Source organism: Harpia harpyja, chromosome 5 (genome assembly GCF_026419915.1).
Source record: "Harpia harpyja isolate bHarHar1 chromosome 5, bHarHar1 primary haplotype, whole genome shotgun sequence".
In the NCBI taxonomy this organism is placed as follows: domain Eukaryota; kingdom Metazoa; phylum Chordata; class Aves; order Accipitriformes; family Accipitridae; genus Harpia; species Harpia harpyja.
The window spans coordinates 20,776,999-21,930,431 of NC_068944.1; the positions used below are offsets into that span (position 1 = coordinate 20,776,999).

The 1,153,433-nt window shown below is 39.6% G+C and overlaps 6 protein-coding genes and 1 long non-coding RNA gene across 29 annotated transcripts; 2 read left to right on the forward strand and 5 right to left on the reverse strand.

Annotated features, from left to right (window-relative positions):
- Positions 1 to 11,459: 11,459 nt before the first annotated feature.
- MTCL1 (microtubule crosslinking factor 1) lies at positions 11,460 to 127,076 on the reverse strand. 9 transcript variants are annotated; one of them, XM_052786904.1, is made up of 17 exons: positions 126,550 to 127,076; positions 113,699 to 113,923; positions 111,989 to 112,147; positions 66,272 to 66,331; positions 64,115 to 64,189; positions 59,004 to 60,329; positions 57,899 to 58,054; positions 49,699 to 49,791; positions 46,629 to 46,859; positions 44,794 to 44,982; positions 36,690 to 36,857; positions 30,100 to 30,354; positions 25,652 to 25,957; positions 22,318 to 22,349; positions 19,343 to 20,897; positions 15,753 to 15,810; positions 12,572 to 12,687 (listed from the first exon to the last, which is right to left on the reverse strand). In XM_052786904.1, the coding sequence occupies exons 2-16, from the start codon at positions 113,894 to 113,896 to the stop codon at positions 15,772 to 15,774; spliced, it is 4,842 nt and encodes a 1,613-aa protein (XP_052642864.1). In that variant the 5' UTR covers positions 113,897 to 113,923; positions 126,550 to 127,076; the 3' UTR covers positions 12,572 to 12,687; positions 15,753 to 15,771. The 9 variants fall into 9 exon arrangements, with proteins under 9 accessions (XP_052642858.1, XP_052642859.1, XP_052642861.1 ...); XM_052786898.1 differs by lacking the exon at positions 15,753 to 15,810 and having other exon boundaries at positions 11,460 to 12,687; positions 126,550 to 127,075; XM_052786906.1 differs by lacking the exon at positions 64,115 to 64,189 and having other exon boundaries at positions 126,550 to 127,075.
- A 31,528-nt stretch (positions 127,077 to 158,604) lies between these two features.
- On the reverse strand, positions 158,605 to 184,167 carry RAB12 (RAB12, member RAS oncogene family). Its single transcript, XM_052787228.1, has 6 exons — positions 183,714 to 184,167; positions 170,081 to 170,141; positions 162,076 to 162,214; positions 161,434 to 161,523; positions 160,369 to 160,473; positions 158,605 to 159,841 (listed from the first exon to the last, which is right to left on the reverse strand). Exons 1-6 carry the CDS (start codon positions 183,955 to 183,957, stop codon positions 159,728 to 159,730), a joined length of 753 nt encoding a protein of 250 aa, XP_052643188.1. The 5' UTR covers positions 183,958 to 184,167; the 3' UTR covers positions 158,605 to 159,727.
- A 40,779-nt stretch (positions 184,168 to 224,946) lies between these two features.
- PTPRM (protein tyrosine phosphatase receptor type M) lies at positions 224,947 to 736,786 on the reverse strand. Of its 13 annotated transcripts, XM_052787176.1 has the most exons (35): positions 736,269 to 736,786; positions 620,004 to 620,126; positions 572,867 to 573,132; positions 561,687 to 561,765; positions 558,568 to 558,683; positions 536,353 to 536,527; positions 525,931 to 526,224; positions 458,635 to 458,943; positions 455,409 to 455,518; positions 450,598 to 450,799; positions 445,399 to 445,501; positions 417,856 to 418,129; positions 416,671 to 416,707; positions 411,444 to 411,518; positions 391,526 to 391,658; positions 383,527 to 383,556; positions 328,055 to 328,206; positions 325,480 to 325,554; positions 325,226 to 325,252; positions 321,060 to 321,071; positions 320,120 to 320,307; positions 289,131 to 289,218; positions 280,472 to 280,548; positions 277,655 to 277,691; positions 258,680 to 258,777; positions 246,561 to 246,677; positions 241,749 to 241,903; positions 241,313 to 241,448; positions 240,557 to 240,706; positions 239,916 to 240,089; positions 237,493 to 237,624; positions 234,267 to 234,392; positions 232,294 to 232,457; positions 230,076 to 230,211; positions 224,947 to 225,726 (listed from the first exon to the last, which is right to left on the reverse strand). In XM_052787176.1, exons 1-35 carry the CDS (start codon positions 736,339 to 736,341, stop codon positions 225,673 to 225,675), a joined length of 4,497 nt encoding a protein of 1,498 aa, XP_052643136.1. In that variant the 5' UTR covers positions 736,342 to 736,786; the 3' UTR covers positions 224,947 to 225,672. The 13 variants fall into 13 exon arrangements, with proteins under 13 accessions (XP_052643136.1, XP_052643137.1, XP_052643143.1 ...); XM_052787177.1 differs by lacking the exon at positions 321,060 to 321,071; XM_052787183.1 differs by lacking the exon at positions 411,444 to 411,518 and having other exon boundaries at positions 736,269 to 736,785.
- Positions 736,787 to 736,893: 107 nt separating this feature from the next.
- LOC128141871 (uncharacterized) lies at positions 736,894 to 783,613 on the forward strand. Its single transcript, XR_008235205.1, has 5 exons — positions 736,894 to 736,999; positions 737,316 to 737,702; positions 770,866 to 770,955; positions 772,168 to 772,319; positions 783,046 to 783,613. It is a non-coding gene; the product is annotated as an uncharacterized LOC128141871 (long non-coding RNA).
- Positions 783,614 to 835,650: 52,037 nt separating this feature from the next.
- Positions 835,651 to 839,813, reverse strand: LRRC30 (leucine rich repeat containing 30). Its single transcript, XM_052787643.1, has one exon. The coding sequence runs from the start codon at positions 838,421 to 838,423 to the stop codon at positions 837,527 to 837,529; it is 897 nt and encodes a 298-aa protein (XP_052643603.1). The 5' UTR covers positions 838,424 to 839,813; the 3' UTR covers positions 835,651 to 837,526.
- Positions 839,814 to 861,914: 22,101 nt separating this feature from the next.
- On the forward strand, positions 861,915 to 972,806 carry LAMA1 (laminin subunit alpha 1). 2 transcript variants are annotated; one of them, XM_052787090.1, is made up of 63 exons: positions 861,915 to 862,010; positions 885,155 to 885,325; positions 885,676 to 885,788; positions 894,612 to 894,854; positions 898,613 to 898,792; positions 901,717 to 901,806; positions 902,277 to 902,394; positions 903,505 to 903,683; positions 905,163 to 905,268; positions 905,767 to 905,927; positions 909,428 to 909,568; positions 910,552 to 910,725; positions 912,887 to 912,988; positions 913,704 to 913,915; positions 915,220 to 915,331; positions 916,244 to 916,354; positions 917,143 to 917,270; positions 917,876 to 917,962; positions 918,197 to 918,408; positions 918,918 to 919,024; positions 920,020 to 920,200; positions 921,508 to 921,644; positions 924,297 to 924,533; positions 927,067 to 927,210; positions 927,589 to 927,768; positions 928,388 to 928,573; positions 929,428 to 929,555; positions 930,597 to 930,717; positions 930,860 to 930,997; positions 932,713 to 932,834; positions 933,750 to 933,836; positions 934,103 to 934,296; positions 935,252 to 935,394; positions 938,287 to 938,385; positions 939,352 to 939,463; positions 939,629 to 939,791; positions 942,128 to 942,338; positions 942,581 to 942,697; positions 942,789 to 942,952; positions 944,058 to 944,196; positions 945,448 to 945,541; positions 946,827 to 946,943; positions 948,901 to 949,083; positions 949,399 to 949,553; positions 951,312 to 951,455; positions 952,280 to 952,413; positions 952,658 to 952,808; positions 953,347 to 953,471; positions 955,031 to 955,181; positions 956,886 to 957,030; positions 957,647 to 957,788; positions 958,916 to 959,030; positions 959,231 to 959,401; positions 960,104 to 960,255; positions 960,767 to 960,952; positions 961,424 to 961,586; positions 962,713 to 962,825; positions 963,900 to 964,089; positions 966,083 to 966,241; positions 967,249 to 967,402; positions 968,017 to 968,150; positions 970,390 to 970,612; positions 972,260 to 972,806. In XM_052787090.1, exons 1-63 carry the CDS (start codon positions 861,926 to 861,928, stop codon positions 972,418 to 972,420), a joined length of 9,297 nt encoding a protein of 3,098 aa, XP_052643050.1. In that variant the 5' UTR covers positions 861,915 to 861,925; the 3' UTR covers positions 972,421 to 972,806. The 2 variants fall into 2 exon arrangements, 1 of the variants encoding a protein (XP_052643050.1); XR_008235189.1 differs by lacking the exons at positions 961,424 to 961,586; positions 962,713 to 962,825; positions 963,900 to 964,089; ... (3 more) ...; positions 970,390 to 970,612; positions 972,260 to 972,806 and having other exon boundaries at positions 959,231 to 959,405; positions 960,767 to 960,947.
- Positions 972,807 to 973,912: 1,106 nt separating this feature from the next.
- ARHGAP28 (Rho GTPase activating protein 28) lies at positions 973,913 to 1,051,067 on the reverse strand. 2 transcript variants are annotated; one of them, XM_052787091.1, is made up of 15 exons: positions 1,050,779 to 1,051,067; positions 1,008,548 to 1,008,750; positions 1,003,694 to 1,003,911; positions 998,117 to 998,204; positions 996,011 to 996,168; positions 992,210 to 992,375; positions 992,004 to 992,095; positions 990,574 to 990,651; positions 987,283 to 987,445; positions 985,698 to 985,780; positions 983,662 to 983,859; positions 982,804 to 982,947; positions 980,510 to 980,664; positions 979,793 to 979,857; positions 973,913 to 977,938 (listed from the first exon to the last, which is right to left on the reverse strand). In XM_052787091.1, the coding sequence occupies exons 1-15, from the start codon at positions 1,050,907 to 1,050,909 to the stop codon at positions 977,847 to 977,849; spliced, it is 2,034 nt and encodes a 677-aa protein (XP_052643051.1). In that variant the 5' UTR covers positions 1,050,910 to 1,051,067; the 3' UTR covers positions 973,913 to 977,846. The 2 variants fall into 2 exon arrangements, with proteins under 2 accessions (XP_052643051.1, XP_052643054.1); XM_052787094.1 differs by lacking the exons at positions 979,793 to 979,857; positions 1,050,779 to 1,051,067 and adding an exon at positions 1,024,168 to 1,024,418.
- Positions 1,051,068 to 1,153,433: the final 102,366 nt, after the last annotated feature.

Here is a 1,153,433-nt window from a genome sequence, read left to right on the forward strand (position 1 = left end):
GTGCTCCAGGCGATGGAGCAGATATTCTGCTGCAGCCCATGATGAAGACCATGGTGAGGCAGGCTGTCCCCCTGCAGCCCATGGAGGTCCACAGCAGATATCCACCTGCAGCCCGTGGAGGACCCCATGCCGGAGCAGGTGGATGCCCAAAGGAGGCTGTGACCCCGTGGGAAGCCCGTGCTGGAGCAGGCTCCTGGCAGGACCTGTGGTCCCGTGGAGAGAGGAGCCCACATTGGAGCAGGTTTTCTGGCAGGACTTGTGACCCCATGGGGGACCCACGCTGGAGCAGTCTGTGCCTGAAGGACTGCACCCCATGGAAGGGACCCATGCTGGAGCAGTTCATGAAGAATGGCAGCCTGTGGGAAGGACCCATGTTGGAGAAGTTCATGGAGGACTGTCTCCCCTGGGAGGGACCCCACCCTGGAGCAGGGGAAGAGTGAGGATTCCTCCCCCTGAGGAGGAAGGAGCGGCAGAGACAAGGTGTGATGAACTGATTCCAACCCCTATTCCCCGTCCGCCTGTGCCACTGGGGGGAGGGGGTAGAGAGAACCGGGAGTGGAGTTGAGCCAGGAAAGAGGGATGGGTGGGGGGAAGGTGTTTCAAGATTGGGTTTTATTTCTCATTACCCTACTCTGGTTTGATTGGCAATAAATTAAGTTAATTTTCCCCAAGCTGAGCCTGTTTTGCCCGTGACAGTAATTGGTCGAGTGATCTCTCCCTGTCCTTATCTCAACCCATGAGCCTTTTGTTATATTTTCTCTCCCCTGTCCAGCTGAGAAGGGGAGTGATAGAGCGGCTTTGGTGGGCACCTGGCCTCCAGCCAGGGTCAACCCACCACAACAATAATGAACAGTGCTCTAAAACCGTGACCTTTCTGCCCTCCTCATCCTTCAAGGCAGAATGCAGGCTCCTGTTGTTGATGCTAAAGGAGAATATGGTTACAATGGCATAGCTGCTCAGTCATAACCATATCAGGATTATTTAGAAAGGTTTGTCTTTTAAAATTAAGGTTGTGCCCTGACTTTGAAACCTGACCTTATTGAGAATGTGTGAAGGAATCATCTGATGCTCTGGTATTGCTACGGCAAACTTTCCTCATTTCCTAGAATAGCACTAGATTTCCAGGAACAGTTTTGCCACCATTTCCTTCTGGAGGTATCCAGTGCCCAGACAGTTGACACTGGAGTGGTTTCACAGTCTTTAGCAGACAACAGGCACTACATGTATTCTCCTTTTCCATGCCAGGCCCCAGTGAGCTGAGTAAGGATGGGACTGAAGAGAAAGAGTGCCCTGCAGGTGCTGGTGGTCTCTTTCAGCACCACAGTAAAACCCTGTCCCAGCTGCTTTGCTCTACTGGTTCCCATGACAAAAGAATATATGCACAGACAAGTCGGGCACAGACAAGCAGGCACAGATCAAAACTTGGTGCCATCCATAGAGCTAAATGTTACATTAAACACAACCGACCTTTTTCTTTCCTTCCTCTTTTTTGTTTTAAACCCAGGCCTAGTCCCACCCTCGGTGGAGGAAGCATAAGGAAACAGATTGAGATGGTACTAGATTTCATTTTCCCAATCTGCAACACCATACTCACTGTACAAACAGCTTCACACAATGTCCCCGCTGCTTGCCAAGCTGGCCTTTAACTGTGCTGGGCAATGGCAGGAGGCCAGCACCACCTTTGAGACTGATGTTGCCGCCAGTCTGTGACATGCCTGCCAGCACCACATTTTCATAAGGATCCATGTTCTTCATTCACCACTGAGACCAGTTCTTATTTGCATTAAAATCCCTATATATGGCAGCATGCCACCTGCAACTCCCAGGAAATCCTCAAAGATGCTGGCTTGAACTGAAAGGTGTTTTCCACAGTAGCAGTTAAGGCACATGTACATTTGTGTGCTGACCACGTAGTGCAGTACCCTGGTGGGAAGCAGGTCCGCCTCTGGGCTCCGGGGAGCTATAAGCGAGGCAGCGGCGGAAAGCCCATGGCCAGGATCATTGCAGCTGGAGCTGCTCTCTTCATGGAGGGTGCCCAACAGCACCCAGAGCTGCAGTCTGGGCATTTTCATCTTCACCAGGAGGGTGCAGCCCAGAGGAATCCAGTTCAGGGCTACAGTCCCCTTACAGTGGCTGGAGGTGATGCCTGTGGCTGTAATGCCTTGTCTCCTCTTGCTGGCGAAGCTTTAGGCAGTGTAAAACATGGCTCAGTAACTTTTTTAAGGCACTTATCAACTAAAATGCTTGGCAATACTAAGAGATCTGCTCCTTAACACCAGAGGGATGGTCTCCTCCTACAGGCTCACCTTCTTTAGCCTGACGGCCCCTTGTTTCATGGAGAAATGCATAGGATCTGGAAGCTTTTATTAAACCTTGCCATTGATCTGCTGTTAGTGAAAAGACAGCCTAGTGAACTCAACACAGCCTAGGAAGGAGCAGGAATGGGGTGTGTTCCAAGCCCTGCTGCACCTCATTAAATAAATCATTTAACTTCTAAATGCCTCAGTTTCCCAGCTGGCAAAGCAGCAACCATCATAGGAGAGAAAGCAAACTGCCGTATGTTCCCAAGAAGCAAATGGCTGTGTAAGCGTTGTCTGTGCTCATATAGGATCTGAACAGGGAAAACAGTATCAAAATTCAGATGGGTAGTTAGAAAAGAGGCTGAAAGTCAGACACAGTCCTGCTGGGTGCTGGTGGCTTGCATCCTTTATCTTGGCTCCTGGAAACCGGATGAGCAGTTGTAGTTTCTTATGTTAGCTGTCACTTAGTCTTGCTGTGATGCTGCCTGACCCCTTGTGCTCAAACCTGCCGAAGTCTCTGGAAGACTAACTTTTCCACTGTTGGATTTCCCATCAAGTTAAAAAAATACAAATACATCTTCACAGAGAACATACACCTCTAGAAAAATGGGCAAGAGCACTCCTGTCCTCAGTCACAGGACAGAGCCAACTAAAGGGCATCCAGCATGCATTGTGAAAATAACTAGAAGTGGATCTTTTCTTACATAGCACTGCTACTGCATTGATGTATTTCCTAAATACCTATGGATTTTCCCTATTCAAAGAGGCCAAGTTCTAAGAAACTACTTGTAAATCTGTTTCTCTCACTGCCAGAAACAGACACACAAAGAAATTCCTTTCTCCTGCCTCTACTTGCTCAAATTTAATTAGCACCACAATTTCTTCCTGTACTAAGGAAATAGCTGCTTCTTCTGCATGTCTGTCCAGCACAACAGAATTGCACAGAGATTGCCACTAATATAAAAACAAGTTCCTGGTAAAATACAGTGCCGTAATATAGAGAAAACTAAAACTCTCTGAAGAAATCCTTGTATATCATTACTGGTCAAGGTTTTTTGCTCTACATTACCTGGCACTGTATGTAGCAGCTACAGCTAAAATTCACATGGGACTCCAACATTCCCATAACCACCACACCAGTCACCACACCACACCAGTCACCAGGAGTGTCTGGTCAATTATGCTGCTAGAGATGACGTGCTGCAGCAGTGTTATGGCGAGAGCAAACACCTTCCCAGCACAACCGTGCTTTATCCAGGAGAAGGGTGAGATGTGTTTGGGCAGCACCTTTTGGGGCCCTTCTAGCCCCACCCCCCCCATTCCCACAGCACAAACCTCAGCACTCCCTGCCCTAGGTATGAGGCCCCTTTGCTTTCATCTTGCCCTCTCTGACAAACTTATATGGACATGTGTGTGCTTGTGTAATTAGGTATTTTTTTTGTGTGTATACATAATAGAAACAGTCTCCACTGCACACGGGTCTTTCCTGAGGGAGAGGATGAGCAAATAAATTATGGGACAGATGTTAGTCATGCTGTTTGTTAAACCATGGGATGGTAGCATTCAACTACTGAAGTGGTAAGTGTGGCAGGACTGAATGGAAGAGAGAAAATTATTTTTAGGTGTCTGTTTCTTATAACCAGTTTTTCAGAGGGGGTGAGCACACAAAGCCTGTTTGATTTCATTTGGGACACAATGTTTCATTTCCATTTCTCATTCAGAAAATACTGGGTTAACTGAGTGCAGCCTTACCTCAAGTGATACCTCCCTGCGCAATGCCTTTGTTCCAATCAGGTTGCCCTTGGGCTCTCCAAAATAGCCCAGTGAACACTAGTGCCTTTTTAATATTATTTTTATCTTGCTGCTAAAACCAATTGCCAGCAAATTCTGTCAATAAACTAAACTCTGGTTAGCTTGGTTTAAACTGAGATCCATGCCCGTTTCCTCTGCTTTCTAATCCAGTGTAAAGCATCAGGAGGACTAATTGCTGTTCCTTACAGCTTTTGAATATACTGCTGAGGGTGTAAGTGTCTCAGAGAAGGTTTTGCAAAACATATGCTCTGTTAATGCAATGCATGGCTGTTTTTAACAGCCATTGTGCCATAGCTCTACAGTATTTGACAGATTTTTTACATTTTTACAATCCGGTGGCATGCTATAAACCACGCCTTCAGTAGGGAAGGATTTGCATGCTGTTTGATATATGTGCCAGCTCGTGACCTGCTGCTCCCTAAAGTGAAGTCTTATTTGCATAAAACATGCATCAAAAGGAGGTTTACATACATGGTAGAACACTCAGATGCCTGCTGGGAAAAGGAAATGTGCTGTGATGGAGGTGGAAAGCCAATGCACGCATCTTCTGATAGTGTCTGTATGCTTCTGATCTGATCACACTGATATGGAAAATAAATCGAAATTTATCTGTGTAAATGAGTTAGAAAGAAAAGTGACAAAAAAAAAACCGGCCACGGCTTACGTGCTATTCCCCAGACATTTCTTCAGTCACCATCTTGCCTAGTCCTTCATTAACACAGAAAAAAATGCTAGACTTTAATCTCAAAGACTTCCTAAGTAGATTAAAGGCCAATTTTCACTGTCCATTTAACTTATCTTTAAAGCTCTGTATTGTATTTATCTTCTTAATCTGAGATGAGCTTTTATACACAAATACTGTTTAAAACAGCAGAGCAAACACTATGTGGTAACTCAGCTCTTTTATTTCCAAAGACCAGCTTTGCAGCAGTCTGTGATTAAAAGTTCAGTGATGCTGATATGGCATAGAAAATGATGCTAAGAAGCGTGGAAAAGTCTGGCTGCTTGGCTTCTGTCCTGGTCTAGAAGGGCATCTCCTCTGCCCCGTTTTGGAAAAGGCCATTTTATAGACCATGCAAGGTATCTGTTATTAGGGGTCTGGTTTTACCCCTCTTTATATACATACACATAACTAGATGTAAAAAGATAAAATAGACTTTCTGTTTTAAAGATAGACAGACACACAGATAGATAGATGCATCTTTATCTGTCTGTCTTTAAGAGACTGTTTTCAACATATACATTTAATCATGTTATCTTCTGTGACTATATCAGCTGTTTATAAGTGGTTGCTCTTTAGCTGATATACTTTTAGTAAGATTTAATGCCCAATGTGCTGCCTGATGTATTTTATTTCTGCACAATAGCCATGGAGGTGCTACCTCTAGGCAGCTGGCAATGAACTTCCTGCATGTAATGTATTATTTTCTGTTTAAATGATCGTTTCTAGGCTGTAATTACTATGTCTGCACTGCAATATGCACCAAGCCTAATCAGTTCATCTGTCAGCATTGTCTGCTACCCTGACAAGAGACTAAAATCGTTGCAGGCCTGACCTAATAGATGTCAGGGTTAAAAATGTCTCACTGCTTCTTCAGATTGGCCGTTCGCTGCTGTAAGACTGATGGAGACTTCAGAAAAGTGTGTATGGATTTTTAAACTAGATTTTACTGAGTGACCTGACTCCCACAGAAATATCCAATGCTTTCTGATATGTAGGTCATGGTAAATTTAGTTAACTTGCTAAGTAGCTCAAATGACAATTTAATTTTAGTTTAGGGTGGTGGGGTTTTTTTTCCATTCAGGTCAGGAGTGGCCTCAGGTAACAGTGGACTAGTACCTTACTCCGTTCCCAATCCTGGCTTCATTGGGTTTTGGAGTTGCCTCTGCCCAACCTGAAGAACCAGCACTGGAGGATCTTCTGCGCTGGTGTTGGGGTGATTTCAGGGTAACTCACTCCAGTGGGAGAAACCAGAAACCCTGGTGGTGGGACTGGCTAAATAAACCAGTTCTGCATCTGGGAGCGGGTCATGGCTGAGCAGTGCTTGCGGGACAGGGTCGGCAGCAAATAGAGGTTCTCCTGGTTCTTCAGGAAGAATTGATGTGAATCGGGAGGGCTGCTGGTCACCTAACACAGACCTGCTGACCAGGAGCTCAGGCAGATTCTTCTAAGCAGGGAAATGTTTCTACTAGATTATTTAGCTCTATGCTAGGGAGATGCACTAATTATTTGCTGAGTAAAAGTAACCCACGTACATGAGGAGGTGTTATACCCTAGTGCTGCAGTTTCCGAATAAGTAATTTTGCTTCTGTTCTTGATGTGAAAAGGGTTGTATAATTCAAGGAATAGTGTCCCACCATTTCTCCTCCATTGGGTGTCACTGCATTCTTCAGGATGTCACTGCTTGGCAGGTCAGTCTATCCTGCTGAAAACTCAAGGGCTTGTTGGACAAATGCAGCACAGAACAGCTCCATCAGCTCGGGGCTTCCCTGTCAGTCAAACGTGGACTGATTTTGAGAGACACTATCAGTGTTATAGATGGGCAAGGTCTGTAACCTCATGTGGCCTCCCAAGCAGCAGCACAACTCAAGGTTTGCTACAGCCAAGCCACAGGTCCAGGGCTGCTCCCCAGGAAATCAGAATCAGGCCCAATATTTACCAAATACAGTTCAGGGTGCTGGTTCAGGGGCTAATTCTGTCTTTACTGACTTATTGCTGTTTTCTCCAAACTATTTCATGGTTCTACTACTTTATAAAAAAAAAATACATTTAATATGCTTTTTAAAATATGACTACACATCAATTCCTATTTGTAAAACACTTAAGATGCTTGTGCAATATATTTAACTTGCATTTTATGTGCACATAGGGAAGGTGTGGTGTTGTCAGAGGCATCACAGACAATTTGTGAAGCCAAGGCTTTGATTTTTGTCTAAGATGTGATTTCCATGACAAACCACAGTGACATTGTACTACGAAAATATCCTCTCAAAAGTCTTTGGTTTTATCATGGAAATAGCTGTGACAAAATCATGGCCTTTATTGTTCTTCCTCTCATTCATATATGCAAAGTGGATTTTTTTCTGTCCTGCCAATGCCAAGGAACAACACAATACACGTCTTGTCTCAGACAAGATCAGGAATCAAGGCCATATTTTAAAGACAATCATGCTGAAGCTGTAGTCAGAGACTTGTGATAAAAGTTCTCAGAGTGTCTAAGTTACTTAAGTCTCTTCCGTGGGCAGAAAATCAATGACACTTATGTTCTTAATTGCTAAGCATTTAACATTGCGATTCTTAGTAGCTAAAATATATGGATTGGTCCTCTCCTATATGAAGTGGGATTTTTTTTCAACACGCCAAAATTTTGCCCCATTGCCCCTTACTGCAGGGCTTAGTATTTTGGAGCCAAGTTGGTTCCAACCAACTCAGTGAGAAAGAGGTGCCTGCTGAGCAATGTCTGCGGCTGATCAGCCACATTGCTCATCAGCCTGTACACTTAAACTCAGCCTTCTCTTCTGCAGTCTAATCCAGAAGGATCATGGCAGGGGAGAGAAGCAAGAAGAGGATGAGAAGAGTACGTGGGTCCATGACATCTTTCTGTGTAAACCTATTCTAAATCTTACTGTAGAGATTAAAAAATCCAATTAAGGTATAAAAAAAATATATATTTAGGGACTGAAAAGGACAAAACAAAATTTGTTGTTGTTGGCATTTACTAGGATTCACATTGCATAGCCTAGCAGCACTCTTCCCTTTTAGTGCAGTATCCGCTTACATTGCTCAGCCAGGCTTGTTGCCATCAAGAGACACGTAATATCCAAACTACCTTCTTTCTTCTTCTCATTCAGATATCCATCTACTTGCAGCTGCCAAGTATACTGGCTTTTAAATTTTTTTCTATGACCTTCTCTCCTCAGATCTCATCACCCTGGGCAAGACTAACCCAGGTAAGTGGGTGCCCTCTCCCCAGCAGGGGAGCATTTCTGCCACCCACCTTTTGACCTCCTGCAGCTCTAACCTGCAACTGATGGCTGCCAAACCAGTGACTTCTGAGGAGCCTTTCTTCAGGCCAGCACCAGTACAAGAGGCTGCATTGGCTTTGCTAAGCAGCCGGTTGAGCAGTCCCTCACCTGCAAAATCCTGCCCAGACCACCAAGTGCTCTCAGGATTTCTCACATTTTTTTCATAAGATGCCGAGATTGGCCTCCAGAAGGTGTTTGTACACCAAAAAAAGAATGAATAATGAGAGAAGTCCTAAATCTGCTCTGCTAGGAAAAAAAATGGTCTTTTTCAGAAACAGGTGCTAGTTTTTTATTCTAGACACATCTATAGCAGGGCAATAATCTCTCTCACCCAAACCTGAAGGCAGAATGTCTCATACTCCGACAAGATGGATAAGAAGATGATAAACAGAGAAGGGAAGCAGATTTTGCTTAAAGCCATTGGGCCTCTCCAGAAAGCAGGCTGGGCTATATGGATACTGAAGACATTAGCTGTCATTTCATATGAAAATTATATGTACTCAGCAGGTTAATAGTACTCTAGCAGGTTGCAGTGATTTACATAAAAGTCAAAACAGGGGAACAAGGAGCAAGCAAGAGGTGTGGTACCTCCAAAAGGAGCACGGGGGAGCTTGATGCCTACAGGTACTCAGGGAAGAAAATGTGTGTGGGAGGGAAGATGCATGCCTTGGGGTACCCTAAATGCATGGCGACTTCCTCTGCGCAGAGAGGGACATGAGCGAAAGAGTGGGGTGGGAAAGGATGGTCCAAGCCCAGTCCTTGTCCAGGCACCAAGGCACAACACAGATGTGTTGCCATGTTGTCCTATTTTGGGTCTTTCCTTGGGGACTTGGGTACGTGAGTTAAGAGGCTGAACACCATTACCAGTGGTATGTATCCATGTCTGCCTGGCGTGTAAAGGGGAGGGCAGCGTGTCGGGGGGTGGCTGACTGCGGAGAGGCATGAAGTAAAGTGGGAGAAATGGGTGACTTTTCCCCTTCATGGTATCCACATGGACACTGCAGTGTTGTGGCAGGAGGGACATCCCAACACCCTGGGGTGCTGCAGCCACCCCCAAAGGCTGTCTGGACTGGGAGGGATGCCATGGGTCGCAGTCCTGCTCCTGATGCCTGCTGTGTTGCAGGACCAGGTGATATCCCAAGGCCATTGTCTCAGGTACCACAAACCTCTGGGTGAAATCCAGCTATCTATTTCAGCCTCATCAGGCAAAGCTGTGACAGACATATTCATATCCCTTTACACTAATTTGTGTGGCAATCTGTGAGGCTTCTCCTGCCCTGATTATTCATGAGGCAATAATTCAGATACTGCACAGACACTGAGCTGCAGACCTTCTAAAAAGGCTTTTCATTTTCTCTTAGAAGCTTTTAAAATAACCTTAGATGGACTACATTCCCATCATTCATTTTATGTTTTATTTAAGTAATTATGAAGCATACTGGAACAATGCAGGGGTGGGAGGGAATCCCCCAACGCCACCAGCAACAACATTGGAATATAAAAGCCCAGGTGTTTCCAAAGAGCCAGTAGAAACATGTGATATTTGTCAATGTAACTGTGTTTGCTAATTAGACTAGAAAGGAACTTATTTTTAATTAATGTGATTCTTTTTAAGATTGTCTGCAGAATTCCTATTTGCACTTAACCTTCTCCTTCTTACTATTGCTTGCTGTCTCGCTTTTGTTTCAGTGATTCATGCTGTTTCATAAGCACTTTACCTGTCAAGCCACAGGAAGCTGCTTATCCTCACAGACCTTCCTATTCCAGGATGGCAGCAGCTAATTCTGCAGGCTGGTGTATCCTTGTTTTGAATAGCAAATACCATTTCCTGGTGTCAAAGCTACAAATCAGCCACCTGAATTTTCTTCTGCATCATTAAAAAAAAACACAGCTGTCACAAGAAACAGAACAGCATTTTTACTTGCTGGTAGTCAACATTGCTCATCCATTTGCAACTTTAACTTACTTCATCTCGGAGAAAGAGCTTTTAAGGAAGCAGCACGCCCCCCCACCCTCCCTGCAAAGCTGCTCCTGGTAATTGAGATTTTGAAAACAAACAATCTTTCAGTTGTTGCGTAAGTCTTCTTCAATAACCATTGTGACTCCTCTTTGATCTTCTAAACACTTCTTCCACATGCTTATCCTTCCACTCCCAAACTGAAATTATTACAATAATTCAGCAAAGTGCTGCAGCAAGAAGATTTTCAAGCAAGTAGGGTGGCCACCATGGACAATTTTAAGCATTCAGCCTTGGGGTGGATCAACTTAACGCTCACAAAAAATGCTAGCAGTGAGGCTTTGAGACAGCTGGGAAGACAATTATCACTCATATGACTATTGCTGCTCAGGACCGGCACTGGACACCCCTTGTTTTGGCTGAGGCACCAGAGAGCCATTAGACAACAGTACTTTTTAGTCACTGCCTATCTTGGTAAGTGGCAATTTTCGTAATGATGACCCACAGGTGGATATTTTGACACCAGGTTAATAGCCATAGTCCTAAATGATACAGGAGAAATCAGACCTCAATGGGCTGTTATTCGGAGCTAGGGAGTTTGTTCTCATCCAACAGCTGAATTAAACTTCCTAGAAAGCTGGCCATGACACAGCAGGACAGGATGTGAGGGGCTTACTGCTTGACAGAGCTAACCAGGAAGGCTTCTAGGGATCCCAGATGGTGCACTTTAACAAACAAGCCTCAGAAAGCCTTGGCAAAGGACATCCAACAGGAATGAGCCAGTTGAGTGATGGGATAACTAGTCAGAGCAGCTCTGGGGCTCCCAGAGAATGCATATGGTCAAACAGATGGTCCCAGGCAAAGTAGTTCAAGGGGCTTCCACCTCTTAGAAGTGCACAAATTCTTGGCTGCATTTACTTCTCAGTGTTAGCTACTGGTTTTACAAAAGCCCTGGTTTTATTGGTCTCTGTGTGTAATGCAGAAGAGACATAAGCTTGGATTAACACAGGACATGTCGTATTTCTGGTATTATGTTTAGCCGGTTAGTTTCCACTTTCATGAAGGACTGAAAGCAATAAGCCATACGGCCTCAGAGAGATGAGAAGACGGGTCCCACCATCTGCATGAGCACCTGTTTTGCAAAGTTCAGTGAGGGAATTTAGAAACCTTCCCATGGCCTTATCTAGTGCTTACAAGAGTCTGTGGAGCACAGCACAATATTTGGCTTTGCCGTGATTTATTTCATATACAGAAGCATTCTTCTTACCTTATGAATAAAGGAGGACTTTGGGGGCTTTTCCCCCCCAGTTAAATGAACCTGGGAAGTACCATCATAAAAAACCATCATGAAGCACTCAAACAGCTTGTAAATACTGAGGGTTTTATTTCCACTTCACATGGTCTCCAACAGACTCTTAAACAAGACCAGTTACAATTTAGTATGCCCAGAGATCTCCATGATTTTCCCAAAACGAAGGAAGTTCTCAGTAAACGCTGTACATAGCCAGTTGAACTGCTAACAATAATTTAAAAACTCTTTTTGTATAGTCAATGCAAGAATACCAACAATAAAAGTACAGTACAGCTAAATTCACAATATTACAGTGAAACAGATTGACTCACATTACGTGATGGTACAGTAGCAGTATTTACATGCACTAAAGTGCGAGGACCCAGAGGCATGCAAGTCAAGTATTGTAGGTGTATTTTACAGCTAACTCCATAAATGGACTTTCTGAGGCATTCTTTTTTTACACTTTTTCTTGTGTTTACTTGTATTCCCCTCCATCTCAATACAAGTCTAGTGAACTAGCTTAATGGCTTTCTTCACTACTTGAAAGGTATCGCTTCAGACAGTTGAAGCATCTTTAAGAACCTTACTTTTAAAAACCAGTAACACTGACATTACAATAGAATAAAATTAACTTAAGACCCTAGTTTTATAGGAAATAAAAAAAACCCAACCCAAAAAACCCCAAACCAAAATTGAAAACATAACAGTGCAAATATAACCAAAAGGCAGTCAGTATTTGGAGAGAGCGCAAGCATGTATTCAAATTCCCTTAAAACTTAATTTACATTTTATTTTAAATTTTACTTTATATCATTTTTACCCTTTTTTTGGTTTTTTTTTGTTAATATACTGTATGTAGAAAAGATGGAGACAAAAATAGTTTTCTCGGCTATGAAAAAAAATTAAGATATTACAGGCACATTAACTGTTTCATTCTAGAAACACCTCTGTTTCCCAGGTTGGACATTCAGCAGCTGCGTCTGAGAACATTCTTTGACATCTCCAAGCAGACCTCTCTTCAAGCGGCACAGATGGCTGGCAGGCAACCTGGCAGAGACGAGTCGCAGCCTCTCTGTTCCCGTGCAGAGTCAGGTGGGCTCGCCTCCCTGGCTGGGGGTTTCTGCCAGCAGCTCCTTGCTTCTGCTCTCCTCTGAAGAAGTCAGGTCTCCGGTGGACTGCGACTGTGAGGCAGTAGGGGAATGTGAAGCCCATCGCGACGGTGGGCGACGGTTCGCTGGTCTCTCTGGCCGGGAGAAGCAGGGTTGGAGGGACGGGGCTAGTGCAGAACAAGGTAGTTCCTTGGCAGCCAAGAGAGCAAAATAGCAGTTAGTGACTTGCATTAGAGGCCATCTGGATGTGCAAAGAATTAAGAAACAAAAAATTCAAACTAAAGCTAAGCATCTGTCATGTCACGGGACAAAAGCAAGCAGTGAACATCTGGCTGTGTGTGGGCTCCAGGTATCTGCATGTACGTCCGTGATTTATGGAACAGGTAAGGAGAGAATGAAAGAAAGAGGGATGAGCTGGAGTAGCTGACAAACTTCCATTTGCTAATTCTCCTTATGCTAGAAAGAGAAGAGCTGAAAAGTACATTTGCATGGTAATTCTGGAAAAATCCACTATACATCACATATTGCTCTAAGTGCTGACCTGACATAAAAGGGCTAAGTTTGGCATTTGCAAGTGCAGTGAAAATCAACCACTGACTCCTTTTGTCTGCTTCAGAGTTGAGACTGACACACAGGAAAGACTTCTTAGCAGCAGAATAATGACTACAGGAGCAGTTATGATTTCCAGCAGGATTAAAGATGAGGCTTACCTACAGATTTCATCTTCTGCAACATCGCTTCTTACTGCCAGCTGCTGAAGCCTGAATTACAGGATTCAGTGGTACTGTACATTAAATATGACATTCACAGAAATGGAAGAAAACAGAAATTTTATTCCTCCACCAACTTTCCACTGTTCAGGCTTGGTTAGCCTGCCTTTGCGATTAGAAACAATCTGCAGTTGTGATTTTTCACCCTGACACTAAGTTGGTAATTGTCTCTAATATTTATGGACTTTGCTCATAGCACAGCTAGGCTTCCTGCCTCACTCTGAATGCTCCTTACATCAAGATGAGTGATTGTAGGAGCAAGTCTGTCTTGTCGTGCCAAAGCCAATCTTCTGAATTTCATTGCATACTTTGTAACTTATAAAAGCAAATCAGAGGAGTTTGTCAACCTATAGAAATGTGTACACTGAGGAGCAGTCACTGGAGAGGACAGGAGAGTTCAATAAAAACCAGTCTCAAAATCAGAATCCAAACTGGTGAAAAATGAAGAGAGAGATCAGAAACAATACAATGCAAAGGAAAAGCTCTGGCACAGTAAGGCACAGGGAAACCAAGGTATCAGTAAAATGATAAAGTAGGAAGGAAAGGATTCAGCACACTCTTTCACATGGAGAAGCAGAAACGTGACTAGGGATGGAGAATATTGGAGTAGGTAACATGATATGATTGGCAGTGAAAAACAAGGTGATCTGCCATTGAACCTCTCCGTTGCAGTGGGAGGACCAAACATGAATGTTACATGACAGAAAGATCACAGAACTGAGGTATGGGAAATGGAGCTTGTGCAGGCCTGTGTTTTGGAGAGAGTGCATCATCAGACTTGGGGAAACCTCTGCGAAGGGCGAACCTTGGTGCCTTTGGGCAATACACAGCCAACAGGGTGATGTACAGTTGCACATCACTGCTCAAGGCAGAGCTGTGTTCATCTGCCCTCAGCACTCACAGAGAGCGAGACCAGTGAGCCACCACAGAAGCTGGTCAGGGGGCTATGGAGCCTAGGCCTACACTGCTGCCTGTCTGCATCCTTGCCCCCCAGCCCATCTCTGTGCCCTAAACTTCACAACAACCCTTGCTAAAACAATGGTAAGGCTGAAATATAAGTTGGTGCTAACAAGAAGATTGACTCCGTGTTCTTACTTCAGCTTATCCCATTGTGCCTGGGGCAACATACGTTCTGTGAAAGCTGCCACTAGACTCAGATTTGTTAAGATAAATCCATGTGCACAGCAACACTCACAGGCAGTGCAACATGGTGAATCGAGGCTATGAGATCTGCAGGTTTTGTCTTAGCCTCTTTCTAAACAGTGGCTTAAAATGATCTCTTTATAGTGCTGCTTGCTTCTGGCTGCTTTATCCTAGTTTCATAGCAGTAAATGAGAGTCAGCATGGTGACAACAAAATTTATTTCCACTGTTGCCTCCCAGTTCAAAAGCTTCTCTCCAACACACCCGCAGATGTTGGTCAGCTTTTACTGAACAGCAGGGTTAAGCTCATCTTATCTGTGATGTACACATGCCCAGCACAACACAAGGCTGCACTAGGGATGGATGTTGCTCCAGGGCCAACAAGTGACTGACAGCATTATCTTATAACGTGCTGGCTGCTGAGTCAGTCATCCCCACCTGCAGCACGGCTTCCTTGTCATGCGCTAAGGAAATCCAGCCATGACAAGGAAAGTGTCCAGAATGGTTTGAGAAACCCCCTCCTCACTTACCACATGTAGCTGTCATAGCTAGAAATGTTTAAAAAAAATTAATATCCTGTGGGTAATTTAGTTTGGTGGTTGCTTCGGGGCATGGGTGGAGAGGCAGCACTTCTTAGCCCAGACATTGAAAAGGGGAAAGATGATTTCAGCTTTAGTTTCTAGCTATTTCCTAAGCCAGGCTGTCAGCCACCATGGCTATGCCTATATTAATAAATAAATAAAAGAGTTTTCTGGCTCTGAGGCAGAGTCGATGGTCACAGCTCACATCTGCACAGCTTCTTCCCTCCCTCAGCTGCAGCAACCCTGGCCACTGGCCAAAACCGGGCCAGGAACAGCTTAATGAGCAAAGGTGACTTTCAGCCACAGGCTGGTGCTGGAGCCCCCTCCCCAGCCTTCTCCACCTGCTGCTGTAGCCATGGCCAGAGGGAATGTACCCTGGGACAGCCAGAAGTCCTGCACAGTACTGTGTATTTGTAAAAAAAAAAAAAAAGTTTGTTATAAATCTGAATCCCTCCCCAACATTTTTGCATACCTTTATGTTGGTCTTAAATTTTGCCAATTTTTTAAAGTTTAACAAAAAACCCCAACAGCACAAATTTTCACTTAAGTGTGACCTCTTCATAGCCCATGCTGCCACAGGAGATGGCAGATGGGATCCTGTCCTGAGTGCTTACTGACCATTGTGTACGAAGGACTCCACAGGGGTGTTGGGTGCGCATTGATACCTCTGGAGCTGTGGTCATTTATTTCCCTTTGTTAACCCACATGTTAAAAAACGACTGCTTTTGGAAAGCTCTGGAAACAAAGTAGAAAGGACTTACAGCAGTGAGGCGGGCAGGGTTAGAGTCCCCAGGGGGCAGTTAATAAGACAGTTTGGTTCTGGACAGAACAGACAGAAAAGAAAAAGAAAGCAAGTAGGTTGGAAAGAACTGTTTTAATCAATTATTTTTTTAAAGTGAAGATTTCATGTCAGCAAGGAAGTAGTCTCCAGATGTTACTACCCATTCAGATCATGTTACCACTGCTATCACAGGGAAACTAATAATCAAAAATAAAAGATAAGCCACAAGCAGAAAAGATTTAGAAAGGAAGGGAGCAAACAAACCGACCTTTTACAATCCTAGCACAGTCTCAGCAGTGGACCTAGCATTAAACAAACATTTCTACTCAGCAGAGAAAGACATCTGTTATCCTTTGCCAACCTTGATTAGTGCTAGGGAAAAATCACATTACTATGAAAGAGGAATAAAGCTGTATTTTCTGCTTAGGAAGTCTTTAACAAGCGAAAAAGCAAATGATATTTTGTGTTGCTCATGTTTCTCATGCTTATGTTGCTCAGGTTTCATGAAAGCCCTTTGCCTCACCCTTCTCCCTTGTTTAACAGTGACACTGGATGGGAGACTCAAACTAAAGCAAAAGCCCTTTAATTATGACACCACCTTCCCTTCTTTTTAACATTCCCCCTCCCATGCTGAACGGTTCAGTGGCAAGTGTGTGGCAATTGCTCTGCCCCAGCAAGCAGAGGATGCAGCAGCTGCCCTCTCCTCCGTGGGTCTGTGTGGACAGTCCTTTCACAGTGCTGTCTCCAGAAATGAGTCTGACCCCCAGTTCAGGACTGTTGTGTAACCTCTATAATTTATACCCTTGCTAGTCATAGAAGAAAAATGTTAATACAGCTCTTACATTGTTAGGTAGGTAATGTTAATCTGCATTTTTAATAATAGTATTTATAGACCCCATGATATGCAAGTTAGTGGTTTAGTGAATTAGCAGGATAAGACACTAGTAGGCTGCACTGGGTAGATATGAATTTGCTTCTAAGAAGCTCTGGGCAAGTTAGAAGATACAAAGTTATTACTACTCTGTATGCATATACACTCACATGCACACATACATATGTATGTAAATATATAAATATATATATGAACTAGATTTCATCTTTGCAGCAGAAATATAAAAGGAAATTATGTAACTAAACCACTCAGAAGCTCAAATTAAAGAAAAGCCACAAACAGGTGCTCCATGCAAGTCTAAAAGTCATTAATATACCATGCCATGACTGCAGAAACAAGATGTTCAGTGGCAAGAAGGTCACTTGTCTTGGCCAGAAACCAACAGGTGAGGGGGAAGCAGAGCAGGGATCTATGGGAGGGTGGCTAGGGCAGTGCTGACATGACACTGCCCCAAGAACAGCCTGCCTCCTACTAGATCATAATTCGCTGAACTGCTGCATCTGGCTTTGTACAAAATGTGCTAAATGAAATTTGTACAAAGTATAATTTGTGTGGTCAGTGTAATCCATAAATAACCCAAGGCATCTGCAGAGTCTAAACTTATTTGCAGTTTTCTTTTCAGCAGCAAACCCATGCTCCATTATCTTGTACAGCATCACCTCACCTAAGAAAAGCAAAGCTCATCATGTGAATGCCCACCACCTTCCTTTTCAATGCACATTCCTGAGAAATGACAGGACCACCCAAAGATCATAACCTGCCCACCTAGACAACAGTCATAACAACCGAGTAAGAGTTGCAAGGAAAAACAAGTCTTAGCTCTGAGGCTCGGAACTCAAAAAATGAGGCAGAAGATACTGAGAATTCACAAGAGAGCAATTTTCTGCCAGGTTGATGGTCAATGAGTTTTTGCTAAACAGCATTGACCAAAATATCGCCGTGCATCAAACTCAGGTACTGAATGCTAGTTGTGTTTTGCCATCAGCAATTTATGATGATGTGGGATGACATCTGTTTACTTATACTTGAAAGGTGCTGAGACATTTAAAAGGTGCAGGAGGAAATCAAGTTTCCAGGGATGCCTTGAAGGCAAAGCTGAGTTGAACATGTAAGAGTACAACACACTTTCTAATAAGGACTGGTAGTGCATTCCCACTATTTCAAACTAAAGACAAAATACAGAGATAGCTAGAAATAGTCAAATAAATGAGGCTGCTTTCCACTTTTATTCTCTCTGAAGTTTGTGCACAAAGTCCACTTTAATTCACTGTTATTTACAATGTGCATGTGGTTTCTTTTTTATATGTACGAACTTCCCTATTTATATCTGTTTAGACTGTATATGGGGAATGCATCCTCAGCTTTGGTTCCTCTGTTAGGCAAACAAGATCACATCCTCTGAGCAGTACCTACAAAAGAGGAACCGACTGTCCATTGAGAACTACCCATTAGTGCAAAGCAAACTGCAGACCAAAAGTCTCAGCACTTAGGTCCCCACAAATCCTTCAAGCCAAATGTTGAGTTGGAAAATGGCGTTTGAACCTTCCCTGGAGGCTGAGGCAGGGGTGGTAGGAGTCAGCCCAGCGAGGCCAAAGTGGGATGTCTGGGGTGCGCAGGGATCAAGGAGGAGCTGCTGCCCTGCGTCTGAGGATGACCAAAACATCAGGATGCTAAAGGGGCAGCATGGGGCAGAGAGGATAATGGGCTCCTGCCCCTGCCCTGGGGAGTTTCATCAACCAGCAGGGTACATGCCATTCCAGTGCTGTACCAGAAAGGCAACACATGCTGGTAAGAGCTGGGCATAATTCAGCTTCTCCAGGCCTCCTCAGGGCAACACTTTCATGTGCACAAAGGTTCACCAGAAACAGGAGGCTTAGACACTGATAACTGAAAGCTTTTGTCCATCATTACACCCTCTTTTTTGTTGACTGCTCTAGCACATTACTGTACCTGAGACTCTGACCCCCAATACCTGGGTGTACTTGCTGAGACAGATGATGACTGTTACACTGTTGACAGCAAAATATCAATAAAGAGTTCTTAAATGCTAAGTAGGTATGTGCTTAGACAAGTTATCTTTTTTTTTTCTTTCTTTTTCTTATTTTTGTGAGGCAGCAACAGTTGGTACCAAATGTCATGCCATTTAATCACATTCATAGACCCGAGCCAAACTTAATCAGATGCATCCAGAAAAGGTATGCTGAATGCCCTAAAGTTTTGGTTCAGGGTATTGTAGAGACTATTTTTCACACAAACTTATTAACACCCATCCTTGTGTAGGAGAAAGAGTCTACCTTTCCATCCAGCATAAAAGAGAAATTTACTCAAACCTAGAGTCCCTAGAGCATCTGTAACGTGGTGTGTCTTGTGACAGAAAATCCTTACCCCAGTCATTCAGCGGAGAACCATTTTTATCCTGTAAAGGCATCTTTATCCTGTAAAGGATAAAGCTCTTCTGATGCTTTCAAGCCCGATAAGCTGTCAGGATAGAAACTTAATTCTTTAATGTTCTTCAGTGACTAATCCAATAGTTTCATGACTGGGACTCGCTGGTGGTACCATGACAGGACTAAGATATTCATTGTAAATACTCACTAGGACTGCAAGAGATCTCGTAACGTATTTGTTCAAAGAAGAGTGCATTTAGCTATAGGAGGAAAAACAAACAAACTCATTACCTCTATGGACCCTGGATCTACTTTGACAATTTCTCCTGTGCTGTTGTCATTGCTAAGATTTGGTGGGCTGTGTGAAGGTAGCCTTCTCTCTTCCTTTAAGGCATGCTCCAAAAGTTTCTTATTCAAGATCCTGGCAGCATTTTCTGTAAGTGTGTACCCTGGAGGAGCAGATAAGTCCTGCCTGATACTTGTCACCTCAGTCCCTTCTTCCTTTTGCGTCTCTGTCCCCAACCGGAGAGGACTGGGTGATCTGCCACGGGCATTTGTACATGGCTCCTGCACTGGGCCCAGTTCTGGTCTGGGTTCTGCTGACCTGGACCGGCTGCTAGACCTGGGGCATTTTTGGAAGGTCTCATGAAAGATGGGGCTATGGTCAATAATGTTGAACAAACTGGAAAGGCCATCGTTGATAGTGGTGTGGACAGGACTCTCCCTTGTAGTAGTTGATCTCGCCCAAGCGGACTCACTGAATCCTTTCTGAGGTGTGCCAGGCAAAGTCCGGTTATTTGGCTGGTCTGATTTGGGAAGGATTTTTCTTTGCAACTTTGGAGAGCCATATTTGGGGGAGCAGCATGTGCGCTCAAACTTAGCCTGGACCTTTTCAATGACAGGGGTCACTTGCCTACTTCTTAGGCTTCTGGACGGTGAAGAGACAGGTGTGGACCCCCCCTTTGGTGTCAGACATTTGTGTGGACTGCTGGTGATACTGCGCAGCGTTTCTGTCTGCAAGCCAACACTGATCGTCTGGGTGGTCTGCGTCCCTGTCGTTCTCATACCATTGGTTTGACACGCAGTGTCCTTAAACTGAGGCTCTGTTGAATTAGAGTTAGAGCGTATTGCATTTCGGACAGAGAAAGCGACCTCCTTCATATCATCACTCATGTTTTTGGACATCTCCAAGCTGTGCAAGGGTGAGGCAAAGCCCACAGTAGTGCAAATAGGTCGTTCAATGGGATGAAGACCACTCTCCAGAAAATCCTTATGATGTTTGGCCAGGTCACAAGACCATCTTCCAAACATATCCGAGGAAGCACCTTTTGTCTCAGTGACATTCCCCATAGCTTTGGTCACAGAAAACAGGAAGTCTGGCTCAGCCTGGTTTTTCCCTTCACTGCCAGCTATCACTGAGTTATCAAACCTACGGACAATCGGTGGGCTGTGAAAGACACGAACCCCCATTTTTTCAGTTACACCATGACTCCTCATTGGCTGCTTCTGGCAGTGCTCTGGGCTGGTCATGGTGTTAGTTGTCATAGTGACACTGGTGGTGAGGTACCATGCCTGGAAGGGATCTGAAGCAGGATCATTCCCGGCTTTCCCAATTTCTGTCCTTTCTGCCCAGCCTTCTGCAGGCTTCTCGGTGGCTGCAACATGGTTCCTAGCGTTATTGTAATCCCAATTCTTGTTGAACTCCTCGATGTATTTCAGATCATCAGGCGACAGGGGAGGGGTTATGTCGTCTTTGCTGCTGGATGAAGGCAAGTTTTTTTCTGGTAGAAACGGAGAAATATCCATCAGGCGCTGAAATTCTGACATGGAAGAAACAGACATCGCCCTGGAGAGGGGAACATGAGGGAGTCACTCATAGGCTTGGAAACTCTCACAGAGTGACTTATTTTCAGCAGCAAACTAACTCAGGAAACCCAACTTTTACTATCTGCTTATATATAAAAACACTTTAGCCCCCTCTTTCATTAACGTTCCCTTTTATTATCTTTAAAATAGCTGTGAAACACAAGCATTCCTGATGTGTCATTAAAAGTACCAAATGGTTTATTAATGGCTCTTAATTTACTGCTTTCTCATGGATTACTGCTTGGCAAATGTCTGAAATATGGAGCAGTAGGATGCATTTCAGAAATATACCATTCACAGAAAATGAGTGTTTGCGACAATACAAGGCACACTTTTCAAAGCAAGTGCAGAGTATTTCTGACTTGCTGGGAAATCAGCAAGTCCACCCCCACTCCTGAGGTTGCGCAGGCTGCACAGCTGGTGCATAGCGAGGTGGGACATCCAGCCTAGATGCTGTTACATTGAACTGGCTTGGCCAGTTGAGCTTGTGCTAAAATGCAACCAAAGGGAATCGCTATGTGATAATGCTGAATTCTTGGCTTTCCCGCATTTCGCTAGTTTGTACAAAACACAAGCATTCAGCTGAGTTGTCCTACTGCTTCGTTTTAAGAAAAAATCAAACAAAAAAAGAAGCCTTCTGAATGGGACTACTTAAAAATGCAAATGAGTGTAGTTATCAGAGTCGGCTCAATGAAGTAGCTCAAGCTGCGTGAGGATCCAGTAAGCAGTGGGTTTTATAGATCAGTGATCTGGAAGATACAGTAAAATCACACTTAATTTTAAGAGATTTTAATCAAGAGCACCAATTGCAGTTAGGGTGCATCTATGTTAGGGAGTTAGGTGAGATCAGGAGTGCAGTTTATGAAGTGAATGTCCTATTCAGATTCTCTGGTTTGCATCGGGGGCAATCTCGGAGGGCATGGGCTGGGTTCCTTTGGGATGAAAGTGAGCTGGAAGATGCTCTCCAGAAGCACAACTAATGCATTCTAGGGTTAGGTGGGTATTCAACCCATGGGATCAGACCAGAACTAGTCCAAAGCAAAATATTCCTGACATGCAGGGGCATGTCAGGTCCTCAGCACCAACTGTTTTCCTCTATATGTTGATGTCTACAGGTCTGCACTACTTGCTAAGGTAGGTGTAGCCTTCATTGTAAGCTGCAGCTTCATGCACGTTCATACAGTTTGATCTTTGTGCACCACAGCTGAAGGTAGCCCAAGTTAATCAGAGTAGAACACAAGCATATTGAGACAAATTAATCCCTGGGTAAATCCATTAATCTGGCTTGCAGGCTGCTTAGGAGGTGGTACAGCTATGCCCCAGGTCTGTGGTTTGGGTGCCAGAGCTATAGCTCTGGCAGCTGAATATTTGCTGGGTTTTTCCCTGTAAGTTTTACTCACCTTTGAAGATTTCCTTTGTGTGTTTCTTCCTCCTGAAGAAAAACAGAAACAAACAGGATAAGTTATTTCTGAACCTGTACGTGGCATTAGCTTGTGCATATTTGTCATTCACTTCCTGTTAGTCACAACAAGTATGTTTGTCTCTAAAAAGTGGCTGATTTTGCCCCTGCTAAGGAATCTTAAATTGCCAGTGGGAATATTCTTCCCTTTGTACATAGGCAGCAGAATGGGAAATCCCATCAGGACAACAGACAGTACAGGGAAAGCCTGTATGCCAAATCTACAACAGCCTTAAACTTTTATAGTCCCGTGCAATCACAAATGGAAGTAAGCTGCAAATGGCTTTTATCCACATGTATAATATATTGGTTTGGACCATATACTTGTGAGTGAATTTGTTCTGTGGAGGTGATCTGCTTTATGCCAGAGACCTAGCTGTGCTGAAATAAGAGATAAACTGGGGTCCTTTGACATAGGAATTCATTATATGTTCTCTAGGAACCAACAAATGGCACCAGTTGAAACTCATTAAGCTAGCTAAATTAAATGTATGGGAAAACTGTTACTTGTTTCATAGGGGGAACACCTACAGCTTGCTAACGGCATTAAGATGTTTTTATGGCAATTATTTCCCTGTGACAATTCCTATAATGAGTTGGGTTTTTTAATAGATACTTCTGAAGCAATTGCTCTACAGTTATTATTTTAACTCTTTGCTTATATTTCTAATAAACTATGGAGAATACAAAATATGATCAGGACAAAAAGAGTACTAGTACCTATTACTTTTATTCGACCTGTCCTGGTTTTGGCTGGGATAGAGTTAATTTTCTTCCTCGTAGCTGGTATAGTGTTATGTTTTGGGTTCAGTATGAGAAGAATGTTGATAACACACTAATGTTTTCAGTTGTTGCTAAGTAGCGTTTAGACTAAGTCAAGGAATTTTCAGCTTCTCATGCCCAGCCAGCAAAAAGGCTGGAGGGGCACAAGAAGTTGGGAGGGGACGCAGCCAGGACAGCTGACCCAAACTGGCCAAAGCGGTATTCCATACCATGTGATGTCATGCCCAATATATAAACTGGGGGGGAGTTGGCCTGGGTTCGGATTGCTACTTGGGAACTAACTGGGCATTGGTTGGCGAGTGGTGAGCAATTGCATTGTGCATCACTTGGTTTTGTATATCCCAATTCTTTTGTTTTTGTTATTATTATAATTATTATTTTCTTCCTTTCTGTCCTGTTAAACTGTTCTTATCTCAACCCACAAGTTTTACTTTTTTTCTTTCCCGGTTCTCTCCCCCATCCCACTGGGTCAGGGGGAAGTGAGTGAGCGGCTGCGTGGTGCTTAGTTGCTGGCTGGGGTTAAAGCACGATAGACCTCATGAAATCAAGAACATTACCAACACAGAATTGTATTTCAAATTGTGAGTATTCAAAAAGAGCACCGCTTAACTCAGCAAATAACTTTCTGTGATTTATTGAGTCAGGGGAAAAAATAGAGTAAACAGATCCTCCCTGTATTCACTCTGGAATAATGTTGGTGGCTTCAGTGGAGTTACTACAAAGTAAATCTGATCTAACTGAATGGAGAATCAGGCTGAAGGCTGGATTGACTTCTACTGCAGATAGTACCACAAAGAAAATACAGTGGAGAGGAACAGTCAGCAGGCTGCAGTTGCCTCTGTGCACCCTCAGTTAAGCTATTCATTAAACTCCATTCTCGCTTGAACAAACCCTCTGAGGCGAAATGACTTTGCCCAGGTTTCACTAAAGCATGCTTTGAAGGAAAGAAGCTATGCAAATATCACCAAGGACCAAATTTTGCTGCCAACACTTTTGTTAATGGTGGTAATGTCTGAAAAACAGCAAAGGGAAGAGAGATCTCCCTTCTTAAATATCAGACTGAATTTGAAGGAAAGAAAACAGCAATCAAAATTAAACACAAAACATAGATCCCTGACACTGGTACCAACATTCTTCACTGAGCACTTGGACATGTTTGAAAGAAAAGCTAAGAAATAATAAATATGGGATCCCACACTGACAGCGGTACATTTATGGCACTGAGGGAGGAAAATCTAACTGGAACACACAAGTACATACAGCTACTTAAGACATAAGAAGGGCTGTCATATTTCTTGGTTATACATCTCAAAGAAATCCTTGGGTCAAATTTTCACAGGCACGCAGTCAAGGCACACCAGTGAACCTGGTCCTGCAGGGAGCTTGAGATCTGACCTGTTGACAAACTCTTTTCCAGAGTGGTCAAATTTTCAAGCCAGAGTACACAGATACTTCCCTATTTGCTATAATGTATACACTCAACCAGTATTTACCTGCTCAGGGCACAAGCTGAATGTCTAACCCATGTGCACAAATCTGAATTTTCAGGCAAGAAGAAAGCACTCAAAACTTGCATCAAGCAACTTGCTGCCTGCTTGATAATTTTAACTTCTGGCAGTCTCCTTATGCTTCTTGTTCTGTAACAGCCATTAACATTCAAGGAACAATAGAAAATAAAGGAGATACTAGCATTTTGAAGTTGTACTGTGTTTTTAATTTCACAGGAACCAATAAGTGTATGATTGTGGTTATTGTGAACTTTCTCAGTGCCACTAATATCATATGCCAGTTTAAAGGCTACTTTGTACCAGTGTATGGGGATGGGGACCCTGGGTTTCATTCAGCAACAATATAAACAAAACCATGAAGACCTGGAACTGTGAAAGTAAGCCTGTAGTGGTGCAGATTTTAGCAGGACATAGACTACATTCACTATGGCCCAATGGCATCTCTTAGCACTGCATTTTACATCTTTATAGCTTTACAGTGTGATCTCAGAGTAGGTACTTTGCTGATGAAGAATAACTTTATTTTTTTAACATCTCATCCACTTACTCATGCTAATCTATTTAGAAGGCAACCACAACGGAACAACTAGAAATGCCTCGCTACAGCACTTACTGCTTTACTAACAAAATATAGCCCATGTTTCTTCATATATATGTATCTACTCACAACTGAGAGAGATTTAAGACCTTCTAAACCAATATGTTGTGTCAAATATAGTTATCATACATAACACAAATGGCCACAAGGCGAGGTTATCTTTGGGACCTTCAGGCTGGCTCCCAGTTTCTCAGATGATTGACAGCTCATATCAGCTCTAATCAGCTCATAACAAGAAACAAAATCTTGTCCATACCAAATTCACTACTGGGTAACTGTAAGCTGTGCCTGTGACACAATATCTCACTTCCTACAGCCAGGATGCTGTACCAGTTCTGACATAAGAGACAACACGCCAGCTTGATAAAAGGTAGAAGAGAGCATACTTCCGTTAATCCGGTCAAGAATTTCTCTCGCTCCAGATGCTGAGACCGGTGCTCATCAGATTCGTCAGGGGAATCAAGAGACAGCGACTCCAGAAAGAGGTTTTCCGTGGCGCTGCACCGATCGCTCTCCTTCAGCTTAGACAGTGATGAATTGTCAAACTGAATGGTGTCTGAATCGGAGTAGGATCTTGACCCCATTGGACGAGGCATGTGAAGGTTCCCCTGGGTCATAAATGGACGAAGGTTACTCTCCTTCTGGTCACACAGAAAACCACCTCCTCTTCGTGGGCTCACTTCTTTCTGAAGCTGGATACAAGGCAAATTAAAAGGAACAGCAATTACTTATGTAGTATATAGCATTCTGCAGAAGTCATCCTTCCCCAGGAGCAAGGCACCTGTGCCCTGAGGAGGCACCTCGAAATCACCACCCGGCTCCAGGGACGACAGCTTTGCTGTACTGGTCCTTCCGCAAAGGGAGCTGTCTCTAGGACTTTGATGCTATTACTCATGGGATTTTGAGTGATTAAATGTGTATATGTATAGTTATGCTTCTTTACATATATATGTATACATATATACACACCGTGTGCATATATACACAAAAATAATGCATCTGTCTGTAATCTGATTTTTAAGGAATCAAATCAACACTTACTGTTATTTAAAAGCAATCTTGATATGAGATCCTAAAGCAATACAAGTAGAAGCTCAAGGAAGGGTGAGTGACTTGGAGTGTCATCAAAACAAATACATTTTTCTTCTGGTCAGCAATACAAATTTGCACTTTTATCTACATCACTTGTTTCCAGAGGTGGAAAATTCCGCTTAACAAAAGACAAAAGCTTTGTTTTATAGATTGTCTAGCCCTAACGCACGTCTAGAAAGTTGACTATTTGTACAGAACAGCATTATCAAAGGGATGAATTAGGCATGCAAGGCATGCTTGAAGAAAATGCATATTTATGGAAGGTCCATCAAAGCTATTAACTCTACACTTTGCACAAGCTGGGTGAAGAGATGGTGAACCACTAGTGAAATTGCCAATCTTAAAATTAGATTATGTGATCAACTTCTCCTTTAACTGTAAATACAACACGATAGATGAAGTAAGTGAAATTTTCAAACATGATGAATGACAGCAGGAATCTGATAAGTAACTCTGATATTTTGCTAGAGCAGCATGCTAAGATTAGTGACAATCACCTGCAAATGCAAATCACTCCCTAGGACCCTAGAGACTGAGTACCAACAAAACACATCATTTTAATCTTGTTGCATGTGTTTGGAAAAATAAACAGACACTGTATTGCCTAATGTAGACCAAAACATTTTAGGTCCCAAATGATTAAATTTGCACTTGGGCTGAAATCAGTGAGATTTTTGCTTGATTCAGGTCTACAAAAAGGAATGCATCTTCAGTGTTTTGCTCATGATATACAAAATCTGAAACAGTTTTATTAAAAGGAGCTAATTTAAGGTATCATATAAAGGTAGGGGCTGGAAGGTATAACTCAAGAAATCCTGCAGTCCATTCCCCAGCACGTGGGCAAGACCCAAAGCAAGGAGACATGGTAATCACATGTTTTCTGTATGCATAGTTCCAGTTGCAAGCTCTTCCAGATTTTCAGAGATCCTATAAAGATAATGATCTGGGAACCTTTATGAGAAAATAGTATAGATACAGGCTCACTCTCTGAATCTCAGACAGCTGACAGGAAAATTAAAGTGAGAAATACTGGCCTAACTTTTCAAGAGTGACTAAAGATTTTGAGTCCCTGTGTGTTTATACCTTTAAACACGCAACTTTTCATACAGGTGATTTTGTGGGTTTAAGTATTTGCCAGTGTGCTCTGTGCACAATTAGCTTTAGGAGCACAGAGGAGGGAGATTCTCTAAGGGTAAACAAAGTGACAGTGTACTCAAAAAGAAAAAAACACAACTTTGAGCTCTCAAAAAAGTAGGTCATTGTGTTTTTTATATGCGAGCAGTATTCCCATAACCATCCAGTGTAAAGTATTTTATATATTTTATACACTGGTGTGAGCTTCCCCCTTATCATACATGTATTATTCAGGAGCTGTGTGAAAGCAGACAGGCATAAAGCATTAGTATGAAATTTGGCACACATGCTTCTGCCATCTCTTAGACTCTGTTTTTCAAACATACACACTGGTGTAGTCTCCTCATCCCCTACATATTGCCATACATGGAATACACATAGAAAACCCTGGGGAGAAAGACTTCAGAGATATACTAATTGTTTCCATATAAAGTAGGGCATGAGTGCGATCTGAGAGGATATTCATCTAAAAGCCTGCAAATATTTGGAAGCTTTCTGTCACACAGGCAAATATTTGACTGTAAGCAAAGATGGAGTTATGAAGTTTTTCAGGCAGGTAGCCAAGATTTCAAATGTTATTTCTGACCATCTAGTCGTCTGAAATTAGCTTGATATAATATTTTTTATTTCCCCTATCTATTGCTAATTCTGTCTACAACTCTGTTCTACAGTAAATATATAGTTGAAGCCTAGAGGTTTCAGAATACTAACAAAAGAAATCAGCTTCAGGACTAGTTAAGAGCTATTTTGTAGGCTCTCCCAAGATGACACTGAGAGGTTATGTCAGGTTTAAAGAAAATTAAAGGCTAGGTAACATTAACAGGGATTTCTCTGTTGCTTCCTTCAATGTGCCCCATTCCCAGGGAAGAGAAAAAGCAGTCTTTAACCAGGTTAAGTAAGTCCCTCAAGCTATTGAGGATACACTGAAGAGATAATATTAAAAAATAGTTGATAGGGACAGCAGCACACACATCCGAAGGGGTACCAGTGACTATCTGAAGAAAAGTTTGTGTCCACATCCTTAGTACACTGGGAAATTTTCTGAGGGTTATTTAATTCCTATTGTGCATGAAGAATGCACAGGAGGCAGTTTGGCCACTGAAACTCAACAGTTAGAAACCAGCCCAGTCAAGCCATGGAGAACTCGGCACCTTCTGCCACTGAACCTGGAAACCAGGTAATTTGGATGAAGAGCTCTGCTACAAGCCTTCCTAGCTCATAGGTGTTGGTTGTTTTATGTTAGGAGATGTACTATTGGGCTGCATTATAAGGGGTAGCTCAACAAGCTGCATGAAGTATACACAAAACCCCTCAGATAAATGGGAGATTAAAAAATCCAGAATATCATCTATTGACATTTTTAAATTTAGAAGCTAAAAAAATCACCTTTCTTTGTCTGTAAAACCTTCATATTGGTCACTGCCCACTCAGACCTACACTTTTAGCAGTGATTTTAGAAATTTCTGTAGAGTACAGATTTTCCTAATTGCCTCTCTGTGGGTTTAACAGCCATAGCTTAAACTGAGGTTTAGTCTTGCACTCATAATATTTACAGCCTGGTGTCTTTTCTTTAGCTTCTTTCAGCCCAGGCATGGGAATGTAAGACACAGATAACAAACCCTTTTCTAAAACTCATCATGAAGTTACACTGGACTTTCATCAACTTAACTTGTGAAGCTACTTTGTGCTTCATTCAAGCGTAGTGCTCCCTAGAGAGCATGCACAAATCTGGTGCTGTTTCATTTCTGATGTCCTAAGGACAGAAAGTATTCAGTTAATTGAGGACCCACAATTTCAGTTGTTTTTCTTACTTTTCCTGGAATGCATGACTCAGAGCTGAACAATGTTCAGTCAGAAACAGTGTATTAACTTTCCCTCGTTAAACTTTTTATTTTTTTGTGTGGCTTCCAACCAGATAATAGATTCATTAGGTATAATTTGTCCCTAATACCAAGCAGATGAAAGTATGGATAGGCATGAAAAACAAGGGAACAGGTATGCAGTTATCAGATTTGCAAATGATAGCAGAGGTGTGTACAAAATTCATGTGACCAAGGTCAGAAATATCTTCTGAATATTTAGTATTGATAGCTGTTTATTTGTTAACATTCAGGGCTCTTTGTGTTAACCCCTGGGTTCTTTTCGTAGAGAAAAAGAATTCAGTTGAGACTGAACAGTTGCAGCAGCTGCATCTTTGGTGGCTAATTCACAGATGAACAGACTTTTTTGGCAGGAAGCTGTATATCAAACCTTGAATAACCTTGCATGTGGGATTGAGTGTTTTAGCATGAAGAGATGCACAAAAGCTTTCAGAGTGAATCGATGTGACCATGCCTGTCCGGGGTAATTGAAATGAGGCAGGAAATGGCCTTTAACCTGGAGTTGATTTCTCATAAGTGGTCTTTTATAGGGATTATGAGCATTTTCCTTTTACTCCCTTGTGTGTGTAAATTGTTTTGTAGCATGAGAAACACTGATGTAGCTAAGGAACCAAAATTGTTCCTGTGCTGCTTCTTAATGCAGTCTCTTGACCTTGACCTGAGTGTAGTAATGGTGCAATGCCTCATGCTTGCAGCCAGCCATTGCTCACCCCAACATGACTCCTTACCTGCTCTATCCGCCTGAGCAGCTCCTTCTTTTGACGCTCCCATTCTTGCCGGTCTCTATCAAGCCTGTCCAGGAGCTCCACCTTTTCCCGGTTCCAGTTCTTCTCACTGTGCTGGATTTGCCAGCGGAGGTCCATCACCACACCATGACTCTCAGCCAGAAGCTTCTTGTGCTCCTCTCTTTCCCTTTTAAAAGCTCCCTTTGCATCAGAAGTGAGGCCTGTTTCACCTGAAGTGTTCTCACTCTTCCCTTCCAGCTGGCATTAAAGTGAAACATTACTAGGACATTCAATTTTCTGTGGTAAAAGCCTGTGTCTGACAATGAATTTGAGTTAAAGACCTAAGTCCACAAAGGTAATGGCAAAATTATGGCAATTCTTAGATATTAGGATCTCAATAAATGATCAAATATGCTCAACTTGAACAAAGTTTTAAAATCAAGACAGTGCAAACCATAGTGAACAATTTCTCAAGATCTATCATGTCCTGCTATTAAGGCAACAGTTATGATCTTTCTGATGGGAGTGTGGGTAGCAGCAATGAAGGAAACATGGAGATAAACTCCAACCTCATCATCATCTGTGGGACAATCACCAGGACAACGTCCTCAGCCACTGCTCTGCTTTTATGCTCTCACTCAGTGCATCCAAAACCTAGAGAGAGTGCATTCATCTTCTGAAGAGACTTTTCCCAGAACAACCCTCAGCAATGGTCTTATTGTAGAGCGCCTCACACCTTCCAACAAAGGAGGGTGTTAGCAGCAGAAGGAGATGTACCAAGATCATCCCCCCATCTCTGCAGGTTCTGGTGTCTGAACTGATTTCTAGGGCAGTTAGGTGATGCTGCCTTCCCTCCCTTCTTCTTCACTCATGCTCAGGCATCAGCTCAATCAGATCAGAAGAGCTGGCTGAAGGTAATAGATTCATAGGAAAATGCAGGCTCCATGGGGTGTCAGGAGGTCTCTAGTCCAACCCCCTGTTTCCAGCAGGGTTGGCTCTGAGATCAGATCGGTTGTGCAGGACTTTGTTCAGTTGGATCCCGACAAACCTCCAAGGGCAGGGATGGCCCAACCTGGGCCACTGCTGGAATGTTGTTAGAGTGAAAAAAATGCTCAATGGTTTTATGTAAGTTCAAGCGAGCAAAGAATTTATCCCTGAAGCCTGACCTTTTGTTGACAACTCAGTAGATGTGTGAGTGACTCAGAATGGGATACATCTCTGTCCCCTGGCTCTGCAGGGGAACTGAAGTGAAAAGCAGCGAAAACTCATTTCTACTTCTGTTAAGTTAAAGTTGTCCTCAAAAAGGAGAGACAGCAGGTCTGCTGGGAAACATGCTCCTTTAGCAAGAGAGGAGGACACCCTCACCTTGTCCTTTGTGGAAAACAAGCCCAAACTTTCTGAGCAAAGGGAAGTTCAGACTGGATTCAGGAGTAAAGCTTACTAGTCTCTGGAACAGCCTCTCCAAATAAATGGCCGAGAGGTCATTGCTTGAGTCATTTAAAATTGTACTGAGCTGCAAGGAACATCCTGTTACAGCCACTTGCATTGACAGGGAAATCTTAAAACACCTGCATCCTCTACCACTAATATCCAAAGTCCAGTTGTTTCAAATGACCAAACAAACAACCGACCAACCAACCAAAAAAATCAATTATAAAAAAGCAGCATCCTGTTTTAACAAAGTCCACATGACACTATCTTTCTCACACTTATCCTATTTGTGCAGTGCAAATTTGTGGGACCCGCAATGATGTCTGAGGGGCTGTTCTGCACACAACTGCATAGCTTGGTGGTGGACTGGAGGTGCCGTGGGGCAGAAATGCAGAACATCGCAGGACAGACACCTTTGTGCTGCAGATCCGTGATGGGAGACACCATTCTGGACAGCGTGGCTCCTCAAGAAGCCAGAAAGCTTTGCTGCCTTCCTGCCCACTACCCCACCATGTTGACTGCCCACATGTTAGTTCAGCAATATATAAAAATATCACTGCTAGTTTCCAAACTCACTGCTAACTTCAGGAGATGGCCTCTTGCCCTTTGCTACATCCTTCCTCTGTCCATCCACAAGTCCCCAGCTCCATTTCATGGTGTTGCAGGAGTCAAAGTTGGTGCTGCATCCAGGGTCAGCAATGTTTGCACCTATTCTTTTAGGTTTGTTTGCTTTAATTTTACTGTTCTGTGCCTCCCACCCTGGATCGCTCTTGCAAGTTCCTGCTGGGTTTACTAAGTAGCTGTGACACTAAATAATCATGAATTTCAGGAGTATCACTGCAGAGCTGAGATCAGTCAAAATCATAAGGGACTAACGAAGTAAACTCTGCACAGTTTCCTTACACCTAAGCCTGACAGAGGGCTATTTAGGACTTATTCTTTGTGATATATGTAAGTCATCTTTCAAGGACCTTTGATGCCACTGCAGACTTCTCATCTTGCAATAGGAGCTCTTAGGGGAGGTTGCTGGAGTGTCTGGGATAAATCCAGCTAGGCTGGAGTGCAGACTCTTACAACTCTGCTGCCTCCTGGGGAATAATGCCACATGCAGCAGTAGCTATGGCTAGCATGCTAAGTTGTGAAGACACACCAATGCCAGCTATAAATTCTTTAGCTGGTATGAAGCATGAAAATGCTAAAAGCAACCTATAAAGCAAACAAATGCTCAGTTGCAATATATACAGTTTATATGATTATCCTATAAAGCAAATTCCTTCTTCCATTTTTTTGAATCTCAAAAAAATAGCAAAATGTTGAACCTCAACAAGACTCACTCTCTCTCTCCCCTTACACCACTGAGTTCTTCACCACCACTGGGCAAATTCTCAGCCTTTCAGTTAGCAAACAAGACAGGCAGTGGTGCCTGCAAAGAGCAAGGAAGCTGAGAGAGGCAGTGGAGAGTAAGAACATGCTCCAGAGGAGTGATATCCCAAGAATGTATGGCTGCCGTTAGAGTGCCATGCCCAAGCTGCCAAAATACAGTAAGTCATCCCATGCCGGATCATGGGGTCACCCAGACCAGAGCCCTGGCTCTTACCTCATTTGAGAAGAATACAAGAAGTCTCTAAATACAAAGATGAGTTCAAAACCAAGGCAAGTATACAGTGATACACCTTCAGAATAATTACCTGGTGTTCAGTGATTTGGGATCTAAAACCTTCTCCAGTCAGAGGCAGTGTCTTCAGATTCAGAAGACAGTTCTTGGTGCCTATGGAAAGCAGAACAATGCTCCTGGCAAGGAGAGAGTCCTTCTGCCTCTGTTTTGACAAAACAGCTCCAATCATGGAGGAAAGGTCCATAGGTGGCTCCTTAGCATGAAAGTCTAGGTGTGACTTTCCCAAACCTGCTAACTGCTAAGGGTGGCGAGATGCCTCTCCATGTGCACCACAGCTTATATTCCCTCCAAGCATCCTGAGGCTGGACCATTTGTCAAAGTCCTAGTGAGGGTCTGTGTCCTTACATGCAAGTTCTCAAAGCATACACAGGGTTTGGCCCCTCATACTAACTCCCTCCTTCTTCCAAACTTTTCTCAGTTCCCAGTTCCTGGAATAGTGGGATTTTTCACTTGCCCAGCTGTAAGCTGAGAATTACTGGGACTCCTTATTGGCTCAACATTATCACAATTTTATCTTAAAAACAATGCCTAAGGATCTTTCTGCCAAATAAGATATACATGCATTTCTGACAGTTGTCCTGATTTTGGCTGGGATAGAGTTAATTTTCTTCCTAGTAGCTGGTATACTGTTATGTTTTGGGTTCAGTATGAGAAGAATGTTGATAACACACTAATGTTTTCAGTTGTTGCTAAGTAGTGTTTAGACTAAGTCAAGAATTTTTCAGCTTCTCATGCCCAGCCAGCAAAAAGGCTGGAGGGGCACAAGAAGTTGGGAGGGGACACAGCCAGGACAGCTGACCCAAACTGGTCAAAGGAATATTCCATACCATGTGACGTCATGCCCAGTATATAAACCGAGGGCAGTTGGCTGGGGCGGGGTGGATTGCTGCTTGGGAACTGACTGGGCATCGGTCAGCGAGTGGTGAGCATTTGCATTGTGCATCAGTTGTTTTGTGTATTCCAAGACTTTTATTATTATTATTATTGTCATTTTATTATTATTATTATTACAATTATTATTTTCTTCCTTTCTGTCCTGTTAAACTGTTCTTATCTCAACCCACAAGTTTTACTTTTTTGTTCCCCGATTCTCTCCCCCATCCCACTGGGCGGGGCGGAAGTGAGTGAGCGGCTGCGTGGTGCTTAGTTGCTGGCTGGGGTTGAACCATGACACAGCCAAGACTTTTATTTTTAATGATATATGCAGTACTAAAAATCCAAAGCAACAGGCAACAGTACATTGTCACCTCTGATATGCAGTGCTTTTGTATCAAAAGAGTTTTCTTTCCTTTTTTTCTTCCTTTCCTATACAGAGAGTTGAAGTATCAAAATGCAAAACCATTGTCAGTAACTATTAATTAGGAGTTGACTCTCTTGAGGAAAATGCTCTTGTTAATTGACCTACTGCTTCACAAAAAAAGTGGAAAACAGCAGCAGTGAAGACAACAGTGGAAACTAGAATGGCCTTGATTATCTGTGGGCTTGACAGGGGGTTGGCAGCTCTATATGAAACCTACAGTGGGAGCGCTGTTCAGCCCACTGCTTCATCACTACCAGTCAAAAAAACAAAATGACATCATGAGGTCCTCGTACCCATACTAACCTGACAGACTTGGCTATTTAGTTAAAGCTGCTGTTATGCCACATGTTGGTCACAGAATAGCAACGGATGTTAACAAGACTATATGTAATGCTGGCATTTTACACGTTGTTCACTAGCTCCTCCCATTTTGATCCTGAAATTGAACCTATAGTTAAAACACCCCATATTTTGAATCTTTAACATTAGTTTGAGTTAAATTTATGATTATATTATTTCTATTTCAGGTTTATTATATTATTATTTTTATATTAATTTTTTAATTTCCTCCTTGTAATTGTGAGCACACACACCAGACCTCAGTGGGACACTGAAATTGTTTGCCCTATCCTAATTGACATTCTAATGATTGATGTGCTATCTTTTTGCTACTGCATTAGGGACCTGTTTTTAGTGTGAAATAGAAATGTTGTGGGGAATTGGCTAAGGAAGACAGTTTTACATCTTAAATATTGACCAGTTTCATTCTTTTCATTTGCTTGAAAAAATGTTAAAAGTAACACTCATGGATCAGTAATTACTATATGTTATACATTATTACCAGTGGAGCAATGGAGGTAGGAAAGAACCTGATAAGATTTGCCCTAGAAGGAAGGGGGCAAATCTTTCTTCTCCCTGCACAGGAGTGGCAGCACCGTCCTGATGCCAAACAGCAGCCAAAGCGGCAGCCTGGGAGTTTATTGCCCACACGAAAGCAAAGCATGCAAGCTCTAAATTGGCAATTTGTTGTCAGACTAACTTTCTCTAAGTTTTGTTCTTTGTTGCCATCTCGAGTTTAAGGTAAATATGTCACTGAGGTTTTATTTTGGGAGGAGCAAAAATGGGAACTGATTTTGTTTCCTTTTTCAAGTGATCGGTTGTCTGGAAATGTGTGTGCACTAAGAAGCAGCTGAACTGAGAATCTGAATCTGTTGAGAGAAAACTGATAAATGAAAGCTTCTTCCTTCATTCTGGGAAAGCAGCCTACAGTATCTGGGCAGGAGAAGCAGCACTCGCATCTCAGCTCTGCACATCAGAGTGAGTCTCCGATCTTCAGTAAATCCTCCTAAATGTACCACCCTCCCGGCAGTGAGTATTTTTATTATATTTGTCTTCTACAAAGAAGCTCTACAATTACAAATCCTTTTCTTAAGACCTGAACGTACTAATTCTCCCACTCCTCCCCTCTTCAATGCGGAAAATTAGAGCTTTCATGCCATCAGCTTTGGAAATGAATCCTTGTGGGTTTTTCGCCGATTTGTTTTCATATTGCTTCAGAAACAGTACATCTTCTGTGAACAGCCGTACATGACACTGAAGCACCTGGCACCAGATTTTATATACATACTTCTAACAGTATCCCATGGCAGGTAGCTAGAGCTCTCTCTTCAGTGGGGTACCAGCCATCACTAACCAGTAGCTTTGAATAGCTGGTTTAATATTAACATATTGATCTATCACTTCAGTATTATTAAATCACTCTTTTCTCTCCTATGCATCAAATACCACAGTTGTTACGTGCCAAGGCACAGAGACGAGCTAATTGTGAGCATGCCAACATCAAGACATTTTTCTCTCCTATAAATGCCAATAAATACAGACTCCTGCATGTCTCATTACTGCAGCTGATACATTACCAGCCAACTCTTCTAAGAAAATACAGCAAGATGAGGTTCAGTTCCTTTGTCCTCGCCTACGTTACAGAGTACCTACTACACGAGCACTTGTACTGGGACAACTGGAATCCAAGAGGCAAATCAAAGGCAAAGCTTTGCTCAGGCTTCAGGGGGGCTTTCAGGCACAAGGGTAAAATTAATAAATATAGTCCCTTTCCTGGCTGTCACAGATTTCCCATTTCATTAAGCACCTCAGCCATTCTTTACCAGTGTTGGAAGCAGGGGATGTTACCTGTTCAAGGTGACACTTCAGTTCAGTCATTTCCACCTCCCAGGCTGCTTTGTCCAGGGCGTACTGCTGCTGCAGCCCCTGGCGCTCACGTTCCTCATCCCGCAGCTCCGTGCGGAAGTCATCCAGCAAACCCTTCAGAGCGTTCAGGAGCTTCCGATTTTCACTTGCCTGACACAACAAAGCAAATGACATGCTGTCATTGGATGGCTTTAGCCTCCAGTTTCATTTTTAGGAGAAAAAATGTCTGCATGTCCACTGCATGGAAAACAAAGTGCCTGCACTAACTTTTGCATGAGAAAACTAAGAATAGCAATGCCTTCTCTGTCTACAGGCTGCCCAGGGAAGTGGTTGAGTCACTATGCCTGGAGGTATTTAAAAGATGTGTAGACATGGCGCTTGAAGACATGGTTTAGTGGTGGACTTGGCAGTGTTAGGTTTACTGTTGGACTCAATGATCTTAAGGGTCTTTTCCAACCTGATTCTATGATTCTGTAATTCTATGATTCTACTTATTGTTAGCCCTACTCCTGAAGCACCCATGAAAGCCAAAGATACTTCAGTCACCCTGAAAAAGGCACTAAGCATCTTTCTGGATTGACGACATCTGTAATAACTTCTTTTTTAATATTGTAAACCAAAGCTAGAGTATCATTCCTGAGGTTTGTTGGGTAGCTGGCTGTCTCATACATACATTCACTGCTCAGCATCAAACCTCAAATATTTGTAAACTACATATAAAGAAAAGGGATTACTTTTCAATGCTTTTGTATTATCAGAAAAAATTACTTTGGAAAAAATAGTGAGGTTTTGAGCTGAGTATCTCTGCTAAGGTGTTTCACTAGTCCGTACTTCACATTTCTGCTCAGTCCCAGGCAGCTGCACACAGGTTAGCTTTGCAGCAGCATCCTGTTTGGTACCAATGGCATGAATGCCAGGTAGACCACTTTCCCTCTTGAAGATGGGATCAAAGAGCAAATCCCCATCCATGTCTTGTTGAGAATGTCGTGGTCATACTGAAAATGTTGTCTGTGCTCTTATGCTAGCCAGGAGCCAAGAATGGAGTTAAATTGAAAGTCTAGCCCAGAGCTGACATCTGGTCTTGGCAAGTACTGAAAGATAGCATGTATACTTATTCAAATATCTAATATTTTTTTTCTTCATTTTGGCATTAACTTTCTGCACTTTCCGCACATCTGGAGACTTGCAAAACCTGTCATTTTTATGTTAAATATTGTAAAACATTTTTTTAAAGATTTATTCTTTATCAGTAAAATGAAAGGTATCCCGCCGTTTTTTACAGTCATTGAATTAGAAAACAGAAATGTGTAACATGATTTATTTATCCAAAATTTAAATAAAATATTCCCAATGAGCCTCTCAAAGATCAGGAAGTAGCCAGAGATTGTATTTGACAAGTTATTCTGAATAGAAAAGACTTTAAAGAAAATTATACTTGATTAGCAGACACAGCATGAGCAGAAAAATGGGAAAGCTTACTCAACAAATTCAGCATTTAATCACCTGGTTCTCATAAATGCGTTGACTTCCTTGGGAAGGCCTAACCAAAATTAGCTGTCTTGATTCTTGCATGATAGTCTAATTGATTTTATTTTTTATTTATTTTCCCAAGTGGAAGCTTCCTGCAATTCCTCTTATGTGGTATTTCATGAAATACCTATACGGGGACTTCTTTGTAGACAAGTCAAGTAAACAGATGTATGAAAAAATCTAAATAATTTTCATGTGGTTTTTTTCAGTGGCAATACAGAGAAAATTTTATGCAGACAGTTAAGCTGATTTCAAACACTCATCAGATTTTTGGCATCACTGAACCCACCTCACCCACTTTTGTAATCACTAATCAGACATACCACGGTGCCTTTTTTCTTTAAAAAACAAACAAATGTGGTCTACTTTTTCCAAGTCATTTGATTCATCAGCAAAAATATGCTAGATGCAGGGAAATATCTGCAGGTGCTCGCTGACTGACCTATAATCTGTCTGGGCTAATGAAATGTGATGGTGTACAACACGGGGTTTTATAAGAAACGCACCCACAGAAGCAGAATTAATTCCATTAACATTCAATGCCAATTAGCAGTTTCCTACTATACAGCAGCAGTCTCCATCATGCATATGAGATCACCTACTTTTCAATATGTAATGAGATTTTATGTTTCCACCATGAATTTTTGTTCTGATATCCAATTAAGGCTAAATTCTCCAAACATCTCAAGCCCCTTGTGTACTAATCAGAATAAGAGCTCTTTTGAAGATTTGTCCTTAATGTCACAACAGGAGCTGCTGGGTATTGACTGCATCAAAATCTGGCCTCATCCTCTTTGAAAACCCTGACCCCAAATGTCTATGAAGTGCTTTCATCCAAGAGCCATGTTCTGTGTTTTCTGGTACGCTGCATAAACCTTTATCTGGCAAAGTACTCTAAAGGCTTCATGAGGGAAATGAGGCAGAAGAAAAAATAAACCCAAATAACACTAAAGCAAGCTACATCCCTCCTTCCTGTGCATACATTTGATAGCTTCAGTCCTGTAAAACTAGGTTTGCAAAGAAAGAAGTGATGGACTAGTACAGAGAGGAGTCAAAAGAGCCTCATCGCAGGTTTATAGCCTACTGGGATGAGGGTATGTCTTACATCAATGTTGCTGTTATGAGACAAGTACCCCAGGTGCCCCCTGGGTTTGATGGGATTTTAATTAACTTGCCAATATAAATCCAATTTTGTTTACATACTTTCAATTCCTGCAGTGAAGTCTCTTTTGCAAGACTTTGTATTTACAGTCTGAAGTTGGAGAGGTCTGTGTGATTATTTTTTCTGTTTTGCCAAACTGGAATGTTTTTGGAGAACTGACAAAGTACTTTTGAGACAATGTGCTCTGAAATACAGCATTTACATCTAGACATGTTTTAGATTTCTGTTGGTAAAACTACCAAACAACTTCTGCGTAAGAATAAGTCCCATAGATACATAACAAGGATTGTTATGGTCTTCTCCTTCCTCCCAGGGATGTTGTACAGGCAGAAGAAACGGGGCATGGCTGTTATTTCCTGGACAGTCTCCCATGCAAGGAGCTGGCTCTTTAGTACCTTACCAGTTACCGAAATTTAGAGCATGGAGGAATCTGACGGATTCACAACTGATCTAAGAGAATTACAAAAGCAGTTTAAAGTCTTGTTGCATCCAAAGCTCAGGATTTATAGGTAAAGGAAACAACAGCTGACAGTAAGTAAAAACTTAATGTAGTAAAACTCTACTTAATTCCATGTCTTTGGAGTCAACCCCAGAGATGGGAGCCTCCAGCTCTAGAAAAGTTTGGGACCAGAGCAGTTGTTTGAAGCTTGGTTCTGCTTTTAATCACAATTCTTTTTTCTCTGAGAATTTCACTTAAGAATTTAGTCACAGTCTGATATTACAAGCAGGTTAGTAGAGCAGTCAATTAAAACACAAGGTCAGGAGCCTAAACACTGAACGAGAACTATGCATTTTCTCTGTCTAATCACAGATCTAGGCAAAAGTGAAGCAGGATCTTGGTGCAAATCATTTTAGCATATTTAGGTCTTAATCACTATTCCTTTGGGCTTTTCACTTAGGTAAGATTTGAAAACAAAAATTGTATGAGCAAAAACCAACTAAGTGGGGATTTTCTTGACTCCCACCCAGCAACACCATTGACTGTATTGGTTTTTAATGTTTTTTCCATTGGACCACAGATGTGTAAACTCTTTTCGTACTCCCCTAATCTTACACCATCCAACAGGCATCTCACCCTTTCTACTCAACTGAACCAAAGCTCTTCCTTTTTCCACAGGCTGTTCACCCTGATCTCTTACTACACACACAGAAATGCTGACTTACAGCAAGCCCTCCTCTACTGTGCTGCCAGCCTGACTTGCCTGCTTATCTCCTGCCTATGACTAGACTTCACGCTTGGCTCTTGAGCCTTGTCAGTTCCTTGCCCGACCCCTTCTTGGCTACCAGCCAAGGGACAACGCCATGAAGAGAAAGATGAATTAGCCCTTCCCAGAGTCCCCATCTACTCTGCCTCTCATCAGCTAACGTTTTTTTCTCCCCTCTGCTGTGCCTTCATTCATCCACACACTGGCCACATAAAAATCCCAGACAAGTGAGATGTGTACTTTCCACCAAGTCGAGTACCTCAAATCATAGTAATATAAAATTAAAGGCTTCTTGTTAAAATTAAAGCCTCAGGGTTTATAATTTTTCTCAAAACAATTCCATTTTCCAGGCAGGGTGAGAAAGTCAGCAGCAAGAGTGCAGGCTGAAAATACAAGCCATTAAATATTAACATTAAATGTTAAAGATAAATACGGGTTACTCCAAGTTACCATAAGCCCTTTCTTTTTTCTGACCTAGTTATCTCAGCCACTCCTAGACTATTGCAAAATTTCCTTCTTAATGTGAAACAAGTGCTGATGCATTTCATCTTGGAGCTTGCCAGGCAGAACCAGCAACTTAGGGCTCTCCTGGGCAGGTGCAAACCTTGGAGAGTTCCAGCTTCACCACTCACCGCAAACTCCCCATACAAACAGTGCTTTTATCCAGCTGCAGGCTTGAGGAACCTGCAGAAGACCCTGAAAACCCTGGGTGTTTTCCAGTGCAGCCTGACTAGTCAGTGGTATACTGGGAGGTGAGCACTGCTGAGATCCACCCCTTCAGGAAGGACGTGCTCTGGGTCTGCTGATACTCTCAGAGCTTTTAAAGCTGGGACAACACAGGCAAAGTGTTTTCTTGCTCTGTTTTTGTTTAGTTAATGTGAATTAAATGGAGCTGATGTTTATGGGTGAAAGTCTGTAATGCGTGTAGAGCAAGGACCAGGGTCTGTGAGGTTGGTAAGCACAGTGAAGGTCCTGCACGCAGCAGGTTTGCAGACCCAAGCCATCCACCACAGTGAGATGGACAATTCAGGCCCAACTGATACTAAGGTGTGTGCAGGCAGATCAAGGCTCTGGCAGAGCCTCAAGGGTGCAGGAGGTGTGCAGGCAACTAATCTGTCATGGTCCTCCAGAAGACACTTCTGATGCCCTGAATCTATGACAGCATCAGAATTAACCTACACTAGGGCTTCCTATTTCTATGCCAGAGAATAATCACAATCCTTTCTTGCCATTGACAAATACAAGCCTCATAACACTGAAAACACTTTTTACATGGCTGTCAATAAACACAGTGGTTATGAGAAGATTCACTAGTGTGAGCAGGCAAAAAAGTAATAGTGCTTAAAATGAGAAATATTTAGCAAACTCACTCATTCTTGCAGTGTTGAAATAGCACTTTTTTCCTGCTTGGAAGGTGTTATGGATTTGTGCAGCGCGGGTTTTTTTTGGTAGTGGGGGAGGGGGCCACAGGGGTGGCTCCTGTGAGAAGCTGCTAGAAGCTTCCCCGGCTCCAAGTCGGACCCACCGCTGGCCCAGGCCGACCCCATCAGCGACGGTGGTAGCGCCTCTGGGAGAACAGATTTAGGAAGGGGAACCTGCAGTGAGTGGGGGGATTGGAATGTGAGAGGAACCCCTCTGCAGACACCGAGGTCAGTGAGGAGGAAGGAGGGGAGGAGGGGCGCCTGAGGCGGTGGATGCCCCTGCAGCCCGTGGTGAGACAAGACAGCAGGCTGTCCCCCCCCAGCCCATGGAGGGGAGCGGGGGAGCAGAGGCCCCCCAAGATGGCCGTGACTCCATGGGAAAGCCGGTGCTGGAGCAGTCTGTGACTGAAGGGCTGCAGCCCGCGGAAAGGACCCACGCCAGGGAAGTTCGGGAAGAACTGAAACCCACGGAAAGGACCCATGCCAGGGAAGTTCATGGAGGACTGTCTCCCGTGGGAGGGACCCCCCGGTGGAGCAGGGGCCGAGTGCGGAGTCCTCCTCCCCCTGAGGAGGAAGGAGCGGCAGAGACCAGGTGTGGCGAGCTGACCCCAACCCCCATCCCCTGTTCCCCTGCGCTGCCGGGGGGAGGAGGTGGAGAGAACCGGGAGTGGGCTTGAGGTGGGAAGGAGGGAGGGCTGGGGGGAAGGTGTTCTGAGGTTTGGTTTTACTTCTCAGTGTCCTTGTTTTGTTTTGATTGGTAGCCAATGAAATTGATTTTGTTTCTTCCCCAAGTTGAGCCTGTCTTTTGCCCGTGACCATCAGTGGTGAGTGATCCCTCCCTGTCCTTAATCTCGACCCACGAGCCTGCCTTTATATTTTCTCCTCATCCCACTGGGGCCTGATGTGGGCGGAGGGCGGGGGGAGTGAGCGAGCAAGCGTCTGCGTGGTGCTTTGTTACCGGCTGGGCTGAAACCACGACAGAAGGCAAGAAACCTATTATACCTTCACAAGTCCATTTGGATATCATGCACTATTCACTATCAAGAGAGGTACTGAGACATGGTCTGTTCCTATAGATCATTTCTTTAAGCAAGATTAGCTGGAACTGCTGCATTAGAATATCATGCAATGTATACAAAAATTAATTATAAGCAATCCTACTTCCCATTGCTGCCACCTAAATTGAGATTAATGCCTAAGCAATGATTATTTCAAAGAGGACATAATTTATTTGAATGTTCTTGGTCATTTTAAGAGCTCTATATGGAAAGTTAGTACATGACAGAGTTTGTACTGAGAAAGTATGTTGGTTTATATTTATTTTACTCATTCTAGATTAAATCAGTCTACAGATGGAATGCAGTTAAATCACATGCTCAGGAGCATCTCTTTCATGGTCTTCTTCAGTCTCTACCAGAGAATAGCTTGCTGAGAGGATAACAGTGATGGGTCTGGGTGACTGGCAAGGTAGAACCTTTCCAAATGCCAAACGAATCAAATGAATACTACTTTGCTAGCACACTTCACAGAAAATAATAGCTAAAGAATGGAGTTGTCAGCTAGCACTATGAAAAAGGGAAGCAAAAGAGTATATAAAGCAGAATATGAAGTAGCATAAAGACCACAGATCTCTTCTATTTTTATTCAAACAGAAATTCTAACTGAAGTTACACCTTGAACTAGAGAAGTAGGTTGCAAGACAGTCTGTGCATCTCTCAGCAGCAGCCTAACCTTATTATAGGACAGAGACTTACTGTTGCCTGCTGCATATCTATTAGACCATATAGATAATAAGCAAGCAGGTTGTACATAGTCATAATAGTCTGGGGAATTCAAGGTGAAGAACTGAAATGCAAACACACACAATCCCCAGATCCTCCAGCAAGTCCAGCAAAGTAATGCGGTCATGGAGAGTACATATTTGTCTGAGACTCTCGCAGTGGAGTGGGCTCCCAAGTTAAGGGCCCAGACAGAGATGGGGCATAAGGCATAAAGCTTCAAGACCTTTTCCACTGAGTTTGTGTTTTACACAGAATTCTTGCTCCATTCTACTTATGATTGCAAACAATTCCATGTAACAGGATGCTCTCATCTGAATGTTTTCCATTTTAAAAATATAAGAAGATGCTCCTGAAGAACTGTTGGAAGCCTTAAGTCTGTCCCCTTTGAATGTTTGCTATTATTATCATTAAGACTGCTGGTATTTCAAATGCACAAAGGAAAAAGCTAGGATATATGGCAGTGCTCTGACACACAGGCAGGGCACAGGAGATGTCAGGGAAAAGTTAGCACGATTTGCTTTTAGGCATTTAAAAACAAGCCCAGTGACAGGAAGGAACTTTTGCATTGTTTTCCCATCATCTCTAAGGGAAACATTAAATACATGTGCTAGTTTCTTAAATTATTTAAAGGGAATAAAATCACCTCTTCTTGCTAAAAGCTTGACAGTAGAGTACAATAGATGTGCTCAGACAAGAGGAGCATGTCAATTCTGCAAACCGTCACATCCTGATAGATGTTTCTGGGCAAACAGCCACAAGAGGAAATAGGGTTTTTCACTGATAGCATCTGCTAACAGGACAACAGTAATCATGTGTCTCCTGATTAAATATAAATATAATGGATGAAATCCACTGTAATTGCTGTGTAGCTAGAAGTATTTGTACAAGTATGATTCTAGGTGATTTAACACAGCAGCAGAAGAAAATGAACTCCCTTGGAAAATCCAGTTTCCATTCCCAGGGCACGATATAGAAATGGTATAGTACCTGCTTCTGCTGCTGCAGTAATTCTGCAGTCTGCAGCTGTGGTCCATGATCAGTGCTCTCTGTGGTGGGATGCTGGGAGAAATCTGGCAGTGCAAACACAACATCCTCTTCCTCCTCCTCTCGCTCTGCATCATCCGCCTTCTGCTCAGACTGAATGCCAAAGTTGGGCAGGGCCTCAGAGTGCTCAATCTAAAAGGCAAGAGGTGGGACACATCAACACTCTTTTGCCATTTACCTCAGGGGACAGAAATCTATTGAAGGGCTAAGGGAAGGGACTATCTTCCTCTGCATCCCTGTGGTGGGATATATTAACTTCTGTTCTGTAGGCTGCAGGAAATTATCTTTGGGTGGGCACATGTTGCATATGTGAACACAACACTATGCAGGCCTGCAAAATAGGAGATCTGTGCAGCTGAGAAGATGGGTATAATGTAGCATGCTGGATATAATCCATCACACATCCATGAAAAACTATACAAGACACTGTTGTATTGTCTGATGAAGATATGGAGATCAGGAAGTATTCAAATCTATCACTTTATTCTCTCTAAATAGAATGAATTTCTTTTAGCAAATTTACATGATCCCAATAATGACTGGAGGTGCATTGATTATAAATTAACCAGTCAAAAAATCCAAACAGTGAAAAAATGAAAGCTATTTTGACATTAGAAAACGAGCTAGTTTACATAAAAGCAAATTAGTACTGCTGAAGTAAAGTAGAAGCAAATTATTTCTAAATAGCTACTCATCTCTTGTTTCTGACTCATATTACTACAGCAGATGAAGGTAAAGATGTTCATCTACCCTTTATCTAAGAATACAAAACACTGCAGTATTCAACTTAAGCATACTCCTACCAGACCTGGAAGGTTACCTGTACTGCCAAATGCAGCAAACACTGAAAAACACTAGGCACATAAGTATCAGAAATACTGAGAAAAATTACTTAGTTGCCTTAGCAAATGGCTTCAGAATTGCATGAACCTGAAAAACAAATCTATTATTCTCAAGAATTTTGTATAAAATGTCAGAATGGGTAAACACTTTTTTAAACTTATTTTTTTCTTTAGGTAAGATTTCCAAAGCAAATGGTAATTCTGGATGTGCAACTCAACACAATTTAGCAGCACCTTTCTTCACAGTGCATGTTGGCTGGCAATCACACCCCTGCTGAGATTTGCCAGCTTGGGGATTCCACGTTGTTATGTACTTCTGAAATTCCTGATCTTAATTTAGTTGCTGCTTGGAAAATCACCATGATGACTACTGGCATACTGCTGCTGATGGTGTTAGACGTGTGTATGGAGAAGATGAACAAACAAGAATGATTCACTGTAAGTTTCCACAAGAAGCTGTATAATTCTCCTGCCAACATGAAAACAGAGCTTCCCTCCATCTGTATTGCTGAAGGCTTTGTTAAGGAACACACTGTGCACACGATGAGAAAAATGACAGCACTCAACCCATCTAAACAGATTTGACTCCATCAGCTCGCTAACCTTTTTTTTCTTTCCAAAAATTATTCAGGAATCCTATCTTTGAGACCTAATTAAATTTTCATTTACTATGAGAGAGTTTTTCAGGACCAGATGTTTGTACTAGTTAAGGGTTTAGATTTAAAGATGGGTGATCTGTAACATATCATGCAGAATATACTTTAGCACAAGCAAACTTATGAAAAGGCTTAATGTTTAATTTGAATCCCCTTTAAATCTATGTATAATTATAAAGTTGCTGATGCCACAACATATTTAAAGTCTACACTTAAAGAAGGGACATCCCAGTACCCCACTGCTTGCAACTTCATTGGGTTAATAAGGTGGGACAGTTACCTCTAATACGTCCTCCCCTTCCTCCTCCATTCGCTTGCCTTGCCTCCAATGTTTCAGCAGCCACTTCAGTTTGACATACAGGAGAAAGGTGTCCTGCTTGAAATGCCTGAGTTCTTGCTGCAGGAGGCTTTTCTCCTGGTTCCAGGTCTTCTCTTCCAGTTTGTTCTGCAAAGTCAGGCTCTGCACTTCCAAGTCTTTCCTCCGCAGGGTCTGCATGTGCTCCTCCTCCAGCTTTAATGGAACAACAGACACCATGTCAATGGGGTGGTGTCCTGGGGCAATCTTCAGGACTTGTACTTTGTTGGGTGAGACAAACTGAAATTTCTAATTTTCATCAGTAGTGACTAGCTATTGAGTTTGGCTCAACGAGTTCCTCAGCAGTTATGACTGTTGAGGAAATTAGAGGACAGTTGCTGATAAGCTTTTTTTAGATAACCATATCCAAATAACCTGCTGTGGAAGTGGACATTTACTTTTAAGATGCACGAGACCTCTGCTGCTGTTTCAATATTTTATACCACTCATATCTTCCTCCCCCTCTTGATTGTATTCCTGCAGTATGTTCCCAGCACAGCCACTACCCCACACTGCTGCACACATCACACCTGCTAAATGCATTTGCAGCCATTCCTACAAGGTGGGACCACAGCTGTCCTTCAGACAACCTGGAATATTATCCTTGCCTCTTCCTTCCCCAGCCACAGACTGATCCGTTCCTCTGTGGCTACATCTCCCTCTGCTTCTGGAAGGGCAACACTTCTGAAGGAACCACATCCAGTATCTCGGATACAACTACTGGTCCCTCATTTCTCACAGTTCATACTCGGAGGCATCTGAATGACTCAAAGTAAACAGCTTCTCATTCCAATACAACTAGATCAGGGACACATGCAGAACTGAAGAGACAGGAATAGGTTGCAACTTGGTATTCAACATGTCTCAGTTTCAGTACTAGAAGCACCAAGAAAAGCTCGTTCTTTGGAGCACATGCATAATTACATCTGTTTCAACACAAGGCCACCTGAAACATTATTCTTTAAACATGACTTCTCCCTCAGTATGTCAAAATCAAACCATGGCATGACCTGTGCCCAATAGCACTTGTACAAGTTAGTTGTACAACATCTCATATTCTGCATGCACGAGATAATGTTTCCACTTCAACCAAGGTGCAGTTCACATTGATCAAAAAAAGACAGATGGAAAATGAGTACAGAGCCACTGCTTACAGATGCCAGTTTCTACTATTTTCCATTTTGCCAAACAACAGCCTCTCCCTTTGTTGACCAGCTCCACAGATGGAATCTATGAAAGCCACAGTACACTAGTGACCACAATGATCTAAACCATAAGAACATACCCTGCAACAAACAACATTCACACAGGAATGAAGAATACTTCAGAGATTCTTCTTCAGTAGCATGGACCCCCTAGCAATTAATACTGATAAGAAATATATCCTTGATTTTCATGGCAACATTCAGATGCTTCTGACATGGGGTACTGGTCCATACTAGATGGTTTACTAAGGACTTTCCTGCCCTTTAAATGATGTCCTCTGTCATAATGCAAATTTTCAGCATCTACGCTATAATGCCCTAAAAAGCTCCTGATTAAATTAAAGTTATTTACAGTAGTTGCTAACTTAGTTGGGTTTAAAATGCAGCTTAAAAGTAGTCTGGGACAAAATTAGTTATAATGACCCAAAAACCATACATGCAACTCCTAATAACATTTCATGGAGATTGTACACTGCTAGCACACATCAATTTGATGTCATTAAACATTGCTAAAAATGAAATAATAAAGAAGGGGTTTTTTTAATTTTAATTTTTATAAGAAGAAACAACTATTGATTTTGTGTTGAAGCAGTTCTTCCACCAGATGAAGTTATGGCTAAATACAGCAAAGATCTGAGTCATTTCCACCAGAAATCCTGGAAGATGATAAAAAAGGAACAATATCAACAGGATGGGATTTAACTTGGAAAAAATGAAGAATCCAGAAGATGCTCTTATTATTCTATTTCTCCTGGCTGTCAACATGAATAGCTAGCTTTGATTTTGCTGTATTTCTCATTGTTTTTACAAGCTTTTATGATCTAAGGCCCCGTGGTCACAAATTCTTGCAGAAGACCCTGGTGGAAGTAGCTTCATAGAGTATTATGCTTTTTTAATGGAAAGCTATTGCAAAAGAAAAGAACTTTGAGGCAGGCATAGCTTCCAAAAAGCTTTCATGGCCAAGGCAACTAGGAAGGAAATCAATTTACTGGTTGCCTCTTCCATGAGAAAGCTCCTATGGAGATCAACTGGAAATTAAAGCTACTTATGTAAAAACAGAGAGATATCACTTGGGCATAATGAGATTAGCTGGCACAAGGAAAAATGCTTTACACTATGCAACAATCATGCTGAATTTAGTCTATGAAGTAAATTTAAAAAGAAAACTTCAGTTAAGAGCCAAACAGCCTGCAAAAATTAGCAACAGATTTTTTTTCGCTCTAGGAGCTAGAGATCACAAAACGATTGACTAATCTATTCCAGCTTTCAAAAGAGCAGTGGGAGCCCATGTAACAAAATATGATTTATTCAGCAGTTATGAATAAGAGGGTTGGAAGCACGGGGTACTGAGAAATACAAAAAAGTCCTGATTCGTGTCTCAGATATGAGTGTGTAACAACTCCGCTGACTTCAGAGAAGTGTTGGATTTTCTTTGGGCTAGGAGGGGTCAGAGTAAGGCATAGAGCCAAACTGTGCTCCCAGAGACACCCTTCCCCAGCTCACAGAGAGCTGAAGGGGCTGATACAATTCCCCATCAGTATTTCATGTCTCTACCTCAACTTCCCCCATGCAGGGGAGGACAAAACTTCTCTCCACCAAGCAGAGAAGCCAGATTCAAAGCAGCAAAATAGGCTTGAGTTTACATTTCCCCAACTTCCAGATTCTTCATTTACTCAGATGAGGTCAAACAGGCACAGCCATCAGGACACAAGTTCCCCTGGTCCTGATAAACAAGGCCCATGCCACATATCATGGTCATGCATCACCCAGCAGGCGGGTTTTGTATTTACCTGGATGATCCTTTCTGTAAACTTTTCTTGCTCCTCTCGGTGAATTCTCGTCTCCTGCTCAAGCTGAGCCTGAAGCTCCTGTATCGATACATTCTGTACAGGTAAAACATGGGAATCCCTGAGCTGATCAGCAGGACAAAGTGATAGGTTTAGCAGAAAACGTGTCTCCGTGGTGTAAAACAAAGGAAAAAAGGAAAGAACTGTGGGACAGACATCTGCACAACTCACGGTTATCAATAGTTAAAGCCAAAGCACAGTGTGCAAATATATAGGAATGCCCTAAATATGTGTGGGAATTTCCTGTGTGGTTTCTTCTGAAAACTAAAGCTGGTATGCTGATGTTACATGTTGGATATTCCCTTCAGGCCCCTGCTCTGGGTTTGCACTTGAGTAGCTGAGACAGCACACCATCAATGACATTTGTCAGATGAGCTCCTACTTACAGGATTACATATTTGGTGGTGTATTTCTTTATGATAATAAAAGCTATAAAATTTTAACATCTCTGCAGAAGATGCATCTAATGCACATATATTGAACCTAATTATTTATTCATTTGCAACACTTCTGATTAGGCAGTTAATGGGATAACATTTATTAAACCACCTAAGCATATAAGGTCCCTTTCTTCAGATACAGGACAGCTCTCTGCACAAGTCGACTTCATTCTGTGATTTCTACTCAAAATAATGACTCCACAAATGTCACGGTGATAAGCTGTGTGAGCCTGATATCTGACCAAAATGCTTAAGTATCTCCCCTTTCAGGTCCAACACTATTTTAATCTTAATAATTTCAATTTTATGTTCTCATTAAGTTTGGCATCGCATCCACTTTACTTCTGAAAGTTACTTAATTCAAAAGAAAAGACCCAAGAAGGCAGAGTCAGATCTCATTATTTATACTATGTTAATTAATCTTGTGGCACTTACATTCCTGATCAGAACTTTCTATGCCCTTCATTTTGTGTGTCTCACATTGGAGCTAAAACTGATTTGTCTGTACAACGATGATGCTCGGCCAGATGCCATCCTCTTCACATGTGTGACCATAGAAAACACTACAGCACCAAACTCCTACTTCCCAGAATAAAGACACATTTAAAGAAGGGATTGCTTCAGGCTTCAAAGCATAATGCCAAATTCTCTGCTGGCCAACGTCCAGTGCACTCCAACCTCGGCAGCTGCAAGGATGTAATGCAGGTCGTGGGACCGCTCTCAGAGGCTGCATTGCCACTTCTCCTCCTACAGCACCCCCGGCACCTGTCTCCTCTCCCCAGGCACTCCTCCCACCTCCTGAGAGCAAAACCAGCTGCGGCAGCCCTTGCTGGGACACTTTTGGTTATTCAAAAAGTATTCGTCACTGGGTCAGACACTCCTCTCCTCCTCCAGGGAAAAAGAAGATAAGGCAGATGGAAGTATCCCATAAACGACCCGCTGGACCATACTCTGCCAAAAAACAACAGTCACCCTACACATACTTTCTAGGTCCTATCAGTTTCTTCTTTACTTGATTCACTTATTGACTCGCACGTGTCTGTTTTGTACCTGAGGAAAAGACACTTCCAGCCCTCTGAAAGGTACACATAAAGTGACCAAGAGAACACTATCTGCGTTCTTGATTTCATCTTATGCCTTAACGTCTCTGCAGACATTTTGTATTGCATAAAGCAAAAATTTGGTCTCACAAATAATTTGGAAAGAACTGCTTGCAATGGGATTTGCCAGTTTTGCACAATCATTTGTAAATCATCAGTTTAATTTTCTCATCCAATAAATGAAAAATTACTTTAATCAGAAATTTCTGCATTCTTTTATTTATTTTATAAGGCTTCTTTAGGAATATGGCAAATAAGAACCAATGTACCTAGTTAATTCAGGTGTAATTTAAAAAAATGTGTGTTCCTTCTTTTTATGAATTCAAAATTGGCCAAAATCATGCAAAGTCAATCTGGTGAAAACAGATACAACATGGCAACGCTCTTCTGTTGGCAATAATCACTTAAGAAAGTCTTATGTGCCTCCAGAAATGGAAACTATGATTCATGTAAAAATACATAGTCAATTTAAAATACATAGGAAACATAACTGATCTTAATATGACTCTCCTTACAGTCATACAACTACCCATTTAAATAATTAGAAATAATATTGGTCTTGGGATTCCTGGAACTGGAAGCTGAATCAGAGCAGCAGGAAGGCAAGGTTTGAATTTTTCACTATTCACTTCACACTTGTGTTTTCCAGTGAACAATGCTTTGCTAAAAGATCATTTCTTCTACTTTAGACTAGTATTAACTGGAATCACATAGTTACGTATATACTGACAGCACCTTATGTATGCAAAATTAGGGCAACAAAATTATAAACTCATGCAATTTTTTTATAAACATGTAGCCCATGCAAAGCCAAGTTTCAGGAAACTTGGGCGCTGGGATTATGTGATAACTGTTGGAATTACTAGGAAGAGATTAAACACAGCATAAAGGCAGATAGACTACTACATGCACACTAGACAGTGCAAATATTTTTTACAATTGCTTTGCCTCTTTAATGATGGTAGATTTTTATAAGCAGCAAAGTAAACGTGTTGAAAAGCAGTTAATGCATGAATGCAGATCTGCACACCTTTTGCCTTCCAGTGCAATCTGAGGACTCTTCATAGTCCATAATTTCATATAATGTCATTTCTACCAGAAACATTGGGATTAGTACTGCTGAAATCAAGGGAGATAAGGCTGCTTAAGTGCCTAATGGGTTGCTGTTAAACATTTGGATCGTGAACAAACAAGGTGTAGAAATGTATCATGTGATATTTGTATATGCAGTTCAGGTACCTAGCATTGCATTGATGGACGTCTATATGTTTATATGTGGATATCAGGCCCCTATCATATAAACAGCAGGGTGTAGCCTGTGGCACAACTGTGGTTTTGTTTTGTTTTGGAAAACAACACTCTACAAAATGGACACAAAAGTTGATAACCTGTTAATTTCCATTCTTTGTCTCCTTTGTTCTCATTAACGAACATGCTACACAAAGAATGGAAAACACCCCAAATGTGACAGCCACCACACAACATATCGACACCACAGAAACAGACACAAACTCACTACAGCAAGACATACAAACACACTATAATGGGAACTACAGGCTAGTGCTACTCCATCACAGAGCTGCAGAAGCAGCTGTACTTCATCCGCAGCTTGACACCAATTGACAATTTCCCATGAATCCCAATTATTGCATTTCCAGATCCACTTCCACTCCCATCCTCTTGGACAGGCAGTGCCAAATCCTTCTACCGAGTCCTTTTCTCTCACCTGTTATCACTCCAGAACAAGCTAATCCACGCTGATGTCTTTACCTCAAGAGGATGTTCAGAGAAAAGTCATCCACACTTTGGGGGCTTCACCACCACTCCCTCATTGCACCAACCCCTTTCTGCCCCTCTCAGTGTGTTGAAGGCTTTTCAGGTTACGTTCTAGCTTATACAATCCCATATTTCTGCCATGACTTGTTTTAACAGTATTGTCATGCACCATGAGGTACGTCTGGGTTTTACTTGTCTGTCTTCTCCATTTTACCATAGCTAATTGCAATCTCAATTTGCCTGGAAACTTAATCAGTTTATATGCAACAACTGTGAACATCAAATTTCATGGAATCTTTCTTTTTAGCCTTTTTTTTCCCAGAAGGGATGGAGCAAAATAAGGCCTGAGGAGGCAGGGTAGAAAGATGCTTTGCAGCATTTGCGTGCAATTCCAGGAAGCCAAAAGATGAACATTTATTCTGCTCACCTAATGCTATGTTATAACACTTTGAAATTTGGACCTTACATTTGACCACGCAGTCTAAAAACTGCTACTTTTTCACACATGACGGCTGACCATTGCATGCATACAATCAACCAGACTGGATAGGAACTTCCAGTGCCTTTTGTATTACCTTTTACATTCAATACACATCTACTGAATTCTCAGAGGCTGCTTCTGAAGATGTACTCTTCTCCTCACCCCTTAAAAATAAATTACATATATTCCATTTGCTAGTGTACAATAGGCAGTTGTGTGATTATTTGTCTGTGCTTATATAGAGAGTCTCTGATTTTGGGAAAATTCAGAACACTTTGCTCCAAGTCTTTAAAAATCCATCTTGTATGGATATTACACAAAGTCTCACTGAGCTCAGTTAGGACTGGGATATCCAGATTTACATCATAAAGGGTCTTTTAAGCCATTATATAGCCAACATTTAAGGAATCTTGCATAGCAAGAAAGAATACAATTCATCAAAGTAAATTATTCTTGCTGGGAAGGAATATGTCAGCACCAGTCTGTCTCTTCTTTCCACAACTTTGCATTGGAGGAATAGTGGACACTACGAGACACAACCTTCTATGTGGTCCTCATTTGTTGGGGTTTTTGCTTGTTGGGGGTTTTTTGTTTTTTTTTTTTTTCAGAAGAAAGAAAAGTCACAATGTATAAAACATCCACTGTTTCCTTTCTGGGAAAACAAAATCTTAAATCGGGGCAAGAGAAAAGGATGTGTAAATTTTCAGCGCATGGCTGGGAGCTGCTGCAAAAGCCACCCACCTGAAAAGCTCTCACATGGAATTATGAAAATTGCAGAGAAGGAGCACAGACACTCCAAAACCAGCTAAAAATATAACATCCAAAATATAGACCAAATTTCTCCTCATATGTCCAAAATGGATCCATACAGAAGTTTTGATTCAAAGCAGGTGGTAAAGTGACTTACCTAACTTGCACATCACTGGATCTGGTTGGTCCACACTTAACCCAGGTATTAACTTAGAGTAATAGAGATGTTTTATGTTTCTTATGGGCATGATAAGTAAGGAAAATGGATAAACAGAAGAATGGCCTAGAAGAAATTATTCTTCAGTGTGAGCTTTTCCTATTTTATTACTAGACCTTGTGGAAGACTTGCTTTTTAAGACATGCTCTCACCTTCTCCAGCCTATCTGCTTTTATTTTAATTCTCTGGTGACAACTTTTTCCTTTTAAGTGAATTCACTTCAGTGGTTCTTTTTCCATAACCTGGGAGTGTCAGAGATTTTGTGGCATTTTTCTACATAGAAACAAATGTGTAAGTCTTTAAAAGCCATGTATAAAAATAATCCAAATCTGAAATGCAAAGATGAGTGCTTTTGCCTTTGGTGATACATACTTACTCAGGTAAGGGCAGAACTGATACCCCCTGAAGGAACAATCAGAGTTAGCAGATACAGCTCTATTTTAGAGCATCAGGTATCAAATACTGCAACAAACTATATTTGATCATTTGAAAGAGTGAAATTTTTCTTCTCCAGAATGTCTTCTTGTTTCTGAATAAACAGGACAAGACTGCTTAAGGAAGCTGCCTTTTGTTTATGGATATTCCATTGGTAAAAAGGGTAAAATTCACCAGATGAACTGGTTCCCATTTGTGGCCATAGTAATCCTTTGATTTGTGCCAGGCGTTTGCTCCGTGAAGCATTGTGTTACCTTTTTTATTTTCTCCATGTCTTTTAGTCAGGGCAATTCTCCCTTGTTCACTAGCTTTTTCTTTGGATGGTAAAGAATTATTTTCCCCCTCCCACCATAACCAGGCTCTGCTAAAATCATGAATAATGGATTGAACATCCACCCCAATGGGCTCCAACCTCCTGCAACAGCATCTGAATGGCTTGTTTCAGCAAGAAAATAAAGCCCTGCTCTTAAGGCAATTTCAAGATACAATTTCCCTCGGACTGTGACTCTAACCCACCTCTTTAACATGCAAATACATTCTAATAATACTGTTGCACTAACAACTGCAGTGCAAAACCCAAACAAAGGCAGATGTTTACAGTTAGGCTACGAGGTAGTTTCAAGCATAAGTCAGTCTGCATTTATTGTATTCAATCAAACAATTAGGCTCCCACAATGCTCATTTTTAAAAATAGAAGAAACAGCTAAATGGAAACTGCTCAGCATTGCTTGGGAAAATTTTCATTTAAAATCCAGCTTGGAAAAAATGAATTTAGAAAAATGGGTTTGCTTGCTTAAAAAGAAAACATTTGCCTCACTGAAATGAAATGTGTTGTTCTCATGCTGAAAGTCCATATGGAGTAAGAAGATCATCAGTCAGTGTTATCCACTGGCCAGTGCATATATTTTCACTTCATAAGCTAAAGCAGATAATGGCTTACGTGTAGCCATCTCTGCTATGGGCATTGAAAGGTTTGACTCTCCATCAGAAATTTCTGTGATAAAAAAAAAACCCCGTTGGTATTTGAATAATATTTTTTCCTGCTCATTCATCCAGTATAAAAAATTGGTAGTTTTTGCTAGTGCAGTGTATGAAATTAAAAAAGAAAAGATTAAAAATGATACCATACAAAATTATTTGGAGAAATCTTCTGCTTCACTTGGCTTTGACTATTACAGATTATAAGATTTCAATTGGCTGCCCACCCACTGAAAAGTTTCAGAGTAAAGCAGTGTAATATTCTTTGTTGCTTAAGTAAACCTGACTGAAACAAACACCTTGACCTTCAACATTTTCTCAAGTTAGGCCATTTGAGCCCCAGTCTTGCTCATCTTTTGAGCACACCTGGACCTCAGCTGGCTATTCCCTACCTTTGATTATAATGACTGACTTGTTCCTTGTCAGGCTATGGTGTGAAAACCACCCATCCTCTGTTTAAACACAGCTTGCTGTACACAGTTTACACATCATCCCATTCTGGGAGAGGGAAAAGAGATATTGTGCCAAAATTACCCAAATCCCTAATCTTAACAGAGGGCTCACATACAGGGCTTAATATAATAATGAGGCTGATCTAAGATAAGGCGGAATTAATAAAGATGATGGAATTGAAACAGAAATATTGTAAACATTTGCTGTGGTCATTTTCTGACCTAAGCTACCATAACTATTGACCAATACAATTGCAAAAGGATCCATGCTGAATGCCAAGGTTTCTCTACCTCATCAGCCCATTTCACAGCTGAGGAGGAAAGACTTTACCTTTCAGTGAGAGACTTACAGTGTCCTGGGTTTATCAGATATCCTTCCTGAGGTTTATTATCACTGGTAAAAGTGAAAAGTTGGAAGAGAAGCTGCTGAACAAATTAATTATTCTAATACTACCAAAACTCTGCACTGTCAGGATAATTTAAAACAAACAAAACAAAACTAGCAATGAATTACCTGTTTTAAGATGAAGGGCCACTCTCCCTTTGATATTCAATACAGCTTTGTGCTGCTTGACTACCAGCCGCCCTGAAGCTTTTTCTTCCTACCCCTGTTTTCTAGTGCTTGTTATCACTTAGTTACAAACCCATCTGTCCCAGCCAGCATTCTCCTTTTCCCAGACTCAATTAGGGGTTTCAGATATACTAAGGCCTCTGCATGTGTCTTTAGAATTAAAAACACATTAAAATTCAGCCATCACTAGAAGCTACTCTAACCATCACGGTTTCAAGGTGGATTTGGCTTCCCAGTGGCCAGCAGAAAAGTTTTTCAATGCTCCAAGCTCACCTTTATGAAGACAGATTAGAAATTGTTTTCTTCAGGACCAGCTGCAGTGTCTGGACATCCTAGGCTCATGAGAAAGCAGCTATGGAGATGTTTACTGAGGCAGATAGGGCCTCTGCATAGATGAAGATTTAAATAAAAACTGATTGATGTTTTTGACGAATGAAAAGTACTCAACAACCCAAACAATGGAGAATTCAGCTTTAAATAAGTTTTTTTGGAAGCTGCAGGGTGCTGTGTTCCCTGTTGAGAATCACCATGCACACCAGCATCAAACCCTCTCCTGTGCAGACTACTACCAGGCAAAATGCAAAGCAATCTCTATCTGTAGACTTTCCAGATTTAAAATATCCAGCAAGGTGAAACCTGGAAGCATGATCTCACGTCAGGGATTACAACCTCTTCCACAGATCTTTCATTTCTATACTCAATTGTAGTGGGTCCCTGAGCCATATTTTCCCACTTAGCAAAGCTACTGGGAGCAGGGTGATGAGTCCAAAGTCAGGACCAATTTGCTTCTCTGAAACCGCAAGGGTAAAAAGAGGGCAACCACAAATTTCATAACAGGGATGCTGTGTTTTGTCCAATTCACTCCCCCAACTCCTGGCTTCTGTTACTCATCTCCTGGCTAAGGCAGCAGGAGGCAGTGAGTAAGAGGGGCTGCTTTGCTGACCTCTAGACTGAAACAGCCCTTGTCTCCTGGCCTGTAGAGTTTAATGTCTCCATCAGCTCTGCGGTGTGGGTCGGTGGTGGCTCGCTGGTGGTGAATCTCTCGCTCCTCTCCACGATCTTGTTTGAGCTGCCACTCCATCTGATCCCTCAGTTTGGACTGTTAGGTGCATGGGCAGTTTATAACAAAAAAAAAGGACAGGAAGGAATAAAGAAAACAAAAATGGGTAAGGTAGACGACTGAAAAACTACAAGACAAAGAAAAGCGTGAACAGAAAAACCAACTTAAATACAGTGGCATAAGAAAGTGAAGAGAACAAAACCAAAATGAGGATGAGCAAAATGATGGGCTGAAACATCTGAAAAGCAAAAAAGAGAAAGAGAGGAAAAAAGAATGCAAACACTGGTTATGAGGCGCATGCAATGAGGATGCATGAGTCAAACCAACAGCAAGCATACAAGTCATGAAGGATACCAGGACACAAGGCTCTTCCTTCCTTACTTGTGCTGTGCAGAAAAGCCATATCCAGTGTGGCAGTTGTGGCAGTTTAGACATGCGCCCATGGGCAACTCTTTAGGCAAGGCAGTCCTTCGCTGGCTACAGAGCTTCTCACTCGCTGCTCGGTTAGGGGAGTGAGCTGTAAGCAGGCTTTTCAAAACACATCACTTAAAAAACTGCATTCGGTTGGGTTCTTTTGGCAAGGCTTTTGAGAACACACCTGACCCTTTTACGAGAGAGCATAATAAAGACCTCCTCACATTTCTTAGCAAGGCTGCTAATTTACATTCATCAGAGTGGGGTTTTTTTTTTAATTAATCTCCTCTTTCACAGGGGAACACTGCTGTTACAGACAAAAAGAAGACAGATCTCTATAGCACCAGTGAATTAGCCTTTTTGCCATGAGGAACCGCCTCTGAATCAAAGGAGTTGTGCAAACAAATAAAAGAAAAAAAACCTATAAAGTGTTTGTTTAACATTACACACTTTAATACATAGCGGATCTGAAATCATAACAAAGCAGCTGTGAGGAAAATTAGCTATAGGGTAGCGATGCCAGAAAGAAAGAGAAACGATAAACAGAAAGAAGGCAAACAAAGGACCAACCTACCTGGAAGTCCGTAATTAACTCCTTCCCCAGGTTACCTATTGGAGAGTCTCGGGACATGGACGTCATTGTGGATAGAAAACTGGAAGACTCTGTGAGATGGGGAATAGGGGAGAGGTCCTCCATCTGCTCCTTAAGGCCCTCTCCAATGTGATCAACCTTCTCCAGGAATGTCTGCAGCTCCTTCCGGAAAGCTTTCATCCTGGAGTTGACAGTGTCCAGAAGCTCCGGTTCATGCTTATCTTCTCCCCTTTCCTCACCACTTCTGAAATCCTGCTCGGTGGATGGGCTGCTGGTTACATGCACCTTCGCATCATAAATCAAGCTGTCTGTATCAGTGATAAGGCGATCCACGGTCCTTTCGAGCCGCTCAGCCTCACGTTTGATGTTAATTAAAGTCTCAGTGTCCTCTTCCACTCTCATGAGTTCAGCAGAGCACAGGTCGCTGACTTCCGAAGGCTTCCCACTCCCAAAACCCGACGTCTTCTCATAAACTTCTTCGGAGTCACTCTCGCCCCCAATGGGCCCCTCTCTCTTTGGCTGGGGCGGGCGACCCTCTTCGCTGTCACTCTCTTTCTTCCCAGCATCACTGTCAGCGTCGCTGTCCCTGGGGCTGGAAGTGCGCAGGCCCAGGTGAGAGGCAAGATCATAACGCTGGACATTGGACATCAGGACCCTGTTCTCATACTGGAGCTTCATCACTTTCCCGCTCAGCTCGTTGATTTGCAACCTGGCTGACTTCAGCTCCTCTTGCAAGGTCACACCGCAGTTGGATGCCATGTCATCCAACCAGCCCGGCTCCTGGCCCGGCTCAAACTTGAATTTGTTCAGCTCATTCGTTAGCTGCTTGTTGTGATCCTCGATTTCAGAGATCGACCGTCTCAGCAGCTCTGCTTCCTCTTCCACGAACTGCAGGTGCCGGCGCAGTTCCATGGCCGACTCCACGGAGTCACCATAGGGTGAGGTAGGAATGCTTGAAATGTGGTCCCTGCTGAGACACTCTTTTTCATACTGGCACCTCATATCCTCCATCTCAGCTTTAATCCCCCTGTTCTCCACCTCCAGTTCCACTATTTTTCTGCCCAGTATGTTGGCTTCCTCCTCTACCAGCTTCAGACGAAGCTTCAGCTCGGCCTCCCTGGTGCTGGGCGGGCCCCCTGCCTCCCCAGTAGGCAGGGGACTGTCCACATCTCCATAGATGGACTTGTACTTCTGGAGCTCCTGCTCCAGTTCATCCTTCTCCCTCCCCAATTTGGCCATCTTCTTACGCATCAGCGCTGCCTCCTCTTTGGCAAACTGGAGCTGGCACTTCAAATCAGCGCTGTCCTCCTGCCAAGAATAATCACACCCCCCCCCCAAGATTATATTATAATAGGAGCACAATCTGTAGCTTATTTTCCAAAACCTCCATGTCCCCGCCCTCTGAGCTGTATCTGTTAGGTATGCAAACAATACACAGACAAAGCTGCACAAACCACACAGTTGTTGACACATTTCATGGCTTGGTTCTGGTTAAATTGGCAAAGCAGCTTGACCAGGGTTAAAGAGGGGAAAAAAAATCAAGTGGGCCTGTGCAAGTGTTTGGTGATGCAAGAATGCCAGCATAATGGTTAGTTTTTCTCAAATACTGAGCTAATTTTGTGGAAAATAATGACTTAAATGAAAAGGCTCCATGATTTGTTGGCATTTTCTGTTCCATTTATGTTTAATGTTACATTTGCTCCTTTTTAGCATCACAAAAGAAAAACTACTCAGATGAATTTGCTCATTGTAATCCCAAATCTCAGGCTCCGTCAGCTACAAAGCACAAAAAAAGTGTGCTAAGCTGCATGGTTGCCTTGCAGAGTTTAATTACTCTGATCTCACAAGACTGTGAAATAGCCAGAGTGCCTAACTTGCTTTCCAAATAGGAAGAACACTGTTGTCTCTGCTGCTGTTATTATTAGGATGGACCAGATTGTGATCACTGTTTCTGGTATGGACAATTGTTCACAAGGGAGATTGGTGAAAACATGTGACAAAGGAAAGAAAAATTCATTAAACCATGGTTACATCCAAATCCACCCCATGTGAAAACTTGCATTTTTCAGGAAGCACCACGGTATTAAATGAGAGTTTTAATTTTTTGTGTGTGTTGAGCATTTTAAAGTACTGCATCTCAACTCAAACAAAAACTCCAGTGTCTATTGTGCTGGAATAAGAGACAAGGTTAAGTAAATTCTAAGCCGATGAACATTTTCTTTGCTTGAATCTCTTTCATGAATTGTCATGGAGATACAGGCACTTGGCCTTGTAAGAGACACATTTATCAGCATTAGCAGTATAATGGAAGGCAGGCTTTGAAAGATGATCTCTTGAGACAGCAGATTTCATCATTGTTGGTAGGCCATGTGGACATATGTGCAATTATCTATGGAAACTTCATTTCAGTCTCCGGAGCACTGTTATCTTTCACAAGCATCATTTTGTTATAATTTCTAATAATGGCAACCAAATCCAGAAGAAAACATGACTGACTTTAATTGTTCACCCAGATCAGGCTATTAGAAAAAACAAGAGATTTACACAACTAATTATGGCTCAGCAATCTGAGGAAATGAATTAATTTCTAAAGCACATATTCTTGCACATTGGTAACAGTGTCTTTTATGTTACCTAGATTAATTTCACCCCATTCTATTTAGATATATACTAATTATATCTTAATTTCAGCTATTAATAACTAAGCAGCCACAAAAGTAATTGGTTTTATACTTCTGAACTCAAGTCATCTTTCTTACTGATTCTGCTTGGCACAGGTTGGGACTTTAAAATACTAAATAGTAAAAAAGTTATCTTAAATGTTAATAGAGGTAAACAATAGTCAAAGTTTCTGTTAATATGTGGTTTTCAGTGATAACCAGAAGTTAAACACAACTGCATTCAGTTGATCAGTTGACTGACTAAAACTGGTCATCGTGTTTCTAGTACCAGAAACGTGAGTTTTCTATGAATACAATCGAGATGCATATAATTGATTAAAAGCAGAGCCTCTAGAAGATGGGCTTTCTTTCATCTCTATCATCTCACACACCCCCACCCCCACCTCTTTTTCACACATATTATTTGCAAATTGCTTTTCTCTTTATAACTCGAAACTGCAAATTAAGTATCAGATTAAAACCTGGCAAAACTCCACTGCAGTCACTCTGAATTTTGGTTGCTCTGGCTGGATAAGGCTGTATGATTAAAGCATCATCTTTGGTCAGGGCTGCACAATACATTACCTCTGTTTTTCCCATCATTGAGAATCAGTTTATCCCTGCAGCTGTAGGTTTTGCTTTTAGGGAAATACAAAGATCACAAGGAAAGTTACAGCCAGACCAGTGCTGCATGTCAGGTGGTGTGATTACTCCAGTTTATTTATTTATCTGTTAATATCTTGGAAACAATCACATCTGACATTTTCCTTATTCTGTCTTTGTAATCCAGCATTCTTCCCTGTGCTTCTTGTCTGCCTTTGGCAGCGAGCGCCCAGCCATGAGTGGCACTAGCCGGCTCCTTGCACCTCCCTGGCTGCAGGCAGCTGGACTGATGCCTGTGGGGAAGGGCCAGCCTGCCCATACCCGTCTGCCCCAGCTGGGAGCACGAGGGGCCATCTCGTCCTCCCTGGGACTCAGAGGGGGCTCCAGCCTAACACCCACTGCATTTCAAACAACATAAATAACAGTCACTGAGTCGCACTTGGGACAACACACTTAGCATTTTGAAACTTTTGAAGAAAAGGGAAGGGCTTTGATGGGTTTGGGGTCAGGGTCCCAATGTTTTTGCTTGGCATCACTGCACGACTCAATGCGTCTGCGGAGTTAGCACGTTATTATAGCAGGACAAACCCACTATTAACTTCTTATAATGGCATTACTTTATTGCTAGGTTTTGTCTATGAAAAAAAAAGAATCACATTTGTAAGTTTTGTTTTTCGCAAGAGCTAAAACAAATGAGATTTTTTCTCATTAAACAAACACAAGCCTCATACAAAACAACAGAGCTGATGGACGTTGATCTTGCCTTCTAAATATGGAACCCATCTGGAAAGGTGAGAAAGCTCTAGATCTTCCCTGCTTCTCTGCCAGGAAACATGACTACTGAAAATCCCATTCCCTGGACAGTTTTCTTCCAAGGGAAAAGAACGGTCAGGAGAGATTTATCAGCCAGATCTAAGCATGCCAGAAGGGTAAGACTCCAATCTTCATGCATCTGTCCCTCTGAAACTTTGTGTACAGAAATATCAGCAATTTCTTGATCAGTTGAAACCAAGCAGAAGCAGCAAGACAGCGAGACAGCCACACAGGCAAGTAGAGTTTTGACATATAAGGCAAACTAAGGAGAGGCCAAATCACCGAAATTAAGAATAGTTCATTATTAGTTAAATCACGAATTAAAAGAAAGGAGGAAAAAAAAAGGAGAACGAAGAGTCTTTCCATCTTTTTGGAGGAACAAGAGGCTCGAATCCCAGGGGCTGAATCTGGGATATGGCAGCCTGACTGTATTACACATCCAGTATGTGGATGCTTTCCTAAAAAGTGTACATAGGGCAGGGCGTATAGCAAGAAAAGAAAGAACGACAGTGCAAAAATGTTCCGTCAGTCATGGTGCTTGTCACGGACCTTAAGAGATGATTAAGGATCAATGGGAATTAATGATTACTGATAGTGAGTATTTGCAGGCAATAGTACCATGGCTCTGCATGGCACTTCAGAGGGATGTTAATGGAAAAAAAAGCCGAAAGAAAAAACTCAGATCCCTCTCTACAGAGTCTGCAGTCTAATTTAGACAAATGTAGAATGTGGAGATAAAGAAATGAAACTTAAAGGAAAGAAATGAACTTAAATCATTATGCAATATAAATGATGTGATGAGAATGAAGAGCTGATCAAAAATTCCCAAATATGATATTTCTTTTCTGGCAAGAAGACACAAAGATAGATAGAGACCAACGCCATCTCCTCTACCACCACCACCAGCTCAAGGGAACTGCCAGGCAGAAGATGGGTAAGCGGTTTTGAGGTTGCAAGTCTGACGACGGGGCAGTACAACCAGCACCCAAGCATCTGGCTGAGTGCCAGCACTCCTACCTTGCGCTGGAGAACCACTTTTCTTTGTGTTTTGCTTGGTGCCTGGCATTTTCCGAGAAGCTCCGTTTTGCAATTCTGGTGAATAAAAACTTTTTTTCTTCAATACTGCTAGAGGTGGGTAAGCGCTAGGATGAATTCTGCTTCTACACGACTTCACAACAATCAATTTCACAGGTATTACTTACTCAGTGTGCCCTGCGGTGGGTGTGTGTTCCAGCTAATTTTCATAATGAGCTCTCAGTAAGTAAAAACACCAGTCTTGCTATATGCTATACATGTCTGTAAGCATGCGGATGCACAAAATCTAAGTTTGTTGTTGCTTTTCATTCACAAAGCATGTAATGGGTATCTGAACTTATTTTAGGTATTTAGGGCAGCTGTCCCTGAAAAGCAGCATTTTGAACCTCCCGGGCTATGTCTGTACCTACCGCTTTGGTTCAAGCCCCAGGACCTGGTGGCTGTTTGACCAGGTTGGGCACTTGCTGTGGCGTGCTCTGGTCTCAACCAGCACACACCTCTGAATGGATAGCTGGGTTTGGAGACAGCTCTGGGTAACACCCTAGAGTTGGGAGATAGCTAAGACGTGCACCTATAGGTTGGGCCATGTCAATATATAAGATTGTTTCTCAGTATTTCCTACCCTAAAGAATTGCTGAAGAAAACTGAATGGCTGCCTTGCACAGTGCTGTTGCAATAGTTTTCATTTTTATGCCCAAATGCTTTGCTTGCACGAGTTACAATGTGTGTGTACAGGATAAAGGTCTTTTTTCCCTGGGTGGTTTCCGGGATCACTTCCCCACATTGTGAGTGGTGCAGAGCTGACCCATGGTTACATGGTTAATTTTGTGAAGTCCTTTTTAAGGCTTTCCAAGGCAAACTACACTGCTCTTAATGCCTGGATTTGGGCGGAGGAAGCAAGCACAAGGAATCCATTCCCTCTGCACTGCTCTGTATTTCCAGGAATGAGGAAATGAAGGACAGTACTGCCCACAAAGCCCAGTGGATGGAACCGTGCCTTCATGTAGCTTCATCTGTAATCTTCATGTGTGTAGGCATATCTATATATATTTCATCCATGTATTTTACAGACCTGCAGAAAAATAAACTCTGTGACCTGACTGACGACTTAAATAATTCTCTGTAGCAGGTGCTGCAGGAAGAAAGCCCAGTGCCTCATTTTAAGGTCTGATTAAGCTGTGCTTGTATCGTTTTGGCAGGGACGCTTGGTTTCCTGCGTCCCAGGAAAGCAGCCTGCAGCCCCCAGCCACCACCTCAGTCTGCTGACTCAGCTGCCCACCCTATCCACTAAAGTGCAACATACTGCAATGATTTATTATGGTTATTACTGCAAATCAATGGATTTTAAGACTCCATCGACTCAGAGACAACCCGTAGGTCTTGGCTGTATACACTGAGCCTGCCAAGGGAGCAGCAGGGGAGGTGCAACCTCTCTCCAACGAAGGCACGATGTCACTCTTGGCTCCTTTAGCAGTGAGGTGGAACACTATCCCCATCTCTCCGGCTATAAACAGTAACCATACAGGTGCTATGAAAAGCTTTAACTCCTACAGTCAGCACAAAAAGCAGAGGAAACCGGGCAGACCACTTTCCTGACAAGGATCAGCCTGCAGGATTTCAGTAAAACCGGTGTCCGAAGGGAGACAGAGTGGGTAGCTTAGGCTTTGTGTTGTATCTCAGCTTGGGGTAACACAAATTCACATGCTGCCCCCTTGACACCAGAGAGAGATCAAACCCTAGGCTGCAACACAAGAGTTCGCAAGGTGTTGTTGCAGTGTGCAAACTGCATTCCCTGCCAAGATGCTCATTAGCACAAAATCTTTGGCACTGCATATAAATTTAGTTAGTCCCTAAGCTGCGATCCAATTACTTTGTGAAGCAAGGTGATTTTCTCTTCTTGTAGAAAACCTGCAGCCCAAATCTATGGATACAAGCACAATCAGCCCGACAAGCTACATGGTTTAGAGATCACACTTGTGTCCTAAATTGCTTCTACATTATCTCTGGGAAGTCTCAATAGATTAAGGCCTAATTGCACTCTAGTAAATGTGCCTGATGGTCTTGTCAACACCCGTAAAAAGAAATTTTGAGTTTTATCATGTGATTTTGCTCAAAATTGCACGTTCATGACAACCATACCTGGGTAAATGCCTTTTTTTCTTTGTGCATTTCTCTGCTGCCTCTTCTCTTCAGGGAACTCTGCAAGAGAAGCAACACTGAGTTATTGATAAGCTAAACACAAAGCCTGCAAGTTTGGTAGGGCTCACCACTATAAAACTAATTCAGGAGAAAGCAAGAATATTCTCCTGGGCAGTTGGGGATTTAATTTTATGTAATAATCACTAAAAAACGAAGATGATCAGGGCCTTGTCAGTGAATTTTCAATGCACAAAATTTCCCAACAAAAAAAAAGAAAAAGGAGTAAAACCAGTTAAAGGTTCACAGAGGGAAAAAACCCACCCTCTTTTCCTCTCTGGACCACCACAATTTTTGGCAAAACTTTCTTTTTGCATGGGGCAGTGATTTATGTTTGATTAATCCAGGGCAGAAGTCCAAGAATGTTACTCACAGTGGATGTGAAACACATTGTGGAAACCTCAGAGGAAAGCAACCACTCCAAAACAGGGAAGGATATGCATGTTTAAGCTATGTGGCATAACATTATTGGTTAATCCATGCTAGCAAATGTACTGAGGAGCCCAGATAAAGATGAGGTAATTCTCCAGGTATTTCTGAATTTACTTTATAAATTAGATTTGATTGGCTTTGCAAATCTTTATATCCCTTTATAAGCAAGTTTTTTAAGACATGGAAATGATATCATCACCACTGCTTGGTTTTCAGAAACCTCTCAGCATCCAAATGGAAAAGCACTGTTTTCCTGAGAAGTGGGAGGTGGAGCACTGTCAGGATGTTACCAGTGTTTGCATTGACTTGTGTCTCAGGACCAAGTTCAAACCAGTGTGAGCTGGGTCTATTTAGAAAAGGCATAAATTTGACTTTTGCAGGTTGACATATCAGAGGGGAGTGATAGTTATTAGGCAAAAAAAGTGGGAAGCTAGAAAATGCAGAGTCATTTGAATTCAAAGCTGGCTGGATTCTTTGTGCCCAGAGCCTGAAGGCTGATACTCCCAGCAATCACCCTGACATTGTGGCCTCTTTTATTTACTACTTCTGTTCATATTTGCTCTGCAGGGTACAATTTCCAGCTGAAGTGAAGCCCAGGCTGTCATGGGCTTGCCCACAGCATGCCTCCCCTCTGCCCCATGCGATGGAGCAGCATGCCCGGACCAGTGCCGGCTCCTGCATCTGATGGGCTAAATCCCATTCTCTGTAACCAACATTAACGCAGCACTGCAAAACATGAGCCCAGCAAAGAGGAAGGGAAAGGAGGGAGAGGCATCCTGTTAGTTAGCTAAGTCCAGTCTCGTGCCCAGCCATCAGCTGGCAGAAAATGCAACACGAGCTTGGGACAGAAGCACACACCCTATACAAATTCAACCGAAAGCTTTCCGTGGCTTTGCGGTTTCTGACTGTTAAGCTATGCAGCTACTGCAAATTATAATTATTGTACACTAAGACATCTCTCCTTCTGCTCTTTGTTATACACAGTTAAGTAGTTAAAACCCATTCATACGTGGCACCATATGCCCAAGGCATACTATAGTCTATTTTTGCTAATCTGCTCTCTACTTTAATCCAGTGATTTCCTATAACTAATGAAGCTGAGTAAAAGAAATGTTTTTGTCTGGATAGTGAAACAGTTTAATGAAAAAAGACTTTAAACACTAAAAACATCATATGAAAACCTGTTACACAAGCTTAGCCAGGATAAACAGTTACTGTTTTCTCTTTTTTTTTTTAAATGTGGTGTTATTCTGGAAGCAGATATGTAACTGAAAGCAGTCACCAGTCAGCAGCATCATGCCCTGGCATGCAAGATGGGTCACTATGGTTGAAGAGATATGGGGCATAGCCCTGGCCCTCACACTGCTTTTCTGTGTGACTTCAAGCAAAAGTAGCTTGAGCAAGAGGAGGTTGTCTGGTTACTGCATTTAATTTGTAAGCCCTTAGAGTCAGGGATGAGTCTACCAATTTCTGTATAGGCCTCAATGCATGATTGTAGCAAAAAGCTACCGGTCATGCTAGAAATGCAAAACTTTGTGTCAAATCCTAAAAGCCTCTTGCTCTTACCTATAGGCAAAAGGTTATACTTAGACACATCCAAATTAAGAAGCTAGGGGATATAAACACATGGGCTACAGTGTGCAAGAGAAAGTAATAAAGTCTTTGCTCTGTGGTACAGGATAATACTTGGAAAATAAGGGGAAGGGAATTAAAATTTGGTAGGAGACATGGATCACAGGCTGAGAAACAGGCAGGTAGTGATCTGGCTTTGGAAGCTGTAAGCTCCACTCCTCACTGAAAAAATGGATTTTACAGATCCAAACTAACCAGTTTGCAAAATACTGCCCTAGATGGGGCCTCACTTTAAGCATTTTCACACTGTTCTGTTTGGATTTGCGTAAGAACAACCTTCTGATCAGTGCTCAGCTAGGAGATTGCTTTGTATTTCCATAAGGCAGAGACTCAACCTTAGGCTGAGTCTGTCCTCAGTGTAAGAAAAAGAATAGGATATTTACCTCTGGGGGTTACCACTAGATTACAGGGAGAAATGTCCCTCACGTTTGTCAGTGGAGGACTAGAAACACAGGCATGGCAACAAGGGACCAAAACCCCTAAGCCCTATATGACAGCAAGGAAAGATGTCCATTTCACCACTGTGGGACCAGGCTGCATGTGTGTATGAAACACCAACCAATATAGTTGATATTTGAGTTGGACTAAGGTCAGAGGGTGCCACTGCAAGAAGTAGGTGGAACATGCTACAAGCTTTGATTTAAAATGTAAAATGGTGCAATAAAGGAGCATTTCTCTTTGATGTACAGGAGATCAGCAACAGAAGTTGATATGAATTAATGCTGGAAGGAACATTTCTATACTACTTTTTATACTCAAGAGACCAACCAGGGTTGGCTGTCTACCAAAAAGTCTTTCAACGATGGTTAAACAAGATTTTATTAGTCCATTGGTTAACATAGTCTCTTAGGAAAGAGGTTACTCGCCGGACATTTTCTACCTTTACAGTTTCACTGCAGTTTGTTGCCGTACCTCTTGGCTACCAAGAAGAGCTAATATATGGGGGTAATAAATTGCCCGGTGTTTTAAAAGTTAAACTTCCCAAAAGATTATTGGATGTAGCAACTACAGTACTAACAGAAGAAAGAGACACAATTATTTTCATTTTCCCTAGGAGCCCAGCACGGACAGGAAGAGATAATTTGTGTCTTTCAGTGAATTCCATTTTTAACAGGTCCGAGAAGAGTCCTGCAAACCGAGCAGTATGAGCGAGACTACCCGCAGGGGAAACAGCAAGCAGGAGTCAATGCACTGGAATTAGAGGTTGAGCAAGACATGGAAATAAAGTTTGCGTTAAAAGCTATCATACATGTAAACACATGATATGCCCAAAGTTTTCATACGGAGGCAAGTGCTGAGTAGGATGAGAACAGAGCTGCAATCAGGCGGCAGTAGAGAAGGACTTGGAAAATAGGAAGAGAGAACCAAGAGTCCCTAAGAGCTGACAGCCTGTCACTTTATTCACCGCTATTAAGAGGAGCAAGTCATTTTGGGTGCAATCTAGCATCTGCAGGCAAGCGTGGGCTTGCTATCATATCTGCATGAAACTGAATCTGCAAAATCAAGGAGTCAGCCATTGAAGTGACAATGCCTGCAACTTAAAACAGAGATGCTGGCTTGGAAAGTCTGGCCCTGAAGGCAATTTCTACCACCATGATATGTGACGAATTATGCACGAGCATCACTGGGCCTTATGAGCTGTAGAAATAATGTTCTGTGTGCAACGATGGCTTGCTACAGATTGCTTTGAAATGGATAACCAGAATTTTCATTTGCATTCATTAGAAAATAATGCCTGTGAGAGATCTGACAGTACCTTTAAAAAAAATATGCGTGAGTGACCAAATCCACTTGCTCTAAATACAGCAGTAGGTGAAGCAGATTGCTTTCAGATTACCAGTATCTGCAAGGCTAACAGCTTCAGAGTTGCATATTGGCATTTCATAATAAGAGCTAACTTGCTAGCTGTTGAGCCTCCTCATGTTTGAGAATGAACAAAACATTCAGAGAGACATAATCTCTGCCACACAGTATGTTACTCATTGGGAGATCTTGCCAATGGACCAACTCTTTCATAGCAGTTACTCTCCAAGAAATGCCAGTGATTTCAATGAAGGTAATTCTGCTTGGCATGAATGTGAATCAGAAGAAAACCAGATCCACTTGTAACAGATGGTCAGAAGGTGGATTTATCCCCAAGTGATGTAAACCAGTGTTTGTTAACTGCATTGCTAATCACTGCTCAGGAACACTTCACTGCAAGGGTTTTCCGCGCACTGTGCAGGACCACATGGGAAGATTGTGGCAGAGGATGAAAAAAGCAGGGGATCTCCGTGCTCCTTCTCCGGCAACACCCCTCCACACAAATCCAGCTCTGCTGGCCACTACAGGCAGTTTTCCTCTCAACTTTTTGCAGCTTTGGACTTGCCAGACCCTGACATTGAGAGGGTGCATGATTCCCCTTCATCTCACTGCTTTAGAGCTACCCCCGCTTGCTTGGTAGATAAAGAAAATACCCTTTGTGCAGAGCTCTGTCACTCTCAGACCACTAATGAATAAACTCTTCTAACAAATGCAGCACTGAAAGAACATGACCAGGATCTGTTTCTTTAGGAGGGGCAGCTTTCAGCTATCACACTGCAGCTTTCTGAAATCACCTTCCCAGTATGGTTACCTGCCCATTTTGTGAAAAGGAAGCATTTCCTATTCCTGTAGCAACATCCCTTTTTTTAATGGTAGGACAAGGTGGCTTTCCGTTCTTTCTTAAGGCCTGAAGTGTCTCTAATTCCAAGTATCCAACTGAAGTTTTGCTTTGCTGCCATTCCATGCTTCTGTATTACAACAGCTGTGCAGTGAAAGTACAGTGGCAGCTTTTTCTATGTGGACTCTAATACCTATCTACAGGATGGTTAATGGAACTGGAAAATACAATGAAATTCTAATTGCTTTCTAATTGCTGTAGGCCCTTGAAAAAGATATCTCACAAAGCCCTGATTAAGCTGGGTTTGACGCAAGTGATCTGTATCTGCATTTGTTCCCATGTGTGTTTCATTTACTAGAAACCTCTAGATACTACGATATTCATCATTCACATGACCTAGCAAAGCAAGCCATGTCTGAAATATCATAAGCACTACAGTTCAGGATAAAAGCCATCCTTTGAGTAAAAAAAACAGCAAAGCACACTAGCTTTCAGCACCAGCTTAAATTTCCCTAACGCTGCATTACTCAGTTGTGCTGAACTTCTGAATAGGGGCTTTGGAGGAGCCTCTTTCTTTTGCGTCTTACTATTAACACATGGCACCAGCTGTCTCTCATGGCTTCCCGGTGCCCTTTGCATGTGGACTGATACTGTCCTGATATTAGCTGGCTTGGTGTTTACAAACAATTTGGTGTGACAGGTGTGGCAGCGTGCTGCGGGGAGGGAAGCAGCAGGGTTGCACCCACTGTCTGAAGCCCTGGAAGGTGAGACAGGAGGTCTTGAGTGGATGGGAGACAGCTGGGCTGGCTTTGCATTCAGCTCACAACATACCATTTCACTTAATATTTTGTCTGAAACCAATATAATAATTCTTATTAATATGATAATTGCTTAATAATTATAGTAATAATTGGTAAAAAATTATAGCCCGGTGATGTAATAATTATTAATATAATAAATGAAATCCTCAAACTGACAGCTGAGATCCTAAACTCTGACAGGTGTATCACTGTCTTATGCAGTGCTTCTGCCCAAACACTTTTCTTAATAACTTCTTAAATTCATTAAAATGTATTTTAAAAGTCCCTGTCTGTCCCATTTTGTTAAGACATAAAGTATCCAAATTACATCACATGTGTCACAATATATAAAGAAAATGATAACACACTGAGACCAGACTTTCCTTTTTTTTGCATCCTATTTCAGGTGAAGAAAACCAGAAAGAAGCCAGGTAGATCGCTGCAGACAGCGCTGCTTCTCCCCCTCCTGCTACACCAGTGCTGTAACACTAACATGCCAGGAGCAAACACGTCCCTCCAAGCCTTGTCACCCCTCCGTTTGCACAGCTATTAAATATGAGTTCCCCACACTGTGCCCGTCCCTTAAACCCCACATCACAGGCACACTTGCTAACCCTCTGCAGTGGCACCACCTTGCTTTCAGTCCCTGCACTAGAGGATGAAACCGCAGCCACACATCCCTCACAATCCTGCCAGGCAGGAGTGACTGCAGCACCGACCGGCAGCAGGGGCTTGCTGCCAGGCCTCTACTTTTCCACCTCCCACCATATTATGCCCAAAATGCTCAAGGTAACTTGTGCTAGTTGGGACCGCCTGCCCTCCCCTCCCCACCAGTGCAGGAAGCAGATGCAGCACCCCACATTCCCTTACATCAGCTGAGCCACAGTCACCGAGCACCAGCCCACTCCTGGTCCCTGCAAATGGGCCGTGAGCCACGTCAGCTTGCACCCCTTTCGGAAAGAGCTTGTCCAAGAGCCAGGCCTAATCCAAGTGGTATGTGCTGCGCTGACACTGCCTGAGCTCTGTAATTACCTCATTACTGTTATACCATAGCAGACAGCCCATGAAAAATGTGCTGGGCACTACATACACACAGAAACACACCTGTCCTGAAATGGCTTGCCAACAGGAATAGTACTCATCCTCGGCCACAAAACCCTACATAATGATACATACCTGGTGCCCGTAGCCCAGGCCAAGTGTCAGCACACTGAGAGAGAAATGGTGTCCCTCGCTAGGAGGGCAGGCGCCCAGCCCCGTGGCCACCGATGCCAGCTGGGGCTCTCTTCTTTGCCTCTCTGGACAAAACAGGGTTTGCAAAACTCCCAAAGTCAAAACAACTTGTATGACTTTTTTAAGCCTTTTTTTGCTCTCGTAACGACACTTACTGCAGCAGCCTGGGCAAACAAGACAACTGCTGGAGAAAGCAAATCCTTGGAAACACCCGACATACCTGCCAAGCCATCCACCATCCATGTTGCACTGCTTGGCATTGCCTGCATCGCCCAATGCTAAATGCAGGCTACCTGAAAACAGAGATGAACTGCCCTCCCCTCCTCTTCTCCCTGAAACAATGCTTTAAAACCCAAATCTTTTCTGAGGAACTGCAGCAAATGTACTGCTGTCACATCACAGGCCTTTCAGTTGGGAGCTGCTGGTGAGCAGCCAGCCGGGGCTGGCTTTACGAAATTGGACCGCAGGCCAGGTAGTGTTCAGAGAGGGGATTAGGAGTTTACATTGCCGAAAGAAGACTATATGAATGCATTTACTGCTGATCAATGCACACCCAGCCTGGCATTTCCTGTAGCATAGGCGATCTATTACAGGCATAATGTGTTTTGGTTTGGGTTGGGTTGGGTTTTTTTCGGAAGAAGACTAAGAAGGCAGTATATGCACAGGGATAGATACCTGCTCTCCAACTGCAGAGATAGAGCCTGCTCATTCTCTGCCACCAAGAGCATTTAGAAATCAATGCTACATAGATGGTGGTCCCAGTATCAGGACAGCCTTCAGCACACTGGAGAAACAAACTGGAGAGTGTGACAGCGATGGGACAAAGCAGAGTTAGACACGATTTGGACAGTGCTGGTAAAAGAGAGGAGGGGAGCTGAGCGAAGCCCTAAGCTCGTACTAGGTCAGGAGGTTACTGCAGCAATTTACGGCACTGGGAGAGGGAGAAAACACACAGCTCTGCAGTCTCTGTAGTGTTCAAGGTATAGGTGTAAAGAGCAAATCTCATAGGATCTAAAAAAAAAAAAGAATCTTTTTGGAATAGAAAGAATGATATTGAGAGCTGCACAACATTGCGCTTTCCACGCTAATAGATCAACAGCCACAGGATTGTTTTTTGCATTGGGGATGGAAATTTTCCTTGAGCAGACAGCTATTAAGTACAAGCATATTCAATCTCCCCTGGATTAGAGCAACTTGCTCTTTCTGTAAAGTATTAAATGAAATTCTGAAGAAGCAGAGAGATTAAAGGCCAACTGCAATGATCTCCAATGAATATGTCCCAGATAGTCTTTGTAATCCTCAGTTGCCTGCCTATTATTTCACAATTTTAAGGACACTGCACTCTGAAAAAGGGGTTTATAAAAATAGAGCAAAAAGACAGCAAGTTCACACTTCGGTAGCTGGTGACATTTTTGAGCCTCAAATAGCTGCCACCTGTGACACAATTTCCTATACATCATTCAACATAGACAACCATTCACTGACAGGTGATGTGTCACCCCCAAGACAGCCCTATTCAGCAAGCCGTAGGAGTCACAGTTCAAGCACAAATAAAGTTAGTTCTTACAACGAACAAGGTTATCAATATAATTGAGGAATGAAATTCAAGCCAGAGTGTAGCACTTGTAATTAAGAAATAGTGAAGCCTGGCCCAGGGCAGGCACAGGTGACAAGAAGGGGATGGAGCTCCTGCGAACATGCCAGCCCACAGGTGAGCTATAGCACATGATCCTCCAGAAGCAGCAGTGCGACGTCCACCCACTCTCCCAATATATTCTGCGGGGCAAGAGTTACCCTCATGGGAGAAAAGTGCTAGGCTACCTATGAGTCCAATTGCAGCTGGAAATGTCCAGGAGGGAAAGAAATTGTTAGGAGAGAGTATAATTGCAAAAGCCACATTTTCTTAGTAAAACCAGTCTATAAAGATGTGTCAGTAACTACCCTGCAAATACCAAATGAAGAACTCTAAATGATGGATATAGCTTCACAAACATGCACTTGGAAAGGAGTATGACAAGCCCAAGTGGGAACACAGTGCTTTAAACACTAAAATCAAAAATGCACAGAAAAATTATAAAGGCGCCACAGATGTTAACAGCAAAATATTCTGGTGTGAAGCGTATTTCTGAGGAGACCTCAATCTGGGTGGGTATTTGGGTTATTCTTAACCATCTTGCCTGCTTCTGGGGCTGGGCCGTGATTGCGTGGGAACCCATTCCCATTGCTTGTGGGGAGCTGGGATGACTCTGAAAGTGTGCAGGGGCTGTGCTCTCCCACGCTACTGCTGCTTTGAAGCCTAAACCAGCTGCCTCGGCTACTTGCCGGGATTCGTGGTCCCTGCCTCTGAATGCAGAGGGATGCTCCAACCCCGAGGACCAGAGCACAAAATGAAAGGCATATTGTGCATTACAGGGTCTTATACAGGGAAGGGTGACCTGGAGAGGGTCTTCATGCTCTCAGCCGCTGAGAGCAGCTCCTAGGGAGGTGGGTGAAAGTGTGGGGTGAGATAACGCTTCTTGGTGTGCTCTGTAGCTCCTGGGAAGGACAGATGGCTTTCCCATCCCTTGGCGCAGGAGCTGACCACCCTGAGCCTCCCCACTGCAGTGCCTCTGCACTTTGGGGTGCTGGTTCCTGGGGAGGTGACAGCGCCCAGCACCTGCCCAAAGGAGGAATTCACAGCTTCAACTTTGTTGGTAAACACCCTCTCTAAATGCATCCTATTTGGGGCCTAACTGTTGTACTTTGTTTGGATACAGATTTGCTATGAAACACGATGTTCTATCTGTTTTTCCAAAACAGAACAGAAGAAAGAGGATGACCTGTTTATATTCCCTTAAAACAGAAAAAGGATTAGTTTCCAGACCACTCAAGTAGCAATAATCCAAGGCAAAAATCTTTATTCAAGCAACATATTGATTTTAGGATACATGACTAAGGGACTTGGATCACCACTTCTTAGTTTAAGTTGTTATATGAATGAAACATTACAAAAAAGGATTAGGACACCTCTGCTTAGACATGTGCTTTTTTCCTCACTGTATATTATTCCCGCATTTTTATTTAGTCTAATTCATAACTTCCATATTTCATCACTCCTCTTGACAATTTAGTCTATGCTTTAAGTACTCCTGATAGGGGAGGATCTCTCATCTCTGAGAACTTATCCCACTGTCATCCTCTCTGCCTCTTTTGCTAATACCTAACCAGGCACAAGAAACCTAAAATGGCAATATGGATACACATTTTTTTTTAAATACAATCATTATGCCCAATAACACCCGGCATTACCATTCCCCTGTGTGGGGTGAATTGCAGGCACACAGGCAGGGCTAGTTTTCAGGAGCTTCTTCTGCATAATAAACCTTGTACCCTTCAGAAACTGGAGGACCTACCAGAGCAGTGCAGGAAGGTCACTGCAGCCACAACCAGCCCTGAGCCAAGGCAGCAAGCAGCAAGGGACCGTGTCTGCACTGCGTTAGGCTGCTTGAGTAACTTCTCTTCTACCATTTCCTAACCTTTCAAGTGACTGAATTTGTAACCCTAGTCACGTTGTACACAGTATTTTTATCATGATAATTATTATGATAATAAATGAAGACTGACAGCACTTGGGTTTGACGGCTTTCTCTCAAAGGCTATAAAATTATGCCCTTTTTTTGTACTTTTATATACCTGCTGTAAAATGTGTGGTTTGCTGTGAATATATACAATTAATCGATGAAGTGGCAAAATCTCCAGCTATCTGGATTGTGCTGCTGCACATCCAATCCCAGATACAGTATGAAATACGAAAAAGGTTAGCAGCACCGTCGCCTTTCCAAGTTCCTGAAAGCTGATGCCAGTTGGTGTGTCCCTTGGTTGTAACCATGCACCAAAACACATAAATTACAGGGAACAGCTTACTGATCCCATTTGCACAGCTTGTTGATGCTGCTGCCTAGTAAAAGAGGTGTCTGAAGATGATTCAAGAATTAGCTTCTGAAAAATCATTTTTAGACAGTAACTCCAAAGTCCTTCTAATCTCTGGGTACTTCTCATGCCAAAGTACATCAGAGCAGAACATCCTTATGTGCCTTGTATTTGATTTGCCTACTCCAAAGAACCTCTTCATATGTGGAAAGCTTTGCAAGCACTCAGTAAGAGCAAAGCAGCAATGGCATGCTCCTGCTGGGGACTGCAGGCTGGGAAAATATTTAGGGGATGTACCTTTTTATTATACTTCTTGACCAAAAAGAAAAGGAGGCACTTTTTTTACTATAAATCAGCATATGAAGTACAGGGATTTAACCATATACAAATGGCTAAATACCAGATACCACCGTGGAATATAATTCTGTGCCAAAATCACACCAATCTCCACTTTTTAGTGTTTTTTTCAAAAAAATCTCTCATTTTCATTAACTTCAGTGAGGCTTGGACTAAGGCCTCAGGCAATGTAAGGCTCTCATTGTCTTCTCTGAAATGCAAGTTTGTAGGAGACTGGACAGCATACAGGGGTTGCTATAGAGAGGTATCTAATGGTCACTAATCCACAACTACTGTTGTTCTGCTGTGATCATACAGATTTATTAGGGGACTTGATAAACCTTCACCTCTTTTCTCTGACTAGCAAAGCAAAACAAAAAGGGGAAAGAAAAAGGAAAAACCTCAAACCATCTAGCTAAATATTCTTTCTCTACCACTGGTCAAGGCAAGGGTTCCCGAAAAGCTGTTACTCTCCTGGCAATAACAAAATGGAAATGTCTGAACTACATCGGTGGATGAGCTTTTCACCTGAAACATGGCAACTAACAGCAGAATAGGCTTTATCCCAGCCTGGGTGCAGAAGGTTAATGACTATGAATAATATGTTTGTGTTAGAGTGAATAATGACAGCCCAGTGCCAAGACTACCAGTGAACTGCAATTTTTTTAGATCATTATTTCTCAGATGACAGAAACTATTACAATGAGGAAATTCATGCACTTTTCATTTTTCTAATTAAAACACAAAAACTGTTTCTCTCTACCATTTAATTCATTGCTCATTCTTTCTTTCTGTGTCCTCAGCCACCTGGAAAAAGCAGCTCCTCACAGGTAAGCTGTTTCTTAGCTGAGGGCCCACCCTATCTCAAAGGGTGCTGCAGTGTCAGTGCTTGAAGTAAGGGCATGAATAGCTGCCTTAACGATTCCCACAGAGAAGAACGGCATAATCTGAATTTCCAGTGGTCCTAAAGCAGGTGTGCTGTGGTTGCTACCTGAGCACACGCTCTGCCCACTGACTGATAAAGAAGGGGAATAAAACTGCTTATGGGACAGATCTTCCAATGTGGCTGCTGATCAGCAGCGAAAATTTCATTTGATCACAGCTTTTATGAAGGATGCCAATGAGATATGCATTTATATTCTGTTCTTAGAAATCTTGGTGTCATTTCTTTTTCGCTTGTTTGAGAAGCCTGAAGTCCCCAAACCCTTTTGGCAGCTATTTTCTAAGATCCTGGCAGTCTTGACACCTAAAACATTGTGAGGTAGAGTGTGAATAAAACCACAGGCAATTAGCAGCCAGTCTCAAACAAGACATCACTTCTAACCCTTGCTTTTCCTTTCCTTGCTGCCCTGCCTTGCCAGGCTCCCATGAGCACTGAAGTGAACTTTGAGGCAGGCTTTGGATAAATAGAAACAGAGAAGCACGCACTTTTTCTCCCAATAAATCTCTGAAGTGTGGCAAAGCCCAGGTCTCCCTCTCCAGACACTGATTCTCCCCCACCTTTTGCAGTGTTTGGCCCCTAAATGCAAAGCAGGAGATGCAGTGCCCTTGTCCTTACAACCGATGGAGCCTCACACATGTATATTGAGGCTTTTTTTTTTTTAGAGAGCCTCGTGGTGTGCATTTAGCACAAGTTACTACACACGGTGCATGACGGGGAGGTTGGACCCCACCTATAGGGATGGGTGAGCAAGGAACAAAAGCCCTCAGAGATGCACTGCATCTCTTTGAAAAAGACACCCCCAAAAAAAGAAAAAGAAAAAAGCAGGAAAAAAATCAGGCAAAAGTTTGCAGCATACACAAATAGCATGAAAAATATTAACTGTTCAACACTTGCATATCTGCAAATTCACTAAAGGGACATGAAGTTATAAAAATGAAAAAAAAAAAGGAGCTCAGTGAAACTTAGAAACTTTCACCCCATGTGCTTATGTGCTCTCTCATACAGATGTGCACATACACACAAGCACACACCTTTCCATAATATTTCTCCATCAGCCAGCATCATTGCGGCCAGGCACGCAGTGCTATCCCTCTCCTGTACACACACACGTCCCCGTGCTACTTGGGTCACCAGTGTCAATGTAAGAAAAGAAAAGCTCTTCCTGGCAACCCCAAATGCCCTGAACAACACCCAATTTCCTCATCTGGCTTTGTTATTTTCTCTTAATTTTGCATATAACTGAAGTATGAATTTCTAATGTGTTTTCATTTACATGGGAAAACTGGAGAAAGCTGTATGTGCCCCAGAAGGAGACAAAGAAACTTGAAGAAAAAGTAGATCTAGAGTTAAGCAAAATAAAACTCTAATTAAGATAATTATTTTTAATGACTTGGAACCGAAACTTATTTGGATGAATCCTCTTCAGACTTTGCCTATTCATTTCCCTAACTGTCAACATAAAAATGGCAGGTTTTAGCCAAATAGTCTACCCTTATAATAAAAACTAAAGTGAAACCTTGTTGCAACCTTAAATTCTAAGAGGCATGAACTATCAATTTTATTAGAAGGCATACACTTATCTGAAATCTCTTCCCACTTTTCAGGTAATAAAACTACTCACTCTACAGGAATAGCAAATGATTGATTCTGACTGGTGCCTAAAGAAACTTCTTTTTTTTAATCTCGCTTTCTGCCACTGGGCTCTCTACAGCATTATGTATGCTCTGTATCACTTGTTGCTATGATTCCAGCAGTAACTTGCAGATACTGCAAGATGAAATAAGTGGCTCTGCATTCCTTCCAAATCATTCAGCAGGAATTCTCTTTAGAAATAAAATTTTTTGAACACCATTCAGCACTACTGAGACATAAAATAAAAAATTCTCTACTCCCAAATGAGACAAAAATAATAATAAACAAATAAAAAAAACCCCAACCCACAACCAAAATTCAATAACCATTTTTATTTCTACAGAGCAAAGTGACTGAATAGTATTCGCAGTTATCCAGGCTCCAAAGTTGTGCTGCATGTACTGATGTGAGTGGTTCATTATTAGTCATGCAAGGCATCCCACTGACCTCACTTCAGTACGAACTGCAGAATCACAGCCCTATTATGGGCAGGCCCAGTATTTATGCACACTTGTCAGATTTCACACGGCTCCTCTGAATGACATGCTCTCCTCTGGCCCTGCTTTTCTTCTCTTTAGGCACTTCTTTCTTTCCTCTGCCCTCTAACTTCTATGTGGCTTTTCATAATAAGTGAGAATTTAACCAGCAAGCCTCTCTGCAAACTCACATGTAGGATTATACAGTTCTCACAAGGAACACTAGACATATTCATTAAGACCTCAGGCTGAAATATTGAGTCACAAAAACTTGCAATGGAAGGATGCTCACTGGCCAGTGCTAAAGAGCTGGGCCCAGGGTAAGAGCTGAGGGACTGAAGAGACTTTTAAAACTTTGCTATTACTGTCTGCAAATAGTCTGCTGAAAATACTCCAGGCTACCAGCTAATCATAGTTCCACTAAATATTTTAAAAAGCAGCTTTGATAAGCCTTCCTCTGAACCAACTGCCCTTCCTCCTAAGTTTTTCTGGAAATAGTATTCTCCATAGAAGCCAGGGGACTCTGATTTTCCTAAGAATAATAAGATTTTAATACAAAAACCATTGGAGATTGGAAGCAATGCCAGGTGTCCCTGCATGCTGCATGGAGGGAGCAATGTCCCCAGCGCTGCCGTTGCATCAACATTCCCAGTGCAGAACAGCACTTCTGGATACATTTCACGGCAAGAAACTACATGGGGTCTAATGTGGGAATAATCTGCAGACGCAGTATTTTCCTTTCGGCTGGATTTTAACAATGAATGCAAATGCATATAGGCTTTTATAGTCTGAATGTTTCTATTCAAATCCTTTGATTCAAAAGCCTTTTTTTCTCAACCACTGATCATGAAAACAGAACCTAAAAAGCAACCAGTCAATTTCTGAATCAATATTCTGCGTACAACGGTGCAATAATGTCACCTAACGGGTTACAGTTTTTAACATCATTGCTAGCTCTTACATTTTTACTTGGCTATTTCAGTCTTTTTAAAATTTAAACCGAATAACCTTAATGTAGAAAATCTTGCAGTTCTGAGGTGTTTCTTAGGATACTAACTTGGTAGTATACTGTCAGATGGCTGCTCCCAGATTAGAGATAGGCTGGTATGTTCAGCTCTTCTGGCAATTTTTTTAATTTTGCAGTTTTGTTTCCTTATGATCCTACTTTGCTTTCTTATCTGTCAGTGTGTCACCACAGAGAGATTAGCTGAAATTTCAGACTCCATTGAAGTCTCTTTGTCCTGTCCCACATGACACATTAGCTGCACATTGCAGTACCCCTAACAAAAAGGGATAACTGGCAACAAAATGGCCCAGTGCCCACACTGCTGATGCAAATTTCTCCAAACCATGAGTTTTAAATCTCATTACTCTTGGATATTTGTGCATACGTGCCTGGATCTTTGCACACAGTTGCAAAAAGTTGCTAAATGAAGAAATACTGATTTTTCTCTTCTTCCCTACAATTGGGTATTTATGATGCAAACAACCCCTAAAATATGTAGACTTTATTCTTCAAGAGCCTTGAAGAGGCTGCACAGTCAGCAGAGTCCAAAAGTTCAGCTGCAAAGGTCAAGCAGACACATAGAAAAAGGAAGAAAAATGTCCTGAGACTACCCCCACTTCGGAGCAGAACAAGCAGTTTATTCTGCAAGAGAGGTCACGATTTCAATTTCTCTACAGCCTGCTATTTCTACCCCACACAGATAGACAACAGAAGCAGCAGATGCAGGCAAGGATGTGGTAAAGAAGAATGCTGAGTTCTAGTTTAACACCGATTTTTGTATCACCTAATTTCTGGACTGCAGTTTGCTCATGTGTGTACCTCACAGGATTGTTGCAAGGATTAAATCTTTGCAAGGATTAATCTTTAAATCTGGGTTTTGAAAAGATCTGCATATTATATGTAGAATAACAGCCATAGTTAAGGTCACTTGATTACTCTCCAGGCAATAGAAATTTAAGGATCAGCTGATAGCTATTGTGTAATTATGTTACATTGCATTTAGAAAAACTCTATTATCCTGGGATAAAATCTGTGCATAATCCGTCATAATTTAAAAAGCAGACAGGTATTGCAAATAAATATACCTCAGATGATTTCACAGTTACACAAATAGCAGTCATAATTTATTCTTCGATTCCCTTTGATGTTCCCCCACACTGAAAACACATATGTCATTTCACATTACGGCAGCTATCCTGGAAATGAGCCAAATTCAGCATCAGTGTTAGTAGGTGCAATGTGGCATAAACCAGCCATGATACAGCTGCTGCCAACAGGGCTGAAGTTGGTTGAAAGCTCTGTCAAACCGGGAACGTGCCAGTTTTACACCTTTATGGTCAGTGTGCACAGTTCTGCCCCCCTATGTAATTCTATACTGCTGTTTTCTTAAATGTGAAGCATTAAATCAAAGAGAAGAGAAAAAGTAAAAAATGCAGTATAGATAAGAAGTTCCCCACAAAATGGCTAGGTTTATAGCTCTGAGGAGCTACTTCTCAGCTGTGGTCCTGCAGTCAAGGCCATTCAGCTCTCCCTGTTGTAAGCTCTGACAAAAGACAAGGGCCTTCAAAAGGAGAAGTGTGTTGAGTTCAGTAAAAGAGGCTGCTGCTGGTATGAAGACTTATGCAGAGAAACAGGCATGCCATGAGGGGGGACAGGAGCATGTTCCCCCCGGGAACCCTGTGCATCTCTGGTGACCTCCACTTCTGGACATGAGACCATAAAGGATGTTTCAGGCAGAGGAATTTTTTTTCAAGTCACTTCTATTAGTTGCTACCAGTGGCTTCACAAGAGCTTGCAGAGTCTGACTCCCAGTGGGACAGGCTGCAAGGGTAAGGACACCCCCCCAAAAGTGTCCTACTCTTCATCTGGAAATGGATATGTAGGGAAAGTCCAGCTCAGGAAACAAAAGGTCTATGGTCTGGAGACCTACATTAGGGAAGACCCCAATAAGACATTAGTTCTAAGGTCAAGCTAGTGACAAAAGCAACAGCAACCAGAGACTTGTGTAAGTGGCGAGAGCAGCATGACAGTGGTGAGAGCTATCTGGCAGTAAGAGACAATAAACACTTAAATCAGATTTATACTTGCAAGTAACACTGACCAACAATTAATGAGGCTACTCTAAAGTCCGCTCCAGCTGCTACTGATTTAATTCATAACTAAATTCGCTCTTCCATGTCCAACCAGTTCTTCCAAGCCACTTCTGGAAAAGCGAGAGAGAGAGCATGTTATTCAGTCACATAATTTGGTAGGGAAATGATCAGTCCCTGCTCTCTGCAAATGTCTGTAATCTCCACATCACAAGAATAGCAAAACACTCTTCCCTCTTATCTGTGGACCAAAGTCTGACATCAGTCCCACGCTGGCCTGGGCCCCTGAAGCTCTCACTGGATTCTCAGGGGTTTTCTGCCCAAGAGATGATTGATAAATCTCCACCCATCTAATAGAAGGACACCAGCTCACTCCATGCTACCCTGAATACTGTGCAATCATAGGATTCAATTTAAAGTTCCTAAAGACCAGCAATTGGCTCCTCAGACATTGATCTACCAAACAGCAGGGTGCTCAGCTACAGAATAAAGGAAAAGCAGGAGAGGGCATTTCAGGAGTCTATTGCTAATGAGTGAACCATCTGTCTTCTTTGTGAAAACTGGCTATTTATTCTGACATTTCCTTTCCCCCAAACAGTTTTTCTGCTGATGACCTTATTATTTTAAAGTAATGTAATCTAATTTTAATGCTAGTACTTATCAGATTTTTTTTAAAAAGCAATAGAGATAACTGTAGCTATCTTTGCAAATGGAAAAATAAAAACATACCATGTCCATGAGAGAGAAAAGGTGCAAGCTATCCAAGCTGTGAAGTCCCACCACAAAGAAGCCTAGTTGGTGATAATTGCATTCATTATTAAGAAAGAAAACCATGGCCACAGCTGTGAAATGAATGACCAATACTGAATTCTTCAAATGGGATCATTGTTTCATCACAAATGAAAGAAGACGCTGAATACAAATTAGAAAAAACAAAGGAAAGTCTCACTGTTGGCAAAAGCTTATCAAAAATACATAAACTGGGATGGACTCTCCCTGGTCTGCCTTACCCAATTCATGTCTCTCAAAGGAATGGGTCCATTTCAGGACAGCAAACTGTCCTTGAATGCCTGTAAATGCAACCACCATTTTAGCAGAAATGTAAGAAGATACAGAGGCTAATCAAGTTGTCCATCCATCTTCCGGTATCATGTCTCTGCTGCAGACACCACCAGCTGCTTCAGACAAATGGGTAAGAAGCCTGATGGTACGTTAATAGGGATAGTCTGCCCAGACAGCAAGTCTCCTTATTCTTACCAGCTATAGGCTAGTTTCAGACCTCAAATAGGAAGTTTTGTGGCCCTTTCAGGACTTTCCTTCATTTTTTTTGCCTGTTTTCAAGCAGTGCCATCACAATCCTAAATCTGAGCAGCTAGGTAATGCCTATGAACTTCTAGCAAACGAGAATATTCTAAAATGTAAAAAACCAGAGTACAGTGAATTGTAAAATGAGGTACACTTGAGTAGTTATTTTTGGATACACTCTCCCTTTGATCTGTTGCCTCAAATCAGCTAGCATGGGCCAACTCAGACCTCAGAAGTGAAATCAGGGAAGGCTGCTTCTTTGGGTGGGAAGGTAGAACTTGATAGTATTTCTCCAACCACCTTGTGATATTAATTTTAATCTCAGCTGAGCCTGTATTTCTTTGTGCACTATTTTATGCCAGGTAGTAAATGAAGAACGCTGCATTTGGACTCACATTTGGACTTTGGTGAGGCAAGCATTTACCCCAAACGAACACTTTGCTAAGGAGCTTTGTCAGCAGCGGCATTTTCTGATGCTTAAACTGAAGTTAAGTTTGCCAGACTTATGGAGTGAAAGGAGACATTTATGGAGAAAGGACTGATGCATCCCGCTGCCATGAAGGTCTCACAAGAATGTACAGCTCTTAACTACATGTGTCCCCTCTTTTTTCAGCCTGATGCCTTCCCTGTCAGCCTTTGAGATGTCTGTGACATGCAACAAAGAGGCATAACAAGCCTTGATCCAGTACTAACCTAACATCTTTGGGATGCATACCAGCTGTAAGGGATCAACAGCAGCTCTAAATAACATCAAAATGTACAAATCAAGGTGGTACAAGAGCTACATATCTTTTAATAACCAATGTTTAATGAGCACAGTCCCACATACGAGGAAGCTGGATCAGACCCCTGTATTAAGAGGAAGAAGTTGGTCACCCCTGGTTTGTATAGTGTGCTACCTAGTGTGCTAAACAGTGTGCTAAAGCACTGCATAAGGGCAACAGTAACCAAAATTTTTCTTTGATCAAGCAGCAGAAGACACCCAAACAGGAACTGCTAAGAGCAACCAAACTGGCACAAAATTCCCTTCTGATGGTGAGTAAAGCTTAAGTGACTCTTGCTTATCTGGTGATATAGCTAAAGTATGAGTATTGAGTATGTCCACTTGTCTCTAAAGGCACTGTGTACAACTGCTCCAAGCAAAGCTGCTTCACTAAAAGGGGACTTCAAAAAGATGTTAGCATTCATCTGTTCCTCATTACTCCAACTGAATACTAAGTCTGAACATGTCTGGAAAAATGTACTTCCTACACAGACATTTTTTCCTCATTATTGTCTCTCTAAGTACTGAAAATGCAGCTGAAGGCGTGAACAGCTGCAATACTGGAAGCTACAAATATGCTACTTATGCAGTAGCGATGCTGGAATAACCAGAGCATGGTGCTAGACTTTTTCCAAAAGGAGGAGTTACGAGAGCAAACTGATAGAGCATTCTCCTGCTCCTCTAAGAAAAGCGAGTACTCCAGGGGCATGTGTTCATCAAGTGACAGGACATATATTTCTGATTTTACACTCCAGTAGAAGAGGATAAAGGACTAAAATCTCCACAATAACCCAGAGTATGTCTCGGCAGCTCTATTCTAAGTTATTCCTTCTGGGAACATTAAACAACATGACAATTTAACTTTTTTTCATTAAATGGTAAGCCCAAGTGGTATTGATGGCAATGTGACCTGGAAGGAGAAAGACCCAAGACAGCCTAGTTACCCACTGGCATCCACTGCCAGATTGCTAATTTTATTTGGTCTGAGAGTGACTGACCCAGGAATACCAAAGCTATTGTTATAAAAAAGCTACAGCTCAAAATATGTAAAAAAATTAAAGAACAAAAAATGAGGGTGTAAGGTTATCTGACTAAAGGCTTTATCACAATAAGTATAAAGACCTGGAGAGGATCAGAGGAACCATGACAGGTGGAGGAACCCCAGTAACCTAATCAGTGAAATCAGAGCATGAAGACGAGTGCTCCATCAAAGGAGAAGATTAAGCTGTTGTCCCTGGAGTGAAACCCACGAAGAGCTGATGGGAAGAAACTTTTTTCCTGACTGCCATGCAAAATATGGGGGTTACTGCCTAAAGAGGCATAGGGCTTATTATGGGATGTAGGGGGAAGCAAATTTGGGTATGGTGTAAAACCTATCCAGTTGGCAGCTTGTCACTTTAAGAAGATGAAAAACCATATCTTGCAGATCCACCTGGTTAAAGTGGGCAGAAAAGTAAGTTTAAGGAGACAGATGGTGCCACTGGACAACCCTTACATTTATTTTCTTTTTCTACTTGGCATTGCATATCTATCTCCATGGATGTGCCCACAAAGTCATAAAGTGCACTATGGCTGTATGTTCTACATACCCTACATCTGCACATTTTATTTACAGGGCTGAATAAGACAACATAGATACTTTTACTTATCCACTACAGTCTTTACTAGCAGTGTTCAATTTCACTTAAGCATTTCATTTTGACATTAATGGGCTGTAGTCAGGCTCACCTGCTCTGTGCTCACACTGAGCAAAAGTTTCCAGGAATGAAAATTCACTCCAAGAAAAAGGATTGAGGCCACTATTGTATACGATGAATAGGAATCACATGCCTGTTTGCAAAACTGGAAATCCCATTCCGAAGTTTCTGATGTTCTGGACAGGAACCCAACACAGTCAGCTAAGATTACCTCAAATTATGAATGCCGGCTTACAGAGGGACTGTGAATGATGAATTGTTCCAGTGGGTTAAAAAGATACACAACTTCAAAGGACTAATTTAATCCCTCTTCACATAATTCACCAATATGGTCAGAACATGAGAAATCACAAGGCCTTTACCCATTCTGGCCTGAATTTAAGCTTTCAATACAGAGCACCCAGTGTGAATGGAGACGTAACCTAAGGAGCTTTCTCTACCTCTGTGTACAGTGACTAAGTAATGGTGACTTACCCCTGATTGCTCCTCAGAGGCATCCCTGCTATCAAAAGGTGCCCTAGGACTGGCCATTAGCAGCACATACACCCCTCAACAGCAACACGGCAGGAGGACACTTCACTGGCCATGTGCATTACTGCAGCTACAACTTCAGACCACCCGCAGTTACAACTTCAGACCCCCTCATTTTTAAGCACTGTATCCACATAAAAAATACAAAGCAACAAGGATCAAGAGATGCAGACTTAAAATAACAGAGTTGACATACCAAGATACGATCACACCTTGGTAAACCCCTGCCTCAAGTAGCTGAAAGACTTCTGGAGGCAAGTGAGAGTCCATGCCAGTCAGGAGCATAGAATCATAGAATCATAGAATCATTTCGGTTGGAAAAGACCTTCAAGATCATCAAGTCCAACCATTAACCAGCCCCCTAAACCATGCCCTGGAGTACCCTGTCCACTCGCTTTTTTAATACCTCCAGGGATGGTGAATCAACCACTTCCCTGGGCAGCCCATTCCAATGCTTGACAACCCTCTCAGTAAAAAAATTTTTCCTAATATCTAACCTAAATCTCCCTTGCCTCAACTTGAGGCCATTTCCTCTTGTCCTATCTCCAGACACCTGACAGAAGAGACCAACACCCACCTCACTACAACCCCCTTTCAGGTAGTTGTAGAGAGCGATAAGGTCTCCCCTCAGCCTCCTCTTTTCTAGACTGAACAACCCCAGATCCCTCAGCCGCTCCTCATAAGACTTGTGCTCAAGGCCCCTCACCAACTTGGTTGCCCTTCTCTGGACACGCTCTAGCAGCTCAATGTCACAGCATCTAGTGGGTCTTTCCATCCAAGCAAGTGTGATGTCTTGTGACACATAAGGAAGGGTGGCACTGCAACCCTCCATACTGTGTTTGTTACTCACCTGGCTGAAGTGAAATGCACCTTCTGCTTTCACAAACACTGTACATGCTTCTGACTTGGATTTGTTTGTTTCTGCTCTTTTGGGACAAGGGCCTCCTTGAGTTAGCCATGAATTTTGGAAACAGCACAACAAGTTATCTAAACCGCAGCTGAGATCTTAACGTATTTGATATACACACATCCTGGAAAACGGCTGGAACAACCCCCACCAGAACGTAAAAAGCAACTGAATCAAAGACAGAAACCAGGTTTTTTTTCAGATCTCATTGCCACTGTGCAGGAGGTCAGCATGAAACTTCTTGGTTTACAGAGTACTTTATCATCGCTAAATTAAGAAAGAGAGTCTGTTAGGGAGAACAATGCTGCAGCCACATTACAGGAGAAAATTGGAAGACAGACTGCAAACATTGCTCGCCTTTTCACAGTTGGCAATATATTCCCCTGACTCACACATACATAGGAGACCTGCCCACAGTCTGAGTCTATGCAGGAGCTTTGAGTAAGAATTTATTACAACCTCTTTCAGTGTGTACCCATAAACAGGTTTGTCTTCTTGGCATAAATCTTCTTTTACATTATATTTATGCTCCACCGCATGTCTCAGGAAAACATTAGAGGGTTTATCATTGCTAAAATTTCAGATATACTACAGCCAATGGTTTAGAAAATTGTTAGCTGTTAAAACAGCTAATGTAAGCCTCACTTTTAAACTGTAGAGTCTTTATGACAGAGGACCTGTCTTCTGCCTTTTCTGTGAAGTATTTGGAATATTTGGGGGCCACATAAAGCGATAATAAAACCCTCGCATTCAAGGTAGCAAAACCTAGCATTCTATAACGGTCTCTCTGATAGAAAAAGTGTTCAAGAAAAATTTGGGCATACCTATCTCTAACTGGAAATTTTATTTATAATCAAAAAATATTTCTACCTTGCCAGATCTTGATTTCATCCCTTTCTACTTTTAAACAGGTTTTCACTTTAAATCATACTTCCACAGGAACAAATGTCTTCGAATTGAAATCTCTTTATTCTTTGCTTTCACCCCTCCCTTATGAAAAAAATACCATGGAAATAATCCAAATACTCGCCTCCTTGCAATAAGTCAGCACCAGAAAATCTAAAAGCGTTAACTTTCTATATAATACTCCTTCTGTCTGCTACATACATTAACATTTACGATGGAAAATGTTGAAGACCTCCCACCTCCAGTTGTTCAAGAATTTCTTGTTTAGCATCCACTGCACACTATAACAGATTTGCTGGAATATATATCTCTGCATCCTCAGATGAATACTCTGTGTGTTTGCAAAGGTCTAAGGGATGGGCATGCCAGAAAGTGAAGTTTGTTAACAGCTCCAGACAGTTCTCACTGGAATTTCTGCGTGCATCTAATACACATCTCAGTATTCACCTAGAGAAGACCACGCGTAATTTCTCTGCACAGAGCTAGAACCTGTGCAGTGGGCCAAAAGAGCATTGGGGTTGATATCAGTAATTCCCTGCTATTCCATGTCCTTGAATATTGGCTGAAAGGAATAGCCTCCAAGGAAGTTCAAACCTTTTTCTGCCTTTTTCAACTTTCTTGTAAAGACCTCCCCATACCACCTTTTCCATCTACCACTTGAATTCCTGCTGAACACAAAGAACATAAGTCAGAAGTAGACATATGAAGCATACCAAGTGCCTGAAGAACAACAAAATCGCATCTCACCACTAACCTGATTAATGAGGTTCTTTGCAAGTCAGTGATTAATCCCACTTTGTCTGACTTGATTCAAAGGGAGGGTGTGATAGGAAGCACCTACTTCCTTCTCAGGTAGCCTTCAACTCCCAGATCCTCCATGCCATTGCCCACTCTATCACATCTGCAAGGACTTCTAAATAAATACTACCCACAAAGAGGGCTGTAAGACTCATTTCAAGACTGTCCTTGTTTCCAAGTTCCCAGTTAGTGCTGGTGGTTCCTGCCTGGGCTTGGGGCCATTTTGGGTGCAAACAGCAATGGTGCTCCATTTTCCTTTGATAGATGCGGGGTGAGGGAAGGAGCCCGGTGCTGCCATTGGGCAGTCCTCTCCTAAGGGAGCAATCCTTCAAGGAGGGCAGCATTAGAAGGACACGGTAGATGCTGCCTTTGCAGGGACGGGCACATGCCTGCTTCCCAGGGCTGCTGCACAGTTCGGGTTCAGCTCCAGCTCCAGCGGTAGCTTTGAGTCACAGGGTGACTCCCTCTTCCCCGGGATTTACCATGCTGCAGCCCTAGCCCCGCCAGCACCAACCCACCATGCGTGCAGTCTCACACAGGCACCATCCCAGTGAGCTTGGGCGAGCAACTCCAGCACCCAGCAAGAGCAGGAATGTGTGTCCGTGCACTGAGGGGTGGGCAAGTAGGTCACTCACATGTCCTGTGTGCTAGCAGGATGATACAAGTGTACATCCACAAATGAAATAACAACAAAGGGAGCCCACATTTCAAAGACAGCTTCTTTGACAATGCAGCACTCTTTAAAATTGTAGCAAAACACATACGAGTATTTAAATTAACCACACACATTAAAATGACAGGTGATCCAAGGGACCTACCAATGAAGTGACCTATTTCTGGGGAGAGGAGAGGAGTAAGTCAGGAAAGGTGAGTTTCCTGTGAATGTCTGCCTGGAGACCAGCTGTTTGTGGGAAGCAGTTAAGCACTGCTTTATTTATTGAACTCATACAAATATCTTTTAATCCTACCTACCCATCTGTTCTAGCCTACAGAAGATATGGAAAACCACCACTGGTCCCTTCCACAAGTGACTCAAGATGCTATGAAATTCAGCATAATAATTCATAAAGATGTAATAAAATACCAAAATCTTCTGGGTCGAGTTTTCCAAGCAGTGCTGAGGTGGCATGGGATTAGTTCTTGTCCTCTTCTCACTTCCTCAGGGGTGCCACCAACCTGTACACCCAGCACTTGGTCTGTCCAATTCCTTCCTTCCACTTCCCACCTGTGTGAGAACAACTCCTATGCCTTGGTCATACTTACTACTCCTGTTTTTCCTACATTAGATCTGATAAATGTAAAGAGGGGACCAATAGATTTTATATAAACCCTATCCAAAGGATTTAAAAAATTTGGAGGACACTTTTTAACAACTTTCAGTGATCAAGGGAAAGGACTACACATATCTCTGCTTGGAGCTTGACCCCTCACTAGATTTGCTTCTCCAATCCCAGCACAAAAAGCAGTGCCCACTGGGCTGTGTGGAGCTCTGCCACACTGTGTCCATCCCTTTGTGTCCTGGAGAAGGAGGCTGGCCTGAGCCTGACACTGAGCAGCAGCTCTTCCCCTGCATGAACCCAGAGCGCAAATCCCCCTGTGATGCTGCAGCCCACAAGGTTCCACAAGTGACTGTAGATCCGTTATGCAGCTGTTCCTCTCAGATACCTACCCACACAAATCCTGTTTACTCAACCCTGCTGGGAAGGTACAGAGCAGCACTAAATCCTCTTTTACTACAGTCAGGATTAGGCTTATACATCCATGATGATAGTCTAAACCTTGCTAAAAAACCCTATTAAAGCCATGTACCAGCTAAAAAATGGACTCTCAGACTTCCTAGAAATTCTATAACATTATCTTTCCTTCATTTGCCATTGGGAGAAAATATTAAAAATAAAGACCTTGGATCAATTGCATTACTGACTAGATGTTCATCTAGCAGTTTCCATTTAAAAAAAAAAATCTATCAGTAAGCAGCAAGATGATACAGCCTACTTAAATTTAATTTATTTTGCCAGAGAAAAATTACACAAGCAACTGCATTATTAGGGTGTACTATTTTTAATTAAAGTTCCTGAGGAGAAGATAAGCATCAACTAAGGAAAGCTAGCCATACCTGGAAGCTGTATTGAGAATAAAAAAAATGAGATGCCAAAACACATTACAGAAATAGACTTTTGACGTTTGAATGAGGATTTCTAATAGCTCAGATGAAGGAAGAATATGAAACTGGAGTTTCAATCTAACACCAATTCAGATATAATCCTTTTTGTTATGGATTTGGGGCTGTGAAGCTTCTCAGCTTCAATGAGTATGTTTTTAGCAAGGTTATGCATATCAGACTGGGAGACACCTGCACATTCCCTTTGGGAAGCAAGCTGGGGATGATCACTGGCAGTGCCCGAAAGAAGCAGCTTCTGCAGGAAATCCCTTTAAGCTAATGAGACCCCAGGTAAATCTCCAAATTTGATGTGCACTTAAATCCTATATCCTGTGTTGCCTTCATTCCTAAAACTTGAGGTAATATTTGCACTCGTATGACAGGTCTGGTTGCTCATTTCATACAGATGCAAGCCTAGTCTCCTTTGAGTCTCCCTAAATCCTTGCCCTTCGGTGATAATCATGTAGCAGTGAGTTTCACAGACTGATGACTTGTTTACACTGTCTACCCAACAAGTTATTCTGTAATAGCTTCTGCCTCTGCAACCCTCTGTGCCAACATAAAAGTCACTTTGTCTTGGACTGGGGGAGCAAGTTAAGCAGCAGCAGAAACACTTTTTCTGCAGTAAACTGAGGAGAAATGCTGGGGGTTTAAAGATTGCTGCTAAAAGCTGTGATTTGGAGTGCTGTCAATGAAAGGATACCCAAACGAGGCAGAAACTTTTAGTCACGCACATATATTACAATTCTAATCTGAAAAACAAAATAAAATACAAAGCTGCTTTCAAACATATCCCCAGACAAACTACTGTAGTTGCACTTAAAGAGTAAGAATTTATTGCACAGTCATTGGGCCTCAAAGCCCAATAGCTATCTCTACTCAAGAGATCAGGAACAACAACAACAAAAAAAGTAGTAGTAGTATATGTTTTAAATAATCCTGTGCCTCACTTTTCCCCATCAGTAAACCTCAGTTAAATCACACAGAGAACTCCATGATGTAATTTATTAACTTTTATGAATTACAGTGAGGGTCTCCAACTGAAAACATTTTGATAGCCCCAAATATATTACTAAATGTCAGTAAACACTCTGAAATACCTTCTTTTCATTTTTGTGAGTGTGAAAGAGCTACTCTTACTTTAAGTGGTTATACTGGCTAAAAATCTGTTTAAGATGACATAAAATTCTTGCATACACAATAGCCCTGCACATTCCTGATTTTTTTCTCAATGATTGTTTTCTTTGTGGTAGCTCTAATAGTAATCAATTGTAGTTTAAATGTAGTTCCAGCACACTCTTTCCTCTTTATTAATTTATCTTTTCCTGCTACTGTTTAAATCCCCCTGGAACTTAGTGGAGACAGACCTCAAGCTTGACGGCATTAGCAGAGGATCTGCCTTGTGCCTGAAACAAGTCTGAAGCTGGCATTAGATAGGGCTCCCTGGATGTGGCTGAGCTGCAGTTTGCATGAGGCTATTGCCTACCACACCCAAATATGCAAACAAGGCATCAAGCTCTGTTTATGCCATCACAAGGAATGCTGTAAACATCATGAGATCATCACAGGAAATTCACCTCGTAAAAAAGCAGGGAACGAATAATACAAACAGATTAATGCTTCCAGGCAAATAAACGTCATACCAAAAAAAGGGAGGAAGGTGTCTTCCAACCTCTGCTGCACCAAAGAAAAAATGCCAGTTACAAATTAAAACCAGAGTGCTTGTATTTCATTAGGGTTAGAATGAAATTCTGTCTGCTCTCTGATAGCTGGCTGTGCCAGCCAAAAGTGAATTTATGGCATAACTGAAATGACATTCCTTTTCTGCTACTCACTTGCTTCTGCTGAGCATCATTATGCTGACGCAATTTATCATGTTTTATATCTGAAAGAGCTGTTCTGTTGCCACAATCCCACCCTTTGTACCATCACTCTCTAAAAATCTGGGCATTACAATCTTCATCCCCCTCCTGGTTCCCTTTCATGAAAACTCTGCAAACGATTGCGAGACAAAACACAGAGGACACACACAATCCCAGATAATTATTAAATTTGAGAATTAAGGCATACTTTCACTGTCACAGGCGAATTTTCACTTTGAGCTTTTGGCTCCAGTGTCCCTGATCTAGCAAATGCTCCAGACCCACCAAAGAACAGAAGCAGGCAACAGAAGAGAGGCAGCAACCTGCAGCTGATCTATCTGTAAGTAGGTAAACACCGAGCAAATTGCCCCAGGCACTGGCCGCGCCGCAGATAAGGTGACTGTTCTGTGAGAGGAACATTTGTACATGTAGTTCCCCCTGATGCTCGGCAAAGAAAGGAAAGGAGATGTATCCTTTTCCAGGCAGACTCCTGGCAGATAAATGAAGTAGCATGCATTATGGAGGGCAGAAGCTGGTGGGTTGGCCGGTGCCCTCAGATGTGTTATCATAAGAAGAGGCTACCTCCACTGATCATAGCAGAGAACAGTCGATCCATGCCAAGGAATACTGTCTGTTCAGCAGAATGTTTTTTTACGGTTGTTTAGGAACAAACCTCATCCCATGCTGAGATTTCAGGACTGGTAATCAAAAAGTACACTAAACAGATTTACTTTGAAGGTCTGCTTGATCTGCAAGCCCCAGATGCTGCTTTACATACCATTTTCAAGAACAGAAATACCCATTTAAAGTAGCATGCTCAACCTCACCTAGTCCAGATTTTAGTTTGTTACCTGTTGCTGCAATGCTGAATTGAGTCTGGAGTTGACAGAACAGTACCGCAGATGGGGAAAAGGGACTGTGTGGTTGCTGGATCCCACATTGTGTGGGTAGGAGTAGGCACTCACCAGAAGATGCTAATCAGAGGTTTTTAAAGCCAACTATTGGGAGTATCCATAATTGCAAGATACTGAAACCTTGATATTTTATTTGGCTATAATCAAATTACCTTATCAAACCTCACACACTTGTTTGCTATTGAATGTCAAACCAAAATAATGGGTGCTTTGATGCATATGTATTAGTCTGAAGGATTCATTAGGTCTGTAAGAATAATCAACAGTTTGAGACAGAAAAAAATCTTTTTGTTGGGCAGTCTGCCTCTGCAGATTGTCACTGTTACATGGGAAGGCTTGACTTGTCCTCGCCGCATAGCCAGCTTCTCTTTAAAAACTGCAGACAGACAGCAATCAGACCTTTGACATCTCCAGGGATCCAATTCCCCTTCCTCCAATCCCTTATAAATATACAAGTACTGTCATCAGTTTGTCCCATATTTCGAAATTCCCATGAACTGAATGTTAAAGTCCTAAAAAGCTTAATATGGACTGATTTTTCCCTACTTGGGCAGTAACATGATATTTCACTTTGCATTTCTTCATCACATCACTCCCGAAGGCTGCCTTTGTAACACACAGTCAGTCATGAAAAAAACTAGGCCTGCAATTAAAGAAAGAAAACAAAGTAAAAAGCCAAAGAGCTATTACACTATGAGCTTAAAAAACAAAGAACTGCAGGTAGCTATGATCACTCTGACATCTGCTCACTTCTGGTCAAATTCTCTATCTCCTATCAAAGAGGAAAAGATAAGTTGTCACTGCTATGCATGCTATAGAGGCAGAGTGTGACTGCCTGACTACAATAGCTAGGAGTGCTGTCAAAAAAAAACCCCTAAATGCACAGTCACTAATGATTTCATTATGGTAAAACTTTCATTTGAAAATAATAGTCGGTACTTTAATGGAGAAAATAGAAACTCAATAAATCCTTAATGATGCCTACTCTCTTTTATGCTAGCAGTTTTACATAGTAAAAACAATTATTCTTGTGAATGTCAACCTGCCAATCTGGTTTAAGGTTTTAAACCTTTATGAAGAATTTCAGAGGGAGAGTAGAAATATTACTGTTAATGGCTTTGTTTGCAATGTCTTGATTATGGATAATCAGCTACGAGCAGCTGCAACACAAGAAGCCCCTAAAAAGAAAATTAAAGCTAAATCAGAAGTATTCCAAGGCTTTATGTTCCTCATCCCCCATCACAAATCTCCAAGTGGTTACTTTCACATCCTCCCCACCCAGCAGTTCCCACCTCTGAGGCAGGAGTAAAATGAGACATTGGAGGTGGGTGATTTATCCGAACTATTTCCTCTCCCAATTTTCCAAGCAGAAATCTCCTATTCTGCCCCTTCTCCTCTCTGAGCTGCTGAGTTAAACTCAACTCCAGGACCTCAGATCAAGAGCTAGAGTGACCAAGTGAGGAACCAAATCAATTGCAGACCAGGAAAGGGATTAAAAGCTTCAGTTTTAAAGACCAGATTGTAAGATGATAAGAATCACAACCTTTGCATTCTAATTAGTGCACCTGTCCCCTTCAATTATGTCAGCTGATGACCTGGAATAAAGGTGCCAGGATCCAATCAACACCCACATTTAAAACCAGTTAACAGACTGTGAGGTTCAGCTGTGAAAATGCCATCATTAGTAACCAGTCTCAGTAAGTCCTGGAAAGCACTGTCAGTCTTTATACACTGAGAATTACATGCTGGTTTGTTTAGGAAACTGAAGAAAATGTACAGAAAGCCCTTCTTTTTCCCCTCTCTCTTGGTTTGTGTTCACTATGAAAAATCATGTAGTAATGTTACAGAGATCTTTCTGTTAATACCAGACTCTCTGAAGAAGTATTGTACTTCCTGTGGAGCATTACATTGTGGATGCTTGTGGAGTGTCATTTGTGGATACTGGATCCATAGCCTTTCTATTGCTCTTTCTTCTAAGGAAAGCATCTGTGAAGACATGAAGCATGCGTGCAATGTCCATGCCAGCAATGCTCATCCCCACAAGGCCCCTCTTCCTTCCCTTTGACTAAGAAAATTACTGCCAAATTTTCTCCTGATCATCTTTTAGCAAACAACAATGCTGAAGTTCTCCACAGTGCTTACTCATACTGACTCAGAAGGACAGCAGTTCATCCAGTGTACCTGTTTCTTTCAACAACCTGATAGCACAAAACCATGTTCAATGAAAGGCAGCTGCAGGAGTGCCAATGCCTAATCTTCCTGTACAGAACTGCAGAAACTCCTTCTATTTTCTACATTTTCCCCCAAAGAATACACGAATTGTTACATATGGTTATTCTTACAACAGTTGTGGCCGAGAGAAGCAACAGATATCTCTGAATCTGTGCTACCTGAATTACTGCCTCCTCTATGGCTGTGTGGACTGATGGACTATCCACTCAAACAAAACTGAACAGATGCAAAACTTTACCCAAGGGTGAAATCAACACAAGATCAAAAACACCGTGACTTTAATATCCACTGACATATTGTTTTTCATTTTGTTTGGTCTTTGCACTTACTACAGCCAGGACCAGAATGGAAGTGACAAATTATCCCAACAAGGAAATGTTCTCGCAGTATTTCCAGGGAAATTGAGAGAGATGGAACCAGAAATAGCACAGAAAAAACTTCCTGTTTAAAGATTTTTGTGCTTGCCTGAACCCCTGACCTAGGGGAGCAAAAACTTCTGGCAGCAGCTGTAAAGTAACTTTTCAAACAGTGTAGCTCAGCTCCCAGCACTAGAGACTGCTGTCCCGTGTGACTTCAGGTGTGCCTGAAGTCCTGCCCATCACAGTTGCCCCTAACCTCAAGGGCTGGTTTGCATATACTGGAGAATTGTGGGTTCAACTTAGCATCCACATCTGTAATATGCAGAGGAAAAGCCTAAGGTGAAGAAGAGAGGGAAGGAACAAAAGATGTGAGAATACCACCAAGGAGGGACCAGTAGAAGGGGAGGGAGGAAAGCTGGTATGTTTGGCCATCTGGGGAGATGGAGGACACCAAAAGGGAGGACTGGTGTGCCACATTTTGAAGATGCATTCCAACTCTTTTTTTTACTTTTTTTTTTCTTTTTTTTAGGAAACTAACCTTAATTTCTTTTTCCTTTCCCTTGTGAAGGTAATCTAGAAAATAGTCACATACCCTGACAGCTGACCACAACAGTGGAGAACTTAAGAGCTACCCTTCTATAATTTTGATGCATAACGGTCCAAGTACAACAGTAACCTCCTTCCCAGAAGTGATTTACACCATTTCACATCCTAATAAGTAATGTAGGACCTACGTCTCAGTACCTCCCCAGACTAATATGAGACCCTTCCCCTATAACTGCCCACAGTTCGTGATACCTGTGGCAATATGCACTACATCTTCTGGTTTGGGAATAATCAACAATTAATAAAGTCATCATAAAAGACACATGAGTGTGGCAATGGAAAACCAGCAGGACTCCTTTAGAAAGGAGGACCCTGGGAACTACCGACCTGTCAGCCTCACCTCTGTGCCTGGGAAGATCATGGAACAGATCCTCCTAGAAGCTATGCTAAGGCACATGGAGGACAGGGAGGTGATTTGAGACAGCCAGCACGGCTTCACCAAGGGCAAGTCTTGCCTGACTGACTTAGTGGCCTTCTGTGATGGAGTGACTACATCGGTGGACAAGGGAAGAGCTATGGATGTCATCTATCCGGACTTCTGTAAAGCCTTTGACATGGTCCCCCACAACATCCTTCTCTCTAAGTTGGAGAGATAGGGATTTGATGGGTGGACTGTTTGGTGGATGAGGAATTGGTTGCATGGTCACATCCAGGGAGTAGTGGTCAACAGCTCAATGATGAGATGGAGATCAGAGATAAGTGGTGTCCCTCGGGGGTCTGTACTGGGACCAGTACTGTTTAATATCTTCATCAATGACATAGTGGGATGGAGTGCACTGTCAGCAAGTTTGCAGATGACACCAAGCTGAGTGGTGCAGTTGACATGCCCGAGGGATGGGATGCCATCCAGAGGGACCTGGACAAGCTTGAGAAGTGGGCCCATGTGAACGTCATGAAGTTCAACAAGGCCAAGTGCAAGGTCTTGCACCTAGGTTGGGGCAACTCCTGGTATCAATACAGGCTGGGCAATCAGGGGATTGACAGCAGCCCTGCGGAGAAGGACTTGGGGGTACTGGTGAATGAAAAGCTGGACATGAGCTGGCAATGTGTGCTCGTGGCCCAGAAAGCCAACTGTATCCTGGGCTGCATCAAAAGAAGCGTGGCCAGCAGGTCGAGGGAGGTGATTCTCCCCCTCTACTCCACTCTCCTGAGTACTGCATCCAGCTCTGGAGTCCTCAGCACAGGAAAGACATGGGCCTGTTGGAGCAGGTCCAGAGGAGAGCCACGAAGATGATCAGAGGGCTAGAGAACCTCTCCTATGAAGACAGGCTGAGAGAGTTGGGGTTGTTCAGCCTGGAGAAGAGAAGGCTCCAGGGAGACCTTATTGCAGCCTTTCAAAATTAAAGGGGGCTTGTAAGAAAGATGGGGACAGACTTTTTAGTAGGGCTTGTAGCGATAGGACAAGGGGTAATGGCTTACACTGAAGAGGGTAGATTCAGACTAGGTATAAGGAGGTATTTTTTTACAATGAGGGTGGTGAAACACTGGAACAGGTTGTCCAGAGAGGTGGTAGATGCCCCATCCCTGGAAACATTCAAGGTCAGGTTGGACAGAGCTCTGAGCAACCTCCTCTAGTTGAAGATGTCCCTGCTCATGGCAGGGGGGTTGGACAGATGACCTTTAAAGGTCCCTTCCAACCCAAACCATTCTATGATTCTATGAAGGAGCAGACTCTTGAAAACTGAAAGGGGAGTTGAACGAACAATCCTCAATTATTTTTGATAGAAAAATATATTATATATAATGAAAAACATTAAAGGAAAAAGCAACTTAAAGGCATTCAGATTTAAATCTGCCTTAGAACTGTACATCATGTCATTTAATTACTTTATTCCGATCTTCATCACTTCAAAATCTGCTGTTTTGACACCACTGAACTCAGGGACGGGAATTTGTCCTGAACTCTGCACACAGCAACAGTGAGGAGAGCTGCCTTCACCAATCTCCGCACAAGACCCAGTTTCCCTCAGCATAGCTGACTGCAGCAAGAGCACACTGACGAGATTGGACTGTAACTATTTTGGAGTGATCCCTGAGAAAGAGGCCTTAAATAGAACAATACGTACATCTGGCAATCTCAGATGGATCATTGTGCTCCTTCTGCCCATGTAGACATTATGCTGACATCCCTAAATACCAACACAATTTACCCTCCCCAGCTCCAGCTACTATCACTGGAGCAAGACCTAAAATTTTCATATTCGGATATGAATATCTTGCAATGCTTGTATTCATTTGGGCTTGAGCTTTCATCTTGCTACAAAATATACAGTGAAAAGAAAAGGAAATACATAAATCAGAGGTAATATACCCATTAGGGGCAGATAGCATCATTTTGCTAGATTGAATGAACCACCATTATGGGTACTAAAAGAAACTTCAGGCTTTCTCACATCAAGGCATAAACCCAAACCCAAATCAAGCAAAGGCTTCGCTGTGCCTCCTCCCATAGAACAGAAACTGTCTCCTTCCCAGGCATTTCTCAGAAGGCTGAGTGGAGGAATAGTGTGAAAAAACATGCCAGCCTTGCAGCGAGTTCCCTGGCGATATAACTGCCAGCAAAACCCATGGGGATCTGTGGGGTGTGGGGATCACTCCTATGGGGATGAGAAAAGGGCTGAAATACTGCACATGCCACTGATTTGGCATGAATTGGGTTTGTGAAAAGAGTGAGATGGGCGGAAGTATCCTCATCTGTGGCACAAAGGAAACAGGCTATTTACAGAAAGCAGCAAAATGTACTGATTAGAGGTTGCTTGAAGACTCCCAACTGCTCAATTCCACCTCTTTGCCACTTAAACCCTTTTCCTGACCTACTTGCACCGAGCAACTCCATTTTTCCATTCCAGGGGAATGGACAACTTCTTGACGGATCCAGGCAACATGTGACACACTGCCAAGCTGGGCTGCCTGACAGCCAGCAAGGCTTTGGGTGGCAGAGCCAGGCTTAGCAGCACAGTGCCAGGCACAGGGAAAGGGGAAAGCCCAGTGCTGTAGCATGTTGCAATGCAAAACTTGCCAAGATGGTCAGACCTTTCCCCATCATTCATCCTCTGACAGCTTGAGTTGTGCGATGTTAATAATTCATAAGTTATCTGTGCAATAAGTTACGTTCTCCTTTTAAAAATAGAACTAGAGAAGCAAGTGTAAATAATTAATTTGAGAGAGAAATAATCAATTAACCCTTTCAAAGAAGGACAAAAATCAATAGCTCTGACTTTTTTTCACCTGCCTAAGCATTTCCGGACAGTGCCATCCCCATGGCTGCCAATACTCTGATGTGACACGTATTTCTACATGCAGCATCACTGCAGCAAAAACCACAGGCAATCTGGGAAATTTGGTAAGAAACTATGCATCTCACAAAGATCCTCTTCTTACCCTGACAGGCTGGCTCTTCCTCTTTTCCATCCTGCTACCCAGAGCTCCAGATGCTGGGATGAAATTACTGGTGATGTGAGATGAAAACAGTTGGCACCTGCTCACCATGAGCCAGCCAAAGCACAGCAGGAAAGCTGTGCCTCGCAGGAGTGGCGGCACTGAGTTTGACGGTGATGCCAGCTTGCACCAAGCACCAAACGAAGGGTGTTTTTTTACAGGTTTATATACCCTTTCTCTTTCAGCTGGAGCTCCCTGATATGCTTGAGGACAGATTCACTTAGGATCTGTGCTGACTCGTCCGAGCCCTGGGAGGAAAGCAAGGAGGGCAGGGCATGAGACATCTCTGAAACCACAATGCCCTGGGTACCCATCTCCACCCCAAACACCGTATCACACTTCCCGCGTGAACAGTTGCCAGACAGTGGCTAATGTGAATTTCACCAGAGAGCAGAAAGATGAGGGATATTCCTAATTAACTTCAGTGTACGCTCAGCTGTGGATATTCCAGCTTTAAATCCCAGCTTCTGCTCACAGAACAGCAGCATGCTGCAAAAATTTGTTTGCCCTGGAACAGTCTTGTCCAGACCTTGGCAAGGAAAGCAAAGGGTACTGTCTTCATCGAGGACTTATGCCCTGATTGAAATGAGATTTAGAATATGGAGAGCATGCCCTAATTTCTTCCCCCAGAACAGCACTTGAAGGATTTGCTACCAATTTTTTACAAGGGCTTCCTGAAGAAAACCTTTAATTATGCTGTGGATAGATTAAGGGAAGGAATGAAAAATAAGCCCATATTTTTCCCATGGAAGTTTTATATAGATGTCAAAGAGGCTACAGTTTGTTTGCACTGTCACTGCTGAAGCCCATGTGACAGACAGCAGGATTATTTTTGGTAACTGGGTGGACGATGGGGAGACCAATAAACAATTTGAGCTTTGTAGAGGTTATCTCCATGCCAGTCTCTGTTATTGAAAGAGTAGCAGTCTTTTAGTTACTGAAAGACTTCTGCTATATAGTAAGAAAACTACATGACAAATGGGGCTTAGCGGAATTTCAGTTACTGTATGTTTTGGGGTTTGTGTGGCGGGGTTCTGGTAGTGGGGGAGGGGCCTTTCAGAAACTGCTAGAAGCTTCCCCAGCTCCAAGTCAGACCCACCTCTGGCCCAGGCTGACCCAATCAGTGACAGTGGTAGCGCCTCTGGGAGAACAGATTTAAGAAGGGGAACCTGCAGTGAGTGGGGGGATTGGAATGTGAGAGGAACGGACGTCAGTAAAGAAGGAGGGGAGGAGGGGCGCCTGAGGCGGTGGATGCCCCTGCAGCCCGTGGTGAGGCGGCAGGCTGTCCCCCCCCAGCCCATGGAGGGGAGCAGGGGAGCAGATGCCCACCTGCAGCCTGTGGAGGAGCCCACGCTGAAGCAGGTGGGTGCCCCCGAAGATGGCTGTGACTCCATGGACAAGCCCGCACTGGAGCAGTCTGTGACTGAAGGACTGCAGCCCGCGGAAAGGACCCATGCTGGAGCAGTTCGTGAAGAACTGCAGCCCGTGGGAAGGACTCACGCTGGAGAAGTTCATGGAGAACTGTCCCCTATGGGAGGGACCCCACGCTGGAGCAGGGGCCGAGTGTGGAGTCCTCCTCCCCCTGAGGAGGAAGGAGCGGCAGAGACCAGGTGTGTCGAGCTGACCCCAACCCCCATCCCCTGTTCCCCTGCGCCGCCGGGGGGAGGAGGTGGAGAGAACCGGGAGTGGGCTTGAGGCGGGAAGGAGGGAAGGGTGGGGGGAAAGTGTTCTAAGGTTTGGTTTTACATCCTAATATCCTTGTTTTGTTTTGATTGGTAGCCAATGAAATTGATTTTGTTTCTTCCCCAAGTTGAGCCTGTCTTTGGCCCATGACCATCAGTGGTGAGTGATCCCTCCCAGCCCTTATCTCGACCTATGAGCCTGCCTTTATATTTTCTCCTCATCCCACTGGGGCTGGGGGGGAGGAGTGAGTGAGCGGCTGCGTGGTGCTTTGTTACTGGCTGGGCTTAAACCACAACACTATACAAAGAGGTTTTCCTTATAACTAACCGGTACCTGGACAATTATGCAGCTATGGTAGGTCATTGTTCTTGCTGCAAATGCCATCATTTAAACGTAATTTCTCTATATGCAAAGGCCAGTTGAGGTCCGCCAAAGTATTCGGGAGCGAGGCCATGAAGGGGGTGAGTTAGAGGAAGCCCATGTCTGGGATGAGAGGCTCTGCTCAGGCTGAGTAACAGAAGAGCAGGGGGGTTTGCATTATATAAAACTCTGGATCTGATCAGCAGAGTCACCATTACTTTCTCTCAAAACCCCTCACTTCAAACATTAGAATAGGATTTGGAAGTAGTGTCAGATGATTGCTGGCAAGTGTGGACAAATAGCAATACCTAGAAACTAAAGACTAGCTGGAGCTTGGTGGCAATTTAATTGGTAAATCATAAATTCAGATGCAGATACTGTTCTCTCTGTGTGTAGGGGGAATTTACAAGCATAAAAGACTGGCACAAAACATTTTGACAATTTCAGGGGCGGTTTTTTGTTTAAATCTATTTTTAAAATTTCTAAAAAGAAATATGGACGGTGCATTAGAAGATGTATAATATAATTCCTTGGAAAAAAAAAATTATGGTACTGAGTTTGCTTCTTAACTGCTATACATTTTGAGTCAAGCCAGATCCATTACCACACCTTCCCTCCACTCTGTTTGTTGGTACCAACACTGAGCAGACCATTTCACTATCTGTACAGCTCCTGAAATGCCATAATGAGTATAAATCATTCAGTGTGGTTTAGGTACCAATTCATTATTTATCACAGTGAAAAAAAGATACTGGAGACAAAATGGTGCTGCAGTAAAACTTTCATGCAGTTAATGGTTTTAGTTATGATTATTGCACAAGACTTCATTACTTATAACTGTCACAAGCAGCAACTTCTAAGCAGGGTTACTGAGTCAACATGGTGATCTTGCTTAGCCCTTTTAATGTTATTTGAATCTATAGCTTACAAGTCTTCTTGCCCTGTTTCTCAGCAATTTCCCATCATTTAAGCTCATTGATAACTAAGAAAAATCATATATTACAAAAATCAAAGATTTTCCACAGTATAGCCTTACTTCACCCCAGTGAGTAAATTCCATTTGAGAAATGACTGAAGAACATTATGTGTTACCTTAATGAACACGTATGAAGTCCTAGCTAATGAAAACATGGGCAGTATTTTCTACAAACAAGTGTGTTTTCACTAAGAATAATTTCTTCGCCATCTGTGAATTACTTCACACTGTATCTATGTATATATATCAGAGAGAAAAGAGGGAAAAGTGACTTCAGATTGTAATAATCATGCTTCACACACATACTGCATGTATTATGCCCTACTTAAAAGGTTCAAGGCAATGAAAATCAGACTGTCATGCTTAGCTCTAAGAAGAAGCCTCCAGATTTCATTTTGCTATATTATGTTTATAGAGCTAAATTCTTCTAGCAGTAAAATGCTCTCTACCTCTAGTGATGTTAAACGAAGTAGTGCACATGCACTCTGGAGCAAAACTTGTCTCTAAATAATATGCCTGAAAGATATTTAATCTCATCTTGTACATTTCTATCATTTTTATAAGCATTTGAATGCAGCTTTTCACTCTGTTAAAAGGAACAGATATTTTAACAGAAAAACTACTTTGACTATTAAAAGCAGCAGTTCTTGAACTGTGCCTCAAAAATCAGGCATGACAGCATCCCCATTAGCAAGCAAGCCTTGGACGAAAGAGCCTTGAGAGAAGCCACTTCCCTAAAAAGCCCACAGGTAACCTGGGAAATCCCATTTACAGTATGTACTGGTTTTAATCTCAGTCTGTGTCCTAGAGAGATGTGTTGGAGACATTACTAATGGCCAGTGGGCTTGCACTTCTTTCCTCTCATGCGGAAAGGAATGGAAACTGTATTTCTTGCCTTCCAATTTTGCCTCTGCTTTTCTTCATAAAAACACCAGCGAACATGAGCTGGAGCCATGGCTCTCCAACAACTGAAGTGATTTCCCAAGTGAACATGCCCAGAGAATGGCACTCATGCCTCTAAGAGTCCCAATAACCTTGAGGGCTCGAAGCACAAATGATTTCAACAGAAGTTAGGAGCTGGCCAAGAAAACCTCTGTGTCACAGGGGAGGTTGCTGCTACGCCAGAGGTCCTTGCAAGAGAGAAAGCAACACCTCCGGTTGCTTCCTCTCCAGTCCTTCTGCTTTCAGCAGCAATCAAGGGAGACTGTCACGGTATGGCCATCCCACAAGCAATAAATGCCCTTTCTTCCCAGTTACACAATTCTCATTCATTTCTTGACAAACCGTTTCATAGCACTCATGTCAAATTTTTTGGCAGCTGCTACCCTCGTCCCTAATCCTCCCCTCTCTTTGTCCGATCCAACAGGGCTACCCTTCCCCAGCAGTGCCAGTGCTGCCACAGCCATGCCTCTTTCTCTTTGCTGGCTCACGATACCAAACCAAGACAAAGAATGCAAGAAAATACATATTTAGCAGCTGCGAATAAGTGACCGACTCATTCTCCCCACAGTGAACAGAAGTGGGTCCTGTACCATCTCAGCACATTTCTACAGTAAGTAGCAGAGGTGTTTTATTATTCCCCAGGTACAGAGTTTTTAGAGAAAAGAGGATTACTCTGAGAGGTATTACTTGCAGGGGAATTAATGATCACTGTACATAAAGGCATCTGACACTTGCCAAGCATGATTTCATAATTGTTTAAACTTACACTAAAGATAGATGATCTAGTTGTGACATACCTTTGATGAGAAAATATAAGGAAGACATTCCCTAAAGATGCCTCAGTGGCTCCATGGAAATGATGTTTGGGATGGGTTAGATGTTGAGTGGAGCATGTTCAGCTCTCAAAGAAAATCCACTCGCTGTTGTCAAGCCTTTGTGAAAAGATCTAGTTTGTAGATGTTCAGGAGAGAATTGGTAATGGTTTTGCACTGGTGCAAAGAAAGGAGACTTTGGAAAGAGTTTTCTAAATGCTTGCTGGTTGACCAAGTTAGATTCTTAATATACATCAGGATTTCTCATGAGCTGAATTAGGATATTAGGAAGGGGAAAATGATAGTTTCAGGGATGTTGCTGAGGTAGTCTGTTAGTGATGGAGTCATTTATTTCTCTCCTGGCAGCCTATTGACTTGAATGGTGATGTTAATAACCTAGACAGCAAGAGAGAAAAGCAAGCAAGCCTTGGCAGTGATATGTATACTTATTGACTCTGTGAGGGTACGCTCCTTTTGCTTCTAGTGTTATAAGGAAGACGCAACTTTGGTAAATCACAGAAAATCCTAGTAAATTCCTAGAAGGGACAGTTCTTAGAGACATCCCAGTTTTGCAAAGATGCTACAAAAAATTGTTCACAGCGGTAGGGAAAATCTGAAGCTCTGATGGAGAATGCCACGAAAAAGGCATCAGAGGGAGGCCCAAAACCAGCTGAAAAGTTCACAGTAAAAAAAAAAAAAAAAAAGGAAGAGTTGAAAAAGGGAAACAGAAAAAGTAGGTGAATATAATAATGGAAAAAAATTCAATGAACCACAGCGCTGCAGCAGGTAGAAAAGACTGAAGCAGAAGAACTTGGTACAGCCAGTAAAGTTAAAAAATATTCATAGAGAAAACATTATTACCTGGTGAAAGAAGTAGCTTCAAAAGAATCAGTGGAATTATTTCAGTCAAGAGTAGCAGAGTGATGAACGTATACAGCAATAAACAAACAAAATCTGAAAAAAAATTAGGAAGCATTATGGGAAAAGAAAGCTCCATATTATCTTTTGGCTAAGAGAACTGAAAAAAGGAAGTAGAGTGGCATGATTAAGCAAAGTGAATGCCAGCATGCTGATTAAGACATTCACAGAAGAATGGTGTCTAACTGGAAGACATCAGAAGTCAATAAAATCCACAAATATTGGTTAAAAATCCTTACCAACCCATATCTTAGCTCAAAACACATCTATAGGAAATGCTGCAAAAGGCTGGAGGGGTCGAGCATGCTCATGGAAAAAAAAAAAAGAAAAAGGGAAAGAGGTGGCATTATCCTAAAAAACCTGTTGAGTGACTCACTGTTGATCTAAGAGCTTCTTATTGAAACAATCAGTGAAAACCAGAGTATTTTGATGATGGGGAGTACCTAGCAGATACCAGAACAAAACAAGAGTCTAGATGTGGTTTTGATAGATTATGCAAAAGCTTCTGAAAGCACGTCATGAAATGGGAATCCAGAAGCATCTGGGACTTGGGAGGGAAGTGCATTACCTACAACACATCGGCAGAAGAGGAGATAAGAGCTCTGTGAAGGACATGGCAGGTGACTTCTTGTCACCCTTCCTCTTTGTTGTAACTTTGCTTCTATCATTTGCAAAGCTGAGACACACTGAGAAACGTTATTTAGTGACAAAAGAGGAAAGCCTATCTCATATCTACTTGTTATGGGTTCCTGTGGCGCGGGTTTTTTTTTTCAGTAGCAGGGGAGGGGGCTGCAGGGGTGGCTCCTGTGAGAAGCTACTCGAAGCTTCCCCGGCTCCAAGTCGGACCCACCTCTAGCCAAGGCCGAGTCCATCAGTGACAGTGGTAGCACCTCTGGGAGAACAGATTTAAGAAGGGGAACCTACAGTAAGTAGGGGGATTGGAATGTGAGAGGAACCCCTCTGCAGACACCGAGGTCAGTGAGGAGGAGGGAGGGGAGGAGGGGCGCCTGAGGCGGTGGATGCCCCTGCAGCCCGTGGTGAGGCGGCAGGCTGTCCCCCCCCAGCCCATGGAGGGGAGCGGGGGAGCAGATGCCCACCTGCAGCCTGTGGAGGAGCCCATGCTGAAGCAGGTGGGTGCCCCCGAAGATGGCTGTGACTCCATGGACAAGCCCGCACTGGAGCAGTCTGTGACTGAAGGACTGCAGCCCGCGGAAAGGACCCATGCTGGAGCAGTTCGTGAAGAACTGCAGCCCGTGGGAAGGACTCACGCTGGAGAAGTTCATGGAGAACTGTCCCCTATGGGAGGGACCCCACGCTGGAGCAGGGGCCGAGTGTGGAGTCCTCCTCCCCCTGAGGAGGAAGGAGCGGCAGAGACCAGGTGTGTCGAGCTGACCCCAACCCCCATCCCCTGTTCCCCTGCGCCGCCGGGGGGAGGAGGTGGAGAGAACCGGGAGTGGGCTTGAGGCGGGAAGGAGGGAAGGGTGGGGGGAAAGTGTTCTAAGGTTTGGTTTTACATCCTAATATCCTTGTTTTGTTTTGATTGGTAGCCAATGAAATTGATTTTGTTTCTTCCCCAAGTTGAGCCTGTCTTTGGCCCATGACCATCAGTGGTGAGTGATCCCTCCCAGCCCTTATCTCGACCTATGAGCCTGCCTTTATATTTTCTCCTCATCCCACTGGGGCAGGGAGCAGGGGGGAAGTGAGCGAGTGGCTGCGTGGTGCTTTGTTACCAGCTGGGCTGAAACCACGACACTACTTAATACAACAACTTGAAATTATGTGGCCAGTAGGAGGCAAAAATTCATTTCCCAGTTAAAACTGCAAGGCTTTTTTGAAGGAAATAAGAATTGTATTTAGGCAGAGCAAGCCTGTATATATTTCACACCAAAAAAATCCTGTTGAAAGTATCACAGAAGATTGAAACAGGTACTGGGGTGAAAGAATACGTAACAGCACTAAACATCATAAATGTTAGGAATTTGTCAAAAGATTATGATAAAAAATGAAGAAAGAGTGCTTTGAGATGTGTACAATTCCTAAAGATATTTCAGCATGCAAAATACATTAAAGGTAATCAACATATATGCCATCCACTGCAGTGAGAAACTGGACCCAAGGGAATTGTACAGCAGGACAAAGCAGAAGTTAGCACTGAACTAAGCAATAAACATGAACGCGGATGTGAGAAAACCTTTTTGTTGATCAGAGGATGATAAGAGGAAAAGGGCTGGGAATAGTCAAGGATACTACAGAAAATTAGCATATGGTGACAGTGAGCTACATCAGAGAGCAAATACTGTCTAACTGCGTCTCAGGCAATGCTCCAGGACTGGATAGGAAAAATGCTCCTTCTAAGTGTCAGTCTTTAGATAGACAAGATGCATAGTCAGGGTGGATTGGGAAGAAACTACATGGCCTTTGGGTCGCTTTTATCCCAATATATAAAGCACTAGTTTTCCCGCTGGCATGTCTATAATACATTCCTTTAGAGCTTTGTATGCATTAAATGTTCCTAAAGAGGTATTGCTTTTGGTAGTTATTTGAACACATCTTGAGGCAAAAATTTTCTTTTTTTTTTTTTTATTTTTCAGCAAAGTCAACAACGTTGCAAACACATACTTATCTGGCGCACATATCACACTGTTTCTCCAACTTTTGGCTCATCTGTCCTTGTGAGACCTGCTGAGGACCAAAACATCTGTCTTCTCACCTACTGTGACCTTGTGAAATTCTGACTCCCAGAGAAACCACCACTTATGGTATGAAAAACCAGACTATCTCTACTACTACTGCTACATCTTATGCCCTGCTGTGCCTCCAGCACGAACGCATCCCATCATTCTACCTGCCATCTCCCCCTTTCCCTAGCTCCCCTCCAGCCTTTGACTCATATGGGACAAAGTCTGCTTCCAAAGTAAGGGTACATTCACTTCAACTTGCAATGCAGCAGAGAGACAGTTGAGTTAGTTGGGCTTCCCTGCCCTGCTAGGCTGCAGCAATCCAAGAAGCAGGGAAAATTCAGCCTGATTAGAGCTGGCTTGAGACTCCAGCACTGCTGGACAAGTTTCTTTCCCATTGCTCACCCACAGTTTAGTTTCTCAAACTGCTTAATCCCAAAGACCATCAAGCAGTATCTAGTGGACCTGTGCATTAATCACCAACAAGCTATACACTCGGTACTGTGTGACACAGTATTTTTGTACGGAATATAGACTGCAGACCCTGTAACATGGTATCATGTCCATTACGTACAGCATTCAGAAATAACACTGAGAGAGAAGAACAGCTAAAACATCATGCGGAATTTATCTTTTGTGTCAGGCTCCTAAGCAATCTGAGCAACACTGATATTTACACCAGCTGATCTGTCCTGTTAGGTACACAATGCTCCAAAATTCTGGCACTGGACTCCTTATAACCCAAATGCACAGAGAAACTAAATACGGGTTGTCCTTATAAAACTGAGTCAGGCTTTGTGCCAGTTGACTCTCAAGCATTGTTTGAAAGATTAAAATAAAACATAATTGCACCAGCTTTCTAAATCTGACCAGGGCTCAGAGGATAAATGCCTTGCCTCATTATGTTTAAATACTCTACCTCAATCTGGTTTAAAACAGAGTGGAGGCTGTGAGCTGCCAATCTGCTGTACTGCTAAGAAAACCGAAATACCGCTACAGACCAGGATGTGGGCTCCAGCAAGGAGCCACGCTTAGTATTTGGCTTTCCTTTACTGTCCCCTGCTCCTCAGCTCATTTGCTTCCAAGGATCATCACTTCACCCAGTATGACTATGTGTCAGCTCCAATTGAAATGATCCCTTTTCTTAACAGACAGTGTTTCTGTGCCTGAAGTGCAATGTTATTTATACATTACAGACCACATTCCTGCTGCCTAGCTCATGCTGGTGGCTCCCACTGTCACCACTGAAGAGCACCAGCCAAAGCAGCGGCTTGCCTACTTGAAGTATACTCTCAGAGATGAGTCAGGCACACCTCATTTGACTCTTAAATAGGTGGAAGTCCCCGTATGCATAAAGGAGAGTCAGAGCTAGCTGGAGTCAAATCAAAGATAGTTTTGCTCCAGTAAGGAAGAGAGGCTTTGAGGAGCCAGTTTAAAATGGGACAGAAGCCCTGTGAGAAGCCCCAGATGAAAGCCCCAGCATCACTCCTCTATGTCTGTATTGTTTCTAAATTACCAACACATTTGGGACATACAAAAAAGGCAAGGATACCTTTTGGGCAATTGTACAAGCAATATCAGTAGGCACTTCATGTAATAAAGATGTCTAAGACACTTGCATGTCAAATTTCCCATCTAACCCAGCAACACTGCTCTTCATGGCTTTCCTGACTATTGCTTACCTCTTTTAACTTGTCCAGCTCATTTTGCAGTGTCTGCTTGGATACTTCCACCTCAATAATTTGCTGCCGAAGGATTTCATTTTCATCTTCTGCTTTAACACGTTTCTCCTCCACACTCTCCAGCTCATGGTGCAGTCTGACAGAAACATCTTTGGCTACCTGGTCAGAAGAGCACAAATGCGTGAAGAGGATCTATGAGGAGCAACAGCTACAGTATGTCTCCTACAGTAGAAAGCATAATACAACCCTAGACAGCTGAGACATTTTTAATTCAATTATGAGACTGTTGATGAAAGACTCCAAGCCTTCTGAGTATCAAAATGAATTTCTAATAAAGAAATCCAAGATGAACATATATTTGATTACCCGTCTCCAGCTCCCTCTCCACATTATGCTAAGGCAATGTCATGAACAGCAGGAGGAAACAAGCAGATAACAAACCCACACATCAAAGTCCCAGGATATCACATCAATAAAACAAAAGATAAGGAATTGTACTGTAAAGTTGACAGGTCATCGATCAAAGCCGCATCCATGAAGCAGTCTCATCCACCCAAACTTGCTACTCTGGCAGCAATCACAACTAGGCAAGAGTGATATGAAAGCACAGAAATATATGCTAGCTTAGGTTTTCTGAGTCCAGCCTAACAAGAATAAATACTTCCTCCAAAAACATTTGGAAAGGTGATTCATCAAGCAAAATGATGAATTAGTGAATTATAAGTCAGCAAAACCAAAGCAAACAAACTAAAAAACCTCAGTATCTCTTTCACTCGAATCTGTGTACAAGATTTTTACTGAGTAATGTATCATTTCTATTATGATAAGGCTATCATTTGTTTTCCATCACAAAAGAGAAAATTAGGTCTGACATTTTGAAAAGTTTGATGACTTGATATGTCACTCTCATTTTCACTGCTGGGAACCAATCATTCCAGTTTCAGAAGGTTCTAAGTTTTGCATTTTTAATTACAAAATGCTTAATAATTCTAGTGGCAAGCAGTCCCCCTCTACAGAAGACATCTTCAAAACAGCTACAAGATAGCAGTATTAAGAAAGCCAAGTAAAGCTAGATAAGCATTGTGCCTATACAAAGCTTAGCCATGATGGAAACATTTCTGAAAAATATAAAAACTGTTTCAGTATGAACATAATTTTTACAGGAATTTTTGGTTTATGGGAATAGCATTTTGATTCTCTATCTGCCTTGCTAAAAACTATAACAGTCTGTTCCTGTTATGAGTAACTCATTAGGCACTAAGAAATGCAACTTTGACTAGGTTTTTTTTCAGTTATTTGGCATAAGCAAGAAGAGAAAAGGAAGGAAACGGCATGAATTGGGAAAAACATATCAGGTTTTGTTTACACAGTTTTGCAAAGCTAAGGTTTTCAGTAAAACAAAACTGTTTAAATCTTTCAAATGCATAAATGTAACTTGACTGCATTTCTTTCATTTTGAATCTAAGCACATGTTTTTTTACTCACTAACACATCTTTTTATGATGATAAGCCGCATATTTGTTCTCCACCACAGAAGGAAATTGGTCCTGACATTTGGAGAACTACTTCCTGTTTCATGTGTCACCCTCCCTTCCATTGCAGGGAGCCAAATCCTGGTCTGCTCTCTTTCGCTGCAAATATGAATTTCTCACCCACCTTTAAATCTTGTTCTAGACTCTCTTTTGCTGTAAATATGAATCTCTCACCCACCTTTAAATCTTGTTCCAGGCTCCTAATGAGCTCTCCATCCACATGGCCTGTTTGTGCAACTTTCAAGCTTTTCTGTTCCGCTTTCCTGAGACGATATTGCAGAATGCGGCAATTCTTGTTTGCCCGGTCCAGCTCTCGCCGGAGCTCCTGCAGCTGGTAAACATCTTCCTCTAAGTAGCTGTCACGCATTTCTTCCATTTCAGCCCGAAGTTCGTCCAGCTCATCCTGTGAGAAGTCAAAACAGTGCTCCATCATACCTCTAAATCTCACCCGTGGGAGCAAAATAGGAAACATGCTCATAGGATACCATATTAATGAAGTGATACAGATTGCAACATGCAGCTCCAGAAGTCATAGGAACAGAAGTTTTATCCCAACATTGACTAATTATGCTGAACTAAATTAATGAATACTTGTTATATTTCTTACAATTGCTTCAATAATTAAAAACAGACCAGATGCTTATCTGTCTCCTGAAACTCATAACACCTTCATTTTGGCATCTCTAATTAAAATAAAAAGTGCATAATACTTTGCCACCATCTGAACTGATTCCTTGCTTTATTTGGACAACAGTAAACCTAATTAACCAAGTAACTCAGCACCTCTGTGTGACGTGCCTTTTAACAACAGCACTTCCTAAAAATGAAATTTTCCCTTGAAAACTTTAATGAATCTTTACACCAAATACCGAACTGCTCCATATGAAAATGCTGTCCCATTTGAGCCTAGCACCATGCACATGCTTAGTGACAGATGGGTTGGGTGTGGGAGAAAGTAGGCTTCTGTTGGGTGTACACACATTTCAGTGACAGAACCACAAGGACGAAATAAAACCTGTGCCCGTGGGAATAACCTGGTCATTCTTTTCTAGGCATCATGAACTGTCCCAATTCCACATTATACCATGAGTGGCAAATGCTCTCTAAGGTCAGATTTAAAGATTTACAGCTGAACAGGATAAGCTCTATCATTCCCATTTGTTTAATCTGTGCATGACTGAAGCTCCAGAGCTAAAACTCTTATAAACATGGCTTCATGTTCACTAAGGGCAAATCGTGCCTGACAAATTTGGTGGCCTTTAACGACGGGGTTACAGCATTGGTGAATAAGGGAAGAGCCACCAACATCATCTACCTGGACTTGTGCAAAGTATTTGACACTGTCCTGCACAACATCCTTGTCTCTAAATTGGAGAGACACGGATTTGACAGATGGACCACTCAGTCGATAAGGAATTGGCTGGATGGTCACACTCAAAGAGTTGCAGTCAATGGCTCAATGCCAAGGGCAGAGCAGTGACAAGTGGCGTTCCTCAGGGGTTGGTCGGTACGGGGACTGGCGCTGTTTAACATCTTTGTCAGCAACATGGACAGTGGGATTGAGTGCACCCTCAGCAAGTTTGCCAACGACACCAAGTTGTGTGGTGCGGTCGACATGCTGGAGGGAAGGGATGCCATCCAGAGGGACCTTGACAGGCTTGAGAAGTAGGCCTGTGCAAACTTCATGAAGTTCAACAAGGCCAAGTGCAAGGTCCTGCACATGGGTCGGGGCAATCCCAAGCACAAATACAGACTGGGCGATGAGTGAATTGAGAGCAGCCCTGCAGAGAAGGACTTGGGGGTGTTGGTTGACGAGAAGCTCAACACAAGCCAGCAATGTGCATTTGCAGCCCGGAAAGCTAACCGCATCCTGGGCTGCATTAAAAGAAGTGTGGCCAGCAGGTCAAGGGAGGTGATTCTCCCCCTCTACTCCACTCTCGTAAGGCCCCACCTGGAGTACTGCATTCAGCTCTGGGTACCCCAACATACGAAGGGCATGGACCTGTTGGAGTGAGTCCAGAGGAGGGTCACAAAGATGATCAGAGGGCTGGAGAACCTCTCCTATGATGACAGGCTGAGAGAGTTGAGGTTGTTCAGCCTGGAGAAGAGAAGGCCCCGGGCAGACATTATAGCAGCCTTCCAGTACCTAAAGGGGGCCTACAGGAAACATGGGGAGGGACTTTTTACAAGGGCAGATAGTGACAGGACAAGGCGCAATGACTTTAAACTGAAAGATGGTAGATTTAGATTAGGTGTAAGGAAGAAGTTCTTTACTGTGAGGGTGGTGAGGCACTTGAACAAGTTACCCAGAGAAGTTGTGGATGCCCCATCCCTGGAAGCTTTCAAGGCCAGGCTGGATGGAGCTTTGAGCAACCTGATCTAGTGGAAGGTGTCCCTGCCCATGGCAGGGGGGTTGGAACTAGGTGGTCTTTAAGATCCCTTCCAACCCAAACCATTCTATGATTCTATGATAGAGGTCTTCCAAGCACAGGGGTGCAAGCCATTAAACTACTGTGTGAGAGGAAAACTATGACTCTACTAACTTTGAACAAAGTTGGGGAAAAAAAACATAAAAAAGAGCCAGGAGGAGAATATTTGAAATGAACTATTAATTTTTAAATAATTTTCTTTGAAATTCCATTTGATATTATAAAGACCAAATTTTCTGTGGAAAACATAGCTTAAATAAGATTCAAGGAGAACTTGCACTGGGGCTTGCTGCACCATCACCTCACTTCAGATCTCTAAATGACACTTGAAATACCAAGGATGGCTGGAGAATATTTCACATTTGTATCGATTGGAGAAGACACTGCTACGGCGTTAGCTCCCTTGACAAAGCACCCCTCCAGGCTGGACCATCCCTGTCCAGTCCCTCCATGAACATGTCTGCCTACATCCCCCTGTAGTCCTCTCAACCATTCCCCCTTCCCATGGCCTAACTGGATGGACGGTTGTGTTTTTCCCTGTATTCACCTTGCTCCACTGGAGCTTTAGTAACAAATGAGGCACACATCTTGTCTCTGAGCACAGTTCTGACCAAAGGAAGACGTGTTGAACTTCTTTAGCCTCCTTAGCATAGTTATGTTAGAATTATAGTGTTACTCCTACCAAAATCTATACAGCTGTATTTATACAGCTATGTTTTATTTTAAGTTAGTTAAGCCAGCATAAGTCAAATTTTGGCCAAGCACAAGGCTTGTTATTTCCAAAATGACCACTCTGGGCTCAGCAGTGAGGCTTTGCTCCACCAGTACAGCCCTCCAAGGGCTCTACACAGTTCTCCCTAGATGCTCAGAAAGGACAGACAGGTTTTCTCACAAGCTCACTATATTGCTATACATTTTCAATATATTCAGATTTCTGCTGTAGGGGCATCCTGTCCCACAGTGTCCCTGGGACAGCTGCAGGAGTGAGATATTTGTGTGGATGGAAAAGCTCAAGGGTTACTCCCTAGTGAGCTGGATCATGCTTGCACCATACACTGTCAGAAAAGGAATAGTGTAAGCACAGTAACAGAAGTTACCCTTGCAGCAATGACATCCTCAGAAGTTGCAAATACATTAATTAACCACAAACAGCAGACCGCAAGGAAAGAAACGAGCTCTGCAGACCAAACCCAGCAGGACTCTTTCAAAACGATGATAGGCCCTGGCCCTATCTACTCCTCCTCAGGGTATAGCCAAATACTCTGGCCGGTTTACAGACAACACACTGGTGAAGTTTTGATAAATGATTGATATTTTTAAAAAGAAAAACATAGCAATCTATGCTTGAGTGAACTGGGGAAGAGACCCATTTTTTCTTTTTAATGTGCACACTTTTTCACTGTGCTTCACATTTATAGACACTTTCAAGTGATAAAGTAAAAGTTTACCCAGTAAAGATGGAGATGCAAAAGAAAAATGTCAAGGTTTTAGAAACTGGTTAGAGAGTAGCAGTGGCTTTTGAACCTAAGAAAAGGAGTACACTTCTGTGTTGTCAGTTTATTAACTATGTATTCTGGCTAAGGTACTCATACCAAAACCACAGTCTTTACTTGTCAGAGTCAATATAGCCCTCTGGGATGAACAGGACCGGAGTTATTGCTTAGGGCTGTCTGCAGACTCAGGAGTTGAATCTACCTCAACTAGATTCAAGTTCAATTAACTTTTTAATATCATCTTCAGAATGCTAATGTTAGATTAATAATTTGGTTGTAAATTGAGAATTTTGAAACACAAATCCACAATAAAGGAAAACATGTCATCACCAAATTAATGGGATCTGGTTTATAACCTGATGTTTGTATTTAAGAACTAAGCAATGGCTTTCATGTATAAAGTGGCCTGCAAAGAACAATTGTAATGTTATTGCTTATCTCTTAAACTTCCTTGTTATCTATAACAGGTTTTGGAATTAGTAAATCTGGTTAGTTTCTAAAGACAAATAATCCACAATATTTGACTTTAAAGCATTTATTACAACCAAATTTGGAAAGTGAAACTCACATAATTTTAAACAACACAATCCCTGAAACAGTCATCCCATTGAAAATTAATATTCACAAATCCTCTCGGTGGGCATGGGAGCTCTCCCAGCCTTAAGAGTCACTCAGTCTCCATTGGAGACTTGAATCCAATGTCTTTCCTCCCACCAAAGAAGTTCCCCAAAAAGCTGCAAGTGTTGGCATGAGCTGTATTTCAGGAGATAGGCCTGCCTTTTACCTCCAGGAAAACGGAAGTTTTCTCAATCTCCCTTAACAGCACAACTCTGACTTTGCAAGTCTGTGATTTGTTTTGCTATGCTTACCTCTGGTTTTGGTTATAAATACACAGTTTGCTTTTCTCAAGTGTAATTTTGCAGATAAACTAAAATTTAGGATACAATCAAGAAAGCTGTACTTTAAAACCTCACACAGTTCTCCTCTCAGATTTTTTTTGACTGAATTGAGCTTCCTTTCCACACTTTTTCTACTCCCGAAACCGTCATAGAGAAATCAGACTGTGTCCCAACCTCTTGTATTTAGGAACACAGCATCCTTTGGACGAGCTTTAAAACACAGCAACATACATGCAAACACAATGAGGGCACAAACAATTTTGACCATATAAGGAGCAGAAACCTTGCCGTACGGGCTGCATGCAGCACCAGCCCGCTTTCTGCTGTATTACTGCAGTGCCTGGGGCTTGGACCTACATAGTCTGTCCAGCCCAGGGAGGAAAAACCCAAATGGGACAGATTAAATCTTTTTGAGTAGCAAGATGAAGTCCTATTTTTATGTATTAAAAAAATATATATAGGAGCATGTCACCTCTGAAATGTCAAAATATAGGAGAACGATATTTGGCTCAGATTTTGTATGACAGCACACAATTATGGATGCTGGGATAATCTTTTACTAGTTACAGTAAAGACATAATCTCAATACGTGGCAAGGGTATAGATGCTTCCAGTTCATAAGAACTTATTCTCCTTGGTAGGTACTTGTGATTCTGCTGTAGACACTGAAACCTTGTGTTACCATCTCCTAAGTCAGAGCTGTTATGATTACACCTACAAAATGAGGGCAGTTTAAACTCCTCTTCTAAAGTGATGTGTGCACACAAAACAGAGGAAGCTAAGTTAAAGACCCAGGGAAGTGGAAATTACAACTGAAATGATGATGGTCCTACTTACTAAACCGGCAAACCTACCACTTTGAAGGAAAACATTTCAATCATTAGCGAAACCAAAGGTAAATGCACCAAAGCCAGAACCTTAAAAATCCCAAACTCAGTACTTCGCAAAAAAAGATGCTTTGGCTGCGAGGCAGTTGAAAATACTAGATAAAACTAATTTCTAACTTCATTAAAATGTATTGTTCTTATTACTATTATTATTGTGAGTAAGAATTAAAGCTCTTTCTCTCAGGAGGTATTGAGCTTCATCCCGTGGACTTTAATATTGTAAAACTGAAGAAAGAGATCAGAATAGGCACTTAAAAGTAATTAAAACAAACAAGTAAGAAAATGGCCATCCCTCTTTCTGCATCTAAAAAATTGAGAGCCTGGTCCCTTCCTTAAACAGGGAGGACCTGCCCCATCTCAAAGTGGGAATTGAAATTGGTAAGTTAAGTGCCAGCATAAGAAGCTTCACTTTGCTGTACGTTCCTGTACGAGATGAGGGCCTCCTCTTGATCCCTTTTAATTTAATAGTAATTACATTACTACTTTCAGTTAGAACAGCACCAGGCAGAGAGTCCTGGAAGAAAGAATATTGTTTAGGAAAAAGCTAAACTGCTTTTCTTTCCAGATGATTTTCTTTTCCACCCTGGTCATCAGAAAGAACAAATGGAAGCGTGGGAAAGAAAATAACTTTCTAACTGGCAGCTCTTTCCAAATTTACAGTGGAAGTCCAAATTGCTCCTGCTCCTGAGTCTAACCACTTCTGGTTTCAGGTACTTGGCCCAAATGACTTCCTAAAGGCCAGCTAGTTGGGGTCTAATAAGGATCAGTCATCTGGGATTCACAGGGTGGCTGTATGAACACAGGGCCACGCTTAAATAGCTGCTCCATTTGCAGGGTTCCCCTAGACTTCAGTGCAAAAGCAACAGAATTAGGACTCACTGTTTCCCTGTCGGTCTACCAAGCCAAGGTGAATTGGCTGAAAGGTGAAAGCCTGTGTGCAGTTTACATCACCACGTAGCCCAAATACGTACTGATGGTGTCATTACACATCTGTACTGTGCAAATAGAAGACTTGCCTGTCAGAAGAGAAGCCATTATCTCATTAATACCTCCACTGATGTCATGCTTGTTTATTATTGATTTAATTTCTAATGAAGTATAATTAAGGGTAAATTATAGGAATATGCCTTGTTTAGGATTCTTTGGAAAAAAAAAAAAGGAGAGAGAAGAAGAGTCAGGCCATGCAGCTATTACACTAAGTAACCCATACTCATATGAGTCATTCCCACTGAAGTGACCAGGAATACTTTTACAACTAATGGGCTGTGTCGACCCGGCCAGTCTGGTTGAGATCCATAATGAGGTTTGAAAGTAAATTTTCCAATCATCCCCAAAAGTGTGCACTCGTTCAGCCCACAGAGCACGCAAGAAACGGATTCCTTCTGAAATAAAATGAGCAGAGACCTACACTCCAAGGGTGCACCAAATGTGCTCCGTTACTCTTGAGTCCTCCGGACAACTGTAAAACACATGCATGATGGAGATGTTTTGTTCAAGGGGCCAGACTAAATACAGTCCAAAGTAAGACCCCTAAACTGCATATAAAGACAGAGGCAGCCTGCTGATCTACCCTCACTGAGCTGAATTACTGGCTAATATAGAAAAAGCTCTTAACTCAGAGTGTGAATGGAGACCAAAACTGGAACCCAACCACGAGTCAAAAAAAAAAAAAAAGGAATTTTGGAAATTACTGTTAGGGAGAAATAACATGCAGAAAATAGCATAAAAGATGTATGGATACTGAATTCATTACTATGCATTTACAGTTACGTATATTATCAAACTGGAAGTCTTTAGGCTCCAGTGCATTAGAACACATCAGTGTCTAGAAATTATACACTAACTTGGAAACAACTGCAAACTAGGAAGCCAAAAATGTACAAAACCAATAAACTGTACAGTATTTAAAAAAATGCAAATGAAGGATGAAATTCAATTGTCTATGTAAAAAATCTAAGTATTTATTAATTTAGCCAAAAGTCATATTTATAGATTATGCCAGTACTATTTTCTAAATAGAAGGTTATTTAATATACATTAAATCAAAAGAGGGGAGACTGAGGAAGGGAGCAGGTGCAGAAATTACAGTGGGTAGCTGCTATTGTGCTAGCAAATCCAGCACTTCTAGAAAGCCCTTGATAAATCTAAGATTCATGAACTGTGATTTTACGTAATCTCTGTTTTTGTATTTTAAATATCTCAAACTGTCTGTATGTAGGAGATGCTGCTGCTGCTAAGGAATAAACACATCCCCCATATCACTTTACAGCAGAACTGCAGTAGGGATAAATATGCTCTAAAAGGCTTTGGTTGGGAAGAAAGCAACAACCATTATTTTTGCCTCTTGCAAAATATGTTAATGAACCTAAAGTTCCTGGGCCCCTGATATTATTGTTTACCTCTCAAACCAAACTACAAGTCGTGCACCAATCCAGCGTTGTTTGAAGCTTGTGCACAAAACAAGATGAGAGCTGAAAAATCGTTGGACCCTGAGCACCTGTTGACTTCAGGGCTGGTTTAAGTTTGCAGGATCCAAGAGCAGCATCTGGCAGCTTTTCTGCTATATTCAAGCAGTAGGCCCAGTATTGTTTCAACACGCTTCCTTGATTGGAGCAGCTGAAGCCATTTGAGCAGTCATCTGGCTGGGGCAACATTGATATCATCTATTGAGAGCCACCAAGTGAAACTATTGCCTGGTGCATCACGCCGCTAATCCCCTCCAGGCAGTGCAGGGGTTGACAGGGACACAGCTGGAGTTAACAAGGCACATGGCCTCGCTATTCTTCCCCAGAGTGACATCTCCCTCTGACAGCTGACCGTCCCTCCAGCCAAGCCTGGCCACACAGGTTTTGTGCCCCAGGCAGGGTTATCGCCTCCATTCTCTTCTGGACTGCCAGTCACCAGGTGGGCAAAGCAGCATGTCAAGCAGAGATGGGGGACGAACTTTGTTTTGCTAACCCCAGTAACCCTCACTAAATGGAAGAAAAATTGGTCCCATCACTTCACATCATTTTTGCTCTGCAAAACCCTTTGACGTACACAACTCCCATCAGGTTAACAAAACAAACAGTGATATTACTCCTCCTGAGTTCATCTCAAGCCTATGGACTCAAAGATCTACAGTTTCAAGGGAGCCAAGAAATACAATGTAACCTCATATGACACACATTGTGATTTTAAACAAAAATGAAGGTTCTTTAGATGTATCAGAGTGGAATAAGGAGCCTGGAGTGGCCCCTTATTTGATTTATATCCAGCATATGTCACAGATAAAAAGGAATATAGAAAGAATAAAGACAAAACAAGATAAACTAGATGATTATCTAATAAATCCAACATAGTTTAGAACATATTTTTGTGCTAGCCTGCACTGTAGCAGCATTTCTGCTGTGTTGAACTTGTACCAACCCATGCACAAAGAGGAGGCCCAGTAAAGCAAAGCAGAGCAAGCACCAGTTTCACTTTAAGGGCTGTACGAAGTGTTATGCCTCAAGTAGGAGGCTGCTTTCACATTGTGGCCATGAAGGATGTAAAGAGAAAAGGGGCATGTGTCATGACTAAAATACCACTGCTGTTTCTGCTAGCACATTTATTTAATTAAAACGGTCTGAACTAAACTTTGGACAAGATAAAGCAAGAACATTTTTAATTGCTAAAATTTAGGCCCTCTTCCTCAGGATCCCTCATCCTTTCAAGGGCTCTACACCACAAGGAACTTCTTTCAAAGTTTCCCAAGGACTTGCATAGTGCATGACGCTTCTCCACGTGCTGGACACTTTAAAGTAATCCTGAAAAACAACCACTTGTGTGGGCAGTATTTTGCTATTACTAACAGGACTGGCTAGCAATGACTAAAACTTTACCTTCCACTAGCACTTACCGGTGACCTCCTGGCTCCACAGAGTCAGGCACCACGACATGATTTCACTCTTACACATCAACAAATAAGTGATACCTTTTAAATCCTGCTGTAATATTACGGTCTTGCCCCATAGGTAGCTGAAATAAGGTTATGCAAGAATTATATGAAACTGAAATCAATGATGACGAAATTTCACTGAGGTAGTAGAAAAGAGACTGCCCAATGTAAACACTTCTCCTCAACTACTTCACCTACAGGCTTAACTTTACAGGTAGCTGGCCACTGCTGGAGCCAAAGTCTCATCTAGGGTAAAATCACAGTCCCTGGAAATATATAAGGTGGCAACTTGATATCAGGTTGAGATCTGGCTCACAGTGTATGAAGTCTGAGATGTCTGCAGCACCAACAGTTTGCCCTGCAAAGACTTCCATGGAGCATTCTGGGAGACTTTCTAGCACTTCTTGAGTAGAAATAAAAACAAACGATTGTGTGTGTTTTGTTTTTTCTGGTAGCCCTTTAATATCCAGTAATCTTTAGCACTAAGTCTATGTATATATGTGTATATATATACACTGTGTTCTATAACCTATGTTCCAGACACATGAAAGATACGTGAAAGACCTTCCTGTGTGAAAGATAAATTTCGCTGAAAGAGGCTTTAAAATTATGTGCACTTACTGTTGCACTCCAGCTGCAGGGAAGGATAAGGAGGAGTGAAAACTACAAAATTCGGCATATGGCCAAGCTCAGGAAATTAACAGTTTCTTCTGGGATTTATCTAATCACTTGTCTATTTACAGCTGACAGCTTCCCCGTTATCCCTTAGTCCCCTCCAGTTAAAGGAGAAACACATCTCACTCCAATACCTACCAAGAGAACTGCATTGTAAAAAATGCGAGGAGCAAACCCACAAGTAAACAACTCAGGCAATGCTGTGGTTATAATTTGCAGAAGGTTTTTATAGGTTTCCCTAGGAAAGGAAAATGAAGTTTGGGAATTCTCCTGGTAACTTTTGCACTACTGGGCTGTTTCCAACCATTTTGAGAGAGGAGCAGAACTGCTAAGACTTCATGCACCCAGGTGGCCAAGGAGAGCAGACAAACCACGTACTCAGTGCCCTCAGGAGACGTGACAGAGTGAGCTCATGGCTTTCCAGGCACAATGACATGCCCACTGGAAGTCAGCTGAGACACAGAGCCCCAAGAAACCAGTCTGTATTATCCTACTAGTCTCAGAAATACTTGTAGCCTGAAAAAGTCATAGTCCAAATCAAAGAAGGGTTGGGACACAATTGCTGTAGATGACGAAGACATCAAGGTGAAAGACCTGAAGACACTGTTGCACAGGGTGAGAAGTTTGAAATGATGTAGAATAAAGTTCTTTACCTAGGACTTGCTAATGTCAATCCGGTCCCGGGATCAGAAAGTCCATAAAGTGGGACACCCTAACAGTGGTCAGTCCTAGACAATTCAGACAAACTCTTTTGCAGTTTCCCATAGTTAAAAATTACTTTCAATATGAAACATGAGGCTTAACACATTCTTCATAATGGGTTAAAGTTTAAGTACTATAACTGTGCAAATCTTGTAATGCAAAGAGATGCTCCCAGGCTTTTGGCCTCCATGACTTCTGATGGCAATGCCAGTTTACCTGCTCCTAAAGCAATTCCTATTACGAAGTCTGATTTCATTACATCTCCTCGTTTCTGGGCTGTCAAGTAGAACAGAAGCTTCTGATAAAGGTTCTCTATGCTGCTCATCATTTTATAGACTATTACATTTCCCTAACGCACTCTGGAGTTTTCCATCCAATGAGTGCTATAAAAGCTTTGCTATGCGCCAATAATTTTTATTGGTCTAGTTCTGTATTATCAATTTCTAGATGACCAGCAGTGCCCACAGTATTTCAGGTATACCCACTGATCTGTGTAACAGCTACAGATCTATAAAACATTATAATATTTTCTTTGTTATTCTCTGTTCAGTTCCCCCTGAAATCTAACATAATTTTTGCCTGCAGTTTCACATTGAGCAGAGATTTTCATTGCTCCTTCTCTCATGATGCTCCTGAGTTAACACAATGCATTTAAAATCCAGAAAAGTGCATACTCAGTCCTTCTTCTCTCCAAGTGCTTCAAATTTTCAATACTGAGATTTATTTCCCATCCTCTGCCTTCATTTTTCACTCATTCCTCAGGGGTTAAGTCTATGATTAAGTTCTGTCTGGTCTCTGCTGGGCTCCACTTAAGATAAAAAAAACTTAATGTCATCCGAAAATTTTGCTGTATCATTGCTCGTTCCTTTTTCCAGTTCATTAAGCAGCACCAGACCCAGCAAAGAACCTTGCAGCACCCCTGCTGTTAACCTTTTGCTATGCTGAATATTGCTTCTTGTCCCTTAGCCAAAACCCCTTAACAAGCCCCGTCTGTAACTTTACCACCCTTCTCTCCCAAGGTTATACCCAACTCCAGTCTTTCTCCTAGCAAAACTCCCATGGATTTCCATGGTCATTTTGCTTGACAACAGGGTGTTGCCAAAATCAGGGAACAAAGATGGTTCTCACCAGCAGCAGAGTCAAATGGTACAGTAGCTGCGGTTACATGATTATCTCAGTTTATCTTATTTATAGATCTTTATGGATGTAGCCTCTTTGCTGTGCCAAAAGATCAGATTGTAAGTGCAAGTCCAACTAAAGGTTCCCCCAGGTCAACCCAGCTCAGAGCATGCCTGAATTTAGCTCTTTTGTTTCTCTGAGGATGAATGCACATAGGTGTATTTTTCTACCTGTACAAGGATGCAATGACACTTTTTACTGCTGCTCTTGTTATTCTATTAGTACTTCACGATGAGTAGCTCCACTTTCCAGTGATAAAGTAACACAATAAACAGACAGTATAATGCTGTCATCCCTTCCACATCAAATGAAGGAACCGGTTTCTTTGGCTTTTTTAAAGGGTGATACTGAGGAAAACAGTTCCTGGAAAGCAAGGTCTTGCCAACCGGTAGAGTGTTTGCAGTGCTTTAGAAAGAGTTGGGGTTTGCTGAGCCACCACCACGCCAAACAGACGTTAACATTGCCACAGTACATGCTGCACCGGACTTGCGTTCATCCAGCCTCCACGACTCGGGCTTTTCCAGGGAGCCGTGATCACACGCTTAAGTCCCTTATCTGCCCTTAAACCGTGCCACGGCCCCGCTTTGCGGGGGAGCGCCGAGGCGCCCGGCTGGCCCTCCCTGCCCCTATTTCTCTCCCGGGGGTGAAATTGGGCATTTGGTCCGGCGGGGGCGGGGGGTCCCACGGGAGGTGACTTCAGACTGAGCGAATCCACTCGCCACCCCCAGCGCGGGCCCCGCAGCCCCGGGCAGGAGGGGCTGCGCCGCTACCAGTGCCTCCCCCTTCCTTCCCTTCCCTTCCCCGGGCGGGGACCCGCTAAGGCCGGGCTCCGCGGCCGATGCTCACCTTGAGGTACTCGTTCTCCGAGCGCAGCTCCTCCACCTCCCGCTGCAGCTCCTCCGGAGCCGCCGCCGCCGGCGGCTCCCCGCGGCTCGGGGCTCGCCCACCGCCCGGGGGCGCGGGCAGCGGATCCCCGCGGGGGCCGGGTGGCGGCAGAGCTCCGCGACCGGGCCCGGTGCCGGTGCGGGTCGGCTCGGCGGCGGCGGCGGGCTGGGCGGCGGGCGGGTCCCGCTCGCGGTCGCTGGAGCCGGTGCCGGACTCGGCGTCGCTGCTGGCGGCCGGGGCCAGGCGCTGCTCGTCGGAGAGCGGCTCGGAGGGGCAGTCGGAGAGGTCGGAGCTGCTGTCCGTGTGGCCGACGCGGGCCAGCGCGGCCGCCGCCGCCGCATGGCCGCTGCCTGCCGCGGCGCCCCGCTTCCCCTTCCTGCCCTTGCCGGGCGGCGGGGCCGCCTCGCCGCCGGGTTGCCGCCCCCCTCCCCGGCCGCCGGGGCCCGGCTCCGGACCGCGGGCCGCCCGCTTGGCGCAGGGGGCGGCCTTGGCGCCCGCCCTGCCGGCGGCGGCGGCGGCGGCGGCGGCGGCCTTGCCCCCCGGGGCGGCGGGGCGGCGAGAGAGGCGGCCCGGCGCCGCCAGGAGCCCCGCGGCCGGCGGGTGGGCGCCCGGGTGCGGCGACGGGGGCGCCCGGCTGGGGAGGCCGGGGGACTTGGGGGGGGCGGGCGGCGGCTTGGTGGCGGCGGCGCGGGCGTGGAGGTCCTTGAGGAAGGGTCTGGCGGGCGACGGGGCGCGGTGCAGCCTCTTCTTCTCGGCGTGCGGGTGGTGGTGGCCGGGCGAAGGCGAAGGCGGCGGCCGCAGCGCGTCGCCGGGCCCCGGGCCTGGGCCGGGGCCGTTCAGCGCCTCCATGGCGCGGGCCGGGGGCGGCGGGGCGGCAGCGGCGGCCGCGGGGGCGCCCGGCGGCGGCAGGAGCGGCGGTCCCCGCGGGGCGCAGCAGCAGGACGGGCAGCCTCCTCCAGCCTCCCCGCTCGCTCTCTCATCACTTCTGCTTCTCCCAGCCACAGCCCTCACACTTTTCTTTCTCGACCCCCCTCTTCCTGCCCCCTCACCCCCACCTCCTCCTCCTCCTTCTCCTCCTCCTCGCCGCTCTCTCCCGATCACTGATGTGTTTCAATAAAACGAGCCCAAATCCCTCGGTGGCAGCCGTCTCCTCCTCCTCCCTCTCCTTCCCCTCCCGCTCCCCTCTCTGCCTGGCTCAGCTTGATGCAGCTCAAGTTGCGATGCAGCCCCAAAACCCCCTCCTTTTCCCCTCAATCTAAGGCAAAGGCGTGTTTCCCGGCTGCCTTCGCCTCCGCTTGCAAGCCCCCGCTCAGCCCACCGGCGCCGCTAACCCCATGGCTCCCCGCTGCCCCCAGCCCCAGCTCCGGCCGCCGCCTCCGCCCGGCTCCCGAAATAGCCCCGCTGCTGCTGGGGCCGCTCCGGCGCGGCGCGGCGCTGCCCGCCTGTGCGCAGGATCCGCCCCCTCTGTCAGCGAGCCAGGCTGCTCTCCCTGCAAACTACTTCCCTCGCATGCTTTATTATAGGGGCGCCTCCGCCAGCCGCTTCCTATCGGAAAGCCTCATTTGGGCAGAAATTTTCATTTCCCAGCCCTGAGCTGTATAGCGTTGCCCCTGGTTTTTTTGGGTTGGTTGGTTGTTGGTTTTGGGGGGTTTTGTTTGTTTCGGGTTTTGGGGTTTTTTTCCGAGCTAAGGCTTCATGAAAACCCCCTCTCCGGAGATTGGCAGCAACAGAACAACAGCCACCGCATTATCTCTTTGCTCAAGGCGGACACAGGTTCACCCAGAGGAAGGGCTGAGTATCCGAGGGAATCGGCAAGTTCGTGGCTGTGGCTAAACTATCAAAGGCATGGACCCATCCTGTTGGAGCACGGGGATATGAAATTAGAGCCCTTACATTTGCAGAGCACCCGGACAGTAAATGAAAGGGAGGAGAAGCTCAAGCGTGGGAAAGAGGCACAGCCTAATGGGTAGAGCAGAGCAGCAGCAGCCAGAATGTTTCTGACTCCTCCGCTCGGTCACAGCGGGACCTTGGACAAGTCGCAGTGGCTCCCTTATCTGTCAAACGAAGGTGGTAAATGCGTGCTTAGCTCATGAAGTCCTTGGGAGGTTCAAGTCGTCCACATCTGAACGGCAGCACCTCCGGTGCGTCCCGGGGAAGGGCAATCCCGGGCGTTTTGAGGGGGCAGCACCCTGGGGCACTCCAGATTCCCCGCTCCACTCATCTGGGTGGAAGGTATTACCCCAAAAGGCAAAAGCCCCAGGGACTGCTGGAGCCTGAAGGCACCGGGCAGTGTCACTGCAGCAGCCAGCGTGGCCAAGGTAAGATCAGGCAGCTGGCTCTGACAGTCCCGACCCGGTCCAGTGCCAGACATCGTGGAGCACCTGAAACGGCCCGGGCCGGCCTGCCTAGGGAAGAACTGGGACCGCGCTGGCATCCCTGGACTCCTTGTCCCAGTAAACGAGGGGAAAACCGATTTATCCTGCTGAATAGTAACACCGACGCTGCTGCAGGAGTACGCAACAGGTAGTCCTTACATTGCAAAGGCTGCAGAGGTGAAAAAAGTACTATTCAAATCAGAGCTGTATTTACAGGTCTCCAGGAACTGGCAGCAGCTCCTCGGCACCGCCCCGGGCAGCCGGCGTGGGTAGCGCCAGCCGGGAGAGCGCGGTGATGGGCGGGCTGCCAGCGAGGCCGGGCGGGGGGGCGGCTCCAGCACCCTGGAGAAAGCCGGGGCTCGGGGCCGGCGGCGGGGGGCGGCGGCCGGGGTCCCTCCCGTCCCTCCCCGGCCGGTGGGACAGACCTCCCCGGCCGGGCAGTGCGGTCCTTCGACGAGTGGGCGGGAGATGAAAGCCCTGCTCCAGGGCACCCGCCGGCCGGTTTGTTGCTGTTGTTGGGTGGGGGTTTTTTTAATCTCTTGGCAAATTCAGCTTCTGTTACCGCTCACAGTTTCCCCCCGTTGGCATCGCTGCCGGGCGGCTCGGTTCCCGCATCCAGATGTGCCTTTCAGGTCACATGGCAAAGCACCTTTTGTGGCAAAGATTGCACTTGCTGCTGCTGGTCTGTACGTTTAGTGGAGCTAGCAGGAAGACTTCGTTGGGCCAAGTCCTTTAAAAATTATACAAAATACTCTGATGAAAGGAAAACACAGCAAACCCGCCCGCAGGTGTAAGCCCCCTCATTCTCGCTCCCTGTACAACATTAGTAATTTACTTGATTGGGTGAGATAACCAGTCCATAGAAGCACTATGAAGTGGCTCAGGTAGATTTTGATCTAGAAGAATGACTTATGAAATATAAACTATTGTTACATTTTAATGACATAGCATTTGTGTCAGGCCATCACACAGTATCAGTGTTTCCTACCAACTGTTCTGCTCTTAGTTGGGGTTTCTTTCAGCAATACGCTCCTGGTCAGTTCAAGCAATCCTCCTTTTCAAGAATGCTAAAGAGTGAAAGAGATGGCAGTTGCTGTATTTCATCCTGAGAAATAGTAATTAATATGGAAATACTAGCTATTATGGATGTTGCCCTAGATGAGAGATATCAGAAAAGTTGTTTTGATCTACTGTATTGCCACTCTCACTTGGTTTTGGCTGTAACTTCCAAGAATAGATGGGAATTCCAGCTTCACCTACTAGATTTGCAATGCGTTTTATGCCTGTGATGAAAGGGGAACTGCTCTGTGACAATTTATGAGTACCCTGTTTTGACTTTGGCCCATGAACAGAACTGTTCAATTCAAAAGGAAAATGAAAGGAAAAAGTATGACTCAAGATAAGCCACTTTTCTACAAACAATAGCTGAGAGACAGTGCCAGGCTTCTTTGCACTGGAGGGGAAAAGAATTAGGGAGGTGAAAAAAGGAGCACATTCACAAAAGGCTGGGAATTGTCTGGAGAATTAATGAGACACTTAAAGTGTCTGACAGAGTCCAGTTTCCTGTGGTTACCTTGTAAATTTTACATTGCAAATACATGAATAAATATTTTTTGCTGTTTTTTGCCACTAAATGCTTTTTTTCAACTGCTAAATGCTTTAAGATGTCTTATCATATCACTGCGCATCACTGACCACAATCTCCTAATGGCAAAGTGGACCAAAACTCAGCCTGACTTCTGAGGAGGTGCCCTCGTGTCTTGGTTTCAGCTGGAAAGTTAATTTTCTTGTTAGTAGCTGGTATATTGTTGTGCTTTGGGTTTAGTATGAGCATAATGTTGATAACGCACTGAAGTTTTAGTTGTTGCTAAGCTGAGTTTATATCAAGTCAAGGACTTTTCAGCTTTTCATGCTGCCCTGCCAGTGGAGGCTGGGAGTGCACAGGAAACTGGGAGGGGACAAGGACAACTGACCCAAATGAGCCAAAGGGGTATTCCATACCATATTACATCATGCCCAGTATATAAACTGGGGGGAGTTGGCCAGGGGGCACCACAGCTTGGGGACTGGCTGGCCATCAGTTAGCAGGTGGAGAGCAATTGTATTGTGCATCACTTGTTTTGTATATTCTGTTGTTGCTGTTGTTGTCATTGTTATTATTATTATTTTCCCTTCCTTTTCTTCCTAATAAACTGTCTTTATCACAACCCACGAGTTCTTTTTTTTTTTTCCCCGTGATTCTCTCCCCCATCCCACATGACACCTTGTCGTGGTTTCAGCCCAGCTGGTAACAAAGCACCACGCAGCCGCTTGCTCACTCCCCCCCCCCCCCCGCGCTCCCTGCCACAGTGGGATGAGGAGAAAATATAAAGGCAGGCTCCTGGGTCGAGATAAGGGCTGGGAGGGATCACTCACCACCGATGGTCACGGGCCAAAGACAGGCTCAACTTGGGGAAGAAACAAAATCAATTTCATTTACTACCAACCAAAACAAAACAAGGACACTGAGGAGTAAAACCAAACCTCAGAACACCTTCCCCCCAGCCCTCCCTCCTTCCCACCTCAAGCCCACTCCCGGTTCTCTCCACCTCCTCCCCCCGGCGGCGCAGGGGAACAGGGGATGGGGGTTGGGGTCAGCTCGCCACACCTGGTCTCTGCCGCTCCTTCCTCCTCAGGGGGAGGAGGACTCCGCACTCGGCCCCTGCTCCACCGGGGGGTCCCTCCCACGGGAGACAGTCCTCCACGAACTTCTCCAACGTGAGTCCTTTCTGCGGGCTGCAGCCCTTCAGTCACAGACTGCTCCAGCGCGGGCTTTCCCATGGAGTCACGGCCATCTTGGGGGGCCTCCGCTCCCCTGCTCCCCTCCATGGGCTGGGGGGGGACAGCCTGCCATCTTGTCTCACCACGGGCTGCAGGGGCATCCCCTCCTCCCCTCCTTCCTTCTCACTGACCTCAGTGTCTGCAGAGGGGTTCCTCTCACATTCCAATCCCCCCACTCACTGCAGGTTCCCCTTCTTAAATCTGTTCTCCCAGAAGCCCTACCACCATTGCTGACAGGCTCAGCCTGGGCCAGAGGTGGGTCCAGCTTGGCGCTGGGGAAGCTTCTAGCAGCTTCTCACAGGAGCCACCCCTGCGGCCCCCTCCTGCGCTACCAAAAAAAAGCGCGCCACACAAACCCATAACACACCTCAATAAATAAAGTCTCAGAATAATTAAAGGCCCATGACATGCCAGGGTGACCTCAGATCAGAAAGGGGACTGGAGGGCCAATACCTCTGTAAACATGTATCATGTGCATCTTCCTCTCACTGAAACATACAGTAAGGTTTGTTATCCCTTGTGTTCACATGCAGCACCAGTCCAACTAGGCATCTTAATAAAGTGATTTATTTACATTGATGCTCAAGCGAAATAGCTATGGAACTGAAAACATGCAGCAGCAAAACGCGTTAGACTGAGACGAATGCTCAGTCACACTAAGATCCCTTTACATTTCTGCTGGCAGTATAAAGCGTTTAATAACAAAGAAACGCAGTCTCCATAACCCTTGCTGGGCACGTGCCTGGCTGGGTGCAGATGGCAGATTTGTGTGGTATAAGGCCAGCTGTAGTATTTTGGCTGCGTTCCTCCATCCTCCACTGTTTGTGCGATGCCATTTGGAGACCCCTACAAGAGTGGTGTAAATAGGTATGGCATGAATAAGACCCTAATATGAAAGCTAAGTACATACCACAGAAATCTACACTGGGCTAGGCAAATGCCCAGTAAGGATTACTGATATCATATGTCTTATTTATTTATATCAAACCATTTTTTCCTTTACTTAAAACTCACTAATGGTTCTCATAGGAACATGCAGTCACAAACCATCATACCCACCCTAATTCTCCTTTCCCTTTCTTTTTATTTGCTTGTAATGTCCAATTGTTTTCTCCTGTCGTAAATTAGTCATACACTCCCTCGTGGTGGAACGGTTTCTTATATGCTTGTGTAGCTCTTAACATAATAGGACGTCTGGGTGTTGGTTGAATAATACAAATAATCAGACATAACACTTTTACAACCAATTTATTTTGGCAATGCTGATATCCTTTGTCTGATTAATGCAGACATTTGATAACTGAGTTGTATTTGTACAAATAATTATGAAAAGTAGATGCTAAGCCTGACTACTTAGATTAGCTGTTGCACATCTTACAAAGCATAAGGCACAGTTTTTGGCAGTGCAGGGCTGACTAAATTCTTTTCTAGGGCTGAGGCACGAGAGAGTTTACAATTACTTAGAGAAGATGTGAAGAGGCTCAATCTAAATGTAAATTTGTCCATGAGCCAGCCCAGCTTACAGTAACATAAGCCTAAGCTGTTATTTTCTCCTATTTCAAATCCTTATTTGAGATCCACTTCAATGACACCATAAGGAGCAGCCAACTCATAATGGCCAGGCTTGGAGTTATAAGGGAGCACTGATGTTTATGGAGCTAAAAGAAAATAGTAAATGAAGACACAAATGCATCCATACAGGCCATATGTATGGATAAACCAGCATATATCTGGTTGAGTCTATCATTATTCCCCCTTTATACGTTGTAGATCATGAGTTGTAATTTCTTTGTGGCCACATTGTGCTCTGTGATTACACCATCCCGGAGGAATTCTAATCAGGGCCAGCAGGTGTTACAATAACACATTAACAACAGCAACGAGGCATAGCTTCAACAGAAAAATATGTGACATTTTCAAGTTCACAAATCCCATTTTTTTTACAACATCTCCCTCAACTGCTATCTCTCCTTGGGGGATTGAAAGCCCCAAAGACCTTTTTTAGAGCTTTATTCCTGGTCCCAGGAGTTATATCTAGATTGTGATTGCTTGCTCCTTATTTGTACAAACCCCGACTATTAAAGGTCTCAGTTCTTTACCGGAGCTTCTGTCCTACAGTAACAATCTTACTGATTGCCATAATTCAATCAGGGAATGGAAATAATTGCATGACTAGCTCCTATAAAGGACTTTAGCAGCAGCAGAAGAGCTTAGGGAGACTTCAGGCACCTTCATCCAAACCTGTGATCACCCAAAGCCCATCACCCAACTCCACAGACTCCTAGCTCTGTTGGCCATCTTATAGTTGGCTATAAAGCTCCATGGGCAACCAGAGGTTTTTCCTTGTATGTGTCCATGCCTGCTCACTTGGAGCCAGCAATGGAGCCCCTGGGCATCATGCGGTCACCACTAATGCTTTCTGGTAGGGACTGGGGTCCACACAAAACACAGTGGCAATCAGTTCTGATGAGAAAACAGCAGCACCTCACCTCTTGCAGAGGGCCTGGCGGCCATGTGGCAGGGCAGCAAGTGGGAGGTCTGACTTTGAAGCCTTCCCCAGCCTGCAGGGATTAAACCCCCAAATACCAAGGGACTGATGGGGCTCACTGACTGCTGTCAGTCACTCCTGCTGGTGCTGAGCCTTTGTGTGTGTGTGTGAAACCTCCTGGGATCATGGTTGGGAAGCAAACATGGCTCTTGCACCCTTGCTGGGGAGAAAGCTTGGGTCTCCCTGTGCAAGCAGCAGGTGGTTCCCATGGGTGAAGCCCTCCTACCCTTCCCAAGTGTGGAGCTGCCCCCCTCGCTCAGTTCCTCCAGCTCTGGGTTAGTCACCACTGCCCGGGCTGAAATCTGCAACCCTGTTACAGGCAGGCATTCCCAAGTGTGCATGGTTCCTCTTTCAATGTCCAAGGAAATGCCAAAGAGCCAGAATATAAAGTCCTACATGTTCAGCGTTACAAGGCAGGGTTTCTTCCAGTCTGGTGTCTGCTTGAGAGTCACAAAAGTTCATGCTGAGGCCTGACTTTGTCTGTTACCCACTGTCCCATCTCTGCATAGTACAGCCAACTGTAACGTCTAATGGGGAAAAACCCTCCAAAATTAATATAACATGCTATCATACCAAGGGACATCTGTGAACCTCAAACACCAAGGAGCACATACCATGCTATTAGAGTTATTGCCTATTTCAGAACTAAACAAGGCAAACAAGCAGTTGCCAATATTAATGCATTTGTACTTTTCCTCCTCACAAACCACCTGCAACCTCAATAAACACCCACATGCACACTTTAAAATTTATCATATGCTCCCCATTGTAGGCACAAGTACCTAGGATCTGGTATTGTCTGTAGCATAGCACTGCATACCACTCATTTTCCAACTCCCTAACGTTCAAGGGATCATTTATTGCATTTCAACAAGTCTCTCTTTTAAAGTAGAATTGATATACCTTCTTCTGTTTCTGGTTAACCCTTACATGCTACAGGTGCAGCTCAAACAGTTGACCATTACTGTTTGTTTTAGAGTTTGTTTTTTTGGGGAGGAGGGAGTAACTGTACTAAATCAAGACTTTCAAAGCCATTAAACATTTGATTGTTTTGAACCTCTGGACGTTTGATGACTTCAAAAGGGAGAGACCAAGTAAGTCAAGAATCATTGAGAATCAAAGGCTGTCTCTAAACAGAGGCACGAAAAGACTAACAGTGCATTTTGGGTCTTCCTTCATAGACAGTAGGGAGCTGGCACAGAAAGGGAGCATTAATTTACGAGGCATTCAATGAGGAAAAAGAAAGACGGGTCGTATGCTTGTTACTTACTGAAGACAGATGCTTTTCACAGTTTCTGGTTGTTGAAACTGATATGCATTACTGGATATACTGTTTGTAAGATACGGTTTCATATTACCTCAACACCAGAAATATTTCACAGAATTATGAAACATATTTTAAAAGCCAAGGAGGCAGACTAATAAGATGACTGTTGGTCAATAGTGGTGTTAGTTTGGATATTCTGCAAGGGAAGTGTCACCTTACACTGAGCAAAACATCAGTCTTAGAATATTATAAATTATCCATTTCTAATGGTACAGTTGGCTGAAGAAAGCTGCAGAAAATATCATATTCTGCTCACAGACACATACCTCTGATAACTAACCGATATCCCAATATAGCAAACATTCAATAGGATTAACTTCCTAGATATATCTGTGCCAAATTTAGCAATTAAAGAGTCAGTATTTTTCCACAGTGCTCATTCCCACTGTATTATTTCCTCCTACCCCTAGCACTTCTTCAACTATTTCTTTTCTGACCATGATTAAAGAGGCTGTTCCCAGCAGAAACTAAATCCCAAATTTTTTTTCATTCCCACTTCAATTCCTCCTAAGATGCCGTGGGCAGACATGCTGTATTTTTTATTTTGTCTCTTTTCAGTAATTTCAATTAATCTACTGCCAATTGATCCTAAACCTTTAGGACCTCTGGCTTTAGTGCCAGTTCCCTTCAAAGCTGTAGCTGGTTTTGATTTAAGTCTGGTTTTTGAGACAGCTGCTCCCTAGTTTTTTTTCTGCCTCTGAAAATCCCGAACAATTGCTCCTTACAAATACTCTGCCTGTGACAGTTTAGGAGTTGCTTTGTCCTCAGTGCATCTGCTGTTCTGTTAGGGCTCAGGAAAGCTGACTACTGAAGTCTGCTTCCCTGCCTGTGCTTCCACATGGAATTTCCTCTCCAACTCTGCCATCCAAATCTGGGGCACATCATTGCATCCCCGTGTGACAGTCAAGCTCTCGATTTTGCAGCACCTTTGAAGCAAGCCCATAGTTACCTCCTGCAGTTTAGACTCAGCCGAGAAGACTGCACAATCAGTTGAGAAATCAATGATTTTTAAGGAACATGCAAACTCTCACCCATCAGTGTTTAAGTACCAAAAAATAAAGGCCTGGAAGAAGCAGAAGCCAATGAGCAGGAATGTGTTATCCTGACATAGAGAGAAGTATAAGCAAGTAAGATTGATTTCCATACATCAGAGGGATGTTTGGAAGATGGACCATTGATTGCAGGGGAAGATGGAGGCACAATTTAAGTACAATCTAAGCACAATATAAGTCACAAAAAATAGTATTACTGGTATGTTCAGGTTTTTACGCTCTTTCAGTAAATAAGTCATTGACTTTAATTTGTGAATTGAAATACTGTTAGCACCTCCTATTCAGAAGTCAAAGAATAAGCTTTGCTTGCTTTCTGAACTTGTCTCATAGTGCATTACAGTTTCTTTCTGATCAGTAGCAGAACTGGTAGTGTTGTTTCCCTCCACCTGTAACAAATGGTTCAACAATAAAGATTTTCACTCAAATGGGGAGTTAATGTTCACTAAAAAATATTTTCAGATCAGTAGATGCCTGTAGCATATCCAAGAAGTGTCCCTAGCACTGAATTACTATAATTCCAAAAAAGGCTCAAAAATTAGACACCTGTTATATCTTTACAACACTCTGGAGCTCTTCTTCTTTGAGGCTAGTTTGAAGCAGTTCTTTATGTCATTTAGTACTGGAAATGCCTACATTTTATAAAAAATAAGATGCAATCTGATAACTAATTGATTTACTGAATTTCAGTTGGTAGGGTCGAGCTCAGAACTATGTTGAAGTGCCCTGCCAGGGCAGGAAAAATGGGAAGAAGAGTTTTCTATTTATCTTGTAAGCAAGCTTGGAGTCTGTTCTCCAGCTTCTGAAGCAAGAAGTATCTTTTTGTTCAATTTCTTGCCTGGCAATGGAATTAAAGCTCTAATATTGTCTATTTAAAATTGTGAGGTAACAGCATGGTGCTAGCACTGACTGGTCTTGAGATGTTAAATGTATTTGAATGCCTTACCTGTGCATAATTAGTTATTCATATGAAGATCTTTTTACATTAAAGACAAGATAAACCAAACCCTCAGTTTCTTGGATATGTATCTTGGTCTGGGAATGATTACAAGTTCATGCTGCTGTCCTCCTTGCACTGATGCTGCAGCTTCCTAAATTAATTTATCCTAACCCTTGGTAAGAACAGGCACTTGTCAGAGGGATGCCATGGTAGTGGGTATTTCAGGAGTGTTCTTGCTGTGACAGGAGTGAGAACCAGCCCCCTTTGCAGGGGGGTTCAACACCGCTGCGGGGTGCAGGCAATGCTGCCTGCATCTGCAGACAGAGGCACTCGCTCCAACCCCGGCCCCTCAGTCCTGAGCTGGGAGAAGACAGGACCAGGATTCAATTTTCCACCCTTTATCCCATCCGCGCTGCCATGGTTTTGTGTTACCCATCCCCAAGGAGGGACTGGTGAGCCGGGTGGTTTGCTCATCTACACCTAGCTGGGCTGTATGAATGATTCAGGAGTGCGGGCTGGGGTGTGAGCTGGAGCCCTGCGTGCCCTGGCTCTGCTGCTCATGTCCGTGCAAAAAGTTAAATCCATTGACTATGGTGGCACAGCTTGTGACTGCTTGGGTAAGACTAGATTAAGCCCAGAGAAAAAAAAGAGGAGGAAGATCTCCCCTACCAAGTAGGAATGTCAGCACAGAGGTGAAATCACAAACCGGCTACTGCTCTGCAGTTTCATTTTAACAACACTGAGTTTATGTTTGTGCCACCTCTCCTTTTTAATTCATGGATACATTAATTTTGTATCATTTGTGTCATAAATAGAGCCTTTCTTGCAAAAGGAACACTAAGGATCCATTATTTTTATCTCCCCCCCCCCCCCTTCTGCTTTGCTGTTAGTCATCTTTTCTACATGAATCAGCGTTGCTTCTCCCCAAAAAACAGGCATGTGGGATTTACTCAGGCAAAGTGCCGATATCAAAATTGGGACATTTCCCTTTAGCAATAAACAGTGAACAATAATGTAAAGCATTACAGTATGACAGTCATCACTTGAATGAAAAAGAATACACACCTGACTCATCCTTTTGCTGTCTGTCAACAGTAATGGATTTGGATCTGGCAGTGCTTCTGATGCTACACAACAGGTTGCATCCTCATGTCTTTTGGACTTTTGTACTGAAAATCTGCATTGCCACACTCCAGAGATGTGCATCAATTTTTATAACACTTCTGTTCTCCGCTGAAGACCAAGAAAGTTCTTTAAGATCTATTAAATTGGCACTTGTCAATAATTATTTTTAAGCTTACCATAATTTGCAACTTTAAAGCTCTCTTTAGTTGCTTTAATTTTGGATTTTGTACACCATCCTTTTTCCATTCAAGAGAAGAGTTCACCACCTCAGGAGGCAAAGCCATATACTATTTTAACAAACTCCCAAAGAGATGAAAAATGTATGAATAGATCCCGCAGTCTAGGCGAACACCTATTGTGCCGATGTGACTGCATGAAAGAAATCAACACCCAGGATATAAAAAGGCAGGTTCACTTCTGGCATTAAGTTTCTCTTCCTTTACTACGCTTTCCCTGAAGCATGCCTGTGCCTTTGTTTATCTCCATCTCCTGCTTTCTCTTCCAACTCCTGCTCATTCAGAGTATCAAAATCACCTTTGCCCTTTGGGCCACATTACTCCTCTCTTCAAATCCTTCTTGCCTGTAGAGTAATTTTTAAGGTCTTATCCTCCCATCTTCATGGGGTTACCCACGCTTCTCACTTTCCAAGCATAAAATATGATCAGGGGTAAGAAGGATGCCGTATGCCCACAGAGTTTGAAACCATTATGTTTAAGTCTGGCAGTGGGTCAAGGCAGAGATGCAGCTGCAAAGCTGCATTTTGGTATATATTTTATGTCTGATCTGTAGTAGAGGTGAGTTGTGTAAACTACCTGTTGAAACCTTTTTGTGATGGAAAATCATAGTGCCATGAAATATACTATCAAAAAGAGAACAGGGAAGGAAGGGGAAAAGGATAACTGCTGCTCAGTGAACTTATTACCTCACTGTGGGATGAAACAAGGAGATCAGGAAAACCTGGCCATGGGTGCCTGGCAGTACTCTCCTATCTTACCTCCTCCAGACCAAGTAACATCCATCCACCACAGGGACAGTGGTCACAGCCCTCCAAATAAAGTTGCGTTTCATTGTGGATACAAAATATGGCTTCGCTCTCTTCTTCTGTCCCCAAAATGCCACATTTATGGTGCTTGTCCTTCAAGAATTTTCAAGAGTATGTACTGATTAGCTTGATGCAAAATTAGTTAAAGACTAGGAAGGATGGCATATGTATCCATTCTTGTATCATGCATGGGATACACTGGGAGAAATTAGGTTACAGTTCTGCTAAATTATTAAATGCTGTTCTGGCTAATAACTGCGATTATACAGACTACGGGCAGGTTCAGGACAAGAGTGCAGGTAATTCCAACAACCATGAAGGCTTGGACTAAAGCCCTGCTGCTCTCATTTCATAGAATATTGGTCTCACCATAACAGTCCTGCAACCTCAGAGATCAGCTCTAAAACTAGATGCCAGATTCACAGGCTCTGTCTCAATTGCTTGGTAAAGTTCTTCTGAATATGGGAAAAAAGTCATAGGAATATATAAGCTGTTGGGAAAAATTACTACGAAAATATAATCTGTAAACTCAGCATTAGTAGATGGTATGCTTTATTTTCTATTATTTGCTATTTTGGTGAATTTGCCCATAAATCTGTGTTGCTACTGCATGTTTTATCTAGTAAGTGATATTAAATAATGGTATTCTTTTTGCTGGGTTGTCTTTGTCTCAATTAGTGTACATACTTGAAGTGTTACATTGTATTAAATGAAGAATATTATCCAAGCAAAACTATAAAGTATAAGGTTAAGAATTGAAATCTATATTGTTAACTCAAGGCTACCACACACCACAGAGCAAAGCCTTTTAAAGAATACTATACAATACATTACAGATCTAAGCTTTTCAAAGCAGGATATGCAGGATTAAGGCTACATTTAAATCCAAACATGATAAAAGGGAAAAACCAAACAGGCAAAACATGACTACTTTATAGCACTGTTATGTAAGAACTTACATAGGGACATAATTCATCCACTGGTTCTATCTTGTAATGGTATCAGGAGGGAAAAAGATATTTTAAAACATTAATTTTTTTTTTCCTTATCTAATCTGATACCATAAATACTAAAATACTTTAGTCCAAACTGTATGCTATTGCCATCACAGTGTAGAGCTCATTTTGTTTGTGAGCCTCAGTCCTGTATTTTCTGTTTCAGCACATTTTGATTTCTCTTCAGTACCAGCTCAGCTCTGACATTTCGGGAGTTTGTGACCACTGAAACACTTAGCTTCATGACACTTTTCAAATAACTGCAGCATTATCTGTTACTACATTCTATTTTCAAGTTTGCGACATATTCCCAGTACTGACTCAGTCTTGGAGTTACTTGTGTTTTCAGGCAAAAATGCTAAGATTACACTATCCTGGGACTACGTATACTGCCTACATAATGTATATCTATTTTGTGAGCAGCACAGGATAGGGACCATGTATTACATAAAGTGGAGCATATAACCACTGCCCTTATTTAGTAATAACCCATGTTCTTATTCTTTCTGACTGTAGTGCCTGGTGGCAGACTGGGATTTATTCAGGAGAAGATGAGTGGTAGCACAATAACATCTACTAAAATACACTTGTTATTCCTGCCTTTCTCATTCAAAGTTGAAGACAGCAAGCAGCCAGCAGCGTAACCTCCCTGGTAATCAATATGTGTAAGAGGCTCCTAGATCCTCTCCCTGTTGTTCCATCTTCAACCTCCCCAGGAAGAAATGCTGTGACGGAGACGGCAGCATTATCTGCAGAAGGGTACCACTGCTCCTCTCCCTCCTTTCCTCCCTCCCTCCCCCAGGCTCCCAGGGAAATACGCTGCCTTTGAAACTCACATGCTAGGATATTATTCAAAGATTTATGGTTCCCGATTCTCGCTACAGTCCGCTGTTGCGGCTTTGTTTACTTGGCAGTGTGAGGGAGGGAGGAGGGAACTGGATCAGCCTCAAAATCCCACAACAAAAGGCAGAAAAGCTCTGCCTTGGGCATTTAATAATCTGCATTTCTAGAGAATTACTGAATATGCTGGAATTGTCTCCAGAAAATCTGGAGTATTTTAAAATAGTTATTCATAGCACTTAAGAAACATTTCACATCAAAATGGATTTGAAACCAATAGGAGTTTCGTTCTGATCTGGTAACCACTGTCACATACCATAAGAGAGCAGCAAAACAAAATGTTCTGTTCTCATCTACTTTACCTTTAGAAGCACAAATGTTACAGAGATAAAAATAATCAGAACCACTGGGACGGGAGTATTGGGAAAAAGAAGGGGAAGCAATTCAGGTTTTTGATCAAGTGAACAATTACCTTCCCATTTGTAAAGACCTTTATAGTTGGGAGAGAACTACAGTATTTCCCTGAACATAATGTGGGGAGAGGACTGGGGTATTGGTTTTGTTGATATTTTTTTTTAACAGAGGAAAAAAACCTACCCAGTCATTGCTCATGGTACTAGACACATATCACGCAATGGCTCACAACGCTAATTTACTTAATTGCATTAGTCCACTCCCCTCCTGTTATGGGAATTCAAGCTTCAATGGCAAATTCAACCTCCTAATGAGATTATGGTGATGTTCTCAATATGACACTGTAAGGTGGCAGTAAGATGGGCAAAGGAGCCATACGTTTCCTTGGTGACTGGCTGAGTAGTTAACCCTGGTAAGAAGGAGTGGAGGGAAGAATCAGTCTGAGTGACAGTACTTCATCCTTTGAACTTCAGTTCATGGCTGAGCAAAGCAGAAATAGGGCCAAGCAACGACCACGGGGAAATTACCCTTGTTTTTAATCTTTGTCTCTTCCAGCAGATGTCAGTAGAAGGGGACAAGACAAAGGAGCTCACGCTGTGGTAAAGATCATTAAAATTGAAGAATATAAAGCCATGGACATCACTGTGCCACCTATTAAATATGAATTTCAGTTGAATGCAGACATTCTTCTTTGTTATGCTGTTCGATACGATTATTATTATTATTATTATACCTTTAATCCATTTTGTATAGTTTTATTCCTTTTTTAAGCTCCTTTGTAAAGAAGGTGCCTTTTAGTCAGCTCCACCAGCTAATCATATTGCTTTCTCTTCATTACTCACATTGAGCTTTTAAAGCCTGAAGCCTAAGCTAACTGGAATATACGGTCACAATTTAAGTTCTGTGGAAGAGCTGAAACTATGCCAGAAACACAGTACATAGCTATGTTTTTATTGCCGTCATATCAAGAGCAGGTGAGATGCTGTTGAATTAGAGACTATTTAATCACAGACATGCCCAGTTACTGTACAGGTATAAAACACATGTATTATCATTCACAGATTTCAGTGGGAACAACTAATAGTCTTTTTTGGCCATTTATCCAATAAATTGTGTTAAGACAAATGTAGGGCAACATTAAAGAGATGATGTCTGTGAATGGAGAAAGACAAGAATTTTGGAGGGGTATATTATTTTTTCCCTGAGTCAGAGGACAACATTGCCCACATGCAATTAAGCGGTCTATAACCCACACACATGAATCCCCTGAGCCCAGTTTAGTTCACAGCAGTGCAAATCTAGAGGATTTCCATTGCAGCCAGTAAAGTTAAGCTGTTGTCAAAAACACTCGTAAAGGCAAAATTGTTCCCCCTTTCACAAGACTGTGTATGAGAGGAAAGACTGGAGGTGCAGGCCTGTGGGTAAACCTGAACAAAGGGCTCCAAAGGCTACGTGAATCCAAAAGTGACAGAAAACTTACTCTGACCATCGAGCACCACTGGCAGGTGATTTGCCCCTCTGGCATGTGGCTGCTGCCTGGAAGAGTGGCAGTGGGGAATAGCATCCTAGTGCAAGGGTAAGAAGAAAAGGAGAGACCATTACTGTGTGAAACCAAGTTCTAATTCCTCTACACTCTAACTGAGTACACCTCAGATTATCATCAATTGCTGAAATCTTTTCACTATTTTTAAACCTTAGGGAGCAAACAGAAATCACATTTTAAAGACAGAAAGTTAATTAGGGTTTTTGAGAGCTAATCCTTTGTCAAAGGAGAAGTGACAAGGCCAGTTCTATATTCCTTACCTCCTCTCTCCTCTGGGAAGCTTTCTGATGTCTGTTGTGGTTCCATGTGGTGTTTCCTTTATTGTGGATTTGGCTGCGATGGCTCCTGGCAGATCATTTTGGTGTAGCTGGTCATCAGGATTAAAATAGAAGAATCAATGGGTTTTTCAGTTTGTTTGTGGTTTTGTTTTCCTCAGCGCTTTTAGGAAAGCCTGTAATTCTTACAATCACATCCTGACCTTGGTTCTCAAGTTCTATTTTTCAAAGATACCTACACTGTAGTCAAAGTTGCCATTATGGCATGGCTAGGTATACCTGCAGCAGCTTTCATCTAGCTAGATTCAGATTAAAGGCTTCTGCAACCTTTGGGCTGCTGAAGCCAGTGGCAGGGCGGCTCTCATAGCAGTGGGGCCCCACAGGGAACACTGGGCATCTGCTTGCAAGGGCCGTGGGCTTGGTGGCCCTTCCCATGACAGCTCCTGCCTACCTGGCTCTGCTGGAGTCACACCTTTGCTTCTTAGAAATACCTCATTACTCCCATCACGATTGGATTGTCTGTAGTTAGGTCTCTAAAACATGACCTTCTTCAGTCCTTCAGCCCAAATATTTATTAAGTGCATGGCCAGTTTTGCTCATTAAGCTCTCACAGTTCACATGGGCTCAGAGTTTAGCTCCAAATGCAGCAGTGTTATGGATTTTTTTCTGAAAATTTTTCCTTCTTGGCTTTCTTGAAGCTTCTTTGTTGTTTCTTGTTGCCCAAGAGAAGACATTCTGGTGTACTTCTGAAAGTTCAGTAGGATTAGTAAATTAGCAGCTTAAGAAATTGAGAGGCTGGGAAAAAGGTGAGATATTCACAGCACCTTTTTAAGCTATTTGATACATAATCAAATACAATCCAGTATTTTGATAAATAAATCAGGAGCCTAATCTCTCTTGACTTTCCTAACAGTGAAAGAGATGACTCCTCCTGACTCCATTTGGTGGAGGAACCTAATTTAAGCATCCAGGTTTAGATGAATTAAGTATATGATGTGATGACTCCTTCCCACTCTGGTTCATTTTTCCACTGCTCACATGGGTAGGAAATTCAGATGTGTGTTACTGTTTTTTTTTAGCCACATGATGTGATCCCTTATTGCTAATGAGAAGATATTAACCTTTTGAAATATGAGGATGAAATTACTCTCTCTTCAGGACTAGAGCCATGAGCTATTATAATCACACAGAGCCTAGGAAAGAGCTATGGAGACGCCAGAACCTCAGGTCTGAAATCTGTGTCTATAATGAGAAAAACAGAACCCTTATTAAAGGTTTATTTAAACAGGTTCAGGATCACAATCCCAATCAATTCTGCTTTGGCCAGGAACAGAGATAGTTAGAGAGTAAGGATGTGAACCCAGATCTCCACCCACAGTTTCAGTGGGAGAAAAAAATCATCTTCCAATTGTGTTTTGCCATTGACTAATCCTGCAACATCAAAAATTTTTATTTTCATGGACAGGCCTAGGAACTAAAACGAGCTCTTAAAATGCAGCCCCAACACTGTTTGGAACTGAATTTTGGGTGTGCAACAAACACTCATGACAGTCTTTGGCTGTACTATGTTTTGAATGCAGCTGCAAGCACTCATGTAGTCATTCCCTTAGAAACATGATCTTGGTTATGGAAATATTAGTAGTATTATAAAATTACTACTAGTCATTAGGAGAGAGCACCCTCATCTGACCACATGCTAAGAGAAGAACCATGGAATATAGGCAATATTATATGGAAGTTTTTTTAAAAAGGGTGTAAAGACAAAGAAAGGCCAAGATATACCTTTGTTGTGTTGCATTACCATGAAATATAAATAAATGGGACAAAATGCACTCATTATTCCGATTCAGAATTTGAGGAATTCCTTAATTATGGTTTTGACAGAGGTGAATGGTCAAGGACACTGCCCTTCTGATTGCCAGCAACATTTTCAAATTATTTGACATATGCTTAGGTGCTTGTGTATCCACAGGGTAGGAATAAGAAGGTATAATGTAATGGCATTAAGTAGGTTTAACCAATCCAGAAAATACTTACCTACATTAATCCATCTCCCTTTTTGTTCTGCTGTCTTGTGCATCATATGAGATGCCAAGCCAAATATTGCAATGCTAGAAAAAGAGGTTTTGCTGCTGTTACCGGCAGAGTTTCAACAAAAGCAGAGGGCTAGTTTCCCATGCCATCACAAAAGTAGCCCTACATATATATTTTAGAAACAACCAAAGTACGTACAGGCAGATTCTAGTTGAAAGATGCTTCCACTCTTATGCTAACAATTTTGTTGGCAAGATCTAGACTATGCTTTTAATATTATCAACATTTGTTTCAGTTTCTCTCTTCCATTTCAGTCTGTCTGCTTCTTTCTTCCTTCTTCTCCATTCTTCTGCTCCCATTGCAGTTGTGCTCTGGAGGCTCCTGTCAGTCCTGTCCTGTAGGTATGAAATGTGCACGAAACTTTCATGCTACGGCTCCTTGGATCCTGGCCCGAGGATCTGAGCCCTGCTCGCTTGCTGGGGCTGCCTGGGGAGCACTGGTGTGGAGCTTGTATGGTGCTCAGCTACTCCCCTTCTGACTGGCAAGAGGCTGTTTTGATGGTTCATCTGGGCACACCAGGAGCTTAGCTTGGCTTAGCTAGTGCTGACAAGGTAGGCATCACCCCCATTAATTCTGACAGGCTGACAATACAGGTTTAATACTAATGAGCACAATTTCCTCTTCCACTACCTCATTAATATTTGCTTGATTAGTCTCATGTCTTCTTCCTTTGCTCCCCCACTTCCACTCTCTCATCTAAATTCAACTTTGATATACTCCTATCCATTCTCCATTTTCTTTGTTTTCTCCTCAAACACTCCTCTGATTCTTTTGCCTAAAGCAACAGTGGCCAAGCTCACTGAGCAGTTAAAGCCCAGATAAGGGGTTAATGATCTTTCAAGCCCTTGCTAACACAGCCTTGTACAGAGTTAAATGAGAAAGGAGGGGACATGATGGTTCATGTGCTCAGGAGAGAGGTCAAGGTGCTAGCCATGGCTGAGACATACTTTCTAAGGAAAAGCTTTTAAGGGAGATCAGAGATGAGGCTGACCAGATGTGCTAAGGTTGCAATGTGCCAGAGGAGGAAGGAAACACATCCAGCTCCCTGCGGTTAGCCTTTGCTGAAGCCCCTCACAGGAGACTGAGGGGATGTAAAGAAAGACGGAAAGCATAAGGCATCGAATGCCCCAAGCGACACAGGGCAGATCTGACTCTCAGCTGAATTACTACTTGGCGTGTGACATTTGAGATGTGAGGTTTGACTGTCCCACATCCCTACTCACATTTGCATTCTCCCTCCTATTCATTTTAGTTACTCTTTTCTTTTGCCATATAGGAAAATGTGAACCTCAATGCTTTATTAAAAGGCATACTGCTTTCAGAAAGCCATTACAGCAGCATAAGCTCCTCCTCTTTCTCTTCTCATGGCAGAGCTGAGACAAGTTAGACTTCTCTGGAACCACTGACTTGCTAAACTTTTTTGAAAAACTGAAACATAAGAAAAAGTCCCATATTAATTTGATGGGAATTCAATTTCTAGATGGTGGCTGATCAGAATTGCATAGCTGATTCAATTAATCAACCCTGATGCCTGTTGATCAAGCTGGTAACTGATGTACTCCAGGGACTGCTTTGTGACCTCTCCAGAGATGGGCAAGCACCTGGAAGCAAATGTCTGATTTTCACTTGGACCCTTACATCAGAAAAAACTCTCTTTTAAGCCTTTTGTCTCTCAAACATTGATATTTACTTATGCACTTACTTAGAGTTGTGCAATGCATAGCAAAAGTTGAGTTTATTGCAGAAAAACTGAAATTCTCTTTTTCTCACTGACTTAATTGCATGCTGTGTCCATATACTGGGAGAAGAGAAGTTGAACTGGTCAGGATAGCTCTCTTCCATCCTCCCTTGGGTTCCATTATCAATGATATTTCCAATTTCAGCAGACACCTAAACTTTCTTTATGAGCTGCTACCACAGCCTAGCACAACTGACACAATTTAAATATATCCTATCCAAATACATTTTACCCATCAGTATCTTATGACCCAGGAAGACAAAAGACCTCAATTTACTCATTAACCTTAGCTTTCTGAAACTGCAATTACTGCCCCGTGGACAGTCAATAATTAATTGAATAAGAGTAGCATGCAAATGCCAGCCGGTGCTAACTACTGCTAAAAAAATAATCCCACATGCTTACAAAAATTGCATGTGGCACACATACAGCAGGTAGCAAAGAAGAGTATTAGAAAGGAAAATGCAGAAAGTAGCATGTGCAGGGACTAAGGGGATGCAAAAGATCAGACTCACAGGAACCCACTCAGTGGGAATAAACACAGTATTATATTAGCTTAAGTTTATGGTTACAGTTAATAGCATGCAGTTATTACTTTTGCACTGAAAAGCATTTTCTGAGTAGATGGTTTCACTGCAGAATCAGATCTTGGTTTTCTCCCTACCTTTTGTAATTCAAGATGTTAGCTAGTATTTTACATAGCCTAGTATCCCTTGCCCCAGCTGTAGTGAAAGAGATCAAGACATTACAAATAAGGACGGGAGTTAGCAGAATGAGATTCAGTTTGAAGTGCACTTGTCTTTCAACATTGTTGTTATTTTCCTTTTTTTTTTCCTCCCATTGAACCATGAGTGTATGCTTTTCCAGGCTTGTGGACAGAGCTTTTGCATTTTTCAGCTTGATCTAAGTGTAGATGACCCTGGTCTTACAGTTACATTTCATATCTCATCATGGCCCTTGCAGAAATATCTCACTGGCTGGTTGAGTGCATTTATTATGCAACCTCATATTCCTCTCACATTTAACTTGTTTTGTTTAGTTTCCTGGTTCCAGTCCTAATTTCTTACTTTCTTCCTTCACTACTGCAAGATGCTCCAGTAAGTTAAAAATGCCATTTAAGAGCTTTAATCACCATGGTTCTGATCCCATACAAGGCATGCCTACATTAGTATTTTAATTCAGATCAGGATCATCCCTTCTTACTGCACTTTGGTTCATGTCACAGAATTTTGTTGGAGAAAATAAGGGGATTTCTTCTAGAGCAGTCTAAACCAGAAGATGTTCTTCAGGAGCACAGGTAACAAATTCCAACTACTATTGGCAGCCAGTGCCCGAGGCCAGACCAGAGCAAGTCCAAAGCAATCCCTTCCCTAGCAACGTCCATACAGATTCCCAGCACCAATTCAGTTTGGTGGATCTGCTCATTTTGGATCACATTACTTGTTAAGATTGACATAGCATCCACAGCATACGTAAGTATACACAACTTTCTCCTGTTTTAATTTGGTGATGCCTTGCAAGAACCTACAGAGCATCTACAGCTATCTATAGAAAACAATATTTTTTTTTCTAATATTTTTGTTGTAAGTGATGTCTCTTTAATCTGATGTTCGATTTACTAGAGTTGTTGTCTGGTTCTCCTCTTTGGCTGAACTTGTCTCAGCCTGACTGGAAACATTGGTTTAGCTTGCTTAGCTGTAACAACATGTTTTTTCTAATGATCGGACAGCTACTACCCATTCTCTGTACTTTTGCTTATTTTAATCATGTGATGTAATAATTTTTGTAGAGAGACTAGAGGCAGTTGGTTATTCTACATAGAAAGACTTATTAGGACTCAAACATACAGTGGCCAGTGTAATTACATAGAATAGAGGCAAGGTATGACAGCAAACACCTCCAAAGTGGGGACACTGGATGCAATCTAGACAAATACAGGCCTGGGCCGATAAGAGAGGGCTTGGGATAACACTAAGGATGCAAGTACTCACCCATGGTCAATTAAAGATACGCACAATTTGAAGCTGGGCAAAACCAGTGGTAGGAATAAAAGATTAAAAAAAGCAGTATCCAACACATGTAAAATGCACTGTATATCATAAATGCAGATGTAATGTACTTGCAGACCAGTGAAGAAAGAACAATGTGTATGAGAGTGTCAGCAAACATGAAAATAGCCCCAAGTGGAACCTAGAGTGACGAGGAAGTTGCCAACATCATATTCCTCCCCGCAAAGAAAGGAGGAAACCCAATCACCAAAATCACACTCTGTCCTGTGCGTGTGCATGTGCTCGTGTGTGTTTCTCTGCAACAATTTAAACTGATTTTTTTTAAACAGTAAGAAGTATTCATTTAATGAGATAACTGGGACTGTGAAATTTACTACTGGACTAATCATAGTAACTGTTTATTGCATTTTATTTAAGTCAACTAAAATTTCAGTTAGACCAACAATAAATTCTTGGCTTTGCATATAAGGTATGTCCCCATTTTTGCCTATAACAAGATTTTGAGAATAACAAACTGATTTCAATTAATATTTATTTTGTTGCCATTTTGAGTAATCCTTATCTGAATGCACACAGTTCACAAGAACCTGCAAAGGCGAGTTATTTTAGTACAGATTTGTATCCACAAAAACACCAAATGTAACCAAGTTTAAACTTTTAAATGTGTCAACATGGAGATTTTCACTGCTTTTAAACTGCTTTCAGTCTGCTCTTAAGCTGACAGAAATAGTGCCACCTGCCTGTGCTTTCCCTAGTGGTGACTATACTCATCTAGTGCAAAAACCACCCATCTTGTCTGTCCTCCCACGCACATTCCACTGAAGAGAGTTCTCTAAGGGACATCAGACTGACATGGATATGGGGTAGTTGGTAGATACTGTAATCAAAGAATAGAAGACACATATAAAAATTAAATTGGGGATCTAAGAATATCTGTGATATCCAGCCATCATAGACTGCATGAAAAGGGAGATCCACTTGATCTAATTTTCCTGGATTTATAAAAGCCATTCAACCACATCCCTCATCAAAGGCTCTTAGAGATACAAGATGCCATGGGATAAAAGAAAAAGTCCTCTTCTGGATAAATTACTGATTAAATGACAAAAAGCTATTGTGTAAACCTATGCTGAAACCACATTTTCGAATGCAATGCTGTCTGCCTTGAAAAAAGATGGTAATAGAAAAAAAGGTACAGAGGACTGTAAGGATGTTTAAAGGTACGAAATGGCTTCGATAACAGGAACAATTGAAGATATTAGGACTTCTCAAGCCTGCAAAGGATATGACTGATGGAAACATTCGATAAAGGATCTTAAAATTATGGGAAACATAGAAAAGGTAAAAAGGAAACAATTGTTCAACTGTTTCTTCTGGTAAGAGAATGCTGGGGGATGAAATGAATTAGCAGATGATAGATTCAAAACAAAGGGAAGCACTTTTTCCCATAGTGTATCATAATGCTGTAGAACTTACTACCACAGTATATTGAAGATATCAATAATCCACATGGGTCTAAAAAAATGCAAGCAATCAGACCAATTCTTGGAAGAAAAATCCATTGTACTATTACAATTCATCAGCTCAGGGACAGCAGAACCCAACCCAGCAGGGGAAAATCTTTGTTTTCTATTAATCCTTGTTTATTATAGGATGGCAGCGGGGAAAAAGCCTCTATTTTATGTTTAGCAATAATCATGGGGGATTAAGTTAAAGAGGCCTGAGCAGCCCCTTCCAATTTTCTGTTCTTAAACATCAAAACTGCATTGGAGCAAACAAAGCCATGCCCTTACGCAGAGGTCATCACTGGCTGCAGATGGATGTTTTGGTTTCCTCTTTCTCCCCGTGTTTATCATCAGAACTCTTTGGATTTTGTCCCCCTCCTGACATGCCACTAGAAACCCCATGAGGGGCAGCTGCAGCCTCCTGCAAGGAGAAGTGACTATAGTCAGAAACCTGTAGTATAAAGTAAGTAACTTCATAATTTGGAAGGTAACACATTTTGGTTGCCCTACTGCCTTCCCTCCTTTTCCTGCAAGCTTGGACAACTCCATAAAGCCTATGTTTACATAGCTACTGTGAATTTGCATCATTGTCCCTGAGAAAGAAAACTGACTGCTTTCTTCAGCACTAGCCAGCTTTTAGGGACCCATACTTTTATGCCAGCTAGGGAAGGTGTCTGTAGGATTGTGTGTACTAACATATTGAGATACACATGGTAGATTTTATAACCCTTTAATGCAACATGAAAGGGCTTTAGAGAATGTGATAAGGAACTCTGGGTTAGAGGAAAACTAACAATTTTAATCTAAAAAAGTATCTTATTATCTTATCTCTCATCACACCAAAAATCATAGCCAACACTAAACAGGATTCCTCCTTTCTAAGAGACCAAAATCATCTTCAGGAAATAAAAATTTAAAATTATAAATAAAATAAAAACTAAATGTTTCATAACTATCTGTCTGTTAGGATCTACAGAAAGCTGGATTCTTTTGCAAGGGCTGGCACTTACCCAGACTGACATAAAATTTTGTTTTAATAGCACTGACCCTGCAATCCTCTGTGACAGAACAGCATCCTTGAAGAATAATGTATAGAATTGGACCTCTGAAGTACTTAGAATTAAAATGAAAATTTGTCCTTAACAATTTTAAGGACAACACCCTTCACCAGAGATAGTTTATATATATTTTGGCCAGAGTTGGAAAGAAAAATACTTTCACTCAAGACCACCTAAATCAAGTAATAGTACAAAGAACAGATTTTAAGGGCAATTCTAAGAATAAAAAAAGATATTATGAGTCCTGATAGAAACACAAGTAATAAATCACACTGAGGTTTTTTTACATTTTCATTCATTTATTAGGAAATGAAGAAGGCCCATCTGGGTACTTAATGATTTTTGAATAAGTCATCAGAAGGGATCCTCAAGAAGTACAACTAAACAAATTGCATCTATCATACAGATGACTGGAAGCTCTCTAAAAATATCCCTTCTCTCAGTAAAGATACTTAAGCAAACACAACTTCCCACACAGAAAGAGGAGTGTCTATTTTTAATCCTTCAATACTTCCTTCCTTGTAACAACGCAACACACTCGAGCATTTCTTTGGCTATATTTTCAGTGCCCACAGCTATTCACCACTATTATACTTCAAGTTGCTGCTTTGGAAAAAGCAGGAGTTTTGACAAAAGAGGCATTTACTCAGCGGGAAGCAGCGAGAAGCAATTGCTAACCCAAGAGGACAGGGAACAGACTCCTTCTCTGGCAGAGCTTCAGTGACCCCCGATGGACAACTTCCACAAGTGCGCCTGACCTCGCGGGAAACGCAAGCCGCACCGTAAAAACTCGCAGTACTCACAACTTCTTGTTTCAGTCTAATACGAACTCTGGCACTTCGGCTTTTCATTATTTAGTGTGAACATACTTATAGCTCACACTCAAGATCACTGTACCTACTAGGATGCCACCTTCGTATTTGGACGATTTGAAATGTTCACAGCCAGAAGGAAGAGAAAGGTGAACAAACCCTACGTTTAATGCAGTCATTTTGACGGCTAGTTAGGACAAAGCAAATTCAACTTGTTAAAAACTAGAGCCAACTGGTTTTACATCTTTCAACGAGAAATAAAAAAATGTCAAGGACTAACATCTCAAACTGACCCATTTAAACTATTTGCAATCAGCACAATCAAGAGTCTGTGTAAATGACAGTAGTAATTAGAAAGACACCGTCCAAGTATTTGTCTTTTCTCCCCAAAGTGAGACTATACCTACCATTAGTACAATAATGAGCCGTTTTCATTACAGGCAAAGGATTCTTTGCTTCAGCAAAACTACTACCGTTTCCACTGAATGAAAAACTGCCAACACAAGAGGGGAGAATGAATTCATGCTGGTTGGTGCAGTTTCTTTTTGTCTTTCACAAACTGCAGAGATGAACTTGTGTGAATGAAATCCCAATACAGGAAAGTGACCAAGCTGGAAATGGGGTATGTTCCCCATTCCCCTTCTAGAAAGGTTTTTGTTCATGTTCTTTCTTTACTAGCTTAGTTGCTTTGTTCCCCTTTTCCTACGTACCTTGCTTTCCTTCCCACCTCAGAAACGTACCTGCTATAAAACTTCCTATCTCAGTGAGATTTTGACACACAGAAAAGTAAAGGTGTGGAACAAAAGGATCACAGAACTGATGCTAGCACTAACAGCTAGCAGAACAGCCCCATTTAGACAACCAATAGCATTAGTCTGTAAGACAACGATTGGCTTCCAAGGCTAACTGGATTCACTAGAAATCCTTGCCCAAGTCAGAAAGACTTACCAAATTCCCAATCCTGCTTAAATCTAGCACTCTAAGTAATGATCAGTTTATGATATCACTTTCACAAATAATGATAAAAAGGCAAACCAATTAAGGCAAACTGCCAGAATTTCCTGCCCCTTCAGTGCAGTGACATAAATAACAGATTAAATTAAATTAGAATAATCTCTGGTTGACAGAGTCCCTTGGGAGGCAGTCCTGAAGGGCAAAGGAGTCCAAGAAGGCTGGACATTCTTCAAGAAGGAAATCTTAAAGGCACAGGAGCAAGCCATTCCCATGTGCCAAAAGACAAGCTGGAGGGGAAGAAAACCAGCCTGGCTGAACAGAGAGCTTTGGCTGGAACTCAGGAAAAAAAAGAGAGTTTATGATCTTTGGAAGAAGGGGCAAGCAACTCAGGAGGACTACAAGGATGTTGTGAGGCTATGCAGGGAGAAAATTAGAAGGGCCAAAGCCCAGCTAGAACTTAATCTGGCTACTGCCATAAAAGACAATTAAAAAATGTTGCTATAAATACATTAACAACAAAAGAAGGGCCATCTTTTATTGGATGCGGGGGGGAAACATAGTAACAAAGGGTGAGGAAAAGGGTGAGGTACTTAATGCCGCCTTTGCCTCAGTCTTTAATAGTAAGACCAATTGTTCTCCAGGTACCCAGCCCCCTGAGCTGGAAGACAGGGAGACGGAGAAGAATGAAGCCCCCATAATCCAAGGGGAAATGGTTAGTGACCTGCTACTCCACTTAGACACACACAAGTCTATGGGGCTGGATGGCATCCACCCAAGGATACTGAGGGAGCTGGCAGAAGTGCTCACCAAGCCACTTTCAATCATTTATCAGCAATCCTGCCTAGCCCAGCAGGTCCCAGTTGACTGGAAGTTAGCAAATGCGATGCCCATCTACAAGAAGGGCCGGAAGGAGGATCCTGGGAATTACAGGCCTGTCAGTCTGACTTTGGTGCCAGGGAAGGTTATGGAGCAGATCATCTTGAGTGCCATCACACGGCATGTACAGGACAACCAGGTGATCAGGCCCAGTCAGCATGGGTTTACGAAAGGCAGGTCCTGCTTGACCAACCTGATCTCCTTCTATGACAAGATGACTCGCTTAGTGGATGAGGGAAAAGCTGTGCATGTTGTCTACCTAGAGTAGCAGCAAAGCCTTTGACACCATTTTCCACAGCATTCTCCTGGAGAAACTAGCTGCTCACGGCCTAGATGGCTGGCCTCTTCGCTGGGTTAAAAACTGGCTGGATGGGTGGTCCCAAAGAGCTGTGGTGAATGCTGTTAAATGCAGTTGGTGGCTGGTCACAAGTGGTGTTCCCCAGGGCTCAGTATTGGGGTCAGTTCTATTTAACATCTTTATCAATGATGTGGACGAGGCAATCGAGTGTACCCTCAGTACATTTGCAGACAACACCAAGATGGGAGGGAGGGTTGATCTGCTTGAGGGTAGGAAGGGTCTACAGAGGGATCTGGACAGGCTGGATCGACGGGCCGAGGCCAACTCTATGAGGTTCAACATGGCTAAGTGCCGGGTCCTGCACTTGGGTCACAAAAACCCCATGCAGCACTACAGGCTTGGGGAAGAGTGGCTGGAAAGCTGGCCAGTGGAAAAGGACCTGGTCAACAGTCAGCTGAATACGAGCCAGCAGTGTGCCCAGGTGGCCAAGAAGTCCAATGGCATCCTGACCTGCATCAGAAATAGTGTATCCAGCAGGAGCAGGGAAGTGATCGTCCCCTGTACTCAGCAGTGGTGAGGCCACACCTCGAGTACTGTGTTCTGTTTTGGACTCCTCACTACAAGAAAGACATTGAGGTGGTGGAGCGTGTTCAAAGAAGGGCAATGAAGCTGGTGAAGGGTCTAGAGAAAAAGTCCTATGAGGAGTGGCTGAGGGAACTGGAGATGTTTAGTCTGGAGAAAAGGAAGCTGAGAGGAGACCTTATCGCTCTCTACAACTACCTGAAAGGAGGTTGTAGCGAGGTGGGTGTCAGTCTCTTTTCTCAAGCAACAAGCGATAGGACAAGAGGAAATGGCCTCAAGTTGTGCCAGGGGAGTTTTAGATTGGCTATTAGGAAAAATTTCTTCACCAAAAGGGTTATCAAGCATTGGAACAGGCTGCCCAGAGAAGTGGTGGAGTCACCATCCCTGGAGGTATTTAAAAGATGTGTAGATGTGGTGCTTAGGGACATGGTTTAGAGGTGGACTTGGCAGTGTTGGGTTAACAGTTGGACTTGATGATCTTAAAAGGTCTTTTCCAACCTAAAGAATTCTGATTCTATGATTCTACAAATGAGGGAATGCTGAAATCTCCAGCAAGGGCACAAACACATAGCCCTAAATTTGCTTTAGCAAGTCACTGTATCCTGGCTTTTAACTTCCAGTCCTTTTTTCCCACCTTCTTCTCATCCTCCGTCAGAAGTACCAAACGTTGACATTAGTCGTGTTATCTCTGCTCTGAAGGAGCAGAACATCTGGTCAAAGGAAGATGTGACTGTCACTATTCCTCTAGCGCATGCAGCACAACAATGCATAATTCAAGATGTCCTGGTAAGCCAGTCACATTTTCAGCTTTTTCCATATCGTGACTCACTATTACACAAAAGAGAAATTTCCAGTCTTCCTACTTTCCTTCTGTTCACCTCTGAAGAAATGATCTGTTAACTCAACCCACTGGTTGAATGTCCATTATAGGCAGATCTAAACCTTTATGGACACAATCAAATATTGTATCAGTTTTTTGATAGGTATGAACTTTGGGGTTTGTACAAGATGCAGTGCTAACTGGACATACCACTGTAATTGTGCAATTTCAGGCATTTACTGGATTAAATCCTAACTACACTGAAATCAGTGGCAAACCACCATTCAATGGCCACAATCTATCTACCATTTTTTCATGAAGGTCAAGATACCACCGCTACCTGCAGATGTTACTACCCTATTTCTGACACTCCTGTGATTTCTGCTTGCCATGCTTGCTTATCAAGACACTCCTGTGTATGTTCTCCAGCATGAAGAAACTGCCAGGGACTAGAGGACCTCAGCAGCATCTGATGAGTTTAGTGGTAAAGCATGTTGGGCTTGGTATTAGAAGGAAACAATCCCCACACACACCCTAAAGAGTGGGAATGGGCTACCCTTAACCAGGGCTCCTAAAAAGGAGCTATCTGCTAACACAAGTTAGAACAGACTTCAAGCTGCAGCTAGTGCTCATCTTCCCTTTTTTTTTATCCTATGATTTCTCAATGGTTGTGCAGACCATTCAAACAGTCCATCATTAGATATCAACAAGGGTTGGGCTGACTGCTGAACTTCCACATGAGTCAATGGAGCAGCAAGAATAACTTTTTTTCCCCCCACCCATCTTTCTGCACCACACTGCAAATGCCTGCTAGGTAGAGCAAGGATATAAATGAACTTTTTTTTGACTCTCATAAAAGTTGCAGAGATAAAACTAGGAGGCAAAACCCCCTTCAGTCTCACAGTATAATGGATGCAAAGCAAACAGGTTTCCTGAACTTTTTATGATTTCCAATGAATAATCAAATACATTCAAGCACTCTTACATAAATATGTCTCTCAAATGCAATCAATTTTCAATTTTTGGTACAACAGCCTGGGATCCCAATCTACCTATATACAAAACAGCACAGAATTACAAAAAGAAAGTTTATCTAAGTCAAATTTCTTAATTTTTATTAAATTCAAAAACTGCAGGAAAAAAAATCACAAGTTTCTAAGTACAAATAAAAACAAACCAGCTAAAATAAAATGGTTGTCAAGTTAAAACTAATTTTCCATAATTTTCCCTTCCTTGCTATTGCCCACAGTACCATCGGAAATCCCACAAGTGCTTTAGAAATTGATTTTATCTAACAAATATGATAGTAAACCATAAGTTTACTGTGTAAAAAAGCAAACCGTTCAGGCACAAGGTGGCAGAAGACATAAGCACAAATATCAACCATGCTTCCTTAATTTGTCAGTTGAAATCCAGGTGTGCTAAAGACCTGCATGGTATTGTATTCAGAATATCAGAGCTTACTCAGTGAAATAAAGGTGGTTTGTTTTTTTTTTTAATTTTAAGTTTGTTGTGTCTTTTTTCCTTCCAGAAAACAAGGAGAAGCTGTTTAAGTCAGTGGTATACCTCACTGGTCAGTGCCAGAGTTCTGGCTAGAAGAGTGGCAAAAGTGACAAAATGGGTTCTAGCATCAGAGAGTGAGAAGCAGAGAAGCTGTAGTGTGAAAAAGACTGGTTCATACTTGTGTTGGCAGTGTAATTAATAGTTTGGTGACCACCAGCTAAAATAGCATGACAAGTAGTCACATGCTATTTGAAGATATCAGCTGGGCTAGGTCATCAGCTGCTCTCCCAACAGAGCAGTGGCCAAGGTGAACAACTAACATTTGCTGTTCTTCTAAGTACACCTAAAGAAACTGTCAAACTGAAAATTAAATTATAACAAAATTAAAACAAGTGTTGTTCCATATTCCAGAGTCTACCTTTTACCCATCATTTGATACTTGCCATTCTAAGAACAGGTGCAGTTCCACTGTCATTCATAAATACAAAATTTTATTTGCACTTCATTAGTTTAGAAAGACCACAATGTTTTTCAATACCACAACATTCAGGACACACCAAGTTATTCAAATATGTAACTACTGATTTACCATAGCTAAACTAAACAGTGTGTTTTAATAAAAGATATACCAAAGATATAATTCACAAATTCATTATCAGACAAAAACCTAACACAGTATTTGCTTGATGGGAATAATTTCCACCACTAGGAAAGAAAATAATTTTACCTTAGGTTCCCTTCCCCCAAACTCTACAGATGTCCAGACAAATACACATATATATCCCTTAACACAGGAAAATGTATCATCTTAATTTATTTATTTTTTTTAAAGAATTTGTCTAGGACAGCAGCATTGCTTTTTATACCTTCTTTTAGAGCTTGAATATATCTCCATTCTTTCATTGAAACTTAATGATTCTTGCAACCAAATTTATGCTTACACAGAAAATTATATATGCTATTTCAGAGTGCAATCTTAGATCTGCACCAGATGTGATGTCTTGGTACACAAAGAAAGGGTGCAGCATTAAACAAAATAAATAAAAGACTGCCAAAAATTAAACTTAGCTTTTCAATAAATCCAGTCAGCAGAGGATGCTACAGCCAAAAATGTTTTCACTACATTAAAAGGAAACAATGCTGATTATGGAAGCTTTGTACATGAAGTCCTCTGTTTTTAAAAAATTTCTCTTTAAAATAGTTAGCAAAGCACCATATACTTATCTTCATACCAGAAGAGTTTCTGCCTGCCTGTTTATAATAACAAAGAACTATTACAACATTTATGTCAAGAATAGGTATAGATTTAACTTCTCCTCCTCCTAGACTGGAAGTGTGGTAAACCCCCACCAACTGTACAGTATTTATAACACTGGGGCAATGAATGAAACATCATTGTGAGGGAGAGGGGTAATAATTAAATGTTATAGCTGAATCCTACATAGGATTGCATATTTGCATATTTACAAGTTAGTGTGTAGCTCTGACTCGAATAACAAAGTGCAACAAGAAACTGCCAAAGGATTGTAGTGCAGAGTAGTACAGATACTTTCTTTACCCTCACACTCCTATTTTTCACTCTGTATGGAGTAACAAGTCAACAGCAACGGACATGTGGCCTTGGAGGAGGCAGTTCTGGTGGGATTTCTGGCTCTGGTTGCAGGGACAGGATACTGTTGGACAACTCATTTCTTATAACATCCAGTGGCATCTTAAAGAAAAGAAAAATCACCTGTAAACAGTCATCTGCATAGAACTCAGCACAAAGAGCTTGTTTCACGAGTTCACTGTCAGCCAAAGCCTCAATTTAAGGATCTTTTGGTTCTTATTAGTGAACTACATTCAAGTAAGTTGTGTTAAGAATTTCTCTAAGAAAAACGTTACGAGACATTTTCAAAGTAAAGCCACTTCCTAAACCAATTACAACAAATCACAACAGAACTGCCCGCAAATGAAAGCAGGCAAACGTACAGTCAGCTGCTGACATATAGTGAAGTTATAGAAAAGAGGAAGTATAGCAAATAGGAGCAGATGTTTACTAAATTCAACAGCAGTATTTATTAACTGAAGTGTTCAGCAGAGCCTGTGAACTACATCACGCCCACTACATATTAACCAAAAATTTCACCTGATGGTGTGCACTCACCCTCTATGTCTTCCCAACAAGTACCCGCAGTCATTATTTAAACATTGACGATTTATGTGGTCAGAGGAACTACCCCCACCTGAATATTTTACCTTTTTCAGAATGTCATCAACAAGTTTTAGAAATATTTCATCCACATTAAAATTATCCTTGGCACTTGCTTCACAGAACCGCATCCCAGTTATTTGCTGTGCAAACTGATGGGAGAGAAAATAAAATAACTACACGAAGATACGCACAAACAGCAAATACACACTCCTCACAAAACCTTTAAAAAAAAACAAAAAACCCATAACTTTCCCCAAATCTGTGACTGAAGTCTAATTCGATTAATAATCCTGAATCTCCAAGGTACTGCAAATACTGCCACATATAGCTGATTTTCACTTAAAACTGGTTTACTGGAAAAGTGTGCTGCATTTTTCCAGACTTAAATCTTAGAAATGGATATATTCAGTTGACATGGATTGTTGCAGATTGCCAAAAAGTAAGAACTTTTCAGAACAGTTAATCTCAACCATATTATTAAAATACAGAAAAGGGAAGTACAGATGTAAGAATTAGCCTTGACTCTCTAACAGAAAATGATTCACTTCCAAATGCATGATGGGTAGCTGAAGGAAAATGTATGTGTATGTCCATACTGAAAGTGTCCTGATCAAGATGGTACTTTGAGTATCATGCTAAAATGTATTCTACTGTCAGGTTTCTTACCACTTTTGGAGTTGGAAGAGAACAAAAGAAACATGAAAACAAAGTAATCAAGCCAGGCTGTTGCCTGTCCTAAAATACTACTGAAAAGCAAGCACCCGGAAGAAGGCTCACAAAGATGTCCTGAGCAGAGATATCTCCATTTGTGATTCAAGTCTTCACTATATCCTCTTTCAGAACCCAAAAAGGAGTATCCCCTGTGTAGTGTAAGCCAACTTGTAGTTTACTCTTTCTTTAGATCAAAGACATACTGCTCCAGCAGGAATGCATATAACTGCACATTCTATAGAAGTAAATACTATATGGATTTTGACAGAACACCACCACTCTTGATAGGCTCCTTAGGTCTAACAGTCTGAACAAGAGTAGCTATGGACCATCAGAAGCAATACCATAGCAGTTTTGCTTCTAACATTAACTAAGAATTTGGTTAGACATGTTCTTACCTTTTCTCCCTGCTGTCGAGTTATCTCTCGATCAACTTCACAGTCCAGTTTATTTCCAACTAATAGAAGCTCTGCATCTTCTGAAGCATACTGTGATTAAAACATTTTTAATTAACTAAACCTAGAAATGTAAGATTTTGTAATGCAAACATGATATTAAAAAAGGGCAATTCTTCTACTAAATAAGGAACCACACCTACACAGTTTACATGTAAATGTTCTTCCCTAACATTTCAAAAATTTTCAACTTCAATTTTCAAATTCCATTTTTAAAACATGACTTGAGAAACAGCTGTTCTAGTTTATCTAAGAATGAACATAATGACCTTATTTTACAGACAGGAAATAAAACTTCCCCTTCTTCCCCGCCCCCCACAATGCACAGGTAAATGAGTAATGTTACAGATTTCCACTGACACTTCTAACTGGGACAATTCTAGTTCAAGGAAGCAAGAATGGACAACCATTTTGCAACAAAAACACATTAAAGTTAAATCCTGTCTAAAAGAATCCAGTGAAAATTAGTTGGCATTAGTTTAATAATCCTATATTAATGTTGTTAAAAGTCTTAGAGTACCTTTGAGGAAAAAGAATTGCTTCTTAAAAAAAAAACCACATAAAAAGAAAATACTTAAGGCTTACCTTATCAATCATTTTCATCCATTTTGGTAAATCATCAAATGTTTCCTTCTTGGTGATATCATACACCAAAATAATTCCCTTGGCACTTCTGTAATAAGCTGAGGTAATGCTGTTGAATCTCTCCTGACCTGCTGTGTCCCTAAGAAGCAGCAGCAAACATTAGCACAAACATTTCACCAGTTTGCAAAGTACGGAATAACTTTGTTTACATTTTAATAAAAACACCCTCCCACTCATTAGACACTCTATATTGAACATTTCCTCCTGTAAGTGTGAATCTCAGGCAAAAAAAAAAAAAGGAGCAGTATTTTCAATGCTAAAAAGTTTCCATACCAGGACTACTTATCCCATACTAACTTCACCAAGAAAGGTCACCAAACAGTTCTACATGCGTCTGAGAATGAAGCTGTCCAATGAAAATATACCAGCAGATGAAGCTGGTTTTGTGTTGTTGGGGTTTGTTGTTTCCTTTTTTTTTTTTTTTTTTAAATAGCCCTGAAAAAATGAAAAAAGAAACGGATACGCCCTTATCAAACACAGCTGGACACCCAACTATAAAATGAGCAATGCATTGATCATTATGATTCTAGCTTTCAGAGCCTTTTTGGATCAACCACAGCAATTCAGCCATGGTTCTAAAACTAATGCAGAAGCTACTGGCAGAAGTGAATGAAAAGAGTGAGCAACCACTATATGGTACAGCTTTTGAAAGTAGATACCTGGCTTTCACATCTACATCTACTAATCTGAGGTGTTCAAATAACATTTCCATTCTCACTTTCAGCATTGTAGGTATTTCAGACAGGGTGCATTTACACTGTAGACTATTTTCCAGCAATGGCACCATGTCGCCCGTACTAGCTATGGCTTATATTCCAAAGTAGATGAGACAGAAGGGTTATTTTTTACTGAACCATGAAAACCTGTGAACTGCTTTTAATCATATCAAGCCTGCATATGGAAGATTTTTGGCAGTTATACTAAAAAAATAGCTGGTGTACACCCTAAGTCTTAAAATGTGACTGGTATCACAACTGGAAACTAAGTTACATGGTGCTCCCAAGGGATCAAGCATTTGCTGCTTGAGTTCAGCCCCCAGAGTCAACAGATAATTTTGAAATTTCACTGTTACAGCGTATCAAAAGATGGACCAAAATGAAGAGTGGATGGGGGAAAATGCATGCATGTCTGTTGGGACTCAAAAATTCAAAAGGAACTCTCTTCAACAGTCACATTTTAGACAAAAGGAGGAGGAGGATGAATTTGGGAATGAGATTAACAATGGAGACCTAAAACACTTGTTACCAAAAAAAAAAAAGTCACATTCACAAAATGCCACACTGATTGTCCTGAAGAATTAATTCTTTTAAAGTCTATGCACAAGAAACAGTAGAACTACCACAAACCTATCTTGCTCTTCACAAAATCTTTAAAAATTTCAACTAAGCAGGTTTAAAAGTGAAGTAATTAACTTTTTCCTGAAATAGCCACAGCTGTACCTGATAGCAACAAATCTTTGCTAGTGGTTTCACAAAGTAAACCAGAGTCCACTAGAAAAAGATTTGAAACCTCTGCTTCATAGCCTGTGGAAAAATATTGACTTATACTTCACTGCAAGCCAATGGCATTGCAATATGGGGCAGAAGAGAACAAATTCCTATAGCATCCATTTTTATTTTTATTCAAATCTCATTCTCAGAACTTCAGTATTACATTTATACAAACCTTTGGGACCCTACAGTAGGTGAAAACGGGTAGCCTGTTTCAGTAAGGTCAAGCTCTAGTAGTATTTCTAGTAATATTTCAGATGGTTAACTGGTTGCTTTCTTATCACTAATGAGGCATTTTTATTAAAGCAATACACATTGTGGCAGCTGAAATTACATATATAAGTACTACTCAGAGCAAGTAACTCTACTTTCTCTTCCACTACTTCTTTGATATGGTCAGATTTATTTTTTGAAAGGTCCTTTGGATGTTCAGTCCATGAAAAATTTAGAAGTTCTAGTATGAACCGTTGATTTTCCACATATGGATAACATTGCTTTAGTGCTTATGAACAGACTTCTCAAAATTATGACCTTGTAGAGTAGCCCCTGCCATCTGTTGCTAATCCAGACTACTGATCAAGCATATTAAGGATGGGAACCCTTTAGTTCCATCATTCTGAGCAGACATAACTAGATGGCAGGTGGAAGGGCATACCTGATGTGGAAGAATGCATCAATTCTAGCTTTGGCCAGAATAATGGAAATGCCTTTTTTTTTTTTTTTTCGCTGGCTGGTCTTCCTGCTCTTCTCTGTGCCCCTACTGGAACACAGAAATAAAGGGGCCATTTCAGAGTCACCTGGCTGTACCTTCAGGTCAGTGCTAAGGACCTTTAGCAACTCCATCACAGAGGGGCTACCAGTTCACACAGTTCATACATTAGAAAAACAGAGGGGAAATAAACACACTAATGTTCAACTACCCTCCCTAAAGACAGTCATCAACACACTGGATAAGCTAAGGGGTAAGCGATGGAGCCAACTACACAACATTATACTCTGCTACTCCAGCTATCTCCAACTCTACATTTGCCGTAGCCTACTGAGTGCTCTATCTCCAAGTCTACTTGGTACTATCAGCCTCTCCTCACCCCACAAAACCCTTAGGCTCTTTAAAAATTTATAGTATTCCCAGGCTGCTGCTCCTCTCGGCTGCTGTATCCTCAGGTCCTACACTCCCCTTTGTGTAGACTGTTCACCCAAATATCACACAACTTGTAGTCTGTCTTGCCGGCTATTCAAGACACACCATGTGCTGTGGCCAGTTTAAAACATCCATGGAGAGCCTGGCTGCCCACTACATACGTTAAATGGCCAGATGGCCACTGACTGTCACCTGCCAGTTGTGCTAATTACAGTGGATTATGGCTGACTTTCTTTGCCTTGCTTTAAGTCATTGACTTCCCCACACTTCACAAAAGCAATGCTTCTACTGCTGCAGGAAGTTTACATGAAACCAGTCAACAGGTTTCTGACTGTAAATATGATAATCCTTGTTTCCTTTGAAAAGTGGAAGAAAATAAGCTGAATTTGTAGTCTGTAACATTATATTAATATTGTACTAGCCTTCAAATAGTAAGGTGAAAACTAGAAAACAATTTCTGCAATAATTAAGTTTAGAATGCAACCCCAAGCTACCTAAATAAGCTGCAGTTTGAGACTATCAAGTTCATCTTTCACATGGAAATCTCACCTTCTACCAGGCACTATCTTATTTTTCATGAAAATGTGCAGTAAATTCTTCCACTATTGAAGAAAAAGTGACAACTCCTAATGCAGAAGTATTAAAAGCATACCCAACTTAAAATGCCTTCCTTTCATGTGCAGTGCTGGAGCAATTAAGTTTGTTATACTATCTGCATTGATGTATTATACTCCTGCAGCTGGAGTATTTTAGTAAGGATAGCTATTAAGGCACTAGTGGAAAGCTGGGAAGAAGAGATGAGCATTATTTAACTGGGCTAACAGTACGCAACTTCATGAATTTCATTAAGTGGTATTAAGTGCTGCTAGTTCTTTATTTGCTCTGGTCAGACTCAATAGAATAAGTCAGTTCAATTTAATTCAAACTCCAGAAGTCCAAATAATAAATTACTACAGCTTGATCAATGATTTGGCATCACCAAAAAACCCCCAACAGATTACTCCTTTTTTAATGCTAAAAGCCATTTTCTTTTATTGAAGTTTTTTAAGAAATTGTTCTAATGGAAAAACACTGGTATTTCTAAATTGTAATCAGAAACATACAGCATATGACACCTTGATCATCTATAATCTGCAATAAAATCTCACTGCTTGACTCTATTTTTCTGCTTCCAAAACAGAAACTAGACATCACTCCAAAAATACAAGCATTACACCAAACAAAAGCAAATAAAAAAACCCCCACAAAGTCCATTTTCAAGTGTTGACTTGTCATATTCTCACTGTTTCAGACTGCATAAAATACAATACAAATACAGTTGATCTTACTTAAAATAGGTTTGGATAATTTTTGTTTTACATAAATGTTCTCTGTGTCTATCTAAAACAGTTGCTTGAAACAAACACATGGACAGTCTCCAAACTGTCTTTGGCTCTGAAGTTAAATTAATTTTTTATGAGCGGTGGTGTGAAGTAGCAACAGAAAGGAAAATATTTTTAAACGTAAAGAAAAATTTAACACTTTCACACACTCTGTGCTTTTATGGAACCTACAGGCAATATTTTTTTAAAATATTAAGTCATTTTAGAGGTTAATTCTACTTGTCAAGCTGAGTTTTTTCCTCCCATAAACCACAAATATATGTAAGATCTTTTATTACATGAAATAATTTGTTTCAGAGGTACTGAACAGAAGGAACTACATTCTGTTATATTCCAGGACAGGTGAACTTTTCCTCAGACTAGTCCTCATCCCAGAGATCTTCTAAAACAACAACTGTCCATTAGAAAATGCTGACCTGGCAGAATGTGAACTTTTTATGAGAATGTACCAATTTAAACAACCTTCAGAAGCAAATCAAGACTTCTTGCCAGATCACTGGCTTCCTTGGACATTAAACCTGTGGAGATACCAGAGAGTCCCTCTGGCTCACCAGCAGGAAACTGGGTGCAGTGGCAGGGCACCACGGTTTCCAGCAACCAGGTCCTTTCAGAGGGGAAGCCAGAAGTGACTGCTGCTTGTGTCAGTCGAGTGCCCAGATTACTCAAGTAAGAGGGCACAGTCAGACGCCCTACTGTCCTGCCAAGCAACTCCCGGCACACCTATGCTTCAAAGCATGGAAGTGGGGTTCCTATTATTTGGTCTAGTTTTCAAGCTTTGAAAAAGCACTAATCAGTGCTCAGATTCACTTGGACGCTTATGCTATCCAGTAGTTCTAGTTACTTTACTCCATGACCTGAGCTGCTTGCATGCATTACTTCTCACAGAACATATGAACTTATTTCAGCCAAGAACGGCAATGCAGAAGCAGATTTACTGTATCTACTACTTCTGGCAGCCCAAGGGGCACTACCACTGTTCCAGGTGGCACAGAAAACATAGACACTACTCCGTGTCCTCACTGCTGCTCTACCATTTCATAATCTAAGGAGCAGGAGGTTGTTTCCTGACTGAAAGTCAGGGAAAGAGAGGAAGAGGTACTGTGAGGTAGCAGGGACCAGATATGAACAGGTAAGCTAGAGGCAAGAGCAGTTGCCTCTGTGATCCTTAGCACACAGTATCCCATTGTGAAAGGAATAGGGAAGACAAGTCCAATTTGTATACTACTCTACTAACACTCTACTAACAGCAGCAGGTGTGAAAGCTGCTTTCAAAAGGACATTTTGCACATGTAATGGCTTAATATATTCAACACAGTACTGCTGTTTTTTGATAAATTCAAGTGGTATAGTTCTGTGGAGAACACTCTGCTGGTAGAGTGGTCAGTGGAGACACAGGTCAAGTGACCGTAAAAACACCAAAGTTAAATTTTTTTTAAAACTGTTCTTGTTTGATTTTTGAAGTAGAATCATCAAATGAGTAAGAAAAATATAATCAAACTTTGACGCTTCAAGACATAACCTTAGTCATTTTAAGAAAACAGATAAGCATAAACTTCAGAAATTACCTGTTCACTAAATAAAACAGGTTTTTGTAGTAAAGTTACTGTAATCATTGTATATAAGACTACCAGGAAGTATGAGGCAACCTTAATTCTGCCTCTGTGTAGGTATGAAAGAAGACTGACTTAGGATCAGCCATGCAACTTAAGTCTGTATTTCTAAACTTCCAAGTGTTTGACTTGGTAAATGCTCTCCTCTTTTAATCTAACAACTGAAGGTACAATAAGGAGCCAAGGGAACTGGGGTTGTTTAGTCTGGAGTCGAGGAGGCTGAGGGGAGACCTTATAGCTCTCTACAACTACCTGACAGGAGGTTGCAGCAAGGTGGGTGTCAGTCTCTTCTCCCAAAGAGCAAGTGACAGGACAAGAGGAAACAGCCTCAAGTTGTACCAGGGGAGGTTTTGATTGGGTATTAGGAAAAATTTCTTCAGGTTATCAAGCACTGGGACAGGCTGCCCAGGGATGTGGTTGAGTCACCATCCCTGTAAGTATTTAAAAGACATACAGACGTGGCACTTAGGGACATGGTTTAGTGGCAGACTTGGTAGTGTTGGGTTTACGGTTGGACTCGATCATCTTAAAGGTGTCTTTTGCAACCTAAATGATTCTATGATTCTGGGATTCTATGATAAGAGTTTATAAACAGGGCCAACAACATATGCAACATAATTCAGGATAAATTAGCAAAAGGAGTGCTTATCTAATTGCTTTTCCAAAAAATTAGAAGTATGCCAAGACAGTTGTAAGGATTTAGTATAAGAACTGCATTTTAACAGCCACTGTTGGAGAGTAAGTGACACTTAGGAGCAGGATGTTGTGTTCTTGGATTTTATATTTTAAAATATTGTCTCTTTGTGTTTTCTCCACCATTTTAGCAAGGCTTCACACAGGAGTAATGGTCATATTTTAGCAACCTATCAATTTTTAGTTTTAAAAGTTTCCTATATCCTACTAGCATATTCTCAATATGTGGAAAATAATGGTTTAAACATCTCTTTTCCAACAAAACATCTCTCCTTTAAAGTATTTATTCAACATGAAGAAATTGTTTGATAAGCTTAGCACATTTCACAGCAAGAATTCCTATCAGGCATACAGTAGCATCTCCATATCAGAATTTTTTTGTTACCTCTGTCAGCTCCAGCAGACCCTGGCTAATAATTGCTGGCTCAACTGCCAGCCTTGTGGTCATGGGTTTCCAAACAGGGACTGATGATGGATGAAGACATGCCACTAACATTCAAGTGTTAGGTGACTGATGATACCAAACATGAAGCTGCAGTTAACTCAGAGGAAAGCAAGACAGACACATGGTGTGACAAACAGAGTTGATGGTGACCTGCCAAGAGGAGTTAGTAAGCTGAATTCACTGCATCCATGTAGTTAAGAATGAAAACCCACCAGAATATCCCGAAAGAGTATATTTAGAGCTTTTTTCCCCCTCTGTGGATTGTTAGCTTTAACAGTTTAACTACAATGCCAATTATGCATCACACACTGTTAATAAACCAAAGCTAAGCTTCTACATAGTAGTATGTAAGATTAATGTATAGAACATAGCTGGTTTATTCTCTCATAACAATGTTTATGTATTGTACTACTCTGCAAAACAAAGGAGCTCTTAAGCTCAATAATTTGTAAACAATAAAAAGTGTATTAATCAATATCAGGAAACATGTAACCTACTCCAGAAGGGAAAAGCTTAGCTCACACTTGGAGCTTTCTGTAATAGGATATCGGTACCAGTTAAGGTATAGAGTCTTATTTGTATGGGATCATTTTACTTCTCAGTGCTGTTTAGAGTGGATATAATTTACTTAGTCTTGAATGCCCTTCACTTTAAAGTTATTTAATATAGCGTCAAAGAAACAGCACTGCCTATACGAAGTTTTAGAAAAACAGTTTAGAAAATATTTCACAGTTGTTTTATAATTGCTGTTACAATGAAGGTCAGCTTTCAACAGTCCAGAAAATAAATTAAAAAAACCCAACAAAAAACTAAACCAACCAAAGTGTACTTTCTGTAGTGTCTATTTAACACAGCCACCTTCTGTTGTTTGTAGAACTCCTATTTCTTGTGTAGGTGATATCCTCCTTCTAGGAAAAGGGGCCTGAGACCTCTGTGATGCATTAACATTTCAATAATTACTTTCATGTCCTATTTCTAACTTTATCTCTCCTTCTCCTCCTTTACCCTCACAAAAATCTAAGGGCTATTTTGTTTTGCCTAAGTCTTGTGGGAATGGAGGACAGGAGGAATAGGGTAAGAGCTAAACCAGCTTATAACAGTTAATAGTATTAGACAGGCATATTAATTCATGCTAGAACACAAAAATTAAAACATACTGCTGGTTGCACGTTTGTTTTACTTACCAGATTTGTAATCTAATTTTCTTTCCTCTTAGCTCTACTGTTTTGATTTTAAAATCAACACCTATAAATAAAATACAGTAAACAGAAAAGGAGGAATAAGAAGCAAAAGTAACGAGGGTGTAATTATTTCTATGTTTATTTTTTTTTATATATATATATATATATCAACTTGTAACAGTCTGAACAAGCAGAAGGGTTTGCACCACTATGGGTCACCTCAGGAACATCATCGGGATTTGACAACCACTATATAGCCTGTGAGCCATCCAATTTGGCAGCATCACAACATAAACCTTCCACTTTGTGCAACACTTCCAGCAGCAGGTAAACCCAACATAACAGTAAAACAACAGGCACAGTATGTTTGTTTCTCCCCTGTTCACCTTGACTATCAAGGACAAGCCTGCTCTACTTCCAACTGGCAGAGATGCCCTGGAGGCATGGAGCAAAACCAATCCCTCCACATCAGTTTTGCTGTCTGTGAAGTGGGAACAATACACATCTGATTTCCAGGTTAGATGCTTAGCACCTGTAAAGTGCTTTAGAAGTAGTGCTGGAATTGTGGTTGGTTTATGAAGAAGTTTATCAACACTGTCATTCTTAATTCCTGCAAATATTTATTAGCAAACTGCTTAGATTTAGAGAGGGTATTTGACTTTTAAAATTTCTTTTATACCTGTATGGTACTTTTATCCATCATCTCAAAACTCCAGCCACATTTTGAATGCATGCTAAATATCAAAGATAGAACCATGAAGACTTTGTTATACAGAAAGATTATACTTCTATAAAAAAAAAATAATGCTGGTAATCAACACATAAAACATACTATAGTGAAACAATACCTAGACACAAAAGATTACCACCTGAACTACAAGAATATTTCAGGGTATAAATGTCCTAGAATATCATAGCATTTGTAGATTGTGAACCTGTTCATTTTAGTATACATTTGTATGAAGATTTTTGCTTCAGTTCTTCCTTCTGAACACCATCCCTCCTAACAGTGCTAAATCAAAAAGGGGCAAATAAAAAGACAAAAGAACATGATTCAGACTGGTACACTTAAACTCACACAGAAGTGTAGGACCGTAGTGTGTTAGAAACACTTTTGCTACTTCACATACAATTGTATACCAAGGATAGGGATGGAAGTGAAGAGGAAAAAAATATTTTTATTCTCCCTAACAAAAGCTATGCATTTTCCTAATGTCTACCCTTGGTAAAAGCCAAGCATCCCTGCTGAGATTGTTACCAAGTCAAAACTGGATTGTAACTTTGACAGAAAGGACTGAACTTGGCCCTTATGCAAAGCTTTGCAAAACTCCTGAAAATTTAGGTAGGGGAAAAAAAAAAAGTGCATTTTACACCCTGAAAAATAGTTACACATTGTTGACTTGGCATTTATTTCAAAGCACTTTTAAAGATAGTTATGTCTGTAAAGTTGTTGGATGAGACAATAAAATGGACTCTGTTTTAAAAAAAACTAGACACACTTTACTAATTGAACTGTAAAGGATACACTCAATTCTGGTTTTAGTTTGCAAAGCAGGTTGCCACTGTTCAGCTAGATTAAATAAATGGAATGATCACTGATCTTCATTCTCCTAAACAAAAATCCCTTCAAACAGCTTGCAGTTGCACATTACATAGTGATAAAAGTATTGGTTATCACCACAATATTTGTGCTGCTTCTCCATGTCCTTAAAAGCATCTAGCACACTTATTCACCAATTCTTGGAGAGCTATTCCGGTCATACGATGCTTATACTTCACTTATCAAAATATATCCCATTCAAACCCCAGCAGGGTTCTTGGGCAATACAGGAGCTAAAGTGTTAAACTGATTTGTACCATACAGTCTACAATTTTAATGGCAATTTTCAAGTATGCATATGCAAATTGAGAAAAATTACTAGAATGACTAAAAATTTCAGAGCATTTATTAATCCTAACTTTAAGAAATATTTTTCTACACTTTCAAAACACCACCATCTGTGTTAGTGTAAAAGCAGAAGAAAGTGAAGTGATCCAGCTATGCTCTACTATCCAAAAATGTGGGAAATAAGAATTCTTGTAATTACTGCTTTTCTATTAACAAGATTTTTTTTTTTTTAAAGAAACATCCATTTCTACTGTTAAAAGCCTTTTCTCTATTTAAGTCCATTTAAACTATAAAATGCAGTTGTCTTAATGGTCACAGCTTTGTCTACAACAAGACAGCAACTTTACTTGCTAAGGAGATAATCAGTATTAACTGAAATTGCTTCAAACCTCTCTCTTCCTCAAGGAAGTCTGAATATAATTGCCCACACGTCTCAACCCCAATTCCCAATCCTGCCATTATCTCATTCACAACATACTGTATGATTTGTCATTCATCTGAGAACTCAGGTTAAAAAATTTTTGCTTTTCTCTCCCACAGAAACATAAATAGAAAAAATAATCTATGATGTTCATACAGGTGGGTGTACTAGTCTTAGGCTAGCAATTATACTTGTAGAACAGCTTGATCTGAGCACAGAGAGAATACAGCTCTGCTGTGTAAAGAAAGAGTCCTATTGTCACACACACAAAAAAGTCTAAACCATCTCCAATCCAAAATTGTGTATTAAAAACCATCACAGGAATTTCACAAAAGTTTCACCAACTCCAACAAAATATTTTTATTTTTACAGTTTACAGACATGGTTTATATACTGCTGTCTTACACAAACCAAGGAACAAAAAGGTTCTGTTGTATTTTTTAAAAGGAAAAATAAATAATGAACTATGGGGAAAAAATCCAACTCTTCTAATAAAGTAAATCTTCAACTGGGCACTTCCTGGGACTCGTAAGCACAACATATGAATGAAATGAAGTAGAAAAAAGCCTACATATTAAAGAGATGGTTTCAAAATAAATATTATGTCAACAGCATTCTTATTTCAAAGGCAGATCTTTTTACTAATAACCTTAAAGTCATACCATGAAACGTTTCCCTACTGTTAAATTTTGGAACGAATGATGCAAACCAGTAACAGTTTTGGAAAAGCAGATTCTTGTACAGAACTGTTTGAATCATTTAACACAAGTCAAATAGCTTGCCAGAACTAAGCAAAGGTTGCTCAACTGCTTTTTATAATTAGTAATGCTCTGCAAGCATCAACACAATACCAAAAGCTTCATGTCTGCCAATACTGAAGGAAAAAAAATCTGGCAACTTTCCTTTTGCACATGAAGAAACAAATTCCTAAGCCTGTCAGGTTTCATTACCATGTTTCTCCACAGACCTGCCAAAGGTAGTGCTTTGAGTTTACATGCGAATCAGTAATTTAATTAAAACACTGCCACAATAATTTGTTTTCCACTTCAATTTCAAATATCATCTAGAGTTAAGAAGTTCAATGAAACAAATTATTTAGCTTGATTAATGTCAATGACAATACCCGAATGAAAAGTTTTGCTATCCATACAATTACTCCAACTATTAAAAACAAGAGGAAAAACTGTTAATGTTCTCTAAAAGTCAATCAGGAAACTAACACTTTCCACTATTACAGATAACAAAACCTTATTAGTCACACATGACATTGAGAGTTAGACAACTGCACCTTTCCATTCACATATGCTAAGCCAGTCTCATATGTTCTTTATATTTGCAGTTGCAGAACAGAAGATTTGGACCAACTGCTGAAAACTCCCATTCTTCAGCAAAATAACTACTAACAGTTCTTTTAAGCCTCTCCATTCAGCACAGGATAGAGAAGGTATTAAGCCTGCTCTTAGAAAATGGTGGATTTTTTTTTGAAGAATCGCTCTGTAATACTATAGTGTTGATGCCAGCAATATTTGATAAATTCTTTAAAACCCTTGCTTCAACAAACACTTAATTTACAGTTGCTCTAAGCAAGACGTGTTTCTCAGTCTTGCTAAACCTAATTCTAAGACCTGTTAAGTACAGACTAATTGTCAGAATTTTTTCAAGTTTCACGCTGTTTGATGATACTGGTAGTCCTTGCACAGTTGCTACTTCCTTAAGCCAGATACCAAAACACAACTAATGCCCAAATTTAATAAACTCGTGCATTTGTTCTGTTCAATCCTGCCAGAGGCTGCTCCAGTCTTGAAGCTATATAGCTGCAGAGTGGTGTGCCTGAATGCATGCACTGACAGTCAGGACTTACTAGCCCTAGGATAACACTCTACTAGCACAGCTACACCAACACATTCCCCACCATGCGCCTCCAGTTATGGCGGGTATCCCCTAAAAGGATGTCAACAACAGCTAATACAAGCCACTTAAGCACCTTGTGTCCTTAATTATGCAAATAGAACTGAGGGCATGGGTTTATATATAGTTCAATATAATAGAGGAATCGATAATTACTGTTGACAACTGCGTTAAATCTGAACAACACATCTTGCAAAACAAAAGGATTTTAAAAGGCTCTCTTTAGCTGCTACAACACTGGGAAACTATTGCTGGTTTGCATGCTACCTAGTTCGTATTTTAAATGCCTGCTGGCTAATTTGTCGTCAATGAATAACCAAATGTACACATGCCATGGAGCCAACAAGTGCATGTGCTTATGATCATACTGAAGCATGCCCTTTGCCAGGTCATAGTGATGTGAGGGGAACGAAAAGGTTTATCACAGTCTCCCCTCCCATTAACAACTCTGCCTCCTCTCCATATATCAGGCTTGCGTGGACCACAAGCAATCAATGCGTTCAGTTTTTCTAAAATTATTACACTCACACCGTGAGTAAATCTAGACCACCACCTCTCTTTTTATGAATTAAAAGGTGTGCATTTTGATGTCAGATTTTGATGCCCATTTTTCTCTGGAAAGGCCTTTTTCAGGAATCCAAACACACATCCCATACACATATAAGAACTAACGAAAAAGGCACAAAAATACAGATCTCAGCTCTGGTTTGGGTTTCTGATTTTGTATCTGTTAAGCATTTCAAAGTATACTGATTCAGCTTGCCCTACCACTTAAAACTGCAAGTATGCTGCTGCCCTCTCCCCACAGGCTAGATATATGTCAAATAACATATTAAGTATAGCAGCACTTTGGGGTGTGTGTAAGGTAAGATTATTAGTTAAGGATTTTCAAAATTTTATACAAAGCACATTGTTTTTGTTAATAGCACATGAACTTTAGATTAAAAATATGCTTCACACAAATGAGAACATCTATTACAAAATGCACTAAACTGAAACTATGCTTTTTCCAGGAAAAATAAAGGGCTAGTAGAACAGAAAGGGTTTTTAAAAGTATATTAAACACACAGCTAAGCAAACTGTCTGCACTCCTTTCCAAAATAAACAGCCTTAAAAGAAAGAGAACAGACACTCAAAATAGAAGTGCACTAATGAAGTTTTAGATAAGGGCAAGTTGGTGAGGATGACGTATCTTGTCACTGAACCAAACTTGAGACTGTTCCAAACTTGAGACTGAAATCCAATAAAAATGAAGTTTAGCCCAGAACAGTTTTATAATATATTAATTTCTTGCCCCAAACAGAAACTAAAAGTTACCTACTAAAGCACAAACTGAAACACACACAACTGGGTCTAGCCTCCCTTTTTAATAGTAAAAGAATTTGTTTAGAAATAAAACAAATAGTGAAGAAACTTCTTACTATGCATTTTGCATTTACATTTTCAATTTTCTTTTTTTTTTTTTTTTTGGCCTAAGTGGCAGGATATGGAAGTGGAAACTGTTTTGCTTAATGCACACAGAGTGACCTTTCAGAGGCCAAGATTTCCTGATAACAAAGTTAAAGGAGGAACTAGGAAAACAGACGCAAGTAGAGCACAAAAACCCCCTCCAACTAAAATCAATTCCAATAGATTAAATTTTCAGAGGCCTATTAATGATTCGCATCAAAGCAATTCAATCAGTGAAAAATAATCAGACTATGTTTAAAGAAACACAATCAGTTTAAAAATTCAGAGGTTGCATATATACTAATTAACCATTAGAACAGACACACAGTTCAAAGACTATGACAGTTTATTTAATTTGGACATCTGACAGAATTATACAGAGAAATTTTCTTACATCCCCTACAATTGATGACTGAGGTCACATGCTTCTTGAGGTAAGAACCACCTTTGTTAGTCCTGATCTGTAACTAAATGCAATACAATACTTACACCCATCAAGAAACTTCTGAAGCCAATGAAAAGATGCTCAATAGCTTCGATACTGATTTCTACCATCTTGCTTGGGTGGGGGGGAAGCAAGCAACAATAAAAGGTACATGGGGGGCAGATGGGAAGGTTACAAAAACTGTTTCAAGAAAAAAAACAAAACCATTGTATCTTATTTTAATTGAAGCTGTAGGACATGCAGTTAATTTTAAAACACACTAAAGCAGAAATACTTCTTTCAAACTGCATATTATAAATTTAAAGATTTTAAAGATATTTGGAAGCATTAAGTGTTAGTCAGATATAAGCCAGTTTGGGGATTATTTTAGAGGCAGGTAAAGTACGTTGTCCATAAAGCTTCGGCGTGTAATTCTAGAACGATTAACATGCAGACATTTGAGACTACTTGCCTAAAATAAAAGTGTACCCGCATCTCAACTGGCAACTGTGCTACAGACCAGAATGAAACAGATACGCCAACAACAGGAAAAAGAAAAAAAAGAAAGAAAAAATATTTAGTAATATACATGCGGTGACTGAATTTTGAAGGCGTAATTATAATGAGTTTTTCAGAAACTGTCAGTAATTTTTGAATGTCCAATATACAGCTTCTAAACATCTCAGACGCTTGGTACTTCCAAACTTAATGAGAATGGAAGAAGTTATCATTTCTTTACATTCTTGTGGACAGTAAAATTATAAAGCTTTTCACAAGATGTAGGCTTTTGACACTACTTATGGTATTAAGTGCAAAGCATGCACCAAAATTTTGATAAACAGAATGAGGTAGAAGGAGAACTCACACGTAATAAGACTCTCTGTACCTTCTTGAACAAGACTTATTTTCAAAACTTCTGATTACAGAACAGGAAAACATAGTGAGCTACTGGTCTACAACTACCTGACCTGAAAGAAAAATTGAATATGAACTAAAATTAAGCTTATTTCACGAGCAACACTATCCAGATTTTTAAAAAGGCAGAATCTATTTCAAAATGAGACTGAAGTTAGCATTTTAGTTTGGGCATCAATTTTCCCACTCCTTGGGATATCAGAAGAAATAAATTGTAAATGTGTTGCTATATGCTCTTAAATAGTTGCAATCTTAACAACTGAGAATATTAATAATTTTTCTTGTTTAAGGACAGCCTAGTGAAGATAGTTTACAAAGACTTCAGGATTTTTGTGATGAAAGGCACTCTAAAAAACTGTCTCTTCCATTTTATGGTTTAGATAAATCCATAATTATTCTGCATAGTGCATGCACTATTTTCATTAAATGAATGTTTAAGCTTACAACTCCCAGAAAAAAATAAGGAAGTCCATAACCAAGAATCATATGGCCCTACTTTCTTTTTTTCCTTCTTTGCTACTGACATGCTCAGCTGTTCACAGCAGAGACTGAGTTTGACAGCTGCATTCCACTGTCCTTGCAAACTAAACTCTGCATTCGACACCATTCAAGTGGCCTCTTCATTTTGCCTGCTGTTTTACTTGTGTATTCTCATGTATGTACTGACTAGGGACTACAAGGTACTCTGACAGTTCTCTAGTGTTGATATAACCCAGTACCTGAATATTTCTATCAGCTGAAGTTAACATCTAGTTTACAAATGAAGAAAACAAAGTCAATTTCAAATTTACTCTTCTTCGCAACCTCTTGTTAATTAAAAATGCCATACCTCTCCAAAACTCTATTCCTGAACCCTGATAATTTATATCATCCACCTACTATATTTTCCTATTTTAGAATATAGTTTTGTTACCTTGTGAGGTTTCAAATGATTACGCATAGACAACAATTGCTGACTCCACCAAATGCTGTAAAATATGCTTAGTTGACACATCTGAGGCAAACTATTACTTGCCAGGTGCTTTCAGTTGCTGTAGTCTTTGGTGTCAATTACAAGTGACAAACCTACTCGTGAAGGTAAGAGGCAGCTTCCAGGGAACACAGGCTTCTGTTGCAAGTTGCATTTTCTGAAGTTATGGTTGCAGAACTGAAGACAAACAAGGCAGGTTCATACAAGCATCCTAATTATCTTAAGGTTTTATGTAAGACAAAACTGTTTTCTGTGCAAGTTTCCAGCCTCCTGCTCTCCTCTATTTGTAGTTTGTCAAGTAATTGCAGCACACCATTAATCAGATGTTTATTTACACTATTCTGCACTAGCCAAAAAGCCAGTATGTAAGAACAGATAGGTATTAACACCCTGGACGCGTGAAGCTAAGAAGGCTCAATTTTCAAAGAAATACTTATCATTAATCAGAACTTTCTTCCTTTTTTGTACAACAGCAGAAATTTCTCAGTATGAATACAGAGCTGATTTTGTGTATAAAGCAAGGACATCTTACTGCTACTTCTTCACATTGTAGTAAAGCAAGAGACATCTATTTCCACCCTTTCTTCCCTCTCCCCACCCCAACGAAGTTTTCAGTGCCATCTTTGGAAAGAAAAAACAAATATTTAAAGAAAAAATGAAAATTAATTATATTTGTCAGAAAGAGCCCACAGGCACATACAAGTGTAGCAAAAAGATAAATGTTCCTCTAGTTGATGAAGGATGTTTTCCTGAAAAATTTATGTAGGTTGTTCTTCATCTCAGATTACATCAAATTACTAAACTTGTTTTTAAAACGTGATTTTTATTATTATATACTGAAAAATTATTTTTCAAATGGTTAGTAAGCCACATACCATGTTTACAGTGCTTGTGAGAACAAATACTGACTAGGTAACTAAAAAACTGAGGAGCAACTTAAAGGGCAGTTCTGAAAAATGACCAACTGATACTTTTAAAATGACTAGACTGATACTTTTAAGTGAATATAATTATATGACAAGCTTATGGGAATGAAAATTAACGTTTATGTTGTTAATACACATTTTTTAAGGATAAAGAGAATTAAGAAAGGGTTTGAACTGTGACAGAAACGCCAAACATATATACATCTATATAATTACATAGATGTATATACATTTATATATCACATACATGTGTGTATATATATTAAAACCAGAAGCTGCCTTACTTAAGATTGCTCTGATAAAAGATAAACCTAAACTTTTCACTATTACTATTGTTTATTTGATGGATGTTAGGCATTTTTGCATGGACATGGGTATTTTAAAAAGAACTGATAGGGAAAAGACTGCTTGGAAGAAAAAGCTATGGAGCTCTGTAAATCTAACGAGTTCCCAACTTATGTATCATTTCGCACTAACATCAAAGTAAGGTGAAAGAAGGTCAAAGAGCATTTTTGTGGAGTCAAAGGAGTCTTATACCACAGTGCATTTGCATGCCACTGATCTGGATCCCACAGGCTACAATTAGTCCAAAACATATCGCAGGTCACAACATTCCCATCCTGATTCACAACAAACCTTCTTCCCATTACAAACTTAGCTGAGTAGCTCTACTTATGATTTTGCTTGTAAATCAGGACTGAAGGAAGCTTTAGTGTTTACTACAAGCAGTACTGTAGTTTCCTGTGAATAGCTGCTAAAAGGAGCCAGCAATGCATGAGGCACCCAAACTGCTCTGGTATTACCAAGGGCAAGGGCTCTTTCCTGGGATGCTGTCAGACCTGGTGGAAAAGAGCTGAAGACTAGGCCTCAGAAACTTTGCATACTAAGCCAGCATGTAAAAGAAAAGCCAAGGAGCTCAACTTGATTTGAGGGAGCAGGAGAGTCAGCTGCCCGAGACGTGAGTCAGCGCAGGGCCTCAGGTTTGGGTGAGCAGGAACCTCAGGTTCAGAGATTAAAACCCAGAGAGAAGCGTAATGCCTGCAGCAAAATTAGATGGACAGGAAATACTGCTGATTACAGGAATTCTGTAGATCTGTCATGGAAGAAAAACAGCAGAGAGATTGGGAATGAGCTAAGATTTGGTGGATGCAGGTAGGACAGACAACCGTGACACTGAGCAGTAGCTGGACAGACGCTGGGAAGAGAATAGAGGCCTTTGACTATTAAAATAAGGGGACTCTGATGATAAAAGAGGGTGAGATAGCACCATTTTTAAAAACTAATATATAAATTATAACATGACCACTATGGAGAGAGATCTGAATTAAGATGTATTTCCTCCGGGATAGGAACTACTTGGGGTGGGGTAAGAAGCAAAGGCAAGCACCATTCCTTCACCACACATCTTTGAATCTCCTCACAAATGTGGCAATGAGGATTTATCCACTACCTTTGGAAAGATGATCCTTTTTCATGCTGAATTTGGCATACTTGTTTTTAACCGTCAAGAGTCTGAAAAACCTCCAAGTGATAGTTTTGGATTGGACAGTTCTGCTCCTGTGTGAATAATGCAGGTGCACGGGGTCAGGTAACAAATCATAAATGGAGATCAAATTATTTTAAAAGAAAAAGTGTATATTTATGTTTGTTGACAAAGAAATATCATGCCAATGTTACCCTCGCACATGCATTACTCCATTATAGAAAAGAAGTTACCTTAGCTACTCTGGATTTAACACTGGCATGAAAAGAGTAATTTTACATCATTGCAGATACAGAAGAACATTTCTAAAAACAATTTCTATGCCCAAACAAGTAATAAGAATAAGTTATAACCTCATAGTAAGAACAAACATTCAGACCTAGCACATAAAATTGGGAACATCAACATTTATTTCTCATCTGACAACCACATGCAAAAATCAGTAAATATTTGAGCATATTGAGCATTCTCACTACTATGTAAATAGCAGATTAAGTAGACACAATATTCTATGCAACTAATTTAATGCCCAAAATGAATACATCAAAAGAATTTCAGATCAACAGCATATCGTGTGCCGTTACAAATAATGTGCTGAAATCTGCCAAGCTATTTTTGAACACTTTCAAAGAACTTCAGTATCTAAGACTGAAGACATGTTGATGTGTTTTTATTATAGAATTTACTTTACCAATCTGGCAATGTAGTCTTCTCAAATTAGCATCAAAATACTGTATCTTTCTTAATTGAATCCACACCTCCCCTCTTCAGCAGAAACACTCCACTTTTCAATGACACAGCGTTATTATCCTAAACAGCACTTAGGGACAGGAGACAGCCAAAGTTTTTGGACATTTGCAATTCTTCCACTGTTGGAGAAGACCTCTGAGTAGCCTGTACACTTTCATACAAAAGGTTAAGGTGTTAAATGTTGTCCTGTTCGGCCTATATTTCCACAGGTTTAATATAAAATCAAAGTAGTAAGGTTGAGACCATTAATATCAAGGTAAGGGAGTAAATATGTATTCTAGCATTCCATTTAAAATACAGCTTCACTAATATAAGGGAGATACAGCAGATTTTAGTCATTTGTTTGGTTACATAGCCTTTTCAAATTTAATCTCAAGGTATATTCAGTTTACATAACTTCCTCTGAAACTGGATCAGTCACAGGGTTTTCAAAAATGTTTCAAAACACATCCTCCACTTGTAATTCTTGAAAACCACTGCAGTAAGTGGTGACAAAGAAAGAGCTTTATGATTTCAACCATGTATCAAAGTCTGACCTCAGGTCATTTTGGAGTGTGGGTTATTTTCAATCTACATGAATGGTAAATAGCAGAGGTTATTTTTTCTTACTCTACAGTGCAAAAAAGCAGGGTGCAAGCTGACTGTGAAAAGCTCTTTCATTTAGCAGTCAAAGGATCTGGGGGAATCTCAACAGCTCTCGAGTTTAGTCTGAGAACCTTGAAAGAATGCCATTGCTCTCAAGTCTTTCTACATGTATTTTGGCACAAGTTGATTTCCCTATGCTGCTTATGTCGGCACACTTTGCACATCCAAGATTACATAATCTTTCATATAGCAGCATACCACCATTCATTTCCTGTTTCTTTTCTAAAATAAGTAAGCTTCTCTGCTTCAATCACTGTCTCAGTTATCTAACAAATCAGTTTTGCTTAGAAGGCACCAGACTGGAAGTCTGGACCAGGGTCTAGAGTACCTCCTCTCACTTCTCAAGATCTGCATCAGGAAATTAACCCTAGTTACAGAGAGCAGCCCAGCCTTGAAGGAACCGTTAATGTAGGTCAACCCAAAGAAGATGCATGTGAGTTCAAAACAATACATAGACCTGGAGAATTTATAAAGAATACATTCCACTACTAGTCCTACTTCCTCAGCTGTACCATACGTTTAATTAAATCTGTCTGTCTACAGAAGCCATCAGCATTTCTTCATTACAACATATCACTTGAGGATTACTGCCTCTGATATGCTACACTTTCTTTCTAACTTCTACAAGGTTAAGTTACCAGCTTCAAAACAAAAATATATCAACACTAACAGTGCTAATCTGCACTACCAGTTTTGGATTTTTAGAGGACCTAGGAAAGAATGAAACAACTGGAAAAATACACATTAAAACTAAAGCAAGAGTAACTGAATTATTTTGTCACAGGAAGATAGTTTTGGATAGTAATAATTCAGCTTTTAAAAGGCAATACAATCACTTTCCATCAGATGTGATAAGTCTCCTCACATTCCAAGCTACAATTAAGCTAAGCACACATATTTTCCAATGACACAGACTTAACAACTGCCTTGCTGCAATACTCAGGAGTTCAAGCACAAGACTCTAATAACAATGCAGACTAACTAGCTTGTTTTCCTCCCTTTACACATATTGTGTATTACAAGACAGCAGGCATTAAATTACCTCCAATACTCGTACAGATGACTAAACCATGAATAAGGCAGCATACTACAGAACTAGGATGTTGCTCTTCAGTTAGTCGTGCGAGGAGCAAAACACGCAGTGTGCTCAAGGGGTACCATAAAACAAAACATTGACTTCCTCAGATCTAACATCACCGTGGCCGGGGAGTGCTTGATGAAGGCGTAACACCAATCTGGAGTTAATCAGACTATGGTCTGGAAGAGCATTTGAAGTCCCACTGACTACACCGAATACACACTGTGCACCTTTCAACTCCCCAAAATGCTTCAGTTTCCCTACATGCAACATCTAAGACTTGACCACAACAGAACGTTTTACCAACCATCCCTAATGGTTTGTCATTAGTAAGGCTGAAACAGGATACCGAACACCTTCTCAAAACTTGCAGAGATAACTAGGACCTCCACGATCTTTCCGCCAAGAGCTGGGAAGTTTGTCACCAGGGGCTCCCTCGCCAGAAACCCCGTGAGCTTCCCCCTGTGACATGGCACATGGTTGAGGAACCCACCCGAGGCGACACAACCCCACTCCGCCATACGGGAGGCTGGGCGGGAAGGGGACCACCACGCACCCTTAAGGGGACGAGGGCTGGGGGACCCCTGAGGGGAAAGCTTCGGGCCGGCACGTGGGGAAGGGGCCCACACTTGGGGAAAGGGGCCAGGGAAGGCAGCCACCACACCAAGCCCCGCGTTTCCACGGCCAGGCCCTGCGGCAGGGTGGGCACGGCGAGCACCGGGGCGAGGACATCCCCCTCCCCCGGGACGGGGCGTGCGCGGCCCGGCGGGCTCCCTTACCCACGGTGGACTTGCAAGCCTCGCAGAAGGTGTCGTCGGTGAAGCGCTCCATGAGGCTGGTCTTGCCCACCCCCCGCGACCCGATGATGATCACCTGCAGCTTGAAGTCGGCCGGGCGCGGCGGCTGCTTCCTGCGACGGGACTGCCCCCCGGAGAGCGCCGGCGACCCTCCCGCCGAGCCCGCCCCGAGGTCCAGCCCGCCGCCCCCCACCCGGCGCTGCGGCAGCCCCGAGCCCGGCTCCATCAGCGACGCATGCGGCGGCGCCGCGCTGGCGCCGCGCTCCCTCCCCGCCCCCGCCGCCACCGGCGCAGACGACTACGAGGCAGGGGGAGGAGGGGGCAGCGAGGACGAGACGAGACGCGACCGCCGCCCGGCCCTGCGCCCGGCTCGGCCCGAGGGGAACGGGAACAGCAACAGGAACGGGAACTGCGCCGCCGCCGCCACCACCGCCGCCGCCGGGAGCGGCGCGCCCAACCCCGCGCCCGGCCGCGCAGCGCCCTCTACAGCGCCGGAGCCGCAGCCCCGCGCCGCAGTGCCGGGGGCGGGGAACGGCCGGGGGCGGGGAACGGCCGCCCGCGCAACGGCCGCCCGCGCCGCCTTTCCCCCGGGCTCGGGCCGGCCGAGGGTCCCTGCCGGCGCTGCCTACCCGGACCCCGCCTGGGCGCACCCCGGAAGCGGGGTGAGGAGAGCGGCTCCGCGCCTCAGGGCCCGGAGTCCACCCGGAGCGGGGCTACCCCCCGCGTTGCCTCAGCCCCTTTAATGGGCTGATCGTGGCGGACTTCGGCCTGGCGCGCCCGGAGCCTGCGCAGTTGGGTCTTGCTTCAAAGCCCGGTGCAGCCTGTCACTGCCGGGACGGCGGGGTCTCCCCTAAATTTACCTTCAAGTAGTCAAACAGGCCGCAACCCCAGATGGAACCCCTGCGTACAGCAGCACACGCCGTTCTGGTGTCGGCTGGGGGTGCATTTCACCATCAAAGCCAAGTCTAATACCTGTGTATCAGGGGGATGTGCTTGCTCCTGGGCATGGACCGTTTCATAACAATCGGCTATGCTAGCTCAGTTGTTAAAATTCCAAGCAAAGGAAAAAAAATGACATTAGAGGAAGTAGTGTAATAAATCATGTGAAGGAAAATGGTCAGCATGAGCGTTGCTCACTGTAATTTCTGAGGAAATTTCTATCTGTCCAAGCACTGAGGACCTAGAGTTCACAGAATCCAGATCTTTCAGCAACAGCCAGCGGCAAAGATGCGGGCCTGACTTCCAGAGGTAGGAAGGATTCACCATTTTAACTGAGATCTACAGGTAGATGCAGTGTTCCTCTGAATATCAGAGGTGAGGGCAGCCAACGCTAGTGGATATTTGAGAAAATTTGGTCCCACTTTCTAGGTTCTCACTACCATTTGTAAGCTAAGGAAATTCTACGAGGGAGTATCAAATTGGGCTTTACACTTAGGAAGCCATTGCTGGACAGGAATGATTTTGTCAAGAGTTAATTTTCTTGAAGAAACAAGAGACAGTTTGACAGTATGGCTATGTTGTCAAGAACAAAAAAGAAAAAAAAAAAGAACTAGAACAAGTTTAACATGTTTCTTAATTGTCCCTAATTTTCATTACCAAAAATACTGGCAGTTCTTCAAACAAGTAAAATGGTCTAAACCTTAAAAAAAAAGCTTAACACTCCTTGTGCGTTACTCTCCTCCCACCCACTTCTTATTGATTATCTGTAATGCTATAATTAGGTATTTGAAGGGGCAATCCATCACTGGGGGTGAAATAATCTAGCAAGTAGAGCATCACAAGAAGATAACCTTTTTAGTGTGAGGGGGTTTTTTTCCGCTTAGGTCCTTCCTCTAGAATTATGATGTTCTCCAAAGTCAGGCACTTGCTGTGACCCCTCTGTAACTCTGATTGATAGATCCTCAAGATTGCTCAGCTCTTCCTAAATCATGCAGACCACTAGGTATGGTGTAGTCTGTTTCCCCACATACTATTAGAGTAGCCCCAGTTCCACATACTATTTTATGTGCTACCAACTCACATAGATATTCAGCAACATCAATATTCATTTTCAGTCTCTCGTTGAATGAACTGAACTGTGAATACCAGGCTTCAATTGCATAGCCTTGAGTGGTTCGTATCTTCTGTGCAGCAGGAGAGCTTTTTCCTGATGAGTCAGCAGCTGCAGAGGACCCACATACATGAAGTGAATTCCTTTGTGCCTCCAGTCTGTCGTGTGTGTTCTAGCTTGTTTTTATTCCTCTGGCTATTCAGTGGGGCCATCTCAGCAAGCATGCGTAGATTTTTCACATTGGCTAGTTTGTGGCATCCAAACTTTTCCTTCAGCATCTGTTTTCAGCTTTCCCACACTAACATGCATAGCCAGGTACCAAGAATCATAGAATCACAGAATATCTCAAGTTGGAAGGGAACCATAAGGATCGTCAAGGGCAACCCCCTGCTTCTCGCATGACTACCTAAAACTAAAACATATGATTAGGAGTGTCATCCAGATGCTCCTTGAACTCTGACAGGCTTGGTGGTGTAAGAAGCATCTGGACAACCTGCAGTACTGCCAAAATGAGTTTGTTGTACCCTCAACAATTTCACTGCAAACAGAATAAGTATTTTTATTGCAGCTTTCTGCCCCCCCCCCCCCCCCCCAATAGCTGGGCTTGGATTTTCTTTAGAAAATGGGCAATACTGCCAGTAGCTGCTGATGGAAAGTTTTTCAAATAGACTTTCAAAATGGTCTTCTGAATTTTGCTGCTTTATATCAGACAGCATCATTCATTGCTTGGAAAATAATTCCTTTTCCAAGGAATTGGATATGCCACAGTATTAGTTTGTTGGTGTTACTTGCCATCTCTGGGTGACCTGATCAGCATTTTAATCTCTCTGGCTGTGAGAGTTGGGAGGGACTGCTGCCTTCATCTAGATTGCTTTCTCTCCTACCCATGCCACCAAGTGATCATTAGAGGAAGAGTCATTATCAAAAACATGAAAAATGGGTTATTTGGCTGAGCTGAAAGTGATGATATTTAGGAACTGGAGATGACATTTAGGAACTGTAAAGTATGATCTGTGGCATAAACAAATTATTCTGCATTAAGATTAAATACAATTTTAATTAGTTGCAATCATCTCAGATGAGTTTAACTTTTTTATAGGTTTTAAAAATGTATTTGATTTCAGGGATAGAAGGGGCTGGGATCTGAGCTGCACGGTTATAACATGGATCAGTTTGACGGAGGGCAGGATTTTTTTAAACCAAAATACTGTTACCGTTCATAATGTGATTACTCTTTTACTGTTATAAAGAGATTTGCATTGGTATGGTTCATACACTTTTCCCTAAATGAGAGCTTGTATGTATGATGTATTAAGTGTATGTGCATCAGTAGAATCATACCTACATGAGAAAGATGTACTGATATTACTGTATAAAAAAGTGTTGGTAAAGCTGTGCAACTGTTATGGATACCCTGGCTTACACTTCAACTCATTTATGTACACAAATAAAAGATCAACATGGAAAAAAATAACAATCAAAAACTAGCTCGAAAAACAGAGAAAGAGATGGGATTTTGATTTCGTTGTAATTGTTTGGTGAAAAATAATCAATATGCTAGTAGGTAGTATAGTCTGAGTTGCAATGTTTTCATTATAAATTAAATTGGTATTGGCCAGCAGAAAAAAGCTTGGGGCAAAGCTGACAGGATCGGTACAGCAGCATGGTTGAAATAGAAAAAGAGCTTCTGAACACTTAAAAAGCAAAGAAACAAAAGAAAAAAAAAAAAGCAGCCCCCAAACCTCTCATTTTATTAATAAGCAGATGTATGGAAAAAAGGGCTATTTTAATACTTTTTCATGCTGTGTTCTTAGGGCAAATTGTAGTTAATATTTCCATCCCTCCTCTACATCCCAGACACATTTAGGGCAGCTAGTGTATGTGTTTATGTTTAGAAATGTGAAAGGAGACTTGCTTCAATGTGATGAGCTGTTTGGAGATGTCACTTTGTGTCTGTACAATTAATTTGCACTGTACAGCCTTTAGTATATGTCCCCTATATGTCATCTCTTGTGCCCTAGGCCTAAACTCTTTTATTTTCATGCAGTTTCTTTTGCCTTCCGCTATGTCTTGTACTCTTCTAGGTTTGATCCAGGTTGAATTTATTTCAAGAGAAATATTTAAAAGAAAGTACATGAAGTATTCTTTTGGAGGGAGGGGGAAGAGCAGTGTTGATTGGCTAGATCAGCCTCCATGGCTGTCAAACGCAGTGTCTCTAAGCTTAAAGGATATTGTTAGAATATTGACAGTCTGGTCATCGTTCCAGTGGAAGGAACTCTTGCTACTCAACTGAGTCAGCAGTATTGTTAATTTAAATATCTCTTTAATCAGTCTTTCTTACAGTCTGTTATGTGATACTTATACCATAACATCTGAACTATGTTACCATTATAATTAATTTCTCTTTTCAGTACACTTGTAAAGGGATACCATTATGCCCCTTTTACAGATGGGAAACTGAGGCCCTTATGTTTTTGGCTGTGTACTATTTTAGACTGATTTGAAAAATTTTAGATGGTTATTTATTTAGATGGTTATTAATGTGTTAAATCTTGAGGATTTCCTTCATAAACTGATTGGAATTTGCTGTTTTGGAAAGGGTGGCAGAATAATTTTAAGGCAATGGCAGTCAAAATGAATACAAGATAGGGACTGCAAGCTTACGTGCTCACGCTGCCAGAGTAGTCTAAAAGCAGGATTTCAACGCTTGTACTATAGTACATTGGAAAAGTTATAGCACCTCAGAAGAGTAATCAAGAAAGTAGTCTTGACCTACTCTGCAAGAAATGCTAAGCACAGGGGTATAGCTACCATCTCTCTTCCCCACATAGTTCAAAGTTTTATACAGCTTCTTCAAGGTGCATAGCAGGATGCAGATTCTCCCTCCCAGATTAATATCCTAAGACAATCTCTTCTCAAATATAAATTAACTCAGTGGCTTCTGTTATTTTCATTTCTCCTTTCTCTACTCTATAAATTTATGAAAAGATATCAACACTCAGGATCTATATGCAACTTTTTTCTTTGGTGGAAATAAACAATCACCTTTTTCCCCGTTTTCAGAAACTTCATAACTCTGAATATTTTTCCTTCTTTTTTCAAGGTGATCAACTGTGATTCCCATGTGAATTTTAGATATACTTTCTGAACTGTTTTTATTCTGAGCAATAAACTGCCTTTTTAATATGTTTGTTCCTTTCCAGACTTTAATACTTTATTTACTGTGTGAGTGAACTGAAAGAACTTTTTTCCTAGGCCATCAGAACCCATTCTGAGATTTGAAAGGATAGCAATTATTAGTGATATCACACCCTGTTTTAGTTCCTTAATATCTTTTTTCCCCCTGAAAATTCATGCATCCATATTGTTCTCATGTTTGACAAATTCCATACACGTATGGGATATTTGTCATCCAGTATCAACACAACAGATTGAGTATGATTAAATCAAAAAAGAAAACAAACAAAAATTAGAAAAATTCCTACTGTAAACAGCTCTGCAGATTCTTTATTGTACTATCAATTTTAATCAGGTCTCCTCATTGATTTCAGTGTGGAGTTTGGTTAAAACCAATAGTATGTGATGGCCTCCTGATTGTATCTTAAAATTTGTACAAAGACAATAAAAGGATTTTATGTGAGGGAGGGATTTTTACTAGTACCATTAGTGTGAGAGTTAATGGGCTGTATTCTGATCACTGTCACTTCTGGATAAGTTGTCCTTTGACACATCATGCAGATCATGCACATAGACAACAGGCTGTATGCATGTAATTCATACCTTTCTTCATGCAGGAGTGAACAGCTTTCCACATCTTCCTGGGTTCAGGATTGACTTCTATGTATGCAGAGATACTTGGGAAAACTGGAAGGAAATAAGCAGGAGAAACAGGCATTCACTTAGCCTTAATTTTTTAACAAATTTGGAGATGCAGAACACCTAATACCCTTTAGCTATTGCTGTGGATTTGTGTGGTCTGCCACAGGAGCTCTGGTCTGTTCTATGAAGGCAAGCAGCTCCCCATCCCTGATGAAAAGGTCTCTTAAAATTATATTTTGCTGAATTCCTTCGTTCACAGAAAATTATTATCACAAAGGAGCAACATCTTTCTCATCATTGACTTAAGTGAAATGGCTTCAAAGCTACACAGTGGCTTCAGATTTGGCCTTAGTTCTGTAGTCATGCTTTACATTCAGCTTTCCAGTTCTGTATTTGTTTTAAATGTAACAGGAGATTCATTGTAAAAGAAGATGACAGTTTTGAAAGCTTCAGTACATGTATAAATATGAAACTCACTCCATCCATCCATCCATCCATCCATCCATCCATCCATCCATCCAGGTAAAGCTGGCTTACTCTAGATGAACTGTGGGATGTAGTAAGGGAGAACAGAGAAGTCTATCCATGGGAAGTAAGTGGCTTGGGTGGCTGCTGCAGCTTCTGGTTACCAGTGTTAAAAGTAATTCCCACTCTTCTCACAGGTCCACCTGTGTCATGGCCTTTCGTGACACCCAAAAATGGAAATAGAGACTGTGTTCATTGGCTTCTATGGAATCAAACTGGTGCATACTTTTTTTTTATCAAAGTTTCCAATAAAGTTCAGAAGAACACTAAAAAACGTACAGAGTGGTTTTGCTGATGTAAGCACGTTTACCTCAATCCTGTTTCTAGCAATGCTTCAAAGAGTCTTAGATATAATATATTTGCTCTTGGAGTGAGAAACTCAGCAGAGAGCAAAAAATAAATCCTGCGGATAAATGGATCTACAAACAAATTCTTAGAATAAAATTAAAGATAATGATCCAATAATCTCTGACTACTGTAATATGACAAAACATGAAACATACCTTCAAGGTGTGCAATCTTATGGAGCTCAGGTTGTTATAATAAGCTTAACTGACCAAGTTTACTCCTTACTTTTAATTCTATGCTTTTTCTAGCAATTCCAGGGAGCTATTTGTTGGATAGCTTTCAAATTTTTGATTAATTTAAACAGAAATAAACTCCAAGGTTTGATAATCAGTATTGCTAATTACTATGATTAACTTGGAGGCCTTGAATTTAAAATTGAAGGTTTACAATTAGATGAAGGCATTAAAGTACTTTACTCACTGTAAAGAATAGCAGAATTTTTGTAAAATGTGGAGTCTTTATATGGGTTGGCTCCATTGTAACCAATGGCTTTTAAAAACTCAAGGGTTTGTTTTCTTCCTTGTATTTGTCTGTGAAATACTAAAGGATAAATTCCCTCCAGATGAAGATCTAGATCTCAGAGCAAGTCAGAAATGGAATGTTTTCTCTCCTGTGCAAACACATGTACACATATGCTTGCACATGCACACACATACACATATGAAAATTAATACTTGCTTTTAGTTCATGAAATGTTTATTTCAAGAATTTGGAACTGCTAAGAAGTTGAACTGTTTATGCATTTCAAGACCACTGGGTGCTGCCTATTCACTGCAGCAAACCTTACAGTCTCTTAGAGTGAGTGAGAGGAAATATGTGAATTATTCATAGTATCAAAATGAATTTAAGGCCTTTTGCTTCCCCAAGTAATCTGAACAACTGAGAACAAAGCTAAAAATATGGTAGAGGGCTTATGTTGTGTAATTAGGAGAAGCATGTCTTCAGCCACTTAGTTTTGAGCCCTCAATTACTGACATGGTGAATAAAAGGTATCAAGAAAGTCCTGCAAAAAGCCTTTCCAATGTTTTAAGAAAGGAAAACACAAAAAGCCCTCTCATATTCTGGTCTGACTGGCATAGGAGGGATTTACTGTCAGGCGATTACTGAAAATTGAAAAATGTAATGAAGGTTCACTTAAAAGTTTCTAATCTTACTTTAGCTCTGATGCACATTATCATCTTAAATGTGACATCTATTGTTTTTTAAATAACATGTGAAGAGCTGGGTTCTTAGAGTTAACACTCAATCCTTCGTGATGTATTTCATTACCTGCTAATTCTGTACATGCAACTGTAGATTAAGGACACACAGGAATAGAAGAAGAAAGTTTTTCTGCATGGTTATAATAGAAAGAACTAATATAAATCTCTAGCTTTAAACAAACCTATCTGTGACAGTTGTAAATATGCTTAAGGGTGAAATCCCAACAGCAATCACAACATGTGGGTCACTATCCACAGACAGATGGAAGCTCATGGCAGCATGAAATGTCTTGGAAACCTTTGTGGTTTTGTTGTGCTTAACAAACCTGTATTCCTATCTCCTGGAAGATGGACTGGACAATGACTATGGACAAGAAATAGAAGTAAAGGGCATGGATAGTGTGTCTATATTAGGGTATTATGATAAATGAAACACTGAAATAAGATGTGCAGTATGCAAAAAGCAGGGTTATTGCTGCAACATCTGTTTAATACCACTGTTCTCTTTTCTAACAAAGAGGAGATGATATTTCATTCCTCCTTTGACTAAGGTAGACCATTTTTTTCAGTAGGAAGAATAACAGAGATGTGAAACTAATGTTGAAAGGCAGACCAAGCATTATCAAAAGTTTTCGCAAAGATTTAGATAAAAAATTGCAAGAAAAAATTGTTCTCTCCATGTCAGCAAAATGACCGTAAGAATGAAGCTGTACCCACATTGTTTTGAAGGTCTGGAAAAAGAAAATAATGCTTGAGTAAACAACAAAATATAGAAAATTAGTAGTCTAGGTGAAGAGATTAATCACTTCTGTAAAATATCTGTCTATTAGTAACTCATGTAAAGATTGTCTTAAGGGAATATGTAGTCAGGTGACAGAATGCCCAAGGGAGCAGACTAATGGTAAGAGCATGGGTCAGATTCTGAAGCAAAGTTTAGAAACCATAAACCTCTGCATGTTCAGCTTTTGCTTTCCCCTCTCTTTAATTGCAAGGTGCAAATTATATATCCCAGAATGATGTTATGATCCAGAAAATGTAACGTGAATCAAAACACACTCAATGTCAGCGGGAAATCCCAAATCCATTTAAGCTAATGGGAGGTTATTTTTTTCACCTCTAATTTCAGTGTGGTGAGGCCTCATCCATCAGTGCTTTGGCTGTTCTTTCATGTTAAGCGCTGGCTAGGAAGTACAGGCTGCTACCAGCTGTGTGGAACAGGCACGACATTGCCATCCATGTTTCCAAACCCCTTGTTTTTCACAGCCACTGCCAGGTTTGGGGCCATACAGTCACAGTGTTCTCTGCTGCAGATGTTCTCTCCTTTTGCAGAGCAAGAGACTTGGCATCAACTATTCATACTGGCAGCGTTGTATGACATTTATACAAATGTGGTCAAAAGAAAAATGGTATGTACTGGAGGTGGGAACAGTTAAGTTCATCTGGTCCATGTCACTACTTTATTGTAGTGCGCATTTTGTTTTCCAGCAGTAAAAATGAGCATGATTTGGGGAAGATTCTCATTGTTTGCATCATTCCCTTCTCCAGGAGATCTGCCAGAAAACAGCTTTAAATCATGTCTGGGGTACTGAAGAGTTACTGGTGGCAGAGCCTGCCACAGTGAACAGTGACCAGCTGTGTGGTGTCAAAGCTTTAAATTCCAATTCCTGAAAACCCGTCAGCTATTTAACGGTGTTATTTTCAGTTACACATGGCAAGCTTGAGCAAAGAACCTGCTTAGTGAATGTCACTGTTCAGAGATTAGTGTGTAAATGCCAGGCTTGTGTCTGATCACACATTTGCCCAACTTACAAGGTGTAGACCTTTATTTGTAGTGAAGCTGTCTTCTGTATGACAGTGATGACAAGATCACTGTAACAAACATCTCATTTTCTGGATAGAGCAGAACATTTATTCTACCTAAGGACAATAGAAAGGAGAATATCTGGTAGCATCTTCTGAAATTAAATATATTTATATGGATAATTCATGTGCTGTTCAAGGTCTTGAAATTATATTAAATAACACTAATTTTCAAGTTATCCTGGAAACCTGAAGACATCCCAGTGAGGATTTCCAGCATTGTTCTAGAGAAAGTGAAGGAAGCAGAGTGATCTACTTATTTGCTTAAATCTCCTGCAAAGTAACAAACCCGTTAATTTTGTTAAAAATAAAATTATAAACTTAAATTGTCAATCAACATCATTTCATGGAAGGTAGATCTTTCTTTCCAAACAAACTCATCATATTTATCTTATAGTGAACTGTGGATCTGATAGAACAAGGCAGCTGTATTGAAACAGTAGTGTTGGATTTCTCCAGTGGGTTTGTGTCCTGCTTTTGGCTGGGATAGAGTTAATTTTCTTTCTAGTAGCTGGTACAGTGTTATATTTTGGATTCAGTATGCAAGAATGTTGATAACACACTGATGTTTTCAGTTGTTGCTAAGTAGTGTTTAGACTAAGTCAAGGATTTTTCAGCTTCTCCTGTCCAGCCAGCAAGAAGGCTGGAGGGGCACAAGAAGTTGGGAGGGGACACAGCCAGGACAGCTGACCCAAACTGGCCAAAGGGGTATTCCATACCGTGTGATGTCATGCCCAGTATATAAACTGGGGGCAGTTGGCCGGGGCGGGGTGGATCGCTGGATCGCTGGGCATCAGTCAGCGAGTGGTGAGCAATTGCATTGTGCATCAGTTGTTTTGTATATTCCAATCCTTTTATTATTATTGTCATTTTATTATTGTTACTATTATCATAATTTCTTCCTTTCTGTCCTGTTAAACTGTTCTTATCTCAAGCCACGAGTTTTAGCTTTTTTTTTTTCTGATTCTCTCCCCCATCCCACTGAGTGGAGGGGAAGTGAGCGAGCGGCTGTGTGGTGCTTAGTTGCTGGCTGGGGTTAAACAATGACAGTTTGATATAATACTGCACATTCTGAATAAAAGATGTGATTCATGTGGGACAACCAGTGTGCACAGCATATAGGTTTAAAACTGGATTACTGAGAGGCCTTGAAATGCAACTGATACCAGGCTGACAGAGCTGGGTGTCTCCAGCAGATCTTTTTAAAATCAATTGTGTAGATGATGATACAGAATCTTCGCCTGGATGGTTTAAAGATGACATAAAGATCGACCAGGAAGTAGATAATGAAAACAAGTTGCTTTACAGAGAGGACTGAGTTACCTAATTAAATACAATTACCCAGTCCAAAGAACTGTGAGTCAGAAGAGCCTCATTTGTAACTAGGAGTCATTAGAGGGCACAGCAAAATCTGAGCCAGCGCTGAGTACTCTTCAGCAGGGCTACTTTGCTTGGCTGTGGTTTTGGCTATTTTGTCCTTCCTATTCAAATTAACTCTTTCAGGGCCACCTCAGGTATGTATATTGCATTGTGTTGCTTACTCTGTCTTGGTAGATGAGTGACTCAAAGAAGAGTTGAAAGTTCACTGTAGGTGATCATGTCAAAATCAAACATTAATGCTAGGTTTTAAGAAGAAGGAGCAAAGGGAAATGGCAAAGTGACTTTGCCAGTACACATATCAATAGTAACAGCATTACTAGAAAACTGTCTTCATTTTTCATAGCTACACTTCTAGAAGGACGTGGGGGTATAGTTGAAGGATACAGAGCAATGTCGTGATGAGGTCTGTGGCTATCTCTGCTTGTATTATTGGCTTCTAACTTTCAGGCAGTTTGAAAGAAAGCAGCATGCTGTTTCAGCAGTGGCCCATGTTCTTAACTTCACTTGAGTGGACTGTTCATTACTTGGTTAGAAAAAGTCTGAGCTAAAAGTATTCAGCATTGTTCTGAGAATCACATCTGTCTGCTCTCCAGTTCATGTCCTGAAGCAGAGTTTCTCTTCAGGGTTCACCCCACTGTTGCTCCTCTTCCTTGTGCTTTCCCTTCCCCATTTGATTCTTAAATGGTCCTTATCTTGTGACCTTCTTTTTATGAGAGCCTATTGCCCACCTAGAACAAATATTAGACGAGTAAATGAGATTAACTAAATAAGTGCTGCAGAGGCAATTGCATAATGCTGTGCTTTTAAAAATTTAAACCTGAATGTTTTAGAACAGTTGTTAATCATTGTATACTATTCTAAAGACACTCTATAATTACCTTTTAATTTTCATGGACTTCACTGATAGCAGAGCGTGGACCAGTAATGATCTTTGGCTACACAGTGCTTTTTTCCTTTCAATGAAAGGACAATAGATAATTATAGCTTACTAATGGATGAGAGAACAGTTATATACATACAGGAAGAATGTTAGGGTCTTATTCAAAGCTGCAGAGGGAAAACTTTCAATACATAGAGACATTTAGTTTTATGCAAAGACTTGGTTTTTTGGTTTTCCTTTAAACACTGGTTCTTCGGAGGCTCAGTAACATTTTGCGCACTGCATTATTTTGTTATTTAGCATTGTGTGAGGATTTGCATCTTATGGAAGGGGAAATCTACCAAAATTCAAAGCAGTTTTATTTTATATTGACTTTAGTTCAAGTGGGTCTATCTTTTTCAATTAACTACAAGTTTGAAAACAGGAATTTTCATTACAGTGTAAAACATCCCTGTCACTGGAAAACTCTTGCAATCTGCAAGCATCTGAAATGACATTTCAATATGTGCTTTTGCTATTTTTAAATATCTTTTTTTTATATAACTCCAGTAACAACAGGCATTATTTGAATTTAAATGGTTTTCAGAATATTTAATAAGTTTGTGGCTGCAAAACCCTATATATATCACATCATTAACAAAGCTAGACCACCTGCCTCCTGCCTTGATCAATGCATCAGTTGTTAGGGAAGGGATAACTCTGTGCTGTAAATCGTAGCTATTTGTTTGCACTCCAAACCCTTTCAATTCATTTTTTTAAAAAAGCAAAAAGAAATATATCCTCTTCCCCAGTCCCTAACAAATATTGCTATGATTCAGAAGTGCGATTTGAGATTAGGTTATTACCATTTCAAAAGGAGCTTTGAGAAGAGTGGATACATGGAAGATGCAAAACCACCAGAGTCTTTGTGGACCACAATTTCTGAACGGTAATAGACTTTTTTTTTATTATTTATTGTTAATAAGATGCACCACAAGATGGCTCTCTAACAACAAAAATAGTAAAAAAATGCAAAGCTTGTTCTAGAAATAGTTGTTCAGCTCTGACTGGGAGCAAGTTCACTGGCACAGACCTGTGCATGGTGCCGTTGGAGCTGAGGAGAAACAGTTTAACCACCCTGACAATACCAAATTAATCACGTGGGGGGGAGGGGGGGGATGTTCTGGTATTATTTGCTTACAGGAAGCAACTAGGATATAACAGCACTTGCTTGAAGGTTCAACAGTAAATAGCCATGCCTACCTGCGACAAGTTAACAGTGTATTTGTGATGCAGGTGCTAAGTGTGACAGCTCAAGAACCGAATGGCATTTTTAGCTGAAGAACAATTTCAAAATAATTTATATCCAAATTTGAGTGAAAAAAGTGAAGCATTTGTTCTTACTTTGTACTATTTTGTTTTCTGCTGGCCTTTTAAAAGGAAGATAAGCACGTTCCAAAATTCCATTTATTTGCAAAAAAATATGTACATAGCTATTATTTGACCAATGTACAGGTTTGCTTGTTGGAAACAAAGATTTGCATGTGTTCAGAAGTGTGGGGAGAGAATACGCGTGTCGAAAATACATACTCAATAGACGTATCAACCACAACTGTGTGCAGTAATAGTCTTAGGTACAGTCAGAAGTGACTTCTAGGAAAGGCCATCTCTCAAGAAGTATGCACTGACTTTGCTAGAGATGAAGCACCAAACTTTTGTATTTTTTGTCCTTCATCTCATAGATGACTGTAAAAAGTAGAACTTCCCTGCCTGTAGCAAAGGCTAAAAGAAACTTCCGTTCTTTTAAAGGCAGCGTCCATTTTGGGGGAGACATTCAGTAGGTCTACACAGTCCCAGCACAGGACAATTCATGCCCTGCACACTCAAAAGGCAGAGAGACTAGTCTAACTTGACTAGTCTAGTCCAGTTGAACTCCCCTAGGAGCTTAAGTGAAAATTTAACAGTGTGGTGTAAGAAACTGGGTCAGCATCTAAGACTGTCCCCCATTATTGCTGTGCAGACCGGGACACATGGAACCGAGAGGAGAAAGTCAGAAACTATCCTTAGCTGCTCCTCATCTGTTAGTCATGGCTGCTAGCTGCACTTCAGGAATTGCCTGCGTGAGCCCTTCTCTGTTCTGTGTGAGGACAAAAATTGAACAGATTCGTTTAAATTCACCTCTTTGAATTTTCCCCTAGATGGAGCAGAAGAGCCCTTGTAGTCAGTTACCAGCTCTCAGCTAAGAGTTACACACTATCCAATTCCTAGCAAGGCAAAATAACAGATTAGTTTCAGCTATCTTCAGCAGCTTGTTAAGATAACATGTCCTGAAATGAAGTGCTCCCATAGTCAGGCATAGCAGAGATGTGATGCTAGAATATTTTTCCTTCCCTCTCAGCTGCTAGCTGCTGCCTCAGACCCAGTACCTGACTGTGGAAAGGCTTAGGGAGTACTAATAAATCAAAGGCAGGCACAGATTTAATGTGTTAGTGGGTTTGCTGTGACTGAACTTGGGATAGAGAGCTTAGCCACAACCCATTGTTATTATGGTTCTGATAGAAACCACTTCAGAGGTTTGTGGTGCTAGTAATGAAATATAAGGGGATTACTGTTTTGAACAGAGATTTATATCTAGTCTTCCCAGCTCTAATAAGAAATGATCCTAAGCTGTATAAAATGGAATCTAGACTTTCCTAAAGTTTAGTGGTGTTCTGAATGGCGACTTCGGTTCAGGGAAAGTATTTATAAACTTACAGATCCTGAAGTGTCTACTCTGAGACTCCCTAGCTCTCTCTACAGCTCCCTGAGGAGCAGTACAGCAAAATTACTGTGATAAAAGTTGTGCCTTGCAGTTCCTCAGCCCTAACCCTGTCCAGGTTTCTCATAAAGGGCTCTTGTTGCCAAGCTGGCCTCTTTTGTTACTGCCCTTCAGGTAAATCATCTTTCACAGTGGTGAGCTAAGGTTACAGACAATGCTAGTGGAGTTCTCCTAACTTGTAATGTGACCATTGTTTGATTGCCCATGTGAAATCATGGGATAGACTGTGACTGTTGACTGACACCAAGTGAGATGATGTACTAGACACTGAAATGGCTGTTTTAAACTTGAGGTCACGGCTGAGTCCTTCCCTACTAGTCTTATAACACCCTGATTTCAGTCTTCATTGGAAAGGGTAACCTCCAGTTACAATCTGTTACAAAACTTAATCTGATGAAAACGGCCCATTTTAGGTGGTACTGGAACAAAAAAGGATCCCTAGATCTGTGGGATGGACCAGCCAGATTATATCCATTGTTACAGAACAACAGAACAGTTGAGGTTAGAAGGGACCATCTGTTCCAACCCCACTGCTCAAGCAGGGCCACCTAGAGCAGGTTGCCTAGTACCGTGTCCAGTCAGGCTTTGATTAGCTTCACAGGTGGAGACTCTGCAACCTCTCTGGGCAAGCTGCTCCAGTGTTTGACCACCCTCACAGTAAAAAAGTGTTTTCTTGTGTTCAGATGGAATTTCAGGTGTTTTAATTTGTGTCCTTTGCCTCTTGTCCTATCACTGGGCACCACTAACAGGAACTTGGCTCTGTCTTCTTCACTCCTTCCCATAAATTATTTACATAAATTGATAAGATCCCCCTGAGCTTTCTCTTCTCCAGGCTCAGCAGTCCCAGCTCTTTCAGCCTTTCCTTATATGAGAGGTGCTGCAGTCCCTTCATCATCTTAATGGCCCTTAGCTGGACTTGCTCCAGTAAGTCCATATTTGTCTTGTACTGGGGAGCCCAGAAGTGGACTCAGCACTCCAGGTGTGGTCTCACCAGTGCTGAATACATAGGAGGGATCACCTTACGGGCTGGCAATACTTGTCCTAATGCAGCCCAGGATACTGTTGGCCTTTTTTGCCACAGGGGTGCATTGCTGACTCATGGTCAGCTTGTTATCCACCAGGAACCCTAGGTCTTTCTTGGCAAACCTGCTTTCCAGCCAGTTGCCCCCAGTGTGTGCTGGTGCCTGGGATTATTCCTCCCCATATGTGGAACTCTGCATTTCCCCTTGTTGAACTTCATGAGATTCCTCTCTGCCCAGTTCTCCTGTCAAAGTCCTTCAACAGTGGCACAACCATCTGGTGTATCAGCCACTCCTCCCTGCTTTGTATTATCTGCGAACTTGCTGAGGGTGCACTCTGTCCCATTGTTGAGGTCATTAATGAAGATGTTGACCAGTATTGGCCCCAGTATTGAGCCCTGTGACTTGCGCCACTAGTGGCTTGCCTCCAACTGGACTTTGGGCCGCAGATCACAACCCTCTGGATCTCGTCATTCAGCTAGCTTTTAATCCACCTCACTATCCACTTTTCTAACCCGTATTTTGTCAGCTTGTCTATGATGATGTTACAGGAGTTGATGTCAAAGGCTTTACTAAAGTCAAGGTAAACAGTGTCCACTGCTCTCCCCTTGTCCACTAAGCTAGTCATATCATTGTAGAAGGCTATCAGGTTGGTCAAGGATGTTCTCCCCTTTGTAAATCCTTGCTGACTACTCCCCATCACCTTCTTGTCCTTCATGTATTTCGAAATGCTTTCCACGATTTTCTCTATCACCTTCCCAGAGACTGAGGTGAGGCTGACTGGCCTGTAGTTCCCTGGATTGTTGTTCTTGCCTTCTTGAAAATAGGAGTGATATTTGCTCTCTTCTAGTCTTCAGGAACCTCTCCCAGTTGCTATGACCATTCGAAGATAATCAAGAATGTCCTTGCAATATCAGTCAGCTCCCTCATCACTCATGAGTGCAGCCTGTCAGGCCCCATGCAGTTACGTACATCCAGTTTGTTTAAGAAGTGCTCCGTAACTGTTCCTCCTCCACCAAGGTAAGTCTTCCTTGTCCCAGACTTTCCCTCTGTTCTCAGGTGCCTGGGATTCCCGAAGGACCATTTTCCTGGTAAAGATTGAGGCAAAGAAGGCACTGAGTACCTCAGCCTTCTCCAAATCATTTGTCATTGGTTCCCTTGCTGCATTCAGTAGCAGGCCCACATTTTCCGTGGTCTTCCTTTTGCTGTTTATGAACTTGTAGAATCCTTTCTTGCTGTCCTTCACATTCCTTGCCAGACTCAACTCCAAGTCAGCCTTGGCTTTTCTAACCCTATCTCTGCACAATCAGACAGACTCTATACTCTTCCTGGGATGCTTGACCCTGCTTCCACCCTTGGCACACTTACCTGTCCTAGCCATGTACCTGCTGAAATACTTCAGCGAACATGGAGAAGAGCAATAAGATTCTTCATTCTCCACCAGCCCTTTGCAAGACTGTCTCTGCTGAGTTTGTCAGCTTCTTTCATTTGCACCTATGGACGTAGCATGGTTTTCGCACCTAGCCACTGTCAGCAGCTTCTGCCCCAGAGGATGGAGCATCACCAGTGCATCAGTGGGAAACACTGAGGAATCGGGCTCTATTCTTACTTACCTGGCTCAGAACTGAACTAGGTGGCACAGTGAAAACACTGCCGGTCCAGCAATGCCAGCCTTCTCAGCAGCACCAGGAAGAGCGCTGTCAGAGTGTGAATAAAAACAAGAAATTGGCGTCTCTGTGGGTATAAGGGAAAAGAAAACGTACACTTGCTTCTGCAGAAAACCCAACAGAGCAGTTTGGAACTAGCTGGGTCTTCTACCCAATTGTATTGGGTTTGCGTGGCAAGGTTTTGGTGGCAGGGGGACTACAGGGGTGGCTTCTGTGAGAAGCTGCTAGAAGCTTCCCCTATGTCCAACAGAGCCAATGGCAGCCAGCTCTAAGATGGACCAGCTGCTGGCCAAGGCCAAGCCAATCAGTGACAGTGGTAGTGCCTCTGGGATAACACATTTAAGAAGGGAAAAAAGTTGCTGCAGGACAGAAACTGCAGCCGGAGAGAGGAGTGAGACCATGTGAGAGAAACAACCCTGCAGACACCAAGGTCAGTGAAGAAGGAAGGGGAGGAGGTGCTCCAGGCGCCAGAGCAGAGATTCCCCTGCAGCCCGTGGGGAAGACCATGGTGAGGCAGGCTGTCCCCTGCAGCCCATGGAGGTCCGCAGTGGAGCAGATATCTATCTGCAGCCCATGGAGGACCCCACACCGGAGCAGGTGGATGTCTGAAGGAGGCTGTGACCCTGTGGGAAGACCACACTGGAGCAGGCTCCTGGCAGGACCTGTGGACCTGTGGAGAGAGGAGCCCATGTTGGAGCAGGTTTTCTGGCAGGACTTCTGACCCTGTGGGGGACCCACAATGGAGCAATCTGTTCCTGAAGGACTGAAGCCTGTGGAAGTGACCCATGCTGGAGCAGTTCATGAATAACTGCAGCCTGTGGGAAGGACCCATGTTGGAGAAGTTCATGGAGGACTGTCTCCCGTGGGAGGGACCCAACACTGGAGCAGGGGAAGAGTGTGAGGAGTCCTGCCCCTGAAGAGGATGGAGTGGCAGAGACAGCGTGTGATGAACTGACCGCAACGCCCATTCCCTGTTCCCCGGCACCACTGGCAGGGAGGAGATAGAGAAAATTGGGAGTAAAGTTAAGCCCAGGAAGAAGGGAGGGGTGGGGGGAAGGTGTTTTAAGATTTGGTTTTATTTCTCATTACCAACTCTGGTTTGATTGGCAATAAATTAAGTTAATTTTCCCTAAGTCGAGCCTGTTTTGCCCATGACAGTAATTGGTTGAGTGATCTCTCCCTGTCCTTATCTCGACCCACGAGCCTTTTGTTATATTTTCTCTCCCCTGTCCAGTTGAGGAGGAGGAGTGATAGAGTGGCTGCATGGTGCTTAGTTGCTGGCTGAGGTTAAACCATGACAGCAGTGTGCAGCACAGGTTGCACAAGGGCTTCTAGACTCTGGTGTTGCTGCAGCGGGAACAGCAGTAAGCACAGTCCTGCAGGAGCATCTTGTGATCTGGAGCAGACTTGTTGCACTGGGCAGTGCCTTTGAGAGATTACAGCCCTCTCCCATGTTTGTCTTTGGTAAATCATAACACGGACTTTTTTGTCTACTGCTATATATTTACAAGAACAATGGATTTTTTAATATATAAAGGGTAAGGATGAAGAACATGACAAGTATGTTACATATGTTGTTACACTTATTTCTGTTTAACAATTTATTATTAAAACTTAAAATGACAAAAATGGCTTGGCCAGCTGGAACATACAATCTGCTGTATTGCTCTTTGGCAAGTGATATTTTGGGATGCACAGGACAAATTATCATTACAGTTGGTGTATCATGGAGACAACTGGAAAAAATACAACACAGTAGAAATCTTATGATCTTGTTCTAGGTTAAAAATCACAAATCTTTGCAGAATTAAGTGGAAGAAAAATGTCTTTTAAAAACTGTTTTATGATTAAACTATAGAATATTAAAAATGAAAACAATAGCAATGCCTTGTAAATAGAAGTGTAACAGTATAGTCAGTGCATGTTCAAAAGTTAGCAATTTGAGTGAATTCAGTATATGTGAAAATAAAACACAATAAATTTCATCTGTGATGTTCAAATGTATCACTGCTATATTGTGAAATTTACAGTCTGTGACTCAAGTAATGATACTTGAAAGTCCTAAGTGATAAAGCACAAAACAGTGGCTCATACAGAACACAGAAACTGCATCAACATGGACTCAACAAGTAAAGCCACAATAGGGAACAACAGGAAGGAAAATTATGGAGATGTCCTCATTGCTTTCAGAGACAATGTGGGGATAGGAGGAGCAGATACTTGTTTGAGAAAAATGCTCGCCTCTTAAAAAAAAACTCAATTGACTTAGCAGTGAATAATATTCTCAGGATATTAAAGCATCAGCCAATGTATTTCATCTTGTGAGATCTGTATCATTAATCTATACATGCCCCCAGTGTGATACTAGGTTACGTAGGTGCATGTGGTTTATCAAAGTGTATAATATTTTTTTAGATCTCTCAGTCTCTGTGAAGATGTCGCACCGCTAATCAGCATTAGAAGAGGCAACATTTTTTCCCCCCTCCATGTGGGGAGTTTATGTTCCTAGACAGCTGACAGGGCACCAGAGACCTTTCTCTTCTCATTATTAATGCTGAGGAGTGCCACCAGCACATGCCCAATTTTAACTGAAAGGTGTAATGCGAAGCTAATGTTGATGAAGGTGTTTGCTCAAGGGATATACCGAATGGACAATTTGACTTCCCAGTGCTTGTGCAGCTGGACCTGTATTGGAACCGTATGTCCTCACACGATCAAGTCTAATCAGACATCAGGACCATTAATTTTCAGTTAGGAGTTGAAATACTGAAGGTTGGGCTGCCGACACACCTTCGAGCCATCAAATCACACATTCCAAGAAGATGCACATCAGCATCAGGCTGATCTTGAGTGAGTAGCACTGGAGTGGGAAGTGCCCTCCTGGTTTTCTCTTGCACTCGTCCAGCTAGGAGAAATAAAAGATTAACCCTGAGTGAGACTACTAATATCACTTTGAAGAATATATATCAAAAGCCAAGAGGCTGTAGCACCAAATCCCAAAGTGCATCTCCCGAGAAAGAACAAATGTTTTCCACTGTACACCATAAATTCCTTATTGGTGAAAGAGCTGCAGGTGTAAGAGCTGAGGTTCAGAATTCCCAGGCTTTATCCTGCTTTGCCACACAATATTTTTTGTGTTGAATACAATTGTTTTCCTATCAGTAGATATAAGGACAGGCATATGTAGTATTTTAGACCTACCTTGAATGTCTTAAAGCTGTTCCTGACACCTGGTACTGGGTATGTCAGGAAGAGCCTCTTGCCTGGTTCTCTGTTGTTGTGCCATGATTTTCAGATGTTCTTTTAAAATCAGTGTTCTATCACAATATATTCAGTACAATTAATGTCTTTAGGTGTTTTCTAGTGAGGATGTAGCTATTAGCAGAGGCAGCAATAAATAGGTTAAAAAGATCTCTTCATCTAGCAACAATATCTTTCAGGCTTGTACGCTACCACTTACACTCATAGCAGGTCTTCCAGGGTCAGTCCTCTAAGCATTGGGGTGCACGAGTTCCTTCATACAGATAAATAATCTGCAGCAGAACTAATCCCCTGGAAGAAGTTACTCACATGCCTTAGTTCGTACAGGACTTGGCAGTTCTGTATTTGCATCGTGCAGTTACAAATGCCAAGTTGAATGGTGTATAAGTGGTTAATTTTTTGCATGAAAGAGATACCATAGCACTATAGTAGATGGCTGTGCATTGGTCCAAGGCAGTGTTTTCTACAAAATTCTGTACTAAATTATAATAATAATCCTTTATTTGCTTAATGTCAAGCTGTCATCAGTCCCATGCAAATTGTTAGCTTTGCAACAAAACACCATGTAATTGTCACTACAATCTTAAGCCTCAGCAGTCTTGATTTTCAAAATACTAGTTCATCAATAAACCATTGTAAAGGCTTTCAGCTCCAACAGGAATGCAGCAAGGAAGCTCTTTTCATCTGTGATGTCAATAAGCTGAGATGAGACAAGAAACTAGATTCATCCAAGTGACAAGTGGATATATATATTTTAACCGTAATGAATAAATGACATCCCTATTAATGATTTATCTCCTTTCAACTTTAACAAACAGTTCTAGTGATAGTGACTGATTTTTTTTGCATTAGGAAAGTAAACTGACACATACCAAACATAGTCAAATAGAGCCTAGTTCGATATTCATAAATGCTAGCTTTGTATATGGAACCTGAGTTGGTAATTACAACCAGAACTATTAATTTCCTTTTTTAAATGTAGATACCTGGGAATGCCATTTAGTCGTTACTCAGAATTACTTGTTATCTTTGATGAACTTAGCCTGTGCTTTCATCTGGTACTAGACTGCATGCTAATGCCAATCAAGAGTGTAAATATGCAAAGAAAAAAATATTTGAGATGCGAATTCTAAATACCCTTGGTGTCATTTTCATTCTGTTCCCATTGAATCAGAGATTGCAGTGGCAGCACCCTCTTAAAAAATGCTACCACTAGGGCAAGAGGGGCTATCACTGTGCTTAGAGAAACCTATCTCTATTCTTGTGACAAGAAATACACTGCAAATGGGCATTTTTCCTATCCTTCAGTTCATTCCATTTGTTCCAATTCTTATACCAATTTCGAGCCACTCACCCATATCCTGCCTGTTAGAGCTGGTTAGTACGTGCTGTTCATTTATCATACAGGAAATAGGCTGCTTCACTGGTCAAATGATTTACAGGAAGGTATCTGTTTCAGCAAGGCTTTTTCTGAAGGCTTGAAAAGCAAGAGAGAAAAGCCCTGTGTCCCAGGGCAGCCCCGCCATTGCCAGGACTCACAGGCGCGGGTGTCAGATACTGAAAACCGGCACTTCGACACAGCTCTGTTTTGTGCAAACAATGGAAACAGGTTGTTTTTATCCTTGTATAGAGTAAAAAACACAGCAGCAACAATAAATGTCACAACCTGAAGAGCTGCCACAAAACAGAAATGTCATCCTCCGGTCAACTTTTGGAGACATTTAGTTTGGAAATCTAACTCAGCATCTAAGACAAAAAAAAAAAAAAAAAAAAAAAAGATGATGTAGCTGTTTTTCTGCAATTTGCTTCTATTTTTTTTCACATCCTTATAGTTAAAATATCTGTTTTAAGCTTTCCTGTAGTGTCTGTCATCATCCCCTTTAGGCACTGCAGAGGAAATTTTGAAACACAAATATTCAATAATAATAATAATAATACCAACAATAACAATAAATATGAATGCCAGGGAGGCAATTACTCCTATTTTTGCCTTTGAAAAGTTCTCCCACTGAATCATTAAACATCCCCAGTGTTCTCTAACCTCAGTACTTTTATCTGTAGGGAGATTAATGCTCTTTTGAAGTTATAGCTCATTTTTCAAAATGTTGGTTTCATACTGTCTTCTGTTCATTTTTCTCAAGATGCCTCTACTCCATGGCAATGCTGGTTAGTACATTAGCTCTTTCACCTCTGAAGAGCTGGATGAAAGATTTTAGCCTTTCACACCTGTCCCTTATATTTACTCAGTCATAAACCACAGCATAGCTACCAGAAAAGCAGGAGAAAACGTAGAGCAGGGATGGAGCAGGAGGCACAGTGCAAGCTTGAAGAGGGGTAATGTTAGTACAGCTGTGAGGGAAACAATTTTTAACACCAGCAGACCTAGTTAAACCTGAGTTAGGCTGTCAGCACTGAGGTCAATGCATTGTATCAGGTAGACCAAGGGGAAATCAGGATCGAACCCTCCTTTTTCTGCTGGTTGCAAGTTCAGTGTCTCACTCTAGCAAGACTGTAAGAGCTCTCTCCCCACCTTTGGAGACCAGACCGTAACCTTGAAGGATAGCTATTTGCATAAAATACATTGCAAATACTGGATTTATGAACACAGGCTTCTGTTAACATATTTCTTCTATTTCAATAAAAGCACATTAAAAGAAAGATGGTTATTTGGAATTGTCACGCATTACAGTGACTACAAATACACTCTTATAAATGAACAAAATGCTAAAGCTTCTTATGTTAGGATCTGTCACTCAGTCTCAGTGGAACTTTATCCTCTTCGTAAAGGCTTAAATTTTCTACTGAAATAAACATAAATCAGTACCTCATTCTAAGTCATCGAAATGGTGGTTTGCTTTGTTTTTCTTGATGAAAATCAGATGGGATCCAGTTGGCAAGCTTGCAATAAATTCCTTAGTGGTCAGACTAATCACCTTTAATCATTTCAAGCCCTGAGCCAATCCGACATAAACAGGGAAAATCTAGGCATTGCTGCTTGCACCTTCCTGAGAGAAAAATCTGTCTTTGGGCGCAAAGCCCAGTAGAGGCCAGGGCCTGGGAAAGAGGGGCCAGAGGGAATCGTAAAATAAGTTCAGCCCGTCCTGGAAATGTTCTTTGTACCTGTGGGGACCCTCACAATGTTTCTGTTGCCCTTCAGACATGCTTTAACCTAACTGGGGAAGTGCAGGGGAACTGGACGGATGAAGGATAGGTAGTGCCTCCTGTCATGGTGTGTGATGGGCTGTGCAATTAAGTAGAGCGGTGCTATTCAGGAGCTTCAGAAAGCAAGTTTTGAGAAGCTGGCTGACAGGAAGAAGTGAGTGTGGTGTTTGTGATGGCTCGCTCCCAGGAAGAGGGCTCTCAATCTCTTTCCCAATGGGGATCTTTTACAGAAAGTCGTAGCAAACATTAGGCCAGGCATCAGCCAGTTCTGTTGTCTCGCTGTCCTCAGATTTCAGAAATAGTGTGTATAGGCCATTTTGTTATTTACACTGAAAATCACAGCTTCCTAGCAGAGACTGGGGATGTTAAATGAGATTTGTTAACATCTCTGGAATTCCTGCTGGGCTGAGGTCCATGGTCTGCATGCAGGTGTTGATAGTGTCTCTGTATGGCAAAGAGACAGCATATAGAAATCAAAATGGTTGTTCAGCGTGAATGTGATTTGTGACCACAGACTGCAGTACATATGAACCATCTCTGATCTTGTCATAATAAGATGTAGAGGAAAATTTCCTTTGGAAAAAAAAATGTTAACAGAGCTTTTCAAGTGAAGTTTCTACCCTTTTGCCCAGTTTCTTTCAGTTATTGTAAGAGTTGAGAAATACATGTATTTGCTTCTCCCCCTCCCTTCCTCTTTCAGCTCTCCCTTCTCCCTGCTCCTCAAGCTCTGCCAGGCTCTAGCTGCTGTGCCTGAGGTGCTCTTGGAGCTGAGTGGTTCCCAACAACATCTAGGAAAAAATTTCTGGACTGGGACCAGAAAACAGCAAATGGAAAGGAGGGGATAAGGTATGTGTTACAGATCATTTGTTTTCAACCTTTTCTGTCCCCCACGGCATCATGCAATCAGTTCTTGATTATCCACATTAACAGAGACTTTAAGATGGCTCATCTAAAGCAAAAATGTAGCTAATGCAAACCATATGGCAATTAGGCTATCGGAACATTCAGTAAAAAATGTAATGGGGAGGGAAATAAGGCCAATAAAACTCCTGAGACTGGAGCATGGCGGTCCCCGAGCCAACACTGATTTAAGCTGGCAAGTCCATGCTGCCCTGTGGCACCTGCTTCCAGACATGTACAAGATCAGGAAGAGCTGTAGGAATCTCTCTCTAAGAGTGGGTTACTTATCTACACCTCAAACAGTCTGCTGAAAAATAATCCAAAGGTAGTGACTCCAAAGATGTAGGACCTCCTTTCTTTCTGCATTTCAAGAGGAACAGTGAACACAGTACCCTGAAGTCTGTCCTGTCCTAAGACTGAGTTCAGTAAAGAGCCCTTAATAGTCATGTCCTCCTTCTCTAGCGGTGGATTAACGTGGTACCAAGTTGTTCTAGTTGTCTTATTGACAAAACTAAAGAAAACTGCACAGAGTCCCTCAGTTTTCTCATCCCTTACCCAGAAGAGTTCAGAGCAAGATCCAAGCCCTAGGCTTATTTTTTTCCACACAAGCAAAGGCTGTGATCAACTCCTGTTCTTTGATGCCAATGTAAAACACAACCCTTACCCTTCAACAATTGCATTTCAAACCTGCCACTTGAGTAACTGTGCCTGAAAATTATTAATCCCAATGTGGCTTCTCTGTGGGCTCCCAGAAGAAAAGAAATCTTTGTCCATGGCCAGCAACCATCCACTGCAGGTTAAGTTGGCCAGTGGTCAGCACTGAGGGACAGTACCCGCAATCACAACAGGTGAACACCAGTTAAAGCTTGAATGTGAAACATCCCGGCTGCTTAATGCCCTGGCGGAGAAATGAAGGGCCCAGGATCAGAAAAGATACCCGTCTGATGAACTGAAAATGGCAGCCTGTGAGCAGTTCATTGTTTAGTTGCACCATCAGGCTTTATAGTGCTTTACTCACCTAGAAGATAAAGTTGAAGAAGCTGCTTGACCAAAATGTGTAAGAATATCTAATTTGTTTGCAAGTTTACTATGTTTATCCTGTCCTGTTACACTCCAGGTCTCAGTGGAAGGAAATGAGAAATAATTCCCCTTAAAAATGTTTCTTTTAAAAACTGCTGTCTGCTGATAGTTTGATTGAGATACAAAAAGGCTTTCCTGTTTGGGAACATTGAGTGTTACCCTATGGGATTAAAAGCAAAGGCTATGTAGTGCATTGTGAAATGGATTCTGGGATTTCAGGAGATGGTAAAAACATTCAGGGGACTTAGATATAAAACTGTTGGGAGGGAAAGCAGTAATCGGGATTCTTGCAATGATAGGACTGAAACCACCAGATTCCCCATGTGCTGTAGGACATCACCTGTCTTGAAATCTAGTTTACTGATTCCCACCATACTGCAGTAAAATGACTGGAAGGATCCTGAAACCTCTTCCTACCTGCCACAGCTGTCAGAGTGTGCCTTCTGGTGAGTGTAATATCAGTCTGTTGTTCAATAATGGAATACTAAGGGGAAAAGAGCACCATCCATGTCTGGGAGATAGAAAACCCCCAGAAAAAAAATCTGTGCAGATTTACAAAGAACAAATTGTACCACCCAAGCTAGATTATTTTTTGATAGAATTACTAAATTAATGGATGATGGGAATGAAATCGATTAAACAGTTCTGAGCTTTCAGTAAGGTATTTGATATAGTGTGTCACAAAATCTGGTGTGAAAAATGAGTAGCCATCTGAGCTGCAAAGAAACTGTCATGAGAGCTGCAGATTGAATCAAGGACTTAAGGGGAGGGAAAGTTCAAAAAATAAATGACAATGACAAAGCAAAAGGAGGTATTTTGTCTGGGCTCTCCAAAATCCAGTGTTCATTTCACTGGTATTTCATGCCCTATTAGGGAGCTGTTATCAGAGGTGGAGGTGACAGTAAATTAGGAGATTCAACGGAGTTAGAAATATGAGCAGGAATTAGTAGGAAGATGAATTTCCCCTTAGCCTCAGATTCACTCAGCAACAACACCACCCCCACCCTGGTCACCCTGTAAAAACCCAAACCAAACCTAATACACTGGGAAAAGGGGAAGAAAACAGAGCAGGACTGAAATGTGTGCCTGGAAGGAGTGACACGGTGAGGTCAGCACAAACCTTGGTGCAGAAAATGGGAGGAGACCTCTTGACCAGCTGACTGCTTGTTCAGCCCATCTTGTTGTCCAGCTGGGGGGACCTTCTGGGCTGTGGGTTTTGGTTCTCTCTCACAGCTTGCTTTGTCTGACAGCTGTGCTCTGCTTGGAAGGCTGAGAAGCCAGAAGAGACCTGTACAGATGGGAATCGAAGAGAAGAAAAATTAGCAATCCGACTCATATAGCACAGAAAAAGGATATTTTAAGTAGTAGGCAGGAATGTTTCATATCATGTCACAGGAAAGTCCTGTCTGCAGAGTGCTGATGAAACTAGGCTTCAAATACAGCTTTGCTGTACTGATTTTTACTCCCATTTCTATGTCCCTTCAATAATAAATAGCATCTTCTTCCCACCTCTCAGGTAATCTGCACCTTTTGAAAAGATTACTTCTTGAAAATAAGCAGACAGGTAACCCACATCCTCAGATAAGCCAGATGGGGTGGCAGTGCCCTGCCCTGCTCAGTGCCAGGGGAAGGGAGCAGGGAAGAGTTTCTATGCCACATTGCATAAAAGGTCACTTCGCTTGCCCTCTCCTGTATTCACTGCTGCTGAATTAAAGATATCTCATGGCTGTCCCCATGACATCTGTACTACCAGGTTCCAGGGTATTACTAAATAATAGGGTAGGTATGATCTTTTTTTTCTTTGTGTCCTACACCTGGAGAAATGAGAGGTGACGCAACCAAGCTAAAGGACCAGCGTGGGTCTGTGGTGTAGCCCGGCACAGATCCCTGAGCCCTTGATGCCTTACAAATGAGTGCCATTCTAACTTCTTATAGACACTTAATTCCCTCCCTCCCCCATAGTATTAACATTTACTCTCAAATGTGCTTGGCTGGAACCACTTGTAGACCTGGAAAGTGCCTTTTATTCCTTTATATGTGTTGTAGCAATTTCTATTCTGAAGGTCCTGGACCTTCTGTGACTCATTTTTTCAGGTGTTTTTAGATTTTTGAGCAAGTGTAGTAGCAGCCATGAGTGATAGTATAACCTTGCCACACAGAGAGACTAATTTTTTCTGTAACAGAGATTAATGTTACTCTTTTTGGATACAAAAGAAAACTCCTGACTGATGAACTTTGCTATGACACTGGGCAGGAATGGCTCTAGACTGTTATCCTCTCTCTCTAGAATCGCTTTGCTCAGCAGCTATTTGTAGGATACTGAAGAAGCCAAGGAGCCGTGCCAGTTCCTGCTGAGAATCAGTGATCAGCTCTTCTGTTGTTGAAAAAAGGCAGTAAGAGCTGAGCCCTTCTAAGGGAAAGCTCCCTTGTTAAAGACCTGTCAGCTGCTGCCCGAACCACCAAGATGAATAGCTCTCATGGGCAGCCATGAATCTATGGGGTTGGGAGGTCCCTGATGGTGGCACAGTCCACTGGGTCAAAACACCTGGGGTTTGAAGGAGCCAGTGGTTCTTTCTGATTAACAGTCTCCTACAAAACACATTTTCATCTAATTTACCTCTTTTGGCTTTCAAATAAGCAAGTAATGGCACACCTGCTAAGCAGCTAAAATTATGCAGCATCATAAATTAAACTTTTTAATTTGCCAAAATTCCTGGCTTATACTGTTTGTCATTCAGAGCCATCCTTCAGAGAGGCAGAAGTGTTTCCTGCACAGCTCCGTACGAGAGGGGAATCTTTTCCCCTTGCCCCGTCTCCTAGTTTCAGCTGGGATAGAGGTAACTGTCTTCCTAGTAGCTGGTACAGTGCTATGTTTTGAGTTCAGTATGAGAAGAATGTTGATAACACTGATGTTTTCAGTTGTTGCTAAGTAGTGTTTAGACTAAAGTCAAGGACTTTTCAGCTTCTCATGCCCAGCCAGCCAGAAAGCTGGAGGGGCACAAGAAGTTGGCACAGGACACAGCCAGGGCAGCTGACCCAAAGTGGCCAACGGGGTATTCCATACCATGTGACGTCCCATCTAGTATAGGAACGGGGAAGTGGGGGTGGGGAATCACCGCTTGGGGGACTAGCTGGGTGTCGGTCGGCGGGTGATGAGCAATTGCACTGCGCACCATTTGTACATTCCAATCCTATTATTATTGCTGTTGTCATTTTATTAGTGTTATCATTATTAGTTTCTTCTTTTCTGTTCTATTAAACCGTTCTTATCTCAACCCACGAGTTTTACTGCTTTTCCCGATTTTCTCCCCCATCCCAGTGGGTGGGGGGGAGTGAGTGAGCGGCTGCATGGTGCTTAGTTGCTGGCTGGGGTTAAACCGCGACACCCCGCAGTGCAGGATGAAGCACGGATGACAGTGGGCAGTGGGTGCCAGCACCAGAAGCTCTCCAGAAGGATGTATCATTAGTGACGTCATTAACCCCAGGACACTTGTGTGGCAGTGCTGTGTTTTGCACTGTGTACCCACCACAGCTGCTTTAGGCTGAGTGACTGGCGAGGTCCTGCTGTTTGGGTCCCCACGCCACGAATTGCAGCCCTATGCGGCGCAAGCACCTTTGGGCAGTGGGGTGGCACTGAAGAGCCAGCTGCTTTGCTGCTGTCAAATACTCTGAGAAGTTCTTACAAATGGGAGCATGATGCTCACATTGGTGATGCTGTTCCAGCTGAAGAGGCTGACATCAACTACAAACACTGCCGTATAGGGAGGGAAAGTGTCCTTATGAAGTTGGGTAGTTTTGACTTCCCTCTGCCTCTCCCTCAACTCAAGGCTCAGGGCTTAACCCATGAGACAGGGAATCAGAGAAGAGGCTATTTTGGTAAATTAATTTCACTGATGAAAGCTGGGCTTTGAAGATTGATGTCTCTTGAAAACTCTTTAATACAGTGAATATCTGTTGAAAAAATATCCATGAGACTGGGTTTTACATACAAGAGCAAGGTGGTGCTGCTGCTTAGCACAAGCTTCCTGGAAGTGAAATCAGAAATGTGAGCTTGTCCCACGTCTGGTAGTTGCAGACAAAATGGGGTGCCTGCAATGGCTTTTCCTCTGAAAATTTTCAATGGGTTTTCCCCCACTGCCTTTCCTTTCAGACTAAATGCTGAACCTTGTCATCATTGTTTGGAGAGTGGTAGTGATTTCTCCTTCCAAATGAGAAATAAAAACTTGCTTATGGACTAGAGTAGTTTGGGGTGGCGGGTGTGGAGTGGAAACACGATAGTGAAAAAATAATTTCCTTTTGAAGAAATATCATATCAATTTGGTTTTTGAACAAATCTATGAAGAGTTGTCTAGGCAGCAAGTTAATATAAATGAATGACTTAAACTACTCATAGGCAGTTGCCCTTTTCCATAAGTAAAAAATCCATATCAAACCAGATATAGATATATGTGTATATGCTTAGGGTAAAATAACTGCATTTAAAGAACTTAACCCAAAAATGGTAGCACCACACAGTCTAACATAAACAATAAGATGAGGGCGATTTGTGGTACCTTGCGGAGAGAGAGTTTAATTTAGATGCTACCCCTTCTTTCTGTAAAGCATCCGCATAGCTGCTGGGAAAATAAGTTGGGAAGGCACCAAGAAGAACAGCAGTGAATGGCATGAACCCTGCAAAGGGAAAACAAAGTCCGCCTACCACGTACAGCACAGCTCGGCTTTCCCTCTCTGCAGTCTGCTTTCCTTGGGCCAGAAGCACAGCCCAGGGTCAGTGGTCAGAAGGTGAGTTTCATGTGCTGGCCTGGCTGCTGGGAGCCTCCTCCCATTAATTACTAACATCCTTCAGAGGACCTGCAGCTTTTCTTGACCTTTTTTCTGCTCATTTTATAGCACCGCTGTTCTTGCAGGGGCCTATGGCAGGGCCGCAGCCCTGGTGCTCAGAGGAGATGCCCATGGAGCAGCATGCCATGTCCTGTGCATGCTGCATCTGAGCCTGTGGTGCAGTGCTGGCTGAATGCAAAGTCTGTCCTGTAATAAACTAACTCACAGCCAGATCTGTCTGGACAAATATCCTAAAAAGGCTACAGTTCCTAATAGTCTGGGCGTAAACTTCAGCAAGGCTGGTGTTTGCCAGTTGCTGTTTGCACTGGCTTGCCTCTGTGCGTTCTTCTGGACAGCCTTCTCCCAGTGGGATCCTGGGCTTGTCAGGGGGAGAGCAAAGGAGCCATGAAGGCTCAGAGATGCATGCACTTACTCGAGGCACCAAAACTGCTCTTCAATCTCAAGCAATCAGGACAATTCACAGAGGTTTTATCTTGTTATGGTCTCTTCTGAGGGAAGACACTCTCTTAATCAAGTTAAATATGCATATTGCCCATGTGATGTTGATAAAGGATCTTCTACACTATATCCCTGCTGTTAGGGATATAAAAATCCCTTGTTTAAATTAAGACTACATTATTGACGTTCACATCTAAATTAAAGTGTGGAGACCAAGTCTGGAGTAGTTACACCTCGTCCCAAAGGAATTAGCCATATTTATTCAGCATAGGGATGGACGCAGGACGGTCAAGGTCTGTAAGCATATTTGTGCCTTGGATGTGCTGGCACCACCAAGCCCCTCTCAGTCAGTAATGTGAATGCACCGCATGGGTAGCAGAGCATGGCTTGCTTCAGGTTACTGCTAGCCCTGGAGCAGCAATGCAACTAATTCCAAGTCCAGTGGTGGAGCAAACCCATCCCCATGGGTCAGTAGAGTTAAATGTCTTCTGGAAGCCAGATCAAGTAAGTTGGATGCACCTATCTCATCACTATGTGAAGTGTATTTAGAGCTTCACACCTGTGAGTTATAATAAAAAATATGCTAACATATACAGCAATAAGGTGTCATTTGTGATGTTAATGACTTTCCCATCTATACATTTACTGACAAAATATATTGCATAATTTATGAAATTGCTCTAGTGCTCAGCACAAATTGTGCCTCCTGATTGGCTTAGTTCATTGCCATATGTTGTATAGAAAATGTATTCGTACTAAACGAAGATATAAATTGTAGGGAAGTCTTGAGTACAATGATAAAGTTATAAACACATTTTCTGCCTATTGATCACAGAATTTATATTTGTAATCTTATCTTGGTTGTGTTGCAACAGTCATCTTGTCTTCTGTTTTCGCCCCTAAAGGCTTTCTTCAAATATTCCCTTACTAGAAGTGTTTTTTGAAGCTCTACAACCAGACAATTAAGTGAGTACAAAGAGCACAATAATTACTTCACACAGCCAGTATCATGTCATGTGTGGTAATGTATTTCTTCCTTTTAGTTTATTTGATCTAGTGATATGCTACACAGATAGACTGGCTTCCAAGTCCATATTCAACTCAGTTACCATCAGTTTTAAGAGAACACTGCTGTTCAAAAAATATGTAAATGTGCAGAAGCTTGAAAACTGGAAAGAGTTAAAGTGATCCGAGGATTTTTCATTCTCATTAACTGATAAGAGCATTTTAAATTTAAACCCTCCTGCTATAATTACATACATATATAACTCCATTTCCCTGATTGTTTAAGTTATATTATCATATAGCAAGTTACTTTAAATCTAACCAACCAGTAGGTTCATCCTTTCTGAGAAGATTTAGGTGTAAAATATGCAAGAGGAGAGGAGACGTGATGGTGGCCCTTGTTACCTATACACTATCTATATCAGCCTGTGGAGGCAGATGGACCCCTTTGAGAATGACTCACCCTGTGGCCGTCACTGTCTCCACAGGAAAACAGTCTTGGGGTAGGCAGACTCCTAGCAAGGTCCTTGGTCAAGTGGCCATGATTTAATGACTGAGTCAGAGCCTTGGCACGTGTGTTTCATTTGAAATACAGCTTTCTGACAATCCTGGTAGGCATTGGCCAAGTTGGCCAAGTCTTTTTTTCTCCCCCCCCCCCCCCCCCCCGCCCCTTTCCAGAGAGAAATGAAGATCCATTTAACTCCTGCCAACTTCATTAGCTGATTGATGGGCTTGCTGGCCTGGCCGAGCAGTGCTCTGAAGGTTAGGTTTCCTGAAAGCAGAAGGAAAATCCCCCCGTGACCACTCTGGCACTTGTAGAACAAGCAATTTGTCTGACTGGCTGCTGAATGTATTAATATTTGAAGTTAATTTGTCTGCTTGAATAATCTGGTGCCAAATCATGTAGCCATTTATCAGTTGTAATGGGAAGACACAGCTCTTGCCCTACCGCCTCTAGAAGGTAACCACCATAACCTCAGTACATTTGACACAGCTGATTGTGGAAAATTACATTGTAATATTGTTCTGACTGCTTGGTTACAAAAAGTATTTAGTAGGTTTATGTGCAAGGTTGGACTAAGTTATATCTCCATAGTCCAGATGAAGTGTACCAAATGAAATCGCAGTTGTATCAGCAGTACTGGTTAGGGGAGGGTGTCTAATTCTTCCTAAGGGTCTCAGCTAAATGGAAACCTCATGCAACGAGTCCATGTGTTGAAAAAGAGCATTCTCAGCAGAGGTTTTGGGAGGGGAGAGAATGCTCTATTTAAAAAATTGGGTAAACACCACCCAAACCAATAAAACTGCCCACCTTCAGCAGATGACACTCTGTCCTGGCTGCGCTGCTGACAGATGTGGTGGGATGGCAGACGGGAGAGCAATACTGTTAGCATGAATAAGAGTCTTCGCTGGAGAACACGTGTTTGGCAAAGCCACCTATCAAAACAGACACAGAATGACCACAGACTGATCCTTGAAATGTAGTCAGATATTCAGAATGTGGGTCAGAGTGATTTGGCAAGAGGAGATGTTGGCAGTGGGGAGGGAGGAAGGAAGGGACAAGTGCCAACAGGAGAGGAAAGCTCAACTTGACCAGCAGGCTTTGTCATCTGATAGAAAGACAGTACAGTTTAATATATCAAAAGCTTTTATTCAAATCAATTACAACAGCACTCACTTACTGACACTTTTGGCTGCCAGACTGAGGCATAGCTCCACACTAGGCAGCCTAAAGAAGGCAGACTGATAGCAGTTCATTCACTTATTGTCATTGAAAGACATACAGATTTATGCGTGTCCTATCTTCTCGCTAGATCTCAACAGAGATCGGTACAGCCAGCCTAGAAGTACCGGGATGTGAAGAGTATCTAGTTTGGGGGATGGCTTGTATTTTGCTCATATCCTACTATGAGAAAAATGTATTCACAAACTGAATATCATGAAGCAAAAGAGTTGCAAGTCATTGGCAGATGGTTTAGCTGTGCTGTGTCTGTGGATTTGCTAAAAAGCTGGTCGTTTTCAGATGGAGACTGTAATCGTTCCAAAATACAAGGCTGCAATCCACCAGCACGGCTGAATCTGTGCTGATCCCCTGTAATGGCAAAGCTACATTTTGTTTTATGTGGTGGGTAATATTGATTAAAGTCCTGTACATGGCCAGCAAAGGTCACTCTCCTTACACCCGGCTGTGCGAGAGTTTCACAGGCGTTCCCACCAAACTGCGCAGACTGGAGAACATGGAGACGAGCAGGTAATGAAGTCTTCAAGGACCAACATCAAATTTCATCCCATTTCTCATGTGGCAAGGCAGTAACTATACTTCACTCCCAAGACTTTTCATCCTCAAAAGGCTTTATATTATAGGCTGATAGTTACATACCGTATAAATCAGAATTTCAAGGGGACACAACAGCAGGCTACTTCTCTATGCATTCAGCTCAATTTCTAAAGGTTACAAATACAGAGAGTAACAAGACTGGATACATCCCAATGCCTCTTCAGAGGCTGTAATAACTAACCTGATGTGTAATATGAGTATTAAGTACGTGATCCAGCATGGTGCTCTGCATTCTGAGTTATCTGAAGTTAATAGTTTCTGTGGGAGCAACTCATCAGGGTCAAATGCCACCTCGTTGTACAGCATCTACAGTCATGCAGGTCTGGAAATTCTCAGGCAGGACTCTGCTGCACCTGTAATGTTCATTCATGGCATAGCAAAAACACTAGCAGAGGTTTTTTTGTGGTAGCAACTGCTGGTTATAGACAACAATTAAAATGGATGGAATACTGTACATATACAGAGAAGGCCAAGTATCTGGCCCAAATTTTCCGCCACACACAATTCAGTTCCATGTTTTTATCACTTAAGTGAGGGGATCAATTTACCCCTGTCTACTTAGGTTCATTTTAAAAACATGCTTTTAATAACATACATCATGGGCTTAATTTTAAGCACCTAACCAATCCTATTCATTTTATGACAAGTTAGCTCATATTTAAAACTTTTTATTGAAGCATATCATTGACTGACAGCTGTAGACCTTAGTCCTACAAACGCTTCTATGCCATCTGTGGTGGGCTGACCTCAACCAGCAGCTAAGTCTCCACACAGCCACTTGCACAATCCCTCCACCCCTGGTGGGATGGGGGAGAGAATAGGAAGAGCTGAGATAAAGATAGTTTAATAAGTGAAGGAAAGAGGAAGAAGAGAGGGGAAAAAAAAACCCCAAACAATTGATGCAAAGGCATTCACCCACCACCTCCCACAAGCAGACCAGTGCCCAGCCAGTCTCCTAGAAATTGCTGCCTCCCCCCCCCCCCCGCCTTTTGTTGCTGAGTATGATGTTGTACAGTATGGAATATCCCTTCTTCGGTCAGTTGGGGTCAGCTGTCCCAGCTGTGTCCCCTCCCAACTTCTTGACCACCCCCAGCCTACTCACTGGGACGGAAGCAGAGTGAGAAACAGAGAAGGCCTTGACGCTGTGCAAACACTGATCAGCAATAGCTAAAATGTTTGTGTGCTATCAACACTTTTAGTCACAAATCCAAAATACAGCACCATATGGGCTGCTATGAAGAAAATTAACTTCATCCCAGCCAGACCCAATACAGCATCATGATATGACATGTACAAGGACTTATGAGCTCAGATGCAAAAGGTGTGTGACTATCAGATTGATTTTTTTTTTGTGCAAGTGGGACTAGACAAGAGGATATTAATGTAAATGTTTGTAGGACTAGGAGTTCTGATTGCATTTACTCAGGCCTGGCAGCAGTATTAATGTATGTCTAGCATGAATGAGACTTATGCTTTAATTGTGGTCCCTGAGCACATCATCACAAACAACCCAATTACCAGAAATATCACGACTGTAGAGATACAATTAAAAGTCTGCTACTGAAAACACATCAATAGAAGAGTTTCAGAAGTAAAATACCATTGCTTGGAAAGACTGTCAGTGAACATGAGATAACAATCTCCCCTGACACATTTCCTTAGACAAGCTACAGCAAACATTGCTCTCATTCTTCATTGTAAAAGCCCACCTTTTCTGTGCTTTTGTGCATTGGGTACTATCAAAAATATTAAACAAAATCATGGCAGGGTGTTTACAGACCCCAACTTCCTCCAGCCTCACACCTCCTTTCCACCTATTTCAAGTCATATTACCTGGAAAGAGCATCATGTGCGGCAGTGACAGGACTGGGAGGGAAGCTGGATGGAGGCTCATGGGGCGGGTTATACATGATCCTGGTATGAGAGGCAGAACTGTGGCACCAGAGGCAATACATCTTCCAGGAGGGCCCTTGGAGGCTCTGATGGAAGATACAGACCTGAAAGCAGTGTAGCACTGCAGCTCTCATGCTCTGCCCAGCCAGGTTGGACCAGGGAAATGGGAGAGCCTTGCCCTTAGAGTGGGTGAGGAGCTGGAGAGATGGACTGAAGGAGGTGGGGGTGGCGGGGGTTGGCTTTCAGGCTTAGAGCAGATCAGGCAAGTCTGGGGAAATAACCATCACAGGAGCTGCCTTTTCAGTGTTCCACAGACAAGTCTGCTTGGAAATACCCATCAGGGGTGAAGGAAGGCATTCTGCTGTTACTATTTATTGCAGTTTGCAAAGGGTTGACAAGGTTTTGGAAAGGTTCCTTCATTAAAGTGGGCTAGGATGCTGAAGGTGAGTGCCTCATGCCAGTGGCATATGGAAAGCTCCCACAGGTAGAGCATGTGAATGGCTGAGGCAATGCAAATGCACCCAATCAGCTTACGATTTCACCATATAGACAAGGTCTAGGCTATGAAAAACAAACAAACAAATGAGCTCCAATAGAAACAGCCTTATTTTTCACATGGTCTGTTGCGTTTTACTGGTACTCTGCCCCAAAAATGACAGCAGTCATTGGCTTCCTTAACAAGCATCAAACAACAGAATTAAGCTGTATATTTTTCTTCTATTCCTAATTTAACTTTTCTTTTAATAAAGCCGAGTGTCTGGCATCAGATATGGGCTGCACGAGATTTTGTAGTTCAAGGATCCAAGTTGATAAAATAAGTGTAAAACCAACAATAAATGTAAAATGATAAGACGAATCATTCTGTTACAGTGATCTGCCTACATACCTCACTGTTTCTGAAGGCAAATGCACAACTACATGGAGAAGCTACTCTGGGAGGCAGAGCAACCAAACTACCTTTGAATCAGAAAACTAATGAGGCTGCAGAACCTCAAGTAAACTTTCAAATCACTTACTTTACTAAGCAGTTAGACTTGGGAGAGCACCCGCATACAGTGAAACAAGAAGCAAACATTTCAGAGATATTAAAGATAAGCCCTAACCAGCTGAAGAAGAAATCCAAAATGAAGGTGGTCTTGATGCTCCATAGCTTCAGATCAAGTCTTTGTGGCACAGGGACCCTTTTGAGCCACACTGTGTACAGCTGGGTAGGAAGTTTTTTCTATGCTTATTTTTTTAATCTTACTATATGTAGTCCTTAAGCTTTGGGTGAGTACTCTGTGAAGCTATCCTGCTGGTGACACTCATTTTGCTGATAAGAAGCCCAGGAAGCTGTCCAGAGCATTGCTGTTAAAAAGATACAGAATACCTGCATGCAATCACCTTGCTCACCATCCCATTGCTGCTCTTTCAGAATAGCTTAGCAAAAATCATCTACTTCAAGTCCCGGAGAGATGATGAGTTGGGTGATACATATGGCTAACTGTTGTGGTTTCAGCCCAGCCAGTAACAAAGCACCACGCAGCCGCTTGCTCACTTCCCCCCCGGCCACAGTGAGATGAGGAGAAAATAGAAAGGCTCCTGGGTCGAGATAAGGGCTGGGAGGGATCACTCACCACCGATGGTCACGGGCCAAAGACAGGCTCAACTTGGCGAAGAAACAAAATCAATTTCACTTACTACCAATCAAAACAAAACAAGGACACTGAGAAGTAAAACCAAACCTCAGAACACCTTCCCCCCAGCCCTCCCTCCTTCCCGCCTCAAGCCCACTCCCGGTTCTCTCCACCTCCTCCCCCCGGCGGCGCAGGGGAACAGGGGATGGGGGTTGGGGTCAGCTCGCCACACCTGGTCTCTGCCGCTCCTTCCTCCTCAGGGGGAGGAGGACTCCGCACTCGGCCCCTGCTCCACCGGGGGGTCCCTCCCACGGGAGACAGTCCTCCACGAACTTCCCTGGCGTGGGTCCTTTCCGCGGGCTGCAGCCCTTCAGTCACAGACTGCTCCAGCGCGGGCTTTCCCATGGAGTCACGGCCATCTTGGGGGGCCTCCGCTCCCCCGCTCCCCTCCATGGGCTGGGGGGGGACAGCCTGCCGCCTCACCACGGGCTGCAGGGGCATCCCCTCCTCCCCTCCTTCCTCCTCACTGACCTCGGTGTCTGCAGAGGGGTTCCTCTCACATTCCAATCCCCCCACTCACTGCAGGTTCCCCTTCCTAAATCTGTTCTCCCAGAAGCCCTACCACCATCGCTGATGGGCTCAGCCTGGGCCAGACTCAGGTACGACTTGGAGCCGGGGAAGCTTCTAGCAGCTTCTCACAGGAGCCACCCCTGCGGCCCCCTCCCGTGCTACCAAAAAAAAGCCCTGTGCCACACAAACCCATAACACTAACCATTCAAAGTACCTCTTTATTAATTTATGTACCTCATATACTGGGGATTGAAGAAGACATCCCTTCCTCTGTTCCTCCCAAACTAGGGCTGATGTCTCCATAAGCTCTGCAGCTGTACTGGGCTTGTAATTGTGTAACTTTCTTCTAAAAAGGGAAGTTGGTTTATGAAAACTTAAAGTAGCTGTCACTGCTGTTTTCTTTCTGTTGTCTCCTCTAAAACGCCACCCTCCAGGTAACTTTCATAAGCTCCATGCTGCTTCTTGAATACCTGCCCCCCACGTTCATCTCTTCTTTCTGCTCCTGATTCCTTATGTTTTCTCCATAACTCCTGAAGTCCTCATCTGTTTTTTCTTCTTGCCAAAATATTGTTTTACCTAAGCCTGGATTTCTCTATCATTTGTATTGATTGATAGCTGTAGTATGTGAGTGAGGACACAAAGCTGCTTGGTGTGCTTTCTTTAGCTGGCTCCAGTTTTAAGGCATTGTAGTTCACAGAATGCCTTTTGGGACAACATCACACAGACTCTGTAACATGGGTTTGACTATGCCTATGTCTGAAGAAGAACAAGAAAAAAAAGTAATATCAGTAAAACAGTAAGAAACACTGCAGAACTCTCTCCTCCTTGTCTCCTTTCCCCCTCTCATCCGCCAAGACCTACCTGTGCAAAGTACGTCTGCACGAGTACAGCAGCTGAAATAATGTCTGGCAGACACTGGCAGTGTCCGTCCTTGGGAGAGATTGCCATGATTCTTGCTGCATTTCAATAAATGTCATTCATATTTGGGACCATATTGCCTGCGTCACCTTTTGTCCTAGGGTTCCTTCAGCACATTTATCCATCTTACTTATACTTTTTAAAGCATCAGGAAATACTGGACACATACAGGCATATTTCAATAAATAGATCATGTAACCCAACTTTTTAGTGTCCTACAATTATTACAAAGAAGGATGCTTGGCTGGCATACCCGGCCTGTCAAGCTGGTTGTGAAGAATATGATGTTAGAGGTATGGATTTTGTTTCCTAACCTTAGGGTTTCCAAATGAATCAGAGCATATTCTGCAACAGGCTGAAGTTCTACAGGGTTTATCCAAGGACCATAATTCTTCTCAGAGCTGGGGTTGTTTTTCATAAGTTCTTCAGTACCTCTGTGCAATTCATAGCAATGGCCAGTACCTGCCAGCTACATTTTAAAGCAATTTTAGAAGAGATCCTTTCCAGCTCCAGAGGAAGCCTATCCTCGTGTCTTTAGATTGGAATTTTGTAGTGGTTTTGAACTGGCAGTTGACAAGCTGTGAGTCATTATGTCCAAGCTGGATGTCTAGATTTAGAAATTTTCAAAACATTTTGACTGATACATTTATATAGATACTGCCCTCATTCCAGAGGGCTAGCACATTAAAAGGATCTTTTTAAGAGTTGAAATACTGTGCAGTCTGCCGCTTCCTTGCATTGGGTTTCCCATATAGCTTTGGAAGGCCTCAGTACTGAGCAGTTGCTCTGTCTGCAATGTCTCCTTGACACTTCTGGGTGAGAGAAAGATCTGCAGTTCCAGTGGACAGTGCAGCAAGCCATTGCTGGCTCATTCCCCTTTCTTGCTGCTTTGTTGCTGTCCTTCCTGCATCCATGAAGACGAGGCAAGTCCCAGCCTGTTCAGACACTGCTGAGTGCTTGGGAGAAAGGGGAATCATCCAAAGGCCATGGGAAGTGCAGTAGACCCATTCGCAGGACAGGCAAGAGCTTTAGTGGTGTAAACCAGTCCACTGGCGGTACTGGTAACAGCCCCAGTAACACAGCAGTTTTACTCACTTTTTAATCCCCCCAGTCATTCTAGTATTGGTATCTGTAACACGAGGAGTTACTTCCCCCTCACAGCAGTCATTCTTCCTAAGAACAAATGCACCATCACCCCTTTCACAGCAGCAGACTCAAAGCAAATGTCAGGGCATGCTTAGGGCTGCAGAGGAATGCTGTGACAAGACTGAATACTGTAAGCCCAGCATAATCTCTTCTTCATACAGCAGGGCAACTTTCAGGTTCTGCATTTGTGCCCATGCATCTTTAAACATACAAGTCACCTCTTTATATATATTGGCACAGCACACCTTGGTATTGGCTGGATCAACACTGGATCACACAATAAACATGCTCTGGAGGTAGCTCAGTATTTACAAGAATTAATCTGAAAAGACGCTTAGCTGAAGGCACTCAGATGCCAAGAGATATTAAATTAAACGAGATTTTATCATGTATGTAATTATTTATTGAGCTGAGAATCCATACAAGGTAAACAAATGTTTACACTATCATACAGTAAGCATTTCCAGGGCTTAAGAAAAATGATTGTCACTCACTGTGCTTCACAAAAAAATTCATTTTAATGAATAAATAATTTGATGAAATCAAAAAATATTTACAATATAAACAAATGAAAAAGCTTTGGATATATTAATTTGAGCATCCTGTATTTTGCATTTTCTAACTGTATTTCTATCAAGATTCTCTCTCTGAAATGGTACAAAGTGGGTAGAAATTACAACTCAACAAAGTTAACATGATTTGGTACATGTCCTTCCATTAGTTCAGATAAGCTATGTATGATTCATTTATTATGCATGTGTTAGAATACAAATGTAACTAAAATCATATATTATCAAAATGCCAGACAGCATTCTCCACAGAACAGAAATGTACACTAGGCTGTGACAATAACTGAGAATCACAGGCAACAAAATATAACAGAAAAGTACAAATTCCTTCATAAGAATATAATTGTGCTTTCTTATTTACCAGAGGACTATGCTGCTTCACCACATCAATGGCTACGTATGAATACAGTGTTCAACAACTGCCATGTGGTTTGGTGTATGTTCATATGGGTGTCAAGCAGCGGCATTAAGAGTGGAAAACGGGCAGTGCAAGCAGTTTTATAAACATCTTTTCGGGCTCTTAAAAAGAGCCAATTATACAAAGCAGTATGAGCATAACACTGAGAAGTCTTCATCTCATTTACACAGATATTGTGAAGTGACTTGCTTTGTTTGTGGTGGTGAAAGGAGGAACTTTGTCTATGCTGTTTATGCAATCAGCCAGAATTCAAGTATTCCAAAGCCACTTCATAGCAGAATTTGTATTGATCCTGAAAAATCAAAAGAAAACCACAAAAAGTCAGTTATTGAAGGAACTTAATTAAGGGGATCAATATTTCTCTTCTGTTAAAATTATTTACTATCAGCTGTTGTCAATAGGAACCAGTTTGCAAATCCAATTTGTATTCAGATAAGAAAATCTTTATATTAACCAGACAATAGACACTATACACAGTAACTTATGGTACTGCTCATATTAGATGCACATTTAGCTACTTTAATACACTTGTATGAGAAAAATTGACTACACGTAAGTAAATTGACTTGTAACTCTTCTGTCATCTGTCAAAATGCTCATGTAGCACTTCACCAGAATTGGAGTTATTGAAATTCCTCCCTAGAAATGTTTATCTTAAAATAGACCCAGTGTCTAGTACTTCCCAGATCATAACTTCTATTTTAATGTCATTCATACATTTGCTACATTTCAGGGCAAGAGCTGCTTACTGTTCCTCCTCTACATGCAGCCCAAACCCACACCAAAATACTGTCCTCTCCCAGTGCAATAGGCCTGTCAGATCAGGCCTGACCTAAATTAATTGGATTAATTCCAGTTGATTTTTAGCAATTAATGGTGATGCATAAGTTAGGCTCTTGACAGCTCTTCTGTTACCCAGGCTAAATTTTCCAGTGCTAACCCTGTGCTTCAAACACAGACCTGCTGGTTTTATTTGCAACTGCTTGGAAACTGGGCCGGTCCCAGGGAAATCCCCTTCCCGTGGCATGCAAACCCAGTCTGCATCCTTCAGACACGAAGGGTTGTGACTTCGCCCCCTTCGCATCTTCAGCGGTACAGAGGCCAATACTTTTGACTGACCTTCGTCCACTCTGCAACTTTAGATGATGCAGTCACTGATGACTTCAGTTTTGTGTGTGCACACATACCCCTGTTCTGTTTTCATTCTTGCTATTCGCAATATTTAGCAATACTACAAACATTTAAATTAAACAAAAAAGCTGAAAGAAATAGTAGGTGCGTGTTCCCTGAATCCAAGGCCTCTGGCTTCTAAAAATCCAGTTTGGAAATATCTGACAGTTTTATGACTATTTCTGCCACTGAAATGCCTCTTTGTCTTATGCACTTTAATCCATTAATAAAAGATAACTAAGCATGTACTATCATATAGGAACAACAACAGACTTAACTAGCTGACAGCACTCAGCCTTCACCTTCCCAACTTCGCAAGTAGGAAGATTACAATTACACTTCAGATATATTCTCCTTTTCACCGAAGCAAACATTTTAAAGGATTAACTCTTTTGGCCTGTACTTGTGATTTTGGATCACATTTTAGCTGAGAAGAGAGTCCACCTTAACATGTAAGAGACCAAATAATATTACAACAATCAAAAAGCCATTAACAAGCATGGACAATTTCTAAGTTCTTTTGTTGAGAGCTGTCACTTCAAAAGAAAACAAATCTTTGGTGCACATATCACCTAAGTTATGAAGAGTTGTATGTGAGGTTTTAAGATCCTGCAGGGTTTCATAAACTGCTTGTGTCTTCTTCAGAATGAGAAAAGAATAAAAAACAAGAGGAAAGAAAGGAGTATTATGTAAATGGTTCCTTTTCTGCTTTTATTGCATATATGTTTCTAAATAAATGAAAATTATTCTATAACTACACAACAGATCAAAACAACAGATCAGCCATTCATCTATTTCCATTTTTCCATGCTCATTTTATGCTGATTTACTGATCCAGCAGAATAACTGTGAGTTTTAGTAAACCAAATACCTGTCTTAAAGACCAGACATATATTATTTCCCACTGTGTTCACTCATGTGTGTCCTTTCTACCTTTTTATTATTCACTTGATGGTGGATATTAAAAGTCTTTTTACGTTAGCTAGCTTCAGAGAGGTATATTTAATTTTTTTTTTTTCTAGGACACCTATTGGTAGGTCCAATAACATTTATCACAAAATGCTTTGGGCATTCTGTAATAGACATTTTGTAATACCATCTGTCACCTTTGTATGATGGCTGAAGAATTTCATAGATTTCCATATTGTATGGATGTGGCATTCAGATTTTTACACTTGCAGGAAAACCAAAGGTTTCAATGAAATTAAGAGGTGAATGTCTAAGTATGGACTGTAAAGATTGCCCTTCACCTAGTCAGAAAGTGCGTAACAGGTATTGATAAAGCATTCTTGAAACTATTTTTGTGAAATACTGTTATAATTCTGAGCACTTCATCTTTTACCACAAAATTTTACAAAGGTAGATGAATATTATTGTTCTCATTTTTCAGACATGGAAACTGAGGCAAAGACACATTAACATATAAGGTCATAAAGGATAAAGATGGTAACAGGATCAGGAAAAGAACTCAAGTGTCCCCGATTCCCTTTTACCATGAAACAATCTGCATGGAAATTGAAACCTTGCTAATTTAAATATTTGTTCCTACAAAGTAGCAGACCAAGACTGAAGAGATGTGGTTCTAACTCTGCTTTGCCAGCAAATTACATGATAATGGGAAAAATCCTGATTGTCCCCTGCTTTTGTTTGTCTGTTTGTAAAATAAGGAAAACAGTACTGATCTCCTTCACAAGTGCTTTGAAATCTCCTAATGAAAAGGCCTTACAAGGCCTCTCAATGCCATCCAGACATTCTCAATACCATCCTCAATTTACTAAAAGCTGTTTTTATATTCTAAAATAATACATTTAGCTTTTGATTAAAAAAATTCTCTGCTCAAAAATGGAGACAGCTGCCTGACAAATCTATACCTGGAGAACTCTCACAAATGGGAATTTATAGAGAACATTTTCTTCAGCTGTACATCTTCACACTGATAATTTTCTTTTTATTTCTATAAAATAAGTGAATAAGAGATCAGTGAGTTCTGTGGACTTAAGCTCTGGGAGAATGGAGAACAGCAGGCCTCTATCCAAACTACACTACCTGAATGAAGAAGTAGGACATTTTTCTTAATATCTAGGAAATAAAAATGTATGGTTCTCAGCATGATGATTCCCCTCCTGAGAATATAAACTACAGGAAGAGGAGCAAACCCACCCACCACTGCGAAAGCTTGATAGTTTCTCACCGATACAAGGTTCACAGTTCCACATTGCTGACTCATGGCCCTGTGGTGCTGCTTGTAAACTCCCTCCTTGCTTTGCACAGCTGGCAACATCTGGCTTTTTTCCATGAGCCTGGCCAGAGCAGGGCTTAGGGGAGGGTCTGGGACTTCACAGGTAGGCTAGATGAGAGCACTGCAATGGAGGACGTGGTGGGAGCCATTCTTCTATGGGACAGATGAGGCGCAGTGATCCATGTGGTGGGGAAGTGGATAACCCTACCCATCTACACATGAGCCTGAAAGCTTCACTCTTCCCAACAGAAATTCCTGCTTTCTGCCCATTCTCCACTGTGTTTCACACTCACATCTCAGTAGCTTATCTGAGAGAAAGGGATCTCTCCCAAAATTACAAGAGGCTGGACCAGCTCTGTGAGATGCCTCCTGCCTCACCCTGGGCACTCTGTAGAAAAGATGTTGAATATGACCCAAACTTTTTTAACCAGAGCTTGCAAAATTAGCTCAGATGATTGGTTTAGCATCCCTGAAGCTGCCCTGATGCTGCTTCCTCCTGCCTATGATGCTAAATCAAATACAGCTGCCTCTTAAGCAGTCACCTCTACAGCAGGACGTTGTAAAACAGTGTCTTTTATAACTCAGGCTTCAGAATAGGTTATCACTCTACACGCATCTCCAAGTACAGAACTACACACTGGAGTGTAGGAACCCCTTTGTTTAAGCTGTTCTGCAGCTCTTCTGGCATAGCAGCTGGCACTTCAGCAATTCTCCATTTTAAAAAAAAAGCTCATAAAACACTCTCTAGGAAAATAATTGCACATGGCCCCATGTTTCTGAACTTCTTTAATCTTTCTATGAGATAGACCAACCATAATTAAATGCAATATTCTGGATGTCAAACTGAAATTCATGGCTTTGATACATATTAGGCGATTAAGCTATTTATAAAATATATAATTTGGAAATCTGGCATTTCATTTTACGTAACTATTATTTCTACCATGCAAGGGCTGTTCTCCACTTGGCTCAGCCTGCTAGAAAAGAAAATTAATAAGGATGTTCGGCTGAAAGTGTAAAACTCTTAAAAAATTCAAATGAACAGAGACAAAGTCTCCTTGGGAAGAAAGTAGTGTAAAAATACTTTTACAAGTGAAGTGACTTCATTATCCCCTTTGAAAATGACTTGCTTGCTTTGTGAACAACTCCCACTGCAAATCCTGGAAATCTTACCGAGTCTTCTGAGAAAAAGGAACATTTTATATTTAGTGGTGCAGTTAAAAAGCTCATACCAGAAGGTCCACCATGTTAGGCTTGTTATTCCTCAGTGTCTTCACAGCATGGAATACATCAACAGCCCTCTGATGTCGAAGCATTTCACAAACAATACTGATTGCACAAAATGTCCCACTGCGGCCACCCCCATTCCTACAATAAAAGTGATAAAATGGCTCAGTTACAATTGACTCTATGTTACAAGTTCATACAGCACCAGGGGTGGCTACAGAAGACATGAGTTCCAGTAGGGAGAAACCACAGAACATTCCTGCCCCTGAAGGCTGCTGAACTTTAGACAGAACACAATTTTAAATTGGAATTAATAGGCTGAAAGATCTCAAAGCTATGATTCAGAATTCAGCAGGCTGAAAGCCTGGAGGGAGTTGAATGGCTGAGTTTTGCAGCACCCTTCAGTGAACACTTGAGACAGCACAAAGAGGATGCTAAAATAAGGACAAGGTACTTTTAGATTCAGTTCAACACCCCTTTGCACTGCAAACGCACGAGGTTGCAATGAGCATCAGGCCTGGAAGTGTTCTAGAGAAAGTGGATCTATGAGTTCTTTTACTCCGAATCCTGGTGCTTTCCTCCTGGATCCAAAGGCATTTCAGAGGAAGAGCAAAAGTGCCAAAAGTCTCATTTGTAGGAGCCCTTCTGGTGGCTCCACCTTTAGCATGGCACTAGGTCGTGCTGTGATATTCCCCTGGCTGATGAGTTCACCCCTGGCAGCAGGCAGAGGAGCCAGCTGCCTGGCAATGACTACTTTTAAAAGTGTAGGTATTCACTCTCCATCCACAGTATCAGAGGATGAGAACCCGAAGTGACTTGCTAACACAGAAGCTAGGCACAAATGTTCATATGCATGATCAAATACAGTATTTAATAATACTTCATCCCCGGTTATTTTTAATCTTCAAGAGAATCTCTTTCTTTCTGGAAACATTATTTCTACAGCTATTCTAATCAGAATCTTTAGGCTGCGCTTCAGCAAAAATAATAAACCTTAATAATTACCAGAGTGCAGACTGGTTAGGTAGCAGGTCTTTCAAACCAGTTTCATAAATGGCTGATTTTCAAAGGAAGATACAACGTCGCACATCTGTCACATCCAGGCAGTACGAAAAGAATGCTCTCTGCTGCCAAAACATTGCCTGATATTGTGGGACTCTTTGAGAATTTTAATTAAAATAAAGTCATTTAAAAGGATTATATTAGAGCTTTTTCTTTCTTCACTGCCTGGCAGTGACGCATGTGTGATGTTGTACAACTATTTAATATCATCAGCCACCTCAGAGATAACAGTAATTTGCACTTCAAAAGGGTCTTTTCAGCTAAAGATCTCAAAACATTAATTAATCACACCGCACAATGCTCCTTTGATGAAAGTATTATTATCCCCATTCTACAGATGGGGAAACTGAAGAGCAATGACTTGTTCAAGGTCAGTGATAGTGGGAATTATTAATACACTCTTAGATCTTCTCCATCATTCTAACATTGAGTCCCAACTTTTGAAAGTGCATTAGAGTGCTTTTTCTGTTAGCATGTCCCTTCTCCATCATGGCAACATCTTTAAACAGATGTTTAGAGGAAGAGGGATACAACTTCAAGCATCAAAGACTTGGTCTCAAAAGATTGGCTACTGCTGAGGGCAAACAGCATGTACAAATATTAAGCCATATCAAAAGAAAGATGGTCGCAGAGTGGATGAGAGCCTGCATCAGTGGAGCACAAAGGTCACAGGAGGACAAAAATATATACCATTATTAGAGAAAGGTAAGGCAATACAGGACCATCGTAACTGGTCTGTCACGCCACTTTTACTGCTGTGCTTTATGTCTGGAAGAGGAATCACCCCTCCTACACTACTTATTTCTACAGTCCTTATCTGTGGAAATAAAAGGTATGTTGTTTGGAAGGTACAATTTTGATTTACTCTGACTAAATATGCATCTTTTCCATTTGCAAAAGTCACTGGACACCTTTATATAAAATAGAGCTAACTTGTACCCATCATCTTTTCATAGGGGTCTACCAAGGGACAGAGAGGGAAACTCATGAATCTACATAAAAATCATAGAATTCCTCTTGTATTCAAAGCTTTTAAATGAGCAGTTGTATTATTTATCCACTTCCAGATTAGACAGATGCCTCTTCACAAATCTTTTAAAATCTGGCACAAATTCTGTAACAATATTCCCTTGCTTTCTCTCTTCTGTTTCCAGTACTTACAAGCAATGTACAACTGTGCGTCCCTCTCCCCCGTTATATTCTTCCTGCCACTTCTCCACTTGGCGGATGAGCTTCAAAAAGGAGCGTTTAGAAACTGGAGTGTCTCTGTACATGGGCCATCCCAGGAACTGGAACTGCTGCACCATCCGATAGCCGTCTTGGGGCTGTAGAGATTCAGACAACAAGGAGGAAAAATAACAGCTTTTTTTTTGGTAAATAACTTAGGTATTTGCATCAGTGAGGAAAGTTGTTCAAGCAGATCGCTAATGACAAACTGCTAATGTAATTTCAACTGCGCTTGAGGAGTTATGACTTTTATTTTCCAACAGAGTTATTAGAACAAGAGGTTTTAAACAGAGTGCTATACACATAGACTAGAATAGAGCAATGGTACAGCTGCAGGATCAAGCAAATAATTTATTAATCTCATAGCAGGAACTTGGTAGCAAAGAGGGAGCTGCAACACAACTTCAATTATATACCTTTTTTAAAATATGTTTCAGCATTTCAAAGACTGACTGCGTGCTTTTGTTGATTTTTCCAAGAAAGGTCAAAACCTCTCAAGATATTTTGAAGCAGAAAACATTTAAAAAACCAAACAAAACCCTCAGATGTTTCCGGCTTATAAAAAAATCTAACTACATTTTATTTTATTGTGTGCTACTGCAGCAGTCAGAACCTCTTTGGTGAAACGTTACTGAACAGTTGCTTTATGGTGATTTAAAATAAAAAAGGAGCATAGAACAAGTGTTAGTGGCAGAAAATTACAGTCCTTTGAAAAGGGCATAAAAACCACATACATGAAAACTGGTTTTGTAGTCTAGGATTTGCCACTTTCACTTCTGTGCAAAGTGAGGGCATTTTAGTGCCACTTTTAAAACGGGCAACACACAGAAATGTTGGCATTACAATTTTTTCTCTAGAGTAAGAGGTGATAGAGAGGATGTAAGATTAAAAAGATAAGGGAATAAACCAAAGCGGATGCAGCATTAGATATGTTCTTCAATGGGTTTTGTCTGCTTTATGTCAAGATTTGGTATCTACTGATTTCCTGGCCAGTTTCTTTCAGCTGACAGCCCCTCTTCCCAAAGCACATCAGCCAGACCCAGCGTCTGCTAAAGCTCACATTAACACTGCTAGAGATTGTGGTTTTATGTTGCCACATTGACTGCAAATGCAAGGCCATCATAGTATTAAAGAAATATCTTGAAGCTTACAATCTGCTTCCCTGTTCATATATTAGCATGTTTTTGGGTGTGTTTTGGGGGCCTTTCACTCTCCTGAGAGTTACCGGATCTCAGGGCAGTTCCTGACTTTTTTCAGCAGGGAGTGCTGCTTATTCCTAGCTATGGTTCTTTGGTGATCAATACCAGTCCATTGCAAAGGCTCCCTCCATCTGGATGGGAAGAGATGCTTGGTCTGTGGTGGAATCTTTTTTCCACTCAGCTTGAAAGACATGCCCATTTAGTCTTCTGTCAACTTTATGGGAGCATAAAAGCTGGATATGAGAACATACTTGTCCCTCTGAAGTGCTTACATATATTATGAAGTGTGATTAGTGGGACAGGATCTTCACTAAAAGCCTGGGAGTGGTATTGAAAAACATGCCTAGTGTTGGTGCACAGCTTTCTTTGCATGACACAGGATACAAATATGCAAGGTGGCTAATTTCAAACTGTTGAAAACAGCACTGATTTTGGCATCTCTTGGCTACCATACAATCTGAATACTGCATTTATTTCATTTGCATTTAACACACTCGAGATATGCATTAAAGTATTTTTTACTTTAATTACACATAGAAGGCTTTTTTCTTATTGATTATGGTGTGACTCAGTATTGCACCATCACTTTCAAATAAATAAGCTGAAAAATGAGAATGGTTTTATGTGAGTTTAACTTTCATTTTCTGTGATTTGAGTAGAGTCAACTCATCTACTGAGACAGAATTGTTTTGCAAATAACATCCTTACTCTGGCTGCATTATAAATTCTGAATATCCGGCTGATTATGTCTTCTTCTAAATCAGCTGATACAAACTCCACCTGAATAGGACCGTGTCGGTGTACTCCATTTTCTGGCCAGTACTGAGGACACAGCTATAGAAGACAACAAACAGAAAAGAACACAGTTAATCACTTTCAATTTCATGCTGCCTCAATATACTTTTCTAGATTTTTTCTTTGTGCTACATTTATTACAGAAATTCTCACACAATATCTTTATAAAATACACAGTGCACCATCTTCCACCAGTTTTGAGCATTCTGCTTTTACTTGTGTGGAGCAAGTTTAAACAAATACCTTTTCACTTAACTGAACATGCTATTGCTTGCTCCTGTACTCACCATTCTCTGGTATTTGGAGTAACACATTTCTGACACTCAGCATCAATTCTGCAATACATTATGACAAGACAGGGGGATGCTGTCAAATACTACCATATCTCGGAGACAGCATGAAGCCTAAAGACCAAAAGCCTGGTATCTCCAACGGTCCTGAAAAGTTGCTAATAATTCAAGCTACGTCAGAAGGTGTGCTTTATACTATGAAGGGTGCATCAATTCTCAAAACTCAAGACTTTTCACATATGTTTCACCCGTGACTGATGACATCGGCTAATATCAGCATTGCTTTACATTTTCAACAACTGCTCAATTTCATCTTATGAGTGCTACCTGAAAATAGTAATTATGCTTTCTTTAGTGCTCAGAAAAACATTACTTCTAGGTATCTAAAGATCACAAAGTAATATTACCATTATCTTGCACAGTTTTAGTGCCTAATAATATCAGGATGGCTTAATCCAGAAACCAGTTATCATCTGTGTTAATACTTTAAAGATTAAATCAACACTTTGCAAGGAGATTTTTGAAGGTAGATTCTGCTTGTCCATTTTTTTCCTTAAAAACCCTAATGATTTTTTCCAGGGATATTTAAAGCATTTCAAGCATGTAGCTTTTGCAAGCATTCACTAAAATTAAGTATGAACTCATGAAATCTTGTTTGCTTGCAGAAGCCTTGATGTCATATTTGGAATTTTATTTCATTCAGTAAAACAGCTGTGGTCTTCACTCTGCTGCATTGCTGTTGGTGATCCAGAGCTGAGCGGACAAATCACATTTACTCCAGATGTTGTTTTGCATTTCTTGTAACACTTAGTCCTCAACAAAGCCGTTTAGAGATGACTACATTTTAGGAAAACATAATCATTTACTACATCAATTAAAAAGAGAACAGGGTCTGATTTGCAGGAGTTCACTTTAACAAGTTAAAACCAGAAATTTTGAGTAGGAAAATATATTTTCATTTGTTTTAACCCCCTCACATGATTCAGTCTGCTGAGCAAATTCTTTCCAAATATTGTCTAAATCTTAAACAAATTTTTATTATGAAAAATGCTAGTGTACAGTATAGCAAAATACAATGCATACAACTATTGCAAATGCCAGTGCTCAGATCATTTAACATGCACAATGTAATACATGACTTTCAAATACATAGGAATACTGTTCCAACTGATCTTTGAAAAATGCTTAAATGATAATAAGCAGAGCTGTTTGCTGGAGCTGTTTTAGGAAGCCAAGATTTTCAAGTTCTAAGGAAACCAAAAGCATTTAGGTCTGCGCATTTTGCATGCACGTGATGGTAGCGACTGTCTTTAAGTCAGAGTCACTGTGAAGGGTTGAATTTAATTTCCCAATAGAGCATAACAATCCACATAAATTGTAGTATCTAAACAGAACAGTAAACACTCCATATATACATAAATAATAATGATAACAGTAATTATTAATAAATCTGAATGTAATGTGTGTTTTTAATAAGCTCTGCTCTCTCTCCACTTCTGTTTGCTCTGAGGGTTTTGAGATTTATTCCTAATGAAAAGATTGTTACTCACATTAGAGGGAAGAGGTTTAACGTACTGCAGAAGCAGGTGCATTAACTGCATATCCCAATAGCTTTTAAAAGCCTGTGAGGCTAATAAATGCTTGAAATAGCCATGCACTATTGTAAATTCAAAACACAGCCCACAAATTAAAAAAACTCTGTTCAGCAGTCCCTAACAGTCTGACTCCCTTGAGTCTTTCCTTATTCACTCAGAAAATAATCTTAGACTCATGAATAAAAGTTTTGTCTTTCATTTCTGTTTTTCTCCCTATAGACAGTTAAGGGCTTGGAATCAGAAATTCAGTCTTTAAAATACTGTGTGGAATTCCTACACATTCATTTGAAAGAAAAAATGGAAGATTAGTATGTTTAAAAAACAAATTCTCCATGTTAAAAAGAAATAAGAGGAAACATTTTTCTAACTGTTCAATACTCAACAAAACTGAAAAGATTATTGATCATATCAAGAATAAAAATGACATGCAGTCTGCTACAAAAAATAACAATTGCTCTTAACCAATAATTAACAAATATTTACATATCAAGAACCCAGATTACCACCACATTATTCCAGCAGACAGCTGGTGCAGTTTGTTGGAACCAAGGAAATCGTATCTGTGTAAGAACTTGGAATTGCGTAGTTGCAAGCCAGGCTCTAGGATGCTTAGTGATTAATGCTAGTGATTAAATTGCCAAACCAGTAGGTACGGGCTTCCAATTTTCTAAAGAACATGTACAGCATGCACAACTCTTTTGTAAGGTAATTACATTCCTCCATATCTTTCGTTGCCCTGTTTTCTCTTCCGAAGGATGCTTAGTCTCCAATCTTGTTTAGTTCCTATCTCCTTGCTAACAATGTCATTTTGTGCCAAGCATAACACAGATTTTCACACTGGGAACACCTACCCCGGTAAGCAAACCAAGGTCATTGACCTGTTTCAGGCAGGCTAATGAATTGCTGTTGGCTTCTGTTTATGACTTTTGGCTATTATTAGTGTGTTTCAGACTTGAGTCAGAATTCTACAACCATCATTTCTGGTTTTTAGCAGTTCTTCCCAAGGCATGTTCTCTTATCAGAATAAATTACGGGTGCATGCACTTACGTGTGTGTGCATTAACATTTTGGTGGAGATGCTGCTGATGGGCTGATTTATTCCTCTTTCCCTATGTGTATCCGCAAGCTACAAATCAATTTTTTAGTGTGTTAGTATTTAATGTTGTTTTATAAAACTAATTATGTCCTAGAGCTGTTCTGAAATGCTGAGGCACTAGCACTCCTCTTTTGAATGGAGCAGTTTTCTGGACTTACTTGTGCAGGATCCACATCATTCAGCATAACTATTGAAGTGCAGTGATAATCTAAGACCAGTCTCCAGAAATCTTTGACAGTATTTGGTAAGGGATGCTGTGTAACTATAAAAGCTGATGGTTGCTTGTAGCTCTGCAAAGAAATAATGAGACAGTGAGAAGAATGGTAAGAAATAAAAATCCATTTAGCAGAATGCTAGTCATAGCCCCCAGACTTTGGAACTGAAAGCATTATTTCTATTTTCTATATAATTAATACATTGTTTTCAGCTCTTTCCTGAGATCTTATATGCTTCAAGGTTAATAAACTCTATTTGGTCAGAATATAACTTCTTCAGATGTTGTATTTCTGAAATGTATTTTATGCCACAGGCATAGAGTAAAATCATCAGAGGTTTTTGCCTCCAATGCAACTCTTACAAAATTCTGAGCAACAGTTTTGTTTTGAGCTGTTAATGGACAGATTAATCTTGGCTGTCTGCACTTAGCTGTTAATTTGAATGATGCCCATGAAAGGAAATATCTAGTTATTTTTCAGAAATATTGTTGAAATTCTGGTCTATCTGACAGCAGCGAGGATACGCAGGGGATAAATTTCAGTGCTCTCTGTTTTTTTTAGTACCAGAGTATGTCATTGACTGAGCTGTTGGTGGAACTGTTCCATTGTGGATCTCATACTAGCATTTTCACTTATGTCCTCATGAGTGTTGAAGGCCACCATGGCCATACTGGGGCAATTGTTGGGAGGGGTTGCTGTTGCCTTCATTAAGGAGGGCAGGGAAGACTCTACATGCCTTGAACTGAAGTACTTGTACCATGACAGAGATACAATCTGATCAGCTATTTGCATCTTTCTTTCAGAGACCACAGAAAATTAATCCAATGTGTTCTGGGGTACAGATGAAGACATGCAAGACTTCATTTCTTTGTTTTGGTTTCAGCAAACTGCAACCAGCAGGTATCAATGCTGCTGCTACATCAGTCACGTGCCTTCTATACTACTAGTCCTGTCTTGATGGAAGTTGCATGCAGGTGAGAGATGCTCAAAGGGCTCTCCATTGCTCCCTCACTTAGAAGCCCCAGCAGTTTTTTAGGGAAAACCATTCTCAAAGTCATTCTGATATTGAATAACAAAAATGCTTGCTACCCCTTTTGCTTGAAGTGAGCTCTAAAGATATACATGAGGTGATCCGACTGCATCTCAACTGATGCAAGCGGAGAGGGTGAAACGCATCATCTTGCCTGCTGGAGACTGAGTGTGTAGAGAGAGGGGCAAATGTCTGCTCTTGTCTGTCAGTGCAGGGATATTGCAAGAGCCTGGCTAGGGCGCTTCAGGTGGAAGGCAACCCAAATCACCTCTTCCCTCGGACTCTTGCCCAGACACACTTTTGGATCCAGTGCATTGTTTCATCAGTGAAGAAGGGAAGCATTTTCAAAGCAAATATTGAGGCACTGCTCTTTCTGAGTGCAGTGCTTAATTTACAGAACAAAACAGTACTAACTCTCCAGGAAAGAAGACAACGTAATGGCAACGTTTTAAATTGCAGATCAGGGAAGCTCTGTTCTAATATGAAATGTCATTGACCTACTGTGAGGACCTAGAGAAGTCACTTAAACTTCTGTTCTCAGTTTCTCTACATGGATAAACATAAAGGTAATACACCTACCTTGTCACAGGAGTGTTTTGAACTTAGGCTTATTTTAGGAAAATGCTTTGAGAACTTGGAAGGAAAGAAATGCAAAAACTGCTATAAACTGTTATTACTCTAGATTCACTTTTCAAAAAGGCCATTTACAATGTGTTCATTCTTTACTAATCTCTGTTTTCTTGTTTATGTGTTTGACAACCATAATTACTATAGCTCTAGATTGTCAAAGATAGGCTATAAATATTTACAGACTGTAAAGGCAGTTTAAGTGTCTTTTTACTGATACTTTATTAGTAGGATTAGAATTACCATAGATGCATTCGAAAAAGAAATCCATACACATGAAAGACTGAAGTAATGGCTTGTGTACTATCTTGTCCTTACAGACAATTATATTTTTTTGTTAATTACTGTTTAAATTAGAAACAAAGGGAACTGAAATATTGCTGCAAACCTTATTATCCTATTTAACTGCCTTAGTGTCTTAATAGGTTAACTTTTCTTCCTAGGCCAGATGGTTAAAAGTTCAAGCACTAGGTAGAAATCCAGATGCATTTAATTTATCAAAATTCCCTGACTTGCTCTTTGAGCACGGCTTTGGAACCTTGGCTGTGACATATCTGGGATCCTAAATGTACTTGGGAGTTTAAAGATTTTGTTTTTGGAAAACAAGCTAGAAGGATTTCAGTCCTATGCTGACTCCACTTTCTGGCATTGCTGAGTTTGGAGGGCTGCTTATTCCTTTTTTATTATTAATGATGTAGTGGAGACTTACATCCATCAGTGCAGCATTAATGTAGTTACTGCTCTCCCCATCTATTGTTATGAGGAAAGGCAGGCATCTGTCTGGAGGCAGAACATCCATACAGCGATTCTTTTCATGATTTCGTGGTAAAAGTGCTATGCTGCAGTCTTCTACACGCAGTGTTGGAGTCACCATATTTAAAGTCTTTCAAAAAGAGTAAACAATACAACAGAAAATTAACACAGCAGTGGAAGCATCCCAAAATATTTAAGAATCGATCAGCTCAGCATTCAATTTCAGTGGGAATCAATATGCAGAGAAATGAAAACATACCACAGTCAGCAGGGTTTGGAAGCAAAAAATCCTGGAAGCATACAGATCTGAAAAGTAACCTCAAAGACAGCTGCAGAGTAATCTGCCTTCTGGAGAAAGGACAGCAGAAGGAATCGACAAACTTCCCTTGATTAAAAAGATTTTACTACTACCCCATTGCATTCTTTTATGATTTAGCATAATTTAACAGCAATTAGTGACATGTTAGTTTCCCTTTTTTGCAGTCTTTCCCTCCCAGGCCTGGTCCAAAATTCACATGGTTATAAGCAAGCACTTAAGCAGAAGTCTTTAGTATAGCTGAACTGTATAGCTTCTAGGTAATGCTAGCCACGACTTACCCTAAATTCCTCTTTGATCTGGCTGGAGTTAGTCTGAGGATCCAGTTTATTCATTTCATAGTAAACAGACCTAACTTGAGAAGCTGGAATAGATGTGTCCCCACAAAGACAGGCTTCCAGGATAGCATCATGGATGAATACATACTGTTCCTGGTAAAGCAATTAAAATAATTACTGACATAGAAAGCATAACTGCTGATATAAAGAGCATATGCTATTAGTATTTTGGTAAATAAAAAATAACAGCTAATATGGTTGCCACTAATTCTCTCTGACTTTACCAGCACTGAAGCAAGACCAGAAGGAACAACAGCAGTTCATAAAACTTTATCCCACTCATTTAAAAATTAATATAGAAGCATTGACTCAAACTAGTTACAAGTACAAGCAGAAGTGCAGTAACACTCCATAATAAAACTCAGAATGTTTCTGGTTTCCTCATTCCTCTGCACAGTTCTGTAGGTGCTATCACATAACTGAGCCTCAACAAGATGTACTCCAGAATGAATCCTTCCCAGAGAGGAAACACTCATGATTTTACTTTTTTTTAAAAACCACTGTGAACCTTAAGTGCAGCATAACTGTGCATTTGTTTGGGCAACAGTTCTTCAGGTTTGTGTGTGGATTATTTTCTGCATATGATTGAATAAACTATCCTCTGAATGGAGCCAACCACAAAGGGGCTCTAGTTTTATGGGCCAGAAGAATATTTTTTCTTGCAAAGCGTAAGGCAGTATTCCAGTAGATTAACAATACCTCGGTCTGCACCATGTTAACTCTCCGAGATCGAAGCTCTCTCACACAATTGTATATGTCTACAACACCTTCTCTTTCTGCCATATCTAGCATGATGTCAATAACAATGAAGCATCCAGTTCTGCCAGCACCAGCACTAAAGTAAAAGAAGAGCACAGTTAATGTTCAGCAGTGTATGGAAAATGTAAAGTGTAAGGGTTCATCTCACAGGCACTTGATCAGTGGGATGATTACTGAAATGGAGCCTTGCATTCAGGCATTTGCAGGATTTCAGGCTCAGTTTTTCCATTCTTGTTTGTGTTTTAGGTATTAAGTTATTGTGGGTAGAGCTCCAGTGGCTTTAGCAACCTGTGCATGGATTACACATTACAGGAGAAGCAAAAGTAGGTCCTGAGTTTAGTCGACAACACAATGGAGGGATTTCTCTTCTACCTACCTGCAATGAACAACCAGAGGGCCAGCATTTGGTGGGCTCTTGGATTTGACCTGCCGTACAAATCCCAGCAGGCCTGTCGCATGGTATGGTACACCGTGGTCTGGCCAGCCAGTGAAGTGAAACTGCCGAATTTCTCGAATCTCATGAACACCTCTCTGTTGAAAAGACAAGGGTTGAAAAAGAAAAACAAGCTGGAATGTGAAAAAAATTGAATGACAGACATCATAAGAATGTAACTTCAAAAGCCTAAGCCTTGCTGAAAAGCATCCACCTCCTACCCATACAATCTGTACAGACTGTTGGAGAGCTTTCTCATAGCAGGAGAGCAAGTTCAAAGGTTACATATCAACTGGTTTCAAAGTCTTACAACAAAACTGAGTAATTTAGCACTAGATTGGTTAGAAACTTTTAGCAACAAGATAGACTCTCATCTCTATATTTAAGCACTAGGTTGCTTTGAAAATTGTGGCCTTAAGATGCACGCCATGATCACAGAACAGGTCAGCAGCAAGGCCATGAACATATAGCACAGATGACATTTTTTTCCCCACTGCTCTCCACAGGTATTTTGCTGCTGACTTCAGGGAACCACAGCTTCAGCATAATTTCCCTTATCATTTGTCTCCTTCATTGGTCTGAAAGAAACAGCTGAATAGTAAGAAACCTTTTTGCACCTCCAATCATAGGGGCTGTGTTTGTAGCCCTCCATATGCTCACCCTTTAAGTGATTTCCCACAGTCTACAAGGACATGGATATGGTGAGACAGGTATGAATGAGAAGCTGATCGTGTAAGTAATTTCCCACGTGACTTCCTGGAGCAGTCTGGGTATTAGAGGTGTGTATGCTAAGCTTGATTTTCTTAGTGCTTGTATTTCCCCTTCCCCCTCTAAAAATGTAGCTGCCAGTATTTTATTCTCATTAGAAATCCACAGACCAGAGGCCATCATGCATATTTCATAAGCAAACAGCAAAATTATGACATATCATGTCTAGGCTGAACTAAATGTCAGTGATATTAATAACTGGTGGTTTACAGTTTTTCTTCTTAAAGATGTATTTCCTGTCTTGAGCTGGTTTGCATATAAAAGGTCTAATTCTCTTTGCATAATGAAATAATATAAACTTCCTAATTTATTACTAGTATGCAAACTAAAAGAGTCTAGGATATTCAGTGGTTGAGAAATTTTGGCTGTGACAGTGCTACATGACTGGAGTGTGCTTGGTGTATCTTGGAGGCCTGATACTCTGACAACTCAGGCTGGGGGTCTTTGGAGACTGGGCATCAGCTCAGAGGAATATCCACACTCATCTGCCTCGGCAGCTGCGACACAAAAAGGCAGGCAAGGGAGCAGATCAAGACCATATGCGGCACTGGTATAGACTGAGGAGGTCACAGCCTTGCAACAGAAATGACCTTCTAGCCTAAAAAACAATTTTAAAACATACTGAAACCCAGGAATAGACAAAGTAATTTGCATTTTAAGACAGTCTAGCAAACACATTAAAATACAATTTGGTCTCTGTACTCTGGGGATTAGGAGTGTGTTAGTTAACACATCTTTTTGCTACTGTAAGCAAGGTCTCCAACTCTGTAAATAGCTGAGCATAGGTGGGGCATCCATGTCGCAAACACTTTTTCATTGCTCATAACAACTGCCCACAATCCCCCAAGAAACAAAGATCCCATACAAAAAAACAATGCCGTGACTATACAAACTGAGGACTGAAATGAGTAACTCCCCACAAATTCTTCATGCTGTACGCAGCCCTGATTTTCAAGCAATTTACAAAAAAGTAAACAAAATAATGTGCCCAGCTCAGGGTATGTCCTGTGTATCTTGTGCATTAGTTTTGAAAATGCTGTCTGTCATGCTGACTGCATTTTTGTCTATCGTTGGTAACACTCAGCTACTAAGAAAAGGCTTTGCATATATGGTACTTTTATAATGAGTTGGCTTATTATACCTACAAAAGACTGATTTTCATGTCTGTAGCTTCCCTGCTGGTTTCTAAACCCAAAATAGCAACACAACTGCATGAATCATAAAGGCATATGCTCAGGTTGGAGACTGTATTTTTTACTTTTTGTTTCAGCTGAAAAAACCAGAAAATGGTGTACATTGCTAACAAATCTTAGGATGTTAAAAAATGCTACAAATACTTATGGTGCTGCTGTATGTTACTGTCTGAGTAATTCATCTGAGTTAACTGTTGTGCTGTAAAGGAATTGCTCCAGAGGAGCTGCTTATGCAATCTACGTAAAGTGTATCTAGGAAGTGGTCTTCAGAGTGTAACTTGGGGTTCAATTTTCTTAGCATTATCCCCCTACTCCTCAATAATTACCAAATAGCCATTTAAAAAAAAACAAATCAAAACAAAACAGAACAATAGATTTATCTCCAAACAAATCAACTTCTTGTATTTTAGGAGCAGGTATGAGATGTTCATCCACAAATAGAAAAGATGGTCAGAAGGGACTTCTGAAGGTCTCCAGTCCAACCTCCCATTCAGAGTGGGTCTGTGGCCAACACTAGATCTGTCTTGCTGAGCCCTGATGACCTCCAAGAATGGAGATTCCATAACTTTTCTGAGTAACCTGCTCCAGCACTGCACTATCCTCCACCTGAAGGAGTTTTTCCAGTGCAAGCCTTCCATGCTGCAACTTCTTGGCCATTGCCCCTTGTTTTGCATCCACTACCATTGAGAAGAATGAGGAGAATTTGGTGCCCCTGATTTTCTAAACATCTTTGAAGTAGTTGCAGGTTGCAATTAGATCTTCCTTACCCCTCCTCCTCATCTCTACCGCACTGAACAAGGCCAGTGCTCTTAACCTTCCCTTGAAGCTCATATGTCCTACATCCTTAATCATCCTGGATGTCAGATATTGTCCCAGGATGCCACAGCCTGTACTGACACATGGGGTTAGTCCACCTAGGGTGCAGAACTTTGCATTTTTCCTTGTTGAATTACTAAAGTTTCTGTTGGCCAAGTCTTGAAGTCCTTTGCAACTGAGGCTTCAATGTTCAGCATTTCAACACCATCCTTCACTTAGTATTATCTGCAGATTTGGTTAGGGCGCACCCTGTCTCATCATGCAGCTTGTCTTAGAGAGGCTGAAAAGTATCAGTCCCAGTAGATCAGAAATACAAACTTGAGAGAATAATGGTGGAAGAGATATACACACTTGACCTTCCAGTACCATTGGAAGAGTTAAAAAATAGGGAAAATAGGGTAAAAACAAATGTACTTTACTCAAACTACACTGACACTGCTTTTAGAGGCTTACTGAAAAACTACCAACTATTAAAAAGCAGTGCCTAAATGAAATCTTTTCAGATGGAGATTTTTTTTAAGAAATAAAATGTTTAGTGCCTTTTATCTCTATCTGTTCTAATGCACTTATTCAAGACAGTTTGGTTATGTTCAACTGTAAAATCCTCTAGGTCTTTTTTTCCAGTCCCAGTTAAGAAGAGAAAAGCTAACATCAAAGCATGGGCTTAAAATTTGCAGAATAGAAATCAACTAGTGCTTCATCTACTTCAAAGTGCAGCCACTGTTTCATCATCTGTTTATTAAAAATATCTAAATGCAAGGAAACAACAGGCTTGAGTGAATTTGATGTACAATATGTATAGTGGTAAACATGATACAATATTTCAGTTCATTCAAACCACATAATTCTATTATCATTACCCGCAGGTTGCTGTATTGATGCATATTTAAGTATTAGATTGAAGAATAAACCAGGAAAAAATCTAATCCCTTTGTTACTGTGGATGTATGTACAGAGACCCTGCTGGGTCGTCTTTTTGGCAGTTTCATCTACCTGTGTGCAGGATTCTTTGATGCTAAAGACTATGTTCTTCAAAATCATAACCGAATACTATTTCATCATTAGACAGAACTAGTATATCACAGGTACTGCAACTAAATCAAAAGGAGTTTTCTGAGCTAATTAGTTGAAAATCTACTCATGGTGATACTGAGAGAACATTACTTCAGTGTGCCATTAGGAGTATCAAGTCTTCCAAAGAGGCCCTTTCCTTGTTGTTCTGCAACTCAAATAAGACTTGATACTTACAATTAAAACACTTCTGTCCTTTAATGAATTCCGAATAAAACCCCTGAACTGACACAAAATGCATGACACTCTTCAGCATTGACTGACCCTGCTTGTTCTCACTTTCAGTAAGTAAGTACCTTATTTGTTAATTGTATGTTGTCCATATATTGTAAGCTGTTTGGGAGAGCTACAAGATCTAGTAAGCATCAAACTAATGGCATTATTCTAATAAACAGTAATACAACATGCTGATTGGAACTCTCCATATAAAGATGGATTCCACATGAAAAATGAAATTTCCTTGAGAAGAAAATTAGTTTGTTACAACTATGTCTCTGCAGACCAGGAACACACTGGCCCAACAGATAACAGTATTCACCATGGACTTCTGAATAATGGTGCACGCAGCCTCTGGTACGGACAGAAAATGATTGTGGGGAACATAAGATAGGAAAACAGCATGAATGTGTTTTCAATTGATTGCTGGGAGGGAGGCTTCGATTTCTCCTAGGAAGGAACATCACTTTTTCTAACTCAGGCAGGGGCCAACAGTGATGGAAAGCACAGTAAAGTTGCTGCATTTAAAGAAAAACACAGTTTACCGTAAGAGGGCAGTAGTCGTTTACCCAAAAAATAGCTACAAAACCGGGATGTCAGCCAGAAGATTTAACTTTCTCATGGTGAATCTGTATATAAGTTGCTTAGGCAGATACCATTGTATTTGAGAAAACTGAATTTGGAAACTTACCTTTTCTACTGCAAATGTTCGAATCACATATTCAGCCAAGAGCTCTGTTTCTATTAGGGTGACTTTAATGTCTTTATATATCTCTGTGTCATCTGGCCAGTATTTGCAGCATTTGACCTTTAAAAAATACAAAAGAAAGTAAGGTTCATTTATTTTAGAAGGTTCATACTGAATCCATTCTGTATTCTGTGTAATGATTTCTGTTTTAAAATGCAATCACATGCAAAACAATCACATTTTCTGCATGTGGAAATGACTGATGTTTAAAGGGACATTGCCTCTTCTTTTTTTAAGACAGCTTTCAGAGTTGCAGGTGAGATTTGTATTGTGGTTAGTGAAGTAAGGCAATTGTTCAGAGCACAAGGGGTAATTATACCCTGCACAACTCGGTTACAGTAACTGTTCATTTCCTGTGCTTTCCAATGCAGGGTGTGCCCAGAAGGACGACTACTACCAGAAGGTTTTTTTCCATAACCTCTAGCTGCTGATTGGTCTCAAAAATATCTTCCTACCTTCTAAAATGAAAATGTGTTTTTCAGACAGGAAGGATCTTCTCTACTGTTAGAAAAGTATCTGTTTACTCAGATCAACTTTCCGAAGGAACTGATGAAAGGTCAAATCACAAAACTCAACTGGGTGGTTGTGGGGACTGTATATGATGATGTAGATAGCTGACAGTCTTAAGAATTTTCTCCTTCCCATCTGTGTGGACAAGGCAGTGGGCGGGGAAGCTAACACATTACTTATACATCTCTTTTTTATTCTGCTCTATCACAATAATAGCTATGCTATCACCACTGCATCTAGCCATTGTCCAGTAGTGCAGTACGTGCTAAAAGTAGCATCTGTTATACGTCTGCTGCCTGGAATGGTTTCTCTCTTTCTCTCACTGAAGGGAAAAATTTAAATGGATCTTTTCATACATGTAAATTTACTAGTTTACTTAAATATACACTTAAATGGGTTGGGTAAAAAACCCAAACACTTCAAATATTCAATGGAAAACTGGTAGAAAAAAAAAAAATTAAACTTCACAACTGGTAGAGTATTTCTCAAACCCATTTTCATGCCAAAATATTTGGATTGCTATCATGTCTAGTCTTAGCAAAAGGTAAAACTGATGAATGTGTGTATAAGCATACAGCGAAAACTGTAATGCATGATTCAATTGATTTATTTATACAAACTCCAGGTTCAGTATATAAAGGATTATGCAGAGAGTCAAACCTTGTCCTGTCACGCAGAAGAAAATACTTTCCTCAGAATTTGTTTCAAGTGACGTAGCTGATAATCACATACCACCCCTCCTTACTGTCTGGACAGAACAGAGGTCTTGCCACACCAAAGTAGTAACATGGAGTGATGAAATAAAAAGTTTGACTGGGCAGGGTCAGTAGTTCTGACCCTTTTTCTGACTCTTTAGCAGGATAAAATTTAAATCTGAATCAAACTGAGTTGAAGGGCTGGAAAAACACAGCCCCACATCAGGATCCTCTTCAGAGAAAAAGAGTTAGAATCATAGAATCATTTAGGTTGGAAAAGACCTTCAAGATCGAGTCCAACCATCATCCATGCCCACTAAACCATGTTATGGAGTACCCCATCTACACGCTTTTTGAATACCTCCAGGGATGAGTTGCCTGGTTGTAAGCCCTGGCTCCCAGCCACAAAATTATATAAGCATCCTAACAGCTTATTCCTGCTTACACAGCTGATGGAAAGCTCCTAGAGCAGAGCTGAAGTTCAGGTAGCTATAAGCAGGTTTTTATTTATTTCTCTATGCTTGTCTTCAGACTTAGTAACCGCATTAGTATTGGCTAAGAAAAATTCTTTATATTCTTCACATTTCATCTGGTATTAAGCATGGTTTCAGGACAACCAGCAAACACCGGGTTATACAGTTCCCTTCCATAGCAAGAGGCTTGGAGCTGCGACACTGAACAGTCCTCCCAGTGCTCAGCACTCCTGTAGCAGGGGCAAGGGTAGCAAGACTGCTCCTCCCCACGCCCCCCCCCTGCTCACCAGCCAGCAAGCTGACAGGGTGTCAGTGTGGGTGAGAAGGTTTCCACCAGCCAAGGGCCAATCCCAGGGTGCCTAAATGGCAGGATCTCTGGCAAACGCGTATTCATCTCTAAAGCATACCTACCAGCTGTAAGCAGTGAACAACCATTTCAAAAGCATTAAGCATTGCTGCAAGCAGCTTAGTACTGGCTGCTGGTATCTATTGTTGCATCTACTTGATATTTATTCAGATCATATCTTGTTTGGATGTATTTCCCAAAATCCTCTGATAGAAGCTATGTGAAAAAACATTGAATGCTCATTGTTTTGTCTGTGTTGTTAAAATAATCCAGAAAATTCACATTGTTCAAATCCCTTACACCAGCAAACTGACCCTTTTATAGTCATTGCCAGGAACTCTCTGAAACAGGGTTTTCCTATCTATGACTAAGATGATTTTTTGACTCTCCATGCAGAATAAGGCAATTCACACTGCCTTCGGACTGGAGCAGCCCACTAATGACCCCATCTCTGAAGCCGATTGCCTTTTCCTGCCTGTTGACTTACCCTTTCCATAGATGGAACCTGAACCAGATGAAGACGGCCAATGCACGTAGGAAGGGAGCAGCTGCAGTGGTGAACCTAGTTACAGCACTACTGATCAGCACGTCTCTTTGTTGCTAACTTTAGCCTTGTTTCTTTCTGATGGGTGCCTGTCATCCTCAAAACAGCTCTAGTTTAGTAAAATAAACAATTGGGAAAAAACCCCAACCCTGGCTGAATTAAATTGCTCAACCTTGAAGGAAAACATGCCTGTTTCTAACTTCGTATGTCTAGACAGTCTGGATTATGACTAAGAACTAGGGACATTTAGAAAGACCAATTTAGAAGAACACAGTCTCCATCTTCTTACGCCTCAACTGTTGGATTTGCTTCCATTCTTTTTTAAACCTTATTTAAGATGATCCAGTGGAATAATTAGGGAAGCATTGAGGGATGTTGCACAGAAGTTATAGCCTTTCGTGCCTCATGCAGCTTGGGCCCGCCAGGCATTTCTTACTCTGCTGCACAGGGGATTTTGGGCACAGAGCAGACTGGACCTGACCAGAAGGATCCATGACAACACAATTTCCTGAAAACTCTCCCAAGTGGAATAGGGGCTGTAACAACCAGGGGAACGGTGCCAGAGCCACAGTCAGAGCCACAGATCAACACTAAATGATTCACTCACTGGGAGGGGGGGGGATCAACCCCCCCCCCCCCCCCCCCCCCCCAAATTCAGGCTTTTTTCCTACTTTTGGCTCTTGTTCTGCAATGCTGCTGCACGTGCTGAGCTCTAGACATGGGAACTCTCTGGACTCCTGATGAGCCAAAAGTTAAGTCAATGCTTAAAGACCAGTCTCCCATCTCCTTCAAGACCTCTCAAATAAATGCAAAGGTGTCTTAAAGACAGAAGTAGATTAAATAGTGTAAATCAAAATCACACTTATAAATATTTATTGGATCAGGGCCTTTATTTGTACAAGCAAATACAATTGCAACAAAATAGAATATGGTTTTACTCATCAAATATGAGAAATACTGTTTGTAACATATGTTTGTTCATTTTTTCTTTTTAGCACAGCTTTAGCTACTGTGATTTGATGAATCTCTTTCCCTTTTTATAAACATTTGGTACATGTTTTACAGACAAACCTAGTAACAGAAGGTTTAGCTAAATAATTGATACATGAATCCAGAACTGAATATTAAATGCATTAGATTTTTTTTCACACAGTTGCTACCATAACAGTAAATATCATCCACAAAGTAGAAAACATAATTTTGAAATCTCATCTGAGCAGAACTATAATTGAGGGTTTGTTCCAATACACCCCACATTTATATCCTAACAATGTGCCAAAAAATACAGATGTTCATCACAAGATGAGATAAAAGGGTGGTTGCCAGACACATAATGAAAATGCTCTGTTTTAATCTATTCATCCCAAGGTACACTGTCCAATTTTTCCAAAGATGTTTATTTTATTAATAATTTCAGAAATTTGGAGAAGACAATTATCTACTTCCACCCCCTAGCTCCATCCCCCAGCAAAATAGTCTAATGTGAGAAACTAAGAATTAAAAATGAAGGTGGAAAGTTGTTGTTGCTGATTCTAAATATAACAAACAATGTAGGCAGTGGATAGCTAATGAACACAAATTGTGACTTCCAAAGCTGTATATTTAGCCATTTGGCAATGCGACACATCTCGCTAAAGGCAGTATGAAAGCCAGGACAGTAATTCATTTACTCAGAGGTTTGGAATAGGAGGAGTATTACAGAATTAATGTGTGAGCTGGCTGTGAAATATACTTTGTAGTTTGTACAGAACAATTTAAATAACACTGATTATTCAAAGTTTCCAATTTCCTTTGATTCAGAAATATTCTTAGCAAAAAGGTGATATAACTGGCTGTGCACTGCATGGATTGTCATTAGTGAAGAGCAGTATTATATATTCTAATTTAAAATTAATCCTGAACTAAGTAATGATGATAAGTCAGACATAAATTTTGAAATGAAACCTCCAGGATATAAAATGAAATAGCCAACCAAGCTCACTGGCGAAAATTTTTAACAGATTTTACAGATGTAGCTAGGATAACATCATATACTTTTATTTGGCTGACTTGAAGAAAAAAGGACATCCAATAATTGAAAGTATTTTTATTTAAATACTTAAAAAAAAAAAAAGTATTGTGATTTAAGAACATTTTATAAAACAACCTTTGACAGAAGATAAAACCCAGTCTTTCTTTTTTTCATTTTCTTTGTTTGCTTTTGAGCAAGTCAGTTAATTGATTTATACCTCATTTTACAGTTTTCTAAAAGAGGTATGGAAAAGTATTGAGAAATACAACATTTAAGATACTGTTTGGCACCATCAGATGAATGGGTCTGTATAAAGGCAGCCAAAAGTCTTTATGTTGTTCACAGCTCCCAGAGCGGGAGAGACGTCTCCATGAATTTTACTAGCTCAGTCTAACTTCTTCCAGTGATGACTCAGAGATGATATAATTCTCCACCCTCTGCTGCCCTATGTTGCCCCAGCAGCACAATCCTAGGCTGTCTGGTGGATGCACTCTCATTCAACTTCTGCCCAGAATAGCTGGCCTTCTGGACATGTCCAGTAGTAGCCATACACTAATGCTTTCCACCTGAATAAGTGCGATCCCTTTGTTCTTAAGAATCAGGTATACCGTTAGCATGCCATCAACCTGGTACTTTGGGTTAGATGAAATTAAGCTGACAGGCCAAACCCATGGTGTAGCCTTCCATAAAAAAGAATTAGTCTAGAAGAACTGCTTTAGGGTACAGGTAACCCAAGGCAAAGCTGTTGTAGTGTTCCTGCCTCCTTTGCTAATACAAACAGAAGAATATGGATTCCTCTATTTCATTGCTTATGTTTAGCCATTTTTGTTTCTCACTGGTCATTTGAAAAGGCTGTAAATTAGTGCACCTTAGTACAGCACTTGAGGAAAAAAGGCTGAGCAGACATGAGAAGGGTGGTCCCATGCCAAGATGAATGATGGTTACAGGATTAGCTGGAACTCCTCAAAGCCTGTCTTAATCCCTTACACAACTGTGAAATCATGGGCATATTGCTCAGATCCTGTGCTCTGAGGACCTGATGTGCCTGCATCAGGCAGAACAGCCTCTGCTCTGAATCATGTTTCCATTCCAAGAGCAAAATCATGCCATTAGTTGAGCTTACAGAGCACCACACCAAGTTAGCGGATTGCCTTCTGACTCTAAAAACCTGATCATCTGATGTTAGGTTAGAAAGCTCTACATGTTACTCTACTGGCTAAGGTAAAACTGTGTTGGCACCTCCAGGATACTACTTCTTCACAGAGAGACTGAGAGATTAATTTCACAAGACTGCTGAGGTGAGGAGACTTGCGGTGATGAAGCCATTTTGCTAGCCCTGGCATTTCAAAGAACTTGAAGCCCTCTTTGCAGACTGCACTTATACTTGCATCCTACACCTTGGCAGCACTTCAGCAGCTAGCCCAACAAGGGGGTCAATGCATTTGTGTATCCTTAAACCTCTTTTATTTATTTCTCAAAGTGAGTTATCTCAATTGGATTAGTGAGCATTAAGATATTAATCTGTTGATTAACATTCTTTGAAACATAGCTTTTACTGGAAACAAGAATGCATCAAAACACTGAGAGCTGAAACGATGTCTGCTTTGAGTGACATGGGACAGTGCTGAATGCTTGTAGGTTGATGTCCTGTTTGATGATGCTAACATTGCTAATCTGGGAACATCTTTATTAAATGATGACAAAGAGTCCTTCCTTCTCTTTCATGAAGAACAACAGCCAATTTTTTTCCCTAAGGGCTCCTCCCCTGCTACGCATAATGGAGTAATGCCAACTTGTTATTTCTGGTTAGAAGTCTAGAAAGCTGAAATCTGTTTTGATGACTAGAAGGGTTTGCTGACTTGAAATATTAACAGTAGTTTTAAATTATGATTGTTTTCTTTTTTCCTCATTGATACTCCATAAAAGTATAAACTCTACTCTATCCAACAAGAGATACTGGAATTACAGTGAACCCAAAAGTATAATAATAGAATATATAATAACATATATGTACCATAAGCACAGGTCCCAGGTTTTCTGGGTAAACATAAGAAAAAAATTTTCTCTAGATGGGGAAGGACACTATTCATAGGATTTAGAAGCTGAGACTAGAATTACCTAGAGGTAGGGAAGGGTTTCATACAGCAACCTTTCTCCCTCTCATAAAATGCAGTTTCTTTCTTTCAGTAGAAAAGTTAAAATGAAATCTTAGTCACCAGTATGCGTACAAACTTTTTGGCACACCGCCTAAGGAGCGCTAGTGCCAGTATCCTGAACTAATTCCAATGTAGGTAATTTGGCTTACTACATTTAAGGGCAGTTTCAATTAGATAGAGTGTTCTTCCATTTATACTAAACACAAATGTGCTGTTTGCGAGACATGTTAGAAGAGTTACTGTGTTTCACCTCTGCAATATCTCTGTAATAGGTCATCTGAATCTTTAATACAATGTGAATTTACCTTTTGTTTATTAGAGGGTTCTTCTGCATGGAAGATTCTCAAAACTTGTAAAATGTATAAGTGCAAGCTTCGTAATAGCTTTGTGTCAAAAAACTCCATTTTTATTCTAAGAATAGGTGGCAAGTCCATTGGAAATTTCACACAGTTTTTATGTTGCTGGAATTTCCTATGAAGTTGTTGTTTGGTTCTTGCACTATGTTTTCAGTAAGAAGTCTTTGGACAGGGCTTTATTTGGCAGTTTTTCTTGGATGTCTAATATGTGTCTATAACAGAAACAGATCATCAGGTGGATTTGAAGAAGATCTGGTTCAACGTAAAGACTTCTGGGTTTTGTTTGTTAAGGAAACATATTTGTATCTGTTTTAGAAATGCCTCTTGAATGCTGACGAAGGCTGCACGTTGTAAGCACCCAAGGCCCAAGCACATGCACGTATGACTGCTTAGGGCTGGGTCCATACAGTCTTTCCTGAGAAGAACAACTCTTTTCTGACAGATTTTATCTTACAACAGGGAATGCTTTTTAACCAGCCAGTATCAAGGAGATATTCCCTCTCCGTCAGAAGACCATTGTATGGATGTCCTCACTGTCATGTGGACCCTAATACTCTTTTAAACATGAAAAGTCAGAGCCATCAACATTTTTGCAGCAAGGCAGATGAGAGTGCCATGTATGTAACATGTGAACCACAGGCCAGTAAAACAAGCAAAGGAAAAGCTGAGCCACCACTGTGTTCTTTCTTTTACCCTATGCAGATACAGCCCTGCTGGCTCCTGGGAGGGAAAAGTCACCCAAGAGTGTGAGATGGCTATCAGGAAAGCACAATACTCCTGAGTGGTAAGATGGCAGTCAGAGGCTGTTTTGGTAGCACTAGGGCATGCGTGCAGGCATAAGGGCTATTTACCAGTCTATGGCTGACCTTCATTCCCCTGTTTGTGTCACATCCACTCTGTTGTAGTCATCCTCGCCTCCTTTCAAAAAAAGGGTCTTTTGTGTGCTTATTAACACTATTAGCACTGGCTGTTTTCTAATTCTGATAATAATTGAGAAACTCTAATTACTGTAATTACTGTGCTCCTGGGGTGAGGTTTTATTTTTTATAATTATTTCTAGTGATTTTTTTTGTAAATACTTTGTTAAATTAAAAGCATGATAGACAATCATGAAACCTTGCAGCGCATTTATATATCAACCACCCCCACTGAATTTCATCAGTGCATTTCACCTTTTATTAATCAGATATTACTAAATTTCTTCTGCCTCAAGCAAAAACAAGGAGTGGGAGAGAAAGTGACTAGTGACAAATGACAAATGATGTGACATACCAAGTTTGATTCTGCCAACGAAGCATTAGTACCAGCCCAACAAGAGCAAAGATGGAGGTGACAGCTAGATGGCATATTTTAATATATTCTAAATCTTCCCAATGTAACTCTTTAAGGAGGAAAGAGATGTTTCAATGTGTTCAAACATTGGAACACTTCAAGAAGCAACCTGAGACTTTGGCCAGTACATAAAGACCTTGATCAAGCTCCCATTGCTTTCTACAGAAGGACCCAGCTCTGTCTTTTTGAGTCTGTACTCAAGAGCAGTCTCTTGGAGTAAGCAAGACGTTCTCTTGTGTCTATTTTCCAATCACCCCTACACTGGTGGCATAAAAAGTTTTGTTTCCTCTAGAATAATCTACCAGATTGTGCTAAGTCTCTCAGGAAAAGATGTCTGAAATTACACTGCTATCTTCAGTTGCTCTACCACTTACAAACATGAGCACGGGGGCCTCTTGCATTAATATAATCCAAAATACATTATTTTGAATAGCTTGTGGTCACACCGATATATTTTTATGAGTCTTGGTTTTGCTTGTTACATGTTAGTGTGTGGTACAGAAAATTCTGATTCTTGCACTAAAATGTAGGTAAATTATACCATTAGTTACCTGTCATTCCCTTTTTGTGAACTTCTTTGTGAGTGGAAAGTTGTTGACCTCAGCATGAAGAAGACAGAGACTTTTTTTCAAGGCTGCTTCAAGGGCTGCTTATTTGGGTTTTTTTGTAAAAGTTCTTATGTCAACCTAGGCCAATCTTAACTAAAACCCACTTCATCATCCGTTATCAAAGAACTGTTCAGGCAACTCCGCAATGATTTTTCTAAATAACTGTGAGACCTCATTTAGATTTTTAATAAACAGTCACATTCTAATGAGGTCTTCATAAAACTGACTAAATATGTTTAGAAATCATTAGCTTAAATTACCAGTACAAAAGTCTCCTTAGGGAGCCCTGCAGATTTTGTGATAAGACTTCTGGCAGATGGATTAGTATAACAGCACAAGTGAGTTCTGAATTTCCACACAAGCAGTGTAAATGTGAGTGACTGGGTAACAGGCTACTAGATAAAGAACTAAATGTCCCTCAGGTAGGTTCATTAAAGAGAGAACACAATCAAAACACATTTCTGTGCCATTTAAATACCAGGTGCACAGCAGTCTGCAGGTGCCAGAAACACTGACAAGGGTCCCTTGCTGGAACACAGAAGAGCTTAAAGGGATGTATGGTTTTGACAAGTGTGCCTCAGATAATGACAGATATTGGCAGATGTACCCTGCTGGAGGGTAATGTGGGGACTGAGTCATTTGCAGCAGGTGCTTGCATTAGGGACAGCCTCATGGTGATTCCTCCATCTGCAATTAACAGTCCTGCTACATAACGCTCCAGGGCAAGAAGCAAGTTCCTAGCACTGATTTAATGACTATCCAGCCAGTCCTGGTAAACAAATACACATACGCCCCCTCAATGATTAATTCATGAAGGACGTACACCGTGTGGCAAACATGTTAAATAGATATTCCTCTTTCCTGAAAATACAAAGGAATTTTCCTCCTCAGCTTACAGTGGGTCAAGAGGGTTAAAAAATAAAAATAATACACCCCTATAAATCTTAAACCAGCAATAGCAATTGAAATAGAAAAACTCAAGTTTGGGAAGGTTACAAGGTTTGCCCTGCAGGAATGCTACCAAAAGGTCCATTAAAATCATTACTAATCAAGGTGGCACAGAGCTTGTGTTAGGGGTTGTGGGACAGATGGTGTGTTTGTAATATGCCTCCTTGTTGCTGATGGTTCCAGCTCTGGGAGTGGGACAGAAGCACCAATTAAGGAGTGACTGCATTGTCCTGTGGCTCATACAATCTCATTTCCCTCAAAAGCTCATTTCAATTTCTGCTCTCTGATCTCACCTATGTTGGCCTCCAGAGAAAGTGAGAACAAAGTCATTTCTACCACTGCCAGAAACAACAAAGCCGCAGATCTGTACACCACTAGGACTCTTGCACCCTGAAGAAATCTCCATGGTGGCACAAACTGTTGCTTGCTGCCAAGGGAATGTGCTGCGTACCTAAACGTTGTGAGCGGAGGCTGCCAACACTGGCAACCAAGACTGGCGTCTCCCCGGCTGATACCTGAGAGTTCACTCTAACTGATGCTTTCAAATACTGACTTTAGGAAAACAGTAACTGCAGTATGTTATTTTTGTTCTAACGCTTTTTTATCCATACCCTGAACACATCCCTTTTTAAGTGGTGTCCTTGGGTACTTATGAATGTGTATAAAGCTCTAACGAAGAGGTTTGCTGAAGAGCTTCCTATTCTTACAAATCTATCCATTTTGAATTGATATGTGACAATCCAACTATTTCTACCTTCTTCCTCACTCAAGGGACTGAATTTTTAAAGCGGCCTCCATGATCCTTTTTTGTCTCTGCAATTAGTTGTACATGTGTTCCTGCAGTAGGTGTTAACTGCAGTCACAAATCCCATCTTTTTTATATCTAAAAATAATACTAGCACTTGATCTGTTGGCAGGCTTGGGCACACAGATATCTAAACGTTAGGATTTATATTAACAATTCACAAAGAACATAAGGAAGAATAGATTGAGATTGTAAAACTGGACTTGCTAAAAAGGACACAAGATCTGACACTTTGACTCACGTCACATAAACAGTGCTCTCTACTCTCATGCAAATGCCACAGGGCAGAGGGGTACCAACCACTCCACCAGCATGAAATTAAAAACACCTCTTAAAACCATGTGGCTCACACCAAGATATGTGCACTTGATGTCTTATTTCAACACTTCAATTTGCAATAATTGCAGTAGTTGCAATAAAAGCAGTGGGTTTTTTTCACTCTAAATAAAAGCTATATGCCCAGTTCCCAAGCAAATTTTCTTGAAAAAAACCATCCAAGATGAGAACTAAGACACCAGTGCATAGACAAAGCAGTAAATTAAAAGAGTTATTGAAGGTTGTGAGAAACAAAGAAAATGGTTCCATTCAATACTTGTTGAAAACAAAATTAGCCACAATGACTTGAGTAGGAGGCCTACTTTAGAAATTATCAAGCAAAGAAAGAAAATTACACAGTATCAACCAGGTAACTCAAGCTTTCCTTTACTACTCAGCTCCTGAAGACGATCTCCTGGTCAACAAATTTAGTGTACAAATGAGTAAAGCTAATTTTTTCTGTTTTAGTCCAGAAGGCTTACAGGAAGGAAAACCCAAACAAACCAGGTTGATCTAGACTAATATACTATGAAGAAGATGCAATTTCATACTTTAACTACTTTTCTCAGAAATCTGTTTCAGAATTACTCCCCCTAGGTCTCCCTTAAAAAAAAGATGACACCATACCTTGTTCTGTAACCAATTCTCTGGTTTCCCTTAATAGAAATGGTATGTCTGAAATATATATACCAAGATATAACACTTTCCCTCTTTGGCAGTCTTTGCAGGCTGTGCTGTACAAAATGCAGCTTTATCAGTTACTTTTTCATTGTGCTAATGTTATCAAAGCCAAGCATCCAAGGCATGTTTAAAAATAATTGATAATGAACCTCTTAGTGCAGGCAGTGATAAATATTTTATGTGCCATACTCAGTATATAAGCATCTTGTTAGTCTGCTATTTAACTTCCAAAAGCAAACACCTTGGAAGTTTTTCATCTTTTTTAGTACAAAAATTACTTACCCTTCCCACTTCTACGAGATTAGTAACCATGACTATGCTGGCTGTGTTTTCATGCCATACCATTCTCCAAAAGTCATATATTGTCTCCTGCATTGGTCCTGAAACAATAAATCAAAGGAAAGGTTACTATCTGAAAGTCTCATGACTGAAAGCTTTTCTCTGAGGAACTTTCAGAAACTGTGCCTATACACATATATTCATATCACTATCATATTTTTCATTTAAGGTCAATTTCTTTTCTGTCATCCCACCCATCTGCATTTAAGTATTTTTCCCCTGAAATAGTGCTCTGAAAGAAAGCTAGTTCTCCAACATTTAGGTATTTATCTCTGTAATACCCAGAAGTGGAATTATAAAAAATGGATAACATTACTCTTTCTCTTAACAATTGGATGATAACCTAGGGAAGGTGTATTTGGAATGAAATGAGCCTCAATGGACTATGTGGCCTTTCCTGGTTTCTAATATTTTTCTTAGTATACACTATCCATCAAACTACCCCAGCTCCTAAACTGTACTTCCTGAAGTGAGACAGCAGTTATAGTTTTTTGCTGCAGTATATCACTTTGCAAAACAGCGGGGAAAGCGGTAAAGAACGCTGGCATGCCATGGCAGCCATGTCCTCTGCAGTGCTTTCCCCAACAACCTGTGCGCTTTTGTAAATGAACACACAGCGCTTCCTCTAGTGTCATGCTAAAGCTGGGTACCAGCCCACAGGAAATGTTCCAGAACTGTAAAATGTTGGGAACAACAACATCACATTGTGTATGCCTGGTCCTGTTTGTTTCTAGCCTGCATGTCTTACCCATGATGTGTGCCACCCCGATTTTAAACCACTGTTTTAAAATCACTGAGCCAATAAGAATAAACAAATGTAAAATACTATCAGGTACTATAAACTTAACATCGATACTGAACCCATTACTGAACTGCCACACTGCAGTAAGCAATTAGTGCCTTATTTAGAAGAATGCCTTAAATCAGCTAATTGGAGAACAAATGGATAATGTATTGGCCTAAATGTTCCTCTAGCGAAGAGACCAACACTCTTAAAGCATTACAAAACCATACATTGACAGATTTGGGTAGTTTGGCACATGTATTTTGGTACTTTGAGCTCCCTTTGAAAATAAAATTTTCACTCTGAAAGTCAGGTACTTGGTGAAAAATTTAGTAATATATTATTACTATATTATCATAGCAGGGGGGTTGGACTAGATGATCTTTGAAGGTCCCTTCCAACCCAAATCATTCTGTGATTCTATGACTTTGTGATTTTACGATGTTATAGGCAAGTCAAAACAAACTCACTAGGCAAATAATATTACAGTTATGATGCAATAAGTTACATCAACTCAAGTTTAAGAAAAAAGATAGTAATAGTCTAAAACTTTTGAATTTTTAAAATTTATTTTTATTTTCACCAATTTCAAAGGATAATTTTATCATCCATTATTTGCATAGACCATTTAAAGAAGTTATGTATTCTCCCCCTTACTTTCGCTGCCTTTAAAAATGCTGCATATATAGTTAGTTTCACAGGTTTCCCTATAGTCATTCAACTTGTCTTTTACTTGCTTTGTTACTTCATATAACAGGAGAAAAAGCCATTTAAAACAAAAGGAAGCTATGACTGTTAGAACACAAGAAATGTGAGAAGGTCTCAGACTAAAAATAACAGCAGAATCTAAAACTACAGTTTCTGAAATTACCAAATTCAAGCTGATGTTGTGGCTGCAAAGCTGGACACCTTTTTTTTCTTTTAATTTACAGCACAGAACAGTTGATGCTTTTGTAAGATTTCATTCTGAAGTATGACAAGAGTTAAATCACTCTCCACCACATGGAAATTTGCAGTAAATATTCTACTTCTACATAAGAGTCCTGGATATGTAATACACACATGGTCCAAATGCAATTTTGAATGTCGCAGTAAGATAATTAATATACATTACAGTGAAAGTTTAGCTTGCTTGTGTTTTAATAATGTAGGATTAAATATAGCTCTCTGGGCACTTAAAGTCACAAGAGCATTAGAAAAGTTTTGGGCCAATCTCTTCTACTGGTAAAAGGAAGGAGACTATTTTACTCACTGTAGGAAAATACTATCTCTGTATAGTTCCTTCCTTCCTCTCAAATCTCAAACAAATATTCAGCAAAATTATTATTGCTATAATCTTTGAAGGAATGTAAATAAAAATAGGATTAGGGAAAGGCAGTTTTCCACATAATAGTGTCCTGGCAAGAGTCTGCAAGTTCATGACACATTATTAAGATTATTTAAGCTTGATCAAGGACAAAAAATAACAACACTATTGCTTCAAGAATCCTGATTCACAACCTGGTTTAATGGAGAAAATCTAAATGGCTCCACTGCATTCTGTTACCACAGGACTATGTGACGTTTCAAGATCGTTCATCTGAATATATTTTTGGTAAAGCTGCAGGAAAGGTGAGAAAAGATCCTCTGTCTACACAGCCCTCTTCTTTTCCCCTTGCAAGAAGCCAGAATCTTTGAGAAACTGAGGGGCAATGTAGCAAGTTTCTTTATGCATTATTTCAGTTTTCTTTCCTACAGATTCATGTGAGAGACAAGATGGTTGGGCCCTACTTTGTAACATTCATTTCTTTTTGACAGCTCTGGGATAATCTGCAACAATTTATTCCTGATTTTTTTTTTCTACAGACAGCATAATTTGTCTCATGATTTAAAGATTCCTACATTTCAGATCCTGAAATCACAAATTACAACTGGGGAGAGATCCTAAACACTAATTTCTTCCTAAAGATTTTTAATTTGTCATTCTTTATAAAGAAAAAAAAAAATAATAAATTATGAGAAAAATGAATCTTTACAAAAAGTAATAGCATTTTTCAGGGCAGAGAAAGAGCTGAGCTCTGACAAGACTTTCAACTTTAATTCCAAATGTTCTTCTAGAAGAAAAGGCCTGTTCTGCAGTGCTGAGTACACTCCTCTCAATCTTACTATCCAAATGATAAGATAATCGTAATTAAAAATGCTTGACAGGATTTCCTGCTCTCCTCAAGTATTCTCAAGTGTTTTCTTGCTTTTCCTCTCCAGTTCTTTACATGAAGCCTCCAAACTTTTTCATGTTCAAGACACTGAATGAAAAAAAAACACCCGAAAACCTACCTTAAAGTCTCAGAAAGTAATTCTTTCCTACCCCATTTTTCTTTTCTTCTTGACATTTTTCAAATTATTTTCTGACATATGAATAAATTATTACTTGTCTCCAGCCAGAATTGAAAAGCATTAGAGGCTAGGTAGAGTTGGAGGATTTATTGTCATGAAGAACTGAACAATTTGATTCCAGAGACTCATGGTAGGGAGAGAAAGAGCCTATAATTGTTCTAAGCATCAACTTAACAGATGTGTGCACAATAGGCAGGAAAGTTATTCTCAGCTGTTGCCCTCTTGCGGGAGGAGAAGGTCTGAAGAGAAGGTACTGTGCTGCCTAACAGTAAGTCTGCGGCGTACCCCATTAGCTACACAATATAGTAGTTGGTATCAAAGATTTCTGCTGTGAAAAAACAGAAATCAACAACATACTGCAACCAGAAGATGAAAAGCAAATGAAAATAAGAAAGAGAAATCAACCCTCCAACCCCCAAGCTAATTAAATGCTTTATTGGAAAAACTCAACAGAAATGATCAGTTGTATATACCACAACCATTAGTTGTATTACCAATAGTTGTTAGTTGCTGCTCTGGGAACACAAACATATTAGGAAATGGAAAATCACACAGCTTTTAAGAATGGTTTAAACTCTTAAGAAGCTGCTTCTGTACACAGAGCTTTCTAGAGCCTCTATTTCTGCTTGTTATTGTGAGGCCCAGTTCTAATAACTGCTATTGCTACTGGAGTATGTGATCAATTTGAACATGATAAACTAGCTCAGAATACAGGAAAAAGTGTTCAGATGTAGGAAAGAAAGCAAACACACAAAGAAACAGGTAAAACCTGAATCCTGAAATGTCCCCAGCACTTACTCAGACAGAACTTGTAAATCTGTGGGTCATTTTTCAATTTCTACAAAAGCAAGCAGCTTAAACAAGGAACAAATAGCTTCTAGTACCTTTTTCTAGCATAGATGTCAAATCCATAAGCTAATGTTTGGTCCACCTGAGACCAAATTCAATGATAGGTATTAAAGTTAGAAATGTGCAGAAAATGAACAGATACCTTCAAGCTCCAAAGGCTCCCCAGGGACAGTGCATGGGCAGTGGCAGCCATTAGCATGTGTTGATAGAGGCAGTGGACTGACAAGATGCAAGACTTTTATCTGCAGCAGTTAAATTCCATCTTGAAAAGAGTGCAATTAACCTACTTCCAGTGAGTAAACGTGTCCACCCCGCATAAGCAGGTGGTTATAAAATGGTCCCCTCACCTAATGGCTACTGCAGTTTCTAGTAGCAATGATAACTCTCTCCACTTTTTACTGAAGCAAAACTTGCTGCTTGCTATTGTGACTGCCTACAACTTGACCACTCAAGGACAACTAGCTAATATGCCTGCACAGAAGGAGCTGCATTTTAGCCCTCATTCTTTACTATGTGTGATCCCTTTTGTCATGGTTTAACCCCAGCTGGCAACTAAGCACCACACAGCCGCTCACTCAAGTCCCTCACAGTGGGATGGGGGAGAGAATCAGAAGGGTCAAAGTGAGAAAACTCGTGGGCTGAGATAAAGACAGTTTAATAGGTAAAGCAAAAGCCGTGCACACAAGCAAAGCAAACCAAGGAATTCATTCACCACTTCCCATGGGCAGGCAGGTGTTCAGCCCTCTCCAGGAAAGCAGGGCTCCATCATGCGTGATGATTACTTGGGAAGACAAACGCCATCACTCCAAATGTGTCATCGTGTCGTGTCCCCCCCCCCCCTTCCTTCTTCTTCCCCCAGCTTTATATGCTGAGCATGACATCATACGGTCTGGAATATCCCTTTGGTCAGTTGGGGTCAGCTGTCCTAGCTGTGTCCCCTCCCCACTTCTTGTGCCCCCCCAGCCTCCTCGCTGGTGGGGTGAGAAGCAGAGGAGGCTTTGACTCTGTGTAAGCACTGCTCAGCTGTAACGAAAACATATTGGCCTTATCAACACTGTTTTCAGCACAAATCCAAAACACAGCCCCATACTAGCTACTATGAAGAAAGTTAACTCTATCCCAGCCAAAACCAGCACACCTTCAAAATGAACTTGAGGTACAGTAAATGTTTTCTTATTAACAGATATGGCTGCATGGCAAAAAAAGCCAAAAAGCAAAGACTCCCTTTGCAACTACACTGTCAAAAAACCCCAAACCCATTACATCACCGAAATTGTTCAAAATACACATGAAAATGTAAAACCAGAGATTTAAAAAAAAAAAAAAATTAAAAATTACTGGGAGAACAGACTACAAGCTAATAGATCAAAAAGTTCAACAATTCTCCTTTTCCTAATAAACCTCTTAAATGGGACAGACTAGCTGTTAGTAGGATAACTTACAGAGAATTTCACAGGAGGAAGCAAAATTACAGGGTTACTAATGCTCTGCCAGTCCAGTGATCTGATAATCGATAAGTGCATGTTATTTGCTCTTTTAACCACGCTAGAATTCGGAGGTAAGAACAAAACACCCTTTCAGAAAAAGTTATGTAAAAAACTGCCATTAAATGTTACTTTAAAGTATAAATATCATTGACTGCAGCCAAGGGAACATCTCCCTTGGCTGAAATACATTTTTTCCCTACTCAGTAAGGCAATGTGCCCAAGATTGTATCACCAGGAATTTGCAGGCACATCATTATGTGATTAGGTTCTCATGAGTGTTCAGTTCTGTTAGCCTCCTAGTTATCTCACGGGAAGCTCATCAGCGGTCAGCAGCTCTGCAAACCTGGACACCTCTTTGCATGAACAGGTATAGACTAAATAGTGTAAGATTAGGTTCCACTTTTTCATAAAGTAAAATAAAATGTCTTGATCTTTCTGCCTAAAATAGTCAGCATACTATAAAGAAAAGTAACAGATCCCAGTTGTGCTGATTTAGTCAACTAGCAAGATAAACTGCTAGTTCAGTATTTTTTTGTAATTGCATTTTCACTGCCACACAGCAGTACAGCTGCATGCTGGCTCATCTCCGCTCTCCCCAAATGAGCCGGTTTCTAAATGGAAGATACTTTAAAGATCTGATCAGTTCCTGATAATCTGATTTGCCAAGAGCAGTCTTTACCATATGCTTGTTGAATAGGTATGGTAGCATGCATTTAACTTTCACTCACCTTTCCAGGAGTTCTGAAGGGTTTAGTGCCTCCATGGAGGCCAGCGAAGCCCAGAACAAAGCTCTGCTATAAAAACTCAGGCATGTGATCATGCAGTCTTTCTGCAATAACTTCTCTCAAAATAGGTTTAGACATTCGTTTTCTACCATAACATATGCACTTAAATTGACTTTAAAGGCTTACGCAAGAGTATGTTTTCATAGGCACAGTATGTATGCTCCTATAAATACTGTGAATAATTTTTAAGTCTGAGATAAAAATGTGATCAAGACATCACTAAACCATATGGCCCCACCACTCACCAATAGCTATCCAAATGCATACAGAGCAGTCTTTTGTAGTTTAAGGTGTCAAGACAATAATGATGAAAAAGAATCAGGTCATATAACTTGGATGCTTCTAATGCTTTAATTAAAAAGTCCTCCCAAGTCTGTTCCAGAAACTAAAACAGCATCGAGGGTAAAACATACCCCAGTGCCATGCACCTATCCACTTTTACTGAAGTCTCCTATAGGCCTATCAGTGTAAGAATTAGCACACTAAAAGGCAACAGACGTTTGTACTGGCAAAACGTGGCCATAAATGCTTCAGTGTCATTTATTAATTGCTGCTTTCTAGCTGCCATACTTCAGTGTTAATTATTATTGTTGCTTCTGCATGTCCCAGCCCCGGACATTTTGAGCACTAAAGAATCTCAGTGATATTAAACAAAACCCCTGTAATGAGCTGAAAAAACACATTCTCACTTTTATTACTTTATTTCATTTGACTTATAGTGTTGACTGTGATGGCATTTGAAATGCACTTTCTAATTTTAGCCTTACAAATATTAATTATTATGTAATCTTCAGCAGGGCTATATCGTAATTACACAGCTATGTTGACTTTCCTGATAAAACTTTCTTGGAAATCTCTCTTGCCTTGGAAAATACAAATAAACAAAGCTGTGATGAACTTCCAATGAAGTTGGTTCCATATAAATATGTTAAGCCAGCATGCAGCCTGAGCAAGGAATCCTGAGGCTATGGCTACTCTTACATGAGGTATGGAAAAAACCTCCCCCTCAGTTTTAAACCTTATTTTAACTGATTCCTCCATGGTAGTAGAATCAGAGATGGTGCAAAGAGGAGTCACTTGTTTGCAGAGGCAGTAATTAACTCATACTCAGGTAAGAAAGAACACCATTTTGTAAGCAAGAATTCCACCAGAACTTAATTCACAAACAAATAAAAAATGTTCAGTTTCTCCTAACATCCTAACATTAGTTTTAACCCGGGCTTCAGAATATACCATGCATATCAAATATATGCAGAATCTATATTTGAGTTGTAGCCAGTGCACCATTTCTTTTTTTTTGGCCTTTTGCAATGATACCACCTTGGCTTTGTGTGGCAAGGTTTTGGTAGCTGGGGGGGTTACAGGGGTGGCTTCTGTGAGAAGCTGCTGGAAGCTTCCCCTGTGTCCGACAGAGCCAATACCAGCTGGGTCTAAGACAGACCCGCCGCCGGCCAAGGCCGAGCCAATCAGCGATAGTGGTAGCGCCTCTGTGATAACATATTTAAGAAGGAAAAAAAGTTGTGGGACAGACAGAAATGGCAGCTGGAGAGAGGAGTGAGAACATGTAAGAGAACAACCCTGCAGACACCCAGGTCAGTGAAGAAGGAGGGGGAGGAGGTGCTCCAGGCGCCGGAGCAGAGATTCCCCTGCAGCCCGTGGTGAAGACCATGGTGAGGCAGGCTGTCCCCCTGCAGCCCGTGGAGGTCCACGGTGGAGCAGATATCCACCTGCAGCCTGTGGAGGACCCCACGCTGGAGCAGGTGGGTGCCCAAAGGAGGCTGTGACCTTGTGGGAAGCCCACGCTGGCGCAGGTTCCTGGCAGAACCTGCAGATCTGTGGAGAGAGGAGCCCACAGAGCAGGTTTTCTGGCAGGACTTTTGACCCTGTGGGGGATCCACGCTGAAGCAGTGTGCTCCTGAAGGACTGCATGCCATGGAAGGGACCCATACTGGAGCAGTTTGTGAAGAACTGCAGCCTGTGGGAAGGACCCACGTTGGAGAAGTTCATGGAGGACTGTCTCCCATGGGAGAGACCCCACGCTGGAGCAGGGGAAGAGTGTGATGAGTCCTGCCCCTGAAGAGGATGAAGCGGCAGAGACAATGTGTGATGAACTGACTGTAAACCCCATTCCCTGTGCCCCTGCGCTGCTGGCAGGGGTAGGTAGAGAATCCGGGAGTGAAGTTGTGCCCAGGAAGAAGGGACTGGTGGAGGGAAGGTGTTTTGAGATTTGGTTTTATTTCTCATTACCGTACTCTGGTTGATTGGTAATAAATTGAGTTAATTTTCCCCAAGCTGAGTCTGTTTTGCCCTTGACGGTAATTGGTGAGTGATCTCTCCCTGTCCTTATCTTGACCCACAAGCCCCTTGTTATGTTTTCTCTCCCCTGTCCAGCTGAGGGCAAGGGGGGGGCGTGATAGAATGGCTTTGGTGGGCACCTGGTGTTCAGCCAGGGTCAACCCACCACAAATGCAAAAAAAAAGAAAACAGTATGCAGCAACACTATTCCACAGTAAGCCACCTCAGCTATACTCAAGTGGGTTACTCAGGACTGAGCTATGAATTTGAAATGTGTTTTTCATTATTTCCTTACCTTAGATGGATTATCAATAAGAAACAGATCTGACTGAATCTTGTTAGCTCGACATTTCAGGAAAACGCTGCTTATAAAGCAAGCTGAAATGCTTTATCAGGACAAATCCTGCCCAGTGCAGCTACTGACAACATAGAGACTTTCTACTGTATCCTTTGCTCAGGAAAAACAAAGCCTTCTCTCATTATCAGCCAAGGGACAGCACAGTGAATAGTAATTGGCTGATTTTCAAGCACAAACTAAATCCTACCTGCTTTGAGCTAGCCAGTCAGCAAGGCCTGCTGCCTGTACATTACTGTATGTGAAAACTGGCTTTCACAAAATGAAATTTTCAAAGTGCTTTCAAGTCCCATTAGCTTTCAACGAGGCTTAGATTACTAAGTGACTGAGGTGCATGTAGAAATTTTATCTATAGCTCCCATGAGACTGACCAGTGCTTTGGCTGGCTTGGTATACCACCTCCTCCTGTATTTAGAGGAGTCAGCACTAGACCTTTCACAGGATGAAGGAAAGGAGGAGCTTGACCTGTAAATTCTTCATCTCTTTCCAAATGTAAAAAGAACATAGAAACATTTGGCCTGTAACATGCTGTTTACAATATACAGTAGTGATGAGCCACAGTCATACTGTTTTATGAAATACACGCAAGTGTCTCACAGCTAGCTAAATTAAGAAAACCCTCCATTCTAAATTCCAAGTTTAATATAGAGATGCTTAAAAAATATATCCTTTGAGTAATGACAAAACTGATTATTCCAGAGACTTTTTTCTTTAAAATTGCTCATTTCACAAAACTAGATAATCAGTTTGAAAATACGTATTTTATAAGTGTGTATATATACACATACACATCAACTATTTGCTAGAGCTGGATCATTTCTCTTGCTGGCATTTCCTGTGATCCTATTCTGCAGTGATTCTGTGGGTAGTCACAAAGTTTTATGAGGATGTGGTATTTATTCTCTGGAATATCATATGGCATTTTCTTTTCTTTATTGATACAGATCTAACTAGGCTGGAACAGCGCACATCTCTATGCCTTATTTTGTCTGCATCGTGGTACCATCTAGAAATCCCAGTCCAGGCCCGGAGCTCTGCTATAGCGGGAACTGCATTACATATTAAATGCCCATGAATACACAAAAGGTGTTCATGATCCTCACAGTCACAATCCAAACACACCTTGAGAGACAACAGGAAGCAAGATAGGGTTCGAATGAATTGACCAGGCTTGATATAATATATAGCAGCCACAATATGCCAGCTTCCCAGCCATTTCTGAATAATTTTACCTGTCCCTGCTCCACATTATTATTTCCACCATGTTCAGAAAAAAGTCACTGCTGCACTTAAACATGTTTTTAAGTCTGAGACCAGACTTTATTTGTGCACTCTTGGCAGGTGCTATTTAAGAAATTTTTATAACACTACAGCTAATGCTACCAGCTAACTTTCCATCTAATAAAGTGTTACACACTTATTGATTGACATTTCTCCACGGCTAAATTTTCAATACTAGCTCAGTTTGTTCTGTATCAACAAAATAAAATGAAAACGTCATATGATTTCCCAAAAAATAAATAGCACATTCCCATAACACCTTTTGACGACTCACAGAAGTACTGCAGACTGGGAACAGAGGAACTGGCAGCAACAGAAATGGTCCAGATTTATCCACTTAGCCTGAGATTAGGCAAAGCTGAATGCAATAACAGTTGTGTACATAGTACTACTGGCCACGTATGTACCATTATGACATTCAAGAAAGCTGCTTTTTCTTAACTGCAGGAAATTAAAAAACCCAGCAAAACAATGTAGTTGTAGTTTAATGTAGTTCATCCAGTATAACTGAAGAACTCTTCCTTTCATATAATTTGTTTGCCACACAGCAGGGATGTTAAATTTTCTGTTCCTCTCATGAACATTTTCTCAGACTGCATAAATCCAGTATCTTCCAAATTTTGCATTACATGTAGCACTCCCCGGGGTTAGGGATCCCCTAGTGAGGGTTATGTGGGATACCTGAATAAGGCCAGAGTCTTCAATCTTTACCTCGCACAGCTTTTAAGAGAGCACTGCAAGGCAATGACTTGCAGGGAGTATGTTTCATTTTTTTCTCCTATGAAACAGGAATAGTTTGAATAACTACAATTGTAACTAAAGGCCTTGATGCATTTTCCAGTGCAGTGTCCTGGCTATAGAGAAACAGAGTTGGTCTCGCTCACACATGGACTCTCTCTCTATGCCCTACAGACATTTAATTGTTTAATTACAGTCAAGCATGTCGGGAGAATGATAGGTGACTCACCTGGGAAACTGAAATACAGGTCCAAATTGATTCAGATCAAATAGCAACATGAGCTATTGGCTCTCCATCTGAGGTCACAGCTCTGACTGAAGCCTTATTCCAGGAGCCTTGAGCCCATGGTTTGAACCTGAACTGTCTTTGTGAAAGCAGTCCAACAAAGTTTCAGTTTAGCTGAATCAATGTTTTCCAGTAAGAAAGCTGTTTTAGTTTCTAGTTTGTGCATTATTCTAAATAAGGGTGATTTGCATCATGGAAATATGAATACCTATTAATCACTCATTCTAAATAGCCCATCTGAGCTTGGGAAGACTAACAAATATGGAATTTATTTTGTAAAAACCATGCTGCCTGTAACATTTCCAACTCAAAAGTCTTAGGTAATTGACTTGTTGGACTAGGTTCTTCATATCAACTTGTAATGCAGAATCAATTTTGATGATGGATGAGAAGTTTAAGATAATTTTATCCCCTTCAGTAGAAGGATCCTTAGGGAATGGACAAAAGAACCTAATTAGTCTTTCCCATTTCTACATTCTAGTTTCATGTTGAGTCAATAATAAGCATCAGGATGTAATAAAATCATCACTATTCTCTAGCTCAAAAATACGAGTTCATTTTGGCTAGTTGTTTCTTTTATTTTTCCCCAAGGACCTTATTGTGAAAGAATGTTGCTCCTGCTTGTGAGTAAGATATTCAGATGCTGTATTTTTTACACTCGTGCTGGGATTTTAAGTGCATTAACATGAACACTTTACCCAGATGAACAAACAAGGTAATTTAGTCTACATTAAAGCATAAGTAAAAGTGCTAGAAAAAACAAATTTGTCATCATTTATTATCCTGATAGGTATCTCATGAGTGAGATATATCACTCACAAGATGTTTTTCTATTTAAGGCTGGAGAACTTCGGTGCATTCATTTCTTCCTCAGTCATAGAAATAGTCAGAATCAAACAAATATCAGTCAGATCAAGATACATGTGAAGGTCATTAACAAATAAATGTGTATTGGATGTTTTTCCTTTTAACTTCTGGTAATTATTGTAAAAATTAAAATGCATGACAACAAATTTTCTCAGCACTATTATTTATAGTTATTTTGGGGAGCACATTGGTTATTTTCACCATTGCAAGCAGGAAAGGGCAACACTAACCTTTTAATTCTCTTTTTTATTATCTTTTATGGGAGACTGCAGTATCTGATGTACACTGTAAACAAGGAAAGCCATTTTAACATGCAGAGTGTATTTGTGCTTAGTACAGACACAGTAACATGAGCATGCTTGCAACAGAATGAGATTTAGCAGCAGCAGAGGGAATCTCCACAAAGTCTACATCTGAATATGCAACTGCACGGAATAATACAGATGGATAGGGAAAGAAATTAATCCAATAAGCCTGTATCTTTTTTTTTTCAAAGGCAGTGCTTCAAAATTACCCAGACTGTCATGTGCACTGGTGGCCATACCAATATAGAGATTTCAGTTGCCACCAAAGGATATAGAGAAGAGAAAAGATGATAGGTTTCAAAGATTCAGATATGGTGACAAGGCAAAAAAAAGCTGCCTTATTTGTTACTTGATACGTTCTTATTTGTTTCTGAAATACATTCTGTTTGTAAATTTGCTACAGTCTTTTTTTTTCAGCAAATGAGAAGACGAAAAGCCTTCTTACACCTGCTGCCAAGCTTCCTCCAGGCTGCTGAAAAGTGGCTGGAAAATAAACTTCACAGAAAAAAGAGATGCTTTGACGACGTGATTTTCCTGACAAACTGCATTTCTCTGCTCCTTCTTCTGCTTTAGCATTAGACTTCACTGATTGACAGGCATGTTAACAGTACTCCATTAAGAGTGCCAGATACTTTCCCCATCAAGTCCAATTTATGGATGATTCTTTACCAAAGATGGAAAACCTATCATCAAACATCAGCTTTTGATAATTCGCATCCCCCCAAAATACACACGTGTGAGGTACATCTGAACGGCTGATGTTGTGTACTTCTTCCTTGGACAAAAAACAGGTTCTAGTGCATAATCTAGGTAATTAGGAGTCTGAGCAGCAAATACACTAATACATGGCCACCTCCATAATGTTCTTTTCTGAACGCGTGTTTGGTTCATAAGGACAGTTTGCTCAGCTCTTGAATTTCAGGAAGATCATAACTTCCTTGTTTGCAGGACATATTTCATAGTCACATTTTTTTAAAAGAGGACAAAAATATTACTTTTCACACAATCTTCCATTGTCCACAATACAACCTTGAAACATTTCCTTTTGCCTGATTCACCTCTGTCTCTTTAATTACTGTAGTCTCTCATTTCTCTTCTTAATTCTGATATGCAAAAGTCTGTTGTAGCTATTCTAGACTGACTTCACAACAGAGAAATCAAACCAATATCTTGTCTTTGAGACAGAGATCTGTATGTGCTCTGAAGATCTTTATGTCTGATTTCCTGCTGCTCAGTCTTTGCCCGGGAGAGGCTAGAAGGATTGTTTTTTCTTCCTCTGTGGCTTTAACAATGGACTACAGAAAAATCATCAGTTTCTCAAACTGTTGTTTCATAAGCCACAGTAACAAGCAAGTGAAAGAACAGCCTGCATGGGATGTGGGAATTTATATTAGCAAATAAATATTACATAATTATTCACTATTCTTTCTAGAGCTTGTTTGTACTTTCGAAGAATTTCTAAAGGTTTATGAAAGGCAGGCATGTATTTTATGCAAAATATAGTCACACATATGTGAAGAAGAATGTAAGTGGCTCTACCTAGTAATGGATCTATCAGCAGTTTTCCAACAATGCTCGTGTTTCACTTGGTCTACACACAAAGATTCAGAGAAGTGACACACTGCAACAGAGCCTAGGCCAACTTTGTATCTATTAGAAAACTATGCTAGCCCTGCATTTACAGCCTTCTACACTGAATCGAAAGCAACAGGGGTGTCTCATTCCCTGTATAGACAAAACTACCACACGGCTAATTAAGACGGAGACAGAAAAATATAGGAATCATGAAAATGGTGAAAGATAACTGTTCTAACACAGTTATCACTAAAATCTCCTGTTATAAACAAAGAGGCAGGCAGAAACTCTGCTATTCTCATGTACCATAATGTGGCAACTGTTAAAAAGTGTATACCTTGATAGTTAACCAGTTTTTACTACACAATATCTCTTTTTGTCCTCAACACTAGTAGAAGTACCAACTTTTAAAGGATGCTCAAATGTTGTAATCGTTATCATCAGCCTTTGGTGGGAAATGGTAGTAAGAGGGCTCTGGTGAATTTGTCATATGGCTTCACAATATAACCTGGAGATATCACTTCCATATGCAGAGGATCTATTGCTTCTGTATGCATTTGGGTGTAGGAAAAAAGTAACTTTGCCATTTGTCACCACTGTTGCAAAACAGGTGAAGGACATGTTTCAGAAAGCCTTGCTTATTCAACATAGTGCTTAAGAATGGGTTTATCTACTCCACTAAAGACAGATGTCTTCAACCACTTTTTTAACATTTTGATGATTAAGAAGTAAAGAACAGCATCAAACACAGTTGAATCTTCAAGATTAATACAGGTGTATAGAATTCAATCACTTTATATATATATAAGGAAATCAGCCTAACTACCCTACATCCTGAAAAAATGATAGCATATACAGAACTGAAAAAATCTGTAAAACTATCTTGCTTTGTTGTTTTTCAATTCTCCCTGAAGTAATTTTGAATGTTAATTTTCACCTGGAGGCTAAAAACATGGCAGCAAAAGTTTCTTTGTAAAGAGAAATGTGGAGCTTCCACATTGCTGTAGTTCTGACAACTTTTTGCAATATAAAAACAAAAAAAATGTCAAGGAAGTTAAGAGTATTATTATTCAAAGCAATATTTCTGCTTCAGATGCCTGAAAGGGAACTTTCAGTTCGAAAGAAAATGTATTTTTGTTTCTGAAAACCCTTATTAAAATGTTCACACAACATATACAGTCATATGTGGAAGACAGACACATATTTTGCAGAAAAGAGAAGGAATATGAAAGGGGTTATTACACTGGCAAGTTTATGCTGCTGTAGTGACGACTGTAAACATTTCCCTTGTAAATATTTATTTTCAGAAGTTTATAACTCATACCTAAAAAACTGCTCCTGACTGAAACTTGACTTGATGTCTGTCTCCATAATCAGCAATACACAAAGTGAAACAGTTTAGCATCTGCTTTACAATTGGATACAGACAAAAAAGAGGTTGAAAGGCTACACTGGGCTATTATATCTAAAGCTGCTTTACTTTCAAGACTAACTTTTTACAGTCCTTAAGCTATGCTCTGAAGTACTTCCATGAAACATCTTAGATCCCGTTGCTCTGCATGTTGCAGCAAGCAGTTTTAAATTACACCAGCTTGCTGGTTCTGCATGACCCAATATGCCAGCTTGTGATGAGGGATTCTTTTTAATCATGGTGATTCAGGTGCAGACCCTATCTGTTGATGCCAGTTACAGCAGATCACCAAAAGTCTTTATTAGCTGTAAATTCAGTCTACCACTCACATTATACTTATCACATAAAGGAAAATTGATGTTAATTTTATAATTGAAATTGCACTCTAAATGTATTACTCTTAAAATGGAAATAAAACCTTTTTTGACTATTAGTTGAGAAAGCCTCAATTAGGTAAGTCTTTTAAAAAATGTTTCTCCCCCTAAATCGAACTAGCAGCAGGATGCTATGTATGCCAAGGTGGAAAGATGCCAGTCTGTATGTCAAACCCTGGTTAATATGGAGGACAGTACCACTTTAATAAACAGGTTATTATGCAGCTCCCAGCTCTGTTAAAAGCAGATTGGTAGTCTATTACAAACTGATTAAATTTGCCACTTCCTCACTTCAAAAAATTTTATTTGCTCATTAACACTCGATATGTTGAATGCAGCTTAAGAAGAACACAGGAGAATTAAATATCAATCATTCTAACTCCTCAGAGATCTAAAACTGACTCATGTAATGATATTTTCCTTCAAAGAACAATAGGCATGTGCACCTGTGAAAGTTGCGGTGGAGGAGAAAAGGGAGAATGGGAAAAGTTATTTCAAGACTGATGTAAAGTAGATGTCAAGGGAATTAAACATGCAGCTTAACTATCCTGCTGCACTGATGTGTTTATACATACCCATAAGAAAGTGTATTCTAAAACAGAGCATGAACATCATTGGCTATACTGCAGGCTGTGGCTCATGACAAGCTTACTAGTAAGGAAGACATACAGAGGTATAGTCTGTTTGACATGTGAAACAAAAGTCTTTCCTTTCATAGTTAATATAGAGCCTTAAAGGAGTTTTAGAGATTATTCCCAGTTATCTTATTACCTTTGCAAAAGACAGAGACTGCATCTTACTGGAACTGTTACTGTTGTGCAAAGGCCTTGTCAGAAAGCTGAGATACTGGAGATTAATACTAACTAGCCTTTACACAGCTGCATCTATCAGGACATTGCAGAAAACTGTAAAAAGCAGACGTGTATTTTTAACCCTATTCTGCAGATGGGAAAGCTGAGACAGAGGAAGGAAAAGAAACTTTGTTGTGATTCTTCATCAGGCCAGGGACAGAGCCAGGGGGAATACATAAACACACCTCTTGAGATCAGTGCTCTTCATTCCTCCAAAAAGGAGATACAAATCTGCTTCCCAACTGGCCTTAAAAAATGAGATGATAAGATGTAATCCACCAAAAACCTCACAGCCAGATTATTTTGAATTTGCTGTAAATCGTATGCCCATTTTAAAATGAATTTTACATTCTTCAGAGAGTCAGTTTCTCACTCACTGCACCATGGGAAGGGTTAGGCATCCCTGTGTGCACTTAGCTGCACCGACACAGAAGAAACTGACGGGACATGCCCCAAAGAATGACAGCTGAAGTAGTCATATATCCTTTACATCTTGGAAGAAGACTTGTTTCTACTCCTCTTATTCTCCTTCTTGACTAGGTACTTCTTGACACCATATCAGGAAAAAAGTGTGGCAAAGAAACTGTTGGGACTTCCTGGTGGATCTGGTACATAGACTTTCAGTATATTACTCATACATTATAACATACTTGGCTTTAAGAGCTGAAAGTACAAAAACCTCAAGCTTGGTATTTGCTATTCAAGTAATATGATGAGTGATAAAGCTGCATTGAAACTTGCTTCAGATAGGGATCTTATATGACTATCAGAAAGCTGTCAGGGAGATCTTCTGGTGAACCTCCTGATGAAAACGATTGTATTAAAACTGCAAGTAAAATGCCAACTGTGTATCTTTTTATTTTAGGATTCAATTAAAGGTGAAAAACAACAGCATCATTAGCTAAAGGTTAAATGGAACAATCCATTTCTTCTCAGAAGAGGAGGGTGTAAAATCCCAAAGGGAATTAAGCAAATGCTGCATTTTTGTCCTAGTTTTCCTGTCTGGCTCATCTGTAGAAAGACTGTGGACTAAAGAATGTGGTGGGTGGGTAGCAGAAGTGGAAGAAGCAGCACATTTAAATGGCTCATATTCTAAGATCACAAATTCTAATTCTGGTCTAAAAGAGTAATATTGACAGTAGTGAGGCAGTTCTAGAAATAAGATCTGCATCCTGCCCCACTGGCACCTGACACAAAGTAGCACTCCTTTGGGACTGTTGAGAGCTGAAATACAGAAAGGCAGAGATACAAAGTCTCCCACTGGTAGAAGTAGGGACTGGAGGCTGCATATTTTGGGTTACTTAGGGAACAACTGAACTCACAGTAAGAGCTCTTATTTGACATGGCCAACATTTTCTCTGACCTCTAAAGCCAACACATGGTAAGATTATTTTGAGTATATTATACTCAGTACTCCAGCTGGCTCTCTTAAAAGGTTGGGCATGTGTTGAAATAATGTACGTGGGTGCAGCTCAACTTCTTCAGATCCACAGGCAAAGGCAGGAAGCTCTGTCAAAGAATACTTATTACAGAGAAGGTTCCCTCTAAGCAGTGGAGGAGCAATCAAATTTTCACATGTATGCTATCCAAGCATAGGCAGGAGATTGGCATATTGTTCAATATTATGATTAAGCAGTCACAGAAGACTCATCTTTCCCACCTGTTCCAGCTTTGAACTTGACCAAAAAATAAATAAGAGCTGCATCAGAATGGGCAAATTATGTCTTTGAAGACAAGTACAAATTGAAAATTAATTCACGTGTTGACAAAGGAATAAGTTCTTCTTCACAAGCAAGCTTTTAAACAATGGCCTGTAAAATTGCCTCTCTAGATCTCTTTGAAGAATCCCCCTGCAAGTGTAATATGTCTTTGGGTCCTCTACTAAAACTTCCTAACTGAAGTGTTTTGTATTTTAAGGACCTGAAGCCTAGTTATCATTGAACAATTAAGACAACATACATTTTCATGACACTGTTGTCTCTCTGAAAAGTTTACTGAATATTTCTACCACGACTTATTTCTTTTTTCATTAGTAACAACATGGTGAGTAACGTCTGCCAAAAAGCATGTATTTTGCTTTTCTACTCAAAACCTATTTGAACATGAAGGTAGAGGACTGCTTACTTGACATACCTGAAAATTAGATAATAATTCAGTTTGTTCGCTTCTACCTAAGTGATTGAGCCTACTCCGTCCTGGATATTGACTATGGCAAGAATGCATATTAAAGAGCATAAACTGTAATCCACGTACCAAAACCTCTTAGCCTCACATAACCAAAAAGAAAGGGTGATAAACTTACCTTGTGTAGCAATGTAGTGATTTGGTCTATGATAACCCTAAAATAAATTGAAAAAAATATAAGCAATATGCACTGCGACTATGTTGTTATGAATGAAACTTCATTTAGAGTAGTATTCAGTAAAAATCACAACAATACAGATAATGTATTAGATGCAAAAGTTCTTTCCAGTGGGGAAAGGGCAAGGGAGAAGGGTAACAAGAAGCAAATGTGTTTTCTGCAAGATACTTAAGTGTTGTACAACAGGGGACAGAAGTAATATGTTCTTTCAGTCCCTTGTTGGCTCTGCTGAAAATGAACAGCATGAAATCCTCTCTAGCACTTGCAGCTAATGGCATGAGATGCTCATGGAGGCTGAGATATACCTCCAAGCTATTGCTATTGAGTGCAAAGCCTATCCCTTTTTTAACAGGTAAAGAATGCTGGATTTGCATTCAGCCTAGGGAAGGGTGGGGGGATGTTCATTCTGTCCACTGTGATTTGTTTATGTTTTATTTCTGGACAGTAAAAAGGAGGGTAAATTCTTTGACTAAATGGTTTGGTATGAATACACTTGTTCACATCTAAATAGGAAGAACATAAAACAATTCTATGTTTCTCTGATGACAAGAGCAACTTAATCACAAGCTGGCTGTGCAATAAAGCCTAATACTCTATGGATTCTTTGCAACATTGAATAGGTTGCCAATAGGGAACAATACCATTTTTATAGTATTTGAGTTTCTGATATGATGGGAGTGTCACCAAAGGTTTAAATCATGGACTAGTATGTTGATAAATTCAGTTGTACCCATGTTAATCTTTTAATAATGGTTATGATGCATTGTCAGGCATCAATAGGAAGAACTTAAAGCTGTTGCTTGCATGCCATTGCAATTTCTTTGTAAAAGAGCAAGGGGCATTGTAGTGATGCAAGGTAGGAAAGACTCAAAACAACTGAAGATACCTTGAATATTACAGAAAGAATAACATTAATTACAGAATTGATTCCTTTACATGCCATTGAAGCAAAATTTGGAACTCTGTGAAATAAGAAGTGTTCAGATAGCTACAGAGTTGATTTTTTTTTCTGCTGTGTGTTATCTAATATCCCTAGTGGGTGGGGTCAAAAAATTCTGTTTCCCAGTGAACAAACACATGGGAAAAAATGCCCAAGAAAATTTCATAGTGTCTGTGATGGTGCCATTCCCTTACGTTTATTCTAACAACACAACTGTACTAATACCCGCATGCAAGAGTAAAACTGCAGCTACTTCTGTAGTAGAAAAACAAGCATTTCTAATGGAAACCTGACTAGCAAGATTATAAACAAAAAATGCTGTGTTTTGTGGTAGACTTGTCTTTGGAAGATGTCTGCAGTCCTCCAAGCTTTGCAATGAAGATATCTGCTGAAGATGAGGGAGAAAATTTTTTCGTTCTCACACACTGTTTCTTTTTGGGCCACATTCTCTCCATCCTCTTGTACTTCCATAAGCAAAAAAGGTTGCTATGTAGCTATCTTATCAGCATTTTAAATGAGACTGTATGGTCCAAAGCCTTATTCCTCACATCTTTGAATATTTTAGAGTCAGATGAAAATCTGACACAAGAACATACTAGTAGCCTAAAATGAGAACAATCCTGAATGTTGGAGCAAATGTGCAAGTGAATTTAAATCTAGGTCCCCAATGTGAACACTCTCTTTCCTTTCATGACAGATTACTCCCTTCAGAGTTTAGTGAGACATGTAACTAAATATATTTCCATATGTGCCTTTACCTCTTGATGACTGTGCTATTCTTTCAAACAGCAAGGGACTGAGCAGAAATCTGAGCTTAACTTAATGGTTCTTGAACATGTTTATAAACATCGATAGGAGGAGATATCTTCAGAAAGTTACAACTTCAGATTGTTACAAATGAAGTACCTACTTTTTTTGTATAGCTCTAGTTCCTCCATACTCTGAGAAAAACATCTGTTACGTTCCTGTTTCATACTGGTGATTAAACTTGAACTGCAAATTGTGACACCATTTTTCAAAGATGTCACTGCTGAACAAGAAATCTTTAGCAGACACAGTTTCCTATGAAACAACACTTGTTTTACTTAGCCTAACAACTAGCACACCATGTAAACAATAAAATTATTCTTTGCTATCCATAGATTTCTGCCTTTAGATAGTATTGACTTTCTAATGATTTTCAATTCTACTTTCGAGTTCATTCTTTCAACCAAACCCACCTTGTCTCTTAAAGAATTTATTCTAATGTAAAACATTAAGTTAACATGATGCAGAATGAACAAAGAAGCCACATAATTAATTAAGCAGCCTACATATTTAATGAAATGTCTTGCTTGCATTAGAAGTACTGGTTAACAGCTGCAGAATATACTTTGAAGGAGACTTAAAAGTGCAGAGATGACAAGAGATTGCAAATCTCTGCATTAGGCATTACAGAGTTTTGTCACGTTAATATGCAAACAACATTCTTTTAAATGTGGAATGATGCCAAGCTGTTGACAGAAAGTGAAAATAACATTTTGTTAGCCCATATAAGCACCAGCAGGCAAAGTAGCCATACAGTGCTGCTGGCAAGGTTTCAGTCTAGTGGCAGTTAGACGAAATGACTCCTTTCATTTGCTTATTGACAAAACCTTTGAGGCTTTTTTTTTCCTTTAGTGTACACCTAGCTTCCAAAGATAGTATTTTCCAACAATGTTTAGCAGCTGCTATTAGCTGTGATATCTATTACAAATTATGAAAAATGTGAGAATAGTAAGAGCTCCCTCTTTGACTGAACACAATGTTAAGTTTGTTGACTACATCAGTATACGCACATCAATATAATTTCCATTGATGTAATCGGAACTTGTTTCTCCTTCAATGGGCTGCAATCTCACTCGAGAATGATCATCTGAAATGGGAACAATGGAGAGAGAAAAAAAGCAATTACAGATACATTCAGTAACAACTCCTTCATCAAAATACTACTTTTAAATCAAACTACACCTCAGCATTTGCAAGTTCGTGCTTGTTTTGCTGTCCATGAAAACATTGTATCTACATTTAACCCTCGTTTCATTCATAAGGCTTTCCAAATTCCCTCTGATTTTCAGTCTGCCTTAAATATTTCTAATATGAAATCCATTACAATTACATTTTTTGCCTTGACACCCTCCCCTCCTTCTGTCAATAAAATAAATAATATTAAGTTGTCAAAGGTTTAGACATTTGGAAATGCTTCTGCCAGTACTCAAAATAAGCTGAAGTCATTCTACAAGACATACTGCCACCTCACAGTTTCTGAAAGAAACTCACTATGTTTTCAGTAAGGGAGAAAGCAAAATAATGACAAAACCCAAGCAGTCAGATAATGGCTTTGTCACTGAATTTTACTCTACTGTGGCCATCTATATCTATCCAGGAATGTGCAAACACTCTCAACTCTATTTTCCAAATTCCAATCCAAAACACCATGGCATGAATTCGTTTGTCAGCTGCCTCATTTTCTTTATGACACCACAGCAGTGATTAAGAATTGCTAGAGGCTAGATACCCCCAAAAAAAGAATTTCTGTATGCTGGTAGGGCTCCTTCTTCTTTAAGATTTTACATGCTCCTCTTGATTCTCTTGGTTCAAAAGCAACAAATCACAACGGCTTTTCCAGAATGCTGCACAAGTTGTTGATAAAACAATTTGAGGGTATCATCTCAAGGATGGTGAGATGGTAAATAGCCACTTTATTGCTGCTTTGTTTACAAATTGCTCTTGCTAATTAGATACCTGTGTATTATTGTTTTTGAATGCTGATTGCTAGCTGAGCTAGTATTACTTGCAGCTGATGACAGACCTTCATGACTGTCATTATTTTGTTGTAAATGTAAATAAGCATTAGAGCACCTAAAACTTGCCACCCATGTTCTGAATAGCTATTTTTTCAGCTTCAAAAATCCTAAAAGATAACATATGAATGAAAGAACATGAAATGGCTTAAAAACCCAACTTCATCATAAGTAGCACAATATCGGCCCACATTATGGGGGAGGAAGGAGAGGTCAAGTGGTTCTTAAAATAAGAGATTTTCAAATGCCTGAGTAGGAAAGGAAGAGGCAAATTCTTTATTTCACCCTCTTTTATGCTCAGGGACTTATGCTTTTTAAGTCTCAGGGACTAGAGATCTCAGAGCCTCATTTGCTTCCCTGGGATTCCCTTGGGAGAGAGAAAGGGCACAGTTTTAAACCAAATATAGTAAATCAGAATTAATTAAAATTCCAGCTCTAGGTTCCATACAGCTCTTATTTTGCTATTTTCTTGTGATTATTTCACCCAACAGCCTTCAAGAACAAATTTTTCCAAACATGTTGGAACATTCAAATCAATTATGTTCATCAGGTCAGCCTTTTCAGCCTCTTTATTCACTTTTCCAAGACTAAACATTTATAGAGATGTGACTCTCCATTACATAACCCATGCTGGTCTGACCCTACCAAGCTACATTTATCCAAGTGCTGTGCTATTCTCTGCTTAATTAAGCTATTTATCGGTTTCTTCAGAACAGAGGTTTAGCTCACAGGGCCTTAATTCTAAAAATCCATCTTACTTAAGAAACATACTGCATTAGGAATTTTCTAAGGTGCAGACATAGCTGCTGCTTTTACAGTTTCGGGACCTGATCCAACTTCCACTGAAGTCAGCAGACTCCAGAAGTCAAGCTTGCTTGGACTCATGGTATGTCTTCATCTACATTTTCATGATTTCCTGCATCATTGCCTTAAAAGCATTATTACCAGGACAACTCAGGCTAGTAAAGACCTCCACTTTTATATTTCTTGAATTACTTAGGGCAGGATTCAGTTGTCTAAGCACAAGCATCTCATGCGACTTTATATACCCTGGGATATACTGCCTAGCCTTCAGCTGCCACTACGCAATAACACAAGTCTGTCATGTGTACTGTGTCACATTTATTGGTCCTGCACAGATGTCCTAGGTCACCTGAAATGGCACTACATGTCTGTGTTTAGGCAACTGAATCCCACCTTTGATGACTTGCACACCAATGAGTTCCATACTGGGCAAAACAAGCTTAAATTTCCCACTAAGGAACATCTTAAAAATATAATGTCCTGTAATTTCTTTTAGACTGATTTATACAATTGAACAATATGCAGTGGTATCTTTTCTTTACCTTTCCTGTTATTTTGTTATTTTCTTTATTTACTCCGTTCTTTCCTTGCAATGATTCTTGCTTTGGATTGGGCAAAACTAAATAAGTTACTTCATACCTATATCTTCATATCGTCTTTTTGCCCTTTTTTCTTCTCACATGCATTCTTTCTAGTACTGCATTCTCAGCTAAGTTTCTGGGAATTCTGGAGGTAATGGACTGCTCAGTACCCATTTATTTGCAGTGGAGCTGGAGTGACTCCCTTTTTTAATTGCTTTGAAGACTCTAGTTAACTCCTTACTGCATGGCAACACTTCTTAATCTGAAAAAATTCTTTAGTCAACAAAAGAAGTGTTACTGTGTCTATGCCTGTGCTTATGTCAAGTAGATTTAAACCTAAGAGGTACACAAGCCATATATTCTTCCAACATGTACGCTGATTCTTAAATAGCCTCTAGGTTAACTGTCTAGATTTTTAGGGTATTTTTTTCCTTTATATTTCAGCTGCTCTTGACAATTTTTGTAGCTTTTAAATGCTCTCTTCTCCACCTCATTGTTATTTTGATACACTTCTATCAGGAGATCAAACTTAACTTCACACTGATCACTTAAGCTTTCAAAATTAGTTATGTTAGAATCTATTTTCTTTGCAGAAAATGGTAATAGATAATGATTATTTTATTCTTGCTCCCCTCATGTCACCTACAACATGTATATGCCAGCCTGCAGACCGTGATCTCAAACAAGCCCCTTGAGTAGCTGGTTGATTAGCATGCCTAGCCAATGACCCTTTCTTGGGATGTGTCCTGCTGATTCTTTGCAAATCAAGCCTTTTATAAATGTCTCATCTAAAATCTTTAGCTGCTTTTAAAAGCTGTGATCAATACTCTCATTTAGTCAGTATTGAGTTAGGTAAAAATAAGTACAAATGCTCTCCCATTCCAAAAATACCTCAAGATATCTCCTGAGGAAAAACCAATAGATTTTACCAAAATCCATGCACAACCCTACACAATTACAGCAGAAACAGAGTTTTTCTTAGGTAAAAAAAGATTCATTTAGCAGATTCATGCCGGTTTTAGTTCCTAATGAGAAAACACAAAGCTTTTTGTGTTCAGTAAAGAAGGAGCATGTTTTCTGTGGGTGACTGGACGGTGGTCATGATTCAGCTTGTTGATACAGTGGCTCACAAGTTGTAGCCACTTTCATACAGTGGTGTTGTGGTTTAACCCCAGCCAGCAACTAAGCACCAATGCAGCCACTCACTCACTTCCCCTCCACCCAGTGGGACTGGGGAGAGAATCGGAAGGAAAAAGGTAAAACTCATGGATTAAGATAAGAACAGTTTAATAGAACAGAAGGGAAGAAACTAATAATGATAATAATAACAATAATAAAATGACAGTAATAATAAAAGGATTGGATTATACAAAACAAGTGATGCACAATGCAATTGGTCACCACCCACTGACTGATGCCCAATTAGTTCCCAATCAGCGAACCCCCCCAGGCCAACTCTCCCCAGTTTATATACTGGGCATGACATTACATGGTATGGAATACCCCTTTGGCCAGCTTGGGTCAGCTGCCCTGGCTGTGTCCCCTCCCAACTTCTTGTGTCCCTCCAGCCTTCTTGCTGGCTGGGCACGACAAGCTGAAAAATCCTTGACTTTTAGTCTAAACACTACTTAGCAACAACTGAAAACATCAGTATGTTATCAACATTCTTCTCATACTGAATCCAAAACATAACACTATACCAGCTACTAGGAAGAAAATTAACTCTATCTCAGCTGAAACCAGGACAAGTGGGTAGGGCACGCTTGTAGCCAATTAAACACACATCACTTGGGTAATGTAAAGCATATCGCCATTTTGACAAGCTCCTGCAATGCTGGCCGCTTGGTGCTATTTTTTTAGTTCCCTCAGAGAACAATAATGACTACAAGCAATAATGTAACAGTAGTATCTTGGGGAAAATTTAAACAAAGAGGATAAATGGATGGAAAAAAATTGCATTAAATGCTTTACAGAAAAAAAATGTACATTTCATTACAATCATGTACCTATAGTCAGTGGCATCTGAACCATCACATTTTAAGTCTTTAAACACAGCATAAAAGGGCAATTTAGTAAAATGCTTTTCAGCTAAAGCAAATACTTTATACAACTATCTGGGACAAATTTTCAGAAGTGGACCACTAAAATTGTACTCTCAGGCTCTGCGACAAGCGATCATTTATCCAGCAGAAAAACACACAAAATAATTAAACAGTTAACTACCCCATTTGCATACATATATTTAGCAGACGACAAACTGTGGGCAGTTTCAGCCTCTCTTTTAAGATACTGCCTTTAACTCTAATGGATTTTAATTTTAACTTGTTATCTGTGTTTTCACAGACACATAAATAGGAAGTGTTATTGATAACAACTCCATCCAACTCTTTCCCTTTGCTAAATACTGAGGACATTAAAAGTAAATTGACATCTAAATGATCTGAGTTATATTTGCCCTCTCAGAAAGCCTTCAGTATCACTTGTAATTGCCATTGATTTGTGTGTCTAATATCTTTTACTTGTTTTCCCTTGGCTACTCATCACTTCATTACCTCAGACATATAGCACTAGCAGTCTTCTGTTTTCTTCAACCAAAGGGTGTCAAAGTGTAAGGTGATGCCTAACATGACTTTAAAGAGGAGACTGACAACACTAAAACTCACTAAAAGAGAAGATCTATTGTCATACGTTGGGACTGGAAACAAAATTTCACAAAGGAAGGACAAAAATGTAGCTTTTTGGTATTCTTATTTATGCCTTCAGTATTTTTACTTAAATGATAATAGTAATTTTATGTATTGCTACATCCTCACAAAATAACAACTTTGTTACACCTTAAAGATTGCTTGGAGGGAAACAAGCAAAACCACATCTAGCTAACTTATCTTCTTTTGCATATGCTCCAGCCCATCATGATATTCACATTTCCCTAGAAGATTCAATTTCCTTTTTCAGTAAGTAGCACAGTATACATCCAAAATACCCAGCAATACTATCACGTCCATTCAGAATGATGTGGCAGATGATAGCATCTCTTGCTTACCTTGCCTCTGCCTCCGCAAGCATTTCCTGTGGGTTCTCCTTCTGCAGCAAGTTACAGAGCTGTTTTCTCTTTGTAGACTGTCTCAGCCCAGCTGGGCCACAGTCATATAAGGGCCTATTCATATCACCTACTGTAGGTTACTAAGTTAGGAGCTGGTCTCTCTAGACTTGTTATGCAAGCACTGCAGAGAGGACCTCCTGAGGTGGTGATTCAGAAGCATTCAAATGGGCTCTACTTCGGAATAGTTTCTCTAGAAGAGCTGTCCTTCTCTCTGTCAAGTCCATGTGATTCGCTGATGAGGAAACTTAGCTAGATCTGTGCCTGGACAAGCACCTAGATTAGGTGCTGAAGTTAGGCAGTGTAAATACGCACTACATACTCCTTCCATAGGTCCTCCAAATGTTCAGACAATCAGTACTGTTTATTCTTCTATGCTGTCCCATGTACCTAGGGTTATACATGATTTCTAAATTCCAGCAGTATCATTAAATGATCTCTCCTTAAAGGCCATCATTCATTTTCATGCTTACAAAACTTCTGACATGCTGTGACCGCTGCTTTTTTCTCTGCTTATACCTGTTTCATGGTTATCTGGCTAGCTGGTAGAAACACACACACTTCATATCTTAAACTTAGATTTTGAAGGAACAATCAGGGAAGGGATCATCTCCTACATACACAATGGGAACTTACCCTTTAAGTGCAACAACACCAGTGTGTAAACAATAATATAATTTTACCAAACTTGTTATATTTTCTGCCCCCAAGTTCATATGCAGCATCTCTTGCCACATTTTGCAATCTTACAATGCCAGATATAGGGGTCATTCACCAAAGCATGCTATCATCTCCTCAAGTTATTTGATTATTAGTACATCTAATCTTTATCAAGCTTGGCATTTTTAAGTAAAACATACAGATTCTGTTTTTTTCCTTAGAGTCCGTCTAGCATTAAGAGGGTAAGTCAGGATAGCTGTCACTGTTATTAAGGAATACTTAAGCAGCAGTATTGTCCACCCCTACAATACACAGAACCCAATATCAAGGTACTAATACAACCATGGGTACTCTCTCACTAAGCTGCCACAAGCAGTCTGGGAGCTGTTAGAGCTGAGTACTGGTTAAAGGTGTCATTAGCCAAACATTGATTACAGGATTGAAGGTATACAGAGGGCTAGTTGAGAAAATGCATTAAATCTGACAGTTTTCTCAAAAAAAAAAAAGAAGTAACATCTTCCCTCACTTTTATCTTCCTCATTAGAGAAGAGGAATATAAGCCTGATGTGAGCACAGGGCTGATGGTCATTCTTATCCAGTTCTGAAGGGAAGTTAACACAGTGGACAATTATGTTGTCTCTTCCTCCTGTTCCCATGCTGACCCTGGTTCACCTTCATCCTTCGCTAAGCGAACTGATTTTTTTGTATATTTCTTTTTCTGTACGGGGGCAACTGATACTGGTGCAGGTTGGTCCGCTGGTTCAGTTGCAGTATCGCTCGCCGGGTTTTGGATAACCGCAGCTTCTGTCGCCAAGGTTTGGGTAGCTGCTGTGCTCATTGCCACGGCTGGAGGGGCTGCAGTGCCTGTTGCTGAGGTTTGGGTAGCCACAGTTCTCGTCGCTGGGGCTGGAGGGGTCGTGGTGCCTGTCACCAATGTCTGGGTGGCTGCAATGCTCGTCGCCGGGGCTGGAGGGGCCGCAGCACCCATTGCTGGGGTTTGGGTGACCGCAGTGCTCATCATTTTGTTGTTAGGTCCAGAGACCTTCTCTTCCCCTTGAGGGTACTGAGTTGTGTCGAACAGGGCTCGATAGGCATGGGCCAGGCCCCAGCACGTTGCAGTAATTTGTATCTCTCTGGAGCTGCCGGGGTGACAGCATACCTTTTCCAAATATTTTACTAGTTCTTCTGGATTCTGCACTTGTTCAGGGGTGAATTTCCAAAACATTGGAGGTGCTCACTTTTCTAGGTACTTGCCCATACTACCCCACACACCCTGCCACTCATAATTATCCAGCCTCGGGGCAGACCTCTGGGTGATCTTCTTAAATAGTTGTTTAACCTTAAACAAGAGCTGAACCACATTCAGGAGCATGCTAATTCCTAGCAGTAGGGCTAGGACCGTGCTGGTCTCAACATCCCAAGAGTATTCAAATTTTCCAAAATTCTCAAACACCATTGTAACTGGACTGAAAGAGAAAGGAGAGGGGAAGAAAGGTACCCCACCCATAGACTGGTTTTCCAAGGAGGAAAGGTAAATGGTATAATTATTAACAGTTTCCCACAGATGGCTCCTGCCGTATAAAGGTGACAATGCTGAGTGCAAATACCGGATTAATACCACAACTGATGACTTTATCATACCATAAACCAGTGTTATACAATACATCAAAGCGAAAACCTTAATCCACCTCCCATGGATGATAAGCAGCAGAAGAGGGACTACATACAGCAAGCGAGGTGATACATAACAGAACTTTAAAAACCAGAGCAACAACTCTAAGAACACATAAATCAACATAATGACCAGTGACTATTAGACCAATATAATGAATGCTTGTAACAAATTTGTTTTAACGAGCTCTGGTCAGGTTTGTCGTTATCTCAACCCTTCGTGCCCCACGTTGGGCGCCAAAAAGGACTGTTGTGGTTTAGCCCCAGCCAGCAACTAAGCACCACGCAGCCGCTCACTCACTCCCCCCCACCCAGTGGGATGGGGGAGAAAATCGGGAAAAAGAAGCAAAACCTGCAGGTTGAGATAAGAACGGTTTAATAGAACAGAAAAGAAGAAACTAATAATGATAATGATAACACTAATAAAATGACAACAGCAATAATGAAAGGATTGGAATGTACAAATGATGCGCAGTGCAATTGCTCACCACCCGCCGACCGACACCCAGCTAGTTCCTGAGCGGCGATTCCCCGCCCCGACTTCCCAGTTCCTATACTAGATGTGGCGTCACATGGTATGGAATACCCCTTTGGCCAGTTTGGGTCAGCTGCCCTGGCTGTGTCCTGTGCCAACTTCTTGTGCCCCTCCAGCTTTCTCGCTGGCTGGGCATGAGAAGCTGAAAAATCCTTGACATTAGTCTAAACACTACTTAGCAACAACTGAAAACATCAGTGTTATCAACATTCTTCACATACTGAACTCAAAACATAGCACTATACCAGCTACTAGGAAGACAGTTAACTCTATCCCAGCTGAAACTAGGACATCAACACTTACATGCAATGATATTTCCATATCTATTTTTCATTCTGTTCTCATCTTTCTTAGCGGAATCCCATGGTGCAGACTGTCCTTCAAAGAAACTCTAAAAAAGGAAAGAAAGTGACATTAAGAAAAGCATGCAGCAACAGTTACTTTACAGATAAACCAAGGAGAAAGGCAAACAGTACTTGCAGGTATGGTTGTTAAAGTGTCATTTAACTGATTCTTTTATTGAGCAAAAATATGAGTCTCCTGTTTAAATGGTATTTATGCATAGCTCCAGATGTTATCTAAAATTTGACATGAGATTATCTGTGTAATAGCAAGAAGAATTACTTGCACGTGAAATGCTATTAAACCTTTCCAAAGTTGCATGCTTGCAACACTAAGAGTCCTTCATTTGTGCTATCCAGATTCTCCACGTAATTCTCATACACACACAGAGCTGAAGGAGCTTCAATGTTGGAGTTGCTCCAGTATTTGAGTGCAGAACTACACACTGTACTAACATGTTTTATTTTTGACATATCCACAAATTTCAGTTACTTCTTGGCAGATTACCTCATGGATCTGTACATATATAGACATTTTTAAAAAATTTAGATTCAACTAGCATGTATGTGTCTTATTTTTTAAACATAATTTATGATACCACCAACATGATTATTTTGTCAGAGAATAAAAATAATGTGATTTTGTGAAAGATATAATCTAATATTCACCCAGCCTCTGTGCTGTAGTTAATAAATCTAATGTAAATAAGAAAGTTGAAGGTGCTAAAAATATATTTTTACATTACTAAAACACACAAGCTGTCAAAAGGGCTGCAAGCAAGTTGTTATGTCCTACCTATCCTGTGCATCCTGTGGTCTAAAAGAGCATTTGCACAATTTCTTAATTTACACACTGTATCTCTAAGTCATCTAATGTAGATGCATTTTATCATTTTGCATTGAAATATTAATCTAGTATTAAAAATATTTAGTTGCCAAACAAAGCAGTTCTATCAGGACAATGGCTGGTCTTAACTCATGTTTTGATCTTTTTACTACAATGACCAGTCGATTAAATCTTCTGATTCAAGAGGGACATGAATGTACATGATTTATTTTTCTGGTAACAGAAGCCAAAAAATGGCTAAAAGTCCTAAATTCAATAGGGAAAACTTCAGGAAGTTTGTACCTCTTGGAAGACCTCAAAACATTCTGAGTGGTTTAAAATAGATAATGTCCATTAAATGGACTACAATTAATGTCCTTTGCCCTCACACTTGAAATGCATTATTGAATCCCAATTATTTCCATTAGTAAAGAGCATAAAAATCAAAATAAACCCTTGATCTCTTACTGAAGTCAATGGAACACAGGGGCATTCAGTCTCTAAAACGAGTTTTCTTTTAATAAGTTCACTACAGTACTGGTTTCCAATTTATGATATGGAAACTCCTGGGAATACATGGATTATTTCTAAAAAGTTCATAAATAATAACTTAAGAAAAACAGAAGCCTTGTCAAAAGGCTTCAATTTGTTTGTCCTTCATCTCTCCACATTTAGAAAAATTTTAGAGGTTTGTAGATTGTAAAATGACTAAAACCCACTAATATAAATAAGTTTCTCCTTAATCACAGCATACCATCATTGGGTATGGCTCTGAGAAATGCAGATTGCTGTCAGGATAGAGAAGTGGAACCCTGTAAATCCTAAAATGATTTACAGCTTTGTGGCTGTTTACCAAAAAGGTGCCAATCATTATCTGATTATATATCTGCCAACGGCAGCTAAAGCAAGCAAGCCCTCCCACTTCAGAGCACTCTCAGCTCAGGCTGGATGGAAAATACTTTTGTAATAAGCCAGACTGAATGGCATAAGGAATTGCTCTCCACGGGCAAAGACCTATGCCTCAATTTCTTGCAGAGTTCACACTTACTCTCAGACAACACTGGATGGTGAACAATTAAACATAGTTAAAGGCAAAATAGGGATGGAAATGTTCAGCAACAAAGCTCCAAAGGCAGAACAAACTAATCATTCATCTGACTTAAAACTTGACCTGGTATCTTCCTCAGGATTTTGCGTTTCAGGCAGCTAGATAGACTACAGAGAATTCTAGTTTTCTTACAGTCCTTCTGCTACAGACTAGTACAGAATTGATCCATAAGACATTACCCAGTAAGTGGTTTTGGGTTTAATTCATTAAACATTACATATGCTGTTACAGAGAAAGAGTCCTGCTGATACAGCATCCAAGCCTACACCTTGAAATATGGAGGACCCAAATATACTGCTAGGGACTTCTTGCTTCTCCCTGTCCCACTAATGAACTTTTACAAAATTGCTTTAAACCAATCGATTAAAGTAAATCTCTGGAGACAGCTGGAAAGATTTTCACTGCATTGAATTCAGGGAAGATATACAATAGGCAATGTACTGGTTTGGGCAGCTCGTCTGCTTCTTCCCTGCTAATGTACGGGTTCAATTTCTCCCACCTGTTTGGAACTTCTGAAAACAATGATAAGCTTAATGAGCCTTACAGATAAAATATTTCCTAATAATATGTCTGCAACATAGTTCATTTTATTCTTTATCATAAATATATATCAAACCACACACAATAACGAAAAACAGGAGACAGATGTACGTTTCCAGCTGCTGCATATTGACTTCACTTTCTGTATTAAAAATGTATTATAGAAAAAGAACTCCAGATATATGTTTTTCTTTGGGTTTTTATCAATAAATTAATGGATGAAATAAAACCTATCATCACATACGGAAAATAGACGTAATTTATGTGGATCCATTTTTCTTTTTAATTCATTTTGGGATACACACAGGTATTTCAGTAAGAAGTGTACAGAAAAGATAATTTGAAGGAAGAGGTATTATCGTGCAAAAGCATAAAAAGAAACAGTTATTGTAAGACACAGCTGGAGTGTCACTTCCTGAATTCCCCACGTGCTGCCATTACACAAACTGCAACAGAATGATAATCCACAATGAATTATAAGGAGAAATCCCATTTGTCCCACAAATAAAAAACAGAGCAGATACCTCATAACAGATGATCTGTCAAGATCTTCCCTTACTTGTGAGAAATATACATTTCATTACAGAAATTTTTTTAATGTTTTTCCTGACATATCACTCTCCAGGGAGACTGCTGCACAGCAGCCCACACATTATTTTAGTGGTTATTCATTCTAATTCATCCTTAAAAGTTTTTTAAAAATGTGGACTATTAGAAAGAAATGTGCCCCCAGACAGCTTCATTCCACCAAATGTCTGGCAAGGGCAATGGAGAACTGAAAATGAGTGTAGGACATTTCTCAAATAATTTAAAATAAGTATTTCTGTAACTCAAATCACACAAAACCTTGCCTACCCAGCCTCCAGGATCTACTTGAAAAATGAAACACTTTTCAAGCCAGCTGTTGTTACAATATGCAATGTCAACTGTCATTCTGTTATTACAAAATATTTCAATAATCAGGATAAAACAGTTCCTGAAAAAAACTAAATTATACGGAACTGCATATGCAACATGAGAACTGGTCAGTGATGCAGCAGCAGGATCATCTTAGGATGAATGTGAAGCTTTTGCTTGCTTTAACTTAGTGCTGCAGTGGTTTCCATTAAAAATTAAATATTTGCCAAGGGCTAATTCACTGTGACCCTCAGACTAGAAAATAACTGCAATATCTCAAATGAGAGGGGAAGATAATAATTGCAAATACAGATTCTTTAAATTATTCCCTTTCCTCATTTAAAATTTATAAGACCAGAAAATATTGGAAGGGACCTATATAAAAGTACAGTTTGAAAGGCTGGAATGTGGAGAATAGGGTGAGATCTTCAGGATACAATTTGTAGCTCTCTTGATTGTTGTTTTTGGCAACACATTTTCCATCCTAGATTTTCATGCTTCTAATTAAGGATAGTAAAAATAATGCATCTTTGTAAGCACTTTAAGATCTACAAATGTAAAGTGTTGAGTGGAATTACTATTTTTATCATGAATCCAAAGCCAAGAAGCAACTTTTTCAAAAAATACTTCGTAGTTGCTAGGTGACAACAGTGTAGACTCCTACAATGTCATTTACAAAATGCAATGTCTTACAAGCAAAGAAATGAGAAGTTAAGAACATCATAAATCTTGCTCTGCCTACTTAATAAGCAAGAATATTATGTACAGAAATGCGTATTTCACTGTGTAACAATCTTAAGTTTGATCTGTGAATTTGTTTTTAAATGTGTGACTCTATGATGTCTGATTTTCCTGATTGACCCTAAGTTTCTTCACTGATAACATCAATTTTTCCATTGCTATTTCTAGATAACCAGATTAAGATGTACTTTAGCAAAATGAGTAATTTGACCCATTCAGTTCTAAATGCCTCTGGATTTGTTTTTAAGCTACATGCAGAGAGTTACACACACTGTCTACTTTAGGCCAGACCAGATAACTAATGGTGGTCCTAATGGAGATCCTTGTCTAAATTTAATTAGCTATAGAGGAAACTTGTATTTCTACCATAGGTTCGAGTTGTAGCTAAATTAGATGCCTATAATGCCCTGATTTGGATAGTGAAGATACATCATTAGTTTTACCTAAATATATCACCCTTCACTAGTGCTGTGTCCTCTTTATATGTGGAGATTACAGATGGAAAAAAATGCATCCATTAAGCTCTGAGTTAAGATCCTAGCATTGCATTAGACTCTTCTTTGTATTTACAAACCCTAGTAAACACACATTTTATTTTAAGCAAGTCCATAAATGTTTGGAGGACAAGGACCTTCAGGCTCATTTAATGAACAGTGCAAGATTTATGAGTACAGTAGATCTGTCAGTTCATTGGTTTTTCAGTGTTCAGAATCTGCAAAATATCTGGCATGCGAGGATGTTCTTGTTACTTAACAACATTAACTGTTTTTTTTAAACAGAAAATTAAAATAATCACATTCAGTTTGTTGATAACTGAGTATTTAGATTGTTAAGGAATTAAGAAGGAAGAGTCATTGATAGTTACGTTAAAGAAATTGCAGAGAGGTCCAAGCTATGAAACAACATTTTTAATCTTCTAGTCACTTTGAGGAAAGATTTTATCATTGAAAATGCATCACCTGCAAGTAATAGATCACCCCAAGTGTTTGTGAGCAGTGGTAAATGATTTCACTGATGGAAACCCACTGTATGCAAGCAGCTCTTCATACTTCAATCATTGCTTTGGTCACTGAAAGCATTTGTGGATGACAGCGTGCCACTAGAGAATATATTCACCATCGGTTTTTTCTCCTCTGTCAGTTTCAGTCACTGAGAATTATGTCCAGTTTTCAAATAATGGAATTAAAAAAACCCATTTTACTATGCCTGCCCTTGAAAACTGTCTGTTGCAAGAGCCAATGTGAAAATCTGTCTAATCAATGTAAACTGCCTTCAGCAGATATAAAGCATTTACCAGTGTGTTACTGTAACCTAGGTCTGAACATGGAAGAAAAAAAAGCCAGTAAAGATTGTTGCAAATAGAATACATTGATGTTATCGCCAAACCTGCCTCATTGTTTGGAATTTTCTGAAAAAATTAGGCTGATAGTTTACATAAGGTTTTCTGAGTGTGAGATAAATGGTGCAAATCAGTCTTAAAGCAGATATACAGTTATAGTCTGACACACAGCAACTCTCTAATATTGTTCCTGATGCTCCTTTATGTGGTTGTACCTCCTTGAACTCATGTTAAAAAAAAAAAAGAAACATCCATTCATAAAGGCTTGCATAGCCAGAGGTGGGAAACAGAGTCTTTTCCTTCTTGGGTATCTATATTACCCACAAGAAGCATACAAAAGCAAAAGTCCTTCTGGTCTTTTGAGACACTGAACATCATAGTCACTGCCTACATTAAATGTTGAAATGGAAGGGGAACTGTTACCTCCTCCACTGACTAACTGCAGCATAACTTACCATTCAGATTTCAAAAAAAGGGACTAAAACCACATGGTAAGACAAAATCTGGTACTAATTCTGTCATTGTATTGGTGTGCTCATTTTTCAGCGGCAAGATGCTTTAAGTTACTATATTTTCTAATGCATTTGTATTTTTTCAAGTCACAGGCTTTGGTACTCCCTGGACAGCTGGCCAGTCTAGTCAAGCTACAGCTGCATAATGAAAACATATTAAAATGACTGAACTGCTTTGGTGTGGTATCTTTAATGACAGGGATACTTGTTGCAGTTAGCATGAGATAGCTCTAGTTGACAATAGCATTAGCAAATGCATATGAAATTTAGTTAACACTATAGGATAACAGATTAGCTCAGTTATAAGAACAGAGAAGTAACTTAAGTGAAAGTGACTTGTCAGTCACTGTGAGAGCTGTGAAGGTGTTGCACACCTTCAGGAATAGCAGATTGTGAGTGCCAGCCATGGTGAAAGCTAGTTTTTAGGCACCAAGTGCATTTGGACAAGATAATCAAGAATTAGGTATTCTTTTCTACCCAGTCCTGTATCTGACGGTGTCCTGGGTTGCTTGGGGAGAGGACCCAGAGGACAAGGGAGGAGGCCCCCTGTGAGGCACTGAAGGAGAACACATGGCATGGCTGGATTCACCATGCAGACCCACCCAAATTCTCTCCTGGACCATGTCTTCTCTCCTGCAGAACAGGGAAGTTGTGCAATTTGTAAAATTGCCTGTATCTGTGACTGAAATATTTTGGTAGCTGAGTACATTTAGTCTCCAATGACCAATTGTCATTTGGTCTTAAACCATGACAATACTGCAAAAGGGAGTGTCATGGAGTACTTCTATAATAACTAACAAAGAATTACTTTCCATTTATTTTTTAAACCAACCTATTTATGAGATTTGCTGATGCCATTTCTTATCTGGGTATCTAACACTGCCACACCTGAAGTTCACTTTTAAGATTCAACAGCAGGAATAGAAATCTTTATAGATTCTGCAGAAAGCTTTAAAAATTTGATAGATAACCTAGTTTCTATAGGCTTTCAGAGCCATTTCCATTTTACCTACTTAAGTTTTAAAAACTCCATTACTTTCATTCCTTTAAAATTCTTTAAGACTGCCATATAAGGAAAGATTTTAGAAATATGGTGAAATGTGAATTAGTAAGAGGACTGCAATAGAACATACAATTAAAATTCTAATTTAGAAACTTATTCCCTAGCATACTAGATAGCAATAACTTGACCTCATTAATCTTCCAGATTTATCTCCAGCAGAAAAATATAGTATGTTGATGGGATTTTATGATCCTTTTTTTATAGAAGGGACCCTCTGGGTACAATATGCACACTTGCACTGTAACTAATATGCAGGTTATATTATTTTTAACTTGTGTGTAAAAAAAATTAAAGTTGGTCTCAAGCAGTACTTATTTCCTCTCATGAAAACAGATTTCCTGCTTTTGGGGGGATTTATCAAATAGTTTTCATGTACAGCACATGGGATTTTCATATGTCCCCATTCCTCCCTGTTTTGGGTTTGTGTGGCAGGTTTTTGGTAGCGGGGGAGGGGGCCGCAGGGGTGGCTCCTGTGAGAAGCTGCTAGAAGCTTCCCTGGCTCCAAGTCGGACCTGCCTCTGGCCAAGGCCAAGCCCATCAGTGACGGCGGTAGCATCTCTGGGAGAACAGATTTAGGAAGGGGAACCTGCAGCAGGGGAGGAGATTGGAATGCGAGAGAAACCCCTCTGCAGATACCGAGGTCAGTGAAGAAGGTGGGGGAGGAGGGGCGCCTGAGACGGTGGATGCCCCTGCAGCCCGTGGTGAGACAGCAGGCTGTCCCCCCCGCAGCCCATGGAGGGGAGCGGGGGAGCAGATGCCCACCTGCAGCCCGGGGAGGACCCCACACTGGAGCAGGGGGATGCCCCCCAAGATAGCCGTGACTCCATGGGAAAGCCCGCGCTGGAGCAGTCTGTGCCTGAGGGACTGCAGCCTGCAGAAAGGACCCATGCTGGAGCAGCTCGTGAAGGACTGCAGCCTGTGGGAAGGACCCATGCCAGAGAAGTTTGTGAAGGACTGTCTCCCGTGGGAGGGACCCCCCGGTGGAGCAGGGGCCGAGTGCGGAGTCCTCCTCCCCCTGAGGAGGAAGGAGCGGCAGAGACCAGGTGTGGCGAGCTGACCCCAACCCCCATCCCCTGTTCCCCTGCGCCGCCGGGGGGAGGAGGTGGAGAGAACCGCGAGTGGGGTTGAGCCCAGGAAGAAGGGGGGGGTGAGGGGGAAGGTGTTTTAAGATTTGGTTTTACTTCTCAATATCCTGTTTTGATTTGATTGGTAACAAGTTAAATTGATTTTGTTTTTTTTTCCCTGAGTCAAGTCTGGGTTTTGCCTGTGACCATCAGTGGTGAGTGATCGCTCCCTGTCCTTGTGTCAACCCGTGAGCTTTTCTTTAAATTTTCTCCTCATCCCACTGGGGCTGCACTGGGAGGAGTGAGCAAGCGGCTTCATGGTGCTTTGTTACCAGCTGGGCTTAAACCATGACACTCCCCCACTTTTTTTTTAACACAATATGTAATTAAAAGTTTTGTTCACAACTATCACACCTCGTACATTTTTAAGAAGACAGTGAACTTGAGCAACACTCATGACTGTAATGTCTGTAAACATAAAGTGAATGAACACAGGCTACACTGAATACCAACTACTTTTGTGCTTTGATAGGAAACCTCTTCTGGGGAAATACAGAAAGACATTGATCACCACACAGGCACTACCCACCCTTTTGTGAACAAAATTATCCGCTTCATTATTCGGTAACACTGCTATCTCCTTGCTTCCTCCCTACGTTGTTCCAAAGGATGTAATTACACGTGTTAATTGCACACTACACCAGTAAAAGATGGTGCAGAGTTATTTATTTCTTACTGAGAATTCCTACTTATCAAGACACAGGTATTTACACAAAAGGGACAGGACTCAAGGTTACATAGTGCACTGAATGTGTAGATAAGGTTTTAAGATAAATTCTGAGTTAACTTTTTTATACCATCTTTGGAAGGGTAACATGTAAATACCTCAAATGACTTGGAGAGAAGGAAAATACTCAGCCTGATCACTATGACATGGTTTGAATGAGGCCAAAAAGGAGAGGTATCTTAAGATATTGAGTGAAGGCAAAGACATTAACTCTGAGCTAATGCAGGTATCCAAGATACCATTACAACAATCTAACTATGACTTAATTCAGGGAAGTTAACAACACTGTTATTGTTATTATTAATGGTGATGATGATGATGATAACGTGCTTCTTTTGCTCCCGCCTTGGAAAACTTACCTCACTTTCCTGTATTAGAGGACAAGGTATCCAAAGTAGCTATTGGCTGCCAAATTATCAGTGTAATCACTCCTTTTTCCAACGTCACTGTGGTAACTTCTGGTGCTCTTTTGTTGCAGTTGTTTTACAAGTAGCCACAATGACAGACCCCTAGAACTTCCAGACTAAGCAAGTTGCAATATTGCTGTTAATGGTGCCACAGGCTTTGATTTTTTGCTTCACAGATCTGCACTACTTGCTAAGACTCCTTGAGACTTCCTGTTGAGTAAGCTTTGCAGAAGAGAAGATATGACATCCTGTTTTACCTAGCAGCAGTTTCCTCCAACTCCTCTTTCCTCCTTGGCTGCAACTCTGCTTCTCACTTCCTTTCCCTCTGTTTGAAGTTACTTACATTTACATAAGGATGTCTGTATGCCTGTGCATTGCTACTCTATTAGAATTTGGAAAACAGTGGGTTTGTCTCTTGTTTTTTGTTTCCAATTTTTAATCAAGAAACTCTTTTTCAAGTGCCTTTCTGCCAAGCAAAACATTCCTTCCACAATACTACTTAGAACTCAGAAGTACATCACTCCTAGATTTTCTCTGTTGAACTCAGAACATTAGCAGGCAGATGGATTCCACAAAGTGTTTTTAGGTACCTTAGAGCTTTGAGAATATTATTTGGGATCTTTTTGTGCACTTTAAATTTTAATTCAAAAAACTAATAGAAGATTTAAATATTTCTTCTCAGTCTAGCCCATTTTTCCTCCTAAAGATTAGCACTATGATATTTGATTTACTTTACAAATAATAAAAGCATGCCTCAGGAAATGGTTTCAAAGAGCTAATGAAATGTTACTAAAGCAGAGCATAAAGATACAATGTGCTATGAAAAAAGTAGGCAAGAACCACAGATTTTTTTTCTTGCTATAGTAAAGAAGAGTTTGCAATTGGTTGTAAATATAACAAGAAAGAAAAAAAAAAAGAAAAAGAAATTAAAATGAAAAATACAGAGAGAGAGAGAAAGAGAGGGGAGAAGAAGAAAAGACAAGCATTTTTTTCAGTCATCAGAAGAAAAATAATAGCGTGCATTTAACTGTAGTAGTAAGCTTTGTGTTGTAGTCATAACTTTCTGTTCACTTATGTTTTATGTAGTGATTGATGAGAGCTACTCCACTCATTGCCTACATATGCTATGTAATGCACAAAACAAGGCTTAGGAATTCCAAGAAACTCCTTCTGAAGTAAGTGGGAAATACTTACTTTCCATGGCGAAATACTTACTTTCCATGACTTGATTGACACTGTAGGCCAGGACACTACTCTTTGAGCAACTATATTATTTGAAGAGGTACTATTTATTTAATACTGGTGCAATTCTGTCATCTGATTGCTGAAGATTATTTCTAATGAAAGGTGATCAACACTAAACTGGTGGACGCATATGCTGATAAGAAAAGTGACTTCTGACACATTTCTACCTAAGCCAGTAATATTTCTGCCTGATTTTATCTGAATAAATAATTGTAATTGTAATTGAGACAGTATGCTGAGGTCAGAATTCACGTGAACTGCCTGGCTTTTTAAATTATCAGCTGACCTAAGCATAGAAAACTGGATAACATCTTCAAATCCCCTGTAAAGACAAGCTGTTTCTGATTTAGAACCACACAATTTGGAAAAACCTTGAACATAATAAAGTTCCCTGAAGCAACAGAAAACAGCATGTGGAGAAACGAAACAAAAGCAAACAAATGTTGAATTTGAAAAGTGAACAAACCCCCTCCTATCTTCATCTAAGTTGTAATGTACACACAGCTGATCTAACCTTTCAGAAGTGATAAAGCACCCCTCAGATTTTGCTAACTAAGTGAGCCTCAAGGGTTTTCATGAGTGTATCTAGGCTGCTCTAGTTAATATAGTTTGGATAGAAGATAAGAAAGAAACAAAGCTCACATAATAAGATTTTAATTTTGCTACAGGGCGACACTGACATCATATTAAACTACAAGATAAAAGCCAGAGTACACTGGCATGAACAGATGGAACACGAATATTTTCCACACTGCTATTTTTTCCAGTGGATAAGATAGTACTTCTCAAGGGAAGTAAGAGTAGTAGGGTAGGCTAAAATAGATAACGGTCTACTTGCAGTGCCGTTTCATAAAAAGGATAGCACTTCATTGTGCTGGTTCATTACATTTTTTGATCTTCACAGGAAACTTTGGTGCTTCAATGTCTGCTTTGATTGTTTGCAAATACACTATTTGCTAGCATATATAAAGACAATTATTCATTCCTCTAGGCTTGACGTTTAGCCCAGTATTTTCCTTGTTCTAGAGAAAAAGATCTCCTTCTATCTAAAGCTACGTGTCTACTTCCCACTTTTCCTGGCTGGCATCCAGTCCCTGCGCCTATCGTTTGCTACGCTGTTCTGCTCAGGGGACAGCAGTAAAGGGTCACAGTAGAGCCACTGAGTGCTTCCAGTGATGGGAACTCCTGCTATTTCACTATTCAAAACTCCTGGCTCTGGCTTTTTAAAGTTATGTTTCCTTTTCCCAGACAACCCTCTCCAGGGTCTCACTCAATAATTCCTTCCTGCCAATCATCTTCCCTTTGGACAGCTACACACTTACTGGAAAGGAGTGGGTGGGTAAGAACTTTGAAAAAAAATGGTGTTGGTCCTAGATGATTCCACACCTCTCTGAGAAACTCTTGAAAGGATAATACAGAGTATGTAAGAGCATATAAAGATAATCAGCATAAACATGGTAGTGGTAGTAATGGGATTGATAATGATAAGTGTTGCTGTTGCCCAATCATTTTTAGCATGCTCACTGTATACTGACAGCAGCGCTTCAATACAGCCCCAAGACTACTTGTTAGAACAAAGCGTCTGGTTAGGTGCACTAATGAATAGCAGCAGCTCACCAACCTGAATTGTCCTATTTTGATGTCTGAAATGTATACACAGCACTTTCTAATTCCAAGAGAGGTATCCCTCCAGCAATTTATCAAGCAGGCTTAAAACCAGACAGTTTATTAAAATATAAAACACATGGGATCACAGGCTACTCAAATGACCCAGACTCAGCTAATGGATAAGGTGAAGTAGAAGTACTCTGGGTTACAATGAGGGAGGGGCAAAACGGGTTGCCGTCCCTAAACACTGTCACTTGAGGACCACTTCTGCATCATTAATCTAACATCATGTATGTGGTACTACTATTTTGTCAACAGAAAAGTACAAACACACCGTACACAACTGACAGTTTCACTACGGCATGTATCCACAGGAGCTTGTCAATGGACATTTGGATTGTCCAACTCTATTTCCATGTAATCAACTAGTTTATTCCTCATGCCTAAGAATGAAACTTTCAAAGAGCTTTGAGAAGTCTTCTAAGCTTGTATTGACCTTATGCCATACAATGGAGATCTCTGAATGTCCCAGCGCAAATGTCTCTTCTTCCTTCTTAATTATCATTCACACAGCATACATTCAGAGAATATGCTCTGCAAGTGAAATTACTGGACTAACTAACAGAAAAAAATCAATATCATCTCCAGCAATAATGACAGAGGTGGCAATTTGAGTGCCATCAGTTACTTACTGGGCAGCTGTGCAACAAGAATGTCTCTTCTGCTCTAGTTTGATAGTGTTTTACACTTGCTATGTACAAGTAACAGCACAATTTAGTAAAATAATGAACCAAACATGGTATTTGCAGAAAACAGACTCTGGCAAAAAAAGGGAAGAGAAGTGCCATTGTTTGACAGGACCGTCTTTTTACTAAAGGACAATATGGTGAGGACATGAAGGTGAGTTGTTCATGGAGTAAGGGCGCTAACTGAAAAGTTACAAAGTCCATGTAACACAAATGGAGTATGAAATAAGAAACTTAACAAACAAATAAAGGGTTAGTCACAGAGAAAAAAATAGTGCAAAATATTGTTCACATTCACAGCTTTAAGAACAGAAAAGGAGTAATCATAGTTCTGCACTTGGATCACACCCATGACATTATTCTGTGGATTTCTTCCTGATGTGCAGGACCCTTGTGAACATGTCACCTAGCTGCTCTTTTTTTCAGATACTGATCCTGCTGAGTATCAAAACAATTCTTCAGTAACGAAGATTGAGGTTTAACAACTTAATGTATAACTTTGTTTTTTTGCAATCTGCTGCTTCAGTTTCTTCTTTGCATAAACTGAGCAAAATACAGCAATTTATCAGCTGTCCATGGACATTTCACGATTTATATACATTGCAGCTCTATATTTTTATTCTATATTTCCTTTCACTAGAACACTACACTCAAGCTAGATTAATTGAGGCAAGCCAACATTATAAAAGCTCTGTTGAATAGCAGCAGATGCCTTTATTCTCTGCATTCCTCCATAAAACAAAACTTTAAAATTTGAGTCTCTATATAAATATTTCCCTTACAAGACAATACAAAGATTCCAGGCATCTGTCTCTCATTAAACCAATTACTAGTTGTTTAAAAAAATCCAATAAAGTCTATATTTATCAGATTTCTTAATGAAAGTATTATTAGACTCTATGTGACAAGTTCTGCCAAAGGAACCAGATAAAATGATGAAGAGTGAGCTAGATGGACAAGAGTGACTTGGCACTGAAGCGTTCCAGTCCTGACATTTGGTGGAAGTTCCAATTTTGAGACAAACACCCATTCAAACAACAGGGGAAGATTTATGGCTATGAGATTCAGAGATGTCAGCTCAGTAGGGACTAGACTTTCAGCTGGAGTATGAGAGAGGACATATACTAGGGAGTATACAGCTGGAGCGTTAGGGAGGTCAATACTGGGTTGAATCCTGTTTAACATCTTCATTAATGACCTGGATGATGGGGCAGAGTGCACCCTCACCAATCATAGAAATATTTAGGTTGGAAAAGACCCTTAAGATCAAGTCCAACCGTTAACCTGACACTGCCATCTCCACCACTAAACTATGTCCCTAAACCACATCTACACATCTTTTAAATACCTTCAGGGATGGTGACTCAATCACTTCCCTGGGCAGCCTGTTCCAATGCCTGACAAGTGAAGAAATTTTTCCTAGTATCCAATCTAAGCTTTCCCTGGTGCAACTTGAGGCCGTTTCCTCTCATCCTACCACTTGTTACTTGAGAAAAGAGACTGACACCCACCTCGCTACAACCTCCTTTCAGGTAGTTGTAGAGAGTGATAAGGTCTCCCCTCAGCCTCCTTTTCTCCAGACTGAACAACCCCAGTTCCCTCAGCTGAAGAGAAGGAAATGTCTCCATTTCTTTTAATGCTGGATACAGGAGTCATTTGAATGCAGACTGTGGTACGGAAATTTTACCTGACAGCTCAATGATTAGGACACCTTCCTGATACTAGCAATTTGCTGGACATGGGACAGTAGTCTTTAAAATGAGGTTTCAGCCCAAATTGCATCAAAACTAGAAATGTCCTGGAATTACCTAACATAAGTGACAAAAAAAGATTTGTCTTCCAAAACAAAACAGGCTCTTGGGACACTGGGATGGTAAAAATAATCAAGTTAGTTGTCCTGGTTTCAGCTGCGATAGAGTTAGTTGTCTTCCTAGTAGCTGGTACAGTGCTATGTTTTGAGTTCAGTATGAGAAGAATGTTGATAACACACTGATGTTTTCAGTTGTTGCTAAGTAATGTTTAGTCTAAAGTCAAGGATTTTTCAGCTTCTCATGCCCAGCCAGTGAGAAAGCTGGAGGGGCACAAGAAGTTGGCACAGGACACAGCCAGGACAGCTGACCCAAACTGGCCAACGGGGTATTCCATACCATGTGACATCATGCCCAGTATATAAACTTGGGGGAGTGGGGGTGGGAGGAATAGCCGCTCGGGGACTAACTGGGCGTCGATCGGCGGGTGGTGAGCAATTGCACTGTGCATCACTTATATATTCCAATCCTTTTATTATGATTATTGTCATTTTAATATTGTTATTATTATCATTATTAGTTTCTTTTTTTCTGTTCTGTTAAACTATTCTTATCTCAACCCACGAGTTTTAATTCTTTTCCCAATTTTCTCCCCCATCCCACTGGGTGGGGGGGGAGTGAGTGAGTGGCTGCGTGGTGCTTAGTTGCTCGCTGGGGTTAAACCACGACATTAGTAAAGGACAGTAAGATACTAAAAGACAGTAAAACTGATTCAGCCTCAGTGAACCTTAAACTCTAGATTCCTCCCACACTTACAGTATCCCACTGCTAACAACATTTAAGGTTGCAGGAGAAACCTTTTAGTAGCTCTAAGCTGCCTGGATTTAGTGCAAATCTGTCAGTGTAACATGGTGGTCCCATGTCCCACTCTGGCTCCCTACCTAGCCCTAAGTCAACCTCTGTAAGCTGAATCTTTGCTCCTTAAGAATATATTTAAAAGTATATCTGAGACTGTTGTGGTTTAACCCCAGCCAGCAACTAAGCACCACGCAGCCGCTCACTCACACCCCCCCCCCCCAGTGGGATGGGGGAGAGAATCAGGAAAAAAAAAGTAAAACTATGTGTAGTCATAATAGCTGGCATCTAAACTTGCTGTTATCAGTTAAAATACAAATACTTGATATGATACCAGATCAAACTTGAATTTTAGCATAAACCACAATAACTTTCCTCTTCTTCATTAGAAGATGCTGAAACTTTTCTAGGCATGGGCAGAACTGTATGGTGAATGGAGTACTTAATTACTTTACGCACATGCATTTTTTTAGCTTTTTAAAATGTGGTATGTATTAGTGGCATTAAAAATACTACTTTCTATGGTACATTTTTTTCCTTTTTCTCCATCGAAATAGAGAGGAAAGCAACTTTTTTTTTGCTTTTTTATATTATTGCACCACTAAGCTTGAGCACTCCAACACACTGCTCCTTCATGCTAAAACAGTCATATGGGTAGCACCATTCAAATCTTTCATGACACCAAAAAAATCATGTTACTATTAAACTTCTAGATTAGTCAGTCAGGTTTCCAGGGACTCTGGCACTTGTCACACAATCCCAGAGACACGGAATCACTACCCTAGTATAACTTCTTCCCACAGGTCTTTCCACACCATGGCCTCCCCAGTCAGCACATCTCCACTGTTTTTCTGTGGGAAAAAGAAGAGTGCTGCTAGCTGAAAGGAGTAAAGCAGGAATGTAGTCCACCTCCTGTTCCTCACTTGTCCTGGTGTTAGGGAGGAAGACCCGTACCCACTGTCCTGCCTGCTGCGCTTGGGAGAAAGGAGGTGGCAATGGCAGAACCTGGGTGAGAGATGCAGGGTAGGTCTGGGCTGGCCCAAGTAGGGAAACAAAAATTGTAGCATACCTCACATATTGTTCAGCATCACCTCCACTGAAGGCAGAATCACTGTTCCACACTATCTCTGTGCTTTCAAATACCCCCGCAATAGCTATGGGACTGTGAATGTTTTCACCTTAACCTCCTGTGGCAGTAAGCAGGTGAGTAGTGGTGTCCCCGCAACTAGGGGAGGATGTAGTGAAAGGTAAAGCTTTATCTGTGGGGAAGGTTCCTGGTATCAGAGGGAGCACTTCTGGGGAATGAGTGTAAATATGGAGTAAGCACAAACAGACCTCTGTGTCAGTGTGTAGCTAGACAAAATTTTAGTAGTTTCACTCGTTTCTTGGCCCTTGGAACACTGCTATTTTAAAAAGATCCAACCTGATCCTTTATAAGATACTTAAGGCAATTCCACTGGAGCATACTTAAACTAAAAGAAAACATAGTCCTAGTTATGTCAACAGGAAAGACATTTGCTTCCCAACTAGGCTGTCCTTCTACCTCAGCAATGTTTAAAAATGAGTTGATGGCAGGATCATAGTATTTTGAAAAAATGTCACCAAAAAATAACAAACACATAGTCTCAGTAACAAGAAATAAAAACCAATCCACAAAACAGTGAAACTTCATAGAACCCCTAAATGCCGCAGATAGCATGGCCTTTTTTAGCTTTCTTTGTGTGACAGATACATGTGCTTAGTAAATATCAGTAAAATAAACACAAATGCTGTGCAAAGAACTGACAAATGGAGGGAAAATATGTCATTCTCTAACCAGATCTACAATTAAACATATAAAAAGCATGAGCAATTTATGTGATTTTCCTTGGATTCAAGCATTTTTGTATGTTCTAGCTACTGTCGGTTCTGAAGACCTGATTCACAATGTAACCATCAAAACGTAAAATTCAAGCTGGTGATGTTGTAAAAGAAGAGACAAGTAAAAAGCCAGTGGTAAAACTGAAATGTGTATAAAACTACTAGGAAAGCAGCAGGACACCCAGTTTGCTTAGATTTGAAATGTCTTCCCCAGTGCAAAACCAAAGCAAATGCTTTGGTGTGGTTTGGAAGCTCAATCTGCTTAATTTCAAAATTCATGTAACTGTCCCCCTTTTGCTCTCCAAAAGGCAAGAAGTGGTTTACTGCCCACACTAGGAGTTTAATTCCACTACCTCTATGTACTGTAAGTAACAGGACTCTCTTGAAAGGGCCTAATTAATGTAAACAAGGTTATTTGCAGAATAAAGCACTGCTCAGAATAAAGGCTCAAGGATTAGGCTTTAGCACAGCAGCTACATGCATTTTAAATAAAAACATTTTACAACTGAATTTTTTTCTCTTTCCCTTTACAGCATCATCATCCTGCATTTCACAGTCCAACAGCAAGACAGTGGACCAGGAGAACAGCTACTAAAGTAAAAGAACTAGAAAACAAGGAGGATGCTAGCTAACTTAAAGAGCTCTTTGTGTTCTTTATGAACTGAAGTGATGTTAGTTCTATAAAATTGACTACCAGTATGTAAAAAAAAAAAAAAAAATTACCATTTCACATCATAATGTTTGCTTTGTATATACAGAAACATTGATTTATTTTCTTCTTCTTTATGTGTGTTAACAGCCATACTGGGTCAAACCAGAGGTCCATACAACCCATTATTTTTTCTATGAGAGTACTAGTAGCAGATGTTTACAAAAAAGTATGAAGAATATAGCAAATAGAGTGAATCTTTCCCCAGCATACCCTCTTAGCTTCTAGCAATCAATGGCTTTCCTGAGCAATCTCTTCCTCAGCCAGAGACTGCACACAGCCATTGTGTTTAATAATGAGTTTGTCCAGCCCATTTTTGAACCCATTTATAATTTTGGCTTCACAGCATCTTGAGGCAATGAGCTCCACAATGTAATTATGTGCTGTGTGAAAAAGCTTAATAACTTTGTTGGGTGCTCCTGATTCCCTGTATTATAAGGAATAATGAATAATTGTTGTTAGCATTGCAAAAGTAACACTGATCTCTGGCACAGCTCAGAATATCCTAAGGGGTATTACAGCAGCCAGGAATGAGTGATATTTCACTATCCTGGAAACAAGGTAGAGACTTGGTACTGGAGCTGATAAAGTGGGTCTGTGCCACTTTAAGGATTTCCTTACTCATAGAATCTTTACATAGGTTATTATGTCAACCTTACAAAAGCTGTATACAGCATTGTTACACAGAGCATAAAAGCTGGAACTGAAGTATGAATGGGTGAATGAGCAAAACTACAAACTGAAAATGTGGAGTTTTACTGTAGTTATTTGTCCAACTTGACTAGAGACACCAATGACAAATAGAAACAGGTGCAGATAAAAATCAAGGCTAAGTGAACAAAAGCTCAGCTGATATCACAGCCTAATGCAGAGGACAATGTTCTGAAATACTGTTCAAGCAAACAATACACTAAAACATTCTGGCAATGAATAACAGTTGACAGCACTTGGAAGAGCAATACTGGCATCACAAAAGACTGAAGAACTGTTGTATGCAGTCTTTCTCAAGATTAAAAAGCATATGTCTCAACTTGACAGTCATGCTTAGATTCAGAGGATCTTGGAAGGACATGACAATTTAAAAAGAGCTTTGCACTACAAGCCCTTCCCCATCGATTTAAGTTACCTCATTTCTTTCCTAACTATTCATATGGGGTTGGAGGTGGCTGCTTTTACTGTTCTTTCCTGAGTAGGGGACACAGGATCTGACTTAGCTTTTTAACATTTGTTATGTCATACTGGAATTTTGTTGCTTTGTCATCATTCTTGGTAAGGAAAAGCACGGAGATTGCTCACATGTAGGTATTTACTGTAAACAATCTGAATGGTAATATTTTCTCATGTAAAAACTCCAAGCTCTGTGATACAGCCAAGTATTTAAGTATCAAGGGCAAAGTGTTCCTGTTGCCTTCTCCCAGACTAAAACACACACTAAAACTTTATGCTTACTTGAGGAACCAACACTGCACTGCATAGAAGCTTCCACCATCCCAGAGCAAGCACTAGGAGGCACTCTATTCAGAAGGGAATCCTGTGGCTGTTTGGGTAGGACAGAGACAAAAATCTACAGTTTCACTGAAAAGAGCTTATACCCCCTTTACTGCAGGTTACCTTTGTTAGCAGAAGGCAGCCACAGCTATGTCTGTTTCTGAACAGCCCCAGCCTGTGCATCAAGGAAGGTCCTCACTTCTTTTGTCTCCCTTTGGTGTGTGGTGTAAGAGTGGAGATAGCCTGTCTCTTAGAGACTCAGACCTCTCTCTTGTAGATACAAAAGCTTCTTTCCTGTTATACGTTAACAGCAGTTATTATTGCACAAGCAAGCACCTTAAAGCTAGATGGGTAATAACTGAGCTGAGCTGGTAGATGCATTTTAACCTTACATAAATGCATGCTATCTATTTTTTCCACAGACCAAAGCAGAGCATTGTCAGTCATGAATCTTTTTAAGATCTTAAGTGGAAGAAACTGCACCATTTTGGTGGACAGATATGCAAGCTTCGTCACCATTACATGAACTTGTCTAAACTATTATGTGTCTGAGGACCCTGCTGTTGCTTCCATTTAAGTGAATGGTAAAATGTAAACCAGGAAAGAATGTATATTAAAAGCAACTTTAAAACAGTCTCTTACATCCCTTTAAAACCAACTGGACTTAAACACATGCTTAAGATCTTCCCTGTCTTGGACTCCAAATCATGCTGTAAACCTAAACCTTTCAGCTCTCGTGTGTGAGTTTGTGGTGAGTGACTCCGGTCTACTGTTTCTGTCTTGTGAAGAAGTGTCAATATTATGAATTTTTATCAGTCCTGGACTGAGCTGCAAACCCAGTAACTCCAATAATTTTACCTGGTTGACGCTGCCATCATGTCACTTCTGAAATACTGACTCTCACTGACAGTATCTTGCAAGTCCCTGAAGCCAGCCTGCTTTTCCTTCTGCCCACGTCCTGGGCTGCCTTGTTTCCATGCGTACTCCAGTCTTCCCATCAGCTTTGGCCTGGCGGCCAATTTTATCCCATGGTTGCCGTGCTCATCTTTGTCTCTGCCTGGCCAAGATGCCCACATCTTCTCGTGGCTGTTTGGCAGGCTATGTCCTCTTCACATCTCAGATGACTTGCTGAGGACCCAGGGTGACCTAACTGCTAGTTAATAAGACGGATACAGAGCCAAGCAGTTTGAGAACAGCAGTAGCCCCACAAGAGTGTAGGCAGTGGCATCGCTGAGATCCCACGTGATGGGTAACTGGGGGAGCAGCTATCACACTGAGACAGAGGCAACGGCAGGAAACCAGCAGGAGAGAAAGGAGGCTTGCCAACTCCCTTGTCTGCCCAACTACATCCTGCCAGATTTTCAGTGAACTTAACATTTCCCACAGTATCTTTTGGGCCCATTAAATCAGTATGTTGTAACAAAAAAATAATTCCTGCTAGAAAATGCTGATCATCCGTTCCATTGACAGGACAATTACTAAAGCACTATGGGAAACGTGTAAGAAGAAGTCTTGTATTCCAGTTAGAAAACTTCTTAAAAGATACATTGAGCCACAGGCTACATAAGAATACAGATTTTTATTTCCTGAAAAATTTATAATGGCTATTTTAACTTATTTAAAACAAATGCATTATAGAAAATAATGCATATTTTAGGTATGCTGTGAATAAACTGCTGCTAAATGAAGACTCCTAATAGCTAAATTATGCTAATTTGATTTGAAAAGTGTTCCTCTCACTCTACAAACAGCCAGTAATAATGCTCTGGTCGTGAAACCAGCAATGGTCAAAAATGCCTAATTATTCATAGTGAATAAATACAATCCATAGAAAACACATAGGGTATATATATATAATTAATAAAGAATAGATTATAATTGCATTTAACATCATTTGCATAATTTAAAATGGACTAACTACATGACTGATTTTTTATGTCTTTTTAAAGGGCACTAATAAAATATGAAGGAGGTAGGGAGGCCTATATGAGTAAGAAGTAATGAATAATATCTTGTACATTAAAGCACAATATATTATTCTGTGCACATAAATTGGATGAATTCATTTTTGCAGGTGCAATGGGAAAAGTATGGTACATCAGCAGTTTTCAAAAGTAAATAATATGTTAACTGAAGAAGGGATTACAGATGCTGATCAAATATTCAATGTCTTAATTGAGTACTTAGTAAGTCAGTCTGGTGCAAATATGCAGCATATAGCCTGCAATGTTTCAAAAACTTTTCCTTCTTTCAAATCATACCTGTCACTAGCATTTAGAAAGTTTAACCTATCACTTTATCGCTGTGAGCATTAAAGCCATTCTTGTGGATTTCCCTCTGGAAACTCAAGTTATGAGTGAAATTAAGTTCAGTGGTCTCATTTAGTTTCCTACTGTGGTGTTCAATAGCCCATAATGATGCACAGATTGGCTAAATCTGAAACTAAACCCTAATTTCAAAAGGTACAGAGAGACCATAGATTTGTACTAGCAAAAGCACAATATAGCAAGATCACTCAGCAAAAATGACTTGCCTAACAGACAACCAGAGTAAAATATATTCTGAGAAGTCTGCTTACTACAGTTTGACTGTTTCTCAACCTGTGGCTGCCAAACGGGAGGAAGACAAGACAGGCTGGAGAATAATGGTGCAACAGATTTCACATGCTAAAATAGTGGAGTGATGTGTGAGTGTTGCTTATTAAAAGAATAAGCATATAACTCTGTGTACATCCAAACACAAGGAAGCAGTAAGATGGAAAAGGTTCATTCTTGCCATTAAAATTATATAACCCCTGTGTTAATTACTTGGACTTATCAGATGTGGATACTGGATTTCCAAAGATCCGCTCGGTGCCAAGTTGACAACAATTAGTGAGACTTGGAAGCTACTTCTTTTATTGCTCCGATTTGACATTGCACATGCCCACAAATCTTTCCAGAATAAATTGAGAAAGATTTTGCAATGCCTTCAGAGAACAGAAGAACCTCATGATGGAATCATAGGTCAGGAAAAAAGGGAGCAAAATTAAAACAAGCTTTGAAAGACTGCTGTGGCAGCTGGACCCAAGGTGGGAAAAACTCCACAACTTTTTAAAGCAGACTGAAGCTTTATTGCTATGGGATAATGAAGGACAAGAGGCACAGCCACAAATCTGCATGCAACAGCTAAAATGATTCCATTTTAAATGCTTAAGCAGACTCACTCGTTAAGGATCAGGAATAACATCAGAGTTGCTTATTGTGCTTTACATTACTTTTTGATTTTCAGTCCAGCTACGCTGAAATATGAAATGAATGTCTGCTAAATATCTGAACATGGAAAAGACTCCCAGGGCATCTTCAGGACCATAAGAATTGACAGGTTACAGCACATTTTTTATTGCTGATAGATTTTGTATTCATTCATGTGTTTACCACCACATACACCAGGACCACCAGACTCGGTAGAAGCAGAAAATGATTAAAATAGCTGCCACAGCTCCTACATAAGAACAACCTGCATCAGTTTATCCATCCAACTGATCAGCTTAAGCATCTATATCTCACGACTTTTGAGTGGACCAACACTTTTCTGAGGGGACCAATACTACCAGTCTCTGTTTTAATTGCTTAGAGGGATATGAAGGACATGAAAGATGCACTTAAAAGCTATCAGGCTTTCCTTAGGACACAGTCTAAACTTAACTTTACATACAAGACGTGAGTCTGGTAGACTCACATGGAGAAAAATATTGGGCTGAATTAGGCATCCTTGTTCTTGTTATGCATCCATGATGCCTGAGGTCATATACAGTTCAGAGTGTTCAGGCTACTAAGAAGAAAACAGGAGGTTCACACCCAAGTAAATCACAGACTGATCAGTACCAAAAATAGCCATGTCACAGCATGAGCAAACAGCTGCCTACATCCCACTGAGAGTAATCCTAAGGATATCGGAAGTGTTCTAGTCTATACACCTCTGCAATTTTATTATTCAAACAGATAAAACCCCAAAGCCTTTCTAATGAAGCCACGACCTGCCTAAATCTATAATCTGTAGTAAGAATAAATTTTAATTAAACCTGCTTAAACAAAAACAAATTAGAAAGCTGTATCTGCCTATACATGCACTTCTATTTAAATTGGAGGAGAAGGCATTTAGGAAGAGTGGGAGAAGGAAACAGTGAGATTTAGAAAGTCCTGGGACTTTGATCACTGGGCAGTTAGCCGCAGTGCAGCATAGGGCAGTGTCATGTGAATGGTATTAAGCACTGTGACAGCACTTCTCATACACTTGAAATCTGTTAAGAACAGAAATTCACAGCTATTAAGGATAGGTTCAGAATTGCATCAAACTGGCTGACACACCAACAGACGTTCAGCAAACTAAGTGTCTCGCCTCTGAACTGAAAAAAACCCAAACAAATTCCTATTAACTGCCATCCAGCTAAGATTGTTGATAACTGATTCTTGCTGATCAACAACTGGAAGTCACCCATTCTGCTACAAGACTTACTAAAGAATTAAAGGGATATTGCATGCACTGGGAAGTTGTGTCACTAATAACATAGGCTATTTACTAGTGAATGTAGTTTCTGGTTTGGGATGACTTTATTTCAACAGTTTGGTATTGATCTGGAGTACCTTAGGATTTCCAAAACAAAACATGCTTTGTGGACATGGCAGCTGCTCATTTTTACTATTGCTTTTGACCTCCCTGGATACGATCTCCCCAGTGCCGAGGCTTCCAGTGTCCAAGAGTCTAGGATAAACCCAAGCAGGAACAAGTTACCTGGGATTCATGGAAGGCTGCTGCAGATTCCACGGCAATCTGAAGAAACTGTTTTTTTCTGAACACAGTCCTCTGATAAAGGAGAAATACCTGTCTCATACAAAGGACCTTTATATCACCATTAGTTGTGGTTATCCTTCATTGCGCATGGGAGAGAACACTTACATAATAATATATGCCTATAATCAGACCACTGCAACTTTCCAGTATTAACGATTAAAGATTCAGCTGGGCATTCAGGTGATAGGTGATGGGGTTCTGAGCCCCATCTAAACAGATGAAACTTCACAAAAAAATAATAGCAATGATCTCTACAGATTAATATTTCCAACAATTTTCCACACCATTTTTACAGGACAAATTCCCACTATTTTACTTCTGTTTCTGTTATGCTTTCAATCTCTAATGAGTTTTCTCATTATTACAGAAGTAGAAAGAAAGGCAAACAGTTACCTGCACTCAGTTTTGGAGGATGCAGATATTGTCCTTTGTGTATTTACACTGTGGACTAATACTCTCATTCCCACCCAATGTTCCAGAGTCTGTCTGCTTTCTTTGTAATTTGTGTCTTGTGGGATAGAAAATAACCTGCATTTATTGTGGTATTGACTGTCTCAGCTGGTGCTGCAGAATATCAAATAAAATCAGAGAAAAGGGCATGATAAAAATGTACAGGTTGGAGGTGAGACAGGCCAGTTGCAGTCACAAGGAATACATGCAGAAAAAGCAGCACCAGCTAGGTCCTGCCAGTAGCTATATCAACATAACATCAACAAAATACTTATTTTTCCTACTATTTTCAAGATTTCAGAACAGGGCCCCAGAAGCACAGGGCTTAGAAGTGTCATGTGGCAGCAAATTTGTCTTCCAGCTGGAACAAAAGAAAAAAAAGCTGCAACTGGAGGACTGGGTTGGAGTGACAGGATTCTAGTCTGTTATGCCTTTGCATGACAGCAGAAAATGGATATCAGATTTCTGCCCTAGGTTAGGCATTTATCTAACAGTGCACTGGAGAAAACAAAAACTTAAGTGGGCACCGTATGGGGTAAACTTCCTCCATGAAAAATTTCCTCCTTGCCTGCAATACTTTCTGCCCCCCAAAACAAGGAACTGTACTTCTGCTGGTTTTAGAGAGGTTTTTTCCTATTTTGTTTCTTAAAACCATTTTCTATTTACCCCAGATATTTCACTAGCCAGTAGTACACTGTGTGAAAAACTCTGTTTTTATAGACTATTAGCACACCTACTTGCATATCTTGGGAAGTTCCATTTCAATGAATATATTGCTATGAAGATAGGATTTCTTTCATACCCCCAATTATTCTCAACACTCGCCTCCAAATCCTCTTCAAATTATCGATATTTTTATGATCACCTTTGACCACAGTCCCCCAACATATAACTGAACAGTGACCATGACCAGATAAGCTATTTTAAAATACTTCTACCAATCTATAATAGGTGCGAAGAAGTGCTAAACTGAAATGAATTGTTTAACATACATTAGATAATATATTTCATGTTCCTGACCTTGATAGGCCCAATGAGCCTGTATCCTCACGGGTATCCATCTATTTAACTGTGGTGATTTAGAGATTAATACAGTTACATTGGTGTAGCCCCTCAGAGTGGAGACCATGCAGCATAAAAGAGATAATCAGTACAGTTTCTCTTGACAGTATATAATTTCCCTGTATTAGGAGTAGTAATGGTTTAACGATATTAGTATAAAATTATTTCCTGACTGAAACAGTTAACTGCCACAAAACCTTGAGCAAGGATGTGTGTAACAGGATGGGAGGAGAGGGAAGTTGGGAGAGACAGTGGGGGGAAAGGCCTTAAAGTTAAAGCTACATGGAGGAACCTTTTTTTAAACTCTGTTATTGACACAGTCCTGTTAGTGACAGTAAGTGAGGCTGATCTGAGCAGGATACTCTTTGCAAATCCTGGCTTTTCAAAGGAACCTCTAGTTTTGAGATAATGGAAGCTCAGAACTCCCTGTCACGGAACATAATGTGAAATTGATTTTGCAAGGCTTTATCTACACAAAGTTGCACTGGTTTAATTAAAGGTGTGTTTTTGAATCAATTCTGTTAAACCAGTCCAAGCTCCTGTGTGGACAGTCTGAAATCAATTTCAAACTGTCTTCTGTCAACTAACCTTAATTTGGCAAAGAACTAATTTATACTAAACAGGCACCAATTTTTGCTGATCCAAAAATAGGGTAAAAAAATCAATCTTATTTAAAATGAAAAGATGTTGATTAATTTCTCTGTTTCTGCCCTAGCTACACCAAGCTATACTGGCCTCCAGTAGCCTAGTCCATGTCTTTAGGAGGGAGATTAACTCATTTCTTTGCATCTATGTGCTTATGGCTTTTTGACAGATACACGTCCTTGCAAAAGGATACAGTGTCAAGCATGGTGAAACTAGGGAGTCTAAAACCAAAAGGTGGCAGGTGTAAGGAGAAAGAATTGATGAATTGTAGAGACCACTTTCAACCTACTTTTCTATTTATTTTCTTTCTGTAATGCAGAAAGGAGATAAGCAGTGAGCCTCCTTCATGATCAGTAAAAGTTCTCTCATGCTGTAGTAATGGGGAGCAGCTTAAATAACCCACAATTAGTGTAGGGGTGCATGTGAAATCAGGCCAATGTTATCCTGCCAGTCTAACATTGCTGGAACCAAGCCAAAATCTCTCCTTTCCTAAGGGTCTGGCAGGGGATAGAAAGGTGTTTAAAGATCTACTGCACACTAGCTATGTGGAAATTTCCCTGAGTTTAAGGATTTCTGTGCAATCCCTTCCAATCATTCACACTCCACTAAGCCACTAATTAAGGTCTGCATTTGAATTCACAGCTTACTGAAATGTATCCATGTTATTTCCACACCTGAGAAACACACAGGAAAATGGGCAGTGAACTTGTTACTGATGTGCCGCTAAGGACACACCTGTATTTGCTCTCATTCTACAGGCACAGCTAGACACAAAATCAGAACCTGCACTGCTACATCCAAGAACCAGGTCCTGCTCTAGGGAACAGAAGCCTTCACACATGCCATCACAGGAACAGGTCCAGGCTTTGGGATGTCTCCCTACTGATATTCAACCAAAGCCTTTTCAGTGATGAGAGCCAAAGTATCTCAGCTCCTCCCAGAAGGAGAACAAAAGGGCACAATCCTGCAAAGTACGGTGCTCCCCCAAGACCCCTATATTGGGAACTGAAGATACTCAGTATCTCAGGTGGGTATTCCTAATGCAGAGTTGAGCAGTGAGCAACTAAGTAGCAGCCTGCCATTGCTTAAAGATGATTTTTCATCCTTTATGTTTTGTGTCAGTTCTGTTACTCCAAAAACTTGTGCATGAAGCCAATAGGACTTAAAACTACATAGATGTGCTTAGATTGTGAACTATAGCCCTAATTATTGAGAATAGTGGCCCTAATTATCAAGTTTTATTGTAAAGCGCTTAAAAGTATGCACGACAGTAAGTGCTCTGTATCCTTGCACTCCTCTGAAGTGCTGCTAATGGGTAATGTGCTACTTTACTTTCTGTTCGGTTCAACAGATTTATTTTCAGAGTGAATCCTGTGTGAATTTCTCTTGAATCAAACTCTTTCCCTGGTGAGACTATATAATCCTGCTGTCTTGTTAGAGCAAAAATCATCTATGAGACTTCATTCAAAACAAATCCCCTGCCAAACTATTTCTTCCTTTTCATTTGGATAGTTAGTCTTCTGATAATTTATAAGGAAAAAATTCTTTCATTGTCTAGTTCAACCTTGTAAAGAGGACAGTATCAGTCTGACAGCAGCATAAACAAAGATTTGTAATCTCAGCAGTGCCAGAATATATTGGGCGGTTTTTCATTGCATATGGAAAAAAACCAGCAACACTGCATTAGTTCAATGGAAAAAAACCCTCAAAGATATGACTAGTTATGGTTCATTCTGATTATAAAGAATTTCTATATATAAAGAGGACTTTTTTTCAGACACAGCTGCAGTATTTTAAGTCCCCCTTCCCTGCCACTATTAATAAACTGCGCCCTAATGTATTGCACCTACTGGCATTAGTCGTGACTAAACCTACTGTCTGTAATGGGATGACATTCATCAGCTTGGTAAGCTCAAAATTAAGTGATTTTCCTGGAAACTTTCTCAGCAGCATCATTTGATCCACTGTAGTTAAAAAGCCATGTCATTGGTTGCATTATAAATTCCATTTTACAGTCTTTTTTTTTTAATAAATTAATTGTAGCTTTCCTCTAGGCTTAATGCTGGTTTAAAAGGTTTTGGCTGATGAGCAAATCTTTTCCAAAGACAAGAATTTTCAATTTTATCATTTTTAAATAACAGTGGCATAAAAAACCCCACAGGAACAAATTTGTTTAAGTCAGCTACACAAATGAAAGTTGACAAGTGATTAGCTCGTTCTGGGAATGAATTGTTTGCTATGTTTTAGGGGGAAAAAATGTCATCAGTGACTTTGGAAGTGGCCTGAAGCGTAGGCTTTGGAATTCTAATACTACAAATACCAGTTTAAGCAATTACATATTTAAGCAATTGTTATAACATGGAGTTGGCATGACAAAGCACAAACTTCAAAAAAACACCATCTCTTGTAAAATGCAAGCAGTATGCACACTTGTAAAAACTCAGCAATGTACTAGTAATTGTATTCATCATCCTGAAGGACCTTCAACAGTGTATATATTAGTTGCTACCTTTAAAACTTAAGCATAGTATATTGAGCCTCTAGGGCAGTGCACAATTGTGCATGCCCAAAAGAGAAATTGTTGCTTGCCCTACAGGGTGGAAATAATTTAAATGACTTTTGCTGGTTTTCCTCCTCCCTTCTCTTTCTATCAGATGAAAGAATGAGAATGGATCTTTTTTTGCTGGCTTCTACTTTGAGAAGACAGAGTTAAAATTGAATCTATCATTCTGCTTCTGACTGGCTATGTCAGAGTCACATCACAGTAAGATCCATTTACACCTGTTCCTCTGATTTCTCACATTCTAATTTCTAAGGAAAGGAAATTTAGGACTGTGCACTGGGTTGGAGATGCAGTGCAATCTGGACAGGTTCCTCAACTGGACAAATGGACACTACCATGTACAGAGGCAGATACAGGCTGTCAGGCGTAGACTGCTCCTGGAAATGGGGGAGGGGTAGGCTGCTGGTGATCATTATTTGCTTCCTACACCACATGGCAGGGAACAGGTTTTTTTTTTAGATCTAATCACTTCATCTTGGATCATAGTCCATATAATGTATTAAAAGTTAACAGAGTATTTCAGAGGTGACAGCTTCAAGTCTACCTATAGATCAGACCCCACAAGTTCCTTATGCAATGCATCTTCCTACATGATCAATCAAAATTATCTCATGAATTCTCATACACTCCTATGACAATTTTGAAAATTTATAGTCCAACCCTGCAGATCAATCTTATGTATTTTACCTCTGTGGAGTAATATATTTATGCTACTGTTTTTTTGGGTTCAAATCCACTGAATTATAATCTTGTGGGAAACTACTCACTGTAGACATCTTATCAACCTGTATTAGAGTGTTCCTGTATGCGAAAATCATTCACAAGAATGAACTCCTTAAAATCTGAGCTAAAAGGCAGAGAAAAGTGGACACCCTAACATTAAAATAGTGGACCTAAGCAGATTTTAAAGGGTCTTAAATCCTCCCTCACATTAGACAAGGAACCCAGGTTGATAAGTCTCCGTTGATTCAAATACATGATTTGGATGAGGAGTGATGCATTCTTGAGACTCATCAGCAAAACTAAGCTTTTGAAGTCAGGCATAATACTACAATTAATTTTGGGCACGAAAGCAAGTTCTGCTTGTTTTTCACTTTTTTCACTTAGCAAACTGACTCATCTCACAAGGAAGACAGGATCTGCAGTGCAATGTGCTGCGTTCGTATAGTATTTGCCAGGATGTAGTGGTCATGACATTTAAAACTAAGATGGTAACAGGGAGGAACAGGTCACTCTAGCATGAAATGAAGAAACAGAAGTTGAACAAAAAAAACAAGGAAAAAAGAGAGACTGTAAGTTCATATGAAAAATAATGAGGATTAGAGATAGCCTCCAGCTAGTGGGAAATGGTTCAGGCATCACAGAATAAATTTTATAGCCCTATGGGCCTCTCTGAAGATTTGCACATTTCCTTTCCATGATGAATACTATTGTTCCAGGAAATATTGCTTGTAGAACTTGATTTCTAAGCTAATATCATGTTACAGGGTAACTGTGATTAGACAATCTGTCACGTAGAACTTTCGAAAAAAGCTATTCTTCAATTGTAAAAGAAAAATATGGCAAGTTCTGGGAGAACACTAGTGGACCTGTTTTTTTGAATATACAGCTTTATGCAATTAGAATTAGGCAGAGATTTCTCAGAAAGGTTTTTATGTCTCACTCCTCATCCTGGATGGTTACAGAAAATTTGCTCACTATAGAGATTATCCTTTCCATTCAGTATCTTCACTCACACAGCAGCTGGATTACTTGGTTAAGTAATTATTTTTCCTGTTCTGTGGTACAGGTAGCAGACAGATAAAGCCAACAGTGCAGAAGACATAATAATCAGATCATTAGACCTGACACTTACTTCATACTCCTCTTTGAATCCATAGCCTTCTGCACACTTCATTTGGGTGATGTGCTGTAGCAAGTCAGCTACACGGATTGCTGGATGAAGCTGTCCGGTCTGGTAGGGCACATCCACTGGATCTCGCTTCTTGTAGGTATGGGATTGGACTAGGCTGCTTGTGTCACTGACCATCGTATGGGTTTCATCTAGAAAAAGAGTATGTCATAATGTACTAGCTCATCTTCACTTAATAGAAATAAAAATTACACAGATTTCTAGAGGAATGGCAGAAATCTGACACCACCAGCATTGCTTCTGTCTGTGAAGGCTACACCAGAAGAACAGTAAATCCATGGAGCAGTTTACACAGGGAAATTGCAAGACTGGAATGAGGCAAAGTCCATGGTTCTACAATGGAAGCATTGCAGAGCAGTCCAAACTCTCATATTGTTTTAAATATCACTAGCTGATTACAAACAGGTTTTAAATTAGGCATTTGGTTCTAAACTGTATAGAAGTTTCATTCTGAAACTTCAACAAGTCCCATGGAATGAAATTGGACTTGCATTCTTCTTACATTACTGAAGTGCTACATTTTACACTGCAAATTTAGAGCAAATGTTTGGAGTGAGCAAAATAAAAAGATGCACAAAATGGCTTATGGTTTCATCAAGCTAGGACTGCAATGGAAATGTAGATCTGATACAGCATTTGGAGACAAACTACGAGAGGACAAATGCAAAGGATCATCTGATAAGGAAAGATGTCTTGACTGGCTGCTGAACATGCTTTAGGACCACAGTATATCATGAGCCATCACATTAGGCATGGAATGTTATATGTCAACTGACATGCAAGCCAACAAACAGGAGAACCCAGTGGGCTGGTTAAAATTTTTATGAGACACATACTCTCCCAACCCTCCACATCTCTTCCATGGGGCAAATGGGCAACTTACCATTGATTGGCACTTTTAAGAAGATACATATCAGGAGAAAAAAAGAGGAGGAGAAAAAGGAAACAGGGCATAAGCAACAGCACTACATTAATAATTACAGGTAATTTTATGTTTCTAATTTAGTCTTTACAATGATTTCCTAAATGAGTCAGATTCTGATCTCAGTTTCACAGTGTAAATTAAACGTACCGAAACCAAGGTATCTTACTGTGAGTCAATTCACACAGATGCAACTGAGATCAAAACTTATCAGTAAATAGATAGATGTGAAAGTGCACTCTGCCTAAGGAAGCAATATGACTTTCTTCCTCTTCAGATGGAATTTTAAAAATTTGTTCAGACTTGACAAGAGAAAAAAAACAACCCAAATTCTAAGGTCCAAGTACCATCATAAATATTTTTTCTGTTCAGCCAAATAATAATTTTACATATCTCAAAGAGCTTTTGATTTTTAACTGAAATTGTAAATGTGATGCTTTGACTTCTTCAAACTACTCCTCACTGGCTGCACACTAAACATAGCAAGGGGTTTATAAAAATACTATATTTATTAAAAAAATACTACTTTGTAAAATATGTTGTATGAAAGGGAAGCATTAAAATAATATTTCCACATTCATAAGTTAGATATATTATAGCAGAAAATCCCACAAATACTCTGGATCAAAAGGTCCCAGATTCTCATGTACATACCAAAAATACTACCACACCTCATTAAAGGTGAGATTCTGGTCTTATACCACTGAAAATTGATGTTAAAGCCACAAAGCTCAACGAATCATATTTCAAGGATGATTGTAGGTTCTCTCAATTCACACTGATACTAAGACACAGGAAATCTGGTCCTCAATAAGCACACAGTCAATATGAACTGTGCATTTAAATCTAAACCAAAAATAACAGCGAAAAATTTATGGGTATGAGTATGGGCATTTCAATACTTTTCCTAACAGTTTGCTAACCTGATGTAATGCAGAGGAAAGGGATTCATCTTTTAGTCGTAAAATTTGATAACTTTTATCTAATGTGTGATAAAATTGTACTGCAAAGCACCTTGGGATGTATGGCATGAAACGTGGTATACAAGTGTAGGTACAGTATGTTGTTGTTGAAATGGCACCTGAAAACTACAAGGTGGCTAAGACAAAAAAGACAAAAAAAGTATAGGAAGTTGATCATGATTTTTTGGGTGGCTTATTTCAATTTTAGAAACAGGTTAGAAAACTTTTTTTTTTTTTCAAACTCAGAATTCCTTGTAACACAGACTGTTAGTAACTAAGATGAAGGTGAAGCTATCAGATCGCAGGCAGGGTCTTGTGCTATGAAAGCAGCAGTTTAATCCTTATAAATCTCTTTCCTGTGAGTTCCTTGTTTTAGAGTAATTTCCTCTCTCCATTTCTTTATCTCTTATAGCTGCATTAATACTATTTTTCTCTCTCTGGGAGTGATCTTTTAAGTTGTTTTAAATAAAGTGCTTTCAATCCTTGGTTTATATGGTACATTAGGAGTCACGTATATTAGTTTTTTGCTTTGCCTTTGAGCACTGTAGCATGAGCTTTTCAGACATTACAGTCCACTGTTTTTCAAAGGGTGAGCTCCTCCAGATGCAGTGTTCATATGCAATAGGAATTTTGTCCAGCTTAAATACTCCTACAGCTGCAGTTGTTCTACTCTCCACTTGCTCATTCCCACAGAGCTGTACAGCACTTATTAAATAATATATTTATTTACTAGTTATGTGAACTCACAGCATGGAAGGTATTTGGAAACCCAGCCCAATATCTTTTCTGGGTTGAGATTCTTCTTTCTCCAATTTCAGAAATATGCACATTGCTTGATACTAGAGAAACATGACCTACACTCATGCTCAGCAACTATAAATTTAGCCACTGTTATGTAAAATGTTGTTTTTTTAAATCTCAGGCTTTCACTCAGGTTATTAGGCTAAGCATGAAAGTCTCCCCTCAAATCTAAGAAAATGTCTTCATACCTGAAACCGAGAAGTCAGACTTGCCTTTTGCATCAGTTAAAGAGTTCACCAGTAATTATCAGTCTTGTTTTTTTTAATTGGCTAAGAAGTTCCTAATATGCATGAATAGTCTAAAGATCTTGCTGTACATAAACTTGGAAATGGTGTGTTGTGGCCTTTCTAGCAGATTTCGAAAACTAAACTCAATCATTCACCAGACCTGTATCCTTCCCAGGAGGTCACACTAAAAAGTTCATTTAGTTCTAACTACAGGCTTGAACCTGCAGTCTAACACAACTTCTTTGGACACTGGAAGACAGCAAGAGCAGGTATTAGTTGCAATTAAAACCCAGCATATTTTGTTAATAGCTATATTCCTCTACCACCTCAAGCACAGCTAATTTGATTTACCTCAAACAAAACACTAGTCCTATACAGACAGTCATAAACACATTTTGGGAGAGAGACCTGGTCTGAATGGTACACCACTCATAAAAGGGTACTAAATTTTTAACATGTAAGGTTACAAAAATATTCCTTTTCCACAGTGGAAGAACTGGAAGATTTTCAGAGATGAGTAAGCACAGGTTGCTGTAGTAGACTAACTAATCTAACTAATCTAACTAACTAATTCAAGATTTTACAGATTTAGTAAAAGCAAAGAGTTTTTTTTCCCAGTGTGTGTTTGTCTGATACCTGAATTACTTGCTTAGACATTATTTCTCGTGGAAAAAAAAGCTAACAAATAATTTTACCATCATTATTATATAGCAAAGGATCACACACACACACACAAAAAAATCAGAGAAACCATTAACTAAAACTTAATAATCCAGATAGGAAATCTCAAAGTTTTTCTCCTGATAATAGTACTTTTCTCCTTGCCCACCCACAAGGTCAGAAAGAACATCTACTGGATGAAGCATTGAATGAATGCTAAAGCACACAAAAAAAATCTAACATCTAAGGCAGTTAAAAGGCACTGTAAATTTCATTTGCATGCAGATTATTACATTGTTACAGTCACTACCATTACCTTCTTCCAGATTTACATAATGTATAAAAACACACAAGTTCTTCTCCAAGTTATCACACTGAAATGCACTGCACTAAATACTCTTTCACAATAACAAATTTTCAAGATCACCTTCCTAAACTTTTACTTCTTATATGCTTCACTCTACTTTTATTTAAGCCTGTTTAACTTACAGTTTAAGGGCAGGCATCAGTTAAGGGGTCTTGTATTTTTTACAGTGATTTGAAGAAAAAGGAGGAGAAAGAAAAATATTTGTTGTAAAAATATCAATCATTGTAAAAAGACTAAATAGGCTTAACATTGGAGTTTGAATTCTTGCTACAGTGCACTGTTAAATTTTGACTTATTTAAAAAAAATCTCCCTGTTTAGTTTAAAGTTAGTATGGGAAGGAGGTGTAAATGAATACAAGCCACAAAGCAGTTAGAGTTACTTAAGCATTGAAAATGCAATAGCGCCTCGTGTTTACTGTTTTATCACTGTGCAGAAACCTCTCTCTTTTTGGCATTGGACAATAGCAGGTTTTCCTAAATTCCCAGTGGAAATGCTTTACACTTCAATGGTATGTTTTTAACCTACAGTTCTACTGTTCTATTTCATTCCTGTGACACCTGATGCATAATAAACTATACACTCTAAGTGTCATGTTATCATTTTGCTGTTCAAAACACCATCTCTCCTCTGAAACTTCACTTTGACGAGCATGTCAGAAACTGTGTGGTATTGTGAGAAGAAATGATAGCTGGTGGATGGCCAAAACTGTACTTTGTCTGATTTTCTGTATCATGAATAGTCTAATTAGGAAAAAATATTATTTTTAAGAAGTGACATCTTCAGTTCTGAGATAAAACGGAAAAAAATGAGGAAAACTATTTCAGTTGCTGCAATAATCAAATTCTTTTGTGTCACTCCAAATACATGCATAAACATTTCCTCGCAAATCCACTTGTTAAAATTATTTCTCTCTTTTATCCCCTGACTTGCACTATGACAGTAGTAATCAAGCCTGATAACTGTCCTTAGCATTCTCAGTGTAGCCAAGCCTACCACCCCTCCCTTTAGCATAAAACTCCAGCTTTTTGTATACTATTGTCTGTACCCTGAGAACTGTGACTTTCTAAATTACTTCAGCAATAAACTTTGATAAAGGGAAATGTTCTCACCTAAAATTGCAGTTGGCACAAATGGATCTGTCATACATCATAAGCAGGTCAATGCAGAAAAGGTAAAAAGAGAGAGAACAGTAAATGATTGATAAATGTTCCCGAGTTTTCTTTCAGAAAGCTACAGTAAGCAACCATTATGTTGCTTATATATGTACTAAATTTCTATGGCAAGAAGTACAATAACATAATTATATATGCTTTTATTATGAAAAGGTCTATATAGGGTGGAAACCAAGAAAAAAATCAATTACCTGGGTAATAAGAATTAGGCACTGTTGTGCTCAATGTGTTAGTTTTCATTGTAAATGAAGATGGTGAAGATACAGCTGCAAAGAGAAACAAAGCTGGTTAGAGACAGCAAAGTGATATGTGGCTATTTAAGCTGAGTGTTAACAGCATATGTGATTGACTTGGTTTAGAGTCCATCCTGCCGTGTTTGTTGCACTGGAATCAGGACCTAGGGAAAACCAGGTATGTCTAGTGAATAAAACAGCTCATTGAATTTGATCAATTCTCTAAAAAGAAATGTCATCAGAGAAAGCATTTTGATTGGTGATGACAAATACACTTCTTAAATCACAAGATGAGACTGAATACTGATGCTTGAATAAAGACATCACAACAACAACAGGTGTTTTTGACAGGAGCTTTGATCATTAGTAAGTTTACTTAATAATACTGTAAATACTGCATGCAAATATTCTACTATAGTTCATTTTTTCCTCTCCTTTTTTTTGATATGTTCAGACAGGTGGATAATGTGTACACAGATACTGTTATGCCCTGAATATTATTCTTTGTTTAACAATGGTTTTCAGGGAGTGATACAAAGACCAATGCTCGCATTGGTATTTAATCATTTAACCATTTGTAAAACCTATGGGAAAGCCCAATGCAACAAATTAAGTTCAGTTAGTTCTCTGGTGTACAAAGATCACGTGAATTACTGTTGTAAGCACAGATACACTCAACAGGTGGGAGTTAACCGCAACATTTTACAGGATGTTCAGCCAAAGGGTCATTAAAGGCTTTTAAGCAAAGCTCATTGCAAATTCAGCTTTAGTTGCTTGTCTACACAGCTCAAATTCAGTCGGATCAGTGAATGTAAGCACATTCTAGATACCTATAATGGGAATTTGTGAAACAAAAGTAGACTTGAGGAAGACAGGATCTGCCGGATGAGTAGTAAGATTACTCCTGCTGGCTTTCATCCATCTTTTTTTTGGTTGGTCTTCTAGGTCATACAGTTGCCAGCCCTTGTTAAGGTGGTGCTATCTGAAAGCTGGCTTAAATAATGCTGGCAGTTATCATCCTATAAATGAATATATCTAAGACTACTTGCCTTTGATTATGTCTCCTGAATCACTGCATGGAAAGAACAGAGTGGTATTCCTTTTGGGTATGGGTGCAGACATTAGTGGAGGTCAGGGCTGCTGCAGATAATAAAACTGGCTAGATACAGAATGCAGCTAGGATAATAAAATTTCATAGGAAGTAGGAATGTTCTAAATCTCTTGAATACAAGGCCTTACACAAATATTATTCCTAAAGACTGCTGCTTCTGGTGATGACATTTCTTGTGGAAAGTCTAATCAGAGCTTCTAGCCCTCAAGTGGTATAAAGTACTTGCTATGCCAATAATTTCAAATTGGTTTAAGGTGGTTTACATAAAGAGGATTTAGTCCAAGGAACTTATTGCAGCTTCTTTGGTTGTTGTGACCATTAACACCACTGGAAAACTACATAATGATGACGGAAGATGAAGTCAAACCTCTTGATCTCTTCACAGAACTAAGCAATCTCATTAACTGCAATGGTATATTCTCCCCAGAAAGGCAAGTCAGATTTTGAAAGATCTATTTCAAAGCAATTTCAAAAGTAACTCAAACACAAATTAACATTGCAAATTCTGAGCCTAATGCTGCTGAGAGTAGTCTCACTGTATAAACCTCACAGAGTGTTCGTACAATTGAGCTCGTCAAAGTTAAGTTCTTAAGCATATTATTAAAGAGTGGCAGTTGGGTCTCGCATACTGTTAGCACTTGAAACAAAATTTCATCTTTGACAAATTCTGAAGATGTTCAAAAACACTGGTATACAAGAAAAACTGAGGTTCCTTAAGAACTACAAAAACCAAGAAAGTTTTTTGAACATAGTAATTCTTTTTTCATTAACAATTGTAAAAAACTGGTCTTTGCTTAGTGCTAATGCCCAGACAGGAGTGAGTCCTTGACTAAAATTCTATTACAGGAAATTTTATATCCCCAATTTTATTTATTTTCAGGGTAGATCCAAGAAGACCCAGGATATTAGAGAATCTCTTATGAAACTGCAGAACAGATAATGCTACTGAGTTCTTCCTTTGAAGCAACAGAAAGAGGATCATCTACAATTGGAAATAATAAGACAATCAAATCACCATTATTAAGTTATGAAATTAAAAAATAAATTTCACGTACAAAAAAAGAAGTGAGCAGGGGAAGCACTTGAAGGGCTTGGGATAGCATGAGGGATATAAAATTTTTAACATAACAGAGATTGGAGAAAGGTAAAACTACAGATGTTTCAGTAATGTCTTTGCTCTTCTGCAGAAGAAAAGGATGGACAGAAAAAACCTCAATTATCCTTATTATTTTTAAAGAAGTCTATTCTTGATGTCTGACTGTCTTGCTCATCCGAATACACACTGTAATGTGCTGCACAGTAGGAAACTCTGGGTCCCATGGATTTTCCATGACTGAGTAATGATGAATATTTTTAAAACCATTTGCTCCTTTCTTCCACCTTCCAAAAAAAAAAAAGAAAAAAAGAAAAGAGAAAACTTACATCTCCCATTTAGATTGTGTGTGTCCATGAAAGAGAAAGCTTCGTCACAGTTGGTGCCTTGCTCAGTGTAGCTTTTATCCATTGAATTCACCATCACTGTCATTTCCTGCCGTGTACTACTCAATGTCTCTTTTCGCTTTTTAGCCAATTTTCTTAAGAAATGAATATTGAGGAAAAAAAAGAAAAAAAACAACACTCAGTGAGCAGACATAGTCTTCATGTTGTTTAGATCAGTATTGTAGTTTGCAACCACATTATTAAGTAACATATTTACAACTATTCCTGCATTTCTGGAAACTTAAATTGATTTCGCACTGATGTCTTTCAACGGCATCTGACAATCAAGGCATAGCTGCCAATGCCCTGACTTATGGTGAACAGCACCTTAATCCTTGGGGACCACCACTGAATTAAAGGGGACTACTTGGATACAAAGGTGATGTGAGCTACTGTATCAGAGGCTACATCTGTTTAAATACATAAATAAAAATGATAGAAGATTTCACTGGAACTGACAAATCAGTAACAATTTTCATTTCACATGCGTAGAACTGTCTGGAGCTGTTTCACTGAGACACCGTATAATACAGCTAATTGGTTTACATCATACTGTATAGTATACGTTTGATCTCTTAACAAATTTTGCACAACCAAGTGACATTTTAAATTGACTTGGATTTCTAAAGACTATTTTCTGTCACTCTTGATTTCAGGAGAATTAGTCACAAAAGTTAGTTGCTTCTCAGCAGGAGTGGTCTGTCAGAGATACGATCTTGATTCTGATATTATGTTAGTGATTCATTAAGCTATAGAACTGCTTTGGAGGCATATACCTCTTTTTTTCCAGATCTGTCTGTTTCTGGCTAAACTAAAATTTCACTCTGTCTCCCCCAGAGTTATGCTTAGCTACCATCACAAAATAACACGTCCAAAACTCTTGATTTCTCCTTCAAGCTCTGTGAGACATCTGTGATCCTGATGATGGTGGATCCCATGCCCATGTGGCTTGTTTCCCTGGCCTGAGACTCTGTCTTAGACCAAGCCTTTCTCCAAGTCCTTGCCTACAGACTTCATTTAAATTTTCTGGATTCCTTCTGTATAGCATCTTCCAAGGTATGGGTTGGAGATAACAGAAATAACTGCTCCACAGACTTTGATCTTCTCATATCTGTTCTTTCAATGACTTTTCCTCTGTGGAAAACATAATGAGCCAGCTCATATCCATCCACCAGAAAGATCTTTTAGATATCTTCAACCAGAACTTACAGGAGTTTATTATCTCATCTATGTTTCCTTTCACTTCTAGAGGCCTACTGCATCAAGCGTAACCAACTTGTGCTAACTCTCAAAGCCTTTCTCTTTGTAAACTCTTATTAAGTATGAAAAAAATTATTCCCACCACAGACAAAAATTTTATACCAGCCTCCGCCAGATTTTCAAACAACAAGCACGTTTGTCTCCCCTCATGTTGCACAGGAGGAGCTTTCTGTAAACCTTCCTACCAATAGCTCACTATTCTGCTTCAAATCACTGCCTGCAGACACACTGCAAAGTACTGCTATTACTCCTTACTATGCTGACCGGTAGTGCCTAAGAATCTCCCCATGTTCCCCATCTACCTGTTGTCTCTTATCTTACACCTAGGTAACAAGCCATTTAGGCAGCAGCTATGGTTGTGTTCTGTACTATATCAATAGTACTAAGCTAAGCAGTATCTTAGTCCATGACTAAAGCTCGAAAGGCCTTTGAAACTAAAGTCCTTCTGTTAATAGAAGTAGTAATAGTGAGTGCAGGCATGGTATTGGGTCATTGCATACAAAAGTATTAGGTGTCACATTTAGCCCTCCATAAACTGCTGGATTGCCACTCCATTCATGAGGGCACGTCCTCATGACTGTAAGCGATTGATGTACTCTGCCTTAAACCCCTGCTACAGTACCTGCAGTAATGAGTAGTGTGTACCTCTTTGCTCATCCCAGCTCAGAAGTCACCTGCATTAGCTTGAGCCACCATGAACATACTCTAGATTGCGACTGATGCTGAGAAGGAAAGCGCTCATAGTCGGATGGCAGCCACTTGTGGGACTCTGTACTACACTAAGCATTTAGATGCGCAGAAGAAACTCATCCATAAATGCTCATTATTATGGATTTCAAAAATCACTGATGATAATATTACAGTCCAGCTAAGAAAGAGTTTAAGATAAACAGTAACAAGTCACATCCTTCCTGTAGATGAAGTTTAACTCCTGATTCTGTAATTTGGAATATCATTGGTGGACAGCAAAAATAACTCATCAACAAAGATCTTGCTTCTGAATTTTTATTTAATTTTAATTTAAGGACATTAAATGGAGGAACTTAACAAATCCCTTTCTGATCGACACTAATTTACTTTGTAGACTTGATAACAAAACTGGTTCTTTATTACTTCATAGTGCATAATCACAGAGGGGACCATTCGATAATCTAGTCTGAACTCTGTTACATCAGAGACAGTAAAATTTCACCCAAGTACCGTAAGTAAAACAAAACTCTTACATCTTTGCATCCTTCAATCTCCCCTGTCCTTCATATCTAATTATAATGAATGAGCAATATATTATTTAAAGTAGAATCTGAGATGTATCTCCTAATGCATGAACAACTTAACGGAAGTCCTTTATATGGACAGGCTTAGCAAAGGGATAACATGAAATGGATATAGTTTTTCCTCGTTCCACCCTTAGCTCAGACGACAACACACTTAAGTCATGCATGGGCTCCTCTTCTGATCCTCTTTATCCTTAAGCTGAAAGTACCTACAGCTACTCCTACCACCTGCCAAGCACTGGACAATTCCCATCTTAGCTGGGTTGTGAAACCAGAACCTGAACAGTGACAATGACAGCATCCACAGTGTGGTCACTGAAACTTCATCAATAAGACACATATTGTAGTTATTTTATTTCATGGCTGTGCAGACCATGGGAAAGTACTTCAGGACAATTCAGCACTATGGCAATGCTTCAGGAAGGCATGCAGAAGCAGCTTTTTCTTCATGAGACCTCCCTCTCCAGGCTGGAATCAGCAGCTTCTCCTTAACCAGCTGTCAATCCAATTAGCTATCTAGACACTGCATACTCACTAAAGCCAGGAAACTGCAGTATGTAGTGGCCTTCCCTTGCCCATCAGTGGACCTGTGAGTACTATCTCTATTCACAAAACCTTTAATCGATGTCAATCTCACAAGCTCAGCACTTTCTCCAAGAACTCTTGCATGTGAACAATGCACTGGTGAACAGGTCACAACTCTTCCTTAATAGTTTTTTAAAGAAAAGTTACTAGGAGAATTGCCCTGGGAAACATTATAGTGATACTGATCGATATCTGAAAATCCACAATGTGGTAAAAGATATGATACCAGCCACTCAGTGGGATTACAAAAACCCCCATGCTCTGTAGGGTACACATCTCCAGCATTTGCTGTTACAGGGAATGTCCTTTATTTTACAGTAAAAATTGTATCCTTCCCAAGGAAAGCCAGAGTTCTTGCTTATTACACCAACAACGTGAAGCTCAAATAATAACTCAGCTAATTTTCTTAAAGAAATTACACTAACATTTTCTCATTTCCTTTATTTTTGGTTTTGGTCCCATAATAAAGCTATAGCAGATTGTTTTTATGACAGCAACAACTGTACAGTACTTCTCAATCTGAATTTAATTCTGGAAATAGGTCTTGTGGGAAAAGTTCAAGTCTGAAACAACTGTTACAGGAAGACAGCGATACCAGCCAGACTTTTGTACTGTGAAGAAAAACACCCATTGGACTTCGTCAAGTAAACTTTAGCTGAAGATAACATTTTTTACATCTGCAGTTTGCAGATATTGCTGAACATGTTGCATTGCTGCAGTCTCTGCAATTCATCCATTCCTTGGATCTCTTGATCCCTGGAAGGCTCTAGCTATACAAGATTTAAGAAACTTGTAAAACCATGGTACTTCACATCACCATCACCACTCATGCTCTCAGATTTGAAGTAAATTTTTTGGGAAAAAAACCCCTTAAATATTTGATCATCTTCACTCATAGAAAAGACACTTATTAGCTATTCTCTGATGTTTCCTCCTTCTTAAAGGAAAAGAGATCTACAACCACAGGAAAAAATAAAACAGATGGAAGCTCCCATGATGATTACCTGGGATGAAATACTTTATGTAGGGAAAACAAAAATGATCAGTTTATCACACAAATAGTGTTACCATCACTATATGAGGAAAGAGAATATATTGTACCAGTCTCAGAAGAGAGGAGCCTGATATTCAGAACAATCTCAAGACTAGCTAGGAACTGTTGGTATTTTAAGGCACAAGAAATTGCGAGAAGTGAGCTGGTATAACAGTAAAAATAGGGTGAAATGCAGAGCAGACAAACATACAGACTTCCCCCCTCAAATTGTGTGGGATTTTCGGTATCGTTTACTCTGTTCTTTTACAAATATTAATTAAATCGTCCTAGGAAAATAATAAGCTAAAGGCTTCATCACAATTTGTCCCCATTTTATCTGCCACCATGAAAATCTTAAAAGTTGCATCTTCTCCTGTACAGCCCCTTCTAGTTGAAAGGATCACCTTGTAAAACTTCTGCAAGCCTCACTCAATAGCTTTCTCAAAATCCTCCTTCTCTGTGACTTCTCCCTCAAACCCTCCAACAAACCAATGCCAATAACTGTTAAGTTGCTGCTACATTATCAGCCTCTATTTGGTTCGTTTTCCATCTACTTATCTGTATCCATTTTCTCTGTCCTGTCTTGACTTAAATAACAAGCTCTTTGGGACCTAGCTTGCCTTTTCCCTTCATGTTTATAAAGCACTAGGCATAAAGCACAAGGCACAATGGGACACTACCATAGTTAGAGGACTGGAACAACAGTAAAAATTAAAAAAAAAAAAAAAAAAAGGTGACTGGGACTGATAACCAGAATCAATTCAGGCTCTGAAAGAAATGTGCCTTCCATTTTAATTTAGGAACTGTGAGAAAAGCATATTTATTTTAATCCAGCAAAAGCACTCACTTCCTTCTTCCCAGTTCCAAACTGAATGGTACTCCCCTTTTTGTATCAGTTTGCCTCCTTTCTTCCAAGCAAAGAAAGGAGAAACAAGATGCTACTTTCCACAGCTCCAGCAACACACTACCATCACGAAGATATAATAAACACAGTGAGATGAAATTTGTAATACTGTTGCTAAAGGAACTGGGCTGATTTTTTTCCTTTAATTAATTCAATGAACTATTGCACTTATTGTAACTTAAGATAAAACAGCTTCCTTTTATATACATATTGTTTCAAACTTTACTTCTCTATTTGTGGACAGGTCACATAAATGGTTCTGATAAAGAAAGGATTGGGGGCTTTAATGAAACCGACTGTTGTGGTGCACTTCTAGTTACAAAAGCCTTTAACAGCTGCTGACCAAACCCCTGCAAGAATCTAAACTACAATCAGAAAGATCCTTTAGTAAAATAACAGCTGGTTAAAAAGATACAATACAAAGGGTAGGACTAAATGGTAATTTTTCACAACAGAGATACATTACCAGTGGGTATCCTACAAAAGTGCAACGTTGGGGTTTGTACTATTCACCAGATACGCACTGATCTAGAAAAGGGATGAACAACATTGCTGTCCACAACATTTTTGGAGAACACACAATTTTTAAATGGTAGTAAAAATTAGAAATAGGGTTAAAAAGTTACAAATTTATCTCATGAGGTAGAGTGACTGGATATTCACTTAGGATAAAATTTAGTGTTGACAGATATAAAGTCACGCACATGGGAAAAAATAATCCTAACTATATACACACAATATTGGGTCTAAATGACTTTATAAACAACAGACGAAAGAAATCTGGTAGTCGCTGATTCTCTGAAGACAAAAGTTCAGTGCTATGTATAGTCAAAAAGGCAAAAAGAAGTCAGAAATTATTAGGTAAGGAATAGAGAACAAAATGGAAAATGTCATTAAGCAACTGTATAAATCCATGCAGCTCCCACATTTTGAACACTGCATGGAGTTCTGCCATGTGCCTATCCAAAAAAGATTTTCTCAAACTAGAGAACATATACAGAGATGTGATGGGAAGATCAAAGGAACAGATCCTACCAGAAGAGCAGTAGTCCTTATATAGATAAGGACTTAAAAAAGACGCAGTCGAACTGGGAATATGATAAAAACATATAAAAAAGAAAAGCATATAAAAAAGAAAAGCATGGAGAAAAGTAAGAAATTACGAAAGAATTACTATTTCTCAACAATGTAAGAACCAGAACCAGCAGGTATACAGAAAATTTTTTAAATATAAAAGTAAATACTTTCACACAAACCAGATAATTATGGAACACATCACCACAGGACTCTAGAGATACCAAAAGTAAATATCGGTAAAAGAAAAACTGATTAAGGGCTGAGCAGAGGACAGTGAATGCACTACCTTATCTTTACTCTGTTCCTGTATTCATCTAAAGGTTTGTCACTGGCCACTGTCACAGACACAATGTTTAATCCAAAATTTGATGCAATTCTTTATTATAGTAACAAGCCCTACACAGATTATGCAAGAAACAGGACTTTATTTGTTTTTCTAACACTTAGAATTACTCACCTTTTTGCATTGTTTAGGCTACTTATGATATACCAGGCAGGATTAATTAACTCAGAAATTAATTACTTTGCCACTATTCTGGCTGTCTATGATATGCTAAAGGAAGACTCGGAATTATTTGGGGGAAAAAAGCTTTAGTCTGAAATCATTTAATGAGCATCACTGATTCAGCGACACTCAGTCTGAAGATGTAATTTAATAAAAGCTCTCCACAAGAAGTGTGTAAGAAAGTCAGCAAATGTATCTGACTTAGTCCCTGTTTATTGTGTTTTTCTACATTTTTCATACTTATGCTGTAATTTTTTTTAAACAACAAAACCATCCTTGTCAATATCTGTGATTGTTTTCCTGTCTTCAGCAACGGGTCCTCTAAGGCAGACACAAAACCACACATCACACATCACTGTGAGAATTACATGTGTACGATGGAATCCAGGTTTAGTCTACCACCTCTGGTTTGCAATAGTACACATTTGGTAACATTGGGTATTATTCTAATCTGCATTATAAAATTCAAAATACTACTTTCTATTTTTTAGGATATCCTTTTAGGGCATACCTTGAATCTCCAATGCTTCATGTGTATTCTTTATGTTACTTTTCACTGTTAAAAAGTCCTCATAGAAGACAAGTTTTAGGAACCTGCATATCTAATCCAATTCAACCAAAATAGTAAATTTCTTCAGGTGTTATTAAATAACTATCATTATAAGTAATTCATACTTTTATTCTGCTTTATATTTCTTATCAAAACAGCAACACTCTGCACAGAACCCTTTCTATCTCTGCTGAATGGACTGAGACACAAATATGAAACAATTGAAAACAAGTGAGGAAGTGAAATAGAAATAGTGTGGCATTAGGGATAGTGAAGTCCTGCTCATAGCAAACTTCTTTCATTCAATTTCACATTTATGTGCTTTATATTGAAATGTAGTATGTTCAAGAATGCAATTTCACAGTGACATTAAACTGTGTACTGTCAACACTCTATCAGACAGGAAATAAAGTCAGAAGAAATACTTTTAAAGGCACTACCTTTTGCAGCAAGAACTAGCGAACACTTAATAAAATGCTTTACAAGTTGTCCCTACTTCAGGAACTCGCATTTCTAGAGAACAACCACAGGTAAAGTAATTGTCAAGAGAATTAAAAAAGAAAAAGGTAGGCAGGATCTCACTGAATTGTGTTGTTCCTTGCTTAGGATCTCTTAGTATGCAAACCTGTATTAGATTATAAAATTGTTCTTTGTCCTAAGAAGTCCAACATATGTTTTGTATTGACATCACAACAAAGTAAAGCTACAACAGTATGGAAGACTGATGTAGAGACTATAGCCAAGAGTGCATAGGCCCTTTTACCTGATTTTACAAAGGGATGGTTTATCATAATTTCATTTTAGGTGTCTTCTCTTTGTTTTAATTATCAACTTCCTGCTTCAGAGCAAGTGCTAACATTATTCATTTCATTTTTATCGTGCTCTTGCAATGTCTGATAAAGACGAAAGAATGAACTTTAAAAATATGTTGTGATGCTGCTTGAATTTTGAAAACAGTGTTCCTGATACCACAGGATTTCTTTTTCCTCCCTTTCATTCACTGTGGCTTCCATTTTTCCCACAGAGACTTTAGACTCAGCTTCTGCTTTATATGAACTCCTACATCAGGTTATCTGAGCTTCTGCAAGTGAGGGTTATAGCATCAAACCGAAGAACATCTCAGGTCAAAGGAGGCATTGCACTGACTGATTTTCTTTGCTGATGGAGTGGCTGAGGGGGAACATTGGTGTCTGACCAACAGTGCGAAAAAACTGGAGCTATGTGGTCCATCAGATTAATGTACCAACATTTGTTTGAAATGGGCTGACTCTTGTCTTAGCTCACAGAGAAAGTTGATTTTGTGGTTACAGTTTAGTTCTTGTTTGTCCACCTAAGAAGACCTTGGTGCATTTTAGTATGATTGACAGGCTCTACAGGAATGGCTCTAGGCTATGGTGGTAAAAATCAATTTGAGAAGCTCTGGCAGAACTATATGTCTGCAAAGCTCCTGGCTGCACTATTTCTGGCTCAAGTTAGTCACTGGTCTTGGTCTTCAGAAAAATGCACCCATACACTTTAAAAAAAAGAATCCAACACCCCCCTGTCCCTCCAACAGGAGAATGAAAAAGTAAGGAGATGTGAGCAGCAATATTTTTCAAAATTTACCATTATCTAATTTTGACCATGACCTTGGTTATTATAAGTAATAAATCAGGCAATAAAATGTCCTATTCTACTCAACTGAACTAAGGAAGGAAAAATGAAAAGCCACAGATTCTCTCAATTTGTTTCAAAATTTAACTATTTTGCAATATGAATTTAAATTTGTGTTTTGATTCTTACGATCCCCAGATTAATCAAGAAAATAGTGAATACAATGTTTAATTGACCCATAGGTCCTCCTGAATTGTAAGGGTGTATAAGAAAAATACACAGAATATTAACACCTTGGTTTTTTCCTACAAATGAATTAAAAGGAAAATGCTTATGAATCTGTTCAGTTCACTAAAGACTTAGCTGACCGATTTACTTATGTGATTAGAGCAGTCATGTGGAACTACTTGCAGGATGAGGATCAGGATGCCACTTAGAATGTGGGAGAGGCCCAAGTATGGCAAATCCTTTAAAAGCACAGGGAGGAACCCAGTAGCCCAGCTGGAACACATGAAGGCCAAAAATCACGGAGTGACAGCAAACTGCTACATGCTTGTCCTCTCTTCCCAGGAAGGAAAGAGGACAGCCAGGCAGCTGAGAGGTCTGTTATGGTGAGGAAAGCAGGGACCCAGAGCAGCTGGGTGCAGCTAAATCAGGGTAGGGAGATGAGGGGTGAAATGACTGCATTATACCAAAAAACACCACTATAGTATTTGACATAGGAGCAGACTAGCACCCAGGTGTCTCTTTCAGCTGATGGCCCTGCTCACTAAACCAGTAAATCATACTCTGATCCAGTCAATCTTGAATTACTGTCTTCAAAGCAGTGTATTTTTAAAGGTTTTGGAGAGTTCTTCCTATTAAAAAACATGTATAACCAACCAGGGGATTAGGAATCTCTGATAAGAAAGGAAATGGACTTTTAAATATCACCTGACTGAGCAGGGAAGTGAACCTGGATCTCTCTTGATAGACAAATCCTGACTGAGGAGAGACTGACAGAGCTGGACTTGTTCAGCCTGGAGAAGAGAAGGCTTACAAGGCATCTCACTACAGTTTTTAATCACCCAGTGGGAGAGTACAGAGGAGACAGAGCTAGACTCTACACACATGGTGAAAGGACAAGGTACACTAGAGACCAGCTGCAACTCAGGAAATTCCTATTAGATCTTAGCAAAATTTTGTCACCATCGGGGTAGTCAAACAGTGGAGCAGGTGCTCAGAGAGGTGGGATCCCTATCTTTGGAGATACTCAAAACCCTGATGGACAATGACCTGAGCAACTCAATTTAGTTTGTCTGCTTTGAGCAGGAGGTTAGAAAGGATGATCTCTAAAGGTCCCTTCTGATCCAAATTATTCTAGGATTCCCATTAAATGTTCTGGTAATAGGGCTTTTTTTCATAAAAGGAAGCCATAGTGATTTAAAGGATTACAGATTTGAACGCAATCCTCAACTATGCCCCCCCTTTGGAATAGTCCTACACGTGAGATGCACAGTCAGAACCAATACAGGATAATACCAGCAAAATTACACACAGTCAAATAATTAAATATGATGGTAGATATAGATTCTTTTTAGTTATTTATTTCATTTTTTAATCATTTTTTTTCTGCTGCATGAACTAAACCACCTTTCTAACTTAAGTAGCAAAGCCTGTGTAAATATTTTTATCAATAAAGCTTTTTCATTGGAGGGCTAGTTATATTCACATTGAACTGCATAATGAGAATGTGATAATTTTCCATGAAATAAGGCAAATTATATTTTGATTTTCTAATATGGTATTAATAATACACGTTCGCATTTTAATGAAGATGAAATGTTCCATTTCCCATTGTGTTTGATTTGTATTAATTTCTGCTACATTAATTGTACATAAATGTACACTACTTTACATGATTTCTACTACACTATTTCAACTTTATTGAAATGAAGCATTTGAAGTTTCTGAAGAGGTCCTTTTCTGAAATGTATGGTCACAGGAAAATTCCACACCTGACCTTTCCTTTTGCCTGAGGATACTTTTTCCCCCCCACAAAAAAATTTCATTTTCTTAGCTAACTCCATTAAGAACAGTAAATGAAATTTACACAGAACCTGGCCTTTTCCTTTGTTAGCATATATGCTATTTTACTTATCTATAGTTAACAAGAATACATTGGTTCTTTTGTAGGCAAAGGAATATACATACTTAATTTTGTTTTAAGAGATAAAACTTGAAAGAAATAATTTACATGAATGAAAGACGTGTATGTCATATCAGGCTCACAGAGAGATTATTTCCTTCACAGTATTGTGTAGATGGGTATTAAACACTGCACATGGTACAAGAATACTGTATTTATAACATATTGTTTAAAAGATATGTTTTGCATTTGACATTGCAAGTCTTCCCTTTTGTCTCAACACCTTTTCTTTTTCTTCTTTTCCCCCATCATATTATCATATGATCTGAATAAAAAACTAAACAGACAACACTGGGGCCTACTCAGGAGGAGGTACTTGTGTGATGTGTAGCGCCAGACACATGAACGTGAAAGCTTTTCATGAAATATATTCACAACAGATTTTCAAATTCTCTTCCTGAAACTAATTATCATTTTAGAAAAGGCTGGCTAATGATGAAAGAAAACACCTTCTTATCCCATAGCTGTCAGTTTTAAGTAAAGCCTCAAACTCCCAGGGGTGGTGTGCACTGCAGGTGCCCAGAATCCCTCTGCTTTCACGAACTGAGACAAGAGGCAGTGTTAAACTGATGCAAATTTGTTCTGGGATGATTTTCCCCACGCCAAATTTTCAACACATTTTCAGAAGTGATCTCAGCGTGAGGAATTACAGAGCTGTATGGCAGATATATCTGTTATGTGGTGGTTTCATCATCCTCTCTGCCCACTAGCCTCTCTCTTTGAGATTTGCTATGATATTCTAAACTCCTTAAGCATGGCCAGGCAAACGTCTTTCTTCAAAAGTAAATCTGCCCCATAAGCGGTTCCTTCCACAAATGGAAAATCCCTAGCCCCGCAGTGCATTACTAGTTGAGGCTGACCTGGGTATGGGACAGGAATTTTCTACATGAAATAATGTGTTACTTTCACCATGGGGTTAGAAAGTTTGTCTTGCAAGTCCCAGCAGAGGAAACAGATTCCCAGATTTCTACGGAGTCTTACAAGTTACCAGGCTTGCATAGACTCAAGTTAATAGAAAGCAATAGTAACTGTGACAGTTTTAAATACAGGAAATATTTTGCCCTCAAGGTATTTAGGTGTCTGCATAGATCTCTCTCTCGCTGGAGAGAAACTAAGGCATTTGGCTTTACCAGTATAAGGACATAAAATACAGTCAAAATAAATTGTTTAAAGTTCTCCAAAACATTCCTTAAAGGAATTATCTCTAGCATATTTGCTATTTAACTATATGTAAATATATTGTAACTATTGTATATATTATATACATGTATGTATATATGTAAATATATAACTAAATATATGTAGTGGTGTAGCGCAGAACCAAAAGCAAAAGTTTTGATAAGCTTCATCTATTACAACTCATTCATTGGCTTGCTGCTCCCCACTAACAGAATACAAAACAGCCAAAGGCTTTTTGCTGATCAGAAATTGTATTGTATTAGTACAGATGTTCTGGTAGACAGATAAACTTCCTGACCTAGCTCCTACGTAAGTCCTGCAGTGGTAGGTACCCTGCAGTGGTTACATTACCTTCTATGCAAGACAGCGTTCCTTGCTCACACTGACTTTTGACCCACAGTCCTGTACTTCCTCACTTGAATAGATAATTTTTGCCTCTTTGTATCCCAATACAGGCAGCAGCCTGTACAACATAATTGCTAGTGCTGGTACTGAGCATTCATAAACTCGCACATGATTTTTTCTGTACTACCTACGCTGTATCTCCATCACGTGCCTTTCACTTTTTCAAGCAATTCTCTCCTTTAAGACTTTTGTAATATTCAATATACCTCAGCAGTTTAAAATATCTAACTGCATAGGATTTTAATCAGCCTTTTAGAGGAGTCTATCTTTCTTCTCTTCCACAAGAAGAAATCTGTCTCAACAAAAGTCACTGACTGAAAACTCAGAATAAGCAATACTCAGTCATGTAAGAAAGAAACTCATTTTTTCCTAAGGGTCTGCTGAAATTGGCCATCCCCTTAAGGCAGGTAGAATAACTAGTGGGATGCATGAAGATATAGCCAGAGTATAGTGTTAATAGTGCACTAATTTAATAGCGCTCTGTGCTTATTGGGGGAAGGAATGCACTAAGCAGTGTTTTTTTGGCAGCATGTAGCTCATAAACCATTCAAGTGCTCTCCCAAGCCATGGGTATATCATCTAATTGGCAGTGGAAGTGTGGTGGCAGATGGACTGCTGGTCCAAAGCTGTGACAACAGGAGGAAGCGGTCCAGCTAAGAACTTGTGAGGCTGATACTATTTGGTCAGTCTAAGATGCAGCTGTACCCTTAATCCAATCTTACCCCATGCAAAGGAATGGGGCTTCTGGTAGAAACTGTCATCCGTCCCCTTTATAAACAGCTAATGAAGTTGTCCAGCCCCTCCTTCTCTCTTAGCAGGTATGTGTGTTGGGGTCTTATGTTCTATATTCAATGGCTCATGATGAAGATGTTAATATGAGGCTTGTATGGCAAGGAAGGTTGATTAATCCACTTTAGGGGCTCTTTATACCACTGTGGAAAGGGCAGCTGATACAGCCACATACCATGTTGGCTTTAGGTGAGAACATTTCAAATACAGATATTTAGATACCTTCATTTCTAATTCTGGCAAACTTGAACCTATTAACACCAAAGGCTTTCTTAATTAAAAGATCTAAGAAAGGTATCAAGAAAAGCTTTTCGAAATCTTTCTAATAGAGTTTTATCTGAAAAAAATCAGTGTTATAGCCACAATAACTTTAACATTTGAAGAGAATCTTAATTAATGATTGCATATAACATGGGATTTTCACTCAGAGCTTTGCCACCCACAAGCACTATGATAATCCAAAGACTGAGGAATCAAAATTTTTGCATGGAACCACTCTACCTTTAAGTCTACACCTCTGTCACAGAAACACAAAGAGAAAATGAATGCCTTGTCCCTTTTCTCAAATCTAATTCTGAATTCTGTGAAAACACACTTTTAAAGACAGAAAGACATCTTTTATCCTAGGAAAAGGAAAAATTTGAAACTCCTAAACAGAGCTTGCACAGTAAAATTCCTTTTGAGCAAACAGACTAAAAGCTATAAATAATGTCATAGTCCTTCCCCTGATGAAATCATCCATTACAAGAATACTATATGTATTAACGCAAGTTGCTAGGCACTGTGCTGTTCTTCAGAAGGCAACAACCCCAAACAACTAAAATACTACTACATGATAGCTGCTGTTCTTACAATTCACAGCCCAGTACTTCAAATATATTGGAATATTACAGTAGTGATGTAATACAGTAAGTATACTGAGTTTTATAGAGATACACAGACCTGTTGCAGGGAGGTGGCAATGAAGCCAGAAACAGAACTAACAGGCTTTTGTGTTGAAAATAACAAACTATACCTTTGCACTCTAATAATAACAACAAACAATGATGAAGTTTCTTAGATATAATGTGGTAGTGCTAAAATTGACTCTTCAACTCATTATTTACAGAGAAAGGATGTAAACTGTGACAGCTGCAAGGAAAACTGCTCGCTCTTTATTAAAAACCAACCGAATTTGATAACAAAGCAAGCAGTACCTCTGTAGCAAGGGTTCCATAAAAAAGAGTTCCATAAAAATGATTCTGCACCCCTGAAGAATTTAATGGTTAATAATATCTGTTCTATGAGTTTATTGAATAATATAGCTAGCACAGAATTCCCTGCTAAAGCTCTGCATGATTTGGGAGATGGTACTTGAGAGGGAATGTCTTAATACCTGTAACAAACTGCAGGTTAGGTCAGCAGACAGGTCTGGGTAGGAGTCCCATTAACAGAAATTAAAGGGAGATGTTAGCAGGATATTAACTTGCAAGATATCACTACCAGTCAGTAACATTTGGGAGTATATGGATATTTTATCCTCCCAGAGAAACTGCTGAAATATTTTTCTGCACTTAAAAAAAAAAAAAAAATGCAGTGAGTAGCATTTCAAAATGCTTCAAAAACAGTACAGTATTTACTGTAGAACAGGTTCTTTTAAAGTTTTGGCACAAGTGCTCGTATATTTTCTACTGAATTAGGGTAAGTAATCCATAATATATTCATTATGGCTATTTAACTATACAAAACCACCTGAAAATATCTATGGCGTTGTGATTGTTTTCTAAAGCTAAAGAAATATGAGTGCATAACTACAAATATATCACAAACTAGAACATGGCAATTTCTCTTTAATATACTGTTTGATTCAAATTATAACAATTTTAAAATCAGGTGTCAAATGTTTTGACTAGATTGACATTTCCTGGCCTAACTAGACAACTTGTTAAAAAGGTGTATCTTTCAAAGGAAATTACAAGACTCCTTACAGTTGACTTCAGTGGAGAGTTAAGTGAACGAGGACTTCAGAACGGTGCATTCCACTTCTGCCCTTGGAGAAAGGAGTGCTGCCTCTTTCAAGGAGCTAATGGGCTTCCCTTTTCTAACTTTTCTTGTGCAAGACCAAATGTAAAAACAGGATCTCTAGTATGTCCATTAAACTTAGTCACTTAGTAAACTTAGGAATAGAATCCTCTTAACGAAAAGATGACCTAAGTGCTACACCATGGTACTTACAAGAGCTTCATACTGAACCACAAGCCACTGCATGGAATGAAACTACCCTCCATCAGGGGGTAATTTTTAACAGTCACTAGTAACCTTTAAGCTTACAAACACTCGATAAAAAATAGTATTGTGACAGTTTCTTCAACAGCAAGGAAATAATTAACTTGAAAACAGATAAGTGGACATGCGTGCAATTCATTAGGGACACATGTTCACTATTTAAATAGTGTCTTCCTTCAAAACACTGTAACACTATAAATAACTAACTAAATAAGAGTGGGCAATGACATTGTAATAATATTTTGACATAGGTGAATTACAGGTGAGGAGACTCTAGTTGACTTTAGATGAGAAGTTACAGCAACAAGAAGCTAGATAAACTAGAGTTTTCCCAAAATCCAGACTCAGAAGTGCAGGCTGAAGGATATACTTGGACACCTGGACAAAAGTTTGGACAGAATTTTAAATGGCAGTAGAACAGTATTTACTCTACTATGACAGTTGATTTCAGAAACTCGGTAAATTTCTCAATTACTGCCATTGGCAGGTAAAACTGAAAAAAATGGCTTACTCTGCCAGAAGCAGACAGAAATGTTTGCATAATTTGGAATATCTTTTTTACATACCAAAACAGCATACGGATAGAAAAGTGTTAACATTGTGGCCTGCATCTGTTAAGGATATCTTCTCTCCCCTCTGCAGTCCCAGCCCAAGTTTGTCTCTGCCACTTCGTTCATTTTTTTTCACCACAGTGATCTACGAAGTTCATGTTCCTACACAATGTAAGACTCTCATGCTATTTTTCCACTTCATTAATATTGCTCCTTTCACCTGAGGAGTTTTACATGGAGTTTTACTAATTTAAACTTACATCATTCTGTGAAATATGTATGCTAAGGGGACAGGCAGAAACCACTTCACTCATCAGTAAAATGGATCTTGGAAGGAAGTTAGCAGTAGGCTGACAGCATTGTTACTCTTTACACAGAAGATGGAGAAGACTATTGCATTCGGCCGACAGATGAAAGGATTTCAGTAGGATGAATGTTATTACCTAAATGAAGGGTTGGTCCGGTAAATGGAAGCTTTGCATTTTCAAACAACTTTATTCATGAGCAGTACAACTAATGGATTTGAGCTTTCTATGGATTAATGTCCTGTGTTCCCTAAATAGTGTATTCCCAGCTCTCCTTTGGGTCCCCTGCACCTGCTCCCCAACATTTCCCACCTACCTCTCCTATTTGTGTAACTAAGTAAGTAGCACTAGTTGCTAAACAGCAACAAGGCTAAAAATAGGATTAAATTTTAAGTGTCTCCAAATATCTGTAACTTTCCCTTTGAAGATGATCCAACAGATGGGCAGAGTGGCCCTCAGCACTGCACCGGGACAATGATTCACAACAAACTTGTGGCTTTCAACTTAGATAAGAATTTAAAGAGAAGTTTAAATATAACTTAAGCTCAATTCAGGATTATATCTAAAAGTGCTGAACTTCAAGCAATCACATAGTGACAAGGCTTATGGCAGTTATGGACCACTCTCACTGACAGACTGGGAGCTAATCATGTCTTGCTGTATTTATTATTATATCCCCTCCGTCAAATGCCCCTCTCTTAATCTACCTTGACCACTTTTTATGTCTGGTGTTTTGGATTTCAGGTTCAGCACTGGCGAGACCTTCACTCATTAGGTGTTTGAACACCTAATGTGAAAGTGTGACGTGGAATAGCTTGAGCGAGGTCTTTAGATTTTTTTACTAGAAATTATAAATTAAATAACAACAGGCAAAAATATCACAATAGAACAGGAGGTAAGCTCAGTGCCCTCTGGAGGTCCTCATCCCTCTCCAACATCTTAAAATGGAAGCCAGGGATAGTAATATCTTGTATTATGTATATGTACTCAGGATTTAAATTAGGTGGAAATAATCTGACTGTAATGACTTTAGTAGAACATAATCTCGTACACAAAATCAAACATGTTTTAGGTTTTCCTAGTCAGGGGCACACTAATGCATCAGCTCTTAACTGCTAAAAGTAGTTTGGGACTAGAAGTGGTTTGGGGCACAGAGAAGATAGGCAGACATATTAATTATATTTTTATTTCGGCACTGGTCATAACACTTTTCCTTTAACTGCCAAATAAATCTCCATGACTGGTTTAGGTGCATATGCCATACTAGTGCTTCCCTGCTACTAAACCAGGTTGTAAGAAACAGGCATGGTAATTCCTGATAATAGCATTCAAAGAACTATTTTGCATGCATAACCACATCTGCAAGTGTGCAAGTTTTGATCTGCTTCTTGGAAATAATGCAATTTATTACTTGCAGGTACTGCCAACACCACACAAGTCAAGTCATTAAGAAGCAGGAGGTAAAAATAAAAAAAAACAACCCGCTCAGTTTCTTCTTCACTGTGTGCCATCATCACACTGTCTCTCTACTGGTTTCAGAAAGAAAAAGAACGGGTGTAATGGTTAATCTATTGTTTATTCAAAACCACCAACAGAAGTTAATAGACAGTTATAAACTAATTGAGTGCGTCTGTAGTGCTATCTCCTCATTCATCTCGTTTATTCAATTTAGCTCTGTTACTGTTCCATATGGTACAGTGCCCCTGCTGCTAGGAACAGTCATTCATTGCAAAAAAAACCCCTGTAACAACAGGAAGCTAATAGTTTAACTGTTCCTCTAAATTTGTTTGACAAAACTGACATTTAGTATGCCACGTCATGTTGTCAGTAATCTGCAGTTTACCCTTAGGCAGGCAGTGGATGCTCATTTTATTTACCTCTTGTAGTTAAAAGCGTAATTAATATTCTACTCTGAAGCAAAGATTAGAGATTTGACAAACATTGCAATTTAAATTCTCCATTATAGCAAACATTAAAATCAAACATCTTTCACACACCCCATTGCATAAAGGACACATGTAGCTGTAATTTAACTTTTTAGTTTTTACTACCACAAACTAATTTCTGCTGTCAGTTTAATGAGGTGGAAAACACAAATCTTGTTGCTCTCTTTGTGCACAGGCTGGGAGAGTTAGACTGCAGAGAGCCTGAATCAGTTTGCTTCACAATGTTTCAGTCAAAATCCCCAGATTATTGTGAGTCTAAAAAATAAAAAGCCTAAAAAAAGAAAAGTCTTGAAGACTTTGTTTAACAAAAGGCTTCAATAAACAAATACTTCGGAAACAAAAATACTGTAACACCACAGCAGTTTTCTGAATTGCTGTAGCATTGCTGAAAACCTCCAATAATCACGGCCCGGGCTGTAACTTTGCAGCAGTGCTACCCGTAGCACAAAGCCCAGCTAAACACTCCAAAGATTGCGTACGGAGGGCATGTTCCCCTTCTCAGTGTTTGACCTCCTTCACCCTGTTTTACACCCAGTCGAAATTAGGCAGTCATTCAAATAATTTAATCATGGGCTTAAAGCAGAAGCAGTTTGCAGCAATTCCTGACCTGGGTCAGCTGTCAGGCTGACGGCAGGGGCTTGGCTGGCATTGTCTCTGCCACTTTCCCAGACCCTTCGAGGCCAGGCTGGCATACTCATCCTCATGCTCCTTCAACCTATGCTCCATGCCCATAGATTTTACATGTATAGCAAATGCAAAAACAATTGCAGTGCTTTCTACTCACAGTAGTTATGCTCTCTGTAAAAGTCACATAGCAGGCTGCTCGGTGGCGTCTGCGTTACAACTGATTTATTGTGCCAGATTCTGTGACGACAGGGCATATTATCAAACTGGCAAAGTAGGGGGAGCTCTCAGAGAAATAAATGACTGCGGTTTTAACTCACGCTAATTTCAATTGGAATTCTAGCTCCATAAATTCTGTGTGACTGATTAAAATTATTAACATGTAGAACACCTTTAGGCAACCACGCTGGCTCATTAAACATGGAAGCCTAGAATTATCTCCACTGTAACAAATGTGTGTGTGTGAATGTGTGTGTTTCAGAGACATACATCAGGAATTTTTTAATTTTTTGAGGAGATATTCTTCACAGAAGCACTGAAAAAGCAAAAAAAAAAAAAAAAAAAGCATGAACTCAACAAAGAGGCTGCTGTTACTTTCTTCTCAATCCATCCTATGTAGTAACCCATTGACTCCTGACTCCTTCACAAGACTTCATTAGTCACTGCCAACTTCAATCTGCTTCAGTTATTTTGCATTCAGCTCCCAAAGGAAAAGCACTCTCCCCACTGATCACAGGCTAAGAGATAAACTGGCTCATTTTATAACATGCCACGCTAACATGTCTGAATCACACTAGCATCACAAACCAGGAAAGGAATCTCTGAACATATCTAACCCTGTCACAATACCAAATAAGGGACATGCACATTTCTAAAACTGGCTCTCCAAAGCAGGAATTCAAGTTTTAGATGCTGGGGGGTTAGTATAAGCACTTTATTTCTCTCCTAAATGTCAGAGGATATTTTCTCTTTCATAATGAATGTCCACATATAAAAAAATCTTAATAGTAGTATTATACTTTAAAAGAGTGCTGTCGATGTACATCCTGAGATTCTGTGAACAAATGATTTGAATGTCCCTGTTAAGAGCAAATATTTGAAAAGGTTATAGCAATTGAATTGAAGTTATTTAGGTTTTTATTTTATTCAAAATGAGATGCAGGTTATGAAAATGTATAAATCAGGAGATAAGCTGCAGAGCCACAAAGGTCAGAATCACAGCTGTTGAAAAAGGGAACCTCATTAATCATAACGTAAGAATTGCCATATTGGATTAGACCTGAGTCCAACTGGTCTTATATCCTGTTTCTGTGAAGTTCTGGATGTTTTATGGAAAGTATAAGAGACACCATAAAATGCAGATGTGGGAAAAACTGTTTCCAATCCCCTAATGGCAAGAGATGGCTCTAAATTTTGAAATACCAGGTTTTACATGCCTTCTAAAATGCTTTCTAGCAGTATTTACACCTGATTTTTAACAATTTTACCTCTGTGTATTCTTCAAATCCAGAGATGTCCAGTTCACCTTTGAATCTTACTATAATCTTAGTCCAAGCAGCACCTGGTGACAATCAGTTTCATAGTCTAATTATGCATTATACTAAAGTTTTCCCTTCTATTTTAAATGCAAGTCAATTTAAAAATCTGTTCCCTTTATGCTTGTATTAGCTGACTTATAGAGAATAAATATTCCTGGTACGATCTACAATTTATTACTTTGTTTACTTTTACTGTACCTTTTTTAATCTTTTTTCTTAAATGATCAATGCCCAATCTTTCAGTCCCTGCTCATGTACCTTTTTCTGTGCCTGAGCCTGAAATTTCTCTCCCCCTTCAATATTCTTTTTCGGATGAACACTGACCAAATTAAAAGCAGTTTAGAATTGTACAACTCTAATGCACATTTGCCTCTTCTAGGTTCTTTCACTACTTTATTCTAACTTCAATTCTTCTACTTTGTGATGCGATTGATTGCAGTGCAGACTCTTGAGAAGCTGGCTGAAAGTCTTTTGTGTTTCTGAACTACAACAGCCTGGTCTAACAACAAGGGCTGGATTTTGTAAGAGGAAATTAAGAGAGAAACTTGCATGACAGGAAAATGTATTTCTTTCCAAATTCTAAGTAGCAGTGCTTGATTCAATACTGTTAACTTTTCCTCTTCCAGGTAAATGGAAAGCCAAGATGGCCTTCAAGGAAAATCGAAGGGGCACAAGCACATGTTGGTAGCCCTCATATTGAATTAGTGTGCTACATTGGCTCAGCATTACCATAGCAAGAAGAGGGACTTCTTCCCTTGGGATGTCTAGAATGACATAAAATCCATTCCATCCTTGGGGCACCAGATTTTCCATATACAGGGGAAAATGGGACAGCCAGACCTTAATTTGAAAATAATAAACGGGTAACGCTCACAGTTTTCTTACTTGTGTCAAAAGTGAGGTCCCTAAGTGTCAGGGGCTTGTAAAAATCTGTTTTATATCTGTGGTGGCCATGGAGATCACAAGGTTTTCTGTAAACTAGTTAGAGCTGCTTTTCCCTGTTTGCCATCTGAATCTACCCACAGGGTCAGTTTAGAAGACTTCAAATATGAAGACTACTAACGTTCTCATTAGGCTCTTTTGGAATTCTGTTGCAAGGTTTGCTCTGTGTATCACAAAAATCACCTGCAATTATTTTGCCTGGCCTCGCATGGCCATCCGTCTCCATAAGCGTCCTCCCTCTGATCATGCTACAACAAGCTAGAGAAACCAGCACCGATTGTTTTATTCAGTCAGGACTTTTATGTAGCTTCATGAGAAGAAGAGGAGAAAAAACACACTGGATGCACTTACCAGTTGTTCTTTCCCCTCGCCCTACTTTTAAGAGAGAAATTAAATATACAACAATTGTTGTGGCAATGGAACAGCAATAATTAAATCCTTGGCATTTTCATGCTCTTCTAAGTGACACGCTCTAATCGAGAGACCTTTAACTTCTGTGAGAATGGTCTTCAGAAGAGACAAAGGCAACTGTGAATAAAACATCCAGTTTGAAGGTTCCACTTGAAATGCTCTTCTCTTTGAATGATGTCGAAGGTTTGTTTTGACATTTGCACTTTAAATGCTGAGATGAAGTTTATGAAGAAGAGTCTGGTGGATTCTAATTAACACAAATTTCTTTTTTTTTGCCTAATTTAGACAGCAACAACAAAAGCATGTCTTATTTCCTGAGACATTCAAGAAGTTCTTGACTCTACCTGTGCCATTCCTTTGAGGTACAATCAACAGAAATCACAGGATTTCAAGAAATTATAGAATTCTTACTAATAGTGTCTTTTTAGCCTAGTCTGTGGGAATCTACCATCAAAACATTCAGCTTGCTTTCTAACTGTGAGCCATTGCAAATGTTTTACTTAAACTGACAAAACTAACTTAGGTTTCTAATCTTCTGCCATAAAGCTTCTTCTCAAAGAAATGCAATTTTCTCAACAAGGAAAATGTCACATAATATAAACTCCACTTAGGAAACTGAAGTTCACTATACACTTCAGATGAGACTGTATCATATTATACAGAATATGCCAACATTATGTCCACAGATGACTAGGTAGGCAATTAAATATGAAAGCTAACTGAATAAACAGAGGAATTCATTTTTGGCAGTCTAGATCACAGTTAAAAATGTCTTTTTTCTGATGTGCCAAATTATTTTCATATGTATGTATAATGTATATCAGTGTACATGCATCTTTCTGCATTACCAGGCTAATGGTACAGGGCAATACAATATGACAAGACTTTCTGTATTTCTATTATATATCCTCTTGACCAACCTTTTCCAACTATAAACTCACATTATATGCAAATAGACAGTTAACTGACTTTACCATTATAATTTGATGATGTTTAGGGCTTCTTTTTAAAATCTTTCCCAGTGAACTAATTCATTCCATAAACTTAAATGTGCTCTAGAACATTACTGTATTGTAAATTGTTTTTTTCCTTCACAATAGTCTATTAAAAATTGTGAATCTGCTCTACCATTAACATTTGGGGAAAATGAGTGAAAAGTCTTGCACCGGTAACTAACTATGTGAGTGGGAGCTATGTGTGTAAATGCTTGACAAATCTTGGGAGTCTGTACCTCAAATCCTTTATAAGAAAATTTGCTTTTATAATAGCTATAGTTTATTGAACTTTTCTTACAATGATGCATTATTCATTCAGCCCACTTACCAATTCTTTTAGAATTTTTAGGAATTGAAGAAAACTCTGCACACTCTCTCATATTCCTTTTAGAACAGGTCACTTAAAAATCTACAATCTTGGTGTGAAAGGCACAGAAAGCTCTGAAGGGAGTGCTTATATTCCAGCAAGGCTAATTTAGACACTTATCATTGCAACAGATAAGTCACAAGTACTTATTTATTGTTCAGAAATGTTGGAAGACCTATGATTTAATAGGTTGTATCTCAAAAGAATGGCAGAATCAGAGCTATGGTATTATTTTAACACTTTCAGAGCTGATTTGTGTCAGTACAGATGTAAACAAAATATTCCTCTTGATTTGTTGTGAATGTGCACTTGTACTATACATCCGTTCATTGCTTTATCCCAAGAAGGGTGTGGACTGAAGCTGTGCTGATTGGATTGGACATAGATTTGCTGTAGAGAGTGACACAGATAAAGTTTTTCATCAGAGGCCTCTTCTACTGCAAACACATTTTTCTTTTATCTCCAGGTGTTTTAAAGTTCCTGGGATTTTGTAGTTTTCTAAGGTGCCTGGCAGCTAGTTGAAAGCTGGAAAATTTGCAAAACTCTTGCCAGTAAAGTCCTATTCATGTATGCTGTGTTTAGGTTGTGCATATGCTGTGTGAACATTTGTATGTCTGTGACGGATGAATCATCAGGTAGATAAAGTTAATTGAACAGTATAGAACTGTTGTGTTGAAAAATTTAATTTTGCCTGTTTCAGATAGTACCACAATGTACTTCCTTGACAAATGACTATGACTGTGATGGTTTGGTATACAAGGCTCTTACCACATTTTAGTCTTTAATGGATGCTGTATCTATCTTAGTTCTCCAAATGCCACAACACTCTCAGCATTTGAGAACGCTCATTGTATTTTGCTCTTTTGGTTAGAATGCTTATCTATTTGACAAGCAAATTTAATAAACTATAATCATTTAACTGGGCAATATTTGGGTCAATAACAGCAGAGAAACCACTCCATAGAAGCAGCAGTAAAGTTACAAGCAGTACAGGTACAAGCAACCTCAGAAATTAGATATCTTCTGAAGTTTTCATACCATCTTTTTGAATACCGTGGCTATCTCCATTACTAGACCTGAGCATTACAGATCACAAAGAACTGAGGGAATTCAAAGGAAGGATGAAACAATTTTGAAAAGAATAAATCAGCATACATGGAATATAGATATGGAACTTCCAATCCTATCACTGCCCTGAATCGGGTGCAAATACAGTTTTAGACAAGTTTTAGATGATCTACAGAAGACTGACCTTTCTTACCACAACACCTTCCATTTGACACACTTCACTGATGCAGATACTAGGCTGAGAGCCATCTCCTTTCATCTCTGAATCTTCCTCTTCCTCCTTTCTCCCCTCCTCCCCTCCAGCCCCCACCCCCAGAAAACTGTTACTAACATCAAGGTATGCTCATCCCTTTTGTCCACCATTTTGTAGTCTGTAAGCAGCCATTGTGCTTTCAAAACTAATCTTCTTTCTATTTATATATCGACAAAAAAATCCTAGACTGCAGCATTTCACTAAACAACTCCAGGGATTTGAAAAAGAAAACAAGCTTATTTCACTTCAAAATGTCAAGATTCAATTCACCCTACCATGCTATTCAGCACACACAAAGAAGGGATAAAATATATCCCAGTGTAGTGAGTGACTACCAATCAAAAAATGTCACATCTAGGTAGACAGCTATTGATAAACCTCTGGGAAGAACAGGAAGAAGTGAGTACTAACGACAACGATTATACCTATACACACCCCGAGAAGGGGAGAAAAAATGTGATAATTAAGACTGTAATCTGTGTATCTAGAATAAATTTTAACTGACACTAAAGCAGCAGAAACGAGTTCACTATTGTCTCTGTTAGGCATCCACAACCCAGTGATAGCATTTGTCTGTGTTCTGTTCCTATAAAAATAGCAATGGCAGTTTAAATAAGTAGAGAGACTGTTTGAAGATTTTTGAAGGTTCCCACCCTGCAACCCCCCCCCCCCCCCCCGCGCTTTTCTTCTGCCTTGGAAGAATGCCTCTATTCTAAAGGGATGATTGCAAAATAACTGAAGAGGATACTTTCAACTTCAATACCAGCCACTAGAATTCCTCTGTGCCTTTTTTCTGCAATTTTCATGACAGTATGTTTACTAAGAACAAATTCATAGACATAAGCCAAGAAAGAATAAATCACTCCTAGATATCTAATGAAGGTTGGGCTTGAAAGCACAATTTTTAACAGTCTGCAAGGAAATAAACATGGAAGGACTGCCTTTCAGCCATTAAAGGTATGTTCTATGTAATTTGGAATATTTAATTAGCTGCTTATTTATCACATCAACAATGCTAGCAGAAACCTCCACTGCTTTAATGCAAAGATACTTTGATCGCACAACATGTTTTCAGTACATATACTGTACCACTCAGGGATCTATTCTATTGCTTGCATTGTGTTGTAATGACTTCAGGCATTTCAAAGGAGTAATCTAAATACTGCAAAGCACACACAGAGATGCACGATTATTTTCTGCTGTCAAAATATCTACCTTTTACTTAGCTTTACATTAGCACAAGATCGTATGTCCAGCCAGGAGAAACAGAAGAGACTATCTGGAGGAAGACTGCATGTCAGCTAAATTAAGAAAGATGGAATCAGTGCAACTTGCTTCAATGAACCAGTTATGCCTTATTCTCCTCATCACTGTGAATCTTCTCGTCCGAGTAAAGACCCGGGGCTGCATGAACAGCAATTATAGCCCCCAAGAGCCCAGGGACCAAAGGACAACACTGCCAATCAGCATACCATGCCACCTCTTGGTCTCCTAGCTAGCAATTAATATGCATACTATGCGCTGCTAGAAGGCATTGATTTTAAGATTGTGTACTTTCTACTATTAAACTCCACCATCCCCTCTCCAGTGCTTTTGTCCTCAAGTTCCCCAGTTCACCCTCATTTCCCAGTCCTCTGATATATTTATAATGCTTCCTAACTCATCAGTAAACTTCATTAGCACACTTCTATTTTTTTGTGACATGATGAGTAATGGCAAATCAGAAAAGATCAGTCTTTAGACTGACACTTAGGAAGCTCCTATGTCAATAAGGAGGTTTTGCCACTAATACAACCAACCGTTGCCATCTCTCCTTCGATCATGTTCTTACATGTCCTTTGATTTCTGTAATAATTGCCATCTTGCCTAGTTTAACTAATGCAGATCCAAACAACACTGCACCTGTTGTCTTACTGAATTCCAGACAGACTGACCTACTACATTCCTGCTGTGTAGAAGAGCATTTATATTATTACACAAAAATTAATTTGGCATGACCTACCTTGGTAAATCTATTTTCACATGATCCTATTTACATTTAATCTCATTTCCAAATTATTTTCTTCAAAAAATGTTCTAAAGCCTTGAATAAAAGTAAGATTTTCTGAGACAATAGTTGCCCATGTAGTTTTTTTCTTGAAGATGGCCACTACATTCAATATTCTCCAGTCATACAGAACCACTCTGACCCAATAGCTCTATTAAAAATTTTTGCTAGTGGACCTGTCATTTCATCTGACAGTTCTTTTGGAATTTGAGAAGGTGCATAATTTGCTTCCTCCAGCTTGAGTACATTGTGAGTTTTGAGTTTTGTTTCCACCTTATAAGGGTAATTTCCATTTCTATACCTTTATTCATGTCAGTCATTCTTCCTGACAAGCATTTATCCCCATGTTAACCACGATCATAAGATATAAACACAGTTTTAGTTCAAGAAACCCCTTTCAGCACGGAGGCCAGGAACAAACAGCATAAGAAGGGTAAATCATGAACAGAGAACAGATATTATGTTGAAAGGCTCAAATGATTATACTCACACCTTTGATTAGCTTGGTGAGTTATGTAATAACTGAACCTTATGGTAATAACCTTAACTCAGAGCTAAAGGAAATTATTTTCAAAGAATACTGATTGTGTTGATTTTGTGGTTTCAATCATCCCTTTGTCTGAGTACTGCTATGAAGCAAAGAAAATATATTTCCACTGGTGCTCTGATGTAAAAGATCACATTCTCCTGTTCCAGAGAGGCACAGAAAACCTGACTTGTCCCAGGACATGCAGAAAGATTTTGGCAGAGCCAGAAATTTTAACACAGCCTTGGGACCCAATTTGAAAATAATCCTTCCTTCCTATTCTAAGTCCTATAATTTGGTACAAAGTTACACACTTACCCCTAATATCAAGAATTTCTGGTAAAAGCTGAGAGCACATTAAATGGAAATGACAGAGGAGGTGACAAAGGAGGTGAAAGACTTGGGTGTATTATTTATTGCAATATTATTATAAGCCATCAATATGATGCAGCCTTAAATGAGGAAATCCAATTCTAGGCTGTAACAGGACAGACATTTCCAGAGATAGAGAAGTATTAATGCCAGGGTACGAGGCACTGGCAAGACCTCATCTGGACTCTTCCAGATTGTCAAAAAAAATTAACTCAAATTGGATCAGATACAAAGAAGGGCTCCTGGGTTATCTAGAACGAAGACTTTCTTTAACAGAGGAGAATTTTCAAAAAGCACAAATGAGGCCATGAGTTCCACACAGGACACAGACAGATATGTGGATGGACACATAAAGACAACCTATATCTAGGAAGAACTATATGTCTGCCTTTGACAACTAATAGCTTGGAGATAAAAAGAACCACATAAATTATTGGCCAATGCTAGCACAAGAAAAATTGTCTATAAACTGTATGTGCTGGAAGTAGTCAAATATGGACCAAAGTAGTCAATGTATGGACCAACCTTCAAAACAGAAGAAGCTTTAGAGTATAAATTTATGAAAGCAATTTTATGACATTATTACTGAGAAAGTGATTAGATTTGAGGAGCCTTCTAGTCTGAGGAGCCTACATTCTTAGAAATTCATGTGCTGTGATAATCAAAATAGCAGGGGCAAAATTTTCATGCATGACATTGCACATATGGTTTTGCATTGATTTATGCAACTTGGCAAAGTAAGATATCCATATCAAGATGGAAGGTGCAATTTTCTGTACACTAAATTTTTGTGGCTGGATAAATTGTAAGTTTATCCATTTGAATTGGAATGGGGACCAGTATTTGGCTATTAAGCAACCATGCAAATCTGGTGTATTTTAACTAAGTTTCTACACTTCTACATGTTATTTTTTTGACAGATCAGTCAGAAGAAAACCACCAAAGATGGGCCAAACCTTGCTACCACATAACTAATAAAAAGACAGTCAATAAAAATACAAAAAAAAATACAAAGAAGGTAGAATACAGATAAAATGCTAAACCTTTAGCTTGTACCTTAGGTTTCACTCATTGTCAACAAATTTTACAGCTGAATTAAATTAAAACTAGAAACTAAGTGAAGAGTGTTTGGGTTAAATGGAGCTGCCCATCTTGATTAAGTAAGTGGAGCATCTTTATGAAGCAAGGGCAGATGCTACCTACAGTTCTACCCTGTTATTTGCCTTGTCTGATTTATTCCAGACAGAAGACTTGTACTAAGAACTTAGGGAGTACAACCCTCTGTGACAGATTTCATCAGAAACATGGCTGATTTGTACAGACATGCAGTGCTAAAGACAGTAGCAGCCATAAACAAGGTTTGAGCTGATCAATGCTGATCACATGTAAGGATAGAATTCAGTTCAGTTTGCTGCATAAGGAGGTACTTTAATGTGGTAAATCACAAGAAATGTTATGTATCCTGCATCTCATAAATGGCTTGCCTGAAAAGTCAGGACAAGAGTCTCTATTCTTAGAATAGATCATATTGTATCATATTAGAATATGATCTAATATATTATTAATGTAAAAAAAAAAAAATCTCTCCCCCTCATTAAGTGCATAAGGCTGAGAATGGCAGATTTACAATCATCTACTTTCCGTCAGAGTTGTACACCCTCAGCTCTCTTGCAATGCTGCTGCCTGAGATAATGAGTGAAGGGAGTTTGGTGATTTAGAAATACTGTAAAATGGAAACCCCAAACTCAATCCAGCTGTAGAGGAACAGAGTGAAGCTCAAAAATGTGCTAACTAAAGCTGAATCTTTGGTGTTTGGTTCTACTTTCAGAGTGTTGTGCCTGTATTGAAGTGGATTTGGGATGTATACAAAGATGTGCTTTAGCCCTTTCATGACTAAGCTTGCTATTTTTTCCAGGAATCAAGGAGAAAGTTCTCTTCTTACTCCTCCGGAGTGAACTAGGAGGATATTAGAAACAGAACAGACTTGTATTTCCATTGCTTCTGCAGTGGACAGAGAGAATCACAGCTAAGGCTGCTCGTAAAGGCTTTACCTCTAAGATATCTCACTTAGAACAGTTGGATCAATACATTCCGGCTGTATTTTTCTGCTTTAGCAGTGGAAAACAGACATAAAATTGACTTAACTGGGTAGTTAAGTCCAGTTAATGGCTGATTTGAACCTCCAAAGTATCCCAAAGCTGTTGGAGTGTACTAGTGAATCTGGCCTTTGCTATTTTGTCTTTAATAGCAACATTCTAATGAGGTTCTCCTATGTTTGAAGTATATCCATTTTTAATGTCAAGTCTGTCTTAAAGTATTTTTGGGGAAATTTATGATGTTGAATTGGATTTTGAGATTTTCAAAAATTAAAAACCCCCAAATAAAATGAAATTTCTCCTATGAACCCTTTTTTTCCCAGTAAAGTTACACAGTCCATATTTTAAATAGTATGTACAAAAGGTATCTTATTTTTTCAATTTATTATTTTCATTTTTGTCACCCCTTTACACCAACTGCAGTAGCAAGCACCTATTTTTTCCGGACTCTGCAATTTAATGTTGTAAAAAATATCAAGTGCTGGATTATAAGTCTGGGGGCTCAGATATATAATGGAAAAACGGTTCTTATGTAATTAAAAAGATGGTAAAAAATATCCTTAATAGATGATTTATTTAAAAAAAATTACTTGACTTATGTATTTTCTTTTAAATACTGCAATTTTTAAAGGTTGGTGCATGTTCGTCTGTAATAAGTTTATAGCAACTGCAGGCAAACTGCAGAGGCAGGTCAAGATGCAGGAGATTTGCAACACAGTCTGGATGATGGACCCTGAAAACATCTTGTGAGATGTCTGCTTACATAATGTATTGCCATGCAAGGGTGACTTGCAAATTAAAAGCATGAAAATGCTGATGCTACTCAAAACTCTATTAGCAGAATCACAAGACAGCATGTGGCCCAATTAATCTCATGAACTCGGCATTAACATATTACTAGCTTACAATGTAGATTACACATTTATGAGCATTCAACATCCAATGCAGAGTAAAATATGCCCTGGAGCACCTTTGAGTGTAATTTTCTTCTACAAATAACAACAAAGGTTTCAGAGCAATGGCCAGTAGCATGTTCAGGCTCAACAAGAAATAATGTGGTCATATTATTAGCAGTTGCCATAAATGGCTGCTTCAAAATTCTATCTCCAGTTTCAGATTAAGTCTATCATTACAAAGTTTAAAAAAGGGAATGTATATACAAGGATTTATTTTCTACACAATCCCCTCTCAAGACATATGGAATTCAACACTTATCATGTACATATGCATCGCGATTTTAACATGCAGCAAGTCAGGAGGCAAGAGTGGAACATCTTGAATTTATTTCTCTGTGCTGGTGGTATGTAGTTCAACACTGAAGGGAAGCATGCCAACATGTACTACTTAAATGGTTGTTATGCTCTAAAATAAACTAACAATAAAAACATCTTGCCTGCCATGGTTGAATCGTGTGATTTCTAATGTTGCCTATGGGATTGGTAATGCCTAATACTACTTTCCAACTTTACTGTGGGTGTAACTGAAATATTGAGAAGATGGGTAACAATATCAAATCAAAGGCTGATCAGGAACAAAATTTATGAGTCTGGGATCTTAGATCATGCTTGATATAATCTTGATACAATGTTCCCAATACATCTCAACACACAGATACAATAGATCTTTCTTGCTCCATTAATTCTGGTAAAATGATTTTCACTATTTTCTGATTCAAAGAGACAGCCTCTGTGCACAACGTATCTGCTTTGCGAGTGGGTCACTGAAAAGTCAGCACTCAGCCTGGCTTTGAGCATAGACCCACTTGACCAGTTTCCAGGCCCACAGCAACAAAAGGCCCCAAGATTTACCCAACAATATTCAGTAGGTCTGACAATGAACATGCCAAACACACAGTTTGTTTTGCATGCACATACTAACTGTGATGCAGTGGACTTACTGCGTTGGGAACAATCATGCTCAGCATTTCCAGAAACATTTAGGCAGCCCAACTAGCCATGAGATAAATTTGCCAGTGTCAGAGGGTCTGACACAATGTAGAACTGGAAAAAGTTTTGTCTCGTCCTTACTCTAGTTTAACACTAGATGCCCATACACTAGCTATCCGGCACTTCCATCCAGAGCTGATACCAACTACAGATAAAACAGGAGACTTGGAAACAGTTTTCAGGTCCTGACTCCTTGTGCATACCTTGAAACGATACTGAATTGCATCAGTCTAATTCCTTTCACCCTTCATGACTTGGTTTTCACGGAAAGGAAACATAGAATGATCTGAGTCCAGGGCCTCATAGTGCGTGCTCCTTTAAATCAGCTTACATATCGCCAGTGTGGTTTATTCCGACGGAAAGCACTGACTCAGGATACAGCCAGCCCACAAGTGTGGGGATGCAAAGATGTTCTTTCCAGCACACTTTCACAACAACTTCCTTGAACACATATAGAGGACCTGCTGAATAACTGCAACATAACTGATAAGATTTTTCACATTTCATTTAGTGAAGAAGCTTCATGTAACTCAGCTGTAAACCAATCTAATCTAATCTAATAAACTAAATAGAAAAAGTAAAGGTTGAAGGTACTGTTTATGAGGGATAAGCTTAAAAAAATTCAGATATCTGAAGAGCAATTCAAATATGTGGAAGGTCATTTAGAATGACAAAAAGTTGGTGAGGTTATTTCCTGCTTTCTTTATTTCTAAATATCTTAGGATGTTCTGCTTACAAAATAGGTATCACACCTGCTTCTACTTTTTGTCTTCATGGTTTATTCTGCCAGATTCTAAATGCCTGTGATTGTGTTTCCGAGTATACAGGACATTTTGCTAGAAAAGACCCAGTGACTTCAATATGATGGTATGATGGGGCGATGGGTGTCATCAGACCAGAAGACCTCACAAAGTCCCTTCCAACCTAAATTATTCTGTAAGTCTATGTCTGCTTACCTACTGACACTTCTGATGTCTGGGATAGCCCAAACTCATCAAAGAAATGGCTACAAGTAAATGAATTATAGAAAGGCTTATCAGGAGTTTCACTGCTCCTCTCTAGGGGTCTGGATATGTGGTAGGAATTTGTACACAGCTGGTACCTCAGTCCTGGGGGAGAAAAATACTCAGAAAAAAATTCCACTTGTGTTTCTATTAACTACAAATACCCTACCAAGAAAGTCTCTCTTGTTCTGACTGTGCTCAAGCCAAATATTTTTAATGTAGTCAAAACCAAGTAAGAATTCTACTAAGGAATTTTTTTTTCCTTTAAAAATGGGATCTTTGTCTACCAGGGTTGATAATACACTCAAATACATGCAATACAAAGACACAGATCAGGCAGAAAGAAATAAATTGACTCCTCCTTTTAGCACCCATGTCAAAATGAAACATGGACTTGAAAAGAAGTAACAGCATGACTAGCCTGGAATCCTTTGTTGCTCAAATATTATAAATGAGATAAAGCAATTTGATTATGGTTACATTCTGCACTGCACCACTGTAGGTATGTGCCATTAACACACGTAGGAAGAGCTGTATTTCCACAAAATAAACATTTTAAATAAGGTACCCAAAGGTTCTGCCATGGACTGGAGTTCCACATTGACTCTCACCAGATGGAAGAGGCAGGTAGGTAGCAGCAGCAGCAGTCCTTCTTCTTACCCATGCTATTTTCAGACTGAGTAGGCAAGAAATGACTCCTCTGCTACAATCACAGCAAATAAACACGGCCTAATAAGTAACGATTGCTACTTTAGACAAGTCAAGGAGTTCCTGTTCATAAAGCAGTTTGTGTATATTTTTTCCATCATATTATGCCCTTGTAGTTCATAACAGAACAGATGGAAAGCATCCTACTCTTTGCTTTGTTACTTGCTAATAGGACAGGCGTTGACTGTGGTATTACATAAGTTTATGAAACATTGTACATTGATTTATTTTGGACTTCTTTTTGTTATACATCTGCTGACGTTCAACCCTACAAAAAAATACTGTATTAAAAATTCAGTTTCCACTTGGCTGACATAAAAATACAAACATATTTGATGTGAAAATACCATTTACACAACTGGTCTTCAAACAATTAACTGTGTTCCAAGCAACAGAAAAAATAATCTCTGTGAAAACACACTGCAGTCTTACCATATCACCAAGTATCGTGAATGTCTGCAAAGTAAAGTGAGGTGTTTAGCAAACAAGAAGGATAAGGAATGAGGACTAAGCATAGCTGGAAGATGAGATACAGCCACCTGACTTTAGAAATAGCCTTTTAACTGCCAACTGTATAATGAGAGTAAGTATCAGGTGAACATGAATTCACTGACAGTTATTGAGAGAAAAATAGTTGGTGTCAAAACAAACCAGTACTACAAAATTGCCACAGTAGGCTGCTTTTCTTAATAACTTGTTCTAGCTGGATTCAGATTTTCTGCAATTTAACGTGTCTCTTCAGAAAGATGGTCTATTTCTTTGCTAGAAGTAACCTACTGAAGAGCTGGCGGAATGCGAAGTTCGTTTGCAGTTCTGATTTGTTTCCTTGGATCTGTTTGGCATAATTGCATATGTGAGAGTAATCATTTGATGCCTGAAATAGTGCTGCATCTATCTGAATGGAGCAAAAAGGAAGAAACTTCATAAATATTAGTGAGGTACAGTATTAATAGTCAAGAATTCTCTTGTCTCTAGAGTCAATGCTCTTGTATTTGGATGAAGATTGAGCATCGAACATAAGAACTGCAGCATGTGCAAGCCACACATACATTAAAAATGAACAGCTGAAGGCTGAGGGACACATTTGGCTCAAAAGTTTTTTATGACAGTAGCAGACTGAGATACAGAACACTGCTTCTAGCTTCGCCTCCGATGTTCTTTGTGAAACATCATTCTTTATAAAATCCTCAATGGAATTTGTTCCAGAAATGCAGCCTTTTATACAGCTACATCAACTTAACTTCTGGAAGCTGATTCATCTATCAATCACACTTGTTTTGGGTTTGTGTGGTGGGGTTTTGGTAGTGGGGGAGGGGCTATAGCGGTGGCTCCTGTGAGAAGCTGCTAGAAGCTTCCCCAGCTCCAAGTCGGACCCGCCTCTGGCCAAGGCTGAGCCCATCAGTGACGGTGGTAGTGCCTCTGGGAGAACAGATTTAAGAAGGGGAACCTACAGTGGGGGAGGAGATTGGAATGTGAGAGAAACCCATCTGCAGATACTGAGGTCAGTGAAGAAGGAGGGGGAGAAGGTGGACTGGAGGAGGGGATGCCCTTGGAGCCCGCGGTGAGATGGCAGGCTGTCCCCCTGCAGCCCATGGAGGGGAGCGGGGGAGCAGATGCCCACCTGCAGCCCGGGGAGAGAGGAGCCCATGCCAGAGCAGGGGGATGCCCCCAAAGATGGCCGTGACTCCATGGGAAAGCCCGCGCTGGAGCAGTCTATGACTGAAGGACTGCAGCCCACAGAAAGGACCCATGCCAGAGAAGTTCACAAAGGACTGTCTCCCGTGGGAGGGACCCCACGCTGGAGCAGGGGAAGAGTAAGGAGTCCTCCCCCTGAGGAGGAAAGAGCAGCAGAGACAAGGTGTGATGAACTGACCCCAACCCCCATTTCCCCATCTCCCTGTGCTGCTGGAGGGGAGGAGGTAGAGAAAATCAGGAGTGGAGTTGTGCCCAGGAAGGAGGGAGGGGTGGGGGGAAGAAGTTTTAAGATTTGGTTTTACTTCTCATTATCCTGTTTTGATTTGATTGGAAACAAGTTAAATTGATTTTGGTTTTTTTTCCCCAAGTCGAGTCTGGTTTGCCCATGAACATAACTGATGAGTGATTCCCTCCCTGCCCTTGTGTCAACCCACAAGCTTTTCTTTATATTTTCTCCTCCTCATCCCACTGGGGCCAGGGCATGGAGGAGTGAGCGAGCAGCTTTGTGGTGCTTTGTTACTGGCTGGGCTTAAACCATGACAACACTTTTAACCTTATTATCATGTGTAACTAAATAATGATACGAAAAATGCATTTTCTGAAAATGAACATCATCTTCAACTGCAGGATCACTGAAAAGACTAAAGTACAGTGCTCTTTGTTTTCCTTATGGCTGTGCTAGGAACTACTCAACCTTCTCGCTCCTCATTAAGTCATTTGCCACCTGAAAATGTCACAAGAATATGATTTTGTACCGGTATTGTTCCAAGTCAACATGAAAATGCCATTTCCTTTAGCATTCTACATGCTGCCCAGAAATAAAAAAAAGATTTAGAGGCCTGGTTCAGTATAGAGTATCAGTATTCACATGCACATTTCTGGCAGAATTTGCTGCAAAATTATGGGTTGGTTTAATGCTATGGAATACAAAAATGGCAGCTGCTGCTGCTACAATAAAGGGTAGCAAAAATTCCAGCTGTGGATATGCAATCCCTCTTTCAGTGTAATACAAAAAGTGGTATTTCCTATGACTAAATGCAATGTGCAATTTTGGCTTGTTTCTCTCTAACATCGTGTTTTCAGCTACTTAACTTTCTTCAGGATTGAAAAAAAATAGATGCTCAATGCACCACTCCCACAAACAAAAGTATCCATGGAATAATTAATGAAAGCTGTGTAATTTCTTTTTTCTATTTGTGAATCAACCCGTAATTTCAGTCTCTTCTGATTTCTGTATAAACATTTATTTTTAGCTTCAGAGATGAAAAGCTGACAGGCTTGGTAAAGAGACATTCAAAAGAAATAAGGCATAGGAAAATTTTAATAGCTATTAGATATAAGCGTAAAAATGCCATCTGTATATAAACTCCAAGACGCATATAGGAAGAAAAAAATGCAGCTGACATTTAAATGTCTGTATTCCACTGGTAAATTAGCTACTGTAGGAAATTTTCCAGTATTAGTAACAAAAGATATGACACTCTCTTGTAGTGGAGCTGACTAGATGGGGAAAGAAGCATAACAGTGTCCTCTTCCCTTAGATTTGCAAAGGCAGAATGTAATAACAGAATGTCTTGTTGCATTATGTTACAGACTAAAACACCAAGAGCTGCAACTTCAAATTTGGGCCATCCTGAAGCTTCTGTGGACCTCTGACACCTGTTTCTTCAAAGCTTTTTATGTCATATGGAAAAAGAGGAACTTACAGTATCACAGGAAGCCACAACAGGTGACAGGTCTCAAGTTCCTGCTGTACCCAACTCCAGCAATACTAGAAGGGCGACTGCCTGGCACAGTGTTGTGACAAGCTGTGTGGTTGTTGGGTCAAAGAGGAGAAGGATCCCAGCTACTCTTCCTCCCACAGCATACCTTTGCTGCTGTATCACCAAGGATTACAGTCCATGTGGTACCAGCTAATTATTTCTCTGGTCAACTGGATACTTGTGGGTGTTGTGCTATGAGGGAAATTTATCAGCACCTGAGGCACTGTCAGCTGAGGATTTTCAATGCTTTTCCTTCTACTGAAAATACCACCTCAGTCTCACAGATATTTTCTTTCTCTGGTTTGCCTCCCTGAACAATTATTTTCCTTAGCTGTTCCCTTTTGGGGCAAATTTATTCCTTGATAAAGCATACAGATGTCTCCCAGCTCATGGCTAAACTGAGGAACCCAAGAGGGCTCATTAGCCTCAGCAGCCAGGTGCATGCCCTGACTTCATCCTGACTCTCAGGTGAAACTGAGAATGATCATCCCAAAGCCCAGGGGGTTTGGTTTCCTGGCAGATCCAAGTTAACCAACATACTCAAGAAACTAGCACCATATGGTAGTGTCCACCTGTCTTGCAATGGAGTTCCTGCAGGGGGGGCTCAGTGGCTAAGGATGCACTGGACTTCCAGGAAGGTATCAGGATGTCAGGGGGATGACATGGCCCATTGGCTGTTACCAGTTCACAGCCATTTGTCTCATGTCTTACTATCTGGTGTCTATGTGCTGTTTCAGTTGTCTCCTGCAGTAAAGCTGGTAAGCTGTAAATGTGTTACATCTTGAGATTTGTAACAAGCAGAATTAAATCCCATGAAGCACCCCAGCTTCCAAATTTTCTTCTCAAAAAGCTGTGTTGAGTTACAAAGACATCAATGTGAAGAGCTGAACGGCTTGCTTTTTAAAGATCATCCATGCAGACATTGCCTGATCTAAAAGGAGTACAAACAAAAAGAAAGGAAACCTCGTTCGAAGATGAGGTCATAGCAGGCCATGTGCTCTTCTGCAGTAAAATTTTATGGCTTGTTGCATCATCTTAAACCCACAAAAAGCCCATTTCAGAATGGGAGAGTGAACATAACCCACACTGCGTTACTTCTACAATAACCTCCATTAATGATGTTATTAGAGAAAGTCACAGGACTAAACTAACCCCCTTAATTTTGAAAGCTGGTGTACATGGATTATCATCAAAATGTTGGTAACTAGATGTTAGTAAGACTTCACCCCCAAAAAGTCTCAAATTCTCTTCTTCAAAGCTTGATAAAAAGCCACAGCTCAAAATCAACAAATGGAAAACACTCAAAGGAGACACTTATTTACTAGTTCTTGGGACAAAAAAAAAAAGGTTTATTGTGCACTGCACATGCACACACACACCTACAGAGCTTCAGATTACAGCTTGCATAGAGGAACAGAGGTATGAAATAACTGACATGAGGTATGGCACTTCATTTCCTTCAGTTCAGATGCATCCTCAAATGATATAAAAATAGACTAGCATTACTTTCTCACGTGGCTAAGGATCTTTAGTTTTGATCTACATATAACTGCATTAATAATAGATTAAGGGTTGCTATCAAAGCACAATCACATGCTCCAGAAGGAAGAAACTACAAAGTACAGCTTTCAAATCATTCTCACTAGCTAAAGCAAGGGCAAACTAACCATATCTGAACTTCTAGGTCATTTGCTGGTCTATTCAACCTCTCTTTAACATTTCATTCCTGAGCAATGACTTGCATGCACATGACACAAACTAATATTCTCCTTCTTACTGACCTTGGACAGACAAGGAAAGAAAAGACTTTTTCTTTGAAGGTGACTATCATTGTAGGACATAATGCAATAAAACAACAGCCTGCAGAGAGTAGGAGGAACAAAATGTTACATTTTGTTAGTTAATCCTGAAGAACTAGCATGTGACATAGGTTTATTTAGTATCTCAATCCAATATCTCAAGGATTACTGAATATTGAGTGGATGATGCCACTTCAAAATGCATAAACTCTGAGTAACCATTTAACTATTTCTCGTTTCCTTGTAACTATACCACCCTCTTAAATACACAACCAAGTATGTCTGGCCTGTAAATGTTTTAAAAATAGCTGTTTTGGTTTACTGTCTGCTAAGCATCTGACAGCAAAACAAGCAACAAAAAAAGACACCCCGTCACTGCCTTTCCTCAGAAAGGCAAAGCCATTCTGCCACAGCCCACTGTTACATCTGCAAAGCGGACATTTCTCAACACCAAATAGAAACCAGACACACAGAAGTTATTAAAATGACAACAAATGTCTAATATGCATGGAGATCCCTTTTGTCACAAACAGACAAGATCTGCACGAATATTTATGGAGAAGATCCCAACAGGAAAATCCTAGATCACAGGTACTGCAGAGGCTAATGAGATATGGCGAAGATGAAGACAGGCCAATTTAGCTTTGAACTTTTGGTGACTAATCAGCAATCATAAACCAGGACAGTGATCTTCCCTGCTGTGTTTTCATTCCTGGTTAGTCACTCCAATATATATGCATTTCTTGGTTCTCAGATAATGAAAGACTGAGCAGTTTTTCATTCGCAGCAAATTCACAAGTACCAAAATAACATCAAGTGACTTTTTATAGGGTTTTACAACTTTTTGGACCACCACACTTCCTCACCCATAGTAAAAGACTTTGAGAAAGAGAACTGATTTGACTATAAAAGTTTAAATTCTCCATGATCAGTCAAATGCAAGAGATATATTATGAAAATCCTACACTATAAATTTAGCCTAGATTTTCATTAGACTCCAACTCTGGCAGGACACAGCAGGAAAAACGAGGCTCCCAAGAATGTCCACAGAAGGAAAATAAACCCAACATTAAAAAGAGAGAATCATGTGACCAAAATGTTAACCTGTTGTCAATATTTTTAACCCACCAGGCAATAAGGTAGTAATCAGAAACACCTACAAGACATTAAGTGATGTGGAAAACAGCACTGCTCAGATTAATCTCTTTACAACAATATATGAAAACAGTGACAAATTCGATAGGATATTAATGGGATGAGCACTAGAACGGCAGTAGTAATTTCTTGTGTTACTAACAAGCAGTGTGAGTTAAAAGGAAAGGGAAAATAAGTTTTAATATTTGGATCCTGTATTAAGGATGTGCATTGCTCTGTAAATAATGAGAATGGCAGTTATATGCAGAGTCCATAGCTGAAAGTGAAAGATGTGATTAACCAAGAGTAGCCTATCTCAGAGTGCTTGTAGCGGACAGTAACCTTTTATTTATTGTTGAGGTTAATTTCCCTTTCTGAGGCTCACTAACTTGATCTTATTTTCTTGACTTACTGTTGATCTTCTTTAATCATAGCAAAACACCTTTGCAAGTGTGCTCTACACTGCAGCTGGCGAGAATGGCCCTAACTGGAGTCTCTGGCAGAAAGCACCCAGGGGAGACCCAAGGCCGACCCCTAGAGTTTTGGATTTGGGGATATCGAGGATCCAAGGCTCACTATACTCCAACTGAAAAAGAGATATTGGCAGCATATGAAGGAGTTAGAGCTGCTTTGGATGTAGCTGCTACTGAAACACAGCTCCTCGTAGCACCCTGACTGCTGGTGCTGGGCTGGATGTTCAAAGGGAGGGTCTCCTCTACACATCATGCAACTGATGCCACGTGGAGTAAGTGGGTCACACTGATCACACAACAGACTTGAATAGGAAACCCCAATTGCCCAGGAATTTTAGAATTGATCACGGACTGGCCAGAAGGCAAAGATTTTGGCATATTGCCAGAGGAGGAGGTGATGCGTGCTGAAAAGGCCCCACTGTATAATAAACTGTCAGAAAATGAGAGGCAATATGCCTTGCTTACTGATGGCTCCTGTCGCATTGTAGGAAAGCATCAGAGGTGGAAGGCAGCTGTACGGAATCCCCTACAAGAAGTTGCAGAAACTACAGAAGAAGAAGGTGAATCGACTCAGTTTGCAGAGGTGAAAGCCATTCGGTTGGCTTTAGACATTACTGAATGAGAAAAATGGCTAATACTTTATCTCTATACTGACTCATGGATGGTAGCAAATGCTCTGCGGGGGTGGTTACAGCAATGGAAGCAGAGTAACTGGTAACGCAGAGGCAAACCCATCTGGGCTTCCTCATTGTGGCAAGATATTGCTGCCTGGCTAGAGAAGCCAGTGGTAAAAGCACGTCACGTAGATGCTCAGTACCCAAAAGTCAGGCCACTGAAGAACATCAAAACAACCAGCAGGTGGATCGGGCCACCAAGATTGAAGTGTCTCAGGTAGATCTGGACTGGCAACATAAGGGTGCATTATTTATGGCTCGGTGGGCCCATGACACCTCAGGCCATCAGGGAAGAGATGCAACATATAGATGGGCTTGTGATCAAGGGGTGGACCCGACCGTGGACACTATCACGCAGGTTATCCATGAACATGAAACATGCACTGCAATCAAGCAAGCCAAGCAGTTAAAGCCTCTGTGATATGGCGGACGATGGCTGAAGTATAAATATGGGGAGGCCTGGCAGATTGACTATATCACACACCCACAAACCCGCTAAGGCAAGCACCATGTGCTTCTAATGGTGGAAGCAACCACCGGATGGCTGGAAACATATCCCTTGTCCCATGCCACCAACCAGAATGCTATCCTGGGCCTTGAAAATTAGGTTTTATGGCAACACAGTACCCCAGAAATAATTGAGTCAGATAACATGACTCATTTCTGAAACAACCTCATAGACACCTGGGCCAAAGAGCATGGCATTGAGTGGGTATATCACATCCCCTATCATGCACCAGCCTCCGGGAAAATCGAACGATATAACGGACTGTTAAAGACCACACCGAGAGCCATGGGGGTGGGACCTTTAAACATTGGGGCACACATTTAGCAAAAGCCACCTGGCTAGTCAACACCAGAGGACTTGCCAATCAGGCTGGCCCTGCCCAGTCAGAACTTTTATGTACTGTAGAAGGGGATAAAGTTCCTGTAGTGCATATAAAAAATATGCTAGGGAAAACAGTCTGGGTTATTCCTGCCTCAGGCAAAGGCAAACCCATTCATGGGATTGCTTTTGCTCAAGGTCCTGGGTTTACTTGGTGGGTGATGCAGAAGGATTGGGGAGCCTGATGTGTGCCTCAAGGAGATTTGATTTTATGTGATAATAGCCAATAAATTAAATTGTATGATGCTAATTGCTATATAACCATGCCACTGTATGTCATCATTATTATAATTGTTATATGCTATATCAATGGTATTACAGTAAGAATCACTTAGATTAAGGAAGAATGAACTTTGATAAAACCGAGTGAAGCACAGTAGCAATGAAACCAGAACTGCCTTCAGCATGCAACAATCCAACACTACAAACCATCCTCCTGCTGCACCCAGTGTTACCCACCCACTGTACTGCACCAAAGCCCGATCCTGCCCTGCTGACTGAGCGGACTTTGCACCATCCCTCCTGCCCAGACAGACTGTTTTGACAGACGGAGCCCAAAGTCATGGACTGAATGAACTCAACAGACATTTTATAGGGACGGCCCATAGACTGTGGGAATGATATCTGTGTGTATACATTAAAAGACAGGAAAAGTGATGGTGATTAATTGGAAATGTATTGGAAAGTGTAGGATCCGGGCATGACATTAATGGTATAGAATAAGGGGTGGATATTGTCCTGGTTTCAGCTGGGATAGAGTTAATTTTTTACCTAGTAGCTGGTACAGTGTGTTTTGGATTTAGTGTGAGAATAATATTGATAACGCACTGATGTTTTAGTTGTTGCTAAGTAGCACTTATCCTAAGTTAGGGATTTTTCAGTTTCCCATGCTCTGCCAGTGAGCAGGTGTACAAGGAGCTGGGAGGGAGCGTGGCCAGGACAGCTGACCCAAACCGGCCAAAGGGTTATTCCATACCATAGAACGTCATGCTCAGTACATAAACTGGGGGGAGTTGGCTGGGAGGGGTGCATTGCTGCTCAGGCATCAGTGAGCAGGTGGTGAGCAACTGCATTGTGTGTCGCTTGTCTTTTCTTGAGTCTAATTTCTCTCTTTTATTATATTTGTATTGATACTATTGTTATTATTATATTTTATTTTATTTTAGTTATTCAACTGTTCTTATCTCCATCCACAAATTTTACTTTTTTTCCCAATTCTCCTCCCCATTCCACTGGCAGCGGGGAGGTGAGCAAGCGGCTGCATGGAGCTTAGCTGCTGGCTGGGATTAAACCACAACAGTAAGTAATGCCTGTCTGAATGCAGCTAATGTAATCATATGACCTTTTCCATCTTCTTTTCACCCTATGGCTATCTGACTTCTTCTAATCAGACAGCAAATGATTAGACTCTAAGTGGTATAGTATGCTCAGTTATCTTATTTGCATTTCTGAAAATCATTAGATGCTTAATTATTTTATTATTCTGGTTTACTGTTTTCATACCTTTATCCAAGGAACCTACTAGTGCAGTATCTGGGTTTTAAATAATGATTTTTTTTTTTTGTCAGAAGAGTAATCCACATGCACAAGAGTTCCAGCAGTGAAGCTCAGATGCTGATTACTCCTACTGTGGGAAAGGAGGCAGCTCTGCAGCCACTGAAGCATCAAAGCAGCTAGTGTCAGAGAAAACACTTTACACCTCCCCTGGTGCTTTTGCAAGGGCTATTCATAAGAGAACATGTGTTTCTGCAAGTATATGTGGCTAATCCTGCCTTAGCTGATGATGTCTCCATCACTGATTTTCAGGTACTACTATTCCAACAACATTATTTCCAGACAGTGCTGGCTTTCTATTTAGAAACACAAAGATCAAATTTTCTCAAATCCAAGCGATGATAAAGGAAACATGAAGTATTCTGCCTCTGTAATTATCAGACCTCCAACAGCCCTGATACCACTGCTTTGCAGCAGTTAATAGCAATCAAAATTTAATTAATGTGGAGAATATGGCACCCAAAGGCTTAAGAACTTTCAACAGCAAGTTGGTGGCAGAAACCAGACCTCTTGATTTCCAAGCTCTTTCCATAACCTGTTTGGAAGCTTATTTAAAAAGCAATTGCTATTATTAGATTTTTATGCCAGGAAGAAGCCTACAGGAAAGAAGTGAACACCAGGATTTCTGAAAGGATGACTTCAAAGAACTGCAAAGTTACAGTCCATTCTGGTGTGAAGGGTTTTGCAGAAGCATTAAAATTAAAAAACCTCTGGAAATTGTGGGGAAATTGTAGTCCTACAAAGAAAGACTTCCACTGAACGGCCAAGTTTTTTATCTGCCACCACAGCTCCAACACCCACCAGTTAATTTCTCTTATATTGCATGGCAGCAATCATGGCAATATTTAGAAGTAATCAAAACCTGCTCTAATCAGCTATTACTGTGATCTGAGAGAGGGCAATAATGTTCATGGTGACTTTATTGCCTTGCCAGAACTGTATCTCTGTTTTTAATAGCAAAATGTACAATTAGGCCACAGAAAATTTTCAGAAGTAAGTATGTAGGACAAAAACCCCATCCTTTATGAAATCAAATCTACAATCTACCCATGTATGCCTTGCAGCATTACATATTTATATGAAACACAGTAAAACAGCCAATTCATTACACAACCCAAGACAATGATTTATTAGTCCTTTGTTGTGCTGTGAGAAAGTCTAGAGTCTCTCAAATTTTAGTCACATGTAGTTAGGTTTTGCAGCATCCTAGCAATTCTGTCCAGTTGAATGTAGCATCTGACCCCATGCAGAACACATTCCTCTATTCATCAGGCAGAGAAAAGATGGATGCCTATTCTTTAACCTTTGATTAGTACTTAGCTACATTATGTATGCCGAGGGCAAGATTAGCCATAAATGCTTCCAGGGGCACTGTACACTCAGTAGTAACCTCTGCATGGAGAAAGTATGTATTTCACCCAGAACCAGCAAGTGGAAAAATATGTAGCAGCAGGGGATGGACAGCATATAATTAAACTTGCTTTGCATATTAGGTGAGGGACTAAAGTAGAAACCATTACTCTCTGTCTGCAAAGCAACTCCCAAGGTTGTTGCAGGCAGAACCCCAGAGTATATGTCTTGCAATACCAAGTATACGCTGCATATGACCAGTGAAAAATAGGCTTTTTGTTATGGCAGCTCTGAGACACCCAAATACAGGACCAGATTCTGCAAGGTGCTGAAGTCAATGGGAATTGAGGGCAGTCAGCACTTAAATGAATTCACACAGCAGGATACCAGAATGTCCTTGTTTTAGATATTTTAGGCAATCAAATTTAAGTGGTTATGCTGAGTTTGTTTTACTCATTTGATGTTGGTTTCATCATTCTAAGATTTTAAAGCAGTGAAGCTTTAGTCTAGTCAAATTACCAGATGTAAATATGACATTTTCTTTAAGGACACGATTTTAGGGAGCATGCTGACTTCATTACATTATATGGTGGGGGAAAAATATATTTATAATCTTAAAAAACTCATCTAATACAAAGCAATCATACACCAAACAACTAAAGCAATACATTCTACTGAAATCTTTCTGTGTTTTTTTCATGTGTATGTCAGCACTTTGTAAATCTGAATATATCATCATGGACTCACACTCACTAACTTAAGCTATGAACATTTTTTGTGAACAATACTTTCTACTTCTAGACTCCATGTCATTGAAAAGTCAACTAATAATGATGCTTAGAAATTAATTTATTTCAGGTGTGCTATAACAACCATAATTGGCTATAAATCCTTTTGTTCTATTTGCATTTACTGAATTTGCCTTAATTATACTGCTGCCTAATTATGAAGTTCAGTCTAGAGGGGAACTCGCAAGAAGCAATGATGCAGAAAGCAGAGGATAGTTTATTCCACTTCATGGATTTACAACTTTCTACTACTGCAAACCATTTGGAACAGACTCTATTTGTGAGGTCATTAACATGTAAACAGTGTCACACTGAAGATGCATGGCAATGATCTACCATGCTAATGAAAAGTGATACTGAGTTTACTAATTCAGATAAGGGTACACAGATTGCCTTTTCTCTAACACGCACAGGCCTGTCACAGAAATAAATGCATGGTCCTTGTTGCAATTAATTTGATTCTTGTTCTTTTAATGCTTTACTTGTAGATTTAATTAAAGCTTTCATGCAGCACACACTTTCAGGAAGTATCTATGCTTAATGGCTTTTTCTCCTAAATTAAAGAAATGAGTGAAGGTTATGATTCAAAGAACAACAGGCAATCATAAAATGAAAAGCTATTCTTAATACAGTAAGCATTACCTTGTTTTGACATAAGTAAAGACACAGTACTGTGGGTGTTGAAGTACACTTCTTATAATTAATGTTATATTGCAACTTCCATGGTGACATCATTTTCAAATGCTTAAAATAAATTTTTTCTTTTTTGAATGTAAAATATTGCATGCTAAGTTTCAAGCTGGAGGTGAATATTTTTAAAGCCTTAGCAAAATCAATTTTTAGATAAGAAAAAATGAGCAAATAAAAACAGCTCGCTGTTTTCCCATGAAAATAAAGAAAAAATCCCCAATGCAAAAAATTCTCATGTAGACATGTAACTCAGACTTTCCTTAATTTTACTGTGTTAAATGTTCCCACAGAGTAAGTCTATCTAAGCAATAGCCCTTTAGTAAATACCAAGAATAAAGAGAATTACAAAAAAAGGTTGCACAATAACAGAAGGATAGTCTGACATTCTCAGATTTGCCTCTCCTTCCCTTCTACAACTTTTGAGGAGAGAGATGGTAGGACGTGGAGCAAGAACAAATGACTATGCAGCCTGCATTAAGTCTCAGGAAACAAAGCAGAGCACAGAGAATGAAAATAAGGCAATTTTAAGAAACTATTTTTTAGGACAGGACAGACCATATAGTGTCTGGAGCAGGAAGGAAAAGGGCCTAAAGGAAAGGAGTAGTAAGTAAAAGGAGGAGCAGAGGAAGAAGAGAAACAGATGAAAAATGAAATGGTCAGTAGAATAAGAAGGCAGGCTTAAGAGCTGGGCACACACATTACTGTTGAAAGAGAAGCTGGAAGGAAGACAGCAGTAGGATCTAAGGAGTAAGTTAGATAAAACCCTTTGTGGACAGAGAACTGGACAAGACATTTCCATGAATGCACAGTACCCCTGCCTCAAAATAAGTTTACAGTGCTTTGGGTTCCAACAAAAAGCAGCTGAAACTGCAGTAACCCATTCAGCAAAAAAATAAACCTATTCTTGCTGGGAGCCTGTATTAGGACTCAACATGCAACCAATGTACCTTGTTCTCCTTTTCATTTATTTTTCTTACGCAGACATGACTCTTCCCTATTTGGTAAACAGAAAGTAAAGTTTCTACTGCCAGTAACACCTAGATGTTACAGCTAAGGATCAGGGCCTTATTCTATGTCATATCATAAGCATGACAATCTTACCTTAAAAATCTCAGTAAATATAAAGCATTCAATATTTTGTCTACTTTTGAACATACACTGTAAGCCATGAACCTAGTCTCTTTGAAGTGACCTTTCCATGAACAATTGCCAAATAGGACCATAAAATGCAAAATACATTTCATTATACCTAAAGCATAATCCAATACGCATTTTTAAGCAAACTAAAATCTATCTAGTCTACCTAAACCATTACTTCCTGCAGCCAATAGGCATGCATTATTATACCCAATATGAAAATCTTGGCCAAATCCATACTGGAAGACCTACTTTTGGCTACTGATGTCACCATGCAGGAGGAAAGCACACTATCACTTTGCAGTGGGAGATGTGGAGTAGCATAATTGCTCTAAACCACCTGATCCTCTCATTCCTGTACAACTGTGAAATACACAGGTTAGTGAATGCTTTGCTTTGCCTTTCCTTCAGACAAGCCAGAGACGCCTCTGGTAGCTTTAACTTGTGTCTTCATGATCAGAGGAATCAGGGAATGAGAAAGAAAGAGAGAAACTAACTCCCTCTGCAGTTGAACTGAGTATAATTTAGATACCCCTAGACACTTGGTTCCATGTCTCACCAAGGGATCTCAGATCAAATGCAGAAGTGGTCCAGAGCTTCAACTGCTAAAAAGAAAAATAAATGTGCTTCTTTACATTCACCAGCTCAGTACTCACAGGAGCAGGTAGTTCACTGCACATGCCCAACAAAACTCTGCTCTACTCCAACTACTACCTCTTTTTATTTGGATCACTGCTGCTGTCTGGTTGGCACAGGAACTAACAGAATTATGCAAGACTTTTCTGACAGTCCTACAGATTTCTCTCTGTAGCATACACTAGAAGATACAGTCTAATAATAATAATAGCAGTAATAATAAAACCTTTCTTGCACACTTGTAAATGAAATAAAGCCATGATTCTAATATCTATGATAAGTCTTGTAAAAGATTTTCTTCTGCAACAGGGTGTCTGGGACTGATGAAATGCCAGGCTTTGCTGGATTTGTAAGCACACAGCACGGTCTGTTCCTCTGTTTCCTTGCTTGATTAGTTTTTGTGAGGCTCAATTTCACAGCTGATGTAATCTTCCTAGCTACATTTTGCATGTGGGCTATTGCCCTGAAATTAGGAAGGACCCTGATCAGATAGAATCCTTGCACAGAGTCTCACAAATGGAAGCAGAAGGCCAGAGTGACCAGGAGTGGCAGAAGAAAGCAACTGAGGTATGGTTCCTTTACCTCTCATGCCAGAGTTAGGTAATTCATTGCAGGAAAACACTGACCAAGAAAAATGATGGAAAGAAAATTTGGAAATGAATTATGATTTTGGTCAGGTACGGAAAGCACATGGCCACTGTTCTTGCCCTGTGGGATCTGGCAGTCTAGACTTTAAGGGAGATCAAGGCATACTGTAGGTAAGAGAGGAAATGAAAAGAAGAAGGAAAAGGAGCCAAGATTAGAACACTTTCATTGTGAAATTAAGAGCGAACACTGACAGATGGATTGAGTTGGATTATCATTAACCTGGCCACCACCCCTGCAGATAGGCTCAACAAAGGTATTTCAGACAAAGCATCTCTCATAGGATTCAGGGGTCAGAGAAAAGATTACAGATAAGAAGCTCAAACAAAAATATAATCAGTCAATGGAAGTTACTGCAATACTAATGACTACAACACCTCAGTGCCCTGACATCACTCAGACACGAACATCTCGTTACAGTTGTTCTTATCTGTATCACAGAAGTGTTGAAGCCAGTGGTTTACTGGAGCAAAGAAATCTTAGGCTAGATTCACCACATGATTTCTTCTACCCATTTTTCTTTAAGCATTTTTCTGCTGCTTGTCCTCCTTGAATCCAGGAGACATACAATGCAACATTCACCTTATTCCTTGTAGTCCCACCTTTTGCAGACATCTGTCAATCAGTTCAATATTTCATTAAGCCATTTTGAAAACTAACACTTCAATCTTTTAGAAAAAATACAGGCCTTTAGCAACATAACCTATGAAGTGAGTTTTGGTCTTAATATACAGTATAGCTTCTTTACTGTTAACACATTTACAGTCACACAAAGTGTAATGGCAGGTTTGGGGTTTAGAGAAAATAAGTTTCCAATGCCATTACCCTTCTTGTACAATAAATACTAATACCAAAATAAGTAAAAACTCTCCTTTCTATTTGGATATTTAAAATGAAAGAATCTGAAGTCAGTTTTGAGCTATGTATGTATATAGAAATGCAATTTCAGAGTAAAAAATGCATTAAATCACACCTTTTTCATGAGGGAAAAGCCTTAAACAAAGTGAATGAAAATGATTCACCTTATACCCTCTTTGAAAGTCTAATTCAACAATGATGATAGATAATGGCAAAATCTCAGTGCCTAGAATGACTGCTGTTGACAGCAAGCATAACTGATTTGGGAACCAGTTTTTGTAGGAAGCTGAAAACAATGTCAACAGGCTAATTGAGGAATTAATTCAAACCACAATTTTATAGAGAAAACAGTCCACCCTGGTAAACTGGTAACATTAACTGAACAAGACTCAATATGGTACAGCAATACAAATACTCAAATACAAAGGTAACTTCTTTAATACACATACCTGCCCCTATCCTCTCTTCCCCTCGTGAATGTAGGTATTATGTCTCAGTGTTATAGATAATAAAGATAGGCTTTCAGGCTTATCCTACAAGAGTATATGGAATCCACAATTTCTACAAGCAATCTCAGTATTCAATTCAAATCCCTGTGCATTAGTTTAGAAAAGCAATGCAAAGCTTTTATTAACATGGAAAGAACCAAGACGTCTCTAGACTGCACAAGCATTTATTTTTCCTACAGCTCCATTGGTTCCCACACTAAATGTCTGGTACTTTCACAAAACAAGCAGTGTAAACTGAAACTGGCCCTTTAAGGACAGCAAAATCTCCAAACCCCAGCTCATCTGCAAATTTACTGCTTGACACTGAGGGAGCAAGGACAGTAACTGAGTGTGATTGTGTGACCAGCATAGCAATCAATCACTTCTGATACTTCACCTTGCTCTCTGTAGTACCCATTTATTTTGAAAAAAACAAACTTGCAGCACATTACAGATTATGGTTTCTCACTCAACACATCTAGGCTAATGTGGTTTTGAAAAGTCTGGATAACTTCAGAAATGACTATGGGTTTCCTATGTGTAGGTATTGGAAAAGTAATTTGGAGTGAGTATCTAAACATGCCCAGAAAAGACAAACTACAGCACATGAATGATCTGATCTCTGTTGCACCTCAAGAAAGCTATTTCATATAGTCAGATCACTGCCCTGTGGGGCTCACATACTTTAGAAAGAGGTAATAAAATAAAATAATAAAAAAAATTACTTGCTGGTAGTCTGAATGTTAAGGATTATTTACATTTTTTTTTTCTACAGAGAAATGGGAACGTAAGCCTTGGCTATAAAGCAATACAATGAAATCCAAAAGAATCAGAAGATACCAGGAATCAGTATAAGAAATAATGACTTCAGATAGATTTTTAAAAATTATGTGGTGTATTTTAATTAAAAATAAAATTCTAATTCTGAGATTGCTTAGTATCTCCACCTGAAAGCTAGGTATCGTACCTCTGTACTCAAAGCATACGGCACATAGCCCACAAATGTATTTTTCAGCAATGGTGATTTCGTAAAACACCCTCCTTGCTATTTTGGGCACTGCATATCATCCATAGATTTCAGTATGTTGGCATTCTAGACTTTGCCAGATGCAACAAAACTCATGGGACATCCCCAAATCATTTAAGTATAGCTTACAAGACAATTATGTTTATTTTGGGTTACATGATTCTATTATACAAGTCTATGTAACTATGCATATTTAAAGATTGAGAAGAGATCACAGGCATAGTCTAACAGATCAGATACATCAAACAGTTCGAACGCATACATGTTTTCCTGTTCAGTGCTCTCCTCCATCTACAATATGCAAAATGATGAACTTATTCTAGTTCCAGGGGCACCTGCAGTTGAGAATACAGGACTGTTTCTAACCTCTCTCGCTATTTTCAAATTACTACAGAAGTTTTAAACCTGATGACTGCATATTTCCTGGAATTCTCCAGAAATCACTGTTGAGAGTTTCGACACCATTGATTTTTTGGAAACTGCCATAAGTACTAGCTCAATTGCAATGGGACTGGGGAAATGAGCTACAAATTAAGTCTCTGTACAGAGCTCCAGAAGCCAGCACTGAAAATCTGCTAGCGAAGCAAAAGACACAGAGATAACTAAACTGAGAACAGACTCTTGGGCTCCTGAGCTCAAGTCGGATATACAAGAAAAGTGTACTTCAACTGGGCCCCAAACTATCAAATTCTTATGAAAAGGAGGGTATGTTTTTATTCAGATTTATTTGAAAAAGCTCAATGTTTGTATAATTAATTTTCTTGTAGGAGGAAATTTGTCCTCTTTGAGTCATATACAAAGTAGCAGGCAATAGGACCTCTAGTCCTATACAGTCCATTTTAGTAATGTTTCAACACTGTATTAAGCTTCTGGATTGAGATTTCCGTACAGAGGGCATACCTGTGATGCACTTCTGTCCTAAGTCACCTAACTGGATGATTAGTGCTGGGACAGACAATATCAGATTTCATACTATTACAATCTTAACATGATTGCTATTTTACAAGAATACTGGGCAATAATTGTCTCCTATTTCCCTACTTCATCTTTCACAAGTTGAAATGACTTGTGAAAAGGCACAAAAATAGAATAACATTATGCACCTAACTGCTGTGCAGCACTGTTATTGTGTAAGTACTTAATTTCAATAATTATCATAATATAAAATTTTGATATCAAGTTAAAACTGAGGGACAACATCAAAAGCTACCTTCACAACTTTGTATTTTAATTGGGCATACTTCCTACTCATAGCAATGTAATGAAGTTTCTTCTTGAAAGGAACTTATAACAGCTGCAATCTAACTATCTGCCCCAGAATTTGGCATAAATTGAATTCCCCAAACTTTCCATCAGGCGCCAGTGTCTCGAGTAAACTCAAATGGCCCAAGCACTCATTTGTTGGTCTGATGCTTGAATTTGCATGGATCTAGCTATGTTGGCTCCTGACTAATGATTAATGATCTCCAAGGGCAGAATCTTTATCAAAATGAAAATCTCAAATACAAAAGTTAATGGCCATTGGTCAGCACAGTGGCGCGCACTGTCACCTGAACAACAGGCTTGTCTAGTTCATTTAACCATAATTACACAATAAACTACTAAGGTACTTTTCCTTCTCTGGCCAATGTCATAGGGGTTTTGCCCATCAGAAAACATGTCAGGAGAAAGCAGTCATGCCAGCACTGGCTGCCATGCCGAGAACACCATTCATTACAAGTGTCACTAACAACACTGTCTCCATTCTTCTTTTTTCCCACCTGGAATCGACTGCAAAGCAAAAGACCTGCTGCAGAGTTAATGAGCACTATTAAATTTGTTCTAATCTTAAGAACAAAAGAACTCATACAGGACTAACCACGGCCAGGCAAAAAAAAAAAAAAATCTGCTGCCTGACTGAGGTGAGAGGTGAAAAATGCACCAGTTCTCAGGAAAACAAGAGTAGGAGGAAAGGCGATAGCAGAGGCATTTAAGCCCATTAAAAAGAAGTATAATTCTCAATAGCAGTACTCAACTTCTTTTCTGTAACATCTCTTGACTGGCTAACTAGTAAACACAAGATAAAATTGAAATAATTCTCTGCCAAATATGCACAGCTGTAGGTCCACCTCTGATGATTCATCAGCAGCTCTACGCAACTGCCAATTTTTTCTTTTTTAATTTTAATTTAGGATGGATCTAGAAGAGGCAGAGATTGCAGTCTACTAGGGAAAAGGAGCCCACAGCATATAAGGAAAGCAGCACACAAGACAATAGTAACTATTTCAGTGCATAGATGCTCACTTGGATGTTACAGCTTGCATTTACAATGAATAATCAGTAAATCTGAATATGATACTCAGTATAGAAGTGGTAAATTAGCAATGGCAGAGTACTTCAAATTATGTTTCTCAAAATATAGAACATTTTATAATCCATACCAACTTCCTCAGCTAAAAATAAAACTGTAATGAATTCCGCACTCATCTAAGATTTCCACCAATTTCAGTGAAATTGCATGGTTCATAAACAGGTGGAGAAATTTGTCCAAAATATTTCCTCCTATTGGGGCCCGATCTTGTCTGGTCTTTTCAGGGCTCTTACTTCCCTTCTCTGTCTCGCCAGACAGGGAGCAAAACAATACAAGGTCAAGATCACACAATTTCTTTTGGAAGAGTTAATGTACCCAAACTACAAAGTTACTGAATTTGTATCACACCAACAAAAAGACAGATCTTTTCTTGAAGACGCTGTGACAGTATTCCAAATAATCACGAGAAGTCCTATTCCATCCACTATTAACAGTCTCTATGACTGCAAAACTGGGGACAAAACCTGTCTGTAAAACTTACAGAAACATTTCAATTCACGTATTTTCCATTGTCAGTGGAAAAAGAGAAAAAAAGATATAATCCAATTTCTTTGAATAATAAAACAGTGTTCTGTTTGTTTCAATTTCTTTTTACTTAGTCTTGAGACATGAATCATATTAAAATATGAATTTAAATATATTTACTTATTACGGAGACAACATACTATATGACTTACTATATTATACTCTTCTGACATTTTAAAAACAACATTCAAATGGTCCCAAAATGAATTTTTTTTGGAAGGCCTACTTCATGGAAAATATGGTCTTTTCATCTCAGGAACAGAATCAAATTTTGAAATACTGTATTTCTGGAAGAGATAATTTTTTCTGACCCTCACATTAATACAGTGCTTTAAAGACCAGTTTAGAAAAATTGCACTATATGTAAAGTGTCAAACAATGTAATATGAAATCTGAATTACCAAGTAAATGAGCAGTTTCAATATATTCAGAAGTCTTAGGGAATTTCTACTAAGAGGTTTAAATTTTAGTTGCTTTAATTCATTTGAAGCATGGTTCTGCTTACCAAGATTTCAAGTTAGAAAATATTTACTAAGTTTTCCACAAATTCTATAAATGAATGTTTGATGCTTTTTCAAAATATTAATTGAAAAAATATTTTAAAAGTTTGAAGAGCAACTAAAAAGGAACATGAGAAACTTAATATTGTTTTTAAATAAAACCATTACTGAAATGTGTTCCTTTCAAGAGCATGTTACCACCATATGTACCTGAAAACTAGTACTACAGCCTGTCTCATGCAAGTAACACCCCGTCTTCTGTAACTATATAAAAATATCTCCTTGTATTCCCACGACTTTTAAACCTGAGCTTTGAAGAAGACAGATATCTACTGGACAGCTGATTTTCGCTGCTGGCCAACAAGATTAAACAAGCTTAAACACATCTCATTTCGTGACTAAGCAAGACCCTTAATATTTTGCTAATCCAAAACCTATCATGTACTCTTTGTACCTGGAAAGCAAGAAAAGGTGAATAGCCTCAGAAAGGGATTTGCTAAATTCACAGAAGAACCCTTCTCATTCATCACCTGCTGACAGCAGGGAATGAAATGAAGGCTTTGGGCAAATAAAGAATCATATAATGGTATTACTAAGGACTGTATCAAAATGAAAAGTTACTGCTTACTGAAAGTTAGGCTTCATCTTGCCCTCATTTTTTAGTGCTCTCCTTTGAAATTCACTCCAGTAATGGTAACTCATGACGTTTATGCAAGATCATTATTCATGAAAAAGTAGTAATATGTACACAGCAACAAATGGAAATGCTTGTACATGTCTAACCAATGCTATAATTTCGACAGAACAAATGAGAAGGAAACCACTAAATAAATTCTAAAAGTAGTTAGGCATGAAAATTTGTCATATACTTGGTAGTGATATTTATACGTACTACTTTTCAGCTAAGAAAATTTGTTACATAACGATATTCAAAGGACTCTAATGCACAGTATGAGGCATAAGAAACTGCTATAAAGCTAAATATTTCATTACATTATTGACCATGTTGTTTTTATCTTGGTAAAACTTTTGCAAAGTTTTTTTTTTTATAAAGGAACTTTCAATATTAGCATTCACTACTTATGCATGGAACAACATGGCAGAAAGTGTGTCTCTGATGACAAAGAAGTTACTTACAGGTAGTAAGTGTAGGAGTGATAGCTTCTTCTGCCATGATGGTGGAAGGATTAGGCAGTGGTGGAAAAGATGAAATGGAAGGAAAGAAAAGCCAAATATTAATGTATGAAAAATCAAGATGAAACTGAGACCAGAACTGGTGATACAAATGAAAGGTAGCAAGAATGCATATCTGGACATATCATGCAACCTGTCTGGAACAGCCAGATGACATATCCAATCTCCATAAAACTTTAAGCAATATAATATATAATGCATCTCCAACTGTTAAATCAAACCACCTTAAAGTACACCTACTATCTAAGCAATGTTAGATATTTAATGTATATTTATCTCTGCATAATACACACAAACACTCCCAATTAAAGTGATAAGACACTTCTGATTACACCTCAAATACATTAGGAATAAGGATATGGAACTTCTAACATGGTGTTATAAGTTTAACAATGCAGAATTTCAGTAAATGTATTAAGTAGCTTCTCTTCCTGTCATAGTACTGTAGAATCTTTGGATATCCCTTTATTTACTTAAAGAAATCAGTTCTGCCATTGACAGGACTAGAACTTTTTTTCAGAGGGGAAAAATCAATGGCCACAGATTTTTAATATCTCAGCTTTTTTAATAACCATTTAAATTCTGAAGAAAAAATGACTTCTTGCCATGCAAATAAAAAGGCTATCCTTGCTGACTAAAATTATTTTGGTGGTATTTCCCCATGTGGAAGAGGAAAAAATAAGAACTGATCCTGTATCCCTGTTATTTCTGCCCACGTGAATGTCATGAAGAACAAGTTGGAGACCTAGCACCACCATGTTGAGAAATATGGACCTAGTCAGTCTTTCCTGCATCATCACCTCTTGCACAGCGAGATCCTCCACTCAGACATGCTCTGCATGAGCAGAAAGTATAGAAACCCTCCAGCTATGCTCTTCTGCTTTACATTCTCTCCCTCCCTCAGTTATAAGCCCACTACAAGCAGGACTGCAACTCTCCAAAAGGGGCAAGTTCCAACCTAAATGAATTCCATGTATTGACTGCAATTAAAAAGAGGCTGGAGATCTTAAAACATCTCTGAGCATAACGTCAAGTAGCATTCACATGTTGGTAAGATAAAAGACTGAAAGGAACCATGTAGGCATTTGTAATTTTTACAGCACATGCATACAGACCTTTGACTACAGAGGAAACATGTAAACAGGCCTTGCAAAGGTCTATAACTAACGTTAACTTGCCTCTAGCTACATGCTTCAGGCATCTCTTTGAAAACTAGGCTTTCATCAAATTTTCTCTCTCATCTTCTTTGAGTGACGATGCCGTTAGAAATATTTCCCAATTTTTATTCCCGCTTTTCTGATGCACACAGTATTGTTCAAACACAAGAGGCTAGTTACTGAATATTTAATCACACGGCACATCTGCAAAAACACACACCTGTTAAAGCTGAGTTTTAAAACATATCTAAGAATAAAGTAAGGGGCAAGCTGCAAAACAGTTATACACTTCTTCCACCAGTACATACCCCATTGCCTTCAGTAAGGAGCACAGGATCAGGTCCTAGCAAAGCAGATCAACTTACCTGCTCTGTTAGAAAGTTTTTTTTCTGGGTCAGTCGTAATTATATCTCCTCCTGCCCTTCTTTTCAGAATTACTCATTCTCTTACTTTCATTTAGAATGTCACAACACTGCCAACCCTGTTTCTTGCTGTATGTTGCCATGACAGAGATTTAATGTAATTAGTACAAATGTTCTCATACTTCTAAAAGATGTATAATAATTTGAGAAACAACAATAAATACAATTTATCAGTGAAGCACTGCTGGTACTTATATGCAGAATTCTGCCAAATATGTTATAGAGATAAATTATTCCTTATGAAAATATTGCTGAAAATCCAGGAGCTTCAATTTGTGTAAATGTCCCAATAAAAATTTGTAGAAGATGAGAAAAATTAAAAGTCTCAAGCTCCAGTTATTTTTATATTGTTACAGTTGTGAGATTTTCCATATGAAGTCCTTGAAAAAGAGCACTGTATTTTTTGACTCTCAAGAATACCAGACACTGAAAAAAACAGATAAAAAAATAAAAAACCTACAGAAACAGAAAGTTTTAGACTTGCAAGTCCTCAGGCCACATGCAAAAGCACCATTCATAATTGACAAGATTTAGCTTTTTTTAAGAATATGGACAAGTTCCATTTTACTTCCTACATAATGTATACAAACTTTCTCTCTATGTATGAAAAGTCTTTTTCTGTTAAAGAGAGTGACCCAAAGATTTTGGCCAATCTTGGCCAAATTTTCTTTTGTGCACGGTTCTTCAGTCTCTTCCCGCTAGAGAGGTTGGTTTATGTCACTAAAATGTTTCTGTATATAGTGACAATATAAAGCACATTTATATCCTTCAGGACTGAAGACATAAATAAATTTCATAAGTATCACTTGTAGAGTAAGGCCCCACTATAAAATTTATAAAAACCAACACAGCTGGCTACAGGAGGATTGTCCCACTAGAAGGGAAAACTTCTGGAACTGTGTAATTACCACAGTGATTTCTTTCATCGTCTCTGTTTTGTAGCTGGCCTAGACGGAAAAACAAGATTCAGGGGTAGTAGCCCTGGGAGAAGACTGGAGTTTTCCTTCAGCCCTATTATCTCCAATGTCTATCCTAACTGCTTGAAATTGTTGGCAAAGGCATATGACTGAACAGCCTGATTTGCTATCAGGGGATGGGACCAATGCATTCCCAGCCCAGCTCTACCGAGTGCAAAAGCCTTCCTTATTCACTGCCAAGAACCAGGGTCTCTGAGTTGAACAGATGCCACAATTACATACATTAGAAACTACTGGAGGGCTCAGGCATAGACACAGCTGAAAACAGAAACTAAAGACAGGCAAAAGAAAATAACCTTTTTATAGAGAAATACAATGATCAGAAAAACTCCATTCTACAACTGAAGCAGAAGCCAATGTAATTAAATTTTAATAACCACTTCCTTACTGCACTCCCACTGCAGCAGCAAGATGGTAGCACTGAAAGAAACAGCTGCCCCAAAGACATATATACTTTTAAGCAAACCTTGGACCAATAAATCTGATTTCTCAACTTCTGCATATTTTTTTAAACTTAGCTGAAATACAATGTAAAAGAAAAAAAAAAGAAAACAGAAAAGAATAAATCAGTAATGTTCTGATTTTTCCAAGTCTTGATTTAATTGCTATTGCTTTTCCAAAGGTTGTGGGAACAGTTCTCTCATTTTCTCCGCTCTACTTTAGGTTGACCAAAAGGTGAACTTACTTGCTGCATTTTTTATTTTTTATAAAGTCCTATGAAGGTATATCAAAGACTGGCAGAGATGAAGGGCTTTGCCTGAGATTTAATATTCAGGATCAGATTCAAAATCCACTTTATTGTGGAGCAATATTGTGGAAACACAGGTATTGGTTTCCATTGACACTGTGCTAATTCTTATGTGAGAGATTCAGAGCACAGCTGAGGAGATGAAAGCCTACTGGCATTATTCTGACTTCACAGAGAAGAATGATCTCATTAATATGGCCATATTGGTATTAGGGATAGCTTCCAGGTTCCTAGTCTACATTACATGACATCTTTATGCAGGAATGTGGTTGAATGGATAAAGAAAAGATAGAACAGAACAGATAAAGAACTCTGAACAACCACGTGGGGAGAAAAACAGGAAAGCACTAAGAGTCTTCTCCTGACCCAGGTGACAAGCACAGAAATCTGGTTTACTTTACACAAAGACTGAGTGTCCACACAGAAAAAGTTTTAGTGTCCACGATGTTCCTACCTTCACTAGTGACTCCATACCATATACTGAATAGTTAGGCCACCTAATCTCTCTGTGACCAGTTTATAATATAACTACTTCAGAAGACCACTATATAGTGAAATTAATAATGATGCCTAATGACTATTGATATTTGCAGAACTTCTCTACTTACTGTTTTGATAGTGACCATATTCAAAGCATGTCTGTGCTGCACTGAAAACTCTGCTTTGAATGTTGGTCTTGTCTACTTGGCTACTGAATTAAAAGCCAAACAGGCTGATCTGTGAAAATCTGTGGTGCCTGGTGCCAACCAAGCAAAGAATGGTTGCTGGATGAAGTGAGGTGGCTATTACAGGAATACGTTGAACAAAGTTGTGGTTATCACATGCAGTAAAATCACTTCCCAAATCTCCTGGCAATGGAAAGAAATGGTTTGAAATTAAATTAATTAAGCACTGTGACGCCCCAGAGACAGAGTAAATTTAATCTACTGGTGAGATCTGGAGATCAAGTCTACAAGGACCCATGTCCGTGAAAGAATGAACAGACAGTATATGCCTTGGGATATGCCTTAGGATAGGGGAGTGTGAATGGGATATTGCTGTAGCCAACTCCAAGCAAGACAACTTTCAGAGCACGTAGACTCAGTGTGGTGAAACCTAGCATTGGAGCTGTCATGGTTTAAGCCCAGCCGGTAACAAAGCACCATGCAGCTGCTTGCTTACTCCCCCCCCAGCCACAGCGGGATGAGGAGAAAATATAAAGGCAGGCTCGTGGGTCGAGATAAGGACAGGGAGGGATCACTCACCACTGATGGTCACAGGCAACAGACAGGCGAAGAAACAAAATCAATTTTACTTACTACCAATCAAAACAAAACAAGGATAATGAGAAGTAAAACCAAACCTCAGAACACCTTCCCCCCAGCCCTCCCTCCTTCCCACCTCAAGCCCACTCCCGGTTCTCTCCACCTCCTCCCCCCGGCAGCGCAGGGGAACAGGGGATGGGGGTAGGGGTCAGCTCGCCACACCTGGTCTCTGCCGCTCCTTCCTCCTCAGGGGGAGGAGGACTCCGCACTCGGCCCCTGCTCCACCGGGGGGTCCCTCCCACGGGAGACAGTCCTCCACGAACTTCTCCAACGTGAGTCCTTTCTGCGGGCTGCAGCCCTTCAGTCACAGACTGCTCCAGCGCGGGCTTTCCCATGGAGTCACGGCCATCTTGGGGGGCCTCCGCTCCCCCGCTCCCCTCCATGGGCTGGGGGGGGACAGCCTGCCGCCTCACCACGGGCTGCAGGGGCATCCCCTCCTCCCCTCCTTCCTCCTCACTGACCTCGGTGTCTGCAGAGGGGTTCCTCTCACATCCCACTCCCCCCACTCACTGCAGGTTCCCCTTCTTAAATCTGTTCTCCCAGAAGCACTACCACCATCGCTGACGGGCTCAGCCTGGGCCAGAGGTGGATCCGGCTTGGAGCCGGGGAAGCTTCTAGCAGCTTCTCACAGGAGCCAGCCCTGCGGCCCCCTCCCCCACCACCAAAAAAACCCCCGCGCCACACAAACCCATAACAGGAGCCCAGAGAGTCTGCACATAATAGTGCAGAGAGGAAAGCGGTTCTCAGGGGAAAGGTGCCACTGAACTACAAGGTGCTATTTTACTTTTTCACTCAGATCTTTACTCTAGTAAACCTCCTGATAAAGTAAATGAAATAAAATGATCAAGTGCTGTAGTCAGACGACAAGCTAGCTTGATGAGAGTGTTTCACAAAGGAGCACCTAAAGTATCATAAAACTGTAAAAACACCACAGTTATACTAAGCTTGCAGAATGATTTATGCATTTTCTTCAAATGCATAATGTATACACAGTAACTGAACCAAGGTGAAATCATAGGGGCTCTCAGCAGCATAGTGAATTAATGCACCAATAACTATCTACTGAATAATCAGTTCATCTTTTGCTTAAGTCATGAGTGTAGTTGTATTCAAGACCTTCTATGGTACAGCATCTGCTTTAGAGGTCTGGGACACAATATACCTACCTCCTGAAACTCTCATTAACGCCTAGTTACATCCTGTTACACAGAGGAACCATTCTTACTTTTTAATATTCACTTCAACTCATTTCACAGTTTGTTTTGTTCAAGGCTCCAGCATAATTCTCGGATATGTTTAAGTTATTGGTATCATTCTTTCGGTACTACACAATGAAATTGTATGTATTTCGTAACAGAGTTCCTGGACTTGTACTTTGAATAGTTTCATCTCTGTTACAAGCAGATTATTCCAAACCCCAAAGAAGCTCACATAATGCATTTTCTTCTAACAACAGAATTACTATGAATAATAATTACTGTGCTGTGGTAGACAGAAGGAATCAAGTATCCTTCTGCACTAACATGCAAACGCTTAGGATTTGAGCCTTCCTGCCTCTAACAATTAGATTATCAAAGAGCTTTTCCCTAGAGAATAAAGCAAGAGCTGGTATAGCATCCATTTAGCCAGAGACTCTGACACCTTATTTACTTTGAAACTATTTGGATCATTTTGCAATGCTCTCCCTTCAAGATTAAGAAGAACTTGTCTACCTTGCATGAATATATTCTACCTTTGGTACAAACCCTTAAGAAGAGGCTCAGAACTGGAAGAGAGAGTGATGAATGCCGGTCAGGAATTGTGTGATTCCTCGGATTGGCCAGACAATCCGAGAAGCCTTCCTCCCCGAATGCCAATTGCTGTGCCTGGCCCCAGGGAGGAGTTTCGGAGTTCAACTGTTAAATTTGAAGGTATGAATGATGCAAGAAATCAGAAGTGGGAAGAAAAAAGCACTGCAAAGTCAGAACAGATTTGAACTCTGCTACACTGCACTTTATTGAGAAGATTTGGTTACTGGGTCAATTTCATTGCTCCAGCCAGGCCTACCCTGGGGCTTAAGTCTCAATCTCTTCTGTATGGCAGCTCTTGACTGCTTTACCTACCTCTTGTCATGGCCTGGGCCACAGCTCACCTTTCTCTGCATAGAGCCCTTCTAGCTCATAGCCCTGTTCATGTCTTCAAGGAGAGTGACAAGCAGCTACTTCTGCTGCCTGCCCTGAGGCACTGTCAGGCAGCTGCCTCCTTAGCTGTACACCTCCACTGTTCAAATTCTGGAAGAATTTCAGGCAGCTCAGGGATTTTGACTATCTCAGACCTGCCAAACTAGTTAACATACAACTCAATCACATAGTGTTGGGATGAGCAAAATCAGGCCAAGATTGCTCTCAAAGGAAGAAAATGGTGTAACACAGGATGAATGGCAAGGAGGTGAGGGGTTATGGGACAGTAGGAAGACTACAGCAGATGTGCAACGACAATGTGTGACTCAGCCCCCTTACACAGCTCTCACACATTCCCAACCCCACCTATACAGCTGCAAATCTCACATTGCTCAGGATACAACCTAAAACCTTAATTCTATTTGCTGACGAATTTCTCCCAATCTAGACTTAGCTTCTATCATCGCATGGATTTTTTTCTTACCCATGCCACCTCCTTAGCTATGAGATACTTTTCCCTGTATTACTTTTCCCTTCACAGTGTTGAGAAAGGCAACCAGGTTTAAAAGCCTTACACTTCTAATGTTGTAGCAGTTTTCAAATTATATTCAAAGCAAAACAATCTCAATGCATGTGTATGTTGAACCAGCATTTGGAAACATTCAGCACCATTGTAACATTTTCATTTGTTTTCAGGGAATGAAGTTTATGCAGAACAATATAGACTCCATTCTTAGCAGAAATTACCTCAGCTCTAGTTCCTGCTTGACTGAGGATTTCTTTTACATTCAAGAATGAAACTACATCTAACTTTCAGCTAATCTGTTGAATAAAGTGGAGACTCAAACTTTCAGGATAGAGATACTGTTCTATTATTGGAGTCCGTCATGCAGTACTAATGCATAAGTGCTAGAATCATTAGCCTCAAGTTGTTTTTTTCTGCTATAACAATGCCACAAACATTAATTCATAGAAAATGCTGTGGGATGAAACAGATACTGTGGTTTTATAAAAACCCAACAAAGCTTTTGGGGTGGGAAGGAGCAGTACTTCCTAAACTCTGTGGCAAGGTGCACAGAGGTGGCTGGATACTTTTGCCAATATCAAACTGACAACTGCTGTAGGAGATGCTGTGACATGAATATCTATCTAGAAAACATCTACTAATGGCTCACCTTTTCTTCATTACCAGCACAACCCCCAGAAATATAATGACGAACAGCAAGATGCCTGCAATGACTCCAGCGATTTTAACAGTATGGTCAGTCTGTTTCTCAGGCTCTGGATCCGGTTTTCGAGTGGCAGCCCCTATGGAATCAGTAAACGGAAAAGAGGAGAAAAAAAAAGAATAAGGATGTTATTCTTATGATGTTTATACATTTAACCTACCAATGTCATTAGGCTTATCCAGGGCCAACAGATATCAATGCTTCTTTTTTAAAAAAATCCTGCTTTCATACGCATTGACAGCAATATAATTCTTCATATTGTTCCATGACGTTTTGCAAGATCACAACACAGGTGGGATACCACTGCCAGCCCTGACCCTTTTATAAGAGCCTCTTCACAGATTCACAAATTTCTATATTTTTATTATCTGCGCTGGCTCCCTTTTCTTTCTGCCATTTAGAAACTTGCTAACAACACAATAACTACCCTAAGCCTTTATCCAAATTTGATTTGCTGGAACATTTTCCTCAATTATTTTTCATAAATGAAGCTGTAATTCCATAACATATTAGCTTAAACACCTGGAAAAGTGAGATAAGCTCATTTACCATGCATTTTACCCGCAATTGTTTTTTACATAATAGACTTTTTTTTTTTTGCCTTTGGAAATCTAAATCTAGGTCACATCTGGTAGGCAAAAAGACTCCTTCTAAGCAATTTATGCACAAAGTGGGAAGCAGCTGATGATCACACCACTGGCACCCACATTTAATTTCTGTTTAAATGAGATAACCAGTGCCTTACAGCAGCTACTGTCTTAGCTCTTCCAGCTTCTCCATTTAAAAAAAAAAAAATCGTTTGTACTGTTTACTGTATAATGTGATGGAACGTCAAATCCATGTCTGATGAAATATCCATTTCCTCTACTAAATGAGTTCAGGATGAAAAATGTTAAGGAAGCAACATTCAATTCACTAAACTGATTTTATTTTTTTTATGTACTTCAATTTTTTTTAATCAAAACGTGGCAGCATTCATCATTTGAGGCACCACGCCATAAACTGGACACGCGGATTTATGGATCACTTTCCTGCTATAGCTTTTTTGGGAATGGAGAAGTCAGAGTAAAGCCTAAGTGAAGTGTAATATTTTAAGACCACATTCTTATCTCACTGTCTGGATTTCACAAAGGATTTTGAAAGCATCAATTATATTTTACTTGTTTATTCACTTCCTTTTGTTTGAAAGAAAGCAAATTAGTGATCAATTTACATGCAGAGATATTTTCTGAGAAGTACCATGAAAACATTTCCAATGTCTCTTCTCAGTTGTAGCCAGGATATTCTAAGATGGTGAGTACTTCTGAGTGCCCACAGTTACACTTTTGGCCTGCATCTTCAAAACTCCTTACCAGGAGGAATGGCAGAAAAACCTGGCAATTCATACTGCTGCCAGAAAAGGTGATAACATTTAATCAAAATATATCTAGAGCTAACTGCAGGAACCAGGTTGTTTGGAAAATTCCGGCCATGGTACGCTGTGTAAGTGCTAAGTCAGAGAAGATGATCTGCTGCCTGCCTCTGTGCCCAGTCCCACCGGAATATTAATTCGATAGCAATACACAATACAATTCTGATTTAGTAAAACTCTTACTTCATATGACTAAAGGTAACAGAATCTGGCTCTGCATTTTCTTCACTGTAGATGTTTAAAGTTCTGCTATAAATAGTTCTATTTTTATTTTCCTTGTGTCATATGTAAATCATTTTGTTAAACTCTATATTGCTGTAATCTGCACAGCACTCAAAAGTGTAGCAGATGCTTAGAAGACATCTAGAGTATCTTCATGCAAAAGGTGACTGTTGAGTTGAACTTGGCAAACAGGAAGCAGTGAATCAAGTATGATGCAAATGGTAAGACATGGTAAGGACTTCACAGTCCTCTTTTAAATCTAAAACCCAAGCAAGGAAAAATGCAAAGTCAACAACAAGCAGTATCTTTTTAGATGTAATTTCTAAGACTGGTTCCTGCCAAAGTCTATTCTTCATTATCTCCTTTAGGCTACCTCACCCTACTGGAATACTCATCAGTAATGCCTTCTTAAAATCAAATTCTGCCTTATGGTTTCATTCCTTTTGTTAAGGCTTCCAGTGCTAGTTTTGGGATCATAAATGCTAAACTTTAGAAGTAAGTGAAAGAAGCCTTGCTACATTTCCACATAGAACTCCCAACTATGCAGTGTATTTTATCTCAGTTTCATGTCCCTCTTTGACAGCACAGGTCCTCACTTCAGTGGAACTAGATAGACTTACACTATGCAGATGAGATAATATCAAAATTGTATTCAGAGCACACACATTTTCTGCATATCATGGAGCACAACTTTCATGAAATGCCTTCAATGACACAAAGCATTACCCTCTTGGGAGTCATGGACAAGCTGGGGAATCCACCACTACTGCAAATTCTCCAAAGAAAGCCTACACAAGAAGAGATACAGAGCCTAACATCAGGTCACTGAAACTCCCATATTGCATCATCTATTGATTATCCAATTGAGGGATCATCTCAAATTGTCTAAGAAAAGTGCATGTAATGCCACCCCGAGTTAAAAATAGAATAAAGCTTCCCACCATGAGGGACTCAGCCTGACTCATCATAGAGATTGTCTTAAACTGGAAACATGATGCTTGACACGCCTTTTAAAAACTCCTATCGTTAATTATTATAAAAAAACAAATGCTGGCATTATCTCAATTCTCCTTTAGCTCCATTCACCATCTCATTCATTCCCTGACAGAATGTTGCTCCTTTCTTGGTATCAGTGGGTTCCAAAATACACTTGGGTACATGAACCAAATTTGCCACCTTTCACCTTTATTGAGCATCCCTTGAGTCTTTTAGTATTAGAAATTCTGGAGCAACTTTCTTCATTTTATTTAATACTATTTATTCCTTTAACATACCTCAGTTTTTCTACAACAGAATTTTTTAAAATTATGCTCTACCCCATTCTTCATCCCCCTTAGCATTCTGTTTGGTTTTATTTTGACATCAGATGGACACTGAACAGGTCACTGGTACATTTTTTTACAGTGAAACCTGCATCCCTTTCTTCAGTTCTGTGTTCAATTTGGAGCCCTTTACAAGTTAAAAGTCATTCTAATTTACTTCTGCTGAACACTACATAGCATTTTTCAAGACTGAAATTTGAGTTGGTACTACCTCTTTATTCAGTTTGCTTTTGTCCTGCTGAAATTCCTCACAGTCCTGTGTGAATTCTGCTAACCCACCTCACCTAGCATCATACTCAAGAGTTGCTGCCTCAACGTTGACTGTTCCATGTATTTAATAGACATACTGTACAGCATATAATACTAAACCCTTAAGTGCATTACCTACGATAAACTGTCAGTTTACTTATCTCTGGTTTCTGTCTGATAGGTAGACTTTGATCCAGAGCAATATTTGTCTCTCACCTCATAATTACTTCATAACTGACTTTTAACCTATAGCCACACTGGCACCATGGAGAGAAAGGTGAACTGTGTGTAAGGGGATTGAAGCAGCTAGGGGCAGTAGTTCTGAAATTCATTTTACCACTTGATAAACTGCAATGTCAATTTGTGCTCTTAGTTTTGTTTGTATGTTTTCAAGAGAGATTTTGAAAATTACTATTGTAAGTCTAAAAAAATGATGCCGTGGTTTCTCTTTTACTCTGCTGTGCTGACACATACTAAAAAAGTTGAGTGAAATGTAATCTTTCTTCACAGAAATAGTGTTAACTATACACTATTGTATCATGATATTATAGTCCTGGTGTTTTATTCTATTTATTATTGTTGTTTCAACCAATTTGTCTGACAGAAATTTTTAAATTCCTTGATCACCCTAGAGCCTTAAAACATATATAGCTACAAGACTAGTGGAGTTCTATACCTCCAGCAAAGTATCTGTTTTTAATGACAAACTGCATACTGTTGCCAACAGCTGAGCTAAGCCCACTGCATTTTCCTTATAACACTGGACCTAATGACTTTATCTGGGGCTTTTTTGTTCGTTTTACTTTTAAGCTTTAGGTTCTACCCTTGCACACAGAAACCTGACTTTAAAACTTCCACAATAACCTCACTTCTGTTTTCTTACTGAGGCTGTCTGAGCTAGTGGAGTTAGAATAATCAAGGCCAAACTAACACATACACTGTGGTCCACCTCTAGAAAGGCAATAGGTCAGTAAAGAGCAGTGAGTGCAGGACAGCTCAAGGGAGCTGCTTGGAAAATGAAAGGACAAGGAAATGTTTCCTGCCAGTTTAAAAAGGATAAAGGTGCTGACTTTGGAAAGTCCTTCCCTGATGAGAACAAACTAGAGCGCCTCCTGCCAGAAGTGAAAAACAGAGACATGCTGTCATGGGTTTGTGTGGCATGCTTTTTTTGGTAGCAGGGGAGGGGGCTGCAGGGGTGGCTCCTGTGAGAAGCTGCTAGAAGCTTCCCCGGTTCCAAGTCGGACCCACCGCTGGCCCAGGCCGACCCCATCAGCGACGGTGGTAGCGCCTCTGGGAGAACAGATTTAGGAAGGGGAACCTGCAGTGAGTGGGGGGAATGGAATGTGAGAGGAACCCCTCTGCAGACACCGAGGTCAGTGAGGAGGAAGGAGGGGAGGAGGGGCGCCTGAGGCGGTGGATGCCCCTGCAGCCCGTGGTGAGACAAGACGACAGGCTGTCCCCCCCAGCCCATGGAGGGGAGCAGGGGAGCAGATGCCCATCTGCAGCCCCGGGAGGAGCCCACATTGGAGCAGGTGGGTGCCCTCGAAGATGGCCGTGACTCCATGGGAAAGCCCATGCTGGAGCAGTCTGACTGAAGATCGGCCCGCGGAAAGGACCCACACCAGGGAAGTTTGTGAGGAACTGCAGCCCGCGGAAAGGACCCACGCTGGAGAAGTTCGTGGAGGACTGTCTCCCGTGGGAGGGACCCCCCGGTGGAGCAGGGGCCGAGTGCGGAGTCCTCCTCCCCCTGAGGAGGAAGGAGCGGCAGAGACCAGGTGTGGCGAGCTGACCCCTACCCCCATCCCCTGTTCCCCTGCGCCGCCGGGGGGAGGAGGTGGAGAGAACTGGGAGTGGGCTTGAGGCGGGAAGGAGGGAGGGCTGGGGGGAAGGTGTTCTGAGGTTTGGTTTTACTTCTCAGTGTCCTTGTTTTGATTGGTAGTCAATGAAACTGATTTTGTTTCTTCCCCAAGTTGAGCCTGTCTTTTGCCCGTGACCATCAGTGGTGAGTGATCCCTCCCAGCCCTTATCTCGACCCAGGAGCCTGCCTTTATATTTTCTCCTTATCCCACCGTGGCCGGGGGCTGCGTGGTGCTTTGTTACCAGCTGGGCTGAAACCTCAACACACGCTTATAGATAAACCCCAAGGTGCCACAAAACACAGCAAAGTATTTCCACAGGCTTCCTGCATTGAATAAAGTGGAAGACAGTAACATTGTTTAGTTCCATACCCTTAGTTATTTACTTTTCTAATTATCTCAGTGATTACGGTTTCCATTTTACTTATTTGTTGCCCATTCTTTGTGGCTTTTCCTACAGCAGCATTTAAAATGTGAAATATCTTTTTTTCTTCACTTAGAAAAAACAGCATTCAGCTGGCCTGATCTATGACTTTTCTTCATGGGTCCCATTTTGTTCAGTACTTTGCAATACACAGTGATAATATTTTTAAGTAGTATCCATGAAACACCTAAAGATTTTGTTTCACTTATTTTTGACTCTCAGACCTATTCCATTAACTTTTTCTTAATATTGGAATCTCCTTTTCTGAAGTTTAGTGATTAGTCAGCCACTTCTTGGCATCTTACCTCCTTTTCAGACTGAGAACTGAATTATAGTCTAGTCACCAATATTTAGTGTCTGCCATACTGTGAATTCTTATATTACTTCATGCAGTGAAATTTCTATTTCTGTACCATGGGTTAGAAGACTGTGTAAAAAAATTCCTCTCTCTTTGAAGAATTTCTAGTTCTCATCAGAGATATACAGGTCTGGTATTAGTATTATAGGAATAATTTGTGCTTTTCGGAAAACGGTTCTGCTACTTCCTTGGGTGGAAAATTTCCCTCTCCTTTCTCACTCAGAAGGTGCAAGTGCCATGTTATGCATCAACCTCAAAACTTCATAAACAATAATCTCCTGTAGGTAGTTTATGGATAGAAAAGTTTGAGCAGAACTATTCCTCATTAAAATGGATGTTAAGACTATTTGCTAAATGAACTAGCTAAGCAAAATATAATTCTTTTAACTTACATGCAGGCATTATCTTGTTTTTCAAAGCCAATGAAAAAGTTCTTCAGTAAAAGATGTGGACGTCTACCAAACTGAACAAAACCTTTCTCTCCCTCTCTCTTTGTAAATGAACAAGGTTTGGATTTGCTTTTCAATGTTTATTAGTCCCTTCCAAAAAAATGTAGTTAGAAATGACTGACCATTGTATAGAAAAGAATGACCAATAAAATTACCCTGGCTCAATACTCTAGGAGCTGCTAGTTATACTTTCAAAGAAAGGAGTAAGATTAAAGCTCTTAGTACTGAAAACTAGCTATAGGTTGTTTTGTCTAAAGCAATCTCTAAAAAATCCAGAAATTTCTTCTACTTGAGTCAACAAATAATCCTTTCCTTTAACTAACTAGACTGGTCTCATTTTATTTCTTCCACTGAAGGCTGACTGTAGTTTCTGCCTTTTTTACTTCCTTTCTGCAGCTTTAAGCTCTCAAAAGGTACTTGCTTGGTAAGTTACTTGCAAGCCTTTCCAACTGTATTTCATTCACAGGTGTTCCAGTGACTGATGTAATGGTTAACTTTACAAGGCTTTAAAGTAGTAATAGTTAGTCCAGATCATCCTAGTTTCTAGTCAAACTTGAGACTAACCTGTTGTGTTAGTAACTAGCCCATGATTTTTTTATGCAGGCAGTGTGATTCAACTATCACATCTCAGCACCTACTTTTAACTTATTTCACAGAGTCAGGAAAATTAAACATTATACCCCTGTGTGACAGTTGCATTGTGATTAGGTGGCAGAAATCACACAAAATGGTACAAGGCAGAAGGCAGGCAGAGAAGTGTAATGCTGCATTGGAACACCCATCACTAGGATGCTATCGTCCCTGCCACAAAGTAAGATGACTGAAAAGATCAGAGAACTTGGCTTTAAAGACTCTGCCCATGCTCTCCAAGGACCACACAAATTACAAAGGCTACTATCATTATTACTCTCTGTTATTTGTATGATAGTAGGGTGTAGAAGCTCTAAATCAGATTGGGAGCCCCACTGTGCTAAGAACAGTGCAAGCACACAGCTAAACAATCTTTGCCACTAAATGCATGCTATCTAGCTGAGCTAGGCTGTAACAGGCAAGTGTAGCAATCACAGGTGGGAGGGGGAGGCAAATACCCCTAAGAAAATGCATTTACAATACCCAAATAAATGAACACTTCTACCCTTCCTGCTCTTTTAGCTATCTGGTATCACTCAGCATTTCCAGTTAGCAACACAGTAGAAAACAGATCTTCAAGAGTGACCTGAGGGCAGAGTAATGTTTTTATGGATGACATTGGTTAGGGTGTTCCAAGCAAGAAAGTAACATAAAGGTTCATAAATATAAAGGTAGGAAAAGCAGAGGTGCCAAAAGTAAAGGGCTGGGATAAAATGCAGTATGACAAAATAAGAAAGTACACAAATATGTCTGTGCTACTGGTATGAAAAGAGGTGCTCCACAGAGGTAGGTCCTTCTTATAAATGTCAAATGATAAATAGGAATTCCAATCCTGTATCACAGACTGCAAAATACACCTGAATGGGACAGTAGTGCAAAATTTCCAGTTTACTCCAGAAGTTTCCTCAGCTTTTCTACCCTCATCTCCCCTATGACTGCAGAAAACTGTACCCTCATTTTTAAGTCTGTAGCAGCATTACTGGTCTTATGAAAAGACAAGCCAGTCCAACATGCTTTTTATTTGAGTTTCCAGTTCATTCCAGATGCCAGGATTTGTGACTGTCTTGGAGAAGACCTGAAACACATACAGATTTGTAGATGAAATGAATTACCACCCTGGCTAGTCTGTTTATACTGTAAGTGACTGGCATTCAGTCCTCATCTGCTAGCCAGCATGTATTCTGCTAACAATGTCTTTGTTTTATTACTCCTGGTAGAACTCCAGCTAAGTGAGAAAGTTCTCTCTTCCCTTCCTCCTTGTTAGCTTTCGAATCAATGTTCGTAGTTCTCCTTCGAAACTACACTGCTTTTTTGTTCATATGGCAGAAGTTACGAGATGGTGTTGAGCAGCGTATAATTTGTGACAGAAGGTGGTTTTAATAAGCATTTTTTTCAGTTTTTCTCTCTCTACTCCATGCCTTGAATATATTAATTTTGTAAATACCTCAGAATAAGGTCTGCTTTACTTCTCTTTTTACAGTATTCTTCCCTTTCTATTCCTGGCTTCTTTTGGAATTGCTCATGTATAAACTGCTTTTTCCACGGGGCAGGGATTATGTTTTCTTTTTCTTTTGCTACGCACAGGAGCCATTGAAGTGTTGAAATCAAAGTATCCTGATTTTCCCTCCTATGATGTGTTAGCACTCACTAAATCTATTTTTTGAATGTCTGGGAAAGAGGGCAAACAGCACTTATATTTTAGCAGGAAAGTATCTTCTCCGTAATTTATGATCTTCGGTACAATACATAGTGCTGTGTACAGATCTCCTTTCCTAAAAAAGATTTCTGTACTTCCATAAGACAACCATGTTGATTTGGTACATTGTTTATTTGGTGTTTTTTAAATGCAGGAAAAACCAGCCTTGTTAAAAGATCTATGCTGAGAAGGGACTATCAAAATAAGGCTCCACTGTGTAACAATAATTATGAATTATTAATTTTGTTTGTGATATTCTTTACAAAAATGTAAATATAAGCGACAAAGAACTGCATGAAAAGAAATGCAAAGAACTACTTCACTGATGAATATGACTCATTTAACTGATTATCAAATGACTGTATTTCTCACTGGTGGATGATTCATGTTGGTGCATGTGAGCAAAAAGACTTTTTTTGTTAAACATCTGTGTTTCTGGTTGTGAGGAATAATAACATTCTTTACAAAACATGCCTAAACCAAATAAAGTTCCCAGTTTTATACGTATCTTTTGGTCTCATCACAATCTATTTTTTAACAGGATTTTTATCCAGGCTCCTTAGACAAGATTTTTCTGGAGACTGTTTTTTAAAAAAGGAACTTACAAGAAAACAAGCAAGCAGGCCTTGATAAACACCACATTTGCTCATTTGCAACAAAACCACCAACCTTTCTGCTAGCTCTTTTTTTCCCTTTTATCTTAATCAAGGAAATTTAAATAATTAAAACTAATAAAAATTTTCCTCTCCAGTGGGCACCGAAGCAGTTGGAAGCCCTCACTCATATGCGAAGAAAGAAAGTGTAACTCCTCGCACTTCAAGAGCACTGAGATCATAAAGGGATGTTTAAAGCATACTCAACAGCTACACCACAACCAGAAATTAATAACAAGTCTAGAATATACAGACATGGTGTATCTCCTTCTTGGAAATAAATAATTTCCTAAGGAAAAAATATAAAGTCTTTGGAACGTTAAGCTTTCAAATGGACCTAAAGGGTACCACAACCACCACTCTCCCCCCACCCCACCCCCGGCCCTTTAGTCTATTTTATGAAGAAAAAAGTCTGGTTACATATTTATAAGTACTCACTCAGTGTGGCCAAAGAAGAAGCCACACTGGTGCACATCACAGACCTCTTTGTCAACAAAGGTAAAGGTCATGGCAGCATATTTTGAAAGACAGACCCTGCCACTGAAATAAAAGATAAAATCCTCCTGACTACTATGGAAAGAAAAAAATGGGCTTCTTTACCAAACTGCTTCCTGACTACCCAAACACAACAAAGGTCAATGAGACTTCATCAGATGGAAATTTCTGATCAAGAAGGTTGACTGAGGAGCAATGAGAGCATACATGCATTGAATTAGCCGTACACATGTAGGTCTCTCACTGAATAAGGATGAGGAAGTCTGAGAAAGAGACACCAACAAGGGCTAGAATTACAGGTGTCTCAGTATGTTGAAATGCATGGCTGGTTACCAGTTGATGCTGTGTGAAAGAGGTCCCGCTTGTAGCCACTGGAAGTGCAACAGCATTTTATAAATCTGACTTGTGTGAACAAGAAGTCCTAGACGTATCATGTACAACAAGGGGAGCTTCTAGCCCTGAAACATCTGATTTTATGGTTCTCTACATAACCTCAAGCCAACAGTACTCAGGGTAGAAGACTGACTCTCTCAAATTAGCTCCAATAAAATGAAAGCAGATAGTCCAGACTGATCCCTGCCCATACATGATGCATTTTCTAAGCAACTCAGCACCACATTCTAGCTACTCCCATAGAAGTAGCAGACAATTTATCATCACTCTCACCAAGGACATTTGAATTTCACTTATTGCTGAAGGAGGCCTCTGGTTGACTCTCATGCTTTCAACACGAGATCTACTCCTGGAGCTACATTGAAAAATGTCAAGAAATATGAGACATCCCTGAAAGTTTATTTCAACTATCTTCTACAAACAGGAAAGGTGTGCATTTGAAGCCTGAATAGGACTCTGCCCTCTTTAGGGGAGGTAAAACTGTGGTTTTGCTAGTACTCAGTCGGGCTCCACGAGGTAGGGAAGATGTCAAGTCAGATCAGAGTAATGTTTCTGGACCTGACCTACTCAGGGTGAAACTCAGCTACAGAACTAGATGTTCTTGGCATGGACAAACACAACCATTTTATTTTCCATCCATGAATCCAAGGGATCACATCCAGCATGGGAAGGAAGTAGTGGAAGTGAGGTACTATCTTCTGATCTTTCTGCCACTGAGGACTTAACTACAAGAATACTAATGAACAGTTACAAATGCAAAGTCAGCGAAGATCTGGTTACTTTGCCATTACGAGGAATGGGGGAGAGGCAGTGGCAGAAGGACAATGTAGTATAGGAATCCCCATGGTAAATCTGCACATGCATGCGTTTTTTGGCCTATGCTGCCACTGGCTCATCGATGAGGCTGACATTCCTGGTGATTTCCACCCTGGGACATTCCTCCCTCCACATTGTGTCCCTTCTGAAGGGTTCTTCAGAAATCCTTCAAAAACAATTACACTCTCAGAATATACTTATCATTACTCACTACCCACCTATTTTCTTGGAGGAAAGCATAACATGGCTTATTCTACTCAAAGATAAATGAAATTATACATGCCATGATGCATGCAGAAAGGTAAAAATACATTTGTGATAAATTTATAAAAAGCCGGAAAACAGACATAAAACTTTTTTTTTAAAGAATTTCCAGAGTCAACACTGTTTTGGGGCAGGAAGGTTGGCTAGAGGAACTGGAAAGGAGAATCAGCACAAGAAAAGAAAAATAATCCCACAGAATCCTAAACCTGTCTTTGTGCCAGTACAGTGTAGCAGTTCTTTTGTTCACATTTCAGAAGCATTTACAGTATTGCCAATAAAAAACCTGTCCAAACTGAAGCAATGTTAGATGAACCAAGATTCTAGTACAGGGGAAGAATAGACTAGGCCTCCTCTGAATGGTTATCACTGATTTACATCTCATGTTTCATATATTTCCTGAAGGTTTTAGGGGTTACAGAAAAATCTCCATCTGTCCTATTTGATTAAGAATGCCTTAAATAGACATTTTTCTCATCAATTCTTTTCATATCACTTTTAATTATTGACACATTTACTCATAACCAGAAGCTAATTCAATGACAGCATACTGAAAAGTACAAAATATAACCATTTTGCTTCAAAAAGGTTTCATGAATACTTTGTTTGCTCCTGACCAATGACAATTCACCATTTTTCCTGTTTCTCTTTGTTTCCGATGTGAACTCAAAAGATGAAACAGAACCTGAAACTACTGTATTTCCCCTCTTGTCAGCTTGAAACCATGTGAGCCAGCAACTTCTACTGACTTTTATGCAAAACTGCGACTCAGCTTTCATTTGCATGGGAGTTTTCTGTTTACACAAAAACTTCTTAGTGGTCAGCAATAGCAGAAAATCAGATGAAGAGAAGAAAATGAAAGTTCAAAGTTTTGGAAAAATAAATACTTGCAAATGCACACATATACTTAAATGCCTTTCTCAGAGCTCTAAAATCATTGGCTCTTGCAGTCAGACTCCCATTAATGCAGAAAAGGACATTTTCCATACAATGTCTGGAGAAGCAGGTGTTAAAAACCCATCAATAACTACAGTCATGGCTTGCATAGTGTTATTACTCCAAGCAGACAAATGCAGCTTAGATATTTATTAAGGCTTCAGTTATTTCAAGGAGTCTAAACTGAGTGAATTGCTGAAACAGTATTTTGCCCAAGGTAGTATGTTCTGTGTCTTTTGAAAAGTCAACATTACTACTCTCCTCTTTGCTGTACTACTCTATTTAACCGTAACACATTTTAATGTTCACCTATACATTAACACAGAGGTAATACATGCAATATTGCATTACACTTTTGTTGAACTTTCTAGTGATACAAACACGAGATTTGCAGTTCCCAAGAACTACAGGTTATCTTACCCACAACTGGTCCCACATTTTCTTTCCAATAATTCTAATTGCTTAACATTTTCTGAATACAGTCAATAGCTACAGAAGGGAAACATTGAAATTCACAGGGGTTTTTAGTTACTAACTTCACCTCTGAGTTTCTCTTCCCTTGTCTCTCCTTAATTTTTCATTGAAGTATATGCAAAACATGTTCTGCTTTGAATGTAAAAATCACACAGAAATGAAATAACACACTATATGACATACAACCATGTTCTAAAAATTACCTACTGGTATTTTTGCTTTGTTTTATATTTTCTGCTTCTCTGTAGTTTGCTGATGTTGAAATATTTTGGATTAGACATGATAATGACCAGTACTACACAGATGGCAGAGATTCCTTCAGTTTGTTAAGAATTTATCCTGGTCAGTTCATTCATATTGTTATTTTCATGACTGAGTTTTATGTTTCTCTGTAATGAGATGAAGGAAAGTGCCTTCCCTGCAAATCCAACCTCAAACTGTCTCACAGATATCCTCATATTAAGATTACACATTACTGAGCAAATAGATTATTTTTCAAGCTAGGATGAACCAAACAGACCCAGTGGCTTAAGTTAAATTTTGTTTCACTCTCTTCATGAAAGAGATATTTGACATTGACACTTGGAATCATATTCTTCTCTCAGCTATCAACTGGAACACTCAAATTTCCAAATCAGTTGTGTACTTGACAAATGTAACACAGATCCTGCAACGACTATTAACTCTGGCAACCAACTTTTTAACTCTTCTGAACAAAAGACTGTTGTGGTTTAAGCCCAGCCAGTAACAAAGCACCACGCAGCTGCTCGCTCACTCCCCCCCCAGCCACAGTGAGATAAGGAGAAAATATAAAGGCAGGCTCCTGGGTTGAGATAAGGACAGGGAGGGATCACTCACCACTGATGGTCACGGGCAACAGACAGGCTCAACTTGGCGAAGAAACAAAATCAATTTTACTTACTACCAATCAAAACAAAACAAGGATAATGAGAAGTAAAACCAAACCTCAGAACACCTTCCCCCCAGCCCTCCCTCCTTCCCGCCTCAAGCCCACTCCCGGTTCTCTCCACCTCCTCCCCCCCGGCAGCGCAGGGGAACAGGGGATGGGGGTTGGGGTCAGCTCGCCACACCTGGTCTCTGCCGCTCCTTCCTCCTCAGGGGGAGGAGGACTCCACACTCGGCCCCTGCTCCACCGTGCGGTCTCTCCCACGGGAGACAGTCCTCCACGAACTTCCCTGGTGTGGGTCCTTTCTGCGGGCTGCAGCCCTTCAGTCACAGACTGCTCCAGCGCGAGCTTTCCCATGGAGTCACGGCCATCTTGGGGGGCCTCTGCTCCCCCGCTCCCCTCCATGGGGTGGGGGGGGACAGCCTGCCGCCTCACCACGGGCTGCAGGGGCATCCGCTGCCTCAGGCGCCCCTCCTCCCCTCCTTCCTCCTCACTGACCTCGGTGTCTGCAGAGGGGTTCCTCTCACATTCCAATCCCCCTACTCACTGTAGGTTCCCCTTCCTAAATCTGTTCTCCCAGAGGCGCTACCACCGTCGCTGATGGGGTCAGCCAGGGCCAGAGGTGGATCCGGCTTGGAGCTGGGGAAGCTTCTAGCAGCTTCTCACAGGAGCCACCCCTGCAGCCCCCTCCCCTGCTATCAAAAAAACTTGTGCCACACAAACCCATAACAAAGACAAACAGTTTCTACAGTGCAAAACATACCTAATTAGGCTACTTGTCCTTCCTAAAGTGTAGGGAAAGATTGATACTTCCTTCTAGGTCATGGGATCTTCTCCATCTGTTCCTGTCCCACTCTAACACCACTGGCTCTGGCGATACAGTGCCAGGGTGGCTAATGAACCCATACATCCGTGGCCAACCATAAGCATCAATGGCCAGAGCAGAACTGCTGGTATAACCCTCTGCAGTTTATCCTCCCTAAGCTCCTATTTATGCAGGAAAGTTGCAAAGGTCCCACTGTTCCCAACCCAACCTGTTCAGAGTAAGGGGAGCTGAATGGAGGAGGTCCTGAACCCCTGACCAGAACCTCTGGCTTTTCTATGACTTGAACACATTCAAAACTAAGGCTGGTAATTCATTTTTAGAAAACCTTACAGGAATTCTTAACGCTGTGAAACATGAACTGGAATACTTAATATCACTAACAGAATCACATTGGTAACTCACTTCTAATCAGCTCAGGTTCTCTATTGTCTACAGCTGGAAAGGGCTTGTATTTATATTATGGGTTATTTCAGCATTTGTGAATTGTTATCAGCATTATTTTTAGGTCCTCTTTGTCTAATTGTTTAACTTCAACTCTTCTTTAGGTGCTTTGTGGAAAATGTACTTATGTTTAAAATCCTAGATGCCTTGCCTGCACTGTCCTGAAAACAGAAAAACTGGCATTTGACTGTAATGTACTAGGAAAAAAAAAAAGGAGAAAAGGAAACAGTAGCTCCCATGGCACTCCTGTATCCTCTTAACATTTTCTTGTAACTATACTGTTTTACAGATGAAACTGTCACTGCAAAAATGACAAATATAACACATAAAAGAACAAAAATGGGCAATAAATCACAAGTGACACTCCAGCCCATTGAAATGCATTCAGCCGGTGCTGCAGAAGGTAGGAAGATTTCCTCTTGCTTTGCATTCTGCCCAGCTGAGCAAGAGGACCAGAATCCTTGAACAATCGGTACAACAATTCCTGGGGCCATCATGTAAAAACAGGCTTAGAATTTCACTTTGGAGAGTCAGACCCATTCTCACTCTGCTTTCCTTGTCACTTGGCCTTGCAACAGCATCGTAATACAGCTTTGACATTAAACCATATAGGTGCTTGCTCTCCCCTGGATAACTATCCACAGCTCCCTCTGATGTAAATGATGTTCAGGAGTATCAAGAGAAGAATAAACTCCTAAAATGCTGTATTCAACCTGCAGACAGACATACCTGCACGTAGCTGTGTTATTACAGAGAGCACTGCAGTCTCAACTAGGAAATAATGGGTTCTCCATTACCCAAAACAGCAGTTGAAGTTTCAACATGTCAGAATACATCTAAATCAATGTTACATGGTTCAGGATGGAGAAAAATGAATGTGAATGTCTGTCCGGCCCGTGTTGCTATACCTCAAATGCACTGTAAAGGATAACAAACTAGGTAAATAGGAAAACACTCCTTCTCAATTCATGCTGTTGGTTTTTGTGTTAATAAACAAACTGTGTTTTCAGTAATGCAGTACAAATGTGAGGTTGCGATTTAATCAATCAATGATTTCAGTTGGGTTTTTTTCACTTTTATAGTAGAATGCATGAGAACAGAATCTGACCCAGACTATAGCAATAAATCTTGCTATGTATTGAATACATGTCTGAAGAAATCTGTATATTTTATTATGCTGCTAACTTCATAACAGAGAAGAAACAAATTGGGATTATTTTATGACTGCTTTTAACATGGTTATAAAACATGCTGCTCATCTAGACCTTAAGGTATGCAGAGTAAAAATCACTTAAGCTTTGATTGCCACTATATTTTAAAAAAAAATTCTTCCCAATTTTTAAGTATCAGTTATTCTACAAAACTTCTGACATATCTTGTATCTGATTTGTACCAAGAATTTAATCTATGAAGAGTGTACAATACAGAACTCTCCCTTCCAGCTGCATGTGTAATTAACAATGGGTAGTAAAAAGGGTGTTCTATGGAAATCAGTCTTAGTAATATCCAGTGAAGTAGTGGCTGCTCCACTAAATCACAAATGGAAATACTTTAATTTAAATATAAGTAGCTCAGACATATTTCAACAATTAAGAAAATGCCTGAAATAATGAACATCCTAATCATAATTCCAAGCATGCTATTTTATCAGAATGCAGACAGAACAAAATAGATGAGGGCCAAGTGAATACCAAATATGGCCAATTTAAACCTATTACATGAAGTGTCTCTTACAAAGTAGTGAAGCAAACTGCAAATGCTTTCAGGCTTTCTCAAAACCAGGGATTTGTTACTCAATTTTAAAGTCTAGATCATACACTTACATATGTAATAAGTTTTTTGTTAATCTTCTACATGATTTCAACTGTTTGTTAAACTGTATTTGTTTATGAAAACATGGAGACGGTATCATGAGGACTATTATGCTTCATGTATACATAGTCTTTTCTCCTGGCTGACAGATGTTATATAGCTAGATATTCTCCCTATCTGTTGGAGGATAGGGTCAACTGAGTCAATTTCAAGGGAGTTACTTTTTGTAAGGTTAACACTGAGAGCTAAACACTATCCCCCACATTTGAATTCCTTAGTTACTACGTTATGGAATCAGTGATAATAATGTATTCACTAATACTAACAACACTAATTTGCCTATTTTGGCTTGCGAGAATCAAAATCACACAGTTGCCTTTACGGCATATTATATTATACTATAACTTAAGGACAACTTTGTAGGTATTTAAGTGCAACTGCAAAGAAAAGTTCCCTTTGCTACAGGCTGCAAAGGAGTACTGAAAGCAAGGAGTGGCTGTCAAGATATTTAGGGCAAATAGCAGGTAATCCTACAAATGGAAGTCATCTTATCTTTATATGAAAAGGAAGGAGAAAGGAAGGACAAAGAGGAAGTAATAATGCATTGTTTATAAACTGCACCACTAAGGGCCAGGATGAGTTGCTGACGAGGGTGGAGGAAATGACTGCAAGAAGAGTTGGCTTGAAAGCTGAGCTGTATTACCGTGATCTTTCTGAAGAGGAAGACCTTTCAAAATGGGTAACAATAGTTAGGAATGCAACCAAGATTTTAAATTTTCATTATGCAAGAAGCATCAACTTCCCACCTGAAAAAAAGAAAATCCCAACCCTAACCTCCACACTGCTGGTTATGTATCTTGTCAAATGCTAAAAGTAATTTCTTGATCTCAAATGTAATTACTTTGGTGCTAAGCAAAGAAGTGAGGAAAAGGCACTGAATAGAAAATGCTAAGTAACATTATTTAACAGTTACAGCTGTAGGGCTTGTGGTAACTACAGTTAGCAATAGTCCTATGATTTCCCCATAAAGAAGTCCTCTTACATGTAGCTTCTTTCCACATTCTGGGAATTTGTAGGAGAAAAGTATGGGGAGAATGTGCATCATTCCCTGCTTCCTCATGTCCAGTCTAGCTCCTGTGAATCTCCTTCAAGGAAATCTTCGGGTTCCTCATGGATACTGCAGATACCATTATTGCTGTACTGCCCTGAAGTCAAAAAGCCTGCCTAAGGGACCCCTACACACTAGGGGGGGTTGTAGAGTTCCTTTGTAGGAAAACATGAATTCCTGTTGCTGTCATGGGACCAACCACATGGGCTGCATGAGGTTTTTTCACTCCCTATTGCAGTTGTGGCAACTGAAAAGGAGGAAGATGCTTCTTCCCTTTTGATCACACAGTCTTTCAAGCATGAGAAAGGGTTGCAAAAATGATGAGGGTATTTCAGAGGCTTTTTAATACATTTCACACGTAGCCAAAAATGCTGTTTGCAGGTATCATTTGATACTTTCTTTTTCACTATAAAAATTAGTTTCTGGCAGATCAGATTTAAAAAAAAAAGGATATAAAAGTCACAGATCTGGCAGACAACCACAGAGTGCCAATGCTATGAGCCACCAGTGACAAAGCAACCAAATAACTACTTTGCTGGCTGTCCTATGATAGCTATATCTCTGTTCTCTCATTGTTAACTACTATAGACATCTCCCTATTGTGGAACAGGCATATCTCCAGAGTTTCCTGTAGCTATGCAGTTTTGCATTAAAACAAATAAAAAACAAAATAGGAGAAGAAAAACATTTAATTCTCCATATGGAAAAATATATAAGCTTATTTGAATCCTGTGATGAAGAAATGAAAACTTGAAGTTCAAGGACAGGAAAAAGATGTCTGTCTCTTCGAAGCTTTATTTGTATTGCCAAGTAAAAAATAATTGAGCTATAAAAATGTATGTGGACAGAGCTTCTGACAAGCACCACTAACAAGAACAAGCTAGTACTTCCTGGCATCATCTAAATATATTATTCTGGTTAGTTCATATGTTATTACGTAACACAAATATATGTGCAACAATTTAGTCTTGATTGACATAGCAACTTGGGCATAATGGATCACTCAGCTTTGTTATTACAACACATACCCCAGAATTAAAAGCTACAGAAGACATGTCACTAATCCCCTTACCTTAAGCTGAATCATTTAACTGTCTCTTATTGACTATAGCAGTAACCAGATGCTAAGCATCTGAACTCCTCCTCGTCCCTTAGACACCCTGGTAGCAACATTTACATGCTTCCCAAGTAACTGTGCCAGTATTCTTGAAAAAGGCAATGATTTTATCATATGCTAAATGCTGATGGACTAGGTCTAACTTCCCATGTTACATATGCCATCAAACTCACCTTAGATTCTAGAGTTTTTAATGCTCTTTGCTTCTGTTTGAAAATAAAAAAGTTTCCCAATCCCTTAATGCTTTATGCATGTGTTTATTTTCTGACAAAATGAATCATTTCCCCAAGTTCATAAAGATTTTCTGATACACTCTGAACCAGCCTTCAAGCCACACACAGCCTAATAGTTGTCTCACTTGCATACTGAGTTTACTTTGACAATTAGATTTAAAAACCTTACGGTCTTGTTCATTCTGATATGCCATATGCTAGGTTACTTTGTTTTAAACCTAGAACTCAGGTATGACATAATTTAAAAGGAATCAATTTTATTTCTTTATTTTAATTTTTTGCATATTGAAATGTTGACAGAAAATATGATCTTCCCAACATTCTGCAGTAAAAAAAGTCATTAATAAAAGATCTTTGTCCTAACTCACACATGCAACTCTTAAGCCTAAATTATTTAGAAATTCTAGTGTCTTGACTTAATAACACAGAAAAAAATAAACAGGTATGCAGGTATATGTCTATATTCAAACTGTCATTCAATTTATGGATGGAGCAAGACTAGATCTCTTTACATCAGGCTTGAAGGAACATTCCATAGATCACACACACAATGGACACATGCAGTGGAGTTGTATGTACAGGGATGTGTGTCTAAGTTTTGGTGCCAAGCACACAATTTAATTTAATGGAGCTGAAGAAAAAATTATAAACAAAAAGAAACTTTCAACATAGAAAACTATTTATGAGCAGAGAATGAAGAAACCATCAGGGAAAAGGAGCCAAAGAAAATGAGAGAAAATGGGCATGATGACTTGTCTATACTTGAACATCTGACCTGTTAGTTGGTCGTCGCCTGCAGCAGGGGCGATGCGAATGTATGGTGTTGTAAGCTGAGTCACGATTATCGCAGCTAAGGCAAAGGAAGATTTCCAGGTCAGCATGCATGAGGGAAAAAAAAGCCAGACTGAAGCTAGGCCAGCAAGAAGAATCTTGGTCAATAGTTTATTGTCTGAACTTCTTACAAATAAAACAAAAAAACTCCCACAATTTCCTTTTCATCTTCAGTTGTTAGTTTGGTTATTCTGCAAATTAGTAAGCTTTCATATGTAACTTTCATTCAGGAAGAGGACTCAAAGCACATTATTTACATATAATGCATTTGAGGAAACTGGAGACTCTTTGGCTCTGCTAGTCACAGCACTGGGCTAAGTGAAAGTTAACTGCTTATTCAGATTACTCTAGTATTAACTTCTCCAGGTAATTTGAACTACTTTCACTTTCTTTTTTCCTATTTCATAATAGTACATTTTTCCTATAATTCTTTTTTAAGATAATTTTCATGTAAAATATTTTTGAGCTAGCTAAGATTCATTTTTCTTGTACCCACTTGGGTCTTTGTTCTGAAAACGCACACACTACACATATACTTAACTTTCAGCATACAGAGAATGACTACTGAGAGTTGGCACACTTTTAGTTAGGTATGTATGTAACTGTTTGAGGTCCGAGTTTCAAGTTCATGTTTTGCCACTAAGACAAGAAAAAGCTGAAAAACCGGAATTATTTGCATGTCTGAAGTATTCAGACTTTTCTGTCAAGGCTGTAACAATCACTGACTGGTATAGATAACTATTACCATGGCTCACATTAATAAAAGCTCGTATTTCTTTGTTTGCCAGCAGTTCTATGATTGCCTCTAAATGGTTAAGCACACTATGATACATATATATTAAGGAATATAAAAAAAATTAAAAGGTCAGATCCAACATGATGCAGCTGGAGAATGATGCAAAGAAAAAATATTGGAAAATTAAGGACAAAATTATATGAAAGATCACTCATTTACATAGAACAGCCTGGGTGCTATTAGAAATGTGGCAACGAGTGAGGAAAATAGACCATCTACCATCTGCAGACAATTAAACTCAAAACTGCTGCTGCATAATATTTTGAAATATCCCTCTGCAACATTGAAATGCAGTCTTGATAGTAGCTGCTAGAGTAGTGTTGGTATTGGATTTAAAATATTATAATATCCTTTCTTCTCTCATAATTAATGAAAGCCTTCCAATATTGCAAAATTAGAACAATGATGTCTCCCTCTTGAGAACTGGATTCCTAGGAGATAACCAAGATGTTTCTGTCCAGACAGTGTTGTAAGTCATATCAGGAAATATAGTCTTAATATAAATCACAAAACACCACAAAGTTGATAGCAATAAACTTGGAGGAGTTTTGGAATGTTTTCAACTTCATCTGTGGAGATTTTACAGTCATTTAGCTTGAAGAAAGAGTAGGTATATGAAAGCCATATTTCAAGCAAAATACGACAACCTTTATTACCACTGGTACAAAAATCTCTTCTTGATTTTTGTTTGTTTGTTTGTTTAATTATCTTGTCAAAAATAATGGGAGTGGAAACCCTGCAGTCTCCACATTTGTATATACACCAAATAGTCACAGAGGTCCTAGAAGCCTTCCTCTACAGAAAACTAAGATCAGAAGACTCCATATCACGAGAATACGCTGTCTGATCCTTCCCCTAGCAAAGTCAGTGGCAAAGTTTCCCTTTGACTGCAGCAGAAGCAGGAGGAGAACTTTCAGCTCTTCAAAACCCAATATTCTGATCCTAAATTTCACTTACAATCTTTGCAATCAGGATTTTTATATGATCTCTAAAAGAATACATTAAACAGAGGTTTCATTTGTAAAAATGTAATGGTCATAAAACAAGGGTATTTTTTTAAATGTTACAAATTGAGGTTGTTTAAAATATAATTGATGGAATGAGAAAGTATTATCCAGCTACTGACCCTACACATGCATTTGACCCAGTAGAGTTAGGCTGTACTTTTCTAACAAGAAGCCTGTCAATAAGGTAATAGGCTATCTGGTGCACTTTGGCTCTGATCCAGCAACACAGTGTGTGCCAGTTGAGGATACGCTTGACAGTAAGCACATGCATTATTCCTGTTGACATCAACTGGAGTGAAAAGTGAAGTACCTACTCAAGCGTTCTGCTGGATCTGGGGCAAGAACACTCTGTACCTTTACATTACACTTACTCATTTATTTTTATTTTAACAAAAAATACAAAAGCATTCAGTGGGCCATGGAATGAACACCACAAAACTCAGTGATAAAGCAGAATGTCAATGATCTTAAGACGGTCTCAAGGGCACCAACGACTTTTAGATTATCTGGAGTTGGGATAATTAAAGGAAATACAGTTAGCAAATGACATAGCTATGTTCATGTCAGGTTCTGAACTTCCATATTGGTCCTGAGGGCAGACTTCAAACAGGGTAACCACACACCATCAATACAGACAACGAGGTGGCTTGGCCAAGCTCAGCTGGCTCAGTGGAGCAGCGTGGAGGTTACCTTGGGTGACATGAATCCCAGGAAGGGCTGCCAATGTGCTTGGTACAATCCTCATTTCCATGGGAATGGAACTGCAGAAGCTTTCAAGAAACAAGTGGACAGTTGGCTGCACTGTCATGTTTGTTTTACAAGGTATGCTTTATGGCACAGGCCTTTATCCAGTAAAATACTTACATGTCTATTTTAAGACAGAATAGTTGCAATGTAGTCAGCGAGATTGTTCTTTTGTGCTCAAAATTAGGTATATAACTGACTTGATTAGGGCTTAAAAGCATATGGTTTCCCACATATGTATTAAATTCTAGAGTACATCTACTAACTCCAATGGCCTACACAAGGCTGTAGGTATTTTCAGGATCAGACCTTAATTTAAAAGAAGATTGTACCAGTTTCATACATGAATGGCCTAAAGTACTTCCTTTTAGCTTTAAAAACTTGAACTTTGAAAGATAACAGAAGCCCAGAATACAAACATTTCAGAAATGTTACCAGTATACGAAAACTAGATGTTATACTGGAAAGCATCCACAACCTTATTTGTAAGAAGCATTGTAATAAATAGATGCACAACGAGCACATGATAGAGCTTAAGTAGCTTACTGTCTAGTAGCTATACTGTAGTCACAAAACTGAGTGGAAAATGGTGCGTGTCTGTAAGAGATCAGGCACAGCAGTCAGAGCAGCTTTTGTTTCCTGGGGTACAGGCAATGTGAATGTTGCACCAAGCTGTTTGAAGGGGTGTGGACAGAAGGGGATGTGAACAGGAGAGGACAATTCTCTGTCTTGCCCCACTGCAGGTGTGGTGACTTCTGAGCTACAAACATTAAGCATTTTTGCTATTTTTTCTAGTCCATACATGGGAAGTCCAAAGGGGGCACAGAAGTGTGTTTTTCTCTCAAGTATCTCTGTTAGATCTCAAGGGAAAAAATCTGTACAGGCAGGTATGATTAATATATTAAAATATGTCATGGTCTCCATTTTATTTTTTTAAATAAATATAGTTTAAAAATATAATACAGACATTCAGTTTATAAGCATGGAAATCAGTGCTTTACAGAAGCCCCCCAAGAAAGTTTTGCACCAGGAACTATAAATGCCATTGCGGACATCTCTGGTTTCAAAGTCCTCACAACAACCCCTCACAGAATTTTACAGGCTTCACAAAGGTATTACAAAGAATTCTGAAACACGCTTTCAAAACAGAGATGTATGGAGATTTGTTTAAAATAAAAGCTGCATTTCTCACATCTCCACTGCCAAATGGGTTAGCTCAAAGCAGCTTGTTGCTATGGGAGCTATCCCAATCCACAAAGTTACCCTCACTTCTCAAATGAGAGAGAAAGATTTTTCAGTCAGTCAAGTAATTGAAATAGTTGAACATCCATTAGTGATTAGGAATACAAATCTTCAAACAATTTAAAATCCATTCCTCCAATCACCTATTATGGTTTCTGAGGTAATGTAGTCCACTCCTGGTATCACTGAAGCTACTGGAAAACACCACCACAGGATTCCACTTGAATCTGGAATTCATCTCTCATCTACGTTTTATTGGGTTTTAGTTTAGATATTTGAAAGTTTTCTATGGGTTAGTAAGCAGTCAGTTAGTAAATTAAAATTAAAACTACTACCTTTGGTTTGGGAAAAAAACCCCAGGAAACAGTTCAAAGAGCCATAAAAAAATGTATTTGTCACATTAGGGAGGATCCAGCCTTTCAACAGAGGCAACTGTATGCTAATATTTATGTTACTTTTAAGTAATGAGATTCTCACCCTATTTAGATTTAGTGGTGAAATTGTGAAGTCTACATGTAACTGAAATCATGGTGCAATCAGTTACGTTAGGGATAGTCACTATGAGACATGCACGATCTCCCCAAAGGAACAGTGGTACAGCAATGAAGTAGTTTTTGTTTCATACTCTTACCAGGTGCCCAAACCACAATGTGGTATTACTGGTTCCTGCTCACAGCAGTACTTTCTTTCCTCTTCCTCTATTACAATCCCACCACTTCTTTTTCAGGCTTTGAAGTTGCCACCAGCTAGAGGTTCTAAAAAGGTGTGACTACAAAAATAACCACAGACAGATCCCAGCCTCCAAAGTTAAATGTATCAGCAGCATGTTTATCCTTCCTTGTCTGGGGATCAAACCTATAGCTAGCACTGTCTCAATTATACAAACTTGTCTCACAAATGGTAGTATCATGTGATGACAGTCTGATAAATATAGCTGATTTATACCATGAAAATTAAGAACGTGTTTTCTCCACTTTTCTTCCATAAAGCAATTAAGATAAGATAATTGCTTATGAGTAATTTTTCACTATGGATGTATAAGCAGCTAGTATGCACTCTGCAACTGGCAATTTTACAACTCTACTGTATATAGAAAAATCCAAAATATTTATTGTGAGATCATATAAAAACCCACAGAATATATTTTAAAACCCCTGTGTTCAAGTAGACAACTAAAAATGAGTAATACGTATATTATTAAAAACAAACAAACAAACAAACTTCGTAAATCTCAGCTAGAGACACAAATGAATCATTTAAATTCTGTAATAGGTTTAATGATGCCTTTTAGCAACATAAACACTTCTGGAAGTTTGCAAAGACCATGTGAAGGAAAGGTCAGCAAGCTGAAATACAGAATACATGACATAATATGAACATACCTTTCGTAGCTACTCTGACGCAGTCGATTTTGGTTTCCTGTGTCAAATAAAGAGGAAAAAGGTCACATTTTGTGTTCCTAAGCAAAGAAAGTCATCCATGATTCTGTTCTTAAAAGTACTGATAAAATGTCAGAGAAGTGTTGATTTAATGTGCCTCATTACATATTTAACTGCTTATTAAGCAACTCCAATGTGCTTTCATAATATAGACAAACACTGCTTGGGTATGGTACATAAACATTTCACTTAAGATTCCTCTAGAAGTAGAAAATATGTGAAAGATATTCACAAGAGCAAAGGAAAGTGTTCAGCTTTTTTACTTTGGCAACATAATGACCTTGGGAGATTTTTCTTTTTCTTACAGATCATGTAGTTTGAAGCATCATGCTAGACAATTTTAGCAAGAAAAAATAATCAATGGTGTTTCACATTTCTGCACTGTCAGGGCACTGGGAAAGGGGAGCCATTATGGTTTCTGGCAGAAAACATTTCCAGGCTGTCAGCACAGACAGCCAAAGCTTATCAGGAATTGAAGGGCTCTGGGTAGGTCTGTCCATGAAATGAAAAACAATTCCAGGAAGAATTAGTCTGATGAAACATGATCTGTGAAGACCTTTTTACACACTTTTAATTTCAGTTCCATCTACTTATTTTTCTTTTACTGTTTGCAGAAAGGGGCGGGGGGGGGAAGCAGGATTGGTTTGCAATTCAGTCTGGGCAACCAAAAGAGAACATGGGAGTTCAGGACATTACGAACTAAGGTAATGGGACTGAACAGGCCAAGACAGATGTGCTAAAATCCACAATCAAGTTTGGCTTAAACTTAACAAAAGAAATCACAACACTCTCCTCTTCAAAGCAAGAAAACAAAAACAACAAAAAAAAAGAAAGAAAGCCAGTCAAACACACATTGGACAGCTTTTAGGTAATAAGACAGAATGGTAACACACTACTTTGCCTACACGCTATTGACAAAATGTGCTGTTTTCCCCACCTCTTTCCTGTAACCTTTAATCATTAAGCAATATTATGTTAGGAAAACTGTTATTTTTTAAACTCAGTGTGCTAAATTTCACTGTTACTTCATTTTCTCATTAGCAGCTAAATTGGGCATCATGCTAGTTGGTGCGAATCATCTATGTACACACAAATACTGTATAAAACCACACCTGTTATAAGACTTACCCCATTGGCTCTGCTAGCAGCTTGAAAATAGATGCTGTAGCTCTTATGAGGAAGAAGAGGAGTGTTCCAGAAACCACTGTAGGTTTTGTTATCACCAATAGTAAAAGGCTGAGCAGCTTGTAAACCATTGGCTGGAAACTCTGCAGCAAAGTAGTACTGTGAATTTAAAAGTGAGGCATTCTGGAAATGAATGGGCACTGGGTAGCACTTCAGGATTTCAGTTGTCTTTTTGGTCCTCCGTGGGCGTTCTTCTTCAACAACTATTTGATAGACACTAAGAGTGTAGAAAGGAAAGAACAAAAGAAACACATGCGTTATTTTAAGACTTGGGCAGTCAACTAATTCTGAAACTGTAATAGCATACTGGTATTTATGGAAAAAAAGAACTGTTAAAAGCAAAGGACACTGGTGAAAGTAATTTTGATATTCAGGTGTATGAGTTTGTGGAATAGACTCATGCTTCCAAACAAATTCATTTTGTTTTGGAAAAACAAAATTAGCCATACACACCACAGCTTTTCACATAGCAAATGCACGGAGCACTTTCTTGTTCGAACTCTTGTACAGAAAAAGCTTGCTTGATTAGTGCTAAAATGTAGAATTAAGTATTATTTTGTTCACAGAAGTAAGAATAAAGCTATAGATTTCATTCTCTAAGCTGTTTTATCTTGTCTAAATGAAATTAAACCAGTAGTAAGATAAAAATGAAGAAATAAATTACAAAGAGATGGGGAATAGTATTTGCTTAACTGTTGACATTATAACTATTCATAACAGCACACATAGAGTAAATTACAGTATTTTTAAAATTTTGGTGGCATATTGACTGTTACTGAGCAAGAATAAAACACATTTTGATGGAAGTTATTCTCACTCAGCAAAGCACTTTTACACATCTTACACATAACCATATTTTTAAGTGTTTCTGCATTCTGCAAAGCAATGCAGTTTGCACTTGCATTCTTTGCTGTACTGGGACCTACAGGGAACAGTCCATCCCTCTCCACTGTAAAGGTGCTATGGACATTCAAGCAGGAACAAAAGAAATTGTGATTTCTGCTGTATATGCAAACAGTATAATCATTATACCCTTGCAGTTGCTGTAAAAGCCTGAGTCAGTGGTTTCAAATTTGTGAAGTGGGAAGTCCATGTCTCTAAAGAGGCCTGGCTTGCAAGTTCATTGCATCACTGGGGACCAGTGATTCTTAGTCATTATTTGTCTCCTGGAATCTTGAATCCCAGTAAGAAAGTCAGTATAGGTAACTGATGTTAAAGTGGCAATGTGTCCACGTTTCTGCACATCATCTACATCTAATAACAATTTATGATCTTTCAAGTTGATAATTCATAAAGAACAGCAATCTCTGGGTAGGTTATGTTTCTTAAAGATGAAATATCCACACAGTCTACTGACATGTTGTTCCCACTCTGTCATCTGTAGATTGATGATTATGTTTACAGAAGACTGCCCAAGGTACAGGGACACTTGGGCTGGGCCTCTGCAGGACTTAGTCTGGACCCAACAGGGCTTATTGCCTTAGTCATATCACTGCACAGCTATGGCTATTCCCCTTCTGGAGCCAAATCTGGTTTAGAAATAAAAGAGATGACTTTGTGCAGTCATAGCCAGCTCATAGCCAGTGAGCTCCTGTACCTGCTGGGCTTCTGCTAGACTCAAGCTGCTCTGAGCACTGGCATAGAGCTTTCCAGCTCTTGCACTCTCTGGAGCCTTACTGACTCAGTGCACAACCAGACTAACTGTATTGGGTTTGTGTGGCTGGGTTTTTGGTAGCGGTGGAGGGGCTACAGCGGTGGCTCCTGTGAGAAGCTGCTAGAAGCTTCCCTGGCTCCAAGTCGGACCCGACTCTGGCCCAGGCCGACCCCATCAGTGACAGTGGTAGCGCCTCTGGGAGAACAGATTTAAGAAGGGGAACCTGCAGCAGGGGAGGAGATTGGAATGTGAGAGAAACCCCTCTGCAGATACCGAGGTCAGTGAAGAAGGAGGGGGAGGAGGAGCGGGGGAGGAGGGGATGCCCCTGCAGCCCGTGGTGAGACGGCAGGCTGTCCCCCCCCAGCCCATGGAGGGGAGCGGGGGAGCAGATGCCCACCTGCAGCCCGGGGAGGAGCCCACGCCAGAGCGGGGGGATGCCCCCCAAGATGGCCATGACTCCATGGGAAAGCCTGCGCTGGAGCAGTCCGTGACTGAAGGACTGCAGCCCGCGGAAAGGACCCATGCTGGAGCAGCTCGTGAAAAACTGCAGCCTGTGGGAATGGCTCATGTTGGAGAAGTTTGTGAAGGACTGTCTCCCGTGGCAGGGACCCCACGCTGGAGCAGGGGACGAGTGAAGAGTCCTGACCCTGAGGAGGAAGGAGCAGCAGAGACAAGGTGTGATGCACTGACCCAACCTCCACTCCCCATCCCCCTGCGCTGCTGGTGGGGAGGAAGTAGAGAAAACCAGGAGTGAAGTTAAGGCCGGGAAGGAGGGAGGGGTGGGGGGAAGGTGTTCTAAGGTTTGGTTTTACTTCTCATTATCCTGCTCTGATTTGATTGGTAGTAAATGAAATTGATTTTGTTTTTTTTCCCCAAGTCGAGTCTGTTTTTTGCCCATGACCATAACTGGTGAGTGATCCCTCCCTGTCCTTGTGTCGACCCACGAGCTTTTCATCTTATTTTCTCTTCCCCATCTGGGTAAGAGTGAGCAAGTGGCCTCGTGGTGCTTTGTTGCTGGCTGGGCTTAAACCATGACACTAACATACTGCTTCTACACTGGAGCTGCCTTTGCACATTTAGATAATGCTGTGTGCTTGAATGATGCCCCATCACGGGAACTGTTCAAGGTCAGGTTGGATGGGTCTTTGAGCAACCTGGTCTAGTTGAATATGTCCCTGCCCACGGCAGGGGGGGTGGACTAGATGATCTTTAAAGGTCCCTTCCAATTCAAACCATTCGATGACTTCATGATTCTATGACAGCATGATGCTACGTCTACAGAGCCTTCATAGGTGAATATCACCAAGAGGCAGAAAAATGCCAGTTCTCTTGGCCATCTTACTATTTTTTTACCAGACCTACTGATCACGTGCAACAGACCCCGTTCACTGTTTTTAAGATCTAGCATCTCCAGATGCTGCACTTCCTATGCTGACAAAGAATGCGCAGAAAGTTAACACTGAGAATGCTTAATACCTCTTCTTCTGCCTGATTTAGACTTTCACCACAGTGGAGATTTAGTTTTATGTTAAGACACTTGAATTTAAATGTCTTCATGAGGATGTTTATACATCTGTAAACTCCCATTGCAGTCACTGGAGAGGTACTCAGTACAGGCAACAGATCTTAAAGACTTGACCAGCAAGGAGGTGTCTACTTCTGGGTCAACTTAATTGCTTTCTGGGCTCCACTGACTATAATAACTAAATACTCAGCTCACATGTAGACACGTACAAGTGGACACCTAAATTTAGATGTTTTAATCTGATGCTGAACCCACACAGAAATCTAACCATGTGTAAGTTTGGTACAGCCAGGGAGACAAGTATCTTGAGGGTCTACTTGAAGGCTACTGTCTGTACATTTTGCAGCTCTGTGCAACAAAGTCTACACATCTAGCAGAAAGATTTTCATTAGTTGATTAATTCCATGCTGAGTAGTAAATGAAGGTCAATACATGGCAACCTTTCTTTGATCCTACAAGAACTGATCTGTAAAAACTAGCCATGAAATACCTACATTAGAATCTTGTTTTCTCTCTTCCAAATCAACGTTTGACAGGATTTTAGCAGTTAATTTTCTAGAAAAAAACACAGTTGCTTAGAACTGGGATTCCAAGCTACTTTGAAGAGAGCATGTTGCCTCCTCTAACTACTAATTTACAGTGAATCTACAATAAATACCATTTGCAAATTTAAATGGAGTATTGGAGAAAAAGTAGAAGGTGATGTAAGCATCTATTCTTGCAAGGTACTGAAGCTGGATACACTTGCCTAATACCGCAGCAAAGATAAGAATCCCTCAGTTTCACTAAAGCATGATGCATAGTAAACTAAGTTATTTGGCTGTTGCCTTCAGGAGAGTATTGTTACCTTTTTTATTGCAGCAGGACTGAAGAGTGACTTCAGACCAGACAAGGTAATATGACCTGTTTCAGTACTAGTTGAAATGAGGATTCTTTACAATTTTCACTCAGTGATTAAAGCTAAAGTTTGTAGATAGTTTAGAAACAAATCTGTCATTAAAATGCTCCTTTTCCTCTAGCAAATTCATGTTAGTTATACTACATGCACTACTCCCTGTATATTACATTTTAAATGCCTGCCATCTATTCATCTTCAGATACATTAAAGAAAGAACTAAGTAGACTGGAGCAATTTCAAACTCAAAATGTCTTTTCATCCTTACTCCACAAGACAAATTAGATTTGCAAGCATCTGGACCTCAAATCTATTTGCTCTTTAATAATTTAAGCACTGAAAGGTCAAGTAGCTCTTTTCTGTTCCCCTTTATCAAAGTCCAAGTGCTAATGAAAAACAACTAAATCCTATCTGCTGCCCAATTTCCATCCTCTGATGTAAATTAACACATTATAAGCACCTGGGTCAATGGAAACCTGACAGAACTTTATGAGTGATACGTTTTACATTTGTACAAATGAGATCGTCTTGCTAATGAATTTTACAAAATTAACCCAACTACAATTACAATCCAAAAGCTTCCTCTAATTCTTACTATTAAAATTGCTTTCTTTAATACATAACAGCTGAATTGCCTACTCTGAAAAGGGTTGAAGCTTAGTGAATTGAGCTAGCGCTGCACCAGGACTCTATTATTCATCTTAGGTATTAGTCAGATTTCCTGCTTGTTTGAAGTTGCATTATTCCTTTTCCACACCTCCACGTTTCAGAGAATAAAGTCTTCCTGCCCATAATCCAAAAAATAAAATCTATGCTACAGTGAAAGGTGCCGAAAACATATTGACTATTGGTAGAACTTATATTGATCTTTCTGAAGGAAAGTAATGTAATTTAAGTTTAATCCACATTACACAGTTCTACTATAAAATTCCAATGCCTTGGAAATTGAACACAAAATCTACTTTTATATAGACTGAAACTTACAGTTGCATCAAGAAATGAAGATATGGGAATTATTTTTTACTTAGGATTTAAATATTTCTAATTTGGGGATTAAAAAAGGTGTCTGGAAAAGAAAAAATTGATGTAATTTTTAAGCTACTTTTTATTTTAACAATTCCAAAACAATTCCAAATGTAAATGATTAAGCAGAGATACAGATGTTAACATAATAAGGACTGTAATTTTGGTTAGAAATTAGACATACCAGGCTTCTCAGATATTTACTGAAATTGGGCTGCTTAAATTAAAATGGTCTGTCAATGTCTGCTAAATATACCAATTTTTTCAGAGTTGAAAAAAAGACATGAAAAGGAGAAAAAAAAAGTTAACACAGTAATCAAAGATGCTAAGGATATTTAGAGAAATGAACCAAACAATTCAAACAATTCAAAAGAAGACTCAAGTGTATATCTATTCTTAAGTACATGAAATTATGGGGTTTAGTAACTTGCTGAATCACAATATTAGTCCACATTACTGGAATGCAGTAAATGAAATTTTAATTAATCAAAGTCTCATTTAAATTGACAAAATAATGTTCCAAGAAGGGCCTATTGGATAGAAGCATGGACTTCAGAATTCTTAATACAGAAGTCCTTAACATGTACAATCTAGGTATTTATCAATTGAAACTTATGAATTTATAATTACATCTCCACCAAAAGTAATTCCAAATTGAAAGCAAAGAGAAAACAAGCTTTATTACTTCATTATTAAAATGTCAGCTCTATTTTTTCTCTCTTAAACAGTCTTGATGTTTCACCTAACTGAAGCCATAAAGAATTTTTTAAAATTTATTTTACAGAAGAAAGATGGCCTAAGGACCTGAATCTAAACTAAGATTAGGCAGTCTTAATACAACTGTTGTGTGTGGTCCTAGGCAAGTCAATTAAATATTTTGTGCCTCAGTTCTCCAGCTGTAACATGAGAATGGTAAAGTTTCTTATTCCCTCTGGTCTGCTTCAACTGTTGAAACCTAAAACCTCTTCAAGACCTTCTTTTTTCTTAACGTTGAAAAAATAGTTTTTTTTTTTTCCTAGGAAATGTACAAAGCCTGCAAAGGTGTTAGCTGCACTAACAGTGCCCTGATCAGCTGTGTAAACTGTTGGGCTATCTTCTCAGACTGTTATGGTAACACTGTAGAGCCTAATTTTAAGTTTTCTGCTCATTGTTGTAAGTCTCCTCTTAGTCTCATGCTTTACTGTAAACATATAGAACCAGTACTTTTTATAGATCTATGTCTGTATCTCAATTTACATGCTTGCTTTGTTTTAATGCTAACAGATTCAAACAACAGAATAACCTTTAATCTACATATTGACCATTATTTCAGTTACTTATTCCCATAGTCCTGCTTCATCTATATGCTAGAATCACTTCACTGCATTCTTCTACTAAAATACTGAAGTTCCAATAGATGGGAAAATTAAGAAACCCCAACCCCACCTTGTTTTCTCAGTTTTATGTCAATGAAGAACTTGATTGTTCAAACCGTAACAGTCTATAGGGTCCCCACAATTCCACCAATATTTTTGCAGACACTGAAAGTTTTTCTGTCATACTGCCATTTAAGCCATATGCACTTTTTAAAAATATCATTTGTTTCATTCATGTTTTGCATCCAAAGCTTCATGTATCTTTGCTCATCATACGTTATGTAACAAGTTTATTATTTAACACTGCTTCTTTAAAAAAAGACAATCTTTGGACAATTTTTAGATATAACTTCCTCTTCATGTCTGTCATCAGTTGTCTCTGACATGTTCATAACAGATCTATATGGATTAACATTGGAGATTTTGATCTATTTCTTCCTGCCCTTATATTGCACTAGATTCTTGTAACTCATCCTATAACTTAAAATTTTGCAGTACTAGAAATTATATGTAACCCATATCTTGAAATGGAAGAGGGAAGTTGCTCTTTAAAGGACAGGAATTAATAATTTACAGTTAGCAGGCAAGTAGAAGAAGGCTACAAGAAACTGCCACTCACTCTCCTCCTACTCAATAAGAGTCTGTACATTTATTATAGGAGGCATTAAACAAAGGTGATAATGACAATCCCCGATTTATCAGCTGTCTCACCATCATAGCTACATGGGCTTTGCCAGTGGGTCAGGAGTTCTAGCAACACATAATATATACTGAACAAAATATACTCCATGTGCAGTCATTTTCAGTACAGATGTGAAGCCAGAGAACCAGCTGAACAGTAGTCCTGTCCCTCTGACCACTGTAGAATTCTTCACATTTTGTCAAAGGAGGAAGCAGACACTGCTCAACTGTGTTTTGTCTGCATATCAAACAGAGACCATTGCTATATTCAAGATCAACATTTATAGGCTTAAAGAACTGGGTGCGGTAATTGTTCCTACGGAGGGCATGGTCTCAGGACAAAGGCAGTCTTGTCAGTAAGGACACAAAATGGGTAGTTTATTTGGGAGGGGTGACTTTTCTTGCCCAAGCGTTAGAAATGAAGCAATCTGTATGAGTTTGGATTTTTTTTTTTTTTCTGAGAGTGAATTGGCATTGTTACAGGTGGGATAGGGATTAGATCAACAACTCCATAAATTTGGAGTTTATGGAGTAGGAGTAAGACCAGGGAGTTTTTGATTAGCAAAAGTCAAATGAGTATGCCTACTAATGACAGAGAAGCCTGTTCAAGGTAGCTCCCTCTATTTCCGGAATGTTTGATTTGGGACATCAGAGATTTTCTGGGCTTTAAGCAAAATACAGCCTTGCCTGCTACAGCTTCTGAAATGAGAAAAAAAGAAGCAGCAGCTTAAAAAAACTCCCTTGCATAAACATAAGGTTCAGATATGAAAATACAGAACTTACAGTAAAGAAAAGCAAACAGATCAAACAAAACCTCCAAATTAAGGCTCCTGTACCAATACCAACAATGATGCAAGTATTGTTGAAGTAACATACTAAGACCTAATTTATAAAGGGGAAAAAAGAAGGTGAACTAGGCAATGTTCCAAATAATACTGGCAACACAGAAGCAATCAAAATTCTTGCAACTGTTCACATTCAAGTGCTTGACATACCAGTGTTAAAGGTGTATTGCCTTTTCTTTTTGCGAGTGAAGGGAGTCTTAAATCCTTATAACTTTTGATTTGCATCTTTACTTGAAGTCAGGAGGTTTTATGCAAACAGAAGGTCCACAATCTTTGGCAGGTTTCTAAGTCTGTGGGACACTTGGTTCTTCCAAAGTGTAGGAAAGGGACTAAGAAAAGAAAATACTTTGTGCTAGCAGCTTGTTGAAGCTTGAATGGAATGATTCTACATCCACACCTGGCTTTATTTACTGGCTTTGCAAGTCAAGAGATAACTCTGGTTAGATTCTCCAAGGCAGGGTCTGTCTTCGTTCTTGGGAAACACTATTACTGGCACCTGAAATTTCCAGCTCATGGGAAAAGTCAAATTGGAGAAAGCCGCAAATCTTTCAGACTCAGACCTAGAGTGAACACAAGAGGGACTAATATTATACAGCACCTCCACTGTCATGCAAGGAGCCCTATTTCTCAGGTCAATCAAAGCAGAAATACCTAAACAGCTGTAAAGGAGGAGATAAGACAGCTTAGGTTCAGCCCCTAGAGATACTGCCAAATGTAAAGTCTCAGGTGTCGTAATAAGCTTTATCTTCACAGACCCAAGTCCATTGGGGAACGGTATCTGTTTTTTAATGTAAAACTCCTAAGCTGCTTTGTGATTGCCCAACTCTTTTGTATAGACAGTCTCAAAGACTTAAAAGTCAGTATTTACAAAGGGGATTTTCTGGGAAAAATACATCCAAGCAAACCTCTCCTTAGCATTCCTATGGATTTATACAGGAAATCCCGACAGTTCTCATGTGGGGAGCATTATGTCACTGGAAGTTAAAGATATTTTCCTTGTTCTTTCCTCCAAGGACAGTCACCAGGGGAGGATATGACAACACATTCAATTCCCTCGAGAAGGGAAACACTTGCTACATAATATCTTAATTGCAGAAGAGTCAGATAGGCTCTAAAGTGGTAAAGCGATGGCCAGTACATGTTCATCATGGATTTAAATGTTTTTTCCAAACATAATTCTACCCTTTTTTTTCCTGTAAAGATAAACATATACATCCCCTTGTAATTTTGAAGGTACAGTTTTTAATTATTATTTCTTCTGATGAAAAAAAAAAGTTCTAAAATATTGCAGGCCACAAAAAAACCTATAATCGGAAACACTTTTTCTAAACCACTTACAACATCTCTGTGGCTTGTGCTCTCCATACTTAATATGGATTAATGTATTTGGCTGCTTTTTCTTCAAACTCACAAATGTCAAGAAAATATATAGATTTTGTACATATTCTGTAGTCCTGCACAGAATAAAGTGAGTGCAAAATGAAAATAAAATTAAACCTACTTATAATGGTACTGTTTCACACTGACTTCAAAGTCATTTTCTACAGGTGTAAGTAATAGAAGGCAAGAGAGCATTTGGCTCTATATACATAAATTCTCTCAGCTATTAACTGTATTTGCTGGACAAGCAAAAGACATCTTTGATTACAGATCTCCCCTAATGTGCTCCATACTGTAGCAATGAGATCTAGCTACTAAATACAGACTGCAAGTGACAAGCTAAGAAGGGCACCAGAGATTTGGCAGTATATTTTTCTTTTTTTTTGTAGGAAAAGAAATGTTTAGAATGAAGACACTGTAAGAACACATTTAAATAGTATTGGTTTGCAGATAAGTAACTGCATGTGAAAAGAGAAAGAAAAACTGAGCAAACGAAACCAGAAAAAGATTGAAACATTTAAGAATACAAAGGACTACACAGGGTAGGAATGTGGAGGAGGAAAGAAGAAGAAAATAAAAGGAAAATAAAAGAACAGATAATATACTGAAAACAGGCTGAGATGTACCATCACCTTTGATAAACAAGAAGGGAAAGAAAAAGTAGTAGTAGGAAAGATAAAATAAAAATGAAGTCTATCTAATACTTTAAACAAAGCGTTTTGTAATAACTTAGAGTCAGTTACTTTTTATAAATTACATGCAATATGTTTGTAAATCTTCATAGTTCATAACTATATTACAAAATCAAACACCTTTTACAAATATAATGCATGTAATTTATAAAATTACTATATTTCATAATATAGTTATGAAATCATATCATATACTTTTATAAGATTGGGGGGGGGTGTGCTTTTTATCCAAGAATGACTGATACAAGATCTCTTTACACTCACAATGATCTACTGAGTATTTTTTGAACTGCTCTACCAACTGATACTTGGCCTCTTCTATAAATAACTCTAGTATACATAAGCTGATAGGCTTTCTAATAGGTATGTCACCATTGTATTTTTGGCAAACATAAAACTTCTCTGCTGATATCTCTTTCATGTATATGGGACAACAACATCCTATTTACGTTGATCCAGTACTGTGTTCTTTAAATGCCATTTGAAACAGACGATGCCTCAAAGCCTTATAAATAGACTAAGATGCTGCAAGTTTTACAGTGAGAAATTCAGAATGTATACCCAAGAACATGCCGTAATCCCATCTATATTCCTCATGTCATCTGTGATACCCAGCTCCCACCCTCAATATGCTCAGCTCCTTCTAGTATCTCCCAAATATCGGCTGGAAAAGAGGCAACGCATGCTGTAGCTGCTTCTGGGCTACATATGGGCTTGCTGGTATGTGAATTGTAGCTCTCTACTGATGGACCAAATGAAATGAACTAACTAGTTCATACCATAACACAGCCTATCCTTCAGCACAGATGCTAATCTGTGTCCTTCCTCTGTATCCAGAGATTCCAAAATGTGGGAGAAACTTACTACTTATGCAAAATTTAAACTATTTCATATGTGCTTGAACATTCCCAAGAGGTCCGATATTAATGAGGAAAGGAAGGAACATACAGGTGAACAGTATGATACATAAGCCTTGCTTTCTTAGGAAACCACGATAAAATCAGGTATAAAACTTTAACTTAGTTGTTTTCCAGAAAGTTTAATTCTTATTTTGGATATGTTATATAGCACACACAAGTCAAAGAGTACTTCCTTTATTCATTTTACCAGGGAACAATTTTTATTCCTACCGAATGTAAGGGCTCAGTCCCTCTAGATGCCAGTTACTATTGATCTCACTCCACAAGGCTTTATGCTCTTAATTTAAAGCCCATGCAGCAGTATCACTAACTTAAATGATGTTGGTCTAAACTGAACTAACCTAAGGCTTCAGATTCTCCAGGGCTATGAGACTAACTTCACTACAGAGCAGTATAAAATAGGGATGCCTCCTACTTCCTTTGTAGTCTGCTCACATCATGGCTTTAAAATGAATGAAAACCAGGGATGGACTGTGAGGATAATAATTCCACAAAATATTCCACAAAGCCACTATTCTGAGATCTTCTGGTGGGCATCATGGAAAAGGTGAGTAAAAAAAAAAAAATAAAATTGTCTCCAGACAGTTAGCAATACATACAGCTGCTTATTATGACACTCCTCACCATTGCCAAGCTGTTCGCAACCATACATAGATATCTTTTCCTCTTTTCCTTTAGAGAGGAAAATGCTATTTCCATTTATTTTAATTTTAGAGATGGGAATGGAGAGAGCATGATATATTGATTTGCAGAAAGCTACACAGATTGTCCCTACCTGCACCAGAAATAAAAGCATGCACTCATCTGCATTGAGCCCCAGTGCTGTATCTTCTAGGCCATCCTTCCTACCACAATAAGACTATGGTTTTCAGTAATCGGAAACACTGTAATTCCTCTCCTGGCCATCTGAAGAGTCTTTGCTCCTCTTCATCTCTACAACAGAGCTCTCCCTTGGGGAAGATAAGCCTACTCTTTATCTGGGTGACTTTGTTGTATACAAACAAATAAAACTAATTTAAAAAAAAATGTTGCAGAGATGTTTCAGGAGGCTATTTCTGCCGATATCAAAGAATTAACAAGCTATTTCAAGTACAGAGCTTCTTTTACAGTATCCTGCTGGTGACCTCTGTCTTAATTTGAGGGTTTTTTTCCAGCAATCACCTATTCAAAGCAGGGAGGGATGGAGGGAAGGAGGAAGAGGGTGAGAGGGAGGTGGAGAGAGAGAGGGACACTGAGGAAAAGAGGGAGAGACAGAGAGGGAGAGGGAGATTTGTGTAAAATCCTGCAGGGAATAGGAATGCCAGTTAGTCCCAAATTATGTGGGAGGCTTTTATAATGAAAACCACCAATCATCAAAGTTATCTAGGTTTAGGAAACTTCTCTTCAATTTTCTTTACAGTGATTTATATGATAAGACTGCCTCCATCTTTCAAAATTTTTATTAAAAGCACCTTCTTTCCATCAGAATAGTTTAGAGTAACAAAAAACCCTTCAGTATGCAGTGCAGTGAGAGGAAGGTGTTTTGGTTTATTCCACTTTAAAGAACAAATAGCATATCAACTTAAACACTCACATTTTTACATCTGTCATGCTGTGGAGGTGTTTGTGCTTAGCAAAGTTCAGAGAACAGTGTGTAACTCTTAGTACAAAATTGTATGACCTAAACCGTTCTTGCTCATAAAATATAATAATGAAAATAGATAATAGCTGGTCTTGCACAATTTTTGTTAGATGCCACACATTTGATGTAATAACACAGCATTGAATATTTCATTCTTGTAACTTTAATTCTCTTTGTCCTGGTTTGATCAAGATAAGATCAGTCCTAAATTGCTTTGGAATATTAGGTGGGTAGCATGAATGTATTTTGTATTCTCTCAACCATAACTCATTACATGGAACTTGCCTGACATCAATAAGTCACTATTGCTTTTGTGTGTGTACGCGTGTGTGGGAGCTTGTGTGTGGCTCCATACCCTGCTGCTAGGCTATTTAGTGATAAAATCTGATATAATAAAATATTAATTACAGCTGAAAGGTTGGGTGAGAAATATGAACTCAATTACAGTCCCATATTGTGAACAAAGGGCAGGGTGAAAAAATCCTTTAGTTATAGAGGTTTGGGATAATAAAAGAACAACTAGAATATCAGACTCAAGCTGAGTGCTCCCTAAAAGGCCACCTGTTATTAATCTTCGCATCACGCATAGAATTTTAAGTAAATTAGGTCAAGATGAAAGATTTTTGCTGCTGATTTTTTTGACTTAACTAATTTAAAGATTTCTTTATCTCAGCATTTTTTTCTTTGATGTCACTGCAATTTAGTAATTAGAAATTTGTAACAAGCACAAGGACACAGCAATTATAATTAAAGGTTAGATATCATACATGGTATGCAAAATGATCACCTTATATGGTATAAAAATAGATAAGAACTATCAGCTGATTCTAAAAGTCTTTGTTTCAGTCAGATTGGCAGTTTCTCAGTGCCAAACTGTAGCAGATGTGGTCCTACCATCTTAGAAAGCCAAGTTTTTTTTTCACAAAACACCAGCAGTGGAATATAAATTATTTTAAGACTTCTTAATAAATACATTTCTGTTCATCTGTTCGATTCACCTGAGTGTGGAGTCAGATGAATGACCAAAGACTTAATAGAATGTGACCAGATTGTAAACAAGCACAGCTGTGAGCCAAAGTTAGTCCAAATCAAATAATATGACCTTGAAATCCTATGCATAGTAGTGAATTATAAGAACTGAGCAATCTTATCTATTATTGCAGGCTAAAATGTGCTATTGTATCATAAAATAAGATTTTAATTGTCTGAAGAACTGTGTTTTCTAATAACAGTGCTTTCTATTTCAACAAATTTTGCTGAAACTACGGCAATATATTTTGGTACCAAGCCAGAAAACATACTTTCAATGAATTTACATTTATGATACTTAGAACAATCCAAAGACCATTTCAAAGCTTCTTAATCAGCTTTATGTTCTTTGCTTAATTTCTTTTTAAAAAGAACAGAGAAAAATGATAAATTCATAAATGCAAGATAAAAATATCTTGGTACAGCAAGCGAGGTTCTTTTACAAGCCAATATTACACCATTTAACTCACCAGTTTTCAAGTTGCTAAGGCCAATTTATAAAACAACTGGAAAGCATGGACAAAGGAGTAAAGTCTTCTCACAGATTAAAAGAAATTAAAGAAAGTAAAACTGTCTAAAATAATTTAGTCTAAAGAAAGAATGAAGTTAGAGGGGATCTGAAGGAAATATTCAAAACTGAAAGCCATGGCAGAGCTGACTGATCCTTTCTTTTCAATCTGTCACAGAGAAAGAAAATACTGATGCACAATAGTACTGAACTACAGATCAACAAGGAAGAAACAAAAGGAAATTCCAGGAGTCTGAACACATGCAAACCAATATGCAACAACCTGTGAGATCACACAGCCCATCTTATCAGAATCAACAGTAGCATTTCTGAAAGTGTATGCCTGACTCTCTGATATTCAAAGAAAGCCTGCTACTGCTTGCAAATTTTAGGTCTGCTTCTGACTAGAATGGAAAGATTCATTACAACACACTTTCAGCTCCAGTAAAGTCATTGACAGTACCTGAACCACCAGGTTCCACCTGGTTCCTTCCTGCTACGTAAGCCAGAGTGCAAAGAAGAAACAAACTAGTTATTTTTCCTATTACAAAATATGACACAATGCTATTACCCGGTCTTCACAGATTAGGTAGAGAATAGATCTAGCAAGGTCTAAATGACCAGTTCACTTGGATTCCCAAGAAAACAGGAAGGCAGACTCCGACCTAACAGGGATATTACTAGTTCTTTAAAGCTACATGGTATGAATGTGTTATGTCATTTCCACTAAGTAATTTTGAGATTCAAGTTATTTTTTTTAAGAAATACTATACTACATTGTTATCATTCTACAATGTTCAGAGTTGCTGGATATAATATGATAAAATACCATACTGGAATTAAAAGGAATGGAGTAACAGATAAAGAGGCAGTCTTTGTGCAAGAGCCTGCCCGAGTCATTTCTCTTTCAAAGAAATCCAGGGCCACATGCAAACCACAGGTTTCTTCCTCAATAGCCCTGAAGAAGATCAGTAGCTACACAAAGATAAAGTATAAGAATAATGTAAAAAATACTTTGAGAAATAATGTGATGTACTTAACAAATAGGAAGATTTCCTCAGATCTAAATCCATACATAAATGGTAAGATACACTATTGCTCATTCTTCTGTATATAACTCCCAGTTCATGTTTATTATATAAGATGCTGCATCCTAGAGCAGTGGTTTTCATTCTATTCTCTGCAAATTCCTCGGGATGCACAGTTTGCAAAAGGTAAGAAAAACTAACATACAGCTTATAGATTTAAAATCACAACATAAAGATCTGCACATACACTGCAATATCTTCAGGGGTTTACAAATAAAAAAAAATATGACTTCTTCTAAGAAAAAGTGATTACAAGTAAGCAAGATTCTATTTCAATATTTTCTAGTAAACCATAAACTCCTGCAATGCTGTGACTATGCCGTGGAGAGTGTCCATGAGGTGTGGACACTGCAAATATAACAGCATTCACGTGTGTAACTATGGCAAGTTGCACAGCTCCTATTCATGGATGAAAAACAATACGCACATGCAAATTGATCAAGGAGCCTGGATATTACACAGAAATGAAGAAGTAGTATTTGGAGCAGGAGATCAGCTAATGGATTAATGACACAATGTTAACATTAAAAGAATGAGATCTTTCTATGTTCTACAAAGCTGTGCACTGGAAACTCACTACTGAATTGGGCTAGGGAATTAAGCAAATAGATGCATTAAAATGAGTGATTTATAAGTAGAGGGAGAATGCTTATTTTCTCCCTTTTTCAAGGATGCTCTGCAACCTGCTGGTTTGTGTGCAGCACAGAAAGAAAAATATTTGCTGAAGCAGCTGAATGAATACACAAGCCAATTTCAACAAGTTTTCTGATTCAAAGCTCGAAAACTGTTTACTGCTCATTAAAGCACTCACAGAGGATATGAAGTTTATAATCTATTCAACCAGGGGATACAACCTAGAGCATGGAGAGACTAGCTCAAACAGATCCACTGAGGTGGTTTAAGATGTTGCCTCATTTGTCCATTTTCTCCTTCTGCCAGATGCTATGCTTTCATGGGAGACTTGGTGGAAAGTAGCACATGCCTGTGCTTCAGTTGCAACTGAAAAGCCTAGCATTATCACTTAAGCAACCCAAGGCACAGACACATTTTCTCCTGCCAACTCTGCTGTGGGAGAGCAGGACCACAGCAAAAATAACCACAACATAATTCTCGTCTCTCAATGCTATTGGCTCTTTCCACAACTTAAATGCAGTGCATCCTGGTCCAGCAATTTGGAAATGGAGATTACTGTCTGTGTTCATTTTCATCCTTTCTTCTCTACAAAAAGACTCTGCAGGGCACTCTAATCAGCAGTGCAGAATATGCAGGCAGATACAGAAAAAACAGTCAGGTTTTGTGGCATTGTCCCCAGTTTCTCAGGACTTCTGTGGATAAATACAAGGCTGACCTTCTATTCTGTCAGTGAAGGTATAACTCTTCCTCCTCCCTGCACTGGGAACAGTGCTGGTAGGATTAGGTGGTATAGAAACCTTGGCAGAATGACATTGTACAGCTCTTCCCACACGAAATCTGGCCGTAGATAAAAGATTCTGCACAGTTCAGGATTAGCACAACTGTTAAATACACATGAGATTTTGGCCTTGTGCTTCTACTACCCTCGGAGACTAATCTTAAAAACAGATTCAACTCTAGATGTGAGAACACAGTTAATTCATTCGCCCTTGCCTGATTTCCCCATGGTAATTTCTCCCCAAATTCAACATTTTTATAATGCCTTAGACATCTGCCCTATTGCCCTCTGAGACTGTTTTAGGCTAAGGCATTTATACTCCTCCTGACTAAAGAGTTGCTGCTTTCAGTTGTAGAGCCCAGTAAGTGACTCTAATGTTTCTTTATGTCATTTAATGTAATCCATTTGAGCAGATTAGCCTTTATTTAGCAATGCTTTAGAGTCATGATGCTTGTTGTAAATGCCAGTGATTTCCTTTCCTACTTAAATGAACAGTGTAACAAAAAGAAAGTTTTCATGTTAGTGTTCAGTAAAATGAATACTCTTTCAGCATCCAGTATGGGAAATGACAGTGTTTCACTCAGAGCACATCTATAGCTTTTATTCCTCTTTCTATGTAGCATTCCTCTTTATTCTTCCATCTCCTTTAATACTACTTAATATCAAATAAAAGCATTCACTTGTTTGCTTGCAAGGCATGATCAAAATGCTTTAGTGTACACAGAATGGGTCAATCAAATATTATTAATACTGAGAGTTAGGATTTCCCCCAAATTACTTTGTCCTGGAAACCACAGTCCTCCTGCCATACATTTACGTATTATTAACAGAATCTTTTTTAATGCAGCCATTTAGTGTTTGCTAGTGAATAAAGGGCTCGTATAAACTTGCTCAAAAAACACAATACCAGAAGAAAAAATCCTAAGGCCAACAGCAGTATGAAAATGCACCATTGTCAAAGAATCTATGGAAAAGGCAATTAAAATGGTACAGGTTATTTCTGTGTTGTAACCTAAATTATAGGAAAAACTCCACTGACTTTTGGCTCCCTGACGAAGATGACCCTAGTCTGTGTGAGCATCTTGACAAGAGCTTCCGCTTTTTGGGGGTTGTCATGTACAGAAGACTGAAAAGGGACTTTTGGCACCACAGTGCCATGTGACTAACTCTCACACAATACCACATCTCATAATTATTTCTATAAATCTATCTAGCACCACCTTCCTGACATTTATATCTGTACCTGTTTCAGAGCTTCAATTCACCCCTGGGTAGAGACTTTATATTTGAGCTGTTTATTTACATGCCCTCTGAACTGAAATTGTTCTTTTTCCTCTCTGAAGTTTATTTCTCTGATGTATTTTTAGAAAACAACCATGTCTTCTCTTGGCCTTAATTGGCTGGCTGAAACAAGTCTAGTTCTCTTGGTCCCTCCATGTGTAACACAGGTTTGCCCATTCCCTGATCATTTATGCCATAACACTCTGCTGCTGTGGAGCTAGTAAATTAGTATTTCTTGGTAGATCAGGACTAGGCACAGGAGTTCACATGAGGTCCTGCCAGTGTCTTGTACAATAGCATTTATAGCTTGTCACCTTTGCTGGAAACCCCTCCTGCTGTGTACAGTCTATTTGCCTATTTCACAGTCATGCCATGTTTTGATGATTCACAGTCATACCACAAGCCATTAATACACACTTTCTCCTCCTCTGTTATTTCCAAAAATGAGCCTCTATCTTACAACATGCATCCTTGTTACTAGCTCATAAAATGCGAACTTTGCGTCTCATCCTATTTGTAGGAGGTTAATCCTGAAGGCTATTCAATATTTTCTGTGCAGCACTCCAATCCAATGCTGCAAGCAGGATCTACTTTTACTGCCAAATGGATTATAATGTGTTATATGTTATATTTGATATGTATAAACAAAACATGCAGTGGGTCACCTCTCAGTTGATAATTCAGTACTTCACAATACAGCACAATGAACATGTACTTACATCATGGCCACTGGTTTAGAGCTCTTGTGAGCCACTTAAAAATACATAGTTAATTTAAACACTTATGAAAGAAAAGCAACTGAATCTCAAGAACCACAAAAAATATAAAGTATATGACATGGCTAAAGCATATAAAGATTGATGCGCAACATTGCTGAGGCTTCAATACTAACAGGGCCCAAGCAGCTACGGCTTCCAACATGAGCTGCCAAGACTGACTTGAGTGCTTATTTAGTCAAATGGGTGAACAATCACTAAAAATGACTCCATACTTTTCACTTTGGACATCTCACTTCAGCATCCAGCACTCGAGAGCAAAAATACCAATGAGATTCAAACCTCCATGAAAACAAAAGAACTGTAGTGAGATGATAAGCCACAGTGGAAAATCTAATTTCACATTGACATTATGGATATGGGAAGCGCACATGCATAATACACAGTAAGATCAACAGTGAAAGCTCCCAGAGAGAGCAATGGGTTATATGTGCCTGACAATTCCTAACCACAGTTTTACAGGAATTCAGAATGGGTCACTCAGCACTGTGGCTACAACTAACATACAGCTACTGCGATACACACTGTCAGAAAAGGACTTTAAAATGTCTCCAGAAAGTACATCCCCACATAATCCTGTACAACAACCACTTGGGAAATGTAGCTGACTCACATACTCCTCCTTCAATCCCTCCATAGCATGTGGTAAAACGAAAACAAATCCCTGGCATATTTCAGTAAATGCAGGGCAACAGCATCTCTTTCTTACATTTTCAAGGAGTGCTCTGGTTGTTTTGCATTTGCAGGTATGTATAAACTGAGTACACTTTTAAAAATCACGCAATGAGGTAACTTCCAGCAATGTTCATAACTCTTTCATTGTGGTCCCCAAATTAAACACCTCTCTCTCTCAAGCCAAGTGCCCAGAAATACACTTGAGCCCCCTATATGCTCAGTGGGAGAGAGAAATATGTCTCTTTACAACTCCAGAGGGCTACTCTGAGATGAAGGTGGGATTGTACCTCTCATACTGTATCTATGGGGTGATCAATGTGCCTGTAATTGAGGAACTACCTAAACTCAGCCAGAAGTAGATGCTTACATTTAAAGACCTGAAAGGCACTTTATTTGGGGCTTTACTGTATAGGTCTACATCTGCTTAGGATACAAATGTCTGAGCTGTCTCATGAGAAATGTGAGAGTCATGCCAGCTGTTTTCACAATAACCTAATGACTTGAGCATGTTCTCAGAAACTAGAGGCCAGGGTTCAATATTGTTTTCAACCTGAGAGGTTTTTACCATACACCCTTCAGCTCCCACCCTTCAGCCACCTGAACAGCGTTACTGTGGTCTCCTGCTGCGGTTGGTCTAGCACACAGACAGAAATACAAGAAGAATCAGAGAACCAGGACAGCATTCATGAAGGAACCTGTCTAATCAAATGGAGACTCTCCCTAGTCTGTCCATTATTTCTTATTCAATGACCATCTAAAATATAACACATTCAAAGTCCCATGAGAAAGGAAAAAGGACTTCAGGTCTCTTACTTGCCTAGGAGGAGCTTTAGGAACTTTGTGCTCCTAGTTAGAGGTTTCTACTGGTTTACTGAGAACACAGTGATACTTCAGAACAGGCTGGTGCTCAGAGTTGCTAATGCTGAGCTGCCTAAAATCCATCTAAGGTATATGTGTAACAGGAGATTGAACAGAGAAATGCAACACTGTCCTCCCTGTTAAATGGTTTGAAAGGTTCCCAGCAGGGCTTTGGCACCAGCCAGCTACCACTCTCCCCAAAATTTCTAGACATGAATCAGGGCCCATTCCCAAATGGTAATCTGTAGGTGGTCATGGTGCCTGGGAGCTCTGCAGTATGAACATGGACTGTTTTTAGCCAGATGGTCTCAGTGGTACAGAGAGAGAATGGTACAGGGCATAAAAAAATCACTAGTAAATATGCATGCCTAACATCTGAACTCAGGTAGGCTAAGCTGAGCATTGAGTAGCCATTCCTTGGAAAGGGATCATGGAAAAATGACACTGTTCTGTCCCTTGCATACTCAATGACTGAGCTGTTCATTTTAGTAAGTAGATATAAGAAAAACATGTTTTATCAATTCTGACTGAAGTTGGCGGTCCAGAGCCAGAAAAACAGGGTATGAGTTCCAAGAGTTTATGATTCACCAGCTGAATTGCTGCTGGAGTTCAGCCTTCACCAGGGAGGTTGGAAAAACCCAGTGGTCCAAAGGATGTTAGCAGAGAACTAGCCTAGCTGAACTGGACTACCATACTATCAGAAGGAGAGGTAAGCAATACAGAGAATACTATCATTAGGAATTATGCAAAGACATGGTCTCCACTGCATCCTACTTAAGGCCAGCATGTAGAAAGAAGGTTACAACCCCCCCCCCCAAAAAACCATCAGAACCTCATAACAGTGCAGCAAATTTTTCAGTTGTCAATTATAACCAGAACTCATAAGAAAGTATTAGTGAATTATGAAACTGAAAAATAATCTCTTCAGAGATATAGAACAATCTATTTTCTCTTTTATCCTGGAATTGCTCTAGCTTGCTTTATTTATCATATATTAATTTTTGTTAATCACACTGCTAAATGACAGATAGCATTACATGCTGGGTTCTCAGTGACACAAATTCCTACTTAAAGAAATCAAGAATCAATGCTTCTTTTACCCAGGGACTATGTGAGAAGTCACAGTAAAAGGACCACGGAAATTTCTGAACAAGACAGCAGGACATGTGAAGCTGCACCACACATGCTCAGGCAACATGTACCATAAAATCTACCTGAAGTCACAGTAAAAATCCAAGGACAAGTTCTACTGCATAACAAAAAAAGAATTACAGCATTTTTACAGCATAAGCAATTATTGGACTGTTCACTCAATGAAACTGAAATTGACCCTTCTGCTGTAAATAATTATACTTGTTGCTATAAAGAAGTGACAATTATGGGCATTAATAAAACCCCATCCCTTCTGTATCACAGACATCCTCAAACAAGTTTACTGGCTGCCTTACAGGTTGTAAAACTATGATTTGGAAATACAGTTTGCAGGCAAGAGCTGACCCTACAGCATACAATTCAAGTCTTCATGTTTACAGACCCTTAAACAATAAAGAGGATGCTTGTGGCAAGCAAATTAAAGAATGGACAGTAACTTCCCTTCATGCTTTTTAGACCTTGTGGTCTCACAGTATTTCAAAAGGCTGTATTGTGAACATGACGTTTCAGAATACTAGTGAGTTAGTAATGCCACTTTAACATGTATAGTAACATTATTTCAACATAACCATTTCTTTATCATAAATCCACCAAATATCTAGACTGTTTTATCAGTAAGCTCTTGAAAGGCCAAAGTTCACTTTTCATTTTATTGGGAAGCTTTCCAAATCTCCCCTGGTTAATGCACACTTTTGATATTTCTCTTCTCAGCTGTGTCTACATGAGATTTTCTTTTTTCTCATTACTACATTACCATGTCATGTCACTGGGAATAGAAAGAAATTACAATAACATGCTAGCATTACATAACGTGCTAGGTAGGAATTGTGAGAGGACAGAGCTAAAAATACAGATATTGCAATGCTTTTATTTGCATGTTCTGTTGCCATGTTTTTGCCCACACAGAATGCTAACGTGTCTCTTAGTGTGCAAATCAGCATTCTCCCATTTCAAAACTCATTTGTTCACTTATCCTGACTTTATAATCATACTCATGATGTCTGCCTCCATAATTCATGCATGGGAATTAATACTGCACTCTTACCGTGCAGCATAGAAACTCAGACTGAGATACCAGTATCTGTTCTTCTCTGAGAAGTGGATTGCAACTTTGAGGCCCCGCCTTGTGGCTGCCATGTACTCACAAAAGCAATGCAAGTGCCCCATGGTCTCTTCAAGGTTATGTAAAAAATCCTGAAACTTTTGTATTCAGAGTGCTTAAAGCCCTGCTGCTTTTTGAGTTCCAATGGTATCTGCCACAGGTTTCCAAACAGCCTGGCTAGCTTGCTAGCTTTTGTTTGGATTTCTTCATTGCCAGTGAAACAATTTAATCTGCTGATCTGCTGACCAGCTGAGTGTTTTTGTGAAGATGCTAAGTTTCAAGAATAAAGATAGGTAGTGGCTTCTCTGGAAGGCTGTCTGTCAGATTGGAGGGTCCTGTAAAAGCTCTCTCAGGCTTCTGATGATCCCATTTCTGAACAGTATTGTGTGCCCTAACTGACATGGCACAAGGAAGTGCAATCTCCTTCTGCCAGCCTATGAGAAAGTGAGTAGACACAGTGACATAGCAGAGGGGATGGCTAGACACGTAAAAGACTGATCTTCATTACACCAGTCATGCTGAATGAAAGAGACGAGGCCCTAAGACACATCCTCCTACCTTGCAATGTGTGTGGCAGGGATGGGAAGGCAATTGTGACCTCTGCTTTGTGTGCAGTGCATGGTGGTTCCAGTGGGGAACTGCTGCATTACATACAAGTCTTTGTGTTTCAAAGATGACAACCTCAATTTAATTTACTCCTTCCTACTGCTAGTCAGTGGGTAGGAATTAGGTGTCCTCTGTCATTCATTTAAGAATCATTATACTATGAGTGTTGTTGAAATGGCTAAGCCACATACCGAATGAAGCACTCCCTGGACTTGGGGTGACAAAGGTTTCTTTACACCATGCATCTTCCTGTGAATCATGCTGTTCCTATCCCAGGGACCATGTGCAGGTGGCCTTAATTCCACCTGTGACAACGGGCCCAGTATTTACAGGGTGCCTTTAAAGGTCTGGATTAGGCCAATAAGTAATGTAAATCTCTGTGGAATTTAGACAATTTGAACACATCATGAAGTGTTTATCTGATGAAGTAGTAGAAGTGAATGCTTACCACTTTAGATAACATGTAGTTTGAAATTTCTGTGGTAGTTTTCAGCTGCACTTCAAAATACTTAATAACTTAATATGGCCTTTTGGGCTGAAATATAATATACATTACTTCTTCAGGGAAGAGAGATTAGAAGTACGTTTCAAAATTAAGCACTTCAAGTAAAGAGATGTTTGCTTTATTTTCCCAGTAGAGCTGTTCTTATTTATGTATGCTGAAGAAGGTGGGCACACTGATGATAAAAGGGATGCATTGAGAGTACACAGACTGCCTTCACTCTAGCACACTCTAAGCTTTCAACTCACATAATTCAAAGTTTATTTGCTTCCTTCTGCGTGTTTTCTTTAAGGTACTTTAATTATACTACTTGGCAATTGCTGTAATTCTTTCTGTCCCTCTCATCCTGTCTAGGCTTTGCAGCCCCAGGTGCTGCCAGGAGCGATCCCACACACTCAGCACAGGACGTACTCTGGCATCCTAAATGCCAAGTATTGCATCCACAGGGCATTGCTAGCTGACACGCTTGGCCCTCTTGTTCTCTCACTTTAGGCTGGAAGAGGAAAGTACCAACTGTCTGTGGTGCCTATAAGAGCAGGAAGGGTGGCTGAATGGGCCATTAACTGATTAGAAGGCTTTAATGGGGCAAATCCAGCTGAGCCAAACTCTGTAATGTAATATATGAGAGCAGGAGGCAGAGTAGAGCCTGGATACTCTTGCCATCTTTCTTATCCTTCATGCTCCTTGCCCCAGTCTGCTGCTCCTAGATTGCTTGCTATTGCCAGGTGGTTCCAGTGTTATCTGGGCCTAAATCTTTGGAATGTTTACTGTTAAGGCTTTTTGAGGATGTGGCACAGAATAGCAGGAGGAGGGTGGTATGGTGACAGCATTTTGCTGATTATGTAAGTGAGATAAAAGCAGTGGCAACACTCAACCTTTATCATAGCAAAACTGAATGGAAATCTATGTGACAAAGAAAACTTGCTTCTCCCCACTGAAGCTAAAAGCTTGCAGGAAAACTTTTCCAGAGAAGGTCACAAGAACCTTTTATAATGGCATGCAGCAAACAATCTAAAGCTCTTTCTAACATAGAAGAATATATAAATAACGCTAAATACATGCAGTCACTGAGCATTACATTTTTCATTTCTGTGTATGAGCCAGATCTTTGCAATAAATTAGCATTCCTTAGCTGAAGTATATGGAACTAACCAATCTATGTACCTGCAGACAATTTGGCCCCAGGGTCTTCTAAACTTTAGGCTAACCTGCCCTGAAGAAGTAAATGGTACAAACAATACTGCCTTGGAAGATTAAGTTCCTCAACAGATGTTGAAGAGTCCTCATTGAAAAAATATTTGCATTTGTATGCTTTTTATGCAAATTCTTTAAAACTTTACTGACTCTTACATACACATTTCTTTGAAAAAAGAGAGTATCCACAATAAGACATATATTAGACAATTTCCACAGAGCCATCATCTTAAACTAAAAAAAAAGCCTTGCAAATTACAATCATTCTAAAAATCAAAATAGCTTAGCCAGCTGTTAAAGAAGTGCATACATTCATCATTACTGAATGCATTACTGCTTTAAACATACATAATTCCAAAATAATCTCCTTGAAATAAACACAGCAACAGCCATAAAACACGCTGGATCTGAAATTGAAGACAAAGCAAGCAGTATTTGTCATATTAAAACTCTGACAAAATACATTTTAATCATGTCCAGTCTTATGAATACTAAAACAACCTGGAATGCCATTTGGCCTTCATGATTAACCTGTACTTTATCATTGTAAACAGAGCTTCCTGAACATTTCTATAAAGTCTGCTTTTTGAATCAATATTTAAACAATCAGCATTGCCCCTTCTCTCCTTTTATGCTGTGGTGGTTGTATGTGGATTCTAAATAAGGTATAAGATATTGGGATTTTTCATATTTAAGTAGACAAAAAGAATTTAATCACAGAAAAAAGCTGGAATTCTGAATGACCTCAGGTATTAGCTTTGTTGACTTGAATGGTAGAATTTGTGCTCTCCTTATCCATCTCAGGAATTACAGAATTTTATGTGACATGGTTGATGTGTTGATCAATATAACAACAATCATTTACACTGCAAGTTTAATGCAGTTTCAAAAATCTGCATTAACCAAGCTGATAGTTGTAGCAGAATCAACAGACAATGCATCTTGCTTAGTAGTGTGCATAAATGAAGTATGTCTAAACTTTTAACATCCAATGAATACAGATTAAGATGATAAAATCCATATGCAGAATGTGTTCTGCAAGCTATGCAATGACAGTGTGCTTGTGAGTAATGCACAATAAAATGATAAAAGTATGAAGAAATTCTTACTTTCATTTTCACTCTGCTTCACTCAGTACTTACATTGTGAATTTGCAGTCAGCATTCATTTTAAGACCTGTTGCAAAGGACCTTGGTATATTTGTTGCTGTGTGTTCATCTGTCAGTTCTATAGCTTCATGTTACTTTAAATCTCTCCTCCTATTTTCCTAACCGCTCATCCCCTTATTTGGCATGCCTTAATCTCCTTTCTACTGTCAGTGAAGTTTCTGATGTGTCACTACTGCTACAGGAGTCAATCATGTTTAGTTCATGATGCAGATAAAAGGAATGAAACTGTTTTTTTACTAATGGTCTAATACATTTGTCTTTAAACAACAATGACTCCAAGTGGTATTATTTTGATCCAGATGCTTGAATTCAGAAGGACTACGCTATAGCTTTGTGAGAGAAAGTAAGAGAAACATCAAATCATTCTGTTTCTAATCTAATCTGCTAAATCAAACAGTTTCATTAAATCTGCTTTATTTAATTTGTTTTTTTCTCAGCTGGTTCAGACTTCCCCAAAGTGTTACATTTTCTTTTTAAAAAGTTGTCTAAATGACCAACAGGATGGCATTTCCTAAATGCAGACCTAGATACATATAATATATAATGCAACAATGAATATGTTGCACAGTAAAAAAAGCTAATTATATGAAACATTGAATATTCTGAAGAAACCCAAAGAACATTTATTTTCATTCACGCCTATACGAGCATACCAGATCCGTATTTCCCAGACAAACAGAATTACCAAAAACCTTAGCATCACAATGAAAATTATTGATAGTCATTCACTATAGGTGGAAACTCTTCCTACAGAAACAAAAGAATTAACCATTTTTGATGATACATGATTAGCCAAAAGGAAAAACATTCTAAACCTCTGAAAAATCTGTATTTCTCTCACCTGTATTTTATTTTCAATTATTCAGAGCATTGAGCTCATTACTGGTTCTCATTCAAAATAATCTAATCATTCCTCTGTTTTCTTCACTGATAAGCAGGCATCTTTTATTCTAATCAATGAAGGACTTAGTACCGTGTATCTGGCGGTGAAATAAACCTCTGCAAATTGGAAATTCATTAATGGGTACTATATAACACTAAAGAATCTGAGCTATTGGTTTTCCAGGTTGATTTTTTTTTCTATTTCTGCTGTCACAGTCAATTAAATGTAAATACTTTATGAATGTTACAGTACATATTGTTTAAATTGGCTAACTTACTTACTAAGGGTTGATTATCTTAAATCTGTGAAGTAAACAAGAAAAGTGAATATTAAAGACAGTAGCTCAGCATAAAAAATGATATGCCCTTGAACTTATAACACTGCAGTAAGCAATTACCTTAAAGAAGCCACCCACACAACAGAACTATGGCTTTGTTCCTTATCTTCAAAGAACAAGCCACTTGCATCTGGATCAAATCCTTTAAACAATACACAAACACTCAACATCAAAGCACTTTCATTTTCTTCAGTTATTTAATTTAATTAGAGCTAATACAGACATGAATTTAGACACTGATTGCTGTGTAGAAAATCCCCAGAAAACATGTTCAAGAAATTAATCAATTTGGTTTTAATTTCATAAAGATTTTTCCCCCAGTACCTGACAGGAGCGCCTCTGCTCTGTGCAGGTTTCAGCAATACTGTCACAGTGCTGTCAGTTTGATTCAAAGGTGTTTCAAGTTCATATGGTGGCATAGAGGGTGCTAGAATAAGAAAAGAAAAGAGGCAAAAATAATAATTATTCCTGTATTTCTTCTTTCAAGAGCTGTACCTTTATTTGAATAGGTAATTTTAAAGACTTCTTCAAATATAAAAAACATATTATAGGTCTAAGATGCTTTCTGTTACAACATAAGTGTGAGACAACGCTTAAAATAACTTCAGCAGTGTCCTGGTTTCAGCTGGGATAGAGTTAATTTTCTTCCTAGTAGCTGGTATAGTGTTATATTTTGGATTTAGTATGAGAATAATGTTGGTAACAGACTGATGGTTTTACTTGTTGCTAAGTAGTGTTTAGACTAAGTCAAGGATTCTTCAGTTTCTCATGCCCAGCCAGCAAGAAGGCTGGAGGGGCACAAGAAGTTGGGAGGGGACACAGCCAGGACAGCTGACCCAAACTGGCCAAAGAGGTATTCCATACCATGGGATGTCATGGGGGGAGTTTGCCAGGGAGGGCACGGATCGCTGCTCGGGGACTAACTGGACATTGGTCAGCGAGTGGTGAGCAATTGCATCGTGCATCACTTGTTTTGTATATTCCAATTTTATTTTATTATTATTGGTTGTTTTTTATCATCATCATCATCATCATCATCACCACCACCTTCCTTTCTGTCCTGTGGGTATTTATCTCAACCCACGAGTTTTCCTTTTTTTTTTCTGATTCTCTCCCCCATCGCACTGGGTGGGGGAGAGTGACTGAGCGGCTGCATTGTGCTTAGTTGCCAGCTGAGGTTAAACCACGACAAGCAAAAAAAAAAAAAAATCAAAATCAAAGAAATCCCAGCTCACTGCCAATTTCAAGACAGGAAACAGATGCTAGTAAGAGTAAGGTTGCAGAAAGTATTGAGAATCCATGACTTGGAAATGAAAAGTTATCTCAAGAAGAGTATCTGCAAATGCACATGCTGAAGTGCCTATAGTTTTTGAAACTGAGTCCAGCTTTCTTGGTATGTAAGTGGTATTAGAATGCACTCTCAGAATTTGTCATTACTGGAATTTTAACTAGTGCTGTAACTGTCCCGGGTCTATTGTCCACCACAGACATAATTTACAATAATGAAGCAGGATTATCACCATGAGAGCTTATCTTAGTTTGAAGCCACACTGAACAGCACTTTTGCAAACTTTGTCTTCCTTAAGGAATTACAGTTGTGATTAAAACAAACAATGCCTCAGTTATTGTCTTTTACTGTTGCTACTTTTTTCAGTGCTATCATCTAGTCACATTTTTATCATTATATTGGATGGAAGGCTGCTTGCTTAATTGGTTGTTTAGCAGTCTGTTGTATTCTTATTGCCCAGTTGTTAATGATGATACAAAATTAACAGATTTAAAGGCTATAGAATCAAAAAGTCGTCATTGCAATGATCTTTTCTGACCACAGGAATAATGCAGGGCAGTGAACTTCCCTAAACTAACTCCTGCTTGAAAAAGAAAATACATTTGGTGGGGGAAAAGATCTTTTCTTTAGCAGGTTCTTCCAATGGCTAATTATACTTCATTTTGAACGTGGAGACCTATTTGGCATCTCAATTTGTTTAGCTTCATCTTCCAGCCAGTGGATACTTTGTGTACCATACTGATGGAAGTTACTCAGAGTATATCATGCTCCACATACAGATAATATCAACCTCTACGCTCCTCTAGCAAATTAAATAGCTCCAACAACGCAAGTCTTTCCTTCAAGTGTATTTTCCAATCCTTTTGACGTTCCCAGTAGAAGCTGCATTTACTTGAAAGGTATATGAACTTCTCTCTCCTTTATCCATATTGCCCTGTATATCCAAGTAAGGATTGCATTAACACTTTTGCCCACAACTCTTCAGTCTTCTGTGAAAACAACAACATCGTCACTGCTTTTCATTGATATTCACCAGTTTTGAAATGCTTCATAAATAAAAAAAAAAATCTTCAAAAACCTCCTTGTAAGCTGAGAGGGTTTTATTCTGTTTACAGTCCTGGATATAAGGCACAAACATTTAGACTAATCATTTTAAGCAATTTGGGTACCCACTTTGAGAAGCCTAAAGGCATAGTATTACACAGTACTTCAAAGATTCAGACACAAGTTTCACATATTTCAGTTTTGCAGTTTTGAATATCCAGAACTTGTTCACATAATGCCCCATTCTCAAGTTGACCATCCTGAAAATAAGGGAAGCACAGAGTAACTGCATCTCCAAAAAGCTGTATGAACTCTGAATGTTTTCGGAACACAGTGAGTGTCATTTCTCACCCTCGGTCTCCTGTCCGCATTTTAACAAGTCTTGTACTCTTCCTAACTTATGACTCCTAGGTCCCTACTTGCAGTCTTTACTAATCTTAGTCTCCCTCCACCAAAATTGTTTTCCTGTCCAGGATATGAGGTGTGGTTCTCACAGTCCCGCCTTTTAGTCCTGGTTCCTTTTTCTCTTCTCCACAGACACTTGGACGTTATCTTTTCTTCCACTCTTCTCCTGTCTAGGTTAGGACTCTTCCTCCTCCATACTGCCCACACGTAAAGAAGGAGCTTATCAATAAACAGAGAAAACAGGAGATACTCTTCCTTCACAGTTTTTGCAACTGCACACCCTGGTCTTCAGCAGCAGAAAGCTCAGATGCACTAAAAGGTAAGGCCCTTAGAGACTCTCTATCTGTGTTGGACGACACTGAGTTGACAAACACATGGGCAAGGCTCTAAAAGCTTGGAGAACTTAAATCTGTTTAGTGAGTACGGCATCTATGGTGACATTCCCTGCTCAGTTCTGTCAAGTTTCCACCATTTGTGTGCAAACTGCAACATTTACAAATTGCCCAAATCTGGAGAGATTTTCAGAGTGATGGCTCAGAGTAATGTCTCTCTTCTTGCTAAATATTTAAATCCCTGTCTGAAAGCAATTCAGTAATGTATTGGTCACCAGAATTTTTCATGACGTCAGCCATGTTCCTGAAATGGATGAAATTCTTCTTAGTATGAAAGGCAGAATACAAAATTTCAGCCTGCATAGCTGACTTTTCACAAAGTTATATGCAACAGAAAACAGTCTTCTAATAGAGTGCCCATCTATTTTGATAGCATGCACTGCTACAAGCTCTGCTTTTGGTAATACGTATTTACATACAGATCACTTAATCCATCAGTGCCAATCACATAACTGTAGAATGAAACATGGCAACTATTTACAACACAGAACAGTACTACTCAAACACTTAAGACAGGAAATTAAAGAGTATTTTATTCAGATGAAAATGCAGTCTAGAGTTAGACAAAGTAAAATGTAATGACTCAATTCGGAAACTGGTCAGAAAGCACTGTTGCCACCTCATCTGTTCTAAAAAATAGTGAAACCTTTCATCTATAAACGTTCAGCAGTTTTGTTTCACATCTCTCCAAAATGGAGAGCACTGGCCTCATCAAGAGCCTCAGAGCCTTACAGTGAGACAATGAGATCACAGGCCAATAGCACTGCAAAGAGGGTACCATATTCAACAGCTAAAATTTCAGTTGTGATATTTCAGTGGTATTAAGAAATGCATGCATTTTGCTTCTATTTTAAATTCATCAAGAGACTGGCTTTAACTATGCATGAACAAGTCATAAACATTCCCTGTTAGTAGTAGTAACATGAAGTAATGAGAGAATGGGGTGCAGACAAGACAGCTTGCAGAACCTCACCACATGGTAGCTTGGAGGTTAGCTTCAATCTCAAGCATGCCCGCAATGTCTGTTCACAGTACTGAATTCTAGTTGGTGGCATATCAAATTTAGAAAACAACAATTTAAGATCCAGCACTATTCCCAAGTATCCAGATACTCATTCACTCTCAATAGTCTTCTTTCCTCACTCTAATAAGGGCTGATTCTGCCATCCTAACTCATATCAAGTTTTGCTGTGTCAGAAATTGATTTCTGACAGAGAAGGTTTCTGCTCAGTATAGGAAAGGGGATGGAAAATGAACCCCATCTTTACGGATCAGTGTTAATTATGTTTAACTGTCTATAAAGAGTAATTTTCCAACTTGAAAATTAACAACTTTTTTTTTTTCTCTACAAACATCTCTATTGGCAATAACTTCCACCTTGCATTAACCACCCTTTCCTATAATAAGAAAAAAGAAATTGCTCTATTTCTGATTAATACTTATTACTTCTTTTCATTCCAGTGAGGACAGAAAATGAGTGATGGGGAAAATTACACAGAATGAGAGTAAAAAAGAAAGAAGATTTTGTACCCAAATACTTCCTTTATCCTTTCTGAAAAGCACAGTTGACCACAAATAGATAAGGCAATTTTCTATAAATGTTATCAAGGGGCCATGGTTGAACTGTCAGTTTAATTCCCAGGAACAATGTAGAGAAGTAAAGAGTAAAGGGATTTCAACTGCAACTTTGCAAAACATTTTGTCATCAATTACATAAGCATTTTAGAGGATGTAATAATACTGCATCCCATCAGCTAGAGAAATGAAGTGTTCCTCTTCCTCTGGGAGGGCTTTAAAATATTGTTCATGGATCTGCAGAAGTGACAGAGTCATGCTGCTGTTATCTGAAAACCACTAGTCTTGATGTTCTTGTCTAATACGGTTTCATATCCACTTCAGTCCACATGCCTGCTAGGAACATATGCAGGCTGGCAGTTAGCTACGCTTCCTAAGTGAGCACTAGACATACAGTATTTCTGCTTTACTCTCAATTGTTCATGGCTCATTAAAGATATTTTCCAGCACCGTTATGGTACTAATTTAGAATCATGTCAAGGCTGACTAAGCTCTGAATGAAACCTTCCTCCTCATGTCCAAAAAACCCTACACTAAATGTTGCAACAGCAGCTGGCACTGACTGCAGGCACATAATTCATAGGGTTTCTTGGGTGATAAGTTACAGTTGTGAACAGGAATTTCAAAGTACTAGCTGATATTTAAGCACTTTGAAGTTTTTCAGATACATTAATATATGTCACTTTGTTATCTTCATGGATGAACATATATTTTACTGTTTCGATTTGTTGCTTGCTAAATCCTGAAGAACAAGTAAATAACAAAAGAATTACCCATGTCATTATCATAAGCAAACAATAATATTCTTCAATCAAGTACCTGATATTTTAGTGGTGAACTGATTTGTGATTGGAGGTCCAAAGCCTTTAGCTGTGCTGGCTCTGATGGTAAAAGAGTAGGTAGTGCCAGGATACAGTCCAAAAAAGAGATAGTGCGTTTCATTCCCTAGCTTTGAGACTCGTCCACTTTGATTGGATAAATCTATTTCTGGGTCAAAGGAACTGACTGCTTTGTAGGTGATCTGTAAAAGAATAAGAAAGTTATAAACTGCCTTCAGCAGAGGGACAGAGATTGCATCTTTGTCCAGTAAACCCTTCTGATGTATGCACTGTCAGACATTTTATGATAAGCTATCTTACTCTCTTATATTCTTCAAATCCCGAATCCCAAGAAGGGACACAGAAACTCAGCCATAACTGGTATGAGTTATTACTTTTATAGATACAGAGACTTAGAGGCAGCTAGATTACAACTCTAAAGGATGGGTTCAGGCTTACATTAATTCCTTCAAGATGCTGGCTTTAAGAGTGTCATTTTTTCAATTCATCTTACTGTTAGTTTTGATCAGCAACAATAAGAAAACCAAAACAACCAGGTAAAACAGATAAGTGAATAACAGAAGGTGTAGCCCCCAGTTCCAGCTGACTTCACTATAATTACACTTTGCTCTGAATAAGATTATCCGTAAAAGATGATAAGGGCAGCTTAAGGCAAATTTTTGAGAAAGTGGGTAAAGCTTATATTTTAGTCTGAAGCTTAGCTATTGTAATTGCTAATTTGGAATTTTTCAGGTTATTATATTGTACCTAGGTCAGATTCTCAGTTGGAGGAAAGGAGAGATAAAATGTTAGGTAATATATGCAGAGTGTATATTGTATCCTCAGTTCCTTCTTTGATTCGAAAAGTATTTTTAGTTTTCATTGGAAGTGTTAATATAAGTTCACAGTAAAACTTGATCCAGATTTCTTCTATTAATTACTAATTTCCATGCACTGTAATGAGAATTTAAAAATAAGAAATCCACTAAAAAATTAAAAAGAAAAAAGATTCATCCCTCCTTTTTACTTTTACAGTTTCATTTGTATGTGAATAATTCCAACATGCTTATCATATAAAGTCGTAATTGACATTCTTTTTGCTATATTTATTCCACATCATTATAATTAATGACACACAAAACAATACATAGAAACATCTAAGTGTTGGCATTACACACCTTAAATGCTTGCAATTTCCTAAAACATCTGACTTAATGAAAATTGATTTTTATATGGCCTATCTGATATAACATCAATAAAGTGCTGAAAATTAGTAATAAAAACTTTGATACCATCTAGATAAACCCAAACATTATTTTGGTAGATATAGGCAGATCCTCTACAACTCCTCATCCATAAATTAAACTGAAAGTGCCTTAAAAACCACTCAACTAACCCTTCTAATTATAACAGAAGACAGAAGAAGATTACACTACCAAATATCTGAACTTTTATCAGTAAAGAAATTAAGGTTACATATTGCACAAAAGAATCTCCCTTTCTGATGGTAAGTGTTGTTACGTCTGCTTGTGGGAGAGTGGGTCATAACTTTTTTTGGAGATTTTAAGAGACAGGTTAGACAACTACATCACAACTATGTTTTATATACAGCTGATCCTGTTTTGCCACAGATACATGAATATTGCAGTTCCCTTTCACTCTCTTTTCTATATTTCTATGATTCTTAACTGTATTTTCCAAAATCTCACTTAAGTTTTATTCAAAATAATACCAGGCCATTGGAGAATCTGCAGTTTATGTTAGATTCTTATAAATTTTTTGCAGTGTTTAGTTATTAGATAGCTAAGTGGCTGGTGTTCCCTAATGAAATAAGTTCTTCCATGGACCATGCAGAACACATGGAAATAAGAAAAGAAGTGTTTTGTCTGGTTAAAATGAACTTGCACTGTTTCTGTACTTCACTCCTACTTGAAAGACTGTTCCTACTTTTTTTTTTAAACTAATTTGTTATGTCTACCATTGCTAATGCCAGTTCAGCTTTGCACTGATGAAAAAAAAAAAGGGCATGAGGGTCATTTTCTCACTGGATATTGACTATTTTTATCAAATTTAGATGAAACCTTGCCCCAGAGGACTAATCCCTTCATTCCTACAACTGTGGACCTGTATTGGTGATAGAGGAGCAAAACAGTATAATTTGTCATTATGTCATTTTTTCATCTAAAGGCTTCTTTCTTTAAATATTGGTAAAATAATTGGATTTGCACTTAATTTCACAAGAGCAATGAATACTTTAATACTTGATACTTCAATGCACAGTTTTTCCCACCACATATATTAAAAGACTGTCACCTTCAGGCACTAAAAACAAATGCCTGGCCCCAGAAAACAGACTAAGTTATAAGATTTTTAACAACATACGAAGTTAGGTACTCAGAGTAAGAAATGCTAGACACAGAGGTGAGATTGAGCTTTCTCTCTGGGAGCAGCAATGCAGACTGAGGACTGCACATTAAGTTCATTTATCTGCTGGGATCAACACCTTGGGATGGATCTCCTGCTGAAAGAAGGTGTCTGCTGCTGTAGTCTTAAGGCTGCCCCTATAAAAACCAGCTACCAGCCAAAGAGCTTGCCCTGGAAAGAGCAGCCTTGCTCCTAGGTCTGACTCAGGCTTACCTACTTGCTGTTTTGCCTCACCCAAGCTACGTCTTCAACTCTAGACTAACATACCTGGCACCCTCGTACTTGCTTTCCTCCTGGCACTACAATTCTTTCACCCCTGGCTGTGTACAGCCCAGTGGCAGGTGACAGGTGAATGGAAGGAGCTTTCACCCCTTGCTGCGGCTCTGCGCCTGAGTCACTCCCCTGCAGGCAGATTATCATGAATTGAGGAATCCCTCAGGCTGAAATGTCCCCTACCCAGGCCTCCCCCTTACTAGATTAGTGCTCATCTGCTAGGCCATTCTCTGAAAGGTGAATGCCATGAGCACCATAGTTTTCATGAACATACCAAACATGGCATATGTTTGTATCAGAGCAGCTTTAGTGGCTATGCTTTTTAGATCAGAATTGTTGATGCACACACCACCAAGGCTTAGATACCTCTTTGTCTAAGCTTTGGCTTGCAACAAGGCGTAGGCAGGAGCTAGACACCTCACTTCTCAAGCTTGGGTGATTTGGAGCTGTGCTGGATGCATTACCTTGACAGCACAACAATCAGCCAGAGAGGTGCCTGCTGAGAGATGGATAGTCTAAATCAACCTATAAAACACAGGTACTTAAATTTCACCTAACTTGTCTGGATCTTATCCTGTGAGCTACTTCAGTTAGCTAAAATATACCTCAAGTATACTTTTATATTTCACTTGAAGTACACATTTAAAATAGGTAAAATGTCCCTGTGATTCACTGTGTATATCTGTTGGCCTCCACGTAGTTTACCAGTCATATTTATAAAAACTTTGTGATACATTTTAGGCTTATAAGCAAACACCAGGGCAGAAAAGTATTGACAAACAAGCTTCCAGCAATTAGGTGTCTGTTCATATTCAGCCACCTGCCTGGACTGAGTTGGCATCTTTAAAAAAAGTGACTGCTTGGCTGCATCAGTCTGTTGATATCTTTCACTTAAAAATTAATTAAATCAAGTTTCTGATTCAACTGATTGCCTTGCTCCCTCCGTCTCTGCTTTGAGGTGTGTTAGATAAACAGTATAAGGAGATATCAGTATTTTCTTTTCTTTTCAATATTCTCTTCACTGTTGGAATGCTAGGTTCTTTTGATGTTCAGAGAGCTGCACAGTCCTGACTACCTTAGAAAGTCTGGCCAAGCCATTCTTTTTCATCTCTGAATACACTGAATACTCTGAATGCACAACTCTCATTACAGCTGATGGAGTTATGTATGTATGTATACATTTAAGAATGAACTGCATGTATACAGTGCATATACTCCTCAGCAATGTAATTAGACATGCATGCATGTTCATAAGTAGAAAGATGATTCACCAGTGTGTGTTTCTAAACATTAACATATTAACTAAAATATTCTGATTCCCGAAGACAGGCAACTGTTGAACTAGCTGGAAAGTAGTTAGCTTTATAAAAAATTGATTCATACTTTTTCATAACATTTTATCCTCTTACAATAAAATAGTTTTCAAAACAGTATCAATAGGTTACCATTCAATTTAACTTTTCTTTTACACTGTATCTCATTTAGGTGTTTTTTTTCAACCAAAACATTTCAATACCAACTTTGTACTAAGGTCAGGCAAGAAGCTCAACAGTGATTACTGTCTGACAGCTTAATCTGTGCAGTCTTTTGTCAATTTTTCTAAAAGGTATTCAGGCAGAGGTTCCACATGAGGAAAACCAGCGATTTTTAGACATCTAACAACATACACTTTTGTTGAATTTGCATGTAAAACATGCTACCCTTTTTTTAATTATGCCTGCTTGTTTCTATCACAATAGGCTTCCTGTAATGAGACTTATCTAAATGTGATGTTGACTGTCATCACTGTGTTATGTTTCCTATTTTTTAAAAAATTCACTAAGATCTGTCTTTCAATCTTTTAAATATTTGATCCACATTACTAGATAGGATCTATACCACATGGTTCTAAAACTAGCAGTTTTCTTAAAGCTGATAACCCAAGGACATTTTGGGTCCTGCATAATTCACTCCTACATTATGTATTTGATTTTATTACTTTGTAAGTCCTACTATCTTCAAAAAGAAGATTCATTTTATATAAACTGGGGAAAAAAATTAGTTTTCTTATTAATTATGCACTTTTGAAAATCAAAACTATACATAAAAATTGAAACATGGCAAAATGCTAGGTACCTCATACAAAGTAATCACACCATATGTTTGCGCTGGCTCTCTCCATTGAAGAAAAATCTTCTCTTCAAAGGTACTCCCTTGAATGGATTCAAGTGGCACAGCACTCGGGACTAACAGATACAAAAAGGAAAAAATGCTGTTTTGAGAAAAATTTCAGGAGACGCTCTACTTAATATTTGCGCTGTTGAGGCATAAAAACCATCCTGCTATTATTTCCCCAAGACTGAAGAAGCAAAGGCCAGAGTAGCTCAGAAGGAGAATTATTTATTTAACAAGATAGTGCCATTAAGGAAACATATGTGTCACCTTCAGCGTAAGAATTAGTGAGCATCGTGCTTTTCCTGTAAAACATTACTGATGAAAGAAAAGGACAAATCAGCTTTTTATAAGGAATTAGGTGATATCTACTTGTGATACCTACTTATCAATAGTGTTACTGTCCCATAGTGAAAAACATATTAACCATTCATATATAAAAAGCATTGAAGTAACAAGGTATAGTTTCAACAGACTGAATTAGAATTATTAGTTTGGGAAGACAAGCCACATGTTACAGAGAACAGTGATGCTCACTGACATTAGGACTGAAGACCTACAACAGGGTGAACATAAGGAAATTATGAAGCAGCCGAACTGAAAATCTAACATTATTCATTTTCCTTAAAGTCTCTTAATTTATGAGAATGACCTCTGAAGAGTCAGGGATGTCCGAAGGTTCTGATAAAAGGTATGTCAACTGCTCTCAGGTATCTGCTTCTGTTTCCTGTTTGTTCTGCAACAATTACCTTATGCCCAAGCCAACCTCAGCGCAGTTTTCAGAGAAGATGTATAAACAGCACATGGACATGTATCTGCAATTTTATTTTTGCAACAATACTTGCAATGGAATGTGAAAAGAAAATCCTGAAAAATGCACACAGGACTCTTGTGAGGCAACAGGCATTGATGGGTTAGCACTTTCCTACAAACTGTATGTGAAAATCCATTAAGAAGATACACTTAACATTTTCCACATGTTAGAGAAAGAAGGTGGAAACTACTTGCTGCAGTGGTTGAGATAACTTCTCGGACCGCTTACTGAGATTTACCCAAATGATTAAAAAATAGGAAGATCTGCAAGCAAGACATCTGGTGACTCCTTCCCATTGCTAGGTCTGGTAGAGCACTATCCTCCCTTCTACTGCTCCATGCTGTTTGTCTGGGAGTTTACATGGTTTGAGACTTCATAATCACCTCTCAATAGCTCTCCACAGAGTCCCTTGCTCTACCATGGGGAAGCTCCAAGGACACAGGTGATGGTTTCTGAACTGGCTTACCAGTCCCATACGGACCAGTAAGATTATGCCTTTAGGGCAACCTTAAGTCTGGGCACTAAACCTTGCTTCCAAGTAGGACAGAACTTTCAAAACTAAATTGGAATCATGGGGTTAATGATTTATGTGTAAAGGGAGAGGAACTAAATATAGCGTAAATAAGTTGGAAGTATAACAAAACACTGTGGTAACCCTCTAAAATTATCTGAAGGCCATAAACCGAGCAGTTATGCCATGAGGTAGGTCAAACACTGGCAGAGGTTACCTAGAGAGGCTGTGCGATATCCATCTTTGGCGATACTCAAAACTCAACTGTACAAGACCTTGAGCAATCTGCTCTCACTCGATCTGCTCTGAGCAAAAGGTTGGACTAAATGAGCTCTGGACGTCCCTTGCAACCTACATGATTGTGTGATTTGAAAAATTATGATGATTATTTGGGTTAGTACACTCTGTTGTGTTACATCCAGATTTATGTACCTTACTGAAAGTGTATGGTATACTAAAAAGTTATAATTTTTGTCCAAGGTATTCCCTCAACCACTGATGCTGTTTTTAACAGGTCAGAGAGGGCCAGGAGTAAGAAAATAAGCAAAATTTTAGAGAAAATACATAAATGGCCCAGAGAACAACAAGGTCTTCAGCTTTGACATCCTACAATTGAACCAAACCAAAATTAGAGGATGACAGCAAAATTAATTCTATTTTTTTTGTTAGCTGTGCTTTATCAAATCTGTTTCATTAGCAACTATACATTCCTAAATTGTTTCATTTATCCCCTCATATATTTTGATTAGTAGTTAGTACTACACAAAACCAATACAGCATATATTAAACTATTTAATAGGTTTAAATGACAGACTTCAAAAATTTATTATAAGAGGAACTCATCATTGCTGAATTTTTTTCTAGAAGTCTTTCCAACATGTTTGCAGTAAATCTATCATTGATCTGGAAGAAAATACAAAGCCATTCCTGTTCAGATTGCAGACGATAAAAACGGGAGGAGGACGGATCTGTTATATAAAGAAATGCCAGTCATTTGATAAGGTTTCTTTGAACTGTATGCATTTTTAAATGGCTAAAAGCAAGGTCAAAAAAACTAAGGTACACTTGTAGAGGGCACTAAGGGGCCATACCTCAATACAGAGTGTTCTGGAAAGGTGAAACTGATTCCTGGTGCATGATCAATTCAACAAGGAAGTCCCATTTTGGTATTACAGCTAACAGAGCTCCAGTAAACTCTCTGCATGTATAATCACAATAATATCACAAAGGACTTAGGAAGATGGTATAAGCTTTTCATGCAATATTATTAGAGCATTACAGAGACACAGCAGCCAATTCTGCCATCCCTGCTTCAAAAAAGACACTCACAAATTACATTATTGCTCAAAATTAAAAAAAAAGAGATCTGAAAACCCCATGTTAGCTGAAAATTACTAAAAGAAAGGGAATATCTATATATTTCAATGTCTGTATATGGAATAGATTGTCTGAATAAGCAGCTAAGAGTGTCCAGTGGTTGTAAAGCCAAAGCTAGGGAAATTGAAACTGCAAATCAAGAACAATTATTTAATGTTGAGCATACCACTCTATAGAAAAGCTTACATGAGGGTACTGTGGACAATCACCTGAGATTTCTTCAAACTGATACTGGAACCTTTAAGAGGCAGAACATAGTTCAAGCACAAGTTATAAGTTTAATGAAGAAATGATTAAATCATTTGTGATGTTATAGGTTACATAAAAGATCATTATAACACTTTGAATGGACCCTTTACTGCCTTAAAATTGGTGAAGTTGGTGGAAAATCTGTTACAGATTCTAGTGAAAGTTCAACATGCACTGATGTAGAAAAGAGTATTGACTATCAGGCAGTATGCATGTACAATGTAAATACAAAAACTCACCATCTTCATCAGTTTGTACCACAAGTTCTTGGCTTTCTTTTCGTCCTTCAGGATTCATTAGTACTAATTTGATGCTGACATTTGTGTATGGTGATAGATTAGTAATTGTGTGCTGGGGATGTGAACTTTCTGTATCCCAGCTTACTTCTTCTCTCACTTGCTCTTGTCCTCCAGCCTGGTAACGGTAATGGACTGTGAGGTTGTATCGATGGCAACGTGTGACATTATATCCAAATGGTTCCCAGCAAATAGTGATTTGTCTAGATTTGATCTCCACAACCTCTAGTTTTCGTGGCCCACGCATTGGATCTGCAAAATTACCAACATAATTCTGGTATGATTATTTATTCATGTTATAATAGTAAGTAACATGAATAATAAGAAGTTACAGAGTTCTGTAAATATGACATATAAGCAGAAACAGGAGTTCATTGCTTTATCTCTCATAGTGCAAATGACAATAGAAGTATATGTCTCTGAAAAATCAGGAAAAAAAACCAGTGAGAAAAGGAGAGAGAAGTCTCTTCGTTGAAAAATGAAAAGCAAACAAAATACCAGAAAGTTTTTATGCTGAAACTCAAAGTGCACAATACAGTTGAAATGATGCTTACTTTTTTACCTGTTGCTTGCCAAAAAAAAAAAAGTCCAATTTTTTTTACTAATTAATTTGTGTTAACACTTTTAGAGCAAAAACCTTCACAAAACAAGTATCTAAAAAGAAAAAGTAATTTTAGGAGAAACTTGCAAATACATGGTGATTTTCTTGAAGGACTGTTTATACAAAGAAAAAGTGTTAGGTGGTTCTTCAGCTATTTCTTATTAATTTGTTTTTAAGTTAGACTGAATGCAATTACTCAGTCTCTATTTGGCCAGGACATTAAGTTAATATTCCAATTGCTTTAAAATAGTCCATAGGGTTCTTTTCCCATAAACATTAGTTGTTAATAGCACCTTTCTTTTTTTTTTTTTTTTTTAACCACATCTAAAATAAACAGTACAAATACTTCAGTTTGTAGTTGTGGTTTAGCAAAGAATCAAAAGAAAAAGGCAGGAGGCACATCAGCCAATATCCTACTGCATCTGTGCTTTCCTAGAGATCTCCCAGTTGATAACCAGCCATAAATCACATCTAACAAAATCATACCCAAGAACTTATGGCTATCTATATACAAGAACCAAAGACTGTGGTTGATGAAGTTAAATTTGCTTCAGTCCTACTGGTCCCAGCAATTGAGATAGAAAAGTGAACCCAAATTTCCACCATATTACAGCAAAACCACTGAGTTGACACCTCCTTCCATTTTCAAAACACTGTCAATTAATAGAGCTGTTATACCTATTTAGCAATAATTTGGTTTTTTTCATATTGGAGCCCTCAACAAGGTTAAAGACAATGTCTGGTTTTATCCACTGCTTCACTGGTTAAATGCTTAGAAGACTTTTAATGAGCTAGAAGCCTCTTGTACATAAACAAATTAATATGCATCTTCCCTCTTTTATGTTTATTAATCAACATGTGTTCACTAGGAATGTTCTAAACAATTTACACAGGATTTCATCTTTTTACTTTTTAATAAAATCCCTGCATGCTTGAAATATTTGTTCAAAGATGTTATTCATCTTAACTCCTTGAAGAAAAGGTGTTAAGAAATTACTTGTTCTAACATCTACAAAGCAGGGTATTTTTTCCCCTTTCAAATCTTCCAGCATTATTTTATTTATTTTTTTTTTTACCACTGCCCAACAGTGTTGATCACCAATCTAGAATATTTGCCAACTGGTGACAAAATGGCAAAGCAAAACAAATTCAGTAACAGAATCCTGGTCTCCTTTCTAGTGACTAGACTGACTGGTAAAAATGTCCTCACCAAGGATAAATCACCATAGAGCCATTACACTCAGACACCCCAGCTAAGAATCCTGGTGTTTGTGGTGGTTGGGATATTTTCCATTGGTACAAGAATTAAGATTAATGAGAAGAAAACTGCAAAGACTAGCAAGTCCTAAGGGTTTCATGTCTTCCTTAAGCATTTACTTCTGCATAATTCAGACATAAATTTCACAAAAAAGGAGTCTTCCTTTTTTTTGGTTTCATATCAGCTTCTAAACATCTCTTCATTTAGGTCAGACTATGAATAGCAAAGGACATTTGATGGGTATTGTGTAACTGTAATGCTATCTGAATGGGCCAAATAGGACTAGAAAAGCAACAAAATTGAGGTGACCCTGACATACAACATTAAGCAGTTGAACAAAGCTCCTAGCTGCAACAATATGCAACAGACTGCTTAGTTCCATAGTAGGCACATCAGAAATTCACAGGGGAGTTGAGAAATCATTTTATTAGAGACATAAAGCTAATTCGTAGCATTTTAAAACTGAAATCAAGTGGCTGTACAAAAAATATGGATCAAAACTTTTCCAAGACTTCTGCCCAGGAGGAAGATATTCTTATGTTATGTTACCTTAACAAGAAGTGCAAGTTAGCCCTCTAGTTAAATCTTTAAGTCATTGCTATGAGAATGACAGATACATTTTCACTTCTAACAAAACAGACAAGGGAAAAAAGAGATTTGATTGTAAAAGATGGAGACATTACAGCTTTTCTTGATATTCACAGGATAAAGCTCATCAGACAAGGCAAATACCCTGGTTGCTTTGGTTCCTGACTTGATTCCGTAATCTATAGTATCAGATAGCTGCACAGCTCATATCTGTTTTTCTTACCATTCACTCAGAGATTATGCAAGTGATAGGGCCCTAATGACCCCCTTGTGGGGTAAGCGTGGTGTGTCAACCAGTCAATGGGTCAACCAGTCAATGACAGCACTTAATGGAAAGAAAGGGAGAGGTAGGATATAAAAAACCCTGGGACACAGCACAGAAAGATATATAAGGAAAAATAAAGCAAGATCTTATATGATACAGTAATGCATTTCACTCACATGAGAGAAGCAACAATATATATTGATATAAGAGAATGAGTTAACAAAGTTCAATGGTAAATTCGACAGTGGTTTAACAAGATTTGGTGGCAAGGTACACTTGAGTATTTACTGCATAGAGGACAGGGTCAGACAAAACTGTCAGGGAGACCCTCCCATTGAGTCATGAGGTTCAGAAGGGACCCCCTTGCATTCTAAACTCCTTCTCAGATGGGAGTTCAGGTGTGATTGGACCCAGACTTAGTCCCAGACCTGGTCAATGGTTTATGTCTAAAGGATTACACATGCGCCATCAATCCTTTACATCAATGCACCAAGTGGCATAACCACTGGTTAATGGGGGATGTCCACTGAGAAAGTGAGGTTGAATATTCCAAAGAGGTCCATGAAAGAGCCTCTGAAGATAAAGGCCTGTACTCCAAAGAATTTACCCATTTTGTGTCCTCAACCTCACTTTTAAATTCTCCAAATGGACATGGTTACTGGATTAGATGATGCTTTATTATTTCTTTCATCCAATAAACCTAATCCCTGAAGTACCACTACTTTATTTGCTTTATTTATTTTTCTTTCCAATACTACACTTCTTTCATTTATCAGACGTGACTTCATTACAGACCTGAGGATCTCAGTTCTCATCTGCTCTATATAGTTGAGTTCTCAGTCATCACAAATCTGTATGCTTCAAGTACCTGACAATTTTTGGATAAGATCAATTAATTCATACAGTAAGCAGGAAAGAGATGAAGCAAAACATGTCTACTTTTAACCAGAAAAAAAGCTAAGGTAACAATGGAATTTTTGGATTAAAAAACCAGGTAGCTCAAAACAGTCATGAAAAATAGCAGTTATTGCAACAAAAGACAGAAAAAGAGTTTCCATTTGATCAAGTTAGCACTGAGCTTCTCTGGTGGTATCGTTGTATACCCCAGGGTAAATATTTAATGTGATATGGTTCTGAGAGCACAGTACATAATTTCCAATACACTGGAAAGTATATGCTCTTCATCATGAGGATGCAGGATACCTGGGGAAAGAAAACTGTTATGCAACACAAAAAGAATGACAGCTAATGACTATGGTTTAAAAGGGAAACCTGAATTAATTACCACTGCGTGATGACTTCATTTAGTTGATTTTATTTTCTACAAGGTCTTTTTATCACTTTCCCATGGTAAGTTCACAACTTTAAGTGGAAAAGTAAGCATTCTATAGGGATGCTGCTGTTGTGCTCATGAGACTTGCACTAACTATTCATGTAATACTTGAAGGTTGTCATCCTAGCAATGGTCTGCTGTTGTTACCTTGCATCAGGTAAGGTAAGTGATGGCTACATAGAGAAGTGTCATTTCACAATGCTAATCACAACTGGAACCACATTTTTTTAGAGTAGAATATGAATAAGGAGATTAATATGCCATACTGATTATATTATATGCAACATATACACCTCATACCACAACAGCTATTTGCTGAACCTTTGTTTTTCCTTACTTGGTAAAGGCCCACTTGCAGAGAGGTTATACAGCCAGACCTCTCCACTCACTCTGCAGTTCTCTAGATGAACTGAGTCTCTGTTGTTCCTCAGTATTCCAGCTATTTTCTTATGCCTCACTGGTACAAGTCATGAGGGGAATGGGGAAAATAAGGCTGACCAATTCATAAGAGAAGAGGTTTTCCTCCCAAAGGAGCATACTGCCTGTCACGCCTGAAGCTTAGCCACTTAGTTCTTATTAATTCCCCTGCTGGCACCTGCAGCATATTTCATACTGCTCTCCTTCTGTCAGCTTCAGGAAGGTATCAAGCAGTGAAGTCTGACAGTTGCAGCTCTGACCTGAGGGACCAGCAAGCCTGGTTCTAGCCCCTGGCACTTTAGCATCCCATTTAATCGGTGATCTTGGCTCCTTCTCTGCTCTGCTCTCTTTTCCTGAGAATATGGAGCAGAGACTGACAGACAGGATCAATTCCATTGCAGCTGCAATTCACAGCTCATTTCTCTAGAACTTCACACTTTACCTCTTACCACAAGTACAATGCTTTTTCAGAAACTCAATTTCAGAATCACAGAGACATTTAGCTGTATTTTTAGCATCCTGTCATTGATCATCAAAACTTGGGTTTAGAATGAAAACTCAGATGGGAAGTTTTGTCTTTTCACCACAGACCGCACAGACCTACTGAAATAAGAGATGAAGAAAGGAATGGCATGTTGATTTTCTGCCACTCCATGACACTCCAGTAGCTGCAGACATCTAGTATGTGTTAGATACTATTTGAAAGACATCTGAACAATAGGAATGAAGAATTTACTTCTTTCTGAGGCAAACTACTAGTGTGGTTTAGCTCTGCAACAACTCTTGTGATTTAAATTCCAGATGGACTCTGTTGTCCTTCCACAGGAAGTAAGGGATGAACAAAACAAGAAAATATAAAGATTTAAGATGAAAACTGAATCATTTGAGATTTAAGATATTATCCACTACAACTCTTTTAAACACAAAAGTTAATTAATGATAATTAAATGTACAAAATTTGTCACAGATTGCCTAAGCAGTCTTGTTCAAATCACTTAACATCTTTTCACATCAATTCACTCTGAGTAAAGTGGGAGTCATAGTATTCTAGCCTCAGTATCAGAGGGTATCACATATAATTTCATGAATGCCTGCAAGGAACTTGCATACTACAGCGGTGGAGACCATAAGCACATACACACTTCCGACTTCATTCCACATGCTAAATCAAATCAGGGCTACATCTGATTCAGCAGACAATTTAAGCCACATGCTTTGTTTCAAACAAGACTACTTGTGTTTTAAGTAAGTCAAACACATGCGCTAAGAGTTCACCAGCACTGGTAAAAGTGATCAGGCTGGCAGTGCACTTTACTGAATCAGAAGTACTTTCCAGGAAAGAACAAAACAGAACAGCTGAGAAGGTGACATGGAAAGTTCAGTTTTCCCTGCAAAAAACCTAAAATATTAAATGCTTAAAAAACTTCCAGCAATGGAGATCACAAATCTTACTTTATATATATCTATGCACACCATACTTCATCCATGTTTCTCTTTACTTGGTAAAACCCCACCCTGCAGAGGTTATAAAGCCACACTTCTCTACTCACTCGACAGTTCTCCAGATAAACAGACACTCTGCTGCTCCTCAGTAGTCTAGATATTATGTTATGCCTCAGGGGCACAGATCATGAGGTAATGAAATATCGTTTCATCTATAGGGGAACAAACTACATGCCTCCTGAGCCAGCCGCTATCAAAGTAACAATGTTTGGTTTGTTTTTAGAAAACTAATCCCAAGATTTGTATACATCTATAGTCAACACCAAACAAGAAAGTAGGTAAAATATTTTACTGGTTTGGCTTGTCCTTATTTGATTTGATTTGATATCCGATCTATACATGACTGCAAACAATTTGAGGTTGTTTGCAAACTTGGTCAGACAGTTTTGTAAAAGATCACATTCAACTGTGATGGAGTGATATCTATACTGTAATTATTCTTCATCTGAGTTCTCCAACAACAGATTCAAGTTCAAAGAGAGCCCTTCTTTGCTCAAAACACCACATGATTTATCAGATCTGGTAACAGATCAGGGTTTTTTCAATTCCAATTTACCAAAAGCTACAGAAAGAAATAATGGGCAAGATTTTGGGTGGTGTAATTTCACAGCTTTTTAACACATTTTTTATTTCAGTCACTAGAAATACTTTGATTTTACACAGCTGCATTTCAAACCCAAAGGAGCAGTCAAATTTGTTAATATAAAGAACTGCTTTTAGTTAGGACTAGAGGAAGAAAAGGGGCAATTTACCTTCATGATTTTTCATACTGTCCATTATTTGGGTTATAAAAGAAAGGAATCAAGCAAAGAGAAGGCAAACAAAGAAACAAAGGGACAAATGACTCAGGAGTAAAACCAAAATCCTAATATGATGTTGCTGATGTCATTGTCCTGCTGAGTCCAATAATTTTAAAGTGAAATCAAAGACTAAGCTACCAGTGTGCACAAAGCTGTCGAAGATGCAGAAACAACCCTTGGAGTAAAGAGAGGCACATTAGAGGTTGGTCATCTTACTTATCTAAGAACACATCGTGTTGTGACAGCAAGCAAAAATGTTAAAAGCAGCAAAGAACAGCTGTAAATTTCTAAAAGGCTTGAAACACTGGTTTCATCTGGGATATCTCTACTTCCTGTCATGAAGCAGCCACAGAAATTGATAGCAATAGTTACTAAGATTATTCAGGTAAAAGTAAATGACCGCAGAAGATATCCAGCATCTCCTGGAAAGACTTCAAGTTATGGTATTTAAAATTCTTTACCAATCTTTCACTGTTACTTGCTAATAGCATTTCCAACATGTGCCTCCTTCTGCAAAAATAGATGCCTCCCACAGAAAAGCAGCACTTCTCTCATTCTTCTAAACGTACTCCCTGACACTTTAAAAAATGTTGGGATGCAAGCCCTGCAGAGTTTCAGCGCTAATGAGAGAAAGAACTATGAGACAGCAAAACTGAAATGATAGTCACCTGCAATCCAAAAGAGGAAGAAATAATCAGTTTTATATATATATATAAAATATGCTGAAAACTAGACTATACCTGTTTTTCTTCAAGCACATTCTGGAAAAAATGGCTTCTTTAAAAAAAAAAATTCTTCTTTTTAATTATATTCTTTTAATTATATTAATTTGTCTTCCACAGTCAAAATGCCAGTGGAGGAAGATGAACACAAGGGTGTATGTACCCTAAAGTTATCAGGATGCTAACTTTGAGCAGTAGCCTGTGGGGATCCCTTCTGCACCCTTCCAAGTTATTGCAGACTTAAAAGCATTGAGCGGCAGGAATAAGCTTCCTGCATATGTTTCCTTCAGCAACTTAAGTTCTTAAAATGAGCCAGCTTGAATCCTCACTCACTTCTCCTCAAATTCAAATGTGAGATATACTAGAGGCCTACTTTTTCCAGGAAGGATCATAAGTACTAATATCAGCTTATCACTAGAAGAATTCTTTTTGTAATATTTCAAGCTGAAACACAGGCTAAAAATATAGGAATTCTTGGGAGGGAACCACGATATTTAGCCAATTATAGAAGATTCATTGAAAGCACATTCTAATAAGCATCCAAGGCATCAGCTCACCGCTTACAAAAAATAAGTGTAGCTGTTGCTTGAAACCAGATGAGGCATGGGATTTAAGCTTTTAGTAATGTATTATTTCAAGCACTGGATACAGAAACATGAATGAGTGATACAATCCTGCATGAGAGTTTCCTTAACTTTTTCATCCCTTATTCTCCAATTCATGGCTACGCTTATACCATGAGGCCTACATCTTCAGGCTGACATTCACAGTTGCAAAATACATTGGTCTAATAATCAGTAACACCCTTTTAATCATCAGTAACACCCTTTTAAAGTTAGTAGTATTTTTTAAGTGTTAGTTTCTACATAATGTTTTCTTTCATGAGAGAGCTGATATGAACTTTTCACTTTATAGTAAAATTTAAATCTGAACCAATGCAAATTGAATCTTATATATCTTTATGTTGTCATTTTATAGGTATACTCTGAATGGTGAGTCATTTAAATTCTAATACATTTAAATAAGGAATGAAAGAAAAACATCATTTGATATATTTTTGTTAAATTACCTACATTACATGATTACTCCTCCACAATCAAAATCAGATTTTAAGTATGAATGATACAAATAAGATCACATTCCGAATCTGCAGCAGAGATTTTAGTTGCTTGCTTGAAATGACATACCTAGCTATTCAGTAATCACTTTATAATAACCCCTTTCATTTCTAAATCTACTTAGCCATCAGCTACTAGTGAGGAAAATGCTGGCAGTGGTTTTTACAACTACACATTAGTTTTACATTTCATGACAAGCTAATTCTAGAGAGTTTGAAAGACAGACAAGCATGTGTTCTTAAGGTTTTCTTTCTTTTGCATGAAGGAAGCACACATCTAACTGAGAAATGAAAAATAAAGAGTGCAGACATACACTTCTTACTTCACACATATGGCAGTGACAATTTATCCTAACTTCACCCCAGGAACTTCCGTGAATATGTAAATCAACAAGAAATAAAAGGTTGTGACAAATACCTCTCAGAAGAATTATTATGGCAAGATGGCAAATAAAGTGCCTATTTCTGGTACATGCTACCTTTGGTAGATACTTGGATCAACATGATCTTTGAGGAAAATTAAAGTCAAGTGACCCTCTTGATTGAACTTGTCACAGGCGTTTAACCCTTTTTCTGAGTTGATCACGTGGCTGGTTTAAAGTGTCATTATCGTCCCTTTCTATCACATGTCCACCGTATGTTAACAAAGCAGATGTCATTATCTCCTGATCTGACACAGACGCATTTAACCAGACACGTACCTCCACACCTGTGGCACCCTTCAGAAGTTGGCACAGGTAACAGACTTCTAGACCAATTTATACAGCATGCAGCCCAGATGCTCCTCTTATTTGAGAAGCCGCAGCCAACACAAAGGAAGCTGAAGGTACGAGGAATTGCTCTTGTGGCCACCTGACATACCTCCTTTACACAGTTAAAGTGCAACAGTATTGTCTTCACTGAACATGAAACCATCTGGTAATACAGGGTCAATATAGAAACTTTCAGATATACTAAGAGATAGTGCAGGTGGCTGTCTCATATTTAAGTATATTCATGAGAAAAACAGACATAATTTGACCATGCACCATGAACAGGGGGAAATGGCATTAATGTAACACACACTATTCTACTCAGTGGTCAAAAACTGGGAACCCAGGAGAACAGTATAAACATTTAGAAGTTCTGGTGTGAGGGAAAAATCTTTTTTCTAGCCCATTTTCCTGGAAATGGCTGGAATACATCTATGACATTGTAGTATGGCAAAATGTTCTCTTTATACACTAATACAGTACATCTATTTTTTTATAGTAAGTGCCCCAATCACCTTCTAATTGTGACTAATACTAATGGCAAACCATGCACTGTTTGCTCTGCTGTGTGACACACTAGCATGTCTGAACTCATTAAGTTTTATGGTACAGCTGCTTGAGTTGCCCCTGAAGTCAACTGGAGAAAAGATAAACCATTGTGTAAATTAGTGAAGGTTTCAGCTGCTCAATACCTGCCATGAAAGTAGAAGCCCAGAGACTGTTTATTATGTTGTGCAAAAGAATAAATGGGCAATGCTGTTTCATAGATCAGTCAGAATAAGATGTAGCAGCGTGTTCTGGTTATCACTGTGGCCTATTGCTACCGACAAATCACATTAATTCAGAGCCTTTATGTATAGTGGTGTTAGCTAAATTAGGGATTGAAAACAGGCTTTTATTGAATCTAGATGACAGGACAACATGGTCATATAAATCTACGTAAAATAGAAAATGCCACCAATCAATGTTACTCATCTAAAAAGAATATTTACCATTCTTTCTAATCTGACACATGCAATCAACCTTAACTAAATGATGTAGAGTGAGATTGGTTTTGACAAATAACTCTCAAATGCATAAACCTGATAAATGAATCAGATTCTCTGCCACAACTGGTAAAAGAAACTTTGAACTTACATACATGTCAAAAGGGAACAGAATATTCTGTCTTCCTACTACACTATTACACTCTAACTACTATTAACATGTAAGTACAATAGTAAATGAGAGGTAAGTACTGTAAAGTTGAGCAGATCATCCGTTTAATTTGTGACAAGACCCTTTTCCAAAAAGAACCTCCTATGTAATTCCCAGTCAGTCTGGATACAGCCTTTAACTTTCCTTGGGTTGGGCCCATCATCAGCACGCTTCCAGGAGCTTCACACAAGCCTGAGGAGTTACAAGCTGCTGAGTAAATGAAGGTGCTTTTTCACCCACCAATCTAAACCACCATCTATGTATTTGTACCTTGTCAGTAACTAATAAATTGGGCCTCAATATCAGTTGCAACACTGAACTCTGATTTCTTTCTCAAGCTAGCACAAACAAGAACAGTACTTTACTCAGACTTTCTTAAAAGAAGCAAAATACAAACTTCTCCTATGCTATCTGCATAATTCACCAAGTTTTGGATGTTTTAATTTAGAATGATGTAAGAACTTTCATAAATTTTATAGGTAAAGTAATTTTTGTTTTTCTCTGTATTTGGCCACCTTGTATGAAAGGAATTTCTTGCTGATTATCTTTCCCATTCAATAACTATACACAATGTCTTTATACATTAAAGTACTTGAAAAGTACCTACATTAAGAATACACACTGTTGACTTTGTTGGTTGAATATATTCAGCCTTTTTTTTCCTGCTATATCACAATATCTAGAAAATTTCTTGAAGAACTCCCCCAGATTTCTCCCTCTCTGGCAGATTTCTTTGAATTTTCCTGTGACAGCTGAAGAAGTTATTTGCCACCAGCGTTCTCTGCTACACCATTCCCTGTAAAAAGCAAACATAAGGAAATATGCTTGCTGATGAAGGGAATTTATACTGTTATACTGTACTATGAAATACAGAAGAAACCAGCCTATCCTTGCTTCTGATACATTCATAACAAGGAAAGAAACTTCCAGTGGAGGAGGAAGGAGAAGAGCTGGTAAAAAGGGGTGTAGTGGATGGTAAACTGCTTCAAAGTTAATTCTCTTTTTCCTCATAAGACTTAAAAGTCCTAAGACTCCCACAGAAATGCATATACCTGGGACTTTGATGTCTGCCTCAGATACAGAAATACATGATACTACTGACAAAAATTGTGGGCAAAGGAATACAAGCACAGAATAAAGAAGAAAATATGAAAATAAACATGCTTTTGTGTAACATATCACAGGTTTAGTTAAGCCTGTCTTATTTCTTTTAAGTCATGCTTTATTTCCACACATAGTCTTGAGCCTGTGTTGTTTACTTCCTTTCTCTAGTCATAAAGATTAATCATTTATCAGGACTACATTTCCCTATGCTGCCTGCAGCATCCCCTGCTTTAATTGCTACAGGTCACTTTGCATTTGGTTATGTCCTTTTGCTTCCTTCCCCTCTTCTAAATTTGGTCCTGTCAAATGGATTAAAGAATGTGTGTACTTATGCCAGAACCATAACTGACATGGAAGAACACAAAGCAGCCATCCAATATTCAGGAAACTGGAGGTCATGGGAGGTTGCTAAAGTACCTGCGATGCTGAGTGAAGGAGAGGGGCCAGGACCAGATTACAGTTTCACTGGTCAAAGACAGGCAGTTACTTTACTGTTGACACATAAGCCAGCTCCACAGGTCACTCAGGAGCCCTGGATCACAGTTTTACTACACAGCTCAAGGAAAACACAGAAGAGGCGGCTGGTAAATGTCTACCAGAAATAAGCTGGTGTGACAAATTACAGAACTGCATATGACACAATTACATAAATCTGAAAACTGTCTAATTCTATCACCAGTGACCCAGGATTCAAAGTCCATTAAGCATTGTTTTTTCCAATTGAACTGAACTAATGGAAAATAATTGCTACTCTGAAAAAGGTCATACACAAAGTAATAAAAAAGCAAGTGCTATACAGTCACTATATGTTACTCTAATTTGAATTTAAAAATTGCTGACATCTGTTATAAATCATGCAGCTTTCCAAGCACAGAAGTTTCTCATCGCAGGCTTTCCTCTATCTCTATCACAATTACGAAAGTAAAAAATTCAGGATAATAAGTTACATAGAGTTTGTGGAGTGCTCAGGTTTTCATTTTTAAGGGTGCTTTTCCTAACAAAACTGCAAAGAGAGTAAAAAGGAAGCAAAAAAAACCCCAAACCCCAAAGTCATAAAAGGCAACAAGAGCCTCCAACAGCTCAAAATCAGCAGCTCCCAGAGCTTTTGGTCACAGAATAGCCACAGAGGTGTCCTTATTTAAAAATGAAAATAAATTTTTAAAATAGTTTAATTTTAGAAAATAGGAAATATTCAGAAAGAGATAAACCACACGTTAAGTATCGAAATTTGCATTTGCGTTACAGGAAATGTAAGCTATTATTTGTAACTTAGAATTGAACCAAACGAGAAGGTGACAGTAGAAGAGCTGCTGCTTTTGCATTTGCAGAATGGTTTAGGGGTCACCTGTTATAATCTTGAATTATGATGATGCTTTTTTTTTTGTCAGTAATCTACATGCACATAAAAATGGTTTGCTGGATTTAGTATACATGCACACAAAATCTACAAATATTCATATAATGTATAACTAAAGCTAGAAGTTTCTCGACAACTGAGCATCTGCCTTTGTGCTTATGTAAGCCTGCCAGTAGCACAACTGCACTTTAAATTACGTTATAGTTGTAGGAACATATTTCATTGACTTGTAAATAAGATTGTGATATTCAGAACTCCATTTCCAATAGTTAATCTGAAAAAACGGAACGTAGCCATTAATAAGATATTATAAACATTAATTGCTGTTGTTGGACTAGATGGTGCAAACACTCCTGTGAGGTCTTCCAGACTGGATCTCAAAGGTCAACCGTAGAGACAAATCGGAAAAAAAAATGACAGAAAGACAATATGACAGAAACTTGAAGTCAACAAAAGCTCATTTGATTGCTGGCCCCATCCAACGCATCAGCTAAAGCCTGTGTAGATCAGTATTATTGACACAGGTGATAGGACTTAGTGGTTAAGATCCCTGTACTGGGGAATTTGAAACCTGAGCTCAGTTTCTGGCTTAGGCACTTGTCACCAGAAGATCGTAAAAAATCCCACTCAACACCTCAGATTTGAATAACTAAATCCTCTGTTTGTAAAGCACTTTGATATTTATGGCTCAAAGGTGTTACGTTGGAAGAAGGTATTATTAGTTTTTCAGTATGCTCTGAAGGTTGAAAGAAAAGCAACATGAAAGTCAGGGTGTCTCTAGCTATTCCACTGCTGAGGACACTCACCAATTCATACAACCACATTGAGTCTAAATGTATGTAGTCTGCTTCACTAATACATGACTTCAGAAAAGTCAACAAACTGATGTCAGGGAAGGCAAGCCCTTAATTCACGACAAACAGGTGAGTTAGGATGGTTCATTGGGTGCAGCTGCCCAGGCACTGGCAGTGGGGCTACAGGAGCCGCCTCTGTGAGGAGAGGCCGGGGCTGTCTGTGCTGGACACAGCCGGTTCCAGCCGGTTCCAACCAACTCACCACAGGGCATGGCTGTGAGGAGGGGGAATTTTGTTGTTTCAATTTGTCTTTCGCACTACCCAAAGCTATTTCCACTGGCAATAAATTAAATTAATTTTCCCCAAGTTGAGTCTGTTTTGCCTGTGACCCTAACTGGTAAATGATCTCCCTCTCTTTACCTTGACCCACGAGCTTTTCCATCGTATTTTGTCCCTCTGTCCTGTTGAGGAGGGGGAGTGAGACTAAACTAGACAAGAAATTTTGCACTACACAGATTTTTTTAAGTTTTGATGAATTCACAGTGTATTAAGTATTGGAGCAGAAAGCAATTGTTTTAAACTGTATCAGCACTAGCAGCATGTAACCATGGAAATTAAAACAATATTATTTTTAAAAATTACAAAAGACTACTCAAGATATATAAAAAGGAAGTATCTAAGAAAGAACATCTTTCTTCTGATAACTACATTTCTGTAAGTCTGTGAAATTATTAAAGACACAGACATTTTTTACTCCTGCTAAATAGTTAGTTAAATATGCTACAGAATAATTATTTTAATTAAGAATTAAATTAAACAGGGACTTTGCAGGGACAGAACTTTCAAGAAGCCTTAAAGCACATTACTGTTAGACCTCTGAGAAAATATTTCGACCAGGATTTTCCTACTCCTTATTCATATGGAGATTTCACTACCTTAATGCATATTTACAAGTATTCTAATATAGCAGCAGTTCCCAACTGGAAAAAAAAAAACCAAACCCAACACCAAATCCATAAAAAACCTGGCCTTTTAAGAGTTAAAGCAGAAGGTGCTCACATGACAGCTCAGAAGTATTTAAGTCACTTCAGCCCTTTCACTGAACACTGCATCTAATACTACCATTAAAAATACAAGCGAATAGGGGTTGGAGGGACTGGTCCCTCATGATGCAGTCCTTGCTTATGACAGAAGAAAAAACTCAGTAGGCAACAGCATGGAAGCACTTACGTGGTAATTTATGTAATAATGTTTAGCATGGTACAAAAGCATTCTTGATTTAACTTCACTGATCTGAGGCTTCTTCTAACACTGGCTTGTGCCAATAATGAAAAAAGATACCATTCTTGGATGTGTTGCAGTTGTTCAATATGGCCACAAAACTATCCCTGGAGAAAATCTCATTTAAATTATGAGCTAAAATGAGAGAAGAAAAATCCTTCTACGAGCCCCAGAGTAGTTGTTTTCTCTCTGAACTCACGAGTGAATGCATAGCCATATGTGTGGCTGTCATAGCAAATCTTCTGTAGCCCAGTACACCGAGGAAAGATTTGCAAGTTCAGGAGACAGGCATCCTTTGACCTCTCCAGCATGCTGCAGCACAGCAATTCCCCACAGAGTCCTATGGTGCACAGGATCCCTGTACTGACTTTCTGCCTACAGCAATGGCACCTTAAAAGCTCCCAGCCATACCTGAGGCCCATTAGTGAAAGCAGGCTAGGAAAGGCAAGTTTTGCCTTAATAGAAAAGGAATGTGGATGAAATATTACTGTAGGTGAAAGAGGTAAGACAGAAAAGTCTCACGCACTCTCAGGTTTCCCATCAAATACGAAATTGTCACCAAAAGTCAAAATATGACACTGTTATTAACACCAGGAGATTGGGGCATATAAGGTTAACCTATCATATTCAGGGAACTTCTCATCCTTCCTGCTTAGGGCTGTGTTTGAACATGCAAATGCCCCAGGAGAGATGGTCACCATAGGACTATCCTGTACCCCTGGGCATGTGCCCAGTATCATGACTGACATGAAGTCCTATGTTTTGGAGGCATCCCAAGAATTTTCATCCTTGCTGTCTTGTCTCCTGAGTGACAGGTGTAGTAAAAGCTGCTGGCTCACACAAACAGGAAAACACACTTTTGGTTTTCTTCATTTCTCTCCATTGCTCTTGCCAAAATGCAGCAAGAAGTGGAGAGCGGAACCAAGGCTCCATTTATTCTCAGCTGCCTCCAGGAAGTGCAGGGGACTCACCACAGACAGACATGTAATCAGCTAATGAGGGAGCTCAAGGATGCTGGTAACCTTTGGTTATTCCTATGGCCATGCAGAGATGCTTAGTGAAAGCTTCAGGTTAACCAGACTGTCTGATAAGAAGCAGAAGTGCCAAATGTCTCATCACAAAGCCTCTTCTCAGTCCTAGTTGAGAGTTTAATTTAGTAGATTCAGGGCATAAGAAAAAACAGCTGAATAAAGACAAAGGCTGTTTATTTAAATTAGGCTTTGGCTCAGAATGTCACCTGTCACCAGAGGGAAGCACTATAAGTCAATGCTATAGGTGAAAGACCAGAACAGGTAGTGTTTATGTGTGCTGTGCAATGCCACATTACATATTTGTAAGAGGGCTTTAAAAAGACAAACAAAAAGCTTAAAAAGCTGAACCTATTATTATGGAGTTTCTGCCTTTTAGCAGAGGGAAGTCTAAACCATGGTTATGGCATCTATTTTTTTACAAGGTTATGCCAAATCGCCTATCCAAATTTTCTCTAGATAAGTTTGCAGTAACAAGTTTAAAAACACATAGAAGTTAGTTACAAATGGCAGAACAAACCCTAAGAGGCTTCTCGCAGCTTCATAGGCATTAATCGTGATCCATATATAAAAGTACTCCCCATGAATTCACATAAAATAAGGCAATAATTCCATCTATGGTTTCCAATGACATGAACAAATTACGCTAGATTCAATCCTGTTGTTTATGATGTTGCTAGAATCTCTTGATAAAAGTAAAGCCTAATGTTTATAACTATAAACACGTTCTTTACAGTATGCTCAGCAGACCATCGGATTACCTACATGACTGTATGTTGCTGAAACAATTTTACTCTCAGTACAACTGAAAAGCTATTTAAAACTACAATAAATAAACCCATTTGCTTCAGCAGAATTTGCAACTCATTTCAAATTTTAAAAATAGAAATAATTATCCTGATCTTAATGTAGACCTATCTCTTAAGTCAAGAGGGAAACATGGGCAACAAAATGAATACAGCAATACTATGGAGACAAAAGAAACAGGTGCATGAAGGCTGTCCTACATATACATGAAAATACTTTATTCTTGCCCAAGGCACTGTCTGGAATGTCCTGGAAGAAAATTCCTAATAGCTGGTTTAAGCTTTCTCCATTTCCTTTAATGAAGAATGAAGAAGAACATCTGAAACATTCTGAAGGCAATCTACCAAAAACACTAATACAGAGCTCCCTGTGCAATGCCCAGTAATAATTATAAAGATCACTGTACATACAAAAATGCCATTACAAAAACATAATCAACAGTCAGAAAAATGCCAGCCAGTATCGCAGACATCACTGAAAATCCTGAGTTCCTTTATTTAGTTCCAAAAATCAAAGAATTTTATTGTTTCTCAATAAAGCTACAGAAATGCACAAACAATGCTGGTATCAATCTGAGTGCTCTTGTGGTTATCTTGTATATGCCTTTAGTATTACATTTAGAGGTAGGTATACCTGTTTGTCTTACCAGGAGAGAAATTTACCAGTGATCTGCAGATATCTCACTCCTGTGTAAATATATTTTTATATGCATTTAAGTCTGGCAGTCCATATGGCAACACTAATGATTGCTGTTTCAATTTAAAATACATCTACATATCCAAAATTTAAGGAAGGCAATGTCAGTAGATTAATTCTTATCTTGAATAGTAGCAAAGACAAGACTGGAATTTTAGGAATGGAAGCTGCTGGCCAGAGTCCAGAGGAGAAAAAAAGAAATGTTTTCTTTACAGAAGGACCATTAAAAAGGAGAAGAAAAAGAAAAAAAAAATCTTTAATTACCAACTTTACTTAGTAATTATTCCAATCAGAGAAGTATATGGATAGCACAATCCATAAACTTGTTATGCTGTGAACAGTCATTGGTTTTCACTTTGAGTTTGTTTCTGTAAATAAAGTATTTTTTCAGTAATATTGTGGAAATAGAAAACTTAACTTTGATAATATAATATCTGAGGTTGAAGAAGAGCAGAAGTCTTCTGTATAAATCAAACATTTATGGCTTGAGGCATATGGCCAAATAAAGCTGGTAATTCTTAAGGTTTCCTTTCCTTCTGCAACTGACTCTACTTCCTAAAATGTGTTTGTTTCACTTGCATCCAAAATAAAAACAACTTCATCAGATGGCAAATGGCTCACCTTGTGACTACAGGCTAACATCTCAATCTTCTATTATAGTAAAACACACTCCGTCATTTTGGTTCAGGCAACCTGATACCTAATGTACACATCCAGGGGCAGAATTCGGCCATATGAGTGCAAAAAAAATAAATCCACCCTTTTGACAAAAGACAAATTACAATGTTACAAAGCTGAGCCAAGCATATTGCCTAGGGTATCTGCAAACTGCTTGCAAACTGTTCACCTACTAGTTGTAAAGTAAGAAGACAAAGGACTAGAGGCCCCTGTATCTACAGTAATACAGCAGACCCGAGGTCCCTGAATCATCAAAAAAACCCAGTACGTTTGAAATATTTTTCAATTAATTTCTCTTTTTTGTTAAGCACATAATTTCACTTAATGGCTTTCCCTTACTCTACATGATGGTCCTTTAACCTTTCATACCAGTTTCTAGCATGATAAAACACAGTCAGCATCCACTTTCATTAAATATTTGATGATTACTTGGCTCTCAAAAGCTTCTATGATTTTTATTGTAGATTTTGGATGTTTTGTAAAATCCTAAAAGTACACCAAGAAGTATTTATGCCTTAAAACTTAGCTAGGTATACATTGTGATACGTAACAGCTAGTCTGCATTATATCTGAGAAATGCTTTCATTCAAAATAATGCATGAGCATTTAATATGTGGCAACCAAAGACTTGAGCACACAGCTTTGTTTTTATCCATTCATTTCAATGTCTTCAGGAGTAATACAACTTGTCTATGCTATTACACATCAGTGGTTTATTTTATTAACAAAAGTTATGAAGGTGTTCCCTATGAAATGAAAGCATTTACTAGAGTGCCTATCTCTAGGAATACCGAGAAGGCTCCATGAGTCTACCTTCCCTTTATTTAAGAAACAATGTTGGCAGTTGATTTAGTCTGTAAACTCAATCTGGAGACATCTCTGCCTGGGAAAACACTCCAGTCCTCAAAAGCTTTGCTGTCTTTGCTTCTTTGGCAACATAGCCCTGCAAGTTTGTGACCCCTAGCAAATGGATTCATAGCAAGTTTGCTGCTAGCGATATTTCTGTCTCGTATATGCTCCCATATAATGTTTTGATAAGTTCTTCAGGAAACCACTGTAACCTTAGGGTTTGGAATGGGTGCAGCACACACCTCAAAAGTCCGTATGACGACTAGATTGTTGTGATTGTCAAGCAATGAGGCTGTCCTACCAGACTGATGACAAATTTAGTCTTGCAATCTGTCATGACATTTTGCTAGAGCAATTCAATTTCTGTGAACAAGCCAGTTTTGCTTAGTCATGTTCCTGCAAGGCAGAAGGCTGGCAACCTCCTTTACCAAAGAGGAGCACATTTGTTCAGCTCTTAATATCCACTCTGAGATGAAATATCAGATCCTCATTCATACACTGGGCAAAAGATTTAATCTATGTGAATCATATGGCTTCCACGTGATAGAAGACAAGACATTACATTTAGAGATCATCTTACTGGAAAATGAAACAGCAATGAACAAAGAATGTTGAAGCCTGGGATTTCATGAGGAATATCAAGGTTCTCCAGTGAGTCTGAGACCCTAACCAGAGTATCAAAAGGACATTATCACCACTTGAAGCTAATGTCATAAAGCCACAATAACTGAACACAGTATTCATTCCCTATGTGCAATCTTTGCTTTGCTTTGCAGGCATACAGATATATCAGGAAAATACCATTTCTGGAATACACTGACTGCTCTTTCTAGAAAGCATGGAAATACAAGTATATTCCCTTTTTTCAGTTCATTGTAAAGTTTCCCTCAGCAGTTCACTGACTAGTTAATGAAAGCTAGACATACAAGATGAGAATTGCCCAAAAGCCTCATGGCTTTGTCTTCAGATGCCTACGGTACTATTATGGAATAAGGTGAATTGGGTTCCTAACTGGAGGCCTGTACCAAAGCCACAGCATCTTTAGCAAAAGCTCCTCATTTATTAGCAGTTTTGATGAGGAAAGCAGGCAATAGTTTCAGGTTCATTTAAAAGACAGGCTCCTGGTACTATGTCAGTTCTTTTTCTCAAGTGAAGTGGAATCTCAGGGAGAGAGCAGCTCTGCACATATTTCATGTCTTGCTTTGCTTTTGCAAGAAGAATTGTGCTAAAATATCCAGACTTTGTGGTTTAGTCACTCTAAAGGTATAATTAGAATTAAAGGTCAAGTATGTCTGCTGCAATGCACTGCAAGTGTACAGACATGTTAACTGTAAGCTGGGAGCATGTGACTGACATCTTCTAACTGTTCATAAAGAAACAGCATGGTATCACACTGTTGATATTTCCCACAATTTGTAGATGAGAGCTGTAGCAGCTGCTGGTGCATTTGGTGATTCTGGGGGAGTGGGTAGTGATGGAGTGGCTAGGGTACCTCCTGTTATCACAAAGGGAGAGAGGAAGTGAGACTTGTCAAGTGATGGAAAGATAGCTCCAAAGATGAGCAACTCCAAGTGTAACATGAGCAGTTGATCTAAAATGATCACTGTTACCTGGTGCCAGATCTGAACCATGCCATCATTTCTATATTAGCATAACTGTAAACAGTATTTTTCATCAGCCGGTGTGCTTTCAGCACATTATCTGAAGTGTTTCCTAAGCTGAGAAAGTATAACTAATAGCAAAGATGTTCTATTCAGCCTCTTCCTTTCTGTTAAAATGCCTCCTGATAGATAGCTGAAATTGAACTAGTACGGAAGAACAGACTGCAGAATCAGAGCTTTCTGATACACTGGAGAAAAGCCTTCCTATTTCTTAATTTAATACAGCACTCATTTTTATCTTTGATTATAAATCACATTTTTAGATGAACTTTTATTTTTCTGTTAGTGCTTGTGGATCTGATGAAGAAATGTGTTTACATTTATCCTCTCTGTGTTCTCTTTCTTTGTCCCTCAGTGTTTTTTCAATCCTGTATCTGCTTAGAGTTTGCATGACCACATAGCTCTGGTTCTCTTCTGAGTAGGAACTGTTAAGGAACACTGAAGCACACTGCACTGCTTTCTCCGCGCAAGAAAATCAGCTCTCAGAACATAATACAGATGAGACTGACTGAGGTAGAGAGCGTACATTTTGTATTATGAATTGCAGCTTGAAAGAAAAGAGAGGGAGAAGGGATGTGAGATAAAAACAAGAATAGATGAACATATTATTGAAGGACTCAAGCTCACAAGCAAGAACCAGTGTTTCTAACTTTTTCATTAGTTCCTCACATACCGTATTTGACAGAATTACTGCTATGCTTGCTGACACAATCCACTGGCCTCCAAACATCATGACAGTAATGTCCCTGTCAAACCTGACATCTGTTTTTCATTTCCAGACATTGATTATTCACCTTATAGCCAATGTATTTCATAAGAAAAAACTGTTATCGTTACCAGCAAAATATTGATCAGACTGAAGTCCCTGACTGTAAATTTATAGCCTTAATTTCCAGTAGGTTTCATCAGTTATCTTCAAAGAGATGAAGATGTAAAGGAGTCATTAACGTGTGTCAAGCAAAATGTTAGCTAGTCTCTCATGTATTTATTAAAGTTTAACAAAAACAATGATTAAATCATTACTTCTATATAAATGGAGAGAAAAAAAATGAACTAGCACCTGTTTAGGGTCAGACAGCAGAAACTCAGAATTACAAGCCACAGACCTTATAGCTAAGTAATAACATGGGCAGGAGTCTACAAGGAATGAGCATAACTCTTGTTGCAGAGCAAGAAAGAGGTCAAAGCTCCCTGTGGTGGGCTGACCCTGGCTGGAGGCCAGGTGACCACCAAAGCCGCTCTACACTGCTCTCTTCAGCTGGACAGGGGAGAGAAAATACAATGAAAGGCTTGTGGCTTGAGATAAGGACAGGGAGAGATCACTTAGCAATTACCATCACGGGCAAAACAGACTAAACTTGGGGAAAGCAGTTTTATTTATTACCAATCAAATCAGAATAGGATAATGAGAAATAAAACCAAATCTTAAAATACCTTCTCCCCACCCCTCCCTTCTTCACAGCTCAAATCCACTACCAGTTTTCTCTACCTCCTCCCCCACAGCAGCACAGGGGGATGGGGAATGGGGGTTGTGGTCAGTTCATCACACCTTGTCTCTGCTGCTCCTTCCTCCTCAGGGGGAGGACTCCTCACTTGTCCCCTGCTCCAGCGTGGGGTCCCTCCCACTGGAGACAGTTCTCCATGAACTTCTCCAATGTGAGTCCTTCCCACGGGCTGCAGTTCTTCACGAACTGCTCCAGCGTGGGTCCCTCCCACGGGCTGCAGTCCTTCAGGTGCAGACTGCTCCAGCGTGGGTCCCCCGCAGGGTCACAAGTCATAGAATCATAGAATCATTTAGGTTGGAAAAGACCTTCAAGATCATCAAGTCCAACCATCAACCATGCCCACTAAACCATGTCCTGAAGTATCCCGTCCACTCGCTTTTTGAATACCTCCAGGGATGGTGACTCAACCACTTCCCTGGGCAGCCCATTCCAATGTTTGACAACCCTCTCAGTAAAAAAATTTTTCCTAATATCTAACCTAAATCTCCCTTGCCTCAACTTGAGGCCATTCCCTCTTGTCCTATCTCCAGACACCTGACAGAAGAGACCAACACCCACCTCACTACAACCCCCTTTCAGGTAGTTGTAGAGAGCTAGAAGGTCTCCCCTCAGCCTCCTCTTTTCTAGACTAAACAGCCCCAGTTTCCTCAGCCGCTCCTCATAAGACTTGTGCTCCAGGCCCCTCACCAACTTCATTGCCCTCCTCTGAACACACTCCAGCAACTCAATGTCTTTCTTGTAGTGTGGGGCCCAAAACTGAACACAGTACTTGAGGTGCAGCCTCACCAGTGCCAAGTACAGGGGAACAACCACCTCCCTGCTCCTGCTGGCCACACTATTTCTGATACAGGCCAGGATGCCGTTGGCCTTCTTGGCCACCTGGGCACACTGCTGGCTCATATTCAGCCAGTGGTCAACCAGCACCCCCAGGTCTTTCTCTGCCGAGCAGCTTTCCAGCCACTCTTCCCCAAGCCTGTAGCGCTGCATGGGGTTGTTGTGACCGAAGTGCAGGACCCGGCACTTGGCCTTGTTGAACTTCATACAATCGGCCTCAGCCCATCGATCCAGCCTGTCCAGATCCCTCTGTAGAGCCTTCCTACCCTCAAGCAGATCGACCCTGCCTCCCAACTTGGTGTCATCTGCAAACTTGCTGAGGGTGCACTCAATCCCCTCATCCAAATCATCAATAAAGATATTAAACAGAACAGGGCCCAACACCGAGCCCTGGGGAACACCACTCGTGACCCGCCAACTGGATTTCACCCCATTCACCACTACCCTCTGGGCTCGGCCATCCAGCCAGTTTTTCACCCAGTGAAGAGTACACTTATCCAGGCCACGAGACGCCAGTTTCTCAAGGAGTATGCCATGAGAGACAGTGTCAAAGGCCTTGCTGAAGTCAAGGAAGATAACATCCACAGCCTTTCCCTCATCCACTAGGCGGGTCACCTGGTCATAGAATGAGATCAGGTTGGTCAAGCAGGACCTGCCTTTCGTAAACCCATGCTGACTGGGCCTGATCCCATTCTTATCCTGGACTTGCCATGTGAGTGCTCTTAAGACAAACCGTTCCATAATCTTCCCCGGTACTGAGGTCAGGCTGATAGGCCTGTAGTTCCCCGGATCCTCCCTCCGACCCTTCTTATAAATGGGAGTCACATTGGCAAGCCTCCAGTACTCTGGGACCTCCCCTGTTGACCAGGAACGCTGATAGATGATAGAGAGTGGCTTGGCAAGGACCTCTGCCAATTCCCTCAGTACTCTTGGATGGATCCCATCTGGTCCCATAGATTTCTGAGTGTCCAGATGGCGTAGTAGGTCCCTAACTATTTCCTCCTGGATTAAGGGGGGTATGTTATGCTCTTCATCCTTACCTTCCAGCTCAAGGGGTGGAGTACCCTGGGGATAACTGGACTCACTATTAAAGACTGAGGCAAAGAAGGCATTAAGTACCTCGGCCTTTTCCGCATCACTGGTTGCTACGTTCCCTTCTGTATCCATTAAAGGAAAGATATTCTCCTTGGGATTCTTTTTACTGTTAACATACTTGTGAAAACATTTTTTTTGTCCCTTGCGATAGTAGCCAGATTTAGTTCTAGCTGAGCTTTTGCCTTTCTAATTTTCTCTCTGTATGATCTAACAAGATCCCTGTACTCCTCCCAAGTTGCCCGCCCTTTCTTCCAGAGATGATAAACTCTCCTTTTTTTCTTGAGTCCTAGCAAAAGCTCCCCGTTTAGCCAGGCCGGTCATTTTCCTCGGCGGTTCGACTTGCGGCACATGGGAATAGCCTGGTCCTGAGCCATTAAGATTTCCTTCTTGAAGAATATCCATCCCTCCTGGACCCCTTTGCCCTTCAGGACTGTCTCCCAAGGGACTCTCTCAACCAGTGCCTTGAAGAGGCCAAAGTTAGCCCTCCGGAAGTCCATAGTGGTGGTTTTGCTGGCCACCTTCCTTGCCTCACCAAGAATTGAAAATTCTATCATTTCATGGTCGCTAAGCCCAAGACGGCCTCCGACCATCACACCTCCCACCAGTCCTTCCCTGTTCATAAACAACAGATCTAGCAAGGCTCCTCCCCTGGTTGGCTCACCCACCAGCTGTGTCAGGAAGTTATCTTCCACACACACGAGGAACCTCCTAGAATGTTTACTCACTGCTGTGTTGTATTTCCAGCAGATGTCTGGAAAGTTAAAGTCCCCCACGAGGACAAGGGCACACGATTCTGAGACTACTGCCAGCCGCTTGTAGAACGATTCATCCGTCTCTTCAACCTGGTCGGGCGGTCTATAACAGACTCCCAGCACAATATCTGCCTTATTGGCTTTCCCTCTTATCCTCACCCATAAGCACTCCACCTTGTCATCAGAATCGTGTAGCTCTGAACAGTCAAAACATTCCCTAACATAGAGAGCCACCCCACCACCTCTTCTACCTTGTCTATCCCTTCTGAAGAGCTTGTAGCCATCCATTGCAGCACTCCAGTCATGGGAGTCGTCCCACCATGTTTCTGTGATGGCGACTAAGTCATATCTATCCTGCTGCACGATGGCTTCCAGCTCCTCCTGTTTATTGCCCATGCTGCGTGCATTGGCATAGATGCATTTGAGTTGGGTTATCGAATCCACCCCTAACATCGGCATGCTGCCCCCAGGCTCATCTCTGGTGCACCTAGTTTTATCCCTTACCCCCTTCGAACCTAGTTTAAAGCCCTTTCTATGAGCCCTGCCATCTCACAAGCGAGGATTCTCTTACCCCTTTGAGATAGCTGGACACCATCTGTCGCTAGCAAGCCCAGTGCTGTGTAAACGTCCCCATGATCAAAAAGCCCCAAATTCCACCGATGGCATCACTCTCTGAGCCACGTATTAACCAGGTGTGTTTTCCTGTTCCTTTCAGTATATTTCCCTGCCACTGAAGGGATTGAGGAAAACACTACCTGTGTTCCTGATCTTTCTACTAATCGTCCCAGCGCCCTGAAATCCCTTTTGATTGCCTTTGGATTTCTCTCTGCAATCTCATCACTGCCAACCTGCACAACCAGCAATGGGTAATAATCAGAGGTCCGAACCAGACCAGGGAGTTTCCTGGTAATGTCTTTTACCCGGGCCCCAGGGAGGCAGCAGACTTCCCTGTGGGATGGGTCAGGTCTGCATATTGGGCCCTCTGTCCCCCTCAAAAGGGAGTTGCCTACGACAATTACCCTCCTTTTTCTTTTTTCAGAGGATGTGAGAATGCGTGGGGCTGCCCGACTGGGCCTAGGCACCTCCCTAGGTAGGGCTTCATCTACACCCTGATCTTCACTGGCCTGGTCCTCAAGTTCCAGAGCCCCATACCTGTTGAGTAGGGGTAACTGGGAAGGTGAGAGAGATGGGGAGGGGATTCACCTGCCTCCCCGAGCAGGGACCTGTATCCATTCCCCTCCACCTCTTAGGTCCTCTTCTGCCTGGTGGCAGGAGGGCAGGGGGTCCTCCTCTTCTTGTGGAGCATCCATCTGCTGCCTCTGCCTCAGGGATGGTAGGGTGTGGGCCCACCAATCTATCTCCCTCTCACACTCCCTGATACTCCTCAGCCTTTCCACTTCCTCCTTCAGCTCTACCACCAGGCTGAGAAGATCATTCACCTGGTCACACCTCACACAAGTGGTGTCCCCACTGACCTCCATCATTTGTGATAGACTCAGGCACTCCCTGCAGCCAGAGACCTGGACAGCTGCATGTTTACACGGGACCTCTGTCTGCATTGCTGCATTTTTCCTAACAATGGCTTTCACCCGAGTGGCAACCATACCTGGGTCTCCCTCTGGGCCGACACCCACCACTTGAGTAGCCTCGAGCTGGGAAGAGGGGGGGGCTGCACCCTACCTGCATGCCTTGCCTGCGCGAACTGCCGCACCACGCCCTTTCTGATGCGCCACGCCCTGTTTGCTGCGCTCCTGGTCGCTGGCGCTCCTCAGGGACGTTCAAATCTCCCACGGTTGCCCCTGGCAACGCCCACGCCGCGTCAGCCTCTCTCGCGAGAGCTGCTGGCTCTGGCCGGGTCCCTCCACTCTTCCCTGGCACTCCTGGGCCTCGGGAACCTCCCAGTCCACCTCAATCTAGCGCTTAGCTGCCGACTTACTGTTGCCTCTGCTGGCCTCGCCGCTGACTGAAAACCTGCCTCATCCTGCCAGAAAACCTGCTCCAGTGTGGGCTCCTCTCTCCACAGGTCTGCAGGTCCTGCTAGGAGCCTGCTCCAGCGCGGGCTTTCCCATGGAGTCATGGCCATCTTTGGGGGCACCCACCTGCTCAGCATGGGGTCCTCCCTGGACTGCAGGTGGATATGTGCTCCACCGTGGACCACCATGAGCTGCAGGGGAACCTCTGCTCCGGCACCTGGAGCACCTCCTTCCCCCTGCTTCTTCACTGACCTTGGTGTCTGCAGGGCTGTTTCTCTTACACGTTCTCACTCCTCTCTCCGGATGCAATTGCGCAGTTTTTTTTCCCCCTTCTTAAATCTGTTCTCCCACAGGCGCTACCACTGTCGCTGATGGGCTTGCCCTTGGCCAGCAGCTGGTCCATCTTGGAGATGGCTGGCTTTGGCTCTATCGGACATGGCGGAAGCTTCTAGCAGCTTCTCACAGAAGCCACCCCTGTAGCCCCCCACTATCAAAACTTTGCCATGCAAACCCAATACACTGCTCCACATCAACCCCCTCTAAGTCACTGTACATTCATCAACCTATTGCCAAGGCCAGTTCTCTCTGTCCCTGTGGTATCATCAAAATCCAACTTGACTTCAGTCCCTGGGTTTCTGAAAGCCTCAATACCTGAGTTATCCTGGATAAATAAAGTCCTCTCTGGTCTCCGCTCTTCTCATATTCCACCTGAAATAGCAGAACCACCTTCTGCCATTTGTCACTTTACCCTGATATATGCTGTTTTCAGTTTGCCATGCATTTTTTAATTATATTTAAACTCCTAATCATGTGGAGATATTAATTTTCCCTATATATTTCCACAATGAAGATCCTCCTAATTCCCTCCTCATTCACTAAGCTTGTACTAATTATTTTCTTCATCTCGATTCCTCACCCTTGGCCCTTGACTGTTCTTTGTGTGGATCAGTGTTCTCTCTCCTCTGAGTCTTTTTTGCCACCATTTTCATATTCTGCCCCCAGCTCTTTTTCCTGTTATTCTTCAGGGCCATGATGCTGGTTAGATACTGTAGAAACACTTCACAACACCCTCTTGTAAAAGGTATTGCAACAATCATTGTGCTTTATCATTTCAGCGGGTGCCTTATTTTATATGTGCAAGTTGAAAACTTGGCCTGTAACCTTATGATCATTGAAGAGCAGGGTCAGAATTAGCTTCTTAAAATGCAGAGTGCTTTGCCAAAGCAGCCTATGAATAAAAGCTCTTACGAGTCTCAGACACACATGAGGACACTCTCCATGATACAATGCACCTCTGAGACGAACAAGACCTCTGGGAAATCAAGGGCACTCTTGTTTTCTCACTACCCTTAAAAAAATCATTTTTTGCTCCTTCAGTTACAGATCATCACCATCAGCCCATTGTACATCTGAAGAACAAATGGAGCATTTTCAGAGGGAGCGAAAAGTAAACTGTATTTCTAGAAATCACACTGTTCTGATTTAATTGACTCAAAATGCATTTAAGTGACTAAACTAAGGATCAGAAGTTTTACATCTTTTTCACACAAACCTCTGTTTTTGCTAATTATAGTTGAACAAAGAAATGCACGTGAATGTAAATATTAGTTGCGTGAACCTTGTCAGTTGTAAACATGGACAAGTGGAATTATAAGGGGAAATTTATAATGACTTGTGAGGTTATTTCTGTGAAACATATATTCCAGTAGAATCTGAAGTCTCAATGCCTCATATATGCCAACGTTACAAGGGTTCCATTTACTTACAAGAATACATTTCTGATAATGTAAACGCAGAAACCTCTTTCTCTCTCCTCCCTATAACATGTAATTCCTCTATTTCTTCTCAATTATTCCTTAAGTAAAGAAGTTATTTTACTTACTCAAAAGAAAAAAACACTTATCATTTTTACACTGAAAATATCAATCTAAAATAAATTTATGCAATTTATTTAACTTTAACAAACTTGTGTTGTTTTCAGCTGTGCTAATAATGCTACAGCTAGGAATGAAAATCCTATATATTCACACTGCACTTTTCATATTGTAAACAGAATAACCCACTTTTCATTCATAAACCACATATTATGACTCACAAATGTGAAAGATACAAAATCACTGTAAGAAAAAAAAAAGCTAAATCTTGGCTATTCATTTTTGTCTAGCTCTACAATATCCTGGAGCTCTTTTCTATGGACAGACTCAAAATACTCTGGAAATCAACAGATAATAGATAAAATTTACATGCTAAAACAGCAAACAGCATAAAATTCAGGACAGTACTATACAGGTTCCTAAGGAAACAAGTATATATACACATTTTTCAAATTATATACAAGTCATTTACACTGCTAATGTTGATATGCATTTCAGTGAGAGAAAAATGCACAGTGTTCATTGCGACTGAGAGAGTTGTGCCTGAAACCAGAGAGGCAGGTCATTACTCCTTCAATTTACAGTGCATAATACAAATTTTGCAACCTGTAAAAACATTATGCTCTGTTCTATTCTTTTGTGCTGATAAAGTAGCTTATGGTTGGTCAGACTGACATTTTTCTTTTGAATAATGCAGAGAATCAATACTCTAACACAGAAGGGGGGAGAAAAAAGGATGCAGCGGGGAACTTGCAGAAAAAACTGTACTTGGACTGTGCATATTAAAGAAGTCCCAAGAGTCCACAGAGTAATACAGATACCTAAGCAACGAGGTCCAAATTTGCTACAAGCTTAGAGACTGGAGATTTTTTTGCATTTTCTTTTATAACCTATGAAATTCTCATAGGCCTCTAAATCTTGAAAAGGCGATTTCATCTTCTTTGGAGCAAAAATGATGATGGTTAAGGAGTTATCCAAGTTGTTGCCCAAAACTTAATTTTGTCCATCAGAAAACATGAGAAACTCAAGTGGAAAATTCTCTGCGCTTTCAAACCTTGCATACAATAAGGAAGCCTATGACAAAGTTGGTCAAATCACTAAGTACAGATGCCTGGCCACAAACACAGAATCAGCAGGGTGCAGTAGAACTGTGCAATTAGCACAGAAACTATGGTAAAAAGAATACCAAAGAGAAAACTGGTTTGCTATTGAACAAAAAGGAAAAGTATTCAGTATGGACATCAAGGCAACTGAAGTATGTAATGCCCTTTTTGTATCAGTCTCCATTAAAGAAATCAACTATGACCTACTGGTTATCAAAAATACAAATTCAAGGGTAAAGATCTTAGCCTACAGTAGGGAGAGGCATGCTGAAGGTTACTCATAAGTGTCCTGGTTTCAGCTGGGATAGAGTTAACTGTCTTCCTAGTAGCTGGTACAGTGCTGTGTTTTGAGTTCAGTATGTGAAGAATGTTGATAACACTGATGTTTTCAGTTGTTGCTCAGCAGTGTTTAGACTAATGTCAAGGATTTTTCAGCTTCTCATGCCCAGCCAGTGAGAAAGCTGGAGGGGCACAAGAAGTTGGCACAGGACACAGCCAGGGCACCTGACCCAAACTGGCCAACGGGGTATTCCATACCATGTGACATCCCATCTAGTATAGGAACGGGGAAGTGGGGGCAGGAATTCGCCGCTCGGGGACTGGCGGGGTGTCGGTTGGCGGGTGGTGAGCAATTGCACTGCGCATCATTTGTACATTCCAATCCTTTCATTTTTTCTGTTGTCATTTTATTAGTGTTATCATTATCATTATTAGTTTCTTCTTTTTCTGTTCTATTAAACCGTTCTTATCTCAACCCATGGGTTTTGCTTCTTTTCCTGATTTTCTCCCCCATCCCACTGGGTGGGGGGGAGTGAGTGAGCGGCTGCGTGGTGTTTAGTTGCTGGCTGGGGTTAAACCACGACAATAAGTTAGATATTTTCAAACCTCTAGGCCTGTTGTTCTCTCTGTTTACTTGAAAATTGACTGGTGGTATCAATATATTCGTATTTATTCACAGAAAATTGTGTGTAAGATCTCAAAAGGCAAAAATAATGCTGTTCGTTTTTTTAAAAGGCTATTTCTAAAAACCCTAAAGGAAGATACATGAAGAATTACAGGCCTGTAGAACAACTAACCAGACTACATGGAAGACACAGACCTCCTCCCCACCCCTGCCAAATTAGTAGAAGACAACATAGACTTGCTAAGAACACATCACATAGAAAATTACAAATGTTTTCTTTCTCTGACAAGGCAACAGGCCCCGAGTTTGGAAATAAAGTAGTAGATACCTATATCTTGACTCTACTGAAGCTTTTGATACTATTTTAGATAACTTTCTGAAAGAAGCTAAGGAGGACTAGCCTAAATGAAGATACTACATTGTGGACTCAAAGAAATAACCCATTGGAAAACTGCACTGAAAATTTAGTGATCTGGTACCCTGCCAAAGTGAAACGTAGCTGGGATCTGTCTAAGATCTGGTGCAATTCAAAATTTTCACTAATGGTGTGTGCAACAGAAAGTTGAGAAGATCTTGGCCACCAAATCTGAAAAACCCCAGAAATAACCCTACCCCACCACAACCCACCAGGACACTATTCCTAAGTTAAAACTGCAAGATGCCACAATGAGGCAGCAACAATGAATTGCACAAACTTTAGACAGGGAACATGCTTTAGCTGCGTTTCTGTAGAAAACAGTCTTGGAGTTAATATGAAGTTTGCACTGTTAGTGTTGAAGTGTATTGTTCAACAGTTTAAAGTCTAACTGATGGCCGGTTACAAGTGGTACTCCTTGGGGGATGATACTGGAGTTGACATTGTTCAGTATATTCACTGAAGATTTGAAGAAAGGGATGGAATGTACCCCCAAGCTTAGCGATGACAACATTTGGGGAGCACTTGCTATGTGGGAAGGTATGACTACCAATCTGAGGGATGTCAACCAACTGAATCTGGAGGAATTGCCCAACCTCATTAAGTTCAACAGAGAGATGTGAAGTCTTGCACTGAGGATGGAACAACCCCATGTGTCAAGACCAGCTGGGGACCAATGGGCTAGGTAGCAGCTCTTCAAACCTACAGATCCTGCTGGATGGCAGGTCAAACACGAAACAGGAAATGTGCCCTTGCTAACTACATACCAGATGGCATTAGCAAGCCCTCAGCAAGTAGGTGAAGGAAAGTGATTATTCCTCTGTATCTAGAACTTCCAAAAATCTAGACAAAGGAAAATATAGCTTGCCCATTAGCAATACTTGACATTAGCATTAGAAAGAAAATGTTATGGACTCTTGAGACTGCAGTATGTGAAGAATAGTGAAAACGGAGAGCTCCAGGCTGACAGGTGAATGCAGCAGTCTCTTGTATATTTTCTGACTGTAGCTTCAGAGTTCTACCTGTAGTACTGTGCTCCAGAAAACAAGTTTTAATTTTATCTTTAAAAAAAACCCCCAAAACTCAAAAAAACCCAAACCATCTTGCATTTGAAGTTTTGAAAACAATCACAATGATGACAACAGCCTGTATACTACACCTTCTTTAATCTGCCAGTAATTTAAAACAATAGCTTCAGGATACTTAAAGTCCAACTCTGATGTCAATAAATCCTTAATTCTGAAACCTGTCTACACATCAACATCATTAACTCCTTGCTCTTGCTGACTGGTTATTCTCCCTTCTTCCCAAGGTGAGGTTGGTGGCCGCTCTGATGTCAAAATCTGGGATATAATCTTTCTGGGGGCTTGTGTGTGTGTGCAGAACACCCACAGAGGTCCATGAACTTGAGTGATCATTTACAAATTAGCACTTCTCTCTGCTAAAAGGAGGTAGTTCACCTAGATATTAAATGGCATCCTAGATTCCTCAAGTTGGTATTTTCTTCAACTTCTAAAGAAGCTTAAATATAATGATGTCATGCCAATAAAAGTTTCATTTCTTTTGATAAGTAGGCCAAAGTAGCAGATGTCTAGTTTAGCCTAGAGGAAAAGATGTTTAATGGTGTGTCACAAATAAGAAGATATAAAAAAACCAAGCAACACTTTTTCAATACTACCTACTTTAAAAATGTTCCTTTACTCTGTTATTTAAGTTGTACATCCCTACTTACATTGCATTAGAATGACAGTAATAATTTCTCATTCAAGATTGGGTATTAAAAATCACCACAGCGACCTTTAATGTACTTCACAGTTAGCTCTCGATTTTATTAAATTCTTGACCCACTACTTATCTCTTGAATGGCCATCTACCAAAAGTGAAGGAGGATAGTGGAGATAAATACAAGGAATCAATCGTATCATTCCTTTCAAGCCCTCCACGCAGGTACACTGCCAAATCCAGTCGACTCACTTGACTGGTTTAAAATGCAACACTGGTTTCCCAGAGAGGATAATGGACTAGTGTATAAACAGAAATAAAATTTTAAAAAGAGCAACAAGGCAACCCAAGTGATAGAAACCTTTCAGGGGAAAAAAAAAATCATCTTTGAAAGGGAACAGATGCTTTAGATACCATATGAACATAGTTTTCAACACCAGCCTACTAACAAAAACATGACACTTTAAATATATTAAAAATAGTAACATCATTAAATGATCAACAAAGCAGACAATATTCTCCCAGTAGTGCCTAATCTAACACCAATATTAATAATCACTTATATTACCAGTAGGTCTAGAATATATAATTATTCAATATTCCACTGACCTAGGAGCTAAATACATACAAAATTAAATGACAGCACCTGTCCCCTGTTTACAATCTCAGTAAAATGGAAGATAAAATCAGAGACAGCAGAACACATTCAGATACAGGGATGGCAGAGAACAAGTGAAAAATCAGGTAATACTAGTTACGTATACAACATGTACTCTGTGCTAGTGAGAAAAAATTCCTACAGTCTATATTTTAAAACTCTGAAGTCCTATCTCTACATATCTCTGACAAATCTCTTGGATAATGGTATCTTATCTGGAACTCATTTCTTTTTACATAGTGATAAAGGATAGTACGTATTTAGGTATGGAGAGACTCTGATCATCTTTTCCTTCTGGATAGTCCATTAAAAATACTTAGTATTATACAGAATACAGTTAAAAAATATTTCTCACATATTATTGGTTTTGGAATAAAAAGTCCCTAGTGTGGCAGACTGGATTTATGAATTCACTTCGATCCAAAAAATTCTCTACAGTACTTATGCAGAGCTCTTGCATATGCTGTGATCTCAGAACAACACAAGGGAATAGGACAATAGCACAGGCCTGGAAGGGACAACCCTCAGCACCACATCCTGCCCTCCACAGTCTGTGTGTAGTCCACATTCCTACCTTTCCCTTTTCATGGGGTATAACATTTAACAAACCTAACTGTGTTTCTCCCATTTTTCACCAGTCATGGACTCAGAAACAAAATTTGTCTTTCACTGCTCAACTGCATGTTTTTGCACTTCACAAAAATTCATACTCTAAACACCAGAAGTCCCTTTGGAGAGCAACATGGAAAAAGCGAGATCTTAATTTACAATGCTCCAGAAGAAGCTTTAAGAAATAAGTTTACTCTCTTTTTACTGTTAAGAATGAAATAAGGAAAATAGTAACAGGATTTGTGAATAACCCTACGTTATTTTGTCTAGTATGTGTTGTGAATGTTGTGTAAGACACTCTTTCAAAACAGTGATTGTGGTCAGTGTAGAAAGAACTGCACACATTGTACTTGTTATTACACACACATTTTATGCCCTTTCATATTGTGATTTAGTCTGCAGTGGATGCTCTAAATAACATGTAATTGTAGATTTATCGAAAGGAGACAATTTCAGCAGGTCAGTGAGCTTATCAGAATGAGTTCTGCAGATGAAACTGCACAACATCCTTTAGAAACAAAATGTGAAGGACAAAGATGAGCAAAGCCCTTTTCTTCAAGGCTCTGGCTGGCTACCAGGGCATGCAAGTAGATATTTGTAATTGACAATTTTTCTCTGGGTTCATAGCAATACATTACTGGGATACAACATAAATGCTGAAGAGTCACAGGGAATGGTGCATATTTTCCACAGTAGGTGTTTTTTTTGACAAGATCTACAGACTTGCCTAACTGTAGACACACACTCCTCATACATAAAAGGAGCTCCTCACTCAGAACCTACAAGTAAGGAATGGGGTCCCTTCTGTCAAGCTCTCACCTTCATTATTGCCTACTTTGATATCAATTTTTCACATTCAACTTAGCAGTAAACAACTGAGGCATACTGTACCCATAAGAAGCAATTATCCTCACAGTTCTTATTGCTGTGTAATACTTCTGCACTTTAGAGTAACAGAATACAAATGTTTGCCTTCTGCAGAAGCAATATGAGGATGAAAATGCTACTGCACTAATCTATCAGGATTTCACCCACACAAGGAAATAGCAAAATCTGAAAACATAAATGCATGAACAACAAATTCATCCACACAATTTATTGAGCATGACCCAATAAAGTGCTTTTGGGCACAGTTTAGTTGCCTAAACATAGACGCCTACTGCTACCTGAAATGTTCTAGCATATCTGACTGACCTGTACATGGATTTCAGATAAGACGGACTCTGTGGGAGACCCTCTGCCCTTCTGGACTGGCAGAGAGACCAGGAGGGATACTACAAGGAATCTCCAAAGATATTCACTAGTTGCTTGTGTTTAGGGACCTGAACTGAGCCTTACAACTTAAGGCAAACAAAGTAAACACTATTAGTTAGTACTTTTTAAATAAAGTTTTATCATACGCAGGACCCAGACTATCAGAATCATGCATGAAAATAAGTAAAAGCAACAAGAAAAATATTCAATTAATTATATGTTTGACTGCCCCAGACTGCTATTTCTATTACAAACCAATATATTCTCGTCTTCTTTAATATTACATGTATAATGGGAACAAAAACTAAAAAATAGGAAATTATTATACCAGCTGCATACACGAATCTAACGCTTTGTTATTTGAATAACATTAGTTTTACTTAAGCAAATATATCTGTGGTCTAGCTTGACTAACTGGACTGAAAGGAGTAGAAGAAATGAAGCAAGAGAATCAGGGAAGCAACTGGGACGAAGCAACAAGAGAAACCAGGTTTATTCCTTGGTTCGTGATTTCCTTCCATATCCGCTACTGCTTTATTTCTTTCTTCCATTCTTCATGAAGTCATGAAGGTAAACTCACAAAACTAACTATACAACAATGGAAAAGAATTCCTTTAAATGCTAGTTTTGTTTCAGCAAAGTACAATGTTATATGTCTGTGGCTAGAAATAAAAAAATCAAGGTGTGAAATGAATGCACACGAATGGAGGCACACACCACCAAAAGTTAGCTTTGTATTTCAAAAGTGGCAGCGAATTAAGACCAGTGAAAGACTTAGAAGTAAACAAATTATACAGCTCTTTCTCAGTTTTCCGTGCAATTTTACACTAATATCATCAATATTAAGCTTCATAAGCAAAGAAGAATTTTGGTTCCAATCACAATATGCAATTCCACACTGCTGGTGCAAATGCATTAGGGAACACACATTTGACCTTTGCAGGTTATTAATGTGCTTGCCTGCTTGAAAATTGGTGCTAGAATGAATTATCAAAGCACGCCTTGCTGCTCTAGCTGTTTTTTTCATCATCATCCCTTCAGCCATTTCCAATAGCATTTAAAAAGAACCAATCGCCTCTTAATTTTGTTTTTTGGATGCTGATGTTGATATGATATGAGGCCATAGGACAAATGTCTGCTCTCAACTTTCCATGGTGGAGCTCAGAAATGCTGCTCTAGTTGAATGTGCAGAACTCATAGATGCTCCTCCTTTGGCGCCACATGTCTGGGTAACACAAGCCGAGAGTCAAGCTCTAGAAACTGAATCTGAGAGCACCATCTGCTTTCAGAGCCACACACCTTCATGTAGGTAAAATTAATGTCAACATTCAAGTTTTTCAAGCTTTTGTGCAACATAAAGTCAGGGATACGTGTATTAGCAGTTTTGTACAGTGGAACAAGCAGAGAGGGTTTTCCTTGTTTGTCTTATGGGTAACACCCATTTCCAAAGAAAGGAGTGAAGCTATGAAAAAAACCAGAAGCTATTTCTGTTACTATTACTCCATGGAAAAGACAGCCATCCACTTTGGAAAAGAAAATCATGTGCAAAAGCATGATTACACTTCATAAAAGGATAGTTAAAAAAATATTTGTTTCTTAACACATTCACAGTGCCATATGAAGAGGCTTTTCTTTTTCTTTACAGATCTGTTCTAAAAACAACATAAACAGACAAAAAGAAGGGGTTTTTTTCCTAAAATTTTTATTTTAAGCTTAACACTGAAACATTTCCCCACTTTTCTTCCTCACCCATTAATCTTCCCATAGTGTGTCAGCAGCTGTTTATTGAATTTTTTTACATCTATTTTGCATCGTACAGGACTTCACTGTCAACCTCCTACTGTACACATCTGATAGTCTGCAATTTACATGATATGTAGGATGATCTGATATTGGTAGTTAACATGGCAGCAATATTAGTGCCTCCTGAAGTTGGCAAAGACTTCTTATGTAATGTTCCTCTGCTAACTCACCACCACGTAGTCAAATCATAACAGGCTGAAAACTATTCACCTACATTTCACAGTTATCTCCATACCAAAATACTTGATCCTCTGAGGGGGCCTGTCAGGGTATATGCCATCTAAAAATTTTGCAATCTGCATAACCAGGCATGGATAGTAGATAATTTTGCAAAAATATTCCAGAACAGTACTGAAATTGTCTCTTTTCTGAACATTACAAAGATGTCTGACAGCATTAAAAATTAAAATACTTTATTTTCTTACAATATTTGCATCATACTTGAGGTAGTATTATAGAGGTTCATCCAAGTAAGGATTTTAGTTTGTTTATATGCCCCAGAGTCACAGCATGCCCCTATTAGTTCAGAAGCTATAAAAATTAAAATGCTTTTGGGCATTATCTAGCTTTGCCCTTCAACATAACTACTGTAGTTTATGTATGCAGGACATAATGGTTACAGAAATCAGTTTTTATTTTCATTTCATACCCTTCTTGATTTCTTAACCAAGTACCACCAGACTGGAGATAAATTTGACTACATGATGGAAGAGGTACTGAACAGACACACAGTTAAATAGTACATGTCTGGTTTCTGTGCTGCATCACCAAGTCTGGCAATCCAAAAGCTTCTGCTCAGACCTCTAGAGCAGAAGCTGTAATTCCAATACATCATACTTCCTGCCATCATTTAGAGCCTACTGCTTAGGATGAGAAGATTTGCCAAAGGTCTTTTATAACCAAAGAAGCCATTTTTGAGAATGGAAAATGTGCAGATGTGGCTCTTCCTCAGGACAACAGCTTTTAAAGCTTTAAACATCCCTAGGGACTTGTTCCTTCTTTGCAGGACTAAATTTAAACTGATGAGTAGGGTTTCACAGCTAACATGAAACCATGTAAAACCCTAGATTTTGTTCCACTACTTTATAACAGGTTCAAAGGAAATATAATTCAGGTTAAATGGGCCATATTTAAGTGTCCACAGACATAACATTCCACCAAACCACCTCAGACTAAGGTTGTGGAAACTATCCTGGCTTAGATTTTCTTCTCACCATGGCTGGCTGAGAATGCAAGAAGCATGCCCACCAGCAACTGAAAAAGACCAGAGCAGTTATACTTGTGACTGCTGAGAACAAAAAATCCTCACAATAAATAGAGGACTCGCAAGACACAAGTCTTAAACAGTTCAGATAAAACACTCTAGCCCTTTCTTCAAATTTGCTTGAGAATGGCTTATTTAGCTTAAACCAGTTCCTAGTTACCTTATCTGAAAATTAAGAGTACACACAGATTTTACTCAGGCTCATATACGAAACTGGACCAAGAGCATCTTCTAAGACATCTTAAACATTATGCCAGGTCAACAAAGCTGTACAGTATCTAGACATTGCCTGATTAGCATTTGGCCAACTTGTAGCTCATGCCTCAAAAACCAGTCTGAGGCCAGAACTCCAATTAAATCAGTACAGCCTTACAGGCATATCATAAGCTACAGTGCCAGTCAAGTTTGCATGGCTGTGAGCAACTAAAATGAAGATAATATCAATTATCTATTGTTCAGAGTAGTGGTAAGATGAGATGACTGAGACAGAACAAAAACTCTAGGTGATTCTGCTGGTTTTGGCTGGAGTAGAGTTAATTTTCTTCATAGTAGCTAGTATGGGGCTATGTTTTGGATTTGTGCTGGAAACAGTGTTGGTAACACAGGGATGTTTTTGTTAATGCTGAGCAGTGCTTACACAGAGTCAAGGAATTTTCTGCTTCTCACCCCGCCCGACCAGCAAGGAGGCTGGGGGGGGCACAAGAAGTTGGGAGGGGACACAGCTGGGACAGCTGACCCCAACTAACCAAAGGGATATTCCAGACCATATGATGTCATGCTCAGCGTATAAAGCTGGGTGAAGAAGAAGGAAGGGGGGGACGTTCAGAGTGATGGCGTTTGTCTTCCCAAGTAACCGTCACGCATGATGGAGCCCTGCTTTCCTGGAGATGGCTGAACACCTGCCTGCCCATGGGAAGTGGTGAATGAATTCCTTGGTTTGCTTTGCTTGCGTGCGTGGCTTTTGCTTTACCTATTAAACTGTCTTTATCTCAGCCCACGAGTTTTCTCACTTTGACCCTTCTGATTCTCTCCCCCATCCCACTGGGGGGGAGTGAGCCAGTGGCTGTGTGGTGCTTCGCTGCCAGTTGGTGTTAAACCACAACAGCAATACATTTGTATAAATTAGGCCACTGCAAAGTTGAAACGGGAATGTGCAACATGGATGTAACGGAGAAAAGAGAGACTGTGTAGAAGGCTCAGGAGGCAATACCAATTCAGCCTAAGGGCTCCAATGCACAACCTCATGCAAACACAGCCATGCAGCTTCCAGACCCCAGCTAGCTCACTGGCAGCCAGCTCAGGTCTCTGCACTGGTGGCAATGACCTACTGTAAGTTGGATAACCTACCAATGGATAACCGTGGGCTGAGTGTGGCTCAGTTTCCTAGCAATGTACTTTGTGATGGCAGATCATTATAATTGGAATTGCTGTTGCTAGAAAAATACCAGCACAGAAATAAGCAACCCAAGCCAGTAAATACAAAATAAATGTTTAGTATTCTGGGCTTCACCTGGAATTTCTTCCTAGTCTATATGTCACATAGCATCACACATTTCCTTCAATATATATAATATAGTTACTAATTTTATGTGATACAGCTATAATATATAGCTAAAAGTATAATACTAGGTAATAATGTAGCAAAAATATAATATTATAGCAAATATTATATTTTATATACTATAGCTACTGCTTTTGTAACCCATATAATTACTGCTTAGGGATAACACTATCTTTAGAAACTTGTTTCTTTCCTTAGTCTTTGCAGCGAGTTATTGGTTAATGGGATATGTATGGGATTTGGTTTTGAAGGGTAGAGAGGAAAAAGAAACAAAGAAAGAAAGAAAAGGAAATCATCACATATCATTTTCTTTACCTGAATTTCTGAGGTTGTAGTATATCTGTAAAGAGGGTTCTGCTTGCATAAAAGAATCTGAACCCTTCCAGCACAGGCTTGATGTTTATTGAAAAACTAGAATAGAATAGAATACTGCATCCCTAATTAGAAAAGTTCTTTTAAACTATAAATTATTTGTCTAGAAAGAACAGATTAACGTGGTAAGACACTAGGGCACACAAGCATAAACAAAGCTCTACCTGTGTTCATTATTCAGGAACATACATGATTTTAGAAAGAGGTGGCTATACAAGTTTGTAGGACGACTCTATTCCCAGAACTTGAATCTTCAAAAGTTATTGTCTAATGTCTAACGGTACTGTGCAAGCACTGAGCGTTTTCAGGGTCCATTCCTTCTACTACAGAAACATAACTCAGCTGGTAAACTTTATGAAGCACAAACACAGCAGAAGTGCATTTTCCAAATTCTCACCTATTTTTCACAGGTAGTTTCTCTTTTTCCTTGACTAAATATTTTACGGTTTATTTTTTCCTTTCTTAAAAGCATTCACAGTCAAGTTATCTGATATTCTTTACTGATACCTAGAAACAAGATATACATTATATTTAATCTTTGAAAACATCTCTTTCTACTGGCATTAAAATAAAACTCGTTTAAAACTGTAAATAAATAAAGCACACCAACAATAATGACATTTCTTATTCTATGCACAATGTAACCCCTGTTTTGGTATGGACCAAACTGCATGAAGAATAACCAAAAAACTTCACAATGCGAGTATATCTGGATGCTTCTTGCTAACCATTTTTTGTGTGCTGAACAATGAATATCAATTATGACTAACAATTATGGCACACACAGTTGTTGTGGTTTAAGTCCAGCTGGCAACAAAGCACCACGAGGTTGCTCGCTCACTCCTCCTCCCGCCGCCCCCTGGTGGGATAGGGAGGAGAAAATGTAAAGAAAAGCTCATGGGTCAAGACAAGGACAGGGAGGGACCACTCACCACTTATGGTCATGGGCAAAAACGAGACTCGACTTGGGGAAAAAACAAAATCAATTTCACTTACTACCAATCAAAACAAAACAAGGATACTGAGGAGTAAAACCAAGCCTCAGAACACCTTCCCCCCAGCCCTCCCTCCTTCCCGCCTCAACCCCACTCCCGGTTCTCTCCACCTCCTCCCCCCGGCGGCGCAGGGGAACAGGGGATGGGGGTTGGGGTCAGCTCGCCACACCTGGTCTCTGCCGCTCCTTCCTCCTCAGGGGGAGGAGGACTCCGCACTCGGCCCCTGCTCCAGTGTGGGGTCCCTCCCATGGGCTGCAGTCCTTTGCAAACTTCTCTGGCATGGGTCCTTTCTGCGGGCTGATCTTCAGTCGCAGACTGCTCCAGTGTGGGCTCTTTTATGGAGTCACGGCCATCTTGGGGGCATCCCCCTGCTCCCTGCTCCGGCGTGCGGTATTCCACGGGCTGCAGGTGGGCATCTGCTCCCCCGCTCCCCTCCATGGGCTGGGGGGGGACAGCCTGCCATCTTGTCTCACCACAGGCTGCAGGGGCATCCCCTCCTCCCCTCTTTCCTCCTCACTGACCTCGGTGTCTGCAGAGGGGTTCCTCTCACATTCCAATCCCCCCACTCACTGCAGGTTCCCCTTCTTAAATCTGTTCTCCCAGAGGCGCTACCACCGTCACTGATAGGGTCGGCCTGGGCCAGAGGCAGGTCTGACTTGGAGCCGGGGAAGCTTCCAGCAGCTTCTCACAGGAGCCACCCCTGCAGCCCCTCCCCCAGTACCAAAACCCCACCACACAAACCCAGTACAACTGTTTATCTGAAGTTTAGAAAACCCTTACAACATTCAGATGAGGAAACTTTTTATGTTGTGCTATTTTAGGTAGAATAAATTTACTATTATAAACGGTTATTTAAATGCTTGTTTCGTGCTTCTGCAAGTACTGCTGGGTTTCCCATTACTGGGTGTGAGGCGTCAGCAGGCCCGTCTGAGGTTTGAGACCTTCTACGCTTCACCTGAGGTGCTACAATGAGAGTGCAATACAGCACTGCAATGTAGCTTTTCCAAAAAACACACTGTGTTTTCTAACCTCAGTAACAGAAACAAGGCAAAGAGGAGTTTTAGCCCGGCTCACAGCCTACAGGCATTCCTCTCTTAGGAACACTTATACAGACCTAATTTGGTTTAACAGAAATCCTATCTATTCCCTCTACTCCTAGAACAATATAATTCCATTTTCTCTGTCTCCCATTCTTCTTTAGTCACCACATGCCTTTAACCCACGCTGTTCTGAACCGAGCATTCAGAGATGGTCAAATGAAAAAGTCTAAGAAGTCTCGCATTGTACGAAGAAGCTACAAGCATGGAGATGTATCAGTATTGCTTCCTTTTTATGCAGAATTTAGGCCAGGTCTGAACCATCTGCTAGAAAACACACCCTAAGCAACTGAGTAACAATCATGTGGATTTACAAAATTTGTAATTCCCAAAGTGTCACTATCTGATTTAGTCTAGATGACACAGTTTACCATAAACCCTTCTATAAATCACCAGAATCAGTGCTTCTCAGCTGATATTTCTGGGGCTCCATCAATTATTTCTATGTGATCCTCAGCAGGTAACTGAGCAGACCTCTAGTCAATAGGTTTATATGCATTATATAGAGTGCTGTATGCAGTAATGGTGCAGCTGTATGGCTGTTAAAATTTTTATGGAGGTCTGCAAATCAGAGACATTGAAGGGGGGGGGGGGGGCGGGGGGGGGATCACCTCAACTGTTCTTTACCCAAACAGATGAGTGAATCATTAAATTTTTCACTTTTTTCACGTTACTCAATCATTCTAAAGCCACCTGATTTACCAACACAATGAAAGTACAAATTAAGAGCTCTAACCTCCACCTTGTCTCTAAGACTAATTTTAAAATTAAAGATTGCATGAGGTTACTAGCCATCGCTGAGGGGAAATACCAATTAAAAACAAAGCACTAGTGAAATTACCTCTCTGCCAGCAACTTTACACAAGAGATGGTTGTTACCGCTATCTGCACCCAAGACCAGGCAGTTCTGACACTCACTGAAGATCAGGGCCTGAGTTTTCTCACATTCACAGTGATGCTAATTACTCTGATAACAGCAAAGCTCCTGCAGAGAAGGTAAGACCCCAAGATCTGGACTTTTTGTCTGCAATCTAGTAGAGCCAGTTCAGCACTAACTCAGTATAGTCATGAAAAAGTCAGGAAAGGACCACACAATATGGATTTTTCAGATACCTAATGGTTAAAAGGAAATCACTAACTGGTAACAGTATCAAGCACAATGAAAGCATGAAAAATACATGAAGAGTGAGATCCACAACCATGTCACAGGTTGATTTTACACAAGTTATTACAGTGAAAGTCACGTGGTGTAATTAGTTTCTACATCATTAGTGCCATGTGTTTTGGAACCACACTTAACTACAGGTATCATTAAAGTTAAGGAATTGTTTCTTTTACGAGGAGAGAAACATTTGCAGCTCTACAAACCACAGACTAGCCATCAGGGAAAACATACTAACATCTGAATTTAATCATATGTTCCTTCCGTCTCAACAAATGGACTTCAGAAAAGTTTAGTACCAATGCAGTAGTATTAGTTCAAGATGTGGAAAATATTCTTGTGGTTCAAATAGACTTTGATGAAATATTTCAGATGTTTTTGTAGTTAGAACCACCATTTTCATATGCCAAGCTTCCCCCAGATTAAAGTAAGCTCATAAAGAAAATGAAAACACTTTCTCCATCTACTTTTCTCTGCCCATTTTTTTATTTGTTGTTTGTATGTATGTAAAGGAAAGTTGATTTTGCAATATGAAATATTATGACTTGCAGATTGTTAAAAGGATCATTACATATTTCCTCTTACTTTTTTCCTTTTGCTATTAACACTTTTCCAAGCAATAGCTATATTGTGTATAACTATCTTGACAGCAGATCTCTACACAAGTCACCATTTATGACATAATCTATGACATTTAAGATTTGCAAGTGCTGTTCCTACCTGATGGTGATCCTGTTACTTATTATAGCATAATCCAGTTCTATATAAAGTGGCTGAATAAATTTGCTAACTTTTTCCAAGTAAGGATAAGGTATCACTTCTGTATTTTCAAAAGATCTTTCAATCCATGATGTAAGAAAAATTTCACTATCTGTCTGCATGGTAATAGGATTTATATAGGCTGCAAATCTCTTTTCATCCCCTTTTAAAATACCAATTTCATGATTCTTTCTTAGAATACTAGGCACCAAAAATAGCTTTCTCTGAATATCTGAGTTCTCTCAAAAATTGACTTTCAAAAGCAAAGCAGTAAGACTGAATGAAACTGGTCTGTGAAAAATTAAAAGGCCTCCAAGCAAATATCTTGGCTTGTGTCTACCTAATGAAAAGATCTATGGCTAAATCTACTTGGATGTTCAGTTATCCGCATGATAGTTTTCAGCCCTACATTTCTAGAGAAACCATGGAACTGGCAAAAAAAATTATGGGAAAGCATATGTGCTGGGGCTGGAATCTAACCCTTTGGGAAGCCAATACTCCTCCTTATGTTTTTCTGCAAAAATGCTAGTTGAAACTAGTCCAGGAACTATTTCCTAAAAGACTTCTCATTACTAGGGACTTTCCTTGCCAATTTCACACTCTCATATTCCAAGATGCTGAGGCTGTGCCTTCTTCTGGCTAATGTCCAAATTCCTAAGCTTACTCCTTTTCTGAATGTGCTCTGAATTCCAGAACGGTGCTACCTGCCAGTGGACCTTCCTTGTACGCAGGGTCACACAGGGCTGTGGTCAACTAGAATATTATTAACTGGACCCCAGCTACTCCTCTGCATCCCGTAATAGTTCCATGCTGAAGTTAGCACTGTTTGAGCAGGTGCAATATCTCTGTGGGGTAAAATTTGTTAACTCTGAATAATCCAAAACATGATGCCATCTCTGGAAATCTGTACAGAAATACAGCTTTCATTTTTCTAAATCTAATTTCTGAAAGCACCTCTGTCTCTTTTGGTGTTTATCTGAATCCCCAGAGGAGTCAGTGCTCTACTGAAGATGACATTGCTCTTGTCTAGATTTATTGCAAATCGATGTGTGCTAACTTCACAATTCATCCTAGTTATATTCTAAATGATTTTGCTCTTGGATGATGGCTTGATGAAAGTGTCATCCAACTAAAGAAAAAAGTTCACCACCAGAAGTTTCAAAAATGCATTACAAATTCTTGGGATCATAGAGAAGCCAAATGGCACATATATATCAATGATAGATGTCCTTTCAATGCTGAAACTATAGGTTAAAAAAAAAATCCTCCCTGGTATGAAAAAACATCAAAGAAACTGTCAAGAGTTTCTTGGATCAAATTCAACTCTGAAGTAGGTCTTTATTTTGCAAGGAAGATTAACCAGATGATGCAGGACATTCACATTTCCTTGGTTCCTTTGACAGTATTCCCTTTGGGGTTCCTCTGATCTGTTTCACAGGGCAATTCTGCTTGAAGCACCTGAGGAGGGCCTATGCCAAATGTAATTTCTCCACAGGACAGAAAAGACCTTCTTCTCCCTTATTTGTTGGCATTCCCTTTGGAGACTTCGGCAGACCTTGGCTGGCCAAGGACAATGGATCACAACTGAGTCACTTAGCCAAAGCTTCAGAGAAGTTTCTAGCCTCAAAAGTGGAACTAAGGAGAAATGGAAGTGCTCGTAGCATGACCTATAAAATCCCAGCTCAACTGTCAGATGTCTAAGGCTGGGAACATTTTTGTGGTCATTGCTATGGCCAAACCTCTTCTACCCTGTGACAATTCACATCACTTTCTGAAAACGTTACAAAAAAAGTTTCATCATTTTACAAACAAAGCATTACAGTGTCTTACTTTAAGTAATGCCTCAATAGCCTGTATTTTTAAAGAATTCTTTTGAACATTCCTAGTACTTTGAAATTTTTAAAATTCCATATGTATTAGCCTAGATTTTTTTGTTAAACCATTACCTATACAAAACTGGGGAAAAAAAGAAACAAAGAGCCTGTCCCTTAGGTCATCATCCCTTAGTTGCTTTATTTCTAGCATTTCCATTTCTGGTGGACAGGATACTAAGACTAAAGCAACATACAGTCTGCATCTTAAAACAAGATGTATTTTAGTATTTTCATTCAGTCTTACCACACCAAACACAGTAAAAAGGAATAGCATAAAATTTACCACATTCTTTCAGGTGTGCATATTTACTTTAGTGGGACTTAAGTGTAATGTGATCCTAAATGCCATGCTATAGAGGGAGCGGTTGTCTAAATCAGAAGCAAAATATGCAGCAGAGGAAGTAGAGTAAAAAAGCAAAGATTCTAGACAAAATAAGCAGTCACAAGAAGAAATGAAGTGAAGAAGCACAGGACAGCATTCTAAGAATAATTGGACAAACATTCGCAACGTTTTAAAAAAATCAAGGATCTCAGACTTGAACCAACTGAACTTAGTATGTATTTTGGTAGGAAAGGAGGAGGTCTGGCATGCCCATGTTTCTTCTTCCATTGTGTCACCCTTTTTTCAGTCCTATACAGTCTTGTTCAAGTGCCTTCTCCTGTCTCTCCCATCGGGTTTGGAGGGCATGGCTAAAATCAGAGATTTGTTCTTCCAGCTGCCACTTATGTATAAAGGAAGCCTTGTTTTGAGCTACCAAAACCTCATGAGAACGTAAAAAGTCATCTCAGTACATGTACTGTAATTTCTAGTCTATTTTGGCCAGCAGTGGTATGTACCTGCAATGCATTTTCACCATTCAGCCATACTGTGTACAAAAACCCTATACTTAAAACATACACTGGTGTTTTAAAAACATAATTATGTGGACATATAGGTAAACTATTGGCATAGTGTAATCTGGGAACTGATTTAGCTAATGTATTACATATATTTTTAGGAATATAATTTAGTCTTTTTCACTAAGTTTGACCAAAAGACCATCCAAACAACCTCCCCTCTCCATTAAGAACTGTTAAAAATATAAAGCAAACATTCCAATCCTTCTGACAAAACGATCGTATTATTTTTCTTTTCTTCTAGAACATGAAACTCTGCTGATAACGCTACTATTGTCAGCTTATTCTTAAGCAGCACAATTCCCTGGCATCTCTTCACAATATTTCAAATCAGTTGCATAAAATCCATAGCAACTGACTTCAGAATTTGGTCTTTTTTTTTCTGGAATGGAAATTTTCGTGTTTATATTAGAAGTCTGGACAACTTCTAAGCCCACTGACATCATAAATACTATCATCCTTGAAACAGACATTGAGAGCAAGCTGAGTCAAAGTGTTATACTTAAACCTTGGCAATGGCCCATCTAAAAATGAATGGACACAGTCTGGAAAATTAAGGAGACATTTGTCTTCTCTATTCAGAGTAAGAACGCATTCTGCTTAGATTGAGAAAGTCAAAGCACCATCTCACATTATAACACAGAACTTAATCAACAATGGACTAAAAGTGTGGCTTTAAACAAGGTGTTCCTGACCTTATTTTAGGAAAATAACTGATTTTAGTCCTTTGTCAGTGGATATTAGGACTGACACTACCACTGTGCCAATAGCCTGGACAAGTCTTTACATATTTTACAGGAGCAGCAAATCTAACCTTCATTGTAGAATGTTTTATCTTTATCCCCAAAGAGACTTGTGGGTATTTACAAAGATGCAGGTTAGTCTCCCTAGGAGCATTTTATCATCACTGGAAAGATGGTAAAATTTAAAAGATGAATTTAAAATATGAATTAAAAAAAGATTCATTTAAAAGATGAGTAAGAACACTTTGTTTGGATCCTGCTCTGAATCAGCCTCTTGCAAAGCCTATCTTTCCATGTTGACTACAGAAGTTACTGAAGATATACACTGAGCACCACAAGCACAGATCCTAATGGCATATATAAAAGCTGGAGGTAATTCTCAATTAGCAACCCATACTTCTGCTGAATCTTAGAAAGTAAGTTTATGGGAGTAACATTTATTGTTTCCATAGGCACTAAGCTGTCTAATGAACCACAGTATTTCCTCCAATTACTCACAGCAATTCTGGGGCAAAGTCAGCAGAAAGTTTATTATGAAAATATTCACAAAACCCTTCCAAGTTTGATCACAGAAGGCAAAATTAGTCTAGTCTTAATGGCTTATATTTACTTTCCCCAAAATAAAATGACTTGAAGTAACAGCATGATGGAAATACAATTATACAGCATAATCAGATTACTTATTAGTACCTTGAAAACAAACATTTCTTTGTTTCTCTGATTACCGCTGATAAATAATACCATAGACTTGCCTCAGAATTTCTTTTTCAGTACTAGATCATTATTAGTTAAAAATTCTAATGTTATTTGAATTATTGCTTTATCAACTGTGCTTTTCAGGATTACACCTACATAACCTATTTTGTAATATGGCTTATACAAGAAATGCTACCCAAAACTGGTGTCAAACATGATGAATAAAATGGGAAAGTTAATGAGGAGGAGGAAAGAGCTTTTCTCCATGGATATAAGCAAAGGAAAATGCTGGAGATCAGCAAAAAATGCAGGCTCAGGTTGGACTGGATTAATGAGCTTCAGCCAAAGCAAAAGTTTAACTTTTGCCACAGTAAAGGACTCAAGGATCTCCTGATCCTCATCCAGAAAGCTTCTATCTGAAAAGAGTTTAATCCTCCCCGCCCTCAATAGGAGACTGATTCCACATTCACTTCTGCTCACCCACCCGCCCACCCAAAAAAAAGCTGTTCTGCTTTTCACCCTTTTTGTTTCTCTGCATGAAGAGTTAGGATATGGCTGTAAAGAGTGTCAGCTTCTGTGAGTCTTAAGCTCTGAGCAGATGAAGGCTTAGCGACCCATGACAGCTTCTGTATCTTCCTGCAGGCTGTTTCATTCTAGAGCAATCTTGAGTTGCAGCACATTTCAACTTCTGTTTTTCACTGGAAAAAGTTATTCCAGTCATAATCTCGACATCTAATACCACTGCAACACTGTTGAAGCCTTTCTCCCTCTCCCAAACAGCAAAAATTGTAATTTTTGCAATCCATGGAAACTTAAGACTGAAAATAGGCAAAAATTATTTTTCTTCTACATCATGTGCCCTGTGGTTCTACTACAGCATGACAAAATTCTGATTTGAACTCATGGTCAATTTTGTACTATCCAAGACAAGTTACAACGCTTTAAATTTCTTCAAAAAGAGTATCTGAGTAGCATATATTCTTTAACATTTCATACTGAATAAAATCAAAGATATTCACTACTATGTTAAATGATATTCAATGTATTTTATTTTAGCCAGGCACCAGCCACTGCACGTTAAAGTAAAGCAACTAAATACCTTCTGAATTCATTTGGTAACCTTAAACCGGTGTTTTGCATGAGAAATACCGCAAGCAAGTATACCCCTACAGATACTAGTGCACACAGTTGTCACATACATCTCGTTATCAGTCTCTTACCAACTGTTTGTGTAACTGTGCCGAATATTAACAATTTAGACTGAAACAACTACTTTTCTGTTGACGCGGAAGTCACGGACACTGCACACAATCAATATGATCAAGCAGATGCCACTTTATTGCCAAGATAGCTCAGTTTATATGTTCATTCTAGTTACTGTTCACGCATAAGCAAATTAGAGATTGGTTAGCATGAGCTGTCCACGCGCCTAGTTACACCTAATGATTGGTTATAACAACACTGCACACGCGTATAAACATAAGGCATAATTGGTTGTATTAACTAAAACATGCGAAACTTGTCTCAGCCTAATTGGTCAAGATAAGCTGTGGAATTGAGGTTCTTTGCCAAGTTCCCTTTATCGTGGAATGCGCACCTGTGTTCTTCTAATTGGTATCTTTCTTTTTTTGTCGTCTTGTTTATTCTGTTCAAGGCCTTCTAAAGGCGTCTGGAATGCTCTTACTACCGTTAGCTAAATATGTGTCCACAAGCAAAGTGCCCTTGAAGCCTGCTGCCTACAAAACATCCTTGGCTCACAAATTGATCAATTCCATCGAGTCTGGATTGTTCACTATGTGCCCATTACTTTCCAAGTATCCCACAAATCCCTCTTTTTGTTTTTGAACAATCCAGACTTTAGCCATTGCATTCTGTACCATCCTTCCTAAACAACTGAGTATACAAGGGATAATTAATAACAAGACTACCAATACTAACAAAACAATTCCCAACATTTTTAACAGATCTCTTATCCATCCCATAATTCCCCAGTGGGTAAACAGCCTGTCTAACTATCCCAAACAATCACTAACCTGCAGTTTTTGAACTTGGTCCTTCATTATTTGTATAGCTTTATGGACCGATTCAGAGTGATCAGATAAATTCATACAACACATTCCATCTAAATCTTCACAACCATGACCATGTGCTAGCAATAGAAAATCAATAGCAGCTCGATTCTGCAATGTTGCATGCCGTCTTGCACCGCAAACTCAGCCCAGCAATCGGTAGGTGCCAGCTTTGCATGGGCGTCCCCATGGAGGCAACGATGGCCTTGCCGTACACCAGCCTGATGCTCTTCGGAAAATCCCGGTATTTATACATTTGCAGAGGAACGGATTTCAGCACACGTGGCCAGCGGGTGCCAAAATCCGCCTCAGTTGCAACATGGGGAGCCTATCACGCATGCGCTTGCTGGCCAGGCACGCTGCACGAGTCATAGCTGTCCTGTCTACCGGTTCATGGGCTTTGTGATGCGGTTGCAATGCACCGAGAATCTTGACCTGTCATGTTGGTCAAGGTGACCTACAAGATCTATGAACACAATTAATTAAACACAGTAAAAGCAACATTATACCTAATAAAATACACAAGAATAAAAGAAACCCCGATTTTTAACAAAGATACAAACCAACTCCTAAGTCCCCATCCCGCAGTTAAATGCTCTAAGCCAAAATGACAGCTTTCTTAATTGCGTTAAAGCTCTTGCAGCTCCTTCTTGCCTCTGCAGTTCTGTTATCTTATTAATTGCTCCACTGTCCAAGTTCCTCATGTCCGTTGTTTTTCTGGTGGTTCAAAGTCCGTTTATACTGCAGCTGTCACGTACTCCGGCCCACTCATGCTAACTGCGGCCTGCTTATGCTAACTCTAAATAATCAGGCTCAAAGAAATGTCCCCCATTTTCCATGAAATCTCCCACACTTTTCCTCTTTCATCATGCTGAAAAATTTTAGCAAACATAGTTCAGCTTTTTCTGAGAATGAGTTTAAAATTAGTTTATCCAATGTTACATGTCTTTCCACCATCATTTAATAGCTCCACCATCCCCTTAGGGCCAGAAATAATCTTGTGCAAAAAAATTAAGAACAAAAAAAGAAATTGGTTACCTGTGCTCATAAAAATAAATCTAGATTTATAAGTTGTAAATCTGAGAAATAAATAAGTCACCATTTATGTACGATCTAAGAACTTCACAAAGATTTGCTCCAATCAGTTGCTCAGCTGTACTAGATGTGCCCATTTTTGATCAAGATACTAAGCTATCCCTTATGAAGTAATAATTAAATGTTTATGCTGATCTGTGATGTACTCGCATTCACAGAAGTCTCTGAGGGCTACCTTTTTCTTCTTCGTGCATCTTTAAGACACTGCAAAGGCAGATTACTGTGTTGCCCTGTCATTGCAGCATTTCAACTTGTCAAAGCAACCGATACTAGACTACAAGTGTTACAGAAGACATCTAGGCCCATGCCACTTAAAACTTCTCAATAACAGAAGACAGCTCAAACCTTTTCATTTTAAGGAAAAAACTCTAGACTGATCCACTAGAGAACTGTGCATCTATAAAGTTCCAAATGCAGAATAAAACCTTAAGATGTTGTCTGATTGCAAATTGTATAGTTTTAAAAATCAGTGCATAAATGCAGAGATTACAGCCCGTTGGCTGAACAAAAAGAAAGAGATATACAAACTGGCCTCAGCAACTTGCAGTAACATCCAGGAGGCAGCTACTGCAGAGCATGAAAATGAATCCAGAACAGAACTTTTCTGACAGATTTTAAGATCTTAACACTGACTGCTTTCATAAGCAATGGTCTGTAAGTCAAAAGACTAACAGTGAAGTGGTAGTACACACAGAAGTAAATGATCACTTTGAATTTTAGTAGACAGTCCCTGAAAATTATCATTATGAAAATAACCTATCTTCAAGTCAGTTGTTTTAGGAACTCAGTACAATATTGTACATTAATTGCTTAGCAGAGAATATGTCACTGTAACACAGAATAAAATATATTAGCTTTGGAAGATTCATGCCAAACTATTCTGTGATGCTAATGGAGCAGAAATAGATTCATTGTTTTAACAGATTCATAGGTTAAGACAAAAGGCATTTTTACTTAGTCAAGAGTCCAACTTTTCTGTGTATGTAAGAATCGTATTTTGAGATTAATGGCATATACACTTTGTTTAAATAATGAACAGATAGTATAGTAAGAGGAATCAGTGTACAATGAGTAGACTTGTGTCTAATTAACAGTGATAACAAAAGCACACAAAATACTTCTGTAAATACGGAGCTCAAACAAGTGTATGGAAGAAGCATCACCCATCTTTTAGTCAAATGAGAGTGACTCTGAGCTTTGCAGTTGCCTTTGAAAACCTGATGCCAACATTTTAAAAAAAAATAATCTTTGCTGGAGTTCCCTTTGAAAGATTATGTAGAAATGAACAGGATAGCCTCATAATGTTTTTATTCATTTTCTTTGAGACCCCAGTATTGGAAAGCAAAGGGTCTGAGACAAGGGGAGGCAAAAGAATCTCAGTAGATATAATAAAGGGGGATGAAAAGATGATGTTTAGCACTTACATTGTTGAAATTAGCTGAGGCAGAGACAGTTCCTGATAAGAAGCAGGAGCTGGCCCCAAGAACCAGCCAAGACTGGCCTTGCGGCTTGGGTGAATACCAAGAAACCACTGAGCCTGCGCAAGAAAAGAGGTTACTAGTGGTGATGAAGAGGAGTCGTCTATCTTCATCTCTGCAACCACCAGATGACCACCATAAGGAGGCACTGTGCAAGCGCAGTTGAGAGGAGACTATGGATATGACCTCTTGGAACGCATTTTAATATGAAGCAGGGATAGGTCATGCATATGTATAGGCGTATTGTGAAACTCTACGTATATGTAACACTTGACTGTATAAATTTGAAGCAAACTGCCGAGTCAGGCGCGCACGACTTTGGTGGGACTACCCCCCGTGCTGCCCAGCACTGAATGAACATACCTACTTCACAATCTTACTGATTGTGAAGTCTGTTTTCCGCACATCAGGTCCATCTCAATCAATAATTGGAAAGTTTGAAAATCAGAATATGTTATCACTTCTTGTACTAGAAACAGGTCTGTTCAAGATTAAACAGAACCTTGATAAGATGGCCTTAGAAAGATCCTACTTCATGAACAGTCTTAGATATGAGACAAAGTTAATGCTAATAAAGAGAAAAACAGACTGAGAAGCCCTATCTGAAAAATATTACTCTGAATTACTGCAAGACTTGATTCAACCACCAGAATTTTTCATCTTTTACAGTAAGTGAAAAAAATAACGAAAGAGTTTTTAGTTTCTTTTTAAAACAACAATGCAATGCTATTTGTCAGTGAAAGGTTTTTTGACAAAAGAAATGCTTTCATTGATTACCCTGAATTATAAATTATAGCTCTTTAATTCTTCCTCTTATAAATGAATACTCTTCACAATCTAGCCTTACTTGTCAGACAAAAAAGATGAAACTTTTATAATGGAAATTTAATTACAGTACAATTTTTGCCAGTTGTCATTCCAAAGTCATCTATAATTATGCTCAGGTCATTAAAAGTTATTTTTTTCATTTACTTGGCCAAACATGCCAGTTACACATTGGTTCATCCTCTCAAATTCAATGCTGTACAACAGTAATTAAGTAAATTATTGAACATTTTTTTTGGTGTTTTTTTTTTAAGCTAATTGCAAACAAAACATCTGCAGAAACAGTCAAAACAAAGAGCAACTGACAGACAGTTTGATTTTTGTTTCCAAAGAACATAAATTTTTAGAAATGAAAAGGCACTTCTGTGTGTCAAGAGTAAACACCTATTATTGTCTTTTTGCTTTACATGCATTTTCCTATATGTATAATACTAAAAGATAACAGTCCACTATAAACATAATTTTCTACTGCAAAATTTGTGGACCAAAACACCTTCAGAGAGCTTTTTGAAAGTTCTGAATCATGAACTAATGGATAAAACTGAACTCTCCCTTTCCCAAAAGAAAATCCTCTTTTTTCCTTACCAGGAACTGGATCAAAGCTTAACAGAATGAGTAAGTGAGAACTAAATGCACAGATAGTTTTTAATATATTTAAAATAATAAAATGGGTGCTCAAAGGATGGTATATATTGAAAGACAGGTAAATGCAGACATCAGAAGTATAGATTTGAAAAAACAATTGTTAGAAGTATTTTAGATGGTTGGTCATATTTCTCACTATAAAAAAGATCACCTTATGGATGAAAGAAAGAACACGAATACTGATATGCAAGAGCCCTAAATCATTAACTTCATTGGCAGTCTTATTTTAATCTCATCTTTTTTTCTTTTAATACAGGACTTCACGATAATGCTATGCACAGCATTTCCCCATTTCATTTCTTGTTTCCTTTTAGATATTTAATTAAGTATTTGCTTGCTCAATGTCTTCATAGTCAAATGTTTTATTTTCTTTGGGCCAGAATCCATCTAGCCACGTAGGTACAGGGTAGCAAAAAAGAATATAGAGCAGCTTTCCTCCCTCAAACATTTGTTGCCTATAAGAGTCTGGAAGAATCTCAGTTCCACAGGGATGCCCCTCCCTGCCTAACCAAAAACTCAGCAGTAATTAGATGGATTACCAAACAAAACTATTCTTTTAAGTCTACAGAAATGGAGGTCTAGCACTTGTTGAACTGTCTCAACTTTATTTTTCGTAGTTGTAAACAGAAACATGATGCACACCTGCTGACCAGAATAGATCCTTGGACTGTAGGACAGCATCACCTATTTACAGCACTGCAGTGACCTAGCACCCTGAAGAAAAAGACAGAATTTTTTTTCCTCCAAAGTCAGGATATTTCTTCATCAGGATCTGCCCTGATTTCAGGTCTCAAACTAGACACCTAGTCTATAGTCTAGGCTATAAATTTGTAATTGTACCTTATGGCAAAGGTAGTACCAGAAAAGCTAGAACTCACAGCACCAGCTCTTCTTCCTGGGAACCTTCAGGAGGTTGGACTGGATTCTGCATACAATTCTACATTTGTAAAACAAATAGCTTTGCAAAGCCAAAATGCCTCCCAAGCACTGAAAAAAAATGGAAGCACCTGAGTGGTGTCATTGTTCATTTTCCTTTGAAGTGCAGTAGAATTAACATACCATTCATTCTGCAAACCTTTGATTTTACTTTTTCATAAGCAATTTTTTTAAAACAAAAGAAAACTAAAAGGTTCAAAACCTAAGTATCTCAGTGTTTCTACATAATTCCTGGATGCTTCATGCTTCACAGATGCTTCAACAGAATTGTCCAGTTATGTGTTTTACAACTGGACAAAGCTGCTTGGCAAGATAGAACACAGTCTAACAGTGTCAAACAAAAGAGTGAGCCTTAAAATAATAAAACAGAGAAGCATGCCTGTCTGTTCATCCATTTCCATCTCCCAATACCCTTTAAAACCATGGGCAAAATTCATCGAAATAACTTGTTTCAAATTTAAACACAGTCAAATTTAGACACAGTCCTGCCAAAATTTAATTCCAGAAGATGAGAGAGCGCCGAACTAGTGCCCTCACTGAGGCAGCTGAGGTCACACAAGCAGAAGTCTAACATCAAATACTCTATTTGACAGCAGATTCCTGGCTAACTGGGTGCTGCAAGGCAAGAGCCTAGCAGGTCTGTCATAAGAGAAAATGGGGTTACCATCATAAGGTGGTGATATTTAGTAGACAAATCTTTCAGAAATTGGGCTTCTGTTGTCTATAGGACATCTTATTTTCCTGGCTCCTAAAACAGATGGCTCAGAAGTTCAGTCAACCATTTTTTTAATTACAAACCCTGTTCTTTAGAGCCTAAATCCCCTTTGGTCATAGGGGTGACACATTCATACAAATATACGAAGGAAAAAGAGAACAGGATTGATGGGGATATATGTGTGTGCATGTATGTATACATGCACATACACACCTTCAGGCATGCAGAATTAGTTATTCTTTTAGAAATAAACTGAAGAAGTAAATATACTTTGGCCACTTCAAATGTATAAGAGATTTTGCTTTGATTTTGGATAAGACCTTCTCCATTGACTAAGTCAGATGAAAAGCCATTCTTTCCTGTCTCATTTGCTAATGCTTTTGCCAAAGGATCAGCATTCTTAATAATGAAGTGAAGTTTGCCTGTAACTGGAAGGCAGTATTGCATAACGATGCAAAAACTGGAATAACTGATGTGAAAATTGCCCTCAGAAGAGGGGAGAAAGTGCTCAGCAGAAAGTTGTTAAGGATAAATTCAAGGCACTGTGCAACTTACAGGGAAGGCACCTATACCCAAAGCATTCCCTTTTCTGTATTTCTAATTACTTTTAATAATATAGCACCAATGTATTTATTTAAATCTGCAGTAATACTTCTGAAAAGAGAGAACCAAAGCATCCATGGAACAGTTTATGTTCAATTTGTTCAGAACAGAATACTACTAAGGAATGTGTCCTCGTTTCAGCTGGGATAGAGTTAACTGTCTTCCTAGTAGCTGGTACAGTGCTATGTTTTGAGTTCAGTATGAGAAGAATGTTGATAACACACTGATGTTTTAAGTTGTTGCTAAGTAGTGTTTAGTCTAAAGTCAAGGATTTTTCAGCTTCTCAAGCCCAGCCAGCCAGAAAGCTGGAGGGGCACAAGAAGTTGGCACAGGGCACAGCCAGGGCACCTGACCCAAACTGGCCAACGGGGTATTCCATACCATGCGATGTCATGGCCAGTATATAAACTGGGGGGAGTGGGGGTGGGGGATCGCGGCTCGGGGACTAACTGGGTGTCGATCGGCGGGTGGTGAGCAATTGCCCTGCGCACCATTTGTACATTCCAATCCTATTATTATTACTGTTGTCATTTTATTAGTGTTATCATTATCATTATTAGTTTCTTCTTTTCTGTTCTATTAAACCGTTCTTATCTCAACCCACGAGTTTTACTTCTTTTCCCGATTTTCTCCCCCATCCCACTGCGTGGGGGGGGAGTGAGTGAGCGGCTGCGTGGTGCTTAGTTGCTGGCTGGGGTTAAACCACGACAAATGCCTACCAATACCTTTCACGAGTATACCTAATTTACCACTTCTATTAAAGTGCCCACATACCAGTCTTTGGTTTATAACCAGTACATTCCCAACTTGCTGGGTTTTTCTCACTCCATACTGAGAAATTCTTCCTGAATCAAAGTTGGGTAAAATAATTTTTGTGTGTGTGCTTTTTGAGCTTATCCTTATAATTAATAAGAGACTGCAAAAAAACTGGAGATTGAGATATGTCATAAGATAAATCGTATAATCTACTTTTTCTCAAGGGTCATTATGTTTTCTTCACATTCCCTCTACCTGGCAGATGTGAAGTTAATAATTTTGCCCCTCAGGTTTGCTATAAGATGGTGAAGGTTCATTTGTCTCAAAGAGCAGGTTAATTTCTTCCTCTGCAAATGTTTTGAAATGGGAATCTAATGAAATGAAGAATTAAGTCTCCATTTATATGACTGCTTTTCACACAACCAAAGACAGTACTACCTGGCGGTTCTTTTTACAAACACTCAGCTTCCACCCCTATATTAATCCAGCTATAATTATCAGGAAAGAATCCTAAATGCTTCTCCTCATTGTAACGAGGAGCTCCTCAAAACAAGCCAATCTGACAGTCAGGTTTCATACTCCGTGTCCTTATCATCACCAGAATGTGTCTATGTTCCATATACGCTCCAGCATATGTGTCAGAGAGAGGGCCAACAGACCTAGATCTTTGCAGGAGTTTTCCTGTCCTCTTCCTGCCCTCCCCTTCAGGTGGTAGGGAGGGAAAATGTTCTGTTTTTCCAGGGAGACCTCTGGATGCTGTAACTGAACCAAAAATCTGTATTTAGGGACTGATGAAGACACACAAGAGTGCAGGAGTTAGTAATTTCTACATAACACTAGCTTGCTCAGTTGCTGATGTTAGGAAAAGTGTTTGTGGGCACTGGCTGAAGATTCACTAAATGGAGAACCAACCTGCAATTTCCCCTGCAAAAGAAAGATACACTTGGGATGACAGGGCAGATACCCGGATAATGTTTTATTTTCTAAAAGAAGATGTTTATTTTTCCCTATCATTGGCAACCACAAATCTGAAGAAGCATCCAGAATGATGTGGTGGAACTCGAACTTTTGTCTGTGGTAAGGAGTCTTTCCATCATGCTGTACCTCACTGTTCATAGAGCCTCGGTGAAGGACAGGAATACGGTGGAGAGATATGATACATCTCTGCTTGTAAAAGCGGAGTCCAGGTGAATTTAATAGACAACATGGTGACAGCTCCTCTTCCCAGCATTTGACAAAAACTCAGAATCACAGAATGGTTGAGCCAGGAAGGGACTGGCCCATCTGGTCTAACCCTCCCTACCCCACCCTTGCTCAACCAGGGCCAACAACAGCAGGCTGCTCAGTACCATGTCCAGACAGCTTTTGAGTATCTCCACTACTCTCCCCTCACCTGCCAAACCATTTCATCACAGAAGGCTATCAGATTCATCAAACATGACTTCCCCTTTGTGAATCCATGCTGACTTCTCCTGATCATGTTTTTGTCCTTTTCTGTGCCTGGAAATCGTTTCCAAGATGGGTTGTTCCATCACCTTCCCAGGATTATGGCAAGGCTGACCAGCCTGTAGTTCCCTGGGTCTTACTTCTTGCCCTTCTTGAAGATAGGAGTGGCATTTGTTGCAGCTGTATTCACTGCCGTTTACTGCATTTTTTTTTGCTTTCATGGACTTAAAGGACTCCCAGAGGGGAATTTTAGACTGTGAGATAAAGGAGAGGAGAACTGGATTGAAAAATTTTTTATGGGAGGAATTTGGATTATTTTGTTTTTCCTTGACCCAAGATCTCCAATAACACAAGGGAAGGCTGTTTTGTAAGACAACATCAAAGAAATCAGCTCAGTAAGGAACAACCTGGGTACTTGTTTCCAGGCAAGTAGCTGCCAAGGAAGAACTTTCATATAGTAGTAACAGCTGGACATCGTTTGTGTTTTCAATAAGGCCCTTTCCAAGAAGATGCATTTTTTTGTTTCCTAATCAGAGCTAAGTGACAACTGACAGAGACACATGGACATACATCCCATCAGGTAATATTTTCTTGGAATTCTATTAAAATCTATCAGCTTACCTTCTACACATCCAAAAGCTGTGATGCACCTGCTAGACTGCAGAAAATCCAATACTAGCTTCCATCCTTCCTTATGAGAAAGTGGACCTTATATGGGAACTATTTGTATATCAGAAAGACATTAGGAGAAAGGATGTTACAGTACGTATTCTTCATTTCAAATTTCTATTAAAACTGTAACTTACTTTCACAATAAAACCATACATGAAATGTATGGTTTACTGTGGACTTCCTGTTCAGATAAAAGAATGCAACTTGCTACTAAAGTTTTGCTTTGGGTTTGTGTGGCAGGGTTTTGGTACTGGGGGAGGGGGCTACAGGGGTGGCTCCTGTGAGAAGCTGCTAGAAGCTTCCCTGGCTCCAAGCTGAACCTGCCTCTGGCCAAGGCCGACCCCATCAGCGATGGTGGTAGCGCCTCTGGGAGAACAGATTTAAGAAGGGGAACCTGCAGCAGGGGAGGAGATTGGAATGTGAGGTACACTGGAGGACGTGGATGCCCCTGCAGCCCGTGGAGGTGAGCGGGGGAGCAGATGCCCACCTGCAGCCCGGGGAGGAGCCCACGCCGGAGCAGGGGGATGCCCTCAAAGATGGCTGTGACTCCACAGGAAAGCCTGTGCTGGAGCAGTCTGTGCCTGAAGGACTGCAGCCCGTGGAAAGGACCCACGCCGGAGAAGTTTGCAAAGGACTGCAGCCCATGGAAGGGACTCCACGCTGGAGCAGGGGAAAAGTGAGGAGTCCTCCCCCTGAGGAGGAAGGAGTGGCAGAGACAAGGTGTGATGAACTGACCACAACCCCCATTCCCCATCCCCCTGTGCCACTGGGGGGGAGGAGGGAGAGAAAATCGGGAGTGCAGTTGTGTCTGGGAAGGAGGGAGGGGTGGGGGGAAGGTGTTTTCAGATTTGGTTTTACTTCTCATTATCCTTGTTTTGATTTGATTGGTAGTAAATTAAATTGATTTGGTTTTTTCCCCAAGTCGAGTCTGGTTTTTGCCCATGACCATATGTGGTGAGTGATCCCTCCCTGTCCTTGTCTCGACCCACAAGTCTTTCTTTATATTTTCTCCTCCTCATCCCACTCGGGCTGGCGGCTGGGAGGAGTGAACGAGTGGCTTTGTGGTGCTTTGTTGCCGGCTGGGCTTAAACCACTGCAAGTTTATTACAGCTTCAGGTTTGGAATGGTGACTTTAGAAATATTGAATTTTTCCATGGAAAATGAAATGGTGCAATATCTCCAACCCTCCTCCTCAGGGTTCAGGTGTCTGTGATCTGAGGTCTAACTCTGATACAACACTGCTGTACAACCTTGATTCAAATTTCTGAGAAAATTGCTTAGTTCTGAGAAACAGCTGTACAAAAGAACCTGCAGTATGGCTTCAAGTTGACATTGTCTTATCATCACAAAACTAAGCAACATTAAGACTTCGTTCTATGCCTGAAAAAAACTGAACCTGTTTCCAGGTGGTCCCCTAAGGTATAGCAACAGGAAGGAAGAACTTAATTCCCAGTGACACAAAGATCCTTCCTCTTTTCTTGAGACGAAAATGACAAAAGATCCAAAGAAGCCTGCAACAACAGAGAAAGGCAGCCACTGTTTCAACCTAGAGAAGTTCTTAGGAAGGAACTCATCTTTCCTAATAGTGATATAGAATGGGGAAGGGCATGGAAATAAGCAGTAAGTACCACTGAGATGCAAGACAGGCCAGGGCACGAACACTAACGAAGGGAGAGACTAACTACAGAATTAATGACAAAAGAAGGGAGGGTGGAAAATAGGGAAGACCAACTGCAAAGATGATTGAGTATTCAGAATGTCATACACTAGGGGCTGCAGACTGTCCTTCTTGTAGGACCTGGCAGGTGCTCCATGTCATGGGGCAGGAGGACAGTGGTGGCATGGAGAACCTGCCACCTCAGGTACTGCCAGGTGGAGGAAAAGGACAACCGTGCTTATTGGACTGTGTGGATTTGATGGCCTGGCATGTACTGAGCGTACGTTGGCGTACCTGAGCATGTTGACTTTGCATGCAGGGTTCAAGACAGTTGCTGGCCCATACAACCTGCCTAAAGATACTTCTGCCTGTTGCAACCTGATGCAGTTAAGAGAGCGTATGACAGTAAAGTACTGTATAATTTGTAGGGACTATCTAAAATGGGTAGATGGGGAAGATTAAGGGGTTTGTACTTTGGCTTTGAATCAGGTTACGATTTTCAACAAAGTGAACCATGTTGCCTATGTGAATACTGTATTTCCATACAGTTTTTCAAGTGGCTATAGACCTTTTATGCTTGTAAGTTATGCACCCCTTTTAGCAATGAAAAGGAGAAAACAGGGAACTTGGTTAGCATTCCCAAGTGAAAATAGGGTTGTTGCTCTGGTCCATGTCTGATCATTTTCAGGATCTGGTAACAGGAGATGAGGTCTTAATGGATCAGAGGGAGGAGGATTGTTCATTCCATCACTGAGCATTTTGGCACATGTAGATTTTTTCACAATGCCAGTGGATGCCATTGGGCAGCACAGAACTAGCGAAGTAATTCTGACATCTTGGAAAATCACCCAGCTGAAGCCAAAGCAGTGAGCAAAATTAATAAAATGAAAAAGAATAATCTTTAGGACTGGGGATTTAAAGAGTTCCTCTGCTCTGTTCTTCCAGATTGTAACAAGCCTTCTAGGAGTAACGAGGCAGTTCACAACTAACCTACAGCAGTGATGTAAGAGCTCAGTTGTACTGGGAGTAACAGCTTTCCTCCTGACAAGCTCAGGTGATGGGGTAGAAGAAACAGCAAAACGAACTATGTTAATTAAAACATTCCTGTTACTTCCTTGTATGAGGAATGTGTGAATTCTCTGCCTGGAAAATTATTGGTTAAATTGACAGTGATTGTTTTTGCAAATACTGCAGGGCAATAAGTGTGTCTTAGCACAGAGAAGTAGAGTTCTGACTGCTAAAAGCCCCCCACAATTTGGGGACACTCTATCAGAAGTTTCTTTCATGGCAGTCTTTTTGTTATTTTTTTATTTTCTTAAATTCCAATAGAGTTTTCTGGCTCAGGAAAGGAAAAGATGCTAATTTTCTAGGATTATTCCAAATGTCACAGTGAAAAAAGAAACATGATGAGAAAAAGACAATGATTTTTCCTAGGCGGCCTTAAACATCCCCTCCCTTAGCAGGAGAGAGGATTTTATTTTAGTTCTTCTTCCTAAGGTAGCTGGCTTTAAGCTGTATCTGTTCACCAGCAGATTCAAGGAACAACACTGTACAGAAATAAAGTTTCTAATAGAGAGGCCATAGCAAAAAAAAATTTGCAGGAGCTCATTTAGCAGTTCTGGATTTTCTAGGAGGCTGTTTAACTGGGCCACTGTCTCACCATCAGAGTGCAGGGACACATACTGGGTCAAGATTTGCATCGTGCAGTGCATGTCAACAACAAAACATGTTGCAAAGCACTGAAATAAATAATTCTACCCATGGAAATATTGATATGGGTAAGAGAAAACTACAAAACATAGTCTACCTTATTAATCCTTCAATGTTCCTGCTTAGGTTTTACTATGGACAGTTCTACTGGTTTGGGGTCAGATTTAGAGAAGATTTGATTCTGGACTTTTTCAGACAACAGAGGATTCCCAATCTATTTCAGTAAAGGGTAACAGGGTTTTTTTATAACTATTGATTCTCAGGTCCTCAAACTTATTATATCCCACACGGCAGAGCCACTGTTGGTTCTGTGTTTACATACAAAGTGATTTCTTTGGCTTAAATATTTGTGCAGCTATTTAGCTGCTAGCAGTGGCTGTGTGGTTGAGGTCTCTATAGCAGTGGTTGGCACGGTGAGACTCACACCAAGCTAATAGTCTTATTCCTCAGATAATGGTGTCTGAAGTGTGAAGCATTCTGATATCCTGCCCCTAAATAACTCCAATTGTGGGTGACTACTCTGGAATTCTTATTTTACAACTATACCAGAGTGAAAATGTACATCAGAGTAATTTGAGATATACTGTATAATGGAAATGTTCTGTCATGTACTTCCTCATGAATTTTCGTCCCATCTCCCACTGCCCTCCTTTTATTTTAAATGGCAGCACTCTTCTAGGTTCATAACACCATATGAGACAGCTGTGGGAAGAGGGAGCTTTGAGTACAGCAGCTAGTGATTCCAGACAACCTGGGGCGGCCTCGATTTCAGACCTTGAAACAAGAAAAGCCCTTTTTTCTAAGTCTGACTCAAATGTGGTTCACAATAGCCAAAATCCATTAAACTCCTCTTTTTCAAACCTGAACTCCACGTTCTAGGTTAAATCTAATCCAGACCTGAATGTAATTCCTCGGCTTTCCTGAACATTACACTGGAAGAGCACTTACATTTATATTACATTTCATCAAAAGGAAGCAAAGCACTTTAGAAAGTATGTAACTGCTCACTGAGGGTGATGCTCACTGAGTCTCTGGAGAGACTTTTTTTCTTTGCATTCTAATTATAGATGCTTTTATTTACTAAAGTTACAGATAAGACTTGTCTATTACAAGCCTCTGAAATCTCATTTTGCTAAAATGAAAACATATTTCAAATGCTTTGGAGAATGTCTAGCATACTGCTTCAAGTCTCCAAGTGGTTCACTAGACCCCTAGGGAACAGACAAGCAGCATACAATTATCACAGTAATTAAAAAGGTGCAATGACTCTTCTCTTAAAGACTCCTGTTTTATTAATTCTACGGTATGCTTTGGAGACTGGCATTATTTTACTCCTACCCAGCTTAATTACACCGTCATTAGTTTATCAGCATCTCTTTTTAAGCCCTTGGGCCAGTTATTAGCATGTCACTTGCTAACAGTTAACCAATAACCACTACACCTTCAAAGCAGGATCTTCTGCTATAAAAAAGCCAATTTGTAGAGACAGATTTAATATCATCATTCAATTTAAATTTTTCAGTCAGCCATCACTTTCTGCTTTTAATTTAAGAGGGTTACTGTTCAGCTTACTGAAAACACAAATAATGCTGATGTATTAGAAGATGTTACAGGTAATAAAATACTTTCAGTACATAGTAGTTTATGAGACTGAATGCATGTTTTAATACTCAGCAGTATGTACCACTGAAAAGACCAGAAAGCATATGACGTTCTTAAATGTAACTAAAATTCTGGATTTCCCTCTCTACTGGGTCTGGCTGGGATGCAGTTAATTTCCTTCACAGCAGCCTGTATGGCGCTGTGACTATGTATGGATTTGTGACTAAAACAAGGTTTTGTCAAGTGTTTTGAATGTTGCTGAGCAGTGCTTGCACACCCTCAAGGCTTTCTTTTTCCCATTCCGCCCTCCGCAGCGAGTAGACAGGAGGTGGACAAGAGGCTGGGAGGGGACATAGCAGGGACAGCTGACTTCACCTGACCTAAGGGATATTCCATACCGTATGATGTCACAGTCAGCAGTCAAAGCTGAAGGAAAGGTAGAAGAAGGGGGGATGTTCATAGTTATGGCATTTGTCTTCTCAAGTAACCACTATGTTTGCCGAGGCCCTGCTTCCCAGGAAGCGGCCCAACATCTGACTGCTGATGGGAAATAGTCAATACATTTCTTTTTCCGCTTTGCTTGTGAGCGCAGCTTTTGCTTCACCTAATGAACTGTCTTCATCTCAATCCATGAGTCTTCTTGCCTTCCATTTTCTCCCTGTCCCTTGGTAGAGGTGACTGAGTAAGCGGCTGCGTGGGTACCTGGCTGCTGGCTGGTGTCAACCCAACACACTCTCTAACCATTTAGTACAGACAGGCTCACTTACACAGCACCCGATGTTACATTATCTAATGATATAAGCAGATGATCAAACTATGAGAAAAACTGTTTTAATTTTAAAATAACTGAAATACTTGTGTATTAAATACATACTTACCTTGTCTAGACAAATAATTTTACATTACTATGAAAGGCATAGTGACCCAGAAACCCTCCTGATGGAAACTCTAATTTTTATGCCTCACTTTTAACTGAGCTGAAGTTATCTTAGTCTAGTAAAGAAAATCTTATAAATACTAAATACTTAACTATTATTATAACTTAACTGCATTGCTTTTTGATATTTTTCATTAAAAACCTCTTTCCAGCAATGAGAGGAAGCAAAAAACCAAAAAGAATATCAAAGAGTTAGTACTTGTATAAGCGTGCATCTTCAAAACATAACACTGGGATTCTGACAGCAACTATATTTCATTCTGTTTGACATTGCACCAATCACTTCAACTGAAATGCCATTTAGCCATTGACAGGTGGTCAGCTAACTTTACAAAGTAACTTTACTTTCATATGCAATGGAAATACATCATTATTTCTGTTGAAGTATGTAATTTTTCCTGTTAAAAAGACAAGTAACACCAAGCCATGCTTTAAAAGATTAGGATCAATAAGCTAATACCATTTGCTTAGTCCCATTTCTTCTATGTACACTTCCGCTCATCTTCCACCAACTTTACAGCAGCAGAAAGAAGATTCAAAATATTGGGAGAAAATACTAATGACAAAAAAAAAATTCCAGGTCACAGTATACTCTATTATCTTCTGAGCAGCTGAATCCCAAATTAATATCACTGCCACTCTTCCTGAAAATTACCGTACAAATGCTTTGGTATAATAGGTCTACTTTGTATCCTTTTACAGTCAGAGGTCAGCACTATTAATTATAACATCCAAAACAGGAGCCAAGACTGCTACACAGCACCACTAATCACACTATCTCATTTAACGAAAGACATGCTACCAGTCACTCAAGAAAGCAGTCCTTTGCTAAACCTCACCTGCTAATTGAGGCTTAACAGTGCATATTTTTGCTGTTATACAGGATCTCTTTCCACTTTATCTACAAGTTTGATATACGTGACATTGAAAAAAGGAAAAAAGAAACTTACTCCAAAACAAACAAAATTTCTATCAAGCTTGGGATACTAGCCAAAAAAAAAAGAAAAAAAAAAGGATGAACTAACCTGAAACCCAGATATACACCAGCAAGAGAGGGGTGTAATGAAATGGAGAGAGCTCAGTGCATAGCTGATAGTAAAAATTGTTTATTTATACAGCACTCTACACTGACCACTTTAAGGCATGCATAGGCACGATTTCATCTACAATCTACAGTGGCACTGAAGGTTGGTTTCAAGGTCATTGTAGCTGGCAAATGCTAATAGCTTATATTTAAAAGCATTCAGTCTTAATTCCTGCAGCCTGCTGATTTAAGGTAGACAATAAAAACTGCTATTGAAATAACTTACATTTTCAACCTTAGAACGATGCTGACAACTTCCCAATCACTTTTGAGTACTCACCAGCACATTTTGTTCTTGTTTTCAGAGCTGGGCCAGGAGATCCGGTTCCTCCTTCACCTGGTCTTGTAAGTAATACACTGATTTCATATTCTGTGTCAGGATCCAGGTGCCCAATCTTATAGCTTGTGGAGTCCACAGGCTGTATGTCATACCAACTTCCACTTGAAGTTCGATACTCAACTTCCCTTTGAATAATGGGTCCATCCCCATTGATGGAATTGGCATTCAACTGTATCCACAGGTAAGTTGCACCAACTGAGGACAGCTGAGGTGGAGCAATGGGAACTGGTGGCTCTGAAGCACAATAAGTTACAAAAAGCAGCAATAATTATACTGGCATTTTTTCTTTTTCTAAAACATTCAAATAAGCAATGGGTTTTGTACTATATTAGAGCTGAAGATTGCATAAAAATATGGATATGAAGAAATCATCACTAGAGATTAACTTATTTCCAATAAACTGCAATATGCAAACTCTTTTGCTTATGCACTTGGGAGTTTTTAACATGAAGCTTTTGTTTTATAGCATGTAACTTCAAACCAGGTACAACTGGAATTCTATTAACTAGACATTACACGGCAACTTTTAACTTCCAATTTAAAAAGAAAGATGATCTCATGTTTTCTTATCAAAATACTGTTCTTACTGGATGTAAATATAAATCCTACTCAAAGCTAACATTTTTAAGCTAAAATTGATACTGTAGTCTGACCTTAGACATAGCCAGAACATTGATTTCTGCATGAAAACAAAACGAATTTTTTATTCATTATTTCTCATAGACTACTACTCAGCCTTCATATTTTCAGACTCTGTGCAAGCAGTATAAATATAGTATTTTTTCAAGTCCTATATCCTGGTTAAACAGAAAGAGCTTCTAAATGAGAGCTGGGGGAATTGTTGAGTCTTTACTATAAGTCTGACTCCATTTCATGTAATGGCTTATTTTCACTATCACACAGAAGCAGTACTGTCTCACAGAGCAAGCACGTGTGTGATCTCCTGATAGTTTGCATTCTAAAGATTTTAAAAGTGAGTAAAATATTAAAACGACTTTTATTTATCACGTGATGGACATCCCATTTTAAATCAGACTGCAGAAATAATTTGCTGACATCATCTCTTTTTAAAGGTAAATAAGAAATTCTTTTTTTTCCTATTGCTTAACCAGGAAATTACTCTGCTGTTTCACACATCACATCTGCATAAAATTCACCTTCCCATTGGTTAAATATATTCAAGTAGAATGAAAACAGGCTGCTGTAATAAGGCACTGTTTGATCCAATATTCTTAACATATCTATCAGCAAACATTTCCACCTTCTTAAGGCTACACAGAATACGTAATGAATGTAGAACATCTGTCTTCCCTAAGCTGTAGATTCAGATTTATCCTTTTCTGCTAACCATTTCCCGAAGTGTTGAGATATAGGTAGTCAAACAGAAAAGAAGTTGAATTTATATATTTCATCATTTTCTCAAGGACTTCTAAGTCAGAGTCAAAGCAAAAAACATAAAAGAATGAAGCACAAGGGAGAAAGGAACTCTGGAAGTAAGTATTAATATTTCCTGAGAAATAGCAGAATTGCTATTTTAACAAACATGTAGTTATCCTATGTTATGCTACCTTTTTTCGTTTACAGAAAGAGAACTCACAGAGCACTAAGTACATTGAAGATCAGCTATGCCTCAGAGAGATAGCGTTTCTAATTAGCACTGTACATTTGTATGTAAGCTTCAATCTGTGCAATCTGTTAGTAATTGCTGAAATATGACACCACAAAACAGCAAACATAGGCATCGGCATTGTATATTTTCATCTTAAGAATACTAACTGATTACTGTCATGAAGAACATGATATAGTGGACAACAATCAAGAATTTCTCCAAAGATGTCTACTAATTATTACTGACTGGAATAGACACAAAAATAGCTTTATATGTTGTGGTAGATTCCAGTTCATAAAGAAAAGAATATTGTTTACATTTTCATAACGCTAGGGAGAAAACCGTTATATGTCAGTAGCAATATATGGCAAACTGATGTCATCTTTTGGTTAGACACACAATGCAGTTTTATTGAAATTATTGTTCCTGAAGTATATCAACTACGACTTCCTACAGTGATAGCATGTCTGGAAACAGTTCTGACTTGACTCAAAATGATTTAGCATCAATTTAAATCATTAGGCTGTTTTGTGAACCAAGACATGAAATGGAACTTTTATAGAGCATCCTAAGGCATTTACTTAGCCATGCTGAAAGAACAGTTAATTACTTTCAAGTTTCAAATGCTACTAAAGGCTGCTAAAGTGCCATTCAAAATGTGAACTCAGGAGTTAGGTCACTAAGGTTAGTGGTTACACCAATTCATTCCAAGTATTACAAGTACTTGAAATAGAGAGTATTTTATTGTCTTTTTATCCCTCAGGGCATATTTTTCATTCCTTTGTGACCACAGTGCAAAAGGTTAATGCAAGCTGCATTATTTCAGCAAAGCCTGCATATACTGCAGTTTAATACTAGTAACATATTTTAATACTAAAATTAGTCTTGTTACCAGAGATTGAGGTTACATAAAATGAACCTTTCATTACAAACACGATGCTCGTTATTAAGTGACTGGTTAAAAACATAAGACCCAGAGTTAAGCAGGCAATTTAATACAAACAGCGTACTACCAAATATAATGAGCTGATTTCATGACTAAAGTATTAAAGTTGTTCTTCTGACTTACTAATTTCTTCCTTCTTTAGGCAGAATTATTTCATTTTTTTAGGATACTGAGGAGTTTGCATCACTTAATCAGGTAAGTACCAGATTGCAGCACCACCACCTTTCACTAAAAGCAGTTTTACTGGTGGCCACTGGGGTAGTCTCAAATAAATACCATGCAAATTATTTTCCAATTAATACCTTTATGAAAATAGTACAATAGACCTGTGAATTTAGACCTGTGTACATCCAAGGAAGGAATTTCAACTGATTGCAGAAACAAGTTTGTAGCAGTGGCTGTTTAGTATGATGGTTTAGCTTAAAGAGGAGATCTTCCTTGTAGATCTTTCTTGAAACAAGTAAACAAAGCTATTCAGTACTGTGAAACCCTTAAAGATAGGTTTTTAAAACAGAATATTAACTCAAAAAAAGAAGGTAAGTTTATCCATAATTTCAAATGTAATGCTTTTTAGACTTTGGACAGACAGGTGACTTCTTGAATTCTGTGACAAATGGCGACAGGCATAATCCCTTATGGAAAGAAAATAGTGGCCACCTTACAAAGCCAGAGGTCTGCAGATGACAACAAGCTTTAGGCAGATGCTCTAATGTCACCCTACATAAATGTGGGGTTTTTTTACAGTAAATATAAGAAAAAGACAAAGCCTTTATGATAAGGAGCAGCCGTTCTCTTATGCAGAGGATAAAAAGAAATTTAGCTGTACATGCATATAAACTATTTATTCTTATGCGCTTCTATATAAATTGGAAACATACTTGAAATGGCAACTCTTATTTACACTGCTTTGTACTTTAAATTATACAAAATTTTCAAATATTTTCTACAAGATCCTAACATCTTTATGTTTTGCAGTTCTTTTAAAATTGTTATAGGGAGGGGAAAGGCCTCACACAGAGATGCCAGTCGAGATAATGTAAATCTCTGAGATTTAACTGAGTTATAGAACACAAAAAATAGACATTTCTTCTCTGTGGCTCAGAACAGCTAACTTGAAAAATGAAAAAAAATCTACCTCAATAGTAATCACAACATTTTTTTTTTTCTTTTGAGGTGAGAGAGTGGGAGAATGGAACCATGCTACATTTGCGGGGGAACAGGGAAGAAACATTTATCCTGCAAGCTGATTTTTTTATACTCACATAGTAACTGTTAGAAAGACAGTGCCACGATATTCCCATGTGATACTGTTCAGAACAACATGAGTAGGTGAAGTGATAAAAATAAGGTATCAATCATCTCTGATGCTATGTCCACATTAATAACGTCTTAATTATTATAAAACTAATCAAATCATTATAATTTTATAGTCTTGAAATCAACTAAACAGCTTTATTTTAAGAATATTTTCTTCCATTTTCCTCTCTATTTTGTTTTTTCATAGATATATGTATTATTGTGCTCCTCTTTTGAGCATGCAAATGATTCCATCCCTTTGGAAACAATGGAGAGCAGTGCCATTTTGCAGCATTTAATTGTGGATGAAGGGCAACAAATACCCCTACTGATAACAAAAGACACAGCAATGATTTTGAAACATCACAGTTCTTCATGCAGTATTTTTTCAAAAAAGTCTTCAAATAATTCCTGCCAAATCATTTAATTGTTTAATTAAACAATACCTCTAAATGGTATGATGCATAACACATGAGCTAATTTTACACTATTCCTTTACTGAGACTGTTCAGGATGAAAGGTTGACCTGACCCAGTATCCTAATGTTCTTAAAATTACTTGTAAATTCATCATTTTAAGAAAATGTCATTGTTATATTTTATACATATTTTGAAACTTTACAGAAAAACAAGTGTCCTTGTACTATACAGATAAGCCTATGCAGGTACAGTCTAATTAGTTGGACATTTGTAGATACTCAGCTAAACCCGGTAGTAAGTAGCAGTACTATTACCTCCCATCCCTAACTAGGCACAAACTGTTCCCTTCCCCAAACATGATTCCTCCCAAACCCAATCGCTCTGACCTTCCCACTCCTGACTCGCCAACTCTCTTTTAAGACAGTGGCACATCAGCCTGCACTGCTCTCACTCCATCCATCCACATCTGCTTACCTAAGTGGTCTAAATCCATATACTCTTCCTATTCTCAGCTTTGCTCAGTTTTTGTTTTCTCCCCAAACTATGGTCACCACCCCCACATTCCAAACACCACTAAATTCCCACTCCAGGTTTGGGTTTTTTTACCCCAGGCTGTATCTACAAGCTCTCTGCCTGCTCCTCTCCCTGCCTTCCTGTCTGCTGCTGTTCTTCTAATCATGCTTCTCCCTAGCATCTGCTTTTCCTCTCCCCTCCTGCACTAGACAGTTCCCCTTTCCAGACAGTTCCCTTTTTCACAGGCCTCGGCCCGCATCCTCATCCCCTACATACATATATATGTATATACACACATACATATTTTTGCATATGCATGTACGTTTATCTTCACACTTTGTCGTCTTTATCCCTAGTTTTTAGTGCTTATGCAGTCCCAGTTTTCACCTATCTCACTTCTCATTTCTAAACACCTCCCAGTTTGCCATACCTTTCAGTCCCAGTACTAACAACCTCATCCAAGTATGCAGCTTCTTGCTCTTGCACCCCTTGCTATCCACATCATGCATCTCACCATCTTACCCTCACAGTACAAGGGCTCAGCGAGGTATAGGGCTGTATACTAAAACCACAGGAATGGTAAGCTCACAGCTTTTGATTCCTGTGCCTGGATCCAGCCTGTCCCAGAGGAGCTCAGATCATTGCTTGCATTTAAATTCCACTCACCGTATCTAGAATTTGGGGGGAATTTGAGAGTTTAACTCAGAGAAGTCTCAGGGTCTCAGTGGGTTTTATTTAGTAGCTTGTAAATTGACTATACTTGAAAACAGATTTTCACAGAAACAGAAGAAACGTATTCTTGACATAAATATTACCCTCCTGAAAAAAAATTCCTGCTTCAAAGCCCCAGGTCTTCAGCACTTTCCTATGGCAAGTTTGCTAAGATGGCTGAACTATCTCTCTCAACTGTTTTGGCTGGAGGTTTCTCAAAACCTTCAGGCTGTGGCACACACCTACACTGGAGAATATCAGCCTGAAGTCAGTTTGCCAAAATATGAGCCTCTGAAAGCAGGACTTCATGATAGGAATTGTCAGGCAACCATAAAAATAATTCCTAATACCAGCACTGTTTGTAAAAAAGGAGTACAGACAGACTGATGGATCTAGCATGAAGGGTTAGTTGACGGAGAGAGAAAACAGACATTAAGTACCTGTGTATATTTAATGTATGAGAACAACTGATACCACAGATAAGAAACTGTTAATATTTTCTTACTGTGTCTTGCACTCAAAATGATTTTGCCCTCTAGAATAAATTCTTTGCTCTAGAGGTCCAGAAGAGGTTTGGTTCTATTACCGGTGTTAAATCTTCCACTTGGAAAGATGCAGACGTTTAAGCTGCCAGCATTACAGATGGCTACCTTTCTATGCCCTCGCTTAAAAACCTAACAAAACTCCTTCTAACCAATTTGACACCTAGGTTTACCCTGTTTGAACTCAATAAGCAGTCTGAACTCTGTAATAATCTGATGTCTGCTCAGACAGGCTCATTCAGTTCTCCTAAATCTCATCTGTGTTGGATCTGCCCACTATTAGAAAAATTCAACCTAGGAACTGTATGTAGAAGTCCAATTTACTTCACCAAATAGATTTAATCAATTCCACCCTACTATTTTCCTTTTGCTCAATATGATTACTTTTATGCCACCTATTAGATAGAAACTGCTGGTTTTTTACAATAAGTGGGTGATCTGACAAGGCCAATTTCATGTCTCCCATTAGACACAGTGACATTTCAATCCAATTCTCTGACAAACTTAGATGAGGATACTGTGTAGTTTGAGCACACACAATGACAAGGCACTTGTCTTTTCAGCCTTTCCTATCAGAACAAACACTTGGGCAAATTGAAAACCTCCCCTTCAGGATTTATTTAAATAGAGCAATCAATACTTTATCTCACCATCCTCTAAAAGGCATATAAGATAACACAAACAAGTTTTCAAAAAAAAACCCTTTTCCCCCTTCTTGTTTAAGGCCAGACTAATTGTTCACTGACAGGCTTGTTGCTCATTAACTTGACAATATTCATGTTTACAGTTCTTTAATAAGATAACATGGGATTAACTGACAGCTCTTTAATCGCCCCCCTTTTTTTTTTCCCTCCGTTCAGATTAAACCTTGCTATAACCATATCTGCTCAGATTAAAAAAAAAAAAGAAGAAAAAAGAAAGAAAAAAAAAGAACATTTGGCAGTTTCTTACATATCTCTCATCTTCAAGATTTCATTCCTATTCCTTTGCGATTTCAGGTTTGGTTTGCAGCACCTCATACTAGTGGCCCTTCCGCTGATTTCAAAAGTTCTGGTACCTGGTCTCCAGTGCCACACCACATCACGCCACAGCAGCACTACAAACCTTAAAGAGGTTTACATAAGAAAGTAACTGGAATCTACTTAGAATAAATTCCTATTTAGTGAAACTATGTCTACAGTGAAGTAGAATGAACGTTGTACAGAGCTGTAACCTACTCTACTGTGCAAATGTCCCTACTTAAAAGCAAAGATATTTTGAAAAAATCCCAACTCCATTGCAGGATTTACTTATTTGCAACTTGAGTTACAAATTCAGTAACCAGAATGAAACAGAGCACAACAGATCTGAAGAACTGATTCTCTTTAACTTACAAATGCTAGGATTGACTCTCCTATCATCCTAGCAATGTAAATTCCAGTGAAATTCCGCTTAAGTCAGCTTAGTTACACCAGCGTAAACGAGAAGAGAATTAGGTTCATTGTTTGCAACAAAGAGTGGGGAGTAATTACACTACTGTTTCTACAAATACTATTATTAAGCCATCAGTAACTCCCAAGTACACTAAGCATTACATGCAATATGGGTAAATGTACATTTTTCATGATGTATTGATGGTAATGGATTAAAAAAAAAGATACAGCTGCACTGAAATCAATCCATTATCTTTGAATTCTGCTAACTAACATTGCAGAAAAGCTGCTGAAAAAATTAGGAAATACAACTTCTTAATTATATGCCATCAATAAGAAAGCATATTTACTAATTAGCCCCTAATGCTGCTATTTCAGTATAGTCATCTAAGGCTTTACAGCACAATGTTTGAAATGGGTCTTTTTAAGTCAGAAGGAATGACCTGCAGGTGGTCTCAGAAAAGCTCCAATACAGGCAATGGGGATTACCATAATTACTTTGCCACTCTACAAGTAGTTAATGGGATTAGACCCTAAGGCTATCCACTTGTTCACAGTGCCCAGTGCAAATTTTCTGAAAGAATCTGGGTAAGCACAAATGCTTTAATGATACACTTCACAATTTCATCTACTGCACCACAAAAGGAGCAGTAATAAACTAAGACACTTTAAATCAAAGAAATTGAAAAAAAATCTAACTTCTTCAGCTTCCTGTACCTCCTGTTACTGATGCAGTAAATCTTCTATCTGCCTCCTGCAGGCAGCCTCCATTCTTCCTTGTTTTCACTGGCATTAGGTCTGAAAGATGTTTCATCATTCCTATTGGGGCTCATAGTCCACACTTTCTTTCTTTGCTGACTTCCACACATTTTCATTTTTGGCCACCCCTTTCATTTCCTTTTCATGCTTGGACTGAAATAACCTCATTTTTCCCACCATGCTTTATAATTATATTCTCATCTCACCCACTCTATTTGTTTCCTCATCTATCCATTCAAATACTACAATTTGTTTTGCCTTGTTATCTTCATACACTGCTTATTTGCAACCTCCTTCTCCTTGTCTTGTCCTGTTTCTCTCCATTTTCTCTGAAACACACCCACTAAACCCATATTCTTGCTTTTGGAAAATAGTTTCTTCTTCATTATGGCTCTCTTGCATCTTCTACTGGTGACCTAGTATTCCCCAGTCTAACCCGTAGCCCAAGTTTCTTCGTCTCCAATCAAACCTTCCTCATCTCAAAAACATTGTTCTAACCATATCACTTCTCCATTATTCCACTCCTCATTTTCTTCTTAAATATCCCCCTCAATTTTTATGTAATTCAAAAAGACTCAATTCTTATCTACAGCCTAACTGCTAATGTTCCTGTATCTCTTCTCAATGTAAACTCTATTGTTCTTCTCACTTTGTCTGATTTTTTTTCTGCAAAACTTCCGCTTTGTGTTTTTAACGTCTTGGCCTGATTGATTATTTATGCCACTGTGCCTCCTGTCTTTCAAATCCTTCCTTTACTGCTAGCTTCTGGCACACATGCTTTCTATACTGACTTCAGAAACAAGATACATGGTACATTTTCAGATGTAACAGTTATCCTACACCTTGCTTATTGTCCTACATAGAAGTTGCCTTTAGGAAAAGGATCACACCTTTAAAGATTCCTGACAAATCCCATATAGGTTTATAAATACACAAAATAATTAAAGAGTTAAGAGAAAGAAAAGAGGAAACCCCAGATCAACTAATAACAAACCCCCTTATCCAGTCTGCTGTCTGCAACAAAAACTGTGCAAGCTCTTATACTGCAATAGGTACCGATTCTTTAATTAGGTGACTAAGTCATAAGAAAGGTTAATTTGTACCTTAACACAAAAGATAAAACCTAGAGCAGAATTTGGAAAGCAGAGTGACAAGAAGGTACTACATAAAAATTAAATTTCTTGCTCTGTTACTCCTTAGCCTGTAAGTTTCTTTAATTCCATTAGAACAGCTACAATGATATCATCCATGATAATCCAAATGCTATCCCCAAAAGAAAAAAAGTCCTGTCCAACAAAGGATACTGTTTCTAAAATCAGAGGATGCAAGTGTGTCCTTCCTAATTCCCAGAGGAAAATCCCACATCTGTGGTGGATTTAATTTTAGGGCACTCATTCACTCCTTGCCAACTTGGATCAAATTGTTTTCAGAAAGAAGAGAAAAAGAGCATTTAGCCCTTCACCTCACTTCTTGTTTGTTAGGCACAGAATGGACCAGAAAGGGAAGACACATAACACAGTAATGTGGCTCCATAGGTTAGATGCTGCAGAATCTGTTTTTGTCTCTGATAGAACAAAAATAAAATTGTGTTCCTCCAAAATACTAGTATAAAAGAAGAAATCAAAATGCAATTTAAATATAACTAATGTTAAAAAATTGGTTTAGTGCAGTTTTCTATAATAAGGATGGACAGACCTGTATGCATTCTGTTTACATATAAGTGTTTCCTGCTGTTTTTAAAACCATCCCTCCATATGTTGGAATATGCGTATTTTATGTGTTCATTTTAATGTAAATCTTTCATATTTTGCAGTAAATATATTTTTAGAATGCAATCTCCACAAAGGAGGTAAAAGCCAGTATTATGTTCTTACTTTAAAAAAACAATCTTGTAAAGACATATGGTTCTACACAGTGCATTTTGGGGAAATATTTAAAACAACAATCAACAAGTAACTAGTTAATTAGCCTTCACTTCTTCTGTCATTCCCTTGTTACAGCTGGATAGACTCTTAAGATTTACATAAATAGAGTCTATTTATTGAACCTCTTATCAACTGTAACAGGCTATAGGTGACATTCTTACTGAATTAGCAATTGCAGGTCCTTATTCCATACACTGAGCATGCAAATACTGATTTTTATTGTGAAATACCTTTGACTATCAGTTCTGCATAGTTTGATACACCAACTCCTCCTTCTGTCCGAATCATGCAGCGATAGTTGCCAGCATCCCGCTTCGTGGCATTTACCACACTAAAAAGAGCTACAAATCGGCGAAAGTTGAACACTTTTATGTCCTTCAAAGGTGCATCCCTTACATAAATACCCTAGGCGAAGAAACAAAAATAAAGAATATTGTTAGTCATATTAAAAAAAAAAAATACTGGCAACCAATTTTATTTTTCTCAAGTTCCCCAAGAGGGGAGGCAAGATAAAAGCAGAAGTCTGTATATGTTACTTTTACAGATGTTTACGCTGTGTGAGACTTTACTGCTTTCCCATGTGAGTTAAACCATTCATCATCAGTGGGCAACCACTCATCTGGAACAGCTGCTTTCAACTCTTTATAGATTAACTAATAGAAAGATTTAAAAGCAATGTAACATTTACTTGCTTGGCTTGCTTTACACAAATATTTAAAGTTATTTCCTTTAAAGAAACATGAAACCCAGCACACTCAGTCTCCGCTTTCTCTTTCCCTCCTCACCCGCTACTTGGCATATGCATCTTGCACAGCTTACACAGAAACGTCAGTGGATGGTTCTCATACACCAGCACCTATACATGGGGTTATCAGCGACTCAGGTAGAAGACACTAGACACAGATTTACCAGGCAAATGACCAACAAGGCTGAAGCTGTCTCCATGTCTCCTTCCTCAGCATGATACTGGGAACTAGGCAGTTTCTACTTCAGTGCAGTGTCTTGTCCTCAATTTAACATATTGCATGCAGGGCACAAGAAAATGAGCTGTTTAACAGCCAAGGAGCACAAGGTCCAGCATAAGTCCCATGCTACCGGCCTACTCCCTCATGTGATCCAGTGCATGGCTGGAGGAGTGAAAAAGGGAGGGCAGCAGACAGAAGAGGGCAGAGATGACATCTTGCCATGACCTCTGACACAAAGATGAGGGCAGAGAGACTTGGCTGTCAAATTGTCATCAGAACTTGCACTCAACCTGCCCATGAAATAGGATATGTGCACTATGAACACTCAAAAATCATCAGAAAATGTTTAATCATCAAATTACTAGAACTGGCTGAAAAAAACATATACAAAATCTAGTGACAACATTTACTCCCAAAAGACGCTCTCTCCAGGAAGGCATATGCACAATCTGATGCTATGTAATGATACTGGTTATTTTTAGTAGGTTTTTCTGACTTCAGGAGCTTCAAGCAGAGCAAGGGTCCTGCACTGCCGAGCTTCTCTAAACCATCAACACAGCTGGTGATGTCTGTTTCTCTGCCCTGGAATTTGTAGTTTGTCCAGCAGAATTTAAGACCTACATAAGAAATACTGACCTCGTTTTGTTATGGCCTTTACTTGCCACTATATTGAAAGTACAAAATTAAACTCATCCATGAATCATAAAACCAAGTGAAAGTTAATCATGCCAGTAATGCCAAAGAAGCAGTATAATTAAGAGTAAATACTAATTCTCCTGCACAGTAAGGCAGAGTTATTTCCTCTTCAAATATAAACGTGGGTGATGCACAGCTTTTTTAAAAGAAAAAAAATGCTTGTAAGATGCCCAAAGAATGTACTATCATGCCTTAAAAATTACTCAGTCTTAAATTATTACTTGAGAATTACTTCAGATAATTGCGAGCTCCTTAAAATTCCTAGAATTCTGAGCTGCTGATAAACCAGCTTCTCTGAAGTGGCATGGCAGTTACTGAAAACAAAACTTGGAAAGAAACATTTCAGACTACTATTTCAAAACTACTATTTTTACTGCTTTTGCCACTGTATTATCCTTCTAGCAAGAATGGCTGCAGATAGCAGTAAGCAAGCAGAGCAGGTTAATTATGATTTTGGAGAATGAATATTTCTTAAAAGCAACATTATTTTTTACCTAAGACAGTAACTGATTAATCCTAATTATCAGAGCTGCTGAACAGTCACAAACCACATGGTTTTAAAGTATGTTTCTGCAGCTTTCAGACTCTTTAAGGACTCTGTGCATAGCCAAGTTAAGTGCTTACGTTACATCTACCCACACTAGTTTTTCCTTCCTTCTAGTCGCAACATCAGGAAACTTTACACAGACTACTTTATCCTGCCAAGAAATAGGGTAAGTTATTCTCTACGGAAGAACATACCACCTCACAATGACTAATTCTAGTACCTAAACTAGCTCAGTTCATTTAGAGTGTGAACAAGCCCCTCTGCGCTCCAGCCTGCTCGGTACACCCACCCTTCCAAGTGGGGCACCTGCATCCAGAATTTACCAGGACTCTCGTGTGTTATAACACAACTGAAGAACCGTGTAAATATTTTAAGAATTACTTCTTGCTGTTCCCACCCAGCAAAGGCTACAGGATGCTCTTAAAGGGAGAAAGAGGTGAAGGGAAAGGACTAGGCAATGCCATGAGGCAGTATAATATCTACCTTAATCTGCAGCCTGCGAAGAGAGCAGACCATGGAAAGGTATGATGAATGCACGCTCCCCACTGGTCCCACACAGAGGACTGCCTCCTACCGCGCCAGCCCCGTCAGACCTCCCAGTGGCCGGCAGAAATCCTGACCACCACAGCCTGGGTTGTCATATAAACTGCCAGCAGTCCATGATGGGAACTGCTCAAATACCCGGCCCCATAGGACATATTTCCCATGTTTTTTGTGCATATGTTCAATGAAAATTGGAATGGATCAATGCATTGCAGCATTTATAATAAGTTATTATTACACTGGGGTCCCATAATCTTTTTCGCCTTCTGCTGATTCTCAAACACACTAATCTCGCCTGATTTCAAATGTTTTAACTGCTGTTCTACAACAGGAAATCTTAATTTGATCAAATAATTGACTTATATGGCCATGCAACACATGCTATCCATTCATGTCAGTAATTTTCACTGAAAAAGAGAGAAGCCAAAGCATATTTCAGAGGCACATATCATTGCGCTCAAATGAACAGAGCCTTAAATGTAACTCAGCTTGACTCTACAGAGGATTTGAGTATTTCTGCCCCCCAGCAAAATCCAGATGTGAAACAGGTTATTAATGGTGGCTTCAAAATTCATGAAGGAGCTCCAGAATAAAAAGCCTTTATTATTATTATTACTATTGTAACACACTTGTGAAACATATGTGAGATTATTATTAATAAATATTATCTTGACTGACTTCTCTTAAACATTACAAACTCACAGAGCCCAAGTGTAGAATGCCTAATTAAATGTTAGAACTCAAACAGTCCCACAGAAATCACTGGCATGACACTTCCTACTAAAACTCAAAGGAGAAAAAAAAAAAAGATTTTTATCTTTAGTCTCTTTGAGAAAAGTATTTTCAAGGAAAACATAGTGTCTAGAACAGATGAAGGCTAAAAAACATAATTGCTTTGCTTTCCACAAGAAAAAATACAGTTCAAGAGCAAGTCTTCCCTCTCTTCTGGTACAGCAGCAAAGGAGTAGGAGAGCCGCCTAATTGATTTAAGCCTGAGCATAAAAGAATGGTAATTAAGGTAACGAATTCAAGTATAAGAAAAGTTCAGTCCACAGGCATTGGAGAAGATAGCTGAAAAGGCTGCACAGCAAAAAAAAAAAAAAAATCCCACATCTACAACCTCTCCCAAACTCTTATTTCAGCAATGGACAAATGTCAAAAGACTATTTTTAGTCTGAAAAAAAGCTATTTACAATTTGATATACAAATACAGAATGGCTTCTGTTTTAACTGTACCCACACAGCCAGCTTTGCTCCCTTTATTTGTGATTCACATTTTGTTCTCTCTGACTTACCACACAGTGTCTTCAGGAAGCTGCACAAGTTTGACAGTGATCACTTTTATGCGTTAGTTAACTATCCAAAATTTGGAGGAGAATGACAATAATATTTTCTTTTCCATATTTAACAGGCGCCTTTAAGCACACTGTATGATAAATGACAAGCTCTCAGTCCTGATTGTCAATAGATATTTCATTTAGAATGGCTAGAAATAACTTACTTATATCAAATGAACATTCGTTTATTGAACATATTAGTACATTCTGCTACGATTTTTTTACAAATAATTATTTTCAGTAGCATTCACATAAATAAGTTAACACTCACTAATGCAACATTCTGAAGTCCCACAAATAAAAGAGATCACTTACTGCTTTACTAATTATGGTCATTGAAACCTTAATATCAGTTTTTTTAAGATAGGTTCTGAAATTTACCAGTAGGTCTCGCAAACTCCCACTTTTTATGTGGAAGCCTGAGTCTTCACAAATACATCATCTTACTGAAAATTAAACAAAAAATGACAAGTCTGTAATTTACTAATCCCATTCCAGAAAAGAGTATAAAATTCATGATTTACAATGCAACACTATGGTACTCTATATTAGAGCCCTTTAAAACAGGTTGTTGGAGCAAATTTGTAATATCCTTCTGTTTTCTGGGTGGGGTTTATTTGTTTGTTTGTTTTAAATACAATTCAAAGAAAAATATGGTTCTTTTTTACTGTTTTGCCATATGAAAGACTGAGGCTTTACTATAGATTAAGTCTGCTAGCTTTTCCTGCCTCTGGGACTCGGAGAACTGTGCGAACAGGACACTTCATTCTTTGGAAAGAGGAAACTGCCATAATCATTTAATGCTAGACCCGCTTGGACTAAAAAGGCCACGTCCCCAGGGCAGAGCTGTCTAACCTTCTTAGAGCAGAATTTTGACCCCAAACAAAGATTGCAAGATGCTGAGATCCAAAAACCAAAAATAACAGATTCCATTGGCTGCTGAGCAACTCTTATGTTTTCAAATGCTCAGAGAAAGCTTTTAAAAAAAGTAAATATACATATTTAAAAATGCTATTCAAGCCAACTAATGAAAATATATAACTGGTAAGTCACTTGTAAGAAATTTTCTATTAAACAACATGTTGTTTAATATATAGGGATAATAATAAAAAAAAAAATCTTAATTTAACCTCAGGATATACATAGCTTGAAAATCCATACTCCTGGTACCAGCATATTAAATGCATACAGAGACAGCTTAAAGCATTTTAAAATGCACATTATTTTTCCATTTTAAGCAAACTAGAATGTAAAGAAATAGGTTGATGGTTATTTAAATTATACTTACAGTCACTTTTAGGCAATGAACTAACTCTTAAGTCTTCTAAATGAACAGCAATTTAGCAGCAACAAGATATATATTAAACCTTTCAGAAATACTTTTAACAAAAATGCAGCAGTAATTCAAAGGGATTGAAGTTCTGGGATGTTATATCCAGCACTACTACTGCATCTATCAATCTCAAGGCATGTTTCAACAATTTTGCCAGAAGAGACTTAAAAGGAAACATTGGTCAGTTACCCTCTGTCCATACAGGTAGATTAAGCAGCTTTTCATACATTTAATAAAAGAAAGGGTTTGCATTATCCCACGTTCAAATATGCACATTTATAAAATTGTGATTAGAGTCATACCAGTGGAATCTCAAATAATATCAGCAGTGCCAGAAGTAATTTTGTTTAAAATATGTATAAAATCTAAATCAAATAGTAATTAATACCAACAAAATTGCTTCGCAGAGTTCATATCAGTCCAATAATTAAGACAGTTGGCTCTACCTCTGAATTTCTAGAATTGCTTTCATAACCAAGATAACTGTTTGTCAGTCTAGATTAGAACCACCACAGATCCTGTGATTATCTTGTATTTATTCCATCTGTGTAAGTCCACAAGTGTATTTCATTCAAGTAATGAGGCCATGCTGGAAAAAGATTGTTATTGTCCTGTTTAGAATTATTCTGCTATGAGCCAGAATTGCACTCTGCATGTGTAACTAATGGGCATTCAAGCAAAATGTTATTATTTTACCTTTCAAGAAAGATTTCAGCTTTCAATATTTTAATGTTTGATAACGGAGCCTTTTCTTCAAATCACATAGTTCACCATAAATCTCTGTTTATTATGACTAAACCTAAATGCTGGCTGGAGCTGCCAGGTAATACTGTAAAATATTACTAAAGTTACACATCGAGTAGTCACATTATCAAATATTAAGCAATGACATCTATTTGAAGATAAAATTAAGCATACATAAGGTAAACAAAGACATTACTAGATTTTCTGGAGCCATTAAACTCAGTGTAATTTACCCAAAGCAGTTACTCTGTACTTACATACTGAAATTGTTTTGTATCATTCTGACGCGAGTAAATCTGTTATTAGTACATAGAGATTTTAAAAGGAAAAAAACCCAAAACGCTGCTCAATCTATTTTTTATTTTTACATTAAATTCCACAGCGATTTAGAAGAGTTAATATTCTCGAACAATTTGTCAGTGTTCACACAATATATAAAAATTCCAAATCTTCTTTCCATTCATCTTTAATAGCACACAATAGAATACAAAATGACTTGTAGGGAATACATCCTCAGAAACACCTGCAGAAAACAGAGCACTAGGAAAACTCTCGCTAATGGAGAGGTTTATACTTTGGACAGAAATTATGGCAATGATCCATGTATCTGCTAAGCATTTTGCTGAACTTATAGCCCTACTTATAAAGTAATTTAACCTAATACTGTATCTTAATTCTTTGAAATATGTAACACTAAGTACTTCTCATCATCCTTTCATTTGTATTAAAAATTCCAAGAGTTAGGATGAACACCTTGCTAAAAAATGAAGAGAACATACATAGGATTTTAAATACTCTGGCTTGGCATTCTGCAGATGCCAGGCTTACGGAGGGGCTGGGAAGGAGTAGAGTGGAGAAAATGAGAAAGTAAAGATCATTAGCACAATTTTCATCCATACGGTCCTGGTTTCAGGTGGGACAGAGTTAAATGTCTTCCTAGTAGCTGGTATGGTGCTATGTTTTGAGTTCAGTATGAGAAGAATGTTGATAACACACTGATGTTTTCAGTTGTTGCTCAGTAGTGTTTAGTCTAAAGTCAAGGATTTTTCAGCTTCTCATGCCCAGCCAGTGAGAAAGCTGGAGGGGCACAAGAAGTTGGCACAGGACACAGCCAGGGCAGCTGACCCAAACTGGCCAACGGGGTATTCCATACCATGTGATGTCCCATCTAGTATAGGAACTGGGGGGAGTGGGGGCGGGGGATCACTGCTCGGGGACTAACTGGGCATCAATCGGTGGGTGGTGAGCAATTGCACTGTGCATCATTTGTACATTCCAATCCTTTTATCATTACTGCTGTCATTTTATTAGTGTTATCATTATCATTATTAGTTTCTTCTTTTTATATTCTATTAAACTGTTCTTATCTCGACCCACAAGTTTTACTTCTTTTCCCGATTTTCTCCCCCATCCCACTGGGGGGGGGGGCATGAATGAGCGGCTGCGTGGTGCTTAGTTTCTGGCTAGGGTTAAACCACGACACATACATGCAATGCAAAGTATACTAATTGTATCGGTTTTGTGTGGCAAGGTTTTGGTAGCGGGGGGGGTTACAGGGGTGGCTTCTGTAAGAAGCTGCTGGAAGCTTCCCCTGTGTTCGAGAGAGCCCATACCAGCCGGCTCTAAGACAGACTCGCCGCCAGCCAAGGCCGAGCCAATCAGTGATAGTGGTAACGCCTCTGTGATAACGCTTTTAAGAAGGAAAAAAAAGTTGGGACGGAGGTATTCGGCAGCCGGAGAGAGGAGTGAGAACATGTAAGAGAAACAACCCTGCGGACACCAAGGTCGGTGAAGAAGGAGGGGGAGGAGGTGCTCCAGGCGCTGGAGCAGAGATTCCCCTGCAGCCCGTGGTGAAGACCATGGTGAGGCAGGCTGTCCCCCTGCAGCCCATGGAGGTCCACAGTGGAGCAGATATCCACCTGCAGCCCGTGGAGGACCCCACGCCGGAGCAGGTGGGTTCCCGAAGGAGGCTGTGACCCCGTGGGAACCCCGCGCTGGAGCAGGCTCCTGGCAGGACCTGCAGATCTGTGGAGAGAGGAGCCCACGGAGCAGGTTTTCTGGCAGGACTTGTGACACTGTGGGGGGCCCACGCTGGAGCAGTCTGTGCCTGAAGGACTGCCCACCATGGAAAGGACCCATGCTGGAGCAGTTCGTGAAGAACTGCAGCCTGTGGGAAGGACCCACGTTGGAGAAGTTCGTGGAGGACTGTCTCCCGTGGGTGGGACCCCACGCTGGAGCAGGGGAAGAGTGTGATGAGTCCTCCCCCTGAGGAGGATGAAGCGGCAGAAAATAACGTGTGATGAACTGACCGTAAACCCCATCCCTGTCCCCCTGTGCCGCTGGGGGGTTGGTAGAGAATCCGGGAGTGAAGTTGTGCCCGGGAAGAAGGGAGGGGTGGAGGGAAGGTGTTCTGAGATTTGGTTTTATTTCTCATTACCCTACTCCGGTTGATTTGTAATAAATCGAGTTAATTTTCCCCAAACTGAGTCTGTTTTGCCCGTGACGGTAATTGGTGAGTGATCTCTCCTGTCCTTATCTCGACCCACAAGCTCTTTGTTATATTTTCTCTCCCCTGTCCAGCTGAGAAGGAGGGGGAGTGATAGAACGGCTCTGGTGGGCACCTGGCGTCCAGCCAGGGTTAACCCATCACACTAATGCAGGCATTTGCCTTTTCTATCCAAGTACATAACAGGAGAGTTAAAAAACAGTGCGCTTATGTCCCACATTCTCTTCACTGGAAAACTGTTATCTTGTTGGGAAGAAAAGCAGCGTGGGATGAAGAAAATCCAACATGCAAGTTCTGGGGACAACCTGAAGTCTATTCCAAAGTTTTAAACAACCAGAATAGCAGGCAAAACCAAAGGAATACTAAGTCCTACAAAGCAGGTAAGGAAGAAGTAGCCAAGAAAGAAGTGCACGCATATCTGATGATGAGAAACCATGCCCTGTTAAGGGTGAGGCAGCAGCTTCCTGAAAAGATTCTTCCAAATGGGAGGAATGAATGGCGAGAAGAGACACATGACTATGGTTAAAGAAAGCTATAGTAAACTCCTCAACACTAACAGTGCAATTTGTGAATAAAGACAACCATAACAATAATAATCAGTAATAAGTAAGGTACACATTAGTTCATGTAACAGGGAAGCTAATGTAGAAGGGGTTTGGCTGGAGGTATTTCAGTCTTAATTACTGAGTCAGTCACATAGTTTAACAGCTCCCACCCCCAACACACACCTCCCCCACTGCTCTGTTTCCTTCCTATCATCTTCCCTTTGGGTTTAATTTAATTTAATCTTTACTTTGGTTCTCCTTGCCTCAAAACAGCTTCAACAGACCTTGGTCTTAAGAAAGAAGCCTCCATTCCATTCCAATTTGAACACAATACCTCCCAGCGGTAAGCTTGTACATTTTAACTACAGTATTCATTGTAAAGGTCACTGTTTCCTTCTCCCAAAGGTCCAAGAGCATAGCACAGAAAGATTACTGAATTTACTTCATCAATTGCCTAACTCATATGTGTCCCTAAGTGATTCTACTGCTGCTGAACTGTGCTTTATATCAAGGCAGTCTTCAGGGTCCAGAAACAGGCATACCTAATATGCTCTTGAAAAGCAAGTTGAATTTAACCAGCCTCCCGTGGCATAGGTCAACTGTTCCATTATCTCAGGTTTGCTAATCACGATATGCTATATTATTTAACAATCCAGAATAACTGGAAGATTAACACATCACCCTGAGTTTCTTGAAAAGAGAATGCTACTTTGGTTGCTTCATTTTCAAATTCAGACAGGAATATCAAAAAGGTTAGACTGGTAAAGGTAATCCCAGAACAACTTTTCTTACGGGTCACTTCATCAAATGAGAATATATATGGGGATGGATAGGGATGGAGAGGTGAAGACTTATGTGCATCCCCTCTAAGTTGCATATGTCCATAAATGTCTGCAGGTAAGCAAATTTTCTGCAAATCAATGTATGTATCTGGTAGTTTCTGAATATCTGAGACACAGTTCTAAAACAGGGAAAAAAGGAAGAAGAAAGAACAACTACCTGTTACCAGAAACTTTTTGTCTAGAGTCCAGGTTTCGTATCATCCTTGTTAAATAAAAATAATAATGGCTCTTTAAGTGGCACTTCTGACACTCTTTATAGATATAAGGTGCAACAGGGCATCTTCAGCAAATGAGGAGGATCCAAATCTACTAATTTTTCAGGTTACTTGCAAACAAACTTTCCCAAGCTGTCTCCAGCTGTCTTAAGGTTTTGTACTGTTGTCCATAACCAAGGTCCTAGTGGATTTCCTAGAGTTTCAGTGCACCTCTAAAAGCAAAACTTCTACAGTTCACATATTTTTCAGATTTACTTTTTCCCCCAAATCTCTTTTGGTCACAGGAGATTACCAAAGAGAGGATTAAGAGTTACATTTTTGCGATAAAAAGGTTTTTTTCAAGGCAAAAATTTTAATACCTATATTAAAAGTTTTCAGACTCCATATTCCCTTCACAAGCAGGAACAGTTGAAAACAAAATGCATATTTCAGTGTCACAAACACACTCTTGGCAGAGCAGCATCCCCCTCTGCTAGACAGGTGCTGAAGTAAGGCCTCTGGAGAACACCACCCATTATCATTCCTTGCAACTTGATGGATGACTGGCACCACCACAGAGATAAGGACCTCTCTCCCCTCTATCTACAGTACTTCTTTTTTTCTACTGTATCAAGGGTTGCTTAGTTTTCTTGAATTAAAATCATCGAATTTGCTCACATCCACTAAAGTTTTTAGCTGCTTTTTTGGTACTACCAATGTGGTCTGCAGTGCTCATTGATCTGGACAGTTTCTGATTTAAAGGTTTTGACTAATGTCATAATGTAAAACTTAATAGCTGCTTCTGTCAGGTATTTTCATCAGAAATCAACTACTTTGGATAAAATTTTAAGCTTCCGTATCACTTAGGAATGGTGGAGCTGGTTCATGAAGATAGGAGTGAAGTTTATTCTTCCATTTACCCTTATCTGCATTTTTTTAATATTAATAACAAAGCACACTGACATTTCTTCATGGTTTCTGATATTTGATTCTTGTGCCAGGCAGGGCGGTCTGGGTGGATTGGGAGGCTTACCCTGCAAAGCAGCTTCGCTAGTCAGGCTTCTGCAATGTTTCTAAGTGGAAGAATATAAGGCTCATTTTTGTCTCCATTGTTACAGTGGCACCATCTCATACAAGTAGTGTAAGGCTAGAATACAGATTCAGAGTAGCTATCACACCATCAAGCATTTTAGTTTTTTCAGCTGTGCATTTCATTGGTCATAGTATCTCTGTGAACCCCAGTTGTGCTTCCCTTGCAAGAACCAGCCTGTGCAGCACACTGCTGTGGAGGAAAGATTTCATTAGACTTGGATGGAAAAACAGGACAGCAGACTGGCAACCCATTTCCAACACTTCTGAGAGTATGTCAGTTCCCTGGTTTTGAGAATTTAGTCCTAAAGCAATCTCAGCACTCAGAGAGTCATGCCAGTAATAAGTGTACACAGCACCTTGCTGACACTAACCTATACAGGAAAAGATGGTGTCCAAGGAGGAAAGGCACCTTTACCGTACATTCCTACCACACTCCAAAAACATTTTGCAAATTCAGCTGTACATAGTTTACTAATAAAAACACTAGGCTGGATGGTTTCTGCTGGTCAGCTCTGAAACATCACTGAAGTCACACCACCTCACAGATAACATTGATTTCAAGATGTCTTTCTGTTTCTTGCATATGTTCACTGGGATTTAATGTTAACAGTCCACAATTAATTAACTTCTCCTAGTCTCTGGTATCACTAATAATTGAAGATTCTGTAAGAGAAATCTTAGCATCAGAGAAAGATTAATTAAATCTATATACACATAAGAATAAAACCAGTAAGCCCAGGTAAAAAAGCCTGGCTGGTGTTATCCCTGATGAGAGATTGCATCCCAACACACAGAAGAGAGAAAAGGGATTGCTCTAAGTGTGATGAAGCCTTCAGCCCTATTGCCCAGAGGGAAGAGATGTAGCTGTTCACAACAAAGCCCATCACATAAGCAATGCATTCATCTTCCTCAAAGGATGAGCACCTAATCTAACAACTCTTTTGTAAGAGGAACTGATTTGGAAGTGTAGGTACACCTATTCAAAAATGTATCTGACTTTTCATACAATCTAAGTATATACCTTTTATACCTTATGTCATAAGGTATAAATCTTGTAGTATATGCATTTGCTCACAGCTAGAGTGGAACAATTAAAATAAACTTAGATACCTTATTCCAAAAATTGGTGTGGGATCTCTAATACATGTGAACATACTTTAAAATTTTATAAGTTTGAATTAATGTTTAGAAAGGTGAGATTTGTCACATTTCTTTCTTATGCCTCTCTTTAGGGAAAGAGAAAATGTAAATTAAACTAAATCCTTCTATCACATTTTATCAAAGTTCTTAAAATTCAGAAAATCAGAAAAATTGAAGTTTGCCTCCTAAAAAATTATTGTGACAGAGTTTGTGCAAATTAAAACTCAGAGTTAAAATAAACATAAACCCAACTAGCTAACACAATATCGTATGCAGATGTTTATAAAATTGTGCTGTAAAAATTATGTAAGTGATAAGGAACAGGGATATACAGGTAACAACGCATTGTTCCACAGATGCTTCAAAGTACCTATTTGCATTTTCTTTACTTCACACTTGTAAATCATATGAAAAGGAGCTTCTTCTTGCCACTTCCTCTACTACTGGCATTTTATACACAGTACTAGACTACAGCCTCTGCCTTAACAGATGATTTTGTATTTCCAACACTCTCCTAGCAATATACTACTCCTCCCACATAAATTGCTGGAATTTGAGTGTGATCAGAGGTTTAATAGGTCAGTGTTCATTGATAGCCAAAACCCCATCCCAACTGCTTTGCTGGATTTCCTCTGTGTGCTCTTATTGCTGAGAATTTCCTTTCTCTTCCTTTATGATCGACAGAAGTAAAGAAATAAGAGGTGTAAACTGACAGAAATAGAAATTCAAAGACAAACCAAGAGGTTAAAATGGGAAAAAAGATTAATCTAATCAATTATTGAAAAAGCATGTGTACGTAGGCACATATCTCACCTCACCCAAGAAACTCTATTTCAGTATTTCCTTATCAGTAAAGTTGCTAAATGCTACAGACAAGAATAGTGATTTTTAAATCATTACATAACTGCGGCTGGAAGAGATTTCTGGTGATCATGTAGTCCTAGCCCCCTGCTCAAAGCAGGGTCAACTACAGCAAGTTGCTCATGATTGCATCCATCTGCATTTTCAGTATCTCCCAGGATAGAGGCTCCCTAGCCTCTCCAAACAACATGTTCCACTGTTTGAACACAATAATATTTTTTTTTCTCATGTTTAAGTAGAATTGCCTCTATTTCATCCTGTGCCCACTGCCTCTTATCCTGGCACTAGTTACCACTGAGAAGAGTCCGGCTCTGCCATCTCTACTCCCTTCAAGATCTCCCCTGATCCTTCCCCTTCTCCAGAATAAACAGTCCCAGCTCTGCCCTTGTATGTCAGATCCTCCAGTCCCTTAACTCTCCTCCAGCATGTCCATATCTTTCTTGTACTGGGGAGCCCAGAACTGGGCACAGCACTCCGGACGCGTCTCCCCAGTGCTGAGCAGAAGGGAAGTATCACCTCCCTCAACCTGCTGGCAACACTCCTAATGCAGCCCAGGAGGCTGTTAGTTTTCATTGCTGCAAGGGCACATGGCTAGCTCATGGTCAACTTGTCCACCACAATCACCAGGTTCTTCACAAAGCTACTTTCAGGCCTCAGTGTGTAGTGGTGCATGGGATTCTTCCTTCCCTGGGGCAGGACTTTGCACTTCCCTTTAATGAATTTCATGAGGTTCCTCTCTGCCCATTTCTCCAGCCTGTCAAGGTCCCTCTGTATGACAGCCCAACCCTCCGGTGCATCAGCCACTCCTCCCAACTTTGTACTGTCTGTGAACTTGCAGAAGGTGCACTCTATCAGCATCCAGGTCAGTAACAAAGAGGCTGAACAGTACTTCTGACTCGTCTCTATAATGCATTATTATCCATTATGAAGTGTAATCAGTATACATAATGAACGCTACATATAATTGTTAACATGTGCACAAGTTTTTCTATTAGTCAAATATAAATGGTTTTGGTTTTGTTTTGTTTTGTTCTTTCTTTCTTTTTTAGCCTAAGGTAAGGAAATTGGTAAGAATGTCAGACCATCCATATGTGTGTTACTTTTTCATTTCTCCTCAAAGAATTTAAAGCCTCCCAACAAAATCCAGGCAAATTTGAAGGAGTATTTCAGTTCTTACCATGTCTGTAAAAATAAACAGCACAGTTCTGCAGTTCTGCAAAGTTACCCCAAACATAAGCTAAAGCGTATTATAGGCATCAGATAATTCATATTTAAGGCAGATAATGAAGGAAAAGATTTCATCAAAGATCACAGCTCCTTAGACATTGGGTAACACAAACAGGACACACATCACAAGCCTCCTATATTCTGCTGTTCATAGAACTTTTTCTGTCATATAGTAAGATTACTATGCAATTAATGAAAAGCAACTAAAACTGATTAATGACAATTAATGGAAAATATACAATACTGACTGCAAGAAAGGCATACTGGAGTGGAGAGGGGACAACAAGGAAATTAACATGCCAAAACCCGTAAATAATATTAAATACCTGGATTTTTAAAAAGTTTAAATTTCATTTATTCAGTAACAGCTACTGCTCCTTCCCACAGGGCACTAATTATCCTTCTAACAGTAAAATCATCTCAGGTTATCTACAAAAAAAACCACATCAGGATGAACAGGCATCGGGATGTGTGTAGTCTTGGCAAAATGTTTAGTTGATTGATGTCATTAAAGCTCTTCTCAAGTCAATGGACTCAGGACAATTGGCTATGCACAAGGTGGTTTGATCAGTCTCAGAAGACTGAGCTATTTATGAGCAGGAGGAAGAATGATCTCCTGCACTCCCGTAGTACACAAAAGCACCTACTGATCAAACCCAAACTATTTTTTTTTAATATTCAAAAGAACATCTTTAGGCCTATCTCATTGTACAGTTTACATTAATAGTTCTACCTGTTTGTGTTACTAAGTTGTTACATATGTATATGATTTAATTTTAACAGGTAAAATAGTGCTTCATTATCTTAGTACTCAAAAATGGCTGAAACATTTTTTCCTCAAGTGCTTCCAGACTTAGCAATGAAAACAGTAATTATGTGAAAGCCTCAGAGTTTACAGCATAACAAAAAATTCTTATGAAACTCCAGGACTTGAGTTCACCTTCTGGGATACCTTATGTGATTTACATAAACAAGCATATGCACACACACACAAACTATTTTGTATATCCTATAAATACATTTTATTTTCATAATTTGCTAGGAGTCATTGCACTGTTCTACATTATCACAAGGATATTTTTGATACCTCTCATTTGTGTGTGTGCGTGTATTCCTAAGGAAAACAATTTGCTTTCCAGAACTCCCTCTGACACAGGATTGTATCTCTTCGTGTGAATAAATAATAAATAATGCGTATAGGTTTTGCAGTTTTGTATGTAGAGGAATAAAATATTTCATACTCTTCATACCTTCAGCAAAAGATTACTGAAGATACAAAAAAAGATACACTGAATTAGGTGAAAGACAGCTTTCAGGAAAAACAAGAAGAAAAGCCAAATCCCTTATTAACAGGTAACAAACTGTTTACATAGGGTAGAGAAGACAGGCCATTACAGTGATACTGTTCTTAGTTTCTTGGCTGCAAATGAAGTAGCATGCATTCTGTATGCATAAACCATAGTGTCCTGGTTTTGGCTGGGATAGAGTTAATTTTCTTCCTAGTAGCTGGTATAGTGTTATGTTTTGGATTCAGTATGAGAAGAATGTTGATAACACACTGATGTTTTCAGTTGTTGCTAAGTAGTGTTTAGACTAAGTCAAGGATTTTTCAGCTTCTCAAGCCCAGCCAGCAAGAAGGCTGGAGGGGCACAAGAAGCTGGGAGGGGACACAGCCAGGACAGCTGACCCCAACTGACCAACGGGGTATTCCATACCATGTGACACCATGGCCAGTGTAGAAACTGGGGGGAGTTGGCCTAGGAGGGGTGGATCGCTGCTCAGGAACTAACTGGGCATCGGTCGGTGAGTGGTGAGCAATTACATTGTGCCTCACTTGTTTTGTATATTCCAATTCTTCTATTATTATTATTGTCATTTTATTATTGTCATCATTATTAGTTTCTTCCTTTCTGTTCTATTAAACTGTTCTTATCTCAACTCACGAGTTTCATCTTTTTTGTTCCAGTTCTCTCCCCCATCCCACTGGGTGGGGGAAGTGACTGAGCGGCTGCATGGTGCTTAGTTGCTGCTGGGGTTAAACGACAACACATAGGTGTGAAAGATTTCACCCTCTCCCCTTCTATCAGAGAATACCCATTAGTCTCCTGCTGTTGTTAAGTCTGATGATGATGCTTACCTACAGCTGTCAGACATATCCTGAGATCCTATTGTTATGTGCTTGCCTTCAACAAATTTTTACTCTTAGGTCTGTATTTCTGCAATAAAAGTTATGTGTCTGAGAATTAATTTTTTAATTAATTATTTGAATTTCAACCACGTTTTAGAATGAGGCTAGGAAAAATATATTACTTCAGTGAAGTGATGACTTCTCTCATCAACTGTAGCTTTCCACTGTTTGAGGAACCTCTCAAGAGAGGCTACCCACAATGAGTCAAGGTACAAGTTTCTGAAAAATACAACTGCCACATGTTTAGTGATCCTACAACAAATCTTTAGAAATTAGTATTAAAAGATTGGGTTTGATATTAAAATGGAATTTCATGATACCTGGGTATCTTCTGAACAGCAGTTTTGCTGAAGTCACACTTTAGATCGTTCTAAGAACAAGTAGCACATAGAGGGAACTGAATGAACCAGCTGCAACTTAGAAGCAGCAGCAGATGGGGGTGGGAAAATTAAGAGATGGAGCCAGGCCTGAGAAGCTAGGGAACAAACAAGCCAATTGCAGAATCTGTGTGATTCCATAATTTAACAGATGTGCCTCTGTCGCAGAGACCTTATGTCACTTCACTTAAACTTTTCCCAGGACTCTTCTAACTGTATGCTGATATTCTGGAAGCCTAATTTTGGTCTTTGCAGTCAATTCCCCGAAGTACTGGCCGCTTGCTATTGCAACTAACATCAGCAGACACCGAGCATGGAAAGTGCTCAGTGCCTTACATGCAGAGAATCAGGTCCAGATGTCTCAGACACTATTTCCAAAAGTAAGGGATACATTTTGCTTTTGTTTCTTAGTGTTTCTGTTGAAGATTATATCAATCCATCCCACAAAAACAACTTAATATTTTGAAGCATTAAGATTAGTAGAAAAGATTCCATTAGAAAATGAATAAACCTGTTTTCAGAATTGATTTGTATAGTATTTAGTAAGCAAAGTGAAGCCCTAAATATACTTGTGTGAAGGAACCCACTTATTAAGGAGCTAATCATCAAATGAGTATGTCCACTATACTGAAAGAGATGGGGATTCTACAGAAAAAAACCAAGATGTTAGTATGTAGCTTTAAAAAGGTAGGCTCAAGAGGTTCAAACTTTTAAGGCTGCAGAGGCACAACTTTTCCCAAACATTGCCTTGAAAATATTTTAATATTTAAGCAGTTTTCACTTCATAATAATTTTAATTTTAGTTACTATTAAATGTAGTATTTTCTCTATGTAAATATTCAATACATGACAGTTCAAACTTCATAACGCAGAGAAGAAAATCTATGTATGTGTATACCTTGGGCTCGCAGTGGAACAAATTTACCTGTTTTTAAGAAAATCTTTATTTTTCTAAACTTCCTTCTAATTTGCAAGCTACAATTTAGACTCCTGGCTCAAACGTGTTGGTAGAAAGCAAAATGTTTGCTTTTTCAATGCTCTAGGCTGCATCAAAAGAAGGTTACTTCCATAAAAGAATTTTACCCTCTTTCTCCTATAATACAGATTTGTGTTTCTTGTGCCAATTTACTAAATGCTAATACTAGCACAAGTTTTTCAGAAGACATTGTCTCAGCTGCTTTCACTTGACCATTAACTGTTCTGTGTTCCACATGTTAATTTCTTTCCAAATTCTAACTTTGGCTCCCACCTACAAATGTTTGGGATTTTTTCTGAAGTCTATTTCCATTCCTTGGGATTCCCAGCTCCTTTAGTGCCTAGTGCTTTATCTTACCAACTCCTGGAGCTTGTAGTTTCAAAGGGAATTTGTTTAATTAAAAAAAAATTACAGCAATTGCTACAGTCCTTACAGTGGGAACACAGGACAGAGCACAGGAATGGCATTTTTGTTCGATCATTCAATGGAACAGAAAGAGTCATCCCATACTGACAATAACCTGTGCTGTCCACAGATGTGATAAAGAAAATATAAGGAGATGGGACACATCTGTTAATTATAAACATTCCTTCATTAGTGTCATCAGATTTATTTTTAAGGTATGTTTATGTTTAGAACATAAGCTAATGGGGACATGAGTTCATAAACATACAATCTACCCAGTGACCTTATTAATTGGACACTAATTACAACAACAAAAACAAGCTTGTATGAGGCTGTGTTGTATTCTTGAGTCCTTTCGTTTGACTTTAACTTGCAATGATATCACTGAAAAAAACCACAAGTTGTTGTCAAATTATCTCACAAGCTTGCAATCATAGCTCATGCACTAGAGTGCGTGGCTGCCTAGCAGGATCAGGAAAAATGTTTTTCTTGCAAAGCACTGCACTATGGAATAGGTAAACAGCTTTCTGTCTTCCCTTTTCTGAAAGACCAAATACTGATCACAGCATCATGAAACAAATTTCATGGCTCAGTGGTCTAATTTGGGCAGCTAACCTATGAATTGCGGTTCCCCCATCACCCTTTTAATTGCAAAAACTTTCATAATACTCAGTAAATTAACAGACTTCATATTCCATAGGGAATAAGAGTGGGATAGGCTTGAAAAGCAAAAAAAACCCCCCAAAACAAGGAGGGAAATAAAATATGATTTCACTTAGGACTGCTTCAAGGCCTGGGTATTATTAAACTAAGAACATCTATGCTGTTTCCAACAACTACTCAGCAAAGACAAGGATACCAAAATAACCAACCAAGTTACAATTATTTATTTAAGGAACGTATATCCCTCACAGTCTAACAGACTGTAAAAAGTAAACTATTTGTTCACCAAAAAAATGTGTACTACTAAACTTGAAGTCTTCTGCTGCATACAAGCTGAAAGGTACTATATAAAAGAGATTGAAGTACAGGAGTGAAATCCTGTCACTAAATCCTGACACTACTGGAAACAGACAGAAATGTCAACTGATTTCACCCTGGCAATTTACCTGTACTCCAGACTAACAACATGAATCTGAAAAAAAAATGACAGGTACTGGAAATCATTTGGGAGCAAATTATCTCACGATATTCTGGAATTGCCAAATCCAAACAGATTAGGCCTCCTGATATGACTTACATGGCAGAAATGCTGAGAAGCCCCTGATAAAATCACATACCTGTATTTATTTATTTATTTACTATGGTTTGCCCTTAAGGTTTTATTAATTTAAGGAAACAAACCGCCAAAAGGATGGCAGAAAGGGCTTAATATTATCGGTGGACAAGCTAGGCATATCACAGAGATTGCATGACCCATTTGTAGTACCACTAAAACCTGAATCCCTATTACCTGAGTGCTAGCACAAATATCTCCAGAGAATGGTGATCATTTTATTGTGGCTCTAGTGTACATACGAATGTCTTTTATTAAGATATTTTGTAGTTGAATATTGGTTCTACTGTTACCAGGAATGAAAGCATCTTTAACATCATAGAATCATAGAATCATAGAATCATTTAGGTTGGAAAAGACCTTCAAGAACATCCATTTAACCAGTCCTATGACGTAGAAGATACCATGTTTTCTGTCAGCTATTACAGATAGCTGCATTGTACTCATGGTCCTGTGGCAGTGTCATGAGATATACAAAATTCCTCAATATCACACCATGAAACCAGACGGTCTCAGTTGATTGATGGCAAACTGCAAGGTCTGGGGATCTGTTACCCCATAGTGATCTAGTACACTAAAATATAGCTAATCCTGTTGGGAAACTGTATCTCACAGCCTTGATTTGCAACATCCCACACATGGAGCTGTCTGATAGGTCCTACTGGAAGTTGCAGCAGACATCTGTGGAAACTGGCAAAAGAGTACAAAAATAAATCCAAGCTATCCAGGAGTCCTGTCAACTTTTAAAATGTTCTTACACAAAGGCACACCTGGAATTTGCACAACCTTGGACTGATTACCAGAGGGACCTGTAGTTGCATGGGCAGGATAAATAAACAGTGGCCCTGTGGGAAGACAAAATTCCTCAAAAAGTCAATCTGTCACTACTTTCTTATCCTTCACATAGAGGAAAAAAAAAATCTCATAATCATGTATAAACAACAAATCACTTAACCAAGCTCAGCAAATATTCTGGAATCACTACTGCTGTTAAGAAGAATGATTTTATATTTCATAAAATCTAGATGGATATTTATTTTCTAAAATAAATTACATTCCAGCCTTGCAAAGAATTTATGTGTGTCCTAAATTCTGTGAAAAAAAGTTAAAGCTGAAATTATACTGTCCTGAAATCTATGGAAATGGAATCAGGATTTCCCTATATTGAATTCTGCCTTCAATTTTATACAACAGCATTATGCAAGAGTTCAAAGGTTCTAGAAAGGTCATCACTGATGAAACAGCAACCTATTATTTTCCAGTATGTGTTAAACTCTTTCCATGAACGGAAAAACCATTCTCTCTAAAAATTTCAGTGGCTTAGGAAAGACAGGAGTCTAATTCTACCAATTCAACACTGTAATACTGGCCTTAAAGGGCTGGAGCGTTAGAGAAATATCAGCCTTATATTGGCACAGAGGTTGAAAATACCCATGCAAACCCAAATAAAAACAAAGGAGATTTCCATTCCCTTCTGCTGTATTTGATCCGGCTCCTTCTGGATAGACGTAACAGTTCATCATTCATATAGAGATAAATACAAGTCTTTGCTTTTCAAGTGATTTTACTTACTTGTTTGTGCACCAGTTTTCTTATAACTACTCAGCTGTTTAACCTGTCACACTTAAATGAATCATTTCTAAAGCGCTTGATGAAATTTTGCACCAAGTGCAATGTGAAAGGAAAACTATAGTAAAAGTTTGAAATCGTTTAAACAACAAAAATAGAGAATTTAATCTCTAAGTCCCACCTGTTACTGTTGCTTCAATTTCTCCTATCCCTCCTTCTCCACATACTGCAGTTTCATCTGACTGATCTCCTTAGGCACTGTTTTAGGCACCCTTATTTCCTTCTCACAGACCCAGTTCTAGCAGGTTGTTTTTCACGTATGGAAAGCATAGGGATCTGGAGGTTGGTATATCCCTAATGCTAAGTCCAAATATAGACTATTGTTTGCTGTAGAGAACAGACAAATCTGGAATGATGGCAGCAAGACAGTTAAACTTGCACCCCCATTACTAAAGAGATCAAGTAAGATGCATGTTTTTGATACAAGGTTACATATATGGATAAGGGGATACTGTCTTTACTGAAAGAAAACAAGTTGGAGACAGTCTTTAAATCAAGATCTGACACCTATCTAGAAGCTGTATTACTGAATAAGTAAAAAATTATGGATCCAATGAATATAGGTAAGATTCGTTGGCTCTATAATACAGAAGGTCAGATTTGACGGTCATACTGGTCTTCTCCAGACTTAAAAAGTAAGAATGCAATTTCAGCTGAAAATACTAAACAGAAACAGAGGTAAGCCAAGAAAATTATTATGCGTAATGTTGCAGTTAGTCAGCATAGACATTATAAGAAAGTCACGTGCTCTTCCTTGGGGATTTAGCCTTTACTCATGACAGCCACATGTAACAAAAACCAGTACCTTTATTTTTAAGAAGGCATCCCATTGAAACAAGGGAGGAAAATCTTCCGGTATCATTTTCTACAACAGAACGCCTACTATGTAGCAGTTCAAAGGTGCTCTAAAATCTAATATTGATGAATTGGACAGTCCTATGATTGTTCATGTTTTACATTCTTTTCAGAGTATGAACTCCCCTCCCCCCAGATCTCAGAGCATTACGAAATAAAGAAATTACCTGTAACCAGAGTCTGTCACCTGAGTCTGTTCCACCATTGGCAGTGCACTGAAAAGTAGCAAATTGTCCTGCATTGACTTCCACACTCTGAAGACGCAAGAAATGGGGAGTTTTTGCTGTTGGAAGAAGAAAAATTATTGAAGTTACGCAACACGGAAGTACTAACTATGAATAATACACCAAGCAAATGAAATAGCCCTGCTTTAAAAGGTTCAAATCACTGACTACACATTAGATTTTAGGTTGGTTTACTTCCGTACCAAGGAAAGAGCAGAAGAGAAGGGTGCTATTTAATTGTTCCTGCTGTGTAAATTATCTTAGCTCAGTATACTTCTTGCAATAACACTCTATTAATAAAGATCATATTGGAAACTAATTATGTTTTGAACAAAAACCGATTAGATACTTACACTACCAACTAGACAAAACAGTAAGAAGTTGAGTGATGTTGTCGGGGAAGATCTTTTTTCTTTTTTTTTTTTAACCAGGTACACTGTCTATAGAGGAGATGCCTTAGAAATGTAGCGCACCAAACGGCTAAAATACTAACATAACACTTCTCACCAACTACAGCTGTATTCTTTAAATACAATTCTCTTCAACAACACTGCAGAAAAAAAACAAACCACAACGCATTCTCCATACCAACATTTATTTTTCATTTAGAAAGAGAAAACACCCCCAGTAAAAATTGAAGTAATATGGCTACAAATAATCTAACAAATGAAGTAGGTATTCAAACAAGAACTTTGTCCACTGAAGGAAGAAAGATAGCATGTGCATTTTTGTTTTACTGGAAAGAGTCAACCACATGACACAGAAAAACATACAAATTTGATAGGGAAGCTTATCCTTGAAAAGGCAGTATTCCCCAACCATTCAAATCCTGCTGCAGACAAGGGGACTTTTTGCACTGTCTATACTAGCAGATAAGCCAGGATCTAAACATTGCTTTCAGACATGGAAATGTTAGTACTAGCAATAAACTGGCAAACTAAACGTACATTTTCTAGCAGCATCGCAACCATTTAAACTGTTGATAGCATTTTCTTAAAAGACCTTATCACTGGGAGAAATTGCAGTTTTAAGGAATTTATAAATAGCCAGCTACCAGAATTCAAGAAAAGGTTACTTAGTATCCAGTGCAAGGCAGTATAAGAAGGAGGAGATGCAATGAAATAGCCCAAATTAATATCTAACTATGGAAGGAAATCTTTTAATGATAGCTGTCCTTACAGCAAATTTATTAGCCATACTGCTTTTTTTCTTAAATACTTCGCAATTAGGACAGACAGACTTTAGGCCAAAGTCATCCTCTTGTCTATCAAACTATTCATGTCTGACTATCAAGTTAAATTCTTCAGTAAGTTCCCCATTTCTCAGTGACTTTTTTTTTTACATTGCTTTTATTTGGGTTTTTTTTTCTCAGTCTTCTTTAACTCTGGAAAGCTAGCCTGTCTGAATTGTCAGGTATGGCCTAAGTGGAGAGGGGCATCAGGTTTTAAAAGCAAACACACACACACACAAACTTGAAAAATCCCACCCACTCACCCCCCGCCCCCAAAATCCATCCCTTTCAGTTCTATGTGCTTACAACTTGCCTTCTGCTTGGTCTTTGTCCATAGTACCCAGACAACTGCCTAGCAAATATTTTTCCCATTTAAATTTTTGTTTAAAGAGTTAATCATTCCAAAAGTATTTTTTCTGGCAATATACAGAAAGAATAGCATTATGAGTCTTGCAAAATTTTAGACACACAGTAGTTCTATTCCAACTTTCACACTTTTTCCATTTTTTGTAGACAATGTAACTCGTTTGATGTCTCAATTTCTAGCATTTTAATTACTTCATCAAAGAACTTTTCATTAAAGCTTTTGCATTTCAACACTGTCACGTTAGAACTCTATGCACTATAGGGGTGTAACTCAGTCTCCACATTAAGAAGAGCTACTTGCAGGTTTTGAGAATTGATTGGTATAAGTGCACAGATCAAACCTCTCTAAATCTGTGTAAGAAAAATTAGTAAGCTGATAAAATGCTGCTTTAGACTTGTCCTACCTGAACCAAAGATATAAATTCAAAATGCAGAAGCACAAATACCGTGTAACAACATGAGAGCCTGCTGTGTTTATGAGAACTAAGTGATTCAGAAGTAACAGCTGCTGATTCTGCATAACTGTCTCTGTATTTGAAGAAATGTCTGTGTCTTCTTGCCACTAACACTAAAACCATTTTTACGAGGTTCTCTGGTACTAACTGATAAACCACTTTTTATCTTAAATTGCAGCTCTTACAAGCCACAAAGAATGCACACAAGCACAATGTGGTATAAGAGGAAGGTGAACAATTACACAGAAGGTGGTGTCTTTTTCCCCACTCAGTCATTTGGTCAATAAGATCACAACCTACAATTCCACGTATGATCTTAATACACCCTATTTAACAAATAGCAAATAGGTGAAATAATCGTTTATGTAAGTAGCCTGTTCAATTACAACTGGATTACTATATTAAAGCTTTAATTTACAAGGTTTTGTTTTGACATCAGTTTTGAAAGAACTTAGGACAGTAAAGTTTTACATATCCTTAATAATGGGATAAGGAAACATACCTGAAACATAAGGAAGGAAAACAGTGCAGAAATTGAGCCATGAACCTTGGGAAGTACCCTAAGTAACCTTGCTTAGCAAAGCCTCAGCCCTCAGCCAACTGAGTTTTCTTCCTTCTAAGCCTTGGAAAAAATAATCATACATATTCAGCTCTTGTGGTGTTCATCTGCTCTCACTAACGTCTCAGCTTGTGGCTGCACTGAATTTTTGATGCAGACAGAAAACTGGTCAACAAATCTTGATGACTTGTTCTGAGGGAGTCGTTAGATGGCCCAGTTAGGGTCTGCGGCTCATGCCAAGCGCTGTACACAAGGTGCATATAAGAGATGTCTCTAAAGCCAATAAGGTACAGTGCCCAAATGCTAGCAACACTTTGTACATACTCAGCCTGTATTTATAGCAGTGACATTGTTTTCTGACATTTTCCTTATCTTTTGCTCCACATTTATTGAAGCATAGTGGCACATTCATTTTAGGGGGCTGGCTTTAAAATGGCAGATAGGTACTTACTACATGGATGTCCTAAAACTTTCACTTCATCAATAGCCACATATCCTGGGTGACCTGAAGTGACCACTTCAAAAACAACCTGAGAAGCAAAAATAGAATTTCAGTTAGCAGCTTTGTAACACAGGGAATATAAAAATATTTTGTTATGGAAAAATACATCAACTCTTTTAACATGTTGAGAGCACCTTGAAAACAAAATACAATCAAAAAACCCTTAAAATGTGTTATTCTTTTCATTAAAATTAACCAGAACATAAATCACATTTTTTCATGTTTATACTATTTTTGGAGATTTACAAGTGTGATCATATATAGCTCACAATGAGAAATAACCAAATCCCCCCAATATTCAGTCTGCCAAAGCAGTTACCTAATAATCATCTTAAGTATTAAGATTTGTATTTTATTTTCAATTCTTTGTCTTGCAGAGTGAACTCCTACTTTTATTTAAGAAATTACAGTTCTGCAGTATACAAAGATTTGCACAGTATCAGACACAAACATACCTATTTTCATGAATGTATTTTCCATGCTCTTAATCTTCCACCAAATGTAGTGAATTAAGTAAAGCAGATCCATTTGCTACGGTTTGTTTAATGGCTATAAACAGGTCACAAAATGGACCGTTCTTGTCATTTGAATTAAGTACACTCAAAAGTAAACCTCTCCAAACTTTGGCAGCCTTAGCTTTGAACATCCCGAGAATGTTTATGTGGAACAGTAGAAAATATGCCAGTAACATTAGCAGGTAATTTCCAAACCAATGCTCAAGAAGTTCATGCTCAAATCCAGGTTGTGATTTTATTTTTTTTAATACTACCCTTTCGCTTGGAAAGTTAACTCTAATTGTCTCTTGTAACTAGCCTCAGGATGTACACTGAGGAAGACAAACTTTAGAAACTATTTTTCACACATATGCTGTACCTGACCTTGGAACAGGTGCAGAAGGACACCACATACCATATCCTTTACTGCAATTATTTCAGCAGAAAGAGAAAGATACAGAATGCAAACATGTCACAAGGATAACATACAGTCCTGTAATATTATATCACAGCTACCTGGTCCTGAATAAACATTGGCAGAGCACCAATTCTGATTTTAAAACAAACCTTGAGGTGAGCAAATTCTTCACCACCTCTTGCCTCTGCCTTCTCCCATCTTTCTCATTGCTCTATCTGTGGACACCAATCCTATTCTTCTCTCCCAGATATCATCTTCCTAAACTCTGTCCATTTCTCCCTCCATTTCTCTCACTGGAGTGAAATTGCCATAAATACAGCTTTAACTCCACATGGCTCGCAAGGAAAAAAATACTTGTCATTCTAGTTCTGCCTCCTGTCTACACAAAAATTTCATCCTACAGTGCCAACGTTGCCCCTAGATGAACCAGGCAGCAACAAGGAAACACAAGATGGCAATAAGGAAAGCCCAAAAGCCATAAAACAAATTTTGCAGAAACAAGTTCTGCAAGAAAAGGATTGCTTAGTCACAAGACCCAGCCTGTGGCCTTCTAAATGCCCGATGGCACTCTGATGGCACTTAAAGTTGATATTGCTGATCCACAGCAACAGAGTGAACCAGGTATGGATTGGCCTACAAAGAAGAAAATCTCCTGGTGGAACTGGTCTTGGGAACTATCTTGGGAAGCAGAAATTCTTAAAGAAGAAGCTCTTAAAGAATAACTTGCACTTGAAGACCTGAAAGAGCTTTTCCAACCATGATCATTCTTACCCTCATCTTAACAGCCTTGAAATGGAAATACAGAGAGAGAGGTGATGGGCACATAGTAACCCTAAGTTTCGATGGCAGTGCAAGACCCAGAATGCAGCTCCTGTTTTCACTCACTGAACTTTGAAAAAAGAACAAGCATTTCTCTCAATTAACATATGTGACAAACAGTTGTATGTTCTCAGTTTGTGTTATGTTCTCTGAAAAAAATGGTTATGCTGGTGCCCTTGGAAGAAGGAGGACAATGCTCCATTTCCTGAAGAGCTACCAAGCCTATTCAAAACAGAGAAGATCTGAAAGACTGTAGGTCATGAGAACCATGGCACAGACCCAGGAACCTGCAGTTAATGTAGGGATGTTACAACACAGCGGTGAAGAACAGGGAGCAGACAGCCAGGTCTCAGAAACAGTGGAAAAGTTTCCAGGGGAAATATGCTGCCACTAAGAAATTCATTGAGTTAACTGAACCTAAGTGTGGAGGCAAAGACCCGCCTGTAAAAACACAGAGGGCTGGGCACAGTTACTGATTTCTCTCCTGTATTCCCGAGTGGCTTTGAGTTTTCTCTGTTAAGAAGAAAGAAAACAGTTAACTCTATCGTTTTTACTGAAATATAACTTATTTAAAAAAAAAAAATCACAAACTACCTCCCTTTTGGAGTACTCAGTATAAGGAGAAGATCTGCACAAGATCTGAAAGGTCTACCTGATCCACGATCCCATCACTGCAGAGCAGAGGAGGTTTTTTCAGGTTCTTTACTTTTAAATATGCTAAATTCCAGAAAACCCCCAGAGGAATCAGCACATGCACACCTCTGAAGCAGCCAGCCAAACCAGTCAGAAGTTTTCTGCTAAAAATATTACTGCCAGATAATGGGGATTTAACTATTTTTTAAAAATGTTGCATAAAAGTGCCTTTTCCAAAGAATTACCTGACTTCCAGCAAAACCAAATACCTGAGCTCTAGAAAATAAAACATATGCAATACCTGAGTAGAAGATCTCAAAATAATTTCTATAACTCATAACAGGGGAGCTTAGCTACAAGCTCTCTGAGAGGTTTTAAGTACTTCATTATTGCAATATACTCGCAGACAAAAAAAACCTTATAGAGTCTAAACACAAAGCCATTCCTTCAGTTCACAGGCAGGAACTACAGCCTTGAAATAACTGTATCACACCTGCTTATGACAACACAGAAAGACTCAATGAGTGATCTAAAATATCCTGCTGTATCTCTAGACGACATACCAAAAATGTCATTACCACAAATAAGCTAGGCAATGTATCAAGAAATTACCAGCTGGACATACTATTAAATTACAATTATTGTCATTAAAGAGGGCATATTCCAAAGAAAAGTAATAAAAATTGAAATATTGTCAGTTTAATCATGCTTCCATCAAAAGCAATAGCTAAGCTGATATCAACTTTAAAGATGGTAACTTTTGGTCTCTTCTGACACAAAATATGCCATTTTTAGTAAATGGAAAGAGACACTACAGCCAGTAGTGACATACCATCATCAAAGAGACATCACTGATATGCCTTTTACTTCATATATAAAAGAACATGACACCTATTCCAAGTACAGTAATATAATTTCCATTCTGTTCACAGGCTGTGAAATACTATCAACTGCCGTATTCAAATCCAGTATTTTGTTTTATTTAAATTAATAAATGAAGATTATGGACTAAAATATCTGCTGAACTAAGCATTTTCCCTTTTTACACTAAAAAAAAAAATTGATCCTACGCATGACACGTTTCTAAAAGTCCTTGTAATTGTGCTGCACACTGTAAGAGGGTGCTCAGGAATGGACTAGAAACGCTTCTAGTAGCTCATTTATTCATTGAAAAGCTTATATTAGGGATGTCTAGACTATTCACAAATCTGGATCAGTTTTGCTAGTAATTTCACTAGAAATGAAACCTAAAAACTTATTTCACATCTAGTTTTTCCATCATTTCACATTTGAAAAATTGCTTGTCTTGTAAAAGTTAACATTTTTACTCCCACCTCCAAACTCTGCCTTTCCTAGTGGCTTATGCAACACCTGCAGGCACTATAAAAGACCCCAGTCAAAACAGAGACAACACTCCAGCAACGTCAGACTGGGCAGCCCTTGGATTTTTTGCCTATTATTCCGCCACCTTATCAGTCCGGAAACAACCGGTTAAAACACTGAACTCATTTGTTCAGGAAAAACTCTGCCAAACGTTGGCCTGAGAGCTGTTTTACACCATTTTCCCCCTTGCAGGCCTGCCAAACAGGAACCAGAGGAGCAGCTTAGCACTGCACTGTCCCCGATACTCCCTGCTTCAGTGAAGAGCAAAATTAGCTTTTCATTCCTGCCACTTCCCCTTGCTACGTATGAACAAAGAAAGGGGGTCTGTTCACCAACATAAATGCTTACTGCTGAAAATCTGTGACGCAAGATAACTTGTCTCTTCCAAAGAACAATAGAAATAAACAGATTTTGTTGCCACACAACCTCACTCCGTAAATTCCTGCCTTTGTTGTGGCAAAATTACAACACTTCTAGTCAAAAGGTGGATTTACCTAATATAAACACTCTCTACTTGACTTAAAAATAGCACTTTGCAAAAACAAGAAAAAGGAGTATTAAGAAAGCTACTTAACATCAGGCTGCAATCCTGCTCCCCTGCCCCCTCCCAGTAAGTAGGCATTGATGTGTCACTTGCTGCCCACAGCACACACTGCGCTCTCCTCTCCACCTGCTGTACTTAACCACACAGAGTGCCTTTCTTTGACTATATTTTACAAGGCATTGGGAACACTTTCACACCGTAAAACTGCAACTGTCTTGTACCCCTGTGGGTTGAGTTCTTCTCCCCCTTTTGGCTCATTCTAGGACTATCTGCTTTATCACCGGGGCATGATCACAGCGACTGCTGCCTCATCAAAGACACATGAAGGGAGGTTCCTGACCTGGTCCTTTCCAGGTCCTGCAGAAACCCATCATGGCTTATTGTCTTGAGCTGCCTAAAACATGGTCAGGCCTCCCTGCCTGGGAATTCGCTTTATGCCGTTTCCCTCCCCACCTCTTACTCCTACACAACTACCATTCAGCACTCGCATGTGCACTGAAGCATATTTAACAACATTTTGGTGGTTGCTGCCAACCTGAGACTCCAAAGAAACCTCTTAAGGGTGAGCAACACTAAACTCCTGACATTAAGGTTTATTAAATCTTATTCTTCTCTTTTCACTTCTGAACCAGTTGTCTTACATTTCTCTACTGAAGGCCCAGAAGCTTTCTTGGTTCAGGAACAAGGGATGAGAGAAAATAACAAAGCCTTGTGTATATGACAAAAAGCGCACGCCTGCTTACTCTTGACCATTTTTAGACTGCTGGGGTTTTTAAATTTAGGTACGCGGTTTGCCCTGGCGCATCTTTCTCAAAATAACTATTCCCAAATCACCCAACGCAATGAAGAAGAGCTGTTTAAGATGCCTGACACAGGGTTGTGATTCAAAATGCAATATGTATTTCAAGGTTTCTTTTGAGTTCAAAGCGCAGTTCAGGAACCATATGTCTGCAGTTGAATGCAACACACACAATACATGAGAATGTGAGCCTGACCTTTACTGCACAAGAAGCTTAATTCTCTGTCCTAGCTGATGACTTAAGTACATTGCATGAGCCAAACTCTAAGCAAAGCATGTACAAAGGAGGTTATGAAACAAATGAAAGTTTAAGTAAGTCCAGATTTGAAAAGGTAGGTTGGATCTACTGCTTCTTATTCCCTGAACTCCTAATTTACAGGGGAAAGTGTCAGAATGGTAAAGGATTAATCTCATCTCAGTGTGAAGTGATACCATGTAACTCCTTTGTGTCCTTACTAAAAAAGATCAGGAATTACTGCCAGGCTCTTACCCCATTTTCTCACTCCAGCTTCACAGGAATTTATGTTTAAAGAAGGTGCAGTGACATAGAGAGTAGCACTACTCCACTGCAAGCTATTTTTAATCCTTTCAATTCCATTCTGGATTTTAAAACTGCAGTGTTTGTTGTTTTTTTTAATCAAGATTTGTTTCAGCTCACTGCTGCCATGCCTGACTCCCAGCAAAGTACAAAGCAAATAATTCAAAAATATAAAAACTGATGTGGGGACGGTGCGTAACTTGCAACGGTACTGTGCCAAATTGCTTGCGTGCAGGGTTAGGAGCAGGGAACAGAAGCCACTCACCAGACTCAACCCAGTAGTGGCATTTTGCATATTGCAAAGTTCTAAAACTGCAATGCTTCAAAAACATAAAATACACTTAAAATACTACTAATTGGTCTGAGAATCATTAACTAACTTAGGAAATAAGAAAAAAAAAATTACTCCCCCCACCCCAAACACACAAAACAAGAAAACAACCCTGAAATAACAGATTTTCCTCCTGTTAAAAGATCCAAATGAGGAAAAAAATCGAAACATTAAAAATAAACACCCCCCCCCCCAAAAAAAAGGAAAAAAACCCCACCCTCTCCTCACTAGAGGAGCAGCCATTTCAGGACTTACCTGTATCTCAAAGCATCAATTTTAGAGCCTCTCAACCTACTGAGACTGCTCCCCAAGAATCTAAAAAAGCTCACCACTACCCATAGAAATCTACATAGCATTTAATCCTCTTTTTCTGTGTACATCCTAATTCTATTCAAGTAAGGAGGAGGGTGAAGGTCTCAGTAATTACACGAAGCCTTGTTTTGTTTGCAGGCTGTCTCTAACGGCATGATACTCTTTCTTAAGATGCACCAAGTAGACAATAGCTCAGTAGAGCAAACAATTTCTCCTGTGACCAGTGGAGATGGATAAAAACAGGAAGCCGATGCTCCCTCAGAGGAGCACTCCTAAAGGTATTTTACAGTACAGAAGACCAGCTCCTGTAGAAATATCCCAGCTACTTTGAAACAAATAGCTCAGAGACCAGGAGGCACAGCAGAAAAGAACAAGCTGTACTGGTTATCTTTGACCCTCAGAAGGTGTTTGGCAGCTTGAACTTATGGTACTGCAACTATACTGTAATCAGCAACTGGACCGCAATGTAGACATACTCTAAAGTCAAAGGCAGATAGATGTTAAGCAGTAGCACTTAGAAGACCATTAATTATGGAATTAAATATACCCTTAGTCACCAGAATACTTGACAATTTAAGTTTAAATAAACAGTAATTAAATTATAATTAGAGTTGTTACATGCAGGTTATCATTGTGATTTATATACGTAGTACAGCTTTCATATGGGGTGAAACCTACACAAATAATTACCTAGTAAAAAGAAAAGTGTACACTAAAAGAAATTAATTACTTTGTTCAGAGACTCTACTTCTAAAGAGTCAATTCTAAATGGAAACCCAACATGAAAGGTATTAACAAGCTTGGATAACTGGTGTTACAGTAATAAAATACTGTTAATTATTAAATCTTTTGAAAGCTTTGTATATATGTGTTAATAATACATGGTTTAAACAAATACATCTTTAGAAGTTGGATTAAAATGCACTTCACACTACACAATCTAATTTCTAGTCACCTACCATCAGTGGGAGTTATTTTGCCTACGTTTTTCATGAATCAACAGCAAAACAGACCAACACCACTGTGTTTTTAAGCATCCTGCATTACGTAAATATTGTAACTCTGAAATGTTATCATATATAATTTGTCTTCAGAGTTCTATAGTACATTTTGGTTTCATTTGCAGCTAGACACCTTGTACGTGTCCACTAATGGAACAGAATTATAAGGCATTCACAAACATGCAGATGCCTACATCGATATGCGATTTAAAACACAACAAAGAAAATCACACAATTATATTACTTTGTCCCTTCATCTACTAATGCAGAGCCTTTTCCTGAAGATTACTCATCAGGAAACTACCAACCTTCATATATGAAAAGTTAAAAAGGGCCCTATCGTCCTTAAAAATCTTCTTAGAGGACTTTTCTTATTTTTATTCAATAAGGTCAGGCAGCCTCAGAAAATCCCTGGGAGGAAGTCTTGTACATTTTGGAGGTTATGTGAGAAACACATGGATTTGTGCCAAAAGAGGTTGGAGTTTTGGAATCAAATTAATAGCAGCTTAGGAAACAGATCTGGTGCTAGACACTTGTCAGATAGGTCCTCTGCCTTCTCCCACCATACATGCAATCATCTGAGCTCTCATCTAACTTGGATGCACATTGTCACACGATCCATGTATACCCTCTCTCCTCCTTCCTGCCCTTCTCCCAGCTGCTTGCAGCTAACTTCCTGCCTCCCCCCAAAACAGACTGTGAAGAACAAAAAGCATGAAAACACATGAAAAGAGTTCAGAAACAATGAGAAACTGCAAGTGTCACCAGGCAAGTGAGGAAATTCCATTACAGATTTCCGAGAGGATGGAGGCAACCAAAATGGAGATGATTGACCATAAGCTATCAAAATGGAGACAGCTTCCTCAAGAATAAATTAGCTTATCTACAGTGAAACCAATGAAGTCACACTATTTTACACTGATTCCATGGACTGCCATGGATATTACTATATCATAAGACATTTTGGCACATCAGCTAAATTGCAATACCTAACCAGGTATTATTTCAGACTATATGCAGCAAATGCAAAGAAAATTACTTACTATACTCCTCAGTGAAAGAAAGATTATGTAAAAACTTCTATATTTCTAGAGGCAAAGAGAGCACATGGAATCCATTACAGACTCAGGTGTTTATTATATACCAGTTGATGCACGGCAATTTGCTCAACTGCAGTACACCATCCAAGCATATAAGGGTCCACCTATGAATAAGGGTGAACAGTCCAGATGGCAGGTCTCAAAGAGTAAGTGGACTAGAAAGGTTATCTTTCTATTTCTATGGCCAAATATCCATATTACTCAGACATCAGCTGGATTTATCATACTGTTAGAAATCTGACACAGATTATTACTAGTATCAATAACATTTAAAACTGTCAGAGCTTGCCTCTATTTTTACTAACATGTTAATTTCGCTTAAATTTACTAGTTAGAGTCAAGGCTTCTTCTATTAAAATTCCCCTGTCCACATTAGCATTTTGGTTCAGAGCTACAGTGAGGCTTTAAAGCACAATCCTCATCTTTACTGACTGCTAGTTCACAGAGCAGTTCTGTTGCATAAAAACCAGACTCCTTTCAGAAGACAGGAAATTAGAAGCTCCTCTACTAATTCACTCCAAACCCAGATGAGGACTAAGGTCCAGACTTAGGCACGAGCAAGACAGTCATACATCCACCCAGTGTCTGCAAAATGTGCACACACCACATAGAACTCCTGAACCACCCAGCATGCTCACAAATCCCTCCACTAGATCCCATGTTACAAACCACCAAGAGTTATATCTGATGTCAGCCATGAAATCATCTGTGGGATGTTCTACTCTTCTCCCACCATCCACCGAGGCTAACAACACAGACTGGTCCTCATTATTTCAGTCAAGATAGAAAGGCTCTTTGGCATCACTGGAGGCCATTCTGAACACTGGCATCAAATCAGTAACGTGGGGTCCACAGTCTTGCAGTAAGGTCATAGAACCATGGAATATCTTGAGTTGGAAGGGACCCATAAGGATTATCAAGTCCAACTCCCTGCTCCTTACAGGACTACCTAAAACTAAATCATATGACTAGGAGTATCGTCCAAACGCTCCTTGAAATCTGACAGGCAACAAAATCCATTCACCCTGAGAAATGTAAAGGTATGGCTAAACCAAGCTTGGACTCTGATCGAGATACAGCCTCATGCTCCAGAGAGGCAGGTATTACACAGCTTCTCCCACAATGCTGAGGTGAACCTCAACTCTGCTAATATGCCTGCCCTTCTGGAAAAGGTGCCAGTATTCCCACGTTGGGCCTACGACCAATTATAGGAGATGCACATCATGAGTCCCCCAAGTGAGATTTGCTGAGATGTCCATAAACTTACCCTGAATCTTCTCCAGGAAGCCCTGATGACGCAGCTGGAGCAATTCCTAGCTGCCTTGGGCAGAGCACTGGATGCAAATGCAGACCTGTCAATATTCCCTACACAACCTAGGAACACACTATCAGAGGCAAGAGAAAAAAGAGTGTGCTCTTTTGGGACTGCAAGTATTGCACCCACTGCCAGGTATCCATGTTCCAAGGACAAGATGGTCCTAGCACTCCAAACTCATCTTTTGGACCAAGACTTTCTGTCAATTGTGGGGGAAACAATCACAGAGGAAAAGACTCCAGGAAGTTGTTCAGCTTGTTTTTCTCCTTAGAGGAAAAAGGGTTCAAAAGGAATGGCTTCAGTTCACTTGAGACATCCTCACAGATCAGCTGCTGCAGCCACAGAAAGAAGTCCACTATAACACCCCAGGGTACCGTGCAGTGGACATTGCCAAACTCATAATAAGAATATGATGGGGCACCAAAAGCCTGGTCACACTAAACAGCACATGCAGGAACAGAAACAAGGCTCTGCCACATGACGCTGGTAGTCAGGGCATAAATGTAGTAATTAAGATGTTGTCACACCCTGGAATGACACTATGGAATGACAACACTGTATTTCCTAGGGAGGTCTGCAGTCAAAGAACCCCCATCTTTGGGACGGCTTTTCTACAGGAAGCTTCAAACCATAAGTACGGTGACAATGTTCAGCACAGGGGACCAAACAAAATCCAAACCAAACTTGCCGAACTGCAAATGAAGATGAGAAGAGCCTCATTAAGAGCCTTGGTCTGCTTTTATTACACCAAATTACTTGCTTGTGGAGACATAGACTATATTTTCATGGGAAGAAGGAGAAAAACTGTTGAACTACTATACAACAGTAAACAACTGTTTAATCTGTAAACTTTCTTACAGAAAAGCAGCACCCTAAGGAACTGTCAAATGAATGTAATCAGAAGCCCATTCCTACAACAGTTACTGTTATATTCATGTTTACTACTGGACAGAACAAATGGATATTGCATTCAAACTGATGACTCAAACTGAGGATTCAAAGGATTGAATCTTGCTGCTTCTAAAGCAACAAGTATTGCTGATCTAAATCAAACTTGAAGACTCTACTGCAATAAAATCTACTGGCATTCAATTCCAGCATCCCTAATGAACTGAAAGAATGAGTGAATTTATTATAGAGAAACAGAGGTCATTGACTGAAATCAATGGCAAAATTTCTAAACTGCTTCAATATAATTATTTCGTCCACATTTAAAGCATATATGTGCGTGCATACATTCCATACAGTTCTATAAACATATGTAAACATATAAACACAGCCATATATATGTAAAACCAAACATTCAGCATCATCTTCAAAAATATAATTAAGATAAAGATCAACCAAACATACCGAAAGATATTTTGATTTAAAGTCAAAATTATGATTAAGAACCAGGTGACCATTATGAGAAAAGAAAATTCATAAAAAGTAAAACATACCTGATAAAAATTGGGCCAGAAAGTGCTAATTGCCAGTTCTGCTCTGTTCCAAGTAGCAGTGAAAGATGTGTTCCAGATGGGGTTACCAATAGGACCATCATTAACTTTCACATATATATTCAAAGTGCCAGGGCTAGATCCACTCTTACTTGAAACATAATAGTGGAAATCAATACAATGCGTATCATTTTCTTTCAGATGGGGCAGAAGGAGGTGAGCTTTCTGTCCTGCAAATCTCCCAGATGTATTCACCAACATGAAAGAACCTGCAAAACAAAGTCACTAGTTCAGTTTCTTTATTTTATTTTCCTCTCCCTAATACAGTGATCGGCAATTAAAGTATCATTAAAAAAATAATCATTTTGCTTTGCTTCTACTAACATAACAGTAATTTGTATTTGGTAGGTATTTAATCTCAAATTGCTTTTGAGAATTTCAAGATTCTTTTCCAAAGCTAGTAAATATTAGAATCCTTATTTTACAGTTGGAGAAAGAAAGAGACAAACAAAAAAACCACTGAAGTGATCTGCACTGCACTGAATCTACAGATGTTAGAAGAGAATCAACTGTATGTCCCAACGATCTGAGCATTTCTATATGCAGAGTTGGTACTGAGTTTGTGTGGCAAGGTTTTCAGTAGCAGAGGGGCTACAGCCAATGCCAGCCGGCTCCAAGACAGACCCGCTGCTGGCCAAGGCCGAGTCCACCAGCGACAGTAGTAGTGCCTCTGGGATAACGTTATTTAAGAAAGGGGAAAAAGTTGCTGCGCAACACCAGAGTGAGAATATGAGAGAAACAACCCTGCAGACACCAAGGTCGGTGAAGAAGGAGGGGGAGGAGGTGCTCCAGGCGCCGGAGCAGAGATTCCCCTGCAGCCCGTGGGGAGGCAGGCTGTCCCCCTGCAGCCCAGGGAGGTCCACGGTGGAGCAGATATACACCTGCAGCCCGGGGAGGACCCCACGCTGGAGCAGGGGGGATGTCCGAAGGAGGCTGTGACCCTGTGGGAAGCCCATGCTGGAGCAGGCTCCTGGCAGGACCTGTGGACCCGTGGAGAGAGGAGCCCATATTGGAGCAGGTTTGCTGGCAGGACTTGTGACCCTGCGGAAAGGACCGATGCTGGAGCAGTTCATGAAGAACTGTAGCCCATGGGAAGGACTCATGTTGGAGAAGTTCATGGAGGACTGTCTCCCATGAGAGGGACCCCCCAGTGGAGCAGGGGCCGAGTGCGGAGTCCTCCTCCCCCTGAGGAGGAAGGAGCGGCAGAGACCAGGTGTGGCAAGCTGACCCCAACCCCCATCCCCTGTTCCCCTGCGCTGCCAGGGGGAGGAGGTGGAGAGAACCGGGAGTGGGGTTGAGGCGGGAAGGAGGGAGGGCTGGGGGGAAGGTGTTCTGAGGTTTGGTTTTTATTTCTCATTACCTTACTCTGATTTGATTGGCAATGAATTAAATTCCCTAGGTCGCATCTGTTTTGCCTGCGACAACAATTGCTGAGTGATCTCTCCCCGTCCGTATCTCAACCCGCGAGCCTTTCATCGTATTTTCACTCCCCTGTCCAGCTGAGGAGGGGAGTCATAGAGTGGCTTTTGTGTGCACCTGGCATCCAACCAGGGTCAACCCACCACAAGAGTTGCAATGAAATCAAGGAGAATTGTGTGTGCTCAGATGGTGGGATGCAGTAGATGATGCAGATGGAGTCTAAAATGTTCTTGATTCCTTAGCCCTACTCTAGCTAATCACCAGCTATATCCTTAACTGATTAAACGTGACAATTGCCTCCTGGCCTCAAGACCTAAGAAAAGACAGAACAAATGAAAATACCCAGCAAACGGGTAAGCTTTATGGGGGGTGGGTGGGTGGATGCATGTGTGAATTTTACACTATGGTCCCAACTTAAACAACAAACAAGAAGAAATGTAAAGGTATAGTTCAAATAAAGTTACGTTCAAACAACCCTCACATAAGCAGATAGTCAGTTTAGGCTCTGTTTTTCAGTACCTATTAATGTGTTTCATTGAAGTGTACCTTCAAAATAATCATGTTACAGAACAGATGTGCAACTAAAGAATCTGAATGCCTGTATAGACATTATATTAGAAGAAACAACATGATTTTCAAGACATTCATGTTTCTGGGTTGAACAAACCCAAAGGGAAGAATTCTATTAATACATACACTATGATACCATAGAAGGAAATAAAATTCAACACAATGCGTACTTTGGAAAGAAAACATATCAATAAAATACATGAGATAATTTAAACCTTGCGGTTTCCATAAAAGTCAAGAAATTGATATGTTATAGGTGCACCCTATAAATGCATGCTATAAATGCATACCTAAGTGCTCTTATAAAAATACAAGCACACATTTCTCAAACAGTTATTAGAAAACAACTTCTAATTTTTTTCTTTTTTTGTACTTTGAAGGGTAATGATACCTTGGAATTTCAATGGGATGCAAACTCTTAAGTCATTTCTTGAAATGGAATGTAAGTGTTTAGAGAACCTTGGTCCAGACTGCACCTTTATCTTAAATAGGTTTAACTATTCAATAATACGGTTTTGCAGTTAAATTATTTATCAAGCATAACTTCTCATTAATTTTCATTCTAGACAAAATAACTGCTTATAAAGTTGACAAAAATGGAAATTAATTGTGATACAAAGGAATATGAATATTTCACTTCCTAAACGGCATTACTCTCTAGTAATTTACAGACTGCTAGTTACTATAATGTATTGCGACAAATTCTTATTAGTAACGTAAGTAGAAGTCACTGAACGTGTTTTCCATATTCTACTAGAGAAAACTTTTAATTTTTAATTTAGCAGAAGGAAAGGCAAGAAGGAACGATTCACCTGCTTTTCCATGCAAGGACTGGTTTCCACAAGTTTCTGATTACACCATATTCAAATCTACAGTACACACAACTGCAACATTTTATTTCTTGCTGTATGTCAGTAATCTAAAATGTAAGAAGGCCATAATCAGGAGAAAAAAAGGACACACACACCCCCATTCTAAATGGAGCAACCAAGAGGTGGTAAACTTGCTCCTAACCTATTGGCATAAGCACAGGAAGGAATACTTTTTATTATTACTTTTCACATGTGCTCAACCCTGTTTCAGCCTGTCCCAACAGTACATCATCTTCATACAGAATGTGCTATGTGTTTTTTGACTTGTAATACAAACATCTTCAAATACTCCAATGCAGAAAGAATCAAATTTACTCCCACAAAGACACAGTAAGGAGAAGACTCCTGTCTTTATCTTATACAGAGGAGACTACCCAAGTTAGTCTTCGGTCTTTCCAATACTTTCTTTAGTATGATGGCTCCTAAGTTGTTGCTGGTCTTGGGTTGACCAAAGTATGAAATTCCCCTGCATTGGAATTTTTGATCCTGTTGCTCAGTGATTAATTAGGATGCTGAAGGGTGAAAAATGAACACACAGCTGGAACAAGAGGCAGTCCTGCTATATTACTTATAACACATTTCCCCATCTTTATAACACAATAAACGGTTAAAAATAAAACTCACAAAAATATATTTGGGTACAAAAAGGAAGCAAATAAGTTTTTAATTTAGCCACATGGATCTTTGCTTAAAACAGGCAGGAAAGAAACCAATATTCCTTCCATCACTTAGTACATGCCCTGCCGTTCAATTCATTTATTTAAATTTAAAATGTAAACCCCTTAAAATAGTTATAATTTGCTAAGTTATCAAAACAACACACAAAGTATTCATGAGTTCACTAAAAATTAACTGGCAAGTTTTTTTAAATCTTACCACCAAGAATGCCATACAGAAATGTCCACCTTTTCTTAGCCACTTTAAAATTTCAAACCAGTACCTTCCTGACAACCCAACCGATTTTATATTCAGTGCTGCTAAGAATCCTGCAGCCCTTGACAGAATTATATTTTTAAGAACTATTTAACTTATAGCATCCTGATTAATGTAATATGTATTGCACAACTGAACCATGTGAAAAATTATCAGTGGCTTAAGAAATGGAATATAGCCAGCCTGTTTTGAAAATCCGTTTCTAACTCCTTTGTTGAAAGTGAAAAGGTACAGAAGAATGTCACTGTAAACAGAATAAATCCTACTTTACTTTTTGTAAGAAAAGGGAATGTTTAAAGAGAACTAAATTAAGCAGCAGTATGTCATTCAGATGTGCTGGTTTAGTTTTTCTGCTAGAAAGTATCTGGTAAGCTCTTAGTTCATGAGGCAAGGAGTAGGACGTAAATGCATCCTTTTAATTGGTTGACTAAACTGCCATCTGAATCTCAGGAAATAAAACACCTAGCAGTGCCATGACAGGTAAACTACATCATGTAGGTCTTTTGGGACAATTTGATTTCCCACTTGTGAAGGTCTCACCAACTAATGCTTTCGGAAGCTGAAGTTTCTTCTGTCCCAGTGCACCTGGAGCAGTACATTCACTCACACAACCTTAAACAGAGTTGAAAACCAGAAGGACATTCAGCCATCTAGCGTGACCTTCTAAATCCAGAGTTGACTAACTAACATGTCATAGCTTGTTGTATCAAACATAGTAAACTTATATTCTAGCCTCAACATATCCTCTAAACAGCTTTTAACGAAAACTTTCCTGAAGCAAGTAGTCATCTAGACGATGGATCCAGGAACATGCAACTGTAAAAGCCTAGCTTCAGAAGAGAACAGTTCTTGCACCAGGCATAGGCCACAACTTGTGTGTGTAAGAATGAAATCCCAAAGTGCCTGTACATTAAGCTATCTAAAATCAGCCCGTTCAATGCAGAGCCATTTCAGGATAGCCAATGAAGAAAAACTGAATATAGATACATCTGCAACAGTACTCATCTTTGAAATTGCATGCTTTGCTGTAGGTACAAGAACGTGCTATGTCTGCCTAGAATAGCTAGCACTGCTTTTTTGAAGATAAATGCTTAGGTCTCTTCTTTCAGTGGGCCAGATGAACATGAAAGATGCACACAAGAAGTCTCAGGTACACACAACCCCCAGCACAGGGGCAAATCTAAAGTTCATATGTAAGCCCTCAACATTCTGGGGGTTCAACTAAGGTTAAACAAAAAGAAAACATGGATAATAAATTTCATGGAAGCTCCCAGTCAGTGCCTTAACCCTTTATTAGCCCTTGTCTTTGAAAGGCTGCCATCTCATGAAGGTATTCAATATTTTGTTTGACAGTATCTGTTTTTCCAGGTATGTGAATTCTGAAAAAGATCAACTCAGCTTCCACACCTAGTTTTAACTATGGATCTCCCCACAAGAAAAAAACCACCTAATATGTATTAAAATGAAAAGGTGCAATCATTAGACAGAAATCATTATATATTTTACTTAAAGCCATAGAGTGTGCATAATGAAAAGGAAAAAATGAACTGAACGCATTAAAATCTTTCTTACAATTCTTTTTTTTAATCTAGTCAGCTTATCTTCAGTGTCAAGACATGCAGAAATTTTCTCTTTCAACTTTCACTATCGTCATCTGTGAAACTGATTACTGAATAACACTATGCAAGATGGTTATATAAATCTAAGCATGTGGATAAACTCAATACACAAATAAACAATTTTCACAAAAAAAAAAGGGGGCGGAGGTCTCAGCCATGAAAACAAACAAACAAACGAACAAAATCCCAAAACAAAACAAAACCCAAACCATGTCATACTTCTCCAGAATTGTTTATCACGTATTTGGGCACATGCAAAATAGAAAAAAAAAAAATAACTGCAACTATTCACTGGTATATCTACTAGAAAACAGTTATCTTCCAGGAAACAAGGATTCAACAAGAAAACATGTAAAATTATAACCAACTCAGTACTCATTCATATGAAGAGATAGCAAGTGCACATATTACTATAAACATATTCCTTTTAAAGTGACTAATATACCTAGATGTACTTTCATGTTTAAACACATGGATGATGATAGTTTCTTCAGTCAAAAAGTTTAAATGGGATTTACTTGGGTTCAGTGCTTAGGTCTATGTTTAGGCACTACATGCAATTTAACAGTTCAAAAGTACACACTGAAATCAAACTGAGAATAAAATCTAAAGTAGCTGATGGTGCTCAGCATCCATTAAATTCAGGCTTCTTTAATCCACAAACTTGGTAAGTCACCCCGTATTTCACCATTTTACCCAGAGGGTTTAAATCAACAAACTGGTGAATTTGCTACAGTTGCTGTTGTTGTTTACAATTCCTCACTCTGAAATGTTTCAGCAGTAATTTAGCAAATATTTGGTTCATTAAAATATTAATCCTAAGAAAATGTAATACTTGAAAAAGAAAATAGACTAGAGTTGCTCCAGAGTAAATGGGCAGTCGAACATCATGATAATTCTCAGTAGCATCAATGGAAATTTTCTGTGAAGTAAACATAGAGGAAAATGAAATTTTGTACACAAAAAGATGCCCAAAAGATAGAGTGACACAAGAACTGCAAAAAAAGAAGAAAAGTATTTGTTTAAAAAACACCCAAACAAAACAAAACCTAACAACTGGAAAAGCAATGTACTGTTCTACAAAAACAATGGAAATGGCACAAGAGATAATCTCCAGTCACTTCTGCAAGTTTTCACCATGTCACATCACCTTGTTAAGGGTCACTTTTTATACTTGGAATGTCAAATGCAATGAAATTGAAGCAGTATCATTTTCCATGCATGAAGAAAATGTGACTAGTGAGCAAAGAAAGTTAATTTGTTGATGTTTCATCAGGCTATATACATGGTTGAACACAATTAGTCTTCCTTCCGGACTGTGACAACAGACATGACATACACAGGTTATAATCACAATCCTGTTGTGATTTCATTGATACAATAACAAATATAAGTAAAAAAAAGTACTGGTGCTTAACTTAGGCATCAGCATTGGTTGATTTTGACTCTCAATATTTGAAAAATGTGCTTCTTGTGGTTTAAGCCCAGTCGGCAACAAAGCACCATGAAGCCACTCGCTCACTTCTCCCCCACCCCGGTGGGATGGGGAAGAGAAAATATGAAAAAAAGTTTGTGGGTCAAGACAAGGACAGAGAGGAATCACTCACCATTTATGGTCATGGGCAAAAGACAGGCTCAACTTAGGGAAGAAACAAAATCAATTTAATTGGCTACCAATCAAAACAAAACAAGGACACTGAGAAGTAAAACCAAACCTCAGAACACCTTCCCCCCAGCCCTCCCTCCTTCCTGGGCACAACTCCACTGCTGATTTTCTCTACCTCCTCCCCACCAGCAGCACAGGGGGATGGGGAATGGGGGTTAGGGTCAGTTCACAACACTTTGTCTCTGCCACTCCTTCCTCCTCAGGGGGAGGACTCCTCACTCATCCCCTGCTCCAGCATGGGGTCCCTCCCACAGGAGACAGTCCTCCACGAACCTCTCCAACATGAGTCCTTCCCACAGGCTGCAGTCCTTCAGGAGCTGCTCCAGCATGGGTCCTTTCTGCGGGCTGCAGTCCTTCAGTCACAGACTGTTCCAGTGTGGGCTTTCCCACAGAGTCACGGCCATCTTCGGGGGCACCCACCTGCTCCAGTGTGGGCTCCTCCCCGGGCTGCAGGTGGGCATCTGCTCCCCCGCTCCCCTCCATGGGCTGGGGGGGGACAGCCTGTTGTCTTGTCTCACCACGGGCTGCAGGGCATCCCCTCCTCCCTCCTCACTGACCTCGGTGTCTCAGAGGGGTTCCTCTCACATTCCAATCCCCCCACTCACTGCAGGTTCCCCTTCCTAAATCTGTTCTCCCAGAGGCGCTACCACCGACACTGATGGGGTCGGCCTGGGCCAGAGTCGGGTCTGACTTGGAGCCGGGGAAGCTTCGAGCAGCTTCTCACAGGAGCCACCCCTGTGGCCCCTCCCTTGTTACCAAAGACCCCACCACACAAACCCAATACAGTGCTAAATGAAGGAAAGCAGAAAGTCTGCTTTTAAGAACAGATATTCTATGTATTACCTTATTAACAAACACCCTTCAGGTGCAGAAACATCTCTAAGGCTGGAAGGTATCAAAAATGCTGTGATGAGGTAGATATAATGGGTTACTTTTTATTAACAAAACAGCACTCCCTAAATGTCAGCCAACCCTGCTAGCAATAAAATACCCCTGACTGTGACTACTGTGAGTACCCAAGACTAAGCATGTGACTGTCCAAGATACTGGAACTGCTGTGCATATGCAGATGAATTGCAAGGCTCAAGCATAATGGGCCCCACTTTCAGACAAGGCAAAGTCAACATATATGTTCTTTTATTTATTATATTTTATAAATGTGTACCAACCATTTTGGAAGTACTGCAGAAAGCAGAAGACCTCAATTTTGTAACAGCCAGCCTTGGACCTTAATTCCCAAAGCTAGTAAACAGAAGAGTTTTTGTCTTCTGTATTTCTTCCTACTATTTACTAATTTTACAAAAAAAAGGAAAATATATTTTCAGGTAACATTTGAAAATTATGGAGCTGCTGTAACTTGAGAAACCTCTCAAAGCATGACTAGCACTACCTAAAGAACTCAGAACTTCTGCTCAGTGGCACCGCTTCCAGATACCATGCAGTAGGTAACTGCACATAAGAATCAGTGCCGCTTGCACCCCTGAATTGGCATAATGAGGTGTGCCAAAATACACCAGTTGAGTCTTGCCTTCAGTGCCTCAACTAACATCCATCAGTTCTGTTCATTACCTTACAAAACATTATTGTCTCAGGTGAATTTTAAGCCTTCTTTTGAGCAATATTTACTCATATTAAATTTCATGTGATAATTTTAATCATTACTCAGCCTAAAAAAATCATGAATCATCTCAACTTTCAAGTTCTTTATCTTCCAAATTTCAACTACTAAAATCCATTAAACTATTCCATCATAAATCCCGTATATTGTTGGAAAAGATCAACCCACTTCTACCCATAATGCCATCTTCATTTAGCAGAACAACTAATAAGCCTTATAATTCTTTCACCAAATTCAATTCTTCAAATTCTTCCTCATCTCATATACATAGGCACATCTTCCATTCTTTTGTTAGAACTTGTTGATTAAACACAAACATGTGTAAGAGACTGAATTGTTATCTTGAACCATTTGCCTCAAAGATTGTTAGATGTGAGGGACTGGGCTGTCATCTCAGGGAACTGTGAACTGCTTATCTTGAGCCCTTTGTCTCTAAGATGGCCTGTTTAAGCAGGACACTCCTCTGTCCATAAGGACAATTACCAGGCCATTGAGGCATCCAGGGGAGGAAACTGGGCTGGAGCTGATCTGGTGTCAATCACGCGAAGGTTGTGTGATAGACAAACCTGCAGCGCATGACATCATTGAAATATGCCCTGTAAAAACCTGTAGAGACAAGCTGTGGCGGCCTTTTTCACCACCAAAGAATTGAAGATTGAGGACCAACGGGACGTCGCTGGATCCGTGGTGGTGACCATCCTTGCAACTCCCACCACCGCTTGCCTGAGGATCAACGGGATGCCGCTGGATCCGTGGTGGTGACTATCCTAGCAATCCTATCCCGACTGCTTGCTTAATTTCTACCTTTTCTTCCATTCTATCCTATCGCCACCATTTTCCACTTTTGATACTTTTGATAATAAAAGCTCTTTTGACTATACAGCATTTGACCTCGTTTGTGTCTTAATCTTGCTCTTGGGATCATACTGAAACCTTCCCCAACATTGGATCGGGACAACATGAAATCACATATTTCTGAATCATGTATTTTTGCAGTCCCTTTTTCCAATAGCCAGTAACATCTAAAAGAACTGCTTTCTGATGTATGCTGTTTGTTTTTTCAATCCTTTCCAATATTTAAAGAATTTCAGTATTTGATGAATTTGACTATTCATCCTATAAACTTTATTCTGTTTCCTTCATGACTATTCTACGTTTTCAAACACTATATTGACATTTTGAAGGCCGTTTCTTATATAACTGGTATTACCTCTTTGCAAAAAGCAAGCAATGTATAGAAAGTCCATATACACAAAGTTCGCAAGCTATTATGGAAAACAACTGCATGTGGACAAATTCTGAGACATTTGTCTGAAGTTTCGGATTCAACTTCTGAACAAACCATTGCATTTTAGAAAAAGTAGAAAGCAAAATAAGAAAAGGCAAATTATCCATGTGTTGGAGTACACAGTATGTTATTTAACAAAAATAAAAACATCCTCTGGTGCAGAGGTAACTTCAAAATAAAAATATGAAGGTTATAGGTAAAGAAAAGGAAACGAAGTGAGGGAGGATGGGATGGAAAGTGCTGAGGAAAATGTATCAAGTGAAGATTCATGACTCCAGGACACAAAGCTATCCAGTAGCATCTCCCCAGGAGTGGAAAAGGCAAATTCAGGTTGAGTATTCTAGAGCAGGGAGCAGGTAGATATTTGAAACAATTAATTTCAATTAATTAAAATTAGAGGACAATGTGGATCTTTCCAAAGTCTCCTTCACATAAAGTAATATGAAAAGGCATTTGACTAATTTCTACCCTCAATTGTGAGACAGCCTTCAACAAAAAGGATTCAGTGTTTCCAAGAAATGTAGCTTCTACAGCCAGTGAGAACTGTGCTACAAACTGCTAAAACAGTAAACTGATTTATAAAACGCACTCACAATAGACAGCTTCCCACAAACGGTATACAAAGTTTTCTTCAAATTCTCTCAAGAGTCCTCATGATGCAGTCAGCTGGATTTCTTTAAAGCTAGCCTAACACCTTTTACCAGCTATAACATTATTTAACTTTTATGCTATGACTTGATCTCAAACATGCCAGAGCTTTGAGACAGACCTGTCTGCACCTTTTCTTTAAAGTGAACACACCAAAAAATACCAGAAGGGCTTTGAAGAAGTGATGTTTTTTCAGAACATAAACTTGAACAAACTCTCTTCTGTCTGAAAACCCTGATTCTTTCAGGTGAGAGAGATAAAATACAGCCATTTGAAAACAAATACCTTTTCTGTCCAACTATGTCTTTGCAACAAGGGTCCTTTTCCTCCAGACCTGCTTTTCACACTAGCAACTTTCAATAGCCTCCTTTAGGTCAATAGAAAAATCTCCCCTCTTTTCATCACCTCTGGCCTGGTTTTGCACCTCTTCCTCATTATTCTAAGAAAACTCCGCAAGTGCAAACTCCCCAGTCAGCACGTGTATTACTGCCTGCCCTGTTCTTCCCGAAAAGCTTCTCCCATGGCCAGGTGATCTCAAAGAAGAAATCCTCTCTTCTCTGCCAAAGAGCTGTCCCTGACCAAAAAGCATGCAGTTACTAACCATGGACTTATCACAGCATATAAAGTGCATACAAAAAATAATTTTAGAAGACACCTTGAACCACTATCTCAGTTGTCACAGACAGAATGACAATATGGGCGTGATGAATTTTTTGCATGTTCCTTCAGTTTTCAAGAAAATATGATTAAGTTTCCAACCTCACGAACAGAATAAAACTTATTTAGCACAAAGGCTCTTCCCCTGCCTCTGAGGGCTACACACAGATGCTTCCTTGCCTTGTCTGTTCCTAATAGGGCACAGCTCCACCAGTTGATTCTTTACCCTGTGTACCTGCAGTGAGATTGGAAAAGGTCTGCTAGACACATCTGCTAGATCTATCCTAAACAAAATAAGGAAAGTCAAAATACATGATTCAGTAAATAAAGGATTAAAGGACAGAAATAGAGTAACAATCAACATGGTAACTGACAAACAGGTCTTGCTAAAGAAAAACCTGGTTTAACAGTTAGAGGGGATTGCAAGTATTGCTGAAAAAGATAGCAGCTACAGATATAAAAGACTTCTGTGAAGTGCTTAATGTAGTGTCGTGGTTTCAGCCCAGCCGGTAACAAAGCACCACGCAGCCGCTCGCTCACTCCCCCCACCCCCCGGCCACGGCGGGATGCGGAGAAAATATAAAGGCAGGCTCATCGTCGAGATAAGGACAGGGAGGGATCACTCACCACTGATGCTCACGGGCAAAAGACAGGCTCAACTTGGGGAAGAAACAAAATCAATTTCATTGACTACCAACCAAAACAAAACAAGGATACTGAGAAGTAAAACCAAACCTCAGAACACCTTCCCCCCAGCCCTCCCTCCTTCCCGCCTCAACCCCACTCCCGGTTCTCTCCACCTCCTCCCCCCGGCGGCGCAGGGGAACAGGGGATGGGGGTTGGGGTCAGCTCGCCACACCTGGTCTCTGCCGCTCCTTCCTCCTCAGGGGGAGGAGGACTCCACACTCGGCCCCTGCTCCACTGGGGGGTCTCTCCCACGGGAGACAGTCCTCCACGAACTTCTCCAGTGTGGGTCCTTTCCATGGGCTGCAGTCCTCCAGTCACAGACTGCCCCAGTGCGGGCTTTCCCATGGAGTCACAGCCATCTTGGGGGGCACCCACCTGCTCCAGTGTGGGCTCCTCCCCGGGCTGCAGGTGGGCATCTGCTCCCCCCGCTCCCCTCCATGGGCTGGGGGGGGACAGCCTGTCGTCTTGTCTCACCACGGGCTGCAGGGCATCCCCTCCTCCCTCCTCACTGACCTCGGTGTCTCAGAGGGGTTCCTCTCACATTCCAATCCCCCCACTCACTGCAGGTTCCCCTTCCTAAATCTGTTCTCCCAGAGGCGCTACCACCGACACTGATGGGGTCGGCCTGGGCCACAGTCGGGTCCGACTTGGAGCCAGGGAAGCTTCGAGCAGCTTCTCACAGGAGCCACCCCTGCAGCCCCCTCCCCCAACCACCAAAAAAACCCACACCACACAAACTCATAACACATAGTAAACAAACTGATTAGAGCAGCGTAACAGAACACATCAAATGTATTAAAAGCTGAATAACTGAAGCAACTGTTAACGAAGAAATCCCAGTAAACAAGGGATGAGGTTCTGCTAGTGGGATTCTCTTTGGATCACCATTAAACTAGATGCTATTTAACTTCTTTAACAAGAACATAACAACAGATGTAAAATTGTTTCTGGGAAAAACTGTAATGATACAAACACTAGCAAAACAACACAAAGTGTCTGAGTAGCCAAATTTAGGCTACTCTGAGGACCAAGGGTGAGTCATCCCCCTCTCCCAGCCTGACAGACACAAGGCTGCTGCAGTTCCATGTCCCCAGATCCAGCTAGTGGTGAGGCTTCCCAACACAGACAGACAGACATACACACAGAGAGAGATGGTCTCACAGATCAAATAGAGACAGAAAAACAGTGCCTTTACCCGCACCCCTATAAACAAACAGAGCACTCACACAAACAGCAGGGACAGCCCCACCCTGTTCCTCCTCTCTGTCTAATGGGAATTTCAGTCTGCTAGAGGAACCCACACCCTGCTGCTCCCTAGGTGCTGGCTCCCAGACCCATGAGCCCCTGACTTTCATGGTCTCACACCAGCTGCTGGCACTCAAATCTCTTCTACTACTCTCTGGTTAGCCTGGTTTGAAGTTCATCAGTATTGACACACACACTGAAGATGAGAGTGCACCCACACACAAGATAGTTAGAAATAGGATTTAATAAGAACACAGGATGATAGACTGTGGTGATCAAACATCAGGCAGGGTCACATCAGCCTAGTGAGTGGGTCGGTTATTTACACTTGGTAAGCCTCTTTTATTCCTTTAGCTTTCTATTTTTCCCATGCTTGCTCCTTCCCAATCCAACTCTACTCCTGCCTTTGGTCCCCACATTAACAGTCACACATGCAGTGAGGGCAACAAGCAAAACTGCAAGCCATGATTTCCAATGAGTCGCTTACCTATCAACTTGTATTTTATTATAACTTGGCATTCAAAGCATAAGACAGTTGTTTTGTCACTGAAGCTAAGCATCTGTAAAACTAACCAGCACATGCCAACAATGCTGTAGCCCAGAAAGTCTCCCTTCTTTTCTAAGCGCATTCTCTTTGCTGCACCACCAATAACACTAGTTATTATTTTTGTAAACCATTCAACCATGCAATTCAGCATTTAAGAAACAGTACTCAGGAGATAAGCAGAAATCAGCTTTAAGATGTTTCAGGGGAGCTCCTGGGGTAAACCAGTTACTCTTCAGGTAAAAGCTTTGGGGAAGTAAATATAATAAGGGGCCGGGGGGGAAACATGGATTTATCCTGCATGTTATCCTTATTGAAAAGGGCCATCTCCAAGAACAGAGTTAAGTGCTACTGGTGCTCTTCTACCTTCCCAATGACAGGCTGAAAGGTTTGTTAAACATAGAGGTTAATATAAAAAGCTTCTCAAGGCCCAAAGACAGTGAACTTTACAACCTTTATAGAAATTCAATTTTGTTTCAGCTTTAGGTTGCTAGGTTAATGTTTGACTAACAATCATACCTATGTATACTCTTCCAAATTTTAGATCAACCCAGCAATAAGTTACTTTTCATTTAAAAGCAGACTGTCATTGTACTTTCTGCATACCCTATTCTCTGGAAAGTGTACTGCCACCTGGCTGATTACCAATTTCCTAACTACTGATAAAGGCAAATTGTCATCAAAATACTATCGGGTGTGTAAACTACTACTAAGGTGTTGCACAGATTAGTATCTGCAGTAACACAGCACATGCAAATGACACCCATCTTTTGAATTCCACTCAAATGTCTGATAGTTTCTCACAGACCTGTAAGACAGAAAACAAAACATTGCTATATTGCCTATGGTGCTAAATCCCACAACAATACAGAGCCTTCTGAAATCCTGTTTGACACATCAGTAATTTTAGAAGCATATTAGCCTCAAGGGCCATTCTGTTACTGGAGTAATTTACTCCTGGTTTCAGGAGTGGGAATAAAGGTAACTCGCAAGAAATTTACCGTATCTATCAGAGAGTAGGGTAGAATAAAAACAAAACAACTCCACAGATCTACAGTAGACTACAATGTAGTGTTTAACCTACTCTTTTGAATCAAAGCAACCATCTTTTTCTCATCTGCTTAACACGTTCATCTAAAAGTTCCCTTAGCGTGGACCTTATATAGCCTCAATTCTTTTACTTCCACGTAAAAAATCCTGCTCAGAAATTAATTAGAAGCTCGCTATTGCAAATACTCTGATAAAGAAATTAAAATTTGATTATATAAAAGAGCTAGGTTTGATTAAGAAGTAGAAAATTGTGAAGCATAATGTATAGGAGTGTTAAGGTTGAAATGTAGTCATAGAAACTTTAGTAACTGTGTTATGTGTGACCACAGGAACCTTAGTATTGTTAAGTTTTAAATAAGCTAACCATAGAAACTTCACCAGGAACTTACTGGTTTTCTTATGTTTTGTTTCAAGAAACTAAGGAAACCATCATGGGCACCAGTTTGCTGCTTGGAAACCCCCTTACCCTTCCCATCTCGATTTGAGTATCGAGGATTCCAATCAGTAGAGCTAAGTGAAACTGACGAATGATTGTTTTTAAATAGGAATATTGATAAGGTGATATAATTAAAAGATCGATCACTATAAAGGTTAAATTTAAGAGCGAGCATAGTATGCATTTTTACGTAAAGACCTTATGTAACAATGACTTGACAGAAAAAGTTTATAAAAACTGATTAATATAATGTTAAGCTGGACACGCCTTTGGAGGAGCAATCCCCCGTGTCCCCAGCGCTGCAATAAACGAAGTGCCTGCTTCTTAACATCACATCGGTGTTAAGGAGTTTTATTCCGGATTTTGGTAACATCACCAGTGTAAGTACAAACAGAGACACTTCCCTAAAAGACACTGTTACATTTTGTTTGTTTTTCTGAACTGAATCACTCATTGAAACTACAAAACACAAGTAGTGGGCTTTTTCCTCAGTTAAACTACAAATTATTTTAGATTAGCATTTACACCATTTTTCTTCCATAGAAACACTTCAGAGACCTTAGGTAAGACTTGCTGAGTAAACCTTTAAGCACATCAGGGCCTGTGTTTAGCTGATGAGCTACAGGATGGCTCAGGACCTTTATTCTTTAACTCACGTCCCCACAGGAAAGCACTATGTTATACCAGCATAAAGGCACTCACGTGCCCCATGGCAACTACATGACAGTTTAAATCTTAATGGATAAGCTACTGCACTTTCCACAGGGTAAGTTACAGATATGTACCTTTTATTGTCTCATAGCAATCAGTCTGCAAAGTCAACCCATATCATAACAACATGAAAGCTTTAAAACTGATGTAATAGCATATGCAATTGGGGCTGTTACTTCAATCTTGAAAAAACAACAAAATGAACAAAAAACACCACCACCATGAAATCAAAATCTGATTTTAAAATGGAATTTAACTCTGGTCTACACCGAGATTTATATATATGCTTGTGCGTATATATCAGCTTGAAATACTGCATTACTTGGACTTACTCTGTACAGCAATTAGAAACCCATTACATCTCCATTCCTGGATTTCTTTCTTTTTTTAATGCACTTATGCCTTTCCCACATGTATTGGGTTTGTGTGGCTGGGTTTTGGTAGTGGGGGAGGGGGCTGCAGGGGTGGCTCCTGTGAGAAGCTGCTCAAAGCTTCCCCGGCTCCAAGTCGGACCCGACTCTGGCCCAGGCCGACCCCATCCGTGGCAGTGGTAGCGCCTCTGGGAGAACAGATTTAGGAAGGGGAACCTACAGTGAGTAGGGGGATTGGAATGTGAGAGGAACCCCTCTGCAGACACCGAGGTCAGTGAGGAGGGAGGAGGGGAGGAGGGGATGCCCCTGCAGCCCGTGGTGAGACAAGATGGCAGGCTGTCCCCCCCCAGCCCATGGAGGGGAGCGGGGGGAGCAGATGCCCACCTGCAGCCCGGGGAGGAGCCCACACTGGAGCAGGTGGGTGCCCCCCAAGATGGCCGTGACTCCACGGGAAAGCCCGCACTGGGGCAGTCTGTGACTGGAGGACTGCAGCCCATGGAAAGGACCCACACCAGGGAAGTTCGTGGAGGACTGTCTCCCGTGGGAGAGACCCCCCAGTGGAGCAGGGGCCGAGTGTGGAGTCCTCCTCCCCCTGAGGAGGAAGGAGCGGCAGAGACCAGGTGTGGCGAGCTGACCCCAACCCCCATCCCCTGTTCCCCTGAGCCGGAGAGAACCGGGAGTGGGCTTGAGGCGGGAAGGAGGGAGGGCTGGGGGGAAGGTGTTCTGAGGTTTGGTTTTACTCCTCAGTGTCCTTGTTTTGTTTTGATTGGTAGTCAATGAAATTGATTTTGATTTTTTTCCCCAAGTCGAGTCTCGTTTTTGCCCGTGACCATAAGTGGTGAGTGATCCCTCCCTGTCCTTGTCTCGACCCACAATCTTATTTTCATATTTTCTCTTCCCCATCCCACTGGGTTGGGGGAGGAGTTGAGCGAGATCCTTTGTGGTGCTTTGTTGCTGGCTGGGCTGAAACCACAACACCACAGAAGCAGCTGACAGCATTCTTCTACAAATTGGTATATAAAGCCATCTTTCACTTAGGGATCCTGTTACGCTTCGCAATGATAAATCAGCGACATATCTTAATAGCTCAGATTTCTTTTTTCCTAACCCAATTTCCAAATTCTAAAGCAAGTAAAAAGTACAGAGGTGTTAGTTATTCAAGGTCTAAGTTATATGACAGGGTTACATGAAAGGGTTTCAGCACATAACAAATGAAAAAAATAATTTAAGGCATAAGGGTTGTATTTGCTTAAAGAACATATTTAACTATTAATTCCAGAAATTTGAAATCTCACTTCTAAAATAAAACTTTTTCAAAAAACACCTTCTTGGCATTCCAGGAAGAAAAAAGACTTACTCTCAGCTATTTTATTCTAGATCTGTTAACCACTACAATATAATCTATCTTTAAAGGCTCTTATCTAGAAGAGATTATGTCATAGACTACATCACAAATAGTGAATACTGTGCAGGTTGCCAATTTATCTGTGTTTATTCACACAATAATTTCCTTCACTGTGGCAACAGGCAGACTTTACAAAGCCATCTGTACGCTGATAAAGTGGGTATTTCGCTTCTTATTCTTTTAAAGAGACTTTTTCCAAGCCCCAGATGGAATTGGTTTAAAGTCTTGTACTATTAATGGCTATTTGCTATGTCCTAGTTAATCTCAACTTGTATCCACCTTAAATATAGCAGAAAACATCCCTAAATCATCTAACTGGTGTACATAATGAAGTTAACATACTTACCCCATGGAACTACATACCCTTTTTTTCCTGTGTAGTCCCATGGAGGATACTGTTTGATATACCTATTTTCAAGTTCTAGTCTGCTAGAGATGCATTAAAGATATTAATTTGGGCCTGATTAATCACTGAAATAAGCCCTCCAGTTTCCATGACTCACAATCCCAGGAACTAGATTGTCACTCAAGAGAACAACAGGGTTGGGGTTTTTTTCCAAGAAGGAAAGCATTAAGACTCTAATTAACACAAGGGCTTAATGATGTGCTTACGTACCAGGAAAGCACTTAGATACTTACTTAATTTGGCTTCAGAAGGATTAAAAATTGAGAAGGTACATGCATAATGTTTCTGCATGATGCTTTCTGGAGTTCTGAGTTCCTGCTATCGCAGGAACCTGACATTTCACAGCTTATTTAAAAATTGTTAATTGAAATACCATTGTATTCATGCATACAATTTTCAAAAATACCTAAGTGATACAGAAATCCTAGAATTGATTTTGCGCGAGCTAATTTGTCAACAAAGCAGAGTAGCTAAAGACAGCAATTTAGGAGCTGCAAGCTGTAAAATTATATTGGCACGTATATATACAGTGCATATTAGTACAGCATCTGAACTAACCCTTGCCCCAATAAGGAAGTGCTAATTAATTCAGCAAAACTCAGGCTCCTAAGTCCTGAAACTACTTTTTCCAACAATATTTAGGCATTTCTCAGCAGACTTGTGTCCTGGGTTTGGCTAGGATAGAGTTAATTTTCAAAAGAAGCTGTGAGGGGACACAGCCAGAATAGCTGACCTGAACTAGCCAAAGGGATATTCGATCGCACATGACCTTGTGCTCAGCATATAAACTGGGTGAGCTGGCTGGGGGAGGGGGAGGGATCATGGCTCAGGAACAGGATGAGCATCAGGTTCCAGGTGGTGAGCAATTGCATTATGCATCACTCGCTTTATATGTTCTTTTATTAGTATTACTGTTATTATTATTTTTTCTTTCCTTGTGTTGTCCTATTATCTCAGCCCACAAGTTTTTACCTCTTTCTTCTGATTCTCCTCCCCATCCCACAGAGGGGGTGAGGAGTGAGCAGCCGTGTGGTGCTGAGTTGCCGGCTGGGCCTAAACCACGACAACTTGTAATTCCCAAATTACCTAGAGCAAATGAACCATGCAGAACCATATTCATTGCCATTCAGTATGGTATTTTCAGTTAAATTTTATATTAAGGTGGCTAGTGGTCCATAAGAAAGTTAAGGCTTGGTAGCAGTGCACAAGCCAAAAAGTTTGGACAACACCGAGTTAAACTCTTGAAAATTTTTTTCAAGCCCAGAATTTAATCCAGATGTTAAATATTAAGGCATGCGAGTGATTCTGACGGGGGAACAAGGATAAATAAGTGGTTTTACTGCTGTGACAGGGGAATGTGTATTTACATGTATTTAAAATACACTGGAGGATAAAGCAAAATCAAACAGAAAGCAAACTAGAAGATAACAAATGCTCTGCACTTTTCTTCATTGACTTTGTCTTACCTTTAAAACTTCTAGGCTGAAACTTGGACAAGATAGCAGAATCTGCTGGATTAAATTATGTATTAGTCAAACAAAAACTAGGGAACTAAAATGACATTTTTTTGGATCATCTCACGCTTTTCTGCAAGAATTGTAGCCTGGTATCCTCATGACCCATTCTGCTTCTCCATGCTACCCACTGAAGCTTTCGGGGATGTCTCCTGAGCAAGCCCCAGGCCACCATTTGCAGCCACTGCTCTGTCCTTTCCCTGCTGTGGCTGCCCCCTGCCAAGGTGGGTCTGGCTGTTGGGGGGACAGAGGAGGTTCCTGCTGGGGCCGTATCCCCCAACAGAAAGGGTGAGCAGCCAGGAGTCCATGGCAGGTATAAACAAATCCTGCCAAAGGGAGGGAGGGAGCGCGCGCAGGGTCTTCCTGCAGGAGGACAGATCCTGACCCTCAGGCCTGCAGGGAAGGAAGCAGAATGCCAGCCAAGCCATTCCGTTGCGGCCACAGGGCCCTCAGCCTACAGCTCAGACTGGGAAAGACGGCAACATTACACATTGCACATTCACTGCCAGCCTTCCCCGCTCCTAGAATGTTACACATGTTCTGCTAAATCTTTTAAAAAAATAAAAATAAAAAAATCCCCATTTCAACTGTCTCTTTTAAGTATTGGTTGTTGCGATGCTGCTGAGCAGCATGAAGCGTCCCTTACTAACCCACCACCAGAGCAGCCCATCCCCATTGCAATGCTCTCTGCAGCAGGGAGGTAAAGATTGACCATGGCAATGATAGCTACATCCAGGTTTTACTACAAATACACCTTAATGTTTCTGCCTGTCACTCATCATTAATGTGTTTTACATCAACAGCTTCTTATTTCTGCCCCCCTCATATTAAGAGCAAATTGCTACGTACAAGCAGGCAGCCTTAAGCTGGACCTTGCATCTAGGTAACCACGAAAACAAGCATTGTAGGCAATAGTTTAGGTGAAGGTATGTCAAACCACTCACGAAGTAATGGTTCTGTAGTTTTAACATTTAATGAAAAAATCAGTTTCCAGACTGACTTATATTTATTGTGTCTGACTGTAGTTTAGTTTAAGTTCAACTAAGATATGATATAAAGGCTCTATTCCATTAAACTTCCTTTCCTTGCCTGCAAACATGAACCATTTTAATGTATCTTCTGAAGTACTACAGACCTCTTCTGTTATTTTCAAAGCCTGCTTCACATAACCAAATAAGCTATACTTCAACAGCATTTTATGAGACAAAAATCTTCTGAAATATTATAAAACAATATCATAATGAACCAAATTACATTAAAATATTAAAGGAAAATGAAAATCCTACAGTGAATAATTGCTAGACTCAATTATCCTTTACAATATAAATATTCTGTGCTTCATTCAGACTACAACTTGGTGTCCAAAGAAGGAATGCAAAACATAGCGACATAAATTCATATTTAGGCAAGCAACTTGGCTTTACTTGAGGCACTGTAGCATTTGTTTTCTTTACTCTCATCTCACTTGCTGCCTTCTTATTTTGTCTAATACAATTATTTTACCTAATATCATTTTGGTTTGACTTATCAAAAACAAATTTACAACAGTGCAGTTCTTTCTCCTGAAATTTTTGCTGTGATCCTTTGAAGCATGGCTACCTTACTTTTCTGAGTATTTTCAAGTGTTTTAGTGGTGAAGTTTCAAATAAATGAAACGTGTACCATATTTTAAAGACTTATCTGCAGTCAGCCCAGGAATAATTTTCCAAGGAAATCATATCAATGGCATAACATACTCAAACTAAAAACTTCACTTATAGCCCAGATATTTTTTTTAATCAGCTACTATTACAAGCAATACCTACAACTCTAGGACCTAGCCAAGATAAAGATAATATAGCCCCCATTTTCCAGTGTACTTTCTGTGTGTTAGACAGTACTTTGTATACAGGATCATCCAAACTCCAAGCTACATATTCAAACCAAAATGGAGATGGATTGAAAAAAAAAAAAAAAGAAAGAAAAAAATTGGTGGTAGATATGGTACCGTAAATACACTTTTTAAAGTTACTTTGGCAATTGACTTGTTTTGAAATAGATGCCCGCTCTTCCAGCTTCCTTAAGAGTCCTATGTCCCTTCTTCAGAAAAGCTAGAAAATAAACTATGAACAAAACCACCCCTTAGAAAACACCCACTCTCTGAAGCACAGTGAAAAGCCCAGATCCTCAGGCAAACCAGATTGTTTGCTACATCTGTTGGATTGATCTGAAGACTGAGCGCTGCTCACTCACTCACTCTCCGTTACACTTATCCTATTTTTCCAGTGTGTTCTATTCTCTTATCACCTGCTGAACACAAGAGGAAAGTTGAGAATAGTCTACTGAAAAGCAAATGCACACTTAGTTAGCAGATGTCAGCAATATCTTTTTCACATGTTGCACAATTACGGACTTACAAATTCAGAGATTAAGATTTAAGAACACACTGAAAACATTTGGAAAAAAAATTCTTGTAAATATATTTCTTGAAGTGTGGAGATATTTTAAACAAATATTCTGAAATGCCTGCTGAGACACAGAAGGGCACAGAAGTTTCTATGTGAAGCACAACAAACAGCTATGTACTGAATGCCATTTATGCACAGAATGAATTGTTTGTCCTGCCAAAGAAGCTGTGCACTGCTGTTTGCATTTTCTTTAAACTTTGAACCAACTTCCATAACTAAAAAAGTCTGTTGAAAATTAATCCTCTTTTTACTCTCTCATGTAAGTCTCTAGAGATAGAGAGGGGGGTTTTTAATCATTTGAAAAGTACTTATTTTAAAAAGAAAGAAAACTTTTCAGTTAGGCAGCAACATCATCCATTTCATAACACTCAAACTTGATTTTTTGTGCAGACTGTACTCGACAGACTTCACTGCATGATGAACAATTAATAGATAAATCCATCTAGGCTATTACTACTCTTTGGCTCATCATTTTGATAAGGGTTGTCATGATATAGGAGGTAAAACTCACTAAGCTTTAACAGAATGTAAGTTAATTTCCTGAAAGAATAATGTAAGGGAGATTTTTATTAAATCCTAATTACTTCTACTTCATTATCACTTCAGTAGGTGGATTGGCTGATATCATTATTGTAATGGAGGTCAATGAGAATGAATCAGTCCAGTCTTACAAATACACTGCTTCCTCTCGTCTTTTTGTAATAGTCTGTCACCTTTTCTTGTATTTCAGTAATAAAATTCACAGAGGTCATACCAGGAAAGTGAAAAAGCAATGACTAAAAAGTGTCAATGGTAGACAAGCTCTTACTGCCTTTTTTAAAAAAAAAACTTCATCCAGAACTTCCTTTAGTTGTAGGGGCTGGCAATATTGCTAATATGAAATAATTCAACTTTCAGCTTGGTTTGGCAGATGAGAAGAACGTTTGTGAATCTCCTTGTTTTGTCAAAAGTCAGGGACAAAAATTCTGGAATATATTCTGACAATGGCTACTTCAGGAGTGACCTACGGCTTTGCAAGTCTAGCTGAAGCAAGTAGGCACAAATAATCTTGAACCTCTGTTTTCTCTAGAATCCTCTTTTTGACTCAGCCAAATATTTTAGAACAAAACAAGATCAGCACTAAAACTAACTTAAATTATTACAATTTATAAGCCTGTTTCACTGCTTTAAAAATCTTTACACTTGATTAGAAAAATTGCTGTCTTGGTACCCCCTGAGTAAACTTTTCATCAACAGTAGTCCGTAACTACTGTTTTCCAATCCTTCAGAATAAAAAGCAAAGGAGGAAACAAAGGCCTAGGAAAAGAATATAATCCTATGAAACCTAATGCCTTTAAGAACTAGAGTCTGTAAAAACTATTTATTTTTATGAAAAGCTAGGATTCCCAAGAAAGGAATTTTTTTCTGTGTGTAGGTAGTTCACTATGTTATTATTATTAACAAGTACTGACGTTTATTCATGCCTACAGAAACTAGTTTACAATTCTCACAGTTTATATGCCTAATTCTTTCTTTAAATTTCTGGTTTCTTGTCCTGCCACACTCTACCTAACTTCTTTGCTCCATCAGGGATGCTAACCTCATCAAACTCTTTGGTTTCCTCCTGACCATCTCCCTGTATACCTTCGCTCTGACTCAATATTCAAAAACCCACCCCCTTTGTTTTCTTCAACTAAATCAGTTTGAAAGGGCGCTCAATATATTACAGGCTAAAGAAGTTAATTGTTGCATTTTGCTGTTTCCTCTGCCTTGAATCCTGATTCCTTAATTTCTGTTAATGGGGGCCACAGCTATCATGATTTCCAAAACCATAGGTGGATTGTATACATAAGCATTTATACTGTCTGGTTTGTCCTGACCTCATGGGTAGCAGGAAGATTGCTATAAGGTAGATGGAGCCTTTGAACTTAATTAGAAGTAAGTGAAACTATGCAAATAGCAACATATACCTGATCTAAACACACAATCAGGGTCTTAAAGCTGTAGAAAGCATTCACATCCTTACACCCATCAGTTATCTATCTACCAATTACAGATGCTAAACTACACATGAAAAGCATTCTTTAGATGAACTAATTTTAATCCTGGATTAAACAACAAAAATAGTATTTCATACCCTTAAAATCTCAAATGATTTTCTAACAGATGGAAAAACAGTGGTTGAGCCAAAATACCAGCACTTCAATTATTCTCTGTAGCATTCTTTTTATTTCATGGCAGCTAAAAAGATCTCTTTTTTTCTTTCCTTTTTAAAGAGTAATATACTAGTTCAGTCTATTAAAAAAAAAAAAGGAAAGAAAAAGAAAAAAATCTGAAAACACCTAAGATTTTCTGAGACGCTAGTAAAAACGTTGCTTCAGGGTTCTCAAATGCCCAAGAAAATCACTACCAGGAAATTACTTTTTAATCAAGCATGAGGAGGAAAGCAGAAAGCATTTTATTCCCTACAACAATAAAGCACATGCTTAAACAGTTAGAAAACATTGTTTGCACTTCAAGAGAGACCATATACCCAGAAATAACTAAAATTCTCTAATATTTAGCTTATATCCACAGGGAAACTGAAACTCATATTTTCCCATAACTTACCTTTCCTTACAAATTTCTAGCATAAAACATGTAGTCACTCTGCTTTATTTATGATTTTTCATCTGTCTCAGCAATTAGACAGCAATTAGAGACTAGCTATTTTTCCTTTTACACTACTCAACTTCAGTTAGTAAGGTTACTAAGACCTAAAGAGAAACCTGCAATCCTCAATCCTCCCCCATCTTTCTTTTTATTTTTTTTTATTATCTGAGGATAAGGAGGAATTGATACTTAGCACTGTAATTACTTAACAATGGCTCTGATACTTAAGTAGCACAGATAAGTGCTACATCCACATTAGGGTTGGATGTGTCACGAAAGCTCAGCTAATACGATAACAGAGTAATATAAACATTCACTATTTTTAAAAAATAGTTGGCATTTTAATAGAAAATCCAGTAGAAATAATTCCGCTGAACAGTCTACTAAAACCTGTATAATTTATACATTTTTGCTTATCCTTCTGCTTTGTTCTTCCACAGATCTTCACACAAACATTTTGCAGCTTTTAGCCTCAGAATGGTCAAATTGATCCTAGGTATAAGAGATTCACAAGTCTTGCAGATGATCACCAAAGATGCTGAAAAGCATGACTACTGCCCATGTACACCTGCACAGTGGCTCCATCTCTAAAATAAAAAATTTGGAAATGGAGACTTAGAAATTTCAATTGACAAAGAAAATCTCTAGCCCTTCAAAAGCAATCTGCATCACCTGACAATACTTAGAAATTTAATATACTTAGTACTTTTGGCAAGTAATATCAGAATACTAACATTTCTAAATTGACTGCAAAGTAAAATGAATCTGGAGAAAAACCCTCAAATCTGGAGCACTTGACACAATGCTCTGTCTCTGGGTAAAGGCTGAAGAGGTGTAGCTTAGGCTTTCTGAAACAAAATTCCCTACAGTATAAGAAGGACTTTTGCCAGCCTTGCACTAATATAAAGAGAAACTTCACCTGAGTCAACTGTGAGCTGCTCACTGGAGTGAGAAAGATACACAATATTCAGAGGCACATCAACATCTGTCATCTTATGCAGGAATACCTGCATTGCTTCTAGTGTACTTCTTCAGAGTAATTACCCAGTGCTGAGTGCAAACATCTGTTATAAAAAGTTTGTATTTGACCAATGCCTCTTTCGTTAAGGTTGGTTTTTTTATTTCAATGAAAGTTTAAGTTAAAGGTGGATTGCAGACTTTGAGTCAGCATTGTTGTTTTAGAGTGGAAAGCAATATAGGCATCCTGTTAGGAATCATGAACTAGTTTAAGTACCTCTCAGCTTTATTTCACACTCTGCCACTGACTCATTATCTCAAGTGAGTCATTTAACCTGCACAGGTCAATTAGATTGTAAATTATGCAGTATACCACATGGCCTCATGGTTATTAGGAGGTGTTACTCATTTCTGGAAAAATATCTGACATTCTTGGATAAATAAGACTGTAAATTTTATTACTGCCAGCTAACGAGAAATTAGCTTATGAGAGGGCCACGCTATGTGCCATTTGCAGTTATTTTCCATGATAAATGATTCTCCCAGATAGTCATCAGTGGTGAATGTCACTTTTCTCAATCCCTGCCCTATTTTTCGTATTTACAAGCTTTTGCACTAGGTATACAAGAAGACAGGCATGAAACAAGGACAGTAATTGTCAGTTCACACGAAACTGAAACAAAAATGGGCACATGGCATCCACAAAAATGAGCTACAAAGTTCATTTTGTTCTGGAAAGTAAAACAAATAGTAACTTTTTAGTCATGATTACTATGTCCCTGATTAATTTTCTGGTTTCCTGAAAAGTAGAACCGTACTCCCTATGTAATATTAAGTCCAAATACTTAGTTTACAGCATACAATTACTTACTTGACAGGTATGTTAAAACCAAGCCCGTTGAAGCTGTTTATATGTGGTTTACTACTTTATTATTATTACCCAAAGCCAGAAGCAGAAAGACTGTTTACTGCACAGTAATAAGCAATATTTGGCATTAGCAGGCATAAGAGATATGGAGGTCATCAACTTGTGGTGAGGGAATACACTTTTATTGGTTGACTCACAGGAAACATCTTGTTACTAACACCTTCTTCTGGGCTTCCCGCCCCCGCCCCCCCTTCTTTTAATTAAACAGGAATAAACTGTTTTCCAGTTTTGCTAAACAAACAGAAAAAAGATCATTCTGACAGAAGGAAGAAAAGGTCTTTTCCCAGGAGACATTTCTTAAATGCATAATCTTCAATAACCTTTAGTTTCTCTAGGTATAACATGAAATTTTGTTACAGTCAAATGTAATTGGTTTTTGAAGTGGGCAAAGCATTGTTTCAACTATTATTGATACACCATCTGTTAAGCAACTTATCAGGTAGAAACACAGAAGCTAGGCTGGGAAGCATTTCAAGGTGTACCTCTGTAGCCAAAATTGCTCTTTAAGCCACTACAGACCAGTAGTGCTACTGAAGGTGGTCCACACATTTTTACTGTGCCTTCCTATTTCTGTCCTATGAGGCTGCACAGTACACCAAATCAAGGACCCAACTGATGTTTTGTTCGCTCTGGGTTTTTTTGTTTGATTTTTTTTTTTACTTCTGGGGATATGGGAGAAGGTGGTGCCAGGTCCCCAAGAGCATTACCAGGCCATACTGTCCCACCCCCCACCCTGCCCCTGGAGCCCCATTTCAGCTCAGCCCTGGGCCTGCCCTGGTGATGCTGGAGGAGTGCCCGTCTCCAGCCGTCTCTCTGGCCCCTACTCCTTTAACTCCTGCCCAGGTCCCCTAGTTGGACCTTGGACCTGGGGCTTTTCTTGGATCCCACTAGCAAGACACTCCTGTTACTGGCTCTGCTGGCTGCGTTTAGTTGGTGTGGGACAGCACCCCATTTCTGAGGGCACAGCTGGTGCCAGGGTCACCCTTGGTTCCCAAACCCCCTTTTCCTAAGAAGCAGCCAGCCCTTGCTGCTCCCTAATGGGGGAAGGAAGGTGTTGGTCAAGTTAATATAAGCATGTGTGAAACTACTGCCTAACAACTAGGCTTCATCTCAGCTCATCCACAGGAAGTAATAACATATGTACTTCCTCTCCAGTTGGACAAACCTCAGTAAGAAATGAAATCCTAAGCAGCACTGACATTTAAAATATCACATTTGTTATGTGAGATAGCACTTACCAAAACAAAGAGCTATTGTTACAGGTCTTTTGCAAAAGCAGTTACAGCAAAGTTAAACACTTCCATCACATTTTAAATGTTTGGCAGTATAACAGCTAGAGAGCCACTTCTTCATGAATTTAAGTGAGAAAACTCATGCAAGAAATCTATCCCTACCCTGACAACCGCTGATCCCTTATCTATCTTAAGCAAAACCATTACGGCCCTCCTAGATCTCATGCTAATGATAGACCAAGAAGACTGACTGGGATGAACAGATACGGTCTACCTCCAAAGCAGAAAATAGCAGCCATGTGGCCCATTACATTTCTTTCTAAGGATGATCTCATAGTACAGGAAAATAGGAGCTGAAAGCATAGCATGATCTTGAAAGGCTTCTAAAAGCAGGAGCTATTCCACTCAATTTCAGAGTGGAAGCTGAAGAAAGGTGTTTCAGGATTAGAAAGGTGGATTCATCTGACAGAACCCAGGAAGGCCTCATTTCAACTTTAAATTGCTTTAGTAAAAAAGAAACTGCTGGAAGATACCAAAAAGATCTGCTCTGGGAATTTCAATATGAATTAGACTTGAATGAATGTTAACATACAGTCTTCCAACATCTTATTGGATGTTTTATTTTTGAAATGTCTCTTGCCCTCCAAATTCTGTTCCAGCAGCTCTCAATTCTATTTACCACAGAGCATGATTTATTGACTTGCCCCGCTCAGACCACCATGTGATCTTCGTTTGCTTCGCTAGCACAGATTCTTCTAACTCCCATGACGAGATAAAAAGGGACAACATTTAATAATTGGATGGTGTCTTGAACTAGACTTCAAGGCTGATTGTTTATGGACAGAGTGCTTAGTGAAACAGAAAATTAAGGATTTTGCCTGACATCAACAAAACCAATGCAGTACCCACCACAAGACCATAAAATGAGTACTTTTTCTAGTACTTTTTTTTCCTAGCATCCCTTTCCAGATGTATCTCTAGTATTCGTTCTCTCCCCCAGCCAATCTAACTCTGTATGTGTGCTGAAAGTGTCTTGCTTCTGATGTAACTTCTTGCACTTAAAGAAAAGTTTAAGAAAAAGCTGGTTTGGTCATTTAAGTTTCCTGCATCCTTAAACAACCAAGTGTTGGTTTACAATATGATGTAGCTAATTAAGAAGGCTTAAACTCCAAGAGGGAACCTACCTTTGAGCACTAAGTCTGAGCAACATTTCGGCTCCTCTCCCTATTGAGAAGTACAGCAAAATACAGAGGGGAACTGCAGGAACCTCAACTGTGCAATACAAGGTTGGATCTGATGTCACCCTACTCCAGCAGCCAGCATCTTGCCTGTGGTAAAAGGAAGTCCTTTGGAGACAGGGGCTACAAACCCTAAATTAGGCTGGCCTGAGACAATCCAGACTCCATGTTAGTCTTTTCCCAAACTCTAGTACTAAAAAAAAAAAAAAAAAAAAAAAAAAAAAAAAAAGACTCATTTTAGTGAGGCAAAGAAGCTAACGCTCCCAGCTTAGTGACAAAGTCTACTACAATGCTACGCAACCATATGGTACACACAGCTTTATGGCCTTGAATTTTTTCTTTTAGTAATTTGCATGGTAACATTTAATATCTGTTATGTATTTAGCACATCAATATTTACATATTATGCTATTCATTATAAAATTGTTTGTATGAAAGTAGTTGATTTATTGTTTTAAAGACTGGATTTATTTTGGTTTACTGGTGTTTGGGTATTTTTGTTGTTGTTTTTTAAAGAAACCTAATATTCCACTCTCGTTGACCAGAAGTAATACATATATTTGGAAAGTGCTGTTGTCTGGGTGCATAGAATATTAAGACATGTAGTGTGTTCCTTGTAAAGAAACAAAAACCAAAAAATCCTTCTCTTCTCCCAAAGGAACTTGAATAAAATTAAGAAACATATTCCCATCTGAGTCTCAAAATAAAAATATTTCAGGGATCCTTACAAGCCATTTGGAACTGCAAAGTAAAACTACACTTAGTTTCCTCAATGTAGCAGAGTTATAATCCCCCAAATTAAGCTAAAATAACTATACAGAATAGGCTACTCTTTCTTTATTGTTACTGAAAAAGGTTGCAAAGGCAGAGGGAGGAGCAGTAACAGAGCAGGAGAGGAAAGAATGACACACACATTATTTTACTGTGTTCACTTCATATAAGTTTATCATTACTTTGAATTACAAGCAACTTAAACTCATAAAATACAGCCCATCACAACTTTAGTTGTGAGCATTTGCATATATCTAGCCTAGCATAAGAAAATAAGGTCCAGGTGAAGTCAATGGCAGTGATGGACAGGGTAACTGTAATTCAGCTTCAGCCCCTAGTCGGATATAACGCGTTACTAAAAATCAACATGTTGTTCAAGTTCTAAGTATGCTGTCCTCACAACTTCCATAAGGAAGTTTTGTCTTATTGTAATAAAACATTTCTCTTCCAAAAAGACACTTTTAAAAGAAACTTCATTTCTAACAATAAGATTTGGCTCTTTTAAAAGACCATAAGAATATTTGAGGCAAAATGCTTTTTGATACCTTAACAAAGAATGTACCAAAGAAAAACAGTAATTATAATCACTGTGCTATAATTAACACATCTTGTATAACAAACTTTAGAATTGTAGACAAGGAATATCAGATGAGGGCAAAACTTGGTGTCATCTGCTGCTATTCGCACTTAATTAGCAACCTCAAAACTGCAGAAAAATGGTATCAGTTCCAAAAAACATGCTTTTTCACAATTTAATCTTGACATGGGATGAAGCATGTATTATAAAGCTTTGTATTAAGTATTAAAGAACGCCTTGGAAAAAAACAGACTGTAACATCATTTATCTTGAATGTAAGTAATGCATCTGTATGTGTGGAAGCCAACTGAAACTGAATCTCTTCATATGTTTGTTTCAAAGTAAAGGCAACTACCTTGCTCAGAGTATCCCATGGCTCAGCAAATGTATTGAAAATCATCAGCATGGTTATATCCAATTGCTAGTCAGGCCCTCTGGAGTCAGAATACACGCAGCCATAAATATTAACGTTTATGCTTTTTTAGACCTATCTTCAAATGTTCCATCAAATTTTCTTTAAATGAGGAGAATCATAAAGGAACACATTTTAATAGGCAAAGCAAAGCTCAGGCAACTATTAAGTAAAAAAAGATATCTCAGAACCCTTTAGGGAATTTGACAGTCACTGCTTCTCTAGACTGCATCACTGATATGCTAAAATGCAGTACACCAACAAAGCTTTACTTAGGGAATGAAACCATGAAAAATAATAATGCTTAGAAAAACCATCTCAAGTTAGAGGTGGCAAAGAGAGAAATTTGGCACACAATAACAAACATGACAGCTGATGCAAAATGTAAAGTCTGTGGCTAGCAGATTCAGCAGAATTTAGAGCGGTGCTATGGAGACTTCCTGACCACAGAAATCTCACGCACATACTGAGTTTAAAGCAGAAGGAAGAGAGAATTAAATTCTTATAAATAAATATATTCTCCCAAGAAGTATTATGGCACATGAACTGTACAGAATAGGAACGAGAACAGAATCTTGAAGTAACAAAACCCCAGAACCTCAAAGTAACAAAACTGAATAAATCTTTTGGCAATTAAGTTTTGCTTTCATTACAAAGATCTCTCATTTAACAAATACAGTACAAAAAATAGGACTTCTGTTAGGCTTTAGCCTTACAATAGTATTGGAAGGCTCTTAAATGGCAAAATAAAGGAAATGCACAGCTTCATCATAAAAGCAGCCCACACAAAATAGTGGCCTCAGGTTACATAATTTCAAATGCTTTTCTTCTCAATATGAATAAAATTCACCAGTGAAAAGAACTAGACAACCTGAGATTATACCAAAGGATTTTCTATATACCTTTACGCAGGATAGGCTCTATTTGCCAAACACAAAAGATAAATAGCAGCACTCTTGTCATTGAAGCATCATTGCAGTATCAAATTTTATTCCTGTATTACAGATGGAAAACTAGCTTTTCCAAAAGAGTATTTTCACTTGAATGACAGTGATACGGGTATATAAAAGATCTCAGAGGAGCTCTTTCCTGGAACTTCAAAGGAAAATTCATTGATGGGAAACAAACCCACAAAACTTTTTATTTATGTCTAGGTAATTACACATGTGCATTGCTACATACCTTTCAGTTGATCATAACAATTATAGATTTCAGATTCCAGAAATAATCCACTTTGGAGAAGATTTTTTATGACCCATTTGCTGTTGAGTCAGAACATCACTGCTGTTTAGCAAAAATGATCTCTACCAGCTATAAAGGGGAATAACTTGACAGAAAAGGATGCATCTAACCTGAACCTTAATACTACAGAGAATGTCAAATAAGAGTTGGAGGCATTTCCAATACATACAGCTTGAAGAGGAGGAGAAGAAGAGAATGATGAAATTGAAGGAGAAGCTGGACAAAGTTAATTGACATAGATGTGTTAACACATAAGAAATACTGTCATCCTGCTGGTGCTGTGCAGCTGTGAAAACTACACCTAATATAAATCCATTTTATACTTGTAGAAATTCTAATTATTGACTTCACTGGTGAATACACGCCATATCCAAGCTGTGTATTCCAAGGGTGGCTTCTTTTTTTTTTTCCTTTCTTTTTTTTTTGAAAGAACTTTGCTTCTTTATAGACTTGCACAGGAGGTAAAATGACCTGTTTTAATACTTTATGTTAACTTAAAACTACAACTGGATGTAGGCACACTACAACAATTAGCATGGGTAATTTAAATTCAACAGGCACTATAACATGCCCTTGCAAAATACAGCTTTTCCTTGCTGTAACTAAAATAATAATAAACTTCTTACTAATTATATAATTGTTATTACTGCTACACTAAAAAGCAGGAAAAAAAAAATCTGTCATGCACTCAGTAAAGCTGCTTACGTTTTGCAAGCCATGTAACTAAAATGCTTGAATTGACATTTCTACAAAGAACATTCTGTTTTCACAAACTTTCCTCACGCTAAAATTAAACATGGCAAGAAAAACACCACAGCACACATAACACCTAAGTATCATTGCTGAAAGATACGACATCTCTTTATACATGATACATCAGTTTATTCCACTGCAAAATTTCAGGGTCACAGGCTGCCTTAAATTTCACATAGCGCATTGTGCACTCATGAAGAGAACTTGGTGCTGCCCCTGACCAAGTCTGCTCTAGAACATTGTGATTTGTTGTTTCAGGCACATAATCATTGCTAGTGCTGCTACACAATGAGCTTCCAGAACTCAGGTAGCATCTTCACATTGTCCGGCACGGTGCTTTGTCAATTAATCAGTTCCCATAGGCACTAGCTCAAGAGCAGGTGCACAACAGCCCACTGATCTCCTCAGGACAGGACCCTCATCAATCCAGCCGGGACCTTTCAAAGGCATTCTATTTGATGTGTGGCTGCTTAATAAGGAAACTTCGTAAGGAAATGCCAAAGAAAGCAGCAAGTTTTACATCCCTTTCTTCAGGTACCCTGCTAGCTTCTAGAAAAGCACCCTTCCCCATTTGGGATACAGAAGAGTCCAGAATCAACCTCTGAAAGCCTGTCCTCTCTTTCAGTTCCTTCTTGGGATACCATTTGTAAGAGATCACGACATCACCCTTTTAAGTAGCAGTACAGTGGTAGGATCCCTTTCCTAAGATGTGTAAACCTTAAGGTCAGTGCTGTCTGCCACTCAAACAGTAATTAGCGTTGATTCCTATGAACTGAAAACCGCTAAAATACTGTAGAGGTAAAAGACTGGAACCAGGGACTTGCTTCTCTCCACCTGCTGTTTTCCTTCCAGAGCCTTCTCGGGTACCTGACAAATCCTGATTTCTCTTCTACAGATTGATTTCTCTCGTTGATTTCTCTTCTACAATAGCCCACGTGCAAAAGGAGGGCTAATGACCAACTTAGGTTCTCATCTTGGGCATAGGGCCGTTTCCTTGCAACTGCAAGGTGTGAATTTAAAAAAGCTTCAGAAAGGAGCATCTCTAACTCCTCTGAGCAGTGGTCTGATCACACAGGTCTTGCGTAAAAGAAACAGCCTCTTCAGCAAATTCCCAATTCCCCTCCTTCCTTTCTTTTGTAGCTCTCAACATTTGAGAAGTAAGAGAATACATTAAGGATCATCCCATTGTCACTGTGTTTGATATATTTCTTGTGCAATTGTAGGAGACAGACATTCTGGGAAGAACAACATCTGACTCCTGAGTTCAGGCTGGTGCCACAATGCTCAGCTGCATACATACCAGGCACTTGGAGAGCTCCCCTTCATTACAGCATGACTTATAGAGTGCTTAGGTGCTTCCAGGAATAGGTGACAATGTTCCACTGTATAATTCTATCGAGGAGTTTCCACCATCATTGTTTTGAACTTGTGCACCTTAATTTCACTGTTATCCCACTGCAGGTTTCTACATGCCTTTTTGAGCCTAGGTCTCACTCTCACCTTTTTCTGATCTGAAAGTCTTTGGGGTGTTGGGAACAGCTGAATGGCACAACAGCAACTAATGAACTGTGAAGTATATCCTGCCCAGTCATGCTCCAGCAGAAACCAGAACAACACAAGAGTTCACTGTGACACCTAGAACAGGTAAAGACTGTAAGAGTATTGGGAACAGGAACTCAGATTTGGCAGAAGGACATTCCTCCCCTCTAAGGTAAGGGGAAACATAAAATACTAAAATTTTAAGTAACAATACAATCATATTTCAGCTTAATGCAAAATCATAGTATATGAAGTTACTGGTGAGAAAAGTGCATCTCTAGCTTCCGTGTTTTAATATGAATATGTATGTATTGAAAAGTGCTTTTCAAATCTGTATCATGTGAGAAGCACAGAACTGTGATCAATTGCTTGCATGCAATTATCACAAATATTTGATGTTATTAGCTGCTGCAACATTGTGACTTGGATAATTACCTGCACCTGTTTTCTCATAATTAAATGGCTGTGTACATCATTAAATTTTCAATGAGGTCCAGACAGTATTTTTTTTTCCTTTGTGCTATTGAAATGAAGATGATTAGAAATGTTGTGACTTCTAGATGAAGAATGCATTATTTCAGCTGGTGAGGGAAATAACTATATTGCTTTAACACTGAGAACAAAAGTACTGAGCTCTTTAATTCAGCTCATGGAATTAATGAAAGCCTTTTAATTGCTTCTTTCCTGACTCTGAGTTCTGCAAACACATACAAGGGAATTAAGACTGTGTCTGGCATATTGGGAAGTCTGATTGCTTCAAATACAAGAGGACTTAAATACAATACAAAATCGAATCCGTACAATTTGTTTGTGTACTAACCTAGCTCTGCAGCCACATTTGCCACCTGACATACTGCCACATGACTGTCCTCAACTTGGGAGCAGAAGTCCAAAAAGTGCAGACATCTGCAGACACTTGAAGCCACACTGCAAGCAGAAGTTCTAGGTGGCTATACATAGTCTCCCCTAAATGTCTGCTTTTGGTTGAACCAATTACTTTCATTGAAAAAATGTTAATGCCCACATGCTAAGTGAAGAAACTTCACGCTCTGCAAAATTCTAAACATTTTCCAGTACACTTCTACTGTGTATCAGATTTTAAAATATTACATAGAGTACTTCCTACAAGGCTTGGTTAAGGTTAATGAAGTAATTTAAACCACACAAATCTCTGCTAAAAGGAGGACAACAAAGGGAGATGCTAAAAATACATTGTTCTTAAACTTGACAAAAATACTGTTTTGGTTGGAATATGGGGCTGGTTTTGACACTGATAAGGAAGAAACTTTCCTTATCACTATCTTGTTCAGAGTAATTTAAAATTCAACCCAAAGAACAAGTATTCTGTGAATGACAGGTCTGCCAAACGGCTTTCTGATGCAGCATTTAATGACCTCTGCCTGAAATCTCTCAAATCAATGACTTTTTGGCCGCTCTTACTATAGTCACAGCTCGAGCTGCTAATAACATACTATCAGTCATCAATGCCTGCCAACAAATTAAGTGCTGTAAGAATGGATGAAAAAATCTCCCATAAATCTAATTGAGACAAGAATTCCCTCTTTAATTTCAGCAAAAAGCCTTAAAACAATATGCCAAGAAAATGATTCCCTGAGGAATCATGGCGTTTGTGCTCCTAAAGAGGAGTGATGGAGTCCGTCTCCAGATCACTGGCATTTTAACTGTGACTATGACTATGATCTCGTCATATAGAAGAACTGTCTTAAAAGATAAACTTCTAACTCGGGAAATAACTGACTTAGCCCCTGAAACGGAGACAGTCACGTTACACACTTTAAAGCCTGTAGATGCAAGGAAACATTTTGATCCACTCTTTATTAGTTTCTAAAGGGCAGGATGGATGAGAAGAAGTCTAATGGGATAAGCATGAGACTGAAAAGCCCTGAAGACTGCAACAAATTAAGAGACTTTTTTTTCCAGTAGATTAATTACTAAACAAGAAAAAGCTTATTTAGGAATACTCTGATTATTCCCCTTCCTCCTGATCTTGCAATGCAGTGAGTGCAGCTCCTAGAGGAGCATCTGTTTATTAACAGCCCTCACAGGATTTTTACTGGTCACAGCTTTTCTCGAACTGGCTAAGTATTTTCATTCTGCAATAGAAGAAAATAGCCAGGCAGACAAGCACAAAAATTGTACTGCTACTTAGTACAAGCCTGCTGAAACTGGAGCAGAAACTGCAGTGGTTTCAGTAAGATACCCATGGCAGGGAAGGTACGGTAACATAGCCTTCAGCACTGAGTGAGTACCTAGGGAACTCTACGCTAAAGCACGTGCTACTTTATATTACTCTGGGGTCCCAAACTACCTAGAATAAAGCTTTCTGAGGTACATTTACATGTCTGAGGCATATCCCCAGGAAAGAAAATTTACATTCTGTGTGGTCTTTTCTGAACCAAGAGCCTCCACCAGAAGTAACTGAATTTTTCTTTTCCAGACCAATATTGCAGTTGAAAAATGCCAGTTCACCAGAAGGTAATGCAAAGGTAGTTGTCCTGAGTCCCTGACAAAATACTTTAATCATTATTTACTGGCTTTACAACATGAAGCACTCTCCCCCTCTTCTGTTGGGATACTCCTGTCTCATCCAAAGAACTCCTCATGAACACTCCAGGGCGGGTAAACAAACAGTTATTCAGTGTACTTCTACTTTTAATTTAGCAGGGAAATCTGAAACAAGATTCTGATGCACTTAACCAGGAGGATAGTGTCTGGCACTATGGGTGGAAGATGGGAGAGAGACTGGGTTCCCAATGTGTAACAGCAAAACTTTGTAATCCTAAACATTTTTGTTGTCAAGAAATTAATTTCAAACCCAGCTCCAGTGTCTAGCTTATCATGTTAGCTGCTTCTCAGCATATATTATAGCAGGTGTTATATATAACCTCAGCAGGAACATGTAATCACAGCAAGGTAAATGAGTTAGGCTAGAGGGCTTGCTTAGCATTGTGTGGCACTACATGGTGTTACACAGAAATACCCTCAGCAGTCAACTTTATTTTCAAGGTTGCTGTGAGAATACTCTGGTTTAATGAGAAGTGAATTCCCAGACCTTTCATATAGCCTCTACCTGACTTCTACGGAAGAGGAGAGTTCCTCAAACGTTAAAAAAGTCATAATTTATCATACCATCATTTTCCAGTCAAACATCTTTAACAAATCTTTATCAAGTACTGGTGGATTCTAACGTAGCATCTCCCCCTCACTTCCACGAGTTGCAGCACGTTCTGTGATTTTGCACTCAAACATCAGACGGCTGCTGGAATGCATAAGAAAACAGGACAACTGTTATCCTCCTCCTGGTAAGTTACAGTTACAAATACTAAAGAAAGCCCATTGCTTCAAATGAAAATTTGAAAGTCAGTCATCTACGTTGGGCATTACTTCATGAACGACACTGTTTATATTCAAAAAACTTTGTTCTACAAAAGAAGAAAAAAGTGTAAAATAAAAGTGGTATGTAGAGAACACCTACAACAAAAGATTAAATAAACCATTTTGTCTAAAAGCTATTGGGCATCTAGGCAAAATACACTCAAATAACTTGTCTAGTTGGCCTATTAAGCAAGCTAGGAACATTGCCCATCAGTGATTCAGAATCAGAGATTCTGATACCCATTAATCTTTTACTTCCCTTTGCAAGAATACTGGATGCTCAATATTTGTAATAAATAAAAAGTATTTGTGCCAGGTGCTGAAACCTGTAAGTCAGGTCAGAAGTTACAAAAATGACCATAAGATTCCTTTAAGTTATTACAATAAGCAATACCTCAGACGTAGCTGGTGGCATTTTGGCTGTTGAACAAAGCTGTTAAGCACACTACTCACTAAGTCTTTAGGTATGTCTTTAAAGTAGCTAACCCCTTTAGTGCTTGCACTGTAGCCATGTCAGCACAAAGCTAGCTGGGTCCATACTCAGGCAGTTTGCTCTGGCTGACCTCCATGTTGCTCCGTATTAGCAGCAACTGATACTAGGTTACGCAGTTAATTGGACGCTGGCTTGAATGTGTCAACACGAACTGGAGCTGCTTGCAAAAGAGGCATGTCCTTAATGCCTGGAGCTATTATTACCTGGATGTGCAATAAAATGCTAAACATGCTAGTGTTCCAGGTCTAGAAAATTCTATGAAAAAATGTAACCTGAACACAGTGAACAAGGTACAACTCCCACACCTTGATAGTACTTTTATGTTATCTCTGGATAGCATTCAAATGAGTTAAAAAATGCAGCTATTTTAAGTAATCTGGGAGAAACAGCATTGAGTAAGAAACTTATTTAATTCTCTTCTATATGAATGTAAACAGAAGAAAAGCATCCCTGCTAACACCGAACACAAACACAATGCAGTGCTAAAATATACTTAATGATAAAATACTCATCACAATGGAAAGTCAAAGTACTATAACTTTACATGGTAAGGCATTGAAATTGGCTTTAACAAAGACTTGCCAACTGATCGCTTCATCTGTCTTTTAAAATGGATCACTTCTACAGACAATTAAACAACAATGTACGTTTTTCACGCAACCACTTCACATTCTATAGTATTAATACTCCTTTAAATCAGTATCTTGGTTTATGGAATATCTGCTAGCTATGCATATCTGGTAACTAGGTATCAAAAGGCCATTTTAAACAATAATTAATACAAGCATTATATGCATTTTCTGCAGACACTGCACAGACATTGCTAAAGATTAAGCAATGATAGATATTCAGGATACAAATAACCATAGTACACCATTCAAAAAATTACATATAGCCATGAAAATCATATATTATCACCACAAATAGCACAAACAGAATCCTCATCCTGGCTTTGACCAGCACTACGTTAAACACAGAAGACTTCACTGCTGAAAACATGCTTCGAATGCACTGAATGGCAGCCTGTGAAGATTTGATTTATAATTGATTTTGAACTATTCTAAAATAAATGAAAGGCTGATACCAGTGACTCATTGCAAATGCACTGACACCCCTTCAGTGATTGAACCACTGCACTGAGGAAAAATTATGTCCTTTAGAAATCAACTGGAACTGTGAAGCACTGTAGAAAGATTTTACATAACTGAATACAGTGGTTTGTAACAAAATACATGGACATGAACAGAAACAATATCCAGCAAATGACAAACAGAGCAGGCTCTTGAAAATATTTGCATTTCTTGCAGTAATCTGTAAAATTCTAATTGCATCACTGTCAGTTTATATACTGCTACAGTGAGTCTTGTCACTGACACAATGCACTCAAATATCTCAAAAATTCTGTTTTGATTTGAAGTTTGCATACTTCTCTGTTTCATTTGTTTGTTTGTTTTTTCTCATCTGAGTTTTCTCAAATCTTACCCTGCTCATTCCTCGGACTACTCCTGATCTTGCCTAACTCACCGTTTCAGAGCTCTGACCCTGCATTCTCTTCTCTTCACTGCTGTCTGTATGCCAGTTGTTCTCAATCGGTAAACCAGCATCCATACATACACCTGTATGTGTCCATATATATATTTACATACACATTAATTCTTCAGCTTGTAACACACCCCCCCCCCGCCCTTAATCCAACCAACACCTCTGTTGCTCTAGGTTCTTCTGTACTTCCCTTCTAGGTACACTGGCATGTGTCAGAAAGATGGCTTCACTACTGATGTCTCACACACCCAGCCTGCATTCCTTCCTATAAACATCTTGGAATAAGCAATAGTTTTGAGTTTTAATGTAAAGTACCAGAGCATGCTGTGGGAACACCACAACGCCAAAATGCTGACAGGCCATAATGAGTTGGATGGGACATAAGCATAAATGGGACTATGGAGTGAGAGTAGAGCAGGCATAGGCCAGAGAAAGAAATCAAGATCTGGGAGATCAACCAAAAATCACATTAGAAATGGAGGAAGAGAAGCTCCAGAAGATTGTTTATGTTTATTTGCTTTATAACAGGACCGGGGAGCACTAAACAAGAACTGCTAGGTAAACACAAAAATAAAAAATGGAATAAACGAATGAGGTAAGGAAACAGCACTGATCAGAACAGCGTGAATGGGTTTAGGCATAACTTTTTTTTTTTTAAACAGACACAATGACAAAAGAAAATTTTAAAAACAATGAGGTCCCATACGTGTTTAGAGGGAGCACCTTCCACCAGTGAGGCAACATGAAGGAAAGCATAAAGATCTCTCCCTGAACATTTACCAACTAGATGAAGACTTCTATCATGATGTAGCAGAAAGCAAAACTGGTATAATGACACTTATGCTAATATGAGATAACTAAAGAGGTAACAGACAAAGAATCGAGATAAGTAGCTCATATTTGATGCAGTACGGAAGGGGAAACCCTTCTGTACCAAAATGAAAAAAAGCCAAAGCAGCTGGTTTGGAAAAGGATCTTTGCAACTGCATTCCAAATGCAGAGAAATGGCTTGTAGATACCTGTGGGCCATAAATCTGCAAGAATTTGGCATAAATTATTATGTTCTAAATTTGCTATTTTCTAAAAGAAAGCCAAAACTGAAGATGCTGTCTATGTGACATAAGCAATATTAGAAGAATGGTGCTACTGTCCACACTGATCAAAAATGTCATTAAAAAAAAAAATCTCATCCAAGTGATAAATTGGATCGGGCATGTCTTTGCTGGTGAGTTGACCTTGGCTGGCTGTCAGACATCCATCCAGCCACTCTCTCACTCCCCCTTCTCAACAGGCAAGGGGGAGAAAATGAGATGAAAAATCTCATGGATTGAGATAAAGACAGGGACATCACTCACCAATTGCTGTCAGGGGCAAACCAAACTCAACTTGGAGAAAATTAATTTATTGCTGGTTAGAGTAGGATAGTGAGAAACAATGACAAAACTAAAAACACCTTCCCCCACCCCATTCCTTCTTCCCAGCTTCACTTTACTCCTTCATTCCCAACTTTTCTACCTCCTCCCCCCCAAGCGGCACAGGGGCATGGCGAATAGGGGTTGTGGTCAGTTTGTAACACTTCATCTCTGCTGCTCCTTCCTCCTCCTACTTTTCCTCTGCTCCAGCGTGGGGTCCCTTCCACAGGAGACAGTCCTTCATGAACTGCTCCAATGTGGGTCCTTCCCATGGGCTGCAGTTCTTTAAGAACTGCTGCAGGATAAGTCCTTTCCACAGGGTACAGTGCTTCAGGAGTGTACTGCTCCAGTGTGGGTACCCCACAGGCCACAGGTCCCACCAGAAAACCTGCTCCTGCATGGCCTCCTCTCCACAGGCTGCAGCTCCTGCCAGGAGCCTGCTCCAGTGTGGGCTCTCCACTGGTTGCAGCTTCCTTCAGGGCATGTCTACCTGGGGATGGATAGTATGGGATCCTCCACAGGCTGCAGCATGGATACCTGCTCTGGCATGGTCCTTCATGGACTGCAGGGGACAACCTGCTTCACCATGGTCTTCTCCATGGACTGCAGGGGAATCTCTGCTCCAATGCCTCTCTCACATTTTTCTCATTCCTCTCTCTCACAGCTGCTGCTCAGCGTTTTTTACCCTTTCTTAAATATGCTATCCCAGAGGTGCCACCAGCATCACTGTGGGAGCACTTGACTCAGTGACCACCTGTGGAAAACCATGAGAACAGTGAAGTTCCCAGCTGTTCCCTTTTGCTGTGATTGTGCTTTATAAAACCCTTGCCCAGGTGATGCTGGGTGGTGTGATGCTAGTGGGACACTTCCTCTTGGGGGTTAGTAGGACAAGCTCTTCTCCTGGGAGGCTTGAAGCCTGGAGCAACAAATGGTGCCTGAACAGGGACAGGATCCTAGGGCTTAAGACGCAGTGGGTTTGACTGCATCGGTGGCAAGCCCAGCTGAACTTCTCAAGCTGCTGAAAGGAAGCAGAAGACTGCGCAGCTGAATCGCCTCTCACTGAACGACAGGTGAGCAGCTGGGAAAGCCCAGTTGAACTTCTCAAACTGCTGAAAGGAAGCAGAAGACTGTGCAGTCGAATCACCTCTCGCTGGACGACAGGTGAGCAACTGGGAACAATGGGGAGTGAAATGTCCTGGGAAGAGAAAGCCACATATAGTGAGATGCAGCAGCTCCCGCAAAAATATCAAGCCCATATAACTGAGCATAATTTGAAAATGCTGCTAAAATGGACAAAGGCGAAGTGTCCTGATCTTGATTTCGTAACTATCTTTGATCCTGAACAGTGGGTCACGATAGGAGTTAAACTCTGGGAAGCAGCAACTCGAGATGACAAAATTGCTCAATCCCTATTAGGCGCCTGGAGAATTGTTTTTGAATGCTTAAAGAAACATGTTGGGACTGGTCTGGAACAGAGATCTGCTGCTGCAGAAGCTCCAGGTCCTGCAGTCCCCAGAGTTTCCGCTCCGATATTGGAACCTTCGGCTCCACCGTTGGTAGGAGCAGTTGAGGGGGCAGAAAAAGGTAATCATGAGGATGATGATCCTTTCGACTCTGGACCTATTGATTCTGAAGCTGCACCAGATTTATATCCTCCTGATCCCTGTGATATTTGGGGAAAAATTAAACAACAGGCTGCTAAGGAAGGGGACACTGACTTTCTACAAAACCTCCGAGCTTTTTCTAGTCACCTATGAAGCCAATCGCCAGCCCCGATGGGAGGGTCTGCAAAGAAAATGTGTTAAAATCTCCATTTACTATGAAGAAGGGACATGTACGCTGTGAATGTCCAAATAAAAATGAAAAACAAGGGCACACCAAAAGTCCGGGAGTGTCCCCCAAGTGCAGAAAGGGTTGACATTTTGCTAATCAATGTAAATCTCATTATAATAAGGAAGGCAGGCAGAATGGGTTGAGCTGTTATAGAAATAGATCATAATTTTAATTTGTGTGCCTTGTATGTTGCAATGTGTTTAAAAATTGATAGATTAAGTAAGGCTGTGTTAATTATAAATAAAGAAGGGGGAGATGTGGGAGCACTTGACTCAGTGACCACCTGTGGAAAACCATGAGAACAGTGAAGTTCCCAGCTGTTCCCTTTTGCTGTGATTGTGCTTTATAAAACCCTTGCCCAGGTGATGCTGGGTGGTGTGATGCTAGTGGGACACTTCCTCTTGGGGGTTAGTAGGACAAGCTCTTCTGGGAGGCTCGAAGCCTGGAGCAACACATCACTAAGGGGCTCAGCTATGCCCTGTGGTGGGTCCACTGGAGCCAGCTGGAAGTGGATGCGTCCAACATGGGCCAGCCCCTGGTCTCTTCTCACAGAGGCTGCTCCTGCAGCCCCCCCTGCCCTGCCAACACCTTTCCAATAGAGTAATCTACTGTTTGGGCATGTTTTTCTGAAGACATCTTTACTGGACTACAGCTAGAGGGTTTACAGTTAGCTATAGTTGTAAATGTGTATTATAAAAACACATTAATATCAAACTGCTGTAACCATTCTATAGGACAATGCAAGGTGGCATTAATAATGACTAAGTGATTCTATAACTGTAGTTTTAAACACTATTATAAACATATATTCTTGGAACAGAAAGACAAGGAGAAAGACAGGCTGAGAAAAGGGAAGAGCCACCCTTCCTACACCATTTACTCCATCTGACTCACAGGACACTTGAAACAGAAGACCAGTGGCTTAAACACTCTCATTTAATCCATACAAATATATACAGAAATATATACATGTCATTGCTTTTGGAGTGTGTTTAATGCAGTTTCAGATTAGTACTGACTCATGTTTATATTTATCAAGAAAATTAGAGCACTAGCACCCTGCTTACTTTAGTAGCAATAGCTTCATATTTCTCTACTACAGTAACAGTCCAACAAGGATTAAAGTCCACTGTAAGAAAAACTTTTAGAAACTTTTTATTATTAACTTTGATACAACTTAGCAATTTTAATCTAAAACTAGATCTCACAGAGAACTATTAATGTTCACTAACATGTAAATATATACTGTGTACGTTAATGTGTGCACACACATGCATGAATGTTATATGACATTTCTTTTGTCCCACTGAAATAACATACCGAGCCAAATCTCCAAGTACAGCTATGCTCTCAACAGTCTCATGTGGATTAAAATGAATCAAATGCCATAACTACTGTGCTTCCCCCTGACTGCCACCAAATTATACAAAACATTATATATTGACATCAACTCATTCACTGGAGCATATTGCCTGAAATTAGGAATGTTATATGCATTAATTTTTTGTACTGACAAGGGACTACTGAACTGAGAGTTCTTGTTTCAGTCTAGTATTACAACATTGTTGCATAAAGCATTTTGCTTTCAAGCCAAAAATTCCCCACAAACCATTAATCAAAGATGTTCTATTCATTATCATCTGAAGTTACTTTTTCTAAAATATGTTGCTCAGAAACTGCTGACAAACTAATTGAAATCAATTTTTTAAGTGTATCACATAACTCTCTGGCTAAGGCTAACTGAAAACTAATTAAAATCATTAAGAAGATGATTTGAACAAGAACAGGAAAAAACTGTCTAGATGAAATTATGAGGAAAAATTAGATCCCACTTGACTGAATCGTGCCCTTAGACACACTACTTCTCATTTGCAAAAAATGAGCATTTCCTTTCCTCTCAAAGGGGTTTTTGACCTTTTAAGGCACCAATATCCACAACCCTCCTTAGACCAACTCGTTTTCTTCTGACCCAAGACTCCCAAAGCATGTTTCACTTCCTTTATGGGCAGAACTAAAACTCCCTAAACTCTAAATATAATTTATTACCAAATTTAATATCTTTTTTACTTGATCATCAGAACATTATTTTAGTCTTCTGATAAAAAGGCAGGAAGCAAGTAAGAAACAAGTTGTACGACATCTGATAAATAAATTTACATATATATCATTTTCTCTCCATAAAAATACCAGTCCCTAGTCTGGACTACTCCCCCGGGAAAACAAAACAAACCAAAAAATCTTCAAGCCGATGGTCATCACAGAAAAGAACATACATTTGAACCTCTTCTATCTGCCAAGAAGACTGAACAACATATCCTGACAATTGCTTTCACAAAATCCAAGTAGGGAGAGTAATGAATGAAATTTGGAACAGAAAGAGAATTTCCAATGGTGTGATTGAGAAAAAGAATGTATAGCTTGTACTGCAAGCCAAGATGACTGATAAAATATGTGTGTTAGCTCCAACTTGAGAAACAGTATTAAGCACTAATGAAATATTCCAGAAAATTTTTAGGAGTGTGTGCCAACACCACTGGACAAGAGCCAGTTTAAAAAGGAATTTGGAAGAACCTCCTTTATTTCAAATGATGAACTCAATACAGCATGACGATCCAAGTGCCAGGACTCAGGCGAACTGAACATTCATCTTGAATTTGGGAGTCCTACCTTTATCAGAGGAAACGAAGTGCTGAAGGAAAAGGCACTTCAGTTCAACTGTCAACCTCAGGTATGATGTTGTCCACAACACATGGCAACATTGATAAATCTATAGTGAAAACCACTGAGAACATTTTTACAAGTGAATGATATCTATGGCTGATTAGTGCATATCATACATTAGTGCATTTATTAGTCTACCAGTGATGAATGCATACATTCAGGTTTTGTTTATATAGCCACTTCTGAACATTCACACTGTTTATTTCCTAATTCCCTTCTCCAAAAATAAGGGAGAAACATTTGCTTGAGAAGGACAACTATTACAGAGACTTTACACAAATGCCAAAGTACATTACAGGTGCTTTAAAGAACTAATAGAAATGGATGTGAAACATCAGGACATTCATTTGCAATGCTTTTAAGTGTTCTGGACATATTTATACTAAATTATATGTCTAATGCAGAAGTCCCATGATACTACAACCAGTGATTTTATGAAGTGGTCTTTTTGTTTTGGCTACTTTTAGGTGACAATAGTCACAGGAGGCTCAGTCTTTAAAAAGCCAAAGAAGATGCTGAGCTGGGCTGCAGACAATCATCACCCAGGAGATGGAGATCAGTACATGGGGGAACTCTTAACAAGCCTAGATAAAAATGTGAAAAAAGAATGATAAATTTTAGGCTAGTGAATAGTTTAAAACCAATGATCAGATTTTACATATTTGTGTGGCTGAAGTGGTAAAGGAATGACTGTATTACCAGAGTAAGTTTATAGTTCAGCAGAATGCAAGGGTTGTTGCTGTGGATTTAGGTCCAACTGCATGCAGTGCACAAAGTACATTACATTAAATAATTGTATCACAACTGCCTTTTAATAATAACATTGAGGCCCTTTGTTTCAAGATACCTCTCTTCTCCTTTTTCTCTCACCTCTTTTTTACCTTCCATTTCTTTTCAGGACAGATTTTGTTTAATATGTCCTTCAGTGAAAATGCCTAAGGACATCTTTGTTTTATCTCTTACTATTCCCTCTCTCTCTGAGTCTTCCTGAGTAGTCCTGTCTGCCTGTTTCTAGTACTACTTCATATTCATTTTCATGCCATCACTCTGTTTTCTTTCTGCCTTCCCTGATGACACGGAGTTTCTATTTCTACTTTCTAACCCGTATGTTCCCCACACAATGAAAGGAAACCTTTGCTTTGCAAAATATCCCTCACAAAAATCACTGGGAAGATCTGAGTATTGCAATAAACAAACAGATTTAGACAAAGTAGCATTCTAACAATAGTACTGTCAAAAAATGCTGAACAAACATAAGCTAATGTCAAAGAGAAACAAAGCAAAATAAAAGACCAACCAGATGGCATCCCTTGACCTGAGGAGGGCTTTACTGGTGTGTTCATCTGATCCCAGTTAAGATCATCATCATCTGACTGACTATAGCCACAGGAACTGAGAGGCTCATCAAAAGTACAGCATCCTGTAAAATAAACACAAAGATAAAAATTACACAAGGCAGGTAGGTAACAGATTATGAATCTCTAATCCTAACATGATTCAATGCAGGCTGTATAATTTTTAAATATCTTTTAACACAAATTATTATATATTTATTAATCATCACTTTCTGAGAGGGCATAAAACCTTCTCGTCATAAGAACAAAATCCCAAGGGTAAAAGAGGAGATTTAGAACCGTAGACAAATTTTCTCCTATGACACTATCATCAGGTACCAAAAACAAACCAGCAAAATAAAAAGCAGTAAAACTCAGATCATCAAAAGATTGAATGATTAGCATTCTTCAGGAAAAACAAACTATTCCATGCCTGAGAATCTACATTTTAGAAAAAAAACCTGCAAGTGTGGGAACATCAGCTCCCATTCCTGTATCTTGGTTTCCAAGTAAGGGAAGACCTAGATGCTCTCAGGTGTGCTGTGCTGCAAACAGATACAAGCCAGGGTGTTTGTGGGATCAGCGCCTCTGGTACAATACAGCACATCTATCTCAAAAAGCCAATCTACGTGCAGCCTCAAACTCTCTGAAAGAAAACAGTATTATTTCCTCTCTTTTTCCCATTCTCTTCTAAGCAATTTAGAAAAGAATAACATGTTATAAAAGCTTACACTATCCCAAGCTGGTGCAGGGAAAAGTCTAATGTCATGAATTTAGAAGAATGGAATCTAACATCCACAAGAAAACAGAAAAGGTTTGCTTTTTCCCTTTGGTACAGAGGAAACTTTTCTAGCTTTTTTACGTCATTCTCTTCTAACAGGAGACTAACACAGGGTTACAATATTCTGTTTTCTTTGATGTCTCACTCCAGTGAAGAATGACATCTTTCCTACTCAGGAAAACAAATATAACCCCAGTCACAGATATTTCAGTCCATATTAAAGTAAACTCTGCAGCTGTTCAAACAAAACTAAACTTTAGGGCTACTCATCATCTTTACTATCTGTCTACAGCCACACCAGGCTTAGCCTTGCCCAGCTGTATTAAAATAGGAAACAGACAAAAATCTAGCTTTAAAAAAGACTTTAAAAATCTAAATTTTCCTAGAACATTATAAATAGCATTACAGAATACCTTATCAAAAAGTAGAAGACAAAATTTCATTATACCTGACAAGCTTCACCTAACTGAAGTCCAGCCTTCCTAATAGCTAAGTCCCAGCATATATTTGAGATTCATGGCAAGCACTTTGCAAGCATATAATCTTCATGAGAAATTACTTTTAGATGCAATCACCAAATAATTTCATTTTTTGTTCTCTTACAGTGCCATTGGTCTTTATAGAAATATCGTACTTGCCCTGCCCTTGGATACAGGTCATCCTATACTGGTCTCTGTTCTAAAATATCTTTCTATAGGAAGTTTTCATGAGCTTTAGGTTTATCAGGGAAATTGGCACCTCTGGACACTGCATCTTTCTGTACAATTTTAAGTGCACAAGATTCAATTAGATAGTCCAGTAGGAACAGAAAAGCCATTAAAGAACTCACAACTCCAACTCTAATATATCTAACAACAGATATAAATCATCTCTCCTAATGTTAAACAAATTCAGAAACGCAAGAGATTTGTACAAAGTGTATCAAATAACACCTGCAACATTTCCAGTGGGAAGGCTTAGAAAATTAGGCAGCCATTTACACATTTGTTCTACTATTTGCATAAATATTACTTCAAACTTCATAAATTACGCCACAAGCTAAGTTTCAGACACAAAAGCAAAACATCAACTTTTACAGACCTATTTGTGCTTTTTTATAAAAAATAAAAAAAGAAAAACCCAAACCACAGGTGAAGCAAAAGGTAGTTTCCTTGCAAAGGTACTACAAATGATACTAGGACATAAATTTAAATATCAAGTTACACAGTATGCAATGTAGTCAAGCTTGGCAAAAAATATACACCGAAATAAAACCTGGCATAAATCAGGGTTTACAATTCAAACACAGGACTAATGAATGTACAGAATAGCTCCCTTACCTCATTACATTGTACATATCTCTAGCAATAAGAAGATACAGAAAAGTTTAAGGTGTTTTCTTGCTCAAACCCAGAAGTGCAGCCACGCACTGCAAAATGTCCAATACTGGAAAAAAGGGAAGAGTTTGTGATTCCAGATGGTTAGTAAAGGCTTCTCCCCTTCTCACTAGTTAAGAAGATGTTAAAAACATAGATAAATAGAACAACAGTTCTACTTGTCTAGACCATTTGTCTGTCAACACAGGACTGTTTCTCACTGCTTGCTTTTTTTTCATTTGTCTTGTGAATCTATGGCTAAATCGCTCTGTCAGGATTTCTTTTTTTTATCTTTGCCATTTACATCCTCCAAATCTTTGTGAATTTACTATCTTATAACTTCCTCAAAATGGGTATCTAATCTTCACATCTGCTATAGGAAGAGTTTAAAAGGAACTTTTGAACTCCTCCTTCTATTCCTAAGTCAATTCCACCCACAACTAATAAACAAACTGTAGCAAGTATTGCTACGAGTAATCAAATTGTACAGCCACCTACCCAGAGAATTGACTAGCTTACAGAAGATCTCTAACAGCAGATACCAAGCCATGTTTCTTTCTACAGCCAGCCACTAAGAATAAGATGAATACTAATGAAGGCTTTGCACAACCATGACTTTTTGGAAAGTCTTTTGTAAATTAAAATAGCATACATGGCATATATAGCTGTTGGAAGTATAGGCAAGTTTATAGACTGAACCAAGAATAGCACAGAACATCTTACTGGAAAAAAAAGAAAAGCTTAGCCAAATTAGCCAAGTAACAATTACTGTAAATCAAGAGTCATTGAGTGTCCTAATGGCTTATGCCTGCTCCCCAAAGTTCTGACCCTCACATCTGACCATATTACAAATAACATTAAGTTCTTTAGAAACGGGTCATGACATTTGACAAAACCCTACCTTTGCATCTAACTCAAGCCCTCCTGCCTTTTGCAGTGCTTCGCCTATTTTCTAGTCACGATGCTCTTACTGTACAAGGTTTCCACTTCATAAAAAGTTATCCACATATGATATCAACAAGAACTGTGAAATCTGAAAAATTTTCAGTCATCTTTAATGTCTCCCATTGTTGCCCTGTTTTGAAAGACAAGCTACTGCCAAGATAGGCAGTTGTTTATAATCAGGTGGCACACTTGAGAAATTCTGCCCATTTTTGCTATTATAATTTGTGATAACAATCAAAATACCTATTGTCTGCTATATAGTTTAATCAAGCAAAACAATTTCCCTGCCTGTTACACTGGTATTACAGTTTGGATAGCCAAACTGTATTTTAAAGGATGAATTCTGTGCTGACTGAAATATTTCTAAGTAAAACAGGAGATACATATCCCATTAAGATTCTTTGGCTTATGCTGCATTTTATAGATATTTTTGGATTCCTAATAGACAAATGCACAAGATGCAACACAGTCTATTAAAGCCTACAGTTCTTTCAACTGCAATTATCCATTTAACCATCATGAATCCGCTTCAATATAACTAAGTCATTGACCAAATGTAGTCCTTTTTGCAGGTTTCTATTTTTACTTGGTAAATTACTTTAGAACTTGAAAAATTTATGAGGTTAAAGGAGGAATATAATTTAAGATGAAAGCAACCAATTAAAGTAAATGGGATAAAGAACACACTATATTTTTCCTAATGTGAATAAAGTTTTATTCAAAGTATTCTGTGTTACAGACTGTAACTACGACATCTGTTACAAAGTATTCTTAAAGAATACCTTATCAAAAAGTAGGATAATAGAAGACAAAAATCAGTTCAGTGACAAAAACTAACATAGAAAAAAGTTCAAGTTATGCTGCACACTGCTTTATTTTTGTTGGTCTTATATATTGCAAAGATCTCAGATCAATATGTACTTTCTATCAAAAATTTGCTGCCAAATGTGTAAGTGCTGAAACTTGTAATGCTTATGAGTATCAACACTAGCATTGACAGGGAACATATGTGCATACTAGAACTGATATAAGGGCCCTGCTTTGGGATAAAATACATTTTTTCTTTATAGCTCTATGGTTTCTGGTCTGCCATAGTACCATGAATTCTGTTGCAGAATAGGTGAACCCAGAAGATGAGTTTACTGAATCCCACATTTTATTAGTATTCTTATTTATCTCATTTTAAAAGTATTCTAAATTCTATTGTCTCTGTATTTTCAATTTCATACTGGAAATGTGTTTATGCTTATTAACTCTAAGTACAATGTAGCTATTCTTTGAAACAGAAATAAAGGGTTTGATATCTGATCCGAAAGCTGGGTGTCTAGACCACATGTCATATCAGGGGGCTTTGATAATGCAGTGAAAGATTAATCTCCTATTAGGCAATGGATCTTTTCTTTCTGTCTATAAAATGGAGCCTCTGCCCAAACCAAGAATATAGCATTCCTCAGCCAGCCGCATTCCCTCCTGTCCTCGTGAACATCCCTGCATCCAACAGCAATGGACCAAGCACATCACCTGGACAACAAACCAAGGCAAATGACAAGTGAAATAACTGAAAACTGTGACAAACTGCAATTGTTAAGCTTGACTAGACTGTGAACGAGTCAGCTTTCATCCCTAAGGGTTAATGCTCAGGACCATGAGGCAGCATTACCGTGCTGCTTTGTGCTCCCTTTTACATTTTTGAAGTTTCAGATTTCAGGGCAATCGTCCTACCTAGACACTCTCACAACAATTAGAAAATGATCTGAGAAAGACAGCATTAGGAAAACAGTATCCTGAGCCCCTAAGCTGACAAACCATCAAATCGGAGAATGAACAACTACTCCTTTGGGGGCAGGTAAGAAGTCATAAAGTGGAAAATAAAAAGCCATTCTCAATTATAAACTGGCTAACAGAGAAAGCAAAAGTAGGACTCAATGGACAATTTTTAACATAAAAAGGTTAAAATGCTGTCTCTAAACCTGTACGACAGGTCTACTCTGCTGTATAACTTTTAATAAAGATAGGGTGATGACAAAAATTGTCTAATACAAAATTGTTCACCTCTGAAATCAATAAATGGTCAAGCCAATAAAGCTTCAAGTAAACTAACTACAGCTACATAAATGGAAGATTTAAAGAACGTATTAGAAACTGGACATAATGGTCTGCCTGTATTCTGCTTTGTGTGTAGATTCTCAGCAAAAAAAAGGCCCTTTCAAAGGTGTTACAGCATTACACATTAAAAGGACTTTCCAGACATGCTACCTTTGAGATAGCTCGCAAAAGAAACTCTTCTCTGTGTGCCTCCAAAGTGCACGCAGAGCTGCCACATATCTGCAGTGACATATGCACACCAAAAATTCTTATCCAGGCTTTACAGGTGAGCTTTCAGCAGTGGGTAGTCTGTTTTAAAATGGAACATTTATTTTCTCTCAAAATATACCAAGTTTTTGATTTATATTAGAAGCAAGTGTTCAGAGCTGTAAAATAATACTGTAATCTAGATTACTGGTCAGGGAGTCTGAAAAACCATGTGCTGCATAAAGTTGATCTAATTTAAAACAGTATCTACATTTTGACAAGTCTGCATACGCGTCAGGGTGAGGGAGAAGAGCAAGAGGAAACAGGTTTTACAATTAAATAACTTCTCTGATTGCAACTGTGCTCAGAAAGGGTTTTGAAAAAGGCAGAGGATGGAAGAATTATCTGGAAACATCTCATGAGCCAGAGCAAAGATGATGAGGTAAAAGGATGCATTTTGCAACTAAGAAAGGCCAGATATTAATTCTGGCTGTAAGGGAGAATAACAGATGGAAAATGATAAAAAATTGTGCTCAGATATGTGGAAGAGGTGGTATGAGAGTACTAAAGAGTTCCAAATTCACAGACTCAATTCCAGCAGTATCGCAAGTGATGACAGTATACAGAAAAAAAACGTATCGGATAAACATTTAAAGATGTTATTTATGAGACTTCAAAAGCTCACTGCATGTTCATAAAACATTTACAATTTTTCTCTCTGTTCTCCCTCCACTTACCTGACAGAAACTGAATCAACACAAATGTCTCCAAAAACACGTCAGTTTTGGTGACACGGGATACTGTAGCAAAGTTGCATTTTATGGAAGACATATCTGTCAGTTCTAACCTCCCCTGGAAACCTGCCCATATTTAGGCAAATAAAATGTTTTCTATAAAATTACACTTGTTTAATAGATACCAAGAATAATTCAAAATTTGGATTCCTGGACTCTAGTGAAAAGCCCTGAAAAAAAGGAACAGTTTCCTCTCAAAATGTGCATTTAAACTCCTTTTAGATACCAAGACATAGGAACGGACACCACTCACGAAGGCCAAAAGACAAGACATTGAATAAGAGCTCCTAAAATAAGTATCACTCATCTCGTGTAAGCAAATAATATCCATAGATTTGTGTCATTTTTTTATCAGTGGATATTTATGAGGCCCATGGGAAAACAGGTGCACATTAACATTCTGTGAGCAAACCAATTTCTGGCATTTTTTTAATGCCCAGGTGTTTGATTTTACAGTATTAGTGATAGCTTTTCTTAATGTATGGCATAGATTACATGGCCAAGTGCACATGTATGCTTACATACCAAATTATATCCTTGCTGCAGTTGTCATTAATTAGAACACATCTACCAAAAGAAACATTCGAGTGCTCAATCCATTAAAGTAAGTACAGGATTATGCAGAAATGTATTTAGGAAAACCTATTTTGAAAGGTATTATTAAAAGAAGCATATTTGCAAAAGTCTTTTGGATTTTATGCTTTAGTAATAGAGAAGGATATCATGCTGGGTGTTAAAACTACTAGCTGGTCTTCCAGTCCAATACAAGTTAATATTAAAAGAGACATTCCTGTACAAATAGCTGCTATGGACAAATTTTAGTAGTTGGGAGTTTTCTGATGGTTTGTGTGAGGTTTTGGTTTGGGTTTTTTTTTTTAGTTTTCATTTCTGTTTGTATACATACTGTTGTACCTTTTTAATTATTAATTTAATGCTTAAATCAAGTTCCAGATCAGGGAATTCACTTTATAAATGTAATAAATATTGTTATGGTAACTTTTTTGAAAGAAAGCCTTATAAGAAAAAAAAATCTCCAGAAGATAAGTACTTCGGAATGACTTTTTAAGAACAACTAGAAGTCCAATTTGTAAAATATATTTAACCTTCAGATGTATATAGCTTATTAAAAAGATCACATTGGGCATACTAGATGCAAAAGGGAGACAGGTGATGTACATGTGTTTTGGAGCTGACTCAACCTGCTGAAATTCTGGACTGTAGTCAAACCACTACAAAAATGAATAAATAAAAGGCAGATTTCCCATATGTTTTGTATCTTGTTTATTACAAATACATGACAAAACCATGCTTCAAAATGCAGAATTCTCACATATAAACTGCCTGAAATGTTTTGAAATAAAGCTTTGACCTACAAATAGCTATCAAAAGGAACCTTCTTTTCACATACTTGAAATAGAATTAAAAATTCAAAAGATACTCTGGCAGTAGAATAAGCCTCCTGAGGAAAAAAAATGCAACTGAACACCTCCTTCATATAGTTTATATGGTAGGATTCACTTAATTTATTTTTATACCTACCACCCAGGAGTGCACAAACCCCCTTTATTAAAAGTGTAAAAGAATTCAATCATCTTGCTTGGCAAAGAAAGCAGATGCTACAGAAGGCAGATGTGGGGGAAGTATTTTTTTTCCCCATTTACTTGAAATGGAGACATACTGGGAGGGTGGGAAACAGATGTACATACTGCAGTAATATATACAGAAGGTAACAATTAGGTATACTTTCTTTTGACAAGTTAACATGCAGTACCCTCTTAAAGGACTTGAAATGACACCTCTGTTTTGAAAAACTACAGTAAAACACATGACAATGTTCTCTGTACTCTTTCCTAGGGAAGAAAAGAAAGAGGGCAATTTTCGGTCTAACTCACAGACCATACATTAGCCCACTGCGACTTTGAAGCAGTAGTCTGCAGCACTTCACCCTTCTGTCAGCCAAGGGAGAAAATACATACCATAGTTATCTCTTTTCCACTCAGCATCTATTTGTGATTTCTTATGTTGGTAACAGAAGCTGCCCCTATTAATTATTACATAGAATTCCTCTATCCTTTCCTCACTTGGATTTTACTGCAATTTTGCCTTCACTTCTCCTTTCAGTTCACTGAGGAGAGCTATCACCAAAACATAGCCAAGCATGTGCAGCTGGAATTAAAAAGAAAACATGTAAACATAGTAAGAAATGACTAATTTGATTTTTTTTTTCCTGGCTTCATTTGCTCCTATAGAGCTACCAAGGCCTAGAGGCAAATTCCTAAATTGTTTCCTTAGGTAAAGAGCTGCCTGGACAAAGGGTAAGCTCAAGAATCACTCACCATTAATCTCTCGATATGGTATTTACAAGGGATGTAAGCAGTTGCACTGATCTGTTGAAGACAGGCAAATTTCAACAAAAGGAAAGAAGACAGCTGTCTGCTTTCAGTAGCTTCATATTAATTCCACTTTTTACATTTATTATCCTAAAAACTGTTTACTCCTTTTCATTTCACCTCACTCAAGTACCTCAGCATCTTCATATATTACTGAAATACAGCACAGTAGAGCTGCCCCAGAAAATTTGTCTGGGGAAGGGTAGAGGAGAGCAGGGGAAGGCATTTGGAAAACAATACAAAACTGCACAGATGATATTCAAGAAAGAAATGTATATACTGAAAATCTGAGATGAAATAAAATGCAATTCAGAAGGAAGGAAAAAACATGGTGGGGATATTAAATCCATTTCGCCCCCCCCCCCCCCAGCTGGGAGGAAGGGATTGAAATGCACACCTCGCGGCCAAAATCCATCATAATAAAGGGTCTTCTCACACTGACACTTTATTTAAAACACAGTGTAACCTAAGAAACATACAATCATCAAGACTGTGATTATGAGACCACACCAGATCATTTCTCTAACATCTGTTCCGGAAACACTGCATTAGATTTTCAGTTTGTCATGAGGACAAACCTTTTCATGCTACATCCATCCTAGGGCTCTAGGGAAATACAGCCTAATAAAAGACAGTCAAACCACCTTTCCCACAACCAGCGCTACCAGTTATTCAACTCACAAAGCTACTAAGTTCTTGATCGCAGTATAATCCAATTTTCACTAAGGTTCTTTTTAGTAACTTTGAAAAATAGCACTTAAAATTACTAAAATCCAACACCTTCATTGTTAGTTAGAAATTGTGCCATTCAATTATCCCCCCAAAAGTTTTTCCCCATGTTGTAATGGCTGTGCATGAATGAATAGATGTGAATGAAGGCAACAATAAGCAACACAGTAAACAGTCACTGTTCTTTTGTCTATGGTTGTGCCAAGAGTCATACAAGTTTTCACAAAACAAATCAGCTTTCAGCTGCATTTCATGCTATGAGACTATGAGAAAAAGACTATGTTGCTTCAACACATTTATCACATAAATTTAAATTCAGATTGAGCTAAAAAACACTTGCTCTGACTGCACAAACAAAAGCGTTACTTCATAGGTCAAACTTGCTTTGTTCATTCCTTGCCTTACAGTGTTAGGTAAATGGACAGATATTGACAAACAACCCTCATGCTGTCATAGAAAAATCAAAATCTGTGATATTTTAAATTACTTTAGCTACTGTATAACTACTATAACTGTATCTGTTAACAGCACAGATTATATCAGAATAAGCAGCAAATAAGCTAAATTCTGATTTTAAAGCTCAGTATCATTATGGTTTTCTAAGGTCAAAAAATACAACAGTGCAAAATAGTTCAAAGTGTTGGAATGGGTAAAAGTCAGCTCTAAGACAATGGGCCCACAGCAAACTAAGGTACCATGGCTGGATTGCTAGTACAGTGTAGAATATCATCAAAATGAGCCCCAAGACTCATTTCTTCCCTGACTTCCACAACTTTTACAGATAGTTAATACTGCCTCTGAAGTTATCAGATAGCAGGACTGAAGACAATTGGTTTTATCAAATCCAATTTTGATAGCTGAGAGATTAACTATCATTTCATCCAACTATCAGGACATTCTGAGCTGAGTAAGTTTTTTGGGTTTGTGGTTTTAGGGGTTTTTTTTGCTTTTGTCAAAAAACTACTGTAATATCCTGTTTATCTATATAGAAAGGGATTTAATTGAGAATCCTGACAGCATTCTTCTTACCTGCCAGTTGAGCTTTTAAAATGTATCTTCACCTTTAAACACTTCAAGCTAAAAAACACATGTGTACTTGGAAGCTCAACCATTCTCCCTGGTTCTGCTCATTTTTAATGAGCTTCTCGTCTTTACATCTCCCAGAAGACAGACTCCACAAAGCAATCTCAGGTGATGTGAAACCAATGCTTGCTGCTTCTCCAAACCCCTGTCTTTTTGAGCCTGAAATCTTCCTGCTAAACCCATATGGGACTGATGGGCCATTTCAGTCAAACCCAATTTCACTTATTTATCACAAGCCCCTACTTAGAAACTCTACTGTGGATTGCTTCTACGCACAATCTGTTTCCAGCTTTGAACTCTAAAAAGGATTTAAGCAGTCAATCTCAATATCATTATAAATCCAACGTGCATTACTTGCCTATTGATTGTGAGAAAATAAAAGTTTGACGCTTGATTTCAGGGCTAACCTTTCCATTTGTTTGATGAGTTCTGCAGTTATTACAGAACACTTAGTGCATTCTGTTAGATAACAGCATATTAAGCTTGGATAAGAAATCCTGACTATTTACAACACACTACTAGCTTTAAGTATCAGACAAAGGCAGCGTTAGCTTTGCTAGTCTCAGAGGCTTTTCAGCTATACCACAATTAAAAAAGCAAAACAAAACCAAACAAAAGAAAAAACCAAACCCAAGACACTAAACATTTCTGTAAAAAGGATTCCATGACTTTAAAATATTTTCATAAAACTAATAATGTTAGGACAGATTTTATATTTCTTCTGCCCGATACATCAAAAGTCTAGTTTTGGACAGAATATGTTGAAGCTTATGTTCTACTTCATCAATGGGTAGAGCAAATTAAAAAAAATAGACAGGACACATTGGTATTCATTCCATTTGTTATCAGACTATCTTACAAAATGGTATTTTTCCCTATAAATTTTAAGTGAAATAGTTTACCATCTAATTAAATGAGCTGTTTCTGTTCTGAATTTTAATATGTGTACTGAGACATTTGAGAACAAATGCCATAAAAGAATTTTATACATAGAAAGAATTCAAACAGATATTGAAGCCCATGTACCCCCTTTCATGCCTGCTAATCGAAAAATTCCCTCACTTTTTTTTTTTTTCTTTTTTCCTTTTTTAAATCTACAGGTTTTCTGCTGTACTTTTCCTCATTTGATTTGGGAGCTTTCCTTCAGATGAGAAAGGCTGTTACCCATTTTGTTTTGCTTTTTAAAGTTACTGTGTATGCGTTTTCCCATGCAGTGACTATGAACTGCTACAAATGCATCCCAAACCATTTAGTTCTATGATACAACTCTAGCTACTCGATCAATAATTCAGGAAAATATTCATCTCGATTTAGTTACTGCTGTCAGTACAACCCTTTGTGCCTGGATGAAAAGAGAGCAGGACCTCCATCTGGAGGTTTTACCTGTGCTGCTCACTGAATTAACCTGTAGGACATGCCACAGTGGTGAAGCAGTCAAAAACCTCCAGCAGGCAACTTCATCACATGGGTAATTAGTTCACTACATCAATAACGCCTCCAGTCGTTAGCAGCGCCAAGGCTGAATCCCAGGTCTGCTTGTTAAATTCAGTCAGCACAACAGGCTTTCACTGTGCTACAGGTATAAATAACTTTATATTTTTAAGTGTAGCTAGCTACTGCTTTTTTTTTCTTCATTATCTCTTGCAATAAATTATACTTTATTTCATTCATCACATCTATAACCTCCTCCCAGAAGGAGAAGAAACAATTAATTTTAGAAACCTCTGATATTTTCACAAGGTCTGTCAGCTATAACAGGGACCCACATTTGAGAGCATTAAAAACACTATTGCTGCAGCATTTACAAGCCCAAGCTCGTATGACCTGAAGAGTGAACTCTTGAATCTTCCACGTAGCAGAACAGCGCACTACTGCTACACTACCCTGATAAAATAACTACTTCCAATTCTTGCTTATAAGAGGATTAAGTCAGCACTAAACTCACTTAAATGTTGTACCACAACAAAAAGACACATGGAGGCCACAGAGCTTCACGCTTTCTAACCTTGTAGAAACCACTTCAGGTCTGCATGCGAGTGACTGTAGCACCTAAGTACTAGCAAATCCAATGACTGTCAAGTTGATTCAAATTATTTTTGCTTTCTACTAATTCCTGCTCCATGCCTGATGAAAGGGATGTTTTATCCAGGCCATAACACTGGGATAAGGATCTCTAATCCTTTGTGAAAAAGGTCTGATATTCCTGGGACCCCAGTATGTTACTACATTGGGAAGGTCTTGCCCTCTCTGTTGCTAAAGTTCACTTCATGATAGGATAATCAAATAAAAGCTAAATGTATGCTCATGTCTCCAAACAGTATAGATTAGGGCAGTATCCCTGATTTATGACAGATTAGACTAGCTCAGAGTTTTTCGCTTAATTACTCGAAAATACCCACTTTTTATTATAGTATTTTAGTAATATCCTATAATCTGTTATATATACAGTGTATACATACATATTTTTACATGTATTTCAAAGTATCTTAGTTTACCCTTAATTACTTACAGAGAAAACAATAAACAATTGAGCTTTTGGGGCAATTTTCTCTTATGTAAATGCATCATACTTAAATGTTTAAAAATCTTAATAGAAGTTATGTTTAGCCTCTATTTTTGAGGTAGCCAATAGTTCTAAAGACTTCAATGGGTGCTAAGAATTGTGTGTCAAGTGTCAATGCAGTCCAAACACAGGGATATTTCAAGTGGATGCAAGACTTTCATACATTCATCTGTCATCACCCAGTCTAACCCAACATACAGCACAGACCTCAGGACTTATTAATTCCTGCCTGAACCAGAGCGTATCTTTTAGCTCTGCAACACATGCAATCAAAGATTTTAAACATTCCAAATCATAGAGATGTCAAAGTTACTGAGCTAACTGCACTCTCTTCTTTAATAATCTATTTGAGCACCATTTCAGGTCTTGGCTCTCAACTCTGTTCATGGGTAGCATTCGATATTTCTCCTATTGTCATGTCAAATCATGGACTGCAGTCCCCCATCCTACTCTCAGCCAGCCTGACCTATTCACGTCTTGCAGTTCCTTTGCTCCCTTTGGAGCCAAGGGCAATAGCCCACAGCTGAATGGCTTGGAAAAGCAAAATATTATTTGTTCAAGTTAAAAACATACTAGAAGAAGAGTTTAACACAGTGAGACAGTGTGTTTTGCATGGCTTTTTTTTTCCATAATGTTTTAACATTTTTAGGACTTGGAGGTATAGCCATTTTTTGTTTGTTTTTTTTTTTTTTTAAAATTCCTTCACAAAATGCCTCTCTCTCTCTGTCCCCCTCCTCCCTATTGCTGTACAGATCCTGATGATTAGTTCAGTCTTTCTCACTTCAGCAAACATTTCTAGCTGTTTATAGCCCTTCAAAGTACTGCCCTCATGAACCAGCAAGACAGTCAGTCCTCTTTTCAGCTTCAGGTGTAGAAGCATGACAGTCCCCTACAATTGTTTCCTGGTATTAATTTGAAGATTATGCCTAAATAGCTATTGTGTCCTCTTCTTGTTTGTCTTCCTCTCTGAAGAAGGCATTTGGACAGAATAATCCAGTTATCACCATAACATCATCTCAAGCATGTCACTTAAATGTATTTGTAAAATCACTTCTCAGCATTTTTAGATTCTTGAATCACAGAGTCACAGAAGGGTTGAGTTTGGAAGGGACTTCTGGAGTCCCAAATACGGACAAGCTAGATCAGTGGTCTCCAAAGTGGGGTGCGTGCAAGACAATCCATTGGGGTGTAGGAAGAAAATATTAGCATGTCTACCTTTTTTTTTTTTAACATAAAAATAAGAAAGAAATTAAGTTCTACTAATATTTAATATACAGCTGGACACTGGCACCCTCAGTTGGTCCATATGTCAGATGGTCACGTCTTCCTTCCATGGAGGGGATGACAATGACGCTCTCACTTGATCATTTGCTTTAAACAAATTGCAATGTATTGCAGTTCAAGTGTCCCTGGTTAAGTGGATTTATGGATATTTTCTAGTTTTAACTGAAGTAAAATAACCCTCACAAAATGGACAAGTGGCTTAAAAAAATTCCTGCAAAGAAAGTAAAGATTATAATAATAATGGAAGCACAAGCCAACAACAAGAAAATGGCAGAGCTGACATTTCTCCTTAATAAGAGCTCTTTGTCAGCCACATTACAAGGTAACAACAGTGATGACCTAATCAGATCTCACAAGAACTCGGCCAAAAAAATTTGAAATTATCAATATTGAAATAAACTGAACTTAGAGGCAGACCTTCAAATTGCTGCATCATAAAGTATTAAACCAAGATTTTAAAAAATAATGGAGGACATTCAATCACATAGCTGTCCCTAAAAAATGTATTATTAATAGCAATATTTTAACTAGGAGAATAAAAATGGGTTTTTTGCCATTACTAAAATAAAATTGAAACACATTGTTTATTTCATCTTTATATCATCCTTTTTAAACTTTTTTCGTGCATGTTTTAACTGTACTAATTGTATTTGTATAGTAGCATGTGTATATAAATTATAAATAAATATGCACATATTGGGAGTGCACGCTCAAAAATTTTTACTGATAGGGGTGGCTGACCAAAAGAGTTTGGAGACCACTGACCTAGAGCAGGCTGCTCAGGAGCATCCCCAGACGGCTTTTTACTATCCCCAAGGATGAAGGTTATCTGGTCTGACACCCTGGCTCAAGGAGGGCCACCCTGAGCCAGTTGCCCAGGACAACGCTCAAATAGTTCCCGAGTACCTCTAAGGTTGGAGACTCCACAACCTCTCTGGGCAATCTGTGCCAGTGCTCAGTCACCCTCACAGTGAAAAAGCATTTCCTGATGTTCAGAGGGAACCTCCTGGTTTTCAGGTTGCGCCTATTGCCTCTGGTCCTGTCACTGGGCACCACTGAAAAGAGCCTGGCTCCCTCCTCTTTGCACCCTCCCTTCAGGTATTTCTAGACATTGATAAAATCCCCCCAAGCCTTCTCTTCTCCAGGTTGAACAGTCCAAATTCTCTCAGCCTTCCCTCATATGAGAGATGGTCCAGTCCCTCCACCATTTTTGTGGCCCATCACTGGACTCTCTCCAGTATGTCTCTCCCTCTCTTGCACTGAGGAGCCCAGAACTGGACACAGCACTCCAGGTCTGGTCTCACCAGGCCTGAGCAGAGGGGAAGGATCACTTCCCTCGACCTGCTGGCAACACTCAGTCTAATGCAACCCAGGATACCATTGGCCTTTTTTGCAGCAAGGGCACATTGCTGGCTCATGGTCAACCTGGTATCTACCAGGACCCCCAGGTCCTTTTCTGCAAAGCTGCTCTCCAGCTGGGCAGCCCCCACCCAGCCTGTACTGGTGCATGGACTTTGCACTTCCCCTTGCTGAACGACCCTCTAGTGTATCAGCCAAGTCATCTGCAAACTTGCTGAGGGTGCACTCTGCCTCATCATCCAGATCATTAATGAAGATGTTGAATAGGACTGGACCCAGTATACACCCCTCAGGTATACCACCAGTCAGTCGCCTCCAACTGGACTTTGTGCCACTGATCACCACTCTCTGGGCCTGGCTGTTCAGACAGTTTTCTGCCAGTCCCACCACCTGCTCATCCAGCCCATACTTCATCAGCTTCTCTGTGAGGATCTTACGAGACACAGCGTCAAAAGCCTTACTGTAGTCAAGGTAGACAATACCCAGTGCTCTCCCCTCATCTACCAAGCCCGTCATTTCATCATAGCAGGTAATCAAGTTGGTCACTTCCCCTTGGTGAATTCATGTTGACTGCTCCTAATGGCCTTCTTGTCCTTTATATGCCTAGAAATAGTTTCCAGAATTAGTTGCTCCATCACCTTCCCAGGGATTGAGGTGAGGCTGAACTGCCTGTAGTTTCCTGGATCCTCTCACTTGCCCTTTTTGAAGATAAGAGTGACATTTGCTTTCCTCCAGTTCTCAAGCACCTCTCCCAGTCGCCGTGATCTTTCAAAGGTTATGAAGAATGGCCTTGCAATGACATCAGCCAGCTCCCTCTCAGCACTCGATGGGTGCATTCCATCAAGTGCACAGGTACCAAAAGAACATCCACTTCGACCCTTAAGTTTTTCCAAAAATGAATTCATCTAATTCTCAGTCTAAATTTGTTTAGTCACTCAGGCTTGTTTTACTAGTGGCCTGCTACTCTGTGGGTCACCTCAATTATTAAACAGCAGTTCTCTACAGCATGCTTGCAAACCCAGATCAAATATTGTAAATTCGATTTATTGAATAGATTCTAGTGGCAGATTTAAGGAATCTCAAAGGTGTGCTTACAAACACTCAATGGTTCAACATAGTTCTTCTTCTGAGCTCCCTTGAGTTTGTTGTCCTTCATGAGCTGTGATGCTGCGTGAGTTAGATCAAGTATTCCACTGACATTATAATAATGCCAAATATTCCTCCTGTTTCAGATACTTCTGATCAGATATCAGAAAGCATGGCTTCCAAGTCTTTTTCAATCACTGCTTCCTTGCTAGTATTTCTTTAGGCTGGAGGCATGTCTTTGTTTCTATGTCAAAACATACAGTGCTTTCTTGCACTCTAGCTTTCAAGATCACTTAGCTCTCCTCTGATCACTACTTACCATGGCACTACTGCTGTTGTCATCTGCGTGCTTTTATCAGTAATGACTCAATATTTCTTCCTCATCACTAATAAAAAGGTTAAACACTGTCAGATCTAAACTTAATCCTCAGAGGGCCTCCATATACTCCACATTGATTACTGACTACAATTACGTTATTGAGACCTATTAGCTATTTTTTTAAAACACAGTTTACGTATGCTGATGACTCTATATCATACCAATTCTAAATCAGCATGTCACATGGCACCTAATCAAAGATTTTACAAATATTAAATGTCACATATCTTTGAAAAGTCAAACGTGCTCTCTCCAAACATCACACTCTCTTGTGGAAAAAAAAAAAAAAAAAATCTATTTCCCATAACCTTGTGTTGATTGAAATTAATTAATGAAGAATTACAGATAGGTAACACGGTTGACTCCCAGGTATCCACTCTATTACTTTGCACCAGATTAATGTCTGCTTGACAGACTTATGATTATCTGGTCATCCCGTTCACCCTTTTAATGGTTTGTCTTACCAATTTTAAACAATTCCTAACTTTTCTTAATGCACATCCATTTCTCCTTCCCCTCTTTCCCCCACTTCCTCTCCATTTTTATAACTTATTTTACTTTTCCTCCCTTCTTAACAAGGACAAACAAAACAATTCTATTATTGCAGTTAGTAACATTCTGCATATAAATTTGACTATCTCCTCCTCTGCTACTTCCAAATCTACATTACGTCTGGAAGCAGAAGTAAGCATCCATGAATTGTTAGAAAGAAATGTCTTATTGTCATGATAAACAAGCACAACAACATAGTTATGTGGTTTTATGATGCTAGTAAGTAAATTGCCAACAGTAGTAGTAAGGACAGTACCAGGCAATTCCTAACCTAAGAAGGAGTTCTGAATTGTGAAGCAGGGAAATTCTTTACAAGGTCTATCCTACCTGAGGAAAAAAAAAAAAAGGAAAGATTTAAACATAAAAAACGTAACACAGATATTTTTATATAGAACCTACCAATCCAAAATGTTTCATGAAAATAACATACTTAGCCATACACTCAGAGTAGTGATGTAAAACAATCACCTGTAACAGAAAACATCCTACTATCAGTTAAGTCACTGCCCTTTCAAATAACTCCACTAAGCTGGATTGAGACTTTTAGGAACACCCTCCCACCCCACCCCCCTTTTCACACACATGTTTCATTTGCAAAGGAAAAAACAATTGCGATATAACTCACCTGTGGCATGAAATGATTAGCAGTGTTCTGGGAAATACAGTATTTTATTTAGAAAGGCATTGATTTGCAAACAATGGGGCTACAGAAACAGAGCTCAACAAAAGTAAATAAAGGACTGAACAAACATTAATGGAAACAGGAAATTCTGTGCATGAGAAATTTCTGGAGGAAAAATTTGTAAGCTTTTGTTCTTTAAAATTGAGACTAGTAGTTGCTAGATGAATGGCCAGTTTCACTGAGTTTAATAGTTTCTATTCCTTAGGTTATTTTATTGATGTAAAATTTAAACCATAGTTAAAAAATGCACCTCTGTTTCTCCACAGTTGTGAGAGTACTACAAAATCATGGATCTCCTTTCTACAGAAAACTGCCTCATTTACAAGACAAGTGTCCCACATTTTATACACACATTACATTCAGCCATATTTTCCCATGTTCTTAGACAGTTTTTCTCTTTTTTCTCGCCCCAACCTCAGGTAAGCCTAAGAGCAACCAAGAGTTAAACTAAAGCAACCACAATGACATAAAATTTGTACTTATTTTTCTTACTGTTGTTTAGCATATGTACCTTCCAATTTTTTTAAAAAGTCTTTTAGTTTAGCTTCAAATTCATGGATACCGAAGACTTATTTAAGGTAAGTGCAATACTAATACTAAAGTAATTTTCCTCCTTCACTAATTTTCAGCAGTAGATCTGTTCTTCAGTCCCAAAGGACTAGTGGCATTTATCCATACCCCACCCCAACCCTTGCACCTTTTTTCAGTTGTTTTTTGTTCTGATTTGTTTTCCCAAGATAAGCATATTAAAACAGAAGAAATGGCCTACTTACAGTCCATCCTTTTACCTAACCATACTTCAGAGCCAGGTAGATACAGGACATGAGGGTAATGGGGATGTTGCACACACACTCAGCTGCCCTCTGATCACATTCTTCCTTGCTGGAGAAAGGCACTAGAGCCTCCTTATGTGCTTGCTTGCTGTTGACGTTATGGCTTATATGGCAATGCCCCAGCTCTGGCATGTTCTTTGCAGGGAACTAATCCCTGCATTACAATATCCTCAGCACTATGTGGAGCCATTTGACATTCACCAAACCTGTCAAGAAAGAAACCTTGAGGTCTTTTTGGTACAGCAAACAATAATCCCTGTGAAGGTCCACCCTAAACAGACAAACAAAAAATGAAGAAACAAAGATGGCTTCACTATTTTAAAAAGGACACACCACTATCACACTGAGTTACTTGTGAAGAGACTCTCAAGATAACATCTCAAATTAACACTGCTGCAGCAGTTCTCACAGATGGTAAATCAACAACAGCTTCTGTACTGTAAATCCTTTATTAAAAGCTGTAAATCCTTGCCTTTAAGGCCCATCTCTCTGTAATCACCTTTGTTCATCTTCCACTACATTGCCAATAGCCCCTAATTAGTATCATCTTAGGCTGCCTTTCACTGCTCCTCATCCTAATCAGTTGACTAATTACTTGCACATAATCTCAATGCCAGGTTAGAAGATGTTTTTTGAATGAAGACAGCATGTGGAAGAAGTCCCTTGACTAGTGGGCATGGAAGATAGCCTGTAGACAGCTACAAGAAGACCTCAAGTAGCAGGTAGGTAAAGCTAACTATCCTTCAGGGAAGGAACAGAGGAAGAAAGATGTAGTCACAGCCAACAGCAAACTTGCTGATAATCCACAAAAGCCAACAGCAGAAAGCTTTTAGTGAAGAAAGCAAGCCAAGGGAAAAGCTGCAGTATGAACACTCATTCTAGCATGACAGCAGGGAATGCGACTTCAGATTTCAAATGGGCTATACAAAGGAACACCAGCAGGTGCTGCAGTAACTGATGGAGGAAGAGAAGGCAGCATACACAACAGTTTTCTGCGATGGCAGGAAAAGAACACATCTGATTTTAGGAATATATGAAAGTATTTGGAGATGGTATGCATGTATAAGAGAAAAGAAAGCACCAGAGATGCACCCCCAAAAAAAAAAGGTAACAAGATTAAATAATCAAGGAGCATGGGCAAGAGTAGAAGGAAGATCAGTGTCGAGAACAGCACTTAAAAGGAGTTAACTGCCCCCCAACTCAGACAGCACTGATGCAACTTCCTCAGCATAATGATGGTGCATTAAAGAGTAAAGGAGATAATCCAGGAAAGACGAAAAGGACTGGATTAGGAATGGAATCCTTTTCAGACTCTTCTGCAAAGAACAGACCTCATGACAGATAATAAGAGAAGGAACAATTAGAAGCAAAAAAGTTAAAGAACTATTTTAAACACCAGTGCTTTAAAACTATTAAGTTTGTGTCATATTATTACACTTAAGGAGAGACAAAATACAACACAAGCTTTTAAAAAATGTTCTGGTGACTTAATAAAAATTGCACCAGGTGGAAATACCTTAAAGATTTCTCTGGATATTTTGAAATCAGTACAGAACTTGTGAAGAATGCAGAAGAGCATTTCACAGACATGTATTTATGGTGTTGCTAATTTAGTAGTTACTTACCAACGGAATAAGTACTGCAAAGTCCCTAAACTGACACCAGGGCAAATCTGTGCGGATGACTTTTTACTATTAAGATGAAACAAAACTATGTTAATTTGAGTTTATGGAGTTTATGTTAGTATATCAAGAACACCGGAAGTTCAATACCCACAAGTTGTGGTTCTGTCCCCCCATTTTTATTCTTCTTTTTTTTCCTTAACTAAAATGCCTTGCAGAGATACTTATATTTTGTGCCTAAGTGCAAGAGGAACTGCAGTACTACATTCAAAATTATAATCTCCTTTAAAAATACAACTGCAACATTTCAAAAACAATATCTGTGCTCAGCACAGCTTCCCAGCAGAATTCCCAGTGGGGGGGTGGTGTTTTGCCCAACAGTTTGCTCCATGTAGCATTTCTAGGGGCAGGTCCTAAGCTTCTTCAAGCCAAACCATACAGTGCAGAGTAATGCTGCTGAATCACACCCATGCAGTTATACTGACCTGCAGCCAAGGATGTAGATTTACAGTACAGCCAGAATCTCCAAACTGATGCCCTGGGTCCAATGGCAGCCACATTCCAACAGTTTAAAGAAGAAAGCCTGACAGCTCTGCAGTTGGCAACAGTGCTGTAACATGTCAATCCATAAGCTGCAGAACTGGGCTGTGTCCAACAGCTGTGTAGCCCACCCTGTGGAGTCACCACCAGCATTGCTGTTACTCTATCTTGTCAATAATTTCTACTGATCTTTGCTAGTCTCCTTCACAGTCAGTGACATGGTCCAGAAGCAAACACTCGCTCTAAATCATTACGTGCCAAGGCCTGGAATTCAGTGTTAGCACGCCATAATTTCTTTTCCGTGAAAGTCTCTTGTGGAGTATAAGAACTCAGAAAAAGTGTGTTAGCTTTTCTCACCTGACACAACACATGTGAATCTGATTAAACGGCTAATTGTCACTTATGTAGAAAAGTACAAACAAACTACTTGGTTAACTGGATTTTCTTCTTTATTTAGCTTGTTTCCTATTAATGGGGAGAAAGTTTAGTTTGGCTAAACTATCATACAAGCAACAGACAATAGTTTATTCATGTCAACAAGGCAAGAAAGAAACTGAGGCACCTGCCAAACCTAAGGGTTAAAGAGTCTCAAAACTTCAATAGAATTTACCTCGCCTTGACTTTGGGCACAACTGCCTAAATTAGAAAATCAGTTCCCTTAAGGCCCTGGCCCCCCACCATCCAATCCAGGGAACAAGCAGGTACCTCTAAAGGACAATTCAGATTTACAGTAGTATTGCTTCCAATTTAGGTTTGGTTGCTGCTATTTAGGTGCTAGACACATATAATGCAAGTTTGTTTTTAAAACAGCTTTGAAAAATCTCTAGTTCAAATTAAATGTTTTGCAACAAATGTCAAAACTGTAAATCACTGAACAGTAGCACTAAGCTGACAGAAACGATACAACTTGCTCAATATAATTCTCCAAATCTGTTAAGCCAAAAGTTGTTTAATACAATTTAACTCACCCTGGAGTGCAGTTAAATAATTGTGATGGATGGAAGCTTGTCTTAGTCTTTTCCATTTGTTAAATTATGATAGATGAATTATGCACATTACTGAATTTCAATGAATTCTTTCTGTTCACCACCTCTGTTTCATGAAAAACATCCAGTCAGTAAATACTCTAAATCCATCTCCATTGGAACCGCATGATGTTCTACAATTATGATAAAGAAGCTGAAGGCCAAAAACGTTTCAGATTAAGTCCCTTGACATTAAGAGCAACAACAAATGCATGCGTGTAATGTAACTAACACTTGCTACTATCTCTATTTTAAATAAAGTAACTGAACCCGTATCTGGTAAGAATGTTTGTTATTAGCACTTTATGAGAACTTTGGGAGAGGAAAGACTATAATGGATCAAACCCCCAAAAGATATAGGCTTTTTTTTCTTCTTTTTTTTCAGCAATTAGGTAACATGGTATCAAAGTCACATATTGAAAATTATGTAAAAACATTTCTTTCATAAAAGAAGAAAAACAAGATATATATTGCTAAATATAATATTTTCTAAGAAAACTTCACTTGAGCAACCATTTGGTAATTATCTGCTCTTTGACAACACCTGCATGGAGACTCCTAGGAGGTAGTTTGTCATTTTAACGTATTCCACAAAACCCCCGAGCACTAAGCTTCAAAAGAGAAAATCCATACTATCTAATTTTTCAAAGGGGTTTTAGCTTGCAATAATTGTTGCATGTGACTGCATCTGACTTCTAGCCATTTCAGTATCCATGCTCAACCAGTGTGGCATCTCAGGAGAACGTCTGTTTACTTTGAATTATGTCCTTCAACTGGATTGTTCTTCATTCAACCACAGATGTACAGTGTCTTAAGTTCCTCAATTTGGAGGAAACTATAAAGTGAAAATGGCTGATATGGAGGTTTTCTTTAAAAAAAAAGACAGTGTATGTCTTCACATGTAACACTGTACGTATTCACAAACTACGACAACTCAAAATGTCTGACAGATGTACTGGAAGATTAACAGAAACCACTTCTGATTTCAGATGTGCTGATGTGTGCCACGATAAAGTCTGTGAACGCTATGGAGGTACATCAAGGAAATCCAAGTCTACAAGACAATCTAGTCAGGCTTTAAATGTGTCCCTCAAGACTTACGAAAAAGGAAACAAAACCAAGAAAACAAAAGGATTTGATTTGACAAAGTGCCACACATTTCAAAGATTACAGGGTATTTAACTGTTGGTGAGGTATAATTTAACACAGCTGAAGAACAGCATTATGTATATGATTCACACCACCAGACTGAGGTATCTTCCACAGTAGGTTTTCATTAAACATAGATGAAAGGACTCAACTGAGAATGGCTAGTTTAAAGAATAAGGTGTGTGTGTGTGGGGGAGCTAGACTATTAACTTCACTAGCAAGCTTCTCCACCTTTGATGAAAAGGCTTATGAAAAGTTTATGGAAGTTCAGACATGCAGCAGTCACTCTGTCAAATCTCAGCAGTCTGGTCTGACTGACAGGTATACAGCTTCACAAACGCATCCTGACAGTTACACACACTGCAGCACAAGGAATCTTATTTTAAGTAAGGTTTGCAAAAACTAAAATGTGACATTTACAAGATTTCTGAGCAAAAAAACTCAGGGACAAATTCAATCTGTATTACCTTCATTTCATCCTAGCTTTCCTTAAATATATTGTCCCAGGTTGTTCTTCTGATGTCTCCTATCCCAATATGGACCTAATGCCTAGGAACTACCTTGTCACTTTGAGTCTACCAGGAATTTTCAAAAAGCATTTTTATCTTAAATATGAAGTGTTTTCCTGCTGGTGAAATGGCATTATGTCTTGCAGAATTCTTCATTCATCCCCAGTGATACCACCTACTCTGGAAGGTTAGATCTGAATCATCTTCCTTAAAGGAAGCTTGACAGTTCATTTCAGAGGTTCCTTTCTGCCTCCAATTTTTAAGCAGAAAGTAGCGTACATTCAGAAATTTCAAGCAGCTGCACACCACTCCAAGTGCCACAGAACTAAAATAACATTTCTCAGAATTAGTCTGTCATAGTTTAAAGCATCAAAATTGTTAAGCAATTCTCAAGTGACATTGTAATTACAGAGTGCAGCTGCAGTGATGCCATACTTAAGGTTGAAAGAGCTATTCCTATCTAAAACACCATTTTCAGTTTCTTGCAACTTTCTCAGCACCCTCCCTTTAAGGCATACCTGACATCAGGCATATAGAAGCACACTTCTGACATGGGCCTCCTTCACAATTCCAATTTTATTGACTAAAAAAGCTACTGTTCCTTAGAGAGGTTCATATTAGGACAGCATACAGAAGAAACTGCTATACATAAACATTACTGAAAAACAATTAAGTAAAATCATACATTCTTGTCCCACTGGGACAACAAAAGATATGCACGTAGTTGAAAGCAGGTTACGATAGCAGTGCAGATGCTATAAAATGGTAAAAAAACTCAGTTAGGTGTAGTACAATTTGGAGAAGATTTTAACATGAAAATCAGTTGTTATTTGTTGTCCCTATTTAGCTGTCCCCCCATCCCAGACTGCCTAAACAGAGTGAGTGACAGAATTTCAACTGCACTCCCTAGAGTTAAGGCTATGATGAGCCCAAATAGGCTGTATGAAATGCTTGCATTTGACTCCTTGCAGCAGTCTGATTATCTTTGAAAGCTCAGCTGAACAATCAGGTATGAGCTGAGCCCTGCCAATCTTTCTCCACAAGTCTAACTTGGGCCAGATGCTGTCAGCCCTACTGAGATCCAAAAGTGAGATATTTTTTAACTGCAGACTCCTGAGATGCTATTTGTAACAGAGACCATGCCTAGCATACACCCCAGGGAAGGGACACCACACAACATAGCAGTGGACACCTTTCAAAAAGCAGCAGAAGAGACTTGCCCTGTCCTTGTTTTTAAATCAATAGATTAGATCTCAGTTTACTGGCCAACATAAACCCTAAATTCTCTTGAGGGAAGACACTCTCCAATGCTCGTTAAAATGTACTGCTATGCAGAAAAGGATGCAAGACTCACCAGTCCAAAGACGAGGAGACAGAAGGATGGCTGATGACGCTACAATCTCACGATAAAAGAACTTATCCTGAAGATGAAAAACTTTAAGCTATTATATAGTAGGAGACAAGAGAAAAAACATAACCAGAAAAAGAGGAAGCAGGCAATTGCATTAAAGAGCAAGTTCTGGACTGTCAGGAAGATGCATATGCCAGAAGACCCACTGAAAGCTTTTGGGGACTCAGTTGTCTTCAGTGTTTCCCTGCTGGTTAGATCTAAGCAGGCTTGGTAAGGTGAACTAGTGAAGCTGCCTGCCTACTCTGCCAACCATCCTGGAATGCCTGGCTTTCTCTTTGTCCCACAGAGAATGCCTCAAATGTATTAGGAAGACACTGCATGCCCAAACGAGAGTCCAGCATTTCACTGCAATACCCAAAAACCTCCGTGGTATGACACCTAAGCTCTTTTAAGTATTTTTACTGGATTTGCACCTAACACTTCTCACTTCGGGCCCTGAAAATCAGAAAGATCATGGCCCATTGATAAATTGCATTCGTTGCTTGTTCTGTCTGGTTTCAGTAGATTTGTGATAACAGCCAAGACAAAAACTGAAAGTGTTTATCTGCTCCTTTTTGCACTAGCCTACAGTAGAGGAATACAGAGAGCAACAGTTTTTTCCTTTTCTTTCTTCTGACCTTGTCATCACTTATTATTATTCAACAACAACTCACAGTTCTCTAGCTTCTTCTGGGCTTTCTCAGATATCTATTAATTTACAAAGTTTCCCAGTGCAGGAAGTTGTCAGTTTTTATTTGAAGGATAGCTTCCTTTTCCCCACTAGCAGTCATCTTCAGTAATTACCAGTCAATAAGCAAATGATATCTATTTAGGCATATTAAAATTCTTCCCAGAATATACAATAACTGTTTCCTTACCAAGACTGCCTTTTTAGTTCTCAATGTTGATTGAAGAACAGAAGGACAGAAAAATCATCTGCCATTCTTTCCATCCTACCACATCGTTATTGTATTTAATCCAACAGACACGGCAATTTCTCATACAACACATGTGCAAGAACATGAACATGTAGATTCTGTTATCCAGCTTCCACATTTCACCAGACTTAGTTACTGAGACTAGTCCTTGGAGTGCATGTTACAAGTGAATGTGCTGAATTTTCATTGAGATAAAAATAGTAAATTCTCTTGGAATTATTTATTTACATATTTGGGGAGTGGACTTTATTTCTTCCTTGTCCCTAACCAACACAGACAGCAACTATCCTTAATTCCCGTAGCTGAGGTCCCTAAATGTCAACGAATTAGCCTATTTGTTGTGAAGAACAGGAGACGGTGAAAAAGAAAGATGTCTTATAAAAACAAATAAATATTTAATTAAAAGTGAAATCCTTTAATAACTCTGGCATACTGGAAGTGAGAGCCAGTGATCTTAATAAGCTAAATAACAGAACGCTTGCTAGAGCTCAGACATGAATGCTTAAAAAGCCATACTGGCTTTAAAAATAAAAATAAAGGTAGGTCCTCAGATCCTTTCTTTCTTAGAAGGATAATTAAGAATGCAAAGGGAGATCAAAAGAGCCAAGCATGAAAACCGATTATTCGGCAATTCTTAAAACAATAGTTAAAACATTTTCTCAGAAATTGAGAGAGAAATATAGGAATTTGTGAAACCTAACACACAGACTGAAGACAGATAAAATCATAATTACTATTAATAATGAATAAATTTTTTTTATTAATGAATAAAAAATAAAATTAATAAAAAAATTTTTATTAATTTTGTTCCTTTCCAACTTCCAATAGTATAGCTTTAGATAAGCTTATTTTAAATAGCTTTGAAATAGAGCTCTTTAAGGAAGAGGATACGGGTGGAATAAAACCAGCAAGTACCTCTTCCATCTGCAGTGACCAATCACTGAAAGGCACCAACATCAACTAACCACTCCATTATTTTAAACTTGAACTAAAACTAGAATTCACATACTGTCAACAATAAAGTGTATTATGTTAATTTTATTAAGACTTAATTAAACTTTTTCCTCCTTTGTATGTACAGTCAACTTGACATTTTTCCTTCCTCCCAAAAGCAGGAGACGTAGGAATTAACTTCACCCCATTGTGAATAATCTCGGCCCATTTCAATACTTATTACATTTTACTGCAATCAATTTATAGGTTGAACACTTGCAGTGACAAACACTAGGCCAGAATTTTTCAGTAAAATGACGGAAAGACTACCGTAAGGAAATAACATAAAATGTTTTCACTAAATAAATTCCTCTCAAAAATGTTAATCCCCAGTAAATTCTTAAAAAGAAGCCTGATTATAATTGGCAGTCCATCAGAACAGGTTAATTTAATATAAAGAACCTGGAGGCCAATTTGTTTCACAAATACTGCTAGTTATGTTTCACATAAATTGTGGTCATAAAATACGTATCAAATTTAGCCTAGAAAGCTAACCTTCTCTTAGTTCAGCTACTTTTTTCCCCACAAAATCATGTGGAAATACCCACAATGTAGAGAGGTGTAGAACTTTTATACATGTTCCTGAAAGAGGCAGTTAAAAAGTCAGAATCAATCTTTCCAAAGATGAATATCTGCAAGGGGAGAAGCAGAGACGCTCCTCCATGCTTTCTGCCTGCTGTCAATGGATGACAGCAAGAACAATCCAGGAAGAAGCATTTACAGTCCTTCTGCACACAGACCTTTCCCCAGTAACTTTAGTCACTGGAGAGAACTACAAAATGTATAGGTTTCCATACAAGAATAATCTATGATCTGATGTTTAAAAAAATGCTGGACTTCACCCACACCAAGACTCTTCTGAGACAACTTATACAAAGTCTACACTCTTTCTGTTTTTAAATCATAAATACAGGAATTTGCAGCTTATTCAGTGACAACAATTGGACATTACTGCTAACTTCAATCTAATTAATAAAAATATAATCTACACATACTTAAAATAACTAAACTGCTTGAATAGCTTAAAAATTTGTCTTGAAAAGGATGAGAATACTGACATAAATGTTAATTTTTAAAAATGGAAACATTTTTATAACAATCAAGTTTTTGGGGAAATTAGTCAAACATTAGAAAATTAATTTTGTATCAACCACTAATAAAGTTTGGAAATAACATGACCAGACCTTCAGACTTCAAAACTAAAAACGTAACATTCACTTTATATGTCTTTTTCATTGTAACAATGTCATTTATTCCTCCTGTCTTGGCAATTTGCAAAAGGTCAGCTTGTTATACACTAAGGGAAGAATTCTTAGACCATAAATTAATAAAGTGAGTTACATGACATTCCTTATCAACCTTAAAGTTATTTCCCACTAAGAAGTTTTGCGGAAAAACATTAAATTGCAAGTTTTTTATAACTACACCTCCAATCTGTAACTGCTTCGCCTTTCAAACATATTATGAGAAGCAGGGGGGAAATAACTTGTTACATCCAAAAGGCAAAGCAGTTACAGAAAGGAATTGTTTTAAAAAAATTCCTAATGCTCCCTGTGCACTACAGAACATCAGAAATCCATTCTTTGATGATGCTGTAATGAAAGAAAGTTACTCTGGTAATACATACAAAGCCCCAGATAAAAGCTTACAGGATTAAAGGATTACATGAAGGTTATTAAAGGGGTTGGGGAGGGAGGGAGGAGGATGCACGCTCTTTTAAATAATGATCATCATTCTGTTTGGAAACTTAAGTGCTAAGTTTGTTTACAGGTTGCGTTTTAGCTTTTGTAATAAATGCTCTACTTACTTCCTTTTGAGCAAAACCAAACCAGTAATATGTAAGGAAATAAGTGTTTAACTTGATCCTTAAATGCACAAGAAAGATTTGTTTGCAACATAAATCTGTTGCACTGGCATAGCTTCATTAAATAGAGGTTTCAGTTCTGAACTGGCACATTATATATTGCATTTTTAGCCACAAGACTGCCAAGTACCATATTTTCAGTATTTCTTTCTATGGAAAAACAGATCTAAATGAAAAATTGACATACCAGTGTAATTCATTACACTGTTTATTACTTCTAAAATAAATAAGTGACTATTCTTAATTTACGCATGTCATCCATATACATCATGCATGAATTTCACAAAGCTTATAGTTGACCAAGACTAAATCCACTGTGGCCTTTTATTTTCACGTACTGTTGAAAGTAAATGCAACTCATCATTTGAGCAAGCATCTTTTAAAAAACTGGAGTTTTCTCATACATTTCAAATCATCAGGTGTCAGCTCATCCCCAAAAGGAAATTCCAAAATTAAGAATATATAACTGACTCCCAAGGGGAAAATCCTCAATATGATTTGGAGTTACTACGATTATTTACAAACACTGGGTGCACCATACCCACTATGGTTTTATTGACTTTCAGTGTAGTTAAACTGACTTTATTAAATACAAAATACTGACGTCAGACATGTAAGGTATTAGACTAATGGGCCATTATTTTCTTCTAATGCAGCTGTACATTTTACAGTAAAGCTTCCTTGAGAATCATCTGATTTCTTAAAACTGTCAAAAATGAGAAAAAAAATTTGATTCTAAACAAAATACTGATGTTCCCAGCGTACTGGGTATAGTTGGTATACAAAGAAATGAGTAAATTAGAACAGCACTCTAGCTCTTTTCAGATATAATGAAATACATGACACCTCCTTGGGGACTCATTTGTTCTTAATAATTAAGCATGAATTGAAACTCTTGCTGAGGGCAGATCTGTAGACAAGTATTTAACAGAACTATCTAAGAAAACAGGACAGTCTATTCTGCAACCAGCAACTACTAGCAACTTTTAAGCAACACATGGATTTAAGTTCAAATATTTGGTCTCTACTCAGTAAATGTATTTCATTTTACACATACCAAATTATCCTATTAATATGTTATGCAGTTCATGGAAAAAAAAAAAAAAAAGAGAGAGAGATAATTTTATCACTTTCCAAAGCAGGTTATTTTGCAAGTTCACATGAGCAAACATTTTACACTGAAGTATTTCTTCTACACCTCATAGTATATATTGTAGTACCTACCAAAACTAGTATGGTAACTAGCTGAACGCTTTGTGGCTGGCATTTTTTGCAAACTTTTAAAATAATCCATGTAAAATATATTCATAAATTATGTAATAACTGAAAAGATCCAGAAATCAAGACGACAGGTATGTGTTTGATATCCTAGTTAAAAGGCACTTGACATCAACATTTTAAACCTTTTTGCCAATCACTGAGTCATCTCACAGATAATAAGGTGAAAAAAAGGCCAGAAAGTGAATATGCATGACAATAATGAGATGTATAAGAAAACCAGATAAAATAAAAGCTTTACAATTAATACTGAGAGAACATGGGAACATTATTTAGAATATCAATTTTATCCCCCCAATACTCTTAACTTTTAACCTATTATCCTAATATACCTGTTAGAAAGAGATATTGCTAAGTAGCCATAGACTGGTACAGAGGATTTACAGCGATAATCATATTAACATTACTGGGTGCTACTAGTGTAAATCATCACCAGAAAAAAACCAAAATAAAACTCTCAACAGATGCAATACATACACACTTTTGCTTGTATTTGTAACACATGAATCCACTATTAAAGCCTTGTGTTGCACACAGGTTGCACAAAATCCCATCCATTACCGGAACCCTCATGTAGAAAATGTTAAAAAGGTGGTAGGAAATTTCCAAGTGATTGAGAACATGATTTCTCAGTTTTTGCCTCAGTATTTCCAATATACCTTACATTCACCAAAATAAGTGATAGGCTTTATGCCCATTAAAATTATCAAATACTCATAGGTCATTGGCCCTCATTCTGCTGGTAGGGGGAGACTACGAAGAGACACAGGATGGAACGTATAGACAAGTCAAGTTTTTTCCAAACCATTCTGTCAAGCTCCTGGCAGGAGAAGAAACAGTAGCAAGACCCTCAGCACTCCAAAACTGTCTTCTACAGTAAACATTAATGCAGCTTAAGAATGGCCTCATAGAAGGGCACAAAATCCAACCACTCCTTCTGCAACCACATGCTGCCTTGGACCTTTTCTCTGCTGAAGAGTCCCACATCTCATGTAACCCTATTCTTCACTGTAAGCGCAAATAATCTGTATCCCGACGGTTTTGCCATATTCTGCTATAGATGGGCAGTACTCATTACCTTGGAAAGCTCTGACATGCAGCTTCTTTGAGTAGTTTACTCAAACACATCACCGCAGTAGGTGCATTCATAAATTATCTTTGTTGTGTTTTATACCTTTCACTTGCAGTACTCACCCAACTTGCTCCAGTTATAAAGCTTCATACATATGGCTAATGCTTCTTTGTACGTGCTAACAATCCTGGAAGGTTTCACTTCAATAAACCACTCCAGATGTTAGTCTCAGTAATTATGTCTGACATCTCTCAGCTTTGATAATGAAATACTGCTGATACAATTCCTTCTTTGTATTTCTATGGATCATCTTCAGACATAACTACAGAGTTAAAACAGCCAAATCGATGGGCATAGAATGAAAATCTGCTAAAATGAATATACAGCAATCACATGATTAGCATAAACAGGATAAATATAGAAATACAGGATTCTATGAGAAAACTATCAGTTATACAATATATTTCACTCTTCTGATTAATAAATATGCCCTTTCAAATACTATATATACATATGTATGACTACATGAAACACAAAATTAGCAGTGTTATCAATATCATGTAACACTATATAAGATATAACCTCTTTCTTGCTTCGGAGAATCAAAACTCAACACAACAGGCCTGTTGCCAACAAGGTATGAGAAGAAAGATGCACAATGGAATTTCTAACCTGATAAGTAAAGATTCAGTATTTATTTTACCTGTGATATTATCATATCAACTAAACTGAATATTAAAAGTGCTTAGGCAAAAAACGTGGTTTAATTTGCATCCAAAAAGCTTGAATTTTGCAGATGTGATCTTAGCGAACACAGATTCTGGAAGGTATATTATAAGACATGTACAGTTTCTACACTGATAAATAAGTCTGCTCAAGAAGTTATCGACTCATACTACTCTCTTGGGGTTTTTAAATTATCACGTTAAATGTCGACACTAACAATAAAGTGATTAAATCAGTACACAACTACTGCTGATGCCTGAAATTTCAAATATTAGTAGTGCTGTCAATGTTGTATGGGGCACACAGAAAGGAATTTAAGCAGGAGCTGATCTTAAAAATAAACATTTCTTATGGTCTTAAGCTGTAATAGGTGTCATGCCAATATTTCTGCCAACACTATTTTATTTCAGATAAATTATCAAATAGGGTTGACAAGTTCTTAGCAATAATACCTTTCAATATTATTACAATATTATTGTAATAATATTAGCGATAATATACATTACACAAAAATATTAGATATATTACACAAACATACTAATTATTAATTAGTATGACTACCTAGCAACATTAAACCCCATCACTAAGAAGCAACTTTTAGGACCTACCCATCAGCACAAACCAGTTTTCATTTTTAAAAAAAGTAAGAATAATGTAAAAGTCACTTTAACTACTGACTTCTGAAGGACCAAAATTAAGCCAAAGTCACTTAGATCAGTAGGAACTTAAGTGACTGCTTACATGAAGTCTTTTTAATTGAAAGTCAGGAAGGTACTCATATTTACTGTAATATGCAACACCACTGTATTCATCACATAAAACAAAAGATTCAGCACATGCAGCAATGAAAGAACTTCCCCACAGGCTACATGAAGTACGTGAAATGGGCTGTTTCCCAAATAGTAGTATGATTGTTCATATTGTTATTCTGCAACTTAATACCATAACTGAAAATCATTTATAAAAACACACAATTGCAATAATGATGTCCCATCACTGAACATTTTATTTTATATAAGCATGAGCAAATGTTTTGAACAGATATATGTGGACACACATACAGCTGCCCATCTCCATGGCAAAAACCCCAGAGACTCTTAAAAAAAGCACATGCAGCACACTGGATGTGCTTGTGTAAACTCAAGGTCATCCAAAATGGTTAATGGTTTTGAACTTCTCTAAGTATTTTTAGGCATTTAAGTCAACAAAATGTTTGTCTAATTACAACATTCAGTTAATGATCAAACAAGAAAACCACTACTAACTGGCCACCCATGGCAAAATCTCATTACTATAGTTTACTAATGAAGCGATAATTATGTTTTATAAGAAATAAGGAAGTATACTTTTGTCATGGTTTAACCCCAGCCAGCAACTAAGCACCACACAGCTGCTCACTCACCTCCCTCACAGTGGGATGGGGGAGAGAATCAGAAGGGTCAAAGTGAGAAAACTCGTGGGCTGAGATAAAGACAGTTTAATAGGTAAAGCAAAAGCCACGCACGCAAGCAAAGCAAACCAAGGAATTCACTCACTGCTTCCCATCAGCAGGCAGGTGTTCAGCCAACTCCAGGAAAGCAGGGCTCCATCACGCGTGACGGTAACTCGGGAAGACAAACACTGTAACTCCGAACGTCCCCCCCCTTCCTTCTTCTTCCCCCAGCTTTATATGATGAGCATGACATCATATGGTCTGGAATATCCCTTTGGTCAGTTGGGGTCAGCTGTCCCGGCTGTGTCCCCTCCCAACTTCTTGTGCACCCCCAGCATCCTTGCTGGTGGGGTGGGGTGAGAAGCAGAAAAGGCTTTGACTCTGTGTAAGCACTGCTCAGCAATAACAAAAACATCCCTGAATTACCAACACTGTTTCCAGCACAAATCCAAAACACAGCCCCATACTAGCTGCTATGAAGAAAATTGACTCTATCCCAGCAAAAACCAGCACAATGTTTCAAAGGGATTCACATATTACAAAAATCACTTTAATATCTCAGAAGAATGCACTAGGGCTTGCCCCATCAAATGAGAGAAGAAAGGTGAAAAGTCAGAGGATCATTATCTACAATTCTGAACATCTCAGTTTGCTCATCACATGAACTCTGTTAACAAGAACCACAGCATTTAAGTGAAAGAAGTGAATCAGTGCCAATGCTGTCATTCATAACAAGGCATATGAAGTGTCCTGATGATAAGGTGGTTTTATTCAACCTAGACCGTGCTAATAACTTGGCAGGTTATTTTCTTCCTGGTAAGATGAAAGCATACAAAAGAAAAGGACTAAGAAAAGGTCAAGAGACTTGGAAGGGAACAGTTTCAGCAAAATATGAACAGTGTATTTTGGAAAGGGAGACATTAGGAGAAATATATCAAATGCTTCTGATGATTCAGAAAGTTCCAGTAGGTAGGTGTTATAAACACTGTAGATTTTAAGACACCACAGCTGTATCTGACTCTAAACAGAGAATCGTCAAGCTCAGAAGTAAAAAAATAATGCTGCACATTTAAGCCAAAATTTTAATTGTGCAGATTCATTAAACTCCCTGTGTTTTCTTCTAGAAAAGTCTGGCTGAAGCCTAGAACCAGTCAGTAGAAAGAGCTGACACTGGGGATTACAGTCTGTATGAGTACATCTGAACTTACAAAGGGAGTCAGCTCCTTACAGACAGAACAGCAAGCCCAGCACAGCACTAGTAAGGACTTTTCTAAGTCTCAGGTGAATGATTCCATGACCTAGGTCAAAGCTGACACATTGGTAAATGAAATTCAAAGGCAAACTTTTTCCCTTTGTCCACACTAATCCTCACAACTCATCTTCAGGGTGTACCATGGAGAGGGATAAATTGAATCTCTCAGAAGCAGCAGTACAAAGTGACGCTTCAGAGGCACAGACAGAGCTTTGTCTTCCCATAGCCTAGGCCACTGAACTGTATTTTGGAATATTCACACCATACAAAATAAAAATGTTGACTATATGAAAAGGAGAGAAGAGCCAGGGGAATAGAAAACAGTAGCGACTACTCTTTGTTGAAAACCATAAACTATGTGTTAGAAATATTTGATTATGCAGAGTGGATAAAACCATTTTAAATAGGTCTACAGTACTATTTTCTGTATCTTCTCTGAGAGGAGAACCACCTCCAGCTGAAGAACTACCTCACAATCTCTCTGTTCTTCAAGTAAAGCCTTCCAAGTTACTGTCCTAGTTTCAGCTGGGATAGAGTTAACTGTCTTCCTAGTAGCTGGTATGGTGCTATGTTTTGAGTTCAGTATGAGAAGAATGTTGATAACACTGATGTTTTCAGGTGTTGCTAAGTAGTGTTTAGTCTAAAGTCAAGGTTTTTTCAACTTCTCATGCCCAGCCAGCAAGAAAGCTGGAGGGGCACAAGAAGTTGGCACAGGACACAGCCAGGGCAGCTGACCCAACATGGCCAACGGGGTATTCCATACCATGTGATGTCATGCCCAGTATATAAACTGGGGGAAGTGGGGGCGGGGGGATGGCCACTCAGGGACTAACTGGGTGTCGATCAGCAGGTGGTGAGCAATTGCACTGCACATCATTTGTATATTCCAATCCTTTTATCATTACTGCTGTCATTTTATTAGTGTTATCATTATCATTATTAGTTTCTTCTTTTTATATTCTATTAAACTGTTCTTATCTCAACCCACGAGTTTTCTTTTCCTGATTTTCTCCCCCATCCCACTGGGTGGGAGGGAGTGAGTGAGCAGCTGTGTGGTACTTAGTTGCTGGCTGGGGTTAAACCATGACAGTTACTAACACAATATATAAACATGTGCTTACTTAGGATCTAAAAAGCGTCATATTTTGACAGGAGTGCTTACATAATAATATTCTTGTGCTAGACTACTTTGCTTAATTGAGATCTAAAGGCTGAAGTAATGAGAGACAAAAAATGAACCCCCCCGCATTCTCTGAAGGTAAATTGACCGAGTGCTATGCAAGACACCAACTTCTACAGCCAAAATTTTCCGTTAAAAAAATTTTGATCAGCAATTCCTTTCAAAACTGCTTAACAGTAGAGCTTAAACATCACAGTTTAAGAGGACTCTACAGAGAGAAGCCAATACTCACTACCCTGAAATCCATCAGAAAGAAATAGGTAGCTTATGCCATGCCTGGAAATATTTCCCAAACAAGGTTTTTCACAGGATCAAGGCATTATGAATTCAGAGACAGACTAGTTTTGTTTGTTCTCATACAATATTTAACAAACCCACACTTTTACTGGTTCCAAAAAAAAAATTTCTGAATTTTCTAAAACACAGACCACACCAATCTTCCATTACTGGGTATAATCATCATAACTATTTCAGTATGAGCCTTGAGTAAGCTGGTGTTAAAAGTTTATAAAAGAAATATTAATGAATTCTTCAAAAGCATCATTACTGCCTTTTACCTTTTGAAATGTGTAGGAAGGTGTGCACAAAACAAAGCTGCAGCTTTCTCCCTCCTGGCCTATGTGGCACTGAACTAGTCAGCCATTCTTTAAAAAGGCAGATTCCTATTTGTGTTACTTAATGCAGCTAAGCTAGCTGCATCCAGACAATAGTAAGTATTTTTATTACTTGGTTTCTGAGATAAGAGGATTCTGTCATTAAAGTGTTCTCTTGCAGAGTGCTTATTCCTGCTCTACTATACTGGCTGAGACTGGGAAAGCTTGGAATTGATCGCTTCCATTTGTTTTAATAAACTGCCCTACTTAACTCCCCAAACTGTATTGGCTTCATTCTCCAAGAGGTTTCAATGATGCTGATTAAATTATGTTATTTGTAGATAATTTTTAACTCTTATTTTAAAAGGCAGCATTAATTTATGATGCATCTTCTAGCAAACTGTGGTACACAGATACCCTATGTAAACTATGAAGATGTAAAAGCCCTGCTTCTATTCTCAATAGAATAAATAGTACTTTGGGCAAAGTTCCTGTACTCTCAATGCAATGTGATGTAAAGAATTATTAGGAGACTTAATGAAAGTGCTTTTCTTTCTGCATGTGAAAATATCTTGACAGCTGCATTGCTTGAATATTGTTATGTGTTCACATCATCATGTGGTTCCAGTAGGTTTTGTGTACATTTTCCAAGTAAAATTTTTATTTTATTTTTACCCTGGCGCTGCTGTACCCCTGCAAGCTGAACACTACTACTACGTACTTCTACTATGTTTTAAGGAACAACTATGGTTTACTGCAGGGAGCCTCACATTATTTCCCCCCCACAATGAGTGTGCAGAACACATTCAAACCCAAGCTCAGAGGCACACAGAGGAACGGGTACACAGCAGCACCACGCCACTAAGACTGCATCTTCAAGTAAGGACAAAGGTGCATGTCTTCTGTAACGAAGCAGTCTCCTGCAGCACTGATTACAGTAAGTGAAAGTTGAATACAAAGATCCAGACATGAACAACTGAAAAAACTCCTGAATCTTCCCAAATCTCAGCCTGGAAGCCTGTGACAGAAGTAAAGAGTTGAGCTGGGGCAGAGGAAAGGTCTCATAGCATCAGATCCTCCCCCATAGTTTTCCGTGTTACTGCATCACCAACAGGTTGGAAATCACCATTTTCCCCCCTGTGTCTCCAACTATTCACACCAGACTGTGCCCAGTTCTGGGCTCTGCAGTACAAGGGAGACATGGACATACTGGAGAGAGTCCAGCAAAGGGCCACAAAGATGATGAAGGGTGTCCTGGTTTCAGCTGGGATAGTTAACTGTCTTCCTAGTAGCTGGTACAGTGCTATGTTTTGAGTTCAGTATGAGAAGAATGTTGATAACACTGATGTTTTCAGGTGTTGCTAAGTAGTGTTTAGTCTAAAGTCAAGGATTTTTCAGCTTCTCAAGCCCAGCCAGCAAGAAAGCTGGAGGGGCACAAGAAGTTGGCACAGGACACAGCCAGGGCAGCTGACCCAACATGGCCAACGGGGTATTCCATACCATGTGATGTCATGCCCAGTATATAAACTGGGGGAAGTGGGGGCGGGGGGATGGCTGCTCGGGGACTAACTGGGTGTCGATCGGCAGGTGGTGAGCAATTGCACTGTGCATCATTTGTACATTCCAATCCCATTATTATTACAGTTGTCATTTTATTAGTGTTATTATTATCATTATTAGTTTCTTCTTTTCTGTTCTATTAAACTGTTCTTATCTCAACCCACGAGTTTTACTTCTTTTCCCGATTTTCTCCCCCATCCCACTGGGTGGGAGGGAGTGAGTGAGCAGCTGCATGGTGCTTAGTTGCTGGCTGGGGTTAAACCATGACAAGGGACTGGAGCATCTCTCCTATGAGAAAACTCTAAGAGTTGGGACTGTTCAGCTTGGAAAAGAGAAGGCTCAGGGGGATCCAATCAGTGTCCGTAAGTACCTGAAGGGAGGGTGCAAGGAGGACAGAGCCAGGCTCTTTTCAGTGGTGCCCAGTGACAGGAGCAGAGGCACAGAAGACTCCATCTAACCATCAGGAAACATTTTTTCACTGTGAGGGTGACTGAGCACTGGCACACCTTGCCAAGGGAGATTGTGGAGTCTCCCTCCTTGGAGATACTCAAAAGCCATCTGGACATGGTCCTGCGCAACTGGCTCTGAGTCACCCTGCTTGAGCAGGGGGGTTGGACCAGATAACCTCCAGAGGTCCCTTCCAGCCTCAGCCATTCTGGGATTTTGTGAATTATGTAGAGGCTGAATATAGGCCAACAATAGTGTCTGATCCAGGATTTGCCTGTAACACCCAAATGACGAGAACACTTATTTTAAAATGTCCATTATAGACCCAACAAATTCTTTCACATCTTGACTGCTAAGAGATGCATACAGTATTTTATATTACCCCAACAAGATGAAATTGAACGATCATAGGAAAAAATTCATCTTTTCAAGACAGCTGTGAATCCCTGTGTGACTTATCATCTTTAACTTCTAGCATATTTTGAGGCATCACATCAATTTTTAGAAACTCACTGAGGTTCACATGTAACTAAAGCACCTGATGAAACAGGACTGAAAACAATTCAAAGTACCTCTACCTTACAGAATATTTACTATATGTTTCTGTGGAAACATGGTTAAAGTCATGAAAATCATAACATTTTTTGGACTTTTAATAATATGGTATCTCTTATTCTGAGTTTCAACAGCAAATAAGATTTATTTATTTTCCCATTAAACAGATTTCCTCTCTATTTGAATATCTCATAATATGCAATAGAAACTTTGAGTCTGACCATTGTAATTAATTTTATATTACACAACATTACCATTTATATTCTACAGTTAAATAGCTTGCCAGTATCATTCCAAACATAACTCGTCTAACTTATTTTGTGCATGTTGAACAGGAATATTAGTGTAAGAATCTATTTACCAGAAAATGTGGTTTTCTGTACACACAGAAAATACACTTTCTTTTGCACTGGTTATTCGTCACAAAGCAAATACTGCAACCTGGTTTGCAAGCTGTTACTCTCCTACTTGAATTGTATTATATCTTTTCAGCTTTCTGTAGCTGTCATTAACTTTGGCCTCTTCTTTATCTTCAATCTGAGGTTAATTCTCTGGCCAGCATGTTGCTTGCTGCTTTGAGGGATTAAATATAAGGGTTTATGAAGAAAAGGAGCTTTTCATACAATGTTATTACACCATGATAGCTTTCACAGAAATTGTTGACTCTTGAAAAATGCATGTTAAACATACATGTTGTTCATTTAAAAAGAAATATTATCAAATTGCAAAATAATAAAAAAGGATTATTTTAAAGCATTTACTAAACATATATGCAATCCTATTACAAGAAGCAGACAGTAACATACCCATATTCCCAGCACAGCACACAGACATTGGAAATGCTGTTTGTTGTTTATATAGATTGTACAATTATTCTTCTAAGACATATTCAAAATAATACCTAAATTTGTACTTCTAAAGGAAATTCTCTTAAGAAAATGGTAAATCTAGAGAAGCATTCTAGTGTTGCAGAGTTACAAATCTGTGTACCTGTTGTACCAGCCTTTCATTTTATCTCACTTTAGCTGCTGATGAAGTAAGGCATTCATCTACAGACCAATTTGGAAATTTAAAACAGTAATTAAATGGTTTATGCTAATCATAATTTAGTGCGTCTGTGCTAATGTCTAAGATCTCTCTAACCAATGGATACAATAACAGAGGAGAAATGTTGCGTATTTGTGGACCACATTTCCTTTATACATGCTTCAAAACAGAAACTCACAGGTAATTCTTTAATGATAAAAACACATACATATTTTGATTTAAAAAATGAAAACTTCAACTGACCGTGCTGATCTATCTGAGCACCAGTAAAGTATCTCAGGCTCTTCAATTACAAACAACTTAGAAATTTAAAGTACACATGAGATGCTAGCCAGACTTAACCTGGACCATGTCATCAGTTGGAACTAATGGCAATATCACTCTCATTTCCCTTTTCAACATGTTTTCTATCCCATAAAGTGGAGGATGGTATAGAAAGCTGCAAGATACAACTTTGCTAACAATTTAGCTACTGAAGTCTCCACAGTTGAGGGAATTTTCCATAGTATTAAGCAAGAGCCTAAACAACATCTATCACTTCCTAATACTATGCATTTAAAGTCCCAAATTCTGCATCACAAAAAATAAAGCAAGCCACCAAAGCAACACTTCAGTCAATGTGCCAGCAAGCCTGTCTTTGTGGAAAGAGCATGTTGCAACGTGATTTTGTTTCACTGAAAATCACGTTGCATGCAAAAGATAATATACCTATCTCGGTATCTTCTACAAGCAATAATCACTCAGATGTGTTCTCTTGCCTGAAGTGCTCTGAAATGCTAAAATAAAGACTATTTCTAACTTCAGTTAATTTGCACTGGATTATAGCTGAGTGTCTTAAGTAAAAAAAATATATGATTAATATTACATCTGTTATAGGTGGAATAAGCATGGATAAGCATAATCTTTTCATTGTTTTATGGAACCACAATCCACCAGCAAGCGTACAAATCCGCATGATATCCTTGAGTGCTGGATTTAAATTTGGGTCTCAGAGAGAGGTGAAAGATGTGCAAGAACTTAAGTATACAAAGAATCCTTAGCTGATGAAACATGTAAGCTAGCTTCTGCAACTCATTTGCAGGGATAAAGTACATCTTTATTTCAGCATAATCAACATAGTTTCTTACTCGTTCCTGATTTTCCAAACAGTACAGAGAATAAACACACAAATGGGTGTGACTGGGGACTCAGGAACCTGCAGCTCAGTGTGGCACACTGCAATATGCTTCCTGCATGCCCTCCAGGAAAACCAGAGATCAAAGTTTTGCTGGGGTAGCTCTGCAGGGAAAAGCCCTGATATACACTCATTCAGCAAGGGAAATTAACTGTTAGCAAAAGGATTTTTGTTCCAGTGTAACTGCACATACACGGGACTTCAGCACTTAAGCACTGCAAAATAAGCAGCCTACATAATGTATACAGTTATTCATACCTTGAAATACGCAAATACCCTTATCTCACTTTCCTAGATGACACTGTTACCCTTGAAAACATTTTGAGTTTAGCCCTTTAGACCTTGGCTTCAGATTTAAAAAACTAATAGTACAAGCACTTCTCCTGAAAGAGCTCTAGAGGACTGATACATTAAAGATTATGAAAGATGGCAGATAATAAGACAGAATAAATAGTAGATGCCCTTACAGCCAGACATCTGAAGTATCAGTACTTTCCTGTCAAGTACAAAATCTTTCTCTCCTTCCCCTTACTGTCCACCACTGACAAAGACAGTAACTTTCAAAATGGCTCTTGAGGTCATCTTTGATTTTTAAATATGCTGAACATGCATGCACAAAATTGCTGTTATGCCCACCCACAAGAGACTTTATTTGGCAGAGTACTTTTCACCTACTTAGCATGCACAGCCCAAAGCGGAAGATGGTAAGCAGTCCATCATTTTTACATTCCTTGTTTTCCCTAAATACTTCAGGCTATTAATTCTGAACGTTTCTTTTAAACTTAAGTTACATAAAATGCACCTTTCTCCCTGCTGACTGGTTATATGTTAGATCAGTCTTTATATCATGTATTCAAGAGATGATGGACAGCATACAATCAATGCGGCTCACATTGAATCTAGATGCCACTCTGGAAAGTTTATGAAGACTGGAACTAATGACCAAGGCACAGAACTGAATAAGCAACATATTGCCACATAACCTACAAAGGTTAGTAAAGTAACATATCCCAGCAATACTCACTGATTATTAGCCACTGGAAGTTGGGGAAAGGCCTTCCCTTCCACCTCTAAAGGCGATAACTGGCACGACCCCTGAACACGTGGACAACCCCATCCACCATCCAAGAAAGAAGACTTTAATAGTTCAGCATCTGCTCTTCAACAGGCAGCCTGCTGAAAGCCAAGGGGAGGCCTTCAACTACTGGAACTCTATGGAAGGGAAAATAAATGGCTCGTCTATTTTAAATGAAATTTAGTCAAGTCCTCACATATATTGTTATTCATTGTGGGTGGGTGGCAGGTGTTAACTGGAAAGAAAAGGGCAAATTAGATATGAGGTTCAAAGGGAAATCTAACAACATGTACTTGATCACTTCCATTAATCATGCAGCATTCAGACAGCACTGATCTCTTTGAATAATACACTGTCTGAACACTGGCTCAGCCTGTATGTGAAATACAAAACTGATTTACTTAATCATGATTTTAAACTAGGCAGGAAGTAATTGAAACTTACAGTACAGGTATAAAAATGGACAGTAAACAAACTCTTCACAGAAAGCACCAGCACAGGAGGCTACAGGATACTCTATAGAGTGTTACACAAATAGCAGATGAATTATTACCTAATTAAGCTTGCCTTGCAAGCATATCCAAATAAGCTCTGAGCATCTGCTTCTCATATCAAAGAGCTGAAAAACCAGTAAAATTTAAGTTGACTGTATACCAAATTTTGTCTTCGTAATGCTGGCTACCTTCTGACAAATACACCACTCTTCAAAAATTTCTGTCATCATTCCTCCTGGCTGACTGCTAACTTCACCTGCACAACTAAATAAGCCACAATCATTAATAGTACTACAGAGACCTGGAAAAGCCCCTCAATGGCCTGAAATAATAATTTAAAAATATTTATAGTTCCAGATCCTAAAGAAACTAAATATATTCTGAAGAACTTCAAACTTGAAGCACCTTGCCTGGTAAGTTTTTGGACACCATCAAATCCATATTGTGTTCTTCAAACCATAAGAAATGCTTGTCCTTAGGAATCACGTATTTGGACAGGAATATTTTCTTTCTTCCCCCTCCCCCTCCCAACTGGGTCACAAACCATTTGTGGTTGAAGCTAAGCCTGACTTTTAGCTCTCAAAGGTGGTTTAGACAGAATTAAAAAACAACAGCCAAAAAAAACAGCCAACATCAAGGAACATAATGTAGCAAGTTGGAGTTTTTTAAAGATGGAGAAAAGACGTGAATCCAGTTCAAAACTTCCAGCCCAATAGTATGAATACAGAACCCCACAGGAAGTATCCTGCTCTCTGCAGAGGCTATCCAGTGGTTGGAAGCCTTTCCCTAAATAGCAGTCTGAACTCAGCTGAGAGAATAAAATGAATCAACTTTAAAGCACAGCTTCACATTCCCAAAATTAAAAGTCTACTAAAATATTAAATAGATTAAAATAACCTTGTGAGCATAGAAGTTTCAATTAAAATCTTAGTGGAAAAATTGGACAGCAGTAAAATGTAAACATGACACAGTGGGTCAGCTAAGCCTGCTCTTAACGCTGGTAAGAAATATGCAAGAGAAGTGCACTTCATACAACAGAAAACCTAAGGTACCTGTAACTCAAGGACAATTAACCAGTTTACACAGCACAGAAGCAATGAAGACTGGCAACTGACTAAATCACATGCCTTCTCAGAGTCAACACAACAGGTTTGATTCAATACCTACCTAAACTAGTAACTGTGGGCTGAAGGAAACAGCTGAAAATATGGTGGCAATTATCTTCATGCTCACCACTGAGAACATATGAACACTAAAGAGCCCACTGTCACACTTGCAGGGGGTACATTAGTAGTTCCTAGGCTTGTGCTGGGTACCCATGCCAAAATGACTGATCCAGCCCACAGCATGCTCAGTACTCTGAGACAACAGCGAAACTGAAGCTTGCATAGGATGCTGCAGTTGCTTAACAAGCAGAGCTTCACACCATAAAATTCAGACTGTCAAGTAGTTATTACATTTTCAGCTGAAATTCAGATTATTAGTATTTTATAAAACCCCCTCAAATGCTCCAGTTACCTTACAGATCATCTGCCTTCCTCATCCCAGGTTCCTCTGAGATAACAGATGCATTCTAGTAAGCATTCCCCTTCTCCTCACAGGAGAGAATTCATATGACAAAGTTGACTTTGTACAAGGCTGTTAATATTGGTACTTTTTCTTCCATTTCCATTCCTCATTAGAGCTTTCTTCTCACAGCTTTACGGATTGTATGTAAGATCTGATTCCTTCTTCTCCACCTTGCCTCAGCTTTACTCTGTGGGCTGAAATCCTTGAATTTACCATATTTTCTGAAGACATTCATTCAGTAAAACTAAGGAAAAAAAATTCTTTATTATGTATTTTTTGTGTGTTCATTCTTTTATTCACAGGATAAAAGTCTAGAGCATTGAGTAAATACCTTGAGAAAAATATACAAGGAAGTATTTGCAATCAAAATCATTTGGCTCCAGAACAAAGTCACCTAGTTTCTCCCCAAAACTGAATTTTCAGTTAGTTCTGTTTGAACAGAAGAAAACCAGGAATTTGTTAGATAAAGGAAAAGTGGGTCAATCTAAATCTCAATTGTTTATGAAGCGGAGGATGTCTCAGTGCTGTGTGTCAGGATCATAACTGGTTTCAAGTTTGTCAACTGTAGTTTCTCTGACAAGGGCTGGTAACAAGTCAACTTTTATTCTTTTACCCCAAGGCTGAGAAAAGAAGAAAGTTCTTCAAAGAACATTTAACTGACCTCATAGTGCTAACGCAGTCCACTTTAAAGTGATAAATGACCAGCTCCACAGGGCTCCACTTAGAAGAACTTTAAATAGCACAGCTGACCACTAACACTAAAAGGTTCTGCAGTTTTGACCTACACTCTTCCTGTATAAATGCAGGGAAAGGCAGGGGAAAGGATTTTGTCCTGAGGGCAGGGAAGAGATGCTGACTGAAATTTTAAATTATACTTCCACTTAAGACATTAGAGAATATACTTTTTTATGTTACTAAGAGCAATAAATATACTTACTGCATGTTTAACCTTGACTACTGAAGTTTTTCTCAAACCACATGAGACACAAATATGGTTAAGATATAGGCTATAATTTTTTTCCTGGTGTATAACTGCTTAAAGGTTTCCAATTTAATTGTTAATTTAATGTCAGTTCCAAGTGACTCCACCCTATAAGTCTGCAGCATTGATTTTTTTTTTTTAAGAAGTTTGGTGGCATTTGGGGTTTTGGGGGGGGGGGTGTTTTTTGTTGTTTTGTGGGGAGGGGGTTAAACAATTCATTCACAGTATTATCATCAACAGTAGATGTGTAACTAAGTCATCGTGCTTATACCCTTGTAAGGACGTGCTCCTCTTATTTGAGTAAAATGATTGTTTCCTGCCAATATCAGAGTCCACTGAGATTACATATATTTTCAGAAGGTTAGAAAGTATCTTTAAGAACATTCATTTTACAAATCACAGTTACATAGCAGTATGGCATGCCAGCTATAATTTTATACAAACTCTGAACTTCCTGTTGGAAGTCTTGAAAATAAAGGACAAGTTATACCTAAGAAAATAATTTCATAAGATTGATATATTTATTAAAGATCTTCCAAAGCAATCTCTTATTGTTCCTATTCCCACAACAACTGTATATAGTTATCCACCTGTGCATACAGAAATCTGGGCTATGACTATGTAATATACAATCAGATGTAAATAAGATACGTATTAAGGAGAGTTATTGATATTCGACGCATTTATTTCACAGATTCACACTATGTGATCCTTCTTGAAGACACTGGAGCTTTTCTTCCCCAAAGGAATAAAATGTAACATGCACCCATCCACTTAAAAAAAAAAAAAAAAAAAAAACCACAAACACATATGTGTGTATATATATATATTCCTACATACAAGAGAAAAGTAATCAGGAAGTTATGGTGATAAGTTACTCCACCAATGTTCTGCCGGACTCAAACTGTCGAAGTGAATAGTTGATCAACTGTGACACCGCAATAGCTGGAACTATATAGCAAAAGAGAGAGATCCCTAAGGACCAAAGTGCACATCTTTGTAATGGGAGCAGCTGTAATAAATCTAAGTTGACAAGTATTCAGAGACTGAAGCAATGTTCCATCAAATATTTTTAAAGTCAGTTCCACACAAGCCAACCCAGCTTTGCCTGGAGATTTATCAGACATTTAGCTGGTGCACATGTGATCCCTTGTTAAACTGAAGAGGAACGCAAAAGAAGTGGACAAACGAGAAATATCGGACCAAGGCACAGTAAGATTTTAATGCGAAGGATGAACTTTCACAGTTAATTAAAGTTTAGAAACATCTAAAAAAACCTGTTCTCATACCTTGCATTTTTTAAGTATCTTTTGTTTTCCCTTAAAGGTTTTTATTTAGGAAAAAGAATTAAGAAACTTATATTCTTTCCTTTCCTAAACTTAGGAATGTGTTTCAAAGTTCCTGAATGAATTTTTTTAAGATGCACATTTAAGTTGTTGTTTATGTCCTAACACAGTTGGACATTTTTAACTTTTGAAATTTTACAAAGAGGTTTGTAAAATTCTGCTGGGAAACCCAACCAACTCAGACAAAAGTAAGACATTTGATTAAAATGGACTTTAGAAAACAGTACTGGAAAAATAAGATATCATTTATTCAAGAAAAATCAGTTTACTAATATCCTTCACAGTATCAGCTTAAGCAAAAGAATAAGAACAGTCATGGAGTCCCTGTTCAAGAACCACCACCCCTCAATAGCAGACCAAGCTTGTTTAATACTGTGAATTCTTCAAAATACTTATCAAAAGGGACAACTTAACAAATCCTGATGTCAGCAAAACCCCCAACATTTGGCAACAAAAATAGATATATCAAGTATCTGATTATATGCCAGGCTGATTCTGTAACCTGCTTCCACCTACACCCATGTGAGAAATGTGAACTGAACAGCTCTCAAATGCTGTAACTCAAACACAATTCAAACACAGACACCATTAACAAAACTCTGCTAAGATCAAGACTTCCCCAAAATTTAGAAATATAGAAAATTATAAAGAAGAGAGTGGAAGGAGGATATTGGGCAGGGAACGGAGCAATAAGGAGAGGAAGGAAAGAAAAAATCAGCTAAAGGTCATGAAATAAGATGAGAAGGCAGAATACTATACCATTTCACAAAGACTGTTCAGGGACAGTGGAGGTGAGCAGAGTGTTAGACATTCTCTGATGTGAGCCCTGGATCCACGCTCCTTCTATGTGTATCTCTGGTAATACCACACAGTCCAAGCATGACCTCGCTCCTGGTGTTAACGGTAATTTTTGGGTTTGGTTTCACACAAGTGAAAAGTAAAGATGCTGTGCAAAGTCCTCAGGGGTATTCCAGACTGCTCCCCAGAGCTTCACATTTGCAGAATTTAGTGAATCTGAGTCAACTGATTTAGGGATCCAGGAGTTTGAAGATATTTCTACAGAAAGTCTCTTAATCTCACTGCCAGCAAGAAATTCTGTGACTCTTCTATTTATTTACATTCACATTTTCATGGCTAAGTTTGATGACAGCCATCTACTGACAATTAGGTTTACAGAATGAGCAGAGATGGATAAACTGTCACAGAAACTGACAACCAGAATTCTACTCATCTGATGATGGAAGCTGGTACCAGCTTGTCCCTATGAATGAGAGAAGACAGCACAGGGTAGAGAAGTATCATAAGGGGCTGCTGAGGTCCCTGAACACAAACACAAGCAGTTTATAATTTATGATGTAAAGATGTAAGAGCCAGATGGATTTCTATCATGCAGTCTTTTTTGATCCTCATTTATGTTCTCTTCTGTCAAAGTATGCGGGAGTTGCAGGTTTCAGTGATGCAGTGCTACCCTACCTAATACTCACCATGCCAGAAATGCACCATTACATCTGGCAGCCCTCCTACTGCAATTGTCATGGAGAGCTAAGCACAGCCACTCCCCAGGAAAGGAGATGCAATTCTACCTCTGCTAAACTGAGACTGTCTCAGTCAACAAAGAAACGAGGACTACAGCAAGGTGACCCATTCCATTTTTGAAATATCAATCTGCTTTTTTCCTTTTGACACTTTTGATTAACTTAAAAATTACTGAAGCAAACAGTTTCAGAATTTTGAAATTTACAGGGAAGCATTTTTATAGACAAACACCTATCAACTACAAACTGATCAACGAAACCTACTTTTTGATAAGACTTAAGCACAAAACGACATTTTCCAAAGACCATTATATATCCTTATTAATTTGGTATTTTTGTTACTGAGACTCTCCAGAGTTCTTGAATTATTTACTAGTCTGTGTAGATACTAACATGTAAAGCATGATTTTTTTTTCTTAAAAAGTTACTAATACAGAATTACATGATAACCGCATGTTATGGTTTAAGTCCAGCCAGTAACAAAGCACCACAAAGGATCTCGCTCAACTCCTCCCCCAACCCAGTGGGATGGGGAAGAGAAAATATGAAAATAAGATTGTGGGTCGAGACAAGGACAGGGAGGGATCACTCACCACTTATGGTCATGGGCAAAAACCAGACTCGACTTGGGGAAAAAACCAAAATCAATTTCATTGACTACCAATCAAATCAAAACAAGGATAATGAGAAGTAAAACCAAACCTCAGAACACCTTCCCCCCAGCCCTCCCTCCTTCCCGCCTCAACCCCACTCCCGGTTCTCTCCACCTCCTCCCCCCGGCGGCGCAGGGGAACAGGGGATGGGGGTTGGGGTCACCTCGCCACACCTGGTCTCTGCAGCTCCTTCCTCCTCAGGGGGAGGAGGACTCCGCACTTGGCCCCTGCTCCACCGGGAGTTCCCTCCCATGGGAGACAGTCCTTCATGAACTTCTCTGGTGTGGGTCCTTCCCACGGGCTGCAGTTCTTCATGACCTGCTCCAGTGTGGGTCCCTTCTGCAGGCTGCAGTCCTTCAGGCACAGACTGCTCCAGCACCGGCTTTCCCATGGAGTCATGGCCATCTTCGAGGGCACCCACCTGCTCCAGCGTGGGGTCCTCCATGGGCTGCAGGTGGGCATCTGCTCCACCGCTCCCCTCCATGGGCTGGGGGGGACAGCCTGCCGTCTCACCACGGGCTGCAGGGGCATCAACCTCCTCAGGCGCACCTCCTCTTCCTCCTTCCTCCTCACTGACCTCGGTATCTGCATAGGTGTTCCTCTCACATTCCAATCCCCCTACTCACCACTGGTTCCCCTTCTTAAATCTCTTCTCCCAGAGGCGCTACCACCATCATTGATGAGCTCGTCCTTGGCCAGAGGCAGGTCTGACTTGGAGCCAGGGAAGCTTCGAGCAGCTTCTCACAGGAGCCACCCCTGCAGCTCCTCCCCCACTACCAAAACCGTGCCACACAAACCCAAAACACTACATTTTAATTCAAGCTATGGAGGGCTCAGGGACTGATCAAGAAAAAGCGGAGAGCACCCATTTACTTCTGCTTTACTGGAGCCCAACAATGACAGTGATGACAGCATTGATGGTGACACCATGCACCTGCAGCACCATATCTGAAGAGGATTCCTAATGGCTTGAGCTGCAAAAATACCAATGCAACCACTCACTGTTTTTCAGCTCTCCAAAAGTCATTATTTATTTTAAGTTAGCCATTAACACTCTCTATAATAAAGAGAACCACTCTATAAGGTAATTAATCCCATACTAAGAAAGGTAGCAAAGAAAAGCAAGATCTAAGTAAGACACTGCAAGAGATCTCTTGCCACTAACAACTGCAGAAGCCTAAACAACTAGGTTACACAAGATGTCTGACTTTAACATACTTAGTCAAAAGAAATAAATTGGTCCCCTGTTTGCTAGACTGAGCTGGGGGGCTTGATTTTATGTTAATTGAAGAACTTACTTTTCACGATCTGCTCTATCTACAAATAGAAGACAATGCTCCAAAAGAAGCAGAAAGCAGACAATGAAATTGATTTAAAAATTAGTTCTAGCTCTTTGTCATACTTGAAAAAAATATAATGACAACTCAAGGCTCTTGTCATTCACAGAAATGCTAAAAAAATCATAGCATAGAGTGACCAAAATTAATTAAAACCCCCATATATATCAAGTTCCTGTTCCTGTGTAGTGCTTTTTACAACAGCTGAGAGGCAACATGGACATTGCCTACACCGGCTATTGCAAAGCACAGAAAGAGCTCTAATAAATTTTGCACTTGTTTTGGAGAGGTTGGAGGACTGAGTCCTTATCCCATACACCAAACATGATTAATTTTATTCAATGGAACTACTCATATTAGCAAAAACATTTGTATACACGGCTGTTTGTAGAATTTTGTTCTTCTTGACATTCCGTTTCATGCAGAGGCCTTTTATTTTCCGTATACGACACTCATATTTTATACATGGCATCTTAGAGAGCCCCACTTCCATCAACCTCAGCACCTTTTTGAAATCCTCTGATACATTACAGCTGGTGTCAGAATACAAGTCTGTATTCTGCACTTGAGATAAATGAGGAAGTTGTTTGAAAACACAACATAGAAGAGTGAAATAAAATATGTAATTTGGTGAAGAAATATTAACACATATGATTCATGCATTTTTCATGGTTTTTAGGTCACAAAGAAAATGCATGTGAAGTATACATACATTGTGTGCGCTGGACTCACATAATTTAGGATTAAAAACTGAATAAATATAAGTAAAATAATTATCAGAATAAGCAAACATTAATAGGAAATAATTTTCTTCATTTTCACTTCTCTGAATAATTATACCTGTGGGCTATTATGAATAATTTATGAGATGGCATGCAGTTTACATGTAGCCCTGAAAGTCTATGCATTTATAATACGATCATTCCAAATAGTTATAGGGCAAACCATGCCTGGTAAGTGACTTCTACACAAACAGTCTTTCAGCCTTAGGATACTTTAAGCTTCTGTTAACAGAGCAAGGCACTCTGCTTAAAAAGAAAAAAAAAAAAAAAAAGTATTTTTAGTTTATTTAAATCTCTCTCCTGCAAATAGCATTCAATAATTCATTAAAATCTTGTAACTCCAAACTTCCTTTAAGCTTTGTGAAATATTGACTAACTACTTTATATATTGATCTTTACAGTGATTAAATTTTTAAGGCACTTGAGACTAAATTCTGGTAACGACAATATCCTCTTTTTCCCAGCCGCATACAAATTATGTTGTGCAGCCCAAACCCAAACCATTCTGAGTACCCTGCACTAGTTTTAAAAGTACAACATTGTTTCAAAACCAAAAACCTGACTCATAATTCCAATGTTCTGTTTTCTGACAGAGTAGAATATAAGGAGACCATTTAAAACAATTACACACCATTTTTCTATTGGAAGTCCTGTTTGCCAAGAAATAGTTTATTGTACACATACTAAAAATAAATAAATAAATGAAAAAAGAATATGCAAAAAAACCCCTTTCTTTTTTTTTTTTGGTCTACAGTGAATTTTAGTCTTGACCGAAGACGAAAAAGCTGCTTACAGGAATACAATAGGACTACACATTCTATTCTCTCAAGATCATTGTGCAGATTTGTAAACATGCAGTACTTTGTCTTCCATCATAAGTAAACTATACTTAATGACTAAAGGAGTACTGTATAAAAAGATAAACTAGAACAAAAGAGGTTCTGCAAATTACAATTCAGTCTTTATGCATAAACTATCTATTCACAATACTGGCACCTTTTAATAAATTTTGGCCTTTAAAGTAAAAATTTTTTTAGCTTAGTTTGTTTCTAACACATTTACTGTCTTTACAGCACATTTTCCTCTTCCTTCTTCAAGATGCAATGGAAATAATAACCACCAACAGAAACTCTATTTTCAAAGCTTGTAAGTTTATTTATTAATTCTTTTCTGCTTAAACTGTGTATCTCGAAAATATGCCTATTGTGTTCCTGCGCACTTTAAGTTCACAGACTGGAGTTTTGTCCTTTCATCCATATTTCACTTGTACATCTGAACCTATCTTCACAGTACACTACAATGTCCCTTACAAATTTTAAAAAAAGAGAAAAAAAGCAGGAAACATGTTCTTGCTGACAACCATCTAAAGCACTGACATAGCCCCATCTTTCACCTACTACATTTTGCTAATTATATCTCAACAGTTCAGCTCTCTTAAGACAGAGAATGAAGAAGATGACACTGTCAGTATGCCAAGGGAAAGAGTAAGATAAGTAAGCAGGGGAACGCCATGAGGGAGGAGAATCGAGACTGCTAAATTTTGTAACAACTACCGAAACCCAACTCAATTCTATGTAAAGATTACACATGCTTCAAACCTGCACTGAAGCCATGTATGCCAAGAACTACCACGCGTACTCCTTCTGTGCAGAAAAAGGGTGGTTTGGACACAAAATTTGATGTCAGAGTAAAAGATGCAAGAAGAAAAGAAAAAATTGCCTGGTCAAAATAACAAAATTGACTCAAAGTTCTCCCCTTAAGATAACTTCCCTTGTCCTAACATACTCCATCTCCTGCTACCATATACTTTTACTTCTCTCCAACAAAAACATGGCATTTTGAGGTTGGACTACTGTATCTCTGATACCTTCTCCCTTTCAAGATCATTCAGTAACACTAAGCATCTTGCCTACCTTCATCCAGAGCCATTCTCATCCTACTAGTGCTTTACATTTCTGACCATGTACTAAAAATACTGATTTTTATAAACAAAGTTGGTACTGGACCGATGACAAAACTTAGTAACCGTTACCCCTGCCAGGAAAGGGCGGTGAGCAATACCTACCCTACTTGGAAGCTGTTGATGTATTTGAAAAGTACATCAACTTCCTTTACAAAAAAGTAAAGGTCACTGGCCAGACCACACGATTCCAGATGTCCTTTCTTGACTTTACTGTTTGCCATTTTGCTGCAAGAGTGATTACACATATAAAATTCTCCTTCTATAAACATATGCTACATCATATCCAAGCATATGCTTAAGTTGCTGATAACATTAAAGTACACTAGCTAGTTTCATAATCAAAGCCCTAGTATCCTCTTCATTATAAATGAAACAAACGTTTAAGATTCTTAATTTAGAGACCTGTTTGGGGAAGGGACACAGCTACATAGCACTTGTGATATAAATGAGGAAAAATGAGTTAATTCTGAATGGGGGAGAAGCAGAAAAACCAAACATTCTACTTTAATTCTGAATCAGCATTGCAAGCATCCACATTTCACATTAACCTGCCCTTCCCTGGTATCTATTGCCAATGGCATACCACAAGAAAACTTCATCAAGATTAGTAATACACATATACTAACTAAAAAAAATTTCTATGGGCAAGATAGCCCTGTATATTACTTTTAATGCATGAGAAGAAGAGAGAAAGAGATGTTGTTCCATGTAATGATTCCCTTGACAGTATACCTTAGCCAGTTTCACACCCTTCTAGCAGAAAAGGCATGTCAAGAGGAGAGATGACAAGACCAAAACCCCACCATGTTCAGCCATATCCTAGCAAATGCCAGTATAGAAAGAGCATTAAATGCAAAGACGCTTCAGAGGAATTTGGCTTATCTTTATGTAAATGCCAATTCTGTTATATAGTAAAAAAAAAAAAAAAAAAAAAAGCACTCTGTTCCTCTGGTATCACCATGCGATTGCAATTGAAATGAGAAATATAAACACATGACGCCAAACATTTTCTGTTTTATAAGATACAGATGGCACCAAATAGTGTGTAATTTCTTACAGAAATATCGACTTTTCATCTTTACTGAATAAGTGGCCATTCTAGAAATTAGTTAATTTTAAAACATCTTATATTGTTTGAAAAACAGTTAGCGAGCATACTCTAACAGAGCAGCCTTTTAACCTGACACAAGTTGGAAAACTGAAAATGCCTCAGCAGAAGAGCAGCAGACCTAGGAGGTGGCCTGGATATCACATACCATATGCTGACCATGCATCATTTCTATGCAATTTCTATAAAACCAAAGCACTGCAGCATTCTGGTCTGTCCCAGAACCAGCTAAGCTCCTTCCCAAGAAGCAAATGGGTAATTTTCATCTGCTGCTTAGGCAGGACTGATCTCTGTTACCTACGCCAGACCACACTTCCTCACTCTTAGCTGCAAGGAAACACTAGGGGAAGAGAGAAGCCAAGTTATTACTCCTTGCTCGTGAGTTATTTTTGAAAGAGGGAACTGAGACACTGGATTCCACCCATCCAATGCAAAAAGTGTCTGACACCTCACCCATGTTTAAATGTAGCAACCAAAGACACCATTTTAATTAGGAGCAGAGTCTGAATTTCATTCATTTCGCTATTCCACATGAAAAACTACACCAAACTGGATCTTCATTTAATATTAATCTTGTTCCCTGAGAAAGCATTGGCCAGTCTGCAACTACCTATGCTAGAAATCATATGGGAACAGATAGTTTTCAGAAAGCACAGAGGTCCAGTGAATACTGAAGATCCAAGTTAAGTGCCAGTCACCAGTCAAGCATACTCAGGAAAGACAAGTCAGTTCCTGAAATGAGACACAAAGGGGCAAGCAAACTCCAACATGTTTTTGGATCGGAAGTGCTCAAAGCATGGTAATACCAAATGAAAAGCAGATGGAAGCTGCTTTAATAATTTCATGTAACCCTTGTCCTCCAAATAGGGAACTATTTATGAAGGCAGTTATGGAGTAAATCAATTTAGCAAACTCTTGATAACTAATGACTTCACAGAAGTTTTATTTGCATGGGGTACTGAGATTCATATGCCTACAGAAAAAGACAATACTTGAAACTTTCTCAGAGTATAAAGTACCACCAATTTTTGCTACCTCAAGAATTCAGAATTCTCTTCTTTACATAGACTGGTTTTGCTTTCTTGTCCAGATATTATTGAACTAATAAAGAGGGTAATTTTTGTAAATCTCTGTATTCTGGAAGTTAAACGTATGTGCATTGTATATAGAGAAGCATGCATGTCTGACTGGAGCATCTACAATTAAGCAAATATAATACCTTGCCCTCATTTTCACATACATTTAAGAATAAACCTGCTACAAAGCAGAGGAAAAACACCTAGTAGACAAAAAAAACCAAAATTTTTTTAATTGATGTCTGTAAAGAAGTAAAGAAGAAATGCTTAAGGGGGGATATATTTTACATGAAAAGATAGTCAACACAAAGAAGGTCTGATACATTTACAGCATAAATACTATGAGCTAAAGCAAATAATTTACCAGAAGGAATGCAGATTTTCCATATGGGAACCTAGTGCTATATCATCACATATGAAGTCTAAATCCTGTCATGTACTCCCCCTCAGAGTATAAACGTCTGGAATAATACAACCTGAAATAAGTAATTATTTTAATGCAATCAAAATATCATCTGCAAAACTCTTGCTAGGCACCCTGTACTTGAAATGGTTTATTAAAAAGGAAAGCTGACTTATCTCTAGAGATCAGTCTTTCAAATTAATATCTTTTATGTTCTAAATAATGTATTGTAGCTAAGTAGCAGAGAAATTGGAAAATTTATGAGTAACATTATAGATGGTTATAAAAAATTAACCTTTCCTTTTTTTTTCTTGAAGGAATCTGGCATACTATTCTTTTTAAACTCACAGTAAAGCATCTGCAAATACTCATGATAGTCCTTTTAATATTTTCAACTAACGGCTTTTCTGCATTAATACTAAACATGCAATAGCAGTATCCTTTGGGGAACACATACTATTTTACATGCAGTTTCTATCCATAAAATAAAGTTGGAGAACCAAATCAGTCACAGTGGTTAGCAGAGCTTCATAACCCAGTGTAATGAATTTCTCAATGCAATAATAGACATTATGAGAATTTTCATATTTTCAAGAACAGTGGATTAAAGATAAATGCAATATCTATATAATGCCCAAACTTTTCTGTCTTCCTAATCTGTCCCATAGCAGCTCAATGTGCAAGAAGATTAAAACAGCATAAATATACAGACACCTGAAAATGAAGACCTAGCCAGCGATGTATTTTGTCACATAACAACTTCCCCCCCAAAAAAGTTTTTACCTTAATTGTGTTGTATACAAAGGAAGAACCATTTCTTGCAGCAAAAAAAGGAGCTTAATTTATCATTGCATTATTGCTTAAGACATGCCCATGTTATAGTCAGAAGGCTGCAATGATAGAAGGCAAGACACATATTTTTGTCCTGCTACTAAAGAGCAAAGCCATTATAGCTCTTCATGATCCTTGAGTAAATGAACATATATTGCTAAGTTCTTCAGCAATCAAAATCTACAGCTGATGAGCTTTCACTTCCCATTATTTTCAACCATATAAAACAACACAAAAACCCCATATACTCACTTTACAACTAATCACGCTACAGTTTGTCTGGTGCTCAGCCTGCAGTTGGGTATCCTCAGCTTAAATAAGCCTGTAGAATTTGACTTAAATTTCTCTGAACTGCATAAAGAAAGTGCATTACCACAGCTCTACAGACTGTTCTACACCACACACTGGAAGGGAGAAGCAGCAGAACATTGGAAGCCTCATTCTCTTTTAATTCACCCTTATCAGTGCCATTTGTACCTTCTTTTCAGTGGGTTTGAGTAGATAAAGATTATTTCCTATTCCAAAAGACTACCTTCCTTCCCTTTCCAGATTAAGACTTCAATGATAAACGCATGCTCACAGCATGGGATAGAACACTTGACCATAGGTTTCTGATGAATTCAGTATTTCCTTCTCACTGGAAATCATCCTCAGAAATACTAATGAAAATGTAAACCTCAGTCCAAGTGTAAGCTGAATATGTATAAATGGACAATGATTTGAATTACCCTAGATCTCAAGTATCTCCCTCCCAGCTGAGAGTCTCCCCAAGTAACAACAGATTTCAAGCTGAATTCTCGGCACAGTATCAGTGCTGTTAATCAAAAAACTACACTAATGTATACCAGTATCATCAACTACAATTACACCTATTTTAATCCAGCCTTATTTCAGAGCACAAGAAGTATCAGCAATAAGTTACTGAAGATACTTGGCAAGAGAAGAGCCACCTCCACCATCTTCGTAGAAAAGGTCTGGAAGAAATGGAGGGGGAGGCTGGATGTCAACAGTACAGTGATGGAAAGGCATGTTTTGCTTACTGGTATCAATGAAAGCCAGGATTTTTGGTGAATACATCGATCAGGAACTCATCTCCTGCAGTGATTCACATAGTTGCTGTGGTTCTGCTGAGAACTTCCTCACACTGCTATGAAAAGCATCAAGCCATGCATCGCCTTGGCTCCTATCAGAGACCAGAATGGAGATTATCACCAAGGCACTTCTCCACTGACTAACCAAGTTGGCCACCATTCTAACTCCTCATCATCTCTCAGTCATAGAATATGCAAAAAATACATAGAAATTCTCCCCTAAATACTCTTTCCTCTGCAACATGAGCTTGTATCTTCTCAGACCTCTCAGGAAGTATGCAGAGAACTGATTCAGAAAATACGTGCACACTCACATATTTGGTCTATAAAGGAATATGTTTTGCACACTTTCCAACTTCTGTATTAAGATCCCACCTGAACAAAACACAGTAATAAGACATAATAAACATGAGAGTCTGGAAGTTTGTTTTATATGCAAAGCATATTTTGATAGTGGTACTGTGACTGTAGTAAACTCAGAAAATAATTACAAAGCAATAAATTGAATAACTGCACATTCTTGGATATTGATGCTTCATTAAACAAACAAACAAACAAAAACCAACAAAAAAATCACTTTATCCTGAATGATAGTCACATAAGGTCAATGTCAATTAAATCTTAAGTGTTCCTTTCATGGTTCAGCTGGCAAGGCTTCCTATATAATTTTGCTAGAATATACAGCATATAAAATGAGTAATGGAGCTTGTATTTGTATTCTGTCATTCTCTATTAGAGTTGTGTACAGAAAACAAGACCCAAACAGTTAGTGATGAGTGAGGTGAAGAAGGGAAATGAAAATGTCAAATGCAGAAAGAAACTGTTAAATGGCACCAAGTGCCTTGGCGAGGTGTTTGTCTACCCATGTGCTGCTTGTCTTTCTCAATCTATCATCAAAAAGGACAAGGAACCTCAGGAGGGATGAATGTCCTAAGTCAGAAGGATGGAGTGGTCTACATCCTTGACTGCCTCAGGCAATAGCATGCTCGGCCTAAACTGTCAGTTTATGGTCTTCACTGCAATCTGCCTCCTGTCAATGTAAAATTCAGAAATTGAAAATCCGATGTGACTTGTAGCCTTTGAAAATAAAGACTATTTTTTTTTTCTTCAAATGACTGAACAATGATTACAGGCATTTTCAGGAGGTATCACAGCATGGGAGGGGACACACATTCCAGTATACCAGCTTGCCCCATTTTTCATTCAGACTGATGCTGAGGGATAAGAGACTGACTGAAAGCAGTTGGCCCAAATGACCATCTGACCATGAAAGAGAAATATGGTTTAGAATTTGAAAGGAAGTCCTAATGGAAATGTAAAAGAGAGAGGAGCAGCAGTGCCATTACTGTCAGTAAGAAAAGACTGGAATAACAGAAGAAAGTTGACCAAAATAGTTTAAAATGAGAAGAGAGAGACACAGAAACATGCTTAAGTTTCTATATGTCAGTTCATCTCTCCTGTTTCATAATAGGGGACAAGATGATAAACAGGAGGCAAGCTAACAGGTTGTATAGTCACTACTGCTCTCAGAGATGAGCAACACAACAATTCTGATTGAAAGACCACAGGTCACCTACTTCTACAATGATGCCATCATGAACATGTTAGGTACATCCCAGTTTATCCTAGTTCTGCTTTGCCTTTATCTTTTTTTCAAGTATTTTTATTTTTACATGTGATGCTGTGTGTTTGAATATTTGACAAACAGAAGAGGTCTATATAAGTGTTCAATTCAGAATGGCCGTTTAACAGCATGAAAGCTCACTGAGAGGATTATATCCTATTTCATCAAAAAACAGTGATTTAGATTTTATTTTGTTAAATCTTTCTTATACCTGTGGATTTTAAAGAGTTATTATTACATTTCCTAAGAATATTTTATAAATGAAGGCACATTATTAATATTAAATATTCTGGAATGCTTACAATAGTACCACATACCATGGATGTCATCCCTCAGTCAGCCACAGACACAAAGTCAAAGCATAGATCTGACAGTATTTTACAAAGAGACCCTAAAATTCACAACCCTTTAATGACGTCTAGACCACACTGGTGTCTTGCACTAGAATTTTTCATTATAGAGAGTTCTCATTAATTTACTGTGTAGCCAATTAAACCAACTATTTTGTTTAAGACCTCCAATAAAGACTTTCACTTACAGTCAGTTTAGAACTTAAAATATCATTTTATATAACATCCCTAGTCATAAAAATCAACAACACAAAATTTCTTGAATTTTATATTTAGAAGCATCCTAGATCTACTTTTGTTTTTAACTGAACTCCACAGCCAAGCTACCAGAGTTGAACAGCAGCAGTTAGATCATAGTTTAAAGCATCTGAGAGCCAAACTCTACATCCACACAACAAGTATGACTGTTGGAATCTTTTGGGTTTTACATGCAACATATTTTGGGACTGGAGATTGTGCTACAACAGAGCCTACTGCTACTCTCAAGGAAAACTAGAGGCGTCCTCTTCTCATAACAAGTCACCAAAGCCCAAGCAAACATATGCTGGTAATCTAAGCAGAGACAGAATAGGTAAGAAGGATGCTGAAAACACAGGCATGAACACATTAGCTCTGGCGACTCATACCCGATTTGCCAGATGCTTTAGGCAGGAATCCAGACAACCTGCACCCAGTGTAGTTACTGTCTTTAGGGCAACAGCATCAGAATCGACAAGATTTTTTTCAATAACCTCCAGAATCTTAAGTGGTTGCTGCCATAGGTTACACCTGGGCAAAGGCACATGCTTTAAATCCGATAGGATGAGAAGCTGACTGTGTATTTCTGATGAGGTTCTGTGCTAAGTCAGGCCATGTTTTCACCTTCTCCTCCCCTATATGGTGAGCACTGCTTCCAACCTAATATCCATATATAAACAGGAGATAAAACGGTTGGTAGAAGACTGTCACACAGCATGAATATCTGTTCTGGATTCCTCTAATGCTGTTGTTTGGTAAAAGAATGAAAAAAACAGTAAAGCTTAGTTTGTCAACATAGGTATTATTGCAAGAATTTTCAACCTATTCATAGGTATTAAGAAATGTAAGATTAAATGGAGAGTAATTCAAAGAAAGGGCTATGTACACACTGGTCTTGGTTTTGCAGTGTTAGTCCAATTATTTGATCCCATCAGGAGAAAGCAGCTGAAGATGCAGACTCTGCAAATTCTATCATTTTTTGTTGGTTTTGTTTTTAAACGCAAAATTGTCTTAATATCTCAAATTGTAGCCTTTTGCACTTACAGACACACAAACATACGCATATATACAGTGTGTATATATGTATGTGTGTGTGTATCTGTATCTATCTTCATCCTCACCAATCAGTAATTTGGTGTAGTATCAAACAACAGCATCATGACACCTTCTCCCCCTTCCATTCCCCACAAAAAAAAGAAAGTTAAAAATGGACTTATCCACCTTACACTCCCACTCCTTGGAAAACAAGCCCTAGCAGAAGGCCAGCCAGTTTGCTGAAGACCCTCCACCCTCCTTCTCTCCCTGCTGACTCCCAGCTTGCTCTCCTTTACCCTTCCAAGCTCCCCAAGCTCTGACCCTTCACAGGCTGGTTTTTTTGCCTCTCAGCAGCACCTCTGCCCCTCAATGCTTCTTTCTAGCTCCTCCCAGGACTCTGCTTTTGCACAAGCGCATACGGTAAAATATGCTCTGCAAGGCCCACTGATAAATAACATTTGGGGCGGAGGGCAGGGGAGGAGTCTTCTGAAGACAAAATTATTTTTAAGGAATTCCCTGACAGTGTCTCAACATTCACATTCACAAAACAGGGGTAAATGTAGTAACACAGCTAGGATTGCCATTCTCCCTCCACCAACACAATATTCTCTATGGGAAAGAAGGGAGAGAAACAGGGCAGAGGGGCATGGAGGGTGAAAAAGAAATAAGCAGCCTTGATGAATTATGACAAAATTTCTCTCCTAGCAGGACTAATCTCCATTTACTCTACTAAGATGGAGCTTCTTTATGGAACTCTTCATATACAGCAGGAGATTATTGATTCACCATCCATCAGAGACAAATTTTTTTAATTTTCTTTTTAAGCCTGATAGCTTTATAGATAGAGTTCTGCTGGATATGTGTAATAAGACTGTTTCTTATTCAGTGGATTATTCCCAGGTGCAGAAAAAGCATCCCAAATTTCAAAGTAATTAATCTTCACCCTCATCCCACCATAACTATATATCTGTCTTAATAGTATGATCGTCATTGACCACATCCAAGTTGCCTCAGGTCAGATGAATTTGCAATGATCTTATGATACTAAAATAATTTAATTTGAAGGGAAGAGAACGCCCCAGAAGACACAAGTAAACGGCAAATTGCTCAGTTGTTCCTTCTAAATGTAACAATCATGGAAAGAGCAGCTCACACTCAAGACAGCCAGAGTTTTCTAAATGAAAACTGATTCTCACCCCTGCCCCCCAAACACCAATCAGTGAAGCCAAGAAAGGCTCCCAAATAGCCCAAAGAGGACATGCAGCTTTTTTATTCAGCCCAGTGGAAAACAATCCTGATGGCTTTTCCAGTATATGCAGATTCTGATCATAGAAATATTCTGCTGGGGGTTTTACTGATTTTTTTTTTTTTTTAAATAAATCATTATTAGTCAACTATTCTCTAAGACTGGATAGTCTCTCCAAAGCCTTAGCTAAGGGTTCCTATTAGGAACATTATAGCCAGCCAGTGCATAAAAGGATGCATTAACAGTCACAAAACTGAAAATGCAACTGTACCAATTTTAAATTTGAATACACTATGGTGTTGCTTTTACTCGAGCAGCTCTGATAAGTTGCTTAAGGTTCTAGTTAATAAAAGGTCACTCTGTAGCAATTTTTTTTCTTTATTTTTTAATGTCAGAAAAATCCCCAGGGCTGTTGCAAAGAGTTCTGCAAATGTCATAACATGGAATGGAAGAGAACAGCTTTTGGGCTGGGGGTAGGCATCTATGAGAACCCAAACCTTCTTGATCCCCAAGGTGACAGTGAAAATGAGTCCACTGTACAGACTCATGCAGATAAACAAGAGCTACTGGGGGCTACGACGGTCTGCTCTCAGTGCCCTCATTGAATATCTGCAGAACAAACATCATCTTTCCACAAACTCCTATCTCCTTGTAGCATACACTAACCATCTGGTGTTTCACCAAGTCAGAAGTCGAGATGAGAGACTTGGAGAGGTCAACGACCAAAAGCACACACAATTCAACCAGAATCATTCAAGAAGAGTCATCTGGAAGACAAGCGCTTCGGCACAATAAACTAACCATTTCCAGACAGAAAAGTCTCACCGTATAAAACAACTAGAGTGCTATATGATAACATTGCACATCAGTTAGGCTTCTTAGCATACCTAGGTCTTGTTGACTCTACATAACCTTAAGGATTGTTATTTATTTCCTGAAAGTACAGCTCTTATCTACAATATAACCTATGTATAAAATACTTAAGCACAGTATTTGCTTAGACAAGTTTGCTTCTCTTCTTCTTCTTTAAGAATTAATGAACCCAGAGAAATAATCATCTTTTTGTTTAAAGATAGTTTAGGATTGATTTTCTTTACTTATATTTTATGGCTATGCAAGTGAGAAGTTGAGGAAAACTGGCAACAAAAAAAGAGAGTTCTAATTTCTAGTATTTAAAAAATGGACTAAACATGAACCAGAAGAAAATGGCATGTAATTTAGGGAACAAAATGTTTTAAAGGAAAAAAAGCAGAACAAGAGTTTTTCTTAAACATCTTACACAGTTTATTTGGAGATTTTTAGTTTTCTTTGAGCTGGCAGAAGGAATGAGTTATAAAATCCTGAGCTTTGAAGTTTTGTTCATTTGATATTTTACATTTCAGCAAGTATTTTTTCATTATTCACTGATCTCCTTATATTATAAGGCACAGCTATAAACTCAGACTTAACTAGCTCATGCAGCACCTCAGTATCAGGACGCCATTTGGCTACTTAAGAAATGCAGAGATATTCTCCATCAGCCAACAAAAAGCAAGTCAAAGCACCGGGGTTAGAACGAGATTGTAGCAATTTAAAATAAGGGTGCCATCACTATCAACTTCAGCTATAATAAGCATTTTTATTATACTTTATTTTATTCTAGTTTTAAAATCAATTCTCTTGAAAGAAAAGTAGTAATTAGATATTGAGTAGATAAGTGGCAAAATAAGAAATTCGGAAAAAAGTTTAAAAAAAAGAAGTTTCCATCTATTTTTCATGCTATTTTTACTGCTGCAAACTGCCTGAGTATACAGAACAGTAAATTAGCTTTCCTTGCCCAGAAAGTCTGACTTTCTTATTCTTTCTTAATCTGACTCTTCTCTCATCTATCTGTGGACAGGAAGATGCTGCTAAACACTATAATTACACTCTGTAGAAATTACAGAAGGAAATTACAACAGGCAAAAAAGAATTAGAAGGTAAAATCGGCTAGTTTAAAGATTAAAACTACTATACTTCCATCTTCATACATAATATTGGTAACAGTAGGTGATCATTCAAAAATATGGAAGCCATGAAACCTGGCATCATAGCTAGCATATTTCTAATGCAGTCCAGCTTACACTGACTGTTTTCTTCCTACGTCCTTCCATGAGGGGAAGAAAAAAAAATCCACAAACAACATAAAGAAGATGTGAAGACACGAAACATTTCAAACCAAAGTCAGAAAGGCAATGTAGGAACCACATCCAAGTCAGCTTTGTGCTTCACATGGTCATGGCCAAAATACAGTACTCATTTTTCCTTAAAATGTGAACACTGAAAAAACCATCCATGCCTGTCTCTCTCCTCCATATTAGACAGGTGATGCTGAAATGCAGCCCACAATAAGAAATCCCTTTAAACTCTGTGCAGAACTCCATAGTCCATACACCAGAAAATGTAGCTACCTTGGCTACCAATGGCACTAACATAATCCCAAAGTAGACTGGCCCTTATTTATCTGAAAGCTCTCCTTTCTTCAAGGGAGACTTAAGTCACACCAGTGCAGCTGCAATAAATGTGATGCTACAGCTAGAGCTTCAGGTACATAGTGGATGAACAATTAAGGTGGTATTTTCTGATTTTCTAAGCATACTGCAAGGTCGCTATATGGCCAGAAGCACAGAAGACCTGAAACATTTTCATGGTAAAATTACATTTGGGCATTTGTTATCATTGGTAAGAAGTTCACATAAATGGTCAATTTTTACACCATGAACATAAAATTAATAAATACATGTTTGCTGAACTGCATGGAGAGCTCTCTCATCTCGATTGCCAACTGCTTTCACTCATTTACGTTAAGGTGTTTATGTTTTTTTTATGTTGTTAAAGTTTTTACTGACCATGTTTATCCCAATAGGATTCTGATTTGAAGTGTCTTTAGGTCTACCTATAAAAAGTAACACCTGTCTGTCATTAACCATCTTTGCAGAAGTAGTGCCATTATATCCAGTCCAACTATTCAGAAGTGCAGATGACCACCACATCGATATCAATGAACTCAACAGATAACAGAATCTAAAAGTAAAAGGTTTGTTAAAGCAGTTGTTGCTAATTTCCAATTAAGAATACAGGGTACATGAGAAGCCAATGCACTGAAATAAACACAAACAAAATTCCACCTGGCTTTGCAGGGTAGTAATGCCTTCACATCAGCCAATACATTTCAAGATAAGAAAGAAAAGCGAAGAGGTTTGCTTCTCTCCCAGCCACCTCCATACTGCATCCAAGCAGAGATCTGTTTGGCTCTAGCAAGGACCAGGATAGGACTGTCCTCAACTAAGTCCCCTCAACCCTTCCAGTAACAGGAGATCAGGCAAGAGTACATTTTGGCAAATAGATTTATATATAGGTCATGGCAGACGTGGAGGCTGTCTTATTTTGGCAGCAGAATTGGGAGGAAGCCCCCAGCTGCTCACTTTCTGTGGAGTGGAGCCATCAGCACGACCCGTGCAATGGGCTATGCAGACACTCTGCAGCAGGAGGGCTCAGGAAAAAATTTTCCGTGTCAGGGCAGACCCCACGTCAGCTGCGGCTCCCTCAGAGTCCTCTTCCTGACACAACAGGCAAAGGAAGATGGGCTGCAAGTGGTAATTTTCATTTGATGCAACTTAGGCAGGTCTATCGAGTATCTTACAAGTGAGTTCAGAGGGAGTTTGAAAGCCAATCAACTGACCTAAAAAGCAAAAGATATGAAAGAGGCTAGTGGACCTGGAGGCAAAGCCAGCGGCTAACCTCCACCAAGAAGCAGCCTGATAGACTTTCAGCTTTAGGAAAAGTAGGCAGAAACTATCTGGCCACAGTGGACAACCTCTACACAGGACTTTGATATTTCTTGATAACGGACTTAATACTGTCAATACAAGTGAACTAGAGCTCGTTTATGCTTGGTTGTGATTATATTGCAGACAACTTGCTATCTGCCATTCAGTCCTATGTGATCTCTCTCTACCTTTCCTATCTCTGCATATTAGCCACATAGGATTGCAAGGTTGATCGCTTCAGCCATTACTGCACTTAGTGCTCTTGTGAAAGTACTATTCAATCAAAAGAAGAAAGCACCTATAAATCTTCTTTTATGTCTATAATATGAGGGCACAGTAATTTGCAAGTTCAATACACTGCTGAAGTTACAAATTAAATCAACTGCTAGCATTTTGAAGAGTTCATGAAACAGCTCCTTCTAAAAGCTTACAAGGAATATAAAAAATCCTCCGGTTTAGTACAACTACTGTGTTTTATAAGGACCAGACATTTCAAATGTATTTTGCATTAATAATAATAATAATAATAAACCAGATTCATTTAACTATGAAAACCAAAACCGAGCTCCTTTCAGTATAAATTTGATATCAGATGTGTTACGGCTACATTTAAAATAACTGCCTATGATGTTTCTTGCTTATGTATGCATATAAAGCTGTACAGAATTAAGTCCTATAGGGATTTTCCAACATGAATGCTGGCAAGTATTCTGAAAGTTCAGAGTCTGTTGATATATATGGATAGCTTATAAAGTTACTTTGTGGAGTTGGGTTTATTTCAACTTGGTAGAACAAATATTTAGGGAATACAGTGCATTAAGTGATTCATACAACAGGGAAATACAAACACTATCAAAACCACACAGCTATTACTCAAACTTATGTAAGCTGCAATGCCTATTTACCAGCTTAAAGGCACAAGACAGCAAAGCTGTCATTTGATTTTAGAATATCAACCACAGGCCATGTATCTGCTTTAGTTTACAGTTCTACTACCATTGCTGTTAATGACACACTGCAGCCTGATGTATCAGAGGCTAATCCTGAGGTTTAAACAAATGATTCCCTATTATCTCTTGGTCTTAGAATGTGCCGCATCAGAAATCTGATGGATTAACGAAACACTGCTACTGCTAATTGCTGACACAGGAGTATTTAGGGCACTGAGGCAATCACAGGAATAAAAATAATAATTAAAAAAAAAACAAAGAAAGAAGAAGAGAGAAAGAGGCTTCCTAGTTTTCCTCTGCAGTACATTAATGTCATGCAACGTCCTGTTGTGAAAGATCACTAAACACATGCTTTATCACTTGGTCCCAAACAAAGCAAGTCTTTTCCATATTAAGTGTTCTTTCGTTTAGCAGCTGTATGACTAACAACCAAAGATACTAAAGACTAACATAAAGCAAAAGACAAAGAAATGCTTTTACATTGACTTCCTGTAAAACTGTGCATAATGCAGGAAGAGGCTAATGAAAATGAGAAGAATCTTAAACTGTATAAAACTTGGGGCCTGATCCCTAGGAAAAGTGCTGGAGACAATTTCACTCAGCAGAAATCACAACTTATTCTGCTGAATGGTGTTGGTTCATTGTCAGGACCCGTAAAGGAGCTGGAGGTGTTCTGTTCTGAGTGAAGGACCAGAAAAAGTCCCTAAATACACAGACACCTCAATTGCTGATGATCAGCGTACTGAGCTCTTCCACGCTCTCACCGATTTATCCAGTAACAACATAAAAGTGTAGTAAATACTGTAAATTTGGATCAAGCTTGCTATAAAGTCCCTTTAAAAAGCTCTCCCACCCCACCCCCCCAAAAAAAAGAGAGAGAGAAAAGAAACAAAACTGATGATGGAAATATGCAGATTACAGTGAACTATACAATAGATTTTCTTTATATTTAATAAAAAAATACCAGTCATTTTCTGCAATCCACCAAACAACTATATGCATATTCATTTGTGATATCACAACTGATAAAAACAAAAGCACAAAACCAAAACCAAACAAAAAAAATCCCACACAAGTGAACAGAAAAGATGGCCTGCCACTCTTGGACAAAGGCAAAGCACTAAACTAAATGGCTATTCAATGACAACGAGAAAACATGCTTTAAAAACTTCCCTTCTGCACAATGAGAAGACAGGACCTTGTCATGGGAGGACAAGGCAACACACAGGTGAAATTTAGAGAGCTGACAACATGTATTTTGACCAGAAAAAAATTTTAACATTTATGTGTCTTGCTTCTTCTAAGTTAAAGACAAATATTCACCAATTAATGAAGTATACATATCGACTAATTCCTCATGATTTTGTGCAATGACCTGAACATACGAACATCCATTCCTAAATTTCAAATAAAAAGCTAACATAACAGTGGCTTTCCAGTACCATATGCAGTTTAGCATTTCCAAAATTCAGAAACCTCTCAAACTACTAATATCTGCAAGTTAATTGATGAAGCAGCAGCAAGAGGCAGCGTTTCCAAAGAAAGCAAGAGCACGTGCAACCTGTTACTGTGGGCTGCGCCACACCAACCCAGCCTCCAACGGCCAGGGCGCAGAACTGACCTGGATTTTCAACTTCACTGCAAAACCTGTTTCACATATGCAAAGCCAAGTAACCACAGATACCACAGCATTTAACGCTTGAGTATCCCACAACCATTATCAGTGCCTTTACTGTGGTTTGCTATAGAAACTCTAGTGACTTTTCATGACCGAAAGTGGTTGAAATTAATCCCCTTCAACAGTAGATTACTGCTCATAAAACTCATTCCCATGAACGAGAGAGCTTGAATTTAGCAACAGATGTCCTGAGAGAGCACTTCTATTTTATCTCAAAGAGTGCCTAACGGAATTAAACAAAAATCCGAGTGTCAAAACTTTAGAAAAAGTGGTATTAAAGAGATCTGCCACCTCTTACTGATAATATCTTACTGATATTATGCAGTAAATGGTGGATGTTGCTGCTTCTTGTCAGTGTTTTCAAGAACTTTTCTAAGTGGAACAGGCAGAAAAAGTATTTGCTAACTTAACTGGTCCACAGATTGAAAACAAGAAAGTGAGTAACGCAAAAACAGAAGTATGTTGAAATTCTGATTTATTTCTATTACCATACACATCTCTACTAAAATATCATTCACATGCTCTTACACGTTATTTTGCCATATTTTTTGTTGTTCAGCAAAGATGAAACTCCATCTGTCTTAGAAATCAATATGAAATATCATTAAAATTATCTATTGCAAGATCAGATGTTATCTGAAGATTAAAAAAAAAGGATTAAGATGCTTTGCTCTAGGAAAAGAAAAAGCCAAAGTACACAGACTTGCTGTACTGCAACATTTTTGAATATGCACGGCAACCCGCTGAAAAATAATTTCTGGAAGCCTGAAGTCATACTACTGTGCTTGTAATAATAGTTAAGTTTCATATAATTAAATATATTGTATTGCTTTTTTTAAAACTAGATATCTATGAAAATTTTAACACTTAGAAATGATTAATGCAGCAGAGGCAACCTTCAAATATCAAGATCCCCAGCAATATTACAGTGTGTAGTCTTTTGCCTGAGATGAATAACATCTGAGTCACACAGCTTCTGGCTGTCACTTCCAAACACAAGCAAATTAGGAAGTGAAGGACTGTTGGAAAACAGAAAATTATTGAAGGTAAAATTGGACAATAATGAACTAGTACATTGAATTTACACCTAAAAATGGTTTTGAATTTAAACATGATCATAGTATTTTTTTTATTTAATCACCTGAAATTACTCCCCTGGTGTTCTGGTACTAACAGAATATTGAAAAAAACAGCCAGCAGACTTCAGCATATGCTGCAGCTCTGACTGACGTGATGTCATAGGAATTGCTGCATTTAGCAGCTTGTCTATCCCAGTAGCAGAAATCAGGATCATGATCACATGTATTTTATTAAGTGCATTGCTTCAGAGCATAAGCTAATTCAGTTCTCCTTCTAAATATGTATTGCTCTTTTTGGTTTCCAGTTACCCTTTGGCTGTGGCTGTGTCAACCATGGTACAGATATCTCACATGAAGCCTTTGCTTTAATGATTACTCTGCAGTCTTCCTGTGGCAGAGGTACGAGAGCCAGCAGGTGCTGGAGCATCCAAACGAGGTTGTTACTATACACACATACAGTGCAGAACTGCAGAAGGATAAGCAACTTAGACAAGTCACTAAGCAACTCAGAAACATCAACCACTGCACTCAGTATGTGATTCCAGCAGATCACCTACGAGCCAGCAACCAGAACTGTTCCCAGGTTTAAAATACACTATGTGCTTGGGCAGTCTCTAGAATGGAAAAATGAAAGGTTGGAAATTGTAGCTGTACAAGCTATGGAAGTGGTTTCATCGTATTATGATGTTCTTTACCAGATCTATGACATTTAGAATTCTGAAGTAATGGGATTTTCATCTTTGTACCATAATGAGCTTTGACAGATGCATAATTTCGATAACTGAAGAGCCAGGAACAGAAAGCTACTGAAGATATTTTAGATATATCAATTTTTTATAAGATAGCAGTAGATAACCTCATGACACATAGCATTAAAAAAATTGCAGAAACTTTAGCAATTTTCTAATTAATTTTCTATCCTATGTCCAAATGTTACCAATTACCTAAATAAATGCTTACAATGAACTGGGACATTTTTCCCCCAACTACATTTCAGCTGATTTTAGTAGCAATTATTTTCTATGCCTGTTGCTGTGGGAATAGTGGCATAAACAATTACAACACTGAATGACTGAGTAGGTAGAAGTTGATAGATGGGAGTAAAACTTATGGCCATATAAAAATCTTCAGGACAAAAAAAAAAAAAAGGGAAAACCTAGAAAAGTGACAATGTGCAATGTCATTTAAACTATAAAAAAGGCCTTATATCAGAAATCTTGTAATTTGCAATACTTAAATAAGGCAAATTATTTTACTGCTTCAAAAACTCATCCTGTCTCTTTTTTTTATTCAACAGACAAATTAGTAGAACACTCATAGTGTGTCATTGCATTTTGGCTAATCTTTCCATCTAATAAAGCAGTAACAGTATTTTTAACTGAAATTATCATCCAAAAATGGCAAATTTGTCACTTTGCAAAGATCAGATTTTCAAGGTTTTTTTCAAGACTAATAATATCCATTATTTGCTATAGTTCTCTTTCAGGCTTTTTCAGATCACACCATGATGGAAGTACCTTTTCTACTGGGAAACATTTATTAGTCAAAATCCAACTGTGAAATACCAAAAAGATATTATTCCTTCTTATTTTACTACAGTTCTGACAGAGCAACCACATCACCTACTAATATTTAAAGTAATTACTTGTGGTATCATATCTACTCCCAACTAGAATGGTTACATTTTGATTTTAAAAGTTTGTGGGTGGAATATAACCAACCTGCTACTATTCAACAAAACTGAACCACAAGATACGTAGATGAAACTTTCTTTTTTCCCCTAGGCCAGTAAAAGCTATTTAATTATTTAAAAATTCAATTTAATTTTTGAGGACATATACACAGAATGAATCTTCAGAGACAACAGTAATGTCTCCTCTGCTTAATTTAGTTCTTTGAATTAGTATTGCAGTCCTAATGTTTTCATTATTTGGACTTTAATCTGCTGATTACTTTGTTGATGTAGGTTTATTAATGGATGGGCTTAGTATCCCCAATTAGTGCCTTTAATTATTGGTTCCTTGCTGGATTTTTCCTTCCTTTTGTAGTTGGTAGGCAGCCTTCAATTGTTTTTTTAGTTTCTTCTTCTGCTTTTCTTAAAGATAGTGCATTTGCTTCCATAATAAGCACAAAAGTATACTCATAACAGCAGTGAGCATTAAACAACACTTTCATAACTGGCACTCTTACCAAGGTCATTACTTTTAATATTGTTCTTTGTTCCCTTGTTCTTTGTCACCTTTGTGGCCGATGCTCTCACAGCCAGAACCTCGTTCACGTGTTTTATTTTCACTTGCCTCCTCTCCATGTTATAATGCAGCTCTTGTAAAAGTCATGATGTTATACTGGCCACAAAGTGGCAGATCTGTTTACTCATATCATCTCTGATTTTTGCTAGACAGCAGCTGATTTCCAAGGGTTCAGGGAGTTATTTGTTAGGGGGAGAGGGGTGGAGGCATGGGGATTGGCAGCACCAAAATTAATTTTGAGTCAGCTACTTAGGAAAACACTTTTCTTTTTGTATTATCTATACGTATTATATATATTATAGTCTGGCAGGGCTTTTCAGCAGGGGATGCCTAACTCTGAAATTGGTCGATTTTGCAAAACTACACAACACTGACCTTCATGAAAAGATGCAAAATGTTCCAGTTCTCTCAGGGTATTTCAAGGAGAGGTTAGCTATTAAGGAACACGAAGATCAGGAAGGCCTGTGGCTTTCCTGAAGACAGCTGTTGTTAATATAGTATTTTTGTTTCTTGCACAGTTAATAGTACATTTCAATTGCTGGTCAGGTAAATATTTTTGGGTACTATTTTATTTCAATTATCTTAAGTTGCCTTTCTTTGTAAGAATCTGACTTCAGAGCCCTTTTATTTTTGAGCATTTCTTCAGTTCAGGGATGAACTAAAACAGAAGCAAGCTAGAAATTCCTACAACTTAATTCATCTTCCACACAGAACCCCCATTAGGTGCCATTCAGTCCACAAGCAAAAATGATGAGCCAGCATCTTGGTGGCAAGCTGCATCAGGGCAAAGGTCTTGGATGGTACTGTCCCTGTCAACATGCAATTCAACTCTTCCACTTTATGTCACTTACAACAGAAAGTGAACAACCTAATAGCCAGATCATTTATCTAACATGTAAATTTAACCATGTTGAAAATAGTACCACTACTTTTTCATGAAACCTTGGTTTTACATTCTTAATTTTTAAGCAGCATCTGAGTTGCTGAGGTTTTCTTTTACAGAATGTTTTACTGTGTTTCAGTCTCATTGGTATGAAGACTTGTATGAAAACTTCATTTTAGATACCACCCAAATTATCTAGCTTCAGAGCAACAACTGACTGCTGAAAATAAGTCTAGCTGACCTTTACCTCTCCTGTCTAATACATAATTAGTTCCGTTCATACAAAAAAAAGTACAAACCTCAGTGTTTCTAGTTTACTCATTATTCAGGGTGGGGAAGGAAGCAACCTCACTAAAAGTAGTGCTCTTAAAAAGAAATGCAACTTGACAGGAATGCAAGCAGACTCCGTATTTCTTCTTCTATACTTTTTTTTTTTTTAAACTACCAAGGAAATATATAATCCATGCTTTGTCATGCAGCTGTCCTATTTGTGTTTAGGCCAAGACTAAAAAGCAGTGGCAGACCAACCAGCTCATCACATTCTTCAACTTACAACCTTAGGCAAATCACCTTAAACACTGCAAAACATAATCTTCATCAAGTCCAAATAAAAGTAATGATTAATTCAATAATGTTAACAGACAGAAGCTTAAGAACTGTCCTCAGGACACAGCAGAATGTTAAATACACTAAAAACAGCTCTGAAAGAAAATAGAGCAATGAAGAGCCAAAATATCTTTCTCAGAAGCCCTCTCCACTGCATGCCACTTAAAAGCAAATTTTAGCTTGCATATCTGAGTTTTATCAAAGTTCAAGGAAGAAAATCAGTACTTCGGCTTCTTCTACAATGGAACAAATGAGTTCTAAGAAACAGCCCAAGATTTCCTGCCACAAATTATCACAGCTTATCACAACTTCCACAAAGCAGTATCTTCATATTTCCCTCAATACCCCTGATGCTCCCTCCTGCCTCCCATTAGCTGCAACAGAGAATCCCACAGTGACGGTTCCAGGTGTGCACACGGCTGGCTAGGCTACGGCTGAGCTTCTGCAGCAGCCATTTCCCCTGCCACACACTCACTTGAATCTCTCTCCTTTACTCAGTCACAAATTTTCACAGAACTAACATGAACTAATTTCCTCTGAGGTTTTTTCAGCTGTTAAATGCGGAGAAGCAAGTTCCAACGTTGCAATGAGGGACTGAGAGTAACAAGCAGAGCAGTCATGTAAACCTCACCACTTAGCTGCAGATACGATGCATCTAGCAAAGCTGAGCTTTTGTTTCTGACTCAAGGTTTACATAAAAAGAGTGTACAGCCATGATAATCCATCCTTAATTATGCCCGAGATTTCCTGACCTTTGTGTTCAAATATCACACTTGGTGACAGAAGGGTGCAAGACTATAAACCAGTTTTCATTACAGTTATATCAGTATTAATCACACAGGTATAATCCCATGCACCTTCATTTGCTTCCAATGCATTTCCCTGGTCAAATTCCAGAGGAAGCTGGTTAAAATTACCCAGCTATATTACTAAGCACCAAGCAAAGCCCGATGAACCTGATGAAGTTACTGACTCTTCTTGATCATTTACTAGGGCTGAGGAACTCAAAACCAGAAAATGATGTCAAGTTACACAGTTCATTAAATGAAGATGTAACTAAGGTTCAGTTTTACAGACTTGCTTTAGCCTCTATATATGAGGAGCACTAGGAAAAGCATTCAAGGCTGCAGCTATGTTACCTGTGTCGCAAGATGGAGGGATTCTTCTCATACAATGCAAAAATATGGTGGGGGTTTTTTTCAGTAAAGGAAGATGTTAATCAATGACTAACATCCCACAGGCAGCTCTACTAAGATAATATAGTTTAGACTTTCCAAGAGAGATGACTTCAGCAATTTCCGAATAATGCATAGTTATTTCAGGAAATAACAATGTAAGAATTAAGTCCTGGAATACCAGCAAATCTCAGAAAAAGCTGTAGTCAGAAGATAAAGCTGCAATGATGCTTTAAAAAAAAAAAAAAAAAAAAAAAAAAAGAGACAAGAACAAGAAACCTCTCAGTCTCTCCCTGGATCCTGGAACAGTCCTCAGTGAGAGAACAGCTGCTACAAAGCTCAATTATATCAAACTACCATAAATCAGCACCAGTTTATGGAGAACACCTTGAAAAACTGATGTGTATGCTTAAAGGCAAATTTATCAAAATGTAACAGTTGTGATGCATTCTTCTCATGAGGACTTTACAATACTGTATAAAGAAAATCAGAATACTAAAAAAAAAAAAATGTTCTTGACATTTGTTAAATTAACTAAAACCTAACCACAGACACATCTCAAATAGTAACTACTTAGGAAAACAAACAAACAAACACACAAAAACACAACCAAAACACTATCTAGGTGTGCAGTGGGAACTCCTAACAAAAATGTTGAATAGGACAGTGTTAACAACCTTTAACCTTTAAGAAAGTTGCATCGTCCCCGAATTAAGTTTGAAGATGACAGAAAGATTGAGAAAGAAACATTAAGTAATAAGGAGTGTTACATGGCAATGTCAGTAACATTCAGTAAGTCAGAGACTAGTAAATAATCATTTTGACAAGCACATACAAAAACTTGAATTTAGAAGCAAAGGATAAGTGTGGAGAACAAAGGCCTCCATGCCAGGAAGGAAGGACTGAAAGAAAAAAAACAAAAAATAAAAGCATTTAAAAGCAAACAAACCAACCCACCCCAAAAAAACCAATCAACCAAATATAGGTTATTCATAGAACGGTGGGGCCAAAGAAACACACATGAACAGCAGTTAACTACCTGGGCATTGATTGCTGGGGTTCAAGGAGAACTTAATCATGGAAACTGCTACAGCCTAGAGTAGAGAGGCAAACCAACCAATCCACACCCACCCACCCCCAGTCCCTTCTGGTAATATAATCTACAAATCATGTAAGCATCTCCATAACCCAAAAGCCAGATTAGCTTCCTTTGGAAGGAAAGACAAACAAAAGAAGGAAACTGGCCTTTAACAGGCAGTGAATCTCTTAGCCTTTCACTTTTTTTGTTCAATAATACTTTTCAGTTTCAATTTACTGATAAACCCAAAACAGAGGGAAAGTCCTTGCCTAGTAAAATCAACTTTTCACAACAGCAAATTATGCTGATTTTCTAAATAAAAAAGATCTCCACAAGATCTGCACAGCAAAGTATAGGGACTACTAAAGCATAATTTTCTGCACAAAATTTCAGTAAAGCTCTGATACAAAACACAGACGTTAAATGTGTGAATACTCTTAAAGCAACAAAATACAGAAAAACTAAAAGCTATAAGGGGCAACCCTGGAGGTTATACATATTCGACTGGCAGAAATAGAATTGGTATCCTCTGGATTTTTTCATGAGCTCTAGCAGCTTTCAACATTGCATACGCCACTGTGTTGTATGGAAACTAAACACTAAGTATGTGTTATCATACATACACAAATTTCTGCTTCACCAAAACAGTTATATACGTATTTATCTAATCACCAGAACTTTCAAAGGCAAAGAGGCATGGAAATTCACTATTTTTGTAGTGAAGGAGTAATGGCTGTGAGGGCATGGGTATGACAAAGCAACACTCACTTCCAAGTTTCTGAGCATTGTTAATATTTGTAACATGACTTCAGCAGTACCAACACTGACCTTTTAAAAATATTGGGGGGGGGGGAATCCTGATTTTAAGCTATGAGCTTACTTGAGTAATACTAAAATGCTGGGCAACAAATGAGCCAGGTAACACTGATGTGTAGAAACCACAGATAAAAGACATTCCTGAAACATTCTTCTTTTACACTCTTTAAACAAAATAACTGATAAATGTATGCAAAATATTAACACAAGGAAGGCTGGGTTCTCTCAAAGGTGAACATTTATTCCTCAAATCCAGTACTAACAAGACTATAAATTGACAACAGCAATAAAAAGAGAGCTATGAGCTCGTCTAGCTGGGTTGCCTCTTCGCATGGGTGACCCTGAGCTCAAAATTTCCTGTTACATACTCGTAATGCAGGAGGCCCAGAAGACTTCTTTGTGAGAGAGCCATTAAGAGTAGGTTTATTGTAAAAAAAGCTCCACGACACTGACTCAGTCTGCCCTAGACTGTTTGAAGACTGCTAAACAAAGATTTCAGCCTAATTGGTGATTACCGGCAGACACAGGAATTCTATTATTGTATTTCAGAGAAACGGAGTCATCGAGCTCAGTATTTGCAAAAGCCTGCATACTAACCTGCATATACTAGCAATTTACATTTCCAGAGTAAAGGACTATTCATTTGTTTTAATTCATTTAATACTCGTTCTTTTGTAAATTAGGTAAGACTGTAGAGTATCCATCTATCTGATTTCTCTGAATAAATATTATGTTTGAATTAACCAAGTTCCTTTCAGCACTGTTAGTTGCCATGATTTGTTTGTGGAAGAGTTCGATCCCCACTGCAATGACCTCCATACATACAGCTGGAATTTCACCACAGGGTTTCAGATATCTCCCTCCCTCCTCCTCCCCTTACAAGTACACCATGGAGAGGTAGATACTAAACATCAGGGGTTTGTAATGATCAGATCACTAAACCGCCCAATCTAATACGACGACACAGAACGTTGTTCCTGTAAGATTAAGATTTCAGAAGTCTGCGTTTAAGAAAATAAATTCTGCACCGTGCATGTACTCTCACAGTGGCTAAAACATTATTGTTTTGCCAACGTCTTCTTACCATTAATCCAGTTATTTCATCAGTGCCAATAATCTGATTGTTTACCCCTCTGCAAGTCCATGAAACTGAATTGCTGAAATTGTATCTTGCCTATGAGCTTACAGCTGAAGATCAGCCACCTGAGAAACTACTCTACTTCCTGGTTGACTCCAAGATTAACCAAACCTCTACTCCACAAGGAATTCATCCCAAACACTTTGCAGTGATACTAGCAAATAGTTACAAAACACCTTACTGCATTCATTCCCAAAAGATTCAAGCAGAACAAATCTGACCATTTAAGAATCTTGATTTCAGAAGTCTTGTGCCTCACTTCACAGCTGAGGAGAAAGAGTGCTTGACCTGGAAAACAGCCCTGCCTTTCTTTTAAATGGGAAGAGAAGCTTGTAAAAGTTGGCTATGCCTGAAAACATGAGCAGAATTGTAAGTACACTATTTCTTGGATAACAGGAGGTGACCAGTCTTTAGGTTCCCAAGAACATTTCAACAAAAGTGCCCTTACTTCCACAGTAAGAGGCCACTAAATGGATTGTTAATTGAAGGAAGGCCTGACAAAAAAAAAAAAAAAAAAAAAAAGAAAGAAAAAAAAGCAGGAAAGTGACTAAAAGCTACCAATGGGTCCTAAGTTTTCAAAGACTGTGGGAGATGGACGTCATTTTCCTATTCTCCCATGGAAACTGTGAATTCATCTACCATTTTTACAGAACCCTTACAGCACAGAGCACATGTCCAGCTGGACATTTGAGACATTGTCTGAAAGCCTTTTGAGGAAGACTTTTGGCTTTTCCTTGGGGTGCCCCTCATTAATATGGCTCTTTCTTAGAAATAAGCAAAATGTTTTCAACTGCTATACATTATGCTTTGGCTTCAGCCTCCTTGAAGGCAAGTTCTGCTCAAGACAGCAATATTCTCTTATCCTGACAGTAGACTTCAAGATACTTTCCATTTTCCACAGATGATTTTTTTGCAGAAGACAGCAAGACAGGACCAGATCAGAGTGCATGTTCTTTCTACCTGCAAGGGAACCTAATCAGAGTGATTCTGGCTCCACTACAGACTAAAAGCAATGTATTAGGTGAGAGAGCATTTATTAACTATCTGAAGTGACCAATGGGTACTGATTTTCATGTCATCGCTAGTATTCATATTAGTTGAGCTTCTTCATCAGATAGGAACTTTAGCTTCTGAAGTCTCAGGATGCTAACCTTTAATTGGGGGGGCACAGATTCTTACCCGAGGGAAATAACAGCCTAAAGGATTGAAAAACATGAAGCCAAGGTCAAAATCTTTCTACTGCTGATATTACAAGCAAAATATTCACCAATAAAATACAGTATCATTTCTTTTGGTTATATAAATTAGCAGATTTCAGTGTACAACTGACACTTTTGGCAGAAGAAAACAAAGAATCACTAGAAGAATTGCAAGCATTAATGAAGGTTTAGAAAATCTGCCATTTGATAAAGAGACGTATGAAGTCCCAATAATTATTTATTTCAGAAAGGTTTAAAAGGTGATTTGCTCATAGTCTAAAGAATTTAAAGAAAAATTAGATTTCTGATAACAGGCAACTTCTTCATCCAGCAAAAATATGCATAATGAGATACAACAGAGAAGAACCTCGAAGCTTAGACGAATTCAAATTAGAAACAGGCATTCATTTAAACTCTCTAAGTGACAGTAATTTACCACTGAAACCACTTAGCTCAGGATTTGGTTTGTTATCCTTCAGATAGACTCTCTGTATCAATACCTTTCCAGATACAGGTCCAAAAAAGTGCAAAATGTAATGGGAAAGCCTATATAGGCAACAGAGGAGATTAAAATCTACAAATCTATAAATTAATCTATTTGTTCTTGGACCTTCGTACAGATGAATCAAAGCAGAGACTTGATAGCCTTCAGAGAAAAAATTAGAGAAGCTGAAATTTAAGAGTTCAATACCAACACAGCAATTAGAACGGGCAGAAATTAGATGAACTGAGTAGGCAAGAACCTCTTCAAAGCACTGAAAATTATCCCAAGTTTGTGGGTATTCAATCAGAATACTTTCTCACATTACATTTTGATCCCTGTAGTAAAGCTGCTAAATACTAGATATCTCATTAGCAGGTTTAATAAGAAATTTAAAGAGGGGGGAAGTATTGGGAGGGAAGGTTTTGTACTTTTCAAAATTGGAATCATAAATAATGTTGTCCCACTTGGCAGAAAACAAAGGAAATCCTAGGATATGTGTCGTGGTTTAACCAGGACAATATGTAAACCTAATACTCTTACAGTGCTAGTAGCCTTTCTACTGCTTCCTCCTTTCAAAGAAAGGGTCCACTCCGTATACTAAGTAAATCTTAAACAAAACCAAAAACTCAAACAAAAAAACCCCAAGGTCAAAACAAAACTGAAAATCTGATTTATAGACAGGATTGGGGATGAATCCACAATCATAGATTGTCTATACACATTTCATAAATGTTTTAGTAAAGATCTTATTAAATACTATTTGTTTATCAAAAAATCATACAGTAAAGGAATTTAACAGCAAACATCGCAAATGCTAAGAAATCTCAACTTTTTCGTATTAAAAACTATGAAATATTTCAATAATTGTAAGCCATCCCCACAAAGATAAAGTATTCCTTTGTACCAAGAACATTTTTGAATCTTAAATACTTCTGTACAAACCTCAGTAAATCCCAACAGATTTTTCTTTTTTTTTTTTTAAATCATCAGTAAATGTTCCCTGGGGCAAAGCTCACACAAAAACTACAGAATGTCTCCTGGTACTAAACCTTCTGTGAATCAAGCTTTTAGATACTTGCAACGCTCCAGACGTTCATACAACTCTGAATTATTTATTCACCAATCTTTGTACAACTTCCCAAACACCAATGGAGACCAAGACGATTTCAGCTATTTGATGTTACATCTTCTCAAGTGGCTAAAGAGGCTATAAAGCACCCCATTGCTTAAGCCTGCCATCTCAGTTCCATTAGCAGTAAAGACCTCTCTATTCAAACTGCTAAGTAAATCCTCCGAGAGCCCGGGGACTGTTTCATGCTTGAAAGCAACTGTTAAGAATTTGACAACAACCAAACTGTTCCTATTTAATCCTTCTCCCAAGGTAAAAAGAATTATAGGTAAACATATGCCTTCATTATTTGCTTTGCTGCATTTCAATACTCAATCCCACACGAAATTGCCAGCCAAGGATTTAATGCAATCTCTTCTGTATTTCAGAGCTATTGCCTTTACAGAATGGAAAAAGCTTAATAAGGGCTATAGAGTTGGTTAGCAAACAACTCTATTTTCTATAACACACACTAGAGATTTTGCAAAGGTAACTTTAATAATACAAGGAGGTTTGGAATTTTTTTTCCAGTTAGAATTTTCAGGTAAGCCAAAATAGTTCTTAATCTACTCAATCTGCCAATAAGTATTTTTCGTTTTGATTATAAGAAACAAAATTGATCTATTACAGAGTACAACAACTTTAGTTTTACTACGTACACAGATTGACATAAGCTTTCTTTGCATTAGTAATATGTACATTAATCAAACACCAGAATATAGAGGAAAGCTTCTTAGATACACTCTGGAATGCATTAAAATGAAAATTTCAAGCCTTTGGTCAGGTTAATTCAGAAATGAAAGAACTTCAAAGTTTTTCACAGAGCCTGACACTTTGTTACTCTCTTAGTGATGTGCAGAGCTCTTGCCCACGCAGTCAGAGCATTCACTGTCTAATCCATCTTCTTTACAAAAAATGTGAACCAATATAAATACATAATAATGATTGAATGAAAATAAGCACACAGTTATGTTCTGTTGCAACAGTCACTAACTGACAAAAGGAGCACGGACATCACAAAGCTACAAAGCATGGACATCAAAAGGAGCATGGATGTCACAAATACCTACAAAGAGCTGCCATAGTCCTGGTTGCAGCATCACCCTAGCCATGAGGGTTTCAAAACCTGCAGAGGGCCCTGCAGAGTAGAACAGCTGAGCTGAGCCATCATCCACACTGGTCTTGACTTTAGAGTCACTGCAATGCAGTCTCAAGAACTGGACACCTATTAGCATCAGTGGGTGATGCAACTCCTGCATTGCATCTCCTGCAAGTTTCATCCAAAAAGAATCCAAATTTGCAAGTTCCGAGACGGTTTGGCAATGTGAACTGAGGTGCACAAACCCAGCCAATTCCAAAGTTCATTTCAGAGGTGCATTCCTGATTCAAACTAAAACATGAATGTAAATGCTCCCTAAGTATGCAAGCGAGTGTCACGACCCAGACTGGACAGACCAGGGAGTCATGTTTAATTCAAAATTCCCTCAGGCTAAATTAAGGTGAAATGACACGAAACAATCAGTTAAAGATTTTATTCATGACAGAAGCAAACTGAACTGGGGAGGCATGGTAGTAGGTGGCAGGGTTTCTCACAACAGGAACTGGCATAAGACTACTTCTGTAAACCGTGTAACCCAGGGTAACCATATACATCGATTCAGGGAATAAGGAGATCCCTCCCATCGAGTCACGAGGTTCAGAGCAGACCCCCTTGCTTTCTAGACTCCTCCTCGGAGAAGGGCCTAGGGGCGGCTGGATCCACTCTTAGTCTCAGACTCGGTCAACGTTTTATGTCTAAAGGGATGAAGTGTGGGGATTACAGAAAAAAAATTGAGAGAGGGAGAGAAAAGAGAAAGATTTCACTGGTCCTGGGTCCAGCATTGGTTCAGTCAGCCAAGGGGTCCAGTTCCAGTGGGCTTGTGCACCTGGGGCTTCAGTTTGTGTCCTTTTATCATCCTGGCCCCTCCTTCAGGCAGGCACTGGAACTGGTCCGGCTAACGAGCAGTTTGTGAGCCTTTGGGCTTGGGGGTCATTTGGGGAGTAACTTCTCCTTCCCTGCAGACATGGCCATTGTCTGATCTTTGTATCAGAACAGCTTATCAGAACAGGGACCTTCGCACACTCCAACACGCCCTCCCCCTCCTGTTGCTGGTGTCTGAGCTGATGGGCTTTTCACCTTGGTTCCTTGCTGTGCAGGGTTTGTCTTTAAGCAGAACTTGCCCCACCACAATATTTGAGATATTAACTCTCTCTCAGTCTCTCACAGCAAGACAAGGATATAAAGGTGAGAGAATAATTGTATTAGCCCAATTAGTATTTTTTTTAATTGAAAAAAAACAACCAAAAACTAAACAAAAAAACAAACAAGCAAACAAAAAAAAACCCCAAACAAAAAGCAGACAACCTTTCAAGCACACAAGCCTTTATTCAGACTGCAATTTTATGCAGTGCTGGAGACAAAACCAGGGCCAATAGTAAATTTAGGATTTTATTTAATCAGACAAAAGAAATTCCCAATTTAAAATGAAGGCTGTGAGCAACTCATTAGGCATTAGAAACCAAAGGCTAAATCCAGATCTCTCATTAAATTTCATGTATTTGGACTGAATATACAGTACAGCAAAAGTACCATTTACATATAGCACAATGAATATGTCCAAAACAATCTATACAGTTAGTAACATTCATACCATGTTAGAGGACTTGTTTGACAATTATCCCTGTTTTACCAAGAAGCAAAAAGAGGAAGAAACATACTGTGGTTTATCTAATTGACATGGGACAACTAATCACTGGGAAAGTTAAACCCCAAAATCAGTACTTTGAACCCTTTGATGGAATTTAAAAACAATATTCCCAAACCATTTATCATACTGTGCATCATTTATCATACCCCACTTTTTAGTGGGTTTCCCACACACACCTTAGCAAGCAAAAACTTGTAGGAAGTATTATTAAAATGAATGACAAGTAAACAAGCAGGTCATGAAAACAAACACGAGACCTGAAGACACTCAGTTGTGGTAGGGCTAATTATGCTATTTAATGGAAAAGAAAGCCTTCTTCCTAGCTTCATTTAAGAAGCAAGAAAAGACTACCCCTAGCTTTTAAAGCTGCAGCTTTCCCCACCATTCAATCAGGCTTTCTTCTTTTTTCTGCACATTCACACATTAAAACTACTTCTTTTCATAAACATTTAAATAATAAATTCCCTTTTCTGTTCTGTACTGCTTAAGGAAATGGGCACAGTACAGCCTGTGTATTACTTCTAAGCTTTTTCACCATGTCAAGTCTCTACAGATGTCTTGGTTGTGCTTAACTCAGTACTAAAGCACTGCTGAACATATTATGACTGGAGCAGCGGATTAAAAGGTAGTACCTTAACAGTCATTACTTTTAACTTCTAAAACCTATTTGGCATTTTTCCTTTCTAACTCATGACATCCGTTTTAACCTATGCTTCCTCTACAGTGACACTGAGTACAGTAGTGCACTACATTGCTACCTTTTGAAGGGAACAAAATATAACTAATAATATGTCATCCCATCCATGTGCATAAAGAAGCTCAAATGAGGACTTATGTGAACTGATACTTAAGTAAATATTTTGAGACTTCTTCAATATATTTAGTGTATTTCAAGTTTCTTGTTATTCTTTCTGAGAAATGGTGCTCTGCTGAGAAGCTTGCTTGTTAGCAAAGCTCTATTCTCATGGAAAAGAGTGGTAAACTAAGTGCAACAATAAATAGAATAAATGTGTACAGCCAAATCCTTCATTCAAATGAAGATGGAAAAGGAAGGTGATGATGGAGAGCAAATGATCTTCCTTACATGTATTTGCAAGATTTTGTACATTTGTACATACTCAAAGTTCCATACTGTGTCATCTGTATTTAGCAACAATCATTAAAAACATTGCACAGTATAATAAAATATTTAACACACAGAGTAGTCAAGTACAGAGCAAGAAAACAAACAGAAAGTATCTTTGTAAACAAATGTAAACAACCAGTGACTTAATAGTGTCATTCTTGACACACTTGAAATTTTATGAAGGTTACTGCTAGACAGAGATTTCTGCTACATTATAAACACGAGCTAAAGCTAACCAGAATCTTGTATGGATGGGGTTTTTTTTCAGAAGTTGTTCTAATAAAGCTGCTGTGATCAATGTTTTGTTATCTGCATTTTCAACCTTATCTTCAGCTTTTAGGCTTCTCCTGGGCCAAAAGCATCTACTCTCTGTTTACACAGCACCAGCCATGATACCTATTTGGTTCTGAAGTACTGTCCTGCTACTCACAATGAAAGGTAACAGCTTTCTTGCTTTATATCTGCTTCTGTGCTCCTTTCTATGTTGTAGTACAGTATTCCTAAACAATAATCAACTGTTCCCTTACACTATGGACAACATCGGGTGACAAGAAACTTGAGAGCTAGACACACACACACACATCACGTATATCCCTCCTAAAAAAATTCAAGACTGTATGAGGCACAACTCATTTATATTCAAGCCCTTACATTTGTATATTTCTTTCTATAATTATGATATTGTATAGTCCACAAACAGCCTAAGCACTAAATGATACATTGTAGCTGTTGCTAAGGCAGCAGCAGATTTACATGGGTGAAATATAGCCAGTGTACCACTCTTGTAAATTATCAATAATTAAGCTGCTTCTCCATTAAGGCTGCTACAACTAAAGAAAAAAAAATAAAAATCTTTATTTGTTATGAAAACTTCACATAAAATAAAATAAAGGTCCATACAGTACAGACAGCAATTATTTTTCAGGTTTTAGAACATTTATGACAATCTTTTTTTGAAAGCGCAGCAGCGACTCGCGGGCTATGTGCCCAGTCACACAAACTACTTCAGGAAAGAAAAACACAAACCCAAAACCAGTTACGCCAAAACTGTTTCATAACCAGTTTCATTGCAAACCATCATGCTTTATGTACATAGTTTCAATAAACGCCTATCTCTGTCCCTTTTTAAGTCAATACAAGTACTCACAACAGCAAGAATTTAAAAGACTTTTCTGCAGAAATGTGCAGAGGAGGTAGCAGTTTGTTCACTGTTTTTTCCTAAACACTTTCAGACAAGGAGTAAAAATAACAGAGATTTTATTCTGAAGCAGATCAAGGATAAAACCTTTCTAAAACACATTATTATTCCAGCATAGAGATCTCTACATATAATTCAATTATAATTAAAACCAACTGCAAGTAGTTTAACTATACTTTTCCAGAACTTACTTCCAAAGAAGCAGCTGGTTTTGCCTGCACAGAGTTTTTGGAAAATGGAAAACATACTCTCAGCAAGTTGTGTACCAGAACATCAGCACAACAAACTTTATATAGTCTTAACACAGAGTACAAAAGCCATAGCAAATTATTAATATCAGCCCAACTAATTTTATTAGAACTTCCTGTCATTATACTAATAAAGAATTAGTGGCAAATTAGAAAGTCACAGTAGTTGCATTATGAGGCAGTGATATTGAACGTGATAGTTTAAACGAGACTGGTAAAAATACACTTAAACAGAAGATCATTTGCACAAGGAGCTTCATAACTGATATAAGTCTTGTTTAACTAAAACAAAAATTAAGCTAATTTTTTCTATCTCCCCAGATCACTCCAATCTACACATAGCAGATAAGCATTCTAATCTACACTGTGTAGTATTTGCTGAGAGGATTTTTAAAAATTCTACAAATTTCAAATAAAAGTTGCTTTGAGAAAGTTTACATTGCATAACCTTCCCCTAAACAGAACATGCTTGATGAATGGGGAAAAATGTAAAAGATACAACTATTATAAATGCCTGTCTTTAATTTTGGAGATAGATATAAGTATATGTGTGTGTCTATACACGTATGTGCGTGTACACACACACACACACACGCTCACTCACTCTTATTTGACTTGTTTCCTGGCCACTTTTAAGAGTTATCCAGAACTGTCTGGACACATATATTCTATAAAGTTCAACAGAACATAATAGGGATATCAACTAGAAAAGATTATACTGAGCATACTGGAACAGTATACTATGTTCTTCCACAGTATCTTCCAAATTAAATACATAACTCTTATAGTAAATCATCCAACAGCATCAGATGGCAGTGTAGAGTTTCCTTTCAAATTCTACAGGCCCTTGCCACATGGAAGACTAGAAATCCAGCCTTCTTCTTCTACAATATGGTAGCCACCTGCCATCTGCAGCCTCTTTTGCTGTGGAATACATGAAGTTGAAATATTGGAATATACAAAGTAATAAAGAAGCTTAAAGTAGTACATACTGCTGCTGAAGTGGAGATGAAGGCTGCTTGAGAAAGGAACACTTAAAATTGCCCTGCTGTTCACCTCTTGGCTGTCTCATCACATCCTCAAACTGCCCTTGAAGTCCCACCTGTGCCTACAGGGTATATCATAATCTGCTTCCATCCTCACCAACCACTTCCCAACTCTGGTTAAAGCAAAGCTTCATATGTATACAAACATTAATAGTCTATGCTATGTGTTGGCAGTCAGTCCCTTACTCACTACCAGTTATGATCCAAACTAAAGATGGTTCTGGATCACCACAGCCTGTCACTCACACTGTAAATGCCATACTGCAAGTGTTATTTCAAGGCCATTAGCCATAACTACATCAGATCATGTGGCCTCTTAAGAAGACTCTCAGGAGCATACAGTAACCTCAAGCTAAGCCCGCAAGCACAGCTAAAGGCAGAGATGGGAGCCTTTCCTCCAAAAGCCCACCACTAGGTATACTCAAGAGGGTCTCCTCATGCAGTTCATGAGATGACTACATCACAAGAAGATGGAAGGATTTTGCTGGATTGATGACTGCTGCTAACCTTCAAGATAAAGCATTGCCGACCCCTGTAACTGAGCTAACATGATCCTCCATCTTCCAAGGAACAGCTAGGTCTCAAGAAGGCCTAAATAATCCTGCAATCAATGCCTTATGCATTTTTAATATAAAAAGTGTAACGGTAGCCTACCTCTCTTTATCAAATAAAACACCTAAGGAAACATGAAAATAGAACAGGCAAAATGTAATTAAAACTGTTTTGAAAGAGAGTCTTGGGACATTAGGTATATCCACCAAATAACTGAAACACAACAGACCTAGAATTTTCAATGTTATAACCAGTGTAACAGGTCAACACTGTGACTTTCATAATACTGTGGGATACACATCTTTCTATAGTTCCTCTGCTACAGTACTGTCAAGCTATGCCAGCTACCAAAACGGAAGTTGAAATAAACCTTTTATGTTGCCTTAAATTCATGTATGTAAAATGCTACATTAGAAACCAAGTGTTACATCCATTGAGATTTATTGGGCTCAAATACCTGAACTTTTGGAAATGTAATATTCACAAAAACGGAAATCTTTCCTTTTGTCCATTTAATCTCTGCATAGGATAAGGAGAAGGCAAAGTTCTATAGAAGGGCCATATCTGATCACATAAACAGGCCTTGTACCAGAATGCTTGCAGATGTCAAGAAAATTTTGTTTCACCATTACTAACAGCCTTCAAGAGCTTTTGAGCTACTCATAGTTGTTATGACATATTCAGACCTCCATAAAATGAGGAAACATATCTTCCTTTGTAATGTGCTCTGAGATCTGCTGATGAAAGATAGCTATAGATGATTAGCGTGGAGGGAATAAGCAAGTGAAACTACTTCACTGTTGTTATCCGCGATCTTTTCAGCTTGGCACACCTGCTTAATATTTTTAACCTTAAAATCATGTGACATTTTAATTTCTTACTTCAGATATATTTTTATATATGTACCATTTCAACAATATTTAAGGAAATAAAAATATATCTGGCTTTAAGTAAGACCATTCTTTCTTTTAATATATTTATTAAACAGTTAAAATATTTAAAAGTTAATCCTGATAACCTTATTATTAGAGTGACTTAAGAGCTCACAATGAACACACTGAAAACAAATAGCAACATACAGTGTTTTGCTTATTCCAAGGTTGTACTACTATTAAGTTATAAACATTTTGCACATGCATATAGAATTCTGTCTTAACTAGAACAATGACTAAAACATCTGAAAACTGGAAAAACTCCCAAGACATCACCATTCTCTTCGTAGATTATTGTAAACATTTAAGAAGTATTCAGACAGCAGCAGTTCAGTTGCAAATATTAGCAAAGCCAAGATAATTAAAAGCTGTTTCTCTAAATATTAGAAACCAGTGCTTGCAGTGACTCCTAAAGGTATTCTGCTTCACCCACATCACGCTGATAGAGAGCCTGGTTTTCCCACTGCATCCAGCATAACTTTAAAAGGAACAGAATAAAGAAATATTTCAATTATACAAAAAAGTATGCTTACTTTATCAGCCATGAAGCATACAACAAGCACTATGCCCATGAAGCAGCAACTACATGAGAGTAAATGATGGGAGATCTCATTAACATAAATTTTGAAAGTGTCTTTGAACGCAAAAAAAAAAAGTTATAGAGCCTATTAAAAATATACACTATCAAAACCATATGGATTGGTATTAGGCTAGTATTAGGGGACAAAAAGTCTGGGCTCTATTTACAATTTAGGTACAAACTTCAAAGGGAGGTAGATGATGTGGTATAGTTCTTGCTTTGAGATCTTCTGAAAAAGTAAATGAAGTGACATTGCCTAGCCTCTGTTTTACTCATTAATTCAATCTTCAGAAATGTATTGGTGCAAAGTAAGAATAAATCCGTCTAAGAGTGCCTATTACAGCCCTAAGCAGCAGCACCTGAATTCAAGAGATGAGAACCAGACTGTATAATACCACAAAGAGGGGGAAAGAATCACTGAGGGTTAAACCTTAAAAAAAAAAAAAAAAAAAGAAACAGTCACAATAAGTGTCATATTTATGCATGCTCCTCTAACTTTGAACAGCTGTGGCAACGTAATTTGCACCAACAGCAACAAATTCTTGTTTCTGTGTGTACATCTTTTACACTGTCTCTTGGTTTTTTATTGTTATTTCTTCAAGTCAGTAAGATGCCAGCATCAGAACAGCTACTGCAAGCCACCCAGTAACAGATGCAGGGGGGGGGGGGGGGGGGAAATCTATATTATAATAATCATCGTCTTTTGACCAACTCAAAAGATTCCCTTCAATCTACTGCAGAAGACACTGAGAGTGAAATGGAGTGCAATAAACACATAGTATAATGAAATCGGAACTTGAAATCCATTTAAAATATTACATAAGATACACCAAAAAATCCCAAGAAAAGGAATTTACAGTATAAGGCACCATAAAGTTTACGTAGACACTTTTCACAGTGCAGTCTGAATACCTTCAAGCTGGGCTGTTTGCTCTGCTTTGCAAGCACAGGTGGTTCATGCCGCTATTTCACACACAGAGCATTTCAAAAACTTCCTCTTGGCAGCTAGTACAGAATTGCCAGTACAATGTAAATTTACACCCTAACCTGGTATACAGTAAATTTATTCGTAGACAAATCCTAAAAGCAAGATAGTTTACTGTGTTTTTCAAATAGTTATCTACATTGTCAGTCTGTACTCTGAAAATAATTAGTGCCATCTGAATTCACACACTGTAACTCCTGACCACTCCTCTCCTGATGTGCATAGGTACAGCATTACTTGTTCTTCATTCAGCAGCCATTCTTGATCTATGCCCCAGAGATCAGAGGAGATCATGACCTAATGGTTCCTCCTAGCCTTAAACTACATTATGTTATGCATTTGCAGCAAAACCAGTGAGCTACTGGAATTCCACTATGTACTTAATAAATATGTAAAGTCAAAAGATAACTTAGTCCATTTTCTGCAAAAGGCAGAAATCTATTTTAAATAATTAATGCCATATAAACGTACCTATAAAAGGCTATATGCAACACTGACTCATATTAAAAGCACCAGTTCAATCACACGTTCCCCTACAGAGCTGCAAAGAAATGAAAGACCAACAAGTTATATTGTGCAATCACCTGGATAAGATCCAAAATCGTATTTCAATCACTAAACTAACATACACCATAGAAATATTTTTCACTGATGAAGTGACAGTATACAAGACCAAAGCATTTTTCCCACATTTGCCTGAAGAACTCAAACACCTGAAGTAAATATATAGATCTTTCATAGCTGTAGCAATTCAGTTTATTTTAATAATGTAAATACATGTTATTTTTCATTAAAATAGGTATGAGAATATATTAGCTTAAGTTCAATAGTATATCTTACATATCTATACACCATGTCTTCTATAATGACAGTGACAACACACATAATCGTATATACAGATCTACCAGACGATTTCGAAACATCAATTATTTATTTGCTTTGTACATTCAGCCTGCTTGAGAATTAGATTGAGCATCAATTATTATATCTTTTAAGATCACTGTGTGGGGTTTGTTTGTTCATTTGTTTTTTTGTTTGCTTTGTTTTTTAAGTTATAATCACTATTGCTTCCAGAGGACATCAGAAAAAAAAAAAAAAAGAGCAACACAGTACCCTCAAACTTTGCCCCAACGTGGTTTTGCCAGTATTGACAAGCCAGATAACACCAACCAAGTGAGTAAACAAATCTGTTTTAATTTCATGCTCAATTAAAAACCACAGTGGGTTGCTCAGACTGAAAAGCGTGCAGAAAATTTAAAAAAAAAAAAGTTTCCTAATATTAAAGAATTTTTAAGGGCAAACTACCTGTGTAAACTATTACATAACCCCATTGCAAAGAAAGAAACAACACAATACATACTTACGGCTGATATGCATACAAGAACTTGAAAAATTAACTTGACATCCGTTACAGAAGCAAATCTACCTGCTAGAGTGAAAAATGCAGGCATCATCAGGTGCCCAAAAAATAAAAAAAGCGCTTCAGACTTCATGTAATTTGTTTAGTTGCAACATACTGTAACTACTTTTTATTAAATAAACTGAAAACATTGAGCTTGTTGCTGGCTCTCTTTCATTTTTCCATTTCTTACAGATAATAAATGAGACAAATACTTCTGTATGTTCCACATCCCCCACACATTTGTTTTTCCTTTCTCTTCTCTTTGGCTCTGTTCTCAACAATTTCTTGCTCTTCTGTTTTGCAGGGTTTTCCACCCTGTATTTTCTATTCCCTTTCTTTTCCCAATTCTGTTCATATCCTCTCTCCCTCCACAATTCCCTAGGTCTCAATTAGCCCTACAATCTCTCCCTTACACAATTAGGAAGGGAGAGATTCTCTTACAAAACTTCTCTTTTCACAACTAGGACAGTTTTGCTACATTCTTAAGAACTAACACTAATATGAAAAACTAAGAATATAGGTCCTAGATAATGATGCGCTGGAAAGCAACTTCATAGGTTCTAACTACGAAGGGAAAGGAAAGGAAAAGTCACTGGAATTCTAAGAAAAAGAATAGAGAAACATGAAAACAGACCTTATTTTCATCACCCTGTTCCTACAACCCTCTGGCACTTGAGGGAGATGTGTGTGGCAAGCGTGGAGACTTGCACGCTTGCAGCCTGCCTGCCACAGCCTACCAGTATTTTTTTATTCTTCTCCACAGTAAATTACTGCAGTGCCTGGTTCTGCATTTGTACTTAAGAGAGCAAAACTGACCAGATAATTGACAGCTGTACTGGTGCCCACAATGTTACACTAAAATCAGTATCCATATAAGAAAGAGTCGGTAAGCTGAGCATCACGCTTTCCTTTCCAGCTACGCCATCTAGAAACACTCCTTTACTCTTGTTAGCTTAAATTGTGAAGATGCTGACATAGCATAAGGCTAGGATTGCATTCTGCTCATCAGAATCAGGTGCATTTCCAGCCATGCAATGGAATATCAAAGTTGAATTTCTCAATTGTGTAATTTCTGCTTGCTGGTTTCATCAATGTCCCTCCTGTATCACCTTCTCACAATCCCACTGCTACGATTCCTCTCTAAAAATGCGGCACATCTTCCTCGTGAAATCTTGATTAGACATCCTGGCAGCAGTGAGATTACAGATTACAATCCTGTTTCTCCCTTACAGTTTTAAACTTTCAGCAGTTTCTCCATGTTTCAAATATGGTGCCTCTGATGTAGCACAGCATTTTATCAGACAAATTAATTTAAATATGCTAATATAAGGTAATTATAGCCCAAAACATGTAGAAATGTTGTTTGCAATGCTTGGAAATTCATGCATCTGTGCCGGTAACAGCCTTCATCAACAGCCGAGTTCTCCCCACCCCAAAGCTCCCTTCCCTCCCAAGCACCAAAACCCTGAGGCTGTTACCACATGCAGAACCCACTGCACCAACACTTCTGTGAAGACATTGGGGTCATCAACTACTGACATGAAACCAAAGGAATAGTAAAATGGAAATGCAGACCACCATACATTGCCTACTCTATTTCTCAGATGCAGGGAAAAATTCCACTCTTACAACAAGTAACAGTCTGTGGCATAAAAAAGCCGCTGTAAAATTAGCCAGAATTTGAAACTTCAAGCTGTAGCCGCATTAGCTGCTGTTCAAAATGCCCTCCTCACAACAGAAAGCAATATTCCACCAAACAGCCACAATTACTACTAGAGCGAGGAGGATGGTAAAAAGTAAGTTCATGCTGAAAAAATAAAGGCTAGAAGTAGCGTGTTGCATTCTGGTAGTGTCAAATAATGAGACTGCGAATGAAAAAAAGAGGATCTACATTTAGGAGGTTTCTCTTTATTTCCCTGCTGGCCTGAGTCAAATATGCTAGCTCTGGGGAAATGTTCACAGATACCTTTTATGTACACCAGCTTCGATATTTAGAATTCTATTGATCTGCAAGCGTAAAGTGGGTTTTTTAAAACTACTTTTTTTTTGTCTTGCTTTGAACTGACAGTTCTTAAAATTGGCACTTATGTGCCCATATGCAGGTATACAAAGATTCAACTGATAATAACGGCTACATGACTAACTGCAGAAGCATGCTACTTAACTCTTCTGCAGTTTATCTCCTGGTAAGACAAAATCAGCACACTGTTAGCTAAACCAGCAGTAACTAAATAAAAAGAACAAAGAACCCCTTTCCATGTTTTAAAGAACTTAAAAAAAAAAAAAAAAAAGAAAAGAAAAAAAAAGAAAAACAGTATGCATTTTAAACAGCATAAGAATTGCATCTGGAATCTAGATTCTCAGGTGTTGTTTCTACAGAGCCTGTTGAGATTCCCGAAACACATAAAGAAAGAAGATACAAATTTATTTTAGTCATTCAGCTATAATACACCAACTCCTAATTAGAAGTCTGACATGGTAATTAATTTAAACACGAAATAACCCATAACCTTTTCACTGTTCAGTGATTACTAGCAAAATGTTTTTACTGTGACTATAAACTCCAGAATTCTCTGAAAACATGAACTTTAATCCCCTGGAAATGACCAGCATGTGTCATCTCATTACTTCACACATTTCTGGCAAGAAAAAAATTTATTGCTAAAAGGATTAATAAGGAAAGAGGACAGCAATGGAGACTTATGTTACATAAGTCTCAAATGAACCAATACCCCTGTGAATACCAGCATGGTTGGGATCCAAAGCATGTCTAGTCAGGCCCATTTCTCCGAGACTTTCTTAATTTGGTCTCCAAACAAAAAGAAAGGTTTAGGTTTCTACAGCACTTGGAATGAATAGAACCCAATTGAAATGAAAGTCAACAATAGTTAAATGAATTAGGAAAAAAAAGCATAGGGAAAAAAAATCTGTGGATACAGCATAATAACCTCTAATTCCCCTGCAACAGGAAAACATGTTTGTGCTTGTTGTTCCTTTCCACAAACTTCTCTAGAGGCATCGCTTCTTCCTTCCACCATTTTAAAACTCCCCACAGAGTCTCAAGAGTAACAAAACTTTCCCTGCCAGTGTTATCTGGGACAAATTCAGTTAAAAATCTGTAGTTCTTATCCTTCAACTACTAATTTCCCTCCGCAGGGATTTTTTTTTAATACATTTTTCTCATTTTAGTCGTTCTGCAATTGGTTTTCTGTTTAGTATCGGTGTGTATTCTCTCTTTGCTGAATTCTTAAATGAAAAAAGCATCTTCATTAGGGAAAGCTCCAGTATCCTCTGTTACTAGACAAGAATGCTGGTACCATACAATGAAAATTTCTGCTATGAAAGTAGTTAAGTGTATGCCTTTAAGCTATGTGAATTTGAAAACCAAATTAAAATGTTTTCTGGTGCAACTGTCTCTTACTTGATATAGGTCATCATTTCATTATTTGAAAAATAACAATCAGAAGCAGTCACTGGTACAATTGTATTCATTCTGAACAAAACTAGACAGAAAGCAACAGGAGTTTACATTACTGACACCCTTAAAAGTATTTGTCAACACTACAAAAAGGTATTTAGAAAGACATTCCTGACAGACAGGTTTCAAACACAGTGCATTCAGAAGCCTAAAAAATCCTTTAGCTTTTACGTTTCATGTTTTAACATACTGTGGAATATCATCTCTCAATAAACTTTTTCTCTTTGTATAAAAATATTGCGCTAACATACTTAACTTTTAAAGCTCGTATTTTACAAGTTCATATAACGCAGAGAGCTTGTGGAACCTCCCTCCATCCTTAAAGATGCTCAAAACTTAACTGGACAAGGCCCTGTGCAACTTGATCTAGCTTTGAAGTTGGCTCTCTGTGCGCTGAGCAGGGGGTTGGGCTGGACAATCTACAGAAGCTTCTTCCTACTTTAATTGTTCTGCGACACTAATCCCTTCCAAAAGCAACTGAAAAGAAACTGCAGCACGTAAAAGCAAAGCATTACAACTGATCTCTTAATAAAAACTGCTGCTTTTACCTACGTGGGGTATCAAGCAGAAAGGCATTTCTCCAACTCTACATCCACATTTCAGTATCTCAAAAGCTGTTAGAACAGCAATATTCATTCTTTGAGGTGGAGAAAATTAAGTGTGGACCAAAGCTGTGTTACTGCTCCTCCTCTTGCTTTCTAGTCCTGCTTCTTGAAGGCAAAGTCTGTCAAGAAATATCCAGGGAAAAGCTGACAGCAAGAACCTCATAGTGGAGACTGATTTAGCAGGTAGTGGCATTTCCTGGCTCCATCTTCTACCTCCATCTGGTGAAGCTGCCTTTCAAGATTACAGGAAGACAGTCAAACCAAGCACCAATAAAACAAAGAGTGAAAGCTACAGTCTCCAAAAGTCAACCATGAATAGATCTCTCTCTTTTTAGGTCTAAATGCTAATTCCTCTGGCACCAGATTCTACCTGTCACTGTTCAAAAGCAGGTGATGAGCGAAGTAGCCATCTACTCAATGCAGTGCTCATCATGAGAACATTGCTCATTTACAATTTTTGCCTATTAACTTCTGGTAACATTCTCTTCATCTACAACCAATTTGGCATAAACATCAAAGTTGTGTATGTATGCATTTTTGTTTCATCTAGTACACTATTTTTTTTTAAGGATTCTTCAGCACCTTTAATGAGTGGTTTATAGAATGGGCTGCTATACAGCTATGGCTAGGAGCTGCTGTACACCATGTCTTCCAAACAGCATCCAGCCCTTTATGCACGATGCAGAGAAAAACAATTTCACTCACACTTTCTATGTAGTAGACTGCCACTAGAAACAAAAGTCTAAGTTTAGAACTTAACTTTTAAAAAATACAAATAAAAAAAAATAAAAACAGACGTCCTTCACCAGTGATGATTTTACTTTTTGCATTTAGTCAGCAAAACAAAACCAATTCTTGCTATTACTTTTTTACTTCATAAGTAAATATTTATTTCCCAACGCCATGGGATTTTGCATGCAAACACTACAGGAAAATATTTTAATACATAAACTATGTTCGTGAAGACATTTTTCAGTTTGCTAACTTTCTTTTAATTATGAAACTGCTTAAGGTTATCACTGTTTAAGAACAAGCAGAGTTTACTACTTAGACCTAAGTTCTTAACTGTGTCCTTTCAAATGTTTGTACTACCCACATACGTAAAAATACAATAGAGTTACATAGGTTTTAGCATACAAGGTCAAACCACCACATTTTCAAGTTCTGCACGCTGCCTCTGGCAGAAACCATTAACTAGTATTTCAGAAAATAAAATACCCATAATGCACCTAACTAGTTTTGTAGAGTTTTTCTGGGCACTTTAGAAGAACAATCCTGCCATCAACAAGACTAAACTACTGCAGGTATTACAGTTCGGCATTATTAAAAGTTCTTAGTCTTTAACAAGAGCACTCTTAATCAATAAAAATGTCAAAGCTAAATCAGTTTTACTTCTGTCTTCTACTTGATCATACCAACTTGGAAATTCCCTATGCTATAAATTACCACTTCTAATCCTCCTCCTATACAGCAGAGTGAGTCCCTCTTCCTTTACAGGGAGGGTCAAGGTGAAATGCTTGTGATGTAGAGCTGAAGCCTTGTGGTTCCCTATTTACCAAGCCCTCCAGTCAAGAAAACTGGTGCATATGAATCACATACAAGCAACACTAACGTATTAATGACTGACATGTGGCAGACACAGACACACAGATGCAGCTTGACATTAATGGAGAGATTTGCCTGTGGTCATGCACATGCAGGGGGTGGGGGGAATAGACCCACCTGCCTCTTGTTTTAACCCGAGTATGAAATCAAATGTCAGACAAGATTAATTAGATGCCTAGAGTTTTATTCTTTTCTGTTGATAGAAAAAGCACATTTCCATAATGTGAGGAAGCATTTATGTGGATAGCAAATCAGGTTGACATTGAGCGAAGGTTTACTTTATTGTGAATGCTAGCTGTGTGGTGCTTGTCAGTGCAATTACTTTCTACTCAAGTGGTTTGCTTTTTAACATTTTATTATCTTAACAATAAAAAACCCTGGAAGCAATAATTATTTATTATGCTAATTCTTTAGCTTTTTTATTATTAATTTCTGCCAGACCATTAAAACTTGCTGTTTTCCAGAAATAAACCAGGTTTATTAATATTCAGCCAATTAAGGAAAAAAAAAAGAGAAGGCAAAAACAATCTCTGTACTGGTAATTAGTTACTAACCAGTCAATTTGTACACTTATCGGCTTCCCCATAAGTTCTATTTTCATTTATTCAATACCCAACATATCTAAAATCATTCTGATTGAAAACAACCTCAAAACACTAAGTCCACTGCAGCATTTTTTATAAATAATTATTTAAGCAGTCTGAGAGGCAGCAGGGGTTTAGACCACTCTGAAAATGCACTATACTCAAGGACTGCATTTTAATTATGGAAACCTTTTAGAACATCCCTGTTTTATTAACAGTAAGTGAAAGACTATAAACAAGGCTTCAGTATGCACCACTTCTTCTCAATCCTGCCTAAAGCCCTCAAGGGGAAACAGCTTCAATGTGCTTTCATTTCTCCCCCCAAGCATTCTCATCTCTGAATGCCTCTTCTCACCAGCTTTAAAATTCATTTAACATAACAACCACACAGTTATGCTTTTTTCTCTCCCCCCCCCCCCCCCTTTTTTAAGTATACAAGTGTTCCCTCCTTTAGGAATAAACATCCAAGGCCACAGCTCTCAAACTCCCACAGCATAAATGCAATATAAGAGACCATAAGCAAGTCTAAGCAGAAAAGCACTGCAACTAAATGTACCTTGAAAAGCTCTTAGTTTGCAATGCTTTTATAAAGCTTCATGTCCACGCACAAACTGTCCCTACATTTCACGCAGTGACAGTGGTAGTAATCCCTGGAAAACTTCTAGAACAAATTCCCTAGCTCAAAGCTCAGTTCTCTCCAAGCCAGTACAGCACTAGCTGCTTCTATCGCAAAGATGCAATGCTTCAAGGTTTTTCAGAGCAGCCCTCCCAGCTTCAACAACAATACCAACTCCCATGCTGCCACACACAAGAGCAGAGCCAGGTTTCTCCATCACTCTCTGCTTCTGAAACAGGCTTCTCCTGTACCTCCCACTGGGAGATTCTGCCTGTGGCAACAGAAAGTTCCCTATTAATATGTAATATATACCATAATTAGCACTGTAAAGCAGGTAGTTATCTCACAACTGTCCTCCTATCCCCTCCCTCGTAATCACAAAACTTTATTTACAGAAAAAAAAAAAAGAAAGAAAAAAAACAACACCACACAACTTATTCAAAGCCCTAACTATTCATTCCCGGCTTGAATCACTGGTATGCCATTGCCCACTTGATGGGCACAACCTAACAGGGGGACAGATAATTTGCTCTGTAAGCACCCCTAAGTCTCCCTCTTCCCAGATACCTATAATCCAAACCAGACAACTGTGCTGCTCCCACCACTAGAAAGAACAGATGTAGAAATGAGGCAGGTATCAAAAGAGAGAAGGAAGGAACATAAAGTAAACTCTTGCTATAGAGCAGTAGTAGGAAGGAGTAAGCTTTGCTGGAGTAGATGCTCTGTAAAAATACGGAATAGGTTGTGGATGAAGCAACTTTTGCCCAAAAAAGATCTCAAAACTTAAGTCCAGGCTCCACAGTACAAAGGTGGGACCATCCTGATCAAGATTAATGACATGGACCAGTTGTAGACTAGGGTGTAATCCAGATGGGCACATAGTTACTGAGTTCACAACAAATTTTATTAAAACTGTGACTCCTTGTTATGGAAGTGCCCCACCTCCCATGTACTCTCCCAACATCATCAGCCGCTTGTGTTGAGGATTCAATGGGCATATTTACTAAAACTCATATCCTGAAATTTTATTTCTACCCCAGTTCATTAAGTAGATAAAGTCATCACATGGAGCACAGATGTAGAAATACACAGAGACCCTCATGACCACCAAACTCCGCAGCTACTCCATATCTGTAGCTCTCGTGGCCCCCTGCTGTTTACTGGAACCGACTTCCCTCCCAGCCTCAAGAAGTTGAAAAACAGCAGCAAAAACTTCAGTGGAGGTAGTTATCAGATTAATATCAGATCAGGCACCATGTCTGAAATGCTTTGAAGAGCACCAAAGAGAATATAAAAATTCAAAACGCTAGCATTCGAAGACACAAGATCCATATTCCATTCTCCATATCCAGGAATAGTATAACACCACATGCAAGTTCTCCAAAATCAATTAACAGGTCACTTAATTATTTGTTTAAATCAGTAGTTGCAGTTGAAAAGGAAGCTGTTATACACAGTGCTACCACCCCTGAAAGATACAAAACATGACTCGATGCTCTGTTTTCTGTTGTACTACCTCTAGTAAAAGACACTTGTACTTAATAGTGATGTGAAATAATGCTGACCCTTCTAATTTGCTCTTCCCATCTTCTATGGGAACCTGGCCTCTTGTACAAAAAGAACACAACAAAAACAACCATAGGAATGCTACCTATGTTCAGTCACCACTTCTCATCCTAAGGGAGAAAACAAAACCAAGCAAACCCCACAAATAAATAAAACCAATCAAGGCCAGACCAAGAAAATTACCAAGACTATTTAAGAAAAATCAGAGTAGACATACTTCATAAAGTACTTTTTAAGCACAGAGTCTAGAGATGGAGGAAAAGACAGCAGGTGGGCAGGGATGTGGATATATTGGGTCGTGGCGGCCTACTCTGTCCCTTCCTGCTAATATGCACCTAAGTCAATCAGAAACAGCATCTGGCTCGTCAACCTACAAACCAGTGTCAACACAAGGGAACAGCAAGATAACCAGTTTCCTGGATAACATCCACCAGTGCTTTACCTACCAGAAAGCAAGGCCGGGGGTGTGGGGGTGTGTGCATGTGAAATCCTTTCTTACAAGGGACTACAGCTCTCAGGATGGGCACACAGTAATTCACTTGCCTTTTTGAATACATACACAGCATATTGCTTCAGTCTCTCCCAGGACATCAGGTTAGGCCTGCAAGGTTTATGACATTAGTTCAGCCTTTCTAACAAAATATGTGCCTCAATGACCTGCATCATTCTCTTCTACAGAAGTAGCAGCCTGATTTTGTACAATCATTACATTCCTAGCCACGCCTCTGACAAAGTATGCAAAAAGCTCTGAAGTTCTGTCATTCCTGGATCCCAAAATTATTCCATCTGCAAATCTAAGCCAGTACAAGTTGCATTAGTTACCAAAAGGTAGATAAGGTAAATTGTGAGTTTCAGCAAGATTGCCCCCCTTCAGGAGAAATTTAGAATGTAGTGCTCTTAATCTTTGGTCTCAAGATATACTGCATTTGAATAAGTAAATGCTAGATTTTATTTTTTTTTTTAATGTATAAAAATTCTCTCAAAAACTATTCACCTACCAAAATACTTTAATAAGCATGATAATCAATTTGGGAGCTACACAGAAACCCCTAACAAATACAGGCTTCTGCAGACACATCTGAAGACAGTTAGCTCTTGGCAATGACTTTTGGCTGCTCTACTTGCAGTAACATAAGAAATACACAGTGTGTAGGCTGAGAGAACCAATGCATGTGGAAGAGAACAACGCAGAAGCCTCTGAATTTTCTCTCAGGACAGACAACAAATTCTTTATTAATATGCTCTACAAAGTATATTACTAAATGTGATGCAGAAATAGAAAAAGCTCTTTAAAAATATAAGATGATGTGACACAACCTATATATATCCTATTATTTTCATTTATTGGCCATGCATTTCAAATAGCATTAATTTACAACAGCAAAAAGCAGAGCCATTAAGTACATACAGGGCCCTGATAGCTTCAGGTGTAAAATAAGAATAGTTTCTCACAACAGCTTAGAGTGCTGTTGTGTACAGAGTAAAACTCAATACTATTGCAATTCTATCTCATGTATACACAGGAAAATATATGGAGTAGCTGTGAATATTTTCTCTTAAAGAAAATGAATTACCATGGGTGTAATATTCCTGTATCAAAGGTGCAATAGTGCACAGCCATCTTCCACATCAACATAAAAATTTATTGCAAGTAATGTCAAAATCCATTAAGTCCCACTTTGTTTATTACTGATCCACCGATGGAGGCAATCAGCTCCATCTCCAACCGGGCCCCATTAGCAGGCTAACTCCAGTGCGAAGTCAGAGCAGGGAGCACAAACCAACTCTGAAAATAGTCTCAGCTGACCCAGCTAGATTTGCACAGAAATGGATAAGAACTGCTCATGAAATCTAGCAGCACAGCTGAGTGATAAAGTAAGTATCCTCCATCTCTAGGTGGGTAGTGAACATCTTTGGAAATAAAAAACTAACTCAAGTGATTTGTTGACGTTAAGAGTTCATCTACCTGAACTCTTACAGGAATACACCTCTACCAAACTCATTATCTGTGTTCTGGGTTTGTGTGGCACGGTTTTGGTAGCGGGGGAGGGGCCGCAGGGCCAGCTCCTGTGAGAAGCTGCTAGAAGCTTCCCCGGCTCCCAGTCGGACCTGCCTCTGGCCAAGGCCGAGCCCATCAGCGATGGTGGTAGCGCCTCTGGGAGAACAGATTTAAGAAGGGGAACCTGCAGTGGGGGAGGAGACTGGAATGTGAGAGGAACCCCTCTGCAGATACCGAGGTCAGTGAGGAAGGAGGGGGAGGAGGTGCACCGGAGGACGTTGACGCCCCTGCAGCCCATGGAGGAGCCCACGCTGGAGCAGGGGGATGTCCCCAAAGATGGCTGTGACTCCATGGGAAAGCCCGCGCTGGAGCAGTCTGTGACTGAAGGGCTGCAGCCCGTGCAAAGGACCCACGCCAGGGAAGTTCGGGAAAAACAGGAGCCCGCGGAAAGGACCCACGCCAGAGAAGTTCGTGGAGGACTGTCTCCCGTGGGAGGGACCCCCCGGTGGAGCAGGGGCCGAGTGCGGAGTCCTCCTCCCCCTGAGGAGGAAGGAGCCGCAGAGACCAGGTGTGGTGAGCTGACCCCAACCCCCATCCCCTGTTCCCCTGCGCCACCGGGGGGAGGAGGTGGAGAGAACCGGGAGTGGGCTTGAGGCGGGAAGGAGGGAGGGCTGGGGGGAAGGTGTTCTGAGGTTTGGTTTTACTTCTCATTATCCTTGTTTTGATTTGATTGGTAGTAAATTAAATTGATTTGGTTTTTTCCTCCAAGTTGAGTCTGGTTTTTGCCCATGACCGTAACTGGTGAGTGATCCCTCTCTGTCCTTGTCTCAACCCACGAGTGTTTCTTTATATTTTCTCCTCCTCATCCCACTGTGGCAGAGGGGGGTGGAGGGGAAGGAGCGAGCAAGTGGCTTCATGGTGCTTTGTTACCAGCTGTGTTTAAACCATGACACCTGTTATATAACTGCAGCCATTTTAAAGCTTTTGCACGATTTCAACAATTCACACAGCTGAACCTCCACACAGTGTGTGTACACAAGATCAGAGCAAACCTTTTATATTCCCAATCATGGCCTCACCTCAGCTGAACACAGAATCTTACTGCTTTCAAATAACTAAGACCCTGCTTGGAAATCTTCAACCACTCTCAAAGTCACCCTGATTTTCAAACTTAAGATTCTGTGGATACTGTAGAAGGCAGCAATCAGTTGCAGTCTCAGGGCTATGCAGCTCTGAAGAAAAGATACAAGTAAAGCTTGCTCTTGTCATTAAAGAGAGGAGACAGAACCCAACCAGTATTCAGCTTCCCAAAGCTCTGTGATCTAATTCTACACAAAAGGCTTAATAAGGTTTAGACTCAATACAATTAGTAGTTTAGCTCACAAATTAGACTATTAACACTCCAGCAGAGACATCAGCCATATGAGGATTAAGACGAATCTTCTGCTCTCAATATGGAGTGAGAACTTGAATGCTTTAATAGACCAGCTTCTGCACAGAACATATATTGCATTGTACAGAATGATGTGAGCATGACCAGCATCCTGCTCATAAATTGAACTTTCATCAATAGGAACCACATTAATGATTTGCACAGTAAATACAGAGTGGGAACTTTCAAGCTCATCTTAAAGCACAATTTTAAATGGTAAAAATATGTACTGATAGCACAGAATACCCTGCATATGTATTTATATGCATTAGAGGTGCACATAAGAACAAGGGCCAAAATTAATGTCAGCATGAACAAAACACAGGTTAACCCAAGGTATGGATATCATACAACATTTAACTGCAGGATTTTAATAAAGAAGGAACCGTTTCCTAAATCTTTGCATACAACATTTATTCTACATCTGTTAAGAAAGGAAGCAAATGTATGTAATGCAAGGTTCTGCATCATCTTCTCCCCATAAACAGTGCTCAAAAGATTTAGAAAAGAGCCAATACCTCTAGCATGCTACTTAATGGCACTTTGTCCACACATGGACAAATACCTGGAAAATATTCCAGAGGAATTTTCACAGGCAGGCTGAGTAGGCAAAAAACACTCTACTTATTACCAAGGAACTAAAATTTCAATTGCTGTATCTGAAAAGTGTTGTTCCGATTTCCAGAAAACTATACGTGTACCTACATTTCTACAAAATGCTGATATTGGTGTGTTCATGCTGACTTGTGTTAATACCTGATTTACTTGCAATTATTGTGTCAACAGGAGCTTTTTGTAATTACTTTTACCGTATGCCCAACTGACTGTATTCATCTTTAGGTTTTGAGCTTGTGTTTGTATAAATGGTGCCAGTATTCCTAATTCTTTTTAGCTTGAAAAACAAACAAATAATCTTCATCAGTTTACTTCACACTCTAGTAAAAACCATTCACACCCAAATAATATTATGAATAATGTCCATCTGGTCTGAAACCTAGATCTGGCCACACTATCTCATTCCCCACTAGCACTACCTGCTGTTGCTATCAAGTGTTAGTGTGACTGCACTCAGTGCGAATTAAGACTTAAACTTTGCTCACTTACAGTACATACTCATAAGCACATGTTTTGCTGGCATGTGTGTTAGCACATGCATGGGACCATTTTGATCTTATTTGTCTCAATTAAAAAAAAAAAGGCAAAAAACCTAACTTGTTATGAATAATACTCAGGCAGTCAGGAATTGTATCCCCAAGCTTCTGTCATAGGCCCCCAAGAGGCTCTGGGACTTTCTCAAAATGCGCACATATATCTCCAAACTGTAAGGGCAACAGAGGTGGCCCATGGCACCAGAGGATATCCTAAGCAGAGCTACCATCCTCCAGTCTCAGCTCTCTTCTCAGCCCAGTCACAGCTGCCCAAAGGATGGAGGTGGCAGAGGAAGGCACAAATGATTTGTGATTTTTGGAACGTGGTGATGAGGATCAGACATGAACAGAGAAAAGGAGATGGAAGGAGCACAGGACGTGGCAGGTCAGCAATATGTTCTTAAAGGTGGCCTGGTGGTTAACAGCTTTGTTAAATACGTATGTTATTTGCTGTGGAATAGATGGTACTAAAGTGCAATTTTAGACAGAACTGAGAGCTGGCAAAAACCCTCCCTCTTCCTCTGCACAAAATTCCAGAGTACACAGCTCTGGCAGATTACTATAGTTGGCCAACTCTTTCTTTTCTTGCTAGACCACTGTGTAGAGTCAAAGCACTGAAATCATGTGAACAGGGCTGCTGGTGAACAGCATGTATTTGCTCAATGCCAGTTTCAAACATACAGATGTGATTTTTTTTGCAGTTCTGCTCCCAAATGTCCAGAAATACACATCTAATTCTGGCATGCAAGCCAGAATTAATTTTTCACTGCTGCAAATCTAACACGGCACTCTGCAGTTTGTGAAGACTTTAACAGAGCAAGTTCTGGCAAAGTGTGATTTCTCACTCACAGTGAGTGAGTGGTTCCCAAACTGTGGTTTGCAAAACTCCTGTGATCCACTCACTACGAGCATTGATTTGAAGCAAACAAGCCTGTCAGATACTACTTCACCAAGGCAAATTTATTGTGGACCAGTTCAGGAAGCCATGAGTTTATATTCATTTTGAAATTGAGATCTTCAAAAATACAGACAGTTTTCATAACAAAGTCTTTGAGTTTGGGCTACACATCAGAAACTGACTCCATTTTTACCATGAATGCAACAGAACTGACAGGCAAGCAATAACTTTCAAAATACAAGCTTCCATGTTGCAGCCTAAACTGCAACCCATCACAGGTAACCACAATCTCCAAAGTAGTTCCTGACTGATGCCAGAGTGAGTTCACAGCTGCTTTCTATTTCCATTCATCACACAGTCATAACAGGTATCTTCCAAAATAAGAATTTAGACTTCCAAAGACTGTATCCGTTTCTCTGTAGAATCAAAGAATTTCAAAAGCAGCAGACAATGCATGCACAATTTATGTTCCCTAATTCCCCTTGAAGCAACCTTGGCAATACAGCGGGACCAAGCCCAGACAGTCTTTATCTGAATATATGCAATACCTCAGGCTTCACCCCTACTCCCAACTCAAAATTACTATCTGCACTTCAAGACTCCAAGTCCGCTATATGACAAAGGAAGGTACAGGTGAATAAGGCTGAAGTGCACACTCAGCAATGGATCTGCCAGTGAATCAACCCAGAAGCACAGCAGTATGCTTGTCTATGGTTGAAAATACAACAGAAGTAGCTGAGGAATATTATTCTTAAGGGCTTATTTCCATGTCATTTCCCTGCATGGATAATCTTATGCTGGATACTGGGCTACAACATGAACAACATTTTAAGGCCATTTATGTTCACACCTTTTCGTGGTCCTGTAAAGTTCTCAATGTGGTTAACATTTAACTCCTCAATATTCAGGATGCAAAGAAGTAACAGATTCTAGTGGACAAACTGCCTATCTGTTAAGCAATTGTACATGTAAAGATCCAGCTCTGAAGCTTCTGCAAGACTCATTTAAAAACCCCATTCCATGTCTGCTGTTGCTGCATGGCTGCTGCAGAAGCCAGTTTCCATTTGTCAAGAGTGTACTTCAACTTGTCTTGGGCTCCTGGGCCCTCTGCAGTTTCAATGTACATTTGCTCTAAAGGGCGTGTGCTTGTCTCAAACACTCTTAAATGAATGAAACAGTCAAACACCAGTGTTTTCCAAATCCCAAAATGAAAATGCTGGGCTAATTCACATAAATCCCTTACTAGCCTACATTTATGTAGGCAATTCTTAAAGTAAAAATAAATACAACGCACCTCATGAACTTTATATGTGGTCTTCAATCCATGTGCTTTGCTGTCGCTATGAACAGAAGGTAGTGATGTTGGGCAATATACAGGCTTCCATTGCACATTTTCAACCTCTAAGTTTTTAAATAAGTATTAACTTTAATTGTGTTTTGGTTTTGCTGGTTTCCCATGACACTCACAGACCTAACCCCAAAAGGTTGCTTTTACATTTAAAAAGTTGCTTGCAAAGGTTTTCTCCTTGAGCTAGGACTGAATCAAGATGACATCTCTCAGACACAGTAAAGAGGGCATCAACTGCAGAGTGCCTTAAAATTATTACTGGGACAACAATTTACCTTACATAACTGAGAAATTACTTCCGTAGTAGCTGTCTCTGCAGAAGTTAAAAACAGCTTAAGTGATGTGTTGCATCAAGTGCTTATATTAAAGTGTTGAATGCAGTGCTTTGTAAAATAATCTTCATCTATTCTGCAGAATTCAGAAAAGGTTAAGATTAAAGGAAAAAAGCCTATAGCAATTCTCAGTCATTAACATAAGAACAACCCCACCAAGTACTATGGTTCCTGGAAATATCCACAACTGTCTATCTCCTAAACATCAAAAGTATTTAAGCACATTGTTGAGTTTCTAGGGAAAACTGAAATTACAGGTGGTGACAAGTGACTGCTGTAGATTTTCTCTAAATACAGTGGGGGGTTCTGAACTGTCACTTTTTTTTTTTTTCTTTTTTTTCCCCTTTATCTTTTTTTTTTTAAATGGAAATTTAGCAGATTTCTCAACCATGGAAAAAAAAAAACAAACAAAAAACCACAACCTACTGGTCAAAACTAAACAAAAACCCACAAAAAGAACAGGAAAGCCTCGCTGTGAAGTTCCTCATCCATGTCACAGTCAAATGCCAGAGCACAGACTTAAATCCAGGTCTCCCACACCTATGTAGGAGTTCTGATCACTAAGCAACTGACTATTACAACAAGAGTTAAAATATATATCTTTTTTATGCTGTGCTCCAGTGGTATGATTCATGTTACGCTATGTCATCCCAACATGGAACCAGAAAAATCTCCAGGCTCAGAAAGTTCCACTGAGAGAAAATAATTTCCTGGTTAAGACTGTATGACACATCTTAGAACAGTTAAGTAAAAGAGATCTTATACTATCAAAATAGTAATAACTTCCTTTGGAAGTAATCATTCCTTTGGAATTGTAATCATCAGAACACTGTTGATCCTGAATTATACTGGTTCATAGAAACATCACAGTAATTATATATAGTCCTATACAGATACACAGTGTCAAACCTTGAAGCAAATACATTTCCTCCCAAGTTTCTACCAAGCCTGTGAGCACACTCTGAGCAGACTGTAGAGTTGTTAGGAATATTGGACTTCTCGCAGTGATTCTATTTACTAGAAGGATGGAAGAGGGAATAGGTAATAATGAAATTTTCTTTTCAAATGAAACAAATATACAAATCACATATGAAGAGACAGCAACTATACCGAACAACTACAGAGAGAACTGTTATGTCTGATCTGGGGCCTAACACAGTTCAATGAGATGGCAATTGACTTACATGTTTGTTTTCAACTGTTAGCTGAACTGTTTGTTAAAACAGGAAAAAGACATGAACATGAAAATAGCAGAAGTAAGAGGAACAGGAGTTTCTATGCAGGTAGAGGACAATGTGAATCCCTTCAGGAAATCTCAGCCTCTGCTTGAGATATAACCTGGTAATATTCTTTTTTCAAAATTGGAGATCTGTTTTCTCTACATATCCTCAGAAACTATGTAGACTTGGTAACCGAAACTTTAAGATGTGCATGTAGATGACCATTTTTTGGTCATAAATTACTGTATCAGCGATAGTAGAATTACTAAGCATCAGCTCCCAAAATAAGGAATTTTTTGACCTTAGAGGGAGAAGAAAAAGGGAAAGGAAAAAAAAAAAACCAAACCTGCAACCACCTCTGCTGCGAGTACACCATGAAAAATGCAGAAGTTTGCTAAAGGGTAATAATTCATCAACATTTTAGGACAAAGACATACAAACTAGTGCATATACAAGCATATACACAAGTATAGAAGTTCACGTCATGTATGGAAATTATTTACTTAGTCTAGTCTATATTCACCAGAAAAAAGAAATGTGAAAAGCCTCTCTCTTCATTTACCTATAAGAACAACTCCATTATGAAAACCTCAAGACATTACTGGTCCACTATCCATCTACCTGAAAGTGCACAGGAACTCCTGTAATATCCTCCTCAATCTTATGTTAGACTCTCATCAGCACAACTAAACAGTTCTTTCATCTACTCAGCCTACCTTTATGCACTACAGAATTAAAACAAAGGACTGCAGACAAAAACATTCTATCCAGTATATTACTTTCAAAAATAAAGAGTGTAAACAATATTTGATTTTAGAGTTAAGGATAAAAGAGGCGATAGGATTCAAGGCAATAAAGCAAGGCAATCTTTCTGAAAACTGCCCCAAAGTAACTGTGCCGTAAACCTCAAAAAACAAACGAACAAAAACCACACAAACAAAACACCACCACCACTCCCCCCAAAAACCCAAACAAAAACCCCCTGCTCTAATACAGGCATGTAATGCTCTATTTCATTCTCCTTGATGATGAAGAGCTGAAGTGATGAAAGAGGTAATTAGCTGTTAGTTATTCCAGAGCAAAACCTTGTGATTAAAACAGTGCTGTAAAACATATTTATAATAGCTTAATATTGAAGAAGATTTAAAAAAAAAAAAAAAAGTGGGGGGAAGCCAATCCACCCCTCAAAAATCCCTACTGTAACCAAAACTTACTGCTCTCTAAATCAGGGCAGATTACACATGGCACGGGCGGGGCGGAAACAAACACCCTCATAAGCAAAATGTTGTTTTACACAGTTCCACAGAAAAAAATTAAAGATTCATTAACATCATTACACTTAGTCATATGTGTAAAGATAATCAACTATTGCTATGTAAAGCTGTCAGAAAACATATTCGAGCCTTGAATATATTATTAAAGACAAAAATGTTCAAAACTAAGATTACAAAAATAAGAATATATTAATAACTATAAATCCATTTATGTTTTCCGATGTAATTTAGCTGCCTTTAGGACTTCACCTTTTTTCCTAGAACATCTTCTCTTCCAGTAAGGTTCATCTTTTACACTTCCAGAAAGTGTTATGCCTTCCTTCCCACCACTCCCCCAACCACCCTAATTCTAACCTGTTTTCAGAACTCCTTCCTGCTAATACTGCCATGGTTTTGTCTGAACAAATGTGATCATTACTTTGTTTCCTACCATTGCTCCTTATGAGGCAGCGTCACTGTGGAGTCAGACACTTCTGGCTGAGACACTTCTTTCCTATTCCCTGCAGCTATTGAGCATGAGTATGTGGTAGAGGCATAAACACACCTTTATTTTTACTGTTATTACTCTCAGAAATCTGGGCATAAAAATATCTTTCCTTCATTTTTAAAGCATATGTTGGGACTTACCCTCAGTACCTCCTCGTAACATTAACGGAAGTCACATGGCTTAAAAACCAACACAACACATTATTCCAAAATCAGTACAGAATTCCACTGACAGCAACATAATTTCTGAAAATAATTATTTTAAATGTAACAGGAACCTTCTTATTAGGTTGTCAGAAGACATATACTCACACAACACCTAAGCTTTTAAGACAAGGATCAATCACAACTGTTAAGATCTAACCTTATCAGATCTCTATAGCAATAACCCTTGCATTTAAACCAGGATTTAAAGTATAATTTCATGCATTTTATTATGTATTTTTATTATATTAGAGTATTCATTCATCCTTCTGTTGAATATTAACACTGATCAGCCTTTTTACAATTAATCAGAAGTTCATTTGTATTATAATCAAACTGGTGCAAACAAGCCACCAATGGATTAAAATTCTCTAGGTCACAAAAATCCACTGTATATTTTCACATCTCCCCAGCTCCAAAGACACCCACATTCTCATAAAACCCAGTTTACAGCCTTTCCTCTTTCTATGCTTAGAAAAGTGGGTTTAGAGATGCAGCTACACCTAGTGATCAGCAGCAGATCACAACAGGCAAAACTCATGAAGACACTACAAAAATAAGAAAGTAGTATGTGAACATAGTGGGGTGAATAAAGTGACACAGCACAGCTTTTTTTTTTTTTTTTTGGTTCCCTAGATGTATGACCATATGCTCCAAAGTGGTTTTTGTTTCCTGAAATCTTTTTTGAAATAACATTACACTTAAATCAGAAATACAGATCTGTAAGTTATCAGCAAAATGAAATGAAATAAAAAGGACTGTCTCAATTTTTTCCTAGAGAAATTGAGCAGATAATTCAGCTGCATTCACACATCAACAATTTATTCCTGGGAAAATTTTCAGAACTACTTCTTTACACAAGAGTCATAAATGTGAGCCGAAAGGTTCATAAATGCATGTCATTTTCTGGGGAAACATCTTTAAAACTTAGTGATGTAGCTACCTCAAATAAGTGTTTGACAGTGATACTAACGAGCTTTAAACACAAGAGATCTCCCTCTCAAATGGCATTTCCTTTAGCATAAAGTTGCAACGTGAAATACAGGATCAGCTGACAGATCCTGACCGCACACCATCACTGGACTTTGTTCCATCAAGCCTACACCTATTATCTTCCCCTAGCTGAATCTAACAATGTGAACTGAACTGATCATCTCAACAGTAAGGTATAAAACTGACCTGGCCACTGGCAACTAGACTGTTTGACACATTTGCTGACCATCTCAGTGTATGAGTGAGCACACATGAAAAATAAACGATCTCCACATTTCTTCAGGTCAGACTCAAATTACATTAGTAAGATGGAGTTCAGAAGCTTACTTTCTCTATCCTAACATGTTTTGTGATTTGCCTGAGGATTTGGTCTCCCTAGCTGTCAATCTAGCAACTTCTGTGAGCACTAAATATGTTATTTTCTCATAAATTATATGCTGCTATATTGTTTCAGGACACTGTGATTTGTTTTCCTTATGGATTCTGACAACTGCTAAATCGTGAGACCAAATAAATATCACAGGATTTTTCCCCCCAGTGTTATTACAGCCTTATAATATTTTGTAGGATTTATTTTTAATTTCTGATGAGGTTGCATTACTAACTTTTGACACCAGAACAAGACCAGAATAGCTAAATAAAATAAATTGAAAAAGCAACACACATACCCACCACATAGTTTCTTTTTTGACAAACTGTGCCACTTCCAAAGCCCAGACACTCATTTTTACCTGAAGCATTCTAAAGTACATCCCAGTTTACAGGGGACACAAACTTTATTTAATCAGTTTCTAACTGTCACAAGTTACAAAAAAAAAAAAAAAAAAAGATATATTTAGAATGTCTCTCTCACAAATTACAAAAAAAAAAAAAAAAGAGACACTGATTCTTCAACATGCTTCCATTAATTTGCTGAACTATTTTAAATATGAATACTCTTAGGTGTAAAACACAAATCAAGTCATTCACCTATTCAGCTAACAGCTGTAATAGCAGCAGCAGAAATCTCTGACAGCGGGAATTTTGGTTTGAGAATCTTCCTCCACAGCTCTCACTGTTTAGTGAGGTCAAGTCCATGCTATGAACTTTAACTGGAATAGTTTTGTTGATGAGCTGACAACTGTGTCAACCACTAACAAAGCTGCATTTTCACTAGCATATGTTACTTCCCTTAGGAAGTGCAGGAATATGGACTTGATGGATGGGTGGAGAGGAACGAAAGCAGGTGGAATAAGCAATGCAAGCAAAAGCAGAATTTGTTAAAATGAGATACAACCACACTTGGAGCTCTTTGCTGGCAAAGTGATCAGAATAGCTATTAAGGACTTCCAAACAGAGATCCTGAATACTCCGAGAAGTCTCTTCAAACACAGATAATTATACCAGAAACTTTATTTTCTATACATTGCTCTGACTGCCAGGAGCTTCATTTCAGCTGGGATAGGACCTATGAAGACTTAACCTATATTCTTTCTTTTCATCTTCCCTCTCTGCAGTCACCAAACATCAACATCATCACAGTATGTTTCAACTTCAGCATGTCAAACTTCTTCCTTACATCTGTTTTTGGAAAATGTGATTCTTGTTTTTTAGAATGCCTATACCCAAAAATGAAATAGATTAATATAAGGCACAACATCCATTCAGAATGCAAGTTTTTGCATTTTTAATCCATGAAATAGCTTGAGGACTACTATTCTCTATGTAAAACCTTTACTAGTCACTAGGAAAAGTAATTTTCAATTTTTGTACAGCACTTTTCCTCCTATTCTTCTCCTCATAATTACCACTAGTCCTGGAGCAAAGATCATTATGAATGGCCTCCTACAAGCACTTTTAGTCAGTCCATCCATATCTCTCTCTCACTGCAATAGGACTTGTGCCTGCTCAGGGAAAAACTAAAACTTTTAGAACCAGTACCATAAAAAGAGTGTATTAATATACAACCTTGTCACTTTCCATAGCAAAACAGAATAAAACAGCCTAATAATAGCCCTCCCTTGGTCAGAATCAGGCTATAAGCAAGAAGCATCAATTTCAGAATTCAGGCTGTGTTCAAATTAACATCTATTTGAACGTGATGCCTTCACAAAAACACAATTTCTGAGTTCTATTACACATCTCCTTGCCTTCAGTTTCAGTTCCGTATTTTGGTATTTGACAGAACTCATCTCATCCAGACCCTTCATTTTATATAAGACCTAATATTTAGGCTTACAATGTCCCTTCTAACTTTCCACAACTCTATGTTTGACCTAAACCCCTTACAGGAGTGGACTGCTTTCCCTAGCCCGAATAATCTACCAAGGAGATGGAAGAAGGAACACGGTGGAGTCGTGGCATTTCATAGGACAGGAACACCTCATTTCAGGAACTTCGGTAATGTTAGTATTTAGTGTTTGCATGCACCCACTTAATAACATTTATGTTAAAATTATAAACAAAAACATGCTAAATTAGGCATGCTACAGTTTCTCAGAAAGAAATTAAAAAAAAAAAAAAAACCAAACCTAAACCAAAAACTACTCTTGCAGAAAGATCCCAGCTACTTCAAAAAAAAAAAAAAGCAGCGTTGTCTATTTAAGACAATGTTTTTAGTAACATCTCTTAAATTCAAATTCTTGAAACCATGTGCTGCTTGAACTGATGAATCCAGAATTTTAAATTCTTTAGTTAAGGACTCAGAGAAAAATCTCATTGTTATTAACTGTTAAGCTGCTTTCAAAAGATTACTTGAAAGCTTCCAGGCCTTAAAAAGCCAAGATCTGATCTTTCAGTAAGATTATTTTCTAAAGAGGAAACTCAAATAAAATAATAGCTGACGGTAATGTTAGATCCAGTCTCTGTAAAACAAACCATTTTAGAAAAGGGTAAAAATAAAAATGGAATTATACATGTCAAAGATTACTTAACTCACCCACTTCTTTGCTTAGAACATGTGTGGAGTTGATTTTGTTTCTTTTTTCTTTGTTTGTTTTTAAACTTTTTATAGGTTAGTCATATAACTCCTGTCTGCAGCAAAGGACAGCTATTACAAAAGATAACTACCCAACTCAAGGACAGATTTTTCTGTAATATAATTTCTGTGACACTGATGCATCAAGCTTTTAACAAAAGCAACAGCAATTTTTTCCCCCCAAGCAAAAACGACTCCCAGGCATGCACTTCAAATGGTAAAGTACAAAAATGGAAATTTCATCAATTCTGTTCTGAGTGCCAAGAATCAGTATTTTTTTTTTTAAAAATCTGTATGTGCATCTTCACAAATAAAGTTTACATTCAATATTTAACATATACATACATATGCACACGCAGGGAGAGAACAGGCCAGATTCTGCATCCCGTGACATCTTTTGCAATCTCACTGGAGTGTGTAAATTGTAGCCTCTGTTATTCTGTACTTGGGAAGCGTTGGAATCGCACCTTTTGAATAACAGTATGCACAGGGCATCTCTGAATTGTTTGTGTTTTACATCATGGTTCCTTCCACAGTGTGCGGCAATGGAAATGAATACAACAGATACAAATCTAACACTAACGTGGGATTGTTCTTCAGCAAGATGAACAGCACTTAAATGCTGACCCTAATACAGTATCAGCATATTGCACACACGAGTCATTTAAATATCCAGGAGAAGAGTTGCCCCAGTTTAAACAATAAGCAAGACAGTTCACGCAGGTCAGCAATGAGTTATGGATTTATCTTAATAAAGCAAGAGCTCTCACTTTAGTGTGGACACTAGACTTCCACTATTAATGAGTTATAGGGCTAACATACATGAGTTCAGTTTTGTAATTCACTAAAGAGCACAGCTTCCTCCTAACATGAGTGTTTGGAAAAGATTTCGTCATTGTTATAGATCACCTCAGTACAAAACATTTTTCTGCTCATGGATCTTCTGTCCCATCTGCAGTAAAAACGCTGGAGAGAAATTAGGGGAAATGCAGCTGCATATACAAAAGGTACCTCGAATCTAACATAAACACAGAATTTTTTAATTTTTAAAGAAGTTTACAAAAAGACCACCAATTCCTAGCCACGAAACTTGGTTTAGCTACACTGCTGCACAGGAGCAACATGTAATATACAAAATATAAACTATTCTGCAGCCTCAGCAACAAGGAAAGTCAATAGTATTGCTTCCCACCAGATCAAAGCACACTTCGCATGAACTGAAGACCAGATGTCTTCAATTTAACGTGCTTTCCAGTTATACTAACATCATGTTAGGAACAAACCAAACAAAAATATCTGAAGTTACTCTTTGCAGTGAAGCACACAGAACTATTTCACATCCAAATTTCTGTCTAAAATTGAGGGTTTCTTCAACATATAAATAGGACAGGGGTGCAGGCAGAGGACTCGAGACCATGATAACCATCTGCAGGTTTAGGACTTCAGGCAACAGAAAAACGCTGTTGATGGAGCACTTTGCCGGGCTCTTCGCTGGGTGTGAATCCTGACACCCCGCAGACGCAAGCAGCCTCTACGCTGCCCTCCGAGGTGACGATTCGTGGGGCTGCAGAAAACCAGGGACCGGGGCTCTACCGCCGGCTCTACCGGCGTTTCACAGCCGTACCTACGGGCAGCGCGAATGGCGGGGAAATCCGGGGGCGACCGAGGAGAAATCGGCGGGGCGGAGCAGGCAGGCAGGGCGGCGGGGCACCCGCCGGCCGCTTCGCGGAGCACCGCAAGTTTTCCTTCCCCCGTCACCAGCTCCGTCGCCGGGCGGAGCGGCGGAGGCCCGGCGGCGGCTCACCTCACCCCTCCGCCTCCCGGGCCGAGGCAGCGGGAAACTTTCGGGAAGTCGGCGGCAGAGAAAAGCCGGAGTGAGCCCGAGTCCCGCCCGTCCCGCCAGCCCTGCCCTCGGGTTGCCCGAGCCCCGCCAGTCCCCCGCCCTTCCCCTCAGCGCCCTTACCGGCAGAGCACAGGGACCCAAACCTAACGGCATCTCGGCGCCTCCCTCTCCGCCTGCCTCGGACACTTTCACCCCTCTCCACCCCCCACCATGTACGCAGCGGCTCCGAAGTGTCAGCCCCGCCAGGGGGACGGGGAGGAAGAAAAAAAAAACCACACCAAAAAAAGAACCCCAAACCAAAACCTAACCGACTCCGAAACCGCAGCGCTTTCCCCCTTGTCCCTCCGCCGCCCCCGCCCGCGGGAGGGCTGCCCGGCCCCGGGGCAGGCGAGGCGGCTCCTTACCTGTGAACGTCTGCGCTCCCGCCGCCAGCAGAAGTCCGGCCAAAGTAACCAGGCAACTTCCAACTTTCCCCATATTTCCAGCCCTTCCTGCTCCGGATCCAGCAAAGTGCCAAAGTGTTTGCCAAAGTAGGAGGCGCCCCTCTCGCCCCCCTCCAGTCAGTGGGGCAGGCGGGGAAGGGGGGAGCTGGACTCCCCTACTTGGCGCCCCGCGGGCTGTCTTCCTCTCCTCGCTCTCTCTTCGCTTTAAAGGGCAGGGAAAGAGGGGTGCGAAGTGGCCGGGGCTGCCTGTCTGCCTTCCTCCGGCCGCGCCGCTGCCCTCGCCCCAGGGGCCGCGCGGACGCCCCACGCCTTCCGCGCCGCTCGCCTCCCCCGGTGCCCGGGGGGGGCACCCTTAATCCCGGAGTCTCCTCGCCCGGCGCCGCCGTTAGTCCCGGTTTAGCTCGGCTCCCTGACTGACTCGCGGTCCCCCCCGGCAGGCAGGCAGGCTAAAGGGAGCGCGGAAAGTCACGCCCAGCCGCCGGCGCCGCCGCTCTCCCCCGCTAGAGGGCGAGGCGGCGCGGGCTGGCAGCGGCGGGGCGCTGCTGACAGGATTTCGGTTACGGCCGTCGCCTGCGGAGTCTCCTTCCCGCCGCCTCCCCCCTCGCTGCCCCGCGAGTGGCTTTGTTTGCAGAGGAGGTGGCTCCGTGCCTGGTAGGACGATGTCGAAAGTTCCCGGGCAGCGGGGGAGAGAAGTAGGAACCGGAAAAAAAAAAAAATTAAGAAAAATCTCAACCAAGCGTCTCGGTAACTTTGCCGCGGGTCGGCCCCGGCGGGAGCCGCAGGCGCTGAAGTTGGGGCCGCCGTGGCTACCTGTCCGGCCAGGATGGGGCCCTGAGGGAAAGGCTGCCGCCGCCCCGAGCAGCCCGGCCCTGGGGCAGCGCCCTCGCTCTTCCCGCGCCCCCGCCCCACCGCACTAGCGCTGGTCCTGCTTCCCGGGACAGGGAAAGATAAATGTAAGGGAGGGGGAAAGCGCTGGCTCTTCATAATCGTTTTGTTTTGCTTTTACAGGCAATCTGGGGTCTGTCGAAAGAACTAGTTCGAGGCCACTAACTCAGTCTTCCGCGAAAACCGCAAGCGTGAGAGCCCAGCCCTAACAGCGAAAGGCTGATACTAAAAGGAAATTAAGATGTAAATGGACTTCTCCGGGAAGGCGACGAGCGGCACTGTGTTGTAAATAAATTGCTTCTCATTCGTGTGCTGCTAATAAAACTTAAGCGCCTTGCCCACCCTTCGCCCACCCTTCGCCCCTCCGGACCGTATCGGGGCTGCTGGAAAGGGCGGGAGGTGGGAAAGGACCTCTGGAGATCGCTCAGTCCGGCCCCCCGGCTTAAAGCAGGGTCGCAGCTTTTACTCCTGTGAGTGAAGAATGACGTCGTGAATTGGCAGGGTTAGATAGTGAATGATGGAAGTAAAATCACACTAAAATGGCAGTTACCTATCATTATTTGCAGTCTGCAACTTCTGGCATTTATTTCTATGTCACATATGAAATACAGCTGCTTGACAATCTTTTTTGCTTTGGGGCTTTGGCTCCTGGTGTCCAAGGCACCGCAAGGATGTGTTTGTTGGTTTTAAACCAGTTCTTTCTAAATTGGACTTCCAGAGGTGGAAATATTTTTGTTGGCTATCACTTTCAATGAAGGCTTTCTTTTTATTTCAAGTGCAAGTGTGCCTATTTATTCCTTGTGGGTTACAAATAAAATGGTAAAAACAAGAATCTAGATAATGCGGCAATTAAGGGTTTGAGCTAGCAAACACAAATATAAGAGCTCAGGTTCTAGGTTCTCATTTTTCTCTAGCACAGGTCCTCTGTTTTCTATACTACTCATATATAGTTAGCCAGCTTCACTCTCGTTTCAATTGAAGTCTTAACTCTACCCATCCCCCACAGGGTAGTGCAAGTTACAACATATTAATGATTTGTGCATATTTTGTATTATTTTTACGTATAGTACATCATCTTCAAACTTAGGCACACAGCTGTATCATTTCCAGTGATTGCCCAACCATGCTGTTGTCAGGACACTGCTCTACTACGTTTTTGCTACTGCATTTGTTATGTGATGCAATCTTCACGAAGGGACATGAGCTTCTAGCTGTGTGGGGGTAAGGCAGCTACCTCAAAAGCTAACGCAAGGGGGCAGAATAGCATTAATTGTTATGTTTCCTGACGTCAGACTTTTCTTTTTGCATTGTGAGCATTCTCTTCGTTTATTATTTTCCTGAAAGTTCCCAGTCTTCTCCCCGAAAAAAGTTACCTTAATTCCCCAAAGCCTTGGTAACCTAGGGGTATGTTGCAATAAAAATTATATTTTTTTTATTTTACAATTTTTTCCTGGTTGCATAATTTATGCAAATTTTACATTCTTTAAAAGCTGCTGTTACAGCTTCTAAAAATTAGAAACTATAGCTAGTCTTGAAAGTGCTACCTTTGTAACTACAAAACTGTTTAAAAAAACTCAAGAAGTCTCATAAGTAATTTAACTTAGAGTAAATTCAACTTTAAAATGTATCTTCTAGTAGATCTGTCACTAAAAATCCAGAAATGAACAGTTACACCGTTGCTTATGCTAATGATAACTTCCCTCTAGGTTCATAATGTCCAGACACACATAAAACTGTATCTCTGATCAGCCAATGTCAATCCTAACACAGTGTGGTAAAGTATCATCTTCAGACATATAACCGTAACTCTCAATCCCATCTTTGTTACAGGGAATCAAAAACTCCATGCCTATATCCACAGCTAACTAGTGTTAGCTTAGCGAAGATGAGATGATAGAAAGTCACCGAGTTCTGTAGATTACAGAAGAACATGTAAAAGTGTTTGGCCACAGTTATAGTAGGAGTAAGGCTAAAGTGCTTGACCTTCAAAGACATAGCCATTCTGCTTTAATTACAGTAAATCGAAGAAATGGTTAAGCTCTGGGGAATAGCTAAACCAACAAGAACAATAGAAAACATACGTCATGCATGGGTGATCAGGAATTGTTAGCTGTGTTTCACTGTGGTTTAGTACTGGAGCATATATGAAAACAGTCCAGAAACACTACAAAAAAGAACTAGAGCATCAGGAAAACACTAGACAAAAACCACAGGTTCACTAGTGGTTTGACTCCAAGAATGCCTTCAGCAGAGTTCATTAAGGGCTAAGCTGTGGCTGAAAAGGGGATTGGAAGCATCTGCAAAAATAATAAAGTACTTTGCTGATTGTTTCTTACTGACAGATACTTTGCATCTGTTCTTGAACTGGATCACCCCAAAGAAATACCTGATTACAGTTCCCTACATACACACACTTCAGCTTAGGAACACAGAAGATCACAAATACCACAAATATAATTACTTCTGCTTCTACTTTCCACTGGGGGGAAATTAAACAACCCGATGATAAATTATGAATAAGTATACTGTTTATTACACAAACCTGACTGGCTTAGCTGCCCTCTCCCTGCTAATCATTCTCTTGCAGATCCATTTCCAATATTCCAGATCTCTGAGCTACTTCTGAAAAATGATTTTTGAAAATTCCAAACTGATAGAGAACTGTATTACTGGTTAGAGAGGTCTGAGGTCCAAATACTTATCATAATGTGGAAACAGAAGTACTTGACCAATGTCAAGGGAAAGTTCTTAGGATAGGCATACATATATGCTTAACAATTACATATATATTGTGTTTATTTAGCTGTTACCTTTCCTTTAAGGCACTAATGATATTCACAATGCTATTCATTCTATATTACTGGCACAAGAACAAGTAAACATATCTCGAATTCCATTAGACATCAAGGTCATCCTGCATAATCTGTAGCATGAAGTCACCCTTCCTATAATGAAACGAAGCAGGAACACTATCTTGCTCATGTTACAGCACAAATAGAAAAGTAAAGACTTGTATTCAAATACTGTAGGAAGGCCCAAACATCCAGCCTTTTTTTGACCTTTGACAATGCTGATTAAGTAGCCAAAAATGTGGCCTACACGACTGTCACCTGATCTTTTGGATGTTACAGATAACATCACTCTCACAGCTCAAAGCTATTTTTTGCACTATAAAGTGGTTGGACAAGAATGATTTTCACTAGCCCACTCCATCTTGTTCTAAAGCTCAGGCAGACAAGCTTCATGTGACACTACTGTTTAAATATGATGAAAAAGTAATATTCTTCACAGGACAGGGGCACACTTTCTTAGTTAAATACAACTAATAAGCAAAAGTAAGATGTGCTTTCTTAGAAGACGGAGAGACAATGATTCCGATTCTCTGTTTTTGTCAAAGCTACTTCTCTGCTACAGTGAAATTCCAGAGCCAGTCCTTGGTCAGGAGGACCACTTAAGAAAAATCACATCTTCTCTGTAGGTCAAGGGAGAATATGCCAAACCTACATGGTTTTTTTCCATTTGTTACTCTTTCTTCTTAAATACAGAGCAACATCTTCTGCTTTGCCAATGTTCACTTATCTTTAGGTAGCTTTATCTTCTCCCCCAGATTTTTACTGATACTCTTCACCTTTTCACTGCTGATTTTTTGTCAAAAGCTTCAGAAAGAAAAACAGTGTGCTTATCTATGTGCCAGGATTTATTGATTGCATTATACTCAATTATATTCTATTTCATAATGTTTAATATATCTGTATCCATAGATGCTGTAAAGGTTTCATTTGTTACTGAAGAGCTATTTCAGTGATAAATGTAGTGTTCTGAATAAATCTTTTAGTGTTTATTCAAGAAGTCAGGTGTGCCCCCCGCCCCGTTTTTGGGGGTTGGGTTTTTCTTTGAGTGGTAGGGTAAGGACATAGTAGCGTCCTTAAAAGATCACGTCCACCCCATACCCCATCTTTCCCTACCTCCAAGGAACAACAGAGAAGTCCTTGGAATCTAAGGTCAATCTAAACCAGCTGCAAAAGTTGCTGCATGCAAAATGTTCCATCTTCAGTAGAGGCTCATCATCTTCCCTGCTTATTGCTGCTGGGGCTTGCTGGACTGGAATTGATCCCTGATCATTCATTTGACACTGAGACGCACTAATCACAACTGTAGCTGCTCCCTATCAGCTATTGTCATGTGTAATATGACTGCCTGCTCTTTTTTTTTTTGGGGGGGGGTGTACTAGTGATTTGTGCAAGCAATGATAATGATCCATTTTGTACCAAGGACATCTTGCCTTATTCACTTGATCACTGTGAAGTTTGGTGGTAATAAAAACCAAAGTCCTCTTTGTTTCCAACTGTTAAAAACCCAACATTTTTTATGATAGCTGAGGAAATTCCACATGTCCACTCCTGGCCTTGGTATTAAGCATAGTTGGGACTTGAGAGAGAAAACACTCCCAGATCTTTGGAAAAACGTATTTAAAAGACTAGAGAGAAACAATCTTTAATCAGAAATTGTTGAAATAGAAGTGAGAAAAAGGTCTGAAGTATCAAAGGAAAACTGGGGGGGCACCTTTAGGATCTGAATGTCAGGAGGGGAGAAAAGAGCAACAGATGGCACTGTACAGAGATGGTTACTGCTAGTTCAAGCCCAAGAACAAATAGCTGCATTGGGGAAGAATATCTATTTCATAATCTCACACTTTGCTATAATAAGATGGATAAGACAGAGTATAGCCTAGGCAGGTAGAAACTTGTAAAATCGTAAGAAATTAATTAGCTCTATATGCAATGCTGTCTCTTCTGCTGGAAGCAAAGTTTTTGATTCCATGATCAACATAGTCTCCTTCTACCCACACGTGTGATTTGTACAGACAAGGAAGAACATGTACCTCATACCAAGTCGTGTTTGATGCATTTTGATGTCTGCCAGCCAAATCCTGTCTTGTCTTCTGATCATCAGCATTTTATTAGAAATCTACTGTGTTTAACAATCTACAAGGACTTAAAACCATTGTGGCTTTTAACTCTTAGAAATATTTTACCGCTCTATAGTATATGTGAGAAGCAAGCTTCTTCAAACTTGAACTTTCTGTAAGGGAACAGAAGGGCTCAGCTGCTCCCTAAGGGATGGGGATCCAGCAGCTGAGCACAGTAACACCTCCCAGCAGGAGAGGGGCCAGGGGTCTGATCCACCAGTCCCAGCAAGGTAAGTAGGGCAGGCTGGGAGAGCATGGCCAGATTCAACGAAGGCTCCAGATCATCAGGCAAGTTTATGGTGATGAGACAGGTCTAAGATGAAGCCAGGAAGACAATCTACAGGTCAGGATTAGGATCGTGTTTGGTGATCACCAGGCAGGTCCACAGTGATAAGGCAGGTCCAAGATCAAGCCCAGCAGTCAACCCACAGGTTGGGGCCTGGGTCAACAGGGTCTGTGACCAGACATATAGAGACCAGTGTTTCTACAGCATAGCTCCAGCAGAGACTGAAGGCCCCAGGGTGAGCTGAAATGGGGCTCCTGGGACAACTGGGCAGAGGGTGTGGGTGGAGGCCAGGTGAGGCTTATCAGGGCCTTAAGGCTTATTACGGCACTCAGAGCCATCTCGCTTTCCACCTTTGCATCTTCAAATACATTACATGGCTTTTAATATTTTTTCTAGCTTCCCATACCTTGTAAAGAAAAGTATCTTCACTTCTTTTACTACTTGTTCTTAGCTTCTCCCAAAATGCGTATGTCCTTAGCTGTGTCTCTGTCAACATTATCAGGAGGTACGTACAGGAGACAAGAGCAAAATAGTTCAAATACCTAATACTGTTAAACAAACACCTACTTATGCCAACTGAGAGTGTATAACCTTCAGATTTGTGTATGGCTGCATAGGATTGGTCAGGAGCAGAAAGAAACAGAAACACAGGATTGATCAAATGCAAATACTTGAAAATATTCATATATTCAGTCTTCAAAGTCTGTACAAATACAGACTGTAATATCATCTTTGTCACTCGTTGCTTTGATCTTGTCATTCATCTGGGTTAAAATCCTTTTCTATTACAAATTTAAGCTTAATTTCGTTGTCTTCAAAGTTCTGTACTGTTCTACCTCTCCCTACTCATTTGAACTTCAAGTTGCTATTCTTTCTCTTCAGTGCTTCTATAATCAAGCATGTCAAGGAGTGAGACCAGAAGAATCAAAATTTAGGAGATAAGCACTGTGAAGTAAGCTAACTTCTCAGTCTTCCAAGACAGAGTAATTGTTCCAAAATAAATTAACATTTATTACATAATAGAAGGAACACACTCTGAGTTATAACAGCAGAGCTATAGCATTATATTTTTTCTGCTAAAAATATTCTAGTCCATCCCTCTCCACAGAGAAACCCTTTTCCAGAGTGGGTTTCTCTGCAGGCTCCCATCAGATGTAACATTCCTTTTAGTACTAATCCCTAGAAATACTTGACAAAAGTGTTTTTTTTCAGATGTCTTCATATAAGGCAGAGGACTGAAGCAGACAGCTGGAATAGTAAAGTCTGATGCCATCAGTGCTAGCATTGACTGATCACATCTGCAAGAGCCCTTCAGATGGTGTCTCCAGTTAGGAGAACGTATTTCTGTCATCTTGGGTTCATTCCACCAAAAACGCACAGATGCAAAAGCCAACGGAAAAGCCATATTCAATATAAGGTTAGTTTTTCTGCCTGTAGACTTCTCTTGAGTTTGCTCACTCATATATATTTTTCTTATTTTTCTTCAATAGCTCTGAATTAGCATGAGATAATAGTAGCTGTGCCTTGGCATAAGATTAAGTTTTTCCAAAAGTTCATTTACAGCTAATTAGGAGTTTGTGAAACAGAAGAAGTGAAATATGCAGCCTCTTTGTTTCTCTTCTTGGGTCTTAAGAACATTCATTGATGAATGGAATTAGAGTTCCTTCCACCTCTTCATTACTAACTCTTATTTAGCAGTGTAGCATTCATGTTGTCAACAGTACCTCTAGACAACTTCCTACTATTACTTTGATGCAATTGTCATATAAGAAGTATGAGATGTTATTAAATTGGATCCTATTGGAACATGAAGTTAAGATTTTTTTTCCTTTCCATTGTAGTTGAATGGAAGGAAGTGCACTTTATATCTTGTACTTGTTTTTCAGCAAAAAAAAAAAAATTTTTTCCCCATGAAGTCTACTCTAACAACAATTTATACTGTTGCAAAACACTGCAATACCATCTCATCAGAGGCAATTCTGAGCAGGCAGACACAGTAGTCAGTGATGCAGAATCCATCAAAGAGACAGCATATGAGCATAGATGTAAGTACAACCTCTCACACCACCACCTGTGCTGACTGCAGGTTTTTACCTTAATATGTTAAAAAGTTGTTGATAAGTAAATTATATGTTGTAATGATGACAACTCTAAATTATGCAGTTTGTGTTAGTCATTTGTAGAATTTATTTCATATTTGTGTATTTGGAAGTATTTGAATATTTTTTGGAAAAATGGTAATAGTGGGTCAGGGGAGGTACTGCAAAGTTGAAAGTTCACATGTAAAATCTACTTCTCGTATTTAGTATTTTTTCTGATTCTTTGTTTTCTTTTTTAAGTATTTCTGCTTTTTTAGAAAGGGGAGGAATATATTTTGATATGATTGAGTTCTTGTTGGTGTTCACTTGTGCAGTATGATGAAGAGGCGTGAAAGTTAAACGTGCTTCATACCATCATTTTTTCCTCTTGATTGCTTTCATACCAACAGCAGATGTCCAGTGAAGGGACACAAATATTTCCTTTTAGCAAGTCATTCCACTGAAAATAATGGGAGCTTATTTAAATAGTATGCCCCTGAAGAGACAAAGGGGGGTGCGAGCACAGGAGAGAATAAAAGCAGAAATGTACTCAATCAAAGAATGAGTTTATTTGCATGCAGTGAAATTTTTTAGCAAGTTACATGTAATAAAATTAGTAGGAATTCAACTATCCATTGATTTGTCAAAGGCATCGGGAATGATAACTTGAAATTTGTTGTGGCCATGAATACTATTGATTGTCCTGCTCCATGCACTATTGTGCCAAAAAATCAATTATTTAATAATTCATTTTATACTGTTAAATTATTTTATTAAGTCTACATTAAGAATTATGATGGATACAAATGTATGTGCTAAAACATAATGCTGAAATGGATTCCTCTCACAAGTTTAAATAACCATTCTGATGAGACAAAATTGATTACCAAAATAAAAGCATGATAAAAAAAAGCCAGGAAGGCTTTGCAGATGTGGTGAATCATTACATACTACTTTGCTTTCCAAAATGAGTGCTGATCCTGCTGTTGCTTATTGTGCAGAACTTTGATTAAAGTTAATGGGAATCCTATGCACAGGAAAGCTGCAGTGTGGTAGATTTGGGTTTTTTACCCTCACATGAGTATTAATGGGAATTACAGGTGTGTTTGGGGGCAAAACCACTACACATATAAAAAAAAAAGTCTAGCCACATTTGAAGGGCTACATAGTAGTATTGATTACAGCTCTCAAAAAGATGACTCTCTGTGGCAAATGAGACAATGTTGTTTTCTTCCTTCTCCTATGCAATGATCAGATGCAAATATTGCTGAGGAAAATTTTCTCATGTTGAGGAACTGACCAGTCATTGTCTGAAGCTATAAACTAAGGGCATGTTGTTTCCAAAGAGACAGATGCTAAATCAGAGTCAGTAAGTTTTTATCACAGATCCTTATTTTTATTACGGTATAAACAAAGAAAATATATTAAAAGAATATTACAAAAAATCAAGCACCAGCAAGTTATAAAACACCTAGATTAAAACAATTCTACAACTTCAGGGCTATACCTCTGCCAAATTCAAAGATTCAGGTGCAAAGAATGAATTGACAGAGCTTTTCAGAATGAGTTACGTACAATAACCTCTGTGGTCACAAGCATTGCAGATATGAGTTAAACGTTTCCTAGATTAGAATTTCTCCCTTCTGAGCACCAAACACTTTGGAGTAATCCATATCATAACTGAAGTAACTGTTTCTGTCTACCTCTTGTCTATAAAATCTCTGAAATGCCTCAAAACCAGGGATACACAGCTTCTGGAACAGAGTAACTGGGGAAAAACTCAAAAAGAGAAATTAAAATATTTTGGCTTTTTCCTGATCACACTGGTAGAAGAACAAGCCTGCGCCTGATTTGTCTGCCTTAACACTTTCACCAATAGTACTGTTGCTATTTGATCAAGTCCTGTTCCCAGTGAAATCAGTCGTAACAGCACAGCTCCCTCAGCACTTACACTGCATTTCAGGATACTAAGCACCATCCTAACCTTGTGACAGCTCCCTGTTGTCCATACTGATTTTGCTATGCAGCTGTGCGGAGATGAGGCAAAGGCGGAGGTGAAAGGCCAGGCTGAGGCCTATTTGGTCTCTTCATACAGAGGAGAACACATAGGGCTCCTGGACCCCGTGAGTTCACCATCATGACTTGTGGGAGCTACCACATTTTGGTGACTAAGAAGATACTTGAAACAGATGACCAGCATGCTCTGGGTGAACAATGTCAAGAAGAGAATAAGGAGCAATAGGCTGCCCAGTTATGCACACAAAAAGGCATGACTCTGTCCTAAGCCCATTCCCCAAACTGGGGACATCCATCAATGGGTGATGGTGGCAATATTCATTCAAAGTATCTTTGTGTCATAGTTCACTGTCAGAAGGCCATGGGTTTTGTTGATGCCTTCCTTAGAGCACCTTTATTTTAGTCTCTCTGTCATATCTTTCTGCATTCCCTCTTTAGATTGTCTCTCTGACCCTGTAAAAGCAGTAGACCAACCTGTCTGTTGCCACATTCCAGGAAATACGCCTGTTAATGATGTAGGTCCCTGACTGCTCCCCTGAAAAATTGTTCTCCTATCTCCCATTTTGATAAACATTCATTAGTCCTGGATTTTTATTCCCATCAAGTTTGAACAGAGGAAGAAACCCTTCCTACTGACTAGTATCTGTTGTCTCCTATATAGAGAAAAAGTGTTTTCTAACACATCACTTGGAGAAAGTCACAGTGTGTGGCTTTTTATGTGTGCCTTTTACCTACAGTAGGGCTTCTTTTAGGAGACATGTTTCTCCTTTGATCCCTCTTGAGTGTCTCCCAGGATAAATGTCCCTGGGACAGTATCTCCTAGCATGAATGACGCCAGTCCTCACCCTCTGGGCACTTCACAACTCCATCTCATCCAATTGGTTCCCAGTGGTGCTCACTCTGAACTTGCTGCAGATGTGAAGGAAATCCCTGCAAAAATACAAAGCAAACACTGGGCGCAAATCTGGAAATGCCTGTGTCATGGCAGATGCTGCAGCATGCCTGGTAGACCTGTATGAGGTGACCCTGTATGGTAAGAGGGTGCTTCAGAAAAAGAAGCCATAAATGTTGCATCCTGACTGACAGAAATGCATTATATCCAAAAAGGAAACCACTAGGCTTTCTTATATAGACATAGCTTTGTATTTGTGCACACTAGCTTAAAAATACAAGGAAATAACACTGAGGCTTTGCACTGGCGTCCCCCTTTGTAGAAGGAGGATTGAGGAGAAGGGACAGACAATAGAACAGCAGTGGAGACTGCCTTGGACCAGTGGTCCACAGATAAGGCAGGCTGGAATCATCCTGGGCTTAAACACAAGACATCACAAGGCAGACTCACAAGGTAAATGTCTGGTGACCTCAAACTCTATTATTCTATTGCTACTTTGAACAGAAAACATATTTGTAAAAATTGATTTCCAGCAATGGCCAAGGTCAAAGTGAAGGAGTGTGGATGCTAGCTAGTGTGATGGTTCAGGTCAGAACTGTTGGGATCCCCTGTCAGCAGCTCCTGTACCTTCTTATCTCTTCTTTCTTTTGTCTTGCTTCACCCTCAGACTTGTGCAGCTGAACCTCTAAAGATACCATGCTATGGTCTATTGTGGCTGTTTTGGAATTAGGAGTCCTAGAAAGAAATTGATCGGGTCTTGTTTTCCATCCTTCAGCAACATCCATGAGGGTTTGGAGAAGAGGTTCTTCTCTTATTCATTCATATCTGATGGAAAGCAAAGTATGACTAAAGGCATGCCCCTAACTAGTCTGACAAAGAGTAGGTCCTTTGCCTGGCAGGACTGACACTGCTGGTGGCTCTGCATAATGCTACAAGGATAGGCTGTGTAAACCTTGACCTAAGGAGGATGTCTTGGGAGACTCGGATCAATGCAGAGTGGGAAGTATTCCTGCAGCTGCAGCAGAGTGGATTTGTGGTACCATGGATTATGCTGTTAGCTGGGATGATCTGGAAGCTTTCTGCATTTTTCTCTCACCAGTTTGGGGAATAACAGTCTGAAAATGGTTGTGAAGTTATTCAAGCATGAGTGGTCTGTACAGTGCATTTGGCCTTAAGGCTGTCTCTGAAGATGCTCATACAAGATAACACAGTGGTAGCTGTTAAAGATACAAAAAGGAAACAACACTGGTAAAATAATAAATTTTATTTAAAATGAAATCTGTCAGGAATTAGGAGGGATTGAAATCATAAAGATGAATGACTTCTTAAATTAATCTAATTTCCATAGGCATGTCTATTTTTGTTAATATTAAAAGTAGTGGTTGCACAAGAAGGTAATGTAAACTATGTTACAGTTTTGTAATGCTCATAATGCCTGGCTCATGATTAAGTTAGAAAGCTGTCACTCTGCACATTGCAAAAAAGAAAGAACCAAGAATTACATGTAATTCCTCCTGTCATAACTTAACAGTATTTTTGCCCACTTAAGGTTACTTTCTCCAAAACCAATGCTTAAATCTTTAGTAACCCAAAATACCATTTTGACATAAATGTGCTACAGCTTCTTTGATCTGTTGCAGCTCACTTGGCCACAAGACTTTCTTCACTAATAGCAGAACACGAGCTGTATTAGCTATATCTGTCTTAGATAAATGTAAGTGAAAATGTCCCTCACATTCACTGAACATTTTAGGTTTTACTCAGAAGCAAACATTTCTGGGCTGCTCCTGATGCCCTTGAGAACAATTTTTCTCATTTTTCTTAATTCTTCTCTGTAATTCAGTTTCTGTGAAGAGACTCTAGGAAAAATAGAAAAGGCAGGGGAAGGAAAGGAGGGGAAGGATAGCAAAGAAACAAAGGAAAGGTGCAGTTAAGAAACAAAACGGCATGTAACAGAAGCACTAATGAAGTGGGAAGGCATGTAGGGGGAGAGGAATCAGAGACTCAGAATAAAGGGACCCAGAAAATGATGAAACAATTGTGACCGACACAGAAAAGTAGAACTTACCAGTAGCTAACATGAAAAGGATATTTGGAATAAGAATGGTCCACTTATATTTCATGGTCCTTTCTGTCCAGTCCATTTGAAAAAAATTACTGGAGGAGAGCACTCTGCCAGACACAAATGAAAGATACAGAAAGTCCTGATTATGTGTATATATATGTTATGTGATTGCTGATCTCAGTTGATGACATTTATCTTTATGAATTCACTGAGTTCTTTAGGTGGGAGAAGTCAGAAAACATCAGTGGCATTCTCTTGGCTTTGCTCAGAGTGAAACCAAATGTCAGTGTCATCGTAAAGATGAGCTTTCATGTGTAATATATGTGTAGTATTGGTTTTATGATGAATTGCAGTCTATAAAATGCAAACTATTTTAAAGACTTTAAGAAATTAATGTTATGGATATTACTCATACACCAATAAAAGCGTTTGCAGAAGACTGATCCAATATTAAAAGAGTTTTCATGCATAGAAAGTTAGACTATTTTAGAATGCTGTAAATTGTGGGAAAAGGGTGGTTTTTTCAGACGTTGCAATGAAGTGAATTGTAACTTTATCAAATTAAGAGGTCTGCTTTGTAGTATACACTGAGGGGATTCTCTGAGTTTACATTATGTCATCCTCAGTAGCTGGCTTGCTTGAAAAAGACATTTAATACTTCTCTGGGAAAAAAAAATAAGTACCAAGAATCACCAGTTCTGACTAATAACTTTAGTTGACACAGGGCTCCTGGTTCACCCTCAAGGACCAGTTCTGGACAGATTTAAGTGGGAGAACAATGGATTAGTGTGAGTGGTTATGTTTTCATGATCATTGAGCAGAGGGAGGTCAGAGTGGGTTCAGCTGTGCAGAAGAGAGGAGGACATTGTTGCACAAGGAGAGCTCAGGGAGGAAAGAAAAGACTAATCAGCCTCAGTTGCTGACAAAAAAAAAAAAAAAAGCAGATTTAGAGAAGAGATCAGTTTAGATTAGGAGAAAGTGTGCCAAAGCACCTGTAGATGTCGAGAGTCTTGCAAGTTAAACTCAAAGACGTTTCTTTCCTGAACTTGAATTTCAGTTTTTTCTGGCACATGGAGTCTGAAGGGTATAAATTTGATCTGCAAACCACTTGTCACAGTGCATGACCAGAGGGTTTGGGAATGTGCAGATGCTGCAGTAAGGAAGACTGGGGGACTATCACTTTTTTATTTTAAAAGATGCTAGACTGCTAGACAAGAAATTTTAAGTTCAAGAGTTTTAGTTTCAAACTAGAAACTTGAGAAACTTTTAGAGGACTCAAAGCAGAGGCACTTTGCCTGAAAGCACATGAAAGTGAGCAAATTACTCTATTTGCACCAGTTTAATGGATAATGAGGCTAATTCGTAACTGGATAACTTACCCCATATTCCTGTGTACCTTGCTGCTGTGTACATGCTTATGCACAGCTACAGAAAACAAGCATATTTACATGGGAATAATTAAAACAGATACATGTATACATGACCTGCACAGACATTCTTGGCAAGATCATTTGCTCTGAAGATTACATTCGTATTGGTAGAATGCAGATCTGATTTCATTTAGACAAACCTCTCACTGCTTTTTAATAACAAATGAGAGACAACACTATACATTAAGTATATGGCTAAGATGTCACACATGCTGAGAGAAAATAGTTGTCAAAGCAAATGAGCATTTGGATGATACAATGATAAGAATAATGTAATTAAATTAATTTTCATACCACTGATTTTATCACCCCATTTTCCACACTGTTCCTTCTACCCATATGCTTTGTTTCCATCCAAATCTGCTCATTAAGGAACAGTGACTAACATTTGTTACAGACAATGCTGAAGATCAGGTCCTGGGATTGTTGGAATAAGGTTTAATTCATCTGAAGAAGTAGGAACATAATCAGAAAGAAGAGAGGGAGAAACTGATATAAAATGGAAAAGCCCATGAATACAGCTGTGTAAAGAACTGGGGGGCTGAGGAGGCAGATGATCAAAAGGATTTGGAAAAAAATTAAAGTACAGGAAAATGAAAAAGAGACAAACAAGGATGAAAGGGAAAGAAGGCAAAAGGATAAGAAGTGGCAGAATGAAAAGGAGCCTGTTAATGGTAGCTGGAGATAAAAGGGGAGAGGGAAGATAAGGCATAAAATGAGAGAGAATGTAATTATTCATACTTTTCTTTAAATGGCCATCTAGCCTCCAGCCCTGTGGGCCAAGTGTCTGTTTCAGTTCGATTGGTGGAACAAGCATGTTGTATATTACAGCTAAAATATTTAGCGGCGGTGGTATACTGAAAAGAGTGCACAGTTTTCAGAGAGGGGCTAGGCAGGATGCGATGTTGGGGATCAGGCTGCTAAAAGGAGCAGGAACTCCAGTAGCACGACTCATGTCCGGGACTGGACTTGTGGCATTTCACATGCACTCCTCTGCCAGTGTGAAAGTGGCACTTGTGAAACCGAGGGCTCCTTTACACTTTCCAGAGAGTGGAGGCATGTGCTTGACTATTTTGCTTATCAGGGCCCACGGGGCCAAGACAGTTGGACCATCTGAATATTTGCTAAAGCGAGGGGTACCAGTTTGATTATAGCACTCTGCCAAACTGTCTTGACTGCTGCAGTCCTTCCTCCCATGTGTCTGCCTCCAACTGCAGTCTTCACTCTCTGCTGCGCTTTTGGCAGCATGGTTCCTTCCCCTCCCTCCAAATTAGGTGCTAAAAGGGGAACCAAGGAGTCATTCTCCAGTCAGAACCAGGCTGGTTTTCCTAAGACTTAGTTGTTACTGTGCAGCTTATTTACAAAATCAAAGGAGCAGGGCAAGAGTTAAGATTAAGCCTTCTGCTGTTTGGTGTTCTTAGGATTGCAGTCCTGGTGTTGTATTTAACCTATCAACACACAAAGGGTTTTCTAATGGCTATGTTTATAAAAACTTACATTACAAATTTGGGAAGTCCTAAAGATCACAGATGAAACCTTCAGCTCCATCCTTAGATGAAGAGATCTGTCTTTATCCACTTGGTGTGGTATACTGGTACTTGAAAGGACCTTCATACATTCCTGCAGGAATAGCTGGTCAGGCAGGGAACCACTGCCATGCTAAGAGAGGACTGACCTCTCCAACTGAGGCCTTTTCTGGGAACAAACCTCAAAAGAGGCTCTGTGAGATGCACCTTCTTTTTGTCCCGAATATTCTCTGGTCAGAGACTAAAAATAGTTTATTTTCTCCTGTTCTGCTCTCTCAGAGACAAAACACCATTGTCAGAAATGTTAAAAGGATTGCTCTGCAGTCATGATGACTCACAGCATTGAACCAGTCTTCGTGATAGGAATAATAAGATTTTACATTTTGAGGCCTGTTTTCCATTTCAATCAACATCAACAGTCTTTGGATCTATTTTTCTTTTAATATTTCTGGTACTGTTACAGTACATTATTTTTGTCTGATAGTATGGGGGGCAGATCTTGCTGTCTAGTGCTACCATGTAAATAAAATGCATAGGAATGTGCAATACGTTCCATCTCTCCAGGGGTGTATAATTTATAATAGGACTAAGCCTGCCAAACAGTGAGGTCATGGCATGCCCTGGCCTTTTGGTCCCTCAGCAGCAAACCAGGCTGTGATGTAACACCATTTCTGCCTATACAAGCTTTCCTTTTTTTGAAACAAAAAGTGCACAGAAACTAGTGGATGATTATGGCTGGGACTCACACAGCAGTACAGGATGATGCACATGCTCATGAGACCAGCAGATTAGACATAACCAGAAAGACCAATTTCCATCTTTTTCTCCAAAAGGCCACTTTGTGTAAGGCTGTATTAACTTTCTTCAAGGCTATAAGGCTATAGCTTTAAGGCTATATTAACTTTGCTTATTCATTAGCTTTTTTTCCCCCTTGCCCTGTTACCTCATTTTTCTCTCTCCATTCTTCGCTTCTTGTAGCTGTGATCCTGTCTTCTCTAAGAAAAGGTTTCTAATAACATCCAACTATTTCCTAAATGAGCTCAACTCCGTTTGGCTTAGAACCCAAGTGCCAGCAGGCCACTGCTGACATTTTTAGCACTATTTCAGATTCATCTCCTCTGAACCTCTTCTGAACACACTTGTAAGGTGGGAGTTTAAAAGGTCACCTAAGGCCTGATGCTAGTGGGATATTCACATTCTGTTAGTACACAGTGTGTACTTTAGTACCCATTACGCAGCGAGTTGGTCATTGTTTGGAACTAAGAGAAAACCACAGCAAAAAGACAGAAGCCACCTATTGTCCTGAACATCAAGAGATCTATAATACTGTTTTTTTTCTACACTTTTGTGGAGGTATCGTCATTTACCCAAGTCTATATACCTAGTATTCTCTTACATAGGTATATAATTATAGCATCTGACTTGGCATGCACCTCTTTTGATGTATATTTTGGAAAAATAAGTATATCACTGCAGGTGGGGGAAAATCCAGTTTAACCACCGAAGACCCACGTTGAGTTCTTTCAGCTATTGGAAAAATAATTAGCAGCTGAATCTGTTCTTCTTCTTTTCCTGCTACTGAGAGGAAAATTAATAAAAGAATGATCATGGGATATATAATATGCCAGTTAGATGTCTGCATTTAAGAAAGTCTGCATCTAAAGCACTTTTATGGGCATTTTGGCTATTATGCCAATTGGTTCTCTGTTTTACTTTCTTTTAATATAACATGAAGAAAAGACAAAGAGGACAGAGAATGTTAACTTGCTCTCAGAGCCAAGTCTAATCTTTGGATTTAAACACAACCTCTCAAGGGACTTCAAAGCAATCTTTACACAGTCATCTAGAGAAACAACTAAATTGAGCCACAAAAAGGGAATCCTCACATCTGGAATTCCTATATTTATCAGTATTTCATCTTTAGACATTTTGTGGAGCAAGGGTTGGAACCCAAATACACTTTAGGCTAAAAGGATAGCCTAACAACTAGCTTATCAAATAATCCTTTTCTTTTTTCTTTCTGTTGTTTTGGTATGGTTTGTTTTTTTGTGTTGGTTTTTTTTCTGCCTAATGAATATTTCAGTATTCCAGGCAAAATGAAAGAATTTTACCAGAGGGATTTAGGGAGTTTGCTTTTATTCTAGAAAATGTTGAAAGTAGACATTTCAACAATTTATTAATTTTCCCCCCAAAACAGTGTCTGTTCCATAAACAGTCTATTTTAAGTGAAAACTGTTTGGGTGTTTGATTCTTTCCAACAGCTTCCTTACAAGTAAGATCAGCATGGCTACATTGTTGAATTTTTAAGGTCATAAACACACATTGTTCTTCTTCAAGAAGCAGAGTAGAAAATTATTCTTTCTCATTCAGTCATTAAAATAATGTTCAAAATGACTCAGACATTTCAAACTCAGATTTCTGGGGGTTTATATTTGTTTTGTAGGAAGTGGAAAACAAACCTTGATAGACCTACTGAATACGACAAGAGTTCAGACCTGCCACTGAATCGTATTTTATGGTGAGAGAAAATGGTAAAATTGTTATATGGTAAAGAAATAAATCCCCATTGTGGAAAGAAGATGTAGGGTGTCCTGTCCCCCAAAATCTACAGCTGGCACTTACTCCAATTCCAAAGACAAATACAGAGGCAAGCACTTTCAGTGATTCTGTGGTAAACAAACATGAAGGAGAAAATCATGGGCTATTCAGAGCCTGTGAGAGCTTGCCTGGAAGTTGATCTCACTAATGTGTTTCAGAGGAGAATTAAGGCAACATCTGCATTCCCAGATATGGTAAAATAATTTAAAAGCTGTTTGTGTTTTATTCTGCTGCTTTTAAAACCATGCCGTGTCTTGAATGGAATAAAACATTGGAGAAATATTTTTTTATCTAAGCTATTTTTAGTATAGAAGATGGAGTTACATCTGTCTTTGTTCTCCTCCTAACATCTTAGGGTTACTGTAGCTCCTTCAGGCAGCTGCCAGCTTAGCTGGCTTCTGCCCCAGCCATCATGGAAGGAGTGCAAGCAAGGCTGCTATCAGTCAAGAAGACATGTGCAAAGGTTAGTCTGGGCCTCTGTGTATTAAGTAATAACAAGGAAATATTTTCTCTTCAAATTATTAAAACTGATTCTGCACTCACTGTGACCCAGTTTTCTCAAAAATGATGGGATTGGTGCAGGGGAGGAGAAAAAATGTAGATCTACATCTATTCAGAAGTTACTCTGAACATTAGAAGATGTTTTGCATTCCCGAGTTCTGCAAATTCTCTTTGCAATTAAAAAGGCAACATTTGATATACTTTTTCAACAGAATACTATTTGTAGTTAGATAAAAATAAATGCTTCTGGTGAGTTATGAATGCCAGCTATCTGCTCAATAGGTGGACCATTTTGGCAGCTGGATGTGAATTAACTGGACTACTTCGTGTGTCTTTGCTGACTCAGTTCTGAAGCATGCCAAATTTCAGTAACAGGTAGCCAAATAATTAATCTGATTTCTCCATGCTTTTCATAATTAGGAAAAAATCCTCCTCTCTATGTAGTGGCAATCTGCTTCAAAAAATGGAAACAAAGTTAGATAGAAGTTGTTTAGTCATAACTGAAAAGTAACAATAAACAAAATAATTGCACAGAGCAATTGCTTTGCAAAATTGATGTAACTGTACACATTTAAAATTGTACGCAACTTTTATATAGTAAATCATTTAGCAAGTTGTTTCATTTACTGCATCCAGCTTCCTACCCAAGTGTCTCCTTGTTCTCAGATAAGCTTTCAAGAATAATAAATACCCCCTTAAGGGGATGTGCTTTAAAGCAAATAACCACTGCCAAATAATTTATCACATGTAACCACTGGTCTCCATCCTTAATTACTAACATTTCATTCTACTGCTCGTTTAACAGAAGTTAAGCCTAATGCTATTCTCTGTATATTCTTTTTTTCAAGAGCTTCTTTTCATCATGTATTCAGAGTTTGAACCAGACTGTCCCTTTTTTTGTGAAGAAAAGCATTTCTGTGGGACTTTGCTTACGGGACCCTGTAGCAGAGAGAATCCTATTTAATTCTTGGCATGAGACATATAAAAGAAGTCCTTGTTTGATTCAGGTTCAATAAACAATAGCTGGTTCTTATTTGCATAGAGTAAGCTCTATGCTTAACTTCTGGATAGTTCAGGTTTTCCCTGCTTTTCAATATTTATTGCACTATCTTATTTAGTTCTTTAATTTATTTAATGCAGCAATATTTGGATGCTTTTTTTCTGGGAACTGAAACAGAATGAATAGTCTGACTCCTTGTGGTTTCATTGAACTTTTTTCAAGGTCGTAACAATTTACTAGGGCATGACTGTCTGTAAGAACCAAGTTACCAAGAATTTATTCCACTTTTTAAACGGTTTGGCTCTAAAAAAGGGGGAGGAAAAACCCCATGCATTTTCACTATGTTAATGGGAATCTAGTTTATTTCACTAAGAATACTGAATAACCAAAAGATGATATTCTGCTCTCATCAAACAGATATAATTCCTCTGACATAGTGGACTTGTATAAGCAAATGACTTCCAGCTTTTGGTGAGTATTAGGAAGGAAGTTTTAAATAGAACTGATAATTTTAAACAGTATTATAAATCAGCTTTGATTACACAGAACTATGAGAGCTGCTCCTTTACTTGCAGTTCATTCTTTTAAAGCCAAATCCTCTCTGGAGTCATGGAATAGAAAATGAACAGGCACGATCCTGACTATTTTCATTGCACTGATGGGTTTAGCTAGTCTTAACAACTCTTTAACCAACATATGATGCCGAGAGCTGGACTCCACAGTGATCTAAGAGCTACGCATGGCTTAAGTTGGATACAGTTCCCAGGACAGATCTAGATAGGATCTATAGCATCTAGGCAAGACTCTGACTGTCAGCTCACCCAGGTGAGAGGAGGAAAGAACAACATCTCTTCTGCTTCTGCCTAAGCTACTTGGGTCTTGTCTTGATGTAACTGAGATACCACCAGTATTGAGGGAGATGATAGTGATTGACCTCAGCTACTGCCCACCAGCACATGGCTACAGAACAAGAACCACCGCAGCATCAAGAGGTACCTGTAACACTCAAAGCCTCTTGGGGCTACTTCTGTTCTGCTATCACTGATCCCTTGTTCAGTGATCTAAATGTGCAATCTAACTTGCTGAATTAAACATGTTCTGTTTGGGGTTGCAGAAGGGCTACTGACTACCTGTGAGTCATTACATGCAGACCTGGGCTCCCCAGCTGCCTGGGGAGTATACCTGTGCAGGTGTTTTGCACCTATTTAGCAGTCTATATGTGAGTACAAATTTTCACAGGTGCAAGGACTAAACTGTCAAGATCCCAATATTTTCATCTTCTTAAAGGACTAGACAGAAAACTTCTCTTTAATATAGAGGTGGTAATGTAGCCCTCATTCTGACTCGCTTGCACAGGGGATAGTAAGACTATTGTTGCCCAGCCTCTGCAGTGGCGCTGTAGAGAAGTGCACCTCTCAATTTCTCCCCCAAAGCAGCAAGATCTATAATCAGATACTTAAATGTTTCTGTAAATCAAACCTAATGTATTTCATTCAAAATATAAGATAAAGTTGTCTGCTTTGAACATAAAGCATGCTCATTATGGTGTAACCAGTTAAAATATAAGATAAAGCTGTTTGAAAACTGGTTACACCATAATGAGCATGCTTTATGTTCAAAGCAGACAGAACAGGGCTGCATTTCAATCAGCACTGAAGTTAGCTTAATGGATTATTTCTCTGAATGTTGTATATTAGAATTGAAGCAGTAACATGTTTTAGTATCTACGGATATATTAATTAATTTTCTTTTCATTTGTTTGTTTCTCTTACTATACCTTTCCTTAAGTAGCCTGAGGATATATCTGAAGCGGTTATTCCATATTTCCTCATCTGTTCTCACCAACAAATTCTATAGCAAATATAGGTTTCTGCAGCTATAATGATTAAATAAATTCACTGGTTGTGCTCACAAAGAATTGAAATAAGTCCAGTATCTGTCTTTTTTTAAATCACAATTTACATACTGCAGATATTAATTTCAGAAGAGAAATCATTCAAATATGTTCCCAAGTAAAAGATTAAAAATGTGTAAGAAATTGGATTAAAGTGGCTAAAATATTTCACAGAATTGCAAGAAAAATATGAATTGTGTTTTGTTTTGTTTTCTTAGACTGTAGGGACAACATTATCCACAAAATCATAAGAAATAGAGCCAATATAACCTAGATTTATTCCTAACAGAAGACTATGTTAGGAAATTACAAGATAATCAAATCTGCACTATAAACAAATAGGAACATTCTAGGCACATTTTTCTAAAGAACCAAGGGGCAATATTGACAGCATAAGGTTTTACTGGGAAAATGAAAGCAAACCTCCAGAGGACTAGAAGAATTCAATGCTAACTGCTGTGAACAGTGAAAGTTTTCCTTAGAGAGAAAACACCAGTGAAAAATTATGATTAGTTGTTTCCAAATGTAAGTTTGAAAAAAATACATGCAGAAAGCAAAAGGAAGTAGTGTGGTAGTAGAAGGTTTCTTGAATGACTTATTGTACAATTTTAAAACTCTGACAGAAATTAGTAGAGAATTCATATTCAGTACTGCCTACCTCTATTGTTTATTGCTTATTTTTATAGCTACTTCCTCTACTTCCTTAAGTAGAGGAATTGATACCCTTCTAGCATTTCTAGATTTAGGTTTTCCCATTTCCATTACTCATTCTTTAGAGAGTCTGAAAATCCAGCAGGCATTGTGGGCAGTCTCAGCATTGTATCAGGCACAACTGCATGAAGTGTTATTTGAGGTAGGACCTGGACCTTGGAGTGTGGACAGAGCTTGTTTGTGTCCTGTCTGCAAAATAAATATATTTATACCATACAGGTGGCTAACATAGGCATCTCAACTGTTGTCCATTGATTGCAGAGGGAGTCAGTGTCTGGCGACCTGGACCATTTATTAGGCAGCTTGAAGTACATATTGCTCTGTTGAACTTTGGTGCCCACAGTAAAGCTGTAGGAAAAATATGGCCTCTCCCAGTGTGCCAGGACTCCAGTTCAGATACCTCCTTCTGATGGCGGAGTCCATACTCAGAATCTGCAGCAAAGGAGAGTATTTATAGTCAATGACCCCGCTATTAATTGATGCAAGCGCAGGTTTGCTGACCTTGAGGCATACACAGATCTTGTCCACTTACTCTGACTTTTACCCTGTAGTGACTATAGGATTCCTGGAGGCAAGATTTTGAGGAAAATTCCTTTGAGTTGATGTTTATTGTCATTTGCTGTGAAATATCACACAAACAGAGTTTGATAGATACATTTTTATAGATCTCGAATTAAAAAAAAAAACCACCCACACTTTAACATGCAGTATTATGCTCGTTATCCTATCCTAGTTAAGCAGAGTTATATATATTACATATGCACATTCAGGTTTTGGGTTGTGGGCCCAATGTGCTATCCAGAATCCTGCCATATTAACTGGTATTCAACCATACATGCAGACAGTTTGCTATCTGAGAGCTAACTAACTGAGTTGATCTCTATTCACTTACTATAAAAGCAAAACTTATAGTGAGCCATATCATGCTCTGTCTGAAGTCTATGGGAGCTGTGTGGAACTATGCAGAACAGTATTTAATCTAAAAAAAAAAATCCATAAAACATTTGCTTATGTAATACCAATGGTACTAAGTTAATCTAAATGTTTGCATTACATGAGATGTAAAATGCAACATTTACTTTCAGTACATCTTTAAATTGTTTTTCTTGCAGCTGAATTTTTTGTGCCAATGTTAGATAAACATAAGCAAAATATTTTCTTCATGACTTTTTATTTACTTTAGAGAAGTACAATGCTAACCATCAATTGCATGTTTATACAAATAAGTAGTTTAATAAGATGATTATATTTTTCAGTGCTTTTGTTCCTTCCTTCCTTCCTTCCTTCCTTCCTTCCTTCCTTCCTTCCTTCCTTCCTTCCTTTCTGTGGGAAGCAACACCTTTTGCCATTATGAGCTATTCTATAAAGGTATTATCTTTCAACATCCTCTGCAAGGTATCCAGTAATGTTACACATTTAGCAGATTTTAAAAAATTTTTTTTTAGCCTTCACCAGCAAAATTTCATATTATCACCATTTTTATGGCGCAAAGTTATATGTAAATGTCTAAAAACTGAGGAAGAGGAAAGAAAAAAAAGGTTAATACTATACAAGGTGATACTTTATAAGGCATATATGTATGATACACCCTCACTTATTAAAAGATGAGACTTTTCAAGAGAAGCCAAATTTCTACCAACCAAAAGAAAGGTTAAGTGATGACTATCCCAACGAGCAAAACTGCAAGTACTTGATTTTTAAATGCTGATACTTTCATTACTTCCCTACTCAAATCAATCAGAGCAAAATAAGTCAATGACTAAATTTGCAAGATGATAGATTGATCAGTACGTTTTTAATATATTACATTTAATAATCATGTAATGCCTTTTAAAACATGCTAAAAATTCCTGATTTCAGTACGTCAGCACTAGTAAAACACGTTAACTCATAGAAACTTTTTCCACATTTGTTTCTTCCGAATTTATAGAAACTGTGTCCATTTCAAACTATCATCCATCCAAAAATCTCTAAAATTATGAAGTTTAATTTTGTTTGTTGGATATATGCTATACTTTTTATATCACTTTAAGAATCTCAATTTTCCTACTAATCAGCATTGAATGGTCTAAAGAGGCATTCACACCATCTACTTCATGCAGTACGGAGCATGTTGAGTAGAGCAGTCAAGCCTCAATGTATTAGAGATGTCACCAGACAGGGATTCAGGTCACCTGCAGCTAAAAATATACATTGTGAATCTCTTGCTGGAGGTGTTAAAAATACTCAGATTGAAGTAGTAAATTAGTTTTCTTCCAAAGGGCCTTTTCCATCACCAGCATTTTGCTCACAGTTCAGAAAGGGATTGTCTCTACTCCCTCAAGCACAGGTAACAGCACTGAAAAGTGACAGAACACATCTGGATGGCTAAAGCCAATCCTCTTGGCTGTTGCAGCTGCTGTTGTATACATGTATGCCTGGAAATACTTGCTGTGCTATCAAGCATGAAGCCTTTGTCTCAATCATATTAGCAAATCAAATGTCATTTGAACGACGTGAGTATTACTTCAAATGCCTAATTTCTATTCAAATGCGTGATTTTACACATTAAGATGCATTTTATCTCTTTCTGTTGTGTTTCTGGTTTGGCCATGCTTGCAAGATCATCCTAAAACAGATAAGATGTAATTTCATATACTCTATAAATTGATTATGAGATCAGATCGCAACTTAAAGCTATTAGCAAAAATCTAATGAACCTCCATGAGAAGACATCAGTTTTAAATATTATGTAAGCTAGCATTAAAAGGCATTGATCTCAGTTGAGATCCCTCTTGACCTTGCAGTTCTGAAAATGCTAAGGCCTTTGTAATCTCAACCATTTGCTTTCCACCTCCCTGATGTTCCTTACCTATTTTATTTTATTTTACTTTATTACCTGTCCTGTATTTGAAAAGATCATGACGCAATAATCCATCATGTCTAAAGTTGACCACAGGTTTGTGAAAATCCAAATATGTTAAATCTGCTGGCTCTGTCTAAACCAACAGTTATTTCATTAAGTACTATGATTTGTCTGAGACGATTTACCTTTCACAAATCCACGATGACTCATGCTTATTAAATTGTTCTCTTCCAAACTGAACGAATATTTAAGACAGCTAAAAATAGCATCTCAAAAGTTCTGCTACTATAGGCTCAGGCTTTGACACACTTAAACAGACTACAAAGTATCTTCTTTCACTGATTTCCGGTTGGGATTTCTTTTTCAGAGTAAGTTATTATTAAGCCTGCATAAAGGTGGCAGAATCTTTCTCATGGATGTTGTTCTTAAGATTTAATGTGGTGTTAATCACTACAACTTCTAAAAATGATCCATTCCTCATCTAGGTTACTTTTTTTCTTTTTAGATGGTAAGACATTTGTAAGTGCTTATTCATGGTATTTTAAAGGTCTAGCTATCTAAGATGTATTATTTTTCATTCACAAAGACAAGACATTAGAGATACTTTTCTGCTTATCTATGGAGGGGAGAGAGAAGCTTTAAAGCACTGGGAAGAATAGCTGTAATAAACTCTTTGAAACACTTTGAAGAGTATTTATTTCACCATCTCCCTTGATGACTATAAAAAGTACCTGTTTTTAAAACGGCATTTATTTTACATGACTATCCCAAGCAGTCTTCTTTTTTTAAAGCTGCGGTTTCTTTTTTTTTTTTTAGTTTATTTTACTTGTCACACACTTTTTATATGCCTTCATATGCTGTCCAAATTAGGGAAAGGTTAGTAAGGCTTGTGAAATCAGTGCAAGACTTCTATCACAGTTGCTGTTTAGACCTTTTTATACAGTGTTTGCTTCTTTCCCTGCTGTACTCAGTAAGTTAAAGACTCTTATTTAGTGCAGCCAGTTTTATGTAAGCCATACAAGAATAAGAAGGCAGAGCTGGAGCGGAAAGTGAGCCAGCATATACTAGTCTGCAAGACAATGAAAACTGATGGCTTATAAAGGAAAGAAGTAATGTCAGAAGAATGAATCAGAGGATCAAGCGAACAAAAACAGAGAGCAGGAAGGTGAGGTGACCACAGTACAAATGAAATCTTAATAATGCAGATTAATTTTTGTTTGTCCTAACAAGCTGCACTGTTCTAATGATGAATTTGCCAAAAATCTGGAATTGCCTCCCAGACCCCAGGAAGCATCTCTAATTTGTGCACTGAAACATAAAAGAGCCAGTCACTGGCACGTGTGGAGACTTCCACTTGCAGTGGCTTTCTCATATTTATGAATATATCTTCTAAAAACTCAAAATTCACTCTATTAATTTCCTTGTCAACATCACACAATAGTTCATTGAATTTGGCAAGGAAACTCAACAGCAACTTCTGTTTCCTCCTCCCCCAACATTCTCAGGCCATTTTTTCTTGTACAACTCATTACTACAGAAACAATCTTTCCTAAGGTATTTCAGTTTCAGAGAGCAATGCTATATTAAAGCCATTCTGCTTATAGAACATTTTGTTTCTTACTGAAAATGTCTCAGGTGAAGTACTCCATGACAATAAATGTTTTCAAGAAACAATTTCCCCAAACGCAAATGAAATGAGCATTTACTGCTATGGTGGTATTATCTCGGTTTCCACAATAACACCAATGAAGGTCATGTAAACTTTCGTATTACCCATTCTGTATTTCATCTCATTCTATATGTATGTGCGGGTAAATGTGATATATTGTAGAAATAGAGGCCTGGGAAGATTCATGTCATATAATTGCTTTCATGGAGTGATCAAGTACCACCTTAAACAAAGGTGGAGGCTTTACCTCAGAGTTCCCACAGAGCCTAGCTGTTAGAAAACCTTTTCTTAGAATTAGAAATCCAGTTTCCACTCTGATTTTATCCATGGTTAAGTTTCTTCTTCTTAGGCAAATTCATTCCTTTAGTTTAAGAAATTCCTTTCTCTTCCTAGTATGTGTCCTTATAATGAAATTATAGACAGCAACAAGATCCACATAGTCTTCATTTAGCTAAGCTGTGCATGCCACACCTTCTATACTTTCTCCATAAAAAGAGATCTCCTTTCACAGTGCATTTTCAAATTTTCTGTGTTCCTTGTTCCTCTTAATCCTCTTCCCTCTTTTATTTCACATTGATACCTCTGTATTCCTGCCTGTTTTCCCCCTTCAACTCGTCTCTACATCCCCCACATTTTCACTCTTCTGTCTCACCACCGCTTTCAAAAGCTATCTGCACATTCACTTTCTTCCTTACCTGCCGTTGCAATATTAGGCTTCAAGCTGCAGCTGGCAGCCTGTTCCTCAGCTTAATTAAAGGCCACCCTTGACCTTCATGGGAAATATCTGTATTTGGTACCTTGGGACTCTAGCTGTGCTTGGAACAGTGAGAGATATTTTTTATACGATTCAGTGCGTTAATACTGCTGATGCTAAGACTTCCAATGTGTCTGCTGGCATCCATACAAAACAACCCCCCAGAAAAACAGAAAGAATTTTTTTTTTCATTAAATATAACAAGTTCAAGGTAAAATGTGTGGAACAGAAAAAAAACCCTAATCCAATACATATGTTTCGCTACGTGAAACTAAGTCTTAAAGAATAACCAGTAGTTGCTGTGATTCTGTTTTCATGAGCTAAACTTAGTTTTGCAGCAGTGGCTCACAAACGTCTATGCCAAGTAAGATGTTCTGAGAATTAAGGAGGAAGGAAAGAAGTCTGTGGTTTGGGAGGAGAAGGAAATCCATTCTCTCTCAAAGCCATCGGAGAAATAAAAGATTCACCATCTTCTGTTTAAAATCACTCTCCGGCTGGATCAGTTTTAAGTGTCACACATTCCAAATGTGTGTCATATATTTGGACAGAAGTGCTTTAATGTCATGAGTCCTTCTGAATCATCTCTTCCAGTAGTACATCCAGGACTGTGTTCCCCAGCAGGCGGAGAGCAGCCCAGCCTGGGTTTGGGTTGCCCCAGTAGACACGCACTCACGCTGCACTGATGAGAACTGTACAGCAAGGAGAAATTCTGCTGGGAACATAAATGGCAGAGGAAAATCCTGTCCAGCACTTAGCATCACAAACAGCAAATTAAGATATGCTTACGGATATAGTGTCTATGAGCCAAAGAGAGGAAATTGTAGTAATCACCCATTGTGTTTGAGTAGTACTTTGTACTCTGAAAAAGCTTAGCATGAATGTGGTATATAACTACATTGCAGCAGGCCTGTCATTTGGAAAGTGGGAGTGAAAGAGTTCATCCTCTCATCCACCCCATCCCTCATTTGAGTTTCTCCTTGTAAAGTCATGTCAATAGCAAACAAAATCTCACAGTGCAATAAGCATGAAAATAATCAGCTTTCAATGCCCCCACTCCCACTGGATTTTAAATAGCAGATTCCCCTGAGCATAACACAGTTTTATTGGAATGCTTTGTTAAAATGGGGGCTCTGCTGTTGATGTTCAAAAGCAAACACTGCTTTATAAGTATATACATCATCTATAAGATTCAGACGTTCCACTGGGCATGTCAGTCCTTGCAGAGCGGGGGTCTTCCACAGGTATGGGAAAACTCAGGACAGCCCTGTATACCCTTGCAGGGACTGATTACATACTTGCAAGTGGAAGCTGTGTGGAGTGGTGTCCACTGAAGTAAAAGCAGCTGCTGCTATCCCGCACTCCCAGCACAGAACTAGACATGATAACACAGGAAGTCTGCCTCCACAGATGCAAAGTTTAATTTGCTTTCATCTTTCATGTAGATTTTATAAAATAAGAGGTATTAAAAGAAAAAGGCAACAATTACAAGCTCCAGAAATAGTTTATCTAAAAGAAAAGCTATTTCCTATTATGTGAGCAAAGCTTGTGCTAGATTTCAATTGCCAAAGGGTATATGAGCTGCCTGTGAAAGGTCCAACATTCTCATCTGGAAAAACTTTTAGATTTTATTCCTTTATTTGGCTTGAAACAGAGCTTTTTTGCTTTTGTTAAATCTTTAACTGAGGTCTGGGCCACAGCAAAAGCAAAAAGCGACATGCTGGCTAGAGGCCATAATTTTACATTTTAGAAGGATTTGGAGTGAAAACAGATGAAAGCTATGGGGCCCTGGTCAGATGGCAGTCAAAAGATCTGCAGGAGCCAGAAGGAACAGAGTCCAACATATTTGAATCCTGGCTCAGAAGAAATCAATGATCAGCTGAAACTGGGGATGATGCAAGGAAAAATAAAAAACCCCCAACATTCCTTGAGGTATTGCTTCAGCACTTTGTGTAGTGAGTAATGGAAAAATATGATCAAGAGGAGATTTTCATAATTCTGGCATCAAGAAATTCTGTGAAGTGTTCACATTAACCACTGTCACTCCAATGATATTTCTAAAAAGAACAGAAGCTGCAGAGGCACAGAAAGCAACAAGAACAAGGCCCAGAACAAACAAGAAGACCTGGAAAACTAGAAGAGAGCAGACTAAAGAGTAATACAGAGATCTAGTCTGTGCTCAGCACCAAATGGGAATTAGAGAAGTACTCAGGGAGGAAGCAGACTGACGTACACTCGATGAGGTAACCCATCAGGGCAGAGGAAGAATTTAGTTTGAGGGCCATGTTAGAGAAGAGGTTAGTAGAGGTCATTGTTTTGTGAAAGGTAATGAGTCGATTAACATACAGCAGCTCCAAATTTGCTGCCTCTGAAGCTTCCTGTGCTCTTGTTTAGAAAAGTCGTGGAGGTCACAAATTGCAAAGGAACCTTTTAGCTTCACTGCACAATCTTAAAGAGGTGCAGTCAATGCAGGCAACACTTGCAAGGAACAGGAAAATGCTGGAGGTGTACCCAGAAAAAAGCAAAACCCCAACTAACAGCTTTTCTGTTCTCAAATTTTGAAGAAAAACAGTCCTGAGCATTTTTATTAGAATGGTTTAAGTGAAAAAAATAACTCATAAGAAACATTTTACTTCTTTTCTTTTAAAACTAAAAACTAAAGCGATCATGCAACAGACTGAACAGTGCACTCAGGTGGTTCTCCAGTGGATCAGCTGATGTTCCTCTTTGGAAAATCCTTCACTCACAATGGTACCAAAACATTGCTTTATATGTTAACTATACTGCTTTTATAGGTATTTATATTGCTGTTGTCACTAGCTGTGCCATTTCAGTCAAATCCTGTTTCCTTTGTCATCCACGTATGGTCAGTGGAAGTAGGATATCCTCTTCGTGCTTTGGGGCACAGTTTTGCTTTCCTCGCTCAGTATTGTTTTCAGTGGCAGTTTGTATAACCATGAAAAGTAGAACTGAGCTCCTACATCACTTCTGTGCTCCTCAAAAACATCATGCAATGGATATGACCTAAGAAAATTATCACTAACTTCAGCTTTTACTGCAGTGCTGCAGACTCACTTAAAGCTACTGGGGAAAAAAAAAAAACCAGCCAACAACAAAGAATATAGGTGGACTTTCTGTCACCTAAGTATAACCACATACAAAATTAATTTTGGAGTGTTGTAAACAAGCCAGCTGAGCTTATATAGTCACTGAGGCGGTGGTGAGAGAAATAAAAAGGTGTCCATCCTTCCCATGTCTCAGGACAGGCTGAGTTACCCTCAGAAATACCTCCCTCTGCTGGCTATACGTGAAGACTCAGTTCTTCAGGTGTTTCAGTTCTCCTTGTTCTGCAGAACTTGGGTACCAAGAACAGGTACAAACTTGAGATATATCTTCATCAACTAGTTTGTATCATTAAACAAAATTATTTAAAATTAAACAAAATGTCTAACCTCCCCCCCAATCCTTTATGCTGCTATTGACATTCAGTGCATCATACACCTAATTTATTTTATAAATGCTGAATTTTCCAGCTATGATGTAAAGATCTTATATAAAATTACAGGGGGGACAAGGAGCAGGAGGGGAGAAGGCTGAAGGAAGTTAGATCTGAACATTCATTGTTTCAGAAATTCATCATTGACTATTTAAAAAAAAAAATTTAAACAGTTTTCCACATGTGCTATTGTTAAAGCCTCTGCATGTCGCACAGGAAGACGTCTTGCGCTGCTGCACCAGGCCCTTGAAAGGAAATGGAGTGGTTCAGCCAGTCATTTTTCTTTTTTCAGTTTCCATCATTGTGTCAAGGTTAAAGTTTGTTTTCCTTAAGGATACTAACTGTAAACAAGCACCCACTAACACTGATAGTCTCAAAAAATTGTGGTTTGTCTTTTAACAGAAGTTAAAACATCTGTTAGTCTTTAAGATTGGAGTTATAATACACACTTCAGTCTAGCAGCACTTAGCATTGAATTTGAAGGACATTTCCTTCATTAGAAAGCTTCCCTACAAGCAGAAAAAACATAAATGAATTCTCTCTAGAGATATTTTGCTTTTAATTGGTACTCACAACTGCCTTGCACCTCCCTCTACTCAAACCCCCACACCAAATGCTCACCCACCTTATTATGTGGCTCCATTTATCTGCACTTTTTCTTGAAAGAGGAACTAAATAATCTTTATTTGTAGAAAGAGGGTTTGCTAGCAGAAATAAATCACAAAATGCATATTCACAAATATGTAACCATTGACTACAATTTTTGGAAGTATAAAAATAAATATTGACTACAGCTTGTTTAGCGATCAATTTTTTTAGTCAATGCTGACCTGTAACATCCAAGGAGCTTAACATAATTATAACACTCGTACATTTTAAAATTAGAAACAAAATAATCTGTATTATTGTAGTACATCTGTATTTAGTAGTTACAAAATGGTGAATAAATGTTACTCTTTTTTTCTTTCATTACCATTTTCCTTGGAAAATAGAAACTGCTTTACAAACCTAAAACTAATACAGAGAATTTCTCTCTCCCTCTTTCTCCGCCATCATGAGTAGAATCCTCTCTGGGAAAACCCTTTCAGGAATATTACATTCTAAAGATCATTGATTGTTAAACTGTATTACATTCTTTTCCTATCATCTTCCTGCACTGAACACTGCAAAGACACAAATTGTTATTGTTAGCATTATTGCACTGTCTCTTGTTGTTTCCAGTGGCTCATAAATTCTGTATATCATCATATCCTTTTCCCATGACTTTACATTAGCACTGTAAAAGCCCAGAATATGGATTACTATTTTGGAGTTCATTTTGTCCTTTTTGGATTATTTTCACTGAATAATCATTTCCAGTACATGAAATTTATGTCAGATGAACAACTTCTTATTAAATGGCATGTAATCTTTACAGATACAGCTGAACCTATCTTGGGTTGCCCTGGTACAAAGAGCTGCAGCACCTTTTTGCCACATTTGTGTTCAAGAATCTTTTCCTAAGCCATCTCTGATAGTCTCAGCTGTCACAAGGAAAAAATCTTGGGACAGTAAACAAGAATTTGACATTGGTCTGGATCCACAGAGAGCACTCAAAAAAAGATCAGGAGCCAAAGACAGTATTTTGAATTATTCTTGCTGTTAACCATTTCAGAGCTAATGAAAAAACCAGCAGGCGTGAACATAATGTGAACATCCACCGAACGGCTGAGAGCTTTACCTCACAGCTCAGATGGACAGGGAGCTCAGATGGACAGGGCTTGGAGTGCCACCTTCTTTTCCCTCCTGACCCAGGTTAAATATTGACTGGACTGAGCTTAAGGCCATTTGTTATTCGCGAGCCAAGGTCATTATTAATGCAACAGCTCATAGGGTCCAAAATGTGCTAAGCACTTTACAGAGATGTAGGGCAAGCCAGGCCTCAATCCCACAAAGCTGGTATGTCAATGTCAATTTTAGACACAGCGACCAAACCTGCCACTCCTCCCTCTCCCTCCTTCCCTCCTGTACCTGTTTCCCTGGGCCAAGTTGCCTCTCTGGTCACTTGGAAAATCAGAACACACATTTAGCTTTAGGAAACTAAAATTTGCCTCAGCATCTGAGTTTTGAAAACACCGAGACCCAGGTATTTTTGCAAAAGGGATGGGGATTAATAGCTCACTCTGGGATTGGTCACCTCTGGTTGCACGGTGAGTAGAAAATCCCTTCAGCCACATCAAGGACTAAACAGATATATGGAATCAGCTCTCCCTAGATCTAGCAATGGCGTCTTCAGGTAAAGGCTACTGCACATTGTAGCAAAGGGGGTGGGGAAATGGTGACCTCCATCACTTATAAATCTGTCATTAAATTGTCTTTATTTGAAAGAAGAAATATTGCAATAATATAAATATTGTTTTTAAAAGCAGCTTGATACAGACTAGTTCCAACTTGTCTGTGAGACACTGGAAAAATCAGCATTTTCAGAAAACAGGCTTTTGCTTCTCACATGTTCTGTCTCTTTTAGTTAATTCAGTGGAAATGACAGTTCAGGGTGAACCGGCAAAAAGTTTAGTCTAGATCAAAGGTTAAATTTTCAGCTCCCCTCTCTAATCATAAATGAAGTTTTGAAAACATGTTTTGGAAATGGTATTTTGTGAAATGTATTTCAAGGTGGCCTTTTAGGGTAGTCAGTATTACAAGAGCCAACGTGACACATATTGTGTAGAAGAGGGAAAGAAAGAGCTCATGTAAAAGGGATTTAAGTAAGCTTATCAAAACTGCTCTTGTTGAGTTGCATTTTTCTCCAGCTGAATTCCTGCTCAGTAGCAGTTTACCAACTGGGTCCTCCTCAAATTAAATCTACAGTTTTCTCTGCAAGGAAAGGGAAAAAATAATAAATCAAAACCGATGAGGTATTCTTTATACTATTGATGTCTTCATTTTTTCTTCCTGTGTCACTGTTAGATTTGAAAGGAGAAAACAACGAGTGATATTGAATGTGAAAAATGAAAACTGCCCACCCAGTGAAAAGAAGGGAAAGAAGAAATCAGGAGGGTGAGTTAGCAATTCCCTAAGCATATGCAATATCTGTAATTTTCAAACTTGACAATTGTGCTGAGACAGAGAGGGGAAGTGGACTGACTAGGAGAGCATTTGCTCTTTCGCAAACAGACTTGCAAGAGAAGTACATCAGTCATTTTGTCCAGGTTGTGTGTAACACGTGCACATCTCAACACAGGCGCAGAACGGCAGTGACAGGAGGGACGAGTGTTCTCACCTGCTTTTCCTCTCCTGCTCGCTCTGCCTTCCCTGCACAGAGAAAATTGACACAGGCCTTCCTTTCTCCAAGAGGAGATGTTAGCTCGAAATCCAGTCAATTAAAACACTTTCCTTATCCTTCTCTAGATGCATCCACTAACACCTGTGCTAATTTTTTTTCAAATTTTAAAGTTGTATTATCTTGTTTCTTTTTTAATTCCTTCTTTTGTTGCTATGTGATGCTTTTCTCTCTCTCCTTCCCCAACCCCTCCCTTATGTCCTTCCCCCCAGGATAACAGAGTGACTAGACTGAGCAAACATTGAAACAGACAATGTACAGATTGCTTTCAAATGCACAAGAAAACAAACCAGGAGAGAAGAGATAAAAATTGATAGGTTTCTCTTCTCCCTCTTTAATCATAGGTGTTATTATAACAATAGAGGTAAAATATTTTCAGATAGAGGTGTGATTTTTAAATTGATAATGTCTGTAAGTTCAGAGAGTGGTTGAGAAGTTGGAACTCATCAGCTTCTGTGTGCTGGAGCACTGGCACATTAGGCAGAATGAAGAGTGCAAGGGTGCTGCACTGAGCTCTGCTCACCCATATCATCACATATGATTAAGATCACACGTAGCCTTCTTGCAGTTCTGTAGGAAGATATATCTAGAGTTTGACTGTCACTAGACTGTACAGAATTTAGTGGGCCTTTTTGTTGCACTCATCTTACCTCTTTATTTTTCTTGTCTGGCTGCTTCTGATTGATTGTTATCCAGAGAGCCATTCCAATGTCTAAGAAATTAATTGATGCTATAGTCTTGCTAGGGTTTGTTTTCAGCTGCTACACTTAACTGATTATTTGTCTGAAGGTGGTTCTTCAGATACAGGAATTTGAATAAAATTAACAGTGAAACCAGAATATTTTCTTGCAAGTAAATATTTGTAGTGAACAGACATTGAATACGATGTGTAGCATTCCACACAGTTACCAAATTTGTCTTTATTGCAGGCATGTATATCTAAGAGTCTTGTCCTTACTTCAGAGATGCTGCATACTTACAGCTCTGCCTTCAGTGGGGGGGTGCAGGACACCAATTCTCCACAAACCACCAACTTGCTGAAAGATAACTTACACTGAATCCATCTCCTCTACAAGACCGGGTATGTAAATGTATTTCCTTGCAACCAGAAAGCTTGCATTATCTCCTGTTTTAGGATATTTGAATGCTGCCCCTGTGCGCCTATCTCAACAGTTAGTTCACACTCTGTTAACAGTCATCATTTGTTTTGCCTGAGATATATCTCTGTGTGGGCACTAGAGGACATTGGTATACATAAGACATAAGAACTGAAACATCAACCTGTATTTTTGATGAGGACGTGCAGAAGGTGTGGATTTGGGTCTAAGTCCAAGAACAAATAGAATTTATGAGTAGTTTGGGTGAAAGAAAACTCTTTTCCTTGCACTTTCAGATATTTTCTTTCAGGACTCAAAGGATCACTGGCTGGAGCCATCAAAAATTCTTCCCTTATATGACAGACTAGAACTAGAAGCAGAACCTCTGTTGCCAGACTGACTCATCTGGCTTCCCCAAACAAGAACAATACGTATCTTTATAGCCCTTCTCACTTTATATTGGGTGGATCCTGTAACCAAGTTGTTAAGACCATGTGTCTTGCCTCGATATCTTGCAGACTTTCCAGGAGACTCAGACAATCAGTGCAAAAATACACTCTGATCTAGGACCTCCCCTGGCTTTCACCTTCAGGAAAATAATTGACTGAGGTTTAAAAAGCAAGCATTCCTTTGTATTAATTCATTATAAGTTGTGGGCAGCAGCATGTATTCTTCTGGTAGCCATTATGGATCTCAACACCTTTTACAAGTATAAGATATTATACATTACAGCATAGAGAGAAAGGACAGTGTAGAAGCTGGTGACAAGAGATGGCCCTTCCCTCAGTGAAAAACTGATTATCAGTCAATTTTTTATTTGTCTGGGTAACACTCAAGACACCAATTAACTACTTGTCTTTCCCTTATTAGTAATATCTACACTGTGCTATACAGGAAAAGTGTCTTAATCAAAATTAACAAGGCACAAAGCACTAGTTGGATAGCAATTAGCAGACAGTGTCATTGCCATATCTTGCTAATAAGATGAAACAATAGAGAAGAAAATGTATTCTTTGTGTCTAATGGATGCTGTAGATCAAATAACATCTCAGAGATTTCTGAAGTAGTGTAAACAGAATGACTCCCTGTTGTGATAAGTCATCTTGGATCAATGGTGGAACTAGAATAATCGCTGGCATGTAACTGATGTGGAAAAGGGAAAAATACAACATACTGAATTTTATGTTATCAGATGAACAGCTTCATTTGAGTCTGCAAGAGTGTTTGACCAACTCTGTACTAGGTAGGAGACAGACACTAATGGGGCTGGTTTGTTTTTGCAGACAGATGTCTACAGTTCCACCCTTTCTCCCTCTTGTTGCCCAACGTCAGCCCAAGATCAACATGATTCAAAAGCAGGTTTCACTTATCTGACATCCACATGTGCTCCTTTAGGGGACAGAGGCTTAGATAAATGGTCTGGGTTTTGAGGTCATCTCTATAACAGGATTAAAAATATTAACTGGCTCATAAATTTGTTTTACCAGAGTAGCATTGCCTGACTGAGCCTGTATCTTTTTTATTGCTAGCTACAGTTATGTTTATTGACAGACAAGGATTATAAAATGATGACACAAAGCAGTAGTTATTCTGGGTTCCAGCAGGAACAATAAATTCTCTGCCTCCACTTCTGGAAATGTTTCAAGGCTTTTTCTTCATGAATAGTTACTCTATAATGCCACAGTGTTTTCTTGACTAACATTACTCATTTAGTTCACCTGTGTTGCTCCAATCAGTAGAACAGAGATGCAGAAGAAAGTGGTATAATACTATCAAATTTACAAAGCCCTAAATAGACAGAAATTAATTTTTTCTGTAAATCTTAGTTGCCAACATCAAAAGCAGAGTTTCATCTGTTTAGGGATGTTTCTAAACACAAAAAAACCAAACCACCAAAAAGGCAAACAAGAAAACTCGATAAACTTGAAGAGCTTCAATTAGAGAGAAAGAAATAAAGAACATCTACACTTCTCAATACACAACAAAATGACACAAAATCTAGAGCCTCTTGGCCTTTACAAATGAAAATTAATGTATCTAAGAATAAGAAGAATCTTTTTTAACATAGTGTCACACTGTTGCCACTGTCTGTGTCCCCCTAACTTCTAACTCCTTTTCTGCCTTATACTACTACTGTTTTTTCCCCATTTCATGTATGCAAAGCACTTCTATAGCAATTGCATGTGCCTTTATGAAATTTCCACTAGCTGATTTTAGAACAACTTTCCACTTTCTGGAAATACTTCCAAATTTAAAAGCATCCTCATCATTTCATCATCCAGATCATTGATCAGCAAAGGATTGAATAGAACTGGGCTCAGAAACACCCCATTTTACATGTCCTCCCAGATGGGACAACAAATCATTGATAGTTTCTCTTTGATTTTGTTTTCTCAACCAGCTGTGAGCTTTCTCTGTGGTGATTTAATCATATGCCTTAATTTGCTTAAGATAATGCTATGTAGGAGACTCAAGAGCCTTACTGAAGTCAAGATATATCACATCTACTGCTTCCCCCTTATTCACTTATCCTGTCAAAGAAAGAAATTAGATTGGTGTGATACAATTTCTCCTTGACAAATTCACATTCACTAGACTATTATACCCTTGAGGTGCTTATAAATTGATTGATTGATCCTCCACCACACAGCTTCAGTTCAAGGAAAATCACTTCACCAGCATCTACTCTGATGTGCAGCTAATTGGGCTCAGTTCTGTGATTTCAAATCTACTTCTGCTGGTTTGGTATTGTCTTCCCAAAGAGGCCTCCTAACTACCTTGATCATGTGTTCTTTTAGTCCCAAAGCTAACCAGGTTATATGAGCTTTACCTGCCGTACTCAAGAACACAAGACCTATGAACACTATCCATGCTCACAAAAAGACCATGCGCCCTCTGACCTCTTTCTACTGTACTATCAAACATAAAATCACTACCTGTTGATGAGAGTGACTGACCATTTCTGGGGTGCATGCTGCTGGGGTGCATGCTGCTGGGGTGCATGAGCAATAATTTTTTGCCATTTATGCAGAAAGATTCCAGCTGAAGAGCAGAACTCAGTAGATAGAATTATTGGTAAGCAATGTTTGTAATTTATGTAAACGAAGCTGCCCAGAACTGTCTTGTCTTCTTTTTTCCTACAAAGGGAGCAGAGAGTTTCAGTTTTCTAAGCCATTTGACCCTGAGGCTTACATTTGGAAATCCATGCTAATAGACACTACATAATTATTATTTTAATTAGAAAAGCTGCAAAAATATTCTACTGAGTCTCTTAATTCAAATAGTGTAACTGCTACATAGGGCTTAGTCCTACAACGGTTTCAGCACAGTTATACTGAGCACAGTCGGCTTTTTGCTCAAAACAAGCTCAATATTTTGGCATGGCATCCTCACAATGCAGAATTAGGTTACTGAAAGGGTGTTTGAACCCAAGCCGACCACAAGTAAATACTCCACTATTAAATACTGCAAATTTGACTCTTACACTGACGACTTATGAGTAAAGGATTTCGTTAAAAATGTTAACATGCATAGAGACCTAATTTTATAGTTCTTACTTGGGCAAAACTCCTGCTGCAACTAAGGAAGGATAGTCCAACCTCAGTGTGAGGTGATCTAGCTTCAGACACAGTCCTGTCCTCATTCTTGTTTGATCTTGGTCCTCTGTTAGGCTCTGCCATTGCAAAACTTATGCACAGAAATTCACTGGGACCACTCCCACCAGTACCTAAGATTTTTAGGATCCCAGTACCTCACTTTCCTATTTATGAAACAGAAATAAATATTACTTTCCTACATCAATGTTTGAAGAGCTGAGAGACATTTTTAGGGGCCAGAGAAGTACCAAAATAATAGACAATCTGTTTCAAAGATAATGCAAAACACTGAATAGGTCATTATAGAATAATTTGATTCAAAGAAACATTAACACAGAGCAAAATGACTGAATTAATAGTATAATTTTGCTATTTCTTTTCTTTCTTTGTTTGCAAACATATAACAGATAACATTTGCAGAATGATAACATTTTTTTGTATTCCATCATTTACCAGTGCAAGTATATCCATTCACTTTATTTTATAAGCAGTCAAATTACTCTGACTCCTTATATACTTCTGTGAAAAAAGATGTCTGCCTTAAGATTTACATGCCCCCTCTTCCACTCATCACTAAGGGTGTGTTTGTGTTTTGCAAAGGGATACAGCATGATGCCCGAGGTAGGTTTCATCCCAGCTTGTATGTCCACACATTGCTATACAGAGCCCTGCTACTAACCTTAAGTGGAAGCAATGGAAGTTCTAAAACATGGCACTGTACCTGCACCAGTAAAGCCTTGCCTCTCAGCAACTCGACTGGGACCTGGGCTGGGATGGGGCCGGGCTGCTTCCTGCTCTTCTTTTCCATGCAGATCTACTCCAAGAAAAGTCCCATCACTGCTTTTATGTTCCTGCCACAGGTCTTTCAGCAAGATATGGAAGCTAAGATTATACAACAGGAAAACAAGCAGATCCTCAAATGTTCTGTAAAAATTTAAGAGCTTTATAAAAACAGGGAAATAAGGTCAAAGATGCATTTCAACTTAATTACTTTGAATACTTAAAATACTTTAAAAAATTAATTTGAATATGAGACTTGGACTGTATCTTAGTTCTCTGCCATAGTTTTATCTACCTAAGAAACAGCAACAACATGAGCTTTCTTCGTGACTCTGTAAGTGTAGCTGGCTGAGAACAGCTGGGGGGCTGGGATGTGTGTGCCCCTCCTGACACTGCCAAGGTTACTTGTGAATAAGAATCACGTTTGCTTCTGTTACATCAGAAAACAATTAGTCTTCATTGTTTACCAACCAGGAGTAATCAAAAGCAGTAAGAAAATAAACTGTATTTTCAAGTACCTATGAAGATATTATAAAAACAAAATGCAAACTAAAGCTGAGGATAGCTCCTTGACTGCCTCTTACATGAAAATGAAGATTTAGGTATTTTACAAACAGATTATTTTTTTCACATTTCAGTGAAGACATATTTGATGGTGTAAGCTCCAGATGTATGGCAAAGTGATCCAGAATACCTTATCTGCTCTGGAAACAGTTAAGGTCGGAGTAGATACACAAGAGCTGCTTCATTTGTTTAGGTTTGATTTGCAAGGGTGATTTTAGCAATACCAATGGGGAAATGTGGCTCCTTTTTACTGGAGTGGAGGAGAAAAGTATTGCTATGAGTAGCCAGGAGTGCACTTGTAAGGTACTGACACACTGCTCGCCACTGTGATTACAGGGATAGATAATTATCTAGCTTTGAACAGAGTGCAGAAACTAAAAGAGTTGAACTGCTGACTCTATATTAAACTGAGGGCTAGGAGCAATAAAGGATGCGTAAGTCCAAATTAGGCACTGCTCTGCACAAAACAGAAAACACCCAGTTCACTGAGCAGAAATTAAAATCCAGCTGGTCCAGAAAACCCTGAGCAGGTACCTGCTTTCATCTAGTTAGCAAGAAAGACTAAACTTCAGGCTCTGTGCCAAACCATCCCAGGGAATGAAGGCTCTTCCATGTGGTGGGGACCCAGAGCCTGCTACCTGAGGTGAGTTTTCCTCCTGAGAAGACACAATGAGGTGTTCCCCCCATGCACCTTTTCTGCAATAGCATGTGCTTAAGAATTGGGCTCAGAGGCCTTCCAAACCTGGGGGAAGATGAGAGAGAGGAGAGGGAGAGGAGAGTAGATGGAAAGCAGCATTTCAAAAGAAAGCAAGAGCACTTCTGATTTCTGTGGGGCCCAGTCCAGCCCCAGAGATGTAGCGACCACTAAGAGGAATTAGACTGTCCCCTGATTAGATTTTGGATGTCAGTGGAAAATGAGTAAGAGCCAAAAAAGCCCAGCAAGTTTAGATACTGCTGGCTAGATTTTGAGTGGGTTTAAAAAAAAAAACCAAAACAACCCAAAATCATCATTTCAGATTTATATACCTAAATGCTGCAAATGCAACTGTAGTTTCTGGAGAACTTTCTCAGGTTCAGCATCACATGATTCACACTGTACTTCCAGACTACAAGCCCCTCACTACAGCAGTCCACTACAGTCCACTGCGCTGTAACCCACGTGAGGTTTCTTCTCCTGCGTGTGGCACATGTTTGCCACAGGGACTCTATACCAGTTTAACTCAGTCATAACTTTCTTCAGCAGAGAACATTCAGCTACAGTCTGGCTTTCCAAAAAAAAAAAAAATCACAGACTCGGAAAGGTAAATCTCCTATCAATTTTTAGCTGTAAGCTCACCATAGCAGAATATCATTTAGAAAAAAATCCCAAACTTGCTGACAGTCAAATAAAAAATGATGCAGTTTGTAGTAAATATCAGCAGAACAACAGACTGCCTTTCTTAGATTCAAATCCCAGGCTAGTGTTATGCACATTGTTAAAACTTCTTTCTATGTGTAAGTTTTTCTATAGAATTTATCCTGGAGTATCTAAGCCTTGTACAGCTGCTCCCCCACTATTCTGTGATTATCTGAAAAGCCAGCTGAAAGCTCGGTTTTAGGCTTCTCCTTCTTCATGCGATATTACTTTACTGTAGTTATTTGATGAAATGCTGTGTGTGACAGAGAGACATGTTTCAGAACATGAAGAGAAATACCCTTGTAAAAGTATTCAAAGCCTCAGGCCCGTTATTAACTGCTCACCAATGGTTGTGATCTCTGTCACTGTTGCTCCCAGGGGTGCCAGAATGGTGCAGAGCTCCCTGGGCACAATGCAGGATTTGAAATGGAGAGAACACACTGGTAGTTAGAGTGGTTTTTTCAGATGAGTTAGAGAGGGGATAGGTGAAAAGAAGGGCAGCAGACAGCTGTGCAGCAGCAGTCCTTTTCAAAAACGTAGACTGTGCAGGGATGCAGTGGTCCTCTACTGAGGCACCCTACGCTGAGACACTGGGATAGTACGTTACTATATGCTAATAGATAACCCATATGCTAATCATAACATAGTAGATCTGTCCAGCAGACTCAAGCAGGAGCCAGTACCTCTCTGTGTCTAAGGGAGCTAATATGGTGAAAAACTAAGAAAAGGGGGAAAACTATGAGAAGCTTTAGAAATAATCAGGTCTGTAGATGAAACCAGCACCAGGTCCTGTTCTGCTGCCAAAGCATAACCGTACCAGGAAGTTTTTGTGTTTGTACCTTACATACTGCATAACAAATTCTCTTCTAGGTGACCACTTAAGGAGCTGAAAAAAAATATTTTTTAGGAAAGGTGGTCTTCAAATAAAGTGAAGCATAACTACTCAACAGGCTGGGAATGCTTTGGGAAAGTCTGTTTGGACAGATGGCTGCTTAACAAGAATGGTCTCTTGACCAGGTTTCTCAGTCTGCATTCCAGGTGCCTGCATGTAAGGAAGCAGATCACATGCACTGTTTCAAATGTGTATTGATTTGCCAGTGGGGAGAGAGAAAATTCTGTCTTTGATAAAGAATTTGATTTGATGATCATTTACAGACCACAACACATGAAGTCTTGACACTGTTTCTTCACCCTAATTACTTTGTGAGCCATCTGGTGCACCTGCTGTTACAGTGAGGCAGGAATAACAGTTTTACACCCTCCCTCCCTTTTCTTTTCCTTTTTCTCACACTGAGATGGATCTTTTAAGCTAACATCCACCTGACATGGCCAGACAGTGCAGATGTAGACGCAGGTGCAAACTCGGTCAACCGTGCCGCCAGATGGCTCTTACTTCTTAAGACAGCCAAAGTAATAACCCCAGATAAAGGGCCTACCAGAAAGACTATCCTGCAGGAAAACACTAGGTCAGAGATGGAGTTTATGAGGATCCCAAAGAGGTAATCAGTTTTGAATCTGTGGTGAAAACAGGACTGGTCAAGCCCCCTCGAAATTTGGATGAAATGACATATTGATAATTGAGCAATAGGAAAATTGGTTAAAATGCAACAGTCTCTCCTAAAGGCTGATTACATAAGCATAAATGCCAGTAGCTAGGTGCCAAGATGAAAGCCATAGCTTCCTTTTCTCCTGCTGAGTAATATGCTCTGCAACTGAGAAAGCCAAGAGACAAAAGCAATAGGATATTTTATAGTCTGGTTTCTTTTAAACATCAGAGGAATCACACTTCCAATGGCTGAACTCCAAACAAACAAACAAGCAAGCAAAATGAAACAATTGTGCCCTCCCTCAACCTCTCCCTTTAGTATCTTTAATTAATGGCCCACAAAGTGTGAAAGTTCAAAGGAATGAGTTTCAGGCTTGGGAAGCTGCCTCAGTAAACAAGTTCATCTGGGCAGAAGAAGCTCAAAGTATTCCAGAGGCCACCTCTGCTTCCACAGTTGAATGAACTTCTCCTTGTTAACCTGAATGCGCTATAGGGGAAAGGCATCAGAAAGAAAAACATCTTTTTTAGCCAGCTATTCCAACATACCTTCTTCAGGACTATCACAGATCACTTGGGGCTTTTCTGGCCTCAAGGGACAGCATTAAAAAGTGCCCTCCTCTCTGGTGATCATCCCAGCAGTCATGTTGCCTAAATGAGTGCTTCGCTGAGCAGAATTAATTGCTGCTTTCCACCTGTATTTTCTTGAGAGAGAATTTCTGACAGAGTGACTGGCAGATGCTGTGCTACTTGGGACAGTGGGTCCAAAAAATCAGCATGCAAAAGTGATGGGAGGTGTGAATCCACAGGCAAGACTCCCTCGGCCCTGCCATTCTGATAGTGACACACAAATGCCTTTGGGGTTGGCCAAGGAGCAGAGTCAGCCCTGCTCCAGGCCCTCTGAAAAGTGAGAAAGAAATGGAGCGTGGGGGAACTTCACAGAAGCAAATCTTAGTGAGAGGTGGGGTTGCAATACACACAAGTCATGCCAAGCTCCCCAGTTTTAGTCCTCAATGACTATGAAAATGGCCCAGGCATATGTCTCCTCTGACAGGTATTCTCTGAATTCTCCTGCCTGGAGGGGTCCTTAAAGCCTGATGTCTCAGTGCCAGCAGCCCAAAGACTTCCATCACCATGAAGGCGATGAGATCCCAAAGGTGGCTCATAATTCCTGACATACCCTAGAGAATCAAATCAATTCCAGATTTCTCATGTGTCTGACCAACATCCTTCGTCCAGCTTGCATTCTTTCTCAGTGGTTTACTCCCATTCTTCTGGAGCACAAAAAGATAGTTTTGACTTTCTGAAGGCCATTTCCTGCCTCTCCTCTCCTCTCCTCTCCTCTCCTCTCCTCTCCTCTCCTCTCCTCTCCTCTCCTCTCCTCTCCTCTCCTCTCCTCTCCTCTCCTCTCCTCTCCTCTCCTCTCCTCTCCTCTCCGCCAGTGGGGTCAGGCCCATGCACAAAGCAATCACAAGCAAAGAGAAATGCAAGATCAGACTGGGAGAGTTGTGCCTTGACCCTTTGTATGAAGGTGTCTGTCACTGCCATAAATACCACTTTGCTGACACAGTTGAGAAACCTTGAAAATTATTATTACTTCTAGAACTTAGAACTAAGAGTTTTATCCTTGGACCAGTACCACCTGCACAAACCCACAACACTGAGACATCTCCCTACCACAAGAGCTTTAAATGCTGTGTATTAGGCAGCAGATGGAGATGCGGAGTGTAAGGAGGCAGTAAGACCTTCCTCACCAGCCTGATAGATGCTGTTCTTAGCACAGCAAAACCTAACTGTTGCCAAGTTTTTGTAGGTATGTTGAAAAAGGAGAGTTTTACTGAGGTTTTGAAAGATAATATGAAAGAGGATAATGTAAACAAGAAAAGAACCATATTCTGGATTGTCATGCTTTTTCAAAAATTCTTTTGAACACAGCACACAGGGACAGCAAAGCTACCTAAGTCCTGTACTCTGTGTTGTGTTGTGAGAACAAACCTTTTCCCAGAAGTCCTGGTTTATTTATTGCCCATTCAGTTTGACGGCCATATGTAGAGCTAAACCTTTGCTAGTCTTCCTGGAAACTAAGCCAGCCAAACCACTGAAGAGATATATTTAGGATGGAGGAGTTGTAGGGGACAGCTGGAGCATATCTCTTATACTTCTTTACTGTGGCACTATTTAGCCTTGTCACTGGGCCCAGAGTGAAATAGCTTGTACTCATATTTTAATGAATGACAGGCAAACAAATTCAAGTGATGAAGTTGTGATCAACTCTTCCACAGTAAAACAAAAATTTGGCTAAGCCTGTATTTGATTTGGCCTACAAATACATTGTCCTATTAACAACCTCACCAAAAGGCAGCCTTAAAACTGGAACAAATTGTTTTTCTGAGATCAGGGCTTTCAGTGAGTGCTTTGATTTGGATGTAAAATCCAAGGACAGTGCCTATGAGGTTTTGATACTAGAGATTCACTGGGCAATTTCTGAATTCACTGAGAGGTAATTATCACCAATACTGGGATTTGCATGACAAGACTGTGCTATGTAGGATGGCTTTGTTTTACAATGTTGTCTCTTTTCTGGGCTCACCATGATCTACAGTACGTGTATATTGGTTCTCATCCTGCATTCTGAGCAGCCTGCATTGGCAGCAACACAAATTTTATATCACTCATTAGTAATATAAATAAAGCATTCCAACATTCATTAATGGTTAATCTGAGGCTCGTAACCAAGAAAAGGGAAAATCAGGATCCTCCTTTCAGGACAATGGGATGATTCTTGCAGCAACTTGTCTCTAACTCCAACTTTTTTCTTCCCTTTTTTGCAGCTGAATTTCCATTTGGAAAAGCAAAGTGACAGGGCTAAGTGAGAGCCTTTGCAATATACTGCAGTATGCAAGAAGCAGAAGGAAGACCTTACAGCCTGGCTAAAACAGCCCCACTCCATAAGAGGGCAGTGGAAGAAATGAGAACTGAAAAATATTCAGAAATTATTTTCAGTAGCATTGAAGTTACAGTTTCCATAGAGGCAAGGTTCCCAGTGGTTTCAGGTAGCTGGGGGGACAAGCTCTCTGCTGAGCAAAGTTTCAGGGATTGCACTGAAGTCCGAAGGATTACTGCATACAGGAATTTGTCCTTTGGCTCTCCACTCGCACTCAATTTTCTGTCTAAACCCACGATTTAATTTGGGTGAATCCTGATTTATACCACTATGAATAAAAGGGAGCTGAGGCCATCAGTAGTATAAATAAAGCCTTAGCTCAGTGGCAATCTTGCTTGAGAACTGCAGGATCAGGCTGTATAGTACTGGTAGCTCTTTGGCATTTGATGAGCAAGTTACCTTTATTTATAACATGGTACAGCAGGACGCGTCACTGTGATTGACTTATAACAACTGCAAGGTCAGAAGTTTGATACACTGAGGGAAAAGTGTCCTGGCAATGTATATCTGGAGACTGTGTTGAATCAGGGATATGTAAAAGGTTAAATAGGGTAAATCTCAAAGCTTTGGCTTTTTTATATCTCAGACTAGCTTTTTAGAAACATCCTTGGAGGATACTAAAGAGTGCCTTCTATAGCAGAATGCTGAATTCACCCTTTTTGCCACCTTCTGTGACCTTTTCACCACCTCCTTACTTGTGCTTTGTAAAACAAGAACCACTAAAACAACCCCATCATCAAATCCACAGCATCCATTCCTTCATTGATTCTTGAGGTGATAACAAGCTCAGCTAGGAACACATTTTAATAATTTTACAGCTATAATTATCATTTTGGCTTTGCTAGGATTTTTGAAAGATAAACTGTGCAATCTGTTTATAAGCTTGATAAGCAGGAGGACCTAGTGCCCTTTTCTTCTAGTAAATTCATGGGGAGTCTCATATGCAGAGTGAAATAATCTAAAAGAGCATCAAACAAAACAACAAGGCTTCCAATTAAGCATAATCTTGCAGTAGGTGGGTGCAATAAATACCTCACCAGTGAAGGGAAAGAAAGCATTGTATTTTACACAGAAATACAGACATTTCAGTAAATACTTAGAAAGTGGCGATCTTCCATCAGCAATCCCATCCACACTAACACTTATCCCAGGGCAAAAGGTGAGGGTGAAAAGCTATTCCAGGTATACCTTTGGTGTATACCAAGAGGATACATTTTGAAGGAGAGCTCCATTTTACACAGCTGGTTAGTTACATGATATGTATCTGCTCATTTGCAAAATTGTATTTTGTAAGCAAAAACAAATGGAGAAAAATAGCAGGAAAGACAATGAAGAATGGAAACACAATTTCAAGGATGTCAGAAGCAGGGGCTTTGGGTAAAGTATGAAAGCGGTCCCAAAGACAAGGCTTATGGGGGCCTGATAACTGTTTCCTAGCAACAGGAATACTATTAAGGATGATGCTGAAGTCCAGTTTAATACGTTTATCCAGTGCTCTGAAGGACAAGACAGTAACATCAAATTCTTCAATTTATACAGGGCTACTCAGTCAGGTTCTGTAACAATCTTTACGAGAAGAGTTTCTACAGGTCCTGCATATGTACCTATATATACCTGCATATATGTGTTGGTTCTTTTCCAGCAGAACAGGGAAACAGTGTTATTTATTGGAATACCTGCTTTGGGTTATTTAATTAGATACAAGACTGCAAATGAGTTAAACACAATTATGTAAGAGTAAACTACAATACCTCCTGCTTTTATTTCTGCAATATTTAGACTGCTAAGCTCACAAAAAATCTGTTATGGTATTTACAACTGACTGTCAAAGTTAGTTCATGGCACAACTTTAATATAGTTGAATAATTATTTTTAGCTTAGTTGTGAAACTGCTTTCACAGTTATCCCAATTTATCGTATTTCTCCTAGCAATGCTAACCTAGACTAAAACTGTAGTTCTCTGTTAGAAGGTTTTTCATGTTAAAGAGAGATCACTATATAGCTACAAAAACTATAGATTGAACACTGTAGTCCATATTTTATTAGAAATTTGTTTAAAGGTCTGAGCAAACTTTCCACAGAATATCAATCAAAAGAAGAGGTTAACACCACGTAAACTTTTGGGAAGGAATTTGATAACTTGATTAAAAACATCGCATAATTCAGTAAAACTCCTTAGAGTCACAGCTCAACAGCAATATTTATGTATACATTGAAGTGACTAAGACCAAAGCCAAAATTGAATCAAAATGTTGGAAAGCATGGAGAAAATGATTCCAAAGCCAAGCACTGAAAAAGGTTAGTTGCTGCACATCATCATGCTTATGTCAGTGCAGTGTTACTCTAGTAAGCTTCAAATGTAGATCATTAATGATCATCATAGCCTGGGTAGCCTCCCAAGCCAACCCTCAGAGGACTGCCATCTGATTTCCACAGCAGATGAACTTTGAAATTGATTCTTCACATGGGACAGGATGGGACACAACAAAATAAAATAGGATTTGGTAACTTTTTTTACGCTATTCTTTTGCTGCTCAGGCTAAGGTTCTAGTTAGTACCTGATATTTGTGGGTTTTCCAGCACTGTTTCAGGGGGCTGATTCTCTTCTTCCGCATTTGGCAGATCCCTAGACCCAAACAACAGATTCTAAGATCCTTTCTTTCCACAGCCCAAAATAAACACAATCCAAATAGGCTCTAAGACCCACAGCCATCCTCTGGGAAATTTTCAGAGTAACCCTAGGTAGAGAACTGGTTTGCTATCTCTCATTTCTCCTTTGGAGCATGATGTTATGTTAGCCAACAGAGGCAGAAGACTCGACAGCAGCACTGTTAGGGTAGAACTGGCAAATGTTCAGGGTTCTCTCATTAAAGCAAGACAACCAGCATTTTTGCTGCTTTCCCTCCATTTCCCTCAATGTGAATTATTGGCTGAGTCCAACCCCTTTTTAAGACAGGGGTCTCCAGAGGGGCTGGAAGACTGATGCATCCCTATCCCATCCTGTTTGATCGGGCACCTCAGGAGCAGCCTGCAGAAATGCCTGTGGGCAGGCTCTTTAGGTGGGCCTGCTGGGGGAATAAGCTGCCTAATGGCATACTAAGCAGCTGAGCAGCTGGGAGTGCTTGAGCCATCTATTCAGGTGACTCATATGAAAAGTACCTGCATTTTCACAAGCCATGGAGGTCAGTCATGTCACTTTGGGGGTTTTCTGTGAGGAATGGAATGAGACAAAGCTGGCAGCCATAATGGAAACATAATTTCCACCTAATTTGGCAGGCTGAAAATCCTGCAACTGTCTTTGCTTCCGAAAATGTCTCCATGGTCTCTCTGTATGCCTCTCTGTGGAAGTCTGACTACAAGCCAGTTTACATCACTTAAAGGATGGGACAGGCACCTTTACATAAAGCAAGGCAGCAGACAGTTGCTTCCAGACTACATCATTTCTCGAAGTGAAAGTGTAGTTTTAAGAAATAAATTGTTTTATCTTTTACCCTTCTTGAAGAAGTTCCAGTTTTTGCCTGAAATAAACAGATGACTTCTTTTAAAGGAAAGTCGAGGTACAGTTAAGATACACAGGAAGAAATATTCAAGCAGTGAAATCACTTTGCTACTTTGAACCCATCTGCAAAATACCTTTGTGTGCTACCTCTATAACCTTCCCACAATAAACAAAACCCCTATCCAAACACACTCCTATGTAAAGCTTTAGGCGCTTCAAGCTTCCAGTGAAATTCTCGGGACACTTACATGTAGGCTTTACCATCACCCACAATTAAAGGAGAGCCAATATCTTTCTGTAGTGAAATAGATTTGATACCTGTTACAGAGTCTGCAGCTCCTATTGCTGTTTCTCACCACTTTCACTGTTAAAAAAAAGGGCCTGTGCTACCCTTTTATCTCTGCACCTGAGCACTTGCTCACAAAATTGTAGTGTTAATGTAAAATAAAACAAAGGAAGGAAACAACTGCTGGAGCCCTGAAAAAATATAAACCGCATGAAGCACGCACAGGGCTTCATGCTTTTGCTGTTCTAGTTAGGAACCAAGGGAGGTTGTTATGATCTGTTCCTTCTTGTGGCCTGATGTTTGAAAAATGACAATGCTTTCTACCACCGTTAGCTGGCTGCGCTCCTTTTTTATGGTAGTAGAGGGAACGGATACTTGGGGGGTCTAAAGGTGTCAGGCTTAAGTCTCTGCTGAGTTGGATTCCTCACAAGACCACAGCAAAGAAATGCCAAGTGAAGAGTTTCCTGTTTGACATTTTTACAGATTGTTATGGAATAGTTTATAAAACATCAAATGATAAATAACCTTTCATTTCCTCTGTTAGCTGCCTAATCCTTGTCTACCTCCTTAAAATGGGAACTACAAAATCTTGGCAGATGTAGCTTGCCTTTTACACATTCTTGCAGAAGATTACTGATGGGGATCCTTATACATTTGGTATGAACATACAATTTAGCTGTCTAAATTTGATCACATTAAGTCTTGTCTGCCTGGATCTGAGACTGAATGCCAGAATTTGTTAATTGTGGTACCATTAGTGCTTAAAGATTTTAAGAGACTAAACAGTTGCACATACATTTTAGCATTGTGTCTTACTGTTCCTGCTGGTTTAGAAGCAAACACTGAAGAAGGCTTCAGGTGGATTAGAGACCATGAAGCCTGTTCTTTAGTGTGTGGTTGTTATTAAAAGGTTATTTAGGGGCTCTCTTATGGGGGTATCTCTGGATTAAGGATTTATGGAGATAGACCAAGGATGTCTTAGTGGGTACTTAGTAGTTACATATGTACCATATGTTGCTGTTTTTGAAGTTTCCCTGTGTTTAGTAGTATTACTTTTTTGGCTTTTCCTTAACATTATTTACAGTTAGGTCAGAGGTCCATAATCCTAAACCCTGATCTGAAGGCACTGCAAATACAATAGTGTCTGAATTCAACCCTTTTCAGTAAGACTGTATGAAGTAGTAATCAATTACTGGATGCACTTAACCCATAAACAGACGAGGATTGCAGATCTGATAACTTGTCAGAAAGCCCCTGAAAAGATATTAGGGACTTCATGAAACTCGTGGTGAAATTCCATTTACTCAAATCAGCATGGGATCATGTGAAAGAAATCAGAACAGAAAAACCTCACCACTCCTCAGGCTGGAATGAAAAAAATATTCAACTTAACAATAAATGTTTCTACCACAACACCTATCAAAAATCAGTTGGTTAATGATGGTCAGATAGGCACACTTGATATATGCCTATCCACCTACAATGAAACAGATAAACACGTGTACATACCCACAAATACAGACTCGTATTTCATGCGCATTTGACTACATCCCTCTTTGATTGCTAGTTTTCATTTATCAGTCATATCCTGAGCTTATAAATACTTTACAATTATAACCCTTAGGTGTTTGACACAGTTCTAAGAGTAAGGGCTTGATATTCCCAATGTTAAGTTACATATGTGTTACTTAATGTGGTCACAGAGTTTTGCCTGCAGGAGTGTTTCTGAACAATAAAAAATGCTCGTTCTGTCAAAAAATGCCTTGATTAGAATAGGCAGAAGCTTGATTTTCACCTGCTTGCCTCTTCAGTCTGGGTAGAGCAGGTGTGAAACACTCTGTAATTGAGCAAGTGGTTACATCTGCTATCAGAGTCCCAAATTAAATTATTAAAAAGAATTAAAGAGTGAATTAACCAATGAGGACTGGAAATAGGGCAGAGTATTTTGTTTCTATGGAGGCTTGATTTTTTTGATGCTGCTGCTTAGGTCAGTTAATGCTCTTCTGTTATTGGTCATGAACCCTGTCCATGAGCCTTTTTCAGACACAAACATTTCATTATTTTACTTTGGACGCTCTACTGATTTTTGATAAGCAAGTATCATTACAGATGCTGTTATTGGCAAATCATGACAGATCTTCCTATTGAGTTCTTTCAGAGAGTATCACTCTATTGCTGACATTAGAATGAGTCAGCTTTGCTGCTGCTGTAACATATTTTAAATTAAATCTTAAAAAACACAGGAAGGTAATGATTTCCAATAAATACTGTGAAATTCACTTCCTATGGTAGTAAAAGACACACAAGTTACAACACACTAAAATTTATACATTTGCTGCAATTCACCTTTAAGGAACGCAAGAGGAAAGTTAGTGATTTTGAATAGACGATGTGTTTTATTTTATTGTTTGGAAGCATGCCCAATATTCAGGATCACAGAATGCATGAAGTGACAATGCAAAGGGAGGCTTTTTACTATTGCATCTCCTGTGTTGCCTCTATAAATACCTTTTTTTTATTATTATTCTACAGTTTTTATATCTGTTTTATGGTAGTGGTTATTAATATTCTAGGTCCGACTGTTAAGAGAATTCATAGCTCTGTTAGAAGTCTGACATGTCTGGGAGATTTTCTTGTGTATGTAGTTTTCTTGCAGTAAACCAATCTGCTGGACAGGGAGGGGAATATTCTGCCTTTGATAGCAGGTGTATTTCTGATTACAGTTAGTGGCAATATGTGGCTTCAAACAAAACCAGCAGCCCCAGAAGTTTAAATTACTGTGAGTGCAGAGTGTAAGCTTTTTGTATATGGTTGCATAGCCTAGACAAACAGCAAAGAAATAGCTACTGCTATTTATTCCTACTGGAGAGTAAGGATTGGGCATGAAAATCTCATGTTCCCAATTAAGTTCTCTGGGAATTTAGAGGATTGTCCAGCCACAGGACAGAGTCTTCAGCTCACCCGAAACTGCAACTTAGAGAGGTCAATGTTACTAACAGCATCAATCTTTTCTTGTTTTTAAAACCGCTGTAGGTTCTCTCTCTCTCCTGAAAATGCTATCATGACTATATTGAGGTTCCTCTCCCCGTGCCCTCGGAATATTTCTGAGCCAGGAAGATACTAAAATCTTAGAAGATGTTATTTTGTATTTTACTTGCATCTTTGGGGTGTAGTGAAATGACAAAACACAATGATGAAAAAGAGTCAGAAAAACTGTGGCAATGAAGACTTTAATTTCTCCAGCAAGACATACTAACTTGGAGTCCACAGTCTACTGCAAATCATCTCTAACACACCAAATGATTCACAGACATTTAGTAATTGGATAGTTGCTGGTGCAGCAGCTCAACAGTGAGGTCAGTCAGGAGCTGGTTTGTCCATGAAAGCTACAGTAAAAAAAAAAAGCATGCCTTTTTTTTTTTTTTTTTTTTTTTTAAGGAGTAATCACCCAGGAGGTTAGATAGCTCCTCCCCTCCAGGCATGACTTTCAGAACAGACTGAGTTTCTGAGGTTTTTTTAAGGTTATTTCCTCTCCAAGAAATACTCACTTGAGAAAAGGCAGAGGGAGAAAAGGTATGCATTGCTTCTTACAACGTGTTTTGTCATTCTAGGAGTGATGAGGATACCTGGGGGAGATTTGCACCTGGCAGCCACATTTATAACACACCTTTCAAAGAGAAAGAAAGACCATCTTTAAAAGCCCAGCATCATATTTAAGATCGTCTCCACACTGGGCTTGTTTTGCTTGCCTTCCAGCCCTTTCTCCTCCACGAGGAAGGAATATCTCTTTCGACAGAAAGGCCCCCAGACAAGCAGGCATGAGAAGGCTGGTTCTTGTAGAAAAAGCTGACAGTATGGTTTGGACTCTGGCTCTCATGGGAGCTTTGCTATTGACTTTAGCTGGGCCAGGATCTCACCCATTGCTTTTGTCAAGTTTGGCAAGGATTACTGACATGAAACTGATCCTGAGGGAAGAAATCAGACTGATTTTCTACACAAATGCCCAAACATCCAATGTGAATGAAGAAAACTGGAAGGATCATAAGACAGACTAATCTTTTAGACATGCTTAGCAGGCCTGATGATGCTCCCACTGAGGCTATCAGAGCTGACTTGAGGAGCAAGCACGGTACCCCAACACAAGCACTTCACCTCCATTGCTTGTCAGGTTTCCTTTACAGCCATTGCAGGGCAGCTATTTCTTCACTGTACAGTTCCAAATGAAAGAAGTTAGAGTGGCCCAGGAGAGATTTAAGCTGGTCACTGCAAATTGATTCATGCAAGTGTCTCTGGTGTGAGGATGTGCTACTTCTCAAGCAGCAAGAGAAGGGGAAATGAAATGAAGAGGTTGTATGGCTGCTCTCAGGAGAACAGCAAGCTAACAAGAGCAGATTGGTGTTAATTTAGCTGAGAAAAGAAGCCTCTCCTCTTTTAGTGCTTGAGGATTTGAGATTCCAGCAACAGGTTGGTGAGGTAGGCAGGGGGAAGGAGTGGGAGGGACATCCCTCTTTCTTAAGTGATTGCAGAAGTGTGGAAGTAGGTTATGGCAGGTTAAGGAACAGGAAGAAAAATACATAAGCGAAAGGGAAACACAAAAAAGGGGAGAGCACAAATCTGGGAGAACAACCGGCTCTTTGCTGCTTTAAAAGCACCTCTGTTGGGAGAACAGGGCAGGAAATTGCTGCTCTGCTCCACAAAATTTACACCACACCCCCCCCTATAGCAGGACAGATCCCATATACTGTCTTTCAACAGGGTAACCTTGACATGGAAGCACAGTATGGCTTTGGAGCAGTGTTTATTCTCATCAGATAAGACTAGAGCATGGCAGGAGCAAGCGACAATTTTGTCTTTATGTCAGCCCAAGAAAACATGTCTTGTAGCCATAATCCCATGTACAATTTGAGCAGTTAGCACTGCCAATGAAAAAAGCAGTTCCCTGTTGTGTGCTCCCTGTTCCCCTATCTAGTTCAGTGCAAAACACCTAAATAGCCCTGCCAACGTAAGCTTGAAAGTGTAGCAAGTGTAAATGAGTGACTGGGGGAAGGGACATAAGGTTAAACCGCTCTTTCAAAGTCTTAGAGTGTGTGTGAAACTATGGCTCAAGACAGATCGTTTGTAAAGATAAGAGAATATCCACCTAAGAGGTACTTCTTTCTGGACAGCTAGAAATTTCTGATTAAAATCTGCATTTAAGGGTGCTAAACGTAACCTTGAAGAGGAGTACTGCTTCATATCTGGTAACATGACATAGCATGTGGATTTTTTAATACAATTTATCATGTATATGACAATAATAATAAAAGCATAGGTGATTTTGAGTCCTCCTGCATCCTAGGGCTACTGTTATTCTGGTTTGTACTGTCAAGATAAAGCAGAAACAAATGGTTAGCCAAGTGCTGACTATCCTTGAGAAGGCTAAAGAAAAATTTTCTGAAGATGGAGAGAAGGATAGATTGGCATGAGGTAAGAGACACCTGCTTCAGTTCTTTTTGGTTGATCCAAAGCTTCTGTTGATTCAAGGGATAAAAGAAGTCCCCTGACAGGATGTGTCAAGAGACACTTTTAATCTCTTTTTGCTGGTGAGCAAAAGATTCTACTGCCAACACTTGCAGTATAAACTTCATCCAGTGTTTATTGTGTGAAGAGACAAGATGAAGGGGTAGCCTTCCCTGCACCCCTCAGACTTAAATAGAGACTAGAACCGAAGATGCACACCCTTTAATCTTTTACAGAAAGGATAGAGAAGAGATACGGGTCCAAATCCATAGGTTCAAATTAATGCTTACATCTTCGGATCTCAGAAGACCCTTATTTTTATTTTTAATGTGTCCGATCTCCTGAAGAAAACTGGTTTACTGCAAATTTAACTCAGTGTGGTGAAAAAGCAACTTTCAAAATGTCAGCTGATGAAACACCCAGTGAAGCAGAGGCCTGGGGCAGCTTCATCCTAAATTCAGGGCAGACTGGGGTCCAAACACACCATCTGGAAATTTTCATATCACCTGCCTGGTTACATAAGGGAGATTAATGGCTTCTTATGGCTCTCTTCTGTGGAGGACAGTAGTTGCATTTCCTTCAGTTTCCAAAGAGGTTAACTTGAATGCTGATCTGAAAAGTTAACTGAAGTCTGGTAGGAAGTGAAATTCATGCCAAAAGTAGGTATCTGTTATGCATTCTAATTTACTTTTCCTGATTACAGCAGGAATCAAACAAAAACAAACAACTGCAGAAAAAAGACACAGAGCAGTGAGCGAAGAATCTCTTTGAACTAGCACCCAACACAAAAGCTCTCCAGGGTTTTTCTCTGAAGCCTTTCTACCCATCCTTCTATACCTGATAGTTTCTTTGTTACTCTGTTCTTTGCTTCCTCCCTTTTTTCAGCATCTCTGTCCTTGCAGCAGTTTCTCCTGCAGATACAGAAAATTTCCAGCAGAACAAGAGGTGTAAGGCAGCTCTGCTCCTGGGTGCCCATGCTCCATCTTTGGGGTGTGGAGGTGAAGCTGCTATGGTATCAACTCCCCCATATGTAAGAGAAATCAGAGCCACTTGTTTTCTTGCAACTATATTGAAGTGGGGAACTGTGATTAGACATTCCCTCAGCTGCTGGTTTCAAAGAGGTTTAACCAAGTGTATAATTACACAGCTATTTCACCTTTACTACTCGGGGCTTAAAATCCCGACAATTCCAGAGTGCAACCACTGGCAAAGCCTTATTGCATATGACACTGTCAAACCTCTTAAGTTTTCTGTGGGATGCACTTAACCCCTTTGCATCTGGGAGACTGCCACAAACACTTTATCCTAGGCAGAAGAAAACAAAGCAGAACAAAACAAAAAGCAGCAACAAGAAAAAACCCAAATACTTCAAGACATTAAAGTCAATACATTTTTTTAGTAGCTTTGCCATTAGAGGTGTGCTCCTGGTTGGTCAACTTAGTCACCTGTTGTGAAAGCAGCCTACTGAGAGATTTGGACATACTGTTTCCTCCCCCATTTTTTTTTTTTCCTGTAAAGCATTTGGCCCATCTGTTGTTGTATCAGACTCCAATGTAGACTTCTCCATGTTGTCACCTTAGAAGCGGGCCCTGAAATTTGATGAAAAATTAAGCTTAGTAAAATTTCTGTTATCTCAGTATGCTCCATATACTCCTGTATGCAAGGTACTGTTGGACCAGGGCTCTTGCAGTAATTTAGGTTTAAACGTCCTGTTTTTTGAGCTTGTTTTCTACATCGTGCCTACATTACACCCAGTAGAATTTTCTCTCATCTTTAATAAAGGCTTTGCAGCCCCAAAATATCCAGGAGTCTTACAATCATCTTAAAACTTACAACTTAATCTCCCCTGTTTCTCATTTAACTGCTCTCTTGAAGTATCATGTCTCAGCTTATATCCTTCCAGCTTTGGATGAATGAACAACACAGAACATCAGAGAGAGGCAAACACTGTAATGCTTTTATGAATATTCATCTGTATTTTGAAAGGAACTCTGCATTTCCTTGGTTTTAATTTTCACACCATAGATTTTCTGACAAGTATATCTATACAGAAATATTTGCCGAAACAGCATATACTATTATAATAGCATCAAGTAGTACTAGAATGTTAAAATTCAAATGAATAATTGATATTCACATCAAAAAATTGAATCAAAGAATTATCCAATTGAGGAGAGAAGACATGCCATGTGATCTCTGTGTTAAATTGGATCAGACTGAATTTCTTTTTTGAAAACCTGCAATAAGCTGCCTGTGAATGGGCCTAAACTTGAGTTTCACTCACTGTAATTCATTCTGAATGACAAACAGACTTGCAAAAACATGTTTATAGACAATTTTCAAATGGAAAAAGAGGCAAATGCATTAAAAAAAGTATATACCCTGAAATTTTCTCCCAGCTGAGCTCTTAGATAAGTTGCTGTCAGGCAATCCAGAATGGTACTTTCCCTTTGCATTCTCTCTCTCTTAAATGATGCCAATTCAAGGAGCAAAAGATTGTGCTTTGACCCTGGCATGCCAATCTTCTGCTTATTCTTGCAGAAGACTACCTCTAAGTCAATGGGCTCTCCTTATTTAAAGTACTCTTTCACTTCCTGGCCAAAGTGTGCCCATATAGGGAGTTAAATTATGCACGAATATTCTTGCTTCACCTGCTGACCTATATTGCTATGACCATTACCCAAGGTGATGCCTTATTGGTATTTCTGCTCCAGTAAATGAGCCTTTCCAGGGCTAAAATACCCTTTATCAAAACATTACAAGGAAGCAGAAGCATGTACTAGAGTGGTCACCAGTAAGAAAAAACAGTCTTTTTCTATAGAAGGTGACTTTACAAAATGTTCCCAGTCAGTGGGATAAAAGGACAATACCCAGATGAGCCAGCACTGCTTCATTCCTCTCCTGGGAGAGAAAGGAAAGGCCAGTATAAAAGGGGGGCAAAGGAAAGGTCCCATATGACAAACTCCTGGGGATTGTCTGGCTGGTTTCTTCAGTCAGAGGGACAGAAGAGAAAGCAGAGGAAGCCTTGGAGGTCTTTGAGCAGCTTGGACATGCAGGTTGGCCATTAATACACACTTACAAACACTGCTTAATGAGGTAGGCTCGAGAGATGATGCAATAATTGAAAGTGGGGTGCACTGCTGGAGGTCCTGGGGAGCGCCCATCAATGGATGTGCCAGCTGCAATGCGAGGGCTGAAGCGGAGCCAGCTTATGCTTGGTCACCTCGGGGCATGCACAATCTGGAAAAGTCCTCCTGGAGAAAAGGAAGCAATGGGAGCAGCACTGCAGATCTGTTAGCAAGACCAGGGAAGAGATGACAGGCTGCTTCCCCTGGTTGGCAGTGCTGCCAAAGCGGGTGTAGTGGATGGGAAGCATACTGAGGGCAGCAGGAAAGCTGCATCTGAAAGAGGTCAAAATGGCAGCAGGCATGGGAAGAGGTGAGATGACTCGCAGGGGAAGATACTACATGTGCAAGGAACCATTCAGAGTTAAGGGGAAATGCATCCATCTGACAGCAAGGGGTTTAAAGACCTATTTGGAGCATGTTTTTTTTTAAAAAAAAGCCAGCCAAGCAAAAATCCCATGGTGTAGGACAGGAATAATACTTTAGGGGATTGTGGTACACCACCTGGCATGGCTGGATGCAGTGCAAGCCAAGAGCCATCCTGCAGTAAGATGGCTGATAGGCCTTGAACTCTGAGAAAGGAAGGTGAAACCTGGGACTGTTGGATCATCTTTCCTATATTTTTTTCCCAATACGAGCCTGAAGTGGATTAAGGAATCTTGGTATCCTTTGGCTCACCTGATATCCTCTTAAGAGCTGTGTGCCCTGCACAAATGTAGGAATCCCCTTATATTCATTGGCTTTTGTTATGTTATCCACACTTTATGTGTAATAGTAGCCTTCTGTTGAAATTCAGATCCAGTTCTCATGTCTCCCTTGCCTTTGTGTCTACCCATGAGCTGTATGATGTCAGAATTGTTCATGAATCAGTGTCATAACACTTACAAAAAATCTGTCTTTGATGTCACTTCTCTTGCTTTTTCTGTCTCCTAATATTTGAGCTAAAAGGGGAGGGGACAAATAGTAGTACAAACCAAGCCAGCAAAAAAATCCTACACTGAAAACATGTAGTACCCTATTATTTGGAGAGAGACCTTTCAAACAATAGTCTTTGATTGCTGCATCTTTACATGTGTAGAATTGTGAACACCCCCGTTATTCCCAAATGAGGTAATCCAAGAGACTGGTGGCAGTTCACTGCAGCTTTTTAACACAATCTGCTTGCAAGTATTCAATGCAGAAAGAAGTTATTGGGCAGCGTATGCTGGGAATTATTTCATCTTCCTACACAAGGGCAAAGCTATTTATCAGCTCAGATCCACTCATTATCCTTTTCTATAAGACAATACCTTTCCACCTAGATATTGCCTTCCAAAACCCTGGCCATATTGTATGAAACAATAAACACCAGAGCTATCACTGAAAAGCATCTTTCCTGGCTTTGCCAGCAAAGCTTTTCTTCTGGGGAAATGTGTGCAGACAGGATGCTCCTCCTTTTCCTTCCTAGTGACCTCCAAGCCACAGCCATCTGAGGACAAAGGGCCTCCCTGAGTATTGTGATTGCTGTTCAGCTGGGCTTTATAGGTAGGCCATGATTAGTCCATCTAAGGGCAAGCAGGATATTTCATAGGCTTTTGTCATCTGTGCAAATTCTGGATTATTTCCTCCTGTGCACAAGTATTATTGCAGTTAAAAAAAAAAAACAAAACACACAGAAAAACAAAACTCCTTCTTGCTAATTTGTTTACTCATTGACTTTCATGTAATACAGGAACTGGCAATGCAGTCCCTGAACTAGCTCTTCCAGTATCAGCACATCAGTATTCAGAAGTCCAACTGCTGCTGTTTGCAAATCTGTGTAGATGAATGCAGTCCAAAATGTACAAGTTGGACCTAAACATTAAGCTCTATTTACTGTAGAATTAAAGGTAAGTCTTCAACAAACAAAAAATGAAAAACATGGATCTGCAAATATGAGCAAATATAAACTTCTGATTTTAATATGCTGAGAAAAAGGATTTTCATACAGTTTCTATCTCTAACATACATCCCTGTTTTACATACATTTCCTCTCCACAGATGTGTCTGGATGCTAAAAAGTAGATTTTGGAGGCTAGGTCTTAAGCTGCAGCATGAACAGTTGCTCACTTGAGTCATTATCTATAAAAGTTGTGGCCAAATTTCAATAGTGTTGATGCAGAAGTTTAAACAACTAAAGTGAAGATTCTTCCCCCTGCCTGGCAAGGCACCTTAGGACCTGCTAGACTTCATGCATATGGGTAAACACACCAGCACCCAAAAGGGTACTTATGATCCTGTGTGAAGAATGGTCTGCAATGGCTTGTGACATGAAGGCCTTCAATAAAGCATTGATTTTTCGGACTTGCTGAGTTTACCTCCATCAGATTTGGACTACCTTTTTTTACACATGGTAAGCTTCGGGTACACACTTCAGGTGTATTTGGCTATATAGGTTGATTTTCAACGCTCTTCTAACTGAACCCAATGTAATACACTGGTGCACAGATGACAGAGGAAGGCCATCAGTGGTATTTGTTTGTGCTACTAAAGCACTCCCTTGATCTGGATAGAGGAATTTTGAAAAGGCATGTTGTGTACTAGCATTAAAAATATCTCAACACCTGGAAGATTTGAAGGCCAGCCTGAGGTAGGAGTGGGACCTCTAGGCACTTGAACTTCACACTGATGGAACTTGAGGAGCATCTTGATGGTAAGGGAAATGAACCCTAAACCGAAAGCTGAAGTGGAGAGGAGCAGTTAAATTAATGCAATGGCTATCTGAAGTACAGAGCATCGCCGGAGCTGATTGTGTCACAACTCAGATTGCTTGTGAAGGGAATGCCAGCCTCTGAAGTGAAAACCACCAGCAGTGCCACTTTCATTCTGGAAGATAGATGCTTGGGGAAGAATCATGCATCCGTGGAAATATTCTTTGTGTTCGAAAGCTGACCTGTCTCCCCAAAATGCACTTCATAGGGCACGGTGCTATCTGAAGCATGCAGAAGTTTCTGTCAAGGAACCAACAAAAGCATAGATAAACTTATAAACGGACTCCCAGGAGGAGCTGTATGCCGACATAGTTTCATATTAAACAGGGGAAAAGACAGAGTAAATATTGATTGTCAATGCAGGATTTTGATGATAGTAAGAGTCTTTCTGTGGATAGCCACTGCATTGCTTGAGCACAGGAAATGAAATCAGTCTGATCCCTGACTGATAGGAAGCCTGGATCTGACCTGACCAGCCTGTTAGATGGCTGTAACACTCTCTAGACATCAACCTACCAAGCTGATTCTGCCCTAGATACCACACTGCAGCTGCCAGCCTGCTCCTCTGGATGCGGAGTGCACCTGAATCATTGTCTTTTGGTGCTCTGCTAATGAATTCCTTCTTGCCCTGGATAGAAATAAACAGTTTAGTTGCCCAAGAGCAATTCACAAGCGTAACAACATTTGTTAGTGTGCGTCAGTCATTAAGTGGGGTTTGCACGTTTTGCCTAGTGGCCACAGTCAAAGCACACGTGCACACGTGAACACACTTAAATCATTGTGAGTACCTTTGAGCTTTCTTCTTCCAATGACTAAAGAGAGCAAAGGAAGTAATTTCTTCGCAGATCATCCCTGGCTGTATGCAACCTTCTGAGGATGCCAGATCTATCAGACAGCAGGTGGGGGTCCCTATTTCTACTGCTTCTCAGAGGAGTGACTCTGGTCTAAATGTTTCTTTGCAAAGATGATGCATCTCATCCGTCTTTTTCCTTTGTGGCATGAACATAGAGAAAGGGTAGGGGAGATTTGATAGCATATGTCTATACATTTCATGTGGTTTGCTCAAATTTTTATGGTTTTAATATTTTGTACCTTCTATGACAACTGGTTTGCTGCTAGATAACTGTATAAGTGAGATTTGTTAAATGATCATATATTAACATTATGGTTGAAACTATAGACAAAGGGTAGCTGGGGAGATAATTACAAAAGTGTAGTCAAGTGATTAACTAGTAATTATTCATAAGTTTTGCAGTTCTTTGCTCTTATGACTAGATGTTCCTGTACGCTAGATGAGAACAATGTTGAAACTGACCACATGTGATTGAAACTGCGTTAAGCTTCAAGATCAAAGAACAAGGACAAGAATTAAAGACTTCAAGGACAGCCAACAACAACTTCAAATGGGTTGGTGGTCATAAAAGCAGCCCTTCGACTCAGATGGATCCTTCATTGCGCATGATTGGATGTAGGCAGTACTATGATAATCAGTTATAATCATTTTTATGTATATGTATACTAATCTGATTAATATGTAATTAGTTATTCTATATAACCTGTTTGTGCTAAAGCTGTGGTATGCATGCTAGGTGGAACTATCCCCCATGCATCCAGCGCTGCAATAAAGAATGCCTGCTTTCTAAAACTCCAAAATGAGTCTTAGAGAGTTTCTTCGACCGGCTTTTCAGTATCAGATTGACCAGGCATGTGTCTGACTTATTTGTGAATGTGATAAAATTGGGAAGCAGTCAGAGTATCCAGTAAACTACTAATTAAGTATGACTGCAAATAACCCTGTATGACCTACAGGCTCAGCCTAGGTTGTTATGAAATTTTAGCATCCAGTCAAGAAGAGTGGATGGATGCCTGCCTTTCTATAGATAGTAACTGCTACTCTGGGTGCCTTTGGCTATAGTCTGGTCTGATGTTATGAAATCTAACTTTACAGATTCAGATGTATTTTGCATTTGCTTGGGTCAAGTCTGAATTTAATCTGCAATGAAAAAAAAAAAAAGAAGCAGAAGCAGGACAATTATTTAGGAAACTGAAAATGCCGAGGGAGCTCTTGGATGCTATGGTTCTCTTCCCCATCTTACTGCATGCAAATAACAGCTTCCCTTACAATTTCCAACAGAAAGTATTTGGAGCACTCATTTTGACTTCCTGATTTGAGTGTGTGCTTGACTCTGTGCAAGTGGCTACAGTTACCAAAAGCGCTGAAACATAATGCTGTGCCTCAACATGAATATTCAAGTTCTTTCAGGAGGACACTGCTAAGATCATTACAATTGCTAATTATAAAAGTGGTAGCCAAAAGTCCCGCTTCCTTCTATTATTCTTACATCCTGCAGATGTCCTGATTTAGCCAGTTAATCATCAGATTCTCTTGGGAATCATCTGGTCGTTCAGTTTTGTGGTTTGAGTTTTTTTTAAAAGAAGTTGCTTTGAATTTTTAGTGTGTTTCTCATTTTCTCAAATGTTATGTTTCATTTCTTAAATATTGTATGTGATGTTGCATTTCTTAAATACTGTGCTTGGCATGTGTGCATGCACTTAAAAGGTCCCCAAACCACATTTTAGTTCCTGGGAAAACAGCCCATATCCCTTCAGTCAAAGCAGACATTTCATTTTGCCTTTAATCATTATACCACCTGCTCACTCTCAGCCACAGCAGGTCTTTCAATAGCTCTGTCACGTGGCTTCTGCAAGTTTTGATTACATCTGAAAATATTGCTCCTGTGCAGCAGCACTTCAGAGAACCGTACCAAAGACTGGGGTGTGCCTGTGGGCTGGTGTGACGCCCTTCTCTGCAACAGCACCTTGTGAAATGATGTTTGGGAGAATGATAAGCAGAGTAAATGGTTGGCCAGAGTCCACTGGCTGTTCCAGCACTTTTGTGCTGTCAGCTGTAGATACCTGAATACCTCCTCACCTTTTCATATACTCTGATTTTCCCACAGCTAATGAGGTAGCATGGGACTACCACACCATAATCTGCGAGGAAAAGGATGTGAAGGGAGGAAAGGTCACCCATTAGGAAACCATAAGCCCAAGGCCTAGAAACACATAACCGTTGTGTTCCACCTGCTGTCACAAGAGGCTATATTTGTAAAGCATTTATGCTGTATTGCATTTGTAATGCACTGATGGTGTGGTATTCACTGCATGGCATAATCTGACACTGTGAAAACTCATATCCTTTGAAAAGGCCACTAATGGAGAATGGGAATAGAGATAATTACATGAGTTGGCAGAGCTAAACCATCAGATCACAATAGCAAATTTGGCCACCAAATTGATTAGCAGCATGAGAGACTTTTCTGTACCAGAACAAGTTCTATTTTTTCCTCCTCCTCTCTTTCCAATAAGCCAACAGGGCTCAGCTCCATGGTTGCAACAGAGTCCACAGGTTATTCTCTGTGTCTAACTCAACTCTTTTGTGGGTTTTTTTCAGTAAATAGTGTGGAAGTTGTGCGTTTATTCCTTCTGTGTGGGTTAATGTACCTGAAGATAAATTCTCTCTTTCCCCCTGCACATGCACAACCTCTGTGCTGCATTACCACCAAGGATTCAAGTCCCAAACTGCGTATGCAAAGCACAAATCTTATCATGTTCGTGTTATTTGCTGATTTTTCAGTCAAGCCTAAAACTACTGGCAGGTCACCTTCTTGAAGCACTGGAGCTCCCTGCTCGGAAGCCAGCCCCAGGGACACACTCCAGGCTCTTCAGAAGTGATAGCCAAAGCCATGGGAAGAGAGGATGCATGAAAATGGAAGAGGAATGTGCAAAGCGAGATAGGTAAATTGGGTGATAAAAGGGGTAGTAGTGGGGGAGGGAAATAGGAGAGAGAAGTAGCTCTAATGAGCCTTGAAAAAAAATCTCACACAAAGAGAGTTTCAGGAAATGAAAAGATGTCAGACTTTTTATTTATTCTCTTTTCTGTGGATGAGCCCAGAGGAAAAAATGTACCTATATTGAATGGATGACATTACTCTGGAATTCACATTATCCCTCTGTTAGGACATTGTTTCCTCATTGCACCCCTATGTCTGTGTGATTTATGACGCCATTTTAGAAAGCAGATACTGAAGCCCCAAAGGAGTTGGGGTTTCCCCTTGCTGCTGTCTTGCACTGCACCTCATCACCTGCAACGGTGTGAAACACTGCCTGTGGGATTCAGCAGCAGGCAACATCTGCTTTGTGCTGGAGTAGATACCTGCACAAGGAAGCAGAAGGGAAGGCAGTGCCCTCAGTATCCCTCCCAAGGCCATCCAGCATGCCTATGGTGCAGCCTTCACCCAATCTCCCAAGCCCCACTTATGTGGCTGAACCTCAGGAGCAACCCTCCTCTCCCAGAGCCATGTGGTGCACCAAGTTGCCATGTCCCCATGCGAGCAGATGGTCTGCAGGACCAGAGTGAGCTGCTGTGCAAAAAGTCCCCCATGGGGAGTCAAAGTAAGTCTTTCCATCCACAGTTGCTTTTATTCATAAGTGCTGAGGGTTGAAAACATATGATTGGGCAAGCAGTGGGCATTTATGATGCTACATGAGCTCCAGCCCACTGGTCAGTATATCAACAGGTATTTGAGCTGACCATAGTTTTCCTGCTACGTACAAGAGGCTTGGCAGCCATCCAGCATCCATCCTCTCCTGCTGGACTACATCCTCCCACACTGACCATTCTACGCATCTCTTTTAACCTTGCCTTTGTGCAGCACTTCACATCTGTGTTGTGTAAAATCAAATCCTTAGATAGTTTTCTTAATCATGGTTGAATTCATTATCCCAGATTCTTCTCTTGGTTACTTGAGGCAAATCCAAATGTTCTCCCAGGTATAGCTGAGGGGAAAACTTTGTTGATGATGGTTTTGAACCTCTTCCTTTGATATAAACACTGGCCTTGGAATAATTCTTCCCCGCTTTGTGAACTTATTTTTCCCCATTTGGAAATACTGAATAAACTGAACAAATTGGCGGCGCATTAAAGCTTGTTTGAAACCACACACGTAAGATTTTGTGCAGCTCAAATGCCAGAGAAATGTGTTCATGTGTGATTGAACATAATAGTCCAAGGTTAGAAAATCTAGCAAGAAGCAGGGGGGATTAAGAACATGCTTTCGTGAAAACCTTCGTAACTTCAAATGAAAGTCGACGCAATGACGTACCCAGATGAGACTAGTTTGCTGAATCATATCACTCTACCACAAAATGAGCAGTGTGAAAAGGAAGATTTTACTCATTTCACTTCCACTGTTATCCTGCATCTAGGCATGAATATAAATTTTTAAAGCCTTGCAGTATTAAAGCTATATATTTGTGTCAGCAAATTGTATATAATCTGTTTTGTAAATACTAGGAGCTCTAAACCCTTGGGCCAAATTCTGTGGTGAGATGCACAGATACAACTCTGATAGTCTTCAGCTGAAGTTATGCATGAAACAACAGAAAGCATAATTTGACTGAGACAAATCCATTCCTTTTAGTAGCACAAAACATTGGAAAAATAAGTTGGGCTAAATTCTGATCCCAGACGCATTATTATAATTCAGATAATAACAAAGTCAGATAAGTTACTGTCATTTAAAAATATGCTAGCAAAAAAGAGCAGGATTATAGCTGTTGTAGAGTCTTATAGAAAGATTCTCCTTGATGAGATGCTGGGTCTTCAAAGAAAACATTAAAACCTATGTTAAAAAAATGAAATTCCTACCTATGTCAAGAGTTTTGTGCATTTTGACAGAATAGAACTGGAAAGCAGTAAGTCATCAAACAGATCTTATAAACTATTTTTTCCCGTTCACTCCACCAGAAGGGCGAATCTGTGAGATCAGCTACATTGGTGTGTGACTCAGTGTTGTTATGCCTCACTAGTGAGATTAATAAATGAGATTAGAATTTTTACCCACTGTATCCTGAATAAACTAAAATGGTATATTCCTCATCTGAAAACTTCTTAGGTTTCAGTGCTGGCCTCCATCACTCTATAATGGAGCTTGCTGTTCTAGTGACACATCTCTACTCTCATGAAATTAAAAAACCCATGTTTCTCTATGATTTTAGAACCATCCCGTACTTCCGTAATTCTCTAAGTCTCTGGAAAGTTACCAGTTCCAGAAAAAGAATTAAAGAGCTCAAGACAAAATTTACCAAACAAGCCATCTTACATACTTTTGCTCTGCTCTACACTGCAACAGAGCCTTCTAGTTTCTATTTCTTGAGCAATAAAATGAACTATGTAGTTCTATCTTAGGATGGCCCTGAACTGAACAATTTGGTCTTTGGCACAGATTTTAAGGTGGAATTATTTAGATTTTTTAAATTTTCATTTCAAGGAGAAAGATTTCCTTCTTTATATTGTCTCATTTTGTTGTTTGAAAAACTACCATGTGGATGTAGAACTGGATTTTAAAAACTGTGGTCAGGACTTGTCTGATCTAGGGCTGGGGAATGGGTTCATCTCTTATCTCTGTGATTCGTGGTGTTTTGTTGCAAGGACAATAAAGTGTTATTACAATCCAATGTGTGTTACTTCTCTCTGAGGAAAGGGCAGCCTATTAGGAAAAAGACACAAAACCCAATGTAATTTGAAAACAATACAGCATAACTGATAATTCTTTAGAACAGGCTTATATGGAAAGGAACCAGAGGTTAATTGTGCAAAATCATATTACTGCACATCCAAATGCCATTTCTAAATGTTATAGTACATTAAAGTATACCACAGTGAATTAAGAGTCCTAACAGTGATGATAAGCATGAGTGGACTTGAGGATGTATCCTGCAGCTGCTTTCTGTCAAATATAAGTAATATTAAGGAAACAAGTGTATGATTGCTTTTGATCAGAGTTAATGAGACATTAATAGTGAATAAAGCTACTTTAAACCAAAACTTTCTTATTATATTTTAGCAAAATATTGCTAAACACTTTTTCTCTAGTAACAGAAATGGAATCACCTTGTAGAGGAATTTGGTAAGCCTATATAACGTATGGGTTGCTTCCCCATTAAAGGTGTCACTAGTAAGGCTACCTCATGCCATGCAAATTTCCATCCAGCCTCGCTTGGTGCAACCTAATGATCTTTCCACACTTTGACATCACTATCAACGGTGGATATTGGTGTAGTGTTCTCAGGACATCTGGACCAGTATGCAGCAAAAGTCAAGTCAGTGCAACCAAGGCTGAACAAATAATCTTGCCAATGCCACATCAAACTAGTGCTTTCAACTGCTGAGGTGCTATGAGAAACAGCATAGGAAATGGTGACTGTCTGTCCTGAGAGCCCTGTAACTTTCAGTGTCACCTGGCTTGTAGTGATAGAAGTCATCTTTAAAGGAAGTTACTCAGTGCTGTGGAAGGGTAAGTGGATTTATATGAGAATTTTTCTAAGGTAACCAGAGGGCTCAGATGCCTTTTATCTATTTCTTTTCAAAAAGTGTGGGGCACATGCTCTGCTTTTGAAAAGTGTCCCCTGGAAATGCTCCAGAAATGTATTGGAAATTCTATTTCTCCCTGGCCTGTCTATGGCCCCAACGCTCATTGCTGCTGGGCAGATCTGAGGGAAGGACAGAGGCAAAGGGCTCTTAACAGATTGTGTAGTGTTTCAGGATATGTGAGGTTGTATTTATAAACCAGATTTGCAGAAACCCAGATTAGAGGAGTGCCAGTGAAGGCAGCAGTGTTCCAGGTAGCTGCACTGCCCAGTCTCTGTAAGAGAGAGATGCAATTCGCTCTGCTGCTCAGTGTGGTTCGGAGCTATGTGCTCCTAAATGTGGGTGAAGATTCCAGAGGTACTGAATAGAAGCAGCACAGAAGTATCTACTGCAGGAATAACATGTTCTGCCAAGAGAAAAACTTCTCTGAAGATTGGCATGCAAGTTATCATTGAATGATTGAAGGGAGAAACTTAAATATCTCTGAGTTTCACTTGCATCTATCTTAAGGAAAGTTCTCTCAAGTAATGAGGCATAACAATTTCCTTTGACTTTCATATATGTACTGATCTATTACTGCCTTAAGCAAAAAGGTACAGCATAAATAACTGCATTACAATGCAATGCACATGCTAGAGCATTGTAATCGTAGACATAATTGTAACAGCAGGTTTGTGTTGTCCAGCTAAATAGAGATCTGTAATTCAGGCCATGCAGAATGGAATGTGGTTTGTACCTCTCGGTATCATAAAACTAAGGTAGGAATTTTACACTTACTGTTACATTGCAACTTTCTTCACTGTGTGATATTGCCATCAATTGCAAGGATGAGCTCCTACTTCAATTCAGTGCTTATAGGACTCCCTGGGTATCATCACCCAAGTGTCTCTGGCCAATTAAAGTTTTTAATTTAGTCAATCCAGCATAAATATTCTTTAATACCAATTAACACAATCCATTCATCATTATGATAGTTTTACAATTGTGCCAGCTTTTGCAGACCTTGGAATACATACAGTATGGAAAAAACCTCACAGTCTAAATGAAACATCATCTTGTTATTGAAATAGTGTCCTGATATTTTTACATGTAATGTGATATCAGAGAATGAATAAATGCTCCAGCAGAGATGTTCAATTAAATCTCTTGGTTTTATTCCCAAAAGATGACTGCCATACATTTTAGTTTGTTCTGCTATACTATATTATTAGGAGCAAAATGTATTATTAAGGTTACTTAAAGAAGGTATCTCTTCCTCTTAAGCAAGTGGTACCAGGATGGTTTGGGGGTATTTTTTCAGCCCCAGTTATATTACTTCCTCCAAACAAGATTGTAATTACAGTGTAAAGGAGAAAAAACAGATTTATGGTTTGACAACAGTGAAGGCAATAATCCTAACAAATAGAGGACAGAAACTAATAAAAAACAGTTATGATTTTTGCCTTGTCCCTGACTATGTAATTTCCTTGTTCTATCTGTGGGAGGACACACATTGCCTGAGCTACTCCTGAGGCTCTCCAAGTCATCTTTCACTCTTACATTTCGGCAGCAAGCACTTACAGCAAACTTTCATTCCATCTAACAGCTGCATATTACCTAAGAAACCTCAGCTGCAGGATTGTACAGTGTGATTCTTGGAACATAAAAATTATTGTTTTTCATTGAAATGTTCTGGTCCAATTTGACCCACTGAGACCAGCAAATAGCAAGTGCCTGAAATAAAGCATTTTCAGATGACAGGAGAAAAGGACTGGGAATTAGGAGATTGAGGGTATTAATTCTTGCTCTGCAACTGGCTGCCTACATGACCTTGGTGAAGCTGCTTTCTCTCTCACGTTTCCCTTCCCCTGTTCTCTCTACTTCAATTGCAAGCTTTCCATATTTGTTTGCACAGACGGTAGCACAGTGCAATTCCATCTAAGAAAGGGCACATTTACAAAACCAGGCAGGCTTTCTCTCTCTCATTAACTTTGGCAGTCTCATGTTGTCATGGGGTTTGTTGGGTTTTTTTTAAGGATGAGGATTCGGAACGTCAGCTGCTGAAACCATATATTTTTTGTTTCAGGAGAAAGTAATTTTCTGGGTTTTGAGCCCACTCCCTCCTTCCTGCTGAGCCACAGGCACAGCAAGATACATGTGGACAGGGATGCTCGTAGCCCCTATGCAGGTAGCTGGGAAGGGCTGCTGGCAGCACCTGGTGCCTAGTCCTCACTGAGCTGCCTCCCTGTCCTGGACCCACTTCACCGGGACTGAGAGGGGAGTTCCTTCACCTGGCTTCAGGAAAACACTGCTTACTTGGCTCAGGCATAATTCAAACATGAATTTGGTGGAAGAATTGCAAGGAAGGTAGAAAACAGCAAGGATGAGAAGGCCCCCGCATGCCTAAATTACACTGGGATTTGTATCCAGATAGGTTTTTAGCCTGCTGCAGTCATTACCACATTTTGAGGACTCGGGTAATTTTCCTCCATCACTGGATTGATTGAGACGAGGTGAACTTTTTCGCCTTTCCCAGGAACCTGGCTGGGTCACTAGAAACGGTAAGTTCAGACTGGCCCATTTCGGCAGGCGACAGAAAGCCACTTCAGACACTTATCTGATGAGGAATCTGATACCTTGCTTGATAAAGCCAAATCAGATGAGAGCACAGTGGAAAGCAGAGCTCCTACTATGTCACCGGAAGGAAACAGCCTCCTTTTCCTAGGTCTTTAGTCCCTGAATGATCGGAAAGCCCCAACATTAGGCTGGCAAGTAGCCATGGAAAGGAGCAAGGGAGGAGATCTTCATAGGGCAGGGAGATGGTAGGGAGTGGGGTGGCAGGGAAGGAGGAAACGGCCTTCCAGCAGGTGAAAACAATTAGGGAAGAAACTGTGACCTATCCTATACAAGTTATTAACAGTTGTCCCCAGATGATTTTTATTAATAAAATTGTGGCCTAATTATGCCACCTCACTTGAATTTTGTTTTACTTTCTATGCTTCTGGGACGAGAAGTGAAATACATTCAGGAGAAATGAGAAGATGGTCCTGGAGACAAAAATTCCTGACATTTTTAAAGATATATTAACCAATATACTAGCAACTTTGCTTATGGGAATGCAGACAAAATAGCAAAACCAAGGAGACAGAGACTAGAAAAAGAGAAGAAATGGGGTGAATGGAAGAGTAGAGCAATTTGGAAGAAATGAAGGACACAGTGCAGCTTCTTAACTTGTAAGGGAAAAACATTATTGTCAGATACCATGCATAACATGTACGAACAATGAATACTTGCTAAATCCTGTACAGAAGCGTGAAGGGTATAGAAATGTCTGCCAATATATCCTTTCCTAAAAAGATTCATCCATCCAGGGCAAAATTATGCAGGCAGCCTCACAAAAGCATGCTTTGTGGAGGCCGCTTGTCTCCCCTCCTGTCCTCTGGTGTTACTAGAAGAAGAAGACCTGGAAAAAAAGCGTTTTTTTTGTTCTCAGCAATGCAGTACACAGGCCTTAATTTATAAAGACTCATTCCGAATAGTCCTACTGTAACCTCAATGGACTCACCGAACTTGAGAAAGTTCAAAAACATTGCAGGATGAAGATGTCCTCTTGTTTTTTCATTTTTAGTTTGCAGCTTGCTTTTAAAAGGCCTTGTGTTACTATGGTTATTACTGTGATGGTAAAAGTACATGGGCAAGCTAAAATTTGCAGGTCTTTACTGGAAAAACTAATACAGTGGGAAAAAGCAGGTAATCTTCCTGGTGTACAAGCCCTTCCTGTCTACTTTTTCCAACTCTGCTGGTTGGTCTAATAAAAAATGCTACTCCCACCCACAAACCTTATCTCACCTACAAAAAGATTCTTATTAATTTACCTCTCTAAAGGCCCCATAATGCTATTTTTTTCATGCTGGAACAATCCTGAACAATGTGCCTGTGTATTTGATAGTCTAGATTTGAAGCACTAAAGGCAATTTGTGACATAACTCACTCAGGTTTTTGGTTTTGGGGTTTTTTTTTTTTTTGGTCCCAAATGCATAACTTAACTCACATAATCAGAAAGTGCGTTTACAGAAGCCATTGCAGCCTTAATAGTTGAAGAAGCATTAGCAATTTAGGAAAAGGTAGTAGATAAAAAGGCTGGAAATTTTAGAAAATGCTAATCCTTTTCCTTACTGAAACACACTTGCTTTGCCTGAGGCATCAGTCCTAGGGAAAAAAAAAAAAAAGAAAAAAACAAGCTGCATTAAGATTTAACTGCAGGGTTCAATTTAATTTTTTTCATCACATTTGTACGCAGGAAATGTGTATGAATAACTAGTCCTTCGTGCAAAAGGTATCATCAGAACCTTGTCTGACATGTTTCTAATTGCTTATGCAAAGACTGGGGAATGTGATGGGGAATGCAATGTCCCAGCAGTGGTAAACTGTGTTAAAATCCACTATAAAATATAGTATTGCTAGTTATAGTATTTGAGCAGACCAGCTTAAAGCACATTCATTGCTGCTTGTGCAAGAACAGCTCCTCTGTGAACACAAAAGAGGCATTTTGCTCAGCTGCAGTACGTAGTTACAAATTATTTACATTTTGGGTGGAATCACTGTTTTGTTTTTATGAGAGTATTAAGTATGTTTTTGATACTGGATAAATAGTGAAAACCAACAATATTAAGGACATAATACATCCTAGGTACCTATCACTGCAGTAGACAAGCAGCTTGGCAGATACGGATAACGGAGACAGAGAGTTTACAGATTCAGCTGTCATTTTGTTGTACCAGCTTACCTTCTAAACCTGTCTGGAAGAGAAAGGGAATAAACTGCTGTTTGACATGCATGCAAGAAAATTTGTTCTGTTGCTTATGTGCATGTAAGGTTGAAGGATTTCTTTTGAATTTATTATTAGCATAATCAGAAATATTGCACTCCATCATTTTGTGATAGTAATCCTTGTTGTTGTTATAGGGACAAAATAGACAGCAGAATAAATCCTTCGTTCACTTACATTGGGACAAAGCCAAAATAATCATGTTCATAACAGATTTACTCTGGAGTTTACATTGGGGTAAATGAAATCAGAAAGCATTGCAAACTTCTATGTATTATGGCCAGTAATGGGTACCAAGTGTAGAAAATGCAGTGTTACCACTTGAACTTGGTTTTACCTCTCACAGCATTATTAGGATGCTTTTTTGCTCATGTGCTGCTCAGAAGGCTAACATCTAGTATAAAAAAAACCCAAAGTGAATGTTATATAACCAATATCTTTAAGTCCTTGGATTTCCAGATTTCATGCTTCATCCAATGTGATTTCTTATGAGATCCAAAATCCACCACCTTTTAAATTGACAATATTATAGCTGAAGCAAAAGTTAAATAGAACTCCTAGGACTGGATTATCATTTTTTCTGGCAAAGAGGTAAAATTATATTAGCAAATTTTGCCAAGGAATCTGCTATGTGTACTTAGGAAGCAGGCAGTCTGAGAAGCCGTCAGTACCTCCAGAGAAGTTGTTCGACGTCAGCTGGGTGGTTCTAAATGTACCAGCTTGTTTAAAAAGCGAAAGATTTTAAATATGAAAGGAGACTTCTTCCAAGAATTGTTATATTGAGCATCACAAAATTGCTGGGGTGGTTTTTTTTTTTTCCCACAGAGCTAACCTCCATCTGTTTCTGAAAGAGCTTAGCATTCATAAAGTAACAAATTGTATTTCAGAGCATAGCTCTTTATCACTCACCAGTTAATGGGGCTAAGAAAAGATTTCAGAAGATTCTTCCGACTGCAGTGCAGGCTCAATGGAAACAAAAGGAGCCGCCTGGAGATGTTGTGAAGGCATAATTATTTGGTTAGAACTTAAACTCTTGCAATCAGAAAGCAACAAAAGGACACATGGTATTTAGGTCACTACAGAAAACGCTGGTCATATTTCAACGGAGTTCTTAAGTCTGAAATGATATTAGGCAAGCAACAGACTGGAAGGAATATAAAGAGAGAAAGCACTGAAAAATGCAAAAGACCAATAGCAAAGGACAACATATTTTAGAGAATATACAATATTCAATTCCCTCCTCTTGAAGCTGGAGAGTACAAGGAAGCACCAATCCTTTGGTACATCATCGACCAAGATATTTCAGCACTCGGGATTCTTCTCTGTGTGTGTCTGAAAGCATGGAGAATCTAAGTTTGTATTAACCACCCAACTCCAGTTTCTGCCTCTCGTTGGTTGTTCTTGCAATGTTGATGCTTGGTTACTGTATATTTGTGGCATAGCTTAGCAAAACTCTTCTCTGTCTTGCTAGGGGTTGTTAGCAAATGCATTCTCAGTACTTTTCAATTCTAGATGATGGTTAGTAATGGAACAATTTAGCCTCAGCCCTGAGATGCCTTTTTGATGACAGTTTTGACAAAACCAATGCATTTCCACAAGAAGTCTCTACAAGGCGGTCTGAGTCAACAAACATTTTGTTGGAAATCTGCTGACCAAAGCTACCTAAAAAATAGAAATATCTCTACGTAGTTGCCTTTCCAGTCTTACCTTTCCCCGTCCTTCCACATATGCATTGCAACACACTCTCTAAGTATGTCAGATGCTATTTTCCTTTGGTTCCTTGTCTCAGTGAAAGCATTTGAAGGAAGGTCACCCAGTGGATAAATATTCAGTGCATCCTTCTTATCCAACCCTTCAGTGGATAGTCCTGTATGTTGGTTGGTCTGAGCCTTGAATACTCCATAGAATTATTACTTTCTGAACAGGTTAAGTTGTTTTAAAAATTATTTTAATTAGGGCAAAGAAATATATTTTTCCTTTAATCTCTTTGTCAATGGCTGAGCTTAGTAACAGAAATATTTGCTCCTTCCCACCCCCAAAATCAAGCTTCAGGCATAAAAAAACATGAAAAGATCAAAAAGTTAAAAGCAACTGAAAACCTGGATCTGATAATAGACAATTTTCAGTGTAGCTGTCACTGCTGGTAATATGTTAATCCTTTTGTAAACACTCCCACATCTCTCCATAATGTACATAAATGAATACCACATATAGTAGATAATCACGAATGTTGTAACCATGACAGTTTTATTAGTGCTAATGATACTATTTTATACACTCACAAAACATATGGCAAGCAAATTAATACTTTTAAATTGGCTGATTCTCTCTCATTTGACAGTGCTATATTTTGCCCTGAATATCCAGAAGGATTTATTGCAGTTTTGGTCTCCCACCTTCAGGCAACCACTTAGAAGTGCCCTGGAGGGGCTCAGTATTCAGCAACAGATCAGCATTTCTAAAGGCAGCTCCTCCAAGGTAACTCACTTCGCAGAAGTCAATGCAGAACACATATATAGCACTGCCAACAGCATATGAACAGCTGTGGTACTATTCAGCTGCAAACGGGGAGAAAGGATGCATTTAAGGAGACACAATACATTTCTCCAGTTGACTTGGCATAACCTGATGCGATTTTCCTCTCAATTTGCTGCAGTCCCACATGTAAGTCAAACGGAGCAGTAACACATGTATCTGCAGCAGCTGTAACAGTAAACTTGCTTGAACATTGCTGGTTTGTTGGGGGATTTTGTTTGGTTGTTTGCAGTATTTTATTTTTTTAATGTGCAACTTTGCTATGACTTCAGAATAGTGACATCATTTATTTAATTTTTCATAGGGTATATTTTGACCTGATGATGTGGTGCCCTTATGGTTTGACTGATGTGTGTTTATCAGAACAGCAGAAATGTTTTCCCATTCTTAGTAAGCTGAGGGCAAATCAGAGAAGAAGGTAGGATTTTGGAGGTTATAAAAACTTCTTGCTGCATGCCATCTTTTTACTGCTAGCATTCCTGATGCCCCTAAACCCTCTGGCTGCACTACACACACTCAGTCTGAAGGTACAGTGGAAAGTCTCATCTTTCAGTCTAAAATAGCATGAGTCTTTTCCATTGCGAAAGCAATCTGGAAGACTAAAACCATTACAAAAATCAGTTCACTAAGGTTAAGTGAGTGTCACTCAGCTTTTAAATACCACATTGTGAAATTCCCATAAATGAGGGGAGGGTAGGAGGGGAAAGTTTGTTCTTTCAGTGTTGCAAAAGCCACGTTCCTGCTCTAGGAATGAGCTGTCCACTGGGAAGAGGCAGCTGCTGAGGAGCTCCGAGATGGTCATAGTCAGCAACCAGCACTCAAGAGCCATTGCTGGAAATTGTTGCCTAGAAATCATGCTGGGTTTACCAATTTGGCAAGGATCTCAAACCTGCTCCTGGAAACAACCAAAACCTTAAATCATTCATGCGCACAGACTGAAAAAAAAAGTGTGGGGGGAATAAATCCTTGCATACTGTCCTGGCATGCTCAGTACAATTAGAGCACAAAGCACGCAGCCTGCACTGAGCAATTCTGTTGGTCTTTTGGGCAGCTGCAGAAATGGCTGAGAGCATCCTTCTCCTCCTCAATGATCTCCCTCTTAAGTGTTCGGCAAACAAGAGTTTGCGTTGTTGCTAATGGTATATGATTTCTCATACCTTTTAACTCTCCTATGGTGAGAATGGGGACAACCTCTAGAGACAGCAGTAAGAGTTTCTGAAATGTGGGTGATAAAGATGCTGAAGTCTGCAGATGTAAATGGTTTTGAATGAGGGAAACTGAAAACAAGAACAGTATGAGCTGAAGATACTTTTGGAGTTTTGCAATTCTTATCCTTGGTGAGGGAGAAGAAAGCAGAAATTTTATTTTATGCAAAATCACAAGAAAGCTTTAGGCTTTTGATTTTTAAAAACTAAACCTTATTATCATTATATAGTTAAAAGCTGAAAATAATAGCTTGCAAGAAGCTTTTTTTCCCCTCCAAACCAACAAACACCTGAAAAAACCAACTAAACTTAAAATCCCTCTGTATCCAAAACCGAAAGGTTTGAATAGAGTAGTAAGACTAAATGGAAAGTAGTTTTGCACTAAACAGAAAATGAATCATTTTACAACTCAGCTTATATAAGAGCAATTGCAAGAAACAAAAAGTACAGGGGGGGACAGAGAAAGAACAAGAGAGAAGTGTGAAAACACATGCACATGTATGGGTGCATGCATATGTGTGTGCTTGCAGAATGAATTAGGAATACATAAAAAAATTCAATGTACAATTGACCCTACTGCTGTGAGCTTGGTAGATAAGGCATTTGGAGAGGAGTTGTCAGATATTATGGGAAAATGTTTCCTCTGGAAACATTTTAGCTGCCTCTACTGAATGCCTTTCCCCCCACAAATGCCTCATATTCCATTTTAGTAAGGAGAGAACTTTTTTGCTTATTTTTTTCGAAAGCACTGAAATGTACTTAGGCATATGCTGTTTTAAGGCTTAGAGCTTAAAGAAAATAGTAACTGCCTCATTCAGCAGCATTAGCACTGCTACTGTTACTACTATGTTTCTGCTAAATTCATGTTTTGGTCAAATGCAATGCAGAAGTAAGTTTGCTTCTCATAAATCATAAAGATGGTGGAAACGCTTCCATGAATTTCCTGCTAGAACTGTAGAGATAAAACAACAACAACAGCGACCACCAAACCAAAGACAAAATAGCCCAGAGAAATTCAGATTTTGCTGCATTGTGCTGGCATGTGAGAAAAATCTAACAACTGAACTAAACTGGCAGTACTGGGGTTGACACCATTTAAGATGCCCTGAGTGGTGTCCATCACCATCCTGACTGATGAACACCACCAGCAACCTCATGCCTAGAGCTAAACTAGGGTAAGGCATCAGGGCACTGAAGGCAAGGCTGACACTCACACAAGGCCCCACAATCAGGAGAAATGGGCTGACAGGAGCCTCCTGAAGTTCAAAGGTAAATGCAAAGTACTTCCCCCAAGACAGGGTAATTGCATGCTGTAGCACAGGCTAGGGACTGGCGGAAAGGCAACTCTGCAGGAAAGGACTTGAGGCCTTGGTGAACAACAAATTGCACAGGAGTCAGCAATGCACCCTTGCAGCAATGGAGGTGGACGTCTTGTTGGGTGGCTTTAGCACAGGCCTAGCCAGTGAACTGGGAAACACGATTATTCACCTCTACATGGTACTGGAGAGGCTGCACATGAAATACCGTACTCAGTCCAGGGACACTGAGTCCAAGAGAGACATGGACAAGCTGGACCAAGTTCAGTGGAGGGCCATCAACGTGGTTGGCAGCTGGAGGACACTACACATGAAGAAAGGGAGCTGGGGTTGCTTTGTTTGCAGAAGAGAAATTCAAGGGGAGAGCTAACTACCTTCCACTGCCTAAGGAGAAGTTATAGAGAAGGGAAACCAAATCCTTCTCAGATGCACAAAGTGAAATAAATACAATAACAAGTTGCATCCAGGGAAATTGGGACTGGATATAAAAAAAGGGTTTTTTTAGAGCAAAACTGCTTAAGTCCTGGAGCCAAGAAAGTTTGTAGAAACTCCACCACTGGGGAGTTTAAAACTTGACAGGTAAAGGCCCTGAGCAACCCTGATCTGACTTTGAAATCACTTCTGCTTTGTAGCAGGAGGTTGGACTAGTTGACCTCGAAAAGTCCCTTCTGATATAACCTTTCTATGATACTACGCTTCTTTGAAATGATTTATTCACATGGGAAATCTAACTGTCCAGGATGAAAGAAAAGCAAAAGTTTACAAAATCCTATAAAACTGAGCAGAACTAATTAGAATTAGAAAACTGTTTCTATATCACTGCCCTAAACTCCTGATTCATATCCATATAGCTAATTTAGCCAATGCAAGCACTCCAAAGACTAGTAGATAATGATCCAGATCCAGAAAGGAAGTTTAATGCAACAGTCTGGAGTGGGTCAGTCCAAGGCACCAGGAGGCAGGGGACATCCATGTTTTCTGCCCTGTCAGTCTCTGGAGATTGATTAAATGCTGTGTCTAAGTGCAGGTTTGCATCATGACAGTTTGGCATGGAGCGTGGAAAATTTGAGCCCTGATTCTATCTTAGGCTTTGATATACAGTGAGTTGCTGCCTGTAAGCTGTCAGTGGAACAAGCATGTGGATCTGGGATCTGAGAAGAGAGCTGCCTATGCCAGGAGACAGAGCAGAGTTTTGTGAGCAGAGCTGTGCCTTAGGCCTGCAGTTCTTGAGACAGGAGAAGTTGATAGAGAGCACTCATATTCTTCTCTTCTCACATGGTTTACAGCCTGCCACCATCTGAAAGTGGGTATGGACAGTGTTTCTTTCAGAAAGAGTGAGGCAAGGCAGAGGACACTTTTTGTCTCTTTTTACATTAGCATAGAGATTAGCAAGCTCTTTGTGGAAGCAGAAGATGTTTTCTCAAAAGCGATATCCTCCCCCCTCCCACCCCCAAGCTTGAGGAGAGTCCCATGTCTTAGGACATGCCCTAATTGTCAGTCTACAGCTTTCTGAGGGAGGGAGGAAGGGGAAGGGAAGCATTCCCAACTCTGCTGTGAGAGGTCTTCAACTGCTGAGAAAACAATTTAACTTTTTTTTTTTTTTGAAAGGTGGGGGAGGGAGAAAATTTGGTTTGGTCACATTTCAGAGGTTTACGTTTTGCAATTAGACATACAGACTTCTAATAAAGGCTGGCTCTGTGGTCCTTACCAGTTTTTGACTGGGTAATTACTTACTCGAAGACATATGCAAGCCAGAGAGCATTAGAGGTGTGTTTTAAGAAGCATGTTCACAGAAACCAGCAACCCCACGCTCAAGTATACAGGGAGCAGTGTGCAGATCCAGCAACCCCATCCTTGTGTGATCCCATGGCACCTTCACCTTCTACATTTACATGAGGGGCAAGAGGAAGAGGCCATTCCTTTCATGGGTACAGCCGAATTTTTTCTTCAGGGGTGCTTCTTCAGGTGTATTCCTCAGTGCAGGGCACAAGGGAAACTGCTGCACTGATTGAACGTGTGAGTAGTGACTCTGCTACAGAAGAGGGGTGGGAGTAATAGCTGCTAATATTTTCTAGTAAATATGTGCTTGAGTGTTTTTGCTGGTAAACTGCTGCCTATGCTAATGAGTATTTCAGTGTTGTGTGGTTGTCCTCTATTTTGGCAGTGGCAGCATAAACCAGAGCTACTTCCTTCTCATGAAATGGGAGGTTTAGCTGTAGAAGTTTCTAGATAACTAGCTCCAGTGTGTTTTAGGGGTTTTTTTATGTTGACTAAATTATACTCTGATTCCACTTTATCTACTAGACAGCATATTTACTTATGTAGCAAACCGAACAGAGAAATATTGTCTCTGTTACCAGACACTTGATCTACTAATGCCCTGTGACCTCAGTAATAAATTATTTCAGGTTTGTGATGCCAAATATATGCTTGCTCTGACTACACAAATAATACTGTGTAAACCGATTTGCCCCTTTGCAATGGCTTTGTGTAACATTACCAAATATTTTGCATGCTTGTTAGAAATTCAGAAGCATTTATTGATTGAAGAAAACTCAGAACCCAAACTGATAACAATGAACTTACCTGCAATGGGTGTTTTTTCCGAAAGAAGATGGTTCAGGATGGTTGCTTAAGAGATGGGAGTGAAATCCATGCAGTCTTACATTTGCATTTTCATGAAAGTATGCCCTTACCTCCAGACTTCTATCAAATCTGCTTATGTTCTTCAAAACACGATGTACCACATCTTTTCCTCTGCAGAGGTGAAGCCCTGAGCCTATCAAATGAGGCAGAATATGAGTTAAGATAAGCAGGCATATATTTTTAAAACCCACTCACCAATGGTCTTCAAGTTCTAACTTGCCCCAGTTACTCTGACAGCTTCAATCAACCTGGAAGCTCATTATTTCTTCTCAATTTATAAAAGATGCATTCACATTATAAAGCAGAAGATAATCCTTGTGAGTTAAGATAAATCCATAGACAGTGCTCACTTTAGTTCTAATTCTAATTAGAATCTGCACATTTATTATGGAAAGTGTAAGTTGTATGATTTAACCTTTCGTATTGCCAACACTGACTGTATTATTTCTGTATTATAAGTTTGCCTTTCACATATATAGTGATATAAAAAGGATTATTAACTTAAATCCTGTATTACAAACACTGATCCATACAGTGAAGCAATTACATTACAGCGCTTAAATATATAGGGGTATGGAGCTCTTCCCACCACAGTCAATAGCAATTTAACCATTAACTTAAATGAAAACAAGATTAGGTCTGTATTGTAAAAGAGGTAAAATGCATTTTTATAGCTACAGTTAATGACAATGTCAAAGTAAAAATGACAAGTCAAATCATTCATTGTGTACAACTGCCACTGCTATCTAAAAAATCCCACCCAAACCAAAAATCCTTCTTGCTAACGGCATTTATATCATCAACCAGAATATTTACAACATCTGGAGAAGGTAATAATTGCTTCAGCTTGGATCTAAACTTCAGCTTGGGTTTAAGTCCAAATAGCAATTAGCAGGGGCTCACCTTCATCAGATCTGAGAGACATCAAAACTCAGCAAGCTGCTGGGACTTGTGCCTACCAGCTCCCCACGTGTGAGGAACTTGATGTGGTGGGTGGGCTCTGAAAGTACCAGTTGTCATTAGCCAGAGCTGCCTGTCTACACAACCTAGAGTACTCACTAGTTCTCCTTAAAAAGAGATTATGCTGCTCCCTTTCCATTCGTATACCTAAGGCTGAAAGCTCTCACCTTGAAAATTAGAAACCAAGGTTCAATTCTCTCCTCTGCTGTGACCCTGACAAAGGATTGATTGGCCTAGCTCATAAACTCGCTCATAAACTAATCTGGGGTAGAAGGTCCCTTTCCCCTTGCTGTTTGAAGCGATACTATCACACACAATACGAAATGAGAAGTTGAAAAATGAGCACAAAAGAGCCCACCTGTACATGTAGAAGGACCTACATGGTCACCTAGAAGTGAGGTGAAGGAACCTACCTAAGAGGTTTCTTGCTAATGGCTTTCACAGGTGCATGAAACTCTTGTTCAAGGTGAAATGTCTTCACCAACAAGTGCTAAGGCTTTCCAGCTTTGTTTCTCCTTAGCTGTTCCATGCAATCAGCTTAAATTGAGCATGTAGCAGGATTCTCTGAGGTGAAAAATTAGAGTTTGATTTTCACAGGCTACAGCAGAGAACTGAACTTGTGTTTCTCATAGCCAGTACTCTGACTTCTGCATGGTGTTATACTTTCTGATCACATCAGGGCTTTCAACAGTTTGAATACGGATTTCTGGCTCCATCTCTACGTGAAGTAAACCTGTGCAACTTCTCTCTTAAATTATTTGTAAAACCAGGGACTAAAACCTGATAGCTTCCTAGAATGGCAGCTGTAGGTCTAAAACAAAGGCTGGGAAGTACTAGGAAACATAAACAAGAGTTAGCAGAATTGGGAGTTAAACGCTGGCTCCCAGCCCTGTGCAGATTCCCAGAGGCTGTTAGGCATTTTGTATTTTTGCAGAACATTGTCTGTCTTTGCAGTGCAGGAGATGAGGCAGTCTATTCAACCAATATGAAGAACCTGTGGCAAAATCCAGTATAGCTAAGAGGAATGAAAATATCAATGTTTTCTGCCCAAAGGAAAAGCTTGAGATTAAATAAGAACCAAACTGACCTTTTCCTGTCTTTGAAACCAAACATTAGCAAGAATTTTTTTGATACTTGAAAATACCTCTTTTATTCCTTTCTTATGGATGTTGCTGAAGAAATGAGTGGGTGGTGATGTATTCAAAGCATGTCTTGTCATGTCTAATTGACTATATAAAGAAATCAAATAGCCTCCTTCTTCAAAAATATATAGCACATTAATAAGAAATTATTATTTTATTGATAGAGCTGCCTATTGGCTAGGAGGAAAAAAAAATTGTTCTTGAAGCTAGTCAAGACCCAGATTTTCCAAAATGTTACAGAGAACAGTTGTCAGTCAGCTGTCTAAAGCATCTCTCAATCAACTGATTTAATAGAAACAGTATCATTATAATAAAATATTGTCAGAGAATATGTCTCATAGTGTGAAAAAACATGCCTGTGACTTTATTTTATAACTGTCCATGATTTTTCTTGGGCTTTTTTAACCTCACAAATGGAGACCATTCTGTTATGATAAAGTCCTAGCCAATTGACATTGTCTCTTAATTATTTTTGCAACATATTCATTGCAGAATTTGTTCAAGTAAGAAGTTATTGTTTAATTTCCATGATGGATGTGCTCATTTCGTGAGTATTAGATTAGTGGAGAGTGTACAATTTGTATTAACATGCATATGTCATTAAAGACTACATTGTTTTCCAGCTGTCTTCAAACAAAAGCAAGCCTATGAGATACTGATTTGCTTTTGCAACATCTACTCATGTGGATAGTTCCAGTTAATATTCATGAGTAAGGATTACATAATTCAGTCTACAGTTTTTGCCTTTGTTTTGCCTGATTTTTCTTTTGTGTTTATTCTCCTAGAAAAAACACACACACAATTTTTTCTTCAGATCGCTTTCATAGTAAGATTAATTTTGATGCTAAATGCAGCCAGAAACAAACCAAAAGGGCAGCACTTCTTGCCTAAAGAGGATGAACATTTCTGTGCAAGGGACAATCCTGCACTTGTAGGAAAACTGATGGGAGGACCTAAGGATAGGTCTTTCATTCTCTAAATCCCTTAATGTCAATTAACTCCTATAACAAACAAAAAGACAGGGTGACAAAAGGGCACCACAGACTTTTAGGATTTCACACCAAATTAGTAGTTCCCATACTTTCCATTGTCCTAGCAGCCAGGAAGTCCCTGCACCCACAGTCATGGGTGTTCCTGATTTAGCCAGTCCATTGCTCCCATGTGCATCTCCAAGTATTATGTTTTATCATTCTTGCCCTAAGGTTCAATTAGATTAACAATTCTGGAAGACATGTGGGCTTCAGAGGGACACAAAAATCGATCTTAAATTGCTGGGGCTCAAATATGCTTCTAGCTCAAAGCTACAAGGCAAAAGTGATGAGTGAGGAATTAAGTAGTACTTGCAGTAATCCTTGTGTCCCCAGATCTAGACTGGGATGTGCTGAATTTCACTGCATCACCCTGCAAGAAACTCAGGGCACAAAGGGACTCTGCAAAAGGATGATGGACAGCAAGGTTTGTCTCAAAATGGCAGCAGTACATGGTTATGGTTTTCCTCAACAACAGAAGGTGGGAAGAACTCCTGACTTCCACAGTGTAGACATAACTTTGGTTACCAAAACAGGATTTAGTGCCTAATTTCAAAACTGTGACTGTGAACTCAGCACTCAACAGTCACTTAATCCTGGTGGCACCTTTACCAAGTACCTCCTTTTTGACCCAAAGTGCTGGGAAGCTGGGTCCAAAGAAGAGCAATGCCCCTCCTGAGATGACTCTAACGTCCAGGATCTCAAGTCAGGCTTGCTTTGATATTGTATCTTCCATGAAAGTCACTTTTCTTTCCCTACTCTTCCACCACTTCCACAGGAGGAAGTAAAATTGGGTATGAACAATCTCAGCCTGGAGGGAAGGTTTCCTACTTCTCGGACAAATACGAAGTACGTGCCAGCACCCACACCTCAGGTTCCTCCCATGTTCCAGAGAAAAACAGTGATCCACATCCAGCTCAAGCAAAGAAGAAATGTGGGTCGCTACCCTCAGACAAGAGTCCTACCTATCGGACCCAGGGGCACAGCAGATATTGCCTGCACCTTTGGTTCAGGCAATAGGACCTGAGCTTGGGGGTGTGATCCAGACACCTCTCTGTGCCCAGGGTTTCCTATTATCTGCACTAGGCAGCTCCCATTCCCGCTGTGGGACACTCACCTCCCTGATCTGAAATATCAAACTCTTCTTTTGCAGAAAGGGTACCAAATGGTGGGGTTCAGTTTCCACAGAGGTGGCCAGGCACCTGAGGGTTACACATTTTGGCCTCAAGTCTATGCTTTTTAACAGGGCAGAGTCCTGTTTGGGTAAGCATTTGCCAGGATAGACATAAAGCGGTTGCAATTCCTCAGTTATTTTTTTTAATGACTAAATCTCCGATAAGTTTCCAGTTGCCTTGATGTTGGTTGATTTTAGTGGAAGCTTTCAGGATAGAACTGCATTAAAAAGCCAGCTCATGCATATGCAGCTAGTGGTAAATAAACAAGTAGCTCTCTAATTAAAACACATCTAGGAAAGTCTAAACTATTTTAATGTCTAAATGACTGATGATAAAGGGGTAAGGGAAACCCAGAAATATTAGCCTTTTAAAAAATTGTTTGGCATAAGAATTGTAAAATGAATGGAGATAAGCATCAAGGCATCTAGCATGAAAAACCAAATGAAAAAAACTGCTGAGACAAAGTTACGGAACGAGATAAAAGTCCGTGTGCGCCGCAAGTGAAAAGACATGGCAGAAACGTGCTCAGCTTCCCCAACATGCTATTAACATCTGAGAAAAACACTACTGAAATGTTACAAACTAATTAAATTGGGCATACAAGGGAACCAATGGGAATAAATTAGTATGCAGATGCAAGGCTTTCCCTACGTAAAGCAACTGCGAGGAGGAGTTGGTGTGGAGGTAAGCACGGAGTGGGGTGGGTGCAGGGCTGCCCAGGAGGCGATGCTCGCAGCGAGGGGCCCTGGCGCTGCAGCGTCGCGCTCGGGTGTGGAGGGACCTGAGCACAGAAAATGGGGTAAAACCCCACAAAAGGAGGGAGGGTAGGAAGGAAAAATGTACCTGGGACTTCCTACGAAGGGAAGAAGAGACTGAGGCAGGACTGCTAAAGCAACAGTGCCATCTGCCGCATACTCCCCTATGGAAGCAAGCTGATTTCGGCTGTCTCCTGCTCTGCTGCAGCGATGGCAAGCAAATCTGAGAGCACCCACGTAGCACTGAGCTGAGGAGGGCAGGATGAAACCCAGCCTTGCCTCCGGCCCAGCCTTTGTATCCAAATGTGTACACAGGCCTCCTGAAAAAAACATTTCTGGACTGTCCTTGTTAGAGACATTGCCCATTAAACAAAAAAAAAGAAAAGGTTTTCTCTCTCTTGGCATAGCAGCACCCTGTGCTCAGACACTTGTGAAGGATCAGTCCACTATAAAGCAGTCCATCAGTGAGACATACATTGTAAATGTGTAAGGAACCAAACAGCTGCTGTCCAGTCTCTTTTCTCTGGTGTATTTCTGTCACCTTGTAAAAGGGCTTTCTGTTACTCCTGCAAATCTGGTGTCGGTTTCAATCCACATTTTTATGCACAGTCCTTTTCACAGTGTTCATTACATCTCTGAATGCCTTTGTACGTTATATTATCCGAAGCAATTATAACAGAAAAGTCTAATCAATATTATGAATTTTTACAATGCCTTTCATCATAGCTCTCAAAACTCATTTCTAACTATTGAACTTGACCGAACTCATAAAATACAGATGTAGCCACTCTATGCACAGTTCTGGTGGAGTTAAGCCTGTAATCCACACATCCATTTTTATGCATCTAATACTTTTAGCGTTTACTCAAACACCCTTATTTTCTTAAAGAGTTCCCCCAAAATATATCCAGGACAGAGTAGGCATGGAGTTTTGATAAAGTGATTCCCTGTCCTATGACCTCCTTCTGGGAACATTTTGCAGGATGGATAGTCTAACATTGTTAGCTCAGACGGTGTTGTATTTAATAGGTCCCGATAAAAAAATTGCCCATACTAGGACACCCCTCTCCAAAAATGTTTGTAGGCAAAAGGCGATTCTTGACATACACCAGCATCTACTCATTTTCCTCATGAGGCCATTGCTCAGGCACCTATTCTTTTTGCACATGTGCTACAGAATCCCTGAGATTTGTCTGCTGTGTGTGTTAAACTTTGGTTTTCTGTTAATTTGCAGACTTCCAAGCTGTCCTCTATGTCCTCTCTTACTGTTTCTAGACTCACTAATGACGCGTGGAGGTGAGGCTTTTGGAACTAGTGTGGGATTCTGGGGCAACAGATGCTCTGTGGTAACTCAGAGATGCTTCATATGGTAGACCTAATCTTTGCAATCAAGGGTCTAAATTTGAATTTCAGAAAAGGATAAAACTTATGATGAAGTGTTTGCTACGAAGAGAGATGATTTCCAAGAACTGAAGTCAGCTCCTGCATGGGTTCAAAATACGAATCCCAGTCTCTATTGATAATGAATGAACACACACTGTATCACTAAAGTACCTGAATCACACATAGGCTGTATCAAGGATGCATTTCTTGTGACTTTCTTCTGTCTCGTTTTTTACTTCTTGGAACTTTATATGATTACTTTAGATTGGAAAAGCTATAAGATCTGGAGGCTTCACATTAATTATTAACCTCAGTATCTGACTCCTATATTTTAAGATCTACAGCTCTGAAAGAGGAGACACTGCTGGCAGTAGCTACCTTGGGAGACTTGAGATTTATTATAAATCAAACTAATCTATACTGTCTCCTGCTCAGGAAATTGAATTCTGGGAGTTTGCGAAAGTCAACTCAGAGTTCACTGAGACTCCTAATTCACATAGATGAGGGACATTTGCATTGAGATAAGAAAAATCTGTTGATCTGATTCTCATTACAAATCAAATTTAGTCATTCTGGAATTCAATCTACCATATTTAAGTTAATTAGTGGGACCTTCAAAATGGAGAGAAGAAACTTTGTTCTTTAAAAATAGATGCAACAAGATTATCTGTTAAAAATAAGAGATACTAATTTTGTGCATATTTAGCCAACAGATACTTACAATCAAAGAGTGATAACAAGTTCCCAGTATTTGGTTATGGCCCTCTGCTGGCTGAGGTCCCACAGTGGCAATTTTTGAGAGAGTTCTTTGTACTCATGAGCTTAATCAAAAACAACACCCAGCTCTAAATTTTCCTCCACAAAGTCAATGGACTAGACTCATCAAAGTCATAGGGTCAAATTTAGCTCAATGTGTTTTTGTTAAAATGTTTATAATGCAAATGGTGGCTATTCACAAAAGAAGTAACAGTCTGTAGATGGATTTGTTTGTCACCTCACTGAGCAGCTGGAAGGTATCTCCAGAAAGACATATAATAAGTGCCTTCTTGTGAGTCTGAAAAAACCCCCACTCTCCTATTGTGCAAATTCTCAGCTGCCCATTTCCAAGAAGATGATGGGCATCTTTGTGCCATGCGTATTAGCTGCAGTTAAGAACATTATCAAAAGCTCATAGATGCAAGTTATTCTAGCTAGCACAATAAAAACTAACTAAATAAAGTGATGGACGTTCCTTCTGAAGTCAGAAGATTCAGCATTTTCTATGTCTTGAACCTGCTGAGGGACAGTAGCTGAACTTCAGCGAGGCTTCTGCTGGAAACACCATGGGAAGTGCGGCATCGCTGTAACCCCTGCCAGTGGGGACCAGGCCCGGTCTCAGTCACTTTTGTCACAGCAAATGCCTGCAGGGATCCAGTTTGCTTAGAAACAGCTTTCTGCTGGCAACAGCCCCCTACTTGGGATGAAGGCATCTGACACCGATGTTAAGCGAGTGAAGCCTTTCGAAGCAACCGGATCCCGGTGCCACAGACATGCTCTATGTTAGAAGCAGACAGTTGGGGAAGTCTGATGAGGGTTGAGGGGGATGTATTAAGCTCTTAGCAGTATCTCCATGCTCTGGCTAAACCTGTGTGAGGGCTGCTTCAGGTACTCCAGCTGCTGATGTGTTTTGTCAGCAATGAGTTAAATTCTTAGCGCAGGTAAGGCTGAAGAGGTGGACATTTCCTCATTTCCAGCTTTGCAAACACCTTTGACCAGCATCTCAAAGTATGACAGCCTGAGTGCATATTAATGAGCAGCTACTTCCCAACAGGAACTGTTATATCAGCATTTCTTCTCCCTGTGTTGTTTCCTGCCACTATCATGAGTGGTGACACAGAGGTGTATGAGCAGCTCAAAGATGACTGCAGCAGCATAGGCATCTAAAACAGCCAGGAAGGCTTGGGATACAGAAGCATATATCCTAACCTTGGAATGACAGCTTGCTTTCATCTGGAGATGGGGTTATGAATATAGCATTTACTTTTATACCATCAAATAGAAATGAAAACATAATGGACCAGCAATTCTGCTGTTATTCTGCAGCTACGAAAGCACATAAACTGAAAGACCAGGGGAATGATTCTTTTACAGTTGGCCTTAATTCCTCTGCAGACACAGAAGTAAAATGGGAAGCCAGAAATGGACCTCTACAATGCCCTATTTAACCTATGGGAATCTTTCACTAGAAGAAGGGGTGAGCACACTGTGTTAGAAATTATATACAGTGCTAATGATATATTAGACAGGAAATAATAAGCCTTTCAGGGATTCCTAAATGTATTACTTCTTAATTTAGGAGGTACCCTGGGTGCAACTTATGAGGTGGTACTAATTTAGAAGGTATCATGAGTAACTCTGCTTGCTAGAGGGCTGAAATGTAAATCCCATTGTTCAACAGGGAAAACGAAATGCTCCTTCCATTAAGTCCGTGATCTGTCCTTCACTTGCCACGGGGAATAGCATAATTTAGAAAGCTGCCTTCTAGGATGTTGAACAATCATGCCTCATCAGTGAGATCTCTAGATTAAAAATGTGAACATTTTTACATTACTAGAGGGATTATTATATCTTGCTTAATATTTCATGTATTTGACATCAAACTACCAAGTAACGAGTATAATGTATTAAAATGCCCTTCTAGTCATATTATTTGCCTGCTTTTATGTAATAAGACTCTAACTGCATTTGTTCAGTGATACTGTACAGTGGTTTGATTTATGTTTTGTAGCGTCAGGCTGAGAAGGGACTTTAAAACTGACCATCATAGTCAGTTCAGATCTATCTGTGAGTTTCTATGGAGCCTGAAACAGGAGGCTCTCTTTGGAGGCTGAAGAGTTTTGTATCCTTCCCTTTTAAATGCAAAACTGATGCAGCACCACCTTCCATGGAGCTGGATGCACCTTCAGGCACCCAGCAGTAAACAACAACATTATTTTCAGCCCTGATAGAGTCCTTCCAGAACTAGTGGATAAATTATACTATTATGCTGTTACCATATCTTATACCATAACGCCCTGTGTACACTGGGTCCAGCCCTCTTAACTTCCATGTGCCTACAGTTCCCACTGTAGTCATGGGAATTGAGGCTTGTAGGAGCGGTTCCCTTGGTCCTGCTTTGCTGGGTGAGCACCCCATGCAAGGAGAGCCCCCTCCAAAAAAATCGCCTGACAGTCATGGCAGGGCAGTGCTGAGCTTCACACCACACATGTACATCAGCTAGGTCAGTACAAACCAGGCAAGCAAATTTGTGCTTCTTTAGGGGATTCTGTTGTCTTCTGTTTCTTTATCCTACCTTTTTCCTCCTGTCCTGAAGTTAAAGTGAGGACCTCTCTGTGAACAGCCTAATTGTTACCACTTTGTAATTGTGGCTACGCATCACTGCTCCAGGCTCAGACTGCAGCTTCCCTTTTAAAGGACTGAGACCAAAGAGTGTATTACATACAGGTGAAAGGGAGCGAGGCGGGCATATTTTTACAGCAGAAGCAGAGAACTAGACATAAATCTCACTGTCTACAGCACATGGCAAAATCTGGGGCTAGACAAGAGAATCTGTTCCTGCTTCTAAATCATTCTGTGGCAGTATGACAACCAGGGGGACCGAAATTCCTCAGTTCCAAAATACAGGTAACAGAGGCAGTGAATTTATGTAGAGCTTCACTGGGAACAAGACAATAAGTCAGGTGAGGACAGGACTTCTTGTTTGTTCACAGTTGTGCTTAGACTCTTTCCTATGTCTTTAACATTTGCAATAGCCTTTCACTAGCTGGTTAACATAAATGTCCATCTAGAATTATATTGGAGACTGAGGATTTATGAGCTACAGGGGCACAGAAAAATGCCACTAAGTGCAAAGTATACTCTGTTGTTCAGGCTAGTTACCGCTTCCTGAGGCTTGTTCACCATTTTTCGCTTATTCTATTTGTTGTTTTTCTTCTTCCTCTTCTTCTTCTTCTTTTTTATTTATTTTTTGTTGTTGTTGTTGTTATTGCCCTCTGTAGTTGATGAAGCTAATCTGCTAATGATTAACTTGTTTTGGAGGGCAAATTCAGAAAAGAAGGGTCGAACTGGCATCAGTCAAGCAGTCAACTTTAATTAAAAATGTCAAAACTCGTTAATAAGAAACAAAGAGGCAAAACAAAAAAAAAGGAAGAAGAGTGGGTAGCAATAGAAAAGAGAGAACATAGTAAAAAAAAAGGAGGAAGGACAAATGAAAAGAAAAAGGCAACAGAATTTATGGGAAAATGCAGATAGCTAGCATAGAAGAAACTGTATCAGCTGTCCTGGCTTCTCACTAGAGTGATTATATGTCTAACAGTAGCCTCTAAAATTGCAATTCTTTCCCCCTTGCCCCTCTTACATTTATTATTTATCTGATATTTTAAAATATACTGTTGTAAGTATGAACTGCAGCAAGGCAAACGTGGGGCATTTCTGCTGTGTATTTGTTGTTGAATATGCACACAAGCCTAGGTCCTGCTCACAATAGCCAGCTGCTGGTTTGAGAAGTACAGGAGAGAGGGGGTCTGTTGCAGAAATGCCAGTTTGGTGACTCAGTACCCTGGCAACACCGGTAAGAGAAAAGTGATGCTTATCATTATACAAATCTAGACTATGTTAAATTGATGTAAATGTGAAAATGACTTACTGAGAAGAGCTATTATCTTCACGGATGAGTCTTGAAATGTCACTGCTTTGCAACATATTAGCCTAGCTAAAGAACATTAAATAGTCTCTCTAATGGACACCTGATACACCAAAGAGAATTCTGAGTCCCTGGTGAATTTCCACATGCTCCCCTAAGGGTAGTCCTTATGAGGATTTGGACACGCTGGCTGAATTTTCTCACCCATGCACTCTAATATCTGCATGCCAGTCCAAGGAAGATGAAACATCTTAACTGTTGTAAATTCATAACTTTGTGCCAAATGAGAAATAAATCAAATCTATCCCTGATATGGGCTTTGCGAAACTGAAAACTTACCAAGTCTAACTAAGAGCATTCATTTGCTTTCTGTTCTCCAAGCCCTGGGGGATCATTTAGACCAGAGCAACCTCTGGTCCTCCAAGCAGGACTAGAAAATGTAGTACCTGAAGCATGTGAGACACTGGCTTTATGTTTTCACACAGTGTAAGATGAGGCTATTAAGATTCATAGTAAAGACTGTTATATTAACTTACCTCAATAAAATATGGAGATTGAAGGGGATGGTTAAAACATATACATCAGCTTTTGATAAACAACCAGCTACTAAAGTTCTTCTGAAGGTAAATTAAATTTTGAACCAACTATGTTCCACCCCCTGTCTCTAGGACTAGCCTAGACAATTGGGTGTGAAAATTCTCTACACTTTTCCATTGAGCTTTCTACAAACATCTGGGCCAAACTGAACTCCAAAACTATTCAGTTTGGTGTCAGAGCTATAAATTTTCTTAGACAGATCAGGCTGTGTATAATTTAATTTCTTTTCTTCATTGATGGTCTAAAGAATGCATTTTAAATAGTTCACTGCAAGAGGTAGTAAACTTTTAGTGACTAACAGAAAATGAGTGTATCTGCTTGTATGATTACTGATCAATAAAAAACTGATCAATTCTGAATTATTCCATATTTTAAATCTCCACATTGCTCAATAAAAGTCCCAATGAACTTTGTGATATCCAACACTAAAAACCACCCAGAAAATCTAATGTACAAGAAATTAAAAAGCAACGTAAACTACCACCACGTGTTTTAAGTCCTGCTTTGATGCTAAATTACCAGCATTTTATTTGCAGTGGAATATGCTACTTTTCAGTCAGTTCACACATATTCTTCAGATACTACATTGCAAAGCATTGTAAAAAGCTCCCAAATACCTCCAAACATATGCACACACACACACACATGCTCAGAGGGATTTTTTTTTTAATGAATAGAATTCAAGGTTAGTATCTTTGTAACTTCATTTGTATGTGGGCAGAACACACAAATACCACATTACAATCTATTCTTTACAGTGTTATTTTCTAACTGGAAATAGAAGATAAGTGTGCTGAAAGATATACAGGACCCTTCTGCACAGAAATGGCTATGGAGTCACACTCGATTGAATGAACTTCCCAAAGTGAAGGTTTTATTCTTCTGGATTCTTCAGCTCTCCCATCGGTGCCATTGACATGACACTTTATTACTCTGTGTCAGAGAGAGACTTGTCTGCTTACACAGGCAAACAGTTTAGGAACCACTAATAGCCTCTGTTGTCCCCCATAAGGAAAATACATATACATGCATGGACTAATACAAAACCCCATATATACATACAGAGACTTCCATTACATTTTTAAAAACAGAAAGGACAAAGAACAAGCAAGGAAAGTATAACGAAAATAACTTTGTTTTCTAGATGGAAGCAATTTTTTACTGTAACAGATTGCTGTTGCTCACTTCATAATTTCTTTTAGCTGATTTTGGAATGCCTTTTCTAACAACTACAGAGGCTTCTTTTAAATGTGTCTTGCTTACCCTTATTTTGAGGTGGAGCATTTTAATAGCTAGGGAGAGCGGATTTTCTGCCATTGAAAGCATTTGGCACAGGGCCTTGTAGGTGTGTTGGTGTTTCTCTGATGTATCTTCCAACCCTTCTCAGCAAGTCTGAATGTTATACTGTATTGGGAGATAGTGCTTTGTGTCCTATGCACACATGCTGCAGCCGCAAGGCCAGGTGAAGGAAGGTATCTGTACCCTACAGCTTCTCTGACCTTGCTTCAGATGCCTAACTTAGTCTGCAGATGTCCTGGGGCTCTCTCTGGCCAGTGAGGAGAGACCCCTGGACAACATGGGGCACTTCTGCAACACTCCTTTCCTGGTGCCTCCCGGGAGTAATGTGTCCATCTCTCTATCTATCAACCATGGAAACAGTGTCCGGCGACTAACCACTGTCTGAAACCTCTAAGGCAGGTGCATAAAGTTGGTGTCGTGGGCAAAACACCTGTTTTGGGTAGGTTACCCATCTCATGACCAGTGGTTATGGAGCCTGCCAGCCTCCCCCATTCTGCCCCCCTTGCATGGTGGGTGAGATATCGGACCCTCAATACATTTTCACACCCACCCACACCTGGCAACACTGGCTTTGCAGGAGGGGAAAAGCAATTTGTTGCTTCTATGAATACACCCATGACGCAAAGGCTGGAGATCAGGAAGAAAACGGAGCAATTTATAGTTCCTTCAAAGAGTTGTATCAAAAAAGAAAAGAGAATTATTTTTTTTTAATGTCTGGGAAGTGGAAATTAAAAACAGGCTATCCATCAATGAATTTATGGTATCTGAAACTCCTCTGAGCACTAGGAAAACATAAAGCATTGCCCTTTGGTCTTCTTTTCAGTCTGCCTGGGTAAGCTCACTTTATGAGGCAGCATAATTTGCAGTGACCTTTTCTGAAGCTGTTGCCACACTTCCTGCTTCACTGGAAACCACCTTTTTAGCCATGCATGACATGATTCCACATACATTGGAGTATGAATTTCAGGCTTTGTTGCTAAACCCTGCAAAGTAATCTGGTGGAGTAGGTGGCCGTACTGGTGCAGGACACTGTTGGTACCGCTGGGCTGCAAAAGAGAGTGCTGAGGGATGGTTTTTGAAGGCTGGCTGGCCCTTATTGCACCACAGATAATTGCATGGAATCAATGGGGGCGGGGGATGAAAGAAGAATTTAAAACTAATAATGTCGGCAGTCTGCTTTTCTCTGGAATGCTGGGAGGGAGAAAAAATATTTCTTATGTATTTCCCACTTTTAAAAAATCTTTATATGAATTTTATTTCCTCTTGGGATATTCAGGGGGTTCAGATAACCTAATACACTTCTAAGGAGAGCTGTTTCAGTGACTGTTTTTTTCATCTTTTATAATTATTATTCTGCCTCTTGTGCAGACGAAGGATTATGCAATTTCATAAAAGGATTTTCAGACTTACTCCACGTGTGAGTATTAAAGTGTACCTCTGTCCCAATATATCTAGAGACTCATACCCATTTAAACTTCTATTGTGTTTTTAAATCTTGTTTTTGCCATATATAAAATGCTAAATGTATATATTCTCATATAAATGCAGGCCCTTCTACAGCGAGCCGAAGTTTTCCTTTGGCTGTAACTGTTTCAGGATTTCAGCTCCCACATGTGTGGACTGCAGAAGCACATGTGACGTAATAATATGGATATTTTCTTAATAATTTAGAAGTTATTATATGTTGTTATTTTTATATAATTATTTTCAGACATATTAATTATACCTAATACAACAGTGCAAGGCAGTCTGAAACACCCCTTGAATCACTCAAGAACTGCCGTCTGAAGACTGTGCAGCAAATTTACCCTTGGAATTTGGTGAAACCATACTGACCAGATGATAAGTTCATTTTCTTTGCTTTCTTTCTTTATCTCTCTTTATTTACCTTTATTTATCTCTCATGTGGTGATGACCTTTGAGGCTTTTTTTCTTTGGTTAAGGAAATAAGCTGAAGTATCAATGATTTTTCTACCTGTGGAAATTATATGCTATGATATATTTTTTCAAGTAATGCGCTGGCCTAGCAAAGTAAAGAATGTGGTCAAATCTCTCCAGGATTAATGTGATACTTTTTAGATGCATCCTCCCTCACTTAAATGATGACTGTGAAGTTCTTAAATCTATTAACTGAAAGATACTGTTTCCTGAACCTACAGTGTAGTAACAGGAGATGAATTCATTTATATCCTAAACAGCTTGAACTGCAGACTGCATATTCTTATAGTAAAAATGCCTAGAGTTCTTGAGTTTGACAAAAAAAGAGGAACTTTGATGAAAATGGAGAAAAAAATTGGCAAGTTGGACAACAAAAATGTTGACATATTTTTCAACCAAAATAATAATCATAAAATCTTTAATCTGAATTTCAAGAACTTTCAGCTGGAATCTTTGCATTGAAATGCCACCCCAGTGCCACACCAGTGCATCTTGGAAATTGGTCTTTGTAGGTTCTTGCTGCTTCGCTCATGTAACAGGCTGGTGTTCCTGGCCAGATGACAAGCCCATGGGTGCCCCATGGGGCTGCTGGGACATTGCAATGGATTTTGGGAAGTCACCAGTCACAAGCAGTGTGAGGAAGTTTGCCCATATGGCAGGTTTGGCTAGTAGCCTGAGAGCAGTAGGTACAACGCGTTTCAGCTTTAACTTCCAGCAAGGTGTTACAGCTACACTTCAGATGATTAAGATGTTTTCCTTTCAGTCAAAGGTTGAAGTCACTAACTTTGGTTAGGCCAAGAGCCTGAAGCCTTCAAGTTTTCAAAGGCTTTGCTGACCAGACTTTAAACTTTTCACAGAATGCAGCTTTCTTTTCTATTTAAAATGAGAATAGACGGAATCTGTTCACCTCACCAAATGTATCACCAGTGTATTTGATGATACCTGAGGAACAAATTGTATAGCCCTGTTGTATTATTACATTTATCCCAACCATTTGACTCCTGACTATGTTCTTTCTACTTTGTTCTTGTGCTTTGCCATTTGTTTAGTCCACATCAAGAATTTTTCTAAGCTCTTTGAGAGCTTCTCTGAGCGATAGCCATAGAAAAGTCACCCTGCCAGAAAGTATCCTTTTCCACAAGCGGATCCCACTTTTTCCATTGCTTTGAAGAACACCACCACCAATAACAACGGAAATAATAGATGCATCAAAAGTTATGCTGCTGTGAGACTTAGGATGAGAAAACTTCAGTGAGTACTAGAAACAAGTGTAACATTCCGCATATAATTCTCTGAAAGATTCTGTCATGGTATCACTTAATATACACATAGAAGTAGTACTGCCGTCATATATTATGAGATACGGCTACACTCCCTGCAGTGTTTCAGCTCCTTTTTTCCCTGTAGTCTGTACAGCTAATATCAGATGACAACACTGAGATCCACCAATTCTTTGCTAATGCCCTGCTCAAAACTAGGGCCAGCATGTGACATCATGCTTTCTATCTCCCTCTTGTGCCTCTTGCTTACATTCTCTGTCTTGCTCCCTCTCAGATGCAAATACATATATCTTTATTTGCCTCTCATGCATATTTCTATACATTAACAGTTATATACAGTCTTTTCTTTTTACAGGAATAATTCAGAACACTACCTTTAGTCATGTGAGATCATTTTTTGTACCTCTGAGAAAGCTATTTATAAGGGTCTTGATTTACGAATGAAAGAAAGACTAAAGCAGTTCAGTAGAAATTATCTTCTTAATGGTAAAAACTGAATTATACATTAAAGTACCATTTATTCAATGAATTTTATTATTCTGTTTAAAAAGGCAGAGACTTTTATATGTTTTGTATGCTTACAAAGGTTTATTAGCTTGATTAAAAGGTTATTATTATTCAGTTGAATAATTGAATTTTAAATTATTGGTATTGCACTTCATATTATAACTGCTTTTCCAGATGCGTTTGATTATGTCAAATTTGCCTTTTAATCCCCTGTCTAGAGACCGTTTTCTTGAACCATGCACTGTTTCTCACCCTCCGTAGTGGTATCCTAATGAACACACACAGTCCAGTCTCACATTTTCCATGTAAATTACTGTGCATACCTCTTCTACTCGGATCACATTGGAGGCTATCTGGTGTCATATAATCCTGGATACTGACATGTGGAAAATCTTTTCAGGTGATTAATGTCATAGGCATCTAATTTTCCTGCAAAGCACTATTGCAGGACTGCAGTGTTTACGTGAATGCCAGACTTAGGGATATGAAATGGACATTTAAAAAAGTTAATAATCTGTGCCTAATCCCCTCCAAGAATTATCTGTTGGTATTTCTATAAATAATTGCAGCTTTATTTCTTGTTGCTAATTGAATCACATAATAATTTATTAGATATATTGTTCATTAAAAAAGTTGGAACTTCCTTATAAATCTCATTGCATGGGTGAAATAAATACATGTAAAGCTACACATAAAATATCTTTGTATTTGAAACATATATTAAGTAAAAGAAGTCACAAAATAACTGTGCTTTGGTATTTGTTTACTTGCTTTGTTTGTTTGTTTGCTTAATGCTTGAGCAAATGTGCCCTTCAAAAAGGTTTCTTGTTTGCTAGAAACATAAGATTTGTCCTTGACTGCACCCTGGAAACTGCAGTTCCTGGGTGTAATACTGAAATTCTCAATTAAGATAACAAACAATACACTAAACAGCTCAACATAATAAAATATCAGGGTAGGCAGCCCTGGAGTGGAATATTCTGTGAGCACCAGTTCTTCATTGCTACTGCACTGATAACATTAGCATGGCCAAATGTGCAGCCTTTGCTTGCATGCACCTATGAATTACATAATTGTCTGCTGTTATCAGGCTGCTTCTACCTCTGCTGAAGAGTTTTTCCCTCAGCCAGGGGTTGTCCATTAACTTCACTATAAGCAGGATCAGCCTTCCACAGCCTTCCATAATTTCAAGCAAATTACGTTTTAGAAAGTAATCATTGATTCTTGAGATTTGACATAGGATAGGAAGCACTTTAAAAGTGGCTTTGAATAGTCTTAATTAGCTCAAGAATTACAGGTTCATTCCTTTTATGCTGCCATTACAAGCATTTACCTCAACTGATTTTAACAGAGTTGCTTCTGTTTTGCACTGCTGTGAGGGAACAAAAAAACCAGGTTTCATAAATTGTTAACAGCTCTTTCATACTGCCTCTTTATTACCAGATAAAACTTTGATGAAGGACATTCACAGAAGATCAATATGAGAAACCACATAAGACGTGACTTTTATGCTACTGGCTGATTCTGAAAATCACAGAAATAAGTATTTGTTTTTGAAGCTCTTACTTAAGCCAATGATTGGTTTGACGCTGCTTTTCCTGAAAGAAATATTTCACCTTTAGGAGATGTACTGCCTCCTGAGTAAAGTTACTCCACGGTTCTGATTGCAGGGATGAGGGAAAGGGAATGGAATGCAGTTGTTCATGTAGTAATGAGCAACTTCATTTGACAGCCTTCGTTTGAAGGAATAAGGACCCATGTTTGTTTCTCTGCTTCGTGTGGATGCTGCTGCCGACTGACGTGACGGACCACTGGCGGCATCCTAGGAGGCTCTGCAGGAAAGGCCGTGTGTCTCAGGAGGGGATCTAGGGGCTTAGGGGAAGTTTGGGGTCTTCTTCCGAAGAACTGGGAAATGGCCTAATTGATGGTGATCTTCACCTGTAATTTATAGAGGCCAGTGTACAGCTGTGGGGAAAGAAACAAATGGTATTGAACTGCCCAGTAATATACTGTCTGTGAGCTAATATAGCTCAGGATATATTCAGAGCCGAAAGTAAATTAAACATTTTCCTTGAGATTCACTTTGATAGCAGTGTTTGTTTATGTAGTGGTTTATCTGTGTATGAAGAAGTGAGCAGGATTTAAAGTGCAACTGCAATCACATATAGTAAATCCAATTTATATTAATATTCCTCCAACCTAATAGCTGGCAAATACACATTTCTGCACTTCTAGCAGTCTGCCTTAATTTGTTTCTGTCAAACGATGAGCAAACATTTTATCACAAGTTTGTTGTTTGTTTTTTTTTCCTAAGAAACCCCAAGCACACCAACACTGAAGGTTACAGAGGTGGCTATTTTTAGAAAGTTTACTCTTCACACACTTAATCAAGACCATCATACTTTACTTTCTTTCCTCCAACTGTTACTAAAGCCATCCATGTCTTCAAAATCCGAGCATTATGAAGTGGAAATGCCTGTGCAGGAAAGTGCTCTGATATGACTGAGTCTTGATGACAGGCTTAATCCCAAGTGCAGTGGAAACTCAGTTGTGCTCCTTTTTCTCCCTGAGGTAGTTGAAGAGGACATCCAGTCCCCCCTCGACAACCTCAGGCAGGGGCCGAGACAAGGGGTTGTGGGCGATGTGGAGGCCTTTGTCCATTGGGTTCCATGCGATGCGTGGCAGCCGGCGCAGCAGGTAGAGGTCATCCGGAAGAGTCTGTATAGCATTGTAATCAACATTTAATAGCTCCAGAGTGGTGATGAAGCAGAGAGATCGTGGCAGGGTGCGTATGTTGTTATTCTCTACGATAAAGATTTGGAGATTGACCAGATACTGGACACTCTCTGCGATGTTTTCAAGCCTGTTGGACCCCAGGTGCAAGAAGTCTAAGCTCCTCAGTGCAAAAATGCAGAGGGGAATTTGCACAAAGCGGTTGTTACTGAGGTTCAGTTTCCTCAAACTTGTCAGGTCGGTGAAACTCAAAGGCAGTTGCGAGATGCAGTTGTGAGAGAGGCTCAAAACCTCCAGCTTCCTGCACAAGCTGAGCTCTGCTGGCACTTCTGTCAGGCAATTCATATTGATGAACAAGACCTTCAGGTTTCTCAGCAGCCCAATCTCTTTAGGCAGACACTTGAGGCAGTTGCCACCCAAGTTCAGAACCACCAGCCTGTCCAGTTTCCCCAGGGAAGGAGGAATCATCACCAGCTGGTTGCGTGAAAGGTTCAGTTTCTGCACCTCAGGCAGTCCCCACAAGAAGTCAGGTGCGCTGGTCATCCCTTTCATTATGAGGCTCAAGCTGACATAACGCAACCCCCGCTTCAGCAGTGACTTGGGCTCTTTCCCTGAGAGAAGAGCATCTTCCCACGCAGGCAACTTTGGACCTTTCCTCAGAAAAACCATGCTCCTTCGCCCCTCGTTCTTTGAGTGCTCAGTTCCCATAACACCCTGGATCCCTCCTAAGAGATGAAGTGAGGTTTTCTTCCCTTGCAAGTGCTACACCAACATGCAAATGCCAACAGAGGATAACAGCTTGCAGGAGGCGGGAAAGTCAAAGCAAGGAGACAAGGAGGAGCCTGTGAAGTGCATCTCAGTCCACTGAGGCAGTTTCCATAGCTGCTGAGGGAAAGTTTCACTTTTGGGGGCTTATGTTGGTCTTGGTGCACAGTCTGTAATGAAATACTTGCTCCTGACTTGTGAGCAAACCTCTTCAATTCAAACTGAATGCTACAAGGCAGCTGTCACTGTCATTTGGCCTGGGCTTTATTGGACAGATATGTATCTTCACTGCAAAAAGGTCACAAGGGTGCTGTATATAACTTCACCATGTCAGCTTTCTTGGCTATCTGGTACATACCATGGCTGCAGGACAATTAACAAGAGTGACTTTAAAAAACAAACACGCGAGCTATAGAAGAAAACAAGCAAACAAAGAAGCTATCATTTCAATTCAGATTTAAAGGACATTTTCACAATCATTTTTATTTTGATGTTCCTCATTTCACTGAAATAGTTACCAGTCCACCAGAAAACTTTGCATGCTGCAAAAATGCTGGTAAAGACTTTTCATGTGAGTCCTTGTTTTCTGTTTGGTTAAAAAAAAAAAAAAGAAAAAGTTAATGCTCGTAAAAAGTGTTAGCTTTTATATCCCCTTTGTGGTGAGGATAGGCCTCTTTCCTTTCAGAAAGGGTACCACGTTCACTGCAGCAGTGACATTTTCCAGTGGTATCTGTGTCCACTTGGATGATTGCTTGCTACCCACGTTGCCAAGTGTGAGCAGTCATACCCTGCAGTTCTGTCCAAATTACTCTGTCCTAAATGTCCTGTGCTACTTTCACATCTATCAGAGAGATTTTTGGGGACTGGATCTTTTGTGCTGCAGAAAATGTAGCCACTTGATGTCCCTTTCCCCATAAACTTTCCTGTCTTTCTGGGCTATTCTGGGGTACAGGGGGACTAGCAGTCAAATAGCTCGAACTATAAATGACATTTAACTCCGGGGTAGAGGGACTGATGGGAGAGGAAGGAAGCAGTGAGGTATAATAATACCCGACAACAGCTGAAGCTAGCTCTGCTGATGAAAGGAAATTGTATTGCTACAGGAATATGCAGTGAGTTTAAACTCAAAGGGACCCTAAAAAGGGTACACAAAAACTTCAGGCAGGATTTAAACTAGGTGAAAATTGCAGCAAATAGTACAAGATTTTCAGGGCTTTTCCTCTCCAGTGGATCCATGGTGATGGAGACGCTTTACTGCTGTCTGAGAGATTTGGTGATGGGTGTACCATCCCCAGCACCTCATTTCAGAGAGCCTCACCTTAAAACCCTGCATTAGCTCAGATGCTAAAGGACTATGCGTGAAGCTGCAGCTGGGAGTTGGGACACTCCAGCAACCTCTTTGGAGTCAATCCCTGCAGTCCCTTCTTACTGCCAAGCACCACTCAGTCTCTTTTCAGTTTTGGGTCCCTCATAGAGCTGCACCTGCTTGGGGAGAGAGGGGGCATCCCTGCAGTTGTGTCTGGTGAGCAGGGTCCTACAACAGGAGAAGAGCCAGGACCACAGTGAGAAGCACAAGATGGTGGCGAGATAAGCAAGTCACGCAGTTAAAACATGTGCCTTAACAGGGCTGCATGGCATAAAAACAACTGGCCCTGAGGCTGAAATATTGCATTCCCTGGAGTGCCTGGACAAGCCTGAAAAGGGCTGAGGCCAGTTGTAGCTGTTTGGTTAGAGCGGGTTGGTAGCCTGATGGAGAGTCACAGATCCCTCCCTTGCAAGCACTTTCCACCAATATTTGTCAGTTTATGAACAAACATTACATTAAATCCCATTGCAGCCATAAGCTCTGACTCAGTGTTCTTGCTAACCATCATCCAAATGCGCTGCCCAGAGTGGCAGAGATAACCCTGCTGCTGTAGGCATAGGAGCCACTCAGTGTGGGAGAGGAAACCCAACGGCAGGCCAAGCTCGGGCCATATTTGGCTTTGTGTGACAGGAGGACCTAAGGCTAAAATGTGGCCCTTCAGCCCAGGCAGGTGGAGAAGCGAAAACGAGAACCTCTCACAAGTCCTTACTCTGGGTTGTCTGCCCAGCTGCTGTTAAGAATGCACCTATTATCAGATAGCCTAAATGGATTTGAATAAGGCATTCCCTTCTGCAAGGGGAGAAAAAACCCTTTTAGAGACCATTTACAAAGTTAGGCATTTTCCTTCTTTTAATCACACTGCTGGAATGAGGAATCCGCTGCAGCTCTGCCCAGCGGCCCTCCCCGTGGCTGGCCTCGCATGCATGCCCACGTCCCCGTGGTCGCTTCAGAGCTCTTCCTTCTGGAGGTCACTTCTAGTAACAAACAAAAACAAAACACAAAGGAAGCACAGTCTCCCTGTAGCCACAGTCTCCCCCCTGGCTGGCCAGATATTTTTGGATGAGAACATCGTCCCCCTCTCCAAAACGTGTTAGAGTTCACTGCCTGGGCTGGCCTCTCACCACAGAAATCCCCATTTCCTAACAGCGTGAGTCAGCCAAAGCGCTCTGTACCCTTCCCTGCTTTTGCATCATGCCACCGATTTGAAACTAAGCCTGTGATACAGCGCAGTACAGTCTGGAAAGCTTTACTGTCAGAAAGCTTCACCCAGGGCTCTTTATCAAACAAAAATGCTTGCTCTGCTTCAGTCTCGCAGCATCTCCTGCTATTGCACTGCTGTATCTCCACTGCCTGTCAGGCAGCAGCAGCAAAGGGGATTTAAAAAAGAAATTCCACATCTGCAGCTTCCATTGTCCGGTTCCCTTCCTGCCCCAGCGAGTACCGTAACTGCTGCAGGAAGAAAAAAAAATAACCATTTCCTTTTCTTTGTTCTCCAACAGAAAAACAGGCTATTGAGCACGCTTGCAGTTATGGAGACGGAAACTCTGAGGTAACCAAATCAAATACCTTTCTTGAAATTGAGATAATAAAAGCACAGTGGCCTCATCTGGACATCTCAGGAATTAAATTTCTGAGCAAAAATAGTCCTTTATCTGTTGGTGTCCTGGACTGGTTTTGTTCAAACACTTTTCGGTTCCCTTTTCTCTGAGTTGCCTGCTGCCCTGTCCTGCCCTGTGCTGTGCTGAGAGGACGGACCAATTCCTTTGGGCCGCTCTTAGGTAGATGGTCCAGTGAAACACTGACCTTTGTTGACAGGGCCTGGCAGAAAGCAGAAATGAATTTCATGTATGCAAGTTTGGCAGGGAAAAAAAACCCCAAACAAATCGATGGGATTTACATGATGCAGCGTAGCTGATAATTGCTTCGTGGATTAAACAAAAATGTTAGTGTGCGGGGGAAAAAAACGACCCAAAACTTGCTGAAGAACTTTTTATACTAACTAATATAATAAGAGAAACTGCACTATTAGCAATGATAAAAAACTGGTACACTGACAAAAATGACAAGCTATATTTTTTGATGTTTTTTGACAATGCAAATGATAGATTTCTTTTTTTTTGAAGGAAGCAGGATTGTCAGCCCTCAAAAAAACTGTAAAATGTGTTCACAAAGACCTGAAATTTTAAAGTCTATTATCTATGGGCTTTTATTTGCCTGCAGGTTTGGAGTCTCTAGAAGGCACTTGGGAAACATTTTCAAGCTTTTCTCTGCAGCTGGGCAGGGGGGATGGAAAATTACATTGTTTTTAAATAAAAGTCGAGATCGCCACATAATGACTCTTCCATAGGATTTTAGATTTTAATGAAATACCCAATAGCATCAAGCTTTTAATGAAGCCATAGCCATCTTAACCCACTGAATTTAAATTTTTTCTTGCAAAACCAAATTCTGTCATTGTCTTTTAAATCCGTGAGCATACAATAGATACCTACAGTTTCATCAGCATATATCTATAGATTTGTAATTGATTTTGAAGCAAATTTCATGTTCTCTGTGGAGTCAAAATCTTACATAGTTCCTCTGGGTCAGCTTTATTAAAAAATGTAATAATATAACAAGGAACCGTTTAAATCTTTAAGCATAGCCTTTTCTAAAATGCTGGGAAGTTCAACCCATACTCTTTTGGAAGAAATTTTCATTTTCATTCATTATCTAGGTGCTATAATAACCACCTGGCTAAATGAGGATGCAGAAAATACCTAACCCTTCCTGTGACAGGAAGGATGCTTTGGCTAAAAAGGGTTAACTTGTTTCAAGTTCAGCAGAAAGCAACAGTCATGCTGGAGAAATGTTCACTACAAATACAACTGCAGCTACTGAACCATCTTCTCTTGTGCTGTTCTTTTCCTCTGAAGTAAATCAAAGTTTTTAAAGTAGTCGGTGCCATGCAGACTGTCAAAGATATCCTCTGGTCTTAGTGCTAAGAAAGCAAATTCTGTAGGTTTTTAACTACTTTCTAGCGGTTTGTTGATCTTGCAGTGATTCTGAAATACTAAGTCAAATTTCAAAGGTAATTTGAGATTTATGAGATGTGACAAGAGACAGGAACAATTCTTAAGGCAATTTCAGATTTCCTGTTAATTTGTTTTTAATTATGGTGCTGTTAACAGCTTTTAATGCCTGTGTGTCTCTGGAGCTTTTCTGGAATGTTTTATTAAGGTCCCATGTGGAGCTGCTGGATTGCCTGACCCATGAAGAATTGGACCTGGAGGTGAATGACTGCCTGTGCAGGGGCTCATTTGACAAGAGTTTTGGCAAAGTTTTTCTGCAGACCTCTTGACAGAAGACAAGCTCAAACTATCCATAGGATGGAAGAAAAAGAAAGAGGTTTAGCTTCAGGTATGTATGTAGACTAGAAATGACAGGCTCGATTCCTCCTGGTCAGTGGCCAGCAGCACCTCTCATGTTACATGGAATTACAGGAAGTTTCATTTCTTTTCTGCAAACTTGCAGTAGTATTTTGAAATTCCAGAAAATGCATAAATGACTGGTTGGTCAGCTCCTACTTCTGGACAATTTCCCTGTGTATACACAAGCCAAATAGCTGGTCTGTCTGGCTATATCAAATAGAGGCAACCCATGATCCTGCACCGCGGTATCACCCGTGTCCTCTGGGGCACTGGTTCATCCTGCGCCCGTGATAGTTCTCCCGGGCACCACTAGAAATGGCTTGCCTTAGGTGCTCGCCCACTCCTCTGCAGAGAGAGGAGAGTTTAGCACATGGACATGCCGTAGGGCACACCACGGTCCTGCAGGAGTACACCAAGGGCCCTGTCCCGCTTATTTAGTCAAATGCACACAGTCTCTGTGTCTCAGCCTTCTCTTCCTCTTATGGCCAGTGTGGTGACAGATTTCACACCATTTATAAACATATTTGAAGTCATTACTTGGAGGATACCATTGCAGTATAGAAAGCATTCACTGTTCTATTATTCATCACTACATTAATGAACAGTCACATCTACATTCATAAACACCCATAAAATAGCCTGTACCTGCCTGTTAGCAATATGGATGTTTGCTAAATGCTACTCGTGGTCTGTGGCTTTCCAAATCAAATTGAAAAAAAAGTTGGAACATTCTCCAAACTGGATGAAGTAGCTCTTAGTATAACTGCTGCCACATCACCTCTGCCACAGGTACTCTTTTTCACAGAGCTTTTGAAGGTAATTTTGTTACATTTTGAATGCATCATAAGAAAGAAAACAGCAGTTCTTGGAAAGTAGAAGACAGAGCCTGAATTCTCCTTGCCTAAGTCTAATCTGGTCTAAAAAGAGGTGTTTCTTGGCCTGTCTCACAGAAGAAGTCAGATCATCTAAGTGTCCATCACATGTCTACTTGGTTGGCCTTCATGCAGAATGCATCAATACTTCCTTTTTTTCTGTTTTTCTTTTGGACTGCAACTCCTCCCAGACTTATTTCAGTGCCCGGAGCAGATTCAGTTCAGCTGCCTGTGGTGTACAACCCCCAGCTCTCTGAAGCATCCTGTGACCAGGGATATTCCCTCTGGGATGAGGGAATATCCCCACCTCTCCTAAAGCTGTTGCTCAAATTAGCAGGGTTTTCTTAAACATTTGTGGGTGAGAGAGTCCAAAAATAAGCATGACTCTATGGTCTGCTGGCAGAACTCCCAGTCCCTCCTCCAAAGACTGTTTAAGTATTTTACATTTAATGGGTCACTGTAGTTACTTTTCTGGAATCTGAAAATCCATGCTCTGTTCTGGAAATAAAAGGCAGAGATGACCCTGAGAGTCCTGAGCAGAGAGAAGCATGTCCATGGGGTCCTAAGTGTAGTACCTGTAGTTTAGAGACAGATGGGATTTAAGCTAGACCATTAATTCAGCATTATCTAGTAAGAGTCTTACAGACTCTCCCTGGTCAATCTGCCAATATGCTGATTTTGATAGAGTGTTTTTAAAATAAGTCATTCTCTCCAGGCATTGTTAATGTCATTGTGTCTGTGTCCTGGCTCCATGGGGTTCTGCATGCCACAGCATAAAGACCAGGCGACTGAACGTTATGTATTACAAAGTTCATTGCTGCTGTGCAAATACCCGTTTCTTTATTCTAATTGTTTAAGTGCATTTGAAAATGCTGTTGCATCATAAAGTCTTAAGGGACAAAGCCAGAGGGAAGTTATAAACTTATTTTAGAAATAAAATCAAACACCAAATGATCCAGTTTTTCATGCCTGATTCTGTGTTTAAAATAAATGCATACTTCTCCAATTGAAAGCACAAGCCCTTTTTATCTTAGCCCTCATGAAATTTGGCAAATCAGTACTGCAAATCAATGCGACCCAGTGTGAAGGGGTTTAGGTATTTCTATCCAGAGACCATTACAATAATGACTGCAAAAAAAAAAAATTAGGAAGTAATTCAATCAAAGCTGCTGTGGAGCCTTAATCCCAGATCCATGACTCTTACACAAATTTTACTGATACAAGAAGAAACTCTGCATTTACCTTCATATGCCTGATAAATGATAAAACAGAATCTAATTAAAACTCTCTAAAACACATACCGGTGTCTCAGTTTGGGATTTATCAGAGACATTATCAGAAGAAAGGGCAGACATCCCTCTAGACATTTGAAGACTCAATGCTGACAATTAATAGCTTGACTTTTACATTTCCAAGCTCTAACTTAAGGAAACATATCAAATGCTTAGCTTCAAAAGGCTTGAATGAACAAATAAAACTTCTCAAGTGATGCATCTAGTATTATTAGTATGACAACGATTTTTGAAATCCTATGAAATAATATGGGTCACTGTATGGTCAAACAAAGGCTTGTGAGATCTGAGTCAAGTTGTGGTTAAGGGGAGCTAAGGGTAATTGCACAGATCACAGCCCGGAGGCAGAAGATACAGCCCAGTAGGTGAAAAAAGCACATGAAAAACAACTTGCATTAAAAAATTACCTTAAAAATAATAAAATAGAGCAAATCAAATGGAAAATAAGATCTTTGAGCTCAAGTGCAGGCGAAAGAAAAAAGAAAGAAGAAGACCCACCCATAATCGTCATCTCTCTTATTTTACAACTTTCTAATGAGCAACTTCCCAATAGAGAGAATCAAACATGAATCTGTTCTGTACCTGAACATCATAGCACTTATTGGACTGTGGGAAGACAGGATATTGTAGTTAATGATTCCACCTGAGGTAGAACAACAGCACATTCAGCAGTTGTGGAAGTAAGGGGAAGGTGAGCACTGATGTCCTGGTGTGTGGCCAGGTCAGCTAACAACAAGACAAGCTTTTTTGAAAAAGCGAAAAATGATGTGTGGCTCGAAAGGAACGCAAATGGCAATACAGAAATTTAAGAATGACATTAAAAGAGGAGGTTGGATTGGGGTGACCAGGGCAAGGGTTTGGAGTATTTTTTTTAATCTTATCTTTCTGGACCAGGGAAGATGACAAGCGATATTTGCAGAGGATTTGAAACAACAGTGCCAGCCTGTGCATTTGTCATGAAAATTTATTACACACAGAGCTCAATAAACTGATGAAAGGCATCCTATGATATGGTTGCCTGTGAGATCTGGAGACTAGACCTGGTGACCCATATTGTCTCCTCCCATGCTGTGGTCTTAAATCTGACCTCCTGTCCTGCTGTCTTAACTCCCCTAAATGTGCGAAATTCAGGAGCCTCGGTTCACAGGCCACTGCATTCACGTTATCTTTGGTGCTGATCCACACATTTTCTGCCTCACTGCATTTCACTTTTAGTTTATTGGATTTGAACAAATGTAGGCAATCAGAGGAAAACGCAATTATAACAGAGTTGCAGCCAGTTTTTTTCCAAGTGATAAGAAATCTTATCTGTAGCCAGGGCTGGGTGAAGACATAAACTGGGCTGGTGGGCTCAGAGCAACGTGCTGGCAGATGCTAGCAGAGGGTTATAGTCTGTTTCCCTCCCTTATCCATGGAAATGGATTCAAGTTTTCCAAGGCTAATGAACTTCGTTAAGCCATTTCATGAGTCCAGGCTATTTGTGTTACAAATGTCTCAATTGAGTCAGTCTGGTAATCGAAAAATGAATAAACATGCACAATCTTCATGAGGTATATTTAACTAGCAGCCTGGAAAACACCAGTGCTTGATGGGTTTAGACAAATAACATTTAAGGAATATAAATTTTGGCAGCTTCACTTTAAAACCCACTGGTGGAATGGAGCAGCAGGAAAAATATTTCTTAGTATGCTGTTTTTACCTTCCCCCCAGATGATGGTGTCACGATACTGGAGTAATACTGGGTAATATATGGTGACAAAGGAATAGTGATATTCCCCCACTGATAAGGCAGAGCGAACATTTGTCTGCAGCCACCTGTTCTTGAACTTCTCTAACTGCACTTTTTCATTGTCTCACTCTGGAGCAAACTATGTGCAATACAAGTGGAAAAGAGCTAAGTGCTCTTCCTTGGGTGGAAACCAATATGGAAATACCAAACATTGTCTGCTACCTGACATAAATAGTCATCTAAAAATATACCATCTTCCCCCCAAACCCTCACTTTACATCATAAATGAAGCATAAGCAGACCCTAGAAAGATTGAAACAGAATGTCTACTGAATTTATGATTAATAAGCATGTCAAGTTTTATAACAGCATCCTTATGTGGACACAGCTAATGGCCTTAACATTGCTTCCAGAATCAAAATTGAATGGTTGAGCAGATTTAGCCTCAGGAAGGCCCATGGTGATAAGGGAACCATCAGAGAAAATAGGTGTACGCATTTTTCAACCTGTCAAGTGAAAAAAATCGCAGATGATGATAAGTCAAGGATATGCCCTCTCATATGTGAGTTGTACGAATGTTTGTGCTGAACAAGGCTGCCTCCTAAACAAGAGGTGAATGTTAGCAACAGAAAGCTGCATGATTATCCTGTAAATTACACTCACCCAAGAGCAATAATTACTCTGAATCAGCATTTTAACAGGGAGGGAGCTGTTTTGTGCTGCTCAGAGCTGTTGTAAATTGCTAATCCTGTAAGAAGAGCAGGAAGAAAGAAGCACATGGGTAGGCACAGCAAAAAGGGCCCACAAATTTGGATAGAGCAACACATAGATTTAAGAATTATGTAGATTTTTGGGGGAGGGTTTCACCTGCCAGTGTTATCAAAGGCTCTAGAAAGGCTCTCAGGCCCCAGGGACTGAGCCAGGCTGTAGGTGCTGAGTATTAGGAAACTGTAAACTGGAAGACAGCCTAAGGACCTGCCAATCTGATGTAAATTTGCCTTCCTCCGAGGCTCCTACTGCTATCCTGCTGCTGAAGACAGGACTGAAGGGAGTGTGCACCAGCCAGGTCTCATACAGAAAGACCCAGATGCCAAACTTTTTTTTTGTCTTTCTAATTAGCAAAACAATGTGTACAAATATGGACATGGGTAAAACAGAAAGCACTGGACATGGCATGTTGTCTTTTATAATTGATAACTGCTGATGTTCTCCTGGATCTGTCTTCTGCTAAGGACAATAATCAACTAGTTAGATATATTATTTGTGTCAGCCCGAACTCTCCCCAGTAAACCTCATAAACAAATCTTAGCTATTACTATAATGCTTACATGCTTTATTAGTTTTCAGATAAATGCTTTGAATAAAAAAAAAATGCTGTAAAGGTAGAAGTAATAAATTAAGGGGAATTCTCCATTAGCAGCGGTATACAACCATAACATGTCCTTGCAGAAGTGGTATCCAGATAACTTATTGAACTATCCGGGCAATCATTGCCTTGATAGCATTGGAAGAGGGACTGTCATTTGAGTTGTCTGTGTGCAGCATATAACATCTGCTGCAAAAATGATAACTAATTTTGTAAGAGATTCGGTTGCTATGTAGTAAGCACAGCTCTGCACCACTGATTTGTGAGAATATCAGCTGTGATAGACTAACAGTCTCTCATTTCACAGCCCAGCAAACTTTTTTCCCACTTTGCTCTTATTAGGAAAGCCTTGCCGGTTCCCTCTGTGTTTTTACCACAGGACCGACCAGAGACGTCCAACAGCGCTACAGAGGCAGTTCTTTCCTAACTAGCTTCTCAAGGGTGGTTGTACTCTTTCATGCAAGCAGGTCTATATTTCTTCCACTATGGTATGTACAGCTTGTAGGAAGTATTAATTTTTACTATTACAGCTTCAAAAAAAAAAAAAAGGAAATGGGATTAGGCAAGACACTGCGGCAATAATCCCCAGGCTCCTCCTGATGTGCTCCACAGTGAGTCCTTCTCAAGCCACCCATGACCATAATTTCCACTGCACAGCTCAGCTGAGGCATAAGCTTTGGCAGCACTGCATTTGCAATGGCAGACCTCCTGTTCCTGCTCTGTGTTGACTTGAAGGCAAGGGTGGCCCCTGATGAAGACTTACTTCCTGAGGCATTTAGGCAATTTGGGGGGGCTTCCGATACAAGTACGGACAGATGAGCTTTGTTTCAGACATGAAGGATACAGTGATATAGTGAAAAAAATTTTTTTAAAAAATAAATGTAGTGCTAGAGTATTACTATGACCTCTGGTTATATCTCTTTGTAGGTGGCCACTATTTTCATAAGGTATAGAGCTACACTGTATATTTCCAGCATGATTATTAAAATTCTTATGTTCTAGAATTAAATAACATTTTTATGCCATCCATTGCATTTAGATAATTTGAGAACACCTGTGACTGTGTGAAGGTATTTTGTATTCAGGGGCATTAACCAGACAAAAATATTTTCTAAACAACTGGCCAAATTCAGAATCAATGTCAGTCAATGTTCTTTATTTTGGAAGTCACACCTGTTAATTCTCAGCTAGAATGTGACCCTCTGGCTTTGCATCTTAAACATTCACACCTATCTCAATGCCAAAAATGGGGGAACTTTCTTACAGACTCTTACAATCACATCATTGCATCCCTTCCATACTTCTGACGCTAGAAAGACCTCTGTCTACTGATTAATAGAAAACTATGCCTGAACAGCTAATTCTTTTTATTTTAACTCTCTGTTGACATTTTAGCAGGAAATAACTGTACAACATCCATTGAATTTGTTCAGTTGTTGTGGCAGTTAAGACAGAAATGTGTGAGTCTACATCTTCATTGAACAGAGATTTGCACACACTGCTGAAGTTATTAAATGTACATGATGTAATTTATTAACTGAAAGCCCATTAGTTCCTGACAAAAGCTAGGAAAAGGAGTCACAGTATAAAAATTTAAAGTATTAATTCAAAGACTTTTAAGGAACATGGAGATGACACGGGAGTATAGGAACCAGGCTTTGTGTAAGGCTTGCCATTGCAAGGTTTATTAGTGAGATTTCTCCTCTCTAAACCACTGAGCATCCTAGTAGAGCATTGTCGTGGTTTAACCCCAGCCAGCCAGCAACTAAGCGCCACACAGCCGCTCGCTCACTTCCCCCCTCAGCAGGATGGGGCAGAGACTTGGAAAAAAAAAGTAAAACTCATGGGTTGAGATAAAAACAGTTTAATAGGACAGAAAAGGGAGAAAATAATAATGGTAATAATAATAATAGTAATAATAATAAATAAAAGAATTAGAATATACAAAACAAGTGATACACAATGCAATTGCTCACCACTCGCTGACTGATGCCCAGCTGGTTCCTGAGCAGCAGCCCCCGTCCAGCTTTCCCCCCAGTTTATATACTGAGCATGATGTCATATGGTATGGAACATTCCTTTGGCCAGTTTGGGTCAGCTGTCCTGGCTGTGTCCCCTCCCAACTTCTCGTGCCCTTCCAGGCTTCTTGCTGGCTGGGTATGACAAGCTGAAAAGTCCTTGACTTAGTCTAAATACTACTTAGCAACAACTAAAAACATCAGTGTGTTATCAACATTCTTCTCATACTAAATCCAAAACATAACACTATACCAGCTACTAGAAAGAAAATTAACTCCATCCCAGCCAAAACCAGGACAAGCATAAAGGAACCATTGAAATGCATCATCAATTGTATAAGAATAGGTAGTTAAATACACCAAAACATATGTACCGTTCAGTAGTTGTGATTTTTTTGATTGCCTCAAATGATGATGTGATTAAAATATGCCAGTGATATTTCAGAAAATATTCAAATTCTGCTTGCATTCAGATTAGAAAAAATGAGACTTGAAGCCAGTTATAATACTGTGGCATGTTGTCACAATCTCTTTTTTTTCAGAGAGATGTTGAAACTGGGATCTTTAACATCACTAAAAGTGGCTTACAGCATTGCCCACCATTGGCTTTTAGTGTGTTCCTTGCTCTTCCAGCTGGACTGGGACTGCCTAAGAAGCATGGCCACATGCCCATTTTTGAAAAGCTACAAAGCCACAACCTGTGCTTACTTTCCTGTTTGCAAAACAGGTGATGCCATTCAGAAACATACGCAGAAATAAAACGTTCATCTCTCTGCAAATGAAAGGTGTTGAGCAGGTGTGCTCTGGCCAGAGAGGGGCATTCAGCTCCACAAGCAGCATCTCGCCTGCCTTTAAATCATGTCTTGATTACAGCCACCTCTTCCTCCTCTGCCTCTGGAGGTGAAGAAGGCAAAGCCTGGGCAGAGAGAGAGCAGGCTGCACAGACATGCTCTGCCCAGTGGCACAGATGTGGTTGGGAACCTGGTAGCTGGGAGCAGAGCCATTGGGTATTTGTGACCTAGAGCCTTTATTTTGGAGGCGTTACTCCTGGTTTAGCTGTGCAACTCTCGGTTTATATGCCCTGTATCCATGTCACACTGGTGGATCCCATTTTGGTTTTAAACCAGGTGCATTTCTGCATCTCTAGCATTTCTGCATGAGGAGTTTACTTGGTGTATGGCTACCACTACCCTGTATGCTAATCTGCTTATTAAGTCACTGGCCGTTTTCTACCTCCGCCCTGGGAAATTTTGTCCATACAGCAGAAATTTGGGACATTCGCTCTTCAGAGAACAGGGGGAATCATGACAGCAGAAATATAAGTGTTCCAAACCCATTGCCTCACAGTGCCTCAGTCCTGATTCAGAAAGATCACTTTTAGAGATAAAAGGATAATTCAATCATCATTTAGTTTCTCTTCCTCTCAGACTCCCAGCTAGGAATGATTTATTGAAAATTGTCATGATAGCTGTTATGTTTCAGACACTCTTGGAAAGGCTCTTTCATAACATGTAGCCAATTCGCATGGGCACAAAAATGAACTTTATTTTAAAGACAGGTGTTTTAAAATATGTATTAGAGAAAAAAAAGACATCTGAATTTAAACTGAATAGCTATTAGATTCCCTAGTTAGTCTTTTTTAGTAACAATTGCTTATTAATTATTTACTGCTAGCAAAAGATTTGATCTCAAGCAAATTCTTTGGATTTTGTTGGCTTCACTGCTGCAAAGCCTGGCACATGGTAATTCCAAATTCCAGGCTCAGTTATTCACTTTTTTTTTCCTGTGGTAAAGTTCAAACTGACTTCAGTGAGAGATTTGCTTCAGGAAGGGATGTTGAATTTATTATTTTGTCACTATTACACAATATTACACAAAATATATAAAAGTAAAACCTGTTACCTTGGCAATGCAATTAAACCCATGAACTTTCAAGGCATCCTACTCGTCAAATGCAAATAAGCTAGTTCAATATGGTGCCAGGATGAACTCAATATCAGAAATTTTGAGGGAATAAAAGGCTCCACGAAAGTTGTTTTTTTTCATTTTTCAAACAGATGAGGCTAATGTGGCATTTCGATGAAGCAAAGATAGATACTCTTTCCTTAAATGCAGTGAAATTCTGTAGCCGAGAAGTACCCATTGTACTCGCATTCATTTTCAACCTTGCCTATGAGCTCCTGCACCCACCCGCAGTTCTGCAACCTTCTCTGGACTCTGCTTCTTACAGAAATGCCATCAGGGGAACAGTGTGTGGAATAAGCCTGATGATACTGTCAATCTTCAGGCACTATATGCATGATGAGGACATTCATGTAGCCAATAAACATAAGGCAGGTGAAAAATAAGGCATAATACTCATGCTTTATGAAATAAGCTAATTAATGCTAAACTGTTCAGGAGCAGGAAAACTCCCCTATAGACAGCCTGTCTCATCATTTTTTCCATCAGAGTGACTGTTTTGTCTGCCTGAAGCATCCAGAGCTGGCCAGCCTCCCGCCGGGTACCATCAGCCCCAAGCCCCAGTCTGCAGCGACCAGGAGCAGGGTCGATGTAAAACTGAACCTGGGTTTTCTAATTTGTTTTGTGAAAGGTGTGAAAAATGCAAAAAGTTACCAGCAAAGAGGAAGCTGGTGGGCTCTGCTTTGAGAATACAGGTTGCATTGATTTCATTAGCACGTTAAAGTGAGTGTTGGTAGGAAAGGAGTTAAACGTTTTGACTTGCAGTTTTACAGTGCCATCAAGTGGCTGTTCTAAATGACTGCAGAATAAAATCAGGAAAACTTGGAGCTTACTGAAGATTTCTAGCAAGATTTTCAGATTTGAATGGAACCGAACATAGGTCTTAAAAGTGAAATTACATTAAATTGATTAACTGTAGTTTATATTTGTTGTTTTTAATAATTAACTTTTTATTACAAGTATTTACTTTTCAATATGTTTTAAGTACTTCTCTACTTTTAAAACAAATGTATTATTTGTATTAGTATTAAAAAATTGATTAAAACCACAATTAAATATCCTGTAAGAACACAATCCACCAAGGCACAGCCTCGTCACAAGTAACTTAGCAGTGTCTGGAAATTGAACTGGTGCTAAAGAAAAATCTCATTAGGAAAGTCTTAACCTACATGTTAGTGATCTGGTTTGGGATTTAAGGTTTATTTTTTCCTGTAGGGTCTTGTGTTTGTGGCTTCACTGTCATGCCAATTAATTGAATTATATCTGTTGTTTGTGTCATCAGCTTACAGACTTTATAGAGTACTTTGGAAATGTTATAATATAAGGTATTCACCAAAAAAATCACTGCAAACTCTGTGTGCTGACTTGTTTATAATTGGCTTGTTTTCAGTCACTCTTTGACAAAGCAACTTTCAATCTTCTGTAGTTCCTGATACTTTATCAAAAATCCTACAGCAATCATAGCTATTTTTCCTGTTCCTTGACAGCATTTATAAAAGAGTCCTTAGGAAAAAAAAAAAAGAAAAAAATTGCTTGCTTGTATTGCACATGTAATCCCAGTCAGGGGTTTTTTTTTCCCTACTTTTACAAATGAGAAAAACTGAAAAAAAGAGAGAAACCAATGGCTTAGTGGGCAGCTCAATATGAGATACAAACATTATCTTCAGGCTGATGGTGCTTCTTACCAGAGATGTGCCTGTTCCTGGGAGTTTTTGCAGATGGGAAAGAATTTTAATTGCCGCTCGCAGGATGGCACCCCTGCCTGCTCCCTGCAGATGACCAGAAACGTGCAGGGAGGCATCCAGGAATGGTAAATACAGCGCTGCAGTGTCGCTGCAGATAACCATTGACTAAAGCTTGATAATTTCATTTGTTTAAACACAGGCATTTCTTGATTGAAGTCAAAGACGAGCTAGAAAGCTCACCTCCTAAGCTCTCCCCTCATCAAACTGATTGGCTTTCTGTTTCCTTCTCCAAAACAAACCTCTAATTAGCAATGGAGTTCACACAGAAACACTACCTTAGTAAATACAGCCTGACAGTCCATCCATCACGTGTATATTTACGTAGACACAGTTGTCTCTTCTTGCTATGCAATTCAGATTCTAAACATTTCCAGTATCTCATGAATTTTTAATTATAATTCTTTTTAAAGTGGAGCTGATACCTCGCTGGATATTAAAAAATATTAGACTGCTTCTTCACCTTCAAGATGAGCATTTGTTTACATAGCACAAAAGAGACAGCAAATGCTACTGTCAGGCTCAGTAGCGTTTAACACTGAAAATGCACTGTGGATAGCTACGTCAGTAGAAACGGAATCAGAAAATAAGTTCTAGTCAGTGCAATTTAACTTGACAGTAATTAAAATAAGATTGCCCCATAAACTTTGTTCTTTTGCCCATATTTATTTATTTATGAATTAATAGGGCATCTGATTTCCCCTATTTTTGAAGTCAGGCTATACTTCCAACACAACTTAAAGACTGATTCCATAACTACCGTAGTTAGTTCAATGTAAGTGTATTTAATTCAAAAATCATACACTTCAAACAATGCAGAGCTAATTTTAAAGATAAAATGTAAGCGCAAACTCGGTTTCCATTCTATATATTAATGGTAATGTTTGAGTAGCAGAGGATCTCTCTAAATAGCATGAGAAAGGTGAAGCACACAGATTTCCAGACTACATTGCCATTTTTTTATCCACTTGTGAAAATTCAGTTGAAATATTTGTAAGGGTACCCATCAGGTAGTAGGAAGGCACATTCACCTGCTTTTATAGACAGGAAGAGTTAGTGCTGGTTTTGAAATGATGCTCCCTGAACCTCACATTAGGAGCCTCCTACTGTTCCTCAAATTAGGAATCTGACACAGTTTTTTAGATTATTATTTTTTAAATGGCTTCTGGTTTCAGTCTTAGGCAGGGCTAATTTCTTGAAAACTGGAAGTGATAAATTATTCAGTTTGCTGATGATGGCTTTCCAGATAGGTGTAAGGCACTTTCTTGCAATAGCAGGAATGGCAGTTAAGATTAAAAAATAGCTCGCATTATGCACATATTTCCTCCCACATTAATAAAGTTAAATTGCCTCTTGAATTAGATTCTATGGCAAATTTCTGTAACAGAAGCTTAAAGCTGACATCAGATTCATGTTTAAATGTATAAATAAATTACTTCATTTTAAAAGCTACAGAAGACAACTGGGACTAAGGTCACATATTTAAGCTCTTGGCTTTCATCTTCTGCTTTCTTGAAGTCTTGTTTCTTGCATTATCTCTAGATAGTTACAAAAAAAAGGGTGATGAAACCTTGCTAATCTCACATCAAGATGCCTTCTTTTAACACAGATTTTTGCATACACAGGTATATGTCTCTGGGCAGCAAAATCTCAGCACTTGCTGTTAAAAGCTCAACCACAAGAACAACACTGACATCCTGTGGATCTTTTCCCAACTACATACCAGACTACCTTTGAGAAGAAATGCAAATTCACTGGAGAAAAGATCAGAGGGTATGATTAACTGATTAACTCCTATTTAACATTTTTTTTCAAAATAATAAGGAAGCAAAAATTAGTCACAAACTTTAATCTACTCTCACAAATCAATTGTGGTTTAAAAGTATGAGCTAAATTATTTTATAAATTCTCTATCCATTCAGAACTATCTGAGATGTTAGGAGCACAAATTAAATGCCATTCAGTTTGCACATCTTTGTGAGGGCCAAGTTATATTCTCTCCTCTTCCTAATACAAATTTGGAAGCGATGGTTTTGGATCCTTCAAGCAAGTCTCACAAATCCTTCCCACAGGTCCAAGATCAGTTTGGACATAATCAGTAAGATCTTTCCTGCTGTTAACACTTGTTCTTCATGTTATAGATGTCTGTCATGAACTTAATTGTGGCTGTTCTTTTGCCTGCATGGGTTGCTGGAACCTTCAAGCTCTTGCAAACAGTTTAATCAAAATGTAAGGAAGAGTCCCATGCCCAGACTGGGAACAGCATTATGGAAGGGTTGTTGCTGATTACCAGTGATGGTATTGTATTCCCCATTGCTTATGGGTTCCATTTTTTCAACAAAAGAAAACTAATGTGAGTTCATTGCAATTTTTGGGGAGGAATATATTCACCATAATACCATATACCATCCAATCATTCCTGTTGGACAATAATTGCAATTTCCAGCCTGTGAGCTGTTCACAGAAAACACACTGAGTCTTGCCTTCAACACCATTGATGCCAATGAGTCAATTCTCGTAGGAAAACAGCAGAAACCACTCAACAGAAAAACATCACCACTGATTTTGCAATGTGGAACCAGTGCAGCTCTATTAACCTATTTCCAAACCATGCCACCCTTTGCAGGCATGTCTTCCTGCTGCCCAGTGTGTCTTTCTACCTGCATCTCCTGCTTTGGTAGTTATGAAAAGGCAAGAGTTACAAGAAGTGTCTTCATAGTCAGGTGCCTAGGCACGGTCCAGGCATGTGATATATTTACCACAATATAATGAGATAGTTCCATATTTAATTTCAAAACAGGGGGTCTGGGGCCACTATGCTGCTTGCATGGAGGTCTATCCAATGCTGCATTTTCAAAGCAGGGTTCCCAGGATGAAGAGATCTAAGAATTACTCGCTATCTATATTCCTCTTCTTATTAGTATCTTATTATAAAAGCACTTTTATTACACTATTTGGTGTTGTGCCTTTCTTATTGAGATCGGGGAAGGACCCTGCACGTTCCCCATGCAAGAACAGCCAGTGATGATGCTTCTGTGCTCTCCTAACTCCTGTGCACATCTCCTCCTTGGCAGGGTTTTCGGCCTCTTTGCTGCAGCTGCCCAGTGCCTTGTTCCCAGCAGCCTGGCAGGAGGCAGCTGGACCCGCTGACTTTAGCACTGGGGCTAGATTATGGCTGGTAATAGGAGGTGGTGACTGGGTGTTCACAGTCCCTTGAAAGCCTGGAGGGAAGGGTACAACTAAACCTAGGTGCTGACAGTGTGAGGGACGTGGAGGTGCATGAAGGTAGGGGCATGTACCAGGCACGGGTGATAGCCTGAGCATTAAAACCCCTCTGCATTATGGGACTTACTGTTCTGGGAGCAGAGTAGGAATGTACACAGTTTCCAGTTTTCTTTTTTCTGCTCCCTCTTTTTTGCATTCCGACTGTCCTAGAGCACCTGCTTCTCTCCAAAGCCAGCCCTTGTCTCTGGTGAGCACTTAAATCCGGGCAACTCCTGAGGTCAGTGAAGCTCATACCATGAAGCAGGCAAGCCCTTGAGGGACCTTGATCGCATGGTGCCTTTTCTGGCCGGCCAGGAGGCATTCAATCCACCCATGCCTTTTCCACTGGCCTCTGACAGCTCTGTGTGGCCTCCTGGAGCAGCTGTTTCCCAGGTTTCTCCGAAACAGCAGATTTTCTTTCTTTAATCCTCATGGAAGCCTTTGTCATCTCAGAGCCAAATTATTGTAACATATATTTCGAGTTACAAGAAAGGGCAAAGACTTGTGCTGCCAAAGCTGAGTGTCAGGCTACTAGCCAAGGAACAGCAGGAGGAACCTGGGAGATGCCCTGGCCTGAACCTCTGTCCTTGGGTTGCACTGTCAGACCATCAAGCTGCAGAGGTGGTGTCTCTGTTGAGAGGAAGCTGTGGGCAGGGTGTGCTGTGAAGGGCCTTTCGCTTTGAATTTACTCCTCTCTTTGGTCTGTCACAGCTCAGATTTATTAACGTCTGGATGTACTTCTCCGAGGGAGGGAGAAAAACACTTGAAGGGTTCTGGGGAACAACTGAAGAGTTATCTAAACCAGCTTTTAGTAGTGGCTGAATGCATATTAGAGGCAGACAGGCAGTTTACTGTATTGTTTTTTTCCTCTGATTACGAGTGATTATTATTTCCAGAATGCTTTTTCAGAACACTTGCATGGTGCTTATGAGATAACAAGGCAGAGAGGCAGAATGGATAACAAGTGTGTGCAAAAAAGCTCAACAATAACCAGCCCCAAATTAGAGACCCTTTGTTGTGCAGTACAGCTATTGATAAAAACCTTATTTAGCCATTAAATGTAGTTCTGGGTGGGATTATCAACTGGTTATATCAGTGTACCTCCTTCTGGAAACTATTCCAAATTCCCTACCCCAATTCCAGCAGATACTGCTTCAATGGTGTTCACGGTATAGAAATGCCTTGATAGGTGGTGAGGAGAAAGGATCATTGAGAGTGGGACGGGTGGTGAGGTAGGATGGTGAGACACGCAAGTTATTAAATGCTATGGATGAGGAAAAACACAGCACTGCTGACAGCTATGAGTGCCCCCGCTGCCCTCCAGGGTCAGGAGGTGACCATGCTCCTGAGGGGCCTGAAGGGAACCTGCCATTAACACAATAGCTCTGCCTTAAGCACAGCAACACAGACAAAAGCCGAAAAAACATATTTGGTGTTCACTTGGAGTTTACTTAGGTGCAGGATTGCAGAGCGGTTCCATTCAGACTCTGTGTATTTGGGCTTTCTCCAGTTTGAATTCTCCCAAACCTCTGTTTTTGCCAAAGGCAATGTTTTCATCCATAGGTTGTTATCCACAGATGGATAGATTAACATATTCACTTTGTGCTACATCATCCTAAATATTAGGATTTTCCATTCCTTTGCAGCTGAAACAGTAGCTCTTAAGGCAATTTTAATTCATGAAAATTGGTGAGAGAGAAAAGAAGTTTTTAAGAAGTTTCCTATAACTACATCTCTGAGTATTTTCTGGGTATTTACAGATAACTTTTTTCTTGTCTTACTTAGCAAACTCTTTTTTTGTTTTATTTTGTAGTAAATTTTAATTAGCAAAACAAGTAAGTGTGAGGCATTCAGAAATTACCCTTCCTAAAGTTTGTGCCATCTCTGTCTTTCTTTCAAGTGAAGCTGGAGCAGTAGCAAATTAATTGTTTTACAATATAAAAGTGTCCTGTGCTATTTTAATTTGCAGTGCTACTATGTTAAACATATGATATAGTAGCACTCAGAGTTTCAGTTTATGCAGATGGTTTTCAGGGACTGTATAAACATGCACGGAAGTGCAGTGCGCTAAAATGCTTTCATTCTCGCACATGTTTCTTGACTCATTCAAGATCTTACCTGTACCACAGCATTCCATTTTCTCATCAGATTAGTTTGTCAAAGACTAAGAAATTTCTAATCTTCAACTTGTAATACTTGATGCACTTGCTTGGTGTAAATGTGCAGCAGAGTTACACTTGCTTAAGAAGCTGAGATTCTCATCTAACGTCATAATCATTCAGAGCTCATTAGAAACCAAGGTTAGGAAAGAATTATATTCATAGTGCCATGTCTTGAACTGGGGATCATTCTGATTTCCTGGTCCTTTGTAATACCAGCAATGACCTGTGGAAAAAGGAATGATAGAAAACACAGTAATCCTCTTCTCCAAGAAGGTACTTACTCAAATGAAATTTGAGAAGAGTCAGTTTTCCTAGGGAATGATTATAATGGACACTGAACAACGGTGATGTAGTCCTGCAGACTAATTCAATGTATATATTTCAGTTACAAGTCCTATAGAGATGTTTAGTTAAACTATAATAATTGAGTCAGATGATAAATTCCAGAGCTGGATCTCAATATACATTCTTTAGTTCTTGTGGAATATTCTGATGAGGATAAATGCATGTAATAAGAAACTGGCACATATCATTGCCTGGATGTAAGAGAGTACTCTTCAGCTTGCTGTAATTTGAAGAAATGGTTAAACTGATTATAAAGCTGTAAATTGGCAGGATTTTATGTTGCACAGATGCTCCCTCTTTCCCTTTCCTTTGTACTTGGCTCCCAACTGGTACTTGCGATACCGCACAGAGGATTCCTTAACCTGACCTCTATGATTTTAGAACAAATGACACTTTGGCTCTTGAAATTTGTTGACTTTTCTCTCCACAGATGTTTTGCTTTCCTCCTCCTTGCCTGGCCTGAAATTTAAGAAGTTCCTGGCGTGAGCAAAGGACGGACCTCTTGGAAGGGACAGATGTGGAGTGTTATTTATTTGCAGGCTTTAAGGCCTTTGATAAGGTTTTATGGCAGAAATTTTCATTTTTTATCTCCTTGACCCACAGATTTTTCCTGTTTATGTTTTGAATATAAACATTGCTATGCCTTCTCAAGTACAACTCATAACTCTGAGTTATATGATAAGAAATAGCTTTATTTTATATAAAATACGTAAATTACTATTCTTTTCCTGAATTTTTTTACCCTGATGAATAAAAACAACCAGCCAACCATGCTGAAGTCTGAACTCCATGAGCAGCTGCCCCTAATTTGAAAAATGCACTTGCAGTCTAACTCCGCTTATGCAACTCATACACATTATTGTACTTTGAAATATGGTTTTAAATGCAATACCATACAGAGCAGCACAATGTTCTCCTAAAAAATAAGCAGCGTGTGTTGTCAGTGGAGATTCGCATTTGAGAGACAGCATCTTTTGACTAAAATTCCCACACCTCAACCAACTTATTTTGGGCATACAGTTCTTTTCCCAGGTAAATGTCTTTCCTTGCTGCAAATGACTTGAAATATTGATTAAGGAGTACTGTAGCTCTGCGACCTGACAAACATTAAAATAGGAAAGCCTAATGTGAATGAACTTTCCTGAAGTACTAACAAAAAGTCTCTATCTTGAGGAATTTCTACAACGAGTTTGTTGCGTTTTATGCTAGTTTCAAGACATAGCTGATCATAAAAAAGTTGCAAAGACTTCCTACAGGACAAAAGTAGTCAACCTCTTAGTTTGCCAACTGAGGAGGGAACTCGTTTCATTTACAAAAATGGCTGATTTGCTGTGTTTACGTGGAGCAGAGGCCCGAAAAATACCAGCAAGGGCATGAAGTTTCAAAGTTGGGGATGACAGATTTACAAGAAAAGCTTCGGCAGCTGAATTATTTTTTTAAACACATGAAAATACCTGCCGGATAGGAAACCTGCATGTTGAATTAGCTTAGCAACGCTTTCTCCCCCCACGCACTTCTACCTTGTTATTTCGCATACTCACCTTTCCCTTCTCCCCCTCCTTGCAAAAAGTCCCAGTTGAGTTATTGCAGCTTTCCAGAACTTTTTAGGCACCGGGGTCGGGGTCGGGCTCGTCGCACCCCGCGCATCACCCGCACCGCGCGGCCGGGGCTGCAAGTGCTTCGGCGGCGGTTTTGCGGGGACGGACACGTGTGGTGCGGGGCGCGGGGTCCCTGAGCGTGTCAGGGTGAGCGCGTGCGTGTGAAGCTGCGTGTGTCACGGGGTGGGTGTGCGTGTGTGCGAGCGAGCCCCCGGCGGTGCGGGCGCGGGGCGGGGCGGGCCGGGGACGGCGGGGGAGCATATAAGGCGGGCGCACACGGCGGGGCGGGTTAGCGTCCCTCCCGGCGGCGGCAGCAGCAATGGGCAGCGGCGGGCAGCGGCGGCTGCTGGTGCTGCTGGCGGCGGCTTCGCTGCTCTGGGTACCGGGGCAGAGCCAGCCCCGAGGTGAGCGCAGCGGGGGGCGGCCGCGGGGGGTGCGCGGCTCTCGGGGCGCGGGGGTGCGCGCTGCGTGCAGTGCAGTACAGTGCAGGGCAGGGCAACGCCTGTAGAGTTTGTTTGCAGGAGCCGGCGGCGTCCCGGGGCAGGTTTTCACTCCCGCGGGGCTCGGGGAGCCTTGGCGGCGTGCCCCCAGGTCCCGCCGGGCAGAGCCGGTGCGGGGGGCCGTGCTGGGCTGCAAGGAGAACCCGCGGAAGGGGGGGGCGGGCGCGCCGCGGTCCGGCAGTGCTGTCCGCCTCGCTGCCACGCTCTTCCCCGCGCCCCCCCTCCTTTATCTGTCCTCTCCCCCATCTTCGCGCTTTGCAGCCGCCCTCCCCCCCCCCCCCCCCCCTTTCCTGGAGCCCTTTCTTCTCCCTCGGCGGCGGGGGCCACTCCGCCCGGCCGCCTCCGGGGCCGCCCACTCCCTTTGTGGGAGCCGAGAGACGCTGCGGAGCGGCAGAAACCCGGGGGAGGGGGCGGCCCCGGCGGCACGGCCGCTGCCCCGCTCCCTGGGGCGGGGGGGAGGGCTGGCGGGCGGCCCGGGCCGTCGCGGCGGAGCCCCCAGTGCAGCCCCTGCCCCGGCGGGAGACGGGGCCGGAGTCGGGCAGGGGCCGCAGCCCTGGGGGTCCCGCTCCGTGGGAGGGAGGGGAGCAGGCAGACCCGAAGGATGCCTCATGCTGTCGCTAATGTAAACCGGATGAAGCTCTGTTAGACGGGGCGAGAGGGAATGAACACCACTTCCCAGGAGCGAGGCAGAGGTAGCGTGAGGGTGCCATAGAGATAATGTACGAAAGTTTTCTTCTCTCTTTTTGCACGTGGGGCTGGCCGGTGCATTGCAGCAGGGATACCGGAACGCTCCACAGCCAGTTCTTGCTTTGCGAGTAACTTCATCACACACATCCTCTTTGTTCAAAGTGCAGTAACTTGTGCTTTCCTAGTGAGCCTGAAGTTTGTGAGCGGCAGCAGTTCACTCTCTGTTACTGGGTCGACAGTAGTTGACTCTGTGGCATGTAGGGTTATGAGGGAAAGCACTGGTAGACACCAGATGCGCTCACCTTTGGCTTGATTCAGCTCCTGGTGGCATCAACAGCAGCATTTCTACTGATCCCTACTCCTTGCACATTAGTCCCCAGCCACATTAGGTCTCTATTAAAAAACAAAAACTGAGTATGGAAAATGGTGGGAAGGCATATGTTGTGCAGATGCACGACTTAGTTTTCTTTACGGTGAAGTGTGGTGTTCAAGATGGATATAGCGTGGGAGATGAGCATCTGGATGTTTTACATGCTGCAGTAAAAGCAAGTGAGTTTATTAACATCATTATGTGTACAAAACTTCATCCTCTAGGTCAGGACAAAATCAAGCCCAAGTAAACTTCTGAGTCTGTACATTTGTAAATAAATATGCTTCACCTTGGTTATGAAGATTCAGTCTTAGAAACAAATGAAAAGCCAGACAAAATGATGCAAAATTTACTTTTCACAATCTTTTTTGTAAGGTACCATCTTATGCACACCGAATAACCTTAATTCACTAATAACTCCTATTTGAATGTGTATGTTAGCACAGAGTTTAAAAAGGTAGGAATTTTCATAAAACTGGTCAAGTACAGGTTGCAAGAGTCCATACTCTTTTTTAATAGAAAATTGCAGTGGTCACACTGCAGTAATCTGCTGCAGCTTTTGCAAATAGTTTAGTGCTGATATTCCAGCTTTTATATAGCAGCTCATGTTGTTAGAGGCATCTTGGTAAAACGCATATTTTTGTATCAGTGATTGAAGATACCAGTGTATTTGATTGCTCCTAAGCCACCCCATTCTGGGGCTATTTAAATTCATAATTATATTTTTCTAGTTGAAAGATCAGGTCAGGAGACCATTCTTCCTATTAGATTAAGTTGATAGAATTTTTTTCTCAGCACGAGAGCACATATCATCCAAGGAAGCAGTGAGTATCAAATGCCCCTGGTGGATAACTTACAAAAACCAGAATTCAAGATAACTGATCCTAAAACAATGTGAAGAATGCAATGGAGATTAGAATAGCCATGTTGCTTTTGCAGAAAGTAAACAAGCTCAAACTTGTAAGCATCATGATCATGTAAAAATACAGTTTGTGGCAAGGCTAGAAAGATTTCTTGGAGCTGTTGCAAGAGCATTGGAGAAGTTTGGGGGAAACGTATCTTGGCATGCCCATGGAGAGTACCTTAGTAGAATTCTCGGCATTTCTTGGTTTTCTGCTTTTGTCCTGTCAGCAGATGAGGAAACTAGCGTACGATGGTTGCAAGGGTCTGTCAGAAAGTGCTGAAGTCCAATATAAGAAAAAGCAACACGGAGTAGTAAAGTCATTGCTCTGAACAACTTTGAAGGTTAATGATTGGTTCTTTCAGCCTAAAGATTAATATCTACACACCTATAAATTTAATTGGTATTTTAATTGCAGGTGTTTTGTTAAAGCGTCCCCATCATGTTATAAAGTGGGGTTTGTATTTTCAGCTGAGTCTTTTGTGTCCAATAATGGAGTAACTCTTCATGAAGCACATATCACTAGTGTCTGGATCCAGATGAGAGTTGTTTTACAACCTGAGAAGCAAATAGCCATTTTGGAGGCTTATGTAGCAGCTTTGCTCTGCTGGAATGCATTCTTAAATAATACTGGAGGTAACAGATACAGGTCTACAAAGTAGAAAGGGAAATCAGTTAATGGTTTTGCACAGTATTGCCTATATTTCATAAATTTGATTCTGCCAATGTCAGGTGATTTTTCTATAATTAAAAAATAATCCTGCTACTGTAAATGTGCAGTAATGGTAACTTCCAAGGCTGTAGTTGTAAACTAAATGTGTTTTTAAGTGCTGATGCTCAGGGGATTGAATGGCCCCAGGAAGGTGCCTGGGGTGCTTCATCTGGGCAGAGCTGAACACAGGTATTTCTCATGCTTATCAATTGGGTTTCAAACCTACCTTGCCTCAAGAATCTGGTTTAGTAAGTATGCTTAGGCTGTGACTAATACACAACTTATTATGGTCAGCAACCACATTTTTTGCTGAAATGTAAATGATATGGTTTGCTTCTAAATCAGATTGTTAGAGCGCTTGCCCAGGAAGTGAGAGATTTATGTTAATCTCCTTAGTTTGAGATGGTTTGAACCCGCATCTCCAATTTCTGAATAGAGTGCCGTATTGCCAAGTTGCTGTGACAGGTAATGCAGGGGAGGGGGAGGCGTGTATGAAATCTCTCCAAACCTCTGTTTGAAACTGAGCTACTGTGCAGCCAAGAATTCAGTTTAATGGGTGCAGAAGGAGAATGGGCAACAAAAAAAGCTGATGCTGTAGTTGGATCATTAGGGCATTTGAAGATGGAAGAAGAATCAAATTGCAAGCCCTTCTCTTTTTTATTTGCTTGTTGCAAGCAGCAATCAGGCATCCAAATTCAGGAGAAAAACTTTTTTTATTGTACTTGTGTCTGCTGTTTGTTTTTTTTAACTGGGTCAGTCAAGCCTGGCACCACTCAGTGGGATGACTGCAGCCCACTTAATGGATAAGAACCTTTTGGTGTCTAATTCAGGATGGTGAGTTCCACCTCAGAGGTGAGTGCTTTAATTGTAGGTGTGACAGCATTTGGCAGGAAAATACTTCAGTCTCTTTGGGTTTTTTTAGATCTGGCCTTTAGTCTACAAGCCTAGATGGGTAGATGTTAACTCTTAGTTGCTTTGCTACAGCCTCATGCATTCAAAGGTGTTTTGTGCATTGGTATAGTTTTATGTGACACTTTTGAAACTGAGAGCCAGACTTCCAGAATGTACTTGAATGACCATAAAACTTTGAAGAAAGTCTTCTTATACTTTCAAGATGAGCCGGATATTGCATTCCCAAATGCTTTCTGTTGGAGATGAAAAAAATGTCATAGGTAATTTGCCATATTACATCATAGGTTGGTTGATGCTAATGGCTTGAACAGAACTCATTTCCATCAGTCTTAAATACCAGATTTTTCATGAAATCTGCAACAAAGAGTTAAGTGATATGGGAAATGGGAAGGTTTCTATCCCCTGCAAAGTTTGTCTTTATTTTTAAGTATTTTCCTTTAACATTTCTGCTGTGCTTCCACTGGTATGAGTATTGTTTCCTGATAAGAGAACACTAAAAGAAACCTAAAGTCCCTTGAGACTTGTGGAAAACTTAAGAGGTGGTGCTGTTTGCAACTTGCAGTGTGAGGCAAGAGACTGATGAGCTAAAAAAACGATAGGAGTCTGAGGCAGAATCACTTAACGATGTGGTAAGCTGAAAACTTTAATTTTTGGCAAAATTGGGCAGAATGGTATACTTGGCTTAAGTTCTCCCTTTTTCCCTGGGTTGGAAACCTCAGTTACAGTGTACCTATACACCCCTTGTATATTCATGCAGGTTAAGTAGCAGGGCCACAAGATACTTATTAACTGTCCACGCCCTATTTAACTTGTTAGATTATGTGATAAGTCTCATGTCCACACACACAAAGGAGCACAGAGGAACAAGGTGGGGCAACCCCAATAACGAGCCCAGAGAAAGGAGCCCCTGCCAGGGCTGTCCCATGACAGCCATCACTGAGTTATGGGAGCAGATCTCCAGAGCTTATGGGGGGGGGGGGGGGGGGCTGTGTGTGGTGTGGGTGTGTGTGGGGTTGGTGGTGGCTGTCTACAGGGGTATGGGACTCGTTATGGGATGCAGGAGAAGAACATTCTGGGATTGCACAAGACTTATTTTGCGATGAGCAGAGGAAGGGCCAAAGATGGGGGCGGGGGGATCAAGGTGGTTCAGGAATGAACAAGTATGGGGCGGCAGGGGTGAGAGGGGTAAGATGTTAAAGTTGGCTCTAAACAGGTTGCAGGCCAGTATGCTTGTCCTGTAATGATGTACCTCGTGTCCTGACTTTCTGTTAAGCTCTGTTTCTAACTGTTCTCCTGGGTGAGGGAGTCTCTGTGCTGTGTGCATGGAGATAAAAGTGCCAGTCAATGGAGAAGGGACCGTGAGTCACAGGGGCCTGCATGTCTCAGGTGCCCATGGCTGGAGAGACCAGAGCGTGTGCGTGTTGTGTGTGTCAGTGTGTGATCGCCAGCAAATGTCAAGCCAGACCAGCCAGCCAGCAGGATGGGAGGCTTGGGAGCCAGGTATCAAATCAGCCATAATTTTGGGATGGATACTGGAGACACCAGAGGGTCTGCAAGTTGGCTAATGAAGGGAGCAGGAGATCCAAGGCAACTACTGGGTAGACTGTGGGGTCTAGGGGCCAGCCAAGAGACCTGTCTGCATGCATGTGTGTCTGTGTCAGGCAGCTGGTGACGAGAAGATCGAAGGCCAGCTAGGAGGTAGGCTGAGCATCTTGGCCAGTAACTGGAGGGATCCATAGTGTTGGGTGTGATGGGGGGGTGGTGTGTGTGCAAGGCAGTCTGTGGACCAGTGGCTGGAGTGGGACTTTGGGCCTCAGGAGCTCACATGCCCAGGTGCCAGCAACAGGGGAGACCTGGGGCCCTGGGGGGGGGGCAGTTACTGGATACACGAAGTGTCAAAGACCAGCTACTGCAGGAATCCACATTGCATATGTATCTGTATATGAATATTTAGTTTCTACTTAAGGTCTTTCTCCCTGATCAGCTGGAGCAGGGAACAGGATGAGACTGTTGGTGGTTGTTGCATTTGTGTGTTTCTGTCTTTGTTGATCTATGTGGCTGGCCATATATACATGCATATATGTGTTGCACTGTGTGTGTGGCTATGTATGTGCCTGTTGGGAATGCATGCTCAGCTTTACTACTGACTGGACCTGGGAACATGGAGCTGCAGCAGCTGCCTCTTTGTTGGGCTGCAGGACTTGGCACACCCCAGCAAAACTGTAGAAGAGCAGATGTAATTCTGGAGTTCTGGGCTTTTTTTTTCTCTGACACAGTTTGGCTGTTGTGGCTTTAGTGTAATGGATTTTGTTCTATATAGTACTCTAAAAAAGTCAATTTTAGATGACCTGTCTATGAAGTCATCTCAAACATAGGCCACATTGCATATCCCCAGGAATGCTGACTTTGTGGGTACTGTTGTGTTAAAATGATAAGGCTCCCTAAATTCATAATAAGCAGCACAAATATATTTTGAAACCTTTATTAAATAGAAATGGGGCTTGGTCATATTAAAAGGAATTTGTAGTGTAAAAGAGTAATGTAAAAGGTAATGGATTTCAACTAGGTGCAAATTTTGCTGATTGAGGTCTGACTTGAGGATGGGAGAGAGGAAGAAAGAACCATGAGAAATTTCAGTTTTTCTTGTGGTCTGCAAAGAACATCTTGGACATTCTGTGGGGAAAATGTTGCGCTTGACCTTGATTAGAAAGTCCTAAATTTAAAATCTGCTTTGTGTTTCTCCCTCACTCATTTTAAAAGAAAGCCAGCACCAACAAGCCACAGGCTATTATTTTCTCAGAGTACAAAGGTGACGGAGAAAAATCCCATGAAAGCATTCGAAGTAGACTGAAGATTAAGATTAAAAAATATTTGTCTGTCATAAATATTTTCTCCATTCCCTGAGGGCTTAGAAAATGCATCTCTGGAAATCCAGGACTATCAGTGTATGTTGATCAGTTGTTGGTATTTACAGCAGTCTCACACAGGATCTTCAGGTGGGGTTTGCCGCCTTCTCCCGTGACTATTTTTTTTGTCCTCCAGGCAACCCTTCCTGACCAAACAGAGGAATAGTGTGTTGGAGAAGTTTTGCAAGATGAAATTGGTTAGCTCAGCTTGCAGGAATTGTGATTTGTTAGTTGGCATAAACTGTAGATGCAGATCAATCAAACTTCCCATTTATATATGTTTTTAGGTACTTAAGTGATATCTCAGAGGCTGTGTACAGTGCCTCTGGGCACTAGGATATGGGTACAGCTCTCTGGCTTTGAGGTTTGAGGTGAGTGCTTCATTTGCTTGTGGGTCAGAGAAAACAAGGTTAGGTATATCTGTGTTCATTCTTTTTTAGTTACTTCTGCTATTTAAGGACTTTATTTTAATGATTTCTCAATCATTCTGTGTTTTTTAGAGGGGGGAAAAAACTGCTTTTGCCCTGAGATGTGATTATTTTATACCCATTTTTGGGTATTAAAAGCTGTATACATCACAATTTTACAGGAAAACTAGAAGATTTATTTTGTATTTACAGTGGATATAAATAACACTCTAAAAATCAGAAAGCATAGAAGTAAAAGACTATAAAAACACTATCAAAGTATAAGCCTTCAATATCGTTATTACAAAGATATATAGATGTGCATAATTTAGGCTTCCCCTCCTGATGTGAAACAGCAGTTACGATTCCCCAGAAGTTTTTCCTTGTGTTCCTGGCAGAGCAAAACAAACTTATAGGATGCTTTGGTTTTACCCAAAAATCCTGATTTTTTTTTTTTAAAGTCTCCGTGGAAAATGACTACTGCTCTGATGGCCATGTGAGCTCAGAGGGCTATTGGCAGGGAGGGGCGATGCATGGCAGGCAGTCTCACCCACTGCCCTTTCCACAAGTGGTCCAACCTTGCAGGCTGTGTAAAGCAGCAGCTAATGTGGGTTGATGGACTGAGTTGGTTTGTCTTGTCTTTTCTGGGCTCTTCCTGTCAGGCAAGGCCGTGAAGATCCCACTGCTGCTTTGTGTAGGCAGAGTAGATTTCAGCCTTTAGCAATTCCTTCTGTTTTATCATCTTTAACTTGTTAGCTTTTGATTTTTTTTTAACTGTCACTTAATACAGTAACAACTCTGTCAGAGATATTCCCTAACCAATTCTTTTCAAGTTTCAGATTTGAAAGTTGTTGTGCAAGTATAATATAATTCCTTTCTGTGAGCTCATTGTGCTGTGAGATCCAGCCTTCCTCTTGATTCCCGCATGAGAATAAAGGTTAAAAAGCTGTTTAAGAAATGGTTGTCTTGAAGTGGAAACTTTATTTTCCCCTTGGCTCTACCTGCATTTTTACTGCTGTTTTGCTCCAGAATGACCTTGAGGATAGGCCCATGTCCACTGCCTCCTTTATTGTATTTGTATAAGCTTTTATTTGCTGAAAGGCTGAGAGGACAGTGCAGAACCTGTATAGGTAATTTGAAACAACTTCTATAGTCTTGATTTGATTATTGGATTAGTATTTTTTCTTGTGGACCTGATGAAGCAAGAAGTTTTTAACAGCAAAATCCTAGCTCTTTACAAATCAGGGCATAAGTCATGCTGACTATAATAAACCTTGGAATTCAACCATTGAGCATAAATGCAAACTGGAGCTAGCACTGATGCTCGCTTAGATTAGTATTGATAGTTTTTATTCAATTTTCTGGAAGCACAACTGGCATTTTGCCTTCTGTCACAAAACTCATCTGATCAAAGTAGTGCATGAAGAAATGTTTGTGTGGGAAGGAGAGGAAAAAACCCAGTAGCGACTGGTACTTCCAGTGCAGTTTGATTGTGGCTGAATGCTACCCTTCCAGGGAGGACTGGAGCAGGGGTCCAAGTTGTCCCTCATTTTGTTTACATGGATGCCAGCAGAATGAGCTTTGCAGCCACAGCACAAGGTAGTAGGCAAGCTAGGTGCCCGGGATGATGGCAGGCTGGGGACCATGGCTGCGCCTGGTGTTCCTCCACCACTCCCTACCCAGGGCAGAGCTGCTGCCAGGCTGGATGGAGCCTGGCCAGTCTCCACTGACTTCTCAGGGTTATTCCAGATGCATCTAGGAGCATAGAATCATAGAATCATTTCGGTTGGAAAAGACCTTCAAGATCGAGTCCAACCATTCACCATGCCCCGGAGTACCCTGTCCACTTGCTTTTTGAATATCTCCAGGGATGGTGATTCAACCACTTCCCTGGGCAGCCCGTTCCAATGTTTGACAACCCTCTCAGTAAAAAAATTCTTCCTAATATCTAATCTAAATCTCCCTTGCCTCAACTTGAGGCCATTTCCTCTTGTCCTATCTCCAGCCACCTGACAGAAGAGACCAACACCCACCTCACTACAACCCCCTTTCAGGTAGTTGTAGAGAGTGATAAGGTCTCCCCTCAGCCTCCTCTTTTCTAGACTGAACAGCCCCAGATCCCTCAGCCGCTCCTCATAAGACTTGTGCTCTAGACCCTTCACCAACTTGGTTGCTCTCCTCTGGACATGGTCTAGCAGCTCAATGTCTTTCCTGTAGTGAGGGGCCCAAAACTGAGCACAGTACTCGAGGTGCGGCCTCACCAGTGCTGAGTACAGGGGAACAACCACCTCCCTGCTCCTGCTGGCCACACTGTTCCTGATACAGGCTAGGATGCCGTTGGCCTTCTTGGCCACCTGGGCACACTGCTCTAGACAGTGAGTGAACTGATGAGAGTCTAGCACCAGCAGTAGGCCTGTTCTTGAAAAAACAATCATAGAATGGTTTGGGTTGGAAGGGACCTTAAAGATCATCTAGTTCCAACCCCCCTCCTATGGGCAGGGACACCTTCCACTAGATCAGGTTGCTCAAAGCCCCATCTAACCTGGCCTTGAATGCTTCCAGGGAGGGGGCATCCACAACTTCTCTGGGCAACCTGTTCCAGTGTCTCGCCACCCTCAAATTATGCCTTCCCTGTTTCTGGCTATGGCTTTACAGAAGTGAGAAAACCCAGCTCCTGAAGGTGCTTCACTGTGGAAGAGAGTCCACTGGTTTTTCTTTTCTAGTTTTCCCTTACAAACATTTCTCATTCAAATGCATGAATAGCTAATGTGTGTTTTGTTATTCTCCATGCCACACCATTCATATATTTTACTTGCCTTTACAGTGCTGCCTTTTGTGCTTATCTTGCACTGTTATAAGAGGGGAGTGCAAAAAAGGCTTGTAGCTGTGTGCCAATGCCTCTGATTAGGTTGTTTCTACTTTATTGGCTGAGAAGGGCTAGATAACAAGTTTGAAGTGAAGGTTTTCTGAATTGTCAGGATCTGTGGAAACCCTGGTTTAAATTAAGGTTGTGAAATATATGCTGTTGAAATTTCTAGGATTCCTTTTATTTGCTTTAGCATGTAGAGTCTCTAAAATGTGTACTCAATGACTTCTACTAGAAAACACCCTTTAAAATATGTTGAAGAGATAAAAATTTTGATGGGAAAACAAAGGATCAAATGAACTCCACTGTCTTGTGGAGAATTGCTGTGAATTTACAGACAATTGTTCATTTATTCCTTCAATAGTTGCTAACTAACGTGTTAGTTTGGTAAGGCTCTTTTTTAATTGTTCAAGTAGTCCAATTTGCTTTTATGGGGTAATATATCTCATTTACAGGATTAAGAAAAACATTTTTACAAATAGAAAGCGAATCTGCCATGTATCTAGAACTCCATGATTTGTTAATAAAACTGGGTATTTTTAAGGGTTATTTTTTGATATTAACAATAAATCTCAATAAAAGTTGTTCAGAATTTTAGAAACCATCAATTTTTTTTGCTAATGCAAAAATCTGAGCTTGTTACTGAAATGGACTTTAGAAGTAAACATGAATTTTAAGCTAAAACTTACAGGAATAAGTCCTTTCAAGCCCTATCCCAATTTATCTTCCTTGAAGTAGGTTTACAGTGTGTCTGCCAATGTCCTCTAGAGCAAGTTTATCATTGCTAAAGGCACGCAGCAAATGCAAATGCTAGAGTGAAATGGATGACCACTCTTTACTTGAGAGTGGTTACACAAGGGGCAGCTTAGTTTCTTGCATATTTGATACTATTGTAATGGAGACATTTCTAATTGAAGAAATGATTCTGCAAAGTACAGTGCAGGTTTTCTGTGAGGTGGAGGAGGCTGCTCTTTGCAAGTAATGAGAGATGTAAGTGGCTGGGCAGGGAACTTCAGGATGAATTGCCTGATGACTAAAGGTGAATAGATCTTTCCATAGTGGTGAGTGATAGTATATGATCTGAAGGCAGCAATGAAGCAGTAGGTACAAATCATGACTGCCGGTGGACAGCTGTATTCAATGTGTATCTTGGCATTTGTTAGAGGTTGCCACACTGATGTTTAGCTCCAGTGATATGTTGGTTGCTGAGAAACTTTTTGCTGTAGGTACTTAGTGTAAGGATGTGCTATTGCTGTGCTGCCATGGCTAATAGTGGTAATGGACAAATCCAAGTTTAGCTATCTCTGGTAGGCTGAAAATCCTGCTGTAGTGATAGGAAAGGAGGGTAAAAAGGGGCTTCTCAGTGGTGCAGTGGCAGGGATGAGGTCAGGATATTTGCCCCAAAGAAGAAAAACCCTTCTGTATACTACATCGTACTGACTGATGATACAGTCTGTCTCTCAAACTTGAGCAGCCCTCCTCATCTTTTCTGCTCTTAAGGACAATGAGAAATAAGTTGCCCACTCTGCAGCTCTACCTATAATTGCTGCATTTCCCACAGTAATCAGCAAAAACGTTTGGGGTATTTCAGGGTAGGATCCAAAATGTGCCTTGCATTTTTTGTTTTAGTGTCACTGTAGCATTGCTGAATTTTAAATTGAATTACTTGAACTCTCAGTCCTGGTCTTCAGGCTGTTAGAATTTTCTTTAAAAATTGCCCTTTGGGCTGCAATACATCATTCTTGTTTTCAGGCCAAAGGCAAAATACTTTCAGGACACTTGATTAAAATTCCATGCAGCTGGCTGAGTTATTGAGCATTGATGGCAATACAGAAGAGAACGTTCTTAAAAGTTTGCAATGTTGGTTGTTTTTTTTCCCCTCTTTATTTTTGTGTCCTTAAAATTACACTTTTTCAGGAATTTATCCTGTGTGACACAAATGCCTTTGATTTTTCATGAAGGCATTTACTGTAAAATAATAATGTGAGTGTTTGAAAGTGGTGAGGGTTTGAAACATAGAAAATGTGCAACAGGTGACTTGCTATCAATATTTTTAAAATAGTTGCAATGTGCCCTGTACATTTGTTAACCTGTGTGCTGGGAGACCAGCACATGTAAGTAAACAAGCATGGTGATTTGCAGTTTTACTTTGCCTAGATTAAAATGCCTAGAAAGACAAGTAGCAGGATGTATTTTACTTTTTGCAAAGAGCAGAAAGCCATCTCTATAGCACGTTGAACAATTGGTTACAACTGAAAAAAACCTACAGGGGTTATTTCTGAATTAACCGTTTAAATCACAACTTGCAAAAATCTTGTCAGTAAGGGAATGATCAAGTTTTGCATGTCTTCAGTGTTACACAGTTGCAAATCCTTTCGGCTCCATTCAAGCTGGAGGAAATGCGCTCCCTTCTCTACCCAGGAAGATCTGGCAGTGATACAGGGCGGTCTGTGCCCTGATAATGGCTTTGTGCCTGCTGGAATGAAACCATTTTTCTTCTATGTCTGAAAAAACCACATCGTTGTAAAACAGGAAAGTTGGTTGTTCTGCGGTGCCAAAACCTCTTCAACTTGAAATAGCTTTTGTTCATTAATGGAAAAATTCCACTTATTTTAAATAGAAATTTAACTTCATCCAAGGCAGCTGCAATTTGTAAAATTAAGATAGTACATTCATATTAGGAAAGTGAAAAATTATTTTTTGAAATTAGGAAAGTGAAATAAATTTGGTTTTATATATGGCTAGTGAATAACAAGCTTAAATGAGCTAAGTGAAAAATACATTTCAGAGTTCCTTTGTAGTGCAGCTATGTGCTGTAAGACTTGTTTACATGGGAAAAGAAGTAGTAAAATTTTGTTTGGTTATGATACCGAGTCACAGTACAGAAGTGACTGGGAACACTAAACCTTTAAAATTCTTCTCAAGCTCAGGTCTTTTAGACTTTGCAAGTGATAAATATAAATTTAGAACCAGGAGAGAGCGAATAGATACTTGGGTCATAACTTCCTATTTATTATAATAAATGATTCAGTGCGAAGCCTAGAGCTGCACATTTATGCATGCAAATTTAATTAGGATTAAACCCAGACCGGATTTTCATTTACAAAGACGACTGTTGCCTCAGGTTGAAAATTGGTGATAGGAAAGAAGTGCAGGGTGAACCATTATCTATGGAGGCAGTCATAGTAACAGGTGTGTGTGTGGGGAAGGCTAATTTAGATCCAACATCAGTAAGAACAAAAATGTTCTGCCTTGTTGATATTAGGACACATCACAAGTGATGAATGACTGAGGTCCTAGTCTTTGACATGCCAATCACACTGCCAGTACTACCGTCATACTGATCTAAGCTAATATTGTGTCTTAGGCTGCATATAAGCGAAACTGACAAGAAACTGAATTATAGCTGTGGCTTGTATTTACTTCAGGTTTGAGTGAAAATTGTTCCCAAGATTAAGGTGATTTCAGGAAAAAAAGCTAGTGTAATGATAAAAGAAAGAACAACCCCCCAAACCAACAAACACAATGATGTAGGTTCTTCAACATGTGGAAAAAGCTTTGGGTGAACAAGAAAGAACTAATTTCATGGTCTGGCAGGTTTGTTGTTCCTTGGCAGCCTGCCCATCTGTCAACTTTTGGCTGTTTTGCTTTGGTGTAAATTCTGTGACAACAATTTCTAGGCAGGTTTTTGAACAGACCAATACCATACAAAAAAATCAATACTTGCAAGACATGACTTGATGGAAGAAATATTGATTATACTTTGAAAATAAATGATATAGAGAGAGAGTACTCACAAATTACCTACCTTTTATATCAAGTTGTACTGTCTGATGCTGAACACTAGCATGAAAGCTGGTTTTCTTCTTTTCTTCCTACTGCCCCTTAGTTTGTTCTGATTGAAGGAAAGCAGCAAGTTACTGCCAATATTGAAGGTATTAGAAATTGCTGTGATAAAGCTTTTTGATGCTCTTTTTTTTATCCCCAAGAACTCGAACTGAAATGTTTTTTGCCTCAGATCCCTGAAATTTTTGGAGGACCAAGCCATAATACTAGAAGCCACATTTAGGGCTGTGATACAAGCTATTAAATCTATTGTAGGTACCAGTGTTTTCTATTATCTCAAAACATTCAACTGAAGGCTATCAAGGGTGATGTGCACTCCTTTGAGAAACAAGGTTGCTTATTTGTAGAAATCTCTGGATGGGACTGAAAATCAGTTGCGCAAACTCCTTCAGTGTTAAGAATTTGCACATTGACCCATGTGTTTGCATCCTTACCCTCTCTACTTGCAGTCTGAGTACATGTGTTGTGACGTAGTCTCTATATGGTCTACATCTATGTTTGCAAGCTGTGAGCATGAGAGGGACTCAGAAGGTGGAACTCTGTAAAGTTTGCATTACCTAACTTGTTAACGCTTGGCTTCATAATCTAAAGGATATTGGTTTAGTGTTAGTATTCAGTCTAAACTAGTGTCTAACCCATCCGTGTTGTTAAAAACCTCTACCTTGTGTAAGAAAATGTTAGTTGCTGTGTAACTAACAGAGGTGACAAGCTTCAGTTTCTTGTGCAGATGTATTAGTATTGCTTGGCCTTCTTTTTTCTAAATGTTTAATCTGGAAGTCTGGGCTTTCTTTGTTATAGATGTTTTTCAGTGAGTTTGGTAATTCCCTAATTTTAACTCTCTATCCTTCCAGTATGGCATATTGGGAAATTTAGCATCTTGCAATTAAGACTTAATTGGGATGCAATGCTTTCCTCCCTCTTTCTTTACCTTACTTTTCCATTGCCTTTTATATTTAGCATGCTTCTTACACTTTGAAATCTGAAATTTTATTAGGGTTCAGGTTTTCTGCCCTTTTTTTGGAAAAAAACATTTTGCCTTTTCCAAATTCTCTGCTACATTCTGGCCATCAACCTGGCTGTATGCTGGTATTTGAGAATTTTAAGGAAGATGTGGAAGTTATGCCAGACTCTTGCTCTTTAATCTTCACAAACTATATGGAGGAAACCAGTGGGGGGAGAATAGTACAGCTGATGTTCATTCTTGAGTGAGCAAACTTTTGCCTTCTGTGTTTGCAGTCTGAATTTGACAGAATGCATCTTTATTAATTTTCAGTGTTATACTTCTTTCCAATATATTTCTGAGCACTGAATGCTAATTAGCACATCATCTAGCCCAAGGCAGACCACAGTAGGTAAATGCCTGTTGCTGCAGTATCCTGTCTCCATTAAGGCTCTCATCAATGCTGAATGCCTGTAAGCAACTGCAGAGAAGAATGGCAGAGAAGCCCTTTGCCATTTGGCCAGAGGAAGGGGCAAGGTTTGGTCTTCTGTAGCTTGTTTGTGCTCTAACAGCTTGCAGGGTTCAAGCTGAATGTTTTTGGTCACAGTAACTGCTGTGATGGATTTTTTTCTTGTTCTTTCTTCTGGTGCTCCAGTTGGATTGTTTTAAGTGTGATTTGCAAAAGCTTGACAGAATCGGAGCTGTAAAATAATCAGCAGATTGTTCTGAAAGCAAGTGTTTGTGAGTGTTCAGCAAATGGCTGCGAAGTAATTTGTTTTACAGATAACCTGATCTCATCCCAGGGCCTGATGTGGAGTATGCATACTTCTCTTTCATGACTGACTGGGCTGCAGTACAACATAAAAGGATCTTTTATTTACCTTAGACTGCAATGCAAACCAAACTGTAGTGCCTTGAAAAGAAAGCAAAACTTATTCTTGCATGTATTAATAAAACATGTCAAGAATTTAAGAAATTATTCTACTCCAGTTGGTGATGAGGTCTGAGGAGCCCCACTGTTGGAGAGGTGCAAACTACCAAGAATTCAGGAGGATAACAGGTTTAGAAAATGGACTGTGGGAAGATTGAAAGGATTTTTTACTTAGTCTGGAAAAGAGAAAAGGGGGTGTGGTAACAGCCTTTCAGGTAAGCAAAAGCTGTAATCAAGATCATGAAAGATAACAAATGCAGCAAAGAGGACTAAAGATTTGTAACTTTTAAAGTGATAAAGCACTAGAGTAGACTTGTCAGAGATGTTGAGGAGTATCCCTCACTGGAAGCTCTTCAACAGACAAACTTAGTATGTTCTTATATTGAAAACTGATTGAATTAAATAAATGTAATCTTCCCCAGCTAGTATTTCTGATTGACACATCAGTCAGCGTTGCTCTACAGTATGAGAAGAAATAGAGAACGGGTTTTAGGAGAAGATAGTGGTCTATTATGGTGGTGAGGTTTTGTTTTAATCTGAAATAGTTTAATCTAAACATTGCAAATTAAATTTTGCAGAGGTTCTGCTAATAAAGCCATACCCCTTCGTTAGCTCCTGTAAAGTTTGTGTTGTGCTAGGAGAAATTCTTCTCTCTGTAGGGCTACAGAAAAATGATCAGTTTTCAAAATAATTTCTTACTAGTGGCTTGCTACCTAAGCCTATTGTGTAAGTTGTAGTGAAGCTTTCAGCTTTTCAAATGGGTTGAGGTTGCAGCTAATGCATATTTTTAGGCAACATCTCCACAAAATGGATTATAAGGCAGGTTGAGTGTTATACCCCAGATTTCTTGCTGACTTTAAGAACAGGGAATTAGTGCCTTAATTCCTGCTGTTAGAAGATAGTGATTTCAGCCTATTTATTTTGGGGAAATCAGCCTGGATTTTCATTGTGATTACAGGATAGGATTCTGATGAAAGTGTATAGAAAAGGTTAAGCTAGGGACATTTGCTGGTAAAATATAATGAGGATAAATCTATTGAGTGGGCAAGGAATCTGAACCCAAGCCCGATAGTTCCAGGGCTTTTATTTAGCAAACTCATTTAATCCAAAACTTGAATAAGACAGAACAACTAAAACAAATCTGTGCTATTGAAAACTGTCTGAGAATGTTATGAAGAATGTGACCTCAACTTCTGCAGTGTAATACTATTACATATTTTATACATTCTAATACTGTGGCATTTTATTACATTTTGTCCTTAGCCCTTTGTGTTTTCCTGAAGTGCATCAAACTATTCTGAACAACTGTCACTGTGTCCTCTGTAAATGTTTTCAGTAAATGGAGAATCTATTGCTTGTGAGCAAACTTCAGCATTGCCTGCTTTTATGAACCACTGACTGCCTTAACATTTTTAAAAATGCAACTTCTAAATGAGATTAGACCCCTTCAGGTATTTGTGTTCTGAGAAATGACACAGTAAAAAGCTCATTGTTACTGCACACATCAGCTCTTTGTTTAAGTTGCATCTACTTTGTTCACTTGCGAATTACTGCTTTATTACGCTCAGCACAAAAAAGCCAAAGTACTGGGGAAAAATCAGGCTGTTGCTTCACTGAATGCCTCAGTAGAGGTGCTTACTGAAGTCTAGTTGGGAGTCTTCATTGTATACACTGATGAACAACCCAGAAAACATTGTTACCTTCCGGACTCAGTTCTTACCCCCCCCCCCCCCCCCCAAAAAAAACCCAACAAAAAAAAAACAAACGAAAACACCCCCCCAAACCCAACCCAACAAACACATCCTTAATTTATCCAGCTTTCAGGAGGTATCAGACAGATTAATGAATCTGGATTCAGAGGGAAGCTGTCTTAAATGTGGCCTTCCTGTAAGAAGTTTTGCCATCCTCACTGTGTTGATCAGGATACCAAAAAATGTTACCATACTTATTGTGCTTATTGAACATATTTACTGACATAGTGAAGCCTATGTAAAGCAGAACTCTGTATCCTTCTGTTTGTGCAACTGTGTTTGTAAAAGAAATTAATTCAATCATCAATGCCCCCGCTAGGAAGATTGGTATTCTGGGCAGTGTCTCCTGTTTTCCACATGCCATCTGTAAAAGGTGAAGAAGTACAGTTTCACACTGTCTGTCAGTCATGTTGTGAGAATCCATACAGTCAAACATGGTCAAAACCACAGACAATGCATGGATTTTGCCAAAATACACAAATCTACTTTCCTTCTACCTGAAACAGAACAGTGATGAAATACTATTAATTTCCTGAGTGAAAAAGTCATTAATCGGGAATGGAATTGGGGTTTCATTCAGGTCTAGCTGTACAGAATGCAGCCAACTGTCCTAAACTGAGAATACTTTTTAAAGATAAGGAAGGGAATAAATATGTCTAAAAAGCCTTTGCTAAGTGGCGCACAACTGCGTGTGGTTTCCATATTTCCATTAGTGATGTGTATGTGCTGTGTGGTCTGAGCATGTAGAGTAAGTGTAATGTCTTTGGAGTGCACTGATGCTTCTGTACACAGACAAGCTATCTAAGCTAGACAAAATGTTCAACAAGTCCAGGATATATCAGATCCACTGTGCAAATGCTATGGAATTGATCATGTGTGCAATAAATCAGGTGTATTCAGAATGTATCAACAGATGTGCATTGGTCAAAGTTGGAGTTGCCCCAGAACCCTGGAAATGTCCCAAATCCTTGGAATTCTTGGTGAAAACTTCAGGGGTGTTTATTAGTCAAAAATCAAAACTTATAAAACGACAAAGAATTAAATTGAGCCTCTAGGGAAGATGATGGTACTTGTATCTGCAACAAGGAGCTATTGAGGACTTCTCTAGACCCTGGTTTCAGGTAGAATAATTCCCAAAGAAGTGTAGGCCATACGATCAGCCATAAACTTTACAATAGAGGGATGGCTCTCCTGGTTGCAGACATCTTTTGCTTATGCAATGATGTATCTCAATCCGTGATGACTTTGTGTGAATTCTTAGCACTTTGAATCTGCCCCAATAAGCTGCATGCTCCAACTGTCTGCATTCATTCTGAAGGATTAGAGTTGATAGGCACATTGAAGCACATAAAATAGAAGTTGACTCCCTCATCTACCTAAAAGCTCTTTGCCTGTCTTTCTTTTGCCTGGCATACTGCATGCTGACCACCTGTTCATCATTCAAATACATTACAACCGGCTTCATTATGAACAAGCCTTTTCCCTGACTTTTGGTGAAACATTAATGCTATGTCCTTCACCACAAGGTCTGCCTGCTGAGCTGTACATACAACAAATCCATCTAACCTTTGAATTCCTCCTTCTTGTAATTTCTTTAAGAATTGAACGTTGTAGAGCGTGAATGTGACAAATTCTGCCATATCCACATTGCAGATCACCTCATTAGGGATTTGATTCCCTCTGCTTTTTGGGAGCTTGGAGCATTTTGCCCCTTAGGAAAGGTCTGAATGACATAATTCTGACAGTACCCACTCAGGTTTTCATTTTTCCTGGAGTGAGTTTTAGTCATGCATCTGGCTAAAACCAAGTCCTTACAAATGAGAGCAACTTGCTTGAACATCTAATGAAAACATTGTGCTCCACTTTTGTGCTGAGCTGTAGTGAACCGGTTGTTATTCTTTTTTAAGGTCAAATTTGCATCTATACACTTAGTTTACTGGTATTGGGTGGTGTGTGAATCTCTGGTTTGGGGCAAATGGGCAACTGAGTAGCTGGAAAAAATCAAGTTAGAGTTTACCTTACCATGAAAAGAGCTGGCCAGCAGTTAGAAAAATGAGTTAAACTTAAAAATTCTGCCAGCTTTTCTCAGGACCGCCACAGCCTCTTGCAAAATGCTGAACAGTAGTTCCCAAACAGAGATGGGTTCAATGGTGGAAAGATGAAGTAGCAAGTACTTATGTGCAAAGTTGGCTGCAAGGTATTTTAACAAATAGAATATAGTCAACCAAACTAGATTAGCGAGCTGAGAAGTCTACTACTGAACTCTGTACAGACTCATATTGAGATCTCTCAAGCCTCGTTCAAAGCTATGATTGTCTAGTGTGATAATGGAACCTGACAGCTCAGCAGTGAAACAGTGAGGATTTTGTATGTAGCACTTGCCTTCCTTTTTAGTGGGAATAAGTATGATAAATCCAATTTAATTGATCATTTGTTCTGGACTTTAGATAGCAAACTGTAAAAGTTATATCAATGTCTTCAAGAATGCAAGTATCATTTGCCAAAACTTCAGTTTAATGATATGTGGTATCTTCTGCCAGAGTTTTATGTCTGTTATGGCCGCTTGGATTTTATAGCAGGATATGATGACAGTCACCTATTTATCTGTAAATGGCTCATTTAAGTGATGATTCTGTGGTTGCTCATCTTTGTCATACCTACCTCTTCCTAAGAGAGATAAAAATATATCTTACCAGATGGATTTTATTCTTACCTTTGTGGGGTTTTTTGTGTATGTATGGGGGTTTTTTTGTTGTTGTTTTTGGTGGGGTTTTTTTTATCAGAGGAGCATCTAAGGGCTCTTGAACTCACAATTCTGAGTACCTAGATTTTCTTAGGAAAAGTTTTTTTTCTTAAGAACATGCTGAATGACTGAAGAGGAACAATGTTCTGTAAAGACACAGCTCATTAAATTTACCTCTTTTCTTCCATTTTGTTTATTGCAGATACTTGTTGTTTCTTAATAAATCAGCTCCTACACTAATCTCAGTCTCCACTGAAATCAGTGGCCACATCTCTGCAGGTTGCCTTAAAATTTGATTGTGTTAAAGAAGTGGAGGCAAATGTAGTCACCTAGGATTTGAAGAGATGCAGTACCTTGCAGGATGAAGCTAACAACTTCTTGCTTTTTATTTGGATCCTGGGGCAAAACTCCAGTGCAACTCAGTTGGATTGGAATGTTCTTTCTTCTTATCTCTGTGGGACCCAGAAAACTCATCATGAGACCTTTATGTTACCGTATCATTATTCATTTCATTATCAATCAGCAAACTTATTAGAAATCAGTGAGATGCTTGATGATGAGCAGATGAAAGGGCTGAGTCCAGGGTGAATGCTACTTGAGCTTGACTTGAGCTTGACTTGAGCTTGACTTGAGCTTGACTTGAGCTTGACTTGAGCTTGACTTGAGCTTGACTTGAGCTTGACTTGAGCTTGACTTGAGCTTGACTTGAGCTTGACTTGAGCTTGACTTGAGCTTGGGGTTTTGGAACAAAGCTTGGCCAGCACAGCACTTGCCATCAGCACTTTTCAGAGCTTTGCTATTCCTTTGGCACAAGTCTGTTGACTGCATTGTAGGCAAATTATGTCACTAACAACCCTGGAAAGAAATGGCATGACTACTGTGTAACTTGCGTGAAGGTAATGAATGACCTGGGAAGTAATGGATAGCTTTTGAAGACCGGCTGGCAGATGCCTACATGAACAGTGATGAATACTGAATACAGAAGACTTTATATCATTGGAGAGTAATGGAAAAGAGGATACCCTCTTCCACCACTGAGCTTTCTTGTCCAGTAGGAAAATGGAGGGCAGCATTTCTGCTTTGCCTTCAACTTTAAGTCTGGAGTAATACTGCACCCATACTGCATGAGGTGAGAGAAGACTGCGGAAAGCATGTTACTCACAGAAGAGCCTCACCAAAGTGGTCAATAGGATGTCTTCAGCATCCTTGTTGGCATTAAATTTAGTTATAATGAGAACAAGGTGTCTGACCTAGTCTGGATTTAACTTAAATGAAGTCAGGATTGAAAAAAATAAAAAGCTCTGTCTCCTTCCTGTTAAGTTTTGAGTACAGCACAATTGAAAACACAGTTTATTATTCATACTGTGGTGCAGAGGGTTAGAATTTAGCCACATTTTCAATAGCTGAACTCAAGGTTTAAATAGCACTAGAACTTTTCTTGAGGCTTTCCAGGGTAATGCAATTACTGGGCAGACAAAGACACTTTAAATTAAAGAATATTTAATGTTGCCTTGTTGAGATGGAGAGTTAAGAAAATATTAATATTGCAATATTAATATTACAATCCTTTTGATGTATGTTGTAGATCAATGAAGTAAAAGAATTCATATAATTTTACTAGTGAAAAAGGCATGTATTTTCACAAATATGACTGGATTTTTTTGTTGTTTTCAGAATTCCTTATAACAGAAGAAAAATGTGATTTTAATACCTCACTATTGCAGCAGTAGCAATTCTTGAGGCACTGTTAATATGCTGTACTAAGGCTCTAGCTTAGATTTCAGCCCATTGTGTTTAATCTCTAAAGACAGGACTCTTTCTTCCAAAACTGTTTTTCTTTTTCAGAGTTGCTTCTGAGTGGAAATGGAGTATATCTGTTATACTACAACCATGCAAGAAATAAAAGCTTTATAGCTCAGGAGGGAAGGCTGGAAACTGGTAACAAGGCTGCTGAGGAGCTGTGCCTAACTTCATTCTGTCCCATGGAGTATTTAAATTTTATCAGTAGACTTCAAGCCGAAGTAAAACTTTACTCCTTTTAAAAAATACTAAGGATTCCTGGTTCAGTAGCAGTAATCTTGAAATGCTTAGTCTGTTGTTTCATTATTCTAGTGCACAAGAACACCACCATTTAAAAGTATGGTAAAGTGTTTGTGTAAAGATTAATAAGTGGCAAGCAAAATATCCCTTACACAGACTGCAGAAAAGCTTGGAGCAAAGGTCTGAATTCCTTAAAAGCAGTCCTTAAAACTTGTGAGCTTGGAGCATGTTGTCAGGGTGGTGGCATTGCTGCTGCGGAGAGCTCCTGTTAAACGCCATTTTCCACACCAGCTGAGTGTGTGCAGTACAGTTCCTCCTCTCTTTTGGCAGTGGGCCAGTTGTCCTCCTGGTTTTGATCAATTCACAATGTGAAGAGAAGGTTTAGAATCTGGAAGAGTTAGTTTACTAACTCTTGTGTTCCTCAGCAATAAAGCATCCAAAGGTGGAGTGAAATAACTGGGTTATCGTGGTCAGGGTGCCACAAGGGCCAGGGGCTCCTTGAGGGCCATGGGGGCTCCCTGTGGGGTCTGTCAGGGCAGGTCCTGGCAGCCAGGCCCTGTCCCACTGCCCCATCCAGGAGCAGGGCAGCCAGGGCCACTGGGGCAGCCCCAGCCCTGGGTATTGGGCACCTCCCTGGGGACAGGCTGAGGTTGGGCCAGGCCATGGACCTGTGGGTGGGCCCAGCTTGATGGGCCTCATGGCTGGGTAGGGCAGGGCTGTGGCGAGCTGGAGACTGGCCCTGCTGCAGTGTTGCTTGGGCAGGGGGTGATGGCCCTGTGGGAGCTGAAATGGGGCTGTGGGCAGGGTTGGGGGAGCCCTAGGCAGTGGGCAGGGACAGGCAGGGCTGCAGTGCCCCAGGGCTATGTGCTGGTGTCGGTGTGGTATGATAATCTTTTCACAAAATAAATTGTTTTCATTGTATTTTCCTGTATCTTTGACCCTAAGCTAGAAGCTTGTAATGAAACCTTGTATGTTTAGAGACTTGTCTTATACCCACATCTGTGTTTTTCTTGCCTTATGATGTGTTTCTTTCAAGGCCTGTTCCCTGCCATTTTGAACCTGGCTAGTAATGCTCACATCTCCACCAATGCCACCTGCGGGGAGGAGGGACCAGAGATGTTCTGCAAACTGGTGGAGCATGTCCCAGGACGGCCCCTGCGCAATGCCCAGTGCCGTGTCTGCGACCACCACAGTGCTAATCCCAAAGGCATGTTTCATGTGGTTTTTTTGTTTGTTTGTTTCATGGGTTTGCGTCATTCTTTTTGACCCTCCCCTGTGAATACAGGGTGTATTGGGGTCAAATACTTTTTACTTTTAGTTTCTCGACTACATAAGCGAAACTATCTTTAAGCAAAGGGCTGACAAAGTGTGAGCACCTTAAATCACCATTAAGCACCACAAAGTCCAATGACAGCCTTTTTGACTGGGGGCAGATTTCAGCTTTTACTTCTTTATGACAGGAAGAAATTGTGCTCAGTGTGAAATAAATGTGCTGGGTCAGAGAAAATGCAATGCAATATCTTTTCAAGAGATGTTTAATTTTTTGCTTTCAAACAGAGCAGCACCCAATTTCCAGTGCAATTGATGGTACCAATAACTGGTGGCAAAGTCCCAGCATTCAGAATGGAAGGCAATACCACTGGGTCACCATCACCTTGGATTTAAGGCAGGTGGGTAACATTTAGGTGAGTCATTTTTTGTATGTAGGATATACGCCAATGCAACTGATTTTAGTTCTTCTGTGTTTAGATGGTAGGATATTTAGCAGTTAACCATTTAGTAGTGCATAGTTAAACATGGATAGTTAAAGCTAATATGAACTGATTTTAAACAGATGTGTTTTTCAATTATTTTTCTAGAGCATCTTGGAGACTTCATTTCTATCAGACTGGAGTGGAAGTGACTGTGTTTGTAAGCATATAGGTCACAGGTTGTTGTAATTCATGGCACAGAAACAAATGTATATGTGTGGATGAGAGTGTTTACACAGGCAGTCCTTCTGTCTTGGTAACCTTCCTCTGCCTGACCCTGCTGTCTTTTCCCCAGCAGTCCTTTGATATTGTTTTCTTCCACCTTTGGTTTCATGCATGTTACTTGAAGTCTGGGTTATCAAAGACTTATTTTCAAGCAGCAAACAGTGTTTTCAGGGTATTGTCAACAGTGCAGATTTTATATGTGAGGATGCATCTGTTTCTTTTTATTAACTATAGCTATCAGCCCGTCACCTGATCATTGTACAGTTTCTTAGTAAAAGAGTAAATGATTTGGAGTAGGACATGGTAGAAACATTTGACATTTACTGTAAGAAAACAGAGCACAATATACTTCCAAATATGATCTCTTTTGATCCATAGGTATTGTAATTCTGATACTGAGTTTCAGAGGAGGAGAGAAAGGTAAGTGACTGGAGGGTTACTGTATTCACATCAATTATCTCACAGTAGATCTCAAGTTAAACTCTTCTGTTTAAATTTCTCAGTATTTTTGCATACTTACATTAAATATGTAAACCTGTTAATGCAACATAATGGTCAGATTGAAGTGTAAAATGTCAGAAAGTTCACTTGCAGGATCTCCAGAACCCTGGAAAAACAGACTTTCCTCAGTTGAGGGATATCCTTCAGGACTAGAAAGCAAAACATGCATAAAATTGGGCAAAGTTAGTGTTGCTGAAAGAAACGTTGATTTGCCACTTTCCGTGCTTATCTTCTGACTGATTCTGATCACCATCTTGTTGGAAGGAGCACTGGGAAGAAATGTTCTGTATTATATCTTGTATGAACTTTTGCTGTTAGCTGTTCTGAAGAGTTAGGGATTGTATCTCTAAAACAGTGATTTCTGACCCTGGGGAGGCTGGAACTGTCTGGGCAGAAGTTGGTTCCTCTGTTTTGGCACTTTACAGCAAAGCTTGGAGGGATTCATCATTCTTAGACAGGAGCCTGCTGAACTGTACAGAGCATTTGCTAATTTATTCATTTGTCTGTTAGACATGGAAGACTCAGAAATCTCCTACCCTGCTCCAAAAAAAGACAAAATCATTTCTGAAGAAAATGTATTTTTCTTGGCTTTTTCTTGTTGTTTTGCTTTGAACAGATCTATGCGTTGGCCTGTTTAATTGTTTGAAAATCATAGCTCAACAATCCATTACTAATATGGGGATACTTCCAAACTCTGGAAGAAGCTTTGTTGCTAACTAAGAAATGCATACTTGAGGTGTACAGTTGGTAACAAGCTTTTGCAAGATCTCTAGACCCTGCTTGAAAGTTATTTTAAAGATTAAAACAGAAGCTTTAACTTCGGTATTTTAAAATGAAGCATAGGTTAAACAAGTGCCTAGTTTGCTCTTTAATTAGAAAGCAGAACTGTTAGGAAAATAATCACAGGGTATCTTTTGTCAGTGACAGAAGGTTTGGATAGGACTTTCTTGTTGTTTGAAGAGTTGACTTTGTGTTTGGTTTGTAAATGGACAAACAGGAAAGAAAAATGGAGGAGAGAATGCTGTAGTTTCTATCATCCTAGAACACTTTCACTTTGGAAACAGACCAGTTGAGTTGCACTCTAAATCTTTTATTCTCCAGCCTTAGTGCTGTTGATGCTTCACCAAATACGTATCTTTCCTCTCCTGACCCACGCTCAGTTTCACTAATTTGATTTGAAAAGTTTCCCCCAAGGGGCCTTTCTTCTGTGTTTTCCTTAGAGTTTGAGAGAGAGAAGGCATCTAGGGCTATGCAAACTGAATGTAAATTACTGCTCTGTGAGAAAGGATTTGGTTAATAGAGATTGCTTGAAGTCAATGACTTATTAGAGCTGACTTGGTGCGCTTACTTTAAGCAAGTCAGCAGAAGTAAAGAAAACACAAAAGAAAACCATATGAAGGACCTTAGTGATTTTAGTAACTGTTTACTTCATAAGTTTCCTTGAGAATGGGTTAAAATACTCTTCTAGGACCTTTAAAAGTATTCCTGAAAGTCAATATTTGTAACTATATGTGTTGCAGTATATCTTTAGCATTGGTACTTTTTTTCTACATTTCAAGCTTTGTGCATTAAATCTGTCAAGTAGTGTATTAAAGTATGTCCTTAAACTTTTCTTGCCAGAATATGGAATATATTCACACCCTTTTGTGATGTGAAAAATAACCACCTGGTCATTACTATGTTTTTTGAGTAATTACCAGAAGTTCTAGCAGTAAGAGGAATGGGTTGTTTCTTGGGATTGTTAGCAATGTACAGTTTACAGATACAATCCAGCAGTCAGGTTGGCGAGTGCTGGGACATAGCCTTGGTTGGCAAATATGGGGAAGATTCCTTTAGCTGATGAAAATTGCCTCTACTCCAATTTACCCTAGGTGAATTTCTGGCTGCAGTCTTTGTCCTGTGTCCTGTATTTGGCTGTATTAATTTCTTGGCTCAAAGGTAAAGGGAGCAGAAGATATTCTTTCAGCTAATATTCTACCTTGCACTTAGATTTACTTAGTCTAAAGACAGCTGGACCAAAGAGCAGTTTGATGGAATCTCATTAAGAAAAGAGGGCAGGCTAGTAAAATTAGTATTGAAATTGCTGGTTTGATCTTTCTCCTTTGCGGAGTCTGTGCTATTTTTAACTAATGCTAAGCATTTTGTAAGGGTAACCAGTGGGTACATCACGTTTTGGTTTTTTTTTTTTTTAGCTCACACGGATCATAACAACTAGGTACATGTATTCTGGTGTGCCTTTCAGCCTTTCTGGGACCCAGATGTATGATAGTCTTCCACCCCTGCCCCTAAATGTATGGCAAAGATTCAGAACTGGGGAAAGAGTAGTTTAGCAATGAGATGTAGTATTGATGTACAAGATACCAAGATTTGATTTATGACCTTGTACTTCCTACACTGGCAATTCTACAGAAACAAAATGTGCAGCAGCAGTTTTAGATAAAACCAACATTTTTGCCTGAGTTTGACTCCTCTGGACAGCTACTTTGTGAAATTATAATGAATTAAAATAAATGCTGACTATTATAAATGTCAGCAGTGTGCTCAGGCCAGCTGTAAAATATTTCTCTGTCACACCATTAAATGAAGAATACTTTTCTCAGTTTTATTACTATGCTTCAATGTGTCAGGCTTTTAAAGGTATTTGAGGGTACTTTGTACTAGGTATAGCAGAAAGGCACGAGTTTGTATATCACAAAGTTCTTGAATTGTAAAGCAAGACCAGTTGTTCTTTGAAGACCCATAGCATCAAGTTGAGAAAACATCTCCACCTCTGATTAAGTTGTAGCTCATGAATATTTCTTGAGTACTGGATTAGCACTCAGAGGCTGATGTAAGAGTAATTTGTAATTTCTGCTATTAGAAAGTAACAAAGAATGTAAATATTATAATATGATTTGTACAGAGCTTTTATTTTGAAATCGTTTGGCAAGAAGAGATTTCTGTGGGGACAAATCCTTTGCTGATATAAAACGATGTTATTCTGTTGATTTCACTGGACCAATGCTAATTTATTGTATGTGGCAAGCTTCCTTAACAGCCTTTTGTAGCTTTTTAAAAGTGATGATGCAAGATTCAGGGTGCTCATCTGTACATTCTTGCAATACACTTCTTGAGTAAAATGAATTTTTCTTCTATTCCACAACAATGGTTGCACATAATGAATCAAAATCTTAAAGAAAAGATAATTCAGGAGACTAGAAATTCTACTGGATTTAGTTTATTTTGCACTTCTAACAACACAGACTCCTCAAAGCAAAATGTCAGGAGAAATTGCTAGGCCTCACAGTCTCTAAGAGCCTGAAGCCATCTTTATTCCTTAAAAAGACATTTCTGTGAACAATACAGGCTGATACTCAGAATATCTGTTCATGTAGTCTTCTACTCTTTGAAAGTTTGCACAGATTAATTTTAGACTTTTTGGACAGTAAAACAAAATCTGAGAGGCTTTTCTGGTAACCAGGTTTATATGTGTTGACAGCATTGAACAGAGAATGGATTCTGCAGTTTCATTTAAAATGTGGAGTAATGTTAGTTGTAATAAACATTTTCACCACAGAACTTGTCATGCTATTTTGAAAAACATACTTAGCTGTTTTTTAGATTCCCCCTCTGCACTCATCCTGAGGGAAAGATATAGCTGAATTTATAAAACTAGGAGGAACCAGTCTACCAAGAGCCTTGCATTCCTCCAGGCTTGTTCATTTTGCAGTCTCCTGCTTATATGGTTTACATTATGCTAGTGTGATTTCAGTAAGGTATGCAATAGGACACTGAAAGTGATCCTGAGGTCCTAAAATCATATCTTTCTTTCAGGTATTTTCAAGGTCAGGTAGAGTTTGCATTTGAATTGGGGTGTAGATTTTGAAGTAGGAGTTGGTACCTCTATTCTTAATAGGTTAAACATTTCTGAAATTTAGGGGAAAAAAAATGTGTTGGGCCTCATCTTTCCCTTTAACTTTTCACTTTTGGAGCCTGGGGCTCAAATATTCATAAATATGAAAAGACAGAATCTTCCCTTATTGTTGTCTCCATTTGTGTAAATTGAAAAGTATAACTGGGAGTCTTTATCCAAAAAGACTACCAGGAAAACTGTCCTTGCCAGGGCATGTATCTGTGTGGGCTGTAGAGCACTGACTATGCCCTTGGAAATGGGGACTTTTGGCTAGCATCTGCTGCGTGGCCACTGCTGGCTGAGTTTATAGTCTTGAGCAAAAAAAAAAAATACAAATTTTCCTGATGAATGGGGAGAAGGGTTCATTTTTATAAATCTGTTTCAGGAATAATGCACTTGGTGTTGCTGGATCTGCATTCAGGGAAAGAAGGTTGTTAGGCTAAATAAAGCAGAAGGGACTTGTTATGTTGGTATTGCTGCTACAAAGATGTTCTTCAGTACAAGTTTATTTGGCTGGTCTTTACAATCGGGATTAAAATGCCTGTAAAATGACACTTTTAATCTATGTCTGCTTGGGAATTGCTAACTTGCTTTAGCTTGCCCTTTTTACCCTTGTAGCTCAATATGGAAATGAGTTCTGGGAAAGCTATACAGTCAAATTAAAGTGTACAAATCATTAGCTCTTGCCACACAGCTCAAGTTTATCACATGGCTGGTTGGGGGACACTGAATGGATGTGGAAAGTGGTAAGAAACTGCCTTCGGTGATGTTCAAACCTGAAGAACTTACAAAAGTAAAAAATCTGTAAAGAAGTGTTCTAAGGATGTTGGAAAATCAGCTTGCGTTACATGGAGTTCCTGGTTCAGACCCATTTTGGGTTGCAGAGACTGTGGGATATGAGGTATGCGAAACCCCTACCTGCTGATATTCCTTAAAACATCTTCATCTGCAAATGCTGGGAACACCTTCATCCCTTCCTCCAGCCTGATTCCCTTGCTTGGGAACATAATTCTTGAGAATGTAACTCCTACTGATAGCTTGTCTTGTGGCTTCTTAACTGCAGGTGCATTTATACAAAATCCTTTCATTTCTATATTTAACCTATATTATTTCAGGGACTGACAAATTTTCCTGGTGTTGCTGATATTCATTATCGTGTGAATTTATCTATGAAGTATTTTTGGGTACCTACGGGCTATATGTGTAAATGGAAGAGAGTTGAGAGGATCCAGGGGAAAAGGCAATGGTTTTTTACACTGTGCATACTTAAATGTTTACAGAACCGTTCACTGATTTTTTTGAATGCCACTTTTGGGTTCATAGTGTCAAGTATCTTCATTGCAGCTGTTGGTGAACTGTAGGCATGCAGGAAAAATCAATCCCTAGATGTCTTGAGTACCAAACTTGGCTGCTGTTTTTCTGGAAAAACGTTGACTTGAAAAGATTTAATTTATTGAATTGTGCATTGGATATGTGCACAGTTGCTGTGAAAATTTTCTTTTCTTTAACTGGCTTTTCCCTTCACTCCTCCCTCACCAAGAAACTTAATATTTAAGATAAATTTAACTTGCATACTCTTGTGAATATCTTTTATTTCTGCAGCAGTGGCTGCAGTTAGTTTGTGATGAAGGATAGCTCATTGTTATTAGTTGGAACCGGATTTAAAACTAGCTACATCAGCTGCAGACTATAATGGTTCTTAAAGAATCTTAGTGTAATCAAAAGTAGATCATTTGTTGTTCAGCCAACTGTGTAATAAGTGGGGAAGTAGTTTAGTTGATGGCAGCAAGCAGAGAGGAAAAATAAATAAAAGGCATAAGAGTTTTTAAGGAAAATTTTCTACCATGGCATTGCAAATAAAATTAGGGTTCCAGTCTTGCATCTTCTATGCATTTGAGAGAGATGATTGACTTCAAAGGAACTTGGAGGTGCGTAGCAGTTCCTAAGGTCAGTCAATAAAGCTTCTCTAGTTGTAATAGTTTTCTGCAGTTCTCTTCTGTGGTGGAAAAAATACCCATACAAATGACTCTTGTCACATACAAGTGTCTTCAGGTTAGGGGTACCAAAAAGATGATACCCCAGATTCTGCTTGTGCATAACCCAGCATGAAACAGGTATATAACTCAACTACTGCTAACTGAATCAATGAAATCCAGGCTGTATGGAGGGAATACAGTTGCTTGACTTGGAGTCTGCCCAAATTCTGTTCTTTTCCCTTTAAAAGCATGTATTTTAGCATATTTTTTTTTTTCAGTTGGAGCTTGTTGGCATGATGTAAATTTTATTTAAAAGGGGCTTTTCTCTTCATGGAAGCTAGATTTATAATTCTTGGTATTCACTTAACTTTGATCAAATCTTAAGGTTGTGCTGAACAACAGAGGATTCACAGACCCCAGAGAAATTTTGTTTCTAAGACGGTAAGCCTGTGACTAAACAGTGAGATGGCTTCTCTTTTTGTTTACTTCTGCTTGCTGAAATTCCTATAAGTCAGTAGGCAGAATACTCAGTTTGTATAAATTTTCATATTTATTGAAACAACTGGAAATATTCTGTTTCTATGTGCTTAATGTTTCAAAGGATAAAACTGGCGTGCCTGAAAAGAAAATCAGACCAAGTGAATATCATGGTTTTATGTTATGTCTGATTTTAGTCAAAACTGAGATTGTTTGACTTTAAGGTATTAAATTCAGTAAGTCATTTGAAGATAAGTATCACCAATTTTTTTTCCTTCTCATGTCTGCAAGATCTCCTAAGCAAAGCTCTGCTCACTTGAATGTTTTGTTTCAAAAGTAGTTTCCTGAATTGCACATGCAATGCCGTTACTATTTATCTCTGTGTTTATTTCCCCATTTGACAAAATAAAAATCTGCTTTTGTGGCAAGTGCTATTCTTGCTCTGGCTTTAATCTGTATTGCAAAAAAACCACCCCCCAAAAAATTAAATATAAAATATCTGAAAGAACTGATTGTGACCTAAGTGGAGCTCAACACAGTATTAATACCGCACATTCAGACTGGAGTTATGATGATTATACCAGCTGACCAGGCAGTCTGCTCAAGTAAGAATACATACCTCTGAGATGGCTTAATAATATGGCATTTTTCTTTCATATGAATGTGGCTTGATACTATAGTGCATGTAAAACATTAAACTGCTGTATAGAAGTCTTATCAATTTGCAAAGACAGCCTTTTTAAGTGAAGTGATGTAATGGGTATTAGGTAAGGAAGAAGATAGTAGCTTTGCAGTAAGTGCACTTCAGTGTTAGCATCTAATGCTGTAGTTGGGGGCCAGTGCAGGTTATCTAGCTGCCATGACAAGGTCATTTAAAAGGTGATATAAACTTAGTTACTGCCCTGCCTAGTCAGAGAAGTGCTGTACAGTGCTGTTGTGTGGATGGGGATTTCACTTCTGACCCAGGATTGTTAAAAATAGTTGATACCTGCATAGTTTAGAGAGTACACATCTTAATAAGGTTATCATGCTTATATTTGTCACATTCATCTTATTTGTCTCTGTGTGTTTTCAGCAGTGTCTGTAAACAGTCTTCTGCTTAAATAAGTTTAACACAGAATGAAAATGGAATGCAGAGATTTTTAATATAGGGTATAAAAAGCTTATCAGAAATGCTATTACTGAGAGGATTAAACTCCCAGCTAAAATGTGAAACAAAGAGTTGTTTGGGCTGCACCTGTTTTGAAAAAAAACCAGCCCACTTCTTTGAAACCCTCAGTGGTTCAGAAAAGCTAAATAGCACATTTCCCATGGAAAGAATGTTATACCCGAGTAATCCTGAAATGTACAGTTTAGATAGAGATTTCAGCTATTACATTAACACAGAATGATGCACTGAATATATTTAGTCTTTTTTTAGTCACATAAGCAAATGTTTTGTTGTAATTTTGAGAGTTTTGACAGAAAAATGATACATATATCTTAGTAAAAGATTAGACTGGCCTTTTGTCAAAAGTTTGTGCAAAAATTGTATCCAGAGTCACTGTACCAAATTTTATCCCCTCCCCAGGCAAACCATATACTGCTTTTAAAATTTGAATTGCCCAATTGGCTTCTAGTGGTCTTCTACAGCATAATGAAGTGTTAAAATTTTCTTCTTGCATTTTTTAGGTCTTTCAAGTTGCATATGTCATCATCAAAGCTGCTAATGCTCCACGACCTGGAAACTGGATTTTGGAACGCTCCATAGATGGCACAGAGTTCAGACCATGGCAGTACTATGCAATTAGTGATACCGAATGTTTAACTCGTTATAATATTACGCCAAGAATTGGGCCGCCAACTTACAAGAGAGATGATGAAGTGATCTGCACCTCCTATTATTCTAGACTAGTTCCCCTGGAACATGGAGAGGTATGTTTGGTTTTGCACTTGCGGTTTGTGACTAAGAATATGGACCGATAGCAATTTGAAAACATTTGGATTACAGTTAGAGTTGGTCTTGCTCAGCACTACCAGATGATCTGTTATTCTTCTTTAGTGATACTATCTTTACATCATGTACCAGTATAGCAAACTTTTAAATTTTGGGATGAAACATGTCTTTGGCTCCATGTATTCCTATTACTAAACTCTTTGTTCTCTCTCTCACCACATAATTCGCTGGTAGCTATTAGCTGTGAATTATTAGTTGCTTTATCCTGAAAGACTGTAAAGAGTCTCTGTGTTTGGCCAGGTTTTTCATTTAATAAAGAAAACCCCTGTGTTAGGAACACCTGGTTGTGTGAGATAAAGCTGCAAACACTGTTGAAGTGCTCAGCACAGCTGGAACTCCTAAACAAGCCTTGGCATTGTTTCAGGGATGTAGCATAATTAAAAGAGCTATGAGTTGTACAGACTCACTGTTGATTGTTCTTTCTTTTAACAAACTCTATTCATGGTACTTGTGTAATTTATTACATAGAGGCAGCCACATAATGAAATGATACATTAAAACCAGCGGTTATTCTATTGTGAATGCTATAATGTAAGAGCATGATAATAAATGCAGCATTATTCCATGGAGAATGCTAGTAACTCTTAGCTTAATAGAAGCCAATATGTTTTTATTTCTTGGTTAAAAAAAGACTGAAATGTATGCAGCTAAAGGCTGAAGTGTGTCAAACTTTCACATAAACTTAAAACTATGTTTCAGCAAGAAAAAAACCAATGAAATTCAGTAACATCAAGTCCCGTTCACTTTAATCAAATGTTTATTGCAGTGATGTAAGCATATGCCCCACAGATCAGATGGAACAGACAAAGAAAATTAACATGTCTCTCCACACTATTAACCAGAAGACCCTTAGGTTGACTCTGTACAAACAGTGCCCCTTGTGATGTATGTCTGATATCTGATGGGCCATACTACTCCAAACTCAGGAATGCCAGAAATTCAGTTTAGTGACATTTTTTTTCTCATTTATTTTTCCTGATGTACATGGAATTAATTGGGTGACACTATCCAGAACATTGCTTTTTTTCTGAGTGTAGTAACATAAAACCATAAAAAATGACGGAATTAAATTGCTGTGTACTACATGGAATTACAGAATCATTTAGGTTGGAAAAGACCTTTAAGATCATTGAGTCCAACTGTAAACCTAACACTGCCACATCCACCACTAAACCATGTCCCTAAGCACCACATCTACGTGGTTTTTTTAATACCTCCAGGGATGGTGACTCCACCACTTCCCTGGGTAGCCTGTTCCAATGCTTGACAACCCTTTTGGTGAAGAATTTTTTCCTAATATCCAATCTAAACCTTCCCCAGCTGCAACTTGAGGCCATTTCTTCTTGTCCTATCTCCAGCCACCTGGCAGAAGAGACCAGCACCCACCTCACTACAAACCCCCTCCAGGTAGTTGTAGAGAGCAATAAGGTCTCCCCTCAGCCTCCTTTTCTCCAGACTAAACAACCCCAGTCCCCTCAGCTGCTTCTCATAAGACTTGTGCTCCAGGCCCCTCACCAGCTTTGTTGCCCTTCTCTGGACATGCTCCAGCTCCTCAATGTCTTTCCTGTAGTGGGGGCCCAAAACTGAACACAGTACTTGAGGTGCGGCCTCACCAGTGCTGAGTACAGGGGGACAACCACCTCCCTGCTCCTGCTGGCCACACTGTTTCTGATACAGGCTAGGATGCGATTGGCCTTCTTGGCCACCTGGGCACACTGCTGGCTCATATTCAGCTGGCTGTCAACCAGCACCCCCAGGTCTTTCTCTGCCAGGCAGCTTTCCAGCCACTCTTCCCCAAGCCTGTAGCGCTGCATGGGGTTGTTGTGACTGAAGTGCAGGACCCAGCACTTGGCCTTGTTGAACCTCATACAATTGGCCTCAGCCCATCGATCCAGCCTTTCCAGATCCCTCTGTAGACCCTTCCTACCCTCAAGCAGATCAACACTCCCGCATAAAAGCTGTCATTAGCAAAAGACAGGCTGCTCCTTCATAACTGGAATGGCAGACAGACAGGAATATTCCTTGCACAGAATATTTCACGGCCTGTACTAGTGAATCTTGGCACCCTTTTGAAAATACTTGTATTTAGTGCTTTGTAATTGGTTCTGGCCAACATATTGAACTTAAGTATGGGGCTATAGGAAGTCCTGGAGACCAGCTGATCTCTACAAGCACCTGCCTTGTATCCAGTGTTTATTAGCATCCCAAAGTTCTGCAGTCAGCTTGTAGTGCCCTGGTGTGAAAGAACTGGTAAGGTAAAAAGACCACGTGTCTAAATGAGGATGTCACTTAATAATAACATTTTTTGCCCAATCACACATTTTGCCAGTTTGGCTGCTAGATTTTTCACAAGTTTGAAGAGGTATAGCTGCTCTACTGTAAGCTGTGTTTTTTACCTGTTATGCGCTGTTTGAAGATTTGCTTCCAGAAATTTACGTAATGAAGTCAGGGCTCACGATGAATTCCAAGGCTGAAACTACAGTTGTTTGGAAATGGTCTTGAATTATGGAGGACAAGCAAGCCAAAAATATATAATACATATGGCTTACATACACTGATAAATTTGTAAGCAATACATTGGCCAAATATAGCAGTGTATATGGAGAATCATTCTTTGATTTTTTTTTTTAATTTTTTTTTAATCTTTGAAATAACACAGTTACTGTCTAGGAAACCCCTAGCTCTACTACAGAATTAATTTTTTAAAAAATAATAATAATAAAAAAATCTTTAATATTTAGAAATATTTTCAGAGGAACAATTTGACAGTACTGGACAAAGTTGAAACTATAAATTCAAGAGTAGTATATGAGACAAAATCACTCTTCATAAATGAGGATATGTCATACACGCTAAAATGTAGCTGACAAGCCGAAAGCATGACCTCTTATTTGTTGTGGATACCAGGTGAACTGTTTAACACTTGCTTGTGGCCTGCAGGCTCTCGTTTTTCAGTTTCTTCCATAAAACAGAGCAGGAACTGCATGGTCATATAAGACTAAATCCTTGCATGTTCCTAAATTGCTTTGGAAAGAAGGAAGAGGCTGTTGCCAGAGTAAGTCGTGCAGCTCGTTACCAAAAGCCATCTCAGCGGGGCCAACTGGGATTGTGTGAGAAAGATGGAGGCCAGATAGGTTGGTTTGTGGTGGCAGCCCCTTGCTTTCAATTGTCATCTGTTGTGGCTTCCCACTGCGCTCTCATATCACTGAGTACTCCTGCTGATTGTGCAGCCCTGTCCCAGCAAGGTATAGGATTAATGACCCCATACTGAGCATGTGCACCATATTATGTTTTGCAATAAGATATTTACAAATTGTGGAGGAGAAATCTGTAAGGACAAAACTTCTTATGGTCAGAGTTACATGTTCCATGGGAACTAAGGACTAGCTTGGGGTACTGTTTTTCTCTTTATGCTATCTCCACAAAAGTCCAGGAGACTTGAGACTATGATGATCTGAGAGTGCTGGTTTCAGAACTGCATGAGTCAGGAAGCAGGAACTCTACCTGCAGGTAGAGGATGGGGAAGAAAAAAGAAATCCAGGTAGTTTAGTATTGCACCATCCTGAGTTGTTGGAAAACAAGCCTAAGTTCTATGTTTTTAATTCTCACACTAAGATGTTTGTTGTTACAAATGAATCACAGTTATGTTTATGATTAAGCCAGTCCCTCTTTCTAGATTCACACATCACTGATCAACGGTAGGCCTAGTGCTGATGATCCTTCACAAAAGCTTTTGGAATTTACTTCTGCACGATACATTCGCCTACGACTGCAGCGTATTAGAACTCTTAATGCTGACCTTATGACTCTCAGCCATAATGATCCTAAAGAACTAGACCCCATTGTTACCAGAAGGGTAAGCTGATTATTCATAAACGGTATTCAGTATGACTTGATGGGAGAGCCTTTTCTGATCTATTTGAGGAGGAGGCAGTACTTGATCCTTGCTATTCACAGAGTTGTTTTGATAGGTTGTTAAATAATTCTTGCCTTCCTTTTAACATTATTAACAACAATATCTTCTCAAACAACTTCAAAAAAACGTTTCTTACAGATTGTTTTTATTTGTTTGTTTTTTTTTTTTAATTTGTTTGTGTAAATGATTTATGCTAGGAACAGTGTTTATAACGCTTTATCATCAAAATAAAAAATATGGTTTGGCTGATAGAAATGTCACCTGAGGCTGCTCTTGATGCAACCACAGTACTTTTCCTGGTGTATCAAGGATTTCAGGACTGAGTGCTCTTGTTCATAATTATTTGGAAACCTTGCCATTGTGAATTTTGTTATCTGATGAGAGTTTTTTCATTTTTTAAAGCTGTTGTAATCAATTGAATTAATAATAGCTCATGAACTAATAATAATGTAAAACACTTGGATAGAATTCTGAGAGTATTAACTGATCTTTACACATTTGATATTGAAACGGGGGGAACTGCGGCACCAAGCACTTAGGCTGACTTCAGGCTCTCACAGAAATTCAGTATTGGAGCCCCTAATAACAGTATCTACCATGGCTACTGTTCTGCAGTATTTCTGCTCTGTATTTTGTCATTTTGAGCCTCTTCTTAATTTACCTGAGACCCATACTTTAGGACATCAGTGGCTTCATTTTTCTATGAAGGTAGGCTTTCCGATGAGGACAGAAAAATATGAAAAGTGTTTCCTCTTCCCCTTCCTTTGTAGCTCTTTGCCTTGAAGAACATCCACAGGCAACTCCTCCTTGCACAGCAACAGGACTCTTGCAATTTGTGGCTTCTCTGATACAGGCAATCCTTGTGCATTGACACTGCTTCTATGAGGTCTGGCTAGATAGCTGGGTACAGAAGGGAGAAAGGAACTTGGATTTGGTCAGGGTTTGGTGGGTACTTTCAAGGCAGCCCAACTCTTACCTCGGTCATAGAGGTAAGCTGCAGCATTTTTAAAGCGTAAAATCTGGATGTTCTGCTTGTTCTGTCTGCCCCATATGGGAATTACTAGCATGGAGACTGCAAGCGCAGAATATTGGACAGCTGTTCCAGCTGTGGCTTGCTGGCCATAGGGAAATGGTTAATACACAGCCTGAGCAAGTGAGATGTTTCTGTGGAGCAGGCTGATGGACCTTTAGGTCTGTTGATAGTATTGTAATATCAAGAAATACACCCCAAAAAGAAAGGCTTGATAGAGAAGCATACAAACATACAGCTGGGAAACAAGGGTGTTGAGGACAAGCATTCCCATTGCTTTTGTAACACACAGAGTTCTGCAATCCAGGGCTTAGTACTACCCCACCTAGCACTACTTAGTGCAGTTTTGCATGGGAAGCTACACATCTTCATCTTCACAAGATGTGGGTTTTATTGGGCAGGGTTCCCAAATCCTGATGTCTCACCTTTTGTCTCACTGTGCAACCAGCTACAACCAAGGTAATCAGTTCCAGCCTTCTGGATTGTGTTTTTATTGTTTTTGAAGACTTTACATCCAGTTGTTGATACCAATTGTGTTTAGTTTCTTGTACATAGTGTTGTAAAATGACCAATGCAGAACTTTTCTAAGTGTTCAACAGCACCTTTCTGTATCTATTTATTAATTCGTTTCTGTCTGTAGCATTTGATTAGCATTGGTTTCTAGTTCAACTTCAGGCTGCACATAGCTGCTATAAGCCATACACTATGAGTTTTAAGAAAACAAGACAAAGGAAATGAAGCAGGGAATGCAGTGAGAAATACAGCTCTGCTTTTGTCCTCCTACTTTTCTCGGTCTGGACCTCCTTCTCTGTAGTTAAGGACTTACTGTTCATTATAAGTCCCTGAGTGTTGTCTAACTCAAGCCCATAACATTAAAAAAATACTAAAATACTAAACATAATAAAAAATTTTAAAACATAAAAAATTAAGTATGAAATCAAAGAGGCTAGTTTGCTCCAGCTCCAAGATCCTTCAAAGAAATAACAGTCCAGAAGTCAGCATGTCTGACCACCCAGGGCCACCTCCTCTTCCTGAACCAGATGGCTGTAGAGTTGTTAGGTCTGAGAGTCTTGAACTCTTCCCTTAGAAGTATCCTCAAAAAGTGTTTCTTTTTCATTTCCCTGTAGCAAATACTTCCCAGGATACAAACAGACCAACTGTGTTGATACTGCAGCTGTAACTGAACCCAGATGGTCATTTCCTGCCTCTTCCTTGCCTTGAAAATTAAATCCTTTCCTTATGTATGTTGCTTTTGCTCACCACCTGGCAGTATTAATGGATTTTACTCTGCTGTATCACCAATTTTTAAGCTAAGAATTTGGATAGAATAATGTACTGCCTACATACTAGTAGCAAAGAGCTGGTCTGGAAGCGAGTGCACAAACTGGTTTTAAGGGACGACAGAGTTCCTGTTTTAAGAAAACATACTCTTACTCCCCAGACTAAAACTAAAATAGAGCAATTTGTTAAGTTTCATGGTTTCTTATAGAATGAAAAAAGGATTTTTTTTTTTTTTACAAATAAATTTTGGCTGAGGTCACATTTTGTGGTCTTTCCTGAAGCTGAGGAATTGTGCATACTTATTTAAAGTTAAAAGTCAGTTATTGTTTTGTACTAGTGAGGAAAAATTTGCAAAACAACAACAAAAAAATCACAAAATAGAAGGTTTCCCCAAGTGGCAAAAATTCAAAGCTGCTTTTATTTTCAAGTATTTCTTTTATTTTTCAAGTCATAGAATAGTTGAATGCTGGTATTTTATTTTCCAGAGTAGAAGGGAGGATGTAAATACATGTAAATGTCTTATTCATCCCTTTTCCAACTTTGTGTTTTGTAGTACTACTACTCAATAAAGGATATCTCTGTTGGTGGCATGTGTATTTGTTATGGCCATGCTCGCAGCTGCCCTCTGGATGAAATCACAAAGGTATTCTTTAATCTCATTAATTTATTTTCACAAAACAACTTTTCTGATTTAAAAAAAAAAGAGTTTGCCTAAGGAGAATGAGAGAGAGGAGGCTGAAAGAGATCTTACAATATGGTGCACGCAAATTATTTTCTATAATTTTCTTCCTTGTCTGTGCAAACATATCTGGGTCTCTGGTAACATAACTTTCTTGAAGTAAACTCTTTTTCTTTGGCATTAAATTTAAACAATTCAAGGGGCACAACAAGAAATAGTCTCTCTTGCAACACAGAAGATTTGTCCCTCCTGTTCTAGAAAGGCTATTCCCTGATAGTTGATATAGCATGGTTGAGCAGTCTAATGCTAATTGTGGGGTATTTTTGGGTCTTGACATTTTTTGGAGTAAGTCTGATATTAGGTAGACTTTTGGCAACATTGATTAAATTATCCATTAAAAATATTTTTAAAAAGTGAATTTTTTTTATTCTTAGAAATTGCAGTGCCAGTGTGAACACAACACATGTGGAGAGAGCTGTAACAAGTGCTGTCCGGGTTACCACCAGAAACCGTGGAGACCAGGAACCATTTCTGCTGGGAACAAATGTGAGAGTAAGTGTGCACAGAGGTTTAGATAGTTTCATAAAGGCTTATTATTTTCTTGTTTGAGGTTGCTTTTCATACATATCTATACTAATTCCCAAGAAAAATCCACAAACTTAACTGTCTTCATGGGATTGTTTAAAGGTAGAGGACCTACTTCTAATCATAACTGTTAAGATCGTTTTAAATATTCTATCCAATATGACTTCTTGGCTAGTGGATTTGTCACGTAGTGAAGCTTTCAGAATCTCTTTTTCAAAGAGACTTGGGAATTTATTATACTCCTGTAAAAACTAGCAGATTTGCATCAATCATTTTGTTAGCTACTTGAAATGTAAATTTCCTACGTTGATCATAAATTTTGTCAGATAAACAACTTTGTTCTGATAACAAATGTTTTGAGAGAAACTCCTTATTGGCCAATTACATTTCAGATTGTCTGGTAGACTGACTTAAGCTGTGCCAGTATGGCTGGATCTGTTGTTAGGGCGAGTTAGTGCATTTTCCTCTCTTCACAGAGCTAATGCATAGCACAAGCTGCAGACAATTAAAAACCTATTAGATAAAATCTACAGTTGCAAATGGAAAAGTAGTCTTTTTAGTTGAAGTCTTTACACAAGTCTTAATGTCACTCTTTGGAAAGTAGATGTTTATGGCTGTTTGGACTGTTTGGTATCCTCTAACCTAAATCAAATTTATACTTGTGTACTGGCATTGCTGACTTCACAGGCTTTTGTCTATAATATAAATAAGAGAAGAATTAGGCTGATTTTCTTCTGTAATGCAGAGCACAGAAAATGAAAGAACAGTTATAGCTAATAGCATACATCAGTATCAACATCAGTCCTAACAGGATTGTTTTAGTGGGATCTACAGAATACTGTTAAAACCAGTGCTATTAAAGTGGTGACAGTGGTTTTGAAATGTGCTTACTTGCTAAGAAATATAGTTTATCAAGACTGCTGAAGCATATAGCGTGGTTAAAGGGAAAAAAGCACACTTTTGAGATGAATTGATATGCTATTCTACTTACATTTTCCACTTTGAAAAATGTCAGTGTTATAGGAACTGTTATACAATGTAAATAAAAAAATTGATTTCTTTTCCATTCCTTCTCAGAGTGCAACTGTCATAACAAAGCAGAAGATTGTTATTACAATCAGAGTATTGCAGATCAGAAAAGGAGCATGGATATTCATGGCCAGTACATAGGAGGTGGCGTGTGTTTAAACTGTAGTCAACATACTACTGGGATCAACTGTGAAATGTGTGCTGATGGATATTTTAGACCACACAAAGTAAGATTTGGAAAATAATATTCTAATATTTTGGTGAATTACAGCATGATACAATGATGTGTATTTCAGCTGATTGTAATTAATATATATATTTTTATCAGTTGCACAATAGCTAAGAACTATAGAGGTGGGGTTTTTTTGTGTAGATGACATACCACCAAAACTTTCAGAGAAAAACAAAATGCTTGTCCAGCTGTGTGGGAGGGCGGGTCAAGCTGTTGGAGAAGAAAAGAATAAGTGAAGATGAAACTTGAAGCCCTAGTGTGGGAATGTAGATGTTCTGATAGGAAACCCATTTCTCCTGTGGTTAAAGCTCTAAAAAGTGCCAGTATTGAAGTTTCAACATCTTCAGAAGTGCCAAAATTGTGTACTGTCGTATATCAGCCCATTTCAACCAGTGTTAAAAAGGACCATTACATGGTTCTAGGATCAGATTCTTTGTCTCATGAGATGTTGCAACAAATATTCCTCTTCTTGACATGATTATTGTAGAACATGCACTCTCTAAGCCTGTGTAATTTCCAGTTTATTGACAAGCGTCACTCTTTGGAAAAATGACCTAAACTCCACAAAAGACACTTGTTAAGATGTGACTAACAAAGTTATATGAACTTCCTGTAATGTTAGAGGTCTCTGTACGAGACATACTGAATGAAATTTCTGCTCCACAAGGTCTTGCTTTGGCAGGTTAGTGCATATTTTGGAAAACCTATGCTTTAGAAATCCAGTGTAAATTGTTGCAGAGAGGAAGGGTGAGTCTGTAGGAGTATGGCTAGACAGCAGGTACAGCTCTTCCAAAGAAGTAAGCCGGAGTTGGAGATTGTCTGATTCAATTGCTGTAAGAAGCATTGAAGAAAAGTCTTCAATCAGCTCATAGCCAATAAATGTGTATCTAGAGGTCATTACTGATTTGCTTTACAACTGAGGCACCTCAAAGGAAAGTTGTCCCTGAAAGAAAATAAAATCCTTGCCATATGAATTGCATTGCCTTATATTTCAAAGATGTATAGATCATGAAGTCAGAACGAATCTTCATGAATAGATAATCTGTCCTCCCATTGAACACAGAGCCAAGGATTTATTTAATTTCCTTCCTCTTTGAACCAGAGTCTTTGCAAAAAGCATCCATTCTTGTCTTAAACATTTCCATAATCTTTGGCAAACCATCACAGTGGTTAATTGCTGTTACATTAAAAATAAAGTCTATTTATGCTGAATGTGTCAGGCTTCAGCTTCCAGCCATTAGCAGTTACTATACCTTTGTCTGTGCTATTGAAGACCAAATTTTGTTCCTATGTTGAAGTTTTTTCTAGGCTGCAATCCCCTTATCTTCTGTTTGCTAAAATTAAACTAGTCCCTTGATGTATTGCTCCACATCAGCTTTTCCAGTCTTCATTTGTATTAGTTCTGGTGATCCCAGACAAGTAACTTTTCCCAGTTAATAATTTGAGAATTTGACAGAGAATGTTTGTTTTGTAGGTTTCTCCCTATGATGATCACCCCTGCTATCCCTGTGGCTGTGACCCGTTCGGCTCTCTGAGTTCCGACTGTGTTAAAGATGAGCACCATTCTGACTCACAGCTTGGTAAGGGAGCGGGAAGCGCCTTTTCTCTAAACTTCAAATCTGGCTATATTTCTGGATATTGAAGTTTGAGGGAACACTATCTACTTGTGAATGACTGCCAGTTAGGTGACACTTCAAAACAATGGTAAATATTTAGGAAGGAGAGGTGAGGCATAACATAGTCTTAAGATTTTAAGGTATGTCAGGTCCCTGAATGTGTTCTTGTGTGGGGATGGTGGGCTCTGACTATGTAAACAATGTGAAAGATTGAGATCTAATGCTGTTGTTTATGAACGCGGTGACAGCTGTCTCAAAATCCATTTTGCTGCAATTTCTGTGCCTCTGGTACTCTAAACATGAAAAATAGATGGTGATACTGACATTATGCCAGGTATCTCTGTGGAATATAACATGGAATGTAATAAAGAAGGAATGCCAAAGTACTTGCACCCTCTGAGACATCTTGAATCCAGGCTACTGCCTGCTCTTATTTTTTTTTCTCTATTTTTGCTTTTCAAGGGACTTGGCCAGGTCAATGTCAATGCAGAGAAGGTTACACAGGAAAAAAATGTGATCGTTGTGCATTTGGGTATAGGGGCTATCCAAACTGCCTGCATTGTAACTGTAGCCTGATTGGTAGCATTAATGAAGATCCATGCACAGAACCTTGTCTTTGCAAAGTAAGTATTAAACTATCATTTTGCTTAAAATCGAATCTGTGGATTGATTTGTAAACTCCTTTTTAATAAGGGAAATTACTTCATTAACTGGAGAGATCACTTCTTTTATAGGAAGTAACCTGGTGTAACTGTACACCTGACAACCTAAAACTTAAAATTACTAACTATTCTCTGTACGGAAATATATGATAACTTATGTTGAATAGTTCTGTATGTTACTGATACACCATTTTCTAAAATAGTGGGCCAGACTGATTTTAAAATCAAATAATAACTGCTCGTGTGAGTGTTAGGGAGAATCACAGGGAGAATGACAGTATGCTTAACTGGGTTTGGTTTCAGGGATGAGCTGATATTTCTCTTCAAAGTCACTGATTTCTTGTTATAAACACATCCTTTCTTTACCTCTGCTTTGTGTGAAGAAACAGCATGCATTTGGAAAGAACTATTGGAAAAATTACATTAGATCTATCTATGAATTATGATTTAATTATTTGATTGCAAAATATAAACCATAAAAATGTTAATAAAGAGAGAAGTTTTGCAGCCTTCTTTTATTTTTTGGTAAATATCCAAATGCCTTGAAATATCTTGCAGCTGTAGATTCTGCTGAACTTTAAAACAAAGCTGTGTGTTCAATATTTAAAGAAGTTACACTTAATTTTCTGAACCAAATGTTAGCTAGTAGTTTATGTATTTGTTGCCAAGTATGACAGTGAACAGGAGCCAAAAAAAAGTGGTTTGTTTGACAATTTTTCTGAAACTTCTTAGTCCTTTTGCATAATTTATCTGATCCAAAATATCAAACATACAAATAACTGAAGTCTGGGAGAAAGAAATAGCTCCAATGGACAATTTAAATATGAAAAAGGAGATACAACTGTTTCGCCTGCTTTTGAGCTAGAGTAACACTATATCAGCCAATGCAGCTAACTGGTGAAAATTTTGGTATAAACTGGGTGAGAAACTGTCCCCTTTCAGTGCTGTTTTAGGCATGAGCGTGGCATACAGAATTTTGGGGTTAGATCACTGAGAGTGTCACCGGTCAGCAGCCCACCTATAGAGGTGGAAGGAAGGAAGAAGAGAAGTTGTGTGCTCCAAATATCAAAGGAAGGAGACAGGATTTCTAAGCCTATGCAGTCTCTGTGAACACAGTAGTGCAAACTATTCCTTTTTATACTCTGAATTTCATAATATTTGATCTTAGTGAAACACAACTCTTGAGGTCTAGTCATTGGGTAAGATTTTTATTTTTCAATAAGAAATAAGTAATAATAAATAATAAAAATGTCTAATAATGTTACAGAGATAAAGTGAAATGTGTGATCCAAGTGCACCCTGAAGACTGAGAAATAAAAAAGCTGAAAAGAGCATACAAATACTATTTCTCTAAAAATCCAAGATTTTAAAATCTCATTATCTGAGGAGGCCCTTTGCCCAAGTTTGGATATTAACAAGTAGAAAGCAGTCATCCTCAGCTTTTGAATCAGAGCTGGGGACCATAAAATTTTCATATGGTTTGCAAAAACAGTTTGTACTTTGCTTACAAAAGCACATAACCTAGCTGTTTAGAGAGGCCTTATGTAAGCTTGACATGCCAAACACTGGTCCGGAAGAAGAGTCAGTTGGTAGTGTTGCCACCAAAGGTCTCAGATTTCTCTCTGGTAGCTTGAAACTTGCTCTGTGGGACCAAATCTGATGTAAGTCTGGAATCTGGAGTGATTCTTCTGGCTGAAGTGAAGTTACTCTGGTAACTGCTTCTGAAAGCAGAATTTGGTCCACAGGCTTTGCATTTCAAATTGCAATGCAGAGCTCATATAGGCCTCCTCAAAATAGTGACAGGTATGCTTCGCTGTATGCCCTGGAGTCCTGGTGTCCTAACCATAAGTATTAGGGAACTTTGCAGGGTGCTTCATAAAGTTCTCTTTGCCTTTGTAATGGAGTTTTCCCATAGTGGAAACCAAAGGTTGAAATGGTGGAGTGTTGTGTGTCTGGGTCTTGTCCTGATGTGAAGCTAGGACACAATCAGAATCTTGTTCCTGGCAGTGGTAAATGTTCTGTATCCTACTGTGTAGAAATACTCATGGAGATCTACTATTTACACAGCTTCGTGGGTATTTACCAAATATTTTCTCTACTGGTTTGCTTGTCAGCAGCAATTGTCTAAACTTTCTGAATAAATAACAACATATTGTTTGTTGAACATATTGTTGTCGAAGAAAAAAATTTGGTGCACTGTTTTGGATTCCCCCGCCCCTCAAATTCTACATTGAAAGAGGTATGTAGCAGTATGCTCTGAACTACCCAATTTGCATGGTAAGGAGGCAGCAGGCCAGTGAAAGGAGCTAAAGGAGGGGAGCACCTCTTCTTTTGGACTAGGAGTTTCTGGACCTTAGCCCAGAGCATATTAGAATCATAGAATCATTTAGTTGGAAAAGACCTTTAAGATCATCAGGTCCAACCATCAACCATGCCCACTAAACCATGTCCCTAAGCACCACATCTACATGCCTTTTAAATACCTCCAGGGATGGTGACTCCACCACTTCCCTGGGTAGCCTGTTCCAATGCTTGACAACCCTTTTGGTGAAGAATTTTTTCCTAATATCCAATCTAAAACTTCCCCTGCTGCAACTTGAGGCCATTTCCTCTTGTCCTATCTCCAGCCACCTGGCAGAAGAGACCAGCACCCACCTCACTACAAACCCCCTCCAGGTAGTTGTAGAGAGCAATAAGGTCTCCCCTCAGCGTCCTTTTCTCCAGACCAAACAACCCCAGTCCCCTCAGCTGCTTCTCATAAGACTTGTGCTCTGGACTCTTCACCAGCTTTGTTGCCCTTCTCTGGACATGTTCCAGCACCTCAATGACTTTCTTGTAGTGAGGGGCCCAAAACTGAACACAGTACTTGAGGTGCGGCCTCACCAGTGCTGAGTACAGGGGAACAATCACTTCCCTGCTCCTGCAGGAGGAAGAGCTGCCAGCTAGCCTAAGTGTACGTGGTATTCCTCCAGGAAGAGGTGGAAGCAGTGGTAGAGATCACAGCGTAAGTATTAATAGATGGCTGAGGAACTGTTGTCTTGAAGCTGGGTGTGATAGCTCCAGGAGCCTGGCCTTAAAGGTGAGCTATGCTGTTTATTTATAGACCATGTGGATTCAGTAAACATTGGATCTTTTCTCCAGAGCAATCTACAAATTCAAGCTATGAGAGAAGTAGATTGGCAAGCTGGCAGAAGCTTTTCAAACCCTGCCCGTGTGCTGAAATTTCACTGCAATATAGCCCTTGCCAGGGCATGTTTAGCTTTTGATGGACTGGCAAATTCTGCCGAATTTTTCCAATCGCTTTTAGTTTTAAGCTTTGAGTCTTATTCAATAATCCTGCTGTGCCGAAATTTGTTTTCTTTTATAACCTTCTGAATGCTGTTTTGCCTAAATCCCATCTAATCCACTGTATTTGTTACCATAATAATGCTGATGTGAAATGTATTATATGCCGTTGACAGGAAAATGTAGAAGGTGAAAACTGTGACCTCTGTAAACCAGGATTCTACAATTTGCAAGAAAGAAATCCTCAGGGCTGCACAGAGTGTTTCTGCTTTGGGGTTTCTGATGTCTGTGACAGCCTAACATGGCCTATCAGTCAGGTATTTATACGTTATGTCCATGACCTAATATTCTTTCCTCAGGCAGCTGCAAAAGGTACTGTATTTCTTTGGCATGTGCCCAAGTTAACTCCAAATTCTGGCGTGTGTCTTCTTACAGAGGAATGGATTTTCAGTGTCATTCGGCAGCTCTGAGGTATTCAGAATATCATCCCAGTGCAGGCTTTGGCCCCACTGGCTTGCAGTAATACCAGAAGCATTGGGTAGTGGAGGCTGCAATAATGCTCTGGAAAAATGCATTATTTCTGACCTTGTGCTGTTAAAGTTTCTTTGCATATTGAAGATGTGAGCCCAAATCTGTTTCCTTGCTCTCATACCTAATGGGCAAGGCTAGAGTGACCTCTGGCAATATTGCCAATACTCTTTCTTGGAAAACAGTGTGATTATAAATACCACTGTCTTCTGAATAGACATTTTTTGAGTTAGGGGGCTTTGGGGACACTATTTTTCCACCAAATTCCTTCTGTATCTTTGCAGAGCTAGTCACACTTTAGTCCCCTGTTTTGTGCACCAATAAAAAGAAAGGAAAACACATCAAATTAACTGAAATTCTAAGATGCTTGCATAGAACTCTTTCAGTGAGGCAAAGTTCTCTAATCTATGTTCCCTCTTCTGGGATTCTGGATTTAACTTTCCTCCAGCTCAGTCCTATCTATAAATGGGGACGATAGACCTCAAAGCCCTTGAAGTTCTGTAATTCTATCTCAGTGAAGTACATAGGTATAATGATAATTTTATTGGGAGGGTGAAAATCACACTCGTATTTTTGTTCCTATCTAATAGAGAGGTGGAGACAATCCTAGTATGAAGTGGCATATTTGCATGTGTTGGATGTCAGACTGGGCTAATGAAAGTGTTACAGATCCATCAGTTCAAATTAATATCTAGGGAGGGGTTAAGTTTAGTCACTGCTTTCTCAGTGACACAAAGCCTGACTCCATTAACATTACTATTCTTTCTTACAGATATCAGACATGACTGGATGGCTTGTTACTGATCTCTATAATGCAAGGAGCGTGCAACCTCAGCGAAGCCAGTTTGATGGACCCCGTCAAATAAGTATTAACAACACTGAGGCTGTGAAAATACTGAAACATACATACTACTGGTCAGCACCTGAGATGTATCTAGGAAATAAAGTAAGTTCCCAGCTACAGTCAAAACTCCTTCATAGTTTCTCTATTCTAATCATAACCTATTGCTCTAAATATATAGTTTCTGTAATTAAAAATTACACGTAAACCCCAATATTACCAGTCTTCTCAATCTATCTTTGCTCTTGAAATCAGTGTGCCTGGCCAGACATTCCCAGTACCCTCTTCATGCTCTTTGAGCTCATTCATCTCCCCACTTCCTTCTTTGCCTATCCTTGACACAATATAATCTCTTTTTTTCTCTTGACTGTTACTAACTTACATGTTCACATTTCTCATACTCTTGGCTTCTATCCCAAAGCTTACACCCTTCACACCTTGTCCAATACAGTAGACAGGACCATTAAATTCCTCTTACCTGCCTCTTGGCCATCTCCCATTTCACATTTATTAGTTTCCAACCAGCTAGTCTTTAATTTTTGCCCTGGTTACTACCTACAGCTCTAGGTCTTCCATTTTTTCCAGCAGAATCACAGATTAGTTGAGGTTGGAAGGGACCTCCTGGAGGTCATCTTGCCCAACCTCACTGCTCAAGCAGGGTCACCTGGAGCAGGTTGCCCAGCACCATGTCCAGAGAGCTTCTTCCAAGTATCCCCAAGGATGGAGACTCTACAACCTCCCTGGGCAACCTGTGCCAGTGCTTGGTCATCCCACAATAAAAAAGTGTTTCCTGATGTTCAGAGGTAACCTCCTGTGTTTCAGTTTGTGCCCGTTGCCTCTTGTCCTGTCACTGGGCACCACTGGAAAGAGCCTGGCTCCATCTTCTTTGCACCCTTCCTTCAGGTGTTTATATACATTGATGAGATCTTCTTGAGCCTTCTCTAGGCTGGACAGTCTTGGTACTCAGTCTTTCCTCATATGAAAGATGCTCCAGGCTCTTAATTATCTTTGTGGCCCTTTTTTGGGCTCTTTCCAGGATGTCCATCTCTCTCTTGTACTGGGAAGTCCAGAACTGGACTCAGAACTCTAGCTGTGGCCTTGCCAGTGCTGAGTAGAAGGAACCTTGCAACCTCATCTTTAATTATTTTCAGTCCCTTCTCTTTGCCCATGCAGCCCCATTTCTTAGTATGGTGACACAGTAAATGAAAACAAGTCTCAGAAGTGTAACATTAAGGAGTAGTTTTGCACAGGGCAATACTTACTCAAATTCTGATCTCTTATTTAATATAGGTCTAACTGTTGGTACCACTCTTTAACTTACTGTTGTGGTTTAACCCCACTAAACACCACGCAGCCGCTCACTCACTCCCCCCCACCCAGTGGGATGGGGGAGAAAATCGGGAAAAGAAGCAAAACCCGTGGGTTGAGATAAGAACTGTTTAATAGAACAGAAAAGAAGAAACTAATAATGATAACACTAGTAAAATGACAACAGCAATAATGAAAGGATTGGAATGTACAAATGATGCGCAGTGCAGTTGCTCACCACCCGCTGACCGACACCCAGCCAGTCCCCCGAGCGGCGATTTCCCCCCTTCCCCATTCCTATACTAGATGGGATGTCCCATGGTATGGAATACCCTGTTGGCCAGTTTGGGCCAGCTGCCCTGGCTGTGTCCTGTGCCAACTTCTTGTGCCCTTCCAGCTTTCTTGCTGGCTGGGCATGAGAAGCTGAAAAATCCTTGACTTTAGTCTAAACACTACTGAGCAACAACTGAAAACATCAGCGTGTTATCAACATTCTTCTCATACTGAACTCAAAACACAGCACTGTACCAGCTACTAGGAAGACAGATAACTCTATCCCAGCTGAAACCAGGACACTTACTTTGAAGTAGTCAGCAGCAGTTGTGGGGCTAAGGAGCCTGAAAGGTGGAATATGGAATGTTAATAACTCCAACATGCTGTGCTCCTTGGCTAGGATAGTAGTGTAAACCTCTGCTGTTTGTTGAAAGTCTTGTAGGTGATTTAACTGAATGAGGGCATTTACCTGAATCACCTGTAGAGCCTTCAGCTTGCTTTCCCCACCTGTACAACAACAAGCCAGCACTTGTCCCTGTGCTGATACACACTGCAAGTTAAATTTTCCCTGGAAAGTGGTATTTGTAAGCCATGTAATTCTATAATTTGGACATTGTACAGTCCCATGTCACTTCTTTGGTTGGAGGTTATCGTGTTGTTAAGACTTTTCTTTTTGTTATTTCAGCTCACAGCTTTTGGTGGAGACTTGAAGTATACAGTATCTTATGACGTTCCAATGGAGAGTGTGGACAGTGATATAGTATCTAGTGTGGATGTCATCATTCAGGTGGGGTTTTTTTCACCTTGTTACTATTCAGACATTATTAGGAATCTATGAAGGGGTTAAAAAAGGAATATAAAATAGGATTTCTATAGTAGTTTTGTCAATTTTAAGTCCCTTTTTAAAAGTCACTACCAAGATTTTGTTACTACTCATTTCTCTGATTTTCTGATCCATTTGTCTGAAATTGTAGGTATACAATACTAGTTTTAAATGTGTAAACAGGTGAAGTGTTCGTTAGCAAATGTACAAAGCTTTGTTTACAAAAGAAACTACAATAAGCTGGAAGAACTTACATTTATGAAACAGATGAGTGTTCTTTTACTTACTTTTCTAGATTTATGGTGCAGTTAAAAAGTAAGGCTCTATATTGAATCTAGGCACCTCCAAAAAGACATTATTTTGTAATACATGCTTAACAATAGAACAAGGGAGAAAAGAGGTTCTGTTTTGTAGAGGAGTTTGATTTTTGAAATTTAATTCTTTTTCCAAAAGAAAATATAGTATTTCTGAAGTCTCTGAACCAAAAGAGAATGGGATGGTAGTATTCCTGAAGCCATAGAAAATGCAGACCTTTTACTTACTATTTTTCTAGTGCAAGAAATCTAATTTGATTGCCTCTTTTCTGTGTTATCTGAATGTATTTCTGACTCTAAATGTAATTGATAAATAAAATTTGCATGCAGATATGGAAAATATTTTCTCTGTCTTTGAATTTCAGGGTAATGGGCAGATTTTGAGTACAAGAGCAGCGGGCTTGTCATTACAGCCATATGAGGAGTACTCTAATGCAGTGAGATTTGTATCGGAGAATTTCATAGACTTCAATACAAAAAAAGCTATAGACCGGGAAAGGTTGATGACTGTTCTGGTAAATGTGACCCATCTTCTGATCAGGGCCAACTACAACATTGCCAAAAAAGCTGTGTACAGGTGAGGGAGAGAAAATATTCAAGTTAGCCTATATACTTATATTATTTTTGTGCATATGAAACACTGTTCATAGTGGCAGTATTCCTAAAGTTTTACATTGATAATTTCTAGAAAAAAAACCCCATTTTTTATTGAATCTTCTCTAGGCTGATCTTGTCCCCAAAACACATTCATGTGAAATGCATGGAAAAGGGGCATTTGGTTGTTTCAAAAATATCTGATAGCAGAAACATTGTTTTCTGCTTTAAAGGAATACTGCATAAAAGCCTTATTACAATGGCTGCTTTGTTAGAGGGAAATACCTCCGAAACTCTCAACAGTATGCTTATTTTGGTATGTGGCAAGCAAATCCATCACTGACTTGAAAACCTGCCAGTAAAGACATTGGCTGTAATTTCTTTTAATGTCTGTTTGCAGATGTTATGGATGCTCATCTCTAAGGGAGTGCTTAATAGGAAAATTGGGCTGGAATGGATTAACTGGTCATTCCATAGTCTCAAGTCAGCATTAGCAGTATCTGCATCAGACCTTACAGGTCTCTGTTTTACCTGTTCTCCAAGATAAACACGAATAAAGTCTTGCCACTCTCAAGGGAATCAGTTCTAGTGCTTCATCATTTATTTACTTAATTCCCTTAGCCTCACCAATAGCCTTTCTTCCTCATTCCCTAATTTGGTAGCATTTCCTGTTGGTAACATTGGAGTGGATACCAGATTTGCTTTGTGCCCTTGAAGGTAGTGATATTTATGTCTATTTAGGGATAGTGTGTTCTTCTTTCTGGAATGTTTGTAAAGATTTATGTAAATCATTTTACCTCTGACTGAGAAGATTGCCTCTGCTGCAAAATGCCATTGTTTGTAGTAAGAGGTTTTGCTTTATCCTGTTGTGTGCAGCATCAATGAACTGGTGCTGTTTCTCACTACTTGCCCACCTGTGATATGTGTCTATTTTAGACATGGTGCAGTAATGCTATCTTATTTCAGGGCAGCAGTAGAAGGCTGCCCCACTGATGTACCTCTAATACCATGACAGAAGGGGAAGGTTTTGTTTAAACATCTGCACAGGAGAAGAGATAATGGTAGTAACTAATGATAACAGAAGGAGGGCACATCTACTCCCAGAATTGCAAAAGCAGTGGTAAGACTATGATCATAGTCTTTTTACAGCAGACACTTGTGCCTGTTCCTCAGCTGTCACTGCCAGGGAGCAGCACTCAGCAGTGTTACTCCCCTAGAAGCAAGCTATCCTGTTCAAAATCAAGTCTGGGGAAACAAGTGATGTGATGTTCTCATGCTTGATTTTAGGCTGGACTCTGTGACCCTGGATACTGCAAGTGCAAATGTTATAGATCTTTCTTCAGCACCAGATGTGGAATTCTGTGAATGTCCTCAAGGTTACACAGGAATGTCCTGTGAGGTAACATCTTACAGTGTTTTATGTATGCAAAATTATCTCCTGTATGAAAGGATCTAGGTTTTAAAAGCAGGCTGCCTTTAATTATACTGCCATAAAAGTGTATGTTCTGTGGTGAAATGCTGTCTATTATACTGTACACAATGCTGTAGATATCTTCTTCCAGGTACACTAAATGGGATTTTAAACTTATTTCTTGAATTCTGTTTGGTGGCACTAAAAGATAATGAAACACTTTAGAACATCAGTGTTGCAGAGGGAGCAGCTGTAAAAGCTCTGTGAAGCTCTTTTGAGCTTACCTTACTAATTTTTACATTTTACAGCACTCTTTCTGGATCTGAATCGTGTACAGTTTATTTCTGTTTTATGTCATTAGGTTTATGGAGGTAATAAGGAATCTTAGCAGGGTGGAATGCTAGCCTTTGGAAGATCCCACAAGAGTCAAATGTGTCATGCAAGGTTGTGTCTTATATATCTGTGAATAGTAGATTAGGGAGGCAGAGCACCGTCTGCAGAATAGCAGGAATTATTTTGACAAATAATTTCAGTATGAAACCTTGTGCCATAGCATTGTTAATGATTCTGCAGAGGAGGTAGAACATCTGTTTTTTATTGTCCCATAATAAAGAACTTCACATATTCAACTGCACAAAACGTAACTTATGTGCCTCCAGGGGACAAAGGGCTGAATCAAAGTTTTATGGAGTTAATTCTTATCCCCTTTATCCAGTCCAAATAAAAAACAACCACCAGAAAAGAGCTGCAGTGACATCAATAGAGTTGAAAGAGCATTCAGTTACCACAATGTGAATGAGTCAGATGGTGGGTGCTCAGAAGTGGGCTCTCTGAAAATGTTTTGATGTGTACTTTTAACACACGTAATGCTACTGCTTTTCCCCCCTCGTTTCTTTTCAGTCCTGTCTCCCTGGGTACTACCGTGTGGATGGAATCCTCTTTGGAGGTATTTGTCAACCCTGCAAATGCAATGGGCATGCAACTGAGTGTGATATTCATGGTGTTTGCTTTGTAAGTCATCCTTCAAAGTGTTTGTGTTTTAAGCATCTATTTAGGAATTAGAGCATTTTGGCTGTGGGAGACAAATTTACAGGGCATGTAAATTTCAAGCTATGGGTACCAAGTGTTTATTGTTCTTGCTTTTCATTGTTTACTTCAAAATATATTCAGGTGGCTGGCTCCATTAAAGGGTTCTCCAATAAACGGTTTGTTTCAGTTTGTCATTTCAAGTGGGGAATAATCACAACTAAAATAAAAATGTCACCATATACTGGCTGATAAAAATCTTAACTTTGCTTGCTGCAGGTGACAATAAAACTTCTTCTGAAAGGAACAAAATTAAGCAGTATTTTGGGTGAATATCTGTTTTTGGATATATGTGCATCTTCCATGACTGACATCAGTGGAAATTACACATTACATTCTGAAGAGAGAATTTAGCTCTCAGATCTCTTCTGAAATTTAAAGGTCACAGAAATAAAATGGCTAAACACAAGTAAGAAATATACAAGAAGTTTGTTACTGCAAACGTGTGCAATATGCAAAATATGTTTTAAGTTTGTGTATAAGTAATGTGGCTGGTTTCATGGTGTAAAGTATATTCGAAAATGTAGGAAAGAAACAATTAGGATTTGCTGTTACAACTCAGGAAAAAACCCCCACTTATTTTCATAGTTCTACTCTGTTCTTCATGGCTGTCTCCTTGAATGTTATACTGCATGCAGACTCCTGCAGGGATCCCTCAGGGGCTGAAAAACCATCAAGAGTAAATATGAAAAGACTTTTTCTGTGTTTCACAGGCTTGTCAACACAACACTACAGGACCTTTCTGTGATCGGTGCTTGCCTGGCTTCTATGGAAGTCCATCCCAAGGAACTTCTGAGGACTGCCAGCCTTGTGCATGTCCTCTGAGTTCTGCTGCAAACAAGTAAGCTGCTTATGTGAGATTTTCTTTTGCACCTTCAGCAAAATCAGAAAGTGGGATAAAGAAAAAATGTCGTGAAACCTGAAGGAGGGAGAGAAGGATTTTTTTCTTTCTCTTCATTTGAGCATATCTCATGGAAACATTGTTTCTCCAGGTAGGCAAATGTATAGACTAAGGTAAGACAGGCTGAGTGAACTGGTGCAATTTGTACATGAAGGCTGAAAGTAGTACTTTGACCTATCCTTGACCTTGGCAGCAAAATCACTCTTATCTTTCATGTTTCAGAAAACAACAGAAGGACAGAAGTGTTGCATGTGAAAAAGAGGAGCTCGGTACAGAAGTTGGACAGATTTGCTAGAAAGAGGGCCAGGTTTTTAGGAAGTTTTAAAGTCTTCCTTTCCTTTAAAAGAAAAAAAACCTCAAGAAGAGTTTTTGAAAATTATAACTTTTTTGACATACTATAATGTTTAAAGCATTGATGTTAATCTAGAAAAATTTGCAATTATATGGTTATATAGATAGGTGGACCTGAAGGGTGAATATTGAATGTTTGTAGAAGTCTTGCGATTCTCTGTATCGATACTGACTGTCATAAATGTTGTTGATAGTTTCAGTCCTACTTGCCAGCTGAGTGAAGGAGGTGGAATTGTCTGTGACAAATGTCTTCCAGGCTATACTGGTTCTCAGTGTGAAAGGTATGTACACTAGCTTTGGGTAAAATACATATCATTACCATCACTAACTGTTCATCATCCTACCCGCCTTGAATTGTACAGAACATTTCTAATAAAATTTTCCTTCCCATTTTGTCTTTGCTTGTAACACAGACACTTTTAGATAAAAAATTTAATGGGAAATACTCCCTTGGGTGGGGAGAGTGTTTGATGTGACTGCATTCCAGCTGATAAAGTTTTTAATCTCTGGTGCAGGTGTGCTAATGGTTACTATGGAAATCCACTCATGCCTGGACAGTCATGTGCTCCTTGTGAATGCAATGGCAATGTAAACCCTCAAGAGGATGGCCACTGCGATGCCGTCACAGGACAATGCCTGAAATGTCTGGGGAACACAGCAGGTCACCGCTGTGAAAAGTGTGCTGATGGGTATTATGGGGATGCAGTGACTGAGAAAAGCTGTCATGGTAAGCTGTTATTATTACTCTCAAAATTTAAAGAACACAAAAATGTGGTGTACATGTAGCATAATGGATGGGGAGATACGCACCTTTGCTGAAAGAGTTAACCTTCAAGTTGTGAGTTGGCAAGTGCAGGTTGAAAACTATGGAGTTGGGCTAGCCTGATGAAGGAATGTATTGTGCTAGGGTCTGACACTTTGTTTTCCTGAACTCGCTTGCTTAACACTGACCCTCCACTGACCTGCTGTAGACATTTCCTACTTCTGAATGTTACACATAGGGCTGGAAGAAACAAACTTCTCAAGTGTATCTATTTGCAGAGGTTTTTTGTTTTTTTTTTTAATCTTTTAGCCCAAGTGTGTAGTACAGGTATTACTGTAGTATATTAACATCTATGGCATATAAACAGGTGAAACACATTATATACCAAATTTGGAATTCTGTATAATAATGAATGCATATAGATAGACATTAATATTTTTTTTTAATTTGGTTTCTTTTTGTCTAAACATAAGCCTGTGCGTGCCATGTGAATGGTTCCCTTTCGAGTACTTGTCATCATGAGACAGGCTTCTGTCACTGCAAATTAAATGTGATTGGAGAAAGATGTGATAAGTGCTTGGTAAGCAAATATTTACCTGTTCCTAATACCTACATTTTCTTGTATCTTGGTCTTCCTGTTTATCTATAGATACAGATTAGAGCAGATACAGAGACTAGCAGCAAATATATTCAGGGGAGAGGGGACCTGTTGCTGGAGCAGAGACCAAAGGTTTGTCTGCACAGGCTTTTGCAGTTGCAGATTGCTCTGCCTGTGCTCTTTGCAGATGTGAAGCTATGTAGTTGACTCAGCACCCTTCTGAATAGAGCTGTTCAGGCTAGTGCTGCACTCACTGACAGTGTGCAGTCATGTTGGCTTACCAAAAAAACAAACCAAACACTACTAACAGACCTGAAGGGATCTTAGCACTGTGCTTCTGCAAAATGAAGTCTGAGTCGGAATATCTGAAGAATGTGGTTGATGATAATAAATACATCATGGCTCAATGCCAAAAAAGGATTCAGCTAAAAGACAGGCCTGTTATAAGAACAAGCAGATATTCACTGGTGATACAAAACAGCAGTTTCCAGCCTTTGCTACGTTTAGAACTGCTTCAGAGACCAGAGCAGGAAATCTGTGCCAGTACTGCCCTTATGCCAGCCCAGCTGAATGCCTTTCAGTCCACATGTACCATAGGTCGCTGACCTGCTCTGTTCTGGTCTTTCATTAACATTCACAGAAATCTGTGCCTGATCAGCATAGCCTACCCTCACCTCATGGAAGCCTTTAAATTAAAATAAACTCAGACTTTAAAACATAAAGTCTCACTGATGAGATTAGAGGACCACAAAGGCATTTTAGTGTTTGCTTTTCCACCCAAATGCATACTTGCCTATAGCTGGGAACAATGAATAGATAAAGCCAGGGAGCCCTCCCACAGCAGTCACACAGTGCTGACAGTATTTGTGCAGGTCAGACAGCAGGGAAAGTAAAGAAGAGAAAATAAGAGTATACATCATATTGTTTTCAAAAATTTATGAAAGGTAGCTCAAATGTATTTACTTCCTGTCCAACAGAATGGTTATTATGGCCTGCGTACTGGGCTTGGCTGCATTCCCTGCAACTGCAGTCAATTTGGCTCAGTCTCCAAGGACTGCAATCATCAGGGGCATTGTCACTGTGTACCAGGAGTGGCTGGAGAAAAGTGTGATCGTTGTGCTCATGGCTTCCATGCGTTCCAGGACGGTGGCTGCACACGTAAGCTCTAATGCATGATCCTTTCAGGGTTTGTCTGGAACTTCTTTCAGGAATATATTTTATGTTAAACTCTGGCAAAGGTCAGTTGTTTTGATGACTATATGGAAAAATCTGTAGAATGGTCTCTTAATACTTTGATTAAGCAAGGGAACAAAACATTTCTTTGATTGCATATTATGTGGTTCCTTGTAAAAGGTGGTGATTATGAAATAACAACTCATAAAGTTTGCATGAGAGTAATACTACATCCTCAATAGCTCCTTTGTGTGTCCCTTTTTTTTTTTTTTTACAAAACCCTTCAGTCCTTTGGAGACAATAGAAACTTCTTTTTTTCTGCAATTGTAAAAGAGCTACTACTCTTATAGATTTTTACCTTGATTTTTCATTTAATTCTTAAAAATATGTTTTATACTTTGATAAGGTGTCATTGACTATTTTCCCATCATCACCTGGGTGTGTACAATTTTTAGTCATAATACAGAGAAAATGTTAATCCGAATGAGAACATGCCATCAAAAAACCTAATTTGTGTTAATAAGATGCACTTTTCAACACAGTATAGCTAAAGGAATGCCTACCTTTCTTCAACCTAACAAAAATGTTTTTTTCATGCCTCAAATAGTATAGTCATATGAAATCTGTAGTGAGATTATATGATAGGATTGTGTTTTGGAACATATATACTGTGTTTTTACTAAGAATCAAAGATCCCTTAGGTACCTCTAACCATTTCAGTCTAGAAAATTTTGTAAATGTTATTAAAACAATTAATAAAACCACTTTTCTGAACTTCTGCTTTTTAGCAAGAATAGTATTGCGTTTCTTAAATAGACAAGTGCTTCCTGCAGGAGTGAGTTATTATAAAAATAGTTATCCATTCTTATTATTCACTAAGCAATTCTTGAAAAGTACTAATTCCTGAGATCAATCCTTTCACCTGCTTGAGAACATTATCATATGTCCTGATGCGTTTTGTATCCTCTATAATAGAATTTTTTTCCTGCAAATTTACTCTTCTCCGCAATAATTTTGTTTGGCTTTGTTGATTCCACTGTGGAAATGCAGCACTGCTTTTTAAGCCACCAAACAGGCTATGTCGAGAAGCAATTATGGGCTTTCAATAAAAAGATGAAATGTCACTGTGGTCATAATTTGTTTCTCAGTGATTAGGGATGGCAAGGAGTTCCTAGTGGAATGTGTAAACTGTAGCATAATTAAGAAAATTAAGACTATCAGTGGTCTTGGAGTTTCTTCTCTGTAGCTAAAGCAAGGTTAAAGTTAATATTTAAGTCCTACTTCTCTTGCAGCCTGTGACTGTGCTCATACTCAGAACAACTGTAATGCTGATTCTGGCCAATGCATTTGTCCCCCTCACACTCGGGGTCCAAAATGTGAACTCTGTGAAGAAAATCACTGGGGACTGTCTCCTAAACTTGGCTGCAAGGTATGGTAGACCGGCTGAAAAGACATGGCTGTTAAAAGCAATTCACCTTATACTAGTGTCAGAATTGGACTCTTGTTTTGAGAATTTCAATCTTTATTTTCTGTCTCAAAGTGTTAGTCTAACTTGCTCACATTAAAAAAGAAAATTAAAAAAAAATCAGACTGTAAAGTGTTTATTGAGGAACCTTTTAAGTAAGCTGTCTTTGACAATACTGATCAGAATGCCTATTCTGGATAGGTGCATAGATCATATTAAAATTTTGAAGTGTGTGTTCTAACTTTTAATTGCTTAAATAGTGATACTAAAACAGATTTATAGCAACAATTGGCAACAAGGAACATTAGTTTCTGTGTTGATCAAGAAGTGATGATATTAAGGTTTTAAGAAGAATGAAATCTAGCTTATCTTGAAAGTCACTGCATGCTTTTTCTGAATATTTACAATTAAAATGGCGTAAGGTAGTCAATGTTTCATGAATGGAAAATGGTAACTGCTGTTATCTCAGCTTAATATTTATGATTAAACAGTAAAATGCCAACTCAGTGCAAATCGAAGTAGTAGCAACCATTTACCCAATTAGGTTCATGCAGTAAATTCCTGACAGATATGGCATTGGGCCAATCTTTATTCTATAAACGTTGAGATTTTAGAAAGCCTCAGAATTACATGAATGTAATGTGTAATTTCAATGGAGAAACCACAAAAATAATCAACTTGACAAGGTCTGTCATTATATGCAGTAAGTACTTAACAAGTACAAGTATCAGCCAAATTGTTTTTTCTCTCTTTAATTTTTTAGACTAAGGATGATAAGATAGTCCTATAATATGTCTTCAGAGTTTACCATCTTAGTGGTTTATAGCAACTTACTTGGCAGCTGGTCTTTAAACTGTCAGCTTACCAGCTTTGTCAGCTACCAGCAACTGTCATTCTTACCTAATGTTCTGCAAATATAATGTGTTAGTCCCTGTGCCTTTCCCTTGAAGTGTTCCTTTCATAGGGTGATTCCACAGCACTTGCCAATCATCAAGTTTCACTAAATATGCAACTGCTCACTTTTGCTAAGTTGTTTAGCATTCCTTTCAGTTACAGCATCACAGTAATTAACAAGAATTACTCTAAGATATTTTAGTTACTTTCTTGATGCAACAAACAATACTGTGATCTGCAGGTAACAGTCCCGAGAGAGGCTCCCCTGTGCTGAATAGTCAGCTGTGGCAGGTTGAGACCTGGTGCAATGTCTGCTGGCAGACCCTGGAAAGGCTCTTGCATGCACTTTATATGGATGAAATGGGGGAGATGCTATCAGAAACCCAGCTGGTCTGGTCTTGCAACACAAACTGCATTAGTGGGATACTTCATCTGGCTCCATTTCTTGCAGTTTTCTTGGTATTCAGCATCCCTTTCTGGGTGCAGTGATGGAGCAGAGCTGTAGTCATGGTTTGCTTACAACCCTTTTCAAGTGTGCTGCAGCATGGTTAATTGTACCTTAGAGTCCTTGCGTATCTTTATCACATATAGATAGAAATTGAAGTACATGTAAATTATTTCTATTATTATGATTCTTAAAATAGGGTTTGATGTTAAGAGCTGTAGACCTTTAATGGTAGCTGGGAGCCAAAGCTGTCAACTTGTTTGGTCATAAAGTGTATTGGACTAGGCAGTGTAGTACCTAGTGCTTGCAACTAGAGTAAAAACTGCTTAATACAAAGAGTACTAATGGTGAGCAGCAATCTTGTGAAGAATGCTAAAGGAAAAATAGTGATGCTAATAGATTTTGTGGGTCTTTGTGTAGAGTGCTTTACAAAGTAAGGCTTTTCATCTCAAAGGGAGATGATGAGGAAAGAAGACTCGGGGAAAATGCTCTCAGGTGATGATAGGTGGAATGTACTTTTTGCCTGCACTGTTAGAAATAACCACAGAGCAAAATTGGACTTGTTAAGTAACCACAGATAAGAAATTAAGACTGAAGATTAGATCCAGTCTACTTCAAAAAAGAATGACAAATTAAGTACATCCACTTTGCATATTTGTAATATGGTTCATATTACTGATTACATAATGAAGGATGGGCTCTTCTGGGGAACAGTATTGCTTTGGTACTGAGCTGCAGTGTATGCTGAGCTTCCCACCCTTGGATGCAATTTGATTCTCGGTTCCTCATCAAATAGTAAATGAATCTGGAGCAAGATGTAGACCCTGTTAATACTTCTTGGAATCTTAAAAGAATGTCAGTGTTACAATTTTTCTTTTTATCATATTTATAAAATTACTGTACTTGCAGATTTATTTCATCCAACATTTATATAACATTTTAATTTACTTGCTGCTCTCTTTAAATAAAGTCTTTTGGATATTTTCTTTTCTAGAACAAGGTTCCTTCAACTCCTTTGATTCTCAACCTAGATTTGGGAATCAACAAAGCTTCTTACTTTTTGCCATCCACTGTTTACTGGAAATGCAGTTCTTTGTTCAAATACAAACCCAACAACCCCATTTCTATGTGGAAGTTCTTCCCTTTTATTATTGTATAGTAATTGTTGACAAACACTGAGTTTTAAGGGCCACTCTAAATTTACTGTGCTGTTTCTGTTGTAACAAAATTGTTTTTAATGATCTGCTGTTTATGAACATTTCTTCTTTTCATCTAAGGCTTGCAACTGTAGCAACACTGGTTCAGCCAGTCTCCAGTGTGATGTATTGACAGGTCAATGCCAGTGCAAAGTTGAATTTGGAGGACAAGACTGTTCCAGGTGTGCATTAGGCTACAGGGACTACCCGGACTGTGTTGCCTGTGACTGTGATTTGAGTGGAACCGAAGCAGAGATGTGTGATGACACTGAAGGACTTTGTGGTTGTGAAGAAGAAACTGGCATCTGTACCTGCAAGGTACTGAAGTATTCAGACCCTTTTGGGACAGCATTGAGGTTTTCTGGACATTTATTACATAAAGTCATGGAGGGTGTAGGGCTGAAAGGACTTCAAAAGGCAGTCTGCATCTGTTTTTTAAGACATTTCCAAGTACACCTAAATCACCCCTAAAGGATTTTCTGTGCTAGTGCTAAACAGGTCTTATTAGTCAGCAGGGTTAAAAACTGTGAGATGGTGTTCCCCAGTGTAGACTGACACAATACAGCTGTAGGCAGAAGAGATAGCAACATTACCAACATGGCATTGTTATTTCTGTTCTCAGAAATTCCTGTCATAATACTAGACAGTTTGTCTCTCCTACCTCCCTTTGTTTTGTTTTATGTAGCCAGGTAATTTTATTTCTAGTTTGTGGTCATAAAATTATTGCGGCACAGTACTGTAGTTCTCTTTTAGACAGAATTCATGGAATTTGATGTGGATATGTGTTAAGAAGTCAGGATCAAGACCCATTGTGTGCCTAGTCACAAAAAGTCATCTCTACCTGACGAATGCTAACTCCTGGATAAGTTTGCAAAACGGCCACTGTATATCTGATAGAAAAAATGGCTGGTGTCTTTCTAGTCTTGTACAGGATTTGCCATATTTCACAATTATGGTCTCACTGCAGTCCTAAATTCAAATAGATTGCATTTGCTCAATGTAGGATCCATGTGTTTACTCTGTATTAAGTGAATTTCTGTAACAACATCATTCTTGTAATACATTCAGAGTCCTCTTTTTCATTAATTAATATTGTAAGGTAGAAATGAATGAGGATGCATTTGTCTTGCTTTTCCTTTTGGTCCTAGATTTCTGCCTGCCTCCTTTTGAATAGGACAAAGCACTGGTCATGAGTTCTGGGGCAAAATTTTTTAAAATCTTGTTAAATACACGAGAATGATGCTAGTGACTTCAGTGTCACTATATTTCTCTGTATGATGTAAATGCCTTCTGATGCCAAGAACAATGCTGTTTGAACCTTTTTTAATGGTACAATTTTTATGTGTTTTATTTATCCCACTGGTTTTTTTCTACAGTTGCATTTTGCCTTGCAAATAGTTCCAGTAATAATAATTCATAACTCATATGCATTATTTCTTAGTTGCTATTTAAAAGTGGTTTTTCTCTTCAGTACACATAGAACATTGGAGAAGAACCAACCGTAACAGATAAGTACTCTGATGCAATGAGCAATACAGAGAAAATGTTTCTACCTCAAGCTAGGGAAAACTTTCTTCACAGATCTACGAATACTTTGCTGCAACAGTTCCAAGTGCAGGTCACATTAATTGATATCATCTTGATGTTTCTGAGCAGACAATCTCTGATAAAAAGGTTGTTTTTTTCTTAATTGAAAAGCATAAATTCCCTACATGGTGTTTTGGCAATGAATTATTTCATTCTCTGTGTAGAGTTAGATAGACAGCGCTTCTACAGCTTCTTCCATCCTAGATGTGAAAGTATTTTAAACAACTAATTAAATGTTAGAAGACTCCAGTGAAAAAGCTATTGTATTCTTATCCTCATTATACAAATGGAAAAAATGAAATACAGAGAAGTATTTTCAGCTCATACACACATGTTTTTGTTAGGTTTGGGAACAGCACATTGATTCAGATGATGTAGCCTGCTCTTTTGAAAATCCAGATGATAATGATAGGAAGAAACCAATAAATACAAAATGGAGAATCTCAACATTTTTTTTAAAACGTGGTTATGTTGAAAGTTCAAATTTGTTTCCTATGCTATAACCAAAGGTAGTGCTCAAGAATAACTTGTGTATATTGCTAGTAGTGAAGTCTGAATTGACGTTCTTGTATCAAAAAAAGAAAATATTAAATACAGAGATTTAGTAGTATAGATTTTTCTGAAAAGGTGGGAATCTGTTCCTGAAAGACTGAGTGATAGAAAACAACTTAATTCAAGGCAACAAATGTATGCCTTCATAGGTCTCTCTCTAATCTTCTGGTTAAAGGTGCCAGTGGGCACTGACTGTAGTTTTGGGTGTTTCTTCAAGTAGGACTTCCCAGTTGGGATTAAGTGCAAAAACAGATGCTTGGGAATAGGTCCTCTGATTTGTATTGATACTGAGCAGTTTCTGTGGCTCTGAGAGCCCATTTTCCAGATGGGGGAAAAAAACCCCAACAAAACCCCACCCAAGATTTTTCTGTCTTAAATGGAAATGTATAGCTGCTAATTTTTACTAGAAGTTCAAATACATGAGTTTAGCTTGAATGTTCTGTGGGTTTTGGTGGTGTTTGTTTTTGTTTTTTGGTTTTTGGGTTTTTTGGGGGGTTTTTTTGTTTTTTTTTTTTTAAAACAAACATCACTGGAAAATAATGAAAAAAAATGTACTGCATAGTAAAAAAGAATAGATATAATAATTGAATTCCTGTTATGTAGTTTACATAGCAACTAGTTTTTCTTCCAAAAAGAACCATCTTTCATTCAGCTAGCAAAGTAACATGACTATGCTGTTATGGTTTTTTTAATTTTTTTTTATTTCCTCCAGGAAAATGTATTTGGTCTACAATGCAGTGAGTGTAAACCTGGAACTTTTGCTCTGTCTGCTAACAATGCACTAGGTTGTACTCCGTGCTTCTGTTTTGGGATGTCTACATTTTGTTCAGAACTAGAAGATCATGTGAGAATTCCTGTAAGTGACGTGACATAAATATACAGACACAGTCTGGTGTTATCCTAATGTTAGGTACCACACTGGTGTGCCTAAGGTTGCATACATTTCATGAATCAGGCTGAATGTAATTGGCTAGCTTCTGGAGGCAGTGGCATATGGCAGAACAAAAAAGAAAGCAAATGGCAAGCAGTCATAGTCTTATTTCTGAAACCTTGTGTTTCACTCTTTGCTTCTTAAAAAAATAAATATCAAACATGTTTCCCAATTTTTTGGTTTGGGCATTTATTACTCTAAGATGTACTATTGACTATCTCAAAGCAGCTAAAACTGTTAACAGTATATTACACTGAGATAGAATATTTTTGTTGAATGAATCTTTTGCTCTTTGCGTTGCAGATAACCTTAATTCCAGATCAGTCCATTCTGCATGTAGTAGCTCAAAGTAATCTGACTGGAACAGTGGAAGGAGTATTTTTGCAATTTCCTGATGTTTTACTGGATGCTGCCATAGTCAGAAAATACTTAAATACAGAAACATTTTACTGGAGGTTACCAGACCAGTTTCAGGGAGACCAGGTAAGATCATTAAATAATTAGAATGTTTTGTAGGTAATTTCTTTATTGTCTAATAGTCACTCCTTTATTGTATAATAGTCACTTTATCTAGATAACTTCTTTCTGTGTTAGTTCTACTCTTGTATGTCATACTATTATAAATATTCAGTGACTGCACTTATTTATAGCAAGCACAAACAATATGTTCATTACCCTTTCCTAACGAGATTTTTCTTGACTCTGTAAATCAGTAACACCCATATTTGATTACCATGTTACTCTTTAGAGATTGTATGGGGGGGAAAGAGTGATGTGTTCAATTTTACTTTAGATACCTGAAAGAGTTTTGAACCTTGATGCTAGATTCAGTATATAGATCATGGAATCTCTGTTGCTTAGGAATTAAATGAAAATTGAGTGCACACCTTGAAAGGGCCTCAAAGAAGAAACTGAGACTGCTTTTTAGAAATATGCATTTGACCTTGGTGCAAAAACTGCTGAGTTTAAGCTAATTTTCATGTTTTATTGCCAATTCTTCAAAGAACTGACAGTTTTCAAATCTTCCGATGATGTTAAAATATTTTCAGCTAGTAGCCCTAACCTTCGAATAAATAAAAGTAATATTTTTTTATCCAAACAGCTCATGGCCTATGGAGGGAAGCTGAGATATACTGTTGCTTTTTATGCTTTGGATGGCTTTGGAACCTCGAATTTTGAGCCACAGATTCTAATGAAAGGAGGTCACACCAGCAAGTTGGTCATCTATGTAGACATTCCTTCTCCAGAAAATGGAGTAAGAACTGACAAGGAAGTAGAAATGAAGGAGGTAAGCCAAAACGTTGGTGTGGAAATATTTCCTTTCTTCTATGAGCTTTTATAGAAAAGCTCTATATATTTAATACAAAAAAAGCGTATCTGATTTCAAATAGGTTGAGTAAATAGAGCGCTTGGATTAAAATGCATCTATTTTAGGGGAAAAAATGGCTGGGAATATTGTGCTATAGCAACAAATAACACTTTAACACTGTTTCCTCTCTTGGAAGTGCTGAAGGTGTTGCTGCAGCAAGCTTTTCAAACACAGATTTCAGTGATAAATCAGGCAGCCAGGTATTTTCACTCTCAGGCAGTCTCATAATTTTGTAGCATGTATGTTACACTCAGAGCCCAGGAGCATCATATGGGATGTGAATCAGCCTAGCAGGAGCAGTAAGCTGCAGTAGTGCCCACTGGACAATTTCAGAGGAAGTAATGATGACCTCCTTTGGTCTCTGGGACTCTCTGCTGACTGGGGCTGAGGTGAGGTCTAGTCTTTCTTCTTGACAGGAGGCAGGACACAACAGCAGCTGTTTCTAACTGCACATATAATGAGCGCTGTGAAGTCCTGGTCTTTTGGCTGTCTGGGTTCTCCAGATCTAGCCAGAAAAAGCTGTGCCATGCAGGCCTGGACTGCTTTCCTGTAGAAACTGGTCATGGAGGTTGAGTGCAGAGAAGGAGGAGAGAAATGATATAAAACCACGTCTTGTTCCTAACAGGGAGCAAGATTTTGGATTTTCTGGGACCTACATTTTAGACATAGTCACTGTGACTGCATTTCTGAAAGAACATGTAAGGAGGAACAGAGCATTACCTTGAAGTGAGCTTGAACACTCATGGTTTTAATAATGTGTTATGTTTCCTTAGGATTCTTGGAAGTATTTTAACTCTGTGTCTGATGAGCCTGTCTTACGTTCTGACTTCATGTCTGTGCTAAGCAATGTTGAATATGTCCTTATCAAGGCAGCTTATGGCCAAGGATTACAGCAAAGCAGGTAAAGCAATTTCTTATTGCATTTACTTATTATATTGCATTTACTGTAATGTAACCTAGAAATAGTCCCAATTGAGCTATACAGTAAAGATTTAACTCAAATTAGAGAAATTTCCAATTCCCTACTTATAACTTCTGTTCTTCCTCTTATAAGAAAGCATTTATGACCTTTAATGGCAGCAGAATCTCTCTTTAATTCTTTCTGTGAAACACTAAATGTCTCTGTTGCTTTCATAGAAAAGCCCCTAAAGAAGCACAGAGCCTTACAGGCTGATGCAGTGTTCTGCAGGATGGGTGATACAGTTAGATGTTTTCTAAATTATTTCTTGCCCATCTTATTTTTACGTGAATTGAAATTTTAGTTTTTTTCAATTGAAACACATGGTCCCCTGAGTTCTTGGGTTTGTACCAATCTAGGTCTCTACTCTAGCTTTATGCACTTTGAGCAGTGGTAGTAAAATATTCTGACCTCAGAATGGTAGCATTTTACTGCGATTTTGAACAGAACTAGGTTACTAATGAGAGGGAGTAGATAGGATATGGTCATTTCATCTGTCAGTTTGGAAACTAGCAAGGCAAGCAGAGATGCATCTAATGAAAACCCAGTATATGTACATCTTCACAGCTGTGAAGAAGTGTGGTTCCACCTGCAGATTTGGGATTATTTTTGATTCACATGCCCTCAACTCTCTTTTTGTTAGCTCTGTCCAAAAATCTGTGGGACAAAACAGATGTATTTCTGTCTAGTGTTTCTGCGACAGAAATACATACTTTTGCATGGTGGGTTTGTCAAGTTTTGCAGACCAATGGGAATCAACCTGTATTAATTTGAAGTACTTCTGATTTGTTTATTGTACTTCCTGAAATCCCGTAAATAAGTAAAGAATTTTCAGATTTTATTGAGATATTTGCATGGGCAAAAGGGGATCATGGGAGATTATGTATTGTAGCCCTGACCTTGAAGCATAAAAATGTTTGGATCTCAGTCTTGGTGCTAGGACTTCTCTAGATGTTCATGGTCTCTTCTGCATATATCTTGTAGAATTGCAAATATCTCAATGGAAATTGCAGTGAAGTTTGAAGAAATGCATCTAGGCAGAGCTAAAGCTCATCTTGTAGAGCAATGTAGATGTCCTGCTGGTTATGCTGGATTGTCCTGTCAGGTACAGAATCCTTGAATCCTTTTTGTGTGTCTAATAGTGAGATAATAAAAAAGATTACTTAAATGGCTTTTAAAATTGTTTGTAACTGTTGATAGCTGTGATTGTATATAATTTTTTTTTATTTTACTCCCCTTACAAATAGAGCTGTGCTCCAGGATACTACAGGGGAGAGCATATAGAACTCAGTGTAAAAGAGCCTCACACTCTGATAGCACCTTGTGTGCCTTGTCAGTGCAACAACCATAGTGAAACCTGTGATCCTGAAACTGGAAAGTGCTTGGTATGTACAATTATACATTTTTCTATTGGTTTCACCTGAGCATACAATGGCAGTAACCTATGAAAGGAGTTTTTGTGAGAAGTATATGGCTGTACTATTTGGATAAATTATAATTTCCCCCCCAACTCCAAAAAGTGGAAAATCTGAGTAGTATTTCCCTTAGGGTCCATTCAGTAAAATTATCAAGCTTTTTGGACACTAACATGTTAAAAACCATTGATTATTTTAGTTTTAATTTTACTTTAAAAATAACTCATGTATCAGTTCAGTTTATCTGTTTTTTTGTGAGACCTTTTGAGCTTCTGTCCTTGGTCTGGCCAAGGTCTGCTTAGTCACACAAAAAAGAAGTAAAGGAAGCAGTAAGCCATACCATGCCACAGACTAGGTCAAAGTAAAATTCTTTGTGTCTCAGGAAGAGTCTCCTCTGGGCAGCTTTAAGTGAGGCTTTTTTAACTCCCAGAGATTCAAGTAGTATAAGGATATGCCTCAACTAAGTTAATTGCTCACTTCTCTCACTTTATACCAAAGGTTGCAAAGAGGGGCCACATCTGACTAACACATTGCCTCTCTCTTGTGGGCTGACAGCCCTGTTGACAGCAAGTTCTCAGCTAACCAAATAAGGCACATACCAGTTCTCTGGTATGGCTCAATATTCTTTCCTAAAGTTTTTTTCAGTTGCTTTATTTTTCCAATGGTGAGTTGGTTAGTTCAAAGTCAACTTCTGCTGAATTCATTCTTGAAGTCAGTTTTTAAAGTGAGTTTCCTTAGTCCTTCAGGCTTTTGTAAACCATTCTTTTGCTTTCGGGTTTGTCTTAGAGTATGTATCTCATGAGGAATAACTGTGGTTCTCATTTCTACAAGGCCAAAACACATAGATCTTTCACACTAGTGAACACTAATCATCCTTCCTCTCAGCTTCTCGTTGCAGGGGTGGCAAGTCATCTATGTGTTGAGATTACTGCTTAGACATTTCTGGCTGAGTAGTGTAGGCAGCAGAGATGGTTTTCACCTCTGACTTCTGCCTCCTGTACAATAGGAGGCTTCATTGCTACTGCTTACTGTCTTCAACTAGTGTCTAAAATATACACACTCGCAAGAATATGAATTTAAAAAAAAGGAAAAAAAGAAAAAAGGGGGGAAAAAAAGGAGAAACTGAATTTTATTCACTTAGGGGATTAGTCAGTTAAATTATGTTTATAATACCAATTTAGTGTTTTAATATTAATAGCACTGGCTGTTGATCGGTACTGTTGACAAATTAAATGTAGTGTCTGTGAATCCTAACTGTGGATGGTCCTTGGTTTATAGCATTCAAATGCATTTGCTGAAACATTGAAACTTGTATTTTTCAACCAGGTATGCTGTTTCATTTTTCCATCAGTTGCTTCTTTTTTCTGAGGATTTTTTGCTTTGTACTGTGATTTCCTGGACTGAATTGGATTAACAGAAGCAGAAACACATAAACCTTAATGGAAATTTAGAACAGAAATTAGATCAGCCTGCCTGAGGGGCCATTCACATAAGAGAAAATATGCTGGCATTCTGCTTATTTTTGCATAAAAGGTTTCTCCACTCAGAGAATGCTGACCAATGGGTAGTGACATTTAGAGATGATTGTTGGAAACTGTATACGTTTATTGACTTGGGGGGAAGATAGAATTCCTCTTGTTTGTTGTTGTTTTAAACTGTCTGAATTCCTTTTTGTGTATCATCAGAACTGCAGAGATAACACAGTTGGTGATTACTGCAGCGCTTGTGCCCCAGGCTACTATGGGAAAGTAATTGGATCTGTCAACGACTGCTCTCTTTGTGCCTGTCCCAGAGCCAACCCTGTTAGGTAACCAGAATTTATTAAATCCAATATACATTTTAGCATTCCAGATTTCTTGTGCTGTATGTCCCACCTACCCCCGCCCCCCCCCCCCCACTATGACAAAAGGAGTTAATTGTCGTTACATGTCCTTAATTTTTAGACATTTGAAAGCTACCTATTATAGTAAATGGAGCTTACATTCTGAATTGTTCACAGCTACTGGTAACTCTGAGGTTTTAAAATAAAAAGTTTAACTGATAGATAAGTCAATTTTTTCTCTAAGAATAGATCAGCCACATAGAATGTTTTATAGATAATAGAGTAAGTTGCTCTGACACATTTTAGTTTCAAATGTGGGTCTCTTTTTCTTCATTTGAAAAACAATGTTTTTGTATTTACAAAGATTTAGGCCACCTCCAGTCAATGCAGGAACTTTTCATGAGATCAATCCTAGGGGAAGTACAAGTACTCTTCTGTTTGAAATTTATACATCTGTTTGGTAGAGGAACAGTTAACTTCGTATTTTGAAAATCAAAATGCTGTGCAGGCTGTTTTTTCTCCAGAAGCTTGAAAAGCATATTTGTTGTTTGCTTTTGGATAACTGAATGAGAATGAGAGTCCAGCAACTCTGATGTTCTCATGCAAGTCTTGGTTAGATATATACTGTAGCCATATCATGCAGCATCCGATTTTTGTTGTCTTAATTTTTAAAAGGAAGGCCATAAGGTGCTTTAGCATGTTATACAGTAATGGAGTCTCATTGGGAAAGCAAACTTTTTAAGAAACAAATAATTTAAAGTAAAAATTCTAGAGCACTGCATCAGATTGAGCATAGGATGCTGTTGCTTACAATGTTTTAACCTGTGGCTTAAAGTGTTCTCTGTCTTTGTATGGTCTTCCATTTATGTGCTAGCAGGTATTTGTTTATCCTTCTTCCAGTTTTAGTCCCACTTGCGTCCTGAAAGGTGTCCAGGATTACCACTGTGATGCTTGTCTCCCAGGATATGAAGGACAGTACTGTGAAAGGTGAGTTACACACGATGTCGCCATTTATCCCTAATTCCTAAGGACAGTTTGATTAATATGAGCCATATTTGTACTCCGAATATATTATTCAGTGTTCATAAATAAATATATGAATGAGTGCTCAAGGACTTAGTGATGTGTTAGTTACTGTTAAGAAGCCATTAATTAAAAAACTAATTAAATCAGTGATTCTCAAAAAGAAATAAACCATCTAATTTCATGACGAATATCCCCTGATGTTCAGTGTCCCATTCCTCCCTGTGTAGGTGCTCTCTTGGCTATTATGGTGACCCTCAGCTTCCTGGTGGCAGCTGTCATCCATGTCAGTGCAATCCAATTGGCTCTGTTCATGTTAATTGTGATCGTGCAACTGGCCAGTGCCTCTGTAAGCAAGGTGTCACAGGACAGCTCTGTGAGGAGTGTGAACCAAGACATCTTCTTGTGGAAGATAAGTGTGTTTGTAGGTGTTTTTTAAATTGTTTACTTTCCCAGTGGGTTTTCATCTATTTCATTGATATTTACGTGCATGTGATTATTCCTTGAATATTTTTATGCTGCCAGGCCCTATTCTTTCTATGAAAGGAAAGAAATCTTAACAACTTAACATCTATGTAAAAGTGGCGGGGCGGGGGGGCGGCTTGACTAGATAATCTCCAAATGTCCCTTCCAACATAACATCAGACAAGCAGTTAATCTTTAAAATGACTTATTTAGTGTTACAAACAAGTTTAAGGAAAGATAATTTTAATACTTTTTTGCTGTCTGTAGCATACCTTTATTTATTTGAAAATGTTGAATTCCTGTGTTGACCCGTGGATGTGAGGTTGCTGTAGTAATACTTTTGGAGTTATCCTGGATATGTAGGCATTCTCCACCAATAATTAGTCGTGTAATTCCTTATGAGAGGGTGGATAGCAGAAAGACACAGCAAGTACAGTAATCTGCTTTTACAATGAATTGGGATTTAGGGCTCAGATTTTGCTTTGTATAAGTAAAAAAAAAAAAACAAAACCAAAAACCCAAGGAATAAATGGAATTACACCACTCACTATAAGCTTGAATTTCCTCTCTTTCTAACCTGTTTGAGTGAGTGTCAGTGGCATCACCCTGGATTTATAGCAATATAGCTAAATAGGCTCAATAAGTTTATAATACAGCAAGCAGCTCAATAGGCAGCAGGATCAATAAGGCTTGAATGTGTGCTAAGCTAAGGAGAGTATGTTTGAAATAAGTCCAGTCTTGGTGCAGGAAGGGGAGGGCAATACTACAAATATGTATGCTTGAAATTATTATACTTAATCACTCTTAACTCAAAAGGTGAAGGCACATACTGTGTAAATCAAAATAAATTTCAGTATTAGGTGGCTTCTTTTTAATACTAATATTGCTTCCTTCTCTTAAAATGGTTTATTTAGCTTGTGATGACAACTGCACAGGAGTTCTGTTAAACAGTTTGGATAATCTCAACAAGGCCATACTTTCAATGAACCTCACTGGTGTTGCCCGTGTGCCCTATGGGATATTGTCAGAGTTGGAGAATGCAACAAAACATCTGAAGGTAAAATGAATGCACGAAGAGTAGAAATACTTAGTCACACCTTTAAAGCAAAACTTGCAGCCACTCACGTGTGCCAGTAATTTAACAGAAGCCCTCCTGAAATTCATGGCTTGAATGTGTGTATGTGTAAGTGATACCAGATTAAGACCATTATGTTTGGTATAGAAATATACCTTAAGTTATTTAGCTGCCTGTATTACTTCCTTTTCATTTGTTGTACTAGCATTTAAATAAATGGATGAATATATTTTTCAGTCAGCACTGTGATTATTGAATGTGCTTATATATATGTGGATATGGATTATGTGCATCCCTAAGACTGGCCCAGACCTACTGAAAGCAAGGGAAATAATTTTCAGCAGTGAAATAGAAACATCAGGCCAGGTCTTTTCCCTTTTTGGTCCCTTTGCTAAAGAGCTGCTAAGACATAGATCTTGAGGCTGTTCCCCTAGGGTCCCCTAGTACTCTCCTAGAGTGGTAGGCTGCTTCTGCATTAGCCAGGGTGCCTGGGATGCAGCGGTTTGCTTTCCTTTTGGTTGTGTGGCAATCCAAGTGCCTTACTCTGTCCTCCGTCTCAGGACACAAAAGCCAGGTAGAATGTTTAAGTGTTAGACACTTTCAGGCTGCTTGTGGTGAACTATCCTTCCAGCTCCTCTTCCCCTTAACCAAAGCATGAAATACCACATTTTGTGGTTCTAGAAGGTCATTTGTTGTTGCTGAGGATTAAGTTCATGTGGTCTCTGCACAAAGCTAGAGATAAACAGAATCTTTCCTACTTAATGACCACTAAAATATGCACATTTATTGATAAGATTCTGCTCAGCAATAAGTCAAGCAAGACATGTTCTAAGACAGAAACAAAGCCATCTACTTTGTATTTCACCATATCACAACAAAATCAAAATAATGTGAGCCTTCTTGTTCTTCTGAATTTGGCAAATTAAGAGTTTGAATTAAAATTTCTTCTATTTAAGATGTTAAGATATAAGGCAGACTGAATTCCAATCAATGTACTTCAAAATGTTAATAATTACAATATCTGAAGGCAAACTTGATTGATTTACATGTTTATGCTTCAGTAGAGATGCTCTTATCCTTTAGTTTTAGTTGCTAACCTTTTAGTTATAAAGCTTCAGTTATGCTTCCCTTCCTTTATGTCATAAGGCATAAACATAATGAATTATTGTAGTAGTTTAAGGATACAACTGACTTGCTTTCTGTAATTGTTTTGTGTTTGTATAGGAGCATCATCTTCTAGGACTATAAACATTATTCAGTATGTAGCTTTTATTTAACACTTTAATTATGAAATGAAGTCAAATCTTATGTAAAAATAAAAGGAGTTTAAGTTTCTCCTTTAGTACATATATTTTTTTACATTAAATCAAAGCCAGCTGTCACTCTCTTGGAAGTGGTATGCTAAAAGTGATATAAAACCTCTTGTGACTATGGTGTCATTTCTGTTTATGTAAGGTCACGATGTTCTTTAAACAACTTAATCTTGAGGGTAGGTTGGTAGTCTTGTAATTTTTCTCTGTTTGGAAGCAGGTACTACCCTCTTTCTGGCTAATCAAAGATTACCTTCCCTTTTGCCTTGTACCAAAGTAACTGTAGCTGGGAGCCAGAAAATCCCCAAGTTTGTTTATGTGAATTACAGCTCTTCCGTGAAGGGCTGTCCCCTGCATGGTACTGTGTCCTTGCCTCATGCTGGTCACTCAGGAACTTGAGTATTTCCTCTTTTCTATGCACTAGGTGCAGGCCTTTCAATAATGAGAGTTATCAGATCAGATCATCTACTCCTCATTGCTTCTGCACTTCCAATCCATCTGAGGACTTCAGTAGTTCTGTTTTTCTAGTTAAAGCCTCCGGCTTTACTACTCCTGACATACCTAGACATATTTGCTGTCCCATTCTGGGTTTTTGAACTGGGCTTTTAAAGAAACCTTGCTGTGCTTTATCCCAGGAGACTCAAGGGCTTCAGCTTCTGTCTCTCTTTCACTTGTTCTTTTCCTCATGCTGAGGCAAAGACCTTGAAATTTCCACTTGACACAAGGCTGCTCAATAATCCTGTGTATTACTTATTGTTTCGCCCAACTTTTTAAATACTTACTATGGTATTTACAGTGATTGGCTCTGAAACATCTGAAATCTAAAAATAACCTTTCCCAGACTTGCTCTCTTTGTAAGAGATGCCTTAAGTTTCTTTGCATCTTTAGAGAAGTAGTATTCTGTTGCAGGCCTTGACTGTATCAAATATGATACACTTGGGGACAATGGCCTATTTATTGCTGTATAGAGCAGTTTTGAGGTGACCTGGAAGCCAAATACAGCCTATTATTCTCTCTTGGTGAGAGGATCCACAGGGCTGTTTATGTTACCTTATCGTGTCTGGAGGGCCAAAATCCTGACCTCCTGCGTGCCATGCACTGGGTTTTGACATAGAAACAGAGACCTCTCCAGGGTCACCCTCACAGATACACCCTAGATGCAGCTGTTTCAACAAGACCAGCTGCCGAAACAGTAGCAGCTGTGGGACTGGATGGAAGCATTTAATTTGATGGGCCTTGGAACTTCCCAAAGTAACTTATTTGGGCAGCTCAGACTGTAGTGAAACTGAGAATCAGGAAACCAGAAATTATGCTTCCTTCTTATTACTCGAGTGAAAGTATGACATGGCTAGATCCTTGTTTCCTTATTTAAAGAAATTACACTTTGTTGCATGAACTGTATGTATGTAATTACTTCATGTCATCTTATGTGCTTTGCAAATCAGTCATTTAAAACATGTAAATAATCCAAATAGTATGCATAGTTATTTTCTTCCCAGAACTTTTCTGGACACACAACAAAGTCTTCAAATTACAGTGTGCTGTTTCTTCTTGTTTTTTATAGGGGTCTATAGTTCCTAGAGAAGATCAAACTTACTCATTAGCTACAGCAAAAGAAAGCCTTCTGAGTTTATCAGGAGGAATTGATCAGCTGCATGAAGAGGTAGGTGCTGGCTTCTTTATTCTTAGCCTTTCTGGAGAAAACCTTTGAGATTTCATAGCATGGTACAAAAATGCCAGAGAGCTGTTTAGAAGTTTTTTTAAAACTTCAGAGTTCAATGAAAGAATTCAGTCCATTCTGTAGTCTTTCAGAGGAGGGGAGTTAATTGGTCTGTGGAATTCTTCTGCAAACTACAGTGTTTTATGATGTTGTACAGGAGATTTACATGGTTTCTGTTAAAGTTCAGAAGCTTTTTGTACTGTGATCATTTAAGGCCTTAAAACTGCAGAAAGGGAGATACTTCTTACTGGTTTTAACATTCCAGTTATTCAAAATTATGTCATAGCTGAATATTCACCAAAAAGTCTTTGATATCTATAGTATTATGTTTAAAATGATCACAGCATAAAGAAATCTGTTGAAAATCCACATGAAACATTTGTATTTTTTATTCAGTTTTAACACAAGAAAAATTGTAGGTAGAAAATTGACAATAGTACTTCAGCCATTAAATCTCATTTGCTGACCATATGTACCTATAATTTTCTGACCATGTAGATGTAATCTAACTACGTGCTTGCACTAACAATGCTGTTATTACTAATAGTGAAGTATCCAGAAGAGTGATTTTCTGAAGATACATTAGTTGTAGCTAAAAAAAAATATGTAACAGTTATGTTGTTAAAGGAATAGCTTTGGTAATTATGATCTTATTGATTATGAAAATGATTGATAACACAATTCTTCATTGGTATCAGAGGCTGGAACTTTCAATATAATTAAGGCATCTGCAAGCATGGAAGCATCAGAAATTAATGAATCAGCTAGGTCTACCTTATCAAAAAACATTGTTTCCTCTCACAAAGTATTCTCAATATTGGGGAAAAAAGTGTAAAAACCACAGACAATGTCATGAATTAATCAGTGTTTTAGGAGAACTGTCAAAAGTTATCTCTGATTTTATTCTAGTCGTCTAGATTTTTGAAAAAAGCTTGGCAGCTTAACACAGTGACTCAGGAGACCAGGAATAAAAGTCAAGAACTGGCTGGATTTATTGACACAGTACATACAACTATCAAAGGTATCCTGCTTTTAAGATATTTCCATTTCTTTACAGAATTTAGAAGGGTATTTGCTTCGCAACTCTTCAAGAACTATTTACATGGAAAGTGCTACAGTTTGTAGAGGGGGTTCACATATATTCTTTTTTTAATGGTATGACTAAATTGTTTACTTTCCTACTTAGTACTTGCTGAAGTTGCTATGTCACTAAATGAAACACTGGGCCTGGATCTCCCGCTGTCAAATATTACATCTCAGAGCCTGCAGGATGATATTTCTGCCCTTTTGGATGCATTGCGCAAGAAAGATTTTGTTCGACAGCACCATAATGCTACCAGTGTCCTAAAGTAAGCCTGTTCTACTGAAAACTTTATTTTGCATATGTCTATACTATGCAATGCTGCTTTTTGGAGAGGTATCTGGAGAAACATTGTGCCATAATAAGAGGCAGTGTGATGGATAACTAGCCCAGGCAGAGCTATATGAACTCTGAATTTGGAGTTACAATTTGAAGATATTTGGGCATCCCACGTGATACTAATATAGCCAAAGCCTGTTCATTTGGATGTGATACAAAATTCCCTTTGCAGTAAGTGAAAAGACTCACTTGTTTCAGTTAGTTTCAGATCTGGCCCGAATACATATCTCCTTGTTGTTTTTGGCTAGGAGACATCATAGAACTGTCTCAGTCAATTACAAGCCCAGGACGTCAGGCCTGCTGAAGGACGTGACAGTTTATTGTCACTGGAATATATATCACATTGATTTGCGAATGAAACCAAGGCATTTGTTTCAGTGTTCTGGGCCACTGTTTAGGATTGTATTCTGTTGTCTTGATTTTCTTCCCCAGTTAAAGGCTATTTTAAAATGGCTTTTGTATTCATTAGTAGTGCTTATTGCTAGACTTGGCAATATGAAACATTGACTGTTCCAACAGTCAACAAAATTTTTGTTCCAGCTTCAGAAATACTAAGTATTGCCCTAGCCCACTGAAAGCTGTAAGATTGCTAACGTTGGCTTCAAGGGACAAAGATTTAGACCAGAGTAGAACATTTCTGAAAATTTTACTTTTCTTTATTAAGTGCTTTGGATTAGGCAGGATAGAATGTTTGTGCTGGTAGCATGTCTGACTGTTCAACAGACTAGTGCTTGTCCTTGTGCTGAATATTAAATTGTACAGAAGCTAAATGGACATGAAAATGGACTAGAAATGTACCATTTATTCTTATATTTATTAGGAACTTCAAATAGCTTTTTTTGCACTTAAAAAAAAGTCTCAAAATGTCCTGTTTCATAGTAACAGGATGTTCTGACTTTCAACATCATCTTTTGAGCTGTTATACAGGGCATTTGTAAATTAACTTTTTCAATTCTTGAGTCTGTTGAAATTTTTGGAAAGTTCTCTGATAAGTGTTGTTTGAGAGATCGAAGACAGTTAAGAAGATTTATAAGATTCTTTGCAGAATTTATCATGCAATGGAGCTGTAAATTCAAAACTGATTTAAATAAGCAGCTTGCTGGTCCATTTTTTAGGGAGCAGAAGTTACCACATGGCTCACAGTGCACTGAGCTTGTGATGACATACTGTTAAGCGACATTCGTAACTGAGGTCTCCGCACATTTGCCACGTAAGGCAAAGTTCCCAAACAATTTGGAACAGAACCTTTTTACTCTACACTGAAATAGAAGCCAGTACTGTCTTGTAAAATACTTTCATTCTTGTAACTTTTTTAAGGCTATGGCTTCTGAGTGTAAGGACTCTGAATAATTAGTTTTAGGAAGTGGATGCAAATGCACATCTGCTATTCAGTAAGAAAGATGGAATGTGTTTTGCTGTGTATAATTGTGAAGTAAACTAGGTTTCTTTTGCTTTGATTAAAGATCTATATGTTTTGAAATGAGATTAAAAGGGACAAACGTTTATGTAAAAGTATCATTACAGGAGCTGCAGTGTGCAATGTATGTGCTGAAATGAAGAGAAACAAAGGGATAGACTTTCAGGATAATTTTCAGTTCAATTCCTTCAATACTGGAAAGTGTTCAAATGGAGATCCAGATATTCCCAAATAGAACAGCTGAAGTGATTAACTACTGACAAATTTGGGGTGATTTGATATTTCCCAGATAATGTCTGTTACTGATTAAAAAAGATTAAGTGCAGAGATTACTTATTTCAGTGTTCATTTTAATGAGGCTATTCATTTTTATTTGATATTTAAACTTTCCAGGACTCTTGAGTATATGTCTTTCAGTTCTGGTTACTTGTTTCTTTCCAGTGTCAATCCTCATAACTCACATTTTGATCCTACATTCAAAATATGAATCACTACTTTTAAGATATAGAGCAGTTCTAGAGGAATGTTTCACAGAGATTTTGATGTGAGGGATGTCCCAAATTAAGTTCAAGCAAATGTGATTTATACTAGCCCCTTTCCCCTCTAGTCACCCCATACAAAGTTTATGAACTGTATTACTGCCCTCTCCCCCAGCCAGACATCTTTTTGTGTGGTGAGATGAGTAACTAAGCTACTGTGTGTATGTATGTTATTATAGAAAAAAATTGCAGACCTTCTAAGAAGATCCATTTAAATTAATTTCACATGACCCCATTTTCTCCTCAAGAAATCTATGCCTAGGTTTCTCCTTCACTGTTTATTTATTTTCTGATTCCTCTCTTTGTCAGAGCTGCAGAAAATCTGTTGATCCAGGTTCAGAAAGAATATGTTAAACCCCAGCAGGAGCTTGCTGAACTAAAAAAGGATGCAAGCCAGCTCTTATCAAAGCACAACAGCAGACTGGAAGATGCCCAGGACCTGGTGAACGAGGCGCTCTCTAACATGAATGAGACCAATCGCTTGTTTCCTCTTATCTCTAGCAACCTGGCAGAGTTAAATGTAAGACTGGACAATCAGTGTTGTTGCATAAGAAATATCAAATATGAAATTGTGTTTAAAAGCTGCTTTTTAGACTTTAATAAAATTGTACCTCTTTAAACATGTTCATATATGCGATACCTTAAAAACTCAAAGGAAACCAGACCCCTGTTTGAAAACAAAAAAGTGATTATGTGTTATGTGAACTCATCTGCACTAGCTGACTTTACAGACTACTATAAAACACTTGGTTTATGCTATAGGACAAAAAGCTAAATATAAAGGAAGGTGAAGAAGTCTCAACTATGCTCATTGAAGAAGGGAAGGTCCTAGTGAACGCTGCTGCTGCTCTTACCCAAGATGTAAAGAACTCTACATCTGTAAGTTCTTAAGTTTTAACATCTTCTTTGACACTATCAGGTGTAGTTTGCTATTGAAAAAAAAAAAAAAGGAAACCATTTTGTTGTGCAGAACCTGGAGGTCCACCATGATGGGTTAGTCCTATGGAGCACCAAACTGCGACACCACGTGGATGAGCTGGTGATGCAGATGTCCGTGAGAGGAGTGCTTGACCTGGTATACAGAGCCGAGGACCATGCCACCCAATTCCAAAGACTTGCAGATGCACTAGAGAGGTGATAAACTCAAGAAATATGAAATTGGGAGAGATTTACAGTAGTGTCAGATTTAATTTAAATAGGTAGTAGCTTAATCCACTGAAGGAATTCCCTGCCCATGGCAGGGGAGTTGTACTAGATGATCTTAAAGGCCCCTTCCCACCCAAACCATTGTATGATCAATTTTTATTCCCCATTTCAAGTGCTTTTTACTTTTAATGCAGTGTACCTTTATTAAATGATATGACATTTCATGTGGCTGACTTACACAGTAACTAGTGAATTAATAAATGCCAAGTGAGTATATCATGGTATGGCTTGAAAAGCGTCTGGTCTGTGTATGAATACTTCTTGACAATATATCTCTGAATCTCATCAAGAAACTATTTGTACTATGCCTCCATTATTGTTGCTTTCAAAGCATCTTGCAGAAATGAGTGGGTTGCAATCTCAAATCCACTCAAATGCACTCTTAGAATTTGAAAGTTGGGAATTCATTCCAGTTAATTCATTGGAAATTAACCTTCTATCCCAGAAATCCTTCTAGGATTCTTACTGTTTTGTCTTTTAAAGTCAGCAGATATGTGTTAAAAGTTAAATCGTATGATTGGAAAATGTACATGTATTTTGAGTTTGAGAACAGAAAATGTTGCTCTGAGTAACATTGAGCAACATTGTTGACTTCACTGCAGCCAGATAAACTCAATAAAGCAAAATTTAATACAGAATGGCTTTCAGATGCTTATCATTTCTTCCTAGATTCTGTTATTTCTCTACTTTGCTTATGAGCTCTAGCTAGGAACCTGTTTCGTTTCTGTTCTGTTTAGGTGATGCGATTTGTTTGTTCTAAGTGACTAAGTGGCTTTATAAACCGAAAAAGTGACCGTAAACAAAAAGGATCAAAATAGAAAAAAGCTGGATTAAAAACTTTGAACTGATTTTTTCAGTTCAAAATAATGAACTTAAAGCCCCTTACGTAACGTAGGGCAAGATGTGCTCATTTTTTTTCAGAATGCATCATGTATTCTAGAAAGATGTGCATGTTGTAACTGAAGATGTGGAACTTAGTGCTTGATTAAGATACTCTCATGAAAACAGAATTACTTGTTAATTCCCTATTTAGTGGCCTCTCTAAAGTAAGAAATGTGACTCTGAACACAACTGCTGCTGTCTATACACACTCCAGCGTTAAAAGTGTGATTGAAAGAACAGAGAGTTTGGCAGATGATGCATCTAGAGTTGTGAATGGCCCCTTGGATTTAGTAAGTATCAATATTAATATTTTAATTAACATCTTTCCCTTTCTCATTTTGGAATATTTGTCCTAATTGTTTTTGCACTTGCTGAAATTTGAGTCGTCTTGATGGAGGCATGTATGGCCGTCTGTCCTACCAACTAGTATATACCGTATCCTGAATCTGTATGCCAAAGCAGTAACGGTACCAGATTTCATGTTCTGTTTACTTTGCTTTTCTCTCTGCCACAGTACCATTTTACTGTTTGTTTGTTTGTTTCTTCTTTAATGTTTAATGCATGCTTATCTGGACTGTACTTGATTCTATGAGTTTTTATATCAGTCATCTGATAAGTGTTCCTGTGGAACTTAAGTTCCTAAAATTGTCTGGCACTCCCTTCCACCTTTGGAATTCTTCAACCATCTCTTTATTTGACCTGTCCTTCTTCCATTTCTATCTAGGTATTCCCAACAACAAATATTTCTCTTGGTCAAGGATGTTTCATAACAAACGTATGTTTGTGTCTCATCTGCTATCCCTCTGCCTTGTAAGATTATCAGGCTGTTATTGAAACAGTAGATTAAAAAGACCTGACCAGTTACCAGTCTGACCTTATTACTTTCATACTTTTCTATTCCCCCCCCTCTTATCTCTTTCTGCTTTTTGTGATTGTAAACCCCAGGAAGGAATGGGATATGTTTTACAAGTGTCATGCACATTATGCCTGGAGAAACAAATATGTGACAACACATTCACATGGTAGTGATCAAAATAATTGGCATTGTCTTGTGAGCTTGCATGTTATTTTATAGCAGTCTGTGTTATTAAAGCTTTGTACAGCATGAATCCTTCAAGGTACTTTTCCAGATTTTCCAGTTGAAGAAATGGATTAAAAGAACACTTTAAAGACTGGAATTTTGAGCTATCTCACTTTAAAGTGTTCAGTGCTGGGAATTTTTACGTAGGCCTGGAGCTAGAATTACTGATGTTCCAAAAGGCAACACTGAATCAGTAGCAGTGTTCAAATTAGAATTTGGTAGGTTTTGTTTCACAGTTGGTTTTTTTTTTTTATTAACTCACAAAGAGATTCAATGTCACATTCTTGGACAGATGATTGCAACTTGTATTTTTTTTAATTGATGCTTAATAAGGTAATAAATAGAATATCTCATAAATAACGAGAATGTTCAGTAACTTGAAGTAGACATCTGGAGATACTTAATGTTTTCATCTGAATTTTTGTTTTTCACCTGTGGCAACTGATACTGTTTTTTTCAGCCAGAGGAGTCCCTCAGTCTTCTTGGAAAAGAAACTCTACTGCTTAGCTCCAAATTTCAGAATGAAGCTAAAAATCTGAAGAAAAAAAGTGATGGTCAGTTCTTTAGAGTTCACATTTCTGCTTTTATTTCTTTTTCTGTATCCTGTTTTGTGGTGGGTTTTTTTGGTTTTTTGGGGCTTTTTTTGTTTTTTTTTTTTTAATGAGCATAAGCTAAGGTAAAATACTGCATAAAACTATGACTATATACATATTTTCATACAATTAAGATTAACACATTACGAAGTCATGTAGTACTTTACTTTTTTGGGTAAGAATACAGTTTTTCTCTGTAAACATTTAAAAAAATTGGCCTTCACTATACCTCATTTACCTCCAAGCAATGCTTTCTTTAAATGGTGGTTTTTCCAAATTTTATGAATTAAATCATTAGAGATTGTACAGTAGACAAAGAACAAACATAATTCTTGAAGAAATCCATTAATCTAATTTCATCTAATAAATCATGGATTACACAAGTATGTAGGATGATATATTTAAATCATAATCATTTTTACTTGTTCCTCCTACACCGCTGCAATACAGCAACAAGCTGAACATTTTTTGTCTGCGCAAAGTACCTTTTGGCTCAGTGTCCCTCTATAAATTCCAAAATCCTTTTGTTTTTTTATTTCTCCAAAGATATCAGCAAGGTATTGAACTCTGCACCATGGCAGTTCAAAAGTATTTTGAACATAGACTTTGTGTAGGAGCAGAGGTTGACCCTAAGGGAAATTTTGGGCAAAATTGGACAGAAAGTGAGTGTTTTGCAGAGATAAACTATAACTGTAAAATGGTCTTTGCTTTTAATATCAATGGCTTTACAAATATGTATGCATTTTATGTAATTCAGATGGACAGAATACATACCATTTTTGTTCCTTCTGTTCTGCATATTTTTATTTCTAGTGAGAGGATTCTGCAAACAGATCACAAATAAATAAAAGAAAAACACTTCTTTGACTCCTGTCATATATCACAAAAAGTGAAGACATCGTAAAAATAAGAGTTCACAATCATAGAATCATTTTAATTTAGAGCCTTTTCCTAACTATGTTTCTACCAATTCAGTCTGATGGAATTGGCCAAAAAGAATAACTTCGAATGCGACAGTGCCCACAGGAGCTTATCTGTGCATACTGCATTTATTTTGCATTCCTGCTTGTAAAATGCAAATTCTGTTGAGAAAAAAAAAAACAAAAAAAACAAAACAACAACCCTCCCCCCCCAAAACTTCCATTTATTAAATAAGTGAATGCTTTTTATCCCTATACATAGGGTTTGTGTGGGTTGTATGGTATTTGTATATGCATAGAAAAATCACACTTATTTCTTCCAACAGGCCTTTTATTTGGATTGAATGGGTTGAACAAAAAGGTAGAAAAGATTCAGGAAAGTACTGATAAAATTGTCAACCAGCTTAATGATTCCCTGTTGACACTAAGAGCATTGCCTAATGGTAAGTGAAATTTATATTGACATTCTCCTTATTAGAGAACCGTCTAGTACAATTGTAATAAAATGCTGTGCATTGTCTGATTGCAGAGACTTAGCAATAACCTATACTGGAGACTTATTTAGCCTCTTCCCTTACAAGGAATACTTTGCATTTTTTAGTAAACCCATGAAACATAACTGGGTTATCATAAAAGGTCTGTAGTCTGATTCCCATTTCACATTGCTGTAAATCAGGAGGGGCTCTGAAAGCAATATAATTACACTGATATGAGAAGAGAGTGAAGTCCTAGAATATTTAATCCCACATAGAGAGTGACTTATATATGGAACTGTGAGGTTTTGCTTTCTTTTGATAGCTTGTTTCAGAATTGTTTATACTGTGTTGTGAATCTTATTATCTGCATCTAAATGGTTTCTTGTTGTAAATGCTGACTTCATTTAACCTATTAAAACATTCTTTCTGTGCTTTTCCAAAACAAAAGAATTCCCTTTAAAAAAAAAAAGTCATTATTTTGGATAAAGGCAAGACCTAGAGTTCATGGAAACTAATAGAGAAAATGTCTTTGAAGTTGTGAATAAGAGGGTCTGAAATACTTTGCCAACCTTAATAATGTTTTTTTAAGGTAGAAAAACACTCATAAAGACCTTCTGCCTGGGTTGTTGGGCTGTACTGTACGTCCAGATTAGAATGCTAAGTCCAAAGCTTTAAAACACCCATTTTACGACTCCAGTTCTTAACTCGCACTAAAGGGTGATATTAGTGATAAAGTTACACTGGATATTAATTGCAGGATGCTATCATCTAACCTAAAGCTAAACATTGAAAATTAAGGCATTATTAAAATCATAGGACTCTTCCCCTTAACTCACAGATTAACATTGTTTGATTTCAGTTTTGTTGTTACATTTCTTGAAGTTTTCTCTCTTTTTTTTAATTTTTTTTTTATTTTTTTTTTTTATTATCTGGGCAGAGATTCATGGTGACGTTGCCCTCTATAGGGTACTGGTGGTGAAGAAGGATCCCTGTAAACCTAAATCAGGCCTTTTGTGCCAGCTGCAGCATCTTCCCACTATTCTGGGCACAGAGGGTATAAGGGGTAGGCTGAGATTGGGAGTGGTGCACTCACTGTATAAGTAATCGCAGCCCAAAGCAAAGGGTGTAATAGACCTTTTGCCTCACCAGCTTTCTGTAGGATTCAAAATGTAAGTCTCAGACTAGTGACTCTGGGTGCCAACACTTATTTAGGGAAGTTAAACACTATGAGCCTGATGTATTCATATAATCTTCCTGCTGAGATAGGCAGAATCAAGTTCCCCATCACTGCCTTCTGTGTCTGTATTGTATTCAGAGCTGGTCATGAAAAATAAAACAGTTTTCCTAGAATTTGAAACTTGGATTAATCAAGTCTTTTTGATCAAAAGACTTGAAAATCTAAACTGATGAGCCTTAATTAAAATTGCTGCACATTCTATTATTTATATATGTGTGTAATATATTTTGTTATTATATACCTCTGTGTGTGTGTGTATGAATAAACATAACTACATCTATAGCTAGATCCATATCTGTATCACCAGCTTGGGAACATTTACCATTTGTTTTGTCCAGGGCCATAGCCATGGCCATTTTCCAACTTAGTAACTGGGCAAGAGGCGTTGCACCAGCCTCCTGGCACTCCAGTTTCACAGAAGGTAAACTTCCCACTCTGTAAGCCATGGCACATTCAACAGCTAAGCAAAGTTAGATCACAGTAGGTCTTGGTTTGGAGCTCCCCTCACAGACTGAAAAAATACAAATGAACAAACATATAACTCTTACTATGAAAGGAATGTAACTGACAGCATTTCTAGTGTGTTGACTATGTTTGTAATGGTGGTGTTATGAAGTCAGGCCTTTATTACTCCCAGGTATGTATGAAAGCTGTGAATTTTTTTTTAACCTCGGAACTGTGTTTCAGATACAAGGAAATACATGCTTGAAGTGAAAGAGCTGGCTGTGTCTGCAAACACCAGTGCTGTGGTAGGTTTAAGTCACTTTGGGGATTTCAGTCAAAAGCTGCTGAATACTTCCTCTACGTTGTCCCGAGTTAATGACACATTGAGGAAAACTAGTGAACTTATAACTGATTCATCAAAAGCTGGTAAGTTTCCTGCTTCATTGCTCTTTAGAAATGTCACTGCTTGCAGAAGCAGTACCAATATTCAGTTTTAATAGGCATTAAATATGAGTCTGGTGGACTGAAAGTTTCTTCCTAATTCAATAAAGATGCGCTAACTTTTAAAAAGACCTCTAAAGCTGTCACATGGGATACCCTTAAATATGGATATTCCTTACTGATGTTTAAAATTGCTGAAAACAAAACGATCAGAAACAGGCCACCTTGGCTAAGTATTTTAGCAATGAACAAGTACATTTCTCTTTCAACCTGCCTCAAAATTTCATTTATGTTTGGCAGCAATCATAGCTGAAAAACAAGTTAAAGAAGTTGAAGCACAAGCAAGTCTTTTATTGGATAGGCTGAAGCCTTTGAAAATGCTAGAGGAGAACCTGAACAGAAACTTGTCTGAAATTAAAGAGCTCATCAGCCAGGCCCGCAAGCAGGCAGCATCTGTAAGTTCCATCATCCCAGACTTAAACGGCTTCACTTTCACTTTTTGGCAGGGAAGTTCTTTGAGATAAAGAGCCTAAAACTTACTGTCAAAGTACCTGGTTGTTCTGGGATCTCACTGAAGTCCAAGAGCACTGACTGATGCTAAAAGCATACTGGCAGGGCTGTTGGTACACTTCATAGTTTTAGCTTCAAGTTTCTTACTGCATTTGTGAGTTTGTCAGAACAGCAAGGCAGTAATTTATTTACTATTTCCTTTTGTTTCCTGTAAAAATAATGAAATACAGTATGTCAGAAAGCAATCACAGAGGTATTTTGGTGAAAAAGAGACAAGTGAGGGGATGGTGCTGCCATTCTTTTTAGGACAAGATGTTAATTTCTAAGCTTATTTTAGAGATTAATGGGGGATACCTCCATATAACATCAAATATCATTACAAATTTTTTAACAGGACTGTTGATTCTAACAATAAATTTGCCATCTACGCCCTGCCATGTCCATATGTTCTTCTTTGCAAGAAGCTGCCGTGCACCCAGAATACTTTTAAGACAAATAATATACTTGTTTTTGAATCTCTGCCCCACCTTAAAGACAATAAAAGTCAATCAACTGTATTATGGACCTCATTAAACTGTAAGGGGAATATGAAAATGACTTTGCACTCAGTAATATTTGGTATGCCTCTGGCTTTAGTATAGGTATGTTATTGTAAAGTTTAGGGAGGTTTTGTTTTAAAAAGTAAGAGGCTTTCAGTTTTCTGCAAATCTCTTTCATTATATGGTTATTGCTTCTCTGTCACAGTCTACTGAAGCTTAATGAATCTACTGCAGAAAAGAGGGAGTAGTATTTTCTGAAGTGTCATAAACTACAGACATTCCTGCCGGGGTGAAAAGAAGTAAAAGCAAAATCCCATTTTTCAATTCTGAGTTTGTTCTGGTTTTTGGTAAACTTTGCCTATATGAGAGAAACTTTCTATATCTATCCATATGCACATACTCACGTGTGCTTTATGTGTTTAGTTGTTGCAGGCATATTCAATGAAGTTGATGAAGTTGAGGCTTTTTTGTTGTTAAAATGGGTTTTCTGTCATTATGCTACAAGCTCCTTGTAGTTTGGCTGCATTTAGCTTGAGTCGCTGTCCTATTAGTATACTAGACAGTGTTCAAAGGAGTTAGTGGTATGACAATGGGAATATGAATTTCTCTACTTAATCTTAAAACAGTTTAACTTGTAATATATGCACAAATGTATCTTTTGAATAGTCATGCAAACTGTGTTGTAAAACTTTGAAATAACAAGAATTATTGCAGACTGTCTGCCTTTTAAATTTAAAAAAAAACCAAAAAAAACTTCTCTCAATGTAGACTAGAAATTGTTTCCTTTTTTTTTTAAAGGTTTTGAATTTCTGTATCTTTATTTTCTGATATTATTGCAGTGGCTCTTACTAATATATATACTTCTGACCCAAGATTTATTGTTATTTTCTGAGGTATTTGAATAGTTAAATTTACTGGCTTCAAATCTCCTAATTGTGTGAATTATGACAGAATTTGTTCTTTTCTATTTGTGAACCTGTTTGCAAGTGATTCCTAGGAGATTGCTATGATCTAACCCAGGTAGCAATACTTAGATTGCACGAAAGTATCTCAGCAAATAGGTTGTATTTGTTGGTCAGAAGCTAAGTACATATTCCAGAAATATGTGCTGTGTACACTGAGTCTCGTTTAGATTCCATTTTCTCCTTCCCCCCTCCACCCCAGATTAAAGTTGCAGTGTCAGCAGACAGAGATTGCATTCGTGCCTACAAAACCCAAATTTCATCTACGAATTACAACACCTTAACGCTCAATGTGAAAACTGCTGAACCAGATAACCTCCTTTTCTATCTGGGTAGCAATGGAAAGGTAAGTTTCTGGCATACATTTACTGAAGGTGATGGTAGTAAAATGTTTTAAATGACCATATATAAGTTTTTTCCTACTTGACTTCAAACTAAGTATCCAGGTGAGGCCCCTGGCAGACAAATGTGTTCACTAGGGGTGGAAATATTTTTGTGCCTTAGATTATTCCAGAGATCCTCAAAGGTAGGGAATAAAAACACCTGATTTCTCAGCATTGCCTCTTGGCTATGTCATAAACTCCCCCTTCCTTTTCCCGTGCTGTGCATTAACTTCATGGAGTGTAACACTCTGTGATGCTTTCATATAGCATGCTGGAGTATATCAAGCAATTTGTCTGGTATTGCAGAGAAAGTACTTGATTTGGCCCTCATGAGCATGGTGCATCCACTCACTTGAAACGGAGCATGATGGCTCACTGTCACATTGCCCTCCTCTTCCTTCCCTCTGTAATCCTAATAAATGCACACCTATTAGCTCCTTGTGGCATGCTATAATGTGATAGTACTTTTTCATAGACTGGTAGGTCACTTCACATACACTCAGAATTGTGTATTTCTGTATGGCTACGTGTGTGTACATCACATGTTTTTATATATCTATAAAGAAAACATTCACCTACTTGTATATAAGCTGAGTTTTTTGGTTTCATTAGAAGTAAAAATGAGTAAAAACTTACTGGGCCTGATTTTGCTAAAAGCCAACTCCCATAATATGGGATGTAGGGACAGGAGTCTGGGAAGACTTTCTCAATGTTACATGTTAAAAGACACAAAGCAGAAACTACATGTTCGATGCCCTGTATTAGAATAAGCCCTGTTGTTTTTCAGGCAGACTTCCTTGCGGTGGAGATGCGACGTGGTAAGGTAGCTCTTCTTTGGGATTTAGGCTCTGGATCAACAAGAGTGGAATACCCTGATTTTCAAATTGACAACAACAAATGGCACAGAATACATGCAACCAGGTAGTTAAAATGAGAATGGCATAAATGTAGGATAGGAAAATTGATTATTATTAATTTTAATGAGATGGCTGTATTGTAGAAATGTCCAGCTACTTAGTGAGTGAACTTGGCATAAACAACACAAATCATCTTCTGAGTTTTCCAGTGACAAGATTTTTATTATCCTTAAAAAGAGCAGCCAATAGCATGTGTTGATTAAGCCTTGTGATTTCTAAGACTATTTATTAGTATTTGTACTTGGCAGGTTTGGAAAAACAGGTACACTCAGCATAGAGGAAATGAACTCCAATCAGAAGCCTTCATCTAAAACTGCAACCTCTCCGGGGACAGCCAGCATACTGGATGTTAACAAATCAACCCTAATGTTTATTGGAGGACTTGGAGGGCAAATCAAGGTTAAATTCTGAGATTAGCAGTCTGTAAAATGTATTTATCATGTTTGAGAGATACTTTTGACTTAGAAATAATTGCATGAATTTGTTACTTCATCAAGAAATGCCAGCTACTCTGAACATAAAGCAAAGATGCTATAAGGATATTCTAGTATCCTGAAGTTAATTTTCCCTGGAAATTTTTGCATAAAGTGTTAACCAGGACAGGCTGTGTGTGCATGCATGATACATAGATATTACACAATGAATTTGTTTTTCTTTTCCTTCTTCCATGGCTTCTTTTTGTTTGCCATTGTTATTCGTGCCATGAGGCATGTAAATAGGTCAAGGACATAGTTATTTTACTTTTTTACTTGCTGCAAATCTATCTATTATGATTTAAATCATAATTGTTATTAGTTATGCTAAAGAGTGTTCTTTTATTATGATTTATATCTAACAAAGTTAGAGTTCACGGAAAACAACCAAGCAAAAATTTGGCTGCATAATTTTCAGAGTACTTAACATTAATTTTATTCATGAAGTATTTTTTGTCTTACAGAAATCGCCTGCTGTTAAGGTGACCCATTTTAAAGGATGCATAGGAGAGGCATCCCTGAATGGCAAATCTATTGGTCTTTGGAACTACATGGAAAGAGAGGGCAAGTGCAATGGCTGTTTTGGAAGGTATTTTGTCTCACTCTTTTTTTGTAATAGATTCAGAGTAATTTACATCTGTAATATATATTTCTGTGCTAGCTAAAAATAATGAACTCAGACAAATTGTAGTGTTTCAATGATCATTAACTTAGTTCTGAACGCACTAATCTGAATGTGCCAGTGGTGTCAAATCATTTCATTGTATGGAATTTTATCACTTATTAATCATCTTTTCAGGAGAGTTCTATTGCTGTGGTCTATTTTGTGCATTGGAAGTAGGGACTGCCAGTGAATCAAACTATTCTGGAATGTTTGCTTTCCAGTAATTTCCAGCAAGACAAATTTATTCTTTCCTAGGATAAGAAACAGTGTAAAGCACTCCTATAAAAAAATCCATAGCAAAACTGTAGCCACTGAACTTGCTACTGTTATTGTAATTGTTGTGAAAGGGGATTGCAGACCGTACTATTTTTATGCTTAAGGAATTGAAAAGAAATATGCTTGACTATATTGCCTTTTGCAGAAAGTTTCGTGTAGAAACAGCAGAGGGTGCTGCTTGATTGTATGAGATTTTTTACAAGTATTATATTGCAGGGAAAGGGTCTAATAGAACATGTATTGTAAGTGCAATTACGCAAAGCATTTTGATAATGTCGTGGTTTAACCCCAGCCAGCAACTAAGCACCACGCAGCCACTCACTCGCTCCCCTCCCACCCAGTGGGATGGGGGAGAAAATCGGGAAAAGCAGTAAAACTCGTGGGTTGAGATAAGAACGGTTTAATAGAACAGAAAAGAAGAAACTAATAATGATAACGGTAACACTAATAAAACGACAACAGCAATAGTAAAAGGATTGGAATGTACAAATGATGCGCAGTGCAATTGCTCACCACCCACTGATCGACACCCAGTTAGTCCCCCGAGCGGCGATCCCCCACCCCCACTCCCCCCAGTTCCTATACTAGATGGGACGTCACATGGTATGGAATACCCTGTTGGCCAGTTTGGGTCAGCTGCCCTGGCTGTGTCCTGTGCCAACTTCTTGTGCCCCTCCAGCTTTCTTGCTGGCTGGGGATGGGAAGCTGAAAAATCCTTGACTTTAGACTAAACACTGCTTAGCAACAACTGAAAACATCAGCGTTATCAACATTCTTCTCATACTGAACTCAAAACATAGCACCATACCAGCTACTAGGAAGACAATTAACTCTATCCCAGCTGAAACCAGGACAGATAGATAGATAACATCTTTTAAGTAAGAAGGGTGTATGTTGTAACAATTATTTTTTCCTTAAGGAATCGATGGGGTTTTTTTCATATATCAGGGAAGAATATATTTTATCTTGCACACATCCTTCCCTATGGCTAAATCCTGTATTGTAAGATTCTATAAAGAAAGTGGCCTTTGGCTGGAATCCTTCAGATATTCATAACATCAAGATTCAAGTCTCTTTCCATACTTTCTAATCATACTGCCTGGGGGCTGCACCAACTGATATAATTTTTCTTATATTTTATATAAAAATGACTGGAAAACCACAAATCTTCAGTTAACATTTTAAACTCTTGTTTTCTGCTTCCGTAGCCCACAGGATGAGGACACTTCATTCCACTTTGATGGCAGTGGATACTCAGTTGTGGAGAAGGCGCTTCGCTCAACTGTGACTCAGATAATAATATTTTTCAGTACCTTTTCACCTAATGGGCTGATTCTGTATCTTGCTTCAAATGGCACTGTAAGAAAATGGATTAGATTCTTAAGCTGTCAAACACTGTGTTTAGATCACTTGATGGTTTCTTGCTTTCTTCTTTGTTACTTTTCAGCTTATGTATATTAAACCAAGTTATTATCTTTGTATAGATTATTACCTGTGATTAACATCATAAGCCAAAGGAGTAAAGACAGGAACCCTAGAGATAACTCCTTGGAGCAAATATTCACATATACTAAGGCCAAAATTAAGTAATGAAAACAATTCTCCATAATTTGTTTTAATTCTAGACTAAAATTAATGATTATTTAACTAAAGGCAAGAAAAAGAAACAGTAGGGCAACTAGTTCTGTTCATTTGGAGGAACCTTTGCAGAATGTAAAATCTTTTGGAACTGAGCTTGCAGAAAGACAATATTGAATGGGCATATTGAATTAAATCCGTAAGATGAGAATTCAGTAAACTGAAATAAATTAAATAAAACTCCCTGCAACAGCAATATAACGTAGACCTAGCTCCAGACCTTCACTGTCATGTCATGCAGTTTACCACATACTTAGCTGGTGGTTTTCTTTTCCTGAAGGAGGACAAAGCTTTGTTTAGACACAGATTGTTTCAGAGTCACTGCATTATTCATTTGCTTTATGTACTCACTGCCTGAATGTATTGCACAATGATATCTGACTTAAGTTTTACAGTGCAGAGGGGGTACTTTTAATACAATTCAGAAAGTCTTTTTTACTGCGTGAAGAAGCACTTTGCTTCTTGCAGAAAGAACATTGTAGTGTTTGATCATTATGCTAACAGTCAAATCAAATTACTCTCAACTTCATCCAAAAAACCCCAAATGTGACATTTGTTATTTAAAACTTACTCTGCTGAGTAATCAAGACTGATGATGCATTTAAGCAAGAATAACAACAAAACAAAACAAAACGAAAAGACATCCTTGTAAGGTACATGTAACTTAATTTTCCTAAACATAGCAAAGAACTGTCTTGGGCCTATGTCATGGTTTAACCCCAGCCAGCAACTAAGCACCATGCAGCCACTTGCTCACTCCCTCCCAACCCAGTGAGATGGGGGAGAGAATCGGAAAAAAAACCAAAAGAAGGTAAAACTCATGGGTTGAGATAAGAACAGTTTAATAGAACAGAAAGGAAGAAACTACCAATGACAACAATAACAAAAATAAAATTACAAGAATAATAATAATAAAAGAATTGGAATATACAAAACAAGTGGTGCACAATGCAATTGCTCGCCACTTGCTGACCAATGCCCAGTTAGCTCCCGAGCAGCAGCCCCCATCCAGCTTTCCCCCCAGTTTATATACTGTGATGTGACATGGTATGGAACATTCCTTTGGCCAGTTTGGGTCAGCTGTCTTGGCTGTGTCCCCTCCCAACTTCTTGCGCCCCTCCAGCCTTCCTGCTGGCTGGACATGAGAAGCTGAAAAATCCTTGACTTAGTATAAACGCTACTTAGCAACACCTGAAAACATCAGTGTGTTATCAACATTCTTCTCATACTAAATCCAAAACATAACACTATACCAGCTACTAGAAAGAAAATTAACTCTATCCCAGCTGAAACCAGGACAGCCTAACAAATAGTCTAGGTACAACAGTTACCAAACCTTTTTCACACAGTAGCCCAAACCTGCCAAGGATGCATCCTTTTGGAAGATTTTAATCTGTTGCTTGTTTGTTTGCTTTTTCCTCCTAGAGAGACTTCCTGTCCCTTGAGCTTGTTGGTGGCAAAGTGAGACTGACTGTTGATCTAGGTTCAGGACCTCTTGCTCTTACAACAGAAAATCATTACAACAATGGAACGTGGTATAAAATTTCCTTCAGTCGGAACAAGAAACAAGGTAGGCTGCAGACTGAAAAAAACAGGTCTCTGCACATTTACAAATAGAAATATCTAAGATAGCCACAGGGAACATCATTGCAACCAAATTTGGTCACTTCCAATGCCATTTCTTTAGCAGTCAAACCTATGTTACTTTGCTTTTAGAAGGACAGCAGTGTAAATCTTGTGCTCAGTTTGGCACATCTTATAAAGAGCAGGTAGTGCAGAAGCTGCTAGACAAAAACATATTAATAGTCTTTAAAGAGTGAAAGATCTTTGTCCAAGTCTGTGTATCAGGGATCATGTTTTCTGTTCTGCATTTTAATAGCACCTACTACAACAGTATTTTGGGGCCTATGTTTGGGAAGTAATGCATTAGAAATAATATGTGTTAATAGCTATAACATATATATTTTTTCCCATAGACTTCCCCAGGTTTGGTTTTGACAGAGAAGAATGAATGACATTAACAGAATAGCTGGAAGTACAATAAATTACTCATTCTAAAAATAAGAAGATTGTCCATACATGTTTGAGTCAATGAATACGTTTTCCTTTATTAGACACAGGATTGCCAAACTGCAAGAATGTGTATTCGTTTCCTTCTCCAGATCTTTACTGTCTTTTCTTTGCAGGGATTTTGGCAGTCATGGATGCATATAACCTCAATTATAAAGAAACCAAGCAAGGAGAATCTCCTGGGATTGCCTCAGACCTGAACCGCTCTGATAAGGACCCAATCTTCATTGGTGGGCTGCCAAGATCAAGGACTGTGAGGTAAAGTGTCCTTTTGCTTTTCCCCCTTGCTAAGAGAGTTGTAAGTAGAGGAAAAGACTTTAACAAATTCTGCTATCTCCACTGAAATTAATGAAAATCAGTGCAGTCTGAAGTCTTGTTTATGGCCAGGCCTTCAAACTCTAGTATGGTGCTTTTCACTGGTAGGTTTGACACTGCAGTTCAGATCACAGACAAGCTTCTGTTTTTCCCCTCTATGGGTGATTTCCACAACAGCAGCTGCCACAGTAGCTGCCTGTTCTTGGTGTCAGACTGCAGCAAGCATTCAGCACTGCTGCCTGGGAGTTCCTTTGATCTCTACCTGTGTAAGCCTTGTGTTTTCCAGCTGGTATTTATGCGCTTCAGGATAAAAGTTCTACTTCAGAAAGTAATTCTTGTAATTCAGTTCTGAAACTTGGAACAGAGGAGAAACAGTTGTGAACAGAGCAACAAAAAACATTGCAAATATATATTTTATAGCATGTCTCTAGTTTATACTTTTTGTATTGCACATCCCTGCTGAACTTGTAAAGTCACATTTTTTCCAGGGGCTTCACTTTGAAAGGATAAACATGGCAAAATAAAATCTAATTAAACTATCTGCATGCTCTTGACAATAAGGTAAATTCCAGGACAATATTGATCTCTGCGCAGTTATTGCAGAGGTGCAGACTTGTTAATCTTAACTGGCGTAGCAGCCTGTGAGGGATTATGGCAGGACAGCCTTAGATTTCTCTGAGTTAAATCTGGAACCAAATTAGGCATCCTCCAGACTTAAGAAATGGAAAAGAATTGCTAGGTAGTAGAGAGCTACAGTTACCCTCTCTCACACAAGCCATTACATTTCAGCTGAAGATTCACCTCAAAGTTTTGGAAAATGACCTGGCATGGCAACACAGCACTACACGATTATATGTTTCCATTTGGGGACAATGTTATCTGACTCTTTTTAAGATCAGAATTGATATCTGCTAAGAGTAAAAACCCGAATTACTGCTGTTTTCATTTTTACTGGTGTGACTGCATTCTTTAAAACAGATCTCTTTTTCTTATTGAAGAAAACTTAATCTTTTCTCCTAGGAGATTCCAAATACTACTCCTTGGAAAAAAACCCTTGTTTTGTGTTTCAGGAAAGGTCTTAATAGTAGAATGTACGTGGGATGTATCAAGAATCTAGAAATATCCCGTTCAACCTTTGACTTGCTTAGAAATTCATATGGAGTAAGAAAAGGCTGTGTATTGGAGGTAGGAGACTTTTAGGTTTTGTGACCTGATCTTTATTGTTATTGAACAATGGATAGTAATGTTTGTGAAAGAATATAGTAAGTTGAAATGGGTTTATCTTGAAAAATTCTAAGATAATCTAATCTATACTTTAATTTTTTTTCTCATTGGGTGCTATGTAGGGACAAACTCAGTAATTATTTCTCTTCCTCATAAAATAGCCTATTCGTAGTGTGAACATCTTGAACAATGGATATATTGAGTTGGTACCCAAGTCCTTAAGCCCAGAATCGGAACTGATGGCAACTTTTGCTACAAAGAACAGCAACGGCATCATCCTTGCTGGACTCAGCAGGGGACTGGAAAAGCGACGACGTAGACAAGCACATTTGGCAAGTACTGAAAACAAAGATTTTTTTGGTTTTGTTTTTGCCATTTTTATTTTGTAATATCAAGTCAGGTTTTTATGACTGTAACTTGCAAAGAATGAGAAAGTAAAATTTATTCAGCTTAGGAAGGCCCAAATACAGAGGCTAGGTGGGGAACAGAGGATATTCATTGCAGCAGAGGAGAAGTGAAGGATCAGTTAGCAGAGACCTGTTATGGTTACTAGGACCTGGAATGCTTTTGCAACAAGGAGGAAAACTGCACATGAAATGCACACAGTATATTACTTTCCACTTCTGTTAGAAGTAGTTACTGAAGGATTTGAGATGAACAGCTACCTTATCTGGTGGACTGTTTCGGAGCTCCTGAAATCCAAGGACAAAGTCTTAGTAGGAATACCTGCCCCTTCTTATTTCCTTCCTCTAAGGGGAGGAGCAGTGGGTTGGTGGTGGTATAAAAAAACTCCTGCATTTTAACCTGAATTTCTGTCATGACCAGAGAAATTTCCAGCTTTCACATTTTCTGTTAGAAGGTTTTGCACTCTGAGAGGTACCAATACATGCCTACTAGTCTCTGAGTTTCATTAAAAATTTTGTTTAGAAGAAAGTTGGAGGTAAATTTTTCCAAAGTATATTCTGTTTAAACACTGAATGAGTGATGGGAAATTGAGTTATAGTTAAAAATTAATCTTCTGATTAAATCCACAGCCCTTCTTTTCCATCATGCTGATCGACGGTCATCTTGCAGTGCATGTTAATGCTGGAGACAGAGCAAGTACTAGAAAAGTAATTCTTCGGTCTGCTAATGCAACATACAGTGATGGACAAGAACACTCTGTCATCCTAATCAGGAATAAGAGGTATATGTGACTGAACAGTACTACCTGTTTAATTATTGTGTGCTGTTGTCAGTTCGCTGTGCTCTCTGAGGAACTGCCTTTGCTAGCTCATTAGGTGGAACAATCAGAGCTGTGTTTTTCTGCTATTAATGGAGGTGTTCCAGTTTACATGGTAATTGTATACAGCATACAGCCACTGATGAAGTTGTAGTTAAAAGCTCTCAAAAGCTCTAGACAGCTTGGGCCACTTGAGTAAAGTATCCTAAATAGTATTAGAAAAAATACAGGTATCAAAATCATTTGGAAAGATAGCTATCAAAATAATTTAGAAAGATATTTGACAAAACTCTACATGTTAAAAATTATCTAAAGAAGGTGGTCTTCTAGTTTCCAGACATTGAAAGGATTATCAAACTGATGAAATCTTTATTTCTTAGAACAGGACATTGTTGAGGCTGAAAGGAATGCCTTTAATTTGAAAATGAATGTCTAAGGCCCTTGTTGAATGTTTTCCCTTCTTTATCTTTTTCAGGATCATAACTGTACAGGTAGATGAAAGTAACCCGGCAGAACTGAGACTTGGGTCATCAGCAGAAATGAGCCCCATGAATATTTCCAACTTCTATGCTGGTGGCATTCCAGCAGGAGAGGGCATCTTGGGGCTAAAAATAGCTGGCTCCTTTCATGGCTGTATCAGCAATCTTATTTTTAACAAGGAGTAAGTCAGAGGGGTAACTGCCCTGTTTTGGAAAACTGTGTATAGTAATTATTAATTGTAGTTTGTAATCTCTTTCATGACATTGTCCATTTGCCTGGTTTTTAATATAACATAAACATGATACTGATGATCGGGATATTATAACAGGCAGAAAATGGATATTACAAGCTACATTTCCAAATAGCACTAAAAATGTCTTTAATGTGTATAGACATGCTGCACAAAATGCAACTTTTTCTACTATAGTTTCATCTGCATTCACAGACCGAATGGTTTTCCAAGAGTATTGTCTATTAATATTGTTCCATGGACAGATTATTTGCCACTTCTCAGTCTTTTTGTCCCAGCATGCCACTTCTTTCCCTTTCTACTGTTACTAGTGAAAGACCCTGTAAAATACTCTCCTTGTGCTTGGGATGTGTAGGGATTTGCAATTTCACCTCTTAAAATGTAGGGTTTTTTAAAACACAGGCTTTTGTATTTCACCACTTCCATGAAGTATGAACATGTGGATATGGCTAGCTGTTTTTTGTCAGAGAAGCCTAAACCAGCCATACAGCCAGAAGACATTGAGATTCAACCTGAACTTCAGGCTTTACCAGTTCCCCTGAGGCCTTTTACGGATACAAAAAAAGTATGTATTACAGCAAAGCACTGTTGCCTCTTCTAGGAAAGCATTCAACAGCAAGATGTATTTTAGCTTTGTGGTGAATTTTCAAAGTATGGACTGTATATATTTGGTTCCTCTATGGCATGGCATGGTTCAATGAATGTGGATTTGAAATTATTATTTCATATAGAAAAATGGTGATATAAACCTTTGTAGCAGCCTGTTGGCCTTTTGGAAGGGAAGTGTAGTTAGGTTTATCATTGTTCAGGCAGCAACACTAAAAAAGAAAAGAAAAAGCAGAGTGATAATCTCCCAGCAGAAAGACTTGACAGTAACTATTATCTTTTAGTGTATTCCTGCCAAAGTAGCTCTGTGCTGAGATTTGCATTAGCTGTGCAATTTAGCATTCACATTTCCTGGTCACACACATGCAGTCTCTGCTTTGTGTCAAAGAGGAGGCACAAACCATTCCAGGGACACACAGTGTCTGAATGCAGCTTGCTTGGCACCTGTTTCCTCTCACACAGTCCCTGTTCCCAAGAGAGAAGGCAGCATTACTTCTTCTGCAGCTGCACATCTTTATAATGAAGTGTTTCCAAAGCATCCTGAAATCATTTTTCTGTGGCAACAGCAAGCAGGATTTTATACATTTCATACAACTGTGGCTATAAAAAGAAATAAGCTGTCCTTCTTAGAGCTAAAGTATAGCTTTGGCTCATACTCTGTTACTCAGGTCTCCATCCTCCAAATCATAACAAAAATGTGTGTCCTCACTAAATAGGAAAATATTTCTACCAAGTCCATAAGATTTTCACACCAAAATTGTACTGTCTTCCAGCATTTGTTATCGAAAGCGCTATCAATTAAGACAAATGGTGAATGAATACTTCTCAAAACTACAAATATTTCTCAGTAGAAAAGACCAGTGCTGTCCATGAGACATAGCTTAATCGTTAGAACTAGTTCGTTTTGAGCCTAAAGATAGCTCAGAATGATTGGGAGTTTAGCTCATTGATGTTGCTGTACACTTTGTGGTTATCATGTGGCTCAGTTTTGCTCCTTACAAAGTTCTGCATAGGCACATTGCCATTTAGCACTTGCTGGTCAGCACCTGACACTATTCTTCTTAATAAAGTCCTTTCATTAACAGGTAGTTTGTGCAAAAGATGAGCTACCTGATCACGTTCAAGGTGCTTATCAGTTTGGACTTGCCAAAGGCAGCCACTTGACACTGCTCTTCAATCAGTCTACTGTCAGGAAGAAGTGAGTATATCCTGAATCACACATGCACACAGTGTGTTACCTTGTATTGAGCTAAAAGAAGCACAGTGATGGTTTTCATGAATGATCACTGCATTACCAGCTTGAATATGGCCCTCACTTCAGGTTTCTGTGGGTTCCTCATGGAAGAAGGCATCATGACCACTGCAATGTAATCTATCTGTCTTTCCCAGGTTTGTGGTCATGAGTTTAACTCATGGTCAGAGTTTTGCATTTTTTTTCCCCTCAGACTTAAGAGCCCCACTGTACCTTCTGTAAGTATTTTGATTTCCCTTTTCTACATACAGAGCTCAGCTGGTCCCTGCTCCTTTGACTGATGCAGATAACATCTTGCCCTCTCCTGGATTCTCTGCATGTCTGCTTCACTCCCCAGGTCACTGAAGGAGCTAAGACTACTGAGAAGAATCATTCTGTTGAGACTTAATGTGTGATAGACTCTCTGCCACTCCCAATTTGAGAGGCTCCCAACAAAGTCCCCCAAAACAGCCTGCAAGCCACTTGCATGTGCTTCTTTCAACTTGGGAAGCCTCTGCAGTCATTGAGAAAAGAGCCTTTTTTGCTTCTAGCCCTTCTTTTGTAACTATTGAACATAAGGACTTTCTGCTGTGTAGTCTGAACCTAGTGTCTCCATAATAAATGGCTCAATCAGCTCCTCTACCTTTTAAGCCTCCCGCTGTTCTCAGTCTGCCCATTATATCCTAGCAAGCCTGGCTAATAGTAATGGATACCATCACATTATCCTGGAATTTGTTCCTTTCTTGGGGCAATAGGCAAGACTGCAGTCGCAAACAGATGAGCCTGTCCCTCTTAAAGCCCAGTTTCCTCCGTGACAAGCACTTTTTCTGTCTCTGACCGGTACAGCACAGACTTCTATTATGAAATACATTATAGGTCATGCTTTCTTAAAATCAATGCAAATTCTACTTTTCTGGCCTTTGTAATAATAAATTTCCTTTAATAATAATAAATTGGTTGAGGCTGTTCTCTGCCTCCAGAAAAGATTTTTATCAATGCGGAAGAAATGTCTTTCAGTAACACTGAATTTTTATTGTCTAGACTTTCTGTCCAGCTGAATCTCAGAACCTTTGCCTCCAGTGGCCTGATTTACTACACGGCTCACCAGAACCAGGTTGATTATGCAGCCCTACAGCTTCATGGGGGACAGCTCTATTTCTCCTTTGATCTAGGCAAAGGAAAAACAGTAGCTTTTCACCCTGCTGTTATCAGTGATGGAAAATGGCATACGGTAGGTAGTTGCCAATCTTGTACTCAATTTTCTCTTCCCTGGAGTTACTGGGGTGGTTTTTCCCTGCCTTTACTGTACACTTTCTGTGTTGCAAAGGCAAACAAGTTCTAACCCAATCATAAAACCATTCAGATAATTTGTGTTTGAGTATAATTATTTCCTTTTAAATACTCATTAATTATGCATCGATTCCAGCATCCAACTACTGTCAAGTATCTCAGATTATTTAGAAATAAAATAGTTCGCCAACTATGTAATAATGGTCATTTTCACCAGAGAAGAACCCAACAGAGAGGTCTAGAAACTGACTTTTTCCACAGAGAGCTTTCCATGCACTATGTCACCAAAGATCTGCAACTGAGTGTGTGACAGGGTGAAAGAGATTTGTGGGTGCACAGTTTCTCCTTTCTCCCACTTACCGCTTAATATGTGTCATACATATATTACCATAATACATGTCAGCAGCTAGTGCTAATAGGGAGGCATTCCCTTTCCTTGGTTGATGCAACATGAGAAAGGTAGACATTTGGAATGAAAGGCTGGAGGAGGAGGACTTGGCATAAGGAGAGTTTGAGGAGAAATTATGGCTACAGCTTTCAGGTGTCCTGTAGCATTCAGGGCCTTCTGTACAAAGACTTTGTCAGCCTCTGTTTGCCCAGTTCCTCTAGGCAACCTACTTGCTACTGGCTCTGCCTTGCTTTCCTTGTGAGAAATGACTGTGATGTCTGCATGAGTTTTAAAAGCAATTCTGACCATGTTAGTTTTTCTTAAGGCAGGTGAGGATGACAGTATTCATCCTGCTAAGCTTCCCTTCCCTTGTCCATATGTGACACCTTAACTCCAGGAATTGGCTTCTGTGGGACTAAGTGATTGATGACACAAAGCTGCCACCTCTCCTAGGTGCCTTGGGAATCAGCAGAGTGTTATTTTTGCTTTTCATATATACTCAGCGGAAGAAAAAACTAAAATAAAAAAAGCAAATGTGAACTTCTGTCAGAAAGAGATTGCAGTTAAGCTCTCCTGCCTACCCTGAAAGGAAGAACACTCCAGGATTTATAGCTGCATGTTTAAAATTAAATATACTGATGTAAAACTCATACTCACACTATCCACTTTTTAAGAGGTGAACAGATTCCATATGAGAGCTGATATACCTTTACTACCCAGGACATAAAAACATGAGCTTTGAACCTCTTTTTTGGAGATTAAGGCTGAGTCACACCACTTCACAGCTGGGGGTGATTATTGCAGTAGCTCTACAATCAATTTAAGCTAATGCATTGCTGCTGAAAGAAGCACTTCTTCCCATTCTCTGCCATCTGCTCATATCACCCTGCTGTACCACTTTGTCCCTTTAGCAACCCAAATGTTCATGAAACCTCATGTTGAACCTGGTCAGGATTCTGAGTGGGGCTAAAAGTAACCAAGGAAGAATAAAAGGCTAGCTGACTTCAAGTAAAGACCCTCATCTGCATGTGACTAATTCCTTTAGTGCAAGGAAGGCATAGGGGCATGAATGAACAAGATGGACAGAACTGGAAGGCTTTTTGGTCATAGCAAATTCAGCACTGCCCATCATAAAATTACAGTGTAGGAGTATGCTCTTCAGAAAGCTAAGATGGCTCAGCTGGTAGGCAGCACAATAATTGAAGACGACCAGCACAGTACTCCCCTCTTCAAACTCAGTGTTGTACTTGTATCCTAAGACAATAAACTAGTGGTTTTAAATAATGATTGTTAAGACACTGAAAAACTTATGCAGGACAACATGCAATCATTGTGAGCCCTTGGGGAGGCAAGGAAGCAGTTTAGCTGCTCAGTTGCGTTCTGAAATGGCCTTAGCCTCACAATGAATTTCAAGAGGATGCCTCAGTACAGTATATCAAAGCAATGTAAACACTAAAAATTTGTCTTGCTTATTTGTATGGCAAATGACGACTAGATAACTGATTCAGCTTACTGATTCATGTTTGCATGCTCTCATTATTTCCAGATAAAGACAGAATATGTTAAAAGAAAAGGTATAATCATTGTGGACGGACAGGAATTGGTAGCAGTCAGCGCTCTGGGAGATGGCAGTTCTTTGGATGTGGAGGGGAAGCTCTACGTGGGAGGACTCCCCTTAGACTATGTGCCAAAGAATCTTGGGAATGTAAGAAGGTTGGGGTGGTGGAGCATCTCTGACATTTTGCAATACTAGAATGAGTATACTGCAACAAACCCATCTAATTTGGTATCCTGTCTCTGACAGGGGCAAAAAAGAAGTACTTAGGGAAGGAAACAACAAAGAAAGTAATGACCCTTTACCAGATAAATCTTGCCAGCTTTCTATGGCTTAGCAACTCTAGCTACACCTTGTATTCTTGTGTTTTAGCCCTTAATAGATTTTTTCCTTCTATCAATCTCTGTTAAAAATAGGTAATGAATATAAATTTCTGTGTTTCATAGTATATGATAAAAATACGACCTAGAATCTCAGACATTTTGGTACCTAAGTACTATTGCATTCAAATAGGAATTAGGTGCATTAAATATCTCTGAAAGGCTAGCTTTAGCTGTCTGAAATTAAAACATACTTTTTACACATACTTTTAGAGGGCAGGTTTTTGTCGCCTTCCTCCTTGTGCAGCCCATTATCTCAGGGAGGATTCTGGTGCTGATAACAATGTTTCTCAATTCCTGGGCATGCTTTCTTCACCCATGCTTTTTAATTGGATAATGGGGCTAAAAAATATTTTAATACTTTGAATCTGTAATTGCTAGAAAATAGTAATAGTGAGTAATCTTTTTGCTGGATAGAAATCTGGTGATCTATACTTCCAAAATGTCTTACAAAATCTTGATTTACTTGTTAATTTGCTGAAGCATGTTTGGAATGTCCTTAATTGCTGGAGGTATCCCTGCTCACATTCAGGCAAATTACAATTCTTTCTTTATGCTAGAGAGTGAATACTGTGTTTCTAAACAATATTTATTTTGACTCCAAGACATTATGTACATTTGTAACCTTGTATGTGTAATAAATAGAAATGTAATTATGTAAATATTTTAGATCCTGCTGTGTTTTGTTCAGAGAATTTTTTATTTACAAGTCAATTACTAAGAGAGCATGGCAGCGGTTTGTATTACATGTGAACTCTTATATTTCAATGTGCTTAGGTGACTCACAGTATTCCTGCCTGCATTGGTAGCATGACAATTAACAGCAAGCAACTGGACAATGAGAGCCCTGTCTCCATCTTTGCTGTGAATAAATGCTATGTAACTGTGCAGGAAGGTACTTTCTTTGATGGGAGTGGCTTTGCTGCTCTTGGTAAGTGTCATTAAATGAAAGCAGTACTGTACTGAATTAATGTTAATGCAAACATACTCTTTTTAGGTCTTGCTGGAACTCTGTGTAATTAATTGACTCCTCACACAAAGAGTGCATGCCCTGCATATGTATTTCTGAGTTCCTTTACTACATACATCCAAAAGTGGCCATTTCTGCAAAGGGCTATCTTCCACAAATGAAGGAGCTAGTGATTCTAGTACTGGGAAAGAAATGAACTACCTCTTTCTTCAAGCTAAGAATATCCATGTTCATGATGTTAAGTTAAGGTCTATTAAAGGGTATGGAGACAAAAGACGTAGGGTGCTTGTGAAGTAACATGAAGGATTACATTAGTATGTGCTTGTTACAGTTTCTTACAAATAAGATAGAATGTATTAAATCTAAATTAATGAAAGAAATTATTTGGACATTTGCCTTTTCTAGTATAAAATGTGAATTATGACTTTGGAAAACTTACTTTTCAGAGGTTCTGCAAGGTCCTATCCTGGCAGAGTAATTAACAAGCTTTTTAGGCCTTCTAATGACAATGTATGTGTTCTACTTTGTACTGTTGGTTACAAGTTTTCTATTAGAAGCTTATAACTTCTTTTCAGTCAGAGAAGGTTATAAAGTCCGATCTGATGTGAACATCACACTGGAGTTTCATACAACAGCAATGCATGGTGTTCTCCTTGGGGTCAGCAGTGCTAAGGTTGATGCCATTGGACTGGAGATTGTAAATGGCAAGGTAGGCTGCCCTGTGCTGTCACACTCATTTCATGAGGCTTGCTTAAAACTAGGAGGCTAGAACTGTTGGGTAGCACTAAATAGACACCAGTGAAATGGGATGGAGGCAAAATGTCTGAACCAAATCCCCACAGAACTAGTATGGGACAGACTTTTAGTCTCAAGATTTCTCATCATCATACGATAAAATGTGAGATTAGCAGAAGTCACTGGAACTTTTTGCCTTCTTAATTAGTGTTATTTATGTTAGTCTGCAGCCACTGTGACCTCCTGTACAACATACCTTGTATGTTAGACCAAATATATACCTTTCTTATAGCTTAATACTTTTTCTGCTATAGAGCTACACTTGTCCTTGATAAACATATTATTGCATGTACAAAGCACCCTGTTTTGTAATCTCTTTTTCAATATTCTGGTGGGTTGACCCTGGCGGGTTGCCAGGTGCCCACCAAAGCTGCTCTTTCACTGCCCCCCCTCAGCTGGACAGGGGAGAGAAAATGTGATGAAAGGCTCATGAGTCAAGATAAGAACAGGGAGAGATCGCTCAACCAATTACCACCATGGGCAAAACAGACTCAACTTGGGGAAAATTAACTTAATTTATTACCAATCAACCAGAGTAGAGTAATAAGAAATAAAACCAAATCTTAAAACACCTTCCCCCCACCCCTCCCTTCTTCCTGGGCTTAACTTTACTCCCAATTTCCTCTACCTTCTCCTTGCCAGCGGTGCAGGGGGACAGGGAATGGGAGTTGCGGTCAGTTCATTACACACTGTCTCTGCCACTTCTTCCTCCTCAGGGGCAGGACTCCTCGCTCTTCCCCTGCTCTGGCATTGGGTTCCTCCCATGGGAGACAGTTCTCCATGAACTTCTCCAGTGTGGGTCCTTCCCACGGGCTGCAGTTCTTCACGAACTGCTCCAGTGTGGGCTCCTTCCGTGGGGTGCTGTCCTTCTGGCACAGACTGCTCCAGTATGGGTCCCCCATGGGGTCACAAGTCCTGCCAGAAAACCTGCTCCAGTGTGGGCTCCTCTCTCCACAAGTCCACAGGTCCTGCCAGGAGCCTGCTCCAGTGCGGGCTTTCCCATGGAGTCATGGCCATCTTTGGGGGCATCCACCTGCTCCGGTGTGGGGTCCTCCATGGGCTGGAGGTGTATATCTGCTCCACTGTGGACCTCTGTGGGCTGCAGGGGGACAGCCTGCCTCACCATGGTCTTCATCACGGGCTGCAGGGGAATCTCTGCTCCAGCACCTGGAGCACCTCCTCCTCCTTCTTCACTGACCTGGGTGTCTGCAGGGTTGTTTCTCTCACATGGTCTCACTCCTCTCTCCAGCTGCAGTTTCTGTTCCACAGCAACTTTTTTTTCCCTTCTTAAATCTATTATCCCAGAGGTGCTACCAGTGTCACTGATGGGGTTGCCCTTGGCCAGCAGCTGGTCCATCTTGGAGCCGGCTGGCATTGGCTCTGTTGGACATAGGGGAAGCTTCTAGCAGCTTCTCACAGAAGCCATTCCTGTAGCCACCCCCCCCCCCCCCCACTACCAAAACCTTGCCACGCAAACACAATACAAATATTCATGAGCAATTAAATCACTCTCTACTTCTACTGGCAGTTTTGCTCCATAAACCTTTTAACAATCAATACATAGTTCTCCAGTCAGCTCGTGCACAAAAAATATATACTTGATTGCTCGTAAGTATTTGCTTTTCTCAGAAATAGCTCATTTTTTATTCAAAACTTCATAGCTAGAGACAGTGTTAGATATCACTGTTTCCAAGAGACATACTTTCTCAGTTAATATTTACATATTAATCCTCACCACAGAGTTGAGGAAATGTCTATTGCTTTGAAAAATAAATACATGAAATAAATCAATACATGTATTGGCAATGACAAGTGCTTTCAGTCCATTCTCTTTCTCTTCAGTGGATCTTCTTTCAGGTCTGAAGTCTCACGTTCTGTGAGAAAATTACTTGATTTATATTTGTTAAAAACATTGAAATCCTAAGTGAAGCATACCAAGCTATGGATGCATGGATGGATCCAAGTCTTTCAGATTTTAAAGATACTTCAGTAAGGACACACTCTATCTATCAAAGTAAAAATTAGCTTTGCATAATTACTAAACATTTATTAAAACAGAAATCTCTGCACCAGCATGATTGTGCTTTTATCTAGGCAAATTAGTTCATGTATTCTTACTTTATATCTTTATTGGCATCTGGCTGTTTATACAGGTTTTATTCCATGTCAACAATGGAGCTGGCAGAATAACAGCTATATATGAACCAAGAGGCACAAATAGTTTGTGTGATGGAAAATGGCACAAGCTTCAAGCAAACAAAAGCAAAAATAGTATTGTGCTGATAGTTGATGGGAATTTGGTTCAAACTGATAATCCTTACATCCAGTCAACATCTGCAGATACAAACAATCCCATTTACGTTGGAGGCTATCCTGGTAGGTACAATAATATTTCTTTTCCCTTCTCTTCCTCCTGCTTTTACTCTTGCTCATAAGAATTACTCTTAACATATGCGCCCTCCTTCCCTCTCCCCTTACCTCTCTCTGATTCATGAAGTTCATGATTGCGTTATAAATCATAGTTACCATTTTCCACAGTTGCTGAGATCACAGCATATTAATATTTGTGTATACTGTCTTTGTGGAGGACTGCACTTAGCTGTTGAGTGTGTTGGTAAGATAACTGAACTCGTATCACTTTCCTACACAAATCTGCTCCTTAGTTTCTGTGAAGGATTTTTTCCATGTGGTTTGTCTTTCGCTGTCTCTCTGACTTCACAATATTCCTGCCTGTGTATGTTAAGGTGTAGTTCTTTCGCAGTCAATTTGATATTAAGGCTTTCCTTTGCATTCATCTGAGTAAGGTTTCTGTAGTGCTTTTCCCTGCTTTATTTTTGCTAATGTTCCGTATCAGGGGCTGTGCAGGCAGAAGTCAAGCTGCTGCAGATGAACATGTATTTCCCTTGTTCTGTGCAAATTCCCTTCTGAAGTAACTGTGTCAATCATACTATGATGATAATATTAAAAGATAGTAACACAAAAAATATGTAATTGAATTAATTTTCAATTAAGTTGTGCAACTAATTAGTTGATAGTTTGAGTCAAGACTGTATTCATTAAGAGGATTGAATTTTGAACATCATGAGTTTGGCCTTTTTGCAGGCATACCTTTCAATGAACACATCGGTACTGAGAGTGAGTAGGCTTCGTACAGTTTTGAATATCTTATGCTTTTAAACATAGCATAAAATGCCCATATCCATTTGTCTCTAAAACAGCTGTTACAGTTTATCAGTTCAGATGTTTCCATTTGTGTGAAAACAGAGTGGTCATGTCTGAAGGGCACACTCAGCTTTTAAATATTTGGAAAGCTTTAGGGATAATAGCTTGAAATGTTACAGAGCCTTCTGTTGGACAAGGTTTTAGTGCTTTATGAAAAATGAATTAATGCTAATTAACCAGATCTTGATTAATATTTGGTCTTCCTCAAATACCAAAGCAACATTATCAGCATCTTGTGACCCCCCCCCCCTTTTTTTTTTTTTAAATAGGGTAATGAGATACTAATTGTTCTTTGTGCTCCATCTGTTCATAGAGAACAGAGAAATTCTTCAGTTTAGTTGAGTACTGCAAAGGTGGAATGAACTGTTTCACAGGTGGTATGGAAGAAAAGAGTTGGACTCTCTACCAACCTCATAGTTTGGTTTGCCAACGGAGTCCATGACTGTACAGCTCAGCTGTTGCTTCATATTCTGCCAGTTTCAATTTTAACTTGGAAGACACCTATGTAGAGTGGCTTTCCCCTTCTTTTCCCCTCTCTTTATCTCACATTGTCCCCTGGGACAAACTATTTCTGCAACTGCACAACTTGTCTCAGTGCATGGCTTATGCTTGAAGGCAGCAGTGACTGTCCATGGTGGGATGTCTCAGATCATCCAAACATGAAAGGAACTTGGCGCTCCTCTGGTGTTGGTTTTATCGCTTGTTTGGGAGGGAGGGGAAGCAGTTGAATAATAACTTGGATCTTTATATTGTTTCAGTTCACTGGAAATAGATTCTACGTATTTCACATTTGTTTTTCAGCTGATGTGAAGCAAAACTGCCTCACGAGCAAGAGCTCATTCCGTGGCTGTTTGAGGAACCTTGTGTTGACCAAGGGCCAACAGGCAGAATTGTTTGACTTCAGCAGAGCTTTTGACCTGCGTGGAGTCTTTCCTCATTCCTGCCCTGGGGCTGAGCACTGAACTGCAGCAAAGCGTGTCTGGACTGAGAGGGGTTTTTTTGTTGATCTGTTATTTTTCATTCTCATTTTGTAATGAAAAGAATTGGTAAGAGCCTACATCTCCTTGATTTTCTGGTTGTTTTCCAACTCAGGTCATTTATTTTTTTTTTTTTAGTCAGAAGCTCTACGTCTGCATTTTAACTAAATGGTTTTAAACAACAAATACCTCTGCTACAATGTTAATGGCATTAATTGGGTATTTTTCTTTGGGGAATTTTTATTAATCAGTGTTTACAGTATGTTTTCTTTTGATTACTTGACAGTATTTCATTTTATTGTGTGTTGGTCATTTTATAAAAAGGTAATAATTTTGGACCACATAATAAAACTACAATAAACTGTGCATTATTTCATGTAGTTCAGTTGTCCATACATTTCAGTTAGAAGAAAAAGAGCTAGAAGGCTAAGAAGTGAAAAGTACAAGTGGATGGAGTCCAGCAGAGGGAGCAGGAGACTAAAGGCATAATTTTGAAGGTCTCAGATTCAGAGTCTAATGAATAGAATTTTCTTATTTATACTTTGTATGGTAGCTCCAATCCCTTTTCCTTCTGCCATAATATCCAGTGCTTCTGACCCCCATTATAGTCACATTGTCTAGGAGGATTATGTTCCTGTTTATGTTTTCATCTAATCAGCTGCAGGACAAGCAGCAACTCCACAGCATAGAGATGCACATGAAATGTTTTGTTGGTGAAGAAACCGTTTGGGTCTGGCTTGGGAACAGCTATGTATTTTGGCAATGAGAACTAATGCATCTTTCTTGGGAAAACAGTATTTCTTACAGGACACAGGGAAGCACCTTTGGTGTTCTGTGATTCCTAATTCACAGGCCAGTCAGCAGTTCTGTCTTTACCTTTTCCTACAGTGTCTGCCTCTGTTTCTAAAATGAGTCTTCCAGTAGTTGTGCTTGAGCCAGGCTTGGGGGACACGCACTTGATCTGTCTCAAGTAAGGCCATCCATTCATCAGCTGGCCTGACCACTGAGCAGTGACAAACATGTTTTGTACTTGAAGATGCATCTGTAATAAACATAGTTCTTTACAAGTCACTTCCCTCTCCTTTTTTCTCTTTGAACTAGCAGCATTTTTGTTTGCTTCTTACAATTTTGTTTGGCTTTTACTATGCATTTTTACAATTTGTTCTAAAGTCAGTTTTGCTCTATGTATTTCATACTAGTTTAAAAAATACTGGCTCAAATGAAACCCCAAAGCAGTTTGTCATGGATTTCAGTGAGGCAGGATTCCAAGCAGCGTCCTTTTGTAGCGTGCATCAAGGCAGTGCAAGAGCAAAGAACTGTTCCACTTGAGGAAGGATGGCAGAATGTGGTTCACTGTGTAGCTAGCTGTTCAGGTGCTATAACAGAGTTGCTTTTAAGACAGATTCACCACTGCTTTTTGCAATTTCTGTCAGCTGCTTCTATCTGAAAACCACGTGTTTAGATTTGAAGAGCTTGCTTTGTTGGTATTGTTTTTATTTTTTACATGGATACAATAGAATGGACACATTCTCCTGTACAAATACACTTGCGTGCAGGGTTACTTCAACAAAACACATAACATAATGAGGATTGTAAGGGAAATGTACATACAAACATTTTGCTTTGTTTAGTGGCATCGTATTATTTTCCAGAGAAGATGCGCATTAATGGAAAGCCATTGAAAAATAAAAACTGAAACACAGTATGGTTGTATTGTCTATTAACCCCAAGATCTGATCTCATAAGGTTTACATTACAAGCAGTAATTGAGGCAACACGGTTTGGATAAAATTTAATCCATATCCTGAAATATGTCTTTTAATATATATTTTTTGGTAATTTCCAAATCTTGGCTCTTAGAAGGAGAAACATTTTATCAATGTTAAAGACTAGTGGAGAGGTGAAATTAATAATAGAAAGTTTTGGAATAGTAAACCTTTAAGCCAAAATATTTTTCCTGGAAAATGCAGAGTGAGGTAGTTAATATTATACATAGACACATTTGCACACACACACACACACACACACGCATATTCTAATGACGTCAGCTGCATAAACAGGTTAGAACATTCCAGTCTGTTTCCAATACCTACTTCTTGCAATACACTCTCTCTGTCTATGTGTTGATATGCAAAATGCCGTCTTTGTAGAACCATGGAATACATAAATGCTTGAGGCATCTTCGGAGTTTGCTGAGTAAGTTTCTCCCTGCTTGCTACCACTTCCTTCTTAATAGCTTTCCACATGTTGCTTTTTGTTAGGTGATGATCCTATCATAACTTGACTTCAACTGCTGTTAGGACGAACAAAATTCCCGGTCCCTCCACCAGCTTTTTGAAATACAAGGCCTAAAGTTGAGACCTCCTATTCAAAAATGTCATAGATATTGTTCAGTTTGTCTGCTGCATATTAAATCAAGTTAGTGTACCACAACAACACAAAACAACTTAATGTGTAACAGTATTAACCACAGTACACATGGGTCATTAGGTCCATTTGTATCAAAAAAGAATTTTGCCATTCTGTTTCAGAGACAGCAGGTATTTGGCTGTGCTGTAGTAGTCTGGGCACTGTACGTAGAATCTAGTTCATCTGCTAATACGCATGTCTTCTAAAGTCATAGGCAATTTTAGTATAAAACAACTGTTCACAGGATGCATTTCATTACATCAGATTTGGCTTTCCTAAGTTGCAAAGTGGTAAAAGGAGAAAGTCGTCCAAAAGCCCCTTGTATCCTGTATGGAATACAGTGAGATCTAGTTCAGAAATAATTTTGATGAAGTCCTTGTTTCAGAGTCCAGAACATGCTGAGCAAGTTACCATGTGAACACATGGGTGCTCTGTACTTTTCCTTGCATGGCCATTGAGAACACAGAGTGAAGTGAGTGGGCAAGACAGAGGAGGTCAATGTATTTTGTCTGAAAGTACTGTAGAAAGTTCTCGTTTGCTACATTTCAAATTCTTTAGTTAATGTTTCGGCTTTCTGTATAGTTGTAAAAGCTCTTTCGTTGGCTATAAATACAATGATGCTTAGCATTTATATGATGTTCTGCGTATTCAAAGCACTTTCCACATAAAATCCCTTTGCTGAGTTTGTCCTTCCTAGGTGGATGTTTATAGCTCCTGTTCTGCTCAGGGAATTGTTTAGCTGCATCTGAGAGCAGAATTTAACTCAACTAATTCTCATGTTACCTTTATAAGGAAAGTACTAGCCCTATTTTACAGCTAAAAGAAAAGGGCAGCATAGTAGAAAGAGTTGTCCATTGCCACAGAGGGAACTAAAGGGAATCAGGAGCAAAGCACTTGACAAAATGTTTATACTTAGTCCTATGAACAAACCACAGATCTACTCTCTCTCATATATTTAAAATAAATAGTTGTCAAAATAAGCCTCATATTTTATAATACAACTGTCCCAGTCTTTTCCTGGCTGCAACTATGCATCCATTAGTGTTAAGAAGAAAAAAAAAGCAAGTTTAAAATGTTTTAGAGAAAATGAAAGGATAATGTTGCTAAATTTTATCATTTTTTATCTCAAGAAGGTAAGAAAGAAAGATGGGCTCTGCCCTCTGTAGACATTATTGTTGCTGGTAAAATTACTGATTCAACATCGATTTCTTTCACTGAACACTAACAATGAAAGTTAACTACTGGAGAACACGATTAACTTTGAACCAGAAGTAGGGTTTCTAGAATGTGCAAATCTTCATCACACAGCTTCAGCAGAGCATCACAAGTTACAGGCTTTCTCTGCAGGACAGTACATTTTATGTTCACCTGGAGGACTTGGTTCAGAACACTTTTACATTGCTACCTGGTAAACAGGGCACTAGCTTCTGCCTCATCTGTGTGTCCAGATCAGGAACAAAACCCACTGCTCAGACTGTGGGTGAATTCATTGTACAATATCGTCATCCAACGATGGAGACATTGCAGTGCAGTTGAAGGCATTAGTTCCCATTTTTTGCATAAGACTGAAGATTGAAAGAAAAAAAAAAAATACTTGCTGTTTTCCAGAGACTTGTGATTTCCCTACTCAACAAACATGCTTTAGTTCTGTAAAGTACAGCCCAAAACAAGAGGATTAGGTGAAGAATGGTGCTCGCTGTTGTGACTAGCTAAAAACTAGACATACGTCCATTTGCTGTGCTGCATTCCCAATGCAGTTGCAGCCCACTGTTCTGTTGTCAGCCTGTGTGTTTTCTCAGACTGCATGCCATCTGTAAAAGGAGTTGCTATGTATTTGCTATGGATTTGTAAAACCCTCAGCACAACAGGGCCTAGTTTGGCTATGGTTTTAAAGCCTTAATGTGTAAATGTTAAATAAGAGTATTAAATCCCTCTGCTCATTGGAAGCTCTTTTTCTTCTCCATGCTGTATTATACAAGATCTGGACAAAGATCTCTCTTCTCAATGCAGCTGAATAGTATAAAAGTTGCTTACGTATTAAAGCTAAAATAAACAAAAATCAGGTTACAAATTAAGAAACTATAATATTTAACAAAAAAGATGATGGCTATAAGTGGCACCATTAACACATATCTCATATTATGGCATTACACAGACTTAAATCTGAGAGTGTCAAGTAAAAAATAGAGCCAGCGGAATATGCCCCTTCTCACCTAGCATTTGTCTCCTGAAGCTTGTGTGTGTGACAGGGGAAGGAAGGAGAAAATGGTTTGTGGTGCTACAATTGCACACAGTAATGTGATCCAGACAGATGATTTGGAAGACTGGTAGTAATATATACAGTGGTACGTACATAAAGCAATATAGCTGTTTATGCAGTAGTTCTTCCTCCTGCCTCCCTCCCTTTCCCAGCATCAGATACTCATGAGGAGTGATGGAGAGACGTAAATATTGCAGTAATGCACGCTGTACAGGTTTACTTTCGGCAGAAAGGTTTGATTTTTGTCACACAGCTATGTCTTGGCACTGCTGCAGGTCAAGCTCCTCTCTTCCATGCGTGACAAATACTTTCTCTTCTTGAATGTCTCTGTGATGTTTCTGTGTTATGCTGTGGTCGGTCGTGTTTCATACATCCTTGGATGCCACTGGATCCTTTCCAAAAATTCATGTTCTAACACCAGATCAGGAAACAAACAACTCCGTATGCCACAGGTTGTTTTCTGTGCACCGTACCTTGGTTCGTCCTTAACTCCTGGGCCAACTGGCACAAGTGTAATCCGTATGAAAGCATAATTGATGTGATATTTTCCGATGGTCTAGAACCTGGAGTGATAATGCTTATACCAAAAGTAGTACATGGTGAACATCAGTTGGACAGTACAGTAGGAAGGAATGATGTCCTGTAGCTACCATTTTGTTTCGTCTCTGGTAAGAGCTTATTAAAATGACAGGCATCACTGTTGCCCATTTGGCTTTTGTCCAGCACACCGCAGACTTCTGCTTCAGGTTGCTTTTGGTTTTATCACCCATTCTGCCTGAGGATTTGCACGGTAAACATCTAACATGTATGCATCTGGATCCAAACAGTGCTGACCTGAAATGGAAATCAGCAGCCATGATTCATAGGATGTTTTGAGCACATTAGTAAATGGGACAGAGCTATGTTAAAATGCCCTGGAATGTATCTCCGACTTGCACGTAGCAAGCCTGGTTTAGTGTGTCCAGCTTACATCTTGGCTGGATACAGACAGGGGCTTTGGTAAATTTGCCAGTGATTTTACTCAGTGAGAGTCATGAATTCACTTTCACTTCCAGGCAGGATGCCCTGCATTATGCCGAGTTATGGACAAGGCATTTAGTCAAATGGTGAAGAAATATTACGGTTTCTTTAGAAGTATTAACAACACTGTTACTGTAAGTGTCACAGTATGGTTTTTTTTATTTCTTTGGATTTACTGGGCTGGAATTACAACTCTGTGACTTTGTTTCTACACTATTTTTAAACGCTGAGAAAGTAGCTCTGTAAAACATGTTCCCATCCAGCTAGGATCTTGCAAAGAAATATAGGGATATCAAGGTTTTTGGCAGTTGCTGTTCTGCTGGTAAAAAAAAAAAAAAAAAAAAAAAAAAAAAAGGGTTTCATTAGGTGGTGACTGGGAATAGGAGTTGGGTGGTTGGGGAGTCCCTGCTGCCTTTGCCACAGAAAGAGGCATTTGGTGCCTCTTAATTGAGTAATAAGGCAATAAATTCTTGAGTTTAGTTGATTTGTTGGACTATATTGCATTTACACTGGGTGATGAAGCCATTTAACTGGTGAGGTTACATTGCTGTGACACAAAGAATTATGGTAAAATTTTTATACAGTTATTTATAAGGTCACTGGGATCCTAATGATTTTATTCAAGTGAAAGCAATATAAATGAATTAATGAATAATCAGTGGACTAAGGTACCCTGAAAGATCTGGGACTATAAAAATAATTTTAAATGAAGATGCAATTTAAACGTCCAGATTTTTGAAAGAGCATGGTGGAAATACTTGGGATTGTTTCATAAGACCTTTAGGATCTTCTCCTGTTTTAGCATTGGTTGGTCACCCTGTTTATCTAGGCAAAACAAATTGCTAATCAAACTTAGCTTTGTGTATCTAATAAAGACTTTGCTTCTTAACTGCTGCTGAAGCAAGTCTGTAATGTTTTGTAGTAACTTTATAAAAACTGTTTAGAGCTGAATCTAGAAGAATTAAGGAATAATCTAATCAGATAGTTGCCAAAAGATTCAACAGAGCATCCAGAATTTTAGTAAGAATAGAGAAAGAAGAGGGTCAGGACTGTGCAATATCAAATTAAAATGTGGCTTTTGACCTTTAGGCCAGGAACTTGCGTTATTCCACTGTTGTTATTACAAAACTGTCACTGCATGAAACACGGAAGACAACAAAATCCCTACTGCAAGGAATTTACAATCTAAATAAAGCCCGTGGATTAGTATGAGTATAGTACACCCATGCATACAGGGACTGAATTCTCAGTTTTGTGTTTTTTATTTGGGGGAGGTTAACAATTAAACACAGTGAGGAAGAAATAGGTCTTCGGAAAAGGCTTGACCGTGAGGTGGAATGTGCTCATAAGAGGAAGACTAAGGATCTCTTAACCATGGAAAAATGCTCAATTATGAGAGTGAGAGAGGTAAGAGAAAGGTCAGATGAATTTGGCAAGACTGTAAGGAGTCCAGCTGAGATCCAGCCATAGGGTGACTGTCTCCTCCCTCCAGTCACGCTGGAGTCAGAAGGAATTGTTACATTGATTTTAACAGCTTTTGGGTCAGGCTCCTTTCCTGCAGATGGACTGGAGTGTAGGATAGACCCAGCTGTGTGAAAACAGCACTGCCCTGCGGTGTTTTCGGAGGCTAAGGACATTCAGAATTGAATTTTCAAAAATGAGACCTACCTATATTTCCTCCAATTTCATGTAAACTTTGGATCTGGCCTCTCATGTTCTGTGATGATCCACGGCTAGGATGGAAAAAAATCTTTAGTTTGCCTTTCTGTTATAACCACTGCCTTAACAACCACCATCTATATTAAGCTAAAAATTGATATTTTTGCCCCTGTGAACTTACTTATCAAAAGTGACGACTTCTACTGAATGGAGGACTGCAGAATACTGAATCTGCTAGAGAGGTAGATTACTGTGTCATGGTTAACTAAACCTTCTATTCTATTACTTATTTTTTATTATTTATTTCAAGAACAGTATTATGTGGTAACATGGGAAGACTTTGCAGAAAAGACTTTCAGATACAATTTACCATTTCCCGTAACTGTTAATAATTATTACTTTACAGAAATAAAAACATTAATGTTTTATGGGCAGATGTAAGACAATCCCTCTGGGTTCTCTATGCAGCAAGTCTATAAAACGCATGTTTTCAGTAGTGGCATAACAGAGGGCAGATTGATTCTATATAGAAGCCAATTACTAAGTAAAATATAAAGAATAAAATCAGTGCTTAAAATTTCTTTGACCAACATAACCATAAATTAGCAATTTTAGATTAGAAAAAGAGTTCTTGTAACACAATGAGTCTTTGAAAAGGGAACAATCTATTCATTAATGGTTCTGACATTATTGTTCAGGAAAAACAAAATGTTCTGATTTACCCACCTGTTTTCACAGTGGAATCGAGCCAGGATGTCTTTGGCTTTTGTTTGGCTGTTGAGTTGAATTGCCATAGAGACTTTTGAATGCAGTGGAGCATAAACTCTTATCACCCCCTCTGGTATGTCAGACTGCAGGTATGGGGGAAAAGTGACAGCTCCCTAAAATCAATATTCAGTAGAGTAAGTCTAAGGCAAATATTGCTCTAGCTCCATTCAGAAGCAGTTCTGCAGCTCTTTTGAGGTTGCTTGCAAAAATCACTGTCCTGGATTCACTTGATTATTCAAAAACCATATTTACAGTTAAACAAATGCAAATTTGTAGATACGGTCTAGTGAGATACAACACAAAGACAAAAACTCCTTGGTAAGTACTACATAAATTCACATGGAATAAAGTCAAGTCCTTGAATTTTAACTGCTTGCTGTTAACATTGGTCAGTGAACCAATTGCTTATTTAAAAATACATAAAAATGATTAGGAATATCTGCTCTTCCTTTAAAAGATGAAATTCTCCTGAGGCATGAAGATCCAGTTTTCTGTTTCCGCTTCCTATAGCTTCAACTAGGTCAAAGCATATGTACAATAAAATATCAGAAGTACCATATGGTTTCTGTTAATTTGAAATTTGACCTTGTGTAGGGTTCAAATGATCATCTATGAAGTTTATGCACTCTTCCATGATTAATGGCAGATAAATCAATTAGCAAGGTTTGCATTCCAGTTCTAATCCAGTTAATACCATGCTGAGCTGAGTACAATAGTCTCTCCAGTCTCTGTCCCTGTGTAATTTAGAACATCTGGGACCTGGGGATTGTGTTAAGTGCTCTCAAAATTCAACTCAGTTATCCAAACAGAGTTTGCCTCCAATTTACCCTTCATATTTCAGCTACCTGCCATGGCTAGTCTCATTTTTATTAGATGCAAAGCCAATTACTACGATCAATGAACTTGTCTTCCTGAAGGTGCAATGACTGCAGTAATTGACTCTCCTCAGAAGCTCTCGCTGTATTCGTTCCAGGGTGAATACAGTTTTGCAACACAATAGTCTACACCGCCATTTTAAACAAACATCTCTGTCTCCATCTGCAGCACAAATGTGTGTCCGTCCTACCCACAATATATTTCAGTCAGTGCTGGCAAATAATTTCTCCAAAAAGCTGAATTAGCATGGATTCACAATTCATACGTATCATTTCTCTTTCTATTTTTTCCCAGACATTCCCTTCTGCATTTTCTCTGTTGTCTGTATTAGGTGGCTTATTCTCTATTTCTTGTAATCTCAATATCACTTCTTCCTAATTTGTCTTTTCCTTTGTTCTTCAAGACTATTCTTCAATAACTATAGAGTACTTCATCAGTTCCTTGATTACGCCTTTTACAATTCACCAATCTCCATTCTTTTAAACCTCCATGGAAGACTCTAAAGACTTTCTCTCCAGGTTATTAAAGGTAGTTACTACATGGAAATACTACACATAAGCTGCTGTAGGGGCTGTATACGTTATGCATGTGTACACAACATGCTTTGTTGCCCAAATTATATGTTACACCTAATACCTAAGTTAATTTTAGGTATCTATTGAGGTAGTATACCTCAAGTAAGTTCCTAAACTCCATATTTAGGCAGTGGAGAAAATCTGGTGGCTTTAAGACCTCCAAAGGAAGATTTTTGTATCAGACTTTCCTAAGTCTGAACTGCACCTGGAGCTCTGGAAATCCTCTGAAGTATCCACCTCTCTCCTCTGACTATATGGGGAATAACAACACAAACCACTTCATTAGGTGCTTAAAATCTAGACCCAGTTTTGGTGTCTATGTTAGGCAAACTGGTTTTTCTCTCTGCTTAGAAAGTTAATGCAAAGCTGTAAAATTAAAGCTTGCAAGCAGAATATTGAGTAGCCTGGACTAGGGCACAGGTAAGTGCAATTAATCCTAATATGGACCGTCCTACTACGCAGCTACAGATCTATGCATTTGTTGAATATCTACAGATCATTGCTGTCAAGGACAGTCCGCATATAACCATTTTCTTATAAAACAGGTACAAAACCAGCATGTGTTTGTAAAAGCTAATAGGCTGCTAGAAATCATTCTGCCTTCCTCACCTTTTCTCAATCAATCCCCAAAGCTTTGTCTTATCAGGATGTTGGAGTGGGAAGCACATCTTTCAAGACAGCTTCCAAATCAGCTTATTTTGTATGGCAAAACTTCCTCCCCACCCTGAGAAGCTTTTATGAGGTAAGAAAGAAGGGAGGCTGGTTAAAGCTGCCCTTGAAAATGATATGTTTTTATCATACCTCTGGTCTTTCAGGTCTGTCCCGTTCCATGGTCTTTCTCCTCAGAAGTTTTCTCACTCCTTTGTCAAACATCAGCTGCCTCTTGCTGTTGTTCATTGCTGCCTCATTCATTTTTCTCACTTGAGAAATCAGGAAGGATGGGACCTAAAGGGAGGAAACCAGAGCTGAGAATATACAGTAATTTTTTTCCCCCATAAAATTGGCCCTGGGGCTTTAGAAAGCCACCAAATTTTAGGCAGCAGAAGCTCTATTTATTCCCAGAAGATACAAGCGATTAGTAGCTCCCTCTAACAAACCACAGTTACTCCTTTGGTGAAACTGTAGATCATCTTTCATACCACATGAAACTTTTTAGTGATGTTTGCATTTGTAGGAACTTTATTAGGAGGTAGTTTTTGTTTTTCCCATCATATCCTCCCTCTGTTATGAGGAAATGAGCTGAGACTGTCGTCATCTTAATGCCAACCTTCGGAAATCCAGCAAGTAGTCACGCTTTTGGCCCCTGTTATTAGGGCTAGACTTCTAACAGTCATTTAATCTCATTGAAGTTTAAATATCCACCTAGGCATCTAGATTAAATCATTCTCCTTTGCATTATTCTGTATAAACAATAGTGTGGGATAGGTACCTCCAGAGGGCAATTTGTGCTAAAAGGATGTCTTAGGTGAGGTAAATCTCCATCCAGAGGTATCTGTCACCCTATCTCATTCTAGATATAAAAGACTCTAGCCAGTTTCCAAAGAATAGCTAACTTTTTCTTCTAGGAAGCTCAGTTTACTCTGATTTCTCCAGAGCTGCTGCATATGGCAAAATACTTCTCTGTACCAGAGCCATAAAGAGGGAACCAGCATTACTCACTGTCCACAGGATGTCCTGGTACCGAATTAAAAGCCGCACAATGTGTGCTGTGGTGGCGGCTGCTTGCATTTCTTGTTGGTTTGCACGTTTCCCTTTGTAGATGAAAAGGTTTGGTGCAACAATCATAGAAACATTCCACAGATTCATTTTATTTTTCCCTTCATTAGCAACCACCTTCTTCAGGAACTGAAGAAAGGCCTGGAAAAACAAGACTTGTTATGCTGAGTCTCACAAAATAGTTTACTTCTTAAATGCAGTGTCATATGCACAACACGTCTGGCTCAAAAGCTGCTATATTTGCACTTGGAGGTGAAATTTAGGGTTTTTTGCATTCTAATTTGGATTACTCTGATATTTTCTGGCACAACCACCTGTGTCAATCACAGAGGAATAGTTAATGTTATCACAATACACATTAATAAATTATCTATCACTTAAAGCATAATCCTAAACTGTAAGTCAAGTACAGCGTCTGCACTAAGGCTCTGAATCCTGTAGTAGAGGAAAGATATACAGGTGTTGCAATGGAATAGTTAATTTCTTCCATAGATTTTGAGGTATCCATTTTGATGTATCTGGCCAAGGCTTTCTATATTGCGGTCACCAGGGTGATCAGCCTCTCTTCAAATGTACACCAGTCCCATATGTGATATAATCTGAGGAATTTCTGCCAGCAACCCCCAAACTTTTATTTTGGGATAATGAAAGCAGGAAGAGCTCAGTGGTTGTTCGTTGAGATCACTTCTGCACATGCATGGCAGAGTCAAAGGAAACTCATTTCACTTTTGGGCAGTTTATTCAAAAGTTTTCTTGAGTGACTGAATAGGATGGATTGCAGCTGTGGTTAGAGTTGGGGTCTGCCAGTGAGTGCTTTTGCAACACCATACCATTAAAACCACTGTCTTTATACCCTGACGTTGCAATTAAAACATTTTTACAAACCCAGGAATTACAAAACAGAAACTGTTGGAGAAATTTCTACAATCTCATTATAGATAGCAAGTAGAGATGCATTCAGTTTTGTCATCACTTCTATTTTTGTATAAAAGCCTAGTAATAATTAAGACTACTCGTCTAGCATGTGTTTTACGTATACAGCTCTATATCGATATGGACTATGATAGAAGAAATAACTGCCATTCTTTACAGAGCACTAGTAGGCCTGCAAATGCCTTAAAGAGGGTTGTTATTCTTGTCTCTTGTTATAGTATAAATAAATACAGATAAAGAAGGCACCTGGACTCATAAAGCTGTATCTAAACTGACCAGTGGGACACTTTCAGAGGTAGGGGACCTACAGGGTCCTGATGAGCAGGGAACCTGACGAAATGTCTGGGGGCTCCCAGGCAGCTTGTTCACCCAGGTTTCCTTTATGTGGAAACAAGTCCAAAGACACAATCAGTGTCTCTTAGGGTCAGGACATAGCTGCAGCCAGATCTGGGAGCTCCCAAGCACCCAAAATGCTTGTAGCCTCCATGTCTGTATCAGGAAGTAATACAGGAGTGTGGGCATGGGTTTGTAAGGCAAATCAGCTGAAGCTGAGGTCCTGACATCTGTGCTACAGATATATGTTTCAGGGGTTTTTACATTGGACTACCTCCTCCAGGCTGGTCCAGTGCCCTGGAAGCCCTTCAGCACTGGGTGTACACTAGGCAAGCTCCTGGGGGGGCAGCTTCTTGTTTAACTTCATCCTGGAGAGTTCCAGTTATACAGAAAACCCAGAAACTGGACCTTTTTTTTCCAAACTATGTGAGGAACATGCCTCTCTGAAATAGATGCTCCAGAATAAATGATGCCTGGGAGCCATTTACTAACACCAGCAGTTGGATACCTCCAGCAACTATTTCTTAATTGCTTGTAAAATAAATGACAGCCAGGGAATTGGAACAGCTTTTCATGGAAATGATAAAAAGCACAGATGAATACTTTCACGGTGCAGTATCTGATAACTGACTGTTAGAAAATAAAAAAACCCAGGTCTCATTTAAAAGTCAAAAGCACCACAGATGGCAGGTGATAGCACATGAAGAACTTACCTTGGCTGTGTCTCTGTTGGCTTCAGGCAGCAGCATGATCAACAGATGCAAAGCTTGTAGCTGTAACTTGATCTTGGAGATTTCTAAGAATATGAATAATCAATATTTTTGAAATCCCAGTTGTAATTGGCTTGTTCTAAAAACCTTGTTGGTCAGCAGTTCTAGAAACACGGCAACCACTGCCTGATTGAGACTAGCATGTTTAGGTGTTGATTAACCATAACCTTTTTCAAAATATAAAATCAATTTAAGTGTGGGTTTTTCGTCATCATGTTGGGTCTTTGTCACAGGGGGAGACAAGGCTCTATAAAATTGTCTAGATAGCAAGAAGCCAATATTTTTCAGTGCTAGCCAGTTTCTCTTCAATGTCATGGTCAGAATGTATTGTGAATATGGATCAAGTATTTTCCCCCTTTCAAACTGAAATGGATTATTTGTTTTCAGAAAATTTTCAAACTAATATTATTGAGTAATTTGCTGAATGCTTGTGCCATTGGAGTGGAGATTGATTGCTTATAACTTTAAAAGTATTTGTCCCAAATCTAGCACTCTAGATAAATGTAGAGCCCCTTGTCAGTTACAAAATACCATCATGTTTTCAGCAACTGGTATATACATACTAACACTGTGCAATGCTCACTGGAAGAGCTGGGGTGGAGAAGATGGGAAGAATAACTCTGTCATTTGCTTCCACTCAGGGTGGATGGGAGAGATTTGGAGAAAAAAAGTCGTGTGAGTTGTGGACAGTGTATCTGTTGTAGGGAATAAGGTTACTTTATTCTGTGCAGACACCTCCTGCTCAGTCTTCTCCAAACTGCTAAGCGATTGTAACTGCATGCAGTCTGGGACTCACAAGGAGCACACTCAGGTATGTGAAGGTTACAAGAAGGGGTCACCTCCTCGTGCCCTTTAAACTACCTCATGGAGACACTGAAAACTTGGCTGCAACCTTATGTAAAGGTCCTAAGTTTTCTGTACCAATTTGCCTAATAAATTCACCATCCTGATAGTTTCACTCTGTCCTAGCTCAAGTGAATTTACAATGATGAAGTCAATAGGTATGGCAAAGTACTACTGCATTCTTCCTGGAAGAGAAATGAACAAAATGTACTGAGAATGAGAGGGTGTATGTACACTGAAAACAAAACCTGACTGCCTGAAGCTTTCTGTGATCATGCATATCTTTGTATGAATATTCTGACCTCAGCGTAAACCTTAAGAGAAAATAGATCCAACAGAGTATCAGCTAAAAGGCAGTCACTTGAGTTTACCTTGCAGAAATTTTCATTTGTGAAATCTATAGTCTGTGTGAATCAGAGTCTATATATGAAAGTCATTGCTCAGCCATCGTTTGCTCACAGGTTTCAAATCTTAAATTAAACAGTTGCGTCATTCACACAACGAGTCTATGCTATTAGCTAAATGCAGAGACTTTTTTCCATTTGAAAAGGAAAGGTTACAGAAAATTTAAATGTCTAGGCAATGCACTGGGCCTTTTTTTCTCTCTACTTCAGAAAGAAAAAAATGTAATGTCTACTATTCCATTTCATGTAGATCAGTCCATACTAACTGCATTTCCACATACTTTCCACTAGCGTGATGAAAGCAGGCAGGTATTCTACTGTGAAGAGTGGGCTTGGGAGTTCTCTTACAAACATTTTCAGCAGTCCTGCTGCATCATTATTTCGTACTTGGTCCCAGTCAAAAGTGTCTTCGTAAAATTTTGCCTCAAGTTCTTGATGGAGATTCTGAAAGGTAAAAGGAACATCTGACCTTTAATCATTGCTTCTGACCCGGCAGTTTGAGATCACTTCAGAAATCCCATTACAAACAACAGGCAGGTTTACACCGCAGTTGAATTAAAGTAGCCCTAAACCAGTAGTGGTCGAGGTACAGCCGCGCGGAGTTCAGAGCAGGTTAACAAATCAGGTTCCTGGGGATATTTTGCAACCCAGGCTAAATTTGGTTTGCTATAGCTAGATTTCTGCCAGTGACACATTTGAACAGTTTTAAAGCAAGACAAGAGCTGTTCTCTTTGTTTAAAACACTCTCAAGAGCTTTTGATCCTTAAATCACAAAGGAGTGACATTTCTTCCTCACTGCCAGTGAACTTGCAAGTGTGTTGGCATCTGAGCCTATGGGCCTTGAGCAGATGGCTTTAACTTCACGTCTTCCTGTCTTTAGAAGGATGTTTTCTTTTAGGATAGCTAGAATTAGATTCGGACACTTCATAGAAAAATAAAAGCATCAAGCCATTGCTGTCAGAAAACCTCTACTTCATGCACGCACACCCCCACCCCCCGCCCCCCCCGCCCTGCCTCAAAAACACAAGAGAGATCTAAGACAGAATTGTTTATACCATTTTGGGTGCCCATTTAATCATCTTCTTCTCCAGTGTCAGCATCTTGCTGACAGAGGTCTATTTAGTTCTGGAGGGTAACTAATCAATGTTTCACACACGTATGTGAATCAGAAATATTCAGTAAGGTTCCTAGTAGGAACAGAATTTGGCTTCAAACCCAGATCACTGTTTGGAAAATGCAAGCGCTTAAAAAATTTGTTGGATTAATAAGCTTGAAGGACACTATTGTAATATAAGGATATTCATAAATAATGCAGCTTTCACAATTATTACTAGCCAAACACTGCCTTATCCATAGGAAGTTTGTTGCTGTTTTTTGTGAGACCATCTGTGAGAAAATATATCTGTAGCTAACTTCCAGGTTTCAGATCACATTTTTGTCAAATGTACTTTAATATACGCAAAAAAGTTTAGTCCATTCAGACAGAAAAGCTTTTAAAAATGAATTCTGTTTACCATGTCTCACATGAATGGAAGGAAATTACATATCAAATATGGTCACACATAATGAATTGGAATGGTTGGCACAAAAGGAAGTAGAAAGTCATTCAGGATTTGGTATATAATGTTACAATCTCATTTTTACTAGTGTATTTTACTGGTTGTAATCTGGGCTATCTCAGCTTCCTCTGTATTCACATCCTTTGCACATAATCCATACAAACACCTGGATTAAATTCTCTCCTGGTAACTGACTGGGAAATGCGGAACAGAAATCCTCGCCTCATCAAAAGCAGAAGAGGACAGAAAAACTACTACACATTTTTCTGCTGATTGGAAAAAGTCTTAGAGAAATAGAAAGCAAGATTTTTGAAACATAAACATTTAATATATATCCACACAGGCAAGCTTATATGTATATTTTATACACTCCCCCCCCATATACATATATGTATGTACCTAAGTACTTTTAAAAAACATTTTTGGAATTTTTTTTTTAAATGTGACTGATCCTACAGTAGACTATCATATATTTTTGGTTCACTGGAGCTTTTGTTACAAACCAGATTACAGAGGAAAACTTGTATTTATTTCTTCTATTCTTTGTTTTATAGAAGAGTAACTTTAATCACTTCCATATGCCTTTTCTTTCTCCAAACAAGACTGAAATAAATTTGGAATGCCCTCAAATCCTAATGTCATAATAACGTATGAAGGCTTTGAAGGATGAAATCTGGATCTGCTTTGAAAAAAATCTCTTTCTTGCTGGTTGGCTTGTTGGACCCACTTAAATGAAGCCAAAACTCAAATAATTTAAAACTTTCATATGGGCATCACCCAGTATGGGAGAATTATGTATAAAGTCATATCTCATAGTAGCTCCCTGGATATAGGTTGTGAATAAGAAGTGAACAAGACACAGTACAGTATATGCAAAGAATATGAAAGTAATCTAGTTAGAGCACAGCCTTGCTGTGTAATCTCCCCAGAGAGGCTGGAAAAAACTGAGATTGTGTAAAATAATACTTTAAGTATTTGTATGAAAAAATGAGGAAGCTGAAAAGTACAAGCCAAATTAGGAGCTCCCTTCTGCAAAATGTGGCACTTTGTAAGGTGCTGAGTGCTTTTATCAATCCACAGTGTCAAAGGGAGCTGGGATACTACTGCCTGTCTTTGGTGTGTTTCATGTCATGCCGCTTTTTCTTGTACAGTCATTTTTGATGATCCCCAGCCCATCAATGTTTAGCAATCCCCAACACTTGTGTGGCTGCCACGGTGTTGAGACTTCCTACTTCAGAAAGCAAGACTAGCTTTCTTGAGGATGATTAAGTGGGAGTAGAATGCACTATAAGAAGTTGCTTAAACCAGACCAAAAAAACCCTAGAAAAAACCAAAAATCTGGGAAAGAGGTAGACACTACTAAGCCCAGAAAAAACTTGTTTTCCTAATTTGCCTCTGCCAAAGGCTTCCAGGTGCTGGAATCAAGTTAGTCTGGAGAAACAACTTAAAGCATTACTGCACCACGATGTCAGGTTATTGAGTACCAACTATCCTGTGTTCATAGCCCGCAAATAGCCTGTGAAAATGTAGTACTTGAGCCTGCCAAACAGTGAACACAGGCCAAATTTCTCTCACTTGGAACATGAAATTGTAAGATCACAGAAGACAAATGAGAAATAAAATGACACAAATGTTAAAATGACATAGAATAAGATCATTATCTGAAGTTCGCTCAGTTTAGCAACTCTGGATTTCTGAAATAAATTAAACCAGAGATAAGATCACAGCAATTTTGGACAACAGAGATAAACTGAAAGATTCCCTCAATGTTTAGTGGAGAAAACTGCATTCAACTTCAAGTCTGTGCTTTATATAGAACATTAACTAATGCAAAGCAACAGACCACATGTTCTGTGATTTACTGGTTCCCAGGAACCAATCTGACCTTTCACTGGTAGGAATAGAAATGCTGAGCTACACACATCAGTATTTATGTGCAGTGTGAATTTGGTATGCTGTATTATTTTACAGAGTCTGTGGTCCAGGAGACAGAAAACTGGCACGAACGTGTACCTTGACTCTGGAGGCAGATCCAGGCACTCGTAGAATTCCTTCAGTTTCTAAACCTGTTTCCTCAAGCTTGAGCAGCAGCTGAAAAAAAAAACAACAGCAAAACCCAGGAAAATACTCAGAAGCACTTAAAAATACTATTAACATTTTTTTTTAAAATCTAGGTATCCTTGAAACTAATTTGAAAAAGATACATTTCTATGTAATTTGCTAATGAAAACAAGCCAGCTCATGGAAATAAACCTTCCTAATTTGTTCTCCATATTCCTAACCCTGAAATACAGAGTATGCAGAGTACGGAAAACTGATAATGCGATAGGCCCCTCTGTCCTTGATTTGAGACTTGGCACTGCTATAGAACAATTAACACATAAACATATTAATAAAAGGGCAGATACACTGGGTAAAACACAATGGTGTTTTGAGGGAAAATTAACCTCTGAGAAATGTTTAAGTCTTTCCCCAGGGAGCAGAATGGAAAGGTCTATAGATAACATACCTTTCTGGGAACTGAGAACTCAGATTAGGAAATGATCCCAGGATATTTTATTTTGAAATTTCTGTGAATAGAGGAATAGGCTTTCCACTCTAATTCTTTATAAAAAAAATAAATATGTTTTGATTTAACATAATTTAGAACGAGGAAAAAAAATAAAATCATTTCCTAACATTTATTCATACAGATCTGGATTTTCACCACCATCTCTGCTTCCTCCTTCTAGCTGTTGGATCCTTCTAATTTCCCATGGTATCTTGACAGCGGAGCTGTGGAGATGATTGCAAAGTCATGTAGATATTCAAGTCACGTCAGTCTTTCCCCTGACACTCCATACCACTTCTCCTTTTGTCAGTATTTACAGGGAAATTTGTTGTAGTTTAGAGTCCATGTAAACCTGTGTAATTGCACGTGTGCTTGTGTCTGTGTACCTGTCACCAAGATATCTGCTGGATGTCATTGTACTGTCAAATTAGTTACATAAATGACGTCTTGTTATACAAACCTCAATGAAAAGATACCACTTCCATTCTGGAAATAATAGCTAAGTAATACCTACAGTTTGAATTTATGTGACATTAAAACTCCTGAGACAACTCATCTTTGCCACTGCTGCACACGCACAATTTTGCATGGCTCTCTAATTTAATGAGAAAGGGAAACAGAAAACCAGACATTTGTTTCCTGAAGTTTCCTGCATGGTATCATATCATTACAAAAATCAAAAGAGGTCCCCACCACAGATAAAACACACAAAAGGAGCAAATTTTGTCTCCTTGTCACAAGGTTTTCAAACCACAACATACAGACAGACAACCTGTTGACACCTTCAAGTCTGTAAAGTCTGCATCTTTTTTTAGTTGATGATTCTTTTGAGTGTCAATGCAAATGATGGAAAAGCAAATCTTAGTGGCCGAGCAGGCTTAGTTATACTCACTTTTTGGAAGATGAGGGGAACTTTTATTCCAGGAACCTTCCTTTGATCATTCTCCAGCAGTATGGTAAGAGGCACTCCAAACAGACCATTTTCTTAAAAATAATAACAACAAATGTGAAAAAGAAGAAACACAGCGCTGTACGCGCCTTCTTCGCAACACTGAGCGGTGCCCAGGTGGCCACCATGGGGATGACACAGCACAGTACCTCGTCCCCGCACCCTCTCTGCACGGTTCCTCTTCAGCTCCACCCCCAGTGCATCATAGAAGGCCGTTAGCTCAATTAGGGAGAGGTAGCGGATCTTCTTCATGTCTTCAGCAGAGAGGTCTCCAACCTCTGTCAGTCCAAACCGGCTTTTCCGAACAATGAATTTCTACAGTAGAGATGGGTCACATCTTTATTTGCACAAAAATTACAGGAAGTGAATTTTTGTTTTGAAAGAGATGCCCACATGTGATTGATAGAAAGTCATATTTGGGTGGATGGATAACACCAAAGAGCTGAACTACAACCCTATATATTGGCCTGGTATGTTGACATAACTTGCATCTATCTGAAACATAAAATTAAGCTTCTTGCTCATCATGTTCCCTTGCAGTTTGACTGGTAAGCGGTGCTGGAGCAGAGGTATTAACCTCAGTGCCTGTCCTCCAGCTGGAACAAATGAGCTACGTGCTACTTACTTAAACTTTTGCCCAGTTTCAGCAGAATGTAACATTTTCCTCTGCTTCTGCCTCCCCCAGAGCATCTTTGAATGCTGTCAAAGTAGCTGACATTTCATCATGGATATGGTTGTATATCAAGTGTGTGTGTGTGCGCGCACGCGCGTGCGTGTAATGAATCCATGCCTGCTTTGCATATTACTATTTATTTATGAGGTCTTATGGGAGAGTTCAAACTAAAGATCTGAGGAAAAGCCCAGAAGCAAAATCACTTAGTCCTGATGCCAACCTGCCAAATTACTGGTACTTTTTATTACTCAAGAAGCATTTAGGCTTAGAAACAGGACTCCCAGCCGCTAATAAATTACTTATTCAAGTAGGCTTGAACTAAATGATACTTAATAATTTGGGGGCATGTGAAGATGTCTACATATTTTGGAAATGGCAGTGTCATGGACCAGAGCCAAGAATGTTGCATCATGACAGAAGCATTTGTACAAATGTCAAAAAGAACAAATACCCATCAGTTTTTTACATAATTGTTAGACATAATAACAAAGTTACAGTAAAAACCATACTTTTCAAAGAACCATGGATCTTTGGTATTGTATGTTCTTTTAATTTAATTGTAATTTAAACCACTAATTGTTAGTCAGAGGTATAAATAAATAGCATTACAAATCATCTCCTCCCTTCAGGGAACTGAGTGGAAACCCAGCCTTTAATAATGTTTTGCTTCTGGAGATTTCAGCCCAGTCCTCCCTTTTTTAAAAAAATTTGGATGCAATAGGTTTAACCCATCTTTAGATGAAGCCAGTCAAACAGGTTAAGAAAAAAGGAAACAAAAAAAGAATTAAACTTACACCAGATTTCAAAAGAGTAAGAGAGGACAAAGGACATCTAGATCATGTAGGTTAGGACTTTCTAAATCACACTGCATATGTGATTTAGGGGTTAATCATAACTGGGGGAGACAGAGTGCAGGGAATGGAATAACTAATTTACATGCTGTCTGGGGCATTTTAAGCCAGAATCTTCCCTCCCCAGAATGCAGCAATTCCACTGTTAGTCTTAACACTGAGACTTAATAATGTAACAAAAGCTGCATGGAGGATAGTCTTCTGAAGATACATAAAATACTGAAGAATATCTATGCATTTTGGTTCCAGTGATGCAAAAAGTCCAAAAGCAGTCAAAGCAATATAAATCATCTTGAAAATAAGAAGAAATCACACAGTATACATATATTTTCTGAGGGGAAAAAGTATGTTTGCCAAGGAAAAATGACAAACACTCCAAAACTGGTTACAAAGGGTAGCTACAATGAGTTTCCATGGTGGCCGGTTCACTCCTAGGGTCACTATGATGTGATGCAGTGTTAACACAAGGTTTGGGGCTGGGCCTCTTTTTTCTGGCTTGTGTCACAATTTTCCAGTGATTTTTCTTACAAACAGTGGAGTCATAATATGCGGCACTGAAGGAAGCTGTGCTATCGTGAAATTAGGTTACTAGCATTTTGGCTAAGGATTGTGTCTGATATTGTCTGACATGTTTCTATGTGGAACTATACAGTGTACTAAGATGGGTCTGAAATGCTTACTGACTCTTAGTTCTGTAATATCTTCAACTAAGTCGCATTGATCATGGTCCCACACTGGGGTAATTGCATGTAACCCTATGCAGACAGTGATGCTGAGCTGGCTCTCCTGGGAGCTGCAGGGGACACACTATTTTATGACATAAAATCTCTCTGCGCTGCTCAGTATATGCCATTTATGAAGTTGGTTATATTAATGTGTCAGACCTGCCCTGGAGCAAGTATGATGTTGTGTAGACTTCAGTCTGGCCCTGTCGGCCCACCTTGAGGAAGGAGGGACAGTCCTTCAGAGTGTAGGTGGCTGGTTGCTTTGTGTAACAGAGCAAGAGGTGACTTTTTTGCTGGGGCCCATTACAGTCTAAGCCATTATGGGAAAAAAAAAAATACTGTGAGTGGCAGCATATGAAGTAAGAGAAATGCCAACATCAATAGCTACGATTGTTGACTTTATTCAGAAACTCTCTGTCTGTGATGACCTGGCATATTTCTTGTGTACTCTTCCAAGCACACAAAATGATGTCCTGCAGGCAGAATAGTTCATCTCCAGCACAATACTGGCCTTTTCTAATACTAATCAAGTATGCACCCACATGTCCACGATATTCAATATGGCATCTTCTCTTCCCTGTTTGTCACCAGTTTCCCTGCTCTATCAACTGTTGCAGCTGTTGCAATGTGTATGTGTGTTGTAGTGAAGGCTGGGGTCCTAGGTTTGCTATTACAAGGAGAAATGATGAACCTTTGGTTTGCCAAAATCATGACGAATGCAGAGATATCCTTACTCTCCACAGGACACCAAGCTATCCCCACCACAAAAAAACCCCAGACACACTAAAGCACAGGGATTTCACACCAGTTGTAATCTACTTGGTGTCTTATCCCTCCTTTCAACACGGAAGCTTACTTCTGCATCTCAGGTTCTTCTTCCTTGGTGGTGCCTAAGATGGACAAATGGATAATTCTCAGAGAATTCAATGTCTGTGTGGATAGTAACAATTTCGGATTAGTTCAGGACCTCAGGACATCATAACATTCAGGAAATGCTTCCAAATACTTTACAGCTATTTCATACATTTCACTAAAAAGGTGGTATCTGAAGCACAAACCTAATGCTCCAGTTTTCAGTAATGGAAGTTGTGAGGGCTGACGGAAATAGAAAACTGACTTCCTTGACTTCAAGAAATAATCCCAGATAATGACACAACTGCTCAGTGTATGTCTTGTTGGATGATATGATATGATAGACTTGCCTTTAACCATTCATGTAGTATCTCCTATAGCACAATTGCACTGAATACTGATTGGAGACAATCAGTACTGCTGCAGGACTAAGGCTTGCTTTCCTCCCTTCATCTGCGAAGCAATTTTAAACCCGTGTGTTAACAAAGGCAGATAATCCTTTAGAGAATAAAGTAGGAAAACAGAGCAATAATGAAAATGATTGCTAGTTTTAGTGCCAGTAACTGGTCTTTCTACGTGAAAAATGTGTGGATGATGCAATAGTTGTGGACTGAGTTATACATATTCATCTGTGATGGGTACACGTAAAAACCAGGCTTGGATACCCAGATTAGCTTTGGTGCCTCTCTGGGAATCATTTACAAGTGGTAGGCAGGCACAGCGGGTGGTGTCTATAAAGCACACATAGCAAAGGACAGCTAATGTACCCTAACAGACTCCAACGTGCCGGGGATATAAAGGAAATCACTGTGTTAAACAATTGATGAAATATGTCGAGAACAAACTTACAGGCAAGGCAGAGTCTTCCTTTTTGAACCTCTGGTTTTTCGGCCATTCTTGGGTTTTGGGAAGGACCGTAATGGATTCTGAGAAAGAGACCTCATAGGAGAGCTCTTCTGTTACGGATGGGCTGCCTTTATCTAGTCCACAGTCTAGACAGCTGTTAGCTGAAAATAAGGGAAATTATATATGAATGCTGAATGTATGCTTGCACTTAGTACAGAGACATTAAAAAATTGAACCAAGATGACAAAAATCTCAAGAAAGTAATAAAGGAAGTGCTTCAAAGAGGAATTTCAGTGTAAACCACAGCATGTTCCTGTTTTGTCTGGAGGAAATAACCCCTTAGAAATAAAATCCCTACTACTTTCATTTTAGATTATTTAACTTGTTGCTTTTCGTGAGAAAGATAGTCAAGCTGGAACTTCCTGTTTATCAGGAATTATCAAGTTTTTGTACTTCGTCTTTGTCTACCCAGGCCAGCAAACTGTGGTGGCACTTGTCTAATGACCAATTAAAAAGAAAAGTTCCTGACAGAAAAATGCTGTTGACACAGTTTCTCAGGTTGCTGTTGACTTATTTACAATCATAAGACATTGTATATATATTTTATATGCTCACATACATGTATTTCTCACAGTTGCTGGTTTAGGTGTGTAGCACCAAAACAGGACACAGTGTACAATCTTCCAGTTTGAAAAACACTATATCTACTGGAATTTCTGGTAGATATTGTGAAATGACTTATTGCTCTACTCTAAAATTTAGTCACCTCCTGAAATTATTGGATGCCAGAGGAAAATTTTTGAAATCAGTGCAATCAAGTACAGAAATACCCTATTGTCATGGAGTCCAAAGTGTGATAACACACATGAGTTCCAGTGTTGCAGACTTTCATAACTGATCTCTCACATCTCAGGACAATTTGTAGGTTTCCTTTAAGGTCCAGCTCCTAGACTCACGCAATTGGAACAGAATCATAATTTTCCTTGGAAGTGAAGTAAAATTTCAGCCCCCAGGACTGCAGAGAAGAGTTTACTAACGTGACCCAAGTGCATTCAAAAGCCATGGAAATCAGAAAGTGAATTAAAAAACATTACATGTTTTATAAACATGTGCATGCCCCATGAGTTTTGAATCATTGCATTTACAGATACAGGGACTTAAACATTTTTTGCAACACCCTTTGTTTGGCAAGTCTGGTATGAAAAAGCTAAGTGTGTTATTAAGTGGCTTCTGGCTTCTAAACTGTGGCCTTAGATGTTATGCAATGGCCAAGCCATTTAAGATGTTTTCCATCTCTCTTTCCACTCTTGGACCTGGGACCACAGACTGTCCATGGTACCCCTGGCCATTTGGTTCCCCATCTGTTCTAGTACAACTGCTTACAGAGCAGAGGTATCAGCAGAGCAGCTTTTGCAACCAAGGAAAATGTCTGTGGCACTATATCCAGAGGTAAACATCTAAGGGACTAATTTAGAAACTTGGGTATTAATATCCCTTTACTTAAGCCCTGAACAATGGTGATGGGAAGAGCTTTCAAAATAAAAGATGGACATTCCCATGGAAGGCTGCTGACAGGTATCCAGACACTGAGTAGAGCAGAGCTATCATTTTCATTGGTGCTGCCAGTCACTGTCAGGGCAAAGTGTTTAAGGGATGGCCAAAACAACACCATTAGTAGATCAGAATAATAGGGCAGAACCAGAAAAATGATAAATTTCTAATACTACACTTTCTGCAGTACTGGAGAAGAAATGTGAAGGAAATATGCATCTTTCTTGTCATGATTTGCAACAAGAAAATACACTGCTGACATATTTTGGACAAATTCTGCACCATATTGTTTAGAAGTTATTTTTACATTCCCAGCCTTGCAACGATCAGTACTTTTTAGATACCGATGCCTCAAGGGCAGCAGTCTGTGTCTGTACAACACCGGTCTTGAATGGGAAACTTTGGTTCCTGCATGACAATAAGCTGACAATGATTTTAAGGAAATATATGCAGCATGGCCCCAACATGAAAGAGGGGACTAACCTCTTAACCACAAAAGGATCTGTCTATCATTTTCCTAGGAGGAAGTGAACACTGGTTACATGTTGGCATACTCACAGCTAACTGATTTCCAAACTGGCTTCTGCCCAGGAAGCTGGATACCATTAGAAGGAACTGGTGACACTGGAACTGTCTCAAATGTGGGCTGATAGGCAAGGAAAAATGATCAGACTGCAGTGAAGGTAAACGTCTATGGACAGAAACTGCTACAGTTCAAGCAACAGCGTATCATTCTCTGCTTACACTCTTTTGCCAAGTTTAAACAACCTGTTGTGATTCGCCAAAGTACATTTTTCATAGCCAAGACTGAGAATTAATCTCCCCCAGGCTGCACAGATTTGGATCATGTCGAGGTCAGTAATATTGCAGCTCACTGTAGCTAATGAGTCCTGTCCTCTATGATGACTGGAATTAGCTAAGTAAATTGCTATACATAATTGTACTAAGCGAAAGGTCCTCGTCAAATTGTAATCCACCCTGCTTTTAATCATTTTGGCCACAAATCTTTCAGAGGACTCTCTGACACACGTTGAATATCCACAGCTCCCAAGCCCCTGTCAGAAATCAGGCTGTTCACTGCCTTTCAGGATTTGGGCACCAGCAAATTATTAATGGACAGATGTCCTCCCATAGGTTATACACTAACACTTTATCAGTGAACTGCAAAAACAGTTTTAGGGAAAAAAGACCTTTTCTATAGTCAAATTCATTTCTTTCCGCTCCAGAAATCATTCTGAACTGTGTAAAAATGAGGGAAGTGTGTGTACAGCAGAGAAGGGGCTTGGAAACCCAGGGGGTGACTTTCAAGCACTGTTGCCTCTTCTTGGCAGTGGAGTTTTGCCTCTGTTCTCAGCAGTTTTGGGACTCACAAAGACAGATCTGAGTGTTTGTGTGTACACAGGGCAGTAGCAGCTCATCTGCATGTTCTTGGGTAAAAAAAACAGTCAGGAATTTAAAAAATGCTCTGAAGGGTACTCAGTGAAAATAACTACAATGTCCCAAACCAGTCTGGCATTTTTTCTGCTGTCCTTTTCACCCTGCTGAGAGCCCTTGGAGCCCCCCCTTTCTCAAACCTGTTGCGTCACATCCCCTGAGCCTGATGGAGCAGCTCCAGCTTTCCAGCTGAACCTGCAGCTGAGGGCCCCGATGATCCTACAACAGCCACTCTTTAAATTACTAAATTGGTTATTTATCATCAACAGGCAGCAATGCCTCAGGGCAGAAATTTTGTCTTCCCCATTTGTAGCCAATGCACAGGAGCAGCACTCAGACTGCTAAAAAATGTCAGATATTTAAAAGAGAGGCAGCCCTTCCAACTGGAAGCCCAAAATAATCTTGCAGTTGTTTTATTCAGTCTTATGCTCTGAGAAATTTGGGTAACAAAGTCAAATGTAACATGAATAAAAATCTCTCCTGAAAGAGTCCACTCAATGGCCCGCAGACTTGATAGCAAACAGGATTTGAGTCACATGGACTTCCTTTGCCAGAAGACTGTAAGGACCATTGATTTTTTTCTAAAAGGAGAACTGTAGGATGCTTTTATGATAAAATCCCATAACATTTACACAAAAGGTGTTAGGACATAAAAAAGCGTTATAAATTTCAGGTGGGAGAATGGAAGTGGAGGGGATGGTTAAACTTGCCTCAGCAATTTGGGAAAATCAAACATAAAAGTAGTTACTCTGCTGCTTAAGATCCAGATGGAGAAATTAATGGTAAATATTATCAAATGGCTCATCTACTTTCACTGCTCAAAATGTCTGACCCTGAGAACAGTATTCAGAATAGACTTACAGTGAATCAAGTTTATTAAGAAAAAAAAATCCTTCCAGCCTTATTACATAGGTGAAATCAATAGTGAAGCAGCTGCAGTAACCAGGTTTGGCTAAGCACAGTGGAGCTAGCAGAGGGAAGCTGACACCACAACTCTGCTTCGCACCCAGCAGTGCTTGCAACAGCCTGCGGGCTGCTGTAGCTTGTGGCAATTGAATAACGTGAGGTGTACAATATCAGGGCTAACTAAAAATTTCATATTCTTGGTCTCATTTCCCAGCCTCCACAGTGAGAGTGTATAAGGAAGCCAAATCTATGTCTCTTTTGTGAAAGTCTCTTCTAAACAGGACGAACACTCCCCCCCCCCCCCCTTTTTTTTTTTTGAATCTTAGGATAATATGAAAAAAAGAAAGGGAAGACTGGGAATAAAACCTTTTTAATGCATGAATTTTAAAGATCCAGATTATTTCTTTAGTAAATGGCTGGTGCTCCAGCGAAGGCAAGACTTCTCATATCCTGATTTCTGACTGAAAGTGATTCATTAGATGGTTCTCATTATTCGATACTAAAAATGAGCCCAGTGTTTACTGGCACAATGTACACAGGAATTTCCAATAGGAAGAGGAAACCAGAAGAGCAAGGAAAAGATGGAGATGAGGTAGATGATAGTTCTTTAGCAGCTACCCGCATTGTAGAAGATGTAAAAAATTACTGGAGCACCAAAGCGAACAAATTCTATTGTCAGCCCTGCAGCCAAGGGAAATAAAGGCAAAGGAGGATAGCCTTATATCTCTTCTCAGGACACAAGTTGCCTATGCTTTGGATATATTAATATTTCCAAGCACTGTCATCACAAATGCCTTTTCATGCAAATAGCTGTGGGTTAGTTAGTGATTCTTCTTTAATTAGGACATGATTTTCTCATGCATTGCTCAAGTAAAATGCTCCTAAAACTCTTGCAGAGTTTTAGCTGATCACAACGTACAGGGTTGGGTTGTTAATGAGCATGATACTTCATTTCCTCCCTCCAATAACAAAATCAATGTTCCCCCCCTCATTTGTATTCTGCTGTTGATTTTTCTAGGCTTTGAGCACTAGCAGAGCCAATAGCTTCTGATGGAAGCAGCAGGGTACCAGCAGTAAGGAAAATCAGGCCACTGTGATTAATAAACCATCCAATTTAAATCTTGGTAGCGTGGCTATCAGTTGAGCCTGTCTGAAGCAGAGCAGAGATACCTCAGCTGGGGCAGGCTGCTCCGCCAAGGCATCACTCTCGGAGGGGCGAGGTACTACACATGCTGCATTTTGCCCCCAGGGATCATAGCACCTTTCCAAGGTGGGCAACAGGAAAAAAAACCCCAACACCACCAAATAAAAAAACAAAATATGGCTTAATTTCCTTTCATTTCAGTCTACTTGAGCTGTTGAGGGAACACTCCTGTGGTGAGGGGATGGACCTCAACGCAGGATAAGGGAAAAAGCACCGTTTGCTCTATGTTGACCCACAGAGAGGCTGGCCAGCAGGCAGTAATAGCAAAACATCTATCAAGCAGGTTTTTTCAGAACAGAGAGAAGAAACTAGGGCAAATCTGTCTTCCCCCCATCTCGGATGACAACTATTTATGCCTCTTCAGTGTCCCCTAAATCTCATCTCAGGTGACCCTAGTGAGCTAATCACCTTTTCTGTCATCATTAGCCACAGAAGAGAGTAATCCATCCTGTGACCCATCCCTCTAGGCTCCTGCAATGCTTAGGTTGTTGGGAAGAAGGGTAAATCCATCCTCCTAATGGGGAGGATTATAGACTTATGTGAAACAATTAGAGCTGTTTTGCTGTTTGCAACATGTTTACTTCTTCCCTTCCCAACTAAATCGCAGGGTGGGAAAGCAAAACTCCTGCACATCATTTCAAGCAGTCTTTTTACCAGCCTCTCTTCAGCAGCTGTGCTGAAAAGATTTGCCCTTCCCTGTCCCCTGTTGATCTTCTTTTTTGGCTGGGTTGTTTTTAATGCAGATCACTTTGCCAAACTGATTCATCACAAAGATTCATCGACAGCTGTAGTGCCATGCCCCAAAAGGCAGCTGAGTGTGATGAACTGCTTCAGCTGATACCCCCTTACAAATGACTGCTAGGGAAACCCTCAGGTCAGGGTACAAGCCCCCCTGCAGTATGTTTAGCCCTGAGAAGCTGGTAATTAGGATAAAGTTTCTAAATCCCATAATAAGAAGCAGAGATAGGAGCAATGGTCAATGGGAACGCCAAAAGGGTCTTGGGAATCTTGCAGGCTTTTAGAAATACAATCTCTTTCACAGTCCATTGGAGGGATGTGATGGTGTGCTCTGCAGCTGTATTTGTGCATCTGAGATTAATGTTTAGGTAAGCACCCTGCAGAACTGCATATTTTTGTGGGAAGAAGAATTAGAGGTCCTAATTACTTATTTGGTCTTATCTTTCAGAATTTCACCATGCAGAACTAGTAAGTGAGCTGAATTTCAGTGGAGGTAAAACAGTGATTTGAAGGGCAATGGCTCTGAAGTTCCTGATTCCTTTAGCAAGTGAGAAACAGAGGTGAAAAATAAGCAGGTCAAAACCAGATCAATAATGTGCCCATCTGAGAGAATGGGTACAACATTTATTTGGCTGATTTAAATTTATTAGGAAACTTAAGCTTTATTATATTTTTTTAAGATTTTAAACACATAAAGGTTTACAGACACTTGAATCAGGGGAAGTGTGCTAATCTAATAAGAAGTGCCATAAGATTTTTAATGTTTGTGTAAGTATGTCCGATGATTTCTCATGCAAGAAAGTCTGCCCACAGGAAACTACTGGATGCTTCTGGATATATTTGTGGGATATGTGCAGGAGGTTCAAAAAAGCCCAGATACTTAAATTGGAGACAAATAAGTTAACTCCTCAACCATTACATCTTTGTAATTTTAATATAACTATGCAGCTACAGTTTTGTTTCCCAATTTTTTGCTTTAAACTAATCCAGGATGCCAAGCCTTAAGGAAAAGGTAGGACAAATAGAAAAGGACAAAGCAATTTCATAATGAAAAAGAGTTTCTTGGAGTTTTGTAATGGCAAGGACTTTAATATTAATTTCAAAGGTAAGCTTTTGAGCTTATTGGCAACTCCCATTTAAGATATCATGAGTGACATATGTAAAGTCATGTGTGTTGCTTTGAGTGTCAGACTAAACTCACACAGTTGACTGCATTCACCAAAATCAAAATGTGTAGGGATAGGAATTGGTGCGTTCAGAGCTATCCTCAGGGAACAGTGGATGAAACCACCAAGGTAATGCTCATTTCTGAAGCCATGAAGCAAATGAACAGTTAATAGATTTTCATTTGCTGTGTGAAATGTAACTGCCAGTGTACCGGTTGCAATCATGCTGGCAGGTGTTTAACTGCTTATGCATATTTGAACCCCAGTTGCTTCATTAGAGAAGTTTTACTTCACCGCTGAGACTGCTGAGTAAATAGCAAGTGTCCCCAGAAGCCAGCAAAAATTTGAATAGCTGCCGAGAGTAACTCACCAATTTCCAAAAAATAAAGGAGTGAATGTTAGTCTTGATAGGAGATTGCAGGAGCAAGGCTGGCAACAGATACAACATTATGTTATAGGTTAGTTGCAACACTGTGCACCATCTATTTTATTTTGTTTCTTCCTTTTCTCTCAAAATGTAGTAAATACAGCATAAAAAGTCTGAGCTTATTGTCAGGAACTACTACTGTCTGTCTGTACATTGTCAGCAGAAAGGGGTTCCTGTCTGGTAGAAGCTTTGATGAGTTACTTGCAAAATGCATAAAAATTAAGCTCAAAAGCATTCTCTAGGATGCATTAGCTACTTACAGCAGAGTCATTGGTGCCAAAGATGTCTCGCACATCCCGGACCGTGTGCTTGTTCTTCTTCCTCAGGGTCTGAGTGTAGGTGTTGTACCTCTTCTGTACGGCAGCAGCTTGAGTTCGTGTCAGAGTGGACAGCAGGGCTTGGCCATCCTCCTCTTCAGCTCCAGAGATCAACGTAGATAAGCCTACATCTTGCAGCCATTCTGCCTCCAGCTCGCCTTCTGCAGAGGAAGAGAGCGTGTTACCAGGCCTGGCAAGGGAGGGAGAGGGAGCTGAAGGAAGGGAGGTGACATGGTGGACCGCTGCCTTAGCCTTTACCTGGAGAAGACTTCACTTCCAATCTTGCTTAGTCCACAAGTGTAAGTTAATTTAGTTCTGTCAACACACTGTCAACTCTCAGTTTGTTAGTGTCTGCACATGAGAGGCTTAGGAGAAGAATAGAAGAGGCATTTTTAACCTGTCCATCAACATACTTGTGTGAAGAAGGCAGTAGAGTAACTAGCCTGACAGCGAGGTCGCTAAAAACTAACCCCTCATTCAAGAGCATAAATCCCCTCGGTTACCATTTATACCACATTGTACCAGATGAAGCCATCTGGCAGGTGGGAAAATAAACTGGAATTCCAATTAAAATAAGCAAAAATACTGAAGTGGTGTATACAATAGAAGAATGTATTTGCACACTAAGGATGACATTTGAGATGCCAGAGAGTCAGCTGGTAATCAGACACCTAGTGAAGATGTGAAGCATGATGTGCACCTAGTCCAATAGCCTGTTTTGAACAAAAAATTAAGAGCCAGAGCTGCTCACTAAAGACCAAGGGTCAGGTAGGAGTAGGTATCAAAGAAGTCAGGTAGGGGTGGAAGATGCAGAAATAGCTATCCTTGCATGCTAGGTATCATCTTGATTTCTAATAATTAAAGGCTGGCTAGTACTCTACACGCCACTGTTTCTTGGTATCTTGATCAGTGACTAACATCTTCTTGAATCCTGTTCAATATCTGTTTCTCAACTGGTTCAACACTGCAGCTGGTTCCATAGTGAGATTATGCACTGTGTGAAAAAGCATTTTCTTTCCTGGTTCTGTCGGACATGGGGGAAGGTTCTGGCATCTTCTCACAGAGCCACACCTGCAGCCCCCCCCACCAAAACCTTGCCATGCAAAGTCAATAGAGGGTTTCAGCTTGCTACCTGTTACATTAAATGAATATCCCCTGTCACTGTAGGACAGGGAGAAGCTCCCAAACTACCTTCTCTAAATAATTTAGTAATTTTAAATTTTGCTGTCATCGTTTTTCTGCCTGCTTTTTAAAGTAAACAGTCATAGTCTTTTAAAATCTCTCTTCACATAGGAGATTTTGAGCGCCTTCATTTTAGTTCTGTGAACAATCCTAGCTCAGCAATATGCTGCTTGAGACAAGAGAGTATTGCACTCTAGCTTTGACTGAAGAAGAGGTGTTTAAAATAAACATGTCAAACAGGAAATGGATTAATTTGCAGCATGTTCTATAAAACAACTAGTCAATGCACTTATTGTTCTCCCAGCACTGGTCTTAATGGCAGGTTGGTATTTCCACTCTCCATCTATTGCCTCTTCTTGACATCAGAATGCAGGCAGATTAATAGATACTGGTTTGCTGCACTTTGGCAGTTAGATACACAAAAAAGAAAATTACAGGACTGGACCAGAGGGACAAGTGAAAGCATCTTACACATGTGCCATCACTGACTTCATTGTTAACTGCCTTGTCTCTTTACAAAGCTCTACAAGAATACCTGCTTCTAAAACCCCTGCTCTGTGTTAGACAGGGGTGTGACCAGCCCTGCATCCCATGAAACAGCTGGTCCCTGCTCCGATCCTTTCTATATCCATGGATAGGATGACAGGCTGTTCCTTTCCCTTCTTTGCAAGCTTTGAACCAATGGTTCTTCTGCTGTCCTCAATCTTCTTTCTAACAAGGTCTCTTTTCATTTCCGTGTGCTGCTGTTCTAGCCACATCCATTCACATTTCAGTTTCTTAATTATATTAATTTTGGCTTTTGTCCTGACATATTCTTTCCAAGAATTTAGTTTTTAATCAAACTTGGCTTTCATGATGCTATGAAAAATAGTAAAGCAGACATGAAATTCTGCCTGCTTACCAGCCACCCCTGTGACTTGTTTTCTCTGGCTTTTGCTCTTTTCCTGTTCCAACCACTCACAAACAATAGACTAAAAAATAACGACCACAACCAGAGGAGTAAAACTATTAAAGAGAAGGAATTTCTGCATTAAAAAACTCTCAAAATTTTATGACACATAGGTTTAAAAAAGGGCTAAAAGAAAAACATGTTGTTCTACAAAACATTATTTTTATAGTGGTAGCTATTTATACAGCAGGGTCTTGATACTGTGTTTGATTCTGCTCTACCAGAAGACAGATAATTGAGAGGGTTCCCTCTGGCTGGTAATTCTCTTTCTTTCATAGAGATTGCTAGGAGAGAGGTGTGCCTTTCTTTGAATTTCAGATATAACCTCAAATAACTCACAGCATCCAAGCCTTGTAACACCAAGCTTTAAAGTTGTTCTGCACATCACTGCCATCTTAAATAGCCCATGACTTCCTCTTCCCCTACATTTTCATCCCTTGTATCACTTGTTATGATCTTCTGTTCTTTCTTGACCATAGTTACTAACGTCAACAGAGTAAATGTGCTGATGTCTTCCCCTTTCACATGTGGTCTGGTAAAAACCAGCATTGTGGCTTCAACAGTATCAGTGGTGCCTGGCTGCTATCACCCTTTGGCTTCCTTCTTAAGGATTCTGCATCTCTTCCTCCCAAAGACATCTCAAAAGGGTGATGAATATTTGTTTTTATTTTGCTGTGAGGACTTCCACATTGATTTTCAATGTTTTGATCCTTGGCAAGGAGTATTATCCTATTAGGAGCTTAATAGAACTCACTATTATTTCCAAGATTTATAATCCCAGACTGAATATATTCCTGAAGTTAATAACTAGGACAAGCACTGCCTGGTTTTGTGTGGGTGTATGCAATATATATGTGTTTAAAACAACAGTATGAAGGTAAATGAAGTGTGGAGATGTATTGCATTTTACCTTGCAGTCTCATTTTTAATTCAGGACTGAGGGGAAGAAATCAATGGAATGTAATGAGGTGTAATCAGACAAAGGGTAACATGGGACTGCAGCAGAGTTTGCACTGTTGTGATGATTTAGCTCGGCAGTGATGAAACTGCTGGAAAAGTTTCAGAGAACATGGAAAATGGGCTCCTGTATTCCCTTGTCCTACTAACTTACCCAGCTTGGTAACTCACAGATATGCGACGTTTCTCTGACCGTGCAAACAAGTCAAGGACACCCAGTTCATGCTGACAATTGCATGGAGACACTGAGAGGTTCAAAATCTCTTTCTGGGGTCTCCAAGCTAGACAGCATGATCAGACAGGAATTTTCCCTATAAGGTCAAACTGATTGAGGCAGATTGCTTTTCTGCCTTCCCATAACAATAAGCATAAAGTGCTACGTCTTGATCTATTTTTATTTGAGACCACAGGCCAGTACAAAGAAGTGCAGTTGGTGTTTAAGCTGCCAGACCATAACCCTCATAGAAGACCAAGACTTCTGGTGAACAGAGGTCTTCTCCTTTTGCTTCCAGGAGAGCCCTACTGGGAACTAGTGAGTGGGAGATGTTCCCCATGGAAACGGTACATGATTGGAGCTAGATACCTCTGTGTGGGATACTTATCATGACTGATTACATACTTGGTTGCTTAATAAAGTAGTACTTTTTCACCCTTTTCCCCTTTTTTCCTGGTAGCAAAATTAATGATATCCCATTGCATGGCAAGGTAAGAAAATACATCCTCACTCATGTTAATAATTGTATGGAAAGAACACACCATTGTTTCAAAATCTATCCCTAGATCAGTAGTTACGAGACTAGTGGCCATGATCCACAAAAGGGCTGCAGCAGTTATCAGTGGGTCATGACCTCAAAAGAAATTTGGTGTGATCCTATAGTAACACCTGGTATTTTGTGTTGCACAATTTAATGCATTTGTAAGTGGGGTCATAACTGGAAAAAAATGAGAACTGCTGTTCTAGATGTTATCAAATCATCTAACACAAAGCTGCATTGCAACAAGCTAGTGCAGACTACTACATGTTTTTCCAAATACATTACGAAAAAGGAGAGGGGAAAACATAAGAGAATGAGGTATTAATACCTGCAGCATAATTTGTAGAAGTGATGAATGAATTTTGTGAACTGGTGAGTCTGAATGATGTAGGCATCTATATAGTCAGACTTATCTCTAGTGTCTCCTTGAATTATATCTAAATCAGGCAATCTCAGAGAAACAGGCAGTTATCAAATTTCTGACAGCACCAAACGATATCTAAATAAAAACTGATTCAAGACTTTCATAATGTCTGTGTTATATCCTGTCAAAAGCCAGAAAATTGAAAATTCCAGTATACTAAATGAACTTTTTGGTTCTTTTATATGTTTTGGTTTAGTTTATTTAATGCTGGAGATGAAGTTTTCATTTAGTGCCTCTCTTTTCTGAATTACACCATATCTGTCCTCCTGAAGCACAAATAAAATCAATGCAAAAAAAATTACTTCAGAAGTAAATTACCAGCCCCAGTGCATAAATCAGACTGAATTATTGTTTCTTTCCAGTGATGTCTCGTACATTGACTGTGATGTTCAGAAGTGGAGCTACAATGATCATAGACCCAGCCTCGTACTTTTGCTCATACTGAGTGACACGAGGAGGGAGATCAGGGCATGACTAAAGAGCTGAGGCAAAGCCAAAGTGTGAGGAAGAAGTGGTGTTTGTGTGCTCACCGTCAGCAGGTTTGAACTCCAAGAGCGTTGCTTCTTCAGATCCATCTTCACTGCTCTCCTTGATGCTCTCCACTTCGCACCAGAAGTCTTCCATGGAGGTGCTGTCCATGGAGGCCTGCGAGTTGGAGCGACTGAATGCAGGAGGAGGTGCCGACTCATTGGAAAGCATCCTGTTAATTCTTCGACAACGAGGGAGAGACTTTCTGAAAAGAGATAGTGATGAAAATAAAAATTTCTTTCTATCATCATGCTAACTTGTTCCTTGCAGACAGAGCACACAACTAGGGCTTCATGTGTGACTGTACCAGGGAGCAGGGAACAAGATGTTGGAGGCAAAATGTACAGTTCTGGTGGTCTGCATAACAGTTATGGCTGGAAATTTATTTTGCATCTACTATTTTCTCTCTTTAATGTCTTTAGTGTTTTACACCCTAGAGGGGACCTCAGGAGATGCAATTTCTATTTCTAACACTGATATCCATCTAATGAGACACTGGAAAAGTACTTTAACTTCTTTGTGCCTCAGTTTCTCTTTCTATCCCTTCCTGTTCTGCTTACTGGCTGAAATGCTTCAGCGCAAACTTCTTTGGGGAAAAATATTCAGACTTGGGAACTTTGAAATATTTTATAAGCTCATTTTGGCTCCAGAAAATAATGAAAAACTTGAAATATTTTAATTCAGAAGTATAATTACCTTTTTATTTGAAAACCCTTTTAAAAATAATTCATTTTTCTTAAATTAAATTAAAATAAAAGAAATCTTAATGAAATTTGTCTTTCAAATGAAATAGTATGTTTTAGGCCAACCAGAAGGTTTTGATCACAGGCTCAAAAAAAATTATGATTCACTAAAAATCAAATTTCAAGTTACGATTCAATACAGTGATTGAATCAAAACCAAGGAGTTTGTTCCTTAGTCCTTTGTTCTTGTCTTTTCCCACTGTAAATTCTTGCAGCTGAAGACAGTTATACAAGTCCATTCAAAATCTTATAAAACACCCACCATGAAAGTCTTGTCTGACTTACTTTGCTCTTTTGCGTTATTATGGCTGCAATACTGTAAGCAGCTTTTATAAGTGTAATTACAGTAGTTACAGTAAACAGCAATAATAACCACAACAATATTTGTACAAAGGAGTCAGGAGGTAACACAATTATGTCAGAGAGCTAGACTACAGGAATGAATGGAAAATTCTATCATAAGGTCTTCTGGCCTTCACTTATCTGAATTAATTTAAATGCAGTTTCCCTTTCTCTTCTTTATGGCATCATCCTGCCAACAGGCCTTTGTTTAAAACCCCAGGCATCACTTTTATTTCACTAAAAAAAAAGATACTTCCTTTTCAGTATTTCCCTCCTCGTCAAAGTTTTCGTAATGGATGTATAAAAAATATATTGTTTAATAAAGCCAACTGGACATGCTTCTCCCCCTTTGTGCTGCTGCATCTGCTGCATCCTCCCTCACCAGCAAAGGGCTGGCTCCTTCCTTGAGGCTCCTGGAGCCTCCTTCCTTCATCTGGGTGGTCCCAGGCAATTCCTTCTGGGTTAGATCTGAGCCCCAGGTTGTGGAGCTGTGGTGGAAACAATGGAGTACAATAAATCCAGCTGTGGACATTATCAGTGCTTTAAAAAGGCAAAACTCAGGCCTTTGCCTCTTTTTGAACACAGGGAGGTGTAATACGGATGATTCAGCTGCCAAACTTGCCCATGTGCTCTTGGTCAGCTGCTGGGAAGCAAAGCTTTCTGATGGGTGACAATATTTCAGCAGAAGAAAATGTACTACGGTGCTGTGGAGACACGTCCTCCAGGAAGAGAAGTGCTATCTTCAAGTGTTTCTATCCTTTTTTTCCTCATAAACAGCAAATAATTGTTCGTGTTTAAACATAGCTCTGAAACTGTTATTGTTTTAATTAGAACAAGCCACAGTCACCAAATCTGAGCAGAACTTGTGACACAAGTGTGGTTAAAGCTATTTGAGTGGTTTCCATGTAGCTCTCCCTCTAGGGAGACATGAGTCTTTCAGTTGGCTTTTGTTCGCAAAGCCTCAGATGATTGGGGTACCTGATAAATCATAATTACTGGAATTATGTATCTGGACGTGTCAGCTTCTGTTGTTTTATGGATTCACCTACCTCTCTTCCCTGCATCAGCATCAGCAAGGGAAAAAAAAAAGCAAGTCTCACAGGACTTCAATATCATGAGTTAATACTGTACCAAGTGTCCCTGAGCAGAGGTTTTAACCAGCAGAAGCAGCCAGAAAACCTCATTTCTTCAGCTGGGAGCTGGTAGGGATGGGGGAAACAGCTCCCACCGGCCAATTGCTTACTGCTGTGAAAAGCTGTGCTTTTTTGTTTAAAAGGCAATAGTTAACACAAATGAGGAAAAAGGCAAAACTTCCTGGCACTCTAAAGGCATTTGGGGCCCCTTTTCACTGGGCACTGTACAAGTGGAGAGAGACGCCAAGGCTTGGTGTCAGGTGTGCAGTGGGTGCCCACAGCCTGTCCATCGCCAGCCTCCTCTTTAGCTCGGGGCTCTGCCTGAGACCACCACGCTGCTGCCCACTGAGCAATTCATATCCCTGCTTAGTACACACTTCTGTGAAAAATAAGTCCCTAAATCTGCTATATAGCACAGCCAGAGCTCCCACACCAGCAATCATAGGAAGGAATGCTCTCGCTGGTCTGGAATCAAACACATACTGGGATGAGAAGAGGACTTTTTCCCTGATAGCATCACCAGCTCCCATCATTTAGTCATGATCAGGGAATTTAAACATTTCCTGCCCTCCCAGTGTGAATCTTGACCATGACCCTTGTGCTCTTCGTGCACCACACCAGACTGATCCTTGAGCTTTGACTCCATCAGCACTTCAGCTAGCTCAAACCAAGGCTTTTTATTTCACCATATTAGGAAGAAAGAGGCTTGCCGGGTTGTTTCTTTTGTCCCCACAGTGAGTATGCTATTCTGTAATATTACCATACCAAAAAGCTAAATGCAAAACAGACCACGTAGCACGGCAACAACTGCTGTGACAACCAGCTTTAACAAATACATATAAGGTTCCTAGGTAATTAATGTGCATTTACAACAATATTAAAAGTACAGACCTCATTTGGAAAATCAGCTGAATGAAGTCTCCTGAGAACCTCATATATGAGGCTTGTTATCTCAGCCCGGATTAAATCAAGCTGTGTAAAATTCCTGTAACAAGAAAGGTTAGGCAGAGGTGCTTTATCCTTATTGGTAAACAGCTGAAGCTTGCTTCCAGGTGGTCTGGTACAAACCTTCTGCAATTATTCTGAATCTGCCTATTAAAAGCTCACATGTTTGAAAAGACTTCCAGCTGCCGTTTTGACCCACATACCTGTGGCTTTTGTCCTGGAGGAAGTGGTCTTGCTTTTATGTGATAATGGCAGTTGTCTCCATTTCCTCTAGCCAAAGCTGCTCAAAACAGTTTCAGGAAAAAAAAAAACCACCAAAATCCTACTGAGGAAGCAAAGCATATTCTTCATGGCTTTTAATTCATTCTTGAAGGACACTGAACAAGCACTGACTCAGCAAGCTGCCTGCCTGTCTCAGAAATATCTCAACAAGCCCAGGTTGCCTGTCACCTAGAAACTCTCTATGTTCCTGATACATTTTCCCCTAAGGCTTTCTGGCTTGTTTGCTCTTTTTCTCAGTGTCTGTAGAGAAGTTTACAAGAATAAAATGTTTTCACTGAGCCTAATCTGTTGTTCTTAAGGAAGATTTGAAAACCAGTCTTGTTAGGTAAGTGGTAATCATGAAACTCATGCTCAGTTTCATTTGCTCCCTCACACACAGGCAGTGGTGAGCTAATCAGAAAGGCTGACTAAATGAAACACAGGAGGGATCTCAGATCCTAGCTTCCTAGATGGAAAATGCTGGGAGAGAAGGACGAACCTTAAAGCACTGAGCAAAAATTACAGTGACTCCACTGAATGAGCTGAAATTGTTTTCAGGGTGGATTTAAAAACAACAACAACAACAACAAAACCCACACACACAGACACAAACCCAAACCCTTGAAAACAGAAGAAAAAGAAAGAAGGGAAAAGTATACTACAATGGCCAATGTTATCAAAGAACACCTCTATTACTGGATATTGGTCACAGAAGAAAGGGTTAAAGAGTGCCAGTAAGGAGAAATATGATGGTATCATGTAGAAAGCTTTCTGTGGAAAGATTTTGCAAAGAAGTAAGGTATTTCCATGGGGCACAAAGAGGCTGATTCAACTGTGTTTGGCTTTGCCCTGGTGTATGTTTATAATGTTGATGAGATGCAACAGCAAACCAGGCCTACTAAACCTATATTTTATGTTCCATATATCATGCAGAAGTGTGTTGTTCAGAGTCTGACAGCACACATCAATTTCAGGATAGCCAAGCCAAACCCAGTAACCAATTCTTATCCTATCCCCCAAGTGAAGGTTTGTCAAACCATACGAAGAGCTGGTTTGGTGACACCTAAAGACTGCTCACAGGCTGACTAATGATGAAGCCAGGCTTGTGTTTTCAGTTTAAGTAAGTAATGGGTGGTAAAGAATCCATAAAACAAACAGGAGCAATAAAGCCATCTTGTAGTTAAAACCAGCATTTAATCCTTGTTTATACAGAGAGGCAGGACGTCTTACTCTTGTGGCTCATTATGCTTCATTTCATCCAACGGGTCCTGAACCTGCTTCACCACAATTAGTCACGTTTATAAGTATGGGGAAGATAAAGGAAGCAATTCTCTTGGTCATTTTAGGACTGAGACCCACCTTTTCATATTGCAATCATTCTGTCAGTACAGCCACCTAATCCAGTGAAGTCAGTAATGCCTGAAAAAGAACAGTGGCAGAGTACAGTGTTGTTTCCTGTACCCAGATCTTTCTATCCTTCAGTTTATCATAACAATTCACCAACTTCTGACAAAAAATAATTACCCTCTCTCTGCTCAGCTTTTCCCAAATGTAAAAAAGAGGGTGGTAGCTTGCATTGATAAAGAAAAAAAAATTTCTCTTTATTAAGAACTATATTTTTCTCTGTTCTAAACTGTTAGGAATCAGTCATGTGCCAGTATTTCTGGGGTTTTTTTGGTAAAATGTGTACAAATTCCAAGCAAACGAAGAGTCCAGCAATTGGAAATAGTTATTTTTGTGGACAGTTCACTCTTGCCCCAAATCTCTCATCTTCTGGTTCCTTCCTGGCCACCCTGTTCCAGCACTGTTTGCTGGCTGCTTGTTTCCTTCTCTCTGTGCTTGGTGGCTTCTGCTCACAGAGAGGGGTATATCTCAGACAATATCCCCCCAACTCCATCTGCACACTGCTGTTCCTGATTATCTTGCAGATGTTAGGCAAGTCATAGGCAGTGAATCCTAAAGTTTCCCTGTTCTTTCTCTAACATCTAGCATAGCAAATATTTAACCTATCATGTTCATTGATTTCACAGAGGTGTCACCCAGCCTCCCTTGTAATGGAGTATTTGAGTGAGAAGCAGAATAGGATTTTATTTCATTAATAATTTTCTCATCTTGTTGCCTAGCAGAACTCCAAAATCATATGAATCTCATTGCTCTTTGTTAGAAAGCTGGGTTTGAAAATAAGCTGTTATCACCTTACTGTATCGGCTAGACTTGAAAACACAGGAATTCAGTACTTTGCATGTCTCTCTATTCTACAAAACATGCTTCTGTCAGCTGTTAATTTCACTTCTAAAGATGCTTTTCTGTCTCCACAAACATTTTTTGGACTAAAAGGACTTGTTTAATGAGCCTTAAGATTTAAAGACTTAAAAAAAAAAAACTTGTAAGATTTAAAGGAATTAAAAGAGTTTCATTTATTTATTCATTTATAACTAGTCTGCAATTCGTCAAGGTACTAACAGGAGTTAGGAGATTCAGCTGTAGAGTTTGTATGCCAGTGTTACCTGCCAGCATTTAAAAATGCATTTCACCTTGGGTTCTTCATCTCTCTCTCATGCAACTTTTTCATAAGTGGTATGGAAGCCCCCCATCTGTAACAAGGGCCACATTGTGACTGCTCTGTGGCTGAGCATGGAGATTGCAGAAGAATCTCTCTCTGTTTGTGTGTTTCAGTGTGAGGGCTGTCACAATCAAACCCTTTGAGCTAGGGGAGTGCAGGGCATATACTCTCTAGGTATTGCCTGCTGGCAACAGTGACCTCTGGGGACATGACCCAGACCTCTCCTCCACACTGGCAATCACATCACTTCAGCGCTGGCCCGATGCGACAGAGACAGTGCACTACATGCCTTCAATGCGTCTGTCAAAATCTGAAAGGGACTCTATTTTGTCTTCATTCTCCTAACAAGGCTGTTCCTAAAGGGCAGCAGGGATTCCCAAATGATTAACACTAACAAGAGTATGTTCTGTTAACCATTTTTTTTTCAAGTGAATTGGAAAAGAATTCTTTTCATATACATTAAGAGGAAGCAGGATAAGCTAGTTTTGAATGCTGAAGACTTAAGGACTTGAGCAGATCATGACAGAGTATGTTAGATGTAATTTTCAATGGGTATGGCTAAGATAAAAAGCATCTGGACGTGGCCCACAGCAGGCAAAAGCTAGTTGTGAGCAGCCAGTTTAACCATCTTAAACATTTCCAACACATTTTTATTGTTAGAGGTGACAGATTCTTTTGTTGTGTTGGTGCTTGCTTAGGTCCAATTGCTTTTATATGAAAAAAATCCACATATCTAGGGCAGACCAAAGTTTTCCAGGAAGAAACATAGGCACGTGGGCCATATACTGTGGGCTTAGGAAATCCCATGCTTCCAGGAAATGTTTCATCTATTGTGCATGTACAATACAAATGATTTGTGTCTGAGCATTGAACCTACTGGATGTGACAGTTCACTGTACATATGCCTCAGAGCTGATGACAGCCTCCAGGAGCGTTGGGCTCACTGTGCATGCACCATACAATTTATCCACTCATGTTGAGTAGATGCCTCCCAAAATTTCAGCTCTCTGCCACTCACCCAGAGACTTCACTAGGTAGCTGAGCACCCCAAAATCCAAATAAAATGCTTTGGATTCCACCTGGACTGAATTTGAAATCAAGATGTATAGCAGCCCTGGATTTACTACTATGACATTACCAGTCCTTGGCATGAATTACTCAGTTAAGCCACACAGTAAGCATGAGGCAGCTACCTAGTGTCTTACCCAAAGTAGCAAGCAAAGATGAAGCAGAGTCACATGAATGAAAAGGAGAGGAGGAAGCACAAATGCATTAGATCCTGTCTAAAATCTGGTACTGCACAAAGTTTAATGCTATTCACTCAGTCCCTCCTCAGAAAGCTATCTGTAGTAGTGAGGAAGCTCTCACAAAAGGCGGTGGAAAAGCTGTATTTCTCTTTTGCTGCCTACTGCTCTGGCAGTGTCACTTCTAAGAAGGTAAGCAACAGCCCTGTAAGCACTCCCTGGGGACAGCATTGTCTCAAGCCAACTGGAGTACATCAAGCCACTATGCATGCGTGTGCAACTACAAATACCAAGGGGGTTAGGAGAAAGAGAGTAATGTGCAGACTAATCCAGAATCTTCTCCCACAATAAAACTGATAAGCCTTTTCCAGCAGCTCACACTTAGCCAGGCTCATTATTCATAACACAACAGGATACAGTTAAAACTGCAGGAAGTGCACAGGTTCGAGAGCTCTGATGAGGCTCGAATCATCCAACAAGCAAAGGAGCAAACCACATAAAACCCACAGGGGATGTAAACTGGACAGTGTTAAAAGATTTTTGGCTCTAGAAGCACAAACTAGATTTTCTAAAGAAAAAGAAATTATTAAAATACTCATCAGGCATGATGAAACACTGAAACGTAAGAGGTGCAACTTTCCACAGCTTTCAGTACAGCCTCTAACATTGCCTGCATTTATATGGCAAATGCGGAAGAATATATACTTGTATTTATTTTAGATCATTCTAGAGGAGATATCCTTTCAACCAGCATGATTATTATCATTAAGGAACTCACAATATTTGTAGGACTTTCTCTCTCTGAAGCACATCAAAAGACAAATTCAGTCGTTTTGGTTGAATTAAGGTAACAACATAAAGAAGTGGACCATGCTATTGACTGGAAGGCATCTAATGCAATGAGATATATTGCAAGTGTAAGCTCTTTAAGCTCCTGACATAATCAATGAAGGGAGGCAGATGCTTCTAGAGAGTGAACATGTAAACTAACCAACCATCTAGGAGGAGGAACAAATCAGATATTAATGAAAGTCATGTACATCACCATCAGATTTACATAAAGGCATATTCAATTATTTTATAGCACAGATTTTAATCACTTCTTATTTTCTATTAACTTTTATTCAAAATTCTACTTAATCAGGTTTTATTTTTCCACCAGAGCTTGAAGTCATGCAATAAGTCTTTGAAGTTTTCTTTGTGCTTAGTTTTAGGTGAAGTCCAGCTGTTACTTTCTCCCTTCCTGTAATTAATGCACACTTTTAAGTAAATGTCACCACGCCACTCATTACATTTTTTTCAAAGGCTTCAGGACCTAAGCAAACAAGCAGTACTTATTTTTGTGAGTTATTGGGTTTTCCTTTAAATGTGTTTTAATGTATATCGAAGGCAATCGTTGAGCTACAAAATATGAATATGTAAACTCTCTAACGTATTCATTTACATTTTAGTCATGAATGGTATTGGTTACCTTGCAATTCATGAGAAGACATTTTGAACGTTGTGCTTAATAGTATTCACAGGACTGGACTGAAGTAATGTAAAGCAACACATTGAACTATAAAGCTAAGCTACACACAACTTTTAAAGCTATTTTATTGAAAAAATTGCTTATGTGGTGAAGATACTCTTAAATCTTTCGACAGAGCTGGGAGCAACTTTCACATTGTCACTGTAAAAATCCTGGATCAGATTCTCAGATAGTAATAAACTGTTACAACCCCATAGGCTTTATTTATCTCTTATGTTTAAATTCAGAACATCCTTCTTTGTGGTACTGCTAAGGTTGAAGTTATAACAAATCACAAAAATTTCATGAGCAAATGTACTTCTCACCATTTAGATTTTTCTCAGCATTTCTGGGTTGGCTGTCAGGCAATTCTGAACACTCAGCTTGTATTTTCCATGGTGCATTGTACTTTGTGGCATACTGAATCAGTCAGAAGGAATGAAAAATTTGTTGGAAAATGTTGTAGCAAATAAAAATCAAGATGTGCACAGAATTCTATTTTTTGCCGCTCAAGCACATTGGTAAAGACTGTGTGAGTTAGTTACTTTGGAAAGAGTCCCAAATTTGCTGAATAGACTGTTCTTTTGTTAATGAGACTGCTTAATAAAGCAGTGTAGATAAAGAATGTGCAATGAATAAAGCAATGCAGATGAATCTTGGAGAATATCTCAAAGCACTATGTTCCTGTTTTTACCTGAAGAAAAATGGTTATGCATCAGCTAGAAATTGATGGAAAGTACAGCAACATGGAAACTCTTGTCAATGTCCTGAACAGTCTGCAACTTTATCCTGGATGACTTGAGGCAACGTGAGGCCTCATCTCTGCTTCTATTTCCCTTTCCATCCCTCCATCTGCAGCCATCCCCGAACCCTGCCTCTTTCCCTTCCTTTTCCATTTTCCAGAAAGCAAGTGCTGCTGGGCTGGGTGAGAGCCTCGTACAGAGGTGGAGCAAGCAGGGAAGCTGATAAGGGCTCTCTGTGCAGGGAGGAAGTGATAACAGTACAGCACAGGGAGCCCTAACACACAGGGCAAGGGATGGGGATTGCAGCTGATGGGTGTGTTCCCACATTTCTCCGACAGCATTTGACCGTCATATTTCCATATCAGAAGAAGTCACACACCAGCCCCTCTCTCCATCCAGTTCTAAATATTTATAAAAAGCTCAGAGTCAAAGCAACCAGGGCACTTTACATTCTAAAAAAATAAATTACTAAAAAATCCCAAACAGCTAGGCAATATTAACAGAAGTAAATCCTCTTGTTTCTGCTGAATCAATGGAAGTTTTGCTAATGCGGTGCACATTTCACCTTCAAGCTTTAAAAAGCAAGCTATATTAGAATAGGCTTTTGACCTACATTTTTTTTGAGGGAAAAAATGAACAACTAATTTCTTGCTAATTCACTCATCTTCTTTTTGGTCAAAATTTTTGGATGTTTCACTCACTTTAAAATTAAATAGCAGTATATTATTTGGTAACCTCTCCCATTCAGGACACCAATAACTATACAAGCATAACTGTGTAAGCATAAAGCTGTATTTAAAGCAAAAGCTGGTAGAAGACTCATATTGGAGATTGGTCTAGAGAATTTTCATTTATAATGTAGGTACAGAATTGTGTTGGCAAGAACCTCTTGAGTTGCCAGATGACTCTAGTAGCATTACTGGTACTATGAAAGGTCATGTTGAGACGATGGGAGATGTAACCATAAAAAAGGACAGAGCAGAGCTGAAGATGAACAGTGGAAGCTAAAATTTGGTGGAGACAAACAAAACAGACAGGGAACACCAAGTAGAAGATCATAGGTCTCAACAGAGCAGACATTCCCATTTTCAGAGGAAACAATGGACAACAAAATCACATTTAGTTTATTGTATTCTCAGGTCTTCAACAGGGAATGAAGAGGGAAAGAAAAAAAAAACCAATGCATTTTCTTATACTTTGTCTATACAATTCCATTCAATGGAGTATGAAAGGTTTTCTGTGATCTTAAAGTGATTTCTAGGCTTATGCTTAAGAGATAGAGGGAACATCTTCATGGGTATTGTCAAGGCAACACCCTAAATTTCAAGTGGTATTTTTCTAATTTGTGTTCAAATGTTTGCACATGTGCCTGTGAAAAACATGACCTTTCTATGTAAGGAGGCAAATGAATCAGTGATGCTTCCAAACCACTTGGACTCCAGCGAGAGCTGGAAATGTTTGACTTAGTTACACTTCTTTACAATGCCCATAAAAAAGGCAAATAACAGAATAAGAAAAATCACCTCTTAAATGGGAATACTAGTACATGATGCACAGCAGCTTTCCAGTTTCCTTCAACTACCTTTTTTTCTCCTGCTTATATTATTTTTGAGGTTTATCTCAAATATTTCATCCATGAGCACTCTGAGGGAAGCTGCAGCATGCCAGGTATTTCAAAGCTAGCTTTTCAAATATACTGCAGCTCCTGAAGCTCTTAGATCTACAGAGACCACTAATACTTACAAAACACAGTGCCTTTGTCTTCAGTTCCTCAGTGATGTGAGTAAATCTGAATCCTACAAGCAGCCCTGCTAAAGCCAGCCAAAGGACTCTTGTGCATAGGGTTTGGAAGTTTAAATGTCTTAATATTGATGCTGGAGAAGTAAGATGTAGCTCTTGGAAATCTCTGAGGAAAATGAGCTCTTGTTGGAAGGAAGTCTTCAAGACTCAGAAGACATAGAAGGACAGTATTATCTTAGCTTCAAGCATCTTAACATAGGTACAAAATGCCCATTCCTGTTCTCCTGGGAAACAGAAATCTTAGATGGCTGAGAAACATGCTAGAAAGTTCTACAGCACCTTTTGTAGACATCACATATTACAGGAAGGGATTATTCCTGGCTATTTGGACATTTACTGGTTTGTTCTGGCTTGTTCTAAGCTCTTCTGTGTTTGCACCAGGTTGCATTGGGAGAATGGATAGAAGACTTCAGAGAATTGCCTCTTTAAGCTGTGTTGAGTTCTCCTCAGTCACAGCTGAGAGTCTGAACCCAGATATCAAATCATCATCCAGTGGATAATAACAGAAGGACCAAGAATTTAGTAACTACTAAGACACCCCAACCACTCCCTGTAGTGTTTAATTAAATATATGGGCAAGAGCTAATTCATCATAACAGGACCACAGAGACATCAAATAAGAATTACAGGGGAAGGTAAAGTGACATCTCTAAAATCACACAGATGTTTTACCATGGAAGAGGGTTAAAAATACAAGAGCTAGTTCGTGACTTAAAGCTATCTTACACCATGAGTAATACAACTGCTAATCTGTAAGTCCTATAGAGCTTGGCTGAATTTTCTAACTGAGCTTTGTCAACCCTCTACATACTCTTGGCTGGATAGCCTCTAAAAAGTAATTACTATTGCTATGCAAACATAGTAAATCATGTTTGAAAGCTCACATACTCATGTCAAGTGAGTACGACTAAGCTGCTGTTGTGCCCTCTGTCATTGTGAGTACATGTTCCTCTTCCCGCTCCTGCCTAGATAAGAGCCATGATCCATGATAGGAGGTGAAGATTCACCGGGCATTCATCCATCTTTTAATGATTGTGTTAGATCTTTCACTGTGCAGGCACTTTATGAATGTTGTGAAGCTGTAATGCTATCCTTCCCACAAGGACACTGAATTACTTATCCATGCTTTTGATATAATGCATCTTGGCTGAACCATTGCAGCTTTCTTGCTCTGGAAGATTTCCAGTCAAGGGCTATATTTACGTCAGTTACAATTGATTCAAAATGCTTCCACAGGATCTTGAACAGGCTAACACATCTTCATGAGTTTAATCCAAAACAGAGACAATGTATGGCTTTCCCGTAAAACAAGGGAATAATCATGCTTGTACTTCTAGTTCTTTGGTTTGAGTTGGTATCCCTGGTTGGTATTCAGCCACTGCTTGGACCAGTATCCTTTCTGGACTTCCAGGTGACTACAGATTATGCTTCCAAAAGGGACTAAGGTGGGCAGTCACCTGATTCCCATTTTCAGAAAAGACTGAAGGAGTCAGGAGCACAAACCCAATGGACTTCCAGGGAGAGTAAATGCTCCTGCATGCAAAGTCAATTTTTACTTAGGCTTTTAAGTCACAGAAGCACTTTTGAAAATTTGCCTTCAACTTAATTGTATACCATTACACTCTTCAACCTTGGAGGAGTTCTTTTTCTGTGAGCATTAAGCTTGCCCAGTTTTCTGGGATGTTGACCACCTAAATTCAAGACTTATCTTTTAATTTTGGCTTTGATTAACACAGCTGTTATTTATTCTTTTGCTTGGCAGGAGTTTCTGTAAGACTGCCATAAAGTCAGCCTGTTTGTATTGTATTGTACCGTTAATCTCCTTTTCCTTTATGACATACATACACAATATCCTAAGGGGAAGATTACTATACATATATACAGATTCATATTCACACATAAATATATGTATGAATACACAGCAAAGATGGGAACAAAGGGAGGGAATATTTTAGTAATCTCCTAAGAGCCTTTGTAAAAAGTCTAGATAACACATAAAATGGAATGTTTTGTACGGCACGAACCAGGGGATCAACATTAATTGGTTGCTTAATGGAAGCATAATTCAAGATAAGAATGGAACAGATTTTATTCAAAGTAGTTGGAATCATTTGAGTGGGAAAAAAGATCTGTCAAATTAAGATGCTGCTATATTATTATGATCACTTATGCACAGCTCACACCTAAGGTTTTCCAAAGTGATGCATTTGAAGAGACTTTATAATAAGAAGTAATTAAAAGAGTTGAAGAACATACAATGTTGCTTAGAGTTGCCAGGTTAATTTTCATCAGAATTTGGTCATCTTAAAACAGCATCAACAGCAGAAAATGTCTAGCTATCTAGAAACAGCTACATTTCTGTGTCTTACAGAGACTTTCTAAATTAGGAATCACTTTGTAATTGCAGTGCAAAGCCCTGTCTGAAAAAGCCCTAACAGCCAAGAGTGAGCTGCCTTTTCATTGCATGGACAGGATCATCTTCACTGAGAACAAACAGGAGCAAACCTGGTGATGGGAGTTCCCTCAGAATTCTTCCATTCACATGAAAAAGGAGTCAAAAAATCACAAAAAGCAGTTTGGACAATCATTTATGCTAGTAAGCCCTATCTCCCACCCTGACAGAACACTGCTGGGACTCACAATGACACTGTATTTGCTGAAGAAACTCTATTTGTGTTAGGAGTATAACTGTCCAGTAGAAATTTCACAATAATCCTGCTGATCTGACTCTCTTTTCTAAACAAATCAATCAAAAATCTAGGTAGCAAAAGTCAAATCTCCAGGGATATTAGCTGCCTGGATTTCCTTTCAGTGAGACTTCATGTTTGACACGGAAAAAAGAAAGTACTTGCTCTTTCATCCTGATCAAAGTCAATTAAAATCTATTATGTACTCATCATATTGGACCATGATCATCATATTGTGCTGCTCTGCAGCATCTGATGCCATTTCAGATATCCCTTTGATCCCCTGTATAGGCCTCATGCTGACCCTATAGAGGGAATAAGAGAGGAAGAAATCCTTGAAAAGTTTTCCCCAAGGCAAGGAGTATTATTTCTGCTGATGGTCATGACCCTGGCTCATGATATTTTGCTGCAGGGGGACTTTGGAACTGGAAAGGTTGCGCTGGCCTTTTCAGTGTGTGCAAACTGCCATGGAGCAAGAACTGCTAAAAGAAACTCCTCAAACACTCCTGATGTTTGCTTTGGAGGTGCAGAGCTGTGAGTGTTACGCCAGCCAGCCAGCGGGAAAGAAATCCCCCCATGAGGGATGAGAGAGCCTGTCCGTGAGCGCTGGATTGATGGTCTATTGTTTGCATTTTTTTAGACTACATAAACAAGTTTCCAGTTTCCTCAAAACAATGTGGACAAGTCCTAGTTTCCAGTTCCCTTAAATTTCTCTGGTCTTCATTACTAGGTAAATAGTTTTAGTTGCTCTTCACCACCAGTCCCCTGCTGCCCCAGATTTTTACCTGTTTACCAGACATAAGCACCTTCAAACTGAAAGTAGCCATTAGAAAGAGCCTGTGCTACCTGCAAATCCCTGCCTACCAAGTGTACAGAACCAAGCCAGATTTGAGCACAATTTGAAAAATGTGGATTAGGATAATGTATTTGTGAATGTAGAAGAACTTAGCTCATTTAGCCATGTAATCTGTATGAATGCATCACTGAAATTATCAGACCAGGCTTTCCTCCCGTGGAATGATATGTCATAAGTTTCCTTCCTGATAGCTAGGTTTGTATAAAGCTCTAGTTGTGCAAGTTAGAGTCTGGTCATGACACTGAGCTGAAATACACCTAATTATCATAAATATCTACATGACATCAGAAGGCAACAGTTGAAAAAGGCAAATTTCTGACCCCAATAAAAGCGAAAATGGGAAAAACTGCAATTAATACAATTTGAAGTAAAGATTCTGCTGCCTCTGGAATATTATTCCAGTGCAACATATTTTTAAACAGAATCAGTAGTGAGAAAAAACTGTATTATAACAGAGTATAATTTTCAAGAAGCACACCTTGTTAATAAAACCTTAAACAGGTTCATGTTAATAGATTCTTGAGGCGTATTGTCATACAGCTTGAGTCAATGCAAAGCATGCATATGCCCATCCTGCAGTTGCTTTCACTTGCTCTGTGTCCAGTTGTTTTTCTACAGTGGATCATTTTATTTTGTCCCCCCCTTTCCTGCCTGGTAAAGCTGGAAAATTCCACTAGTGATAACTCTGACAACTTGCTCCCCCTCCTGTCGCTCCTCGTTTAAGAAAACAAGAGGGAGGGAACAGGATCTGGAAGGCTGAGAAGTTACTGATTTAGTAAATTCTGCAAGTCTTACCTTGGAGCAGAATAAAGCCTTGGTGTTATCCTTAAAGGAGCAGAGCAGAGTCCTTCTGAAACCCAACTTCTTCATGCTCCTAGTGGCAGTGAGTCCCTCCTCAGCCTATGATCACCAAGTCGCATATTCTGGGAGCTATCTGACAGCCTGTGATAGGATATTCTGCCTCTAGTCATGCAAGGGCTGCAGGAACAAAGAGTGCTGGAGCTTCTGGCCCTTGTGGGAAGCGGACTGACACTGCGCCATCACTATTTAAAGAGTAGATGCCTTCAGGATAAATCCTCTTAGTGTGTTTTCCTGTTTGTGTCAGAACTTAAACCTTTTATCCATTTCCTAAGAGGAGAAATAAAAAAGTAATCAGCGCTAAGCTGCGCTGTAATTCAGGAGAGTCCCTGTGGGGTGGCTCAGAAAAAGACAGAGCCAATTTATGTGTTTTCTGCTAAAGGGATATGAGACACTACCATTAGCATAACGCAAAAACCCATAAATGACCAGATGCAAATTAATGAGCAGCGCTCTCTGCATGGAGATGGCTGCTCCACCCAGAGCATAAGCATAGCGCACAATGCCAGCAAGGAAGGAGAAGCAAGCCAGAGTACAGCTGTTAAGAAATCAAATATTTATGGGGAAGCCTTTCTTGCTTTTCCTACAGTGGGATGATCAGTGGGAGGCCTAGATGAATGCTGAAAAAGCATGCACCAGGTTTCTTATGAACAGTGGCCCAGAATTGGGTTTTGGCCACAGGATAGATAAAGTCTTCAAATTTGGGGATGATTTTGAGCTGCAGCTGGGGGATGAGGAAACACACTGTGCAAAAAGTTCCCTACCACAGGCTGTTAATGCTGTCAAATGAGCCCTAAGAAATAATTCTGAAGCATGGAAAGCATATAAGATGGTCAAACTTTACTCCCTCCACCAAACCTTTGTTTATCCATTGAAATGCTTAAACTGGTCTGTCAAATTTACAGCATTCCTGTCATCATTCCTCCAGCCTGAAATACAGGAGGAAAAGCTGACTTTCTGGTTATAAGCTTTTTGATATCCTTCACTTCCTCCAAAGACAAGGCTAGAGCCCTTCAGCAGAATAAAGGGAAAAGAAAGTGTTATTTAATCAGAGAAACAAACAAACAAAAAGGCTGAAACAAAGGAAAGAGAAGGGAAAGGACTTCCTGAAACAGACACAGATTTCCTAAGGGGACAGAAAAGAGCAAAACCAGAAGTGGTTTGGTTTTACAGTTCTTCTTGAAGTTAAATTTGCTTTATGTTTTAAACTGGACTTAATGGCACCTTTCTATTTCTTCTGGTGAACTTTTAGGATTATATAAATCCTTGAAAATTTTGAAAACTTCAAGTCATTTACTACTGTCTGTAGGTCTGTTTAGGGACTGGTACGTCATGCTTTAAAGGACCAACTGCAGGGAAGGGTGTGGCTCAGGGATTTGGTAGTGGACTGTGGGGCTGTTCATGCTACAAATCCGGCTGATGGTGGTGGTGACCAGAAACTACTTGGCAGCTACTGCTGCTTTGCCTGAAATGATATAGTGATGCTAGTCCATATAATCCCGACTAAATACCTCTGCAGTGTTACCTCCTGCAGGCATTCAGAGGCAACCTCTACGCTGAATAGTCATGAGACTGCCATCCCCACTGCCTTCAAGAATGTCATCTCCCTCTTTTTAGTTAAGCGATACACTCCTGCCACTATTACTCTCCTTGAGCTGTTGCTGTATGAAGAAATTAAAGTCATTTTTTACCTAATTCTAGGCTTTGTCTGAACAGTCAGATAAACATAGTTTTAGGATTGCCTTTTCCCAAAGTTGCTCTCTGATGGAATTTAAACAAGCCTTGGTAACAGTGACTTTTAGGTTTTCCTAGGAATTAAGGTGAGATTTGGCTGCATTTGGTAAATATGAAAGTGGGTTCCCAAGGCCCTTGCAGCTCACTGCCTGTGCGGTATGCAAAAATGCTGTTGGGGAGGGAGGGGAGGAAGCGAGGTCGGCTCACTTGCAGCAATTCACAGTAAGTGTATCTTCCCTCTGGCTCCCATCTGCAATTAAAACACTCCCCGTGTTTCAATAAGTGCTGGATCCTCTCATCTAACATTAGATGTTGAACTGGGACGTGCGAGATGATAGGACCCTGCTTGCCGCAGGCTCCTGATTACAGCCAGTGGAAAGAAAGTCACCTCCAAAGAGCAATTCACCTCACCTATGGATGAGATGTCTCTTTAGCTGTCCATAAAGGGAGAAGACAGTGAGGGACTCACCAAAGAGCTATTAAATGCTGGAAGTAGGTAAGTGCTCACTGGACATTAGGGACACTTAAAATTAAGGGAACTGTGACCTTCTCCCTGCAGTGTCCTTGCACTTAACATTTTACCTCCAAAATACAGTACTTTCTTTAACTAAACTTTAAACAAATCTTTAGGTTAAAAGTCTTGTCATAAAACTACGTAAATATGTTTAAACATCAGGGCTTTTGCCCTCGCTCCTTCTGGACCAGCACAATGGTGAGCCCTAATCACAGCCGTCCTATAAAAAATAAACAGCGGTGAAGTCGTATACACAGGTGTCCCACCAAAGCCAGTGGGGATTTGCATGACACAGACATCCGCCTGCACTGGTGTCTTTATTCATATTTGAGTATTCTCTTTCATGGTTTGTACAAAAGTAGCTCTGAACTAATTCTATATGTGGGACATAATGATTAATTATTTCTGCAGATACACTGAATGTCATACAACTGATAAATACTGACATGTAGTTTCATGCTATTCTTTTTCTAAAGTTAAATGCTGAGACAAAATAGGTCTGCTGTTGACTCCATTTTATGACTGCAGAAATACCTAGATTGTCCTTACAATGAGATAAATGTTTAAGCTTTTTGCTGCATCTGGATGTAAGAAACAGTCATAATCAATTAGCTATGTAAATAACTGATTTTTTCAGGGCTTTAGCCAAACAAGTAATTGAACAAAATCTTCATTTAAAGTTAATCAGAAACAAAGCCATTCTCTTTTCCTGTAGAAATTCAGAAGAACAATAAACAGTGTGATCTCAGAGATTTGTTTTACTTTTCTGTTGAAAGTTAAATCCGCATAAATTTGAAACAAAACAGTTCATTTAGAAGATGTCGCAATGAAATGTTTCAACTTTTTCTGATTTCTGCCTATTTTTTTCTTGGCTCAGAAAAATTGTCTGTAGATTATTCTGATCACCCCAAACATATTTTTTTTCCCCTGAAAAAGAAATGTTCCTTTTTTTCAATCCCACTTCTAAATACAGTCTCCTGTTTTAACGGGCACTGCTGCTGGGGAATAGCTTTAAAGACTTGTCTAACTGATGTCATATGGCAAGCATGAAAATAAGACTACAAGGAAGGAACTGGAAGAATTATCATTGGATTAATTATTCTACAGAAATTAAACTGGCATGATCATAATCATGTAGTGGTTTCTTCTGAAACATGACTGCTATTTCCAGGGACTCTATATATTGATCTATTCCAGCTGTTAGTGAGCAAAAATCAGATACTCTTCTGCAAGCTGGATTTTACATTAATACTGGGATATATTAAGCACACATGCTCCAAACCTGGCTTGTTTTTCATGGTAGAAAAATGGCAATATCTTAAAACTTAATAAGTGATGTATTTGAAAACAACTATGTAGATAGGAAGAAGATAGTCATTCATGGCCAAGCAGTCCAGACTTGATATCAGCTCCTCAGATGCCATGAAAGATTAAACCTTCTCTTAGGAGATCACTGAAGATCTGCTTCTTCTGTCTGGGCTTTGGCAAGGGATCTGTGAAATTTCCTACCTACATTCATGATCGTAAAAGATTTAATTGTGGTCTTAGCTCTACCTAGGAGACCATTAATTTACAGAGTAGGGATTTTTCAAAAGCAACTACTTAACCTCAAGACCATTTAGATATAAAACCAGTCAGGCAAGAGAAGAGGGTTTACAGAGCATGACAAAAGAAGGATTGCAAAACGTGCAGTGCCGACATACAAAAACTGTGGAACAGAGAAACCCTCACAGTGCCTGTAGGAAGGGTTTTGTTTTACAACGCCCCTGTGCCTCACCGGAGGCCCATGGCTGGCTGCTGAGCTAGGTTTCACAAACATGCTGAGACAGCATTCTTTATCTGCAGAAACGCGTGGTGTCGGCCGCGAAGGTCACCTTTACAAATGAACTTGCCTGGTGGAAAAAAACCTCCTCCGCTAGTAAATTAGCAGGAAGGGACTGAGCTTGTTTTCCAGAGCCCATTGTGATAGCCACAAACCAGGGCCATATGTACACTGGAAACAGTATGTGGAGCCATGTGACGGGGGAGCCATTTTTTGTGTTGAATTTACAAACACAGAGGTTTTTCTCAGGTGGCTCTTTGATCTTTGGAGAAACACTATTTCTCGCCTTAATTTTCAGTCATCTGGTGACTTTTGACAATAGTAGCTTATTAGGTCCCTCCAACAAAAGCCCGTCTTACTTCTTGCATTAAACTGTATCATAGAGAAGCTGTTAGTTATCCTAATCCCAAGGATTTACAGTATCATACCCTACGGAAAGCACTTACTGTCCCTTAGAGCCATAATTTCTTTCAAAGCTAAACGAAGAAGGCCAAGAATAAAAAGATGACAGTCTGGTGGAAGAGTCACTGAGCGAGAAGGACATGGGTAACAAACCCTATCAGTCACCTGGCAAGAAGATGAAGAAAATAATTACTTGCTAGTATCTCTGAATTTCAGTGTATTTTCACTTGGAAAGAAGGACCTGAGCTGATAGTCTGTAACACTACCATTTCCTACATTCGCCAGGACCAATTTCTGGCTTTTGCTCCTCTGCAGCAACAGCCTGACCATGCTCACACCCTGAACCAGGTGTGGCCCTGAAGAAGCTTTTCTAGGTACAGTCTGAATCACCCCTCAAGAGCAGTGAAATTCTGACCCTTAAAAGTAATCTTTTACACTGATCCTTCCCCATTTTGCTTTTTCTCATCCCAAACCATCTTTCCAAACTGGTCTTTCCACTACTTCTTCTCCCTGCTGCTGCTCCATGTCTTTGACGCACAGGGAAATGTTAGGGGAAGGGTTCCTGCAGTCTAAAATGATTGCCTGCCTCTCTTCTCCAAAACAAGAATATTCATAACATATGATGCGGGGTGAGGGTTCAAAGATTATTGTAAAGAATATAGAAAACCCAGAATGCATGACATCAAGGGCTGAAGGATTACTGCAGCTTGAGCAAAAACAGAGGAACATTGTCTAAACCCAAACAAAGCCATGCAATGGGTAAAAGCCCTGGCTTACTGATTGCCAAATGTATGACATGTATTCCCCCTCTTCCCTTAGATGTTAACCAAGCACTGCTAAACTAACTACAGCTAAACCACTGTAATGTATCAGAGATATTTTTATATTAACAGATGTTCTTCACTAATGTGACTTTAAAAGTAACTGCCAAATTCATATTTGGCCAGTAACCTTTATTTTAAGAACTGGGGTGAGTTTCCACCGAGTTTCTAATGGGCTATCGACCAATTCACTTCTCCTTAAAGGTGAGGATTTAATTTGAGCAAAATACCTTACTAGTTTCACCCATTAGGTAATGCTAATTTAATCAGCAGTATTACTTGAAGGGGACTGTAAATCATGAAATGTGTTCCAGTAAAAGGACTTTAAAAAAATCCCTAACTAAATAGGCATTGCATCTGAAAATTCTGTTGGACACAAATAGACAAAGGAAAAAAGAAGTTTTTACTTTCTCTACATAATTATGGCTCTGAATATGCTCAATCAATTACAAATGTCCAATCTCCAAAATTCATTCCTTTAAACAGAAACATACATAAGTCAAAGACATATCTAACTACCATGTATAAAATAAATATTAGGTTAGTCTAAAATTTTGTTAATTATTTGACATGAAAGCAGAACCAGGCTTGGCAGTCAGGCGGAATTCGAGATGCTCGTCTTGTACAATGCAGCAAAAAAGAGGGTAGGAGAAAAGAAACTTTTATTAGCAAGTTTGAAAGGAGGAATCCATGTTAACCACTCCACTGTGAACCATCACAGATGTTTCAACATAAAGAATAAAAGATAAGAAATTTGAAAATATTAGCATGAGACAAAAAAGAGAAAAAAAGCAGCAGCCGCCCTCAAAAGTAAATGCAATACTATTGTTTACCATTGCCACAAATGGCATTAAGAGAGTAACAGTAGCTGAGGCCACAGGTATCCCTTGCCTGGCTTCAATCCAGAGACCTAGAGCCCACCATGTTCAGTACTTGGCATACCCAGTGTGGCCAAAATCATGTCCATGCCACCTGAGGAACCAAGACCATGACTAGCACTGCTGAAAGTGGTGTTTTGCCCTTACTTGTGCAGGTCTGAATGGCTACAGCAGGTGCAAAGTATGGAGACTCAGGTCCCCAAAGGCACTTTTATCTGCTTGGGAAATGGGCATACTCCTTTTCAAATACAAATACCTTCACAAGCCTGAATGAGGTTCCTGCTTGCCTTCAAGATCAAGGTTTTGATCAAGGTTTAGGAATCTCTGGCTTCAACAGCACTATCCAAACAAGATATACCCAGACCCATGGTTTTCATGAATGACAATATATGGAAGAGCACTTCTTCAGGACCAGCCACCACCTGCCGTTTCCAGCTCTTCTTTCTCAGTCCCTCTCACACTTGCACAAATCCAGCTGAGAGGCCCAAGGACACTAGCCATGTGACAGTGTCACAGGCTTCATGTAGTCCTGTGAGATGATTATCTGACAGCTATTTCCTCTTGCAACACTCTCTCTTGCATCAAAGCACTTCAGCTCCCTGTCATTCATGTAACAACTGGTACTGACCCCAGTGCCAGTGGTTTCACTGGCAGCGCTTTTTTGGCATTGGCAAGACAGAAGAAAGATGCTGATTATGACTAATAAAAAGTGCTGGATTGGAGAGAGGAAATATTCAAGGTATTTGATAAGAGATGGTGTTTCGAAAAGGCTTTCCTGGCAACACTGTCAAAACTGCAGTATCAGGCTCCTTTGCCAGCTGTTGCAAATGCAGGCAGTGCTCTTCAGATGCTCTGATGGCTAAGTGTTTCACATGGTCCTGGTTCGTGTTTTACTGCAAATTCGTATGAGCTGAGAGGGCAACTTATGTCTTATAGGCCATGCATTATTAACTTAGTGGTTGGCTATGGCAGATGGGAAAAACCATGTGTTTTAAAGGGGAGGCAGTGAAATGTGACAATGTCACCCACACAGGACACATGCGAGTGCTATCTGATGAAGATGCCCCTTACCCCCTGCCTCACCAACATCTGTGTAGGGGGTTTGGGTGCAAAAGACCTCCCAGGAAACCCCATGGGGCCATGTCTTGGTAGGCCTGCAGTGCTGTGTCTAGTATTCTGGCCCAATTCCAGTGTACATTGAGGCCTGTTTACAGTACTCGTGAAATTTCAGTCTGCTGCTTATGCCACCTCTACTCATTGCATTTGTTTCTGTGTGCTGTGAAAATGATGTTGTTGTTGTTGTTATTATTAATATGATGATGATGCACTGGAGGTGTGAGTCAGGAGCAAAAGCCTCCTGGGTGCTGTGCTTTGTACCAGCTACACTGAAAAATACTGTTTACTATCAAGATCCTGCAGCCTACCTCTGCCCATGCAGAGCACTGTGCTCCCTGGCCATGTCCTGATTGCAGTTCAGGCAGAAAATGTCATTTTATACCCCTAAGATAGCTATGTTTCAGAGGTGGAATTGCTTCTTTCTCACTACATAAACACGGAAGGTTGGGGATATAAGAAAAGCATAACAATAACAACAAAAAGTCAGACTCTTTCCCATATTCAATGACATGGCAATTTTAAAGCTGCCATCTTGGGTCCTACAACGCATAGTGCTCTGGTCCAGTGAAGAATTATTTCTAGCCTCAGAGGGTATGGACATATGTGCGGACATACAAGGCCTTAATGTGATCAGTGACCCAGGACTATACTTTGTCTTTTTCAGGCTCTAGGCCAATTTTATAACTGAGGAAAAGAGGTAAATATTTCCTTTATTTTTATTTTTCTTTCTGGCATGCTGCTTAGAGAATATAGCAGCTATTTGAAGATGGCTGTGGGTTTGCAATGCCAATAAAATTTTCTTGTGGGAGAAGTGGAGAGTGAGGAGGGGTCAGATAAGGGGTGTTCCTGGGGAGTTTGGTTTTCCACATGGCTAAAATGCTGGGTGTCTGCACTTGAGCACCACAGCTGATGCACATAAGTGACTAGCACACCCCGCACACACACATACATGTACGGATGCACAAATGGGTACGGAGCATGGGAGAGATGATACCATGGTGAATGTATACACCTCAAGGATTTTTAAAGCATTGAGTAATAATCAGTTGATAGGGGAATTATGGCAGCTTGACCCTGAAACTAAAACCTTGAGCAGATTTGTCATGACAGCAAGAAGTGTCTCTGCTTGCTTCATCATCCCTTTCTCATTATAGTCTTCAGATTGGTTACAGATCTGGCTATAAAATTTGAAAATTTGCTTAGGAATCATAATTTACAGCAACTCTTCACAAAGATTCACCGTTATTGGAAAGAGATGAAAGTTGAGCTCACGGAAGGTGCACATTGTGGTGACAGCTGCATTTAGAGTTATTGACTTGAAGTATTTCATGCAGTGTATGCTGTCAGGCACACCATGAGTCCCGGTTTTCTAGGGATTTCTTTGATTTGATTTAACAGCCCATTGCCCCTTTAGAATATACACTGACAATGCACGAGAATTTATTACACACTCTCCCTTCTGCTCTATAGCTGAAGTTTTTCTTTTTCACAGGTTGAGCAAAAGGAATTTTTAATAACTCCAGGGAGGACCTCAGTTCAGGCTAAAATATTGTCCCCTGGAGTTTCCTCAGAGGCCAGTGGTCTACATTGGAGTTTCCACAGTGGGCAACCAGTGGCCTAACCCTGCTTGGCATTGATTATTCAGAATAAAAAAGAAAAAATATGGGAGTTGGAGTGGGGTGGGGAAGGAAAAATGTTGGTCAGAAGTGCCAGGGCTCAGAGCTGCAAAGAGTTTTTTTCTACAGACCAGAAAAATTAAGCAAGAGCTGATTCCTTTGAGGTGCTCAGCACATTGGCCACGATACAGTAAAGCACTTAACATTAAGCGTGGTCTGGAGAGTGCCGTAGGGAACAACCTGAGCACTAAGTACCCGGCAGGATCAAGCTCCAAATAGGACAAGACATAAACCAGATGGCATTATGCTAGCTTTGCCATATTAATAAGCTCTTTGGTTTGCATTTTAATCTCTCTCTCTCTTATTTTGCCCTTTCTTGCTTTGCCTTTTCTATAAAACAATCCATATGTGCACTGGGAGAGAAGGGGAATGTACTGAAATTGCCCCTTATCACCTTTTCAGCAGCATGGAGTTAAAGCAAGAGCTGGGAAAACTGCTGCTTGTTTTTAACTTAAACTTAAATCAGCAGTGCTTGGACAAGGACCATCAAGAGTTTGGAGCTGCTGAAGGAAGGAAAATGCTGACTCTGTCCTCTGACGAGCTCTCCAAATGTGTGTGGTGAGTGTGCCATTGCATTTGAGAGCATTGATGCCTGCATCGGAGGTTATTCCAATGTCTTGGGAATTTTTGGGGGGATGGGGGCAGGTAGGTTGGCTGAGCAGGGACAATGGGAGACAGCTCTCTGTCTGTTCATAAACCAGGTTCAAACTGAACTGAAGTGAGACTGCTGCCATGTAGTGCTCAGCATTCATGCATCCACTGAGGTCACCTGCCAGAAGGCAGTGGGAAGAAAATAAAACCCTCGTTGCAGCTTTGTTTCTTTAAACAGGTTCCCGGCTTTCCACTTCTTCCTTTCCAGCACAGTTACAACTATCTCCAGCACTTCCTCAGACCTGTGATTTGTGCAGATGCCAGCTTTTACATGGATGTTTTTGAAACTGAGTGCTGCCTGACTGGAAGCCATCCTAGCTGGAGCTGCTTTCCTGCAGGGAGGGCACGGTGACCAGTCGAGGTGGGACATGTGCTTCTGCCTCTGCACTGCTGGCACTTCTGACTCTCAAGACAGAGCAGTCCGGGCTCAAGTCTGAGCCTTGGAGCCTGAATTAAGGCAAGCCAGCTGGCTGGCAGGCAAGTTAGGGGTATTTCTCCTGCACAGGCTGCAGCCATCACTTGTGCTGGAGCTGTGCATGCACGTGGGTTGTGCAGTGATACTGAAGAGGAAATTTCTGTGACCATTTTAGCATTCAAGCAACTGGAAAAGGAACTGACAGAGGCACCAGGCCTTTGCTTTCATGACTGCATTAATCTTCTCCTGGCCTTGGAAAGAAATTTTAGATGAACTTAGCACATGTTCTCAAGGAGCTTTCTTTCTCCAAGTTATTTGTACTGTGGATCCTGCACTGATGAATGATAATGCCAGTGAAATGGCCAATATAAATCAAATTTTGCTTGATAATCATTTTAGTGAGGATGCCTGATGCTGTGTTGCTATTTAAGAAGTTGACAGTTAACTACCATGGCCCAGAATTTTTGAGATACATGGATTAAAAAAATGGTTTTTTCCTATCCCTGAAGGTGGTGGTGGGAACAGGAGGAAGCATTAATGCCCCTTTTTTCATATCTATGTATCACCCAAGAAGATTTCTTTCTTAGGTGGAGTTATGGAGTTCTTTTGGTCCAGGGGAAAGATTTTCAGATGCATAACATTTTAAGAACTAAGACAAATGATGTTATTGCTACTGCTGGAAATGTTCCTGGTTGGCAACTGAGCTATATTAACTATCATGTGAAAGTTTACTCCATGGCAAATGTGGCATAATTCAGTTATTCTGTCATGAAAGATGTAAAAGCCTAGCTAAGTTACTCTTTATTTACCCCGTGCTAAGAGCAGGTCCCTGGACAGTCACAGAAGCTCACGGTGTAAGTGGCAGCTTGTTAAGTCATCGCAACTTGCTTGTGTTTCTGAGTCCTAATAGACCAGGAGGGAATGAGTAGTTTGGAGATAGCTGACTACCAGACAGCACCTATGGCCTTGGTGGGAATTTGAGAATAACTTTTGATCAAACAAGGAACAAACTGAAACTAAGCCATTTTGTATTTGTGAACTGCCTATTCCTCTAAAGTTTCCTCCAGAAAATGCTCACATAGATGCAGTTGTCACAGCTCCAGGAGGTACGTGAGTCTGTGGGCAGCTATTTTGTTTGGTTTTCCTACACTTTCTGTCTATACAACAGCCATAGGCAGAGCTACAGTCCTGAAAACTGACAGGGAAAGTTTTCTGGCCTCACTGTAACACTTTGAGGCAAGGATCTGAGCTAGGAGATGGGTCAGGAGGACCCCAGAGCATGCCCTGGCACATCCCACAGTCAAGCTTAGAAGTTGCCTGAGTCTGTCCTTCATGAGCAACTGGACAACACAATTAATTCCCCCCAGGTGTCCATCTGTGACAAAAGTACCATTCAACAATTTTATATAGAATATCTCTGTATGAAACAGAATATGAATAATAATATGTGAATCACGCCCAGCAAACACTGCAGGAAACACAGGGAAAGTACCACTAAGAATAGTTTATGATAAAAATTTTGCCCAATGAAAATTAGACAACTACAGCAACTCAAAGGAGCCACAGAGTTGCTCTTGTTAGTTATCTTGTCATTGGGGTTAAAATCAGCCCATCCATCAAAAGGTGTTCAAAGTGCTTAGAAATAGAGCAAATCAGAAAACTCTATGGTACAGACAGTAGAAGTGTATAAGTCAAGAATTTCCACTCCAGATATTATCTGGTTGGTTTCTTTATGCAAAATAAACAAATTTCATTTTCATTAGGCAAATATTGGATTGTAGCATGAGGTCACAGCTAACCAAGAAGCTACTCTCTTATCATAATTTCCAGGGAAGCAGTACTTTCCTATTTACATATTGTATAAGATAATAGTCAGAACTTACTTAAATACAGTGTAATAAATAATTTGACCTTAGGCATTTCAAGGGTTGCATCAAATAAATGACTTGACCTTCCAAAAAAGTTCTGCCATCATATCTGGTATAAACGTGTATTTTCTTACGCTTTCTTTGTTGAAATGCCTAGTGACATCAGTGTGTTTCAGTTACTTGTTTAGACTTCTGAGTAACTATTTTGATTTCAACAATCAGTATTTAATATTTTAGTCACAAACTTTCTTTTGCACATAATGCAGTTACAGAACTTTTCAGCAGCTTTGATTTCAACAAGTGCCTGATTAAATCAGTAATTTTAATAAAGCACCACATCAAAACTAAATGTTGAAGTTGAGATTCATTTAAAATAACCTTCAACTAAAGAATTCTGCCTGATCTTTCGTCATGGTTTTGGTCTATCCTTCACTTCACTACTTAGTAATGGAAGAGTGTATCTACTCAGCAAGATCTCTTCCAATGCTTTCAAAAATGTCTCATTTTCAAAGACTGACTAGCCAAGTTTTGTCTGATGACAAGACAAATGCAAAAAAACCCCCTCATCTGCATAGCAAAAGCATTCATATGAAAGCATGGTTGTTATAAAAGTAGATTTTAGATGTTTTCTTTTTTACTTCTGCACTTTCTAGTTCCTTAACTAACTGCCACTTCATTCTTAAATTTTGAGTTTTCTCTCAAGTTCCTTTAGATTCTTTTAATGATTGGAAGATTCCTTGGTTAGGTTTCTGATTGGTTGTTGTATTATTTTATTTTATCTTTACATAAGCTACATATTCTGAAAATACAGATAGGATGACATAAATGTCAAACAATCTTTTTATCTTAGGCACCTAAAAATTATATTTATATTTATTTAAACTGATGTCTATGATCAAAATCAATTCAATGATTCATCCCTAAAAGGTACAACATCAACTACAAAAACCAACACACCTTCCCCGTTCTCAAAATCTATAGGACTTATTGCAAAACCACAAAAGAGCAACTCATCAAAAGTCAAAAGCAATATCAAAAGCATAGAGAATATCGCAGGTAGAGGAAAAAATCCCACAGCTTGATACTTACAGAATTTACTAAAATCTAGTCACTTCTTTCCAGCTACCGGCCAGAGGATAGCTGTGCATGAGGCAGAGACACAAACAGTGCATCCTTTGTTACCTGTCCACACAGCTATTTGAAGTCTGCTAAAGAGCAAACTTCTGAGCAGTTACATAATGACAAAATAACACAAAGGAAAACACATACATGATTTTGCGTCAGCTCTTTTCCTTTCTGCACAGCAATTCCCATGAAGATTGCAATGTAGAATATTTTTTTCCTGTTAGTATTGCTCACTTTGAGTTTTCATAACTGCTTGGAGATCTGCATCAACATATTTGATTTCAGCTAATCAAGCATACAAATGAACAGGAATGCAGACACACAGCACTGTAAAAAACACAGAAGGAAGTTTTTTCAAACAAAATCCCTCTATTAGGCAGTGGTTCCAGTGGTGCAATCAGAATAGGAAGGAAAGTCTGTGTTGCTTCATTGTTTTGTTTGGATTTTGGGGTCCAGTGCTAACTTGTGATAATATTTCCATTTGTAAGTATATTTCTCTGAGGGCAATCCAAAAAAGTGACTATGATGAATTTAATAGGAAAAATATCCCATCGAACTTGCTAAGTTTTTCCATCATGAGTGACCATTACAGAACTACCCCACTCAATTATCTTTCCTGTGTAGTTCAGCAGCTTTTGGCTAAGTTTATTGTTTTTTATCAAAGTCCAATAAATGCACAAAGTGGATTCAATAGATACGCAATTACAGAGAAATTCAATAACTGAATTAAGAGGTTTTAAATAAGAGAATGGAGTGAACAGCATAAATGACCAAAAAGAATCTAGTATATAAACTGGGTGGAGTGGGGGTGGGGGGATCGCCACTTGGGGACTAACGGGGCGTCGATCAGCGGGTAGTGAGCAATTGCTTTGTACATCACTTGTATATTCCAATCCTTTTATTATTACTATTGTCATCTTATTAGTGTTATCATTATCATTATTAGCTTCCTTTTTTCTGTTCTATTAAACCGTTCTTATCTCAACTCACAAGTTTTACTTCTTTTCCTGATTTTCTTCCCCATCCCACTGGGTGGGGGGGGAGTGAGTGAGCGGCTGCGCGGTGCTTAGTTGCTGACTGGAGTTAAACGACGACAGTCCATTTTGGCACCCAACGTGGGGCACAAAGGGTTGAGATAATGACAAACCTGACCAGAGCTAGTTAAAACAAATTTGTTACAAGCATTCATTATATTGGTCTAATAGTCACTGGTCACTATGTTGATTTTTGTGTTCTTAAAGTTGTTGCTCTCGTTTTTAAGCACTGCAACCTGTATCAAGGATATAGAGTTGGTTGCAGGGACATCTAGATCTTTAGAGACAAGCCCAAAGCCTACTGCTGCCAAGAGAAGTTTTGGATTTGACCTTAAATGTTGTGAGATGTCAACTACATTTGTAATTCAAAGATTCAACTCTCTATAACCTCCACAGTTCAACAGTTAAAACAAACATGTCCTCTCTACAGACACAACTTATCTGATTGTCCCATCATACTGTGTAATTCTAAACAGGATTTTCCAGTTAGCATGTACAGAGCACTGTATCATCTCTCTGGCTTTAGGTAGCATCATTTAAATGTGAGAAAGGCCAATGGTGGCATAAATGTTAACTTAAGCAAACAGGATTTTTCCTTACGTCTCTCAAACATAAAATGCGTAGCAGCAGTTTTGCAAAGTGAGCAAATTCTCTTCATCAAATGTAGAATTGATATTGAAGATTAAGAAGTCTCCTCCCCTTCTGTAAGAATATGTCACTCCTCTCACCATATGTAAGTGTATGTTGTTCATTGTTTATCCCCGAGACCTACTCACCACTTTCAAGTGATCTTCAGAAGACACTAAATTCAGTCTGCTGTACCCACATTATAGGGCATTACTCATTTTATAGATTGTCACAAATGATGGAAAAGTGGTATTAAGTTTTTAAATAAATATAGAACACAGAAAAGCACAGAAAAATAAATACTGAGCATATTATCTTCAGCTATACCAGTTGCTTGAGTGTATTGACGTCAGTGAATGTTGTAAGACCCTAAGATGACCAAGGCCATAAATACGCATTTTCTGTAAAGATATCAGAAAACTCTTCCGGCTATCTATTATTCTCCTGGCACCTGATGCCAACTGCTTTACGGAATTTCAAAGATGAATCCAATACTAAGTTTAAATTTATTCAAAAGTCTTCAGAGATTGCCTATCAAATGTTATTGCTACTGCTATGTCCAGTGAATTCATGGGATGTGGCTATCTGAGGGCTTTAGGGTAACCCCACAAATGCATATCATTTCAATTTTTGGTTCATTTCTATTGAGGCACAGCCTGAGGTCCCCTTTGGTTTGGATGAAATCTAAAATCTATCCCAGTGATGGAAACTCATCAGCAATAGTCTCAAAGGAGGTAACTTAATCTAGCTGTCCACTCCACTGATATAATTAGGAATGCCCTTTGTCAGCCTTTGAGGGTTTAACTACAGCTGGCTGGGTTCAAGGCAGTCTTAGAAACCGATCTGTTTTTAGTAACACCATCTCCTTCACAGAATTACAGACATACTTTCAGCAGATATACCCAGCTTACTGCTGAATGATGTTTTTCCACCCACTTATGCAGTGGTCAATGTCTTTTTCAGCACAACTGAAGCCCTGGATCAATGCCATGAAATGATTCAGAAACCAAAGGCTGAACTGACAGCTCAAGAATAAAGGTCATGAACCTTACTTACAGTGTTTGAATGTGGCTCAAATCAGCCTCTGAACATCATCATATTCCTGATCCAGCTGATGAGATTTAACTAGAAAAAAGATTCTAATGGATATTCAGATGCTTACTGGCTTATCTATTGTTTAAGAAATGAAGATATTTTAGGTTCTGTTCTCTAGGAAAAACAGAACTCTACTCTTTACATGGATTAGCTAAGTTAGGGGAAAAAAATCTAACCGAATAAAAATTTAAAATCTTCTTTAAATTTATTCATCAGGACTAGTTCTGGATCTCTGCTGTACCCTTGACTCTTCTGCTGGAGTCTGCAGGGATTCAGATGATGAATACCTTCATAGTATTGTCAATAAGCTTTTCTAACTGAATATCACAAGCACCACTCCTTTTTCATATGCTTTGCTCTGGTAGGAATTTGATTTGCACAAATGAATGAGATATATACTCTGTTACAGTTCAAGTAAGTTGGATAAAGCTTCACTTCCAGCTTGCAAAATATTTGAGAAAAATGCACTATAACTTTATACTATTTACTTTACACAGTTAGACCTGAAAATACCCAGCCTAACCTATTCATCAGCAAAGTGGCCTGTTCAGAAAAAATGTACCCTTTTTTTTTTCTTATCAGTCCTGAAGCATTAGTCTAAACACTTTGAATTCCAGCCTTCAAGTTTCTACCTACAGCCATGTCAGCGGGCTGGACACTGGCTCCCCCAGGCCAGAAGCACTATAGCTGTGGTACTGCGGCACTGCATCTGCTTATTGGCTTCAGCAAAATGCTGTGCTAACATCACTGTACAGCTCCTGGACACAGGCAAAGGGAGGTCGGATTTGCTTGGAGCCACCCCATAAAAAGATACCCTGAATTCCTGTGTTGTAATTGTTATGTGGTAATCATGAAATCCACTAAAGCCATGGATTTATTGCCTTGCTGTTAAACCTTATGGTGTCAGACTGAACTTTTTAAAAATTTTTTCCTTGCTTTATTTGGTTCCTTTTTGCCTGTAATACAGATTTTCTGTAGTTGTCAGAATACAGGCATTACAACTGGGCCTTAAACACCAATAGTACATAAATTTCAGTGTCCTGCGTCTGAGAGCAAAAAAACCCAAAGGACTGTGAATTAAAGAAAAAAGCAATACACCTCCTTCTTGCTTCAGTAAGTCTCCATATACGCAGGAGAAGGTTAACTCTGAAAATTACGACTTACTGTATCTTTTAGAATTCTTGATAGCACTAACTGTTAATTGTAGACATCTTCATTACCCACATGAATATCATACCCCATGTTTGTATCTGGAAAGAGAAAATGAGCCTCCAAGGACATCCTATGACAATAAACTCCCCTTACAAATGGGTGATTACTTAAAACTACAGTGACTCGTTGCATGGCACATAATGTAATTAACTGCAGATTTCCCTGTGTTCAGTACAGACTGAAGCAAGCTGGTTTGGTTTGCATGGTCTTACTGCATTGCTGAGTGTGGCACAGTTAACTTCAGGTCTGGGTTAGCTAAATCTTTTAAAAAAAATTCAGTAGTTAAAAAAAGCCATAAAAGATGGCGTCCATTAAGGATGAAATGCCTCTTGACCACACAAAACAGCTGCAGAGTCAATGTCCCTCCCAAAAATCTGTGGTGTGCTTCCTAAATACAGAACATGGAGGTCCTGTATAATGAAGAAGGCTTGTCAAAAATTGACATAGTAGGTTCCTTTGTTTATTTTTAATTGCCACTCTTTGTCAGAGGCAACAGAGGACTTGCAGAAATATGCTTGAAGAAGATTCCAGTTAATATCTGACTTGTGGGATAAGTAATTCTGGTGTTTGCCATATACTCTGTGAATTGCCAGTGACACATGGGTAGCCTTAAGCTTCATGCTCCATCTATGGGCTTGTATGTATTGTACACACACACGTAAGCAAGAATAAATGAATACCAGAAACCTCACATTTCCGATAACGTTATCTTTGAATTCTCATGGTTTAATTGCCTTTGCTAATTGTAAGAGAGAGGGAGGGAAGAAAGCAAGCAAGCAAGGCAGCACCAAAGGATTGCAGCAGATCACTGGGGATTATGGGGAAATGCATCCTCTGAGTGGAAGATCTAAGAAGGATCTTACACAGGGCAGACACAATTATTTCAGCAGGAGACTAAAGATTCCCACATATTTAAAAGACCCCTCGCCTGTGCTTGGCCAGCTGTCTCTGCTTCCTTCTGTCCATCCTCTCTCCAAAAGTGAGCACTTTCAAAGTGAAATCCTTCTGCAGCCTAAGTACAAAGGCTTCCCTTGTCTCTGTTCATTGGGATAAGCTCGCTGTTTCCTTTCACTTCCTTGCACATGCATGATATGGGCACCATCTGGCCCAGAAATGGCCAAGGACAGCCAAGCCTGCAAAACATCTTCAGAGAATGCCCTAGGCTCCCCTGCTCCATGTTTCACCTGTAACTACAGCAAAGATTTTATATTAATCTCTGATACATCCAGAAATGTATTTAGAACTCAAGTTTACAAAATATTTGAATAACGGGGGGGAAGTATTGCAAAAGGAATACAGGCCTAGTCACCGTTGTATTTTAATTATCTAAGATTTCATACTGATGTCTTATTCTGCAAGAATCCTATTAAATAGGAAGTCAGCCTGAGCTGAGACAAGAGATAGCATAATCAGATCATGCCCTGTAAGCAAAGTTATTGACAAAAAGATCTGAGTTCTGATGGCTTGATCCCATTTCCACTGAATTCAGAGGTAAAACCTCCATTACTGCACCTAAGTATCCATTAACTCACTCCATGTGTATAAACAAGGCTCATATCCCACTTGATGTTCCACTGCAGGATTTATTATTGACCTTTTATTAGACTAGAATATAAAAGACAGCATTTCATGTTAGATCGAATGCTACATCTATCCAGTTCTTGCTCTCATACTAATGTTAGCATTAAAAAGGATCTGACATTCTCACTTTTAGATTCTCTCTTGACCACTAGGTATGATCATCACTGGGCTAGAAAATAAGCTTGGATGATATTTTATTCTGAACTTTTATTAGCCAGAGAAAGAGAAACTGATGGGAAGGCTCTCCATCACCATACCTAGAGTTTGCATAGACTAACCCAGAGTCTGGGTAACTGCAGACTCTGTGATGTCTGCAGGGGCATAGTTAGCAAGGAACATACTACTCAGTGAGTCAAATTCAGGCCTTGTATAAATTTGTTATTTACTGCCCAAATCTGTCCATTGGGAAGCTAGGATTTTTCTGAGTAGCTGTAGTAAAATATGAGGACTTACAGCTCTAGAGCTTCTTCTATCTCTGGTAGCAAACTGTGAGAGTGACCTGATATCTAATGTCCTGAGGTTTCACCCACAGATGTTTAAAAAACAGTTCCCCAGCTTGCGTCTTGCTTTTCTTGTCTTTCAGCTGGTAAATGATGTCAACCCAGCTAGACTTCTACATCCGATATAGGTCTTCAACATATACTCCCCTCTGTCTCTCTGCACTAGTGGGGCTCTCTTCCACCCTCCCCCAAAAGACTTACGGTCATTATTTTGCTCATTATATGCTCAGAGCAACTTTTGCACAAAGGGATGTTATAAAAGGCTTCTATAGTCCTCAGGGGGAGATTCAATAATGGCAGCACTTAGTAGCAGAGATTACCTTCTCTCCTTTGTTCAGCTGCCTTCTGTCTAAACATCCAGCATAGGTCCATCCTAAATTGCATTATTTTGCACATTTGAAAATCCCACAGGCTTACAGTAGCCAAGTATTACACATAGCATCTTAAATAAGAAAACATAACCGTCTTCAAAAGAACAAGCTGATAATAGGCTCCCTGCTCCAGTGTTTGTTCCACTCTCCTCAGAGACTCTGGCAGCATCTAGAAAGTTAACAGACGCAGGCAGGGGAAAAAATGAATTACAGAGATGAGGGATCCCTCACAGAGCATCAGTCCTTCCCTTGCATTGATTACAAGGGGTGCCAACTAAAGCATTTTATAGAATCATAGAATCATTTCGGTTGGAAAAGACCTTCAAGATCATCGAGTCCAACCATTAACCATGCCCCCTAAACCATGCCCTGGAGTACCCTGTCCACTCGCTTTTTTAATACCTCCAGGGATGGTGACTCAACCACTTCCCTGGACAGCCCATTCCAATGTTTGACAACCCTCTCAGTAAAAAAATTTTTCCTAATATCTAACCTAAATCTCCCTTGCCTCAACTTGAGGCCATTTCCTCTTGTCCTATCTCCGGACACCTGACAGAAGAGACCAACACCCACCTCACTACAACCCCCTTTCAGGTAGTTGTAGAGAGCGATAAGGTCTCCCCTCAGCCTCCTCCTTTCTAGACTGAACAACCCCAGATCCCTCAGCCGCTCCTCATAAGACTTGTGCTCTGCTGACCTCTGCTAGAATTCTTCAGGGTAATAAGGGCTCATTTTCAAACAACCTGTCTTTTAAACCATTTCAGCTTTTGACTTCAAAATCACTACCTAAATGCCATTCCAAAACCCATTGCCACGTGTGTCTGGTGGGACTTGGGGGTCAGCTGTAAATGACCCCACCATACAACATTCTTTGGGAGACATTTCTTTTCTCACTCCAACTCCTTTTATTTGCACACAAGGAGAGTCAGGTCATATACCTGTAAAGGTGGTTCTTCTCCTGTCCTCCTCTGCTCCCCTCTTCCTCCCCCCCCCTTGCAATCTCTTTTTGTCTCCCTCTTCCGAGTCCCTGACACATACAACAGGACTTGGAAGAACACAATGGGGACTGCTTCCACCAAGAGAGAAAGAAGGAGGCAGGCAAAGGGGCAAAAATACTAGATAGGATGCCTGCCTTCAGTCACCAGCTTGGGACATGACTATGGGCATTCTTCTCCTGGTTCCCCTCCCATGCTGTTTTAATGCACCCACCACGGTGGTACCTGAAGGCTGCACGGAGCATGGTCCCACCTTGATGACGGACGTGCTGCCTGCCAGCCTTACTCTGCTGTGCTGCCTGGCCAGCTGGAGCAAAGCACTGCAGTGGGCCAAGTGGCTGCTAGTACTGTGGTTAGCCAAAATCCAGGATGTTAACTTGATTGTTTGCTATGGATACTCCTCACTATTTCAGGATGTGATTCTATATTTGTACAGTGCTAACCAGATGCTTTTCAAATACTGTTCTAGCTAGGACTTTTACCAGTATTCCATACTTGTGTCTTGCAGTTCCCATCACTGCACATTTTCCACACATTTACATTGAATTATTTTGATCTCCTGTGCAAAAACAACACTTTACAGTTCTTGATTCTTGGTGGTTTGTTATGCCAGTGCTGTCAGTCTGCCAGATGCAATCTGAAGGTGTCTGTGTAGGGCACGCAGGGCTCTCAAGTCCTACTTTTTTTTTGTGGGCAGCTCCAACCCTCATGTAATCAGAGATAAGTGACTGACTTCTTAGTTAAAAATGAATGGGGCAGCTGGCTAAATGCTCAACCAAACAAAATGATCAAAGGGACAGTGCCAGATGTTTTCCATCAGCTCTACATATGGAGGTACCAGGGAGAGCAGCAGGAGCACCAAACTAAAAAGAAACCAGAGAAGCCAACTCTAGTTTCAACCATAACATGAGGAACTGGCTATAAATACTACATTCCTCAGTAAGGCTCCCAGAGGACATTCTGTAGGTATTTCTAAAACCTACAGGAAAAGCGTGTCTACTATTGTCTGACTTATTTATATGCATCCTCCTTGTAAATGTTTTATTAAGAATTATCATTCTTAGCATCTATAAAAAATATACTTTAAAAATCATATTTTGGAAAGCTGCTAGAAATTATAAAAAGTGTTTTTTCCACAAAATTTATTTTTTACCTAACCTGTGCCAATACAGTCTTTTCCTAGACTACTGTTTTGTGGGGTTTTCTTTTACCACTTTTAGTACATATTAAAATTTCAATTATTTCATAGGTTTTTGAGTCCAAGTTACTGCAAGAGGCCCAAGTCATTTCAAGATTTACTGTGGAAAAGGAGCCAGCTTTTTATTTTGTCTTCTGGGGAAGTTTATGGTAGAGTGAGATAAACATCCAAAATAGTTAAGGTTGTTTATCCTGCATCACTTAGAAGACATTCTTGACATCACTTGTATACAACTGAGCAGGGGAGCTGCTCAATCAATGCTGACAGAAATTAAACCCAGATCACCCAGCCTCAGGGCATACAGACCTTACTTCAGTGTGATAAAATCTGCTTCTGTTGGGATAAAAACAATCCAAATTTTGGTGCATAAGGGCTCCTTTTCCAGTTTTGTTTCAGTCATTATTTTGGGACACTTTATCTCACCATGACATATCTCTGTAGTATCTTGGGGCTCACAAGTGAGGAAGAATATTGCAAAAGGCTCTGGTGCCATGCTTGTCCAGTGTAATGACTTTACTATTGGCCCCAAATCTGCAAGTTGTAGATTTGGAGAGCAGGGATCCTGGAAGCTACCAGCAGGTAATTCAAGGCAACACAGAAACTTCAGAAATTTTTCATGTTTTTTTGACTCTGTAGTTTAGTGATGCCTGCCTGAAAGTCACCCTCTGACAGTAGGAGGAGGGAGACATGCTGAACATTAAAAGACTGGAAAGGCATTTCCCTGAAACAACTGGAAGTGCCAGACTTGCCCTGGGCTAGGAGAGACCCTAAGAAGGGGTCTTGGCTGCGTTGTTCAGTGGTGCTGAAATCCACTTTGACCTTTACCTATGTAGCATGGTCCTAGGTTTGGTAGTATATATGCTGCTCTTTGCATGAATATTGATTATAAAGATGTTTATTCCATGTATAAACAGCTTGATGTGCCCTTTAAAAGCTGCTCTAAACCCATTCTGCAGGAGCAAAGCCTGTGAACATGCTTTTTCTTTCCTCTGATTCTTATCTCATGCACATGTAAGCCTAAGCCACTAACTGCAGTGGAAATATCTGTGATTTGCAGTGCAGGATGAGTTCTTTGCTGGTAGGTATGCTAGTAACAAATGGGCTGAGAAACTCACTAACTCTCATACTTGAGTCTAGGAAAGCTTGAGCATGACTCACTTAGGAATGCTTTGTACTCCCCTAATTGCATAATTACCTTAGAGAGCTCACTGGCCGTTTGGCATAGAGGTCATGCCTGTTTCCTCTGAGCACAGGGTAACTCCTCCTAGCTTCTCCTAGCAGGATAAAAAGGAGATGCGAGGAAGACATATGGCCATGGTCTCACTTTTCCTTTATATAATCCAGGACCAATATTTGTGCATGTCTACAAAGTCCTCAGTTCTGTGAAGTGAGGATGGAAAAGTTGACCATTACATAAATAAATCAGCACTTTCACTTTTGCACTGAGACAGTATCTGTATTGAAAGGGATAGTGTGATATTCTGGGGTGTTTGGTACTGGTGCTTGTGACATCTGAGTTCTAAGAAACGGGATTAAAAAAAAGTGAGGGGGATGCTACAAGCATAGGAACCTTCCCCGCTATATTCATATGCCATGGAGTTGGTCTAACTGCCAGGCAAAGAAAACAGAGATGTCTCCAACACCTTGTTCTCAAAAGCAATAAGTAAAAAGAAGATATGAATAATACAAATACTATCAACAATTGCAGTCATGTGAAACAGATGACAAGCAAAGTGAAGGGACCTGAATGCCCCATGAGAAAAATGAAAAATGAACTTGCTAGTTGCATTAACGAAATTAAAGGAAGATTTGTCTGGATATTTCTCCTGGACCTCTAGCAAGCTCAACAGTGCAGTTTTCAGGGCTCACCCCTTGTGTGGAACTGGTAAAGTAAGTAAGTCTGCAAGATCGAACAAAAGGAGAAAGATAGAAATGAATTATATAGATAGTTGAGGAGAAGATATTTAAGTATAGCTATCTTTAGTCCCCCTGATGCTCTCTTGTTCTGGAGAATGGCTGGAATTTGTGGTCCCTCTTCTTAACCTTTTTATTAATGTAATCTAACAGCAAATTTGGAAGCTCAAATTCTCCTTTGCAGATTGGTGATGGCTATGATTGACTATGTAGTCAAACTTTCATCCCGCTCTTCCCTTCATTACACCTATGATTTTACCATCCTTCACTGTACACTGATGCATCTTCCATTTGAAGCAGCTAAAGCACATCTTCTCCTGTCCCCCTTACAGCCCACCAGCTAATATCCCCTAACATATAATGGAGTATATACACTCTCCTCCCACTGGGCTTATGAATGAAAATACTTGTGGCTGCTATACTTCATGCTGATGCTAATGCTGCCAGTGTATGTTGTAGACATGCGCACAGGATGCCTGCCTGATTGGCCCTTCAAGAGTTGTAGATTGATGTGAATCCAAGTGGTCTGATGTATCTAAGTTACTTCATTAGTGTTAACTTTGGTGTCCATGCACTTCTCGGCTGTGTACTTGGATTGGCAAGAGTGTGTATGATTACTCATTTGTTTAGAGGTTCATGATGGCTACTTAAATCTTTCCTTCTTTTTTATCAGCGTCTTTTTAAATAGTGTGAAGTTGAGCAGTGTAATGCTGACTGAGGATGCATTAGCTTCCCCTTTCTGTGAGAAACCTCTGCTTAGAAAGTTCCCAAAGTGAAAGTGTTTGCAAGAGAAAACATAGCTGGGAGACACATCCAAGCCTGGCTCTGGTGAGTGGAGCTGTTGTTCTGATCTAAAGGGAGCATCGCTCCAAAGCAAGAAAAAAGTTTTAGGGAGAGGAAAGAAAAGGAAAGATCTTGATTCTTAAACTGAGAGAGAACTGGTCAGCAGTTGATCAAACTGAGGGCTAATAACCAAGACCGATTCTGTTCTCATATATCTGAAGTATGGACTTCGTTAGAGCTACATGTAAGTAAACCCAACAAGATTCAGAGGAAAGTCAGGCTCTGGGTCCCAACTACTTTTGTTATCAGACAAAAAATAGACAACATGTCTGTTTGTTGCATGCTTTTTTAAATCATTCTCCTGGAGGGTCAAGGAGTTAGCATGCCGTAGTGTGGGAGGCTGCCCTAGGGATCAAGAAACACCAGACAGAGTCTATAGTAAAGCTTCTTGCATTAGGATGGCGGCAGAGGAAACTATACAGAAAATGCAGTCCAGGAAAGAGTTCTTAGAAGATGAAGTAGGGATTAAGCCAGAGCCTATTTTACCATTTGCTAAAACACTCAGTGCATTTCCCTTCATGGATTCTGCATTCCAGAGGACTGCATGCTGGGTTTAATAAAATCCCTCTCTTGAACAGGCTTTGGAAACTCGGATGGTCACTGACTGCCCATATGGCAGAATTTGGCTATTGCTATTAGACAGCTGCAGGAAGTTGAGGACAAGAAAGGGGAGACAGCACCAGAATCTTATGGACATGCAGACATATAGAGAGATACATGGCTTTGCCTCATGGCAGGAGCTTCCAAAATATGTTCCTCATCAAAATGCCAGGATCCTCTTTTCTTTTTTTCTTTCAGGAACTGCAATTTGCACTTCTGCTTTTCATTGGTGATATGTATGTGATTTAAACCCTCATACACCCTGAGCTTAAGTTTCAAGAGCGTTTTAAAACAATTAGCACACCTACAAGAAAAATAGCAAAACACCACATTTCCATTTCTCACAGACTCAAAGGGAGATTGAGTTTAGCATTCTTCCTTGGGGAAGAAATGACATGCTCCCCAGTAATCCAATGCCAAACCACTGCTCTCTGTTTTGAGTAGCAAATGCCTTTCTTACTGCGTCTAAAAGCCCAGACTGTGTTTCTTTTCTTAACATGAAATTGTGTATTTTGGTACTGCTCTCAAACAACAGTTTAACAGAACAAAGGAGTTATCTTTATGAGACAGCCAGGGAAATACACAAAGAACAGGAAGAAGCAGCTAACCTAAATAATGACATTGAAAACAAAATAGCTATCGGGCTATAAATAAACAATATGAAGTAAGTATAATTATTTTTATTAAAAGAAGCCACAGACTTAATTCCTGAGGATAATGACATCTACTGTTTCCTCAGACTTTAGTTCTCTTTTTTTTCAGTCAAGCCACAGAATAACATTTCCTACTTTCTTCAACTTTTTACAGTGTGAACTTTCATACCACTTCTTTTGGAGAAAACTGCAAAACCCAGACACATACGTTTAGGAGAAAGGTCAGATTTTCTAAAACAATAAAATTGCCCAAACTGCTGTTTTTGAACTGTGCAAATACATGCATTCTTACAGAGCAGGGAAGTAAACATACACACGACTGTGTTAATTAAGACAATGCTTAGTTTCCTGCAACCTAAAGGAATTTTCTTATTTAGACTGTCTTTAACGATTCAGTCTCCCATTGTGTGTATGTGAGTGTGCAAAGCAGCAACTGTAATTTCACAAAAAGGCAAGGTCCGGTCCTAACCTGGTGGGTGAATGGGGAAGGAATTAAATAATACTCTAAACCAAAGCCAGAATCAACTTTCTGAGCACCAGACTCAGTCACTCCAGTCTTCTCACTTTCTGTAATAGTCCTAAACGACCTGAAAAGCAGCCTGATTCACGTGCTTTTTTTTCCTGGAGATTGTCTTGTTGAGTATCTCAGCCAGGAAACTGGCCTGATCTGTTGACTTACAAGATTTCAAATAAGCATTCCTGTTTCCCCCTCCCAATCCCGACCAGCAGCACTCGGCTGAATCACTTCCCTGGTGGAGGCAAGAAACGGGCAAGAGCAAAGTGCTCGTGAAGTGACCGAGCAATCGGGAAATGCTCTCGGGCTGACATACAGTCAGCAAAACCCACGACCGACACCAGCAACGTGTCAGGGCATGGCACCGGTCCCCATCCCTCAGGCTTTACCTGCTGGTGGGCGAATGGCTGGTGGGGATGTCCTGCACAAAGCTCTGCTCCATGCCCGGGATCCTGGCCGGGCTGTGGGGATGGTAGGCTGTCAGAACCACGCTGCCCGAGTCCTTCATCTCCATGGTCATAGGCACATGTCGGCCCCGCTGTCAGCGACCAAGGTGACCGAGGGCTGCCGACGGGCCGGCGAGCGGTCCTGTCACAAGCGTGAGCACATGGCCTGGCTCTGTAGCAGCCTCTCACCACCGTTTGCTGTCAGGAGAGCTGTGTAACTGAGACACTGCTCCTCTCCCTGTCAGGAAAGCTGAATTAGCATATATTCAAAAACACCGCCCACAAAACAACCCATGGGGAAGTTACTATGTTCCTAGGAAACTAGAAACCTGAGATAATCCTGCATGGCACCGAGCTACCGCAGGGAAGACGTCTTGCTTGCTTTCTTTTTGTTTCCTTTTAAGAGCCAATTTCTTAACAGTGCTCCTGCTCCTGAAATAGGCTTGACTAAGTGAAATCATTTGCCAGTTAAGCAGCAGGACAAGTGGAGAGCAATAGTCAAACACAAAACTTGGTTTGGCAGAGCAAGGAGTGACATTTAAGCTGCTTAGACGGGAGATTCAGAAACCAAGTGGGCTCCGCTATGTTTAAATTATCAAGGAGCAGGAACCTTGATTTCCCACATGTCGGATCATTTCTGTGGCAGGGAACTGCACTTTCTGTCTCCTGAAAACAGATTAAGCTTTCATTTTGCCTGATATGGCTGTGTACATAATTAAAAGGTCACTAGGAAATGAGTGAATTATTTTTACAATAGTGTGCATTCATCTGGAGCAATGCCATAAATAAATGCACCCCGAGATGCTTGATATTATTTCATGCTTGTGCTTGATCTTTGTGTGCTAATTAAATGTTTTTCACTGAAAAGGAAACTAGCAGGCAAAAATATCAGGGTCCAGTTCTGGAGTATCACCAAGAGAAAACTGTAGACAGAATGAGAAACCTCACACATCCCTTTATTTTCCTCTCCCACTTCTTCAGTGTTTGGTGGTTTTTTGAAAAGAAATGTTTATGATAAATGCCTGTTCCTGAAAACTATTGTCCTGCCTATGAAATCATGGGAAGTATGTCCCTAATTTTACTCTAAGAGCTACAGCTCTCTGAGCATCTTCTGAGCAAATGGGTGAAACACCAGCCTCTGTGCACCTTTGTCACAGCTATGGATGGTGTTCCCAGTGCAGGAACTGTGCAAAATGCCTGTCAGGATCCTCTTTCACATCCCCCTTGAGTGAAGGTGCTGTCTCTAGTGCTGCTATATGGTTGCCTAAATTACACTGTTGGTCTCTCCAGCTGGCAAAGTAGCTCAGGCTTTGAAGGGCACAAAAATGATTCACCTCATCTCCACCTTCCCCCAAGCTCTGTATCCTGCCTGGAGGGGTAGGACAGTTTCAGCCAAATATGTTGCCGCGACTCATGTAGGCAGTGCCCAAGTTAATTTTAAATTAGCCAGCATAGGACACTGATAACAGTACACTTGGCAGCACTTCTTGCCAGGCTCACCCAGGAAGCATAAATATTTGAACATGCAGAGTCTCTAGGCTTGCTCTTGCTATGCTGTTAATATGTCCTGGATCAAATATTTTAAAGCCAGGTCGCCCAGCATAAAATCATAGTTGCTTCCATGGCAGCGTGGAGGCCCTCTGGGAGCCACTGTAAAGCCCTGTACATATATGTTAGAAATGAAGGAGAAGGCTCTAAGCTAACTCTGGAAGCACTGCCTACTGCCCACAGCATCAGGACTGTATCTCATGGTGCCACCAGTGAGGACTGGGGTGAATGCAATAACCAGTGAAGACCTCATTGAGCTCTGTGATTACTGGGGTATTCAGGAGAGGGACAGGATCTGAAAAATTAGGATAGATGCCATCATGGATCTCATATCCCAACTCTGTGGAGCTCTGACTGAATGCTAAGCTGATGCGTTGTGGCTGGATGACAAGGGATGCTGCTGCCAATGTGATTTTTTTCCCTTCCTACCCCAGCTTTACATTTCCTTCTTGCACCAGAAGGTGGGTACCCCACTTCTCTGATGGGGGGAGTAAATTATAAACATAAATTTATATTTGCACAAGTGCCAGTAGATATTTTGAAAATTAATCAGCCAAAATATATATATCAAATGGAGAGCTGAAAATTTCCAAAATAAATTATAAAATATCTGTTGACACCCTTTAAAGGCATTCTCCACAATTTACTTCTAGACACTAAACACCTGAAGAAACACACATAGTGAAAGGCACCAAACACAGTCAGAAACAAAGTAGGCGTCCTTTAGGAGATGAGGGTGTGGACAAAGTATTGGCTGCAACTCCAGATAAGTCTTTTTTCTTCCCTTCCTAGCATCATAGTACTAGGCTTTCTCCAGTACCATCAGACAACAAAATGATGGTTATGCGCTTTAAGCTATGTGTAGATAAAGCCCACAGTAGAAATACCATATATTTTTAGTATTATTTTTATTTCCTCTCTTCCTATAATAAAAAAACCCGAACACCAATATGACTTAGAAAAGAATAAAGGTACTCTCTCAATAGTAAAATGCTTATAAAGAAAAGAGGCCCACACTTATTAAATGGGATTTTCTCTTGAAGAAAAATAAACATGGAAGATTTCATGTGGAGATTTATAAAGTGCTGGTGCATAAACTGGAGTCTCGTATGGAAATGGCAGACTGTTTGGCAGAAGTACAAATAGATATTTTGAAAATTAATCAGCCAAAATACATATGTCAAACTGAGAGCTAAAAATGTTTATATGTGTAATGGCTCTTGGGGTTAGACATCTGCATATTATTGAAAACTAAAAATGAGGCTAAATCAACTAGAGATACACATCAGCCATTAAACAAGGTTTTAACTGGACTAGTGATGCAGCCATAAGAAAAGCGTACAAGGCAACGTGGGCCAGGTTCCTCCTTCAGTTCTATCTGTGCAATTCTGTTAGTTAAAGGAGAATTTATTCTGGTTTCTAAAGAAGCAAGTAGGAAAATATTTTAATCCAGCATGCTTGTGTTTCTACAGCATCCTCTTCAATACTAAATTGTGGAGTACTCAGGACTATGACAGTTCTAATTGTTTTTTCAGGTAGTTGATAGCTCCGTAGACCTTTCAAATACTCTGGAAATGCCATTTTTGTGAGAAATAATATTGTCAGAATGCTTTTGGTGGCGACCAGTGAAGTGAAGGTACAGCAAGAGAAGAGTCTGTGGGGAGTCTGTAGCCAGTGAACCCATGAGCAGCTCCCTCAGGTTTGGTAGGCAAGGACCTTGTGCTTTCAAATTTTACATTGTGCTTGTGCCAAGGGGAGTGCTTTTCACTTTCACAAATTTGGCAAAAGAATTATTTATATATGGATCAGTGGGCCCAGACTTTGAGAACTGGAATGAAAAACCTTTATTAACCTATTGCTTCAGAAACATAAGTTAAGTGGCTACATAGTTGTTATGATCAAGCCTTCAGCTCTTCTGTTGAAGAGTATCTGTGACAGCCATATATAAGAAGTATAAACACACAGAAAGTCGCTAATTAAAGCTTACTGAGGTGAAAAAGAAATTGGCATTGTTGTTATTAATATTTATGTATTTACATAATATTAATTAGTAATCATTGTGGCAGTAACATGATGGGCAACCTTTGTGTAGCAAATTTAATGTCTATTGCTTGGAAAGGAACTAATAATGTTTTCACACAGATTTTAAACAGCCTTTTCTGGTTAAGTCCAAGGGGGGCTGTCACCAAGAGGAAGGGGATTTGTGGGCTAGGTGTTCTTGGCGCGAGATGGCAGGGGGTATGCACCATTATATCATAAAAGTAGACCCACAGAGCCCTGGGAAGTGCAAAATTCCCCTTTGAAGTGCAAATCACACAAAAATCTCTGGTATTGAATTTCATTGCTCGCTTCCATCTTAAATTAGCCAGGCCAAAGTTGGACAGAATTTGCAAAACTTTGAAGTTAATTTTGGACCAGTTTAATGTGAACATGGGTTAGATTAAGTTTTAAAAGGAAGCTGTGTAAAACACAGCATTTTTCACTGATTAAATCAAAGGAAATGAAGTGGAGCAATACACAGAAGAATGTCATCCTAGCACTGCGTCTAAATTTCTCTTGCAATAAATTTTGAATAATAAAATAATAATAAATTTTGAAAAATAAAAGAAACCAAAACCAGAACCACTGTATTTCTCCCTCCTTTGGGGAAAAAAAAAAAGGGTATCTATTACTTGTCTCTAATTTGTCATTTGGATGGAAAGATGCTTGAGGGGTGGGGGGCAGAAAGATTCACCACACCAAAGAGTTGGTGTGGGCAAAAGCCACCCAGACACTGAAAACAAGGAGTGCCACAACATAGCATAAAAGTCAAGGACTGTGGTGTGTGACTCTCCTACTGCTCAGTACCAATGCCTCCCATGAAAAAAGTGTCCAAGAAGGGGCTGACTCTTGTGTCAGGAAAGTTGTCACTGTGGCTTGAGGTCTATTTCCTTTAAAAGGATTTTATACATCAGGAAGTATAGTTTCTAATGCTTGTTTTAGTCTCTGTGCATTCTATTCCTGTGATGCCAGAAGGATTACAGTCTTTTTTTTTCTGCTGCAAAGGTGAGGTGTTTGCATGCCTCGGTGTGGGCAGCTGGGAATGTGAGTGAATGGGTGAGGTTCATTGGTAGCATCACAACACACCCACTGCTTTTAGAACATTGAAAAATTCATAAGCCAAAAAATAAACATTGGAAGAAAATCTTTGTTATTCTGCTTTCTTTGTCTTTTCAAACTGAGATTAAAAACAACATTGAGAAAACTGTTTGTCCTTTACAAACAGGTTAAATAACAAGGTTTTTTAGGCAAAGAGAATAGAAATCAGGTGTCGTGGCAATTGGTGTTTTTTCAAAGGTTTTTAATTAGAGTATGAAACAAAACATTCATCTTTGTTAAATATAACCTCACATTTTTCAGTCCCAGGCCCAATTTAAATATGCATCACACTTTGGTGAAGTTTAACATGGTCATTTTTTTATTAAGTGGATTCTTTTATCTTAAAACAGACACAAAAGCATAGAAAAAAATTCTTTAGGCAACTTTGTGTAGCTGCTTGCTTAGCAATGACCCTCATTTATTTTCAGGAGTTCAAAAGCTGGTTCTCCTTAGCCCAGATTAGACTACCCATATATTATTCCCATGTTAATTATGTACAGAAAAGGAAACTTTGTTAATCTGTCTGCCACAATAGGGCTTTCGGGAGGTTTACTTTAAGAAAAAGCTCATATCCTTTCATTCATCCATTAGGTTCATGCTCTTTCATGACATGTTGATCTAACCACTTCAGCTGGGACAGCTGACATCCCCAGCTGAATGCTGTGGTCTGTTTTTTTGTTCTGAGGCAGTAAGTTAAAATTACATGAAGGAGTGGTAATGTGGTTGTTAGGAAAAGTAGCATTGGGAGAGGCTGGTTGCTTCTCTGAAATGTTTCTGTAAGTACAAGCTGAAAATGGAAAATGGTCTCTGCAGCATGGCAGGGGAAAAATGGTCAGAGATAGACAGCAATGAGCATTTTCAATACATGTGTATCCATCCTGATGCCTCTGGAACAGCAGAATTGGGTTAGGCATTTGCATTGGATACAGGGAAAATGAGTCCTCATATTAAAATTTTATATATATATTTATAAATATTTATATATTCCACATCATACAATTAGGGTTGTAATGAAAAAAATGTAGGAAGATACTTTCTTGTATAAAAAGCCAACCAGACAGAGCTTTATAACATTATCCTTGTAAAAACTACTGTTTTCCAGGGGCCAGTCAAATACTTAAGCAGCTGTATATATATGTATATATACATATATACATATTTGCTTCGGAAATGTGTACATACACACATAACCCCCTGTCTACCTTTAGCTACTGTTTTAAGGTTTAAGAAAGGTATTCATTTTTTTAAATGCTATGAACAACAAAATGCAGTTTTCTGAAGGTGGTAATGACTTGTGCATCTACTTTGCCATTACAGTGTCATTTTGGTAGGATATCTAAGACAACATTGTTAAGAAAATGATTGTAGCCCCTTTCTTGTTACAATCACAAGCGATTGCACATTCAGCATTTTTGTAACGTTTTTAACCTGTAAATCACTGCATTTCTAGGGAAGACTTTATGTAAGGCACAGTCTATTTTTCTGTAACTATTCCCATGATTTCTTTCATTGTGCTGTTTCGTAACCAAGTCTGTTTCCCAGGGAGCAGCAGTAGACCATAGCTCTGCTGGTGTGTTGGAAAGTTGTACCGAGTGAGACAGTCACCAGAGCACCATTCTCTTGATTGAACCAGACTTCGAACTCTGTTCTTAGGGATATGTGTAAAAATTGATGAAGCAAGGTAGAGAGGTGTTAGCACAAACCATTGATGTTTCTCAGGAACAAAACTGGAGACATGTCAATATCAGTTATCTTGTATTGATTGCATTCTACTCCTTTTAAAATCAAGAGCTGTGGTTTTAAAATTAGAGTCCAACAGCATCATTAACTGGTTTTCCCACATCTGCACCCAAGAGGAGAAACCTCAAATTGTCCTTCACGTCTAGAGAAGAGCAGTGTATTTCAACAAAGCATAGCTTACATCTTCATCCTGCTTTGGCATTCTGTGGCTTGATGACTTGAATTCCTGAAGTTACTAAATTTACTTTTGCCTTTCCTATGCAAAAATGAAGAAACTATTCTTATCTGCTGATTTCTTCATAATACTACCATATCACCACTAAAGTAGTAGTTGAAGTCATTAGATGAGTCTTATTCTTGTATTGGTCATGCAAACATGATATCTCAGAACTTCCCTGAAATATCTGTGTGCATAATGAAGAGAGGTGAGGATAAAAATTAGCTTTGTGATCTTTGCATGAAAAGATGCAGAATGATGCAGGTATTCAAGTAGTGGGTCTGGACTGTATACAGTGGATCTATCCACCTACTCCACATAGTACCCACTTCTGGAAGTGCTGTGAGCATGTTGCCATCACCATATAGCCAAGCATGCTCAAGGTGACCAGAAAACTTCAAGCAACACTCATTTCTCAATTTTGAATAAACTCAAAAGTTGCCATAGTCATGAATGGGAATCTGTGAACTTCTGCATTCTGAGTTTTAGTCACTCCTTTTAAAAACCTAACTTATTACAGAATGAAGTGAATTCTACTCAAAAGTGATTTTCCTATTTTGATAGAAACATTTTTATAAGTTAGTAACTTCAAATTTAGATCTGGCGCAAAAGTAAATAGATGTTTATTGACTTACACCAGCTCTAAAGATTTTCAGTAAGAGGAGGCACAAATAAACTTAATTAAAAATCTCGATAAGTGAATTTAATGCTATAATTTATATGACAAGTTTGTTATAAATTTAAATCCTAATTCTAAGGCCTCTATAGTTTATGAAGAGTAAGAAGAGAATGCTTTCAAATTAAAAATAAAACAGTTTGAATATACCTAAACAATTTAATATGCAGCAGAAAAGCAGTGGAAGGTACAATTATTACTGGCCATTTGCATTTTGAAATCACATTATCAAAGGTACGCATTTACTTTATAGTATTGCTAAGTTAAACATACCTGTGGGATTGGCATATTAATCTGCCATTATTCACATTCGCATTCACAATCGACATTAATCTCTGTATGAACACTCTGTGTTTTAGGAACAGAGACATTGAACTGACTTTTCCAGGAAAATGCAGGATGCTTGTGGCATAAGCATAGAGGGAACCTAAGCTGCCTGACTCACAGTCCTGTGCCCTAATCACATGTGAGGTTGCAGCTTAACTAATCAACAGTTTGGAAAGTACTTTTGTAAAGAATGGGTGAAAAAGATAATACATTTAATCAGCCACAGAAAGAGAACCACAACAGGAGATACGGAGAATGTACTATGTGAGCCACAGAAATGACTCATCTTCCCTGCAAGTGGCTAGTTAGCAATTTATTCTCTGCGGAGGGTATGTGCTAATTTTGGTGGGGTGTCTAGGGACACTAAAGGGCATTCCACCTGATGATTATTAAATCATACAGATTAGTCCTAAGTGGAAACACATAAATGAACATAACTTTGCTAAGCACATTAACAGACATGTTTCTAGGCTTCTTTTATGGCACAGTATTGAAGACCATGAACTTAAATATGTTTCAGAAGCACTAGAAATAAATTTTGCCACTGCTCCAAGTGGGTGGTTGCATCACCATGGTGAGCTGAATGAGCAATGATAATCAGAGGGTGACGGAAGGGAATTTTGCAATATAAAGCATCCAGGAATTACCGGCTTGGGAGGTTGCAAAGAACATTTCCAATTTTTTGCTTAACAAGGTCAAGCATGAGCCTTTCCCTCTGTGATACTGGCACCAGGAATTTTGTTTCGTAGTTGAAAGACATATCGGAGTTTGAGGACATGGAAATTTAGCATTAGATTTTGTTATTGTACATTGTTCATAGAAAAATAAGGATTCCAGGGTTATTGTGCCAATTTTGTTAGTGTAAATTGCTAGCCTTCTCAACACAACAGAAAAAAAATTGCAGCTATCCCAAAGGCATTTCTGTTAGAGGAAAAAAATAGCATGTAGTTATTATTTATTTGTTTCATTTGGGTTTTGTCTTTATTCACATGTAATATATTGGTGGCCTCAGTGGGCTACAATCCATGGTATGCAACCCTATTAAAACAAAACAAAGTCCCACCAGGGATGAAATGGATCCATTTTCTCCAGATTAATTTAATAGATGAATGTTTCACACAATGAGGAAGCCAAGACTGCAGATGACTTGTTTTTGGTTTGGAACTTCAGGGAACAGATGGGAAAGCGGCAGCATTAATGTACCTTAATAGATCCACAGGACTGCGTTTATTAGTTGGCTTCAGTTCAGATATTTTTTTTTCAGTGACTGTGCCTTGCTGAATCACCTCACAGTCTTTTCAGAAACTTTTTCCTTCATTTCTCTACTGTACTTTTTCCCCACTTTTGATCCTACCTTTGTTGTCATGCTTGATTACAGGTTTCAGTCTCGAAAAAGCACAGGCAGTCTCTAGCTGTTTTTCCAAAGCGACTATCATACAGGAAGATGCTTGAAGGACGGAAGGGAATTGGCAAGAGTGTGCCTTCTCGGCCCGTTCCAGGGACTGTGGGTACTGGGGAGTACGAGGAGAAGGGCCTGCAGAGAGTGGCTCAGCTCATGTGCTTTTCCTAACCAGCATCTCCTATTGCCACTGTTGGAGACAGAGGTCTGGGCTAGATGGACCACAGAACTGACCTTATAGGGCATTTCTTGTGGTCCTCTGTTCTCAGAATGAATCTTTATTAATTACTGTAGAGTATGATGGGCACAAAGCTGGACAGAATACAGGTTATCCATATAGGATAAGGTTTTGTTTCCAGTACAATTCTGGTCTCCCAAAGAGATACAGACAACAAACACAGATCCTGATTATCATCATTTAAATACTTTTATCTGGGGGGATTGTGATATAAGAAGCCAAGAAAAACCAGCAGTATATTGTTTATTAAAAAACTGTTTATATCCAGTTCCTGATGGTGATTTTGTGCAGTTATAACAAAACTAAGGCGTGGGTCTGAGTCAGAGAAATGAAGTTCCAAAGATTTTGTTTGGAACTTTATTTTTTGAAACTTGAGTTTACCTTCCTGTACTTTTGGAACTGGAGGATAAACTCAGGAAAGAGTTTATCCTGGAGATGAGATGCAGCTTAGAAATAAAAAAGAAAACTTATGATGGTAATTCTGCTTATTTTTGCTTTTACCATACTTGTCTGAGCCAAGCAGGTTCCTGTTATTAAGTAGAAAGATGTCATGAGCTTACCTATGAGTGGAGGCAAAGCACATTAACATATTCACCTTTGAACTTTAGTCCACCAATGATCAGTGATGACACCCCATGGAGGACGTCAAATTCAGTTTGTGGCTCTTCTTGCCATTTTGTTTGGGAAGGTATTGGATAAACGTGTATCTTGTCCATGAAAACAGCTTGCTTTCTAAATCTATGAAATCTTAGATTTGCTTCTAGCTTTGCCAAAAGACAGCATGAGTGCAGTCCCCTGCAGGGATCTACCTTGGCCCAATCAAATGTGCTTTTGTAGCACTATTGAACTGCAGTGCTCATGTGCAGAGGATTCTTGTCTGCTATTAGTCCACATGGTGCACAGTAAGGCTTGGCTTACTTTTAAACACAGCATCAAAAATATCTGGACTGCTACTAATAGTGCTGTCTCTTTGCATATGTCTTCTGCATATTATGTGCAACATAACTTTCTTTTATTTCTTGCAAACACCAATTTCATTATATGTCTCCAGTTGTACTGCTCTCTGACATTTCAATCTGTTTTACCTTCTACTGAACTGGAAAACAATACCATTAAGTGAAACTTGAAAAGAAAGAGAGAAACTAGCAAACTCATAATTTATTAAGCATAGTTCAGCATGACTCAAATAAGGACAAAGAAGCATGTGAAAAAAAAAAAAAGATTAGATACTGGTAAATTGGGAGTGTTTTATCCTCAAAATCTCATCACTTGAGAATGAGATACTGCAGGTCTGTTACTACACTGAAAACTCATTTCTTGTGTAATCATGCTAAGCATGCATGTCTCAGCAAAGATATAATGACAAAGATATGTGGATAAAACTGAATTACAGCAAGCATAGGATTTTATTTAATTGTCCAAGTTTTTACTCAGCAACCAAACTGGCATGTCAAACCTGGCATTTGCTTGCATAAAATAGATAACCAAAACTCAGAGTAAGCCCCATTTTCCTGGGAAATTACTGGTATTGCAACAAACAAATAAAAAGGGTTTCACACACAGAATGCAAGGCTATGCATTTTCCTGGGTGAGCCATTGTATCTAGTGCCCAAAGTGTGCCTCACTCTTTCTCAAAACAAGAGCTATAAACAGGCAGGCACTTTGTGCCATTTTAATGCTGAGTATTACACATTCCAGCAATGACAGTTTTTCAGCTGGTTATTTTTATTTTCCTTTGTTGTGACTGAGCAAGTGAGCCCAGCTTACTGAAAAGCCACCCGCTCATTGAAAGAAAAATCTGGGAATAAAGTCAAAGATTAGAAAGGGTTCTACCTAGAAATACTCCTGAAACAAGGAGAGAATGAAGAAAACTAAATGAGAAGGCTGATCTGAATGCAGGGATTATTTTGTTTGCAAACAGCAATGAACTTTTGTCTAACCCCCCCTGCCTTTTCTGGTGTTATTTTAAATCCCAGTCCCTAACGAGGAACATCACTAGACTGAGGAGGGATGAAGGAAATTTTTTATGGCACGTCAGAAAGCTGTCTGAAAAATATTACTTTTTTTTGTTGTTTTTAAATATGGCCCCCTATTGTTTCCATACCCTGGGATCTGGCACTCAGAGAGCCAGTAATTTCCTCTGAACACTTTTAGAAAACACCAGGAATTATATGGAACATTAATGTCCCTTACAAATAGTTTCAGTTTGTGGGGGAACTACTACAGCATGAAAACATGTTTATAATGCATCACAGGGACTTCCTCACCCTATTATCTTTAGCAATACAGCCCTCAAACTTGCAGTCACCATCCTGCTAGCAAAAAATTCCTAAATCTGCATTCATGTCAGCAACAGTTTCCTGGATGCCCTTTGTGTTAACAGATCTCGGTGCAATGCCAAGTCTTTACCCAGCTGCTGAAACCTGTGCTGGACCTATACTCTGGTGTCAACCTGGGCCTTGTGTTGCCTTTGTAGGCAACCTGGACTCTGGCTGCTTGGAAATCCCACACGCCTTGGTGGCACAACTCTTCCAGGGATAACCATGGGCGGACCCATCTGCTTAATTTTAGGCACTACATTAAGGGCAGATGTGATAGAAACAGAAAGTCAGATCTGCATCATGCTGGGGCTGTTCATTGTGAATGCAACCATGAAACTGTGTGTTTTGGAAAACCCAGGGTGTACACAATGTTTTTCTGGTAGATTTACCAGCTGATTTGCCCAACCTGATCTGTGAGAGTACTCTAGAAGATAAACACTCAGCAAATCTGACCTTGAACTAACAATGAATTGAATAGCTTTACTATCCGTCTTCTGAGGATTTGAAAGTTTAATAACGAATTATGCAAAACTGCTGTTCCTGGGAAACATTGTCTATGTGGGATCATAACTGTTCTGTATACTGTCAGACTGTGATCCTTGTGGTCTCATATTGATGTCACTGCAGTTTTATTCTGGGCTAAACTTCTCTGACCAAAATAGAATTACTCCTTACTTATGCCACTGCAAACAAGGTTAGTACAAATGGTTGATCAAAGCAACTGCTCCATCTTCTAATGGCTGGGCTAGGACGAGTGCTGGGAGCTGCGACTCCATGGTTTCGCACTGCTCAGGAGGAGGCACGTTTGCACAAAGCTTCGATACCCTAAATTTCTGCTACAGTTTTGGTCCTTTGCTAGATCACCCTCCTAGACTCTTGGCCTTCCTCCATCTCTTCAGTAATTTTCCCAGCCCCATAGACAAGGTTGCAGATTTGTTATGTTGTTTTAGTTCTTAATTTTCTTTCTGTGGTGAATTCTGTTCAGGGTGATTCTCTTCCGGTGAATAGGAAAAGGCCAGTTTTGTGACCCCCAAAGAACATCAAAGTGTTTACAATTGGTAGTGAGTATACAGCAAACACTACAGGCCACTGGACATCTGGACTTAAACACAGGAAAAGGCTTGAATATGACTGCATTTCCTGTGCTGCAACCCGCACTCTAGCAACGGGTGTCTCTGGACGCCAACTTTTCCTTCATAAGCTGATGAAAATGGGTACTTGTGCTTGCAGCAGCCAGAAGGGCAACCATCCAAATGTCATCTGCTGTATAACACATACAGGGCTTTCTCTGCACTGACAGCAACTTTTGGTGCTGCAGATCCTCTGATAATTTTCCCTTTACTGAATAATCAAACTCCTACTCTCGTTATGTGTCTGAGAACTGTGTGCTCATTCAGACTGCAAAATTATTACAGCCTATGTGCTGAAAATCAATTAGAACAAGTTAAAGGAAATAATTTAAAAAAAATTCTTTGTGATTCTGAATAATCACCGAGAATGTCTTGCTTTTCAATTACTCCACCAGCTAAGAGAGATTGTGTCCAGCAAATCACTCAATAAAATGCCTTTCTGTCAAGGAAGCTTGCTCATCTGACTTGCTTCGTTTGTAGAGAAGATTAAAGAGATTTCTTATTGCAAATAGTGTGCTGATTCTATTGGAAGACAGTGTAATTATGCTATGTATATACCATTTAAAATTGCAGTAATCCCCTAAATGGCTTTAAAAAAATCTGCTTCACAGTGCACCAAAGGTGCAAAATTGATACATGGCACCCACCTTTAGCTCTCTGCTGTGAATGACAATGTTTGTGCTATTGCTTTTGGGTCAGATACTGCTAACTTACTTTTTAGGAAAGGCCTAGAGCAGTAGCAGTTATCATATGTATGGAAAGAAAAACACAAAAGCAAAGTATGCCCTTTCACCTGGCGTATATGATTAGAAAACAGAGAAGGCAACATAAATGTTCAGCACAAGGGCAGGAAGAGCCTGTCCAACTCAATATGCCCTGTCTTTTCATTGTGCCCTTGTTATCTGAAACTAACTTCCCTTCTTTTTTCACTCTGCTCCTCTAACTCATTCTCAACTTGTCTTTAGCTTCCAGCACTTTTTTCCATTAGCACGATGTAAAATCTTGGCATAGAGTAGTTGTGATTGAAACATTTCCCAGTTTCTTCTAAGTTTTGAAGTTGGGGGGCGCTCTAACCTATTTGCCTGTAGTTTTAAAGGGCAGCACAGACAGTGAGCACACAGCTTTAGTCTGCTAGCTGTCTGTGTATTACAACTTAGCTGAGTTTAAAATTCTTGTGCCAAATTAGATTAGCCTGAAAGCTGCTCTAATAAACTTTTAAATAACAACAGTTGCTTGCGGCCATATTTTTTGACCAGCAGGGCACGGACCTGTCCCATCAGTCTTCCTTTTCCCATTTAAGCACTGTCAGGACAAGGGAATATTGTAAGAAATCCATAATTTTCCCTATGCCACCAGATTTTAATCAACTTGGAAAATCCTGTCTCATTTCATGAGGAAGGTAAATTTGTGATAGTTGTGAGGGACAAAGTGAATATACTCTATCAGAAACCATGGCCCTTGATTTTCAAAAGTCCCATTCAAATTACTCACACCTCAATATTTTTAGAATGTTTAAAGTATATACTTCAACTAACCCTGCCATAAGCAGTAACCTCTTTTTCTTTTAACAATAGCTGTGCATCATTGTCTTTTGTTCTTTACTTTAGGAGACAATTTTTATCCTACACTTGCTCTTAGCCTTTGTTCTATACCTTTTATCCAGCAATCTTTGATGTGGAGCAGTGCTAACTATCTTCTGAAAACCTAATTAAATTAGAATTCTCCTTATCTATCACAGCAGTAATATCTTCAAAGAATTCCAACAGTTTAGTTAAGGGTTGAATTCCTTTGCTTCAATTTAGTCCAAGTGTCTTGAGATGTTATTCCCCTAACAGAGAGCTCTTTAAAATAGCTTTCAATAAATCCTTAAAACAGTCTTCAAAAATCACTGGATCACCATCTCATCCTACCTCTCCCATGTAACCTTTTTGATGATTGACCTTAAATTGTCTATCTTTGTTGTTTTATACAAGGATCTCACTGTAAGTTAGTGAACTTCATATCAGAATTAAAATAAAATAAAATGTATGTTCAAAGGTTCTCTTTCTCCTCTTACCCACTAATGCTCATGGACATAGCTTTGATTAAATGAAATTCTACTAACCAATTACCTTCTCTACCTAGGAGAATATATTCTTTCCTCTTTGACTTTGAAGACTGATTCCTAGTTGAGAGTGGTTTGCTTTGTATTTCCTCTACAAGGAATGGAAACATAATAAAGATTTAAGAATTCTATTCTTTTTAATCCCATAGTAACCTCCTAATTTTCTCTTTTCAAAATTCCAGTCAAATTGCAAATGTAATATATAGATGGAACAAGAGCATTTGGATTCATATAAGGTCTTAGTATTGAGAGCTATCCTATCACTTAAGGTTGATTAATTTTTGCTTTAATTTAATTTTAAAAATAATTTATAGGTTTGGTTTTGTTTTGTTTTCCATAACATTCTGGAAGTCCCGGCTTGCCAACTCCTTTTTCACTTGCATAACCATAAGCATACCCTAAGTTTACACTGTCCTGGAATAATTTCATTTTTCTTAGTAATTTCACCTGTGCACACGTAGAACCTACCCAGCACTTGGCTGTCCTAAGCTAAAGGGCCAGCTGCGCTGACTCCATTTCTGCTGCCGCCTGGTGCCTCCCAGTGCGTAGTGACCTTTCAGTTCCTTTTCTATACCTTCCGTGTTTACAGTAAGGCTCTGTGCCCCCACTAGCAATGAGTTAGCCAGATGCTTGTGCAGCCCTGCAAAGCTTGGGTAACAGGCACAAGGAACGGGTCGGCTGGGCTTGTAGGGGCCTCTGTGCCCGATGGCTGCCATGGTGTGGATGATGTAACTGTTTCTGTTTAAGCATCCCATAGGAACTTTAATTATGGTCTTGTTTAATTTAATGGTAGTCTCTAGTCATTTGCATGAACCAAGCAACAGTTATGAAAAAATCAGGGTTATCCTGAACTGAAAACCCACTTTTGAATCTAATGTCTGTTGTGTTTAAGTAGGATATCCTTTTTGGCAGGTTTACAAGCATGTGTCAGACAAATGTTTTACAACAAAAACATTTTACTACAATCATGGGCTGATAGAATGACTGATTATCATTTAAGAGACCCTTTGTTCTGACTCCTCAGAGGTCTCTTCATGTGCTGACACTCTGAGATCCATTTCTCTCCGAAATTGAATTCATATGTGCTGCAGAAAAAAATCCATCCCCTCATTCTTCTACTGTGAGGTCTTTTTCTTTCCCCCCATGACTGATTTTCATAGTCCTGTAACTGATTTTCATAGTCTGAAATTATAATTCTATAACTACAGTGAATGTAGCTCACAGAGTGCAGAAGAAGTGGAGCTCAGCCCCAGGAAGGAGGGAATTGCCTAGACTACCTATGGAGTGCTGTATGCAGACACCCATATCAGCTTTGAAAGAGGTGCCTTGGACACAGAAAGCAACCCAGCTGCTGCTTCACAGAGGGGACTCCCTGGATCTCATCCCTTCTAACACAGACCTCAGGCACAGAGATTAATTAATAGCAGCCTGCTGAGGTAGTGAAATACTATACCTGTAAGAGCTGCCTGCAGTCACAAGCTGCAGCAAAGCCAGGAGCTTAACCCAACCTGGAGTTCCAGTCTGGTGCCTTTTACCACTTCCTTCTCTCACATGACTACTTACATTACTGACCTTTGGAAAAAACCCCATATATTTATATATGCTCATATTTGCACACAGGGTTCTTGCTTTTGAAACATCTTTTAAACCTCTGCAGTCCAAAGGTCTCTGTAAACCCCAGTGTCTCCAAGGGAAATCACATACTAAAAATAAAGATTTGAATTCTCTGAACATTTCAATAGACAAATAACCAGCCTGGTAAATCCTGTTTTGCCACACTATTTCCCTTTGGCACAGAATAAAGGAATCTAGGGATAGCTGCTGTGTGGCTTCTAGGAAAAGTAAGAGCAGCAAAGCGTTAAGGTGGCAACAGTGGCTTAGCTCTTACAGGGATTTCAGGAGCACGGTCTTGATTGCTCTCTACTGCAGACCTCAAGGTAACCAGTCTTGAGAGGAGAGCACTTTCAAAGCTTAACAGTGGTCTCAGCTGCCTCAAACAATTTCAGTTAACTATATTCTGAACAAAGTAATTACTTTATGGAATTGAAAACACTATTACTTGGTTGTCCTCTTCATGCAAATTTGTAAAATGTTGAATTTGTTGAATTTATTGGCTTAAAATTGAAATTTTTAATTCACTCTACTGATGTTAATGCCCCTCTGGCTATCGCAGTGTGTAAAACTGTTCAGCTGGACTCTACCATCAGGGTAGATGCCTGGTCCTCTGCAGAAGGCATGCTGTCCCCCTTTGCCGAGCAAATACTACCTGTTTTAGCCTAGGTCTGCTGAGCCCAGTCCTACATCACCAGCCTCCACCACTAAATAAAGAATTTTGGCTTGGAGAGGGCACCACGAAGGCAATGAACAAATGCAGCATAGCAGTCCCTCAGTTTCTAGACAAGCTTAGGGTCATTAGAAGCCACTGTAATTTAGAGGAGTCCTTATGTCCTTCTGGAAAGTAAAACTGCTGTAAAAGCAGAAGAGTGACGTATAAATGCTCAAATTAAAAATACAGATAAACAAGAATAAAAATGACTTATATGTTTGGGTTTTCAGACCTAATACATCTAGAAGTATTGTTTCATGACATCAATAGGATATGTTGTTGCCCTTTTACAGTGTCATCTACCATAAATTAAACTGAAAAAAAAATCGACTAAATATGAAATTAAGGGAGAGTTGCAGTTACCTGCCTTCAAAAAGCTTTCTCAGGGAATTCCATACATGGCTATGTTATCAATTCACATGCAACATGAACTGACAGAGGAATATATGTAAAATACAAATACTGTGCCTTAGGTCTTGTATTTTACAGAAGCCCAAATGCACAAATAATCCCTCTGTTCGTACACACACAGCGAAATCAAAACACAGCTGTAAGGTCTAATTTTAGGGACAGCTAACCTGGATCATGCCCTTTTAATAATCTTCCTATTTGGGAATTCAAAGATGCAAGGAGGGCATAACCTTGAGAGTTTTAACCAGTCCTTGAAACTAGTATTCACAACATGTCATCTGATTTTAGAGACAATATTATCAGATTGTGCTGGTAAATAGTGGCTTGACCATGAGCTCTTTCTCTGGTGTAGGTACAAAATTAGGATGTTGTGGAAGCTGAAATGTCATCTTAAATATAAACAATAAAGAGGGTTCCACAAGGATGTTTCAGCTGAAAGAAATGTGCTAGGAGTCTAACATCACATTCCTGTGCCAAGCATAACACAGATAAAAAGCAGAAGTAAAAATCATCCATCCTTCAAATCTCCCGCCAAGCTACCTCTCTTAACATTTCATCCCTCTGAAGGGGAAATTCATTAGGGTTTTCTGGTAAATAAATGACAAGTTACTGAAAATGTCCTGAAATGGACATTATGCTTGAATCTTCTTTCTTTTCCTTCAGCATTCCCAGCTGAATCTCACCAAATTAAAGCTTTTATACATTTTGGACTAGCTGCTGGTTTTAAAAAATGGCAGAATTTGCTACTTTCAAATGTACTATTAATTTGAAACCTTCTTATGTGACAGCTGACTCACAGTAAGCAGACAAAAAGTGTAACTAAACAGTAACTCTTCATGTAATTTTATTCAGTTAGAGAAACCTGTGATATGTAAAAGAATGAAATAAATGAAGTGTATGCATCTATTAAAACATGAAGCATAAGGGACGTCTTAGTCCTGCCTTGCAGTGACACAGTGGCTCCACGGCAGCATTTGAATGATACCCTGCACAACCAATTTGACAATGCTAGAAGGACAATCCCAATGTATGGCATTTCTTCAGTAGGGAATAGAACTAAGCTGCACCTGCGATGAGTTAAACCTTAACCCATCGTATACAGTATTCTTGGTTGCTGTTAAGAATCTGTCACCTGAGCATCATCTGCAGATTTTAGGTTTGCTTGTGATGGCATAAATAAATAATATTCCAGGACGGTGTTAAAGGAAAGTTCCACAGCAAAATCCACTCCTTATCATTTTTCTACCTTATGGCCACAACTCTGTACAATCCCTCCCACATAACTGCTCAGTTGTATTTCAAATTCAGAATGGTTCCCTACATTCCTGGTTAGCACATTCAGAGGTTAAACATAAACCAGAAACAAACACTGACTATCATTAAGCATTCCTGCGCCAAATACCTTGCTGAAGCAAAATGATAAAAGCTCAGCACGTCATTCTTGGCAGGTATGACTGATTTTTTTTTTTTTATGCTTCTATTAATATTCTTGTTTTACTATTGCCTCAGAATTACTTTTATTGATCTATATAATTCCACTTTGTTTAGTCTTGTGAGCTATTATTTCTGATTCAGTCCTGTGTCACATACCAAAAAAAGGCTGCAGGAGTTCATGGCTCATTATTATATATTGTAATGAACTGCTGTGGAGCTAACGTGATATCATGTGAGTTGGCAAAATTCTATTTGAAATCTAGCTCTAAAAGGCAACCAGAGAAAACGGGCACCTATTTACTCATATATTTTTCCCACTTAACCAGAACGTGCACCCAGAACGTGCACAGGATCTGTGTGATGGACTATAGTTTGGTTTCTGCTTCCTACCCAGATTTATATCTATTAGCATAGATTGTTCCCATCCAACTGTCAAACACCTTTCCAGTGATTGCTTTCTTCAGTATGTAGGGATGGTTTTTCCTTGCTACTCTCTTCCAGGAGCTCCAGGCACTCCAGAAAAGGGTGGAAAGGAATGAGCAGTTCACAGGCCCTGGTAGATGCCACTACAGGTCATGGAGCTGAACTGGCTTTCAATCAGTGCATCACCCATACAGTATTTTAAACCCTGTTATTATCAAAATCCACTTGTTCCTGAGGGTGCAAATTCATGAGGTTTCCCAAACTTAGTTGAAACTGGTATCTGAGATAAAACCACAAAACTAAAAAATATTGACTAAAGCCTATCGGAATAGTATAGACACATATGGAATGACATACTATCAGTCTTATACTTTGCTGTTTCTGGTCTTCTCCATACTCTGATGCATTCATGTAGATTACAGGCCTGACAATGAGAAGGAGTATCTGTCTCTGGAACATTAACAGGTTTGATTATGCCTCTCCAGTACTCAGAAGTGACATACATTACTAGGATCTTTCCCAACCCCATTCCTTCCCTTCTGAAATTTGATAAAAATTAAAACAGTGTCAGTACATAAAGTACTTGGCAGTGCAATCCATTCTTTTTCTCTCCTTTGATAAGTACAGTATTACTATAGATTCATAACACAATGGGTTCTGCTTATGCGATAAACCCACCACCTTATCTATCCATTTTGAGTCCAGCAAGGATTGGCAGCTATAACTTCCAAGAAAGGCTGCCAGACTCGGGCAGAATAAGTCATGGAAAAAGGTGGAATTCCTCTGGTTTTCTCTTCAAGTGGAAGAATTGAGAGACTTGGGATTGTCTTTGTGTTTCCTGACAATGAAACAAATTTTCCTTATCTTCTTTATAAAGGTCACTTAATATAGCAAGAGGGGAAACATTAAAAAAATGCACAATAGTGTGTAATTAATAAAGTTATGGTGGAATCCTCTTGAATATTTGAAATAGCTTTAAAAAAGTTGACTAGAATCCCTCAGATCTGATTGTCTGTAACAGGGGATCACTGAGATCCTATTTAAAAACAATAATATTGTGATAAAAATGTGACTTGTTTAGCTTTTTCTGTATTAGGTCAAAGAGGTTGCAAAGGTGTGAAAGACTGGCAAACAGAAGAGTTTACATAAATACAGTTTCTTTAAAACATTGATTTCACCTCTGATTTTCAAGCTCCTTATGAAAATAACCAGCCAAAAAAAAAAAAAAATTAAACTGTGCCCAAATAGTGCCTTTATAAGCAAGAACAAATGAATCTTGGCATAAGGGATTTTTCATCTCACTTTTCTGATAAAAGTAATTCTGGTTAAAGAACTTAGTTTAAGCATTAAAAAGCAAAGATAATCTCTCCTCTCCTCCCCAAGATCTCTTTTTCTTTTTTCTACTCTTCAAACCGCAGACACTCTCTTTATCTCCCCAGAAGATCAAACAATACTATCAAAATTAGAAAAACTTTTCTCCAAAGGTTTTGTGTGGTTCTTCTCCCTGATGATGTTTTCAAACACCCCAAATAAAAGCAGAATTTTCTTGCCACAGAAAAATCCCCCAGAACACCACTGGGAAAAGCTAAAACTGAGATAAAAACTCCCTTTTAAGTTTGTTGGTTTTTTTTTTCTTGCTAAACTCTCTACTGTAAGTCAGCCAAAATAGTTCACTCTGCTTCTAAAAGATATCTCAGCATTAGCTGGTTCTTTCATTGACTATTTTTCCCTTAGAAGAAGGAAAATTCTTGTATACTTTGCTCTTTCTCATATGTGTTTTGCTGTGATTGTCTAAAGCTCCCATCAATCTTATCAGAGTTAGTTGCAGAATTTGGGTAGTTTAGAAATTAGTTCATGAAGAAACAACCCCAAAACAATACTTTGTAATCTGGAGTTCTTATTTTATGCACCCCTGTTACATATCCAAGAACTTTTGAGACCAGTAGCACTGATTTTGGAAGCTTTTCTGACTACCTTTAAAAAGCAAAATGAAGGGAAAAACATTTGGCCATGGACCATAGCTTTAGAAAATAGTTATCTTTTGAGATAAGGTCGATATTCTCTGTCTATATATCCTGATTTACATTAGCTTTTTGCTTTGTTCAGGAATGTTTTCTGTCCTCCTCTGCTTGTTCATTGCTTGCTGTAGTGTGAAAAATTAATCTCTAGTCACTGTTTATGGACTGTCATGCACAGAGATAATTTTCTCTTGTTTATTATTCTTCCTATTGAAATCATTATTCTGAACAACAACAATGAAGAAAGATGTTTTGACCTCTATTTAAAGATATATATATTTACCTAACTATTTAGGTCCTGTTCTCATTTAGCTGCTATTAACCAGAATAACTCAGTTGATGCATCATGCAGTGTGATGCATTGACTGCGTGGTGCATGAAAAAAAATGCTAAAGAATTTGATTGAGAAAAAGCATATTAACTTAGAAAGTAGTTGAGTTTCAAATGTAACTAGTGGGACATAAAAGGAGTATGTAGTTCTAATACTGATTTTGTCCTAGAGGAGCAGCTATTAGGCAGTTCGTAGACACTACCCTCTTCCTGTGAAGCAGATGTGGGTTTTCTGTAAAACACCTGTCTGGCTACTGCTGGCTGCGGGCCGAAATACCTGTGACAAATATAAGCATCTGTTTATGAGCAACTGCTAATCCTCTGTCACATAGAGTACGAGATGTAATTGGTAGAAATTAATCCTGTAGCAGAAAATTCCAATATTACAAGATAGCTTATTGAACACAGAGTATGTTCTTAAACTTTTCTTATCCCTACTTAGAAAAAAATAGAAATAGATTCTTGCTAAAAAGTTCTAATTATTCTTCTTCAAATAAAAGTTGATGTTGATTACATTTTTTGCTATGGTATTCATGACCCCTTTATTTAATTTTTTTTTCTACTTTTAAATGACCTTATTAGGACTATGTAATTTAATCTAGGTAAGTCTAGTTCTAATTTAATCTAATTCAGCTCACAAGAGCAAAAATCCATCTGTTCACCTACTTTACAGGTGAAACCATTACATAACCTAATTTTGCGTGAAATATTAAGCTTCATATACTTTTCAACATCCCTGGGCTGAAAAGAAACCTGAGCTTGTAACAAAATATGGAAATTTTTCATCTGAACGTAATGACTACCGAACAGTAGTCCGATCTGTTGCGTTTTGTAGAGGACAGAAGTATACATGTAACATGTAAGGACATCATGAAAGCATAATATTTTCCATTTGTAATACTAACAAATGGTCAATTTATTCTATCCTGCTGCTTATAACAATGTGGGCAGATGGATCTCAATGTAGGAGAGATCAAACAACTTTGTCAAACTGAACAGAAGTTGTGATATGAATAACCTATAAAATGAGACCAATTAAATATAGTGACTAAGATGAAAATACAAATTAATGTAACAATATTACTCTTCTGTAATAAAAGTGATCTGGTATTTAACAGGATCCATATTTTTGACTTAGCTTACCCATCCTATAAAAGAATTAGTAATGAGAAACCTTTGCAGCCTTTATTCTTTCCTACTGTAATTAATCTTATTTCATAATCTTCAGACCATTCTGAAAGAATTAAGATTCAAGTTGCTCTGAGACCAGAAGTGATTTCTTACATTGCTAACTTGCATGAAATGATCTTTGTTGGTTTTAAGAATAGTTTTCTGAATGGATCTTCAGCAAGTATAGTTTTTTACCAAACTTTGTGGAATGAAGTACCAGAATGACAACCTTTTCCAAATGTGATGAAAGGACCAGAAAGCCATAGCAAAAACAAATTTGCTAGTTGAGAAGCCTTTGTCACTGAGAGGGAAAAACTCAAATGCAAAGCATTTCAATTCTTTAACCCATATTGCTATTTTAAGTATTGTCATCTCTGGAGTGGAGAAGGTCATTTTAGAAAGGGAATAGCAGCTGTTAATATGAGAGCTAGAAAGACAACCAAAGGTATTTATGTAGTTGTGATAGTATGAAATATGACCTCCACAAAATCTCAAGAATCTGCAGGGAAGCACTCCAGAATGGACTACTCTAATTATTAACAAAGCTTCAATTATAACCCACACCGCATGCCAACAGTTGTCATTGGCTACCATTTCAAAGATAATTAGTGAGCTTACAAGGATGTGGTATAAGCCTAGTTCCCTGTACCCTAATTGTCAGAACTTATTTATTGTTAATATTCCTATGATATCACTATAAGTATTTCAAACATAAAAGAAAGTTTTTTTGCTAAACATGAACAATGATAGATCTACTTGATCAAATCAGAAATGTAGTGAACTGTCCAGGAAGACAGAGGAAAGTATAGTGTTTTGGTGAACTTAATGAGTGAATTTTGAACTACAAGTTAAATTCAATATTTTAATCCGGACTTGCTTCTCTGACATCTACAGTCTCCTAAATGCCTCTACATCCATATATAGAAACCGCTTCTGAAAAAATAGTTTGCCTTGTTCACAGGTTGGATATAATAATCAGATATCACATTTTAATTTGTGGTTACTGAAATGACAAAATCTTGAAAATTGGATAGCCCTGTCCTATGCAAACCAGAATGGCCAGCTAGTCTGTAGGGGTTACTGAAGCCGTCAAACATTGAACAAAGAAGCCAAGAGGTAAAGCATGAATTTAAATAAGGATTCATAAGAGGTAAGCCTCATGCAGACATGGAAAACTTTGGACAGGAGGAGAGTGGAAGCAAATGGACCGGCTTTCACAGTAGAAGTCCAGTTTAACTGTTGGCTGATATCAGCCAAGACAACACGAGTCTTCTTCCTGAATATAGTTGCTGTACCCTCAAAGATTCCCTTGAGGAAGAGCGAGTTACATTTTCAGGATGCCTGTTATTTTTTTTTAAATTATCTGTGCACTTTTGGATTCTGTTTTTAGACAAAAGGAAGTGTTACAGTAAGAGATTTGTAAATAGCATGTGTGTAAAGCAGAGACTCAAAACTGCATGAGGATCCTGAGAAGGATGGGTAAAGGGTCTCCCTGAGAAGTCTGTGCTGGACTCAGTGTCAGGTGGTTGTATCTCAAAAGCCTAATTGTCAGAGGAGATTGTAGGCAAGGGTCCACACTTGAACAAGAAGGCCCACAAAAAGGAATTGCCTCATGCTTGTTGGCTTAAGCTGAAGTGGAGATTTTCAGTGAGTGAATTTTGATGAGAAATCAACCCTGGTCCCAACTTAGTGTTAATTTATTACGTTAAATGGGCAACATAATGTCTGCCTGCATTCACTTCTGTGTTCCATTCATGTATACTTTGCACTTCTATAGGTTTTTCTAATGCTGCAAAGCCTTTTTCTAACAAGAAGGAGTGACCACACTATAACCTGTAAAGTAAGCATTTTATCCCTGTTTTATGTGAATCTGATGTACTGGCTGATTAGATGACTGACCTAGTATTACACCCAAAAGAGCTGTGGCAGAACTGAAAGCAGAATATTGATCTTTTCCTACGGCTTATTATCCTGTGCCTTTTTGTGGCAGAAAGTCAAATTATTTAGTTTGCTTTCCCATTGGTTCATGTCCTTTGTACCTGTACCTCAGCTTCAGAAATCTGCCTACTGATTCCCTCAATGTCTTCAGATTCATCCTCCTGCATCTTTTCTGAGGATTCTCAGAATTTCTCAGCAATTCTAGCTGCCATCTTTTCTCCATCGGTGGTCTGTGAGGTACGTGCCATAGCTTGGCCAGCAGCTTATGTGCCAATTGGCTTATCAGTAGGCAAAACACAAGAGATGACTAATTAACTTACACTTTTGCTCAGAAAGACCACTAACTGGGTTTCTCTTCTCTAGTCAGGTGACAGTTTTCATGAAACTTTTATGAATTTAACTATCTTTAAGGTTTTCATTATTCCATCATACCTGTTTAAATTGGCCAATTAGGTCAAATTGATTGGAGGGGGTTTGACATAAAAGATTTGATTGCAATACACTCTGCCTCCAAAGAAATCAGTTAAAACCAAACCTAATCTAAATGATGTATAAACTCCATACACTGAGGAATAAATTACTCTACACTGAAAAAGTAGAAATAAACTTTTGTGGGATTATTCCTAAAACAACCAAATACTGATTTTCTTTCACTTTCCTTTGAAACTTCTGGTAGTTGTGAATATCTGAGGCAAGGAGTGAGACTTCAAAAGTCAAGGCACAAATCCTTAGTTCTAATTTTTTCCAGTCAGGAAAGAAACTGTGGTGAGAAATAGATTCCATACAGCGATTGATCTATGAAGCTGAGCTAGATCTTTCAGTCTTTCACCCCTAATTGTCTGATAGATCCATTACACATCAGGATTTTTCCTAGCCAGTTTTTGACTAAGAAAAAGGCCACTGCTTGACAAATGGTCCTTCTGTTCCTGTTCTGTCTGAGCCTCCTGATCGCCCTTTGTTTCCCTGTCTGGCATGAGCCTTCTGTTTGGCTGAGGTGCAGGTGGGTAGTGTTATTACACTGGGAGTGCTTGGCTTGTGTAGCTACATTTCTGTCAGTATTTATCACAACAAACAGTTTTTCCCTTCCAGTGGATTCCTAATTAGAGTCTGAAAGCTGGCTGAAGTCTGTTTTAATATTTCAAGGGCCCAATTCTTCTTTCAATTACATAAAAGTAAGTCCAGGGCAGTTAATAGTATTGATATGGATTTATGTCAGTGACATCAAAGTCTAATCCAAGTTTCTGCTGAGGAATACATTTTCAGCTACTTTTGGGAAATAAATAACTTGATGTATCTGTTGTGTTAGTAGCTTGATGAGAAAATGGCAGTTTCCTTGATGAAGATGATTTTCCCTCTGCTTTATTCCCACAGAGCATGTCTGGTTGTGATGAACACCTGCAGGTGAGAAGGCTGCAGGCAGCGTTACTGGATGTAGGGTCCAGCTTAGCTCTCTGTAGCTAGCATGGGTTAAACACCTTTGAAGAGCTACAGTGAGGAAAACTGGTGAGGACAGGCTCACTCCACAGCTGGTGACAGGATTGTCCAGAGGCACAAGGTATTTTAGGGCCTCTATTGCTCCTGGCACAGATAATGTCAAGCACAGAAGATTGATAAGCACATTTCTTGCAGGAATGTAATGTCTCCTATCTCAGAAACAGAGAGTTAAACTGAAGATCTATTCACACTTGAGCAAGCACACTGGAGTGAGCACACTGGCACTCAGGGACTTGCTTTAGAAGAACGTAATACCACAAAAATACCAACAGAAATTCTTGCAGCCTCCCCCAAAGAGAATCTGGCATACAGATAATGTAGTTGGGGGATATTTTTATTCACTAGGAGACACTTTACATTTACAGATGCACTGTGAATGAATCCACTGAGGGCTGGAGATACTCACATAATCTACTATAAACACACAGCACAAATGAAGAGCCTGGTCCTTTTAGTCTTAACAGGAGACACAGGCTTGTCCAGCACTATCATGCTTAACCTTAAAGCAGTCTGAGCTGGTTTTCTTTAGCTGAATTGATTCAGAACAATCATAGGTGATTTTGATTATTTTCAGTAAAAAATGAAGAAGTCATACTATATTATGCAAACAATCTTAGGAACTTTGCCTGGCAAAGTCTCATAAGGAAATAGATTCTGAATATGACAATCCTTCTTTAGATCAGTGTGAGTGGAGCTATTAATTCCCAGGACTTTGCTATTTTTCTGTTGCTTAATTTGACACTTCAGTTTTAATTCCCAATTTAGTTTGCATATACCAGTTTATTTTAGTTACAGGACATCTGAAGTTAATAGTAGTTTTGTCACTGAATTCAACATACAAACATAGAATTAGGGCGGTAAGGCAGGAAGCAGATGTCCAGAAGTTTGCTGCCAAACCAAGGCTTAACTATGTTAAGTCCAATAGAAATGCTTAGCTCACTCTGATTTTCTTTGACCCCGGGTCTGTCTGCTGACCAAAAGGATCAGATTTAGACCAACACTGTGTTTATTCTGACTTGATAGCTAGAAAGATCATAACAGAGGAATCAGTGGTTGATAAAGGATGAGAAGGTAGGAAGACAACCAATGTGTTTACAGACTTGGTCGATGTTTTCTTTGAGGAACCTATGAAATAGCTGTTGCTTCACACAGGATAGGTATTTTTATTCCCAGAGCCTCAGAACTAATTAGTGTGTGTGTAATTCTGGTTTGTACCTCACTTTACCACCTTAGGGCAATTACTTATGGCTGCTGTAAAAAAAACATGCTGTCGTGGAATCTTACAGCTGTATCTGTATCAATTAAATTTGAATATGGCATTAGCAACCCCAGGCACATGAAAAACACAGAATCTTCAGATCTCCAAACTGCTAGAGTGTTTTTCAGAAGTACTGTATCTTGATTAAGTGATTCGTACCCTAATTTACAGGAACCAATTGATCCCAGACTATAAAATGCTGAACAGCACATTCCTGAAAGGAGTTTGGTGATCTATTAACAAATGGTGATCCCAAGCTGTCCTGCTTTAAAGTCGGTCAAGCACTTGATAGCCTAGCCACATTTAAAAGGGAGGCTGAGTCCTGAGAAGAAAATGAGTGTAATCATTTGTGGAACAGCAGTGGCATCTTTACGAAGGAAGCCAGCTGATGTGGCAGGGTATTTTCAAAACTTTTCTTGTAGACAGATGTTCAATTGAAAAAGATCTGATTTTTCTGCAAACTTGCAGGAGGAGGCATAGGCACTTTGGGAAGTAGTTTTGTTGACAAAATCACTTCTGTTTGATGTTATCCCTTCACACATGGATAACAAACAACATAATGAAGCAAATGATCATGGCTGTTAAAAAACAACTGTGTCAGGAAGAAAAGCATGTGCTAGGAATTTCCCACAGAGATGTTTTGAAGAATACAGTTACATTTCTGTCTGTCATGTAGATGCCTTTTCTCTTTTGCCCAAATTCTATACACAATATAAAGCTATTTCACATAAAATCTACATGTAAAGAATACTTCAGTTTTTTAGATTATTTACAAACAGTTATATAAAATTCAGCACCTTTCCATCACAGAGTGGTAACAGAAGACTAGTTTTAATAAGATTTTACAGAAAGCTACAAGCTTTCTATAAAAAGGTAGAGGTAGTTAATAGTATTGATATAGATTTATGCCAATGAGATCAAAGTCTCACAGACAGTGTCAGGCTGATATTTGAGATTAAAATGTATAGCTGTGCATTAATTTTAAACTGTTAGGATGACAAATTTCCAGAAGTCACAACTTTAGGATGATTTCCAACAGCTATGTGCCCATATTACTCAGTTGAATGCTAAGCTTCTTTGAGAAACTGGTATTAATTGCAGAATTTTTCAGCTAAGATTCCTTCTTCATTAAGTGTCATTACAGGATTGTGAAACAGAGAGCTTCTGTTTTCTTTTGCTGTTTTTCTGTATTTACACTTTCAGTCATTTTGGAAATTAGATGTCAATGTTCCCTTACCCAGAATTAGAAAAGAGACTTTGGCATGTAGTTTTTTAAATGCATTGAAAAACTAAAGTATCAACTAATTTCCTCAAAACATGAATGAAAACATAAAGCTTCACAAGTTTCAGAAAGTGATAGCCATATGAAAAGCACTGATGTTCTTATGGTAATAAAATTTTATCAGAAATGTCTGGTGTCTGGCAATAAATTGATTGTGGTCCATAAAAAATTCCAACTAATCTGGTGTCTCAGTGTTTCTAACAGGTTTCTACCCTGGAGTTAGATTTTCTTATTGTTCAGAATTTTTTGAACTTTAAGGCATGTTAAACTTTAAGTCTTATTTGAACTTTAAGGCCATTGCCTTTCTTAGGACTCTACCTAAAGGTGTAGGGGAAAAGATCTTCCTGATTTTCATAGGTCAAATCTTTATCTTTGGTTAATTAGTTTAATCAAACTTATTTGGTACTTTCAAAGTCATTGCATTCATTTAGGTAATTATGGTGCACATACCATCATAATTTAATCAGGTAAATATTTCACCTCTTCAGTGAGGAAATGGCTGATCCTCTTTTAGTAAAACAATGTTGGATAGATTTCAAAATGCTTTTTCATGGTCTGTGACGGAGCTAGATGCAGATAAACAGAGCTAAACAGAGCTAAAGGAAGAAGGAAAATTCTACAGTTGATAGTGTTCAGTTTTCTGCTCCAGAACTAAAAGAAATAAATTTCTTAAGACTGAACTGGCTGTAGATTGCAGCTGTTTCTGGCTACCCAACACATTTAGTTCATGTTTCCTTGCAGCCATTTGGTACGTGGAATTTGGTTTAAATTTTATCTAAAATCTAAGCACATTTGGGAGTGTGTCTGAGGTCCTATGTAGGGATGCACATCCATGAGATCCTGCCTGAATGTTGGATGGCAGCATTTGGGTGAGATGTGAACCTACTGCTTTCCATCCTAGGTTGAACTGTAGCCTGGGCACACGTGCATGGTCCATATGGTCACGGAAGCAGGATTGCATATTTGCTGTGGAGCATACCTACTTGTGCAGTATAAATACAATTTCTGGGACTTCAGTCCTTGAAACAAGTACATCTTCCAGTATAGGACCACTTATATTTAGAATTGGGCTTTTAAAAAGCTGAATTGATTAAAATGCTGATAAAAATCACATAGAAACATAAATAAATGGTCTGTGTGATATTTATAGCATTAAACAATAAATCACCTGGGATAGCTACCTTCTTTGAAGCAAAAGAATGTGCTGTGAGAGAAACCATACAAACAGAAGTGCACACACTTAGGTAAATATTGGAGCTGAAGCTGCACAGACATCCAGACCAGTGCTGAACATTGGCATATATTAAAAATATTATCTGGCTTAGATAGGAGTAGAGGTAATGATGCCTGAAACATACTATATATAATGTTTGTAATGAAACACAACATAACTAATGGTATACTAGGCAATTGTGCTTCCAATAAAGGACATGTTTACAACATATTGAAAAATGGCAATCTTTTTGCTAAAAATGTTGCCCTTTTTCTCCTTTTAGAAAGGAGAAAAGATTAAGCTGGGTTTGTTTACAGAGTGTGATTACACTCAGCTGAGTGCTGTTAAAAGGAAGCTTGTTTAACCTTAACTTAGGCCCATGGAATCGACAGAAATAAGAAACCATCATTTGAAAACACAAAATCTATGAAATGCTACCTGAGTTCTCCAGGTAGGACATAATAGGATGTATGTTACCTTATTTTAGCGCTCTAAAACAATGCAGCTGTTTAAGTTGTCTGTGCTGTCTATTGCTTCGAGTCAATGACAAGACAGAGGTACCTCCAAAGGGGCAATTTTTCCCAGCTGAAAAAAAGATTTCTGAATTGACAAAATTTCCATTAGATAGGTCAGGAAATGAGCCACAGGATCACCCTACATTTGTTCAGAAGGGCAGAAGATGAAATTTTCCAGACATTAAGTCTTACAATCAGTGCTGAAGGAACAGTGCAGTGATGATTCAGATCTGTCAAGTGTAATGCAAAATGAAGCAAACATTAATTGCAGAACCATATGATTTACAGTGGATACAAAAGTACAACGTAATAATATTCTAAGGAAATTATGTTTTATTTTAACTATGCAAACAATAGAGAAGTTTAAAGCAAAATTTGTTTCATGTTCCAGATGTAAAAGCAGTAAGATTATGTGTAACAACTCAAATATATATTTTTAAGTAGTATCACTTTCTAAATAGGAGATACAGGGGGATTCCTGCTCTTAAGCTGTTAACCTTCTGTTCTAGTAAGATAGTTAAGACTGAGTTTACTGTAAATGCCAAAGAACCATGTTCATTGTGCACAGACCATATTCTACATATCCTGATATTTTCTAAATCCTAAAATGTAATTTATTGCAGTGATTCTTCTCCAACAAGAATTTAGTTTCCTCCAATCAGCAGAGTAAATGTTAATTGTGATAAAAGGGGAAAGCAAAGACCTTTATGACTGAGAGATAGAAGAGCCCGCACCTTGAGTTAGTTGCTGATTGTATTTGTAAAGACAAAATGAGGCTGAGTGATGCACACAGACTTTAATAAAACTTTATAGTTGAAACATTATCTCAGAAGATTTCCTATGACAGTACAGAACTCCCAGAAAGAGAATTGTCTTCAGTAAATCTAAGTACAATGTAGGATTTGTGTTTAGAAAGACAGGCTTCACATTCTAGTTTGTTTCATATATTATTCAAGTACTCTACATTTAAATCAAGTTCATTTGGTATTATTATTAGACCTAAAATATATTAAAAAGCAATCATGCAGATCTTGAAGTGCTAGCAGACAATGAAATTACAACAAAAAAGGTACAATGTGGGTTAGGAACCATAAAGACAGACTGAAGAATTGAGGCAGATTTTCAGTGAGCAAGAGAAAAGCAAGCAGTTAAAAATCAGTCTAACAAATCAGTCTACCATACTCTTATCTATTAGTGACATATTTTGAGCAATGAGAGCTTAAGTGGAGATAAAAGTACAAGCAATAGGTGATATATCTGAGAAATCTCAGGCAACTGCTGATGGAAGCAGAAAAGGTAAAACTGCAGTTCTGCGAGGCACAGATAAGGCAATAACAGAACACAGTCCCTGCCAGGAAAATCACTGTAGGCATCAGCACTGCCATGGCCCTTAGGTACAGAATTATTCAAGAGACCAAAATCACCAGTATCGCCAAGTCTTCGTAAGCGTGGTGGAAACTAAATGCTCATCAGTTCACTTAGTGCGAGAGCAAATATATTGGTACATCTTTAATCAGATGAGTGTAGGTAAACACCTATAAAATTAACTATATTTGATACAAATAAACTATGTGTTTCCAGAAATCTGAGCTTAGACTCAACTGACTGATCCAATTGTAGTGCTTGAACGGTTCATAAAAGTGAAAAAGCACCACTGCTGACAAATCTGATTACTAAGTGCCTACCTCCTGATTCCCAAGGGCTTATTGAACATGACATGTTCTACATGTAAAAATATTTTGCTGCATCTGGTATAGCACAGACAGACTTCAGAAAGCATGGTACAACTTGTTAGCTGTCTGTATATGTATTACGTGGCCAGACAGATTTCCCAGTAGCACACAAAATAGTTCCTATGTTCCAATAATAATAGTAGTAGTAGTAGTAGTAATAATAATAGTAGTAGTAGTAGTACTACTACTACTACTACTAACAGATCTAAAAGGAACTTTGATGACCTAGTTCGTCTCTTTGCTGAAGTATTTCACCTAAGACTTTTCTCATATAGAAGAGAGTGAAAGGATAGCTCCCTATGTCTTGTAGAGAATAATCTCTTTTATGGTTTGGCATTTCCCACCCCTGTGTTAGTTTCAAGAGTATAAGACTGCTAATTTGGGTTCGTGTTCCACACTAGTCACATGGCCCTTTTTTCTTGAATTCCTTTCTGTGTCTCTATTTGTGTAACTAAGCAGTCCTACTGCAATGTGGTTTCCTTATTGAAAGTTATAACAAGAACATTTTGAACTCAAATTTTGTCTTCTAGCTTGCTTGAAATCCCTTATAGGCTTAATTTGAAAAATAGCTTTCTCTAGTGTCCAGACCATTAATTTAAATGTGTAATAGTGCCAAATCCATGACAAATTATGGAACCTTTTTGATTGCTATGGTATTTATCCTAATTTGTACAGAATTATCCTTTTTGAACATTAATCATAAGCGCTCAAAAAAGAAAGCTTGTTCACAGAAAGACCTGATACAGTTTGAGCACCTTCAGAATAAACCTCTTGCATTACGTCAATAAATCCACATTCATCTGTGGATAAAACTGGACCATGTAAGAACTCATGAAAATTAAAAGGGAGACTCCCAGAGGACAAAAATAAGGAGTGAAATCTTCTGAACTGTTAAACAAACCTAATTGTGTTCCAAGTACTGGTTAAGATTCTAGGTGGGGTTTTTTGTTTTCTGGGGGTTTTTTGTTTGTTTTTAATGTGCACTAGCCCTGTCCCATTTTACAGTAGCATAGCTCATAATTTTTTATATAATTTTCTTTTTTGGGGGTAAAAGCCTCAATGCTAGCATTTGTGTTGATGAGCTTAGCTGGTGCAAGAAAGCTTAGAAGAATTGCAAAGACAATACTTAGTGCAGCAATGCTGAATTGTATGAATAAGGATTATAAAAATAAAATTTGGAAAAATTCCTGATGAATGCATATGACAATTTCTTCAGCAAGAAGTCACTTGCTCTTTGAGCAGACTACTCCATAAATTCCCAACTCCAGAGTTCAGAAAGGTAGAATAAGAAACATCTAATCCAAGTTAAAGACAGAATATAAGATAAGATAGAATGCTAGTATAATGTGGAGTGATAAATAAAGTATCTTTGTGTATAATCTGATTAAAAATTAAATGAAAAATTGATTTTTAAAGCTGCTGAAACATATGGTCCTTCTGGCTTTGCAAGAAAATGTGTCTTTTAGCTTCCAGTTCTGTGTCCCTTTTAGTAATTGCTGCTGATACACATCTGCAACACAAATCAAAATATTTTAATATCATTTCATTTGCCAGATGGATGGGATCCTTGTTACATTCTTCATTTCTGTGTAAGTAAATAATGGCAATAAAAAGCTTTATTTGCCACAAGTGCAAAAGTTTCCAGAATAAGCTTCTTCATGTAACTATATAGAGGTGCATAGTGTTTTGTGCAATTACAGACTTAAGAATACAGTGAAATAAAACAAGTTGCATTTAGTGTTCACACTTAGAGGAATCCAATCTGCTCTTTAGTTATCCTAGGAAAATATCTAACACATACTATATAATGTAAATAAGAAAAAGTCAGTTGCTATTGTTATGTGATATTCAGTTCTTTGGATCCAATACAGGATTTATTTGTGACAGCAACATTACTATTCTCAATATAACACTAATAGTTCAGATAATACTAAAAAATTGAGAAAATCTTCAACATCTGTTCAGATACAATTCCTGACTGATTCCAGAGAGCAGCAGCATCAACACTCAGTTGAAACTGAGACATTTGGCTTTTTAACTGTGATCGGTATCTGGCAAATCCTAGACATATACAAAAACTCCAGCCATATTTCTCCATAGAAAGTAGATTTCTCCTTATGGGAGTGGATTCCACTGAGTACATTGATTTGCCAATAGTCACAAGCCAAAGAACGATTCACTCTAAGTCTTACCAAAGTGGACGTGCAAAATACAGAACATAGCCCAAAAGACAGTGCCCTTACAAGAAGGCTCATGCCATATCTCCATCTGTGGTTATACAGTCACTGCTGGAGATACTTAGATGGCTGAATGGCCATAAATTAATGGTTTTACACAAGCATATATGTATGGGGTATTAAAGTAAGAAAAAAATGTCCATTCATAATATTCAGGAATATCCCTGGTAAAAATGAATCAGATTGCAAAAAAGAAACAAACCAACAACCACCTGCCCTCCAGCTATGGAATTGCTGGAAACATCTAGAACACATGAGAGTAAATTAACATGACTGAATAGATGCCTCAAGGTGATTTGCCATGATTTACCAGGGTAATCACCTCAAGGTGATTTACGAGGGGCAACCGTGGGAGATTTAACCACGGCTTAACTATCAGCAGCAATCAGTCGGCGGCAAGGCCAGCAGTGGCGACAGTAAGTCGGCGGCTAAGCGCTAGATTGAGTTGGACAGGGAGGTTCCCGAGGCGCAGGAGCCCCGAGGAAGAGCAGAGAGACCCGTCCAGAGCCGGCAGCTCTCGCGACAGAGGCTGACGTGGCGTGGGCGTCACCAGGGGCAAGGCCCTGAGGAGTGCCAGCGACCAGGGCGCGTCGCGTCAGAAAGGGCGGCAGTTGGAGCAGGTAGGGCACGGTCGCTCTTCCCAGCTCGAGAAGGCTACTCAAGTTGGAGGGCATCGACGCAGAAGGAGACCCAGGTATGGTTGCTACTCGGGTGAAAGCCATTGCTAGGAAAAGTGTGGCGACACAGACAGAGCTGCCACGCAAACATGCAGCTGTCCAGGTCTCCGGCTGCAGGGAGTGCCTGAGTCTATCGCTGGTGCCGGAGGGCAGCAGGGACAGCTCCTGAGTGCGGTGTGACCTGGTGGATGATCTGCTCGGCCTGGTGGCTGAGCTGAAGGAGGAAGGGGAAAGGTTGAGGAGTATCAGGGAGTGTGAGAGGGAGATAGATTGGTGGACCCACACCCTACCATCCCTGAGGCAGAGGCAGCAGATGGAGGCTCCACAAGAAGAGGAGGACCCCCTGCCCTCTTGCCACCAGGCAGAAGAGGACCTAAGAGGTGGAGGGGAATGGATACAGGTTCCTGCTCGAGGAGGTAGGAGAATCCCGCCCAGGTCTCCCTCACCTTGCCAGTTGCCCCTACACAACAGGTATAGGGCTCTGGAACTTGAGGACCAGGTCAATGAAGATCAGGGTGTAGATGAAGGCCTATCCAGGGGGGTGCCTGGGCTTAGTCAGGCAGTCCCACGCATTATCACAGCCTCTGAAAAAAGAAAAAAGAGGGTAATTGTCGTAGGCGATTCCCTTCTGAGGGGGACAGAGAGCCCAGTATGCAGACCTGACCCATCCTACAGGGAAGTCTGCTGCCTCCCTGGGGCCCGGGTAAAAGACATTACCAGGAAACTCCCTGGTCTGGTTCAGCCCTCTGATTATTACCCGCTATTGGTTGTGCAGGTTGGCAGTGATGAGATTGCAGGGAGAAAGCCAAAGGCAATCAAAAGGGACTTCAGGGCACTGGGGCGATTAGCGGAAGGATCGGGAACACAGGTAGTGTTTTCCTCAGTCCCTTCAGTGGCAGGGAAATATACTGAAAGGAACAGGAAAACACACCTGATTAATACGTGGCTCAGAGGCTGGTGCCATTGGTGGAACTTTGGGGTTTTTTGACCATGGGGAGGTTTACACGGCACCGGGCTTGCTGGTGACAGATGGAGTCCAGCTATCTCAAAGGGGAAAAAGGATTCTCACTCATGAGACGGTGAGGCTCATAGAAAGGGCTTTAAACTAGGTTTGAAGGGGGGGAGGAGATAAAACTAGGCTCACCAGAGATGAGCCTGGGGGTGGTATGCCAATGTTGGGGGTGGATTCGATAGCCCAGCTCAAGTGCATCTATGCCAATAAACGCAGCATGGGCAATAAACAGGAGAAACTGGAAGCCATTGTGCAGCAGGATAGGTATGGCTTAGTCGCCATCACAGGAACATGGTGGGATGACTCCCGTGACTGGAGTGCTGCAATGGATGGCTACAAGCTCTTCAGAAGGGATAGGCAAGGTAGAAGAGGTGGTGGGGTGGCTGTCTATGTTAGGGAGTGTTTTGATTGTACAGAGCTACACGATTGTGATGACAAGGTTGAGTGCTTATGGGTAAGGATGAGAGCGAAGGCCAAGGCAGGTAACGTGCTGGGAGTCTGTTATAGACCACCCAACCAGGTTGAAGAGATGGATGAATCATTCTACAAGCAGCTGGCAGTAATCTCACAGTCGTGTGCCCTTGTTCTCATGGGGGACTTCAACTTTCCAGACATCTGCTGGAAATACAACACAGCAGAGAGCAAGCAGTCTAGGAGGTTCCTGGAGTGTGTGGAAGATAACTTCCGGACACAGCTGGTAGGTGAGCCTACCGGGGAGGAGCCTTGCTAGATCTACTGTTTACAAACAGGGAAGGACTGGTGTGGAGGTGTGATGGTCGGAGGCCGTCTTGGGTGTAGCAACCATGAAATGATAGAATTCTCAATTTTCTGTGAGGCAAGGAAAGTGGTCAGCAAAACCACCACTATGGACTTCCGGAGGGCAAACTTTGGCCTTTTCAGGACACTGGTTGAGAGAGTCCCTTGGGAGACAGTCCTGAAAGGCAAAGGGGTCCAGGAAGGCTGGACATTCTTCAAGAAGGAAATCTTAATGGCTCAGGACCAGGCTATTCCCATGTGCCACAAGATGAACCGCTGAGGAAGACAACCGGACTGCCTGAACAAGGAGCTTTTGCTAGGACTCAAGAAAAAAAGGAGACTTTACCATCTTTGGAATAAAGGGCAGGCAACTCAGGAAGAGTACAGGGACCTTGTTAGGTCATGCAGAGAGGAAATTAGAAAGGCAAAAGCTCAGCTAGAACTCAATCTGGCCACTGTCATAAAAGACAACAAAAAATGTTTTTATAAATATATTAACAATAAAAAGAGAGCCAAGGAGAATATCTGTCCTTTATTGGATACAGAGGGGAACATTGCCACCAGAGATGAGGAAAAGGCTGAGGTACTTAATGCCATCTTTGCCTCAGTCTTTAATAGTGAGACCAGTTATCCTCAGGGTACTCATCCCCCTGAGCTGGAAGGCAAGGATGGAGAGCAAAATATACCACCCATAATGCAGGAGGAAATAGTTAGTGACCTACTATGCTGTCTGGACACTCACAAGTCTCTGGCACCAGATGGGATCCATCCACGAGTACTGAGGGAGCTGGCAGAGGAGCTTGCCAAGCCACTCTCCATCATTTATCAGCAATCCTGGTCAACAGGGGAGGTCCCAGACGACTGGAGGCTTGCCAATGTGACGCTCATTTACAAAAAGGTCGGAGGGAGGATCTGGGGAACTACAGGCCTGTCAGCCTGACTTCGGTACCGGGGAAGATTATGGAATGGTTCATCTTGACTGCACTCACATGGCATGTGCAGGAGAACCAGGGGATCAGGCCCAGTCAGCACGGGTTCATGAAAGGCAAGTCCTGCTTGGCCAACCTGATCTCCTTCTATGACCAGGTGACCTGTCTAGTGGATGAGGGAAAGGCTGTGGCTGTTGTCTACCTAGACTTCAGTAAGGCCTTTGACACTGTCTCTCACAGCATACTCCTTGAGAAGCTGGCGGCTCATGGCTTAGACAAGTGTACTCTTCACTGGGTAAAAAAACTGGCTGGATGGACGAGTCCAAAGGGTTGTGGTGAATGGAGTTAAAACCAGTTGGCGGCAGGTCACAAGTGGTGCTCCCCAGGGCTTGGTATTGGGGCCAGTTCTGTGTAATATCTTTATTAGTGATCTGGACCAGGGGTTCGAGCGTACCCTCAGTAAGTCTGCAGATGACACCAAGTTGGGAGGGAGGGTTGATCTGCTCGAGGGTAGGAATCTGGACAGGCTGGATTGATGGGCTGAGGCCAATCGTATGAAGTTCAACAAGGCCAAGTGCTGGGTCCTGCACTTGGGTCACAACAACCCCATGCAGCGCTACAGGCTTGGGGAAGAGTGGCTGGAAAGCTGCCCGGCAGAGAAAGACCTGGGGGTGCTGGTTGACCACTGGCTGAATATGAGCCAGCAGTGTGCCCAGGTGGCCAAGAAGGCCAACGGCATCCTGGCCTGTATCAGAAATAGTGTGGCCAGCAGGAGCAGGGAGGTGATTGTTCCCCTGTATTCAGCACTGGTGAGGCTGCACCTCAAGTACTGTGTTCAGTTTTGGGCCCCCACTACAGGAAAGACATTGAGGTGCTGGAATGTGTCCAGAGAAGGGCAACAAAGCTGGTGAGGGCCCTGGAGCACAAGTCTTATGAGGAGTGGCTGAGGGAACTGGGGTTGTTTAGTCTGGAGAAAAGGAGGCTGAGGGGAGACCTTATCGCTCTCTACAACTACCTGGAGGGGGTTTGTAGTGAGGTGGGTGTTGGTCTCTTCTGTCAGGTGGCTAGTGATAGGATGAGAGGAAATGGCCTCAAGTTGTGGCAAGGGATGTTTAGATTGGATATTAGGAAAAATTTCTTTACTGAAAGGGTTGTCAGGCTTTGGAACAGGCTGTCCAGGGAAGTGGTTGAGTCACCATCCCTGGAGGTATTCAAAAAGCGCGTAGACAAGGCACTTCAGGACATGGTTTAGTGGGCATGCTTGATGGTTGGACTTGATGATCTTGAAGTTCTTTTCCAGCCTAAATGATTCTATGTTTCTATAAAATGTAATTTTAAAAGTCATAGATATTAAACTTTAATTTATACTCTGTGCTGGTTTTGGCTGGGATAGAGTTAATTTTCTTCATAGTAGCTAGTATGGGGCTGTGTTTTGGATTTGTGCTGGAAACAGTGTTGGTAATTCAGGGATGTTTTCGTTACTGCTGAGCAGTGCTTACACAGAGTCAAGGCCTTTTCTGCTTCTCACCCCACCCCACCAGTGATTAGGTTGGGGGGGCACAAGAAGTTGGGAGGGGACACAGCTGGGACAGCTGACCCCAACTGACCAAAGGGATATTCCAGACTGTATGATGTCATGCTCAGCATATAAAGCTGGGGGAAGAAGGAAAGGAGGATGTTCAGAGTGCTGGCATTTGTCTTCCCAAGTAACCGTTACACGTGATGGAGCCCTGCTTTCCTGGAGATGGCTGAACACCTGCCTGCCCATGCGAAGTGGTGAATGAATTCCTTGTTTTGCTTTGCTTGAGCGTGTGGCTTTTGCTCTGCTTATTAAATTGTCTTTATATCAACCCATGAGTTTTCTCTCTTTTAACCTTCTGATTCTGTCCCCCATCCCACCTGGGGGTGAGTGAGTGAGCGGCTGTGTGGTGCTTAGCTGCCGGCTGGGGTTAAACCATGACATACTCTTATGGAGTGTAAGACCTAATGCATCTTCATGGAGGACTTGGGGATCATTAACTATGATAATCCTCTCACTGCCATATCAACTACTGGGCATACCAACAATCAGATCTTCTTAGGTGGAACCTACAAGATCTTACAAAGAAGTAATTACTGCTCTGTCCATTATTAGAAGCCAAGAACATATCTTTTGGAAAAAAAAAAAAAGTATTTTCCTAAGATGTTCCTACTCACTAATTGGAATAAAATACTTCTGAAATTTTTTATTCTACCATTTTTTATAGCTTACAAACATAGACATGTCCATTACTGACTTTTCCTGGTTATTTTCAAGGAATGTATCAATAACTATTTAAGGAATTTATGCTTTTTCTGGCTCATACCTCTCAGGCTGGCTTTTATTTTCAGTGTAACAATATACTTCAAGCCTCAAATTTCCAAATCTCTCTAAAATTCAGATATAAGAGATCAGAAGGTGCACTAGATCTGGAGCATGGATGAGCTAATCACTTTTCATTGTGTTACCCCTAAAACCCAGGGAAGGGAAAAGAGGCTGCTGATGTTATTTATGCCCTGAAGTTTGGCAAGGCTGCTCTGGTTGTGATGTGGTGCTGTTCTGTGGATACTGAATTGACATGCCATGCAGACATGAGAGTAAGTGTGGGCCAAAGACTTGGGGCCAATAAAATTTTGAAGTTCTCTTGTGAAGTGCTTTTGTGCTCAAAGGAGGAGCTAAGGACATTGTTATGACTGTATGAAGTAACAATGGCTGTTGAACAACTGAATTATCTCCTGGTCTCATATATGAGTGTGGGGGCAGTCAAGTCATGGTGCTCCTTGTTGGGGAAACAACCAGACAACTGTGCTTTATTAGGAAAGGTTTTACAGTTGACAAAACCAAAAGACAAGCACAAAATTCACAAATGCAGTAATGACTGGGTAATTATTTATATGCTCAGTATTAGTCTCACGAGGCTGATCCTACTTAATCCATTGTACAGCTCTTCCAGCATTATTCTATGTTTAGAATAGAGCACAGACTCATTTAAGTAAAATAAGAAAGACATAAATAAGTATAGTAAGTAGAGGTAAGTGAAGAATAGACTTTTTTTTTCTCAATGAAAAGTGGTAAGTCATCTGTAAAATCTAAATTCTTCCTCAAGGAAAAAAGATATTAAAGATCCCAAAGTGGATAATTACCTAATGAGCTATGAAGTGTTATCAAGTTAGATAATTCAATATTAATCCTCAATATAGGAAGGAAAAACTGCCTAAAAAGAAGAAGAAAAAAGATTTAGAAATGCTCCATTGTCTAAACCTTTGGAGCTAGAAACAATATTTATTCTTATAATGTTTAACATAATATTTATTTACTCTAAAGTTTCTAAAATCAAGGATTCTCCTTCAAATATTCTAAAGATTTGGGGGAAGATTGATTTTGGAATCTATAAACAAACTATTGCTAGGTATAGTAGTCAACTTTTATCTTGGTTGATATAAGCAAACCTTGACTCAGAGGTCTACAAAAGAGATTAACTAAAGCAAGCCTATTAAAGGGTCTATGGAAGATTTTTAGATATCTGCAAATATAAGTTCTTTCAGATGAACAGTATTAAAATATGTAAATCTGCCCAGCTATCTTCAACAGACGTACCTGCAGACAAGTCATTGTAGCTTGCACAACAGAATATCCCTCTTTATATCTGCTCATGTCCTTCTGCACTGAACCTGTCACTTCTTCGCGTTAGTTTTCTATAAAGTTTGATGCAGATATGACAATGTTCTAAAAGTTGATGCTGCAAGTTTGTGCTATGGCTGCTGTTTAACAGTTTCTACTTAATAAGGCAAATAAGCCAACTTTTCTGTTTTCTTTAGACAAAGTCACTGAAGTTGCCTGCAGCAGAAGTTCCTTATGTAAATCCACTGATAGCTGCTTTGGAGCAGAACAATAATAGGACAAAACTAAGTCTGCTTACATCCTTATGCAAACACAGTAGTGGATCATCAAATGCAACTTTGGAGAATCATTTATAAACATCTTTTCCTTGCTTTCGGCACAACTACTATTGAATCCCATTACTGTAATCTGTCTTCTAATGATCAAAAATGATGATCTGGTTCACTTTACCCTCTAACCAAATTAGTCCCTTTAATTAAAAAACCTGAGGATTAGCATCCACAATTCTAATTTAGTTGGTAGTTTTAATCTGCAACTTTTTGGTAGTTCTTCACACTTACTGATTTTGCATTTTATGCTTCTGCTATTCAGGCTGGAGTTTTCACTTGTGATTAATTGCACACCGTTTATCAGGCATACAGTGCGGAAGTTTTAAACTTTAATTATATTGAGATGGTTTTGGAATCCCTTTGGAATCCACATGATTATTTTATGAAGATCTTAATGCTTAACAACTACTACAGGAAATTTCAGTTAAATGAAGTTATGCTGGTGAAGGATAACAGAAGGGCAAAACAAAGCTGTTTTAGCAGTTTGTGTTTTATGAGAAACAGAGGTAAGGGAGAAACTGCCCATGTGTTCCAGGGTGACAGAGGCAGTAAGAGAGTATGCTCCCTTTGAGCTTTTGAGTGCTATGATAATCAACAGAGCTAAATAAAATGCAGAATTCCATGGGCTTTTGGCAATGTGAGCCTTCAGAAGGACATAAAATTATCACCAAAAAAGATCTTAAAATCTTGGTTTTAAAAAACATATCCTGCCTGCTTTCTTTAGCAGCACTAAATTGTCCCTGAAGTTGGCTGTGTAATCTGTCTGATCTCTCCTTTTCAGGATTAGATAAGGGAAATGAGGTTACTGTATCATTGATCAAAACAACTGTATGAATGGCCTCCTTTTGGATTAGGCCAAAGAGAGTCTCTACATTTGATATGCTAAAGTTGAGGGAAAGCCTACAGTGTTTGTCAAGTCCGGGGCCAGTATGCTGGGTATGAATGTGTGAAACAGAGTCAGCAGTAACATGCTGACTACTGCAAATAACAGATGGTAATATTCAGTGTGAAGTGGTAAGGTTAGTCAGCCCAATACAGCAGCCAAAATCTTTGCCAAGATTCTCTTCCTCTCTGAATGTGCCCCCAGCCATTGACAAAAAGGCTCGCTCTCTCACATGCTATCGCTCAAAATGCTGAATTTATGAGATCCTCTAATATAAACCCTTCACTCTATCTTGTTTTGCCTCCCAAGGAGCTACTCCATTCATTACCCAGACTCAATCTGCTCCCACTGCAGACTGAGCAGGCAACTAACTTGTTTGCCAAAACAAATGATTGCCAGGTCCAGCACAGGGCTTCTCTAAACTGTGGCATTCAGCTATTGTAAGGCATGCGCAGATTTTACTTGTGTAAAAAAATGTTTTGAAGAGTGGAAAGATATTTTATAAAAAAGAAAATTCCTTGCACTTACAGTCCTTTAAAGAGAATGCTAGTGTTTAATGACTGACAACACCAGTTGATATAAAGAGAGCATCTTAATAGTAAGCATCATGGTATTATTAAGCTTTTGGGCCAGGGATCAATGAATCTTCACAGGACTCTGTCCACCCCAATATCCTACTATTTCTTAGAGGGAAATCTTGTAGAAAGGCTGCAGAAACCCTATATAAAATTCTCCTCTTTCTTGCTTCCCCATGATCTGGAGATATTACTCCTCAGCCTGGCTCCCTACCTGATGTACCTGTCAGGTCCTGGGGTCTGATGCCCCTTTACAGCAGCTCTGTTCTGCTGCAGATCTTTGCTGCTCCTTTTTATTGCTGGAACTTGCTCCAGATAACACCTATGAAGAAGAAAGGAGTTTGGACAGCAAAGTACAGCCAGCTCCAGCCTTGGCCAAGGCATGGAGGGGTACAAGACTGTTCCGAATAAAGCAACAGGATCCAGGCTTGAAGTGTTCAAAATCATGGTTATAGAATTGCAAGAAGGCTGTTTCTGAAAAGAGAGCTTTAAATAAGCTAGAAACAAAACATTTTATTAATCAGCCAAACAGATCCTAATTATGAATTCTTTCAAGCTATTTCCTCTTGGCCAGCCTAGTTCAGCTGGAGGGCTGCTGCAGACTGGAGGCAGCATAGCTATTGCAGCTCACTCCAGCTGAATGCTTCAGGAAAGCAGGAATGCAGAATAGTTATTCTGTATTCTTAAAGCTGAGGTAATTAAACTGTAAGGTGGAGTTGCAACAGCTCAAGTCCCATTTCCTGCATAAAACCAACAAACCAACCAACCAAAAAACCCCAAAGCTGGCACCTAGAGTAGCCTTTCTCTGTAAATTAGTTTTTAAAAAGTCAGATAAACATATAGATTGGCTATTTAAGTGAAGGAACTGTGAATGTAAGTAAGTAATAAGTACATAATGGCAGATTGATCAGAGAGGAGCAGATTGGTACAATTGTAGGGTAATAGCATAAACTTTCCATGTTTTAAAATCATGCACTGCCAGTTTTCCCCTGCAAATTTGGTCTGACAGGAAACAACTGAGTATAGAGAAGTAGGGGAAAAATATGTGTGACCTGTGCAACCCATAGACAGTCAGGAGACCTCAAAAACAAGAATCCTAACTTTTAATGGAGGAAAAGTGCAAGGAAAATGGTAAGGAATTGCTTACCCCCCAAAATTGGGAAGGGTCTCCTCATGGTCCCAGCTGTGAGTCTGAGGTATCTCAGCACAAGTGAAGCCAGGATAGCTCTGCTTGTGCTGGCCAGGATGGGGAGAGAACAATGAGTAGAGAAGGTAAAGGGAGAGAGAAAGCAATGCCAGTCCAAAGCTGGCCTGGCAGTCTTCAGAGTGGAGTTATTTCTCATAATGGTTCAAAAGTAGACTGGCCCTGAAGCTATGCCAATTTAGCCAGGGCTGGGGCAGTTTGTGGATTGGGAAGGTTATCAACTCTCTGTGTCTTTTCCATTCTCCTTTTATTCTCGCATTAAGGGAATCACAAAATGGCTGAGGTTGGAAGGGATCTCTGGAGGTCATCTGGTCCAACCCACCTGCTCAAGCAGGGCAACCTAGAGCCTGTTGCCCAAGACCATATCTAGATGGCTTTTGAATAACTCCAAGGATGGAGACTCCACAACCTCTCTGGGCAACCTGTGCCAGTGCTTGGTCATCCTCACAGTAGAAGAGTGTTTCCTGATGCTCAGGGGGAACCTCCTGTGTTTCAGTTTGTGCCCATTGCCTCTGCTCCTGTCACTGGGCACCACTGGAAAGAGCCTGGCTCCCTCCTCTTTTCACCCTCCCTTCAGGTATTTCTAGACATAGATAAAATCCCCCCAAGCCTTCTTTTCTCCAGGCTGAGCAGTCCTAACTCTCTCAGCCTTTCCTGACATGTGAAGTGCTTGACAGCCTTAATCATCTTCATGACCCTTTGCTGGACTCCCTCCAGTATGTCCATGTGTGTCTCGTACTGAGGAGCCCAGAACTGGACACAGCACTTTAGGTAAGGACCTCACCAGTGCCGAGCAGAGGGGAAGGATCACCTCCGTCGACCTGCTGGCAACACTCTGTCTAATGCAACCCAGGATACCATTGGCCTTTTTTGCGGCAAGGGCACATTGCTGGCTCATGGTCAACCTGGTGTCCACCAGGACCCTCAGGTCCTTTTCTGCAAAGCTGCTCTCTGGCTGGGCAGACCCCAGCCTGTACTGGTGCATGGGGTTGTTCCTCCCCAGGTGCAGGACTTTGCACTTCCCTTTGTTGAACTTCATGAGGTTGTATACTGGGATAGAAAAGAATCTGATGTTTTATTTTTCCTACTACTGGAAACTTTACTTTTCTAAGAGCTTTGAAAAAAGACCTTGCATTAAAATAGACAAATATATAAAAATATATAATATATTTTATGAGGGGAAAGATAATTTTTTTCTAATTCTTAGATGCCAAAAATATATTTCAACTTATTTTGTTTGTGTCTATTTTCTTCTAGTGTGGTTTTTTTAATGATAAAAACAAATTAGAATTGTAGTTTTGCTGTGTATGAATACTGATCAACCAATTGGTAAGTATTCACCTTACTGAAGCCATGCTAGCTTTTCCCAGGCAGGCCATATTTCTCAAGGTATCCGCTAATTCTACACTTGGTTCGCACTTGTACTAATTTCCCCAGTAAAGAAGTCAGACTTAGAGATGTCTTGGTCCCACTGGAGCTTTTAAAAAATGTCTGATACCACATTTGCTACACTCTAGTCCTCAGGCACCATGGGAGTCTTAAGCCAGAAGTTAGCACTGTTATTAATTTAGCTGTTTCATCCTTGAGATCTCTTGGAGCTCTTGGGGCACACAATCCAGGCCTGGTGGTGTTTTTAGTGTTCATTTTGCCGGTTTGTTCCACAGCCCTTCCCACAATTGCTTTGGTTTCAGACAGTACCTTTGCTGAGCCTACTCCAAGAAGGAGGTTACGGAGGGGGAATTTCTCTTATTTCCACAGTGAATGTCAAGGCAAAGAATTTGTGTAGCATTAAATCCTGATCACCAGCTGTCCCTACTAAAAGTGTGTGAGTTTCTTCTCCTGATGTGTTTGAGGGATTTAGTATTAGTTTATATTTTATTTTTAGTTATTAGCTTCAAATTGTGATTTAGTCTGCCTTATTTTTCTTTTCATTTGATATGCCTGAGTTTCTGTTATCCCCTTTATTATATTAATCTGAATATGCACAATTTCATTAATTTGAAAGATGTTTTCCTATTTCTAGAAAACTCCTTTTCTTGCCATTCTGTCTTGTTTTCATCCTTATTTAAGCCTTTCTTATTGCAATGCAATATGCACATCACCTGTAAGAATTTAATTTTCTTAGCTCCTCCTTTCAGCCCCCCTTTTCACAGGCTCCCTAGTTTTTATATAGTTCTGTATCTTCATAACTTCATAAAATAGTGCATGAACTGGAAGTATTGTTTTGTATGTGGAATCTTTTTCTTGTTAGTAGAAAGTATATGAGGCCACAAATTATTTGTGTTCCCATAGCACCAATTCCTGTCTGCTAAAAACAACACGTTTCAACAGAAAAGGACTGGACTACTTCTTGAGTGGTAGTTGTATCAGTCATGATGGATAATGATGGTCCAGATGTGATCTCCAGCTCAGGAAGTCATTACTTAATTGCTGGAAACTGAGATGGTATACCAAGGGAAATATTACCCTTTATGCATTCTCCATCTCATATATACTTCCCTAAGCATAGCAATCACTATCCAAGACAGGATATTGAGGCAAATGGCTTTTTTGATATAACTCCATATGCTTGTTTTTATAAAAAGTAAATCTGTTAAGAAGGAAATGCTTCATGGAGTAAGTAGATTTCCCCAGAACTTTATTTCATAGGAAAACAGTGGAAAAAGTTCTGACGTTTTTTAATTATTCATTCTAAACCTACTTTAAATTTAAAAGTATCTGTTAATTAAAAAAACCCAAACAAAACAAAAATGAAGTGAAACAATTTTGTTGTAACATAACTTTTCTCCTGATCCAAAAATATTTTCCTCACAGTATCTTAAAGTATATTCCTTTCAGAAATGTGTCACAATAGTCAGCGTTGATCCCTTCAGAGAATCACAGACCTTGCAACCTTGAAAAACTTTCACAAATTAAAACATCCAAAGCCTTGAAAATATAAACAGTCTCAAGAATGCACAAAATATGAAGTCCTTCCTGGCATATGAGAAGAGATTTGGTTATATTGAAATGAAAGGTTACTGCCTTTGGTGTTTTCTTGCAGTTTCTATTGTAAAAAGCATTAGGGCAAAAACAGATGAAGAAATGCAAATTTAAAAGTAAGCTACAACCAGGGTGTAAGTCGAAATGTTTTTGTCCTCTATTACGTGCTTCCCAGTCACACTCTACTAAGCTTCATCATAGCTTGATTTTGCCTTTGTATCTGAGTTATGGTTCTTCCTTGAAGGAGCCTGGTTACCTCACCCAGCTTTCATCCTGTTAGCAACGGACATAGGTGTTTTTTTTCTTTCTTTGGAAAAGCATTTGATTATAAATGTGAACTGACCTTGAAGCTATTTGATGGTGATCAGTTTGGAGGAACACACACAGTTTGCTGTGATTGCAGGCTGTTTCTGATGGTCTGCCCATACAACCTTCTCCACTGGTCATTCCAGTGAATTTGGGATGGCCTGTTTATTTGACCTATTGTGGAATGTAAAAATTCTGAATTACATAGTAAATTTTAACTATTGATATGTTTATCAATGCATTCCTAACTGCTTCAGAAGGCGTCTTGTTCTCCTTGCTGTTTTGTTAACCACAGAGTTATACTGACTTGAATAAATGTAAGTAAATATTATAATTTTAATAAATAACTTCATATTTCACAGCATTCATATGTATATCCTAATTACAAATGTATTAAATCTTATGAAGAGAAGCAGAAATTTGATCATTCTTAAAAAGTGTTACCTGACTTCAAACAGAGTAGCATAACAGAGACAAAAACTGAGTTTAAATTAAAATACAATGCTGTGCAGTGAAAGTTTGAAACCAAATCAATTTTATTAAGTCCAGTGAACACTTAAGTTGCAGGAAAGGCTCAGTACTTTTACTGAAAGAGCTCTCATCTTAAACTACTGGGAAACAAATAAATATTCATATTTATGCTTGGCCTGTACTGGGGGACTTGCGCATATCCCTGCTAGGAAAATTACTGTGTAGGTTGAATTCGTATGAGGCTTTCCCTGCAAGAGAAGGGATAACATTGGTAATTTTATAACCAGGCCTGTAGTAATAACTTGAGTGCAGATACCCAAAGCAACATGCATATTTCAGAATCCACAGTGCTGAGTTAGTTTTCCTTCTGGGGTCCAGCCTTGCTTAAAAGGAAGGCTTTTTTCAAAGAAATCAATTTACTTTGGTAAAAATTCTCAGCAGTACTGGATTTTTCCCTTGCTTTTTGTCAGGATGTGAAGCCTGCCTTTATATCTTTCCACATTTTCTGTGAAGCCTTCAGCCAGCTCTGCTGGTTTGACTATAAAGCTGTTACCCAGCTGTCATCTTGTACAGTGATCTTTTTAATAGCTCTGATATCTCGTGTTAAGTCTGCTTAGGCTTGCAGGAAATACGTGTTCTGCCTTGGATGTGCTCAAGCGCACAGGAGAGTTGTTAGAGCAGTCACTCCATACTAGCTATCATCATATCTGTTAAATTGATGTTTTCCCTTGCAGTCATGAGAGAAAAAAGTGCAACATTTAAAGCGCCACCTCTGTTTATTGACTCCTAAGTCCTGCAACTTGCCTGGTTCTTAATCCTTCTTTCTTTTTCCTTTTTCTCTACTGTTTCTGCTTGGGCCCATCTCCTTCCTCTGCCCTTGCTCAAGCATGCACATTGCTGCACAGGAGGCCACGCCGTTACTTCCATAGCATAGGCCCAAAGAAACAAAGATTCTCCTTGTTGTCTCCCTTTTTTTGGACTTAAAATTAGTGGTCCCAAGATTTTCCCTCTCATGGCAAGGAATGAATCATAGGTTTAAAAAAACCAAAGACTCAAATTCTCACATAACTGCAGTAACAAAGGCTTTAAGAAAAGATAAAAAAAGAAATAGTAAAATACTCATATTAAACTGAAAACACAGCTGCAATATGACAATAGCATTTTTCTTGCTGAAAGGAAAAAAACCTTTTTTTAAGAAAATATAAAAAATATTGTTAAAATGGGACCTTTCCTATAAAGAAAAATCTATTACATTATAATGCCCATTTCTAAATTTGGGAATCTTTGTTTAAAAATATTGTTTACTTCTAGTTTCTTACTCCTCCTTCTACACAAGGGCAAGCTTTTTTATGTCCCCAAAATACAATAATTTCTAAATGTAATAATTTTAACATGTACATAATGCCTTAAAAGACACTGACAAAACATAATTAGGTATACATGGATTCAATTTCATACCAAATTTCAAATGCAGAATCTGGTTCAGCCAACTCATTAAGCACACACTTTGCTTGAAGCCAGGGATAACTCCACTGACCTTAACAATCCTATTAGCAGGTTTACCTCGATTTTAAACCCACAAATATCTCATTAAAATAAATGACATGACTATATAGGCTTTTAACTCACAGCCCAGGCAGATATACATGATTAATCTTTGCTGGGTTAAGGCCACAGTATTCACTGTCTGAAAACTTTATCACTTATGTGTGATAAGGTATACAATTAAGTATAATCACAGGTTCTCATGTCTGGACCAATTGAAAAAAAAATTCTTGCTTTGAAGAAGTTTTGAAATTATCTATTTAGCTTGAACAAAGAATATGGTTTCTTTTCTCATCCTGCACCCAGCACAAAATCCTCCCTTCATCAGACATTGACCTGGATTCTTCCCCTCTCCTATTTCCCTTCTCAGAGATTAATAGATCTTTTATAGTTGCAACAGCTAGCAATTTAAAAATTGGAAGAAAGATACTGTAATGATTTTAGAGAAAATATTTATTTATGTTTCAGAACTTCCAGAACATATATTCCATACCTTGCAGTGGGAGTGTATTCACAGATTTGAAGTCTACAGCCTTTTAATGACTCTTGCTAGTCACTTATTGCAGTCATAAATTTTGTAACTTCAGATAAAATATTTCTAGGTGGGTTCTCAAAGAGGAACTCAATAGTTTAATGTGCTGTGCAGCTTATATAAAGCACTGTGCTAACAAACTGACAGAATTTCCTAATTAAATGTAGTACAAGTTGTTTAATGCAGTGGTTAGTAAATCTATGTGACTGACTCAGGAGCAAGGCACACTAAATTATACATGATGATCACCGGAAATTAAAACAGAATATATGTAAGTTTAACAATCAAACAACAGATGATTAAACATAGGCTTAATTCACATTTTGAACCCACAGATTGTTTAAAAGCCCTTTTTAAAAATATGAAAATGTAGGTAGGAAGTGTAGTATTGTTTTTAGCGGAATATGTGCTTTTTAATGTAATGCTTCTGAGGTGAGCTTAGTCATTAAAAAAGCCCTGTAAAGCTCCAATCACAGGAACTGTGAATGAAATGCAGTCCACAGCTCAGGAGACTGCAGTCAAGAGGGAACCATCATCTGCTCTTTATGACAGACAGCTGCCACGGATTGTTACCCAGCTATTTATTCCTTTACTAAGAAGCTCCTTTAACATAGAAACAACCAGGTAGAAAACTTCTGAGTATTAGAGCTGCAAGAGAGATGGTTATTTGGTCTAGAGGTGTCCAAATAATTAATAGGAGAGGTGGGAATTCTTAGTAGTTATTGTTACTTTGTGGACAATTGTCAGTAATAACTGATAACAATTCAATGGATTATCTATTCATTTACAGTATTGAAAGAATGCACATCTTAAATAGCATTCAAAACCAATCATTTTAGAAAGACTGCATAACAAAGCAAAGGGCTATTACATTTTAACAATGCAACATACCATTTAACCCTATGTAACTGAAAGTTAGTCAGGTTTTCTGCTGGATAGAAGTGTGGTCTACAGAAGGTCATACTAATGGAAACGTTTATCTTGATTTTTTAATCAATGTGCATTAAAATAATGAAATAAAGTATGAATTTTAATGTGAACATATCTGGAGCAATGGTATGCATAACACAAATCTAGTCGTAAAAGCTTAGGTTAGATGACTCTAATAACAAGACTGTTTCAAGGACCTTTTTGTCTGCAGAGGTTAGAGGTGTTTATAGTGACAGGGAAAGAAGCAAAGCAGGAGATTCTTCTGATGGATGAATTACTAATATTCTTCTCCTTATCCAAGGATGTTCAATAACCAACAAAGAAATTAAGTGATTAAATTAAACTGTCTTTACTTACTCTGTCATTACATTTCACTCAGGTTTGCACTACAACAATCCTGTGGTATGCCAAAACACCGAAGACACAGTAACGGATTGTGTATGTATATGAGTTTATACATGTTTATCTGTATGCTTAGGTGTGTTGACTGACATTTAACTCCCTTGCACTATCTGAAAAGAAATATTTGAAAAGTAAGGGTTTACTGAATAAGCTTAAATGCAGAATAACATCTACTCACAGATGGATAAACATTAGATTTACATAATATAAATGCAATCTAATGGCAAGTGTTAACTGATTTTTTTTTTTACTTGATCTGTTAACCAAAGTAATTGTTTATGTAACTAAATATTTTGAATGTTCTAGATTGACTCCCAAAGACTCTGGTGAGCTTTGGATCAGGTCTTCAAAAAATCCAGCATGTGAAATGACATCGACCTGTCCATTCATGGCATTTTTTATGCTACGCTGTTGGAAAAAGTGTGTTCAGAAAAAAAGCTATGGACAGTGTATAGTGCAAGGTTCTTTCAATAACCTTTGAATTATTTATCTAGCTTTAAAAATCCAAGATGCTTATAATTAAATATTAAATATTAAGGTGCAATATTTTAGACTACAAGGAAATGGTAAAGATACATTAGTAGCTGAGATACCATCTCGTCACTGTTGCTAAATGTCCATTCTTATCTGAACAACTTACGTGCAGTTGACAGTAGGTTTTTCTTCTATAGAAACACTTTAATTTCTTAAGAAGCACCTCTGAACTATTGTACCATTACTTTTTAAATGTCTACATAAGGCTAAACTTGCTGTTATTGAAACTTTGAGTAGAAGCTATTGTCAGACAGGATAAGCTTTAAAAAAACAGCTACTGTTATTAGTATGGCGACAGCGTTTGTACTATTTCTTGTACAGGCTAATCCGCAATTTTTAAACATCAGCACAGAAAAGGTAAGAAACCATGACAGCTATCCTTCACAAAAGGATAGATTTATTTTCCACAGATAAAATGTATTTAATTAATGAAGAAATGCAGAGTAAGGAATAATTAAGAATTAATATTATGAAAAAATACTGAACAATAATTCATGGCATATTAAACATATCCATAATTAAATATTTCAGTTTAATGTGATATGTCATAGGAAAGAACATTAGTTATAACACAGTCTTGGCCATGTACTGTGAAAAACTAATATTCTGAGACCAGGAAAATGATTGTTGCTAATCTATTTGCAAAAGCAAATGTGAACTGTCCCCAGATTTCTTTTCACACAAGTATTCTCTATATTCTTTTGAGAAAAATGACTGTAAGGCTAAATGCTGTGTAAGTGTTTTGCCTGTGCTATGCCAGTAGTAGATGATAACCCCCACTGCTATTAAGTGAAGGTACACAGAAAGATAGATGAATATGCTGGTTTTATGCTGTACCAATCAGGATGACACAAATCTACTTGTGCTTGGATCAATCTCACTGTTTGGTCAAATAATTGATTTTAAGTAACATTACTTGAAAGCTCATCTCCTGCTGAGTGACATGACCTCATGAGTCTTGAGTAGGTTATTATGCAGACAGTTAATGAATAAACAAGCAGAGAAGTTCCTTGAGACAGGACTTCTGCTGGACCCCAGGTGTTTCAAAGGAGGTTAAACACACCTTCTTGATGCAGACTCTGCCTTCAAAATCTTGAGAGTGCTGCTGGCTGGAAGCTGAAAGGAGGCAGACCTTGCTGTGCATGCCTTGCCTTTCTACTTTTCCCCAACTGTATCCTCTGGATGGCTCTTTCTTTGCTCTCATTCAGCTCAGTATTTCTTCAGTTTTTATGTATTTGCTTAGTCACGTGTAAGTGGGTAAGACTTTTTCACACACATAACAAGGGGGCAAGATTTCTGTAACCAAGAGGACAGCTACAGAAACAGGAATTGACCTCAGATAAGTTTTCACCAGGCAGTTGTGCCAGGGTTTTCTATGCAGAATGACTTAGACCCTGTGTGAGTGTCACCAAGCATGCACATTTCTGTCCAGGCAGCTTAGGATAAGTTCCCTTCATCTGAGAAAGTGGAAAGAAGAAAACATTGGATGCTACCAGATGAAAGAAATTTCTTGATCAGTTCATCACCAGAAAGCCTTGGAGGGTCTTGAAATTTTTTTGCTACAAAAGGTCCATGAGGCAAATGGCTGATTTGAGTCTCTCATGGAAGGAAATCCTGGGTAAGGTGGAGCTGGAACAATACAAAAGATCCAGCTGGTTTTGTAGTCTAGTGTTTCAGAGGAGGTGACAACTGGTGAAGGTGTCATGTTGAAACCACTTGTTAACATAGTAACACAGCTTAAAATAGTCTCCACAATCACAGTAAACTCAAGAAGTCCTTTGGCACAATCTTCTTACTGGAAATTGTTGGCAAATAGCATTGAGCAATGATAAGATGGTGAAGGGGTAATACTGAGGCAGTCTTGATAAATCATGTGACTTGATTGCTTCAGTCTCTTGCTCACCAAAGTAAAAGAATAGCCTTTCCTTGTATTAACTGATAGTTGGTTCATTTCTGAAATGAAACACTTGAAAAATAATTGCAGAATAGTCCCATAAAAAATTTAATAGCTTCTGTTAAAAGCAGAAATTTTACCCTGTGTTCAGGGTAAAACACTGTTATACTGCAAAGACCTCTGCAATAACAGAATGTGAAATGAAAGCTGAAACTAGCTTTTATAAGCTATAAAACTTACACTGTTTGTAATATATGAATTGCCTTGTAATTCCATGAAAATAATGTACATTAATTTGCTAGGAAATACTGGGACAATCTTCTACATATGCTTTTACATGATAATATTTCTACCAAACTTAGTCATTACCATTATATGATCCATCTTGCATTTAATCATTTCAATTATATGTGGATACATGGTCATTTCATGTAAAACAGTTTTAACAGCAAGCAGTTCTTTAGCTCAGAAGTGTTTCAGTCTCTTCATTTAACAGCAAGCTTTTCTATGAAGCATAAAGATGCTCTTAGGGAGAATGGTCTATATGTAAGGTTACAGGTTAGTCCTGTAACATCCCCACTCTTCTTTCCAGGGCCCAGACACAACATGAGACAGTCCTGCTCTCTCTCAGGGTGAAACTGCAGATTTCCTTCCTGGTTTAATTTCGGAAGTTACACAGAGCGAACTTGGCCTCCTGAGTGCTGCTGAACTCACCATAGCAAATTTGTAATTTAAGCGATGTTTTACAAGTTTTAATTTTATATTGAAAAACTAAAATCTCTATTTTTAATAAAAAAGCCACATTGCAAGCAAAACAACATTTAAGACGCAGCATTCAGAGACTTGCATCATGGCATATTTATTCCAGCAAGTAATCTTTAGCAGAAGTTAGTGGTTTTTGGTTTAGATTCAACAAAGATTTTGCAGTGAGTATTACCCAGATTTCAGACTGGGAGTGAGGAAAGCAGCACGGTTCTGGGGCAGCTTCAACAAGAGACCTAACCAGAGTTGCATCCTGAACACTCTAAATAACATAATTTGCCTTTTGTTTTTCCAGCTTCCCTGAGCTTCAGAAGGTAAGATATAGAGGCACTCCCTTCTGCCAGGGAGTTCTTGCAGCAGCATCTTAAAATCAGTATATCCCTGTGTTCTGCATGGGCTGCAGAAATAATTCTGAATGCCTCATTACCTTCCAGGAGAATAGAATCATAGAATCATAGAATCATTTAGGTCAGAAAAGGCCTTCAAGATCATCGAGTCCAACCATCATCCATGCCCACTAAACCATGTTACTAAACCATGTTATGGAGTACCCTGTCTACGCACTTTTTGAATACCTCCAGGGACGGTGACTCAACCACTTCCCTGGACAGCCTGTTCCAATGTCTGACAACCCTTTCAGTAAAGAAATTTTTCCTAATATCTAACCTAAATCTCCCTTGCCACAATTTGAGGCCATTTCCTCTCATCCTATCTCCAGCCACCTGACAGAAGAGACCAGCACCCACCTTACTACAAACCCCCTCCAGGTAGTTGTAGAGAGCGATAAGGTCTCCCCTCAGCCTCCTTTTCTCCAGACTAAACAACCCCAGTTCCCTCAGCCACTCCTCATAAGACTTGTGCTCCAGGGCCCTCACCAGCTTTGTTGCCCTTCTCTGGACACATTCCAGCACCTCAATGTCTTTCCTGTAGTGAAGGGCCCAAAACTGAACATAATATTCAAGGTGCAGCCTCACCAGTGCTGAATACAGGGGAACAATCACCTCCCTGCTCCTGCTGGCCACACTATTTCTGATACAGGCCAGGATGCTGTTGGCCTTCTTGGCCACCTGGGCACACTGCTGGCTCATATTCAGCCAGTGGTCAACCAGCACCCCCAGGTCTTTCTCTGCCGGGCAGCTTTCCAGCCACTCTTCCCCAAGCCTGTAGCGCTGCATGGGCTTATTGTGACCCAAGTGCAGGACCTGGCACTTGGCCTTGTTGAACTTCATACGATTGGCCTCAGCCCATCAATCCAGCCTGTCCAGATCTCTCTGTAGAGCCTCCCTACTCTCAAGCAGATCGACCCTGCCTCCCTTGGTGTCATCTGCAAACTTGCTGAGGGTGCACTCAATCCCCTCATCCAAATCATTGATAAAGATATTAAACAGAACGGGGCCCAACACTGAGCCCTGGGGAACACCACTTGTGACCTGCCACCAAGTGGCTTTTACCCCATTCACCACGACCCTCTGGGCTCCTCCATCCAGCCAGTTTTTCACCCAGTGAAGAGTGCACTTGTCCAAGCTATGTCCTCTAGTAACAGAGCTCAGACAAAATCTATCTCTGCTGCCAAAAATTATCGCTTGCTTGTGGCAAATCCTCTGTGCTCCTCATTCTTCCACCACCTGTAAATCATGGGTACACAAGCCCTGTAAATATGAGCTATGCTAAATAATAGCATAGCTAATAACAGCAGGGGTACTTTGGGTCCCAGAGAGGCAGTGGCTCAGGTTTATTCTCATCTGTGAGTGGCTGGTTGACTTGGCTCTTTTACTAGTGAATCAGTTCAAACATTGGCTAAATAAGGTCTGACCTCTTGCCCTCCCTCTCCCCTCTACCTTGGCTGCTGTGGTGGGTGCTCCCTCCTCACATGAATCATCTGTGGCCATAGAACCAGCAAGGTCAGCCCTGCCTCCGTCCTTGCACTAAGCTCTTCTGGTATTGACACAGCTTGCACTGGCAGAGTGGGTTTTGCCAGGATAGCTTGTAGAGACTTCCCTGAATGAGGTAAGCTGAGTGAGAATTTAAGATTTTGCTGGTCTAAGTGGTGGACACAATACCAGTAGGCTGAAGTCATATACCAGTAAAGATGTTTTACGCATAGACATGACCAATGTGAACCTTGCAGAAACAAGCAGAAGAGTACTAAAAGAAGAGGCTATGGGTAACATGGTTTGTCATTAATGCTGTAAGATAAAACCCAGGCCAGGTCTAAAGCCTACTCTTTCTCCTCCTTTCTACAATCAATCCTTTTCTTGCTGCCTGCGCACTTAACAGCCCACATATTCAATGGCCCTGGACATAACACTAATGCTTTTTCCACCTTCCTTCCTGCTAGCCTGCTTTGCCCACGCTTGCATCCACAGCCCCGCAGTAGTGCAGCTGGTATGATCGTTGTCTGTGTCCAAAGCCACCAGCGCTCATCGGAGTCAAGGAGGGAGACAGAAAAGGGTAAGAAACACTCTGAGTCCTGTTAAAGATGAGTTAGGGTTGAGTTTCTGTTGAGCAATGTGAGCACTACAAAATAGCTCTGTGATTAGCTATTTTATCTTAGCTTAATAGGACTTTGTGTTGCAAAATATCCTGCAGAGATCTCTTTCATTGCTCTTTGCATGTGTGTGTGGACTTACGGTCTCAGAGAAACATGTTAACACACACTTATACTCACATATGAGTACCTATATTTGGAAAACTTCTGACCTTTAAGTTGGTACTTCTTTTGCTTTTTGCTTTTACTAAGGATCTTTCATGATGCTACAGTTAACTGAACACAGGACTAATTCAATCACCACTTTATTAACAAGAGTAATCATGAAAAAGTAGGCTGGCATTCTCAGTGAGCAACAATGAATTTCCTGATTTAACTTGCCATGCACTGTTTTATGACAAAGCTGATTGACATTCTTCTGGTTAACTATTTACTTAAATACTAGCTTTCTATCAGAGACTAAACAATGTATAATCCCTACAGAAACCTGAGCTGCTTATATTAAAGTCAGATGTGATGTAAAATGGAGAGTTTCTGTTATTCTTGGCTCAGTAATATGCAATTATGGTAATTTCCACCAGCATACTCAGTGCCTGTGCTTTTGTGACAAAACAGAAGAGGCCTTTGCTTGGCTGTTTCTCTTCCATTAGTGACAGAATGACTTAACCACATTAATGCAGGCTAGAGACTTTCTGTCTCAGAGATGGCTTCGCCTGCACTTGAGAGAGAGAAGAAATGTATGGGGGGGGTTTATAAGCAAAGTGCTTTATTATGCACTGAGGCACATAGGTATGTGAACACAGAGGTTGTTATTCCTCCCAAGTGGCCAACATCTTCCTCACTTTAATGGCTAGCTCCAAGAAAGAGGTTGCTAAAATCCTGCTAATAGCTGCAGGTTCAGCTAAGTTTAGCTGTTTCTAATAGAGGCTCAGAAAGCACTGGCAGGAGCAACACACGGAACGGTAGCGTACTCTGTTGCCCCCTAGTTCGTTAAAAATTCCTATGAATGTCAGGAATGGGTGAAGGAGACAAAAAGGCTTTTACCAGAAACTCCAAAACTCTACTAAGAACAACAATGATTTGAAAAGTAATTAACAAAGATAATAACTGATTATAAAAATAATTTAAGTAACTTCTCCATTTCAAGTACATGACTAGATCTGTAGAAATAATGCTCTAGAATGAAAGCTAAGGGATTTTTTTTTTTTAAATGTTTCTATTCTTTACTATTAGCTTGGCAAGGAGAAAGAGTGAGAAATAAAGAAAAAAACTTTGCTTTGCATGCTGGTGGAGAGGATGTTGGACTCCTACTCACGCTACAAACGTGTGAAGTAGGAGATGGAATACCATATTCACAGGAAAAAAACAGGTCTTTGAATTTATATTTCCACTTAGCATAGAAAGTGAGAGCAAACAAAATTAGAACAGAATTAAGCTTTTTTTCTTCACCTAAAAAGAAACAATATAAGCAACACGAGACGTGTAATTTCTTTGCCAGGCATGAGATTCTTATTACATGTGCCAGAACTATCTAAGTAATAATATTGTTTCTATTGTTGTAGGCATCATTAAACAGAGAACCCACAGTTTGCCTGGAATACATATTTCCTGAGTCATAATCACCATTAACTTGAATTATAACTATCCATATCTCAGAGACTTCATTCATTATTGCTGTTAATATTTCCTAGCACCTACTAATGATTTGCAACATAAATATTGTAGAAAGATGTTGTTCATTCCTCTACACAATCAACAACAAAAATTGAATACTGGAATACACATAAGGCTAGAATTCACATTTACTAAGAAACTGACATCTATTTCAGCAGACAATAATTAGTTTATGACACATAATCAAGTAGTTTACAACACTAATATACCACCCAGATGAGGGTGTAGTAAGTTCTGTACTCCCCAAAACAGCTGGTCACCCATGCCAAGATGGAAAATACAAGGCTCAAGATGAACTGTTTGCGATGTCTGAACATTGACCTCCCTTGGGGCCTTGCAGTATTTTCAAGTTCATGAAAATTATGTGATGGGCAACGGATTGACAAACTGGCAAGTGTTACTGGTTATTGCAAATGACCAAATCCTTGCTCTAAAGTAGGGTAGTTACATAGATAGTGGTGAAACATTAACCACATTACCAATGTACAATTTATAGATAATACGAATACTACTTAATTGCTTTGTGCATTTTTAAGAGCAGTGCTGCATACTATTTCTTGGTGTTGTCACTGTGTGGAGTTGAGTGTAACCACATTGCAACTTTATGTTAAAAATAGCTGTTATTTATATTTCCCATCTCTAAGCACTGCCCTCTCAGAAAGCCTCCTTTTCACAGTGGATGTTTCTGATCATGACTCATCAGTTGGCTGAATAAAATCTAAACAGATAAAAGAAAAAATACTTTTATACAATTTAATGTCTATGAGAACCCACTAATTCTGTATATTTCTGCAAAGTTTGTGTAAGGCCTCTGTTATTAGGTTGATTCAGCTCAGAGGGATGTGATTTTGCTTTTACAACTTGTATAATCCTTTGCCCTGCAATTGAAAATGCATTGTCCCCTGACTCACAACAAGTGATGAATTACAAGGTAGCGCTGCCAATTTTCCAATACACACAAGATGAGAGATATAAACAATCATTTCCTCACAACAGTAACATGAACTAAGCTGGGCTTAACAAAACCGAAGTAAAACCTGCACATTAACAAAATTATTTTTTTCTTACAGACTGTGATTCAATATCACCTTTGGGTTCCATATTTGAAATTTTGGGTATAAAAAATGCAGAATTCATTTCTATAAGCCACCAACCAACCAAGGCCAAGTCTGGATAGCATTAATCTATACATATGCACATGTACGTACCCATATGCATGAACATGGACGCATGCATAAGTTGTTAGTTTTATTAATGCTCCACATAGGATGATAACTCAGAGCCGTAATTTCTTAAGTCCTTGTGTACCTTCTCACAGTGATTTGGTTTTTTTAATTGTAGGTTTAAAATTCAACAGCTCTGTACCTTTAATCAGGAAGGCCTTCTTTTCCTTTTGCCCTGAGTTCCACTTCTGCTAAAAACTCTAAGAAAGCTTAGAAATATTTCCCTTTTCCTCAGAGCCTTATTTCTGTATTATATTTCAAATATTGCTACAACAAAACTACCACTTAGCCATATTTTTTGTGTGTCTTAGGGCTTTACTTTAATTACCATGATAGTCAGAGGCTTCAGGACTGCTTTGTAAACCTTCTGTCTTCACCACTGTTTCCTTCAACACCTGCAGAGCTTCATGGTTTGTGGAACCAAAAATTCAAATTACCCTGTAAACTGAGACGCACATAAAAAAAGGACACCTTGTAGATCAGTAGGGGAAGAGCTACAGAAACGCACAAATATAGCTATATGCAAAAACGCAGAAATGCTGATACCTGCACATGCAAACCTTGGAAAAATTCCACCCCATTCATGTCTTCCTCTCTCTGCCGTCACTGTATGTTTTTTGGAGTAGCAAATGTCACCTTTTTTCGCTATGTTTGACCCTGAATTATCTCTGAGTATCTATGAAAGGGTGTAATCCTTCTTCATTATTATTCATAGGCATCTCCAAGTTACCCAAGGCTTCTTTTCCCAGCTCAACAACGCTGAAATCTCCATGAAGACTAAGGTTTCTCACAAGAAGAGCAGAAAACTGACTCACAAGTCAGAGTGAAGGTGAGCTTTGAAAGTGACCTAAAGAACAAGACCAAAACTAGTAAGGAGATTTGAAGAACAAGCCATACCATTGCAGGCTAGTAGGAAGCAAAGATTTTTGGCTATGATGCTTTGGTTGGTCTGAAAAGAAGACTGCAGAATAAGGAACTGAAAGAACAGATTACAGCAGGTGTGAGAAGAAGTGATTAACCGTGTAGGAGAGTGGTGACAACAAAGGGGAGACTGATGGGGTCTGGTGAAAAGGGCATTTTAGAGGAGGTGAAGAAAGAAGAGTTGGAAAAAATCCACAAAATCAGGCAATCTAATAACAAAGAAGCAATAATAGGGTAAGGGGATAAAGAAAAGAAGGGAAAAGAGATAATTATTTAAGCCATCTTTCCATTTTAAGCAGGCCATGATGAAAAAATCTACCAAAACCCTTGCAAAATACAAAATTGATTCAAATCCGGGACTTTGGAAGTATTCTATTCCCTTCACACTTACAAAATAAGCAACATCACACAGTGGGAAGATAGGTAGGCAATGTCGGAACAGACCACCCAGGCAAAAAGTGACATGAAAGCCGTATGTCTTCTGAACCATGAAGCAGAGATGTGGATGAACAGTAGGAAATTCATATGCCAGTGCACAGTGGGGTGTCTTACAGAAAAGATCTTTTCATAGCTCACTGTGCATGCAAAAATGAGGAGGAGGAGACAAGATATCGTATGTGCCAGTGACTTATTGAGTAAATGCTGATAGGAAGTTGGGATTTGAACATGTTTGCCTTCTGTACGTGCAAATTGCCATAGCACCAGCAGATGTCTGGGTCAGCTTTTTTAGTGACTCTCATTATCAGGCTAATTTTCATGAAGCAACAATTTTTGGCTAGGATGTTCTTGTTAAGGTGAAAAGAAGAGAGCAGAATAAGGGGCTGAAAGCAACCATCTGAGAGATGAAAAGGATACTGCCTGGAGATTTGTGTTTCGGAAGGCTTCCCCTTCCAGCAAAGATGTTTTACCTAAACCTTGTTTGCAAGCTGTCTGCAGGCTCAAACTGAGATCTAGAAGCTGTTATTCATGCCAGAGAGGCGATGTATGAAAACCACCACCATTCTGAAATTCTGAATGTGCAAGATAACAAATGATAACAAAGCATTAAGAGTTGATACTATCACTGTACCCTGTAATATCCAGTAAAATTGGCTGCACATGTACTGATAAGGTAAGCAGGAGCAAAGTCTGGGTGCAAGCGTTGTCCCACAATCATCTGTACGTATAGACTGCCAATGCCAAGTTGCCTTCATCCTGGACATAATTTATGAGTAGCCTGGGCCAGGGACTTTTCTGAACAAGCATTCTGGATGAGGTCATGGGATCTGTGCGGAGGGTGATGGTTCACTGTTGCGCTCCACAACTCTTCAGGGCTGAGGTCTGCTTTTGCTGCTCCAGCTGTGGGAGAAAGGACAAAGAGAGAGTGGAAACATCCCTCTCCTCCTGAATCTGTTTAAACAAGTATGATTCATTTACTCTTGGAAATGAAGTTTTCTCTTAAACTAGAGCTGCAAACAACTACTTCCCTAAACTGAAACCTCTAAGTTGTATAATGCTTACATTTAGGCATTTGCAAAATTACTAAATTCACAACATTAATGCTAATATCTGAGTGGGTACAAAAGTTTATTCTTTATAGACGTAAGACAAAATGGGTATGAAGATTGACGCATTTCAACATTTTACATGTTCATGATGAATACCCTTCCTAGTCAACAAAAAAATGCTAATAACTGCATCAGTAAAGCTAAAGTTGGAGGCAGTATTGTGCATAATTTTCTAGATATTCTCAATTTTTACCTAGAAAAAGTTTTTAAGTTTTGCATTTAACTCCAACGCTGGTTAAAAAAAAGTTATTTCAGTAAACGGCATCTGTAAAATCTTCCAAGTAAAAATGATCAAGGTAACAATACTGTTTGAAATTCACATACATTCACTTTTCCCGTCTCAGGTAAACAGCCAGAGAAAAGAGCCTTTGTTTATAGTCAGCAATGACATTTGAACTAATTATAACTACCTTTATGTACTTTTTTCACCCAAACTTCCACAGATCCAAGGGACTTTTGCATAAGAAGAAAAAGAAGATATTTCTCAGAAGCTGAGCTCTGTAACTACTTCCACCCATGACTTCAACATAATACTACCAACAAACAATGTCGTAATCAGCCAGGATCCTTCCTCAATTCTCTGCAAAAACACTATCATGTTTGTTTACATGTTCAGGCAGTTTTGGTGCATGTCTTGCTTTATTGGCAGTTCTGAAAAGGACACATTCTTTAGTGATGACACATTCTTGGATTTCTCCCCAAAAGTGCATCAGACTGCACAGGATGTGTTGTTCTCTGCTCTGTAACACATAGACAGTAAATTAGCTACTATCAGCCAGATGACAGACAACTAAATTGAACATTTTCATATAGTCTTCTTTAATTGGTTATATTTCTTGATACCTATCTTTTTTGATATTGCTCCCATATCAGATGTGAGAAGATTAAGCCTGTCAGAACAATGGGGGAAATTATTATAGATAGCAAAGACACTCCATCAGTGGCAGGCACTTTTCAAACTAATGCCCTGTAGTGTGTATTACACACATCCACAAGCCCTCATTTCATGGTTCTACAAGCGTAATTTATTGTATTAAAAAAAAAGATTCACAGCTTTCTCAAGCATGCCAGCAATTGCTCTGAGTCCTTGAGGAGCCTAAACCAATTGTATCTTGAAGTGTAATATTTTTATGAATGCACAGAAAATTTGAGAGCACATTTAGGGGGGCTGTGGATGCGTTTTTAGAAGGATTTTATGACTCTTCAATTCAGTACAATTGGATTCCTTATAAAAAATGAATTTCAATATGTACCTCAAGCTGAAAATCCTAAATGCACGGCGTATAATTTAGGAAAATTATCCTTTCAATCAAATTAATAAGTAAGGAAATCCAATAGTCAGAAAAATGCCAAATTAAGTCATTCACTGAAGACTGAATGATATTTTCAGTGCATGTCTCCCAGCTATTAGCTTACTGAAAAAAATCATATGCTCCAGTAATATGCACTAGACTTTTACACAGATGTCTGCCTAAGAATTTACAAATTTCACTGGAAGTTTCTTATTACTACTGTAATTCAAGATGTAGCTATGTCACCTGTCATGAAAAGCACAATGCTGGAGCAGAATCCTATGATGTCATGAATATGTGTTAATATATAAAAGTCTCTGTCCTGCTCTTTCAGAACATATCGGTGTTATGTTTTATAGCAATACTAATACATGCTGTCTACACAGCTGAAAGATAAAAAAGAAAAAAAATTGCGACTCATTACAGCATCAGAAATGGGATCTGCTGCAAAATCCAAGTAAGCAGAGATGTTATGGCAATTAATTAGACTAAGGAGGCCTGTTATTGTTACAAGCAATTATTTCTGGGTGAAAAGGAGTTTGCTGAATTACCGCGTATGACGGTAGTTTACTACTTGGTTTACAAAGGCGCTTTATCTGCAGGATAGGTAGCAATAGTTTGTGGTAGAAGATAACTGTATCATGAAAATTTTGTACGTTATGTAATATATTTTTGGGTTGTCTGACATACGCCCAGGAATCACATGAAGTTTTGGAGGGGCCAGTCCTTGTACAGATAAGAGCTGGTAGGAAAGCATCACAGAGTCTAAGGCAAGGACTCCACAGACCAGAAAGTTGCATTTTTACATAATGAATATTTAAGACAGCTTTATACAAGGTCATTTAACATAGCATATATTAGATCAAAAGTATACAGACTTTCTATCTCCATGTTGTGATCTCCATCTCTTATTAAAATACTTGCTTTCTTATTTCTGCACCCTCTTGTTTTATTTTATGTTCATGACAACATAAAATGGTAACTTTCATCAAATTATCTTTGCCTATAGTTTATGGTATTTGTGTCCTACATGGCCAAGTATATATATGCCTGCTTGATGGGTGAGTCTTGACTTTCTGTCTTTTTTTTCTTCTTCCCCACTGACATTTGAAAAACCTCCAATCTGCTTTCCTATTGGTTACATCTTGCATCATACTTTTTGTAGAGGGAAAAAAAAAGTTCCCTTGCCCTGTGTGTCCCCTAAATTGTGAATTATTCAGCCACTATACTTAAAAACATTATCTGTGTTTTTTGTTCACAGTACATTAAATGCTGCAGTGACATCAGTCAATTGACTTTATCATGCCATCCTCAGAACTGTAAATGAACCAGATTTCAGATGCACAGACCTGCAACCTTGAGTATACTGTTTCTGTACAGTAATGCAAAAGAAGGCCATTACAAAGTAAATTTTTGTAGAACATAATCAACAATCAGATAGAGTAACAATTTCATAAAAAACTGTGAGATTTGTAGTTTGATGTAAAAATCCCTTAAGCCTATGTATTGATCGTCATTATCCTTGACAAGCTCATTGGGCAACATTAGATAACTTCATTAGCCAAGCACAGTTTACCTCAAGTCACAGATGCTTTTTGGAAGGTTGAAACTGATAATCACTTTTTGATTGTAAGATTGATGTTAAGATGTTAAGAATAAAGGTATGTAATTTCCCTTAGATCAAAAGCTGAGGGTTTCTTGTATGTTTTATAATAGTTTTGCTTCATTCTTCTGGAAGTAAAAAGATAAATGTTGGCAAGGAACGTGGGAATTTAAAATTAATAATGTCTCTTCTTCTCAAAATACTTCTGTTGATTATGTAGCCATGTACTTGATAGCTCATAAAACCAATAATAATTCCAGTGCCAAAGTACAAAGAAGGAAAAACAACCCAAGGTAATGGTTTTCCAAAGCTACAGATACTACGAATACTGAAATACGTGGGGAAAAAAAAAGGATTGCTGCTGGCATGTGAGGGCACATGGAGCACAGTGATTAATCTCAGGAAGAAAGGGGCAGATGTCAAACATTCACCAGCATGCAACACAAGTGAACAACAATTAGAAAAACAAGATGCTTATGTTGCCCTAGGATAGCTCATCTTTCAAGCAAATATGGTAAGTATGACCAAATCAGCAATAATCTTCAAAATGTCTTCAGTGATGGATGGCAAATTTTTCTTTATTTCACTCCTTTTCACACTTCTTAGGACATTGATTTTCTGAAATGAAAGAAAGAACATTTGAATACAATCTCTCGTATATGGATTGCACAATGGGAAGGGAAAAGAATCTTATTTGTGCAGATATCTTTGTGATTTCTTTTTCTAGTCCTTGGTACATATTCATTAGATAGACTTAATTGGCTTTACTTCTGCTGAATTATGAAAGCATCCTCACAGATCCACTGCAAGTGTCTCCACGTAATATTGCTTCCTGCATTTGTGCATTAAATTTCAAGTATCTTGGGGTAGAAGCTGGAGTCACATCTGTGTCATGATAAATGTCCACAAGTTTATGGGTGCGCTGCACACCAGTCTGGAAGGGAACTTAACTTTCATACTGAGATGAAGAGTTGTTTGCGCAATGAGGTTGGTTCCCAGTGCTCTAAAGGCTGTTAATGAGCATTTATACGCAAGAGACACAAGAGTGGCTGCTGCTTTTTTATTCCTGTGCAATGAATGTTTCATCACTGCATATTACAAAAGGTGAAATGTTTACAGTCCTGTTTGGTGTTGGTAAGATAAGGTTTTTAAGTTATGGGAGGAATTAACCCAAGTTTTAATTATAACACTCTGTATGTTTAGCTGAAGAATACCCAGTTCTGGGCAAATATAAGACAAACTGAGTCTAAATTTTCCTTGCCTATAGCTAAGTGGTGCCAGGGAACACTATTGGTAATCTGTGCTGGTGAACAGTTAAAGTGGTCCCTGGCATGAGGACCAGCATCAACAATTCACAGCACAGCTAGGAGGTTAGTGTGAGCCAGGGCACCATCCCCAAGATACAGTTTGGATGCTGCCAACCACTTCTGAAATGTAAAAGAGTTTAAAATACCCATGGCCTGCACTGTGCCAGCTGCTCTGTGCTAGGGTCCGTACTGTGCATGTTAAATTTACTAGTATGAACTGTGCTTTTCTGTTTGCTATTGCTTGCAGAGGAAAACAAGAGACTGCAGAAACAGGGGGCATGCCACCATCACCTGTGTCTGGGCCAGCTGCGGCAGTCTGGCATCAACCTTTGCAGCACCATTGCCTGCCAAGGTTAAGGTAGGGATGGCCTTGGTCAGGAATGGCCTTGGTGCTGTGGGCCATGACAACAGATGGGGTATGAAGACATCCTGAACACGGTTATTGTCACCACGGCAGGGACAGAGGCAACTGAGCTACACTTCGCACATCCCAGCCACATAGATGTCTGGAGCTGATCCAGGCACCATTCTGGGCCTTACCCTTGACATCTCTTCCTTTCACTCTTTCCCCTTTGGCTATAAAGTTAACCACTGGCTTTTGCAGGGATTTGTGGGTCTAAGCTGCTAGACATGGAAGCAAGTTTCATATGAGCATGTCTGAGCTTCAGTGGTGTACGGCAGTAATATCTTTTTCAGAGAAAGAATCATAGAATCATTCAGGTTGGAAAGGACATTAAAGAACGTTGACTCTAACCATTAACATAACACGCAACGTCCACCAATAAACCATGTCCCTAAGCACCACATCTACATGCTTTTTAAATATCTTCAGGGGTGGTGACTCAACCACTTCCCTGGACAGCCTGTTCCAATGTCTGACAACCCTTTTGGTGAATAAATTTTTCCTAATATCCAATCTAAACCTTCCCCTGCCGCAACTTGAGGCCATTTCCTCTCATCCTATCACTAGCCACCTGACAGAAGAGACCAGCACCCACCTCACTACAACCCCCTCCAGGTAGTTATAGAGAGTGATAAGGTCTCCCCTCAGCCTCCTTTTCTCCAGACTAAACAACCCCAGTTCCCTCAGCCACTCCTCATAAGACTTGTGCTCCAGGGCCCTCACCAGCTTTGTTGCCCTTCTCTGGACACATTCCAGCACCTCAATGTCTTTCCTGTAGTGAAGGGCCCAAAACTGAACATAATATTCAAGGTGCAGCCTCACCAGTGTTGAATACAGGGGAACAATCACCTCCCTGCTCCTGCTGGCCACACTATTTCTGATACAGGCCAGGATGCCGTTGGCCTTCTTGGCCACCTGGGCACACTGCTGGCTCATATTCAGCCAGTGGTCAACCAGCACCCCCAGGTCTTTTTCTGCCGGGCAGCTTTCCAGCCACTCTTCCCCAAGCCTTGTAGCGCTGCATGGGGTTGCTGTGACTGAAGTGCAGGACCCAGCATTTGGCCTTGTTGAACCTCATACAAATGGCCTTGGCCCATCAATCCAGCCTGTCCAGATCCCTCTGTAGAGCCTTCCTACCCTCAAGCAAATCAACGCTCCTGCCCAACTTGGTGTCATCTGCAGACTTACTGAGGGTGCGCTTGATCCCCTTGTCCAGATAATTTATAAAGATATTAAATAGAACTGGCCCCAACACCGAGCCATGGGGAACACCACTTGTGACTGGCTGCCAACTGCATTTAAATCCATTTACCACAACTCTTTGGGCTTGGCCATCCAGCCAGTTTGTTACCCAGCAAAGTGTATGCCCGTCCAAGCCATGAGCACAAGAAGAGAATAGTCTCCTCAACCTTCACTTCATATTAGTTTGCACTTCCCCTGCCATCTTTCAGAGACCTTTCAGTTGGACGACTTTGGACTTTTACAATCACTAACCCATCCTACAATTTACAGTGACTATACTTCAGGTTTCACAGTATTATGCCAGGGGCTTATGAATCAGCCTCATAATTTCACCTACAGCTCTGATTCCTTTTGTAGCATTGGTGTATACCTGCTGCGGTTCACCCAGTTTCCATATAAAATAGCCAACAATGTGGAAAATGTTTTGAGGACATGTTCAAAGACAAGCCTTCAAAATAGCTGTTCTTATAAAAGGAAACCTCAGCAGCAGGATGTATAAATTTGTGACAGGGATTAATTACAATACAGAACCTAAAAACTCTCTCATAATCATTGGAAGTAACTACAGCAGAGCTGTGATATTTGCTATATGAACACATGACTCAACAATCTCCCCTGATGAAAGGCTGAGACCACTTGGAGAAGATACTTAAAATTTCTGCTGATCTGATTAAACCTGTTCGTGTAAATAGATTAAGTGATACAGGCTACAGGACACCAGAGGAATGACTTGGCTGAAATATTGCCAAGTGCCTTCTGAAAGGCATATAGTTGAGATAATCTCTCTGGTTGGGAACAAACAATTCACAGTAAATAAAATCACTTTCTAAACAGTTGTGATTCATTGCTAGCAGGGACACTATAAAAACTGCATCCCTCTGAGCACTTTTTTGTTTTCCACACAGGGCTTAACACTCCTGTAGTTAAAGAACAGAGCATTTACTGCAGTGCTTTTTTGCCACATATTCCATGTTTCCTGCATCAGGCAGATATCAAGCTTCACACATGATCCTGCAAATAACACACATCTGGAAATCCAGAAATAAATGCATATGTCATGTAACACTTGCTGATTACTGAAAGCCTTCACCGTAGAGCTATAAGGAGTCACACCAAGACCCTACAAAATCCAACTGCTCTTCCTTCCATGTCTCTCCCACCTCATTTGCACACTCTGGCAAGTTTTGGCACCTGGAGTCATCCGGCCTCAGTGTTCTATCCATCCAACCTATCCACTCATCCCATGTGCTTGTAATCTGCAGTAAATTTAGCTTTCGTTATTGGCAGAATGTATGAGCTGGGATTAGTCTATCTTTGTAGTAGAGACTAGGTGGATACTTCTGTGGCAACATACTATGAACAGTTTTCTGAGGGAATAAAACCCTAAAAGTCACCCTAGCCATTTTGGAAGATGACATCAAAATTCCTTGGAAACAATCCCATAAAACTACTGGAACTAATGTTATTTTTAGGGTCTAGTTTTGTAAAGACCTTTGAGCAGTGCACTACCAAGCTCTGCATAGCCTATGTCCATTTTCGAACTTCATTTAGGCACTAAAGATAAAAGCCTGTATTGGGTTTGCGTGGCAAGATTTTGGTAGTGGGGGGCTACAGGAGTGGCTTCTGTGAGAAGCTGCTAGAAGCTTCCCCTATGTCCGACAGAGCCAATGGCAGCCAGCTCCAAGACGGACCAGCTGCTGGCCAAGGGTGAGCCCATCAGTGATGGTGGTAGCGCCTCTGGGATAACGGATTTAAGCAGGGGAAAAAAAAACCTGCTGCGGAACAGAAACTGCAGCCGGAGAGAGGAGTGAGAATATGTGAGAGAAACAACCCTGCAGACACCAAGGTCAGTGAAGAAGGAGGGGGAGGAGGTGCTCCAGGCACCAGAGCAGATATTCCCCTGCAGCCCGTGATGAAGACCATGGTGAGGCAGGCTGTCCCCCTGCAGCCCATGGAGGTCCACGGTGGAGCAGATATCCACCTCCAGCCTGTGGAGGACCCCACGCCGAAGCAGGTGGATGCCCAAAGGAGGCTGTGACCCCATGGGAAGCCCACGCTGGAGCAGGATCCTAGCAGGACCTGTGGCCCCGTGGAGAGAGGAGCCCATGCTGGAGCAGGTTTTCTGGCAGGACTTGTGACCCTGTGGGGGACCCACGCTGGAGCAGTTCATGAAGAACTGCAGCCCGTGGGAATGGCTTACGTTGGAGAAGTTCATGGAGGACTGTCTGCTGTGTGAGGTACCCCACGCTGGAGCAGGGGAAGAGTGAGGAGTCCTGCCCCTGATGAGGAAGAAGCAGCAGAGACAAGGTGTGATGAACTGACCCCAACCCCTATTCCCTGTCCCCCTATGCCACTGGCGGGGAGGAGGTAGAGAAAATTGGGAGTAAAGTTAAGCCCGGGAAGAAGGGAGGGGTGGGGGGAAGGTGTTTTAAGATTTTATTTCTCATTATCGTACTCTGATTTGATTAGTAATAAATTAAATTAATTTTCCCCATCTCAAGTCGATTTTGCTTGTGACAATAATTGGTTGGCTGATCACTCCATGTCCTTATCTCGACCCATGAGCCTTTTGTTGTATTTTTCTCTCCCCTGTCCAGCTGAGGAGGGCAGTGATAGAGCAGCTTTGGTGGGCACCTGGCATCCAGCCAGGGTCAACCCACAAAAGAGATGTGATGGTGCAGTGGTAACTTGGGGCCTTCAGCAGGGAGATGAGGGATGAAGTCCTTGCAAAGAGAAAAATGACCTGAAACCGAATCTTTCCTATTACAGGACAGCACTCTGACTTCCTTACAGTTCACAGGATACAGGTGTTTATCTGCTCTGCCTTCAGCCTCCTACACCCCAAGTTTTCTTTAGGACCAAATCTGGTAAGTGAGGTCTGAGAAAGACAAACCAGTTTGGGCCCTCCAGGTCTTTTTTTGAAATCTAATGTAGTCTAAATATGAGATAGCTACCTTGCCCCTCAGCATTACCAATGTTTTAGGACATTCTTGGCTTGTCAAGAAACAATCTGGGAAGTGTGCAGGGAAGAATATGGAAGGCAGTTTGAGATCATGGGGAACTCTGGCAGGGCTTTGTGCAATACAGACTTGAAGGTGCTGAATAGGCATGTTTGTTCTTTCGTGGACCTAGTTGTTAGTCTCATTGAATGCCAGAGCAACTTTGTCTTCTGCATGACCAAATTATGACTAAAAGTGAGTGTGACTCATCTAAATAGCTTTGATCTTGTGATCACTTTGTGAACTCAGAGTGTCTTCACATTTGCTCTCAGGTGTTCAGGCAGAGCCTGGTCATAGGCCAGATGAATCATTTCTTCTGCTAGCTAAAAAGGAGGGGTTTGGGTGAGAGGAATAGGCCAGAAGCTCTTGAACTCATAGTGGGAGGTGGAAGAGAAGATTTCCTTAGTGGGAGCTACCTGCAGGCTCTGCTTCCCAGCTCTTATCCAGTCTCATTCCCCAAGGCTGCAGCAGCCGTCACAGACCTTATCACGTTTCCTTTCCCCACAGCCTCCCTCTCCCCTGCCAGCTCTGAGTGGAGCAGAAAACAAGCAAATTCCTCTGCCCTGCCCACAGCTCCCCTTCTTTCTCTTGCGCTATGCAGTGTTGCTGCTTGTCAGCAACATTTTCCCTGGCTGACCATTCAGACCTAGCCCTGTCTGGTGTTCCCAAGGTTGCTGATACAGCACATCCCAGTGCACAGGAAAGGACAAAAGAAGGCATAGACGTATGAGAGGGCAGAGTCACAGTAACCATGGATGGTAGATTGAGTTGTGCCATGTGCACATGTGTGTGGTCACTTGGCATGCTCATGCCTTCAGCAGTGAAGGTCCAAATAGCATTCTGAACATGAGTGCCATCCTGATAGGGTGCCTGCCTGGTCCTTGCTGCCCCAGTCCCACATAGAGGAACAAAACCTCAAGGTGGCTGTGCAGGGCACAGCAGGGATCTGAAATTCAGAGGATGTGGGGAATATCTGTGTCCAGTCAGTCACATAGGCACTATCACCTTGTAGGAATGTCTGCCTTCACAGGGCATCCTCCCAGGGGTGGCAGCTACACAGGTCACAAGTCAGGCAACAGTAAGGAGAGGGTCACTATTCCCTTTCCCATTACCCCCCACCAAGGTGTGTTTAGTTGGTAAAATACCAAACATGAAGCCAGGAACGGTGCAGGCAGCAGGCACTGTGGTTTCACTCCTTAAACAGCAGACACAGTATGAGAAAGAACAGAAATAATTTCTTGCTTCATGTCAGAGGTCATACAGCAGGCAGCAGTAGGAGCTGATACATGCTCCCAGCATATCAGTGGGAAAGACAGAAAAGACTGGGATTAAATCCCCAGTTCTGGCTCCTTGTCTAGAGAGAGAGGAGTCTCCTCCAGCCCATGAAAAGTAATTCTACAGTGACTGAGGTAGCTGCTGGTTGTGAAAATCTGAGGTTCACTAAGACAGCCAGAGCAGCAGCTCTTGGAATTATTGATGCTGAAACAACACACCACCAACCTCCTGCAGTTGCTGACAAAGTTCACCGCATGCTGTGCTGGGTTTTGGTATAGACCCTGACATTCTTAGAGGTTCCCCAGACTCTGCAGGGAGGCAGCAGTGATTGAATAGCATCAGAATGAAAATTTTCTCTGACATCTGTCTTTAAAAATATATCCACCTCAGCAATGACGCTATTTGACAATGCATACCAATGATACACTATGATATAGATAGAAAGAAGAAAGTGTTGTAGGATGGATAGTGTACACTTAAAGGGAAATGAAGAACAATGTTTATGAGTGCTTTTAATACTAAAGCTGTCACTGACATGAGGTTTAATCATGGTAGGGCTGAAGGCTGTTTCTAAGTTTGGATGCTGAATCAATGCCATCTAGTGGTGCTAGGGTTGGGTTTTTCTTTTTTCGGTTTTTTTTGGTTTTGTGGTCATGAAGTTCACAGCCAGTTTAATATCACTTAATAAGTAGAGAAAATTCTTGATGTCTTTCATACCCTTGTGAAAATTGTCTAAATATTGCTCCAAGCTGAGAAACTAAAAGCCATTGATATGTAATGATCAAGATATGCACAAAATCAGAAGTGCCTAAATTTCCATTAGTTCAAATAACTGTGTCCATCACAGACTAAGACCCTTTTCTATTGAAGGCAGCATTGCATCACAGCTTATCCAACACTCCCAATTTTAAAATAACATCTTTGCTTCACTATGGCCTAAGTAGATAGGAACATCAGACTGACTAGCACTAACAACCTTATATCAGTTTGTCTAACAAAAAGTATTTCCTCTGATAACAGGCCTTACAATGAGCTTCATTTTCTTAGCTTTTAATTACGAGCATCAAGTTCCCAGGTGTTTGCCATCACAGCTGGCCTCTTAGCAATAAATTCTTCTATGTCAACAAGAGTTGACTGGAACAGGAGTTAACAAGCAGGATTCATTTCAAAGCTTCACAAGAAAACAAAGTTCTGAGCCCCCTGCAGTTGTATCTATGAAAAATGAGCTACTGTGGTGGTCTGTTGTTTGTTTGTAGAGTACTGGCAAAAGTAAAATGTCAGAAACAAATGTCTTATCTCATTATCCCTACGGGTTGACTGTGGTAGTCAGTTTAAATTAGAAGACAGACACAGTTGTGAGCGTTGTACTTTATACTCATAAGGAGGGAGTGCTGAAAGTGCATCCTACGTATCAACTGATCATTTCCTTAAATATATTCCTTACTCCAGGATTTATAGCAGAGTAGATACATTCATAAATGTTTGGTATTCTCTTCAGTGCTATGCAGCTCTCGGATGAACTGTTGCTTTAATTTGTTCCTAGTATCAGTGTTGATCTACAGCTGACCTGGCAACAGGGACAGCGGAGATGAGGGTTGTACTCAAATGTGAAATGGTGGTGTGCTGAGTACCAAAACTCTGTAAAGACTGAGTGCCTGAGACACAACTAAAGGTGACAAAAGCAAAGACTTTGTGGGCAGGAGCTTAAAGCAGCCCTGGAAAAATTACAGTGAGAGGATTCTTTGCTTTATGTTTATTGTATTGGGTTTTTTGTTACATTGTCCTCTTTTTATGTTTACCCTCACTCTTTCTATTTTTCCTTTATGGGTTCCATAAGGCTCTTCAAATTTGTCCTTTTACAGAGGCGAATCCAACCTGATCTTGTAAACAGTACTGGTAAAGGAGATTGGGCTTTGAAAACTTGATTGCCGCTGCAAACTTTTTCCCTCTTGTGAAAAAGCCCTCTGGGACTTTATTAAAAAAATCTAACAACACTGGAGCTACAGGTCCTTACACCTACAAAGCTATAATACATTTTTACAAACATAAATGAATGAAGCTGAAATCTAAGAATTTTGTAAAAGTGAAGTTTCTTTACTTATGTAGTACATGAAAAATCTATACATGTACATGAACATCTGCAACTGATGCACATATAGACAGTAACTGAAAAAATTAAGAGCTGCTGTGGTCTGCCCTTCCAAACAGGAGAAAACCAGCAACAAATGAAGGAAAAACACTGTCAGTGACACATTGCTTTAATTTATTTCTATCAGAGGCAACACATTGCTAACTAGAATTGCTGTTAACTTTCAGCAAAGTCAATTTTTCAACAGGAATTGATAGCTGAACTGTATGAACAGTACAAACCTTCAGAAATGACAAAAAATGCCTACACCACTGGGCCTGTAACATCTTCTTGCATATCTTCTCAGCTGCATCAGCTGGGGCTTCAAAAGCTTATAAGCTAGTATTATCAAGCCCTTTGCTTTTTCTGAGCATAAAGTCATAGATTTCCTGGCTGAACTGGATGCTTTGAAGTTACTTCAGAGGAGGTTTTGAGCTTTGCGAATGAGTCTCCTGAAGTGTGTTTGTAAGAATGTGGTATGAACACAGTAGCTGGCGGAAGCATGAATGGACTGTAGTTCTTGGTACTCATCCTCTCCTGTATAGTCCTTCCAGCATTTGTTTTCATAATTTACAATAACAGCTTCTGCTTTTAAAATCTTGAGAGCTTAAGAAATTAAAAATATTTTTTTTCACCTCTTTAAAGCTATGTAGGCATTATGCTTGAAGTTTAGACTGGGCTCAGTGTTGAACTTGCCAGATGTCTGGTTTAAACCCAAGAGGCTACCTGATGAAAAGCTATGAGTAAGCCAGGTAGCATGGGCTTGGCCATCCTCTGCCATCCCCTCTGCCTCACAGTGACTTCCAGTGCCCAACACTGGGCAGACAAGATGGACCCTGACTTTACCTACAGCAAGTATCACATATCACAGATGAGGCCTAATGGTCAAGAGAATGAAAAACACTCACTGGTGGAAATTTTTATCTTGTTGCCAGAAGCCTCTAGTCTTGTCACCGTCACATTTGCACTCCCACTAAGCCACTGGAGTTGAAACTGTCTTGGCCTGTGCCCGGCTCTCACCACATTAAATCCTGACATTAAACTGAAATTGTAGAGTCTGTCTATCCAGCTGTAAATTAGACTATCCTGTTTCGTTTCAGCAGCTGTAGCACTCACTGTCATGAAGCCAAGCTTGGTCAGGTCTGGGAGGCAGCTCTGACGTTATCGGTCACACAACAGCCAGGGCTGTGTGAGGCTATTCTGTACATCTTTGTTTTTATAGATGGGGGCTGCATAAGAGTTAGGCAGCTTAAAAGTGGAAAAAAGAAAAAGGAAAAAAAAAAGTTTTGTCCTTGCCAAGGTCTCATGTGATAGCAGACAGATGAAAGTTTTTGGGCTTTGAAAAAGAGCTCCCCTCTCTCCTTCTTCTCAAAGCCTCACGCTGACATTGTTTGCAATTTCAGCAGAGAAGCGAGGGATGCTGTGAGAAATAACCCTGCTGTTGGTGATGGTTATTATGATCTAATTGGTTAAATAGCACTGGCCTCTTTTGAATATGTTTGAAGATACTTTTAATTATAAAATCCAATGAAATATCCTTCATGCTTTATTAAGAAGCAAGAACTAGCAGTCGCTATTATGAAGAATTTTTTACTGATGAAAGAAAATGAATGTCAAATAAAAGGATAATGAAGTGACACTTACTCTTTTCCTCCTGTGAGTGAATACAGTATTAGGGTTTTACTTCTACAGAGCTTCCAAGCACTCCCGGTATGTCTTTGCACTGCAGAGAGCTCATGGCAATTCCTCAGAGAGTTACATCATGAGGACATTACAGGGCTGCAGATGTGCCCTACTTATACACAGGGTACCCAGAGTTGTTTTCTTGTTCCTCTTCTAATTTTCTTGTGCTTAATATTTGACGGATTATGGAAAGTCCAAAGAAAAATGCCTAATTCCTGCATCTTTGGGTGATTAAACACCTTTGAGACTCTCAACAGAGGACAAATTTGGTCAGATGCATTCTTGTATCAGTATCAATTGCAATGACTAGTGCTGTGATGCCATCTTTCTACTAAAGAATCCACTTTTGCTGATGGAACAAAAATCAATCAAGCACCTGAACACAATATTGCCTTTCTGTTTTCAGTCACTGCCCCAACACCTGCCTTTTCTCACCAGGTGTTTTGTAAGAAATGTCTTCCTCCAAAATACCATGTAACTTTAAGCAACTGGTGGCCAATCAGGCATTACCAAGACAGAATAGCGTTATATATGTGCAATAGTGTTCCATTCTTCTCTCTCAAGTATTAATTTTCATGTGGAAGACAACTTATCAAGTGCAATGTAGCAAAATGCACTGGAAAAAGATAGCACTAAATACGAGTTTACAAAACATCCCACCTTTCAGGGAATGACTCCCTCCATAGTGGAATCCCCTTTCCTTTAAAATCTATTCACATCGTTACATTGAACATCTACATGACTCCACAATGGAAAAGCTGACTGGAGACTGTCAGATGGCTCCAGGACAGAAGTGCTGAACTGATGTAATATGTTTCTAACTCTAGGTGAGGTAAGTCAAATCTCTTTTACTGCCTGGTAAATGATTCTTCTTCTGGCAGAAGTGCAGGAGATATCACATTTCTGATTAGACTATGCAAAGAGACTGCAGTACATGCTCCTCAGAAAAATAACTGTGCATCAATATGTGTATGTATAGAGGACACTGGTAATGTAAACAGGGCTTGCTTCTTTCTTTCTTCCTTTCTTCCTTCCTTCTTTTCTTTCTTTCTCTCTTTTTTCTTTCCTTCTAGTTCATCTATAAAAAAGTCTCAGTTTTTCTGCTATACAATGTATTTGCCCTAGTTTCTTAGATGAAACAGCTTTTGACCTATGCTTCATATGAAATACAAATATGTTTGTATTTCTTTCTGACTTCAGGAAAGATATTTTCAAAAGCTGCTTGTCAGCCAGCCCTCCATTTTCTTGAAAAGAAATCCTGCATCCTTTGGTGAGGAATAACAACCATATCCCCTCAATGACATTCAAAGGGAATTTGGAGCCATGGGATCAGAATAGTCACTTACTGTGACCTATTGGACAGGACTTGTTTAGTATGCATGGGTATCTTTCAGAAATGAAATTTTATTTCATGAAATGTATTCCTACAGCAACCCTCCTCCTCCCAGATCAGATGCTTCCTCTTCTCTCTGCCCAACCACCGAGAAACGGGGGAATAAATAATACTGTAAGCCAGTCACAGACATCCATTGCTAGGCCTAATGATCAGTAATTGTGTCACAAAGTAAAACCTGGAGGTCTGTAACTATGGGATTAGGCATTCAAAGTGAGCTTCAAAATGGAGATTGCAAGACTGTATCAGAGCTCTCCCAATGCCCCCTTCGCTCGCCAGATTTCCAGATTTCCTCTGTTGTCAAGGACTTCAGACAAGGAACCGTTTAATACCAGCTTTACCCCTAGTTTCTTCCTCTGTGAAGAAAGCTGCAACAATTTGCCATGCAGGATATAAACATACTTTTGTCCCTGCAACCAAGCAAGATGTGATTTCTGTTTCTGTCACTACTGCATTACACAAGCAGACATGTTTTTGGTTTTATTGTTTTGGTTTTTTTTCTTTGAGCTAGGCATATTTAAATATTATTGAATAATGAAATCAGAAAAGAAATTCCAACTACATTAAAAGGATACACTGATTTGTAACTTAAGTGATATGAAAAAGAAATAGGAAGGCTTGTCTAGATTATAAAGGTGAGGAAAATTCTTAGAAAATGCTGCTCATAAACACATCTGGCAATTTAGCCACATCACCGAATCCTACGATGACAAAAGGCAGTCTCACAACTGTCAGAAAAATGGATATACTTGTGTTTCCTATACACATCTTCAAAGTGGCAATATATATAGCAATTTTTCAGTGGAGATAAATAAAATCACATCAGCACACTAGCTGGTATGCTGTAACCACTAAAATTGTAACTATGCTCCAGAATTACTCTTACAAATAGAATCTCAATGGTACCACACTCACAGGGAAAGAACACGAGTTAGAGCCCAGAGTCAATGCAGTAACTGATGAGATCACTGCAGCAAATCAGAGCAAGAAATGAAGGAAACAGGAAAATGCTACTTGATAGGAACAGAGATTTTAGGAGTAGCCTGAAAGCTTTTCTACATTGGACAGAATCAAAAGTAGCAGGAAGAAGAAATAGCAGCCAAAATACAGGAAGTATTGAGCAAGATGTTTTGAACTACCACAACAAAGATGCATATTGTTTACTAACAGTGTTTACGTAGATATTCACACATTAAATGTTCAATTAAAGTAGTAGGATCAAAGCAGACGGAAAGTAGTGCAGAAAATGTCAAATGTTGTTGTATGAATTCTTTGTGCTCTCTCAGATCACTGGCCACCCAGCTCAATAGCCTCTCTTCAGAGATGGTCAGCTATGATGCTCCAAGGGAAGGCTAATAAACAAAACAGAAGTAAAACAGAAGTGATGCTGTGGGAAGAACATCCTCTTTAGCGTTGTCAAGAAACTGAACAAAACTCTGGAACTTGAGGTTTAATTATAATATTTGTTTTAAGATAGACCTACCAGTGTCAGGAACATGTTAGGAGCTCTGAAGGAGATGGATGAACATGGGAACTCAGAACCCCACATTTCAGGCCCAGATAGACCATGATTATTATTTGTCTAAGCTCTCACCTGACACATTTCTCCACAGAGGTTGGAGAATGTGTGTACCATCTACGCCCCCTGCCCAAATAAAGAGCACACTGAAGATCTTTCTAAAAACTGTGCTGTTTCATGGTAAGGATTCTCGGTGATGGCCTATTTACCACTGTCTATGGTTAACCTGGTTGAATATTAAACCAGATCAGTTGCCATGGCTTCTAGTTGCAGCAGCTGGACCTTCTCATCAGCTCATCAGACACTTAAGAAGACATCATATTTGTTCCTGGTCAAGTTTCTTGTGGTCTTCTTCTTGGGCATCTGAATGAACCAAGGTGCTCATGCACCTATTAGAAGTGTTGTTTTCCAACTCCTGCATCTTTCAGTCTATTTTGAAATTTCTCTGGTTTTCATAGTCATCTTGAAACACAATCAACTGCTGCAAACTGAGGCTAGGCCCCTTTCTTACTTTTATGTCACCATCCCTATTTAGACAGCTAAAGATTCCCTTCACTATAGAGGCAGAATCAAGTAATTACATTTCTTATGAGAAATTCTGAGGTAATTACCTAGCACTTCTCAGAGTCACTGCTTTCTATGACTTCATTTCCCATCCCAGAAGCATTCAAAGTTCCAGTTTTAAAATATTCCACTTAAAGGGTGAAACTGTACTAAATGAGTGATTTTCTATTTGTTTAATTTTACTGATAACTGAAGACATTTTTAGACATCTAAGTTCATGTATGGGGAAAAATCTTATTTCTAATGGAAGTGGTTGAGTTTATTTTGGAGTTCATACTAAGCAAAATAGATTTTCATATTTTTTTTTAATCAGCAAAAAAAGGTTGTTGGAAGAGGACACCTATAAACAGCTAAATGATTTGATTTTATACTGTCATCATTGCATAGTTCTCGAGTTACATTCTATTCATTTGGGGTATTATATGGCTTGAGAAGAAATTAATCTCCCTGATTATCTAATCTTATTCTAAAGTCTATTTTAGACTGAGAATCATAAAGAGCTTGATGAAATAACTGCCTTCATTTCTAAAGCTGTGTTAATAAAATGTGGCAATTTTAAAAATACAATTAATTTACATTTGCTTCTAAGTGATGATGATTACTCCATGGTTTAATAAGAGGACATAGGCACCCATTCCCAGTTACAGATTCAATTCAAGACCTAATTTTTAGTTCACAAGATTGAAGACTGTATCCCTACAGCTGTAGATCATTACACATAGATATTGAGTTTAGTAAGTGTCCTGTTTACTGCAGCAATTATAATAGCTAGAACTTTACTAATACACACAGTAAAAGCAGTAGCAAACAATATGACGTCTGACACAGACAAGCTTTTACCATATTGTATATGATGGAAAATTTCTCAGCTTCTTCATCCTTTCCACTTTTGACAGTTAAAGTACTTCAATTTTATATAGAGCCTAAACAGTTATTTAGTAACTAACAACAATCATTCTTTGTAAATAGACACCAAATCTAAGGTTGATTTGAGGTAATTTATACTAACACACTTGGCCTGAAGATATACATGAGAAGATGTTATGCTGGTTAAATGTTTCTAAGTAGATATGATACATTTTACTGAAAAGCCTACAATAAAATCAGATTTGTGACTCTTCATGCCATTTACACAAGATAAACATTATGTGGACTGCAAATATTTAATCATCCTAATTTTATTTAGTCTCTCTAGTTTAATAGATTACTTCCTCTTTATCACTCCAGCTAAACTTTGAATGCTAAATAGCCAAGCAGATTAGCAGCAGCTACAACCATAAGCAGAACTGAATTTTGATTATTCAGAATGTTAAGAAAATATGGACAAGAGAAGTCTACTGTAAGATGTGAACCTTCACTTACTGAGAAATATGCTCTAAACATCAGAGTTGATTCACCAGACCATGACTACAACATGACTATAGTCAGAGCAAGATTATAGCCTGTTGTTTAGGGCAGTCACTTGGGAAACAGAAAGGGAAAACTTGGTATTTGGTCACTTCTGCAATTACCCCTTCATGTAAATACTTTAATGTAGTATCACATCCTTCCTGCTGCTGGAAGCCTCTTCCATGTTCTTTTTGAAGCCTATTTCTTTCGTGGGAAAATCTTTGGGGATATTTTTTATTCCCAATTTGATGGGATTTTTTTCCCATCAAAGCAGCTCTTTTCCTCCTACTAGTTATGTTATAGTTTGCAGTAAACTTTGGTTGACTGCCTATTTACCTTTCTGAATATGGATAAGCAGGATTTCATACTCGTGGCCTCAGTGATGTTCACTAGGAGTCAGGACAAGAAAAGCAACTGGGAAGGGAAAGGGCATACACTGGAAAATAATTTTAACAATTCTGAGAACAGAAAATTTAGCCTCTTTGTGTGTGGACTGTGTAAGAGATGACAGTGATGTATTATGAAAAAGGCAGACAAGGAAAGAAAAACATAGCCAGGAGAAGCAATGAGAATTATGAAAGCATGCATCAGTTAACTAACTGATTATGCATTTGAATAATATACTATTGTGAATATTGCTCTTCCAGGAAACTCTGCACTTTTGAAAATAGCATTAAAAGGTTTTCTGTACTTACAGCCTTCTGATGAAATTACTGTGGGCCAAAAATGTATCCAATTACTAAACTACATCTGAATGTGCACGGCATGGCACATTAGCATCAAGAACAACTGAGGTCAGAAATGCAAACCAATGTAATATGGGTGAAAACTCTTGCTGTTACTAGTTTTCACATGTATCACACTGTGTTGTTACTACTATCGTTACTAAACATCATAATAAAATAGTTTTATTTAACTCAATCCTTTTGTATAGATTACTTTGCATAAATTATTAAAACTATAATCCATTTAAGTAATATCTGCATCAGAGATGTACAGAATTAAGAAAATATTTCACCTTCAGTGACTATTTCTGGAGCATAATACCAGTAAACATAATAAATAAAGCGTTAATATGCTGAAATAGGGAGTGGATTTTCAAACTAGGAAAGAACTATTACAGAAAGATATGGTTCACGCATTTTCCATTTTACACAGATTCTTCCTCTAATGGGATCTATATGAGTTATAATCTTTTACTTTAGAGCATTCTCATTTTTAGAGGTTTTATTTAATGAAAAATATTTAAATAGTTCTGGACACAGAGTGCACTATATTTAATTAATTTCCCTAGCAAAAATATTGAATAAATTTTCTAACAACTTCCCAATTTTTTAGTTTTCATGGAAGTTGGCAGAAGCACTAATTATGAATGAGGTCTGTGAAGGAGTGTTCTTCAAAATGTTTAAAAAAGGGAAACAGGGAAACATCCCACCCATTTTTAAAAAGGGTAAAAAGGAGGACTCTGGGAACGACTGACCTGTCAGTCTCACCTCTGTGCCTGGTAAGATCATGGAACAGATCCTCCTGGAAGATATATTGAAACATATGGAAGGCAGGGAGCTGATCAGAGACAGTCAACATGGCTTCACCATGGGCAAATCGTGCCTGACTAATCCAGTGGCCTTCTGTGATAGAGTGACTACATCGGTGGTCAAGGGAAGAGCTACAGGTGTCATCTATCTGGACATCTGTAAGGCCTTTGATAAGGTCTTTAGCAGTATTCTTGCTGCTAAATTGGAGAGAAATGTGTTTGATGGATGGACTGTTAGATGGCTAAGGAATTGGTTAGATGTTCATGTCCAAAAAGTTACAGTCAATGGCTAAATGTCCAAGTGGAAACCAGTAAGGAGTGTTGTCCCTCAAGAGTCTGTACTGGGACCAATACTATTTAATATCTTCACCAATGACATGGACAATGAGATTGAGTGCACTCTCAGGAAGTTTGCAGATGACACCAAGCTGAGTGGTGCAGTTGATACACTAGAGGGAAAGGATGACATTCGGAGGGACCATGACAGGCTTGAGGAGTGGGTCCATGCAAACCTCATGAAGTTCAGCAAGGCCAAGTGCAAGGCCCTGCACCTGGGGCAGGGCAATCCCCAATATCAATACAGATTGCAGGATGAATTGATTGAGAGCAACCCTGCGGAGAAGGACTTGGAGATACTGGTAGAAGAAAAACTGGACATGAGCTGGCAGTGTGCACTTGCAGCCCACAAAGTCAATCGTATCCTGGGCTGCATAAAAAGAAGTGTGGCCAGCAGGTCAAGGGAGGTGATTCTCCCCTCTACTCTGCTCTGGTGAGACCCCACCTCGAGTGCTGCCTCCAGCTCTGGGGTCCTCAGCACAGCGAAGACATGGGCCTGTTGGAGTGGGTCCAGAGGAGGGCGACAAAAATGGCCAGAGGGCTGAAACACCTCTTGTATGAAGAAAGGCTAAGAGAGTTGGGGTTTTTCAGCCTGGAAAAGGCAAGGCTCCGGGCAGACATTATGGCAGCCTTTCAATATATAAAGGGTGCTTACAAGAAAGATGGAGAAAGGCTTTTTACCAGGGCCTGTAATGACGTGGCAAGGAGCAATGGCTTTAAACTGAAAGAGGGTAGATTTAGACTGGACAGAAGGAAGAAATTTTTTACAGTGTGGCTGGTGAGACACTAGAACAGGTTGCCCAGAGAAGCTGTGGATGTCCCATCCCTGGAAATATTCAAAGTCAGGTTGGATGGGGCTTCGAACAACCTGATCTAGTTGAAGATGTCCCTGCCCATGGCAAGGGGGTTGGACTAGATGATCTTTACAGTCCCTTCTAATCCAAACCATTCTATGATTCTGTGATTCTAAATACAGACTTATCAAAAATAAAAAAAAACAGAAAACAACTGCCCCTCTATTAACCACAGATATTTTTTCTACCTTCAGCTCTAACACAAAGACTAAATTTAAATTGCTCTACAGCCTAATGTCAACTGTCCAAAGAAGACATTTCATGAGTAGATCAGACTTGCATGCTATTGCCCATCCTAAATCCCCAAAGCCTTTGATTTGTAAAATTTGATTTCTAAACTAGAGGTTGGTCAGCCTCATTCACTTTGATTTCTGGGAAAACCACAGACAGTGTCCCTTTGGAACATGCTTCTGGACATGCGAAGGAGAAGAAGGTGGTGGGGAGGAGCCTTCATGGCTCTAGCAAGGGTGGGTGCTGCCTGAGCAGCCTGACTGCCCTTTGTGATGCAATGACTGCCTGGATGGATGAGGGGTAGGCAGCAGATGTCATTTACTGTGAATTTAGCAACCTTTTGACACTTTCTCCTGCTATGTTCTTGTATACAAATTAGGCTGTTGCAGTCTGAATGCAGGGCCACCAGGATGGTTGGGGCTGGAGCACTTGTCCTGTAGGGTGATGTTGAGGGACTGGGGCTGGTTCAGCCTGGAAACACGAAGGCTTTGGAGGCACCTACAGCAGCCCCTGGTACATACAGGGTTACCCAGAAAACAAAACCAAGCTCGTCACAGTGGCACGTGGTGGGAGGATGAGAGACAACAGGCATAAATGGAAATGAGAGGGGTTCAGACTGGATTTAAGGAAGGTTTTCTGCCTGAGGACAGCCAGGCAGGGGCACAGGTTGCCCAAGGAGTCTGTGCAGTCTCTGTCCTTGGAGGTTTTCAAGACCTGACTGGACAAAGACCTGAGCAACCTGGCTAGATCTCACAGCTGACCCTGCTTGGAGTAGGAGGCTGAACCAGAGATCTCCCAAGGTTGCTTCCCACCAGCATTATTGTGAGATTAAAATTGATATATAGCTGTCTGAAATACCCACCATAACTGCAAAAATTTCAACTATTTTGGGAAATCCTGTTCCTGTTCCCTCAGGCCTGTGAAGAAAAGAGGGTCCTGTTGCTTACTAAGACTGGTATAATATCTGCAGCTTGATCTCTCAAAAAGCGATTGTAGACAGCTTTGATATAAATACAGTAATCAGAATTCATTCATCTGACAGTGTAACACAGCATTTCATTTTACGGAACAAAAAACCCAAACTTTTTTCCAAAGGAAGCAGAAATCTTTTACTTCTCCAGAAGATGAACACAGGCTGGCACTCACAATCACAGCTTTAAATTAAGTAAGTGGAGAAGTGTTAGAGATAAAGGGGTGCTAGTGTCACACTGAAATTTCTGAAGGTTTTTTATTTGGTTCTCAGGAAAAAGGGAGAATAAACCTGGAGAAAAGTGGACTGATTTTCAAGCATATACTTAAGTGTTTGCCTGTCTCTTTCCATGATCTCTGAACAATAGATGCACATGACAGGTGCTGTGTGTGCTACTGGATTCTGTGCATGTGGGCCAGACATGCATTTAGCTGAAGTACTGTCAGTCTTGTTGGCATATGTGAAAACGTGAGAGTAAGTGGGAAAATTGTATGTGGCTTCAATGTGTGAGCCTTGGAAAAATGCACTAGTCTGTATGCAATGGGCTTGAATTAAATCACTAGGAGTCAGACTGATGTCTGTCTCCTCAAACAAAACTTTGTTTGTGAATGCTGCAGTGTGGCAAGAAGCATACACCGGTGGCAATACTACCTTGGCATTATAAAGTATGGTCCAGTGCTGACTCTTAGGTTTCCAGCACTAAGTAACTGCCTCCTGAAAAAGCACGGGCCACACAGTTCTCTGTTGTTCTCTTTTTTCCAAGCCTTTAAGTGGCACTAATTGTTTTTGGCCAAGAAAGAATAGTTAGGAGCTTTTAGCTCAATGAACCGATCTTGGTGGGGAACTCCGTTTTGGAAAAATACTAAGTCTGTAGGATATTCACCAGTTGCTGACCTCCTAAGTAGGCAAATGGCTAACAGATTGAACTCTGAAGGTATCATGGGGTGATAATCACAAGGCTACAAACCAATCACACAGCATTACTGGTACTTTGCTGCCAACAGGCCCAGTAATCCCAAGTATCCATGTTTGGTGCCAGATATATTAACAAGCTGTAGCTGTGCTAATTTTATTTTTATATAGCATACAGGAAAAGTGTCTTGAACAGCTAAGCCATCTTCCAAGAGTAACATTAATACTTTAAGCTTCTGTTAACATAGATACACTGGATGAAATGGGATGTTAAATACTCCATGAAAGATGGCTGCTTCACAAAAATCTGTTCTGCATTCAAAGTCCCCTCTGACATCATAAAACTGAAATGTGAGTGTATGTGTAGGACTGTAGCCATGTGAACATTGTTTATCATTGTTCCAGGATCATAAAAGGGACCTTAGGGTAAACATGAAGGAGATGGCTGACAAGCCATACAGCAGGGCTAATTTTGATTTGAACAAGGTTCTGAAATATTAATTCATGTAGTTGAGAGCAGTTCTGCATACACTATTAACAAAATTAGCCCTGCTATATCATTTTAGGCATATGCATCTGTAACTACATATTCATTTTTTAATAAACTAACAGAAAAATATGGTATTATGAGCAACTGATAGATTTTATTCATATTAAAAACCAGCCAAAGCTATAACAAAAACCATAAGGAAAGCATATTAGTAGCTTTAACATTTTCTTGTTTTCACTTAATGATTCTCCCCGAGGAAGCTACCTTCCATTTTTTAAACAGCAGTCACATAAGAAGTGAATCCTGAGTTGACTAAGTCCATGACAAAGCTCTGATTTACTTCAAAAGGATCGGGATTTCACCCTTGCTTATATTGTGGGTTTGCTGGAAAGGTTTCCAAAAGATACTGAGAGAAAGGCCTAAGGGTTATGAAATGTGATTGTAGACATCTGTCGTGGTTTAAGCCCAGGCGGTAACAAAGCACCACGCAGCCGCTCGCTCACTCACTCCCCCCCCCCGCTCCCAGCCCCAGTGGGATGAGGAGAAAATATAAAGGCAGGCTCCTGGGTCGAGACAAGGACAGGGAGGGACCACTCACCACTGATGGTCACGGGCAAAAGACAGTCTCAACTTGGGGAAGAAACAAAATCAGTTTCATTTACTACTAACCAAAACAAAACAAGGATACTGAGGAGTAAAACCAAACCTCAGAACACCTTCCCCCCAGCCCTCCCTCCTTCCCGCCTCAAGCCCACTCCCGGTTCTCTCCACCTCCTCCCCCCGGCGGCGCAGGGGAACAGGGGATGGGGGTTGGGGTCAGCTCGACACACCTGGTCTCTGCCGCTCCTTCCTCCTCAGGGGGAGGAGGACTCCGCACTCGGCCCCTGCTCCACCGGGGGGTCCCTCCCACGGGAGACAGTCCTCCACGAACTTCTCCGGCGTGGGTCCTTTCCGCGGGCTCCTGTTTTTCCCGAACTTCCCTGGCGTGGGTCCTTTGCGCGGGCTGCAGCCCTTCAGTCACAGACTGCGCCAGCGCGGGCTTTCCCATGGAGTCACGGCCATCTTGGGGGGCCTCTGCTCCCCCGCTCCCCTCCATGGGCTGGGGGGGGACAGCCTGCCGCCTCACCACGGGCTGCAGGGGCATCCCCTCCTCCCCTCCTTCCTCCTCACTGACCTCGGTGTCTGCAGAGGGGTTCCTCTCACATTCCAATCCCCCCACTTGCTGCAGGTTCCCCTTCTTAAATCTGTTTTCCCAGAGGCGCTACCACCGTCACTGATGGGGTTGGCCTGGGCCAGAGGCAGGTCCGACTTGGAGCCGGGGAAGCTTCCAGCAGCTTCTCACAGGAGCCACCCCTGCAGCCCCCTCCTGCTACCAAAACCCCACCACACAACCCCAAACCAACATCCTTCTGCAACAAAGGTTGAGGGATTACATAGCGTATTCAGAAGTGTGTTGCAAGCACCTCACATACATTCATGAGTCTAAACAGTCAATAAGCCGGTATTAATGCAAGTGATTATTACAAATGCATGTTGTTTTCTTATCATCTAGAAGAAACTGAATTTTAATCAGAAATGTAGTTTGTTAGTTAATGGCATTTTAGAGCATATATTCGTCAGTAGATTTGTATGTTGAATATCACAGCATAGCATTTAGTCTTTCCCTCTTTCATCAATCACTATTCTTTGCAATTAATGGCAAGAACTTCTAACAAAAGACAAAACCTAAATGGCCTCATAGGAGAGCATACCAAATTGTTCAGGGTATAAATATTTTAGTTGTCATACTGTAACCTCAGACTCCTCACTCCTCCTGTAGACATGAGAAGAATAATTGGCCAGAAGGAGAGGAGCACTCTTTGTCAGCTGGTTCTACCAAATTAATAAATGAACCCTGACTAAATGGCCAGTGAAACTCTGTTTGAACATGTGTAATTCAGTGGATGATGAGGAGTGATTTTAAACTTGATTAATTTAGATTAAAAAGGTTTTTCAAAAATTGCTGAAAATCTCTAACAGCATGCCTTTATATTTTCAAAGATATACTGGAGAGACTATTAGGCTGTATTATTGAGATACCAGCGAGCTGCATGAAGAGAAGCATAGAAAACAGTAAAGTCAGTGCCATTACAGAAAGCATAGGCATATTTTCAGAATGAATAGACTAAGCAGAATTTTGGTCACTGCATCAAAAACAACCCCAAAAGAAACAGAATCAGCTCAGCAGCTCTGACAGAAAAATTACAGCTCTAGAGATTCTTCACATAAAAAGATGAGATAAACACCAGCACCATCTCATTTTGAAATAGCATGCCTATGAGGTGATGTGACAGATACCTAGGAAAATGCATGTCACTTTGGCTGTCATTCAGATGTCCTGGAAATACAGAAATGTGAAAGCCCATGATGACATAGAAAGGAAGTCAGGAAGGCAAGCTCTCATTCATGAAATGTATAAACATGAGGAAGAAGTAAATGGAAAGGTTAGGAAAGAGAATAATTCTTAACTTTCCTAATGATTTCAACAATAACTATAGCAAGGGCAAGAGGAGCTCTTCTCCTGAGTGCTTTTTTGAATAAGGTGACCTCTCCACAAGCCCTAGCGTAATGCTTGGACAGCTCTGAGCCACCCCCTACCCACCCTTATAGATCCTGCTCAGTTCTGTGTCTCAAATTCAGCCTCCATCTCAGTGGTGGCTTGTTTGACCAGGGACCCAGCGTCAGCCTGCAGCTCCTCTTGAGGCCAGACTGTGTCACTAGTGGATCCGATGTCAGTCACCACTCTTGGGACTAGGAAAGCTGAAATCACAGCAGGTGCTTGGAAGGTGAGAAGAGATAACGCAGCTGACCTCCCGGCTTCGCAGCTCTCCAGTTCTAGATAATGAGCGAGAAGAGTTCAGGCTGCTATAACTCACCTCCAGCTGCCTATCACCCACCAGGACAATTTCGGCAGCCAAGAACAGATATAGCACAAGGGCCTTTGACTTTACTTTTTCCACCTCAGCCTTGCTATCTTATATGTCACCCACTGGTTCCATTTACACATGGGAAGTCCTGTAATATCAAGTTCAGCTGCCTCTCTGATTGCTTCACTGGACAAGCAGCAGGCTCCAATCCTATACACTGACATAGATTTTCCCATATCTTTTGTACTACCTCTAGGGAAATCTTTTGTTCTACTTTTCATCTTCCTTTTTGCTGGCATTAGTCAGCATTTCTTGTTGTATGTTGTCTTCAATTTGGTCCACAGCCTGACTGATAATAAGCATTTGCAGTATACCTGCATCCCACTGACTCCCATTAAAGTATAGTGAGTTCTATGAATCTCTTGGGATCTGACCAGTAGACTGTTCCTCTTTCCAGCAGCAATATTTGTAATGCATTGGGAACTTTTATAGAGCTATCAGCAGAAAATATATAGTATAAACAACTGCACTGTGCAATCCCAACACCCAAGCCTTAGCCTAGCAGCCACTATGTGCCGAAATCTTGCACACAGGAGATGCTGAGCGTGTGTGGTATTTTTTAAATAAAACCACTAGGAGAGTTTTTTTTATTTTAAACAAACAAAAAAATTTATCAGGGTAATTGCACTGAAATGAGTTACATGAAATTTGGGGTTTTTTTGTTTCAGGCTGTTAGTATCTATCACTAAACAGCACACCTGTTCTCCATTGCATGACAAAAGCAATCCTATGTTCTGTTAGTCAAGGTAAACATGATAAGTATACATGTCCAATGATTCTGAACTTGTTTTGGATAGAGCTTTGGATAGACCAAGGACTTTACAGGTACAAACAATGATTTTTGTTTAGTGCTAAATCGGTTCAGGTGCTTGCAAAGAAGACAGGCACTGTGTGTCTTGTGTGGGGACTTTTTTTCTCTTCTTTTCTTTACTGTTTTTTCAAACTCAGACCTACTTCAGACTGAAATTATGTGAATGTTTTTGGAACTAGAGGAAGCTAAAGCAACCTTTCCTTAACCAATTAATTTGACTTCTGGTGTTCAAATTGTAATTTTTCAGGATGCAAATTTATTTATTATTATATTACTGCAGAAATATCCATGCAGATTGCTATTCCTATTTAGAAAATCTATATTGAGAGAAAATGAGAGGTGACTGATTTGTATCTTAATACAAACGCTAGATGTAGATGGCTTTGATTTTGAAAGACAAAAGAGACTAATCTAAAGACATCAAGAGCTTTTGCAACCATCTGGCTTGCCTCTCCCTTGGTATTTATACAGGTGGTTTATATTAATCAGCTCTTGATGAAACCTCATGCAAGAGTATTGGTGAGGCAAAAAAGACAGTGTTAAGAGTGAGCACATCTTGTAGGCTGGAGAATTACAGAGGAGAAAGTAAAGCAGAAAGCAGCACCAGACAAGTAGTTGAGAGTCCATGAGTTTTATGGGGTTTGCAGTCTTGGAAGGCTTTTAAAAGTAGCCACATTCAGACTGTGTCAGGATGCCAGCTTGTTTCACTTCACGCTAGGTGGGGAGAGGACAGGCAGAAGAGGAGAGAGGGTACCACAAGCTGGCATTTCTTCTCAGGTGTCATTCCCCTATTAAACACACATATTATATTATGACTTCCAGATCATGCTGTGGATAGCACTTGCCTCTATTTTCTGTAGCGTAAGGAAATATTTCAATATATATTCCAGTATTGTATATATATATGTGTGTGTATGTGCATACATAAAAGACATATACATATACAAATATATTATAGTCTTTTAAAATCCTTTTTAAGGAGTGTGACATTCACTTCTATCTCTTGTAATTGCTTTTGTTACCCAGTGATTGACCTGTCTGTGAGTGTGTGTGCACACAGAGGCAGGCCATGGGGGGGACTGCAAGTGTGAGAGCAAGATGGAAGAGTAGAGTGACATTCTAACACCCCTGTTTGATGTGTGCCACATTTGAGCACTGGTATCATATTTTCTTGAAATATTGCCTGCTTCACTACTTGTTGCACTTACCTCAGCATAAACTGGGTTTTGCTGCATTTTTCCAACTTATTAACTGAGGAAGAAAAGCAATAAAATAAATTTCAGCCCAAGGGAAGACTTTTCTGTGTGTACATTAATAGCGTAGCTAACACCTAATACAGAAACTGAATAAAATAATAACATTTTCTGTATTTTTACCTTAATGATAAAATTCTTATCTGCATTAGACAAATGGAATATCTCTTTTTTTTCTTTTGAAGTAGCATGGAATATCAAAAATACCCAATCAAAGGGTTTAGTTTTTCCATGAGAGAGTAAGGTCTTTTTCATAGGCAGTTGCATGGATTATGTCTTCTGTTCTGTCATGGTTTAACCCCAGCCAGCAACTAACCACCACACAGCCACTTGCTTACTCCCCCGCCCAGCAGGATGAGGGAGAGAATCAGAAAAAAAGTAAAACTTGTGGTTAGAGATAAAGACAGTTTAATAGGACAGAAAAGGAAGAAAATAATAATGGTAATAATAATAATAAAATAACAAATTAGAATATACAAAACAAGTGATGCACAATGCAATTGCTTACCACTCGCTAACTGATACCCAGTCAGTTCCCGAGCAGCAGCCCCCATCCAGCTTTCCCCCCCAGTTTATATACTGGGCATGACGTCACATGGTATGGAATACCCCTTTGGCCAGTTTGGGTCAGCTGCCCTGGCTGTGTCCCCTCCCAGCTTCCTGTGCCCCTCCAGCCTTCTTGCTGGCTGGGCATGAGAAGCTGAAAAATCCTTGACTTAGTATAACACTACTTCACAACACCTGAAAACATCAGTGTGTTATCAACATTCTTCTCATACTTCTCATACCCAAAACATAACACTATGCCAGCTACTAGAAAGAAAATTAACTCTATCCTAGCTGAAACCAGGACAGTTCCCACAGCCACAATTTGGTCTTTTCTTATGTATGGCTATTTCATATTCAAAGTACACAGCCCTGAAACAGGCAGGCTTTTATTCATGGCATTCGTATTGCAGAAATGAATTGGAGGTTGTCCTAGATGTTCAGACACATGCAATCTTTCAAGGATTAAGCCCCAGAATTGTGTGTTTGCTTTATTCCCAGCACATTTCTGAAGTAAAAACTGAGAGAAAATTTCAAAAAGGATCATACAGAAATCTTACAACTAATAGAAATATTTTACTGGTGTTTTCCTGTCAAATAAAATAATTCAAAGGGAAATAATTGCAAATTTCTGTACTCCATGAAAAGCATACATCAAGTGCCAAATGTGGGAATGAGATCTTACCCCACGATTAGCATCAGACTCAAGTGTAATTCTTTTTACTGTGGTGGAATATGCAACACTTTGCTTTTCTGAATACTTCAATGATATTTGAAAATGTCAGATGGATCCTAGCCTTTGAAGTAAAGAGATTCTCATCTATAACACCATTAGTCAGAAAAGCTCATTGTTAGGCAAAATCATGCAAAATGACACTGAGATTAAGTTTTGTTTACAACGGAAACATCAAAGCAAGTAGCTAGAAGTGCCATGCCTGAGAGCATACTATTAGCTGTTTTTCTTTAAAAAACATGAAGTTTCAATTTCAGCTGATGGACATTTTGCTGCACATTTTCACCCTCTTCTTTGTGAGAGATTTTATGACATGAAGAAATGTAAGTATCGTAGACAAACAATAAGTTCAGAGGAGATACAAGAGTAAGATGCCAAGAAAGAGCTGATGGTTACTTCCTCTTCAGGACAACACACATATGTAAACTCCAGGGCCCTCCACGTCACACCTTTACTTTGTTTCAGCCAGAAAACAAGTGACTCAAAATATGTTTATACATTTGAATTTATAGTAGATATTTTGAAAAGTGAGCATAAAAAATCTTTTCACTGAAAATAAACAGGCTTATATGGTAACAGTTTCGTATTTGTGATGTTCACTGAACTTTACAATTCATGTTCTGATTAATTTTTTGAAGTATTTCCTCTTCATTGTTTTTTATTCAGGCACTTACTTGGACAATTGCAGTAGGCTCATAAATTCTGTGTGTTGTTTTTGCACAGGTACCTGCAGTGAGAATGGTTTTGGAAACTGGGCTATCAGCCTACACACGTGTAACTTGGGTCTGGACGGGCATTTATACTGCCAATACTTACCTAAGCATAGATTCACCTGGCACTGCAAATTACATTCAGTCATTCTGGTGGGAAGTTTTATAAAAGTCTCATTCTGTCCTCAGTTGAGGGACTGTTGTGGTAATTAGTCTCAACAAGCTTTGCTTTTTGTAACACGGAAGTGAACATTTTGAAGACAAATACTCATGGAAAGAACTACAGAAAAAGAATGAATGCATGTGTCTGTATGTTCATATTAATACAGCTATTGAGATTAAAAGTGAGTAATTAGTGTCCTTAAAGCAAAGCATCATCATACATGGTCTGACCATACATGGTCTCCACCATTAAGTAGGAATCCTGTTCTGATTAGCTGTCTTCAAATGAAAAAACAATTTTTAACACAGGCACTGTGGACAAGAAGAATTTTCTACTGAAAACTGTGCTCTCCCAGTAATGATTTTAGAAAGGGCACACACTGGTAATATTTTAATTACAGGTAAGAGTTCTTCACAAAGAACCACCCTCCTCCAAGCTTTAAAATACAAAATATCAGTTTTAATGATATTCAGCTTTAATGACTAAAAAAATACAGTTTCCACAATTAGGTGGCACTGTTTACTTTTTCTTATTAAACTTTTAAGCCTTTGCAGTCACTGAGCTTCGGAAGCACCAAAAAAAGTAAAGCCTTTTCCGATTAAGGCTTCACTGAAAAGGAGCTGGACAAACATCAGTCTGTCTCACGGGTCTGTAATTATTCCATTCCCTTTTCTTTGAAGCTGACATGTGTTTCCTACAGTCTTTGTCTATCACCTTTTATAATGTGCTACAATTACTGTCAGTATTTTCTAGCTTGGAGAGACGCTTGAGGGTGGAATTTCCATCCTCTCCAGGTGCCTTGCGCTTACTGCTGTGCCCTGCTTTCTCTTACCCTGCAACACCACAAGAGCCCTATATTCAACTCATGTATATCAGCCATGTTGAGGATCCTCAATATTAAAAAAAAGCCATTTCCAAAAGACCATGCCCACAGTAAAATTATGGTGGTGAGGGGAAGAGGTGGCTCCACTTTAGCCATGGTTTTGGCGTGATCCATCCTTCTACAACTGTATTATATCCCGTGCAGATGGAACTGTCTTGAAGAGAAAGGAATTTAACATTTTGGGGGGGCTACCATATTGCAACCAGAAACAATCAAAATTCTTTCAGATCACTACTGAAAGAATTTTGATCTGCAAACTTCAAATTTTTGCTCTGAAATGGCCAGTTCAGGCATGATTAGGAACTAGGCTGTCACCTATGCCAAGAATATAAATTGGACTCTCATTGAAACTAGAGTATGAGAACATCTGTGAATATAATATGTCACAAAGAAGTGTTGATGAAAATATCAGAACCCACAGTACTCAGCATAAGCTAAAGCTACAATATCAAGAACTACCTCATGTTATTTGATCAATATTTCAAAATTCCCATCGTATTTATTATTATTGTTTCAACTGACTTTATAAAATGTTTCATCATGCCAAAATCTGTTTTTGTTAAGACAGGGCCTGTCAGCCACCAATGAGCCTTTTGCACTGTACAAAGAAGTAAGAAGGCAGTCCATGTCGCTTTCTGTCAAGACAAAAATATGGTTGAAATACTTGATGAAGTGGACTGAGATGTGTAGGGAGGTATTGTCTTCCTTGAAGCCCAATGGTCTTATCCCAGCATTTGTTAACACAAGTTGAAGTGAGCAAGTGCTAAAGTTTGCACCTCTGGAGCTCTGCCCCATATTTTCTATATCACAGCCTGATGTAAGGTCTTATGTCAAGAAAAGCACTTGATAGTCAGCAAGATATTTCTTTTTATTTTCTAGGCAGTCACAACAGTGACATCACTTCAGGAGTGGTTCCTGGACTTCTCTAATTAAGCTTGAACTTCAGTTTATGTGTTACCAAGAAGTCTCAGAAATGTGCTGGACTGAGCCTGTGGAAAACAACAATGCTAAAACAACAATGCTCTGTAATTTCTGAATTGCTTTTTTGCAACATGATTCTAGTATGGTTGCCTGATATAAATAATCCCTCTGATATTTGTTTAGCCTTAGCAGTGGTCTTTCTCATTTGGTACAATTTAACAATATTATATTTCAGTAAAACTGCACTACTGAGACATTGTTTGTGTCTTTCTGAAAAGCTACATTTTTGGATATAATTTATTCTGCTATATAATTTAATGTTATTTTTTAGGTGTGAGCTAAATAAACTATGAAACTTGCCTTCACTGTGATATCTGAGTGTTCTTCTGTTGTGGTTTAACCCCAGCTGGTAACTAAGCACCGTGCAGCCACTCACCCACTCCCCCCACCCAGTGGGATGAGGGAGAGAATTGGTGAAAAAAAAGTAAAACTCATGGGTTGAGATAAGAACAGTTTAACAGGACAGAAAGGAGGAAAATAATATTGATTATAATAACAATAATAAAAAAAGAATTGGAATATACAAAACAAGTGATGCACAATGCAATTGCTCACCACTCGCCGACCAATGCCCAGTTAGTTCCTGAGCAACAATGTATCCCCCCCCCCCCACCCCCTGGCCAACTCTACCCAGTTTATATACTGGGCATGACGTCACATGGTATGGAATACCCCTTTGGCCAGTTTGGGTCAGCTGCCCTGGCTGTGTCCCCTCCCAACTTCTTGTGCCCCTCCAGCCTTCTTGCTGGCTGGGCATGAGAAGCTGAAAAATCCTTGACTTAGTATAACACTACTTCACAACACCTGAAAACATCAGTGTGTTATCAACATTCTTCTCATACTGAACCCAAAACATAACACTATACTAGCTACTAGAAAGAAAATTAACTCTATCCTAGCTGAAACCAGGACATCTTCTCACCCTTTCCTATCCAATCTTTTCCACGAAGCTTTCTTCTGTTCTTTAATTGACAATAGTCTATAGTGTTACTTGAGACTTTATGAACATGAGAAATTATCAACTATTAATATACCACAAGCTACTGAACATCAAGAATGTTTTGCTATCCTAATAACCCATCTGTGAAAGTAGACACCAAGGAATGCAAGAGACCTACTAAGGTACATGACTGTTACTACTATCTTTTATTTAATGTTTCCCTTCCTCTTGATAGACATTCAACATAACTAGAGAGAATTTTTCACAGAATTTGACGAAATCTTTGTAAGTGTTGAAGCTGTTGGCTAAATTTTCTCTTACATAATAGAGATTTACTGTGTAAAAAAAAGCTAAAAACAAAATTAAAAGCTACCAGACTGCTCACAGATCCGTAAGACATCCTTTTCTGAGGATGTCTGTGGACATTTCTGTTAGAAAACTTGGAAGAATGCAGAGATTTAGAGTAGAAGTTGGGTATTTCTCCTTACTTAAAGGCAGCACCTGTTCAGGGTTAGCAGGCAGTAGTCCCAAAATTTGTTTTCAGGTAATCTTCTGAACTCTGAGTGGGTAACAACAGCTCTGGGGCAGTGAATTGATGGATCTCAACTTGTTTGGTAAGATCCGCTGATCAAGCTTACTCGTCTCCTCAACATGACTGTCTCTGTGCATAACAAAACAAGGAAAGGAAGACTCTAAGTAAAATCTGTTGGACTTTCTGTTCTGTCTTCAGGGAAACATGTAGGGAATTTATGTGCTATGGGAAGGTCAAAAAAGGAAGTTCTCAGCTACAGTAATATTTTTTTGGAAATCCCTCAGTAAAACTTAAGTAAACAATAGAATATTTTTCTCGGGAAAGGACACCAAAATCTATTTATGACCAAGTGAATATAATAAAAACAAACTCTTCTCCTGAAATAGTCAGCTAAATACTCAACTTCAAAATGCCAGGTAGGGAATACTACAGCATTTGAAATGGGTTTCTAGTCTCTCGACATCCAAAACTGGTAACTGCATTGAATATAGTATGTATTAGTCAGTCTATTCAATGCAGATGTCCTTCCCAACAACTGTTGGACAGCAAAGCAAAAAGAATTTATAACACATATTAAGATTATATATTATATTATCACAGTTCCATTTTTATCTGTCCATGAATATTACTATATCTGCAAAACAGCTGAGTTCTGTTTAATGTGTATAGCAAATACACAGGTCTGATTTTTTCCTTTATTCACAGAGTTTCACTGGCTCACTGTACCTTAAGAAATTATTCCTTATGCCTGTATGAAGCATCTGACACAGAGGAGTTGAAATACTAGGTAAAATGCAGCAATTTATTAAATAAATAAACTGTAGGTCTATGGTGGATAGTTCTCAATATATTCTGAGGTCCTATATAATTACTATTCTGTCTTGTTCTTGTCTGATTCTGTTTCTTGAGATCTGTATGCACATAAATTAATGTAATTCATCAATATGACAGCTGAATTTTAAATTTGGGGTTGTAATTTTTTCAACAATTCAGCTGTTCTCTTTAATGTCAGCAGTGATGCAGGCTTTACATTATGTAGTTTTTGACATCTTTAATTCCAGATTTATGTGGCATAGATGAAGAGGAATATATATATTCCTCAGTGGAGCAGACATTTTTATTTTCTAGACATCTCCCTCAAAAAGCACAGTAAGCTCTTCTGAAGTCATGAGACCATCCATGTTTAACTTAATCTACTGAGTCATCAAAGTGACACAGGAGTCACTCAAAGAGCTGGAAAGGCATGCCTATGCTTCTGTTCCCTGCCAGCAGCCCTGCCTCAAGGCAGAGGTTCAAAATTGTTTTTATGACCTGAATCCCTCTGCTTCCGTATGTTTTTCTTCTAAGGGAGTAGGTGAAAAGCACACTCCCTCATTCTCTTTCACATGCTGACAATACAGGGTTTTTTGTCTTTAAATATGAGCTGTTGGACCTCTGTCACTATGCCTTTTTTTTTTACCCAAAAACAAACAAAGAAAAGAAGAAGATTATGAAAACCAATAAGGAGAAAAGTCTTATTTAAACCACTGGTTTTTAGTATTTGTTATGAGTGTGACAGAATTAACTGTAACCTTTCACAACATGCTATTTTCCTCTTTAACATGTTAATCTCTTAGGAAAAAACACATACTGATCCCAAACCTCTGGTTGAACCAAAGGGAAGCCCAGCTCTTTGCCTCCCTGAGAGCAAGATCTGGCTGACTGTCCTGAGGCTCTGAATTTACTGCAGGACATAGACCGTAACTGCACCACTGGATTGCAAACACCTTTTTCATTTTTCAATGGAAGCTGCTGAGCAAGCAATTACATCAGCTTTCTGTTTGTTTTGAGTAGCACCTTTCCTTCATTTCTCTTTCACTGAATCTGCAGCAGAGGCGCAGCACAGTGCTAATGGTAATTTTAAAAGAGTAAACTTTCCACAAAAAAACAGCTGTCAGGCTTACCATATGGAAAAAAACCCCAAACAACGCACAACCAAAAATGTATCCAAACTTGGTACAAATATCCCATTAATAAGGTATCAATAATAGGAAAGCAGTTTGATTGTAAGCTAAAAAAAATAGCTGCAAAATTAATTATCAATATAAAGAATATTTTTATTTTAAAATACTGGACACTTTTAATTTTTTTAGAAGGTATCTTAGCAAACTGATTCCTGATTTTAGAGTCCTGTACAAAAAAGAATCTTACAATGTTCAGACAAAAGGTCTTCAATTAATGACAATGCCATGCTCTGCATACCCTTACAAAATTCTCTATGAAATGTGCAGTGTAACTAGCTATAATTAAATATATGCAGTTATCACAATAATAAGAGCTTGATTAACTCCATTCTATAGGAAGCTGCATATTAATTTCCATAATGCTTAAAATTAGATGAGTTCCATCTGAATTTTAACATTTTCCCTTGCCAAATGAAGATGCTAATCGCACTATTCAAATGTTTGAAGAGAGAATTGGGAAGCTTAGTGCAAACAAAAAATCTATAGTGTTACCATTTTAGCAATACTCATGTGCACAACTTAACCAATCATGAATGAAGCCCTTTTACTTAAATATTTGGGAAATGTCTAGTACATCTCAATGAACCAAGATTTTTTATATTCATCTGCACAGAATTAAAAAGGAATGGACGCTTTCTACATAGATTACCATGGTATTTATTCTTCCTGAGAGAGAATGTCAGCGCAATTTTTTTGGATATATTAGCTGAATTTTAGAAGGTGATTTTCTAAATCCCACTTCACAGAAAACATACATGTTTTGATGACATTATTGACTATTGGTTACTTTCTGGCACAAAAGATTTGTTCTACCTCTGGATGTTGAATCATCTGCATACCAAAAATTATTTGATCAAGCCAACTTATCTTATGATTACAACAATCAACACAATACTAGAACCAAAATCCCCCTTCTAAGAAAAAGATGCTAGTTTCCTATGCTATTCCTTTGGTTTCACTTGGTTCTTGTAGCTAAGACGTAAATCTTATATTCCATACAACTTGTTTCTAATCCAGTTTTTGACGTTGGGCTTGGGGATTTGTCCTGCTTAAAATTGAGTCTGCTAGCTGTAAAGAGCTACTGCTACTTTCAAGACCTTTTCAATTCTGGTATTGAAGGAAATATCCCAGCCAATTTCATTCCCAGCAGGTGTCATGGGGTTAAGCACTTCAGGGCAGTAAAGTGTTGTTTTATTTTTTCTGGAGTTACTAGTCCAATATATCATGTTTTTAAGTAATGTCCAATGATGAACCTGTGATGATTCCTTAGTGTAACAACAAACCAATAAATGTTAGAGGAAAGATACTGTGACAGCAGTAGAGAATCTATGGGTTGCTCTTAGTCAAGCTTCTCACCCAACAACTACAGCTGGTTTTAATCCTACTGTTTTAGACTTCAAAGCCTTTTAGGGTGCCAATTTCATTTACACCTTAGTCTTCTGCTAAGAGAGATGGCGTGATGCATAAAGCATTACTTAAGAGGACGTAGCAATGATTGCAATCCACTACAGAGCAAACCAATTATTTTTCTACTCCTCCATTCCTCCTGGCTGATGTTTCAGCTTATTGATTTCAGGATATCATCAAGTGTCAGACATTCATCTAAAAATCACCATGTCTGAACAAGAGCAATGCCACATAAGTGCTATAAAAATTACACAGGCTTTAGCTAAATCTTAATCATTGAATTTCTGAACAGACTGATGATGACAGCTATCATGCTGAAAAATGTCATAATTTACAACACATGGTATGTGTTCTCTGAAAGACTGTAAACTAGTACTTCTGCTTTTACTAGATATTTAGGATGCAGATTGCTATTTTGCATAATTATGGCTGCCACAAAAGATTAAACTTGTACTAAAAATATGTATCACTATCTAAACACAAAATGTGGGCTGTTTTTCATTGCTTTTTCTCCATCCTATCTCTATTCAATCCATATCTTATTCCCTTTTAGTTGTTCTGCCAGCATTCTCTTTCCCATTCATTCTTTGCTTTGTTCTGTTTTCCTTTACGTCTTTATTATTTCCCCCTGCCCCTGTATTTCTAAAATATTATTTATTTGGGGGAAGAAAAGTTCTTTTTAGCCTTTTTTTTCTGGTTTAGCATTATTCTCAATTCCCTCCGCTTGTCTCCTTTTTTTCTCAGTATTATTTGATTCTTCCCATTTCCCCTCTCTGCAGTTCAAAGTTCTTCCCTTTTCCAGAATTCCTGGTTTTCTGTGCTTCCTCCAACCACTTATTTTGCTGCTGCTTCTATCCATTGGTTACATGTTCTTCTGCCTCTTTCCAATGAAATGTGTGAGTTTTTTCAAACCAGTATGTCACTCTTCATTTTAAGCAAGGTTCAGATAACCTAGAATGCCATATATCAGATTGGGTGCACCTGCAAAGATCCTTAAGCAAACCACAGGTATGTATCCAGTATTTTACTGGTCTGGTCAGCGAAAAGCAATAATGGGCTGCAGGTTTTGATGAAGAAAAGCTAAAGAAATGATCACTGATAGTGTTCAAGTAAAATAAGGCTTCAGCAAAAGCAGAAAAGCAGAACTGTACCATGAGGAGCTGTTACAAATTTCTGTTCTTAGCAGAGTAGGTGGACTTTGGATCCAGTCTTCACCTAAGGTTTCTTAAGTTTCAAAGTATTTAGTATGTTTCCTTCAAGTTCCTATCTCATCAGTCCTTCCTCTATTGTCTCAACTTTTGCTGTTGAGCCAACACAGGAAATTAGGTTTACCTTCCTAGGCCTTTAGTTTATATATTGTTTAAATGGATCTAATTACAATTTAACTGTCTTGATAAGGTATTTACAGTTTACTTACTATTTGTAAAGTGCATCAAGATTATCTGATTAAAGATAATTTAAATGCAAACTGTGCCCTCAGAATTAAGTAGTTCATTGCTCACTTAATCATGTAGCCCTCAAAGTTAGTTGTTTTCGAAAAATCTGTTTTTGTGTTAGGTATTGCATTTACATGACAGAAAATTACTTTGTTACTTGCCAACTTGTTATTAGTATGTCATATACCAGTTCTGAAATATCAACTTGTTGAGCAGTTGCTAAACAGAGGAAGAAACAGAGGTTTGCAAAAATTATACAGGTTTCAAGTCTTGT

Coding starts and splice junctions, on each gene's coding strand:
- MTCL1 (XM_052786898.1), bottom strand. CDS start 113,896: ATGGAAGAAATGCGTGACAGCTACTTAGAGGAAGATGTTTACCAGCTG. Junction 25,958..30,099: donor TGCTCAGGCGGATAGAGCAG/GTAAGGAGTCAT, acceptor CCTTGTATCCAG/CTTCAGAAAGAAGTGAGCCC. Junction 12,688..19,342: donor TAGATCCAGGGTCCATAGAG/GTAATGAGTTTG, acceptor TTGGCTGCCAAG/GAACTACCTTGTTCTGCACT.
- RAB12 (XM_052787228.1), bottom strand. CDS start 183,957: ATGGAGCCGGGCTCGGGGCTGCCGCAGCGCCGGGTGGGGGGCGGCGGG. Junction 170,142..183,713: donor GGCTTGCAAGTCCACCGTGG/GTAAGGGAGCCC, acceptor TTTTATTTATAG/GTGTTGATTTTAAAATCAAA. Junction 160,474..161,433: donor CTCGACAGCAGGGAGAAAAG/GTAAGAACATGT, acceptor CTCTCCCATCAG/TTTGCACAGCAAATAACTGG.
- LRRC30 (XM_052787643.1), bottom strand. CDS start 838,423: ATGGGAACTGAGCACTCAAAGAACGAGGGGCGAAGGAGCATGGTTTTT.
- LAMA1 (XM_052787090.1), top strand. CDS start 861,926: ATGGGCAGCGGCGGGCAGCGGCGGCTGCTGGTGCTGCTGGCGGCGGCT. Junction 919,025..920,019: donor AAAGATGTGATAAGTGCTTG/GTAAGCAAATAT, acceptor CCTGTCCAACAG/AATGGTTATTATGGCCTGCG. Junction 942,339..942,580: donor GCAACCTGGCAGAGTTAAAT/GTAAGACTGGAC, acceptor TTTATGCTATAG/GACAAAAAGCTAAATATAAA.
- PTPRM (XM_052787176.1), bottom strand. CDS start 736,341: ATGGGGAAAGTTGGAAGTTGCCTGGTTACTTTGGCCGGACTTCTGCTG. Junction 383,557..391,525: donor GTGCTGGTAATGAAGAAAAG/GTGAGCCATTAG, acceptor CCATCATGGCAG/AAGAAGCTATCACTCCTACA. Junction 277,692..280,471: donor TCAATGGAAATTATATTGAT/GTGCGTATACTG, acceptor AATTTATTTTAG/GGTTATCATAGACCAAATCA.
- ARHGAP28 (XM_052787091.1), bottom strand. CDS start 1,050,909: ATGACCATGGAGATGAAGGACTCGGGCAGCGTGGTTCTGACAGCCTAC. Junction 990,652..992,003: donor TTCCCCTCATCTTCCAAAAA/GTGAGTATAACT, acceptor TTTTTTTTTCAG/CTGCTGCTCAAGCTTGAGGA. Junction 977,939..979,792: donor TGAAATTGGAGGAAATATAG/GTAGGTCTCATT, acceptor TTTCCATTTCAG/GTCAGCACTGTTTGGATCCA.